At 42.5% G+C, this 1133429-nt stretch overlaps 22 protein-coding genes, 2 long non-coding RNA genes, 5 other non-coding genes and 5 pseudogenes across 83 annotated transcripts; 12 read left to right on the forward strand and 22 right to left on the reverse strand.

Moving 5' to 3' along the window:
• Positions 1–39262: 39262 nt before the first annotated feature.
• Positions 39263–152286, reverse strand: Dapk2 (death associated protein kinase 2). Of its 8 annotated transcripts, XM_074066175.1 has the most exons (12): positions 152161–152286; positions 145913–146010; positions 90694–90915; positions 78169–78307; positions 62426–62555; positions 57427–57475; positions 56684–56710; positions 53576–53728; positions 52125–52170; positions 42429–42518; positions 42235–42318; positions 39263–39476 (listed from the first exon to the last, which is right to left on the reverse strand). In XM_074066175.1, exons 2-12 carry the CDS (start codon positions 146002–146004, stop codon positions 39396–39398), a joined length of 1113 nt encoding a protein of 370 aa, XP_073922276.1. In that variant the 5' UTR covers positions 146005–146010; positions 152161–152286; the 3' UTR covers positions 39263–39395. The 8 variants fall into 8 exon arrangements, with proteins under 8 accessions (XP_073922276.1, XP_020008672.1, XP_073922273.1 ...); XM_020153083.2 differs by lacking the exons at positions 145913–146010; positions 152161–152286 and adding an exon at positions 103801–104955; XM_074066172.1 differs by lacking the exon at positions 39263–39476 and having other exon boundaries at positions 42260–42318; positions 42429–50689.
• Positions 152287–176351: 24065 nt separating this feature from the next.
• Positions 176352–220250, reverse strand: Ciao2a (cytosolic iron-sulfur assembly component 2A). Of its 3 annotated transcripts, XR_012445508.1 has the most exons (6): positions 219949–220246; positions 214670–214834; positions 210284–210333; positions 206937–206982; positions 201438–201547; positions 194826–195286 (listed from the first exon to the last, which is right to left on the reverse strand). XR_012445508.1 is itself a non-coding variant. In XM_074066178.1 (5 exons), the coding sequence occupies exons 1-5, from the start codon at positions 220070–220072 to the stop codon at positions 176367–176369; spliced, it is 501 nt and encodes a 166-aa protein (XP_073922279.1). In that variant the 5' UTR covers positions 220073–220250; the 3' UTR covers positions 176352–176366. The 3 variants fall into 3 exon arrangements, 2 of the variants coding, with proteins under 2 accessions (XP_073922279.1, XP_020029671.1); XM_074066178.1 differs by lacking the exons at positions 194826–195286; positions 201438–201547 and adding an exon at positions 176352–176482 and having other exon boundaries at positions 219949–220250; XM_020174082.2 differs by lacking the exon at positions 201438–201547 and having other exon boundaries at positions 219949–220245.
• An 86-nt stretch (positions 220251–220336) lies between these two features.
• Positions 220337–260938, forward strand: Snx1 (sorting nexin 1). Of its 3 annotated transcripts, none has more exons than XM_074066177.1 (15): positions 220337–220485; positions 234251–234362; positions 240361–240488; positions 241027–241093; positions 245411–245454; positions 248434–248575; positions 252154–252232; positions 252698–252773; positions 254150–254263; positions 254476–254569; positions 255857–256062; positions 258330–258563; positions 259108–259188; positions 259561–259632; positions 260505–260938. In XM_074066177.1, exons 1-15 carry the CDS (start codon positions 220471–220473, stop codon positions 260553–260555), a joined length of 1515 nt encoding a protein of 504 aa, XP_073922278.1. In that variant the 5' UTR covers positions 220337–220470; the 3' UTR covers positions 260556–260938. The 3 variants fall into 3 exon arrangements, with proteins under 3 accessions (XP_073922278.1, XP_073922277.1, XP_020029668.1); XM_074066176.1 differs by lacking the exon at positions 220337–220485 and adding an exon at positions 221958–222228; XM_020174079.2 differs by lacking the exon at positions 220337–220485 and adding an exon at positions 221961–222228 and having other exon boundaries at positions 258420–258563.
• Positions 260939–274606: 13668 nt separating this feature from the next.
• On the forward strand, positions 274607–278956 carry Snx22 (sorting nexin 22). 3 transcript variants are annotated; one of them, XM_020174071.2, is made up of 7 exons: positions 274607–274741; positions 275051–275134; positions 275379–275483; positions 275685–275779; positions 276108–276140; positions 276342–276409; positions 276800–278956. In XM_020174071.2, the coding sequence occupies exons 1-7, from the start codon at positions 274667–274669 to the stop codon at positions 276913–276915; spliced, it is 576 nt and encodes a 191-aa protein (XP_020029660.2). In that variant the 5' UTR covers positions 274607–274666; the 3' UTR covers positions 276916–278956. The 3 variants fall into 3 exon arrangements, with proteins under 3 accessions (XP_020029660.2, XP_073922280.1, XP_073922281.1); XM_074066179.1 differs by lacking the exon at positions 276108–276140; XM_074066180.1 differs by lacking the exon at positions 275051–275134.
• On the reverse strand, positions 277378–283200 carry Ppib (peptidylprolyl isomerase B). Its single transcript, XM_020174070.2, has 5 exons — positions 283011–283200; positions 282258–282371; positions 281609–281702; positions 278257–278441; positions 277378–277713 (listed from the first exon to the last, which is right to left on the reverse strand). Exons 1-5 carry the CDS (start codon positions 283143–283145, stop codon positions 277591–277593), a joined length of 651 nt encoding a protein of 216 aa, XP_020029659.1. The 5' UTR covers positions 283146–283200; the 3' UTR covers positions 277378–277590.
• A 2449-nt stretch (positions 283201–285649) lies between these two features.
• LOC141420950 (U2 spliceosomal RNA) lies at positions 285650–285828 on the reverse strand (annotated as a pseudogene).
• Positions 285829–292747: 6919 nt separating this feature from the next.
• Positions 292748–295826, reverse strand: LOC109693043 (large ribosomal subunit protein eL42-like). Its single transcript, XM_074066205.1, has one exon. It carries the CDS (start codon positions 295757–295759, stop codon positions 295439–295441), a length of 321 nt encoding a protein of 106 aa, XP_073922306.1. The 5' UTR covers positions 295760–295826; the 3' UTR covers positions 292748–295438.
• A 141-nt stretch (positions 295827–295967) lies between these two features.
• Positions 295968–471821, reverse strand: Csnk1g1 (casein kinase 1 gamma 1). 16 transcript variants are annotated; one of them, XM_074066197.1, is made up of 16 exons: positions 471625–471817; positions 431244–431292; positions 401701–402080; positions 377500–377535; positions 377062–377102; positions 367658–367727; positions 338103–338254; positions 336064–336298; positions 330397–330482; positions 328230–328314; positions 327808–327956; positions 326890–326997; positions 313730–313840; positions 305211–305317; positions 302037–302060; positions 295968–298884 (listed from the first exon to the last, which is right to left on the reverse strand). In XM_074066197.1, exons 3-16 carry the CDS (start codon positions 401879–401881, stop codon positions 298830–298832), a joined length of 1440 nt encoding a protein of 479 aa, XP_073922298.1. In that variant the 5' UTR covers positions 401882–402080; positions 431244–431292; positions 471625–471817; the 3' UTR covers positions 295968–298829. The 16 variants fall into 16 exon arrangements, with proteins under 16 accessions (XP_073922298.1, XP_073922301.1, XP_073922300.1 ...); XM_074066194.1 differs by lacking the exons at positions 295968–298884; positions 302037–302060; positions 305211–305317 and adding exons at positions 305337–306474; positions 306714–306768; positions 458035–458198 and having other exon boundaries at positions 471625–471821; XM_074066200.1 differs by lacking the exon at positions 313730–313840 and having other exon boundaries at positions 471625–471818.
• Positions 382225–382388, reverse strand: LOC141420919 (U1 spliceosomal RNA). The gene has a single exon (XR_012445643.1). It is a non-coding gene; the product is annotated as a U1 spliceosomal RNA (small nuclear RNA).
• LOC141421161 (U11 spliceosomal RNA) lies at positions 467342–467475 on the forward strand. Its single transcript, XR_012445830.1, has one exon. It is a non-coding gene; the product is annotated as a U11 spliceosomal RNA (small nuclear RNA).
• A 1107-nt stretch (positions 471822–472928) lies between the features above and the next one.
• Pclaf (PCNA clamp associated factor) lies at positions 472929–485598 on the reverse strand. 2 transcript variants are annotated; one of them, XM_020152569.2, is made up of 4 exons: positions 485451–485598; positions 485105–485185; positions 482198–482360; positions 472936–476520 (listed from the first exon to the last, which is right to left on the reverse strand). In XM_020152569.2, the coding sequence occupies exons 1-4, from the start codon at positions 485494–485496 to the stop codon at positions 476475–476477; spliced, it is 336 nt and encodes a 111-aa protein (XP_020008158.2). In that variant the 5' UTR covers positions 485497–485598; the 3' UTR covers positions 472936–476474. The 2 variants fall into 2 exon arrangements, with proteins under 2 accessions (XP_020008159.2, XP_020008158.2); XM_020152570.2 differs by lacking the exon at positions 482198–482360 and having other exon boundaries at positions 472929–476520.
• Positions 485599–490346: 4748 nt separating this feature from the next.
• On the forward strand, positions 490347–553501 carry Trip4 (thyroid hormone receptor interactor 4). Of its 5 annotated transcripts, none has more exons than XR_012445509.1 (13): positions 490347–490544; positions 496373–496539; positions 497305–497438; positions 502866–503078; positions 505496–505574; positions 508604–508733; positions 512288–512503; positions 517554–517680; positions 521912–522099; positions 526650–526774; positions 527830–527921; positions 535562–535687; positions 543322–543424. XR_012445509.1 is itself a non-coding variant. In XM_074066189.1 (13 exons), exons 1-13 carry the CDS (start codon positions 490444–490446, stop codon positions 553268–553270), a joined length of 1743 nt encoding a protein of 580 aa, XP_073922290.1. In that variant the 5' UTR covers positions 490347–490443; the 3' UTR covers positions 553271–553501. The 5 variants fall into 5 exon arrangements, 4 of the variants coding, with proteins under 4 accessions (XP_073922290.1, XP_073922292.1, XP_073922291.1 ...); XM_074066189.1 differs by lacking the exon at positions 535562–535687 and adding an exon at positions 553203–553501; XM_074066192.1 differs by lacking the exons at positions 490347–490544; positions 535562–535687 and adding exons at positions 495604–495689; positions 553203–553501.
• Positions 498536–499269, reverse strand: LOC109688300 (zinc finger CCHC-type and RNA-binding motif-containing protein 1 pseudogene; annotated as a pseudogene).
• On the reverse strand, positions 537835–559507 carry LOC141420841 (uncharacterized). Its single transcript, XR_012445510.1, has 3 exons — positions 559047–559507; positions 543151–543201; positions 537835–537960 (listed from the first exon to the last, which is right to left on the reverse strand). It is a non-coding gene; the product is annotated as an uncharacterized lncRNA (long non-coding RNA).
• Positions 557476–743735, forward strand: Znf609 (zinc finger protein 609). Of its 9 annotated transcripts, none has more exons than XM_074066183.1 (10): positions 557476–557499; positions 588310–589183; positions 684041–684266; positions 729988–730075; positions 732349–734686; positions 735548–735914; positions 737942–738117; positions 738339–738555; positions 739025–739103; positions 739394–743735. In XM_074066183.1, the coding sequence occupies exons 2-9, from the start codon at positions 588437–588439 to the stop codon at positions 739096–739098; spliced, it is 4233 nt and encodes a 1410-aa protein (XP_073922284.1). In that variant the 5' UTR covers positions 557476–557499; positions 588310–588436; the 3' UTR covers positions 739099–739103; positions 739394–743735. The 9 variants fall into 9 exon arrangements, with proteins under 9 accessions (XP_073922284.1, XP_073922282.1, XP_073922285.1 ...); XM_074066181.1 differs by lacking the exon at positions 557476–557499 and adding an exon at positions 559578–559694; XM_074066184.1 differs by lacking the exon at positions 557476–557499 and adding an exon at positions 559578–559694 and having other exon boundaries at positions 739040–739103.
• On the reverse strand, positions 717990–718092 carry LOC141421005 (U6 spliceosomal RNA). Its single transcript, XR_012445713.1, has one exon. It is a non-coding gene; the product is annotated as a U6 spliceosomal RNA (small nuclear RNA).
• Positions 743736–744259: 524 nt separating the features above from the next.
• Positions 744260–748910, reverse strand: Oaz2 (ornithine decarboxylase antizyme 2). The gene is given in 6 exon segments (XM_020166613.2): positions 744260–745497; positions 746063–746148; positions 747163–747338; positions 748260–748340; positions 748342–748417; positions 748870–748910. Coding segments are annotated over 6 exon segments (591 nt in total). The 3' UTR covers positions 744260–745366.
• A 20889-nt stretch (positions 748911–769799) lies between these two features.
• Positions 769800–770938, forward strand: LOC109688303 (large ribosomal subunit protein eL30 pseudogene; annotated as a pseudogene).
• Positions 770939–776170: 5232 nt separating this feature from the next.
• On the reverse strand, positions 776171–803156 carry Rbpms2 (RNA binding protein, mRNA processing factor 2). Of its 3 annotated transcripts, none has more exons than XM_074066210.1 (8): positions 802776–803156; positions 786018–786095; positions 785529–785567; positions 784761–784823; positions 784309–784459; positions 783501–783640; positions 777514–777583; positions 776171–777115 (listed from the first exon to the last, which is right to left on the reverse strand). In XM_074066210.1, exons 1-7 carry the CDS (start codon positions 802860–802862, stop codon positions 777521–777523), a joined length of 621 nt encoding a protein of 206 aa, XP_073922311.1. In that variant the 5' UTR covers positions 802863–803156; the 3' UTR covers positions 776171–777115; positions 777514–777520. The 3 variants fall into 3 exon arrangements, with proteins under 3 accessions (XP_073922311.1, XP_073922310.1, XP_020022200.2); XM_074066209.1 differs by having other exon boundaries at positions 776171–777274; XM_020166611.2 differs by having other exon boundaries at positions 776171–777583.
• On the reverse strand, positions 791655–802297 carry LOC109688294 (small ribosomal subunit protein uS5 pseudogene; annotated as a pseudogene).
• On the forward strand, positions 802639–855962 carry LOC141420843 (uncharacterized). 2 transcript variants are annotated; one of them, XR_012445511.1, is made up of 5 exons: positions 802639–802863; positions 804113–804296; positions 840395–840550; positions 843263–844154; positions 847334–855962. It is a non-coding gene; the product is annotated as an uncharacterized lncRNA (long non-coding RNA). The 2 variants fall into 2 exon arrangements; XR_012445512.1 differs by lacking the exons at positions 802639–802863; positions 804113–804296 and adding an exon at positions 825063–826441.
• Pif1 (PIF1 5'-to-3' DNA helicase) lies at positions 840549–847216 on the reverse strand. 3 transcript variants are annotated; one of them, XM_074066207.1, is made up of 13 exons: positions 847161–847216; positions 845828–846435; positions 844934–845066; positions 844728–844853; positions 844467–844620; positions 844278–844392; positions 844092–844198; positions 843256–843395; positions 842839–842945; positions 842103–842190; positions 841815–841960; positions 840932–841123; positions 840549–840772 (listed from the first exon to the last, which is right to left on the reverse strand). In XM_074066207.1, the coding sequence occupies exons 2-13, from the start codon at positions 846383–846385 to the stop codon at positions 840716–840718; spliced, it is 1923 nt and encodes a 640-aa protein (XP_073922308.1). In that variant the 5' UTR covers positions 846386–846435; positions 847161–847216; the 3' UTR covers positions 840549–840715. The 3 variants fall into 3 exon arrangements, with proteins under 3 accessions (XP_073922308.1, XP_073922307.1, XP_020022204.2); XM_074066206.1 differs by having other exon boundaries at positions 840549–841123; XM_020166615.2 differs by lacking the exon at positions 847161–847216 and having other exon boundaries at positions 840549–841123; positions 845828–847128.
• Positions 855963–856088: 126 nt separating the features above from the next.
• Plekho2 (pleckstrin homology domain containing O2) lies at positions 856089–880703 on the forward strand. The gene is made up of 6 exons (XM_020166606.2): positions 856089–856238; positions 862811–862960; positions 868726–868842; positions 874321–874425; positions 876025–876123; positions 877916–880703. Exons 1-6 carry the CDS (start codon positions 856227–856229, stop codon positions 878930–878932), a joined length of 1500 nt encoding a protein of 499 aa, XP_020022195.1. The 5' UTR covers positions 856089–856226; the 3' UTR covers positions 878933–880703.
• LOC109688302 (transcription factor BTF3 pseudogene) lies at positions 866050–868719 on the forward strand (annotated as a pseudogene).
• Positions 880704–919605: 38902 nt separating the features above from the next.
• Positions 919606–962858, forward strand: Ankdd1a (ankyrin repeat and death domain containing 1A). 6 transcript variants are annotated; one of them, XM_074066216.1, is made up of 15 exons: positions 919606–919649; positions 921879–921979; positions 923819–923950; positions 926271–926369; positions 932478–932582; positions 933236–933334; positions 936962–937060; positions 937595–937693; positions 939450–939548; positions 951993–952091; positions 953837–953935; positions 954901–954996; positions 957545–957749; positions 960439–960570; positions 961442–962858. In XM_074066216.1, the coding sequence occupies exons 1-15, from the start codon at positions 919616–919618 to the stop codon at positions 961501–961503; spliced, it is 1560 nt and encodes a 519-aa protein (XP_073922317.1). In that variant the 5' UTR covers positions 919606–919615; the 3' UTR covers positions 961504–962858. The 6 variants fall into 6 exon arrangements, with proteins under 6 accessions (XP_073922317.1, XP_073922312.1, XP_073922313.1 ...); XM_074066211.1 differs by lacking the exon at positions 923819–923950; XM_074066212.1 differs by lacking the exon at positions 923819–923950 and having other exon boundaries at positions 951996–952091.
• Positions 924420–924609, reverse strand: LOC141420935 (U2 spliceosomal RNA). The gene has a single exon (XR_012445658.1). It is a non-coding gene; the product is annotated as a U2 spliceosomal RNA (small nuclear RNA).
• A 5235-nt stretch (positions 962859–968093) lies between the features above and the next one.
• Spg21 (SPG21 abhydrolase domain containing, maspardin) lies at positions 968094–997975 on the reverse strand. Of its 4 annotated transcripts, none has more exons than XM_074066220.1 (9): positions 997714–997975; positions 993198–993284; positions 990271–990432; positions 987006–987086; positions 985593–985738; positions 974052–974160; positions 972746–972853; positions 970184–970324; positions 968094–968753 (listed from the first exon to the last, which is right to left on the reverse strand). In XM_074066220.1, the coding sequence occupies exons 2-9, from the start codon at positions 993258–993260 to the stop codon at positions 968637–968639; spliced, it is 927 nt and encodes a 308-aa protein (XP_073922321.1). In that variant the 5' UTR covers positions 993261–993284; positions 997714–997975; the 3' UTR covers positions 968094–968636. The 4 variants fall into 4 exon arrangements, with proteins under 4 accessions (XP_073922321.1, XP_073922318.1, XP_073922319.1 ...); XM_074066217.1 differs by lacking the exon at positions 997714–997975 and adding an exon at positions 997222–997479; XM_074066218.1 differs by lacking the exon at positions 997714–997975 and adding an exon at positions 996953–997092.
• An 11780-nt stretch (positions 997976–1009755) lies between these two features.
• Mtfmt (mitochondrial methionyl-tRNA formyltransferase) lies at positions 1009756–1035701 on the reverse strand. Its single transcript, XM_020172897.2, is given in 10 exon segments — positions 1009756–1010015; positions 1010018–1010180; positions 1011701–1011783; positions 1012737–1012815; positions 1021953–1022044; positions 1026306–1026381; positions 1027719–1027821; positions 1031120–1031242; positions 1033426–1033635; positions 1035452–1035701. Coding segments are annotated over 10 exon segments (1179 nt in total). The 5' UTR covers positions 1035673–1035701; the 3' UTR covers positions 1009756–1009986.
• A 9294-nt stretch (positions 1035702–1044995) lies between these two features.
• Positions 1044996–1054328, forward strand: Slc51b (SLC51 subunit beta). Its single transcript, XM_020172875.2, has 4 exons — positions 1044996–1045224; positions 1051359–1051564; positions 1052612–1052702; positions 1053931–1054328. Exons 2-4 carry the CDS (start codon positions 1051468–1051470, stop codon positions 1054124–1054126), a joined length of 384 nt encoding a protein of 127 aa, XP_020028464.1. The 5' UTR covers positions 1044996–1045224; positions 1051359–1051467; the 3' UTR covers positions 1054127–1054328.
• Positions 1054329–1054410: 82 nt separating this feature from the next.
• On the reverse strand, positions 1054411–1066969 carry Rasl12 (RAS like family 12). The gene is made up of 5 exons (XM_020172874.2): positions 1066772–1066969; positions 1064780–1064836; positions 1059258–1059331; positions 1058396–1058586; positions 1054411–1056164 (listed from the first exon to the last, which is right to left on the reverse strand). The coding sequence occupies exons 1-5, from the start codon at positions 1066872–1066874 to the stop codon at positions 1055789–1055791; spliced, it is 801 nt and encodes a 266-aa protein (XP_020028463.1). The 5' UTR covers positions 1066875–1066969; the 3' UTR covers positions 1054411–1055788.
• Positions 1066970–1070011: 3042 nt separating this feature from the next.
• LOC141421107 (small nucleolar RNA SNORA25) lies at positions 1070012–1070143 on the reverse strand. The gene has a single exon (XR_012445785.1). It is a non-coding gene; the product is annotated as a small nucleolar RNA SNORA25 (small nucleolar RNA).
• Positions 1070144–1074583: 4440 nt separating this feature from the next.
• On the forward strand, positions 1074584–1078251 carry Kbtbd13 (kelch repeat and BTB domain containing 13). The gene has a single exon (XM_020172876.2). The coding sequence runs from the start codon at positions 1074645–1074647 to the stop codon at positions 1076019–1076021; it is 1377 nt and encodes a 458-aa protein (XP_020028465.2). The 5' UTR covers positions 1074584–1074644; the 3' UTR covers positions 1076022–1078251.
• Positions 1078252–1090295: 12044 nt separating this feature from the next.
• Positions 1090296–1120688, reverse strand: Ubap1l (ubiquitin associated protein 1 like). Its single transcript, XM_074066222.1, has 6 exons — positions 1117884–1120688; positions 1109698–1109956; positions 1103202–1103771; positions 1100840–1101049; positions 1091912–1092013; positions 1090296–1091043 (listed from the first exon to the last, which is right to left on the reverse strand). Exons 2-6 carry the CDS (start codon positions 1109857–1109859, stop codon positions 1090909–1090911), a joined length of 1179 nt encoding a protein of 392 aa, XP_073922323.1. The 5' UTR covers positions 1109860–1109956; positions 1117884–1120688; the 3' UTR covers positions 1090296–1090908.
• Positions 1120689–1121654: 966 nt separating this feature from the next.
• On the reverse strand, positions 1121655–1131247 carry Pdcd7 (programmed cell death 7). Its single transcript, XM_020172896.2, has 5 exons — positions 1130327–1131247; positions 1128257–1128395; positions 1125177–1125413; positions 1124824–1124911; positions 1121655–1122824 (listed from the first exon to the last, which is right to left on the reverse strand). Exons 1-5 carry the CDS (start codon positions 1131188–1131190, stop codon positions 1122701–1122703), a joined length of 1452 nt encoding a protein of 483 aa, XP_020028485.1. The 5' UTR covers positions 1131191–1131247; the 3' UTR covers positions 1121655–1122700.
• Positions 1131248–1133429: the final 2182 nt, after the last annotated feature.

The following is a 1133429-nucleotide window of genomic DNA, read 5'->3' on the forward strand; positions in this document are numbered from 1 at the left end:
TAGTGCTCTCTCCACTAGACAGGTTCTCTCTTGGGTTTCTTTAGCACTTTTGTCACCTGGCAAAGTCTGCTCCTTCCCCAACAAGAACTAAGTGAAACCTTTATCTTATCTGGAAGAAGAAAGTAGTGTTTGGGTTCCCCATCCGCCTGACCCCAAACTTTGACAAAGCCTTGGCCCCAGGTCCCTGCTCCAACCTCCCATTGCATGTGCACTGGGGCTCTCATTTCTGCCTTCAGCAAGTGGTTGGGAAATATGTCCTTTCTTTTTTAAAATAAATTTTTATTAGAATATATTCATTATAAGGAGGGGATTCATAGTAAAAATTCCAATTAGTCCTATATTGTATATTATTACATTGCCCCCATCATCTCTCCCCATCAGCTCCCTTCCCATCCCACTTAAAGTAATTGCAAGAGGTTTTTTAGTTCTGTTTCATATAGGTGTATGAAGTTCATCAACCATATACTGTCACCTTAATCTTCTTCCTTCACCCTCCTCTCTCCCCTCCCACTAGTACCTCCCCTCCCCCTGCACACACTGTGCCTATTTTACAGTCCTGGTTTTCATTATTAATGTTTGAGTTGACATTCAGTGGGGTGTCTCAATGTATGCCCACTGTGAGTGCACTTTACTTTGGTCTGTTCAATCCCTTCTAATATTCTCCCTTACCCTTTTACCTCCCACTCCCGGTTTTTCAACAGTTTTCAATACACATCCTCATATCCTCTACCTTTACATCTTCTGGTATGGAATATTACTGATGCTATATGATTCTCTTTTCCTTTCTCTCTTTCCCCAAGTTCCATAGAGTAGTTCCACTGTTACAAATATGTTCTACAATTCAGTTTGTATATGATCATGTTTGGTTTTGTGTATATGTTTATCTTTTGATCTATCTTCCACGTATGAGAGAAAACATGCATTTTTTGTGTTTCTGATCCTGACTAACTTCACTTAATACGATGTCCTCAATTGCATCCAGTTACATTCAAACCCCATGCCATTATTCCTTGTAGCTGAGTAATACTGCATTGTGTGTATATATATTACAATTTCTTGATCCATTCATCAGTTGTAGGGCACCTAGGTTGTTTCCAGAGCTTGGCTATTATGAATAGTGCTGTGATGAACATTGGTGTACAGGTGTCTCTACCAGATCCTGTCTTACATTCTTTTGGGTAGGTGCCCAGGAGCAGTGTCACTGGATCATATGGCAGTTCTATCTCTAGTTTTTTTTTTTTTTTTAAGAATCTCCATATTACTTTCCATAGTGGTTGTACTGATTTGTATTCCCACCAGCAGTGTATAAGGGTTCCTGTTTCACCACATCCTCACCGCCATTTGTTGTTATTACCCTTGATTCTGGCCTTTCTAACTAGGGTGAGATGAAATCTAAGTGTTGTTTTGATTTGTACCTCTAATTTACTGGCCATTTGTATCTCTTCCTTTGAGAAGTCCCTACTTAATTCATGTGCCCATTTCTCCATTGGGGTGTTGATTTTTTAGGTGCTGTTTTTTTTTAGTTCCCTGTAGATTCTGGGTATCAGTCCCTTGTCAGATGAGTAGCCGGCAATGATTTTCTCCCATTTTGCGGTCTCTCTCTTGAGTCTGGTGATTGTTTATTTTGCTGTGCAGAAGCTCTTTAGTTTAATGCAGTCCCATTTGTTCATTGTTTCTCTTAGATGTTGTGTCCTTTGAAGTTCTGTTTAAGAAGTCATTCCCTATACCCATAAGTTCCAGTGTATTTCCTACTGCTTCATGGATGTGTTTCAAAGTTTCAGGCCTTACATTAAGGTCTTTGATCCACTTTGAATTGATTTTGGTACAGGGTGAAAGACAGGGATCTAGTTTCAGTCTTCTGCATGTGAATATTCAGATTTCCTAGCAGCATTTGTTGAAGAGGCTGTCTTTCCTCCATCATGTGTTTTGGGCTCCTTTGTCAAAGATCAGTGGGCTATAGTTGTGTAGGTTTATATCTGAATCTTCTATTCTGATCCATTGGCATTCCTTTCTGTTTTTGTGCCAATACCATGCTGTTTTTATTGTTATGGCTCTATAGTATAATTTGAAGTTGGGTATTGTGATGCCTTCAGCATTGGACTTTTTGCTTAGAATTGCTTTGGCTATTTGAGGTCTTTTGTATTTCCATATGTATTTCATGATTGTCTTTTTCTATTTCTGTGCAGAATGTCATTGGAATTTTGATAGGGATTGCATTGAACATGTAGATTGCTTTTGGTAGTATGGACATTTTTACAATGCTGATCCTACTTCCCTCCTTCTGTCCTTCTTTCTTTTTTCCTTCCTTCTTTTCTTCCTCCTCCTCTTCTTTCTTCTTCTTTTCTTCTTCTTCTTCTTCTTCTTCTTCTTCTTCTTCTTCTTCTTCTTCTTCTTCTTCTTCTTCTTCTCCTTCTTCTTCTCCTTCTTCTTCTTCTTCTTTTTTCTTCTTCTCCTTTTCCTTTTCCTTCTCCTTCTCCTCCTCCTCCTTCTTTCTTCTTCTCCTTCGAGATCAATTGCTAGCCAAGCACGCTACCACTAAGCTGCACCCCCAGCCCAGGAAGCATTTTCTGGTGCCCAGATGTTTCCAGTTTCAGCAGGGGCAATCTTATCAGCAGAAATGGAGCAGAGGGCAGCTTCAATTCCTGCAGAGAAGCTAGCCTGGGAGATTCTGGCAGTTACCTGGAAAACACACAGAGCCAGGCCCACCTCTAATCCTAGACAGCCTCATCAAGGGAACTCCCCAGAGATGGGAGAGGGGACACAGCATGGCCAGATCTATGGCTGCAGTGACTCACCTAGGCAAAGTATGGGGAATCAGAGATGAATGACTTGGCTCCTAGTAGTCATGTGACTTTGGCTTTCTAATCCATCAAATCCTCCAGGAGAGATCCAGCATGGCTCAAGTGGTAAAGTGCCTGCCTAGCATAAGCACAAGGCCCTGAGTTCAAACCCAAGTACCACTAAAAAAATATTAAAAAAAATCAAATCCTCCAAGAACTGTGAGCCCATTGAACCTTCTCTTTTGCACAACAGTGCAAGGTTATTGTGAGGATGGTGACACAATGAATGGGAAAGGGCTATGGGACCATAGGGACAGTTCATCCTCAGAATCCTGGCAGGCAGTGTCCTCCTAACTAAGCAGAGGAGACAGGACCTACTGGTCCTTGTTCTCCAAGCCAAAGGGCAGGATCAGGGAGGAGTTTGGCTTTGGGGAGTTTCAGGTGGGGAAAGACTAATCCTACAGAATTCTGAAAGTTTGGAGTCTGGCTCCAGTCAGTTTCTCTTACAGTTGTGGTTTTCTCTGGAAAAAGACCTTTATTTGTATTTTCTTTTTTAAGATGATTTTGTAGCCCCAGCTGGTGAAAGAGAAAAAGAGAGAGAAGAAGGGGAGGGGTGGGAAGAGAGCAAGAAAGAGCAAAAAGAGCCCCTACTGCATGGATGGGAGTACCTGAGGGCACCTATGGGGTCTTTTTAAAGCCAAGCCCCAGGAACCAGAAGACTTGTAAAATCAACTATGTAGAGCCCAAAGTGGGAAAAGCTAGTTGGCCTGGTGGCTGTAATGGAAATAACAGTATGCCTGGGATGGTGAGGGGGAGAAAAACAGTCTCATTTAGCTGAAGGGCTTCCTTGCTGCCTCCTCCCTGCACCAAGACCAGTCTCTTTTACAGGAAGAAGACATGGAAGGTCCAGCAATGGAGGCCATCAAAGGCAGAAAGAGCCCCTGCTTTGAAGCTAAAGCATCTTGGACTGAAATTCCAGTTGTGTGACCTTGGGCAATTTAGGGAGCCTCTCTAGGCCTCATCTGCAAAAGAAAGTACTTTTTTTAAAAAAAAAAAGTGAAAAATTGTACACAATATCTGCAACATAGTAGGGAACAAATTTACTGAGTTTGCCGAGAGAGTTATTGGCAGGGCCATGACTAGAACCTGGGCCTCCAGATCCACAACCCAGCCCTGTGTCTCTGGTCTTCTCTGGGCATCAGAGATCAGCTGGTGACCTAAGTAACCTTTGATAGTGAGGACAGTTATGGATTGAGTGGACCAGAATTTCCAGACACGTCCTACCTCCCTCCAGGCTCAGTTGTTAGTTGCTGTCACTGAGGCTTGGTGATAATGCGTTTGCTTTTCCCCTGGGCCAGGAGCAGTGCTCCACAGGCAGGGGTCAGCATTCCCACCAGGCCCAGGAGAACTGTGAGGAATATGCTAATAGAAGCTTAGTCTAGAAGCTACTCCCCCAACCCTCCACCCCAGAGACCCATATCTTCACAGGTCTACCCTCAGAGTCAGCAGGGAAGAGGGGGGTCCTCGCCAGAGAGCTGCTGTGTGGTGTTAATGGCACTGATACAGTCTGCGACCAGAAGACTTCTAAATTCTTTGGGTCCAGCAGGGAAGAATCCGTCACAGGACATGTGGTTGTAAATGGGGCTTATTAAATGTTAGGGAAAGGGAAATACAAAGGGAGCATGGTGGAGTCTGCCAGCAGAGGAGAGCTTCTCATTTTAGGTACTTTTGAAGCTTATGATAATCTATGGGAAGGGAGGAACCAGGTGATTTTCACCCAATAGTTAAGGAGTGAGGAGGAACATGGGTGATTCCCAGCCAGGTGAGGGTGGTCTGAGCCATTCCTGGACAACCTACATGTGAGTCCTGAACATTCCCTATTTCTAATCTTCCTCAACTTCCCCCTGAGAGACAATATTCCAAAAACATTCTTTTTGAGGGGTTGCTGAAGGGGCATGGTCCATCTTCAGTATCTGCTTTGAGCAGATAAGGGGCAGCAGACCCTACCAACAAGGGGAAATTGTCTCTCCTATTTCTTTCCCCTGGGGCTCATTTAGACAGAAGGTTATCTGAATTATGGTCCAGCACAGTCAAGTTTCCTCATGGAGACAGGGTTGCTCATGGAGATCGCATTCGTCTGTAAAGATGATAGCCCTGTTGCCTCATGATTTGGGTTCTAAAGGGTTTTATCCTGGAAGAGATAAATCTGGTTTAGAAAACATGACCTGAGCATTAACAATGATAGGAACATCAGAAGGGGCCATGCCAAGTGTAGCAGGAAGGATTAAGAATCTAACTTTTCATTTTGAAAGGTGAGAGAGCCTCATGGTTACTTTGCCTATAGGTGTTTGTACCTATTGCTATTTTTAACTCTTAGATGGCCCTCTATTTGGACTGCCACTGTAGTGAGCAGTTAATCTCTATGTTAGAGGCCAGGTGTACCAAGGAGCAGGTGCCAGTCCAATTAGAGGGTAAATATCAATGAGTAGCTCTGTACAGAAAGAAGACTCACAGTGGCCCTAAGCAGAAGTTAGATGCCATTGGAGGTTATATTGCCTTTGCTTAAACAGAAGGCCTTGGCCAAAGACATGAGTTTGCCTTTTGTCAGAAGCTTGGAAGGCTTAAATATTAGAGGACATGCATAGGAACCCTTTTTAAAAAATCTCTCAGCTTTGGTTACTTTTAGAGATCTGGCATAATTGACTCCTTCTAGAGCTGGAGAAGCCCCCTCATTTGTGCAGTCCTTTTGAACAGTCTCAGGTGGCTGAATACCATTTGTTCCTCTAAGAAGTTGGGGATTGCTGACTGCTCAGGGGTTGTGTCCTCTTAAACTGTTTCTATGAACAGTTGTCTCTGAAGATTCTGCCAACTTGGCAGTTTTGTCCCTCAGAGCAGGAGTAGCTTCTCCTGGAAAGTCACAGCTACTTCCAGAAAGTCAGATTTTGTTCCGCAGAGGCAGGGGAGTAACACATCAAATAGATCAGAAGTCAGTGTCAATGCGACCTTTCTGGTCAAATTAAGCAACAAAGAGATTTATTTAAAAAAATGGATCTTAGGCAGGACTTAATTAAATCTAATTGTCTGTCCCATAAGGGATGTACTGACACCTTTAAATTGCTGTAAAGTATCAACAGACAACTGTTATAAAGCTTTACAAGGAAAATACAAAAAGTACAAAATGACCCCAGTACTTAAGAATGTCTGTCATGGGTGACTGATAAGCACTTGTTGGAGTCATTTTTTTTTATGGGCTTGCCTATAAATGCTCCTGAAGGATTAGAATTGTAATGACAAAACTTAAAGTAACTGTGGTTAATAGTTTAGCAATTAATATAATAGTATAGTACTATTAAACTTATTACAATTGGGAACATATACACAAACTTGTAAAAGGAGTTAAGACACCAACTTGGTACAGTGTCTTTTTATAACTATTTTAGAGGGCTTATATATTTGAAGAAGAAAAAGACATATAACATATAAAGAAGCCAGTAGCAGCATCACAATTTAAACCTTGAATTTTGGTTAGGTAAAGTAACAGGTTAATGGTTAGGGCAAGACAGTGTCAGTAATTTCAAATAGCCCCTGTTTTGATGCTCAGTTGCATTTATATATAAAACAATGTTTATCTAACTAATGTCAGATAAACCAATGTTTATCCAATGAACAGATGTCAGATAAATTAATGTTTATCTGACAAACAGATGTCAGGCCTAAATGGCAGAACTTTTAGCATTTGTCACAAAGAGCAGAAACGTCAAAGACCTTATTAGATAAAATGTACCTTAGATAAAAGAACTATAGCTGTTTATATGTATAGATTTTTAACTTTATAAATGATTTTTGTAACATTTAGATACAAGGCACTACCAGCATTAGAACCATTTAAAAAAATTTTTACTTAGTTTCTTCAGTGTTATCTGAAAAATACCTTAGGGTTTTTGCATCTGACAAGAGACTAATTTAGGCAGGATGCAAAGAATAGTAAATAATCCCTAATGGGCTACATAGAAAGTTTGTCATCTTACTTTTGGTTACCAGGATCAAAGCGTCTCTTCCCATGTGGGCCTGTGAAGAGAGAGGGAGAGGGAAAAGGAATTTTACCCCTTAAGAGAGAAACATTCTCCCAAGAGTCAGTTTCTCCATCCCTACATGAGGGCTCCTGAAATTTCCTTTGCTGGCTGTTGGAGAGAGAGGAAAAAGGAAGGAGGAATGTTACCCTTTGGAAGAGAGCAAGATTGATTCCAATATCCTTAAGGTACCCTCTTGTATCTTGAAAGTCTCACTAGCAGGTCCTCTAGACCTGGCTTGCCTTAAAGGCCCTCAGCAGATGTCTCTGTGAAATAAGCAATGGAGTCCCTGACTTCCTTCTGCTTCAAAGGACTAGTCTCTTACACCCACGCATGAGGGCTCCTAAATGGGATGCTAATTCTGAATGCTAACCCGACTATTAAAACATCAGAACTATTATACACTGGGCATAGGTTGATACCAAAAGCAACATGTAAAATGAAAAGATGCCAATGTAAAAGAGAACAATCTGTTGAATGTTAAAAGGGAAACATCTTAATATGAATTTATGCAATTAGTACAGAATCCAAATTGCACCAAGATAAGCTTGGCTTACCTTACTTACAAACCTATTGCTCATGGTCAGTTTTCACATCAGGCCATGAGATTGTAGTCAGCTTGTAAACTGAGAAGAATAGGGAAACAAGTACATTTTCTAAAAAGACAATAATAAATTAACAAGATTAATGTTTCAAATGATTAAAAACAGAAATAGAAATATTGGAGTAAGCATAAGAAATTACACCCTAGACTGCTGATGTTAGCTAACAGAATGACTTGGGACCCACAGCATGGTTATTGTTGACCTGCATGCAGCCCCTGGAGCCCAAAATAACAGGCTCAGTTATTGAAAGTTAATGACATGCATAATTTAGTATTTTAGGGTTAATTATCATTTAGTAGTTTCCTAAAAACTTAAGGTTTTATCATCCCATTTGGAGGGATGAACTTTTGTTTGGTTTTGGTAAAATTTTGCATCAGCCTATAGCACCAAAAGTCCCTGACAGTTATTTTGATAAAACAGAAACCCATTTTTATTTTTATTTTTTATTTCTTTTATTCATATGTGCATACAATGTTTGGGTCATTTCTCCCCCCTAACCCCCACCCCCTCAGCATTTGTTGAAGAGACTGTCTTTCCTCCATCATGTGTTTTAGGCTCCTTTGTCAAAGATCAGTGGGCTATAGATGTGTGGGTTTATGTCTGAATCTTCTATTCTGATCCATTGGCATTCCTTTCTGTTTTTGTGCCAATACCATGCTGTTTTTATTGTTATGGCTCTATAGTATAATTTGAAGTTGGGTGTTGTGACGCCTTCAGCATTGGACTTTTTGCTAAGAATTGCTTTGGCTATTTGAGGTCTTTTGTATTTCCATATGTATTTCATGATTGTCTTTTTCTATTTCTGTGCCCTTTAGATCAAAGATCGAAGGCAAACACAACAAGGGGATTGGACTTTGCTCACATGATGAGGCAAGAGTACACAAGGGGGGTATGAGGATAGGCAAGAAACCCCCCCCCAAAAAAAAAAACAAGATAGCATTTGATGTCCCTAATGCAAAGGAACTAATGCAGAAACTTTAAAGCGACAGAGGCCAATAGGAGAAGGGGACCAGAAACTAGAGAAAAGGTTTGTTCAAGAAGAATTAATTTAGAATGTAACACATATGGTGAGTCACTGCAGCCATAGATCTGGCCATGCTGTGTCCCCTCTCCCATCTCTGAGGAGTTCCCTTGATGAGGCTGTCTGGGATTGGAGGTGGGCCTGGCTCTGTGTGTTTTCCAGGTAACTGCCAGAATCTCCCAGGCTAGCTTCTCTGCAGGAATTGAAGCTGCCCTCTGCTCCATTTCTGCTGATAAGATTGCCCCTGCTGAAACTGGAAACATCTGGGCACCAGAAAATGCTTCCTGGGCTGGGGGTGCAGCTTAGTGGTAGCGTGCTTGGCTAGCAGTTGATCCCTACCAAGAAGAAGAAGAAGAAGGAGAAGAAGGAAGAAGAAGAAAGAAGAGGAGGAGGAAGAAAAGAAGGAAGGACAGAAGGAGGGAAGTAGGATCAGCATTGTAAAAATGTCCATACTACCAAAAGCAATCTACATGTTCAATGCAATCCCTATCAAAATTTGCACACAGCCCATCTGCCTTTCTCCTGCCCTCAAAGACAAGTTGGAGGTGGGAGTGCAGATACCCAAACTCTACTGCTGCCAAGGCCTTGACCTCTAGTGCGGCCTGGAGCCAACCAGGCAGGGGCCAAGGCAGTGGGCTCTTGGGAACTTTCCAGTGAGACTTAAATGGAAATGCCTCTGCTTTGGGGGAAATTCCCAGGAGAAAAAAAGCTACTTTCTTGCTGATCAATAGTTCTGACTACAAAAAAACCTCACATTCTGGGGGGAATGTATCATATACAAAACTGCAAGGGAATGGGAAATTAGGGAAAGAGATTTGCAGCACATACAACAGATAAGGAAGAATTGTCTTTTTTTAATCAGAAAGGTTTTCAAACCAAGTAGAAGGTGAATAGTCAAATGGACAATGGAAAAGTATAAATAGGCAATTCACAAAGGAAGGCACAAGTTACCAATAGATATATTATACACTCAACCTCACCATTAATCCTTACAGTGATGATTAAAGTGAGATACTATTTTTTAAAACTCTCATGTTGGTTAAGATGAAAAGGCCTGAAATGCTCAGAGTAGGCCTGGATTTGTGGAAAAGGCACATGAACATTCTTACATGGGGTATAAATTGCAATAAACTTTTGCAACTGAGCTTACTATTGCAAAATTATTTCTTTGTTTTGATCCCAAAATTCTATTGAAGAATTCACCTTGGGAAGCAATTGAAAAAGAAATTCAACATATTTAAGGATATTTAGTGTTGCTATTTATAATAGTGAAAAATGTTGCAGAGAGTATGATAAATACCAATGTGGCACTTCCAAATAATGAAGCATTTTTGTAAGCATCAAGGATGCCAGGTGCAGTGACTCATGCCTGTAATTCTAGCTACTCAGGAGGCAGAGATTGGGAGGATTGTGGTTTGAGGCCAGTCCATGCAAAAAGCTGGCAAGAATCCCATCTCAACCAATAAAAGCTTGGCATGGTGGCATGCATGTCATTCTATTTAGACTCTGAAAGTGTGAGTAGGAGGATCCTTGGTCAGACTGGTCATGAGAACCTATCACAAAAATAACAAAAGCAGAAAGGGCTAGGGTCGTGGTTCTCATAGTACAGTGCCAGCCTAGCAAGTGCAAAGCCCTGAGTTTAACCCCAGAACTGCCAAAAAGAAATTAGGGAAGAGTATTTGTTGACAACTTGTACATTAGTGAATAAAAAAAAGATAAAACCTTACAATTCTATGGACTTCTTTCTTTTTTTTTTATTATTCATATGTGCATACAAAGCTTGGGTTATTTCTCCTCCCTGCCCCCACCCCCTCCCTTACCACCCACTCCGCCCCCTCCCTCTCCCTCCCACCCCCTTGATACCCAGCAGAAACTATTTTGCCCTTATCTCTAATTTTGTTGTAGAGAGAGTATAAGCAATAATAGGAAGGAACAAGGGTTTTTGCTAGTTAAGATAAGGATAGCTACACAGGCAGTTGACTCACATTAATTTCCTGTGTGTGTGTGTTACCTTCTAGGTTAATTCTTCTTGATCTAACCTTTTCTCTAGTTCCTGGTCCCCTTCTCCTATTGGCCTCCTATTGGTTGCTTTTAAGTTTCTCTGCGTTGAGGGCAACAAATGCTATCTAGTTTTTTGGGTGTCTTACCTATCCTCATACCTCCCTTGTGTGCTCTCACTTTATCATGGGATCAAAGTCCAATCCCCTTGTTGTGTTTGCCCTTGATCTAATGTCCACATATGAGGGAGAACATACGATTTTTGGTCTTTTGGGCCAGGCTAACCTCACTCAGAATGATGTTCTCCAATTCCATCTGTGGACTTATTTCTGTAAAAAATTCATATGTGTGTTTCTGAATTGAAAAAATCAAGAACATATTGTAAGAGTGGTGGTTAGATAGGATTAGTATTATTATGGAGACTTGGAGATTTTGTCTATTTGTTTTTCTGTTTTCCAAATTTTCTTTATTGAGTTAAGTTAGCCCTTCATATCCTTGGATCCAACCCACAATAGTGTAGTGAGTGTTGCATGACTAGTCTCAACTACTACTTAGGAGGCCAAGGCAGGAGGATACCTTGAGCCCAGGAGCTCAAGGCCAGCCTGGGCAATATAGTGAGATCCTGTCTCTAAATTTAAAAAAAAAATGGAAGAAGTAAATTGCATCTGGCATGAATATGTAGAGATCTTTTTGTCTAGTCATTATTCCCTAAACAAAATAGAGTATCAACAATATACAAAGCATTACATTGTACCGTGTATTATAAGTAACTTAGAGATGATTTGTAGCACACAGGAGGGTGTGCATAGGTTTTGTAGAAGGGACTTGAGTATCTGAGTATTCTGGTGCACAGGAGGTTTCTAGAACCAATCCCCACAGATACCAAGGAATGACTGTATCTTTACTTTAATAATACTAATTATTATATTATTATAATATATTACAATATATAACTTATGTAATTATTATAATTATTAAAATATATATTATTATAATATATATAACATAATATATAATAATAATAAATCCTCCAGATGAAAAAATTAATTAAAGTAACATTTTTAAGGAAAATCCTCCTCCCCAGCCTCTCACACCATACCCTTTGGTTTAATTGCCACACCATGATCAGAACCCTGGATTGGAAACCAGGGCTTGAGATTTATTTGTGGTGAACTCAAGACAGTTTAGGGCCCTTCTTATCCCTGAGGGACTCAGAGCCCAGGCCTTTGTCACTCAGAGTGACAAGACTTTGGTCAGCTGGGGAAGACAAGCTTTCTAGAAAGGTAGGCACTGCCTCTTTGGGCACCCCAAATGGTAACCAGGCCCACTGAACAGGAAAATTGCCTCAGAGCAGGCTATGGGACACAATAAATTGTCAGTTGAGCTATAAAACGAGTCCAGGGCCAAGATAAAAGGCCCCATGCAGAGGTAACCACCCATTGCCCCCTTTCCTTTGTCTTCTGCAAACACTTTCCGCTATAGATGCCCTGCTGTTCATTCCTGCCTTTCTTTGTCTCCCTCTGTAACCAGCCCCCATGCTGCTCCTACCTAAACAACTCCAGGTCCCTAACCCCAGTGTGAGCCCACCTATTAGCAACCAGCATGTTCCCTGTAACCTGACCCCCTGTACAGCCCTTTAAGAATCCTGTGATTTCACTGCTGGAGGCCCAGAATTTTGAGTACTAGCTCATCTGGGACCACCAGCATAAAAAAAAAATCCGAGTTCTCCTACTTCTCTAGTGTCACTTGGTTTGTTGTCTGAGAGTATTTCCACATTTCTGGAGGCCCCAGAGAGATACCAACCATTCTGGCCCCTTGAGCCACCTGCCAGTGGCTGAACTGCACCAGAGTAGGGAGGGACTCGGGACCGAATGAGGTGGCACACAACCCGACAGTATTCCATGTTCTCCTTTTCCCTGGAGTTCCAACCCTCTGAGTGGTCTTGCCCCAACTGGACTCCAAGGAGAAGTGGACCAACTGCATAGCAATTTCATCTGAACTCAGTAAGACCTTAAGTCAGCCCTCAGTCAGGTCCTGTCCCGTGGGCAGAAGGGGAGTCTAATCAACTCCCACGAATCTCCAAGAGGAATTCTGCAGGTCAGGGACTTCCCCAAAAGGGGGGAAGGAAAACTGTAATAACTTCTGGTGTGAATGTGTGTGTGAATAAGTGGCCTGATTCAGCCTCACTTCAGGCTCAAGTCTGTGGTTCCACGGCCAAAAGGCTAAGGAGTCTGAGTGGGTCTGTCCTGCGGTTCCATGGTGATCCTCATATGGCTTAGGGTGGCATCGGGGCAACCTGATCTAAAGTCACAAGGCTGACCCCACCATTGATGCTAAGAGGCACTGAAGTTCCTTCGGGATGCAGCCAGGCAGACATCTGACTGGTCCTTCTCTTGAAGGGTCACCGCCCTTGTTTGTCTTTGCACCACTGACATGGGGGAAATACACAGGGTGGATATAGGGAACACCTCTAACTGCCATGGGTGGAAGTTGCTCAAGTTGCTCAAGACCCACAGTCCTAGAGTCTATGCTCAAACATTTTAAGAAGGGATTCTTGGGAGATTATGGGATCAAAATGTCTCCCGGAAGGCTGCGTACTGTGTGTGAGTTGGAGTGGCCCACTTTTGGGGTCAACTGGCCCCCTGAAGGTACTCTGGATTTGCCCACTGCCAGGGTCATTTATTAAGATCATAATAGGAACTCCCAGACACCCCAATCAGTTCCCCTATATCAACACCAGGCTTCAGCTAGCTCAGACCATGTCCCCATGGGTCTGATTCTACACCAACAAAAAGGGACAGAGCAGAGTTTTCATGGCCCAGGTAATGAAGCCTAAAGACCAGAAGCCGACCAAGCCTATTCTGCAAGGGATCCAGAAAATGAATCACCTGTGCTCCCGCTGTACATTCCCAGTGCACTGCCACCATCAGAGCAGCCAGTGCCACCTCTCCCAGACAGTCCGCCACCTTCAGTGAGTCTCCCTCAGCCCCATCAGCAGCCTCCCAGCCCCAGCAATATCCCACACCCATCCCTGGCTTGGAGTCTGAGTCTACAGCCCCTGAGCTGCTGCCTTCACTTATCACAGGTGCTGCTCCCTCAGGCCAGGGCCCTGCAAATGCCGCTCTGTGAGACACAAGGGCCTCAGCAGATTGGTGCTGACGGCATGGTCCAGCCCAGACACTCTATCCTCTCTTACCAGTCTTTCAGTACAACTGACCTCTTAAATTGGAGGAACCACACACCACCTTATTCAGAAAAGCCCCAGGCCATGATTGACCTCCTAGAATCCATATTTCAGACCCATCAACCTACTTGGGATGACTGCCAACAGATCCACCTGACATTTTTCAACACAGAAGAGCAACAGCGAATCCTGAATGAGGCTCGTCACTGGCTCCAAGCGCAGGCCCCAGCAGGAACCCTAGATGCAGAAGCTTGGGCAACAGAGGCAGCCCCTGATGCTAGGCCTACCTGGGACTTCAGTACAGCAGAAGGACGAGGAGTTATCACTCAGTATCATGCTGACCTCCTACATGGGCTCAGGGCTGAAGCTAAGAGGCCAACCAACATGTCCAAAACTGTGGCAGTTATCCAGAAGTCAGAGGAATCACCAACAGATTTTTAAAAGACTCTGTGAGGCCTTCCGCGTGTACATCCCCTTCAATCTGGAAGCGCCAGAAAACAAGCAGATGGTCAATACAGCATTTGTGGCCCAGTCATATGCTGACATTTGCCAGAAACTTCAGAAACTTGAAGGCTTCAGTGGAATGAATGTTACCCAGCTATTAGAACTAGCAAATAAAGTCTTTGTGAACTGGGACCATGAGAAAAAAAAAGAGGCTGATAAAAGAATGAAAGCCAAGGTGTTCTTGTTGGCTGCAGCACTGGGGAAGCCAGACCTGACCATGCAGTCAGCTCTGCTGTGGAAGGGGAGACCCAATGGAAGAACCCCACTCCAATGAGACCAATGTGCCTATTGCAAGGAGATTGGCCACCGGAAGAAAGAATGCCCCTGCCACAAAGGACCAGCATTGGAGCCTAACAAGATTACTCCAGGAAAGAGGACAGGATGGCAACTTGAACCAGAGGCCCAGGACCTCATTGACTTAGCAGGAATTGAGGAAGGAATTGAGGTAGGGAAGACCAGGCTCCTTACTACTAGGCTCCCAAGAGCCCACGGTCAAATTGAAAGTGGGGGGCCAACCAATGATCTTCATGGTGGACTCAGGCACTGAGCATTCCACGGGCACTAATTGCCTCAAAGCAGGTTATGAGACATGAGAAATTGCCAGTTAAGCCATAAAATGAGTCCAGGGCCAAGATAAAAGGCCCCATGCAGAGGTAACTGCCCATTCCTGTCTTTCCTTTGTCTTCTTCTGCAAACAGATTTCCCGCTATAGATGCCCTGCTGCCCATTCCTGCCTTTCTTTGTCTCCCTCTGTAACCAGACTTTCTGAAACAGGCCCCCATGCTGCTCCTAACTAAACAACTCCAGGTCCCTAACCCCAGTGTGAGCCCACCTATTAGCAACCAGCATGTTCCCTGTAACCTGACCCCCTGTACAGCCCTTTAAGAATCCTGTGGTTTCACTGTTGGGGGCCCAGAATTTTGAGTACTAGCTCATCTGGGACCGCCAGCATAAAAAAAATAAATAAATATCTGAGTTCTCCTACTTCTCTGAGTGTTGCTTGGTTTCTCATAGGACAATATTTCCACTATACCATGACCAGAACCAACTAAGTCTCTTGTCTCTGTGTCTCCTGGTTGCTTTTCTTCTCAAGGCTGGTTTGTTCATTTTCTTTTGCTTTTGTAAATTCTTAATGCATTTTGTTGGGTTTTTTTGTTTGTTTGTTTGTTTTTAAGATAGAATCTTGTCATGTAGTCCAGGCTGGCTTCGAACTCTGATCCTCCTGTCTTGGCCTCCAAAGTACTGGGATCACCAGCATGGACCACCATGCCAAGCCTCAATGCAGTTTTTATTTCTTTTAGTTAGCCCAGTCTGTTTCTGTTGCTTTCAATCAAAGAACCATGTGGTTCACCATCCAAACAGAGAACAGGGGAGAGGAAGGATAAAAAGCATCCTGCTTTTTAGTGCAGGCCTACTATATGAAGACATTGGGCTAGGTACCTTCCAAACGTTCTTGATAATAGCCTTTGGAGGTAGACTTTTTTGTTTTTGTTAAATCCCATTTTAACAGGAGAGGAAGCTGATGTTTAAAGGAGTCACTTGCCCAGCATCTCTTAGTGACTGGGTGACGGACCAGGGATGGGTCCAAGTTTGTCTCATCACAAAGTTCATGCTTTCTACCACTGTCTGAGACACCTTCCTTTGACACTCTACTAATTTTTTTTAATTGACAAAGGAGAAGCATTAAAATAAATTCTATTTTTTCAAAATCTGAAGAGCACACACAGATCTGGCCCTGGAAGCAAGAGGAGGCTTTGTGTCCCTTCCCAGCTCCCTTTACAGCACACATCCAGGTGTTTCTTGGATACATATCCTTCTTCTCTTGCCCAATAGAAGTGTGCTTGCGGGACAGGGCCTCCCTCAATTTATTCCCATCTTATTCCATGTGACTGAGAAAACTTAAAATGTTTTCATGTTCCAGGAGGTAAAAAGAATTTCTAACACTGGGAGTACAGATCTGAGCAAGCAGGACCAGGACTGTTTAGGACAACTGTACCTCTGACACACTGTGCCCAGTCTTCCTCACAGTGGCCTAAGCAAGAGTGACTCCTGAGATGTGAGACCTGATCCTGTGTAGAAAAGACAAGCCAGGTGGACCTGTCCAGACACCGCTGGGATCTGGTATCCAGGGGGTTCTGCCCCAGCTTGGCCCTCTTCAGATAAGTTATTCCTCTCTGGAGCTACTTCATGATCTTTTAGGACATCTCTGAGAGTGACGAAAGGGTTGTCGGAGTCCCTCAGCTTCCAGATGGTGGCCTGGCATGCTAAGAATTTCCTGCCAGGACTAAGAGAGTTGGTAGGGCCATTATAATAACCACTACCCTCTATGGAGCATGGGCTGTGTGCCAGGCTTGTTCCGCATCCTCCTGGCATTTGCTGCTGGTCTCTAGGGGCAGGCATACCTCCAGTGACCAGGTCTACAGGAGATAATTCTCAGGGTGGACTTCTCACTGCCCAGGGCTGCCTGGAGCCGGTGGGGAACAGAAGGATGAGAAGAGGAGGGGTTGTTGTCTGGAGGGACAGGGGATTTGATTTTGCTTTCTTTCACTTGTTATTAAAGGAAACAGGTCAATAATTTGGCCTTGAGCAAACAATGCCAATATGCCAGCAATAAGCCAGACTGTTCAAATTTGAAACCTAGGGAAAAAAACCTGTGGCTATCACTGTAGAGCTAGACCAATGGAGCCACAGAGGTGCCAGTACTGGCTTGCATGCTTAACCAGAACTAGCACAGTTGTCTCCACTTCCAATGCAGATGAATTTCCTCCTTGGGAACAGAGGTACTGATACCTGGGGGGGGGCGGTCAGATGGTAGGTAAGAAGGGCCTGCATGGCTCCTGCCATCCCCCCTCTTCACAGTTCACAAGCCACTGCCTAACCATGTCCTCACTTAGAGCAAGTTACCCCAGCACTGGCAGGATATGTGTCTTTTGACTCTGGACTTCAATTTTCTCTCTTTTCAAAAAGACTTTTTCCTTTAAAATCTTCACTTAGAACAAATCAATCTCTTCTGCTGAGAAGCACCCACTGAGCCCAGGGTATATCTCATGGGTTTGGATAACCACCCACTTGATTCTTTCTCACCCAGCAGACTGCAAACTCCTTGAGGACCAGGAATGAGTCTTTGGCACTACTCAAGCAGATGCTCTGTAAATACTTGTTGAATTGAAATGAAAAATGGAAATGAAGGTCTTATAGGCTGCTATTTGGTCCAATGAAATGCTATGGAAGGAAAGTATTTCATTGTCAAAATTTCAGTGTCACTGATTCACACTAGGATATTAATGACTTGTTCAATGCTGCTTGGTGAGACCTTAAATTGATATAACTAGTTGGGAAAGTAATTTAGCAATATCTAGAAGATTTTTCATACCTGGGAGCCTACAAACTCTATCTCTTTCCACATGGGCACAAGGAGAGGGGAACCAAAAAAGGCTGAACTATGTTTCAAATAATAGAACATTACCTAGCAATGAACATCAGTGAACTAGAGCTGCATGTATCAATATCAGCCCAAAACTATAATGTTGAATTTAAAAATTATAGAAGGAAATATATGCTGTCATAATATACAAATAAAGCTTTGAAACCTGCAGAACAATATCATGTAATCCTATGGATGTACAAATATGTTAGCAAAAGTATAAAGCCATATATGAGAATGACAGACACTAAATTCATGATAGTGGCTCCTGGGAGGAGGTCGGACATGAGGAATGGTTTGCATATGGGCCACATGAGGCCTTAACTGTATCTGTATTTTTTTTTAAATGAAGGAGAAAAGAATCTAAAACAAATGCAACAATACTAAGATAGGATTAGGTTGGGTGGTGAATGTACAAGTGCTTATTGCATTCCCCATTTTTGTGTGAATGTTTAATAGTGAAAATTAAACTTCTCTTACAATTTTGTTTTTGCAGTACTGGGGATTAAACCCAGGGCCCTCATGCTTGCTGGGCAGGCCGTCTACCACTTGAGCCACACCCCCAGCCCTAAAGGAGCTACACAATGACAAGGTGCACAGCAGGAGAACTTCCAGCTCCTTGACATTGTGGACCAGGCACTTCCGGAAGCCACTGGGCAGCATGGGCTTTGTTTCCTTGTTGTCCCATAACTGATACTGGGCACCAGGATCTGGCTCTGGAATTGTCTCCAAATCCCGTTATCAATACCCCTGAATCTCCTCCAGTTACACTTAATTTTGACATATGGGTCTGACTGGTGCCAGGTGAACTTCTTGGTCCTCTTTCTGATGAACTTGGGCTTCACCAGAGGTCAGAGGGTAACCATGATGCCTAGTAGGAGATAGCAGCCACCTTGGTAGGTAAAGGACTAAACTTAATTTCTAAGAATAAAGAATCTGAGTCTTCACTGGGAGATGCAGCGCATACCCAACCTGCACTGCTCCATCTTAGCTAACTGTTTCTTCAAAGTAGACAATAAGCCTTCCATTGCTTCAGATCTTGTGAATTGGTCTCCCCTGGCTTGCTGCTGAAAGCAAGGCCTAAGGAATATAGACACCTAAACTTTCCAAGCTTCAGTTTAATCACCATAAAGTGGGAATGATAATGAAGCCAACACTAGGATTTTTGGGGGTTAAATGAGACCATGTAACATGAAATGCTTAGCAGGAAGTATGAATCAACAAACATCCCAGCCAGGCCACAAGCTAGGCTACAGCATGTTAATTTCCGTGAAGTCTTACTACTTTTATTATGATAAAACACACAGAACATAAAATTTTACCATTTAGTCCCCCCCCTTTTTTTTGAGACAGGGTATTCCTTTATATCCCAGGCTGACTTCAAACATTTTATCCTTCTGCCTCAATCTCCTAAATGCTGGGATTATAGGCATGTATAACCATGCTTGGCTCATTTTAACCATTTTTGAGTGCAATTCAGACATTCACATTGTTATGTAACCATCACCACCATCATCTCCAGAACTTTCTCATCTTCTGTATTAATTAAAGGTGACTCATTCCTCCTCCTCCAGCCTCTAATAACTGCTATTTTAGTTTCAGTGTCTATGAATTCGACCATTCTAGGTACCTCACTGAAGTAGATTCATACATCTGTCCTTTTTGACTGGCTTCTTTTAATTAGCATACATATTGTTTTCAAGGTTCATCTATATTGTATCATGGATCAGAATACTATTTCATTGCCAAATACTATTCTTTAAAAAAAACTTTTTTTGCAGTACTGGGATTTGAACTCAGGATCCACACCTTGAGCCACTCCGACAGCCCCTCTTTTGTATTGGGTAGTTTCTCAAACTATTTGCCTGGGCTGGTTTCCAACCACAATCCTCCTGATCTCTGCCTCCTGAGTAGAGAGGATTACAGGCGTGAGTCACCGGTGCCAGGCTTGCCAAGTACTATTCTGTTGTATGTCTATACAACATTTTGCTCATCTACTGATGGACACGTGGGTTGTTTCCGCCTTTATTTCTTGCAAAATAATACTGCCAGTTCACTAATTTTATAACCAGTGTGGGCAGAAAATTTTGCAATTTACAAAGTATATTTATTTACCCTAACCCCTGGCTGGATTTAAACAGTTTATCCTCTTGACTATGCCTCCTGAGCAGCTGGGATCACAGGCATCTGATCCGCCTTAGAGGAGACCTAAGCAAGAGAGGTTTATGAATGTGAAGCAAAGCAGAAACAAAGCAAAAGTGTATTCTCAGATGGGAGAGTGGGTATGCTCAGGAAGGATCTGTGCTGGAGGTACCAAGCTCTCAAGCTTTTATTGGGGTCTGCAGACATGGGACGGTCATAGCTGGGTTATGTGTCATCACTCCTCCATCTGTTAGGTGGGGAGAGATCTTGGCTGTGGATGGTCAGACTGGAGTGATTATTTTTTGTGGGCACCAGGGGCTGTGGGACAAGACACTGCACAAGCTGCTCCATTAACATTGGCAGTCTAGAATATGATTTCTTATCAACATCCAAGCCATCATTCTCAGCCATAAGGTTTCCTAACTCCCTGACAAGTCCCCATGTCAGTATGACTAGCCCAAAGTCACATACCTGGTAGAACTTGAACTACCAAGTTCAAGTTTGGGGGACCTTTTTTTCTTTTTTTCCTTTAAGCCAGGGTTCAGGTTGGTCTTGAACTTGAAATCCTCCTGCCTCGGCCTTCTGAGCATTGATTGAGATTACAGCTGTGTACACCATGCCTAGCTTGAACTTCATTTTCACATGAAACAGAGGCTGTTCTCAGGATGTAAGAGTCTATGGTTCAATTAATCACCTCGACTGCTTTCTCCAAAAGAAGTATTTTATGATAAACCTCAGAGCTTGTAGCAGGCCAGACTGGAGTTCCTTGTGGCACTAGTCTGTCTTCCTGCATCTTGTATTTGACAAACAGAAGATGCTGGATGTTTAGTCAACTGCTGGGTCTAAGGACAAGGCTATGTGGCCCGAGTGAGAGACCCTCCAACCATACTCAGGCCCTCTCCCTTTGGTGACAGGAACTGCTTCCTCTCCACTCTCACCAATCAGGGCCTGGGACCACACCAGCCCCTCAAGATAGGTTTCTGGATTTTTCTCTAAGATCTAGATTTACAGTTCTTCTAGCAAGACGCCCATGACTTGAGAAGGTGGGGCGGGGGGGAGGCCTGTGCTTCCTCTTGGGAAGGCATTCAAAATCCTGCCCATCCTCTATGTCTAATTCAAGTCCTCCTTTTCTCCAGCCTTCTGGTCCCCACTAAATTTGCTCTAGCCCTATGCCCACTACCCACTAAGGCTGTTCCTATGGCTCACAATGACCCTCACTGTCCATGGGAATATCTCTTTTTATTAGCTTTATTGAGATACAATTTACATACCATGCAATTTATCCACTTAAAGTGTACAATTCAGTAGTTTAAATATATTCAGTGATATATATTTATATATATATAAAATCATATATATATACATATAATCACATATATAATCATAGTCAACTTTAGAACATTTTCATAGCCATAAAGAGAAAACATTTAGCTATCACGCCCCCATCCCCCAAGGTCCCTAATCCCTGTGCCACCCCATTTGTACTTCCTGCCTCTATAGATTTGCCTGTTGTCATATACACGAAATTACGTAACACATGGCTGTGTCTGGCTTTCTTCACTGAGCATTGTATCGTCAAGGTTTGTGTGTGCTGTGGGAATCTTGTCCTGCACATGAATGTGTCTTCTGTCTCTGCCTGGGCCACTGGGGTTTCCCAAAGGATGTCTCCCCCGTTCATCTCTTGGATCCTTGCTCTTCACTTCCTTCCTTTGGCAGATTGCCTCACCCCTCGGTAAGGCGTGGGTTGGCCCTTCTGTCAGCACCTCCTCTGGGGACATGGCCCAGGGCTGGAGGCCTTGAAAAGTGCTCCGGCTCTTTCTGCTGGATGGGGTGAGGCTTGGGGAGTTCTGCTGAGCATGACATCAGAGCATAAGGCCTCTTTGCAGATGCATTGTCATGTCCTGACCTGACAGCTCCCTGCTGAGTCAGGACTAATACCAACAACAAATACCTTCCAAGCCCACTTAAAACTCTGGAATGTCATGTTATGTTCTTGAAATATCATGTTTATTGTGTTAAAGTGTTTTGGTTTAGATTTTAACTTCCACGTTTTGTTTATCTAATGTGTTTTTTCCTTTCTTTCTCAAAGACAATGTTGGTTGGCCATTAGTCAAGTTATGTGCCCATGCTGGGCACAATAGGCCCTCTTTGCCGTGCTGTATGGAGAGAGAGCATGGAGCTGGCATTTTTCATAATCCTCTGCTTCAGCCTGGCCCTGGGGACATCTGTCATAGGTGACTAGATCCCATAGGTCCCATGCCCTCCAGTCTGTACTAAGGTCAGTTTTTCAGCTTGTCCCCATGGCTGACAGGGAAGGCCTCCTTATCAGTCTGTATGGGACACAGGCCCTCACTTGTCCCAGAACATCAGCCTGAGTGGCAGCTGTCACAAAGGCCATCTTCCCTTAAGGTTGAGTGCTTTCCTCTCCCTCCAGGGCCTCCTCAGAATTAATTGCTCTCAAGCTTACTGATGAAGACTCAGCAGGGAGTTAAGAAAACTGATGGCTGAGAACCATAATTTGGATATTATTAACGAATCACATCCTGGGCTGCTGACTTTAACAAAATGACTTATGACACATGGCAGACTCTTGCTGAACTGCAGTCCCTAGAGCCCACAGAAAATGACAGCCCCAGCTTGGGCCCAGCCTGGCCTCCAAACTCGTGGGAAGAGTTGATGACACACAGCACAGTCTCTGAGAGTTAATAACATACAACCCAGTCTTTCAAGAATTTGAGACCAGCCTAGGCTACACAGCAAGAATCTGTCTCAACCGCCCCACAAAACTGTAACCATATAATGAATTAACATATAGTTCTAATGAAGGATGAGGAAGTTTCTTGTGAGCTGATGAAAATTCTCTATTATTCAATGAAAAAAGCAAGGTGTAAAACAATATAACATGCAATGCTAACACTATCACCCTGCAAGATGCATCCTGGCAACCAGGCTCGGAGTTGTAGAATCAGGTCCTGCAGATTACTGTGGTTAGGGAACAGCAGAAATTGCCATGGCCCATCCCAAGGGGACTCAAAGTGTACAGCCAGAAGTTTGGTACCATCATTCAATGGGGTTCCACTCCTACAGTCTCCCAAAGGCCAACAGCTGAGCAACATCTGAAAAGAACCTGCCACAGCCATCACAACCATCGTGCTATCGTGGCTTCCATTACATCACGTGAGCAGAACCACTTGGAAGTTGAGTGGGATCAGCAGAATGACTGAAGGGTTTTTATTTATTTATTTATGTTTGTTTGTTTATTTATTGGTGGGACTGGGGTTTGAACTCAGGGTTTCGTGCTTGCTTACAAAGCAGGTGCTCTACCACTTGAGCCATGCCTCCATTCCATTTTGCTCTGGTTATTTTAGGAGATTCAGTCTTACAAAGTATTTGCCTGAGCTGACCTTGAATCATGATCCTCCCAATCTCAGCTTCCCAAGTAGCTAGGATCACAGGCATGAGCCACTGGTGTCTGGCTTCGACTGAAGGTTTTTGGACAGTGTTGTGTTAGCAAGAATCATGGGTGCCATGCAGGGGGTTATCATCGAGACTGAAGAAGACAGAATAAATAAAGCTCACCATCCTGTTTGGCACAGACTATGAAACATTCTAAGATCACAATTTGGGATTGACTAAACAAAAAATCAAATGAATTTTTAAAGTAAAGATCATGGCTGAGATATTCATATTCCTACCAAATCAATAGCTATGGCTTGTAATGATTTGTTTTACTTTCATTTTGATGGAAAGCAAAAGAATATATTAATATTTTGTTACTTTAAAATCTGTTCCTTGTTTCTTTTTAAATATATGCATACATACTTCATATTTTTTGTAAGTGAACAAATAAAACATGGCTAATATCAGTCAGTTTATTAGTTTAAATGGCAACCAGTTGTAATGTATGGATGACTGTAATGGATCTTTTCCTTCTAAAATTTATGATTAGATATGTAATTCCAAAATTGAATATGACAAAACAAAAATCAGTTAAAAAAAGCAGCTATCTGTTTAAAAAGTGGAAAGAATATATATCGTTATATATTGTTGTATATTATATATTGTTATATATAATATGTACTCATAATATTCTGATATATAGATGATTAAATACAATATTATATAATGTCTAGAAGGACTCACAAGTAGCTCATAATGTGAATACTAACAAGGGAGTGGAGAAAACCTTTTTCTACATGCTTTTTTATACTTTCTTTTTTCCTTTGCTGCTGGAGAGTGAACAAAGGGCCTTGAGTATGCTAAGCAGGGGCTCTACCACTGAGCTATACCCCTAACATCCCTTTTTATACTTAAAAAATTTTGAATCGTGAATGATATGTCACAGATTCAGAAAATTAACACAATGTAAAAATAGTGACAGATTCCCACAATTCCTTTCCAGAAGATTAAACCAGACTTGCAGTAGTTGGACCTATTTTTTTAAAAAGTTCCCCCAGGAACCTCTTACTGTCACAGATGAATGGGCTGAACCTTAGATCCAGGAGTCAAGGTCCCAGTCCTTGCAGCACCACCTGGCGGCCATCGTCAGACAAGATTCCATTCATCCTTCTGAAAAATCTGTGGGGACGCCTAGCAGATGCTGCCCAGGCACTGTGCCCACAGGCTGGTTGGGATTGGCCTCAGTAGTCACATGATCAATTTCCAGTGCTGCCTGTGTGGGTCCTGACAGAATGGCGCACAGTGCTTACAGCTCCACAAGAACCTACAGGAGCTGTAGCTGTTAGAGCCGAGCTCAGACCCTGGCTCCACCATCTAGCCTTGTTATTTGATGCAACATAACATCTCAGGTTCTAGTTTCTCATCTGCATAATGAGGACAGGGAAGTCTGTACACAAATACCAATTCTCTTTCTATTTGTTACTTCTGGATAACTTTGCACTCCTAGCTAAAGAGAAAATAGACTTTTCCTGGAAAAGCCCAAGCATTGGACAGACTGAGGAAGAAGAAATCTTTATGCTTCTGGTATTTCTAAACCCTCTCCCTCCCTCCTTCAGTCTTCTTGTTTCTTCTTTAGCTACAGGAAATAAATCCCAGGCCTGGCGGAGGTGGGGAGGGAGCTCAAAAATAGCTGCCATTCCCACAAGGAGGGTCAGTCCTGATGCCCAACAGGCAGGGGTGCTCTGTCAAGGGAGTCTTCTGGCCTGGAAGCAAAACTCAGTCTCTGTGCCCTGGGACTCTTTATTCTGAGAGAGAGCCAAATAGAGCCCAAAACACAAGGAATGTGCAGGGCACTTGGAGGAACACTGATAGAAGTCAGTAAGTTGGCCATCTGCTCTTTTAGGTTAAAGCTCCTGGTAAAATGCTGCTAGGAGCCCAGGCCTCACCTCTTGCTTCCAGATTAGCACTTTAGCTTCCCTCCTAGATCTTCTCAAAGATGGTAGTATCTGTCAGTGTCCCATCACTGTGATAAAAGACCTGAGAGATCAAACTTATAAGGAGAAAAGGATTACTTTGGATCTTAGTTTTAGAAGTTTTAATCCATTGTCACTTGATCTTGCTGTGGTGAGGCAGCACATCATGGTGAGAGCACACTACAGAGGAAGTTGCTCACTTCATGGCAGCTGGGAAGCAAAAAGAAAAATAACTGGGTGTGGTGGTGCATACCTGTAATCCCAGCACTCAGGAGGCCTAGGCAGGAGGATTGAGAGTTTAGGGCCAGTCTGGGCTATACAGTGAAATGCTATTGAAGGAGAGGGAGAAGGAGAGGGAGGGGGAGAGGGAGGAGGAGGGGGAGGGAGAGGGAGAGAGACACCAGGGTCTCAATAAACCCTTGAAGGCCATGCCCCCAATGACCTAACTTCCTTTCACTAGGCCCCACCTCCTAGTGGTTCTACTACCTCCTGACTACTAAAGGCTGGAAACAAAGCCTTCAACACATGGATCTTTGGGGGCACTCAAGATCCAAACTGTAACAGGAGATAAGACGTTAAACTGAAAACGTTTTGTTTGAGGTGGAAGTGGGGACACGAATATTCAGAGGATGGGGCAAAACACTTCTGGGAGGGGTGGTTCTTCGGTTCAAGGTTCCCTGGCAGTGAGAAGACACCAGTCTGCCTAAAAGGAGAGCCTCACAAAAGGAAATTGGGAGACACAGCAATCCGAACCTAAGTTCTCTGAAGAAGACATGTGTATGTTCTAGAACCTTCAGACTGTTTGATCTTGGCTAATTAGAATTTTGTGATTATAGAGAGACAAATATTGTAAACAGCCAAAGCTACCTTGAGCTATTTTTTTTGTTTTTTTGGAGGCACTGGTGTTTGAAATTAGGGCCTCACATTTGAGCCACTCTGACAGCCCTTTTTTGTGATGGGTTTTTTTCCCAGATAGGGTCTCACGAGCTATTTGCCAGGGCTGACTTTGAATGGCAATCCTCTAATCTCTGCCTCCTACGTAGCTAGGATTACAGGTGTGAGCCACCAGTACCGGGCCTTACCTTGAGTTGTCTTTAGTTCCTTTTAATAGCCACTTACAATCAACCTTTGTCTGTGACCTAATATCCTCTTGACTACTGATACATCTCTGGGAATGTATGTTAAGCTCAACAGGCTAAGAATGGGATGAAGATAAGATCTGAATCCTGTAGACAAATCCCCTGTGATGATTAATCTTGATTGTGAACTTGTTTGGATTGAGACACACTTAGATTAGTAAAGCGCACCTCTGGGTGTGTCTGTGAGGGCATTTCCAGAGAAGACATGCCCTGAATGTGGGGCACCATCCTACAAGCTAGAAGCCCAAACAGAATAAAAGGGGAAGATGGAGGAAGCCAGCTAGCGTGGGTATTTTCTCTCTCTCTCTCTCTCTCTCTTTCTCTCTCTCTCTCTGTTTCCTGGCTGCCATGAGGTGAGCCCCTCTGCTCTGCCATGCCTTCCCTGAAACTTCTGAAACCACAAGCCCAAAAAAGTCTTTCTTTCCTTAAGTTGTTTTGCTCAGGAATTTTATCACAGCAACAAAAGACTGACTGACACACTCCTCCTGTTAAAGATGACATCTAGATGACATGTGAATCCTGTAGAAGAGATTTCCCCACCTTTCTGTAACTTAGCACTTAGTGACTTCACCTATCTTCTTTTGTTCTATGACTACAAAGGCGCATGTAACCTTTTCCAGGGTGGCCCATGCCACTCAGGGTAATTGTGTCATTCAGATTAACTTGAATCTGTGTTCCAGGCTATGGTCATTCATATTTGGCTCCGAATAAACTTTTTTTTTTTTAATGTTTGGGCTGTAGTTGGTAGACTAATAACACTTGTACCCAGTGATGTCCAGATGCTCAAATCTGGAATCTCTGAATATGTTATCTTATATGGCAAGTAGAGTGTGTGTGTGTGTGTGTGTGTGTGTGTGTGTGTGTGATATGGTACTGGAGTTTGAACTCAGGACAGTGTACTTGCTAGGCAGGCACTCTACCACATAAGCCACATGAATAAACTATCTTATGTTCTTTAAAGCTGAGTTGTTATTTTACATCAATACCTAAGTCACAATTCTGCCCTTGGAGCAAGGTCCCCCACAAAGTCCGACGATGGAGAGGAGAGCACCCATTGCCTCATTCTTAGGCATCACCTGATGATTCATAGGTGAGAAACTAAGGACCAGCAAGGGTAGGTGCTTGTCCTAGTACCATCTGAGTTAATCAATGCCCTTGACCTGGACCTTGAGTCTTTTGGGCCCCATGGTAGAAAGCACTCAGGCTTTGTAGCTAGATAAGACTGGATTTCAATTCAAACTTTCCCACTTGGCTAGCTGTGCAGTTTTAGAAAATTCATCACCTCTCTTAGCCTCGGTTTCCTCATCGCTAAGGCAGAGACAGTAGCTCTTAGAATTGTTGTGAGAACTAAAGATAATGTGTACAAACCACCTCGTGCATGGCAGGTGCATAATAAGAGGAAACTTCTGTCATAATTGCTCCTTCACAAACCACAGGGGTCATTGACAGGAAGGGGACTGACTGCTGCAAGATTCAGGCATGGCTGTTTTGAATTTAGTGGTGGTTGTGGTAGAGCACAGGGTCCCCAGTAAAGGGACTACAACGTGGAAAGTACATGTGGCTAGGCAGTAAGGCATCCTAACTAACCACAGCTACAGAGCATGCAGGGTGTGGGGCCCACCCAAGCCAGCAGTGTGAAGAGACAAAGGACAAAAAGCAAGAGCCATGCTTTGCAGTCACCAGAGTGGTCACAAGGCACAGAAACCCCACAGCGAGCTCTATGCCCCTTCCCTTTAGCTCCATCTTCTGCACTTGTGTCTGCTGTCTGCTGTCAGTAAGAAGCATGGCTGTTGTGGCAACTACCACTTTCTGAGCACAACACACTGAGCACTTGTATGCACCAGCTCATTAAACTTAATCTTTATAGAAGCCCTGTAAGCAATATGTCATGCCCATTTTACAAGAGGGAAAACAGAGGCTCAGTGCCTTGGTAAAAGTCACCCAGGCAAGAAGGTGCCTGAACTGGGATTCAAATCCCAAGGCCCAGCCTGGCTCCAAAGCCAGGGTTTTCATGCCAGCACTCTCTGCCAGGGATGATATCCTCTAAGGAAGGAGTGGAGGTGGATACAGATAGGGCCCACAGGTTTTGAGGCTGCTCCTGAGCAGGTTGGGGTAATGTGTTGGGAGTGGGGAGCCTCATTTGAACCTCAGAATTTGCTCATGAGAGGTAAAGGGCAACACCCAGCAGGGAAGGAGAGAATGTTAGGTCCCCTCCCAACATTCTCCTTCCCTCAGCAATGACTTTACCACTCCCAAATTTGGAGGAAGCTAACTGCCCAATAGTCCATGGCACTGGACCTCAGGCCTTAAAAAACAAAAAACCCTCATCCATCTCTTAGCCTCCATTCTTAGTCTATAAATGAGCATGGGAACCAACAAAGTATGCACTGGGGTCTTCAGAAGGAAGCGGCCCACTTTCCTGAGGGTGTCTCCATGGGTAACCTTTCTGTCTCGTAATCACACCTCAGTAAACATAAAGTCACTCTGCCCCTCCCTGGGCATGTGTAGAAGAGTGTGTGATAAAGAAAACACTCAACCTTCAGGAAAGGTAAGAAGCTGCAGGGACCTGCAATCCTCCCCTCCCCCAGGGAGCCCTGGCTAAGCTACAGAGTTCCATGGAGACATCTAGCCGCTTACTGACTCCTGGCCCAGAGGAGCTGCCCAGGCGAGGGCTCTAGGTATTTTCATCTTCCAGCAGCATCAGCAAGGTCTGAGAGACATTAGCCATATTGTATTTCAGGTGACCAAGGCACCAGGCCAGTAACATGGCTAGGGGGAGGTGTCCTTATGCCCTTGTAACTTGTCTGGGCTCTGCCTCTCTTTCTGCTGGTTTCTAGAGCCAGGTCATGGCTGAGGCCTGTGGGAGGGCTTCTGCTAGACCCAATTGGCACCAGAAGCAGGTGGCAAGATGGATCGGCCACCTTAGTTGCCCCAAAGTGCTGGAGAATGGGCTTTGGGCCCCTCGGCAACTCCATCCTTCACTCATTCCCTCCATAAACACCCTGAGCAGTGCTTTTTTCTGAGTCCCACATTGGAGGGAAGGGAATCAACTGTCCAGCTTTGCTCTAGACTCTCCTGGTTTTAACACTGAAAGTCTTCTGTCCCAGAAACACTCTCACACCCAGGCAGCTGGGATGGTTTGTGACTGTAGTTGGGATCATTGTTGATGATATCTCCCACCCAGCCTTCCATCCATGCTCCAGCTCTGATTCCTTTTAGAAGATTGGCAACTGAAGCCCAGGAAAGGCAAGGATCTTGTCCACATCCATGAAGCTAAAAGGTGAAGAGACTGACACAGAAATCTAAGTTGGTCTGGCCTTTCTTGCCCCACCCAAGGTTAGGCCATTTTTCTACCTCACTCAGATGATCTAAGAGCTCCAAACTGTCCCCCACCCCACCTGTCTCTCTCTCTCAGCTCTGGGGCTTGTTTTTCTAAAGTAACTCATCAGAATTAGCCAGACAGCCTTAAAGCACTGCTGGATTTCTTGCTGCAGGAGGTCTGGGGTAGGCTAGCATTTGCATTTCTAACAAGTTCCCAGGTGATGTTGCTGCTGCTGGTCAGAACAGAGAACCACTGATCTAAACCACAACTCTGATAAAACCCCTGAATTCTCACAAGACCTCTGAATTCCTCATACAGGAGGACTAATTCTGGGTTCAAGCCCCTCCAAATTCCATCCCCCATCAGCTTCACAGAGCCCTCCCCCTCTTCAGCTCCACCCTACTAGGCCATCCCACATCTCAGAAGGGTCCTGGCTCTCCCCAACTTTGTGTCTTTGCTCAGGCTGGTTCTGGACTGGACTTTGCAGCGTCTCCACATACATAAGTCCTCGTATCCTGTTAAGCCCATCTCAAATGCCACCTCTCTGGATGCTTGCCTGGGCTTCCATCTGTCCGAAAGAAGGACTCCCTCTTCAGCTTTCAGCTTGGCTCCTATTTCATTCTGTCACTTGACTGTGAATTCCTGAAGGACTGTCATTTTGTCTATATATTTATTATGTGCATATGAACCCCGAAGACAGAACCAGGGTGATGGATGAATCTTTGGGGAGGCAGAATTGAGCTCAACTCAAGAAAGAACCTATACAACATGAACAATTTCATGCCAGCTCCCAAGTGTCTGGAGATTTTGAGCTCCCTACCACTCCAGGGCATCTTTAGTGGTGTTGGAAGAACATCTACAAAGACTCCAAAGCCCCTGGTTATGCCTTAGCAAACTGCCCATCTCAACCTCCCTCTTGGGCCCATCCTCCTGCCACCTATTGCCCTGCATTGCAGACATACAAGGCCCCACCGGCTGGCTGAATCTTATTAGAAGCCAGACATCATGAACAAACACAGTGTTTTGTCAGTGGCCTTTTACTGTCTGAACCAGAGGTGACACCCTTCTGCTTCAGGCAGCCTCCCTTCCCCTCCTCTGACCACTTCTCCAGACAGACCAATGGCACCTTGATGCACTCACACCACCATCCCTCACCTGGCTCATCTCATGAGGACCTACCTATAGCTGGCCCCCAACATGGGCTCCTTGGGAACAGGACTCCTGCCTTCTGTGGCACCATGCTATAGGCACCGTAAATGCTCAGGCATGTATGTTTGCCTTCCATGCCTGCTCGAACCCTCCCTTCACCTATGGTGCCCTATAAGTAGGTGCACAGAGCAGGTCAATGCCCTCTTGTCCTCTCCCATCTGCACTAGAGAAGGAACCTGTAAAATTCACCCCAAAAAGTTTGTGACTGAGGCTTTCTGCCCTGCCATCCCTGAGGGAAATTCCACTGTTTAAATCGGACAAGCTTGAAAGACTCAGTTGACTGCATTGTGGCTCAATCTACCATGTGCAGTGGTATTTATGACTTGATTTGGAGAGGGAAAAGAGAATTTTCCAGAGTCTGTGTCTGTCCATCTATGTGTGCCCAGCTTCCTCCCCCACCGGGAAATGCTTCATCTGTTCCAAAGCCCACAGCGTGGTGATTGGAAAGGCCTGAGAAAACCATGACCCAGGGGACCCAGCTGGGGAACACCCGGGTCTCAGTTTGACTTTGCCACCCTCACGAGCATTCCTGTTTCTGCTGCTTCCCAGGGCTAGCTAAGGTCACAACGTTCTGGAGGAATGCTGGGTCAGCCAGCCTTTCTGAAATTTCCTCTCCATGTGTGTGAAAGGAGATATGTCCAACTGTGAACACACAGAGACACAGCCTTATGACTCAGCAAATGTGGCTGTCCCCAACCACACTCCCCTGAGCATCAAACAGGCAGCCTGAGAGGCTCAAAGCAGGTGCTGCTGAGTCGGGGTCCATAGGCATTTCTCCCTGCATCCTTCATGAAGGGCCTCCCAGACCCAGACACAATCAGAAACACACTCTTACCTATATCTGCATATGCCAGAAACAAAAATACTTCTCTGTAACTTCTTTTCCCTTCTCTTAGCAGATGTTTATTCATCCTTTAAGGCCAGAGTAAAAGCCACTTTGTCCATGCAGTCTTCAGTTGACTCAGATATAGCGGTTTCTCCCATGCATACTCAGAGCATGTGTCTTGGTTTCTCTTTACCCCTAATTTTCCTTGCTTGTCTACCCACTAAATATAAGCACCTTGTCCTCCATGTACCAAATCTGACCTTAGTAGACTTTCCACACCAATGGACTGAGAACATCTGTGAGGGATGGGCATGCTAGGAGAGGGTGGCTGTCCAAAACCTGATTCTGGGGGCTCTGTTTTGGTATCATGTCAGTCTGAGACCTTGTGGCTCCCCTTGCCACTCTGGAACAACCAAGAAAAGACAACTTATTCATTAATTCGTCTGAAAAATGCATACTGAGCACCCATAGGCACTACGGAAAACAGCAAATAGAGCCATGGTGGGCTTGCTCCTGCAATCTCAGCTTCAGCTTCTTGGGAGGTAGAGAACAGTAGAATGAAGGTACAAGACCAGCCCATGCAAAAAAAAAAAAAAAAAAAAGTTAGCAAGATCCCATCTCAACAAATAAATTGGACCTGTTGACTATTGCCTGTTGGGAAGCCATAGATAGGAGGATCTTAGTTGAAGGCCTGCCCCAGGCAAAATCGCAAGACCCTATCTGAAAAATAACTAAAAAGCAAAAAAGGGTTGGGAGCATGGCTTAAGTGGTAGTGCCTGCCTAGAAGCATGAGGTCCTGAGTTAAACTCTATACCAATGAAACAAAATAAAAACAAAAAAACTCCAGCAAATAGAGAGGCACGGTCTTAATCTCAAGGAGAATAAATTATGGTCTGTCAGAGAAGACAGACATCAAAAACTCAAGAAATTTTTAATTGTGTCCTAAATTCATATGTGGAAGTCTTAACCCCCAGTACCTCAGAAAGTAATTATATTTAAAGTTAAGACCTTTAGAGGGGTAATTAAGATAAAGTGAAGTCATGTCCATGGGCCCTAGTCCAGTATGATTGGTGATCTTACAAGAAGAGATTAGAACACAAAGGTATTTAGAGAGAAACCAGGTGAAGGCACAGGAGAAAGTGGCCATCTACAAGCCAAGGAGAGGTCTCAGCAGAACCCAATCTTACTGACACTTTGACCTTGGACTTCCAGCTTCCAGAACTGAGAAAATAAATTTCTGTTGTTTAAGACACCCAGTCTATGGTATTTTACCTATGGCATTTGTCACAAACTAATACACCACCAAAAACAACAAGACAAGGAAAGAGGGTGGAGGAAAAATACACAAAGCCTTCATTTGCTGCTTTAAAAAGTTGTTACAAATGGTGCTCTGCTCCTTTTCCTACCCACCCACCATTTTCTCCCCTTTTAATGGTATCCTAACGAATCTTTGCTTTCTTCTAAAAAAAAAGTTGTTACACCTGTGAGGTAAACTATACAGGTCGGAATGGAAAGACAGAGCATCGCTAAGCATCTTCTTGGGCCCTGACTCCTGCCAAAGCTCCATGTGCCTGGCATCCCTGACAGACCCTCTCCAGAGCGTTGTGAAGAAGATGGCCCCAGTTGAGAGCCTCTATCATCAATGTGGTAGAGGAAGACATCCTTGGGCTCTCTCCTGGGTTTCATAAACTGTTCCTGAGTAGGCTGAATTAAGCATCAAACAGGTGTGTCTGAGAGGAGGACACAGTAAGAGGTATACTATTGCTAGGATCCCTCCTTCCACCAGTGTGAGGCCCACTACTGGCCATGGTTGGTCTACTTCTACATTTCTCAGAGGTGCTCTTTAGATCTATGGTCTTGAGTGTAATTAAATTATGTAAATAATAAACCCTTTGTGTTTGCCAAGCCCTTTATAGTCCTGTGTTAGCTTTCTCACTGCTATGATAGAATGATATAAACAACTTAAGGGAGGAAAGATTTATTTTGCTGATGGTTTCAGAGGTCTTAGTCCATCATAGTGGGAGGGAGTGGTGGAGCAGCTTACATCATGGTGGACAGGAAGCAGAGCAAAGACTGTAATAGGAAAGAGCCAGGGCAAGATATAGACCCCAAGGATATACCCCAGTGACCTACTTCCTCCAACCAAAGTTCTTTCCTTCCATAGTTTCATCACAGCCCTATAGTCTATTCAAATTTTGAATCCATCAGTGGATAGAACCATTGTTCAGAGTCCTCACAACATACCTAGAAGTATTCTTTACTAATTTCCAAGCATTTCTCAATCCAATCAAGTTGACAATCAAGATTCACCATCACAGCTCCTTTACAAAATTGGTTTTAATGAGGCACTCATGATGTGACATTGATATTATTACCATTTCACAGATGAGAAAATTGGGATCTAGAAAGGTTGACTAAGAAGGCCAAGAAGCAACAGTTGAAAAATGGCAGGACTTAGCCCATGAATTTTGGCTCTGAATGGTAAACTATAATAAGGACTGTTAAAATCTAGAAAAGGGAAGTGGGGGATAATACAGGGTTTCCCTGGCTCAATTCCAGAATGAGGCCAACCCTAGTGCAAACCCACCCAGAAGCAGGGGAATGGCCCGGATGAGTTGTTAAGCCCTGTTCTAGCCTCGGGTTTCAATCCAAAGAGTCACAAGGTACCTGGCACAGCTCAGTCTGGTCCCTGTGGATGCTGACTCAGGTGGAATCCTCAAGCAAACTCCAGGGGGAGGTGATATCTGAGGAGGCAAGGCTGGAAGGGGTAAGGGAAATTTCTACCCTTTCTCTGTAAAGTGGGAATGATCCCAGCCGAGGTATCCTCAGAGAGTGGCGTGGTGACCTCTGGTCACCTCTGAACACACACACAAAAAAAAACCCAGCACAGAGATATGAAGTAAAAATACTTGGGGATGGTCATCATGAAGTCACCATGTCCTCTCCTCAACAGAGGCCGATGTGGCAACTGATGACATCAGGGTCAATTTTTCTCATCTTGCTCTCTCCCTTTATTGTTTCTCCTTCCCCTCCTCCTTTGGTGGTACTGCAATTTGAATTTAGGCCTGGCACTTGCTAGGCAGGTGTTCTACCACTTGAGCCACACTCCCAGCCCTCTATTGTTTTAAATGTAATATTTGATACATGCAAATGCATAAACAGCTGATATGTATGTTTGGAAGCACATTAAGAAACTGAACTCCTGAGAGCACACCATAAGCTTAGTGTTGGCCAGAACACTGGCAACAGACAGCCCACCCTTGTCCTTCTCCCTACCTCAGCTGCTCTGATATGTGTCCCCTGAATTTTGAGTGCAGTCATTTCTTTGCTTCTAAAATACAAAGTTGTCACATTTGCTCATCTCTCTAAACATATGGTATAGATTTTTTGCACTTTAAAAAACAGTATCATACTGTACGTGGTTCTCCAGGATTATTTTTTCATCTATCTCTGTGTTTTTCCAGGAAAAGTAGAGAAGAATGTGGATGTGGGGTGGGCAACTCTGGGCTGGAATCCAGATTCCAAGCGCTCCAGCTGGAGGACTGCTGGCAAATTTCTTAACTCTGCAGTCTCAGCTTCACCATCAACATAAGTGGGGCTCTCATTTTCCCTTACAAGGTAATGAAGAGGTTTAATGTGAAATGTATGCAGAGTGTTCCTATTTCGAGCTGGTGTTTGAAAATTATTGCAAGCTTTTTTTCCTTTTACTTTCCTCCTGAACCACAGGGGAAAAAATACAAAATTATTTCTCTTTAGAGAAAATAGAATATAGTTAATTGTTTTCTAGATTAAGAAGTAGACACATGAATTTTATTCAACAAGCAAAGAAATATAAGCTTAGCTACATATTATGAATTACTAATGGATAAAGGGAGAGAGAAAAAGAAAATTCGTGGAAGAGACAGAGAAACTAGGAAAAGAAGGCTGCCAATTGTCTTTCTGCTTTTTGAAATGTCAATTAAGCATCATTCACAGTTCTTCAACAGTTTCAATCCAAAAGCCTATTAAGGTTTACTTAGAATGGGATCTTCTCAGAAGACCACCAAGAAAGATATTCTTTAGGGTTCAGAAATAGTGAATGGAACAGAATCAGGATGACATCAAGCAGGGAACCAGATGGAAAGTTCTACAAGCCTGTGCCAGATACAATTCCCTTCAACACCCAGCTCTCAGGTCAGTCCTTCTCACAAGTACTTTAATTGTCCATGGGACACAGAGCTCATTATCTTTCATAGAGATTTCATGGTTCACCTCTTATTGTATGGCCTTCATTTGTTCCAAAACAAGGATTTGGCCAAATAAATATGCAAGTGGAAAAAGCAAATGCAATCTAGATGTGGAGTCAGGAAAGCTGATGAGATTGACATTAAAACACCGTGCATGCTAAAATATTTATATGTGTGCTTGTGAAATATTAATGCCGCATCCTGCAAGCACACAGGCTAACGCCCTGGGGCAGGACACCCCCAGACCTCTTCAAAGAACTGCCTTTTAACTGAGGGTGGTTTTTATCCCTGGCAATGTTTTATTTGCCTCAGAGCATACTGTGGCCTCTCTCAGCCTTGAAGTGTCAGCTGGTCAACACATCCTTGACATCATTTCAGAGCCAACAAAACACCTATTTCCATGGGCTAGCTAGTCCACAAATCCTCACACCTGGACAGCAGTAGCCATCTGCTAGTAGAGAGGCCACAGGGAATGGAGCCGTGTTTGAGAATGGCACAGGCACCTAAACTCTGGCCTTCAAAGGTATCTTCAAAGAATGTGCATCCTCAAAGCCTCACTCAGCCTACAACCTGCCCTTTGTTTCCCAAGGGATTCTGGGACTCAGTCAACAGGGCTTTGTAGAACCTGGACAAGAAGGCCAAGAGGAACAGTCTGTGGATATGACAGAGTGGATCCCCTTAAGGCAGGGACCATGTCTTTTCTGTTTCCTGTTCTAACCCCAGCATCTAGAATAGTACCATGCATATAGTGGGAGCCCAATAAATACTAGTTCCCTGATTGCCTTGCAGCTATGGGGATTGGCTGCTGAGCTGTTCCCACCCAGGGGCAGAGAATGAAGGGCAAGATAGGCAACAGTAAAGAATAGATGATACACATATGAATAAAAAAAAAAGAATAGATGATAACTTGTTAAAAATGAGGCAAATCTGGCGGAGCATGGGGGTTTGAACCTATAATCCTAGCTACTCCAGAGGCGTAGATCTGGAGGATCACGGTTCAAGGCCAGACAAAAGTTTTCTAGACTCCATCTGAACCAATAGCTTGGCATGATAGTGCATTCCTGTCATCCCAGCTACACAGGAAAAATAACTAGGAAGATCATGGTCCAAGCCAGCCTTGGGCAAAAAACTTGGGCAAAACGTGAGATCCTATTCCAAAAATAACAAGTAGAAAAGGACTGGGGGTGTAGCAGAGTGCCTGCCTAGCAAGTGCAAGGCTCTGAGTTCAACCCCCAGTACCACACACACACACAAATGAGGCAAATCTAATGGGTCCAGTCATTTCCTGAAAGGTCCACCACAGTTTATCAAGCTGACAGGAATCAGGAAGCTTGGGCTTTCAGGAGACATTTCACAAATTTGCTGTGTGAGGCAAAACTGGACATTTCCTCTCTCTACACTTCAGTTCCTTTTCAGTATGATGTAGGGGTTGGGCTACATCAGTTCTAAAGAGATAAGTCCTAAAAGGCTGAGCCTACAATCATTATCGAACTGCAAGGGTGGATTTGCCAGAGCAGCTCCACTTCCCATTAGCGAAGGAGTCTCCTCTTCTACCACAACTACTTCCTTGGAGTTCCTAGTGATCCTCTGTTCCAGAACATTCCCTTCTGATTTATGCCACCAGGCACAGCCAAGAGCCTCTCCAGTCCTGGGCCACTGAGACATTGGTTCTCAGCCTGGGCTGTCCTCCTAAGCTGGAGTGAGGTGCGGGGCTGGTTCTACCTGAGAATTGGAGTGACTCAAGGCCTTCATGTTAAATGCATTGCTTTCTGCAACAAGTTTGCAGGCTTTTCAGAGACAGATTGCTTTTCTGTTTTTGAAGGGCCATTTTGCTCTGGATCTATTTATGGGATGAAGGCAGCTTGACCATTCTCTCAACAGTGTGATTAAAACTCACTGCAGACAAAGTGAATGAATGCACCCCTTGCCCTGGGCCCTCTCCTTTTTTTTAACCCTTTATATCCATGCCCCTCCCCCTTTACTTCCTCCTTCATTTCTTCAGCTCAGTTCTTCCCTCATCTTCCAAACTTCCTTCCCTTTTCCTCATGTACCTCCCAGCCTCAGGCCTGCCCTTGACTTTTCACTCTCTTGAGTTCTGGTGAGCAACACCTTTTTTTTTTTTGGTCTGCAAAGCAGGGCTTGGGTTTCTCTGTTGTTGAGGTTCCCTTGCCATATTCACTCAAAGGTCTAGATGATCATCCTTTTTTTCCTCTGTTTCTTCCTATGGGTTCTTTTTTGCCCTCCTCTTCTACATTGTTAAAATTCCTGTCTTGGCTATAGTTGGTAGAAGCAGTTTCCTAGAGCTTCTGTAATAAAGTACCACAGACTAGGTGGCTTACACAACAGCAATTTATCTTCTCACAAAGCTAGAGGCCAGATGTCTCAGAGTGAGATGTTTTCAGGGTTGGTTTCTTTTAAGGCCCCTCTCCTTAGCTTGTAGATGGCCAGTTTCCCCCATGTCCTAGGGTGATCTTTCTTCTGTATCCTTATCTTCCCTTCTTTTTTTTTTTTTAAATGGGATATCCCTGACCTTAAAATTCTGGTCTCAAGTGATCCTCCTGCCTCATTCTCCTGACTATTTGGGACTATAGGTGCTTACCACCTTGCCCCACCAACTTCCCTTTATAAGGACATCAGTCATATTGTATTAGATCCTACCTCAGTGACCTCATTTTAATTTAGTTACCTGTGTAAAGACCCTGTCTCTGATGAGAGTGATAGTCCAGGGTACTGAGGGCTAGAATTTCAACATAAGAATTTTGTGGAGACACAACTCAGCCCCTAACAGCAAGAGTAGTGGTGGAAGGAGCAGAGGCCTTCTGCGGGCTGGATACTTTTATGAAAAGATGAAGGCAGGTACCCTCCCAACAAGAGGGATGGTTCAGAATCTCCTTCTAAGGTTCTTTCCACTCAGTACCCAGACCTGAGTCTCCCTCAGAGTCACAGTCACCGGGCTGCAGGTCAGATGGAGGTAGCCCTAAAAGAAGTCAAGCATCAGGTAAACAAGAAGTGTAATAAAAATTAGAAAAACGGCAATGCTGGAAATGGACTACCTTAGAAGGTCTAATGTCCTGACTCCGTATGGCTTCTGGGAGGTCACAGGATTGGTCCTTTCACTCAAGACTCTCTTTACTCACCTGCCCTGGTCCCATACGATAGACCTTTGACTTCCTGGTATGATTGTTGACCAGGTTGGTTTTGAACTCCCTCACCCTGTGAGCAAAGCTGCCTGAGTGTGACCTTCACCCCATGATGACAATGATGTTCCTTTACATCGTTTTCCTAAGTCCACACCCAAACCCGAGGATCTGAGGATGGCAGACAGATGAGAAGCTGGATTTATGGAGAATTGAGTTTTGGAAGGGCTGGATCCTCTTCCATAGGAGAGAGCCGCAGCTTTAAGGGCCTCCAGGCTCCCTGCAAGTTCTTCTGAATCTGCAGGCCCCTCTTCTTGCAAAGTGCTCAGGAATGCAGAACGTCTGGGTGCTGGTGATGAGCTGGATCCAAGAGTCTGCACAGAAGGGAGCCCCACTGGGCCTGGACCTCCCTGGCAGCCACTGTAAGCCAGGCCAGTTAGGAGGTACTGCTCCTCCTTCGGGGGTAGAGAGCTTTCCTCTTGGCAATGTCCTCCTCAGTATCACTCTCACAATTCCTCTGGAGGGGTAAGAAAAAAAAAGAGGCCCAGGGCAGGGTGTCATGGGATGCCAGGCACAGGGCTGTGCTAGGCAGCCTGGGATGGTGTACTTGGGGCAGGGGTCTATAAGCCAGGGAGATGATGTAGAAAGGAAGCCAATTGCCCTACCCAGAAACTAGTGGCCAGAAGGGACAGGAGGGAAGACTTGAAATGAGGACAGACCAACTATCTTCCCAGGAGGCAGAAAAGCAGGTAAAGACATCCAAGGAAAACCAGGCACCAGAAGAAGTCAAATTATAATAATGAAAATGTCATCTGGTGCCTTTTGTGGCTGCCACATTAAGACCACTTGGCTAGGAGGTGTGTGAGCTGATGGGCCTCTGAGCTCTACCTAGAAGGAAGGGTTGGGGGTCATATGTTTCTCCCCTCCACCACTCCACACTCTCTGTCTTGACTGACTTTTCCAAGGACATGTCTTCTGAGCTCCATTTTCATGAAAGAAGAAAAGAGTATCAAGTATAGCCTGTCAGCTTCTGCTGCTAAACCAGAGCCAAGGCAGCTACCTGGAGACCACAATGTCTCAGGTCACACTAATCTAACCTGATTATTAAAAATTATTAACAAAGAATTAATTCAGACTTAATGATTCATTAAAAAATCTGTTGTTAGGAGCTGAGCATGGTGGCTAATACCTCTAATCTCAGCTACTCAGGAGGCAGAGATAGGAGGATCTCAGTTTGAGGCCAGCACAGACAAAAAATACTAGTGGGACCCCCGTCTCAACCAAAGTCTGAGGCCAACCTGGGGCAAAAATGCAAAATCTAATCTGAAAAATAAAGCAAAAAGAGATGGAGATGTGGCTCAAGTGGTAGAGTGCCTGTGTGAGGCCTTGAATTAGAATCTCAGTACAGTAAAAAAAGTGATAATGTTCTAGTTCTGGAAAACAAACCTAGGAGAACATGTAGATAATGTTAAGGTTCATTCAGTTGATGGAAAATGACTGAAACCAATTCAATATTTCAGGTTTACCTCTGCCCAGAAGTAGCAGACATGTAAACAAATGTGCAATAAAAAATAATCTTGATCGATTTTACTACTAAAAAAAAAAAAAAAAAAAAAAAAAAAAAAAGTGAATCTGTTGTTAGATGTTCAATTTCAATGCTTCCTAACCAAAAGGTCCTATCATTATCACAAAAAAGGGCTGGTGGAGTGGCTCAAGGTGTAGGACCTGAGTTCAAACCCCAGTACCACAATATAAATAAATAAGCAAATATCTGCACAAAGACAAAGTTAGGGGAGAAATTTATATTCTTTTCAATTTCTCTCTGCTCCTCTCTCCCCAAGGATGCATCATATCAAGATAAGGGAACCAGGGGCTCAGCCTGAAAAGCTTGTCTGCTGCCTGTCCTGCACCCTCCTAGGCAGGCCTGAGACAGCTGGAAATCCAAGGTCAAGATCAACTCAAGCCAAATACATCCTGGACCAAGCCTGGCTATAACAATAAAAATAACTCAACTCTGCTGAATAGCAGCCTTTTACACATGAGTCAGAGTTGAACAATAAAAAAGTAAGTAGAGTCCACAGGAAGTCTCAGAGACCACGAGGAAAGCAGCCAGGAAGTGCACTTGGTGGGGAGAGAGGAGCCAGAAAAGGGACTCAAAGCCACATAGGTTTCCGGAACTGTAAATTCTCAAGTCCTCGCAAGAGCAGAAATAAACAAGAGCTCAGGCTGAAGAAGAGGACCCTGGGGCATGTGGGAGGTGGAGGGCTGGGGAGCACAGGACTGTGCATCTTGAGGTTGCTCAGGGCGACTGCCCAGTGAATCAGGCAGCTGCTCGATAGCTGTGTTCTGAGCAAGCAGTCATCTTCTGTGTCCTGACCTGTGCCATCGTACTCTTGGCCCCCTTCATACTCAGTGAACTGTTATTAACACTGGTACCTTATTTTAACGTGTATGGGAAGATTTTATTTTAATTAATTAGTTAATTAATTTATTTGTTTTTTTGAGACAAGGTCTTGCCATATATGCCATATAGCTGAGACTGGGCCTGAATTTATGATCTTCCTGCCTCAGCCTCCCAAGTGCTTGGATTACAGGTATGCACCACCATGCTTGACTACAAGAGGATTTTAAATGAGAATTGCTAACATATATTGACACTTATATGCCAGCCTTTAAGGACAGGTCTGCATTTAAATCTCATGACTATCTGTGAGGTAGTTTAACAAATGATGACATTTTGGTACAGAGAGGTTAAGTAATTTCCTCAAGGTCACACAGGGGTAAGGGGCAGATTTGAGCCAGGGGCAGCCTGGCTCTAAAGGCCACACTCTCGATCAGCATTTTCTTTTATGACTCTCATTTTAAATGTACATAAAACTGTAACAAGTTAAGTATAAGATATCATCTAAATATTATTGTTGTTGATCACGGTAATCTAAAGCAAAATAGAACTGGAAAAACTAAAAAGCTCCCATTCTAAAGCAGATTTTTGAACTGTCAGAAATAAATTTTGGATGGCCTATGGTACTCATTCTTGAGTCCCCACAGTCCCTGCAGGGGAGAGAGGGAATGGCAGCAGCTGTTGCTTTGAAAGCCCACAGGAGAGGACTGGAGATCTTGCAAAATCTCCTGCCACCCCATTGCAGTGCAGGCCAGGCATCTTCCTGAGGTCCTCCAAACGCACCCTCCTGCGGGGGGGGGTAATGGGTCTTCCCACTCCCGAGCTCCAGCCCACCCCACAACTTTGCCCAAGAAAGGGCTCTGCATTTACCCACCAGGTCCTCAGTCGTCCTCAGGTGTACCTTCTTCATCAGGGAGCGGGTCAGGTGGTTGCACAAGGAGACGATGCTGAAGGAGAGCTGGGAGCAGAGAGCAAAGGAACTGCAGGTGAGTGGGTGTCAGACAGGCACCCAGCAGCGAAGTCAGGGGCCCCGGCTGCTCCCCGTCCCCACTCCCAACCCTGACGCACCTTCCACCTCCGGCGGACGTACTGCTTCTTGAAATTCTCCAGGTTGACCACGGACTCCCTGCGCACCATGGCTTGCTGGTTATCCACGGGCTGAGAAACAAAGGACAGGGTGATGGTGTCGCTGGGCTTCATACAGCAGCTGCCTATCTCCCGGCAGAACCTTGGCCGTCCTGATCGTGGCCCTGGCTCCTCTCCGCTGGGCAGGGAGGACAGTGGGAGCGTCAGATGCGGGCACCACTGCAGAGGCCCAGTGGCTGGGAGATGTCCCTGAGCTATTATTACTACGGAGACACTTGCTGACCTGGCTGGAGGCCCCGCCTCTGCTGAAGGGGAAGAGCAGGAGACCGAGGCTTCCAGGCAGGGGGGGAAGGTCATTTTACAGCAATCTGCGATGCCCCTGGTGCACTGGGCTGACTCTGGGATTAGCAAAAAGGATCCTTGTTGGCAGATGGAACATTAGTACTCCTTTAGAAAATAAATGGAAACAAAGAGGTGCCTGGATGGGGGTCAAATGGGGACAGATCTGGAGTTGCCTTTCACTGCCTGAAAGTCAAGGCTTAAATCTTGACTTCTCCAAGAAGCCTGGCATAGCTTCTCTAAGCCTCAGTTTGCCTATCTGTAATGTGGGAGACATGAAAACAACACGGTTGTTGAGGAGTAAATTTATGTGGGTGTATAAAGTGCTTAACACAGCACCAGTCAGTAAGTAGCAGTAACTTGTTGTTAGCTTCCGTGCCTTTTCTATTTCCTCTTAAATTTCCCCCCTTTGGTAAATAAGCCTTTCCTAGATCAAGAGATAGGTTTCAGGGGTCCTGTGAGCCTCCTGAAATGGTTTGCAAATTTTAGTGTGTAGGATTGTACACGAATGGTCACAGCGGCATTTTCATAAGAGCCAAAAAGTGGAAACACAACTGATGAATGGATAAACAAAATGAAGTATATCCACACAATGGAATATTATCCAAGAATATTATTTGTAAAACCGAGTGGAGTATTGATATATGCTACAACATGGATTAACCTTAAAAACATTCTGTTAAGTGGAAAAGCCAGACACAAAAGGCCACATATTGCATGATTACATTTATATAAAATGTCCAGAATAGGCAAACCCATTGAGACAGGAAGTAGACTAAGTTGCTAGGGGCTGGGGATAGGAGAGAATGTGGATAAGGTTTCTTTCTGGACTAATGAAAATGTTCTGAGATCAGAAAGTAATATAATGGTGGTTGGTGCAAGCTTATATAGTGAAAACCATGGAATTGTACATTTTAAAATGGGGAAATTTTATGACATATGAATTATATCTCAATTTTAAAAGCTTTGTGTGTGCGTACAGAAATGCATTTCTTTGGAAGACAGTCCATAGTTTTCATTGATTCTCAAAGGACCCCATGAGCTCAAGAAAATGAACTTCCCAGTAGGGTCCCTTGAATCCTCTCCTCCAACAGTCTTGTCACTGCAGGATTGCATTTGACCAAGTGAGAGCTGAAAGAGGCAGCTCAGTGGTCCGCCCCCCACCCTCCGCCCCTTGCTGGTCCTGTCTCAACTCCTTACAAGGAGAGCCTAACAAATAGGATTAGTAGACTCAGGGAGGGAAGGACATTTTTCTGTCCACTTACAGATGGGCATCCTCAACTAGCAGAGAATTGGCTGACTCCCACAGCAGGAAGGTCAATGTGCAGGCAAGGGGAACCTTGTGAAGAACCCTACCTTCCTTCTAACCCAGAAGGGTCAGCCACTGAGCAGAGGGGGGCCCAGCTGAAACGTCACGTGGGACCATTTCCAGGGCCATTAATGGGAAGTGACACAATTACTTCTTGGGCCCTGCTGCACACAATAGCAGGGGCCCAGAGGAGCCCATGGCAGATATGAATCTGTCAGGCTGGCCTTTCCTGATCAATGGACTTCCCTGGTTGCTAAGAGGCTCACCCAAGGCCCACACTGGAAAGACAGACATAAATTTTGCAGTGAAATCTGTTCCCAGAAGGAATGTGGCACAAACACTTTTTATCAAACGTGCTGGGGGGGGGAGGAGCGGGGGGAGGAGCTGTTTCTAAACACTCCCCTCCCCTGGCAAACAGACAGTGAGTGCCTGTCTTCCAGACTTGTGGTCCATAAGTGATACTAGGGAGCCTGGACAATTCTTGGAAAAATGTTGGAAAGGGAGACAAGAAGACAGAAAGCAGTGGCTGGAGTCAGGTTTTGTTTATGCAGATGTAAACGCTTTTGAAACAATCCAGTGTGCTAGGTCAGCTCCGACATCCACAAAGCATGGAGAGGAAGTAACAGCTACCCTCAAGGCATGAGAAAGGAACCCTGGCTTTCCAGAAGAGGCACCCCCGGAAGATTTTCTCTAAATACCAGGCTTCCTGTAGAGATTGCAGACAGACTGCAGCTTTTTAAACCTCCATCTGTGCCATCCCTCCAGCCTCATACTCCACGGAGAGCCAGGAGCACCCACTCTCTTTCTGCCCAGGGCTGTCACTCTGAGTGTCGTCCCCTTCCCCTCCATCTGCTGAGTTTCTCTCCAGGTGGTACCATGCCCTTTGCTGCCTGGGGCCTGAGTCCTGCTGGCCTACCACCTATTTTCCCAGAAAGGTACAGGTGAGGCTTGTGAGCACCTGAGCCTCTGCCTCTCCCCTGTGTGGGGAGAGCTGCAGAAAGGCTGAGGGCCTGTGGACTGTCTCCTGCAGCAAAGAAGTCAACAGCAGGAAGAGGAAATACCCCTGTCCGTGCCCTGGTTCACTCTCTGTTACATTTCAGCATGGCACAGGGATATGCTTTTAATCCTCTCTCCAGACCTTCAGTTTTCTGAGCAATTTTTCTACCTAAGAAAAGCTTCCAAAGCTCTCCTCCTGTGCTATCTCAAGAGACTTGAAAGATGTCAACTAAATGCCAAGTGTGAACTGTGCTTGGATCCTGATGTGAACAGACGAACTGCATATAACAGGACACTCTTGAGAAATGTGGGGACAGGTGTTTGGAATATGTGTTCAGATGAGATGGAGGAATCATTGCTGATTTTATCAGGTATGACCATGGCGTGGTGTTTATATTAAAGAGAAAACCCTAGCCGGGCATTGTGGTAGCCACTCCTGTAATCCCAGCACTTGGGAAGCTGAGGCGGGAGAATTGTGAATTTGAGGATAGCATAGGCTACACAGTGAGACCTGTCTCAAAAAAAGAGTTCTTATCAGAGATCATACTGAAGAATTTATGAGTTGAGTAAGTCTAAAGTTTGCTTTAAAGTATTCCAAGTATGCCAGAAGAAAGTAGTGGGGGAGATGCATGAAAGATAACTGGTCATGCCATGACTCCTGCTGGAGTAGGGTAATAGAATTCACTATACCATCCTCTGCTTTTGTGAAAGTTCTGAGCATTTTCCATGACAAAAAGGTCTTTAAAATGTTAAAATTACATCAGATTAAAACCTCTGTAATCTTTCTCTCTCAACAGTTCTGAGTTCCTGACCCAATCTGGGCTGCTACCCCTCCAATTCTGCTCAACACTTTATGTGCAAGGATACACGTGTGGGGAGTGTTGGTGATATGGTGTCCGCCCCAGATTGCCTCTGCTTTCTCTGTCCCTCCTGCCTGGTCTCAATTGGAATTCATCTCTCCCACCTTGTGGAATCTTAGATACTTCTGTTATCACTCACCACAGCCTTTCCCTCCTCCCAGGGGTTGTCTTGTCCTTATCTGTCACCTCCTCCCAGAGCCAGAGCACAATCACTATTTGTTCAACTGGCTCCCTCTGCAACTCAAACATGCCCACTGCTGGGTCTCCTCTCCAGGACCATGAGTCTTCTCCACAGGCGGAGAATTTCACAGAGGAGAAAACGTATTCAGTTCCACAGACGTTTACAGAGAAAGCTGACAGGCCAACATGGGCTAACTGTGCGTGTGATCAGTGAGGAGGGAAACCATCATTGTCACTGTCACCTGTATGGGAAGGGGCTCATGTTGGAGACTGTGGCTTCTACTGCCATGATTTCATTATTCCACTCTATTCCTTCATTGCTAGCCTCTAGCAACTGCAAACTATCACCACCCTTTCTGACAAACTTTGCAATCATAGCTTGGCTGTCTGCTTCCCAAGGGCCCACTTCCAACTTCCCTGGGAATTCAGGGAGATGTCACATACTCCCCTGCCCTTCCCAATGGCCCAGGATGACATCTGAACTCAGCATAGAAGCTGACCTTTAATTCACAATCTGACAAATTAAAAATCCTCCATGATGGCAGAGGGGCCTGTCCACAGAGCAGAGTCCTCACCAAGGATTCCTCCTCCTACAGCCCAATGAAACACTCCACTCTCACACCCCACCATATCAGCCCTGCTCTCTCCATGCTATTAAAATGCCAGCCATGACCACATGGGGACAGAGTATGCAGGTCCACTGGCTGCATCCCACAGGCCTCCTGGGCCCCCCTGAACATCAGGTTGTGATGCCAAAGGAAAATGGAGTTTGACTGGCAGGTAACAGAAGGTCGAAGTCTTCTCTGAGTTCCCTGAAAAACTTGTGGGCATTTCTCAATTCACTTTGTCTTTGGATGCTCTTTATACAGAAAATGGTGTGTTAATGAAGCATCTAAAGGAGACAAGGACAATTTCATTGCTGTGAGGAAAATTACTTACGGCTCTGAGCCCGGCTTGTGGGCTGACCAGCTGGGTGACTTTGGATAAGTCCTGCCTTGTAATTGGATATAAAACAAGGGTAGCTGGTGGTTCACCTTTGAGGACCCTCCTATATGATTCCACAAATCCAAGATAACTGCAGCTCCCTCCCTTTTCCCAGTCTCCCTAACTCAAATCATCGCCACCATTTACACTTTCATTACATTTATTTTGACCTTCACAAGGAAGTTTGCCCAGGTTTGCTCCAGTTATGGCTTTCTCTCTTTAGGAAACCTGGCTGTGAAGGCCAAGGTCTCTTGACATGGCCAAAATGACCTTTAATGTTTGCAGTGTCTTATATCAAGCAAGTATACAATGTCCTGTGACAGAGCAGATAAGACTTGAGAGAGATTGTAGAGGTCGTCCTCACCAATTCTCTCAGGTAAGGCATAGGAAACAGAGTCTTGCCATCTCTCCTTGATTTCAAGATGCACATTTTCAGATCTCAGAGGTCAGGTAACTTCTCTGATCAATGGTATTGTGTCAATACTGTGGGTGGGGAGTAAAGGCAAGTGCTCTGGGAGAGGACTGCACTGCTTCAACCAGCCACTCGGGGCCACCCAGCCTGTGACTGTGTGGCACGGCGGTCCCTACTTGAAGTTCTTCAGTAACGCGCTGATTGTGCAAATCCAGAGTAAAGCTGCACAAGTAGCTCCCACCTCCTATTCTTAGGAAGATTCTTCCCTGCTGGTGTAAAAGTTGAGACATGTATTTCCTTTCTCCTACTGCATGGTGGCTCTATTTCTCATTTACCCTCTCAGCGAGAGGGTCACAGCTTTGTGAGTGTGTGTGTGTGTGTGTGTGTGTTGGGAGGGGTGTCTCCTATTAGTTGCTCATGCTGGGTTTGTTTTCCTTCCTACTGGTACATAAAATAATAATGCATCTTAAAATCATGACTCATCATGTTTGATGGAAAAAGTTCCCATTGCAAGTATTACAATATTTGAAGTGATTCGCTTGCTAACGGAAGACGAGATAGGATTTTGAAGAAATGGTTTCAGGAGATCAAAGTCTATGTGTTGTCCTAAACCACTTCTTGTCTGTGCTGCTCACTGGGTAGCACTTGGACCCATTGATGGCTTCCCCTGACTCTGGGGACAAAGCCCTGAAGGTCTTGCTCTTCCCTAGTCTTGTCTGTGCCATACTCCTGTTCTCTCCCCTCCAGCTTTCCTTTTGTCCTCTCTTTGCCAGCCTTCCATGCCCCTCTCATCACCGGGCCCTGGCATGAATGCCCTGTTGGGAGCATCTTTCCCTGCTTTGGTAGCTGATCTCAGCTCAAGGGTCCGTACTTTAAGGACACCTCCCCTGAGCAGATCAAACCCCTACTGCAGGCCTTGCAGTGCTGCCTGCTTCTCTTTCACAGCATAGGCCCCATCTGCCATTCTGCATGTGTGTGACTTAAGCTGGAATCTTTCACTGCACTGAGAACTCCATAAAGGCAGGAAACAGGCCTATTTTTACTGGGAATGCAGTTATTCCCAGACTCAAGACAAGTGACTGGAAGTTGGCAGGTGCCTGGGTATCATTTGTCTCCACAAGTACAGAATAAAACATCTAGAGACGGGGCCATAAGGGGAAGCAGAAAAAGTCACAGACCTGTCATCCAAAGGCCTCCAATTTGCCATTAATGATGTGGGGCATCTCCTCTCTGCTTTCTCATCCCTAAACTGGGAATAACATTTAATCCAAGTATCTGACAGGGGTGTTTTGTGAGGCCATGAAGACACTTTGAAACTATATAATCTGTCCCCTCCAGCCTCAAGCTTAAGTATAATGCTAGGTCCATATTCTGTGTACTGTCTGTATGATTTGGCGGACTGTCCTGTCCTCTGGGGAAAGGGAGATGAGATCACATAACCCTTGATGAAGGATGCTCAAAGATTTGGATCAAGAAGGGACCACTGAGCTCTGTGCTTCTCAATCTTTATGTCTACCTTCTTCAGACTCATGAAATTTCTATACCTTTGGGGCCAAATGGTCTAGTACATAAAAGGAACCTCTGTGATGAGTATCCTTTGGTCTTCATTCTCAAAACAAAGTTGGATTCCTGAGTTAGAAGCCGGGGGAGTGTGGGGAGAGGATAGGTGCTGCTCCTTCCTTCCCGCTCTGCAGGCTGATCTTTAGACAGGGACAGGCCCAGGTAGGAACACCTTCTGAAACACAGCTCCTGAAACAATCATCTGCAGGTGTACACATTCCACCCACACCTGGCAAAATACATGAAGTTAAACTTGACATCTAGGATCTGAACTTTAATATTAACACGAATTCCTTACAGCTAAGCCTCACTACTTTCTTGTCTCTGGCTCACCTCAGAGATGGACACCCTGAGTTTCCATTTTATCTGTATCAGCTAGCTGTGAAGGACTTTAAGTCCTTCTCCTCCTCTGAATCAATTTCCTCATCAGTTATGGAGAAATTAAGAATAAGATCATCACTCACCTTCCTATCTTGCAGAGTTCTAAAAGGATCAAGTAAGGTCACAGACATAAAGGCATGCTAAATGAAAAGTCAATTCAAACGAAAGGCAGTATTTTCTCTGTGCATTTTAAATCCCTGCTTCTGTGGCAGGGAAGTACCCTGCTGACTTAGGTACCCTTAGTTAACTCAATTATTGCCCAAGATCTGCAATCATAAGGTATGTAGGAGGAACATGAGAAGTGAACCAATCCATCATCACTAATCAATTATCAAGCAGCACCCAGTGCCAGCCAGCCTCCCCCTGAAGAGGGGCACACCAAGGGGCATTTATTCTCTAACTGTTCCAACAACTCGAGTGCCCTGCCAGGGCCCCCTCAGAACACCAGGCTGGTGAGGGATGCACAGAAGGAATAATTAACTAGCACCTCAGCAACTGTAGATTCTCAGAAGCAGGTGGAGGCTGTGCTGCAGACACCCACCCTGCAGTGTAATTCTAGCTATATCACACTTCTGCAAACCATCCAGGACGCACTATGGCTGGATTCTGGTGCTCAGAACTTCAAACTGGCCAGGACATCCTCAGTGCGTGACCTGTTGAGCAGCTCCGATAGGGAGTCAATGGCATCCCGGTGGAACATGGAGCCTTGGTCATCTGTATCCCTTCTTTCCAGCTGGAAGCTGCCCACCAGTTCCTGCATCCACTGAAGGTCTGCTGAGAGCGCCTGCCTCAGAGCCTCAAACTGTGCCTGCAGATGGTCCAATTTCCTGGCCACGCTTCCAAGGCTGGACCCTGTGGCCTGGATGTCTTCTCGCACGAGTTTCTTCAAGGACTCCACCTTGCGGAATTCGTACCTGAGCTGGGACAAGTCGTGGCGGGCACTCTCGTTCTCCTCTCGGTACCAAGCCGCCTTCTCATTGTAGATGGAGACCAGGGCCTCCACATCATCCTGGAGAGTGTCATGGGCCTCTGCTAGAGCACGGCATCCCTGGTCTACCTGAGCCATGTCTTCTACCACATGGGCAAAACGCTCAAAGTTGACATAGGTGTTGTTCGGGGGCATGCTGGAGTGGCACTTGAGGGTGTACTCTCTCAGGCGTTTGGTCTTCAGCTGAGCAGGCTGTGTCTTCTGCTGTTCAGGGGCTCTAACGTCTCCTTTGGACTGACAGGTGTTCAGACAGAAGAACCAGAATATTAATAGGATGTGTGCTCCAAAAGGCAGTCCAAGCTGCAAGGCGGAAGGCACAGACATGGCTTCTTTAGCATTCACTGCATGTGTCAGGCCCTGAGGAGAGCCAGGGTGGAGCCAGCACTCCCACAGAGCATAAGAAAGGTCAAGGAGAGTGAGGACTGCTGCCTGCATGCTCACTTGAGGGCAGAGAGGTCCATGGCCATTAGAGCAGGTCTCCACATGCTTAGCATTTTAGGGGGCTCACACAGACAAGCAGGCTGCAGCCAGAACTCTGCAGATATCCACTCACGAGCTGGAGCACACAAAGCCATGGCTGGCAGAGAGAAGCTGAGGGGTGTCTCTCTTCCAGGGTTCCTTGGGCTTTGGCAACACTTACCATGCTCTGCAGGAAGGATCCCAAGAGACTACCTAGCTCTGTGTTCTGGGCTCACCCCCCACCTGGAGGACCCTTCCCCATCTTTCTTTTTTTGGCTGCACTGGGGTTTGAACTCAAGGCCTCATGCTTGCAAGGCAGGTGCTATTACTGCTTGAGCCATTCCACTAGTCCTTTTCCTTCCTCATCTTTCAATGAACAGATGAACCTGACCTTTTCCCAGACCACTCCACCCTCCCTGCTTTCCATCATCCATAGGCCTCTACCCTTCTTATCTGCACACAGATCATCTCATCAACCATCTCATTAAACAATAAAGGCGAATGGGAAGTCTGGGAATTGCAAACCTAGTCAGTCAGCAGAACTAGGGCCATGACCCTGGTTTCAGAGTCCCACCCTCCTGAGGTGCTTTTCACTCTAACAGCCTGCAAGGCCCTTTGCAAAACCAGCAGCTGAAGCATCAATTACAAGGAGTTAGGCAGGGATTTGCCCTTTTGCCCTGACTCTCCCAAGAAGGAAGAGAATGCTTTAATAGGGTGGTGGCCTCTCTTCCTGAGTCCTTCCAGTAGCCTGTGTAAGCCATATGACTATTTAGAGTGTCAATCTTTACTCAGAGCCCCAGAAGGCAGAAAGAAAAGACCCACACTGGTTACAAAGTTAGGGTTTTTAATTGCCATTGATCTCTGTATGACTCTATATAACTGAGGAGTCCTGATTTCTGCTGTGAGGAGTGACAATGACATGTCCTTAGGACAAAGAACATTTTGAAAGATAACCCCAGAGAAAAAGCATTTCAACAGAGGTTTGTGAGGGTTTTGTTTCATGAGTTATCTGAGCCCATGAAATTCAAACTTAAAGTAGCATGACCCTATTTGAACAAGCTTAGGTCCTTTTGGACCCCTGATTAGCTGTCATCTGTACCTAAGGGACAAGCAAAGGGCTTTCTATGGGCTCTTTGCATCTGGCTGCCACAGACAGCCCTGGTGACAGAACAGGGACCCTGCTCACTGGAATTCACCACTGTGCCCTTACCATGATCCAGGGGTGTCTGAGAGCCTCTTGGATGGTGAGCCGTTTCCTGCAACGAGGATTAGAAAACAGGGGTGACCCATGAGGACAGAGCATCTGCATCCCACTCTTTTTTTTTGCATTCTTTGACCATGCATCCAAGCAGCACAGTGGGGAATACAGAGATGACTGGGAATAAGCTGCATTTCCTGAACTCCAGGGAAAGTGACCCAGGAAGACCCCTCAACAGAGACCTCACTACATGAACATGCCTGATCTCATCTGGTCTCGGAAGCTAAGCAAGGTAGGGGGCTTGCTTAATCCTTGGATGGACTTACTACCAAGCCCGCATCTTCAGTTCCAAAGTTGAAAGGCTTAACACCACCCTCTAGGGGAGTCAGCCAGATCTCCATTGCTCAACTCCTGGTGTCTGTTTGTCTCCCAGGTTTCTCCTCTGCCCTTCACTTCTGTGTACGCAGGTAGGGTGGCCTTTCCTTACACAGGGAAGGCAGATCCCCTGAGCTTCAGAGGGGACCCAACTTTGATGCTCTCTGGAGTGTTTGGGACCAAGAGGATATAGCCTTCTAGCATCTATGGCCTTTCCCTCTGTCCTATCCAGGCCCTGCTCTGGGCACCCGACAGCACACAATTTCCTTCTTATCTTCTTCTTCTTCTTTTTCTTTCTCTTTTTTCTTGCAGTACTGGGGCTTAAACTCAGAACCTCACCTTGAGCCATTCCACCAGCCCAATTTTTTTGTGATAGGGTTTTAGGGTTTTTTCCTTTTTTTTTTTTCCTTCGTTGCTGGGGACGGAACTCAGGGCCTTTCACTTGCCAGGCAAGTGCTCTTCCATTGGGCTAAATCCCCAACCCGTGACAGGGTTTTTTGAGATAGGGTCTCGGGAACTATTTGCCCAGGCTGGCTTTTAACTGTGATCCTCCTGATTTCTGCCTCCTGAGTAGCTAGGATTAAAGGTGTGAGCCACTGGTGCCTGCCCTGCCCATCTTCTTCTTTGACCCCACAGCCGCAAGGCCCACCCTGGCCCCTGAAGCAGGAGCGGAATCAGTATATGTCACCTCTCCTCCCACTGTACCGCCTCCCTCCACTACCAACCTGAACTGCCTTGCAAACTCTACCGCTTTACCTTTCCAACCTCAGCTCCAGGTGTCTTTGGGACAGACTGCACAAGATAATGAGCCCTAAGAACTATGAACTGATCTCCAAACATACGCGCACACACACACACTCACATGAATTATTTGCATTTCAGCAGGAGGCCAGGAAGGCAGAAAGACTTCAGCAGGCAAGATGAATGACAAGTGTTGGCCAGTCACACTGTTTAGCACTTGCCCAGATTAGAACACAATAGTGCAGGTGTCAGCTGTGGCAAAGTGGGGACAAACTGGCACATCTTTGACAGAGGCAACAAGAGAGGATCAGTACCTGAGAAAACAATGCCTTTCTCTATCTTCTTACCGGGTCTCTTTTACCAGAAGCTTCCGAATGAAGTCCTTGGCCAGCTCGCTAGTCTGGCTGAAGAATTCCTCGTCAAAGTCGTAACTCACTGCTGTGATATTTGCCAGTGTTTCCTGCTTCGTGTCTCCCAGGAAAGGGGATGCTCCACTTAGGCTGAACACAACAGAGAGCACACCACATGACTGCAGGAAAGGGGATGGAAATGGGGGCTATGGATTTGGGGAACCCTGACCTGTACTGTGGCATTGGGCTGGGAGGCACCTGGCAACCCTGGGCAGCCAAACAGCACCCTTGTCAATGCAGTCCAACTGAAAGCCCTTCATGGAGGACTACGTACCTGGCAGAGAGAGATTGAGACTGTCCTTGAAGGACTCAAAAGCTGAGAGGATAGACACACAGAGGCACGATTTTCATAGTCCCCAGCAGAACAAAGCAGACTAGAAAGCCAGTTAAAGGACTTGGGGAGCACAGGAAAGAAGGGGGCTGACGCAGCATCACAGGAGAGTTGACATTTGTGTTGGTTGGATCTTGAAGAATGAAGCATTCGTCAGCAATCAGAGAAGGAGATGAAGGGGCTAGAGGCATGGCTCAAGCCATAAAGTGCCTGCCTTATAAGCCAGAAGCCCTGAGTTCAAATCCCAGTTCCACCAAAAAAACAAACAAACATAAAACAGAGAAGAAGGAAATGGAAAGATCTTGCAGGCTAAGGCTAAGGGAACAACTTGAGTAAAGTCCAAGAGGCATGGAAACAGATGGGCCATTGGAAATTAAAGGGTCTGTAGGGTTCTCAAAGCTGTGTCCTATGAATAGTGACTCCTAAAGCTACCATCTCCTAACTCATATTCCAGTTATCTATTGAACACCTCTACCTAGATGTGTCATTGGTCTGGGACTCACTGTGATCACACACACCCCTCCCTGCACTCCCTGCCTCCATCAGTGACAGACATCCCCTCACAAATGTGCCCATACCAGAAACATAGCACTAGCCTTTGACTCTCTTTCCATTCCCTTGCTGCATCTAACTGGCCCAAAGTTTTCTTGTTTCGATTTACTAAACATCCCTCAATGGTTGTCCCTGTCCCCAGTGCCACTTTCTTAGCATGGTGGCAGCAAGCTCACCAGAAACTTTGGAATTTCAGTCCTGAGTTTGAATCCCAGCTCTGTCATCGTAAGCTGTATAAGCCTAGGCAAGTTCCTTAACCTCTCTGAGCTGCAGTTTCCTCCTAGAAAATGAAGAAAGTAACAGCCTCCTCCTCATGTGATGGTTGTGAAATAAGTAAATAAATAAATAAAACGTTTTGTGTAATCCTGGTCCATACTAATGACTCTAGAGTTAATGGTCATCGTTACTACCATTGTAAGAATGCAACCCCCTCCCCTAGTCTCTGTAAGGTCACAGCTAAGCTCCTGAGCAAGGCAGGAGCTGGTTCCTGCCACATGCTCAGTGCATTTCAGTCATACTTAAGATGCCCACCATTTCTTTCTTCATGTTGTATGCTGAGCTAGCCCTTCGCTCTCTTCCACCTGAAGAATTGACTTCATTCTTCACATCCCAGTTCAAACACTTTCTGTCTCATCTGTCTCACTAAATCTTCTACAGATACCAGTGCCTCTCCATCTGTGTCCCACAGAGGTATGTTCATACCTCTAGCATAACCTTGGTCCCACCAGATGACAGTCACCTGTGTAGTGTGTCTCCCACAGATAGAGCCCAGGGCAAGCAGGGAAGACTCTCCTTCATGTCAATATCCTGACTTCCTGGCACAGTGTCTACAATGGAACAGGCCCTTGGTAAAGGTATGTCAAGTTCAAGGGAGCCATAAGAATATCGTGTGCCCTGTAAACACTGGAATTCCTTAATACTTCAGTATGAAAACTAGAGTTATGAAGAAACCCATGTTTCAAGAGCCAATGTCCAACTGCCTCCGATCTGAAATTATAGCTCAGTGGTTCTCAGACCTCTTTTTGTATCAAAGTCAGCTGAAACTTTAAAAATAGTGATGCTGAGGTCCCACCATGGGCAATCCTAACTTAGTAGATCTGGGTGGGTCTGAGCCATGATAGATATTAAAAGCTCTCTGTGCACCCAGGGTTGAGCATGTCTGCTGCAGCTCAGGGGATCCACCATGTCACTGTACAGAGCTCCCAGCCCAAGTGCTATTGTGAGTCAAAGATGTATGGGGATGTTGAAAAAATAATCCCCCTGCTTTGGAACACTGGGTCCTCCCTGACCTCTCTGGCTATATGCTAACTTTTACCCCAGCATGCCATAAAAATAGCATTTTTTTGTGTGTGCTGTGAGGGGAAAAGAGCTGGGAAGCAATGACAGTCTGAGTACCTTCTAACCTGCCACATATGTGTCACACATGGGCCAAAGACATGTGTACATGTTGGCTTATTGACCCTCTTCCTGTGGAATTGTGATTCCTATTTTTCTGATGAGAAAAACAGGCCCAACGGTTAAGCACCTGCTCAAGGCCATGGGATAGAAAGCAACAGCATGGGTCTTCAGCCCCACGTGAGACCCACTGCAAGAAGAAACTAGGCAAGACATCTCTTCTTAAGCAATGGATACATGGGGACAGGAAAGCAGAAGAGAGCGTGAGAAGAAGAAAAAGAGATCTGGGAAAGGGTGAGAGAAGAGGAGAGAAAGCAGAGGGAGCACAGGGCAGGCACAGTCAGCTTCAGGGATATCTCTCTCTCTCTCTCTCTCTCTCTCTCTCTCTCTCTCCCTCTTATTTATTTATTTATTTATTTGCAGTGCTGGGGATTGAACACAGGGCCTCAAGCATGGTAGGATGTCAATCTGCCACTGAGCTACACCTCCCCATCCTTATCCCAAGGCTTCTGAGTGAAATGACAATCTCATAGTGAACTAGGTCTGGTTGAGACTGAGCAGGAGGGTGTGCTGCTCCTCTGGATTCCTGTTCAATCCTCAACCTCAAAGTCAACTAAATGACATGGAGATCAGCCTTAGGTCAGCTGTGTGGACTTAACATATCTGGCTTATAGTGGGTGCTCCATAAATGTCTGTTCATCTGTCTGCTTGCCCTCTCTCATTCCCTCCTTTCCCTGCTGGAGTGGACCAGGATCAGGGATACTCACAGAATGTAGGTGATGACGCCTATACTCCTGTAAGCAAAGAAGAGTAAAGTCAGGGCTGCCTGACTCCAACGGAATCCTCACTCCTCCTCCAGGCAGCCCCTGGATGCCATCTCAAGTCTACAACCCTCCCATCCCACTCTTCAGGAGCAGCCTGGGATATATCTGGAGTCACTGAATTCAAGGAGCAGGTTCAAGATCCAACTTCTGCACTTGCAGACTCTGTGATTTGGGCATGTCCCTTATCACCTCTGAGCCCCTCTCCTTATCAAGGGAGGCTAATGAAAACTATCTCACAGGACTGCTGGCAGGATTTTAGAAAACTAGGTGGTCAGCCAACTGTAAAGTAGTATTCAAATGAGGCAAGTTCCATCTGTGCAGTAACTCCAGGCCAACAAAGTGTCTGGAACATTGGAGGTTCTTGTTGAATACTTGGTGCCTTTTCTGAATGAGCCACCGTTACTGACATCTGCCCATGGCTGTGGCATGGGTGAGCCTGGATTCCGATCCTGCTATTCCCCAGGTCCTCATCTGTTGGCAAATGTTCTAACCAACCTCAAGTCCAGACCTTGCTGCCTTCATCTGCTCCAGCAGCAGGCCCAGCATGCCCAGAGCAGCAGAAACTCTCAAAGGTGAGTGTGAAGAAAGGGGTTCTCACAGTCAGGGGGATGTCACCTGAAACAGAGTCTGAGCCCTTCCATCTTTGGAAGGATCTCTAGGCCACCTGGGTGACCTTTATAACTTACCACATGTCAGCCTCCAGTCCTAAAGGCTCATAGTTCACGATTTCTGGAGCTGAAAGAAGTCATGAAGAGGTGGAAAGGAGTCAAGAAGAGGTGGAAACAAGAGGCATGGGAACTCCTCTTTGTAGAGAACTCTAGGGAACCTGGGAACAAATGTCTCCATCCTAAATCTCCAGTACGGAAATCTGAGCACAGATGGAGATAACCTGGATCTATGAATTCTGAGGAAAGAAGCTGCTATAACCCAAGCTGGGCATGGTGGTACACGCCTATAATCCCAGCCTCTTGGGAGGCTGGGGCAGGAGGGTAAACAGTTTTAGGCCAGCCTGGGCTTCGTAGTGGGATTCTGACTCAACTTAGTAAAAAAAAAAGAGAAAGAGAGAGAAATGAAGTTTCTATGGCCCAAATATTTGTGTTTCTGCAAAGGTCACATGTTGAAACCTAATCCCCAGTATGACAGTATAAAGAGGTGGGACCGTTGGAAGTGATGAGATCATGAGAGTGGAGCTTGGCAATGGGACTAGAGGCACTCAGGGAGCTTGCTGATTTCCGCCATGTGAGGACACAGTTAGAAGCTGCCATCCATCAGGAAGGCTCCCTCACCGACACTGAGTCTGCTGGTGCCTTGATCTTAGACTTCCCAATCTCCAGAATTATAAGGAATATATTTATGTTGTTTATAAATTACCCTGTCTATAGCAGCCCAAACACACTTAACAGATGAACTGCTGATAACTTGGTAGAAATCTTTTACACACAGGCCTTGATTGTGAAGCAGAGGGAAAATACTTAGGATCACCCAAAAAGGAAGAGGCGGATGAGAGAAGAGGGTATAGGAAGGAGACGTGAAGGCCTAGCAATGAGGCTCACATTACAAGTCTCTGGTAGATACTCTTGGGGATATACCCAAAAGACTGTGACACAGGTTACTCCAGAGGCACCTGCACACCCATGTTTATTGCAGCACTATTCACAATAGCCAAGTTATGGAAACAGCCAAGATGCCCCACTACTGACGAATGGATCAAGAAAATGTGGTATCTATACACAATGGAATTTTATGCAGCCATGAAAAAGAACGAAATGTTATCATTCGCTGGTAAATGGATGGAATTGGAGAACATCATTCTGAGTGAGGTTAGCCTGGTCCAAAAGACCAAAAATCGTATGTTCTCCCTCATATGCGGACATTAGATCAAGGAAAAACACAACAAGGGAATTGGACTTTGATCACATGATAAAGCGAGAACACACAAGGAAGGTAGGAGGATAGGTAAGACACCCGAAAAACTAGATAGCATTTGTTGCCCTCAACGCAGAGAAACTAAAGCAGATACTTTAAAGCAACTGAGGCCAATAGGAGAAGGGGACCAGGAACTAGAGAAAAGGTTAGATCAAAAAGAATTAACCTAGAAGGTAACACACATGCACAGGAAATCAATGCCATGTCAACTCCCTGTATAGCTATCCTTATCTCAACTAGCAAAAACCCTTGGTCCTTCCTATTATTGCTTATACTCTCTCTACAACAAAATTAGAAATAAGGGCAAAATAGTTTCTGCCTGGTAGCGAGGGGTAAGAGGGGGTAAGGGAGAGAGTGGGGGGGAAGGGAGGGGGCAGGGCGAAGGGGCGAGAAATGACCCAAACATTGTATGCACATATGAATAAAATAAAATTTAAAAAAAAACAAACCAAGTCTCTGGTAGACACCAGGCAGGTCAGTGCTGAAGTTGACAGGGAAAAAAAGAAGGCAGAGAAGGGCTGCATCTTCCTCTGAGTTTGGTCTGAATGAGAAGGCCTCCCATCTGAGGGGCAGAGGGCCTCCTTGGGGTCATGAGATGATGAGCCTGAGGTGCCCAAGAGGCACCAGGGAAGATGTCCAGGGGCAGCTGGCTATAGGGGAGCGAATCAGAACCATCATATTTGGAGTTGTTGATGCACAGGTAGGAACGAGAGCTGAGTCAATGACATGGTGACCAGGAGAGGGTGTAGAGTAGGAGAGAAGACTCTGCTGAAGACAGAAGAGGACTATATGTGGCCCAGCAGTCAAGCAAATAAACAGTGGAGAGTGAGTGTTGAATGTCATGCTCACTGCATGAACTGAGTAGAAAATGGAGATCAGACTGTCAATAACTTTTTAAAAGGTTGGGCAATGAAATGGAGATAAAAGGAGGGCAGTGCCTCCTTGAGAAGGAGGAAGGATTGAGACCTGCTTAACTGCTAATGGAAAAGGTAGAGTGGGCTGGGTGTGGTGGTCCATGCCTGTAACCCCAACACTTGGGAGACAAAGACAGGAGGATTGTGAGTTATATAGTGAGTTCCAGGCCAGCCTGAGCTACATAGTGAGAACTTGGCTCAAAAAATAAACAACCCACTAGGCAAGGTGGCTTACGGATGTAATCTCAGCTACTCAAGAGGTGGAGATCAGAAGGATCATGGTTTGAGGCCAGCCCAGGGCAAAAAGTTAACAGCTTGGCATGGAGGCACACACCTGTCATCCCAGCTACTAAAGGAAGCTATAAATAGGAAGATGAAAGTCTAGGCCAGCCCAGACAAAAACTTGAGACCCTATTCCAAAAATAACAAAAGGATGAAAAAGGGGTGAGGGTGTGGCTCAAGTGATAGAGAACCTTCCTAGCAAGCTCAAGGTCCTGAGTTCAAACCCTAGTACTGCCAAAACAAACAAATGAGCAATAAAAAAAGGTAAAGAGTAGGGAAGGCTAAGTTTGTTTATTTAGAACAATAAACCATTGCATCTACAGGGTGCATTTGTAGGGGAGGTAGGAGAGAGGGATGAAAAGAAAAAAGAAAATTTCTGTCAAGAATCCAGTTGTGATGAATGTGGTGGTATGCACCTTCATTCCCAGCTACTCAGGAGGCTGAGACCCCATCTCCAAAAAAATAAGAGAGAGAAAGAGAAAGGGGCGGGGGAGAGAGAGAAAGAGAGAGAGAAAAGAAGAAGGAGGAGGAAGATAAGGAGGAGGAGGAAAGGAGGAAGAGAAGAGAGAGGGAGGGAGGGAGGGAAGGCAGGAGGAAGGGAGGATCTAGTTGCATGCTGGAGAGCACTTTGGTATACCTAGTCATACCAAAGCTGCTTATGGCAGCTGACAATAACTTTATTGCCCTGGGTCTCATACTGAAATTTCAAAGGAATGGTGAGAGTAGAGGAAAGTGTAACCTGTTTCTCAGGAATTTTTTTTTTTTGTGGTACTGGGGGTGTTGAACTCAGGGCCTCATGCTTGCTGGGCAAGCACTTGCTAGGCAGGTACTCAGGTACTCTACCACTTGAGCCCCTCTACCAGACCTTTCAAGGGGTCTTGGGAAAAGAAAGTCATTATCATTTTAGCAGGGCCTTAGAGAAGTCATCCTAGATATCCGTAAGGTACAACCAGTGCAAACAAAACCACTCAGGCTCATAAGAGCCAACTGTGTGCATCCCTTCCCAACTCTGTATTAAGTGACAATATGCTAATAGGTTGAAACTGGCCAATGTTTTTGTTTTGAGATGTGGTTGTTAAACATTTATCATCACACCACTGGACAAAGCCCTCCACAGTCTGGTCTAGCTATCAGAAACCCATTCACACTGACAGTCTGGTTTGAATACTCAGCTCTATCCAGAATGGGAAGTAGTCTTAGCTCAAATAAATGTACTCATTCTGGTCTTACTCCTCTGCTACAATATAACTGAACCAGGGACGTGTTCCTCTTCTACCCTGGCTCTCTTCCCAGCCCCTCCAGACACTTCTCCCATCTCCCTCACTGACTCAAGGCCATGACTGATCCCACTGACTTTGCCAGTGTGAAGATCTTATCTGAATAGTCTTCCAACAGCTGTCTATATTACCTGCTTTTTAATTAAATACACCCTTGTCTTGTGGTACCTCTTCTTCCATTATTGCCCTGGATTTCTAATTGAATTATTTACTGTTACTGAACAATTGGTATAAACTTAACTAACAAACATATGCATTTTTACCACATATGTGAATGGTGGGCAGTAACTGTTCTCTTAGACAAAGTTCAAGACTACATGTCTTGTACCCATGTCCAAGTTGGTTCTTCCACCAACTTAGAACTTTGGTGTGTCATTCTGAGCGTGGCTCCTCACCATCAATGTCTGCAGAACTAATACCTGGGGCCTGAAAGTTCATCAGGGTGGTAGGTCTGACATACTCATTTTTTGCTTTTTTGTTTGTTTGCAGTGCTAGGGACTGAACCCTAGGCCTTGTGCTAGCTAGGCAAGCATTCTACTACTGAGTTACACCCCCAGCCTTCTGTTTTCCTTTTTTATTAGACTCTGGTCAGGAGTTTCAGTCCTCAGGTTTTAAGGAGACCATGTCCTCTCTGCATCTCTGACATTCCAACTCCCAAAGCTGAGAGATAGGTGGTGGATCTCAACTCTCAATCCTTTCCTTTCTGTAAGGCTATTTCTTTGTGATCCCCGTCTTGTGGCCCAAGCCCAACAAGGGGGCTTTGGGGTACAGAACAGGAGGAGCCTGGACAAAGGGTAAGAGAAACAGGGAAGAAAGAGTGGCCAGGGCCCGACTGGAACTGGGCATTCCAGGCAAGACTAAAGAGCAGGCACACAGGAGAGGCAGGTGGGCGGATTCCACATCTGGCAGATGATTGCCTTTGTCCTTTGCAGGAAATCAAAAGCTCCTCCAGAGAAGGTTGAACTCGTGGGAATGCAAGAGGGTAAGGTGATTTTAAATCTATACAATAAACTCATCTAAGAGCATGAGGAGGGGAAGATTTAACTCTGAAAAGTGCTCTAGCCCCACCTGGCCACCCTCTGTCCCACTGGGCACTCAAAGCCAGCACCTGGACCCTTACCCAGGGGCCTAGCAAGACACTTCCCTACCTGTTAGGTTTCCACGGGAATCCCAAGGCACCACCTCTCAGCCAGAGACATAGCCCCGGATACAGGCTTTGTTCCTGGGATTTCTCTACCTTTGTATGCCAGATTTTTAGCTGAGAGAGAAACAGACCTAAAACTCACCAACAAATTCTGGTGTCCCAAAAATGTTCTTAAATTCAACTCCATCTTGTATTTCATGAGCCAGGCCAAAGTCAATCAGCTTGATGTGTGGAATGGGAATATTCTTGTCTAACAACATAATATTTTCTGGCTGGAGAACAAAACACAACAAAACAAAAAAAGGAAGGAAGAAAAGAAAAGATGGTAATTAGAGCCCTGTTTTGTGTTTTTGCTTTGGGTTGGGGTAGGGTTTGGCATTCTTTTTTAGGAGACTGAAACAGCATAACTCTTGTTTTTGTGTCCTCGGTCTTCGGTGAGCTTGAGGCAGAGCTCCCAGGGCAAGGTCCGGCTTTTACTAAAACAGATGCTAACAGCACAACTGGAGAATTTGGCCTTAGTTCCTTTTGTCTCCAAATGGCAGTGCTTCTGTTTTCTCACCTGTCAAATGGGATCAACCAGATACTTGCAGCATTCCTCCTCTCTGTGGGTATGATGGGGTCAGGGCATCACCAATTAGCCTTGGTTTACACTAGACTTGTTGCTTCTGACCATATCTTTCCCCTGGCCAGCCAGCTTCCTGTTGACAACTCTCTCCTCCAGTAACTTACTGTGTAGCCCATACTTCTCTATGTATTAACTATTTTTTTCCCTCAGCAGGACACAGGGGAAAATGCACATGATTTCCAGGGAAAATACCAGCTGTGCATGCTATTTCCAGTCCTCAAACAGCTGCCAGGTATTACAAACCAATGCAGGGACAAGGGCAGCCCTGCACAGACCCTTACACTCTCCCAGTTCCCTGGAAAGCTGGAACAGGGTCCTGAGCTCTACCCTTCTTATTCCCACCCAACTACTCAACCTAGGAAGAGGATAAATAGCTCTCCCTCCACTTCCCCCATGAATGTCCCAGATTCTATTCAAACTGGAATGCCATGAAAACTTCACCCACATAAAACGGTACACCAACGTTCAGAGCAACATGTTCACAATAGCCCCGAAGAGGATAGTGTCCATCAACTGAAGAATGAATAAACAAAATGTAAAATACCATATCACATATAATATCCATGTAAGAGTACTATTTCACCATAAAAAGGAATGAAGTCAAAGAAAAAGACAAAAGGGAACAAAGTACCGATCCATGCTACTGCATGGATGAACCTTGAAAGCATTATGCTAAGCGAAAGAAGCCAGACACAAAAGGCTATGTATCATGTCATAAACATGAAATATTGTAAATATTTCCCTGTAAATATCCAGAACAGGCAAATCCACAGAGACAGAAAGTAGGTATGTAGGTAGTTGAATAGGACTAGGGGGAGGGGGAGGGGAGTAACTGCTAACAGATTCATGGTTTCTTTCTGGGGTGATAAAGTTGTTCAAAAAATAATTCTAAAATTATACTGTAAATGATTGTGGTGTTATTTATATAAGTAAATGAAACACATAAAGTAAAGTGGGTAAATTATATCATATGCATGTGAATTATATTTCAATAAGGCTGATAAGTAAATAAATGTTTAAGAAGATTGGAGGCCCCCATTCTCAAGGCACTGAATGATTTCTCACCTTGTGCCTATGCTCACTCCATTTGCCTGACCCAGAGGCATTCTGTACATCTGCTTGTAGTGAAATCCCCCAAGCTAAGCTAGTCTCACCCTTAAGCCCTTCCTCTCAATTCCCAAGCCTCTCCATGCTTCATGCTTGTTTAGACCTTTTGTTAGGACATTTGGCCTGTGCTCCCAGGTCTTTGCCTAACTCCCCAGCAGAACTGCCCTCAGCTGGAGAGAGGACCCAGATCCCTGATGGTGGTAGGTGAGCATGGCCCTAACTCTTAGCTGGACCCATATTGAGTCTGGATTGGAGCCCTGCCCCAGGTGTCCCTGGCTCCCCGAAGTCTCTGTGACCTCCTGTCACAGAGGCTGGAAACTTTCACTCAAGGGAGCAGCTGAGGCCCTCCCCTGCATTTTTTCCACTTTAAAAAAAAATAATACATTTCCTTTTGCATTTTTAAAGCTTGTTTATTCTTATTCCCCTCTAGAGATTACTTTCAACTTTATTTTGAAAAAAATGTGTCAAAGTTCTTTCCAAGACAGAGCAGATTACTAGTCTCTGCAGAAAGGAGGTTAAGGGCAGGAGAGGTCCAGAGACAGGATTCAAGCAGGTGGCCCAAATTCAGTGCCCCAGGCCAGGCCTGCCACGATAGCCATGGACCTCAAGTGCCCTGGAACCCCCTGCAGTGAGCACCCTCTCTACTCCCTACCCTCTCCTGAGCAGGCAGCTTCTTCTTCCTTGTACTCACATTCCTTGGCCACCTGGTTAGGAACTGTTCCTCCAGGAAAGAGGCCCTAAGACCTCTGTTGGGTGCAGAAGCCAGGACCCAGACCCTCCTGACCACCATAGCTCAGGGCTCACATAACACCTACCAAATAGAATGGGGGTAGGAATCACAGGGGACAGGAGGGGACACCCCCGACCTGGTGATTCCCAGTACTATAGGGTAGCAGGGAATGAAGTGAGAGAGAAAAATTGATGCTGAAATATCTTTGGCAGTGCCACCCTGAGAGGAAACTCAGCTCCTTGCCTCACACCCACTCACTGCTGCAGTCCACAGTCCAGAGGAAATGGCCTTTTCAGTGGCTTATAAAAACCTCAGAGTAAGCCTACATTTTCTCAGCTGAGTTCCATTTGTTTCCAGCCCCACCCTAAGAACCTAACACAGACCAAGTGACTTATCTCCTGCTTTGAGCACTTTCCTGGCCCTGCCTTCTCCCCAAACCTAACTCCTCTTCACATTTCAATTAATATATCACCTTGTCCAGAAGGCCTTTCCTGGTCTCCCCTGCCCCTTACTGCCATCTCCTAGATCCCCAAACACCTGTACTTCTCCCGGTGCAATACTTCTTACACTGGTGGCTGTCTGATTGCTTATCTGTCTCCCTCCAATGGACTGAAAGCTTCCTATCATCTCCCCAGAGCTTGCGATAGAGCCTGGTAGCTACCAGTGCTCCATAAATGTTCCCCAAGGAAAGCAAAGTGCCATTCATCAAGCCCCTGCAATATGCAGGACCACATGCTAACGAGCACATGCCATACTTTGTACCTCACTCAACTCTCTCAGCTCCCCCATGTAATGTATGCTATTGCTCCTCTTTTGCAGAAAAAGAAGCTAAGACTATAACACCAGCTAGTGGACACAGAGATTTCAACATTTACCAGTCAGACCCCAAAGTCTTGCTCCTACCCAATAGATTAAATGATCCCCTTCCTGGCTTCTTGAAGGTCTATGACTCTATCCCAGACAGAACTGGGAATGACGCTTAAGCTGGGCAACCTGGGCAGACTCCTGTCTGGAGCAGGCACCTGCCTCTCACTCAGGGTACCTTTTCTTCTGGTGATGTTTTCATGAGGTGTATGCCTCTCCGGCTGTGTCCCCGGCCCACCCTCAGAGCCTCAGGAGCTCCTGAGCAGGATGTCCTCATTTCAGATGGGAAAACTGAGGTCCTGGCAGGAGAGGACCCAAGTTGGGTCTGCATGAAGGAACATGGGTCTTTCAGCCTGGGATGGGACCATGGGTCAGCAGGAATGCTCAGTTGGGTAGTTAGGACTGGGGCTCTGTCCCCACCTCATTGCTCACCCATTGGGCCATTTGGACCAGATGCACCTGCACACTCACACCCACCCTGACTGGGAGCTGACAGACCATGGAGTTCCTGCTTCCTTCCAAGGTTGGACAGGGACTTGGACTTCCATTTCTACAGCTTTCCCTGCTTTCAGAAAGTCTCCCTTCTTGCTCCCTTCTTGGGCATCCTGATGATACCCAGGAGACAGAGCAGATACTAACATTTACTACATAGTGCTCTACATGATCCTTGCAACCACCCTGAGTGGTAGGCACTGTTAATACTCCCATTCACAGATGAGGAAAGTGAATCTCAGAGAGCTAAATGATGTCCCCAAGGTCCAACAGCTCATAATGGCAGTCAGGAGTGCTTCCTGGCAGTCCAGCCCCTATTCCTCCCACCATATCACCCAATCTGATTACATAGGTACTGTGGTCCCAGTGACCACCAGAGAAATCCCAAATGCCCAGCATGATAACGAGGCACTTGGGCTCTGTGCTCCTCAAGCTGCCTGTCCAGTCTCTCCTTACTGCTCTACACCACTGCAGGGCAGGTACTACCAGCACCACATGCTACCTCCCAGTTCCCACTGGCTGCTCTTCTTACCTGGAAAGCCTTTCCTATTCCTCCTCACTCTTTCAGAGCTGAATCCCCATGATCCTGCTCCTTTTACTCCCTTCCTTTTCAATGACACTTCCCTGACCTTATGCTCTAACCCTCTCAGTGCCAATGCTTGCTAACAGGCCTAAGCTGTAGGCTGTCTCATCTGTGATACCACTTCCCTAGAAGATTACCTTTTCTCTGAGGAAACTCAATTCTCTCTTAAGATTCCTGGCATTGCCTCTGTTGTCTTGCCTGTTGTGTGTTTCATTAATATTTGTGGAAATAAATTGAAAGAAACCCAGCCAGTGACTCCTACTTTTCTGTCCTCTGAAGGCCCTTCACCACCACTAGGGGCGCCAGAGAGCACTCCTCCCTTAGGACTTGTCATAGAGCTGGTCTGAAAGGTAACTTGAGGGGCCAGCAAAGCAGCAATCTGCCTCCCCACCTCACTTTGGTTTGGTCTCTGACTCCCCCTCCCCCAAAAGAGCAGGGTGGTAGAAAAGATCCCAGATAGAAAGTTTCCTACGGATTGGGAAACTCAGTTTCAGCCTCACCATCTCAGGCTTGAGCGAGCTTAAGCAGACTACTTCCTTTCTCTGGGCCTCAGCCTTCAACTCTAAGCTAAATAAGGGATGCCATCCAAAGCCCCTTCAAGTTCTAGACTCAGGAATTTCAAGGAGGCCCACACTCCCAAGCTAGCTGGACAGATTTCCACTGCTCTAGGCCTCAAGGAAGGACATGAAAAAGCTCATGTCTCCCAGCCTCAGGTCAAGAAGGAAGAACAGGCGCTGTGATCACAGGCAGCCCAAGCCAGACCGCCATCTGGGTAGTATGATCCTATCCATCTTCCCTCACTCCTGTCATCCTCCCCAGCCTTATTTACTTCAACCAGACACGTCACCCACACACCTGACATCATCTCCAAAGCATGGCTGGAGGAAGGGATCACATTCCTATAGGTGCTGCTACAGCCTGGCCTCGGCCCTGCAGAGCCACCACCAGGAAGTGGAACTGCTCCACCTGTCAAAACAAACCTACTCAGCTCAGTCTTCCAGGCAGGTACCCTAGGCAGGCCCCTTCGTGTCCTGGTGGATCTGGCCAGAGGTGACTGCTGTGGTGCCAACTGGAAGCTAGTCCTCCACAGGGGAGTCATGTTCCATGGGCCCAGCATGGCATGGCCAGGAGCCCCAGCAGGATGAAGGCACCCTCAGGGGGGCTATGCAGTAAAATTCAAAACACAAGGGCTGAAGTCAGGCAGGCCTGGGTTCAAATCGCAGCTCTGCCACTCACAATATGAAAGTGTGCAAAGTCACTGGACCTCTTGGAAGCTCAGTTTCCCATTTGTAAAATGGGGTTGACACCTAGCAAGGCATAGCACTGCTCTGAGGAGTCAGAGATGTTGACTCAAGGAGAGTAGAGTGTCAAGACAGACTGCAGAGAACAGTGGCTACATTGGTTTGTTCTTTTCTGGAATGCATTGCTGACAATCATCCCTTAGAGCTCAGAATGATTGCCTTGAATCACTTGCCTTCTTACTTCATTTTGCAGAGAAGTCAAGAAGCTGCCAAGGTCACTGACCAAGGTGCAGAGCCCAACTCTGCTGAGCCCTGGCCCAGTGTACTCTCCAGGTGCCAGTGTGGGCTGCATGCTGCTGGGTGAGGCTGCTCAGCTCAGCAGAGCTAAGGCCTAGCCAAGTCTGCATAGGGAAAAGGAAGCTGCCTACAAATTTTCACTGGCAACGTAAGCCCAGCCCCAGTACTGGGCAATCTGAGAAAGCAAGGCCACTCACTGCCAGGCCTCTGTGGGCAGGTTTCCAGGGTGCTAGGGTTTGCTCTCCTCCCAGCATACTGGAGACAAGACCACAGGCAGCCTCGACCCCACCCTCTGGTGTGGCCTGTGTTCAATGTTCACCTCTGCCCAGTATTCAAGAACTCCTCCCCCACTCCCAGCTCATCCTCTGCAGCATCCTCACTACCTCCTTCTCCCCCACCCCAACCTGCAGTTCACTCTGCAAGAACCCCCCTGACTAGCTGCTCCTCCTGCCTCACCCACACAGGAAAGTCTACTGTGATCCACCCCTTCCAACACACACAGTCAGCTCTTCCTTGTCAAGGGCCTACATGGTACCCTGTCCATGCCTCTGACAGAGAGCCAACTGCAGTGTTATCACTTCCGTCATGTCCTGTCCCCACTGTAGTAAAGAGAGGCAAGGGCTTTGTCTCTCACTTCCATCTCTAGCACCCAAGAGCAGTTGTCATTGTAATAGGTGCCAGTTGTTATTTGCTAGACAAGCAAACGAATGGCCAATGCCATTATAGCTCATCTTTTGCACATCCTGCTTTTAGACCATTGACATAGACAATGGCTAAGAGCACAAGCCTTGGAATCTGGCTTCTGCCATTCATCAGCTGCCTGACACTGGGCAAGCTGCCGAGCTCTCTCAGCTCAGGCTTCTCACATATAAACTAGGAATAATAATGAAACCTACATCCAGAGAGTTATTTGGAGCATCAAACAATATAAGGAGGTCTATAGCCATCATCACCATACCTGTGACAATTCCCTTGATGATGTCTCTCCCTCCCAGAATGACACTCTTTGTCATCTGCCTATTGAATTCCTGCCCATTCTCTCAGGCTCTGCCAAAATCCTGTCTCCCCGCAGGAAGCATAGGCTGAGTCTGCAGCCCAGTCTCCTTCTCTCTCCAGGTTCCACCTGGTGCTACCTCCCACAACAGTCTCCATCCACTGTGTCTGAGCTGAGTGAGTGTCACCTCCCCTCCTGGTTTGCACACTTTCCAAGGGCAGATGCCCCTCCTGTATTCCTCAAAGCACCCAGCCAGAGGCCCACAAAGCCTTCCATAGCCTTACAGTTCACAAAGTCACCACGTCCATCTCTTTTGACCCTCACTCTGTATGGTCCTGCGGTCACTCCAGTTTTACAGACGAAGAAATCGAGGCACGAGAGGTCAAGTGTTGGCCCAGGGAGCCTCAGCCTTGGTGGTGGAGCTGACCCACATCCTGGGTGCACACACCTTCTCTCCCACATTGCCTCCCTTCCTCTAGTGGGCTCACCTCTGTCTGCTGGCACAGTGGACATTTCATGCTGTTCTGGTGCCTCGTCAGTTGCTGGCCCAGCTCCATGCTTTTCCCAGAAAATCCACAGCTGTGGCTTGGGGAAGGGCCTGAACTCAGTCACACTTGAATTTGTCAAAACACAGCCTCTGGTCACTCACCCATGGCCTCTGCTGCAGGGGGAGGCCACTGTGTGGGTCGAGTTCCTGCTACACTGATGGGTAAAGCAGGAAGGAAAACCACTACCTATTCTGTCTCTATCTCTGGAGAGAGGGCAAAGAAATGAAATTTTACTTTTAAGGCCATTCCAGGAACTGGGGATATGGCTTAATTGTATTGCACTTGTGTGGGATGTCCAAGGCCCTGTTTGATCCCCACCCCTGCAAACAAAATAAGATACAACAATAAAATTGAACAACAAAAACAAAACACCAAAGCCATCCTGGGTTGGATCAGTCAGCACCTGGCCTTCACAGCTGACAACCAGCATTTGCTGTGGGCTCTCCCTGGCTCATCCCTTCATCAGAACTGTGAGGCCACCAGGTGAGGTCAGGATGACAGGGGTCCCCAGCTAACCAGTGAAGAATCTGGGCCTGGATACTGGCATTTTGAGACAGGTTGTGCTTTGGGGGCTCCCATCTGTTCAGGGGCCAGTGGCCCCTCACGATCCCCTGGAGACTATATTAAATATACCAAGCTGCTGGATCCTCCTCATGAGGAGTGGGGCTCAGAGTCGGTGTGACAAATCAAACTTTGCAAGACGTCCAGTGTTTGGGAAGCCAGTGCTAAGGGGGCTCTGACTTCAGACAGACACAGGTTTGAGCTCCATTTCTGCCCCATGCTAGCTGTGTGACCATGGCAAACCATTCACTTCTCTGAGACTTGGACCCCTCATCTACCAAATGGGAAGGTTAACATGGTAAAGGATTCTGGAGCCCTCTAGCAACCTCCCTTTTCTATAAAGTGGGCATAATCACAGAGCCTCCTTCATAGCATTGTGTGCTACTAGCACACAATAGATGCAGAGCACTCAGAAAAGAAGCTGCATATAGTAAGTGCTCAATAAATGCTTGCTGTCATTGTTATTATACCACTGTTGCCACCACAACACTTCAGCCTGAATACAGCATTATCCTGCTAACAAAGTGCTTTTGCATATAGGGTCTCAGGAGCCAGAGGGGACTGGAGCCCACTGACTCATGACAGCCAATTGTTCACTTTGCAGAAATGTTCTGATCCAGTTGTTAAAGGGGCCTTTATTAAAAATAAATTACATAAATTCAAAAATAGCCAGGTGCCGGTGGCTCATGCCTGTATTCCTAGCTACTCAGGAGGCAGAGATCAGGATTGTCGTTTGAAGCCAGCCCAGGCAAACAATTTCACAAGACCCTATCTGGAAAAACCATTACAAAAATAGGGCTGGTGGAGTGGCCCCAACACTGAAAAAAAAAAATTAGGTTCAAACTATAAATTCTGCCAGGCACAATGGCTAATGCCTGAAATCCTTCTACTAGGAGGTAGAGATACAAGAATCATAATTTGAGGCCAACTGGGCAAAATAATAATAATAATAATAATGAGACCCTATCTCAAAAAATAAGGTAGGTTCAAGGCCAGCCCAGGCAAAAAGTTAGCAAGACCCCCATCTCAACAAACAAGCTGGGCATGGTGGGTTATCCTGTGATTCCAGCTATCCTAGAGACATAGATAGGAGGATTATGGTCTGAGGCTGGCCCAGACAAAAAGTGTAAGAGCCTATCTGAAAAATAATAAAGCAAAAAGGGTTTGGAAGCATGGCTCAAGTGCCTGCCTAGCAAAAAACCAGGCCCAATTCTGCCAAAACAAAAAAACAGAAACAAACAAACAAAAACACTACACATAGTTAAAACTCATAGCTTTCTTTTCAAAAAGCTGTATTTTAGTATTTTCCACTCTCTTTAGGTTATTTATGCCTTTTGCACCTGTATGTCCATGCATGGCACAATGCCGTGAAACTCTAGAAAGTCACCTCATGTTGGAAATTGGCAAACAGTACAAATCAGGACTCAACTTGTCTTTTTAAATCTAGACTATAAAAAGTTATGAAGACCACTTAATAACACAGATTAAATTTTAAAGGCGCCGTGTCTGTATTTTGTGACTAGCACAGAAAATGGAGTAAGTACTCTTCCAATATTCAAAACCTAATGTCAAATTCAGAGATGAAGTCACACATATCATGTGGCAAATAAGTGAAGTTCCAACATGATTTCATTGTCTCATGTTTACCTTACTTGATGTAAACAAAAGCATTAACCAACACTCCTGCTGGAACTACATTATCAGCTGCATCCGTAGCTTGGCTCCTGATACAAGAGTTTGACAGGAACCGAGGAAAGTGTGTTATGAGAATGAATTGACTATACAGAATTTATAATAAAAGTATTATATGCATATTTTATATATATTTTTCTTTTTTCGACAGCATCACAGTTGAACTCAGGGCCTCACACTTGCTAGGCAGGCACTCATCACTTGAGCCACTCTGCCAGACATATTTTATATTTTTAAGTTGTGTGTCACAAATCAAAACTTAAAGTAAACCTGCATGTGTATGAGAGTATGTGAGCGTGTATGTGATTATATGTGTGTGCATTTGGGTGTATGAGCATGTGTGTATGTTAGTATGTGTATACATGTGTGAGTGTACATATGTATATGTGTATGTACATGTGAATGTGTATATGTGACTACCTATGTGTGAAAGTATACCAGTGTGTATGAGGGTATGAGTCTGTATATGTGTGTAAGTGTGCATGTGAGTGTATGTATAGTGTTAATGTGTATGAGGTATGTGAATGTGTGAGAACACATATGTGTGTGAATGTATGTGCATGTGTAAGTGTGTATGTATACATGTATGAGTGTATATATGTGAGGTGTATATGTGTGTATGAGTGTGTACAAGTGTATGTGTGTGAATGTGAGTGTGTATATGAGTATGCATGTGTGTATGAGGGTGAGTGTGTATACATGTGTATGTGTGAGTGTATCATGTGTGTATCTGTGTTCAGTGTGTGAGAATGTGTGAGTGTGTGCATGTATGAGTGTGTGGGCATGCATGAGTTATGTGAGTGTGAGAATATATGTGTGAGAGCATGTGTGTAAACGCGAGTGTGCATGTGTGAGAGAATTGCATGTGAGGATGCATTTGTGTGAACGGGAGTATATATGTGAGCATTCGTGTGTGTGTGTGTGTACATATGTTTCCCTGCAGATCTCACTGTTACCAGAATACCACTGCACAGAACTTAAGCAAAACAGGTTATTGAGTTTTGCAGAGGAGGAAACTGAGGCATAAAGAAGCTGTTTTTTCAAGGTCACACAACCTGCAAGTGATGGAGCCAGGTTTGACCCCAGGTTGTCTGAGTGCTAAGATACCTGCTCTGACTACCCTACTTAGCAGTTTCCAGAATCAGATTCTTCCATTCCTGCTGGGATCTCCTGCAACCACAGGGCTCACAGTGGACTGTGGATGGGACTAGGAAGGTGCCATGTGAATGCACTGTCCTTCATGGAGAACAGATCTGGTCATGGCTCAGGGGAAGGGCAGTGGGGGCAGCAAGAGGCCTCTGAGCACCAACTGCAAGGGGAAAGGAAGTAAGAACAAAGGAAGGAGAAAGGACTGCATTTTCATTATGTTAGTTTTCCTCTTCTGAAAAATGGTGATTATGTTGGGCCCCACACAGAGTGAGAACCACCGTTCCTGCATTCCTGTGCCCCAAGCCCACAGCCCATTCCTACTCTCAAATGTATGCACATTCTACAGCTATTTATAATGCACAATTTTTAAATATGAGAAAGCAATGTAACCAGATGAGAAATGAACTATGCAAAGAATAGGTTAATAGCACAGTACAGACCTTGGATTGACTATACAGAAAGCGTGACGTGGACTGTTAGAACCTGCTGGTGACAGCCATCCTTTCTTGGAGTTTCCTCTTTGTTATTTGATACCTGTGTGATCCTGGTCAAGTTATTTAAATTCTCTGAATCTTAATTGCTTTTCATGTAAAAGAAGTGACAATTCCTTCTACTTCAATAAGGTCCAAGTGAGAAAGCAGACGTGTAAAGCTTGCTGCATTCTAGACAACCATATGCATTTAAAATACTACTACTGCATGCCCATCACACTGTGGACATGAGAACAGCTCAAAGGAAGATTCTGGGCACAGAGGAGCTTGGATTTTTTGGAGTTATCTGGCTCCTGTGGGAATTCACCCTCTTACCACTTTTCAAATAAATCAAGATCCCACTCAGAGTTCTGGGTTCCTGGCTCATATATAGTTTTAATCATTTCTCAAAACTTGTTCTTTTTACTTAAAACATCACCAGTACATGGTAGAAAACCTGCCTAGCAAGTGTGAGGCCCTGTGTTCAAACCCTACTATTAGCTGGTGGAGTAGCTCAAGTGGTTGAGTGCCTGCCTCGCAAACATGAGGCCCTCAGTTCAAGCCCCAGTACCACAAAAAAAAAAAAAGTCACCAGTCCTGAGGACTACCTTCCATTTCAGAGTTCTCAGACTGGATCAGATTAACGTAGGTGAGCAGAAGCGGTAGGACACACCCATGCTTGGAGGGGAAATTCCCAAATCCAAAATAAGCACAAACCAGCACACCAGCCCCCTCTGCAAGCCTTTATTTGAGCAGGTGTCATGCAGAGGGTGATGTTCCTAGGTGGTACTTGTCCCATTTCCTGGTGATCTGTCCTACAGAAGGCATGTCTGATACTTCCTAGTACTGAGGGGCAACCAGTCTGTGTCCCTTCCATCTGTGTAATGACAGGGGAACACCTTCTACCCTTCCACCCCACCCACCCCCATCTGCAGTGAGTTTACAATATACAGCACGATGATCTCCACTCTGTTGAGAGCTCACCCTTTGGAAGTGGGTGTTGGTTGAGAATGCATTAGTCTTTATTTCAGATGACCTCCCACTGAGTCTCACTATGCCTTCTCCCTGTAGACAGTGGGCCTGTGAAAGGCAAGGGCCATGTCATATTGATGTTTGTCACTCTCCCCTTGGGCTACAATAAGTCCTCAATAAATGTTCACATTAGTAAACTAAACCCTGCCTGTAACCTCTTTCGTACTTTGCACGTGAGACACGAAAGAGCCGTGGCTATCAATGAGAGCATTTGGTCTTCACTAAGGCGCTCACTCATTCTCTCACTCATCCACTCAACACTGAGTTGACTAACCACATGTTGGCAGCAGCAAGTGATTCCTAATGCTGAATGCTCCCAGCAGAAGTTTGTACAAAGGGTGACAGAAGCAAGGGTGGGTGGGGGTGTGGATTAGTTCTTGCTATGTTTTTGGGAGGTGGCAGGGTTCCCTGAGAAAATGGTATTTTCCCTCAGGGTTCCCTGAGAAAAGGGCTTCCCAGAGAAAATGGGTACAAGCCCTAAAGGATGAAAGAAAGTGCATGAGAAGGAAAAAGGAAGCACAAAAGCCACCTGGATGGGAACAGCAAGAACAGAAGAGGCCAGAAGATGCACCTGTCATCTTGTTGCCTTGATCTGTCTATCCATCTGCTCTGTCATAAGCACCAGAGGCCTAACTGTCCCTAGCAGTGGCTGAACACAAGAGGAACTTGTCAACCACCTGCTCTTTCAATCTGGAAAAGGTACTCAGAGAACAGCCTATGGGTAGGGTGGCTGTGTCCTGGGGCAGCCAGGCTAGCCTGACTTGCTTGACAAGGAGTAACAGAATACAGCAACAGGGAAAGGAGAGGCCCCTCATGGAAAAGGAATACCAGGAAGAAAAATTGGGTTTTAGATGGTGGGAACCAACATGGAACCAAGATGTCTCCTCTAAGGTACCAGGGGACCTTCTGCATGATCTCCCCAGCTGGAGAAAAGTCCCAGCGGGGAGGCACATAACTCATGGCTAGCTGCATAGAGTGTCACCCCAGTCAGGGGGCAAGCCCTCTGAGGTCCAGCTGCTCATCCCTTCCTGGTGTTGCCCGGCTGGGCCTGGGCCAAGGGACCAATGGTAGGGAGAGTCAGAGAGCTGAGTCCACACTCTGAGGTTATGTGGCCATGGATGGAGATAGCAGTATCCTCACCTTTCACACACCTGGGAAAACCAGACGGTCTCTAGATCATGGCAAATGTCTAGACTGAGTTCTGAAGCTAAATACCAGCCTGCTACAGTCCCACGCAGCCTATCTCAGCTCTCTTGCTGAGCAGTTTAGAACTGCACTAGCAGTGTTTGTTTTCCCAGTGCATCAGAAAAACATTGTAACAAGAGTTGTGTTTTCTTTTCCTCTCTTTCTGGGAAGGGAACTAACAATAGTAGCACAAAGTGTCTATTCCATATTCACCACTAACTGCTTATTCTCTCCTGTGACTCTGCCAGGTGGGTGGTGGTATTAGCATTGAGGCTAAAAAACTGAGATTCAGATGTAACCTGGTACGTGGCAGAGTGAGAGCAAACCCCAACTAGCTGACTCCAAGCCAGTACTGCCGGCCACCACAGCAAGCTGCTGTAGTCACAAACCTACCACCAGGAACCTGCTGGCTCCAGAAACCACTCCTATCTTTAACCAGTCATTAGATAAAAGACAGAGGAGCCTGTTTTGAGGCAGTTTCCTGGAGGCAGAAAAGACACAGGAAAACAGAAGTTAATTGTCCTTGGCATTGCCAGGTAGGAGACGCAGGTGCAATCCAGACAGGCTGTTTCCTGTTGTAGAAACACCCTGAGGTCCAAAGGCTTTCCCAGTCCTCACCCTCTTCTGTGACCACCAACTCTGACTCTGTGACACCTAAGGAGAACTCTGCAGGACAGCTTCTGTAGGAGGGATTCAAACTACTGTGGCAATTAGCACCAGGAGGGGGGCAGGTCACAGCTGGTAACCCTGTAAAGCAGAAGCAGAGCTGGGGTAGAGCCATGTGTGGGAACAGCCCACACATTGGCACAGCCACTGTGAAACCATGGGCACATACCCTCTCTGGGCCAGTCTCCCAAGCCGGAACTTGGTGTCACCCTGGACTCTGCCTACTCCTTCGCCTTTCCATGGAATTAGCTTAATCAATCCTCGGATCAACCTCTGCAATAGGTCGTGAATCAGTTCCTCCTTATGGCTCACCCAGATAACTGCATTAGCCTCTTCTGCTAGGCTACCAGCTGCTGGGATGTCCCCATTCTATCTATCTTCCCAGCCAGAAGGCTAATCCTGGAAGGCGGACCTGCTCGCCTGGCCCCCATATCTCTGAGGGTAAAGTGCAACGTTCCTTGGCTTAGCTCCTATGTCTCTTATTGGCTTCCTGCCTTCTTCCTGGCCTCTTTTCCAGCCACCCTGAACACACTTCCCTTGTCTGTACTTCTCTGAATATATCATGCTGTTTGTGACCACGTAGACTTCTGGCCTGACTTCCTTAGAAGGCCATTTCCTCTGCTAACACCTGCTAGTTCTTCAGAAAACTCAACTCAAATACCACCTCTTCCAGGAGGCCCACATCTAACTTAGAAGTCCCCTCCTTTGGGCTCCAAGCCCCATTGTGCTTCCCTCTATCACAACACTTAGAGCTGTTAATCTTTCTTTTCTGTTTACTGCACTAAGTTCCTTGGAAAAGAGGAACCAAGCCCAGACAGGGTTCAGGTGATTTTGTATCTGCAGTAATACCCAGGCACCCAGCACTGTGCTTGAAAGACCACAAGGATTTCTACACAGAAGAGTGAATGAGTCTCTTCCTGTAAACATAGGTCTGACCGTGAGTTTGAGGACCTCCATATGTAGTCTTCAAAGGCCCATCAATCTGTGTGCCTGAGCTTGGTTATTAAGGGAGCCAATTTTACTTTGACCATTCTTGCTTCATGAGGTCCTATGTGGTCACAGTGAACTTTCTTGACCTGAAGACCAGTTACCACAAATGATCAGTAGGCCCTGGAAGCAGTTCTATGGCCAAAGCTTGGGGCAGGGTAGGAGAGGGCAGCCAGCAGTCTCTGGGCTCCAAGATCTATAACCTCTGGTAGAAAGAGGCTGGAGATCATGCTATGCTGAGTCTGGAGTGCCAGCCAACCACAGCATTCTTCCAAACCCTGCTGGTTCTGTCTACTCATGACTTAGCTCTTTGTTGTTGAAAAGTTCAGTCTTGTGAAATGCGTTTGGTTTCAAGTTTCCTGTTACTACTGTATTTATTTAAAAATTATGCCTCAGCTGTTCCCTGAAGAGATAAGGTGCCTATAGTTGATCTAGAAGCTTCTCACAGTCAACCCCCATGTGCAGAAGACCTGATAGTGAAGTGAAACTGAAGAGGTAGACACTTGGTTGTGTGTCATTTCCTCTCAGAAGCTCAGGGTTTTTAATGTAAGGCAAGGGAAGAGGGCCAAGTGAGCACTGAGTCCCTCCTGGGAATGACACTGGGAGGGATGGGGCCCCATCTTCCTAAACTCTAGTTCTTTTCCTTTACTCCCTTTACTGACCTTGAGATCAAAGTGAGCAATTTTCTTTGTGTGAAGGTAGTTCACCCCGTCCAGGATCTGTTTAATGAAGCTGGTGGCTTCTTCCTCACTCAGTGACTCCTTCTGGGCCAGGAAATCAAACAGCTCTCCTCCAGACACTCTGCAAGACAGCAGCAGGGAGGCCAGGTCCAGTCATTTCTGCATGTTACAAGGCCGAGCTTATGGGTGCAGAACCTGAACCTGACCCCCAAGGCACCCTAGAAAGCAGAATCCCCCTTGCCCTGTCTGGGGCTTTATCCAATCAGAACCCAAGACTGGCTGCTTCTGATTCCTTTTAGATCTCAAGGGCAGGAATCCCCTTAGGGCTCACATTCTAGGCCTACCACCCTCCACACACACACACACACACTCCCTGTGACTCTGGATGTTACCCTGAGTCACTCCATTTTGGGTACAAATGCTAAGGCAGAATGATTTGGCATCTTGTTTGTACATGTGCATAGCCACCATCTGCCCAGCACTACCATAAGGCACAGACTGGTGCCTTATTTGTGTTAACAAAAACCTACCACCTGTGAGCTTATCAGACCCACCAGACCAATGAATGATGCAACCCCCTCACCCAAAATACATAAAAAGAGAGACATCACAGACTGTAGCACAGCCCACACATCACTATCATCGACCCCCTCCAGTGTATTTGTCACAGCATTTGCCCAGGAGAATACTAGGTAACAAATGTCTGACTGCCCTGGTGTCAACTCATTTTTCCCTGCTGTTGACACTGCCCACTTTGCTGCTGTCCAAACCCCTCACCTTGAGCTCTGTGATTTGTTCCTTAACCCTGGAGTGAGTCTATGCTTTTGTTTTGTTTTATCATTGGTTCCTTGCATCGCTCTTTGCATTGCCTTTTAAAATCCTATAGCCTCTTTATTCCTTCTCAGTTCTTCTGTAATGTATATATAATTATGTAAGCTGTGATGTTGCCACTGGATGAAGGATGAGGAGGCTCCCTCAACTTCTCACTTTCCATGTAAAATCACAGGAACTTAAGATTCACACATGAAAGAATTTCAAGGATTCTCACAAACAAGAGTCTCCTAAGGTAGAAGTTTTAGCAAGAACTTATTTTAGCACAATAGGATCAAGTAGGGAAAAATAAAAAAAAAAAAAGGAAAGGAAAGGCATAAAATGGCAAATCTTATTTGTGGCTTTATACTTTCTTTTATTTTGATTAAATTATTTTTGCATTTATTGATGTGTTTTCATGTCAGTCAGTGACACAGAACATTTCAAAGTTTAGTACATACTAACTTTTCTATGGTGCTGACTCAGATCCCTGACTTTGACATTTTTCAACACTTTTTTTTTTGGCGGCACTAAGATTTGAACTCAGGGCCTCACACTTGCTAGGCAGGTGCTCTTACTGAGGCCGGCAAGAAGGAGGAAAAATTTGGGGCTCATATAGGTTCCCCAAGGATGGCCCAGGCCACCTGCACCTGGCCAAGAACCACCCACACCCCTCCCCACTCATTGCTTATTGGATGGGAATCTTCTGGGTCTGCCTTTCCCATGGGTTAGTGTAGGTTTTAAAAGCACCTGAAAAAGAAAAGCACGCTCTCTTTGATGGCAGATTACACTTGTGCCCTCACCGTGCTTCCTTTGTATTTCCCTTTCGCTAACTTTTAATAAACCCCATTTACACTCACGCAATCTGCTTGGATTCTTCCAGCCAGAATGCAAGAACCAAGGTCTTCTTGAAACACCATTTACTGTTAACGTTACTGCATGAGCCACTCTACCAACGTGGCTTTATACTTTCTGAGCTGGGAGAATGCATGTGGTCATCTTGTCTTGCAACCCTTAATCATTTGATAATGGATCTGGCCACTCAGGTCATAAGGATGGAACCTTCATGAAAGAGGTTACAGCCCTTATAAAAGGAACCCCAGATGGGCTGGGGGCATGGCTCAAATAATAGAGTACCTGCCTAGCAAGCATGAGGCCTTGAGTTCAAAACCCAGTACTGTGAAGAAAAAAGAAGAGACGCCAGAGAGCTCAATCACCACTTCTATCTTGTGAGGTTACATGAGAAGACACCTGCCTATAAGGAAGCAAGCCCTCAGCAGACAACAAATCTTCTGGTGTCTTGCTCTTGGCCTTCCTAGCTTCCCAATGTGAGAAATTTCTGTTTTTATGACACCCAGTTTATGATATGTTGTCACACGGCAGCCTGAATGGACGAATTTGTACTAAAAATGTGGAAGTGGCTTTGGAACTGGGTAATAAATAGAGGCTGGAAGGGTTGTGAGGTGCATGCTAGAAAAAGTCCATGTTGCCATGAGTGGACCATAAAGCCATCCTATTTATTACCCAGTTCCAAAGCCCAGTCTTCTGAGAAATACCCAAGTGGTTGTGAACAGAACACTAGTGGGAACACAGATGGTAAAGGCCATTCTGATGAAGTCTCACATGGAAATGAAAAACATGTTATTGGCCAATGGAGGAAACACCATCTTTCATAAAGTAGTAGAGAATTTGAATGATTCGGGTGTGTGTACTTGTGTTTTGTAGGAGACTGAAATTCTGAGTGATGAAACTGGATATTTGGCTAAGAGAGTTTAAAAGCACAGTGTCAAAGGAGTAGCCTGGTTGCTCTTGACTGCTTATAGTAAAATGAAAAAAGAAAGGAATGTTTTAAAGGTAGAACTGCCAATCAAAAAAGGAAGGAAAACTTGAAATTTGAACATTTCTCACCTTATTCACATTGTAAAAAAAATGAGAAAACCTGTTCAGGAGAGAACAAAGGTGTGGCTAAGAATTGCTTGATAAGGAGGTTAGTATGGCTCAGCCTATTCAAGAGAAGCCAGGTGCTATATGAAGACAATGGAGACATTAGTCGGTCTTGTAAACACGAACCAGGCCTATTGTCCAAGACAGCAGGAGAATGACCCTGAGGTCATTTTGGAGGTCATGGAGAAAAAGGATGCTGCCACTCTCATCACAGGCCCACAGTGCCAGGGCACCATGTCAAAGGAGTGCTCCACGGCCTCACACTCAGGGCTCTGCTTCCCAAAGGCTATTGCCACAATTCTCAGCCACACCTGGTGGGGCATGCTCTCTGCCAAGCAAAGATGTGGGCATATGGCTGCCTCCATTTAGATTTCAAAGGATGCCCCAAATTGCTCGGGGCTCCTGGGCAGAAAACTGTTGTGGGGATGGAGGCCAACTCAGGAAGTACCCACTAAAGCAATACCCAGTGGAGCCATAGAAATAGGGCTACTCCTGAGACTTCAGACCTACAGTAGGCAGGTATGTAGTTCCAGCCTGGGAGAGACACAGGCAGGCAACTCCAGCTTGTGAGAGATATGGCGTGGACTTCGTCTAACAAAGACATGGAGGCAGGACCTTCACCCCCATGGACCTAAAGGACAGAGCATTAAGCCAAAAGTTATTCTCAGGACTTAAGGGTTTGGATTGGCTCAAAACCTGTCACTCCTTTCCTATTTCTCTCCTTTGGAATGGGAATGTCTAGCCTCACAAGTTCACAGCTGAAGTGGTTTGCCTCAGAATGAATCATACTTGAACCTTGCCTGTAATTGAAACGAGACTTTGACCTTAAACTTAAGAGTTGATGCTAGAATCAGTTAAGACTGTTGGGGCTCTTAGAACAGAATTGAGGCAGGCTAAATGAGGGAACGTTCAGGACTCATAGAAAATATTGCATCTTAGATTAACCATGCTTTGACTCAGGAACTGCTCTCACCTGGCCAGGAACCGCCCATGCCTGACCCCACTCATTAATTAATACTGGATGAGAACCACCTTGTTCTCCCCTTCCCATAGGTTATCATAGGTTTTAAAAGCACCTGAAGAGCAGAAACAGGCTCCCTCTCAGCTTAGGGCTTCCCACCTAGGCCTCCCCATGCTTCCCTTTGTATTTCTCTTCCTGAACTTTTAATAAATTCCATTTACACCCACATGTCCTGTCATGTATTCTTCCACATGGAACAAGGAATTTGGAAGTCTTCTGGTCACATACTGAACCAGTAACATTAACAGAATGAGTATGTTTTACATTCGAGGACATGAATCTGGGGGAGGGCTGGAATCAGGAACAGAATGCTATGGTCTAAATGGACTGGGACAGATAATAAGGAGGAACAAAGCAGGGTCAGACACTGGAGACCTAGGTTCCATTCTAGCCCTGCAACTGACCTTGGAGAATCACTTCCCTTCTCTAAGAAGGCCTCAGTTTCCTCATCTACAAAATGGGCAGATTGGACCACACAGTCCCTAATGCTCCCTTCCTTTATTTTTACAAAATATGGATTCTTCATGGGCTCGGAGAATCTAGGCATAGTCCCCAACATAAATGTAAGACTCCATTAATTACATTAATGTCTAAACACTATGTAATATTACTTTTGACTTTGTTTTTTGGAAACAGGGTCTCACTAAGTAGCTGAGATCTTTCTGTCTCAGCCTTTCGAATGCTGAGATTAGAGACGTACCACTACACCTGTCTTACATTTTACTTTTGATATTACTTTTTGCACACTTCACACTCTTATATCTCAAGGATGATGAGGCAGGAATGGAGACGCCCCACACAAAAATAATCGCTCCTGGGAATTGGGGCAGCCAGATAAAATAGGAGATTTTTACCTGTTAAATCCAGCAATACCACTAAACTTGTTTATCCTCTGACAGATGCTGGACCACCCAGCCAACAAGTGATTCTCTGGGGATGGGACACAGGGAAAGATTTCAGGAAGGGATCTGGGCCAGGGTTCTAGGACTTTGGAATCACTGTGTCTAAAATGCAGATTCCTAGGTCCCATTACAGACCTTACAGCAGGAAGGCCTTAGAATCTGTATTTTTACAATAAATAGCAATATAATAGGAGTTAATATTTGTTTAAAAATTACTCTGTGTTGCATGAGTTCTGTACAATATCTCATTCAATCATTACAATACCATATAAGCTAAGGACTATTAATTTCCTATTTCATAGTGAAACAGAGGTTCAGAAAGGCTGTGTCTTGCCCACTGTCTCACAACTAGTTAAGTCTGAGTCAGGATTCAAACTCAGGCAGCGTGACCACCAATCACTATATCATACTGTGTATCCTCAGATGGTTCTTATATGGCCAGAGTAGTTCTGTCCCATGTTTGGGACTCATTCCCTACCACCTAGCCGTTTTAAATGAAAAGTATCAAAATCTTCTTTCCTCCTTAAAAACAAAGTAAAGAAATATGTGTGGACTCACTAGTTTTAGCATTAAGAAAAGTAGAGCAGCTGTGCATTCATCTACTAGAACAGGTGGCCCACAACTGTAATCCCAGGACACAGCAGGATGAGGCAGGAGGATAGAGATTTTGAGCCAGCTTGGGCTACATAGTGAGATCGTGTCTCTAAAAAGGAGGAGGAGAAGAAAAGTAGCATAATCTGACATGATTTCATGATACGGTGTAGTATAAAATACACAGCAACAATGAGGATGTATCGTGACCTAAAACATTGAACCTAGGTGTGCTTAAGGCTTTCGTTCAATGCCATGGTGATGGAAATGTTCTCTGTATGTGCTGTTCAATTTAGTAGCCACTAGTCACATGCAGCTACTGAGTATTTGAAATATGGCTAGTGTGACTGAGAAAATGAATTTTAATTTTAATTTAAAAGTGAAAGCAGTGTAAGGTATCTTCCATAAAGAACAAATTTATTGTTCACATAGGATTGAATTTAATTTTAATCATTGCATCACATACAAGTTCTTCAAAGACATATATTATAACAGGTACTTAAAAACTCCTTTTGCTAAAAAGCAGACTCCTCACTTGGGCCAGCAAATGTCCCAAGGGTAACTAAAAGCAGGATAAAAGCCTGGCATCCCTGAGTCCATTATGCATCTGTCTTTGCTCTGATACATTTTCTTTGCAGTCATCTCAGAATCCAGGAAGAACAGGACTGATGGGTAACATCTTGAGGCAAGTGTCAAAACTAATCCCCATCCATCAGTGACTTCCGTATCATGACCAGGACAGTTCAAAAATTACGCGTTTCTTTCACCCCCACCCCCCACCTCCACCCCTCACTCCAGTACTCCTCTAATTTTAATTCTTTCTGTAGCTTTAAACCTAAAGCTCATGTCTATACCGGAAGATGTGCTGGAAGGCTTACTTTGCCTCTTCGTGGCGTGCCTGTGCCAGGTAATAAATCGTTCTCTGTCCTGCACCAATACTCATCTCTTTATTTGGCAAATCAGTTAAGTGACCTGATCTTTCATGCTGGAATTCCTGGAGTTTGTGCCTCTGACCTAGAACTCCCAGTTATAGTGTGAAGAAAAGAATTTAAAATGTCTCAATAATTTTTACACTGATTACATGTTAAAATAATAGTACTTTGTGTATATTGGGCTCAATAAAATGATACTAAAATCAATCCACCTATTTCTTTTTACTTATTCCATGTGGCCATTAGAAAATCTAGAATTACATATGGTTCATATTAATTTCTACCCAATAGCACCAATAGGGAGACATCTTCTCCAGATCTAACTACTAATTTACAGGAAATATGGGGGACAGAGGAATGAGTTAAATAACATCATGGAAGGAAAAAGTTAAATCCAGACTGTGAGATAATCATTACTTTTTTTTGTGGTGGTACTGAGGTTTGAACTCAGGATCTCATGCTTGCTAAACAAGTGAGTTATTACTTGAGCCACACCCTCAGCCCCAGACTGAGATAATCAGCAGGTCAAAAGACCTAGGTTTTCCAACAAACCAATGGCATCAAAAAGGAGGAAGAAAAAAGGGGAAAGGTGAAAGGGTGGAGAAAAGCAAGATAAGGGGGCAAAAGGAGAAAACTAGCTGCTGGAGCTGCAGTGCCCCTCAGGGGGTATGGCCTAAAGTGGCCACCTGGGTGTGAGGACAAGACTGGTACACTAGGCTGGCACACAATTTTTTGTGTCCCATAGATGAGGTCAACCAGTGTCCTGCTGGGGGGAGCGGATTATGAAAAGCCTATGAGAATTTGACATAAGCACAGCTACATCAAATAATCTGCAGGCTGAGCTGGCACAGCCCCAGCTGCAGAAAGGGGTGAAGGCAAAATGCAGCACAGCTGCTTTTCCTAAGATGTTTATATTTAGAGAGTAGCAATCGCAGGTTCCCCCTGTTCCTGTTAACTACAATGTCATGTCCCCCACCCCCGAGAACTGTTGCTCCACCTCCTTGTTTGCCACTGTATATAAAAAACTCACTGAAGGAAGATGAGACTATTGTGTGTCTCTGTCTGAGCACCCAGCCCACCTGACCCCAGATTTCTGCATGTTTGTCTTCTGTATTTTTGTCCTTTCTTAATCTCCCATCACTCCCAGTTAGGTTTCTAGGACAAGCTCACACAGGTGTGAGATCCTGTCCCACTGGGGCAGGTGCTGGAACATGAAGCACCCTCCCAGCTGCAAAAGGAATAACCTTGAGTCTGTTGGGGAATGGGAGCCAACCCTTCTAAAACAAAGACTCAACCATCTTTAGGTGGGGCATGTGCCAGTTCCAGGACACAGCTTTTCTTCATGTGAAACAAGATCAAGAAAAACAATCATCTCACCTCATCAGGGTATGGGTAGGGATGGGAAGAATCTTGACACAACACTAGAGAAGTGCTGTGAGATCCTTGGGAAGAACTTAAATACCACTGCAGGGGTGGTAGTGGTGGAAGAGGGCTTGATTTAAAAGTTTAACACTCATGCAATGTATGTCTCAAACATTCTCTTACTTGAGTATCACATCCAACCTGAGGAGCATAGCTGGAACCTCTGTCCCATTTGTCAAATGAGGAAACTGAGTCTACAAGAGAGTAAGTGACTTGCCCAAGATAGTAGTAAGTGGCAGAGCCAGGATTTAGACCCAGATCTCCTGAGTCCAAGTCCACCATGTGCCCTCTTACCATGTCCTCTCCACATTACAGTCATATCAATGCTCAGTTGTATCTTTTTAAAGAGCTTGGGTTTTGTTTCTTTTTCATACTAACATAGTGTCTCCCCACACACACAAGAGATGGGGTTTCATGCTGAGGACACAGGCCAGTGTAGGACACTTGCGTAGCATGTGCAAGGCCCTACCAGAACCAGAGGGAGAGACAGGGACACAGAGACAGAAGCTAGGTTGCCTGAGCTGGAGTGCACTGGCCCCTCAAAGGCGTTATCCCACTACCTATGCTTGGTACAGACCCCCACTGTGCATAGCACAGTATATTCCTGAATTCATGAGCCTAAGCCATCCTTCTGCTTCAGCCTCCATAGTAGGTGTACCACTGGGACTACAGGTGCCCCACCTGGGTGCTTGTCGACATAGTTTCTACCGAGGGGTTCTCGGCTCTAAGATCTGCTCTGGAATCATTTCCCATCTCCTTCCAAGCTTCTTCCTTCTTACACCCCAAATCTTCTTAGCTTTAATATGAAAAGTAAAACCTGGAGCCTGGCCTCCTCTCTTCTAAGAGCTTCCCAGAATTGTCTCCTTCCTTCTAACCTGACCTTTGCCTCCTTTCTCTGTGCAAGTTGGTCTGCCTGCTGAAATGTTTCCAGAACTCTTCCAAGAATGTGTCCAAAAATGACCTGTGTAGGCAGAGGTGGGGGAAAGATGTTGTCAAAGCTTGTGGGCTCAGGAAGCTGGACTCAATTCAGAGACCTGGGAAGCATCACTGCCACTCCAGAGCACTCTGCCAGGGCATTCTCTGGTATGCAACCACTGGGTATCACTTTCCACAGGCTTGGAGTCTAGCAGGCCCAGAACAGTTGAGGCTGCAATGGGAGGCCTGCTCAGCCCTTGCAGGGCAGACTTACATTTTTTATAGCAAGCCCCACATATGTTGTGAATTAATTTACTGACTTTTTCATTCGTTTGTTTTGCTTTTGTTTGTTTTCTGTGGTACTGGGGTTTGAATTCAGGGCCTACACTTTGAGCCATTCCACCAGCCTGTTTTTGTGATGGGTTTTTTCAAGATAGGGTCTCACAAACTATTTTGCCCAAGCTGGCTTCCAACCGTGATCCTCCTGATCTCTGCCTCCTGAGTAGCTAGGATTAGAGGCATGAGCCACTGGTGCCTTGCTCTACTGAGGTCTTGAATATATTCTTCTACCATACAGAAGAAAACTTATATGGACAACTAAATCCTTCCCAACCCTGCTTTCAACAACCATGACCACAGGCAGTTGATTTGCTTCAAAGGAGGTCACAGATGGGATAATGACAGCTGAAATGACCTTGAGTCAGGCTAGGCATGTCCTCCTAGTACTGGCTGCTTTAGCAGAAAGCAGGAGGAAGCACTACACAAGGCAACAGTTTCCGAGAGGTTCAGTGAGACCTGGGTGGACACTAACTAATACCCATGTTCAACTATTAGGTAAACCCGTGACCCTATTAAAGCACAGTGAGCAGGGGAGGCCAAAAATTTCTGAGTGGCCTGATAGGAGTTTCCAAGTCCAAGCACAAAAGCCTGTGAACACATCCCCTGGCCACACACGACTTAGGCACAGTCTTAGCAAACTTTGGTCTTTTCTAATCTCATAAATCCTTAGCACTCCATAGGCAGGCATCCTGAGAGCAGTGAGACAACTTGGAAAGAGGAAGAGATAGAAACTGTGAGCAGCAGAACACAGAAGCCTAAGGAAGTCATAGGAGCAACAGTGTGACAGCTGATACTATAGATAAAGCACCTGAGCCCACAAGAAGAGGGCTCTCCCATCATGAGCCTGATGGAAGAAACAGGGACATTTCAAAACCATCCCAAACTCCAACTCCTGTGGTTCTACAAATAGGGAGAAGCAGGCCAATTCCCCCAGCAATTAAATAAATGCCAATTAAAATAACAACGAAGTATCAATTTGTAACTATATGAATGAATGAATAATGTAGTATGTTTTATTTTTATTTTTAGTGGGACTGGGGTTTGCACTCAGTGTTTCATGATTGCAAAGAGGCATTCTACAGCTTGAACCACGCCTCCAGTCTGCAAAACATGTTTTAAAACAAATGACCTGGGTCTGGTAAGAGTGTAGGCAAATAGAAACACTCCTATGTCATGGGTGATACTGGTTAACCAACCCCATCCTTTGAAAAGTGAGGACATACCCAGGTGCCTGTAATCCTAGCCGATCAGTGGGATCTCAGTTCAAAGCTAGGCCTGGGCAAATAGTTTGTGAGACCCTCTCTTGAAAAAACTCATCACAAAAAAGGGCTGGTAGAATGGCTCAAGCAGTACAAGCACGTGCCTAGCAAGTGTGAGACCCTGAATACAAACCCCAGTGCTGCCAATAAAAAAAAAAGAAAAAGAAAAGAAAGTGAGGACATTAGGTGCCTATAAATGTCAGTCTTTGACCTAATACCCCCATTCCTAGAGATTTAGATGAAATAATTAATTCAAAAGAAAAGGGGAAAATAAAAACCAAATATCCAACAATTGGGAAACTGGTATCCAATTGAATGAAACATGATATAGCCATTTAAAGAAAAAGGGCTGTTTGTAGGATTTTGTTAGCTGGGGGAAAAGATACACAGGAAATTATATAAATATAATGACTGTATTCAAACAAAGATTGAGGCAAGGACTGGCAGAGTGGTTCAAGTGGTAGAATGGCTGCCTAGCAAGTGCAAGTCCCTGAGTCCAAACCTGACTACCTCCAAAAAAAAAAAAAAAAAAAAGAAAGAAAGAAAAAATAGATCGAGGGGAACCACAGAAAAACATGAATAGTTATGTTTGGGTTGCAGTTCCTGTAAAGTTTTTGTTTTCTGTTTATTTGATAATAGTATTTTAAAGAAGTGACCCTGACCTTCCCAGCAAAGTGGGCTTGTTACTCTCTACTGGGAATCAGGATGTCAACTGCTAGCCCTTAGCCTTGGCGCATGCCATGTGGACTGGCCATGTAACTGGCCATCCCTGGTGGACCTCATCAGGCTTGGATCTGGGTCAGGCAGGCACAGGCATCAACTAGGTTAATTTGGAGGGAGATCCATGGGCGAAACATGGAGGACAGTGGGTGCTAGAGAATGGGAGAGCTTGGCCAGTTCTATGCACTTAAATACTGGGATGGATAATGTAAGAACCAAATGCAAGAGTATGCAAATGTTCATCTCCTACTAAAATCCGTATCTTGTCAACATCAAGATGTTTCTCAAATTAGAATGATCTCAAATGTCAGGTGGTCCACTCAAGCTGTAGGCAGTTTAAGGAAGTTACCTGGATTAAAGTGAGGTGACTTACCCAAGGTCTCAAAATCAAGGACTGTTGGCCAAATGCCATGACTGCTCTGCTAACTGGCAGATGCACACGTACATGCATATGAGGCACAGAACTTCTTTCGGGGTCTTGCTGCTTAACTAGATAAGGCCACTGTGACTTGTACCATAGGCCAACTCAAACCCTATTGGGACCCATCCTGCCCATTCCATGGAATACCTCTAGGAGGACATCAGGGTGGCCAATCAACTCCTGGAGTCTTGATATCACCTATTCAAATTCCACCAATCAAATTCCCCACCTAGGCAGGATAAGGTGGACCTGCCTCAGGTTTATAGCTGTCTGCTCAGGATTACAGTTCTGGCCTTGCATTTCCTGGCTATAAGGTCTTCTAAGTCACCAGGTATCTCAGTGTACTGGCTGTAAAATGGGGATAATAAGAGTCTCTGACTGAGTTTGTTATGAGGATTAAATAAGGTAATAAAAGTGTTGGCTGGGTGCAAGTAGCTCATGCCTGTAATCCTAGCTACTCCGGAGGCAGAGATCAGGAGGATCACAGTTCAAAGCCAGCCTGGGCAAACAGTTCATGAGACACCCCCCCACCGCATCTCAAAAAAACCCATCACAAAAAAAGGGCTGGTGGAGAAACTCAAGGTGTAGCCCCGAGTTCAAGTCCCAGTACCTAAAAAAAAAAGAGTGCTGGGCACAGTGAATACAAAATAACTGAGTTAGTAAGACATTTCCCTCATCACCGTCATTATAAAGACTGAGCAAGATGACAAACAAACATAATGCACCCAGGAAATGCTTGGCTTATAGTTTGCTAACAGGTATCATTGTGATTATAAGTGTCAAACACGGTACAAATGCAGAGAAGGCTGCAGAAGGGCTTTGCAGAGCCCAGAGGATGGTTATTCCTCCCCTTCAGGATGGTTCTCTCTGATAGCCACCAGTACTCCCCACTATACCCTCTTCCCCCTCTCACTCTCTCATATGCTCCTCCAGTCAGGAAATGACCCAGAGTTGGGGGTTTCTTCTTTGATCTCTAGGGTCCAATGAAAGCAAGACTTAGGCCATCACCCTCTGCCCCTGTTACTCAGTAAACTTGCCCCTTTTTGGCCCCATTCCAGAGAGAGGATGTGGGGTAACAAAGGCAGAGGGAACCTGCCCCCCCACTGACTTCATTTCCTTTGGGCTGGGCTTAGGTCTAGAAGTTGAGACCCCACCCCCACCCCGGCCTGTGGCTGAAGCTTCCATTGCCCTGCCTGCCCCTGATTCCCTCCCACCCCAGAACCCCACTCACAGCTCCAGGATGAGCACCACATCGGTGCGGTTCTCATAGACGTCATGCAGCGTGATGATGTTGGGGTGCAGCACCTGCCGCAGGATGCTCACCTCCCGTTCAATCTCCTCCCGACACACACCCCGCCTGCTGGCTTGGCTCTGTCGCTTCTTGATGAACTTGGCTGCATATTCCAGCCCTGTGCTCTTCTCCCGGCACTTCTTCACAATGGCAAACTGGCCACTGTGGGAACACCGATGCATATGATTAGGATGTCACTGTAGTCATTGAGGAAATGACCCCCCACTGCCCACTACCAAGCCACTAATTCAGAATCCTTTTCCTGGGACAGGAAATCATGCCACTGGCCAGCATTTCCACTTGGATGATAACTGGTGATTGAGATGTGTAAGAACTGGGTGTCCCTTTGCCTTTACCTGTTACTAGGAAAAGATGTTAACATTGTTTTTCCCGTTGTACAGAGGTGAACTCTGAGGCCCTGGAGAGTACTGGTTTGATTGGAATGATACGGCCTTGTCCTTGCAAAGCCTCAGCTAGAACCCAAATCTAATCCACCAGATGAAATAACAACATCCATAAGCAGGATGAGTTGTAAGAATCCTGGTTGCAGTGGGATTTGGGGTGGAAGTTACCTGACAAGGTTAATCACTGTAGCAGTATGACAGCAGAGTTGTAAAATTAGGAAACCAAGGCACAAGGAGCTGTCAAGTGACCTGCCTGATGTCGTCAGAGTTGGTGACAAAGCGAGGTCTCAAAGCCAGCTGCCCAACAAACCTCTCCCATAGTTACAGGAGTCAAGGTCCTGCTCAGGCCCTTCAGGTACTGGCACCCCAGGCTGAGCCTGAGATCCTTCACTCCAGGGGCTGAGACAGCAACCGTGAAATAGTGTCCACGCAGAGGGGCAGGTAAGCCTGAGCTGGCTTCCCTGAGTGCTCCCAAGTCAGTCCACCACCATGAAAGGGAAGCTTTTCCACCTCAGTGCCAACCATCAGCAGTGACAAATCTAGGTCCCTGGAGACTGTTAGTGGCCACCTCTCCTAAGAGTTCCCCCACTCCTCTTCCACATTGCTGCATGTTTCCTTGCCACCCCAAATGCACACTGCTTGGGTAACTCAGAAAGTTTAAAAACTTAATAAGGACCACGGGACTCCAGACCTCAGATGTACTCTCTTAGTGGCTCTAGGGTTAAAGTTACACTTGATGAGATACTCTGACTATTTTCCCCAACCTCAGAAAACAGCACTGCATCTATACCACTCTATTATTAGAAATGGTCTTCAAAATAACCTGAATGACAAAAATAACAAGGTCAAGTTGAACAGGCAAAGAAAAGATAGACCAATACTTAAATAGCATGCTATGGTAAACACTTAAGAGGTGTTGCCAAACACAAACTCATGTATCTCTTCATCCCTCATCCTGCATTCACTCAACACCATCTAAGCATCTTCCCTGGGCTAGGGTAGTAAGGGTCAGGGACCAAAGGCACAAACATATGCACAGGAAGCTCCAGGAAGAAGAGGTCCCTGGGGGCTGGGCCTGGCCAGGGAAGGCTTTCTGGAGCCAAATTTATATTACACTGTCCACTAACTCTAAAGTTTCCACTATTTAGGCCTTAGATATTGGCGCTGAGCTGTTCATACAGCCGAGGCTGACGCAGGTGGAATGAAGCCAGAGTGAACACATTCAGTAAGATCTCTAACACAGATGGTCACTTGGAGCCACTTTGTGCCTCAGGGACATCAGGTCCCTGAGTGCATGCCAGCAAACACTTGACAAAGCTTCTGGTACCAGAGAGCTGTGAGTCTTAGCGTCAGGGCAGCACACTCCTCTCCTTCTGACACCTCAAGAGGCTGCTGGCTGGACCTGGCATTCCAGAGTTCCTGTAACCTTTTCATGGCAGCCCTGAGTTTCTATTTAACTGATGGAGAAAGCAAAACTTAAGAATTTTTTTTTCTTTGCAGTGCCGAGGATAAAACCCAGAGCCTTGCACATGCTAGGCAGGCAATTTGCCACTGAGCTGCATCCCCTTACCCATGGTTTTTGAGACAGGGTCTTGTTAAGTAGTTCAGGATGGCCTTGAACTCACTATATACCCCAGGCTAGCCTCCAATACATGATTTTCCCATCTCAAACTTAAGAATTTTAAGCCATGTGTTCAAGCTTGCAGAGCATGTGGTGGTTCAGGGTTGAGCTTGGCACTCAAATCCCCAGCTCCCAGTCCCAAACTGCTTCGACTACATTGGGACTTATGAGGGAGCAAAGCAATTTTATAAAGTAGAGTTAAAGTTTGAGGTCACCTTGACACAGCATCCCCCTTGTCTTATGAGGGGTCAGAGGCATTTCCTATGCCACATGCCTGAAAAAAATTCCTAAGACTCTCAAAAAGTAAATGAGTATTTGCTCTTCCCTCTTGAATTTTCTCTTTATGAAAGCAGCATGGCAATGAGAGGTGAGTGGGGGCAGCCCTAATATTCCTCCCTCCAAAAGGAGGTATTTTGAGAGTGGATGACTAAGATGGAGCCAAATACCAAGCAGCACCACTCGTCTCATGTCTCTTCTCTCAGTCTGGGGTGGGGGCACGGGCAGTTTCCCCTTTCCTTGAACTGTTCCTGGAAGAGCAGAGAACACCCTCCACTGGACTCGGGCCCCAAGCTGTGGGGTTTGGGCAGCAAGAACAGGCTTCAAGGTCAAATAGGCCTGACCACTGGAACTTACTTATGCCATCACCTGGGTCAAGTTGCTACCTGCTCTGAACATTGGCTTATTTACCAGTAAACTGGGAGTTACAGTTCTCTGCTAGGTAATTGTGAAGACTGGAAATATTTGAAATGTTGGCTCACAGTCAGCACTAATAACTAACTGGCTTAGGGGAAGACTGAGCAAGAGATACCCAGAGATAGAAGTCATTCGTTTAAATGGTCTGGACTATATGGCCAGAGAATCAGTATTTTTTTTTAAAGTACCCTTCCCCGTGATTCCTGAGTGCAACCAGATGTGAGAATATCTGTGTCCTGAGTCAGTAGCCAACTCTTTTAATCCTAGAGCAGTGGTTTTCAACCCCAACAGCATATTGGAACCCCCTGGAGGATTTTTAAACTAATGGGGTGAGGCTCTCAGGTCCAGAGATTCTAATCTCCTATCTCTGGGCTGCAGCTTGGAGATGGAGTTGTTTAAAAGTCCCCTGGTGGCCTGGGGATGTAGCTCAGTGGTTAAGTGTTTGCCTAGCATGCACAAGGCCCTGCGTTCACTCTCCAATACCAAAAAAAATAAAAAGTCCCTGGTGACACTTATGGCAGTCAGGGCTGAGAACCACTGACTTACAATAGCTTTCTGACTATCTCTGTTTTGCAGATGAAGAAACCACCACACCACTTTCACAGTTACCAGTCCCTGTCCTTTTTAGTAATATATTTCTCTGCAGTGTTCTAATGCAGCCAGAGGCTGGAGATCCTGACCAGCTGTTGACGCTTCATCAATTTGGACAAGGAACTACCTTTTCAGTTCACCTTGCTACCTCTGCCACCTGTCAGAAGACTCCAAAGAGGTGCGACAACTCTGAAAAGAAATGAAAGCTTCCTCTTTGTGCTCCAAATTCCCAACTCTGGTCTGGTATCAGGAGAACTGGGTTCTAGTCAGAGCCTCTCCACCAACCTGCCATGCCCTGAGAAGCCTGCTGAATTCCTGGACCTCAGTTTGCTCCCTTGTCAAGTGGGGACAATAAAACAAGTCCTGCCCACCTTCCAGGACTGGTGGGAAATCATGAGATAACATACAAGAAAGGACATCACCATCCAGCTGCAGAAGGCATGAGGCGTGGGCGGTGGGAACTCAGGACCTGAGGCTGGCTGCAAAAGTCACATAGGAGGGTTTAGTGAGGGACAGTAAATCTGCAAAACCCAGAAACTACCTTCCCCATTCCAACATGCTCTCTTGCAATTATGCCAGGAACACATCTGCTTCCTCCCTACCCCTGCCCTGCCCTCAGCATCCAGGAGAGCAGAATGGGGCCATGGGGAGTGGCCCCACTCTAAAACCTGGCTGGGCCTAAGGTGGCACCTCACAAGGGTCCTCCTGTTGTCTGCCTAGGAATCTCAGGAAAAGAAGTACATCTAGAACAGTTGCTCAGTGCCTAGAAATGCCACAACTCTACCTCCTAAGTTGCCTGGAAGAGCCTGGCTCAATCCTCCTCAAATTCCTCACTGCCAAGAGGAAGCTTCCTGGAAATGACCCAAATATCACACCATGGGATAGATTCACATAGCAATTCTTGTTGTTTTGTTTTTTGTGGTATTGGGGTTTGAACTCAGGGCCTATTTCACTTTCTAGGCAGGTGTTCTACCACTTGAGCTACATATCCAGCCTATGTGGACATTTTGACATTTATATCCAGCTATCCTCTTTATTCACTCTCCTTTAATATCTTCAGGCACCCTTCCATTTTACAGATAAGAGCACTGAGGCTTAGAGCAGGTAGCAGAGCTGGGCCACAAACACAAGTCTACTGGCCCCAGCATCAGGGAGACTTCAGTTGACTAACCTGTGTGGTGTACCAAGCAGTAAGAAGAGGGCCTACCCCTGATGAGCACTTTGCTTGTTTATGTGTTTTACAGTTCTGGGAACAGAATCCTTGTATTAGTGCTGAACTACATCCCCAGCTTCATGGAGGGGTATTTTTATCACTGGATGTGGTAACTCACACCTGTAATCCCAGGCACTTGCAAGGCAGAAATAGGAGAAATATAAGCCCAGCTTAGGCAAAAAGTTAGTGAGACCCCATTTCATCAAATAAGCTGGGTGTGTTGGTTCATTTCTATAATCACAGCTATGCAGAAGCTGAAGATAGGAGGATATAGGACTGAAGTCAGCCCCAAGTAAAAGTGCATGTTCCTACATGAAAAATAGCTAAAGCAAAAAGAGCCAGGGGTATGGCTCACCTTGTATAGTGCCTGCCGAGCAAGCATGAAGCTCTGAGTTCAAACCCAATACCACTAAAAAAAAAAAAAAAAAAAAAAAAAAAAGCCAGCACTTGCTGATAATAAAAAGCAGAGTAACTTTTACTCGGTTTTACTACTGATGTTCAATTCTTAAAAGGCAACACATGCCTCACGGCCTGCATCAGTATTGCCCACATACCCCACCCTCCATGCTCAGCCATGACCAACCAGACATGTTCTGTCAACTTCCAGGGGCCAGATGCTGAAGGTTTTGTGAGGTCTATAACAGTGGGTCTAACTCGTTCTCTTTCTCGATCAACTCTCAAGTGTCCATGAAGAGAGTGACTTGCCCCAAAGCGACCAGTTTGTCAATATGAAGGTGAGGCAGTGTTAAGCAGAATACAGGGACCCAACCCAGGGACAAGATGTCCTGTGAGGTGACAGGCATCAAACAGGAAACACTCCAAGGCAGAGGATGTGGAGACTGGGTGCCTCCTCCAGCTTCCCCACAAGGTCACTGCGGTTTCTCTTCCCACCCTGCAGAACAATGAGGCACAGTTGCTCTGGAATTACCGTTCAGTGTCAGAGCAAGGATAATGCTTAGAAACTTCCACTCAAGGCCACCCCAGGTGCAGCCCAACATGGGAATGAGAACTTTCAGCAACATATCTCAAAAAGTAGAAGGAGTTCAAATTCACAATCCACAGGAACCAGGTAAATCAGATCCTGGGGGACCCAAACCCATTCTGTTGGTGTCTTTGAGGCCCTCTCCACTGCTCTGCCTGCCCAGGCTCCACTGTAGGGCTCCGAGGCTCATCCTGCTCCTTATCTCTCAGCCCTTCCCAACATACCCAGGCCACTCCCAGTCCCCAGGAACAAGATATTTTGGCCTTTGGCTCAGTGGTACAGGGCTTGCCTACCATTTGCAATGCCCTGGGTTTGATCCCCAGCAGTGCTAAAAACAACAAAAAAGACCCTTTTTCCCCATTGCCTTAACAACCAACCTGTTCCTAATCTCATACACCTAAGTTCAGAATTTAGAGTCACTCATATTCAGAATTTAGATCAAAGACCCAGGTTCTATTTCCAGCTCTGCTGTTTCTAGCAAATCATATAACTCTGAGTCTCCATTTCTTTGTACCTAATACAGCACAAGGATATCCCAGTCTCACCAGATTGCAATGAGAATGCAATGAAACAAGCATGTAAAAGCACCACCTAAGCCAGGCATTCAATGGATGTGAATTATTTCTTTCCACTTATCAGACCACCACATCTGTACGCTGTCCTCATTTTTCAATACCACTGTATTTTGGAAACTGACTTAGCCCCAATGAACCCTATCCTCAGATCCCAGCTTAAACATAGTGTTGGGGGGACCATTGTGATGCTGGTGGGGTCAGCATCCAGAAAGGTAGAAAACACTTCAGGGAACTGTTATCCAAGGTCAGGGACAGGAAGGGACCAGGTAGCCAGAAAACCAAAATAGAATGAAGAAACAATGTTATCAGAAGTCAGAGCAGGAAGCAGGTCAGGATTCCAGGCCAAAGAGATAAGGGTAGGAAGCAAAAATTTACCCAAAGCCAGGTGGGCAGTGCATTGGGAACTAGGCAGGCAAGACAAGGAGGGGGCAGCAGCAATGCCAGCCAGCAGCAGGTGAAGTGGAAGATCTGGAGCAACCAACCCATCGGCCATGAAGGAACCTGCGAATAAAAGAGGCCATTCAAAAGGTCTTTTCTCCCAGCGAGTGAACCACACCTGCTTCATACAAACCTGTTTCTCCTCCCTGACCACGTTGCCACTGTCTCTCTAGGCTCTTGACAATGAATTTCACATTTATTTGAGGTGCAGAACCCGCTCTCAAGTAAATCTTTTTCAGACATCCAATATGGAAAACAGACAAAAAGCTGTGCTTCTTTTGGGGGAGCTGTGCACTTTGAGCCCACCCACTTACTACCCCACCCCCCATGAAGCTTCATGAAGCCTTATAGAACCCCCAAAAGCTCCAGGGAACCCAGTTTGAGAAGTACTGCTGGACAGCATGGAAACATGATCCCGAAGACGTTTCAAGCTGTAAATGAAAACAGAAGAGAAACAGAACACACTGATGTTTTGAAAAATTATTATCTAGTCTTTCAAGAAGTCACTCTGATCAAGCCAAACTCAGGGTCAACTATGTAGGATAAGGAACAGGAACCACAAACTTGACCTATAAATGGCCCCAGTTCACAAAATCACAGGTGGCTGCTCTGTGCTGGCCTGTGGCAGCTGCTTTCACAGGTGAGCTCATTTAATTCTCTGGTCCTGCAGACTAATTTCCTTCCTCTGTTCCTTTTTTTTTTTTAGTCAGAAAAAAATTCCTACAGCAGTAAAAGGAAGGAATCATTGAGTAAATCCAAGTCAGGCTGAGAGATGATTACCTTTCAGAATCTATTTTTGAGTGTAAGCCATTTCGATGCTATTATCAAACAACTGGGAGCACACAAGTCCAAGACCTAAAATAAAATAGGCTTAGCCAGATGTGGTAGAGCACCTGTAATCCCAGCTGCTTAGGAGGCAGATGTAGGAGGATCATGGTCCAAAGCCAGTCTGGACAAAACCAAGAGATCCTATCTGAAAATGAAACTAAAACAAAAAGACGGGTCATGGCTCGTGTGGTAGAACCAAAACCCTGAGTATAATGCCTAGTATCACACACACACAGGCTCAGTTTAAGTTACATTTGGCTACATAGAGAAAGGTTTTCACTGAAAATACAGCTGTCTACTGATATTTACTTTAGTCTAGAGTCTTAGTTCTAGATACTGATGTGATATGGGTTCCTATAGCAGAATCAGGCTTGGAGGGTACCATCCACACCAACCCACTTGCCCATCTACTCATCCAGCCAACCACCCATCCATCCATTCACCAATTTATTCCTCTATTCCTCATTTACAATTATTTTCTTACGTGCTATAAACAACTTCAAGGGCTTATAGACTTTTGCAGAGATCAAACACAAATGGAAAGCAAACACAGGATCAATGGGAAAGTAGTATCTTCAATATTTGGGCAGACAGGGGGTTGATACACAAGTGCTTCATCCTGTAGAGGCCCCAGTTACCACCTCTCTACCGCACTTCCTCCCTTTCTCCAAGAAACATACCAGGAAGCTGAACTTGCCCTTTCCTCTTTTCCTGTTGGGGTAGAAGGAAGGGGGAAAGGGCAGTCAAGTGGCTAACTGGGCTCAATTATGCTACCACATGAGTTCTTGATAGTGAGATGGATGTTTGATTAATGAAAGAGCTTCAACAGAACAGATCAGCTTACCACTTCTAGAAACATCAGCCAGCCCACACCTGGGCAAAGCCCAGGAGACTGGATAATAAAGGATAGAACCTTAAGCATGAGCTCAGGCTGCAGAGCAAGAAAAGGTCTGCAGAGAAAAGATGGGAAATCCAGGGTGGTTCTCCTATTACTGTGGGATACAGGGTCAAGTCTTACAAATGGTGATGCAAACAGCTCATCTTCTAGAACACCTTCTTCCCAACCTGCCTGCCCTTCACTAGTGCATGTGAGCTTCTTGCCTCTCCCTGGCCCAAGTCTCCCTGCAATCCTTCCCATAATTCCCAAGGGTTGACCCAACATCCCTGCAAAGTAACAGTGGTCACATTTTAATGGCATATTTGACAGAGAAGGGGCTTTAATGGTGGCAAATTAAGGTAAACATTGGGTGAATGAAGAAACTACTTGGAGAGAGAAAGGTCTTTCTCCTTTCCTAGAAGTCACACTGAATTGGTGGCCATGCAAAGAATATGTGTCTATTCTATGTATATAGAGCAGAACCTCCCCCTCCCCTGCAAAATAAAGCAAAAACCTTCAAACAAAAAAGAACCCCTAAGCACTAAGATGCATATGTACTGGGCTGGAAGGGGGGGGGGCATATGCTTGCCTAGCATGCACAATGTCCTAGGTTTGATCATCAGCACTGCCAAAAAAAAAAAAAAAAAGAAGGGGGAAAGGGCAGTCAAGTGGCTAACTGGGCTCAATTATGCTACCACATGAGTTCTTGCTATACTCCATCCTTATCTAGGATGGATGCTATTCTCAGAATTTCTGTGAATTTTTTATTCAAAGTTTGTTTCCTTATCATTACTTGACAATGTCCAAAATAACCTCTCTCAGATAACCCAGGACTGGGAATGGGAAAGACCCATATGGGCAGAGCACAGGGTTAAGGGTCCTGACTCCACTACCATCTTCCAACCCCCCTTATCTCTTGGGGCCTTAGATTCCTTATCAAAAAATGAAGGATTGGACCAAGATATCTCCTTAGGTCCCCCATCCCATCCCAACTCATTCTGTTAGGATTCTGTGATGCAGGTCAGTATGTAACCTGTATGTGTAAATATGGAATACATTCCAGAGATACACAGGTGGTTTCTGGGTTTTCTACAGCACAGAGACCAGCCACTGCTTCAGGATATTCAGATTTATTGTTATCCAAGTAAATGTCCAGAGATCAGAGACCAGCACTTCAGGCAAGGAGAGCAGATCTCAGACACTCTCGAAGATGCCAGTGTCTCATCAGCATGCCCAGCAGAATAAGGAACACTTCAAACACCCCAAAAAGATTTTGATAACAATGACCTGGACATTCATCTTAGCCTGAAGCTCTCAGCCAGCCTATAAAAGCCTGGAGAGTAAGGGCTGACAACTTTATATCTCTTACAGGTCCCAGCTCGGCACCTGACACAGAACAGCTATGGAGCCAGCACCTGTAGAAATGCTGATCTAAAATGCAGAGGCAGGAAGTGTGGTGAAGGGCCTTGTGGCCCTCAGACAGTCCTCAATGAAGCAGGAACACTTCATTGGTAGACTCACTCAAAAGAAAACATTCTAGGGATAGTGGACTGGCTCAAGTGGTAGAGTACCTGCCTAGCAAGTGTGAGGCCCTGAGTTCAAACCCCAGTACAACAAAAAAAAAAAAAGAAAGAAAGAAAGAAAATGGTCTTGATTTCTCATTATTACAAAAGAAATATACTCATCATTTTAAGAAAGAAAAAGGAAGAAAGCAAACAGTTGAGCAGAAAAGGGAAGCTAAAATATTTCCTTAGTTCCATCTTCCTGAGATAACCATCATTATCACCTGGGTATCTGCTGTTTTGGGTTTCGTTTCAGTTTACACTTCTCTTTCTCTCTCTCTCTCTCTCTCTCTCTCTCTCTCTCTCTCTCTCTCTCTCTCTCTCTTTCTCTCTCTCTCTCCCTCTCTCTCTTTCTCTCTCTCTCGGTACTAGGGTTTGAATTCAGGGCCTATACCTTGAGCCACTCCACCAGCCCTTTTTTGTGAAAGGTATTTTTAGGGTCTCATAAACTATTTTCCCAGGCTGGCTTTGAACCATGATCCTCCTGATCCCTGCCTCCTGAGTAGCTAGGATTACAGGTGTGAGCCACTGACACCTGGCAATATCTAATTTTAAGTGGTTTCATAATCTCTCATTATATAGATAAACCATGGTTTTTAAAGTAAACTATTAAATTTTGGCATTTCCAATTTTAATATTATTAATAACATCATTATAAATACCTAAATATCTAAATCACTACATACATTCTTGGTTAAAGGATATGTACATTTTTAATTATCCTCCAAAAAGACTGTCCTGTTAACATTCCCAATAGCCATAAAAATCCTCAGCACCTCTAACACCCAAACATCTCACCAAATGCTGGCTTACTATTTTTTTAATGTTACTATTTTGATAGTTGAAAGATACCTAGTTTTTTAAAAATTTTGTGATTCTGGAGTTTGAACTCAGGGCTTCAACACTTGCTAGGCAGACACTGTACCAGTTAAGCCACTCCACCACCCCTGATATCTAATTGTTTTAACTTGAATTAACTGACTTGTAGTTTGTTACTAGTAAGAATGAACATTTTTCCTATATATATTGGTGATTTGAACTGCCTACTCATATATACTTCTTTAATTTTTCTATTGGAGTTCTTCCCTTATTATTTGTAAAAGTTCTTTATGTACTTGTGATATTAACCCTATCACATATGTTGCAAATATTCTCCCTGATTTTCTTATGGCTGAGTCCTTATAGGTTTATTATCTGTAAGGGAGCATTAGATCTTTCTCAGTACCAGATGGTACTGATCAATTTTTTTCCCCTTTACCTCTCTCTGCTCCACCCTGTCACTTTTATCACTCATCTGTCATGTCTAAGAGGCACTCTAAAGAGAATGCCCATGCTCTATTATTAAGACTCTTGACACTGTTGATCACCCAGGCACTCTATACAGGTCACACCTTAAGACTTACTGCCTAGGCTTAGGGTATCCTCCACCATCCCTCATCCCCACACCTGGTCCTTTCCTCAAAGTCACTGCATTCTTGTTTTTGGCGATGTCCCTCCTACTGGACAAATCAAGGAAGGGCTGGCAACCACAGGTGAGCAGGTCTTGCAGCAGAGAGCCTGTGAACCAAGGGTAGAATGCAACTATGGGGGCAAACATCACAACAGATCCCTCATGCTGCCCTCATGGTGTACAGGACTTAATCTATGGCTTTCTTTCAGAAATTACCACATTGACAATGTTTGCCTACTCTGAAAAAACTGACAGCCTTCCTCATTTTAGATAGTGAAAATGACATATTGCAGCTTATTTCCCTTCTGTTGTCTTGGTGGTCAATGACAACAACTATGGTGGCCTAGATCTTGGGTATATTTGCTTCCTCCTTTTTTGCACTGGTGGCTCTGGCTGAGGGGTGTATCAGAATCACCTGGAGAGCATGTGAAAATGCAGACGCCTAGGCCTTATCACAGGGTTGCTGAGTCATAATCGTTTGGAAGGATTGTGGCTTTTGATCTTTTTGGGGGTGGGTGGGGGCTGGCCTAAACCTCACAATCCTCTTGCCTCAGCCTTCCCAGTGCTGGGATTACACGCTTGGGCTGCACACCCAGGTTCTGGCTTTTGATCTTCTCCTTCTTTTCAGAGTAGAACTTAGCTATGTGCCTCTCACTGTATTTTGCCTCAAATACTGAGCACCCATGAGCAGGAGAAGTTGTAAGTAGTTCTGCTGCCATTACTGCAGTGCCAACTGGCCCAGGAAACAAGATGGGGAGAGTCAGTGAACCGCAAAGCACACCATCTTCAAAAGCAAGCAAGGCCCAAGATGGCCCTAAAGTGTTAAAAGCATTGTAAGGCAAGACACTCAAACAACCAATTATAGTCACTCCAATGGCCAAGTGGACTGACTAGAGTAGAAGGCATTTCCACAGGAATGAAATGTCCCACCTTACCTCACTTCTTCCCCCAGGCTTGCAGGTGGCTCATTCCCTCATCCTCACTCTCAAAGAGACTTGACTTTCGATCCACACCCAGTTCTCCCTATGCCCACAAGCCTGGAGGGTAGGGTGGAGGTGCAAGAACAGGTCCAAGTCCTCTTGGAAGCCTATTTCCCTCTCACCTAGAGATCTGGCTTCTGACTCCCAGAAGCCAGATCCTCTGCTAGGCAGGTGGCTCAGAGGGCAGCCATGCCATCTCCTCTGTCATCACCATCTCTAATTAGCAACTTCCAGGCGCCTTCAGGGCTGCCACTCCTGATGGGTTCCTCTAACTCTGCTCTAAGTCAGCACAGGCTTTTGGCACTGCCTAACAAGTTTCCTTCAGTCCTAACTGTCAGGACACAGAAAAGGTATGCCACATATCCAAAGTGACTTATCTTCCCTCTGTCTACCTAAACTTAAATCTAGAATGGGCTCCAGCCTCTAAAATGGTCTTTTCCCACTCATCAAGCCTCCCCTGCCAGCTGCCTCCAGTCTTCTCGCCCATGTGACCCACATTGGCACCACAGGAAAAGAAGTTAACTAGCAGTGCTCCCAGGACGGGGTGGGGGCGGAGCTCAGATCTGGGAAGGACCCTAGGATAACTCCAGCCCAGCTTGGTTACTTAGCTGGTGATGGGACCTTGGGTGAGATTCTTTATCTGCTGTGACACAGATTAAATGCATTGATCCATGTAAGTACCCAGAACAACAACTAGCACAAGGTAGACACAAAGAAGCCTAATTTTATTTTAAGCTCTGGGCTTCAGTTTCCTCACTTATGAAATTAAAATAATACACTTATCTCATAGGACGATTGAAAAAAATTAATTTTAGTAATATGAGAACACTTACCACAGAGCCTGGCAGACCCTTGGTGCCCAGTGAATGGCTTCTGATTGACTGGAATGAATGTCATAGCTCAGAGCAGACATTTTCAACCATGATTGCAGCCTGGCCTTTCCTGCCCTCAAAATCCCAGAAAAATCACCTCTGCCTTCAGAGAAACAGGCCCAGAGAGCAGTCCCTGACTCCCCCACAGGCCCAGGCTGGGCAGACAAGTACATTCATGCCTTATCTTGATTGTGGCAAGTCCAGGTTTCCCTCAGGAGCAGAGGGAGAAGCCAGGTTGTGTCTCAATATGTCAGGACCCAGGACAGCCAAAGGACAGACAGTCTCTCTTGGGCCACCTGCCACTACCTTGTTTTCTCCAGGTCAGGGTTTCTGCAGGATCTCTTGCCATGTGCTGGGCCTGGCCAGGAAAGTACCTGTAACACAGGGCTCTCCCCTGGGCCCCTGGGTCTCTGCTGTGGTCCCACTCCAGAGTGGACCCAGGGGCATTGTCTGGAAACCCAGTCAGAAGCAGCAGAGATTGCCACAACCACAGTAACAACAGATGCCTTCTTATACCCCAGGGCACCCAGCCATATACCAGGTACACAGTAGGCACTGTGACACACATGAAGCTCAGCTTAGAAGCATGGCTTGTACACTCTCCACAGTCATTCTTGAGGTCACTCTGTTCTGAGAGGAATTTTCCCATGGATTCCAAAGGCCAGTAAGAGCAAAGTACTTTTGTCAAAATCCCCATCTTCTGCAGTCCAGGAATTCCCTGAGCAAAATGGGGCCAGAGGTCAGGACAAGCCAGAGACTAGATGTCAAACTCAAGCCTTTCCAGGCAGAGCAGGGACTGGGAGGACTGTTCTGCCCCCACAGCTACTTCTCATGGACCCACAGCATCCAACCCCAGAGGAGAGAAAGGACCCTCTCCCCTCCCATCTCATAGATGCGGTCAACATTGGAGCAGTTTGCCCAGGGAACTCCTGTTCCTGCATTTTCCACAACAGAAAGGAGTTCCCAACTTGCTCTAGCAGCAGAGGGCTTTCTTTTTTTTATTTCTTTTCCATTGTTTTTCTTAGCAAAGCAATTCACATGAACATAGCTAAGTAAAATTCCACAGAAAGCCTTCTAATGGAAACAAGAGCCCCGGCCCATCTCTATCCTGCCCAGCTCTGCTTGCCAGAAGCAACTACTTTTAACCTTCTTATACTTAAAAATGCTTTTTTTTCCTCACATAAAAATTACATAGGCTTTTTTTATTCGTTTATTCATATGTGCATACATTGTTTGGGCCATTTCTTCCCCCCCTACCCCCTGGCCCCTCCCTGTCCCCTCCATCCCCCCCTCACTTCCAGGCAGAACCTGATCTGCCCTTATCTCTAATTTTGTTGAAGAGAAGACATAAGCAATAATAAGACAGACAAAGCGTTTTTGCTAGTCGAGATAAGGATAGCTATACAGAGAGATTCTTAGCATTGCTTCCATGTACAAATGTGTTACAACCCAAGTTGATTCATCTCTAACTGATCTTTTCACTAGTTCCTGATCCCTTTCTCATATTGACCTCTGTCGCTTTAAGGTTTCTGTATTAGTTCCTCTGCAGTGGGGACATCAAACACTATCATGTTTTGGGTTTCTTAGCTATCCCCATACCTCCCTACATAGATGTTTAATGTACAAAATAGATCAAACCAAAGATGCTTTGGTTGAAAGGGAAAGACACACAGCACTTCCTTGACAATGACCTACTACTACTGCTGGTGCTATTACTACTACTATTATTACACACACACATGTGCATGCACACACATGCAGGCACATACGTATGCACACACACACACACACACACACACACACACACACACCACAGTAGCTCCTAAGTCCACACCATTAAGACTCAGTATGCTTTGGGTTTTTGTTTTGGTTTTTATCTTTTTGGAAACAGGGTCTTGCTATGTAGCTCAGGCTGACCTCAAACTCTCAATCCTCCTGCCTCTGCCTCCTGAGTGCTGGAATTACAGGCCTGCATCACCATACCTAGCTACAGGACTCAATGGGAAAAGTGTACAGAGAGCCTCCATTTTGTCACAGCCTCCTGCTTTCAGTGGAGAACTGTGGTATAACCAGAAAGAACCCCTTCCCCTGAACAGACACAATATAACCACACCAGGCAGACCTGAGTTTTGTCCCCATAGCTCTCCTACACCTAGACTCCTGGCATATCACCATCTATAGAAAAGAGACCTCTAGAAAGCCTCAGGGCTTCCCCAAGGCCCAGCCAGCAACTAAGAGGGAGGAGGAAGGGAACCATGTATGTTACATCTCATAAAACCGCGGATTAACTAATAGCTAGTTGGATTAGTAGTCACGTATCCCTTAATATGAATTAATTACATTAAGTTGTTCTCCTACCATCTGGCAGAATTCAGCTATGCTGGGGAGAAAAAGGAAATTTTGATGCCAGTGTGGAGAAGATATACTGTTAGGAGGTGGGGGAGAATGAGGTACTTAGGGGAAGGGGCAGCAGGATGTGCTCTTGGGGGGATGGTCTTTGGACGCTGTAGGGTAGCAAGCAGGCTCCCAGAGCCTGGTAAGCTCAACATTGGTGAGGAGCAAAGGTACCAGAGGAATGCAGCAAGAAGGGGCAAAGATTGCTTACTCCTCAATCCTTCCCTTCTCCAAAATCTGTAAGTCAACACTCTTGGACCACCTCTACTCCCTGTCCCCAACCAAAAGTAAACAAACAAAAATGTCCAGTCTGCCCCATTCTGTTATCTCTAGATCACTGTGCAGGGGGAATACAGCATGCCCCCTCTAAAGGACAGTCACCACAATAATGGTGCAATCTCCTTTCTTCCTCCTTCCACCCCAGCTGGAGCTCAAGCACTAACGCTGCACATCTTCTCCCTCCAAAATTCAGAGCAAATGCACAGCCTAGAAGGCAATGGATTCTTCTCACCAGCAGAGAATGGCAAGGAAGTGGGGGCACGGACCCTCAATCACAGCTCCCAACAAGACCTTTCTGGAAATCCCTCCTTATGGCTCAAACAGGTCAGCTGGGTGCTGCACCCCTCCTGGTGCCCCGGCCTGCACCTCCCCTTTCCTCACTACTGGACATGGCACCCTGAGAATACTGCTCCCACAGTGTGGTCCTTGGGCCAGAAGCCCTGTGCTCATGGGATTTTGTTAGAAAAGCAGAGTTTTATTCAGGCATGGTGGCACATGCCTATAGTCTCAGCACTTGGGTAAAGGCTGAGGCAGAAGGATCTCGAGATCCTTCAAGACCAGACTGGGCTACCTAGTGAGACCCTGTCTCACAAAAACCAAAAATTAAAAAGAAAGGCAGAATCCAAGACCCCAGTCAGCAATTCCAAATCAGAATCTCTGTGTTAGCTTGACTCCCCGGGATTCGTGTACACGAGGCACTATTTTAGAAGACAATAATAGCAAGGCCCAATCCACCGCCTAGCAGAATCCTGGGTACCCCAAGATTCACTCCAAATTCCCTTTGGTTTAGACTTTCTTGCTGAAAATCTGTTTTCCTGCCTTGGTAAAGGCAGTATCATGTGTCATGAACAAACACAAATTAGTGGCCAGCTGTTGAAATGCCTTCCATGAATTATAACCAGTCAGCCTTGAAGGGTCACTTTACAATTTGCAAAGTGCTCTCCCGTGAGTTCTTCCAGGTCACACTCACGAGGTCCGGGGAGCCAGGCATTTCCGACTCCTGTTACAGAGGAGGGGCCATGCTCAGGAGCCACAAGTATTGTCATCAACCCCAGTGTGGCACTTGGGGCCACAACTGGTGGAAACGACACAGCTCAACGGGGACTGACTGTAGTGTTTCTGGGAAAGAATGAGTGGCCTTAAAACTTTGTAACAGCAGAGTTCATCAGAAATTCCTTTTTTATTTGGGTCTTCTTGGAAACATACATGAGGTTCACTTGCTCCGAGAATAAGCAATATCCTGTAAATGTGTTTTGAAAAAGTACTTTTTAAAGATGACCAGATTTTTTTTTTTTTTTTTTTTTGCAGTGCTGGGGATGGAACCCAGGGCCTTAAGTATGCTAAGCAATGCTCCACCACTTGAGCCATGACCCCAGCCCTTTTGTTTGTATTTTGTTTTTCTTTCTCAAGATAGAGTCTTGCTAACTTTGCCCAGGCTGGCCTCAAACGCTCAATCCTCCTGTATCTGCCTCCTGAGTGCCGGGATTACAGAAGTGTGCCACCATACCCAGCTTGAAGATGACCAGGTCTTAAAAGGTTTTACAATTTTTCCTATTTTTCCCCATGTCTTCCATAGAATCTTTTATAGTAATTTGGACATAATAGTCAATAAATATTTTAATTAAGTAAGTAATGGCCAATAAGAAAATTTATCAGAACACATTCTAAACTCTCTCAGCCTCAGTTTCCTCTTCCACCTAAGAGAGGCTGCTGTGAGGCCCATGTGATTGTGGAAGAGAACATGCTTTTCTCCTGCTGAAGGCCAGCTCAGGTCCAGAGTACATCTCGGACTCTCTCCCTCTCCAGTGACTGAAGAAAAACAGCAATACTTCCAAAGGGTGTGAAATTAATCTGCATCCGTAGGAAGGTTTAGCAACAGCACTGCACTCCAATACAGCCACTGCCCTGCCTTGGCAGAGACTAGACTCACTTTGCAGACTGCAAATTATCTTGCAGCCCTTACAGGGCATCCAATATATCCAGGTCACCAGGATGCACCTGCTTCTTGCCTGATTCAGGGTAGGGTTCAAAAACTGTGTTTAGCCATCTGAGGAAGCATGAATCAATCAGCCATCCTCCCTGAGCCATGGTTTCCTCATGTAAAAGATGATGGGACTAGGACTAGATCCACAGTCTTCAAATATTTTAGCTAAAAAGCCCCAACATGTAAACCATAAAAATAGAAATGAGCCAGGCAAGGGGGCACATGCCTATAATCTAAGCCACTCAGGAGGCAGAGGATCATGAGTTTGAGGCTAGCCCAGGCAAAGTGAGTGAGACCTTGCCTCAAAAAAAACAAGATACAAACAGAAAGGCTAGGGGCTTAGCTCAAGTGGTAGAGAGCTTGCCTAGTATGCACGAGTTCCTGAGTTCAATCTCCAATACTTAAAAAGCAAAATAGAAATGATAAGGGTGGGAAGACTACATGCTAAACTTCGTATCCCAGCTACCCTTGTGGTGGTCCAAAGGACCCTGGATTCTAAGGAATCCCTGTATTTCAAGGAATACAACTTGAAAACCAAATTCTCTACTGTGTGGGATTCCATGATTGGTACTGGAAGCTGGTGCAGAATGTTAGAGGGAATAAGTAACTCTCAGAGGTAAGTCAAGGGACCTGGCTTCCCAGGCTGAGTTTGGAGCTGGGGTATTCCCAAGGTGAAGCCGTCACTGTTGCTCCAGGTTGCAAAGGGTGAATGTATCCCTTGGGTAAGTGTAGTTTGCCACTCTGCCTCGGTTTCCTCATCTCTTAAATGTGGCTATTAAAACTTCCTTTGAGAAGACTCTCAATTCTTCCCATTCTAAAAGGTGGAACTTAATTCCTGCCTCTTGAGTGACTCTCTTCTAACAAACTATGGACAGGGAGAAATGGTCCCTTTACTGTAGGATATGGCAGACGCCACCTAAACCAAGCAATCAAGGTCAAAATCATTAGGGTTAGGTCATGCTGGTATAACCAGTCCTGATGTGAGGACACTTCCCCTGTAGTATTCTTCCCCAAACCTATAAACTCAGTCTAGTCATGAGAAAACCATTAGATAAACACAAACTGAGGATACCCTACAACACCCAACCAGTGTTTCAACCCCTCAAGATCATGAAAAATGAAGAAACACAGAAAAACAGTCATAGACCAAAGAAGACCAAGGAGACATGACAACTTAATGCAATGTAGTAAATATCCTGGATGAAATCTTGGAACAGAAATAGGATATTAATAGAAACTGATAGTGCTAATAAAAATACTTCGTAAATGCTGGTTTCTTCATTTTGACATATGTACTCTGATTAGTATGTAAGATAGTAATAGTAGGGCAAACTGAATGGGCGATATATGTAATTTTTCTAAAAATGTGAAATTATTCCAAAATTACCAGTGCATTATAAAAACTGAGATGGATAATAGCACCTAGCTGACAGAACTGTCATGAGGATTAAATGAGCCAGTGCAAAGGGCCAAGAACAGCATCCAGTGCATGAGAGGCTCTCTGTATACATTAGTTGTTGTTGTTATTACCTGCTTGTACCAACCCTGAAAACTGCCCTATTTTATATTGCAGTTCATTTCACTTGCAAAGACCAGACACTGAGTCTTATAGGCGTTTCCTGACAGAAAGGTTTCTGAATCAACTGGAGGCAACTAGTCCCATAAAAAATTTTGCCACATTTCCTTTGAGGCCACTCGGGTGGGTGGCACATGCCTGTGATCATCACTTAGGGGGCTGAGGCAAGAGGATTGAATTCAAGACCAAGCCAGACTACATAGAAAGACCCATCTCAAAAAAACACCACCACCAAACTCCCCCACCACCTTACTAGAAGTAGATTTTTTTGGTTTGGTCTGGTTTCCTGTAGGTTTTATTGAACATGGTCTTGCTATGAAGTCCAGACTTGCCTCAAACTCATGATCCTCCTGTCTCAGTCTCCCATGTGCTGGAATTATAGACATGCAGCACCATGCCCAGCTAGAAACAGTTGTTTTTTTTTTAACTTCCACAGTCATCAACTTACAGCCATCTTATTTCATCTACATTCTTATTATTTTCCTCCCCTTTGGATTAGTTTGAAGCAAATTCCAGATACCATATTATCTCATGCACAAACATTTCAATATATCTCTCAAAAAGATAAGAACTCTTAAAAAAAAAACTATAACCATAGTACCTATCATGCTTTAAAGGTGATCAATGATTCGTTAATGTCATTATCCAGTTGGCATTCGTATTTCTGATCGTGTTGTAAAGGTTTTTTACAGTTTGCTTCATCAACTCAAGATCCAAATGAAGTCTTACATTGCAAGTAGTTGGTACGTCTCTTAAGCTTCATTTTATCTGATAGGTTCCTCTTTTTCTCTCTCACCCTTCTTCATCCCTCTCTTCTTTTTCTTATACTTCATTTGTTAAAATACTAGGTCTTTTGAACTGTATAGTCCTCTAGTCTGGATTTAACTGATCACTCCCCCATAGTGTTATTTGCCTGTTCCTCTGTCCCCTGTATATCCAGATTCTTGTTTGAATTTCTGGCAAAACTTCATAGGTGGTGCCATGTGCATCCATCAGGAGATGCATGTTAGCAGCTTTTGAAGATCCATGTCTAAGTCTACTAATTCAATAGGAGGACCTTCACTTTAAAGAATCATCCTCATCATCTATGACTTGCTCATACCTCTGCCATGATGGGACAGTTCTATTTAGATAAGAGTATTCTGAGGAGTTTAGGTTCCTACTGGGATTTAGACTTTTAAAGATGCTACTATACCATTTACAAGGGGAGGAGATTAGAGTCTCTACTAGACCTCCATAGAATCTGTGGCCTGGTTTGGCCATGGGCTTTCTCACTGGCTCTGGGAAACACACACACAAATGCACTAAGCATGTGCAAAACTGCTTCCTGAGTCAGCCAAGGGCACAACCCAAGGATCCTACAACTCTGAAGGCACACCCTCCATTTCAGCAGCCACAAGTTGTTCTTTGACCTCAAATTCTTGGCCTCAGTGCCAAAAACAGTGTGGATTTCTCTTTCTTTCCTTTGAAATGTTAACTCTTTCTATTCCCATAGCTCCTTTTAGATAAGGTTTTTCAGGAGCTTTCAAAACAATCTTTCCTAATTCTCTTAGCACTCGAGTAAGGAAGGTGGCCAGTAGAGAGCCCTACTTCCCAGACAGGAAAACTAGTCCAAATGTTTGCTAATTCACCTTCTATGTTCTGCCTCAGGCCTGCACGTAAGGGCACAAGTTTGTGTCTTTGACAAGACAAAGACATGCTTCTGAGTAAGCCTGACACTCATCCCAGAGCAGTCTTCTGTCATGTGGTCTCAGGGCAGCCAGGAGATTCTCCTCAGGAGGGTACCCAGTTAGTACATAGAAAAACGGGTTCTGTGTGTATGATTGGGCATTTTGATTGGGGGTTAGTGAATACAGTCACCATAGACATTAGAAACAAAAGCAGAAATTTCTCTTTCCTTGACTTAAATCCCAAATGCCAGCCCAGAAATACCATGTGCAGGTGCCAGAGAAGATGTGGAAAGGGAGGCCTGAAACAACCCAGAAGGTGGGAGGACAGCCATGTGTCCTCCCAAGATGGGAATGGGCTTGTACCAATCTGCCCAGAGTCTCTTGTGCTTGAGGTCAAGAGCAAACTTTGGGAGAGAGAGGGCCAAGATGGAGGTGGGAGGGGAAAAATAAGAAACTAAATTCTTGCTCACAAAGGACAGGAAGTGAATATCAGGACAGATTCAGTAGAACCAGATCCAGCCCACATCAAACTCTGTGACAAGGGCAAAACCACCCTACTGGCATGGCTTCCCCTCTCTAGCTGCTAGCACCCCATCATTCCTCAGAGGTCTTCAGGACCAACCTGCACAGAGTGGTCCCAGCCTACTACTCTGATCCCAAATGACCCTTTCTTCCTGCAGGTTGTTTCTCTCAGATATTTGTCACAGCAATAAACAGCTAGCTGACACAGCAACCCTCAGCTAAGGATGTATGACCTTATCACCTACATTAAGAGCTTCAAGAGAAGCAACAAATTCCCCCAAAACCACCTCATGTTGCTAAAGCATGGCAAAACCAATCAAGGAAAATTGTCTGTCATCCCCTAGTACACAGTAAGACTTGGAAAACCCAGGGAACCCTAGAAATAAGGGGAAATTCTCATCCTCACTCTTGTTTTATAAACAGGGAAACTGAGGCCCAGGAAAGGGAAAACTTGCTCTGGTTGCCTACTTTCTCAGGCAGTGGCATGTCCAGGACCAGACAGGGCCCCTGTCAGGCAGCCCAGTTGTCTTTCCTCTCTGTCTGGCCTCAAGTTTCAGACAGCTCAGACTTGGCGCCTACAGTGGGAAGGGCTGGCAGCTGGAAGAGGATAAGACCAAGTACAGATTACATCAATCTAGCAGGTAGCCAAGAAGGAAGTAGAGAATATTCTTCCTTTCCACACACAGGTAGCCCAACTCTAGAAAACCAGTAAATGTAGGGGGGCCAAAACCTCACTCAGAAAAACTTCCACCGGCTACAGTGAAAGGGTTAGCTACAAGGCAGTGAGGGCTCACCTTCACTTCACCATGCCTGTCACCACCCAACCTTTTCTCACTTTTTCCCAAAGCTTTGAAAGGTAGAGGGTCCCTTCAGCCTGTATTCTAGCTCCCACTAAGTTTCCAATGACACCCAGTCTTCCCTCACAATCTACCCCCTGCTCACACCTACCCAAGATGTCTACCTCTCCTGGTTCCAGCCTCTAAGGCCAGCTGGAAGCCTCTTTGTCTCCTGAAAGCCCTCCTCTGATCTCCCAGACTCAGAGTTAGTGCTGGGAAGGTGGCAGAAGTCCCTCCTCACCTGAGGAGGGTGTGCACTACTCTGATGCAGATTTCTCGTAACCCACTAGGACACTCGACAATGCATCTCCTAACAATTACCTAATTTCTGTGGTTCAACTATTAAACACTGTAAAAAAAAATTAAGAGTCCCATGTTTTGCCTCATAAGATACATTGAGGCATACGATAATGTTTGATAGATGGCATTTAGCACACATCAAGAAATATACAGCCCAAATGTCAAATGCCTATCAAGTAATGAATAGATAAGCAAAATGTGGTATATCCACACAGTGGAATAGCATTATTATTTGGCAACTTAAAGGAATAAAGTACTGTTATATGCTACAATGTGGCTAAGTGAAAGAAACCAGACACAAAAGACCCATATTATATAATTCCATTTATATAAAATGTCCAGAGTAGTCAAACATACAAAGGCAAAGGTAGATTAGTGGTTACTAAGAGCTAAAGGGCTTGGGGTAAATGTGCAGTGACTACTAATGGGTATGTGGTTTTTTTGAGGGGTGATGCAATATTCTAAAATTGATTACTATGATGGCCACATAACTATGAATATACTAAAGCCATCGAATTACATTCTATACATTGGTATAGAATTATATGGCATGTGAATTATATCTCTATTAAGAAAAGGGAACCATAAAAATACTCACATGCATTAACCAGGAGACGTCAACTATGACTTAATACGTCAGTTCTTTATAAAGCACTTCTGCCTGTATTGGTCTCAGACCCTAGCTTATCACCTTGCACAATCAGTATTACTGCCATTATATAGAGCAGGAAGTTGAAGCTCTATATAGAGAGCTCAAGGTCATAGACATAATTTGTTACAGATCTGAAAATTAAAATCAGATTATCTGAGGACAAGTGCAATGTTCTTTAGGAATTTAACTTATGGGGAAATGAGTGGAATACAGTTCCATAAATAAGGAAGAGCTGGAAAAAGCCAGGCATCCTCTACTAAGGACCAGCTGTGACAGTTGTGGCCTGGATGCAATGGATAGTTACACAAACATTAAAATGATAAATATCAACATTATGAGAGGCATGTTTATAAAATAATGATAAATAAACATTTGTAAACGATACTTTTTTTTGAGACAGGGTCTCACTGTGAAGCCCAGGCTGGCCTGGAACTTTCTATATAGACCCAGCTGGCCTTGAACTGTTAATCCTTCTGCCTCAACCTCCTGAGTGCTGAGATTACAGATGTGAATCACCTTACCTGGTGATATGTGTGATTTGATTCAACTTTTGCTTTGTTTTGTAAATATACTTGAATGGCAAAAAAAGTCATAGAATGTAGATGCAAAAGTTAAGTACAGACAATAAATACTTTTCCTTTTAAAATTTCCTGTGTTGTTTTACCAGTGAGGAAATGAAGAAAGGAACAATAAAATGGACACTTCCTCCCAACCCCCAATCAGTACAGCAGTGAACTGTCATTATCCAATCAAGGCTTCAGGGTCACCAAGGACCTTACAGTGGACAGAGGAGGAAAGGGCAGGGCCCTTTTTTAATCTGCAAACCTCTTCTTTGTCAAAAGGAGGTACAATAAGGTTAGCTAGCATTTATTCAGTCACTACTGATCTGTCCTTCAAAGTGTCTTTTTGCCTTGGACACAAGGACCTCCTCTATTTCCACTTCCTGTGCACACCTCCATCATGAAAATCAGCACATTTCACCAAAGTTCTCTTTTCATATACAGTACTCTTCTTCCTCATCTTAACTATGGGGTCTGTGGACAGCACGTGTCATTCCCCATTCTGTGCCCTGGAGCCTCACACAGTGCTGAAACCACAGTAGGTCTGCAGTCCATGTTTTCTGAATGAGACCGGGCTACACACATTTCATTGCTTGCCACCCTCCTGAGCTAATTTTCACAAACCAATGAACTTGGCACAATCTCCTGTTCAACATTCCTATTTTCCCTCCACCCCCGCATCCCTAGGCCATCTTCCTAAAAGCTCTGATATCATCCTGTTTTCCTCTATTCAAGGCTGTTCTCTTCTTCCCATCAAGCCTGAGCTCCTTGGCAGGGCCCAGCAGCCTTTCATCACCCGACCCCATTCTACTTACTCAATTGTACTCTGGCTTCCCAGTAGGCATGGCCCACATACTCATCCCCACCCCAGGGCTTCTGCTAGTCCTGTTTGGCTATCCCAGGAGGCCTTCTGTCTACTTAAGCTCTCTTCTTGCTTACTTTCAAGTTCCAACTTCTCTTGACCATGCCAACCCCCAGTTGAGTAAGCATAATTATTTTTTTGTGTCCTTTTCTTTCCTGTGTTTTTCTGACCCCTACCCCCAACTAGATAATCTTCTTATGGGTAGGGCAATGTATCACATGTCATCTGTGACCCACCACACCCACTGTTAGACTATAGCTCAAGGCTTAGTCATGTGCAAGACTGAAAAATCTGAAACACACTTGTGACTGAAAAAGACACGACTGGTTTCTGGATGGTAGAGGCAACAGGAACAGTTGGGGCATGAGTAGCACAGTTTGTAAAAGGGGCTTAGAACTCTAAACCTATGTCACTGAAATTCAAAATGGGTTCTCCTTAGCAATGGATGGCAGAAACCAGCAGTTGTGAAAGGGTGATCCCAAACCAGGGGTACCAGCATCACCTGGGAGCTTGTTAGAAATGCACATTCTCAGACTCTAGCCCAGGCCTACCAAATCAGAAGATCTGGGGTGGCTCTATGTCCACTAAAGTTTGAGAACCACTAGTGTAAACACACAACAGAAACATTCTGTTATACTGGAAAAAGCAGTGTCTTCGGCCTCTAAAGACTGCCTGTGGGTGTAATTTTTAACTCGTGTCTTTCTGTTTACTACTACTTACTAATGAAATATTAACAACAACAGCTATTGACTGCCTAGTACCCTCTACCAGTTTTCCCAATGACAGTTTTCAGGAGCAAGAGTATAGAGGAAGATAAAATCAATAGACATTGGTGTAGACATTCTTAGTCATTCAATGACAAATGATCATCTGTCTTTAGTCTTTTTGTTGTTGTTGTTTGGTTTGATTTGGTTTGGTTGAGACATGGTCTCACTATGTAGCCCAGGCTGACCTCGAACTCTTAATCCTCCTACCTCAGCCTCTGGAGTGCTGGGATTATAGACAATCATCCATTGTCTCTCAGTCTTAAACCAATGATTCTCATCACTCTCTAGCCCCTGAAACTCACTTTAGGCAAAGGCTCTGCCTGCCTGCCTGCCTTCTCAATCATCTTGCTATTCAGAGTTTGTACTTCAATTGTTCTAAGCCCTGACTGAGAGTTTTGGTCTCTTATTTGCCTCCCCACCTCCACTCATGAAAACATTAGGTCAGTCTGTCTGAATCTCTAGTTTTGTCCTATCCATGAAAAGCTATACAATCTTGCTCTTCAGCACCTGATCCAACCTGAAGATTGCTGGGTGGGGTGGGTGTGTATGTGGGGACCGGCAGCCCAGCTTCTCATAATCTTGTAAACAAACTATTGATGCTTGTCCTGATCTCATCAGGTCAGGCATGGTGGTCCATGTCTATAATCCCAGCACTTGGGAGTTTGAGGAAAATGGTTCAAGGGGAGGCCTAGAAGAATTTGCAGCCGGGCACCAAGGGCCCACACCTGTAATCCTAGCTATTCAGGAGGCAGAGGTCAGGAGGATCATGGTTCAGCTCAAAGCCAGCCTAGGCAAATAGTTCCTCAAGACCCTATCTCAAAAAACCCTTCACAAAAAAGGGGTGGTGGAGTGGCTCAAGGTGTAGACACTGAGTTCAGTCCCACTACCACAAAAAAAAAAAAAAAAAAAAAGAAAGAAAAGAGAAAAGAATTTGTCTCTTGGTCTTGGGGACAATGCAGGAGCACAGACATAGAACTACTTAGCAAAGGTCCTTGCCCATGGCAGGCACCCCATCTGCACCCTCTGTATCAGCTAGTGAGCACAGCAAAGACACAAATGAAGCCAATTATGAACAGATTCTCAGGATAAGTGGGGCAGGTTTCTCGAAGAGAACACAGGCAGAGGACTGGCTCTAACTGTGGCTTTGCACTCCCAGCTGCAGGATGGGCAGTAAGTATCCCTGCCTGTGAGCCTTCCTTTCCCTAAAAGTTAGAAAGTGAAGATGGCCTCAACAATCCCTTCTACACACATTCTACTGTTTAGAAGAGCCAGGTACCAGTGGCTCACCCCTATAATCCTGGCTACTCAGGAGGCAGAAATCAAGAAGATGGAGGTTTGAAGTCAGCCTCTGGCAAATAGTTGGAGAGACCCTATCTCACATATCTGTGAGAATGAGCTTAGAGTGGGCTTATTTTGTCAAAGGATTTAATCATTAACCACCGCAGTTACAAATGTTACTCTCACTAACTGGCTTCCCAAAGGCTTGTTTCATGGACTCTGCTTGACCTGATAAAAGTTTCTATTAAGAACAATTTTGTCCTCAGCTGGACAAAATTCTACTAGAATGCCCTGGTTCCAGAGCTGATAACCTAAAACAGTTATTGCTTCCCTGAACTTTTAAACTTGTCTTCAAAGCCCTCTCCAGATGTCCCCTTTCCAATTAGTCAACCACATAGACTGTAAATCCAAAACCTGCCCAATCCAGGGGAGGGGCAGCATTGCATTAGAGGTAAAACTCAAGCAGACTTCCTGTCTGGTGTGTTTGCTCTTTGTCTGTTGTGCACCCTTCTGCAGAAGTAAATTTAGCCTTGCCTGTTGACTTCTGAGTTGTGTCATCTCTCTCTCATGACACGCCAATATCTTAAAAATATTTCTAACAATACCCAACACAAAAAGGGCTGGTGAGTGACTCAAGCAGTAGAGAGCCTGCCTAGCAAGTATGAGGCCCTGAGTTCAAACTGCATTGCCACTAAAAAAAAAAAGTGTGTAGGAGAAAAACAATGCCACAGCCTTTTGAACACTAAATCAGTGCCATGGATGATGGAAATGCTCTGTATCTCTACTGTCCAGTGTGTAGCTCCTGGCCAACATGTGACTACTGCACACTCAAAATGAGGCCAGTATGAATGAAGACCTATCTGCAATTTTATTTATTTTAATCACTTTACATTTAAATTTAAATAGCCATAGTTGGCTGGTGGCTGGCACACTGCACAGTGTAACTCATGAACTCATGAAATACAAAGTCCTTGAGAGCTCTATCTCCATACAGAAAATGAAAAGACCAAATTAATTGCTTTTATAATTTGAAAAGACTTTAATCTAAATGGCATAAACTCTGAGAGCTCCATGAAGAAATGTGAGGAAGAATAAACCCTTTTCTCAAGTCCTCAGCCTACAGTCCCTTCCAGACCCACTGACTTTGACCTCTTTGTGCCCCAGTTTCCCCCTGTGAAGTGCGAACCAGCCACCCAGACTTCCTGATAATGTTGCGAGGACACACTGCTGAGCTGCACTGTAAGGAACCTTAGAGGCACTTCACTGTCGCCACCATCCATCACTGCAGGAGCCACCTTCTCGAAGCCTCAGTACACAGCCTTTAACTCCTGGGAGGCTGGAAGAGGGTGAACACACTGTGGCCAGGGGCAAGGGAGAAAGAGTCAAGTACCCGCTGACTAATCATACACTCAATTAAATAGTCTATGTGGCTTACATGCCTTGAACAAATCTGCAAACAATTCCACTTTCCAGAATTTATCTGTTAATTGTACAAGAATGACACAAGAGTTTATCTTGCTTCCTAGTGAATCCTCAGGACCTAGACCCATATTTGGCAGATAGTAGGTGAATAAATGAAATACACAGATGTATGTAAAAAGATGCTTGTAGCCAGGTGCCAGTAGCTCACACCTATAAACTTAAACTGAGATCAGGAGGATCCAGGTTCAAGGACAACCCAGGTAAATAGTTCGGGAGATGCCATGTTCAAAATAACCTGAGCAAAATAGGATAGAGGTATGGTTCAGAAGTTAGAGCATCTGTTTTGCAAACTCAAAGCCCTGATTTCAAATCCCAGTCCCACCAAAAAAAAAAAAAAAAAGGATGCTCATTTCTGTAACAATCTAGAAGTCTATCAATAGGACACCAGTTAAATTAGTTATGGTCCATCCATAACAGATGGTCTACACAGCTGTTAAAAAGAATGTGAAAAATGTAGGACAGAAATGTAAAACAAGTCCTGCCTGGGGGTTGGTAGCAGTGGGAGAGGAGAGGAAATAAGCAAAGGGTGTGGGAGGAGGGTGAATGTGGTGGAAATACCATGTACTCATGTATGAAAATAGAAAAATGACACCTGTTGAAACTATTCTAAGAATGGAAGAAGGGTGCATAAAGGAAAATGATGGATGGGGGGTGACTTTAATATATATTGTAAGCAGTTTTGTAAATGTCACAATGTACCCCCAGTACAACAATAATATAACAAAAAATTTTAAAAAGAAATTAAAAAAAAAGAATGTGATACAAACCTACATGTGTGTATACACACATATGCTGATCTGGGAAAATGCACAAGGTTAAAAAGTTGCAGAACAACATTCTGATACCATCTATGTTGTAGTCTGATCCCACCTACATTTTTAAAAATACAGAATATGCATCTGTATGGTTGCATATGCATAGACAATTTCTGGAAGGACATAGAAGATATTCAACAATGGTCACTTCTGAGGATTGGGAGTGGAGAGGTTCAGGAGGGTGGTGGGATGGAACTTTTCAATGCACTAGCTGTTTTCATCTAGTTTTTACTTTTTTGAAATTTTTATTAAAGTATTAAGAGGGTTTCACTGTGATATTTCTACATAAGCATATAATGTACTTTAATCACATTCACCCCCTCCTTTTTACTTTCTTATCCTCCTTCCCCCCACCCCAGCTTTTCAAAATAGTCTTGAGGAGTTTCATTAGTCTATGTTCATACCTGTATATAATGTCCTTCAATCATATCACCCCCATCACCCTCTCTCCTTTTGCCTCTCTCCCTCTTGTTAGTTCTCTCCAAACAGCCCCCCTTTACATTCATGTCATTTTGCACTGTTTTTTTATTAGTTAGTTGCCTTTTTCATCTATAAAAGTTAACCCTGATTACGTCAAAAATTCTATCTGGAATTAAGCATGGCCAATAAATAAATTAAATTTACAGAGAAAATGTTTACATTATAATGTAATTAGAGAAGACATGGTATAAATCACATCTTTGATACAATCATAATGTCAAGCAGACAAAAAACTTCACAAAAGCAGAACTGTGACTGTTCCTACCAGACATCCCTGTAAGGAGGGCTGAGACCCTGCCACACCTGACCTCCAGACAATCCATGAGGTGGCAACCAAACCACTCAGGAGCTGACTTATTCCGCAGCCAGAGTGCGGAATAAGTCAATAACATTCCAAATTTCCAGAAAGTGAGGTAGGTCTAACCCTCTCCTGTGTGGGACTGTGGAGATGGAAGAAGCCTGCCATTACCTCTGTACAAAGCCTGATACCTTGTTCTTTATTACTGAGATTTTAGGATGGGAGGCTGCAAGTCAAAAGGCATTAAGTGAATCTATGCAAACTTAAGAGGCCAGGAGCTAACAGTGTAGACTACACAAGGTGCGGCTCACGTCTGTAACCCTAACTACTCAGGAGGCAGAGATCCGGAGGATCGGGTCTCGAAGCTGGCCTGGGCAAAACAGCTCACAAGACCCATCACAAAAAGGGCTGCTGGAGTGGCTTAAAGTGTAGGCCCTGAGTTCAAACTCGAGTACAGCAAAAAAAAAAAAAAAATTCATTATTGGGTAGAAACATGAAACTAGGTGAGGGACTTTCAAGTAGCTGTGATGTCTCTGATTACCATCCATGCAGTCCTATGGAAGCAAATACCTCAAGAAACCAGGAGGGGTAGCTGGGAGCAAGGACAGAATTTAAAGTAAAGAACCTGGGGCTACAGCATATGCTTAGCGTGTTCAGAGCCCTGCCTGGGTGCATTCCCTAGCATCACACACATACAACCACGACAAGATGAATACAATACAACTTATTGAACTAAAAAAAAAGGATTTAGGGCTGACAAAGGCCCTGAGATAGCATCTAGCTCAACTCCTGCACTGCCAGAGAAGGAGCTAAGGCTTAAATAAGGATGCATGTCTTCTAACATGACCACAGACCAGGAATGAGGGTGTTATTACGTGACAGAGTTACAAGTTTCCTGGCAGTGACCAGGAAAACAAGCTGGATTTGAGAAATTCTCAAATCTGGAAAACTACAGTTGGCTTTATATCACATGGAAGTCATGGGGACAAGGCCATTCCCTGTAAGTGATCCAGCCCCTCATGAATGAATCATGGGTGCCACTGTGAGCAGACAGAAATCTCCTGCTCCAGAACTAATTAGTTGTTTCACTTAGCAAATGGGCAAGGCCCCAACCTTCTTAGGGTGTGGTTGACAGCTCTGCCAGAAAGAAACACCTTCCAGCTAGGGTTCTGGGCCAGGAGACTCTGTGCCTGAGTCCTCACGGAGGTTGCATCAATGCAGGTCAAGTGCATTTTCCTCTAGATAGGCTCCAAGGTGGCCTGAACATACTCCAGAGAACCTGACCTGTGAGAGATGGGGGTATCATGAAGACTGCTTTATAGAGAAATATGGAGGTCGCTCCTACAGTTGGTTTTCTAGAATTGTTACCTGTGGAGGCAACACTGTTGGAGTCAGGGGTTGGTGAGTAAATATCTGTGACCCTACCTTGGTCACAGGGAGAACATTTATGGTGGTCCATGCTGGAATGTCAAGACAACAATATGCATAAGTGTCCAACCTCAATGACCTTCCCGCTAATGTCCAGCACTTCCCGCATCTTCCTTCCCAACCATCTTACCTAATGCCCATCTCCCTCCAACCTCCCTTTTTCTGCCACAGCATGTTTAAAATCCCCAGCCTGTAAGAAAGCCATGCTCTTGCTCCACTGAGTGTTACTCTGATGGCCAAGGGTCCCTCTCAGGTCTCCTCTCCCTAATAAAGACCTGCTGCTGCTTGTGAAGGTCACAGATTCTTTCTCAGTATGTCTCTCTTTTCCGCTTCACTTTCCTTTCAGGCCCTACCATTGTTGGACATAAGCTTTCAGAGGCCTGAGGGCTGGTGGAACAATCATTTCAACCTGAAAGGGGACTTCAAGAGTACCTAATAGTTCAACACCCTGGTTTTCCAAAGGAAGAAATAAAAACTTGGGAAGATGGTGACTTACTCAAAGTCACCTAATAATTTAGGAACAGAGATGGAGTGAGACCAAACACTTTCCTGCACCAGATGAGCACCCAAATGAAGAGTCAACAGGTATTTGCCAAAGACCCCATGCAAGGTACCACAGGAAACTTACATCTCATGGGAAAAATAAGCCTGGATCCCCCAGATAAGTTAATACTATTATATAAATATAACACATGACACAGTTGAGGGAGAAGGTAAATTACCAGGTGCATAGTATAGACAACCAAGAGGCATTTAGTAAGGCACAATCGTAGGAAAAATGGACACGGAAGGATGGGGAGACCAGTACAGAAGAGAAGAGCAGACTTTTGCAGGGTGGTAGATAAGGGTAAAGCAGCAGAAGAGTACTATGTGGTCAGGAACCTGTGCCAGCAGTACTGGCAGGAGAACAAACAACCTAGCTGACCCCTGAGGCCCTGCCAAGCCAAGGACACTCTTTCACCTGCCTGTGCCACACAGACCAAGGGCAGCATGTTCCAGGTGGGAATTACCACTTTGAAGTTCAAAAATAGCTAAACCCCAGGCTCTGCCAGCTGTTTATACAAGGCCCTCCCATTGTTGGTCTGTAGGGAGCCACTTCACAATAAGGCTCAGGACGCTGATGGGGGCAGAGCAGGCAGGGACATAAGGCCCAGGCAGCAGCAAAAGCACTAACCACAAAGATCTTGGGCAACTCCCTGAGGAAACAGAACTGGACAGTGGGCTGGACAGTGGCTCCCAAAAACCACATGTCCATGTCCAGCCCCCAGAACATGTGAGTGGATCTTTTTTGGAAAAAGGGTCTTTACAGATGCGATCTTATCTCAAGATCCTCCTGGATTACCTAACAAGCCCTTAATCCAATAAGGTGTCCTTATAAGAGTGAGGTGAGGGAGATTAGATAAGAGAGGACTCACTCACACCTGGTAGAGAGCAGATACAAAGATTGGAGTGATAATCAAACCAAGAACACCAGGGATTATCAGCAGGCACCAGAAGTTAGGAAAGGCATGGAACAGATTTCCCTTGGGGCCTCCATAAGGAGCCAACTGTACTTACACCATAATTTCAGACTCTGACTTCCATAACCATGAGAAAATAAGTTTCTGTTGTTTTAGGTCACACAATGTGTGGCCATTTGTTATGCAGCCCCCAGGAAACTAATAGAGCAGAGAAAGGGGACACAGGGAAGCAAGCTTGGGGGTTTAGGAAGGAGTCCAAAAGACAAGGTGGCCACTGCTCTGCAGGGTTCACATTGCCCAGGAGGCCTGGCTCCTGAGGACTTCAAGTCAGCTGGACATAAAGGCCATGACAGGATTCCTCCCCACTCTCCCCTCCTCTCTCTCAGGCTCTGGCTGCCACAGGCAGGTAGTATAGCCTCTCACAGATTCTTGCCCAGAGCTGTGGCCCTGTCTGCCTACCCAAGCTCCTCCACACCTGACCCTCCTTATTTATGAGCTTCCAAAAGGAACCAGAACGTCCTTCTCTACCAAGTTTCTCAGAGTCAGTTAGCAGAGAGAGGCAGTGTAGCTCAGTGGAAGTGTTCTGGCTTTGGAGTCAAAAGGTCTGGATTTTAATCCCAGGGTGACTTAGTATGTGAGCATTTGACCTTTCTGTGCCTCAGCATTCTCCTCTGTAAAGTGAGGAAAACAACTGCTGCCTCACAGGGCTACTGTGACAATCCAAACAGCACTGTAAAATGCAGGTGGCAATTATCACCATTAGCTACTTACTTCATGACAAAGGTTTTCTAGAAAACTGGCCTAAATCATCCTGATTCTTACAGTTGTGGTGGATACACAGATGCACACCCTGGGGGCTATCCTCAGGGTAGGGAGTTATTGAGCACTTACTGTGTTCCCTCTTCTTACTTGCCTTCAAGTTCCTTCTTCCACAGTCACTAGCTGTGATCTGAGCCCCTAGGAGTCTCCAATAGGCACACAATACATATTTGTTTTCTGAATAATGAATAAATGATGTTGACTGGGTCGCTCGGCTTCTTAAAAGGCATTTTCCCCTCTGCAAAATGGAGCTAATTGTCTATCTTCCCAGCTGTCTCACAGGCCAGGTATAAAGAATAAACAGAGGTAGCAGTCACTGGATGCCTTGGAAGAGAACAAAGCATCCCACCAAGCTCCAAATTATACCCCAAGATGTCCTGCTGTGCCTAGGAAAGTCATGATGAGGTCTCGAGGTTCTCAGACCTGCCTATGCCCAGAGAGACTACATTTCAGGACCTGAAGAGGCCCATACTTTAAACTGTGAGCAAACCTCCCTGCCTTTCCTGGTCCAGGGTAGATGACCTTAGCTCATTTCTGATGCTGCCCCTTGCTAGCTGTGTGACTTGGTCACTTAGCCTCTCTGAGCCTCAGTTTTCTCTCCATAAAGACGGTCAATTACTCCTGCCTATCTGGAAACGTAGTCACAAGAGTAGACTGAGACGATACGTGCAAATGTGCTCGTGAGCTGTACAGTCCTACAAGATGCAGGGAATTATTATGGTCATCAGGTGAAAAAGCAGACACCTGGGTGTGAGCCAGAGTGGAGAGCACAAATGCACTTCTCCCTTCCATTTCTACAACTTTAAAACCCTCTCCATCAAGTTACAAATTCCTACATGGCTTCACTAGGAAACCAAAAATATTCTAGCTGCACTTCAAAAATACTCTAACCACAAGACAAGCCATTTTCATAATGGGTGTTGCTGGGCTTTAGTCAACTCAGCTACTCATGCCAAAAAAATAGTTGTTTTTTTTTTAAATACCACATACCACAATCCAGCCCCTCCCCCCAAATATACATCCTTTCTCTTAAGAAAATAAAATAAGTGGAAAACAACTTTAAGTTATAAAACCCAGCTTTGAAGTATTTGTTCTCAGAAGGCAGGCCTTTCTTTGGTGATGGGAAGGGCCTGCAGACACAGGCATTCTCCAGTTACAGTTTGTAGGCAGATAGATTTCCAGCAGAAGTGGGAGAGGAAGTGAACTCCTGCCAGTCCTGAAGGCCATGAGGACAGGGCCTGTGAGCCCACAGAGGCAAATGCTGCCACAGACTCAGAAATGAGCTCAACTAATCCAGCTGCACAGCTGAACAACCCTTAAGGCCTCCTGTACTGGATGTTTTAACCAGTCAGGTACAAAAGAGGCAGACAGACCAACTTCTCCTCACCCACAGGCCTTGATGCAGTGCCCCACACTCCAGCTCTCTGCTGCCAAACAAATAGCCTCCCCATCACTTGAGCAGTCAGCAAATGAAAGGCCCTCCCAAAACTGACAGAAGGAACCCTGTCCCAAGTTTTTCTCATGGTCCCACAGTCCAGGCCATTGGCCAGGGTTGTCCCCTGGCCAGACGGAGGAGGGCAGATGGCACACCAGTGCTGGGATCAGTGACACAGTCAGGCTCCTATTGTAGTCCATCCATGTTTTACACTTGGGGCTGCCTCTTCCCCCAGAGGTCCTCCATTCTGGATAAGAACTTGCACACGTACTCTTTTGGTACGTGGCTCAGGCTCCAGTTAGAGGTTTCTGTTCTCTAGTATAAAACAGTGAACTATCTGAAAGGCACCCTGGCCTGGTAAGAAGAACAAATGTTTTGCAGTCAGGTTAGGGTCCAGGGTCTGCTGCTGACTGGCCCCAGGACTTTGGAGAAATTTCCTCATCTCTAAAAGGTAGCCCATGAGGGGACAGAGAGGGAGCAGGGGGTAGGGAGGAGAAATGGCCCAAACAATGTATGCACATGTGAAAAAATGAGTAAAAAAAAAAGGTAGCCTGTCCCACAAAGTGATAACATATGGAAGTCTTCTGGCATACAGCTGGTGCTTAATCAGGGATATTACTTTTTTAATGCTAGTCCCACTCCTCATCCCCACCCTAATGCTCCAAATTCTAAGGCCTAGTCCCTCCTCCATACTGACTCCTTCCAGTCCTGCCAGGCCCTACTGTCTCCCTGCAGTGTAGAACAGAGCTGGCAACCAGGAAGCACTCAAAGCAGTTAAGTGTCTGTTTACATAGAAAAAAAAAGTAATCCTGAAATCTCAAATGATTGGAATTTTGCCTACCACATTCTGCTTTTATGGTTACAAATCAATAAGTGAACATATTGAGATGAGTTTTATGCAGAAGAGTATTTTTCTTTTGATAGCTGCAGTACCACAGCTATATATGGGCAAAACATAAAGGTAAGAAGACTTGGATGATTCTATAGGTTCCTTCAGACTCTTCAAAGAAAATTAATTTATTTCCAGTACACTGATCTTTTGAAATTGTAAAAGTAATGTGTGATCATTGTGGGAAGCATAGAGAATATGAAAATATATGAAAGAAACAAATCTACCATCTCTAGAGAATGCCTCAGTGAGTCTTTTTGTATATTTCTTTCCAGCTTTTTTCTATAAGCTTGTGTATTGTTTTTCCTATATGACATTTGTGTGAAAACTAACAAGTGAGTAAGAGAGCCAGCCAGTGCAGCCAGCCACTGACTGTGCATAGAAGGCTTCCTAGTCCTGTTTTCCAATCTCCCCACTCCTAAACAAGTTTGTTAGCAAAAAACCTACACATTGTATAACTACATCTTGTCTTATCAGGCCTTGGTGAACTTCTACCCTCTGAGTGAGTTAATGTAGTCATCTCTCCTTTCCATTTTTGTGCCACAGAGTCAATATTTACTAGCCATGTTGCTAAAACAGGCACTGGTCACAGACATGATGCCAAGTCACCTTGTCTAATCTCGGCAGCAGCAGCAGTCTCAGTGGCACCCACAGGCTTTACTGTGCCACAGGCCATAGCACTAGGTGAAAGATTCTGAACGTAACTCAGCAGGTGGCCACTGGCCCAGCATGAATGCTTCACATCATCATGAAATTGCAAAAGGCTAAGTGAAAGAGGGCTCTTAAGAGACGGGAAACTGGGGATCTTTGGAGAGGAAGGACCTGCCTAAACATGTGCAGTTCCAGAACCAAAGCTGGACACTTTCATTCCCATATCAATCCTCACTCTGGTTGCACTATCTCTCTGAATCCATCAACATGGAGAAAGAGCTGAGAAGGCAGTGGGAAACAGAACCCAACCCAACAGGGCTGGAAACTGGGCAGATGTTGCTGCTCTAAGAGGGACAATTTCATAGAAGGCTATTCCCAAGAGTGGCATGGTCTCTGGCAGTAATGATTAAGGTGATGCCATAGCAGCATCAATTCTCTTGCTGACATTCATTTATACGACAAATTTTTATTAAGCACCAACTACAAAAGTATTACTTGTATCAATAAAAAAACAGTATCATTTTGCCTACCTCTTCTGGAAAGAATTTGTGGTTGTTAAGAGACATACTCATTGGATGATCTAAGAAGTCTGAGGTCTATAGAAAAATACTGATAAAAGGAAATATAGGTGACTCATTGTTTGGGGGTGGCTCTCTGACAGCTAGCCTCTGGAATAAAGTCCCTGTTCCCAAGGGCACTTTAGGTACCCAAAGGAACAAGACAAAAGAAAAAAGGTGACTTTGTGTGATACTAAATGCCTTTAGTGTTTCTGTGGTGTAATGGAAAAACTAAAGAATATGGAGTGAGAAGAGTTGCATTCTGGTCCCACTTTTGCTTTCAAAATTTCACATGATTCAGAGGGAAAGGGCTGTGTCCAAGGTTACACAACATTTTGGTGGCCAAAGTAGGACCTGAATCAAGTTCTTCACTTCAAGTCTATGGCTAATGGTTCAGATGTCACAGATGAGTCTTCTCATCCTCTTAACTTGGCTATTCCAAGAAAGCCACAACCCTAATCTAGAACCTCCATGGCAACAGGATTTCTCTTTATCTTCCTCCTCAGTGGAGAGCAGACCTTGCCCACAGAGATGGCCCTGGCCTCCTCTTCCCCTGGCAACAGACACTCTAGCTGGGTTCAAAGAACTAGGCTCTGTCACTTCTTGGAGAAACAGGAGCAAGATAGAAGCCACATCAATACAAGAAGATGCTGTAGTGTGGGATGATCCTGGTACACAAAAGGAGCACAAGTGACTATTCTGTACAGCCAATGGGATGGCAAACAGTTCTGCACACTTGGTCTGTTTTTCTGCCCTGTCCGCTCCAGACAAGAAAACAAAGAAGGTCATGTGAGCAGGCCCCAATGAAAATGCTGCTGTTGCTGTGTTTTTCTACCTTCTCCTGAGTTTGTAGATACAGCTGGATGCACATGGTTTAAGGCTGTACCAGCCCTGTGTTTGTTGAGTGACTACTGTAGATCCAGCCATATACTAGAGGTGTAGAAACACAAAGAAGGCTAAAACTTGACCCTATTCTCAGAGGGCCACAGTCTGGCTTGGAATACAGATGAACTCCAGAAAACCTTCTACTTTAAAATAATTGTATATGAGGCTCAGACTCTAAGGACTATGGATGCTCAAAACTGGAGAGATGGAGGGGGCTGGGAAGAAGAACCCATGGGAAGGCCTCAGAGGGAGAAGAGGTATTTCCACTGGACAAGAGATAAGTGAATGACAGGAAGGGAGTAAGAGATAAGACGTTCAACAGGAGGGAAAGAACATCACATTCAAAACCTCGGTCAAGCCAGGTGTAGTGGTATACATCTGTAATCCCTGCAATCAGGTAGCTGAGGCAGGAGGGTGGCAAGTTCAAGGCCAATCTGAACTATATAGTGAGACCCTACCTTGAAAAACAAAGCAAATAAATAAGTAAATAAAATCCTCAGGAAGAGCAGCTAGAGTAGAGAAAGATGGGGAAGTAAATTTGGATGGTAGAATGAGCAAGGTGGTGAGACTCAGTTAGCAACATCCTTTAGTTTAATCTACCAGCCATTCACTCCTAACTCTGTACCAGACATTGCATAGGAAGACATGGCCTACACATTGGTCTAGAATCACTTACCCTGCAAAAAGAAAGCTAAGGTAGCAGCAAAAAGAGAAAATAAACATATTAGAAACACATTCCCGCAGGTATAGTTTCACAAGGGTAGCCATGCAAATGCTGGTTAATTTCGACAATGCTACAGGTGCTGAATATTGGGCAATCTTGTAGAGACACAAATACACGACACTGTTATTGCTAAATAAGGAGCCCTGTGATTATAAAATTAGATAGCTCAAGCTCTACTCACAGTTAATAGCCACTATCTTCAAAGCATTAAGGGAAGGCTTCCCAGACATCTTGTTGAGAAGAGCTTCCTAAAGGCAGCAGTAGTAGGAATTAGGGCCTGAGCTACAACACACCAGTATATTTCACCTGGTAGCCAAGTTCATAACCTTTTTGAGTGTTATGTCACTTTTTTCCAATGCCTAAGAAAGGACTTGTGCATGATGAATACATCTGTGGAAAGCATACCACTTGATTTTTTTAATTATCCTAAAGAGCTCCTAATCCACTGAAGGTGATGGACAGATGGTATCAGTCCAAATTCTAAGATGGTGTGATGGCAAACAACTCTCTCCAAATCCCTTGGGGTATCTCTGCCAGAATTTATCAAGCAAAAGATATGAGCATCTCACTCTAGGTACCCATATGCAGGCCCCACTATCTCCTTCCCTTCCCTTTAGCTGCTGCCATCCTAATTTACTAATCCTTCAGCAAAGGCTCACTGAGCCTTCTCCCTCCATGAGAAGGATACAAGACCATGAAGCCTCTGCTCTCTCTTGAGGAGCCTCCTGGTCTTCACATTCCTACAGAGACTCTCTCCTAACTGGCTGGTCCCCCATTCCCCTTTCTCTACCCAATCCCATTAGTCTTTCTTCTTGATATAATCCAGCTCAAACCCAGCAGGAAGTCCAGACTCCTAAGCATGAAATACTTAAAAAGTAATTTATTTGTTCTATGTGACACAGAAATGCATGTTAACTGTTTACAATTTAGAAGAAAATCACTTATACAGAAAAGTGTAAGTACCAAAATCAAATCATCCACAGTCCCACCTCTATCCCTATCCTCCCCCACTCCTATGTCCAATGCTATTAAAACTTTAATGGGGGCTGGGAAAGCACCTGTGTAGCATATGCAAGACCCCAAATTCAATCCCCAGCACTATAAAAAAGAAAAAGAAATTACACTTTCTTGGCCAAATTAGTCCTCTGTCCCTCCTCTGCTCACTACTTTGGGTTCACCCTTTGCTTCTCCACCAGGACACATCATCTATTTACCAGGGTACCCACTCTCTCCCAATCACACCTGGACTTTTCCCAGGCATTTGGGGGCCTCAAGTCCATCTAAATCTGGAATACACATCCTATCTGCTCTGCCGATCAAATTCCATCCATCCTTCAGTGCTCCACTTATCTCCCACCTCCCAAAACCTGTACTGGCAGGACCAAGCCATGGAGGTAGCTCCCTGCTATGAACTGTATCGGGATGTTCTTTTCAGCTATACCGTATTCTGACAGCTGTTGAATTTCTATGAAGCTTGAGACCTCCTGTTTTGTTTGGGGTTTTTTTGCCTCTTCAGATCCACTGTAAGTTCCTAGAAGGTACAAACTGCATTTTTGCATATTCTGCCTCTCCTTTCTTCCTTCCCCTCCTAGTGCCCATCAAAGTATCTCCTATCTCATACGTGCTAGATAGGTGCTTCATAGAATTTTGGAATTGAGGGGCTCATTAGCTCAGCCCCTTTGTTATACCAAAAAAAGACTGAAGACCAGAAAAGGAATTTATTAAGAGTACAATGGTAAAGGCAGAATAGAGATCCTAGGAACCAAGTGAAATCAGAATTCATTTGAACATTCATTGTGCACTTACTATGTGCCCACCATTGCATAACACAGTAGGAAATAAAACAGAATGAGCTCCACATCCTATGTTCAAAAACCCTGCTGAGCTGTGAGCTGATTTGGAGTAGTTCCTTAGCAAGAACCAGTGCAGAAGAAGGTGGGAAGAGACTCTTAGGCAAAGAATGACAAGAGTATCCACAGGTGCTGTGAGATGGAGTACTGGGGTGCCAGCCCTGCCTACAGTCATGAGAGCAGGTTTCTAGAAGGAAGCATTACTTGAGTAGGGCTCAATGCTGGGTGAGACCTAAATGAGCACAAGAAAAGCATGTTACCCAGGCTCTTTGAGGAAAAGGTGGCCAGTGAAGAAATACACACAGGAATGGGAAGCAAACTCAAAAGTTATAAAGGAACTGGCATGTGAAAATGCTACATCTTCAGTGGCTGCTCCCCTCTCTCTCACACCCTGCATCAAGTTCCACAGAGAGGTCATTTACTTGGCTTTAGCCAATTATCACAGCTCCTAATGGGCAGAGCTCTTCTAGCCCAGCTGTCTCATAGAATATGAGGTAGCCAGTAGATAGATCAGTCTTGGGTCAGGTGACCATCCCTCATCCAACGAGAGACCATTCCTGCAAGGTTTAGCCCAACTCCACTCCATGGTGGTGGTGGAGGAGTGAGGGGGGTTGAGGAAAAAGAGAGCAGTTTTAGCAAGAACAGCATGTCAGGGTAGTACAGACAGACACACACACTAGGGAAGGAGGGGATCCCAGGAGGAGTCTAGTGTGAGTAAAGGCAAGGAAAGGAAGTAAAATTACCATAACTGGGACAGAGGATAATAAAGAGACTTCTTTAATCTAGGAAAGGAAGGAGTAACATCACTGAGAGCCTACTATGTGCCTTAAGTATTATACTGAAGAACTGATCTTAGATCCAGTTGTACAATCTGCACAGGGAGCACTATAAAAATACAGATGCCAGGGCCTCATCTCAGACTGTTCTTTTTTTTTGCAGTACTGGAGTTTGAACTCAGGATCTATACCTTGAAGTACTCCACCAGCCCCTTTTTAGTGAATGATTTTCTCAAGTTAGGGTCTAGAGAACTATTTGCCTGGGCTGGCTTCACACCATGATCCTCCAGATCTCTGCCTCCTGAGTAGCAAGTATAGGTGTGAGCCACCAGTGCCCAGCTCATCCTAGATCTCTAAATCTGAATCCTGACATGTTGGTTTGTTTATTTGAAACCTTCTCTGTGGTTCAAATGTACTACCTGTGATGACAACCACTGGGCTGCCTGTTTCAGCCATAATCTCATTCAATCATCTAGATCAGGAGAGGTCTGGGTTCAGATCCTGGCCTGATAAGGTGGGAAGTATGTTCCTCATTTCACAGATGAAAAACCCAAGGCTCAGAGAGATGAAGTAACTTGCCCAAGCTCACACAGACAGCAGTCAGTAGCAAAGCCAGGAATTCATCCTTTGAGGGACCATGTGCTGGAGAAGGTAGTTTATCTGTCCCACAGAGACGGTCTGACACATGGACCTTTCCTGAAGGAAGCAGCACTAGGAATTGCAGAAGAGGGTGCCTAACCAGAGTTTGGCAAAACTTCCTAACTGGGAAGGAAGAAGATGACATTTTTGAGACATGTGTGGACCCCAGGAAGAATCCTGCATTAAGATTCAGATGAGAATCTTAAACAGGAAGAATTTCCTGTTTAAATGCTGCAGAGTTGACTAGCTCTGATTCTCTAAGAAAGAATTTCAAGAGTGAGCCAGGCACCAGGGGCTCATGCCTATATTCCTAGCTATTCAGGAGAATCAGGGTGATTGCGATTCGAAGCTAGCCCCGGGCAAATAGTTTGCAAGACTCTATCTAGAAAAAAAAAAAAACCAAAAAACTTCACAAAAAAAGGGCTGAAGTTGTAGCTGAAGATGTAGGCTCTGAGTTCAAACCCCAGTGTTACAAAAAAAAAAAAAAAAGAGTGCTACTTAGAGCTCTATGGACATGTAGCACACAGTCTTATCTCCACTCTGTCTGCCTCCTGGCTCTCAAGAACAGAGTCTGGGTCTTTATGCCTCTGTTTCCTTATCTGTAAATGGAGACAATGACTTCCCACTGCTTGCCTATTTGCCTGTCCCACATAGGAGCCCTCAGGATCAAATGAGGTGACAGAGGAGTAGCTACTCAGTCTAGCTCCTCAAAACAACTGACTGCTGGGGCTTAGGCTAGAGTGTTGACATCTAAGGTGCTTTTTGTGGGCACTTAGGATAAGAGCACTGAAATCTGTGGCCATTTGCTGGGCACTTTCCACATGCTGGTCTATGGCCCTTACATCTGTGGCAAGAATGAAGAAAGTGCTATTTTGGAAGCTGTTCAAAGCTATTACCACCTGCTAAAGGAGGCAGCAGAAGACTTCATTATGTGGGCATGGAAAATGGCTTTCTGTTGGGAAAAACTTCAAGATGCCTTTGGTTCTGCCAAAGAGAGGTCCAGTGTCCATGCAGGGAGAGGTGGTAACAATGCAGAATTTAACTGCCTATGTGTGAAAGAAAAGGGGTGTCTCTCGTGGGTGGTAAGCACAAAGAATCGTAGTAGATTGGGGACCTAAGGTGGGGTCTTGGAAGGCTCAGCATCATGGTAGAGGTTACGATTCACAGGAGCAGAGGTGTCTGTCACCTAACCTTAAGTTGTTTTTTACTCTGTGCAGAAATTCTCATCACCTCCAAGCCTTACATGAAACTCAGTTTACCTTACAGCCAGTCTCAAGAGTGAAGTGGACCCCAACATGGGCCCAGATCCCTGCTGAGATGGGATCACAGAGGGCAGCCTTGTCTCAAAAGAGGAAGGTGGTCCTGGCATTCCAAGGCCCTGAGCCCTGAGAAGGATGTGAGTTCTCCCTAGAGAGCCTGGGATGGCTGGGTCAGGGAACAGAACTTCCTGTTGTCCTGGAATGCAGTACGCATTGTTCTTAGTTGCACGTTAAAGAATGGGGACCCCAGAAGGCTGGGAAACATGGAGGTACTTAGATTCCACCTCTGGTATTTCAACAAGCCTGTGAGATGCAGAATCAGAGGCTCCGAGAGTAAGGCTGCCCATGTCGAATAGCTCACAGCGCCTAAGCCAGGGTCATACTTGTATCTGGTGACTCCAGGATCCAAAGTAGTCACTGCCCTCCAGCCTCCTGCCCTGGGCTGTCCACCTGCCTGGGTCTCAGCTGCCTGCTCCCATGTTCCATCTCCTCTCTCAGCTGCAGCACCTCCAAAGTGCAGCCTGACAGGGGTGAACCACACTACAGCTACTCAGCAGCCACAGTCTCCTCTCTACTGGTGGCCCTGCCCAGAGATGTTCTGTCTCCCTCCAGGCCTTGTGCCCAGGCCAGCAGCTCAGGATTTGAGATTAGCGTCTTGAAGCCTCAGGTTAGATGCTGGCTGCAAGGGGTCAGGGGCAGGGAGGCAGGGCTGGCCCTGGAAATGGATTAAATGCAGGGCAAGCAGGTTCCCAGTAAACCATGAAGAATACCTCCTCTCTGTTTACTAGAGGGACCTGAGGGTCACAGGTAGAAAGAAAATCCTAAGCAACTTGGTACCTTAAGGGCGCACTGGCCCAGAGGCAGAAACCATAAGTAAATCTCAGCTCTGGTGGCAAATTAGTTAAATTCTCTAAACTTCAACTTCCTCATCTGTAAAATGGAAGAAATGCCTACTGCCCCACAGGGCTGCAAGAGGATTGAGCTAGGTGATGAAGCCCAGTGCCCAGTGCAGGGGTAGGTTTAGAGAGGAAAGTCCCTGACACACAAAGCTCTCTTCCCTTCTCCCTATCCCAGTTACCCTCTGAAGACAGCAGGATTCATAGTGGTTCTAAATTGGGCTTCCAAGAGCCCTGAGTTCCTGGAGGCTCCTTGTGGGTGGTGAGAGGGCCAGCAGAGAAGGGGCAGGTGGGCTTCTGCTTGCCCCTCCTCCCCCTTCCCCAGTGCTGTACCTTCACTAGGCCTGTTTGTACTCTGGCTCCCAGCCTCAGCCATCCACTTGAACATGTCCTGCTGCTTCAGCTGTAAACCCTCCTGTGGAGCAGGTACAGACATGCTTTTTTTGCAAATGGCCAGATGATAAATAGTTGAGCCACTGAGGACCAAGAAGCAAAATCTAGGATATTATGCAGGTATTTCTGCAACAAGAGAGAAAATAGAATTTCTACAAATTTTTAATTGATCAAATTCAACATATAATAATGATAACTGAGGGCTTTATTTTTTTATAATATAGGTGTTCTAATAAGAATGGAAATGGAGAGGGGAGCAGATAAAATTTTGTTACTTTGGTTTCTAAGTTAGTGTTCCCTACCATCAAGCTGATTGGAAATGTTCACTGTAAAATCCATTATCCCTCCAGGACCAGTCACATACAGGAGGCAGACCAGATTTTGGCTGTAGAGCTGTAGTTTTCTGTCCCCAGAACTAGCCAACATAGTAGCCCTTGCAGGGTAAAGGTCTTGGGTTGAAAGTCTGTTGAAGGGTGCTTTGGGATGGGGCAATCAGAATAGAGATGGAAGGCTTTGGCTGTCCCTGTAGGAGGCCCTGGAAGCTGCAGGGTCTCACAGGGTCTCAGGCCTGCAGCACAGAGCCCTGGGTGTTTTACTAAAGCCAAGGTGATGGGGAACTTCAAAGCCCTCACTCTGGTTTCCCCAGCAAGGCCCTCTCTAAAGCAGCCCTACCCCAAGCACCCCTCTCCCAATAGCACACTCAGAATGCTTGTGTAAGTAGATTATCATGAAATTAGCAGAGGTTTATGGGTTGTATTTATTTTTAGGAGGCCAGTATTCTTCAAAAATATCATCATCATGCCAGGCATGGTGGTATATGCCTGTAATCCCAGTCTTCAGGAGGCTGAGGTAGGAGGGTTGTGAGTTTGAGACCAGGCTGGGCTACACAGTAAGACCCTGCCTCAAAAACAAACAAGCAAACAAAAAACGACTCGGGAGGGGGAGATAGGAGGATTGAGATTCAAAAGTTAGTGAGAACCACTCCCAATTCAAAAACAAGCTGCGTGTGATAACACACGCCTGTAACCCCAGCTTCTCAGGAGCTGAGGTAGAAGGATCATGCCCTGAGGCCAGCCCTGGCCAAAGCAGGAGTCCCTATCTGAAAAACAAACTAAAACCAAAAGGACTGGGTCATGGCTCAAGTGGTAGAGCACTTACCAAGCAGGCACAAAGATCTGAGCTCAACTCCCCAGTACCACCAAAACACACACACACACACACACACACACACAAAAGTTAGCAAGCGTCATGGAAGCGAAAAAAGGCTGAGGAACTGTTCCAGAATAAAGGAGGTTAAGGATATGACAATGAGATGCCACATGTGATCCTGCACTGGGTTTTGTACTGCAGGGAGAAAAACTGCCATAAAGAACACTAGTGCGGAAACTGACAAAATTGAAATGAAAGTGATTGCTTAAATTAAAATATCGCAGCGGGTGGTGGACTGGCTCACGTGATAGTGTCTTCCTAACAAGCATGAGGCCCTGAGCTCAAACCCCAATATCACCAAAAAAAAAAAAATACATAAATAAAATAAAATATCACATCACTAGTATCAAATGCCCTGAATCTGATAACTGTGCTAAGGTCATCAAAGAGAATATCCATGTCCTTAGGAGATACATAATGAAGTTTTATGGGATGAAAAGATATTATGTCTGCGACCTACTCTCAGATTCTCAGATGGGTCAGGAAGCATGATAGATAAGATAGATAGATAGACAGACAGACACAAACATACATAACCTGACTCAGAAAAAAAAAGAAAGGAAAGAGGAAGAGAGAGGAAGAGGAGTAAAACAGAAGAGTGAAACAGAGAGACAAGAGATGGAAAAAGAGATGGTATCTCTGGGTCAAGGTACATAGGAACTCTGTTATTCTTACAACTTTTCTATTATATTTGAAATTATTTAAAAAGTATATGACCTCTGAATACATGTAAAAGAATAATTTTTTTAAAAATACAAAAACAAACAAAAAAAACCAGGAAGACAGGAAAGGCAGGGATGTAGCTCAGTGACAGAGAGCTTGCCTAGCACACACAAGGTTCTGGATTCCATTCCCAGTACCACAAAAGAAATGAGTCAAAAAACACACAACACAAAATCTACACGCTGGCAATAAAATAAATTTTTTAAAAAACCATATCCTGTAGATTCTAGGTTGGTAATGGTTCCCATGACGCCCCCTCACCCGGCAACAAGAATATCCCCCAGTTCTTAAGTTTTCATAATGTAAACTGGGCTCAATGAGACCCAGTCTTCAAGGGCAAGTGATTTGCACATGTGCTGAGCTCCCTCCTGACTGAAGCCAGTGCAATGAAGCCACTCTGAGTGGCTTTGTGCTTTGTTTTCCTGACAATGGGTGATGAACGTGCCTCCCTCTCTCATCCACCGCTTCTGTCATCTGGAGTCCTCTGTGTCTGTTAGCCTGACAACTGTGTCCCTTCATCCTTGCTTATGCCCTCTTCCCCAAGCCTAGGTCCTCTGCTCCTCAGTCCTGGCAGAGCCCTTACCTCAAGATGGTTACGTCCACCTCCTCCAACTCCTGGATTAGATCGTGAGGAACTGCCCCACCCAGAGTGATGACTTCCTCCTTTGAACCCCTAGCATGAATTTTTGGGATCCCCCATTAGCATGAGGTCTAGCCCATGTGCTCATTTCATTTGTTTTTGAGGAGAGTACCTCTGGGCCCCAACTGAGCCTTAAGCTGTGTAGGGAAAGGCCTGAGCCCTAAGTCTTCTCTACCCATCATGGTGCCCAACACACAGTGGGTGCCCAGGAGTAGATACTGTTGACTATGTTGCTGACCCAGAACACAGATGTGTGTGTATTCACACATCCACACACTTGCACTAACTTTATGGAAACCACTGACTTGTCTAGGGTGAGCTATGTCCCAAAAGGCTCCCTTGTCTCTAACACCAAATGTGCCTATGCCAGACTTGGGAAGCTCTCAAGCCTAAGGCATTAGCAACAACAGGACACTACACTGGACTGTGCCATTTTGCATTCACCTGACTCACAATGCCCTCCACCCTTCAAGGCCCACTTTTGATTTGTTTCTGAAGGACTACTGGGCCAGGCAAGGCTCTTCTCTCTCTGAAGTCTGTTTGGTGTTAACAGGACCAGAATGGTCCTGGAAGATGGAAGTACATCTTCCCTGCTCCTCAAAATTCCTGTTTCTGACCACTTTCCCAAGCCAAGCTGGCCATAGTTGTGTGGCTAAAAGGCCCATTGACTTCACGATGAAATTTCACCAAGGAAATTTTGTGGTCTGGTGTGGTCTTCATTGTCATCCTATGCAGAGGATGAATAGATCTGTCCTGTCTCTCTTCCCCTTCAGGACCCCTTTACTGGCCCACAGCCAGGTCCTTAACCAACTCACCCCCACCACCCTGAACCCTGGCCTCTACTAAAATTGATGATCTCTGAAGAATCTTGAAGGACAATTTTTATTAAATTATAGAATTGCATAGAAAGAGCATGCACTTTCCAATCTGACAGACCCAGGATGGACTCCTGACTGCACTTTTCAGATCATGGGACCACGAATATGTTACTTAACTTCTCTAAGCCTCACTTTCCTTATCTGTCAAATGGAAATGGGATCCTGCTCCAATGGGAAGGACTCAGCACAGACTATAACAGGAAGGCAGAAGATCTCTAACATGGGATAGTCTTTTCCACATTCCCAGTAGCAGGAAAAGCCAGCAGGTGGGTGATCAGAGAGGCATGAAATCCCAGGGCCGGGTGAGGGAAGGGCTCTGCCCAGTTAAGTTTCTAGCTTTTATTTCTGACTTTCTCTGAGATTTGTTGTGTCACACAGAGTGTAATTTCCCACCTGGATTTTCTTTGATATAGCAGGTCTGTTTCTTGAGACAGATGCTTAATGTTTTGGAGACTAGAGTTTCTTCATCTGCAAGATAGGACTGATAATTACTTCACATTGTGTTATAAGAATGAAATACAGGACTGGAGAAATACAGGACTACCTCAATTGGCAGAGCTGTTGCCTAACAAACGGGGGGCCCTGAGGTCAAACCCTAGTAACACCAAAAAATAGAGATTTAAATACCATAGTGTGTGGCACTAACTATGACATTTTCGACTTGTACCTGAGAAGTCCTGGACACACATGGATTCCCAGATGTATGGGAATGGGGACTTACCTGAGGGTTTCTGCCTCAGGTTTAACTCAAGGCAGGTGCCAGATAACTCTGAGTTAAATTATGCATGTCTGTAGGTACTGAGCACTTATCAAGTATAAAAGGCCTGGGATAGATACCACAACACAGGGGAGTTCAAGTAGATGGGTGGATAAGGGCTAAGGTACACAGAAGCCCAACCTAAAGGAACCTTCAGTCCAATAGGAAGGATAACCATGTAACTCCTTTTAAATTAAAAAGTTAATTAAGGTGGCTCATACCTATAATCCTAGCTACTTGGGAGGCTACTTGGGAGGTTCAGGCCGGCCTGAACAAAAAATAAGACCCTGTCTTCAAAATAACCAAAGCAAAAAGGGCTGAAGGTGTAGCTCACACAGTAGACTGGCTGTCTTGCAAGTGCAAAGCCCTGAGTTCTAATCCCAGTAGTGAAAAAAAAAAGTAAGTGTGAAGGAAGAGGGTAGGCTAGAGGGTGGGTCATGGCAGGCACTGGTAGGAAGACAGCATTTGATCTGGACATTAAGAGAAAAGTTTAACTTTTCTAAGAATGAGGGAACAGAAAGAACAAAGATAAGTCACAAAAGTTTGGGGATCTCTGGCCTCAGTCTCAGTGCTATAAATGAGGCTCGAAATGGAAAAACAGATGTGGGTCTGCCTTCCAAGAACTGACAGCCCAGCAAAAACACATGTGAGATAGGCCTAATCCATCCCAGGGCAATTCAAGCCCGCCTGTACTCCTTGAGCTTTCCTGCCTGCTTACCACTTGGGGTGAATGTGAACTCCCACTTGGGGTGAATGTGAACTCCATGCAAATATATGTGCCTCGAGTAGACACAAAGGAGGAGGTGTGAGGGTGTGAGAAATATCTTTGGAACAATTAGAAGGGAAAATTCAGAAATAAAAATAGCTGTTGGGTTAATCCTGCTGATCTTTATTGACTTAGAGTGTCTTCTTTTCTTGGGAAACAGAGTCTCACTGTGTTGCCCAACCTGGCCCCAAATTCCTGAGCTCAAGGAGATTCTCAAGTAGGCTTCATCCCAGGGATGCAGGGGTGGTTCAACATATGAAAGTCAATAAATGTAATAAACCACATTAACAGAAGCAAAGACAAAAACCACTTGATCATCTCAATTGATGCAGAAAAAGCCTTTGATAAGATCCAACATCATTTCATGATAAAAGCTCTAAGAAAACTAGGAATAGAAGGAAAGTTCCTCAACATTATAAAAGCTATATATGACAAACCTACAGCCAGCATTATACTTAACAGAGAAAAATTAAAACCATTCCCTCTAAAATCAGGAACCAGGCAAGAATGCCCACTATCTCCACTCCTATTCAACATAGTACTGGAATTCCTAGCCAGAGCAATTAGGCAAGAAGAAGGAATAAAAGGAATACAAATAGGTAAAGAAACTGTCAAAATATCCCTATTTGCAGATGACATGATACCCAAAAAACTCTACTCAGAAGCTTCTAGACATCATCAATAGCTATAGCAAGGTAGCAGGATATAAAATCAACATAGAAAAATCATTAGCATTTCTATACACTAATAATGAACAAACTGAAAAAGAATATATGAAAACAATTCCATTTACAATAGCCTCAAAAAAAATCAAATACCTAGGTGTAAACCTAACAAAAGATGTGAAAGACCTCTACAAGGAAAACTATACACTTCTGAAGAAAGAGATTGAGGAAGACTATAGAAAGTGGAGAGATCTCCCATGCTCATGGATCGGTAGAATCAACATAGTAAAAATGTTGATACTCCCCAAAGTAATCTACATGTTTAATGCAATTCCCATCAAAATTCCAATGACATTCATTAAAGAGATTGAAAAATCTACTGTTAAATTTATATGCAAACACAAGAGGCCACGAATAGCCAAGGCAATACTCAGTCAAAAGTACAATGCTGGAGGTATCACAATACCTGACTTCAAACTATATTACAAAGCAATAACAATAAAAACAGCATGGTACTGGCACAAAAACAGACATGAAGACCAGTGGAACAGAATAGAGGACCCAGATATGAAGCCACACAACTATAACCAACTTATCTTTGACAAAGGAGCTAAAAATATACGATGGAGAAATAGCAGCCTCTTCAACAAAAACTGCTGGGAAAACTGGTTAGCAGTCTGCAAAAAACTGAAACTAGATCCGTGTATATCACCCTATACCAAGATTAACTCAAAATGGATCAAGGATCTTAATAGCAGACCACAAACTCTTAAGTTGATACAAGAAAGAGTAGGAAATACTCTGGAGCTAGTAGGTATAGGTAAGAACTTTCTCAATGAAACCCCAGCAGCACAGCAAATAAGAGATAGCATAGATAAATGGGACCTCATAAAACTAAAAAGCTTCTGTTCATCAAAAGAAATGGTCTCTAAACTGAAGAGAACACCCACAGAGTGGGAGAAAGTATTTGCCAACTATACATCAGACAAAGGACTGATAACCAGAATATACAGGGAACTTAAAAAACTAAATTCTCCCAAAACTAATGAACCAATAAAGAAATGGGCATGTGAACTAAACAGAACTTTCTCAAAAGAAGAAATTCAAATGGCCAGAAAACACATGAAAAAATGCTCACCATCTCTAGCAATAAAGGAAATGCAAATTAAAACCATGCTAAGATTCCACCTCACCCCTGTTAGAATAGCCATCATCAGCAACACCACCAACAACAGGTGTTGGCAAGGATGTGGGGAAAAAGGAACCCTCTTACACTGTTGGTGGGAATGTAGACTAGTACAACCACTCTGGAAAAAAATCTGGAGGCTACTTAAAAAGCTGGACATCGATCTACCATTTGATCCAGCAATACCACTCTTGGAGATATACCCAAAAGACTGTTACTCCAGAGGCACCTGCACACCCATGTTTATTGCGGCACTATTCACAATAGCCAAGTTATGGAAATAGCCAAGATGTCCCACCACTGACGAATGGATTAAGAAAATGTGGTATCTATACACAATGGAATTTTATGCAGCCATGAAGAAGAACGAAATGTTATCATTCGCTGGTAAATGGATGGAATTGGAGAACATCATTCTGAGTGAGGTTAGCCTGGCTCAAAAAACCAAAAATCGTATGTTCTCCCTCATATGTGGACATTAGATCAAGGGCAAACACAACAAGGGGAATGAACTATGAGCACATGATAAAAGCGAGAGCACACAAGGGAGGGATGAGGATAGGTAAGACACCTAAAAAACTAGCTAGCATTTGTTGCCCTCAACGCAGAGAAACTAAAGCAGATACCTTAAAGCAACTGAGGCCAATAGGAAAAGGGGAACAGGTACTAGAGAAAAGGTTAGATCAAAAAGAATTAATCTAGAAGGTAACACCCACGCACAGGAAATCAATGTGAGTCAATGCCCTGCATAGCTATCCTTATCTCAACCAGCAAAAACCCTTGTTCCTTCCTATTATTGCTTATACTCTCTCTACAACAAAATTAGAAATAAGGGCAAAATAGTTTCTGCTGGGTATTGAGGGTGGGGAGAGAGGGAGGGGGCGGAGTGGGTGGTAAGGGAGGGGGTGGGGGCAATGGGGAGAAATGAACCAATCCTTGTATGCACATATGAATAATAAAAGAAAAATGAAAAAAAAAAAAAGGAGATTCTCTGCCATGACCTCCACAGTAGCTGGGACTATAGGCATTCACCACTGTGTCTGGTGCTAAATAAGTTTTTGTCTGTTTGTTTAAACCAACCCAGTATCGTTGAGAAGGTTCTGCCTTTGGAGTTCTAATCACTTGTTCTCTGACTTTGGACAAATCACCTCCTCTCTCTAGTCCTCATTTTCCTCATCAATAAAATGAGAGACATGGTTTAAAGCTTTGTTGAGATTCAGTTTTATGATTTTACATTAATATAATAATGTAAGGAAAGGAATTTGAAGTAGAGGAGAATAACTGAATAGGAAACAAGGAATCACTGATCCTTAGGCTGGTTATAGCCTAAGGTGTCCAGTAGCTGTCTATGCGGAAGCCCATGAAACTCTCACTGGGTCTGTGAACCATCACCTCCTCCTGAGGAGACCCTGCTATCCTACTCCCAAGGTCAAACAAGAAATTTTATATTCTCTCCCACTCTCCAGAGGCATTCACACTAAAGGAACAAAATGAGTTTTCCAGGTCTTTATGGTATGGTTGTAGGTCCCCAAATTAGGAGTCAGATCACCAATCCCTATGATGGTTCTATCACCAGTTCACTCTGTGACCTTGGACCAGCTACTGGTCTTAGCCTCATCTATAAAAGAAGATACTGAATGGGATTCTCTTTGGGAGCCCTCCTCCAGTATTCCTGCTCTATCTACTGGTGACTACCAAGGCCAGGAGACACCAAAACCTGGGTCTTCTCCAAATATCCCCAGAAACAGTAGACAATCTCCAGTATCTCAAGCAGACTGGTGCTAAAAGCATAGGCACGGCCAAGCGTGTACATTCAGCACTGGCAGCCAGAGCACAGAGCAGCCATCCCTAACCAGTCAGTAAACTGCACCTCCCAGTATTTTCCCTCTGAGCCTGCTGTCTTCTCCCTTCACAGCCTTTACCACACCTTAGGATAATGATTCACTCTCTGTGTTCACTTACTTAGTGCCTTTCTCTACTACTAGATCATAGACTGCAAGAGGACAGGAGTATATGTTTTGTTTACCACAAGTCCTAACATCACTCCAAAGGCCTCAGGCCCCCAGGCCTCTGCCTGGTTAGCACTTAGATAATGGGAAGAGGGATCCCCCACACTGTGAGGTACATGGTGCCCAGCACCTTCACACCTCTTGCAGTAGAGGACCAGAAAACATGAGTTCTATTCCAGTTGTAATAGATCAGGGTAAGGGAGAGGTGAGGTGACAAAGAAACACTTCATTAATTCCCCTAGGAAATTGCCTCTACTTTCTTCTCCAGAACCTCTTACCCCACCGCCTTACCAGTTTCTGTCGCAAGACACAAGTCCACTCCAACTCTGCCCTTGTTATGAAGCATATGGCTGCCTCTGCTGCTGGGCTAGGGCTCCAAAGATGAGTCTCTCATCTTTGTACCCACAGAACCTAGCACAGATCCTACACACAGACAGTGGCCAAGGTGAGGCCATCAAATCAAACACCACTGGAAAGCCCTGCCAAGATCTGCTGCTGAAGATGTCACTTCTCAAAGGCAGACATGCCTGAGGCAAAGAGAAGCCGGTTTCTCATTCAGAGGCAGACTGCAGCAGAGCAACTCCTTCTCACCCTCCTTCACCAGGCCCTGGGGTGGCAGCAGCAACCAGTCTCAATGGAATACTGAGGGGTTCTCTTTCAGGTCTTCAGTCACTGGCTCTCCCACCCAACCAGCCAGCACCCAGCCAGGACAAGCACTCCCTGAACCAGATGCCCCTGCTACCTCCCATTCTCCTTCTAGTAAGGCTCTCTGGCTTTGAAGCTTCTGTCTTTAAAAACAAAGGCAAGTAAGAGAATTAGTCCTGACCCGAGAGTTTTATAAAGGGAGAAGGCCTCTAGCTTTACCTTTTGGGTATAATAGACACTACACTGTCTGGTTTTCACTTTTCTGGATGTGTAAAGGGGTGAGGCTGGGTGCTCTGGAGATCACACGTGAGGGTGCCAGTACTGTGCTCACAGGAGAAAGCAGGATGGGTGTGCAAGGGCAAACTGGACTGGCCAGACCTTGGCTATGTCACTTGCTGCCCAGCAACTTTAGGCAATTTACTTAAACTCTGGACTACAGTTTCCTTATCTGGAAGAGGAGAATAAAAATAATTCCTATTTCATGCATTGTTGTGAGAATCAGGCTTCAGGACTGGTGTTGCATAACTACTAAAATACCATATAAATATTAGCAGTTGTTAAGAATGGAAGGCCAAAAGAGAGCTTTATAGAAAATAATAATAATAATAATAATAATGATAATAATTTCTCCCCTAAAAGCAAGTTCTTTCAGATCTCAGAGTTCAGCCCTGGCTGCCTTCTGGGGTGAGCAAACCTGACAATGTACCAAGTAACTCAACTCAGGAAACTTCATGACTAGGCTCGTGTGGCTGTTACTCAATGCAAATCCATTTTCAGGAAGATGACTTCACCTCCCAGTCAGGCTCTGAGCTTAAAACACAAAATCCTAGGAACCATGGAGAATCCCAAGTGGCACTCAGGAAAGAAAACCAATAGGTCAGGTTTCTGTCCAGAGCCCTGAGAGGGCTTTGTGAAAAAAAGTAATGGACAAAAGGAGAATCATTAAAATTTGCCTCAATTGTCAAATTACACTGAAAACACAGATCCCAGCAATTCCAACCCATCTGCTGGTAAGTCTTTATTTCCAGAGAGGTGGCTATTTGCAGAGTGACAAAGATGAATAAACCTTGGGCTTGTTTTTAAAGCTTCCCATTAGCCCTGGGATGAGCCCATGATTTGCAACACCAATTGACCAAAAAAAGCATAACTGGCTCCATCTCATATCCCTCCACCTCTCACCTCCCCAGCTCCTCTCCAATGTCGTAAAAGTCCTCCACTTTTTGCTGCTTGAACGTTGCCATGATTGGGCTCCTCATTGAGGCCTGGAGCATATAATCCTGAAATGGGAAGAAACCTGAAGTTAGGACAGCCATGCAAATTAACACAAGCTGAAGAGTGTAAGACCTAAAAGCAACCAGCAGACAGGAAGCAAAGAATTTATCAGTAACCCACAGTCCTGATTCTTCAAGAATTGCCTTGCTCAAATTCTTTCTCACCTGTAGCTGATGATATATGGTTCTTATTTGATGATTTAATTCAAATTTGTTAAAGGCACAAAAAAGAGCCCTCCTTCCTTCTTCAGATCTGTCTGAAAAGGTTCAGAGAAAGAGATCCAGAGTGAACTTCAGCTATTTGTTTTCATTAAGGTCAGATTTACTGCTGGGTGCTGGTGGCTCATGCCTGTAGTCCTAGCTACTTAGGAGGCAGAGAGCAGGAGGCTCGTGGTTCAAAGTCAGCCTGAGCAAAAAGTTCATGAGACCCTATCTTGATAAAACCCTTCACAAAAAAGGACTGGTGGAATGGTTCAAGGTGTAGGACATGAATTCAAACTCCAGTACTGGGAAAAAACAAAAAATTCAGATCTACTGAGAAAAGAGGCAGCTGTGATGCAATAATGAAAGTACTTGTTTTTGAGTCAAAGTCCCAGGTTCAAGTCCCATTTTAGCTGCCAACAGACAGCTTCCAGGCAGACACTGGTAGCTAGATCTGTAATTCTAGCTACTTGGGAGGCTGAGAGCAGGAGGATCACAGTTCAAGGTCAGCCTGGGCAAATAGTTCAAGAGACCCCCCCATCTCCAAAATAACTATGGCAAAATGGGCTAGAGGTATGGCTCAAGCAGTAGAGTGCCTGCTTTACAAGTGTGAAGCCCTGAATTCAAACCCCAATCCCACCAAAAACAGAGGGGCAGTTTCTTCATCTGTGAAAAGGGGTAATACCATAAAAATCAACCTCTAGTCATGAAATTGTTTTGTAAATGATTAAATGCTATGGAAAGGCAAGGGATTATCATGATCTCAGCTCCTTCAGGGGTGTGCCATCCAATGGCGAGTCTGAACGGATTGGTAAATGCTCTCACTCATCACCCTGAGGGGAATATGGGTGGAGGTGGTGTGACAAATTACAACAGGCACCAAGAGTGAGGAGTCTGAGGTGCTGGTTCCAGCTTTGCCTACAACTAGCTCTGTGACTTCACCACTTGTCAGAGGAGCCTCAGTTTCCTCATCTATAAAACAGAGCTAACTCTACCTGCCCAGGGTACCTCATGAGAACCACAGAACAACTCTGAGTCACAGGGAGCCCTCATCACTCCACCAGAAGAGACTGTTTGCATCTTCCCCTAGGATCAAGGAACTCACCCATTCCTGAGACAGTCACTTCCACCCTAGACAGCACCTCGAGGGCAGGACCCAGGGCACAGGTCTGCCAGTCACAAAGATAATCTGTCTGTGGATGTGTCTTTCAAGGGTCATTAGTTAGCAAAGACCTCTACTGCTGCCCATTTGGCTAGCATGAGCAGATTTATTTCTGCCTGCTAATTAGATGCCAACCACACCCAGGCTCCACAAACCCAAAAAAAAAAAAAAAAAAACGTTTTTCACCAAGCTGGGTGGAAGCACCATTACAGAGGGTGCATCTCACCAAGATTAAGGCTGGAGCTGTTCTAACAACTGGGGCATGTATACATTTCTTTCTTCCACTTGTGTGCCTCCAATAAACCAGAGTTCCACTATCTGGATGTCACCTCCTCCCACCCTTCTGCAGAGGCACATACATCCCTGAAGACCCCAGGGCAGAGCTGGCCTGGCTGTCAGGTCTCCATGCCTGTCAGCATCCATAGTCCATCATACATCTTCCTCTCTGCTTGGTTTGTGCTCTGTGCAGCCAGAGCCTGGGCATACGTGGAATATTAAAACAGCAAGCCCAGCAGCCCAGCTCTGGACTGCCTTGGGTGTGTATTAGCATGTGGGCACTCTCTCTGGGCCTCTGTCTCCTCATCAGTAAACAGGGGTGCCACTATCCCTATCACCCACTGCACACATCCATGTGGAAATCCATTGTGATAAGGTATAGACTGCTGTACCAAGGAAGAGGGTAATCACTACTGTTATTTGGCTCACCCCAGACCACTTTTTGTGTATCTGCTTCCTACAGTCATGGAGACAATTCCTGTCCTTTCTGAGGAAAAGATTTTGGGGTTCCCCTAGCAAGTATGGCTTGACCAGAATCAGAAACTGTCCCCACTCTCACTCCTGCTGCCTAGGCAAATGTCTTGAGACTGGCATTGCCTTCCAAATTTACTGCATGCATCAGGTATTGGGGTTGAGGTTACTAATTTCACACAGCTAGATGTAAGCAGAAAACTCCAAAAAACTTTTTTGTTATTGTTCTTGTTGGCAGAAACCCTGGGTGGTCCCAAGGAACAGCTAAGAGCTCTCACTGGTGAGGGGCAGCTCCTTCTGCCATTGGGGGCTGAGTTAGATTCAAAATGAAATGTGTCCACTCCTGGGTGACCAGGGAGCACAGTAGGGTTGCCCCGAAAGGGCAACTAGGCCACCATTTGGCCTCAACTCACTTGGACAGCCTTAGCTCCCTCCCCCACATTTTCTATAGTCCAGCCAAAAAAGACCTTTTCCATTCACCCAAAACTTTTACCCCTGCCATGCCTGGGCCCTAGCAGGGCTCTTTCTATAGGAAGTCCATCTGGAGAGCACTCCTGGGCAAAACTGCTCCCTTCTTGCAAGGCCCAGCTCAATGCTACAGTCTCCGTAGGACTCTGTGACCCTCTGTCTCCACAATTGAAAATTCTCCTCTCTTTAAATTCTGGAAGAGTAGTCACTCTTCAAACATTTTTAGGGTTAGAATTTTTCACATTCTGACTCATATCAAAATCTATTTCTATCTCAGACAGGGAAAGGACAGAGTCCACAGTCACACAGGCCTTCCACTATGAGCACATTGTCCTTAGCTGAGCACAGGATAACTTTTCTAAGTTTCAAATTCCATCCATGGAAAATGGACCTAGACAATGCCTGCTGTTGGTGAATATATGGAGCAACTAGAACTCTCAAACATGCAAGGGGCCTGCACACTAGACAACCACTCTCAAAATGGCTGAGCAGTTTCTGTGGACATTGTGTGCAGGTGTTTTGCAGAACGGTCCATATAGAATGTTCACAGCAGCACGATTAGCAATAACTAAAAGTTAGAACCAACCAAATGATCATCAGGGTAAGAACGGACAGATAAATTACGTCCACACAGTGGAACCATTATTCAACAATGAGAATCAACAAACTACTGCTACCTGTGATGACATGGATGAATCTCACAAACATGAAGCTGAATCAAAGAAACCAAATGCAGAAGACTATCTACTGTGTGATCCACCAGGGAGTAGGAGTAGGGATGGTGCACACCTATAATCCCAGCTATTCGGGAGACAGAGACAGAAGGATCACAAATTTGAGGCCAGCCTAAACAAAGTTAGAAAGACCCTGCCTCAAAAGCAAAATGCAAAAACAAAAAGGTTAGGGGCATGGCTCAAGTGGTTGAGCATTTGCCTAGCAAGCAGGAGCCCTAAAGTTCAATTTCCAGTACCAAAAAAAAAAAAAAAAAAAAAGACTATATACTATGTGACTTCAATTAGACAAAACTAACCTGTGGTAATCTACAGTGACAGAGCAAGGGAATACAGAAAGCTTCCGGGGGCTGGCAATGTTATTTCTTAATCTGGGTGGTGCTAACATGGGTATATGGGATGTATGATTATTTTGTATCAGAATTTTGTAATCAATATTTTAATTAAGAATTAGACTAATATCTACTTTACGGGACAAGTGAAAGAGCTTCATGTGAAATGTTTTAAATGATCCCTAGACAATCTTCCCTCCTGCCTATTGTCTTGAGGGCAAGGGGTGTGACATTCTCACCTCTGACCCCTTGTATAGACAGAATGTAGCAGGCACTCTATAAAAGTTGCTTGACTTGCCATTAGTGTCCCAGCCTCCTTTCACCTCATCAGGTGAAACAACTAGTAACAGCATAAAGCCGTTCCCCACCACCTCCCCAAGATCAATTTGCATTCCACCATTTTCAAAACTTAAAAGTCAAGTAGAAAAACTCTAGTGAAATTATAGTCACCAACTAGGACCCAGAGAAGGACCCAGTGACAGAAGTACCTTCCTGGATCTAAAAGTGAAACCACACAGCAGAAGGAAGGACATGGCTACAACTTTTGGCCAAAGGTGCACGCCATCAGGTCCAGAGATTTCAAGGATGAGACCCATCTTAATGCCCATATTTCTCCTAATGTAGACCTTCGAATTCATATTCCTGCTCACACCAAGCAATACAGAAGGGAGGCCTAGAACCTCCCAGAAAGGGAACTCCCAGACACCTATTTAGGAACTTTTAGACTTTGCTTCAGGAACTAATAGGATGAGGAAGTGTGGTCAGAGTAGTTCCAGGCTATCCATGCTTTATGCAGGGGTTCTGGGTACAAACTCACTATGAAACAAAAATTTGAAACCACTGCTGTCTGGTCTAACCCACTTGTTTGACAAAAGGAGGAAACTGAGGTCCAGACAAGGGAAGGGACTTGCCCACAGTCACACAGCTAGCCCATAGAGCTTCTGTTGATAGCCACCCAACCCCTCTAGAGGTGGCTGAGGGCTGGAAAGTCAGCAGCCTCCTGAGGGACAACCTGAATGTAGGCAGGTGTTCAGGCCTGCAACATCACCCATATTCACTAAGCCTCTCCCCCACCGGGCCACAGCTCACTCTGCAAAGTGAACTCTTTGCGCTCCTTACCCTACCTCACCCAGTACAAGGGAGAGAAATGGGATCATGGTGGGGGCAGGCAGTAGATTCAGCCAAACACACATACACACACACACACACACACACACACACACACACACACACGAGGAATCATCACACTCAGGCTATGGGGAGGCTGCCAACAGAAGGAAAGGATGCTGGCATTACAGAACACCTGTGGACAATCCTCGCTGAGGAAGCTGGGGCTCAGAGAGGGTCAGTCACCTGCATGAGCTGACATAAGAAAAACTCCATCTCTCTGGTAAAGGTCCAGCTCCTCTGGGCAGCACACTTGTTCACCCCCACATCTAACAAACTGGGAGGCCTTAGGGAGGTGGTCAGGGTCAGCTCAAGTCTCATTCTTGCCAACAGGAAACATGCCTGGACAGCAGAAGTCCACCATATCCATGCACCTCTGCCCCCTAACCAAGCTTCCCAGGAAGCCACTGGATTATCAGCGGGGTCATTTTAGATGCTAAAAACACCCCAGGAGATGGGTGTATGGTGGGGGGCAGGAGACAGGGTTCTGAACTTAACTATGAAGCAGCCAAGATGCTGCTTCCTTTAGTTAATAGAATGCCCCTCAGAACAGCATAGAGGTGATTGGGGGAGTCACAAACCAGAGGAGCAGTGCCCAACTACCATCCCCTGCATTCTACAGTAGGGGGGGGTGTCCCTCCACCTGCCTGAGGCAGCCAGCTATGGTACCTCTTCTTTAGTGTGCATCCCTAACTTAACCACTACCTGCATGGCCTTAAGGAAGCTCATCTCTCTGGGCCTTGTTCTCTCCACTCCTTTCCACCTTACAGAGTTGGCGTAAGGGTTAGCCAGACCTATGCATGCCACAAGACAGCCACAATGCCAGGCCTGGAGACAGGGTCAACTACTGGCAGCGCCCTTCCAAGCCCTTCAAACCGCCCCCCACCACCACCACCACCAAACGCACACAGCAGACCAGCAGGTTGCCTCCAGCCCATCCTGGCTCGGTCCCTGAAGTAGGGACCTATGTGGCTCAATGGGCCACATAGGAGGCTCACTAGGCACTAGCGCCCTCCTCGCATCATCTCCCGGGGCCCAGATACAGGAGGTGAGAGAGGTGACAGCCGCTGAGACTTGGCCTCTCTCCTCAGTGGAGTGGCTCCAGGCAAGTTTGCCTCTTCGAGGGTGCCTCGCTAGGTGCCAGGCCTCTACTCGCTTCCCCACCCGGTCTCCGGGGTCACCGTGGCACCCTGGGGTAGCAGCGTGCAGACATGTTCGGGTGCGGGCCCCGATCTCCGAGAGAGCGCTGGGCTGTGGTCAGCAGCCCCAGTCCCTGCGCTGCTGCCGTCGGGCCGCGCGCCCTGTCCCGCCCGCCCGCCTATCGACCCCATAGCCCCGCGCTACTCACGTCGGGAGGCGGCGCGGCTGGCTCCACGGACACCGGGCGCAGCGGGGCGCGCGGAGGGGCGCGCGACACTCGCTAGGCTCTGCTCCCTGCGCCCGCGTCCGCCCGCACTGCCGCCGGGTTGCCGAGGGGGCGGAGCGGTCGGCCCGGTCCCAGGCGCCGGCTGGAGGCGCGTCCGGCTGCTCGGCCGGGACTCAGGGCGCCCCCTGCTGGGAGCCCTGCGGGGTCGCCCGGGGGCGAGGGCCCAGAGCCACGTGCCTGGACACCACCGGCACTTCCAGGCCTCCAAGAGCTCCCGAGAGGGGCAAGGGTGGTAGTGTCAGGCCTTCTGGCGCCGCTTCACAGGCTGTGCGGCCGTAGGGCAGGTCAGCTAACCACGCAGTGCCTCGTCTGCTAAATTAGCCTGGCACAGTTACTCAGAAAAATGGTATTTCCGTGCCTTTTCCCCCTCTTCCTAGTAGGAGAAAGTCCCACTAGGGAACAACGCCACGTTCCCCCTCCAAGCTAGAATGGTCCCTGACCCCGCACAGGATCTTCTGGGAACTTCAGCACCCATGTCTGCACCATGTCCCCTCCTCACTCAACCAGTGCGGCCTCGCCTCATTTGCCCTTTGCATCCCCAACCCTGGCACCGTTAGAAGGCTAAGTCCCCATATCACCATCAAATCTTTTCTAATAAAGGACTTGGGAGTGGATTCTTCCTCTCTTCCTTCTGCCAAAAGATCCCAGGGGGGGATGGGAGAGGAATGAAAGTAGGGGAGATGACAGGAGAAAGGAAGCAGAAACAGAATTTAAACCAAGTTCAATGGTCTTACTTCAAGACAAGAGGCCATTTAGGGAAAGGAAAGAAAGACTGCTTTCCATCTCTAAGTCGCCCACGGAGTTCCTCCAGAGAGCTGAGACATTCAATCCTACAGCCTGGTTCAAAGCCCTTCTCTGCTATCCCTATGTAGAGGTGTGGTTTGGGCATGGCTCTTTCTCCACCAGTAAAGTGGGAGAAACACCCCTTCTAGTAGCTTCTAATAGAGCCGCGGTGGTGCTGGAAAGGCTGGCAGGGTGTAAGATGTACCTAGAGGACCAGTGTGAGCACCCCCTCCCATCTTTAGCCTTTTGGACACTGACAATGCCCATGGACCCTGCTCCTCTTTAAGCAGTGCCTCAGCCTCTGCAACAGCCTCAGGGAAGATCCCGCACTTCCTGTACATCCCAGGACTGTGCAAGCTCTGAGCTGCTCCTAAGGGCACGGTGCTACACAGAGTAGTATCCATGACCAGAGGTGGCTGATGAAGTCAGTGGGTAGCAGGGAATGACACCCACTAGTCAGGTCTCACCAACAGAGAGAGGCCCCTCATCCTCCAACCATCCTCTAACACCTTCTCTCGCACTTCGCATTACCTATTGCAGCGTCACAAATCACCTAGCCTTGAGGTACAAAATAACAATGTCATTATGCTATGGCATTCTGGGGGTTGGAAATTCAGACAGCCCTGTGCATGTGGCTTATCTCTGCTTCACAATGTCTGGGACTTCAACAAGAAAGACTTGAGTGGCTGCCAGTGACTGGAATGTCTGGGAGCTGGAATTATTGGAAGCATCAGGTCCAGGACCTGGGCTGTGATGGATCAAACCTGAGCTCAATTGACACTGTTAGCAGCCTCTCTGTCTCTTTTCCTCTGAGCCTCATACTCATACTCCCTTTGGGTAAGTCAAAACAAACATTCTTGTGTTTGGCAAATTAGTCAAGAGAACTTTGCAGCTCAAAGGGTCATTCTCAGTTTAGCCCACCCACTCTGGTCGTTTTTCAGATGAGGAAATTGAGGCTTAGAGAAGAGAAGTGACTTGCCCACGGTCATACTGTCCATGGAAACTTCCCTGACCTGCCCTCTAAACGCCTTTCTCCTTGAACCCCACCATTCTTGATTTGACTCTTGGTTTGTACCTCTCTTGTCATTCCCTTTCTTCTATTTCAGTTATGATTACTGTCCACGTTTCTTTTCCTTAAGGGCAAAGCAGTGTTATACAGTCTGGCAATGTCTGAATTTCTGACTCGCAGAATGCCCAAGCATAATGAAATGTTATTTTGTACCATCAAGGCTGGGATGGTTTGTTACATGGCAACAGATAACTGGAAATTTGGGAGGAGCTGTGAAAGAATGGTTGGAGAACTAGCAGCCTTCCTATGTTGGTGACATAGGGACATTTTGAACCCATAGAGCGCCTGATATCGAAAACACAATAAAAGTTTTTAAATTGAATTACTAGAAGCTGGGTAGCGGAAGTTCATGCCTGTAATCCTAGCTACTCAGGAGGCAAAGATCAGGAGGATCGCAGTTCGAAGTCAGCCCAGGAAAATAGTTCGTGAGACCCTATCTCGAAAATACCTAACACAAAAAAAAGGCTGGTGGAGTGGCTCAAGGTGTAGGCCCTGAATTCAAGCTCCAGTACCACAAAAAAAAAAAAAAAAAAAAAAACTTGACAAAGGAAGGGACTATAACTGTCTTGTTTCCTATTGTCTCTCAAGGGCAGCCAAGTGCAGATGATCACGTGTTAGACCAGGGAAGTGACATGCCTGTAGTCCTATCACTCAGGGAAGCTGAAGCAGAGGATCACTTGATCTGAGGTGTTCAAGACCAATCTGGTTACCACAGTAAGATCCCCATCTCAAAAATAAAATCACACATTGGATAGAAAATGTCTGAATTTAATAGCTGCCATAAATTCATTTCTTTTAGCATATGTCTTCCCAGTACTTTTATTTACATCAAGTGCTATACATTAAGGTGGGTATATGCGCCCCTTTTACAGGTAGGTAACTGAGGCTTGAGAAAGTTGGTTTGCCCAAACTCACCCAGCTTGTAAGTGATTGAGCTGTGATGTGAATCTTGCCTGCCCATCTCCAAAGTCCAAGCTCTTCCTGCTTCCCCCAATGTCTGCGCTCAAATGAAACATCCATGATTTCTAAAATAGTGTTACTGGAGGGGCTTTCAGCCCTGCATCATGTTTAACATTCCTCATGCTCAGACTACAGCCTACATCAATTACATCAGAACTTCCGAGGGTGGAGGGTGGGTATCAGCAGTTGTTCAGACTGCCCAGGAGATTCCAATACACAGGATGAGACCCACTCTGTACATATCTCCATCAACCTATCAAACTGCAAACATATTCAAGCACCTGCTTTGTGTAAGACACTGCAAAGGACTTTGAAATCGGAGTACCAGAGGTGCTCAAAACTTCTGTAGAATGAGAATACAAGGCTAGGTGTGATGGTACACCCCTGTAATTCCAGCTATGTGGGAGGTAGAGAGTGGGAGAATGGCAATTTGAAGGCCAGCAGGGACAAAAAGTTAGCAGTGTACATAATCCAGCTACTAGGGAGACATAGGTAGCATAGGTAGGAGGATCAAGGTGCAAGGCCAGCCCGGGCAAAAACATAAGATCCTATCTGAAAAGATAACTAAAGGAAAAAGTTCTGGGAGAATTGCTCAAGCCTGCCTAGCAAGCCTGAGGCCCTGAGTTCAACCCCCAGTACTGTCAGAGAGAGAAAGAGAGAGAGAGAGTAAGTACAAGGCTGCAGGTAAAGAGGTAACTGTGCAGGCAGCAAAGGGCAATGACATTGGCGTATACTAAAGCACACTCTGGCTTACAGAGCCTAATGACCTCCTGACAAGGAGGCATGGCAGAGACCATGTTGGTGCAGACTCTGACACCTATACTGTCTAAGTAGGGCTCATAGCATACAACTTAACTTACTGTGTGACCTAGGGCAGGCTATTCTGTGCCTCATCATCCGCATAGGTCAAATAGAGTTAATAATAGCATTTACCTCTTGGGTTGTGAACATGCAGTTAGCTATCAACATGTATGATAACTTAGTGTTTGGCGCTTGGTTAAGTGCTCAGTGAGTATTAGATATTTTAATTATTCTTTAAAAGTCTGGTATGAGCTCCCTTGGGGAGAAGATGGAGCTTATTCATCTTTGCACCCCATCCACTCAGATCTTGCCCAGGGAAGATTCTTAGCAAGTGTCAGATAAAGTTTGTAAGCAGGCTTCTTGACAGTATCCAGTGCTAATGCCTTTCTTAGGCTATCAGTCAGGCCAGGTGATTCCACCCCAGCTGGCCCATTCCCTAGGAGAAGGCAAACAGAAGCCTACTTCTCCCAAAGGTGGCCTAGTACTCTGGCTTCTCAGCCCTTTCCAACACTGCCCATCCTGCTCTATGCCCCCTGCTCTCCTACACCCATCAGGCAAGGTCAGGGATGTGTAACAGGCCTGGCTGCCCTCCATGCTTCCCCAGTAGGAAGCCCAGTGGTTCCTGCAGCCAGAACTTTGCAGGACTCAGCAAGGCCTTGACCACACCACAGAGTGGAGGAGAGAAGAGAGGGCTTGCCTCTCCCTGGAGACCTAAGGAATGGGGATTTCCCGGCCATGTGTGCACACTTACTCACCCCTCAAATGCTCAACTTAGCAGCCCCTTTCAGGCTAGGGAGAAGTAAAGACCCAATGCTAGAAAGGTTCAGACTTATACTCCAGAAGGAAACTTGAGAGAAAGGAGAGATTTGAATCAAGCTTGAAAGAAAAGTAGTGTTGGCAGGACAAGAAGAGCACAGATGGGAGAGGGATGGAGAGTGCCGGAGGAGGGAGCTTCTGTGTGTATAAGGGCTGAGGGAAACCAACTGTCATTTACTGCCCAGATTTCCACCTGAGCCAGCACAGGGTCATGCTTGGAATCATGACCCAGGCATATGCCACAGGACAGAGACAGGTGACATGATGTGCTTTGCCAGGTCTGAAACCTATGCCCACCTGTAGGGTTATGAACTTCACACACCTTTAGGCTCAGGAATCAGACAGGCCTACTTGTAGTCCTGCTCAGTCACTTTCTGAGCAAGTCAATTCCCCTCTCTGAGATTCAGTTTTTGCTCCTGTAAAATGGTAACAATTGCATCCTTCAGGGCTGAGGTGAGGACCAGACTCACAAATATACTGTGCCAGGTCTTTGAGAAAGCCCTGTCACAAATGTCAGCTTCCAACCCCAAACAAATGCTCCCTCCCTAAAGACACATTTCTCTCCAACCACACTGTTCCTGCCTCTGCCTCTGAAATATTGACTTCTTCTTCCTTCATCTATCCAAGACTCAGCTGAATTCTAGCCTCATTCATTCTTTAGGCCATTCCTGTTGCCCATCCTGGACCTCTGGGGCCTTGCCCTGGGAGAGAAGAAGCATTGATCTTGCCCTTCAAGAATTCAGAGTCAAGCAGAGGAGATATTCCAGGACCAGCTACTTCTGTCTAGCATTTTGAATTCCATGTCAGTAATGCCAAGATGTTTGCACTAGGGATTGTAGTAGTCTAGGCACGCTGGACAGATTATATTCCAGGCTCTGTAGCCCCTTTGGTCCTGGGTACTCTAGCCTCCCATTGGTTCTGAGTCCCAAACTGAGAGGCTGGGTGTGGTGGTACATGTCTGTAATCCCAGCTACTCAGGAGGCAGAAATAGGAGGATCAAAGTCCCAGGGCCTCCAAGGAGAAAAATCAGGAGACCCTATCTGAAAAAAATAACTAAAGCAAAATGGGCCAGGAGCTTGCTCAAGTGGTAGAGTGTTTCCCTACCAAGTGCAAGACCCTGGGTTCAAACCCTAAAATAAAATAATAATTTTTAATACAATTCTAAGTAAAAAAACACACATGCACAGGAAATCAATGTGAGTCAACTCCCTGTTTTTTTTTCTTTTATTATTCATATGTGCATACAAGGCTTGGGTCATTTCTCCCTCCTGCCCCCACCACCTCCCTTACCACCCACTCCACCCCCTCCCTCACCTCTCCACCCACTCAATACCCAGCAGAAACTATTTTGCCCTTATTTCTAATTTTGTTGAAGAGAGAGTATAAGCCATAATAGGAAGGAACAAGGGTTTTTACTGGTTGAGATAAGGATAGCTATACAGGGCATTGACTCACATTGATTTCCTGTGCATGGGTGTTACCTTCTAGGTTAATTCTTTTTGATCTCACCTTTTCCTGGTCCCCTTTTCCTATTGGCCTCAGTTGCTTTTAAGGTATCTGCTTTAGTTTCTCTGCATTAAGGGCAACAAATGCTAGCTAATTTTTTAGGTGTCTTACCTATCCTCACCCCTCCATTGTGTGCTCTCGCTTTATCATGTGCTCAAAGTCCAATCCCATTGTTGTGTTTGCCCTTGATCTAATGTTCACATATGAGGAAGAATATACGATTTTTGGTCTTTTGGGCCAGGCTAACTTCACTCAGAATGATGTTCTCCAATTCCATCCATTTACCAGCAAATGATAACATTTCGTTCTTCTTCATGGCTGCATAAAATTCCATTGTGTATAGATACCACATTTTCTTAATCCATTAGTCGGTGGTGGGGCATCTTGGCTGTTTCCATAACTTGGCTATTGTGAATAGTGCCACAATAAACATGGGTGTGCAGGTGACTCTGGAGTAACCTGTGTCACAGTCTTTTGGGTATATCCCCAAGAGTGGTATTGCTGGATCAAATGGTAGATCAATGTCTAGCTTTTTTTTTTTTTTTTTATTTTGATACATAACAGTATTTTTTTTCTTTCATTTTTCTTTTATTATTCATATGTGCATACAAGGATTGGTTCATTTCTCCCCATTGCCCCCACCCCCTCCCTTACCACCCACTCCGCCCCCTCCCTCTCCACCCCCTCAATACCCAGCAGAAACTATTTTGCCCTTATTTCTAATTTTGTTGTAGAGGGAGTATAAGCAATAATAGGAAGGAACAAGGGTTTTTGCTGGTTGACATAAGGATAGCTATGCAGGGCATTGACTCACATTGATTTCCTGTGCGTGTGTGTTACCTTCTAGATTAATTCTTTTTGATCTAACCTTTTCTCTAGTACCTGTTCCCCTTTTCCTATTGGCCTCAGTTGCTTTAAGGTATCTGCTTTAGTTTCTCTGCATTAAGGGCAACAAATGCTAGCTAGTTTTTTAGGTGTCTTACCTATCCTCATCCCTCCCTTGTGTGCTCTCGCTTTTATCATGTGCTCATAGTCCAATCCCCTTGTTGTGTTTGCCCTTGATCTAATGTCCACATATGAGGGAGAACATACGATTTTTGGTCTTTTGGGCCAGGCTAACCTCACTCAGAATGATGTTCTCCAATTCCATCCATTTACCAGCAAATGATAACATTTCGTTCTTCTTCATGGCTGCATAAAATTCCATTGTGTATAGATACCACATTTTCTTAATCCATTAGTCGGTGGTGGGGCATCTTGGCTGTTTCCATAACTTGGCTATTGTGAATAGTGCCACAATAAACATGGGTGTGCAGGTGACTCTGGAGTAACCTGTGTCACAGTCTTTTGGGTATATCCCCAAGAGTGGTATTGCTGGATCAAATGGTAGATCAATGTCTAGCTTTTTTTTTTTTTTTTTTTATTTTGATACATAACAGTATTTTTTTTCTTTCATTTTTCTTTTATTATTCATATGTGCATACAAGGATTGGTTCATTTCTCCCCATTGCCCCCACCCCCTCCCTTACCACCCACTCCGCCCCCTCCCTCTCCACCCCCTCAATACCCAGCAGAAACTATTTTGCCCTTATTTCTAATTTTGTTGTAGAGGGAGTATAAGCAATAATAGGAAGGAACAAGGGTTTTTGCTGGTTGACATAAGGATAGCTATGCAGGGCATTGACTCACATTGATTTCCTGTGCGTGTGTGTTACCTTCTAGATTAATTCTTTTTGATCTAACCTTTTCTCTAGTACCTGTTCCCCTTTTCCTATTGGCCTCAGTTGCTTTAAGGTATCTGCTTTAGTTTCTCTGCATTAAGGGCAACAAATGCTAGCTAGTTTTTTAGGTGTCTTACCTATCCTCATCCCTCCCTTGTGTGCTCTCGCTTTTATCATGTGCTCATAGTCCAATCCCCTTGTTGTGTTTGCCCTTGATCTAATGTCCACATATGAGGGAGAACATACGATTTTTGGTCTTTTGGGCCAGGCTAACCTCACTCAGAATGATGTTCTCCAATTCCATCCATTTACCAGCAAATGATAACATTTCGTTCTTCTTCATGGCTGCATAAAATTCCATTGTGTATAGATACCACATTTTCTTAATCCATTTGTCAGTGGTGGGACATCTTGGCTGTTTCCATAACTTGGCTATTATGAATAGTGCCGCAATAAACATGGGTGTGCAGGTGCCTCTGGAGTAACAGTCTTTTGGGTATATCCCCAAGAGTGGTATTGCTGGATTAAATGGTAGATCGATGTACAGCTTTTTAAGTAGCCTCCAAATTTTTTTTCCAGAGTGGTTGTACTAGTCTACATTCCCACCAACAGTGTAAGAGGGTTCCTTTTTCCCCGCATCCTAGCCAACACCTGTTGTTGGTGGTGTTGCTGATGATGGCTATTCTAACAGGGGTGAGGTGGAATCTTAGTGTGGTTTTAATTTGCATTTCCTTTATTGCTAGAGATGGTGAGCATTTTTTCATGTGTTTTCTGGCCATTTGAATTTCTTCTTTTGAGAAAGTTCTGTTTAGTTCGCATGCCCATTTCTTTATTGGTTCATTGGTTTTGGGAGAATTTAGTTTTTTAAGTTCCCTGTATATTCTGGTTATCAGTCCTTTGTCTGATGTATAGTTGGCAAATACTTTCTCCCACTCTGTGGGTGTTCTCTTCAGTTTAGAGACCATTTCTTTTGATGAACAGAAGCTTTTTAGTTTTATGAGGTCCCATTTATCTATGCTATCTCTTAGTTGCTGTACTGCTGGGGTTTCATTGAGAAAGTTCTTACCTATACCTACTAACTCCAGAGTATTTCCTACTCTTTCTTGTATCAACTTAAGAGTTTGGGGTCTGATATTGAGATCCTTGATCCATTTTGAGTTAATCTTGGTATAGGGTGATATACATGGATCTAGTTTCAGTTTTTTGCAGACTGCTAACCAGTTTTCCCAGCAGTTTTTGTTGAAGAGGCTGCTATTTCTCCATCGTATAGTTTTAGCTCCTTTGTCAAAGATAAGTTGCTCATAGTTGTGTGGCTTCATATCTGGATCCTCTATTCTGTTCCACTGGTCTTCATGTCTGTTTTTGTGCCAGTACCATGCTGTTTTTATTGTTATTGCTTTGTAATATAGTTTGAAGTCAGGTATTGTGATACCTCCTTCATTGTTCTTTTGACTGAGTATTGCCTTGGCTATTCGTGGCCTCTTGTGTTTCCATATAAATTTAACAGTAGATTTTTCAATCTCTTTAATGAATGTCATTGGAATTTTGATGGGAATTGCATTAAACATGTAGATTACTTTGGGGAGTATTGACATTTTTACTATGTTGATTCTACCAATCCATGAGCATGGGAGATCTCTCCACTTTCTATAGTCTTCCTCAATCTCTTTCTTCAGAAGTGTATAGTTTTCCTTGTAGAGGTCTTTCACATCTTTTGTTAGGTTTACACCTAGGTATTTGATTTTTTTTGAAGGTATTGTAAATGGAATTGTTTTCATGTATTCTTTTTCAGTTTGCTCATTATTAGTGTATAGAAATGCTAATGATTTTTCTCTGTTGATTTTATATCCTGGTACCTTGCTATAGCTATTGATGATGTCTAGAAGCTTCTGAGTAGAGTTTTTTGGGTCTTTAAGGTATAGGATCATGTCGTCTGCAAATAGGGATATTTTGACAGTTTCTTTACCTATTTGTATTCCTTTTATTCCTTCTTCTTGCCTAATTGCTCTGGCTAGGAATTCCAGTACTATGTTGAATAGGAGTGGAGATAGTGGGCATTCTTGCCTGGTTCCTGATTTTAGAGGGAATGGTTTTAATTTTTCTCCGTTAAGTATAATGCTGGCTGTAGGTTTGTCATATATAGCTTTTATAATGTTGAGGAACTTTCCTTCTATTCCTAGTTTTCTTAGAGCTTTTATCATGAAATGATGTTGGATCTTATCAAAGGCTTTTTCTGCATCAATTGAGATGATCAAGTGGTTTTTGTCTTTGCTTCTGTTAATGTGGTTTATTACGTTTATTGACTTTCGTATGTGGAACCACCCCTGCATCCCTGGGATGAAGCCGACTTGGTCGTGGTGAATAATCTTTTTGATGTGTTGCTGAATTCGGTTTGCCATTATTTTGTTGAGGATTTTTGCATCAATGTTCATTAAGGAGATTGGCCTATAGTTCTCCTTTTTGGAGGTGTCTTTGCCTGGTTTTGGGATAAGTGTAATACTGGCTTCATGAAATGTGTTTGGCAGTTTTCCTTCCCTTTCTATTTCATGGAACAGTTTAAGGAGGGTTGGTATCAGTTCTTCTTTAAAGGTCTGATAGAATTCAGCAGAGAATCCATCAGGTCCTGGACTTTTCTTTTTGGGGAGACTCTTGATTGCTGCTTCAATTTCATTTTGTGTTACAGATCTATTCAGGTGATTAATTTCCTCTTGGTTCAGTTTTGGATGATCATATGTATCTAGAAATCTGTCCATTTCTTTAAGATTTTCAAATTTATTTGAATATAGGTTCTCAAAGTAGTCTCTGATGATTTCCTGGACTTCCATGGTGTTTGTTGTTATCTCCCCTTTTGCATTCCTAATTCTACTAATTTGGGTTTTTTCTCTCCTCATTTTAGTCAAGTTTGCCAGGGGTCTATCGATCTTGTTTATTTTTTCAAAGAACCAACTTTTTGTTTCATTAATTTTTTGTATGGTTTTTTTGGTTTCTATTTCGTTGATTTCAGCTCTTATTTTTATTATTTCTCTCCTTCTATTTGTTTTGGGATTTGCTTGTTCTTGTTTTTCTAGGAGTTTGAGATGTATCATTAGGTCATTGATTTGGGATCTTTCAATCTTTTTAATATATGCACTCATGGCTATAAACTTTCCTCTCAAGACTGCCTTAGCTGTGTCCCATAGGTTCCGGTAGGTTGTGTTTTCATTTTCATTGACTTCCAGGAACTTTTTAATTTCCTCTTTTATTGCATCGATGATCCACTCTTCATTAAGTAATGAGTTATTTAGTTTCCAGCTGTTTGCATGTTTTTTGTCTTTACTTTGGTTGTTGAGTTGTACTTTTACTGCATTGTGGTCAGATAGTATGCACGGTATTATTTCTGTTTTCTTATATTTGCTGAGGCTTGCTTTGTGCCCTAGGATATGATCTATTTTGGAGAAGGTTCCATGGGCTGCTGAGAAGAATGTATATTGTGTAGAGGTTGGATGAAATGTTCTATAGACATCTACTAGGTCCACTTGATCTATTGCATATTTTAGATCTTGGATTTCTTTATTGAGTAGTTGTTTGGATGACATATCTATTGATGATAATGGAGTGTTAAAGTCTCCCACAACCACTGTGTTGGCGTTTATATATGCTTTTAGGTCTTTCAGGGTATGTTTGATGAAATTGGGTGCGTTGACATTGGGTGCGTACAGATTGGTGATTATTATTTCCTTTTGGTCTATTTCCCCTTTTATTAGTATGGAATGTCCTTCTTTATCTCGTTTGATCAATGTAGGTTTGAAGTCTACTTTGTCAGAGATAAGTATTGCTACTCCTGCCTGTTTTCGGGGGCCATTGGCTTGGTAAATCTTCTTCCAGCCTTTCATCCTAAGCATATGCTTATTTCTGTCGGTGAGGTGAGTCTCCTGTAAGCAACAAATTGTTGGATCTTCTTTTTTAATCCATTTTGTCAAACAGTGTCTTTTGATGGGTGAATTAAGTCCATTAACATTAAGTGTTAGTACTGATAGGTATGTGGTGATTCCTGTCATTTAATTGTCTTAGTTATTTGAAGGTTTGATTGTGTGTACCTAACTTGATGTTACTCTCTACTGTCTTGCTTTTTCTTATCCTGTGGTTTGGTGCTGCCTGCCTTTTCATGGTTAAGTTGGGTGTCACTTTCTGTGTGCAGGATCCCTTGCAGAATCTTTTGTAATGGTGGCTTTGTGGTCACATATTGTTTTAGTTTCTGCTTATCATGGAAGACTTTTATTGCTCCATCTATTTTGAATGATAGCTTTGCTGGGTAGAGTATCCTGGGGTTGAAGTTATTTTCATTCAGTGCCCGGAAGATCTCACCCCACGCTCTTCTTGCTTTTAATGTTTCTGTTGAGAAGTCTGCTGTGATTTTGATGGGTTTACCTTTGTATGTTACTTGTTTTTTCTCTCTTACAGCCTTCAATATTCTTTCCTTAGTTTCTGAACTTGTTGTTTTAATGATGATATGTCGTGGAGTAGTTCTATTTTGATCTGGTCTGTTTGGTTTCCTGGAGGCCTCTTGCATTTGTATGGGAATATCTTTCTCTAGATTTGGGAAATTTTCCGTTATTATTTTGTTGAATATATTACGCATTCCCTTCGCTTGCACCTCTTCTCCTTCTTCGATGCCCATGATTCTCAAGTTTGGTCTTTTGATGGAGTCAGTGAGTTCTTGCATTTTCTTTTCACAGGTCTTGAGTTGTTTAATTAATAGTTCTTCGGTTTTTCCTTTAATTACCATTTCATCTTCAAGTTCTGAGATTCTGTCTTCTGTTTGTTCTGTTCTGCTGGATTGGCCTTCTATTTTGTTTTGCAGTTCTGTTTCGTTCTTTTTTCTGAGGTTTTCCATATCCTGGCAGTTTTCGTCTTTATTGTTGTCTATTTTTGTCCTGAGTTCGTTTATCCATTTATTCCTTGTGTTCTCTCTTTCACTTTGGTGTTTATGCAGTGCTTCTATGGTTTCCTTTATTTCTTCTTTTGCTTTTTCAAATTCTCTATTTTTATTGTCTTGGAATTTCTTGAGTGTCTCCTGTACATTTTGGTTGACCATACCCAGTATCATCTCTATAAAATTCTCATTGAGTACTTGTAGTATGTCTTCTTTTAAATTATTCTTGTGGGCTTCATTGGGTCCTTTGGCATAGTTTATCTTCATTTTGTTGGAGTCTGGATCTGAGTTTCTGTTCTCTTCATTCTCCTCTGGTTCCTGTACTAATTTTTTGCTGTGGGGAAACTGATTTCCCTGTTTTTTCTGTCTTCCCGTCATTGTCCTTGGTGTTGTTACTGTCCCTGTACTGTGTGTAATTAAGTATTTTCTAGCTTGTAATAATAACAATGGTAATATTTAGAATGGAAGAGTGAGCTGAGATGGAAAGCAAGAAGTTAAAGAAAAGGGGAAAACAAATATACAGACAAGAGTGAGAAAGCAGAACAAGGTATCAGACAAGAGAGTTTCAAAGGTATAAACAGGGAGTGTTAGTGTACTAATCGACAGTAAGCTGGTCCCACAGGCTTTGTTTGCTCAGAGTTCTCCTGTGCGGGAGCCTCTGCTACAGGCTTTCCCCTTTCCAAGCACTGGGAAAGGTGACACTGCCCCGCGTTGTCAGGCCTGCGTGTTTATTTACACTTCATGTGGGAGGTGGGTCTACCCCCCTCCTCTGAAGTTTTCCTCCCACTGCCACTTTCAGCAGCTTTCCTGCTCCTGCTTACTGTGTGGTGCAGCTGCTCCTGCCGGCTGCCATGTTTGTTTACAGTTCGCGTGGGAAGTGGGTCTTCCCTCCTCTCACAAGCTTCCCCGCACCTGGTTGCTGGGCGCGTGCCCCGCTCCCGCCAGAGCCTCTCCGGCCCGCCCGGCTTGTTTATTTACAGTCCCGGGAAGGATTCCCTTCCCCCAATCTTCAGCGCTCAGGGCGCCCCACCCTCTTTCCAGCGTGTCTTAACTGTTCTTATTTCTTATTACTCAGTTTCTCTTTTTTTCCCAGGTGGAGGTCAGTCTGTCCAGGGGGCTATGCTGCTCTGGCCCAGGCTTGTCTGTGGGGCTACCGCGGTACCACGAAGCTCACCTGGTCCGCCTCTTCCCAAGCCGTATGGGTGCCAGCCACTGGCAGCCCTGGGGGCCCTCCTCGTTTCTCCATTTAACGTGAAGTGGAGATTCTCTGTGCCGGCTGGAGATGTGGAGGAGTCAAAGTTATGCCTTTTCTCAGTGATTATGCCTGCAAAGTGTGTCTCCAGCGTCTCTCCAAGATTTCACTATAGAAGGGTTGCTTTCTGCTTCCTCCCTCTAGCCGCCATCTTGGAATCTCTCTCTGTCTAGCTTTTTAAATAGCCTCCAAATTTTTTTCCAGAGTGGTTGTACTAGTTTACATTCCCACCAGCAGTGTAAGAGGGTTCCTTTTTCCCCGCATCCTCGCCAACACCTGTTGTTGGTGGTGTTGCTGATGATGGCTATTCTAACAGGGGTGAGGTGGAATCTTAGTGTGGTTTTAATTTGCATTTCCTTTATTGCTAGAGATGGTGAGCATTTTTTCATGTGTTTTCTGGCCATTTGAATTTCTTCTTTTGAGAAAGTTCTGTTTAGTTCACGTGCCCATTTCTTTATTGGTTCATTAGTTTTGGGAGAATTTAGTTTTTTAAGTTCCCTATATATTCTGATTATCAGTCCTTTGTCTGATGTGTAGCTGGCAAATATTTTCTCCCACTCTGTGGGTGTTCTCTTCAGTTTAGAGACCATTTCTTTTGATGAACACAAGCTTTTTAGTTTTATGAGGTCCCATTTATCTATGCTATCTCTTAGTTGCTGTGCTGCTGGGGTTTCATTGAGAAAGTTCTTACCTATACCTACTAACTCCAGAGTATTTCCTACTCTTTCCTGTATCAAATTTAGAGTTTGGGGTCTGATATTAAGATCCTTGATCCATTTTGAGTTAATCTTGGTATAGGGTGATATACATGGATCTAGTTTCAGTTTTTTGCAGACTGCTAACCAGTTTTCCCAGCAGTTTTTGTTGAAGAGGCTGCTATTTCTCCATCGTATAGTTTTAGCTCCTTTGTTAAGACAAGTTGGTTATAGTTGTGTGGCTTCATATCTGGGTCCTCTATTCTGTTCCACTGGTCTTCATGTCTGTTTTTGTGCCAGTACCATGCTGTTTTTATTGTTATTGCTTTGTAATATAGTTTGAAGTCAGGTATTGTGATACCTCCTGCATTGTTCTTTTGACTGAGTATTGCCTTGGCTATTCGTGGCCTCTTGTGTTTCCTTATAAATTTCACGGTTGATTTTTCGATCTCTTTAATGAATGTCATTGGAATTTTGATGGGAATTGCATTAAACATGTAGATTACTTTGGGGAGTATCGACATTTTTACTATGTTGATTCTACCAATCCATGAGCATGGGAGATCTCTCCACTTTCTATAGTCTTCCTCATTCTCTTTCTTCAGAAGTGTATAGTTTTCCTTGTAGAGGTCTTTCACATCTTTTGTTAGGTTTACACCTAGGTATTTGATTTTTTTTGAGGCTACTGTAAATGGAATTGTTTTCATGTATTCTTTTTCAGTTTGCTCATTGTTAGTGTATAGAAATGCTAATGATTTTTCTATGTTGATTTTATATCCTGCTACCTTGCTATAGCTATTGATGATGTCTAGAAGCTTCTGAGTAGAGTTTTTTGGGTCTTTAAGGTATAGGATTATGTCATCTGCAAATAGGGATATTTTGACAGTTTCTTTACCTATTTGTATTCCTTTTATTCCTTCTTCTTGCCTAATTGCTCTGGCTAGGAATTCCAGTACTATGTTAATAAGAGTGGAGATAGTGGGCATCCTTGTCTGGTTCCTGATTTTAGAGGGAATGGTTTCAGTTTTTCTCCGTTAAGTATAATGCTGGCTGTAGGTTTGTCATATATAGCTTTTATAATGTTGAGGTACTTTCTTTCTATTCCTAGTTTTCTTAGAGCTTTTATCATGAAATGATGTTGGATCTTATCAAAGGCTTTTTCTGCATCAATTGAGATGATCAAGTGGTTTTTGTCTTTGCTTCTGTTAATGTGGTTTATTACATTTATTGACTTTCGTATGTTGAACCACCCCTGCATCCCTGGGATGAAGCCGACTTGGTCGTGGTGAATGATCTTTTTGATGTGTTGCTGAATTCGGTTTGCCATTATTTTGTTGAGGATTTTTGCATCAGTGTTCATTAAGGAGATTGGCCTATAGTTCTCCTTTTTGGAGGTGTCTTTGCCTGGTTTTGGGATAAGTGTAAAACTGGCTTCATGAAATGTGATCGGCAGTTTTCCTTCCCTTTCTATTTCGTGGAAAAGTTTAAGGAGGTTTGGTATCAGTTCTTCTTTAAAGGTCTGATAGAATTCAGCAGAGAATCCATCAGGTCCTGGACTTTTCTTTTTGGGGAGACTCTTGATTGCTGCTTCAATTTCATTTTGTGTTATAGGTCTATTCAGGTGATTAATTTCCTCTTGGTTCAGTTTTGGATGATCATATGTATCTAGAAATCTGTCCATTTCTTTAAGATTTTCAAATTTATTTGAATATAGGTTCTCAAAGTAGTCTCTGATGATTTCCTGGACTTCCATGGTGTTTGTTGTTATCTCCCCTTTTGCATTCCTGATTTTACTAATTTGGGTTTTTTCTCTCCTCATTTTAGTCAAGTTTGCCAGGGGTCTATCGATCTTGTTTATTTTTTCAAAGAACCAACTTTTTTTTCATTAATTCTTTGTATGGTTTTTTTGGTTTCTATTTCATTGATTTCAGCTCTTATTTTTATTATTTCTCTCCTATTTGTTTTGGGATTTGCTTGTTCTTGTTTTTCTAGGAGTTTAAGATGTATCATTAGGTCATTGATTTGGGATCTTTCAGTCTTTTTAATATATGCACTCATGGCTATAAACTTTCCTCTCAGGACTGCCTTAGCTGTGTCCCATAGGTTCCGGTAGGTTGTGTTTTCATTTTCATTGACTTCCAGGAACTTTTTAATTTCCTCTTTTATTTCATCAATGATCCATTCTTCATTAAGTAATGAGCTATTTAGTTTCCAGCTGTTTGCATGTTTTTTGTCTTTACTTTGGTTGTTGAGTTGTACTTTTACTGCATTGTGATCAGATAGTATGCATGGTATAATTTCTATTTTCTTGTATTTGCTGAGGCTTGCTTTGTGCCCTAGGATATGATCTATTTTGGAGAAGGTTCCATGGGCTGCTGAGAAGAATGTATATTGTGTAGAAGTTGGATGAAATGTTCTGTAGACATCTACTAGGTCCATTTGATCTATTGCATATTTTAGATCTTGGATTTCTTCATTGATTTGTTGTTTGGATGACCTATCTATTGATGACAATGGGGTGTTAAAGTCTCCCACAACAACTGTGTTGGCGTTTATATATGCTTTTAGGTCTTTCAGGGTATGTTTGATGAAATTGGGTGCATACAGGTTGATAATTATTATTTCCTTTTGGTCTATTTCCCCTTTTATTAGTATGGAATGTCCTTCTTTATCTCATTTGATCAATGTAGGTTTGAAGTCTACTTTGTCAGAGATAAGTATTGCTACTCCTGCCTGTTTTCAGGGGCCATTGGCTTGGTAAATCTTCCAGCCTTTCATCCTAAGCCTATCCTTATTTCTGTCGGTGAGATGGGTCTCCTGTAAGCAACAGATTGTTGGAGCTTCCTTTTTAATCCATTTCGTCAAGCGTTGCTTTTTGATGGGTGAATTAAGTCCATTAACATTAAGCGTTAGTACTGATAGGTATGTGGTGATTCCTGTCATTTAATTGTCTTAGTTGTTTGAAGGTTTGATTGTGTATACCTAAGTTGAGGTTACTCTCTACTGTCTTGCTTTTTCTTTTCCTGTGGTTTGGTGCTGCCTGTCTTTCCATGGTTAAGTTGGGTTTCACTTTCTGTGTGCAGAATCCCTTGAAGAATCTTTTGTAGTGGTGGCTTTGTGGTCACATATTGTTTTAGTTTCTGCTTATCATGGAAGACTTTTATTGCTCTGTCTATTTTGAATGATAGTTTTGCTGGGTAGAGTATCCTGGGGTTGAAGTTATTTTCATTCAGTGCCCGGAAGATTTCACCCCATGCTCTTCTTGCTTTTAATGTTTCTGTTGAGAAGTCTGCTGTGATTTTGATGGATTTGCCTTTGTATGTTACTTGTTTTTTCCTCTCTTACAGCCTTCAATATTCTTTCCTTAGTTTCTGAACTTGTTGTTTTAATGATGATATGTCGTGGGATAGTTCTATTTTGATCTGGTCTGTTTGGTGTCCTGGAGGCCTCTTGCATCTGTATGGGAATATCTTTCTCTAGATTTGGGAAATTTTCCATTATTATTTTGTTGAATATATTACACATTCCCTTCGCTTGCACCTCTTCTTCTTTGATGCCCATGATTCTCAAGTTTGGTCTTTTGATGGAGTCAGTGATTTCTTGCATTTTTTTTCACATGTCTTGAGTTGTTTAATTAATAGTTCTTCGGTTTTTCCTTTAATTACCATTTCATCTTCAAGTTCTGAGATTCTGTCTTCTGTTTGTTCTATTCTGCTGGATTGGCCTTCCGTTTTGTTTTGCAGTTCTGGTTCGTTCTTTTTTCTGAGGTTTTCCATATCCTGGGTGGTTTCCTCTTTAATGTTGTCTATTTTTGTCCTGAGTTCATTTATCCATTTATTCATTGTGTTCTCTGTTTCACTTTGGTGTTTATACAGTGCGTCTATGGTTTCCTTTATTTCTTCTTTTGCTTTTTCAAATTCTCTATTTTTGTTGTCTTGGAATTTCTTGAGTGTCTCCTGTACATTTTGGTTGACCATACCCAGTACCATCTCTATAAAATTCTCATTGAGTACCTGTAGTATGTCTTCTTTTAGATTATTCTTGTGGGCTTCATTGGGTCCTTTGGCATAGTTTATCTTTATTTTGTTGGAGTCTGGATCTGAGTATCCGTTTTCTTCACTCCCCTCTGGTTCCTGTACTAACTTTTTGCTGTGGGGAAACTGATTTCCCTGTTTTTTCTGTCTTCCCATCATTGTCTTTGGTGTTGTTACTGTCCCTGTACTGTGTGCAATTAAGTATTTTCTAGCTTGTAATAATAACAATGGTAATATTTAGAATGGAAGGGTGAGCTGAGATGGAAAGCAAGAAGTTAAAGAAAAGGGGAAAACAAATACACAGACAAGAGGAGAAAACAGAACAAGGTTTCAGACAAGAAAGTTTCAAAAGTATAAACAGGGAGCGTTAGTGTACTAACTGACAGTAAGCTGAACAGACATTAGAGAGACAGAGAGAGGATTGAAAATAAAAAATAAAAAAATAAAGATATGAATAAAAATAAAAAATAAGTTATTGAAAGAAATATCTATATATAAAAATGAATTAAAATAAAAAGGAAAATAGAAAATTAAAAAAAAAAACCAAAAAACCCAAAAAACTTCCAAGTTTAAATGCAATGAAGTTTCGGTCTTAATAATTTGGGTGTCTGTCTCAGTCTCCAATCCTGGAGATGGTGCCTCAGATGTTGTTCTGTAGTTGTCTCATCAAAGGGGGTGCAAAAAGTAGAACAAATCTACACACACACACACACACACACACAAAACCCCACCAAGTGTCCCAAGTTCAAATGCAATACAGTTTTAGTAAGTTTTTCAGCATGCAGGTGTAATTTGGTTGTTCTCTCATCAAAGGTAGGGAGAAAAAGAAAAACAAAAAGAGTCTGGAGACAGTTCTAGAGTGGTATCTGCAGCTGTGGCTTGCCTGCCCGCTGCTGTCAGCCTGCTGTTGCTGGAGGCATTATTTATGCATTATTTATTATTTATGCATTATTTATTTATCTCTGGGGTGAGCTTAGCACTCACCTGGCCCCGCAGGCTTTGTTTGTTCAGAGTTCTCCTGTGCAGGAGCCTCTGCTACAAGCTTTCCCCTTTCCAAGCACACTGGGAAAGGTGACACTGCACCCGCGTTGTCAGGCCTGCATGTTTATTTACAGTTCATGTGGGAGGTAGGTCTTCCCCCCTCTCCTGTGCAGTTTTCCTCCCACCGCCACTTTCACAAGCTTTCCTGCTCCTGATTACTGGGCGGTGCTGCTGCTCCTGCCAGCCTCCATGTTTGTTTATAGTTCACGTGAGAAGTGGGTCTTCGCCCCTCTCCTGTAGAGCTTTCCTCCCTCCGCCACTCTCACAAGTTTTCCCACTCCTGGTTGCTGGGCACGGGCCCCCGTTCCCACTAGAGCCTCTCCGGCCCGCCTGGCTTGTTTATTTACAGTCCTGGGAAGGATTCCCTTCCCCTAATCTTCAGCACTCAGGGCACCCCACCCTCTTTCCCGCGTGTCTTTATTGTTCTTATTGCTTATTACTCAGTTTCTCTTTTTTCCCCGGGTGGAGGTCAGTCTGTCCAGGGGGCTATGCTGCTCTGGCCCAGGCTTGTCTGTGGGAGTACCACAGTACTGCGAAGCTCATCTGGTCTGCGTCTTCCCAAGCCATCTGGGCGCCGGCGATTGGCGGCCCGGGGGCCCTCCTGGTTTCTCTGTTTAACGTGAAGTGGAGATTCTCTGTGCCAGCTGGAGGTGTGGAGGGGTCAAAGTTATGCCTCTTCTCAGTGATTATGCCTGCAAAGTGTGTCTCTAGCGTCTCTCCAAGATTTAACTATAGGAGGCTCGCTTTCTGCTTCCTCCCTCTAGCAGCCATCTTGGAATCCCCCTGGGTCAACTCCCTATATAGCTATCCTTATCTCAACTAGCAAAAACCCTTGCTCCTTCCTATTATTGCTTATACTCTCTCTTCAACAAAATTAGAAATAAGGGCAAAATAGTTTCTGTCAGGTATCGAGTGGGTGGGGGGAAGAGGGAGGGGGTGGGGTGGGGGGTAATTGAGGGGGTGGGGGAAGGGGGGAGAAATGACCCAAGCATTGTATGCACATATGAATTTAAAAAAAGGAAAAAAAAAGTAATATAAACATGTTATCTCCATAAAAATTAAAAGAAAAGGGGAAAAGAAGCTAAAGTCAGAATAATAGAAAAAAGGTAGTAAGACCACAGCTTAAGAAACCATGTAGTAGTCTTCATAGTCACTAGGAATAATAGAATACCTACTGTATACTAATCACTGTATTCTCAATCCCTATGTTACAGTTGAAAGCTAGCAAAATTCACATAGTCAATATGTAGCAGAGACAGGATGTGAGCCCAGCCATTTTGAGTCCAGAGTCCAGGTTATGCCATAACCTCAAGGCTCAAATTCTGCATTATGCCTTAGGAAGAGCAGAATGTAGATGGAGGGTTGGGCTGGTGACTATCAAGATAATGCATGAAGTGTCATATTGGGCACAGCAGGACAGTAGGCTCCTCCCCTTATTTTCCTACCCAGTAGTGGCCAGAAGGATACAGTCAGATTTGAGGAAAACCTTGATCATGAGGAAGAGAACAACTTTCCTAGAGAGGTCTCCTAATCAAGACAGTGGGGATCTTAGGGAGAAGCTGAGCAGAGGTTACTGGCCCTGTGTGAAAGACAGAGGGGGAAAAAGGAAAGTCAGCTCCATCTAGAAGTACAGTACACCATGATGTGCCTTGCTCAGAATAAAACTCCCCAACCTGTATGCTTCCCACCCTGTTCCCAACAGGAAAGTTAGTCTAATACACTCTGTCCACTTACATAGTTTATTAACTGGAAAATAAAGAAATCACCCCAAAATAAAAAAAATAAGAAAAGACAAAAAAAGAGAAGAAATCCCCCAGAACACAGCAAAAAAGACAAAAAGGTTAAAAAAAAAAAGAAAAGAAAAGAAAAGGAAAAAAAACCCAAAAAGGTTAGAAAAAGTGGAGAAAATTTGAAAGACATAGAGAATTAGAGCTTAGAAGTCCAATATTTTTCTAAACTGAGTATTAGGACAGAAGAAAGGAAATTAAAAGGAAGAAATAGTAAAAGATATGCTAAAAGAAAATTCTTTGCCTAAAAAATCTTAACAGTCTTCAGATAAAAGGAACTCACAAAGTGCCAAGTAGAGTCAATGAAAAAATACTTATACCAAGGCACATCAGGATGAAATCTTAGAACTCTAAGAATAGAGAAAAATTCTGAAAGAATTAAAAAAGGGAAAACCATTTTTTCTCAAGAATATAAATCAAATCAACAGGCTTACTAGTCAAGCCAACCTATCTACTAAGAATGAGAACAAAGTAAAGGCATTTTTGACAAATGGCTCAGAAATTTTACCATACATATCTAATATGAAAAAATTACTGTAGAAGATGAAAAGTGTTTAAAGAATCCAATAAAAAGGATGATATAGGAAATGTTTTGGACTGGGTGCCTGTGGCTCAAGGCTGTACTCCTAGCTACTCAAGGAGGCAGAAATCAGGAGGATCTCCATTCAAAGCTAGCCTGGGCAAATAGTTCCTGAGACTGTATCTCAAAAATACCCCAACACAGGGGTTGGTGGACTGGCTCAAGTGGTAGAGCACCTGCCTAGCAAGCATGAGGTCCTGAGTTCAAACCCCAGTACTGAAAAAAAGAAAGAAAGAAAAGAAAAGAAATGTTTGGAGCCAAAAATGACTCAGAAAAACACAATAGGTGCTGACAGTTGGAAGATTTTTAGTCAAGTGGCCAAAGTTTAATGAAATGGAATTACATTTCCTTTTTCATATACCCCCAAGCCACTTTTTAGAATGTCTGAGAATCACTGGATCCTTTAAAGTTTTTGATTCAGAACTTCTAGGGATGGGGGATGAGGAACACGAATCTTTAACAGGACCCTTAGCTACTCTAAAATGTGGGCCTAATGCACACTTATTTCTACAAGGAATAATGTGTATATATATAATAAAAATAAATGTCATATATCAGTTTTTAATTTTGAGAATCAACCTATAGGTTGAACTATAGGTACATATCAAAATGTCAATATGTGAATCTTAACAATGAAAAAATGCATCACAAGCAAGTTTGGAAAGAGAAAAGAGAAGAAGCAATAGAAGGAAGGGATTTGCTCTAGATGATATTGTTTCAAATTACAATTACAATTCCAGTAGAAGGCTCCTAAGGGAAATGGATGAGTAGGGAGACTACAGGTGAGCCTTGAGCACTCATTGCCAGAAAGTGCTCAAAAAGAGGACAAAGGAGAAGACTGGGAGAATGGCTCAGGTGATAGGGTTCCTGTCTAGTTCAAATCCCAGTACAAAGAAATGATGACAAGGGAACCATCTTAAAGGGACTCCCAGATTTGTAATTATCTGAGTATGAAATAAGTAGTGACAGGAATAGCTCTTAACATATTAAATAATTTTTAAAAAATCTATGTGTTCTGATCTATTTAAAAATAAAAATTTTACAAGAGAGGAAAAGAAAGCAAAAATGACATTCTAAAGAATACTCACCATAAAGTATAGAAGAAGTTATGGAATCAGAAAATCAGCACTTATCACCCATAGTAATACATGATTCTGGCAAGAAGTACCACTGGATTTTTAAACCTGTGAGTGAAATATTGTTGGGGAACAGGATACTCACATGGTCCCAACCACCCACAAGTTGCTTACTATAAAATGCTTTCACAGTGGTGGCATCTGGCTCATACCTCCTTAGGAAAATGATCAAACTTAGCATCAAACAGAATGGGAAGACTATCCAGGCATGGTGGCACATGCCTGCAATCCCAGCTCTTGGAAACTGAGGTAAGAGGATTGTAAGTTCAAGGCCAGCATGGGCTACATAGAGAGTTTGAGGCTAGCCTGAGCTACATAGTGAGATCCTGACTCAAAAATACATATATACATACATACATAAAAGAACAGACTAGAATAGACTAAACTAGACTAGACTAGAATAGAATAGAATAGGAGAAACTAACATTATCATTATGTGCCTGCCAGTGAGAAAGATTTAACATCATCTATGTAGTATTTCTGTAAAAAATGTACACCCTTGCTGGTGGAATGGCTCAAGTGGTAAGAGCATCTTCCTAGCAAATGTAAGGCCCTGAGTTCAAACCCCAGTAACACTAAGAAAAAAAAAAACTCAAAAAATGTACAACCTGAATCTAACCTTGATGGAACAAATCAGATGCATCTAAATTAAGGGACATTGTGCAAAACAATTGCCCCAAATTCTTCAAAAAGATCAATGTCATGACAGAAAAACATGTCTTTTCTAAATTCAGGGAGACTAAAGAGATGTAACAACACAGTGTGATGTGAGATGAGGGATTGAATCCTGGATTGGAAAAAAATACTTAAAAGGGACATTATTGAACAATGTGGAAATTTGAATATGGATGGTTTATTAGATAATTGTATCAGTGCTACATTTTCTCAGTGGGAGAATTATATTGTGGTCATGGAGGCTGATACGACAGCCTCAGGAATCCAGAAAAAAGGAAATTCAGTTGAAATGATGTAATTCAGCTTAATTAGCTTAATGAGAACAACAATAGCAATAAAAATCTAAGAACCATAGCATCTTTAAAAAAAAAAAAGGCTCTGCTCTGCTTCCTGGCCACCATGATGTGAACATCCGTGCTCTGCCATGCCTTCACTGCCATGAAACTCCGAAACTGTCAGCAAAATATCCTTCCTCCCTTAAAAATTAAGCAAAAAAAGAAAAAGAAAAAAAAGTAGTAAGGTAACAAAATTTGGTAAAGATTAACATTCATTTTTTTTAAGTTTACCCTTTTTTATATTGTTGTGCTGGGGTACATTGTGACATTTACAAAAGATCTTACAATATATCATAGTTGAATTCACCCTCTCCACCATTCTCCTTTATCCAACCCCTCCCCACAATCCTGGAATAGTTTCAACAGGTCTAATTTTTCCATTTTCATACATAAGTATATAATATTTCACCCTCCTACACCCTTTCCTTATATCTTCCCCTCCCACTAGTGCCAACTCCCAGACAGGACCTGTTTTACCTTCCTGCCCATCATTTTTTTTAATTGTTGTGCTGGGTGTGGGTACATTGTAGCATTTACAAAAGTTCTCACAATGTACCAAATATATCACATCTGAATTTCCCTCCCCTCTTCTCTCCCCCATCACCCCTTCTTTGATTCCTGAAACAGTTTCAACAGGTTATCATTTTTGCATTTACATACATGTGTATACATTGTTTGCATCACATTCATCCTCCTACCCCTTTCCCGACCACCTTGCCCCTCCCACCAGTGCCAACTGCTCACCCCTCCTCCCTGCCCCAAGCCCTCCTATTCTCCAATTTTGTGGAAGAAAAAACTTAACATATAAAACAAGAAACATGATGTTTTGCCAGTTTGAGATAAAGATAGCTACACAGGGAGTTTCCTTGTGTTGTTCCCACACGTATGTGTATTACAGCTCCATTGCTTCACCTCTTCCAGTCCTCCTCACTCCTCCCTAGTCTGCTTCCCCTGGTGGCCCTGGCCAGTTTAAAATTTCTACATTCATTCCTGTACACATAATGTGTGAACACATCAACCACATTCAAGTTTTTGGTTTTCTTCCCTTGCTCTATCCCTCTCTTGCAAGCCTCCCCTAAGTGTGACCCATTTCCCATAACATTGCTGCATTTATTTTAGGTCTTTAATCCACATATAAGAGAGAAGATGTGGCTCTTGGCCTTCTGAGCCTGGCTAACTTCCCTTAAGATGAGGTCCTCCAGTTCCATCCATTAACCTGCAAATGACAAAACTTCATTCTTCTTTGTGACTGAGCAAAATTCCACTGTGTATAAATATCACATTTTCTTAATCCATTTGTCAGTAGTGGGGCATCTTAGCTGTTTCCATAGCTTAGCTATTGTGAATAGCACTGCAATAAACCTGGGTGTACAGGTGCCTTTGCTGTAACCTGAGTCGCATTCCTTCTGGTATATCCCTAGGAGTGGTATTGCTGGATCATATGGCAGATCTAGTTCTAGTTTTTTAAGGACCTTCCATACTGTTTTCCAAAGTGGTTGTACTAGCTTACATTCCCACCAGCAGTGTATGAGGATTCCTTTTTCCCTGAATCCTCGCCAACATTGTTGGTGGTGTTTTTGATGATAGCTAGTCTGACAGGAGTGAGGTGGAATCTTTGTGTGGTTTTGATTTGCATTTCCTTTATGGCTAGGGATGGTGAGCATTTTTCATGTATGTTTTAGTCATTTGGATTTTTTCCTTTGAAAAAATTCTGTTCAGTTCAATTACCCATTTCTTTACTGGATCATAGATTTGGGGGGGAGTTTAGTATTTGAGCTTCCTGTATATTCTGGTTATCAGTCCCCTGTCTGATGTATATCTAGCAAAGATTTTCTCTCATTCTGTGGGTGGCCTCTTCAATTTAGAGACCATTTCTTTTCCTGTGCAGAAACTATTTAATTTCATGTAGTCCCATTTGTTGATCCTTTCTCTCAGTTGCTGAGCCGCTTATGTTCTACTGTGGAAGTCCTTGCTTATGCCTGTTGCTTCCAGTGTATTCCCTGCTTTTTCCTGTACTAGCTTCAAGGTTTCAGGTCTAACAGTAAGGTCCTTAATCCACTTTGAGTTGATACTTGTACAGGGTGACAAACATGGATCTAGTTTCAGTTTTCTGCAAACAGATATCCAGTTTTGCCAGCAACATTTGTTGAAGAGGCTGTCTTTTCTCCATCGTATGTTTTTTGGCATCTTTGTCAAAAATTAGGTGGGCATAGCTGCATGGATTCATATCAGGGTCCTGTATTCTGTTCTACCAGTCTTCATATATGTTTTTGTGCCAGTACCATGCTGTTTTTATTGCTATAGCTTTGTAGTATAGTTTGAAGTCAGGTATTGTAATACCTCCAGCATTGCTCTTTTTGCTCAGTATTGCCTTGACTATTCGTGGTCTTTTGTGTTTCCAAATAACTTTAGGGTTGATTATTCAATCTCTGTGATGAATGTCACTGGGATTCTGATGGGAATTGCATTGAACATGTAGATTGCTTTTGGTATTATAGCATTTTTACTATGTTGATTCTGCCAATCCATGAGCATAGGAGATCTTTCCATTTTCTGTAATCGTCTTTAATTTCTTTCTTCAATGGTTTGTAGTTCTCCTTGTAGAGGTCATTTACATCCTTTGTTAAGGTTATTTCTAGGTATTTGATTTTTTTTTTTTTTGAGAACTGTTTTCCTATATTCTTTCTCAATCTGTTCATTGTTGGTGTATAGAAAGGCTACTGATTTTTGTAAGTTGATTTTTGTATCCTGCTACTTTGCTGAAGCTGTTTATGGTGCCTAGGAGTTTGGGTGGCATTTTTCAGATTCTTCAGGTATAAGATCACATCATCTGTGAATAGGGATAGTTTTACTTCTTCCTTAACTATTTATATTCCTTTTATTTCATCTTCCTGCCTTATTGCTCTGGCTAGGAATTCCAAGACTATGTTGAATAGGAGTGGAGAGAGTGGGCACCCTTGTCTCATTCCTGACTTCAGGGGAAATGGTTTCAGTTTTTCCACGTTAAGTATGATGTTGGCTACAGGTTTGTCTTATATAGCCTTTATTATATTGAGGTATATTTCTTCTATTCCTAGTTTCATCAGAGCTTTTCATCATGAAATGGTGTTGAATTTTACCAAAGGCTTTTTCTGCATCTATTGAGATGATCAGGTGGTTTTTGTTTTTGCTTCCATTAATATGCTGTATTACATTTAGTGATTTGTGTACATTGAACCATCCCTGCATCCCTGGCATGAAGCTGATTAGGTCATGGTGAATGATCTTTCTGATATGTTGTTGGATTCCATTTGTCATTATTTTATTGAAGATTTTTGCATCAATATTCATTAAGGAGATTGGCTTGTAGTTCTCTTTTTTGGATTTGTCCTTGTCCAGTTTTGGGATGAGTGTAATGCTGGCTTCATAGAATGAGTTAGGCAAAGTTCCATCCCTTTCTATTTTGTGGAATAGTTTAAGGAGTGTTGATATTAGTCTTTAAAGGTCTGGTAGAATTCAGTGGAGAAACCATCAGGTCCTGGACTTTTCATTTTGGGAAGACTCTTTATTGCTGCTTCAATTTCATTGCATGTTATGGATCTGTTTAGCTGATCTTGATTCAGTTTTGGATGGTTGTATGTATCTAGAAATTTGCCCATTTCTTCTAGATTTTCCAGTTTATTTGAATATAGGTTCTCAAAGTAATCCCTGATGATTCCCTGGATTTCCTTGGTGTTTGTTATTATCTCCCCTTTTTCATTTCTTTTTTTCCCCCTTTTTCATTTCTGATTTTATTAATTTGGGACTTTTCCCTCCTCATTTTAGTCAGATTTGCCAGGAGTTTGTCAATCTTGTTTATTTTTTTTTTCAAAGAGCCAGCTTTTTGTTTCATTCTTTATTATTATTATTATTATTCATTTATTCACATGTGGATGCATTGTTTGGGTCATTTTACCTCCTGTCCCCTCCCCCACCCTCTCCCCCTCACTTCCAGGCAGAACCTGTTCTGCCCTTAACTCTAATTTTGTTGAAGAAAAGACATAAGCATAATAAGGAAGACAAAGCATTTTTGCTAGTTGAGTTAAGGATAGCTGTACAGAAAGATTCCTAGCATTGCTTTCATGTACACATGTGTTACAACCCATGTTGATTCATCTCTAACATCTTTACACTGGTTCCTGATCCCCTTCTCATGTTAACCTCTGTCGCTTTAAGGTTTCTGTATTAGTTCCTCTGGAGTGGGGACATCAAACGCTTTCATGTTTTGGGTTTTCTACCTATTCCTATATCTCCCATATGTGCTCTCCCTTTGTCATGTGATCCAAGTCCAACCACATTGCTGCATTTGCCCTAGATCTAAAGTCTGCATGTGAGGGAGAACATATGATTTTTGGTCTTCTGAGCCTGGCTAACCTCACTCAGAATGATGTTCTCCAGTTCCATACATTTATCTGCAAATGATAAGATTTCATTCTTCTTCATAGCTGAGTAAAATTCCATTGTGTACAAGTACCACATTTTCTTGATCCATTCATCAGTAGTGGGACATCTTGGTTGTTTCCATAACTTGGCTATTGTGAATAGCACTGCAATAAACAAGGGTGTGCAGGTGCCTCTGGAGTAACCTGTGTTGCATTCCTTTGGGTATCATTGTTTCTTAGTATGGTTTTTTGGTCTCTATTTCATTGATATTAGCCCTTATTTTTATTTCTCTCCTTCTACTTGTTTTGGGTTTAGCTTGTTCTTGTTTTTCTAGGAGTTTGAGATATAGCATTATGTTGTTTATTTGAGATTTTTCTGTGTTTTTAATATATGCATTTGTGGCTATAAACTTTCCTCTTAGGACTGCCTTTGCTGTATCTCATAGGTTCTGATAGGTTGTATTTTCATTAAATTCCAGGAACTTTTTAATTTCCTTCCTTATTTCTTCTATGACCCACTAATAGTTGAGCAATGTGTTATTCAGCCTCCAATTGTTCAAGTATTTTTCTGTTGCTGCTTTTGTTGTTGAGTTCTAGTTTTATTGCACTGTGATCACAGAGTACGCAGGGGATTATTTCAATTTTCTTATACTTGTTGAGACTTGCTTTATGTCCCAAGATATGATCTATTTTGGAGAAATTTCCATTGGCTGCAGGGAAGAATGTATATTGTGCTGTTGCAAGATGGAATACTCTGTAGACATCTGCCAGTTCCATTATATCTATGGTATCATTTAGTTCTAGGATTTCTTTGTTGATTTTTTGTCTGGATGACCTAGCTATTGTTTATAAAGGGGTATTAAGTCTTCCACTACCACTGTGTTGGAGTCTATTTGTGGTTTTAAGTTCTTTAGTGTATGTTTAATGAAGTTGGATACACTGACATTGGTGCATATAAGCTGATAATTGTTATTTCCTTTTGATGTATTGCTCCTTTTATTAGTGTGAAGTGACCTTCTTTGTCTCTTTTGAGTAATTTAAGTTTGAAGTCCACTTTATCTAAGTATTGCTATCCTGCCTGTTTTGGGGGGCCATTAGCTTGGTAAATCATCTTCTAGCCTTTCATGCTAAACCAGTGTTTGTTTCTGTCAATAAGGTGGGTCTCTTGTAAATAACAGATTGTCGGGTCTTCCTTTTTAATCCAGTTTGCCAAACAGTGTCTTTTGATGTGGGAGTTAAGTCCATTAACATTCAGTGTTAGTATTGACAGGTATGTGGTAATTCCTGCCATTTAGTTGTTTAAGGATTTGTGTGCAGCCAATTCAGTGCTACTCTCTGACTGCTTGTCTGTTCTTCTCATGAGGTTTAATACGTCCCATCTTTTCATGGTTATGTTTGTTTTTGTCTTCTGTGTGTATGATTCCTTTCAGAATCTTCTGTAGTGGTAGCTAGTGTTCATGTATTGTTTTAGTTTCTGTTTATCGTGGAAGACTTTTATTCCTCCTTCAATTTTGAATGATAGTTTTGCTGGGTAGAGTATCCTAGGACTGAAATTATTTTCTTTCAGTGCTCAAAATACTTCACTCCATGCCCATCTTGCTTTTAAGGTTTCACTTGAGAAGTCTGCTGTTATATTGATGGATTTACCTTTATATGTTATTTGTTTCTCTGTCTTATAGCCTTCAATATTCTTTCTCTGTTCTCTGTGCTAGTTGTTTTAATGATAATATGCCTTGGAGAGGTTCTATTTTGGTCAAGTCTGTTTGGTGTCCTGGGGGCTTCCTGAATGGACAACTCTTTCTCAGGATTTGGAATTTTTCTGCTATTATTTTGTTGAATATATTATGTATCCCTTTGGCTTGCACATCTTCTCCTTCTTCTAAGCATGATTCTCAAGTTTGGTCTTTTGATGGAGTGGCTGAGTTCTTGCATATTCCTTTCGCAGCTTTTTAGTCTTTTGTCTAAGAGTTATTCTGTTTTTTCTTTAATATCTATTTTGTCTTCAAGTCCTGAGATTCTGTCTTCCACTTCTTCTAGTCTGCCGGAGTGGCTTTCCCCTGTATTTTTTACTTGATTTAAGGAACTTTTATTTCCAGGGTTTCTGTTTGATTCTTTTTTCTGAGGTTTTCCATATCTTTGCTAAATTCCTCTTTCATATCTTGTGTTGTCCCTATTTCATATATCTTTTTTTTTATAATCTCCTTTGTTTCACTTTGGAGTTTGTTGAAGTCCTCTCTGAGTTCGCTTAGTTGTTTCTGTGTCTTCTCGAGTTTTTTATTTGTGGTGTCTTGATATTTCTTGAGTGCATCTTTTAGTTCCTGGATAACCTTGTCTTATAGCTTCTCCATGAGTTTCTCAGTGATCTCATCTATAATTTCCTCTTTGAGAGATTTTTTTGTGGGCATCACTAAGATCATTGGTGATATTTATCATTGTTCTGTCAGGGTCAGGAACTGGGTATTCATTTTCATTTCCCACTAAATCCTCTATTGAATTGTTGGTCTTTTGGGGAGTAAGGATTTCCTGGCCTCCTTCTTTTCCCCATGGTTCTATGATGGGCTGTGCTCCTATGTTCCTGAGTGACTAATTAGGGATTTTAATCACCTGTTATCTTCCCCTTGTGTCAATTACTGTGTCTGGCTTAGTCATTAGCTAGGTTGATGTGCTATTTCTGTTCCCTGATTAGGTGTGTAAATTAGCAATAACAAATTCACTAATTTAATGCAGGCCAGTTATCCCCTTGGTGATAGTATCTAGAGGCTGTGGAGATGGGGGGGATAAACAGTTGTTTGGGTGGAGGTGGATACTTATGTATTGAAAGAGCTGAAACTGGAGGAAGTGGGAATGGGGTAAGGAGGGGAGGGGTGTGAGGTGTGGAGGTTCTAGGATACTAAGTCTCTCATGTGTGTTGAGGTGTAGTTCAGTCATTGTGGAACTTTTTCCTGCTATTGTCAGGGTTGCCAAGGGACAGGAAGGATGGGAGTAACATGTTAAAGTTGGTATAATAGACTATTCAGTGGGTGGTGCATTTTGAGGAGGTCAAGGTAATGGGGAGGGAGGGGAGGAGAAGAAGGTAAGGAGGAGGGAAAGGAAGGGGGAGAAGATGAGAAGAGATGAGAAGGAAAAAAACTGGGGTAGAGAAAGGAAAGTGGGGCAATAGAGGGCTGAGCAAGTTAGTGTTAGGACAGAATGAAGAAGGGAATTAGGTAACAGTAAGATGGAAGAAAAAAATGAGAAAATAAAAGTTTAAAAATTTACCAAAAAAAAAGAAAATGAAATAAAAAGTAAAGTAATATAAAAATAAGAAAGATATGTATATATATGTGTGTGTATATACATATATAATCAGTTCAATCAATATTCTGGACTCTTTCCTCTAATTTCAGGTTGAGGTGATGATGCTTTTATTTCTTATAGAGGCTTTGGCCAAGTCTGTCCCTTGTTAAGGTTGGTATGTTGGGTTGTGTGGCAATGAGTTTAGCTCTTCCCTATTGGACAGGTTTTGGGGGGCTCAGCTCTGGGTGTTTGAGTCTGGGGTTCCTGAATGGAGTGGGGCCTCTGGAGCAGGCAGGTTCTCAGAAGTGATCCCCTGAGGGTTTGTAAATGAGCAGTCACCAGCCTCTTCCACTCAGGGACAAGCCTGAGTTAGAAATGAGCTTTTCTCTTGGTGAGACTCAGTTTCAGCTTGCTCCTGGTTTCTCCAAGGCAGTGCAGTGCCTGGCTTTTCCCACAGCAACTGCTGAGTTGCCTCACTCCCACATGGGCTTTTTCAGCTCCATGTTCGGCCCCTCCCCAGGCGGAGGGGAAACATTCTCTCCACGTATTTGGCCACCAGTTTTGTCCACAGAGGGAGAAATCAGCTCCCTAGCTGTGCTAGGATATATGGATCGCTCCCAAACAATGTGACAGGTTAGCAAATGCGCTTAGTTGAAGATGGATCAGCTACAGGGCAGCACAGGCAGGTGGCAGACAGAGAGTTTGTGTCTGCTTGTGTTTGGCAGTCCCGGTCTTCTCAGATACTTGTAGCAGTTCTCTTTCTGTGGTTCTCTGTGTTGCATTATTGTTTGTGAGGTTGCAGACATATTATAGCAGAGAAAGATGTGTGCAGGTGGATGGCAGTCAGAGGTTCTGTGTCCGTGAATATTATGGCGGGTGCAGGTATTATTCCCAGATGATTGCAGGTCTCTACTGTTCTCTCTGTTGTGTTTTAGCTTTACCAACCCAGGCAAGAGGGAATTAAGAGAGAAAGAAAATTAAAAGGAAAAAAGTGGTGGATCAGCCAGGGCTATCTGACCCTGCTTCCAGCTGTTCCCAGCCGTGGAACAGACAGAGATGGGTCAGCAGCAGCTGCCTGACCCTGTACCAGTCTGTTAAGCACTTTAAAAAGTTAGTTTAGCTGGGCACCAGTGCTCACACCTGTAATCCTAGCTGCTCAGGAGGCAGAGATCAGGAGGACCTTGCTTCAAAGCCAGCCCAGGCAAAGAGTTCCGCAAGACCCTATCTCGAAAAACCCTTCACAAAAATAGGACTGTTGGAGTGCCTCAAGGTGAAGGCCCTGAGTTCAAGCCCCAGTATGAAAACAAAAAAGTTAGATTAATGGTTGATCAATGAATATTATGTGCCCCCTCTGTGATGGTGCTATCTCAGTTGACAGAAAAAGCAGTATTACCCAATCCTTGCTGCCATGAAAATCTGGAGTAATTGTTTGAAATCATGCAGGTCAAGGTCTCAGGGTCTATCAGCTATCCTCCATCTTGATTTCTCCCCTCACATTCATTTTTAATTCTTCCTGCATTGACATATTAGCAACTGTAGATCAAGTTCCATATTAATACCTCCTGTGGTTATATTGATGTTAATGCATCCTTGGAACCTCCCCCCCATCCCAAAGCCAAAGTTCACTGTGGCACCAGGCATTGGTGGCTCATGCCTATAATCCTGACTACTCAGAAGCCATATCAGAAGGATCTTGGCTCGAGACCTGCTGAGGCAACAAAAGCAAGATCCTATCTAAAAAAAGAAAATTCAACACAAAATAAGGCTGGTGGAGTGGCTCAAGTGGTAGAGTGCCTGCCTAGTAAGTATGAGGCCCTGATTTCAAACCCTGTACTAAAAAAAAATTGCTGTGGCTTCTAATTGGAAGAAATTTAAAACCCAAAGGAAACTTAGAGATAGTGATAATCTAAGAAATCATCTAAACCCCTCATTTTATAGAAGGGAGTAGGACAAAAGCAAGGAAGTGACAAACCCAAATTCATACTCTTCTGGGGCAGAACCAGAATTAAAGTTCAGGCCTATTGACCTCAGTGAACATTATTTGTATAAAATACCAAAGTCTGAAGTCCTGGGCAAAGCCAAATCCACTCATTATGACCAAGATGAGCCTGAAAAAAATTCAACAAAAAATTTTGGAACAGTTACTATATTCAAAGACCATACTGTGGAGATACAGGAGGAATCTGAGACAGGAAATAGAAAATGCATTCAAAATAATGAAGAATGTGAGCAGTGGGCTACAGTACTAGGCCCCAGGAGTTGCAATAAAAATCAAAGGAAACTTATCAAGAGGAAAAATACATTTTATTTTATTTATCTCTCACCTTAAGATATATTTAAGGGGCTGGGGGTGCAGTAGACTGCTTGCCTAGCATGAGAAAAGTCCAGGGTTTAATCCCCAGCAATGCACACACACATATGTGTGTGCATGTGCAAATATGTACATATATATTTAAAATGATTTTACAAAGAACACATATACCATAAGACTTTTTGGCATTTTATTTTATTATTTTATTTTTGTGGTGCTGAGGATAAAACCCAAGTGCGTGCTAGGCAAGCACTCTACCACAGAGCACATCCCCAGCCCTCCTCTCTTAATTTTATCCTGAGAACTCTCCCATGTAATTAAAGAGTTTGAGAACACTGAGATTTCATGGGTTGGGAGGGTAGCTCAGTGGTAAGGCGCTTGCCTAGCATATGCAAGATCATGGGTCAAAACAATGAACATAGTATAAATTATTTAACATTTTGCCTATTTTTGAACTTTAAGTTGTACATTTGTCATTATAAAAATAATGCTGTGATTTATAAAGTAGAATTTGAAATAATTGTTATGATAAGATGAACTACTCAATAAGTAATGGTAAAACAATCACTAGCAGTCTGGATAAAAATGGACTCCATTCCTCAGTGCATAAATTCAAAGAGCAAGGCCCTACTAAGTTCAACCCCCAGTACCACCAAAAAAAAAAAAAAAGACTCAAGGAGAAAAAGGTCAAAATAAATTATAAAAGCATTAAGGAGTTAGAAAAAGTATTCCTCTTGGAGAGGGAAGATGTTCCTAAGTGCAACAAAAAAATCCAGAACACATAAAATTTTAAAGTCTTCATGGCAATAAAAACAGAAAGATCAAGAACAAATGACAACCTAACTCAGCTCTATTTGAGATGGGACCTAAAATAAGAAATGAGATCATAGTACTCTGTACAAGTTGATGCAATACTCTTACACATTTTAGGATAAAATGAAAGACATTTGCAAAGGCCCTTGATAGGCTGGGGAGGAAAGCATGGAACTGTCAGCAATGGACATTAAAGTGGGCCAGCAAAGGAGCCTCTTCAAGGGTCTTATGTCATCCAGCTACAAGCTTACTTGAGTAGCAGACCTGGTCAGTGTTTGAGGTCAAAATTCTACCATGTTTGAAAAAAAATCTCACATGTTAATAAAAATATTCATTGGCTTGAAAAGAAAAAAAATAGAAGAAAAAAAACACCTTACAACATATATTTCTAATATAAGAAGACCTCCTACAGCAGGGTGCTGGTGGTTGGTGCCTATAATCCTAGCTACTCAGGAGGCAGAGATCAAGAGGATCGAGGTTCAGAGCGAATCTGGGCAAATAGTTAGTGACATCCAATTTTGAAAATACACACCACCAAAAAGAACTAACAGAGTGGCTCAAGTGGTAGAGAGCCCGCATATCAAGTGTGAGGCCCTGTATTTAAGCCCCAGTACAGCCAAACACCTTCTACAAATCATTAAGAAAAGACCAACGCTGGACTGGTACTGTGGCTTGACCAATAAAGTGCCTGCTTAGTAAGTATGAGGCCCTGTGTTCAAGCCCTAGCACTGCCAAAAACCAAAACAAAACAGGACTAATTGATTACGCTGGAATTTTTGGGTGGTGAGGGTCCTTGTTCTGCACTTAGATGGAAATCAAAGGTGGACTGCAGCAGCAAAGGTCAGAAAAGTTTTATTTGTAGAGAAGAGAAAGGAAAGGCTGCATGTAGGGACATGCAGCAGGATCCAGAAGCTGGTAGTCCACTAAGTCACGTTGAACATCGGGTTTTACAGCTTTTTTATTGCCAGAGGATGGAAATTTTGGCATGAATGGGTGTCTCTCGAGAAAGGAGAGGTAGCTGTCTGGCACGAACAGGTGTTTCTTGGGAAGGAGAAGGGGCAGTTCTCCCCCTGGCTAATTGCCATCTTTTGGGAACATATGGACCTTCTGCGGTATGCCCTCCATAATGAGAAAAATGGACAGATAATAAAGATAGATAGATCACAGAAAAGGAAATACAAGTGCCTTTAATCATATTTAAAAAAAAATGCTGGCTGGCCCTGAATTCAACCCCTAGTACTGAAAAACAAAACAAAATAACTGAAACAATAAGAAACTATTAACCAAGAAGCCTATCAAAGAAGGGTGAGAACTGGTTTAGGAAGAAATCTTTTCACTGTGTACTTTTCTCTGCGTTTTGCTGTTGAACCTCATAATGGTGTTACTCATTGAAAAACTGAATAAATAGTGTTGAACATGTTTATGTAGCCAAAAAACTAGAAAATAAATGTGTATATACATGACAGAAAATGCTGATGTTCATATTGTATAATTGACTTTTTTAAAAAGCTAATTGAAAAATAGGCAAAGAATATAAATAGGTATTTTTTAAAGTTGCAATGAAACCTCAGCAAAGAAATGCAAATGAATAAAAGATATTTTTTATCCTTTGGATAGAGATTTTTATAATACTCAGTATTAATGCAAGGCAAGAAAACATACCCCACATTCTTGGCATCAACTGATACAATTTCTGCAGAAGATGATTCAGCAACATGCATTAAGCCTCAAAGTTATTAATAATCTTTGGCAATTCTACATTTTAAAAAAAATCATCAGTGATAATCATCCCAGTCAGAACAAAGGGATAAGCTGCAGAGTCCAGGGGTGAGGCCTGGTTTAATGCTGCTGTTAGAAGGTTAGAGAATGTGTCCTGAGGGTCCCTCTGCAGGCCCTCGGAGCACCCAGGGCAGGCGCAAAGTGGCGATGCTGTTACTGAGTCATGCTTTGCTACCATCTAGTGTTTCTGTCGAGTAATCACACCCAGCAGGGGGACGATTATTTTCCCCTCACCTCCAACAAGAAATTTAGCACCAAGGGACCCTCTCCTCTAGTTCTAACAAACTATAATAAAGCATTTACTAACCAGGCATGGTGGTTCACACCTCCTAGCACTTGGGAGGTGGAGACAGGAGGATTGTGAGTTTAAGACCAGCCTGGGCTACATAATGAGATCCTGACTTAAAAAAATTTACTAGGATCCAGGCATTGTACTCAGCATTCTTTCTTTTAATCCCCCAATATCCCCATGAAATAGATAATTTTATCCCCATTTCCATATGAGACACTGAAGATACAGAGAGGTAATTTGCCTAAGGTCACACAGCTACTAAGTCAGAGTCCAGAATTACAACAAGGTGGCAGTCTGGAACCAGGGCCTGAGATTTGACCACCTATTTTGTGAGGATCAGGGCTCTGTATGAACCTAACAGCATTTGGAGAGACCTTCCTACCACACACAGCATCATGCCCACCCCTAGCACACCTGTCCCAAATTAGTTCACACAGGGACCAAGTTCACCCCTGTCTAAAGGTAGTCTAACCTGAGTCACAGACAACCACCAGTCCAGGTTAGATCCGACAGGTTTTTAAAATATATATTTATATATAAAATGTTTCATATATACAAAACTATTTAAGGAACAGCCACAATTAGCAGCTATCAGCAGCTTTAAAAACACCAGCATTAATAGTAGTGATGAGTTTAGATCTTTACAGTCCCCTGGCTTGATTTCTGCCACATGAGGGACATCAGCTGGGCTGTGAAAGCCTTGTGACTTTTATAGCAATCCTTCCCTTCCTAATCAGCAGTCCTCCCCTAATTGCACTTGATTGCATCCTGCTGGAGACATTTGCAGTCTTGGTAACAAAGCACTTGCCTCACAGTGGAGCTGAGAAAGCTTGTTGATTACTTGTCTAAGAATGTAGTGTCTCCCAACCAACACTGTCACCCCCGGACTCTGTGGAAAAGTTATTAAAGGACCAGAAGCCCAAATACTTAGCCCTTATTTTTTGTATTCTGGCGCTATTAATCTGGAGCCCACTGGCTTTTTAATAGTGACTGAAGTCAGGTGCAAAGTTTTATATGAGTGCTCCTTTTTCCCTAGAGAGAGGCTCTATTTCCTATTTTTTATCTGATTTTCAAATTGGCCTGAGGCTGGGCACTGGTGGCTCTTGCTACAATCCTAGTAATTTGGGAGCCTGTACTCCAAGCTACTTGGGAGGCTAAGATTGGTAGGATCACAGTTTGAGGCCAGCCAGGGCAAACAGTTTGCAAGACTCCATCTCCAAAATAACCAGAGCAAAATAGACTGGAGATGTGGATTAAGTGATAGAAACCTTGCTTTGTAAGCAAACATGAAGTCTTGAGTTGAAACTCCAGTCCCACCAAAGGAAAAAAAGAATTGGCCTAAGACCTCCCAAAAAAGTTAACATTCTCGTAGATCAAGAGTTCACAAATGGTTCACAGGCCAAATCACATCTAATTCTTATTTTTGTACAACCCACAAGCTAATATTGGTTTTTATTTTATTTTATAACTGTGGTGCTGGGAATTGGAACCAGTTCCTCAGGAATGCTATGGACAACCAGTTTTTATATTTTTAAATGACTGAAAAAAAACATACGCATGGGGCTAGTGGATTGGCTCAAGTGATAGAGTGCCTGCCTAGTAAGCGTGAGGCCCTGAGTTCAAACCCCAGTTTTGTCAATAAATAAACATGAAACATGAAAATCAAATTTGTGTCCATAAAGTTTTGGAACAGGACACCTTCATTCATTTACACATAGTCCTGGCTACTGCACTACAAGGGCAGAGCTGAACACTTACAACAGAGCATATGGTTCAAAAAACCTAAAATTCCTTTTTCTTTCTTCAGTGCTGGGGATCAAATTCAGGGCCTCGCACATACTAGGCAAGTGCTCTACCCCTAAGCTATGCTCACAGATTCCCTAATATTTCCTATTTAGTCCTCTTCTGAAAAAATTTTGCTACCTCTGCCAGAGACACTAGATAACACATCTGTGAATATATGTACTTCTATTTTTCACTTACATGCTGTTATGATTGATAAAGGTTCCAATTCACTTTCATATACTATTCATGTAGGGGGCATTAAGTTATCCAAATCCTCTTACTGCATTAGGAGAATTTCCACCCAAATCTTCTAGAGAAGAAAAGGGTCATGGCTATACTCCTACAACAAAATTTATATTAACAAGAGAGAAGTATAACAAATTTATTTAATCAAAGTTTTACATAACATAGAACCTTCAGAAATGAAGACCCATGATTTCTTTTTTGGTACTGGGGTTTGAACTCAGGACTTATACCTTGAGCCACTCCACCAGTCCTATTTTTTGTGATGGGTTTTTTTGAGATAGGGTCTTGGGAACTATTTGCCCGGGGCTGACTTTGAACCTCAATCTTCCTGATCACTGTCTCCTGAGTAGATAGGCTTACAGGTATGAGCCACCAGTGCCCGGCTCAGGGAAAACTATTTTTATGTTTAGGTTGGGCAAAGACTGGACAGCCATGTAAAAAATGGATTGGACAAAAGGCCTGTCTGTTCACATTCTTCTCTGCCTGGCTGGGCAGCATTTCTTTCTCCAAGGCATGGAGCAAGACCCCTCTGAAATAATGGCCTTATAACTTGCTATCAGACAAGGTAGGTCAGAGAATTTCCTTATGCTCCTACACAGAAAGACATGGAAGATTAGAATCATATTTTAGGTTTTCTGGCTTGCTTTGGTGGAAAGGAGTTCCAGTTTCTAAGGCCTACCTTGGGAAGAGGAATTCTGGTTTCTATGACTGCTTCAGGGAAGGAAGAGGGGCTAGATACAGGAGGACTTTGCTTTTAAAGCCTTCAGTCTCCTTTACTTTAAGACACTCAATGGAAAGGCTACATTTTGGGATTGTTTTCTGAGCCCCCAAAATGTCGAATAATCCCGGTCTGTGAGCCTCAGAGCCCTCTAGATGATGGCTGTCATGTCTTCTAGAAGCAGACAGCTGAGCAAATAGCATGTGGATGTCCACATGTGTGCATTAGGTAGGAGGATATGGAACAGGACACGTGGCAGGCACACTATCTCCTGTCTTGGCCTTGGACTTGAAGAACTTAATGTTGGTCCTAAGAATCTCTTCCTGGATTTGTAAATTGGAAAAAGTTTTTATAGTGATGATTAAAAATTAGGAATACAAGCTGGTCATGGTGGCATGTGCCTGCACTCCCAGCTACTCAGGGGGCTGATACAGGGGGATAATTAAGAGTCTGAGGCCAGCGGAGGTTACTATACCACTTCTGAGCAGATATCTGAAGGAATGCAAGTCAGCACACAATAGAGATACCTGAACACCTATGTTTATTGCAGCTCTATTCATAATAGCCAAGCAACAGAATGAGCCTAGGTGTCCAGAAGTTAATGAATGGGTAAAGAAAATGTGGTATGGATATATAATGGAGTATTATTTGCCCATAAAGAAGAATGAAATTATGTCATCTGCAGGAAAATGGATGGAAATGGAGATCATTATGTTGAATGAAATAAGCCAGATTCAGAAAGACAAAAATCACATGTTCTCTCTTATATGCAGAACCTAAACCTAAAAAAACTGACTTGAATATAGAAGCAGGACTTATTTTGGGGGGAGGGGGGTGGGCAGCAAGTGGAGGGAGAGCAAAAGAAGAGAGTGATAGGGGTGGGAGTGGTGAATACAATTAAAGTACATTATATCATGTGTGAAAACAGTATGAAAAAATATCAAAGACAAAAAAAAATAAAAGCCATATATTAATAAAGATTAGGAATATTTTTTTAAAAACAAAAAATCCAAAGCTAGTGTTTTAATGATCTCAACAGAAAGGGAAAATTCAGGGTAAAATGTGCTGAGACATTCCCATCACTAAGCCAAAGTGGAAGCCAGGACGTAGCCCACGTTGGTCTCAAACTCATGATCCTCCTGCCTCAGCCTCCTGAGTACTGGGATTACAGGTGTGAAACACCACACTGGGCCTGGCCATGATGATTTTTAATAGAACTTCTATACCTAGTATGTTGTACCATTAGTTGTATTTTTGCTCCCACTATCCTTTGAAACTTTGAGAAGGCATGCTCTTCCTCTGCTCATGGTGAAGATTTGAAAAGACATGATTTCTATCAGATAATCTTCCTGTCACTTTGTGTGTGTGTGTGTGTGTGTGTGTGTGTGTGTGTGTGTGTGTGTGTGTGTGTAGTGCTAGGGATCAAACCCAGGGCCTTGCACATCATAAGCATATGCTGTACCACTGAGTTACATACCCCTTGCTGTCACTTTTTAATCATACAATCTAATTTCATTAAAGTATCTGGTCATATCTATTAGTCAAAATTACAAACTTTTACCAGGCACTGGTATAATCCTAGTTACTCAGGAGGCAGGAGGCAGGAGGATTGCTTTTCAAAGCCAGCCTGGACAAAAGTTTGTGAGACCCTGTCTTAAAGAAACCTATCACAAAAAAGGGCTGACAGAGTTATTCAAGATGTAGGCCCTGAGTTCAAGCCCCACCACTGCAAAAAAATAAAATTAAGAACTTTCTTCCTTTGTTCTTTGGGGCGGGGGGATAGTACAGGGGCTTGAACTCAGGGACTTGAGCTTGCTAGGCAAGCACCCTACCACATGAGCTATGCCTCAGCCTTAGTTTGTTTTTCAGATAAAGTCTTGCACTAATTTTGCCCAAGCTGGACTCCATCCCCATCTTTGAATTACAGGCATGAATCACAATGCCTGGCCCCTGGCATTAAATCTTTTGTGAATTTGAGCTTGCTTCATGCTTAAACCTGAGTGAGGAATGGATGGCTCTTTGTTCTCTTTCCTTCTCTTAACTCCCCCACTTGCTAGCTATTTTCCCTCTGCCTTGGGAGTTGGGAGGGCGGAGCACTGAAGAAACAGGACAATTCTTACTTGCTGGTTGGCTTTGTGCTCCCTGGACCTGCCTGGAGATTAGAGCTGGCTGAGCCCCTTGAACCTGGCAGATGACCCTCCATCCCTGTGTAGCTGGGATGACAGGTGTGTACCACCACGCCCAGCCATTGGTTGAGACAGGATCTTGTGAACTTTTCATCTGGGCTGGCCTAGAACTGTGATCCTCCCCATCTCTACCACACAAGTAGCTAGGATTACAGGCTTGAGTCACCACACCCAGCTAGGGAGACTTCTTTATTATATTTTATTTTTTTTAGTGGTGTTAGGGATCAAACCCAAGGCCTCACATTTTACTACTGTGCTATACCCCAGCTCGTCTTTGGGGGATTTTTTGTTCTTCAAAATTTAGTAAGTCATTTGATGCTCTCCACATACTGTTCATCATCTATAAATGTGTACAGAATTCTCCTTGAAGGAAGCCAGGGTCTGATCTTTAGGGCTTCTTTTGGTTTTCAGATCTGATTTTATATAATAATCAGTAAAAATAAAGGTTTGGAACTATCTTTTAGTTTGGAAATACCTTCAATTTACACTAGAATTTACAATTCAATAAAAACATTATAGCAAGGCATCAGGGGCTCACCCCTGTAATCCTAGCCACTCATGAGGATCACAGTTCAAAGCCAGTCTGGGCAAATAATTCAGGATACCCTATATCGAAAAAACCCTTCCCAAAAGCGGGGATGCCAAAAACAACAACAACAACAAACATTCTAAGGAGAGTCATTATAAGAATCACTTGTTTTATTTATTTTAGACTAATGATTTAAATTGAATACATTTGGGCATGGTAGATATTTGACATGAAAAGTAGCTATATCAGAATGGACATCAGAAAAATAGTAACACATTATAGTAAATAGAAAATATTTTTCTGTCTGATCATTTCAGTGTTACAAATCCTGAGAATGTTATGTACTGAACAAATTAGGTCCTACCTTGTAATGAAAACTTGCTTAGAAATAATTCCTTAAAAATGTTTTGAGGTACAAATCACCTATATATTAAACATGAGTTTTTACATTTTACAAAGAGTTTAAACAAAAATATCAAACAATTACAGTTCAGTGGCTCTTAAAGCAACTCTCAGTCAGGTTCAAGGACACACTGTTCCACAATTTCCCGTAAGTTGGGGTTCTCCATCGCAGCTGCCACTCGCTCTTTATCATTTATCTGCTTGTTGACTGAAACACAAAGTCAAAAGTTAACAGAACTGTGTCAACAGATAATGCCAGACAGTATTTTTATAGCCTGCTAAAATAAAAACAGCTCCTTAAGAACTTAAAGCTGTTTTTGAGCAATTACTCACAATGCAATTTCTAAGGTTTGGAAGGCAGACTCCAAGAGAAAAAATATTCCACATCCCCCTATTTTACCAGAACCATTTTAATTTCATTCTTTCCAGTCATTGTTCATGCACATATTTCTATATAGGGCTGGAAGCAGGGCTCAAGTGGTAGAGTACTTGCCTATCAAACACAAGGCCCTGAGTTCAAACCCTAGTATCAACCAACCAACCAACACCTTCCCCATATTTCTGTATAGTATATTTGAACAGGAAATTGCCTCAAAGCAGGTTATGAGACATGAGAAATTGCCAGTTAAGCCATAAAATGAGTCCAAGGCCAAGATAAAAGGCCCCATATGGAGATAACCACCCATTCCCGCCTTTTCTTTGTCTTCTTCTGCAAACAGACTTCCTGCTATAGATCTCCTACTGCCCATTCCCACCTTTCTTTGTCTTCCTCTGTAAGTAGACTTTCCAAAACAGGGCCCCCTGCTGCTTCTACCTAAACAACCCTGGGTCCCTAACCAATTAGCAACCCACCTATTAGCAACCAGCACATTCCCTGGAACCTGATCCCCTGCACAGCCCTTTAAGAATCCTGTGGTTTCACTACTGGGGGCCCAAAAAAGAGTACGAGTTCATCTGGGACCGCCAGTGTAAAATAAAATAAAAATAAAAATCTGAGTTCTCCTACTTCTCTGAGTGTCACTTGGTTTCTTATCTGACAATATATCCACAACATTTCTGGAGGCCCCAGTGAGATAACAATCATTCTGGTCCCTTGAGTAGGGAGGAACCTGGGACCAAATGAGGTGGTGGGCCACCTGACGGTATTACAGGTTCTCCTCCGCCCTGGAGTTCCAGACCTCTGAGTAGTCTTGTCCTGAATGGACTCCAAAGAGAAGTGAAGCAACTTGCCTGGCAATTTTGTTCGAACTCGGTAAGCCCCTGGAGAAAGTCAGCCCTCAGTCAGGTCCCATTCCACTGCGTGCAGAAGGGGAGTCTGATCAACTCCTGGGAATCTATGAGAGGAATTCAGGGACTTCCCCAAAAGGGGGGAAGGAAACTGTAATGACTTCTGGTGTGAGTCTGAGTGGGTCTGTCCTGCGGTTCCTGTGGTTCCATGGTAATCCTCATATGGCTTAGTGCAGCATCAGGGCAATCCGATCTAGAGTCAGGAGGCTGTCCCTGCCATTGATACTAAAAGGCCCCTAAGCTCCTTCGGGACATGGCTGGCAGACATCTGATTGGTCTCTTCTCTTGAAGGGGCACCTGCCCTTGTTTGGTTTTGCGCCACCGACACAGGGGAAATACATAGGGTACTCACAGTCCTAGAGTCTATGCTCAAACATTTTAAGAAGGGATTCTCAGTAGATTATGGGATCAAAATGTCTCCTGGAAGGCTGCGTACTGTGTGTGAGTTGGAGTGGCCCACTTTTGGGGTCAACTGGCCCCCTGAAGGTACCCTGATTTGCCCACTGTCAGGGCCTTTTCTCAGGTTGTAATAGGAACCCCTGGACTCCCAGAACAGTTCCCCTATATTGACTCCTGGCTTCAGGTGCCTCAGACCATGCCCCTTGGGTCAAATTCTGCACCAACAAAAAGGGACAGAACAGAGTTTTCATGGCCCAGGAAATGAAGCCTAAAGACCAGAAGCTGACCAAGCCTATTCTGCAAGGGGACCCAGACGATGAACCACCTGTGCCCCCGCCATACATTCCCAGCATGCCACTACCATCAGAGCAGCCAGCCACCTCTCCCAGACAGTCTTCCATCTTCAGTGAGTCCCCTTCAGCCTCATCAGCAGCCTCCCAGCCCCAGCAATGTCCCACACCCATTCCTGGCTTGGAGTCTGAGTCTACAGCCCCTGAGTCTCCGCCTTCACTCATCCCAGGTGCTGCTCCCTCAGGCCAGGGCCCTGTAAATGCTGCTCTGTGAGATGCAAGGGCCCCAGCTGATTGGTGCTGATGGCACAGCCCAGCCCAGACACTCTATCCTCTATTATCAGTACAACTGACCTCTTAAATTGAAGGAACCACCCACCACCTTACTCAGAAAAGCCCCAGGCCATGATCGACCTCCTAGAATCCTATTTCAGACCCATCAACCTACTTGGGATGACTGCCCACAGATCCTCCGACATTTTTCAACACAGAAGAAAGATGGCAAATCCTGAATGAGGCTCGTCACTGGCTCCAAGCGCAGGCCCCAGCAGGAACCCTAGATGCAGAAGCTTGGGCAACAGAGGCAGCCCCTGATGCTAGGCCTACCTGGGACTTCAGTACAGCAGAAGGACGAGGAGTCCTCACTCAATATCGCACTGCCCTCCTACACAGGCTCAGGGCTGGAGCTAAGAGACCTACCAACATGTCCAAAACTGTGGCAGTTATCCAGAAGTCAGAGGAATCACCAACTGATTTTTAAGAGACTCTGTGAGGCCTTCTGGGTGTATACTCCCTTCGATTTAGAAGCACCAGAAAACAAGCAGATGGTCAATACAGCATTTGTGGCCCAGTCATACGCTGACATTTGCCAGAAACTTCAGAAACTTGAAGGCTTCAGTGGAATGAATGTTACCCAGCTATTAGAACTAGCAAATAAAGTCTTTGTGAACTGGGACCATGAGAAAAAACAAGAGGCTGATAAAAGAATGAAAGCCAAGGTGTTCTTGTTGGCTGCAGCACTGGGGAAGCCAGACCTGACCATGCAGTCAGCTCTGCTGTGGAAGGGGAGACCCAATGGAAGAACCCCACTCCAATGAGACCAATGTGCCTATTGCAAGGAGATTGGCCACAGGAAGAAAGAATGCCCCCGCCACAAGGGACCAGCATCGGAGCCTAACAAGATTACTCCAGGAAAGAGGACAGGATGGCAACCTGAACCACAGGCCCAGGACCTCATTGACTTAGCAGGAACTGAGGAAGGAACTGAGATAGGGAAGATCAGGCTCCTTACTACTAGGCTCCCAAGAGCCCAGTCAAAATGAAAGTGGGGGGCTAACCAATGATTTTCATGGTGGACTCAGGCACTGAGCATTCTGTGGTCACTAAATCTGTGGCCCCACTCACCGAGCGCAGGGCCACAATAGTCAGAATCACTGGCACCCAAACTGCCCAGTAGTTCTGCCGACCCCAGACATGCCAACTAGGAGGGCACATGGTGACTCACGAATTCCTGTGCCTACCAGAATACCCAATTCCTCTGCTGGGAAGGAACATACTAACAAAGCTTGGAGCCCAAATCACCTTCACCGGAGGAGAGCTATAAGCCTTACAGTGAGAGGACCAAATGCCCTCATCATGGCAGTGACTATGCCTATAGAAGATAAATGGTAGCTCTACCACCAGGAAAAAGGGGATCTGACGAAGCCTATCTGCCTGCTGGAGGAGTTTCCTGATGTCTGGGCTGAAAAAGGGCCTCCTGGCCTGGCTCGCAACCATGCACCCATAATGGTAGATCTCAAACCTGGGGCTCTCCTTATTAGATAAAGCCAATATGCAGTGCCACGGAAAGCACACCTGGGAATTCAGGCCCACCTACAGCAGCTGAAGGACACAGGAATATTGATCGAATGCCAGTCACCATGGAACACCCCACTGTTACCTGTCAAGAAGGCAGGAGGAAATGACTACCAACCTGTCCAGGACCTATGGGCAGTCAACAACACTGTTATCCTGTTGCACCCAGTAGTTCCTAACCACTACACTCTCCTAAGCCTTCTATCACTGCAAGCAAGCTGGTTCACCTGCCTAGACCCAAAGGGTGCTTTCTTCTGCTTCTGCTGGGCCCCAGTTAGCCAGCCTCTGTTTGCCTTTGAATGGGAAGACCCCCATACTGAAAGAAAAACACAAATGGCCTGGACCAGACTGCCTCAGGGATTCAAAAACTCCCTCACCTTGTTCAGGGAAGCCCTAGCAGCAGATTTGTTGACTTTGCCAGAAGAAAATCCAAGCTGTACTTTGCTCCAATACGTGGATGACCTGCTCCTGGCAAGCCACAACCAGGAGAAATGCTTGGAGGAGACGAAGGCATTGCTAGCCCGACTCTCCAAGGCAGGCTACAAAGTCTCTTGGAAAAAGGCCCAAGTTTGCCAGCAAGAGGTCCGATACCTCAGGTTCATCATTTCAGAAGGATGATGTGCCCTAGGTCTGAGAGGAAACAGGCCATCTGCTTTGTCCCACAGCCAAAGACTAAAGGGATGTCTGAGAATTCTTGGGAGTGGCAGGATTCTGTTGCATCTGGATACCCGGATATTCAAGTCTGGCCAAACCACTTTACAAGGCCACAGCAGGCTCCAAAAAGGACCCACTAAACTGGGGAGCAGACCAAGAAAAGGCCTTCCAGGAGATAAAGAGACTGTTAATCAGTGCCCCTATGCTAGGACTGCTGGATTTCAATCTCTTTGTCTGTGAGAAAAATCACACAGCTCTTGGGGGTCCTCACCCAAACAGTAGGTCCATGGCAGCAGCCAGTGGCTTACCTGTTGAAGCACTTGGACCCAGTGGCCTCAGAGTGGCCTCCATGTCTTTGAGCCTTGGCTGCCACGGTAACCCTAATCAGGGTGACCGACAAGCTCACCCTGGGACAGGACATTAATGTTAAGGTCCCTCATGCAATTATGGCCCTAATGAATGGGCAGGGTCAGAAATGGCTCACCAGTTCCAGAATGGCCCATTACCAAGGACTACTATGTAAGAATCCTTGAGTCAGACTTGAAACTGTACGAACTTTAAATCCTGCCACCTTCCTGCCAACAGAGGAAGGGCCCCCAGACCATGATTGCAAAGAGGTAACGGACAAAGTGTACTCCAGCAGGCCAGACCTAACAAATGCCCCCTCTTGGAGCCAGAGCTTGAACTCTTCACAAATGGAAGCAGCTTTGTCCAGGGCAGATGCTAACAACATCGTATAGGCTGAAGCCCTACCACAAGGATGATCTGCACAATGAGCTGAACTTTGGGTGTTGGTTCGAGCATTATGATATGCAAAGGGAAAGCAGATGAACATCTACACAGATTCTAAGTATGCCTTTGCCACCTTGCACATGCATGGAGCAATATACAAGGAAAGAGAACTGCTTACAGCACGGGGAAAAGAGATTAAAAACAAAGAAGAAATCCTCCAACTGCTGGAAGCAGTGTGGGAACTGTCGCAGGTGGCTATTATCCACTGCAGAGGCCACCAAAGGGGCACAGACTATGTCAAGTAGAGGGAACCGCCTGGCTGACCAGGTGGCAAGGAGGGCAGAAGAACTAAGCTCCCCTGTGCCAGACCAAACTATTAAACTTCTGTTGGCTCTGGAGCTGCCTTCCACCCCGAATTACACCAAGGAAGAAGAACAATAGGCAAAAGATGAAAAAGGAATAAAAGAAAAGGAGGGGTTGATGGAAGTTACCTGACTAGAGACTCTTTATCCCCAGTGCTGTAGCAACCCCTCTGGTAAAACAACAACACAAGCTAATGCACTTGGGGGAAAACAGCCCTGGAAAAACTGCTGGACAAATACTATTTCATTCCCAAGCTCTGCACCCTGTGCATCCAAATAAGTGCTAGGTGCATCACATGTGGACGAAAAAATGCAAGTCAAGGGCCTAAGCCAAGCCCTGGGATACAAACAAAGGGCACTATGCCTTCTGAGGACCTGGGAGTGGACTTCACAGAGGTCAAGCCCTGTTGAGGATACAGTACCTCTTGGTCCTTGCCTGCACTTACTCAGAGTGGGTTCAGGCTTACCCCAACACACAGAAAAGGCATGAGAGATAGTAAAATCCTTTTAAGAGAAATTATCCCCAGTTATGGGCTCCCCCTTTCTATCACATCAGACAACGGACCAGCCTTCCTGGTGGAAATAGTCCAGGGCCTGGCTAAAATTTTGAAAATAAAATGGAAGCTCCACACAGCATACAGACCTCAGAGTTCAGGGAAAGTAGAGCGCATGAACCACACCCTCAAAATTGCCTTACCCAAACTCTGTCAAGAAACACAATCCCCCTGGATAGACATTCTACCATTGGCACTCTGTACCCCTAGACCCTCTGGCTACTCACCCTTTGAGATTCTCTATGGCAGACCCTCTCCCATAATAAACAGGTTCACAGAGGACCTCAGGCAAATTGGAAATCTAGACATGTCCGACATGTCCTGGCATCTCAAGGTCCTAGGAAAAACCCTACGTCACATCTCCCAGGAAGTCTTAGAAAGGACCCCAATCCCCTTTCCCAGGTAACTGAGCCCATCCCCACCAACCCAGGGATACAGTATGGGTAAAAAATTGGAAAAAGAAACCACTCCAACCCACAGCTGTTAAAATTACAGGTATCACTACCTGGATTCATCACTCCTGGATAAAGAAGACAGCAGTCCCCAACAACTGGCAGGCCATCCGTGATCCAACCAACCAACCCCCTCAAATTGACATTCCAGAGGACATCACAACAGCCCACCACTGCCCAAGAGAGCACCATCCCTGCTCCAGCCACCTCCCAGAAGCTGGTTGGTCAATGCACAGTGGAAACCTGAGGATTCACCCACCAGGGCATAAATGTATCCCCTTTCTGCCACCCTTAGCCCATCCTGCTGATTAGCATTGTTGCAACACTGTTCGCACTAGGACTGGCCGTCACTGCTCCCCAGGACTGGAACATAGACCAAACAATACTGCTGGCCTCCTGTTTTCCTCCTCATAGTAGGAAGCCTTTCTGCTGTTTGGTGATATCTGTCCCAGACCCCAGTCTCAGGCATGAGGTCTCTGATGTGTTTTTGCCTTCTGACTCTATTACATTTTAAGGTTGTCCCAGCTAGAGGCAGGGATGACTGCTCAGCTTGCATAAAACCTCTGTCCTTTCAGAGAGAACTACAATATGCCTTCATCTATTACCAATACCTGTCACCCACATGCAGCACATCAATTTCTGAATGCGCCAGAGGAGGAACAATTTGCTATAAGGGAAACTGACAGGACAGAAGGGTCCTGCAAGAACAAAGGCACTACAGGGCAGATGGTTTGCTGGAAGAAAGACAGGGACCCTTTAAAGGCATGGAAGGACAAAATGACAAGGGGAGGAAAAAAAACATTATGTCTGGGCAGCCTCCCCAACCACCCAGTCCCCGTATCAGTCCACAGAGAGAAAAGCCACAGATACAGAGAAGCCATCCAGAGATGATTACCTAGACAGCTACAAGCCTATAAAAGACATTGATCTGCCACTACCATGACCCCCATTAAAGGCTTCCTTCTGGGGCAGGGAACTTTAACTTGGAACCCCAACTGTACAACCTGTTAAATGCAACTCACTACTTCCTTAATATTATGAACCCATCATTGGTGGGTGATTGTTGGCTCTGCTTGTCCTCAGGTCCCATCTATTATATAGCAACCCCAGTGAGCCCCCCTTAACCAGAGCGTGCATGATGCTACTCCCAACTCTACCAGCACAAAACCCAAAGTAAGCAATATGCAGCTATCTCAAAGGCCCCTAATTGTATCTAAAATTCAAGAGGATACCATCTAGTGGAGGAACTGGCTGCTAGCCAATGTGTCCAAATCCAAAATTGCACAGCCACCGCCATTAGATGTACAGTTGACAGACCATGGTGCAGCAGCCCAGGAACCTTCTTTGCATGCGGGACCCTTGTTTATCTGTGCTTGCTAGCTAAATGGAAGGGCATTTTCACATTTGCATTCCTCACCCCCCAGATAAACATAGTGCCTACAATCAGACCCTCCCTGTACCTTTAATGGCCCACACATGGTAAAAGAGAGCTATCCAATTCATACCTTTACTAATTGGATTAGGGATAATCGCTGAAATAGAACAGACACAGGAAGAACTGCCTCATCAGCCTCCTACTATAATCAATTATCTGTGGACCTAACAAAGGACATAGAACAAGTGGCCAAGTCCATAGTGACCATGCAGGACCAACTGGACTCCCTAGCCTCCGCGGTCCTTCAAAATCCGAGAGGGCTGGACTTACTCACTGCTGAAAAAGGGGAGTTCTGTCTTTTCCTAAATGAAGAATGTTGTTTTTATGTGAATCAGTTGGGAATAGTCAGAGACATGGCTCAACAATTACAGGACCAGGTCGCACGCAGGATACAGGAATTAGCAAATTCTTGGAACAGATGGAGCAGCATCTGGAATTGGGCCCATGGCTACTCCCCTTGGCTGGTCCTCTTTTCATGCTCCTATTGGCCCTCATATTCAGCCCTTGCATTCTCGTCGCGTAACTTATTAGCTCACGAATGGAGGCAATAAAGTTACAGCTCTTGGTGACCCAATACAGACCCTCGGGACAAAAGGAACCTGATAGAGTCCCAGGAACCTAGGGTTGATGCTTGTCCACAAGTAGGAAAAGCATCAAAAGGGGGGAATGAACAGGAAATTGCCTCAAAGCAGGTTATGAGACATAAGAAATTGCCAGTTAAGCCATAAAATGAGTCCAGGGCCAAGATAAAAGGCCCCATGCAGAGGTAACTGCCCATTCCTGTCTTCTTCTGCAAACAGATTTCCCGCTATAGATGCCCTGCTGCCCATTCCTGCCTTTCTTTGTCTCCCTCTGTAACCAGACTTTCTGAAACAGGCCCCAATGCTACTCCTAACTAAACAACTCCAGGTTCCTAACCCCAGTGTGAGCCCACCTATTAGCAACCAGCATGTTCCCTGTAACCTGACCCCCTGTACAGCCCTTTAAGAATCCTGTGGTTTCACTGTTGGGGGCCCAGAATTTTGAGTACTAGCTCATCTGGGACCGCCAGCATAAAAAAAATAAATAAATAAATATCTGAGTTCTCCTACTTCTCTGAGTGTTGCTTGGTTTCTCATCTGACAATATTTCTACAACATAGCTCCTGCCTAGGCCTAGCAAGCATGAGGCCCTGAGTTCAAACCCCCAGTGCCATCAAAAAAAAAAAAAAAAAAAAGATAACAGAGTAAATTCTGAAAACTGCTATTTCTTCCCCTTTAAGTCTATTTTTTAAACTATAGGATTATTAAACATGGCAAAAGTTGTGAAGTGTTCTAAATTATGAAAATTAAGTTACAATGAGAAACGTTAACATGTAGCCTTCTGAGAATCCTTTATTATTCTCTTTTATGGAATGCAGGGTTGCCTACTTATAGAACAAAAATAAATTCAATTAAGATCTTTAAATCTGTATACACACACACACACACACACACACACACACACACACATAACCTTTTAGGAAAAATTCTTTAAAATGTACTTATTAGTTCAAAGGGTATAAATATTTTTATAGTTTGAGTCATTTCACCAAATTACTTCCCAAAATTATTTACCAATTTACATTGACAGCTATATTGCCAGCAATAGCTGGTGTTATTAATAAAAACAGATACACACATGTATACACATACAAAATAAGAAGTAAAGAATAGCTCTACGTTATTGTTGAAATTTGCATTTCCTTGTTTAATAATGATAGAACATTTTCCATGTTTATTGATTAGTTCTTCTTGTGTGAATTTTCTGTTCACATCTTCCTATTAATCAATTGGGTCTTTTTTTAAAAATTAGTTCACGTGTATCTTCACATAATAAAGTACTAGCCCATTAGGTTGTCTATAATTTGCTAATAGTGACTTTAATCAAAGAGCTCAATCATGGCTCATGCAAGGCCATGAGTTCAAACCCCAGTACCATAAAAAAAAGAGAGAACGAGACAGAGAGAGAGATCCATATTCTTAATGAGGATTGACTTATCTGGACTGCTACTAAAATTCTCATGAGAATTAGCATACGTGTGTGTGTGTGTGTGTGTGTGTGTGTGTGTATTATGCTTATGTAAACAATTACAATTCATTCTGCTTCTTCCTATTATAATGTAGGCTGCGTACGGGCAGGAATGTACCTTGAAAGCTCAACTGTGCCCACACAGCAAAAGCAGTCACTAAATACTTACTTACAAATGAAAAACCAGAATCATAAGACCCAATACTATTGCAATTATATAATCCTATAATTTAGAGGAGTTTTAAAAGGCTAACCTGAATAGGTTTAGGATGCCTCAACTCTTGTCTCACCTCATTTTATTTTATTTTCGCATTTCCGGAGATTGAACTCAGGGCCTCATGCATGCTAGGCAAGCACTCTACCTGTAAGCAGTTAATAACTAGTCCTATCTCTAATTTTAAAAATAATGGGCTGGGGACTGTAGCTCAAAGGTAGAGTACTTGCCTAACATTTCTGAGGTTCTAGGTTCAATCCCCACAGCACCGCAAAAATAAAATAATTAAAGATAGCAGTTCTCAGCTTATGGGATTTGAATAAATTTAGTCCATAAGGATATAATAAGCTACATGTCTAGAACTTTGAGAACAGAATATTTTTTTTTTTGGGAGGGGGGTGGCAGCACTAAGGTTTAAACTAAGGGCCTCATGCTTGCTAGGCAAGTGCTCTTATTGCTTGAGCCACTCCACCAGCCATTTTTTGTGATGGATTTTTCAAGATAGGATCTCTCAAACTATTTGCTGGGGCTGCCTTCAAGCTGCGATCCCCCCACCCCCACACCATCTCTGCCTCCTGAGTAGCTAGGATTACAGGCTATTGTAATACTCACAAGCTAAAGTGAGCCACCAGCACCTGGCTCAGAACATGGTTTTAATAGATCTTCATGACAGTACCTAAAAAGTTTCCTGGACTGGGCTAGGGGTGTGGTTCAAGGGGTAGAGTGCCTGTCTAGCAAGCAAAAGTCTCAGAGTTCAAACCCCAGTACCACCAAAAATAACTAAAACAAATAAACAAAAGTTTCCTAACAGGCTGATCCTCTGAAAGCTTCAGGCTTCCCTCTCTGCATCTCTTTTGTACGTATGCATCTTTGTCCATCTCTTTCTAGCCTTCTTTGTGCCTTTTGGAGTCACTATCTTCTTTTGTGTACCTATCTATTCTATTACCATTTTACCTCTTTCTTCCTCTCCTCTACTGTCTTTTCTACCTTCTCAATTTATCTGGGGATGAAGGCTAGGCACAATGTGCATTTTAAAAGTATTATTTGCGCTTTATTACTTATATAAAATTCTGTTTTTAATGCAACACACAGTCCAGCTGGAACATTTCCCAAACCTTGCCTCTGCAATTTTAAATGACTATTGGTTGATTTCTCTCTGTAGGTTAGAAGTCTTCAATGGCTCCCCATTACCATTCTAACACATTCACTCAGAGAGATTTCCTAATGCTTTACTTGCTAGACCTCCAGTTTCAATTTCACATACACAGCTCTCTAACCTACCACCAAAGAACAGTATCATGCCCTTGGAGCTCCTAAGTCAAGGCTGGATCTTCTTCACAGATATGCAGCCTCTGGCCTGAACCAGTCAACATCCATGGACTCTAGTTCACCCAAGAGTCCCAGTGAAAAAATGACTTCCTTTGAATGCCTGGGTTTCCCTTCCTGTGACGATAATAACTGATGGTGCACTTTTCTTTGCAAGTGACCCAGCAGATATCTGGCTGACAGAATAACCTAGAATATAAGATAAAGTATTAGCTGTAGTTGTTTTTAATAACATTTCTGATTCACTTACTGTCTTCTTCTGTTGAGTGGGTTCCTTCAGAGATGTAGATTTCCAACTGGGAGGAAAAATAGTAGAAGCAAACATTAGAGCATTCTAAGATGAGAGAGTGAGGTAGAATGTATGGTGGACTACAGAATCTAGGATGAGAGCCCAAATCTATTACTAGTATCAAAGACTTAGGGAGAAACCTCTCACATTCTTCTCTGAAAGGAAATTAATAGTATTTTGGTCAACTGGGGGAGGACAGCAGGAGGCATTCTCATGAGTTTTTTCTGAATACACATAGTTTTATATGCATCAGAGTATATTTCCCCTGCACTGGAATTTTTCCCAAATCAGTGTCTAACCCTCCCGCCCCACCACTCGGGAGAGTCACATTAACAACCTAATGTAGTTTCTTCTATATTTTTCTCTACATTCATATACTCTTGCACACACCCTCCTCCAAGGTTGGAAGTTTCTTTTCTACAAGTAGATCACAGCACCCTCCTTTTCTTATTCTGTTATCTTTATAAATTTATTCTCAAGTATAATGGCTAAGCTATCCTTCCTGGCCCTGCTGCACACCTGCAAATTAGTCAAGCTCTAAAAACAAGAGCCTTTGATAAAACTCACAAAATTATTGCAAATCCTGTGGCTAAGAAAGCATGCTATATGAGAAAAGGCATGTTTACTTGTCGGGGAACACTGCAGCAAACGAGTTAATTCTTATTTACCACTGAGATAAATGCTTTTCATGAGTTAAAAAAAAAAAATAAAACATAGCCTATTATAGCTTAAAGAGAGAAGTCATCTAGTTCAATCACTTTTAAAAAAGTAAAACACCAGAGTTGGGCTGTGGCTCAATGGTAAAATGCTTGCCTAGTATATACAAGACCCTGGGTTTAATCTCCCACACTGCAAAAAATAAACAAAAAACAAACCACCATGAAAATTCACCTAGTAGGATAAGACTCTTACGCTAGACCACAAAGCCATAGGTGTAGAATCAGTCCACACTCATTCACTTTGGTTAAAAATGATGCATGACTTATTCTGAAAAATGAAAAATCAAGGGGAAGAGTCAAGTATTTACCTTGCTACTCCTATATGAATTATGCCTCAACATAACTAAACAGTTGATGAGGGACAAACTGAAATTATAGGCCTTGAAATGTGATATAATGATAACAGTTATTCAGTATTCATACCAAAAATGAATGTGCGATCTAATCAGGAAACATCAGAAAAACCAACTTGAAAAACATTCTACAAATAATCTGGCCTACATGCTTCAGAAATGCCAAGATCATGAAAGACAAAGGCTAAGGAACCACTCCAGACTAAAGGATCCTAGAGTCACAATAAGGAATGCACAGTGTGTGATGGAGGAAGAGGGACGGAGATGGGAGGGGAGATCACCATGAAGGATACTACTGGGCAATCAGGGAAAATAGTGATCTTGGGTGAGTGATGTGTGGGAGTTTGTACACTCTTCTACCTTTTCTGTAAATCTGAAATCACTTCAAAATGAAAAGTTAGACATTTTATTTAAAACACACCTGTAACCCTAGCTTCTTGGGAGGTAGAGATCAGGACAGAGGTTCAAAGTCAGTCAGGGCAAATAGTTGGCAAGACCCTATCTCGAAAAAACCCATCATAAAAAAGGGCTAATGGAGTAGCTCAAGGTGTAGGTCCTGAATTCAAACTCAATACTGAAAAAAAATTAAAACACAAAATAAATTAAAATTTACAGGTTATCATAAGCATTCATTAATTTACTCAACAAATTCTTCAAGAAGCTGACAAACCAGGAGAGAGGATGAAAAATAAACTTAAACAATTAAATACATATTAGAAAATGATACTCTCTACATTAGATGACAAAGAAAGAGCCAGGGAAATTCAAAGAGCAAAATGACTTTGTTATAGAAAAATCAAGACTGACATAATAGACAATAGCATTTCATTGGGACATAAAAGGTGGAGAGGATTTGGACATAAGATGGGAGGGATAGCAAGTCCATGTAGTTGGGGTACTCTGAGTAATAGATTTGCCCGAAGCAAAGCGTAGAAGGGTTACTTGCTCAGGAATTATGAGAGACAGTAAGAAATAATGCTCAACCATTCCTGAGCTATCGCTAATTACTATGAATTAACTGTGAATCTATATTCCTGCTCAGTTGTTAGTCTAAAACATCCTCCTTAGATATTAGACCAAAAGCACATGCGCTTACACACGCACACACATACACACACACACACACACACACACACAAGAAAAAAATGGGTAAATTGGACATTATCAAAAAAACCTTTTGTACTACAAAAGATATCAAGAAAATGAAAAGGCAACGCACAAAACAGGAAAAAATGCCAATCATATATTGATAAGGAATTTGTATTTAGAATATATGAAGAACCCTTAGGGATTGAGGATGTAGTTTTGTGGGAGAGCAGGTGATTAGCTTCAATCCCCATTACCAATAAAAAGAACCCTTACAACTCAACAATAAAAAGGCAACCCAATTTAAAAATGGGTAAAGGGTCTGGATAGGTAGCTTTCCAAAGACACATAGGACTGGTGGTGTGGCTCAAGTGGTAGAGTATCTGCTTTGCCAGTGTGAAGCCCTGAGTTCAATCCCACCAAAAAAACAAAAACCTTTGTTAAAGTAGACAAAAAAATGGCTAAAAAGCACATGAAAAGATACTCAACATTAGCTGCCAGGGAGATAACAAATCCAAACCACAACGAACCATCACTTGCTATCCACTAGGATGGCTACAGTCAAAAAGACATGATAACAATAAATGTTGGTGAGGATGTAGAAACCAGCACCCTCATACACGGCTGGTGAGAATGCAAAATCAGCAGTCACTGTAGAAAACAGTCAGCAGTTCCTCAGAAGATGAAACACACAGATATGACATGACTCAGCAATTCTAATCTCAGTGGAAGAGAATGAAAACATATCCCACACCAAAACTCAAGGCAGCCTTATTCATAACAGACCAAAAATATCTAACAACTGATAAAAAGGCAAAACAAAATGTGTTATTATCCATACAATGGAGTAAAGCAATAAAAAGGAACGAAACACTGACACATGCTAAAACATGGATGAACTTTAAAAACATTGCAGTAAGTGGAAGAAGCCAAGACATGTATTGTGTACTTTCATTTGAATGAAGGGTACAGAACAGGCAAGTCTATAGAGACAGAAAGTAGATAGGTAAGTGGTTATGGGGGTGGGGAAATGGGGAGAGTGGTAAAAGGGAAGTACCTGCTAATGCCTGTAGGATTTCCTTCCCCCCTCCCTTTCTTCCCTCCCTAGCATGGCTGAGGCTCTGGGTTCAAAACAAAACATCTTCCTTACCTTGTGTTTAAATGGCAAACACCGCTGAAGTTTTACTCTTAAACACAGCCCTGTGGAAGGAAAAGAAAAGAAAAAAACCTTCAATTATCTCTTCCTCTCTTCTTATTGGCTCCTAAAAAGCATACAGCTGTCTGTGTCTACTTATAATACAGTAGCTGAAAACCTCTGCTCAACTAGCATAGGTCTCCTTTGAGTCATGCAACATGAAATGAAATTTCATATACAGTTTTACATGTTCCTCATGCTAATTCAGTGACCTATGTATCCTAACCTCACTCTACAAATGGTGAAACCAAAATCACAATGTAATTTGACCAAAGTCACTGAGATGGTAAAGTAGTAGAGCTGGGATTGGAACCCAGGACCAGTACAAAGCCTAGGCCTTTTCTGTTATATTAACTGGCCTTCAAGCAAAGGTCAATTAATTCACAATGAGGCAAACCATGCAAAAATTTAAAACTTTGCAGGTACTGTTTAAAAAGGGCCACACAAAACTTCTTCGTGATCATGGTATCTCCCCTGCCAGGTAAGTATCACACAAAACTTCTTAAATTTGGAATCTTTCATTCCTGCAAAGTACAAAGAGTTTCTTCCCTAAAACAAGCTTGGCGGATGTTGTTTATCACCCCAGGCTAAGCCACAGTTAAATCACTTCTTTTTTCCAGTTGAGCCTTCTCAAAGTTAAAACTAGAAAAAAATTTGAAAAACAAAAGAAAATTAAAACTGGACTTGACACAGAACCTCAGTGCCAATGTTCTACTTCTCCCTACCTCCACCTGAGAAATGAATTTTTATCTGTATTCCTAGACAACAAAAGGAAAATCGAACTATTCTTATTGTGAAGACAAAGTGTTTCAATAAGTTGTCAAAAAATAAGGAGTCAGAATGGATCCCTAGTTCCCTGGCTTTACAGGCTTCTTTTTTTGGGGGTGGGGGGGTGCTGTGCTTAGCCTTGAACCCAGGGCCGTGAGCATACTGAGCAAGTACTCTACCACTGAGGTGCAGCCCCAGTCCTTGTTTTATTTTTTAGATACAGGGTCTTACTATATGGCCCAGACTGGCCTCAAACTCACAATCCTCCTGCGTCAGCCCCCCAGGTGTTGGGATTTCAGGTGTACACTATACCCACAGCTCTATTAAGTTTTCTAACAGAATTTCTTGAAAAATCTCAGAATAGGAAAAAGAATTAGAGACCGTGCCTAGCTTAGTTTCAAATAGAGTAGTTCTAAAGGTTTGATTCCTGGTACTGCAGCGACTCTAAAGTCCTCTTTAGAGGATTCTAAAGAAAACATCATTTACTTAATAGGGTCTCACTTTCGAGGATCCGCCTGGAAGCGTACTGGGAGGAGTTCCTCCTCTTATCTCACACTGTCTCCCTACTTTATCATTTGTATACCATCTGAGCGTCCACATGTGTACTCATGGCCGTAGGTATGCGTTTTACCTCTGAAATAAATAATAACTGTTTTACAACTCACAAAGCACTTTCTTGAGGACCATTATCCTCAACAGAGGCATTACACTTAACTGAGATAGATAGTTTGTTCAAGAGTGGCTCCATTACACATTCCTGTGACTGGAAAAGTTACCCAATCCCTTCAGTTTCCTTATCTGTAAAACAGGTATAAGTATTACAAAATATAGGGTTGCTATGATGAATGAATTGTTAATCAGTGTGCTCAAAACAGGACCTGGCACACCTATATAGAATGAATGTCAGCTATTACTATTTTGTCATCTTCATGTATGGCCAGGAATCCAAGATAAGTGGTTTGCTCAACATCACATAGCTAACAAGTGACAGAACTTTCTGATGTTCCATGGGAATACAGCTGCTTGCTGCCATTCTTCTCTAGACTAAGTCAACACTAATGATTATCAACTGGTTTTCCTGTCTTGAACATTTGTCCCCTCTGATCTTCCTTATTATTGGAATTATTCATTGGGGTAGCTTTGTGTTGGTGACAGCCTAAGAATGGAACTCTTAGGTGCCTTTCCTGTTAGAGCTACCTGCTCATAACAAATGCACTTACCTAGCATGCATAAGGCCCTGGGTTCCATCCCCAGCCCTCAAAAGGAATAACTTCATTTATTTCATGCATTCTGTAGATACCGTACTATCCCTATTTTACAGGTAAGGAAACTGAGGCTCAGAAAGTGTAACTTACTTAAAGCCAGGACATGGCAGAGCTGGGATTTCAGTCCACAGCACATATTCTTTTATAACCATGGATTATCATTTTCTTCTTTATATTTGTTGCTGAGTTTCAAAATAATTGATCATAAACATGTTACTTTTATAATTTAAATAAATGTTACTTTTTTACAAAATGAATTTGCTATAGGTTCAGACTCTATTTACTCTCATATGTCAAAATATTGACTGGAGATGTGGCTTAAGCAGCAGAGCAGCTGCCTAGCAAGTGTGAAGCCCTCAGTTCAAACCCTGTACTGCCAAAAAAAAAAAAAAGAGAAAAAGAAATTGAATTATGACATTGGCATATATATATGTGGGGGAATGAAAATATAATGAAAGGAGTGAACTTGTTCAAGGTACACTGTACACAAGTATGGAATTATCACAATGAATTTCATATTATTAATGCATACTTATTCAAAAGTAAAAATTTTTAAAAAATAGTTTCTTTCTACTTCAAGATGGTACTATACTTCCAATATCTGTTGGTTCAGAAATTATCCAATGACAGACCTGGGCACACTATGCTCCCCTTTGTATTTCCCTTCCCTAACTTTTAATAAACTCCATTTACACCCATGGGAAAAAAAAATAAATTTTTCAATGACAAAAAACAAGTATGCATTCAATAAAACTCTTTCTAGTACAGGAATTTTAATAATCATAATTATGCATATAGATTCACAGAACTTCCAGTCCCTCGAGATGTGGCCCATACTCTGGAAACCACTAATAGAGGAAATCCAGCTTAACTAGAAAGAAGAGGACAGAAATCACAACAACAGTGGGGGCAATAGCAATACTGACCTTGGCAGGGCTTGTAGTCAGTGATGGGGCACCTGCCTAGTATGAGTAAGGCCCTGACCTCATCTCCAGCACCACAAAACAATAAAACCTGACCTTTTTGTTCCTCTTCATAGACGTGTTTGCTTTTTAATATATGACATATTCCCCTAATTAAAAAATTTAAAACAGGAAGTGTGGATCATGTAATAAAGTGCCTGCTTTTCAAGCATGAAACACTGAGTTCAAACCCAATCCCACCAAAAAAAAAAATTAAAATGTAAGAAGGTGCACAGTTAAGTCTCCATCCCACCCTGTCCCCCATCTTCCCAGTTCCCATGAACTATTAATCTGGCCTGGAACTTGCCATTCTCCTGCCTCAGCTTCAGTGTGCTGGGCAGCCACCACATCTGGTTCACAACCACTCTTTTCTTATGTAAGCTTTATGCATACGCAATGAATTATAAATGTGTATTTTGTCTTTTTATACAAATGATAGTAATACTAAGTGGGAAAAATACTCACTTTTATTCTTTATCAGTAGGTCAGAGAGAACATTCCTTATCTGAGAGTATTTTATAATTGCATACTATTCTATTGTTTACAATCACCATCATTGATTATTTATTCAATCCCCTCTGATGAACTATTGGTTTGAAATAAATTCCCTTCATATTCTTTGCAACAAAGTATATAATTAATCCAAAATATTGGGAATACAACCTCACAAGTAGAAAACTGCCTCAAAATACCCTCCTGAGTTGGGGCTGTAGCTCAGTGGTTAACTATTTGCCTAGCACATTCAAAACCCTGGGTTCAATCTCCAGCACCACCAAAAACAAAGAAAACAAACAAAAAAAAAAAACCTCAGGCTGGCAGAGTGGCTCAAGAGGTAGAGTACCTGCCTGACAAGCATGAGGCCCTGAGTTCAAATGCCAGTACTGCCCCCCCACACACACACAAAAAAAACCCTCTCCCATCAGGACTTCTGCCCATGCTATACAGAAGTCAACAGAGCAGGTGAAAGGAGGTGTCCAGGGCGGCCGTGCTAGTTTGCTATCACCTACTCCACTCTCCAGGACAGGAGAGGAGCAGGCCCACAGCCATTGGTATACGTGCTCATGGTTAATGGCGACATAGATTTGGAGTCAAGAGACTTGAGTTTGAGTCTCAGCTTCACCATTTCCTGGCTGTGTGACTCTGAGCAAGTCATTTGAACTTTATAGGATTCACACTCCTCATCTGTAAAATGGAGATAGTAGCATTTTAACTCTCTCACAGACTAATCATGAGGACCACAGAAGATGAATACAAGAAAAACTCTGCAAACCAGAAAGCGATACATAAAGCAATTATTTGGGGTCAATATCACACTCACAATTAAGAATTTACACACACAACCTTACCAATAAGAGTTGCCAAAGAGCAATGAGGTACTGTTGGCGTGAACCTGATGATAACCAGATAGTCTTCTTCGTTTATCTCCTGAACCTCCACACAGCTCTCCGTTACCACTTCCAGTTCTTCTAAAGTATTGGGCTTTTCTGGGTCCCGGATGGTCCGAATCAAATCTAGAATCAATGGAAACAAGGTATGACATTAAGGCACAATTATTCTGAGTAAGGATGATTCTTCCAGTCTTAATGTAAGCACTAACTTCTTTGTAAGAAAACATTAAAACAACTCCCAGGCTCTGACATAAATTTCTACTACTGGTCCTTTTTTTTTTGGTACTGGGGTTTGAACTCAGGGCCGATACCTTGAGCCACTCCACCAGTCCTTTTTTGTGAAGAGTTTTTTCAAGATAGGATCTTGCCAACTATTTGCCTGGGGCTGTCTTCAAACCACGATCTTCCTGATCTTTCCCTCCTGAATACTAGTTTCCTTTTGAGAAAACTATTTTCTTGGATCAATACTAAACAATCTCCAGTTTCATGGAGCCAGCATCACAAGGAGAAAATATCATGGGAACTCAAGAGGAAGTTCTGGCTTGGGAGAACATGGTATCAGACTTCTAGAAGTGAATCTGAATCAAGCCTTTAAAAATGGGAAACATTTCAAAATTTGACATTTATTTTATTTATTTTTTATTTGACAGTACCAGGGTTTGAGCTCAGGGCCTCTTACTTGCTTCAAGCACTCTGCCACTTAGGCCATGCCTCCAACCCTTTTTACTTTAGTTTGTTTTCACAGAGGTTCTCACACTTTGGCCCAGGTCAGCCTTGGACCGTGATCCTACCTCTGCCTCCTGAATAGATAGTATCCCACACAGTTGTATGTGCTACCCGTAACCAACAATATTTGGCTTCTTTATTTTATTTTATTTTTGTGGTACTGGGGCTTGAACTCAGGGCCTACACCTTGAGCCACTCTGCCAGCACGTTTTTGCAAAGGGTTTTTTTGAGATAGGGTCATGAGAACTATTTGCCTGGGCTGGCTTTGAACCATGAACCTCCTGATCTCTGCCTCCTGAGTAGCTAGGATTATGGGTTTGAGCCACCAGTGCCTCAAACCCAGCAGCGCTGATATTTAAAGTGAAAGAAAGTAAAGAACCAAAAGTTTCTTTGTCTGGAAACCAGTGTGAGTGAAAAGTAGTGGAAAAGAAAGGTTGTACTAAATCATTATAGTCTTTTACAGTTAGCTACAGGCAACAGGAAATCAAGAGACTGGGAACAAGAGAGGGGCATGGACAGCACTGTGCTGTCAGTGGGTAATTAACCCACCAGCTGCTAGACCCAGAACTAAGGAGAGTTCTGGGTCTAAGGCAGTGTTATCAGCTAGAAAGGCTGGACCTAAAATTAGAAGATGACAATGGTCATAGGGAAGAAGGACAGATGAAAAAAGTAATTGCAGAGGCAGAATCAACAACTTTTGACAACTCTTTGGATGTAGAAGACAAGGAAAGAGAAAAAGCAGATGACTCAGATTTTTAAGTCTAAGTGATGGGGAGAACACTATTAGAATAAAAAGAACAAGGAAGAAGTGTGGGTGGAGACTGAGGCAAATGATTTTAATTGCACAGTGATTCTGAGGTACGTAGAGGCAATCCAATGGAACTTCCCAGAAATGTTGAGCTGTGGCATAGGGTCTAAGGCTATAGTAGTTGTTGAACCCATGGTCTCCACAAAGAACTTTGGGTGAATATTGGAGTTACCAGGAATGCTCTGAAACAAAAAACTGAAGTAGGTCTGGGCCCTACTACCAGAGATTCTGATTTCACTGATTTGGTGTACATGGCTGGAGCCACATTTGGAGTTTTAAAAATTCTTCAGCTTATTCTTATGTACAGCCCATTCTGAGACTCATTGGTATAAAGGAAAATAAATTCAAGGACAGATCCTTGGAAAGCACGTAATGTAAGGATCAAGATGAGCTTGGGCATGGTGATGCATACTGTAATCCCAGCACTTGAGAGGCTAAGGCAAGAGAATTGTGAACTCAAGGCCAATCTAGGCTACATAGTGAGACTGTTCAAAATTGAGACTCTGCTCAAAATTAAAAGAAAAAAATTTAAAAAAAAAGGATTACAGAAGGGAACCAAGAAGAGGTTAAGAATATTAAATGCTGCAACAAAACAAAACACCTCAGGCTAGCAAGAGTTAAACAGGTCTTTGATTTGTCACTCAAGGGGTTACCTACAAGAAAGTAGTTGGGGTAGAAAGGTAAGGGGCAAAGCCAGCTTACAAAAGGGGAAACAACTGGCAACTTAAAATGTATTCCCAGAACTTTGGCTGGGAAGGGCAGGGCAGAGAAGGGACAGTAACTTTATTTAAACTTTTGCAGGGTTTTTGGAGGTAGTGGAGTTTGTGGGGTTTTTTGGAGGTAGTGGGGTTTGAACTCAGGGCTTTGTGCTTTCTAGACAAGCACTCTACCGCTTGAGTCATGTTTCCAGTCCTTTTTGCTTTAGTTCTTTTTCCAATAGGGTGTTTATGCTTGGGCTAGCCTAGACCCCAATCCTCCTATTTATGTGCCTCACATAGCTGGACTGATAGGTGTGCACTATTATACTCAGCTTTTATTGGTTGAGATGGGTTCTTGCTAACTTCTTGCCAAGGGGGCCTCAAACCACAATCCTCCTGGTCTCCAACTCCTGAGTTGCTAGGACTACAGATGTGAGCCACCATGACCAGCTTAATTTTTTTTTTTTTTTGAGACAGGTCCTATTAGTCAAGACTAGCCCAGAATTCACTAGGTAGCCCAGGCTGATCTCCAACTGACCTTCCTGCCTTTGCCTCCTAAGCATTGAGATTACAGGTGTGCATCATCATGCCCACATTAGGAACATAGCTTTGTAAGGAAGCTACAATAATGGAGAATAAGGAAAACTAGAGTATGTGTTGTAGCTCAAAGGGAAAGATCAAACACAAGAGAGATTGAAAATATGATGGGAGACTGGTAAAATTAAGCAGAATTTTACCAGGGGAGCCTGGGTTGGCCACAGAAAGGACAAGGTTTCCTTGTTATCTGAGGCGACAGGAAAAGATGAAAAGGAGAATGAGAACAGTGAGGTAGAAAGAAGGATTTTAGGTAGGATAGGCTGGATGTTCTCAAGCCTGACATTTCATTCTAGTATTTATAGCTCCCCTATCACCAGAAATGCAGCTGGAAAAAACAAATCAATAAAACTCTACCTTCTCCCTAGCTATGTCCCAGCTTATTTGCTTGAACAGAAACAGAATTTGGCAATATAGACCGGAAAAAGGATAAAACTTCTTTCACAGAGCTGTGGTCATGGGATTTAGGGAAACAGGGGTTTTTGGAAAGGAATTTTCTGCCTCATTCTAGGCCTTCTCCTGTAAATTTCATTTGGACAAATTATTTTCTTTGTATGCCACTAAACCATGAAGTTAAATCTCACCCCTTGTTAAGCTTCTCTAGGTTTCTAGTGATTTAAGAAGTTTATATTGATTTCTTCTAAAGAAACCAATGTTCCTCTCTTCACATTACTCCCCTGACTAAAAATTTTTATGGGTGTTCACTGAGATTAGGACTCTTTTATTTACATTTAAAAGCTTCAGGGGTGCACACCTGCAATCCCAGCTACTTTGGAGGCAGAGATGAGGAAAAATGCAGTTTAAAGGTCAGCAAGGGCAAAAAGTTAGTGAGATTCCATCTCAACAAATGAGCTGAGCACAGTTGTGTGTATCTGTGATCCCAGCTGCATGGGATACCAGTCTGAGGCTGGCCCCAGGCAAAAATGTAAGACCCTCCCTGAAAAAATAACAGAAGCAAAAAAGACCTGGGGAGTGGCTCAAGTAGCACAGTGCCTGCCCAATAAGCATGAGGCCCTGAGCTCAAATACAGCCAAAGGAGAAAAGAACAAAAATGTTCAACTGCACTTCCATCTGGAACCACAAACTTTATCCTGTAATTGTTCCATCTATCTGCCACTCCCTCAGTATGTTATTTTTCTCACCTCCATACTTTTGCTCTTACTTCCTCTGACCCTGTACATATCCCAAGCCTCAATATAAATTTGAGTACCAGAATCACCTCTCTTGCAAAGTTGTATCCCCAGTGCCCTGCAGTCCCTAGATGCTATAGCCAGAGTTCTGGCAGGACAGGAATGCTTTGTGGGGATCAGTACACTCATAATTACCATCTGGCTGGGGTTAAGTAAATCCTGCCTCTACAGAGAGAGGTAGACTAGTTTAGCTGCAAAAAACTTTACATGCTTGTCTTTCTTCTACTGGCCTATAATCCCTGTATTCTTATGGTTAGATCTCTTAATGTTACACCCAATCTTTTTAGCTTTCAAAAGCAGGGCTAAAGGTGTAGATCAGTTGTAGAGCATTCCCTATCATGTGTGAACCCTTATAAAAATTAAACTAAATGGGGGGAGGTGGGGCGTGGCTCGACTGGTAGAGTGCCTGCCCAGCAAGCTTTAAGCCATGATTTCAAACCCTAGTACTGCCAGAGAGTTGGGGGGCGGGGACCCGAGGTAATTGTGAAGTGGTGAAATGTGCACTACATTTGGAATCACAGTTTAGTTTTTTGCTCTGTTCCTTACTGACAATGTGACCTCCAGGTAATTGTTTAACCATTACAAGCCTTTGTTTCCTTATCTGTACAATGAAGATAGTCCCAAGAAGTAAAGAATATTTAATATGTAGAGAGAATATAAGTATGTATATATGTATATAGAACACAGCTTGACTGTGAATTCACTTTGAGAAGCCCATCGTCCTCTTCTCTTGAGGACCTCTGCCTGTTGAAAAATGGCTGTGACCTTGGGCCAGTCCCTAACTCGGCCATCGCCAAGCAGGGCCCTCAGCAGCAGCGGGAGGAGTGCATGTCCAGGAGCAGAGAAGCAAGGAGGCTCAAGTGATGCAATCCGGGCAGCTCTGCTTCCTAACCGACCACGGTGGACTTCTGCTCTGCCCACCCGTCTTGGCATAACCACTTAGGGTATGAGCCAGATAGGGGAATGAAGCTTTAAGACTTCCAGGTTCAGTTTTCCCCAGGTTTAGGAACAGCCAGAGTCCTAGAAGAACCCACATTCCTGCGTAAATGAAACCCTCGAAGAAAACGCTTCCCACGCTCCCGACTAAAGTCGACAAAAACCCATGTGTCCACTCCCAGACCTGAGGTGAGGTCCTCGACCCTTCCCCCCCAACACACACACATCCCGCCCCCGGCCCTTTCTACACACAACGCAAATGCTACTCTGGGTAAAGTTAATTACCATAAACCTCTAGCGCTTTCTCTTCCATGATCCGGGGCTGCCGGGCAGCTCCCGGCTCAGAGAGGCCTGAAAGCCACAGGACTCTGCTCAGCGTCCAGGAAAGCAGCCCGGACACCCGCTCCATCCTCACGCTCCGCCATCCCTGGCGACTGTCCCAACCGAGCCACCGTCTCTCAGCAGCCGGCCTCAGAATTTATCAACTTCCTGGTCTTCAACAGAACCAAGATAAGTGTTAAGGTTCAAGGGAGCAAGAGAATAGGCGGGACCCAAGAGAGTAGCGCGGAGGACCTAGGGAAAGGAAGCACAAGACTACAGGCCCCAGCATGCTTTGCTTGGTTTCGGCGGGACAAGAAATACAATCCTCGCGACGCGTGAGTCACATTGCATGCTGGGACGTACGGACGTTTTCTTCGGACGGCATTGAACTGTATTCTGGGACTTGTAGTCTCAGCCGGGAGGAGAACTGTAACGGTCTGTTACACGTCATCCAGTACCTAACTCAGCGCCTACGATAAGCTAAAGATGAGTCCTGAAGAGGTAGGGGAAAGATACAGGTTTCTAGTGCTGCAGTCCGTTTAAAGCACAGAGATCCTTTACAGTTGTTTCTCCAAGGGAACTACTTCCAGCCAAAACCTTTCTCACTTCCTTATTCGGCAGGAAGTGGGTTTCCGTTGCGGTGAAGTAGGATGTCTGGGGAGGCCGGTAAAGATAGTTAGGCATGGAGGAGGGCAGGGGAGAGCTATTTGGTTTTCTCGACTGCTAACTCCCTGTGACTGGGATTATTTCTGACAATCGTCTTCAAAGACAATTTACAACGGGAGAACTTTCCCTGTGTTTATTGTGTCTGGTGGGTGACATAATGGGGTTGCCATCCTAAAAAGATTATCTTAAACCCTCTGGTGTTGTGGCTGTGATGGATGCCAGTTATCAGGTTGATGATGTTGTCTTATCTATCCATCCTTCCAATCTCAGAGATTTATTAGATACTTAATTAGCCATATGCGATGTGTAGACGCCAAGGTTACAAAACTAGGACAGTCCCAGCCCTCGTACAGCTAAATAGACCTGTGAGAGAGCCAACCCTGAAGAGGAATTTGTAATTAGAAACACACAACCTTTTGTCAATGTTCGCGACAAGTTTCGTATTTATTGAAAGTCAGGAGGATTATTTTGCAGAATTATCCTGTATCTTTAAACTCCACTCTTGTTTATCTAGTTGGCTTAGACTTACCAATCAGGGAACAGGTCCCAGGAAATTTTTGTTCAGAGTCTAATTTCCCCGCCATCTATTCCACTCCACTTACTCCACAGCAATTAAAATGATAATCCTAACTTCCTTCCAACCAAATGTCGCACACTGAGGTCTCACCTCCTCCGCGAGGCCGCCCGACTTCTCCACGCAGGACTGATAATCTCTTTAACTGTTTTAACACATTATAGCATTGAACATGGTGAATTGTTGATTTACAAGACTGCCTCCCTCATTAAATTGTAAGCACTATAGCAAAGTGCCAGGCTTATAGTGAATATTCGGTATATATTGAATGAATTAACTGAATGCTGCCCAAAGAGTAAGTGGCAAAACTTTCCTGCAGACCTCAATTTAAAAAAAAAAAAAAAAAAAAGAGGGCTGGGGGCGTGGCTCAAGTGGTAGATAGAGCCTGCCTAGCAAGCGCGAGGTCGAGCTCAACCCCAGTACTGCCAAAAAAAAAATTAAAAAACTATGTGAGGGCACTGTGCTTGGCAAGGGAGAGGTTTTCAAACAGTTTTAGTCAGACCCTTTTAATCAAATGAAATTTTAGACGCCTACTAGATAAGGCGATAGAGAGCACAAAGGCAACAGGGACGTGAGCGGCCCCTAGCTCCTCCTCCTCTGCCCGCTGGGCCGCCTGTTTAAGAGCGCAGCATTGCGGTCCCGCGCTCGGATTTGCTGGGCATAAGCCGCGGTCCGCCCCCCGCGCCGGGCCCCGCCCCCCGAGCCCTGACTCCGCCCCTGCGCCCCCGCCCCACTGGTCCCGCAGGGTCTGTCACGGCCCTTGCGCTCCAAGTAGAGCTGGGACGCTTTGCTCGCGGCACTGTCTATAAAGTTGTTGTTGAGGCTTCCGCCGCGAGTGGAGGAAGATGGCGTCGGGAGGTGGTGGCTGTAGCGCTTCAGGGAGACTCCCTCCGCCCTTCCCCGGCCTGGATCCCGAGTCTGAGGGAGCTGCAGGGGGGTCAGAACCCGAGGCTGGGGACAGCGACACCGAGGGGGAGGATATTTTCACTGGCGCCGCGGCAGCCGTGAGTTCATACCCTGCGGGACAGCAGGCAGTAAGGCGCCCCAAAGAGAAGAGCGGCTAAGCGAGGGTCGAGGGACCTGGGGATAGTGGGCCTGGTGAGACTTTGCCTCGCTGTCAGCGGTCCGGGCTCGAGCGCCCAGGAAGAGAGCCGAGCCCCAGAGCCTGGCTTCCCGGCCCTGGGCGGGAAGAGTGAGGAATGAGGGGTGTGGTGCCTTCACCACCGAGGTCCTCGATAGCCAAGAGCCGCCGAGGCCGTCTTTGGCCCTGCCGGGTGGTCACCCACGGATCCATTGTGTCCAGACCAAGCTGGCTTAATAGGTCAGGATAGAGGTGCAGACCTTCTTTCCTGCCTTCCTGCTCCTAGGATGAAGAACGTTATTCCGAGTAACCTGGGATAGTGACCCGCCCACAAATCCTTCTTTAGCTCAACACTTACTGGACTTTACCAAAGGCCCGTTCTGGATCTTAGATTATAAAAGTTAGGTTGACTTCTCTGCTCTAGGAGAATTTGGGCCTAAAGCCGGTGGAGAGATAAACCATTGCAAACACCAGAAAGCTTTATTCCTGTTAAAGGGATGCATTTAAGTGTCCAAGTACCTCATTGGGAGCGAATCTATAAATGTGAAGAGGAAATTGCGTTTCCCATAACAAATATCCGGGGTTGAAATAAAAGGTATTGGCGAAAACAATGTTTATATGTGGAATGTGGAGATTCTTTGAGCATTTTGAGAATACTGACTCGTACCACTTGGTACAGTTAGTTCCAGGTTGTAAACTTCAGTGCTGTCTGTAAATTTATCTTTCTATCTTGGGTAATGCTACTTTTCATAGTAGCTACTTATTATTGAACTGGTAAAGTAAAGTAGCTTTATAGTCCTTATGCAGCGTATGTCTGAGAGTCTAAGGCTGGCTTTATTTGTGTAAGAAAAGATTTAAGTTTGGGGGGTGTACTGGGGTTTGAACTCAGGGCTTTGCCCTTGCAAGAGCTGAGGCAGGCTCTCTACTGCTTGAGCCACACCCCCAGCCCTAGATTAAGTTTTTCTGGGGGAAATACTTTCTGCGACCATCATTAGAGCTTTCCTTGTACTATATTCAGTGATTGTGTCCATAGTTCCAGCTGATAAAATGCTTGCTGATGCTAATACAACAGCAAATTGTCTAATTAAGTCTGTTCTTAGAAATAACTCTTGAGCTGCTACATTAGATTAGTCTTTCTTCCATTTTAAATAAACCTTCATATAGCTAATCTCTCAAGTCATAAAGAACAGCTACTGTTGGAGCTGCTAAAATGATAGATATTAGCGTTGGCAGAGTGGCTGAAGTGGTAGAGTGCCTGAGTAGCAAGTGTGAGGCCCTGGGTTCAAACCCTTGTACCACCAAAACAAACAAACAAATAGAAACTCTGACACTGAAAGTGAGTAGTTAAAATAGGCAAATGTTGTTTTATTTTGGAAAAAGGGACCTGGAAGGATGAAAGGTTGTTTTCTAGAGTTGTCTAATAAGTTGAGGAAGCTGTGATTTGATTGATCTAATCAGGTTAGTTGATGGAGCATTATTCCTCTTGAAAGATTGTAAAAACCCCTCACCTACTTTCTAGCAAATGAGAGGAGAGGGGATTCCAAATGACCTGTTCTGCCACAGAAATCATCATAGTAATTTTTTAAATAAGCCAGGGTCTCGTGCATGCTAGGCAAGCACCATTGAGCTGTGTTGCAAGTTGCATAATTATTTTTGTTTAGATTTGACCCAGGATGACTGAGTTGCTGTTTACCCTGATATTACTCTTCAGGAAGCCAAGAAACCAAGATTCCTCACTAGTTAAACTTTTAACAGCCATTAAATACAAATTATATTTCAATAAATGCTTTAGTTGTGAGCCATAGCAGATAGGGGGTTGCAGCATTTTTGTATTTCAGGAAACAACATAATTAAGAAAGTAGGTTTTGAAGTTTGATTTAAATCTAGGCTCTACTTGCTAGCTTAACTTTGAGCAAAGTACTCTGTTTCCTCGCCTGTAAAATGGGAGTGATAATAGTACAGTTGGAGCTCCCTGTCTTGGTTTTGGCAAGTGTGGGTTCAACCAACCATGGATGGAAAATATTTGGGAAAATTGTGTCTAAACTGAACATGTACAGACTTTTTTCATTATCATTACTCCCCAAACAATATAGTATTAAAAACTATTTATATTGTATTAAGTAAGTTATCTAGAGATGACTTAAAAGGGAGGATGTGGGTAGGTTTTATGCAAATGCTGTGCTTTTTTATATATAAGGGACGAACATCTGTGGGAATGGGTGGGGTAGGGCGGAGTGGGAGACAGAAACCAGTCACCCACAAAAACTGAGGGATTACTGTATTTACCTCTATCATTATGAATGTTAAATTAGAATATCGTGAAGTACTTAGAACAGTTGCTTCTACATAATAAACATTTAAAGAATACTTAACTGTTTTAGAGGGTTTGGGCTATATTAATTGATTAGCATTTTGTAAACTGGAATTACTCTAAGAATAATTAAAAAAAACCCATAGAATCTAATAATGAATTTGAAAAGTTAATCCTAAAAATGGATAATACAGTCTATCAAAATCAAAACTGGGCATGAAGATTGATTAGCTAAAAGCCATCAAAGTAGGCACTTAATGACTTTTTGTTGATTTAAGTTGTTTTTCATGTTTGTTTACATTTTGGAGGCAGAAATGGGCATTGAAGAATTGAGAAGCTGAGGCATATAAAATTTAAAGCTAATGTATAGTATGCATGTGATTTCCCAGACATTGATGTAACAGCTGCTGCTGTTAATCATCCTGTCTGTTCTCTTTTATAGCCAGGAGGCTGTGTTAATACAGTAATAAAAATGTGATTTGATTTATAATCAAAAGAGCAGCCCATGATTTAGGTATCAGAATCTATAAACCAGTCACTGAGTGGGAGGAACTGAAGTTAAAAGAATTGTTAAATCAAATCTGAAGTCATTGCTTGAAGACTGAAAACTGCTTGCAGAGGTCTGATTCTTAAGAACACCTAAGACCTTATCTTTTTTCTACCTCTAAATAAAAAGTCTAAGACTCTAAATATGTTATCTGAATCTTTGAAGTGGAATTGATGTGTATCTTTTTAGTGAAAAAAAGGAATATTCTATCCTTAATTCTGGGATAGGATTGATTTTTTTCCCCTTTAATGAAACAAGAGACTGAATTTGAGCCATTGTTTTGGCACTCCTAATTCTTAAAATTACCATGTTCAAAGGATTAGAAGCAGCATACATTTTTACACCTCATTTGACTACTGATTTTATTTGTGAACTTCTAAAATGATTAAAATCGAAGCAAATTCTTTTATTTGTCTTCCCAGGAGTTCTTAAATGCCTATCTTTTTTTGAAGAATTCCAGAACGACAATTAGATTTGGCCCCTAAATAAAGGGGAAGAAATGTGACAGTTTTTCTCATGCTGACAGGAAGGAAGAAAACTTAGATAAATTATATTGTCACAGATTTTGGCCAAATCTGGCAACTTCTTCTTTTGGTTATATGTTAGGCCAATTAGGATTTTTTTCCCCCATTACTCTTATTTGTAAACTGAAACCCTACTGATGAGAGAAATGCCTGGAAAAAATGAAATGGGATAAAGAAGGAATAGCAAGGGACTTGGAAAGTCATATATTGAATTATTTGTCTTTGATTAGTTAAGAAGTATTTACAGAGCCAGGGGGCTATAATCCTAGCACTCTGGAGGCTAAGGAAGGACGATCACAAGTTCAAGGCCAGCCTGGACTACATAGAGAGACCCTGTCTACCACTTGGGGCCTGGCTCAAGTGGTAGAATGGTTGCCTAGCATGTAGTACCACAACAAAACAAGACAAAAAAATAATTATTTATGCATGTCTACTGGTTTTTGAGATTAATGAATAATATAACTTACTTTTATTGGTATTTAAATGTCTTGGGTAGCAGTTAGCTCCTAATTGACAGTTTTATAGACTGCAGAGAGTTATGTAAATATGTTATATATTAGTATTTAGATAGGAAAGGATATGGGCTCTTTAGAATCCAGCCCTAAATCTGATTAGTATAACATGTATCCTGTGGGGAGGGGAAGAAGCAAAACAATTTTTTTTAAATGTGGTGAAAAAGATGTGAAATTTATTATCTAAGTATATAGTTAGGTAGTGTTAATAATTTAAGTAGTATACAGTTAAGTAGTGTCATAATATTTTCATTGTGTATGTCTGAGACTCTATGCCACTCTCCCCTTCTAGCTCAGCCTCTGATAATCATCATTCTAACTTTATATCTTTGTATGATTTTTATTCACTGTTCAGAAGTGGTGGTGGTGGGAGGTTCTCACTACTTTGCCCAGGCTTGTCTGAGACTCCTGGGCTCAAGTAAGACTCTTGCCTCAGCCTCCCCAGTAGCTGGGACTACAGGTATGTTCCACTGCACCACAGTTTCTATAAATTTGACTACTTTACATACCTCATAAGTGGAATTGTGCGATATTTGTCTTTTTTTTTTTTCCTTGAGACAGGGTGTCAGCATGTAGCCCAGTGTGGCCTCCAACTTGAGATATCCTGCCTCACCTTCCCAAGTGCTAGGATTACAGGTGTACTCCACAATGCCTATATTTATCTTTTTTTGGGGGTGGAGGGGTTGTTTTTGTCTTTTTTTTTTTTTTTTTTTTTGTGCTGGTATCGAACTCGGGGGCCTCAAGCATGTTACGCAAGTGCTCTACCACTGAACTATATCCCAGCCCAGTATTTGTCTTTTTGTGACGGATTTATTTCACGTAGTGTAATATCCTCACAAATCTTCTGTATTGTAGTATGTGTCAGTACTTAATTCCATTTTAAGGCTGAATAATATTCTATTATATGTATGTAACACATTTTGTTTATCCATTCATCTGCCAGTGGATACTTGGGTTGCTTCCATCTCTTGTATATTGTGTAAGGTGCTAGTTTGAACATGATTGTGCACATATCTCATCAAGACCCTATTTCAATTCTTTTGGATATATATTTAGTAGTGGGATTGCTGGATCGTATGATAGCTCTGTTTTGAATTTTTTTGAAGAACTTCCATACTGCTTTTCATAGTGGTTGCACCATTTTAAAATCCCACCTCTGTTCTTTTTAAACCTTGAGGTCTTATAGGATAACTTTTTTGGATTTGGACAAAATTTGGTAGTTTTTAATAAAACTTTTAATAAAGTCATAAGGAGATTGATAGTTCAACTGACCGTATTTTAATTGTGTGTTTTATGAAATCTGCATAGTGGTTGTTCACAAAGATGTAGCATGTCTGCAGTAAGTTTGTGGACACCATCCATTCTCTGGTTTTAACCTGACTTCTGAAAATGAATCTTCATAAGAGTAGTTTTACAGAACTGTTGTTTTGTTTTGTTTTGTTTCTTAAATGTGGTCCTTGTGCCTTCTAGGCAAATGCTTTATCACTTGTGCCATATCTTAAATTTTTTTACCCCAGTACTGCCAAAAAAGTTTTTTTTACAGTTTGGGGCGAATGAAGAAACAATAAAAGTGGCCCTGGGGTTGTGGCTTCTTAAAGGAGTTGTTGTCACTTTGCTCTTCCAGTATTAAATCAGCTCTGGTGATTTGGCCGTTTGCAGGTGGATAGGTTGGGAGGGGAAAAAGGAAAAAGAACACTGAATTTTTTCCTCTTGGTCCTCAAATCTCATCACTCTTGAGTAATTTTTGGCATCAGTAAATCATGAGTAGTTGATACTGCTGGAGAAAGTAACCATAGCTATCTCATCTCCAGGAAAAACCCTGTTGCTCAATTTTTCCTGGCTAATTCTTTTGCTTAGTCAGATGGACAGCTGGGGCTTCATTCTGCTTTCAGAGCACATTTGAACTGGGTTCACCTTTCCAATTTAGAAGATAATCCATCCTTTAGTATTCTGATCCTTCTGTAGTTTTCTGGACCCAGAAGTTGTTGGTTTGAAACCTTAAAAGTTTTGTAGAGAAATTATCCTACAGAATTTAGTAGAATGTAGATAAATTTTGTGCATCATGCATCATGGACTGCTGTTTCAGTTTGAGATCTCTAATGGCCTTGCTCATGGTTTTCCTTAGCTAACCAATGGTTAACTTTAGGCTCATTTTCTCCACCTGTCCGGATCTCCCTTTTCCATTTTCATTAGGCCTCCTCCACCCTCTTATATCCGAATTTCTTTATATTTGTGTTGTGGACCCATTGGGCAAGCCTGTAAAGCCTGTGGACCTGTTCTCAGAATAATGTTTTTAATGTATAAAAAAATGTAAGATTACAAGGGAAATGAAATACACTTATTAACATATTAAAACAATTTTAAAAAATTAAAAATTAAAATGATTTTATATTAGTAACATGCTGTGTGTGTGTGTACATGTGTGTGAGTGTGTGAGACGGGGGTCTCTCTTACTGTGTAGCCCAGACTGTCCTTGAACTCTTGATCTTCTTGCCTTAGCCTCCCCAGTTCTGGGATTACAGATGTGAAGTACACCACTACACCTGGCTACATGCTTTCTAATTTTTTAAACAATAAGCTCTAGAAATAGGTATAATAATTACTATAATTTTTAAATAGAGAGATGAGCATAAATGATACTTTGAAATCTGTAACAACTACAGTGTCATACAAAAATACCTAGTATGTGGCTAGGAGTGTGGCTCAGTGTTGGAACACTTGCCTACATTTGTAAGGCTCTGGGTTCCATCCCCAGAACTGAAAAAAAGAAAAACAAAAACAAAACTAGCTGGGTGCCAGTGGCTCACACCTATAATCCTAGCTACTCAGGATCAAAGATCAGGAGAATTGTTGTTCAAAGCCAACCCAGGCAAATAGTTCACAAGACTCCGTCTTGAAAATACCTAACAAAAAAGGGTTGGTGGAGTAGCTCAAAGTATAGACCCTGAGTTTAAGCTCCTACACTGGAAAAAAAAAAAGCTAATAATCTATTAGTTATAGCAGTTAGGGAAAATGAAATTGTAGTTTTGTTTTCCACTCAAGTTCATAAACTACCCTCTGAGTTCTGTGGCTCATGGAACGCAAGATAAGAACTCCTAGTTTAACTCCTTAAGCTGGGGGTGGAGGTAATATTGTGAAATCACTTGAATTAACCATTTATTCCCCCAGTTTGTAGAGTAAGATGAACTCTACACCTAAATCTAATGGACACTGCACTTCTGTACTCCCAAGCACAGGTGTTATTATTACATCTGTACCATTTTGAAGTGTAATGCTGGGAGATGAGTCACTGCCAGTGTATGCAGAATAAAGCCCTCTTCTGCCCTCTCCCAAGATGTCTTATGTCCTAGGATTGCCCCCTGGAACCTCCAGAAAGGAACACAGCCCTACTGACATCTTGATTTTAGCCCAGTGCTACCCATATGAACTTCTCTAGGACTATAGGATGGGATGATCAATTTGCATTGTTTAAACTGTTAAATTTGTGATAGTTTGTTACAGCAGCAATAGGCAACTAATGTACTAACCCCACTTGATTCATTTCTCCCTAGCAAAGGTGGCAAAAGGAGCAGTATTTCATGCCAAGGCCTTCTAGGGTAATGTTTAAAGACTGTTTGGCTGCACTGTTATCTTGGTATAGCTCCTGAAGTTGACTTATTCCTAATTGTCCTTGACTTGTAATACTGGTGTGATTACATAACCCCTTAACTCCATCTCACCTTACTGAGTTTTCCCTCAAAAAAAAAAAAAATAGTAGTTCTCCAGTGGCAGTATGATTTTAGCCTTTGATTTGGATTTGACCTCTTTAAGTGCAATTTAGAGTTTGTTTGGGATTACAGGCATGTACCATACTACGCTTGGCCTAGCTGAGAGTTTTGACAGTGCTTACCTTTTTGAGGTCTCTTGAATGTAATGCATAGGTTCTGTGTGGAGCAAAGAGCAGTTAAGCAATAAGTTAACATAAAGGAAAGTTACCTGGAATCCCAGAAGTACTTTTCAGTTCTGACCAGCTGTGTCAGCTCTGAGAGGCAGCAAGCCTCTCATCTGTCCCCTGAGCCACGAAAATTGTGTCAGTGGCTCAGAATTTGAGGCTAATAATTGTCAAGAAATAGATTTACTCTTAACAAAAGTTCCTTCTTCTTGGCAGATCTTTTTAGTACCTCTCTGCAAATTAGTGTTGGCTCATCTGTATGCTCTTATAACCAGAAGCCCTGGAACTTTGAAACAGGCTTATCAGTCGAACCACCTGCTAGAATTAACAGCCAAAGGGAGTAAGAAAGTGTTGGACAGCCTGAATAGAAATTCTATCCATTAATGAAGAATGCTTCTTTTATATAAAAGAAAAAGGAAACGGGGATGTAGTAGGCAGAGCAGCTCTTGGACTTACTGTATCGCAGACACACTCTTTTCATCTGTGGCCTAGATATGTTTCTCCTTTCACACAGATGGGTAGTTATGTGACATATTAACTACTAAGAGGTATTTATTTATTCATTCATTCATTTATTTTGGAGACAGAGTCTCACTGTGCAGCTGAGGCTGGCCTGGAAATCACAATCCTCCTGCCTCATTTTCCCAAGTAGTGGATTACAGGCATGTACCACCACACCTGGGTTACTAAGAGATCTTAAAAATAGGAATTATAAAGCAAGGTTTATTTTTAGTATTGATTTTGCCATTCAGTATAATCAGTGTGTCTCCTGTTCCCAGTAAGTTCATCCTGGAATTTTAACTATTTGTTCAAAATTAGCTTTCTAATAAAAGTTATGACTTTATAATATGAATTAAAAGCTAACCTTTTAATGTTAAACATACAATATGAAATGTGTTCTTATAAAACCCTGGTAGCTATGTATTTTGATAGCAAGCTATTATTATAGACTATAACCTCATGCAAGACTTGCTTCCCTGTAAATGTGGTATACCATGAACATGTGTCCATTTCTTCTTATCTTTAAAAGTGGTTCTGACCGAGTGTGGGAGTACATAGCTATAATCCCAGTACTTGGGAGGCTGACATAGAGGGACCATGGATTCAAGGCCAACCTGGGCTACCTATGAGACCCTATTTAAAAAAAAAAAAATCACCAAGCTGGAGTTGTAGCGCAAGTGTAGGTAGAGTGCTTTCCTAGCAAGCACAAATCCCTGAGTTCAAACCCCTAGAACCACCAAAAAAAAAGAAAAAAAAGTTCTGCTAAGGTTTTTGGTTGCTTATTTAAATCTAATTAGAAGTAAAACTTGGGAATATTATTATGCCTTAAAGGCCAGCTGTGTGCTGGGTATTCTTCAACCTAAAGAAAGTTTAGTTTGTGCAGTGCCAATAAATTTGATATGGACAAAAGCAAAACATACACGAAGAGAAAAAATTTGGGAGGGGCACTGTGCAATAGGCCAAAGAGGGGGCTAACGTGATAGTAAGGAAAGTGTGCTCCTTAGGTAGAAAAACAGGTTAAGGGCATCAAATAAGTCACAGGTGTTCATTGTGGCCAGCAAACATGTTGAAACAAATTTTCACCAGCCAACCCAGCAAGGGCTTTGTAAAAAGGGAGAATGCTTAATGTTGCTGTCGACATATTCTCCTTATGAATTGGAGAGTGTGGGGAGGTGTAAATTGGTAGTCTTTCTAGAAGGCAGTTTACCAGAGCCTTTGATAATTTTATGCCCAGTAATTTTATTTAAGAATCCACCCTCTCCCCCAGAAAAATCAGGTGTGGAACGTCACAGCATTATTTGAGGATACCTGAAAAACTATCTAAATATGCAGCCTTAAGTGAATTATTTTGTTATGGTATTACCATGTAATGGACAGTTAAGTCAGGAAAAGGAGTTTTGTGCAGTTATGTTTTGTTTTCTTTTGTTTTTTTGCAGCACTGGGGTTTGAACTCAGGGTCTCATGCTTGCTAGGCAGGCGCTGTTAACGGCTTGAGCCACTCCAGCAGCCCCATTGTGCAATTTTTAATGACATGAAAAAATGCTCAGAGGGTGGTGGGGGGGAAACAGGACACAGAGTTTTATACATGTAGAAGAATTAATTTTGCAAAAGAACTTCAGAGGAAGATGAAGGTTTAAGTACAATAAATTGTCTTAAGCTGTCTTAGAACTTAGCCATGTGCAGTTTTTGAGGTGAACTCCCAGAGGGTATCTGAGCAGTTTTCTATACTCACATGTTGTTGTTACCTAGATTACTAAGGGAGCACAAGTCTTTATTTATTTTTGTTTGTTTTAATTTTTTTTTTTTTTGCAGTCCTGGGGTTTGAACTCAGGGCCTTGCACTTGCTAGGCAGGAGCTCTACCACTTGAGCCATGCCACCAGCCCTACAAGTCTTTGTTTTAATCACAGTTCTAATTAGATTTATGACTTGGGCTTGAAGCAGTTGGGAGGAGGAAGAGAGATAGGTAGTAGTGCTCTAGTTGTCTCTAAAGTATCCCGTTCATCTGGGTCTGTCAACTGGACTACTAGAAGGAAAGACAGACTACTATTCTAATACTGCTTCATAAAATATTCTTTGTTGTGAACTTCCAAGATTAGATAGTAGATCAGAAAAGGAAAGCTGCCTTTATTTACCTGCATATCACAGGAATAGATTCCTGTAGACATTTTTAAAAATGATAAAATTCTAACTGTGCCCTTCCTGTTGCTTTAGTCTCCCCAGTGAGCATCTAGTAAGTTAAATTTATACACATGTGTCCTTCATGTACAGTGGGTTTAATCTCTCCTGGTTCTCCACCTAGAGATGGCTGGTATCAGTGGGAAGTGAATTAAAAGGAACCAGATGGCTTCTTATGAGGTCATTACACTAAGTGAGAGCCAAGGAGGGTTTATATAGGAAGGTAATTAATTGGCAGTGCATGAAATGAAGGAAAGCACTACTCTTGTTTTTGCCCTGTTGACTTCTCTGAAGTAATTTTGTTTTGTTTTTTAAAATTATGGAAACAGAGGATAGGACCACTGTCTCTTAATAGAATGGTGTAACACTCAAGCATATACAGCTAAGTGCTCATTAAACTTTATTAACATAGAAAAGTTTTAGTAAAAGACCGTTTGTTAATACAAATCAAATACTGGTAACAGTTTCTTTCCTGGTGATGAAGCCCTTTGCATGACACGTTTAATCTGTTGTTTCACTTTGTTCTGTTGAATCAGAAAAGGTTTGTCTCTGGGGAACAAACTCCCTCATATTTGTTAAGGAAATGTTTCATAAAAGGTTCCTTAAATCAGGTCTTTTAACTGATTTGCCCTTAGGGTTTGACTTCAAAACCCTAAAATACAACATGCTGGCTTTTGAGGCCAAATTCCCAGCTTTCTGTTCATCTGCTATACAATCCGGCTTTGTTCTCTCTGGTACCGGTCTGGGGATCCACCCTACCCTTGTTCATAGCCGATCACTGAGCTTTTCAATAAAAGCCATGGACTGATTGTATTTTTCACCATGTGCTTATTAGGCCAAGCATGACTGGTTTTTATTCTCCAGCCTGACAGAGTGTGTGCTTGAAATTTGTGTGTGAGTTAAGGATGAAAAGATCAGATATATTTACAAACAGCATTAGAAGTAGTGTTATATTTTTCTTTGTCAGGTGGGTTAATAATATCTATGCAACCAAGCTTCAATTAACAATTCAGCCAACACCACAAAGGAAACCAAAGGTCAAAGCTTGAATTCTCAACTCCAGTGTGGTATCCTGGTCACTAGAATGTGCCCCATCAGCATTGGAAAGAATAAAGGTCATCAACTGAGAAAAAGAAATGCTTTTGGACAGATTCTTTTGAAAATTATCTGTGTGTACACATACTCGTGTTGGTATTGTGATTTGGAATATGGCGTTTCAGCAAGGTTATGATTATAAACTTAACTAAATTGTATGAACTTATTTTAGCTCTGCCATCCCTTGAGCAGCAGTACTTACCTTATTAATGATTTGCCAGTCATTGAACTGGCTAGTGATCCTGTTCCCTTAAACACCTGTGGGAGCAACAGGGAAGCATCAGAAGTCACTCTCTAGGCAGGTTGAGTTTGTTTTTAATGGTACTGTTTATTTATCTTTGTTTTCAGAATAAGCCCCAGTCTCCAAAGAGAACTGCATCTCTTCTTCCCATCAACAGTAGTTCCAAAGAAAACGGAATCCATGAGGAGCAAGACCAAGAGCCACAGGATCTTTTTGCAGGCAAGTGTGGACTCAAAACTTAGAAACATTCTAAGTGGCTTTGTTATGTGGCTTGAAGTAGAAACTTGTATGCGTGTATGTAACATAAAACAGAACTTTAAGATACAATTTTGGAGGATTCCAAAAGATGTAAAATACAGGCTCTGCCATCAAGATTCTTACAGGGAGTTTTTGCTCCCATTTCCTGCATGGGGAACAGGAAATGTTTCTCTCTTTTCTCCCCACTGTTCCTCTCCTAATAAACTTTGCTGTTACTTTTACTAAAAAAGAAAAAAATTCTTATAGGTATAGGTAATAAGTCATACATGAATAATAAAATAAAAAAAAAAGAAAGAAATTTTGTTGGGCAGAGGCATGGCTCAAGTGGTAGAGGGCCTGCCTAACAAACAAGGCCCTGAGTTCAGTACCACAAAAAAAAGGAAAAAAAGAAAAAGAAGTTTTATCATAATCTAAATATACTCATACTTATAAAAAACTGAAATAAAAGTTTTAAGTAATGAGCCTTATCACTGCTAATGAAATCTAAAATTTTCCATTTTTCTTTTTTAAATGCTCTTTGCAATCCATTGAATTGTTTTCATAACAAGAAGTTAAAACCTGCAGCCAGGCATCGTGGTCACACCTGTAATCCCAACACTTGGAGACAAAGGCCGGAGGATCTTGAGTTCCAGGCAAACCTAGTTTAAATAGTAAAATTCTGTCTCAGCAACAACAAAACATGTTCCAACCTGCAATTTGAAAAGTATGGAGTAGAGTTTTGGCACTATTAACATTTTGGGCTGGATAGTCTCCTTTGTTAAGGGGAATATTTTTGTCTCTCAAAAGACATTTGCTAATGATTAGAGACATCTTTGGTTGTCACAACTGGGAATGCTACAGTGACATAGAGGATAAAGGCAATTGATACTGCTAAACGACTTACAATACATAGGGCAGCCTCTCACAACAAAGAATTGCCAACATTGAAACTCTTAGGTCTAGAGTGAGCTTGGAGGGTTTCCGGGAAGAAGGAGAAAAAGCGTTCAAATGATTGACAAGAAGCATAAAATGTATTTGAGGGACAGTCAATAAACTTGGTAGGAACAATGGAGGGGGTGAATCTAATTAATATGTACTGTAAGCACATAAGTAAATGTTACAATGTATCCTTCCTGTACAACTGTTATATGCTAATAAAATATAATAAACTTGGTGGGTCAAAGCAGAAATTCATAGAGAAGCCATGGAAGATAAGGCTGGAAATATAGTTTGGAAACAGGTTTGGGAGGATTTACACATTAGTAACTAAGTTTGAATATTCCTTCTGATGCCAATGAAGAGCCATTGGCAGTTTTGCTTAAAGAATGTGAATGGATGAAGTAATGCTTTAGCAAAGCTGGTCTAGTGGAATTACATAAAATGAGTAGTAGTGGTAAACTTTCTTTTTGGCAATACTGGCCAGGACTGGAGACTTTTTAAGAAGGCAATCACAAATTAGCTTAATAATAAAATAATAAAGACTGAACAGAAGATGATACAAGTAGTCAAGGAAAGGTGAATGCTTTTCAGAAGAGAAATCAACAAAATCTGGTATGAGTGACTAGAAAAAAAATGGGGACTGAAGACCAAATCAAAGATTTTAAATCCAAGGATTGAGAAGAAAATGGCACCATTTGAAACTGCATTTTAAAGGAAAGAAAAAAATGACTCAGGGGGAAAAGTTAGTGGTTTTTTTTTTTTTTTTTTTTAATTTTTTTGGCTGGTACTGGTGTTTGAACTCAGGGCTTCTCGCTTCCTGGACAGTTACTCTTCCTCTTGAGGCACTCCACCAGCCCTTTTTGCTCTGGTTATTTATTTGTTATTTATTTTTTTGGTGGCACTGGGGTTTAAACTCAGGGCCTCATGCTTACTAGGCAGGCACTCTACCACATGAGCCACTCTACCAACTCTGCTGTGGTTATTTTTGAGATAGGGCCTCGATTTTTGCTGGGACTGGCCTGAACCATAATCCTCCTGTTTATGTTTCCCACTGTAGCTGGGATGACAGGTGCATGCCACCATGCTCAGCTATTTCTGTTGAGACAGGTCTCGTGAACTTTTTTCCCATGCTAGCGGTACCACAATTCTCCCAATTTCAGTCTCTCACAAACCTTAGGATGACAGGTGTGTGCCACTGTGCTCAGCTATTGGTGGAGATGGGGTTCTTGTGAACTTTTTGCCCAGACTGTCCTCAAACAGATCCCCCTACCTTCCCCTCCTGAGTAGCTAGGGTTACAGGCGTGAGCCACCATCACCTGGCTAGTTTGGGTTTTTGATATTTAAAATTCGAATGTAAAGGGAAATACCCAGGACATGATTTGAACTGTGGTTCCCTACCTGAGAAAAGAAAAAAAGAACAGTAGATGTGGACTCATCTTCCTAGAGGTGATAGTCAAAGCTGCTCTGTGAATGAGATCCTCACTGGAGTGCGATGTGAGGTTTTGGGAAGACTCTATCATTAGAAGTCTGGTAGGAAATTTAAAGTACATGAAAGGGAAGAAGAGATAGGAAGAAGGAATGTGAAGTTAGAAGATTTTCCACTTCCTTCCATCCCTGAAACTTTGAAGTATCCACTATCCCTTCTGGTAGTGATTTTATTTGAATACAAATTTCTGCCAGAGAAATGATACAAACACAAATAATAAATTCTCTTTAGTTATATGGCAGGTTGAAAAGAAGGTAAATTTTCTATCTTTGAGACCTTAATATTTGTGTGATCTTTTCTTATAAGAGGACCTGAAATCTTCGTGTGACAGAGTTATTCCCATGATTAGGCTTTTAGTACATGAACGTGTAGAAGATCTTTATTAGTAGTAATGATTCTGATTTGCTTTTTTTCCCTGCCAATTTCATAAATGAACCAATACCTGCTCACTACTGAGAAAGGATGTAAGAGATATCTCTAAGATATCTTTGATATCACAATGAGATGTTTAGTTTAGGACTTATGTAGCTTCTCAGATTAAGATATTGATTGTGGAAATTTAGACCTTTTTTAAAAATTTTAAAAATGATTTTATTTTCTACATGATTAGTTCAGTTATGAACAGTCTCTGATAGAGCCCAAAGATTTTACATTACTTTATTAGGAGTACAAAGAAACAAAAACATTTTAATGCTTAAGCATAATGCTTAAACATTTTTAAGCATGTTTAATGTTTTGGCATGTTCATTACATTCATTTTCAATAGAAAATGCTCATCTTTCAAAAGGCTTTTACTAGTTGTTGGTTTGGGGGTTTTTTTAGAAATTTTTATTTATCTTATTTTGAGATGTAGTCTCACTGTGTTGCCCAGCCTGGCTTCAAACTCTCAATCCTCCACTCTGCCTTCTGAGTGCTGGGATTATAGTTTTGTACCGCCACACCTAACTTTAGCCAAAGGTTTTAAATGAACAGTACTTCGTGTTTTATTTCCAACTGTATTTATTAACTTAATCTTTTATGTAGAACCTGCATGAAGTGAATATCCTACACATACTTTGGCTGGTTGCTTGTTTCAAGGACTCCCTGGTAGCCTACCATGTTCATTCTATATGCTTTGTTCTGCTTTATACTCCCACACCAGGGTTGTATTATATACCATCACTTTCTTTCCTGATAGGAATCAGGTTCCATGTCCAACAATGTGTGGCAACTTTGTTTGCAGACATGATTCACATTTAATGATTAGTACACTGATTTAGAACTTGACTATCTGTATCCATGGTTTTTTCCTGCTCCAAGTGAAAATCTAAAAAAGAAACAAACTTTTTTGAAGTCCCTCAGACTAAGATTGAATACCTACTGGTCAGACCAAACCCAAATGGGTATTTGTTTTTCTTTACTAAAAAAAAAAAAAAAAAAACTGTTTAGGTTTAGAACTTCTAGCTTCATTGCTCCAAGATGAAAGTGCATTCTTACTTGCATAAGAAATTTTAAAACAAAAATTGTGTATAACATTATGTTTGTTTATTTTCATGGTACTGGGGACTTTGTAATGTTATTTTAAGATCTCCTCTCTGAGCCAGGCACTATGGCTCGTATCTATAATCCCAGCTACTTGGGAGGGAAAGGTTGAGAAAGTTTTAGTTCAAGGTCACCCAGGGCACAATGTTAGCAAGACCCCATCTCAACCAATAAGCTAGACACGGTGATGGATGCCCATGATCCCAGCTATCCAGGGATCATACAGGTATAGATAGGAGGATCACAATCTGCAGCCATCACTGGGCAAAAATGTGAGACCCTATCTAATAAATAAATAAAGCAAATAAAAGGATGGGGGTTTGATTCAAGTGGTAGAGGACCTGCCTAGCAAGCAAGAAGGCCTCTGTTCAAACACTTGTACCACCACACACACACACACACACCCCGCCCAAAAAAAAGTCCCCTATCTGGAACACTTTGAGAATGAGTTGTTCTCAACTGAGCTTTCCTAAAATAGACAAAAGCAGCTTTTAGGCATATTTGAAGTTTTAGCATCTTTTCTAGTTTTTTTTTTCAACTGTTTTGATCAGAAAGATTTTTAGATATTATGCACCTTTTTTCCATTTGAATAGATTTTATTAAGTGCAGCTTAATGTTTGCAAGGATGTCTAAACTATAATTGTAAACAATTCTTTTTTGTTTGTTTTTTGGCATTGCCAGGGTTTGAATTTAGGGCTTTGTGTTTGCTAAGCAAGTGCTCTACCACTTGAGCCACTGCTGCCCTTTTTGATCTATTTATTATTTTTGAGATAGGGTCTCACTTTTTCGCCCGGGATGCCCTGGATGGTAATCATCCTATTTATGCTTCCTGCAGTAGCTAAGATGACAGTTGTGCACCACCACACCCCATTGTTTCAAACCACAATCTCAGTCTCTTTCTCCTGAGTACTAGGATTACAGACATGAGCCACAGGCCTGGCCTTGTAAGCAGTTCTTAAACTACTAAAATAATGATGCTGTCCTTAAGTTTAGCAAACTGCTCTTTCCCAAGTGTTATTGTGTTTGTATCTTGGATCCATTTTTTTCTAGCTTATATTTTTATACTTTTCTGGACTTTTCTTTGGTGTCATTGTTTGTTGTTAATATGCTTGCCTCTTATATCATTATTGGCTTGTAAAGTAGACAACCAAACATTGTCCTTTTACAATTATAGCAAGAATTGCTGGTGGCTCACTACTGTAATCCTAGCAACTCAGGAGGCAGAGATCAGGAGGATCGAGGTTTGAAGCCAGCCCAGGAAAATAGTTCATGAGACCCTATCCCAAAAACACCCATCACAAAAAAATGAGCTGATGGAGTGGCTCAAGATGTAAGCCCTGAATTCAAGCAAAAAACTTGAAGCAATACTGCAAAAAAAAAAAAAAAAAAAAAAGTAGGCTTCATGTAAGGTTCTAAAGGTTCTAAAGGAATACTCTCTACCTAGGCACAGTGGTACACAATATAATCCCAGCTACTTGAGAGGCAAGGTAGGAGGATCTTGAGTTTGAGGCCAAACCAGGCAAAATTAGCAAGACCCCATCTCAAAAAAAATTACGAAAGGCCTAGGAGCATGGCTCAAGTGGTAGAGCTCTTACCTAGCATGCTTGAGCTCTGGGTTCACTCTCCAGTACCAATAGATAGATAAATAAATAGATAGATAGGTAGAGAAATTTTCCCAAGAGTGAAATTAATTGGCACATTTAATTTGGCTGTGAAGTCTTTTTGCTTGATCTCTGGTTCTTGTCTTAATTATACGTAGGAAAGACTGGCCAAATAGTTGTATGGAAAGGAAAGAGAGAGGCTGCTCTACTGCTTTGTACATTTGTACTTTTGGCCTTTGCCAAAAGAACACTCCCTACCATCCTTCTTTTAAACTCATGCAAAAAAATTTCATGGCTTTTATTTTTCGCAGTCCAAGAGCCTGTAAGTACTAAGAGCATTTGCTATTGTTCTATGAGTCTAAGCCTGTAGAATTGATGCTCCACCTTCACAGACCCATTATTGACCTCACCTTAAAATATCAACTGTTTTTAGATGCCACAGTGGAACTATCCCTAGATAGTACACAAAATAATCAGAAGAAGGTACCAGCCAAAATGCTTGTTCCTGTTCCTCCACAAGAAGCCACAAGTTCTTCTAAGTCCCAGCTAAGCTACGAGGAGGTGAGAATCTGTCTTTTTGTTTTTGAATTTTTAGGACTGTGTGCTGCTAGTCTGAAGTTCAATTGAGTGTGACCTTGAGAAAATACGTAATGACTCCTGAAGGAGAGCTTAATGCTTAATGGACAGCTAGAATACAATAATGGACTCTTCTTGGACAGAGTATCTATTGCCTGGAGTATAACTCAAAGACTTTAAATGGTCACTAGTGATTTTTAGTGTCTGAGGCCCCCATATTTAGGACTATAGTCTCTCCTCACTCCCTTCTAAGCCTGAAAGAGACCAGCTCATCCAAAATCTAGTAATTATTTATTGTTATCAAAATAAGGTTTAAAGGATATAGATATAACAAAGGTCTGTGAGCTGGCTCCCAAATTAAAATTGTGGGACTTAATTCATTGAAATTATTAAGAGTGGACGGAACTGGACTGTGACACACAGAAGTATACATCATGACTTTATTATACTGACTTAAAGTTAATACAAGATAAAATTAATAGCCTTTTCAGAGTAACTCATGATTTGTCTTTTCTTTGTAAAGCTAGAGGAAGAAGAACAGGAGGACCAATTTGATTTGACAGTAGGTATTACTGATCCAGAGAAAATAGGTAAGTGTTCTTGGGACTCCTTGTAATGTTAGGATGGGGCTGTGGAAAGTATGGCTAGCTAATTTGGGGATGGCTACCTCCAGAGCTGAACCACCCAATGTAAAGTACTCTTTAGTATTTTTCCTGTAAAAGAAAGATGTTTTTTAAAATTTTTTTTTAAAGATTTAAAAGCCAGGCGCCAGTGACTCAATTCCTGCAGTCCTAGCAATTTAAGAGGCAGAGATGAGGAGGATTGTGGTTCAAAGCCAGCTGGGGTAAATAGTTCAAGAGACCCTAGCTCAAAAACACCCATCACAAAAAAAGGGCTGGTGGAGTGGCTTAAGTTGTAGGCCCTGAATTCAAACCTCAGTACCACACAAAAAAGTATACCCAGGAAGCTGAGCTTCCAGGGTCAGCAACAGCATTTACCCAGTGCTTTACTTAGGTTTTTCTTGGCCTTAGGAAGACAAATCAGGGACATCAAATACTAGACAAGTCCTTTTTAAAACTCAAATGATGCTTTTCTCCCTCAGAGTTGATTAGATTATTTTATAACCTTTTAAGTAAACACCCAAAAAGTACATGTTTTAAAATTTTGGGATGATGTGGAGCTTACGTTTCAAAAAGTTTGAGATTCTTGTTGCAGATCATTTATCATGCACTGTTGATATCCTAATGAGATCTACCTATGCATGTTTCATAGATGAAAGACTTAAGGATCCAAGTTGAAATCAATTTGTGGTCAAATTGAAGTTTCAAAAAGCATACTACTAACTTTGTCCAGATTTGAATTTTTAGGATAGCTGTCCGCTGTCAAAGTCAAAAGTCAAAGTCAAAGAACAATAGTCTTTGACTTTCTTCAATTGATAGTTCCTTACAGAAAAGGCTATGCAGATTTTCTGAATGGGTGGCTCAGACGTCAAATGGAACAGTTAAAATATAATTTCTTAGCTCTTTGTTTATTCACAACTATAAACAGAAGTTTGTAAAGTCTAGTTAGACTTTATGCCAAAGTAGTTGAAGTTAAACTGCGGATATTTACTTTTTTTGGACAATGGTAGTATGTTTATGAGCATCTTACATAATTTTTCATCTATCAGTACAGGAAATTAAAGAACAAATAGAAAATAGATTTCCTGTTATATCAAAATGTGACCCAGGGTAAAGCCAAGATCAGAACTTTGGATTACATGTCTAGGATTCTCTTTTGCTTCTCTAATATTCTAGTGTCTGGTCATGGTGGCTCATGCTTATAATTCTAGTTACTTGGGAGGTAGAGACAGGAGGATCACAGTCTGAAGCTGACCCAGGCAAAAGCATGAGACCTTATCTGAAAAATAAACTAAAGCAAAAAGGGCTGGAGGTGTGGCTCAAGAGGTACAGCATTTGCCTAGCAAATTTGAGACCCTGAGTTCAAACTTCAGTACTGCCCCCCCAAAAACAAATAAACAACTTAGCACATTAACGTAAGTTATTAGTTACTTAACTGCTTTAAATCACTGTAGAATAAAACAAATTACTAATTTTAACATTTAATGTCATGATATTGAACCATGAAAGGGAGTTATTAGTTACCTAGGGCAGTTATACCAAAATATCACAATCTAGACGGCTTAAAACAACATATTCTCGCACAGTTCTGAAGACCAGAAGACTGAAATCTTAGTGTTGAGTGACACTGATGTGCAAGGGAGGGATTGTTTTCATGCCTCTCTCCTAGCTTCTAGGAGCCTCGTTCTTTGGCCTGCAGATGCATCATTCCACTCTCCCATGGCATTCTTTTGAAGTGTCCCCATATCATCTTCACTCTGCACATATTTATCTCTGTCTGAGTTTCCATATTATGGATACCAGACATCATTGGGGTAAAACCTCCCACCCTAATGTCTTCATTTAAACTTGATGACCTCTGTAAAGACAATGTTTCAAGCCAGGCGCTGGAGGTTCCTGCCTATAATTCTAGCTATTCAGGGGGCATAGATTAGGAGGATCTCATTTCTAAGCCAGCCTTGGACAAATAGTTTGCCAGACCCTATCTTGAAAAAAAAAATCACCCAAAAAAGGACTGGTTGAGTGGTTCACTGAATACCTGCCTAGCAAACATGAGGCCCTGAGCTCAAAACCCAGAGCCAAAAATAACAAACAACAACAACAAAAAAGACAGTGTTTCCAGCTGAGCACTGGGTGGCTCAGGACACCTCTAATCCTGGCTGTTTAGGAGGCTGAGATTGTGAGGATTGTCATTTGAGGCCAGCCCCCAGAAATAGTTTGCAAGATCCCATCTTCAAAATAACCAGAGCAGAATGGACTAAAGATATGGTTCAAATGATAGAGCACCAGCTTTGCAAGTATGAAGCCCTGAGTTCAAACTCCAGTCTCACCAAAAAAAAGAAGGGAAAAAAGACTTTCTAAATAATGTCACATTCTGATGTATTGAGAGTTAGAACTTTCAATATAATTATTTGAAGGAGACATGACTTGTCCATAACGGAGTAATTTAAACATCTCATGGATCAGATTGATTTGAACACAAATTGCTCTTGGTAATAAGCTTTTATCCCCCTTATGCTGTAATCTGGATTCTTGGTCATGTTGATGCCAGGAAAACAGGTAATTAAAACATTCTCATATTTGGGACCTAATCTTTATAACACATTTTGTTTGTGTGGCTGTTTATTCAACATGAACTTCTCATTCTCACACATTTAAATAAATTAGAGTCCTACCTTTATTAGAATAGTCTTAGGGTCTTGATAATTCACATATGCCATCTTCAACTCTCTGAAATTACTTAGGAAATTTACATAGATTTTAAAACTATTGTATTACTAGCCTATTTGCAGATCTTACATACTCTGTAAACATAATATATCTCTTTTCATACACATTGCCTTTGTACAAGCACCTGGCATACAGGCAAAGTGTGTAGAGATCCTGCTTTGCTAGTGTGTTTTATGTACATTTGCACGTAGACTTTCTTAGTTACAGGTACTAAATTATGGGAGTAAACATGACTACTCTACAGTGAACTGGGCTGGGGATATAGCTCATTGGTAAAGCACTTGCCTACCATGGGTAAGGTGCTAAGGTTCAGTGCCCAGCACTGCAAAAAAAAATTAAGATTGTTTTGAAAATCAGTGGTAAACATCCTTAGTAGTATTAGGCAATGTACTAAATGTGGTTTAGAAGAGAATTTACGGTGATAACAAGGTAATTTCTAAAGTGTATAATTTCTTTCATTAAGCACCCTTTTGGTAATAGTTGGAGAGGCAGAGTGGGCATGACTTCTGTTCCTGTATAATTTCCACCTTCTCTGTCCACTTATAAAAGCAAGCATTTCCAGCTATCTTTCTGAATCCAGGTTGCAAAATGTGGCCCTGCTGATCCAGTACTGCCTTCTTCCTCTGGGCCATCACTGCAGAACAGTTTAGGAGCTTAAGCAACTGGAAATTGTTGACCTAGGTTTTCCTGTTTAGTGGGGAAGAATCGGGCAAGGAAGGAAAAGAACAAACCAACCCCAAACACCATGTGCAGCACTGGAGCTGTGTCTGGATTCCAATGTCTTTTCAGTGCTCAGGGAGTCAATGGTGCCTTTATCTCCCTAAGTGGTCTAGGTCAGGACACTACCACAGAGAAAAACAGTTGCCTGAATCCCAGATTATTTAACAGTCAAAGGCTTTTTCATAAAAATAATTCCTCCAGGAAAGGGACATTTGTGTGACATCAAGCAACCCAAGTGTCTTCCTGCCAGGCCCTTTGCTCTGGGTGAACATGCTAGATCACAGAGGTCAGTGTCCCCCAGCCCCAGTGGAGGGGACCGTGATGGTATTTCTGAAAGAGAAAACTGAGCCCAGAACTAGCCTAGGGTAGAACTACTTGTTTCCTTTTACATCAGTTGCTTCCTTTTTCTCCTGCTTTATACAGCAAGAGGATTGTTTGGTTTCTGACAGATGTGTGTAACCAGCCCAAATATTGGCATGGTAACAACCAATGGATTGTCAGTATCCATTGCTGCTTTGTGGATGGTATAAATGGAGCCTGGCTTTGGAACAGGGGGCTGACTCTTGTCTCACTCAAACTGGTGCCCAGCCAGCATTGGTGGGGGCATATGTGCCACAGGGACCCCAAGGCAAAGTAGGAAGAGGATTTTAGGTTTGCATAGAAGCTAGAGGATGAAACAGACCGTTACAATGAACCCCCAGTACAACAACTAAAAAAAAACCAAATTGGAAAAAAAGAAATAAATCCTTACTCTTCTGATTCCTTATTAAATGTTCCAAGATTAGCACTGCTTTGACTTAGAGAATAATCCTCTCCTGCCTTCTTGTTTTTCCACAGGGGATGGCATGAATGCCTATGTAGCCTACAAAGTTACAACCCAGGTGAGTCCCGTGACTTTGCTGATGAGAGCCTTAAAACACTTAGCCACTCATACCAGGAGGGTCTCGTTCAGATTATTTCTGGGATTCTTTTAATTTCTTCCCATTTTTCTTCATGTTTACTCAAGTTAGAGTAAGCCTGCATCCCCTTCGTACTCTTATTCTGGGTACCATACTGAGCCTTTCCACTATTCTTCCAGAAAGCTAACACACTTCAGTGTGAAACCTGGCAAATTTTATTAAGACATACAGCATATCTGGTTAGCCCCATCTCTAAGGACGTATATTGCTTGGAGCTAGTTTGGTGGATTGCCTCTAGCCAAGAGGCATTATTAAAATTTTCCAGTTCCAGAGCTGGGTGTGGTGGTGCATATCTATAATCCCAGTACTCACAGAAATGGTAGCAAGTTGCAGTTGCAAGTTCCAGGTTATAGAAAGTGTTAAAAAGAGACCAAGTGTGGTGGCTCACACCTATGATCCCAGCTACTTGGGGAGAATTGCAGTTCAAGGCCAGTCTGGGCAAAAAAACGTAAGTACCTATCTGAAAAATAACTTGAGCAAAAAGGACTGGGAGAGTGGCCCAAGTGGTAGAGTGCCTGCCTAGCAAGTGTGAGGCCCTGAGTTCAAACACAGTACTGCCAGAAAAAAAAAAAGAAAGTGTTAAAAGAAACTCTGTTCTGGGTATGATGGGACACATCTATAATCTCATGCAAGACTGAGGTAGGAGGACTGAAAGTTCAAGACCATCCTGGGCTACATAGCAAGACCTGTCTTACACACACAAAAAAAAAAAACAATGAAAATCCTTAGTTCTTCTGACATTTAATATATACATAGCTTCCCAAGTGCTGGATTACAGGTCCTCACCACCATGCCCAACACAGAGTTTTTTTATCTCACACTTTTAAAAATTAGTATACGTTAATAGTATGAGGGGGTTTCATTGTAATAATTTCATAGGTGTGTACAGTGTACAACCCCTCTGCTATATTCCCTTACACAGCTTCTGTTAGTATTTTCCATAACCTTTTGCCCCTCAAGCCTGGTCTATTTTATTTTTTTAATAATGTATACAAAACTTACAAAAGTTAACATACAAGTTATGAAGTATTAATGAAGCCCTGAACCCATCCCAGTTTTAAGATAAGTACATTGACTGCTTTTTGTGTCTCCCTGTCATATACTCTGCTTCACACCTTAGTGGTGACACTCTCCTGAGTTACTTTACTTCCTTTATAAAATAAAAACCTTTACATATGAAGCTCTGAATAATACTGTTTTGCTTTGGTTTAGAATTTCTTAAAAATATACTGAAAATAGTGCTTTCCCAGACTCAACCTTGCTGGGCGCAACTGTAGCTAGTCCATTATGTGGATACACCATAGTATATTTACCATGTTCCTGTTGTGAAACATGGTTCTGTATGTGCAGCTCTTGCCTGTCTCTCATAACCTATGGAAGAGTTTCTCAAGAAAGAGTATGTAGTTCCCCTGGGTCATGGGCTAGGTACTGCAAACACTAAAACACAAGGGATGTAGACTATTTTTAAAGTCTTTGTACAAACTTATCCTCCATCAGCAGTGTATGATGGGATTGTGCGATTCATTTCCTTACCAACAATTGGTGAAACCAACCTCCTTAAATTTTGTCTATCTGGTGAGTATTAAATGAACTCTCACTCTGCGGTAGGCCTTGCCTTTTTACTAAAAGACTCCTTCATGTTTTTAATACTTGTTGGCCTACCTCGTGTGAGCTTTATAACAGTTTCTACAGCTTACACACTGCATGTGATTCCTCCCTTCCCTTCTTCCTTCCAAGCACTTTTAGTCTATCTTGATTTTAGTTTGTTTGTTTAATTCTATTAGCTAATAGCCTTAAATAAGTCAATAAAGATGGACTGGTTATAGGTGACTATGGAATTCCAGCTTTTCTTTTCTTTCTTTTTTTTTTTCTTTTAGCAGCACTGGAGTTTGAACTCAGGGCTCATGCTTGCTAATGCTTGCTAGGCAGGTGATCTATCTCTTCAACCAATCCACCAGCCCTTTTTTGTGATATTTTTTTTTCAAGATAGTCTGTCACAAACTAATTGCCAGGGGCTGGCTCAAACCAAGATTCTCCTTATCTCTGCTTCTTGAGTAGCTAAGATTACAGGCATGAGCCATTGGTGCCCAGCAGAATTCGAGCTGTAAAGTAGAATTCAACATTTGTTTGTTTAGAGCAAGTTTTTTTTTTTTGTAGCAAAAGTGATAGAATCAGAATATGCATTCAACAGACTGAAAACAGGTGGTTTCTAGAGTGAGAACGTGAATGACACAAGTGCTCTTAATATAAGAAAAAAATTACATTTAAATTTAACTGGTTGCCTTTATAATCCTACATATTTGTTTATTTCTTGGTGGTACTGCACCTTCTCCTTGTTAGGCAGGCACTTCACCACTTGAGCCACACCCTAGTCCTTTTGGCTTTTTAGTTTATTTATTTATTTTTTTTTGGTAGGGTCTTGCTTTTGCTTGGGCCAGTCTTGGACTTTGATCCTTATACCTATGCTTCCCATGTAGCTGAAATTACAGACACAAACTGCTACACCTGACCTGTTTGTTGAGATGGAGTCTTGCTAGCTTTTGCCTGAGCTGGGCTCGAACCATGATCCTTCTTACCTTGACTGGCCTGAAACCATGATCCTCCTAATCTCTGCCTCCCAAGTAGCTGGGATTATAAATGTGAGCCACTGAGCCCAGTTGTATTTTATTTTAAGCATTTAAGATACTTATTCTTAGTAGGGCCTATTAGGCTACCAGACTGCCAAAGAGGACTATAGCTCAAAAAGTTCAAGAGTCTCTGTCTTGGAGAAAGTTATTTGCTAGGTGGCTGAAGGGCAGGGACCTGGGAAATGGGCCTTTAATGTAATCTGGATGGTTTTCAAGATGCTCTTTCATCTTGGCTTTGGAATGAAATCAGTCCTGTGTTTTTTCTGCCCCCAAGACTAGCTTACCAATGTTCAGAAGTAAACAGTTCGCAGTGAAAAGAAGATTTAGTGACTTTCTGGGTCTTTATGAGAAGCTTTCAGAGAAACATTCTCAGAATGGCTTTATTGTCCCTCCTCCACCTGAAAAGAGCCTAATAGGTAAGCCTGTGCTCTTTAATTCCACTTGAGTTGTTTTTCCTTTGCATTCATTCTATATAATATACTTACTGCTTAGTATATGAGACTACTTCTGTTAGTGCTGAATCTTGTGCTTAGAAAGGAGAAATTTCTGGTAGTTTTTTTAAAACTTGTAGTCTAAAGAAATAGCATATTTTGACTTGTTCTCTTTCCTTGGGTACTATAGGGAGCTCCAGCTTTAGCCTCCAGTTTTGTTACTGTTGGGTGTTATTATTCAGGAGTGTTTTTTTGTTGTTGTTTTTTCTTTTTGTATGGACAGGTTCTTACTATATATCTCGAGCTCACTGTAGTCCAGGTTGTCCTCGAACTTGTGATCCTCCTGCCTTGGCCTCCCTAATGCTGAGATTACAAGTTTGTAACACCATGCTTGGCAAAGAGAAATTGTCTTTTTTTGAGGGATGCTGGGAATTGAATACAAGGCCTCATATACATTAGACTGAGCTACATCTTCAGCCCCAAGAATCTTAAGTGATCACTGTTCCCTCCAGATTGAAATGTTTGGGGGTCTTGAAGAACCTTCCTGTTAGCACCAAGTGATTGTTAATCTATACTCAGAATCCCAGGCCCCTCCCTGTAGAAAATGCACAAATCCAAGAGTTTAGAACTTGTAGTTTAAAAAAATGGCCTTCCAAACCGAATTCAGCAACACATCAAAAAGATTATTCACCACGACCAAGTAGGCTTCATCCCAGGGATGCAGGGGTGGTTCAACATACGAAAATCAATAAACGTAATAAACCACATTAACAGAAGCAAAGACAAAAACCACTTGATCATCTCAATTGATGCAGAAAAAGCCTTTGATAAGATCCAACATCATTTCATGATAAAAGCTCTAAGAAAACTAGGAATAGAAGGAAAATTCCTCAACATTATAAAAGCTATATATGACAAACCTACAGCCAGCATTAAACTTAACGGAGAAAAACTAAAACCATTCCCTCTAAACTCAGGAACCAGACAAGGATGCCCACTATCTCCACTCCTATTCACATAGTACTGGAATTCCTAGCCAGAGCAATTAGGCAAGAAGAAGGAATAAAAGGAATACAAATAGGTAAAGAAACTGTCAAAATATCCCTATTTGCAGATGACATGATCCTATACCTTAAAGACCCAAAAAACTCTACTCAGAAGCTTCTAGACACCATCAATAGCTATAGCAAGGTAGCAGGATATAAAATCAACATAGAAAAATCATTAGCATTTCTATACACTAACAATGAGCAAACGGAAAAAGAAGGTATGAAAACAATTCCATTTACAGTAGCCTCAAAAAAAATCAAATACCTAGGTGTAAACCTAACAAAAGATGTGAAAGACCTCTACAAGGAAAACTATACACTTCTGAAGAAAGAGATTGAGGAAGACTATAGAAAGTGGAGAGATCTCCTCCCATGCTCATGGATCGGTAGAATCAACATAGTAAAAATGTCAATACTCCCAAAAGTAATCTACATGTTTAATGCAATTCCCATCAAAATTCCAATGACATTCATTAAAGAGATTGAAAAATCTACTGTTAAATTTATATGCAAACACAAGAGGCCACGAATAGCCAAGGCAATACTCAGTCAAAAGAACAATGAAGGAGGTATCACAATACCTGACTTCAAACTATATTACAAAGCAATAACAATAAAAACAGCATGGTACTGGCACAAAAACAGACATGAAGACCAGTGGAACAGAATAGAGGACCCAGATATGAAGCCACACAACTATAACCAACTTGTCTTTGACAAAGGAGCTAAAAATATACGATGGAGAAATAGCAGCCTCTTCAACAAAAACTGCTGGGAAAACTGGTTAGCAGTCTGCAAAAAACCCAAACTAGATACATGTATATCACCCTATACCAAGATTAACTCAAAATGGATCAAAGATCTTAATATCAGACCCCAAACTCTAAAGTTGATACAGGAAAGAGTAGGAAATACTCTGGAGTTAGTAGGTATAGGTAAGAACTTTCTCAATGAAACCCCAGCGGCACAGCAACTAAGAGATAGCATAGATAAATGGGACCTCATAAAACTAAAAAGCTTCTGTTCATCAAAAGAAATGGTCTCTAAACTGAAGAGAACACCCACAGAGTGGGAGAAAATATTTGCCAACTATACATCAGACAAAGGACTGATAACCAGAATATACAGGGAACTTAAAAAACTAAATTCTCCCAAAACTAATGAACCAATAAAGAAATGGGCAAGTGAACTAAACAGAACTTTCTCAAAAGAAGAAATTCAAATGGCCAAAAAGCACATGAAAAAATGCTCACCATCTCTAGCAATAAAGGAAATGCAAATTAAAACCATGCTAAGATTCCACCTCACCCCTGTTAGAATAGCCATCATCAGCAACACCACCAACAACAGGTGTTGGCGAGGATGCGGGGAAAAAGGAACCCTCTTACACTGTTGGTGGGGATGTAGACTAGTACAACCACTCTGGAAAAAAATTTGGAGGCTACTTAAAAAGCTAGACATCGATCTACCATTTGATCCAGCAATACCACTCTTGGGGATATACCCAAAAGACTGTGACACAGGTTACTCCAGAGGCACCTGCACACCCATGTTTATTGCGGCACTATTCACAATAGCCAAGTTATGGAAATAGCCAAGATGCCCCACCACTGACAAATGGATTAAGAAAATGTGGTATCTATACACAATGAAATTTTATGCATCCATGAAGAAGAACGAAATGTTATCATTCGCTGGTAAATGGATGGAATTGGAGAACATCATTCTGAGTGAGGTTAGCCTGGCCCAAAAGACCAAAAATCATATGTTCTTCCTCATATGTGGACATTAGATCAAGGGCAAACAGAACAATGGGATTAGACTATGAGCACATGATAAAAGCAAGAGCACATAAGGGAGGGGGTGAGGATAGGTAAGACACCTAAAAAATTAGCTAGCATTTGTTGCCCTTAATGCAGAGAAACTAAAGCAGATACCTTAAAGCAACTGAGGCCAATAGGAAAAGGGGAGCAGGTACTAGAGAAAAGGTTAGATCAAAAAGAATTAACCTAGAAGGTAACACCCACGCACAGGAAATCAATGTGAGTCAATGCCCTGTATAGCTATCCTTATCTCAACCAGCAAAAACCCTTGTCCCTTCCTGTTATTGCTTATACTGTCTCTTCAACAAAATTAGAAATAAGGGCAAAATAGTTTCTGCTGGGTATTGAGGGGGTGAGGGGGACAGGGAGGGGGTGGAGTGGGTGGTAAGGGAGGGGGTGGGGGCAGGGGGGAGAAATGAACCAAGCCTTGTATGCACATATGAATAATAAAAGAAAAAAAAATGGCCTTCATGTAAGAAACCTTTTGTTCATGCCTGCTCATGACACAGGTGGCCTTTGGTTGTGTTTGGTAGTGCTATGCTTGTTGCCTTTCCTCCTGATGACTTTTTATGTAATACAGATCTGTTCTTTTCATGATTGCTGGTAATTACTTTTTAAAATTTTTTAATTAAGCATTAATAGTACAAGGGGGTTTCATTGTGATAATTTTGCTTCTTAAATTCCATCCTAGGAATGACAAAAGTAAAAGTTGGGAAGGAGGATTCTTCTTCTGCAGAATTTCTTGAAAAACGGAGGGCTGCTCTAGAAAGGTAGGTGCCTTACAACCATGTTCCTGAGTAACCTGAGATCAAGAAAGAAGCTAAAACTGAGATTTAATCATGTAATGTTCACTTAAGGTAATAGGGAGGAAAGTTGAGTGAATTAAAGAGTCACAGCTATGTGCTTTCTCTCGTTTTCCCCAATTCTCTTATCTTCCCACAGTAGTCATAGACCATCTTCTTTTCCTTCTCCATTGTGAGTGAGCAATCATATTTTCCTTCTCAGACAATCTGATATGAATGGGTCTGAGTTCTCTTTCCAACAATTATTTTACTGTCTTTTGGAAATGTAAAAAACATGAACTTGAATGTGCTTATAAGCATAGCCTTCCTTAAGTGCCTTATCTGAGAACATTTTAAGTAGTGAAAGATATGGTACCCCTACCAGCCCTGCACAACACTCAAAACCTTCTGAGCTCACATCAGCTAACTAGATGGTAACTCTTTACCATTTAGGTACCTCCAGAGGGTTGTGAATCATCCTACCATGTTACAGGACCCTGATGTCAGAGAGTTTTTGGAAAAAGAAGAGGTTGGTATCATATAAAACTGAATTTCATCATTTATAGACCCCTAGTGAGATTAAACTAGTTCATTCAACAAATATTTGAGCAGTTACCATACCTTGTATCAGACTATATCCTAGTTTTATGTGAGTCCCCAAGATTTTTCTGCCTATGGTCAGAAACAACTGACTGTATAATGGCAACCTTGTCTTGTCTTCCTGGATCAACACACTGTTTGGCAGTTTCTTAGAGTATCTTTTTATAGGTTACTTAAAAAGATACTTATAGTATCTCTTTATAGGTTACTTAAAAAGATAAAAAATGGAATGCATATTTTGTGCCAGGAACTGAGGGGCATCGAGTAAAAACCAGACCCCAGAACTGCCATGTAGCAAAAGTGTTGATTCAAGTGGACAGTCTTTTTTTAGTCTATGCATGCAGGCTATTCATGACTCTAAAAAATTGGAGACAGCCAAATTGCTAGTAATTAAAGAGTTAAATAAGATATATCTATACAATAAATATTTTATTCTCATCATAAACAAAAATTATACAGAAATACTAGTATATGGGAATATACTAGAAGTTACGAAAAGTGAAGCATGAAACAGCATGTATATATAGCTATAGAAAAACATAAGTCATTAGAATCAAAACAAATGCTAGAGTAAAACAATGTTTTATCTCATAAAACTAGAAGGAAGTAAGTCACAGGATAAGACAATCATTTTTTATTTTGAAATTTTTCTCTATTTTGCATGTTATTCTAATGGTGCTAAATACAAAAACCAAATCATCTCCAGATGTTGCCAGTGTCCCCATAGGACAATATAGTCCCAACTTAAGAACTACTACTGTAAATTCCTGAGTGCTAAGCTCTTAATTTTTAGCACAGTTTACCATGTAAAAGTACCTTCATTCTGAATAAAGAATGCTCTTGTCCTTGGACATTTGCTCACTGAGGGTAATTTGAATTGAGTCCTAGCACAACTCCAGACTCTGTATACGTTCTCAAGACTTAAGTCCAATTTGTGCAGCGTATGCTAATCCAAAGGAACTTTTGACCTCTAACAAAAGTATGCTTGCTATTGAAGCAATTCATGCCTGGGTAAGCAGATGATCTCAGTGTGAGGTCACTTGGTCACATAACACTCCTAGTCTATTTTCTTTCTATTATATCAAAAGCTGAAAACCTTACTGATTCTTTTTAGCATAGTTCCTTGATTTTTCTTTCTTCATGAATCAGTTTTAGATTAATGTAAATGCCTTAGAATACCACATTCTACAGTTCAAATAATTTTTTTGGTAAATTCTGGGCATGCCATCTGATAGATACTAATTCTTCTGAACCAAAAATAGGGGCAACAGATAACTTGCCATCCCCACCTTCTTGGTCTTGTAGCTGCCACGTGCTGTGGGTACCCAGACACTAAGTGGTGCTGGTCTTCTTAAGATGTTCAACAAAGCTACAGATGCTGTCAGCAAAATGACCATCAAGATGAATGAATCAGACATTGTAAGTAGGCCTGTGCCTCTTCTGTCCTTCTCCTTCTCGGGCTTATGGGTCAGAAGCCCTAGAAGTTACGAAATTTCTGAGATTAGAGACTTTTTTCAATTAATAAAAAAAAAAATCAGTCCTTTTTTTTCTTTTAATGTTCTAAGAAAAGACTTCTGTCTGTACCTATTCAAGTAACCACTGTTGTTGAAGCTGTGGGCTTTGTGTTTCAGTGGTTTGAGGAGAAGCTCCAGGAGGTAGAGTGTGAGGAGCAGCGCTTACGGAAACTGCATGCTGTGGTAGAAACTCTAGTCAACCATAGGAAAGGTAACCACCTCTGAGAGAAATTAATTGTCTTCAGTGAGCTGAAGACGGGAGGGCATATTGGTCCCAACCCTCAGCCAAATAATTTAACGTTCTCAGCCCACCTGGTCCTTGATGTTCTGATCAAAAAGATACACACTGTCTTCCAGCATAAAACAAGACTCAGCTCTTGTAGGCTTTGGACATCTACCTGGGAGGGGTGTGGGGAACCTATGCTAGATAAATATTGACCTGGGATAGGGACTTTTGTTGATAAGATTTGAATTGGTGGCTTGCACCCAAAATAATGACATACAGGCTTTAGCTACACAGTCATACCAGCAGTGAGTAAATGCAGGGAAATCATCTATGTTTCCTAACCCTTCTTTACCTTTCTTTGGTGATATTTACTTAAGAGCTAGTGAAATTTTCCAAGTTTGAATACTTTTCTTTCTCTACATTAAACATACTGGTAATTAGAAATTTAAAAAATCATTAGCATGAGCCCCTTATAAGTGTTGGCAAACTATGACCTGTCCCTGGGCCTTTATTTTTTAATCTATTTTGTAGTACTCAGGGATTGAACTCAGGACCTTATGCCTAGGTACAGGTTTCTTAAAACTCAGATTTTTAAATTTTTAAAGGTAGAAGTGGAAGAAAAAAGAATATGCAGCAGAGACAATGTGTAGCCTGCAAAGCCTAAACATTTTCCGATCTGACCCTTTATTGAAAAGGTTTTCCCTGCTCTAGAACATGCAAAAGTATGCAGTATATCTCTCTTGCTCACACGCAGGCTATGGTAAATGAGCTTAAAAATAAAAATTAATATCATTCATTTGGCCTGATTAACTGGCCCTTGGCTCTCAAGGAATATTGGCGCTACTTCCTTAAGGTAGGTCTGATCTAGTGAAACCCCTCAGGCTTTCAGCTCTGAGAAGTCCTGACATTTCTGATTGGAGACTTTTTTTCAATTAAGAACAAAAAAATCAGAGCTGGTGGGTGGAGTGGCTTAAGTGTTAGAGTGCCTGCCTAGCAAGCATGAGGCCCTGAGTTCAAACCCCAGTGTGTGTGGGGAGGGAAATCAGTCTCTTTAAAAACAATTAAAAAGTAGTCCCTCTGTGTTCTGCTCCTATAGTCAGGCCACTTGCCCTTCACTCTCTGAATATGTATCGTAGGTGATTCAGTCACAGAGCCCTCAGTTGTCAGATATGCAGGGAACTGCGTTGTTAAGACATGCCATGCAAGACCAACTGACTTGTCCCTTTTCCTTGTGAGATCAGAGAGGCCTCTGCTGTCTTTTCCTTGTTCCAGAGCTAGCAGTGAACACAGCCCAGTTTGCAAAGAGTCTAGCCATGCTTGGGAGCTCTGAGGACAACACAGCATTGTCACGTGCACTCTCCCAGCTGGCCGAGGTGGAAGAAAAGATTGAGCAGCTCCACCAGGAACAGGCCAACAGTGACTTCTTCCTTCTTGCTGAGCTCCTGAATGACTACATTCGCCTCTTGGCCATAGTCCGAGTAAGCTTCTGTTTCCTTTCCTCCTCCCTTTTAGTGAATTTGTCTTTCCTTTGCTCTTCCCTGTCCCAAGAAAGTTTCATCTTATTTTGCTTATAAATGGTTGTAACTTTTTCTACTCTTAAGGTAGCGTATAAATAAAATATTTTGACTGTTAGCTAGTTATCACTGAGTCATTTTGAGGCCCACAGCCAGGTTCCTCAATGCATTTGGAGAAAAGATCACTCTTGAATTTATAAGTAGGCTCTTGTTTATTGTTGAAACTGGACAATGTCCTCTGTGCTCCTTTCTTCAAGAAAGGTTTATTACAGACCTGCTGTCTTGGCTCCCCGAAGCCATGACTTTCTCAGTCCTCTGGTCTTTGCCTCCTTAACAGTAAGCAGTGGCTTTGCTCTGATAAGAGCTCTTGATGGCTTCCGCTTATGCCTCCAGTGTGGGCAGTAAGGTAACTACACAGAACTGCTTGGCGTTGCATGGAGGAGTATGGCCAGGGGTCTGAGAGAGCTTATCACCAGAGCCCTCCCTGTGCTGTGCTGACCATACTGGTAGCAACACTGCAGCCTGCCCCTCAAGTCAAACACCTTTTTTTTTTCCTGGTTACCAAGGCATTCTGGTTTTCCTAGCTCTCAGAGCAGTTAAGGAAGCTTGATTGGGTGGTGGTATTAGCTCTCACATGGCCCTCTGAGACAGGAAAGAACCAAGAAGGAGCCTGGTATTACACTATAAGGGCCTATATCTGCACCTGATTCAACTTGGAATCAGGATATGTGATGCTGTAAGTTGGAACAGTGCCATCCCCAGTCCCCATCCCCAACATATTTCCCACCAGGGAGCTTCTGTGTTGTGTAAAGAACTGAGCTGCTCTCAGGGTCTCACTTCCTCCACAGTAGAGCCGCTTAATATAGACTGTGAGATTGCTCACTGTACTTTGCTTTTTGGTTTGCTAACTCCAGAGTGATAAGAAGCTTGAAAACTAACCTGCTGTGGAATTCTTAGAACTGGTCAGACTACTTAGACTGGAGAGCCTTTCCAGGGAAGGGCTCTGTCTGAGGGGAATTTTCTATGAAGAGCATTGTTGAGGATGGAGGTGGGGGGAGAACACAGGTTTTAGATATGACCTCATCCAAGCCTGGAGCTCCCTGGGCTGGAGTTGGGGCTGGGCCAGCATGCCTTAGAGCACAAAACTGCAAGCTGGTCATCTCTCAGACCCTCCACCTGTCTACCTCACATCATGAGCTGCTGGCTGGCAATAGGATTAGAGATGAATAGAGGTTTCTTTTCTACCTTTCCTTGAACCTGACCACTGTTAGCCCAGTGGCATAGGTTTGAGTCCTATTATGGATATAAAGTCACCTTTACCTAATCCTTTGACATTGAGGTGTTAAGAAATTGCAAGGGAACAGTAATGACAGTACTGGGGAAGGTGAATTTGATGGTACTGCACTCCCTATTGTTTAAGTTTTGGCCAAGGTCCATGCTAAGGAAGCCTAGAAAACACAGGGAAGGGGAACCAATGGAACAGGACTGGGAGGTCAGCCCCAGGCACAGATCTTTGATCTGGGCTGCCTCTTAAGGCCCAGGGTGTGAGTGTGGGAGTGGTATGGTTTAGTTAGACCAACAATCACCTTCCTCTGGAAATGCTGATTGAATACAAAGGACTGGAAATAAAAACCAGCAAACAGGTTTTGGGGTGATTTCTTGAAGGTGAGTGTGTGGTCAAGATGAAAGCAATATGTCCTGTAGTAGTTTTATATAAAGACTAACCCTGTATGCCATTTGTGGGTCAGTTGAAAGATCGCCTCCTTGCATTAGATTTCCCTGACATGTCTCCTGGGCTAAGGTCCCTACCCTAGCTTTATGTTATAGTACCATGCATGTTTTCCTAGTAATCTGCAAACTTACATCTACTGTAATTATTAATATAATGATGGCCTTTTCCATCAGATGGTAAGTTCATGAAAGCAGGACCATGTGTTTCATTACTGGCACATGGTATGCACTCAGGGAAAGTACTCATGAACTGACTTTTCTAAAGGAGGGAATTTGGAAGCCACAGTATTGGGTACTGGCCTCAGGCCACCTACAGTGCTCCCAGCCATTTTGCCCTGAGAGTAGCATGAAGTAGCATGGCACTGACCCACTGGGAGCTTGGGTCAAACTTGGGCTTACTCAAGCTTTTGCTTCTAGACATTAAACTTTCCAGTTGGGCATTAACACGTGGCTGCAGAACATGTCCTTGCTTGGTCCTTCCCTGGCCTTCCCTGGCACAGCTGCTGGGAGACCCACCCCCCTGCCCCCCAGGCAGAGGCAGCCAAGCTGCTGAAGAACTGGTTGTGCTCGTCCCAACCCCTACCCCACAGGCTGCCTTTGACCAACGCATGAAGACATGGCAGCGTTGGCAGGATGCTCAAGCCACATTGCAGAAGAAGCGGGAAGCCGAAGCTCGGCTGCTGTGGGCCAACAAGCCTGACAAGCTGCAGCAGGCCAAGGATGAGATTACAGAGGTGAGTCCCCGAGGCAGCCCAGCCAGGGCTATTTGGCTGGCTCCTGAATAAGCCCTGCTCTCATCTGGCCCAGATGCTTGGAGCTGATTGTGTTTAAAGAGCATGTCTGCTAGGCAAGCCTGAGAGTGATTGTAGGACTGCCTTGAGGCCTGGACCTCTTCCTGTCTTTCTGCTCCACCCAGACTTACCAAATCCAACTCTTGACAGCAGGGATCCTGACATGAGTCTTTGAAAAAGCTACCTAGGTGCGGAGAACTAAATTTAGTTTTCTGGCTCTAATTAAGTTTCTAGGTCTGCTGGGGAGGAAGGACCTAAATTGGAGGCCACTCCAGTAACAGAGCTTTCTCAAAAATCAGGCTTGGCCTAGGGCATATATGGCCTGCTGGACTATGATTTACATGCTTAATCCCTTATGTATCTAATTCTGGGAGATAGACAGGCATAATGATCAGTTGGAAGTCTCATGTAGAATTTTTATCCACATGCAAAGGCTTATCAGCAGTACCATGTACTAAGTGATTCTTCCTTTCCTCTTTCTTTCCAGTGGGAGTCTCGAGTAACCCAGTATGAAAGGGACTTTGAAAGGATTTCAACAGTAGTCCGAAAAGAAGTGATACGGTTTGAGGTGAGATAGAAAATCCTAGCTTCTCACTGTTGTGAACAGGTGTGACCTATGTGTATACACATGAACGTGCATACTTTGTGTGCTAGTTCCTGAGGCATGGTGGCTGTCTTACACTTGCTGCTGGACCAGAACAATTAGACATAAAACAAATCTTGTAGCTGCTGTGTACCATTTTGGCACCTCTCTTCCCCTCTCCACCATCCTCCAAGAAAGCTTTGCAGAGCTTTGGCAGAGGCTATTTGGCTTGAAATTTCTGCTGGCTCTACTTTTGGAGGCTATGTTTAGCCTTGGTCAGCAATAAACACCACCATTCCATCAAAAGGGAAAGAAACAACTCTTTAGATGGTTAGTGTAGAATCCTGTCTCCTACAGAAAGAGAAATCCAAGGACTTCAAAAACCACGTGATCAAGTACCTTGAAACACTCCTGTGTTCACAGCAGCAGGTATGTAAGTTATGTGTGACCTTTGTTCTCTGCTGTCTGCTCCAAAGGACAGCTGTCTACTTAGGGTTCTGGTGACAAGATGATCAGGCCTTGCTTCTGAAGGAGGGGCCCTGCTTTAGTCAATAATTGAAAATAGGCCTTGCCAGCTGGATGCCAGTGGCTCACCCCTATAATCCTAGCTATTTGGGAGGCTGAGATTGGAAGGATCTTGGTTCAAGGCCAGCCTGGGCAAATAGTTTGAGACCTCATCTCCAAAGTAACCAGAGCAAAATGGACTGAAGGTGTGACTCAAACAGTAAAGCTCCTACTTTGCAAGTGCAAAAGCCCTGAGCTCAAACCTCAGTCCCACCAAAAAACAAAAAGAAAATAGGCCTTTCTGCTGTAGCATGAAGCATCCAACAGGGACTTTTGCTAAACAGGAAGATCCATCTCTGCTGCCCTAATTCAGTGGTGACTTAATTTTTTAAGACAAACCCCATCTCTTTTTCTGCCTATAAATGGACCTTCTTATCCTTTGAGTGACCACCCTCTGGTACCACCTAGCCTTCTTGAGGCTGAGATCCCAATCAGTATGTGGAACAATTGTCCCATTATGGGGAACTAGCTGAGCTAGACAAAGCTGTGGCCTCCACAGGAGTACGCTCTTCAGGCAGAACTGAGGTGATTTTCCAAGACTGCCCTTGAACTTGGAACTCACAAACTGATGGTTTCCCTATGTTTAGAGGGAGGTGAGGCAGTATGGCTTCCACATCTGCTCAGTATACCTTTGGGTGAGTTTGGTGCTTGGGGAGTGGCATGTCATTGTGCTTGCTCCCTTCCAGGCTAGCTCATTAGATGGGGGCACTTGCTTACTGTCCACTACGTCTTTGCAGCTGGCGAAGTACTGGGAAGCCTTCCTTCCTGAGGCAAAAGCCATCTCCTAATGGACCAAGGATACAGGAGCCTACCTGTGTGACGCTGCCTTTTTTTACACTGTCCTTCTTCCCCTCGATGGACCCCAGTGATGTATCCTGCCTAGACTGGACAGCCCCTTCCTCCTTGCCCCCATGACCAAGCTGTTCCCAGTTGCTCTAACCAGTATTTCATTTAGCTTCCACATATATTTTCTTACCTAAGAGAATAGTTTCCTGCTTTAAGCAATGACCTACAATAGGTGGTGGAATTATGGGATGGGGTGGAGAATTGATATAAATATATAAATACAAATGTATATTTTTCAGGATGTGGTTTAGGAACTGGGAATAACGTTTTCTGTTACTCCTGATGGTGCCATGAAAAGATTATATAATAAAATATTTTAAAATCAGGTCACATGACTCAGAATGGTGGTACTTTTTGCTTTAGACTGAGGAAGAGTTGCGAAGCAAGTCTGGAACACTCCTAACCGGGAGGTTGCCCAGGTGTAGTAAGTTTCGCTTTACACTATCTCACAAATTTTCGGTCTGCTTTCCTATGGAATTAGGGTTTCTTTTTTCTACCTACCTCAGCTACATGCTCAGAGTTTAATCAGCTTAATTATTATTCCTACTTCTTCAGGAAAGAAGTTTTAAAGACCTCTCTTATACTAAGGCAAACCTATTCTGTAAAGGAGACAGACTTTCTCTTATTCCTACCTCTTTTCCCTAAGCTCCAAGGCTCTCTGAATCTTGCTTTGTGATGGCCAATCTTATGTTCTAACCCTCCTTTTGTCATGCATCAAATCATATCCTCGAGAATCTTGAGGGGGTATTTCATTAGTAGCTTACCTGGTTAGTATGTGCAAGGTTCTGGGTTCAATTCCCAGCACCAAAACTAAAGCAAAACAAACACTACATCGTTGGGGTTTTTTTTATTTGTTTGGTTGGTTGGTTTTTTTATTTTTGTTTTTTTTTTCTTTGGCGGCACTGGGGTTTGAACTCATGGCCTTAATCTTTGCTAGGTAGGTGCCTTTACCACTTGAGCCACTCCCACCAGCCCCCCCCCACCTTGTTTTTATGATGGCTTTTTTCGGGATAGGGTCTCACAAACTTTTTGCCAGGGGCTGACTTGGAACTGTATTCCTCCTGATCTCTTCCTGTAAGATTACAGGCATGAACCATCTGCACCCGCTGCTTCTTAAGATGTAAAGGAGTGGTAAGAACTTGCTAATTTATCCCTACAGATACAGAACCAACCTCTCTGCCTCTAGATAAGGGCAATTCCAGGGCTTTTGAAGCTCAAAGAAGCTTTACTGTTGTGCCTGGGAGGTAGCAACAATAGCCCCAAGTTGTAGTAAGCACAAGTGAATTTCTGCCAGTATTGCCAAGATAGACCAGAGTCTCAGATCAGTTGTTGTCAGGCGGCTTCTCAGCTGTGTCCATAGCTGCCTAAGCTACACTGGCCGGAGTGGACTTTGAACTCTTTTGAATCAGAGTTGGACAACTGCTGGCATGGGAATCTTGCCACCCAGCCTCACCACCTGCAAAAGATGCCCCTGTGCAGGGGCTCTAGGATCTGTTCTCAATTCTTTTTGGTGGATGGCTAAGGTTTAGGGAGGAACAGCCAGAGGCAGGAGAATGCACTAAACAGTGCTGATTCTGGTACTCAGACTAGCACCAGAAGTATAGTGCTGCAAGTATTTTTGTCAACAGGTATTTTTTGGGAAAAGTTAATGTCTTCCCATCCCTAATATCCTTATCACCTTTGATTTTATCTTTACAGTTTTATTATTATTTATTTATTTATTTATTTACTGTAGTACTGGGGCTTGAACTCAGGGCCTTCACATTGAGCCACTCCACCCCCTTTTTTTTCATGATGGATTTTTTTCAAGATAGGGTCTTGTGAACTATTTGCCTGGGCTGGCCTCAAACCAGGATCCTCCTGATCTCTGCCTCCTGAATAGCTAGAGTTACAGGCATGAGCACTGGCACACAGCCTGCCAATCTTTTTTATATTCTTACCTTTGCAAAGTTATAATATACACAAATATTTTCTATCCTGCTTTTATCATTCAGTATACATGTATATGTTACAAACATTTTTTTCTCTATCTTTACAAACTTCATTTATAAGGCTATATAATCTTCAGGCTTCCACAGAGTGACTACCATAATTTTGATTCATCCCTTGTTATTGGAGTCTTGGTTTGGGAGGTTTATGTTTTTGGTAACTTTTAAATTTTTAATATAATTTCAAACTTACAGGAAAGTTGCAGGAATAGCACAAAGAACTTGTATATATCCTTTACCCAAATTTGCCAGGTGTTTACATTTATCCTATTTGCTTCATGATTTGCTAATCATAGTATCATAGTCTTTATAATATTTACATGCTATATTTTGTGAATCATTTGAAAATAAGTTGCAAAGTATATCCCATTACCCCAGAAACTTCAGTATGCAGTTCCTTAAGAATTTAATTGGTATTGAAAAATGTCAATTAAAGACATTCTCAAAACCATGAAATTTAACACTGATTTAATCCTGTCATCCAAACTGTGGTTCATATTTAAATTTGTCAGTTGTCCCCATAATGTCCTTTGTACGGACTCTTTTTCCTTGTACAAATCATGAGTTAAATTTATTTGTCACACATCATCACATGTCTAGTTTTTTTTTTGTTTTTTTTGAGACATAGTTTCACTATGGAGCCCAGGTTAGACTTGAACTGCCTCCACATCTCTAGAGCTAGGATTAGAGACATGCTCTACCATGCCTGGTTTACATGTGTTTTAATGCAGAAGAGTTCCTTGGCCTTTCTTTGTCTTTTATTACTGTGACATTATTTTTTAATACAGGACAGTTATTTTGTAGAATAGTCCTTAGTTTGGATTTGTTCAATGGCTCCACATTACCGAGTTGGGGTGTTTTGCATTCTGGGTAAGAACTTGCAGCAGTGATGCATCCTCAGTGCATCTGAAGTTGACTTATGACACTGGTTGGTCCTATGAATGTTGAGTTTAACTCTGATCACATGGTTTAATTTATGTCTTTCAGGTTTTTCATTTAAGTGTACTATTTTCCTCTTTGTAATTAACATGTAATTTGTGGGAAATTTTTGGGAATCATGTAAATATTTTGTTCCTCCACTGTCACAGCATCACTTGATGATTAGTCTTGCCTCAATCAATTATTACAGTGATTGAGCACTGTGATTTTCTAACTCCATCATGTCTTTTACATTGATTGGTTGACATTCTACTTCTCAAGAATATCCTTCTCTCCATTTTTTTTTTACTCACATATCTATTAATGTTGATGAATGGATTCCTGTTTTACTTAGTTGCAAGCCATTGGTTTGATGTTTTGATTCTTAAATTGTCCCACATTTAATTATTTTCTAGCATGACAAGATGTTTCAGGCTCATCTTGTATCTTCCTTATTCCAGCCCTAAAATAAGCCCATTTCTCCAGGGAATCTTGATTCCTTTTAATGGAGAACAGAATTAGAAACCAAGATTTGGGTGCTGAGTATGCCCACTGCAACTGGGGTGTCATTGCTGCTAGCTTGCCACAAACAGCAAGAAAAAAGAGAGATACAGAAGTACCAAGAGAGACAGAGGTAGAGATATATGGCCTAAGCAGATATTAGAAATCATGGGACAGCCAGGTGCCGGTGGCTCATGCCTGTAATCTTAGTAACTCAGGAGGCAGAGATCAGAAAGATCGTGGTTCAAAGCCAATCCAGAGAAATAGTTCGAAAGACCCTATCTGGAAAAAAATCCAAAAAAAAAAGCTAGTGGAGTTGCTCAAGGTGTAGGCCCTGAGTTCAAGCTCCAGCACTGCAAAAAAAAAAAAATCATGGGACAGTGATAGAGTGTTTATCTACTTCGTGTGAGGCCCTGGACTCAATCCTCAGTAACGAAAAAAATCCACATTGATACATCAAGTCTAACCCTACAGGCTAGACTCTAGTCTGCCCCCTCTTTTCCGTGTTTGTAACACTCTTCTCCAAAGAGACTTGCTTTTTAAAACTTCTTCATGAATAATTCAGTGATCATCTTGATGTAAGTCTCATAATTTCTTTAGATGGATGCTCTTCTGGCTTCAGAATTCTTCCTTAGCCTCTTATATCCCAAGGCTGACAGGGCCAGTTGTCTTTCAGGGTTTGTGCATTTTCACACAGAATTTGCAGACACAGAAATCAAAAAGGCCATCAGCAAGCGAGGGGCTCTGAGCCAGAAGCCTCTGTGGTAACTAACAGGCATAAAGGAAGGAGGTGTTTTTCCCCTTGGCAACTGTGGAGAAAATAAAATGTGATGCTGAAGCAAAAGGCGAAAAGTTTCTACCAGCACCATTTCGCCTTCCTTATATGTCTAGCAGTGAGATGGTTAGCTGCTAATGAAAAGAAATACCATAGTCACTTTGTGATTTAGATATACCGGAAGGTGTGAGACGAGGTTCTTCACAACTGTCCAGAGGGCCGAAGAAGGCAGCACTAAAGGAGAGGTTCTGGAGGTGGACGTAGAACCACTGGGATCTGGCCACTGACTTGAGAGGAAGTAGCTAGTGGGGCCCTGAGTTTTGTCTTGGAGTTGGGGTGGGTGGCGAGTAGCACTGGTTACACAGGAGGCAAGTAGGTTTAGAGCAGATGGGAAGGGAGGAGTGGGACAGTAAGGCACCTCCAGATGAGAAGGGAGGCCCGTGGTAAGAGGCAGGAAGATGCAGAGCAAACAGAGGCTTTGTTTAAGGTGGAGCAGAAGCTGGGTGTGGTGGTGCATGCTTGTCCCAACACGCAGGAGGAAGGGCAGGAGAATCATGAGTTCAAAGCCAGCCTAGGCTATATAGCAAGACCCTGTCTCAAAAAAAAAATTTTTTTTTTGGAGAAGGTAAAGCAGACTTAAGCATGTTAGGGAAATTCAGAGGAGGGAAAAAGAAGTAGCTATCAGAGCCACTCCCTTTTGTGTGCATTGTCTGGGAGAAAATGCAGCCCAAAGTACAATAAGGGGCACTCACTTCCTGTTCTCAGAGGGAGCTTCACTGCTGAGGCTTTCGGAAAGAAATGGATGGAAGAAGGGAAGGCTTCATGCCTCCTTCAGGTAGGGATGCCCTATTTACCTATTTCAGTTAAGGGATTTAGATAAAAGGTATGAAGAGATAAGTTTACACTTGTCCTCTGGGCCCCCTGGGTTACTTTTCCAAGCATCTCTGAATGTCATCTGAAGATGAGAACTCAGAGCTGGCAGGATCAAGTATTCAGTGACAGAGCAAGAGAGAGAGAGAGAGAAGATAGATTCCAAGTGTCATACATAAATACTAGTAACTTTGAACTCTTCCCAGAAGACTTTTCATTCTGAATACACCTGCAGCTGAGAACCCTAAAGAAAATAAAGAATGCCTTTGCAAAGACTCACATTTTTAAATGTGAGGGAAAACTGATGGAAATCTGCTCAGGACAGGGCCAAGATCTGGTAGAGCAGAGTATGGTGATGGAACCAGTGTTCTTTGCTGAGCAAGGGAAGGAAGAAGATAATGGTGATCCCAGCCTGTAGCAGAGAAAGACACATCTTTGCTGCAGTTGGCACACACCTGAACTATACCCTTTGCCTTTGGAAACACTGGCTGAGATTCTCTGCTCCATGTTTGGGCAGGTCAGGCCTGAGCTGAGAGTTAATTATAGATGAGAACAACTTGACCCATCCTCTGAACCTTGGGAATGGTGCATACATCACCTGCCAGTGTCCTGTGATACCAGTTGTGTGGCTTTGTCTTGGCACTCTATAAACTCTGAGGTCATATGCCTTTATAACTCCATAGACCCTGCAAAGGTACAGGCTCAAAATATGTATCAAACAGATACCTTTTTAAAATCATTTACTGTGTATCCTATGAAAGGGAAACAAAGGCAGAAAGGAATACAGTTGTTGAATCACAGTCACAGACCATGGGTGGCAGATGAGAGGCATGAGATGTCTGCTACAGCCACAGCCCTGTCCTCTCCACGCTAGAACTATTGGTTCAGATACTTTAATCTTAGGCATCGGCAGTGGAAGGAGTCTGATCTGTGTCCTCATGATCACACCATTGTCACATGTGAGACACAAAAGCCACTGTCATTTAAAGTAAGTACTGCCTGATTTTTAAGAATTTGATAAAACTCTAGTTGTGATTCCTTCTAACAGTTCTGCTTTTGCAAACATCCACCTGCATTTCGGGAAAAATCCACATAGTCTTCTCTCCTCATATTTCTTCTCTGCTTGCAGATGGCTGCCTGTTAAATGATTGCTGAATGATTGTTCAGTTGCAGGCTTTGCCACCTGGCACTCATGGTTGTCTGTGTGAGGACCCCAGCTTGCCCTGCTCTGTTTATCTCCTAGTTCTCCATAATAGTGCCTCATGGGACATGATTCCAAATGTGCTTTTTCCTTTCTAACTTCTGGGTGGCCTATGTAGCCTTTGTCATGCCCGACTTTGTACCTGTAGCACTCTTTCTTGGTTCCTGTCCTTCTACCTCAGAATTATACCTGTCTGAAACAGGCATTTTTCAACATTGTGGATGGACGTGTAAGTGTAAGGGGATAGAATTTGCCAGTGCGTTAGAACATCAAGGACCTCACAGAAACATTTACAAGCCAGGTTCCTAAAGAAGACTACCCAAAGATACCCATCAGAGCATTGTTTATAGTTGCGAAAGCTGGAAGGGATTAAATGAGTTACGGTACAGTCATGCAATTGGATATTATACAACCATTGAAGGTGAAAGATAGTTATATGCATTGACCAAAACAACTAATTTTTGAATGAAAAAAAGGTTATAGAATTGCATACATGATACCCACATTTTATTAAGTTATGTATGGGAAAGATGTTGATTGAATTGTTAATAGTTGCCTCTGGAGATGGAATTTTTGCATTACTTTAAATTTTATACCATTTTATATTGCTTAAAATTTCTGTGTATTATCCTTTAATGAGAAAAATAAAATAAAGCTATTTTCACTATCGGAGAACAATCCAGTATATCCTTTGAGGCCTGAGTCAAAGTGTGAGGTTTTGGGAAGACTCTATCAGAACTCTGGTTCTCCTTTGATGCTTTCTCTGACCACTCTCCATCCCACCCCAGCAGGAATGACAACCTACCTCCTGTACATCTCCTGGTTTAGCACCCTGTTTGTCTTCTGCTCTTCCTCTCCTTTGAGTCCTGTTGTCTCTGAGATGATCTCATCAACCTTTTGCACAATGAACTCCTTAAGATCACAGACTATGTTGTTTCTCCTCCTCTTGGTGCCTTTCTCCACCACAAAGGTAGCCGGCAGGGATAGTGACTGCTCCTCAGCCCTAGATCCAAACCTGTGGGCCCACTGATGCCAGACGTTGAGACTTTTCAAGAGATCCATACATCAGGCATAATTTGTGATTGAACAGGCCTCACCATGGTTGGAAAGACGTGCTCAGTACCTTCAGTGGTGCCTGTAGGCTACCTGTCCCATGAGGCTTGTCCTAGACAAGACTTCACCCTTTGGCTCTTGTTTATTGTGGAAATGCTCCTGTGACTGTGATGACCAGACCTCTTGGACCGGAAGTTCCACCCATCCAAGGCAGCTCAGAGGATGCACTTTGGGGCCAGAAAAACCCCACTGAAAAACCCTGTCCTGTCTGAGATGGAACTTTTCCCTAAAGAGATATGATAACTGTTTCCAAATGACTGTCCTCCCTCAAGCTGCAGAGCCCTCAGCTTCCCCTTCCATTATGAGTGGGAGCAGTGATGACCACAGAGGCCCAACCAGCAAGTCTCCCTTTAGGGGAAATTGACAGTCTAATCAGAAAAAATGAGGTACCTGGCAGCCAGGAGCATGTGCAGGGCAGGGATCAACTTCCCTGACAGCCCCTTCCCACTTAATTATATGGAGTCTTAATTATAGTAAGAGCTGTCCTTTATAGACACTGTGTGCCAAGCAAGTGCACCAGGCTTTAAGACACCTCTTCTGCACCATCACGCTGCCAGGTGGGCATCATTATCTACATTAAGAGAGGGAGGCAGGGGAAAAAAAAGCAGGGATGGGGCTGGAGGGCTGGGATATAGCTCAGCAGTACAGCACTTGCCTAGCATATGCTAGGTCCTGGTTTCATTCTCAGTGCTGCAGAACAACTCCACTGACTAAGGAACCATACACAACAAGAGCACCTGCAGATGGCTAGAGTGTGAGACAGAAGAACTCCACTCCAGGCCTGAAAGCCTGGAGCAGCAGAAGCCCCAGCCCCTCCTGGCTTCTGCCTATTGTCCTCAGTTCTTGCTCCCACAGCTCTCTTTGCGATAAACCCATTACTTTGGTACCTGAGTGCCGGCATACCAGAGGGGTCAATTGGTTGGTTAACTGACCCAGTTTGAGGGGTGTTAGAATTTTGTATCTCCAGGAAAATCTGCTGTGCTGTGGAAAGTGCTGCCAGCTCCCCCTGGTCCAGCCCTGAGTCATGTCTGAAGCAGCTGAGTTCCCTCTGTCATACCTGGGCAGGAGACAGGTGGCTCCTACGAGTCACACTGCTGGCTGGAGCGCAGGCCACACTTTGTTGTCGGGTCACACAGGACATGCTCAACATAGGTGCCTTCCTAGCATAGCCCTTTCTAGAACCCTCTTTCCCTTCTTTGAGCTTTATTCTCAGTTTATAGAAAGGGAGAGTTTAGCAATCTCAAAAATTTTAAATGCAGGGCTTTTTTTTTAAGATGTCTTATTCCAAAATCCAGTATTCAAACATAAAAATATTGTTCTAAATTTTAGCCAAACGCCAGTGGCTCATGCCTGAAATCCTAGCTACTCAGGAGGCAGAGATCAGGAGGATTGCAGTTTGAAGCCAGCCCAGGCAAATAGTTCATAGACACTATCTCAGAAAAACTCTTGGCAAAAAAGGACTGGTAGAATGGCTTAAGGTGTAGCCCAGTACTGCAAAAAAAATTATAAGATTAGTGGGAACTCTGGGGCTGTGTGAACAGGATGGTTGTTGATGTACACAAACCTCTGCTTCTAACTTATTTGCCTTTTTTTTGACTGAGCAACATGGAGACATCAGGAAAATCCTGATCAGAGAGGTAGTAGCTGAAATAGTTGCTGTTTTTCAAATTAACCTTTCAATCTCAAGATAAAGGAACAGTAAAATTTGTTTTTGTTGTTTGTGAATCAGTAACAATATATTAGAATGAATCAAATGTAGTTTTCATTGTCCCACTGGTTTTGGTTTACAAAAACAGCAATTTCGTATAATTCAGGCAAAAGGTAATAGCTAGCATCTCTTTACTGTGGGCCAGACCTCATACTAAACACTTCAAAAGCATGATGTCATTTAACTCACACACAACTCTCTGTTGTACAGATAAGGAATTGGGCCCAGAGGCGTGGTCCTGTGTCCTGTGTCACACAGGTGACTAGAGCCTGGCTCTGGTGGAGCAGGCTAGGCCCACCCTTCTTCAGGCAGCATGAGATGGCTGGGCCCTCTGGACCAGTTGCCTGCCCACCCCAAGAAGAATCCAGCCTCTGTGCCCAGTGGCGCCTGCCGGCTGCAGCCCAAGAGTTGTTTGTTTTCTTAATGGGGTTAAACAAACCTCCTGAGCAGCCTCTGAGCTGCAGAAGCCCTTCCAGTGAAAGGGGGCTTTGTGTGCCAATGGTGGAGGGCAAGGGCCCCAGTTAAGGCAGGAACTACAGGCCAGCCAACAAGAGTGTTGGGCATAGGGGGCTCCGCAACCAGGGCCACAGCGGAAGCAGAGGGTGAGCTGGGGGGACATCTTTGCCCCCAGCCTTTCCTGCCCTTTGCTTGGGCCATGATCTTATCTACAGGCGGGAAGCTATGGGCTCCAGGTCTTCACAGTGTTTTGAGGCTGGGGTGAGAGTCCAAAGACAGGTTGCCTTAAATATGGTCCCCAACCAGGAAGCTGGGCAAGAAAGAGAGTGGAAAGGCCTCCAAAGTAAGTAAGGTCTCTAAAAACATGTTTTTTCTTTTTTTCTGGGGGGGAGGGGTCAGGGCAGTGGTTGTGGTGTTCAGGACCAGAACACAATCTGGAACTTGTTAAAAATGCCTGCTATTGCTGGGCACCAGTGGCTCGTGCCTGTAATCCTAGCTACTCAGGAAGCAGAGAGATCAGAAGGATCATGGTTCAAAGCCAGCACTGGGCAAATAGTTTAAGAGACCCTATCTTCAAAAAAATTCATCACAAAAACAAAGAGGGACTGGTGGAGTAGCTCAAACACCCTGAGTTCAAACTCCAGTGCTTCCCCCACAAAAAAACAAAGCCCCTTATCAGGCTCTACCTAGTCCTGTGCAGTCAGAAAATCTGGGATCAGGGTCCTATAATGTGAATGTGATTGTACCAGGACCTATCGGTGATGGTGCTATGAAAATTTGAGACTACTGCTTTATGATCTAAGTAAGAAATATTTGGTCAAGAGAATGTGATCAATGAGTACTTTCAAGCAACTCTCATTCCATAACTTAGAAATTAAATCCATATGCTAGATAGTGATAAAGACAAAGATGTGTACAATAAAGCAGCTCATTCTAAAAACAAGTCACTTTCATAACATATCATGTAAGTCTGGAATTTAACAATGTTTGTGTGCTGGGCTGGCCAATGATTAAATTACACATGAGATAAACTCCCTTTGCGATCACTGCTTTGGAGTTTAGATAATGTCATGTGTTGTGCTTTGTAGAAAAATATTCCCCATTATCTGCTCTGTCTCTCTAAAGACTTGGTAAGTGAGACCTCTAGGTCAAGGATCTTCTTGTTCTTCACTTGGATCTGCACTCGTGTCCATGAAACACTGTGGTTTAGGAGCTATAGGTTTATTACAGATATTTCACAAGTCCGTTGATTTGACCCTTATTCCATAACTGGTAATGAAAACCCACCGATTTGAGGTTCCTGAGAACATATAAAAATTAAGTGAATAAAGTGGGTAATAGTTGCCAAAAGAGAGAGACATACAGACAGACTTCTCACCTGGAAGGTGGAAGAGTCTTGTTTCTCCCTGCATCAGGCCTGCTTCTCACCCTTCAGCACCCCCTGATCCTCAACCCCTCTGCAAACCCCACTCTCCCTCCTTAGCCTGTGCTCAACAGATGCCCCCCTCAATTCATTCACTTTCAATGACAAATGGTTTTTGAGTGTGTTGGGGATCAGAGCACTATACCCCAAAAGATGGCTCCTTGGCATGCTATGCACTTTGAGCTGAAGGAGACTGGGGTGGTACTTAGCATGTGCAAGGCCTATAAAAAAGGAAGAGAAGGATAGGGAGAGGGGAGAAGGAGGGGGGAGGGGAAGGGGAGGGGAAGGGGAGGAGGAGGGGGGAGGAGGAGAGGGGAGGGGAGGGAGAGGGAGAAGGTCTCTAACCTCTTGCCCTACTTTCCCCCTGAAGCTAGCCATAGAAACCAGAATTTCTCTTCACTAAAGGGTTTCAGAAACTAGAACCCCTCTACTATACAGCTAGTCATAAAACCTAGAAAGGTCACTCCCTTCTCCCTTGAGGACCCTCATTCCAGAGGGATGCTAATCCACATCCAGGAGGAAGGAAGGCTACACAGAGAGACTGAAGAGACTAACCAGACAGGCCTTGCTGGGTTTTACCCTCAGCCTAATGGCATTAGATCAGACCCTTTTGTCTGTTCACATACAGCTGTCTATCTCCATCCAATTTAACCATAAAAATAGTTTTCAGCCAGTCACTAGTGGCTCATGCCTATAATCCTAGCTACTCGGGAAGTAGAGATCAGAAGGACCGCTGTTCAAAGCCAGCCTGGGCAAATAGTTCATGAGCCCTATCTTGAAAATCCCTAACATAAAAAAGGGCTGGAGGAGTGGCTCAAGTGGTAGAGCACCTGCCTAGCAAGTGTGAGGCCCTGAATTCAAACTCCAGTACCACAAAAACAAACAACCCCAGCCCCCGCAAAAAAACCCACCAGCATTTCCTTTGTGTCTTTGGGCCTTCATTTCCATAGGGTCCCATGCCACATAAATCTTTGATTCAATAAATTTGTCAATAAATTTGATTCAATAAATTGATGGATGAAAAATGGTATTCTACCATTCCACTCCTCCAAAAACCTATACTAAATGCTTGGCACAGTCTGTGGCCATACCACACTGAATCTGCCTGATCTCATCTAAATGCTTGGCACCATGGAGACACACAACAAAGGAGTAATGATCGCAGTCTGTAATAAATGCCTAGACAGAGTGACATGATACAGGGTCAGGAAGGAAGGAGGAGGGAGGTGAGTTTTAGGCTCAGAACTGGAGGATGCACCCATCAGGCTAAGAAGTCAAGGAAAAGTGTTCCAGGGAGAGGAAATAGGGCAAAGGCCATGACGCAAGAAATAACCTGTTAGGGTTGAAGAACTGGAAGGAGGTCACTGTGGCAGGAGCCTGGTATATGACCAGGATCAGAGAAGAGAAGAAATGAGGTGAAAGATGGAGTGTGGGCTGCAATCATTTGTAGGGAGAAGAGTGAGTTTTATTTCTAAGTGCAGTTCTATGGGAAAGCTGGAGTTCTGCTAACAGTTTGTGTCAAAGGGTAGAGAATGGACCTTATATTGGGGAGAGCAAGGTGAAGCAGGGAAACCAAAAGACAGAGGGGTAGTCATTAGGATGGGGGCTCTGAACAGTAGGCATTGGGGAGGCCATGGAGATCTAGAGCTGTGTCCCTGAACGATGAGGCCCTAGGATGTCAGGGAGGAAATGAAACCACACCACTTCTTCTCACTGTGGGTCATTTCCTTTCTGGGGACACACCAGGATCTGTGAAGTTTCAGTTTCCTGATTCTGGGCCCCTTCTGTGTTGGAATTTGGAGGAAGAAAGTATAGGACACAGATGCCTTTGGGGGGCATTCTCTGAATCCCTCCCTGGGGCGAGGCTAGGAATGGAGATGGGATGCACCAGGAGACCAGGGTGAGTCCCCCTATCTGCCCTTCTGATAGGCAGTCTACTTCCTGGTCCCCACCCCAAGGTCTTCCACTCCCTTTGTGGGAGTCAGGGGAATAGCGAATCCTTGCCACGTGTTGTGGAATGGTAGCAGCTGCCCCATAGATGAGGGTGTGGAGTGAGATGGGTGCTCTTACCACCACACAGGTGAGAGTTCAGGATTAAAGTCTTGCCCCATTCCCAGGACAGAGCAGCCTGGCATCACCTCCCCCACAGTCCCTTTTCTTCTCCACTGTGTATCTGTCCTATCCACCATCACCACCCGCCCATCCCTACTCTAAGGGTTTAATGTAGATCATCTCTTCCTCTCTCTGTTTTGAGACAGCCTCCAAGAGTTGCCCAGGCTCAGCGATCCTCCCGCATCAGCCTCCGGAGTAGCTGGGACCCCCAGCTTCATTCAGTTTTCACGCTGTTGTGAAGGAGGCTTAGTATCTCTTATTTCGCAGATGTGCACACGTCCGCACAGTTCCAAAATACAGGCCGTCTGACTCTCAAGAGCCGGGCCTGGCTCTCTTTGCTGCCTCTTCCGCACAAGCTGCGCTGGAGCAGGTCAGGGTTGAAAGACACGATGTGTGGATGGAAGAAATGAATGAATGAAGGGACTGAGGGCGCCCGGGCAGGGGACGGGAAAGGGCGAGTGGATCCAAGGAGTGGCCCTCAGCTGGAGTCTCCAGGCCGGGCTCCGAGGGGCCAGGCTGAAAGAATGGAGGGGGCAAGGATCTGAAGACAGCAAGGAACATCCTCGGTTGCAGTCTTAGCGGCCCAACTGCCTCCCCCAGGCCTGGCGCCCCAGGCTGCAGTCCTCAGCAGACACTCAACAAAGAACAGGTGAAATTTTGGCTCGCCCGCGTACTTGGCAGTCAAGGTCGCTCAGTAAATGTTTGACAAACGCATGACTTTGCGAGTGTTCCTCCCCCGCGCGGCAGCCGCGTCCGCCCCTGGGGCGGTGTCGGAGTTGAGTCCCCAGCACCCAGCCTAATCTTCGCGCCTCAGGAGGGAGCAGCGCAGGGAACGTCCCCGACGGGGCGGGGCGGGGCGGGCTTGGGGCGGGGCCGGGGCCGGGGCGGGGCCTGAGGCCCAAGGGGAGGGGCGGCCGCGCGGGGTAGACTTTGCTCTCCCGGGAGTTGGGGCTGCGAGCTGCGCGCACGAGTAGGGACCGTGACGCGGATGCTGGAAGTCCACATCCCATCGGTGGGGCCCCAGGCCGAGGGGCCCAGGCAGAACCCAGAGAAAAGCCACATGGTGAGCAGGGACACGGGATGGGGAGAGGCGCAGGGACCCGACGAATTTACCGCGCTGACTGGGCGCTCGGAGCTGGGCTGTTGGAGGACAACCCCGTATGAGGGTTTCGGGGCTGCTTGCATTTGCCAGTTCCCCAGACCGCGGTCTTGGCTCATGAGGGACCGCATGAAGCGGAGGGGCGGGTCTGCCAGCCTTTTCTCTCAGTTGGGAGAATGCGGGAGGGTCGCGGGAGAGCGGCTTCTGTGCTTTTGCGCGCCGGAGAGTGGGAGCGTCTTGTCAACCGGTCTCGCGCTCACCCCGACCCGCCAGGTGTTCCGGGTGGAGGTGCTGTGCAGCGGACGCAGACACACCGTGCCAAGGCGCTACAGCGAGTTCCACGCCCTGCACAAGCGGGTGAGGCGGCGCGGACGACCGGCTGACCCCGGCCCAGCCCCCGGGTTCAGATCCTGAGCAAAGGGGTCATGCAGACCCCAACTCGCACTGACCTTGTCCTTGCGCGGTCGCTCCATTCTCTCAGCCCAGTCCCAACCACCACTCACCAGGGGCTGTTCTAGGGTAGAGCCTGAAGCGGGGTGCGGGGAGGAGCTCTTTTGGGATACTACGATCGCGTCTCTGTAACCTGTAACCTCCCCGGCAGATCAAGAAACTGTACAAAGTGCCCGACTTCCCCTCCAAACGCCTACCTAACTGGAGGACCAGAGGATTGGAACAGCGCCGGCAGGGTTTGGAGGCCTATATCCAGGTGTGTGTGAGATTAGGCCTTGGCTACTTAATGGGCCACAGGGACCAGTATTGAAAAAGACGGTGAACTTGATTTAATGCTATGCTCCCACTGCCTTGAAATTCGTAATTATTTTGGAACAAAGGGCCTCCCGTTTTCATTTGCACAGGGCTGTGCAATTAGTGGGGTCTGATTATAGGTTTCCTCTGTCCTCCCCTTTAGGGCATCCTATACCTGAACCAGGATGTGCCCAAGGAGTTACTGGAATTCCTGAAACTTCGCCACTTTCCTCCAGACCCCAAGGCTGGCAGCTGGGGGTAAGAAGACATGTTGGGGGGTAGTGGTGGCAAGGACTCAGCAGCAAGGTGAGGAAAGGTTTTGGAGGGCAAGCCCTGCTCCTTCTTACATCTGTGAGGCCCTGGCCTGGTTCTTGCTTCTGAGATATGACCTTCCTGACCAGCTTTCTTGACCCTGGTAGGTAGAGGTGCTGTTTTTTGGACAGCCTTGATCACCTCAGCTGCCTCCACCTCCATAACTGGGCTTGTTACAAATAGAAGCAGTGGGTCCCTTGGGTTTTTGTCTCCACCCCCTCCTAACCTCTCTTGGGCATCCTCAGGCAGCTTACAATGTCTCTCTTCTTTTCAGCACCCTGGGGAAATTACTGCCTAGCAACAGCAGGCAAGTCAAAGCCCGCCCTGCCCTGCCCATGGCTCCTGCTGCTCTCTAGTGGCCATATGCTAAAAGATAAGCCTGCAGGATCTGGACTATCTCAATGGGGCCTCCCCAGTCCACTTCCCCCTCCTTTTCTTTTGTGAGACAGTGATCTCAGTTCTTAGTCTCTTTCCCTCTCTCATGGTTCATGACCCTCTTTCCTCTCAGCTCGCAACTGCAACACCAGCCTGTCATCAGCTTCTGTATGGATCCCTACATTTACATTCCTTCCCCAGGTGAGGAGGTGCCTCTGATCTGCATTCCTTATTTAGGGGCTAGGTACCAGGGTGGCACAGGGAGTCCCTTACCATTTCTCAGCACCAGGTAGCATCTCCCTCCTACTGCCCTCCTCTGTGGTCACTACCTGCTATTACTGCTTTGTAGTGAGTGGCATTAAGCTTGGCTCCCGCCTGATCTCCATTCCCCAGCAGCCTGCATCTACCAAGCTGATGTGAACAGAAATATGGCCTGGGAATGCCAATGCCTCATTTGGGTAGACAGCTGTTATCTTCCCCCTTGGCAAGGGTTCCTACTCCTGAGGGCACTGAGAGAACCCCAGACCTGAGTCCAGGACTATCCCATGCCAGCTCCCCTTCTCCCCCTCCCTCTTTACTTCTATCCCACAGAACCTCTGCCTGAAGTGGTGGTGAATGGTGTGCTCCAGGGCTTCTATGGCTTCAGTACCAGCTCAGCATCAGCCCAGCCAAAGGCTGACTGTTACCCTCTGACAACAATGTCCTGATCAGTACAGGGTTTGGGCAACCTGACAGGACAGTTATGTGCCTCAGTCCTATGAGCTCTATATAAAGAACTAGGGTTTGATCTTCCATTGGCCTGGACCCAGGATTTAACTACCCAAGGCTCAGCTCTGTCCATCCCCACTCAGGGCTGGTGCTGGTAGAACTCAGGTTTTTAGCACAAAGCCAAGGAGATCAGGAGTAAGTCAATTTAGAGGTAGGCTATGAGGAAGTCCTGTGTACTTCCTAACCTAGACCAGAAGGTGGTTGGGGGCAAGGGTTGAGACAGAAGCTGGCAAAGTTCAAAACAAAAAGGAAGCTTCTGTCTGGCCTTTTGTGGAACCTGGGTACAGGTTCAGGCAGGAGCCCAGGAAGGGGCAGGCATCTACCACCACAGGAAAGTCCCAGACATATTAGGATACAAACTTAGAGCTGGTGCCATGTACCCAAGAACCCCCCATACACAGTTTATAAAAAAATTTTTTCTTTTTTTATTGGTCATCACTGATAAGAGTTTGTTACAAAACTGGGCCCTGTGAAATGTGAGGGGAGTAAGTCTGCTCTGTCAGACGCCAGCACTAGGGCCAATGTAGCACGGAGCCCTGTGATGGTACCCTTCATCCTGTGAAGGCAACAGGACCAGCACAGACAGCTGCTCAGAGGTAAGAGGTTCCTGGGCCTTACTCCTTGGCGATGGCAAAGGGCTTCTCCACCTCAATTTTGCCACAGTCTGCGATGATCACATCCTTCAGAGGCTTGTCTCGACTGTCTGTCTTGGTGCTCTCCACCTTCCGCACCACCTCCTGGGAAGGAAAGGTGGGAGCATGAGGGCAGGGTGGGTCAGGAGGTCCACACTGGGAGACAGGCCCTAGTGTATGGCTCAGAAGGGTTGAGGCCCCTTCTGAACAGCACACAAACTTTAAGTCACCAAAATTCCAAGGTGCCAGGCCTTGACAAAGGTATGCAAGAGTTTCTTTCCTTTGAAGTAAGACCCAGATTGGGCCAAAGATGAGGACAAAGAGGGTGACTGGGGAGTGAAGTACCAACTAGCTTCTCAGGGACATCATGTTCAGCCACACCCCATGCAACTCAGGGGTAGGAGCTACACATCTCCATCCCAGTGAGTGATAAAAGCTGAGTACTGTGTATTCTTTTTTTTGACATAGTGTCTTGCTATATTGCCCAGGCTGGATTTGAACTCCTGAGCTCAAGGGATCCTCCTGCCTCAGGAGTAGCTAGGACCACAGGTGCACACCTAGCAATGGGCCACGGCTGTTTATTCTTGATCCCCCTGCCCCAGGGTCTATGGATCCCTGTCCAGGTTTAGTCCCACTTCTGGAACTCACCATGCCCTCTAGAACTTTGCCGAACACTACGTGCTTGCCATCTAGCCAGGCCGTTTTGACTGTAGTGATGAAGAACTGGGATCCATTGGTGTCTTTTCCTGCATTGGCCATGCTCACCCAGCCAGGCCCATAGTGCTTCAGCTTGAAGTTTTCATCAGGGAAACGCTCACCGTAGATGCTCTTTCCTAGGAAGAGAGGCAGAGTGGATCAGGAAGCTGGGTTAGCCCAAACCTGGCAGATCTTTGGGGTGAGGATGCAAGGGGCTCAGCCTGTCCTCTGTGCCATGCTAGGCCTGAGAGGAGAAAGACTTTTTATCATCTGGGCTGAGATTAAGTGGGCTCTGACAGGATGGATTACTTTTGAGAGCATAGTTTTATGGCACATATTATCAGAAACCTTTGGCTGTTGCCTGAGGTCTGCATGGAGGGACTTTAGTAGGAAGATGCTTTTGTGCTGTGTAGGATGCTGGGGAGGGAGGGACAGGAGGAGGAACCCTCTAGAAAAGAAGGACCACTGTAGCTAACTAGCTTGTCTTCCTAAAAGCACAAAAGATAGGTGTAGCTGCTGAGTAGAAATAGGACACAGCTGGGAGTGGGGGAGGGGGAGGCAAAAGAGAGGAGGTGCCATTTGGGTTCCTTCTGTAGAACTGAGAGTGTCTTATTAAGGAATGAGCATACAATAAAGAGCACCTACAAATGCATGTCATGTCTGTCCATGTGGGGTTTGGGGCCGGGGTCTACAAGAGACTTGTACAGCTGAGTACAAGTCTCTAATCTGCTTCCAAGATTCTAGTTCGAAAGACAGTTCCAGGAGAAGCACTAGAACCCTTCTTTTCCCATTACCCCTTAAAAGATTTACATTCTTGGGGCCTAAAGACCTCAAGAATCCCAGCATTAAATATAATAAGTCATTTTCTTTCAATTTACTTGCATTATTTACTTTTTCTCAACACACCTATGTTTATCCTGCAATTCCCCAGGACAAATCCAGGCTAGGAAACTGAGTTTGACTGAAGCTGACCAGTGAGGGGCTGCTGTGTAGCAGATGCGAAGATTGACAGCCAAGATGGTTAGGCTGGCTGGTGGCGCAGGGTGTTTTGTCTGTGTTCCACCTCTCGCCCTGAGACTGGGGAGGAACTAGACTACCACCAACCTGTGTTGACCTCTGGCTGGGGTGTTGGCTAAAAACTCCCTTTTGAGGATTTCTGTGTTAAGTCCCAGTCAGCCACAGGACTTCCATCCTGAAATTCTCCAAATCTATATCCCTAGCTCCAACCCTTTTCCAGCACACAAGGAGTTCCCAACTCAAAGGTATAAATTTTTCACTCTATGCCCAATGCATATCATCATCTTTCCTTCTAGACTGCAGTTGTTCTTCTGGCAGCTTTTCCTCTGCACACTGTTTGATGTTGTCTCTATTCCCCATTTATTCATCCTTTCCATCCATTCCTGCTACTCTCACTTTTTAACAGCTCATGCCTACAGCATAATAGTGTGTGCCAGATTGTTCTAAGCTTCTTACATATCTGACAATCTACCCTCTGAAGCAGTAGCTAAAAATCCCATTCCAAAGATGAAAAAATTGCTGGCAGAGTGGCTCCAGTGGTAATCTGCCTTTCAGTCTTAAGTTCAAACTGCAGTACCAACAAAGATGAGAACACTGAGAGACAGGGCAGTTAAATGTATTAAAGGTACCCAGCTAACAAGCAGCAGGGCTGGAATTCAAACCAACATGGCCTGGCTTTTGAATCTCTGCTCTAATCCACTAGCCTACACTCATTAGGGATTCAAACCTAAGTCACCCTGCTGAGTGACAGCTGCACCAATCTCTCAGCAGTCAGCTTGCTCTTGGCTCCACATCCTAAATTCTACCACCATATCATTTTCCCTTAAAACTCTTTTTGATTGGGTTGTCCTTCCATTTCAGTTCTCAGGATACATGAGGCAACACCTCCACTCCCTAGAGCACAATACCAGGTTCCTTGTCATAAACCCACTTCTTTTTTTTTAATTTTTATTTTTTTATTATTCATATGTGCATACAATGCTTGGGTCATTTCTCCCCCCTGCCCCCACCCCTCCGCTACCTCCCTCTCCCCCCCACCTCCTCAATACCCAGCAGAAACTATTTTGCCCTTATGTCTAATTTTGTTGAAGAGAGAGTATAAGCAATAATAGGAAGGAACACGGGTTTTTGCTAGTTGAGATAAGGATAGCTATACAGGGAGTTGACTCGCATTGATTTCCTGTGCACGTGTGTTACCTTCTAGGTTAATTCTTTTTGATCTAACCTTTTCTCTAGTTCCTGGTCCCCTTCTCCTATTGGCCTCAGTTGCTTTTAAGGTATCTGCTTTACGTAAACCCACTTCTTTACCCTGGTGAGTGCTGTATTTCCATTTTTCCCAGAACCCTCCCCTTTAGCCAAGTTCCTGCCATAGAACAGAGCTGGGCTCACATCTTAACCCTGCCTCCTCTTTGGCAGTTCACATTCTCCCCATCCAGGAGGCTCTCTCAAATCTTTCCTCACATTAACAGGGCCATTCTGCATCACTCAAAGTAACTCCTCTGTTTGCCACCAATTACACATACTTTCTAGGCACTTAACATTTAGGACCTCACCTAATCCTCACAATGCCCATAATTCTTATCCATCTCCCTCTACAGATAAGAAACGAAGCTCTAAGGACTCACTTTGAGGTCACAAAGTAAGAAGGTGGCAGACTCTGGATCAAATCCAACTGGGTCTGATTCAGTAGTTCTTTGAATTATCTCCGCTTTGTCCACTGTAACCTGGTACACTACTGCCTTTAGCCATTACTTTAATCTCTGTGGCTATGAAACTCAGGTTTTTTCTCCTAGTTCTTCCTGCCTAGATGATAAACAACTTGAGGACAAAACACAAATCCTATTAGCTGTATTATGGGAATCATCAGGTACTGGAAGTGAAACATCTTTACATCTTCAGCACCCTCTTCTTGGAGACTGAAGGAATAGCAGACTGGTCACCCAGCACAGTGAAACAAACCCATGTGTTAGTCCAGGGTATGTGTTTCTGCTGTATGTGTACAAGAAATGCAGAGGTGCAGCTTGGCCCTTGCAGGGTGTTTTCTGGTGGAGGAATCAATTTTCTCACCTTTGCTAGAATTTCCAAAGTGGTGTGTGTGGGCTTTGCATACCTGATCTAGAGGTCCACCTAACCACATCCCTCCCTCTCTTTTATATTGGGTTCCCTTGCAAAGAGGAGTCCACCTGGTCTCAATGCATGTGAGAGGCCTGTCTACCCAACACAGCTCAGCTGTACTACTTGGAGGCTACCATTGAAAGACTCCGCTACCCAGAGGATCTGAAATTACCTCCTGTGCCATCTCCCCTGGTGAAGTCTCCACCCTGGATCATGAAGTCCTTGATCACACGATGGAATTTGCTGTTTTTATAGCCAAATCCTTTCTACAAAAAGGAAAGAGAAAGCAAGAAGATGGCATGAGGCAGCAGGCAGATGTCAAAAGGCTCTATAGGAACCCAGCCCACAACTGCTCACAAAAGATACCTCTTCACTGGCCAGATTCATCACTGAATGATCAGTTAGTTACTGCAGGCCAGGCACAGAGCACACAGATCCCAGAAAGATCCTACCTTCCTGTACAATTCCCAGACTTTATAAAATTCTAGGCCACGAAATGCTTTTACCCCTCTTTTCATCCTAAGAAAGATGTAAGAAAATGGATGAACAAAAAAAATCACCTCATGGCCCAATGGAGTTAAAATACAAACTTCACCAAAGGGAACACTTGTTTTCTTGAAGCTCTGTGCCATGTCCTGAGTTAAGTCTCTCAGTTAAGTTCTGGACCCCTTGTTCCTAAAACATGACAATACTGAGTCCCCAGCACCACAGTCAGTTGGTCTTCAACCAGGGCTCCCATACAGATGGGCTGCACTCAGCAGTCCAGTCTGCTGCCCCCTAATGCTTGGAGTTGACTACCTCTGTCTGGGCCAGAAGCTTACCTCTCCTGTAGCTAAGGCCACAAAATTATCCACTGTTTTTGGAACAGTTTTCCCAAAGAGACCGAAGACCACCCGGCCTACATCTTCATCTCCAATACGTAGGTCAAAGTACACCTAAGGAAAAAGACCATTTCAAACTTAGCCTTTTAAAAAAGTGTCTTGGTACAGAAAGGAGGGCCCAAGAACCTACCCTGAGGATGGGAGAGAGAACAGAGCACAGAGTAATGGTTCTGAATCTGACTTTGGTGGAGGCAAAATCCCTGGGAGAATCTACTGAAAGCTCCATATGCTTTCCTGGAAAAAAAAATGTTTCGTTTACACTGTCTGTAGACTACAAGGTAACCTTTGATCTAAATAAATAATGGGCTCAGATTATCGAAAATGACATTTAAAAACCCACTTAAGCCCAAGCTTACCATTTACTGTCCTTTGTAATTGGAAGTGGCTAAAATCCGGCTTAACGGGAGAAAAGATTGGATAGACGCGATCTTTCACCACTTCCCCAGCACTCCAAGGCTGCCAGCGCTGGCCGCGCGACTGGACAACCCCAGCCAGGAAGGGGCTTATGGGTGCTGGAGAGGGTCCGCACTCTCAGAGTGGGAAGGAAAGACCTAGGCGACTCGAAGCCAGAGCCGGAACTCCGGATCTCTAAATGCCGTGGACGGCACTGCCCGCGGGGGCCGAAGCTGCATCACAGACAGTGGAGGAGGACAGGCCTCGCCAGGCAGGGAGGGGGAGAGAAGGAGCCCAGACCTTGACGGTAACTTTGGGTCCCTTTTTCTTCTCATCGGCCACGGAGGGTCCTGGTAGTAGCAGGAAGAAGACGGAGCCCACGACGAGGGCGGCGGCGAGGAGCACCTTCATGTTTCGCCCAGAGAAGCGCAGCATCCACCGGCAAGAGCGAGCACTGCTCGAGCAGACCGAACTGGAAGAGGGTGGGGATGCGCGGCTAAGGCCGGGCGCCGCCACCACGTGAGGGGGGGAGCTGGGACTGTGTGTGACCGCCTTGCACGGGGCAGTGTCCGCTTTCCCCCCTCCAACTTGCGGCCAGCTGGTAGATCCCGTTGGGGGCGGGGCCTGCGCTCCGGCCGGGACAGGGGCTCGTGGGAGGCTGCCACGTTACTGCTCCCTCATTGGCTTCCTAGCTAGTCCCTCCGCCTGCAGGAAGGCAATGAGCAGAAGGCGACGTTCGGAGAACGCAAGGATTGGTCTCTGAAGAGACTACGAACCCCAGCATGCCAAGCGGCGAGGCGGGACCTACCGCCACCCTGCCCCGCGGGAGGTCGCTGGTAGTACTTGTGGCTGCGGTCTTGGAGTGGTCGAGTCAGTGGGCCTGGACAGGGCCGAGGACAGCTGTCATAGTGCGTATGGGCCAATCAAGCGACCAAATTGAGTTTCCGTATGGTAGCCTGCAAAGACTCAGGGCACATTTATTTTTCTATTTTTTCTTTTTGTAGTGCTGGGAATTGAATTTAAGGTGTATTTTCACATACATACATAGAGCCTTCTCTAACTCCTACATTCTTGAAAAATTTGCTACAAAACCTATTTCCATTTTTTTCCTTTTCACCTTGTCTCTAGCCCTTTACCCATTTTTCTCTCCCTCCTCTAAACCTGTGCTTACTGTTGTATGAAGCAATGCACACTCTATTATATGCTGTGACTTAACTTTCTTGCCTTGCCTATTTGTTTTCTGAAGTAGACCTTTTTTTTGCGGGGAGCGGGGCAGGAAAACTGCTGCAACTTCATCTGTATACAGCTCCCTCAATGCTGCTGCAGGATTCAGTGCTCAACGAGCATTGTTTGAGAGAGCTTCCCATTAATACTGAGGTGAAAAATGATACTTGCAACAGCCTGAGACTGACATCTTCCTTTCCTTTTCAAGAGTCCTTCAGGAAGGTCAGCTTGTCATCGGATGTCCCACAGGATTGTTTCAGGTTGTGACACATTTGGTGGTGTTCCAGTTTGCAACATACTTCAATATTGGAGTCTTCCAGAAAAATACAAATGACATTCTTTTTTTTTTTGCGGTCCTGGGGCTTGAACTCAGGGCCTACACCTTGAGCCACTCCACCAGCCCTTTTGTGTTAGGTAACTATTTGCCCTGGCTGGCTTCAAACCATGATCCTCCTGATCTCTGCCTCCTGAATAGCTAGGATTACAGACATGAGCCACTGGCACCCAGCAAAACTCTTTTCTTAAAGTTGGACTTTAAAACTAATTTTCAAAGACTAACTGTAGAAATTCTAGTTTGTCACTACCCAGATTGTAGACATGGCTCCATTTCTGTAGCTGAACTAATTCGATTTGCTCTCTACATGAAGTGGTGACCTGTGTTGGAATTGTGTGTGGTCACTGGCATTTCTGAATTTGTCCTTACCTTACACATTTCATCACTGTAATTAGGCTGCAGAATTTCAAGAGTTCTCATGTAAACACAAATAGCATTTTCTATTCCCTATCCTTGTACCTCAACCAGGCAACTTCTGTTAGATGGAGTCTCTTTTAGGTAAAGTTGATCTTCCACATCCACCTTCCCACCCCTCTTTTTTTGGGGGGGAGGTGAGATAAACTCTCTCCATTCAGTAGTCTCACACTGCCCATAGCCATTGAGAGAAATGTTTACCAAGCCATGTTCAAAGCAGCCTTTAGCACATGAGAAGCCAATGCTAAAATGGCATAAAAGCATCCTCTTTCTCGCCCTCTTGCCCTCTCCCCACCCCACCCAGTACTGGAAACTCAGAGCCTCCCACTTGCACACCACAAGTCCTCACTCTCACTTAAAAAAAAAAAAAGTCAAGTTGATGGATGAAATGCCTTTGATGTACAACTTTTCTCTCAGGATCTTAAACATGTTTTGTTTTCCTGCTGGGTATAGTGGTAAATCTCTGTAATCCCAGTACTTAGGAGACTGAGATAGTAGAATCCTGAGTTTGAGGCCAGCTTGGGCAATCCTATGTTCTTTTTCAAAACAAACATGTTCCTACTTACCAGTGAGAAAATGAGTAATGGAGTAGCAATAAAAGAAACTGTGGCGGGGGGAGGTGGCCCAAACAATATGTATACATGTGAGTAAATGTAATAATGATAGAATAAAAAAATAAAACTTAAAAAAAAAGGAAAAAATAAATTGTAGCCTGCCAATCCTATGGGCAGTTAGTTGTCCTGGTTGTATATGCACTAGAATCTAACATGCACATCAAAGTTATACTGTATCTTGTCTGTACACCTGTTCTTTGTTAGCCAAACAAAATTACAAAGCTACCAAAGTAGCTACCACAGAGCAGAACTTGACTGTCTGTAGTATCCCCCATGGGGATTCAGGAACTAAGGAGTGAGTGAGTGAGAACGTCCAATTTCTAGGAATATTTAAGTTTCTTTATTTTTTGTAGGAGGGGTACAGCACTCCTGGAGGTACTACAATAGCAGGTTGAAGCATAGGGTGGATGGAGCAAGCTCCTATTCCACCTCCCTGCCCCAAACCATTTACTTTGTTTTCAGAGGATGTGTTAGATATTGAATTGATAAGAACATACGTTACACTTTCTTAGCCAAAAGACTGAGAAGCATTTTCCCTCTTAGCCAAAAGACTGGGGCTTGAACCCAGGGCCTCAAGCATGCCAGGTAAACACTCTACCACTGAGGCAATTTTTTTTTTTTTTTTGCGGTGCTGGGGTTTGAACTCAGGCTTACACCTTCAACCAGTCCACCAGCTCTTTTTTGTGATGAGGTATTTTCAAGATAGTGTGAGGAAAACAGTCTTTTTTGTCAAAGTGTTAACTGCTTGCAGTTTCAGGTTCTTGTTCACTGAGCTCTGTTTTGGCACTGAAATTTCTACCTACAACACCAAGTGTATCATTAGCCAATCTCCAGCAGATTGTGCACCCAAACTGGACCAATCCAAGTAAAGGGTGCAGGGCCCCACTGTGTCAGAAATAAAAATGAGGACCTATGGTCTGCTCCTCATGGTTACTGTGGCCTTGTGCCTACATACCTTTCTGCAGAAGTAAATTTGCCTTGCAGACAATTGTTTGTTTCTGTGTCTCCAATTGTGACCCTGGTGGTTTTCAGGGGTCTTATTTCTAACAATTTAGGGGCTCATCTGGGATAATTCCATCAGGGAGAGGTGCTCTCGGAAGCCTCTTACCTGGAGAGAAACGCATTCATCCACCTAATTGCAGTGACCCCTGGGGTATTGGGCAACCAGTGCTCTTGGACTGGAAATTCATTCTGGGCCTGAATTATCTTGGTGGCAATGCAAGAAGAAAGGGCCTTAGTAAGCATTGCGGTGACCAAGCAATTCTGTGCACAGACCAAGGAAGGTTAGAAACAGTATCAGCTGGCAAAGTATTCCTTGGCAGCCGGAAGGATCTTGGAGGTTGTGTGAGAGTGAAATGTGTCTGAGACACAGGGCAGTCCATAAGAGCCTAGTTGGGGATTTACACCGACCTGCTTATTGCCAAGTAGCACCACCGAGTATCATTCCATGAGGGAATTGGTCAGAGACAGACAAAGTGTGTGGGGTAGTGTGCCAGACATCCCCAGAAAATTAGGAAGGTTGAGCATCTACTGGGTATTCTCACCAACCAGGTAGACTGGGATAGGAAACACTGCAAGTAAAAAGAGCTCTAAGGAGTGTGAAACTAATATAGATGGCACATGGCTGAGGGTTGGAGTTGCTTCTCTCCTGGATTGTTTTCCACCTAATTCTAAATTTCTAAATCTGTCTAAACTCTTTACTAGCAGTTAACCCTTTTAAGTCTTGCTTTCAAGATGGGACACTTTTCCCATCACACACATGTCAAGACCAAGAGAGGAAACAGGTCGTCCAGGTCACTGCAGGTGGAATGGGGCTTGGCCCATTCACTCTCCTGACCAAGACACCACATGGTCACTGTCAGGGTTTTGGATCCACACCCTCAGCCTCATGTGCACACAGGCTGGAAGGACCAGAAGGAATTTTAATTTTCTGTCTAAGCTTTTCTTTACTCCCTACAAATGCCCATGTGTTTAAAATTGAGACCTTAGTATTCCGGTCTATTGTATTAGCTAAAATGCAACAAGACAGCCCCCTTCTTGGGTTTTGTTATGGATTCAATAAGGCATTTTTTTTTAATGATCATACGTGCTCCTTCCCTGAAATTAACACTTGATGGGCTAATTCATTCTATCTTTTCCATGCTTACTAAAATAGCCAGATATTGCATTGGAGATGTAATCCATTTTCCTTGCCTGACATACAAATTTTGATTTAAAAAACTAATTTTGGGTGTAAATTAAGAGGGTGGGCTCTCACATCATGTATCCTTTCTCTGGAGGAGGAAATGGGATGCCAGCTTTCCATCCAAAACTAGGCCCCCTAAATTTTCTTTAAAAGGTTTCACTAATAACAAAGTTTCTGTAGCACAGGGTCAACTATTATTAGAAGTTATTTAAAAAGCACCTTCTAGGGGTAATCTGAAGTCTTAAAAGAGGCCGTTTTAAGTTAAGATCCCACTCTTTGTTCCCAGTAGTGTGTCTCAATATGCCTAGTAAGGGGACCCCCTAGAGAACGGGGAAGTCCAGGACCCAGCAATAAGGACTGGGGAGGGGCAATGATTAGAAAGGGATGCCTCCATAAAAACCAGGTTTAATTAATCATGCTCCTTAAGGTGTGAGGAGATGTTCGTCCTTAAGGGTATAGATTAATTGTTCCAAATAAAAGGAACAGATTCAGATATGCAGGGCTCCATTTCTGTCTTTTCTTCTTTTTTCTTCTCTAGGCACAAACAGACAGCACAGGAGAAAATGCAGTCCTGGCAGTTCTCCTTTAGGATTTTATGAGCTCTGCTTACTGTGCTAAGGGTACTACTACTTTAAAATGTGTAAAACTTTAAAAAGGAGGGATTAAAAAAATAATACATGGCCAAACCTAACATTAAGATGCCTCAGAATTGGGCCCTAAAAGATTCCAATTGCGAGCTGGGTGCTGGTGGCTCATGTCTGTAATTCTAGCTACTCAGGAGGATTGCAAAAAAAGAAACTCAGAATCAGTTTAAAAGTAACACAAATGGCTCAAAATATCAAAGCTGCAATTGGAGTCTCTTTTTTTTTTTTTGCAGTACTGGGGCTTGAACTCAGGGCCTTCACCTTGAGCCACTCCACCAGTACTTTTTTGTGATGGGGTTTTTCGAGATAGAGTCTCATGATCTATTTGTCCGGATTTGGCTTCGAACTGAGATCCTTCTGATCGCTGCCTCCTGAGTAGTTAGGATTACAGGTGTGAGCCACTGGCGCCTAGCGAGTTTCTGCAGTTTGTTCAAATAGAATTTGGATTCTATTTTGGTCTTTAGCAGGGAAGGGATGGTGCATATTAAAACAGGAAGTTTAAAGAGATCTGTTGTGATCTGCATAAAAATTGAAGGCCCTGAGCTTATCTTGTTACTACCCTAAGGAAAATTCTGACTTACACATGGTTTAAAGGTTTTTCTGTGAGTGCACTCTAGTTGTTTTTGTGTTTTTGTGTGTACGTCTATTAGTCTTGAATTTATGATTGTTCATACTTAAATTGACATTTATGGCATACCTAATTTAAAATGTTTTTGGCATATGTGTTTAAACAACTTTAAAATGATTATTATAGATTTAATATAAAGGAATTGCTGATTCTGTTCTCTCCCTCACCTCTTCTACTACTTTTTAGAAACACCAGGTTTCCAAGGTTTTATTTCAACCAGGTCTAACTAAAATACAGACATTATTTTATGGGCAGTAATCTTCATCTATTTCATCCTGTCTTAAATTCAACTCTGTCATAATTGGATGTGTCATTAAGTTACTTGTATAGACAGTTTAAAATTACCTTTCTTCACGGGTCTACATAGTAAAAACAAGACAATTTTATTTAAATTTAAAATTCTTATAAAAGTTATTTTAAAATACAAGTTACAAAGTCAACAAGTAGAAAGGACATAAAAAGGAATTGAGTATGTGTTTGGGAAAAAAAATTAAAGGGAGAAAAAGTGCTTCTAGATGAGAAAAAATTTTGTAAAGAAACGTTTGTTCTAAAGATTGTTCCAAATGAAGAGGGATAAGCACAAACCATCAGAAGGTTCAAAATGTCATATAAAGGTCCTGAGTAAATCTTAAAAGTAAATGATAGATGGAATTTATAAAAGTTTATGTGTGTAATTAAGTTGACTGTAATTTAAGAGTTATCTAAGGGATTTCCTAAAGTCAAAATATTGCTTGTGAAACTCATCAGGGCTTTAACTCTTTAGGAAACTGAGTCCTAACTAAATGTCTTTTCAGTGATTTTAATGCATTTATCAAAAAGTTTATGGGATTAAAGTTATAAATGTTTAAAGGGACCAACACTTGGTCAATTAAAAAAAATTCTATCTGGGGGCCCTAACACTGTCTCCCTAAGCTTGTAAGAGTTCTAAAAGCTTTGCTAAATCTTACTCTAAGGGTAAAAATTTAAATTAACAGCCCTAGTAATCTTAAATTTAGATAAGACTTTGAAACTAAAAGGCAGGACATTATATCCAAAAAGAAAGAAACAATGCCGCCTATTGCCTCCTATGGGGAAGCAAATGTAACTTATTTTAGGGTAAAAGGCACTCAAGGCTCTTCCCCCTACAAGCCAGATTCTCACAGTTTATCCCAGCTGTGAGAAAAAGTACTTAAAAGAGCCAGAGTTCAAGAAACATCATTTGCTTTCGATGGAAGCAAGGTGAAAGGTGGAAGTTTCTTTGTATTTGATCGTGAGGTTAGTACGGTAACTTTTTGTACTATCACCTTTTCTTATGGATCAGTTTCTCTGAAATTATGTGCCGGTCTCTCTTCAGCTCTATCATCCCTTAGGCAACAGGAACGGCTGGTCCAGACTCCACTACTCAAATTTCCAGTGCATCTGCACCAACTGGGTGATTACATCCTGATCCGGACTTGGAGTGGAGAGAGGGCCCTTATCAGGTGTTACTCACTACTGAGACAGCAGCATGTATTGCTGACAAGGGATGGAGCCACTACACCTGAATAAAACAAGCTCCCAAGAAGGAATTATGGACCACGTCTTCAAGTCCTGATGACACAAAAATAACCTTAAAGAGACTGTAATAGGGTTGTTATTCCTTTTCCATTTGGTAAACTATCAATATCACTCAGACCTCTTCAATCTATTGAATTTGATGCACGCGTTGTAATACCCTGTGGGGATCTTAAGAATCAGTCTTATATCCATACTAGGGCTGAGACTGTATGTTTGTGTGCGGACCCCGTCCTAGTTATGAAGAGTAGTTATGAAGGTGGTTACTACCCATGTTCTTGTGGGACATGATAGGGTGGATGATTACATCTGGGGAATATATCTCACCAACCTACTACTACCCCACACAATGGGGAAAGGATAATTGGGGACAGAAATTAAGGGGCAAAATCCAGCTTAAGAAAGTTACTCCCCCTCCCAATTGTCAGCCCCTCCAACACTGACATAATGATCCCCATTCCATGACCACAGAGCCATCTGTCTTAAGGAACTATGGATTAGGAGCTAATCTTATTGGGAACACTGATGTATAGGTTCATTTCTCTTAGAATTGCTCAAAGAACCTGCTACCACAACATCCTCTAATGTCCTGTCCCCAACACTATCCCACAGTTCCGTCATAATCAGAGCGGGATAACTGTAGTGGAAGTCAAAAGATCTAAGACAGACTATAGCTATTAAAACTGGTTATGGGGAGACAAATGCCAAGCTGAAGTGGATTAAATATTCTTGTCTGGACTTAAAACAGAAGCGTTTGCTATACATGTGCAACAGGAAGACCAGAAACCCAAGCTGTCTTCTTTCCCTCTGGGATGGGCCACTGATCCTACTGGTGTGGCATGTATGATTGCCCTCTTCCAAGAAAAAACAGCCTGGGGCAATGGCTCTTGCAGGACTTTGTCACTACTGTTTCCCATGATTAATGACCACGAGAGAGGCTAAAGCTGCATTGGTCAATTAGACCCCCCATCTCGAAGCTCTAACTTTGCCTCTTTCTTCTCTAGGTGTGTGTGGCAGAGAAGGGCTAGTTTCTGGGAAACAAACCTGGGTGCAGTGAAGGCCAATCCTTTGAAGAGATGAGCAATGTCTGCTCTGTCACCTGGGCAGATGTCTGTATAGCAGTTTACTTTGAGACTGCTAGTAAAATGGGATTTGCACTTTAGTACAATTGGCCATCCCTTTCACCCTGCCATTCCCAAAACCCAAACTTCCCCCAACCATGTCTACATAGATGCCATTGGGGTCCCACGGCCCCCAATGGCATCTATGTAGACATGGTTGATGAATTCAAAGCAAAAAATCAAATAGCAGCAGGATGTAAATTAGATTAACTATATCTTTTATAACCAACAGGGATTTGTCAATTATACTAGGGCTGCAATGAAGGGGATTGCAGAACTACGCCCCACCAGTAAGATGGCATGGGAAAACTGTCTCTGGAGATGATTCTGGCAGAAAAGCGAGGCGGGGAATGCGTCCTGATTCGGGGTGAATGTTGGGACCACAACCAAGGCTCTCCAAGTCCTGACATCCCTGTCAAACAACTAGCTAAGATAAATGACTCCCTTACTAACAACTGGCTAGAACAGTTTAAAAAAAAATAGTAGTGATGACCTCAATCTTAACATCCCTCGTTGTATTTGAGGCAATGGCTTTAATTGGGTGTTGTGTTATACCCTGTATATGGGGACTAATTCCTAGACTCACAGAAACCTAACTAAAACTCACATATCATACCAATTATTGTTGAGTACACCTAAAACAGTCAAATGATGTTAAATGAGTTTGAAGAAAAGAATGGGAAACAAAAAGTGGGGGAACTATGAGGAAAACTGTTTTCTATCAAAATGTACCACCATCTTAGCTGCTTGCAGTTCTGGGCTCTTGTTCACTGCCAAATTCCAAATGTAGCATTAGCCAATCACAAGCAAATTGTGCACCCAAACTCAACCAATCTGAGTAAAGGGTGAAGGGCTCCACTGTGTCAGAAATAAAAATGAGGACCTATGGTCTGCTCCTTGTGCTTGCTGTGCCCATGTGCCTGTATACCCATCTGCAGAAGTAAATTTTGCCTGGGTGAGGCAATTTTCCATTTCTGTGTCTTCAACTGTGACCCCGGATGGTCTTTGGGGGTCTTAGGGTCTCATAAACTGTTTTTCCTGGCATGGAACAGTGATCCTGATCTCTGCCTCCTGAGTAGCTAGGATTACAGGCCTGAGCCACTGGCGCCAGGCTGGGAATATTTATTATTGAAGTGACTCATTCACAGGAGAGGGCAATGTTTGACCCAAGGGAATGCCCTTGGGTCATAATAAATAATAATAAATAATGCCAAAGTATCAGGCATTATTTTTGTTTACAGGAGCACGGAATCACATCAAAGTTAGTCCCACTTAGATTCTGAGAGGAAAGCCAGGGGAGACTAAAAACAAACCAAAGAACCAAACAAAAGTAGCCAAGAAAGGTAAGACATTTTATTTTACATACAAAAAGGGTGCAAACTGAGTCCTTTCTTCCCCAAATTGGGGAAGAGGTATACTTAAAGATCACATTTGTGTTTTCCATTGTGCCCTAGGAAATGGGCTACTCTGAGATAAGACCCACTTTCCATTTTCTCCAAAGGTGGCTTCTTCCTCTGTAGATGAATTTTTCCTAATGGTGTACAAATCTCTCTCCTGGAGGAACCATTTCAAATACATTTGAAATTGACATTCTGTTTAAAAATACTACAAGTTTCATTTTCACAGCTGAGTTGTTCAACCAGTGCCAGGGTTTAGGAAACAATACATATCTTAAAAAATAAAATAAAAAAGGCATTTAACGATAGACACAACCACACAATTAAAACTTATTTCTCCATAGCTGATTTATACATTATCTAGATTAAAAAAAATGCAATCAACATTTCAACATCTTTTTAAAAGAGTATAATGGGCAAAGATGAAAGGAACAGACAATAATAAATTAGAGCATATAAGATATCCAATGGGAATTATTGAATCAACATTATTTTCCATTAGAGGGGTTAAAATATTTTTGGTTTTTTTTAATCTACCTTTTCTGTTACTCTTCTCTCTGCTTGATTAATGGGGCTCATTCCTAGAGCCGGCTTGCTCAGACACTGATTTGAGGAGCTCTCATCTAATTTATCTCTGAGAATACTCAGGAACACATGGTTCCCAGCAGCCTAGGCTGTCTTTATGAAAATGAAAATGCACACAGATGAGTGCACACACAGCAATCACACCCCTCCATCTGTAAATATACTTATCCCCAAAGAAATGGCTCATCTTTCCTGAGACATTTCTATCACTGATAACCCTCTATGAGGCTTTTGGTGCAAGGGCTGGCCTGGGATTTGGTCTTGAGTCCATGAAAAGGAACAATGAAAATGTCTCACCTACCCTGAAAGATGGATTTGGGGGGTGGTCAGGGCAGTAGTCCTCTTGTGGATTACTGGGATGACTGCACTGCACCCCCACTTGTTACCATGGATAATCCTCCATTGAGACCTTAAAGGTGGTAATGGCACTGGAAATATGATTGTGAGGAATAAAAAAGAAAAAAAAAAAAAAGAAATCCTATCCACACGACTGAGGTTTCTTTATAATGTCAAGTTTGGTAATAAAACTAAAAGTATATGGAATTCATGTCCACTTTTTCCTTTGTAAGCTGATCTACAAATACTGGAGTGGGCTTCTTGGTTGGTTTTTGAGAAAATATGTCAACTGCTATTTCCTATATTCAGGGACCTACTTACTATTCTGAATACAATGAGAAACCTATTCTTTTGCATTTAGTTACCTGCAAAAGGAGTTAGGAAAAACATTTTTAAGACTGCTTACTGGATCAAAGACTCCAAGACTTGTGGCTTAAAGCACTGCTCAAAATTCTACAAAGCCACAAAAGGGCCATGGTTGCCTTTTTCCTTTTCTTAGAACTCCCCCCTGCCTCAAAAAACAACCCAAACCCAAAGGAATCCCAATCTGATTCCTACCAACTCATCATGAGCAAGACTGGGAGTCACTGGCCATCAACCTCTAGATGGGACTGCCTTATAGTCTGCAAAACCAAGAACCCCAGAGATAAGTGCCTGTCACCCACATGGTCAATCCAGGTGGGGTACCTAGAATCCTGGCTCCCTGAGGGTCTCTGGAATTCATTAGCTCACTTTGGGCAATGGTGGGGATGGTGGCAGTGGCCTGGCAAAGGCAAAGTTGGCTGTATGGCCTTACAAACTCCCAATCTGAGAAACTCTAGCCCTGGCATGGCTATAACTGGAGACATTGTCAGGGCAACTCAGTGGGAATGGAAAACTGGTTTCAATATGGACATGGGGAGAGGTGGCTGGAACACAGGAGGCAAGTGAGCTTGGGAGAGAAGCATCAGAAGACCAAGTTCCTTTGTGGAGATGCTTTCGAGGCTGCTATGGAAGTTATCTGGGAGAAGTGCAGCCATGCTTATTCACCGGGAGGGGAATGGATTTTATCTTCTATGTTACAAAAAAGTTAAGGCTATGATGTTAGTAACCACTATAATATAACATTGCCACTGCTGCATATTTCTGACACCAAGAGTGGTTACTAACACTCTTAAAATCATAAACATTACCAGCATACATGTCCACTGAACTAAACTGAAGGTTACTTTAAGAGAAGATGGACTGTTTGGCTCATGGGCAAGGACTGTTTCTACATATTTATACTTTCCTCTAAATATACAAGAAATCAACACTTCTAGAAATGTCACAATCTCTATCTTCTGCAGCTCATGCTGGAATTTTAACCAGCTAACTTAGTCACCTGACTCATACTATCCTGGACCTTGTTTACTGCTAGACAGACCCTACATAGACAATTAAGGCAGTCATGAATGCTCAGTGGCTGCTGGGATGTTCCTTTCACCTTGGAGGGCAGTCTGCAGTGAGAACTCTGAAAAGTGCCAAGGTGTGTGGAGTAAGTGATTCACCTTTCCATGACTAGACTGCACAGGCACAAATACTGGTAGACACTTTCCACCCTGGTGGACTCCTCACCTGCTTGCATCAGTCCAGTCAGGCTGCAATGCCTGAGGCATGGTAGGACTTAAGAGAACTCTAATGGTATAACATTAAGGTTTTTATTTTCTTCATAAAAAAAACAAAAAATGGAGCTTAGAACTGGATCACTTGTCCCTTTCTCTTCTTGTCCCCTCCCAGTTCAAAATGCTTGCATCTCTTAATAGCCAGCATTCTCTTAGATCTGCAGTTGGGCTCAACACACTCAAGCCTCAGCACTATTTTCTTTGTAGTTTTAGCTTTTTTCCAGAAAATGGGCTTGGTCTGCCCACCATAGCCACTCTGCTTCCTGTCATAACGCCGCTTTCCCTGGGCATACAGAGAATCCTTGCCATTCTTGTACTGGGTCACTTTGTGAGGCTGGTGCTTGCCGCACTTTTTACAGAAAGTCTGGCGGGTTTTAGGAACGTTAACCATGATTACGGGAGGGCTATCCGCACCAAAAGAAAGCTTTTTTTTTTTTTAAAATGAACAGATGCTGGATTAGATTTACAAGAAAATAACAGCATCAATTTCAAAGAAAATGATCTTCTAGAATCATGGTTGTAAAATGTAGAAAGCTCAAAATCTACAGAGCAAGTGGATTTGGGGCTTGGGAAGATGAAGTGAGTGCCTGTACCCTACCATCTGGTTGAGGCCTAAGGCACAGCAACTACTGCAACAGGACTGAGGAGGGAGCCTGATGTGCTGGCAGGGCTGGAACTGATTGCCAAATTGCTTCTAGGGTAATTGGTTTGGATTTTTGTTTTGTTTTCTTAATTTTAAGGAAGATCATAACAGAATCTCTCAGGTCTGGGAGCACCTTGGAGTGTCAATGGCCTTGGAAAGATCACCAGAATCCTGCATGCTAAAGGAACCTGGGGGCTCTTCACCGTTGTTATGAAAACCAAGTATCTAGTACTTTGTGGGGGTTAGAGGGTGAGATCAGTGCATTAGGAAGAACACTTTGCTCCCCCCCACCAACTAACTGTTCAAGTTCAACCCCTCAAGAGCTAGTCTATAAAAAGAATTTAAGACAAAAAAAGTTACAAGCTCAGCTGCAAGACAGCCTGCCCTGAAACCAAGCTGATCACTGCCTTTGATTTTTTGTGGAAACAGGGTTGGGGGAGGCACTTAGTGGGGTATAGAGTGCCAGGATGTTCCAGGCTTTGCCACAATTTCCCCCTGCCCTCTCTTGAGAGGCAAGGAGTTTTCTGTACAGGGGCCAGGAAGTTAAAGTTCCTATGTGGGAAGTTAAGAATTGCCCTCATGCCAAATGTAAATCTCACTGATGGGCAAAAGGAAGCCAACACCAATATTCAGTCCTTATGGGGAAGGGGTGTGACAATGCCTCTCCCTACCACTCTGTTTCATATACAGAAACGTTTCTTGTAAAGGAATGCCAGATTACAATCTTTACATAAGCTAAGCAGGTCTGAAGCCAGTGAAGTGATACTCTCTAGCCAAGATCAGTTAGGTGAATCCCACTTACTATACTACCTCTGTTTCATGTAAGGTACATCAAGAGACTCGTCAGGAAAAGTCAACTACCAGAAAGTATTCACACATCCTCCAGTCCAAAAGATATCCCTACATAAAGCCAGAAGCAAAAATTTCCGTGCTCCACAAACCACCAGACTGTTACTAGCCATTGTCCCGCATGTAGCTTCCTATTCCTAGATACAAAAGCTTCTTTCCTGATGTGGATACTCTTCTCTCATGCCACATCTGGAATGAGAAGTCACTGTTTGAAAAGGTCACTAAACTCATGAAAACAGAGCATGAGAAGAGTAACCCTACATATTAGTTAAACTCTTCAAACAGTGAATGAGGAACCAAGACGCTTTGTGGTAGAACATCATGTGAATATACCATGATGGTAGATAGAGGGTGTACTGGGGAAAACATGCTCAGAAGCATGGCCACCTTCTCTGGAATTGAAAAGGTAATTTCACTGCAGTATCCTTTTCCCTGGAATCTTCCAGCACCATTACCCTCCTGTTCACTGCAGCCCCAGGTAGCAAGTCCTAAACCCACTGTTAAGGACCTGCTCAGAGATCTTCAGGGGCTTGGTTTCTGATAAGGCAGGCCGGCCCAAATGCTACAACTCAGTACTGGGGCAGACAGGACATACCAATTTCATTTCCTGGCCCTATTATGCTGCACCCCGAGGCTTCTCTGGCAGTTAGTTGGAAGGCAAAGTTCACTGCCCTCTTTTTATCCACTAATGTCAATGTGGCGGCGGCTGTTTAATCACTAATTTTGTCCTCCAAGTCACCAAAAAGTCGCATGGCTATCGAGTAGGAAGAAAGTCTCTGGCAGTGGAGCAAACAGACATTGTGTTTGTTTTGTTTTGTTTTGTTTTTTGTTATGCATCTCCTCTCTGGGATGAGGTGTCTCCTGGTTAGTCTAGTGCTCCACCCACATGCAGGAGAACTGGGCTTTCAAACTGAAGGCTGTTAGGTCAAGAGGTTCTAGTGGGGGCTTTCTTCAGCAGCTCAGAAGATGAATGAAAATTCAAGTATTGTTCCTTGTCAACCTGAGTATTCAGTCAGGATGACAAAGTTTGGCTTCTTCTCTTCTGGGTGCTGCAAATCAAACTTTTCATCAAGAATGTCCTCTGGACTCATGTGCTCTCTGAATGGCTTGGCTGGCCCATCCCCCTCAAAACAGAAAAAAAAATAACCCCCCCCAATATATAACCAGACACAATATGCATCTGCCATGTTGTTAAAAAAAAGAAAAAAACCCAACAAACTAAAAGTGCAATAAAGTCAGTTTTCTTTTCTTTGCTCAGAACAATTTGCATGTCCTGCTACTGCCTGGAAAAAGGAATTTGCTTGTCAAGAAAGCGAAGAATGCCAACACACAGGGACAGTAGACTGCAGATTTCTCACAGCTTGTGTCCTACAGTGTAACTTCACAGGAGTGAGGGAAGAAGGAACCTGAACCCCATGGCCATGGCTGGAGGCTGCACAGGCATAGAGGGAGAAAAACCATGCCACCAAACACTCTGGGAGGTGGAGATGGTTCTTCTCCAGTCCAGGTCTGCCATATTCCTCTTACCTTCTTGGCTGTGCCCCAGCCTCTTGAGCCCTTTCCTTAGACAAGGCCTTCAGCTCAGTAGCTTTGATGCTGGAGAGGGCTGAGGGTGGGACAAGAACCAGGAGTAAAGGAAAGGGAGGGAAGAGAATAGTAGTCCTTGAGTTTTTGTGAATGACACCTTCACTGTAAACAATGGGAAGAAGAGTTGACCAGGCAGCCCCAAGGGCGAGCAGTGGAGGAGCAGCAGCTCTGGGACAGCTCAGAGCATCACAGGCGGGATGGCCACTGACACACTGGGTCCTGGCTGCCTGCACAGGCTCCTTCTAGGGCATATGTTTTCTTCTTTTTGGTTTGGATCTCCACCCTCCCCTACAGAGGAGTCCCTTCCAATGAGAAATGGCAGGAGCTGCACGTGCAATTGAGTCAGGGTCCCCAAGGTCTGAGGACTCTTGGGAGGCACTGGTCACTTGTGGCGCTGAGCAGTCTTCTTCCTTTTCCTTTTAAAGAAACAGCAGCACCTGGAGCACAAGGAATACTGCATGTCAGTGCTAGAGGCCTGTAGCTTCTAGCAGACCTCTGCCTGATTCTGCTTGCTGAAGAGGGTAGGATTTTTCCCTAGGGCGCCCACCCACAGGACCACCTACTATCTATATTGGGCATACTCAAAGCAGCAGGCAGTGTCTGCCAGGAAAGTCAAATGAAATAGCTGCTTGATTTCAATTTATAGCCACCTATAAAAATGCTTAGCCTAAGTATGGCTGAAACAGGCATTTCTGGAAGGAGGATGAAGAGGGCTTTTTTCTTAGTCTGACACCCAATCCAGATACTCTAGAAAAAAGAACCAAAGCTGGGGATTTGTGGGCTAAACTAAGGCAAATAAATCTCATACAAAGTATGAAGGTTGGAACCCTAGGAGGTTGTCATTATGCTATCAACAAAGGATGAAAAATTCTCCCCATTCTTGCTCCCCCAGATACCTGAAGTAGGCAGGAGGAACTCTGGTTCAAGTAACTGTGAACCCCCATCTCCTTGAGACCAGCAATCATCCCCTCTCATTCTGAAAAAACCAATATCAGGAGCTGATCCTCAGGAGTCTCTCTTCTGGTTGCCAGGTACTCCCCACTTAGCTCCCTGAGACTGATGGTTCTGTGCCATATGGGCTTAGGAACTAGTCTGTTTAGGGTAGAGGTTGGGGCCCTCCACATGCCACCTTCTGGGGAGCAGCAGCACTCCTGACATCCCCTTCTTCCCCCCAAACCTGACGATCCCTCCTTACTCTGGCCTTTGGGCTAAGAAGTGTGATTGTTGTTTAGATAATCCAGAAGGGGGTGATGAGGGCTGTGGTAAAGCTGATGCAAAAGATGTTTTCTCCAGGGAAACAACACATGGAGAATGAAAATGTGAGGATCAAAGGTAGTGGATGAGCCAAAGAGGCCAGGATGATGGAGGGAAGTGAAGTTGAAAGTGTAGCTCAGATTTGCTTGACTCTTGAAAGAAAAGCTTTTTTTGAGAAAACTTCAGGTCTCTTTTTTGAGAAATCTTTAGGTCTCTTGCCTAATCCTTCCAATTTTTAATGCAAGGAATATTCACATAGAAATACAGGTGTCAGAACTTCTGACACCCTTAAGTTCTCCACTATAGCTAAGGTTCGCTTTCTTTTCAGACCTCTTGGTATTACTATATCCAATAGACTTACTATAACTTGGAGAAAGTTTCTTAGAATGCAGAAATATACATTCACACAGACAATGATAGGCTTTAACGGTATCTCAATGAATAAGATTTGGAAATTTGGGGAATTTGGAGTTTTTTAAGAGGATCTTAAAATTTTTTCTCTGAGAGTTATCAATGACAATCATAAGTCCACTGATAGACTCTGCACAGATGTGTTACTCTCAGAAGAGAATAAGGGCAATGATCAACTCATGTTTTAGGCTTCCTTCAGTTGATTCTTTGGTTGACCAGACATTCTTAACATTAGCTAGAGTCAAAACTGATCTAGGATTCCCTACTCATGAGCCATCAAGTGCTCTTCTCAGGCTGGTGGAGTGTCTCAAGTGGTACAGTGCCTGCTTAGCAAGCATCCTCAAGGCCCTGAGTTCAAATCCTAGTACTGCAAAAAAAAAAAAAAAAAAAGGTGCTCTTCTCACACTTTTTTCACATGACTCCCTTACTATGTTCTGGCTCTCTTCCTTCAGCTTTTCCCTCACTATGTTCCTTTTCTCTACCATGCTTGAACATTCTTCCTCTGCTCTATGATTTAGCTCAAGTCCTGTTGTGACCACTCATAGTGACCTCTCAGCTTTTTGGAAATGATAACGTAGTGTCTACAGAACACCTTGCCCTTTCACATGTGTACGTCTTCTTTCTCCAGATGGCACCTAAATTCTTTGGGCAGGCCCTGGGGCCCCTCCTGGAGTTCCAAGCACAGGGTTGGATGAGCATAGTAGGTCTTCCAGTATTTGCAGTCAGGATCACAAGAAAAATGACCATGATAATGTCAAATTACACAGACACATACTTGCAAAATGAATAGGCCAAACGTACTCTTTGAAACCCTAAGACTATAAATCCTATTTCCATAAAAACCAACTACTATCTTCAATACATCCCTGTTTTTAGGGAAACCATGTAGGCAATTTGGCTTAGATAGTTAGGGCCCAGAAACTAGTGTCCAACCCTGTCATTGAAGAGAAACAGAAATGATGTAGTCACAGAGTAAAGCAGGTTATTATGGTGTAGAATAACCCTGTGTGTATAGACAATATGGGAGGGTTATGATTCCAGACTATAACAGACCAGCAAGTTCAGGAGTGCCTGAATACCACAGGCATTATCCAGCAAAAGAGCTAGTGAGGGGACTCTCTCCCATAACAAGAATGTTCCTCACCAACATGAATCCTTTAGGTTTCTCCTTCACTATGCTCCCTTGTTATTTCTACGAATGTATTCAAGGAATCTTTTCCAGAGTGGAAAAGTCAGGCTCCAATATCTCTATCAGCTGAGTCAGCCCTTGGCCTACTATCTTTTCTTATAGGAATAAAGAAAAAGACAATAAATGAAAAACAAACAACAATACAATGTCCACCTCTCCCTCAAGGAGTTCTCTCTCTCTCTCTCTCTTTTTTTTTTTAAAAAACTCCTACTCTAGAGAAAAAAGAACTAGCTGAGTGAAAAAGAAGTCATAGATTTTTCCAAAGCAGCCAATTTCCTAGTTAGAAACCAAGCTGTAGAATGTGCAATTATCTGGCAACTTGTTTTTGTGGTTGTGAGGAACACTACTGACATCTAAACAACTGATATGGTATGGTAACCTTGTCATTTTATATCAGTCCCTCTCCCTGATAATATCTGACTGTATTATTTTGGAGAAAATTAACTCAACTAAAAATAAAAAAGGTAAGTTCGGATATTGTGGAATATTGTTTTGGCAGCAGAAAGGCAGAGATAAATGAGGTGGGTTTGAAAGGAAAGAAGGAATAGATTAATTCCTGTATAGAAGCATGCCCCATCTCCACCTTATGGATCTATTTCCCCAGTTTGGGATGGTTATGGCACAAGGAGGCATATGGAAGCCATTCAATGTTCCTAAAGTATTTTGTTTAGCTTTGCCAATCCCAACCTAGTCTGGTCTGCTCCCCTTGCATGTGGACTGGAGAGTGGGACTCACCACAGGTTGAGCATTTTCAGGCAGCTACAGAATATGTAAAGGGAAAAACACAGAAAGGAAGAGAGAGAAAGAGAGATATTAGTCCACAGAGGTGAGATGGAAGCAACTCCCTGTGAGCCATGCAAACATGCAGTACATGTCTGTGTTTAGTTTCTTCCTGTTGAGATAGGGTGAATAGGCTACTTGGTCCCCACATTAAAGTGCAGGGGCAGGAGTCTGACAGAGGTATCAAGGTAGGAGCTGGATCTCAGCAGGAAGGCAAAAGGGAAAGAGTTGGTGGGAGTCTCAGAGTTGGTGGGAGTCTCAGGGTTGGCTTTCCTGGCAACTTCTAAAAAGGCAGCAGTGGAAGTAGCAAATTGACCCTGCTTGTAAGAACTCAGTCAAGCACCAAAGCTGAGTCATTTGGTTCCCACAAAAGGCGGAAACAAGAAGTTGTGCTAATCTACTTACTCCAAGGGAAAAAGAAGTTCCCTAGGTTTCTGTAAGTCTAACATGCCTGAACAAAGCAGCTAGTAGCTAGTAGTAACTCTTCCTTGAGAGAGACAGAGAGAGAGAGAGAGAGAGAGAGAGAGAGAGAGAAAATAAAAGGTTTAAGAGACACTAACTTTATCTTATCAGAACATGAACCAGAGGAAGGAGGTTCACTGCTCTGGGTACAACTCCCAGAGAAGGGCTTAAATCCTACTGTTATTAATTCTCAGGAGAAATAAGTTATAGCTAAAGTCTGAATAACCAAAAATTCCTATGTTCTTACCATAACAAAAATCAACCAAAAAGCTGCCTGCTCCCACCAGTCTTCCAAACATACTTAAACAAGGACATTTGTCCTACAACTAGAGAAAAAGGGAAGTCAAATGTTCATTTTGAAAACAGAACAAAAACCAAGACCTTGTTATTTGTTTCCACCTTTACACAAAACAAGCTGGGTGAGGAACCAAAATCAAAAGCTTGGAAGGAAAGGTTTCACACAGTCTTTCCAGTACCCAAGTTGAATTGCAATATAGGCACAGCCCCCTTCAACCCACAAACAGGCTGCATGAACAAATGGCATCACAGCTGCGTGCAATGAGGGGTTGTTTGGGATACCTCATGCTTCTCTAGCTGTGACTTCTTCCCATGAAAATAATCAAGCAAGTGGACACATGGCTACCCTGTTTCTGCCCCCATACAGACAGAAGGCCAAGAAGAGTAACACATGGCTGATACTGACAGTTCCCTAGGCAAGATGGATTTGCAGCTCATGAAATCACTAGCGAATCAACACACAAAATGCCCTAAGCCATAGGCTTTTAGATGACATCTGGCCAAATACTATTGCTCCCTTTTGGTTTCCATGCCATTTAGAGAGCCCAAACCTAGAGCTAAGTGGAAAAGAGACACAGTTGTCCTTCTTGCTAAATGGGAAAACTTTAACCACTCTTCACATTCTAGAGTGTAAACTGCACTAGAACAGAATACACTAGATTGAACTTTGTGTGAATGGTCCCGTTTTACACACAAGACACAAACACCACACTCACATGCACAATTAGTGTACACATTTACCAAGATGAAATGAAATGAAAGGGTCCAAAAAATAAACCTGTATAGGGTATATCATAAGACTAAAAAGACCATTCGATCTTGGTATTCAAAGAATACTATTAAACCCAAAGATGAATTTGTAAAAAAGTAAAAGCTCCAAATGTGAACTGGGAGTGGGGTGGGGTAGGAATTGATAATGGCTGTCTTTCAAGATCAGACACACAGAGTGCAGTGGTTCCTAACTTTGGCTGCACATTAGAATTACCGTCAGGCTTGGTTCAGGCATTTACATTTTCTAACATGCCCCACTTGACTCCAAAGTACAGCCAAGACTAAGAGCTCAGAGAGTGGGAGTATCATATTGGTTATTGAGAATGACAGAAAAATTGTTCCATTAAAGTTTTCAGTTTCTGAGAACAGGAAGCATGTTTCCTTACTGAAAATGGACTCCTGCTGGCATCACTCTCCCTCCTCCCCTGCCTCATGTACTAGTACCCTCTATGGGCCAGAAGAGCATCTGAAGCTGCCTTTCAACAGGATAGAGTCTAAGTCATCTTATGCTGCTTTTTATCTGTTAGGTAAGAATCCTCATGCCCTGGTTTTCCAAGGAAAAACTCTTGAAGGCAAAGTGAGCTCACTAGATAGATGCGCAAGAGGGGAGGGGCACAACCATGCAAAGTGCATCTAAAAAGAGGAACGCAGGTCTTGGAGGGCCCTCACTGACTTATGCCTAGAGGTATATGCATGTCCAGGCTTGGATTTAGGCTACCTGGGTGCTCAAGAGATCATGTGGGGCACAATAACACCATCAATACATTGTCTGCTCCAATGAACATGTTACTGGGACACCCTGAATGTTCTCAAAGGGCTCACAAGAAAGTTTATTCATATCGACTCATATTCTCTCTCTCCCTACATTATACTTCTTGGAGTTTAAATTTGGATCTAAGTTTGGGATGGGGGAAAAAACGGAAAGAAGTGGTAAAAATGCTGCTTTTGCAGTAGAACCAGCAATTATTTCACCTTCGACCCCAGATTCTACGAGTTTAAACACAGACCATGCAGAGAACCAAGGGGCTGGTGGTATGGGCAGGGCAAGACACACATGCAAGAGAAGCAGAAAAGGAAGTGGAGTACTCACTTCACTTTCTTGGGACTAGGGCCACTTCTTTTCTTTCCCAGACTCTCTCACAGGCACAGACTGTTCTTCTTCTCTAACTTATACCCAGGATTGTTCCAGGACTGTATACCCAGAGTTGTTAGCTATCAACCAGAAATTTAATGCCAGTCTGCACAGTCCATGGTTTAACAGTAGTTTTTTTTCTCTGTACCCGACAGGAAGCAAGAAGTTCCAGGGCCCCAAGAGGTTCATGGGTACTATGTCGTACCCCTTATAACATATTTATTTTAGTTAATTATGTCTTTTGCCCCTTGTGGATTAGAAAAATGTGATTATCATCCAGAAATCACAGCTAAAGAAGGGTGGCAGCACAGTTTAAGGCACCATGCAAAAAAAAAAAAAAAGTGATCAAAGAAAGAAAGCTGTAGACACAAGCATGAGGAATCCAGTCTGAGATGAGCAGCACACGGTGAGACAGAAAACATGTTTTCAACCCATGACTCAAGAGCCCCTTTGACAAATGAACGTACTTAGCTTCCTCCACTACCTCCACCTCGGCATGAGCAGTGATTGGTGCATTGGAGTGAGTTCCGATGGGGTCATCGACATTCAGCTCTCCATTGGTTGAACTAACCACCTGAAACAGAAAGGCAGACTGTGACAAGCCCATGGCAATATTAGGCTCCTGCCAGCATCACAGCAGGTCATTAAAAGAGATGTGGTATCAAGCTTAGGCACTAGCCACGAAAGGGCTGAAATGTGTGTTTTCTTGAGTTAAGGGAAGATTCCCAATCTTCCCAGATCCTTATCAGGTGAGAATGCAATTCAATGATATAGTCATATAATGATGATAATAACCTCCACAGGGTGCCTGTTTTGTGTCAGGTATTTTGCTACATTATATGGTGTGCCTGTAAATTTAATTCTCACAAAACCCTATGTAATAGATCATTTTGCTGTCTTTTAATGGATGGAAACACTAAGAAATGATTTAACCAAGGGTTAAGTTAGAGTATGTGGACTTCCATGAAAGAAATTTATTCTAAACATAGATTCTTTAACATTGCAGAAATGCATACAGTACTTCATTAAATTAAAAATTAAAATATAAGTGTACAAGCTGACTTCTTTTTCTTTGTTTTTATGAGTCAGGGTCTCACTATATATCCCAGGCTGGCCTCAAAATCAAAATCCTCCTGCCTCAACCTCCCAACTGCTGGGATAAAAGACATGTACCACCATTCCCATTATTACAGCTAAGTTCTAAAGATAAAATCACTCTACTTTCTTGAACATGGTAATTTCTTAAGTAAATTCTAGTCTCTGCTTATTATACTACAATTATAGATTCAGTAATGATGGTTTTTTAAAAAATTCTGAAAAGTTAACCAATAGTAGGCACCAGAAATTGTAAACAATCACACTTTCCTTCAGAAATTTCTTCATTGTTTTGACCATTGGTTTGAAGTTACTCAAATAACAAGATTGCCACATTCTCTCTGGTGAGAGGGAAGACGGTAAGTAAACACTTTTCCTTGGCCAACCAGTCTTATTTCAACGACCTTTATTTCAGGTTCACTGTCATCCCACTCCTCACTGATGGTCCCCGAACTGTAAGTGAAGGCTCTCACTCCTGTCATCTGGTTAATGTGGACCCGATCAGGCTTCTCTTGCTTGTGTAGTTGCTTCTGCCACCTGGTTTCATTTCCAGCACATGATTCCTGTTTATGTGGGTGCTGGGGAGTGGGAAAAGGGACCCCGCTGGACAAACCATTCTGCTGTTAAAGACCTTGGCTGAAACATGGGAGAGAACCACAAAATAGGATAAATGGTTCAGATATCATATGCCCTTGGGTAAGTAACTTCATCTATGTGAATTTTTCTTACAGGTTAATGTGAGAATTATATAACAAATGTATGGGACAATGATGGGCACAATACTTGTTATATAATAATGGAGGCAGCAAGACACAGTAAGTAAGAACTGGGCTCTAGAATTAGCCTTAAGTTTGAACCCCAGCTCCACCACTTACTTGCTGTGGGTCCTTGGGCAAGGTCCTCAATCTTTCTGTGCCTGAGTTTCCTAGTCTGTAAAATGCAGAAACAATGCTGCTTACCTAATGGATTTACTGTGTAGACAATCCACAGAAAGTGCTTAGCCCAGTGCCATGATGCATTAATAGTTCAAGAAATGTTCATTTTACTGTTATTTGCCCTCTACAAATGTTTATTATTATCTGCCTCTAGCTCTAGCATCTTTACTAACAGCTAATTCACAAAACTTGCCTGAATAAATTACAAAGAGGAAGGCAGAAGGAATGTTTAGTGTAAGTAGCAGAAAAGATGACTAGAACCCCACCAGCAATGTAGAGCCACCATTATTTCTAAACCCGAATAATTACTGCTCTTATTAATAACACACGCTTTAAAGGATTAAAATAATGTTGTATCATTAGTGAAGAAATACCTACAATGTTAAATTTGTACTTGCCTGAGGGATACCCAAATTTTAGCTACTCATTAAATTTAATATCTCTGATTAGCATACAACCTGACTTTATCTCCTGATGTTATCTAGACAATATACTATTCACCCCTGCTCCAATAAAAAGGTTTCTTCTGAATATAATCATGATTAAAAAAATTAGAAAATTCAAAATGTAGGATATGTAGTTGTAGGACAACTAGCCTGCACTATTAAAAAAAAACTGATATAAAATTTTTTTTTAAATGCTGGTGACTGCTATTGACTAAAAGGGAATGGAAGTGACTATGGGACTGAAAGAGATCAAAAAGGCATAACAACCAATACAATGCATGAACCTTAGTTAAATCCCAGACACTATTAAATTTGTGGGGGGGGGTAACTGGAACTGGGCAAAAATGAGATATGGACTGTTAGATATTATGGAATTATTAATTTTCTTAAATATGTCAGTGATGTTACAGTTATAAAGGAGAATGTGTTAGTTCTTAGGAGATACAGGTAGAAATATCTGGGGATAAGATGTAATGTATGGATCTTTCTTTCAAATGGTTTGGTAAGCAAACACATACTCATCCAACAGAATTAAAGCAAAACTGGCAAATCTTAACAATTCATTAATCTAGGTTAAGGATAGTTCCAAAATAAAAGTAGGGTAAAAACAACAAAAAGTTGAGGAGAGTAAGTTTAAAGGTTACAGAATCATTCTAATGCTAACATATTGATTGCCTCAATCCTACATATGCTTCTGTGGACACATTCTAGCCACACAGTATTGTGAACACTTAGAAGTTCATTCTGTGAGTATGATGACAGAAGTCATAGTAAGTTTCTTGCTTTCTTTTTTTTTTTTTTTTTTGTGGGACTGGTGTTTGAACTCAGTTTCACACTTGCAAAAGCAGGCGCTCTACCACTTGAACCATACCTCCAGTCAATTTTGCTCTGGTTATTTGGAGATGGGATCTTGCAAATTATCTTCTTGGGCTGGTTTGGAACCATGATCCTCCTGATTTCAGCCTCCCAAGTAGTTAGGATTATAGGAGTAAACCACTGGCACCTGGCCATAGTATGTTTGTTAATGAACAACTGTGGAACTACACAAGATGTTACATAAAATGTCTTCACATAAGTTGGGTGTGGTGGTACATGCCTTTAATCCTAGAACTCAGGTTGGCAGGAGGATTGCAAGGTCAAGGCCAACCTGGGCTACATAAGTGAAACCCTGTGAAAGAATGAAAGAGAGAGACAGAGCTGGTGGAATGGCTCAAGTGGTAGAGTACCTGCCTAGCAAGCTTGAGGCTGGGGGGTAGGAAGGAGGGAGGGAGAGACAGAAAGGTGAGGGGGAAGGAAGAGGGGGAAGGGAGGGAGGGAAGGAAGGGGGAAAGAGAATGAAAGAAAGGTCTAGTAACATGAAAGAATTACCAGACTTTGGGTCATACTGAGTTGCTTGAATATCTTAAGGATGAAGGGGTATCCTTATTTTATAAATGACATCTTATGTCAATAAGCATCTAGACTCAAATGAATCAGGCACAAAAGGGATCATTACCACCATTTCTCTACCTTTAAACTTATTTGAAATATGCCTGGGGATCAATAGTCATGATAAGTCTGGGCCTTTGCAGCATTTCCTTATTTTAAGTTGGAGGCACAGCTTGTCAAACTACTAACTGCTGCCTGGATATGCAATAACAAACAGCAGTATGATGGACAGTTGGATTCTAGGCCTAGCTCTACCATCGACATCTTCTGGGAGTTTTCTAATTCTGTAAGATAGGGCCAATAACTTTTGCCCCTATCTACCCCATAATTACTATGACAAATACAATGTCTAGGAAAGAGATCTGAAAAGTTGTAAAGAACATTATGAGTACAGTGAATTTTAGGTATTTTCAGATGGGATGGTTGTCATTATATTGCTCATGCTCGCCTTGAACTCATGGTCTCAAATGATACTCCTGCCTGCTAAGCAACTGAGACTTGTCATGGTGCCCACCTGAAATTACTATTATTTTAAACAACATCATTGATATAACTTTAGGTTGAATTTTTTAGTATAACTTCATCAAAAAATAAGATTTGCATACCTGGAACACTGACATTTATCTTATGGTAATCACTATTAGCATTAATCATACTAGTCTTCCTGCTATATTATATAAGATCATATACAATTATTCATGAGAAAGTCTAATGCAAAATATTAATTTGACCTTTACTTCTCAGTATTGATAGTATCCTTTGTAGAAATCTCTCTTTTTTAAAAATTTGGATTATGAGTACTATTTTTCAAAATGTTAGACGGGGCTGGGATATAGCTCAATGGTAGAATGCTTGCCTAGCATGTTCAAGGCCCCAAGTTCAAACTCCAGTACTGCCAAAAAAAGTAATATAAAATAAAACTGATTTTGGGGGCTGGGGATGGTAGAGTGCTTACCTAGCATTCCTGGGGCCCTGGGTTTGATCACTAACACCACAATTTTTTTTACTTTTATTAGGTTTTTATTCATTAATTCATTAATGAATTATTCATTAGTTGCTTGTACTCAAATGGTTATCTAACTACCTTCTTACCTACTGCAGTGCTGGCAACTGAACCTAGAGCCTGGAGCATGCTAGGCAACCACTCTACTACTGAGCTATACCTCTAGCTTGCTGTCATTTATTTTCATAATTTTGATGAAACTGCTCTCAAAACCTCCTGAGCACTTCTGTTTGGTGTGGGCTTCCCTCCTATACTGAAGACAGGTGTTACTCAGTAGCTCCAAATTTGTTATTATGTTGGGGATTACCCCTTTTGCTCCTTTGCTTTGGTTCTCTTGTTTCCTGGATCCCGTATATTCTTCTCTCTTGGTTTTTTTCTTTCATTTTGGTAAAACAAATCCTCTTGTAGCTTCTTATGAAAAGATGGAAGAGTAGTAAGATTTTTTGATGGCACAGATTTTTAAAAACATCTGTATATTGTATTCACATCAGATCGACAGTTTGGCTGAGTATAGAATTCTAGATAGGAAATAATTTTCCCTCAGATTTTCTTTTCTTTTTGATGGTAATGGGGCTTCAACTCAAGGCCTCGTACTTGCTAGGCTGGTGATCTATCATTTGATCCACTCTAACCACCCTATTGCTTTGGCTATTTTTAATTTTTTTTTTATTATTCATATGTGCATACAATGCTTGGGTCATTTCTCCCCCCTGTCCCCACCCCCTCCGCCTCCTCCCTCTCCCCCCTTACCCCCTCCATAGCCGGCAGAAACTGTTTTGCCCTTATCTCTAATTTTGTTGAAGAGAGAGTATAACCAATAATAGGAAGGAACAAGGGTTTTTGCTGGTTGAGATAAGGATAGCTATACAGGGAGTTGACTCACATTAATTTCCTGTGCATGTGTGTTACCTTCTAGGTTAATTCTTTTTGATCTAACCTTTTCTCTAGTTCCTGGGCCCCTTCTCCTATTGGCCTCAGTTGCTTTTAAGGTATCTGCTTTAGTTTCTCTGCGTTGAGGGCAACAAATGCTAGCTAATTTTTTAGGTGTCTTACCTATCCTCATAGGTCCCTTGTGTGCACTCGCTTTTATCTTGTGATCAAAGTTCAATCCCCTTGTTGTGTTTGCCCTTGATCTAATGTCCGCATATGAGGGAGAACATATGATTTTTGGTCTTTTGGGCCATTGCCTTGGCTATTATTGAGATAAGGTCTCACTTTGTGCCCAGGTCAGCGTGGAATATGATCTTCCTATTTTAGTTTCCCAGTGTAGCAGGGATGACAGGTGTATACCACCATGCCCAGCCATTGGTTAAGATGGGGGTTTTGGAAACTTTTTGCCTGGGATGGCCTCAAACCACAACCCTCTCAATCTCTGCCTTTGAGTAGCTAGGATCACAGGCTTGAGCCACTGTACATGGTCATTTCCCTCAGATTTTTGAAGGCATCATTCATTGCCTTTTAGCTTTTAATATTCTTCAGAAATTTGAAGCTATACTAATTCCTCATGCTTTCTTTGCATGTAATCTTTACTTTTCTGGAAGCTTGAATTTATCTTCTCTTTGTCCTCAGTGTTCTGAAATCTCACAATGATGCACCTTGGTGTGGTTCTATCATCCATTATGCTGGGTACTCAGTGAGGCCTTCTGACTTGAAATTAAGTCTTTTAGTTTTGGGAAATTATTTTGCTAATGATTTCCTCCCTTCACTTTCTCTGTTCTGTCTCTGGAACTCCTATACTTTTAGTATTTTCTTTTGGCAGTGCTGAGGTTTGAACTCAGGGTCTCATGCTTGCTAGGCAGGTGCTCTTTCCCCTTAAACCACTCCACCAGGCCAGGAACTCCTACACTTTAAATTGGATCTCCTAGACGTTCTTCAAATTTTCTTGTATTAGTGTCTCCTATTTTTCCTCTTTTTCTCCTTTTTGAGAGACTTCCTCAACTTTACATTCTAACCTAATTGAGTTTTTTTTTTTTCTTAAAGTTTCAGCAAGTATTTATTTTTGTATAACAGGATAAAGCAGGGAAAAGTGGGGGGGAAATTTCCTGTCCCTACACTGGAAATGGGAATAAAGACACGTCCCAGCCCTTTTTGCTTTTAGTTTATTTTTCAGATAGGGTCTTGTGCATTTTCCAGGACTGGCCTCAGATCTATCCTTCTACTTACATCTATTCCCAGCTGGGAATAGCCATTGGTACATGGCTGGGACAGCCATGTACCAATAAGCCCACCTTGTTTTTTTGAGATAGGATCTTGCTAACTTTTGCCCAGGCTGGCCTCAAACTATGATCCAACCATCTCTGCCTCCCACCTTGCTGGGGATTACAGGTATTCACCACCATACCTGGCACCCCAATTGAGTTTTAAATTGCTGTTTATTATGCTTTTAATTTTCAAGGGCTCTTTTTTTTTTTTTGTGAAAAAGAATGTCCTTTTTTAAAATTGCTGTTGTTTTTCTGCTTCAAAAGTCTGATAACACTTGATTATTATGTGAGGAACTATACATTAATTGGCACCATGACAACTATGGATTGCACTCTGGGATGATTTGGCTGGGTCATGTCACTGGGGAAACCTTGATGTCAATATCCTTAGATATTTACTTTTGTGCTAGTCAGAGTTCCCACGCATGCTCTTTCAGTCTTTTGCCTGGAAAGTGCACACCTAGCAATTTGCTTTCTGAAGCACTACAAAGGGAAAGCATGCAGTCAGTAGGCACAAACTCAGTTACTTTCCCTCTTTTCAGCATAGCACTTTGCCTCCAATGGTACCTCACATTCCTTAGTCCAGAAACCCTCTCTTTTGCCCTCTTCAGAGAATTTTTGGTCTTTGATAGGGAAGGAAGAGTGTTCAGGGATCTATGGCTTCTTAAGCAGACTTTTAAGAGGCAGGGAATCAGTGGGAAGTGGGGGAGAAAAAAACAATAGATTTTGACCAATCTTCCTCATTTTAGTATATGCCCCTCTGCTGCTTCTCCACTTATAAAAAGTCAGTTCCTGAGCTTTTAGAAGTTCCCAGTGTAAACAGGCCTCTTGCAGCTTTTCCCTTTATTAGCTCAGAATTCAATTTTCTTGGGATTTCTGTCATTTAATAACTGCCCATCTGCCTTCCAACATTTTGTTGCGGTTGCCTTCTCTTCTGTTTTCTCCATCTTCATATGGACTTATGTCTTCTGAAAAGATTTCTTTACCACTGTTTCAGGAAGGGGTAAAAGCAGATTTGTGTGTTCAATCATCATTTTACCTAGATGTTCCTATAGCGGTCTTTATAGGGTCAAAGGCCTCCTGACCTCCTGTGAATTAACAAGATCTTTCAATGAATCAGTCCTTGTAAAACCATGTCCTAGAAGATAAATTCTCTAAAGATGCATTTCTACATGCAAACAGTTTATGTGTGTGTCTCAACTGGTGATGTCACTTACTAGTATGAGAAAAATACTCAGGTCAAGATTTTAAAATAGTCACATATAAGAAAAGTTAAGAGCCATAAGATGTTCCATGTACTAAACAGGAAGAGAGACTCAATCTAGTCCAAATGAAACCAGAAATAGTTTTCCAAACCACACATATTTCAGGAAGAAAAAAGGAAATAGACCACTTTCTTGGGTATCTGCTCAGAAACAAATGACTTACTCCAATCAACATTCCCAGGTTATCATGTGCTAAAAGCACGTATCATCGTAAAAGACCTAAATCTATAGTTTTCTAGTCCTCTATTCCAAAAATACTTATGCATTTCAGGTCTTTACAATTCACACACTTGAACTTACACACTTCTATCTTGATAATACTTTTGTAGTTTATCATGAGTGGACCAGGTTGTAAAGCAAGATTAAATCCGTATCAGAAATTATATGTTTCTTATTCAATGACAAGAAGCAGCAATGATTTCATCAAGTGACTCTTACTAAAGTTCACCGAGGCAGAAAAATCACAGATATTCAGTTAACTATAGAAGCAGCTTACCCTTGCTATAAATGTCCATTCTAAACAAACCTAAGTTTCAGAAGCAAGACAACATTCCACCAGCCAGGCTGGAAACATCAGGAAAGGTCAGGAAAAGGCAATAAACGCAGTAAGTACCTGCACTGATCCCCCATGGCGGTCTGCAGCCAAGTGAGACGTCAAGTATGAGGTATTGGTCTGCCGGCTGGGCTGGATTTCCCACTCTCCTCGGCGCTCTGATGATGCAGTCTGCTCAGGCATTAGGAAGTGTGCGAGCAAGATAGGGAAGGAAAGGTGAAGCAACAGCAAGCATTAACAAAACCAAGTACAATTAGTGCCCCTGCAGATTTTGTTTTTATTTTAGATTTTAAACTGAAAACTGCTGCAAAGAATCGAGAAAAAGTTAGTGTGGCAATATACATTCATTTTGGTCTAGAGCCAATACATGAGTGTAGAGCACAACATCCTCACACAGAAAAAAGTAATGGCCAAAGGGGAAGGGCCGAGCAAAAGCTGGAATCACATTTTAGCTTCCATATTAGTAAAAATTCAGTAGCCACCAAGTAGATCAAATTCAGAATGTTAAAAGACTGTTGAACAAAGGAACAGTTTAGAAATCATTTCACTGACCAAAAATCTATCTGAATAGGTAGTAAGTAGTCAATAAAGAAAATTCCTGCGTTAGGAATCAAGATTGTATGCCTCTTTCTTAACTAGGGAACTTATAACTCTCAAGATCAGCCTCCATGAAACCTTCTAAAAAAAAAAAACAAAAAACAATTAGCAATAGCAGTGGCTAGAATGTGCTTTCTTATCTAAAAGAATGAATAAAGTATCTTTTCAAAAGTAGGCTCCTACGTCAAGAATAAAGAAAGATGTGAAGGGGGGTGTAGATGTTGCTCAAGTGGTAGAGCACCTGCTTAGCAAGGAAAAACCTTGAGTGTAAACCCCAGGATCTCACACACACACACACACACACACACACACACACAAAAGAAAGAAAGAAAGAAAGATCGGGGGTGGGGGGCAGGGTGATAAAAATAAGACTTGATTGTTTTCTGGTTCTCCTAGGTAATAGTCTCTAATTTGAAATGAGAAAAAGTTTACTAATTAACCTGACTACTATGAATTATTTTCTGCTAGAAACAATACACAGATCTTTTCTCAACAAAAGGAGAACCTTTAATTAAAAACCTCTTTAGATTCTGCATCTACCATCTTTGCTCTCTTCATTCTTTCTTTGCCTGTTTTTTTAAGATCTTATACTATTCTGATCTTGCTCCTATGTGACTTTTGTTCTGAAGAATCCATATGAGGTGCTTCTCCGCCATGCCAGACAGCTGAGGAGGTGTTAACATCACATTGCTCAGCTGTAACAGTCCTAAGTCTCTATAAAAATGAAAAATGAGTAGATGGAGAGGCAGCAATGAGTGTAAGTAAATCAAATTTTAGTTGCTACTGATAAAAATAGCAGCAAGTGTTGGAATAGGATACTGCTGCTCTGTATGAAAACCAGTGATGATCCTATAAATCTAAGAAATGTTCATTACTATAAAGAAGGAAAAAGAAGAACGGTCTGAGGTTCTTTATTCACTTTCCCTCACCAGGATTTCATTGACAAGAGTTGTTTAAAGCTCACTCATTATACCTACAAGGCATTTCCCATAAATAAGGTACAACTTACTCATCATTACTAATGGAATATGTAGTCACATGAGTAATAGCACTATAAAGGATCCTGGTCAAATTTTCTCTATCACTAGGGGGATGAACAGATTAGAAAGCAGCTGTACTAACTTAATTATTATGCACTCTTACAGAAGAGGGGTTTGTTTTATACTGATAGTTACATTAGAAAGTTGGAACTACTCCTAATGTCCACTCCCTCATTCTTCTTTTAATTTTTTTGGTGGCACTGGGGTTTGAACTCAGGATTCTCTATCACTTAAGTCACATCATGGGCCCCTTCTTTCTTTTTTAAAAATTTTTTTTGAAAAAGTCTTGCTAAATTGCTCAGGTTAGCCTTGAGCTTAAAAATCCTCCTGCTTCTTGGGTAGCTGGGATTACAGGTGTGTACCACTATGTTGGTTCCCTGCCCCCATTATTTTTGCCAATAGACATTTAGATGTTTCAAATTCCAAAATAAGGCTGCAATGTATAACACAATCATATTATTTTACAAACTTATTGACAAGTGTCTATATTCTCAGAGTACCTAATCTCTAATCATTAGACTAGAGATCTGAGAATAAATCTGCTCTTCTAGTATTAGAAATAATATGTATAACTAACATCTATGACAGCCTCTTCACTTCCTTCTGGGACTTTTTTTTTTTGTAATATTTAAGTTCTTAAACTATTATACAATACTGTCAGTTCTCCAAAAAATTAAATGCTTAAAAAATATCCAGACATATTAAGCTACTTAGTATTCTTTTGAGTTCTATGATAGATAGTCAATGTTACTGGGCTGGCAGTGTAGCTCAAGTGGTAAAGTGCCTGCCCAGCAAGCATAAGGCCCTGACTTTAACCTCCAGTACCACCAAAACAAAACAAAAAAAACCCTACTCAATGCAATTACTTCTCTCATGAATGCTGTTTTTGCATTTGTTTTTCAAGCAGAGTAAATGGAAAAAGAATGGGGATGTAGCTTGGTGGTAGAGCATTTGCCTAGCATGTGCAAGGCCCTGGGTTCAATTCCCAACACCATAAGGAGTAAAATAAAACCAGGTGAAAACGTACATACATACATACACACTAACTTGTGTGTTTATATGTGTTGCTTCACAGAAACAAACACAATCACATACGCTTTTTTTTTTTTTTTTTTTTTTAAGGTGACCTCAGGGCCTCATATTTGCTAGGCAGGTGCTCTTACCACTTGAACCACTCCATCAGCTCTTTTATGGTGATAGGTTGTTTCGAGATACGGTCTCTTGAACTATTTTCCCCAGGCAGGGTTTGAACTGTGATCCTCTTGATCTCTTCCTCCTCAGCAGGTAGGATTACAGGCATGAGCCACTGGCACCTGGCTTATTTCTATTTTTTACTGAAACATGTAACAAAGCTCTGGTTTAAGGCTACTGTCTGATTCACAGGGCTTGTTTGTATTAATTCTTTCTAAGTGTTAGAAGAATTAAGATTTTATTTAAATGTAAACAGCAAGCCATTTTTCAAAAGCCTAAAAGTCACATTGCCATCTCCATCCTTAAAGAGGGAAGAAAGTTAACATTCCAGATTATTCATAAATGCCCCCCACTGTGACAAAGGAAAGCCATACTATACCATACTACTACCCTCCAATACCCTCTATATCCACTGAAAGCAGTAAAACCAAGTTTTATTGGGATTTATTGTTTTATTACTTTGGAAAGTACTTTTTGTTAAAATGCTAAACTTTTGGACTTCTCTTTTCTGGAATTTAAAAGCTTGGACTGGTACCTAGAGGATGACGTATTAAAGAGCATTTGCCAGTTTTAGAAATGCCTAAGGGCTGAATGAAACCAAGGATGTTGACAACTATATATTCTGCTAGTGTTAACTTTTCCTAAAATGTATTTTAGTCAACACTATGTATACAGGGGCTACAATTAGGTACAATTAGCACAGTAGCTTGTTAGAATAAGCAAACCAATGGAGATCAGCATGTAAACCCTTCATTCTTTTTTTTTTTTCCTTTTTCTTTTATTATTCATATGTGCATACAAGGCTTGGTTCATTTCTCCCCCCTGCCCCCACCCCCTCCCTCACCACCCACTCCGCCCCCTCCCTCTCCCCTTAATACTCAGCAGAAACTATTTTGCCCTTATTTCTAATTTTGTTGAAGAGAGAGTATAAGCAATAATAGGAAGGAACAAGGGTTTTTGCTGGTTGAGATAAGGATAGCTATACAGGGAGTTGACTCGCATTGATTTCCTGTGCATATGTGCTACCTTCTAGGTTAATTCTTCTTGAACTAACCTTTTCTCTAGTTCCTGGTCCCCTTTTCCTATTGGCCTCAGTTGCTTTTAAGGTATCTGCTTTAGTTTCTCTGCGTTGAGGGCAACAAATGCTAGCTAATTTTTTAGGTGTCTTACCTATCTCACCCCTCCCTTGTGTGCTCTCGCTTTTATCATGTGCTCATAGTCCATTCCCCTTGTTGTGTTTGCCCTTGATCTAATGTCCACATATGAGGGAGAACATACGATTTTTGGTCTTTTGGGCCAGGCTAACCTCACTCAGAATGATGTTCTCCAATTCCATCCATTTACCAGCGAATGATAACATTTCGTTCTTCTTCATGGCTGCATAGAATTCCATTGTGTATAGATACCACATTTTCTTGATCCATTCGTCAGTGGTGGGGCATCTTGGCTGTTTCCATAACTTGGCTATTGTGAATAGTGCCGCAATAAACATGGGTGTGCAGGTGCCTCTGGAGTAACCTGTGTCACAGTCTTTTGGGTATATCCCTAAGAGTGGTATTACTGGATCAAATGGTAGATTGATGTCTAGCTTTTTAAGTAGCCTCCAAATTTTTTTCCAGAGTGGTTGTACTAGTCTACATTCCCACCAACAGTGTAAGAGAAACCCTTCATTCTTAAAGACCACTCCTGCACACACATTTATCTAAAAGGCAATCAAGAGGCATATGGGTGGGAAAGTCATTCTTCAAGGTCAATTTCTCTGTATTACTTGAAAAGCAGAGGTCCACCCAGACAGTGTATCAAGTAGTGGTACGTGCTTGGGAGAGCCCTTTAAAATCTTCAGTTGTGATTGCATTACCTACATGGAAATGCTTGTTTATTGTGTAGTAGGTGAATGAAGAAACAGCAGAGAATAAATCAAATGCAAAACTAACAAAAAATACCTAGGAAAAATACAGAAGACTTATAAAGATGTGAAAAATACCACCTGTGCATAGGGCAAAGGAAACAAATCTTTCCTTGCAATCACTTGGCAGAGATTAATGGACACTAACAAGAAGGGTGGAAAACACTGTCTGAAAACATCACAGATATCACCCCCATCTGTGGCTTGAAAATTATTTCATATTCTTATTGAAGATAAAGCTACTAGTTTGAAGCAAAAAGCAAATGAGTCATCAAATCCTTTTCTTCATATAAAGCTAATTTTGAGAAATTTACTTTGATTATATTTACAAAAAACCTTATCCATTTCGCTTTCTGGCTCTGAAAAATCTTTAAACGTTGCCACCAATAAAAAACATTTAGGCGCTGGTTCAAGCAGCAGAGTGCCTGCCTAGCAACAGTGAGTTTAAACCCTAGTACTGCAGGAAAAAAAACCCAAAACAGTAACAAAAACAAAAAAGAAAACATTTTTGGAGGGTTGAGTTTGGTGGCTCACACCTATAATACCAGTTACTAGATTTGAGGCCAGCTCAGGCAAAAAGTTAGGGACATCCTATCTAAACCAATAGTCAAGTGTGGTGGTGTATGCCTGTCATCCCAACTATGCAGGAAGCGTAAGTAGGAGGACTGGTGGTCCAGGATGGTCCAGGCAAAAACATGAGACCCTATCTCAAAAGTAACTAAAGCAAAAAAAGTTGGAGACAAGTTGTAGATCAACTGCCTAGCAAACACAAGGCTCTAAGTTCAACACACAGTAACACAAAAAGCAAAAATTAAGCAAAAAATTTGATCAAAGTACATTATATGCATGTATGTAAATACTGTAACAAAAACCTTATGCATATTTAATTTGAGCTAATAAGAATCATAAGAGAGTTTTCCATGCTCAATACCATATAGGGTCATACAGTGAGTGAGGCATATCAATTTTGTGAAGTTTTTTTTTTTTTTTTGGTGGTACTGGGACTCAAACTCAGGGTGTCACGCTGGCTAGGCAGGAGATCTACCACTTCAGCCACTCTGCCAGTCCTTTTTGGCTTATTTCTGAGATAAGAGTTTCATTTTTTTGCCTGGGTTGGCCTCAACCCATGATCCTCCTGATCTGCCTCCCAAGTAGATAGGATTACGGGTGTGAGCCACCAGCATCCAGTTCTGTGAAATTCTTAAAAAAAAAAAAAGAAAAGTCACCAGAACCATTCTGGAAGTTTGAAACTTGAGCCAGACATATTGGCATGTGCCTTTAGTCCTAGCTACTTGGGAAGCTGAGGTATAAGGACTGCTTGAGCCCAGGGTTTTGAGGCCAGCCTGTACAACATAATGACACCCAACTCAAGAGGAAAGAGAGGAGGGGGAAAAGAGGGAAAGTGAAGAAGCTGCAACTTTCTGTTCATATTCAATCCTACCCTTATTCAAAATGGTATAAGATACTCACTCTCTTAGGGAATTATGATTTATCACTAATTCTCTTCTACAAGGAAATAGAATATAGTTATCTGATGAAATACAAAATATTTAAGAATATAACTGGGTATGGTGGTGCATGCCTCTAATCCCAGATATGGGGAGGCTGAGGCAGGAAGATCACACATTTCAGGCCAGCCTGAACTACACAGTGAGATCCTGTTTCAAAAAATGAAAAGAATTACAAAAGAAAACTTGTACAAAAGAAAACTATGTAACAGAGAATTAAGAGCAGAAGTTAACAGTAGTGACCAGGTGACAGAACAAAAGAAGAAAAAACGTCAGGTGCTGGTGGCTCACACCTGTAGTCCCAGCTACTCAGGAAACAAAGATCAGGAGGATTGCAGTTAGAAACCAGTCCTGGAGAAATAGTTCACAAGATTCTATCTTGAAAAAAACCTCACCACACACACACAAAAAGGGCTGGTGGAGTGGCTGAAGTGGTAAAAGCATCTGCCTAGTTAGCAATGAGGTCTTGAATTCAAACCCCATGCTGCCCCCACCCCTCAAAAGAAGAAAAAGATCTTGCATGTTTACATTTGATTCAATTTTCCCCTTAGAGTTAATGTTCCTGAAATGAGGAATGGCAGCCCTATCCTGAAATGAGTTATATGTTAGAGGCAGTCCCTATGCCCATGCTCCTACTAGACAGCAGGCAGCATGTTAGGAAACCACACACAAGTCAGGAGGCGAAAAAACTCATCTCAACAAGCAAACCCTGAATTTCGATAAGAACTAAAAAGTACTCTGTAAAAAGAAGGGAGTGGAGAATTAATCAGCATTTGTGTTTTTACAACTACTGAACCTTTAAAAAGAGATATTTATTTTATGAAGATTTCTGATTATTTCGGCTGCTTAGCAACCTGGAATGTCTCTGGAAAGGCTATGTTCATAACAAGCTTTATTCAGCAAACACATCAGCACTAAACTAATAATTTTCTTTTTTTTTTTTATTCATATGTGCATACAATGTTTGGGTCATTTCTCCCTCCTCCTCCCACCCTCTCCCTTTAAGCAATAAGGCCATATATTGCTTAAAACTCTTACTGGAGGCGTATCTTCTTTAAATGATTTGACCCTTTTAAGTAGTGTGTGTGTGTGTGTGTGTGTGTGTGTGTGTGTGTGTGTGTGTGTGTGTGTGTACTGGGGCTTGAACTCAGAGCCTCACACTTGCTAGTCGGTACTCTACCACTTGAGCCATGCCTCCAGGACCCCCCCAACCTCTTTTCTAGACAAGGTCTCACTATGTAGCCCAGTATGTCTCAAACTCATAAGCCTCCTTTCCTAGCCTTCCTACTGCTGGAATTACATGTGTGCACCACCACGTCTGGTGTGGCTTTACTGATCTTCCCCGTCAAATTGAAAGAGTCTGCAAGGGAACAGTCTATCTAGTAGAATATTACAAAGAATAAACTCTTTCCCTTAAATGTATGCTGCAACAACATGTAAGAAGAATAAATGATATTTTGGGATTCAGAACCAGGGATAGGATATCATGTCTGATAAATCTGAATACTTCTGGATGGCTAATATGATATTTTCTGTTCTCTTGAGACATGGTCTCACTATGTAGTTCAAGATGGCCTCAAACTCTTGATTCTCTTCCCTCCACCTTCTGAATGCTGGGATTTATAGGACAGCACACTATGCCAGGCTTCAATATGATTTTTTTAAATCTCAAAACAGGATCTGTTGTAACCTTCTAGGTTAAGGAAATATGCTCACAGAAAACCTACCAAATAAAAGGAGTCAATGGGAGAAAAAAGAAACACTATCAAAATTGCTAAAACATATGTTTGTGTACTACTTATATGAGTAAGGATTGTTACAAGCTTGGATTTAAAGTTCTGAAAGATCAGAGAGAGGGTTGCTGTATGCACATTTTAGTCAATGCAAGAATCTATACTGAGTAACTTGAGCAAGAATACTCAATACACCTTTGACAGTACCTTATGTTACCCTCTAATATCAGATCTGTGGATACCAGTAGGACTTAGTTCCTCAAAGAATTTGATCAGAGAATGCAAGGGAAGTTTTGCCAGGTGGAAATAGGTAGAAATATTAGTTTTCATCCCTTTGCTGCTGGATAGTAATGCAGAGTTTTCAAAAGAGAAGTCAGAACCAAAGCAAGACTTAACCATTCCTGGAATTGGAAAAGGACAAATGTCAAGGGCAATATGATGGAAAAGACTGATTAGCCCAACTGGGATATTTGTGAATGGATCCAGCTTTTACAAATATTTATTCTATCTTAACTCATGATTTAATATATTTCTCTAGTTAAGCAAAATATTAAAAATGTTAAATGTTCAGTATTAAGATAGTTTTAAAAGGAGACATATATGAGTTTAAGAGTAATTCTTTTTAACTTTTTTTTTTTTTGGTTGTACTTTTTCTTTTTGGTGGGATTAGGGTCTGAACTCAGGGCTTCAGCACTTGCAAAACAGACACTCTACTGCTTGAGCCGCACCTCCAGTCCATTTTACTCAGGTTTAATGATACTGAACTTTTCTTTGCAGCAATAGACTGCTGTATTTTTTTTTACACCCACTCCCTTAAGCAGAAAATTTAGAGCTACTCTGGCTGCCAAACACACAGAATGGCTCTTTGTGAAAATGAAAAACAAGCAGAGAGAGAAGTTTAATGTTTATTTTTTCATGGAAGGTTAAATAAACAAAGTACCTGATTTCATTTACACCCTTAATTTGATTCATTGATTTGTTTACCATTCAAACAATTATCTATCAAGTTCCCACTATGGTAGATACTGATTTATGTGTTAGGGAAATACACACATGAACTGAAATTTCTGATATATTGTATTCCGTAGCATTTTTCAACTGGATTTTATTTTCCCTACTACAACCTATCTATCTCCCTTTACCTCCCAAGGTCATTCATTACCTTCTTATTGGTCTCCACACTGGCTGTCTTGCTAATACCACTTTCTGCACAAAAAGATATCTAAAGCAAAGTTTTTATCGTTATCAGCCCGCTGCTTAAAAAAAACATTAGCTGGGCTGGAGATGTGGCTCAAGTAGTACAGCATGTGCCTAGCAAGTATGAAGCCCTGAGTTCAAACCCCAGTACTGCCCAAAACAAAAAACCCAACAAACCTTTAGTCCTTATTCCTACTAAAATTAAGCACCAACTCTCCAGTTCAGCATTCCAGGAGCTTCATCAAATGGTTCCAACCTATTTTCCTACCTTTGTCTCCTAGGACTTCTTTATTCATATCAAATATTTTATTAAAATCGAGCTGGACACATTTGTTGCTCATATACTTTCTGCTTGGCATACCTTGTCTGTCTCTACTTTATTCTTCCCAAAGTGTTTCAAACGCAGCTGTAGTCATGAAATAATCTGTCATGCTCTGACTAGACTAGATGAAATGTCTCCTTCTTCCCATCCCAAGAGATAATATTGAGAATGCTTTATTTGTTCTGTTTTATGTTATAGTTATCTGGCTAACTATCTACTTGTCAGCTCTTTGAAGACAAGGACTTCGCCTTACTATCTTGTTATCCACAGTATATGCTTTCACATAGCAGATTCTCAGCTCAGATTTACTAAGTTAAAGTTGCTTTAAAAAAAAAAAGGATTGGATATCCTTAAAGTTAGTATCTGTTTACCTCTCTTAAAGAGTGATTTCATGGGTGGGGGCAGGGGGGAGAAATGACCCAAGCCTTGTATGCACATATGAATAAAAAAAAAAAAAAAGGAGTGATTTCATTTTCTTCTTTTGCTGACTTCAAAACTTGTAAAAAATGAGTTTAGAAATATCATAAATTTCTCAATTCCTAGAGTAAAGAGGGACATTTGGGTAAAGGAGAAAAAGAAAACTCACAAAAAATAAAAAGGAACAAACCCTGAAAATGGAGCAAAAGTAATGAAAATGAGCTTATAGGAAAAAAAAAACAGTGTAAAGGTTGAGCAGACACTAGAAATCCATTTACCCACAGTGCAGAAAGAAATTTACCAGCAAGGATTCAGAATCCTGCTGGGAAAGAAGTATAAAATTTGCATTAATGTGGGGAACTGTAACCCTCTTAGCAGGCATTGGATACTAAAAACTGTAAAAGGGGGAAAAAAAATCAAAGAGAGACTTTCAAAATTGACTTTCACATGAGATTTTCCTAGACACACAGAATATACAATAGTCAAAGACAGTTCATTTGAAAGTACACCGAAATTTACAAGGCACAATCTACCTCATTTTTTACACTGACCATCCGGTTTTCAACCATTTATTTTCCCCATACTTTTAAAATCCATTAAAAACAATGGCATTGATTATGAATTCACTGAAGAATAAGAAAAAGGAAATTAAAGGAAACATGTTTTAGTTCAAATATATTCTAAAAATAGGACCAGTGATATATTTTGATCATGACTGCACTACTTATCTATTGTTTTCTTTCCATACATTTTCTTTTTAAATGTCTTTTTATTATAAAGTAATAAAAGTTCATTAAAATATTTTGGAAAAACATTATTCAGGCCAGGTGGCGGTGGCTTATACCTATAAACCTAGCTACTCGGGAGGCCGAGATCAGGAGAATCATGGTTCGAAGCCAGTCTGGGCGAACAGTTCACCAGACCTTATCTCAAAAAAACCCTTCATAGAAAAGGGCTGGTGGAGTGTTCAAGGTGTAGACCCTGAGTTCAAGCCCCAGTACCACAAAAAAACAAAACCCACACATATAACTCAGAATACTACCACTTACAACAGTACTTCTGTTAATATTCTGGTATTATCTCCTTCCATTGATTTTGTTCATTTAATCATGAGACATAAACTTAATTAATTTACTTATTATTGTGTCTTGAGATACAGTCTCAAAACATTTGTTTTTAGTATCCCATGACTGTTATAGGATTACAGCTTCCCACTTTAATGCAAATTTTATACTTCCGTCCTACAGCTGGATTCTGAATCCTTGCTAGTAAAATTCTTTCTAAACTGTGGGTAAATGGATTTCCAGTGTCTCTTTTTTTTCTGTGATATCATTTGAGGCCAACACTGGACTCAAACTTGGAATGTTCCTGACTCAGCCTCTGAGTTCTGGAGACTATTACAGACATGTGCTACCAATGCCCAGGGCATTTATAATTTTATATTTTGATTTCCTCATTATATAAACCATCAACATTTTCAGGTTGCTACAAGTTTTCCTCAATATTATTTTAAGTGGCTATATAACATTCTGCCGCATAAATGTCTTACAATTTACTATAATGTGGTTTATTCAATAAAGGATTTGAGGTAGATCCATCAACTATACCTTTAGGAAAGGGGAGGGACTGGCAGAATGGCTGAAGTGGTAGAATGCTTGCCTAGCAAGTGAGGCCCTGAGTTCAAACTCGTTTCACACACACACACACACACAAAAAAGCACCCAACAAAAAACAAAACAAAAAAAGGGCTGCCAGACATGGCTCAAGTGGTGCCTAGCATGCTCAAGGGCTTGAGCTCAAATCCCATTCCAACAAAAATCAAAACAAACAAGCCCAATCTTCCCTCTCCCCCAAGAGAGGGGAAGTGGAAGAGAACAATTGCAGAAATCAATCAATAGTATTCTGTTGTCAAATAAGAAGTCAGTCAAATTGTAAGGTTTTTTTTTTTTTAAATGGTACAGAGGATTTAACCTGGGGCCTCACCCAAGGTAGACAAGCAAGCTGCCACTGAGTCACATTCCCACCCCTTTGTCTACCCACTTTTTTCCCCCACTTCATACTGAGGCTTGAACTCAGGGCCTACATCTTGAGGCACTCCACCAGACCGTGTATTTTGTAATGGGTTTTTTTCAAGTTAGGGTCTCTTGAACTATATGTCCAGGCTGTGCTACTTGATCCTTCAGATCTCTGCTTCCTGAGTAGCTAGGTTTACACCTGTGCCTGGCTTGTCTACCCACTTTTTTATGTACTCTCCAATGCACAGCTTTTCTGCCTTTATATAGTTTTTCTTACCCACAAAGCCATTTATTTTGCTAAAGGTATATACTTTCTGGTGAATGATCTATATTTGTGGACATACTTTACTGTATAAGAGTATGTTTATATTTCTATATACTATTCTTAGCCTATGTACTTGCATCTGTGTATGAGATGTTATTTATTGATTGTATTTCCGGATAAAAATGTATGTTAAAAAAGTAAGGTCAAGAGGATGGGGATGTCAAGCTAATCTGATATATGATAATAACTTTATATATATACATATATAATATTTTTGCTTATTTATATATTGGGGTTTCTGTTTTTCTTTTAGTAATACTGATGATATGAAGATAAAAATCCTTTGTCATAAATACTCTCAGTCAGTTAGCTATTTTTTGAAAAATTTCTTTCTTTTGTAGTGCTGGGGATTATATTCAGGGCGTGTCAAGCATGCAAGGCAAATGTTCTACCACTGAGCTACATCCCTACTCCTTTAAAAAAAAAAAAAAAAAAAAGCTCTAGATCACTAGTTTTCTAAATAATGACACAATCTCAAATATCTTGGCCAGTTCTAGAATTAATATGGATACAGTGACAAGGTATAGTACACCAGGTCAGCTGGAAATTCAAATGACCCACCCATTTTTTTATCAGCAAGAAAAGAACAAAATTGGCAGGAGCTTCAGACTAGAGTGCAGATGAGACCCAAAGTGGGCTACCTGGCACACGCTACACATTTAGGTCATTTGGGTCTGTGGCAGACTGCTTCAAATCCTAACTCATAGTCAGCTCTCCTTTCAACTGGCACACACTGACAGCCCAGACTCTTTAGACTACATTCCTCATATAAGGCATATGGCCATATCTCAGGGCAATTACACATGACTGGAAGGTTGCTAGAATGTCACACTAAATCAGTGAGAAATAGCAATCCTTTTTCTTTAAATCTAGTATAGACACTAACACAGAGAAGATGGAAAATTTAGATTTTCACATCAGCTATGAAGAACAGGAATGTCTAAAACAATTAATTAAACCAACACATACCGGGTTTCGAAGAGGCTGCTGTTGGGACGGCCGATCCCTATGTGTGTGGCTTTCTCGAGTTACTGCAGATGCACCAGAATCTACATGAACTGACCCTACTGGAGTAGGCTAGAAAAATAAATAAATAAAATTTAAATGGGAAACCGAGTTCAACCTGATGTCTCTGTAAAAGACAGCAACATTCTAATTCTCATAGTAATTCTTTTCAAGATAATGTTTCATGTTATCTTGTTTTCTCAGTATGCTCATCTGCAAAAAGGGAGACAGTCTGGTCCTCAATAATTCACTAAAGAACAGCTTACCTTCCAAGGTAATAAAAACCATCCTATAGCAATATCTATTACAATACTCTCTGGTTTTGTGAACCTCTGGCCAGAACAGTGAATCCAAGTTTCCAATGGTGTGGGTTCTACTCCAAAAGAAGTCTTTCACAGTGTATATAGCACCAACTTGTGAATCATTCAAATAAAACTTGGAAAAACAAAAACAAAAACAAACTGGCTTAAGCAGAGAGTGGTGGTGCATGCATGGAATTCTAGCACTTGCGAGGTGGAGGCAGAATTGTGAGTTTGAGGTCAGCCTGGGCTACATAGTGAGACCCTGTCTCAGAAAACCAAATGAATAAATAAATAAATAAAAAGAAATCCCAAGCCAATTAATCAAACAAACAAACAAAAAAACAAACTGGCTTAAATTCCAGTATCTCAGGATACAAAAGTTATAATCTTAAAAACATATTAACTCCTAATTCCTTACTCTCAAAGACCAATTTATGACCTCACCCTGAAAAGGCTTGTAATTGCAAAGTCTACAATCAAAGGAGAATTTCCCTGTTGAAGACTTAAGCAGAAAGACTGGCAAATAAAGAGGCCTTGCTGGTTTGAGAAAGGAAGAATGGGGTGAAAAGAGGATACTTACAATAGGCCTCCCGACCCAATCATAGGCATAGTCAAAGGTGTAGCCTTTCCTTTCAAAAAGGTCTGTGAAGAGGGTCCGTAAATACTCATAATCAGGTTTTTCAAAGAAGTCTAATCGCCTGACATATCGAAGGTAGGTTGCCATCTCCTCTGTTAGGAAAGAGGTGAAAAGGTCATGCTCGTTACTAGAATGTTCCCATAGGGGTAATCTCTGGGTCATACAGAGATATTTGTAAAGACTGCTCGACACTAGTATTTTCTTTATGGAACATATAAAAATGATAAGGCTATCTTGGTCTAAATAACAATAAATGGAAATGTAAATTACGTGGATAGTGCCCTTATCTAGAGATACCAAGTCATGGACTCCACCTACTTCAAAGATTCAGTCATATTGGCTGTAGTATCCTTTTAGCATCCTACCTGGAAAGTTCTCACAGAGAGCTTCAATGGGAGTATTCCTTTTGGTATCACCAATTTTTTGATATCTCTCTTTTAATGTATCAGCCTATGAAAAGTAAAGAAAGAAAGTTACCTAAAAAGAGAGGCTAGGTGTAGGAGGTTCAATGTTTTTGGACACAGTGGATGTTGCATTTAAATTGGCAGGATGTGTTAGTCAATCTTAATTTTTTTTTCTAACATTAACAAATGAGAATATATTGAGATGCTGTGTTTAGATATGTGCAAATATTTGCTGCGTTCTACAAAGTTTACTTGGAATTGTATTTTAATAGTCTCAGATAGACATCATTAAATATGATGACATGAACAGCTAGGATAACAAAATATATATTATACAGCAGTATTTTCAAAGTTACAAACCTTAGTAACTTCCCATGGCAATTACATTTCAATTGTGATTCAGCCTTCTAACTATTTGATCGGCTCAAAGAAAGATTAGAAACAGTGTCTAATTCAAGTGAGGAAAACAGATACAGTCTCACACATTGAGAAACTGAACTGAAAAGAAGGACCACAAGTGAAAGGAAAAAAGAAAAAGCCTTTCAATGTGTTTCCATGTGGGGAAAAAAGTTATTTGTGGTATAGGCATGGCTCATAGGTTTGGAGTGTCAGTGGCTCAAAGCAGTACAGAGTGTGGTATGCTTAGCACTGCAGATAGAGGGCTTCTGGCCTGTAGACCAGAGATTTTTATCAGACTCAACCTAGCCTACTTCACCCAGATTTAGGCAACAGTAATCTAATCAAAGTGGGACAGATTTTAAATCTACCACTACCGTTAAAATTGATTTGCAGAGCATAAGAGAGTATAAAGCAATTAATACTGTACACTAAAATATACTGTTTTTTGGGGGAGGGGAGGTGGCCCAAACAATGTATACACATATGAATAAATGTAAAAATGATTAAAAAATATATATATATATTGTTTGGCTACATGATGAGCAAGTAGGATGTGTAACTACTTGAAAGCTGTTGGGCTGGGGGCACAGCACTTGCTTAGCAAGCTCAAGGCCCTGGGTTCAATCCTTAGTACCACAAACATAAATAAAAGACACCATTAAGAAAAAAAAAGAATGAAAAAAGAAAGCTGTTACTATGAGTGAGAAGGTGTATATGACTAAAAGAATGAGCTGTCAGGAGAGGAATTTAAGGTCAAAGAAATAAAATCTTGAGACTGGAGAGCTGGGGATATAACTCAGTGGTAAAGAACTTCTGCCTAGTATGTATGAGGTACCACTGAAATAGTTGGGGGCAGGTTACAGGGCAAAGGGTATAGAAGTCTTACTTTCTAGGATAATATCCTAGAGAGTGCAGCAAAATGAATCATTCTGCCCTTCTGGAGGAAGGGAATGTAGGAGTTGCCCAAGCTACGGATTAAATTTCTTTCTACACTAATATGCTGAAATAAATTGCAACTAAAAATATGTCTTACATTTACCTATCTACAAGGTTCTTAAGATGGATTAGAAACTCACCATTTCCTAGTCAATAGCCATGACACAATAATTATAATGGTTATAATTGTATTAATTGTTAACTCTGACACACAGGTCCTGTACTGCCTACTTGTTCAAATTACACATTTTATAAGGAATGGCTATTGTCTGAAAAGGTATTTATTCAATCACACATTTGAAAAGCAATGTTAAACCTAGATTTCATTTGGTCTAGGTAGGATGAACAAATACTTTCTAGTTCTCCTTAAGGGCATGCCCTACTGGCATTTCTGATAACAATGTAGCTAGCAGCTGCTGTCATCAATTTGTTCCAGAAATACCTTAACACCCTGGGAAACACTCCTCCCACTACACAGTGTTAGTGGAGGAGGGGTATCAATAGAGAGAGAATAGCAGCACTGCCAAGGCTGGGAGGGAAAGAAAGAAAAGATTATGGAAAATCCAAATACAAAGAAAGAATAATTAAGAATGTAAAGAAGTCTAATGTGAACAAAACACAGACTGCAAAGCCAGGTGAGCATTTACAATGCAGGACCAACGTAACTAATCCTCACTTCTCATCTATGTAGCAAATCTTCCCCATTGTGCTTCTTAGAGATTCCAAGCCATCAGCTCCTTCATTAACAACTGAGCAAAGAGACAAAGCTCTTTACTGAGTACTGTCAAAGTACCTTGAGTCCTTGCCAGGGTAGACTGCCTCGGAGGAAATACATGAACATATGGCCTAGAGCTTCCAAATCATCTCGCCGGCTTTGCTCTAAAAGGGAAGACAGAACACACATTACATTCGCAATTATTAAAGCAGAAAGAGGTTCAAACCCAACTAATCCCTTCCGAAACCCTGTGCTCAGGAAAGGCTCTGCTTACTAATTCTCTGTATATCTAAGCCAGGAACAGTACTTTAGATCAAAGCCAAAGAACAATGTGGACTTCCTTTGTCTATTACTGGCAAAGAAACAGCAATTGAAAAGAACAAATCCTAAATTAAAATCAAGCCCTAATCATTAAACAATGAGTAAACCACTCCTCACTCAATGTTGTTATCTACCTGAAAGTGAAATAATAAAAATGAAATGCTATTTCTAGAAAATAGGCTACAATACTCTCTGATAACACGAGAGAAAGTGAATAGCAGATTCAGCAGCTAACACTGTTAAAATAGTCCATTCTGGCTAGGCCTGCAAACACACGAGCTGCAGAATGCTTGGCATACATGCTTAGCAATTTTCATTCATCATAAAAATTAACACTTAACATTCAGTTTCATATAAGCAAACATCAATGCATCACTTCTTAGTTCACATTTCTCCATGTCCCATAATCAAATTTAAAGTTCAATACTAAGGTGCCCTCTGTGGGCACATAAAACAAGGGTCTGCACATCTTTATAACTTAACTAAAACAAGTTGCTGGGGTTTTCTTTCCTTTGAGTTAGGAAGATGAATTGTTAACTGCAGAATAGGTAATAAAAATTTTGCAATTTCATCTCAGAAAACATCTTTTACATTCTTTAGATGTCAGACTGAATATTAGCACATGCTTCTATTTCTAATTTGCTAATTTTGGTTATTGTAGACATTTTATGTGTTTATTTCTCTAAAGTTTAGGGTTTTATCCAAAGAAATTACATAAGCAATGCCAAGCGGCTACCACTACTTTTTTTTTTTTTTTGGTCTGGTACTGGGCTTGAACTCAGCGCCTAACGCTTACTAGGCAGGCGCTCTATCACTTGAGCCAGTCCACCAGGCTTTTTGTGTTGGGTATATATGGAGACAAGTTCTTACAAACTATCTGCCCAGGACTACTTTCGAACCACATTCCTCTTGATCTCTGCCTCCTCAGTAGCTAGGATTATAGGTGTGAGCCAAAGGTGCTGCCATTTTTTTTTAAAATTTAAAACAGGGTCTCGTTATGCAGCATAGGTTGGCCTGGAAATTGATATATAGCTCAGGCTGGCCTACCATTCAAAATCTTCCTGCTTTTGCCTTCCAAATGCTGGGTTTACAGATGTGTACCACTACTTGCCAAGTACTACCTTCAATTTGTGTGTATTTGTGTGTGTGTGTGTGTGTGTGTGTGTGTGTATAGAAGGTAAAATCCAAGACTGCCACATAGGCAAGGAACGCAACTGAACTAACTTGAGAAATACAGAAGCACTGGTTAACTGCTGCATCAAATTTTGGGAAATTTGCGTAAGAAAGCATGACTAGTACTCTACATAGTAGATAAAGAAAGAAAAGGCAACTTTCTAAGTAGCAGTTTGAAGGAGGGTTTTAAAAATGAAAGAGAGCATCCATGACTGGGGATATAGCTCAGTAACAGAGGATATGCTTACCATGCACAAGGTTCTGAGTTCACTCCTCAGTGTTAAACATGGGAAAGAAATGAAGGAAGGCACCTCCACAGAAAGATAAATGATACCAAGGCTGGTTAAAATCAAGCAAAATAATCTTAAAAAGAAAATGAAATAGGGGCTCAAGTGGAAGAGTACCTGCCTAGCAAGTGTGAGGCCCTGAGTGCAAACCCCAGTACTGCCCTCCCCTCCCCCCCAAAAATGAAATAAACAGCAAGATCTACAGATGCTTTTGTCTACATAGGTTGTCTGAAGGTTGCAATAAATACTAAATATAATTGAAAACAAAACCAATTATACAAAAACTGTTAACAGAACACGAAGACACACAAATGAAGGGATGAGTTGAACCCTCCCATAAAGAAGAGCAGAAAAAGAAACCATACTGCATTTTCTCACACTGTATCATGCATATTCATCACCTCTATATTTTTATATCCACTTTTTTGTAATAAGAGGTTCCCCTGGTAATTTAAAACAAAACAAAAAAATCACCAAATGTTTAAATTTTAGTTAGTTGAGCACTAGAGGGCGAACTGACCACATTTTCAGTATTAGGACATGCAAGGGGTGAAGAGGGGGAAGATTTCTCTCCATAGCAAAGCCAATTATAAAATGAAATTTAAAAAAATTCAAACTCACTGGAATAATAAAGTAAATTTTAAAATACTGAGAACCATAAGAAACAGCTGTGGAATAAAGGGATAACAGGAAGAAGAATGGTTCCTCTGTCAGGTCAATGACAGAGGTTTTGGCTCACCCTTTCCATTAATTTAATCTAGTGAAATTAAGCATGACCAAGTCACCTATATTGGGTTTTAATTTCCTCATCTGACAACAGTCAATTTAGATAACGTGAAAAATAATTTTCCAGCAACTGATGACAAACCATTAGGGCTTTAAAAAAAGAAGAGTAAACCAGAGCATGCTTTCTTTCCACACTTTCAACACTTCACACTTGTTCAACTCATTATTTCCACATGTCCTCCTCACTTATTCATGGAGGATATTCGCAAAGAAGAAAGGTTTCAACACCAGTGAAATCAGTAGGAGACAAAATTCTTCAACACTATAAAGGCTTGCTTTCGACAATCAGAAAGATGTGCTTGGTTTACATGCATTATATCCCTCATTTTAAGTTAAATGTATTTGGTAGAAAGAAATGTAACCCAGTGTTCTGGCTCTAATTTCAATCATGAAATAAACAAACTGGGCTGTCTCAATCAGGGTTAATCAGTGAGAATGTGGTTCATCTGAAACAGCAGCTCTCTCCAATCATTTGACATTTTCCAGTCTTTTTTCCCATCCTTACAGCATAAAAGATGCAACACATTTCCAAACCAATTACATTAGAGTTCCTGTGAAAATCTCTCTGGTTTGACACTAGAGACACAGTTTAAAGGGCAGCAACACCCTTAATAAGTAGTCTCTGCAACACGGAGAGTACAAAATACAGTGACTGGTTGGATCTGACCTGAAAAACTTTGGAACTCAGGAAGCGCAAGTGTGGATATAAACTCAAAGTTCTAGTAGGAATGGCAGAACAAGAGATGAAGACCCTACTCTGATACACAGTAGATGCTTAAAACATGTCTTGTTGAATTAATTCTAATGAGGATAACTAGCATATGGAGTGGACTTACTATTATCAGGTACCAGACTAAATACTTTATATACATTATCCCACAGAACCCTGTTACAGGGATTAGTATCATACCAATTTTATAGATGAAATAACCAAAGCTGTGGAAGGAAGTCTATTGGACCAAAATCACAATTATTAGGAAGAGGCAGGATTTTTCTATTTCTTTTTTTGGCAGTACTGGAATTTGAACTAGGACCTCATGCTTGCTAGGCAGGCACTCTACCACTTGAGTCACTCTGAAAGCCCTTTTTTTGTGTTAGTTATTTTCAAGATAGGGTTTTTCGAACTATTTGCCTGGGCTGGCCTTGAACTGCGATCCTGATGATCTCTGCCTCCCAAGTAGCTAGGATTACAGGCATAAGCCACCAGTGCCTGGCTGTATCCCTTTTTCTTAACCATGCCGTACCTTATACAAACTAAAGTGGATATTCATCCCTTGTCTTTTCTTAACTTTTCTGACATAATAAATCGAGTACATGAGCACAGAAAGCAGGGATTAAAACAACAACCTCTAGAGTTTGTAAATTAAACCAAAAACCATGATTTCACTACAAGATACAGTCTTTTTGTAAAAAGGAAGATTACGTGTCATAATGAAGGAGGAAGGGGATGTTGAGAACTTTCTGAGACCTGTGTTTGATGTTATTATGGTTTGCATGGTATGTTTCTGCTAAAATTGATGTTGAAATTCAGTTGCCAATATAGTGGTATTAGGAGGTCAGCCTTTAAGAGGGAATAATGTCTTTCTTGTGAGACTGGATTATGTCTTGGGTTACTTCTCTTGAGAGTGGATTATTAGAAAGTGGCCCCTTTCTTCTCTTTCTTTTTCACATGTGCCCCTTACCACTCTAGCCTGTGCTTTGCCATGTGATGACCATGTCATGTTATGATGCAGCATGAGACCCTTGCCATATGAAGTCACCTGATCTTGAACTTTACTTTTTCCAGAACTCTGAGCTAAATAAACCCCCTTTCTTATAAGTTATCCAATTTTAGGTATTCTGTTACAGCAAAAGAAAATGGACTAGGACAGGGATGAGTACTGTCTATACTCAATCCTCAAAGCATCCTTCTAAAACATTACTCTCGTTTTACAGATAGGGTTCAAGAAGATTAAGTAACTCTTCTGAAGTGACAATGAGGACTTTCTAGTCTAATTTTAAAGTATCACATTTATAAAGGAAGGATTTTTATGTGGTTACTGAAAAAGTCCTGCTAGCATTCAAGATTTCAATTTAAGTTTTATCATACTACTTTGTAATGTCATTTTTATTCTTCACTATAACTGGAAATCCTCATGTGAACACCTGTGTAATTTACTTGATGAGGGAACTTAGTAAAAATCATATTAGTCTTTAAAATGTCTATTAGTGTGTAATAGTCATTAACATTTAAAAACTTCATATAATCAGCTATGCCAGGGAGTATGGAACCTGATAATATTCTGTTTATACATGATGTTGATTTTCATATATATTTTTCAATTACCTAGGAACCTTTTCTTCAAACAGAATCTTCTGTGGAAGCCCAATATCTAAAACAAATAAAAAGGGAAGCTTTTTTTTTTAAAGGGAAGCTTTATTTGAGAAGCTGGAAAGGGGCCCACAGTTCTTCCTGTTTGGCCTCCCTAATGTCCCTTAGGTTTCTCTCACAAATATTTTTTCTTGGACTAGCTCCTCTAATGAATAAAGTCTTCTGTCTTAATTAGAGCTTCTAGTAATATGTGTATAGAATGTTCATCCCTAATAAAATATAAGACTCATGGTAAAGCAAATATATTTTCATTGAATAAGAGAAGCTCTGAAGAATTATATATTTATTACACACTGTAAAAAGAAACCTAGCCCATGTTTAAATGAAGCCCTCTTCCCCAATTGAGAGATCAGACCAATGTCTTTCTCAGGATTGTCATATACTGGGTTATACACATGAAGATAACTCAATCATTTATTAAACTCATTCAAATATTATCACTTTGTTACAGTAATTTAAGTTCTCACACCACTGAGAAACTAAGTATCAAGAAGCATATTGTAAAGAATTAAGATACTTGAGAAAGTCTTTAACTTACCATTTTAACTTCTCAAGTATAATAATCACTTACCTTGGGCTGGGGATGCAGCTCAGTTTTACAGCGCTTGCTGAGCATGCGCAAGGTCCTGAGTTCAATCCCCAGCACCGCGGGGGAGAGGGGGTGGGAAAAGAAAGAAAAAAAAAATCACTTACCTTGTGAAGCAACAAGTACTACAAGTTGTAACGTACAATGGGGATAAAAGTGTTACTGGAATAGAAAGTTGTTCAAATGACCTGCTCCTTTCATGGAGCAGTAAATAAACACACCTTTGCCAAGATGCGTGTTGATAGACATGTATCTTGCAGTTCCAGTTAAACTTTTGTGCTCCCTATAAGGTATGTGTTTTTTGGTTTCAGGATCAATGTATTCCTTGGCCAGTCCAAAGTCTATAATGTGTATAACATGTTCTTTCTTATTGCCTTGTCGACCAATCAGGAAGTTCTCTGGCTTAACATCTCGGTAAATGAGATTCTTTGAGTGTACATATTCCATTCGAGAAAGCTAAAAGAGGAAAAAAAACAAAAACAAAACCACAGAACTATTTTAAGTAAGTATATTGGGGAAAAAAATCAAAACAATTTCTTTTCCTTTTTTAGTTTTTACTGATGCTGTTATTGTTTTTTGCTTCAGTATGTGAAACAGAATGTTCTTGAACTCCTAGGCTCAAGTAATCCTCCCACCTCAGCCTCCCAGTTACGGCAGTACCGGTGTACCATTGTGTCTGGTTTAGCATAAAGTTTTAATCACTAAAATAAAAATAAATTGGACATGGTGGTGCATACCTGTAATCCCCAGCTACTTGAGAGGTGGCAGATCAAGAGGATTGTGATTCTAGACCAGCCCAGGCAAAAAAAAAAAAAACCCTGCAAGACTCTATCTGAAAAATAGCTACAGCAAAAAGGCTGGAGGTGTGGCTCAAGTGGTAGAGCACCTTCCTAGCAAGTGTGAAGCCCTGAGTTTAAACCCCAGTATCATTAAAAAAAATAAGTAATAAACTCATTTCTTTTACCACCTACTTTACTGACATATAAACCAAAAAATATTTTCTGCTAGAAATACATACAACAACCATCAAGATTAAGAAAAGAAAAGTGTGATAATACAGTTTGGCTAAAGTGATAATGTAAGTTTACCTTATACTGTCACAATAGGCAAATGGTGAATGGGATTAGTTGTTTATATGCTACTTCTTAAAGTAAATATTTGAGAGAAAAGAAGTATTCCCAGGTAGGATGTCACTGCCACATTCATATCCTGCTCATACTGTAGCCCTCAACTGGACAAAAGTCCAGCTCTCATTGTTATAAAAATTCTAAGAAAAGTTAAGGCCTACAGAATTTAATATGGCCTGATATCAGAGTTAGTCAGTAGGAGAAAGAGGACTACAGTTTTTCCCTTTTTTGGGGCGGCACTAGAGTTTGAACTCAGGGCCTTACCCTAAAGAGGGCAGTTTTTGCCAGTACTGGGTTTTGTACTCAGGACACTTGCTAGACAGGTGCTCTACCACTTGAGCCTCTCTGCCAGCTATAGGACTATAGTTTTTATTTTACAGTAAATATAAGAAGTAAGCAACACTTTCTCAAATTTCATTAAATATTTCTACTTACAAGGCTTTTCTATTTAGTATAGAAAGGGATTCTTAGGCATCTGGATTTTGGACTCAAAAGGAAAGTCAGTTTTCTAATATTTACAATTTTTTACTGGAGGATGGTCTCGAGACTATCATCATTTCAAACAAATAAAGATGTATCTAAATCCTTCCCCTGAGGACCTCACAAACTTCTCAAAGGAACTGTTGCAACCACTCCTTAAACTGCTATCAGTGTGTAATTTGGTGGGAACTCTTAAGAGCTGCCTCTTAGCCAGCCCAAAGAGTATAATATGCCAGAGAACTAAGGAAAATTTTTGGTCTTACAACTCTGAAGGAGGGTTAGTGCAGTATGTTGCTGTCAATCTTTTCTAATTTGCAACTGTGTGAACTTGTTTAAAATCTACTAAAAATAAAATAATGAAGAAATTATTTGAATTTGTCCAGCTCCACCTAATCATCCTCTTTCTCCCTAATGTAAATTACATGCTTCCACTTCAGTTAAGGGCAGAATATTGCTCCATGATACAAACTCTTAAAACAGAGAAAACTGCAGATACAGTGTGACTTCTCTGAGTTAAATTTTTTTTGCCCCAAAATGCTACCAATTGTGCAATAACTAATTAATAAGTGTCACTACAGCTAGTAAATCACCAAAACACACAAAAGGAGGTGTGGTTGGGGGAGCTGCCTACCTTCTGGAATAGCAAAACTTACCAACTGGATGGCTATCATTAACACCGTCTTCAAAGTAAATGTTCGGTCACAGAGGTCAAACAAGTCCTCCAAGCTAGGGCCGAGGAGCTCCAGCACCATGGCATTGTATTTCCCACATGGCCCAAAGTAGTATACCTGTGGGAGACCTTCACCTGAAAGCAGAAGGGAAAAGGGTGGGAAACAGGAAAACCAAAACATGAGACAATAAAGTATAATTTGTGAGGTTTTTCCATTTCCTTTCACAGTCCCTACTAGAAAAGTTAAATTGAGCACAATAGCATCAATAGGAACTATTAAGAGGTGGAACACAGTATGTTCAAATGAGCAGTTATTTAATACTAGATTTCCAAAGGTACTACTATATAAGAGAAAACAGTGTATGATCCATTATTAGATCAGAGAGTAAACTATTTTTCACAAAGGATGCCTGAAAGTGCAATATTATAAAAGGTTCAAAGGATGGCTTAATGAAGCTCAAAGGCCAGACTAACAGACCTTGTCACATTACCTAATTTCATTACCACTTCCTATGCTTACCACCAAAGCCACAGGAGCTATTTGCAACTATCACCCCACAAAGAATTCAGATTGAATGCATGAGGTCAAAGAAGGTGCAGCCTGCCCCTAGACCAGCTCAACTGGCTCTCTTCTCAGGAGGAGTCTCTGTAGTGTTCTGTTTTCTATCAGCTGGAAAAGTCAGCAGACACTTAGCATTTGGCTGCTGATAAATAATTACAAAAGGAAAAGAGGAAAGAAACCACCATCAATAACAATAAAGCTGGATTTCCTCAGATTTGAAACTCATAGCTATAACAAGCCAAAATGTAGACTTTCTCACATAAATGGCAATTTGTGAATAAATTTCATCCTTAAAGTGCACTGTAAATAATGAGGCATTCAGTGAATATGTGTTAAACTGCACCATAAGAACAGTGGATATTTAGGAAACTACAGAACACTTTAAAAACTTATCCTGTTCTCATAGAGCAGAAACATTTCCTTATCACACATTTATGTATATCATGGTCTACAGCTGTATATGCTGTCAATTGCTTTTGCTTCTAAGTTTTTTGTGGTTTCTTTTTGGCAGTAATGGGTTTGAACTCAGAGTTTCGCACTTGCTAGGCAGGCGCTCTACTGCTTGAGCCATGTCTCCAGCTTCCAAGATTTTAGACAACAAAATTCTCTCCATCTTTCCATTCTCTTTTTATTTGTATGGGTGAAATATAGGCAGAGATAATGCATACCCAATGTATCTTTTCCCAAGGGAAGGTCTTACATATCTGGAGTTAATGTGATTCATTGGTGTGGTATATGCATATTAACTATTTCACATACTGCATTAATCTATCTTGTTCCACCGGGTGCCAGTGGCTCACGCCTATAATGCTAGCTACTCAGGAGGCAGAGATCAGGAGGATCACGGTTCAATCTTGTTCAGCTTAAATACTGAACAACTTGAGTATTTTCTTTCAACTTTTTTTTTTTTTTTTTTTGCAGTACTGGGGTTTGAACTTAAGAGCCTACACCTTGAACCAATCCACAGCCCTTTTTTGTGATGGTTTTTTTCAACATAGGGTCTCAGGAACTATTTGCCTGGGCTGGCTTTGAACTGTGATCCTCCTGATTTCTTCCTTCCGAGTAGCTAGTATCACCAAAAAAAATAGCTATGGTAGAGTCTGTTGGTTGCCTACCCAACATCCATTCTCCCATCATCTCTATTTAATAACAGAACTTCTGTTGCAAAAAGCAGCTTCCATTTCTAGCTTCCCTTGACAATAGGAATCACCAATGAGATAGATGCAGAAGAAATCAATGAGTGGGGTGGTTCTAGGAAAGTTGTTTTAAGAAAGCTGACTCAAGAGAGGGGTATGGGGCTGGTGGAATGGCTCACGTAAGAGGACAAGCCTAGCAAATGTGAGGCCCTGAGTTTAAACTCCAGTGCCAACAACAACAACAAAAAAGTAATAAAAAAAGAGGGAGGTATGTCCCTTTGGTGTATCAAAAGCCATCTGGAATTATCAGGTACAATGAGGATGTAAGTTAGTGCCAAGAGTAGAGTGAAAAGGAGAAGAACCTGAGCACCTGATGGCTGTAGAGTAACCATACCAATGCCGGAATTATCTTCTTTCTGGATTTTTATTTTCAATCTCTTACTTGACTGAATTACATGAACTGAAATCATTTGTTTTTTTCTTTAACAGCCAAATCTAATCCTACTTAATAAACACATTACCTCTTTACTGGCTAAACTGGAAGTTTGGGCACAATATCTCTTTCTAGAGTAGAAGTTAAAAAGTCAGTCCTGCTTAGAAATATAATATTGGCATAATATCTTAGATTTACTGCCAATTCCTTCTTTTTTTTTTTTTTTTTTCTTTTTGGCGGCATGGGGGTTTGAGCTCAGAGCCTCAAGCTTCCCAGGCAGGCGCTCTACCATTTGAGCCACTTCACTTAGCTCACTGCCAATTCTTAAGCATCAATTAAAATGAGACATATGATCTTCTTGTTCTCAAAAATCTTCAATATTAAATCTAGGCATCTCTTTCCAGAAGTTTCAAAGTTTATGAAGAACTCACAAAAGTATTATGGGTAATGTCTATAATTTCAATTACAATGCCCACACTTTTGCCTAGGAACTTCAAAGAATGAGGAGTTCTTTTTTTGTTGTTGTTGTGATACTGGGGATTGAACTCAGGGTGTCATGCATGTGAGGCACTAAACACTGAGCTATATTACCCAGCCCGAATGAGGAATCTTGATTGCTGCCTTATTGCTTTTATTAAGAAACCTGAAATCTCAACAAGGTCCCTCCAACCCCACCACAGGTGCTAGGATTCTCAAGACACTTCTAGGTCACTGAATGGCTTTAAAACATTTCTGGGAGAGGCACTATGTCCAAAATATCACTATAGAAGTCAGAGTTTTAGATCTAGTATTTGCTTCTGCTACCATCTTTGGCAAGTTCCTTTGCCCCTCTCTGTGTATTGGTTTTTCTTAATCTAAGAGTGGAGGGATTAAAACTGGTTCCTTTTAAAATCCAAATTCTGATTAATGCTAAGATTTCCTTCTAGCTACCTTGTAGATTTCTCTTTGTAAAGCCACAAAATCAGTATGAATGAAACTCACCTCCATGTTACATGGATTATGTGTGGCATCAATTCAAATATAAACTGACATTGGTTATTTAACTGAAAGCGTGTTTATTAGAAATATACACGCCAAAACAAAGCCAAAAACAGATGGAGTGACTTTACTTCACACCTGTTGAATTAGAATTCTGAGGAGTGAAAGCAAATATAACTCCACAAGTGAAAGACAACCTCAGCTAGAAAACTCCACATTTAGAGAGCAGTAATAAAAGGCATTGTGTTCCTTTATGATAATACATTACAAAGACTCAGAAAACACTGATAAACCAGTCCTTTTCAGTAGTTCATTCAGATCAGAACTGGACTCAATACCTTTTGAAGGGAGTAATTTTAAAGTTAAAAGACTTCAGTTCAAAGTTTATTAGGTATCACAGAAATGTGCTGTCAAGTATGAAAATTTCTTGAGGAAAGGTAGTTGGAATTTATTAGAACTGTCTGTATAGAAAAGTGCCCACACAAATGCTATTCTGTGCTTTTTTTTTTTTTTTTAACATGACTGCCACAAAGTAGCTGGTCTTTTACCACCAGCACTCTTTATTTAGACATTACCACACAGTAATGGCGGTATTTAAATGAACAATCCTGTGTGTTTCACTCTTCTTTTGTACAGCCTCCTCTAATCCACTGCGAAAGAAAATTTAAATGGCCGGCGGGCGGGGCGGGGTGGGGGGTGGCCCAAATAATATATACACATGTAAGTAAATGTAAAAATGATAAAATAAAATTTAAAAAAAGGAAAATTTAATTAACAGCATGCTGTGGACTTCTTTAATAAGACTAGTGGTGGGTTCAGAGCCTTAAATACAACACAAGCTATATATGTGGTAAACAAGGTACTTCTTAAAAATAATTATGAAGGAATGGGATGAGAAAGTTGGGGAAGGTAGGTATGTGCTGGATTCTTTGACTTATGGTATATCAGAAACTAAGGTAGTGTAATAATCTCCCATTTGCTTTGGAAATAATGCATTAATGAGGTCTACCACCTAAATTGGTAAACTGCATAGAAGCAGTTTAATCTTAGGTTAACTCACAAACCCAAACTGTAAGGTTATATATATACACATTACACATGCTATTTTATATATTTTTCCTGAGTACTATGCATCTATCAATAGCATATTCTTATAAGCCCTGCTGGACATATGGCTCACACATTTATCAAGTTGCATAGAACAGGAAGCAAGGTGTATAACACTACAGCTAATTTTCAGTGTGTTGTAAATTTAAATTGGGTTAAATATACCATACCAAGGTTAATGGCTTCTTTATCATCCAAGCTGCTACCAAAAAAGATTCCATAATGCATTATGAACAGTAACTACTGTATGTAAAGGTATTTTTAAACACCCATCAGGCTGAGAACTGAAATAGAACCACCTTGAAGTTTTTGGTAATTTGATCATATTATTGTCTAATAATTAGCCTTTCATTCTTCATTTTTAAAATATCTAATTGCAAAGCAAATTCAAATGAACCTTATATCTACAATGACATCTAGGTATAAAAAGTAAGGTATTAATAATTCAATATAAAAAAAAAATCAGTAAATGTTGGTGATGATAGTCTTCTAAAGTCAGGCTAGAGAACACTTTGAAGGATACAATGACCTTGGCTTGCTTTGTTTAAAAAGTTTTATAAGGCTTTAAAGAAAATAGGGAAGTTAGGCAATAGTGGCTCATGCCGGTAATCCTAGCTACTTGGAAGACTGAGATTGGGAGGATCTGGGTTCAAGGCCAGCCTAGGGAAATAATTCGCAAGACCCCCTCTCCAAAATAACTAAAGCAAAATGGAGAGTACTTGCCTTGTAAGCTCAAAGCTGGAGTTTAAACCCCAGTGCCCGCCCTCCCCCCCCCAAAAAAAAAGTTTTCCTCCAGAATTAAAATTAAACTTTTTCTCTTCTTGGTCCCAATGGTAGTGGCTTCTAGCACAACTACAAATGTTCTATAATGTTTAAGAGGGAAGAGAAGCCAGGTGCTGGTGGCTCATGTCTGTAATTCTAGCTACTACAGAGGTAGAGATCAGGAGGATCGAGGTTCAAGACCAGCCCAGAAAATAGGTAGAGAGACCCTATCTGGAAAATACCCAGAAAAAGGGCTGGTGGAGTGGCTCAAGTGGTAGAGTGCCTGCCTAGTAAGCACAAGGCCCTGAGTTCAAACCTGAGAACTTCCACAAAAAAAAAAAAAAAAAAAAAAAAGAGAGAGAGACAGAAAGAAGGTAATTGCCAGTACCTGGGAATTAGCCTTAGGGAAACCAGTAATATTAAATATGTATGCCTAACAAGAGAGCAGAAAGATTAAACTAATATTCCATATGAAGTAGGGAAAGGAAAAAATGAAATTAAAACTAGAAAATAACTATGAAAACAATGCATTATCATAAAGACAGAAGAAAAGAGTATTTCTTTAAAAAAAAATTCTTTTCATTTCTCTGACTCTGAAAAATGCCTCTCTCTACAATATGAACCAGTTCACCACATGGATCTATTCAAAATGCTGCTTCAATAATAAAAACAGCTTGACCCAGAATTGAGAAATCAGGATTACTATTCCTAGAATGAAAAATGCTTTGCAATCATCTTGTTCACAGGCCTCTTGAGACCTGGAATATTGATACATATATGCCACTGACATGAGCTCAAAATTGGTGGAAAAAGAGGTGGTGAAAAAAGGCAAGAGCAGAGGAAAAATCTCACATTTCTAAGTCATAGAAATTGAGCTTTTACAGATCTACTGTTCACTGATACACAATCCATTAAGTCTTTCAGTCTTAAAGCAGGTTCCAAATTTTCTTTATCCAAAGGGATCAGGAGAGAAAGCCCAAGACAGCACAGATTTCTTCTGTAGTGGATAGCATCAAAGACAAAAACTTAAAAAAAAAAAAAAAGTGCTATTACAGTGGGGCATGGTGATGCATGTCTGTAATCCCAGCATTTGGAAGGCTGGAAAGATTTGAGTTCAAGGCCAGTCTGGGATATACATCAAGACCCTCCCTCAAAATAACAAAAGACAAATAAAAATGTGTGCTGTGTACTAGAGGTAGGGAAGGGACAGAAGAGAGGTCCTTTCTCTTTTCAGAAAAGAATAACACAGTTCACCTGAGTAACAGACTAACTGTATTTAGCTGGTAAATTTATAAGGTTAAAAAAGCAGTGGTTCATGCCTGTAATCCCTAGTTACTTGGGAGGTTGAGAGAGGGAGGATCACAGTTTGAGGCCATCCAGGGCAAATAGTTTGCAAGACCCCATCTCCAAAATAACCAGAGCAAAATGGACTGGAGATGTGGTTCAAGCATGAAGCCCTGAGTTCAAACCCCAGTCTCACCAAAAAACAAACAAAATCCAGTATCTGAAATTTTTCCAAGTTCCTTAGTATTATGGTTCCTGTGATTACGTTATAAAGACAGAATATCAACTGGGAGCCGGTGGCTTACACCTGCAATCCTAGCTACTCAGGAAACAGAGATCAGGAGGATCACAATTTCAAGCCAGTTCATGAGATCCTATCTCGAAAAATCCCATCACAAAAAAGTCTGGTGGAGTGGCTTGAGTTCAAACCTTAGTATCACAAAAACAAAAATAACAACAATATCTAATGAATTTCAAAAGGTACCCCAAAATGCCTGATTCTTCTTAACAACCAAAAAGTTAAGACAATTCTAGCAAGCATTCAAAAGAAATGAAAAGAAAAAAATTGAGACTACCCAAGTACAATGATACCCCTTTCTAACAGTCCTGCTCCATTCCCACTATATTTTATTTATCCATGTATCTGTTTTCTCTACAAACAGAAGCCTATTTGAAGGCAGTGACTATAATGTATTAATTATATTTGTATGTCAGCATATAGCACTGGTCCAAGCATATGGTCAGTATGGGAATAAGTACTAAATAATACAACTCAATTATGACACTGGAGTTTTCGATTTGGAATGCATACTTCCCATAAAATGCTAAAATGAGCACACACATATAGAGCAAAACAAACTCCTTGGTAGATTTTAAATGTTCAAGGAATGCTAACACAATGGATTTTTCTGAGTTCATGTTTGCATTTCATTGAATTAAAAAAAAGCTCTTTTGGGCAACCCACAAGTAGGAAGATTCCCAGTAATTCAGAGTTGCAAGATTTCTATACTGACTTTCTTCTTTGTGTTTTCTTCCATGATGGTTATTTATAGTATCTACAGTTCTATCTTGCTGTGTCCACATGTAAGTGAATAACCCTATGTAGAATTACTCATTTTAGTTAATAGCACTGAAAGCTAAACATAAACAAACGTCTTCCTCTCTCTTAAAGCAGCACCTGAGGAGTTGTACACAATGGAACACACCTGTAATCCCAGTTTTTGGAGGCTGAGGCAGGAAAATCTTCAGTTTTAGGCTGGCCTAACATAGTGAAACTCTGTCCCAAAAATAAAACAAAAAACAAATAAGCCAGGTGCCAGTGGCTTGTGCCTATAATCCTAGCTACCATTCAAAGCCAGCCCCAGCAAAAAGGGAAACCCTGTATCAAGAATGCCCAACACAAAAGAGGTCTGATGGAGTGGTTCAAGCAGAACCCTTGCTTAGCAAACATAAGACCCTGAATTCAAGCCCCAGTACCACAAAAATTAAAAAATAACCTAGCACCTGCCCCATGTAAACAGATTTAAGTGACCAAAAAAATCAGTCCTCTGAGTTGACTAATAATAAGGAAATCTGATTACATCTTCTATCCTTTTCTTGTCCCCATCTACTTACCAATTCATTATTTGGTCCTAACTTGATCTTTTATTTACTTAAACAGCCCTTTCCCATCTCACTGTAATCTCAGTCATTATATGAAGGAAAAAAAGGGAAGGTAAAAGCCTATTTTAGAGATGGAACAAAATGCTGAGAAATTTTATGTGATCTTTCCTAGGTAACAGGATTCCAAAATAATAAAACAGATCTCTCAACTCCACTTTCAGTGCTCTCTTTCCTACACTAAGCTCTGTGTAGTTGCCAAAGTTTACCCTTCACCTCTTCTAGCAATTCTTCTTCACCTTTTCAGAATATAATCTCCCTTCCCCTACCCCAACATTGCTTTGAAGTCAGCTTGCTCTGTCCTACCTTATTTTTCTTTTCTTTTTTTTTGGTAGGGCTGAGGTTTGAACTCAGAACTTCTGCACTTACAAAACAGCTCTACTGCTTGAGCCACTCCTCCAGTCCATTTTTACTCTGGTTATTTTGAAGATGGAGTCTTGAGGACTATGCCAGGCTGGCCTGGAACTGAGATCTCCCCATCTCAGCTTCCCAAGTAGCTAGGATTAAAGTTGTGAACTATAGGAGCCTGGCTTTTCTTTTCTTTTATTTATTTTTCCATTATTCCTATATCAGCTCCATGAATACTGTCTTTTCACATTTCCTATATATATCAGCTTCTCTGCAGTTCTCAAGTCTTGTCAATTCCACTCCCTGATCTGGAACAAGGCCCCCTAGAGCATCACTGCTTTAATAGATATATGTATATACATATAATATACACACAAAATAGTATATATGTATCTGCGTGTACATATATGAATATTGAATATATATATATATCTGAATTACCAAACATAATAGCAAACCAAAGCAGCACAAAATATATGAAGAAAAACTTCACAAACAGTAAGGGTGCATGACTAAGAACCCTGCATTACAACTTTATCTTTAATTTAAAGCTGTATAATGGACATCGCTTTGTAGCTGACACATGGATTTACTTCACTCATTCTAATAGCTACATAGTATTCCATCATATAATATGCCATATTTGAGGGCATTTAGATACTTTCCACACATTAGTTATCAGAAATGGACATTATAGTTAACAGCTATTGTTTTTGGCTGGCCTACATCTTTTTCTTCCTTCTGATAACCTTACTCTTCTAGTGGAAAGTAGCATTTCCTCAATGTTACTTCATGTGGTTAAGTCGACCCATTTCCCATTGCCTACACATGGATGTGACTTAAATGAGGTAGTAATCAGAATATTCTATTTGTCTGCCAGAGGAACTGTATCAGGGAAGGGTACTTGATCCACGTCGGTACAATGAGAGTCAACTTTAGGACAATGATGGGATTATAGAGAAGGAAAATCCTCCCTCTCTTTTCTTTTTTCTCTGATTGCTAAACTGGAAGGAGCTTATTCTAGAGCCACTAGGTCCATATGGAGAGAGCAAATAGAAAGAAGAGCTGAGAGAAAAAGAGAGATAAATATACTACTTCCTTGAAGGACATTGTTGGTTCTGGATCTAGCTGGCCTGAGGTAAGAATATAATATAGTCCTTATCTGTGGAGGATACATTCCAAGATCCAGTGAATAATGCCTGAAGCCAAGGATAGCACTGGAATATCAATAGCTGAACTGATAACTGAGATGGCTACAAAGTGACTAAGGGGCAAGTAGTGTATCAGCATGAATAAACTGGACATTTCTAGTGCAAGTTTTCATCATACTATGCAGAATCTTGGGCAATTTAAAATTTAAGAAAAGTTTATTTATGGAGTTTTGCATTTAATATTTTCAGACCACGGATTATTGAAGTTGCAGAAAGTGAAAATATGAATAAGGGAGGACACTACTGTATTGCTCATTTCTCAGTCTGGTAAGCCAAGAAATTCTTCCTCTTTACTGAGTAAGAACTGGAGACTACTAGCTTTAAAATGCAAGCATTCATATAAAATCCTTGCTCTTAAATTTTTGGGCATATATGTAAATGTGTCTTGAAGATGAATTTCTTGAAGAGAAAGTGCTGAGTCAAGGGGTATATATATTTAACATTTTAGCATATGTGCAAGTCAGTTTTGCAACACTGTGACAAAGTATCTGAGATAAAAAACTTAAAAGAAAAAATTTGGCTCACAGTTTCAGAGGTTTCAGTCCATGATCTCTTGGCTCCATGTTTCAACATGTAATACTATGGTCCTATTACTTGAGTATCTAAGCCCATGGTGGTTACTTAAAAATGCTTTTAAAGGACGAGCTGTAATCCCAGCTACTCAGGAGGTGGAGATCTGGAGGATCTCAGTTTGAGGCCAGTTAGGGCAAAAAAGTAAGTGAGATCCCATTTCAATTATTAAGTTGAACTGGGACAACAGTGTTCCAGTTCAAGGGAAGGATTAAGGTCTGAGGCTGGCCCTGGGCAAAATGAAAAACAACTACCTGAAAAAGTAGCTAATGCAGAAAAAGGCTGGTGAGCACAGCTCAAGTGGGACAGAGGGCTTCTGGAGGGACTACTGTCTTTCTTGTGAGAATGTTGTGGGAATGCATTAACTCTCTTGAGAGCTGTTTCTTATGAAGTATCTGGGCTGGGAAACAGCTCAGTGGTAGAGTACTTGCCTAGCCTAGCATGTGCCTGCCCTAGGTTTGATTCCCAGTATGACAAAAAAGTAAAAAAGTATCTGGTTTTTTTGTCCCCTCCTTTGTTTCATTCGCACCTGACTACCCTTTTACTTTGTATGAAACTTTCACCAGAAGCTGGTGAGCTCTTGGAGATCCAGAACTGTCAGCTAAATAAATTCTTTTTTGGGGGTTGTGACATGAAAGACAGTACTCGGTTTGAGCTTAGGGCCTTGCATTTGCTATGCAGGTACTCTACCACTGGCACCACACTACCAGCCCTAAATAAACCTAACACTCACACAAAGAAAGATAGTAGATACATGCTCCTGTAAGAGGTACTTAAATTGCTTTTGCTGAAAAGCATCAACTCCTTACTTGGGCCCAATGAATTAACTAATAACAGGAGAAAAGCTTGACATCTCTGTATCCATTTGTACCTACTGTCCTTTGCTCTGAGCTATTCTTTCCTGCAGCCACCTTGGAATCAAGAAAGGTCAGGAATAATGGATAACATCTTTATGACAAGGGACTGAATTTTCCCCTAAGGAATAGTGGAAACTTGCAGGATCTCTAAATGAGGACAATAACCTATAATGATGAGGTTGTACCCTGGAGCAGCAGTAATTATCTCATGGGGATAACACTGCTCCCCTCAAGTGATGGGAATGATAGCAACTTCTCTGAGTAACATCTTCTTTAGACCTTTGAAGAACAAGGACTGAGTAATGGTCAACCAGGCCCCACTGGTCACAAATCTGTGACTAGTACTGTTTAACTATGCATACCTTTTGTCCCATGCTCTAATTCTTTGTCTACTTCAAGCTAAAGCTCATGTCTGTACATGATAGCTAAAGATATAGGTGCTTACTCTGCCTCTTCCCACGGCATGTCTTGGGCCATGTAATAAATCTCCTTTCTCTGCCCTTCCTCATGTCTCTTTAATTGGTGTATAGGGATAAATGGCCAGACCTGACATGTGGAAGCCTGGGAGTTTGGGCCTTGGGTCCAAAACTCCAGTTTCACTTCTACTTTCTCACAACCCATAGGAATAATTCACTTCAATGACTCTCTCCTTTTTTCCCCATAGTACTTCATACCTTTGGGGATGCTAAATGTTACTTCACTTCTAAATGGTTAACCTTGGCATACCAACAGGGAGAAGGAGAACAAGAGACTGAGGGCTGTGGTGAGTCCTGTTTGCTCTAAGCTTTAGTTTGGACTGAAACTTCCCCAAGCTTCCACCTTGAATAAGCATTCTCTAAGGGCAATTATTAGTAACTTATTCACTTTATTCAGTGACAGAAGAATGACTGCGAGGTGAGAAAAGAAAACATGTAAGTCCACAATAAGAGAGATATGAGCAAAGACAAAAAAAAAAAGTCACTTATGACCTGGAATTAAATTGAGAAAATCAGAACCTTTAGGGTCCGTGTCTATTGATAAGCAAGTTCCAACTGACAGGCTCTTCTAAATCTTTCCCTGTGTAAGCACTAAACCAATTTTCTGGAACTAATCACAACTCTCCAGTCCAGTCCAGTCCATTTATATATTAAGTTACCTGGGCCTATTTTGGGAACCTTACTTTCTGTTTATCATATAAAAGACAAAATCCAAGTAACAAATCTGCCTCCGCACTGAGCAAACACCTCCAGCAGTTTTCTGCATTTTTCAAAATGATGCAGTGGAAAGGTATTAGTACTTTGTGTTACTGAGAGGTGGATGCAGGTCAAACAATTTCTATAATAAACTCAAAGCATCCTATTTCTAATTAAAAAAAATACTGATCTACAATGTGTGTATTCTTTTGTGGAAAAAAGACAAATTCTTTTTATGTAGTTAAAGGCAATTATGCCATATGTTTTGTGTGACTTAGAACTATTTGAAAGTGTGTTTTTTTGTTTTTTGTTTTTTGTTTTTCCCGGTGGCTGGTTGTTTTCCTTTGAGATAGGGTCTTAAGTAGTCTTAATTTTTTTTTTTTTTGGGGGGTACTGGGGTATGAACTCAGGGCCTCATATTTGCTAGGTAGGCATTCTAAGACTTGAGCCACATTCTGCCAGGCCTAAGACAAGGTCTCAAAATGTAGTTCAGTCTAACCTCCAATTTGAGACCCTACTGGCTCTACCTCCTGAGTGCTGGGATTATAGGTGTGGGTCACGGAGTTTTAAGGCACGGAGAAGGGCTGTATTGGGTTTGCCTGTAGCAAGTATCTAGTAAGTATCTTATAGCTTTACATATAAACTTTTTTTTGTTTATATTTCACTATACAGTATGCTGTTAGCCATAATACGAGAAAAGCCCCAAAGATTTAAATGACGTAAAATATACACAAAAAGATATAATATCACAGAATTTACCCTGGCCTCAGAAATATCAGTTCTTTTTATTTATTTTTTGCAAACTAGTGGAGGTTAATGTCATGATGCTTCATCTTTTGAAGAATAAATGGAAATTCATAGTAACACTATTTTAGTTCCATTAAATGTTAGTAATTATTAACACTGAGTATGTGATTACATCTTTCCAAGTCTAGTAAATGTAACAACTTTGATTTTTACACAGTATTAAGTCTTAGTCACTGATTGGATTCATGACTTAACATCAATGAAAGCATTTAACTATCCCTTTAAAAATGCTTTCTGGACAACATAAGTGGATTTGGAATTTTTCTTTCATTTTGTGGTGCTGGGGATTGAACCCAGGGCCTGTGCATGCTAGGAAATCACTCTAACCACTGAGCTGTACCTCCAGTCCTACACAGTTTTCTCATGCTCTACTCCTTTTTGAGAATCTCAAATGTTAAAATGTCTTAAGGCAAAATAGTTTCCTTTTAGAAAGTGTCACATGAAAAGAAATGTATAAAGCAGGTCTGTGAGCTCATTGTTCTCCTGTCATACTTTTGCTCCTTTTCTTCCATTTTTTTTTTCATTTTTCTTTTATTATTCATATGTGCATACAAGGCTTGGTTCATTTCTCCCCCCTGCCCCCACCCCCTCCCTTACCACCCACTCCACCCCCTCCCGCTCCCCCCCTCAATACCCAGCTTTTTTTTTTTTCAACTGGAGTTCAATATGGCCTTGAACTCACCACCCTTCTGCTTCAACCTCCTGAATGCTGGTATCTCCGAGTTAGAAAGCCCCATTCTTTTTTTGTTTTGTTTTGTTTTGTTTTATTATTCATATGTGCATACAAGGCTTGGGTCATTTCTCCCCCCTGCCCCCATCTTCTCCCTTACCACCCACTCCACCCTCTCCCTCTCCCCCCTTACCCCCTCCAAACCAGGCAGAAACTATTTTGCCCTTATCTCTAATTTTGTCGAAGAGAGAGTATAAGCAATAATAGGAAGGAACACGGGTTCCTATACAGGGAGTTGACTCACATTAATTTCCTGTGTGTGTGTGTTACCTTCTAGGTTAATTCTTTTTGATCTCACCTTTTCTCTAGTTCCTGGTCCCCTTTTCCTATTGGCCTCAGTTGCTTTTAAGGTATCTGCTTTAGTTTCTCTGCGTTAAGGGCAACAAATGTTAGCTAATTTTTTAGGTGTCTTACCTATCCTCATATCTCCCTTGTGTGCTCTCGCTTTTATCATGTGCTCAAAGTCCAATCACCTTGTTGTGTTTGCTCTTGATCTAATGTCCACATATGAGGGAGAACATACAATTTTTGGTCTTTTGGGCCAGGCTAACCTCACTCAGAATGATGTTCTCCAATTCCATCCATTTACCAGCGAGTGATAACATTTCGTTCTTCTTCATGGCTACATAAAATTCCATTGTGTATAGATACCACATTTTCTTGATCCATTCGTCAGTAGTGGGGCATCTTGGGTGTTTCCATAACTTGGCTATTGTGAATAGTGCCACAATAAACATGGGTGTGCAGGTGCCTCTGGAGTAACCTGTGTCACAGTCTTTTGGGTATATCCCCAAGATTGGTATTGCTGGATCAAATGGTAGATCGATGTCTAGCTTTTTAAGTAGCCTCCAAATTTTTTTTCCAGAGTGGTTGTACTAGTTTACATTCCCACCAACAGTGTAAGAGGGTTCCTTTTTCCCCACATCCTCGCCAACACCTGTTGTTAGTGGTGTTGCTAATGATGGCTATTCAAACAGGGGTGAGGTGGAATCTTAGTGTGGTTTTAATTTGCATTTCCTTTATTGCTAGAGATGGTGAGTGTTTTTTCATGTGTTTTTTGGCCATCTGAATTTCTTCTTTTGAGAAAGTTCTGTTTAGTTCACTTGCCCATTTCTTTATTGGTTCATTAGTTTTGGGAGAATTTAGTTTTTTAAGTTCCCTGTATATTCTGGTTATCAGTTCTTTGTCTGATGTGTAGCTGGCAAATATTTTCTCCCACTCTGTGGGTGTTCTCTTCAGTTTAGAGACCATTTCTTTTGATGAACAGAAGCTTTTCAGTTTTATGAGGTCCCATTTATCTATGCTATCTCTTAGTTGCTGTGCTGCTGGGGTTTCGTTGAGAAAGTTCTTACCTATACCTATTAACTCCAGAGTATTTCTTACTCTTTCCTGTATCAACTTTAGAGTTTGGGGTCTGATATTAAGATCCTTGATCCATTCTGAGTTAATCTTGGTATAGGGTGATATACATGGATCTAGTTTCAGTTTTTTGCAGACTGCTAACCAGTTTTCCCAGCAGTTTTTGTTGAAGAGGCTGCTATTTCTCCATCGTGTACTTTTAGCGCCTTTGTCAAAGACAAGTTGGTTATAGTTGTGTGGCTTCATATCTGGGTCCTCTATTCTATTCCACTGGTCTTCATGTCTGTTTTTGTGCCAGTACCATGCTGTTTTTATCATTATTGCTTTGTAGTATAGATTGAAAGAAAGCCCCATTCTTACAGAATCTATTCTCTGTTGAGCAGCAGTACAGCCTGTATTATTCTGTGTCCCTGAATAAGCTACAGGGACCAAGGGTTGGAAAACTGACACAAATGGGATTTGTCAGTCTCTTAGGAACTTGCAACTGGGATGTAAAGACTCCTGCCAATCTCTGCTGGTGCTTAAATTAAGGGTTTCAAAGGGGACTCTTTTACACCAAATGTTAAAAGCAGTAGAGAAGGCTGATAGTGTAGTGAATATGAAGCAGGTAAACAGAAGCTGAAACAAGAAAGTTATGGTTGTAAGTGGGAAAAAAAGTAAAATACTGTGTTAGACACAGGAAGCCAGGAACAAAGTAGTTCTCTTGGTCTCTAGAGGTTTTCCAAGTTCCAATCCCAAGTGAGATGTGTGTATTTCCTTCCTTGGTTCTCTAACATGTCACTGAAGTCTTCTAGTAAGTTCTTTTGAGTCTAAGCTAATTTGAGTATGTTCTGTTATTTCCTATCAAGAGAGTGGTGAATAACACAAACACACACATACACACCACTGGCAAACACACACCTTATCTACTTCCTCTGTAACTAACATTTCTTAAGCAATTACTATGTGCAAGGTACTATTAGATGTTCCTCTTAGGGAAGGAGGAGAAAAAAAAAAAAGACAGGTTCTGACAACAGAAAACTGACAGGGAGAAAACTGAGAGGTGAATGGCTAACATGGTTCTACAAAGATCTTAAAGTCTTAAAAGGCCAGGCGCCAATGAGTCATGCCTATAATCCTATCTACAAGGAAGGCTGAGATCAAGGGATTGCAGTTTGAGGCCAGCTGGGGCAAATAGTTCACAAGACCCTATTCTCCAAAATATTCAGATCAAATGAACTGGAGGTATGGCTCAAATGGTAGAGGGCCTGCCTTGCAAGTGTGAAGATCTGAGTTCAAACCCCAGTTTCCCCCCACTCAAAAAACAGAATAGTAAAATAAAGGAAAAATGCTATGCAGAATGGCATAAAAAGCAAATCTGCTCACTCAAATTTAATTATATATGCTTGGCAAAAGTTTACAAAAATAAAAACAAACTACTGTAAGTAATTTTACAGATGTGTCCATTATATAAACTTTGTACCGCAATGTATAAAGCTGTACACTGATATATTGCACATCTATACTGTGCAGTACATATTTACTGAACATGATCATATGCATAAATCTAATTGGATTATACTCTACGGGAAATTTAAGAAAATTTTAAGACTAATTTTGATTATGTGTGCTTTTCACCTTATGTGTTAACTTTACATCCAAACCCTACATGTGACTTCACTGTATTTAACAACTACTTTCCTTAGAAAGAATGGTCACCCTTGAGACTCTAGCATTATAGATGTGATTTGTAACAACTGGTGATTGTTCTAGTCATCTGATTATTTATTCTGTTATCTTAACAGCTAAGACCTAAAGTAAGGTACTGAGAGGTACCTTAGGTTTTGTACAAACCCTGAAGACTCAAATTAGTGGCCCAGAGACTCACCTGCTTCCAAAGCCTCAATATAGGAAATTTGACAAAGTAGCACACATATAGCAATAGCAACTTATTTACTAACATTTTTATCATCCTTGATTTGTTTTCAGTTTTTTTCAATATTTCAAATGTTTTAAAATAATAATACATGACTCTGTTTAACACATTTACTCCTTTTGAATTTTGTTCTCAAATTCACATTAGGCGACAAAGCTAAAAAACACTCAGCTGTCGGAAATTTATACCTTCCCCATTTGATACACAGATTCTTATCTTTAAATTAAAAAATGGTAAAAATACAAGTATAAAAAAGACTGAGTACAACAGGCACAGTGGTATATGCCTGCAGTTCCAGCTACTTGGGAAGCTGAGGCAGGAGGATCACTATTGTCCAACAGTTTATGAAGAGATTAACATTTTCTTTTATGTATCCTTCCAAAATTTTAGTTAAGTTTTTATTTTCCAGAACTTCCAAAATGCTTTTAAAAAAATAAAGAATTTATTAAGCAAATACACAGGTTCTTGCAGTTATTTCAACAGCAATGGGTCAATAGCTAGAACCACTCTTTCTGAAAGAGTGTGTTGTAACCACAAACATCTAATTCTGAGTTCTTGTATTCTGCATAAGGGACTAGAATGTGAATTAATTTCTTCTTGCTTTTTGATTTTTATAATCCTTTATGCTGGCAGAAATCCATGAGCTCATTCAGGCCTTCCTGAAATGGCTCAGCAGCTAGAAGAGCACCTCAAGTCTGAATGTGCAAATTAATTTTGCTCTCTGAAGGATGGGTCTCAGTGTAACCACAAAATTCCACTTCTGAATTTTTCATGATCATGCAATGCAGAGAATTTCCTAAAGTATAGTACTCCTGGTGTAATACAAATGTCACACAGTGTCCATCTATTGTAGCTGCCTGGACCAATTCCATGGCTGTCTTTTGTCTTCAGCCATTTAGGTCTTTAACATAGGTATTTTTCTCTCCAATTCCTGGTCCTCTTCTATCGTGAGGTTAGTTTCCAGGATCCTCAGGTGGTGCTAGCAGAAAGGAGGCTTGTCCCATACCCCAAAATACTTTTTGAAAAGAAATTTCTTCCCAACTTTTGGCAAACTGTATGAAGAACTGTAAAGTTACTCCCCTTTTTGAGGTAGCAGCATAGGTCTATGGAGCTATATTTTCTGATACCAAGGTACCACTCGGTACCTGGCTGATTCTGACTTTTTAAAACACCTTTGAAAACTGGGTGTGAGGGATGCACACAGAATATCAGCACTCAGAAGGCAAAGGCAAAAAGATTGTGAGTTTGAAGCCATCCTGGGCCATATACAGTGATACCCTGTACAAAGGAAGCGAACGTTTTGAAAAAAATAGGTATTTCTGTTTTTACAGGGAAATTAGAGCTCCAGTTTCTATGTAAAACAATACTGTCTTGTGTTTATAAAGTACCTTTTCCAGGTATTACCTCATTCTCATTCAACTACAGCATGCCTGCAAACTCAGGAAGAAACAGTTTTTCCTGCTGTATGAGTAAGAAAACTGAAGCATAACAGGGGCATATAGCTAACCTTGAGTCACATAGAAAACTGTGGGGAAAGCTTGGGCTTAACTTTTTTCCACACTCCAGTTCTCAGCAGTCTCCACTTATTCACACTGTCTATATTTAAAGATGGCAACATCTGAATCTTCACAGCCTTCAAAATGTAATGTCAAAGCTGCCCATTTATATTAATTAAGGTAAATTTCCCCTGAAATTAGTGGTATATCTTCTTCTCTGTAATAGCTCTGGCAGAGTGACCATGACAAGAAAGGACCAAACTGTACTTCACCAAGTTCACTATTTCATCCTTTCTTCCCTTACTAAGAAAACTTCCTATCCATCTGAAGAAAAGGTTTGTTCTGAATTTCATAAGAACTCCTAAAGGACAACTAAATTGAGGGACGTTATTGGTTTACAACTAACCTTGTTAAAAGATTCATTTCTAAGAAAATTTCCCATCTTCCAGGACATCTTCAGAAATTCCTATTTTTGAATCCCTGTGTACCATTTCTTATGCTTGTTTTTTTGAGACACTGGGGTTTAAACTCACTACCTCATGCTTAGCAGGTAGGCTCTTACTGCTTGAGTCACTCTGCTAGCCTTTTTTTTGTGATGGGTTGTTTCAAGATAGGGTTTTGCAAACTATTTGCTTAGGCTGGCTTCAAAGCATGATCCTTCTGATCTCTGTCGCCTGAATAGCTAGGTTTATAGGTGTGAGCCACCAGCACCTGGCTGCCCAGCTTGTGTATAATATGCCCCTAAGGAAGTTCACAATGTTATAGGAGAGTCTTTTTCTTTGGTGGGATTGCTTGAGTCATACCTCCAGTCCATTTTGCTCTGGTTATTTTGGAGATAGGATCTCTTGAACTACTTCCCTCAGCTCCCCTCGAAGATTGATCTTCCCAATCTCAGCCCCCTAAATGGCTAGGATTTATAGGCATGAGCCACCAGTGCCCGTTTTTTGTTTTTTTTTTTTAAATTTAGAATATCACTATGTAGCCCAGACTGGCTCCCAACTTTCCATGTGCATCCGACTCCCAAGTACGGGAATTAACAGGTGTGTGCCACTAGGCTCAGCTTAGGAGGGTCTTGTCAACTCATATATATTTTTATTAGCATTAACTAATTGCACAAAAGGGTTCCTTGTGGTAGTCAATCAAATTCACTCCATTTTTATTACTCTTTCTTAATGTCCTTCCTTCTTTTAAACAGTTTTTGGTGGATTTCACAGTGCTGGTAATATAATTTATATATATGTAATTACATATATGTAATGTACTTCTATAATATTGCCCCCTCCCACCCCTTCACCTTCTCCCTTTCTCTTCCTAAACCAACTGGTCCCCCGTAACAGCTCCCCTTTTACAATCATGTCATACTATTATGTTTTTAAGATTCAGATGCCACAAATGAGTGAAACATGTGCTATGTCTTTCTGAGCTTAACATGGTGATCTCTAGTTTCATTCATTTTTCTCAAATGGCATAATTTCATTCTTCTTTATGTTTCAACAATAACTGTATGTATGGACCACATGTTGGTTGTTGGGTACCTAGGCTGGCTCCATACCTTGACAATTACAAATAGTGCTGATATAAATATGGGTGTGTAGGTATTTCTCTTGTACATCTGATTTATATTATGTAAATCAACCAACATGGTATGACAGGATCATATGGTAGTTCTATTTTTAGTTTCTTGAGGAACCTCCATACTGATTTCCATAGTGGCTGGACAAATTTACATTCCCACCAACAGTGTAATCTCACATATGCTTAAAACTCCTCAGATTTATGATTTAGTCCCATGATGATGCAGGACCATGTTCCCATTAATTTAACTCTTAGCTAGATTCAAAACTTTTTTTCTGGTTCCAACCAACACCTATCTTTTTTTTAAGGCATATAAAACTATTCCCTCCTAGCAACTTCAAAACTGTAGTCTGATCAGCTCTATTAGAACTTTATTCATAACATAAAGGTTTCAGTGCATAAAAATGGCATGCATATGGGAGCTCTGAGCTACTCAGTTGTACATATGATACATGCATTAAAAGTAAATGATTACTGAAACCATTCCCTCTAAAATCAGGAACCAGACAAGGATGCCCACTATCTCCACTCCTATTCAACATAGTACTGGAATTCCTAGCCAGAGCAATTAGGCAAGAAGAAGGAAAAAAGGAATACAAATAGGTAAAGAAACTGTCAAAATATCCCTATTTGCAGACGACATGATCCTATACCTTAAAGACCCAAAAAACTCTACTCAAAAGCTCCTAGACACCATCAATAGCTATAGCAAGGTAGCAAGACATAAAATCAACATAGAAAAATCATTAGCATTTCTATAAACTAATAATGAACAAACTGAAAAAGAATATATGAAAACAATTCCATTTACAATAGCCTCAAAAAAAAAAATCAAATACCTAGGTGTAAACCTAACAAAGGATGTGAACGACCTCTAAAAGGAAAACTATAAACATCTGAAGAAAGAGATTGAGGAAGACTATAGAAAGTGGAGAGATCTCCCATGCTCATAGATTGGTAGAATCAACATAGTAAAAATGCCTATACTCCCAAAAGTAATCTACATGTTTAATGCAATTCCCATCAAAATTCCAATGACCTTCATTAAAGAGACTGAAAAATCTACAGTTAAATTTATATGGAAATAAAAGAGGCCACGAATAGCCAAGGCAATACTCAGTCAAAAGAATAACGCTGCAGGTATCACGATACCCGACTTCAAACTATATTACAAAGCAGTAACAATAAAAACAGCATGGTACTGGCACAAAAACAGACATGAAGACCAGTGGAACAGAATAGAGGATCCAGATATGAAGCCACACAACTATAACCAACTTGTCTTTGACAAAGGCGCTAAAAATATATGAAGGAGAAAAGACAGCCTCTTCAACAAAAACTGCTGGGAAAACTGGTTAGCAGTCTGCAAAAAACTGAAACTAGATCCATGTATATCACCCTATACCAATATTAACTCAAAATGGATCAAGGATCTTAATAGCAGACCACAAACTCTAAAGCTGATACAGGAAAGAGTAGGAAATACTCTGCAGTTAGTAGGTATAGGTAAGAACTTTCTCAATGGAACCCCAGCAACACAACAATTAAGAGATAGCATAGATAAAGGGACTTCATAAAATTAAAAAGCTTCTGCTCAACAAAAGAAATGGTCACTAAACTGAAGAGAACACCCACAGAGTGGGAGAAAATATTTGCCAGCTACACATCAGACAAAGGACTGATAAGCAAACTATACAGAGAACTTAAAAAACTAAATTCTCCCAAAATTAATGAGCCAATAAAGAAATGGGCAAGTGAACTAAACAGAACTTTCTCAAAAGAAGAAATTCAAATGGCCAAAAAACACATGAAAAAACGCTCACCATCTCTAGCAATAAAGGAAATGCAAATTAAAACCACACTTAAGATTCCACCTCACCCCAGTTTGAATAGCCATCATTAGCAACACCACCAGGTGCTGGCGAGGACGTGGGGAGTGGGGGGTGGCGGGGAAGGAACCCTCTTACACTGTTGGTGGGAATGTAAACTAGTACAACCACTCTGGAAAAAAATTTGGAGGCTACTTAAAAAGCTAGACATCGATCTACCATTTGATCCAGCAATACCAATCTTGGGGATATACCCAAAAGACTGTGACACAGGTTACTCCAGAGGCACCTGCACACCCATGTTTATTGCGGCACTATTCACAATAGCCAAGTTATGGAAACACCCAAGATGCCCCACTGACGAATGGATCAAGAAAATGTGGTATGTATACACAATGGAATTTTATGAAGAAAAGAACAAAATGTTATCATTCACTGGTAAATGGATGGAATTGGAGAACATCATTCTGAGTGAGGTTAGCCTGGCCCAAAAGACCAAAAATCGTATGTTCTCCCTCATATGCGGACATTAGATCAAGGGCAAACACAACAAAGTGATTGGACTTTGATCACAAGATAAAAGTGAGAGCACACAAGGGAGATATGAGGATAGGTAAGACATCTAAAAAACTAGGTAACATTTGTTGCCCTTAACGCAGAGAAACTAAAGTAGATACCTTAAAAGCAACTGAGGCCAATAGGAGAAGGGGACCAGGAACTAGAGAGAAGGTTAGATCAAAAAGAATTAACCTAGAAGGTAACACACGTGCACAGGAAATCAATGTGAGTCAACCCCTGTATAGCTATCCTTATCTCAACTAGCAAAAACCCGTGTTCCTTCCTATTATTGCTTATACTCTCTCTTCAACAAAATTATAGAGATAAGGGCAGAATAGTTTCTGCCGGGTATCGAGGGGGGGGGAGCAGGGTAGGTTGTAAGGGAGGGGGTGGGGGCAGGGGGGAGAAATGACCCAAACATTGTATGCACATATGAATTAAAAAAAAAAAAAAAAAAGAAAGAAAGTAAATGATTAATTCACTTTGGAAAATAGCTTTAAGCTTGGCTGAGTGGCTCAGGTAGTAGAGTGCCTGTCTAGCAAGCATAAGGCCCCAAGTAAACCCCAGTGCCACCCCCCCCCGCCCCAAAAAATGTTTTAGAGCTATAAAACCCGTAAGAAGTTCTGGAGGTAACAAAGACAACCTTGTAAGTCATGAAATTTGGTGACACCACATGAAATAGGAAATCCTACTCTTTCCCTGGGTAAAGAGAGGTTCCAGGCCTTTGACCCAATTCAAAGATTATATGAATATTTCCCACCTTTCTTTATAATTGGTAAGTGAAAATGAGTAGACAGCCCTAAACATTTGCGTGTATATACTGCACATGAGAGGAAAAATCTGTACAAAAATGTGGGAAAAACACATGCCTAGTTCAAGTTTGCCCACGGCATGAGAAGTTACCAAACTTTGTCCATGTGCTGGACAAAGGGGGAAAACTGAAATAATCATAAAAAGTGCCAATTCGGTATTTTAAAAGTTCACTTGTTTTCTCTGCCCAATTACATTCTGCATGGGTTTTGTTGCATCTATTAGGTTTCAATAAGCATTTCTTTTAGGATTAGTCATTTCTTTGAGAGTTAGTATCTCTCTTTTACAGTAGATACAAAGCAGAATAGTCATTGTCAGATTAGAATAGTTGCTAGAAAGCCAGGACAGGACAACTCACATGGAGATAAACTAGGATATGATATTTATTCTAGAGCCCTTGCAGGTTTTTCCCAGGTATGTTACTGGTTAGAAGTGGAATTTAAGTGTTTAAGAGGAACAAAATGAGTCCCTCCAATCCTTTAGGATCACTCAATACAATTAAGAAGGCTCCAGAGCAAAGAGATCATTGTAGTCTCTGTTTCTATTATAGTTAGTCCTTCCTTTCCAAATGCCCAATAAAGTAGGAGGAATTTACCATAAGCTACTTAGTATTTTTACTAAAAATGTCAAAGCTATTGTTCAAAACTATTAGTCCTAAGGACAGCTTAATTTAGAAAGCAGTAATAAAAGCAATTTTATAGCTTCAGGCAAAAACCAAAGACTATCACCTATTTCATCAACTTGTATTCTCATTTCTTTATCTAGACCCTATTTCGTTGCCTTTGCCTACCACCTCCACCCCAATCCTTTCCTTGGTTCTTGCCCTTGCTGCCTCATTCCTCCCCCTATCCACTCCTTTCCACTTCAGCTGTATGTCTGGTCCTTATTGTGTGGCCAGCCCCTATCTAACTATGGATTGTCACCCTCATAAGGTTCCTTTCCTAATGTGGATGTTTAGGCTATCTCCTAACGTGATGTTTTTGCCCATCTCTGCTGAAAACCTGTCAGCCACCAAGTGGGAGGTATGCTGAATACGAGATTTGTGGGCTGGAAACATTTTAAAATAACAATGTATGTATCTTCATAAATTAAAAACCCAGTGGGCACAGGGAAACCTAAAAACATTCCCATAAAAGGAAAATAAATTTGGGCCTTGTTTCTAGTGACTATAATACATCTTAACATGATGTTGATTGAAGAAAACAAGAAAGATGGTATACTCACAGGATACTTTCATCTGTTGATTACAAGGCTCACAGCCTTTAATTACTATGATCATGTGGAGCAAGTGGGCCAACTGTACCAAATAAATACTGAAGCCAATAGGAAGGCAAACAAGTTCCAGGGAATCCATAATTAATTGTTAAATTTCTGACTCCTAATATTGTATACTCAGAAGAACCACAGAAACTAGATTTCAAAAGAAAAGCCTAAGTATATTCAATGTCAAAGCCCTGTTTTTTTCAAAAATCAAAACACACTGATAAAAGAAATGAAGCAAAAATAAAAGTGAAGAAATTGTTTAGCTTAGAGGAGCAAATCTACAACTTTTAACTTTTCATCACTGAGGAAAAGAAAACAATAATTTCTCATATTCACATAGTTTTGCATTTAAAAATTTTTTCCTGTACTCAATTTAGGAATTCTCCACCAATTTCACACTCAGTAATTTGAACTATAATTTACAAGTAAAAAATCTATTCCCCAGCCTTACCATCTCATTATGTGAAAACACACACACTGTTCTCATTTTGATTCACTAACCATTGGATGTTCCTTTTGCCAGGGTTATTTGTATAATGTAATTAATTTCTAAGAAATCAGTTTAGGACTAAGAAGGCAGCTTACTGACAAGAGTGTTTGCCTAGTGTACACGAAGCCCAGGGTTCAATCCCAGTAAAGCCAAAAAAAAAAATCAGTTTATGTTCTCAGAAGCTTAAGAAAGGTGTCAAATATCTGCACATGGAATACAACCAAGATGTTTCTCATATACTAACATGTGCAGTTTCTTATAAAATCTTGAGTTCAAATACGTCTTAAAAGTCAAGTGCTCTAACATTCTAACCAGCATTCTAACACAAATCTACCTCACAATATTCCAAATATATAACTGTTCAGCTTCTGCTTGAACAATGACCACCCCCTCAGAGATGGGAAATCCTATTGTATAAGATAGCTCATTCCAGTTTATGATTTCCTTTTTTTCTTCCTGCAATATTGTGTTTAGAAAGATGGCAAAGAAAATGACTGCAACACTTTATTATCTTATGGTGAACTATGCTCTAAATTGTTAATGCATGGCTCAGGAGAAACAGGCAGAAGCAGATGGGTTGGCCTTTTGCCAATCACAGACAACAAGTCCACTTTGCAGCCTTTTAAAAAATTAGCTAATATTATAAAAGTAATAATTGCTCAGAGCATAAAATGTAATTTGTCAATTATACCTCAATATAGCTGGGTGTGGTGGTACATTCCTATAATCCCAACACTTGGGAGTGTTAGGTCTGGGAACCTAAAGGACAGATGAGTGAATCAGTGTCCCATGCCCTATGGAGAGCACTAAGAGCCCTGCACCCTGAGAAGGATACATGGTCTCACAGATCTGCATTCCTGCACACTGAGAAGGAGATACATGGTCTAATAGATCTGACACTGGCTGATAGATAAGATGCTCTCAAGGTTGTTTCCCACTTTCCCCCATAAGGGGCAAACAGACCACCTCATAGAAGACAGCCTGAGTGCACAAATCCACGACCAATGGAAAGAGCCCACCTAAACCTTACCTTAACCCAGTAAAAAGCCTCAGCCTTCACCTCAGCACCAAGCCACCGGTTTCCGGGCTCCGCTGTACTACTGCAGTTGCAGCCTTTTCTTTCTCTAATAAATCTACCTGTGTGTGCACTATCCATATCTCATGAGCTTATTTGTAAGCCCAGCAAAGACAAGAAATCCACATCACTGGTCTGTTACAGGAGGTTGAGGCAGGAGGATTGTGAGTTTGAGGACAGGCTAGGCTACACAGTAAGACCCTGTCTCAAAAAGCAGGTTTATACATATCTCAATAAAGTTGAGGAACAAACAAAGCCAAGGCAAATTAACAGAAATATTGTGTCCAGATCAGGGAGGACAGTGACCCACTATGTTCACATCCAGAGTTACTTATGTTGTTTGTGAGGCTCCTCTTAAGGAGCTAAGGCTATTGTATGTGCATGTGTCCATGCTTGCTAGTGTACCAAGAACAATGAAGTACCTGTAAACCGTTATTATGCAAAATGTGGCTTAAAAGCAGACTCAGGTGGATGGTACATGGCACAGCACATAACAGTTGTGATGAATGCCTTTGAGCTGGTAAAGGAGGCCCAAGTGTGCTACATGAAAATCAAAAAAAGGGCAGAGTTTGAACCAATATGAAAAACTTTAAATACCTTTCACCTTCCAGCACTGAATAACCTAGAAGAATAGTGAACTCGATGGCCGAGAAGAAGTGAAGCAGAGATGGGTAACAATTTATGAAGAAAATCCTAAAAGCAATTCTCACACTGAGGGGAAACTTGAAACAGATTTCCAAAGTGCTACCTATCTTGAAAAAGCCTACGGCTACCTGTTAATTGTAGGTAAGAATATTAAGACAAGAATACAACCTGTTACTTTAAGAGCAGTGGGTAAGGCTGGGGGTGGGAGTGGTGTACACTTCTAATCACAGTTCTCCAGGCTGTGGCAGAAACATTATGTGATGGAGGTGAGCTTGGCTACATAGCAAGTTCCAGGACAGCCTGGACTTTATAGCAGTGGGTGAGCTCAAGAAGCAGAATTAAACTTCACATAAAATTTAGAAGACTCTGAGATGATTGTGGAAATGATGGGTGCACCAATCTCAGAGTTTCTAGTTTTTTCTCACTGTTTTAAGTGACAGCCAATTCTTACAGTCCTCTTCCCCTAATGTTCTGTGTACTCCTTGTACAGAGAATGCTGAAACCTCTGCAGTATGCAATGCTGTTTTGAGAGAAGGACAGATTTTTCTTTTTTTTAAAGGCAATACTAACATTTGAACCCAGGGCCTCATGCTTACTAGATAGGTGCTCGTCTACTTGAATCACAACCCCAGCACTTTTTTGTTGTAGTTATTTTCCTGGTTGGGTCTTGCGTTTTTGCTCAGGGTTTGCCGTGGACTGCAATCCTTTTAGTTATGTTTCCTATGTAGTTGGAACTATAGCTGTGAGCCACCATGCCAGGAATGTTTGCTGAGATAGAGTCTTGTTGACTTTTTGTCTGGGCTTGTCTCAAACCACAATTCTCCTAATCTCCGTATCCCAAAAAACTTGGATTGCAAGCATGAGCCATCACACCAACCCAGGAGCATAGAATTTTACTCTCATATAACAAGTTAATGAGATTTTTGTTGTTGTTGTTTCTTCTTTTGGCATTGCTGGAGAGTGAACCCAGGGTCTCACACAAGCTAGCCTAGAGCACTGCTCTACACTGAGATATATCCTCAGCCCTACTGCCTTTTGAGACAGGGGGGTCATGAACTCCTGGGCTCAAGTGATCCTCCCACCTCAACCTCCTAAATTGCTGGAGCTATAGGTGTACACTACTGTGCATGGCTATTTTACTCCATACTGGCCTGATTTAGTGGTTCTATCCTGAACCACTAAATGTTTATAGCATTTCCACAGGCTTACAGGGGAAATGCTATAAACTGGCCTGGTTACTTCCCCCAGGCCCACTCAAAGTTCTGAATCAGATTGGATTAAGCATGTGTTTACCTGTGTTTTAGATTTATGAGACATGCACAAACATGTTTATCATAAATAGGCTATGACAGTCATCACCTTGAAAATTTATGCCACTCAGAACATTATGAAACAGGAATGACATAGAAGAACACCAATTACAATGTAGTTTTGAGGCATCAGGAAAGATAAGCCTTAAGTTATATACACATCCTGCAAACTCAGTTTGCAGCCTCAAATCTTGAACATTCCATGTTCAAGGATGCAATCAATCAGTTTATACATACCAAGAGTCTACCATGGACAAGAACTCATGTTGAAGTTCAATAAAAGACAAATATGCATTATGGCCTCCTTAAGTTATAACTATAGCTAATCAATGGCATGGTCAGGTTATAAGACTAAAATAACAAGCAGTGGCTTTTACATAATTTTTTTTTGGTGGTACTAGAGTTTGAACCGAGGGCTTCACGCTTACTTGTAAGCAAATGCTCTGCTGCTTGAGCCACACTTCCAGCCCTTTATGCTCTGGTTATTTTGGAGTGTTGCTTTTTGTCCAGGCTAGCCTGAACTGTTATGCTTCCCACCATAGATGGAATGACAGGCATGCACTAACATACCCAGTTATATAATTCTTACAAAATCTATATGTTAGGCAATAAAATTAAAACTCCTTCAATAGTGTCTTCAATAGTGGTATGTGAAAATAAAAACCACGTCAGTCATTAACATAAAACTATCACATCAAAGGAAGCATAAAGTAGAGGAAATTTTACTAATGTCAAGTGATGACACTAGCTCTGAAGGATTTCATCTTCTGAGAGAGGTTAACTACAGGAGCAGCCTATTTAGGACTGGCAACATTTGCTTGGTCAAAATGTTTTTCTACAAGTTAGTAAGATGTATTAGAAATTTAAGCTTTCAGGTAAAAATGGTTGCTTTTTAAAATTTATAAATGCCCCCACCCCCCCACCCCACCAGACACACACGATGTTGCTGGGGATCAAACCCAGGCTAAAGAAGTACTCTTCTGCTGAATCATATCACCAGCCCTAAACTTAAATTTTAAAAATCCTTAAAGGTAGGCCGGTGGAATGCCTCAGTGGTAGAGTGCCTGCCTAGCAAGTGTTAGGCCCTGAGTTCAAACCCAAGTACTATCAAGAAAAAAAAAAACTCCTCAAAGGTCATATTACAACCAAATAGACAGCTCTAGCAAATTAATGAGAGCAATGTAAAATGACAATGTTGTGGTATTTTAGAATACTGTCTCAATATCATAGAAAAACAGCTTGCAAATTACCAATTTTTTCTCATTTCTTTTGGTATACATAAAGAAATGAAAAGAATGAATGAACTACCAAAAAGTAAAAACCCCGCAGCATATATTTGAAGCAGGAGAAAATCTGAAGGTTGACTGTAGGCATAGTGGTACCATCACAGATCCCCAATCAACCTAACTGCCTTTCTAAGAACCAGACAGCAAAGAGCTTTTTGATTGGTTGTTTATTTAACTATCCAGCATGATGGGAAGATAAATGGTTCAGTTAAAAAAAAAAAAAAAGGGGTAAACCGGAAAAAATTTTGCATATTTTAGGGTTTGCAACTGAGCTATATGCTAAGTAAATGAAGAAAAAAGACTTGACTTACCTGCACTGCCAAGCTGTTTATAAAACCTGTACTCTAAATGAAGCTGTGGAGCACGTGATTTTATTGGTTCCTGAAACCCAAGAAGAAAAACTATGATCAAATTTAGACAAATGGGATTTTTTCCATTCTTAGATTTTCAGAGTAAAACTTAATGTTTTAGAGATCATTATCCACATGATAGGTTTTCTTACCACAATTTGTCTTTGAAAGCACAGCTAAGAAGACGAGCTGGATTACACAAACCCTTTTCATAATAAAAACAGACTCCATGAGCCATCATTCAAGGATAGCGCCCTCAGTATGAAACACTCTCCTGAGATACAATTCTCTTAGGAAAACTGGACGTCAAATCTTTAAAAATAAATTTTAAAAAGTATGTACTTCTTGCATGTTTAATTATGAATTCTGGGTAGTAAAATTTTCAATCTCATTATTCTTGGAAAAATAATGCATTCTAAAAATGTTCAAATCCACAAAAATTAGGAAGTAAAAATAATCTGAGATTCTGCCATTTTAAAGACAGCCACTAATAACATTTTAGCAAATATTTATGCAAATATTTCTTTTGTGGGGTGTTTATACATACTATAGACTCATGAACAAAATGAATATATATTTATAAAAAGGAGATCAGACTATATTATGTGCTTAGTAATGTGCTTCTGAATTCAACAATATGATGGTGCCATATTTCCATGACAGTAAGCAAATTATGAAAATTTTATGATATAAAGTATTCCTGTGTGCATGTCATTTATCAGTTTGCAGTATTATAAATAATGTTGCTAGGAACATCCATATTTTTTTTATTGTTATAAAGATTAAAGACTGTAAATGCAATTTAAATATGAACCTTCAATTGATGTGGTGTTCAAATTTCTAAAAATGAAAGTTTTGGTTTTTGTGAGGGGAATGAGGCTCATTTTCCCTTTTCTCTTAGTGTGTATTAATTATATTTAAAAAACAGGTTTCCTTATGACACTCTTATATATGTATGTAATGTACTTTGATCATATTCACCTCCCCCCATTATCCTTTTGTCCCCTCTCCTGCTGTTCCCCTTTCACTTCTGAAATAATCCCTTTCTACTTTCATGTCATTAGAAAAAAAAATCTACATTCTACATGACAGAAAATATGATATTTGTTTTTCTGAGTATGGCTGATAAAAATAGGAGCTTTCTAAATATCCCAGAGATAAAGCAGGCAAACAACCACACTTTGGTCTATGCCAAACTTCAAGAACTGCTTGGTTAATTACTCTGAAGTAAGTGCAGCAAGCAAATGGCTAATGAGGCAATGAAATATTACCCTAAGAGACAGGGGTTCCTGGCTCTTTTGTATAAAAACGATAGGCAAAATCACCACAAAGTTACTGTGATCTCTTGAAAAAAAAAAAAAAAAAAAAAAAAACTGAACAGCAAGTCAAGCATGGTGGTAGATACCTGTAATCTCAATACTTGCAAGGGCTAAGGCAGGAGGCCAGTTTGAGACTACCTGAGCTACATAGTGAAAAAAAAAAACCCTCAACATCTACACATCTGTTAGAGTGGCTGTTTTAAACAACAACAAAAAAAGTGTTTATGAATGTGGTGGAAAATTGTAACCCTTGTGTGTTGCAAGTTGTAATATAAAGTGTTGCAGTTGCTGTGAAAATGGATGTGATTTTCCAAAATAGTAAAACTCAGAATTACTATGATTGAGCAATTCCACTTTATATACTCCAGAGTTGAAAGCACAGACTCAAGTCTGTACCTGCACACCTATGTTTATAACAGCATTATTCATAATACATGAAAGGAAAAAGCAATTATTCAGACTTTAAAAATGCTGAACTACAACATGGATGAGTCTTGAAGCCATTATGATGAATGAAATAACACAGTAAGAATGAAAAAGACAAATATTATATGAATCCTCTCATATAAAGTATCTAGTATAGAAAATTCACAGACAGAAAACAGAATGGTGGTTGCCAAAGTTGGGAATGGGAGGGAATAATGAGGAGTAGTATTTGTTTGTTTTGTTTTAAGACAGGGTCTTACTATGTAGCCCAACATAGGCTTCTCCACCCCAGTGCTAGTATTATAGGTATGTGTCAGCATGCCTAGCTAGGAGTAGTGTTTAATGGGTACAAAGTTGCAATTGCAGAAAAGATGAAAAAGTTTTGGAGACAGATGCTAATGATGGTTGTACAAAAATGGTAAAGTACTTAATGACACAGAAATGCATACTTAATGAAAAGTTAAAGTGGCAAATTCTGCTCTTCCTTTTTTGTGGCCATCATTGAAAGTTCACTTTGTGACTGAAGCAACATACCTTTCCACATTCACAGGAAGACTGTGTCCCCTAGTTCCAAAGAACTGAGACAGAAATACAATGTTTGAGCCATGACCATCTAAAAGGATGAAGAAGCTCAGGTTCTGTGAGGTTCTATACAGATCAGGAGATTGGCAAAATAGTACAGGTTTACAGAAGAAACATGTCATCTATACTAAACCAGGTACAGCAGGAAAAGACTAGTGACACTACATTGTATATGAGCATTTGCCCCAGCAAGGTGTTTATCACCAGGCTAAAACTTGACGAAGACCACAAAAAGATCCTAGAATGGAAAGACAAATCTTGTCAAGTAGGAGAGGAAAAGGGCAAATATAAAGAAGACACAATTAAGAAGAAGCAGGAATAAAGTAATCTTACATACAGTTTTCATGAAGAACTGCTTAAATGAAGAGAAAAAAGGTAAATTCTGGATATCATCCCTTATCAGATAATTTTATTTTCAAATGTTTTCTCTAATTCCATGTTTTCTCTCCATTCTTATTTAACATACTCTTGGAATTCCAAGCTGGAGCAGTAAGACAGGAGAAGAAATAAACAGAACTCAAATAAGAAAGGAAAAAGTCAAACTATCCCTATTTGCAAGATGATATGATCTTATAACTAAAAGACCTGGAAAACTCCCTAAAAAAAACCTCATAGAAATTATAAACACCTTCAGCAAAGTAGCAGAATACAAAATCCATTTATGAAAATTAGTAGCTTTTCCATATATCAACAACGAACAGAGAAAGAATATAGGAAAATAATTTCATTTACAATAGCCTAAAAAAAACCCAACCAATCAAACAAACAAAAAAACCTAGGAATGAACTTAATAAAGGAAGTGAAAGACCTCTACAGTGAAAACTATAAACCACTGAAGACAGAAATTGAAGAACACTACAGAAGATAGAAAGATCTCTCGTGCCCATGGATTGGCAGAATCAACAATGTGAAAATAGCTATAATACCAAAACCAATATACATGTTCAATGCAATCCCCATCAGAATTCCAATGACATTCATGATATTGAACAAATCAACCCTAAAGCTCATTCAGAAGCACAAGGCAATACTGAGTAAAAAGAACAATGATGGAGGTATCACAATACCAGAGTTCAAACTATACTACAGAGCCATAGCAATAAAAACAGTATGATACTGGCACAAAAACAGGTATGAAGACCAGTGGAAAAGAACAGAAGACTCAGCTACAAATCCTCACAACTATTATACCCACCTGATTTTTAACAAAGGTGCTCAAAATACAATGGACAAAAAGACATCCTCTTCAACAAATGTTCCTGGGAAAACTGGATTATCTGCATGCAGAAAACTAAAACTGAATCAATGCCTTTCACCTTGTGTTCAAGAATCAACTCAAAGTGGATTAAGGACCTTAACATAAGACCTGAAACGTTGAAGCAAGTACAGGAAAGAGCAGGAAATACACTGGAATTACAGGCATAGGCAATAACTTCCTAAAGAGAACTCAAATGGCCCAGCAACTAAGAGAAAGGATTGACAAATGGGACTATATGAAACCAAAAAGTTTCTGTACAAAAAAAAAGAAATGGTCATCAGATTGAAGAGGCAGCCCACAAAACGGAAGAAAATCTTTGCCAGCTATGCATCTGGCAATGGTGGAATCCAGCTATGGTAGAAATATTATATACTAATGTATGAAAATGGAACAATGACACCTGTTGGAACTATTCTAAGAAGGGGGGATGGTAGGTAAATATAATGATGGAGGGTGTGAATCTAACTAAGACATATTGTAAGAACTTTTATAAATGTCACAATGTACCCTGAGTACAACAATAATATCCTAATAAAAAATAAATTTAAAAACTGCTTAAATGAAAAGAAAAAAGGAAATTCTGGATATCATTCTTTATCAGATAGTATTATTTTTGAAAGTTTTCCCTTATTCTATGCTGCCTTTTCATTCTGTTAATTGTCTTTGGATGCACAGAAGTTTAAACTTCTGTTGAAGTTCAATTTTTAATTTTTTATTGTTATTGCTTGTTATTTTGGTGTCATAACCAATAAACCACTACCAAATCCAATGTCATAGTGTTTTCCCCCTGTATTCTGCTAAGCGCTGCATAGTTCAGATCTTATGTTTAGGTCTTTGATTCACTGAGAGTTTATTTTTGTGCATGACATAGGTAATGGTCCAACTTCATTGCATGTAGATAGCCAGTTTCCCCAGCACCATTTGTTGGAAAGAATGAGCTTTCTCCACTAAGTGGTTATTTGTTGCATTTATCCAAGCAAGGAAATTTCACAATTTCCCTTGATAATTCATGCTGGGGTTTAAAAAGTTACATGGTTTATATTTAAATTTAATTTAACTCTTACTAGGTAAACTTGCCTATTTCTCTTATGTCCTGATTAACAAGATAAAATAGTTCCCTGATAACCTGTGAATACTGTAATAGTGACCTTCAAAAAACAAAACTACACAATTACTCCTTAGACTTTCTTTAGATAAAGTAATTTCAGTTCTTTTAACCTTTCCTTACTGGTCCCATTTTTAAGTCTTTGATCATCTTTTTCCTGAATTGACTTAAAATTTTCTGCATTGCTATTATGAGTAGTGTGATGAAATTTCATGCCATCCCACTTCATTTGGGATATGAATCATCCCTTTGTTCAACATATCCACATTGTATATGCTGCCCACCTATAAAGTCACTTAGTAGCCATCTTGATTATCAGAATGCCTGTCTTAGAAATGCAGAGTTTGTGTTCAAGTAACTTTTATTTTACTTAATAATGTCCCTAAGGCACAAGAGTAGCAAAGCTGGCAATTCATGTATGCCAAAGAGAAGCCATAAAATACACCCTTCAAGTGAAAAGGAGAAAGTTCTCTACTTAGTAAGAAAAAAAAACTGTGTACACCAGGCCTGGTGGCACATACCTATAATATCAGCACTTGGGAAGGTGAGCAGGAGGATTTGAGTTCAAGGCCAGCCTTGTTACCCAGCAAGCCCCTGTTTCAAAGACCAAAAAGTATGCAAAGTTGCTAAGATCTATGGCAAGAATGAATCTTTTCTCTGTGAAAAGGAAAAATAAATCCATGAAAGATGTGCTGCTACAGTTTAAGCTGTAAACTTTCTGACTGCAGTGCATAAGTGCTTAAATAAGGCATCAAATCACAGGATTCTGTGCTATCTGCAATTTTCAAGCAACCACTGGGAGTCTTAAAACATATTATACCACAAGGATAAGGGGAAAGGGGAACAACTATGTTGACTTCTTTCCCTTTTTATCCCTTGGGACTTTCCTCCAGGAGTTATTTAGTTTTTGTTTTAAATTTTTCTGCTCCCTCTTCAGGCTTACATCATGTTGAGCTCAGATGGCTGTATATTTTCCTCACCAGCTGTCCTCCGTACAATATTCTAATACTCTCTCTTTCTCCCCCTCATGCCCCCCCCAAAACATTGTAAACATTAATAGGAAATACTCAATATGATATTGGGAAAAGAAGTAAATTAAAAAAAATTTGGCCATGGATAGTAGCTCATGCCTATAATTCTAGCTACTTCAGAGGCAGAGAACAGAAGGACCGTGGTTCAAGGCCATCCCAGGCAAAAAGTTCACAAAACCCCATCTCAACCAATAAAAAGGGCTACTCTTTATTTCTGTGCCAGATGTTGATTTCATTTCCAATTAAGGCTGGCCACTTGCCAGCATGTTGGTGCACACCTTTCATCCCAGCTATGAGAGAAGTGTAAATAGGAGAATTGTAGTCTAGGCTGGCCCAGGCATAAACATGAGACCTTATCCCAAAAGTAATGAAAACAAAAAAGGACTAGGACCATTGTTCCAGTGACAGAATGCCTAACCTAGCAAGCACAAGGCCCTGAGTTCAAACCCCAGTATTGTACCTCACCTCCCAGACCCCAAAAAAGAGAACTCTAAAATTAGAGTTCTAGGGTTAAAACTGAGCATATACCTCACCTACATTCAAACATGAGGGGCTTTTTACTACCCAGGAACTTATACCTTTCAGGCAAACTTTTTTTTTTTTTTTTTTTTTTAACAGTTCTGGGGTTTGAGGGCCTAAACCTTGAGTCACTCCACCAGCTCTTTTTTGTGATGGTGTTTTTTAAGATAGGGTCTCATGAACTATTTACCCAGGCTAGCTTTGAACTTCAGTCCTCCTGATCTCTGTCTCTTGAATAGCTAGGATTATAGGCCTGAGCCCATGGGTGCCTGGCTTGGGCAAACTCTTTAGCACACAGCTATAGCCTACTCAGGCAACTGGGGCTTCAGGAGCTTTCTGGAAGCACCAAGAATAGAGGGCTTTGCAAATGGAGGTGTGACTCAAGTGGTAGAGCACCTGATTTGCAAATGCAAAGGCCTGAGTTCAAACCCAAGTCCCACAGAAAAAAAACAAACAAAAAAAAACCAGACGGCCTTGGAAACACCTAGACTTAGAGAAAGCAGCAAGACTAGTAGTACAGAGAAAATTTTATTTATTTATTTTTCACCCTAGAAATCTGGGTAATAGGTGAAGGAGGGATTCACTGCACTATTGTGTTTACTTTGTGTGCATATGTATTTTTATATACGTATACACATATAATATAAATATAAATACATATTTATATAAATGCATACACATGCACACACACATTTTTTTGAGACAGGGTCTTACTATGTAGCTATAGTTATGCATGGCTCAAACTTAGGATCCTCATGCCTCAACCTCCTGAATGCTGGGATTATAGGCATAAATTATCATGGCCTGGCTTATTTGTATTATATTTTAAAGTTTTTAAAAATCAAAGAAACAAGAGCCTACAAGGAAGACCCAAAGTAGAAGTGAAACATCAGTAGCAGGGCTTCCTTGTATTTCTTTGCCAGATGTTGACTGCATTTCCATAGAGGGCTGGCCATGTGCCAGAATCATGGTTATTCTGGAACACATATGCTTGCCTGAAATCCTAAACCAACAAGCAGATGGATACCTTACATGAGTGTGATGCCTAAAGCAAATTTTTCAGTTACTCTGAAAGGAGCTCAATTACTATCTTCCTGTCTCCCTTGAAGGATAAGCCCAACAGTAAGACAGAAAACCCATAGACAAAAGTGTTATACTCTAAAACATCTTTATTTAAAACTTACTTAAAAGAGAAACACAGTGCTGAGACATACCACAGTAGAAACATGAACTCTACTTTTTAGGTTTTCTTATTTCTATGTATTTTCATGCTGGAGATTAAATCAAGAGTCTCACACATGTTAAGTATGCACTCTACCACTGGCTGGTGCAGTGGCTCAAGTGGTAGAGTGCCTACCTAGCAAGCATGAAGACCTGAGTTCAAACCCTGTACCACCAAAAAAAAAAAAGCACTCTACCCCTGAGCTAACATCTTTGGAACCTATTTTTAATTATACATACTAAGCAGAATAAAAGTTTAATGAAAGGGAAGTGAAATGTATGATGTATGGTCAATCATGCCAGTAATATGTTACATAAGCTTATCTGTATGGGTTGACTAGTATGAACTTGGTGGATGGAATCTAGATAGAATTGTTCCTAATAGAAAGGCTCAAAAGCAGTCTTGGAATAATGAAGGGATAATATAACAAGTATATAGCAATGAGATAGAATTTTAAAGTATTTTAAGGAGGCTTCTTTCTGTCAGTAGCATCAAATAATCAAGATTATTCCCAGGATCATTCTGTAGTAAAACAGAAAAAAGAACAAAGGCAAATGTACCAGAAAATACTCTTACAGAAAATCCTGTAAATAAAAACTACATCGTTAATCCTTTAGTATTCAATCTGTCAGGACATTTGACTTATTACTAGCCACATTACCTCTTTTCCTGCTCCCATTTTTCCAACAAAAATTCCAAGTCAAAAATAAAATACTGGGTTCCCTAGAAGCTCTGCCTGTCCACTCCTTTGTAAAGAAACCAATCTAATAACTCAATTCTTCACAAGACAATCCTAACTATACCACAAACTGACAAGTGGAATGACAGATGGAACTGACAAGCAGAGAACAGGGTGAGAATGTAGTAAGTACAATTCATTAGAAAAGAATAGTGTTTAGAGCTGGGTGCTGGTGGCTTACGCCTGTAATCCTAGCTACTCAGGAGACAGAGATCAGTACCATCCAGTTCAAAGCCACCCACGGGCAAACAGTTTGTGGAAATGTATCGCAAAAAAAAAACCCCAAAAAACAAAAAACCACACATCACAAAAAACTGCTGGCTGAGTGGCTCAAGCTGGAGAGCCTGCCTAGCAAGTGTCAGGCTCTGAGTTCAAACCCCAGTGCCACCAGAAGAACAGCATTTAGTTATCACAAGACATTTCCTTCAACCATTAACTTCTCTAGCTTGCAAACGATAAAGCCCAAAGCTAGCTGTAAATCCTAGAAAACTTTCTAGGAGAATTTTATTAGAACATTTATAAAGAAATTAGCCATGTGAGTTATTCCATGACTAAAAATTGTTTGAATCAACCTTAAGAGATAAAAATAATTTCTAAAATTATTCCTCAAATTAATTCTCACTTTTAAGTAAGATGTTATTTTCAATGACTAGTCATTCATGATTAGTACTGATATAAAGTAACTCAATTCTGCTTCCAATTCGATCACAAGATGTGTTCTTCATGCTTGACAGCTTTTTAAGCCCATGATTGGATGATCAGATTTGGTTTTCTTCTACTAAGTTTATTACTAAATATTTACATTTTAAAAAATGGATGTCATGTTCAAGAAAAAAAATAAATAAAAATTTCAGATGATTTTATCTTTTCAGACAGCACTGTGAAAGGTATAAAGTCCAGAGAATTACTTGTTCTTCCAGCTATTTTTTAATAATCTGGTTTCTGATTCAGCATTGCTAACACTTTAGTTGGCATCATCTAACAATATGTACGAGTGTGGCTCATCACTGCAGCACTATAACTGAACAAAAATGACTATTTGGCATCATATGCACAGAGAAAAAATAGTATTAGTATTCTGAATGCTTAAAACTATTTCCTGTAAAAAGATATTAGCAGCGAGAGCACCAAAACATAATGACTACAAACACAGATTCTACTCACCAGTTTGATTGCTACATACTCATTGGTGTAGAGATTTTTACCTAAGGGAAAAGCAAAATGTATGTTTAGTGAAATTTCTTCTGGGAAAATGCAAAGCAAAATCTTAGCTTACGGGGTCATGAGAAAGGTCACATTTCCAGTGCTGTTCACATACATGAAACGTGATTTATAAGTAAAAAGCTAAACAGAGATGACATCCAGCAAGACTAGAACAAAAAGCAGCTTGAGAATTATGTGTTAAGCTACACATGAGAATTATTTTTTAAGAAAAGGAGAAAACCAACCAACCAACCTTGCCCCCTTCTTCCTTCCCTCCCCATCTCACTCTCACACACAATTAATATTTCCTAACTATTATGTCACAAGGCAAAACCAGTAGAAATGCCTAAATTTTAAAGACACTAAACTCATGATGTAGGTCAGTGATATGGTGCCCACCTGGCATGCATGAGGCCCTGGGTTCAATCCCCAGAACTGCAAAATAAGAAAAAGAAAAAAAGGAGGAAGAAACTTAAGTTCTTGGTCTTGGCACAATAAATACAAACCCTCCTTCTACCTCACTGAAAAACTGGTAATTTTTATTTTTCATCCTTTACTCAGTGGCAACTTTAGGTGGCTTAAAGGACAGTGTCAAATAAAACCAACTACTGACCAACTGCTCCTTTTGTGGAACTCACTGCTACCTATAAGGAGATGGTTCTCAAAGCTGTTTCAATTGTTTACCACAATTCTAGCTCTGTATCTTTAACTACGCACAGGAAACAAATCTCCACCTGAACAACACTTAAAAGACCTCAAAGTTCCTTCTAAAATAATTTTTTTTATTATTCATATGTGCATACAAGGCTTGGGTCATTTCTCCCCCCTTCCCGCACACCCTCAAAATTCTTTCTCAAATAAATTTTTTTTTGTCTCAATTTGTAGAAGTAGTTCTACAAATGGAATCAATATTCTCTTAAGACTAAGAACTTGGAGTAATGATGAGGATGAGGGAACAACGGTCAATTAATCAGCCCATATTACATGCGGAATACTTAGCTCCTAATACCTCTCCAACCCCATCCTTGAAGTCCTAACTTTCATTCCCCCTGGGTGTTTAGTATATACCACATAGTTTAGCTACTACACTGGACTTCATATTGCTTCTCCTATTTTTGCCTGATCTTATCCAGCTAAACTGTAAGTATCTTAAGCTCAGGGAGGGCTGATGGTGTGGATCAAGTGGCAGAGTACTTGCTTAGCAAACGTGAAGCCCTGAGTTCAAACACCAGTACTGCCAAAAAAAAAAAAAGAAAAAAATTAAGGGTAGGGAAAACATATAACACCTTTCTCAATGCTCTGTAGTGCTTAAGACCATGTATTACACATCTCAGACACTTAAAACCTTAACTGGCTAAAATTTATTGGTATATATTATATGACTACTGTTTAAATAACACAAGTAAATGGTACACTTTTATATGTACATATACATATATACATATGTACCATTTATATATAATTTTTATCTCAACTTCACTACTTCTATAAAATTATTTTTACAATAAAGAAAAACCAAACACTTCATTTTGGGAACAAAAAGCTACATGCAATACACGTTGTTAGTTATCAAGCTCTAAACAACAGAAAGTCCTTTACAATGTAAGTACACCATTATACTTTTAACACTGTCATCAACTGCTGAATACTTTTATGTGCCAAAGAGTACACTAATTTAGGAATAATTCTGTTAGCAGATTATGTAACAAAGAGGACTCACAAGTGACCAAATACCTAAAAAAATCATAAAATGCACAACTTTTTTTTTTTTGGTAGTATTGAGGCTTGAATCCAGGGCCTCACGTTTGCTAGGCAGGTGCTCTTCCACCATGCTCTAACCCATTTTTGCTAAAGTTTTTTTTTTCCGATAGGGTTTCGGTTTTGCCTGGGACCAGCCTTGGACCAGGATCCTCCTATTCTCTGCCTCAAGAGTAGCTGGAATTTCAGGCATGTGACACTATGCCTAACTTCAACTTCTTTTCCAAGGGAGTACAAGGAAGAAATGGCATTTTCCCCTTTATATATTAATTGCATCAAGCTTCTAAAAATTTACTTTGAAATTCTCATTAAAAAATTTTAAAATACATTCTATGAAATTATGAAAAGAACAGTAATAACTAAAAAAGGAAGGGATGAGGTAATAAAAGACTCCTAGGCAGACTGAAACTTCAATTTGGCCTGGTGCTGGTGGCTCATGCCTGTAATCCTAGCTACTTAGGAGGCTGAGATCAGGAGAATCATAGTTTAAGGCCAGCCCAGGCAAATAGCTTACGAGACTCCATCTCCAAAATAACCAGAGCAAAATGGGACAGAAATGTCTTTCAAGGAATAAAGTACCTGCTTTGTAAGCACAAAGCTCTGAGTTCAAATTCCAGTCTCACAAACAAAACAAAACAAAAATGCCACAACACTTCAAAATTTAGCCCAAGATCTCTTCCTTACCAAATAAAATGTTGCACAAAGACTTTTCAGTAAAGTCCTTTCCTGACTCTGTATAAGCACTGTCACTGTGACCTAAAACCAATGTTAACAAAACACTGGGGGGAAGAGGAAAGAAATGACCCAAACATTGTATGCACATATAAATAAAAGAAAAAAAATATAGCAGCATATCAAATTAACATTAAAAAAAAGACTGAAGCCTAAGAACTGAGTATTGCTTAGAGGAAAAAGGTCAGGTAATAAAGCTTTAATATTTCAAATGTTTAGGAATCTTTCTGAATTGTTGACAACCTCCCCTCCCTGGTTCCAGTTATAGCAATAAGAATTACTAGGGACTGGGATAAAGTCCCTAGACTAGCATAAAATTCACCTCTCACTCACTCAAAGTACAGTATGCCTACTAATGTTAAGAGAATTAACATAATATTAAAAATATATACTTTAGGGCAGGGGGGAGAAATAAACCAAGCCTTGTATGCAATATGAATAATAAAAGAAAAATGAAAAAAAATATATATATATGCTTTAAAGTCACAGATCTTCAATTCAACAGATACAACATTTAAGGTGAACTGAGGTATATGTGGAAGAGATTAGAAGAGCCAGACAAGTCTCAGGAAGGAAATTCTTTCTTTTCTCCTCCTTCCCCCACAAAGCCTTCAAGAACCAGTAGGATTTTAACAGTTGAGGAAAGGGTAAGGACATCTCAAGAAGAGTAAACTAAACAGGCAAATAAATGAAAATGAGAAAATAAATGATATAGGTTGAGAATGGGCAGAAGAGACTGAAGAAGTAAGATTAAGGCCACATTAGGAAAGCACCTGATGCCATTTTAGAGTTGAAAATGAAAGAGTTGGGGGTGGTGGTGAAATAAAAGACATAATCAGATCCATGATTTTTCCTAGCAACTTATGAGGTAGTATAAAATACTATAAAAACTTATACTAGTATAATAGTATAAAAATAGTATAAAAACTTAGAAAAAATAAGAGACCAGTGGTAGGGAAAAGTCTCTGTATAATCATGATATGATATGATATGATATAATATAACCCATCGTATGCTGATATCATGTATCTAAGATGAACAACACTCAGTTTTCATTCTCCAAAGACTATATATACTTTAGCTCCTGAAACAAAATCAGTCTTACATGTACTAACTCAAAAGTTTGACAAAGTTGGGGCTGGTGTTCAAGTGGCAGAGCACCTGCTTAAGCCACTGAGTTCAAACCCCAGTACCACCAAAACAAACAAACAAAAAGTTTGACAAAGTTTGTGACAAGTGTTAAAACAGAAATAGGGAGTCAGTAGAAGAGCTTGGATGATGGAACATAACACTTTTGGGCGCAATGACACTTCAAGTGAGCTCTAAAGGATGAACAGAAGAGGGAATAAGGATATTTCCTATTAAAAAAAAATGAGGGGCAGGGAATGTAGCTAGTGGTATAGTGCTTGACTAGCATTTGTAAGCCTCTGGCTTTGATCCCCAGTACAAAACAAAACAAACAAAAAACAAAATAGAACAAATAAACAAAAAAACAATTTGAACAATGATGTGAAACCATGAGAGAAAAGACAAAACTTGAAGGCTAAGGTGTGGCTTAAGTGGCAGAATGCTCATGATCAACACATCTTTTTATTCCTAGCAACAAACACACTTTGACTCACTTGTTGAAGTCAATCAAATTGACGTGACATATCTAGCAGGTTCTTTTGAGAAAACTCTATGGCAGTAAAAAAGGCAGACTAGAACCAGATTATGGACTGTTATGGTTTGAATATGAAGTATACCCCCAAACTGCTCATGAATTGAAGGCTTAATCCCCAGCTAGTGGATCTAATTATTGAGAGGTGATTGGATCATGAGGGCTCTGACTTCATCAATGAATTAATCTATTGATAGATTCAAGTATGATGGCATTACTGGAAGGAGACAGGACTGGTTGTAGGAAGCAGGTCACTGGGGGGTATGCCTCTGAAGGATATATCTGATCCCCAGACCCTTTCTTTTCCTCTCTGCTTTGAAGCTGCCATAAGGTGAACAGCTCCATTCCACCATACCCTTATACCATGACTTTGTGCCTCACCCTAGGATCATAGTTATGGAGCAAGACAATCATGAACTGACACATCTGAAACCATGAACCAAGATAACCCTCTCCTCCCTTAAGTTTTTCATATTAGGTATTCTGTCACATGATGAGAAACTAACATATAGGTAATCTTAAACACAAACACAAGAGTTTTGTGCTAAGAGAAAAAGCAAACAACAAAAGTGCTTTGTAAAAATATTAATCTGCACCCAATGTATAAAACAGTTGAGAAAGGAATAACTAGAAAGAAGATAAACAGGACATTTTTATAACAGAAAATATAAAGAATAATGTATCTCTTGGAGCGGTTATGAGGATTATATGAGATAAGAGTACAAAATGAAAGTACTAGATAAATCTACTTTTTATCACTTCTATTATTATTGTAGGTATGAGGTAATAATTCCTGGAAGGACTAAAATAAATAGGATTTTTATACAAGATATTTGGGGAAAAAAAAGTAACTACCTCTGGATTATATGTAAATGTGAGAGATAAGAAAAACAGAAGGATCAAAAATGATGCTCCTAATCAGTGGAGAACAGAAAGGGCAGAATAAGCAATAACCATTCGTTTTTTTTTCCCCCCAGGGGAGAGCGCGAACGCAGTCTCCCACTACCACAAATTATGCAGTCAAGTTTCCCACATTTGGGGAAATCGCAGGGGTCAGCACATCTGGAGTGCAATGGATAAGCTTCACTCTGGGAAAACCACTTTTGTGATCATGGTATCTCCCCTGCCAGGTAAGTATAAGCAATAACCATTTTATCAGGATACTTTTCTCCAAGTTCTCGATAAAGTGAAAGGTGAAAGACAAATTATAAAATGCCTCTTAGCTTCAATTCTTGTATCTATAAAAAGAATATAATATACAAGCATAACAATTAGGCTGTTTATATAAACACTTTCTTTTGGTTGAGATACAAGGGCTTTAGTGGGATCTATGAAGTTCTCATCACACTATGGCTTCTCCAATGTGTGTATATTAGTTGAGTGTCTGGTTTTGACTTCATCAATATCTATATTTCCTCTCAAAATTTGCATTATCATCTAGAGGTCTTCATTCTTTTATTTTTTATTTTTTTATTATTCATATGTACATACAATGCTTGGGTCATTTCTCCCTCCTGCCCCCACCCCCTCCCTTACCACCACCACCCGCCCCCTCCCTCTTCTCCCCACCCCCTTGATACCCAGCAGAAACTATTCTGCCCTTACCTCTAATTTTGTTGAAGAGAGAGTATAAGCAATAATAGGAAGGAACAAGGGTTTTTGCTGGTTAAGATAAGGATAGCTATACAGGGAGTTGACTCACATTAATTTCCTGTGCATGTGTGTTACCTTCTAGGTTAATTCTTCTTGATCTAACCTTTTCTCTAGTTCCTGGTCCCCTTCTCCTATCGGCTAGAGGTCTTCATTCTTAAGTGTCAGGAAAATATGTTAGACTGGTGTGTGATGACTCAGTTAAGTAATTGACAAATTAGTTTTATTTCTTCCTGAATCATTTGCTTTACTCTGAGCTCTGTTCATAACTGATTTTTTGTTTTCAGCCCTTTTACTTGTCAAAAGACTGAACTTTTCTAACTGGGTGGCTGAAATGTTTCACTGGTATTGTCACCTTCTCTGTTACATGGGTTTCCATTCGGTCTTTGAATTTTCCACAATAATGTTGCAGGGATCTACAGACAGCTAATAATTAATCTATCATGCAGACATAACTTAAAATCTATTAGATGCCCATACTGAAATATCTTGTACTGAAATGATACCACAGCTGGGATTTGTTTCAAAGTAATTCAGTTATTGAAAGTAGGTGAAATTACAGGGGGGAATCATACGTCTGTGAAATTTTGAATAATAAAATTAAAGAAAATAAAAGTGCATCAGTATTTTTCTGTTATAGCATATCATGCTCTTTGGAGCAATTCATTCCAGTTTTTTTTTTTTTTCCACCACTACAGTGTAGAAGGTTTTATACACTGGCTTTGTAAGTCATATGCTCTTGAAAGTACTGTACAGACTCACCCTCTTGAAAATGGCTTTTGCTTCTTGAGGGGTATGGGTGCTTCTTTGACTTTCCACCTTCCCCCTTTCTTTTGGTCCTGCTTCCATTTACTCATCCACCCAGTCTCACTTCAGATTTTCAGTTGCTAAAAATAGCTCATTGTTTTTTTTTGAGTAACAGATGAGAATATCATGTTACTCCTTCAGGAAAGTCTTCGAAGTTAGTCCATTCCCTGGATTCTAAGCTTCTTATCTCAAAATGAAATAGGTGAAACTAATTTTCAATTAGTTTTAGGCTTTTCTTTTTTTGACTGTGACTCAAACTAAAGATCTAGTATACATACAGTGTATGTGTATATTTGAACAAAAGTCCCTTGAAATAGCAATTATGCCTACTAATTATTCAGGTATGTATTTTTTATTTAATATTTTTTTCTTCAAACAATGTGTTAGTCAGACTGAGGATATAGCTCAATGGTACAGCACATCCCTAGCAAGTACAAGGCCCTGGGTTTGGTCCCCATCACCACCAAGAAAAAAAAAAAAAAAAAAAAGGAAAGAAGACAGAGAATGTGTTAGTTAAGAAATTCGTTGAATATTTAAGAGCCACTATGGTGGTACAGGACCATAATCCTGGCATTGGAGAGGCTTAGACAGGAGGATCAAGAGTTTGAGGCCTATCTGGGCTGTATAATGAGACTCTGTCCCTTCAAAAAAAAACGTAAGTAAAATAAATACTTTTAAAATAAAGAAAATACTTGAATGTGTCTAAGTATAAAAATAAGAAAATAAATTTGAAAACTAAATATTTGAGTGTGATGGAATATAGCCTACAGTTTAGTTTAGAAAATATTTTGGCCTTGTCTGTTTTTCATTTTTTTTTGTTTTACTTTGTTTCGTTTTTGCCATGCTGGTGATGGAACCCAGGATTTCATGCTTGCTAGGCAAGTGCTCTACCACCAAGCAACATCCCTAGCCTGTCTGTTTTGTTAATAATAAATATGCTCTATACCATCACTGATGGTTGTAAGCAATCATTAACAATTTTTTTTATGATTAACTACATACCGTTGTTGATAGGTAAGCCCAACTGCTAAGTATTTGGGAAATGTTTCTGCATAGTGTAATAATAAACTAATGGTATTGTTAGCAACAATGGGAAGTTCTCCAGCTTTTTTCTTTAATGTTGTAGTGCCATTTTATTATCTTCTTTCCCCAATCATGATGCATACATAAAAACAGATTTTCTCTAGATAAAGAAGGCAGTAGGCCAGCCTGTTTTCTTGTCCCTAAGTAGACCTGGTAACAATCTGTGGTTACTTGTTCTAACTGCTAATTACCTCAAGTGCATTTGGCTGGATTTTTTAAGAAAACAAGTTCTAGGTAGTAATTTATACATGTACTGCTTTGCTTCCACTTTAGGGCAACAGAATGCAATAGCTGGAGATCTAACTGGGAACTGAGCTGTATGTTCCTTTATCAGTATGACTCTGAGAACTGATCTGCTGGTTCTTTGAAATAATGCTGTGTCTGATGAAGCTTATGGTGGTAAATGCTGTCTCTGTAGGTCACCTACTGAAATAGGAAGTCTTTGTTCAGATGGTTTTATGGCAGCCGCTTCAAAAGGGCTGTTTAGATATAACATTTCCAAACTACTATGTAATGCAGTTTCTTTTCTATTAACAATGAGAGAGACAGGAGGAGGAAGTGAGATTGAGAAGCACTGTGGATTTTGTGTAACATATATTATAAGCTTTGAGTGTTGGGATTGTGCCAGCTCATCAATGGTATTTTTCTGTCCATTAAACTGCTTGCCTTTCTCACAGTTGTTGATATATTTTTATTTTTAATTTTTTAGCTGAAGCAGTTATTCATTTTAAACAGGAAGGATTTTAACCCCCTACCCCTAATCTCTTTAATTAAATTCTTCTAGAGCAAAATTTCTAAGTACTGTATATCACTGATGTTAGTAGCTGAGTGATTGTCTAGGCTTCCACATGGCTGTGTTTTCTTTAGCTTTAATGATGCATTTCCCCCCTAGTAAAGGAATGTGAGTAATTCTTAGCTCAGGAAAATTATTGTGTCATCTCCAGTGTCTCTTAGAAATTAGGATATTATGAGGCCTTGTGCCTAGTAGGGCACATCTGTAATCCCAGCTACCAGGGAGGTAGATGCAAGAGGATCACAAGTTCAAGGCCAGCCCAAGAAAGGGTAGTGAGACCCTGTCTCAAAAACAAAACAACAAAAAGGCTGAGGACCTGGCTTAAGAGGTAGAGTGCTTGCCTACCATGTGAGGCTCTGAGTTCAATCCCCAGTACAATGACCACCACCAACATTCATGTAAATAGAAGCAATGTTAACCCTCAATGTTCCTTGTTTTTAAAAAGTCTTGCTTTACTGTTAATTATTTGCACAACTTCCTAAGGAATCTGGCATACAATTTTTAACTTTGTTCAGAGCCAGTGATTGTGAAGCAATTCCTCCTGAGAAACACTGGAGACCTGTGTGAAGGTCACTGGCACATACTGTTAACATCATAAAGGAAACTGTAAGTCAGGCATGGTGGTTCAAACTTGTAATCCCAGTACTCAGAAAATTGAGACAGGAAGATCATCAAGTTTGAGGTCAGCCTGGGATACATAAGGAGCCAATGTCTCCCCCAAAATTGTAATCCTCTTGCACAAATGATGTGCTTTTTCAGTAATTTTGCTTTACATTTTTATTGATGTATAACTTACATCAAGCAAAGCATATAAATGTTAAATGTAAGGCTCAATGAATTTTTGTATCTCTATACCCACACCAATGTAAATACCATTCAGAGAATATTTTTAGCATTCCAGTAGAATTTCTTTGTGCTCTGTCCTATTAATAATTCTCACCACTGCTATAAGTAATATTCTGAGTGTTATCACTAGAGATTAGGTTTGCTTATTTGAATAACATATGGATAGAATTTTATAATCAGCACTCTTGTGTTTGATTCTTCTTCTTGACCTCATGTCCGTGAGATTCATCCATTTGTTATATGCATTAGTAGTTCATACCTTTTCATTACTATATGGCATATGTTTAAATATACCACAGCTAATTATCTGTTCTACTGTTAATGGACATGTGGGTTGTTTTCAATTTTGGCTACTAGGAATAATGCTGCTATGAACATTCTTAAACACATTTCTTGATGTACTTATGTATTAATTATAGGCATTTTCTTTTCTTTTTTTGGCAGTACTGGGGAATTAACATGGGGCCTCACACTGGCTAGGTAAGAACTCTACCACTTGAGCCACTCCCCAGCCCTTTTTACTTTGGTTTGGATTTCAGACAGTGTCTCTCTTGCCTCGATGAGCTTTGAATTGTGATCCTCCTATCACTGCTTCCCAAATACCTGGGATTATAGGCGTGCACCACCACACCTGACTGTATATATGTTTTCTTAGAGTATATACTGAAGAGTGGAATTCCTGAGCAGAAAAAATATAAAACATCCATCACCTCATGAACAAATAAACAAAATATGGGATATACACACAACAGATGAGGAAGTGACCTGTCTCTAGCACAGTGACCCACAAATATGAAAGCATAAGTCTCTCTACATCAAGGGATAATATTATTAATCACAAAATATGTGTCTATAAACACATTTCAATGTGTCCAAGATCTTCTTTTTATTTATTTATTTATTTTTTTTGAGACAGGGTCTCCCTATATGGCCCAGTCTGGCCTTGAATTCAAGATCCTCCTGTTCCAGCCTCCTGAGTGCTGGGATAATATAGGTGGTAGTCACTATACTAGCTCAGGTGGTTCTTTTTTTTTTTTTGGTGGCAACACTGGGGTTTGAACTCAAGGCCTCCTGTTTGCCTAAGTATTCTACCACTTGAACCATGCCTCCAGCCGAAGTTCTATCTTTTTTAGTAAGGGCAATAAGCTTATCAAATTCACTTTGCATTCCTCTTAGCAGAATGTTGAGAAAAGACATTCCTTCTTAAAGAGGTATTTTGGAAGTGTGAATTAAGCTGTTATAATAAACTATTGTTACTGTCCACCTAGGACAAAAATAGGCAGTAATTCATTCAGGCCTACCTTTTCTCATATACCATCTTATTTTAGAACTGCTGCTTCTCTTCCACATCAAAATTCTTTTCTGTTGGTGTCTTAAGGTAAGCATTAAGAAGCAACCAACTTCATTCCATTTATAATAACCAAGAGCTAGAAGCAAATTTCTATCAACGGGCAAATGGATAAACAAAATATAGTACATACATACAATGGACTATTATTCAGCTTCTAAAAAGAAGGGAATTCTGATACAGGCTGTTACCTGGATGAACTATGAGGATTCTATGGTAAGTGAAATAAGCTAGTTTCAAAAGACAAATGCTATATGATTCCACTTATATAAGGTATCTAATGTACTCAAATTCACAGAAACAGGAAATAGAGTGGTAGTTACAAGACAAATGTGTATAGTGTTTCAGATTTGCAAGATGAAAACGGTATGGACATCTACTTCACAATAGTGTGAATATGTTTAACACTACTGAACTGTACACTTAAAAATGGTTTATATAGTGAATATTATATCATGTACATTTTAGATGAAAAAACTGGGGAATAACTTTTAGATCCGTAATGCTTTTTTTTGTTTATTTGTTTCTGTTTGTTTGGAGATAGGGTCTCCCTATGTAGCCAAGGCTAGGCTCACACACACACACAATCCTTACGCCTTAAACCTACTGAATGCTAGGATTACAGGCATGCACCATGACTCATAGCCACAATGCCATTTTTTTTAGGTAAATAAATTCTGAGAACTATTTCATCAGTGTAATAATTAGCATTATTCTGAGTATTGTCATTCACAATTTGTAATAGGAGAACATGGTCTTTGGAGCAACCATATCAAGATTCAACAATAAATTACTTTGTTCTTTAAAGATCAACCAACCTAATTCCAAATAAAGCATAGGGAGGGCTGGAAGTATAGTTCAGTGGTAGAATACTTACCTAGCATATGAGAGCCCAAGAACCATTAATGAAAAAAAAATATGTATAACTGAAAACCTAGCAAACAATTCAACAGACTTGCTAAATTCTCTAATGTATAGTATTTTAGGAAATCCAATTTTTTTTGATAAAACTGGAAGTTTTGCTGCTTTAGTGACAAGAACTAAAATTTTACTTATCTATTCCCATCAGTTTCTTATCCAAAATAAGAAACTGTTCCTTGTGGAACAGTAAGAATAAATACCAAGGAAGCACCATCCTTATTTAAGAAATGCCTCTTTAAATTAGTTTAAAAAACCTTTGAGTTGTGTAAATTATTCATTAGTAGAGCACTTGATTAGGAAACACAAGGCCCTGGGTTCAATCTCATGACCTATTAAAAACAAAACAAAAACCTAACAAATAAAGACTGGCATAATGGCATATGTTGTTAGTCCAAGCACTCAGAAGAAAGCTGAGGCAGGAGGATTCTCAGTTTAAGGTCAGTGTGGACAACACAGGGGGACTTTATGTTGTGACATACAAACCAATTATTAAGACAAACCTCTCTCTTGGTTACATAAGTGATTAGGAAAATGATGAAAGAGATATAAATAAGAACACAAAATCATGATTCCCACTGTACTATGGATTGACCATAAAGGAAATTAGTTTTATCTCTTACACATTACTGAAAAACAAAATTTTTGAAATGTGATACCACTTAAAACCTTTCAATATCTTAATTCTAAATGTGGTTTCAAAGGAGGGAAAAATCTTTTCAGTATATACGAAGTGATACATTACTTCTTAAATATGTCCTATATAAAACTGTATGAAGTTACATAATTATATTAAGAAGTTTTTGCATCTTTTTTTTTTTTGCTGTGCTAGGGGTCAAACGTAGGCCCTTGCACATGCCAGGAAAGCACTCTGCTACTGAGCTATATCCCCAGCCTCACATATCAGTTTTGGTTAAGCCTATATACACTTTTTTAATAGCTTTCAAGATATAACACATATAATTCATCTAGTTAAAGTGTACAATTCAGTGGACTTTATTATGTTCAGAGTTGTAAAAACATAACCACTATGAATTTTAAAACATTTGTATCACCTTAAAAAGAAACCCACTCAAGGTATTGTACTCACTAGTTGACCCATCCCATTCTTCCTCTCCACTCCCTCAGCCCTTTGCAAACACAAACCTACTTTCTATCTCTACAGATTTGCTGATTCTAGACATTTTATATAAACAGAATCATATAATATTTGATCTTCTGTGATAAGCTTCTTTCACTAAACATAGTTTTTAAGGTTCATCCATGTTGCAGAATGTCTATTCTTTTTTTTCTTGTTGGCAGTACTGGGATTTGAATTCATGGCCTTACACTTGTTTCTATCCCTTAAGCCATGCTTTCAATAGGGTCTCACATTTTTCTCCCAAGGCCAGCATTGGACCACAATCTTCCTATCCTCATACCCCAAGCAGCTGGGATTGCAAGTATGAGCACCATGCCCAACCTGATATAGGTTCTTTCTATGTAGCCCAGGCTTCTATGGTTTGGATGTGGTTTAAATGTGTCCCTACCAAAAGTGGGGAGATGTTGGAAACTATATGAGATGGGGCCTAGTGGGAGATCCTTAGGTAACAGGGGGTATGCTCTTGAAAGGTAGTTCATGTGACTCCTTAAGTTCTCACAAAAGGGTGATTACAATAGAAGCAAGCCTGAACCCTTCAGATCTCACTACTCCTGGTTCAATACATAATTGCTTGCTCCTGCACCCATTCTAGCCACTGCCATCAGCACAATTAGGTGATACAGCCAAGAGGTGGCCATCACCAATCCTGCATTATACCATTTGGACTTTCAGCTTCCAAAACTGAGCAAAATAATGCTGTTCTTTTTTTATAAGTAGCCTGCGTCAGGTATACTGTTATATATCCAGATATAAAGTTGACTAACATCTCTCATCAGGTTAAACTTTTGGTTATTTCTACTTTTTTGGAGGTTTTTTTTTTTTTTTTTTTTTTTTGGCAGTTCTTGGGTTTGAATTCAAAGCCTGGAGTTTGCTAGGCAGGCATTCTACCACTTGAGTCATGCCCCCAGGCCTTGCTTGGGCTGCTATCCTATCTATGTCTTCTTTGTAGCTGGAATGACAGGTACACACCACCATACCCATCTTATTGGTTAAAATGGGGTTTTGATAACTTCTTGCCAGGACTTACCTCAAATTGCAATCCTCCTCTATAGATATTCTGAATACTGGTCTATTACTAGATACATAGTTTGCCAATATCTTCTCCCTTTACGTGAGAAGCATTTTTTAATTTCTTGATTTTTTTTTTAAGCAGTACTGAGGTTTGACCTCAGGGTCTCAGGCTTGCTTGACAGGTGTTCTACCACTTGAGCCATGCCCCCAATCCTTAATGGTTCTTTTTGGCAACATAAAATTTTTAATCGATGTACCTTTTTTGTTGTTGTTGCTGTTCTACTATCTGGGCTTTTGGTATCAGATCGAAGAATCTACAGTCATGAATTGGACAGGATGACTTACTCTTCCATTTTCTTCTAAAGATTTTATACTTTTGGCTTTTACATATAGTCCCTTCATCTATTTTGTATTAATTTTCACATGTAGTTTGAGGGAAGAGTTCAATCTTTTCAACATGTGACTATCCAGCAGTTCCAGTGCAATTTGTTGAAAAACATTTTTCTTTCCCCCACTGAATGGCCTTGGCCAAAAGCATTTATCCAAAAGCAGCTGACAAAGATTCATAGCTAGATTCTCAAATATATTCCACTGGTCTATGTTTATCTTACACTATTACCACACTGTCTAGATCACTGCAGCTTTGTAGTAAGTTCTGAAAACTGAAAGTGCAAGTCAACCAACTTTGTTCTTTTTTCAAGATTTTTGGCTCTTCTGGGTCACTTGCATTTCCATATTAATTTTAGCATTGCTTAACAAGTTCTACAAAGAAGCCAAGTAGCATTTTGAAAGAAACTGTGTTGAATCTGTTATTACTTTGGGGAGTACTGCTATTTGTACCAACATTAAATCTTAAAAACCATGAACATAAGATTTCTTAGCATATATTTAGGTCTTCTTTTATTTCCTGCATAAATATAGCTTTCAGACGAGATCGGGCATGTTCAGGGTGTTATGGCCGTAGACAATATAGCTTTCAGACTTATAAAATTTACTCAGCTTGTTAAGTTTATTCCTAAGCAATTTATTCTTTTCCATGCTAATATATATAGAACTCTTCTTAATTTCATTTTTGGATTAAAAATATGTACTTTTGTGTATCACTGATTCAGACCTCTTTTCTTATGATTCATTCCCAAAGCACAAAGTACTAGATAGCCAAATTAAAAAAACAAAAACAAACTTGCATTTTAATTAGAGCAGTTTAGCTTCTCCTAATGTCAGCTAGAGAACTAGTTCATACAAATGAATTTCCAGATAAATAATACTCCTTCAGTAAAAGTATAATCATTTATAATGGAAATGTTTCTAAAGTTCCAAGTTTCAGAAACAGAATGACTTTTTTTCTTGATGAATCTCATGTCAGGGGGAGGGTACCAGTGGCAAGAGAAAGGGTTAATGAAAGGGTAAATGTATTTTATGTGTACCAACATAGAACAACAGCAGGGTGATGATGGCTAATGCCTATATTCCTAGGTACTCAGGAGGTAGAGATCAGGAGGATTTTGGGTTGAAGCCAGCCTGGCAAATAATTGCAGAGACCCTATCTTGAAAACACCCATCACAAAAAAGGGCTGGCAGAGTGACTCAACCAGTAGGAGTGCCTGCCTAGCAAGCACGAGGCCCTGAATTCAAACCTCAGTAGCACCACACTCGCACAAAAAAAGAGAACATTGAAACCTGTCAAAATCATTTTAAGTAGGGAGAAGGGGAATGAGGGAGAATAATGGTCAGAATGAACCTGAACAAAGTATGTTGTAAGCACATATGGAAATATCACAATGAAATCCTCTGTACAACTAATATATACTAATAAAAATGTTAAAAAGTGGAAATTATAAAAATGAAAACACAGCAATTTAGTAAACAAAGAAGATCCCAAAGTATATCCAATTTTGTTTATATCAAAGTACACATATGCACACACATGCACAAATGAACAAGACTTTGTTCTAGTTTTTGTGGTGCTGTTGTAATAAAATCTACCCCAAACAAGCAAAACAAAAAAGCCCTTCATGAATTGGAATTATCCTAAACTTCTCTATTTAGGTGTTCAACTACAAATAAATTATCACTTATGTTAATGCACTCCTGAAGTAGTTTATAAATAAAGAAGAAGTAGAAGGGGTTACTTTGCTCAAAGTACATAGGCGTGTATGTAAATATCACAATGAAACCTCTGTTTCAACTAATTTACTAATAAGTACAGAAAGTAGAATTACAACCTCAAAAAAGACCCAACTCTGCTATATAATGAGAACATGTTGACTTCTAGTTCAAACTACTTAGCAGAACCCTTTAATCAAAGAAACACTCAGAATCACTTAAAGCACTTAAAACACTTAGAATCACTTTCAGCTTTTTGCCATGTCAACTGGAGGAACTCCCACTATTATTCTTTAGATGGGAGCACCACTGGATAAAAGGAGATTGTTCCATGTTTTTGAAAAATCCTGAAAAACTATCTTTTTCTGGGGGGGGGGGAAGGGAGGATAGATGAGAGCATTCAAATTAATTTACCTTCTCCAAGGGAAAAAACTGTAAAAGGACATGTAATTCCTTCCAAGTTTTGTCATGGCACACAAAATGAAGTCCCATCAAGAATGGGCTTGGCTAAGATCTGTATCGTCACTTCTCAAGACCAATTCTTCACACTGAGCCACTACTATTTATCTTAGCCACATACACTCCCAGTAGCCCTGAAATTCTTTAGATTTGTGTTTCATATTTTCATGCCTTTGTATGGTGCTCTTAGAATGTTCTGCCCCTCCCAATCTCTCCCCCTTCCCTTCCTTTTTTCTCCATATAATCAACCTCAAGTCAAAGTTTCAGCTCTAAGCTGGGCATAGTGGTGCACATCTGCAACCTCAGTACTGGGGAGGCTAAGGTAGAGAGATTGGGAATTTGAGGCCTGCCTAGACTGTAATGTAAGTTCAAGGTCAGGCTGGGTTATATAGCATGGTCCTGCCTATAAATAAACAAAGTAACTAACAAGATTCAACTCTCTTATTTGTGCAGATTTTCTTTCATTTGCAAATTCTAGCTGAACTATCACTCTCTCCTACCATTATTCACAGTGTACATTTTCTAGTATTTTACTTACTGCACTGCAGCATAGTTATTAATTTAGAAAACTTCAAGACAGCACAGTCCAAGTCTTATTTATGGTTTTTGTACATTCAGGACCTAGCTAAATGCAAAAGAACAGATGCTCAATGTAATTTAAGTGAATAAATGTGATGCAATTATCTAAATCTACCACTAGCCTTTTATTTGAATAAAGTCTTGTGTTTGTATTTTCCACTTTGATTTTACTCTAAATTTCAAAATGTACAGTTGACAATAATTAATTTACTGATATTTTTTCCTGCTTATTCTCTTGAAAAATCTCTCAACATTAAAGTTGGGGATAGTTTACCATAGAAACTAGAGAATGTTTTACTTAAAGAAAAGATCATGGTGGTCATTTTACACTTTATATTTCTTTCCCAGTAATAGGAAATTATAAATCCCAATGACTATCACCATTGGAATCAGACATTTATTTGAAGGTCCTTTTTAATATTACTCCCCCAAGCATGTTTCATTTGCACACCTAATCACTCAGGGATAAGACCAGGTGGTGGGCTCTAGTTTCAATTTTGAAGCATGCTAGGTTTTTTTTTGTTTTTTTCCTTTGACCAAGTCATTTAATTTCTAATTTTTCTCACCTTAAAAATGATGACAGTTGGTCTAGACAATACTAAGGTTTCTTATAAATCTAAAACTTAAGCAACTATTACTTTTGTTGATATGAATTCAAAGTTACCATGAGTTTTTTGGAAGCTCAGGACCATTTCTAGTTTTATACTAAACTCTAAGTCTTTTTTTTATATTAATTGTTGTTATTCTAGTTGTCAGATCCAAAAATTGCACAGGTCTGTGAATCAGTTAAGGCTAATTCAACCTCTTACTTAGGCCAACTAAATCTTGGTTCTAATAGCCAGTATATTAACTGTACCACCCCAAGCAATGTGCTGTGTACACAGATCATCAGTATATTCTTTGAAGGCCTCAATCCAATTCACTGCTGAACTACATGGAACCAAAATACACAACTCTATTGTTCAGCATCAGTGATGGCAATAATCCAGCATCTACTTAATTATCTCATCGGTCAGCTTACATTTCTATATATGTTAGAGAGAATCACAAAAGCCTGTCAAATGCCTTGGTGAACTAAAAAAAGCCAGTAATATATAGATATATGACAGATAAAATATAGGCACTTAGTTCTTCTCCAAAACCTATTGACATGAAGACAGAGAAAGAGGGACAAAGAGAATAGGTGAGGAACTAGGAACTAAGGACATCAACATTTTAGAAGGTAAGAACAAACAACTGACACAGAACTGAGAAAGCTGACATACAGCAGAAAAGGAATATAAAAGCTGGATTATCTAATGATATTGACAGAAATTTTACAATTCTATTGGAGACTTTAGGGGAAGAATTAAAGAAAGGTATATAAAAAACTAAGGAAATTTAAAAAAATCAAATGTCAGTAATTTTTAATTTTCTGTGTGTGTGTGTGTGTGTGTGTGTGTGTGTCTGTGTGTAGCAGGGATTGAACTAAGAAAGTACTCTACCTCTTGAGCCATGCTACCAGCTTTTTGCTTTTGGTTTGTTTTTCAGATAGGGTCTTGAGCTTTCTGATGGGCTGGCCTCAGATGTGATACTCCTACCTCCATCCCCTAAGTTCACAAGTGTGAACCACCATGCTCAGCTTGTTTTTGATATTGAGCCTAACTTTTCCCTAGGCTGGCCTCAAAAGACAATCCTCCTATCTTTACGGCCTAGGTACCTGGGATTACATGCATGCCCCACCATGCCTGGCCAGAAAGTTTTAATTCTGAGGGAAGAAAGGATGAAGTTATTCTAAAAAGGAAATACAATGATAATAGTCTCATGGCTTAACTGTAAACAAAATTCCCATAGTCATAATGTTATCAAAGTAGGAAAATGTTTTAATAAAAAAATATGATGGAAGTATATTGAGAATGTGGAGAACGTATGTAAGTGATAGGGGATGGGATTTGTGAGAAAATCAATATCTAACAAAGAAAAAAGGAATGGTAACATTTAAAAATATAGTTATCTAGAGGACATTGTTAAAAAAGTGAACCATGTACAGAGGTCAGACTTTAAAAATCTATTTGTTTATTAAAAATAAATTCAAGTACATAGACGTGGTGGCACATCCCTGTAACACCAGCACTTGAGAAGTGGAGGCAGGGTGATTGAGTTCTAAGTGAGCCTGAGTTGCACAGCAAGACCTTGTCTCAAAAAAACTCAAAACAAACAAAACAAAACACATATGCAAAATAAATCCAAGTAAACAAATTATAAAATAAGTTATAAAATTATCTATGGCACATTCTTGCTCTAATAACCTCAATTCAGAAAAATATGAAATAATATGGTATTAAATGGCCTTTGAAAGACCATATACTACATTGGCAGAGAGCTCTACTTCCTTTGAAAAGTAGACCATAAGTTCAGTTTTCTACTTAGGATGTTTGATGACATCATTTAAATATTAATTCTGAACTACTCTGATAATCAAATCATTTTTTCTATACATTTTTTGCCCATAGTCATGATCAACAGGTTTACAATCCTGAAACTTATACTATTACACAGTCTCCTAATTGAACATGTCAATGCACAATCCTAGAAGTATCATATTTGTGCCACTTGTAAAATTATCATAATAACATGATGCAGTTTATGTAACACCAAATGTGGGCAAAATTCCTCACTCATATCATACCATTTTTCTTTTCTAATGGATAATACTCTTGACAGAAGAACTCTTCTTCAAGATCAAGTTGTTCACATCTAACAAATTATGCTAGTGTTAGAACTAACAGGATGCTCCCTGGGTTCAATCCCCAGTACCACAAACAACAAAAAAGCAAGACAAAGAAAGAGAACAGAAGGGGGGTGAGATTGGGGAGGAAATAATAGGGTGCAATTTCAAACAAAATTTAAGCTGTGATACTATTAGAAACAAGAATTTTACATACATGTAACAGTCTCCTAAAAAGTTAAAATACATTCATTCTGTCTTAAGTTATAATTTTAAATTGTATCTCTTTACAATATACTATGAAATGAAACAAATGCTATCATCTATTACACACATAAAAACATTCTTACTGAGGAGAATCTGTGTTTTCTCTGGCTTATGATGTACTGGAAATAGTTAAAATAAACTAACACACTAATGTATATTACACCTATATATCTCCAAAGAGAGACTGGACAAAATATTAACAATATAAATCTAGGTCACAGTACATTATGGTTATTCACCATCCTAGTCTTTTTACTTTTCTGTAAGACTGAAAATTTTCTTTATATAAAGTTGGGAAAAACTAAAAGCCCAATTTTTAGAAATATATTTTTATAAATATCCAGTGCTCATCATGTATTAGGTGGTTTGATTTAGTTTTTTTTTTTTTTGGCGGTATTGGGGTTTGAACTCAGGGCCCACACCTTGAGCTACTCAAACCCTTTTTGTGATGGGCTTTTTCAAGATAGGGTCTCATGAACTATTTGCCTGGGGTTGGCTTTGAACTGTGACCCTCCTGATCTCTGCCTACTAAGTAGCTAGGATCACAGATGTGAGCCACCAGTGCCCATCTCTGATTTTAGCTCTTCACCGCAAATCATTATTCTTATTTTTAAGGGAAGAAAATGAAAATTGGAAAAGCAATCTCATTTAACACTACCTTTTTTTTTTTTTGTGGTACTGGGGTTTTGAACTCAGGATCTACACCTTGAGCCACTCCACCAGCCCTTTTTGGAAATAGGTTTTTTCCGAGATAGGGTCTCGTGAACTATTTTCCCAGGTTGGCATTAAACCATGATCCTCCTGATCTCTGCCTGCTGAGTACCTAGGATTACAGGTGTGAGCCACTGGTACCAGGCCAGCCACCACTACTACTTTTAACCACATGGAAAAGAATAATGTGACTTCTAAAACTTGTAGTTTATTCCATTTATATAACCTAGAAATTGGCAAATTTGTAAGAAAACTTTAACAGAGTTACAAAAGCATAATATATTAATGTTACTGTTTAGTTGATTGGCTAGGTCTTTGGATGATAAAGATTCAAGGTTTATTGGTGGTGGTTGTTTGTTTACAGCACTGAAGATGGAACCCAGGGCATCATATGAGCCAGGTAAGCACCCTACTACTGAACTAAATCCCCAACCCTCAGGTTCCATTTTATCCCTTTAGTATGTTAGGATTTCCTATGAAACTGTTAATACCTACCACCCCACCTCAGTCCTATACTTACTAATTCCCTTAGAGGCTTCCTTGTTCATGTTCACATGGTCCCCTGAAGTTGGCAAATTTAATATTTGACTTCTTCCTCTCAAATAACTAGTGCCTTCCTAAAATTTGTAATTCACTTCCTCTGTCCATCTCACTGCCACTTTTAGAATTAAGCTAGGAACTAAGGCCCTGCCCATTACTGATTATTCAGTCAAACAAACATTGCTTGAGACCCCATTATGTATCATACACAGTGAAAGGAATTGGAGCTATGAAGATTAATAAAACAAAATGCTACCTTTCAGCCAAATATTGGAATACAGAGATGGTGGAAGAAAGTACAATGCAGTAAGTACCACATTAGAGCAAAATCTGTTAAGATGTTAACTTCTTTTCTATATGGTCTAATCTTAAAACTACATGAATTACCTTTATGGAATACAAACCGCATCATATCACTCCTATGTTGTAAAACCCCTGATGATTCCACCTCACTGCCTACAGTATAAAGTCCAAATACTTCAAAATACCAGGCAAACACTTCACAATCTGCTCCCAGCTTACCTAACAGCTCATCTATTATGTTTCTTTCACTTCACATTCTATGACCAAGTTATATATAACCACCTCATACTCTGGTAATACACTGAGCACTTTCATAACACCTAGTTCTTCTGCATCCTGCAGCTGGAGAGAGCCCCTTTTCCATGTGTCCACAAGCAGAAATCCTGCCCATTATCAATGACAGGATAAATTCTTCATTTAGTTCTACCAATGTAGTTCTATACAGTCTGTTGTCAGGGCTGGTGGAGTGGCTCAAGTGGTAGAGTGCCTGCCTAGCAAGTATGAGACCCTGAGTTCAAATCTAAGTGCTGCAAAAAAACAAACAAAAATCTGTTGTCACACTTATTACTTTGCACTGCCATTTATTTTTCTCTTTCTCTACCATACACTGTGCTATACTTAGGGACAGAAACTATACCTGATTATTCTTCGTATCTTTCCCAAAGTCTAGTGTTAAGTAAATAGTCAAGAAATGACTACTGAATGGATAGTGAGATAGAAAAAGATTTGCAAAGAACCAAACTAATTAGGTATGTAAAATTTTAAGGAAAGAATTCTGCAGGCAGAAAGAACTAAAGCAGAAATGCACTTGGCTGTTTGAAAGACAGTAGAAAAAGTGTGGCTTGAAAAGGAAATGAGTTTGGAGAAGCAGTGCCTTGTAGGTAGTTGGTGGCCATGCTCAAGGCCTACTGCACCTGCTTGAGTTTGGCATTTTCTAATTTATATCTTCTTTGTCTACACAATCTTCTACTTATAGCAGAGCAAGAGAAAGATGGAATAGGATATATAGCCCACAATATTGTTAGGTAGATGCCAAATGATTCTGACATACATCTTCTGGTTTATGCTGATAAAAAGAATAAAGCCACTAACTACAAGGGTAAGTCAACAAGAGCAATATTAGCCAAGAATGTTGGCACACATTTACAATCCCAACCCTCAAGAGGCAGAAGCAGGAGGCTCAAGAGTTTGAGGCTAAGCTGGGTGCTGGTGGCTCACACCTGTAATCTGAGCTACTCAGGAGGCAGAGCTCAGGAGGATCGAGGTTCGAAGCCAACCCCAGGCAAATAGTCTGTGAGACCCTATCTCAAAAAAACCCTGAAGAAAGACTGGTAGAGAGGCTCAAGGTGTAGGCCCTGAGTTAAAAAACCCAGTACCACACACTCAAAAAAGTTTGAGACCAACCTTGGCTATAAATGAGATTGTCTGAAACCAAAACCAAAACCAAAACCCACCCACAACACTCTACTACTATGAAACTCTACAAGACCATGAATTTATCTTTTTAACTGAATGGATACTTTCCATGTAAATTTGTAATACAAATTTAGGCCACAGTAATTAAATAAATTTCAGTTTCACCGGTCGAAGTTTTTCCTCACTCGAAGAAATTAAACAACTTTCTGATGTTATAAGAATGCACAAGTTTATATGCACTAGAAATTGCCTCTTAGCAGTAATTTTGTGGGTGTTTACGCCATAATCTATTTGATGCAAGTATGTGATATTAAAACAAAGCCAATCCATTACATAAATCAGTATTTGCAAAACTAGGTGCTAAAGCAAATGAGTAGTTGCTGGGAAGTCATGCAGTGTGAAATTACACATTTTACTCTTATTCTCAATAGCATCTGCTGGTGTTGCTAACTGAACATGAAGATATCTCTAAATATAAAGACTCTTTCATTATCTTAAGTCCAATTCCAGGTTGCTAGCCTTCTACAAGTAAAAAAATTGATTGTCAGCATCCTTAAACTCAATTCTGTACCCAGTGATATCTGGTTAGTGTAGTGATGTTTCCCCAAGACTCTCTATGGGGGATCAGAGCTAATGAACAATAATCATCTCATGTTGCCATTTTCCCATTCTTCCAAGGGCCAAAGTTTTTTACGATGCGTGTTCATAATAATCCATAGCTTCAATAACTATGGGGGAAAAAAAGGAAACACTTTAGCCTAAAAGGAGACCTTTTCACATTCTCCAAGCTGATCTCTACTTACAGGTCTTTCATTTTCTCTTCTCAACTGAGGTAGAATGACCGATTAAAAAGTATGTAAATACTGGGCTGGAAGCATGGTTCAAGTGGTAGAGCACCTGCTTTGTGAGCCGTGAATTCAAACCCCAGTACTGTCCCCTTCCCCAAAAAAAAGTATATAAATATACCTTCTGTTCAATCTCACATCTTTAAACTTACTGATTTTGTTCAATTCATCATCTTACTCATAAAGTCAAACTCGAAAGTTCATTTCTTGGATAGGTAGTAAAACTGCAGAATTTCTCCTTAAGAGTTTTAACTCAATCCTAATGTTGGGAACTCCAAGAAAAATGCAAGTAGTACCAACTGGAAAATCTCTCTAAATAGGATGTATATCCTTGCAGACCAAATCTGAATATTACCAAGTAAGGACTTACTCTTCTTTTTTCAGGGGTAGTCTGAATTAAAGCAAGACCTTACTTCCCTTTTTTTTCTTTTTGATAGAGAATCTCGCTATGTAGCCCAGGCTGGCCTGGATCTCACAATCCTCCTGCCTCAGTCTCCAGAGTTCTGATATTACATGAGGCCAAGGGCACACCTGGTGTATTCCCTTCTGAAATTGTGATTCAAAAACAAAAATTAGGCTGGGGATATAGCTCAATGGTTTAGTGTCTACCTAGCATGCATGAGGCCCTGGGTTTGATCCCCAGTACCAAAAAAAAAAAAAAAAAAGTCTACATCACACAGGAATTTGTTAAAGATGCAGAATTTAGGTCTCTAAATCAGAATCTGGATATTATTGCTACTTGTATGCCTATCTGCCTGCATCATAAAATCTCAGAATTGGTGGAAAAATATAGTCATTACTATAGCCCCTTCTCACAAATTCTTATTTCTTATGCAGTAAGTCCTACTTCTGCTTGTCCTGAAACACACCAGAGTTCATAGCAGTTATTATTGTTGTTAGTGACATAAGGAAGTTCTTACCTAATCTGAGCTCTCCGAAGTTCCCACACCCTATCTTCTTGCCAACCCTGAAATTGGGGCCCACCATGAGAACCCCAGAGGACGTTGAGGATCCAGATGGTCGGGAGCAGTGTGCACTCCTCTGTGCCATGGGTTTAGTTGTCCGTTGTCTTTCATCCTTTTCCCTGCTAGGATGGTCCATGATCCTACACAACAAGGTCTCTATGCAAGTTTCCTCAGTGTGTGTACCTCTCTTCAAAACAAAAGTATGTCCAAGTAAACTGTAGTCAGAGGAAGGTAAGGAGTTCTTTTGGCATCATATTTCTGCTTCTAATGTATTTCCAGATTAGTTCCTGTAGGACATGCAGTCTGTAGGTCTCAAGCACAGGACATTTTGGAACCTAGGTAAAAATCAAGAAAACATGCAGTTAAAAATTAAATTTTAAAACAAACTGAGAAAGTCACTACTAATTAGAATGGACTCTATCCAAAGATGAGCAACATGGATCATCAGAGCTTCCTGAAATGAGTTTTGGTTTTATATCCTCCAACAGCTGAGCCATCTGGATTAGTTATTTATGTGTTAACATAAGCTCAGTAGGCTGAAAACCATGGCGTCTAAGGAAATACACAAGCCTTTAATATGAAATGTTTCTTCTAGTAATGCACATATGACCAAAAAGTAAAGTACTTATTGTTTTTGGCTTTTTTTTTTTTTAAACGTTACTGGCTAACAGAAAGACATAATGGGATTATAGATGAGTTAAACAAAGTGTGGACAATTTAATTGAAACTTTTTTGTGAGACTGTTTACGATGAGATCATTTTGATGCTATATTTGACGATCCAAGTGAGCATCTGTGATAATAGGACACATATTTTTGACTTTGTCCATAGTTCCTGGGTCATTATTCTTAACCCTGTCACTAGTGACTAGAATAATGGCACACCTTAGGCCTCAGAAAGCAAAGCCTCTCTCTCTCTGACATTCTTCTTGCCTGCCTTCTACCTGCTCCTCTTTCTCTCCAAGACAAATGACAGAAACCAAAAGTTTTTTCTTAATCTTCCCCCACCTGTTCTGATAATAGATCAAAAGACCCCTATTTCAGAAGGGACCTGCCCTATCCCCAAGGAGGGAAGAAATGCTACACAGACAGGCCAAAAACAGTCAGAGCAGACTGGTCTTGCTAGGGTTTCCCACCCAGTTTATTAGCACTCGATTTCCCTTTTTTGTCAATCATGTTTCTATGCAGTTTTCCATGCTTCAATCATTAAGCATGAAATGAAGCCTCCATGAAAATCTAAAAGGACAAAGATTGGGAAGCTTCCAGATAGCTGAAGTCATGGAGGTTGCTGGAAGATGGTATGCCTGGAGAGGGCACTGAAGCCCTATACCTCTTCCTCCTTACATCATCCTCTGTACCTCTTCATCTGCATCTGTTGTAATACCCTTTAAAATAAGCCACCAAATATATTTCCTGCATTCTGTGAGCTGTTCAAGCTAATGAACTCAAAGACAGGGTTATAGGAACCACTAGTTATAGTCAGTTAATCAGAAGAAAACTGGGCCTTAAAACTGGTCCTGTATGAATAATATTACAAATTCACAGTCCTCTTTATTATTTCTCTTATATTCATCTGTATCCAATATCCTGATTATCCTTGTCTTTTACCCAAATTTCTCAAGTAATATTGGGGGGGGAAGGGTGGTAAAAAAAGTAAGATGCTTTATTAAGATAGGTCCATCTTGGAGAAATAGCAGCCTCTTCAACAAAAACTGCTGGGAAAACTGGTTAGCAGTCTGCAAAAAACTGAAACTAGATCCATGTATATCACCCTACACCAAGATTAACTCAAAATGGATCAAGGATCTTAATATCAGACCCCAAACTCTTAAGTTGATACAGGAAAGAGTAAGAAATACTCTGCAGTTAGTAGATATAGGTAAGAACTTTCTCAATGAAACCCCAGCAGCACAGCAACTAAGAGATAGCATAGATAAATGGGACCTCATAAAACTGAAAAGCTTCTGTTCATCAAAAGAAATGGTCTCTAAACTGAAGAGAACACCCACAGAGTGGGAGAAAATATTTGCCAAGTATACATCAGACAAAGGACTGATAACCAGAATATACAGGGAACTTAAAAAACTAAATTCTCCCAAAACTAATGAACCAATAAAGAAATGGGCACATGAACTAAACAGAACTTTCTCAAAAGAAGAAATTCAAATGGCCAGAAAACACATGAAAAAACACTCACCATCTCTAGCAATAAAGGAAATGCAAATTAAAACCACACTAAGATTCCACCTCACCCCTGTTAGAATAGCCATCATCAGCAACACCACCACCAACAGGTGTTGGCGAGGATGCGGGGAAAAAGGAACCCTCTTACACTGTTGGTGGGAATGTAAACTAGTACAACCACTCTGGAAAAAAATTTGGAGGCTACTTAAAAAGCTGGACATCGATCTACCATTTGATCCAGCAATACCACTCTTGGGGATATACCCAAAAAACTGTTACTCCAGAGGCACCTGCACATCCATGTTTATTGCGGCACTATTCACAATAGCCAAGTTATGGAAACAGCCAAGATGCCCCACCATTGATGAATGGATTAAGAAAATGTGGTATCTATACACAATGGAATTTTATGCAGCCATGAAGAAGAACGAAATGTTATCATTCGCTGGTAAATGGATGGAATTGGAGAACATCATTCTGAGTGAGGTTAGCCTGGCCCAAAAGACCAAAAATCGTATGTTCTCCCTCATATGTGGACATTAGATCAAGGGTACACAACAAGGGGGTTCGACTATGAGCACATGATAAAAGCGAGAGCACACAAGGAAGGGGTGAGGATAGGTAAGACACCTAAAAAATTAGCTAGCATTTGTTGCCCTTAACGCAGAGAAACTAAAGCAGATACCTTAAAAGCAACTGAGGCCAATAGGAAAAGGGGAACAGGTACTAGAGAAAAGGTTAGATCAAAAAGAATTAACCTAGAAGGTAACACCCACGCACAGGAAATCAATGTGAGTCAATGCCCTGTATAGCTATCCTTATCTCAACCAGCAAAAACCCTTGTTCCTTCCTATTATTGCTTATACTCTCTCTACAACAAAATTAGAAATAAGGGCTAAATAGTTTCTGCTGGGTATTGAGGGGGGGGAGAGGGAGGGGGTGGGGGCAGGGGGGAGAAATGAACCAAGCCTTGTATGCACATATGAATAATAAAAGAAAAATGAAAAAAAAAAAAAGATAGGTCCATCTTGTGTGAGTATGTCTGTGTGAGAGACTGCCAGTTATACTTTCTTCCTTTGCATTATAAATTGTTTAAGGACAGAAACAGCATGTGTATTAGCCTGCTAAATTTACTTCTCAATTTTCATAAATTATCACTGGTATAACAGTTTTATAAGATTTGAAACTATACTACTTTGTCTATTTCTCTTCATATTTTTCATTTGTGTTTACATTTAACAGATGGAGATTATTTTTATAATTTTCATTTTTGCATTATACTTAGACTCATCTAACATTAGTCTCAGCCCTGACAGTCCTCATAAACTGTGTGTTCTTGTGTGTATATATGAGAAGGGTAACTAGCACTTACTTGCCAGGATAGAGCCATCTAGAAAGCCAAAAATGTCATTCAACTGGCAAAGGATGCTCACATGTACAGCAAAACAATCACTTTACCTCCGACGAACATGGAAAAACCTCACACTTAAGTCTCAATATCCCAATCCATGCATGAGACATTAGGACTGACTAATCTACAATAATGAAAGATGAATATTATTTAATACTACTTTATATGGCACCTATCATTTAAGAAATCAAAGTAACAGACTGTTTTAGCTTTTAAAAAATCCTATTTCTTTATCAAGGTTCACTGCTCAAAACTATATTTTGGTATCCAACCATAAACTATATAGCTTGTCATGTGAGGCCCTTTAATATCAATTCTTTATTTAAACTTATGTATTAAAAAACTATTACAGGTGGGGGGGCAAAGGGGGCAGATGGGTAGAGATGATAGGGGCAATGTAAATAGTGTACAACGTAAGTCTAATTGGAATTGTCACTACGAATCCTCCCATAATGAATATATCCTAATAAAAAATTTATAATGAAAAACCTTCCAAAAAAAACAAAAACAAAAAAACCCTACTACATAGGAAAAAATAAAGAGAAAATCTACCCCATAAACAAAGATCTTTTTAACTAGAATGGCATCTTAATTCTTCTGTATGCATTTAAGACCAGACTCATATCTAATTTCCTTGGTGAAAGCTTTTCTAACCAATCCATCATTAATACTTGAAAGGTCACCTTATTGTGTACCAGATTATTTTATGTGTTCTTAATATCCAATTTGATTTTAAGTCTTTAAAGCTAGGGATCTTGTCACATCTCCTTTAGTTTTTTACATCTAGTTAGTACTTAAAAATATTGGTCTTGTTCAACTAACAGAAAACAGATTTCAGTGACATGATCACGTATTTATACAAAGTTATACTAAAGAGAATTAGAATGAATCTATCAAAAAGCTAACAATTTAAATCCATAAATGTGAAGGCTGGTCAGTTAAGATTCTCTATTCACAAAGTAGTGGCTTACTTACAGTTACTGGTAGATAACCTTAAAAAGTCAACTCAACAACCAAATCAAAAAGGGATACCTGAGTAAACATTCATTAAGTTATACTTTGATCTTTGAAAACCACATGGCTTCCAAGAATGTGACAAAAGACAAAACCATATGCTTATATTATTTCTTGTATTTTTTCTAACATGTTTTTCCCTTAAAAAAAGGAGGAAAGAAATTATATAAATCCAAGTTAGCACATTTATTGTTCTAATCAAGAAAATATTTAGCAACAACTTATACCTTATTTATTAAACATGTTACATATTATGATAAACACATATTTGAACTTTTAAATTCCTTAAAAAATCTCAATCATAGCAAGTATGAATCTCTACATATTCTTTGAAATCAAAAGTTTTATCTTGGCTGTACACCAGTGGCTCACGCCTGTAATCCTAGCTTAATCTGAAGGCAAAGATCAGGAGGATCATGGTTAGAAGCCAGCCCAGGAAAACAGTAAGACCTTATCTCGAAAATAACCGATGGGGAAAAAAAAGGCTGGCAGAGTGGCTCAGGTTGTAGAGCTCCTGCATAGAAAGTATGAGGCTGTAAACTCAAACCCCAGTACCAAAAAATAAAAAGTCACATCTTATTTCTAGAACTGGTTTGACCATTCCCTGAAAGCATTTCTTTATCAATAAAGCCCCACTTAGCTAGGCACTGGTGGCTCACGCCTCTCATCCTAGCTATTCTGGAGGTAGGTGCCTCTCAGGTACTCTGGAGGCAGAGATCAGGAGGATCACGGTTCAAAGCCAGCCCCAAGCAAATAGTTCTTGAGACTCTATCTTGAAAATATCCAACACAAAAAAGGGGCTGGCAGAGTGGTTCAAGTGATAACAGTACCTGTCTAGCAAGTGTGAGGCCCTCAGTTAAACCTCAGTACTGCAAGGGGGAAAAGAAAAATGACTTAGTTACTGAATAACAACAGAGTTATATACTTGGCTTTCTTAACTGCGAAATTATAAGAGCCATCTAGCAGACTGAAGGATTACTTCTCAAACTGGGGTATACCTCAGTGGTAGAGCACATGGTTAAGCATGGGTAAGGCCCTGAATTCAATCCCTAGCACTCCAAAAAAAAGAAGAAGAAGAAGAAGAAAAAGAAAGAATTATTGTTAACAGGAAAGTCAACTAACTTAATTCGCCAAATTGTGGTTGGCAAACTGAAGTCAAATCAGACTGCTCATGTTAGTAGAAATACATGGCTATCTCCCACAGTAATCAGTAAAATGTCCTCACAGATTGCTCCACAAGGTATCTTAAAACAAACCATCAAACTCAAATGATAGAAATTTATGTTTCTAGTAACTACTATCCTGATCTAACATATAAATAAACAGTATACTATGTCAAAACCAAGACTTCATCTGGTCCAAAGTCATTACCTACACACAGGAGTAATGAAATGCTTTGGGGGGAAAAACTGAATTTCATTCAATTGTGAATGAAATAACTAAAGTAAACTTATTGTTTTATGCAACTGCATTTTGAGAAGGTGCGTGACATCTAAAAGAAATTAAGTCACATTACAAAAGCATCAAAGAGGGCTGGGTGTAGTTCAAATGATAGAACACTTACCTAGCAAGTGTAAGGCCCTGGGTTCAATCCCCAGTACCAGAAGCGGGAGGAAGAATCAAAGAAAATATCTAAAGAACTGCAGCTGTGTGGGTGGTCCTCAAAAATCTAAAAATAGAACTACCATATGAACTAGCTAAACCTCCTGGGTTAGTTAACAACAGATATCTGCATACTGATATTTATTGCAGCACTGTAGCCCAAGTGCCCATCAGCAGATGGATGGATAAAGAAAATGTGGCACATACATTCAAAGGAGTTTTTAATTCAACCATGAAGAAGAAGCAATTATGTCATATGCAGGAAAATGGATGAACTAAAGATCATCAACATTAAGTGAAACAAGCTTAAGTGAAATAAACCAGACTCAGAAAGATAAATATTGAATGTTTTCTCTTGTATGTGGAATCTAGATTAAAAATACAAAAAAAGAAAAGAAAAAAAGACGTGAAAAGAAGGGAGACTATTTAGAAAGAGGAAGAAGACCCGTGGAAGGAGGGAGAGGGAACAAGAGAGAGTAATGGGGATGAATATGATTGAAGTATACACATATAGTGTATATGAAAATGTCATAATGAAACCTATTAAAATGTACCAAAAAAAGAATTAAACCTGTGAATCCATCTGTAAAGTGAAAATAGACTGCTAATTTGTATATTTCAGATTCTCTGGCTTTGTCAAAAATGCAGCATCACAGCTGGGTACCAGTGGCTTATTTCTGTAATCTTAGCTACTGGGAAGGATTGCAGTTTGAAGCCAACCTGAGCAAATAGTTTGCAAGGCTGTATCTCAAAAAAACCCAAACCAACACAAAAAAGGACTGGCAGAGTAGCTCAGGTGGTAGAGTGCCTGCCTAGCCCACATGAGGTCCTGAGTTCAAACCTCAGTATTGAAAAGTACGTAAATAAATAAATAAAAAACACAGAACATAAATATTTCAATTTTTAAGTAAAAACACACTGGGCCTTTGTTGATTGACAGACAAGACAAAGCTGGCCAAGCTTCTAAATCTCTCCCTTCTTACATAACTTAAAAAGAAACTGTTTATAGATATAGGACTGCTAGATCATATGGTGTGTGTATATGCAACTTCAAAATGACTCAGGCTCTTTATTTTCATCTATTTCTTCATCTACCACGTATTTGGTCCTTATGCTTGCTTGCTTTTCTTTTTGGTGGTACTGGGGCTTGAACTCAGGGCCTACACATAGGGTCTCGAGAACTACATAATGGCTTCAAACTGCAGTCCCACCTTACCCCTCAAAATACTATAGACCAATTTAATTACAAATAAAAGGCTTATAACTCATTTTAGCTAAAACAAAACAAATACACAGTAAGAATTATGTTTAACCTAACTATAACTTATAATTGATGTAACAAATTATCAAACTTTATTAATTTTAGCTAAAATGCATTTATGGGAGTGCTATTGTTAAAGAGAACAACAGTATTTATAGGATCTGGTACTATTGTTTCTTTTTTTCCACGAATTCCAATTATTGATGTCACCTATTCTCATCACCCTCATCCCTAATGTTCATCAGTCTAGTCCCATCTGACAATTTTCAGTACTCAGTTTTTCACATCTCTACACTTACAGAAAATTATATTACTATTAAAAATTCCTACTTTCGCCCTTATTTTTTGGATATTGATAAAGTGATTCAAAAGAATATATGGCAAAAATACACAAAATAGTCAACATAATATTGAAAAAGAACAAAGTTGGAGACTTCAAGGCTTACTAAACAAAACTACAGTATTTACAGTGTGGTACTGGTGAGAGAATAAATACATCAATGCAATAGAATACAAAGTCCAGAAATAGTCCATGCAAATATAGTCACATTGATCTTTGTCAAAGGAGCAAAGGCAATTCAATAGAAAAAGGATTCTTTTCAAGAAATGGTGCTGGAACATATACATGCACATATAAACACACACAAAAAGCAACACACAGGCCTCAACACTTTTCACGAAAATTAACTAAAAAAAATGGATCATACACATAAATGTACAATATAAAACCCTTAACAAGAGACTGTAAGAGAAAATCTAAATGACCTTGGGTTTGGCAATTCTTAAGACAGTCCATCAAAAGCATGACCCATAAAATTGGACTTCACTTAAAATTTTAGTTAAAACTTAAAAACTTCAGCTCTACCAGGTGCCAGTGGCTCACATCTGTAATCCTAGCTACTTAGGAGGCAGGGATCAAGGGGATCACGGTTTGAGGCCAGCCCAGACAAATAGTTCATGAGACCCTATCTCGAAAATACCCAACATTAAAAAGGACTGGCGGAGTGGCTCAAGTGGTAGAGTGCCTGCCTAACAAGTATGAGACCCTCAGTTCAAATCCTAGTGCCACAAAAAAAAACCCACCACCACCAGAAAAATACTAAAAACTTCTGCTTTGCAAAATATAAAAGAATGAAAATATAAGCCACAGACTGGGAGAAAATGTTTGCAAAACACGTATCTGATCTAAAATATGCAATACTGAACATTCAATAATCAGAAAAATCCAGGTAATAAGTGAGCAAACAATCTAATTAGACACCACACCAAAGAAGATAATACAGATGGCAATTAAGTATATGAACAAATGCTGAACACCATGCCAACAGAGAACTGCAAATTAAAATGACCAGATAACACTACACAACCTCTTATAATGTTTAAAGTCCAAAACACTGTGAACACCACCAAATGCCGGGTAGGATATGAAGCAACAGGAACTCTCATTCATTGTTAGCCAGAATGCAAAATGGTACAGCCACTTTGGAATAAGTTTTGGCAGTGTCTTAAAATACTCTTTCCAGCAACTGTACTTCTTGGTATTTATGGAAATGAATTGAAAACTTAAATCAATACAAAAACCTGCACATGAATGTTTACAGCAGATTTATAATTGTTGAAATGCAACCAACCAAAATGTCAATATTTCAATAAATAAATAGTGGTTTAGCCATGTTATGAAATATTATTCAGCAATAAAAATTTCAGCTATCAAAGCAAAAAAACATAAATGCACATTGCAAAATGAAAGAAGGCAATCTGAAAAGGCTAATAGTACTATATAGCTATACGTCATTCTGGAAAAGGCAAAATTATGGAGACTTACATAAAAAAGATCACTGCTTTTCAGGGAACTTAGGGGTGAGGGAAAGGAAGGCACAGGACACAGGGGATTTTTTAAAGCCAAAGCAACTATTCTCTATGTTATGTAATGGTATATACATTTGTCAAAATCCAAAAAACACGAAGAGCAAAACTAATGTTAACTGTGAGCTTCTGTTAATAATAATGTATAAAAATTGACTCATCATATGTAACAAATGTACCTCACTAATGGAAAATGTTAGCAATAGTGGAAAAGAGAAGGTATGTTTGTGGAGTTGAAGTACATGAGAATTTTGTACTTCACACTCAATTTTTTTTTATAAATCTAAAAATGTTCCTAAGCAGCCAAAAATAAAGTCTGCTAATTAAAGTAACACTAATTTCATCAAAAACAGTATTTAGGAGTCTATTTCACAAAACACAAAAAAAAACCCTCTATGTTCAAACTACAATGTACTGGTGAGAGAAATTTAAAAAGATCTACACAACTGGAGACATATTCGTGGATTAGAAGCTGTGATGCCAATTTTCCTCAAATTGGCACATTTAATGATATCCAAATCAAAATCATTGTAGTATTTTTATAGGAATTAACAAACTGATTAAAAATTATGTATGTAAATACAAAGGACTTAGAATAGCCAAAACAATTTAAAAATACACACCAAAGACAAAAGCTGTTGATTCCACTTATATGAATGTCTAGAGTAGGTCAAAATAATGAAAACACAAAGTAGTAAGGTGGTTGCCAGGGATAGGGGTAAATCAGAACTGTTCAATGAGTATACAATGTTTTGCAAGATGAAAAAGTTCTAAAGCATTAATGTGAATACAGTTAACACAACTCATCTGTTTATTTAAAAACAGTTATGAGGGGGACTAGAGAAGAAGTTCAGTGGTAAAGTGGAATGCTGGCCTAGTATGACACCCTGGGTTCAATCTCCAGCACTTCAAAAAACAATTATGAGAGTAATAACAAAATTTTTTGGTTTTTTTTGTGGGACTGGGGTTTGAACTCAAGGGCTTCGTGCTTGCAAAGTAGGCACCCTACCGCTTGAACCACACCTTGAGTATGTTTTGGTATAATTATTTTGGTGATGTGGTCTCATGAACTATTTGCCTGGGCTGGCCTTGCTCACAATCCAGGACTCCCAAGAAGTTAGGATTACAGGTGTGAGCCACTGGCACACAGCATATTCAGGTAAATTTTTTGTGGGTTTATTTTTAATTTAAAAGAAAAAAAATTGAAAAATAAAGTTGGAAGACATACTTACCTCATTTCAGAACATACTTTAAAGCCACAATCATTAAGGTATATATTATTCCAATTATTATGAAGTTCAGGAACAGGCAAAATTAACTATGGTGAAAGAAATCAGAAGTGTGTGACTATGGGAAAGTAGTGATTTAACGGAGGGGGACACTAGGCTGATGAATATCCACAAGCATATGTGTTCATTAAACTCATCAAAGTATGCATTTAAAGTCTGCAAACATTGGGGGCGGGGGAAGGAGAGGGAGAGAAAGAATGGAGAGAAGGGGAGAAAGAATGGAAAGAAGGAGAGAAACAGCAATAAAAGTCACTAATGGGACCTGAAAAGAACATTACCCACAAATAATGAACACATCTGAAAAATACCATTCTCAAGTAAAAGGAACCAAGGAGATATGGTTCCTTGGAGATATGGCTGATTTCAGAGCTGAGGTAGGGAAATTACAACAACCACCTATTAACATGAAAATGAGGAAAAAGATCAATGAATGACTGGAACACTTCAAAATAACAGAGCTAACTTATAGATGATCCTACTAGCCAAATCTGACTATCAAAATAAGATTAACAAAAGATAATTCACTGAATAAAATAGCAAACTAAGAATATATAGAAATGTAGTTGAATCAATTGAAAGTATGGTTAGAAATGGATTATTTACTTAGTCCTTAAGTAGCATTTCCTAAAATATTTAGTGTAATTTTAAAGTGATCCTTTTGCTATAAATAGGATTTATAGCAAATGGCACAACTTAAATGGGAGTGTGAAGATTACAGATACTGTGGTTATATAAGAAATACATACTAATACTGGGGCTTATGAAGCAATCTTTTTACAAATTACTCTCAAATGGTGTATGTGTGGGGAATGTTCTTTGTACTTGCCATAAAGACAAAGAGAACATTGTCTACTTCATCTTTAATAATAATTTTCAAATTAGTTGTTTTCCTTTATAATGTTGATCCTTGGAAATCTTTGGGTCCCACCACTAAAAAAAGCAAATTAATATGAAATTATCTCTGGTTTACATCTTCAATTCTACTTTTTCAGTGAAAAGAGCTAATTTCATTCCCGCACATTAGTTTATCATCATGTATATATTTTTTGGCTAGATGTACATTTTTTAAATAAAAATAAGTAAAAGGTTCGAGCAAAATATAATGACAATTTAATTTTATTTGCCATCTATCTCTCTCTAACTCTCATGTACTCCCATTATGTTTGTTCTGTGAGTTCATCAACTTCTAAGGGTCCTCAGTTTTCTAACAACCTCTTCTAGACAACTTTCTTTACCCTGCTGACATTTAACAATCTCTGCCAAAGCCTCCATCCTATGTGAATGAATCTAACACTAGCCTTCTCCCTACCACACCTAGGTGCTGCTGAATACTGGTAGAGAACAATATTACAAGTAATACCATTATAAACATACAATCTCCTAATTCACCAGAACCCTAACCATGCTCAACAGTCCATTTGCTCTCTGCCTCCTTATCCTTAGCAGATAGAACATTTATTTTACATAGGAAATAAAAGCTACACCACAGGAAGAGGTATGGACTGGGACAACATTTTTATTTTTATTTTTATTTTTTTTTTTCCATTTTTCTTTTATTATTCATGTGTGCATACAAGGCTTGGTTCATTTCTCCCCCCTGCCCCCACCCCCTCCCTTACCACCCACTCCGCCCCCTCCCGCTCCCCCCCTCAATACCCAGCAGAAACTATTTTGCCCTTATCTCTGGGACAACATTTTTAGAGACTAATTATGCTATTTCAAAATTTAAATAAAAATTAGCCGCAATTTCTTTGACTTTCAAATTCCACTGTGAGCAAACTATAGAGACATTGTGAAGACTGTGCTAAAATGAGTCATAATCATGAGTGACATCAACTTTATGCCCTTGGCAAAAGAAAAATAAATGCAAAATTAAGGATCCCTATGTAATCTATCATTATACTCCATGAAAGAAGTAAATTTTTGTTCCCTCAGACTATATTCACATCGGCTCTCACTATATATGAATCTCACAGAAGTAAATTTTTACTGATTAAACATATGTATTTTTCATACAGTGTACAGAATGCACAACTACATTCAACTTCACTGGTTAAAGAAATAGCAATTTGATTCAATGTTGGAAGAAAAACTGAACACACTAGATATGAAGGCAATGTAAGTGTTTCTGAAATGTGAATACCATAGCATTAAGCTCACATGGTAGTTGAGACTCAAATCTTGAGTAAGATCTGACCCTTCTAATACTAATGAGGAAACAGTATTATTTTTAATAACAGGAAACTAGAATCAACTTAAATGTTCTTCACTAGAATAGTTAAATGCCATTATATCTGTAAAGCATATAGTTGTTGAAAAGTAAAAAGGCAGATCTAGTATTCTACCTATGGAAACAGCCAAATATATTCGTTCAAAAAAAAGAAAAAAAAGCCTGTTGTAGAGCAAAATGTATAATATGATCCTACTAAAAAAAAGTAAAGTAAAACCAAAACAAAAAGATTAATATTGAATCCTTTTCCAAGCAGCCTTGTGTGGATATTTGTTTGCATGTGCTAAGAAGCTGGTAGGATACATTAAAACAAAAAAATTAACAGCAACTAAATCTCTAGGGTTATAAGATAAAGAATGAAACTTCAAATTTCTATTTTTTACTTCTGTATAATAATTTTAAGCAACAAAGCAGTACTATAACAATTAAAATTTTTATCTTGTCAGTTAATAGAAAAAATTGTAAGATGAAAATTCCTACAATTTTATAATACTAAACTAAAAAACCAATCTGCAAAACTACTTATCTTTATCTTCTTCCAGACTCAAAGATGAATGGTGTTTGTGGCCTAAGGCAAATAAATCACTTATAAACTTCACTGATTTATCTCTCTCACCTGCAACTTTACCTTCTTCAAACTACCAACAATTAGCAAAACCTTCACATTAAAAACACCCATCCTGTTATCCTTACTTCCTGTCCATGTACCACCTGCTCTCCCACAAGCCCTTCACAACCACAGATAAGAGCTGTCCTAACTCACTGTTTCTTTTTCCTCAGTCCTGAGCACTTAGCCATTGGATTTTCAATTTCACCCCACCCCCACCCCCAACCAATTGAAACTATCCTTTTCCCAAGGTAAATAACATCCTTGAGGCTAAACTCAAGAACACTATTCAGCCCTTCTGGTTTTTGCTTTTTTGAGTGCTGGGAATAAAAACTCAGGGCCTCTGGTGTGCTAAGCAACAGCCCTTATCTTCTTGATCTCTTGACTCTGGTGACTTTCCTTTTTCTTAAAATATGAGTGCTATGTGCTCACACTGTCACTTCTCCTGATTTTCTTCCCATCTCTGTTGCTCTTCCTTATTTTCCTTTGGAGGCTCCTCTTACTCAGCCTATCCTTGAGTTGTTTCATTTCCTCAAAACACTGGCCCAAACCGGTCTTAACTTCTTACTTAAAACCACTCTCACAGCTTCCCAGTCCCAGCATTCATTCAGCAGATATTTATTAAGTATCTTCTATGTTAAAGGCAGTTTCTAGATGCTTTTACCTAGATGCAGATTTCAGACGCCTTAAATTCAACAATTCTATTTGAACACATCTTCCCTTGGCTCCCACTTCTCCATCCTCCCCTTCTCCCCCAAGAAAACCTCAAACCTACTTTCTTCTCCCAAAGGTCTTATCTCAACAAATAATACTATCATCTATCAATGACCTGAACATGACAGAAAGGAACTGTCAACTTAACTATTAAAAAACCACTCAAGGGCTGATGGAGTGGCTCAGGCGGTAAGAGAGCCTGCCTTGAAAGCGTGAGGCCCTGAATTCAAACCCCAGTGCCACCAAAAAAACCCAAAAACAAACCCAAAACACTCATATCCATAAGTCTTTCTTCATCTGCCTAAATACTATTCAGGCAGAGAAATCATTATTCTATTGTACAGTAACAAAATCTCTTAACTGGTCTCCTCCTAGATTTCTCACCTCAACTTCCTTACCTCTCCATACAAATTTAGGCACCAAAATGCAAGTGTGATCACTTTCTAATCCATTGAACTCCAAAGGTTTCCCATGGCCCTTAGGATAAAGCATAAAATCTTCTATAAGGCTAGAAGTCCTTCCAGACCATCATTTGCTTACCTCTCCAGCTGTGTTTCTATTAACTCTTTCTCCTTACATTATATGTTAATGAACACCAAATTTATATCGATTTCTCCAAAGGGTCCTAGGCTTGGATCCTTCTTTATCTCTGATCTTCATTGTGCTAATTTACGCTCTTACTAGCTTTCACCTTAAATGGCTTTTCCCCAAAACAAGCAATTATAGTGCCTCTGTTATGTAATACCATAGCACTAATTATAATAGTGCACTATAATTTCTTATTCACTTAAGTATTAATTCTAAGATAGCAGGAATGGTTGTAATATGCACCATTTTATTTGCAGAGTCTAGCATAATATGTTCTCAAACATTTAGTGAATAAAGGAATATAGAAATGAATAAATGATTTCCCAATCCTGGTTTTCAACCAATGAACAGAAATCCAAACCCAAAAGACCCTAATTACTACCATCATTCTAAGAAAAAGGAAAAACTTAAATCACAAGTATCACAGGGTGTGGCTCAAGAGCCTAGAAAATTCGAGGTCCTGAATTCAAATCCTAATACGACCCCCAAAAAAATACCATGACAATTATATCTGTCTTATCTGTAATGTGTTTTCATTGTAAAAAAAAATGCACTCATTATTAGAAAAACATTCTTCACCCATTTCAGATGACAGAGTATCAAAAGAATAGTTTTATTTTATATCCAATTTTATGTGTTCTCTTCTGGGAGTTTCTCTGGATTTATCAATAGTTAGCTCCTTGTGTATTTTCTAGGCTATGAACAGTCAATTTAACATAAGCATAAAGTTGGTAAAGTAGAAGACCAAGTATAAAATCTGCATATTTTCCTCAACTCTGATATCAATTTGTTTCCTTTCCATTTGATTTTCCTTCTCTAAAAGGAAAAGGAACACAATTGAAATATACTGTACCTCGTACTGAAATTAAAGAAAAAATATTTAAATAATTATTCTTAAGACAGAAGGTAAGATGATGAGTTAGAAGCATCTTTTGACTCTGTGAATGAGAAAAGTCAGATAACTCAAGGGAAACTATAGCCTGAAGACAGAAAAAGGAGGAAGAGCTTCAGGAACCATGAAAGAGGTGGAAGAACAGCAAAAGAACAATGAGAAGCAAAGATACCAGAGATAATTAGCAAAAAGCTATAAACCCAACACCAACTCATCTTGGAAAGGGCAGGGTTAAGTAAAGATGCAACCACAAACTCCCAGTCTATCCCCTAACAACCCAAGTTGAGTTGCATTTCTAGACAACAATATTAGGGGTACTGAGGTTTCTTCTTGCTTCCTACTTTGTTTAAATATCTGTTTAATTACTGACCTCAGTCATCTGAGAGGAAGTAAAAGGAAAAAATCACCCCATCAGATGAGCAAGTCACAGTGCAGAAACACAAACATGAATAAGCAAGGCAATATCATACCTCCAAAACTTCACAACTCAATAACTGAATCCTAAGATAACAAATTGGGTGAAATGTCAGATGCAGAATTCAGAATCCTACTTTTTAAAAATGATCAATGACTACAAAGAGGATTTAAATAAAAAGATAAATGAAGTTAGAAAATTAAATCAAGACCTAGACAAGAAGGTCAGCAACATGAATGGGAAATTTAGGAGAGAAATGCAAACTGTGGAGGGGAAAAAGTTAGAAATGAAAAACTCAATAAACCAAATAAAAACCATAATTGGATAGTATCAGTCAACAAGATCAAGAAGAAAGAATATCAGAGATGAATAGTAAGATTGAGGAAAGACTGCACTCAGACAATGAAAATGAAAAACAATTACAATCTTTAGCAATTCTGGGACATAATCAAAAAGCAAAATCTAAGAATCCATGGGTTAAAAGGAAGAGCTGAAATACAAACGAAAGACACTGGAAACCATTTTAATGAGATCACAGCAGAAAATTTGCCTGATCTTAAGATATAGACACCCACATATAGGAGGCATTTTGAACTCCAAATAGACATGACCAGAGAAGAACATCTCCACATCACATCAGAATTAAAGTGCCAAGATTAGAGAGCAAAGAAAGCATACTGAAAGCTCCAAAAGAAAATGCTAACTTACATACAAAGGACAGCCCCTACAAGCTAGGAAAGCCTGAAAGGAAATAACTGCCAGTCAAGAATACTATATCCAGAAAAGCTATCATTCAATTATGATGGAAAAATAAAAACCATACAGATTGAGAATAATCTAAATTAATTCATGTCCTCTATCAAGCTTGCATTGCAGAAGATACTTAAGGGAGTACTACACACAGAAAAGGAAGAAAGACAGTCACAAACAAGAGTCCAGGAAAGAATAAAATGTGAAAGGGAAATGGATGAACACAGAAGAGCTAGAAAATTATCAAACAGATCAAATCAGCAAATCAGCAAAGCCTGAAGATGAATAATGGCAAAAGGGAAAATAATAAGCAATACTAGAATTAACCTGGGGGTCCGGGAAGAATAGAATCCCATGAAATCATAAATACTTCTCAATCATCACCCTAAGTGTAAATGGGCTGAACTCTCCAATCAAAAGGCACAGATTGTCTGATTGGATCAAACAGCAAGGTACAATAACTTGCTGTCTACAAGAAACATGCCTCACAACCAAAGACACACAGACTACAGGTAAAAAGATGGAAAAAAGATATTCCAAGCAAGCAGGAATGCCAGGCACTGGTGACTCATGCCTGTAGTCCTAGTTATTCCGGAGGCTAAGACTGGGAGGATTACCATTTAGGGCCAGCCTGGGAAAATATTCAAAAGGCCCCATCTCCAAAATAACCAGAGAAAAGTGGACTAGAAACATGGCTCAAGTGGAAGAGCATCTGCTTTGTGAGTGTCTGATTTGCAAGAACAAAGCCCTGAGTTCAAACCCCAGTATCAATAAAGGAGGGAAAAAAAGCTAAAGCAAGTAGAAGTAACTATGCTCCTGTAGGACAAAGCAAACTTCAGTAAAAACTAGTTTGAAAAGATACAGAAGATACAATTTATATGCACCAAGTGTTGGTGCCCCCAAAATTCATAAAACATTAGTGAACATAAAGGCACAGACAGGGCCTGATACAATAGCAGTGGGTGATCTCAACAACCTATGCTCATCCATAGATAAAACATCCAGACATAAAGTATCAGCAAAGATACTTTAGAACGAAACATCATTGATGTAACGGATTTAGCATCTAGAGTATTTTATCTTATGGCAAAGGTTAAAAATTCTTCTTAGCAGCCTATGGAAATAATTTCCTATATAGTAAAGACAATATTGGAACAAAATTAAAACTCAATAGCAAGAAAAACTATAAAAACTACTCATCTACATGGAGACTGAATAACATTTTTGAATGATCAGTGGGTCATTGAAGAAATTAAGAAATTTAAAAATTCCTAGAGTTAAATGAAAATGAAAACACAACCTATCAGAACCCGTGGGATACAACAAAGGCAGTACTAAAAGCAAAGTTTACAATCATGAATGCCTACGTAAGAAAATCAGAAAGATCTTAAATAAGAAAGCTAATAATGAATCTTGAGCTAGAAGAAAAACAAGAACAAATCAATCCCGAACCCAGTAAATGGAAATAATAAAAATTAGGCAGAAATCAATGAAATGAAGACCAAAAGAACAGTATAGAGACTCAATAAGAGTAACAAGATTGACAAATATCCATTACTAGGAATAGAAGGAACATACCAGCAGTGCGCTGGAGGCTCACACCCATGATCCTAGCTATTCATGAGGCAGATGGATCATGGTTTGAAGCCAGTCTGGGCAAATAGTTCATGAGACCCTATCTAGAAAATACTCAACACAAAAAAAGGCTGGTGATGTGGCTCAAGCAGTACAGTACTTGCCTATAGCAAGCATGAGACCCTGAGTTCAAATCCCAGTATCACTAAAAGGAAGAAAAAAAAAAGGAACATATCTAAACATAATAAAGGCTACATAAAACAAACCTATAGTTAACATCATACTAAATAGAGAAAAACTGAAACCATTTCCTCTAAATTCAGGAACAAGACAAGGGTGTCCACTCTCCCCATTCTTATTCAGTACGGTACTTAAATTCCAGCCAGAACAGTAGGCCAGAAAAAGAAGTTAAGGTTATTAAAATAGAGAAGGAAGAAGTCCAATTATCCTATGTGCAAATGACATGATTCTATAGTTTAAAATTCCTACAAACTCCACCAAAAAATTCTTAGATCTCAGGACATAGAATCAACATACAAAAATCGGTTGTTTTTCTATACAATGAACAGGCAAAGAAGGAAATCAGAAAAACAGTTTGATTCACAATAGTCCTCCCCTTCAAAAACAACAACAAAAAACAAGGAATAAATTTAACTACAGGTAAATGATGTCCACAAGGAAAACAATAAAACATTGAAGCAATTAAAGACACCAGAAGATGGAAAGATCTCCTGTTTCATGAATCAGTACAATCAACATTCTAAAAATGGCTATACTATGAAAAGTAATCAATATATTCAATGCAATTCCTATCAAAATCCCATTGTCATTCTTCATGGAGTACAGAAAGATCAATACTAAAGTTCATATGGAAGTACAAAAGACCCTGAATAGCCAAAGCAAACCTGAATAAAAAGAATAATGCTAGAGGTATGACAATATCTGTCTTCAAATTATACTAAAACAAGTATAGTACTGGCACAAAAATCAACATATACCAATGGAAATGAAGACCCAGAAATAAGCTCACACAGTTATAGCCAGGTGATTTTTGACGAAGATGTCAAAACAAAAATTGGGAAAAAAATAGCCTCATCAAGAAATGGAGCTGAGAAAACTGGGTATCATCTTGTACTAAAACCAATTCAAAGTGTTATCAAAGACCTTAATGTAGTAAGAAGGAATACAGAAAGCACTAGAAAATAGTGCTTCTAGGCATAGACAACAACATTCTGAATGGAGCTCCAATAGCTCAGCAAATAAGAGCAAGAATAGACAAATAGGATTGCACCAAACAAAAAGCTTCTGCACAATAAAGAAAACCGTCACTAAAGCAAATAGGCAGTTCAGAGAATGGAGGAAAAAAAGTCTTTGCCATCTATACATCTGAAAAGATATTAACAACTAGAATATACAATGAGCTCAAAAAGCTAAACTCCAAACAACCAACGACCCAATTAATAAATGGGCAAATGAATTTAGCAGACAGTTCTTGGAAGAAGAAATAAAAACGGCCAAAAATGTTCAATATTCCTGGCCATCAAGGAAATGCAAAACCACACAGAAATTTCATCTGACCCCAGTCAGAATGGCTAGCATCAAGAATTCAAACAGACTCATAAGATGGTGGCTAGAGGGAGGAAGCAGAAAGCGTGCCTCCTAAAGTGAAATCTTGGAGAGAGGCTGGAGACACACCTTGCAGCCAAGGCCACCGACAAGAGGCAAAACTTGACCCCTCCACACCTCCAGCCTGCGCAGAGCTCCCCACTTCACATTGAAGGGAGAAACCAGGAGGGCCCCTGGGGCCACCAGACACCAGCGCCCAGACAGCTTGGAAAGGCACAGGACAAGGTGAGCTAAGCTGTAGGTGGTACTCCCACAGACAACCCTGGGCCATATCAGCATAGCCCTCTGGACAGACCGACCCCCCACCCAGGAAAAAAGCAGAAACTGAGTAATAAACAATAAGAACAATAAAGACATGTAGCAAAGAGGGTGGGGCGCCTTGAGCCCTGAAGAGGAGGGGAGGGGAATTCCTCACACAACTGTAAATAAACAAGCCAGGACAGGCCAGAGAGGGCGGGGGTGGCGGTGCGCCCCCAGCAACCAGGAGCAGGAAAACTTGTGAGAGTGGGGAGGGAGGAAAACTCCAGGGGAGAGGGGGAAAGACCACTTCCCACTGAGCTGTGAGCTGTAAACAAACACGGCAGCTGTCAGGAGCAGCAGCACACGCCCAGCAATCAGGAGCAGGAAACCTTGTAAAAGCAGCAGTGGGAGGAAAACTCCACAGGAGAGGGGGAATACCCACCTCCCACATGAGCTGTAAATAAACACACTGGCCTGAGAAAGCAGTGCAGTGTCACCTCCCCCAGTGTGCTGGAAAAGGGGAAAGCTTGTAGGAGCAGCTGGCACATAGGAGAACTCTGAGTAAACAAAGCCTGTGGGGCCAGGTGAGTGCTAAGCTCACCCCTGAGATCTGCATAAATTAAGCCTCCAGCAACAGCAGGCTGACAGCAGCGGGCAGACAAGCCCACAGCCGCAGACAGCCATTCACAGAACTGTCTCCAGACTCTTTTTCTTTTTTTTCCATTATGCTCTCCCTACCTTTGATGAGACAACAACTGAATTACACCTGCATGCTGAAAAACTTAATGAAAATGTATTGTATTTGAACTTGGGACACTTTGTTGGCCTTTTTTTCACTTTCTGCGGTTTTGTTCTATTTTATTTTTCCCCTTTGATGAGACAAGTACAGAACAACAAGTGAGGAATCATCTCCAGGATTGGAGGCTGAGGGAGGAACACCAAAGTTATTAAGATTGAAACTTTATTGCATTTGAACATGGAGATTTTTTTTAAATTTATTTTTATTTATTTTATTTTACATATATATATATCTCTTTTTTCATTTACTTATTTTTTATTTTTATTCTTATTTTTATTCTTTTTATTTTTTATTTTCATTCCTCTGTTGCTCTAATGACTTTTCAGCTTATGGTTCATTAGTACACTGTCTCTCCCTGTTTTTACCTTTGAAACTTTTTTTGTTTCTTTGTTCTGTTTTTTTTTTTCCTACTTCTTTGTTTTTCCCTTTTCCTTTAACGTCTTTGCTTTCCATCTCCTCCCACCCTTCCAATCTAAATATCACTAGTGCTATTATTACAAGCCAGAAACTACTTAACTGCACACAATACAGGGACAGTAACAACACCAAAGACAATGACGGGAAGACAGAAAAAACAGGGGAACCAGTTTCCCCACAGCAAAAAGTTAGTACAGGAACCAGAGGGGAATGAAGAAAACAGATACTCAGATCCAGACTCCAACAAAATGAAGATAAACTATGCCAAAGAACCCAATGAAGCCCACAACAATAATCTAAAAGAAGAAATACTACAGGTACTCAATGAGAATTTTATAGAGATGATACTGGATATGGTCAACCAAAATGTACAGGAGACACTCAAGAAATTCCAAGACAACAAAAATAGAGAATTTGAAAAAGCAAAAGAAGAAACAAAGGAAACCATAGAAGCACTGTATAAACACCAAAGTGAAACAAAGAACATGATTAATAAAGAGATAAATGAACTCAGGACAAAAATAGACAACATTACAGAGGAAACGACTCAGGATATGGAAAACCTCAGAGAAAAGAACAAAACAGAATTGCAAAACAAAACGGAAGGCCAATCTAGCAGAACAGAACAAACAGAAGACAGAATCTCAGAACTCAAAGATGAAATGGTAATTAAAGGAAAAACTGAAGAACTATTAATTACAAGACCTGTGAAAAGAAAATGCAAGAACTCACTGACTCATCAAAAGACCAAACTTGAGAATCATGGCCATCGAAAAAGAAGAAGAGGTGCAAGCAAAGGGAATGCGTAATATATTCAACAAAATAATAACAGAAAATTTCCCAAATCTAGAGAAAGATAGTCCCATACAGATGCAAGAGGCCTCCAGGACACCAAACAGACCAGATCAAAATAGAACTACCCCACGACATATCATCATTAAAACAAGTTCAGAAACTAGGGAAAGAATACTGAAGCCTGTAAGAAAGAAAAAACAAGTAACATACAAAGGTAAACACATCAACATCACAGCAGACTTCTCAACAAAAACATTAAAAGCAAGAAGAGCGTGGGGTGAGAACTTCTGGGCACTGAATGAAAATAACTTCAACCCTAGGACACTCTACCCAGCAAAACTATCATTCAAAAATAGATGGAGTAATAAAAGTCTTCCATGATAAGCAGAAATTAAAACAATATGTGACCACAAAGCCACCACTACAAAAGACTCTTCAAGGGATTCTGCACAGAGAAAGTGAAACCCAACATACCATGAAAGGACAGGTAGCACCAAACTACAGGAAAAGAAAAACAAGAAAGAAAGTAACCTCAATTTAGGTACACACAATCATACCTTCAAACAACTAAGACAACTAAATGACAGGAATCATTACATACCTATCAGTACTAACACTTAATGTTAACAGACTTAATTCACCCATCAAAAGGCACCGTTTGACGAAATGGATTAAAAAGGAAGATCCAACAATTTGTTGCTTACAGGAGACCCATCTCACCGACAGAAGTAAGCATAGGCTTAGGATGAAAGGCTGGAAGAAGATTTACCAAACCAAAACAGGCAGGAGTAGCAATACTTATCTCTGAAGAAGTAGACTTCAAACCTACATTGATCAAATGAGAGAAAGAAGGACATTCCATACTAATAAAAGGGGAAATAGACCAAAAGGAAATAATAATTATCAACCTATATGCACCCAATGTCAACACACCCAATTTCACCAAACATACCCTGAAAGACTTAAAAGCATATATTAACTCCAACACAGTGGTTGTGGGAGACTTTAACATCCCATTATCATCAATAGATAGTTAAATCCAAACAAAAAATCAAGAAAGAAATTCAAGATCTAGAATATACCATAGATCAAATGGACCTACTTGATGTCTACAGAACATACCATACAACTTCTACACAATATACATTCTTCTCAGCAGCCCATGGAACCTTCTCCAAAACAGATCATATCCTAGGGCACAAAGCAAGCCTCAGCAAATATAAGAAAATAGAAATTATACCGTGCATACTATCTGATCACAGTGCAATAAAACTAGAACTCAACAACAAAAGTAAAGACAAAAAACATGCAAACAGCTGGAAACTAAATAACTCATTACTTAATGAAGAACGGGTCCTTGATGAAATAAAAGAGGAAATTAAAAAGTTCCTGGAGTCAATGAAAATGAAAACACAACCTAATGGAACCTATGGGACACAGCAAAGGCAGTCCTGAGAGGAAAGTTTATAGCCATGAGTGCATATATTAAAAAGACTGAAAGATCCCAAATCAATGACTTAATGCTACATCTCAAACTCCTAGAAAAACAAGAACAAGCAAATCCCAAAACAAATAGAAGGAAAGAAATAATAAAAATAAGAGCTGGAATCAACAAAATAGAAACCAAAAAAACCATACAAAGAATTAATGAAAGAAAAAGTTGGTTCTTTGAAAAAATAAACAAGATCGACAGACCCCTGGCAAACCTGACTAAAAGAAGAGAAAAAACCCAAATTAGTAGAATCAGGAATGCAAAAGGGGAGATAACAACAAACACCATGGAAGTCCAGGAAATCATCACAGACTACTTTGAGAACCTATATTCAAATAAATTTGAAAATCTTAAAGAAATGGACAGATTTCTAGATACATACGATCATCCAAAACTGAACCAAGAGGAAATTAATCACCTGAATAGATCTATAACACAAAATGAAATTGAAGCAGCAATCAAGAGTCTCCCCAAAAAGAAAAGTCCAGGACCTGATGGATTCTCTGCTGAATTCTATCAGACCTTCAATGAAGAACTGATACCAACCCTCCTTAAACTGTTCCACAAAATAGAAATAGAAATGTGCCTAACACATTTTATGAAGCCAGTATTACACTTATCCCAAAACCAGGCAAAGACACCTCCAAAAAGGAGAATTGTAGGCCAATCTCCTTAATGAACATTGATGCAAAAATCCTCAACAAAATAATGGCAAACTGAATTCAGCAACACATCAAAAAGATCATTCACCATGACCAAGTAGTCTTCATCCCAGGAATGCAGGGGTGGTTCAACACACGAAAATCAATAAACATAATAAACCACATTAACAGAAGCAAAGACAAAAGCCACTTGATATCTCAATAGATGCAGAAAAAGCCTTTGATAAGATCCAACACCATTTCATGACAAAAGCTCTAAGAAAACTAGGAATAAAAGGAAAGTACCTAACATTATAAAAGTTATATATGACAAACCTACAGCCAGCATTATACTTAACGGAGAAAAACTGAAACCATTCCCTCTAAAATCAGGAACTAGACAAGAATGCCCACTATCTCCACTCCTATTCAACATAGTACTGGAATTCCTAGCCAGAGCAATTAGGCAAGAAGAAGGAATAAAAGGAATACAAATAGGTAAAGAAACTGTCAAAATATCCCTATTTGCAGACGACATGATCCTATACCTTAAAGACCCAAAATACTCTACTCAGAAGCTCCTACACATCATCAATAGCTAACGCAAGGTAGCAGGATATAAAATTAACATAGAAAAATCATTAGCATTTCTATACACTAACAATGAGCAAACGGAAAAAGAATGTATGAAAACAATTCCATTTACAATAGCCTCAAACAAAATCAAATACCTAGGTGTAAACCTAACAAAAGATGTGAAAGACCTCTACAAGGAAAACTATAAACTTCTGAAGAAAGAGACTGAGTAAGACTATAGAAAGTGGAGCGATCTCCCATGCTCATGGATTGGTAGAATCAACATAGTAAAAATGTCGATACTCCCCAAAGTAATCTACATGTTTAATGCAATTCCCATCAAAATTCCAATGACATTCATTAAAGAGACTGAAAAATCTACCATTAAATTTATATGGAAATAAAAGAAGCCACGAATAACCAAGGCAATACTCAGTCAAAAGAACAATGCTGGAGGTATCACAATACCTGACTTCAAACTATATTACAAAGCAATAACAATAAAAACAGCATGGTACTGGCACAAAAACAGACATGAAGACCAGTGGAACAGAATAGAGGACCCAGACATGAAGCCACACAACTATAACCAACTTGTCTTTGACAAAGGTGCTAAAAATATACGATGGAGAAAAAGCAGCCTCTTCAACAAAAACTGCTGGGAAAACTGGTTAGCAGTCTGCAAAAAACTGAAACTAGATCCATGTACATCACCCTATACCAATATTAACTCAAAATGGATCAAGGATCTTAATATCAGACCCCAAACTCTAAAGCTGATACAGGAAAGAGTAGGAAATACTCTGCAGTTAGTAGGTATAGGTAAGAACTTTCTCAATGGAACCCCAGCAGCACAACAACTAAGAGATAGCATAGATAAATAGGACTTCATAAAACTAAAAAGCTTATGCTCATCAAAAGAAATGGTCTCTAAACTGAAGAGAACACCCGCAGAGTGGGAGAATATATTTGCCAGCTACACGTCAGACAAAGGACTGATAACCAGAATATATAGGGAACTTAAAAAACTAAATTCTCCCAAAATTAATGAGCCAATAAAGAAATGGGCAGGTGAACTAAACAGAACTTGCTCAAAAGAAGAAATTCAAATGGCCAAAAAACACATGAAAAAAATGCTCACCATCTCTAGCAATAAAGGAAATGCAAATTAAAACCACACTAAGATTCCACCTCACCCCAGTTTGAATAGCCATCATTAGCAACACCACCAGCAGCAGGTGTTGGCGAGGATGCGGGGGGGGGGGGGGGGGGTGCAGAAAAAGGAAGCCTCTTACACTGTTGGTGGGAATGTAAACTAGTACAACCACTCTGGAAAAAAATTTGGAGGCTACTTAAAAAGCTAAACATTGATCTACCATTTGATCCAGCAATACCACTCTTGCAGATATACCCAAAAGACTGTGACACAGGTTACTCCAGAGGCACCTGCACACCCATGTTTATTGCAGCAGTATTCACAATAGCCAAGTTATAGAAACAGCCAAGATGCCCCACTACTGACGAATGGAACAAGAAAATGTGTTATCTATACACAATGGAATTTTATGAAGCAATAAAGAAGAACGAAATGTTATCACTCGCTGGTAAATGGATGGAATTGGAGAACATCATTCTGAGTGAGGTTAGCCTGGCCCAAAAGACCAAAAATTGTATGTTCTCCCTCATATGTGGACATTAGATCGAGGGCAAACACAACAAGGGGACTGGACTTTGAGCACACGATAAAAGCGAAAGCACACAAGGGACGGGTGAGGATAGGTAAGACACCTAAAAAATTAGCTAGCATTTGTTGCCCTTAACGCAGAGAAACTAAAGCAGATACCTTAAAAGCAACTGAGGCCAATAGGAAAAGGGGACCAGGAACTAGAGAAAAGGTGAGATCAAAAAGAATTAAACTAGAAGGTAACACACATGCGCAGGAAATTAATGTGAGTCAACTTCCTGTATAGCTATCCTTATCTCAACCAGCAAAAACCCTTGTTCCTTCCTCTTATGGCTTATACTCTCTCTACAACAAAATTAGAAATAAGGGCAAAATAGCTTCTGCTGAGTATTGAGGGGGTAGGGGGGAGAGGGAGGGGGTGGAGTGTAAGGGAGGGGGTGGGGGCAGGGGGGAGAAATGACCCAAGCCTTGTATGCACATATGAATTAAAAAAAAAAAAAAAAGAATAATTAACCTAGAAGGTAACATACACAGGAAATTAATGTGAGTCAACTTCCTGTATAGCTATCCTTATCTCAACTAGCAAAAACCTTTGTTCCTTCCTATTATTGCTTATACTCTCTCTTCAACAAAATTAGAGATAAGGGCAAAATAGTTTCTGCTGGGTATTGAGGGGTTGGGGGGAGAGGGAGGGGCGGAGTGGGTGGTAAGGGAGGGGGTGGGGGCAGGGGGGAGAAATGAATAATAAAAAAATTTTAAAAATAAAAAAAAAACAGAATTCAAACAACAGCTGGACACCACTATAATTCTAGCTACTCAGGAGAGAAAGATCAGGAGGATCAATGTTCACGGCCAGCCTGGGCAAATAGTTCAAGAGACGCTATCTCAAAAATACTCAACATAAAAAATGGACTCGCAGAGTGGCTCAAATGGTAGAATGACTGTCTAGCAAGCACGAGGCCCTAAGTTCAAAACCCAGTACTGCAAAAAATTAAAAAAAAAGAATTCAGGTAATAAGAAAGTTGGCAAGATTACTCACTGTTGGTGGGAATGTAAATTAGTGCAGCCACTATGGAAAGTATAGAGGTTCCTCAAAAAACTAAAAATAGGGGATAAGGGGTTAAGTCAGTATACAATAGAAATACTTGCACACTTGTGTTTATTGTAGCACTATCCACAACAGTCAAGCTTTGGAATAATCAGCATAGATGCCCTTCAAGCAAGTACTCGATAAAGAAAATGTGGTATATATACACAATAGAGTATTATTTAATCATAAAGAATGAAATTATGGCATTTGAAGGAAAATGGATGAACTGGAGATCATCATCTTAAACAAAGTAAGCCAAGTTCAGAAGGAAAAATGTCAATGTTCTCGCTCATATGCTGAATCTAAACATAAAATGTAAATATGCATATAAATACACACAAACATGTATACACATGTACACATATACAAAAACATAACTGCAATCAAGGAACTTTCTAGGGGTCAAGGTTGAGGTAGCGAAAGAAACAGAATGGTGGGTAGGGAAACAATGCTGAAATACATCTTGTCTATGTGTGAACGTGGCACAAGGCAACTCATGAAAGCTGTTGAAAAATGGCCAGGGGATGGGCAGGAGGTGTGGCTCAAGCATTAGAGAACCAGCTTTGCAAGCATGAAGCCCAGAGTTCAAACCCAGTATCAACAGAAAATCATATTATGTATATACCAGAGAATGTAAACTCCCTCAATACCCATGTTATGTAATAAACTAATTCTCACTTACGTTTAAAAAAAAAAAAAAATGGCCAGGGGAGAGGAGATTAGGAAACGAGAGCAAAAGACAGAGTTAATCTGATCAATGTACAATATATGCATGATTGAAATGCTATGGTTTAACCCCTTGGTACAATTAATATACATTAATAAAAATGCATATAGAAAAAAGAATAGTTTTTGAAGAGAAAATGGTATACATACGCATTTTTTTCATGTTACTTCTATATAAATGAATCGTACAGAATGAGACAATCACAAATTTGAATCATTTCTAGAAGTCAAAAAGAAAAACACAAGCACCTATATTTATTCAAAGTGGCCTTAATTCAATCAATAAGTATTCAGTTAGTGTCTCCTATGTGCCTAAAACTGGTATAGTCACTGGGGTTACAACAGTGAACTCAACATTAACAAATTCACTGTTTGTAAAGCCTATAGTGTAAAAGGAACATTACAAACATACGAACTACAAATTTGGACCATGGTACAAATTAACCTCAGAATTGCTAAAATAAGGATTATAGGAGCTTTTAAAATAAAGAAGGAGTACTTTAGATAGTGATAAGGTCTTTACAAGAAGCCATTTTTAACAGTGATACTCAAGGATGAGAACCTTGTCAAAACAGAGCACAGCCCCCAGACAGAAGGATTATCAGCCTATAAAGAAAGGTTTTTGGTGAAAGAAGACCAGTAAGACAGGGGATTGTAGTGAGCAAGGTGAAGAGGTAGCAGGAGTCCTTTGTTCAGTACTTTTATAGGTCACTGACAGCGATGAGACATTATTTAAGCAAGTGAGTGATATTTATATTTAAGGGATGTAAGTTTATAAAAAGTACTACCTTTTTTTTTTTTAAAGTGATTAACTCTAGGTGCTATGTGACCTATTCAATACAATCAACCTAAATGTATCTGCCTTAGTAAGGACACTCCTTTTCATAGAGGAAGTTGAGGCTGAAGAAGTTATGGTCACTGGGTCACACAAATCAATTCAGTCAGAAATTCAAATCCCGAACTTCTATTCTGCTATACTAACCAAAGAATGCTCTTTGCCCATTCGCTTACTCACCCTTTCATCTCCATTGAGTCAAAAGTATACTGGCCTCACAGATGTTCTCCTGCAACAATAAAAAACAAACATGTGGGTGGTGGTTTTTAAGTATGTCCACAATTTTTTTGCTAGGCACTCTAATTCTCCAGTCCTTGAGAAACTTAAGATTTCTTCTGTTTCCCAAAATGAATGTTCTTCCTCATTCGAGTAGTGTATCTATGCCCTCTTTTTGTGGCAAAATTTCTCAATGGGTCACAATTGTGTGTGTGTGTGTGTGTGTGTGTGTGTGTGTGTGTGTGTGTGTGTGTGTGTTTAAAAGACGTAAAAACTTCATAGAATTTTGAACTGAGAGATTTCAAACTCAGTCTATTTTAGACTGTAACTAGCGCAATAGTTTTTCTGATAAATATTTAATCTCATCAGCTTCTCTAATTGGTTCATTCCTTCCACCACTTAACAGGAATAGGCAGGGAGCTCCAGCCTTACACAGTGGCTTCACAGCTGAAAAGTGATTTTATAAGGGCTGCTGAGCCTTTCTCTTGTCTTTGGACCTTACCTCTAAATCTTATCCATCAAAGAATGTAGGAAACATGGTTCTTTCATGCAAAGTGAGCCAACTGTGGTATTTGGCACTTTATCAAGGAGGAGAAAAACATGCATTTTTATATAACATATTTTTATAAATAGCATAAATCATATATAGTTTCCTTAATGGCCTTGCTGTTGTGGTCTCAACACAAACCATGCATCCAATTAACTTTTCTTCTTCCTATGACATATTAGCAGGGGTTTTCAAACCTCATGTACTTCTAACAAGTGTATGGTACTCTTGGAAAGGACAGGTGCAAATGATTTTTTTCAATCTGGTCCAAATTATACTATAACTAGAAGACCATTCTCAAAATTTATGGCATAAAATTAGGTTATTATTGATTTTCACAACCTAATCAAGTTTTTTCTACTTTTCCTTTAAGGTTATTACTATTGTTACCTAATTTGTTATACTATATTGTTTTTGGGGGGGTGGTTAAGGTTGAAAGACCCACTAGAGGCATAAACCTGTACCTATAACATCATCTTTCCTGGATAACTATTTACTTTGCATAAATAAAGATATATTCAGGTTCTTGTTTAATGTGAAACTGGATAAAGTTTGGTTTTTATAATAACCCACTAGATTCTGAGATGACTTCTTACTACTTCATCAAAGCTGTCACATTTGATTTTGTACTACGGATAAAAAAATATATCAACAGATAAAAATCTGAGATTCTACGATTAAAAAGAAACAAAGCTGAGAACAGTGATTTGCACCTGTAACCCTAGCTACTGAGGAGGCAAAGATCAGGAGAATTGTGCTTTGGGGCCAACCTGCTAAAAGTTTCCCAAGATTCTATCTCAATCAATAAGCTGGCATGGTGGTGTGTGCCTGTCTTCCCAGCTACAATGAAGGCATACATAGCATAGTGGTCCAGGCAAGGCAAGACCTACTGGAAAAATAACTAAAGCAAAAAGGCTTTAGTATGGAGATACGGGTGAGTGACAAAGCCCCTACCTAGCAAACAGAAAGGCGTGAGTTCAAACTTCAATACCTCCAAAAAGAAAAGAAACCATTAAAAAAAAGTTTTGAGTAGTTGTTTTAGAATAAATAGCCTTCTGCTGGGCATGGTGGCACACATCTGTAACCCTAGTACTCAGAAGGATGAGGCAGGAGAATAAAAAGCTCAAGGCTAGACTAGGCTACTAGTGAGAACCAGAAGACTAGCCTGGGCTACAAAGTAAGACCTCATCTCAAAAATAAACAAACAAATAAATAAAAGCCCTTATATAGCCAGGCCCCAGTGGCTCATCCTAGCTACTCAGGAGACAGAGCAGGAGGATTAAGGTTGAAGGCTAGCTCAGAATCTAACACAAAAAAAGGAGTGGAGTGGCTCAAGTGGTAGAGCACCTGCCTACTAAGCATGAGGCCCCAAGTTAAAACCCCAGTACCACCAAAAAGAAAAAAGAAAAGTAATACTTATTTGGGTTTTTAAATTATTGTAACTTGTTTCAAGAATTTATGTTTTTCTTCTCATATTTATGTTGCAGTTGTAAAATGTAATACCTTTTCCTTGAATAAAAACATAAAAGTAAAGTTCTGTTTGGAAACTTTAAAAAAGAATGAGTGATGCATAAATAGACCAGGGCCTTTTTTTCTTATCCTCCAGATAATTCCACTGATATAAGTACATGTCAAGAAACATACTCATGAGTGGACAGGTTGCAATGCTGAGAAGGATCACATTGAATTATAAGAAGCAGTGACTCCTGGAAAAGTATATAGTGGTAAAGTTAATAGTGAGTGTCTCACCTAAAGGGCACAGTTCTCTCCTCATGCTGAGTTTTATAATGTAAGAATATGGGCCCAATGTTATCACATCTGATTTTTCAGAAATTTTAATAAAATTTCCCAGTTTTTACATGTTGGCAATTTTTTAAAAATTTAAATACTGCAAAAGTCACCAGGTTGCAATCTATAGTCTAAAGTTTTTAAAATCAGGCACAGTGGCATGCACTTGTACTTCCAGCTACTTTTGGGGGCTAAGGCAAGAGGACTGTCTAAACCCAGTTAAGGTCCAGTCTAGGCAACAACACAGTGAGACTGCATCTCAAAAGATACATAAAACCTAAAAATAAAATACTTAAAGTGAAATGTGGCTTATAAAGTCAAAAACAAGGATGGAGGGGGTGGTAGTTGATGGAATGGCTCAAGTGGTAGACTACCTGCCTAGTGTGAGACCCTAAGTTCAAACCCCAGTATCCCGCCACCCCCCTGCCACACACACACACAATGTTGGGAACTCACAAAACAATAAGAAAAGGCTCATTTGAACTAAAAAGTACTTTCTTCCCCTAGGAATAAAACATCTCAACATGAAAAGTGAGAGTTTGAAATAATTATGCTTAATATGGAGACATTCAGAACAGCATGACAAATATTGTTAATGAGATAAATTTAATTCATTTCTATTCAAGAGAAAATTCCCATTCTCAATTTCAAAGCCAAAAAAGGAACAATTTAATGTATTATTCTAAGGAAATGAGGAGCTTTCAAAATAAAAACTTATTCCACATTGAGATAATTAAAGCATTTACATGACAGATAGCTTTATAATATAAAGGGAAAAGGCTACATATATATCACATGACACTGTCATGGGCTACTGGCCATAAATGTTGCTACTTCTGATACTGCACTAGGTTAAAGACACTGTCACTGTAAATTTCAGCTAAAAGTGCCTGGTCAAGCTGGGTGCTGGTGGCTTACGCCTGCAATCCTAGCTACTCAGAGGCAGAGATCAGGAGTATTGCAGTTCAAAACCACCTCTTGAAAATACCCAACACACAAAAAAGGGGCCTGGTGGAGTAGCTCAAGTGGTAGAACGCCTGCCTAACAAGTTTGAGGCCCTGAGTTCAAACACAGTACCGCCCAAAAAAAAAAAAAAAAAAACAGGTCAAAGACATTAATACTCTTAACTGGGCATGAAAGTAAACATCTGTAATCCCAGCAAACAGGAAGGAGGTGAAGCAGGAAGACTGCAAGTTTGAGGCCAGCCTAAAATACATAGTGAGTTCCAGACCAAGTTGGGCTACATAGCAAGACTCTGTCTCAAAAAAAAGACCAAATACTAATGTTGGTCAAGCTTTCTGAATATGAAATGACTATATCATTAAACTCTGCTTAAGCAAGCAAGCCAACAAACGGGGTGAAGGCTCAATGAGTGGGAGTTGGGGGCATAGTGACTTTGAACATAAAGCCTCAATTCTCTTTCTCTATTCCCACAAAGCTATTGATAAACAACACAAGGCAGGAACAGAGTGCCTGCTAGGGCTATTTTGAGCTTATGTAATATTTTATTGTATTTTTATTCTTCTTTCTTAATTGTCCTAAGTAGTAAATATCTTTTACCTTTTGTAATCCTTATTCCATAATATGTTTTTACCATTCATGTAGCATGTAAGGGTTATAATATGGATCTACCCATATTTTTTTCTTTTTCTTAGTCTTATGCATGAACTAGTCACAAAGTAATTTGGTTCATTCTCCCAAATGTGCCCAAATAGCTAAGTTTTTTTGTTTTTAGGCACATACTATACTTTACTTGGTACACTCAAAACAAGTTTTTAAAGACAGTTACTTGAAAGTTGAAGACAGAACTCACTTTAATCATTATGATGTAAAGCACATTATGCTTTTACCTTTCTCTTGCTTTCAGCATGAATGAGTCTTCACTGTTCCAATGTGTGATAATTTACTGGTAACCTGAAGAGTTGGAATTCAAGATCTGCTACAGCACTGAATACACTACAAGTACTACTCTATTTTTATGTAACATATCATCAATCTCAAAGAATTATTCATTAATCATTGACTACATTTAAACATGCATACAATTTTACCTGTCTAGGTAGAACGTGTTAAGTTATATTTAATTACCTCTTTCCTTTAAAGGAGCATTATCTGCTTATCTTCTCCCTTTATAACTTACATAAAAATGCAAAAGATACAGATTCCTTCTAATAGTTTTAAACAAAGCTAGTCATTTCCCAGGAGATTTTTTTCATAGGACATAATGAAAAACTCAAAATAGTTAAGTTTGATTAAGACATCCATCACACTACAGAACATTGACAATTATACCATCTAAAACTTATTAAGTATTTATGTGCCAGGACTCTTTTAAGTGCTTTAAATGTATTAATTCATTAAATCCCATAGCCCTAAAAGATAGTAATATTTTGCTATCATCCTCCTGTCACATGAGGAAACCAAGATGCATAAAATCACAAAACTAAACAGCAGTAGGAAAAAACACTTTGGCAGCCTGACTCAAACACCTGAGTTACATTACTGTATTTTTATAAACACTGCTGATTACTGAAACTTGTGAGAAGCCATAAGATTGCATACTGTTTGTGGCCTGAGATGATAAATGAACCACATCCAATTTCTTTTATTAGTCTTTAAGAGTATTGCTTGTGCAAGAAATACACAATTATCTCAAAAAAAATTTATATACTTAGGAAACAGTAGGATTGAACCCAGGGCCTCCTGTATATAGGCAAGTACTCTACCACTAGAATACACTCAAAGTGCTATGCTTAAATTATTAGTACAATGGGGCTTACTATGATGTTTCCATACATCTATATAATGTACTTTGATCGTGTTCATTCCTCCATCACCCTCTTTTACTATCCCCCTTCTCTCTGGTCCCCCTCAAAACAGTCTCCCATTTACATTAATGTTCTTATTTTGCTTTGATTTTTAGGTCTAGATTCTATATGAGAGAAAACATTCCTTATTTGTCTTTTTGAGTCTGGTTTATTTCACTTAACAAGATGATCTCCAGTTCCATCCATTTTCATGCAAATGATATAATAATTTCTTTTTTGTGTGTGTGTGTTTCTGTTTCTATGCCAACACTATTCCTGTGCCTTCTTCTAGTGTCTTCAATTTCTTTCTGAAATGTTTTATAGTTTTTCATTGTAGAGGCCTTTATTCTCCTTAAATTTATTCTGAGGTTTTATTTGTTTTTCTGAGGCTATTGTGAATGGGATTATTTTCCTAATTTCTTTCTAGCCTTATTACTGGATATATAGAAAAGCTACTGATTGGGGATGGGGATTAAGAAAAAGAAACAAAGAAAACTACAGATTTTTTCAGGCTTTGGGTGGTGGTTCCCAGATACTTGGGAGGCGGAGACAGAATCTGCTCATGATTTGAGGCCAGCTTAGGCAAAATGTTACCAAGTCTCTCTCAGAAAATAAGCCAGGCATGGTGTTACATTCCTATAATCCAAGCTAGGTGGGAGGTGGAGGTAGGAGTGCAGTATGAGGCTGGCCCTGGCAGGAAAAAGCACAAGGCCCTATCAGAAAAACAAACTAAAGCAAAAAGGGCTGAGGGGCATAGCTCAAAAGGTAGAGCGCCTGCCTAGCAAGCATGAGGCCCTGCCTGAGTTTAAACCCCAGTACCGCCAAAAAAAAAAAAAAAAAAAAAAAAAAATTCAAACAATAACAAATGCTGACGAGACTGCAGGGAGGAAAACGAATGCTGTTGGTGGGAATGTAAATTAGTACAGCCACTACGGAAACCAATGCAGGAGTTCCTCAAAAAAATAAACATAGGGGCTGAGGCATTAAATCAGGATACAATAGACATAGTTGCACACCTATGTTTATTGTAGCAGTATTCAAAACAGCCAAGCTTTGGAATAAACAGCCTAGATGCCCTTCAACCAATACTGCCAAACCAAAAAAAAAAAAAAGAAAAGTTACTGAATGTTGATTTTGTATACTGCTACTTTCCCAACAATGGATATCAGATTTAGGAGTTTTGGAAGGAGGGATCTTTTAAGAATAGGATATCATCTGTCAATAAGGATAATTTGACTTGTTCCTTTCATATTTGTATCCCTTTTCTTTCTTTCTCTTGCTCTGGATAACAATTCAAGCACTATAGTGGCTAAGAGTAAAGAGATGGGAGGCTGAGATCAGGAAGATCAAGGTTCAAGGTCAGCTCCAGGAAATAGTTCTCAAGACACTCATCTCCAAAATAAGCGGAGCAAAATGGACTAGAGGTGTGTGGCTTGAATGGTAAAGCACCTGCTTGGTAAGTACAAAGTCCTGAGTTCAAACCCAAGTCGTACCAAAAAAAAAAGAAAGAAGTTAGACATACTTGCCTCATTTCCGACTTCAGAGGAAATGCTTTAAGTTTTCCATGTTTATATACAGGATCACTATGTATATAAGGCTGACCTTGGACTCCTTATATAACCCAGGCTGGCCTTCTACTCCTGCACATGCTTTCGGAGTGTTGGGACCACAGGTGTGTGCCCAATGCTTAATTTTTAAAAGCTACTTATAAATATAATCAACTTATAAATATACTTATTTACTGGTTGGACATTATAACCAGTTGTTCTGAGCACAGTTTATAGTACTTTATAAGACTTTGAAATTTTAGTATAATAGATAATAGTGGGCTAGAAGTTTGTTTTCAGAGTTAACACATTCAGCTTTAAACATGAGCTATTATTACTTGGGCAAGAGGGAAAAAATCCTAACATGTACATCTCTGGAGTAAAACAAAAGAGTACTAATTTTTAAGAGTATCTCTATTTAAAACTAAGGCAATGAAACCAGCAAAGCACGAACTACTGAAAAATTTTATCTACTTTAATAGGTGACAGTTTACATTCACCAAAAAGCACATTCCCTAATTACAAGATTTTCTCCAACTTATGCTAAGCCCAGAGATCACAGTATTATTTCCATTTTTTGATTTATCTGATGATGCTTGCAGGAGAATTAATGCAAAGTTTAAAATCACTAGCTTATGTTATAAGCACTTCTTAGTTAAGACAATCTACACTGAGAATGAAATTTTCTATCAAATACTTCTATCTGCCTTTTCAGAACACACTCTATGAAAATGGTAGACAAACATAGACTTATGAGAAAAATATTTTTCTTCTTCTTTTTGTTTTTTTTTCTGTAGTCAAAGTGATAGTAAAGTTTATTAGGAAAGAAATACTTTCGACAGATGAAAAATAGGTCATCTCTACAGCAAGGAGAACCACAAGAAATATATTTTCTTCTGATTAAAAGGGTTCTTTTTCTGTCTCACTAAAATTTTTGTCAAGCTAATTTATGCTAAAAGAACAACAAAAATATAACATTCTCTGAACAGAAGGCTTTTCTTTCCTATTCAAGAAATACAAATAATAAAATAATAAATAATAAAACGATCATGATGAAACCAGTATTGAGAAGTCAAAAACACTTCTCACTGGCATAAAGAGCCACAAGGTACCTGAATCCTCATTCTTCCTTCAATTATTATTTTTAAAGTATTTTTAAATAAAGGCTTTGATAACTATAGTTTGGTAACATACAGACAACATAATTGGGTATAGAACACCAACAGGCATCCTAATGATATTGCCAAATAATTACAGGCTTCAGTTCTCCATTAACTTTCTCACACTACCTCTCAAAGAACCAGTATGTTTTTCTCATGAATGTTTACTTTATGATTGAGGGTTTGAACTTTAAGGTTTAATAAGCAACTTTTTGCCTAAGTATAACTTTAAAAAACACACTATTACAAGCTTAGCAGTAAAGAGTTCTTTCAACACCAATGGGAGCAATTCAAATTTCAACCTTTTCTGTTGAGATATTCACACACAACACAATCATGGTTTAAGGTCCTCTAACATTGAGTGTCAACTTATTTCTATTGTTTTCCATTTTATTCTAGTTACTTCGTTTTAAAAAGGATAAGAGCAAGACAGAAGTGAAGTGGCTCACTTTCACTACAGAAACAAAAAAGGAAGAAAAAAAAAGAAAAGGATAGGACCAGGATGGCACCTGAGAGGCTGAGATGGGGATGAATGCGGTTCCAAGCCAGCTTGGACAAAAAAGTTTGTGAGACCCCCATCTCAATGGAAAAAAAGCTGTGCATGGCTGTCATCCCAGCTACTGCAGGACGTGTAAAATAGGAGGATCATGGTCCTGGTTGGTCTGGACAAAAACTGAGACACTATTTCCAAAATAACCAGAGAAAAAAAGGATTAGCAGTGTGGTTCAAGTGGTAGAGTACTTGCCAAGCGAACAGGAAGCCTTGAGTTCAAACCCCAGGGGGAAAAACAAAATCATATGAAAGTTTATGTAGCAGATATCCATAAGCTCTTTCAATTAGGCACAGATCTTTCCTATTTGTCACTATATCCCCAGCGCCAACATTGGGCCTAACACGCAGCACTCACTTGATAAGTTTATGATGCATGAACATAATGCTAAGCTTATTTCATATATACATCACTATATTAATTGAACTATGACCTATCTGTCTACCAAATTAGATTGAGTAACTCTATGGAACCAGAGGGTACTGTCTTACTTAGGTCCTGTGTCAAGCATTGTGCCAATTGATTGTTTCCAATTTCCTGAAGTTTACTTAACAAAAGTTCTCAATTAACTAGGTTTGATCCATCTCATTTCACTCCTTATTCTAATTACAAGAAAATTATAAAACAAAACAAAACACACAACACTTGTAACTGGCACTACACATACTTCTACACAGGAACTTAAAACTCAATGAATAAATAAAAATAAATAATAATTCATACAACAGGGGAGGAGGGAAAGGAAAAGGGTGATAGAGAGCCAACATTAACGAAATAATTACCTCTGTTCAGGTAGAGGATCTAACAATATGTACTGAAACCTGTTGAATAATGGGGGTGGGAGGGAAAGGGTAAGGGAGAGTAATGGAAGGGGTTGAACTGACCAAAGCAAATTATACTCACAATGGGGATACTTCGAGAAACCCCTTTGAACACTGCTTTTGGAATTAAAAATCAAAGGACTGTAAAATAGGTATGGAAGGGGAGGGTGAATGGAGGAGATGAAGGTGAGGGAGTATGGTTGATGGACTTCATTTACATATATGAAATAGAACCAGTTGCTTTAAGTGGGACAATGAGGGGTTGGGGGAGAGATAGTGGAGGTGATTTAACCAATGCACAATATAAGGCTATTTAGAATTGTCACAATGAATACTCCCTGTGCAATGAATGTATTCTAATAAAACTGTAAGAAAAATAGTAATTGAGGGGAGGGGTATAAAGAAGAATGATGGAGGGGGTGAATTCAACTATGATACATTGTAAGAACTTTTGTAAATGTCACAATATACCCCCAGCAACATTGTGACATAAAAAAATAAACATTAAGAAAACAATAATTGATACAGATGTAGCAAACTAGGAAATATCTTCAACAAATGAAAAACTATGTGGTCTTTTTTTTTTTTTTTTTTTTTTTGCAGTACTGGGGTTTGAACTCAAGGCTTTATATTTGGTAGGCAGGCATGACACCACTTGAGCCAGTCCACCAGCCCTCTTTTTTGTTGGGTGTTTTCCAGATAGGATCTCATGAATTATATGCCCAGAGCTGGCTTTGAACCTTGATCTTCCTAATCTCTGCCAGATTACAGAGGCATGAGCCATGGGCACCTGGCTAAAAAACTACCTTTTATTAAAGAGGAAGTTTGTATTTACTCATAGATTAGAAACAGTTTTATGGAAAACTCTCAGGTTAAGTCATGTTCCTATGGGAAAATCACCATAATCAAGTGATCCAAAAGTTCCACTTAGAAGAGTTACATTACAAACAATACTTAGAATTTGTAGACTTCCTAGTTAAAATTTCTTCTTTTTCTTTTATAGATGTATTGTTTTATATGGCTTTGTGATTATACAAATGCAGACCTCTTATTAAAAAAAATTAGTAGCAACTGCCAGGCCCTGAGTTCAAAATCCAGTGTTGCCAGGTACCATCTGTAATCCTAGCTACTCAGAAGACAGATCAGGAGAATCACAGTTTGAAGCCAGCCAGGCAAATAGTTCGCAGGACCCTATCTGGAAAAAAAACCATCACACAAAAGGACTGGCAGAGTGGCTCAAGGGGCAGGCCCTGAGTTCAAACCCCAGTACCACAAAGGAAAAGAAAAAAAAAAAAAAAACGCTATGTCAAAAACAAGCTGGAGAACTGCGGGCATGGTTAAGTGGTAAAGCACCCACCTACCAAGCAGGAGTCCCTGAGTTCAAACTCCACTACCACCACCAAAAAATTTAGAACTCACCAAAACATGATACAAAAAGTAAAAAGTAAAACCTCATCAACTTCTTTGTCTGGTAAGATTTTTTCCAACCATGTACTAACTTTTTTTTCCTTTTTTATTGTAAAATACATATTGCACAATATTTATCAGATTAATGATTTGTAAATATACAGTTCAGTGACATTAAATACACTCACCATTCTGTGTAACTCTCACCATTTTCTATACCTGTAAGCCTTTCATCATTCCAAATATTGTTGTACATATTAAACAACAGGTACACAGTCCCCTCAACCCCTAGAACCCCCATCCTTCTTTCTGTCCCTATGAATTTGCCTACTATGAGTATCTCACACAAGAGGAATCATATAATATCTGTCTTCTGTGTCTGACTTACTCCACTAAGCATACTGTTTTCAAGATCCATCCATGTTGAAGCATGTGTCAGAATTTATTTTCTAAGGCTGAATAATATTTTGTTGTATGCATATAACCATATTTTGTTCTGTCAATGGATACCTGGGTTGTTTCTACCTTTTGGCTATGTGAATAATGCTACTGTGAACTATTGTACAGTTATTTTTTGAGATGCTGTTTCAAATTCTTTTAAATATATACCTAGAAGTGGTCATATAATAGTTCTATGCTTAACTTTTTTGAGACTGCCAAATTGTTTTGCACAGTGGTTAGACCACTGCATATTCCCAACAGCAACACAGAGTTAGAATTTCTCCACATACTCATCAATACTTCCTGTGTGTGTGTGTTAAGTAATAGCCATTCTAAAGTGGTATGAGGTTGGTACCTCGTAGGATTAGGGCTCTTAAGGATGTACAACAAGTATGTGGGAATATACATAAGCACAGACAATGTGGTAGTTAAAAAATAATGCCAAGAAGACAGGAAAAAAAAAAGTTATATAAGAAGGGAAGCTGGGCATGGTAACACATGCCAGTAACTCCAGCACTTTAGCCAGCCCAAGCTATATAATGAGTCCTTGTCTCAAAACAAAACCAAAACATTATCCCCCACACCAAAACAAAACAAAACACACCAAGAAAAGAAGAAAAAAAGAACTGGCAGATACAAAGGGGTGGAGTCACGAGAACAAGGTTTCCAGTATACTGGTTCTCAAAGCATGGTCAGCAGCATGAACATCATCTGGAAATTTGTTAATAAATGAAAATTTGGGGATCCTACCTCATATCAGTTGCATAAGAAACTGAGGGTGAGGTTCAGCAACCTGTGTTGTAACAAACCCTCTAGAAGGTTTAGAGCCACTGGTCTAGTCTGATCAGAAAAGTATAATTCTATCTAAATGGAGGAGAACATAAATCAAACTGCACAGGATCTTGTATGCTGATATTAAGTTAGGAGGAGTCACTGACAGTATTCAACTTCCTAGGTTCTGTTCTTCTCTTAATTATCATTGCTCTTGAGTAGCTGATACACATTCTTTTCAAGCTCTCACAGAGAATTTATGAAAGCGATGATGTACTGAACTAAAGAACCACTAAGCTGAGTCCACAAATTCTTTTGTTTGCTTTTTGGTGCTGTGAACTGCAGGCCCTCTATCACTTGAGCCATTCTGCCAGCCCAAGCATCTAAGACTGGGACCCTGGGGCAAAAATGAGAAACCCTACTTGAAAAATAACTAAAGCAAAAAAGGGCTGGGGGCACTGATTCAAGTGCAGAGGGCCTGCCAAAGGGAGCATGACGTCCTGATTTCAAACCCCAGTATCACAAATTTTAAAGTCATCTTTAAAAAAATTGGGTCTTCATTGTCACCAGAGAAGAGTCCTAAGTTAATTGGGATTTTCTGGGGTACTTGTTAAGCTTGAATAACTATGTCTTATATTATCAGAAATTTTGAATTCCACAAAATGCTGCATATGTATATAGAAGAACCATAGGATACAGATTCTTCAAAAATGAGTACAATATTCTCTATTTACCCAGTAACTCAAGCTTGTTGTGTTCTTTCAATATTAAAAAGTATCATAGAGGGTGTGGGCTCAAGTGCATGTTTAGTAAGCATGAAGCCGAGTTCAAACTGCAATACCCTGCAGGGAAGGGTGGAGGGAGAACTAAAAACTATAATAATAAATTTTTAAATTTTGGCTTATAAATGTTGAATTTGTGTTATCTGGTACAAATAACTTTAAAATTCTAACAGTATTCCTAGCTAATTCAATCTTTTATCATTATAATGGTAGTATTAGAGACCATTATAGTGGTAGAGACTGCTAGTGGCCTCCCCAGTATGTAGTCTCTCCTCTGTCAATAAGGAAAGCCCAACTATATTCTGGGCAGCAATGTGCTGCCCTAAATACTTTTCCTAACTGCCTTGCACAAGGGCCAATGAAGTTGCTTTGTGGAATTTTTATGAAACCAATTTATGAGATGGCATGTGCTCTCCTTCCCAATTCCCCCAACCCTTTTTCCTACAAGCAGTTAATGAGAGCTGGTTCTCCACCACCTATCTTGGATCATAAAGTGAGCCATATGCTAAAGACAGTGATAAAGAAACATATTGGAGCCTGGATGCCAAACAAAATCTCCATAATCAGCCCTAGAATGCCAATCTCTAGTTCTTCTATGTGGGAGAAAATTTTAGACTGTCTTCTTTAAGCCACAGTTTCTTCCATTTCTACCCAGCAGCAAAAAACAATTCCCATCTGAAACACTGATACTACTGTGTAATGTTTCAACTTAGGCCCCTTTTCCAAGATGTCTCGTATTATATATATATATATATAAATACTCTGAACTCTGAAAGAATTCTGAACTCTGCAATATTTCTGGCCCCAAGAATTTCAGATAAGGGATACTCAACCTGTAACGTAATTACACCAATGGACTTGAAGGAATGGCTCAAGTGGTAGAGCTGCCTGTCTAGTAAGCACAAGGCCCTGAGTTCCAACTCTAGTACTGCAAAAATAAACAAACACTATCTTTTAGTTTATGTTTTTCTAGGTATATCATTTTCCATCCTTTTATTTTAATTTTTTTGGTAGGGGAAGATACTGGAGGTTGAACTTGGAACCTCCCTCTCTCTGCTAAGACACTCTACCACTTGAGATACTCCACCAGTCCTTTTTACATTAGCTATTTTTGATTTAGGGTCTCACTTTATATATGGGCTGGCCTGGACCACGATCCTTCTATTTGTGCTTCCCCACTTAACTGGGATGACAAGGGCATGCCACAGTGCCCAGCCATTAGATGAGATGGGTTCTCAAGATCTTTTTGCCCAGGGTGGCCTTGAACCACAATCCTCCAGATCTTTGCCTCCCAAGTAGCTAGGATTATAAGCTTGACCCACAGCACTCACCATTCCATCACTTTATTTTCAATGTGCCTTTGTCCAAGTATTTAAATGTAATAATTTTCAAGTATCTTAACTATATATACTTGGTTTATGATTTTACATACAGCCTGATAATATCTTTTAATCAGAGCATTTAACCCATTTATATTCATTATGGTCACAAATACATTCAGCATTATTTCTACTGTATCTTTGTTCTACCTTTCTTTTTTTCACATTATCTAATGGCTCGCTCTCCCTCCACTTGCTCTCTACTACAATCTTTTTCTTTGTGCACTGCTGAAGATAAAACCTAGGGCCTCATACAGGTTAGGCAAGTCATCTAACACTGAACTATAGCCCCAACCCTCCATTACAACTTTCATTCTATGGGGGCTACTCTATACCTCAAGATCCTTAATTTTACCACACCTGAAAAGTCTCCTTTGCATTTACATTGTTTGTCCCCACCCCCTCCTTTTTTTGGAGGCAGGTCTCACTATGTAGCTCAAGCTGAACTCCAACTCTGCTTCAGCCTCCAAAGCTGAACAGACACATGGCAACAAACTCCTGGCTCTGTCTCCTTCTCATTTAATGTAACGTATTCAGCGACTATGGACGTTAGGATATGAACATTTTCTTTTCTTTTTCTTTTGTGGGACTGGGGTTTGAACTCAGGGCTTCACACTTGCAGAGCAGACACTCTAACGCTTGAACCAAACTTCCAGTTCATTTTGGTCTGGTTATTTTGGAATGGGATCTTGTGAACTATTTCCCCGGGCTGGCCTTGAACTGTGACCCACCTGATCCCAGCCTTCCAAGTATCCAGGATTACAGGCATGAGTCATCAATACCTGGCTCAAGACACGGACATCTCTGAAGGACCATTTTTCTGCTTACCACAGACATATCAGACCTCTTCAGTCCTTCCATAAGCTTTACTTTACAGAGATAGTTTTTGTCTTCCTATACAGTATTCTGTGTTTTTTCTTCAAACTCCCTTTTCAATTTACCTAATATGTTGTTAAACCTATCCTTAAATTTACAATTTCAGTTACACTTTTTCATTGATGAATTCTACCTATTTTTGAATAATCCCTCAATTCTCCCATGTGTTTCTTCAGATGTATTAAACACACTTATCTTATTTCAATATCCAGTAGTGACAGTTCTGTGACAATGACAGTATCACTACTGGATATTGTGGTTCTGATTTTGGTGCTCTGTTGTGCTCCTGGTGACCTATTTCCTCATGTGCTTTGCAATTTTTTTTTTTTTAAACAGGGAACTCATACTCTCTGGAATACTATCTTTGATAATTCTTTAAGGACTTTGAGGGGAACATTCTCCCAGGAAGCATCGGGATTCACTTCTATCTTTGCTTAGGCACAATACCAAGCTTATTCACTTAAAACAAGTCTTGGCATAGGAATTTTGTTTTTTTCAACCCACACAGATTATTAGAACCCAAAACTTTGATGAGGGTATGTTTCTAATTATAAATGTTCAGGACAAGCATTTTCCTTCTCCTTCTAGTAAGAGTTAAGGTAGAAAGGCAAAAGTTCCTGAGTATTTCTCTTTGCTAGCCCAATTATTTTTCTACTTCCCCAGAACCTTATACTTTTAGGGAATTCTAACTTGTAGGAACCACCTCTTTATTTGTCTCCTATTTGCTGCTTCCTGAGTCCCATATATACCTCTTTTTTGTTTTGTTTCATTTTGCTTTGTTTGAAACAGGGTCTCTCTCACTAGGTAGATCAGGCTGGCCTTCATCTTAAGTATGCCTTCTGCCTATTTTCCCAGAGCTAGGATTACAGAAATGTACCACCACACCCAGCTCCCATGCGTACCCCTTAAAAAGTGAAAATGCATGCTCTGCAAGTGCGAAGCCAAGTTCAAACCCCAGTCCAAAAAAAAAAAACAAACAAAAAACAAAAAACCCAACAACAAAAAAAGTGAAAATGCTCAACTCATCTGGAACAGTTGATATCCTTAATAAAGCAGGCACTTTAAAAAAAAAACTGGCTGTTTTGTCACCTTAGCCATAATTTTAAAATGTTGCTTTTAGTTCTTTTCCTTTTCATATAAACTAAAAACACTTTTTGGGTTGTTTTGTTTTGTTGGCAGGGTCTTGCTGTGTAGCCCAGGCTAGCATCAAAGTTGTGATCCTCCTACCTTAGCCTCCCAAATGCTGGGATTATAGGCATGTATCACCACAAGGAACACTTACTTTCATTTTAAGGACAGTTTCCCAAAGTACTGGAAAATAACAAAATAAAGAGTAGATAATATTATGCCAGAAGTTCAGAATTATACCTTGCCTATACACTTCCTTACACTTTGCTTTCCTCATCCCTTTCAAAGCTCCTTTTTAAAAGGTTTCCTTTATTAAATAACTGTAAGAAAGTATTACTTTCCATTCTTTGCTACCCACTTCAAAGACCCCCTAAACTGTCCAAATATTTCAAAATGTTAAAACATGGCTTTATACTTAAAAATGCATTTATAGTAGTACCAAATAATTCAAAAATAAGTTATATTTATGGACAAATAAAAGTGAAGTAAGAGGGGAAAATAAAAATGATTTACATTGGTCTCTAATCCCAGCTACCTGGGAAGCTGAGACCAGGAGGATCACAGTTACAGGCTAGCCCAGCAAACAGTTCTCAAGAATCCATCTCCAGGGATGGGGGGAGGGGCTCAAGTTGTAGAGCACCTGCCTAGCAAGCATGAGGCCCTGAGTTCAAGCCCCATACCCTCCCCCCCCAAGAAAAAAGTCCATCTCTACACTAACCTGAGCAAAATGAGCCTGAGGCATGGCTCCAGCAGTAGATAAAAACAAAAAAGATTTATGTATTAGGATAAAATAATAATATTGTGTGTGTGTGTGAGAGAGAGAGAGAGAGAGAGGACCTATGGAACTAGGATTTGAACTCAGGCTTCGAGTTTGCAAAACAGGAGCTCTACTGCTTGAGCCACACCTCTAGTCCATTTTGCTCTGGTTATTTTGGAGATGGGGGAGGGAGGTCTCATGAACTATTTGCCCAAGCTGGCCTCAAACTGTGATCCTCCCAATCTCAGTCTTCCAGGGAGCTAGGATTTCAGGCCTGAGAACCAGCACCTAGCTTCCTTTAATGTGAAATTATTTTTCTTACATTATTGATGCAATGAAACAAATAAATACCACAACAATTTTAAACTGGTTGCCTTTCCTTTTCCACCCCTGGATGAATAATATATTTCATATATATATCCAGTTTAACTCTCCCCTCAGTCATTCTCATGTGATTGAGGATATTGGTAAATTTCTATGGACACCCAAATTTAAGAAACAGTCATTGTAAACTCTGTCATGTTGCAATTTTTATTTCAAAGTTATGACATCCCATTCTTTGTGGCAAAAAGAAATCAGAAGTATATTTTATGAACTAATGCAGTCCGAATACTGCAATGTGCCAATGAAGGGAATTAGTTTGAAATCACTAACAGTTTCAATGAACCTCAATGGAGCAGGAAGTTACAGAAGCCCAAGGGCAGGGCAGAGGATAGTGGCGGGATACTGACTCGTGGAGGGGTTGAAATGGTAAAGCAATGAGCAAAGAATACAGGAAAATAGTAACCTTTGACCGTGTCTCAATTTCTTTATTGGTAAAATAAGAACGATTACTACATAAAAACAACAAATCTGATCACAGGGCTGTGGGGCCTACCCACAAAAAATTCTTACCCTCATTCCTGTTCTTCCTGTAAACAGCTTTAAGGCAGCATGTGGGAAGGGAGGGTAAATAGGGGAATGAAACTAGTCAGACAAAAGACACTCATAACCTACAAAAAAAAAAAAAAAAAAAAAAAAGGACACCAATAACCCCATACCCACACAGAGGGCCAAGGAGTTTCTCCTGTTCTTGTGCCTCCACACTAAACAAACAGTCCTGAAAAGAACTTGAATTTGTTTTACTCTGGTTTTATTTGGAGCTTATCTGTATTTACTACTATTGTAGATGGAACAAAAAATTTCTCCTTTCCTTTCTGTGACTCCATACTGAATTCACAAGAACCTGAAAAGGCTTCCGGGTCTATGCACAAAAAGAAATAAATCAATAAATGTATGTACGTATGTATGTATGTATATAATATGACAAACAATCCAAGAGAGTAATTACATGAAAAGTCTCTAATTAGAAATAGCCCCTCAATTGAAAACCCAGTGAAAAACTAAAAGGATACTTATATTTGAGAGTAGTGAAGAAGGGAATGCTATTCCCCCGACATCCACTGTAGCCTCAAAGGGGAAAATGTGCTACTAACTCTTGTCGTTACACAAGAATAAGAGACATGCAGGAACTGGGGGTATAGTTCAGTGGTAGGGCATAAATGTGCCAAGCCTTGGGTTCGGTCCCTAGCACCACAAAGGGAAAGAGGAGCAAAAAATACGCAAATCAGTTTCACTTTGAAGTAGTAAAATCACTGTTTCTTCTTTAAAGCAAAAAAAGGTACAATGGGAAAAAAAAAAAGGTTGGACCACCACAAAAATGAAAACGATAAATAAAAGCCAAAAGCCAGTATTTTAGCACTGCTTTGTAAAGCATTAATTTAAACCACCCCTAAACTACTGAGGTGAGAAACTTAACAAACCCAAAAAGACTCCCAAAAGCTTAGGCCAAATTCACTAATCAAGACATTGCAGTGAAGCTTAGGGATGGCGGAGTGGTAAAGCCCCTGCCTAGCAAGTGGGAAGCCCTGAGTTCAAACCCCAGTACTGTCAAAAAATAAAAAAATAAAGAAAAACAAGACATTGCCGTAAAATTCACATGATTTTATACATCTGGCTGTATAAAAATTCATGATCAAATCAATGCTTTATAATTCCAGAACAGGAAAAATGATGATACTCAAAAGATAACTGAGGCTAGGGATGCAGATCAGTGGTAAAACACATACTGGGTTTAATCTCACACACCAAAAAAAAAAAAAAAACCTTCCCTGGATTTTACTTTTATAGCACTTGCTAATGAGTATAAATCATTTTAGCCATCAGCCACAATTAAAATTTCTACTTTCAAAGACTAAGCACAATAACTGATAAACACAAAATACCTAGAAAAAATGGGACATAATTAAAATAGAAAATGCAAGGCTTTCTTTTAATGAATATTCCAGGAATAAAAGTATTAGCTTGGTTTTTGTTACTTTTTTGTTTATGTATTTGTTTGTTGTGGTCCTGAGGACCAATTTCAGACCTTGCATATGCTAGGCAAGTATACCACTGTGCTACATCCACAGTCGAGTATTAACACATTTGATCTTCAGAATAATGTTTTCTCTTCTCCAACATCACTGTTACAGACCTACCCTTTCTATACTTCTCCATAATTAGCTTTTTTATTTTGTCCTATCTTTTAAGCTACTTATGCCTCTATCAATCACAATACTTCTAATCAAACATTTTTTTAAAATGTATATGCACAGGGATGGGGATGTAACTCAGCGGTGGAGCACTTGAGCAGAATGCATGAGGCCCTGGGTTTGATTCCCCAAAACCACAAAAGTTTCAAAAAATTATATAAATATATAATATGTATATAAATACATATAATAATCCCTCATTAGCCTAATCATTAGGAAATTATGTTTTGAATAATGAATTTCCTGGAAATTGAAGTTAAGCTTTTTTTTTTTTGCACTTGAACTTAGGATCTTCCACTTCCTAGGTAGGTGCTCTACCACTTGAACCATGCCCCCAACGTAAAGTTTATTCTTTTAAACCCCTGAAACTAAGTTTATATAAGTATACTATACTTTATATTTAATCAGAAGCCTCTATTAAAATAATTTAACAGTCCAAGTCAATTCAATAAAATTAAGAAAGGAAATCAGGTAAACAAATATTAAAAAGGGAGAGATACGTTTAGGATATTTTCTTATACATGAACTCCTAAGGAGCCAAGCATGTGAATTTAACTTTTTTGGATGAACAATTGTCTAGTTCTATAAAATATATATGTAAACATATATATTGTCTGCTGGGTACAATGACTCATGCCTATAATCCTAACTATTTGGGAGGCTAAAATCAGGAGTGATTGAGGTTTGAGGCCAGCCTGGGCAAAAGAGTTTGTGAGAACCCATCTACAAAATAACCAGAGCAAACAGGCACCAGTGGCTCATGCCTGTAATCCTAGCTACTTGGAAGGCTGAGATTAGAAGGATCAAGGCTCAAGGCCAGCCAAGGCAAATAGTTCAAGAAACCCCATCTGCAAAATGGACTGGAGGTGTGGCTCAAGCAGTACACTGCCTGCTTTGCAAGGGTGAAGCCCTGAGTTCAAACTCCAGTCCCACTAAAAAAAAAAAAAAAAAGTTAGCATGGGTGGTTTAGGGGTGTGGGGACAATCTTATCAAAGTACAATGTAAGCATATTTGAAACTGTCACAAGGAATCCCTCCTGTACAACACATATATCCTAATAAAAAAAGTTAGCATATTTAAAGAAATAAAATTTTAAAATGATACACAACAAACTGTTAAAATTTCTCAGTGGGAATAAAATTACAAGCACTTACACTGTAAAACACTGGAACTTCTTATAATGACTGTTTTACCCCTATTAGCATCTTAAAATAATTGAAAGTCATAATATTACTGCTTAAGATTCAAAATGACATTTGTAAGGAAACATTAGCCCAAGAGTTCAGTAACAACTGCTACCACAAAAACAAGTAGTTACTGGTTTGAAATACACATTGTGACAAAGTTAATACTACTTTATCTTTTATACCTTATGACATTGTAATTGTTACAGTAAATTCAGAAGGTTATAAAAATCATGTTACAGTTACATACGCTGTAGTTCTTGAAAACTCAGGTTCCACAGTGACCTGCTTTTATGAAAGGCACTTTACTATTTTAATACTAAAACTTTTGTGTATGTTACCTCTTATTGGGCATACCAGATACTATTCTCAAGTGAAACCTAAGTCTAAACTCTCTTCTGGTCACTCTACTCAAAGACAATTAAATTCTCCCACTTTTGTAATTAATAATCCTGATCACAGGATTTTATAATAATGTAAGGAATCAACATAATTTTAGTTTTAAGGATTAACTGGAGTTAGGGTTTAGCTTCTTCCAAATAAAAATTACTTGATTCTGAATAAACTGAACACCTTAATATATTTAATATGAAAAGAAAACCAACATAAGAAAGCCGAAGTTGGATAGGGAAGAATGCCCCACATAGAGGGACTGAATGTAAGAACTGAACTCAGGACTAAAAATTCTGAATTCTAAACATAAATAAGCCAGTGATTCAAGTCAACATTTCTTATCTCAATCTTCTCAACCACGAATTGGTGTAAATATTCAAATGTAAGCCATAAAATGTTTGAAACAAAGAATTAAATCTTTTTTTTTTTTTTTAGTTAAAGAAAATGAATTCATTATCCTAACCTGGTACACACACAGATAAATCCCAATGGCCTGAAATCAGTACCGGTAAGTGTGGTAACTTAGATTGAATGTAGGTAGGAGGTGGTATATTAATACCAAGGATGTAAGGTTAATCATAGCTGAGTGCATAAAGAGGTTTATGCTGTCAGCACTGTCCTAACAACAGGAAATTAAATTTCAAGGAGGATACAACACAGCCTTAAAAAGTTCAAGCTCAAAAGAAATATTAACTATAAAAAACAGTAAAAAAGTAGTTATCTTTTATGAAATATGATTTATATTTAATCATTCTCAAGTATTTCTAGTAAATACTTCGCTCCTACTTTAACCAACAAGACTACGGCAGAGTTGTAAATAGCCTAGCTAACCACTGAGGGAGTATTCAAGCACAGAATAGTCAAACCTAGGTGAGCATTTTTTCTGTTTTTGTTCATTTTTCCTTTTCTGTGTTTAAGGAAATTCTATCAAAATAGTGCCTACTAGGCTAACAGAACAGACCTTAGAGACTACACAACATAGAATAAAATGATTTTATAAAAAGTAGTTCAGGAAGTATACCAAACAACCAAAATAACAGCTGTAAAGGTGAGGTGGTGGTGAACAGAAGCAAAATGTTTGTATTCAACTGAAATTCAGCTGGTATTAGTTGAAATTTAATTACCATCAAGTTGAGATATTAACTGCAATTTCCAGGATAAGAAAAAAAAAAAAAGAAAAGCAAAGAAATGTGAAGGAAATGATACATACAGAAGGAAAAAAATACATCAATCTCCAAAATAGGCAGAGAAATTGAGAAACTTAAAAGATATGAAACAGAGAAAACAAATAGCTAAATAGCAGAAGTCCTTCCTTATAAATTACTTTAAATGTAAATGAATTAAATAAAGGCACAGTGATTCAAGCCAGTAATCCCAGAACTCAGGGGGATGAGGCAGGAAAATGGCAAATTCAAGGCCAGTTTAGGCTACAGACCCTGTCTCTAAAAACAAAAGCAAACAAAAAAACAACATATGAAACTAACGGGATATAGCTCAATCTGTACTGAGAGGAAACTTTATGACTATGAACACCTAGGCGTGGTAGTGCACGCCTGTAATCCCAGCATCTGGCAGGCTTAGGCTTAGTCTAAAATAGCCCTTCCAAAACTGTCTCACACAAGAGAAGGAAAAAATAAAGAGGAAAAAAAAAAAGATAAAGACAATTCAAATCAATAACCTAAGTTTATACCTTAAGGAGCTACAAGGAAGGGAGCAATAAGATCAGGGAAGAGACAAAGTAAAATAAAAAACAGAAAAACAATAGCCAGAATTGATAAAAACCAAATTAGTTATTTGAAAAGAAAAAAAATCAGTACTGGAGCATGGCTCAAGCAGGAGAGGACCTGCTTTACAAGTGCAAAGCCCTGAGTTCAAATCCCAGTCCCATCAAAACAAAACAAAACAAAACAAAACTTCCTTGCAGGAGGAGTGGCTCCAGAGGTAAAGCGCCTGCCTTACAAGTGCAAAGCCCTGAGTTAAAACCTGAAAGAAAACACACAAAAAAATCAACAGAATTGATTAATTTTAGTTTAACTGAACAAGAAAACAATGAAGATTCAAGTTACTAAGTTCAGAAATGAAAGTAGAGATAATTCTACAGATCTTAAAAATAAAAAAGGATTGGGCTAGGGATGCAGCTCAGTAGTTGAGTGTTTGCCTAGCATGCAGAAGGCCAAGTTTGATCCCCGGTACCACCAAAAAAAAAAAAGAAAAAAAAGTGAAAAATAAAAAGCATTGTAAAAGAGTATAAACAACTATATACCAACAAATCTAAAAACCCAGATAATTTAGACAAATTCCTAGAAATATAAAATACCAAAACTGATTAGAGAAGAAACAGAAAACTTGAACAGACCTGTAACAGGAGATTGAACAGACAAAAATTTTCCCAAAAAGAAAACCTTATGAATAAATGAAGAGGGTAAAGGAGGGTGAATATGGTTATTTTCTATACATGTATGAATATGGAACACTGAAACCTGTCAAAATCATTTTAAGAAAGGGGAGGAGGAAAAGGAAGAATAATAGAGGGAATGAATCACACCAGGGTACATTATATGCATATATGGAAATGTCACAATGAAACCCCCTATAAAACTAATACATACTAATAAAAAGTTTAAAAAAATAAAATTTTAAATTAAAAAAAAAAAAGACCCCATAAACACACGACATAACAGGTAAATTCCACCGAACAGTTAGAAAATGTAAGGTGTGGGCCTGGGGAGTGGCTCAAGTGGTAGAGTGCCTGCCTTGCACTCTACTTTGTGAGGCCCGAAGTTCAAACCCCAGTACCGCCAAAGGAAAAAAAAAATGGCGACTCTCATTTCCCTACTATACACTACCAAGACAAAAGCAAGTTACCTGACCTTCCAAAAAGAAAATAAGGATATTAGGAGAGAGAGAAAGAGAGAGAGAGAGAGAAATTCCCCTTAGCTGGCATGGTGATTTGCTGAAAATTTCTCCTTTGATACATAGCAATTCAATAAAAAGAAAGAGGAAATAAAAGTTTAAAGTTTAATTAAAAAAAAAAAAAAGAAAATGTAAGGTGTGATGCCAAGGGCCTAGTTTCAGCCACTTGGGAGGGGCAGGAAGATTGCTTGAATCCAGGAGTTTCCCACCAGCCCACACAACATAACAAGACCCAGCGTCAAAAAAAAAAAAAAAAAAAAAAACCACACACACACACAAACAAAAAACCTACAAAAATTGTCAGGCGAAAGTGGCTCACACCTGTAAGCTACAGAGTTTGGGAGATCCTATCTCAACCTCAATCAACAGCAGGGTACAGGCCTACCATGCCTGTCATCCCAAAGTAACACTGGAGGCTGAGATAGCAGGAGCATGGTTCCAAGCCAGCCTCAGCACAAACAGTTTATAAGACCCCTTCTCAACGGAAAAAAGCTGGGCACTGGAGGCACACACCTGTCATCCCAGCAACAGTGGGAAGCTTAAAATAGGAGGATCACCCTCCAGGGTGGCTGGGGCAAAAAGGAAGACTCCTATCTCCAAAATAACCAGAGCAAAAAGGGCTGGAGGCATGAGCACCTGCCTAGCAAGTACAAAGCTGACTTCAAACCCTGATCCTGCCAAAAAACAAACAAAAAAATTTACTTTCCGGGCAGTACTGGAGCTTGAACTCAAAGTCTCGCACTTGCTAGGCAGGCACTCTATCATTTAAGCTACAACTCCAGCTCTTCATTTTTTTCTTGTTTCTCCAACTTGATAACTGAAGGTATAGAACAGATCTTCAATTTCTCTATTTCTACAGTACTAGTTTGGTGGTGAATATACAGTAAGCACTCTTGATTATTCATTGACAGTGAATTCAAATTAGTATGCAAAACTTGTATATCAAATGTGCAAAGCAGCCCTATTCACAACAGCTAAAAGATGGAAATAACTGAAATGTCTAAGACTGGATAAACAAACATGGTATATTGATTAAATGTAGTATCATTTAGCCACAGAAAGATAACAGGTGCCAATAAATGCTACGACACATATGAATGCAGAAAACATTATATGAAGTAAAAGTAAAGTTATGTATCATGTTTCTACTTAGAGGAAGTATCTATATTAGGTAAATTCAGAGACAAAAATCAGATTAATATTTTCCAGGGCTTTCAGAGAAGGAAAAGCAAGTAAGAACTGTTTAACAATACAGTGTTTCCTTTTGGGATGATGAAAATGTTTTGGAACTAGAGAAATGTTATGGTTGCAAAATACCATGAATGTGCCAAATACCTCTAAATTGTGCACGTTTTTTTCTTTTCTGTCTTTTTGTTAAAATTGTGCACTTTTAAATCGTTAATTTTGCATTAAGTGAATTTTATGTCAAAAAAAATGCTAGAACAGAACATCTTATGAAAACAATTACCCAAACATTTTAAGTATTTTACTACTTATTCTCTCTCAATTAAACAAAGTAAACTGCCTTAGGTCTAAGATGCTTCTGACATTTTAAATCACACATTTCTCTAGGGAGGGAAAAGTGGGAAAAATGGTATTACAGAAAGCTTCTTAAGCATGACTTACTCACAGACTAAAATCTAAGACATTTTTACAAATCGTATGAAGTGGCTCTTCAAAGTTAGTCAACATGAGCAAGAAGCCAAAGAAAATCTAGAAACTCAGTTATTTCAAGTTACTTGAAATTTTATTCCTAAAAAGCATAATACAAAAATTTCCACTGGATTAGTTCTCATGGTCACTTTTACAAGATAGTTTCAAACTGGCTAAATAACCTGCCTTGTTTCCCACTGTATATACTAGTTCCCTTCTGACCGTGACATCCTATTGTTCTCGTCACCTAGATAGAATTAAAACTTTTTTAGTACTGGAGGTATAGCTCAAATGGTAGAACACTTGTCTAGCAAGCACAAAGCCCTGAATTCAAACCCCAGTTCTGTAAAAAACCAAAACTTTTATAACTCAATAATTGTTTTTTCCTTTATCCCTTAGTCTCCAAATATTATACAGTGCTTGCTCAAAAGAGGTTCCACAGGCAAAGATATTTGAGCTTCACATCATGGCTCTATCACATACTAGCTGTGTAAACTTCTGAAGTAAGCATCCTTTCCTTGCCTCACTGCCTTATTGCCTTAAAAGTAAAATTGGAATAGCCAGTCACACCTCCGTGGCTTGCTGCGAGAATGAAGTGAAACAGTTTGTCCAAAGCTTACAGCGTATTGCCTGTTACATAAACACTCCATAACTGCCATTACTATTTATTAATAGTAATGTACAGGGTACTACAGGCCCTACCCTAGCACAGGCCCTCAATGCTGCCAGATTACATCCACTAGATTATGTATTCATTTCAACTGGCCTTTCAATTGTCCAAATAATTTTGTACATCACTGTTAGATCTACCTTACCTAAATACAAATACATCCTGTTACTCTCCACCTTAAAAACTAATTTCTCTGCTTCCATTATCCTCTATTACCAATGTTTCTCAAGCTTTAATGTGCATCAGAGTCACCTGACATGCTTTTTAAAACTGATCGCAAGAACACCATCCCCACAGAGTTTCTAATTTAGTAGTTCTGGAGCACGGCCTTAGAATTTGCATTTGTAATAAATTTCAGGATGATGTTCATGCTGGTAGTCAAGAAACCACTTTGAGAAATACTATTCTAAAATATAACCCATTTCTGGCAGAGTGTTCAAGTGGTAGAGCGCCTGCCTAGCAAGCACAAGGCCAAGTTCAAACCCTAATACTGCCAAAAATAAATTAAATAAAGCCCCATTCTGCTCCCTAGGCTATTTCTCTCTATTCCTTGATTTCCTTGAATTAATCTTTACACAATCTATATCCAATTCTCCCTCCCACCTTACCTTTGATAGCCAAGACATTTTCTTGACTATTCCAATTATATCAATCCTTTAAGCCTGCTGTTCTCAACACCATCTGTTCATTACAAATACTTGGAAAAGCTTTCAAAATCTAAGGATGAATCTGGACTCAGCAGCTCATGCCTGTAATCTCAGTTCTCAGGAGGCTGAAATAGAAAGATCACAAGGTCAAAGCCAGACTGGGCTATGCATTGAGACCTGATCTCAAATAAATAAATAATAAAAACTATGAATGAGATTTTCTTCAAAACTGCTCTTAGAATAAATTTCCCCAAGTAATTCTAAACAAACAGCCAGAGTTAAAATGTTCTACTTTAGCTTTAATCTCCTTCCCATCAGAATTATGAACAGTCACTGGATTTCCTCCTCTCTAAATTCTTACAGTGAAGCCAGGCATGGCAATTCATGCCTGTAATTCCTGAACTTGGGAGGCTGAGGCAGGGAGGATAGAGTTCGAGGCCAGACTGGCCACATAGTGAGAGCTTGTCTCAAAAACAAATAAGTAAATAATTTCCTAACTGTTCACAGATTTATCAAGTTTGTATTTCACTATGTATCAAATTATTACTCTCTTATCTTTCAAGTCTTGTTTCTCCAATTTGATCAATGAAGGTGAAGGGCATAGTTTCATTTCCTATACTCCTATAATACTAGCATAGTGATGAATATACAGTCCTTCACTGACTGTGGATTCAAATTAGAATTCAGAGCCTTAAAATATTTCAAATATATCCAATTCCAGAAACCATAACTCTCTCCTTTTTTAAATATAGTTCTGCTCATTTTAATGAGTCATTTAACCTCTTCTTTCCCCAATGAATAAGCTGGAAAGAAAAATACTAATGTATCAAAATGCTGTAATAAAATGATTAATAGCATCATAAATGGCTTCACAAGTTGCTTCCTTAGAGCAAAAAGCCTTTTCTAACCTGATTGAAAACTGTTTCAAAACAGTTAAAGAGAATCAAAGCACATGTGTACTTTAAAGATGTTGAAGCTCTGAATATTTCTATGATTTGTTTTCTAAATAGATGTGCATTCTTTAAGCCCTGAATCACCAGATGAATATTAATCTGTACTTTTAGTTTTTACATAACACTCCACTCTAGATTTATAAATATACCACCACATGAAAGCAGAATTCCACTGCTGCTTTATGGCATTAAAAAGTAACAGATTATCTTCACTGTGCAAAAAAAAAACACATTTAAGATACATTTTAATGCAGCTAAATGTGTGCTCACTAAATATAGGCTATGTCACCATTATTTTTGAATTGATCAATTTCCATCTGGAATGCAAACATAACAAATTTGCTAGTAACTAAAGCCACGTGTGGTATGGTAGCACCCCCCTCTAATTCCAGTATTGGGAGGCAGAAGAAGGATGGAGAGCTGGAGGCAAATCCAGGGTACAAAATGAGACCCTGTCTCAAAAAAAAAAAAAAAAGAAAAATTTGCTAGTAACTAAAAATCCAGTGGCACCTGGTATTTGAAAAATCCAGTGGCACACTAACTCAACTCTTCAGACATTAAGAATTGACCAAATATTTTAAGAAATATAGCAACTTAATAGTCTACTTAAGATTCTAGAACTACGAAATTACAATATCGTCATTACTTAAAATGAAAAATATAGTGCAGTTATATCAGAAATAGTACTACAAAATTAAGTACTGGTGGCTCACACTCATAATCCTAGCTACTTGGGAGGCTGAGAGTGGGAGGATCATGGTTTGAGGCCAGTCCCAGCAAATAGTTCAAGAAGCCCCATCTCCAAAAGAACCACAACAAAATGACTGAAGGTGTGGCTCAGAACACCTGCTTGGCAGGTGTGAAGCCCTGAATTCAAACTCCAGTCCCACAAACAAAACAAAACAAAACAAAAACCAGACTACACTGGGAGTCAGGAGGCCTGGACTGCAGTCTGACTCACTAACTAGCTATACAATCTAGGTGTGCAAGTCACCTAGCCTTTCTATATTTAAGTTGCCACAGCTGTAAAATCAAAGGGTCTAACTAGATCATCCCCATGGTTTGGTTTTTTCTTTTTAGCTTAATGATTTCATAATCTATGAAACTTAAGAAACAAGCATTAACAAGATGGAACCCATTAAAGGCAAAGTGAGCTTGCATATTGATTGATTTGGAGAGCATTTCTCTGGAGAATTTAAGTACTTTCACACACTTTGAGTCTTTTATTATTTAACTAAGTGAAAAACAAAACCCACCAAATGCAGTGTTCCTGAAGCATTCTTGCATCATAGCCTAGATAACCAGCATCTTCAGATGCTATGATGCCAATTAAGGTTAAGATGTTTTAGGAAATAAAAGGTGTCCTATGAGGATAGGACAGTTATAAAGCCAAATGTAAGAGGATTCTAGCTAACAATTAGTATATAAACTATGTGAGAGAAAATGTCTCAGGACAGCATTCTATTACTTTTAGAATCGAGACTCCCTGCCTGAGTCAGAACTGGAAATAATAACACGACTATGGCAGTATGCTTGTATCTCTTCCTTCCATCTTTGCCAGCTCAATCTTCTGAATAGTCTTCATCAAGTGTAAAAGGAAGAAGCAAACACTGCAGAGGGCAGACAAGAAATCTGCATAAGTGAAACCCTGCACAACAAAATCAAGTGGCAAGGCCCTTAACTTTAGTGAATTTAGATCTCCTATCAAACCCCTTTACCCACTTATGGCTGTCATATAGCTAGTATCACATTTGGCTCATTCTTCCTAATGCTCTAATACATACAAAGAATTAAGCACTTGCCAATTAATACCTAGTGACCTAGTATCTATCTTTTTGTAAAGGAAAATCAGACTCTGAAATGGACTGGATGAAAAACATCCAAGAATGGTAGGAAAATCTCATTCAAAAACCAACCTAGGAGCTGGGCCTGTTGGCTCAGAACTGTAACTTTAGCAACTCAAGAGGCAGAGAGCAGGAGGATTAAGGTTCGAAGCCAGCACCCGGCAAATAGTTCGAAAGACCCTATCTCAAAAAAATCCATCACAAAAAAGGGCTGGCGGAGTGGCTCAAGCCTTAAAAGCGTCTGCCTAATAAGCATGAGGCCCTCAGTTCAAACCCCAGTACTGCAAAAAAAAAATATATATATATAGGGTACACAGTGGCAAGGAATCATGTCCATCAGCACCAAGCTGCAGAATAAAGAACATGTGATTGAGGTCAAGTTCAAGTTCCCTGGTAGTGAGAAGATCCACATCTCAAAGAAGTAGGGCTTTACCAAGGGCTTTTTTTGGTGTTAACTGGCATTTGAACTCAGGGCCTCACACAGAGTAGTCAGATGCTCTAACACCTGAGCCACCTGGCCAGCCCATTTTTGTGTTGGGTATTTTTGAAATAGTCTCAAGAACTATTTGCCTAGGTTAGCTTTGAACCTCAATCATCCTGAACTCTGCCACCTGAGTAACTAGAATTACAGGCATGAGCCACCAGTGCCCAAATGGGCTTTACTGAGTTTAAAGCAGATGAATTTGAAGACATGGCTGTGGGGTCAAATATATCTCTAACTGTGGTCCCCTGGACAAGTGGTGAGCCCTGTCCTATGAGGGCTTCCCACTGTGCTGTTGTCTCCTTAATCACCTTACTCATGCTCAAGTAAAAATTTCCAAGGCTGGGGACTTGGCTCAGTGGTGAAACACTTGCCTAGCAATCATGATTTTAGTCCATGCACAAAAATTAAAAAAAAAACAAAAAAAAAACTTTCATAAAGAATTTCATTTATTTTAGTTTCTTAGGGAAAAAAAGGCTTATTAACATTTTTATAATAATGTTTGTTTCTGAGACAGGGTCTCACAATATAGCCCAGGCTGGCCTAAAACTTTCCATCCTCCTGCCTCAGTTTTCTGAATGCTGAGATTACAGATGTGGCAGCACATCTAGCTGATAGAGTAAAATTTAATAGAACTGATCAAGATATAGGGAGATAGCTCAGTGATAAAACAGGGCCTGAGTTCAATCCCCATCACTGTAAAAAAAAAAACAAAACCAAAAAAATAGATGGTTCACCATAAGCCAAAATAAGAATACAGGCAGAGTTCTTACATCTTTTACAAAATTAACTAAAATCATAAACCTAAAAGTAAAATGCAAAATTATAAAAATTTTCAAAAACAGCATAAGAAAAAATCTTGGGCTCTGCAATGAATTTTTATTTTTTGCCAGTACTGGGGTTTGACTTCAGGGCCCCATTCTTGCTAGAGAGGTGATTTACCACTTAAGCCATTCCACCAGCCCTTTTTTGTACTGAGTATTTTTCGAGATAGGGTCTCACGAACTATTTGCCTTCAAAGTTTGATCCTCCTGATCTCTGCCTCTTGAGTAATTAGGGTTACAGGTGAGCCACCAACGCTGGGCTGCAATGAGTTCTTGGATGCAACACCAAACACACCATTGCAACAAAAAATGGATAATCAGATTTTATTAAAATAAAAAGCTCCATGCAAGGCACAGTGGCTCACATTTATAATCCTAGCTATCTGGGAGGTGGAAACAGGAGGAGCATGGCTTCAGAAGCCAGCCTAGGCAAAAAGTCAATGAGACCCTTCTCACAACTAAGCTGGGTATAGTGGCTCACGTTTATAATGTCAGCTACTCAGGAGGCAAATGTAGAACCACCAAGGTCTGAGACCATCGGAGCAAAACACATGGCCTTACCTCAAAATACACTAAAAGCAAAAGGACTGAGTTTTGCTCAAGTGGTAGCACTTGCTTAGCAAATGTGAGGTTATGAATTCAAGTCCCGGTACCTGAAAAAAATAATTAAGTAAAAAATAAAAATAAATTAAAAACTTTGTACTAGGAATCACATTGTTAGTGGTAGAAAGAGACAAGTCATAGACTGGAAGAAGATATGAGCAAAAAAAAAATCCATGCAATAAAGGATTTTTTTTTTTTTTTTTTTTTTTTGTGGGACTGGGGTTTGACTCAGGGCTTCATGCTTATAAAGCAGGCACTCTACCACTTGAGTCACACCTCTAGGCCATAATGAAGGTTTTTTTGTTTTTTCTTTTTTGGGGGTATTGGGGCTTGAACTCAGGGCCTACACCTTGAGCCACTTCACCAGCTCTTTTTTTGTGATGGGTATTCTCAATAGGGTCTCACGAACTATTTGTCTGGGCTGGGTTTGACCCTCGCTCCTCCTGATCTCCGCTTCCTGAGTAGCTAGGATTACAAGTGTGAGCCACCAGCACCCGACTATAATAAAGGATTTATATCCAAAATATACAATAAGGTAGACTAAAACTCAACAACAACAACAAAAAAACCAACCCTTGGATGTGGTGGTGCACTCAGGAGGCTGAGGACAAGAGGATTCTGAGATCTAGGCCATTCTAGGCTACAGAGCAAGACCCTTTCTAAAAAAGAAAACCCAATTTTTAAAAATAGATGAGCTGGGTGCCAACAGCTAGCTACCTGGATAACAGATGAGGATCATCTCTGTTCAAGGCCAGCCCTAGCAAATAGTTCACAAGACCCTATCCTGAAAATACCCAACACAAAAAAGGGTTGGTTTGCCAGATGTCTGTAATCCTAGCTACTCAGAAGGCAGAGATCAGGAGAATAGCAGTTCAAAGCCAACCCAGGCAAATAGTTTGAGAGACCCTATCTCGAAAAAACCCTTCACAAAAAAGGGCTGATGAAGTCGCTCTAGGTATAGGCCCTGAGTTCAAACCCCAGTACCTTCCACACCCCACCAAAAAAAGGGACAGGTGGCGGCTCAAGTGGTGGGAGTGCCTGACTAGCAAGCATGAGGTCCTGATTTTAAAACTCCAGTACTGCCAAAAATAAAAAAATAAAATACCTGGACACCTCACAAAGACATATAAATGGCAAATAAGCATATGAAAAGATGTCTGATATGTCTTAAGCAACCACAAATTAAGACAGGGAGATACCATAAAATACCTATTAGATAATGGCTAAAATACAAAAAAATAAGAAAGACAATACAAAATTCTGTTGTAGATGTGGAGGAAAAGAGGAACTCTCATTCATTGCTGGTGGGAATGAAAATTAGTACAGTCACTTTGAAAGACAGTTTAGTAGTTTCCTATAAAACTAAATAGTCTTACCATATGATACAGCAATCACACTCCTAGATAATTACCCAAAGGAACTGAAAACCAAACATTCACACTAAAACTTGTACACTCATTTTTATAGCAGCTTTTTTTTATAATTACTAAAAACTAGAAGCAACCAAGATATCCTTCAAAATATAAAATAATAAACAATGGCAAGTTCTTATCTAATGGAAATTTTTTAAGCAATAAAAAGAAATGAGCTATCAAGTCACCAAAAAAAAAAAACCAAAAGAGCCTTAAACACATACTGCGAAGTGAAAGAAGTGTCTTTAAAAGCTATGTATTATAAGACACCAACACACGACATTTTGGAAAAGGCAAAACTTTAAAAACAAAAAAGATTAGTGGTTGCCTGCGATTCAAGGAAGAGAGATGAGACGGAAAGGTAAAACATGTTGGATTTTTAGAATGGTGAAACTATCTTGTAAGATGCTGTAATGGTGGATATTTGTTACTACATATTTGTCAAAACCCACAAAACTATATAAATACAATAGAAAGAGTGCACTTTAAAGTAAAACTATGGACTATAGTTAATGATAATGCACCAATATTGTTTCATTAATTGTAAAAAATATACAACAGTAATGCAAGGTGTAATAATAGCTGGAACTGTTGGGAACACGGCGTACAGAACTCTTCTATCTGCTCAATTATTCTGTCAATCTAAAACTATTCCAAAAAAAAAATCTTTTTTTGGCTGTACTGGGGCTTGAACTTAGGGCCTCACACTTACTAGGCAGGCACTCTTACCACTTGAGCCATTGCACCACTGGAAACTATTTGCCAAGGGCTGGCTTTGAACAGTGATCTTCCTGATCTCTGTCTTCAGAGTAGCTAGGATTACAGATATGAGCCACTGGCAACCAGCTAAAATATAAAATTTTAAAGTTCATGCTCACTGTGCCCTAGACCCTGGATTCAATACCCAGCATGCTCGCGTGCGCGCGCACACACACACACACACACACACACACACACACACACACACTCCACCATATAAAAACTTCAATGGGGCATACATGACCTCAAACAATAGATACTTCCCCATAGAGGACAGAAACTGTACTAAAATGAAAACAAAATTTTAATCCCTGGCACTGGTCATTCCTCTGACCATTTGCATCTACATCAAAAAGTGAGCTCTGGGAAATGGACAAGAAATTTAGTTGGGAAGCTGCTTCACCACATCTATGGTTAGTAACTTATCCTATCTGAAATGAAAACTCTAGTGATTATCATAGACATTCAAGCACACACACACACAAAGTGCACTGTTCCTTATGACCAACAAACTATATTTTTGAAACTTTCTTTTTTCTGGTGGTGCTGGGGTTTGAAACAGGGACTCATGCTTGCTAGATAAGTGCTCTATCACTTGAGCTACTTCACCAACCCCTATATTTAGATACTGATCAAGAGGGATGTAAATGTATGATACTTTCATTCAGAGGCCCAAAAGTCCTTTTTCCAGGCTCTAAGAAGTTAAAATGTGTAAGTGACAGAAACCAATGTGGATCCAATACTATTGTTTCCTAGAAAATTTATGGGACATTTTGATGAAGACATCAAACTAGTACTTTGACAGACTTACTCAAGCTCCCAGAGAAGTACTGTACCAAATTCTCTTTGGTAACAAAAGCAATGGATATTTTTTTACCCAGCTTTTCTTGGCCATACCTCCATTGTGACAGATAATTTAAAAAAACAATTTCTAACTGGACACCAGTGGCTCACATTCACTGAGAGGATCACTGTTCCAATCCAGCCTAAAGAAAAGGTTTGCAATATCCCATCTCAGAGAGGGGGGAAAAAATTGGGCATGGTGAAGTGCAACTTGTCATCCTAGCAAAGGCAGGAAGCTTAAAACAGTAGAATCATAGTCCAGGCCAGCCTGGGCAAAAAGCAAGCAAGGCCCTATCTCTGAAAAATAAAGAGAGCTAAAGGTATGCCTCAAGCATATAGCATCTGCCTCACAGTGCAAAGCCCTCAGTTCAAATCTTACTACCATCAAAAAACAATTTAAAAAAAATATATATATATACAACTCCCATCCCTAGCACCCCAGCCCCTACCAAAATCACACTGCCTGCTTGAAGCTTCTGGGTGAAGGATCGACTACAGCAGTATAGGGATAGTCCATTTGTCTTCCTACCTCACCAGAACATTCCTGCTGTAGACAAAATATGATTCTTTTCTATTCAGATGGCTCTCTCTTCAGGTCATTTCTGGCATACCACATTATTGTTACTTTACAGTTTCTCACAGATGCCTGGGTCTTTCTGGTCAATGGTAAGTGATGGCTACTATAACCTCAGCAAGTAATGGTCTTTTCCAGTTCAGTAAATCCAATAGCTGTCCTCAGGATTTATTAGGATCCAAACTTCTCCAGCACCCCCTTCCCAATGAAAAGTATCCAAACTGAAAAGTGCCTAGTATGTGCACATATTAAGATGAAAACTAACCAACAGCAATACAAGTAAAGAAAAACCTATGACTGAAAGAATAAATTCAAGTGGGCTTATGAATAGATGAAATTTTTCATCAGAAACTTCTCTTCTACTTTTAAGACATCAAGTCAATAAAGATTTACACTAATGCCACCATGCCCACTTTTTAACACAACTTTCCCCAGCTAGTGGACGATGGTAAGCACTAATAAAAAATGCTTATCAAGTGAATGATGACAATTAAAGATGCAAGAAGGTACCTAATGTTTAGAGTGTTTGAAATAATTTAACAATTATCTTTAACCAATGCTTGTCATCATCCTGTACAACTCAATATAAAAAAGCAAGTTCTTTAGTTACATGTTCACTGATAAAGCTGATATTATACAATCTCAATCTATTGAGGGTTTTTATTTTTGAAAAATAATCTGAATTAAAAGCCACAAAACATGGAAGGGGTGGGAAAGATCTGAAACAGATGATGTCTAATTCTTTTCCTCAGTCCATCTTAAACACAATCCCAATAATGTCAAAATCGAATTTAGTTCTCTACGTCAGTAATCTATAAAACTTAACAGAGTAATTCTGAAGCAAATTCTTTTTTATTCTCCCAGCTTCTCAAAGGTTCTATATTAGACAGAAATGGGTAGGGACAAGTTAGATGTTAAAAGAGAAAAACTATCATCCTACAAACTCAAAAGTTCTTTCAGAAAAACCTACTTTTAAAAAAGGGCTTCTGTCGTGAGTGGCACACGTAGGGCAACTTCATTGCTCTGAGTGTGGAATCAACATCAAGAGATTCTGGAAGCATAATTTTTTGGTATCTGGGCAGCTGGTGATCACTGGGCCTAGCGCCATTTCAAAACAGAAAAAAAAAACAAAACTATTTTTACCTATGTACAACCACTGAAGCAGTTACTATCAAAACTGGCAATATTAAAATGTAGTTATAATGTCATCCTTTTTTCTCAATATAAGGATTACTTGCCCTTATTTGAAACTAAATCCTTATCACTAAAAAAAGAAATATGCTTTAAAAATAGAAACAAGCTCTGGAAGAGTATTTATTTTATTTGAGTAAAGAGCATTGCCTGAACATTTTTTGAACATTTCCACAGTAATTTCTTTCACTTCTGATTTGGTAACACCAAAAAAATTAACCATACTTTGTTCATTAAATGATTCTAATATATGGTATATGGGTATGTATACATAAATAATATACATGTGCACACACACACACATATAAACCTTCCCACTCTCACCTAAAACTTTGAGGTATCAAAAGAGATACATACTGAAAGTATGTATCATTTTTGGATCTGACAAGCAAATTCCACAATAGACAACTGCAAAGATCCTTGGAATGGTCACATATTTTGAGTGGAAGAGGACATGGAAAAGAGTACCATCTCCAACAGTCTCTATTCATTGCATGCAGTTTAGATGAACTTTTTGATCTAACAGATATTATCCTATCGCATATAAAATAAATGGATTAATATTTTATGAGAAGATGAGGGGAAAAGGGAGCTTCTGATAGCTTTATCAAGTCAAGATAATATGATCTCCACTTAAGATTCAAAAGACAATGAAAAATAATGACCCAAGAAAATACAGAAAAGAGGTTAGGAATATATTTAAGATGTTACCACCTTAGAAGAGCCATTTAGAAAGTTAGGTAATCTTACAAAGCATACAACTGTGCTGGGTGCTGGAGGCTCAAACCTGTAATCCTAGTTACTCAGTTAACAGAGATCAGGAGGATCGTGGTTCAAAGGCACCCCCAGACAAATAGTTTGAGACCCTATTTTGAAAAAACCCATCACAAAAAACAGCTGTCAGACTAGCTTAAGTGGTAAGAGCACCTGTCATACAAGCGTGAGGCCCTGAGTTCAAACCCCTGTGCTGCCAAAAAAAAAAAAAAAAAACTATACAACTGTAGCAAAACATAATTTCAACAGTTTTAAAATTTCTTTCAAATTTACCCGAAACTGTAAACCTCTCTGAAAAGTTATGTTAAACTGCAAACTTTGTACCAACTTTTAACACACACAAAAGAAACTATTAAGTCAAATTATTTATACTCTTTTAACACCAGCTACTTGGGAGGTAGAGATAAGAGGATCAAGAATCCATGCTAGCCCAGGAAAAAGTAAGACCCTTTCTCAAAAACAAGCCAGACTTGGTAGCCCATGTCTGTAATTCCAGCTATTTGGGAGCCAGAGGTAGTAGGGTAATGGTTAAAAACCAGCAAGGGCAAAAACTTGAGACCCTATCTGCAAAACAAACAATAATCAAAAGGAAAGTGGGGCACTGATGGCTCATGCCTGTAATCCTAAATAGCTGGGAAGTTGAGATCAGGATTGCAGTTTACTGGTGGAGTGGCTGGCCTGGGCAAATAGTTCACAAAATCCCATCTCCGAAATAACCTGGGCAAAATGGACTGGAGCTGTGGCTCAAATGTTCAAACCTCATTCCTACCAAAAAAAAAAACCCTAAGCAAAAGGACTGGTGTGTGGCTCAATTGGTAGGTGTAAGGCCCTGTGTTCAACCTCCATTACCACCAAAAAAACAAAACAAAACAAAAAAAAAACTGTAGGCAGGTGCTGGTGGCTCACATCTGCAATCATAGCTAATTAGGAGGCAGAGATCAAGATCACCACTCAAGGCCAACCCAGGCAAATAGTGTCCCAGACCCTATCTAGAAACAAACTCATTACAAAAAAGAGCTGGTGGAGTGGTTCAAGGTGTAGGCCCCAAGATCAATCCCCAGTAACACAAAACAAAACAAAAAACCAACTGTAGCTCAGTAGTTTAGTGTGTGCCTAGCATGCAAAAGGCTTTGGGTTCAATTCCTCCTTATCACAAAAAGAAAAAAAAAAACAGTAACAAGAAAGATAACACATACTTATCAGTTACCTATCAGTGACTATTAAAAAAAAAAATAGTAACTCAGAACTGGCGGTATGGCTCAAGTGTTGGAGCATCTGCCTAGCAAGCATGAGGCCCTGAGTTCAAAAACCAGTACCATTAAAAAAATAATAAATAAACAGCTTAGTTGAAAATCTTACATAATAGGTTACATATAACTATTGTTTTAAATCCACAAATATATTAAGTCTTCATCTTTCTTGGTCTTAATTCCTTGATTAATGACTTAAAGACAGAAACTTATTACATTTTCATTTATTTCATAAAATAAATGAAACTTTTACTGTATTCTAAATCTAGTAAGATGACTTATGCTACTGATGATTTTAATCTTAAAATTGCCAAGACTTTCTATTTTATGCTCTAATTTTAATTCTATTTAAAGAAACAGTAATGTTAGTTAAGATTTACATACTTTTTTTTCTTTTGGTGATGCCGGAGAGCAAACCTAGGATTCTCACATGCTAGGCAAGCTATATCCCCAGTTACTATATATATTACTTCTTAAACATTTTTTACATCAATCCTTACCATATACACCAGTATGGTGTATCTGAGAAAAAAACTATTAAATACATCTTGGTCACTCCAAAAAATGAACATATCCTATTTTATTATTACAAGTTTTAAAAAACTATTGATCACTGAATTTTATGCTACTTATGATCAATTTCTAGGTGCTGAGATTGTAGCTTAGTAGTTGAACAGGTGTGTAGCGTGCCAGAGGCCATGGGTTGGATGTCCAGTACTACAAAAGAAATAATAAAATTTGTAGACGTCATTGAAAATTCTGTTGTACACATATGCTTTGGAATATTATCACCCAGTTTTCTTCCTACCTAAAACTTGGTTCCACTAAATTGGTCTACCCTTACTCTGTATGATTAATGACAATAATTCATCTTGCGATTCGAAGTTGCTTCTGTTTAAAATGGCCTGTTATGTAAATACATTGTCCCCCTTAGGATACTGGTAAGAATTTAACTCACTCTACTTATGAAGAAACTGAAGCTCTAGTTTGACTTCCCCAAGGTCAACAGATAGCTAGTGGCACAATCTGGGTTCAATCCCAGATTTATCTACTTCAAAGCCAATACTTCCACTTGACCATAATTATCTCCTTAAAAGATTAAGAGTCAGCGACAGCAGAGAATCTTGTCTCTCCAAATGCTCACCTATCTACTCTAAGACAAGTATCACTATTTGCAATTTAGTCACTGTCAGGTTTACTGACAGGTAAAAAATAGGTAAAGGCGTGCCTCAACATGTCTCGCCTAGAACTCCAGCTATACGATTTTCTCAGCTTTTTTTTTTTTTAAAGTACGTATATCTACAAGATGTTCACCACTGTCAGGTGCTTTTCAGGATTGCACTTTTCTAAGAAAATTTATACCAGGTATGTATCAGGCTGTAGGACATGGCTGAACATGCCATTCCGACACTTTCCCCATGTGTGAAGTATCACTTAGGGACAACCCAGTTCCACGCTTTCTTTTACGGCGTGATGCCTGCCCGCTTGGGGGCCACTCTCCCACAGGATGCCTGGGTGAGGGGAGCAGTAGGAGAGGAGAAGCGCACGGAAGTTAGGCTGAGGGAGGTCTCATTACCCTTTTCTGCCCCTAGCTCTGCCAAGGGCGGCTCCGCTGGTGCCCAGCCGACTCGGAACCCCCGCAACCCGGGAACCCAGGCTCCGTCAAAGCGGGGTGTTAGAGGAAGCGGTTAATGGAAGCCCCACCGAGTCCATGCCCTCTTTTTGGCTCTAGATGGTGGTCCCCCTTTCACAGAGAGCTCTCTAGGTGGAAAACTCCCGTCCGCACGGCCGAAGTCTTCTGCCTCTGAACCGGCACCTCCTCCGTCTCTAGCCGGCCACCCGAAACTCTCCGCCCACAGTGTCCCCAAGTCTCTCCATTCCACCCCCGCAACCTTGCACAGACACACACGCCGGCCTGCGCCCCACCCGGAATTCCGGTGTGCCCCGACCCGGGAAAAGGCCCCCCCCCCCGCCAGTTCTCTCAAACACACACATCCCCTCAGACTCCAGCCTCCCGAACCCCGTCGAAGCCGCAGCAAATACCTGAACCGGCCGTGCTCTGAGGTTCAAATGGGGCGGGCGCGGTCCCCTCCGTTGGTGCGGAGCGCTTCTCTACGTACCCGTAGCGGTGGCTTCTCTTTCCAAGAGCGGGAGGGAGGAGAAGCGGCGAAGGGGAGGGGGAAAGCTAGCAGCCTAGGAGCGGCTGGAGCTGAACCGGAACTACTAGCGCTGGCCCCGCCCACAACTTGGAGCCCACAGAGCACCCTGGCGCTTCTAATGGGACAAACCTTCAGCTGGTGTGGAAAAACTGATACCACCACTTCCAGGTCACCTCACTGCAGCCGCCCCCCCCTCCTTAGCAACAGCGTGGGGTTGCTAAGCGGAAGTGTCCTCCAAGACGCCCACCCCCATTTCTTCTGGGACTATCAGGAGGTTGGTTACGCTCTCCTTTAGCAACACTCTATACCTTCTGCTTATAGTTTTAAACCGAGTAAACGCTTCGCTCCCAGAGACATTAAAACGCACTTGCGGCTTCTCCATTGCTCTCTTCTCCTCCATCAGTCTCAAACAACTATACACACCTGCTACCTCCCGCTGAGTCCTAGGCCTACCCAGTGGCTCCTGTGGTCCATCTCGGGAGTTACTTTCAGGTGGTTTAGCAAGCATCTCCCTCTGATGGATTTCCAATTGTGTTTCAACCAGATTTTTAAAATCTTCAATAAAGTGAAACGTATTTCATGCACTTCGTTCTTCTGTGACAGTCCCTGAAGCCGAATGGTGAGAAAATTGGTTTTTTTCACTCTCTTTTGTAAAGATTGTGCATGTTTGTGTATAAACTGGAAATAAACTAGCTAAATGGAAGAGGCAAACAAAAAATGTGATTTTAATCCTTAAAATAGCAAAAGAAAAGACCAAAATAAGCCTGTTATCATGCTTGGGAAGGAGGAAGAATTTCATCCTCCATTCATAATAAACTTTCAAACCTACACTGTGGACAAGTACCAATAAAGAACCGCATTTAGTCTGTACCAGGGCAATTTGGTATTTGAAAATATTGGGGAAACCACTGTTTGGGGTACAAGTCAATGAAATAATCCTCCTTTTGTGAAAATCACCCAGATTACAGTAATTAAACATTCAGAGAAAAAAAATGAATAAAAATAATTACTTGACTTTCCTATCTTGAATAGGTTTGCTTAAAAGCAGTAAAGCTTAAGAATAACTTCTGTTTTTTTTTTCTCTTCTATAGCAGTGAAAACACTTGCAAATGCAGGCTCCAATTTTATTAGTCACATAACTGTTCATATGTGATATAGTTCATAACTGATATTGAACTGTTGTCTGCTTCAGTTAGGACAGGAAGTGAGCTTTGGTAACTTGAAAGAAACACCAGGTCTATTGGTTTCCTGGGTGCCTGAGACAGCATTAAATTCATTCGTCTTAGGCAGTCAATTCAGCAAAGCTGCTAGGAAATCACAGTTAGACTCAAATATGCCAGTAGCAGTAGGTTGTTTAATAAGTTTAAAACATTTCCAACCCCGCCATCAACAAGTATACATGTGGGAGTATAAACACATACACACAAACAGTACTGGCAGAATGGCTTATATGGTAGAGTGCCTGCCTAGCAAGCATAAAACCCTGAGTTCAAACCCTAGTGCCACCAAAAAAAAAAAAAAAAAAAACACATATACACACAAACAATTAAAATGGAATCTGAGCACATCCAGTAATTATTAATTGCTCTTAAAAACCTGAAAGTGGCAAGTGATAAACTTGTTATCATAGAAATTGGTATTTCAACTGCCAACAGGTCTAAATATCAAAAGTCTTTAAATTAGAAAAGTAAAGCTGGGCATGGTGGCCCATGCCTGTAATCCTAGCTGCTCAGGAGGCAGAGACCAGGAGGATCACCGTTCAAAGCCAGAGCAAATAGTTTGCAAGACCCTGTCTCGAAAAAACCCTTCACAAAAAACAGTTGGTGGAGTGGCTCAAGGTGTAGGCCCTGAGTTCAAGCCCCAGTACTGCAAGAAAGAAAGGAAGAGAAGGAAGGAGGGAGGGAGGGAGGGAAGGAAGGAAGGAAAAGAAAAGCGCTGGCAAAGTGGCTCAAGCAGTAAGAGTGACTGCCTAGTAAGTGTGAGACCCTGAATTCAAAACCCCAGTGTTGCCAAAAAAAAAAAAAAAAAAGAAATGCAAATTCCTATGTATTACTCATTTTATCCACTGCCTGAGGAAAAACGATTTATAAGCAGCATTTGTTTGCATCCTTTCTTCCTACAACTTTTTTTGTAATTCAGTCACTTTTATATAGATGTATGAATAACTGGCTTGCCTCCTAAATAGTCACATGACTTCTGTCATTTTCTATCATTTCAACATTCTCACTGCTTGGACCTCTAAAGAGGGATAGCAAAACCCCCATCTAAAACTAGGTATGTGAGTTCAACTACATTATTTTGTATAGGCTAGATCTCAAATAGGCTCCATAGTACATTCATCCTATAAAATCCATATGGGACCTCCAGCTTTTTATATCAATCCATTTAAAGCTTTTTTCATTTTATTTACTACCTTTTATAATGATTAAATAATTAGCACATTTAATATTTATTTTGGGAAAACTCAATATTCTGTTCAACTAATTTTAAATATTCCTTAAAGTAATAAATGTTGAAATATTAAGAGTTCCATTGGTATCTCCAAATATAAATATTACCCAAACTACAGTCAAACCATTAATTAAAGAATACTTAGGACCAGTAAAAAGAAATTTACCCAAATTTACATTTTGCATATATACAATATGCAAAGACATCCCCTTATACAAGGGATTCAGAGAAACTCCTTTAGGATATAAGTGATATAAACAATAGAATATTAAAACCTTAGGTAGAGAGGGCTAAGGATATAATAATTATCTTTAAATAATTGAAGATTGTCATGTAGAAGGAATAACCTGTGTTATTTCAAGGATAGAACCAAGAATAGGAGAAAGGCAGTTAAAACAACTCAAACTCAAATAATTCAAACTCAAAACATTTCTCACCACTACAGTTGCTAATAGAATAGTCCTTCTAATGAGCAGCTGCTAGTAACTGACATGTTGAACAAGATGACTTCTAACATTCTTCCCGGTTTGATTCAATAAAGATTTCTTCCACTTCTGTATGCTATTCTTAAAGGCAAAAGAAACCCTGTAACAATGCCTTTTGGACCAACTGCACCTTCTGAAAGTGAGTTAATTGAAGGATTCCAAATATTTATAGTAGTATATCTGTTTATATATATGGGAAAGGTTTAGTCAGTTTAGGTTTTATTTTCTGCTTTAAAAAAAAATGATACGCTGGCTATGGTGGTGCATACCTATAATCCAAGAACTGGGGAGGCTGACACAGGAGTTCAAGGAGTTTCATAGTTTGAGGCCAGCTGGGGTTATATAGCAAACCTTGCTCCTCCCCCCAAAGAAAGAGAGAAGAGAGAGTGAGAGGAAAACCCAGAGAGAAACCTAGTTATCAAAAAAGTACTTAAGATAAAAAAAAATTCTGTTTAAATCAGGCACCAGTGGCTCATGCCTGTAATCCTAGCTAGATGGGAGACTGAGATCAGGAAGATTCAGGTGCAAGGCCAGCCTGAGGAAATAATTCTCCAGACCCCATCTTCAAAATAAACAGAGAAAAAAGGGCTAGAAGCATGGCTTAAGCAGTAGAGTACCTACTTTGCAGGTGCAAAGCCCTGAGTTCAAATGCCAATCCCACCAAAAACAAAACAAATTTTAACTAATAATCACCTGTAAAAGAGAAAGCAAAAAATATATTCAACAATCATCAGGTCTCAAACTGTTTAGAAGTTGATAAAATCATATCAATGCACTAATTTGTACTTAGAATAAAAGAATTATCTGGTAGGACACACAAATGGATATTATATTGTAAAAATAGGTAAGTATTCATTTATTTCAAACAAATTTTACAAAAACATGCCTGCTAAACATCCAATTTTGAAAACTGGAAGCCTGTTAGTAAGCAAAAACAATGTGATGAGGAAGTAAGACTATCAGTTAACAAGTTATACCCACTGGTATCATGAGAAATGTAACAGAAACTCTAAGGACTTTAGACATAGCTCTGGGCTTATGGTTTGATTTCCCTATCATGTTTCATTGATATTCAACTGTAAAAGTACAAGCCCAAAGGGAAAAACCGTATGATAATGAACCAAATGCATATCCAAGGAAAATTGCTGTTTAAAAGTAGTTTGTGGATTCCCTTTTCTTGACTGTATGCTAGTATTTTATCTCTTTGCTGTTATTTTAGAAGCTTTGACTTGAAAGCTTCAAATCATACTCTGAAGACCAAATTATCTTCAACTTTTTCTATAACAAAGATAATCCATCTAAATTTTTTCAACATTACATCTTTAGCCCCCTTTCTGAAAAATGACAAGATTTAATTTAAGTGTGATTAATACTAGGTTTTTTTAATGTGCAAAAGTCTGCTTTTTAAAGCAAACAAAAGAAATAAAAATATGGCACCATTCCAATTATCAAATGCCCTTAAAAATGACATCAGTAAAAAGATCTAAGCAAATTTCAAAGATAGCAGATTAGTAATTAGAACATTATGAAATGATCTGATTTTATCAACAAACAAGAAGCTTAATAATAGGTAAAAGAAACAACATGCACGCATTATATTGAATATTAAGCTAAGTAACCATAATTTTACAAATTCTCCAATTTCATAACTGCTTATTTTTGAATAACTAAATTTTAGCCTCATATTAAACATTAAATGCCTATTTAACAAAGCCATTTGAACAAACACATCTATGCAGATTTAAATCCTAGAATATCAGAGTAAACGAGATATTATTCAAAGTTGAATATGAAAGTTCTATTCTCTTTCATCATCTGTGTGATCAGGTTGCAAAGGACACGCTCTGTGAAAAGAACAGAGAATTTCAATAATTACCCAGATACCAACTGTTTAAGTAGTTAACAAGCATACATAAATGAGAAATATTAACTAATTAATATAGTGAGTCTAGTCAAATGACTAGAAATCAGAGAAAATCCTAATAAGAGTTTGGCAAACACCTACAAATTTGAAGTACTAGTGAAAACAACATTTTTACAATTTGTTTTGTCTCTAATTTTGTAGAATCAATGTTTTTCATTTAGGAGATGTTGCCTTTTTTTGGGGGGGTACTAGGGTTTGAACTTAGGGCCTTAAGCTTGCTAGGCAGATGTTTTACCTCTTGAGCCGCTCTGCTGGCCTTTTTTTGTATTGGGTATTTTTGAGATAGGGTCTCACTTTTTTTTGGGGGGAGAGGGAGAGATTTGAGCTGGCCTCAAACCAGAATCCTCTTGATCTCTGCCTTAGGATTACAGGTGTGAGCCTCCATGCCCAGCTGATTTGCTATCTTTTTTTTTTATCATTTATACATTTATTCATATGTGTATACATTGTTTGGGTCACCTCTCCCCCAGTTCCCCCATCCTCCTCTCCCGTCCCCCTCCCCCTGATTTGCTATCTTAATGAAGGCATAATTACAGCTCTCCTAAATGAAAACAAATCTAAAGAGCCTAAAGAATAATATAAACCAGCTGGGCACTGGTGGCTCATGTAAATAAGCTTTCTCCAAGCCAGGCACTGGTGGCTCGTGCTGTAATCCTAGCTACTTAGGAGGCACAGATCAGGAGGATCAAGGTTTGAAGCCAGCCCAGGAAAAATAGTTCATGAGACCCTATCTCGAAAAAAAACTCATCACAAAAAAGGGCTGGTAGAGTGACTCAAGGTGTAGGCCCTGAGTTCAAACCCCAGCAACACAGAAAAGAAAAAGCTTTCTCCAAAAATGTATGTTTGCTGAGTTTTACTGAAATCAGAAATCATAAAGCCTAAGACTGAATTACTGCTAAATCTCTCATAACATGGATAGTAGGCACTCAAAAACAGTTTAATAAATGGTCTGTCAACAGTATTGAATAATTTTTAAGTTTTTGTCTACCAATACTTTATTTCAATTATACTTTTAGCCATTTATTTTTATTTAGTTTGTTCAGCAAATCAATCCCAAACACAATGTTTGTACATTGTGCAAAACAGATGGAAGAGTGTCTAAATATGAATTAAGAGGGAACCATAGCTTGAGATCTGTTGAATCTGGTTGTTCCCATGTAGATTTCTAAAAATAGAAAATATTTTCCTCAGGCTTATTGAAACTACAATGGCCATATTGGATACTGAAACACCTAAACATCAATATATGATCATATGAACCAAAGATTTCATAGAGTATTTCTTATGTTTTCTTTTATTTTTTTTTGAGAGTGGGTCTTGCTATGTAATATAGGCTGAACCCAAGACCCTCCTGCTCCAGCCTCCCAAGTACTAAAAGGCATGTGTCACCATGTTTACCTCATAATTTCTACATTATCAAATATGCTTTTAAACAGATCAGTTTTTGTGGTTGTTACAGTTGGTACTAGGGTTTAAACTCACAGCCTCACACTTTCTGGGCAGATGTTCTACCAATTAAGCCACTCCACCAGCCCTTCTTTGTGTTGTTTATTTTTGAGATAGGGTCTCAAGAACTATTTGCCTGGGTTGGTGTTGAACCTCAATTCTCTTGATCTCTGCCTCCTAAGTAGCTAGGATTATAGCAGCTCCTACCTGTATCAGTTTTTAAATTATATAAAGTAATCCAGGCTCCAGTGGCTCACGCATGTAATCTTAGCTACTCAAGAAGCAGAGATCAAGGTGATGGAGGTTTGAAGCCAGCCCAGGCAAATAGTTCTGGAGACCCTATCTCAAAAACACACATCACAAAAAACAGATGGTGGAGTGGCTCAAGGTATAGGCCCTGAGTTCAAACCTCAGTGCCACCAATAAATAAATAAAATTATAAAAAGTAGGGCCAGAGCCAGGCACTGGTAGCTCACACAGTTCAAGGCTATCCAGAGCAAATAGTTCACATGAACCCACTTCCAAAAATAACCAGAACAAAATGGACTGGAGGTATGGCTCAAGCAGTAGAGCACCTGCTTTGTAAGCAGAAAGCTGAATTCAAACCCAGTCCCACCACAAAAAAAAAAAAAAGCAGGGCTAGGCATGGTGGCACACATCTGTAATCACAGCAATAAAAGAGGCAGAAATAGGAGGATTGTGGGTTAGCAATCAGCCACACAAAAGTTATCTCAAAAACAAGCCAGGTATGGTGGTACGTATCTGTAACCTCAGTTGCTTGGGTGGCAGAGGTAGGATTGTGGTCTGAGGCCAGCCCAGGCAAGTGTGAGACCCTACCTGATAAACTAAAAGCAAAAGGACTGGGGGTGTGGCTCAAGTGGTAAAGCAACCCTGAGTTCAAATCCCTGGTACCACCAAAAAAATTTTTAAATAAATAAATCATAAGCCAGGTACCAGTGGCTCACACCTGTAATTCTAGCTACTCAGGAGGCAGATCAGGAGGATAGCAATTCAATGCCAGCCAAACAGTTCGTGAGACACTATCTCAAAAAAACCTATCACCAATAAAAAAGGGTTGATGGAGGGGCTCAAGTTGTAGAGTACCTACCTAGCAAGCATGAGGCCCTAAAGTTCAAAACCCAGTGCTACCAAATAGGATAAAATAAAATAAGCTATAAAAATTATTCAATATTTGCAGAAATAAAAAGTGTTATAAATGAAATCTTTTTTTTTTTTTTTTTTTTTGGTGGTCTGGGCTACTGCCTGCTAGGCACACTCTGTACCACTAAAAGCAGTACTTGAATTGAAGTCAGTGTACTTCTAATCTTGCCAATCTAGTTAAATATAATAGCTTTAAGAATCTGACATCCTTATTAGATGTATTGTGCACTAGAGAATGGTTATCATTTCATTTCTAACTATGTATGCAAAATTTACTCATGTTTGGCTGGTGGTAGAGACACACATCTATAATCCCAACCTGAGGGAGACAGAGACAGAAGGATCATAAATTCAAGGCAAGCCTGGGCTACCTAGTAAGACCTTGCCTCAAAAAAAAAAAAATTACCCATGGAATACACTCTAATTCATCCTTGCCCTGGCACATGTCAATTGCTATACAGAAAACTAAATGCACTGTCAAAGGAGTGAGGATGTAGCTCTGTGCTAAAGCACCTGCCTAATGTGCACAAAGCCCTGTATTCAATCCCCAGCCCCCAAAATACAAAGCAAACAACAAACCCACAAGACTAAATTAGGGCTGCTAAAACAATACAGAGGATTTATAGTAATACCTAGTGGTTCTTTCCAATGCACATATAAATAAAAAAAAATTGGGTGGTACTGGGGTTTGAATTCAGGACCTTTCACTTACTATTCAGGTGCTCTACCACATGAACCACTCCACACCCCCCCTTTTTTGTGATAAGTATTTTCAAGATAGGGTCTCTCAAACAATTTACCTGGGCGGGCTTTCAACCTTAATTCTCCTGATATCTGCCTCCTGAGTAGCTAGGATTACAGGTGTGAGCCACTGATGCCCACAAATAACATCTTTTTATATTACCTAATTATTTTAGTCGTCTAGGTTTAGTGAGCCAAAATGAAAACTGAATCTTCATTCCACAGAACATCCATTTCCCCTAGGTGAAAGTATTTTCAAGGAAAAGTTGTAAGGGTCCATATTTCTTAAGCCATATTTAATGAAATCATTAATTTTTGATGTTGTCTTTCTCTTCAGTCTTATACATGAAACTGTAGCAGATTTAATATTGGCATTCATCATCTAGTTAGATCCTTCAGATGTTCTTCAAGCCAGTTCAGTTTGGACTATCAAGATTTCTGTGTTAATGAGTAGAAGTAGTTGATTTGATGATGACCTGGTTTTGTTTTCCTTGCCAATTAAACTTCTAGGTGCCATGTGGATTCTTAGAATACAAGTTAGCCTGTGCCTCTTAATGGATGAGATATAGAAGAACAAGTAAGACCACAAGGGTACTGGCTATATTCTGTATGGCATTGTCGGAGGGTTTCACGGTGGTTTCGGAATAGACAGTATGTTCTGGTGTGCTGGTTAAAGGAACGAATGAATAAATCTGCATAGGTAGGACCAGTGCCAGAAGTAGCAGCCCCAGACTGAGCCTGGCCAACATCTTCTTACCCTCGTGAGTGACTATGCTGTATCCACCTTGGTGCTTGGTTGGCTGGAGGATCTCCTGGCTCCTAGCTGGTGTGGAGGTGTTCAGGCAGGCCTTACATTCAAGGGGCATCACAATGACAGTGACATGGTGCCACACCCTCTGCTTCCACACCCAGTTAAATTCTTTTTGTGTGTGTGGTACTGGGTCTTGAACTCAGGGCCTACATCTTGAGCCACCCTACCAGCTCTTTTCTGCAAAGGATTTTTTTCAAGATAGGGTCTTGTGGAACTATTTGCCTGGACTGGTTTGGAAATACTATCCTCCTGATCTTGGCCTCCAGAGTTGCTAGGATTACAGGTGTGAGCCATGGCATCTGGCCAGTCAAAATTTTCGTTTTTTTGGTGGAACTGAGGTTTGAACTTAGGGCTTAAGCCCTTACAAAGCAGGCACTCTACCACTTGAGCCATGTGTCACATCTCAATCCTTTTGATTTCAGCCTCCCAAGTAGCTAGGATTATAGGCAAAGCCACCAGCACCTGGCCTAAAATTTTTAAGTAAAACAATTTAGAGAGGTTGAACCCTATTACTTAACAAACCCATGAAAAGGCAGGTTTCAGATCTTTTTTTAATTCTTTTTGAGATGCTGGGGAACAAACCCTGGGCCTTGCACATGGCAGGCAGGTGCTTTACCCTTAAGATACATCCTCAGCCCTTTTTCCTGATTCTTAAAAATGATACATATTTGTTACTGAAAGTTGGTACATAGTTGAGGAGGAGGCAGAGATCAGGAGGACTAAGGTTCAAAGCCAGCCTGGGCAAATAGTTCTTGAGACCCTATCTCGAAAAATACCCCAACCAAAAAAAGGCTGGCAGAATGGCTCAAGCAGTACAGTGCCTGCCTAGCAAGCGTGAGGCCCTGAGTTGAGTTTAAACCCCAGTTCTGCCAAAACAAAAAAAAGGTCTGGAGGTGTGACTCAAGCAGTAGACTTCATGCTTTACAAACATGAAGTTCTGAGTTCAAACTCCAGTGCCACCAAAGAAAAGAAAAAAAACAAGAATAAAGGTGGTTAAGTTCATAGTTATTAGCACTTATTGTCTGAATGGGAACTGACTCTCTTTAGAATGTGTAAAAATAATACTTTTTGCTGCTATTTAACATATAAGAGTGACACGTAAGAAATTAATACATAATTAGTACAAGTTTTAAAAACTTAGGTTTTTTGTTTTTGTTTTTTTTTTTGTGGTGATGAGGCTTGAACTCAGGTCCTACACCTTGAGTCACTCCACCAGCCCATTTTGTGATACATTTTTTGAGGCTGGGTCTTGTGAACTATTTGCCTAGGCTGCCTTCGAACCTCGATCCTTCTGATCTCTGTTTCCTGAGTAGCTAGGATTACAGGATTTGTATTTTCTTATTAGCTTAAAGAGAAACCTTAAAGTTACTCAATATCCCGTTTGTCCTTTCTTTTCAAAAGGATATTTTCTTTTATATTCCAGAATCTAAGAACTTACTTTCTCTTTGCTTTTCCTAAGCCACTGCTTCCTGCCTCTTCAGGAATCTGGTTCTCTTTTTCAGAATCTTTAGAGGACTGCTTGAAGAATTCTCCAATTCCTTTTTGCCACTTGGGAGTTGGGCGAACACAAACTGGATTCCCTCCTGCATACTTATTTTCAGCTGTAAAATATAAGCAGAACTAAGTAAGAACTAAGAATATAATTCCTTTAAGAAATTAAATTTTTTTTTTTTTTGTGGTACTGGAGTTTAAACTCAGAGCCTCATGCTTGCCAGGCAGGCACCCTACCACTTGGACCACTCTTCCAACCTTTTTTGTGTTGGACATTTTCAAGATAGGATCTCGCCAACTATTGGCCTGGGCTGGACAATAGAGAGAATGTGAAAGTTTCCACAAAGGTAGATTCCACTTTTCAAAGCATTTGGCTCCTTTTCAGTTCAAAAGGGAAATCCAATTCCTGGTTATCGTTAAATAGTAACATAAAAGAAGAAAATATTTTTGCACCTTTATAAAGCAATGATCAGAAGGCCAACAGGAGAAAATTACTGTCACTACATATATTTTTTTTCTTTAAACTAAAATGTTTATCACAGGGCTGGGATTATGGCTCAGTGGTAGAACACTTGCCTTGTTAATGTGTGAGGTCCTGGGTTTGATTCCCCAAGCACCATAAAAACAAACAAACCTAAAATGTTTATCACAAACTCCAACTGTTAAAAAAGCTTACAAAAATTGTTTCTATACAGATTTTCTAAAGTTATATTGTTTGTACTGTTCTGAAAGTACACGTGACCTTTAAAAAATAGAGATCCTGCCAAGTGTCATGGCTAAACCTGTAATCCCAGCACTAGGGAGAATGAGGCAGAAGGATTATGAGTTTGAGGCCAGCCTCAAAAAACAACAAAAAGTGATCCTTTGGTTCATAATTTTGCCAAAGAAAACTTACAGGAATGCTTTCACTACTAGACAATATACAGCAACTATAGTTTTTTCTTTTCTTTTTTTTCCCCCTGTGGTACTGAGGTTTTAACTCAGGGCCTACACCTTGAGCCACTCCACCAGCCCTTTTTTGTGATAAATTTTTTCAAAATGGGATCTGGAGAACTACTTCCCCAGGCTGGCTTCCAACCTTGATCCTCCCTCCTGAGTAGCTAGGATTACAGGCATAAGACACTGGTGCCCAGCTGCAACAATAATTTTTTCTTTGATTTTTGAGATGTGGTACCCTATGTTACCCAGGTTGGCTTGGAAAATCCTGGATTCAAGTAATCCTCTTGCTTCTACCTCCCAAGTAGCTGGGACTACAGGCCTGCACCACCACACCCAAGCCAATAGCAATATATTTAAACCCAGCTCTGCTGATTTGTATGACCTTCACAAAGTTATGTAATCTTTAAAATGAGGATATCACAGTTACTGGGATTAAAAATAGAGATCTATAAAGAGTTTTCAAAAGTGCACCTGTTTAACACATATTAAGGGCCTGTTCAATTGGCTCTGGTGATTCAGCAGAGGAACAGAAAATAGGATGTGGCCCTGATGGAATTTATTCAGTTGTACAGGGATAAGAAATTCTAAATAAATCATCTACTTACAAAATCTTGTCTACTATTCCCTTTTACCTGAAGAGACTGAAGTAACAAATATTTTCTGTCTGCAATGCTGGGGTTTGAACTCAGGGCCTACACCTTGAGCTTTTTTTTTTTTTTTTGTGGGGTGTTTTTTTCTAATACAGTCTTGTGAAATATTTGCCTGGGCTGGCTTCAAAACATGATCCTTTTGATCTCTGCCTCTTGAGTAGCTAGGATTAGAGGCGTGAGCCACTGGCACCCAGCCTGAAGTAGCAAATATTTTCTAATGATGTATTTAGAATAGGGAGAAATTTAGGGTGGCTGAAACAAAAGGATCACAGCTTGGGCTGCATAGAGAACCCGGTCTTAAAATAATTTAAATTTAAAAAATTTTTCCTAAACAGTGTTTCCCTTTATGTGCTTAACTAAACCTTATTAAGTGAACCGTCTTGCCTGCTCAACTTCCTACTGAAAGGAATGCAACACCAGATGGCATTTTCTCATCCTCTCCACAGGCAGAAGAAGCAATGTGAAGCTATTTCCCTTGCTGGGTTCTCCTCCTACTCTCCCAGTATCAGGAACTGCAAAGTTAGAAAACACACAAAGACAGAGGCAGGGGACCAGTGATAGTGGTGGGGGGTGGAGGAGGAAGAGAGAGAGAGGAGGAGGAGGAAGGGAAGAAGGGAGGGAGGAAAGAAGAATGGATAGATGGAAGAGAAAATATGCAGAAACTAAGGCATAAAAATGTGTATAGGACAAATGTGGGCTGGGGATTGAGCTCAGAGGTAGAGGACTTGCCCAGCATGTGCAAAGGGTTCCATCCCCAACATCCTTCAAAAAAAACAGTGTGGTTAATTAGTATGGTCAGCCATCATCCTAAATCTACTAAAGAGGTCCTCAAACAAGAAAATGCCAACCGTCAGGATTAAGAAAAATACAAACCCTGAACCAAAAAAAAAAAAAAAATAGCTTTGGCTTGAGAGTCTCTTCTATGAGACTGCCACCACTACCTACACCAGCTCACTAAAAGACCAAGGCCCACTCAGAAAGCAAGGAAGAAAGAAATTTAGGGATGAGGATCCCAAGTAAAATAAATTCCGGAGGGGGTAAAAATAATTCCACAGGGCCTGGGAAATAGCTCAGTGGTTGAGTGTTTGCCTAGCATGCATATGGCCTTGGGTTCGATCTCTAGTACTACAAAAGAAAAAAAAAAAATTCCAAATAGGTCGGGGTACTTGAGGCGACGGAAGGGGGTGTGCTTGGGGTGGGAGGATACAGAGAGTTCCTCTTATCCGCCCCCCCCTTCTCCCGACAAGAGCTTGCAGGGCGCTTACCTTTCCTTGATGAAAGAGATGCAGAATTAATGACAGAGGTGGAGGAACCAAGCACCTTCCTGGGGGCTCGAGAGGCCACCACTGCAAAGAGAGGCAAAGGAGGGCATTCAGAACTAGACAAGGGTCAAACATTAAGTCCTGAGACATGTTCTCACCCTGGTTCTACACCTAGCAGCTCGGGAGGGAAGGTGCAGAACAGCAGGATGACCCTTTCCTGTGCCTGCAACTTCCTGGCTCGGGGAATTGAGCACACAGGGCCGGGAGAGCCAGGGCATCTCCATCCCAGAGACAGGTGACCACAAGAGCCCCCTCCCCCGCCCTCCAGTTCCGCACTCTGACGCTTCACCTTTTCTGTAGGTGGCCGGGACACTGTCTGCTTTAGTCCGCACCATGTTCAAACGCAAGGGGACAGAGAAACTAATGACTTCCCAGGAAAGTGTTTCACTGGACAAGGACCCCAAAATGACTCTCCCGCCTCGGCTTATATAGCTCTCTTTCCCGCGCGCTCACAGACTCTCGCGAGCTGTGGCTCCCATTGGTTCCGCGCCTTCACCCTGAACCAATCGCTAGGGTCCAGCGGTGACAGTGGGAGGTTTAATAGGCTGGCCAGTCCATCAACTGCAGAGGCTGGGATTTGTACCAAGTTAGATGAGCGGTGCCAGGACGCTATCCTGGGATACCCCAAGTGTGCGCACCCAGTCTGAACTAGCCAAATGTAGCTGTTTATTAAGTAAAGTCCAACAAAAACCGAGAATTATAATTTCCTCAAAAGTTACCGTAGGATTAAATCAATGATGATTAAATCCTGGATGTGAAACCTAAATTAATAGGACTTTTTGATGCAAATCAAGGAGAACATGAAAACTTTAATACCCCAAGCATGAACTTTCTCTATAGCATTCATACTATAAAACAGCTCTCTGAGATGAAGAAAAGAAATTAATACAATTTGTTTTCAGGCTTTTTTACGTTTTTAGTATCATGTGAAGCTAAAGACATGAACTTTACATGATACTGTCTATATGTACAAACATAAAAAATAAATATGGTCACAGAGCTTCTAAAAATTCTGCCGAAAGTGCTAAAGCTACATCTCTGGCCCACATGAGCATAACTCTAGAATGAGCTCATAATTCCTTTCTATTCCTTATGCTTATTATCAAATTACAACACCCCTAAGGAGTGGGTGGTTTTTTTTTTTTCTCACTCTGAATACCATGCATAAAACAAGATCAAATGAACTTGCTGTGGAATGATTCTGTTAGTTGCTCACTTGAAAGAAACCTTGGAAGTGCAAGTACAACAATGATTCTCTCAGTGAATTATTCTTGCACTTAAAAAATAGGGGGAGGAGGGATAAAGGAGAAAGAAGGAGTGATTCTAATTAAGATATATTGTAAGCAGTTTTGTAAATGTCACAATATACTACCAGTACAATTATAAGAAAAAAAATAGGCTGGGGCTGACTGGTGGTTCAAGTGATAGAGTGCCTGCATAGCAAGCTTAAGGCCCTCAGTTCAAACCCCAGTACCACACACACACACACACACACACACACACACAAAATAGGCTACTGGGTACTTTAACATAATCAATAATATCTCTATAGGATTTAGAGCCAGGCGTGTAGGCTAGGACTGGCAAGGCAGAGGACAGTAGGATCAGCCTAGATCAGTTGGAGGCCAGGCTAGTTAGAGATCCTATCTCAAAAAGATAAACAAACAAACAAACTAAACTAAAATGGAATTAAAGGATTAAGGTGATAGCCTAAATTAACATAATAATGGTAGGAACTGTATTGGCAATTACCTGGAGTTTTCTACCCTGGAGTGTAAGAATGCAGTCTAGTGCTATGCTCCTCTTTTTTTTTTTTTTTTTTTTTTTTTTGGCAGTACTGGAGTTTGAACTCAGGGCCTCACTCTTGCTACGCAGGTGCTGTACCACTTAAGCCACTACATCAGTGCTGTTTCCTCTTTAAAAAAAACAAAAACAAAAAATGCTCAAATTCCTACCAGAAAAAAAAAAACAAAACTCAAGATGTTTCTTTTTTTCTTTTCCTATGGTGGTACTGGAGTTTGAACTCCAGGCCTCAAACTTCCTAAGCTTTTTGTTTTGGGTATTTTTGGGATAGGCTTTCACAAACTATTTGCCTGGTGTTGGCTTCAAATACCACAAATTCCTAGGATTACAGACATGAGCCACCATGATCTGGCAGGATAGTTCTTCATTGTCATTAGGGACAATCTCAGTGCAAATTGGTTCTGTTGTTTGTTTGTTTTTTGAGTCATGATTTCACTATGTATCCCAGGCTGGCCTGGAACTCATGTTGTAGCCCAGACTGACTTAGAATTCTCAATCCTCCTGTCCCTTTCTCAGCTGGAACTACAAGTATGCAGCAAACTGGTTTTCAAATGCCATTATTTCCTTTCCACTTAGTCACTTCTACATAGGTCTAAATTTCTTGCTTTGAACTCAAATCCCAGATTCCTGCAGGGATTGGAAATACCTAGAAGATCTGTCTTTTCTCTTAGACTACATGCCAAGTAAATGGTTAGAAAGAATTTCAAATACACCTTTCCACACAGGGGGTCTACATATTACTATAATTGTGTTTGTTTTTATTTGTATGTCTTTTTTAACACTGGTGATAATAAAGAATGCATGTTAGAGAAAAAAGCAAAACATAGTGATGCCTAATGAGTTTTTTTTTTTGCCGGGTGACTTGGCTCATACCTGTAATCTTCGATACTCAGGAGGCAGAGATCAGGAGGATTGCAGTTTGAGTCAACCTGGGCAAATAGTTCTCAAGACTGTCTGGAAAAAACCCATCACACACACAAAAAAAGGGCTGGTGGAATGGCTCAAGATATAGGCCCTGAGTTCAAATCCCAGTACAGAAAAAAAAGTTTTTGTTTTTTTTTTAACTACAGTGTTTGCATTGGAGAAGTGTTGTTCTTTGTTTTCTTTTGTGACACATGGTCTTTCTATGTAATCCAGGCTGGCCTCAAACTAGAGATCCTCCTGTCTCCTAAACCTCCAGAATTATGGGATTGCAGAGGTTCACCACATGCCCAACTCAGAGAAGTGTTTCTTTACAATTAGATAAAACAAAAAGAACTTTGTGAAATTTTTAATGACATAAAACATTAAGAAAATAGTATGCATGAATGAACTTTCTACCTAAATTTATAACATAGAATATTATTTTTTGGTGCTGCGAACTCAAGACCTTATATACATTAAGCACAAAGTCTTGCCACTGAACTACATCCTCAGTCCTAAAGAATATCTGTTTTTAAATTTTATTTTATTTTTTTGTGGTATTGGGGTTTGAACTCAGGGCTTACACCTTGAACACTCCACCAGCCCTTTTTTATGATGGATTTTTTTTGAGTTAGGGTCTTAAAAACTATTTACCCAGGACAGCTTCGAACCTGGATCCTCCTGATCTCTGCCTCCTGAGTAGCTAGGATTACAGGTATGAGCCACCGGCAAGAATATGTTAAAGTCACATTAAGTGGGGGTGTTTGCTTTATTCAGGCAGAGATGTAGTTTAATAAGTGATAATGAATATAAATGACTTTACACCACAAAGTAGAGATTACAATTTTAACATATGCTTTATAAAAATACTTAATACTATTTTTGAGGACCTAGTCATTTCATCATAATGTGCATGTGTTAAGTTCTACTGTGAAAAGACTGAAGTCACACTATCTTCGAGAAGTTAATGTTTAGGTTATGGGACTGAACAAATATAGAAACAGGTAGGCTATATGGATACATTATAATTTATAATAAATATATGAGTTTTACGAAGAAACAAAATTTGTGCCCATTAATGAACATGAACAATATTTGGCTTTAAAAAATACTGAGCAGATGGATCAATTTGGGTTATAATACATATATACATGGAAATGTCACAATGAAACACTCTGTATAGCTATCCTAAACAAACAAAAAAAAATTTTTTTTTTTTTCCAGAAACAGAGCAGGAAGGCAAAACAGGTCCTGTCTGGGGTGTGGGTACCAGTGGGAGGAAAAGGTGGGGGCGAGGTGTGTGTGTGAATATGGTGGAATCTTGTGTACTCATGTATGAAAATGGAAAAAAGAAACCTGCTAAAACTATTGCAGGAATAGGGGAAAGGAGAATGATGGAGGAGGTGAATTCAACTAACTATGATATATTGTAAGAACTTTTGTCAATGACACAATGTACCTCCGGTACAATAGGAAAAAAAAAATTAAAAACCTGGAAAATCATGTTTTCCAAAATAACAAAGAAAATCTGAACTCGATATATTTTATTTATGCCAAGAAAATATTAGCATAAAAAAGGCGAAACAGCATACAATGAACGTAATTACTTCATCTAAATAACTTAATGGGAATAACTTTTAGCCTGTAAAGATAATGAAAAGCCAGCTGTGAGTCAAAAGTTTGGCAAACTTCCTCAGCTTATGTGTACTAGCAGAGTGGGGAATCTTAAGTCTTGTCATCTTGGTTGAAGAGCTCATGTGGAAGGTTTTAAGTCAAAATTCAGCAGCTGTTTAATTTTTATCCCCTTGAACTTGCTGAGTTGTCTTGGATTTCCTTGAGAGCTTGTTTGGAGGTTCTAGCAGGGGAGCGCAGCTACTCGTATACCCTTGACCGAAGAACGGTCCTCCTCTATCGGGGATGGTCGTCCTCTTCGACCGAGCGCGCAGCTTCGGGAGGGACGCACATGGAGCGGTGAGGGAGGAAGGGGACACCCGCCTAGCCAGCCAGATCAGCCGAATCAACCCTGGCGATCAATGGGGTGACAGATGTCGCAGCCAGATCGCCCTCACATCCTTGGATTTCCTTGAAAAGAGCTGGCTCAAAAAACTAAACAGAGGTTTTAGCAGTGTAAATTTAATACCAGGCTATGAAGGGTACTAACTACCACCACGGTAGCAAAAACTAAAGCTTACAAACCGCTTTTAAATATTTTACGTGAAACCGGAACAGATTTAAAAGCTGTACCCTGAGCTTTCGGGGTTCCATTTTTTTCCCCTAAACTGTACTCTTTAGGTTATTTGCGCTGGCTTCTCTGCACAATTGCCAAAGGCCGTCCTCGACTTTTACATCTGACGATGACTTAAGATTTAAGCGCAGAAAGAGCTCGGGTTCCCTTATGAAGGGAAGAGAGCCGGAGGAAGCCAAAAGACGCCGGAAACGGCACAGGTGGGCGGGATCTGCCCTGGAGGCGGTACAAGCTGGCGGAACCCGCGTGAGCAAGGTCCGTGTTGCGAAGGGAACTAGTCCGGCGGAGGACGCCAGGTCTTGCGCAGCGCAGCTGGTTTCGGCTGGGGAAGATGGCGGTAGCTGGGGCGGCGTCCCAGGACCCGCTGGTACGCTGGTGTACTCAGCAGTTGAGGAAAACTTTCGGCCTGGATGTGAGCGAGGAGATCATGCAGTAAGAGCGGTTCGGGTCGAGACGGAAACGGGGCTCCGGGATGTGCACTAGTAGAGCGGACGCGGAAGCGGTGACTGAACAGTTGAAAGAAGAAATGTGAAAAAAGGGACGGAATTTTGGCCTCCGCCTTTATAGTTTAGCTTCTGGAAATGTGTCAGGCTCCACAATATACCAGTGGGGCCTGTTTTCCTAGGAAAATGGCAAATCCGTAATCAGTAGACCTTGTAAGAGTGTCCCAGGCTCCAATTTCCTTACAAATTGGGGAGAGAAGGAATTTCCAGAAATTCCTTACTCTGAACATTTAATTTGCCTGTGTGAAATGTGTTGGAGCAGAACCTGGAATTTAAATGAGGACGACCGAGTAGAGTGCAAATAGGTCTTGATTCGAGTCACAAGTTCTATTATCTGTTGTTATTTTACCAGTTTTGTTAACTTGGACAAGTTAATTTTCCTCTCTATACCTTGTGTTTCTCTATCTATAAAATAAATAGTTTTTACATTTGGCGCCTTAAAGTTCCTATGAAATAGAGCATGATTTAATTGATCAGCAGACATTTGTTGCGTTATTTTTACATGCCAGTTACTGGGACAACAAAGACTGTCAAGATAATTGGGTTCGATGAGTGCTGAGATGAGGGGAGTGGAAGGTGCTGTGGGAGCACGGAACAAAGGATCCCATTATGATTGAGGCACTATGAAGATTTACTAGAAAGAGATGTGTTTTCGCCTGAGAACCCAAGGATAGGTAGAGGTGGAAGGAAAAACTACAAATATGAGACTTGAGAAGGAACCTGAAAGTGTTCCTTAATTTGATTTTCTTGTTCACTGATGCTGAAACCTGAATTGCCACTGTAGTATTGTAGGAAGTAAGGCAAGTCTCTGAGTTTGGAAGAAAATAGATGTCTCCAGGAGGAAAAACTCGAGAACCAATCTTAAGGGATTTATTTTTATTTTGTATTTTTGAGAAAGGGTCTTACTATGTAGCCGAAGTTGGCCTGGAACTAGCGATCCTCTTGCCTCAGCCTCCTGAGTTCCAGGATTACTGAGGTGTACTACTATGCAGTCGCTAAAGAATTTTGTTTTATCTGTTCTGGGGCTTGTACACAGGGCCTAGCGCTTGCTCCACCACTTGAACCACACTCACAGGCTTTTTTTGCTTTAGTTATTTTTCGAGTAGGGTCTCTAGGTTTTGCCCCACCTGGCTTCAGACCTCTATTGTCCTATATACGACCTCCCCTATAGCGAGAAAGTATGCGGGCAACCCTCGCTTATTGATTGATTGAGATGAGGTCTAGATGCTGGATTGAAGATACAGCTCAGTAGCCGAAGTGCTTTCCCAGCATGTGTGAAGTCCTGGGTTCAATCCCCAGCGCATGACCAAAAAAAAAAAAAAAAAGTAGTGGGATGTTGTCAAATGAAATGATTCAAGGCAATATATAAACTAGAAAAATGGTTTTTTTTAAACTAATATAAGTACAAATGAACTCATATTTGCTACATTATTCTTTTTAAGTCGTTCAACATTTTAAAAGATTGTGGCTATTTCTGATTAGTCAACATGGTGATAAATGCAGCCTTTTCAGTCTCAGAATCTAATTGTATTTTGTACCGTATCAAGAAAAATTACGATTCTTGTAAGTAGTGGTTTAACAGCTTATTTTCAAAACTCAAATTTTCCTTAGTTAAATTTATTCAAACCATTGAAAGTGGAATGATAAATTTCTGTTTTAAAATTGAAACTCTATGTATGGCTAAATACTTCCTTGACTTTTTTTTTTTTTAATCATAAATATAAGTTAGGAAGTCTTCTGAACTTAAAATAAGCACTAAAGCTACCTAGGATATAATAGTATTTGAATCACTTGTTAGGTATTTGCTAGTTGCACAACAGGCTATTATGCTATGATGAAAGTATTTGCTGTAATTTGGCATTTAATTGAGAATTATGTAGGTGTGTTACAGTAGTGTACTAACTTGAATAATTTTATGTGAGTGGCATGAATTTTTAAAATAGCACAGAATTATTAACTTTCTAATCAACGACATGTTTATAATACCTTAAAATCTGCCCACAGAGTTAGCAAAATAAACTTTATTCTGTGATTTGCATGAGTTCATGTTTTGGTTGACGTAATTTTGCTAAGATTTGGTATATAACACATTTGGATGAATGTTCTTTGTTACATATTGAAATGTTTCTGGAACTCTTTAGTTCCCTGGTAATTTAAAAACTCCAGAGTTAAAATGATCTCTTGAGCTTCCTTTACAGAACTGTGAGTCCTTTCTTTTTTTTTTTTCTTTTTGGTATACTGGCTTTGAACTCAGGGCCTCTGCAGGCACTCTACTACATGAGCCACTCTGCCAGCCTATATTTGCGTTGGGTACTTTTTTTTTTTTTTTTTTCTACTGGGACTTGAACTACCTGTAGCCACTCCATCAGCTGTTTTTTATGATTTTTTTTTTTTTTTTTTTTTTTTGGAGATAGGGTCTCTCAAACTATTTGGCAGACTGGCTTCAAATTGAAATCCTCCTGATCTCTGCCTCCTGAGTAGCTAGGATTACAGGTGTGAACCACCAGCACCCACCTTGTGTTGGATATTTTTGAGATAGGGTCCCATGAACTGTTTCCCTGGGTTGGCCTCAAACCTCCATATTCCTGATTTCTGCTTCCTGAGTAATTATTATTATATGCATGAGCCACCCAGCTTAGAAGACCCATTTAATGGGGCCCAAATGCACCTTTTTTTAACCTATACATTGTAACTCCAATTCCAGCACGCCTCTGGAAGAATTCAGTACATATGTACCAATGATGGGACAATTTCATGTGTTTAAAATTTAAGATATAATGTAAGTTTTCTTGCATTACATACTGATGAGCCTGAGTTACAATTTTCTTAATGATTTTTATTCTTTTTTTTTTTTTTTTTCATTTTTCTTTTATTATTCATATGTGCATACAAGGCTTGGTTCATTTCTCCCCCCTGCCCCCACCCCCTCCCTGATTTTTATTCTTTAATAAGACATGTTCATTGTAGAAAACTAAAAAAATCAGAAAAGGGTTAAAAAAAATTACAATATTACCACAAACTACAGATAATTACTGTTTGTCTCTTCGTGTTTTTTCCTATTATAATACATTTTCTTTTTTTTATTTTAATTTTTATTTTATTCATATGTGCATACAATGTTTGGGTCATTTCTCCCCCCTTCCCCCACCCCTCTCTTACCCCCTCCCTCCCTTACCCCCCTTTACCCCTCAATACCAGGCAGAAACTATTCTGCCCTTATCTCTAATTTTGTTGAAGAGAGAGTATAAGCAATAATAGGAAGGACCAAGGGTTTTTGCTAGTTGAGATAAGGATAGCTATACAGGGAGTTGACTCGCATTGCTTTCCTGTACATGTGTGTTACCTTCTAAGTTAATTCTTCTTGAACTAACCTTTTCTCTAGTTCCTGGTCCCCTTCTCCTATTGGCCCCAGTTGCTTTAAAGTATCTGCTTTAGTTTCTCTGCGTTGAGGACAAAAAATGCTGTCTAGTTTTTTGGGTGTCTTACCTATCCTCATATCTCCCTTGTGTGCTCTCGCTGTATCATGTGATCAAAGTCTAGTCCCCTTGTTGTGTTTGCCCTTGATCTAATATCCACATATGAGGGAGAACATACGATTTTTGGTCTTTTGGGCCAGGCTAACCTCACTCAGAATGATGTTCTCCAATTCCATACATTTACTAGCGAATGATAACATTTCATTCTTTTTCATGGCTGCATAAAATTCCATTGTGTATAGATACCACATTTTCTTGATCCATTCATCAGTAGTGGGGCATCTTGGCTGTTTCCATAACTTGGCTATTGTGAATAGTGCCGCAATAAACATGGGTGTGCAGGTGCCTCTGGAGTAACCTGTGTCACAGTCTTTTGGGTAGAGTGGTATTGCTGGATCAAATGGTAGATCAATGTTTAGCTTTTTAAGTAGCCTCCAAATTTTTTTTCAGAGTGGTTGTACTAGTTTACATTCCTACCATCAGTGTAAGAGGGTTCCTTTTACCCCTCATCCTCGCCAACACCTGTTGGTGGTGGTGTTGCTAATGATGGCTATTCAAATAGGGGTGAGGTGGAATCTTAGTGTGGTTTTAATTTGCATTTCCTTTATTGCTAGGGATGGTGAGCATTTTTTCATGTGTTTTTTGGGCATTTGAATTTCTTCTTTTGAGAAAGTTCTGTTTAGTTCACTTGCCCATTTCTTTATTGGTTCATTAGTTTTGGGAGAATTTAGTTTTTTAAGTTCCCTATATATTCTGGTTATCAGTCCTTTGTCTGATGTGTAGCTGGCAAATATTTTCTCACACTCTGTGGGTGGTCTCTTCAATTTAGAGACCATTTCTTTAATACAATACATTTTCAAAAAATACTCATAAGCTGGGCAAGGTAGTCAATGCCAATAGTGCCAGCTCCTAGCATGAGGAGGAGGCAGGAAGATTGAGAGTTTGAGGCTAGCCTGGGCAAAGTTAGTAAAACCCTATTTCAAAAATAAAAACATGCCAGGTGCCTGTGACTCATGCCTGTAATCCACCTATTCAGGGGACAGAGATCAGGAGGATCAAGGTTTGAAGCCACCCTGGGCAAATACTTTTTGAGACCCTATCTCAAAAAACCCCATCACAAAAAAGGGCTGGTGGGGTGGTTCAAAGTATAGGTTCTGAGTTCAAACTCCAGTACCACAAAAATAAATAAATAAATGCAAATAAAAGCAAAACAGCTGTGGGTGTAGCTAAAGTGGTAGAGCACTTGCCTATCAAACTGAAGACCCTGGATTGAATTCTTAGCACTAAAAAATAAAACTGCTTTTAGTTCTGTCACTCAGTAGTGTAATCATTTTGGTATATAAATTTCTAGCTTTTTTTCCTACACATCAGTCTGTGCACTCCTTTTTTATTTTCTCAGGTCAATTATAATTAAAAAATGTACTGTATTATATTTTGTAAAATTCCCATCAATGTACATTTTAAGTAGTTTTCACTTTTTCACTAATTCAAATAATGATACAATTAGCTTTTTTGCATATATTTTTCTATCCTTGTTACTTCATTTTTTCTTTTGCAGTGCTGGTGTTTGAACTCAGGGCCTCATGCTTACAAAGCAGGTACTCTACCACTTGAACCACTCTGTCAGTTCTTGATTTATGATTTTTTTAAAACATTGAATTAATAACTGGTTAGGTGGTGGTGTACTCTATAATCCCAGCATTGGGGAGACTGAGGCAGGAGGGTTGAGAGTTCCAGGCCAACCCTGGCTACACAGTGAGACCATGTCTCAAACAAACAAACAAAAAGGTTAAAATTAAGTATATATTCATATCTTTAACAAATAATAATGTTAGGTTTAGAGAAATTTGAGATTTAGACTATAGAGATTAATTTTGTTTCCAGGGAAATATGAAGATTGCATGTGTATAGTTATAGGAAGTGTTCCTGTGTTAAGGATAGCCCCACAACCCTTCACGGCACTGATGTGATTGTAAAAATACAGAGAAACAATAAATGGCTAAATATGTGTGAATGTTAGGTTATGAAGTCCTTGAGATCAGGATCTTTGTCCTAATCAAATTTATATAGCCTAACATAGGAGTTGGTTCAAAGTCACATTTTTAATTAATGATGATTTTTTAATTTGTTTTTGTTGTTAAGCAGTGCTGGGGATTTAATCCAGGACCTCATGCATACTAAGCCTTATCCTAGCATTAATTTACTACATTTATCTCTGTTACAGTTATTGAAAAACATAGGGTGAACTGTCCTTGTTTCATTTATATCTTTTCCTCCCAAGGTATGTTTTGTCAATTGAGAGTGCTGAAGAGATACGAGAATATGTGACAGACCTCCTACAGGGAAATGAGGACAAAAAAGGTCAATTTATAGAAGATCTTATAACCAAATGGCAAAAGAATGATCAAGAGTTCATATCTGATCTTCAGCAGTGTTGCAAAAAAGATGGTAAGTCAATGTAATTAAGTAAACATTGAAATATTATTGGTAAATACTCAGCTTTAAATAACTTGGTATTTCCTATCATATTTCTTCATAGGTAACTTAAGCAGATCATATTTTTATTCCCTGGAAACTTGTTAGGCAGGTGTTCTACCACTGGAGCCATGCCCCACCCCATTTTGCTTTAGGTAGTTTTTATTCTTGGACCAGCTTGGACCTGGAGCTTGATCCTTTTATTTACCCATTCTAGGTGGCTGGGATAACAGGCATGCACCACCAGGCCTAGCTATTTGGTTGAGATTGAATCTTCAGAACATTTTGCTGGGCGCACCTCAACCACAGTCCTCCAAATCTCCACCTCCTGAGTTGCTAGGATTATCTTGAGTTACCTACACCTCACAGGATTTAGTTTGTTTCATTAATCCCATTCATTAGCAGTTGAGTTTTTAATCATTGACTAAAATCTTTACAATGATTTAAAGTTAATTTTGGATTGAGAGCAATCTTGCCTGAATTGATGTCTTGATTCTACTATTGGTTTTTTTTTTTTTTTTCTTGGCTGTAGTGGGTTTGAACTTGGGGCCTCACACATGCTAGGCAGATGCTCTACCACTTGAACCACTATGCCTGCCAGATGTCTTGACTCTAAATATTAAAAATCACCTTCTGTGTATTACCTACTGAGGTTAACTGATGAATCTTGTTTTTATCAATCTCGTGTGTGTTTGTGTATACATATGTATCTGTGTGTATTTATATTATTCTTTCAAGAAATTTTAGATGGACAGAGATCTGGAGACCAGCTAAAGCGGGGTAGGCGGAAAGGAAGAAACAAACAGGAAGTTCCTGCATTTGCTGAGCCTGACACAACTGTAGAGGTCAAAACACCTTTTGACTTGGCCAAGGTGAGTGCTTATAAAGTGAAGCTTTTTGTAACTATATTGAAAAAGCTAATACATCTAATATGTTTCAGAGAGCCAAGTGTACAGATTGGTCTACAATGGTGGTTTTTTAATGAAGGCATAAATTTTAGGACAGAAAGCTTAGTTCAAACCCCAGTCCCACTAAAAAAAAAAGAAAAAAGAGCTAAAAATTAAAAAAAGAATAAAAATAACGGACAAGCACTCATCTGCTTGAGACCCAGGATTAACAATTGATAACATTTTTTTTCATATTTGTTTCATGTCTTTTTTGTTAGAAACAAACAAATAAAACGTTTCAGATAAAGTTCACATCTCCCTGTATCCATCCAATGGTTCCCTTTTTCCCGCACTGGAGTTGTGTGTGGAGATGTTTTTGTTGTCACAACATAGATAGAGAGGTGATAGAGGTAGGGGAAGTTACTAAACATCTTATTATGCATATTGTCCACAACAAACATACAATAATGTTAGTTGTTTAGGATTAAGAAACTATTACATAACCCCATTTTCTTTCTCCCTACAGATGACTGTTTTCATGATTCATATTTGATATGAATCTTAGCAGTTACTTTTTTCATCTACATGTGTCTGTTAACTATATATAATACAGTTTTGTATGATTTTTTAAATATACAAAATGATCTATATCAATTTGTAAAACTTTTTTAAAACTCTCTTAATTTCTTTTGGATGTACCTCTTAATAAATTTGCTGAGCTATAAGCTTTAATTTTTCTTTTACTGAAATTGTCAAAGTAGTATTTAAAGTGGTGTACTAAGCCAGGCTTGGTAGCATATGTGTATAATCTCACCTATTTGTCAGACTAAAGCAGGGGGGATCAAAAGTTTGAAGCCAGCCTGGGCAACTTAGATACTGTCACAAAATTTTTAAAAAGGGAGGGTCCTGGGTGCTCAGTGATCCTGGGTCCACTCCTCAGTGCCACAAAACAAAATAAAATAGTGATTGTACTAATTTAATCCTCCCACCATCAGGGTAAGAGATCGCTCTTTTTTTCCAGTATATAATATTACTAAACTTTTAAAGTTCTGTGCATTTTTTTTGTACTCCCAAGATTTATTTTAAGAATATTTACATAATAAATACAACTTTAATCGCTAAGTTCTTCCTCATCACTGAAGTAAGCACTCTTCTTTATCCGTGTGCGTCCTGAATCATCTGATGTTAAGGGACCCCCTGCACTAGGTTTCCATTTGTTTTGTTCTTCTTCAATTTTGGCTTGCTGGAATACTATGGCCTGACTGAGACTGTTAAGAGCAGGATCTTCACCTTTGTCTTCACTTCCTTCTACTGCTTCAATTTCTTCTTCTGGTTCAGGAACTTTAAAAAATTTTTTATTTTTTTCTTTCTTCTTTGGAGGTTCACGTTCTCCAAGCGTATTTTTAGGACAGGCATAACTCAAGTGTCCACTTTCCCCACATTCATAATACTTAGACTTACTGAAGTAGTTTCACCTTCGGATGAACTCAGCTGCTCTGAGCTGCTCTTCCATTGTCAATAGCAGTGCTTGCCTTTATCACTCTACCAAATAACAGTTTATTGTTTATTGCTCTTGTGCAGTTAAGTGCAGAGTCTTTATCAAAAATATAGAATAAATGCAACTCCTTTACTTTTCCTAGCATCTTTGTCCTTCATTATAGTAACCTTCACAACTTTGCCATACTTGGAAAATATCTGGTATAAGTCATTGTTTGTCAGGGAGAAGGGCAAGTTGGATACATACACTGTACTCTTACTTGGAGCCAAGCCACCACTCATTTCTTCAGGTGTGGCGGGTCCAGGGGACCGAAGAGCCTGAGTCTGCAGCTTGGCTGGGGCTCAACCCCTATTCTTCCTTGTTCCTAGCTGTGGCATCGGCATCACTGGTCCAGCATGGATCAGGAGCAGAGACCGGTAAGCCACAGCAACAACAGCAGTGCCTCTTCCTCGATCTCCTTAAACCCTGGTCCCTGAGGTAGGCCCATAGGTGGGCACCAAGTTCTGTGCATTTTAAGGATGAGAAATGATGTGAAAATAAGCATTGGAGGTGTGGCTCAAGAAGTAAAATGCCTACCTGGCTAACAAGCATGAGACCTCTGTGCTGGAAAAGAAAACTCTCTAAAAATCAACTTAGTTTCTCCTAAGAATTCATAATTATGCATAAATGAGATAGCACTTCTCTCTGGGCACTGGTGGCTCATACCTGTAATCCTAGCTACTTGAGAGGCTGAGATTGGGAGGATTTTGGTTTGAGGTCAGCCCAGGCAATAGGTTTTGAGACCCATCTCCAAAATAACCAGAGCAAAATGGACCCCATGTATGGCTCAAGCAGTATAGAGCACCTGTTTTGCAATTATGAAGCCCTTGAGTTCAAACCCCAGTCCCACCAAAAAAAAGGAGGGTGGTGGTAGTGAATTTGATTAAAGTACATTATTTTGCATGTATGGAAATATCACAGTGAAACTCCTTTATATGTACAATTAATATACACTAATAAGAAAGACAAAAAAAATAGTATTAGTTTTTGAGGACTGGGGATGTAGGTCAGTGGTTTAGTGTTTACCTATCATGCTTGAGGCCCTGGGTTCCATTCCCAGTACTGTTAAAAAAAAAAAATTGTCAAGCATTGATCTTTTTTTTTTTTTTTTTCTGTAACGTTTTATGCCTCTTATGGCTTATTTAAGCCTTAAGGCATTTTTTTCAACCTCAAGATAAAAAACATAGCATCCTAAAATTTCTTCCAATATTTTAAAGGTTTTAATTTTCACACTTAAGTTTATATTTCATACTAACATTATTTTGAGTAATTCTTTTTGTCTTTTTTGTTTTTTTAGACAGTCTCACATTCCAGACTGGCCTTGAACTTTTAGCTTTTTTTTTTTTTTTTTTGGCAGCACTAGGATTTGCACTCAAGCTTTCTAGGCAGGCACTCTACCACTTGAGCCAATTTGCTAGCAAATGACACCTTCAAGATTTTTAGCTTATTTTTCTCTTTGTGATGGTCTTGAACTTTTGATCATTCGCCTCCCTACTACTGGGATTATAGGTGTGTGCCACCATGTAACCTATTTTGAATAAAAATTTTTTTTTTTTTTTTTTTTTGATGATACTGGGGTTTGAACTCAGTGCCTCACACTTGCTAGGCAGGCACTCTACTACTTGAGCCACTCCACCACCCCTCTTTTGTATTAGGTATTTATAAGATAGGGTCTTTGGAACTATTTTCCCCTGCTGGCTTTGAACTTTGATCCTCCTTCTCCTTCCTGAGTAGCTAGGATTATAGGCATGAACCACCAATGCCTGGTTGTTTTGAGTAACTTCTAATATTATTTTTACCTGTGAAAACAACTGGGTTTATTTATTTTTGAGATGGGTGTTGCTGTATTGCCCAGTCTGATTGTGAACTCATGAGCTCTCTTAATCCTACTGCTCAGCCACTCAAGTAGCTAGGAGTATAGGTATATACTGCCATACTGGACTAAAACACTTGTTTTAAAGTTGAAGATAGATTGTATATGTTTGCATTAATATATAATTGGTAATTAAGGTAAAAGTAGAGTTGGGCATCCGTGGCTCATGCCTGAAATCTATAATCTTAGCTATTCAAGAAGCAGAGATGAGGAGGATTAAGGTTCAAAGCCAATGTGGGCAAATAGTTCAGGAGACCCTATCTGAAAAAAAAAAAAAAAAAAAAAAACTATCACATAAAAGGGCTGGTGGAATGGCTCAAGGTGTGGGCCCTGAGTTCAAGCCCCAGTACTGCAAAAAAAAAAAAAGTAAAAGTAGAAGAGACGCATAAACTATGTTCTAATCAGAATAATGATGGATGAAACTGTTAAACCTGTGTTCATAAAACCTAATTTTATAATTTTACTTTGTAATATTAAAGGCATAAATAACATAATAAACTTTTTTTTGGCGGTACTTGGGTTTGAACTCAGGGCCTCACGCTTGCTAGGCAGGTGCTGTACTCTTGAACCACTCCTACCTGCCTTTTTGTTTTTTTGTTTGTTTTTTAGTTATATTATTGTTGTGCTGGGGATACATTGTAACATTTATAAAAGTTCTTACCATATATCATAGTTGAATTCACCCTCTTGACAGCTCTGTTTTGTGTTGGGTAGTTTCAAAATAGGATCTGTAGAATTGTTCGTCCAGGTTGGCTTTGAACCAGGATCATTCTGATCTCTGCCTCCTGAATAGCTAGGATTATAAGTGTGAGCCACTGGCGCCTGGCTCTTTTTGCTTCTTTGAATTAACAGTGTTTGTGAGAGTCACCAGTATTGTTTGAGGTAACTGTACTTCTTTTCATTTCTACACAGGATTTTTATGTGAATGCATCCCAATTTAACCTTTTCTGTTAAGAATTTGAGTTGTTTCCAATTACAGTGCTACAGTGAATATTCTTGTTCATAATTTTGGTGAACAGATTTACACATTTCTTTTTTTTTTTTTGTGGTGCTGGTACTGGGGTTTGAATTCAGGGCTTCACCCTTGCTAGGCAGCACTGTACCACTTGAGCCACTCCAACAGCCCTTTTTTGTGTTGGGTATTTTCGAGATAGGGTCTCTTTATTTTCCCAGACTGGCTTTGAACTGGGATCCTTCTGCTCTTTGCCTCTTTAGTAGCTAGAATTATAGGTGTGTGCCACTGGTACCCCACCAGATTTGCATATTTCTTTTGAGTATATATCCAGGGATTGAATGGCTGTGTTGCAGGATGTATATTCAGCTTTAGTAGATAACCAATTACATTCACTCTAGCCTTCCCGTTCACCCTTGTCTTTTTTTCTCTATTTATTGGTTGATGGACACCTAGACTGATTCCATAGTTTGGCTATTGTAAATGGTGCTATTATAGATGTGGGTGTACTGGTATCTCTATTGTATGCTGACTTACATTCCTTTGGTTATATGCCCACATATGCATTGTTTTAATGACAAATGAAGTGGAGTACCTTTTTATGTATCTATTGGTCATTTGAATATCTTTTGTTATGCAGTTCTTATTTAAATCTTTTCCCATATTTTTTTCTTACTAATTTCTGATTGATTTTTTTATCTTAATTGTCCATATCTTTCAAATCTGTTAATGTCATATGCTTTTAGAGGCATTCTTGTTTCTTGCCATCTCCAATTTAACTCTACTTTAAGATGTTAAATACTACATTTACCTTCTTTCAGCCATAGTAGGGGGTAGAGAGCTAATGGCAGAAAAGGTAAGGTAATTATTAGCTTGTTTTTTGTAGAGCATAACCTTTCCTCAGGCCCATAATTATAACTTAATTTGTATTTCTCCTTTCTTTTATGGTTCTTGGATAGTAAGAGTTGATATTGAACAGAACTGAGGCTTTCCCATTGATTCTTTTTAATGCTAGTATTCAATGTTATTGTGATGTCTTTGTACACCTAGGTACAAGAGAGCAGCAACTCTGTAAAGAAGAAGACAAAATTTGTCAATTTATACACAAGAGAGGGACAGGACAAACTTGCAGTCCTGCTTCCTGGTCGCCATGCTTGTGATTGTCTGGGGCAGAAGCACAAGCTCATCAATAACTGTCTGATCTGTGGACGTATTGTGTGTGAACAAGAGGGTTCTGGCCCCTGCTTATTCTGTGGTTCTCTGGTAAGTTGTTTCTTTGCTGTTTTGTTTTACTGTGCTTTGGGTTAATACACAAGCCATTCAGATCCCTCATAATTTCCCCTTTTCTTAGTAAATTTCCTCCCTAAGATGTCCAGTGAAATCCTAGCACTTGAGAGGCTGAATCAAGAGGATCCTGAGTTTGAGGCCAACTTGGGCTATGCAAGTGTGACCCTGTCTCACATAATAAATAAATAAATGAATGAATGAGTGAATGAATGGGCTAGTGAACTCTAGTAGCAGGGATTTGCTTTTTGTTTTGCTTTGGCAGTACTGGAGGGGTTAAACTCAGGGTCTCATGCTTGCTAGGCAGGCCACTCTACCACTTGAGCCACACCGACAGCCTACATTTTTGATTAGCCAAACAAAAACCCAAGGTTTTAGCCTAGTCGTGAGGTGTATTCTTTTGTTTAGTTTTGCTTCTTGTTTTCTGTTTTGTGTTTTGAGGGTCATGCTGTGTAGCCTGGGCTAGACCGGAACTCACTATGTAGCCCAGGCTGGCCTCCAACTTGTGATCCTCCTACCCCTGTCTCCAAAGTGCTAGGACTGCAGGTGTGTTCCACCATGCCCAGCTTCTACAGCCTTGCAGTTTTATAAGTTCAGTATGGCCTCTTCTCAGTCCCTTCTTAAAATTACAGTGATTTTATTAAAAAAAAAAAAACAAAAAAAACCCAAGCTTTTTGACTTACTATATATACGTGTATATACACACATATATATGTATATATACACATACATATATATATATTTTAAATTTTATTACTTTTTTTTTTTTTGAAGTATTGGGATTTTGAATTCAGGGCCTCCTACTTGCTAAACAAACGCTCTGCCACTTGAGTCACTCAGCCAGACCTTTTTTTGGTTAGGTATTTTTTGAGATAGGGTCTCTCGAACTGTTTGCCCGGCTGGCTTTGAACCATAATCCTTCTGTAGCTAGGATTACAAATGTGAGCCACTGGCGCCCAGCATTTATGTATTATTTTAGAATAGGTAATATTTGAAAGCAAGGAAAAAAAATAAGAGTATAAAGCTAGACTAATTCTTACTGGTGACTTATTTTTCGTGTGTGTGTGTGTGTGTGTGTGTGTGTGTGTGTGTGTGTGTGTTTTGGCAGTGCTGGCCAGGGTTTGAACTCAAGGCTCATGCTTGCTAGGCAGATGCTCTACCACTTGAGCCATTCCACTAGCCTTTTTTTATATTGGTTGTTTTCGAGAAAGGATGACTCATTAGACTATTTGCCTCGGCTTGCTTTGAACCAAAATCCTCCTGATCTTTCCTCCTGAGCAGTTAGGAGCCATTGGTGCCCAACTACTGATTGCTTTTAATAAGGCATCTGCTTATAATTTCTTTTATCATAGTGGACTTCATTATCAGAACAGGTGGCTTTAAAAAAAAAAAAAAGTCTTACATGATTTTTCCCAACAGAGGCAAATGTTTGTCATTTGAAAGTAGATTAGATTTAAAAGAAAACCAAGTCATCAGGGATACTTGCGTGAGATAAATTGTTTGTCCTGGTTATTAAGAAAGGGAAGAGAGGTAGGGTATAGGTGGCTCACACCTATAATCTTAGCTACTCAGGAGGCAGAGAGTAGGAAAATCAAGGTTCAAGGAAAGCCCCAGCAAGCAGTTTTTGAGACCCTGTCTCAAAAATACCTAACACACATTGGTGAAATGGTTCAAATGGTAGAGTGCCTGTCTAGCAAGCATGAGGCCCTGATATCAAACCCCAGTCCTACCCAAAAAAAAAAAAAAAAAAAAGAAGAAGAAGACCTAGGGCACAATTCATTTCGATGTATATATTTTGGCTTTATTTATTTATTTATTTGTTGTGGTACTGAGGTTTGAACTTGGCTTTGAGCTTACATAACAGTTTCTATCTCTTGAGCCACACTGCCAGTCCTGGTGTGTTTTTCTGGACAAAAAAATGCCATCTTTTTTTTTGTTTTTTTTCCAGTACTGGGGTTTGAACTCAAGGCCTACACCTTGAGTCACTCCACCAGCTCTTCTTTGTGATGGGTGATTTGGCATAGAGTTTTAAGAATTGTTTGCCCAGGTTGGCTTTGAACCACAAACCACAATCCTCCTGATCTCTGCTTCCTTTTTTTTTTTTTTTTTTTTTTTTGGTGATATTGGGGATTGAATTCAAGGCCTTATGCTTGTGAGGCAGGCACTCTACCATTTGAACCACTCCAATTCTCTGCTTCCTGAGTAGCTAGGATGACAGGAGTGAGCCACCTGTGCTTGGCTAAAAAGTACCATCTTACTTTTTTCAGCTATTTGCTTATCATTATTATTATTTTTTTGTCATACTTAATATATAATTTGAGATTACTTTTTAAGACATTAAGCAGACAATATAATTTAACTGTTGGGTCATATATGTTACATTTACTATTTTGTAGGTCTGTACTCATGAAGAACAGCATATTTTACAGCGTGACTCAAACAAGAGCCAGAAACTGCTAAAGAAGCTCATGTCAGGTAGACCCCAGTCTTCTCATTGAGGCACTGTGGCAACTGAAATAGTTTGTTGTATTTGTGATTGTTTTTCTTTCTTCTACCATAGTATGCAAGGTGCAGTTTTTTTCACTCCTTTAACAAGCATTTGTTTTAAAAAAATCTATTAAAATGTACCATTAAGCAAAAACATAAATAATAGTATTGCATTACAATTCAAAGAATAAAATTAATATTCATGAGAATAATTCTCATATATATAAGTAAAAATATAACTGAGTAAGAAATTGAAGTGACATCTCTTATGTAAGAATTCTGCCTAATAAAATAGAAGAAATGAGAACAATAGAAAATCACCATCAGTAACCTGAAGCATAATTACTACAGACAAGATCCACCAATGGGTGCTAAAATTATTGGGTGAAAATTTAAGAATAACAGATTTATAGGGACATCAATGATAAGAAAAAGCTAAAGATATGTCACAGATTGGAGTAGAATAAGAAGACATTACAACTAAATGCAGCTCCTGAATTGGATCCTAAAATAGAAAAACAACATTAATGGAAAAAATTTTAAATCCAAAGGGTCTGAAATTAGTTAATTGAATTGTACTGATGTTAATTTCTTAGTTTTTTGAGTGTTTCCTTTTTTGATGCCAATTGCTAAGCATGTGCTCTACCACTGTGCACACTCCTAGTCCCAACTTCGTACTTTTGAACCTTACATTATGGTTTTAAAAGATAAAATAGTAACATTAAGGGATGCTGGGTTAAGGTTATACAGGAACTCTTTTCTGGCTCTTGTAGGTCTTTTATACTTAAAAAACATCTTAAAAAACAAAAATAGTTACGGACATTTTTTCAGGCATAGTGGCACTACCTATAAGTCCAACTATTTGGAAGGCCGAGGCAGGTGGATTGCTTGAGCCCAGGAGTTTGGGACCAGCCTGAACAACATAGTGAAAGCCTGTCTATTAAAAACAACAACAAAAAGGACTGGAGACATAAATCAAGCAGTAAAGCACCTGCATAGCAGGTATAAACCCTGGAGTTCAAACCCCAGTACCACCACCAAAAAAAAAAAAAAGGACTGTTTTTAAAAGGAAAAACAATGCACTCATTACTTTCCACTTAAGAAATATTTTAATTTGTTTCCATCTTAGTTGATAATTGTTTTTGTTTTATATAAACAGATTGCTTGGTATTATAAAGTAGCACTCAGAGGGTATAAATGTTATGCTTTATTCAGTTAATATTTCCCAATTAGTTTATACATTGTGATATATTATTCATGTTTGTTTTTAGTTGGTAAAAACACTCTATTAACTTGATTTACTGTGATTTGGTTACCTACTTCCTAGTTACCAGATATTTTCACTCTTCCCAAATATAAATAACACAAATGATGCCACAAGAAAAATTTTTTTTTTTTTTCTTTTTTTGGCAGTATGGAGTGTGACCTCAGGGCCATAGTAGGCAGGTACTCTACCACTTGAATCATGTCCCCAGCCCTTTTTTGCTTTAAGGGTCTGGAGTTTTTCCCTCAGGTTGGCCTCAGACCTCAATCCTCCTACCCGTGGCCTCCTGTATAGCTAGGATCACAGGTGTGTGCCACTATGCCTAGCTTATTGATTGAGATATGGGGTCTTGCTAACTTTTTGCCCAGCTTGGTTTTGAACTTCAATTCTCTGGATCCCTGTCTCCGAGTACCTAGGATTATAGGTATGACCCACCATGTCTGACTTTTTTTTCTTTCTTTCATGTAGCTAATAGCTAGGACTATAGGCATGAGCCACCACACCTGGTTGAATATTGCCACTTTGAGATATATTTGCTAAATTGTTATACTAACACTAAAACTTGTTCCCTAGTAAGTTTTGATATTACAAATTTATTTTCATAGTTGTAAAAGCTATAATTTTATTAACTAATGAGGTTGAACATGGTTACCCCACTTTTTTTTTTTTTTTAATTGATCTCCTGCTATATTACCCGGGCTGTTTTGAAATCCTGGCCTTAAGTGATCCTCCTGCTGTAGTCTCTTAAGTAGCTGGTATGACAGGTATGTGTCACTACACCAGGCTCTACTGTCTAATTGGAAACCAAGTGAACTCAGTAAATTTATTATCTCTGAACTTGAATTTCCTTACCTATAAATGAAGATAATGAAATCTTTTATTAGGGTTATTGTGAGAATTAAATAATATAATTTATGTAAGTGGCATAGCATTTGACTGTTTTCTAAAATTTTCTTTTCTTCCCTTATTCAGTTTACTTTTGACATAGAAAACTACATTTAAAGGCAATAGCCCTACTGTAAAGTTCTTATAAGCCTCTTTTTCTTTTATTATTTTTTACTTATTTGTTTTTTGACAGTGCTGGGTATCAAACTCATGGCCTTATACATGTTAGGCAAGATCTCTACCACTGAAGTACGTTCCCTGCCATACAAGGCTTTTTTTTTTTTTTTTGGCCCATGCTGAGAATTGAACCTGGGGCCTCAGACAAGCCAGGCAAGTGCTCTACCACTGAGTTGTAGTCCCAGGTAAGCTTTAGATTTGGTTGTGTTTTTTGTTTTTGTTTTTAGTGGTACTGAGGTTTAAACTCAAGGCCTTGAGCTTGCTAGGCAGGCACTCTACTACTTGAGCCATACCTCCAGCCCCTAAAGAGGCATTTTTATTGTTTTATTTATTGGTGGTACTAGAGTTTGAACTCAGCCTTATGCTTGCTAGGTAGGTGCTCTACCAATTGAGCTACTCCGCCAGCCCTATAAGGCATTTTTATGTTGTATTGTTAAACAATTTGGAACCCTTAGTGATCCAGATTTCTATAAGGGAAGAAAAGGACCCTAACATTTATTGAGAACCTATTATGTGTCAAGTGCCAGTTGATGCTTTACAGGTTAGACCTGGCCTATGTAGTTGGTGTGTTTTCTATTGAAATGAAGATTCCAGACAATCAGGCCAGAACCAGATCTTCAGATAATTTGTTCTTTACTGCATGCATTTATGCTACAGGCTGATGCCATTTGATTTCCTTATTGAATTTCAGGAACGGATAATTCTGGAAAGGTGGACATCTCTACCAAGGACCTTCTTCCTCATCAAGAATCTCGAATTAAGTCTGGTTTGGAGAAGGCTATCAAGCATAAAGACAAACTCTTAGAGTTTGACAGAACTAGGTACGATAGGGTTAGAATAACAGGTGCTAAAAAACAGATGAATCCATAGATTCTGGCCATTAAAACATTACTTGTGCACTTGATACCTTCTCAAGGTAGATGGTTTGTTAGCAAAAGGCTATGTAGCTGGATACGCTACATAAAAGGCCTGTATCTTATCTTTGAATCCATGTTTGAATAAGATAGGTTCTTACCAAGAGAATCTTATCCTGCAGCATTTTTTTTTCTTCATGGCAAATGCTAGTATAACCCTTGGATAGTTGATTTGGGTTGATATAATTCCCCACTTACTTCACTTGCAGCCATTTATTCATTAGTCATTAGTTGACATGCATAGTCGTGCATTGCTTGGTGACAGGGATGTATTCTGAGAAATGCATTGTTTGGTGATTTCTTGGTTGTTCAAACATCATGGGACATATTTATGCACACCTTGTGATATAACCAGCTATATACCTGGGCTATGTGGTGTATAAATTTATGGCATAGCCTATTGCTTCTAAGTCTATGATGAACAAAACATGAGATTAAATCAAGCACAAGAGAAAATGACACAAATAAGAGATAATGTACCAGGCGCCAGTGGCTCGTGTCTCTAATCTTAGTTACTTGGTAGACTGAGATTTGGGAGGATTGCACTCCAAGGCCAGTCTAGGCAGATAGTTAGTGAGACCCTATCTCCAAAGTAACCAGGGCAAAATGGACTGAAACTGTGACTCAAATGGTAGAACATCTGCTTTTGCAAGCATAAAGCGCTGAGTTCAAACTCAAAAAAAAAGAGCCTAAGGAGGATGGCTAGTTAGAGGTGATTGCTTATTGCTAAATAGAGACTTCTAGACAAGCCTGGGCTATGTAGTGAGACCCTGTCTCAAAAAAAATGTCGGGCACAGTGCCTCACATCTGTAATCCCAGATACTCAGGAGTCTGGGATTGGGAGGATTACAGTTGGAGCTTAGCCCAGGCAAAAAGTTAGTGAGATTCCTATCTCAACCCACAAGCCAAGCATGGTGGAATGTGACTGTCATCCTAGCTATTTGGGAGTTTGTAGGTAGAGGATCATAGTCTAAGACCAGCCCTAGGCAAAAACTAGAGAGCCTACCTAAAAAATAACTAGAGCATAAAAAGAGATGGGAGTATGGCTCAAATGGTACAGTATCTGTCTAGCAAGTGCATGGCCCTGAGTTCAAACCCCAGTACTGAAAAAAAAAAATTAACCAGTAACATACTTGTCATCATTGTTGTGTTAGTATGACTTTTTATCATGTGACAACCTGAGAGAAACAATTTGAGGAGGAATGATTTATTTTGGCTTAGTTTCAGAGTCAGGTGGCTCTGTTGTTTTTAGGCTGTGTCAGGGCTAAACATCATGGTGGGGAGCATGTGGTGGAGAAAAGCAGCTCACTTCATGGAGGACAGTAAGCAGAGAGAGAGCCAGGGGCAGGGTACAAGATACATCTTTCCAGAGCCTGCTCCCAATGACCTGTTTCCTCTAACTAGGTCCTACCTCTAACTTCTCACCATGTCCCGTAATGCCATCATGTTATGAATCCCTCAGGAATTAGTCTATTTATTAGGTTATAGCCTCCAATCACTCCCCCAAATCCCAGTCAAGCTCCTAATACATGAGCCTCTGGAGAACATTTCCTATTCAAACTATAACAATTATTAAGTGTGTACTATGCATAATGTATATGTTATACCTTTATAAAACTGGCAGTGGAGTAGGTTTGTTTATATCAGCATCACCACAAACACATGAGTAATGCATTGTGCTATGATATCATGATGGGTATGACATTACTAGATGATAGGAATTTTTCAGCTCCATTATAATCTTGTAAGACCACCATTTTATTTGTGGTCCATCATTGACAGAAGTGTTATGTGACATATGACTGTATTAAGAAGTTGCCTCTATAAGAGCACAGGTAATGCTGTATCACAGGAATGATTTACCCTTTTCCTTTCCATTGACAGTGAATTCGTGTTTTGATTTAATAACCAGTATATTAATATGTGCCTAAATTGGCTTTATACTCTTATTTACAATGGTTTAGTCAGCTGACTTCTCTTTAAGAGATAGATTTGTGGTATTTTTTATTTCTTCAGATTTTTTCTCCTTTTGGACAAAGTATGTATTGAAAAGTAGTGAGTGGTAACAAAATGTTTGGGTAGGACTTACATGCTTCCTTCTCAGATGGCTACATGAGAATCTGTGAGGATCCTTAGATCTGACCTGGGAGCCTATTTCTTTTATCATAATCTTTTGGTGAGATAGACCTGCTACTTTCAAACCATTTGCTAAGAAAACACGAGATATAATTTAGAAAACAGTTCCTTAGGAAAGTCTCCGAGGTGTGTAACTCATATTCACTCTTATTTTTTTTTCTTTTGAGCAGAGACTGGCCTTGAACTTTTGATCTCCTGCCTCAGCCTCCTGGGATTACAGACATGTATCACTACATCCAGCTCGTAATCATTCTTAATCCTTTATCACATTTCACCATACTCAGTAAAACTTATAATTAGAAACAATAAGAAATCAGTTATATTTCTTGATAAATAGAAACTGGAAGAAAGCTTCTCCCTATTGATGTTGCTGTTTTGCTGGTTTTATTATTTAGGTTTAAAGCTGGTCTTACTGGTATTTTATAAACTTGAACTTCACAATCTAAGATTACATTAAAACAAGTTCTTTTTGTAATTCCAGCTGAGTCCTGAATAATTGAAATCAAAATATGAATCTAATTTTAGTATTTTCCTTATGCCTGCATATATTACTAATTTATAATTATGGAGAAATTCAATCTTAATTGGATTTGTGGCTTTCGAGTAGTCACTTAATTTCTTCGAGCCTCAGGTTCATTATCTGTAGCATGAGTTAGGTCATCAGGACTCTTTTAGTCTTCAGTTTCTTTGTCAGTATGGTATTAGAGACAGCGCTGATTGTCATATCTTGGAACTTGGCCCCAGCGAGAAACTGGAGATTGAGAAGAAGGGATGTGAGAACTGACATACAATAATAGATTAATTGAGTGCCCTAATAGTAAATGGTAAGCCATAGGACTGAGATTTCAGGGTAGAATTCCAGTAAGCAAATGATAACAGACTGGATCCAACCAATTACAGAAAGACAAGAATAATAAGTTGTTAAAACCTGAACTCAGAAACAGCAAAACCAGGCTGAATCCCAGTTATTAGAAGGTGAAAGCTGTGATCCATCATCAGCATTGCAAAAAAAAAGAAAGAAAGAAAGAAAAGGTGAAGGCTGAACTAGTCAGAAAGGTAGAATGACTGTGGGTTATGGTGCTGTGTCTTTTCCTGCTTGAGGTTGAGATTAGTTCTTGAACCTGCAGTGGAAATAAGATGTATGAAGAAGCTGGGAATCAGGAAGATCTTGACCTGATTTTGGGACATTCTTGGCATTCTATAGTTGAGATAGTAACCTCCAGAACAGCAAAGAAGAAGCTATTTTGAAACAGTTCCCCACTAATTTATCCGTATTTGTCAACCCATGATCAAATTATTACATGTTTTTTTTTTTTTCCCCTTAGCATTCGAAGGACCCAAGTCATTGATGATGAGTCAGATTACTTTGCCAGTGATTCTAACCAATGGTTATCAAAAATTGAGCGGGAAACCCTGCAGAAGCGAGAAGAGGAACTGAGAGAACTTCGACATGCTTCTCGACTCTCTAAGAAGATCACCATTGACTTTGCAGGCCGGAAAATCCTGGAAGAAGGAAATCCACTAGCAGAGTATCACGATAGGTAAAATGGGCAGCACCAGAAAGGGTTTGAAAAAAGGAGTAGAATCCATTCTCTCTACTTAATCGTTATTTTGGTTGATTTGAAAAATATTGACCCTCTATACCACTATATATATAAATTTTAAAATTTAATATAAAAACTTTAAGGGCTTAGGATGTGGCTTAGTGGTAGAGTACTTGCTTTAGCTTGCCTGAGGCCCTGCATTTGATCCCCAGCACTTCAAAAAGTAAAAAATAAAAATAAAAACAGTGTTTATTGAGACTAGAAAACATGTAAGAATAGCTAGAAATTTTTGAAAGTGAATAGTAAAGGGTACTTGTTCTTACTTACACTAAATCATTACTGTTACTTTTTTATTTTTTATTTTTTTGGCACTATTACTTTTTTAAAAACTTTTTAAAAAATAGAGTTCGGGCACAAGAATACATTGATTTGGGGCTGGCAGAGTGACTCAAGTGGTAGAGTGCCTGACTAGCAAGCATGAGGCCCTGAGCTCAAACCCCAGTACCAGCATGACACTGGTGGCTTATACCTATAATCCTAACTACTCAGGAGGCAGAGATCAGGAGGATTGTGGTTCGAAGCCAGCATGGGCAAATAGTTCGAGAGACCATATTTTGAAGAAACCCATCACAAAAAGGGCTGGTGGAGTGACTTAGAGTGTAGGCCCTGAGTTTAAGCCCCAGTGCCACAAAAAGAGAGAGAGAGAAAAGAATAAATCAATGAAACATGATTCAGGAATACTGGTGTGTTTGTGTGTGCATGAACATGTGTGGATAAGTATGTGTGTGAATTTAATAATCTATAAAGCTAACATTTGGTCCGGGGGTATGTGTAAGGCCCTAGGTTCAATCTCTAGCACTGAAAAAAAAAAAAAATGAAAAATAAAGCTAACATTTGTAAGCAGTAAGGAAAGGCTTTAATGTATCATGTTGGGGTGATTGTACACAAATTTGGAGAAAATACAGGTTTGCCAGTCATGGGAGCTCACACCTGTAATTAGGAGTGTCTCAGTTTGAGACCAGCCTAGGCAAAAAAGTTCTCGAGATCCAATCTTAACCAATGGCTGGGTGCAGTGGCAGGTGCATGTTATTCTGAGCTATGCAGGGGAGCACAATTCAAAGGATTGTGGTCCAGGCTGACCTGGGCATAAAGTGAAACCCTATTTAAAAAATAACAAACTCCAAAACGTCTGGCAAAGTAGCTCAAGTGGCAGAGCACCTTCCTACTAAGTGTCAGATCTGCAATTCAACCCCTGTACCTCTAAGAAGAAAAACAAAAAAAGAGTTAAATGTATCAGTCATGGTGGGGGGCAGAGGTAGGAGGATCATGAGTTTGGCACCAGCCAGTGCTACATAACAAAACCCTGTCTAAAAAGCAAACAAAAAAACCCATGATGTATAACTTTTTTGGTTCATCAAATTTAGTTGAATTAAAAATTGCATAAAATACATAGCTGCTCTTGATGAAAAGCAGTATATATATATATTTTTTAATTTTTTTTCCTCTTTGAGCATTGAAGAAAATGAACCCTTTCCCCCTTTAGGAATGCTTTTTTTTTTGTTTTTTGTTTTTTTGTTTTTTTGCAGTACTGGGGATTGAACTCAAGGCCTCACACTTACGAAGCAGGTGCTCTACCACTTGAGCCACTCTGCCATCCCTTTTTGTTTACATTGGTTATTTTTTAGATAGGGTCTTGTGTGGATCACGGTCCTTCTATGATCCTTGCTTAGCTGGGATGACAGGTAGGTGCCACTATGTCCAGTTTTTATTGGTTGAGATGGCATTTTACTAACTTTTTGCTTGGGCGTATCTCAAACCATGATCCTCCCAATCTCTGCCCTACAAGTAGTTAGGATGACAGATATGAGCCACTGCACACTGGCTACATAGTGTAATTATTATTGGTTTTGTAATTTTTTCTGATAATGTCATTTCCTGACTTTTTAAAAAGGTCTCTTTCCTTCTTCTAAGTTTTGTACTTGATTGTATGTTCAGTATTTTTAAATGTTTTGCCCAGTTTCTCCTTAATATTTGTGTACGTAAAGTGGTGTTGGTAGCACTGTATATTGCTGTTTGAAATGTCAGAATGATTTCTGATAATTCGAAGTTTATCTGTGATTAGCCATTTGACTAAAAGTACTAGCTAATAGATGTTCCTTCAAAAGGAGAAAAATTGTCTTTCATTTGAATTTTAATCTAACTCATTTACATTTGTCTGTTTGGCTCGTGTTTTATTAATGTTGATTGGCATATTAAAAGTCACTTTGAGCTTACCTTTTTGTTTGTTTGTGGTACTAGGAATTGAACCCAGGGCCTCAATCATGCTAGGAAAAAGCTAAACTACTGAGCCATGCTCCTAACACTTTTGTTTATGAAATAGGTTGTCACTAACTTTGCCTGAAGTAGCTTTGAGCTGGAGATCCTCCTACCTCCACCTTCTGAGTAGCCCGGATTACAGGTGTACTATCACATCTGGCTCTGAATTTACTTTGTCAGAAAAATAGATAATATTGCATAGTGTGCGAGTATAAGAAAATAGTTATATTCTCTTACTTGGAATGGGAGTATTAAAATGATACAGTTTATGTTATATGAGTCCAATAATACAGTAGTTGCTAGGTATTAGAAGAGAGGGAGTAATAATAGAAAGCAGATTGATTTTTGTTGTTGCTTTGGTTTTTTGTTTTTGAGACTGAGTCTTGCTATGTAGCCCATGCTGACTTGAAACTTGTTATGTAGTTGAGGCTGGCCTCAAACTCAGTCCTCCTGCCTTTGCCCCAAGTGCTAGGATTACAGGCTTGTACCACTATGCTTGGCTGTAAGTGCAGAGAATTTAAGCAGTGAAAGTACTTTGTGTGAAACTATAATGATAGACCCTGTCATCATATATTTGTCCATCATAAATTTCCCCATCACTGCAAAGTAATTCTTGTCCAAATCCATAAAATGGGGCTGGTGGAGTGGCTCAACTGTTGGAGCACCTGCCTTGCAAGCATAAAACCCTGAGTTCAAGCCCCAATGCTGAAAAAAAAAAAAAAAGAATGCCAAAGCCATAGACTGTACCAACACCAAGAGTAAATACTAATGTAAAACTGGTGGGTGATGATGTGTCATTGTATGTTCATACACTGAAACAAATGTACCATACTGGTGGGAGATGTTGATAATGAGGGACACTATATATGTGTGTGAGTTGCAAGTATATGAGACTTTTAAAAGAGATATTGGGAAGAATCCCTTAAAATTTAAGTTCTGTATACTTTTTCACTTATCCCCCTGCCTCCACCCCCATTCTCTGGACAGAGGCAGGAGGATTGTGAGTTTGAGGCCAGTCTCGTCTACATAACATGTTCTAAGCCAGTCTAGGCTACTTGGTAAGACCCTGTCTCAAAATACCAAATATCAAAATGATAGTTTCCTTTTTCCCTTGTTAGCAGTATTTTTGAAACATTTGCCATTCTGACAAGTGAAAAATGGTATTTCATTATAATGTTTATTCTTATTTCTTCACTTTATTGTGTGTTAGTAAATTTGAGTATTCTAAAAATGTTTTGGTTAGCTATTTTTATTATTTTTTTCATAGATTCTAGAGTTCTCAATATACTTACTGCTATACTGTATCTCAAATCTATTACCCTCCTTCAGATCCCACTGTCCTCATCCTAATTTAAATTTACCTTATAATCTCATCCCTCAAATTCTTATATTTCAGCTTTTGCTTTTATTCTGCATTAGTCTATTTTAGTTTCTGCTTTTCACTACTTTAAAATGCCTCCCCCAATCTTTGCCTTTTAAATACCTACTTGGTATAACACATAGGATGATGGAAAGATATCTACAATATAGATTGTGCCTATCTCATAGTGATTATTACATCCTTTCTTGTATAGTGCATCATACAAATAGCTGTCTTAAACATGCCATTCCAACTCAAATCTTCTTGTTTTCTTTTTTATTATCATTGGAGTTTTGGTACAGAGTGTAACTATGTAATCCACACTCTTGTCAATCCTGCAGTTCTCCTGTCTCAGCCTCTCAAGTGATGAGATTATAAGTGTTTGAGACTGTGCCCAGTTTCAGAGCTTCTTCTGTTTTTTTTCCTTTTGTCTTTATAGGAGGGAGGGAGAGAGGGAAGGGAGGAAGGAAGAAAATGGGAAAGGAGAAGGGGGGGGCGGAAGGAAGGGAGGGAGGAGGGAAGATTGGAAGGAAGTTTGGTTCTTGAAGACTGGAACTATGTCCTCCATTCCTTTTAAGTTGCATTGCATATAAAAAGTTCCTGATAAATATATCTTGAACCTAATTCAAAATGGTTTAGCCTTTTCTGTAAGTTGAAACATTGCATTATGTGATGCTTCAGAACTATCATTAGCCACAAATGTTTGTTAAGCATCCAATAGGAATATGGAATACAGCAGCAAGTAATGTAGAAAAATATAATAGAATTCCTGCCTATGATTCCATAATAGCAAGTAGGGCTTAAATAAAAGTTATCACATTCTTTTATAGGTTTGGAGCCAAATACCCAAAGCCAACACCATAAGCAGAGAATAGTATGGTGTGTGTCCAATGATTATTTCAATAGTAGTACTCAGCACTTTAGAGAAAGGAGTAAGCACTTTTGTGTTGGGCATGTAGGATGCCTCTTAGAACTTCTGAGCTTGGAAACAAGAATAGAATCCAGATAGCATGGAGGAGTGGAAAAGGGACTCCTCAGTAGACAGGGAATACCTGTGTAGGCTGTGTTGACTAGGTAAGCTACCATAGAATACTTTTCTCTTGAGTCAGGGTATTTTAGGTGCTGTTGTAGTCTTGGCATGTTTATTGAGTTGTTAAACAAATGAATGACTATAGTGTGTCCTTCCTATTTTCGATAGAATTCTTGGTGTGGAGAGAAAGAAGGTGGAGTAGAGACGGTTGTCCATGTCTACAACTCCTCTTTGAATTCCAAAGTTTATTACTATTGAAAAGTTTTATATTAGTGGTAAGGACAGACACTCTGAAAATAGACAATTGCCAATTTTTGCATCCTTTTGGTTTGTTATCACAGACTAGATGAGACAATACAGGCCATTGCCAATGGAACCTTGAACCAGCCACTGATCAAACTGGATAGATCTTCTGAAGAGCCTTTGGGAGTTCTGGTAAATCCCAACCTGTACCAGTCCCCTCCACAGGTTAGTGGACCTTTCCTATAACTGATAAGGAGAGAAATTTGGCCCCAAATATTTCTCCTTTCAAGTGTGTCTGTTTCATAGGCTTCAGATCCCAGTCTCTGCTCTCAGCACACTCACCAATCTTAGTCTCTGGCCTTAGTTTTTCCAATTTTTATTGGAGCATTTCTGACAACATGACCTGATTATTTTCTGAGTATTTTCCAAAAAATAGTTAAGTACTGAAGAAATTAAAACAATAGGAGTAGAGGTATGGCTCAGGTGGTCAACCAGACAATGATTTTTTCCTCAAAGTACTCAAAAACTGGTAAAGGAAGATACCTTCATAAGCAGCTGAAAATATAAGTAGTTCTAATACTAATGGAATATAAATATATTGCTATGGAAATCCAAAGGAGGGAGATACTGGTAGTCATTCAAAGTAAATATTCAAGAAAATGAGTGTTTGGGCATAGTAAACAAAAAAAATAAAGGCATGTATACACAAAATATGGGATATTGTGTTGGTCAGTTTTCTGTTACTGTGACAAAATACTAGAGATAATCAACTAATGAAAGGAAAGATTCATTTTAAAAGACTCACAATTTCAGAGGTTTCAGTCTATGGTTGCTTTGGGCCTATGGTAAGGCAAAATATCCCAGGGAGTTCCATGATTGAGCAAAGCAGCTAATCTCATGGCAGCCAGAAAGCAAAGAGAGAGAGAGAAAGGGACAAGCTTCCAATATCCCCTTCATGGCATGTCCCAATGACGTAACTTCTTTCTACTAATCCCTGCCTCTTAAAGATTCGTTCATCAACCAGTAGCACCATCAGCCAGGGACCAAGCCTTTAACACTTGAGCTTTGGGGGAACATTCAAGATCCAAACCATAACATATAATAGAGAATACAAGCTATCTCTATAGGACTCCTATGATGGATTATAATGAGAAATAAAGCGGGGTTAAGTATGAACCAAATCACTAAAGAAGTAAGTGTTCAGCTAGAAAGTTTTAACATTTTCATTTTGTAGTTAAATGTGAGCCATAGAAGGTCCTTATTTAGAGAGATAATATAGTCAGCATGATGCTTTGGATAGCTCAACTGGAGACATTCATTCAGCACCACAAATATGGCAGATTCTGTGCTAGGTACTAGGAAATTAAAAGGTAACGGCCTGCCAGGTGCCATCGACTCACACCTGTAATCCTAACTACTCAGGAGGTAGAGATCAGGAGGATTGTGGTTCAAAGCCAGCCTGGACAAATAGTTCCATGAGACCCTATCTCAAAAAACCCTTCACAAAAATAGGGCTGGTAGAGTGGTTCAAAGTGAAGGCCCTGAGTTGAAGCCCCAGTACCACAAAAAAAAAAAAAAAAAAAAAAGTAAAGGCCTAGCTCCTGTCCTTAAGAACTTCAAGATTAACGTGCCCATTATTCTTGAATTATGAATACAATAATTACAGTTCTTTAACATAATTGCTATAATAGATATGTGATAAATGCAGGTACAGTAGGATTTAATAATGTGTTCATAAATCTGAGGTCTCTGAAAGAAATGATGTTTGAGAGGAGATTTAAGGTATGACTAGAAATTTCCATGGAGGTAAATCTGGGGCAGGAACTCCAGGAAGAAGGTACAACATAGGTAAGGGCTCAGCAGCTTGAGAATATTGTGAGCTTGTGGGAATACCAAGCAACTCAGTATTTTTTTTTTCCCTTTTTCTTTTATTATTCATATGTGCATACAAGGCTTGGTTCATTTCTCCCTCCTGCCCCCACCCCCTCCCTTACCACCCACTCCGCCCCCTCCCTCTCCCCCCCTCAATACCCACCAGAAACTATTTTGCCCTTATTTCTGATTTTGTTGTAGAGAGAGTATAAGCAATAACAGGAAGGGACAAGGGTTTTTGCTGGTTGAGATAAGGATAGCTATACAGGGCATTGACTCACATTGATTTCCTGTGCGTGGGTGTTACCTTCTAGGTTAATTCTTTTTGATCTAACCTTTTCTCTAGTACCTGTTCCCCTTTTCCTATTGGCCTCAGTTGCTTTTAAGGTATCTGCTTTAGTTTCTCTGCGTTAAGGGCAACAAATGCTAGCTAGTTTTTTAGGTGTCTTACCTATCCTCACCCCTCCCTTGTGTGCTTTCGCTTTTATCATGTGCTCATAGTCCAATCCCATTGTTGTGTTTGCCCTTGATGTAATGTCCACATATGAGGGAGAACATACGATTTTTGGTCTTTTGGGCCGGGCTAACCTCACTCAGAATGATGTTCTCCAATTCCATCCATTTACCAGCGAATGATAACATTTCGTTCTTCTTCATGGCTGCATAAAATTCCATTGTGTATAGATACCACATTTTCTTAATCCATTCGTCAGTGGTGGGGCATCTTGGCTGTTTCCATAACTTGGCTATTGTGAATGCAACTCAGTATTGTGATAGACTGGTAGGTGTATTCATTTCCTAGGGCTGCCATAACATAGACTTGGTGACTTAAGACAACGTCTAGAAATGTCTTCTTTCAGCCTGGAGGGTAGAAGTTCAAAATCAAAGTGTATGATGGGTTATACTTCCTCCAGGGGCTCTACAGGAGAATGCTTCCTTTCATCTTTCAGTTGCTGGTGGCCTTAGATATCCAAGCTACATCATTCCAGTCTTCACATGGTCTTTCTTTTGTGTCTGTCTTGTGTGTTCTCTTAGAAGGACATCAGACATTAGATTTAGGGTTTGCTGTAATCCATCTCATCTTAATTGATTACATCCTCAAAGAATATTTCCAAACAAGGTCATAGTCACAAGATTCTAGGTGGATATACATTTTGAGGTGATACTACTTAACAATAAACAATACTTTATTATGAATGCCCTTAGGTCTCATACTAGAAGTTTAGGTTTTATCCTAAAATAGGCAAAGAGGGACCTTTTTAAGAATTTTAGCAAAAGATTGGCAAAACTTTCTTGCTTATATAGAGAAGGGATTGGAGGAAAGGGTAAGACTACAAGAAGGAAAATTGCTGAAGAGGTTGTTGTGATAGCACAATGGGGAGATGATGAGGTCCCCAAATTAGTGTTGTAATACCAGTAGGGTAGAAGAGAGTTATTTAAGGAATTGCAGTTCCTACAGTTAACAGGTTCTTTAATAGTATTATTGAAAGATAAATAAGGGATTAGTTTAGGAAAGTGGCTGTGTGATTGGTCAATAGCTGTACTAGAAATTTATTTGGGCTTTGCAACTGTTCAAATCCCAACATTTTTACAAAATCATTTATTTTCCCATAATGTATCAGTTCTTCTGTGTTGCCCCGTAACAACTTTTATCGTTAATTAGTATTTACCCAATCCTTTGTTTTAGACAGTTACTTGTGTTTATCTTCTACTACTATTATAAGGTCTTTGAAAAGAGCTATATCTTTTTCATATTTTATGTCTCTCCAGTTTATATGATTTTCACATAATTGAGTACTCAATAAATACAATGTTTTGGGGTGGAGGTGTAGTTCAGTGGTACAGTGCTTGCCTAGAATATGTGAATCCTTGGGTTTGATCCCCAGCACTGGAAAAAGAAGTTTTATTTTTTATTTTACAGCACTTGGTCTTCTTGCTGTATAAAGGAACATTAACCACCATTCTTAGTGTGAATTTTGCCAAGACTCTTGACTCTCCTACCTACACCTGGTAATTCTTTAATTCCCTTATGTGATGGGAACCTTGTTTCCATGGTGCTCCATCTTCTCTTTCAGAGCAAAACAGGGTAATAGAATACTTCATACATCTCATAGTCAGAACTGCTGCCCCTGGCAGCATCTGTTTGGCTTTGTTATGATACTAATCTGTGACTCTGCATGTGAAGAATTACAGACCAAAATATTGAACCTTCATTTGGCTGATAGAATTATCTTGGAAATTTATCTAGATTCAAATATGGATCATTAGTAAGTATAAAGGGGAAATAATTACAGCACTTTCAATGATAGTTATGCCATTACTGGAATTAGAAGCAATGTACACTGAGTTCAACATCCTATATATCTTTTAAAATGGGACCTTGTTCTCTTACCTGGGATTTCTACCGAATTTATACCATCTCTGCCCACTTCAGCCTTGTTTCAGACAAAAATGGAATAAAATTTTCCAAGAAAGCATTCCTTGTATGATTTTCTCACTATTAGTATTAATCTCATTTTGTCTACCTTCCCTAGGTTCTTCTTTGTCAGGCAGAATTGAATGTTTGTTTTTCTTTTCTGTATAGTGGGTAGACCACACAGGTGCAACCTCACAGAAGAAGGCTTTCCATTCAGCAGAAATGGAACTAGAGTTCAACTTACATCAGCACCAGTTGCGAATTCAGGATCAAGAATTCCAGGAAGGCTTTGATGGTGGCTGGTGCCTCTCTGTTCATCAGCCCTGGGCTTCTCTGCTTGTCAGAGGGGTTAAAAGGTAAGAATGGAAATGAATTGTAGCAGTGAAAGATTTTATTGTAACATAAACTTGATTTTGAGTTATGGATTAAACTTTGTTTTTTCCAATTTAGTGATAATTTATAATATTCTTCAGAATGTACAGCTTTAGTTCTTTTTTTTCTTAAGCGTTACTGGGGTTTGAAGTCAGGGCCTCATGCTTGCTAGGCAAGTGCTCTACCACCTCAGCCAACTCCACCAGCTCTAATATATATGACTTTAAACAGGGCCAGATATGGTGGCACACACGTGTAACCCCAGTATTTGGGAGGCTGAGGCAGTAGGATTTGTGAGTTTGAGGCCAGCTTGGACTATATTAGCAAGACCCTCTCCCAAAGATGAAAGAAATTAAGTACATACATATGTATATATACAGAAATAATTAATTTGGTGTTTTTTTTTTTTTTTGAGATAGGGTCTCAGTATGATATGCAAACAAGGCTTGAGCTCTAGGCTCAAGTGATCCTTCTACATCAGCCTGCAGAATAACTCAGACTGCAGACTCTTGCCACTGCACCTAACTTTTTTTTTTTTTTTTTTTTGGTGATACTGGGGTTTGAACTCAGAGCTTCACGCTCGTTAGGCAGGCACTCTACCACTTGAGCCACTCTGCCAGTACTTTTTCATGTTGAGTATTTTCAAGATAGGGTCTCTTGAACTATTTGTCCAGGCTTGCCTCAAACTGCAATCCTGATCTCTGCCTCCTGAGTAGCTAGGCTTACAGGCATGAGCCACTAGCACCTGGCTAAGTTTTTTTAATTAAAAAATTTTAAGCCAGGTGCTGGTGGGTCATGCCTATAATCCTAGCTACTTGGGAGGCTGAGATTGGGAGGATTGTGGCTCAAGGTTAGCCTAGACAAATAGTTCTCAAGACCCCATCTCCAAAACAATCAGAGCAAAATGGTCTGGGAGTATGGCTCATGTGGTAGAGTGCCTGGTTTGCAAGAATGAAGCCCTGAGTCCAAACTCCAGACCTGGGGCTGGTGGAGTGGCTCAAGTAGTAGAGCACCTGTATACCGAATGTGAGACCCTGAGTTCAAACCTCAGTGCCATCAAAAAAAAAAAAGTCCCAAAAAAAGAAAATTAAAAATTAACAAAAATCTTCATAGTATATTTTTTACCAAGTAGCTTAAAAAACAAGCTGAACACAGGGAGCCGATGGCTTACACCTGTAATCTTATCTAATTGGGAGCCTGAAATTGGGAAAATCCCGGTTCAAGGCCAGACCAGGCAAAAAAAAATTAGCTAGACCCCCATCTCAACCTTTTGGCTGGGTGAGGTGGCATATGCCTATCATCCCAAACTATGTGGGAGGCTGCACTCAGGAGGGTTATGGTCCATGCTCACCTGGCCAAAAAGGAAGCTTTCTTTTTCCAAAATAACCAGAGGAAAAAGGGCTAGAGATGTGGCTCAAGAGGTAGAGTGCCTGCCTAGCAAGTCTGAATTCAAACCCCAATACCACAAAAAAAACCACACACATGTACAAAATGAAGCTGGGTGTAGTGGCATGTGCTTGGGAGAACTGATCCCTCAGTGGTAGCATGCTTGCTACCCAGTAACACTAACACTAACACACACACACATACCCACACCCACCCATGAACCCAGAAAGGCTAAGAATCTAAGTCATAACAGATAGTATACCAGTTTTTTTTTTTTTCCTTTTTTTGGAAGAAAGTGTACTGAAAAAGTTTCTCTTGGCTTTGTTTTCTGATATCTTACTTAGCAACTTTTGATGGTTGATTCTGTTTGAAATTGAAGTGGTTGTTGTTGTTGTTGTTGGTTTGGTGGTTCTAGAGTTTGAACTCAGTGCCTTTTGAGCTTGCTAAGCAGGCAACAGATAACCACTTAAGTCATACCTCCAGGCCTTGAAATTTGAAGTTCCTATGCCTATTTATTTTAGTGAGATACCTGCATAACTTTGTACCTATTAGTGATAATCACTTACTATTCCATGGTTTCCTATGTTTCTTCTTAATTTTTTTTTTTTTTGCCATTCTGGAGTTTGAACTCAGGGCCTTCACCTTGAGCTACTCTACCAGCCCCATTTTTGTGAAGGGTTTTTTGAGATAGGGTCTCTAGAACTATTTGCCCAGTCTGGCTTCTTACCACAATCCTGATCTCTGCCTACTGAGTAGCCAGTATTACAGGCATGAGTCACCAGCACCCAGCTCTGATTTGGTTTTTCTAAATTACTTTTTTCTTTGCTTTTATACATGAATATAGGAAATTGTAAAATTTAGAAAGTAGCTAGAGAAAGAAAGATTCATCACCAAAAAACAGCAATTGTTAAGAAGCAGCTATTAGCCAGGCACCAGTGGCTCATTCCTGTAATCCTAGCTACTCAGGAGGCAGAGATCAGGTTTGAAGCCTGAAAAATACTCAACACAAAAAAGGGCTGGTGGAGTGGCTCAAGTGGTCGAATGCCTGCCTAGAAAGTGTGAGGTCCTGAGTTTAAACCCCAGTACTCCAAAAAAAGTAAAGAAAAAGAAACAGCTGTTTGTATTTTGAAATGTTTACTTTCTATTCTTTTTCTTGTGCAAATTGTTGTATAGTAAGATCATGATACATGTTTATGTTTGAATTTTTCTTCCACTTACAGCATGCTCATTTTTCCTTCTCATTTTATCTATTAGAGTTTGATATGCTTGGGAGTATCCAAACACATACCTTTTAAATAAAATTTTAACTTTCAAAGCCGTAGTTCTATGAGATAGATTAGGCCAATATTTCAGTCTGACAAATGAGGACATGGAGGCAGCAAAGATAGATTACTCTGAACTACAAAGCAGAGATGGAACTAGAATTCAGGTTTTCAAAGTTCTTTTTGCACTGTATTGTGCAGGCTACTTTCTGGAAAGAAAAATTAGTATTTAGAAATAGTCATTTCTACTTCGGTAGTTTGACTTTTAGCTGTCTTTTCCCCGTTTTACTCAGGTGCGCTACACTTTGAAGGCCAGGCCTTCTTGCTTTGGATCCTAATTGTTTTGTAGGCAGTGTGTCTAGTGCATTGGAACAAGTGAATCTGCTTTTGCTCCAGGACAACCAACGCCCCTTCCCATGTCTGTTCTCTGATTCAGTTCTCTGCAAGTTAAGTGCTTTCCTTTTCCAAAGTAGAAAACTAAACAGTTTACCTTCTGCTAAGGGAGTTTGAATGTTTACATTTATCTCATCCTGTTTGGATTTCTGTTAATCAGATTTTCTCACTAAAAAGAACAGGATCAGCAGCTTCCATCCACAGTCACTAATCCCACAGAAAGAAAGTGGGACCACTTTCCCAGTAACTCTTCAGTTTATTTGGTTTAGAGGGAAGACAAAGACTGGTTCATTTCATGTAGTAACCACCTAGTATATGCTGGGACTCTTCTAATTCATCTGTATTGGAAAACTAAGAATATGAAAAATTCACAGCCCTATTTCCTGTAAGAAAAAAGGCATATGTTATCAAAGTACCTCATTTAACTTGAAAAATGAAGAGGAGCGTCTTTTGTAATTCTTTAAAGCAGCAAAGTAATTAAATCATCTCGAATGCACTTTAAGACTCTTTCAAACTAGTCACCAAACTGTTTCATTGTCCACGCAGAACATAACCCTATATAAAATAATTAGAAAATGTATATAGATATGGTTGCAATTAAACGAGCAAAGGTATGCATTTTTAATTATTCAAATTCTATTACACAGGCTGGGCACAGTAGTATATACCTATAATTCCAGATACTCAGGAGGCAGAGATCAAGAAGATCACAGTTCAAGTCCAGCTCAGGCCAAAGTTAGTGAGACCCTCATCTCAACCAATAAACCAGGCCTATGTACCACTTACTGTGGTACATGCCTATGATAACAGATACATTATAGGATCTCAGTCCAAGGGAAGCCCCAGAGGCCCCAGGTAAAAACTTCAAGACCATGCCTGAAAAATATCTAATGTAAAAAAGCACTGGGGACATGGATCAAGTGGTAGAATACCTGCCTAGCAAGCATGAGGTCCTAAATACAGACCTCAGTAAACTGCCCCCCCCCCCAAAAAAAAAAACCAAAACTATCAAACAGTACCATTCTTGAGGAGTTATGTGAGTGAGGACTTTTCTGTCAAGGTCAGGAGAATAGGTGGGAGAATAGATCAACCAGTCTTTCAAGAAAAAGTTTATCTTTGAAGAGGAAGGATTTCTATATCTTTGGAACAACTTTGATGCCTTAAAAACATAGAATTTGGATTGTAGGAGTCTCAAGACTAGTGAGACTTCCAGGTCTGGCTTACAGAGATCAGGTGACAAGTAGGAGTTCAGAGAGATGAACCATCTTTGTTCTGATGATAGGACAAATTAGAGAACAAGATGAACAGTGTTCATCTTCAAGGGAAAGGTATTGTGGGAGTATTTGTTCACAAAAGAATTCCTCTTGGTGAGGTATCTTCTTTAGCACTCTTAGTTCAACTTGGATGATTTGCTATAGGATTTATCGTATATTATGGGATCTTCTAGGAAACTAGAATTTAGATCCTTCCCACTAAATTTGTATTTGTTTAAGGGTGGAGGGCAGATCCTGGTACACCCCCCACAGAGGACGGCTTTGGATAGCAGCCACAGGCAAAAAACCCTCCCCTCAAGAAGTCTCAGAACTCCAGGCCACATATCGTCTTCTTCATGGGAAAGGTAACAGCCATATATTCTCCCTTCACTCTTACTTTGTAAAGTTACTGGCATGCATCTTTCACTTTCTTCTTCCTATAAACCTTTTCTTGGCTGAAAGGGACTATTAAACCTTGCATATGGTTATTGGTTTGTTTAGTGCAATCATAGATAGCTGTTCAAAGAAGAATACATAAAAATACTAGTTTCCAATACCAGAAATCAACCAAATAATCTTAATTGTATCTGAGAAAAATATTTTTTTTAATATGAGGGTAAAAATAAATGACCCCTATAAACTCTGGGATCTTTAGATGGGAAAAACAACCACAAATAAGAATTTTTTTTTAATAAAAAGTGACCCAAATTAAGATCTGCTATTAGATTTGGATAGATCAAAGTCGACTGACTGAAGCAGAAAGTTTTTGGAATCACCCCAAACACAGTAAATTTGGATCCTAAAAAGAACTTCTGACTGGAGGACATCCTGTTTCCCTTTTTTTAATCCAGCTCATACAGTTGTTTTGTAGGCAGGATGAAAGGGTAATTACAGACAACTTTTAAAAGTTTTTAAGAAACCAAGCTAAAGCAATCACTAGAAATCAGAAATGCATGCTTCCTTAAAAACACATTTCTATTTTGACTGATATGACTGATTTGTTTTAAATTTGTGTTCTGACATTCAGTCTTACTCTTAACCATATTTTTATGGCTTTTCTCTTGTCACCTGGAGCTGCTTTTCTTTCTTCCCCCCCCTCCCCCAAAATCCATCATCACCAAACTTGTCAGATCCAGTTGAATATAATAGAACTGATTTGTTTGGAATGAACTTGTAGGGTCCTTGAACTTTGATGTACAAAGATTTTTCTAAAGGAAAAATTTCCTATCTTAGCTCAGCCTTACACTAGGTTTTTTGCTAAAATATAAACAATCATGCCAAATAAAAACCTCATTGTTTTCCTTATGTCTACAAATAGATAATGTTAAAAAGTTATTTGCTCAGAATTGAAAACAGATTCCTGAGTTCCAAGGTCACAAAGAAGGAAACTTATCCAATCCTTTTGTTATTCTTGATTCAGATGTGGAATTTCCAAATGACTATCCATCGGGATGTCTTTTAGGCTGTGTGGACCTAATTGATTGCTTATCCCAGAAACAGTTTAAGGAACAGGTAAGTAAAAAAATACTTCTCTTGGTCAGATACTTGGTTTGCTATCATAACTGATCAATGGATCTTCCAATGTAGAATATCCTGATGACAATAAGGTGCTAATAACTGCATTTAGACATGAGGAAAGGAGAATCTTTTGGGTTTTTTTTTTTTTTTTTTTTGGAGCGGTGGGGGAAAGTGTTGGTGTGGGGCCGAAGACCAGGTGAAAAACAGAAAAAATTTAGTGATGGTTTAGTTTCTGGTATATAGGGAACTTGTACATATGCATTTCTACATAAAAAGCTGCTGCCGTATTCCAGGTTAGATGTATAGGGTCTTCATCCCTTTTTAAAACTTTGCTTGTTTAGTGAAGAAACCATGAAATTACCCCTTGAATTATTTTGATTAAGTAGTGGGTATTATTCTGAAGCATTTGGTCCAGGACATTGAACTCATGATAGGCAAGTGCATTTGAACTTGATTACTTGTATTGTGCTACATTGGAGGGAGTATTTATGTATGAGTGTGCATATGTATATGTGTTTTTATTTTTGGTCACTACGGATTAAACTGACATTACTGAAGCTGTTTTTGAACAGTAGGGGGAGCTGTTAGCTTTAGTGAAAAACTCCTGAAATGTAGGGTTTTTATGTTTAGACCCAAACTGGCAGAAATCAATCCAAAACTGGAAAGTCTTTCGTTAAAGTATAGTTTTCCTGTTCTTTGAACAGTTACTTTAGGCATTAGGGTTTCTACCACTGTGCTTAAAATGTGCTTCAGTTTAATTTTTGTCAGTAAATTTTTTTTTGGGGAAGCGATTTGATCTCAGGGCCTCATACTTGCTAGGCAGGTGCTGTACCATTTGAGCCATGTCTCCAGCCTAGTAAATTCTCTTTTTTTTTCCTTGTGCATTCTTTTTTTATAGTAGGGGAGTACGTTGTGATATTTACAAAAGTTTTTACAATATATCATAATTGAATTCACCCCATCCATCATTCTCCTTTATCTCCCCCCGCCTTTCCCCATTCCTAGAATAACTTCAACATTTCTTATTTTTCCATTTTCATACATGAGTACTAAATTCTTTATTTTTCAGATTTATTTGCTTTTTTTTTTTTTTTTTCAGTGCTGAGGATTGAGCCTAGGGCTTTACAAATGTTAGAGAAGTGGTCTACCACTGAGCTGTACCACCAACTCCCTGCTCTTATTTTAGCCTAGAACTAATAATTATAAAAATACCTTCTATTGGTGCACCCTTTACAGTTTTGGAGACTCACAGTTGTTAACAACTTAGTCTAAATTATGTTTTCTTTGTGTTATACATTTGCACTATAAAAGACAACCCAGCTGCATCTGGGTGAATGGTGGTCTTGGCAAGGGGCCTTACTTTACTTTCTTGTTTATTGTTCAAGCAAATCACTACCTGATACAAAGTCAAATGATTTCAATCTCTAGATAGCCAGCCTTTCTCCTATATATTTGTGCAGAAAAGGGTAGGAAACTATAATCCTAATGTTTGGAATACTATAGGGTTACAGAAATTAGAAATCTAGTTAACAAATCTTCTTGGTTTCTCACGGATACCCCTTTCAGTTCAGCATCATGCTCCTCCTTGAGCTTATGATGTGTTTTATATTCTGAGGTTGCTGAAGGCAGCATGTAAAGGTAAAGGAATCCTCCCATATGTTCCCAGCTGGAGGTCCTGGCAACTCTCCTTATGAATTTCCTTTATGTATGACATTAGAATATACCAAAATGCCAGAAACCTGTAGGTTTCCTTAAACACAGGAATCCCATACCATTTTCCCATGGTCATAAGCTTTTTGGTGGCTTTTTCCCACTGTTTCTTTCTGGTGTTTGAGGGCAACATATGAGTATATTCAGAATGGATAATAGCCATATTTTGGTATTACTTATTGGGTAAGATCTTACCACTTCTAAAAGTTGTAGCTTTGGAGCTAGGGATATAAGTCAATGTAGAGTGTTTGACATGAACAAGGCCTTGGGTTTGATCCTCAGCACCACAAAAAATAAAAGTACAGCTTTGGTATTTGGCCGCCTCTTGGAAAATGTCTAGATCACCCTTGGTAATCATCTATCTGTGTCTGAACTGGAGCGCTACTATGTAAGAAGTGTAGTTACCTAGGGCTGGTGACTCAGGTGGCAGAGTGCCTGCATAGCAAGTGTGAGGCCCTGAGTTCAACTCCCAGTACCGTTTTAAACAAAAAAGTAGTTGCCTAGTCTGTTATACCAGCTCCATTCTTCTTGTTGTTTTGTGGTGCTAAGGATCAAGCCTAAGCCTAGCTCATGCTAGTCTTGAGTTCTACTACTTTCAGCCTTGTTGTTTCTGAAGAAATGAGTTGAGCATTTTGTGGCACGGGTATTCTCTGAAATATACATCTGGAAAATGTCTTTGGATTAAACACGTTTGTTTGTTTACCATAGAATTTCTCAGAGCTAGTTAGTATACTTACAGCTCTCTGAGAAGTGGATACAACATGCAGTGTTCCCAAACCTTTTTATTTTTTTGGTTGTGCTGGGGTTCAAATCCAGGGCCTCACGCAATGTAGGCAAGCACTCTACCAATGAGCTACTTCCTTAGCCTCTCCAAACCTTTTTGAGCATGAATTCTAACTCCCCCTGCCCAAACACATTTACGTACTGGAGAGCCAATATCCTAGTATGTACAGTTTAGGAAGTGTTAGTCTACATGTTTGGCTTTCCTTTATGAGCAAGAACCATCCAGGAAACAGTTTCCTAACCTATGTCTTCCTTCACTATCTCAACACTTATTTCTTATCGCCCAGCTGAGATACATTTTCTTTGAAAACCAGTATAGATCTAATAATTTTTATTTCAACTGAAACTAACTTCCTGTGTGACTTAGACTACATTTTTACTTCATTCTGTTCCTAACTTTTTCCTTCCCCAAAGACACTCAGTAATTTACTTCTGACCTCACATTCTTGGTCTGTCTTTGATGAATTACAATACATTAAGCCCTCACTATTTTTGGCACATGTGATCATTTAGTTTTGTTTAAAAAAATAAAAAGAAGAAAGAACAGAAAAAATTTATTTTCCTGGTAGTTTTAGAATCAAGTGCACTGTACTATGAGTGCCTTTTAAAAATATGTGCTTGACATGCTTTGCCCTGAGCTTAGAACTTGTCTTCCTTTTAAGACTAGTTTCACCAGCATGTTAATTTGTGCCACTAAAAAAATTCACTAGAACCTGAGCCTTCCTGAGTAATGGCAGGGGATCAATGTAGACATGGTAGGAATGATAGAAAAGGCTATGGGCTCAACTCAAGGGAGAAAGGTAGATGAGCATCATCTCCTTAAAGCTTCTCCTGTGTTCCCCTGGAAGGAACCCATGCTGGTTGCCAGCATTTTATCTGTTAGCAACAGATGTTCTTAAAAACATCAGGGAGGATGTTGACTGCAATAATGCATCAAGGCTGTGGTTTGTAACCTCAATAGTAAGGCAGTTAAAACCATTTTTTTAAACAAAGACATTTTGATTGCCAAATCCATAACTATAAGCAGCTGTGGTTGTGAACAGGTCTGTAGACCTAACAAGTTTTCAAACAAAACATTGAGTTGGTGGGTTTTGTTTCTATGCGTCTGTGCTATTTAGATCCATGCCTTCAAAAGAAAATCTGATGAAATCTCCAAGGTCATTGATTATGCTATTTCTTTCCTCTGAACTGAATCCATTCTACTCCTGCCAGCTTTCTGACCCTTTAGTTCATTTGATCGTATGGCTTTTGTAATAGCAAAGACTCTATCTTCAAGGAATTATGTGGAAACAATTCTACTGGGTCTCTAAGTCCAGTAGTTGGCACCAGCAGTAGAATTGCAGACTTCTGGCACAGAAGAGAGAGTTACCTGTTGCATTTTCTATAAGAGTACCTAAACAACATAGATCTCTAATCAGGAAGATTCCAAATACCACTTCATGAGTGGAAATCATAAGCTTCTATCACTGATGGATTGTCAGTAAGTCTGAGAAGTGAGAAATTAGAAAACAAGGAAGTAATAGTTAATTCAGGCATTGGTATTGAAAATGCCAAGTACCTAAATTCTCTTTAATAAAAAGCATGTGAACGGCTGCCAGTATAGCTCAGTGGCTAGCATGGATGACTCCCTGGGTTCAATTCCTAGCACTGTTAAAAAAAACAAAACCCCAAAATGTAAAAATGTCCTCTGTATTGTACTGGGAAAATCTGCCCATTTATAGACTCCAGAATGTTCCTAAGGGATCATAAGAGCTGTTGTCAAAGACAAATTTGGGCTGGGTGATGGTGGCTCATACCTATAAACCTCCCTACTCAGGAGGCAGAGATTAGGAGGATCGGCAAATAGTTCTTGAGACTCCCATCTCAAAAATAACCAACACAAAAATGGACTGGTGAAGTGGTACAAGTGGTAGAGCACCTGCCTAGTAAGCATGAGGCCCTGGGTTCAAACCATGGTACCACCAGAAAAAAAAAAAAAAAGAGGAAAACAACTACCCTAACCCTAAGCAATTCTTTATTATTTTTTAGTTTATATATTTTTTTTGTGGGCCTGGGGTTTGAACTCAGGACTTCATGCTTACAAAGCCAGCACACAATTACTTGAGTCACACCTCCAACCTATCTTGCTATTGCTGTTTTGGAGATGGGGTTTCGTGAAGTATTTTTCCGAGCTGGCTTCAAATTGTGATCCTCCCAGTCTCAGCCTCCCAAGTAGCTAAGATTACAGGTGTGAGCCACAAGTGCCCAGCCCAAGCAGTTCTTTAAAATCATAACTTACTTGAGTGGGATAAGGAATGTATTTTTGGAATTTTTTTTTGGTGGGACTGGGATTTGAACTCAGGGCTGCATGCTTGCAAATCAGGTGATCTATGGCTTGAGCCATCCTTCCAGTCCCATTTTGTTCTGATTATTTTGGAGATGGGGGTCTTCTGAAGTATTTCCCAGGCTGGCCTTGAACCATGATCCTCCCATTCTCACCCTCCTAAGTAGCTAGGATTACAGGAGTGAGCCACAGGTGCCCAGCTTATTTTCAGAATTCTTATGAAGACTGAATGTTTACTAGCGTTTCTAGGTTAGAATAGATTGTCTTGAAAACAATAAAAAAAAAAAAAAAAGAATAGATTGTCTTGGACTGGGGGCATAGAGCAAGTGGTAGAGTACTTGCTGGCTTGCAAGGCCCTGGGTTCAGTCCCCAGTACCAGGAAAAGAACAGGCTATTTTATTGTTGTTTACAATCAGAGTTTCAAGTAGTTATTTGAAAAGTTTTAAGAAGTATGTGTTGTGCTTTCTAGGCAAGCACTCTACCACTTGAGCTATACCCCCAACCCTTTCTGATTTTTTTTATTTTGTTTTGAGACAGAGTCTCGCTAACTTTGCCTTGGCTAGCTTTGGGCAAAGATCCTTGAGATAATTCTCACTTTGCCTCCCACATAGCTGGGATTGCAGGTGTGTGTGCCACCATGCCTGGTCTGTGTGTGTTTTAAATCTAGGGAGTGCTGTGCTTTCTGTTGTACTTATCCTTAAGAGAGATGGGAGAGTGACAGTTTGTGAAACACTATCTTGAAAAAGACCCATCACAAAAATGGGCTCAAGCCCCAGTACTGGGCAGGGGTGGGAGCACAGGTGGGAAGTTAGAGCCTATATGGATAATGATGGCAAGCCAGTTTGTTTGAAGGTGTGTGAGTGAGGCTGGTGGGCTCAAGTGGTAAAGTGCCTGCCAAACAAGAATGAGGCCCTGAGTTCAAACCCCAGTAACACCAAAAAGGAAAAAATTATGTGAGTGAAGAAGAACAAGCAGCAGACAAGAATGGGAAGGTAAGTTGTGGTCAGATGTAGATAGCTTTGAATGAGAGTCTACAGACATCAGACCTACTTCTATAGCTGTGGAATGGGGAGGAGTGTCTTGAAGGTTTTATGAGGCAATAACATGATAAGAGCTTTGCCTGAGGAAAATTCATTGGCAGAAGTGTGAAAGATGGATTGAAGTGGAGAAATTCTGGAGGTGGGAAGATTAGTGATAAGACTGTAAAGTTTTGTTTTAGGATAATGTCAGTAGAATGAGTCGAGAGAAACAGGTGCAAGAGGTTTAATGTAGGTAGAGTCAGTCACTTTGTATGATACCTTAATTTTACCTTTAAGTACGCTAAGGCTTAGAGAAAGTGGTCTGCTTGATCTCGAAGGTATCTTTGGTTTAGTCTTCGTGGTTTGTCATCCAGTTTACTGTGTTATCCAAGTGACAAATTATCTCCTAAACTTTTTTTTTGGCGGGGGAGAGTGCAACTGGGATTTGAACTCAGAGCTTTGTGCTTACAAAATAGATGCTCTACCACATGAGCCACACCTCTAGTCCATTTTGCTGTGGTTATTTTGGAGATGGGGTCTTGAGAACCATTTGAGCTGGCATGGAACTGCAATCTTTTTTATCTTAGCCTCCCTCTTAGCTTGGGATGACAGGAGTATAGCTGTTGTTGGAGATGTGGGCTCACTAACCTTTTGTCCATGCTGGCTTCAAATGGGGATCCTCCTGATCTCAGCCTCCCAAGTAGTAGGATTACATGTGTGAGCCACCAGCACCCGACTTTATAGCAACTATTTTAGTATATATATGTATCTTATAACATTGGGTTGTATATCTTAAATATACACAATAAAATTTACACCAAAGAAAGGAGAGTGATTGTCCTGGTAGCAGTAGGAAGAATGGACTGGAAGGAGTGAGCCTAAAATAGGGAGATGATATAGGAAATTATCATGGTTGTCTAGGTGAGGCAAGGGAGGCCCATAGCAATACTCTTGGCAGCTAAGTTAGAGAAAGGAACCAATGACTGAAATGTTTAGAAGGTAAAGTCTATATGACTTGGTCATTTGGTTGGATATGCAGGGTGAAGAAAGAAGTCTAGGTTAAACTTGGGTTTTTGCCTATGGTGAGTGGGTGAATGAATGGTAAACCATTAGTCTAGGTGGGACATACAAAAGAGATTTTCTTGTTTTCAGTGGTACTAGGGTTTGAGGTCTCAGGGCCTCATTCTTGCTAGGCAAGTGCTCTAACCACTTAAACCATGCCCTGAGCCTGAGATTTTCTTTTCTTTCTTTTCTTTTTTTTTTTTTTTGGCTCTATAGTTTGAATTCAGGACCTCATACTTACTGGGCAGGTGCTTTACCACTTGAACTACTCCACCACTCTGAGATTTTCTTTTAAGGTAAATAACTTTTCAAAATAAATGAGCTGTGGCAAAGGTTTCTGTATTGTAGCAGTAAGGGAGAGATGCTCTGTAGTATGTGATTGCTATACAGAAATCAGCTTTTCTGTAATTTTTCACTTGGGAAGGTTTAAGGTTTTTAAACCTTTTTTTTGTTCTAGAAGATGGTACTGGATAAAGGAGTATTATTGACCTTAATAATACCAGATTGCTTAGTAATAATCTTACTCTGATACATCAAGTGAAGTCAAAGAATTCTGTGAGCTCTGCCTTAGAATAGTTGTTCCAGCTATTAGAACAGCCATTGGGAAAATAATACCTAAAAGCTGCACAGTGCTTAACCTGAGAGGTATTAGTCTCAGAAGACTTCTGGTTGAAGATCTCATAATGTAATATTTTTAAGTAAGAACACTTTTTTTTTTTTTTTTTGGTTTTCATTAGCCTAAATTGGAGTGGAAACTTGCTTTTTAAAAAAATAAGATCAGGCTGGAGGCATGGCTGAAGTGTTAAGAGTGCCTACCTAGTATACATGAAGCCCTGAGTTCAAACCCCAGTACTGCAAGATAAGTAAGTAAATAAATAAATGCCCAAAATAATCATACATGGGTGATTCTCAGTTCTTGAAGAGTCAGGCCAGGAAAGTGATAAGACAAATTTTAGAGAAAATGTACTTGCTAGGATTCTTTTGTGTTCAGAGGCTCCTAAATAAGACTCCTGAGGACTTAAAAATCACACTGGAAATGTTAACTGTGAATTAGATGGGACCAGAAGACTAGTCTGTGCTCTGTGGTTTCAGTCAGATTGTTTTCCACAAATGCTATAAGATCCATAAAGCTGTGCATCCCTTATCCCCTTATTCTTTTCACCTGGTCTGTATATGGATTGCCTCTGTAGCACTGAGCCAGAAGACCCTGTCTATTATACTGGGCACACATGGCTTGAGTTAGGTGCACTGGCACATGAGAGTTCAGCTATCCTACTTTGGGCCAGCTGACATATTTTTTTAACTCTAGTCAATATGCAGAAGTCATCAGGTCAAAGTATTGTAAAGAAACATTTATCTTCCTGTATAATGGGACATAAGATGCTAGTTATCCTGTGAATAAGAACTATTTATCAGAGAACGCAGTTGCTTTCAGGATATGCTTCTTGGAATCTGTCTGTTGTGCTTGCTTATGGCCTCTGTCTTTATCAGACTCATTTCCTTCTCGCTGAGTGTTATCACCGCAGTCTTCTTGGAGTTGGTTTTCAGCTAACCAGATTTCAGGGCCTGATTTCTTATCGTTTCTAGTTCCCCAAAGTTCAAACAAACAAACAAACAAACAAAAAACCTTCAGCAAATATGTGTTCATTATCAATGCATTATTTCTTAACTGTTTTCTCTAGCTGTTAGTCTTCTGAAGACAGAAATAAAATATATATGTTATCTGGGGATTTGTTGCAATGAGTGATATAGTTTAGGAGTAATTGATCATTTTAGTACAAGAACTAAGTGGAGGCTTTCAAAGTTGGGCAAAAATGCCGTTTTGGCCCTAATCAGTAACAGTTGCCAAAAAAGAACTAATCTTTTCTTTTTCTCTTATGAAAATGGCAAAAGAAATGTTTTCTAGATGACAGGTAAACAATTTCCCTTGAGTGGAGAAGAAAATGGCTGTTCAGTAGATAATTCCCTGTTACGTTAGACAGCTATGAAACTTACGAGGCATGAAAGAAGAGTAGACCCACCGCCCCTGCTCCATAGACTGGAAACCAGGTGATGGAAGTTTTTGTTGTCAGGAACAAGAGGTTTTTTTTAACCAAATTTTACTTAACCTGTCTATTGTGCCATGTCAGTAATCCCTAATCTAGCATCTTCTCTAAATTGGTTGTGGTATCAGAGCTTATCCACATTTTTCACCTCCCTCTTCTTAATTTACTCTTTCTGGGTTAGCTGCATTTTAATCTTGTCTCTCAGACCAAAGATCTCTTTCTCATAGTCCTTGGTTTGTTGTAGAATATGGTCCTTACTGTCTAGGCCCCAGATGTAAGGATTATGCTTTTGTGGAGGTACTGAAGCTCTGCCAAGTTGACTTTATTTTAGTGTATTTGATAAGGAAAAATAATCCCTTCTCCCAAAGCATAGACCTTACTTTATTCCTTGTAGGCTGCTTTTCTCCTCACTTGTTTCTTATAAGCCACCCGAAGTTCAGTGCTAGTAGGGGGAAAAGGGATATTCACACTGAACTTGGATTTGATATTCATTTGAGAAAGTTGATCTTAATGCTCAACTTTATTGTCATGTGTGATGGGTTCAAGGAACCTATTGTACTGTCATTTTATTTGTACATCATTTTTCTGATTTTTCTCACTATTTAGCATGTACTTGCTTACTCTGTTAATGTATGTCAAAGTAGGTTTTTTCTTTCTTTTTTTTTCTTTTCTGGTCCCAGGGATCAGACCAGTGGCTATATTGGCTACTTTCCAAGACACAAAAGTTTGAATTTATGGGCTGGAGGTATAGCTCAAGTAGAAGAGGACTTATCTGACAAGTGCAGGGCTCTCAATTCAACCCCTAGTAGTGCCAAAAAAAAAAAAATTTTTTTTTTGAACTTAGTTTGAGGGGTAATATTTTTCAGACTAGCACCTACCGTACCCAGAGTTATAGTCCTGAGAGTGCTTAATTCTTAGAATGTGTATATTCGCCATGAGTAAGGTAACCTTAACGGCACATATTGCTAAGCTCATTTGTTATTTTATTCAGCAGGTATTTATTGATTAATTTATTGCCTACCATGTGCCAGGTCTGGTTCTAGCTTCTGAGATGTTTTTGACAAAAACCTCTGCCTTCATGCGCTTTGATCCTAGCAAGGGGAAACAAAAACGGAATGTCAGTAACTTGAGTATTTTCAGATTATGTAAGTACTATGGAAAAAGAATAAGGGAGGAAAAAGAGATTAAGAGTGCCAAGTGTATAGGGTGATTGGTGCTCAGGTTTTATTTTATTTTAATTTATTTATTTGGTGGGGATGGATTACACCCAGAGCCTTATGTAGTGAGCTCCAACCCAGCTCAGAACTCTGATTTTAAATACAGTGGTCAGTAAAGACTCACTACAAAGTTGACATTTGAACAGAATCCTGAAAGAAAAGAGAGAGGAAACCTTATAATATCTGAGACAGAAAGCAGTCTATGAAGAGGGAACGGCAAGTGCAAAGAACTAGAGGCAGGAACAAGGAAATCAGTGTAGCTCTAGTGGAATGACCATGGAGGAGAGTGGTAGAAGGTGTTAGGAACTGGGAAGGTCACATTGTCTAGGGACCTGTGGGTCATGGCAAGGACTAGGACTTTTATTCTAACTATGAAGCTATTAGAATTTTAAGCATAAAAGTGACATATGATTGAATATTAAACAACAACAATAAAAAAGCTCTGATGCTGTGTTGAGAATAGACCAAGAGGGGAAGTTAAGGGCAGAAACAGAGAAACCACTTAGGAGTTTATTGCAGCAATCTGGGGAGATGTTATGATGACTTGAACCCCTGGTAGCTCTCACCTGTAAGCTCAGCACTTGGGAAACCAAGGCAGGAGGATCATGAATTTGGAGCCAGGCTGAAACAAACACACACACACACACACACACACACAGACAGGAAAGGAAAAAGAAGAGATACAGATGTATTTTGAAGGTAGAGTTGTAGAGTTTTGGGTCTGATTGCTGGGTGAATGAAACAACCATTAAATACAATCTTAATATTGTACAGTCATCACAATTATCCATGTCCAGAACTTTTTTGGATCATATATTAGTATAAATCTAATTGGGAAAAAAAGCTTATTGTTAAGTAAAACAGATTCAGAAAAACATAAACAAATGAATGGCTTAATGAATTATTATAAAATAAATACCTTTCTTATCTGTACCCAGGTAAAGAACTAGAGTTTTGCTAGTCATTGCAGAAGCCTATTCATGTCCTGGTCATGATCGGTTTCATTCCCCCTCTACCCCCAGTAGAAATGCTGTCCTGTCTTTGAGACTATAACTTGCTTGAATTTTGTTATAGTTGTGTCACTTAGGTGTGCAAATCTGGACACTCATTCAGTCTTGCCCATTAAAAAAACCCCAAAAAGTAGAGTGTCATGGTACACCTCCTCTCCTTTTCCCCCTACTAGTAATTCCTCCTTCCTCTTCCCCTGACCAGCTGGTAACTTCTACTCTTCTTTGTGTCTCTGTGAATTTGCCTACTCTGAAGTACCTCATATAAATATAAGCATGCAGGATTTGTCTGTTGTGTCTTTCTTATTTCACTTCACATTAAGTTTCCATGATTCACTCATGTTGTAGCATGTATCCAAATTTCCTCCCATTTTAAGGCTGAGTAATAGTCTACTGTGTAATAATAAATATACAAATATATATGTGTGTGTGTGTGTGTAATATATCAAGTGAATAAAAATGTAGCAATAAAATATAAAATAGCTGAATGAAAAAATGTGTGATACTTGAGTTATGGAAACTGTTGGCATTTATGAATAATGATGCTGCTATGGAGAAATACCCGTTTGAGACTGTTTTCAATTCTTCTGTGTATATACTAGAAGTACAATTTCTGAGCTGCATGGTAATTCTGTGTTTAACTTTTTGTGGAGCCATCAAACTGCTCCACAGTGGCTGCACCATTTTGCGTTTGTACTAGTGTTGCATGAGGGTTCTAGTGTCTTCATACCTTTGCCCACACTTTTTATTTTCTGTTTGGCTTTATATAATCATCCTGATGAGTGTGAAATGGTATCTCATTGTTGTTTTGATTTGCATTACCAGGACCTTGGAAAATCCATACAGATGTATTTTTCACTTTGAAGCTGATAGAGATCTACAAGGTTGTAAATGTAGAAAAAGAAGAGTTCTAAGTCCTGACCCCACCACATTCCAACATGTGAAGGCTGGGGAGAGGATGGGTGCCAGTGGCATCCTGGCTACTTAGGAGGCTGAAATCAGAAGAGTCGAGGTTGTAGGCTAGCCAGGTCAAATAGTTCTCAAGACCATCTCCAAAATAACCAGAGCAAAATGGACTGTAGGCGTGTCTCAAATGGTAGAGTGCCTGCATTACAAGGGTGAAGCCCTAAGTTCAAACTCAGTCCCACAAAAAAAATAAATAAAAGGCTGGGAAGATGAGGAACAGCAGATGAGTAGCAAAACCAGGAAGAGAATGATATCCTAGAGGTCAAGTAAGGAATATGTTCAAAAAAGAGGGAAATAAGAATTCTTTCAGGTCAGAGAGGTAGCTTAGTGAGTAAAAGCATGTGCAAGATCTGGAGTTTGATTGCCACAGTAAGAAAAAAAATTCATTAAGTTTTATAGCTAGAACAATTAAATGAGAACCCAGATTTGACCATTAGATTTAGCAACATGGAATTCAGCAATGACCTTTATAAGAATAATTTTGGTGAAGTGATATGGGAGTGAGAGCCTGTCTGTAGTGAATTAAAGAAAAAATAGGAGAGGAATTGAAGGCAGAGAGGACAGACAATTTTTTGATGAATTTTGCTATGAAAGGGTTCTGAGAAATGGGGTGGAAGCTGGAGGAGAATGTTTAATCTGGAGAGGAGTTTTCACTTTACGGCAGACATTACAGAAGGTGTATTAATGGGACTGATCCAGTAGAGAGGGAGGACAAATGGAAGAAAGGGGAGAGAATAGCTGAAATGGTTTGCAGTTTTAGAAAAACAGTGCTAACATCACTGTCTTCTGCCTTGATACTGTAAAATGTATAGAAGGGAAAGTAGGAGAATTAAAGAAATAGTAATTATGACTGCTACTACTTTGGCCTCTGTTGAAGTAGGTTCGAAGATCTTGATGGGTTGGACATGGTGGTACACCTCTGTAATCCCAGTGTATAGGAGGCTGAGGCAGGAGGATTGCCAGTTCTAGGAAACTTGGTCTTCATAATCAAACCCTACCTCAAGAAATAAAAAAAAAAAAAACAAAAGCTTTTAGGGCTGTGGAGTGGTAGAACACCTGTCTAGCAAGCATGAGGCCCTGAGTTCAAACCCCAGGGCTGCCAAAAAAAAAAAAAAAAACTCTTGCTGATAGCCTCTGGTCTTAATTGTGCTAATGCACCTCAGTGGATCTTGTGCAGGGCTTACTTCTTTCTAATACCTGGCAACAACATTTGGGCCCTTCTTTTCTTTGTGTTCTAAAGATCCAGGGAATAAGGAAATAGAGGATTTACCTTCCCATCTTTACTCTTTCTTTTTTACCATAAGTATTTTGACTTTGACTGTGAGTATGATTGTGGCTGATACTTGATATTAAGCTTATTTTTACCAAAGTACATGCCACACCTGTCCCACACTGAAAGTTGTAGTATGTGGGCAGGACCAAAAGCTGCACAATTCCTTCTGCTTTCCCTGCAACATTACTTATCACCTTGGACAGAGTGGTCACTAAAGAACTTTAAGCCAGGCACCAGTGGCTCATGCCTACACTCCTAGTTTTTGAGGCCACCCTAATAAATAGCTTTCAAGACCTCATCTCCAAATATAACCAGAGCAAAAACTGGGCTAGAGGTGTGACTCAAATGGTAGACCATTTTGCAGGTACAAAACCCTGAATTCAAACCCTAGTCTCACCAAAAAGAAAAAAAAAAAAAGTTTATTTATGCTTCCACTAGTTACAGAGAAATTTGACTTTTTTGACTTTTTCTTTTTCAATTGAAACCTCTAGATTCTTAGATCTTTAGGAGGTAGATTTTAGCAGATGAATAAGAATGGAAAATAATTTCATACTGTTGGTAATAGTTACTAGGAGGAAGACTTCTTTATTATGTCTGAACCAGATGCCTATCAATCATATTTGTAAAACATGCTAAACAAAAGACATTTCAAAATAAGAAATAACAAATCATCAGATCATTTGGGCTTTGCTAGAAAACACTTTCTACTAACCCATAATTGTTTTTTCAATTGTGACTGAGTGACAGGCATAGTCCCACCTTAGGATCTGTGATCTGTGTCTGTTTTTTGCAGAAGGTAAAGTCCTAAGTATTCAGGCAAATTAATTTTGTGATGAGATCCAAAGGACGTTTGTAAAATTTTCAGAATTGCTCTGCTAGTTACCTTTCACCCAAATAGGTCTGGAATGCATCCAGCAGAGCAGCATTTGCATGTCCTTTTTGTTTGTTTGTTTTGGTGGTACCAGGGTTTGAAATCATGGCCTCATGCTTGCTAGGCAGGCACTCTACCACTTGAGCCACTCCACCAGCCCTGTTTTTTGTTAAGTATTTTCAAGGTAGGGTCTTCCCAGCTATCTGCCTGGGCTGGCTTTGAACTGAGATCCTCCCTCATCTCTGTCTCCTAAGTAGCTAGGATTATAGGTGTGAACCACTGGCATCTGGCTTGCATGTCCCTATCTTTCAGAATGAGAGAAGGGATGTGGGTACTGCTTCTGGCAGAATGTCCACAAATGTTTCTCTTTTCTTTCTCTTTTTTTTTTTTTTTGGTGGTACTGGGATTTGAACTCAGAAACTTGTGCTTGCTAGGCACGCACTCTACCACTTGAGTCATGCCCCGCAGTCCTTAATTTTAAGTCTTTTCTTAAGTTCAATTTAAGTTGAATTTAGGAGGTTAAGGATGTGCTGATGTTCCAAAAGACTTGTGAATATCTCAACTCACAGTTGTCTGTGTTAAAAGAACTGACAGTTCTGATTCTCCTAAAAGGATATCAGACATCCTTTTTTTAATTTTTATTTTTGTTTTTGTTTTTGTCTATACTTGGGTTTTGAACTCGGGGCTTCACAATTGCTACCAATTGAACTACTCTACTGGCCCTTTTTTTGCGTTGGGTATTTTTGAGATAGAGTCTTGCAAACTGTTTCCCCAGGCTAGCCTCAAACCACTGTCCTCATGATCTTTGCCTCTTAGTAGCTAGGATTTACATGTGAGCCACTAGCTAGCCTTTGTTTATGAAATGCTTCCCACTACAGGACGCCAGAGATGCAATAAACTACGTAATACTGTGCCTATAGAAAGAAAGAAAGATATATTGTACCTACCTGCAGAAAGGTGAAGTTTTGTTCTTGCTTGTTGAGCATAATCCTCTTTACCTGTGAAATACAGAGTACTTTCATCAGAATGTTGAGGTGAAATCTGGGACATCTTTTGATATCTTTAAAATTCAAAATTTATCCCAACTAGCCTGAACTTTTTATTTTTATATTCTGCAGTTTCCAGATATCAGTCAAGAATCTGATTCTCCATTTGTTTTCATCTGCAAAAATCCTCAGGAAATGATTGTGAAGTTTCCTATTAAAGGAAATCCTAAAATCTGTAAGTCACAATCTTTGATGGTCTAATTTTCTTTTTTGTCTTTGATCTCACTTGTCTAACTTTTTAAAAAGTTCTTTGGCATGCTTAGTGTTGGAGGATTACTGTAATTGTATTTACCAATACCTTTAATGTCACATTAATTACAGTATAGTCTTTCTAAAGTGTACCTTGATCCACAATTGTTGGCATAATTGTGAATCACTCTAAACTTCCATTTCGGGCTCTTAGACTGAGGCGTGGCTCAAGCTGTAGCACACTTGTCTGGCAAGTATTGAGGCCCCGAGTTCAAACCTCAATACTGCAAAAAAAAAAAAAAAAAAAGACTCCATTACATTAAACATTAAAATGCTGTTTCTTAGTGAGTAAGGTGTATGGTGGGGGCATGCCTATAATCCCAGCACTTGGGAAACTGAGGCAGGAGAACTGTGAGTTCAAGGCCATTTGGATTACATAATGTGAAATCCTGTCTAACATTACAACAACAAAAAATGCTGTATGTCAACCAGTAGAATATATGCTTTGCCCTGCTGAACTGCTAATCATTGTAAGTAATAAGCCAATGTCAAGTGGCAGTGTTGTTATTTATCCATTATTCTTCAGTATTCAATTTAAGACTAAGATGACATCTTAAGTATTCATTTTTATAGTTATATATTTTTTCTTGCAGTACTGGGGTTTGAACTCGGGGCCTACACCTTGAACCACTCCACCAGCCCTTTTTTTGTGATGGGCTTTTTTTTGAGATAGGGTCTCTCAAACTATTTTGCCTGGGCTGGCTTTGGCCTGAGATCCTCCTGATCTCTGCCTCCTGAGTAGCTAGGATTACAGGTGTGAGCCACCAGTGCCCAGCTTATATTTGTATTTTTTTTTACATTTTTTTCTGTGTTGGGTATTCAACCTACGGTCTCATACATGCTAAGCAAGTGTTATGTACTACTGAGCTACAACTCTAACCCTTAACCTTTATTTTTGAGCATCTATTTTTGAGACACAACTTCCCCTATTTCCCTTCATTATTGGTTTCTACAGTGCTGCCCTAACCCTCTTGCTTTTGTTGTTTATTTGTTCACTTTTTGAGACAGGTTTCACTATGTAGCACTCATTGGCCTCGAACTCAAGAACCTCCTGTCTTAGCCTCCTCCATGCTGGGATTATAGGCTCTGATACATTTTTTGGAACCTCTCTTAATGATTACTTTTTTGTATGACTTTTGCTCTTAGGCATTTGTGACTATAATACCTTCAGCATATTCCCTTTTCAGGAAGTGCTTATTGACTTTACATTTTTTCTTATAACTCTTCTTTGACCCCCAACTTCTCATTCTCTGTCTAGTCCTAGAATAACTTCTTCTATTGCAAACCAATCTCAAAAAACCTATAGTGGTGTCTTCCCTGCCTAACTTACTTTGAGGAAAATTTGCTCATATCAGTTACTGTTTGTGCCTCCATGTTACTGCTTTCCCATTGTTTGAACTGGATAATTGTGAGATACGCATTGTCTTCCCTTGTGCACACCTCTGTCTCACCCTGTATGTTGGGGCCCCCCCTAGCCATTTTATAAGTCCGTTCTCAAGAGAAGTAATTCTGAAACCACAACGGAAATCAAAATCGAGGTAGCTTAGTTAAAACAGATTCCTGAGCCCTGCTCTCACATGAAACACGTTGGCCAGCTAATTACACTTTTAAGTAACATTGCTTTTCATCACAAAATGAAATGCTGGCAGTATGAATTTAGATTAATGTGTATTCCCTGCAGAATGCAGGCATGTTTGATAACATGTTTTCCTGAGATCCCTACAAGCCAGAAAATATAAACAAAGTTGCCTTTGACTTACATAGATTATTTACTTCAGAATGTATTCTCCTCCTCCTCCATTGTTGTTGTTATTATTATCAGTAGTAGTATTATTATACCGGGGGCCCATTGTGACATTTGCCAAACTTCTTATAATATATCATAGTTGAATTCACCCCCCTCCATCATTCTCCTTTATCCACCCTTCCCCCATTTCTGGAATAGTTCAACAGGTCTCATTTTTCCATTTTCATACATGATATTTCCACTATATGTATTCAGTTGATTCTCAGGTGGCCCTGAAATTCTTTTTTCTTCACTATTTGGGGTTTAAAATTCTCTTATACTCTCCCTCATTTTTAGTTGTGGCATTCTACCTCTCTTCTTTACCTTAGTCTGGTGGCAGCAGTGGTGGTAGGAAAGAAAAGATGGTCAGTCTTCCCCCTCAAACCACTCTAACTTGATCTTTGGTCCCAGTTCCCTTTTCTTAGCTTCCTCTCCTATCTTGGATTATCTGCTGCTTAAGCTCCTGTAAGAAAATATTCTGTATAAACAGTATTTAGATATTTCTCTGAAATATTTTACTTTAATACTTTCCTTATCCAGAGACCCACCTTCAGTCATATATAACCTTCATTTTTCTCCTAAGGTTTATAAGGGATGGAGAGAAATAATGCTGTTAGGATAAAGCTTTAATAAGTTTCTTTTCTTCCTATCTTGTTTCTTTTAGTTAATGGTAAACCAAAGTGAAACATTGGCCAAAAACAGTAAGTGTTAGCTACTGAGGAAGCAGAGATGAGGAGGATGGTATTTCGAAGCCAGTCCCGGAAAAGTGGTTCGGAGACCCTATCTTGAAAAAAACCCATCACCAAAAAGGGCTAGTAGAGGGTTCGAGCAGTAAGAGTGCCTACCTAGAAAGTGTGAGGCCCTGAGTTCAAACCCCAAAATACAAAAATAAATAAATAATAAAAATAGATAGTAATTAGCCAACTTCTGTGGATCTCAAAAAATTTCTATTGAGAATCTGCTGTAAAATTTCCGTCCCTATAACTCCTCTCCTAGTTTTCACTCCAAATTATCATCTCTATAAAACTTCACTTGCCTGACTCCCTTCCTTGAGGCCCTGAGGGGGGAACCTACAATACTTGAGATATAGAAAAGGGTTTTAATCTCAGTGGTATGTGAAGTGATCAAATGCTATAATATTAACATTATTAATACTTTATAGCATTGTGGCTTAATTGTGTGTGTGTAATCGCTTAAGAAACTAGTCACCCTTCATAAGTTAAGTGTATGAGAAATATATTCTGCTGGGCACATGCCTTTAGTCCCAACACTCAGTAGGCTGAGGTGGGAAGATCACAAGTTTGAGGCAAGCATGGGCTACATAGAGGCCCTATCTAAAATATAAAAGAGAGAGAAAAATATATTCCAAATTCCAAACTTTTGACTTGTCCCATTTAGACTTTTAGAACATGCCCCATTTAACATATTACTTAATATGTTATATCATGAATGTGTACACATGTATTTGCCTTAAATTTAAGGTATATATTTTGATGATGTTCTTTTTCTTTTTTGAAACCAGGTCTCATTGTGTAGCCCAGGCTAGTATTGAGCTTATTATCCTCCCACCTCATCTTCCTGAGTGCTGGGATTATAGTCATGTACCACCACACTTAATTATATATTTTGATTTTTTTTGTTGTTGTTGTTGTACTGGGGCTTGAACTCAGGGCCTTCGCCTTGAGCCACTCTACCAGCCCTATTTTTGTGAAGGATTTTTTTTTTAATCTAATTTTATTTTTTTTTAAGTTTTAATAAAAAGTTTTTATTATGAAAAAATTTATAATACATTCAAAAGCACACAGAGCTCATCTAACTTCAACAATGATAATTCACGGTCAAACTTGTTTCTTCCATGCTCCACCACTTCTCTTTAAATTATTCTGAAGCAAAGTCTAGATACTTTTCATTTTTTTTATTTTTTACTTTATTTATTTTATTGTTTTATTATTCATATGTGCATACAAGGCTTGGGTCATTTCTCCCCCCTGCCCCCACCCCCTCCCTTACCACCCACTCCGCCCCCTCCCTCTCCTGAGGATTTTTTGAGATATGGTCTCATGAACTATTTTCCTGGGCTGGCTATGAACCATGATCCTCCTGAGTAGTTAGGACTACAGGCGTGAGCCACCGAGCCACTGAGCCACTGGCACCCAGCTGATTTATATTTTTTGCACATGTAAACTTGAGCTTGCTTGACCTTGGTGTAATTGTGTCTCTTGAAGTTGAAATAATTTAAAGCTGGATATAGTGACATAATCCTGTAATCCCAGTCTTCAGGAGTCTGAGGCAGAAAGACTGAGAGTTCAAAGGCCAGACTGGGCCACATAGCAAATTCAAGGACTGCTTGACATGCATAGCGAGACCCTTTCTTGAAACATACACAGAGTAAAAAATGGAAATAATTCAGAAAAGAGTAATGTGCAATATGTCATTTGGCTTCATGTCTGTTCAAATTAGGAAATGAAAAAGAAACTAAGCATAGTAAAATGTATAGACTGACTACTCAAAGAGATGATGGAATTTTTTTTTTTTTCAAATGGTTCTGGGAGTCAAGCCTGGGTCTTTGGCAGCACTGAGGTTTGAACTCAGGGCCTCACGTTTGTTAGGCAGATAACTCTACCACTTGAGCCACTCTGCCAACCCTTTTTTATCTTGAATATTTTCCTGATAGGGTCTTGTGAGCTATTTGCCTGGGGCTGATTTCAAACCAAAATCCTCCTGATCTCTGCTCCCTGAGTAGGTAGGATTACAGTCCTGAGCTACCAGCACCTGGCCAAACCTGAGTTTTGTGCTTGCTAGGAAGGTGCTCCACCAGTGTTCAATACACCATCTGGGAATTCTTTTTTTTTTTTACTTTAACTATATGCTCTATAAACTCTAGCAAATACTGCCTATGTCTTATGCAAAGTGTGTGAAATTTCTATGAGTTATATGGATTGACAGCAAATACCTTTTTCCCCTTGTTACTGCTTGCCCATCTGCTGCACATGCACTTAAAGTTATTCTTTTAGGCATTGTGATTGAAGATGCGGTTTAACACTGAAATGCTTTAGGTACTAAATGTAAAAATATTGGGGAAATACAGAAGCTAAGCATTATCACTTTTCTACTAAGAGAATATATTGTATGTCACTGTAATTCACGATCCAGATCGCAACTTAATAGACCAGAATTCCTATAGCTGCCTGTTCTCATAAGAAGCCCAAGTCCTTTGTTTCATTGCCGATAGTATCAGGCTAAGAGTTACTAGTACTGGTAGTCACTCTGATAAATGTTGAAGTTATAAAACAGTCCTTGATTATGAAGAGGTTTTTGTTTTGTTTTGTTTTTTGATTTGTTTCTTTTTTATGTTTTGGTGGGACTGGGGTTTGAACTCAGCCGTTTGTGCTTGCAAAGCAGGTGCTCTACTGCTTGAGTCACACCTCCAGTCTTTTGCTCTGGTTATTTTATTTGTTTTTGGCAACAGTGGGGTTTGAACTCAGCCTCAAGCTTCTTAGGCAGGCACTATTACCGCTTGAACCACTCCACTAGCCCTGATTTGGTTATTTTGGAGCTGGGATCTCTCAAACTATTTACCTGGCTGACTTAGAACCTTGATCCTCCCAATATCAGTCTTTCCAGTTGCTGAGATTATAGGTGTGAGCCACCAGTGCCCAGCTTTGATTATAAAGAGTTCACAGATTGCTGGCACATGTCTAGTTTTTCTTTGGTTGGTTGTTTTTGTTTTTTGTGGTCCTGCGGTTTGAATTCAGGGCTTTGTGCTAGCTAGTCAGACAATCTCCCACTTGAGCCATGTCTCCAGCCCTTTATGCTCTGGGTATTTTTGAGATAGGGTTTCCCTTTTTGTCTGGGCCAGCATGGATCTCAACCTCTTATTTATGCTTCCCTAAGTAGCTGGGATGACAGGTGTGTGCACCACCATGCCCAGCTTTTTCTGTCACGATGGGAGCCTGCTGAACTTTGTCTGGGCTGTGCTAGAACTGTGATCCTCCCAATCTCAGCCTCCTATGGGGCTAGAATGATAGATGTGAGCCACTGGCACCTGGCACCTTCTGGGTTTTTTAAGGCAGTCCAAGGGATGAAAGAATTTCTGAATTCCTGTAAACGGCCTGGAAGTCCTTGTTACTCTAGTTTCTCCTTCCTCCTGTTAATTTCTCATTTTATGATGTCATCATTGAAGCCAGTGATTAGTTTTCTTACTATTAATTTCTTTGTTATGATGGGTTGGATTTTACCTAAACTGGTCCTACTTGATTGATGCCTTTCACAACCATACTGGAGCTTTCTGAAATTTAGGTTTGTGGTGTTCTTACATAGTAAAGCTTTGAGAATGTGAAGAAAGTATTATCTGTGTTTTGGGGGGATTTTTTGTTTGCTGTGGTTATTTTGGAGATAGGCTCTCTTAAACTATTTTTTTTTTTAATATGGGGAACCTGACATATAGTTAAAAGACTTACCTGAAATTGTGTAGCAATTTAAAGGTGACTTTGAGCTTATGGAGCTTTTTAATATGTAGATTCAGCCAGTCAAGGATTGAAAATATTTGAGGAAAAGATTACATCTGTACTGAACATGTACAGATTTCCCACCCCCTGCCCGTGGGGTTTGAACTCAGAGCTTCACACTTGCAAAGCAGGCCCTCTACTGCTTGAGCCATACCTCCAGTCCATTTTGCTCAGGTTATTTTGGAGATGGGGGTCTGTCAAACTATTTTTCCTGGCCTTGAACCTTGATCTTCTCAATCTCAGCCTCCCAAGAAGCTAGGATTACAGGCATGAGCAACTGGCATCCAGCCAGAACTTTTTCTTTATTATTCTCTAAACAGTATAGCAAACAACTAAGTAATCTGGAGATGATTTAAAGTAGCCAGGAAGATGTAGGGTATATGCAAACTATACCATTTTACATAAGGGACTTAAGCATTTGTGGATTGTGATATCTGTAGAGGTCCTGGAACTAATCCTCCACAGATATGGAAGAACAATTGTATTATTTCAATTAGTTACTTGATTAAATGACTTAGTGTAAGTAAAATACTTTGCATTGTGCCTGATACATAAAAACGACATAATGTGGGCTGAGGGGCTTGGTTTGAATGGTAGAGTGTGAGGCCCTGAGTTTAATTCCTGGTACCACTAAAAAAAAGAAGCACAACATAATGGTCGTAATGTTTGCTATATTCTTAACAACTCTGAGTTAGTAGGGTCTTTTTTCTCCTTTAATTTTACAGTTCAGTAAGCAGGTTAACAGAAGTTAAGTTTTGCTCAAGTCTTTCTGGCTCTAGTTTTCTTGTTCTTTTTATTTTTCCAATTTACATTTCATTTTTAGGGTACAAAAATGAAAGAACCATCACGTCTGTATAGTTCGATTTCCTCTTAAGAGCAGAATAAAAGGACAAGAGTGAGGAGATAACATCCTCAAAGCTATAAAGCTAGAGGTAGTCTCAGGAATAAAACTAAGAGCTATCTTCTAACTTACTCAGTACAGAGAATTGGACATCTCGATTCTTGAATGGAATTCTAAATTCTGTTCTAGCTTGTTCTAAAAATCTGAACAAGACTTAATACTTATTTGTACTTGAGTACCACCATCTTTTACAATATAGTTATCTAATATCTGCTGGTTTGGCTTACCTAGGAGTTACTGTTATATAAAGGTTTTGAAATTTGTAGTGTCTGCCTTCTTTATTTAAATTTGTTTGATGAAAGCATTTATTGAGCACCTGCCATTTAAACAGTCATGTTTAATGTTAGAGATACAAAAGAAAACTTGCCTTGTAATAGAGTTCTTCACCAGAAGGCTGGGGCACATTCAGATTTCCAGGAAGTCAGCCTATGGGATGAAAGAACTAAATCTCTGGGAATGCCCTATACTCAAAAAGTATTGTGACTGTTGTGGATGGCACTTAGGGTACTACTTAGTGATGGTTTCTGAAGAAGCCTAGGAAAAAAACCTAATGTTATTCTATATGCATGTGTAGCCCTAAAGAGATTAGGGGAAGGAAACTTAGTAGGGAAACTTGTTTGGGTGAGCTTATTCTTTTCCCAGTCTCCTTGTGCACTGGTTGGGACATGGGGTTATTTTTTGCTTTTTTATGTTTTTTTCCCCCCAGTACTGGGGCTTAAACTCAGGGCCTCATGCTTGCTAGGCAGGTGCTTTACCACTGTAACCACTACAGCCCAGGACAAGTATTCTTTTTCTTTCTTTTTTTTTTTTTTTGTGGTACCGGGGACTGAACTCAGGGCCTACACCTTGAGCCACTCCACCAGCCCTTTTATGTGTTGGTTATTTTAAAGATAGGGCCTCTTGAACTCTCTGCCCAGACTGGCTTTGAACCTGTCTTCCTGATCTCGGCATCCTGAATAGCTAGAATTACAGGCATGAGCCACCAGTGCCCAGCAAGACAAGTATTCTTAAGAGCACAAATGAGACCACTGAAATCCAGAGAGATTGAATGATTTTGCCCCAGTTCATATAGCTAGTTAATACCAGAGAAGGGTGGACTAAAAGCTGGGTCTCTCTTTTTTTTTTTTCTTCCCCACTTTGGCAATATTGGGGTTTGAACTCAGGGTTTTGCACTTGATGGGCAGGCACTCTATCACTTGAGCCACACCTCCAGCCCCAAACCTGGATCTTTTAACTTCCATTGCAGTGTTCTTTTTTTTATTATTATTATTATTGTTTATTATTCATATGTGCATACAAGGCTTGGGTCATTTCTCCCCCCTGCCCCCACCCCCTCCCTTACCACCCACTCCACCCCCTCCTTCTCCCCCCACCCCCTCAATACCCAGCAGAAACTATTTTGCCCTTATCTCTAATTTTGTTGAAGTGTTCTTTCTATTACACTTAATTGCCCAACAAATAAAAATGACAGCTTATGACTAGCAGTGGTTATGGATGTGGGCCATAGTATACCTGGCTGCTCTTGTAATATACACAAAGCTCTTTAAATGAACTATGTTTCTAATTTTAGCATTAGCATCAGTATAGACTTAAATGAGGCTTTTTGTGGGAGAAAGAAAATTGCAAGCTCTTTTCTCAAGTCATCAAGACAGGAATTCCTAAGATTTTCTTTGCAAAATGCATGGTTCCACAGGCTTCTACCACTGAACCAAACTGTTCTGGTATATCTGAGTAGTGAGAGTTCAGAGATCACATCAGTAAGATATATCTCATTTGGATCACCTGGGAAATGAAGGTTACTTTTTTATTTTGTTTGCTTATTTTTTTGCTGTGCTAGGGGTCCAACCCAGGGCCTTGTGCATACTACTAGATGGGTGCTTTTCTGCTAAGCTACATCCCCAGCCTTGTTTTCTAAGTTCAAAACTTAGAAGAGTCATACAGCCTATGCATGACCTTCACTCTTCTTAGCTGGTGATAGGGGCCCTTTGTCAGCAAACCATTCACTGTGGATTCTACTCCACTGTTCCAGGTCACTCCCCCTATTAAGTCTGAGGCAGGAAAGGGGTAAATTGAACTGATTCTCCCACTGTGAAGGAGGTTCATGCATTATGCTCAGCCAGTTAACAGGTTATTTGGAATGGGTTGCCCACTGTGTGAAATGCTTTATTACATTTGTAATTTAAAAAATTAAAATCTTAAAAAATTTGCCTTAGCATCAGATACCCTGAAAAATAGATGTTTCTTTTCTAGGAGCTACAAAATTAAAAATATAAATTTAAGGCTTTTTTGGACAAATACTCATTTGTGTGTATGTGTGTGTTCATCTTTGTACAGTGTTTCCACTGCTTCCCTTATTCTTACAAAATGAACCTCTGAAGTTTCGAAGTGTCTGAATCCTGAAGCAAGATAATTGAATGGGACAGGAACACAGTAACCAGAAGTCCTGAGAGGCCATGAAAGATTAGCATTGCAAATAAAAAATAATGAGGCTTCTTTTTCTCCTTTACAGGGAAACTGGATTCCAAGATCCATCAAGGAGCAAAGAAGGGGTTAATGAAGCAGAATAAAGCTGTCTAACCCAGGAGAAGAGGGACTATGCAGCATAATGGAATTTTGTGTAATAAAATTGGTATCAACTGGTCCTTCGGAATTGAAGCATTAGAAATCTTACGGCTTGGCATCAGGCTTAAGTCTGTCAGAATTTAAACTCTTTCCAAAATCTGTATATTTTTCTTAAAGGATGGGATTCTTTATGTAGTGGTCAAACTTTGAATACATTATTTATAAAAACTTACTTTAAAAATTCTAGGTCTTTGACATTTTTCTTAGAAAGGAACACACTGGAAATTACTTTCCTCTCTGAGATTTGTATTTGTTGTTAGGAAAATTGTTAACTTTTTGAGGGACCCCTGGGATTTAAAGTTTCTTTTCAAAGTGGTAGTTCAGTAGAGTATTAGGATGCTTGTGTTTAATCCAAACTTGTGATGAAACAAAAACATTTCTTGCTCTAGTCCAACATCCCTTGAAGTGAAAAGCTGAGTAACCACATGTTATGTTCTTTCTGAAACAATAACTGGGAGAAGCTCTTCCACTTTGTCTTTTAGTTTGGGAAGCCAGGGCATGGAAGGATCAGATTGGGAAGAGATGGAGCTACTTGTTAAGGTAGCATAAAGGTGACCTATTTATTTTGTTGGTATTGCAAAAGCATCAGTTGCATGGGGCAATTAGAAACAATTTGAAAAATAAAATCCTTTCAGTAAATGCATCCAAATACCCCCAAATGCTAAAACCAAGCCTTCTTAAACCTGCCACTTCCAAGAAGCTGTGACTTTGGAAAAGCAAGAGGTTGGTTTGAAATGAGACTTAAATCTAATCCATTTTGTTTCTGAGGCTGTTTTGAAAAGGGAAACTGTCGGAAGAGGGAAAACTATCAGAATCTCAGTTGCTGGCATGAAATTCATGATCTTATGTTCTGCTTTTTATAAAACAACTCCACCACACTGGGGAAATTGGACTCCTTCAAAGCAGTTGTGTGCATGACTTAAAAAAAAGGAGAGCAAGGGAGAGAAAAAAGTGTTCTGTGTTATGAAAAAGATTAATTTCCCCTTTCTTTAATCCTTCATATTCACATTTATTTGCATTGAAATACCTTCACTCATTATACATTGATGTTCACTCAACTGTGAACTCTGCTTGCTGCATATCATTGGTTCTGCAGTGCCTGATCACTCTGGGTTTCAGGGAAAATCCACCAGATTCTTGTCCTAGTGATGCAAACATGCAGTATTCTCTTCTTTTTCTATTCAACTTCTGTGGGAAAGGACAGCCAATGGCTCGTCTTTAGGAAAAAAAAAGCCTCTTTCTGACCTCTTGCAGACCTTTCTATTAATGAAGGCGTACTGGGTTCACTGTGTAGTTAATAGTCTACCAAGCAGAATTCTGTGCTGGAGTTGGGTACCCTCCCCCTCCTCACCAGAACCGCAGTTTGAACTCAGGCCTCACACTTCCTAGCTAGATGCTCTACCACTTTTTGTGTTGGGTATTTTTGAGATACGGTCTCTTGAATGATACTTGCCTGGGCTGGCTTTAAACCATGATACTCCTGATTTTTGCCTCCTGAGTAGCTAGAATTACAGGTGTGAGCCACCAGTGCCTGGCTGTAGCTCTCTTAATACCAAAATCAAACTGAAAAGCAGAAGGTGAAGAGCCTAGGAACAAGAAAAAAAAGTTTCTCTGCCTTTTATTTGAAGACAGTCTGTACAGCAGAGTCTGTCAGTTTTACACCTAGATAGATTGTGTGTGCATACCTAAAGAAAAACATGAGAAGCTGCAACAGATAGGTTATGCAGTCATTTCGTTGCTGTGATAAGAAAGTTTACAAGAACCCCCCTCAGTAAGTATCCAAAATACGCAGCTGCAGTCACATGAGTAAATGGCAGAGTAACATGGAAACTTCTCCTTTTCATGGTTAGGCTGTGAAAGCCTGTCTTTTTAGTTCACATAGTGGTGATGGTAGTATAAGGTCTCTCTTTTATTTGCTGAACACCAGGGAGGAAGTGTGGGAGAAGCTTGCGGGTAGATGTCCCTCAGTTGCTCAGTGATGAATAGCATAATTGAAAGTCTAGTGGAAATTCTTACCAGTTGGAGTGCAAACATGCCCAGGAATAGCTTGCCAGTGCTTTACAACACTTCCCTCTGACCCTATAACTCTGAGACAGTTTGGCCTGAGGAAGTTTCACATTTCTAAGTTGGTTTTCTGTTTCAGCCTAAATATGTGTCCCCTTTTGGATGGTTGAGTTCAGTTACTATCAGTTTGTGTAGTACCTAAAGGAATCAGCTTTTTTGTTTTTATTTTTCTAGGCAGGAGTCAGTCTCCTTTATATAAGCTCACAATAGGGTACATATGAAACTAACTGGAGACTTTGTCTATCAGGGTTTTATGAGACCAAGACCTTGCAGTGAGGTGTTTGGAATAGAGTAAGGGCTTTGTTGTTGTTTTTTGTTTTGTTTTTTAGAGAATGAAATGTCCCCTCTTTTCTTTTTAAACTGGAAGTTTACAGAAACAACTTTTTTCCTAGTGTGAAAAATTTACTTTAAAGATTACTTTTGATGCCAGAGTGGTAGCACATGCCATAATCCCATCTACCCAGGATGTAGCCACAGGAGAACTGCAGTTCTAGGCCAGTCCAGGCAAAAGTCAGCAAGACTCTTAAAAACAAGTCAGGAGTGGTAGCCCACACCTGTGACCCCAGCTAGTAGGGGGCGGGGTAGCAATTGAGATTTGAGGCCAGACTAGACAAAGTTAATGTAAGACCCTATCTGAAAACAAACTAAAAGCAAAGGGACTGGGGGCATGAGTCAAACATGAGGTCATGAGTTCAATTTCCAGTACCAAAATAAAAAAAAAACTTTAAAAAGTGACTATAAAGTTGTGGGGGTTTTGTGTGTATTACTAGGGTTTGAACTCAGGGCTTCATGCTTGGAAAGCAGGAGCTCTATCAACCTGAGTCACACATCCAGTTCTTTTTTTTGGGGGGGTGGGGCAGTACTGGGCTTGAGCACAGGGCCTCACACTTACTAGGCAGGTGCTATAGCACTTGAGCCACTCCCCCAGTCCTGTTTTCTTGGTTTTGAGTATTTTGATAGGGTCTCTGGAACTGTCTGCCCAGACTGACTTTGAACTATGATCCTCCTGATTTCTGCCTCCTGAGTAGCTAGGATTACAGGTGTGAGCCACTGGCATCTGGCTCATTTAGTAAATTTTTTTTTAATGCCTTTGCTAGAGCAGCTGGCCAAGATTGAGACACTGTGGGGGTGGTTCTCTTGTTCAGCTAAATGCTTGTTCAGTAAAAGCAAGCATCTACTAAATTAGAGAAATCAGTGAACTTCAATTTGTTAGGTCTGGAGGAGGAAAGAAAGTCTAGTGATGTCTTTTTTTTCCTTGAGATTCAAATAGCAAGTACACATCTGCCGTTCTCAGCTTCTGTGAATGTGTGTAGAAGGAGGTGATCCATATCATAGGTTCCAGCAGCAATGAGGGATCCAGCATGTGGAGGAGAGCTTTTTTACTTCTTTCATCAGAAAAGAAAGAACATAGCCACAGTGTCATCCTTTGACACAAAGAACCTATGTAAATGTCCATTTATATATGTGCACACAATGTGGTTTAATTTATGGGATGAAATGTAGTAAATGGATCGATGCTGGATTTCAGTTATAAGGATAAGAGAACCCAGAAAGAAATCTTAGTAAAAAGATTCTAGCTTGGAATGAGAAAAATTGGGGAGAAAGGTACTAAGAATTCTTAGAGTGGTATGTCACAGAACAGGAGTGAGATCTTCAGGAGCTAAAAACTGTCAATACATAAGACTTGAGAAGAGTCTAGAGTTGTACTATCTAATACGGTAACCACTAGCCACATGAGGTTATTTAAATTTCTATTGGGATTTAGTTCTTCAGTCACTGTTAACCATATCTCAAGTGCTCTAATAGCCTCATGTAGCCAGTGACTTCTGAATTGGACAGCATAGATAAAGACCTGTCTGAAGCAGGGGTTGGCAAACTTTCTGTAAAGGGCCAGATAAGCAAATATTTTAGGATTTATAAGCCATACAGTCTGTTACAGCTATTGAACTCTGCTGTTGTAATATAAATGCATAAGTAGATAATTTAAATAAATAAGCTTGGCTAGAGCCAATACTTTCATATAATTTTTGTTGTTTTTTGAAATAGGGTCTCCCCACGTAGCCCATGCTAACCTCAAACTCTCAATACCTGGCCGTAGCCTCCTGAGGATAGGATTACAGGTGTGTATCACCTCACTTCGTTTCAAACAATTTTTGTGTCACAAAATATTCTTTTGGTTATTTTTCAACTTGTTAAAAATATTAAACACGGGGTACCCTCTCTTGTAACCCCCCCAACTCTGGGGGCTCTACTCTCCCACTTTACTCTTTTCTAGCTCAACAAACTCTCCTGCTTTAAAAAAAAATATTAAACCCACATTTAGTTCCATAGGGCATACAAAACAGGTGGTCTGTTTTTTTTCTGTGAGCCATAGTTTGCCTGCCAATCCTTGCCAATCAGGAGGTATAAGAAGTCAAAATTTAAGATTGTTTTTACTGTATAGCACATCTGATCACTTGAGAAGTTTTAGTGATTATTTGACCTGAAAGCTTCTGGGACTAAAACTTGCGATCCATTTGTAGAAATGTTTACTTTCTTTTTTTTTTTTTTTTCCATACTTTGCAGTCTAGTTCTCTCCAGTGCTAGGATTGGTGTTTGAACTCAGGGCTTCAAACTGGCAGAGCAGGTCCTCTACTGCTTGAGCCGCACCTCCATCCATTTTGTTCTGGTTATTTTGGAGATGGGGGTTTCATGAACTATTTCCCTGGGGTTGGGATCAACCCCTGATCCCCCTCATCTCAGCCTCCCAAGTAGCTAGGATTATAGCTGTGAGCTACAGCAGCCCAGTGGCAACTGAAAATTTTAACCCTTAAGTAAGTTACACATAAATATGAAACAGTAAACCCTCTCTCCACCTGCTAAAGAGCTGAATTTTCTCTTGTAACATCATACAGCACAGACTGGAAGTCGATTATCTCCTAGGATTGTTTCTGACTGTACTGCCCAAGAACAATGTGAATATTGCTAGACCAAAGGTGGATTATTTTTTTCTAGACCAGTGTTCATCTTTAGTTGTCAACCCTTAGACCCTCCTTTTTTTATGGTAATGAAGATGGAGAGTAAAGAGATTTTATGGCTCACTCTTATCACATGCTATCTTGAGTGGCACTGTTGAAGGATGCCTTAGAATAAAGGAGGAAAGATAACTGCAAATAAAATGGCCAAGGACACAGGAAGGACATAATACAGGTTAAATAGTGGGGAGCCTTTGGAATTAAGATAAATTTTGTTTGCTGCGGTAGAAGGTGGAAGTCTTAGGAGGTCATAAAGGATACGTTTCATAAGGGACCAGTGGGAGGGTTCATTTAAACATGAACTAAATGTCTACTGTATAGTGTGTAGGCAATCAGATGAATGGCAGATAAGGAAAGATAAAAGTTACTATCGATAGCAATAGAATGGTGGGTTGGAGGACAAAATAAGACTTTTAGATAATAAAGGAACAACAGTTGGTGATTTAGGATAACGAGAAAAAGAATACAGAAAGATTAGAAGTGGGTACTTTGTAGAGGAAAACAAATGGTAATCTTTAAAAACAATAAACCTTGGAGAACAAAGGGTAAAAAGTTGGAGGAGGGAGTTGATGAACTAAGGAGTAAAACGGATGAAACCATCCCGAGCTGTGGTTGCTCTTCTGTTCTTTGTGGAGGTTCAGTTTAGACCCTACCTGGACCTTTCCTCTCCCCACGATTGAAGAACATGCACGGAACTGGTGTCTTCTGTATTTAAGGTACACCACATCTCCAGAGTCCTCTTCGAAAAGTCTGCTCCAGCGAGTGTTCTTTCTGCGAGGAGATAGGGTAGGATTCGAGCTGTCCAACGTAGATTTCTGGGTTTATCTCTCTTTCAGCCGGCTCGCCGGGTTTTCCAGCATTCCCAGAGCTACGACTCAAAAGGACGCTCAGTACCCGCGCTTTCAGAGACTTGGCTAGGAGTTGGCTCCTTCATCCAGGTTCCGGGTTTCCCCTGCGCTCACTGGCTCCAGACTCCACAACAGTACGGAATCCGGATCCGAGGTCCTGTAGGTCCGGTATCCGGGCCTTTCAGGCAACACTGGTTGTCCCGGATCGCGGCGGCGGCGGCGGCGGCGCGGCGGCGGCGGTGGAGGCGTCTGAGGGACCCGCGGCCCCGGACACAGCGGCACCGGCCGGGCGGGGCGGAGCGGCGCGGGAAGGGGGCGGAGAGCCAGAGCCGGGGTGGGGCGGGGGGGGAGGGGCCGCGGGAACGGATGGCGGCCTGGGACCCATAGCGGCGGCGGTTCTACGGCCCGGGGCCCGGGCGGGCGGAGGTGGCGGCTCCCGGGACCGGCCGCGCGGTGAGTCCGGAGCTTTGTGTGGAGACGGGGCTGGGGGAGGAGGGAGGCGGCGGCCCTGCGGAGGCCCGGGGCTTGAGGGGAACTGAGGGGGCCGGGGCAGCGGCGCCTGACGGAGGAAGTGGGGGTTGGGGGGCCGGGGCGGAGCGAGGGGAAGGTGTGTTTCGGGAGGGGGGGGTCGTTGCGTGGGTGGGGGAGGGGTCGTCGAGGGGAGCGGGGTGAAGTTCAAAGCGTGGCGGAGGCAGGTTCAGGCTGAGGGTAGGAGTGCCCAGGAGGCGATTAGCGTATGGCAAGGTTGTGGGGGAAGGCCAGAGAGTTTCTGAGGCAGTCTGAGTATGCTGAGGGGCCAGGGACGACCGGGGCCAGCCAGGGTTGTGGGGTTCGGAGCGAGGGGGTGGAAGCAGTACGTGTTTGCGGCCCAGGAGGGGGAGCCAGGTGGCCGGGAGCGTGCTGTAGCAGCCTGTGGGTGTGTGCCCCTTCCAGTCTTGTCACATTTACTCCTGTCCTTTTCTTCAAGATGGAGGGATCCCTCGGCCTGGACCCCCCGATTGGGTTTGTGACCCTGTCCTGTCTGGATACCCGTGCTGCCCTCTTTTCTCTTTATGTGGGATTACGGTTGGACCATCTCTGTGCTTTGCTCAGATTCTCCTTCCTCCCTCTGGGGTTGAGGAGGAGGAGACACATCTGACCAATTAATGTGTGTTTGTGAAACAGGCAGCAGCAAACAGTCATTTCAGCTTCTAGGAATTAGGCTCACACAGGGTGGAGAGATCAGAGCCCTTCAGGGGGAATATTTCTGAGCAAATCACAGATGATTAAATTCTCTAAGAAACAGCTTCCTGTCTAAATGAGAGTGGGAAACATGGGGGAGAAAGCCTGTCTGTTTGCAGCCATGTGTCCAGAGCCCCAGAGGTTGAGGAAGAGTCCCTGAGCTCCTGTAGGCCTCTCTTTTCTGTGTTAGGTTTAGCTCTGCAGCCTTAAGTTAATTTCACCCCTGCTGCTTTGTCTTGGGGGAGGGAGGGCTGGTTTAGATTGTTGTGAGGAGATGACTGTTCTGCTACCACACACAATTGTGTCATTTTATCGGGAGTGCTACCCCAGGGCTGAGAACTGCTGCAGCAGAGATAAACCGGTCCTTCTCACCCGTCTATTGTGTACACAGTGAAGGTCATAGGTTCAAGTCTTGTCTGAGAGCTTTGGATATGCTCCATCTCCCAGGCTCCTCAGTGTCATTTTCTTCCTTTTCCAGACTGGGGCTTGCCATTGGAGGAGGCCAGACAGAAAGGCTCTTCTTTTTGAGTGAGGAACAATGCAGAGCTCATTGGCACACATTTTTCAGAAGAATAGGGGATGCCAGCCATGTTGTGCCTGCCTCTTTGGTTAGCCTGTACTAAGTTGAGGAGGAATAGTGTCTTGGACACTCAACTCTGATGTTTTTGTCAGATCTTTAAGGACAGTTCTATACTTAAACCATCATATTTAATTTTTTTATGGAAATGGGACACTCATGCAATGATTTTTGTTTATTGGTTTAAAAATACCACTAGAAACCTGTGCAGGGTTAAGATAGGGAGTCGAGAACCAAGTACATTTTTTAATGGTGACTTCCTGGTCAGTGATAATTGCACAACAAAAAGCCAATTTGCCTATCCAGACAAGCTGTGGGAAAAAAAAATCTTTCCTTGTGTAATTTAACTCTGATGAAAAGAGATGACTTGGTCATTGTGCAAAGGAGACATTTGCCAAAGAGATGAACATTAAAAAGATCATTTAGGTCTTGGGGATTATTAATGAGAGAAGAATGAGAGTAACCTAGAAGGAATTCTATGCTTGTATGTGTCTCATAGAAGTTCCTTAAAGAATATTTAGGTATTATTAATTGTATAAAAAAATCACTTGGAGCCAGAAGAGACTTTAACACTTAGGACATTAGAGAAAACTTTTCTTTAAAAGGATTAGAAATAAAACTAATTGTAAGAGGGGAATTGTTTACAATAAACTGTACACACAATAGCCAACCTACCATTTCCCACTGAAGTATTGAATAAGAATGTTAGCCTTTGGTTTTGGTAAAGGTCTTTCAAAGGCGGTGAATGTGACTGTGGGCTTTCTTCATCTCTATTTCATTGAGTTTCTTGAAATGATGGCCTGTCAACATAGGAGAGAACAGGTTGTTCTGACCATTATATATATGTGTATTTTGATAGCAGAAATGTCTTTAGGCCTTACTGGAGGTGCTTGTCTTTACACTGTTTACTACTACACATCCGAGGTCTCTTGAGTGAAGCCTCAACTAAACTAAATCCAAAGCCTTTTGTTCTTGGGCATTTATTTCTGAGTGCTGTCAAGTGACAGTAAAGGCAGACGCCTCAGATTAAATTTACTCTGATTAGATTTAGTAGTTTCAGAGTTGGGCCCTTGCCACCAGGAATCTTACATGAGTCTTCTGTAAGAGAGTACTTGAATTTTCCTACTGGTTTCTTAGTAGGAAATATTTCCTTGTAAGAGGTCTGGATAGTTGGACAGATTACTGCTTATTTTGTGTGAGGATATGGAAGCATAATTTTGGCTCCTGGTTATAATTATGTTACAATTAGCATATTGCAACTAAATGACTGGAACAGGATAATTTGTTGAGGGATTTACTGATTGCTCTGTTAAGTAGAAGTACCACTCCTTTATTTGACTCCCAACACTATCACCTCAGGCATTGAGACTAAGTACAAGAATGATATTTCTTCTCCACATATTCTTACTCTGCTGGGACTTTACTACTTCTATGCTACTTTGTCCTAGTCCAAAGGCAGTTAAGCAATTGGTGTTTCCATTGTGGAAAACTGGCATGGATGGGAATAATGACAAACAGATGAGGCCACTCTGAGATAATTATGTTTTGTGGCAAGTTTTCTTTTAGCAGCATAATCTCTTTTTTTGGTAGGATTGTGGTTTGAACTCAGGGCTCGCTCTACCACTTTAGCCACTCCCCCAAGCCTATTTTGCTCTGGTTATTTTAGAAATGGGGGTCTTGCTAACTGTTTGCATGGGCTGGCCTTGAATCACAATCCTCCCAATATCAGCTACCCAAGTAGCTAAGCAACTTAATTCTTGCTTCTACTTGATTTTAAAAAATCAGTTTCCTTTTAAAAATAATGAAAACCCTGCACAAAATACAAAATCAGTGTATTAAATATGCATTCATGTTACCTCTTTGTAAAAGTTACCTGTGACAGACAAAATGAAGATAGGTGATACTGATTAGCAGGTTCTGGGTCCACCAAGTGTTGGTGAAGGACTCTTCACTAGAGAACAGGTAATTCACCAAAGCACCTGCCTACTAAGGCATGTGGAATAGGCAACAGCTGTGCAGCTGAAGAGGGATTATTGAACAGGTGGTTGGAGAGTCACATGCCACAGTGACAAGAAAATACTTGGTCCTCTGTGATTTAGGATCAGTTCGTATCTGTGAAATTGTACTTTGTTTCACATTTCTTAATGCCTGTTGTTGATTTGTTAGTGATATGATAATGGAATAAAGAAAAGAGATTCTTCTGTTTCTTTTAGATTACTGAGTAGCATGCCCTAGACATGGTCCTACATGATCCAGTTGTATTTCTGGGAGTTCTGGCTTTATGCCCTATGAGTGGGAAGGAAATAGTGGCAATTCAGTGTTTCTCTTACTTGTTTATTAGAGGGAAATGGGAAACAGAAAATTCCTTCTTTCATTGTGGTGAAATAGCTTTAGCTCACTGGAAGATACCCAACAGGTTTTATGCAAAGATGTAATTGACTTTGTGTTAGGTCTACTTGACATGCCTTACTGAAGAAATTTGTGTATGTTTTTATTTTATGAATGTAATTCTCTACATGAAGTTTGCATCTTTGCACTTTTTTTGGTTTTTTTGGGGGGAGGGGGCGCGGTACTGTTGCTTGAACTCAGGGCCTCACACTTGCTAGGCAGGTGCTCCACCACTTGAGCCGCTCTGTCAGACCTGTTTTGTGTTGGGTATTTTCAAGATAGGGTCTCTTGAACTATTTGCCCGGGCTGGCTTCTAACCTCAGTCCTCCTGATCTCTGTCTCATGAGTAGCTGAGATTACATGTGTGAGCCACTGGCACCTGGCATCTTTCAACTTTTTTAGTCTTTCCTAGTACTTGTGTAACTTTTCCTAGACATGTAGCATCGTTTGTTAAAACTAATTGATCACCAGAGGGCTAGTTGATGTTAAAGGAATATCTCTAAATATTTATCTTAAAAATAAGTATCCTATAACTTGGAAGAATACTTTCTATTTTGAAATTTCCTGAAATCTTTTCTTTAGGTTATCAATTTCATTTTATTTTTCTTTCCCATGTTCGTGTCACAATAGTAGACAGTGCCATTGAGATTTTTTTTGTTTTGTTTTTTTTCCTCTTGATATGGAGTCTCAATATGTAGCCCAGTTTGGCCTTGAACTGGTCATTTTTATTTGACCTCCCAAGTGCTGGGATTACAGACATGCACCATCACATCTGGCCCTGGCCTAAAATTTATAAGCAAGGAACTTGATGTTCATTTTCTCATCTTAATTAGTGCCCTCTAGTCGTTTTCTCTTTTCTGTATCATAGGCAGTGAAACACACACACAAGCATACATGTATACATGCAGAATCTAGTGGCATTCAAAGGGGACAAAGTAGTTGATTGAAGAGAAATAAGTTGCATTAACTGTTTTAAAGTTCAGTTACCCATTATTCCCCAGCTGAAGTGGAGTGAAGACTCTCACTAAGGCTGTGAGAGAGAGACAGATTTGATGGAAAATGAGGCAAACTGTGACTGTGAGACTAGGGCCCTTGTGTTGCTGCATAGGCAAGGATATTTGCAAAGATCTGTTTAAGTCTAGCTTGTAACCTGGCTTCAAGTGGTAGCCTAGTGATAGCAGTCAATTATTTAGTATTTATTTCTATGAAAGAACGTAAACTTCCTCATTTTATCATAGTTTTTTATTTCAAGTATCCACAAACCATCACATTCTTTCCTACCATTTTCAGTAGTTGGTTTCCTCATGCTTCTCCCCCTCCCCCATCTCTCATCCCAGTTCTGTGTTCTGAAGACTTCTCTAGCAGCTTGGAAACGCTCTAATTACTGTAGCTATTATAGTCACAACCCAGATCCTCTACCTCCTTCCCTCTCACCCCTTTCTATCTTCCTTCCCCCCTCCCTTTGCTCTAGCAGCAGGAGTTGAACTGCAGTCTCATGAGCACAGTCAGATCTATGAATGAGCTTTACATCTTGTAGAGGCAGAACTCCAGATCCAGCAGAGCTGATTTTTTATGGTTTTCTTGCTGTTTGTTCTTGGATCAGAGTCCCAGAAATAAGAGATGGCAAAGTACATATTAGGTCATATGTAGTCCATCACTCGGGCTAACCTAGGATTTTTCTCGTCTCTGTGAAAATTTCTCCTACCTTTTCTTGCAGGTGAGAGCTGTCTGATGCCTAGCAAGCTTTGAAACTGTGTTCTTTTTTTATTGTGCTCTCTGGACATTAGTGTCTGGCCAGCTTCTTTCTTGGTTTTGTTCTTACTTCATTTTCAGAATTACTTGGCTTCCAGCAGTATCTCTACCCCTTCAGCTTCAGTCCTTTCTTCACGATTGTTGGCACCAGATTTGTGGGTTCACTTTTCAGATTTTTACTAGTGCGACTTTTCATTGTGGCTTCCTCTTAAGGAAAAATATTTGATGGACACACAAGAGACACATTTTGGCAAGTAGTAGTTAATAAAATGCCATTAAACTCACATACTAGGTGAACAAATGTTGCTTTTTTCTTTTGGATTTGGGAGTGCTTTTTGTTCTAACACTTTGTTCTTTTTATGGGAATGAATTTTATTTATTTAGTTTGCAGTGCAGGGGATCGAACTGAAGATGTTATGCATGCTGTACCATTAAGCTACAACCCCAGCCCAGGATAAGTTTTATTTCTGTGTAGCTTAGTTAAGATATTATATGAGCTGATATTGTTATATTTTCTTTACTAGTACAACTTTTCAAACATAAAGGAAAAACAGCATTGGGAGTCCTGACATCCGGGTTCTGATCATTGCTATGCTTCTATGCTGTGTGACCTTGTGGAAATAACTCCTCTGTTTCTGCTTTCCTTATGTATAAAATGAGCACATTGGACAAGAAGATCTCTTAAGATTCCATTTATCTGTAGAATAGCCAATGATATGAAAATGATGATGGAAGAACAGGGCAAAAATGGTTGATATAAGTAGTTTTTTTTGTTGATGGGTCAAAAATATAGTTAGGGTTCAACAGGGGTAGTGAATACATTTTTAGTTCCCTGAGGTTTGACTTTTACTCCTGAAAGTTGTACTTTTTATTAAGCCACCTTTTGGTAGGTTCTTCTCCCAGTCCTTCAGTATGGTGTTTGAACTCAAAGCCTTGTACTTGTTAGGCAAGCACTCGACCACTGGAGCTATGCCCCAGTCCTTTTGACAGGTCACATACCCACTTTCTGCAGGCTTACCATACTGCTATGTATATCCTCTGCTAGTATACTTAAAACATGGAAGTGGGAAGCAGGAAGCTGTAAAAAAAACTCAGCTTGAGGAAAGGAAATCATAATCTAGAACGACTTGCCACGTATCAGTAAGAAGTTACTTCAGGATAGGTACTGGTGGCTCATGCCTATAATCAGCCCAGCAAATAGTTCTCGAAAAAAACCCACCACAAAAAATGGGCTGGCAGAGTGGCTCAGGTGATAAGAATGCCTGCCTAGCAAGCATGAGGCCTTGAATTCAAACTCCAGTACTGCCAAAAAAATTCAATTAGGTATCTAATAACCTCTTATATCTAAGTTCTTCAAGGTTAATGGGACTGATTGTAGAGGCTGGTTGGCATTTTAAAATTTTCGACTAGTCAGTGGAAACCCTGCTTTGAGTTAACTTCTCTGGACTAAATATGAGTTGCCAGTAATATTTTGTTTGAAAAAAATTACTTTGTTTTTATTTTGATTTTGGTGCTAGTACTCAAACCCAGGGTCACCTCTCTTGCCTGCTAAGAAAGTAGTGTACCTTTTGAGCAGTATCTTCAGCTCTCAAGTAGTGTTTTTGTTTCTTTTTTTTTTTGTACTGGGTTTTGAACTCAGGACCTACACCTTGAGCCACTCCACCAGCCCTTTTTGTGCTGCAATTCCATTTCTCTTATAATTCTGAAAATTTCATCTTTTGCTGAAAAAAATGAACGGAACTATAAGAAAAGAAATGGAATTGCAAAACTTATGGAGTATATAAATCTGCAAAGTATTATAGGAAAGAGGGAACTATTTTTTGTGATGGGTTTTTCAAGATAGGGTCTCTAGAAGGAACTGTTTTGCCAGGGCTGGCTTTAAACCTTGATCTTCATGAGTAGCTAGGATTACAGGCGTGAGCCACCAGGGCCCAGCACCATTCACAATTTTTTTTTTACAGCCATTCCTTCAGCTTACCTCTTTTTTTCTGTTGAAGCGCCTTTCCTTGCTTCCAAGGCATTCAACTCCCAGATCTTTCATTCATACTAGCGAATAACATTATCTCCTTCCTGAAGCCTTTCTTTACCCTCCCCCGCACTTTTTCCCATACACCTGTCTCCAGAATTGATTTCACCTCCCTCTATCTCTTCAATTTTTTTGCTAGGGTATCTGTTACAGCTCTTAATCACATATGGTCTTAAATTATAATTACTTGTAAATATATTTTCTTCCTCCTTCATTCTAAGCTTTATAAGAGACCTGTGTCTTAGCTGTTCCTTTGACTCCCATAACTCCTAGCCCAGTGCTTTGAATATAACTTTATGCTTAAGTTATGCTTGCTGAATTGAATTAGAATTTAATTTTTTTTCTTTTATTTTAATTCATTTATTCATACGTGCATACATTTTTTGGGCCATTTCTCCCGCTTCACCCCCACCCCCTCCCAGAATTTGATTTTTGAAAAAAAAAGAACATGCTAAGTAACTTCCATTCAGCACATTTTATACCAAATCGCATAAACTAGGAACAAGACAGACTGTGAAAGCGGTAAGAAATCCTTCCAAGTTCAAGGACAAGCTTTGTTACCTTTACTACTTGTAGCATATATCCTAACTTGGACAAGGTGGGTAGGAGTGGAACAAGAAAGTGGAAGCAAGGTGAATCAATCACAGAAATCATTCTGGTTCTATTAGAGGAATAGAGGCATTGTTGGCCCTCTGGGTGGTGTTGACTCCTAGGAGGTCTTTTCAGTTTTCTTATTTACTTCTCTTATTCTATAGTATTTTTTTGGATACCTACTATATGTGTTACCCTGTTGTTGATGCTTAAGACCTATCAGTGAATAAAATAGGTCAACAAAACTTCATGAATTTTATCTTTTAGTAAGAGATATAAATAAGCATTAAAAACAATTACATAACATTAAGAGATTGCTAAATGATGTAGGGAAAAATAGCAGGGTAAAGGAAATTGGAAGTGTGGTGGTAGGAGAGAGGCAAGAGGGTTGCAGCCTTAAGTAAGAGTGGTTGGTGTCAGTGGGTTACTGAGTTGTTAGGCACTTCTTTGAGGTTGGTGGATGCTTTTCTGCCCAGCAGAGAGAAAGAGGCAATGTCTGCAGTTGTTCCAAAGTCCAACTGACACTGAAGGGAAATAGCTACTTGTTATGTTCTTTTCTTTTGGCTTCTCCTCAAGTTGGCATTCCTGGAAGTTAATAAGGGTGAAAATTGCAGTCAGTCATGTCTGGAAGACACCAGGGATAGAACTGTAGGCCACCCCTGAGGGGTGGGATTTACTCTTCTGACTGGGTTCCTGGAGTAAATGGGTAAGTTCAGCCTCTGAATTTTCTCCTTCCTCAAAAGAAAAAAAGGCCAAAATCAGGTTCTTTCCTTTTTTTTTAGTTAGGCTTTAGTAACTTTAGGGCAGCTCTTTAATTTTTCAGAGTGTGCTCTATACACCCAGCTTAAATAGTAAGTTTTCAGGATTGTGTTACGTTGACTGCCTTTTAATATATAAGCTATGATTTAGAAGTCTTAGTACCTAGTTCAGCAGCCTGGAAATGAAGACAGTGTATGATGTTCAGATACTTTCTTTCTTGTTTGACTTATGCAGTGTAAATTTTCTTGTAATTTCCTTACTTGCCCTTTTCTAACTTTTCCTCTTCTTTATTTTCCCTGTTACCTGATAGGAGACAGAAGTCTCTTAGGCCAGACTGCTGTTTTGTTTACTGGAAGATAAAATTCCTTTCTAATATACAAGAAATGGAATGTCTTATTTCTGTCCTTGGGTTATATAGGGTTCAACTTGTGGACATCAAGTCCTGTTATACTGTGCGTCATTTGAGGTTGCTGAGGTGCAAGGTATATTTGGACCTGTCTACTCTTATTTTTAATAATTTATATCACCGCATTGTGCAGTTTCAGTGTACAGGAAGACCCATTCACCATTTTGTTAAAATGTGATATTTATGATATATAACTTTAGAATTAAAAAAATTTTTTTTCTTTGGCAGTGCTAGTGATTTAACATAGGACCTTGTTCATGCTAGGCAAGCACTCTACTACTGAGCTGTACCCAAGCCCATAAAAGTTCTTAAGGAACTCAGATCCAAGCTAAAAAAAAAAAAATCTTACTTTCAGGCAACTTTTAGGTTCTAATGTGGAGTGGGCTTCTTAGGCAGATTTCACATTACTTTTCTCTAAGGATTTGCTATATGAAACTTGAAGTCATACATTCTCATTGCATATGATTAAGTTATATAATAATATATTGCTCTACAACTTGAGCTACTCTGCCATCCCCTGTAGATGCAGTTTTGACTAACATGAACTACTGCCTACAGTTGGCAGTTTCAGTACCTATTAAGAAAGAAATAACCTTTACTTTGAGTAACAAACAAGAATTTCTACAGGTTTCTGTAGGGTAACCACTTTTTTAATAGTAATTATACCATAATTAAGTTTAGTATTCTTCAGGGAGAAGAATAATAAGCTCTATTATGTAGGAATTCAGCTTAAGGAACTTGAGTCTGCACACATATATACATTAGAAAAAGTAGAAAGATTTTGTTTATTTTTTTTTTGGTGGAACTGAGTTTTGATCGCAGGGCTTTGTACTTGCAAAGCAGGCGCTCTACTGCTTGAGCCACACATTTCCAGTCCTGGAAAGAAAGATTAAAAAAATAATAATAATAACTTGCTGGATGTTTAAAGAATGAAGAATTCCCATATGGGAAGTTCATGTTAAAAGAAAGCAACGTATCAAAAGAACCATACAAAACAGTTACTTGCCACCGTCTTAAAGGCTACGGAGGGGAGAAAGGCATCTTTTAAAACACTACATGCCTGTAATCCTAACTACTCAGAAGGCAGAGATCAGGAGGATCACAGTTCAAAACTAGCCCAGGTAAATAGTTTTCGAGACCCTATGTTGAAAAAAACCATTACAAAAAAAAAAAAAAGCCTGGTGGAGTGACTCAAGGTGTAGGCCCTAGGTTCAAACCCCACTACTGCAAAAAAGAAAAAAAAAAAAAAAATTCCAGGACTGGTAGAGTGGCTCAAGTGGTAGAGTATCTGCCTAGCAAGTGCAAAGCCCTGAGTTAAAACTACCTTCCCTCTCTCCATTCAGAGCCAAAGAAGGGGGAATAATCATTGGGTGCAACCTACAAATTAGGTGGAAGAAAAAAGATGAATTTGATAAATCTCTTTGCACAACTGATAGAGCTTCTGTTTTTGATTTTGAAGAACACATGTTAAAAATGGAAAGGCAGCTAGAGAATAAGACCACTTAATCCTTGTGTGAAAGATCATTCAAAGTTGAAAACATTAGAGAATTTCTACTTCTGTCTCACACACACACCCTACCTGTCAGATTAACACTTCTAGGACAAAGATGATAGATGCTTAACTGTTTTTCTCTGATTTCAGCATGAATAAAATGCTTTTTATTCTGTACAGCAAGTGCAAAGTCTCACAGAAACGCTAACAGTTATTTAGTATTTCTGACACTTTTTTTTCGCCTAGATGCCCAAGCTTTTCTTGACCAAATCAGTAAACTTCATGAGAGTAAATTTTTCTACCCAAGAATTTAGAAGGAATTAAGGGATGAACCGTGAAATTTGTAGTGAAAGAATATCATTTGGGAATATCATTTGAGAGAGTGGCACTAGTGGTAGAACGGCTGCCTTGAAAGCTTTAGGTCCTGAGTTCAAACCCCAGTACCATCACCAGAAAAAAACAATTATATCCAGCATGTTATCTCAAGTTGTAAGTGGCATGATCACTATACTGGCATGGATTTCAGATGTGATTCTGTCCATAAGAAGGGTTTGCGGTGGAGGAACTCAAAACTGTACCATATTGGAAATACTGTAAAATGCAGATTAAAAATTGAGATGACTTGGTACCATTCATATAACTTATTGAGTTCAAGACGTTAGGTTAGTTATGACACATGTGACAAATCATTAATAATTGTATTTGGACACAGTTGTTATCAGTGGATACTGTGAGTTTAAAAAGGCTTGGCAAGGTCAGGCCAAAGGCTATTTAGAAACGTTAGTGATGGAATGGTAGATAATTGTTTTCCTGTAAATTAGCTTTACTCTCTGGTGGTAAACTGACTTTCTAATGGTAAGCATTTTCAAAGGTATCTAAGTCACCTTTCAGTTCTAAAAATTGAAAACTGAGGGTTTTTTTTAATACGATAGGCACAGTTTTAACTTCAACTAATAAGTTGTTTATATTCTTTTTTCTTCTGTTTCAAATAAGTATTTTGCTGTAGGTTGTTTTTTTCTTTCTTTTTTTTTTTTTTCAGTATTGGGGTATTGGGGTTTGAACTCAGGACCTACACCTTGAGCCACTCCGCTAGGCATTATTTTGTGATGGGTTTTTTTGAGATAGGGTCTCTCGAACTATTTCCCTGGGCTGGATTTGAACCTTGATCCTCCTGATTTCTGCTTCCTGAGTAACTAGTATTATAGGCATCAGCTGTAGAAATATTAATGAATTTGATTTCAAGATGTTGTTCCAGTTTCTACTGAGAGTATTAACAGTATATGATATTTTAATTATCTCAGCTTTTTACAGGTTAAATAACAGAGACTTCAGCAGAGGTCAGTAGAGTGCTTGCCTAGCATGCATCAAACCCTAGCTAGAGTTCCATTTCTAGCACTGCAAAAAATGAAAATAAAGGAAGCTCAAATAGATTCAGTGATCTGCTCAAGGTTCTTATGTCTAGGGAGAGTAGAGCAGAATTGATTTTTTTGTATGCTTACTTAATTTGGTTTCTTTTTTTTCCCATTATATCTTGCTGCTTTCTCATGACTTTACCTCCAGACACCATCTTAATGATAAGTTGTTTGAGCCACACCCCCAGCCCACTTTAATTATTTTTCAGATAGAGTCTCCCAAGTTTTCTAGGCTGGCCTGAACCATGATTCTCTTATTTGTATCTCACATGTAGCTGGGATGACAGGCACACAACCACCTTGCCAAGGTATTGGCTGAGATAGAGTCTTGTTAACATTTTGCATGGGCTGACCTCAAGCCATTAGGCCTCTCGCCTCTGCCTCCCAGGTAGCTGGTATTATAGGAGTGAGTCACTGTGCCCAGTTTGACATTTTAATAAATGTTTTACATAAGTGAGGTATTCAGATTTTTCCATGGGATTAAGTTCTTTCAGGTAATTAGATCCACAAATTGTTGAGATTTTATTTCAGGAATACCTTGACTGTAAATGAGATGAAAAGTTGAGCTTCAGTATGGACAAAAAGTGAATTTAAAAATAGGCAGGAAGCCTAAACCACTTTTTTAGGATGAGTCACTTCTAGCTAACACTTGCAGCCCCCAAGGAAACTAGAAATCTCAGTAAACTATTCCTAGAAAAATCAGGTCAGTGTGCTGCCAGGGAAGTGCTGGGCACTATGAGGAAGAGAATCAGAGCTAAATAAGCAAAGATAAAAATAAACTTCCCTCTGTGTAAAACCAAGGTTTGTCTGATACTTGTGTTACTGTGTATTCTGGTGGCAACAAGAAATATATGCCGGAGCTGGTGACTGAAGGATTGAAGGTTTTAATGACAACATGTTTTTGGTTTTTTTTTTTTTAATGTGAAAAAAACCTAGTGTTTTGTTTTTCTTCACTTGCTGGGGCTTAAATCAAGGCCTCAGGCATGTTTGGCAAGTATGCTCCCACAGACCTACATCTCTAACTCCAACTCCAAAGCCTTTTTTTTTTTTCTCTTTTGCTGTACTGGGGACTGAACCCAGAGCCTTGTACATAATAGGCACCTGCTCTACCACTGAACTACATTCCTAACCTTTCAGCTTTTAAAGAGATTATCAAACCCTGTCAAGTGATGAAAAGAGCCTGTAAACTAGATGGGTGTGATAGAGAACTGTTGTAATCCCAGACTCAGGAGGCTGAGTCAGGGGGCTCATAAATTTAAGACCAGCCTGGGCTACATAGTAAGATCCTATCTCAAAAAACAAAAACAAAATGGAAAAAAGGTTGGGGGGCCTCAAGCAGTAGAGTGCTTGCCTAGCAAGTGCGAAACCCTGTGTTCAAAAGGACTAGGGGCATGGCTTAAGTGGTGGAGCACCCGCCTAACAAACACAAGGCTCTGAGTTCAATCCCTAATGCTGCCAAAGGGGGGAAAAAAAAAAAAAGACAGCTTGATTACCAGTTCTTAGAATGAATTTACCATATTTATTGAACTCCTCTTACGAGTCCTTAATCAATATGTTAACTCTAGAGGTATAGAAAATTAAAAATAAGGTCAAGAAGGTCTCTGTGATTTTAGTGGTACTGGCTTTTAAACTTGGGGCCTTGAGCTTGTGAGGCAGGCACTGTGCCACTTGAGCAACTCCACCAGCCATTTTCGTGTGTGTGTTATTTTTGAGATAGGTCTCATTTTATGTCTGGGCCAGCCTGGACTGAGATCTTTCTATTTGTGCTTCCCTGCCTAGCTGGGATGACAGGTGCACAGTACCACCAAGTCCAGCCATCGGTTGAGATGGGATCTCCCAAACTTTTTGTCTGGGTTGGCCTAGAAACACAATCTTTCCTATTTCTGCCTCCTGAATAGCTAGGATTATAAGCTTGAGCCAGAGGGATCTGTCATATCCTCTACCTGGCCTAATCCAGAGGGAATGTCTCATATCCTTTACCGAATTTTCCCCAAAGGTAACATCTTACCAAACTACTGTACAAATACTATAATATTAACATAGATAGCAACCTATTTATCTTGTTCAGATTTCCCCAGTTTTGCTTATATTCATTTATGTGTATGTATACTTGATTCTATGCTGTTTTGTCATGTATAAGTTCCTAGTATGTTCACTACCACAGTGTAAAGGTACTTTATGATGTCCTCTTGCCCCCATCTCCCACAAGAAGTTTTATGTGGTGTGGGGAGTTATTGTTGTTTTTCATTTCTTTCTTTCTTTCTTTTTTTATTAGTATATGATAGTTACAGAGGGGCTTCATTATGATATTTCCATATTATATATATATTTGGTATATACCCTCCATTACCATTACCCTTCTTACCCATTCCCCTTCTTAAAACAACTTCACCAGGTTTCAGTGTTCTGTATTTATATATGTGTAGAAAGTTGGGGGGGGGGATTGTTTTCTTTTCTCTTTTTAAATTTTTTTTTTTAGGACAGGGTTTAGCTGCATAGTCCAGGCTGGCCTCAAATTCATGAGTGCTAGAATTATAAGCATGTTCCACCACCCTTGGCAACAAGATTTTTGATAAATTTCATAATAGCATTTTAAGGGAATCCAGGAATATTTTGGAGAGTATATGCTCTTTACAAAATCATTTAAAAATTTCTGTATCTTAAATAATAATTTTTTGTTTTTGTTTTCACGTGAAAGTCAAATAATGGGACTGGAGTTATAGCTCAGTGGTAGAGCACTTGCCTAGCATGGGTGAAGCCCTGGGTTCAATCCCACCACCACACACACAAAGTCAAATAGTATTGTCGCTTTTAATGAAAAACAGTAATTCATTACTACTGCTCTCAAGTTCTTAGTCTCCTTGGTGTTTATATGTGTGTGTATGTGTATAATTTGGCAGTACTGGGATTTAAACTCAGGTCTTCGAACTTGCTCAGCAGGCACCCTAGTGTATGTATATTTTTTGAGATGAGGTCTTGCTGTGTTGTCCATGTTGGCCTTGAGCTCCTGGGTTCAAATAGTCCTGCTTCAGCCCCCTGAATAGCTGGGGCTCTAGGTGCATGTTACTGTGCCCTGTATTTCCATAGACTATATGTTCTCCTATTGCTCTCTCCTCCTCATTGAATTCTCCTAATGTAGTTAGGTCACAATTTTTGGTTAGATCAGTATTCATAACTTTTTATATTAAGTAAAAAAATTTGTTTTGAGTACCAGAGTTCAAACTTAGGCCCTAGACCTTGAGCCACTTCACCAGCCTTTTTTTTTTTTTAATTTTTATTTTTTTATTATTCATATGTGCATACAATGCTTGGGTCATTTCTCCCCCCTGTCCCCACCCCCTCCCTTACCACCTCCCCTCCCTCTCCCCTCAACCCCCTTGCTACCTGGCAGAAACTATTTTGCCCTTATCTCTAATTTTGTTGAAGAGAGAGTATAAGCAATAATAGGAAGGAACAAGGGTTTTTGCTAGTTGAGATAAAGATAGCTATACAGGGAGTTGACTCGCATTGATTTCCTGTGCATGTGTGTTACCTTCTAGGTTAATTCTTTTTGATCTAACCTTTTCTCTAGTTCCTGGTCCCCTTCTCCTATTGGCCTCAGTTGCTTTTAAGGTATCCGCTTTAGTTTTTCTGCATTGAGGGCAACAAATGCTAGCTAATTTTTTATCCACCAGCCTTTTTTGTGATGGGTTTTTTTGCGATAGGGTCTCATAAAGTATTCGCCCTGGCTGGCCTCAAACTATGATCCTCCTAATTTCTGCTTCCTTAGTAGCTAGGATTACAGGCGTGAACCACTGGCACCTGCAGGTAATATTCTTTATTCCTTAATCATCGGGTATAGTACTATTATAGTCTTTGTCCACCTTTTCCCCTAGGATTTAATATCATTACTTATCTCATTTTTTGGGCTTATATCTTTATTACTAACTAATTCTTTCACATTCTCCAATAGATCTGTAATTCTTACAGTAAATTCAAATATTGAGTAATCCTTATGTTGGTTAGTTTCTTCTTTCTTTCCTTCTCTCTTTTTCCCTTTCTCATTCTGTCTTCATTCCTCTCTTCTCTTTCTTCCTGTCATCCCTCTAAATGTCTTAACTTGTAAAGGTTGATGGCTTGATTCCCTTTCGTAAAATGCTAATTTAAGAGGCCAGGGATAGAGCTCAGTGGTAGAGCCTTGACAAGCATTTACAAAGCCCTGGGTACCATCCCCAGCATTGCAAATAAATTGCTACTTTAGGACCATATGATCTTGTAAGACTATTCTCTCTCTCTCTCTCTCTCTCTCTCTCTTTCTCTCTTTCTCTGTTTCTCTCTCTCTTTCTCTCATACTTTCTCCACTCCTGCTTCCTCTCCTTTATTTTCTTGGTGGGTCTGGGGTTTGAATTTAGGACTTCATACTTGCAAAGCAGGCACTCTACTGCTTGAGCCACACTTCCAGTTCATTTTGCTCTGGTTATTTTGGAGATGGGATCTTGCAAACTATTTTCCTGGGCTGTCCTAGAGAACCATGATTCTCCTAATCTCAGCCTCCCAAGAAGCTAGGATTACAGGTATAAACCACCAGTGCCCAACTCCACTCTTTGTATTATTTTACTTTTTGAAAAAGCATATTGTGCAGATGATAAAGTATGGTAAATCTCAGTTTTTACATATAACCACAGTCCAGTTCCAGATACATACCATTTCCAGCACTTTTCTTTCTGATCAGTGTCCAGACATGTCCACTTTCTAGACATGACCACTTTTGTAACTACTTTTGTCACCTTTTATTTATAGGTGTTTAGTGTGACAAATGGATGGTTTAATTCTGATAGAACTCTTACATTTTTTATACCTTTAAGCATATGCAGATGGTCTCCAAGTTCTGATTGGTTGTCTTAGAATTTTTTGACATTATAATAATGATAAAGTGATACTCATTCAGTAAAAGCCACACTTCAAAATACAAATTTTGATATTTACTCAGTTTTGTAATATGTAATCCCATAACCTTAGGGTATGTAGCATGGTGCTTGGTAGCTACAACTCTCAGTTAGCCACCCAGTCACAAGAATAAACCCATATCTACAGTTACTGTTTGAAGCTGCAAAGCTCAGTTGGTAGGTTTGGTGTATTAAATGCATTTTAGACATTTAGGATGTTGTAAACTTACAGGTTTATTGTGTTCAAGAAGCATCTGTGTATGGGGGTTTCCAGGGATTGGTTATATTTTGAACACCTGGTTTGTGAACTAGCTCTATTTTGGAAGCTACTGTGCCTAGATGAGACAAAGCCAAGACAAGACTGGAGCACTTAGGCATTTTAAGAAATGTGGGAGTGCTAGGTCATGGTTCAAGTGGTAGAACACCTGCCTAGCAGGTGTGAGGCCTTGAGTTCAAACCCTAGAACTAGTAACAACAACAAAAAAAACCAAATGTGGGCACTGCCCCCTTGTTTTCCAGTGCCGAGAATCAAACCCAGGGCCTCACTCTTGTTAGGCAAGCACTCCATCACTGAGCTCCATCCCCAGCCCTCCCATAGACTCTTCATAAATTTTACATCCTTATCCTGGAGAGAGGACTCCAAATCTGGTCTATTAGATTTGAGGACCTACAAGAAATTGAGACAGTTTATAACGAGTGACAGCACTGAAGTAAGAATGGAGAGGAGAAATCCCAGCAGAGTACTTTATGATTCTGCTCCTTGATAAAGCCAGTGTTTTTTTCACTCATTTATTGACTGAATTATTTACTGAAGGCATATTGTGAACCAAACACTTGGTCTTCAGTGCTGAGCAAAAAACTTCAGCCCCTACCCTTGGAATGCTTGCAGTCTAGTGAAGAAAAATAATAGTAATCACATAATCACACATACTGGGGAAGGGAGGAATGACATAGGATATAATGAGGGACTGTGTTTTGGGTCAAAGTCAGGATGGAAAAAAGATGGCCATGGCAAGGGACAGAGTGTGGCCATGAGACAAAGCTGGAAAAGTAGACAAAGCTTAGGTATATTTTTGGTTTTTGTTTTCAGTCTCACTATGAAACCCAGACTGGTCTTGAACACCATGTGGGCAGAGTTAAGTATCTTTAAGGATATGCATGTGGGTTGCATCCCCCCCCCTCCTTTTTTGTTTTTGGCTAGTCCAGCAATGTAGAAATTATTTTTTGGTAAGTTTTGTCTCCTTATATTTACTGTAGGAATCCTCCTGTAAGAGATTTGAGAAAGGAGATGAGCTCTAGAATACAAAAAGTAATTCCTTGCATTTTCTGAAAAAGGCTGGATTTTTTCTTTCTTTCAACATATGAACTTGACCATGTTTTAGAGATGAGATTACAGACTGGAGATGTGGCTCAAGTGGTAGAGTACCTAATAGCAAACTCAAGGCCCTGAGTTCAAAGTTCAGTACTAAAAAAAAAAGAAAGAACAAAATTAGAGTTGAGAAGATTGAGGTACAGAAAAGTTAATGCTTTGACACATTCGTTCTGTGTGCAGGGTTGGTTTCTTAGGTGTTTTGGTTCTTGGCTGTCTCCATTATTCAATTTTTCTTTGAGAATTTCATAGTGCCTTTTTAGTACAGAAAATTTACACTTTGGAATAAGAATTAATTTATAAAAAGCCATGTAGTCCTGCAGTTATAAGAGGAGAAGGGATGGTGGAGCTTTTTTATCATTTACTTTAGAAAATCTTTGCCTTCTGCTTTTCAGTTTTGATAAGGGTTTTCTATGTGAATACGATTCACCCAGCAAAGTCCTATATAATTGTGACTGAATTATTTACAGATTCAGTGTGCTATTTAGCCTATAGTGGAATATGTATGTTGGAAAAGAACAGTATTACAAATACCAAGGATCTTAACCTAAGCCCTATTGAATAGCTTTGTCCTAGTGGAAATAATCAGTTGCTTATGTGAAATGAAACAGGTCAAGCCTCAATCTTTGTCTGAAAATAGCATCCTGTGAGGACTATAAAACTATTCATGAGCTACAGCATATAAAGACTTGGAGACAGTGATGCCACAATTTTATACTCTTCTGTCCTTATGTGACACATGGTCAGATGAGCCCTGTTGAATTAGCACAGTGTGTTCTTTATCTAATCTCCATTGCTGATATAGGCAGAGAGCTGTGGTACTTGAGGAGAACACATAGTTCCTTTGTTACAGTAATTAATATAATAAATTAAGGAGGAGGCCCACAGGGAAGTTAATTGTTTCTTGTTAGAGTCTTAGATGGAAATTCAGTTGATCAGTTAGTTTTCATGAAGTGTGTCAGGTGGAGAGGAAGATGCCTGTTCTTCCATCTGGGTAAGCTCAGAGTCACTGAAGATGGTTTACGTGTGTACTGCCCTCACCTAAAGCTACCTAAGTAAGAAGTGGTTTCAGGCCAGCATCTGGAATTCAGGGAAGATAATATAATGTTCCCCTCTCAGCAACTTTTGTGTATCCCATTGGTTTGTTAACAGTTCTCTGGGGCATCAAACCCCTGTTGAACTTAACACAATTTAGATTTGAAGGTCTGACCTGTCAGTGGAATCAGCAGTCTAGTGGACTGGAACAGTTAAGAGACATAGTCCAGATGTAAAACTATGAGCCTTGAGAGAGAGAGAGAGAGAGAGTGTGTGTGTGAGTGAGTGTGTGTGTGTGTGTGTGTGTGTGTGTGTGTGTGTGTGTGTTGCTAGGAATGAACCCAGGGCCTTGTGCATGCTAGGCAAACATTCTGTTACTTAGCTATACCTCCAGCTCAGCACAGAGACATTTTTGAAATAAGGTGGAAATATCTGTCAGTCACTACAGTGTAAGATCTTATGAGCCACATCTGAAGGTAGAAATTGTCTTAAAGGGAAAACCCAGATAGAGTTCATAGATAAAAGGATTGCCATTTTTTTCATAGAACTCATATGAGTATCAGTACAGCTTATAATTTGTTATTTTAAAAAATTAACTTTTTTAAACCTAATTATTATAGATGGTCTGTAAAAGGTATAAATGTGAAATAGCCCTCTTAAGTTCAGTTTTATAAAGAGTATCTGGATCAGTTGTATTTTTGAGTTATCTTACCTTTTTCAGTTTTGTATTCTCAGAATAAGCTTAAAACATGGTGAATTCTTCCTCCACTTTATAATGAGATTAATATTTAATAAATAATGTAATAATAATAATGTAATAATAATTAACTTGATTAATGTTAGTAGAAATTTTTTTACAGTACCATGTTAACCTTCTCAGAATTGAGTACATTTTTTTCTTTGGCATGCAGCTTTTGAAGAGGTATACCTACTCAAATAGCCCTGACATCCATATTTTATGTGCGTGACCTGAGTTTTCCTAGCAGATTATATATACTTAGACACAGTTGTCATTTGCATAGATCAACACATATAAAAAGATGCGTTCAGAACCCATAAGAAGAGAAGTCAGACAACTTACAGTAGAACAGCATTGCACAGTATATTTGCTACTTAGACTGTATTGTCAGTGGGTAGTTACGAATTAAAAGAGTCTTCTCTTTGATTCCCTCTAGGGTAGATATAGAGCTGTATCTGGGTGGAAAGAGAAAGATTGTTTTTCATTCTTTTTTAACATTACTAGGGTTTTTTTTTTTTTTTTTTAAGATAGGGTCTAAAAACTATTTCCCCTGGGGCTGGCTTAGAACTGTGATTCTCCAGATCTCTGCCTCCTGAGTAGCTAGGATTACAGGTGTGAACCACCAGCCTCTGGCTAGGACTGTTTTTCTAGTTATGCTTGGAGATAAGTAGGGCCCAGTGGTTTATTTTGCCCTTTGGATAGGGGCAGAAAACTCCTTTTTTCACTTAGCCTTCTAAAAGAGGAATTGTTGATTCCTGAAGTAGAGAAGTGCTATGACAGATGCCCTCAAAACAGCAATTAATGTCCTGAAACGTGTCATTTATAAATACATCACTCTGTGGGATGACAGTCTTAAGAGCTGGGTTTGGTTTCCAAATTGGGAACTAGGATCTAAACTTCATTTGTTATAATGTTCTACTTTTGAACATATTCATGTTCATGAGTAAATGTAGAGTATGGAACGTGATTGTCATGATCTGTCTTGGTCACTTATCCATATCCACACAGAGAGGTGTCTCTTTGTGTTGAGGTGCTAGAACAAAGCACAAATAGTACTGACAAGTCATACTGGACAAGTGATTCCAGAGTCTGGTGACTGGCAGTCCTAAATAAGAAAGTGTAGTACAGTTAGAGAAGAAAGAGGAAAATATTCAGAGGAGTTCTTGCAAATTATACATGCCCTGTGACAGTCTCCATAAGGTATTGTTTATCTTCGTTCTGCAGTTTCTCAGCTGTGGAAGCAGGAGATGACTGCTTTTCGTTTCCAGCTAGCATGGTTAGTTATCCTCCCTCCTGAGGTTGAATCTTTCTTCAGTGACCTGTCAGAGAGTTGATTTTTAGTTGTATAAAGCCAGGGATGCTGTAGGGAACAGATGGGAAGTGGTTTGGCTGACATAGCCAGGTTGATTAAAGAATCCTTGGCCATTTTACAGTATATCTTTTGAAATGTACCACCAAAGTTTATTTGAAACCTGCTGAGTTTGGATTCTAAAAAGTCAACACTTAAGAAAATTCTTTATTCTCAAAACTAGGAGGACAAGAACTCTAAAAGGACATCAACACTAGAGATCAGTCCTCAGGATATATTTTCTTTGTTTGCATCCTGGACGTTCAGAAATTCTAAGTAGTTTTCTAGTAGGAAAAGAACTTTTTGATAGGTACATTGATAGAATTCGAGATCTAAAAAAGATCCTAACCCTGCCGCACACACAGGGATCTTTTCTGTATTTATTTTTGGTGGGACTGGTGTTTGAACTCAGGGCTTTGCACTTGCAGGTCAGGCTTTTGCAAAACAGACATCCTACCGCTTATGCCACATCTATTTTGTTCTGGTTAGTTTTGGAAATGGGGTCTCATGAACTGTTTGCCAAGGCTGGCCTTGAACAGCAGTCCTCCCAATCTCACTGGTATGAGTCACTAGCTCCCGGTTTCTGTATTTATTTGACAAATGATTTTGCTTTTTGTGTTGAAATACTTTCAGTGATAGACACGGCTTTATTAAATAATGTGGGTCATTCTTGGAAGTCTCAGGTTATTAATTTTCTGAGTTAAACTTCTGTTATTTTGTAACTTCTACACACACTGATCCTTCTACCCTCACCATCTCAGAATAATTTTCTCTCTTCCACATTGAAGCCATAATATATTTAAAGCTAACCAGCCCATCTTCATTCTTCTCCTTTCCTGTCTAAAGAATCCCAGTTTCCAAGACTGTCCCTCTGACAAAATGGTCTTCCAGTCTTTTACCATTCTATACTCTCTAGGACATCCTACTTGAGTAAATTTCTCACTTAAAATATGGATGCTGGATACCACTCTTGGGGATATACCCAAAAGACTGTTACTCCAGAGGCACCTGCACATCCATGTTTATTGCGGCACTATTCACAATAGCCAAGTTATGGAAACAGCCAAGATGCCCCAGCACTGACAAATGGATTAAGAAAATGTGGTATCTATACACAATGGAATTTTATGCAGCCATGAAGAAGAACGAAATGTTATCATTCGCTGGTAAATGGATGGAATTGGAGAACATCATTCTGAGTGAGGTTAGCCTGGCCCAAAAGACCAAAAATCGTATGTTCTCCCTCATATGTGGACATTAGATCAAGGGCAAACACAACAAGGGGATTGGACTATGAGCACATGATAAAAGCGAGAGCACACAAGGGAGGGGTGAGGATAGGTAAGACACCTAAAAAACTAGCTAGCATTTGTTGCCCTTAACGCAGAGAAAACTAAAGCAGATACCTTAAAAGCAACTGAGGCCAATAGGAAAAGGGGAACAGGTACTAGAGAAAAGGTTAGATCAAAAAGAATTAACCTAGAAGGTAACACACACGCACAGGAAATCAATGTGAGTCAATGCCCTGTATAGCTATCCTTATCTCAACCAGCAAAAACCCTTGTTCCTTCCTATTATTGCTTATACTCTCTCTACAACAAAATTAGAGATAAGGGCAAAATAGTTTCTGCTGGGTATTGAGGGGGGGGAGAAGGAGGGGGTGGAGTGGGTGGTAAGGGAGGGGGTGGGGGCAGGGGGGAGAAATAAACCAAGCCTTGTATGCACATATGAATAATAAAAGAAAAATGAAAAAAAAATATGGATGCTGGAAATGAGCACAGACCATCAAGTGTTGTGTTCAGAAGAAGCACAGTTTTAAAAAAAGATGTATTGGCAATATTATTTGCTTACTAGGAAAAAAATAAAAAACAGTTTGCCATGGCATATGGAATTTGAACAAGAAGAGTTTGAGGAAGTGTCAGCTTTATAAATTATCATTTGTCTTTCCTTCTTGGAATAAAGGCTAAACTTTTTGAGCTTCAACATTATTATAAAGAGTTGATTATGCCTCACATCTTTTTCTAAAGAGTGAAAAATTCAGGACTGGCAGAGTGGTTCAATTGGTAAAGCGCCTGTCTAGTAAGTGTGAGGCCCTGAGTTCAAACCTCAGTACTGCCAAAAAAAAAAAACAACAAACCAAAAACACTTGGGAGTGGCTCATGTGATAGAGTACCTGCCTAACAAGTGCAAGGTCCCTAGTTCAAACCCCAGTATTATGAGTAAAGAAATTATAAAAATCATTAAGCCCTAGAAAAATTGTAACTCAGGCTCATCAGTACGTAATACAAGAAAAATTACATTATATCTTTAAAATTTTAAACATATGAAATTGTCCCATCATTGGTTACATATGTACTGAATTCTTTTAGTGGGGTGCTAGAATCACAGAGTTACAATGTATAGGTTAAAAAAATAGGGGCCCCATTAAGAGGGTTTTCTAACCTGGGCTCGCTCACGCCTGTAATACTAATTACTCATGAAGCAAAGATCAGGAATATGGAGGTTTGAGGCCAGTCCAGGCAAATAGTTTGTGAGACCCTATTGAAAAAAAAAAATACAAAAAAGGACTTTTGGAGTGGCTCAGAGTGTAGACCCTGAGTTCAAGCCCCAGTACCTTGAAGGGGAAAAAAAAAAACCCTAAATTGGTTTGTTTGTCCATTTCTTGGCCAGGCACTGGTGGCTCACACCTGTAATGTAATCCTGGCTACTCAGAAGGCGAGATGAGGAGGATTTCGGTTTAAAGCCATTCCAGGTTGGTGGAGTGACTGAAGGCACTAGTTCAAGCCCAAGTACCACACACACAAAAAAAGATTACAGAATTCATGTGATATTTGTATTTATAAGAATTGTTTACATTTATGCAGGATTGAACTGATGTTAGTATACCAGGTAATTTTTAACAAGATATGTTTGTGTCTTACATAACTGAAATATATTGTTTTTATACATGACACCTTGGCTCAGTTTAAGATTCCTGACTAGCAACCTTTTTTCTTTGAAATTCCATAGTTTTTCATTCTCATTTAACATTTAATATTGCAATGTAATTTAAGGTTGACTCAATTTTTGTCCTTTGTAGCTGAAAATTTTTGCTAGAATGTGTAAATTTGGTTTTTTAAATTGATTTTGCAAAGTCAGATATGGTGGTGCATGCCTGTAATCCTGCTGTTCTCAAGCCTGAGGTGGGAGGATCACTTGAGTTTGAGACCAGCTTGAGCAACACAGCAAGACCCTGTCTCAAAAAGAAAAAAAAAAAAAAAGTAAATTGATTTTGCTGAAAATGAAGTGAATGTTTCCAGTCTGCATGTAAGGTCTTTATTCTGCTCAAGATGTTGTTCACATGTTAGCCTTTGATGATAGGTTGCTTTTCTCCCATTTTGTTCTCATCTCTTCTTTCATTTTCTTTTTCTTTCTTTATTCATTTATTCATATGTGCATACATTGTTTGGCTATTTCTCCCCCTTGCCCCGCCTTCTCTCCCCTACCCTCTCGCTTCCAGGCAGAACCTGTTCTATCCTCTTCTCCAATTTTGTTGAAGAGTAGACATAAGCAATAATAAGAAAGACATAGTGTTTTTGCTAGTTTGAGATAAGGATAGCTATGCAGAGATTCCTAGCATTGCTTTCATGCACATGTGTATTACAACCCAAATTGATTCATTGCTACCATACCTCTTCACTACTTCCTGGTCACCTCCTTCTTTCATTTTCTTTCAGTGGTGGTAAATGCTTTCTCTCAGTTTTCTTCATTATTTTCTCTTTACTGTCCATTTCCTTTATATTCTGGAAAAATAACTTGAGGTTCTTTTGTATTTCACTGATACATTTTTCACAGTTTCATTTCTGTGGCTTTCTGATTCCTGTATACATTTTAATTGATCCTGCATTGTTTATTTACACCTTCCCTACACACACACACCCTTTTGTGGTACTAAGGATTGAACCTGGGGCCTGGGGCATGCTAAGCAAGCATTTTACCACTAAATTATATCCTCAGCCCCCCTCACACCCACACACATACACCATATTACCCTCTGGTTTTGTTTTGTTTTGTTTTTAATGTTAGATCCTTTTGTTTTTTCAAGTAAGTTGTAACTTTTTTTTTCAGCCTGTTGCCTTTTTTTTATTATTATTCTTTTATTCACGTGTATACATTGTTTGGGTCATTTCTCCCCCCTGCCCCCCCTCCTCCCCCACCCTCTTCCCCTAGCCTGTTACTTTCTTAATCCTCCTCTTTCTTATTGGCATACTTTGTTTATCCTGTCCTATCAGCCAGTATAGTGGAATGAGAACTATAAGAAGCTCTAGTGGGCAACATAATTTTTTTAAAAATTAGGATATATTTGTTGTACAGGGGGATTCATCCTTTCAATTCCAAACAAGCTTACATTGTACATTGGTTAGATCACCCCCACCATCTCTTCACTTCAACCCCTCCCCGCCCCATTTAAGGCATATATGTTCTTTTTCATATATGAAGGCCATCAACCATATTCCCTCATCTTAATCTCCTTCGTTCACCCTCCCCCCTTCCCAATAACATTATTTTTATGTTTATTTTTTCCTTTACATACTCCTCCAGTATTCATTACCATCCTACTTTCTAGAGGAAAGTCTAAAGAAAGTTTTATTTTTTCCAAGGAGAAAACATGGGTCATTTTGGTGACTAATACACACTGATGTTAGTGCAACTCTGGAGGATAGTTGGTAAACCTTAAATTAATGTGGATTATACACTAAACCTAGCCACAATTGCAGAAATTGCAGGGGTGATAAATTACAAATTTGATAGTGGGGATTCAGTTTAGCAATCCCTTTCTAGAAGTGTCAGAATTATTTTCAATATCATGTTCCACTGCCTTATTCACTGTTGTGTTGGTTGCTGTCTTCTTAGCAATTCAAAGGAATGAACACATATCTACTATACTACTCTTTTATGGAGGCCAAGTCTGCTTGTCTTCTAATTGAGAATTCCAAGCAGTTAACAAAAATTGTTTGTTGTTGTTTTTGGTTTTTGTTTGGGTTTTTTGTTTTGTTTTGTTTTGTTTTTAAAGCCGGGTGCCTGTGGCTTATGCCTGTAATCCTTGCTACTCGGGAGGCAAAGATCAGGAGGATCACAGTTTGAAGTCAGACTGGGCAAATAGTTCTCGAGACCTTATCTTGAAAAAACTTTCACAAAAAAGGGCTGGTGGAGTGGCTCAAGGTGTAGGCTCTGAGTTTAAACCCCAGAACTGCAAAAATACTTGTTTTAAGATTCTAGGGCTGGCTAGAATCTTAGGAGTGGCTCAAGCATTAGAGTACCTCCCTAGCAAGCATGAAGCCCTGAGCTTTAATCCCAGTTCTGCCGTTTTCAAAAGTATCATCTCTTAACTGTTCGGGAATTATATTTCCTTTACCTTTGTGGTTAATGTTTTTGGCTTTTTTCCATAGTTCTTACATCTTGTTTTTTTTCCTCACTGTTGCTCATCCTGTATAAAGTAAAATCTAGGTAGATTTGACATTTGCTAATGAACAGTAATTGATTGCTATCAAGAGTAAGCTTTTTACTTTGGTAGTGGATATAGTTTCTTCTCAGACCTATAGCTAATTGGCATATTAATATGTAAAACTTGCTCTGTTAAATCCCAGTTGCTAGCAAGGCATTCATCTGATTACCACTGTTCTTCTAGGATGACATCTTTCTTGCCCAGGCACTCTGGTTTGTTGACACTGTTCTGAAGGAGTAGGTGAAAAAAGCATAGTTTGTCTTGTCTGTCCTATCTGTAGCATTTACCTGTTATATAGCCATTTTACAGGATGTATTGTGAAACCACTGGCTTGCTCTTTCTACTTAGTTACCTTATAAAAGTTATTTTCTCAGTGGATGGAGAAAGGTGGTACACAGAGGAATAAGTAAGAACAAAACTCTTTGACTTTATCTTAAAGTAATATCTGGATGCCAAATGTTTACTGCCAGGTTTTCTAGATGGTACAGTCCCCAGGTCTGGACTAGTCAGGAGATAGTGGAAAGATACAAATTACCCTTTTAATAATCCCTTACCCCCTTTTTAAGCCAATCTCTAGTTCATGTGGTGTGAAGCCTTGGTGTATATCAGTACAGTACCATCAATCTTACATAAGAAAGTAGAGAATTTTCCTACATCCTGGTGGTAGGTTTTTGTAGTGTCCAGTTTTTGATAGGATAAACATTATTCTCTTTTTCTTTGTCACTAGAAGTTTTACTGAGAAATCAGGCCACATTGAACCCTTCTTTTGATTTATAACCAGGAATTTGATAAGGCTGACGTAACTTCTCTGGACTTAAGTGATAGGTTGAGTTCTTTCTGAGAATTGTTTCCTCTAGTTGCAGCCTTTGCCCCAGTCCTGAAGTTGCATTTTTACCAGTTCTGCCTTCTTTATCTCTCTCTCTCTCTCTCTCTCTCTCTCTCTCTCTGAGGTACTGGGGTTTAAACTCAGGGTCTCGTGCTTGTTCAGCAGGCACTTGATTGAGCCACTCCAGCCCTGCTTTTCTCTCTAACTTATCCACAATAAAACTTTTCTCCTCAATAGTAGAATGATAAGGAATCTACTATTTTTGGTAGGGATTGGCTCTATTACTAGAACTGTTAAACTTATGCTAGATCATGTTCCGAGTCTCAAGAAGGAGGGAGAAAGTATGAGTAAAGTTGTGCGAATGCTTGATATGCCAGGGCCTGTACTGATGGGGAAAGGATAGCCAGCTGGTAGTGATAATAGAACTAAGTTTTTTGGGAAGGGGAAACTAACTGTAGAGGACTGCTAGTTAAGACTCACCACAGAATCTCTGGGCAGTTGGAACTATTGTACTCTCCCCTGGGGAGATGAAATGGGAATTAACTTTTCTCTAGGTCCAGTGTGACTTTGTTAGAAATAAAATTAAACCTGTTTGTCTTATCCACTGTGATGTGATAGCCATAAAGGAAAGATCTGTTTTGTGTGGGAGTTTTATTTCAGGCTGTCTCCTTGCCTGTATTGTTTCCTTTAACAGCTTTTTAAATTTTCTTTTTCCAGCAATGATGTTGTCCACTGGGCATGTACTGACCAAGGTGGCAGGTGTGAGAACATAGCTGAAGCTGAAAATAGGAAAGCTGGGGGCAAGGAAGAGCCTTGAATCTTGAGGTGGGACGTTGACTCTAAGATGTCCTTGAGCAGTGGAGCCTCCGGAGGGAAAGGAGTGGATGCAAACCCGGTTGAGACATACGACAGTGGGGATGAATGGGACATTGGAGTAGGGAATCTCATCATTGATCTGGACGCCGATCTGGAAAAGGACCAGCAGAAACTGGAAATGTCAGGCTCAAAGGAGGTGGGGATTCCGGCTCCCAATGCTGTGGCCACACTACCAGACAACATCAAGTTTGTGACCCCAGTGCCAGGTCCTCAAGGGAAAGAAGGCAAATCAAAATCCAAAAGGAATAAGAGTGGCAAAGACACTAGCAAACCCACTCCAGGGACTTCCTTGTTCACTCCAAGTGAGGGGGCAGCTAGCAAGAAAGAGGTACAGGGACGCTCAGGAGATGGTGCCAATGCAGGAGGCCTGGTTGCTGCTATTGCTCCCAAGGGCTCAGAGAAGGCGGCTAAGGCATCCCGCAGTGTAGCTGGCTCCAAAAAGGAGAAGGAGAACAGCTCATCTAAGAGCAAGAAGGAGAGAAGTGAAGGAGTGGGGACTTGCTCAGAAAAGGATCCTGGGGTCCTCCAGCCAGTTGCCTTGGGAGGACGGGGTGGTCAGTATGATGGAAGTACAGGGGTGGATACAGGAGCTGTGGAGCCACTTGGGAGTATAGCTATTGAGCCTGGGGCAGCGCTCAATCCTTTGGGAGCTAAACCGGAGCCAGAGGAAGGGGAGAATGAGTGTCGCCCGCTAAAGAAAATCAAGTCTGAAAAGGTAAGAGGTGGCCAGATTTTGCTGCCCACTGCCAGTCAGAACTGCCCTGGACTAACCGCCAAGTGCTGTGTGTACTCTGTGGGAGGCTCATTAGTTTGTGGGTAATGACCAATTACAAGGTCAGAGCAACTGGTAATGATAATGTGGTTTTGTTCCAAATTAGAGGATTCCCTGCAGACTCATTTATAGCAAGCCTGGACATTTTAGAATAAGATATCTCTTGTTGGGGACAGCTACTTGGTAAAATGAATTTTCTCCCACTTTGTTATTGTCCCACCTTAGATACTTGTTGCTAGAGGCTAGCATTAAACCTTTATGTGGTTTCCAACTTGACTGAAATTTCATCATCAGAGTCATAATAGTTGATAAATTTAATAGTTACATGTGTAAGTTGAGTGCTGTTCTTAATGGGATACATGGTACTGCTGACCTCTGGCAGAACAAAGGGTTATTTAAGTTTTATGGCATGTCTACCATGTGTTCTGTTGGTGACTACCAAAGAGCGAGGGAATACAGTTTCCTGACAAATAAAGGGCAGGAGGTACTGACTGTACTATGATGTACTTAATCAGGCCTTATGAGTTACTGTTGTGGCTATGAAAAGTTTGGCCCAGAAAGATTCTTTGGCCACTGAAAGTATAGCTCTTTACCAGATCCTGCAACATTGGTAATCAAAGTCTCCTGGTGGTTTTATAGCTGCTAAGTAGTATAATGATAACCTTGTCTTCTGCTTGACTTGGAAGAATAGGTGCCTGTAGCTCCAGGACGGGTTGGGACTGAGTCTCTCCTGTGGGAAGATGATCTTAGTTGATGCCTCAGGAAATGGAACTTGTAGGACTATGGCAGAGTAGATGTGAGTCTAAGGTCAGCTCAGGCTGCCTTAAACTTCAGCAGCTTATAATTTCCTACAAATCAGTTGGCCTGGTAATGAACTGTTCAGTGCCTTTTGATTTTCTGCTGTACTCTGCTGATCCCAGCAGATGTAGTCAGTATAAATTGATTTCTCTGTAATTACATCAGCTGCAACAGGGAATACTTATTTGCTATGTAAGTGTTAATAAATAAAGCCTGGATGTGTATGTTTGGTTGGTGGTGCCCTCTTAATACCTGGGTTTTAGTGGTAGCTGTGCTTTCTTTGCTGGAGGTATTTTGGTCTTTGCTTCTGGAACATCTGTAGCTTTTAGTAACATCTGGGCATTTCTGGTAGCAGTGCTGTGAATTTCTTCCATTAATAACACAATGGCTCACTCCCCTTCACCAGTGGCAGCTGCCTGTATTTAGGTGGCAGATGCTACAGTCCACCTCGGTAGAGTCAAGTTCCAGCTGGTTACTGGGCTGGCTGTGATTTGCCATTTTCTCTGGGGTGCAGATGGATAATACTCTGAAAGAGGCCTAGGAGTACAGGACTTCCTTCATCTGGCTATAAGAAACTATTGCCATATATCAGTTCGTAATCATTGTCTTTCCTGTGTTAAAAAAGCCCTTCTGAGGCTGGCCTTTTTTTTTTTTCTATTTAGACTACCTACTTATGTTGTAATCGGCTAAGCCCAATTGTAGTTTGAGGGTGAAAGGATTAATGTTGCTTAGCTTCACATTGGATTTAAGTCTAAAATCTCCATGATTGTCTCCAACAGAGAAGCAAATGGAACCTATTTTCTCTCATATAGGTGCAGGGACTGGTTGAGTGGCTCCCTTCCGATTATAAGTGGGCTGAAAGATGCTGTACATTTAGCTAAGAATACATTTTGGTGCCCCTTAATAATGTAGTTTTGCTGTAAGCTTTGCCTCCAGGGGAGACCGAGATTGGGGCAATAGAGTGAGAGATAAAAGGGTGAAAGAGGTAAAGTATTTCAGAGTTTGGAAGAAAGATAAAATTTCTGGGAAGTTCTTTGAGAAACAGAAAATTTGCTATGCAGTTTGATATTACAGTAGTTAAGAGCCTGCTTTTTAAATTCCTTCCCCTGTACCCTTAACTCCTTTGGACACACTGGTTCTGGGGTGTTTTATCATATTGCCTTGGCCAGTGAAATATTTATTTAAAGTAAATGTTTGGAAGTTGCTAGGAGATGAAAATACTGTGCAGGGAAAAAGCATTTCTGGAATGGAAGGAAGGAAAGAAGCAAGATGAAGCAAGGAAAAGGGACTGGGAATGTAGCTTAGTGGTACATTGCTTAGTCTTGAATTTGATCTCCAGCATCACCAGAATAAAAGGAGGAGAAAAAAGAAGTTACTCTGGGCGTCGGAGGCTCACGCCTATAATCCTGCCTATTCCTGGGAGGCAGAGATCAGGAGGGTCAAGGTTTGAAGCCAGCCAGGCAAATAGTTCTAGAGACCCTGTCTTGAAAAAACTCATCACAAAAAAAGGGCTGGTGGAGTGCCTTAAGGTGTAGGCCCTGAGTTCAAACCTCAGTACTGGAAAAAAAAGAAAGAAAATACCCCACACAAAACAGGACTGGCGGAGTGGTTCAAATGGTATGGCACCTGCCTAGCAAGCGTGAGGCCCTGAGTTCAAGCCCCAGTACTGCCAAAAAAAAAAAGGAGATTTGCAGTAGATCAGCAGCTTTTTAGAAACAACCCAGAGTACTGGGCATAAAGATTCTTAGTGTTTGATAATTACTACTCTAGTTTATAACACAGCCTTTGAAACCCTGTTTAAGATTTTTTTTTTTCTCTCTGAAATAAGGGCTTGCCTGTGGCCTAACTGGTTTGGAATGTTCCTTCTTTGTAAGGACAATCAGCAGAACCAAAACAGCAAAACAGATAAATGTTTAGATGTAATATAGAATTGTGTACTGTAAGTTGGGAACTGAAATGAAGAGGAGAAACACATAAAATTTGGAAAGTGTCTTGACTACAGTTGCCCACCCCTTACCCACTTCTCCCTTGAAAATAGCAAAAAAGCCTGTGATGTAGGTGGTACAGGGTAGAATTGTCACAAGTCGATAACTAGCTTACCAAATGAAGGAGGTTTGAATATTCAAAGTACTTATCTAAGGGCTTGCTCTTGAACATTGTAAACATTGTAGGCTGTGGCTGAGAAATTTTTCTATCAGCTAAAGATGTAGATTTATCTTTATGGAATCTACTTTTGCTCCACCACACCTCTCTGGCTGGGCTCACTATGCTTTTTCCCAGAGTTCTAGGAAAGACCAGAGATAGCTTTTAGTAATTGTTGCCCCAAATTATTGTTGAATACTCCTGCTTCATACTTCCTGCCAGCTGAAGAGATGGAGGAGGGAGTGTTAAAGAATAAACTAGACAGAGCCTCCTTTGCCTTTGGTTTGATTGATGGGTTGTTAAGTTAGGATAGGGAGGTAGAGAGGAGGGAAAAAACCTGTCTTTAGCTTTAGTGCTCTTGTCGCCATTCTGACAGGGAAGAAAAAAAGGAATTTACAAACCACAGACAGCAGTGATCTATCTTTGCTGACTCTGTTGGGGCTTATATCCAAGAGTTTTGGGTAAGACTTTTTTTTTTTTTTTTTCTTTCTCTAAATCGTATAAGGCACCCACTAGGCTCTAGTTGCTAAAGGTTCTAGAATTTTGTGACCTGGAGTTTCTCTTGGCCTCTCCCTAGTAGTTGCATTTGAACTTGCAAGGTAGGAACACTGCACTCTGCTTTCCCCATGTTTGTGTTATTAGCTTCTGTTGCTTTCAGAATGCTGCATGTATTTACCACTCTCCCCATTAGTTTAGGATGCAATGAAAACAATAGTGTGCTCTTTTGCTTTCTGATCATACATGTCATGGTATCTGTGTTCTAAGAAGATCTTCCTTTCCCCTTGGTTCTGTGTTTCTGCCCTGGTTTATACTGTCCAGATATTTCTCTTCTGTTGCAATCCCTCATTGCCCAACCAAGGTCAGGTCTCCTTTATTCCTTCTAATCCAAGGCTTTCTAAAGACCTTCCTTCTTCACTAGCTGCTCTTTCTCAGCTATTGATGGCATAAGCAGTCAGCCTTGCTTCCTGAGGCCATATGCCTGCAAGCATTTTCCTTGATGGAAAAATTAAAAGGTTGATATTTATGTGAACAAAGTTACATGCTCTTAGCTATAAGCTTAATTTATTTTTTCATTCAGCAGCACGCTTTCTCTTCTGTATTGTAATTCAAAGAAAGCCTAGAAAAATACTATCTTGTCCAACTTCCTTATTTTATAGAAGAAACAAAGCCTATGAAGGTCATGACTTTCCAGATCTCAGGAAGTCAGTGGCAAAGACAAGTACAGAAACCAAGTTTTTGGCCACCAAATTCTTACACCATATTGTTACTGTGGATTTCTTAACAAATCTTTAATTGTCGCAAGGGAGTCTTCTGCCTGGCATCGGTGGCTCATGCTTGGAATCCTAGTTAATCAAGATCAAGAGGCAGAAATCAGGAAGATTGCAGTTCAAAGGTAGCTTGGGTAAATAGTTTACGAGACCCTATCTCAAATATACCCAAAACAAAAAGGAGCGGGCAGAGCTGGTAGTGTGCCTGCCTAGCAAATGTGAAGCCCTGAGTTCAGTCACTAGTACCACCAAATAAAAAAAGATTCTTCCTTACCCACTTTAAAGGCAACCATAGAAATGTTGGATGCAAATTCCCACATATCCCAAGACTGCTTACACTTGGTTTTCAAAGTGAATTTAGCATTGTAGACACTCAATAAACAGTATTTTTTGAGTTTAGGGTTCTTAGGACAGGTGATAGTATTTGCAAAGAATAACCATTGAGGGCCTGGTAGAGTGACTCAAGCCATAGAGCACCTATCTGGCAAGTGTGAGGCCCTAAGTTCAAACCCCACCAGTACCACCACCACCACCAAAAAAAAAAGAATAACCATTGACAGATGGGCAGAACCTATCCTATTGTATAGGGAAAGAGAAAGTTATTTTTAAACCACTTCTTTGAACTTGACCACTCAAGAAGGGTGTGTACAGTGCAATTTATCATTCAGGTAAATTTTCATGGTAATCTCTGAGTCATTGTTAGGCCCTTTTATTAAATTGACATATAGTAATTGTTCATGTTTATGGAGTACAGTGATAATTTGACACATGTATACAGTGTGTAATTATCAAATCATGGTAATTAGCATTTCTGTTTCCCTAAACATTTATCTTTTCTTTGTGTTAAGAACCTTTGAACTCTTCATGTTCTTTATAAACTGTGTAATAAATTGTTGTGAGTGATAGTCACCCTATGTACTATTAAAACTCATTCCTCCCATATAACTACAGTAGGCTCCTGGTAGTTGGTTATACAGTTCCAAGCAGAGTTCCTAAAAAGCGTATCCTGTAAAACCATGTATATCACATCCCCTGTATTTAAAAAATGCAGGTTCTTGGCCCTACCCCAGATCTGTTAAATAAGTTTTGGGGATAAAGGCCCAGAAATCTGCACTTTCAAGTCTCTCCAGATAATTGCTATATACATTAAAGTTTGAGAACCTTAGTGAATTTTCCTTATAAGGTAGGTAGGCATTGGAAGCCACTTCTAATTTTAAACACCAGTCTTCTTGGGGTTTTTTGTTGTTGTTTTTGGAGGGTTTTTTCGGTGGTACTGCGGTTTGAACTCAGGACTTCTCACTTGTAAGGCAGGCGCTCTGCTGCTTGAGGCATACTCCAGTCCAATACCAGCTGCCTTAACATAAATTTATATCAACTTTCATGTATGATTTAGTGCTTAAGAGTGTACTCTGTAGCCAGACTGCCTGGAGTTGTGTCCCAGCTCTGCCACTTATTAACTGAGTAATTTTGACCAAGTTACTTAACTGATCTGCCTTAGTTTTCTCATCTGAAAAAAATGAAGAAAGTAAAATATGTATCTAAGGTTGTTGTAAGATTAAAGTATTTAATTCAGATCAAACACTAGAGTAGTGCCTAGCATAAAAGAAGCAATCAGTAAATATTAGAAAACTACAATTTAGTTGAAATATGTCTCAGTCTGCCCTAGGTAATAAATGGACTGAAATGCCCATTATACAGGAAGCCCAGTAAGAGCTTATCCTGTAAGCAGATAAACATGTTGGCTAAGACTGTCAGCACTATGCTCAAAAGGTGTTCCAATTTTAGACAGGGAAATTTGCATGCTGGTGATATGTTCTAAAGCCCCTGGTATTTATAGTTAGAGAGGGGTGGGAAAGACCAAAAATAGGCTTCAGAGGATATTTAAGTGCCTCATTGAATTTCAGATTTCATCTGAATTGAGTTTCTTTTTTGGCTGCATCCCTTGAATGGGGTTGAGAATGTTGGATGGATGATACTGTGGGGTTTGCCAGCATATGCAATCTTATGGATGTTGGAAAAGCAATAAATGTTTTTTTGTTTTTACATAAGAGTGCATGGAAAAATCTGAGTCCTAGTCCTTAACTTTCCTTACCCAGTGTGAACTTGTATTTTTGCCATTTGGATATAGAAGTTTTTACCAGCAGCGCTTATCCAAGGAGGCAGCAGGGTTTGGGCTTTCAGGCTGGAGTGGCAGTAACATGCACAGCTGAGATCCTGCCACTGCTGGCTGACTGAGCTCTCTTTTCTGTGGTTTTCACTCTTCAAACCATGCTTGAGTAACCTGCCTCCAGAGCTGCTGACAGGGCCGTGTTCAGAGGCCTTGGAAATTACACTGTTCATTTCCTTATCATCCCCTGACCTGCAGTGCAGAGCCATCCGGTGCAGGAACAAAGCAGAAAAAAATCCACACAGTACCTAGCCAGCATGTGTCAAGAGCTACAAAGAAAATTGGACTTGCTCACTTAAAAACCATGGGGTTAGGCTTTGATTTTTTTTTGGTTCCTGTAGAGAGTTATTTTTGTGTGTAAGCATGTTTTATCTGTGTATTTGTATAGAATGAGTCTATGAATGGGAAAGCTATAGAGGAGGAGCATCTGAAAGTAGAGAGCAGAGGGAAGATTGCTTTTCTCTTCAGTTAATTTCCCAGTTGTGCCATTGGGATGGGCTTGGAAGCTTTAGCATCGGGAAGGTGCCAGACCAAATTAATATTTTAAAATATATTTCTCTTGGTACAGTTTAGTCATGGTTGAGAACACCCACACAAGAAGTGATTTTGAGTGGCTGAGGAGACATGTTTAACAAATCCTTTTCCCTGAAGTTGTTCATCTTGGATGACATTGGCATTATCAGTACTTCAGCAACCTAGGAAAGTATATAGACTTTGGATCAGTCTTTGGTAAGAGGAATAGCTCTTTTGAAATGGAGAACAATATAACAAGACAGAGACAGGAGGAATTTAGAGCATGTTGAGATTATCTATTTATAGGGCAAAATCTTGTTACGTTTTTATGACCTATCTTCATTTTGGGAATTGATACTACAAAACAATCCACTTCATTTTTCTTCTGATATTTCTCTTGTCCTAGGAGTCCTGAAGACTTTTCAGATTGAAGAAGTAAAATGTGGATGGAAAAGGTTGTTGAGCAAACTGTACACACATTCTATCCTTAATATTTCTGTTCCTTGAATTTCTACTGCTTTAATGTCACTAGTGCTATGGGAGCCTTTGTAAAGTTAGAGAAAAAGTCAAAAAAGAAATTTTAGCATTTAGATCCCTGAGGGTTTTTTAATTTGTATTTTTTTGAGGTACTGGAGTTTGAACTTGGGGGCTGTACCTTGAGCTACTCCACCAGCCCGTTTTTGTGATAGTTTTTTTTCAAGATAGGGTGCTTGGGCTGGCTTAAAACTGTGATCCTCCTGATCGCTGCCTCCTGAGTAGCTAGGATTACAGGCGTGAGCCACTGGTACCTGGCCCCTGGGGTGTTTTTAAACCCTAACTATCTTTCTTGTTGAAAATACTCTGTATATCGCTTGAGATGATAGCTAAGATGAATAGGGATTACTTTTTTGCCCTTCTTATGAAGCTCAGGGTCAGCCAGGTGCTGGTGGCTCAGACCTGTAATCCTAGCTACTTGCTAGCCTGGGCAAATAGTTTGCAAGACCTCATCTCCAAAGTAACCAGAGAAAAATGGACTGGAGGTGTGGCTCAAGTGGAAGAGTACCTGCTTTGTAAGCGTGAAGCCCTAGGTTAAAACCTCAGCCCCACCCCCAAACAAAACAAAACTTGCAGGCCCTTATACCATTCACATCAGCAACTTCTGAGAGTTTGTTAAAAATTCAAATCTCAGACTTCATCCCAGGTCCCCCGGTTAGAAATATCAGTCTTGAAACCTGGCAATTTACGTTTTCACATTAGCTTTCCTGTCAGGTGTGGTGGAGGCTGAGGCAGGAGGATCAAGAGATCAGAGTAGCCTGAGGTACATAGTGAGACTCTGTCTGCAAAACAACAGCAACAACAAAAGAAGCCCCAAAATATTAGCTCTGTTGTTGATTGTGATAGGCACTAAAGTTTCCGATACAGTATTGTAGAGTGTCCTTCCCTCTTAAAAGGGAAAAGGAAACCAGGCTAGGTGGTAAGCACCTCTAATACCAGCACTCAAGAGGCAGAGGCAGGATGATTGCAGTTCTAGGCCAGTCCAGGCACAAAGTTAGTGAGACCCCATTTCATCCAGTAAACTGGGCATGGGCAAGCACATCTGTAGTCTCAGAATACCCAGGCAAAAAGTGAGACCCAATCTAAAAAATAACCTAAAGCAGGGCTGGGAATGTAGTTCAGGATTGTTTGCCTAGCATACACAGGGCCCTATGTTCTATCCCCACTATTGCAATAATAATAATAAACAATAACCTAAAGCAAAAAGGACTAGAGGCTCAACTGGTAGATCACCTGCCTAGCAAGTGCCAGGCCCTGAGTTCAAATACCACTACCACCAAAAAAATAAGTACTAAATACTTTAATTGGCAAAAAGTTTATTGTCCAGATATATCTCAGATATATCTTTCTTTTCTCTCCCTCTTCCCTCTCTCTCCCCTTTTTTCTTTTTCTTTTCTTTTTTTTTTTTTGAGACAGGGTCTTACTATATAACCTTAGACTATCCTTGAACTAGCAATTCTCTAACCTCCACCTCTTGTGTGCTGGGATTACAGGTGTGCACTACTACAAGTGGCTATCTTTTCTCCTTGTGGATAAACTGATATATGTAAAATTGGAAGAAATATCTAATGGTTTGGAACTTTGAGAACAGAAGAAATAACAAATATTTACTCTTCCTAAGCTTCACCTTTCTCATCTGTAATATAGAAGTAATAGTGCTTGCCTCTTAAAGTTGTTTTGAGGAATAAATGAAAGTCAAGCACACAGCGTGGTGCCTAGATATTGTAAATAACTCAAAAGTTGTTAGCTGTTTTTGGGCACAGTGGCATGTACTTGTAATCCTAGCTGAGGCAGAAAGATCACTGGAGCCCAGGAATTTGAAGCCAGCTCGGGCAACACAACAAGACCTTGTATAAAAGAAAAAAAAAAAAAATCCTCACACAGTTGCTCATGGCTATAATCCTAGCTACTCAGGAGGCAGAGATTGGGAGGTTCATGGTTCAAGGGCAGCCCAGGCAAAAAGTTAGCAAGATCCCGTCTTGTGGTGGTGTGTACTTGTGATCCCAGCTACTAGGGAAGTATAGGTAGAAGGAGCATGCCCTGAGAATAGCCTCTGACAAAAATTTGAGATCCTACCTGAAAAATAACTAAAAGCGAGAGGGCATGACCCAAGTGGTAGAGCACCTACCTAACTAGTTCGAGGCCCTGCATTCAAATTGTATACTGCCCCGCCCCTCCAAAAAGTTACATCTTTTTCTGATGTTAATGTTCTTAGGTGTGAGGTGAAAGTTCATTGAAATTAAGAAGAAAAGATATCCTTAGAGACTCTCCTGAAGGCTTTGGCAAATATGAATTTATTATAGCTAATGTTCCAACTCCTTCTAATTTCCAGGAAGGCTTGAAATAGGGATTGATTCAGAACATTTAAAGCCATCGAGGTTTGGATTTTTATTGTTTGATTTGTTGGTGTAAGGCTGATCTCAGATTGAAAAACTGTGGCTCTTAATTAAATCATTTTCCATTAAAATCTGAGTTTTTTTGTTTTTGTTTTTTGGGTATTTTTGTTGTTTATTTTTTTTGGTGTTTAGCCAATTCCTGAATTATTTTCCTGTGGTTTGAAATGGAGATAACATAATTGTCTTGGATTAGAAAGTTTTTGTCTTTCTCTGCTAATCCTTGTAGAGTGCAAATTTTAGTCTTTTGAAGGATTAGCATAGGTAGTCTAAACGGTCAGAAGAAAGAGGATTGAGATACTTCTTTTTTGTAACTTGTCACTAGCTGTAGGAAAGAAAAACAGAGTTTTTGAGGTGATCAGTTTTCAGTCTCAAGTGTTTGTTGCTATTGGGAGAGTGTAATTTGGCTGTGTGTCTGAAAAATATTCTTAACTGCTTTTAAATTTAAGACCACTAGATTACACTTTAGTGACAAATACTAGATTATGTTTTCTGAGATAGACCTGGGTTAAATCCTTTCCTGGGCTCTGTTTTTGTTTGGTAATGGGTTCTTTTCATTATAAAAAGATTGTCATAAAGTGGTATTCAAACTTACCTAGCTCAGAGCTGATATTTACAGGGTGATGAGTTTCTTCAGAAGTCAGGTACTTAATGATAAGCAACTTCGGGGTTAGTACTTTGCCTATTCTCTACAGCACCTTGTATTGGGGAGCCTCAGGCAAGTTGTGAGCATGTTTCTTTCCTGGTGGGCTGAATAATGTGCAGAATACCTAGAGTAACTTCATACTATGGGCTCTATAGGCTGGTAGCCTTTCTTTGGTTGCAAGACAATTTCTGGTGGGTAGAAACAGTTGGAAGAGAGCATTAGGGTATTTCCTTGCTTGTTCTGATATAGTGTGAGACAAGTAGATGGTTTTCATTAAAAACCTTATTTATGTGCCTAAAAAAAGTCAGGTACTTAGCACTGCACTGTCTTTAACTTTAGTGAAAGGTACAGAGAGTATTATAGAATGGAGTTGTTCAGATTCACCTTACACCAATGAAAGTAGCATGCAGTTAGATAAGTTAACATTCAAGCTACAGAGCTTCTTGGTGTTGAAATTTCTCAAGTTAGGCTACACTGAATCACTTTTGGAGCCTTTACAAAGTACTAGTGCCTTACTGTAGTAATATCTTTGAGGATGGGGACTCCAAGCATATACTTACAATTTTTTTTTTAATTCATAGGGATTTTGATGTTTATCTTGGTTAAAAGCTATTACCCTTGTGGAATTACCTTTAGCTTCCTTTGTACAGTACTGCCATCTACAAATACACGTTACTCTTTACCCAGCAAACTCTTGAAGTTGTCTTTGCTTTTTGCCATTTCCACATAGAACAATACACTGTATTTTAGTGTCCTGTGATTCTTAAGTGTCTTACTGCATGCCCAAGGATTCTTCTCCAACTGTCTTTTTTCTTTTCTTTTTTTGTGAGTCTGGGATTTGAACTTGGCTTTGCACTTGCGAAGCTAACTGCCCTTTTTCATTACTCAATCTACAGGATGTTGGGGTCAGTCACTTAAGAATATAGCTATAATGAACCTGAATGCTCATTTTCCTTTTAATTAGGAGAATTACTGAATTTCTGAAAGTTATAAGCCTTTAAGGTATAGCATCCACATCAGTATTAATGATTCAGATTCAAAATGCTGTTTCAGAATTTTTAGCTAAATTTGAAGAAAATTCTTATGATTAGATCTATTTGCTATATGTAGGCAGTGTGATTTTTGTAGTGTAGATTAGTAAGGATCAAAAGACAGAATTGGATAATCAACATTTATTGGTAATCCAAAAGCAGTTTTTTTTTTCTCATTGGTTCGTGAATGTATTTCTGTGTTAATATTGGAAAAGGTGTTACTAATTTTCTGGTAATTTGTGACATTCTAAAATAAATGAATCCTGCTGCTATTCACAAAAGACCTTATTCCTGAGTTGGCTTCTGTTCACAATCAAATTAAACATGTTGTTTTTGGAAACGAAAACATTACCTTACAGAAATAGTAGAAACTCTCTGTGTCTTTGTTTGTTTTAAAATAAACTTGGTATCTCTGAAGTCCAGAAGAAAATGAAATGTTTTGGGGTATAAAGATTTAAGTCTCCTATTTAAGGAAAAGTTATTAGAATGTTAATTATTATGAGAGAAGTATACATACTTGCATATATCGTGAACTCATTTTAAAACATTATGTAATGACATATTTTGGGTAAAATTAATATAATGAAATTTAAAGTATGGTTTTTAGTACTAGTATTGTATTACTGATTCTCTATGACTTCATTTTACTCATTTACTCATTTTATTTCAGATGGATTTTTTAGGTTTTAGAGTATCTCAGATGCATATGCCACTGAGTAGGAGGACAAAAAATTGGCAAATGTGGGGAAAAGTCATCATACAAAGTGACTACACATTTATATACACCATATTAGACTCAATCATAATTCCTTCACTATGTCGATTCCTAAACATCTCGTAGAGTGTCTGTTTTAGAAAAAATACACCATAAGGCATTTTTCATTTTGCTTATTACATCTGTGCTTGGATTCAGGATGTAGGGATTTGAAATCAAACAAGCTGATCGCTTATTACAATTTCAGAAAGAGGCTGAGAAATTCTTTGTTTTCTTCTGGTATCTGTCTTGTCCTTTCTTGTGTCTTTGATAGGTTTTAGCTGGGCACTAGTGGCTTATACCTATAATCCTAGCTACTTGGGAGGATCATGGTTTGAGGTTAGCCTGAGAAAATAGTTCTCAAGACCTCCATCTCCAAAATAACTAGACCAAAATGGACTGGAGGTGTGGCTTAAGAGGTAGGGTGCCTGCTTTGGAAGCACGAAGCCCTAAGCGCAAACCTCAGTCCCACCCAAAAATAAATAAATAAATAAATAAATAGGTTCTAAAGTCAGGGTATGAGACCATCAGCAACTGCCCTTCAGAATTACTTAGGATGATGCCATGTTGGATATTGACATACTGGCTTCATAAATTGAGCACAACCAATTTTTTTCTCATATAAAAACTGGCTAATGTTTAAGAACTGTATTGATGAAAAATATGTATTCGTAAATACTAGAATTTATCCTGAGCCTAGCGAGATGCTTGTGCTGAGAGGTACATGAGAATGGAAACCTGATTAAGTAAACAGATTGTTCAAGTCTCCCATTCCTAGCTCCCTCCAGAGCATATACTTAATGAATTAGAATAGCTGTAAGACCCAAACCATTCAAATTGTTCTTTCTTTTTTGCATCTACAGATAGTTTATTTTCTTGTGCTAAATGTGTGTATCCATTTATCTCTTTCGCACACAAAGATATTTACTACTGAAGAGGAAATCTGGATCCACATGATCTCTTTAATGGAAATTTAAGGTCCATCCATAGAACCCAGCATAATATAATAATTAATTTTTCTTTTGTACTATTTACTTTTCAATTCCAACCTTTATGTTCCTCATAATATCTACAAATTCTTTCTGTTTTAAGTTTCCTTGGTCACCGAAGAAATTAGACCATTTATATGTGATAATTTAAGTTTTCACTTTTGAATTGAACGAGAACCATCCTGAGAAAGAATTAACAGAGCTGTTCTCCTATTACCAACATAACTACTCCCAAGCCTTACTTTTTCTCTTAGACCCAGTGCCTTGGTAGCTCGTTTGAGATACCCATCACTCTCTAGCCTTTTCTGATTTTTCACTAGAATCTAAACTGTGCTTTTTTATCCTGTAGTAATTTTACTTTTTGTTATTTCTGAAATAGAATTTTATACTGAATTAATGCAGATTTAGGAAAAGCTGCTACCTCCTCCTATTAAAAGTAATGAATCAGGAAAAAGCAGTCCTTTTTTTATGTTCTGTCTTCAGCATTGTCATATTCTGGGCACAACATTGTCAAGAAAACCACTGTACTACTTTTGACCTTGGGATTTTTACTATAGCTCAAAATTACTGTTATCTACTGTTTAAAGATAACTCTGCTCTGGATGATGGGCATTATTGGAAGGCTTAGTATCAGTGTTATACTTTTAGCTGTGTATTAATGGCAGATTTAGGATAAACATTGCAGCTTAAGAGACAGAAATTTTCATGTTGAAGAACTGAGTTAAAAATGACTGAGTGTAGTCTAATACAGTATCACTGAGGGAAAAGAAAACTATTTGCCTCTCTCTGGGAAACAGTTTGACCAGGACAAATCACAAAAAAAAGGAAATTTGAAGCTTAGTGATTTCTCGGTATTTGTCCCTCAGCCTTTATGAAATAGAGCTTCTTTCCAAATAGAGAGAGGGGTGAAATAGAGGAAACTTAACATCTTAAAACAATGTCACCTCCCAACTCCCTAATCACCTCCTTAGCACTAAGCAGATAGTTGTCCTTATATCACAGAGAACAAGATTGATGGTTGTTTAGAAGCGAAGTTAGGAATGGTCCTAGTTTGTGCCCAATTAGGAACCTAAGGTGGAATTTGGGCCTGAAAAAAAAGTATGGAAAGATAGGGAGAAAATAATAGCCAAAACATTTTCATATCTGACCAAAATTTTCAGATTTCTCCTTGGTTTTTAATTCCCTAGTCATGGTTCACGCTCCTTCCTCTTTCATATCTAATAACCCAAAGTAGGAGAAAAGGGCCAGAAAAATCCCACTTTAATACCTCCCATATTGCTTTGATACTGGTGAAAGCTTGCAACTGGGAGCAACCTGAGAGGTATTTGGAAGATAGTGGTAAGGTTTGGCTTTGAATAGTGAGGAATGAGTGCTTAAATATAAATTTTGATAATTTGTTTTTATTTTTAACAGGTACCAATCTTAGTACTTTCCTCACTACCTTCTTGCATGCTTTTGGCCATGAATATAGGGAATGACCTACTTGTTACTCACTAGTGATGATTTTAGCTAGAATTTGAGATGAGGATAGTTAGGTGTTGATAGCAAGAGATGGTGTTTTTGATCTAAATGATTTATCCCAGGAAACAAGTTATACTTTTAAAAGGAAATCAGATTTTAGGGCAGAGTGGGTGGTAAGGGAGGGGGTGGGGGCAGGGGGGAGAAATGAACCAAGCCTTGTATGCACATATGAATAATAAAAGAAAAATGAAAAAAAAAATCAGATTTTAGCATGGTACCTAGTATAAACTAGGAACCCAGTAAAAATAAATTATCTTTAAAAATATTCTTGGGCTGATGTTACCTTTCAGAAGCATTACCAAAGTTCATTACGGGCTGATGAATAATAAGTCTAATCTTAGCTTATCAACTGTCAGGAAGATCCTGGTCAAAAATTGACATCAGATTACAGCAGTCCATTGTATTATATCAGTTTATTCTCCTCCTACCTCTCTGCTCTGAAAACTTTTTTTTTTTAATAATTTTTTTTTCTGGCTCTACTTGTTTCATCCCTATTTAGTTGGGAGTTTTAGCTTCTTGCTTTAGTAATAGCATTAGATAATTTTAAGATTTACTCTGATTAAACAAATCCTACTTGAAATTTTTTTTTTTTTTTACAGTACTGGGGTTTGAACACAGGGCTTCCTACTTACTAGGAAAATGTTCTGCCACTTGAGTTATGCTCCTAGTCCCCTACAGGAGATGTTTTAAAACTAAAAGATGATTTTTTCATGATTTATAGGTTGGAGGACTATCCTAAGCAAGTTTACACTTTTGTGGATAGTGTAAGACCACTTTATTTGTGAATTTATTTCATGAGGTTTTGGCCAAATGTGTTCAAAAACAATTTTTTTTAATCAAAAGGAATTTCAAAAACAAAATTTCATATTCTGTGCATTATGTGGCTCATTTGATGCAGAGAAGTCTTGCCGTTATCAGCAGTTGTGTTGAAATCACTGTGTGATCTACTCAGTGTTTCCTTGCCCTTAATTTTGTGGAAATCTGCCTCCCAAAAGGCAAGGTAAAAGTTAATGTGCTTAATTTAAGTGATAAAGTGAAACTTTAGATTTTTTGAAAGGCAGCATATCTTTAACAATTGGGCTGCAGCATTATGGGAAAACTGAATCAAGCATACACAATACACTACTGAACTCTACACATCTGTTGTTTTTTTTTTTTTTCCTCAACCTTGGAACATATACCTGTGGATACTAAGGGTCTACTGTATTCATTTAGTTCATCCAGCAAATACTTACGTAATTATCATGCACTGTGTTGACACTTGGAATGAAGAGTTGAGGGCTGGAGATGTAGTTCAGTGGTCGTGTGCTTCCTAACATGTACAGGCCCTTAGCTTGATAGCACTGCAAGAATAAAAAAAAAAGTTGAAGAAGATAATCATGGTCTCTGCTCTGTGGGGAAACTGATAAATGGTTATTATAACAATTTGATAAGTTATAATAGCATAGAGTACTGTGGGAGAACATAGCAGGGTTACCTGGGTATAGAGTGGAATCAGGGAAGATCTCTCCAAACATGAGAAAAGTCTCTGACCTCTGATGATTAAACAGAGACCCTAAGAGATTCAGCAGGAGTTAGGTAAATAGAGAGAAAGCTTGTTTTAGGCAGAAATTAGCATAATCAAAGTCTTGGTGGTAAAACTAACCTTGGGGCAGCAAAAGAACCAAAAATTAGTTCACTGTGACTGTAGGATGAGGAATAGATACAACAGATAGGGCTGGAGTGCTAGAAGTCAGAGAGTAGAGGGCTTTGAAAGCTTCATTAAGAGTTTCGATTTCATCCTACCATCTGTAGAAAGTTAAGACTTTTTAGTGAATTAAAGTAATTGATTTTAAGTTTTTAAAGAATAACTCTTGATGCCATTTTCAGGGTAAATTGGAGGCAATTAGGAAGGTATTAACATAGGCCCATTAAGATTGATAGGCCAGTCACTTGTGGTACACACCTGTAATCCTGGCTACTTGGAAGGCAGAGATGGAAGTATCAAGGTTCAAGGCCAGTCCACGCAAAAAGTTTGTGAGACCCCATCTCCAAAATAACCGAAGCAAAATGGACTGGACGTGTGGTTCAAGCAGTAGAGTGCCTGCTTTGCAAGCTTGAAGCCCTGAGTTCAAAACCTAGTCCCACCAAAAAAAAAAAAAAATTTGATAGGACAGCATGGTGATGTTGGTCCCTAATCTCAGCTACTTGGGAGACAGAGATAGAATTGTTACCAGAGGCCTGCCCTGGGAAAAATGTAAGAGAAAAAGGACTGGGGGCATGACTCAAGACTGAGCACAATCTTGTGTATCACCAAGGTGGGAAGGAAAAGAGGAAGGAAGGAGAATATGTAAAGGAGCAAAATAGGTGGATTTGAAAGAATTTGAATTCAAATGATAGTATTTGTTAATTTGATACTATGTTGAGAAGAGATTGAAGGAGAAAAGTTAAGAGGCAGGCCAAGTTTGGGACATGAGCCAGATTTTGTTTTGACTTGGTTTTTAGTTTTGGGGGTTTTGGCGGTACTGGGATTTTTCAACTCAGGCAAGTACTCTACTACTTGAGCCACACCGTCAACCCTATAAGCCAGGTTTTTGTTGGAGCAATTTGCTAATAGAGGGAACTCTGGAAAGAGGGCAAGTTTCTAGGAAAGGGTAATGAGTTTAACTTAGGACATGTTTGAGATGCCTGCACTGCATACACTGAGGATATAGTAATAGACGAATCAAATTTGATTCCATCTCCTGGATCATACATTCCAGTAGGGGAGACAGAATGGAATCAGTCACATGCACATATGTAATTTATGCCATTGAAATTATAAAAGCAAAGTAACATGTTCCTATAATCGCAGCTATAGGAGACAGAGACAGGAGGCCAGCCCAGGCAAAAGTTACCAAGACCCTGCCTAAAAACAAGCCAAGCAAAAGGGTCCTGTCTGTGACCAGATCCTCTTTTGATCTCTCCCTCTTTGTGACAAAAAATGTACAGATTTTCCAGAACAGTCTTGTGGATTGAGAATACTTCCTTTATGCTCCTGATTCTTCCTATTGTCTTTCAGACTGAAAAGTTGTAAATGGAATAGTAACATCAACTTGCAGCAGCAGCAACAGATACTTCTAGGGCCTAGCAGAGGGCTGTCAAGAGGAATTACAGGGGCTCTACTTCCCAGAAAGATCTAGGTTGTTACTGCTGTATTTGAGTATTTGAGTTATCTTGGTGGGAGAGCTTTGAAATTCAGTTGTGTTTGAACTGCCAATTATTTGGATTTTTCTTTTCTTTTAAACTTCAACACATTGACCTAGCTAACCCTGGTAGGGAAAATTCTCCAGACTTTGTTGTCTCATGGAGACTCCCAACTTACTAGTACGTCCTCCACACTATCCTCACTTATTTCTCTGTCCTTCGTCTGATACCAGAGTACAGCCATGAAAATGATTATTCCAGCTCTGGCCACCCTACCCCTTTCAGTAAATTGCTGAAGATCTTACTATCCCATTGTGGGGTAGAAACTCATGCCAGTGGGAGATAAGCATCCTTGACTATTAACAGTTTTTTTTCTTAAGACATGCACACAATATAAAACTGACAAAATGCATTACATCAGTACTAGTGCTGTAGTAACCACTGTGAATCCCTATTTTTGGAGAAGAGGGAGTTAGCTACAGCTTCAGCCACAAGATGGGAATGATGGGGACTGTGGAGGACAGAGCCAGAGCTCATTTACTCTGAACATTTTGGCTATTAGACGTGTGTGCTCACTTTTTTTTTTTTTTTTTTTGATTGGCTTGGGCTTCACGCTTGAAAATCATGTCCAGTCAGTCCATTTTGCTGTGGTTATTTTGGAGATGGGGTCTTGAGAAGTATTTGCCTGGGCTGGCCTCAAATGGTGATCCTCCTGATCTCAGCCTCCCAAGTAGCTAGGATTTCAGGTACCAAGCTAGTGCTCACTTTTTGTATTTAAATTCTAAAAAAAAGCCAGTGTGGTGATACATGCATGTATCACCAGGAACTTGGGAAGCAAAGATAGGAGAATCTTGGTTTGAGCTCAGACTGGACAGTTAGCAAGAGACCCTATTTGAAAACAGGGTGTGTGTGTGTGTGTGTGTGTGTGTGTGTGTGTGTTTGTGTGTGTGTATGTTTGTGTGTGTGAAGCAAAAGTTACAAGGGGCTGAGGGCCTGTAACTGGTACCTGACCCATCTGGGGATAAAGGTGGGGTAAGTGAATATATTCATGAAGAGGTTTGAGTAAGTATCTGAAGGATGGAGGCAAGGAATATAATTCAGTGGTAGACCATGTACAATGCTCTGGTTTTGATCCCCAGGACTGGGGAAAAAAAAAAAAACCTCTAAAATAACAGATATTTGAAAAATGAATTAATTAATTTGGAGGAGAAAATTGGATAATTTCTACCAAGTGGAAATGTCTTGAGGTCTCAATATTGTTAGAGCAGACCAAAAATCTAAAGTTTAAGCATGATCATATAAATGATAACTGATGCCATGGAACTGGGTGAGCTTACCCAGGAAGACTGTGTTTATGCTGAATGAAGGATACCCAGAATAGATCACTGAGGAACACCAAGGAGGTAGCTAACTTAGATGGTTTATTAGGATGTACTTCTCAGTGTAATGGAGGGCATACAGAAACCCACAACTGGTGGCATGTGTCTACACAAATATTTTGTAATCTGCCGAAAGAGTTTATGGAACTTGTTTGGTTCTGTAGGTAGATTTGTCTTTCCCCTCTCCCTTTATTTTTTCAAGAGGAGTTCTTGCTATATAACCCAGATTGGCCTTGAACTCAAAATTTTTCTGTCTCAGCCTCCCCAAGAGCTGGGATTATAGGCATGACCATGGTGCCCAGCATTGTCTATAGTTAGATTTGGTTTTTTTTAATTAAGGCTTTTTTTGTTGTTATGGGGGTTTTTTTGTTTGTTTGTTTTCAGTACTGGGGTTTGAATTCAGAACTTTGCGCTTGCAAGGCAGGCTTGAGGCATATTTTAAGGGAAGGTTTCTTTCCCTAGTGACTGTAAAGAATGAGAGTGATCTTTGCTTTTTACTTCAACCATTTCCCCTATATTTCCTTCTTTTCCCTACCTAGCCTCTAAATCACTTTGAAGTTTCATAATAATTTTAAAATGACAGTGTAAATATTGTAATCAGATCTAGGTTTGAATCTCAGCACTGTCACTTAATAGATGTGGCACACCTTTTGCAAATTGCCTCTCTAGGTATCTCATTTTCTTTTTTTTAAATTGATTAAACAAGCTATGTGCTGGAGGTATGCCTCAAGGTAGGGCACCTGCATTACAAGCATGAAGCTCTGAGTTCAAACCTCAGTTTCACCAAAAAATAAATAAATAAATGAAAGAGCTAAACACTGTAAATGTGTAGTGTATGGTAGTTTTTAGTAGTTATAGGCCAGCAACAAACGTTTATTCTGTTTTCCTTTTTCCTTGCAGCCTCTCTTGTTTTTCTCAGACAGGTGAGTATCATCTGTGATCATTTATGCTCTGTACCACTTCTTCATAGCAGCCTGTTACGGCAGCTTTTAGGCCAGAGCAAAGCAGTCATGCATTTTAGTGGTAAAAGCCCCTTTTAGAGAAGAAGTGTGTATGTGTGGAGTCTCAGTTATTGTAATCCAGGCCTTTTTAGTAATGACACTATTAATATTTGGGGTTGGGTAATTGTTTTGGGGGTATTCCTTTGTAATGTAGAATGCCAGCATCATGCCCTGCAAGTTGAGACAACCAGAAAAGTCCCACACATTGCTAAATGTACCCCCAGGGGGCAAAATCTGTTTGAGACCCATTTGCTAAAACATTCTGTTTCTTGATGGAGGTGGCTGTTTGAGTTTATGAAAAATGTAAAGTTCTACATAGATAATATATGCAGCTTTCTTTTGTAAATATTATGTTTCCATAGAAAGTGAAAATCAAAGGCAGTAGAGAACTAGGCTTTTAACATATAACTGTGTCGTAACTAATGTCTGGAATTTCATTTTCTCTAAATTCCTAAAAGGCAAGGCCCATGGTGGGATGGAAAGTCAAGTGAAGCTTGTCTGACTTTAAAATGTTTTGTTTTGTTTTTCCAGCCCCTAACCCTAACCAATAGGGTTTGGAATCCAACCTAGAAAAATTTCTATTACAAGATTTCAGAAATAAACTCTGGGTGTTAGACAAATAAGAATTATCAGCAAAACATTGTCTTCCTCCCTAACTTCTGCTGTGTCTGAAAGGAGAGGAATCACCCAGTTTTCATCACTTCAGCTCTTATGACTCCTTTTCCTGGTGACCACTGAAGTTACTTCTGAAAGGTTACTTGCTGTAACTTTAATATAAAAAACTCTTTCAGTTTATCTTTACTTTGTATGAGTGATAAGTCCTTCGATATTAGATAATGTTGACTACTTCCTGAGAATATAGTCCCAAGAGAAGTTCTTGGACTGAGTCCTGGCTGAAAGCAGTAAGTTAAGTAACCTTCCTCAGTGTCTTGAGAGGAGACCAAGAAAAGGTACTGTTTTGAATTTTGAAAGATCCTGAAAAGAGAGGGCAGGCCTTGAGCCAAGCAGCCTTTGAGGTGGTAACTAGCTCATAAACAAGAGCTGGCATGTGCCAGCAAAGTCTCTCATCCTGACTCTAGAGTTGGCTGAAGAAAGAAATGTGTGGAAGACTGTCAGTGAAAGGATTGTTCTTGGTTTTGGCTGTTGTGTTGCAGTAGGGAGAAAGTTTGGACCTGGTTTCTGGGATCTCGGCATGGCCCTAAAAGGAAGGGTTTTTTCCTTATTTTATTTTTTCCTCTCACCACCTCAGTATTAACATTTCAAGGTACAAGGAATGGTTGGCTATTGAGTGTTTTACAGCTCTTCTAGGACAGCCTATTAATATTCTGATCTGCCAAGACTAAATCCAGAATGGGTTTAACTAGGTAGAATCAAGGCTTATAACCATTATGAAAATACTGTAGGTAAGGAGCCCTTGGTTTATTTGGAAGTGTTTTTTAAGTTTTACTAAAATCCCATCATTGCCAGTTTAGTTTATTAAAGGGGATAGGCAACCATGGTGGCTAAGCCAAGGAGAGCAGTAAGACCTGGAACTGGTAGCAGGTTAAGCCATGTAAGGAAAAAAGGAAAGCAAGAACATTGATGTGGGAGTGAGGTGCAACTATGTCCTGGCCTGTTTTCATTCTCTTTGTGCTCTCTTTCTTCTCTCCTCTCTCTCTCTCTCTCTCTCTCTCTCTCTCTCTCTTACATGTGTTGGGGATTGAATCCAAAGCCCTGTGCATGTTAGGCAAGCATTGTGCTACCCAGCCCCCCTCATTATTCTTTACTGGCCTTGGCAGCTGCCAGAGTTTGCTACATAGCATTGTGGGCTGGAGATTGTTTCTTAATCCCTGTATAGGAGTTCCAAACTCCAGCTGTGTTATCTAGGCTTTGGGCCTTTGGCTCTTGGCTAACCAACAGTGAGGCATCTGGTGACTTTAGACAAAAGCCCATTTTGTCAGAGAAAAGATTGGGGCAAAGTACTGCATTGATATCCTTGATTCCCTCAGGGCAAACTGTCTACTTGGCAAGTGGAATGCTTTGACCTTGTGAGTTTACAGCAACCTGAATGCTTGGTCTTATGTTGTGTTTGAGATGAGGTATTAGCATTCAGGCTTCCAAACCTACCATTAATGTCTTTTTATAAAAGTTTTAAATATCATAAAAGTAAGTAAGTGCTTTATTGTAAAGCATTTGGAAAATGCAGAAAGACAAAAGGGAAAGAAAAATCATACTTAATTCTACCATGTTCCTTTTCTTAAGGGAAGAGTTTTTTTTTTTTAAAAAAAAAAAAACTTCTATTTATCTAGGCACATTTTAATTATTTTATTTTTTGGCAGTACTTGGGGTTTGAACTCAGGGCCTTACACTTGCTAGACAGGCACTCTATCACTTGAGCCACTCTGCCAGCCCAAGGTAAGAATTTCTTTAATGTTGTAGAACTGGCTGAGATTATTTGTTCAGGACTGGCTCAAGTGATCTGTTCCTCATAAATCTCAACACTGTTTCTTCAAGCATCTTCAATTTTCCAGTTGGAAAACTGACCTGGTTTGGCCCTGCTTGGCTAGGTTTTACTACATTTGATGAGCTATCACCTTGGAGTATGAAACTCATTTTCTACATTTAAGTTTTTAATAATTCCTTTCAAGCAAAGTTTTATCTTTATCAGTGGTTGCTTTTAGAAGTCTGGATGTTTGTTTTTAAACCAATGGTACCAAGTGACTATATAGGAAATGTAATTTTGTTATTTTTTAAGGCTTGAAGTTCACCTCTTTGAAAAAGAGTTGTCTATTATATCAATTAGTAATTTGCTTCCATTGTTGAACTTGGTCAAGAAATAGTCTTACGAGATTTCTTGTGTAAAAAGAAAAGGGCTGTCTTTTATGGAATCTTACCATAACTGATCTACAGGGACTTTTTCCCCTACAGTAACATTTTAGTTTAAGACTGCACAGAAACAAGTTCATTTGTTTTCTGTATTTTTTGTATGGATTTATATGTTGGTCAGTGTAGAGCATCTGCTTATTAAATGTTTACATAGCTATCTAGATTGACATTTAACTCAATAGTTTTGTGGTAAGAAAATAGAAATTTTGATCCAATGGGAGAATGTATTGTGGACTTACTTGTTTAGTTCCTTTTTAGTATTAAAATAAGTCAAAATACAATACCTTAAGACTATTATCTAAAAGTACTCTTTGGTATTTGTAATTTCAGATATAGGCATCTCCCAAAAGAGAGAATTCAAGTCAGGGCTTCATGCATGCCAAGCATTCATTTTATCATGGAGTCCTCTTTATGATCTTTTGAGGACAGAAATGGGGAAAGATGCTAGCTAGGTATATTTTAATTAATATTCTTGGGCAGGAGCATAGTTCATGTGGTACAATGCCTGCTTAGCAATCATGAGGCCCTGAGTTCATATGGCAGTATCACCTCCCCCCAAATTAATATTACTTCAATGTTTATGTGATGGGTTTTTTATTGTAAATTTTCTTTTTATTTAACCTAGACTTTCTCTGTACAGCTGGGAAAAGGGAGTTTCTAATAAATTAAATTATGCTAGCAGCTCTAAGACTACTACTCTTTGGAACTATTGTCAGCTGTTTGGTTTAAAGAAATCAAATCAGGATTACTCCTAACAACAGGCTTTGACCAACAGTCAGATATATGAATTTAAGAAAATCTAAGAAGTGGGTGCTGGCTAACTTCTTGGGAGGCTGAGATCAGGAAGATCACAGTTGGAGGCCAACTCAGCCAAATGGTTTGAGAGACCCCATCTCCAAAATAATCAAGTAAAATGGACTAGAGGTAAGGCTCAAGTGGTAGGACGCCTGCTTTACAAATGTGAAGCCCTAAGGTTAAACCTAAGTCCCACAGAAGAAGGGGAAAAAAAAAAAAGGAAAATCTTTGAAAATCTGTTATTAACTTAAATTTCAGATGAATGGAAATTGAGAAGTGATACCTGGTGGCTTAAGCTGTGAGTAGAATTTCAGGTTTGTGTATGCTTATTAGATAGCTTTAATGCTCCTGCCTTTCCTTGATTATTATCAAAAAGCAGAAAATGATCTGTTTCCAGAATTCATTAATGACCGATATATAATTGGAAGATTCTTTTGAAAGAAGTAAACCTCTTCTCCTCATACATTTTGTTTTTTAACTTAAATATAATTCACACTCGTTCTCCTTTCTCTTTACTTTTCTTTGTGACAGTACTGGGTGTTGCTTGGCAACTTCCTAGGATGTTTTGTTTTTTTTTGAGATGATGTCTCTCTTTGTGACTTAGGCTAGCCTTGAACTCCCAGACTCAAGCAATCCTACCACCTTAGCCTCCTGAGTAGTTGAGACTATAGGTGCATGCCTCCATATCCTGCCTCATGTTTCTTTTTTTTTTGAAAACAAACAGTTCATAATTTGCACTATTTGCAAAGTTGGATATAAATATCACTATTATTTAATTATAGCATATTTTCATTACCACAGGAAAAAACCCTATACCCATAGTAGTAATTCCACTACCAACACTGTATTCTCTTTTCCTTAGCCCAAAAAAGTCTAGTTTGTCTCTGGAAATTTCATTTCATATGTAGCCTTTTCAGTTAGCATTTTATATATTATATATATGTATATATATATTTATATGTGTATATATATATTTATATAAGTGGGACTGGAGTTTGAGTTTTTTTTTTTTTTTCTGGCAGCACTGGGGTTTGAACTTAGGGCCTCATGCTTGCTATGCAGGGACTGGGATTTAACTCATGACATTGGGCTTGCGAAACATGTGCTCTACCACTTGAGACATACCTGCAGTCCATTTTGCTGTTTATTTTGGAGATAGGTCTTGAGAACTATTTGCTTGGGGAGGAAGCGAGCCACAATCCTCCCGGTATCAGCTTCCCAAGTAGCTAGGATTACAGGCTTGAGCCACTGGCACCTGGCTGGCATAATATTTTGAAGATTCATTCATATCGTAGCATGTATTATAAACTTGATTCCTTTTTATGGCTGAATAGTATTCCGTTATATAGATATATCTAATTTGTTTATCTGTTATCAGTGGTGAACATTGGGTCACTTTCGTATTTTGGCCATTATAAATAATGATGTTCTAAATATTCATGTACAAGTTTTTGTGTAGCTATATGCATTCAACTGTCTTCACTGTATACCTTGAAGTAAAATTGCTGAATCTTATGTTTAGCTTTTTTTGTTTTTTTTTTTTTGGCGGTACTGGGGTTTAAAGTCAAGGCCTCACACTTGCTAAGCAGACGCTCTACCACTTGAGCCACTCTGCCAGCCCTTTTTTGTGTTGGGTATATTTGAAATAGGGCCTCGTGAACTGTTTGTCCAGGCTGACTTCGAACCATGATCCTCCTGACCTCTGCTTCCTGAGTAGCTAGGATAACAAGTGTGAGCCACCAGTGCCTGGCTATCTTTAACTTTTTTTTTTTTTTTTTTTGGTGGGACTGGGGTTTGAACTCAGGACTTTATGCTCACAAAGCAGGTGCTCTACCACTTGAGCCACACCTGCAGTCCATTTTGCTCTGGCATTTTGAAGGTGAGGTCTTGAGAACTATTTGCCAGGGCTAGCCTTGAGCCAAAATTCTCCCAATCTCAGACTCTCAAGTAGCTAGGGTTACAGTCATGGGCCATTGGAGCCTGGCTATGTTTAACTTTTGAGGAGGTAGGCCTGGGGCTGTAGCTCAGTGGCAGAGCATATGCAAAGCATGTATGAATCCCTGGGTTCAATCCCCACCCAATCTATCTATATATATATAATTTAAGGAACTGCCAAACTCTTTCCCGGAATATAATTGACTGAACCATTTTGCATACCCATCAGCAATGTATATTCTCAACTGCATTTGTTATTGGCCTTTTTTTTTTCTGTAGTAATCATCCTAGTGGGTGTGAAACGGTATCTCATTATGATTTTGACATGCTTTTCCCTAATGATTAATGATTATGAGCATCTTTTCATCTGCTTAGTGTCCATCTGTATATCTTTGTAAATATTCAATCATGTCTTGACCTTTTGACTAAGATCAAATATATACATGCAGTTATTCAATTTGTTCATATTTTAGTTAGCTTGTCTTGCTGCCATTGAATTTAGAGAGTATATAGTCTAGATACTAGACTTTTATCAGATATATGATTGGCAGATATTTTCTCCCATTTCTAATGCTTGTCTTTTATTATTTGTTTATTTATTCTGAGACAGGTTCTCACTTTGTAGCCCACACTGGCTTGGATCCTCCAGTTTCATCCTCCTGAGTGCTGGGATTCCAAGCATGTGCCACCAATACCAGTTAATGGTTTTGTTTCATGAATCTGTGTATCTATTCTATATGATAGTATTATAGTCTTGATTACTGTATCTTTACAATGAAGTTTTGAAATCTAGAATTACGAGTCTTCCAACTTTGTTCTCCTTTTTTTTTTTTTTTCTGGTGCTACTGGGGTTTGAACTCAGGGCCTCACACTTGCTAGGCAGTTGTTCTACCATTTGAGCCACTCCACGAGCTCCCAACTTTGTTCTTCTTTTCAAGATTGTTTTTGACTATGCTGAGTCCCTTGCGTTTTCATATGAATTTAGAATTACCTTGCCAATTTCTGGAAGAAGCCAGTTAGGATTTTGATGGAGATTTTGTTGAGTCTGTCACTCAGTTTGTAGAGTACTGGAATCTTAACAATACAGTCTTACAAGCTTTGAACATGGGATGTGTCCCCATTTACTTTAGATTTAATTTAATTTCTTTTAAAGATGCTATACGGTTTCAGTGTATGTCTTAAAATTTTTTGTTAAATTTATTTCTAAATATTTTGAAGTTTTAGATTCTATGTAAATGAAATTATTTTCTCAATTTCATATTTGGATTCGTCATTTGTAGTATATAGTAACACAACTGATTTGTGTACATTGATCTTGTATCTTGCAGCTTTACAAAATTCATTTGTTAGTTCTGATAGGCTTTTCATGCAGACCTTAAAGTATTTTTCTTTTTCCTTTCCACTCTGGCCCTCATGCTTGCTGGGTAGGTGCTCTACCACTTGAACCACTCCTCCAGCCCTTTTAGGTGTTGAGTTTTTTCCTAGATAGGGTCTTGTGAATCATTTGTCCAGGCTGGCTTTGAATTGTGATCTTTGTCTCCTGAGTAGCTAGGATTATAGCTGGTGAGCCACCAGCGCTCTTCTCCTTTTCTTTTCATGGTTGGCATTCACTCCACCATTGAGCTACATTTCCAGCCCCCTTAGGATTTTCTGTTTATAAGATTATGTCATCAGCAAATAAAGATAGATTTACTTCTTCCTTTCCAATTTGGATGTCTTTTTTTCTTGCCTAATTATCTGTCTATATCTTCTACTACAGTGTTGACCATAAGTGGCAAAAGGAGTTACCTTCTAATTGTTTCTGATTTTAGGAGGAAACTCAATCTTTTGTTACTAAATATAATGTTAGCTAACTGTGGACTTTTTCCTTTTTTTAAAAATGTAGACTGATGGTCTTGTGTTTAAATGTCATTGTGGTCATCTGCTGACTTCCATAAAATATAACTAAGTGTAAAGAACTCTTCACATATATACTCTGGACAAAAGCAAAAAGCACAAATGACTGACAAGACACTGCCATTTCAGAAATCATCCTCTTATAATTAACACTTGCTAGAAAGTGGAGTTTGACATTATTATTTACAATTACACCAACAGTGGAGGCCGAATATCACAGGCATACAGGCACACTATGACCACAAGATGTCTTTTCATACTGTCCCAAATAGTTGTATATTTTAACTATGAAGGGTCAGTTACCACAGTCCAACTTGTTCTTAACAAATAGAATTTTTATGTCCATCAGTCAAAGAGTCTCTTACACCTTTCTGGGTCTATTCATTTGTAGATAGAAGGAGAAACTGTAACCAGGTTCTTCATATCATCCATTCACAATTTCATACCCAGTCTTCATGTGTGTCCAGTTTCTTTAAGATAACCAGAGTGACTTACAGTAGGGCCTTGTAGATGAGGAAGTGCTGTATGGAGGAGATCATATCCTTGCGCCTCTTTCGCTTCATCTCTTCCATGTCCAGCTTCACCAGGCCCTCAATCTGGAACTTTGCAGCCCTGCCTCCTCAGCAGCTGCTTTACCTGGACTTTTTCCAGGCAAAGGAAAATAGTCTTTATTAATAGGGAACTTTGAAGGAAACATTTATACACTTGTTTGAAATTTAAGAATTTTGAGCCAAGTACAGTGGTGCATGCCTGTAATTGCAGCTGCTGAGGAGACTGAGGTAGGAGAATTGTAAATTTAGGCCAGTCAAGACAATGTAGTAAGACCCTCCCTCAAAAAAGTTAATGCAATCATTTTCTAAAGCATATTTTCATAACAAGATAATCCGTGATGGACATGTGGAGAGACTGGCATGGAGAGACCTATGGAATGTAAAGCATACAAAATTGAGAACATTTGGAGCCTAGTGTCCATTCCACTTCTTAAACTGTGTAACACTGAACATTCTGGGGGGTTTTTTCGGCTTGCTAGGCAGACATTCTACCGCTTGAGCCACTCTGCCAGCCCAGTTTTGGTCATTCTCTTTGATTCTCTGTGTTTCTTTCATTCATGCTTTCTGTTCATCAAATATTTATTGAACATCCAGTTTGCCAGGTATTTTAAGGATATATGGGTTAAAAGGCTGAGGTTTTGGGCTGGCAGAGTGGCTCAAATGGTAGAGCACCTACCTAAAGAGCAGTTCAAATCCCAAAAGACTGAGGTTTTTATCTTTAGATACTGGTTTACAGTCTATTCCAACAACTTCTGTTTCATCTGAAAAAATGGTAGAGCTGGGCATATGTTGACTTGCGAACATGTGTTATGGCCTTGCTTATTTTCAGAATATATTCTCAGTGTTAAACTTGGCCTTATATATAAGATGGCACAAGTGTTATCTGTGTGTCAGTGTTATTGACTCATTATTTCAAACTATTATTGTTTTGGCAGTGGCTCCTGAATCTCTATCCTCTGTTCTGACCTCTTTCCTAAATTCAAAGATGGTATCAAGCTGCCTAACAGATTTCCTTGCTTAGTTGTCCCAAAAGAAAATCATTATTTGTTCTTAAACCTACCCATCTCCATTGGTCTCTAGTGCTTTCTCAGTTTCAGTAGTGGGAACATTTCTTCCAAAGTCATCCAAACTTGAAACATTTATTTTATTTATTTTACAGTACTGGCTTTAAATAGAGTGCTTGCTGGGCAGGCACTCTACCACCTAAGCCATGCTCTGAGCCCTCAAACTCGAAGCTTGAAAAAATGTCACATTTGATACCTTTTCCACACTGCTGACACCACAAAAGCATCTTGACAGTCTGTTTCCTACATTTTGTGTGTGTGTGTTTGTTGGGCTGGGGATTTAACACAGGGTTTTATGGATGCTAGACAACTACTCTACCACTAAACTACATCCCCCAGCTCTTGTGTTTTTGATACAGAATTTCTTTCTGTATCCCAGGCTGTCCTCCAACTCAAGATTCTCCTACCTCTGTCTCCTATATAGTTAGGATCTCAGACATGCCCCATCACACTTGGTGAGGATCTTGCTTTTTTTTTGTTTTTTTGTTTGGGATGGCCTGGAATGGTAATCCTCCCATCTCCACCTCCTTGTATAAGTGTAGCTCCTGGCTTAGCATTTTAAGGGCAGGAACCGTATCTTACCTTTATAACTGACAGAATGGTAGTTCATCAATAAACAGCTGTTGAATTTGAATTTATTTAGTGTGATTTGAGGAAATTCTAAGAGGTATTTTTAGAATAATATTCCTTGCGAACTCCACTGCATTCCTTTGGGATTTGAAGGTTTTGTGTTTCCTAATAAAGTACACATACTCCTCAAGAGGGAATACTTAGAGCTATTATCAACAACTATCTTATGGGAAGTAATTGTTTATGAACTGCTTTCTAATCTGAGGAAAACCTTGCAGGATGAGATTTGGGTAAGAAAGAAAGAGTGGGGGAAGAGACTTGTGCATACAGTATCACAGAGAGCAAAATTTCTGTTTCCTGTTTGGTTCTGGGTTTTGAACTCAGGGCTTCACACTTGCTTTGCAGGTGCTCCATCACTTGAGCCATATCTCCAGCCTTTTTGTTTGGGTTTTTTTGTTTTGTTTTGTTCTTTTGTTTTTATGTGGTGTTACTGGGGGTCTATACTCAAGACCTTGTACTTCCTAGGTGGGCACTCTTACCACTTGAGCCAGACATCTTTTCTTTCTTGCTTTTTTATTTTTTGCAGTACTGGAGTTTAAACACAGGGCCTTCACCTTGACCACTCCACCAGCACTTTTTTGTGGTGTTTTTTGTCTTTTTTTTTCAAGATAATGACTCATAAACTATTGCCCAGCCTGGCTTCAAACAGCAATCCTCCTGATCTCTGCCTCCTGAGTAGATAGGATTATAATCGTGAACTACTAGCACCTGGCCCCACTGATTCTTTTTTCTTAATTTGTATTTAAGAGCTGTGGCTCTGCTGTAGAACCATAGGATTAGATCATGGAGAAGTGAGTCATTTCCATTACTTGAAGGTCTGAATTATGTTATTTAGCACTTTAGAATATTATGGACATGATAGCAGACTCACTCCCTATAGTTAATAGTTATGTCAAATACTGAGGCAGAGTATTCTGGACCTGATCCCTGTTTTTTGCCAGCTGCTTTGTAAATGCATGTCAGCTGTCAGCCACCTATGAACTGCTCAGAGGATTGTTGAGCACAAAATGAAATGACAAACCTGAAAGCACTAAAAATGACTACATAAGTACAAAATGGATTATGCAAGATTTTAATTAACTTTCTGAACTGATAGGCTTGGAAAAAAATTATTTCCTAAGCCTTTGTCAACTCTAAAATTCCAAGAGATTCCATTCCCTATCTCCTTATAAGCTGTGTTCCTTGCTTGCTTCAACGTCTCAGCTCAGCAGCCATAGTGATTCTTTTAAACTTGTCCAGTGTCACTCTCTACTCATAACCCTCCATTTGCTCTTTATTTCATTCAGAAAAAAAGCCAATGGCCTATAAGGCCCTTCATGATCTGCCCTACTCTGCCATTTCTCTGTGACCTTATCTCCTATTTCTTCCCTTTCCCCTCCATCCATATTGAACTTTGCTGTTGCATGAACAAGAACTTCTACCTTACCATTCTTACACTGAATGTTCTGGCTACTAGAATTCTCCTTTCAAAGGTTGGTGACATCTTTTAACTCACTGATCTCTCTCAAGTCTTTTTTTTGTTTGTTTAATGTGGTATTGGGATTTGAACTCAGGGCCTACACCTTGAGTCATTTTTCCAGCCCTTTTTTGTGATGGGATTTTCGACATAGGGTGTCCTGAACTATTTGCCTAAGGCTGGCTCTGAACTGCAGTCCTCCTGATCTCTGCCCCCTGAGTTGCTAGGATTATAGGGATGATCCACCGGCTTTTCTTAAATGTCACCCTATTTTAAATTTGCATTTGCCTCTGCACTGCCCCCTCCCTTTACCCTGCCCCACTGTTTTTTCTCAAACCACTAATTTCCTAATTTACTGTATTTGTGCATTATTACATTTGTTATTTTTTATTGTCTTACTCTATCTACTAGTATATAAGCTCTCCCAGGGCAGAGTTTTGTGGTTTTGTTTTGTGCATCTTTGTCTCCCAAACACCTACAATAACACCTGGTCCAATAAACATTTGAATGAGGGCCAGGGATATAGCTCAGTGGTGGTGTGCTTCCTTATAATGAACAAGGCTCTGGATTCAATCCCCAGCATCAGAAGAAAACAAAACAAAACAAAAACCCTTCCAGGGACTGGAGTTGTGATTCAAGCAGTAGAACACCTGTCTAGCAAGCATGAAGCCCTGAATTCAAAGCTCAGTACCATTAAAAAAAAAAAAAAAGAAAAACCTTCCTGTCTGACATATGAATGAACTGTGCACTGTGGTAAATAATAATCTCACTTTTAGCTGATCTGAATCTTAGTTGATTCATTCATGAAATGCTACTTTTGATCTCTGTTTTTTGTTAGAGGCTTTCCTGAGCTGTCTGGAGTCTATAATGTCTACTTATGTTTTTAAAATCTTTAAGATGGGTCCCTGAAATTCATATTGAAAGCACTGAGTACATCTGGAAGACGTGTTTATATTGGTCCTTACCATGGCTGTTAAGTGGGAGAATCCCATGTGTCAATATCTTTAGGTCTTTAGGTTTTCCAGATTCCTTAGAAAAGCCTCTTTCAGCCAGGCACCAGTGGCTCACACCTGTAATTCTTGCCACTCAGGAGACAGAGATCAGGAGGATTGCAGTTCGAAGCCAGCTGGGGCAAATAGTTCCCAAGACCCTACCTCAAAAAAAAAAAAAAGAAAAACATTGCAAAAAGGGCTGGTAGAGTGTCTCAAGGTATAGGCCCTTAGTTTGAACCCCAGTACCATCAAAAAAAAAAAAAAAGATTGGAAGAGATTGGGATTTTCATTCAGTATAACTTTCTGGAGATTCATCCAGGTTGTTGTGTGTCCCAGTAGTTCATTCCTTCTTATTGCTAAGCAGTAAGTCTGTATGGTATAAATGTACCACAGTTTCTTTAACCATTCATTTGTTATCATTTGATTTATTGCTGGGACTGGGATTTGAACTTAGGCTTTGCACTTGTGAAGCAAGCACTTTACCACTTGAGCCACACTGTCAGTCCATTTTGGTCTGGTTGTTTTGGAGATGGCAAACTATTTGCCTGGGCTGGTATAGAATCTCAATCCTCCCAATTTCAGACTCCCAAGTAGCTAGGATTACAGGTGTGAGCCACTGGCGCCTGGCTCTGTTGTCACTGGTTTTTTGTTTGATTGGTTGGTTGGTTGTTTTGTTAATTTGAGTCCAGGGTGTCTCTGTGTAGACAAGTCTGTCCTTGAACTCATGACCCTTCTGCCTCTACCTCCTGAGTGCTGGGTTATAGCTGTGTGCCAACATCCCTGGCCTGCTGTTAATACTTATTTTAGTCATTCTGATAGGTATATGTTATTATCTCATTGTGGTTCAAGTTAACTTTCCCTAATCATTAACAATATTGGAGGTCTTTTTATATACTTGTCAACTTTATTTAATTTTCAGTGAAATGTGTCTGCCTTTTGCCTATTTTCTAATTGAATGTTATTTTTACTGTTGAGTTTTGAGAGTTATTTATGTGTTTGAGAGCCAATCTTTCATCAGAGGTATGGTTTGTACTACTCTGCATAACCTTTCATCCTGGTCACATGGGCTTTCAGAGAAGAAAAGTTTTTAGTTTCATCAAAATCCACTATCAGGTAGAGTGGCTCAAGTGGTAGATGCCTGCTGAGCAAGCGTGAGGCCTTGAGTTCAAGCCCCAGTACAACCAAAAAAAGAAAGAAAGAAAAAATCCAGTATCAGTTTTTCTTTTTTGTATTTTTGCTCTGTAGCCCATTCTGTCCTCAAACTCACAATCCTCCTAGCTCAGCCTCCCAAGTGCTGGGATTATAATGGTGCACCACCATACCTGGCTTTAATTTTTTTCATTTATTGATCATGTTTTTTGTGTCAAGTCCAAGAATTCTTTCCTAGCTGTAGATCCTAAATACCCTCTGCTGTGTTTTCTAAAAAGCTTCATAGTTTTATGTTTTGACTTAAACCTATGATCCATTTCTTTGTTGTTATTGCATGACCCATTTTGAGTTTAATTGTTGTAGAGGATGTAAATTCAGATTGAGCTTCTGTTCTCTCCCTGCCCCATGAATGCATAATCTCTTTGTTGAAAAAGCCATCTTCCATTGAATTGGTTTTGTACCTTTAACAAAAATTAATTAAGCATATTTGTGTCTGTCTATTTCTGGTTCTTTGTTCAATTGCTCTACATGTCTGTTCCCCTGCCACTACCACATGTCTTGATTACTGAAGCTACTGTGACCTCAATATCAGGTTAGAGTGATTCTATATACTTTATTTTTCTTTAAGATTGTTTTTTTACATATAAGTTTTGAGAAAATTAACATCTAATTTTTGTATTTAGTGAAATCTATCTTTTTTGATGTTCAAAGTTCATGTCTAATTTTAAAAAGTACTTCCTTATTGCAATATAATAAGTATTAATTCATGCTTTTTTTCTTCAAATATTTTGGTTTTATTTATTTATTTTTTTGTCTTTTTTGGTGCTGGGATCGAACCCAGGGCCTCACGCATGCTAGGCAAGCGCTGTACCACTGAGCTACATCCCAGCCCAAATATTTTGGTTTTAAATTTAGTTCTTTTTTAAACAATGTTTTCTCCCTTTGATATATAAAAATATATTTAAACATAAATATATACTTGATACATAATATATATTTAAATATATAAAAATATATAAACATTTGTGTATTGTGTGTGTGTATATATATATACATGCATACATACATACATACATACAGGGTTTTGTTATGTTATCTCAGCTGGTCTTGAACTCACAACCCTCCTGTACTGCCTCCTGAGTGCTTCTGCCACACCCAACAAATTTAGTTCTTTAAGCCATCTGGTATTTATTTTGGTATACTAGAAAAATTTAATTATCTTGGGGGAAAAAAAAGAGAGTCAGTTGTCCCCTCGTCACTTACTGATTATATTTCATACTTTTTGAGATGCCATCTTTATCATTTTCTCTCTGTCTATCTCTATGAGATGTATATTTGGTCTGTTTTCTGGGCTTTTTGCAGTCCGTTCACCTATTAAATCATCATATCATACTTTTCATGGCTTTATGAAATGCTGTAATCTAGGAGTTGGCATAGCATGATCATTAAGAACTTAACTGAGGTAAACTGCCTACTTAATGCTAGTTAAATGCTAGCATACCTGGCTAGATTATTTAGTTCAAGTTACTTAAACTCTATACCCCAGTCTTATCTGTAAAACAAGGATTATAATTTTGCAAACATTTCAGGGTTATTGTGAAGATAAAATCCATTAATATATCTAAAGTTCTTTTAATTTTATGTAACATAGTAAATGCTATGTAAGAGTTAGGCAGTTGTTGCTGGTGGTGCAGTTCAAATGATAGAGCACCTACTTAGCAAGCATGAAGCCCTGAGTTCACACCCTAGTACAGTCAAAAAAGAAGAAGAAACCTTTGCAAGTGTGGTATGGATCCCTTAGTTCAAACTCCAGTCCTGCTAAAAAAAAAAAAACACAAGAGTTAGGCCATTGTAACTGGTTAATTTTGTCTTCACATTCCTTTCTAGACTTGTTTTTAAAGTGTTCCATTATATTTTTTTCCATAATCTAGTTGAGCTATTAGTTGTAATTGTACTGATACTATAGATTTAGGTTCAGGGAGATAGGTCTTTATAATATTATATTAAAGTGTTGCTTTATTATTACATAATATTGGCTTATTAGCTGAGATCATGGTGTATCTCTTAATTTACTCATGTGAGGTTTTGTACCAGTTCTGGGCTTAGTAAATAGAGAAATTATTTTCTGTTCCTATCCAATCTCAAAACAGAAAAAAAGAGAAATATTGGGACCTATGTAAGCTTCATGAGCATGCCATTAGTGACATATTTTCCCTAGACGAGTAATAGATCTAAAGTCTGGCCAAAATTCTTGATTATCTGAGTGTCAGGGAAGGATTGTCTCTTCATCTGACACCAGCTCTGCCAGATACAGGCATAAAGGGGCCTTGGTCACCTCCCCACACAGCATCTGGTGCCTCCCGCCTTATGGAATCTTTTTTGGTTCTGGGGATAGGTTCTCACTATGTAGCTTAGGCTGACTCCAGCCCCTAACTTCAAATTCTTGATCCTCCTGCCTCAGCCTCCCAAGTGCTGGGACTACAGGCATGTACCATCATGCCCAGCTTAATAAAACATTTTTGGAGTACATACTCTATATAATTGACAGTTATTAGCCCCATTTATTTATATTATTGTACCCTCAAAATTGTCAAATACACACAAAAATAGTTGTATTTTGATGACTATCTAATGATCTGTCTTTCAGCTCAACAATTTTTAGTCCAGTACACAGATTGTTTTATTTTGTTTTTTTTGTTTTTTAAAAACAAGGCTCTGATATAGTGAAGAATTAGATGAAGAAGCATAGACTTTGGCACCGAAAACAGTTAATAAGGAACTTAATGATTTGGTCCATGATCCTCCAGCACAGTGTTCTGTAGGTCTAGTTGGGGATGATATGTTTCAATGGCAAGGCACAGTTACAGGACCTAATGACAGTCCATATCAAGGCATTATATTTTTGATAGTTCATTTTTCTACATATACCCCTTCAACCACCTAAGGTTGTATTTACAATAAGAATTTATCTGCTGGGCACTGGTGGCTGACACCTGTAATCCTAGCTGCTTGGGAGGCTGAGATTAGGAGGATCACGGTTCAAGGCCAGCCTGGGCAAATAGTTCTTGAGACCCCCCCCATCTTAAAAATAACCAGAGCAAGACTGAAGGTGTGGCTCAAGCAGTAGAGTGCTTGCTTTGCAAGCATGAAGCCCTGAGTTCAAACCCCAGTCCTGTCCCCATCTTCCCCCCAAAATAGAAAATAATTTCTCATCCAGCCAGGCATCAGTGGCTCACACCTGCAATCCTAACTACTTGAGAGGCAGAGATCAGGAGGATCACTGTTCAAAGCCAATATTTGGTACAACCCTATCTCAAAAATACCCAAACAAAAAAAAGGACTGGCAGAGTAACTTAAGTGATAGAGTGCCTGCTTGCAGGCATGAGGCCCCGAGTTTAGACCTCACCAAATAAATAACAAAAAGAATTTATCATCCAAATGTTAACAGTAGCGGCAACATTTGTCTTAATATTCTAAGATCACTGTGGTCTCTCATTCTCACTATTTCTAAAGTAGTTTTGTCTGTTTTTTTTTTTTTTTGCTACTGCATGTAAGGGCAATCTGGCTGTGATATCTGTTACCCCACTGATTCCCAGGGTTCATTTGGCTGATCTGGTTGGCTAGGTGGATGTCCCCTTCCTCCCTCACCACTCCATGTACATTGTTCTTGAAGCTGTGCACACAGTGGAAGAGGAAGGCCTTCCCTGACACAGGAGGACTATTCTTCCATCAAGATTATCTGCACTTCCCTGCTGGAACCTCCAAACAAGCTCACAGGGTCCATTTTTTCACTGTTATGATCCAAACCCAGATTACCCCTAGTGCCAGAAATTGCATGGACCTATAAAACAGAGGTAAGTACAACAGAATATCTCAGGAATGGACTCAGAAGTATGCCACGTGATGCTACCTTAAAATAAGAATAACCCACATTCTGCAATGAACTTCAAATTATTGTTTGAAATATTTTATTAAATATACAAAAAATATATTAGTTATAAGCCTAGAGGTCAACAAATTTTCACAATTTGAACACAACATTTGTAACTTGACTCAGATCAAGAAACAGAATATTCACAGTCCCTTGTGCTCTTTTGTAATCACAGACTTCCCAGTACTAACCATTGGGCTGTATTCATTAGTTTAGTGTTTTGTTTTGTGTGTGTGTTTTGGGGTGAGGTTCAACTGGGTTGAACCTCAGGGCTTTGCGCTTGCAAAGGAGACACTCTACTGCTTGATCCAAACTTCCAGTCCATTTTGCTCTGATTATTTTAGATATGAGGTTTCATGAACTGTTTGCTTGGGCTGGCTTCAAACTTCCTGATCTTAGTCTCCCAAGCTAAGATTATAGGCGTGAACCACAGGCACCTAGCTGTTTTGTTTTGTTTTGGTTTGGTTTTTGTAGTGCTGAAGTATCAAATCCACAGCTTCCTGAATGATAGGCATGTGTTCTACCCCCTCCCCCTGCCATTATCTTGTTTAATTTTTATATGAATAGATTTACACATTATATACTTTGAGCTTTGAAAGTCTTCATGTAATTGTATCTCACTGTTTGCTCTGTAGTAGTCTGTTGTGAGAATATACCACAAGTAATTTAACCATTCTACTGTTAATGAGTTTCTGAACATTTGCACTTTTCAGAGCACCTCTCACTTATTTTGTAATATTGCAGAGACTAATAAGATTTTCTGAAATATGTTGATGAGGAAATCTAAAAATTCTTACTGTTCTCTGCTTTCAAAATTCCATCATGGTGAATAAAAACTTATCTTTCTGCATATTTTCCATACCAGTGAGCCATTACCTCAGTTAGCTTTTTCTCTCATATTTTGGGGTTTTTTTGAGACTGGGTCTTGTTTAATTCAAGTTGACTTCAAACTTGCTATGTAGCCCAGGCTGGCCTTGAACTCATGACCCTCTTGCTTCAGCCTCCTCTTAGTTAGCTTTTTCTCTGTAACAAAGCACTCAACTTACAGTCTTCAGATAACATTTATTTAGCTTTTGATTCTGAGGGTTAGCAGTTTACACTGGGTTCAAGTACTTATCTGGTGATCTGGACCCAATTTGGCTTACCTCAGTTGACTCCTGAGTCACTTTTTCCATGTGATACCTCATCCTTACTGACTGGTATTAGGATATTCATATGGTGGTCTCTTTCCCCAAGCGGAAGTGTATTGAAACTCATGCAGAGAACTGACACAACTTTGTTTCAGTCACTTTGTATTGACCAAAGTCAAGACACATGATCAGCACAGATTCAAGAAATAAAGAATGGCCAGGTGCCAGTGACTCACCCTACTCAGGAGACAGAGATCAAGAGAATGAGGTTGGAAGCCCGCCCAGGCAAATAGTTTATGAGACCTTAACTCGAAAATAACCAACACAAAAGAGGGCTGGTAGTGTGGCTCAAGTGGTAGAGCATTTGCCTAGCAAAGTGTGAGGCCCTGGGTTCAAACCTTAGTACCACCAAAAAAAAAAAAAAGTAAAGAAGTAAAATTCCCTCTCTTAGTGAGAGAATTCCAAGTATGAGGATTCAGAAAGGGGAAGGATTTGTGACTGTTTTATTTTATTTTTGTCTTTTTGGCAATCTTGGTAGATTTGCTTTTAGGAAAATAAATTCCATTGATCAAACTTCCAAGATATCTCTTGTTTTGTATTTGATTTGCACTATTTTCACTTATTTGTCAAAACTCTTTAGAGTGATAAATGGAACTAGGGCTATCTTGTATTGAGGTGGTATTTTAATTTTATTTGTTCTTCCTGTTCTCCTGCCTTTATTTTATCTGTTAGCTTTTCATTATACCATTCAAGAGCTTAAAAATACCTAATCATAAAAACCTGTTGTGACTTTTTGTCATTCTCCCTGGCATCTTTCCTTTGAATCCCCAGTAAAAGCATTTAATATTCATAATAGTTTATTACATTCAGTTGTTTTCATGTCTGTTTTCTGTTTTTAGACTGTATAAAGTTTCTGTGTGTATCCCCAGTATCTGACAAACAAATCTTTTAAAATGATGGATGAAATTATGAGAGGGCTGTTGGAGTTTATTTTTTACAAATCTGTCTTCTCCATTTTAGCACAGACTTGTTCACTCTATGTAACTGCTTTTAGATGCCTGTTAGTATTTATATATAAGTTACTGAGAAAAGGTCAAATGTCACTATGTAAGTTCAGGTCATTTATCAGTTTATTTCCACAAACATTTGTTAATGTTCATCACTGCTTCATGTTTGATGTACCTCATCCTTCTATAGGAGCTCAAATTCAATTACAGGGCCCTATGTCAGAAGTTCCCAAACTTTCTTGGTTGTGTTTATTTTCCTTGGCTGTCACTTACTTTATAGTATCATAAGTGTCTCAGTAAGTTTCTCACACCAGGCCTAGGTTAAAAGACATATCTAATGGTTTCAGTTGTTAAGTAATAGGTTCAAAACAACTTAATAATTGTGTTTTATATAGGAGTCATTGGTCAAAATGATTCCCATAAATTAAAGAAATGTTACTTCATTCTTAAATAACCACAGAAACTTACCAGTGAGGTTTGTGCTTCTGATGGGAACTGTATAACTTCTCAATCTTTGGGATCAGATTGAACACTGCCACCCTCTTTTCTATTCCACATTGATTTTCATATAGATACGTGTTTTATAATCACAACAGCTATTGTAAACCCAGTTTTGAGAAGATAAGACATATCAGAAGGAATATAGAGGGATGTAATACTGAAACTTGACTAGGCGTTTCAGTGCTGTCTGACAGATAATGAGCACTACTGTGTTGCCCTCAAGGATTTAAAAAATTCATGGATGCTGTTCTGAGTTTGTTGTGCTGCCCTGGATTACTTAACCACACAATTGGTAATCATAGTTGTATGGGGGGTCGGGTAAAAAAAGAAAAAAAGGCCCATATAACTAATTTTGTCTTTACTCCCCGGAGCTAAAGTTTCTGACCTCAGTCTCCCCAAATAAATGTTTCTATATACAACTCACTTTTTCTATTTCTGGTATTTGCCATTCTTTCTATTTCACATTCATTTTACTTTCTCAATCACATTTCTTCTTTTATCCCAAATTCTACTTTTAAAAACTCACTCTTTGGAGTCTAGTAACCACTTTTTCAATTTTTCATATAATACAATGGTAGGCTGAAAAAACATGGACCCCTTCCCAAAGATGTCCGCATTCTAATTACTGAAGCCTGAATGCTACCGTATATGGAGAAATTTTCTTTGCAGATGTAGTTAAGGATCTTGAAATGAGATTATTCTCAACTGTCCAGGCATGCTCTAAATGTAATCACATGTATCCTTATAAGAGGAAGACAGAGGGAAATCTGAGTACAAACAAAGGAGAAACTGATGTGAAGATGGAGCAGAGAGGGCTACGGATGTGGAAGCACTTGCCTAGCATGTACAAGGCCATATCACTGCAAAAAAAAGAAAGAAAAGAAAAAGAGGCAAAGACAAGTTTTTTCAAGTGCATGGCCCTTGAAATTCAATTTTAGTCCTTGAAATTGCTTTGGACTTTTGGCCTCTATAACTGTGGGAATAAATTTATGTTGTTGTAAGTCTTCAGATTTATGGTAATTTGTATAGTATACAAAGTCACTTGGTTTCTTTTTTGGTAGGATTGGGATTTGAACCCAGAGCTTTACACTTGCAAGGTATAATCGATTTCTTAGTCCATTTTCTGTTGCTGAAAATGCCTGAGACTGGGTAATTTATAAAAGGAAACAGGTGTGTTTATTTCATAGTTGTAGAGGCTGGACATCCACAGTCAGGCTGCTTTATCTGGCAAGAGCCAGATAGCCCACTCTCTCAGTAATTAATCTAGTTCCTTGAGAGTGAGAACTTCCACACTCCTGTCACATGGCATTAATTTACTCTCAGCTCCCATGACCCAAATACCTGCCACTAGGCCCCATCTCCCAACACTGCTACACTGAGCAATTAAGCTCCAACATGAGTTTTGGTGGGGGCAAACTGGTTCAAATCATAGCATTTACCTTCTATACTAAAAAGCACATTTGTGTGTGGTTTATCTGACTTATTCTTTTTAGAGCCAAATTGCAAGAGGTTCACTTAAATGTTGATGGAAATTTTCTTATGTCAGATTGACCTGCTTGAAAAATATAAACATATTTAATTGACTAGTTCATTCATTTATATATTCATTCATTCATTCACTCAAGTTTTTGAGAACTTGTATTTGCCAGGCACTGTGCCAAATAGTTTTCATGATTAAATAGCTCTCATAAAAGAATTTACTCATAAGGTAGTTATTGCACTTATTTGTTGTAAAGCATTAACATTAAGCCTAAGTCATTACCAATTCAAGCTGTTCCCTCTCCACTCTTTTCCCTCTTACTTTAAACCAATACTAAACTATCTTAGTCTGTTTTCTGCTCTATAATTGAATATTACAGTCTGGATAATTTATTAAGAATAATATGGTGCACCCAGTAATCCCAGCTAATCAGGAGTAGAGATAGGATTGTGGTTCGAGGCCAGCCTGGGCAAAAAGTTACTGAGACCTCATCTCAACCAACAGGCATGATGGTTCATGTCTACAATCCCAGCTATATGGGAGGCAGAGATAGGATCATGATCCAAGACTGACCCCAGGCAGAAACATGAGCTAGCAGAGTGGCTCAACTAGTAGAACACCTGCCTAGCAAGTGTAAGGCCCTGAGTTCAAAATCCAGTGCCACCTAAAAAAAAAAAAAAAAGCAGAAACATGAGACCCTATCTGAAAAATAACTAAAGCAAAAAGGTTTGGGGGCATTGCTCAAGTGGTAGAGCACCTAGCCAGCAAGTGCAAGGCCCTAAGTTCAAAATCCATTACCACCATCACCCCCACAAAAGACTTAAGGTTTCTTTAGCCCATGGTCATAATTCTAGAGGCAGGTAGGTCTAAAGCCAGTGGTTGCATCTGTGAAGTCCTACTTGCTGGTAGATGCTCTTTTCAGAGACTTCAGGCAGCATACATACATGGCAAGAGAGAATAAGCATGTCAGAGAATGCTCAGTCTTAGAACAAAGCACTCCTGTGATAACCCTAACCCATGGACGGATTAATTCATTCATGAGAGGCGAGCCCTCTTGACCCAGTCACCTCCCAAAGGTTTCACCTCTGCTGCACAGAGGGACGTGTTTCTGAAACACACAGTTTGGGGGGGCGCAATGAAACCACAGCACTGATCTTGTTAGAGCTTATTTAAAATGAAAATCATGTTGCTAATCTTAAAAGGATATACCATTCTGTATTTAACCTCAAATTCTAGATTGTTAATGTTGAAAAGGACTTCTAAAAATAATTAACCTAAACTTCCCATTTTCCATGTACAGGATCTGAGTTCAAAAGAGGTAAAGTGATTTGCCTGGAGTCACAAAAATAAAGACATCTAGAATTCTATCGTATTTTATCCTTTTTCCACACTGTGGGCAAAATCAAGTTTACCAAAATATAGTCTCAGAATTAACTCTAAGAATTTTGTGCTGGGATATTTCCCCCAAAATGGGGAGATTATTTTCATATAGTTTTTGAATGTCAACAGTATGCAAATACTTAACTCCTCTGGATTCAACCTATTATTTTCCAACCTTGGATCTCATGTTGGGAGCCTAAAATTTCCCAAGTTCGTTTTTGAACTGTTATCTCTTTCCTTGTTCCTTCCCAAATATAATTACGTAGTATTGAAACAGATTGAGGGAGGTTTCTGTGATAAGGGAATGACCAAGTGGAGCTGGCGGCTCTGTGGAGCAGTGGAGTAAAGCTGTGGAGAAGGGGACTCTGCTCCCAAGTGTACAGTGAAGTCACTATGAGTAACTGGACAAGTTGGCACAGTTTCCTTTCTCAGAGTCCCATTTTGTTCATGTGTACAAAAGGGATGACCTGAATAATCTTTAACATTCTGTAACTCTTCTGAAACTGGGGATTTTTACTTCCATTTCCACACTTTTTTTTAACTGACTTTCTTGCCCTTGTCCTTAAGGATAGTCATGTCTGTTTCTTTTTTAAAGTCCATGCTGATGTGAGGAATGAGAGCTCACTTTACAACAAACCTACAATGGTTGATACATAAATTCCTTCTGTAAAATGTTAATCTTAGAGGAGAAAATTAGGAACTTTTAGGCACAGATCCCTCAGTGGAGTAGAAAGTCAGGCTAAAATACCTCCAAACACCTAACATTGTTGCCACTATCATGGTGATTCTGAGAATGATGGCAAGATGGCAAACATTTATTTAATGTTGCTAAGTACAGTGCTAAGCACTTGAAATATATGGAGTGGATTAAATGAGTTAATAAATATAGAGCACAGAATAATACCTGGAATATGGTGAGAGCTATGTAAGTACTAAGTGCTATTATCTTTTTATTGTTATCATAAATCTTCCCTGCAACTGTTGTAAGTTAGGTACTATTGTTAACCATTTTACAGATAGGTAACCTGAAGGGCAAGAAGTAAGCCAGGAAATAGGACAGGATTCAAATCTTCAGATGTGGTTAGTTGAGTCTTTATTTGGTTAGGGATATTAGTAGCTATTTTTTTCTTAGAGTTGTTGGGAATGTCCCTTTGAGAAGGTGACATTTAGACTAATCCTGAAAGATGAAAAGCTAGCCACGTAAAACTTGGGGCACAGTGGAGGGTAAGCTGAGAGTATATAGCAAAGGCTGGAAGCGAAATGGGTTTCATGTAGTTCTAAACACAGAAATTTCATCATCTCTGTGACTCCTTCCCTGAATATTTAAAGTTACACAACTACATCAGCTTTCTTTTCCAAACTCTTCCCCGTTTTATGTTCTCTGTTGCCATTGTCTAACATCCTATATCATTTATACCACCATATAGTTTATTTATCGCTCCACAATGGGATATGGACTCCATGAGAGTGATTTTTGTCTGATTTGCTCATTGCCTTAGTCATAGTGTCTTTTAGGGCCATGGAGCTTCTTTCAGCAAATTAGGAAGGAAAAAAGTCTCCTTTTCAAAAGGCTCCATACCAGGACCTGTAGTTTAGCTTGGAAGGCATGACCTAGTTTTCAGCCTTCTTTACTGAACAACCATTACATGAGAGTCCTGAGTGTACCCATAGTACCTAGAACCATGCCAGCCAGCATACATCAAGCTTTGAATAAATATTGTAGAATGACAGAATAGAGTGAGAGAGAAGAGTGGTTATGAGACAGACAAAGTAGGCAGAGGACTGGATGCATGGTTCAAGCGGTAGAGCACAAAGCCCTTTCCAAGCACAAAGCCCTGTGTTAAACTCCAGTTCCAACAAAAACAGAAGAAAGTAGGCAGAAACCAGATCTGATAAGGTCTTCCACGGAATTTTCCTTCTTTTTCTTAAATAGCAGCAGTAAAATGGGAAGTCCCATGGAATATTTTTCATTGAATCATTATCCATTTGTTTTGGTTTTTTGGTGGGATCAGGATTTGGACTCAGGGCTTTGCACTTGCAAAACAGACACTTGAGCCACACCTCCAGTTCATTTTGGTCTGGTTATTTTTGAGATGGAGTCTTGAGAATTATTTGCTCAGGCTGGCCGCACATCTCGATCCTCCAGATCTCAGCCTTCCATAGCTAGGATTACATGCATGAGCCACCTGCACCCAACTTCCTTATGCATATTTTTAATCATTGGTACAAGTAATCCTGCAGCAGGTTAAGTCATAGGCTAAGTTAGTTACCCAATTTCCAGTGCTTTTGGTACTTGTCTTCAAGGATCCGTCTCCTGCCTACTTTATGGTTGTCTCTTTGGCATTCCATTTTGCCTGCAATATTACTATGTTTTATTAAGCACCATGCTAGGGAATTTGGGATTATAAAATGACCATTTTAAAATCAAGACTATTATAGAAAACTCATGTCCTTTGGGCTTTGTGATTGAATGGTGAGAGGAGGGAAATGAGGGTATCTGAACAATATTCTGCTTAGGAACTTCAATTATGAATTAGTCAAGACTGTTTTTTCTTGGTGGTACTGTTGTTTGAATTCAGGGATTCATGCTTGCTAGGCAGGCACTCTATTGCTTGAGCTACTTCACCAGCCCCTAGTCAAAACTCCTGCTCTCACTCCTGATTTCAATAGCCCACCAGCCTTCACTGATGTGAATTAGGGTTCACTGAGGAGATGGCAACTGCAATTTTGGCATTAAATTACTGTTTGGGCTTTGGTTTTCTTTCATGCTGATGTTTTTTTTCGCACCTAAGACCACATTTGAGAATTTACTTTCTTTCTCTCTGAGAGGTTTTTGTTGGCAGTTTTTATCTTACTGCCATTCTCTTGTATGATCGCATAAGGATATGGCTTGAAAAAGAACGAACCTGCTGGGGTTTATTGATGGAGTTCCTGTCCCACCATGCCCTAGGCCTAGTACATGCATGTTTCTGATGAATCAATACTCTTAGTACCTGATATTTCCTGTATATCCCAGTATTGTGCAAAGCATACAATCTGCCCGAGGGACTCAATAGCTAAACTTAATCTGTTGGCTTTCTCCCTCACCTCACCTTTGTTGGTGGCTACAGGGAAAAATGTGTGTGATAGAAAACTGTAAGCAAGAGGAAATCTAAACCATGTAGTTTTATTGCTACTTGAGAAGTAGCCTGTGGATTTAAATGCAAGGATTTGGTGCAACTGCCATAAATAACCTGCTCTCGTTGGGGTGAGGATGAAGCATTTCCACATGATTGCACAAGTTCCTTTTCTTTTTGCTCCTATTCTCTCTCTCTCTCTCTCTCACTCTCTCTCTCTCTCTCTCTTTCTCTCATCAATTGCTTAGCAGTTGCTGATGCAATTAAAACAAGGTATGTCTGCATCCTCTGGTTTGCTGTCAGCACCCTCTCTCTAAGGTCTTCATCTTACTGCTAGGGATGGATGATCATCTGATTTTGAAGTAAGGAGGGGAAGGGATCTGTGGCTGCAGTTAAAAATTTTCTTTAAAAGCACCAGCTTGCAGAGTTGGATTTCTCCTGACACTTTAATCATTTCACCAAACCAAACCCTAGTCCCTTGTGCCGTTCTTTAATGGAGCTTACATTTGGCAGCACAGTATATAGTAATGAATCCTTGCTGAAATGCTTTTGTTGGTGATAGAGAAAGTGCTTTTCTTTTTACTTTCTTTCTTTCTTTTTTTGTAGTACTGGGGCTTGAACTCAGGGCCTACACCTTGAGCCACTCCACCAGCCTTTTTTTTGTGATGGGTTTTTCTAGATAGGGTCTCATGAACTATTTGTCTAAGCTGGCTTCAAACTATGATCCTCCTAATCTCTGCTTCCTGAGTAGCTAGGCTTACAGGTATGAACCACTGGCACCTAGCAGTGCTTTTCATTTTTTTAAGTAGGAGAGAACATGAAGCAAACTACAGTCTCAGTTGTACAGAAGAGCCAAAACCAAATCCAGGGCCAAGAATAGTGGTGTGCTTCTATAATTCCAGCACTCAAGAGGCTGAGGTAGGAGAATCATGAATTTGAGGCCAGCCTGGGTTACATAGTGGAGACCCTGGTTTAAAAAAAAAAAATCCAGAAGTTTCTCTGGAAAATAAGAATCTGGTTATGTTAAGAGGACTGAATTGCAGCATACCCAGGGCATGCTGATGTGCCAGTATGGAAACCATACTTTGATTAGGTCTGACCTAGAGATAGTTCCTTTGATATAGATAACCAATTATTTGTTGATTTGATTTTTCTAGTAGGTAGTTCTCTTTTGGGGTGTGAAAGGTTCCAAAGATTTTTTTTAATCATCTTTTACTTTCAAGCAAAACCAGACTATTGAAATTATAACCTACAGTTTTTAGTTGAAGCTACATTCCCCCACATTTCTCTTGTCAGATCATTCATATTTTTTGCAAGTATATGTATTGTTAGGGCACTTGATTCTGATGTGCAAAGATACAGTTATTCTGAAATTTAGTGACTTTAAATTTATGGTAAGACAACTGATCTGATGTTATTTATATGACAGGAATGATAGGTCTAAATTTTTCATAAGGGAGGGGAAGTATGAAATACATTTCTTTGTGAACTCTGTTAAATTCTTTTATCCACTTGATTTGGTCACATCCTATTCTGACTTGGGAATTGGGATTTTTGTTGTTGTTGTTGTTTTTCGCTGTCTTGCTTGCTTGCTTGCTTCTTTTTGTTTTTATTGTGATGGTCTTGCTATATAGCCCAGGATTGCCTGGAGCTCATGATCCTTTTGCTTCCACCTCCCCATATTGGGATTATAGACAAGCACCACCACACCCAGTTTGTTTTTATCTTTTTGATAGAATGTTTTCTAGATATGCAGAAAAGTTGAAAAGATAATATAGAGTGTTCCCATATATCCTTCACCCAGTTTTTCCCATTATTAACAGTCCCTCTTACTTGTAGTATAACACATTTGTTATAAACAATAAACTGATATTGGCATATATATTGTTTAAAAATTTATTTTGGGCAATACTGGAGTTTTAACTCAGGGCCTTGTGAAGCACGCCACCACTTGAATTATGCTTCCAGTACTTTTTGTTTTAGTTATTTTTCTTTTTTCTTTGTTTCTTTGTTTTGGTGCTACTGTAGTTCGAACTCAGGGCCTCACACTTGGCTAGGCAAGTGCCCACTTCAGCCACTCCACCTTCCCTCTTGTGTGTTGAGTATTTTCGAGATAGGGTCTTGAAAACTATTTGCCCGGGCTGGCTTCAAACCATGATCCTTCTGATCTCTGCCTCCTAAGTAGCTAGTATTACAGGCATGAGCCACTGGCTCTAAGCTGTTTTAGTTATTTTTTAAATAGGAGCTGGTTTCAGACTGCAGTCATCCTACCTACAACCTCCTGAGTAGCTGGGATTGTATGTGTGCACCACCATGCCCACCTTGCTCTTTGAGATAAAGTCTCACTAACTTTTTTGGGGGGGAAGAGAGTGGCAGGTTGGCCTCCAGTTGTGATTCTCCTGTCTCTGCCTCTCAAATAGCTGGGATAATGCCACTGTGACTGGCATTATTGATATATAATTAGCTAAAGTCTATAGCTTGCTTGCTTCTTTCTTTCTTTCTGCTGATACTGGGATTCAAACTCATACCCTCATGTTTGAATGACAGGTATTCTAACACTTGAGCCACACCCAGGCCTTTTATTATTATTATTATTATTTAGGTAGAATCTCTATTTCTTGCCTGCAGCTGACCTCACACCACAATCTCCATACCTAAGGCCTCCCACATATCTGAAATTACAGATGTGTACCACCACTCTCAGCTTATTGATTGAGATGGGATTCTTACTAACTTTTTTGCCTAGGCTGGCCTAGCTGGGAATACAGATGTGAACCACTGCACCTGGCCCCATAGCTTATTTAGATTAACTTAGTTTCCATTTTTCTGTGCTCTTTTGACATGTTCTCACCAATATGTATGTCTATGCATTGTTGAGCAGTTCTTTACTTTCTAGATTTGTAGGATTCTCTACACTCATCTGGTATATATCCTGCCCTAGTGCTAGGATCAGCCATTTCTCCAAGGAGCTCATTCCTTTTATTACAGAATAGTATTGGAAAATAACATCTGGGCAACAGACATGCTCCTTGCTTCTGGGTGAGTCATTTTTTTGTTTGTTTCTTGTTTTTGAGGCAACTCTCACTATGTAGCCCAGGGTGGCCTGGACCATATAGAAGATTATGAAATTATAGCAAGATAAGCTTAAAGACATGGCCACTGGAACTTTGCCAAGATTTGGAGTTCAGTCTACATTCCAACCAATTAATCTGAATTTTACCCATGAGAAAATATAAATATTTAAAGAATTACAGCTGGCATCACAAAAAAAGGCTGGCAGAGTGACTCAAGCAGTAAGAGCATCTACTTAGCAGTGTGAGGTTCAGTTCAAACCCCAGTGCCACCAGATAAAAGAAAAAGAAAAAAACAAAAAAACTACAGCCAGGCACTGGCTCACACCTGTAATCCTAGCTGCTTGGGAAGCTGAAATCAGGAGGATCTAGGTTCAAGGCCAGCCTGGGCAAATAGTTTGCTAAACCCATCTCCAAGTCAGCCACAGCAAAATGTCTTGGAATGTGGCTCAAGTGGTAGAGTACCTGCTTTGCAAGTGCTAAGCCCTGAATTCAAACCTTATCCACCTCAAAAAAAGAATTTGTATATTTTAGAAATTAAGGAAAATGAGGACTAATCAGGAATAGGTCCCTTGAGAAGTAAAACCCTTGGTTTGGCTTCTTTTAGGTCAAATTTCTTTCATTTGTATTGGTACTTGCTGGTGTAAATGTAGTTTTTGTCACTAGATATAATCACCATTTATTCAGTGCCTAGTTACTATCAATTTCATGAGACTTTCTTTAACATTAACATTGACTTTAGCTTAAATATTTTGCAAAATCTGATACAGACTTATCCATTCATGTGCTTCTCAGTTACTACATTAATTCAGAATTCATTATCAGATTTTTGTTCTATAAGTTAAAAAGAATGTCAATACATATCAGTGTTAGAAATCATATCCTTTTTTTTTTTATTCATATGTGCATACAATGTTTGGGTCATTTCTCCCCCCTTCCCCCACCCCCTCCTTTACCCCCACCCCTGCCCCCTCCCTCTCCCCCCCACCCCCTCGATACCCAGCAGAAACTATTTTGCCCTTATCTCTAATTTTGTTGAAGAGAGAGTATAAGCAATAATAGGAAGGACCAAGGGTTTTTGCTAGTTGAAATAAGGATAGCTATATAGGGAGTTGACTTGCATTGATTTCCTGTGCATGTGTGTTACCTTCTAGGTTGATTCTTCTTGATCTCACCTTTTCTCTAGTTCCTGGTCCCCTTCTCCTATTGGCCTCAGTTGCTTTAAAGTATCTGCTTTAGTTTCTCTGCGTTGAGGGCAACAAATGCTATCTAGTTTTTTGGGTGTCTTACCTATCCTCATATCTCCCTTGTGTGCTCTCGCTTTATCATGTGCTCAAAGTCCAATCCCCTTGTTGTGTTTGCCCTTGATCTAATGTCCACATATGAGGGAGAACATACGATTTTTGGTCTTTTGGACCAGGCTAACCTCACTCAGAATGATGTTCTCCAATTCCATCCATAGAAATCATATCCTTGAATAGAGGCTAAAATAAACTTCCAGTGCCTCAAAAGTTTACCTTTAGCACCATTCTAGGAAGCTCCTGGAATATATTTTCTACAAAATAAGGGTATAAAACATAAAAGAGGAAGATGTAATAGAGGAAACAAGAAACTCAGTAAACAAGAAAGGCGAAGGGAATCCTCAAAATTGTTGGTGAAAATTTCAGGAAAACTCTGGTTATCAGCACTAGTGGTTGCCAGCACTGCACTGGCAGCCAGTGTAGATTAAAGAATGCCAGAGTCTATAGTATAACCTTCTTATGGAATATGAAGTAGAAACTGTCTTGAATGGAAATTTAGACAATTGACAGATTTTCTGGGGTGAATTTTTGGTTTAAAGACATAGAATCCTGCGTGAAAGAATAAAAAAGATAAGTATTTACAGGAAGAACAAAAAGTTGTATAGGGAAAGAAATGGAATCATTTTACTGAATGACTCTAGTGTGAATTGGCCTCCATAGTCATTATAATGTATACTGGATATTGAAGTATTCCAAATTACAGTATCTTTATAAAATGCGGATTGAGAGATGGAAGGATATATGTGTATGGTGGGCAGAGAAGGAGAAAAGAGGTCTAAATAATCATCTTCTAGAGTAGAAAATCAATAGATAATTTCTCAAACTAAAGAATCAAAAGGTAATAATGTTTATATATATATATATATATATATATATATATATATATATATATATATATTCCAACATAATCAGTCAAAAGATATACAAGTGGTGTGCCTCTGGGCAGTAGAAGTAAAACTGTAACAGAGCTAAGAGCTACTGGATTTTTGGTTTAGTGTGTGTTTGTTTGAGATAGTGTCTCATAGTTGTAGCCTAAGCTATCCTGAAACTCAGTCCTCTTACTTCTGATTCCCAAGTACTGGGATTGTAAGCATGAACCATCTTGTATTACCAAGCTTGGCATGCTACTGTTTTTTGTTTTGTTTTTAACAAACTTTGTATTTTTTTTTCTTTAAGGCATGTGTCTTATTCTTTTTTTCCTTTTCTTTCTCTTTTTTTCAGTGCTGTTTTGTTTTGTTTTGTTTTTAAATATTTGTAGGTAGCCAGTCAGAGTAGCTCATCCCTGTAATCTTAGCTAGTTGGGAGGTGAAGTTTGAGACTGGCCAGGACAAAAAATTCTCATGAGACCTCATCTCAACCAGTAAAAGCTGAGTGTGATGATACATGTCTGTCATCCCAGCTGTGTGGGAAGTGTAAAAAGGACAGTCACAGTCCAGGCCACCCTAGGCAAAAACATGAGATTCTATTTGAAAAATACCTGAAGCCAAAAAGGCTGGAGGCATGGCTCAAATGGTAGAGCCCCCTGCCTAGCAATCAGGTCTGGGCACTGGTGGCTCATACTTGTAATCCTGGTTATTTCAGTGACTGACATCAGGAGAATCGTGATTCTCTTGGGCAAATAGTTTACAAAATCCCCATCTCCAAAACAACCAGAGCAAAATGGACTGAAGGTGTGGCTCAAGTGGTAGAGCACTTGTTTTCCAAATATGAAGCCATGAATTCAAATCTCAGTCCCACAAAACACATACACAATCAGGGCTTGGGGAGTAGCTTAAGTGGTAGAGTGCCTGCCTAGCAAGCATGAGGCCCTAAGTTCAAAGCCTAGTACCACCAAAAAAAAAAAAAAAACACAGTCTGTTACTCTCTTAAATAGGAAATGATATTGTGATGAGGATCCTTGTTCAGTATATAGCTGTTTGCCCATATTTCTGATTTATTAAGGTGCTTTTGACTGCAAATAACAGAATCCATATTTTAAAGTGGCTTAATTAGAAAATTTCTTCTCAGATAACAGAAATTCACAGGTAGGTCAGGTTTTTGGATTGTATTTGTTGTTTGTATGCTTGTTTTGAATAATGCCATGACCACAGATTGGTAAGCTTTTCATCCAAGAATAACAACATGAGGTTAAGAGGGGAAATCTGCATATCTGTCTTAGGAAGAAGGAAACTTTTCTCAGAAGCTCCTATTAGGCTTTTATTCTCATTGACTTTTAAATGTCACTGACTATAACTGGATCATAAGCCTTTTTAAATAGCATCAACAAGAGGAATTGGCTTTCAGTGATAATTTAGACTGATAATTTCAAGTGAAATGCATGTTAACCACAGTGTCTGCTACCTCAGCCATTACATAGTGTGTGTTGAGAGCCTGCTTCGGCTTGCAAGAAAATAAGCTGTTGAGTTAGAGGGGGAAGTGAGCAAATGAAACAGTCATCAATACTTGCAGTGCCACAATACTATACAGATACTCAGTAAGTGTTTATTCAGTGAATTAGGTGAATGTAAGTAAAACTTTCTGACAGGTATAAGTGGTTTAGGATTTATAAAGTAGGGGAAAGTACGTGAAATTTAGAATAGGACAGCTTCTTGAAGAAGTAATGATTATCGTGTGATTTTTTTTCCTTTATTCTGTTTATTGATTGTGAGTATTGAAACATCCATTCATCCCCAGAATAATACCAGCTTGATTGTGGTGTATGATCTTTGTAACGTGTTCTTGAGTTCAGTTTGCAAGTACTTAATTGAGACTTTTTGTGTCTATGTTCATCAAGGAAATTGTTCTGTAATTTTCTTTTTTTGTTGTGTCCTTATCCTGTTTTGGTATTAGGGTAATACTGGCTTCATAGAATGAGTTGGTAGTGTTCCTTCCCTTTGTATTTCACGGAATAGTTTGAGGAGCATTAGTGTTAGTTCTGCTTTAAAGGTCTGATAGAATTCAACAGTGAATCCATCCAGTCCTGGGTGTTTCTTTGTTGGGAAACTCTTTACTGCTTCAATTTCATTGCTTGTTATAGTTCTGTTTGGTTGATTTATATCCTCTTGGTTCAATTTTCGTTGGTCATATGCCTCGAGAAATTTATCCATTTCTTCTAGATTTTATAGTTTATTAGAATATAAGTTTTCAGGACTGGGGCTGTGGCTCAAATGGTAGAGCACCTGCCTAGCAAGCAGGAGGCCCTGAGTTCAAGCCTAGGTACTACCGAAAAACAGAAAGTTTTCAAAGTATTCTCCTAATGATTCTCTGAATTTCACTGGTATTTGTTATGATAGCCTTTCTCTAATGTTATTGATTTGGGTCTTCTCCCTCTTTCTTTTGGTTAGTTTGGCTAAGAGTTTGCCAATTTGCTTATCTTTTGAAAGAACCAACTTTTTGTTTCATTAATTCTTTGGTTTTTTTAAGTCTCCGTTTCATTAATTTTTGCCCTGATCTTTATTATTTCTTTCTATCTACTACTTTGGGGGTTCATCTTGTTCTTGTTTTTTAAGTGCTTGAGGTACATCATTACATTATTTATTTGGAATCTCTCTGATTTTTTAATGAAGGCACTCATAGCTACAAATTCCTCTTAGCACTACCTTTGATATGTCATAAACGTTCTGGTATGTTGTGTTTCCATTTTTGTTTGATTCTAGGAATTTTTTTTTAAATTTATCCCTGTCCCTTGTTTCTTCAATGACTCACTGATCTTCTAAGAATGAATTGTTCAGTTTCCACGTGATTGGATTTTTTCTATAGTTTCTCTTATTATTAATTTCTTGTTTTATTCCATTGTGGTCTGAAACAATACAGAAAAATTATTTCAGTTTTCTTGCATTTGTTAAGACTTCCTTTATGTCCTAAGATATGATCTATTTTGGAGAAAGTTTCAATGGCTGCTGAGAAGAATGTGTTTTCTACAACTGTTGGGTGGGATATTCTGTAGCTGTCTTTTAAGTCCATTTGATCTGTAATGTCATTTATTTCTGAAGTTTCTTTGTTGACTTTTTTGTCTAGGTAAACTATTTATCAGTGAGAGTGAAGTATTAAAGTCACCCACTACTATTGTATTAGAGTTCTGTCATTGTTTTTAGTTCAGTAGCATTTGTTTTATGACATTGGATGCTCTGGCTTTCAGTGCATATATGTTTATAAGTGTTATATCCTGCTGATGGATTCCCTTTATCAATATGAAGTGATCTTTTTTATCTCTTCTAATTTTGATTTGAAGGCTGCTTTGTCATATATGAGTTAGCTATTCCTGTTTGCTTTTATGGTACATTTGCTTGGAAAATATTTTTTCATCTTTTTACTTTAAGCCTGTTTGGCTTTTCCAGTGAGGTACATTTGTTGTAGACAACAAATGGCTGGATCTTGTTTTTTAATCCAATCCACTAATTTGTGTCTTCTTCTTTTGGTGGTACTGGGGTTTGAACTCAGGCCTCAAGCTTGCTAGGCAAGTGCTGTATGACTTGAGCCATGCCTCCAGCCAGTCTGTGTCTTTTAATTAGAGAATTGAGACCATTAGCATTCAGTTATTATTGAAAGATATGTAGTAAATCCTGTCCTTTTTTTTTTTTTTTTTTTTTGGTTTGTAGTGTTTGATTTTTCTTTACTACTCATTGTCTTATCTGTTGGTCTAGAGATTTATTCTTTCTCACATTGTCCTTGGTTATGTTTATCTTCCTCTTCTGTGTGCAGAGTTCCTTTTAAGTATCTTCTGCAGAGCTGTTTTAGTGATCATGAATTACTATAGTTTATTCTTATCACAGAAGGTTTTAATTTCTCATTCAGTTATGAAAGATACATATTTTCTGGGTACAGAACTGTAGGTTGGCAGTTAACTTTCTTTCAGGGCTTGAAATAACATTGTTCTACACTCTCTTTGCTTTTAAAGTTTCTATTGAGAAATCTGTTATGCTGATGGGTTTGCCCTTATAGGTGACTTGTACTTTTCTCTTGCAGCTTTCAATATCCTTTCCTTGTTCTATGTGCCTAACATTTTAACAGTAATATAATGTAGGGATGTTCTTTTCTGGTCTTGTCTGATTAGAGTCCTAAAAGCCTCCTGGACCTATATAATCATCAAGAGTTGGGAAGTTTTCTGCTATTATTTTATTGAATGTGCTTTCCTATGCCTTTAACTTGCATCTCTTTCCTTCTGTGTCCAAGATTTGTACATTTGGTCTTTTAATGGTATCCCAGAGGTCTAGCATTCTCTGTTTGTACCTTTTTAGTTATTTTTCCCCCTTTATTTTCATCTGTATGTCCTAATACATATACCTTGTCTTCAGCCCCTGTTAGTCTGTCTTCAATTTGATCAAGACTACTGGAGAGACTTTCAACTGAGTTTTTTTATTTGACTTAAGCTTTTCTCTCTCCCCCCTTTGACAGAACTAGGGTTTGAACTCAGCAGCACCTTGTGCTTGCTGGGCATTTACCCTATTACTTGAGCCATGCCCACAGCCCTTCATCACTTTAGTTATTTTTTCAGGTAGGGTCTGGGGTTTTTACCTGGGTCCAGCTTCAGAATGCAATTCTCTTACCTATGGCTTCTCACATAGCTGAGATCACAGTTGCATGCTACCATGTCTAGCATATTTGTTAAGATGCTTACTTTTTGCCAGGGCTGGCCTCAAACTGAGCCTTTCAATCTCTACCTCCCAAGTAGCTGTGATTACAGACATGAGCCACCACATTTGACTTTGTGTTTTTCAAATCCAGAATCTCATTTTTTTCTATATCTTTATTGAATTCCTCTTTGATATCCTGCATTGTGTACTTTGTTTCATTCAGCTCTTTGAGTTTTCTTGAAATTAATTCAGGAGTTTATGTCCTCTTTAATTTAACTGATATTCTTACAATCATTTCTTAAAATTTTTTGAGATTTTATCTGCTTCACTATTGTTAGTGTTTATCACTGTGGAGTTGTTGGGTCTTAAAGGAGTTGTGTTGTAATGTTTTTTCATATTTCTTATGTTTCTGCATTAGAATTTGCACATCTAAGCCAACTCATTAATTGGAACTTTTAATCACCTGTAGTCTTTTACTTGAAATATTCTCAGTGTTCAGTCAAACAGTACAGTAACCAGGTTGAGGTGCTATTTATCACCACTGAAGTTGGGGTATGACTCAGTAGCCAAGCATTGACCAATCCACATGCTCAGGGCACCAGCCCTCTTGCTTTCACTATAGATACTTTCCTTCTCCTTCCTTCCTTCCCTCCCTTTCTTCCCTTTCTTCCTTCTTCTTTCTTCCTTTTTTTTTTTTTTTTTGGTGGTTTGAACTGGGGTTTGAACTTGGCTTTGAGCTTGCTAGACAGGCACTCTACAATATGAGCCACACTGCCACACCTCCAGCCCTGCTGAGATCACAGTTGCATGCTACCATGTCTAACATATTTGTGTGTGTGTGTGGTGCTAGGGTTTTGAACTCAGGACCTCATGCTTGCCAGGTAGGCGTTCTACCACTTGAGCCACTCCACCACTTGAGCCACTGCACCAGCTCTGATGCTTCCCTTCTTTATGTACTAGCAGCCACTGCTATAACCAGGAAACTTCATAATGAGTGTGCCAGACAGGTTTCCACTTGCCTCCCAAGCTCCCCAGTTTGTGTCTGTGAGACAAGTGTCCAAGCCTAGGACTGACTGAGAGTGGGAACAACAAATAGAATACAGAGTTCTTTACAGTCTGAGAGGAGAATTGAGGACCTAGCACTCTGCCTGCTGGTTTCAGTACTTACAGACTCCATCCAGCAGTTCACCTCCCTGTGCAGTGGCAGGGAATAGGGAGGTTTTGAGTTTGTTAAAGTCTTATGATTTAGAGGGTCTGAGTTCTGAGCCCTAAGACCCACCTAGTAGCCTACCCACTCAGCCAGGAGACAGGCCTTGGAGGTCAAATACTATGCCAACCACAGGCTAGATACTTCAGTTCTGCCACAACCTGGGAAGGACATAGCCTCCGAACACCATCCCCTTTGCTGCTGTAGCTCCCCAGCTGCTTGAACTTCTCTGTAGGACCATTTCTTAAGGGCCTCTTTCTCCCAAACGCTGGTAGGGTATCTTAAGACCCTCTGAGCCATGATTGTTCCTTCTTTTCAACTCCCCAGAGTAACTCAGTCTCAAACAATATGCCCTCTCTCAAGATGGTACCTCTGAGATAAGAGAACCTACAAAAGGTCTTTCTTTACTGAGGCTGGAGCAGACACTGGAGCAATCAGTGTCTCACCAAATCCCCACACTGGGTTTAAGGCTTGCAGGAGAGTGGTCTTATCCAGCAGCTAGAACTACCAGTCTGTTGCCGGAGCCATGTGGCTTCCCCTCGTCCTCCCAGGGAGCCCCAGACTAGTCTTGGAAGTGTTTTTCTGTCATCTTTCTGTGTCTGTATGCTTTTCAGCTGTCTTCCACCTCTTTCATGATTCCCAATGCTGTTTCTTTCTTACTCCTTTCAAAATGCAGTCTTTCTTATGTTAAATGACTCTTCCTCATTCATGTAGTCAAAATGGTGGGCACTTCTATTCCCCATTTTGCCCTACCTCCTCCATTTACTTTTTCATACTGCTTGTCTCAAACTTCTATCTTAGTTATCACCTTGCTTAATGTTTCACTGAAAAAAAAAAAAAAAGAAGCAATTGCCTACACCCATTCTGCACATATCTTCCTATTTACTTTTATTCACATCTACCCATTTATCTGTGTCTTTGTCGGTGAGCTGCTTATATACCTAGCTAGGGCTTATCTCTCTCCTCTTCTGCACAAGATCTCAATCTATGTGAAGACTTTACTGCACCAATTCTTTTTTTGTGGCTGGGGCCCTGCCTCAAGGGGGTAGAGCACTTGCATGGCATGTACCAGGTCCTGGGTTCTATCCCCAGTACCAAAACAAGAAAGAAAAACAAAAATTCTCCCTTTTATCTCTTGTGGAATTATTTTTTTTCTGTTAGTTATTCCCATCAACAGTAAACATGCACTAATTTTTTTAATATGGTGTCTTACTATGTTTGTTATCCAGGTTGGTCTCCATCGTGTGTGCTCAAGCTCTTTTCCCACCTTAGTACCCCTCAGCCTCCTGAGTACCTAGAACTAAAGGCATGTGCCACCAACACCTGTGTAAATTCCTTCCTTTTTTTTTTTTTTTTTGTGGTACTAGGGCTTGAACTCAGGGCCTATACCTTGAGCTACTCTACCAGCTCTTTTTTGTGAAGGTTTTTTTCGGGATAGGGTCTCATATAGACTGTTTGCCTGGGCTGGCTTCAGACTATGATCCTCCTGATCTCTGCCTCCTGAGTAGCTAGGATTACAGGTGTGGGCCACCAGCACCGGCTCTTCCTTTTCTTTCCCTTTCCTTTTCCCTTCCCTTTCCCTTCCCTTTCCTCTTTCTTTTCCCTTTCCCTTTCCCTTCTTCCCTTTGCTCTCTTTCTCTTCTTCTCTTTCTCTTCCCTCCCTCCCTCCCTTCCTTCCTTTCTCCCACTCTCTCCTTTCATTCCTTTTATCTATTTATTTACTTGTTTATTTGTTTATTTATTTCAAGGAAGGGTCTCACTATGTAACCCAGGCTGGCCTTAAAGTCAGAATCCTCCTACCTCAGCCTTCACATTGCTGGAATTGCAGGCATACATCATCATGCACAGCTCTAAATTTCTCTAGTTCTAAATTGCAAAAACCAATCTCTTCTTGATCCCACATCCTAATCCAGCAGTGTTCTCCTTAGCAAAACTCAAAGAACTGTCTGTATTCCAATTACAATATAGACCACACAATTTTGGTTTACACATAATCATTTCTATTCTTCTAACTAATTTAGCTTTTGCCTCTGCCATTTTACAGAAACTGCCCTTGTCAGAGTCACCAGTGACCTCTCCATTGCTTAATCCAATGATCAGGTTTCCAGTCTGTCTCCCTCCCTCCCTCCCTCCCTCCCTGTCTTCCTCTCTGTCTCTTGCTTTATCCCTCTCTGCATGTGCATGTATGTGTATAGATAGATAGAGAGAGAGAGAGAGAGAGAGAGAGAGAGAGAGAGAGAGATAGATAGATAGATAGATACACACACACATATAGTCTTTTTTGTTTTGTTTGCTATGCCAGAGTCAAACTCAGAGCTTCCTCATGTTAGGCAAGTGCTCTGTGCTGAGCTATACCCCCAGCCCAAGTCTTTTTTTTTTTTTTTTTAAATAATTTTATTGATTGGGCTGGGGATGTAGCTCTGTGGTTCAGTGTTTGCCTAGCATGCACAAGGCTCTGAGTTTGATCCCCAGTACCACTAATAATAATAACAAAATAGTAATAACAGTAACAGAAATACAAGGCATATGCCGTAAAAATCACCTTTTGAAAGTATAAAATTCAAAGGATTCAAGTATTTTCACAGAGTTCTACAACCTTCACCACTGTCTGAGTATAGAGTCTTTATCACACCAAATAGAAACTTTGTACTCATTTCTCCCTTCCCCTAGTTCTTGGAAACCAGTACTATACTTTTTGGCCCCATGGATTTTTGTATTTGTTATTTCATATAAGTGGAATCATACAGTATGTGGCCTTTGTCCCCTTCTTTTTTCACCTAGCATAGTGTTTATGGTTCATCCACATGATAGCATATATCAATACAGTCAGGCCTTTATATCCATGGGTTCCCACATTCATAAGTCTAGCCAACAAAGAGTCAAAAATATTTGAAATCACTGGGTGCTTGTGGCTCTTGTATAATCCTAGCTATTCAGGAGGCAGTGATCAGGAGAATCAGGATTCAAAGCCAGCCCTAGGCAAATAGTTCTTGAAACCTTATCTTGAAAAATGCCATCACAGAAAAGGACTGGCAGAGTGGCTCAAGTGATAAGAGCTCCTGACTTCCAGTGTGAGGCCCTGAGTAAAAAAGATAATACATACATAGATATGTTTAAAAAAAGAGAAAAACTCCAGAGAATTCCAAAGAACTAAACTTGAATTTGCCATATGCCAAGTCCTATACCAAACTCATTCAAATGAATTGATTTATAGCATTATATTAAGTATAATAAGTAATCTAGAGATGATTTAAAATAACTGAGAGGATATGCAGGGATTATATGCAAATATTGAGACATGTTATGTAAAGGACTTGAGCATTCTTGGATTTTAGTACTTCAGACTGCTGGAATTACAGTTATGCATCATCATGCACGGCTCTAAATTTGGTCTTCAGCCAATCCCCATAGGTATGGAAGAGCAACTATCCTTTCTTTCTTTCCATGGGTAAGTATTCTACTGTATATGTCTGTAGCACATTTTGTTTATTCATTTATCACTTAATGGACATTTGAGCTGTTTCTACTTTTTGGCTATTGTAAATAATGCTACTGTGATCATCCATATACAAGATTTTTGTGAGCATACATCATTAATTCTCTTGGGTATATACCTAGGAGTGGAATTGCTAAAGCATATATAGTAACTCTTTTTTTTCCCTGTTTTGTCAGTCCTGGGGGTTGGAGTCAGGGCCTCCAACTTGCAAGACAGGCCTTCTATCACTTGAGCCAGCCCTTTTTGCTTTGCTTTGCTTATTTTTGAGATAGGGTCTTGCTTTATACCCAGACCAATCTGAACCATGGTCTTTCTATTTACATTTTTCCATGTAACTGGAATGACAGAGGGGCACCACTATATCCAGGCATTAGTTTTTCGCCTGGGCTGGACTCCCAACTCTGATAATATCTACCTCCCAAGTAGCTAGGATTACAGGTTTGAGCCACAGTGCCTGTCCTACATCTAACTTTTGAAGGAGGTAACAAGTATTAGCTAGAGTGGCTGCACCATTTTATATTCCCATCAGAAATGCAGAAGCCTATTTCCCCACATCCTTAGAAACAGTAGTTATTGCCATCCTGTTGGATGAAAGGGCAGCTCACTATGGTTTTGATTTATATTTCTGAGTATCTTTTCAAGTGCTTATTGATCATTTGTATTTCTTCTTTGGGAAAATACTTATTTAGATCCTTTTCCCCATATTACTTGGGTTGTTTGTCTTTTTTATGGGTGAGTTGTAAGTTTACTATATATTGTGAATACAAGTCCTTTATCAGATTTGTTTTACAAAGATTTTTCCCCCTTCTCTAATTGCTTTCTCGCTTTTTCGGTGGTCCTTAGTTCTTTACCCTTAGTTTACTTGACCTTTCGGCATATTTGATTACTCTCTATTTCATATATTTTCCTCACTTGGCTTCCAAAATACCGTATCCTCCTGATTTTTCCCCTCACCTTAATGTATACTTGAACTCAGTCTCCTTTGCTGTTTACCTTTAAGCTTTACAACTTCTAAACATTGATGTGCCCTAGGGCTCAGTTCCCAGATTTAATCTCTGTGATACCCACTCTCATTGTTATAATGACAGCTTCAGTTTACTGTAAGTCTCATATATTCATCTGCGTAAATATCTAATAAGCATTTAAACTTAATATGTCCAAAACCAGACTCCTGATTTTTTCCAAGCCCTAATCTTCCCTCAGTCCATTTTTCTAATTGCTTAAAAGTGAGAAATCATCCTTGAATTCTCATTTTCTCCCTCTCCAATTCTATTCTACCAACAAATTCCACTGTTTTTATGTTTAATACATTTTTAATCTAGCCTTTACTTAGCACTTCCGCTGCTACTGGCATGGTCTAAAGCATTGCTTAACCACTTCTGGATTATATTAATTCCCTCTAGTCTCCCTCTCTTTACTGTCCTATATTGCCTTTTCTCAATGTAGCTAGACTGCCACTTTGGAGGGCTAGCTGCATGGTGCCTGCCTAGCAAAACTCCTATATCATTCAGAAAAACACATAGTCACTTAAATCATCTAGCCCCTATTTCCATTCTGACCTCATTTACTCACTCCTGTGCCTCTCTCACTCTTTTCCTGTTAGACTAGCTTATTTAATATTCCTTAAACACTCAAGATACCCTCTCCCATATACCCTTTGTACATGTACATGTTTTCCTGTCTACCCTTTAGGCATCTATATGTCTTCAATAACAATACCATGCAGAGCCATATTGGAGCCAGATGCAAAAGGAAAAATCTACAGTATTGACCAAGTCTTTATTTAAATGCTGATTTTTGTTTATTGTGTTTATTATTTCATTAAGATACATGTTTTGATTTTTGGCACACCTCCCCCCAGCCCTGCAGTTTCATACAAGGTGAATGCCTCATTTCCCTCTACCTGTTCAGGAAACTAGGAATAGAAGGGAAGCTGTCCTTGACAAAGGTTTATATATCAAGCCCACTACTAACATTGTACTTAATGGTGAAAAACTTAAAGCTTTTGCCTTAAAATAAGGATCAGGGTGCGATATCCCATCTCACTACATCTATTCATCATTATGCTGGAGTTCTAACTAGTCTGATAAGGCAAGAAAAAGAAAGGAAATAATAAAACTGCGAGTTTAGTAACATTGCAAGATATAAGTTCAATGTATGAAAAAGAATTGTATTTTTATATGCCAACAATCAAATTGAAAATTTAAAAATATCATTTACAGTAGCATTAAAAATATGAAGTAATTACTGATATCTCTGACAGATATGTAAGACCTATAACCTGAAAACTATAAAATGTTGTTGAATTTTTTTTTAATTTTTTTTATTGTTGTGCTGGGTGAGGCTACATTGTGACATCCACAAAAGTTCTTACAGTATATCAAATATATCATACTTGAATTTGCTCCCTCCATCATTCTCCTTTATCCCCCCTCATCCCCCTGAAAAAAATTTAAAATAACCTAAATAAATAGAGATAAACCATGTTCATGAATAAAAAGTCATCAGCATTATGATGTCAGTTCTCAAATTTATCAATAAATTCACTGCATTCCAATTTACATCATCTTGTTGTTGTTACTTTTTTTTTTTTTTTTTTGAGATTACATCTCACTGTGTTACCCAGGCTGATCTTAAACTCATGAGATCAAATGAGGTTTCTGATTCAGACTCCCAAGCACTAGAACTACAGGTGTACAACACCATGAGTGGCTTACAGCATGCTTTTTAATAGAAATTGACAAGCTCATTTTAAAATCCATGTGGAAATGGCTTACACTACCTGTAAGTAATTCAGTTCTTTTCATAAAGGTACAATAATGTGGGTGGTATTGGCATTGAGAAAGATAGATCATTAGAAGACAGCCCAGAAACTGATCTACACATAAGTGGTCAATTGATTTTTTTTTTTTTTGCAGAAGTATAAATAGAGAAAAGATAGTTTTAACAAATTGTACTAAAACTATTGTCTATCCATATGAAAAAAAGTAAAGTTCTATCTATATAGAATGCTATATGTGTATTATAACATACATACAATTTAATTCAAAATGAAACTGGACATACATAGCTAAAAACTTCTAGAGGAAATAACAGAAGAATACTTTTGTGACTTAGGTTGGGCAGTTTTCTTATATATGACACCAGAAGTATAACTTACATAAGAAAAAGTTTATATTTTGAATTTCACTAAAATGAGAATGAAAAGGCAAGCAACAGATTAGGAGAAAATATTTGCAAATCACATATCTGATAAAGGACTTAGATATCTAGAATATTTAAAGAACTCTCAGAATCCAATTTAAAAAAAATAAAGAGCCCAATAAAAATATGCAACAAATTGAACAGGTTCTTCTCCAAATATAAGTATATGAAAAGATGGTCAACATAATTAGTCAATAGGGAAATGTAAATTACCTACACCTATATTAAAATATCTAAAACTAAAAAGAGTGACTATACTCACTGTTAATTAGGAGCAACTGTTTCAGATTAGAGACTCTTAATCTATATTTCAAATTTGTTAAATTATCTGTTAACTGACTACAGTGAAAGATAAAATTATGCTCCTTTCCCTAACCTGTTACATACATACCACCTCTCCTGTGCTGCTTTTTTTTTATACAGCCATTTTTTGTTTGTTTTCCCTGGATTTTTTGTTTAGAGTTTTATGTATCCATTAGTATTTCATCTCTAAATTCTCCAGTGAAGTTCAAAGTGTCTTCTTGATAAGCATATTTGATAATTTTTCAGTTTTTACCGTTAGAGATGTCACTACTTGAGCTCTGTGAATCTAAATATGGACTGGTACACAGCTTTTATCCTTGGGATTTCCTTCTGTGTTGTATCCTCCCCTTTCTGGATCCCAAGGCTGCTGCTTTCTAATTTTATTTCCTTGTGATGCTAGAGCATGTCCTTCAGTAGTAGCTTTCTGAGAAAAAGTAAGGTAAAGTTTTTGAAACCTTGTAGGTGAAAAACTTTAATTTATTAAGATGAGTTCTTTCTCAAGTTGATTAGACCCGTCATCTATGCATTTTCATTAGTTACCTCTAATTTTACTCTTTTCCATATACTGGAGGCAGACAGTCATCTGTGATGTGGTATACCATTTGACTTTACTATTATCTCCAAAATGGTGAGGTTTACCTTCAAGATACAAATTTCTTTCCTTTATAGCTTTTTTTCCTATGAGTTATCTCTGCCTGCTGCTTTCTAGAAGAGGATTCAGAAGGAAAATGCTTTGCTGTTTATTGGGTATTGGAGGAGAGGCTCTCAGCAGTACAGAGAATGATATAATTCTGAAGCTGGAGGATGGCAAGGGCTAAAAGAATTATTTCATTGTTTAGAGCAGCTGAAGGAAATAGCAGCCCATTGTTCTCTAAAGTGGATCTTGCCACCCACCCAGTTGTCATCTCAGACTTATCTTTGTACATTTCAGTGTCCTAAGAGATGGGGGGGGGGTTTCCTATGTACCATCTTCTTTTATACGTAAAGTGGTTATTATATATATAAATATATACATAAAAGATAAATGAGGCTGTCTTATCAGTGCCATATCTTCACTTAGCACAGTGCCTGCTTATAGTAGAGCCTTCGTAAGTTTTGCACAAATGCTGGAATAACTTCTGGCACAGTGGAAAATTGTGGTGTATTTTCTTACATTTGTGAAGAGACAAGTAAAAGTTATCCCAACTTATAGTCACCAAAAAAATGGTTCCCATGATCAGGCACTGTCCTAGAGTATTGAAAGAGAATTTGAGATATAAAAGAGGGGATGGGAAACATTACAAAAACTAAGTTGTTTTGTATAAGTACAAAGGCAAATACTACCTCTGAGAGTCTGTGGAGACCTTTCTATCTTAAATTTTCTGTAAACTAATATGGATGGTAGAATCTCTAAAAGAGGTTATGAAGAAATCTTGTCATGTTTACTCATTTTGTAACTGTAGGCAGTAGATAGCAAGGATATTTTGCCTTGTTTCTCTGAATTTTGAACTGTGAAATATGTTCTGCCCAATTTAAAGAATAACAATTAAAAGAGCACCTATACCCATCAACCACCTTAAGAAATAAAACATTAGCAACTCTTTAGGTTTATAACTTCTTTGTTGGAGTCATGGCTCAAGTAATACAGCTGCTGCTTCGCAAATGTGAATCCCTGAGTTCAAACCCCAGTCCCACCAAAAAAAAAAAAAAAAAAGATTTATAACTTCCTGACTCTTCCCTCATTGTACTTGCTTCTTCCTCTACCTTCCACTGACAGTCATTTTATATTAATCATTCACTGTTTATATTTTTCCATTTATCTGTATCTCTAAGCAAATTTTCTTAGTTTTGCCTGATGTCGTTTAAATGAAGTCATAGTATCATATCCTGTCTTGTGGCTTGCCTTTTCCTTGTTATGTTGATAATGTGCAGTGTAGTTGGTTGATTTTATCTGCTTTTAGTTTTCCATTGTATGACTATATGAATTTGTTGATGGACTTTTAGGTTCTTCAAACATTTTGCTATTACAAATATTGCTGCTATGGACATTGTTGTTTATGTCTCTTGTGCAAGTGTATAAGGGTTTCTTTAGGGTACAAACCTAAGAGTAAGAGTTGCTAGGTGAAAGGTGTACACATGTTTTCTCTTGCTAGTTAAGAAAACTTCATGGTTTCAAGAGATTTTCTTCATCAGTACTTGATATTATCAACTTCAGTTTTTTCCAGTATTTTGGGTGCATAATACTGTCCCCCCGCACTTTTGGCAGTACTGTGGTTTGAACTCAAGGTTTCACACCGTGCTAGGCAAGCACTCTACCACTTGAACCACAACCACACCCTTTTGGTTTTAGTTTTCAGATGGGGGGGGATCTCACATTTTTGTCTGGGAATGGCCTTGCACTGTGATCTTCCTGTGGCCTCCTGCATAGCTGGGACCACAGATACACGCATGTTTGTTGAGATGGGATCTTACTTTTTGCCTGGGCTGGCCTCAAACCTCCCAATCTCTGCTTCCAAGTCAGCTGAGATTATAGGTGTGAGCCACTGCACTTGGTCCTATACTGTCTTTTGTTTTTGTTTTTCCTGTACTGTCTTAAATATGGCCAGAAATATGATCAAGGACCATGTGAATACCTATCAATATGTTATGTAGTTAATTACAACTTTTCTTTCTAATACCTTCATTCTTTAAAAGAAATACCCCCAAAAATAAAAATAAAATAATACACTTTGGGAGTATAAAAATTCTCAGGACTTATCCTAGGGGCTTATAAAGTATAAAGTGTTTCTTCTTCTGAGTGCTGTGAATCAAGGATAGAATACTATGAGAACATCCTTCTATGTGTGTAAATATAGACTTTTCCTCTGCATGGAAAGTGTGGACTTAACATGTTAATGAAATTACTTGGTACTTTGCCACATGCCTTGCAATACTATATGTATATAATTAAATGAGAACACTGGAATGTGACATAGTTGTTTTCTCTCTCTGCAAGAGATAAGAAAAGAAATTCTTTGACTTTGGTTAGGCAAAACCCTTTGTTTGAGGGAGAACAAAGATGGCTGCATTGAACCTGTTATAGTGAAACTACTAGGAGTTTCTTTTCACACTGGTAGAATTTAAAATATTGAGGTTTCAGCCGGGTGCTGGTGTCTCACGCCTGTAATTCTAGCCATTCAGGAGACAGAGATGAGGAGGATCATAGTTCGAAGACAGTTCAAGCAAGTAGTTTACAAGACCCTATCTAGAAAAAACCCACCACAAAAATAGGGCCGGTGGAGTAGCTCAAGGTATAGGCCCTAGGTTCAAACCTCAGCACTGAAAAAAAAAAAATTGAGGTTTCAAAGCATGTGTTTCTGTCATGTATACTTGTTAGAAATGCAGAAGTAGTTTTTCTCCCATATAATGGTCCCTCACTCAACTCTTTAGTTTCTTGCTAGTTCTTGAATGCATATGCTTGCTTTTTTTTTTTTTTTTGGTGGGGGTGGTACTGGAGTTTGAACTCAGGGCTTAGGGCTTGCTAGGCATGCTCTACGACTGGAGCCATGCCTCCAGCCCACTTGCTTTTCTTAATCTTTTATTCAGTTAGACCAATCTAGCTTTGTGGCTAGAAATGCATAGAATGTCTTCTAGCAACTTGAACAAAACCTATAAAGGAGGGTAGGGAGAACATCTTTAGACTTAGGCTCTGGGACATTGGGTAGGTGAAAATCATCCCAAAATAGACCATTTTAATATTTTATAGATTAGAAGATATCTTATTGTCTGGAGAATTAGTCCATCTGAACTATTTCACTGTTTATTATAAGTATACATATCTCCATGGAACTCAAAAAGTATGTTCTTCCAACACCTGTCATGTGTGGACTCTAAGCCTGATGTGAGTACAGTCATTGATTTTAGGTGCGACCTTTATCTCATTCATGTTATTTTGAAGACTTTCCTAGTTCTCAGTGTTTTATTTTTGTGCTGAAAATGTTGATGTGAATGTAGAAATTCTCTTTTTGACAGATGTACTTATAATAAAGCCTAAGTTAATAGCAGTCCTGTTACGGTTAGCTGCTTCCTGATCATCAAAACCAGTTTGAATTTAGGCAAGATTAGAATTTAGAACAGAGAATACAATACTAACATTTTATCAGTCTCCCATGGAAACCAAGGCCAAGAGCATTTAAGTGATCACAGCTAATGTCTAGAAATCTTGAAAGTACTAGAAAACTGGAACAGAAGACAGGAAAGCTTCCTGTCTTCAAACAGTTTCCTATTTTCAAACAGTTTTTTATAGAGAGATGGGAAGACTGGATTGAGAGAGTCTCAGTCTCAGATCTTTTTTAAGGACAGCTGTGTTTGAACTGTAGGCATTTCCATCGAATTAGAAATTGTTCCACCCATCTATTTTTCTTAAAGTTCTTTCACAGATAAATGATTAGCCAAACTTCTCATTAAAATGGAGATTAAATACTTTGTCCCCAACTCCTTGGAGAATTATAGGATTATTACCAGTTTGTCACCACTGACTAGTTTTTATCTGCTTGGGGATACCATGTGCTTTTGGATTATGAAGTTTATTTTATAAGAAGGGGGAGGATGCCTGGAGCTGGTTGCGATAATCCTAGCTACTAAGGAGGCAGAGATCAGAAGGATCACGGTTGAAGCCAGCCTGGGCAAATAGTTTTCGAGACTTTATCTTGAAAATACCCAACACAAAAAAACAGAGATGGTAGAGTGGCTTACATGGTAGAGTGCCTGCCTAGCAAGAGTGGGACCTTGAGTTCAAACTCTAGTACTGCCCTCCAAAAAAAGTTTATAGAGACTATTGGAGATTATGGCAATGTCTTGGTATGTGGGTGTGGGTGGGAGGGGTTGCTAGGGATTGAAACCCCAGCCTTGCACATGGTAGGCAAGTACTCTACCACTGAGCTCTTTCTGTCTTAATTGTGCAACTACCCACATAGCTATCCATATAAGGCAAGTGGTTTAACTATACATTAGAGTTACAATGCTCTTTAAGGACTTTCTTTCCTGGCTCAGTTCATTCCTTTTTTTTTTCTTCTTGTGCTGCTATGGTTTGACCTCAGGGCTTACACCTTGAGCCGCTCCACCAGTCCTTTTTTGTGATGGGTTTGTTTGTTTGTTTGTTTTATATATAGGGTCTCTAAACTGTTTGTCTGGGCTGGCTTCAAACCGCCAACCTACTGATACCTGCCTCCTGAGTAGCTAGGATTTACAAGCGTGAGTTACCAGTGCCCAGCCCATTTTAGCTTTTCTGATGGAGCCTGGAGTAGTAATGCAAGAATTGTGGAAGGTGTTCCTGCCTTAGGTGTATATATTCCATTCTGATATATGATGGTCTTGAAAAGGTGTGTGTGTGTGTGTATGTTAGAGAAAGAGAACTTTTTTTTTTTGTGGTACTGGAACTTGAACTCAGGGCCTACACCTTGAGCCACTCCACTAGCCCTTTTTTGAGATGGTTTTTTGTTTGGTTTTGGTTTTGTTTTTTGAAACAGGGTCTTATGAACTATTTGTCCATGGCTAGCTTCAAACCAAGATCCTCTTGATCTCTGCCTCCTGAATCAGGAGCTAGGATTACAGGATTACAGGTGACTGACTGAGAGAGAACTCATTTGATTTTTTTTTAAATTGATGATTTAACCCCCCTCCTGACCTGTTCTTAGTCTGAAAAGAGCTCTGATAGCAACAGTTCTAAATGTTTTTTGTATGATTCTCATTTTAATGGAAAAACTATGGCTTAAAGAAGTTAGATGAGCCAGGCACTGGCAACTCACCTATAAAGGTAACCAAATAACCTATGAAGTTTACACTTTAAAAAAAAAAAATGGAAGTGGAGGGGGGCAGGGTGGAGAAATGACCCAAACAATGTATGCACATGTGAATAAATGAAAAAAAAAAAGAATTAAAGTTATCAAAGACTGAGGGGAAAAAAAATGAAGCAAGTGGACGCCTGTAATCCTAGCTACTCAGGAAACAGAAATCAGGAGCCATCTCCAAGCAAATAGTTCGAAAAAAACCCATCCAAAAAAGGGGGGGGGGCTGGTACAGTGGATCAAGCAGTAAAATACCTGCCTACTAAGCATGAGGCCCTGAGTTCAAACTCCAGTGCTGCCGAAAGAAAAAGTTAAATGACTTGCCTAATGTTGCACAAATAGTGGAGGATGTATTGGAACTCCAGGTGGCTATCTTCAGAGTCTGTTTCTCTTCATCATTATCTCCCACTTATCTTCACCCTTTCTTCTACTTGAAGAAGTCTTTCTTTCCTTATCTCATACATTCTTAAACTTCTGCTTCTTTTTATAATAGTCTGCCTCAGTGGAGCTTTTCAGAGACATCCTTTTATGTGAGATTTTTCTTTCTACAAGGTTAAATTTATAAATAAAATGATAAAAATTTTTACATATTAGAGACATTATAGGGATATGGCAGGGAAAACCAAAACAAAGCTCCTTTTAAAAAACTCTTGGGCTGGAGATGTGGCTCAAGCAGTAGAGCACCTGCTTTTTAAGCATGAAACCCTAAGTTCAAACCCCAGTCCGACCAAAAAAGAAAAGAAAGTTCTTGATAGTATTAACACATAGGTGTAACAGCCAAGTGACAGTGAAAACTGAGAATAATAGGTGCTGGTAAAATTAGTTGTGGTATGGTTTATCATACTAGTTGTGATAAAAGTTAAAACATTATTACAGTTTGCTAGAAAGTGGAAGAGCTAAATTTAGGTTGGTATGTCAAAAGAAGCTGAAGAAGGAAAGAATACACATATTGGGTAGGGCCTCTAACTTATAAACTTAAATCTTTCCTAGCTACCAACTACTTGTTGATTAGAAATCTCAACTTCCAGGGCTGGGTGCTTGCCTAGCAAGGGTAAGACCCTAAATTCAAACCTCAGTACTACAGACAAACAAATAAATAAGGATTTTGAGGAGTGTTTTGTTTGTTTGTTTTATGGCAGTACTGGGTTTTGAATTCAGGGCTTCACACTTGCTAGGCAGGCTCTCTGTTTGACCACCAGGATAAAAATAAATAAATAGAAATCTCAACTCCCAACCCATCTGCTAAAAAAGCTAGCCTTTTATTGGGTTGGCTTAAAAGGGATTCAGACTCTTCAGACTCTTCTCACTATTCAAGTCTTTGGCCCTTAACTGTTTGATAAATGTAAGATTGTGCATATGGATGGGGGCATACGTGAGATAAACCAATGTGTGTGTGTGTGTGTGTGTGTGTGTGTGTGTGTGTGTGTGTCTTGAGCCACACCTCCAGTCCATTTTGGTCTGGTTATTTTGGATTTGGGGTTTTATGAACTATTTGCCTGGGCTGGCCCCAAACCACAATCCTTCCCTCTAGCCAGGATTATAGGCGTGAGTATCTGTGTTTTGAATAGTCATTAGAGCCCAGAAAAGAAATCCAGAAACTTTAATAGCCCTCCATAAGTAAAGACAAAAAGATAAATGTTAATTTACAAGGCTATCGTTAGAAAAACATTAAAAACAAACAGAAAATGTTATCAGCCTTTGAGGATAAAGACAAGTTCAAAAATAAAATATGTGGTACATTTTGGTGATACCTAAAAAGGTGTCTTAAAAAGGGAAAATACCTTTTTTGCTCCAGAAATTGAGGCAATTCTGTTTTTGTTGTTGCTGTTTTTTAATCCTAGAAAGTCTGGAAATTGGTTGCGTAGTATGCATTAAACAGCCTTAAAGTACAGGGCGTTATGGTGCATATTTGTAATCCTAGCACTTCGGAGGCTGAAGTAGAAGGATTGTGAGTTTTAGGCCAGTCTGAGCTACATAGGGTGACCCTGTCTCAAAACAAAACAAAAAAGCCTTAAAGTGTACATACCATTTTATTGATTTATCTCACATATAGGACTTCAGTCTAATAAAATAGTGAAACATAGCTGGAGAAGTATCTCAGTTGATGGTACTTCCCTGACATGCACCAGGCCCTGGGTTCCATCCCCAACACTACAAAAAGAATTTTTTTAAAATTCTTCTCAGTCCTTTTTTTTTTTTTTTTTTTTTTGGCACAATGTTTAACTCAGTCTTGTTTATACAAGTAAAAATCAGTCCATCTGTAGGGGAGGATTGGGCAGATAAATTATGGTTTATTTGTTCAAGAAAATTCTATTCAAGAGCTGGGCACCGGTGGCTATAATCCTAGCTATTCAGGAGGCAGAGATCAAGAGGATCGTGGTTTGAAACCAGACTGTGCAAATAGTTCATGAGACCCTACCTTGAAAAAAACTATCACAAAAAAGGACTGGTGGAGTGGCTCAAGGAGTAGGCTCTGAGTTCAAGCGATAGTACCCCAAAAAAAAAAGCTATTCAAAAATTTTAAATTATGTTTTAAATTGCATTTTATTTAAAATTACATTTTAACTGATTATGTTTGTGAATGCAGTGAAATTCTGATAACCTGTACAAAATCAAATCTGAAGATAACAGTTGGTCCTCAAGAAAGTTCTTACCTTCAAGAGTAATTCAGGATATCCTGAGAATCCACCCATACTCATTTCTGTAATTGCATTGAGTAGATAAGGATTGATGTTTGCTGCCTGGCCATATTAACACTTACCTAATGGAAATCCTTGGCTATCGTTCAAGTATAATACTTAATGCAAAAATTTAATACTTTTTTAAGAAAAGGTGTTTGAAGGGCTTCGTATCATTAATTTGCATTTAAGAATGAAGCATGTCTCTGCCTTCTAAAAAAGCTAAAGGGGAACAAGTAATGTTGATCCCACTCCCAGAGCCAGGTGGTGGGAAGGACAATGGGATTGCCTGTTTTACTAGGAACACACGTGACTGGGAAAGGTAGGCATACTTTTCTACAGGATAGAGGGATGCTGAATTGATAAAAGCAACATGTGCAGTGTAGTTTTTAAAATTAAAAGCTGAGCCAGGTGCAATAGCTCAAGCATGTAATCCTAGCTACTCAGGGTGTGGAAATCAGAGGATCTTGGTTTGAGGCCAGCCTATTACAAAGTTCATGAGAGCTGGGTGCACACATAGGAGGATCATGGTTCAGGCCAGCCTAGGTGTGAAGTGAGACCCTATCTCAAAAATAATGCAAAAGGGTCTGGTTCAAGTGGTAGAACACCTGTCTAACAATTGGGAGGCCCTGAGTTCAACCCCTCAGTACAGCCCCCTTTCCCAAAAAAATTAAAATAAAAAAGACAAAGATGTGGAAGTTATATAAATATTTGCAAAATGCCAGCTATTGGTGACTCAAGTCCTAGCTACTTGGATGGCTGAGATGGGGAAGATCGCAGTTCAGGGCCATCCCAAGCAAAAAGTTTGTGGGACCCTGTCTCCAAAACAACCAGAGCAGAATGGACTAGAGATGTGGTTCAAGAGGTAGAGCACATGTTTTGTAAGCTCAGTGCCCTGAGTTCAAACCCCATTCCCACCATAAATAAATACATACATACATACAAATTAAAAGATTTTAAGAGTTACTGGGTTGTTTGTTTTTGATTTTGTGTGTGTGTGTGTGTGTGTTTTGAGGCCAGGTCTGTCTTAAAACATGAAATCTATCACTAAGCTACCTGTCCAACCTTTTTGTTAGTTTTTGAGACAGAATTTCACTAGGAAACTCAGTACTCCCACTCCAACATAAATCAGTTTAAGTAGGTTTGTGGTAAAGTCTGTGATGAGTTTGAGGATGCCAGTTAGGATGAACAAGTAGAAGTCAGCCCTACTCCCATACAAAGAATATTTTGGAATGATAGTAGGGACTGTTAATAGAAAACTGGCACAAGTATTACAACTTAATTTTTCAAAGACCTGGGATAAGTAAGCTTTCCAGGGGGTTGGGGGGGAGTGGAAGGGGGTGGAAGGTAGGGGGGAGAAATGGCCCAAACAATGTATGCACATGTGAATAAATGAATAAAAATAAGTAAGCTTTCCACAGACCATATTTTTGAGATTGATATCTTAATGCAGTCCTTTTGAACTCAGTGGATAACATTTGGTTGCCCATTCCTTTGGCCTCCTAAGCGTTTCAGCAGACTCATTTTCCCGTGGTTGTGTGTAGTAATATGAAATAAAATACAAACCTCAAATATATGTCAAGCTCTTTCCTGTTTTAAGCATATGCTGTTTGCATGTGCTGTTCCCTTTGTCAGTAGTACTTATCCCTTGGTTCTTTATTTGAATGGCTCCTTACCTTTCAGGTCTCAGTTTAAATCCAACCTCTATAGGGATGCCATCCCTGGCTAGGTAGCTCCTGTTGTAGGCTATATTATTTGTTGTTGAATAGCTGTTTATTTTCCTTTCTTCCTTCCCGCTCTTTCTTCTCATTTCTGGTTTTTTTTTTTCTTTTTTTTAATCTTTCAGCAGTTCATTATGTTGCCAGGCAGGCCTGGAATTTTGAGTCTTGTGGCCTACTTGGGATCACAGATACACACCACCATGCCCAGTTCTAGTAGTTTGTAATTTTCATTTACAACTCTACATCCAGTACATAGCACAGGAGCTTTACCAAGGAGGAACTCAATAGTTATTTGTTAAATAACTGAATTCTATATATCCAAATAAAACAATAAAAAGCACCAAGAGTTTGGGTCCTTAACCCCAACACTGGGCCTAATTTCCTTAATCTGCCTCAGACTGCCAACAAAGCCGTAAGAAGAAACTAAAAGCTGTACTTAACCACTATGCTGATAGTTGTCTCAGGCAGCTTTGAGTTAATATTTTATTATCTCTTCTTCAACTTGTGTCTTGTTTTTTGTTTTCTCTGTGACTTCTCACCTTTCCCACTTGACTCCAACTCAGACTCCTCACGCTAAAAGGATGTATCAGAGAAATGAAGTGTCCCCTGAGAGCGGGGGAGGAAGGATGGAATGACAAGGGCCACCAGAAATCTTTTTCAGAACTCTAATCACTCTAAGGTCATATTTAGAGGCAAGAATAAGAAGGACTTTGAGAGCCTTTTATTTATTTATTTTTTTTATTTTTTTTTGCTTAGTGTCCTCAGCTGGCAGGCAGCAACCTTTTTCTCCTCAGTTACTGTCAGAGCAACATGAAGGTCAGGCATGGAGAGACAAATGAGAGCAGCTCAGGGAAAGGAGGTTACCACGGTAACAAGCAGGCTGGCCTGCTATTTGGAAACAGGCCTAATCTTTCTCCTCCTTCTCAGCACTGGAAGATGGGTATTGTTAGCTGACCTGCATCCTTGGGGTGGGAACCATAATCCCTTTCTGACAGTTCCCAGTGACACTAAAGTGAGCTGCTTTGCATTTTAATTTGATAAGCAGCAGCCACAGTTTTCTCAGAAGTGCTGGAAACATGGTTTTTTCTGGCCCTGTTCCAGGCAGGATTCTGGTTGTCACAGAGAGGAGTTTGGGATTGCTGTTTATTTCTCAACCAAGATTTTGTATATTTGCATATACATGAAATATGCCTGTTAGTTCTAGACTAGAACAGATGAATACAGGTCATCCTTAGGTTATGAATATACACATATATGCTTTATGAAGATCACTGAGATACTGTCCACCATCAAGCTGTCTGGACCAATTCTGTTGCCTAGTCAATGACCTATGCAGTGGATGCTCCCTGACTTAATATACTTCTGCCTTCCTTTTCTACTTAATGTGCTCCACTATTCTCTCTTCCCATATATGCCTACTAACCTAGGTCCCTTTTCTTATAATAAATCATATATTAAAAATTCTACCTGCTCCCTAAAAATAAAAATGGATTTTTAAACTGGAATGTAATAAAAATGAAATATCAAAAAAAAATTAGATAATTAAAAATCATCTAGAATCTCACTATCCAGAGATAGACTGCTAGGATATCCTTCCATGTCTTAACCTCTTAATTCTATCTGCTGATCTACACATTGTGTAAGAGTCATATATATGGGGCTGGCGGAGTAGCTCAAGTGATAGTATATCTGCCTACTAAGTGTGAAACCCTGAGTTCAAACAACCAAAAAAAAATTATACATACTTATTAAAGAGCAGTTTAACATCAATGGGCTAATATACTATGTGCTGTATTGTAACCTTTTTTATTCACTAAAAAATATTTTGTAGTTATCTATCCTTAACTACAAATGATAGAGATTATTCTTTAATGGATATTAGATTATTCACAGTTTTGTTTCTGCTTTGCTATTAATAACATCATTGAAACTGGATGCTGATGGCTCATGCCTGTAATCGTAGCTACTTAGGAGGCTGAGATCAGGAGGATCAGTTAGAGGCCAGCCTGGGCAAATAGTTCACATGACCCCCATCTCCAAAATAGCCAGAGCAAAATGGATTGGAGGTTTGGCCCAAGCAGTAGGGTGCCTGCTTTCTAAGCAGAAAGCTCTGAGGTCAACTTCCTAGGTCCCACTCCCCCAAAAAATTAGTTGTTGAAATGTGAAATATAATTTAGCAAGGCTTGACTACTTAATTGCAGGTGTTTCAGTTCCTCTTTAGAATGTATTTGTACTGAAAAATCAGAAATATGTTATGATGCAACTTAAGCAAAAAATCAACATTTGAAACTAAGGAGTTACCAAACCTAATTGCAAATACAGTTCTAAAAAACCATTAAACAACCACAACCTTTGCTTATTCTTTTACAGAAGAATTTGCTTTACCACAGGACTACTAAATAGCAAATCGTACTCTTTTCCTCTTTGACAAAGTACCTCAAGTGTCTTAAGTCCAAAGTAATCATATTGAAGAATATAGAATTTGCACCCATAATGACCCTGTTATCTAAGGTATCCTCCTAAATGGGAAGAGTACCAGAAAACGGCATATTGGCAAATGTCCAAATTTTCAAAAGTATAGACAGAATCCTCATTTGTAAACTCCTTGCATTCTCCTTCCTGGATACACCTAGGCTTCTTTGGAGTGACATAGTATAATGAAAAAAGAGCATAAGCTTCCCCATTCTGGCCCTGTCATTTAATAATGGGGTAGTTATAACCAAGTCAGTTGAAATTCTTGATTTTCTATCAAGCAAAGCTATCATCTACTTCATAGGGTTATTATGAGACTTAATAGTATACTGTATGTAAAACTCCTGACAAAATATGTACACAATAAATTCTAATTATCTTCCCTTCGCTTCATGATTTTCTTTATCCAGGGCAATTTATCTTTTGTGCTCTATCCTTTCTTGCAACCAGAACTTAAGTCTATCAACCTTAGCCAGTTTCCTCCTCCTCCTTCCTTCTCCATCATCATCATTTTCATGGTATTGGGAATCTAACCCAGGGCCTTGCACATGCTAGGCAAGTGCTCTGCCACTGAGTTACATCCTCTGCCCTGATTTTCTTCTTCAAACCACATTTTCCTTGAATTCTTGTGACACCAAATCTGTTTTGGTTTTCATTTCCTTATTCCTGAATAGGTTCTAGAGCCAAATTGTCTGAATTTGAATTCCAGCTTCATCACCTGGTAACTATGCAAGTTGAATAAGTTCATTACTGTATATTAGTCAGCTGTTCCCTCACTATAACATATACCAGAGGTAATCGTCTTAGGGAAAAGATTTATTTTGTCTCATAGTTTTAAGGGTTTCAGTACATGATCAGTGCCACTGTTGCCTTTAGACCTGTGACAAGGCAGACATCATGGCTGAGCACATGGCAGAGAATACTTGCTCACCTCAGGGCCAGGAAGTAAGTAAGAGAATGAAGAGTCCACAATTTTTTTTGAAGGCACACCCCTCCTCTCAAAACCTGAAAATCTCTCCCGCCGACTAAGCTCCACCTCGTAAAGTTTCTGCTACCTCCCAATAGTGCCAAGAACCGGACCAAGACTGTAGCAGTTACTTATCCCCCATTAGCCTTTAGTATATTCTTTTTTAAAAACATACTGGGGGATGGTGGAGTTAAAGGAAGAATGATGGAGGGGGTGAATTCAACTATGATGTATATAAGAACTTGTGTAAATGTCATAATGTACCCCCAGTACAACAATAATAAAAAATATTTTAAAAAAATGTTTAGAAAGCAGATACGCATAGTAATTACTCCAGGAGTGGTTTTAAGGAGTAAAGGACATATATATATGTCCTTTATATATATATACAGATAATGCTTTGAAGAGTGCTGGTGCATACACACAATAAACAATAGTGTTTGCTTTTATCATCATGATTATTATCAGTTTCAGACTTATTTGTGGTCTTTTCTTCCTGGATTTATTCTTTCAAATGCTGATATTCTTTCTGTTCTCAGGTTTCTTTCTTTTTTTGACTTACCACTATCCTTTGGCTATCTCACGCAAGCAAGTTCGTGGTTTCTATTATCTACTGCTCTGACTTTTCTCCTAAGTTCTAGTCCTGTACTTCCAAAAACTGGTTTCTACAGTTAAAATTGTTTTCTCATTCTCTCCCACCAGCAAATTTATTGCTGTTGTTGCTATAGCTACTGCTGTTGTTTTCTTATATCTACTTTGTAAGAAAATGGCACTATACACATTGAAGTCAGCCCAGATTTTTCTTACTTCCTGGACACTGTCAGTCACTGAGTCCTATTTATTCTAATCTCCCACCATTCTCTCCAGCCGCTCCATGCCAAACTGCTCTTGCTCCCTCAGGCAACATATTTGTTTCAGTATTGCATCAGACTGAAATAACCTAGTCTTCTTTATCTTTCTGTTGAATTTATCCCTTAAGTTTCAGCTGAAATGTCACCCACTTCTCTTCCAGGTAGACATGATTTTGCCTGCCTTGTACTTAACTTTTTTTTTTCATCTTTTATGAAATAGCTTTAATTACTTGTTCACATTTGTTTACCACACCTGAACTAGGGACCATGATCATATCATATTCATCACTTGCCATAGTATAGTGCCTAGATCATAATAGATGTTTAATGTTGATTTTTTTTTTTTCAGGCTTGAACTCAGGGCCTTCACCCTGAGCCACTCCACCAGCCGTATTTTTGTGAAAGGTTTTTTGAGATAGGGTTTCACAGAACTATTTGCCTGGGCTGGCTTTGAACCTCGATCCTCCTGATCTGTGCCTCTTGAGTAGCTAGGATTACAGATGTGAGCCTCCAGCACCTGGCTAATGTTGCTATTTAAAGAATCCAGAAAAAGAATAGTTATTAGGAACCAAATTTAATCTAAAGCAAGGCATGCCAATCTATTTTCTCACCTGCTCCTACCTCCTTTTACCCCAATAGACTGTAAGGTGGCTAGAGTAGAGTGCATTGGTTTTGTCAAGGTATTGGGAAAGCCTTTTATAATGTGGTAGATTACATGCCAAAGAAATGTGGAATGGGTGGTGCTACAGCTGGGTGATTTTATAGCTGCCTGAAGAGCTGTGTTTAAAGACTATAAATTACTAGATGTTTGTCAGCTAGAATAGAGGTGGTGTACCACAAGATTGCCTTTAGTCCACCCTTGTACATTTTTATTATAACTTCAGTGGCTAAATTAAAAGATGTGTATAAGCTTGTAGATGATATACTGGTCCAGACTTTTCAGTAGTGATAGAAACCCGACTGAAGCTAGTTTATGTCATCAAGGAAATTGTATATTCTTAGGAATGGAGTTTATTAAGTTTCAAGCAAAGGCTCAAAAAAATCTCATCAGGAGTCTTTCATTGCCCACATTTTGCTTTTGTCTGAGTTGGCTTTATCCGAAAGCAAACTTTTTTTTTTTTTTTTTTGCAGTACTGCTTGAACTCAGGGTCTTTACCTTGAGCCACTCCACCAGCCCTATTTTTGTGAAGGGTTTTTCTAGATAGGATCTTTTGGAACTATTTGCCCAGGCTGACTTCAAACCATGATCCTCCTGATCTCTGTCTCCTAAGTAGTGAGGATTACAGGTGTGAGCCACAAGTGCCTGGCTCAATCAAACTTTCTTCATGGGTCAGGCAAAGTGGCCTCTGGCAGCTGCAGATTTAATTAATCCTTCTAGCTTAGGGTAGCAAAGGAAGAGAGACTACAGTCAGTGGAGTACTGTTCCCTGTAGTTATGGTAGATTTTGGCCCACTCTTGTGGTCAAGTATGGTCAAGGGAATGCATTTCCTACAGAAAAGAGAGATTCCTTCACCAGAGGAAGAGGGGGAGGAAAGCATGATGAAAATTCAAACCTGAACTACCATGAACACTACAGATGGACCACCCAAACAATGGAAGGATGGAATTAAATTAACAAGATATTGTTACTACTACTATTTTTATTGGCTAATACTTATTGAACTTTTACTGTGTAGACCTGGGCACTATATACTAAGCACTTTATGTTCAGCTAATCACTACAATGACCTTATGAAATACAGGTTTTGACATTTTTATTTTATAGAAGCGGAAACTGAGGCTCAGAAATGTTGTCTAGTCCCAGTTTATTCAGAGAATGAGGCAGGAGGATCACATGAGCCTAAAACTTTATAGCCAGCCTGGGCAACATAGACACTGACTCTTCAAGAAAAAAAAATGATTATATAAAATGTCTGTGATCACCCAGTTATTTGTAATAGAGCTGAAATTTCAACCAGTCTGTCTTTTAGGAAGACTGACATTTAACGATTAAGACAATTACCTATATTTTTGTTACATATGAAAATATGGTCAATCATAGAAAAAGAGCAAAGGGAAGAAGGTACATATAAACAAGCAAATACATACCTGGTTTTGTTTTGTTTTTTGGAAAGGAAACTGGGCATGAGAGATGGGAGTGATATACTATATCATTTGCTACCATTTGTGGGTTTTTTTTGTTTTGTTTTTGTTTTTATTTTTTGCAGTATTGGGGTTTGAACTTAGGGCCTATACCTTGAGTCACTCCACCAGCCTTTTTTTAGTGAAGGGTTTTTTTGAGATAAAGCCTCCCAAACTATTTGCCCAGGCTCGTTTCAAACTGCAATCCTCCTGATCTCTGCCTCCTGAGTAACTAGGATTACAGGCGTGCGCCACCGGTGCCCAGCTCTGTGTATATTTTTAATTAAAAATAATCAAAAGAGCTGAGGGTATAGCTCAGAAGTAGAGAGCTTACCTAGCATGTGCATACCCAGCATGGAAAAAAGCAGACAACACACACACATACATACACACACACACATCTAATACAAAAGTACAGAGATTTAGAAAACCTGGCTGTTTAAAAGTTTGAGAAGAAAATATCCACGGAGTATTTCAATGGATATGAAATTTGGGAAGGGGATTGAAACAGGGTCTCCCTGTGTAGCCGTCAAATTCAAGATCCTTCTATCTCAATCTCCTGAGAGCTAAGATTTGCATTGTGTGCCACCACATCCAGCTGAGCATGAAATTTAACATGAGCTTTCAAGAATGACTTGACTTTTTTTTTTTTTTTTACTTTATTATTCATATGTGCATACAAGGCTTGGGTCATTTCTCCCTCCTGCCCCCACCCACTCTGCCCCCTCCCTCTCCCCCCCCCATGACTTGACTCTTATATGAGCTAATAGAGATTGCCAAAACACTGCAAACACACTGGACACCAATAAAGTAAGAGTTATTTTCTCCACTCACCCAGGTAGGTGGGGGTGGAATTCAGATAGTAGTTATATGACTAGCTATTATAAAAAAGATTCTACCCTTGAGAGACTAATTAAAGGATCTTTTAACTTTCTTCCACAATATGGTGCTATGACTTTGTGCATATTTTTAGGAACATATACATGATATGATATAAAATGTATAAATGTGTTCTCTAGGACTACAAATCTGCTTTGCTTCTTTATGCACTTTCTTTTACATAGACTCACCCATTTCTTGTCAAACCTATGAGTCTGTACAAGGTAGAAAAATCTTTGAATATTCTGGAACCTTCTAGAAATACAAAATCACCTAGGAGCCAGGTGCTGGTAGCTCTTGCCTGTAATCCTAGCTCCTCAGGAGGAAGAGCTCAGGAGGATTGTGGTTCTAAGCCAGCCCAGGCAAATAGTTTATGAAACCCTGTTACATACCCAACACAAAAAAGAGTTGGATGAGCAGCTCAAGTGGTAGAGAGCCTGCCTAGCAACTGTGAAGCCCTAAATTCAAACCCCAGTACCACCAAAAAAAAAAAAAAAAAAACCACTTAGGAAATACTTGGGCATTGGGTTCAATCTAGGCATCCATTTCTGGCTTGATTCAAACAGTGGTAAGCTGTCTGTAATCAAGAGTAAACCCATCCTATACAACAGTCATCACATCACTTTGAAGTTTTATCCCTATATTTTTAGCTTAAATGGCAAAGGCAAGGAAGCTCTCTGCAAGAAATGATCCATTGTGGTCTTTTAGATAATGGTTTAATTTCTAAATTACTAAATCTTAATTTCAGAGAAGTCTTATTTATCCTTGGCAATTGCAAAGCAAATGGGCACTGGAGAGAATGACTCTCCCTCCTCTGTCAAGGGTAAAAGTCAGTTTTACCAGTACAGTTATTCATTTAACTATTTTGTAAACAATTAACTGAGCACCTTTTTGTGTATGTGGTTTTAGGCTTTAAACTCAGAGCCTTGAGCTTGCTAGGCAGGTGCTCTGCCACTTGAGCCATACCGTCAGCCCTTTCTCAGGTAGGTTTACCTCAGATTTGATCCTCCTGCCTCTGCCTCCTGGGTAACTGGGATCACAAAGCTGCATCACCATACCCAGCTTATTTTTGAGATGGAGTCTCACTAACTTTTTGCCTGGGCTGGCCTCAAACCAAATCCTCCAAATTTCTGTCTCCTGAGTAGCTGGAATTACAAGTCTGAGCTTCTGCACCTAGCCTCCCCAATTTTTTTAATACCCATTTACCATTTAGTTGTTGAAACTTATTAATTCCCAGCTTATAAATACCCCTGACTTACAAGATACTTAGACTAAATCTACACTTTTCTACTCAACTCTTAATAATTTCCCCACTTTTTTATCTTTTTCCTAACCCTTTCTTCTAGTCTACTCTGTTGTGGTATACACTGTTACTTGCCTATTGAACAAGCAGTTTCCCTCTACTTCTTTCGTACCAGAATCCTAGTTCAGTTTAGAAATCAATTGGGAATATGTTTCTGGAAAAGCTCCAAGATCACAAAATTTGATTGGTTCTCAAAATATGACCCTCAGCTCCTACCTATTCCTGAAAACTTTTCAAGGGTTTTTCAAGATTAAAATTATTTTCATATTAATACTAAGACATTTTGCTTTTTACACTTTGTTAACATTTGCACTGTTCATGCAAAAAATGATGGTAGGTACATAGCTGGCATGTTGGCATGAATCAAATCATTGACGCCAAATTATACTCAGAGCCATCACATTCTTTACCACTGTGTATTCAAAGTGACAGATTTAAAATTTAAGAACTAGTTTCATTTTCAAATGTCAATGCAGTAAAATTAATTTTGTTAAATCTTAACATTTAAGTACATGTCATTTTATGTTCTGTATAGGAAGTATACATGAAACATGATCGTATATAGAAAAAGCACTTGTGTGATTGAGTTCCAAGCTGAACTAGCCAGTTTCTCCACCCCCCCCCCCCCCCAATGAAATGCTATTTTGCTCAAAAGAACAACTGAGAGATTATAGTTTTTCAGATTTGGTTGTTTCAAATGAATGAAATTAGCCTATTCCTCTAAGGAAAACAGCTTGACAGTATTGTTGTTAATGAAGAAACTTGAATGGAGTTTTGTTTTTGTTTTTGGTTGTAGTTGCTGGGGTTTGAACTCAGCACCTTGTGCTTGCTAGGCAGGCGCTCTTACCACCTGAGCCATGCCTCCAGCCAAGAAACTTGAGCTTTTGAGCAAAAAATACAATTTTGGAAAACTTATCTGTCCCTCTTCAAACTTGACAGTCTACCAGTGCCTAAAATGTTTTTAAATGAGATCAGAGGTAATATTAATATATGTTAATAGATACACATATGATACTTTTGATATCAGTGAACTGTGTCAGTATTTGATAGACCTGTATAACTAACTCCTGGTTCACCAAGATTTCCCAAATATATTTAAAAATCATGTATGAAGAAAGGAAACATTCAAAGTACAATATGGCCCAATGGATTTTAATGTAACAGACTGTAAAAAGTTCATTGATACAGTTTCAGATTCTGCATTTTAACCTTTATTCTTTATTGTGTTTTGGTATTCTATCACAGAAGAATATGTGCTGGCCATGATGGCTAATGCTTGTAATTCCAGCACCCGGGAAGCTGAGGCAAGAGGATCTTGAATTCAAGGTCAACCTAGACTACATAGCGAGACCTTGTCTCCAAAAAACAAAAAAGGCACAATTATCTGAAAAGGCTATCAAATACAAATCGTGTAGCATATAAAAAGTAAAAACTATTATGTTATGTGATTATTTATACATAGATAGGTTACATTATTATATTAAACCAGTTTTTTGTTGTTGTTTTGTTTTGTTAGCAGTACAGAGGATTGAACTCAGGGTTGCACTATGAGGCAGGCACTCTACCATTTGAGCAACTCCACTAACCCTAGACCAGTTTTCTTTATCTACCTCAACTTAAACATTTTGCCAACATATTAAATGCAGAACATAATTTGAGAATCCAGCTGTCCTCTGTTAAACCAAAGGATTTGCAAAAATGTAAAAAAAAAAAAAAGCATTCTTTGCCCTTTTTTGGGAAAATCTATACCTTTCACCGCCAACTTGGGTACTGGTGATTGACCCTAGGGCTTCACTCTTGCTAGGTAAGTGCTCTGCATCTTGAGCTATTCTCCTAGCCCTTTTGCTTTTATTTTGTTTTTAAGCACGTGTCTCTCTAACTTTGCTTGGCCTGACTTTACCTCCTGAGTAGCTGGGATTATAGGGATGCACCACCATAACTGGCTTGGAATAGTGTTTTTAAATGTTTTTTAATTAAGTTAATAGATATTAAAACTTTTGTTTTAATTCCAGTGTGCTAAATAACAATGCACATATCTCACATAAATAAAATTCCTTGGGGTTTACATATTTTTATGACTTTATTTTAGGTAATTATCATTAATACATAATATAGAAAGATCTTGCATATCCTTTACGTAGTTCCACCTGATGGCAACATCTTGCATAATTGAGTATAATATCGAAACTGGAATGTTGATATTGATGCAATCCACCTATGTAATCAATCACATTTCCCCTTTTACTTACACTCATTCATATGTGTGTATTTAGGTCCATGCGGTTTTGTCATGTGTAGGTTTGTGTACCCACCACACAGTGAAGGTACAAAATAATTTCATCCACCATAAGGATTTTTTGTACTGCCATTTCATAACTACACTAGCTTTCTTTAACCACCCCCATCCATAGCAACCACACTCCCAGCTCTGTGTCTCTAATTTTGTCCCATCAAAATTATTTTAAAGCTGGGTGTTATCAAAACTAAATAAAAACAAGCAAGGGCTGTGGGCATGGCTTATGGTAGAGTACTTTCCTTGTATGCAGAAGACCGTGGGTTCAGTCCCCAGAACACAACACAAACAAAAATTAGTTATTTTAAATAAGTTAGTATATATTAATGTCCTTAGTTTTTATTTCTGAGGTGGTAAATACCGATACAATGTGCATAAATAAACCCTCTTTAAAGTTTCAGTTTTTAAGAGTGTTAAAAGGATTCCTAAGATCAAAAAGTTTGAGAACCCTTGGCTTAGAGCAGAATTTCTCCTTCCTAAGCTACAGAAGAGCAAGATGTGGTTTGTGAGGTTTCAGTTTAGAATTCAGTTTAGAATTTTCATGATTTTCATATGTCTGGCAATGTGAATGATGATTGGTTTCTTTGCTAGTCCACCCATGTTAAATATCTCTCAGTATTAATTGTCCCTAATGAGAGTCAGAGGTCATGTTAGAGTATTTGGTCAAGGCTCCCTCTCAGTCTTTCTAAAAGGACCATGGGAGTTTCCTCAGGACCTTGTCTGACCAGAGACAACTAGGAGTAATTAAGGGGCTTAGTACATGACCTCCTCAATACAGAGAAAGAAATGTTTATATCCCAATAACTTACAGGGTTGTTAGGATTCTAGGTTGGTCCGTCATGGGGTACTGCCTAATTTCCAGTAGGGAAGTGATCATTTCCATTTCCCATTCCAAATAGCCTGTTGTTTATTCTCATTCATGCTATGTAATTCATCCCCATAAGCCTCAGCAACCTGTAGGGGTGCCATCTTTCCAGTAGGAGTCAGAGTTTTATTCAAAAGTAGCATAATGTTCTTCTAAGTAAGGTCAAATACTTGGCCAGTTTCCCTGAGAACCTCCAGATAACTTAATCTGGATCATCAGAGAATTTTCCCAATTCTAACTTCATTTGTCTAAGTTCTTATAATGAAAATGAGTGAAAAACCTTTATGAGTCTGCCATCCATTCCCACATCCTGCTCTCATAGTGGCAACAATGAAGGCTGAAGAGGCAGAGAGGTCTTCTCATTCCCTGGGTAGGGGGACATGTCAGGGCAGTAGGGACAACAGTCTTGTCTTGTTCCTTTTCCTTTATCTGTCCCAGTAGCTTCTAAGTTAGAGGAGTCCTTCTTCAAAACTGCTAAGAGGGCTGGATCTACCTGACATCTCTTAGTCTTCTCTTTAGGGCCAAAGGTTTTTTTCACTTAACATTGCTAAAAAGTGCCAAATCTATTTGGCATCTCTTAGAAAGGGTAGAGTCATCTTAAAGGGCAAAGAAGGCTTGCACATATGGGATCTCTGAACATTTGCCTTCCCTCTTACATAACAGGTCTCACTGAAGTATGATGTTATAATTAATGCTTTCCTCAGATGGCCATTTCTCTCCATCTCCAACCTGATATTCAGGCTAGGCTTAGGTGCAATAAAATAACAGACATTTTCTTTTCAGTGTCTGTAGGTCAAACTGACCCCAATTATTCAGAATACATTCTAAGGGGGTGTATTTGGTAGAATGGGTGTTTTGCATTTGAAATGACAAAATGAGAGAGTGTAGGGCATCCCCTGAAGTCTCCACGTTTGTCTCTGCGCAACCACAAGAGGGTGCTGGAATAGCAGATTTATTTGTGCTTCCCTGTGTGTGTTTCTCTCCATCTTTTGTCCCCCTGTGGTGGGTTGGACTTGTTTCCTTTTGGTCCACCACCAATTATAAAACTTCTATATAATCCAGGTGCCTGTGGCTCACACCTGTAATCCTAACTGATCTGGAGGATCACAGTGATACTAGATTGTTGATCCCAAGTTTGGGTCCTGACATAATCTTGAACACACTAGACCAGGAGTTAGGAGTAAAGCAGGAGCAAAGTTTAAAAGGATAGCAAAGCTTCTGAATGGATGAGAGGGGCTTTGGAAAGTTAAAACTGTTGTATAGCTGAAGTCTAGGAATGATACAGGGTGCTACGTGACTTAGCTGGACTTAGGTCCAGCTATTTTACCTTGAAACTACATTTGTGATTGGTTGGCAGAGTCAGCTTCTCACTAAACTCAGCCACTTGTCTATCCCTCTCTTTATTGAACTGAGCATTCCAAGGTCTGGTCAGCTCATCCTGGCCTTCACAGTCTGTTCAACTCCTGGTCTTGGGGCCCACTGTGCAGTTGCATTTTGTTATTTTGGTGAGGGGTTTGTTATTTCTCTGAGATGCCTGTTGTTTCTCACACCTCTTTACATGTCTGTTTTTAAAGTGCCTCTCTCATCCAAAAATGGAATCATCTCTGTCATTGTTCCCCCTTACAGCCGTTCAAAGCCAGTCCCAGGCAAATAGTTCACAAGATCCTATCTCAAAAAAAACCCATCACAAAAAAGGGCTGGTGGAGTGGTCCAAGGTGTAGGCCCTGAGTTCAAACCCCAGTACCAAAAAAAAAAAAAAAACCTGTAAAATTTCAAAATTTGCTTTGTTATGTGCTAAGTGTTAAGGGAGGACAAGGAAATCTAACAGTCTGGGAAGAGCTGCTAATTACTCTTTCCAATTGTTTTCTTTGTCCCTTCTTTCCATCAAAGTTATAGTTGGGCCCCATGATATCCTTGTCCTCTGTCTGAATTAGTGCCCCTGGCCTGTAGTAAGTAGGGTGGACTCACCAACGGTGCAGGGCCAAAAGTTGGGTGCCCTGGCAGAGTGTTATATCTAACAGTGCCAGTTTGTCCCTTTGGCACTAGAGGTTTGCAAAGAAGGAGATAACTCAACAATGTGAGAAGGAGCTCCTATGAATTTGTGGTTAGTCCTCCAGCATAAAGAATAGAAGTCAAGAGTCAGGAGGTGCATAATAACTGGGGACTCCAAGTTTAGATCCCTCCTTAAAATGATCAAGAGAACACCAAGGGCAGTTTTTCAGGACCGGAATTACGATTTTTCTAAGGACAGGTCATGTGTCCCTGGTTCTCTTTAGAGCCCTGAGAGAGATGGAAGATAAAACTAGGGGTTCCAAAGGACAAAGAGGGAGACTTGATGTTACAGGAGTGTGGGATTGCAAAAGAATGGGTTGACTGGAGAAGAGACGTGAGGACTGTCCAACTCACACTCTAGGGATTTATGGGTCACCTTTGCATTGAAGAGTCAGAGGGTTGGGCCGAGATCAATTTCTCAGGCTGGCGTTTAGCAATTGAGGGTACCCTCTACCATCTGGCCAAAACAGCCTGAGAAAGTGAAAGTAAAGATGAGTCTCCTCCCTGTCTATATAGGCAGGTTATGAATCTGGCTCAGTTCCATTGGAGGTGCAGTTCCAGGAATACTCTGGGCAAGGCCCTCTCCCCACCAAAAGCAAGTAGACTCATGAAAGAAAACCTAAGGGAGGGTCAGACTAACATTCCATCTCAGTCAGAGATGAAGGGGAATTGGAAAGACCAGCAAGCCTGACCTCCAAGTCTTAAGATTGGCACTCATGCTAAAGTGCATTTATTGAGTGAAGGAGTACCGAATTTTCATAGATTTCTTTAGACAATACTATATTTGGTATAAGAGTTCTGAAAACAGAGTAAGAGGCCGTTGTTCCTGACTTACCCTTTTAAGATTCTGGATGAGTCCCCAGAAACGGTGCAGTGATTTCGTGTATGCGTATGTGTGGTGATGATTGCTTAGAACTTTGTCTTGTGAAGTTGAAGAATGAAAGTCACTGACAGACGGGGTCAGCAAAAGGCCAGCATTTTATTAAGCAGAGAAGAAAATAGAAAAGAAGTTCCGGTTGAAGTAAAACTGGCTGTGTCTCTATGCTATTGTTCCATTCATGGGATGCACATCTGTGCCAGCCCCTTTTATTCTCCCAATTACCTGTGGGGTCTGGCACACGAAACAAGACCCTCTCAGGGAATAGATCATGACCTGTTCATGTGCCATGACAGTTTCAAGGCTTGGGCAAGTGGTTTCTAGACTCCCTATGTTCTTTTTAGCTCTTCTCTGTGACCTTGGAAAATTTCCATCAAGTTCCCTTATCCCTGCCCTCCTAGTTCTAGTTGCTAAAGGAAAATGATGTGAATTTCAAGCAAGCAGGCAATAGTAGGTGAAAAGATTTAGGAAGAGCAAAGGAGATGTTTCATTCAGCAAAAACCTTTGCCACCGTAATGGAGTCATGTGATTTGTATTATGCACTGATTTTGCTTATGAGATTTTTTTTCAAGCCTATTTCAACCATTCCTACATACTGGGACTCTAGACAGGCTTGAATATTAGAATTGTTTGATGTGCTCTTTCTCTTTACAAAAAGAAGTCTTTAGGGTCTAAGCCTGAGACCGTGTAGGGATCACTGCAGGAGAAGTCTTGTGGCAGTTTGTAGTCATCAAATTATATGTTCACTGCACTTGGATTTTCTAGTGCACAATGGAACAGCCTTCACTACTGATCTTGACCAATCTGTAAAATTAAGTATTAAATAAAGTAAGTCTTCTGTGAATAATAGAATATGTAGCCTTAAGAACTGTTTGAAGTCTGATTATGGCACCAGCTATGATGATCTTTTTCCCTCCTTCTTCCCTCACCTGTTTTTCTTTTTTAATTCCCTCCCTGCCTTCTGCTACAGGATTTTTTTTTTTTAATTAACCAGAGTTACTGTCAAATTCTTTTTTCAATGCAGCCTAAAGTAAAATCTGGAAGCTCTACAGACCAACCCCACTCCCTTTTGGTTTTTTGAGACAGGGTCTCCCTATGTAGCCCACATTGACATCAAACTTGTTCTTTTTCTTTTTTTACTGGGAAAGCAAGGTCTAACCATATGTAATGTTTGCAACGAGGTGGTTTCCTCCACCAAGAATTGTATTGTTTTAGAATTTAATCAGCATACTCTATTACATTTTGAGAAATTGAGATTTCTCCTTCTATTCTCAATTATTCCATAATTTCTACCCACTAGCCTTTTACAACAAGGAATTGCTTATTTTTTCAGGATAAGCAAAAATATCTGTCTCTATGTGTCTCTCTTGTGTCTCTTTCTATATGTCTCTCTTTTTTGGCAGTATTGGGGCTTGAACTCAGGGCCTCATGCTTGCTAAGTAGATACTGTTAACCTCTCAAGCCACTCCTCCTGTCCTGTTTATTTTGTGTTTGCCCTCAGTTGGCTTCAAACTGTGATCCTCCTGATCTCTGCTTCCTGACTAGCTAGGATTATAGGTATGAGCCCCCACAACTAACAATATCACTTAATTAGTCAAAGAAAATACAGTAAATTTACTTTACCTCAAAATTCCGATCAACAGAAGGTTTGCCAGGCGCCAGTGGCCAAGACTCTATCTCAAAAATATCTAACACAAAAAAAGGGCTGGTGGAATGGCTGTAGGTATAGGCCCTGAGTTCAGGCCCCAGTACTGCAGAAAATAAATAAAATAAATAAATAATAAAGAAAGAAAAGGCTTAAGTGATCCCCCTCCCCTGTATATTTTAGTTTGAGACACAGAAATAAATAACATGGGGTCTGGGGCTTTAGCTCCCATGGTAGGCACATTGTAGAGCACATATTTAGCATGTACAAGGCCCTGGTTTTAATCTCAGGTACATACACACACACACACACACACACACAAATGGATGGTGGATAGATGGATGAATTGAGAGCTAGATCAATAAATAGAATTTTTAATTATGTATGCCTCTTAATAACCTTCAGTAAAAATTTGTGAGCACTGCTGGTGGAGTGGCTCAAGCACCTGCCTAGCAAGTGTGAAGCACTGAGTTCAAACTCCAGTATTGTCAAAAAAAAAAATTGTGGGCAAATCAAATTTTATGTAATACTTTGGCAAGTGAAGTATTTACAGTTTTGCCTATGAATCAGCAAGTATTCATTTTGATCCCTCTGCCCTGTGCACCTATATTACTTTAATATTGCTGATGGCAAGTCGCTGTAAAATCCCCTTTGATATTATTGAAGAATGATAACATCTTACACTGTTAAGTCTATTTGATGACATTCTACTTTCTACACAGTCTTAGTTGATGATTCTGAATAAACTTGAACATTTATCCTTTCATATATGGATAACACAGATTTTCTTAGAACTACTGCAGCCATCAGAACACTTCCTTTCTGCCTTTTGACTGTAAATGAGAAGGTATCAGACTCTCACTGTGAAGTGGGGAAGGGAAGAAAGAATCTGTACCAATATTTCTTTAGTACATTTTCTACCCTGAAAACTATGTTGCAGCCTTCAAGATTTTTCTCCATCAATGCCTGTCATGTGTGGGAGTCAGTGGAAGTTAGTGAGTGTATAATTACTTCCTATGGGGAGATTAATGACTCTGGCCTTTCCTTATTCTTTTCTCAGTCCCTATTTCTTTGTCACCTCTCAGAACCTTAATAGGCACTATTAAAACTAATATCTAAAGGTGAATTGTTAAGTATCATGTAAAGATTAAGAGCATGAACTGTTAGGGAAACTGCAGAGATTTTCTCTTTAAAGTCTCTTTTTCAGTTTTTGTTTATTTTGTTGTTTATCTCCCCCAAGTAGCAGGGTGACACTTTCTAGCATTTCAGAGACTGAGAATTGGCCCAACTTGTGTTGTTGTAGTTATTAAGGCATTTAATAACTTTAACTTTTTTACATTTCTGTCCTTACTTTTCCTGTTGGCACCAGTCTCCAGACAATCTCTGCCTTTGTATCCTAAGTATATGACAAAGATAGAAAAATAAGTTCTGTTTTCATTTTTAATTTTATTTACTGGGGTTTGAACTCTGGACTTTGTGAGGGTTGGTTTTTATCTAGGACAGATTAGCAGAAAAAGAAACCACTTTCAGAGAGCTATCTTTGGTCTGGTGGAGTGGCTCAGGTGGTAGAGTGCCTGCCTAGTGAGTATGAGGCCCTGAGTTCAAACCCCTGTACTGTCCCTCCACCCCTTGCCACCCAAAAAATAGAGAATTGTCCTTGATGGCTGGGGGAGGAAAAGGGAAGAGAGAGAAAGAAGTATGCCTCCCTGAGATAGCTGCCTCAATTATGGAGCTGATTGACAGCAGGACATGTGCAAGCAAGGCGGTCAGCAAGTTCACAGGAGTGAACTGGAAAGCTTAGGCCAATCTCTACCCAAGAAAGAGGACCTTGCTGGAATTTATCTTATTAATAAAAGAAAGGTGCAGGAAAGGGAACAAACCCTAAGCAAAAAAAATGCACATACTGACTATGAAATTGCTTGTTTCAATTCTTTCTCACAACAAAAAATAAAAAAGAAGCAGAGGTGGCCAAGAGTAAAGATGATGCATATATTCTGTCTCTAGTAACTCTAGAGTGCTTTCTAGTGACTCTCAAGAGTTTCTTATAATGTTCTTGAAAGAGCTTAAGGATTAGAGTCATTCTAACATTGCAAAGTAGGGAGATTCCAGTTGACCTTTTGTGTTATTTTCAAATTGTATATGGAAATTTTCAAGGGTTTTTCAAGAACCTGCCATATCTTAAAAAGAATACCAAATTAAATTATAAATTCCTGATTTCCAAAGAGTAAAACATACCTTTTGGCAGAAGATTCATCATATGGGCTTCTACTTCCATTAAAGGTAGACTTTAGGGATGTGTGTGTGTGTGTGTGTGTGTGTGTGTGTGTGTGTGTGTAAGCAGATAAGGTTGGAGACCAGAGTTAATCAAAATCAAGGTCAAGGTATGAGCATTCTCGGGTCTCTGACACTGTCAGTCTGCAATAGTAATGCCTTTCTATGCCAGGGAGAAAGTTACCAACTGCAAAGAATGGAGGCAGTATTCAAACAGCTTCTAGACTGATTTTTCAAGACTATAAAGGTATGTGTGTAGGGGAAGGGAGATGGATTATGGGTAGAGTAGTGATCATGTAGTAAATTGTCCTTGAAGCAGAGTCCCCATTGCAGAGTTCTAACCGCAGCTTGGATTGTGGGTATATTTGTGGTTCTCTCTGAATACCTATGCAAAGGCTATATTTAACCTGACTAAAAAAGTCTTTTACAAAGTGAAAAGAGTCCCGATCCTTGACTCTCATTTTCTACATTTATTGATTGGTATCATACTTCATCTTCAAAGGAAATTAGGTTATGTGTATATTGAGTGCCTTTCTCTATGCAAGAAGCTCATTTAGGCTTTAGACATTATAGACTCAGAGTTGGTACTTTGTCAGCCTGATAAATACTAGGATATAAAGAGTAAAGGACCATCACCTGTTCATAACAACTTTTATTCTATCCCTAAGTGTGTTTTCATTCTTCTTGCAACCTAAGTAATTATGTTCTTGGGAGAAGTTCTAGTTTTCAAGGTATGTTGCTGTTATTTAACTGTTTTTATTTTTGCATGCATAATTAACTGTATCTTCAGACTGCTGTGGATTAACTTGGAACAGGACCTTCTGTTCCTTATAGATAAATCTGATGTTAAGAGTCCTACTCCAAAATACCATTCTCATTAACCAACTACATCTATAATCCTTGGGGGTCAGAAACCCCCATCAGATTGCTCCCAGCCCTCCTTATAATTTTTAGGTACATTTCCTATATTTATGAATTTGCTAACTAATATTACTAGTTGAGTGGTAGACTGGTAGGAAGCAGAGTGGTGGCGAACATGTCTCAGAAGCTGGGTCTTTTCTTGCTTATCAGTCTTATGCTGTGAACCTATTGAAATCTCACTCTGATTCTCTTTCCTAGAGAATTTTAAATGAAATTACAAGAAAAAATAGGAGTCTTTTGGGTGAGGTGGACAGGGAACAATACTGGAGATTAAACCTAGAGCCTGATACTTTCTAGGCAAATGCTCTACTACTTGAACTATGTGTCCACCCCTTTTATGTTTGAGACAGAGCCTCACTAACTTTGCCTGGGCTGGTTTTGAACTCACACCAGAATGTACCACCGTGCCTGGCATGCTTTCTGTTTGGGCAGTAATACGGTTTGAACTCAGGGCCTCATGCTTGCTAGGCAGACATTCTTCCACTTGAGCCATGCCCCCAACCCTCTTTTTTTTTTTATCACTTCTAGCCAGGCACAGTTTATGAGGAAGATCATTAATTAGAAACAGAGCTTCTAGCACAGAGTGTTCTCTTTTAAACCACTTGATTTGTAGTGTATATGGGCTAGAACTTGAAAAAGAAGGACCAAAAGCTTATATTTAGAGCCTTTGTACTATGGCAGCTAAGGATATAGGGCTAAATATAGAAAAGATATTTCCTCTACATGATCTCTCTGTGACTCAGCTACTACTTTCTCTTTTTCCATAGATGGAGTCCCCTGTCTCCACACCAGCGGTGCTGCCACTGCACCTTTTGGTGCCAGTGGTCAATAATGACATCTCATCCCCCTGTGAGCAGATCATGGTTCGTACCCGATCAGTTGGGGTTAACACTTGTGATGTGGCTCTAGCCACAGAGCCTGAGTGCTTGGGCCCCTGTGAACCTGGAACCAGCGTCAACCTTGAAGGCATCGTGTGGCAGGAAACAGAAGATGGTAAGTGCTACATATCCTGCTTCAGCAGAGGAGTCAATAGGAATTTGCTATTACAAATACTGCCACATATTTATATGGAGTCTCAGGTGTCTCCATCCTGTGAGCAGTGCCCACACATAGGACAGGAGAAAACTTCTTAGTAGAATCTCCCACTTCTAGAGATTACCAGTGCCTGTTTTTTATTTTATAATTTATTTGTCATTTTGTTTTTGTGGTACTAGGGATTGCAAATAGATAAGTGCTGTACTACTGAAGTACGTCCACCTTACCAGTGCCAGCTTTTAGATTATCTCCCTTCATGGCTAGTCAGCAGTGTTAGCCCTGAAGCTTAGGCAGTCATTTAATCCTGGGCAGGTAATTCATACTGTCTGTACTCTCCAGTACCCTTCCTAACATTTTATATGAGAGATTGACATTATAAGTGAAGTTTTAGATAGAGCTTGAAGAGGAAAAAGTAATAAAAGGGAAGCTGAGGGAGTCAAGAGAATGGAGAACAGTCACTCTTAAGCGCTTACTGTTGGCTTGTTAAATATGCAGCTCTTGCCTTTTTTTAAACACCTGGAAGTTCTGCCAGCTCCTTCCTCCCACTAGCTCCCTCATTGCCCAACCACCTACATCATTCATGCCTGTGTCATAAATAGGCCTAATCAACAGGGAAAAGTTTACATGATCATGTTTTCAGGCTTCTACTAAGCAGTTGACTTGCTGTAGGTTGCTGTCCAAGACTACCATCCAGACTTCCTATAGGTTCCATTTGCTCCTGAGAACAGAATTTCTTTTATTTTAGAAGTTCATAAACCTTAAAAAAAAATGTAATAATAGTACAAAGGTATTTAATGAGGTATTTCAAATTGTTTGGTAACATCTGGTGGTGATGTGATTCCAGCATATTCTTTTAGTAAGAAAAATTCACATCCTTATCAAAGTACATGTGATAGAAGAGGCTGGGCCTCAGAGTTCCATCATGTTTCTACATCAATAACCAGATAACCAGACTTTCAAAGAGTGAGCTCAGAGGAGTTTAGAGGCCTAGAGGAGCACAGTTAATTATCTCCAATTATCACAGTCTGCCCATCAAAATTCAGGCATTTCATTCTAATCATTCTACCAGAAGTCTGTTCTCTTGAATGTTTTATTGTTATTCAGTTTTTTTTTTTATTTTAAGTCCTCCTTACAGTAGGTGCTGATATCTTCAAAACCCAGCACCAGAAAGGAAAAAAAAACTTTTTTCCCTTTCAATTCAGATAACCTTAAAGAACTTGAGGATGATTTATTATATTTACCCAAGTATTTGTCATTTCTGTTGATCTTTCATTTTTAATATTCCAAGAGCCCCACTATTGTTTCAAAGAATTCCTTTAGTAATCTTTTTAGAACTTTAAAACATTTAGTTTCTTTGTAGCCTCCATGGTTTCTGATAAGAAGTACACAATCATTTGGATAGTTGTTCCACTGAGCCATTCCCCTTGTTCCTCTTAAATTGAGTATTTTTGTTTATTTGCTTGTTTGTCATTTTTGGGGTTCCCCCTCATTTTTTTTCTTTTTTGGCTGCACTGGAGTTTGAACTCAGGGCTTCGCAATTGGGAGGCAGGCTCTCTACTGCTTGACCCTCACCTCCAGCCTTTTTTTGCTGTTGCTATTATGGAGATAGGGTCCTCCTATTTTATACTTCTAGCTGTCACTGGGATGACAAGCAGGTTCCACTATGCCCAGATTTTTTTCTGTTGAGATGGAATCTCACAAACTTTTTTGTCTGAGACAGCCTGGACCCTCAATCCTTTGGATTTCAGCCCCTCACATAGCTTGGGATGACAGGTGTGCACCACCATGCCCAACCATGGATTGAGATGGGGTCTCTTGAACGCCCTGCCGGGCCTATTCTAGAGCAGTGATTCTCTGGATCTTAGCCTCCCAGGTAGCTAGGATTGCAGGTGTGAGCCTCTTGGGCCCAGCATTTATTTCTTTGTTTGTTTATTCATTCAATTATTTATTTATTTTTAGTAGTTTGTTTATTTAGTTGGTCTTTTGAACATTACTAGAGTTTGAACTCAGAGTCTTGTAAGCTGCATCACCAGCAGTGGCTTCTGTCATCAATTTTTTGTAATTATATAAGTCAGTGACAAAACATCAGATACCTTTAAAAGAAGGTATCTTCTTTAACTATGTAATCTTTCGTAAGTTATCTTGTTTTTCGATTCCTAATTTAGCTTGGGTTAAATCTATACTCTCAATTAAAATGGTAGCCTTCTGTCATATGTGACATTGAGCACCTGAAATGTGGTGAGTAGAACTGAGGAACTGAATTTCTAAAATTTAATTTAGCCAGGTGTGATGATGTGTGGTGATATGAGGCTGAGGTAGGAGGACCACCCATTTGAGGCTAAGTCTGAGCTATATAGTGAGACCCTGTCTAAAAAACAGCCTTGAGAAGCTAAGGAGGGAAGCTCATAAATTCAAGGCCAGCCTGCACTGTGTGGTGAGACCCTCTCTCAAAATAAATAGCCAGGTGCCGGTGGCTCATACCTAATAATCCTAGCTACTCAGGAGGCAAAGATCAGGAGAATCCAGGTTTGAAGCCAGCCCAGTAGAATACCCAACAGTCTACAGCCATACCACCCTGAACACGTCCAATCTCGTCTGATCTCGGAAGCTAAGCAGGGTCATGCCTCGTTAGGACTTGGAAGGGAGAATACCCAACATAAAAAAGGGCTGGTAGTGTGGCTCAAGTGATAGAGTACCTGCCTAGCAAGCATGAGGCTCTGAGTTTAAACCCCAGTACTGCCAAAAATAAATAATTAATTAAAATTTATACATGTATGTAACTAGTGGCTTCTAGATTTGGACTGTGTGGTGTGTGTGTGTGTACTGTAAAATGGAAAAAACAGTGATCGTGAGGGAGGATAAAGAGGGTGGGTAAGTAGCTAACATCTAAACAGACCCATGGTGACTTCTGTAAACTCAGGACCCTATTACTCAGGAAATCATTTGGCCCTGCTTCAGACGCTGGTTGAGCCCTGCTCTTTTGTCTGTAGGTTTTCTTTTTCTCATTATCAGAGTAGTAGGCAGTGGTTTTGCCTAACAGGAAGTCATTTTGACTGTGTCAACTCTGCTGAGAACCTGCCCCAGTGATTCTTCATCATCATCTGATTGCAGAACTGGCTGTGGGTTTTTATCCTTTTCACTAAATGGGAAAGCGAACCTCCGATTAATCTTTCTCCATGAAAATGGTAACCTTGGTAGTTACCCTTTGTTTATTCTGATTGATTTTGATGTAGGAGAGTATCTGTGTGAACTCTGAAATATCTAATTTGTATTTGTACTAGAAAAGTAAGATGGTACTCGGCAACTGGCTTTTCTTTCTTCATTGACTAAAATTAATGTCCTTTCACCTTTGGTCTTGCCTCAGGCAGTACACAGTGACTGAGCTTTCTCCACTGCTTAGCCAATTGTATCCTAGCCTGGCTCCCACAGAAATAGCTTTACCAATAGCATAGTCATAAAGAGTCTAGCAGCCATTGTCTGGCACCACAAATCTTCATAGCAGTAGACCACCATGTGGCAACAGCAGCCACACAAAGGAAACATTAGGGAAATCAATACCTACTTTCTCTCACCCCTCCTCCACCAAATACAACAACTAACCCCTAGCATCTTCCTCCCAGTGGATGCTTTAGAGCATGGTGTGTTTATATATTCTTCTGGAATGTTATCTGTCCACTGTCATATATTTAAATCCTGAAGCCCTAAGGAAAATTTTATGAGATAGGATCTCTTGAACTTATTTGCCCACCTGGCTTCGAACCACAGTCCTCCTGATCTCTGCCTCCTGAGTAGCTAGGATTATAGGTGTGAGCCATAGGCTTTTTTGAGTTTCATTTTGCAAATTGCAAAATAGCCTAATCTCCAAGGGAAAGAGATGGCCTCCTTTTATATTCTATGACTCACCTCTCATCTCTCCCTTCCCCCCAACAAAGCGTAGACAAGCAGTACAGGTGGCTAAGCCATGAGCTTGCCAGATAAGTAAGGTTATTTCAAAATGGGATTCTTTTGATGTCAGTAACAAAATCCTCTCATGTGGTCTCAAACACAGACCCATTTTATTACTAATGCTATCTGTTAACAAATAATTTAGTTCCTGATACCTATGGCAGGTGAGGAGTACCTAGGTAATAAATATAGTAGTTCTGATAAGACATGGAACTGATTACTAGCCCTCTCAAATGGAAAGGGCCCCATTTGAGAGTTTTGGTATTTTCTTGCTCTGTTGATAAGATCATTTTACTGGTCTGTGCCTGAGTTTCCTCATTTGTAAAATAAGAAGGTTGGACTACATGATCTCTGTGATCCCTCTAGCTGTGATATTTATACTTCTGTTATCATTCGTGTGAGAAAGAGGGGATAGTCCTTGTTAGTCATTGGTTGTGATTGTAAGGCAAATGCAGGCCCAAAGTGACCACGTGGAGAGGAGTGATCTGGCCAAGAGTTTCTTTATTGCCAGGTGGGAGAGGTAGAGAGCCAAGGGGGGGGGGGGGGACGACAGGTGCTTAAATACCACTCAGTGAGACTCAGCATGATCTGATTGGTTAGGATCTTATGGTTCATGCTGATAGGAGGTTGGGGCAGGAGAATTCAACCTAGACTTGAGGCAGGACCGTGACCCTGGAAAACAGAAACTTAAGGGTACAGTAAGAACAGAAACCTATCGGCGCCATTATTGCCAACATTCTTCCCTTTTTTGTTTGTTAAGGAAGGGGGGCGTTGTGTTCGCTCTGGCTTCTTCATGCTGGCAAGGGGCAGCGTAGGGGAAGGGAGGGTTAGTTGGCAAACAGTGTTGGGATGGTGAGCCTCATAGTGGCGTACACCCAGGCTCCAAAAATGAAGATTTCCTCTTCCCTGAAGTTGATGAAAGTCCCTTGTAGCCATAGGTCGTAAAGAGTCTCGAGCCAATCCTCCGACCTCCGCATGGTAGGTATCAGCCAACTATCCTCGCGTTTTGGAGAGGTTGGTATCCCTGGAGGTACAACTGGTTAAATTTTTGATTAGCAATAGCAGACATATAGTATGATACAATGGAGGAAGCTTAAGAATAGGAGAACAAGAGCATAGGCATCAGGATGGGCATTGGCCAGGAGAACCACTGTGAAATGTTGTTCCCTAGACAATTTCAAGAGTCCTCCAACTACAGAGAGAGAAATGGGTGGCCATACATTATCTAAGACCCAAATAGGAATATTAAGAGGGGCATAAAATGGTGTCTGTTCAGGGACTACATACCTAGGAATGTAAATTCTGTAAAATCCTGTAACTGCCAGGAAAGCTGTAAGCTGTCTTATGGTATGGGGGTTGGAAAACGGAAGATTGGGTTGATGCATTTATGACTCAGGGAGTGAGTCTGTCCCTTTAAGGCCACACCTAGGTAGGTGACCTGTGGGAGGCAGGGGCTGTCAGGATTTAAACGTAACACTCTTGGATAAAAGAGAGCTTTAGCTCATTATTTTATATAAATTGACACTTTTAACTTTTTAAATGTTTGTACCAAATTTAGATAAAGTATAACATAACACTTACAAGGTGGTCATTTAAGACACAAAAGCAAATATGTAAATGAACTGATTTAGTAGTACTTAACACTTGACAACATCAGCAGAAAACACGAATAATTTCTTTGATAAAATCTTTCTCTGTAATGGTTTTTTGTAGATGTTACTCAGAGCAGAACAATATTAAGATAACCTTATTATTTCATAGACATAAATGATTTGATTTTAGTTTGACATGACCCTAAAAATCTTTTAGGCAACTCTTAGATTATATTCAACTTTAACTTTATCACACACTGAAGCTTTTATTATACACTTTTCAAACTTACTCAGAACTTCATACAACATACTAAACCCTTTGATAGTTTGTCCTTATCCTTCCTATTTGAAACAATCTTTAGGACAAACCCTTCTTTACAAAATCCCTTCTCATCCAAAAACCCATTCCTTTTTTCTTTAACTTCTCAAAAAATACATTTATTATCTATCTATATCCTTTCCAGTTTACTTTGTAAACTTGTATTTTAAAATTAGCTTTTATAAGAATTTTAAACTTATTATAGGGGCTGGAACAACTAATTAGTAGCCCTTGTTGTTTTAAGGAATTTATGATAGGCATAAGGCCTCAGGCTTGAGGTGATTTTGTTTTGGGTGTGGAAACTGTGAGGGGTTTTTGAGTTTTATTTGAATAGGGAGGGCCGTCCTGGCTCACTGATGAGATGCACCCTATTCATCTCATCAGTCCTCACTGTGGAATCTCTTTGTTCCTGAAGGAGGGGGCAGTGAGATAGCTGCCTGGGGGGAGGAGAATTTGAGCTTTTAATTGAGATAGTAAATCCTGTCCCATCAGGGACACTAGAGTTTTAGGTACTATGAGGAAAGAGTGACAGAAGAGGTCTCCCCAAGAGCAGGCCAGAGGCCAGGTAAACTAGTGCTCTAGGGGCTGGCCAGATTTGCCCCAAACAATAACTTTTGTCATTGGACTGGGTACCAAGAGAAAAAAGTAAAACAGAGAGACAGGCTCCACTGTCTAGGAGGAAAATGATCTTTTGTTTTTCTGCCATTATGGCTCCTCAACATTGATGCCAAGAAGTGGAGTGTGGACAGGAGGCTTGGACCCATCAATCCATAGAAGGTGGCACTTCATTTTCCATCTGGTGACGGGGGCACTTAGACCTCCAGTGGTTACCCTTGCAGAGGTCAGGGTCCCAGTTGGGGGCGGGGCTGTCTCCCGAGCTGTCCCCCCTTAAGCATTCTCTGCAGAAGTGCCCCTCCTGTCCACCACAGTAGCAAGTTCAGGATACAGGCCCCAGTCTGGTGGGGCCCTCTCTGAGAGCAGCAATGAGGCCATGGTGTCTCTTATCTTTTTTTCTCCTGTTAGTAAGGTCCCGGACATACAGACATAGCCATAAATACAGACATGGCTAGCTGTATTACTTGGTTCAATGACTTTTCCCTTCAGCCACAGTCTGAGTTTTTACGAATATCTGGGACTGACTGTTAGAAATTTATCTTTGAGGAGAACCTCTCTCACCTGTGACTCTGAGTCCACCGTGGTATGCTTTCTGATAGGTTGTTGCTGTAAAGTAAAGTTGTTATTTTACATTGACACCTGACACTCTGGAGAGCAAGTCTCTGAACTGTTCTGGGCCTCAGTTTCCTCACTTGAAGAACGAGGGATCTGGTCTAGGTTAAACTACGTTTTTCTACTATGAGATGGCTGAAGTGACATTAATGCCACTTATCTTCTTTACCTTTTTTTTTTTTTTTTTTAGTAATGCTGGGGAATTGAACCCAGGGCTTTGCACATGCTGGACAGACATTCTCCCATTGAGCTACTTCCTCAGCCCCAAATATTATTATTATTATTATTTTTACTTTGGCTGTACTGGGCTTGAACTCAGGACTTTATGCTTGTAAAGCAGCACTCTACTGCCTGAGCCATATAATCATTTCCAACCTGAGTGGCCTGGGCTAGAACCCATTGCTTTTCTAATGAGATAAGAGTCTGGTCTAGTAGAAGCATAACATCCTTTCATGTCAGTTGAAAGGTTTGGATCACAGAGGTAAAGGTTTGAATGTATTTGTCTGGGCATCAGTACAGCTGTTTAGATGTTTTTAAATTTCTCTTAGATCTGATAACTGAAAGGGGACATACGATTTGCCCTCTTCCTATCATGCCTGCTGGAGAGGGAAGCACTCATTAAGAGGTTCTGAGTATTGGGGTGGCTTAAAAAGTAGAAATTTGTATAGGAGACCTCAGTTTACTTTTACTTTTATAGAAAAGGTCTAATTGGAGTATGGTATTGTAATTTAAGGAGCCCTGTGAAAGCCACTTCTCTTGGTCACCCAAGGCATACTGAGGCCAGGCCTCAGTAAAAAGCTTCCAACATCTACCAGCCAGAAGACTGGAAGATGCAAGTCCCATCTAGAAAGAACAAAACATTAGGATCCTGTCTTTTAGCTAACAGCAGGCAGCCTGTTTAATAAAGGCTACCTTTTTAGCAAAGAAATCATTTGTAAAGTTAGAGAAGGGCATTCAGAGGGCATTTCAGGCCAATAACAGTGCCATACGGGACAACAAGTGTTAATATTTGGAGGGAAAAATTCATGCTGAGGCCAAAGGTATAGAAAATTCTAAATGAGAAGTTTGGAGACCACAGTAATGTCTATTTTGTTATTTCTGGAACTATAACCTTGAGCTAGCAATTGGCTTACAAGGGCTGGGTCTGATGCCCTGAGGTGTGCGGTGGGGCTAGGAGCAGGACTTGTGCAAGGCGCCACTCCCTCCACACACACCTGGGGCAAATGACCCTGACTGGCTAGGCCTGATCCTGCGGCCCGTTGCCCCTCCCCCCTTCCTGTATACTCTGCGCACGTTTATTCTAGGGGATGGCAGTGGGCCACAGCCATCACCATTTGTGGCTGGCAGCCCAGTATGTGCTGGGTCCTCTCTATGGATTTTCTTAGCTATGGCAAGCGTTTTTGCTGTGTCCAGAAGCCGGCATCCTGTGCACTCCAGGAGTTACATCCTGTGTAACTCCCCTTGTGGAGGTGGAGTTACAGCGTGAGCCTGGCAGCTGCAGTTTTGTAAGCGCTTTTGTAAAGCAGCTGACTTAAAGTTAGTTTAGACAAAGAGGCCTGGAAAACTAGTTGGACTAGCTTAAGTCATAAAGTACCATGCTACAAGTTTTTCATGGGAGGCAGGGTCCCAGTAAGCCCATGGAGGGGAAAGCATACAGAGACAAAGGACACGTGGTGAGACCATGAAGGAGGCAGAAAAGGTGTGCTTACATCTTAGGTAAGGGAGAGAAAGGCAGAGCCTGGAGGCATGACACACGCTTAAGGGATTAGCCATCACCTGTGTCTCCAGGTTGCTCCCATTGATTGGTAACTGGCAGGCTTTCAGCAAAAATGAAACCTCCACAGGAAGGGAGCATGAGCTCTCCCAGAGCTGAAACCGCCTTGAGGCCAGAATTGGCAGGGAGTGGCTTGCTTAACTTCATGACAAGGAAAGTTTTTCAGGAAGATAGGAGGAGATAGGTATGGTAAGCAGTGCAAGAGGTCTGTTTAGGTGGGGAAGGAGGAGGTTTGGAGAGGAATTGGCTGATTTAGAAACCGGTTTACAGGCTGATAGAATCTGCGCAGGGGAAAAGAAAGTACAGAGGAAGGGTTTGAAGTCAGAGAGCCGGATTTAGATGGAGGTATGAAAAGGCTTGGACATAATGGAATCTCTCCCCATCATCCCGATTGATCGCTCACAGTAGTTACATAGTTCCCTCAGGAGAGTGGGATCTAAAGACCTGAAAAGGGGCCAGTGACTTTGGTTGTCTAAAGGATAAGTGGGCCAGATTTGAGTGCAAAAACGGATCAAATTTTTTGGTTTTATATTGGGGGTCAGACCCAAGGTGTCTAAATTATTGAGGAGGCATCTCAGTGGGGAAACAGAAGGCAAAGAAGATGTAGAGGCACCTATTATGAGGGACCTGGTCCCGGAATGGGAGAGGAGGATATTATGTACGGTCGAGCGTCCCCGCGCAGCACAAATATCTAAGAAAATGCAAAGCGCACGAGAATCGGTCATCACTGAGTTCAGGTGGTTTGCAGGCCAAAAAGGCCGTGGAGGCTATGGGTCACCCAGCGCCAGGCTTTTCTTGGAGGGCGGCCTGCGAGGGCTGAGGACGACAAGAATAGACCCAAGCCCGTGGCAAATAGGGAGATCTCCCCCCCCCTTCTGAGTCCCAGAGATGATGAGAAAGGGGAAATGTTGAAACTCCAGAGACACTGAAGGGAGAGACCACAATGGGAGCCCAATAGGGGTGTGTGGACTCACCAAGAAAATGTCTGGTGTTCGATGCGAGCGAGGGTGATCGGGATGAGTCCTGGCCAGTCACGTCCTCAGGGTGGTCATGGGGCGAATCGGAATCGGGATCCCACCAAGATTAGTGGGGAGCCCCCATCCAAGTCACGGCACCAAAATGTAAGGCAAATGTAGGCCCAAAGTGACCACATGGAGAGGAGTGATCTGGCCGAGAGAGAGAGAGAGAGAGAGAGAGAGAGAGAGAGAGAGATGCTTAAATACCCCTCAGTGAGACGCAGCGAGATCTGATTAACAGAAGCTTAAGGGTGCAGTAAGAACCGAAACCTATCTGCGCCATTGTTGCCAACAGTGATGAGATCCTAGCCTTGCCCTGGTCGATAAAGTTGGTGGCAGAAACTATTAACAAACTTGGCAAAAAGTCTTTTCTCCCATGGCAGTAGTTTCAGACCAGTTCAGACAGAGCTTTGCTCCCAGGCTGCTGCTATTGAAGCTCCTTTTTAATGATACCAGTGAGAATTCATATTCTCTTTTCCCTTCCTCTCCTCCCCTCCCTTCCCCTTTTGTCCCCTCCCTCTCTTCCTCTACCCAGTTCTTTCTACCTCCCTCTGATGCACGGATGACACACGCAGGAATTTCAGGTTCTCAGGGTTCTTGAGCCTGCTCTGAGAATGAAAGCACAGACAGACTCTTAACAGCAGAGGTAGGAAAGATTTTATTTGTAGAGAAGAGAAGAGAAAGACTGCATATTGGGGAATGCAGGGGGACCTGGAAACTGGTGATCCCGTGGGTCAGGGTGGGAAGTGGGTTTTATAGCCTTTTTGCATTGCCTGATAGCAGAGATGCCTTTCAGATGCAAATGAGTGTTTCCTAGGGAGGAAAAGTGTCTCCTTGACCTCCCACAGTCTGTCCTTCAAGTCCCCCCTCTCAGTGACCGCCCTAACTGCTTTTAGGACAATGAAGTCTGTTCGGTAACTGCTTCCTGCTGACGGGATGATGAAGGGGCCCGGAGCATCAGGGCTGATCACGAGAGGGGTTGTCAACGGGACCAAGGTAGTAGGTCATTTTCATTTCCATCAGAGGCATTTGGTAGTTTGATGGATTCTAGGCAAGAAGAAACAAACTTGACAAATAAGTTTAAAATGCAAGGCCCAAACACAAGCAAGAGAATAATGGCAACTATAGGCCCCAGAAAGGATAGGAACCAAGTCCTGGAGGGGAGCCAGGATTTTATTTGATCCCACACCTGTGTAGAAACCTGAGTCTCAAGAGATTGTTCCCAGAGCCACTTAGCCTGTTGGAGAATGTAATCTGCACATTCCTCTAAAATGCCTGAAGTGTTTATATATGTGCAATAGGAAGTATTGGCCTTGGCACATATGCCTCCTTGTTTAGCCAGAAGAAAATCTAGGGCCAGGTGGTGGTCCATGACCATACAGGCAAGGGACGACAAAGACCTTTGCATGTCCTTAATAGCAAGGCCTACCTGGTCTGAGGTGTCCTCTACCACTTTGGTTAGGTTTTTTTTTGCAGTTACATGGTTGGCAATTACCCCATAGCTGATTCCAGCTAGGGCTGCAATTAATGCAGTTATCCCTAAAACTATTAGAGTAATCTCCATTTTATCTCTATGGGAAGCTGTTCCTATTGTAGTTAGCATTTCTCTTTCCTTCCAAATGGCTACATGAGCATGTAGGATCAGGAAGGCATACTTAGAATCTGTATAGATGTTTACTCTCTGTTCTTTTGACAGTTTTAGGGCTTCTGTTAGGGCCTCTAATTCTGCCAATTGAGCACTTGTATTAGGAGAAAAAGGATCTGATTTGAGGATCCCAAATTCTGTCACAACTGCAAACCCTGCATATCTGACACCATTTTTGACAAAGGAACTGCCATCAGTGTATAATTCTAGATCTGGGTTTTTTAAGGGCCAATCAGTTAAGTCAGGTCGGGCAACATAATTTTCCGTAAGTACCTCTTCACACGAGTGTTCAGGATTTCCCTCTGCCTCTGGTAGAAGGGATGCAGGATTTAGGCTCTTACAGGTCCTTAAAGTTATTTCTGTTCCTCCCAGAAGCTGGGCCTGGTATTTAAGTAGACAGCTGTCAGATAGCCAAAGTTCTCCTTTTGAGTTTAAAATTCCCCCTAGGTCGTGCGGGGGTATAAACCATTAGGGGGCGGTTTAGGATAAGTTTCTGAGCTTCAGGCACTAGAAGGCTTACTGTGGCCATTGCTCTAAGGCATCCTGGCCATCCCTTGGCTACCTGATCTGTTTGCTCAAGTATCCTACTGGCTGGGGAGTGATGCCCTGGAGGTGACTCACCACGCCCAAGGCCAGTCCTCCCTTTTCATAGACATATAACTGAAACTTGTCTTGTACTGGGAGACCCAGGGGGGGAGCTGTCATAAGAGCATTTTTTAATCTGTGGAATGCATTTTCTGACTTGTCATCCCATTTAATAAAGGGCTGGGTATCCTTCTGTGCTTCCTTAAGGATTTGATGTAAGGGCCTAGCTAGGTCTCCAAATCCCAGGATCCAAATTCTGAGGTATCCTGTGACCCCCCAAAAGGCCCTCAATTCCTTTAGAGTTTTAGGTACAGGAAACATCAGGATTGGACAGATTCTTTCTTCTCCTAGACACCTCATTTCTTTCTCCAGGACAAGACCTAAATACGTAACCCTAGACTGACACAATTGGGCTTTTTCTTTAGAGATTTTATAACCTCTATCTGCTAAGAAGTTTAGTAAGGATTCAGTGGCTCGTGAAATGACAGGCTCAGTCAGTCCACAGAGCAGGAGGTCATCTGCATATTGTAGCAGAGTAGCTTGGGGATATGCCATTCTGCCAAGTCTTGGATTAGAGCTAACCCAAAAAGGTGGGGCTGTCTCTGAATCCCTGGGGGAGGACAGTCCAAGTGACCTGTCCATATTTTCTTGTGGGGTCCTCAAAGGCAAAGATACGTTGACTTTTAGGATGTAAGGGAATGCAAAAGAAAGCATCTTTTAAATCCAGGACAGAGTAGTAAGCAGTACCTGGAGGTATTTGGGCTAAAAGCATATAGGGATTTGGAACTACAGGGTGGAGAGGTACTACTGCTTCATTGACCAGGCGGAGATCCTGGACTAGCCTCCATTTGTTAGGTCCCTTCCTGACACCAAGAAATAGGAATATTATATGGGCTGGAGCATTCTATTAGTAGTCCCTTTCTCTTTAAGTCTTTGATTTATGGGAATTAGCCAGTCTTTAACTTCTGGCTTTTAAAGGATATTGTTTTTGATGGGGAAACTAGGAGGGGGGTCCTTGAGATGAATTAGGACTGGGACAACTGTTCATGCCCATTCCACAGTTTGTCCATCCATCCACACTATGCAGTCTACTTGTTCCTCTATCGAGGGCAAGCAAAAGTACTCTCCTGAGGGTGAGAGGAGCTGTACCCCCAATTTAGATAGAAGGTCTCACCCTAGCAGAGGAGTAGAGGTTTCTGAGACAATTAAAAAGGAGTGACAGATAAGGAAATCTCCACAGGAGCAGGCTAAAAGCTGAGTGAAATAACACTCTAGAGGCTGGCCTGATATGCCTCGAACAGTAATTGGAGGACCTGGGTCCGGGAGAGAAAGGAATAGCTGAGATGCTGGCTCCAATATTGATAAGGAGGCTGATCTTGTGCTTAACCCAGGGCTCCTCTGCTTATACAGTGGTTACAGAGCCTGGATGGGAGGCCCAGGGACCCATCATTGGGTGGGAGGCTCTGGCCTCCATTTCCAGGGGAACCGGGGACAGTGTGCCTTCCAATGGGGCAGGGTCTGGAGGTAGCTTTCTCCGGGGGCACTCCCTCATAAAATGACCTGCCTGTCCACATTGAAAGCATGTCCTTGGGTTTGGACTTTGCCCCGGGGAGCCTCTCTGAGTGCTGCGAATCAAGAGCCTCCTGCCGCCTATCCTTTCTCTTTTCCTTTTCCAGGTTCTTTTTTCTTTTTCTAAGTCCCTGTTATAGTATACAGACGTGGCTACAAGGACCAATTGGTCCAGATCTCTGCTCCCTTCAGCCACCAGTTTCTGAACTTTTTATGGACGATTTCCTCTTTTTGTGACTCTGGTATAATGTTGGTATGCTTTTGTAAAGCATCCTTAAGTCTCTGTAGGAAAGCTACTGGAGTTTCTAAGGGTCCTTGCTATACAGCTGTGACTTGGGAGTAATTAAGAGGTTTTTACCTTGACTCTCCTTAGACCCTCAAGAATGCAGTGAATGAAATGGTTACAACTCCATTCATCCTTGTCATTTTCAGGGTCCCTGTTAGGGTCATACCTATGTACTGCCTGATCTCCTGTTGGAACTGGGAATTGAGGTTCCCTTTTAGGTATCCAATGCCTTTGCTTTCTTCTCCCTCCCCCTCCTCCTTCTCCTGTGAGGGCCCAGTCTGAGACAGGCCTGTAGGGCCACTTTTATCTAAGTGGTAATTGTCTCCAGCTGTGACCTTCTGATCTAGAACCTGCTCTTTCTAAACCCGCTCTTTCTCCAGAGAAGTGAGAGTCTGAGAGCAATAGCATTACATCTTTCCAGCTCAGTTGAAAGTTTTGGCTGACTTCTCTAAATGCCTGGATGTACTGATATGGGTTTTCTGTGTAATTTTCTAAATCTTTTTTTTATTTCTTTAAGTTCACTCACTCTAAAAGGAACCTGAGCCCTATCCCCTTCAGCAATTAACTAGGGGGTAGAGTCCTGTGGGACAATGTCTAGTGTGTGAGGTAGCTGGGTAAGGAGGAAGAGGGAGAGCTGATGGAGAATTACATGGGTTTTTTGGTTCAAGGGAGTTTGGGAGCTTTTTGCAAAGGGCTACCATGGTCTGGGTATCTAGTCTGCATTTGTTTAGCCATTCTGGGTGAACTCTTGGGAAAAAGAACAGTTGAACATATGGAACTTTAGTCTACTTTCCCTCCTTTTTACAGAACACATCTAATTGAAGAATGGTATTATAATTAATGCTCCCTCCTTCTGGCCATCTTTCCTCATCTCCTAGAGGATACTGTGGCCAAGCCTGGGTGCAGTAAAACTTGAGTTACTTTTGCTGAAGACTTTCTGGATCAAGATATTTCCAATGTTTTAATAAGCAGGCAAGGAGGGGATCCTTCCTGGATCCTTGAGGCTTGATTCCCCATCTGAAAAAAGGGAAACAAGGGAAAATTGGTCACCTTAACAGAGGTTTCTCCTTTTATCTAGGCATCCCCAGATAAGGAGAAACTCTAGTAGGAGAGGGTGTCCCTCTGTCCCTTGCTCCTTCCACTGCCACTCATGGATAAAGCCATGGAGGATTTACAGATATCTCAGTTACACCCACCCCTCTGAGATGATCTTTGACCAATCTCTCATCTAGTTTGACTTGCCTGTTTGCCCTGCAACCTAGGTAGACCTAGTTCTCCTCTACCAGCTGAATGCTTTTAATTAAAAAAAAATACTCTACCAAAGTAACCAAGAGGGCTTGCATGGCCAGAAAGAGGACCCCTGTAGAGACATGGATGGATGTCTACTCCTGATGAAGTAGACTTTTGTCCCCCTATATATTCTGTGAGGCATACATGCTTTCTATGAATAGAGAGCGAGAGCGTCTGAAGGCTTTTGCTTTGGTAAGGGGCAAAAAAACGGAGAAGACCTGAGGTTTTTGCCTTTTAACTTTTTTTTTCCTTTCCCTGAGGGCAGGCTGTGGAACCTGTTTAACCAGTTAACCTGATGCTTGACAAAGACAGTTAAGCTTAAATTGGAGACTAGCACTTTCTGGTGCCTGTAAGGATTTTTCCCAAACTCCCTGAAGAAAGAAGCTCACTGCTATTTAGAGCAAATGGGAAGAGGGCACTCATCCTGAAATGCCTGGGAAATGGGAAGGAGAGTCTGGGGGTTGGGGGAAAAGAGAGTTTCCAGGCTCAATGTATGTGCAATTATTGGTCATCCCTGCTGTCCAGGTCGATCCTGCCCAAAGAAAGTTAGTACTGGAGCACTGGAAGCAAGAGGTGACCTCCACTTTCCGGCCATGGAAACCATGAAGTAAGCGTAAGAGATCTGATTGTCTGCCGTGGACATGGCTGGAGGGGTCCGAGACAGCCGCCTTTGGCACCTTAGGGCGGGTCAGGAAGTTGCGTCTCCAGCCTTTGGGTGACACCAGGGAGTGCCCTGGCCAGAACACCTTTTTTGGCTTGAAGACAAACTTTCCTTTCCACCAGCTGTTTTCAGACTTCTCCTTAAGCTGGTCTGATCTTGAAAGAGAGTTAGTGTTTAAGGAGAGGAAAAATGAAAAAGCATTGGTGCACTGAAGTCAGGTTCTGCCCACATAGAATTGGCAGTGTGGTATAATCCCCCACCTGGCCTGTGAGTTTCCTCAGACTGCCTGCCATTCAGCTGTAGTGGGCTCGGAGCTTTTCCTCGGTTTCCCAAGGAAGAAACCCTCCTTAACAAGACAGAGAGAGAGGGAGAAAAGGTTGACCTGAGAGTTCCTCTGTAGCTAGGCAGTGGTGGGGGGTCTCTCCTGGAAAATAGACTCCACCAGAGTGCTAGACGCTCACGGTCACATTCCTAGGCAGCCTTTCCCAGTTTGGCACAACCTCTACCGACTAAATACGATACACAATGACACGCACAGGAATTTCAGGTGCTCAGGGTTCTTGAACCTGCTCTGAGAATGAAAGCACAGACAGTCTCTAACAGCAGAGGTCGGAAATATTTTATTTGTAGAGAATTTATTTGTAGAGAAAGAAGAAAAAGACTGCATATTGGGAAATGCAGGGGGACCCAGAAACTGGTGATCAGGGTGGGGAGGTGCCTTTCAGATGCAAATGGGTGTTTCCTAGGGAGGAGAAGTGTCTCCTTGACCTCCTGCAGTCTGTTCTTCACCTCCTTCCTTCTCTCTCTGCCCTTCCCTCCCTTCCTCTCCATCTCAGCCCTGTCTGAAACAAGGGGCTGTTCTCCACCTATTCTGATACCTTATTATCCCATCTTCCTTAGGCTTTACAGAACAAAGAAATCATAGGGTATCAACTTTATAATTTAGGCACTGGAGATAATTTCCCCAGGATAGGGCAGGCAGGTAGCAGATTCCTCCTAACATGAGGCAGCATTGCTAAATGACATTTTATTTTATCTGCCAGGCTTAGGCTTTGTTAGACCCATTCAGGCTCCTCTGTTTTTGAGTTAAATTACAGTGGCAAACCAGGCCCATGTACTTTCAGAGGGAGAGGGATTAGCAAAAGCATGGAAAGTATGTCATTTATAGGTCCTGCTACTTGCTAATTGCTTAAGGAACTTTTGTTCAATGCAGTATTCCTGTCCTTTCTCCTGTCAGGTCCTTTATTTCCTTTAGTTTTTGCCTTCATGGCCTTCTCCATAGCAACAGCTGTATGACAAAAAAGGCTATGGTGAGAAACTGAGTAGACCCCATCCCCCCAAATTGCATTCTAGTTTGTTTTTTAGGATATCTTAAAAAAAAAAAAAAAACTAAATAAAAGACTGTCAAATAATTTTCTACTTCCACTGAACTCATAATCAAATGAAACTTTTACCCCTGAACTCTGTGCACAGCCTGCCTCCTCTTCATATGACTGATTACCTTTGAAAAAATTCCCAGATCATTTAATATACTTTAAATACTGTTTTTTGTTTTGTTTTTTTGCAGTGCTGAGGTTCGAACTCAGGGCCTATACCTTGAGCCACTCCACCAACCCTTTTTTGTGATGGATTTTTTTTGAGATAGGGTCTCTTGAACTATTTGCCTGGGGCTGATTTCAAAGATCCTCCTAATCTCTGCCTCCTGAGTAGCTAGGATTGCTGGCAAACCAGCCCTATTTTATGTTGGGAATTTTCAAGATAGGATCTTGTGAACTATTTGCCAGGGCTGGCCTTGAACCAAGATCCTTCTCACCTCTGTCTTCTGAGTAACTAGGATTATAGGAGTGAGCCACTGGCTCCCGGCAATACTGTTCATTTTCCCATTTACCAAGTTTCCCTCTGCTTTCCAGCTTTTAGTTTTCTCCTTGGAATTATATTTAAAAATCAAGTATCAGTATGGAGAAAGAACAGGTGAAGATAGTAGAAGCTTCCATCTCCCCCCCATGTGTTGTTTTATTAGGTACTAGACTGCTCTATTGCCCTAGAGGGTAGACAGACTATCTCAAGTGTAGAATAGCCCACATCTCAGCTGACTCTGGCACAAGGATAGCTTATCCTTGTCAGTGATGTACAGGTTTGAGTTTTAGGATAGCTTATCCTTGTCAATGATGTACAGGTTTGAGTTTTGTTTTATGTTAATAGGTGTAATTGAACAATAATATATAACTGGGCACCAGTGACTCACTCCTGTAATCCTAGCTACTCAGGTGGTAGAGATCAGGAGGATCATGGTTTGAAGCCAGCCCAGGCAAATAGTTCTTGAGATCCTATCTTGAAAAATACCCAACACAAAACAAGGCTGCTGAGTGGCTCAAGTGGTGGAGTACCTGCCTAGCAAGTATGAGGCCCTCAGTTTAAACCCCAATACCACCTTAAAAAAAAAAAAAAAAGAACAATAATATAAATATGTGAATGAATCGTAAATGTACAGGTCATTGGATTTTCAAAGTGAATTCACCATGTGTTACCAGAACCTAGATGAAAAAACACAATATTGTCAGAAACCCTTATATACTTCCATGCCAATAGCTTTAACCCTCCCTATTAATTCTGTCACTCACATCATAGGTAGTGCTACCCATTTTGAACTTTATATAAATGGAATCATCAGAGTTTGTACTTCTTTGTGTTGAGCTACTCAACATTATGCCAGTGAAACTCATTCATGCCTCATATAGTTAGTTTTGTTTGTTCTCATTATCTTATAGTATTCCATTATTTGAATAAACTGCTACTTTTCAGTTGTTGATGGGAATTTTGGGTTGTTTATACTTTGGGTCTGCTATGAAAATTCGTGTACATGTCTCTTGAAGAATCTATACACACTTAGGAATGGAATTCCTGGGTCATAAGGTATGCATATGATCACCTTTGATAGATATTGCCAGTTTTCCCAAATGTGTGATTCGGTTAGACTTCATATTAGAATCGTTGCTGTACATCCTAGTCAGCACTTAATTTTGTTTGTCATTTTCATTTTGTCATTCTGGTTGGTAAATAATAGTATCTCACTCTGGTACTAATTTTCATTTCCCTGGTGAGTAATGAAATTGAGCATCTTTTCATGTGGTTATTGACCATTTGGAAATCCTCTTTTATGAAGTTCCTGTTCAAGTCTATTTTTTAAGATTGAGCTGTGTCTTTTTCTTATGATTTGTAGGAGTTCTTTGTGTGTTCTGGTTATAACTCCTTTGTTAGATATATGTATTATAAATACTTTTGTGGCTTACCTTTTCTTTTTATTGGTATCTTCATAAATGGAAGTTACTCATTTTTTCTTTGTTTTTTTGGCAGTACTGGGGTTTGAACTCAAGGCCTCACACTTTCTAGGTAGGCACTGTACCACTTGAGCCACTCTGCCAGCCCTTCATTTTTAATGAATAACTTAAATCTAGTTTTTTTCCTTTTGTTACTGCTTTTTTGCATCCTGTTTAACAGAGTTGTGCCTATTCCAAGATAATAAAGTTGTTCTATGTTTTTTTCTGAGAACCTTGTTTTTCCTTTTAATAATTAGATCTACAATCTATCTGGAATTGATTTTTGTTTAGAGTGTGAGTTGAATTTTTTTTCATGCAGAAAAAAAGGTGCTAATTGGCTTAGCACGTTATTGGAAAAAAAACCCACCATTTTCCCACTTGCATTCCCCAGAGTCACATTTGCCATAAATCAGGAGATGTGTGTGGGTTTGTTTCTGAGCTGTCTTCAAAGTGTTGATGAAATCATTTGCCTATTCCATTAGTACTACATTGTCTTTAACTATAGCTTCAATCTTGATGTCCAGTAGTATATGTCCTCCAGTTTTGTTGTATATCCTCAAGAATGCCTTGGCTGTTGTTGGCATTTTGCATTTTCGCATAAATTGAGGATCAGCTTATAAATTGTTAATGAAAAAAGCCTGCTGGGATTTTTTTTTTTTTTCTGGAACTACATTGAATTAGTTTGGAGAAGACCCAAAGTTTTATCCTTCTACTTAAGCTAGCATTAGTTTTACTGAAAGAGAGCTGGGAGTAAGGAGAATGAGAACAAATCACTGATATCACTTGAGGAACTTGCTTAAAATATGTTAGCTACCCAACTCCACCCTGTGTTTTATTCTCAATCAACAGGATCAAGATGAAGCTTGAGCATATTTACTTTGAGTAAGCTCCCCTCAAAATTATGGTTTGCTGCCATCACCACTATTCTCTACCCACCCTACTTAGCAGTATCAGGTATAATTCAGGGAGGCTAGTTAAGGTAAAATTTGACTGATTTAATAAGGTGATCTGCCTTTGGGGTTTATTAGTTTCCTAGGGATTGCTATAACAAACTACCAAAAATGGGCTAGCTTATAAAAACATAAAAAGTTTATTCTCTCTCAATTCTGGAAGCTAAAAATCTGAAAGCAAGGTGTTTGCAGGGGCACCTATCTCTTACAGATGTAGGGGAGAAGTCTTCCTTGCTTCTGGTCTTTGCTGGCAACTCATAGTGTTCTTGTCTTGTAGACGCATCACTCATTCACATGGATGTCTCTCCTGTGAGTCTGTGTCCAAATTTCTCTTAAAAGAAAAAGAACAGTCATTTTGTATTAGGATGGATCCTAAGGACCTTATTTTCACTTGACTGTCTCTGTAAAGACCCTGTTTCTAAATAATGTTACATTCTAAGGTACTGAGGGTTAGGACTTCAACATATATTTTGGAGAGAACAATAATTTAACCCATAACAGGAGCCAACAAAAATTTCAAAATAATTAGTCACAATTTAAAGAAACAAAAAATAATCATAAGAGTCATGGCTTCCCAAAGCCAGTCAGGTAGAAAGAGCATCCACCTTCAGATCCCATCTACTACTAAATTCCTCTCTTTGGCACTGAGAGCCAAAAGGTGTTTCAGTTCTGCTCTATTAACAAACCCTAAAACTGCCAAGTAAAGGTTAACAAAAAGAAAAGTAGGTTTCAGTGGTTGTTTGTATCTCTCAGGCTCTGGCTGAAGGTTAGAAAGGAAATATGCCTTATGTAAGCCAGCCCTAGCCATGTTTTTATCCTAGGTCTTCCTGCTAGGTCATAAAGCAATAAAGCTGTGGACAATGGGATTCCATCTCAACCCTAGCAAGTATTTCCTCAAAGCAGTTCCACTGAGATATGATCCTTCTTATGCCTAGGTGTTTTTAAACAAGTACTACATTTGGACATGATGCCTTCTGCTGAGCCAGCTCCTCCAGTCAGTCATGGCTACAGTATGTGGTTACCTCAGCAAGAGAAAAGGGAGGCTATGCAGTTTAAGGGTGTGGTGAACTTTGCTGCACTTACGCAAAGTTTGTACAGTGTGGATGGGAGGAGAAATTGTATCAGATCTTTAGCATTCCTCCATAGCTTCCCCACCCCTACTCTGGGAGTGGTGTATTTTACATGTGGTGGATGTTCCACTTTGGTCTTACTTCTCTGTCCTGTCACAGTTCTTTGCCTACTTATAGTTTTAGCAGTTCCAGATCTACCTAACCACTCCCCCAGTCTGGTACTTGGTTTGGTAGTGATTTCAACTGATACTCTATTTTTTTTTGCCTAAAATTCTGTGAAAAAAAGAATGTTCATGTGAAAATGGCTCCTGGTTAATGAGTATTGGTTACCTTTGTGCTTGCTTTGGCTCATTCAGCCTCAGAAGATACCAGAAATTAGTCTGAGGGGTTTTGTTTTCTTACAGTCCCAGATTTGAAGATGGAATATTTTAATGACTTCACTTTCTATAGCACTGGTCCCAAATTTTGCTGCACATCAGAATGTGGGGGCATTTAAAACCCTGATGCCCAGGTTTCACCCAGTTAGATTAAATCAGAATTTCTGTGAGTACGAATAAGAAGCTAACATTTTTCTGTTGTTTGTTTTTGTTTAAGGATCTCTAGGTACTTCCATTACGAACAAAATACCCTTAATCTTCCATAGTCTTCAGACATTTCTATGAAAGACTCCCAAACTGCTTTATTGGATCTCTTTAGAGACTTATATTTACAGTATTAATAAAGGACTCCTGGATAATTGGAGGTTCTTTTGGGAAGTATCCTCTTTAAGGGTATTACTACTTTTAGGTTTCTAGTTTTGGAAGATCTATACATACTTTGATTCTTTCTTATCAGGTTGATGATTTGAAGATGGATGGATTGCTGGGATAAGTAGAATAAAAACCTATGGATGTTTGGGCTGAAGATGTAGCTTAGTGGTAGAGCACTTGCCTAGCATACATAAGGTCCATGTTCAACCTTCAGCACTCCTAAAAGCCTAGAGATGATACTATTAAGCTGATTTGCCTGCATGAGGTTTGGTAGGGCATAAGAATTTATAGCATCGCAAAAGCATTCTCTAAGAATTTTCATTGCACTAGACAAATTTGGAACTAGAGAGTTTTCAAAGAAGAAAATCTTAGCTAGTACATGAACCACAAATAGTTCTGATTTTGCCAGGTGCCAGTGTCTCACGCCTGTAATCCTAGCTACTCAGGAGGCAGAGATCAGGGAGGATCACAGTTCAAACCCTGCCCAGGCAAATAGTTTGCAAGACCCTATCTCAAAAAAACCCAACACAAAAAAGGGCTGGTGCAGTGGCTCAAGGTTCAAGCACTAGTACTGTAAAAAATAAAAAAATGTCCTGATCTTCCTAGTCTCTATTTTTAAAGGCTATTCTTCTGAATTTCTGACTATATTTACCCTTTTCATACATCTCTGGTTTGAACTTTTGTCCTAACTTTTGTCCTAGAAGGAACAGTATTCAGAAATTTGTGTAATCTCTATCACATGTCAGAGTTAAATATTAGGCAGTAACATGTCAGAGATAGTTGTGGGAAGTAAAACAGTTGCTATATTCCCTCAGGTAAGGGCTCCTGCAGAGGTAGTGGCACCCAGAGATTCAAACTATCCTTCCTCACAGGTATCCTCTTTACATTTCACTCTCTTCTCTGACTCCTAGTTAGTTTCCTACAGCATTTCTTGTTCTAGATTTATGTTTAGATGCAGCTGTGGTTTCTAGTTTCTAGAAACTGTGGCTGATTTACTTTCCTGGGATCTCTTCCTCTGCCTCCATCTCTAAATAGGACTGGAAAACTAGAAAGTAGTCAGTCTTGATTGGGAGTGGAGGTATTTGTTGCAGCTGCGTCCTCCTCCTCCTTGCCCCAACTCCTAACAACAATAGACAAAAATGTCTGTCAGTCTCCTACAGAAAGAAATTAAAGCTACACATACACCATAAACAGACTTTTGATAACATTTAGTGGTAGCTAGAGAGTACTGGGAAAGTAACAAGAAAAGTACAAACAATAAACAGCATATTCAGCTTCTAGAGAACAGGAGTGAGGTGAACAACACTTTGACACCAGTATAAACTGTACTGACAACAACTATTAATGTTCACAGTTAATCACTACCATTAGCAGTAGACATTAGGCTTAGCCCTTTTTATTTCTCTGACCAACCTAAGGAAATAAGAGCTTTTAAGGATGTCTTTTTTCAAAATGAAAAACTTTTTGAAAAAGAAGAAAAGAAAAACAAATCTTTTTTAAAATGACAGATGATGGGACTGGGGAACGTGGTTCAAGTGGCAGAACACTAGCTAGCAAGCACAAGGTCTTGAGGTCAAGTCCCAGTACTGCTGTAAAATAAAAAATAACAGAGATAGAATTGGTGTTTACACACCTAGTGATCCCTTTACTAGACCTTCTGTCTAAATACGTTAGTCTTTAGGGGTCAGTTGTAAACTGCATAAAGTGTATAAAGTTGTTTGATACCTAAAGGCTCTTGCTAAATCTTTTAAGTCCAGAGTGAATACTGTGCAAATGCCCTACAATGCCATCTATAGGATAGTGGGCAAAATTGATGAGCTCTTGATCCAATGGATCAAAACCACAATGAGATACCATTTTATACCAACTAGGATGACTACTTTGTTTTAAAAATGGAAAATAAGTGTTGAAAAGGATGTGGAGAAATTAGAACTCTAATGAATTGCTGGCTCAAATGAAGTATATTGCTGCTGTTATAGAAAAGTTTGACAGTTCTTCAAAAAGTTAGACTTAATAAGCCTGTGATCCAGCAATTCTACTCTTAGGCATATACTCAAAAGAACTGAAAACAGATAGTCAAAAAAAAAATTGTATGTGAGTATTCATAGCAGCATTATTTACATAGGCAAAAGGCAGAAACAGTCCAGGCCCATCAACAGATGAATGTTTAAACAAAAAGTGGTATATTCAGTGGGCATGGTAGTATGAGCCTATAATCCTAGGAGCCAGAGGTAGGAGGATCATGGTCTGAGGCAAGGCAGGCAAAACCATGAGACCCTGTCTGAAAAGAAAACTAAGAGCAAAAAAAATGGGAATATACTTCAAGTGATAGGGCACTTGCCTAGCATGAGCAAGGTCCTAAGTTCAATTCCCATTTGCTTCTTGACCCCTGCAAAAAAGGTATAGCCATACAATGGAATATTATTCAGTAATAGAAATGAAATGAAGTTCTGATACATGCTACACTGTGAATGATCCTTAGAAACGTGTTAAAGATAAGCATGGTGGTACACACGCATAATACCAGCACTTGAGAATCTGAGGCAGGTGGATAGTGAACTTGAGTCCTGGACTATATAATACGACCCTGGTTTGGTTTGTTGTTGTTCTTTCTTGGTACTGGGGCTTGAACTCAGGGTCTTCACTTTGAGCCACTCTGCCAGCTCTTTTTTGTGGCTTTGAACTGCGATCCTCCTGATCTCTGCCTCCTGAATAGCTAGGATTATAGGCATGAGCCACCAGCACCCCGCCATTCTTTTGTTTTGTTTTGTTTATTTTGTGTCGTTCGTTTAAAAAAAGAAAGAAAGAAAGGGAAGGAAAGGAAATGTTAGGTGAAGTAAATATGTCACAAGCTGCACATGATAGTGCATGTCTGTAATCCCTGCACTGGGGAGACTGAGGCAGGAGGGTTGTGAGTTTCAGGCTGACCTGGGCTACAGAGCAAATTCAAGGCCTGCCTGGGTTATATAGCAAGACCCTGCCTCAAAAAAAATGGGGAAAAAAAAAAGGGGGTTGGGAACTGGAGACATGGCTCAAGCGGTAAGTGCTTGTCGAGCAATCATGGGACCCTGAGTAAAAGAAAAAGTAAAAAGAAAGAAAAATACTGTAGGAAGTACAGTACAAAATACTTTATGAAGTATCTAGAATGGGTAAAATTATATAAACAGAAAGAATATTAGGGTCTAGAAGATACTAGGAATGAGGTACTGCTCAATGGCTTATAGCCAAGTATCTGTTTGAGATGATGAAAAAAATTGTACATACTGGTGATTTTTTTTTTTTTTTTTTAAAGAAAGTAACAACTCTATTGTTGAATGTTTGGAAAACAAAGAAGAAATAAATCACAAAGAAGAAAATAATAAATCACCCAGAAATAATCACTTCCGGTTTTTCTATTATACACACATTTTTTTTAACAAATTAGTGCCTTTCTTTGTATATTTTGCAATCTTCTTTGTTTAGAGGAATATACAATAGATATTTTCCCATAACATTAATTGGTCTCTGATAACTTTTGTTTATTTTGTTTTGTTCTTTGTTTGCTTGCTTGCTTTTTTTTAAGACAGGATCTTCATATGTAGCCCAGGCTGATCTGGAGTTCAAGATCCTTCTGCCTCACCCTCCCAAGGCTTGGTGTTACAGGCATGCGCAACCAAATGAGCACATAGTAATCCATGTTAAGGAGGTATCGTTAGTGATCCTTTTTTATGCTTTGTTTCACACACCTATAATACCAGCTACATGGGAGGCAGAGATTTGGAGTATCATGGTTCAAGGCCAGCCTGTGCAAAAATGTTAGTGAGATCCCATCTCTGAGCATGGTAGCACATGTATGTGGTCCTACCTATATGGGGGGCTTAGGTAGAAGGATCACAGTCTAGAGCTGGGCCCAGCAAAAAGCGGTCTCTTCAAGAACTGAACTTTGTGTCTGGTATCAACAAAGTACCACACACACAAAGGAAATACACTATGTGCTTTATAATAATAACTCTGCAGCTTTGAACTTTTGGGTTCTTGTCCCCTACTCCTTTTCTTCTATCCTCTTGCTGCCTTCTCCTTACCTTGACATTTCCTTTTTATTTCTATGTCTTCTGCTCTTATGTATCTTTGCCTTTGCCACCAGTATGCAGCTTTGTTGCATACTGGTGGCAAATTGCAGTTAAACATAAAATCAATAACCTACTTCTCAGCCAAAAATAAACCTGTAGTTGTTGCTATCTTTCACTCTTATTCACAATTTTATTCTCAAGTGCAGTCCATAAAACATTTAGTGGTTTACATTTGGAACTATAACTCCTAAGAAGCAAGAAAATAGATTTTCATTTTGTGAAGCAGCATAGTTAAAAATAGACTTTAATTTAGAGTCAGACTGATCTGGATTCAGATTCTGAATCTATAATCTATATGTCACTGAAATAGACTGCTTTGCACTTCCATTTCTGAATCATCTTTAAAATGGGCATGATAGTACTGCTTTGTCAGTTATTGAGTATTAAATATGAAGTAATATATAAAAGATACTAAAGTACTATAAGTAGTAGCTTTTATCAGAAAGAATGTCCCTGCCAAAAAAAAAAGCGGGGGGTGGAATAGGGAAAGCAACAGAAGATTTAACCTATCATATCTGGACTTAGGCATCCTTACTTTTTATATCTCTAGGACTTGTGAAACCTTTTCCACAACTTTAGTGGGATTATATTAAAATCTGAATCTTAACTGAGTAGCTATAGTCAGCGTGTGATAAAAGTCTAGAATGCTTCTAATGGCTCTTCTAATAGGTGGAGGAGGAAGATGAATGTTTTCCCCAAAATCTGTATCAAATTTTAATATATATTTAATATATATTTTAATATATATTTAATATATATTTATGTCAAACAAGACATAAATATAAGTTAACAATATGAACCAACTCCAGCTTTGCTTAGACAAATTTAGATATTTACTGCTGCTGTTTTCATTTTGGAGAGTCTAACTGTGTAGCCCAGGCTGGCCTCGAATTTGTGATTCTTCTGCCTCGGCTTCCCAAAGTGCTTGGATTACAGGCACCCACCACCACACCCAGTTCAGACATTTAATTCTAAATGCAAGCCCAGTAAAATAAAATAGCTATAATAGACTCAGTCTTTTCAGTCAGTGTTATCCCTTTGATGAATTTGGGGAAAAAATAGAATTATTGTAACTTAGTTGAATCATTAGAAAAATTCAACATGCCTATAATCCCAGCATTGGGAAGGCTGACACAAGAAAATCCAGAGTTTGAGGTCAGCCTGAGCTGCATGATGAGACCCAGTCTAAAGCACAAAGAGAGAGAGGGAGGTAGGAAGGAAGAGAAAGAAAAGAGGAGTGGGGAGTGGCTCAAATGGTAAGAGTGCCTGCCTAGTAAGCGGGAGGACCTGAGTTCAAACCCCAGTGTCGCCAAAAAAAAGAAAAAGAAAGATCTGTTTTATGTGTTTGTTTTTTAATTTAAATCTTTATATTTTAATACCATAAATTCATTATCACTGTGCTAATAATGCTTTTCCCACACCTAGTACACATGCATGCACACATACTCAAGTCCTGCTGGAAAATTCGGTGAGATACACTGAGTTGAGAATCAGAAAATGCAGTAAGGCCTGCTTGGCTGTTTTGTTTTGGAGAGGTTACTTTTTGTTTTGTACGTGAATAACATTTTTAAAATCAGACCATTTATCTAGAAGTAGGATATATATTATGGCAGGTCAGGTAAGAAATTAGGTAAAGTAAATTATTAAGTTCTAAATCAAGTGAGTTCAGTCATGATAGACAACTAAATTTGTATGTGGAAATGTTGAGGCTTAAGAGAGGATTAAGGTTGGGGGGTGTGGAAAAATCTACAGGCAAAAGATTACCTGTACTAGTGCAGAGCAAGAATGTGTTAGAGTGAGGGGGTGGGGGCAGGGGGGAGAAATGAACCAAGCCTTGTATGCACATATGAATAATAAAAGAAAAATGAAAAAAAAGAAGAGAAAAGAAAACTGGACTTCACTTTTATGGCACAATTTTTGAAGGAAAAAAAAAAAAAAGAATGTGTTAGAGGAATTGGTCCTCCTCTGAGTGTCCTTAGCATCTTGACCTCCTGCAGGCAGGCAGCTGGAGAGCTGTGTGTAGATAAGAGAGATCCTTCATCACAGCAGACACTGAAAAGGGAGGCTGTAGAACTATGAAAACAACCCTGCAGCATTTGCCTCTTCATCTAAGACTGGGAACAGCTAATGAGATTGTAAAATGGAATGTTTATTTATTGTGTATTATGTATGTTGGGGAGAAAGAGGGGATGCTTTGTTATTTATTTAATGAATATCAAACTACAAAAATACTGTTACGTACTGGCCCAGTAGGACCAATTTGGTAGTCCAGAAACAAGTCCTAATTAGTAAGCTAGCCAATGGAAATGAGAATACTATTTTAGTACTAGGCATTGGGGAACCCTCTGTGAAGGAAAACAGTTGCTTTAGAGACCTACATCAAACTATATATCTGTCAGTTTGTATATAAATGCACACATACATATGTACTTGGGATTTACTAAAGAAGTCATTTTTTTGGCAGGGGGAGGTTTTGTTTTTGTTTTAGCAGTACTGGAGTTTGAACTCAGGTCCTCATGCTTGTTGGGCAAGCGCTCTACCACTTGATCCATGCCCTCCAGCCCTCATACTTGTTTTTTAAAAAGCCATTCAATTTAAATAATATATAAGTAAAAAGTTACTTGAGCATGAAAATAATGGAAGAAATTACAAAGACAGAGAGTGAGAGATTTCATTATTTAGTCAAAGAACATCTTAACTTTGCTTAAGGCTGGTCCTATTTACTTTTTTTTTCTTTTTTTTCATTTATTCATATGTGCATAAAATGTTTGGGTCATTTCTCCCCCCTCAACCCCCCTATTTACTTTCAAATGGGCTAAAATGACAAAAATTTGTATGCTGTCACATTTTTGCCATGTAATATCAAATAGGAAACTTTCTTCCTAATATTTGTGGGGTACTTTTCACATTTGTTTTGTATACAAAAGGTTGTTTTCAGGAAATTTTATAACTAAGATATCTTCAAACAAAAGTGTGCAAACCATACCTCCAAGTAGTGTGTCCTGAGAGCCCCATTAATGATACATACAATCAACAGAAGCCATATAATTGAGGACCAAAGAAGATCACTTTTGGCTAAATTATAGAGCTCAGTTTGTTCTTAGCCTTTCCTGAAAATGTGACTCTGGGTAAAAGACAGCTGAGCAAACCACAACAGCTTTTCTTCAATCTGATGATTTTTTGCCAGGAAACCAGGTAACTACAATAGGTGCCTGCTTCTGTGAGGATTCCACAGAAACAGTGAGCCATGGCTCAGCTACTGCTACATTAAATAGTAGGGGTTTCCCAGCCAGTTCATGACTGGTGTTGGAGGAAGAAGACTCTGACAGGAGCGGTCAAGGGGACTACCCCAAGGAGAAAGCATCCTTGACATCGCAAAAACATAAAATGACCTAAAGCCTTGGAAGTTGCTCTGGCAGCAATGGCTGGTGGACAATACCTTGGGTAGAGGTTTCTCAGAGATGCTGTCCAGAACCCTATACTATAGTGTTGAGTAAACTGCTGTTCTCTTGGTGAGAAGGTAAAAGCTGTTTGTTTCTATGCATGTGTTATGTATGAGCTCTCCCACTTTACTCTCTCATTAAATGCTATCACCATCGCTTTCTGTGTAATAGAAATTCCGCTATTCAGAAAAAATTTTTAAAATTCATAACATGACTCAACCCTGCTACCTAATTTACATTTTCCTATCGTTATACCATGTGACCTAAGATGCTATAAATTTGTATAGAATATATACTATGGCTGTTCCTAGACAGAGCATCCAGCCGTGGGTACTACTTGAAAACCAGGGCTTCTGTCTGGCTCCAGATGCCTGATACAACAGTTGAGAGTAGTTACTGTAAAGTACATACAACAGTAATTTTATTTTAAAACTATCTTTAAAAACATATTACCAGTCTTGCAGACATGGTGGCAAATAACTACATATCAACACTCAGGAGGCTAAGGCAAGAGGATTGCAAGTTTGAGGCCAGTCTGGGGTATATACTAAGTCCCTGTCTCAAAATAAACAAAACCCTTACCACCAGTCTTTAAAGAACCCTTTATTTCCTTAGGCAGGTTGGAATATCCATTATCTACCCTATTCGTTTTTGTGATCTTCTGAATTCTGAATTAGTGGTAAGCATTGCTTGTGATAATGTCTTCTGTTTTATCTTAGAGTTTTTGCTCCTTTCCTTCATTCTAGATTATAACCCTTAGTCAACCCCACTCTGCCACCCTCAGACACACACAAGTAGAATATTGCTTTGATTTAGTAGCTCTTTGTAGATTCAGAGGATTGGGGATGTAGCTCAGTGGTTGAGTGTTTGCCTAGCATACATGAGGTCCTGGGTTCAAACCCCAGTACTTGAGGGTGGGGGAGCAAGAAGCTACTAAGGTTTCATTATTTATCTGTGATTTTAATTTCTTGATAATGTCCACAATTTCACACAGTCTTGGATTGGTAGCCAAAGGGCTGTAAATTGGTAGCAGAGTCATAATGATTTATAAATTATCTCTTACTCTAAATGTTGAAGGAAGCTTGAGTTATAGGTGACAATGTAGTTGTTCTAGCACCATCTAGAGGAAAATCTAGAAGTACTTAAAATGCTGTTTTATAACTTCACTGTGTCAATTAATTTAAAACTAAGCATCACACCCTCTTCTATTATGTATCATGATATGGCAAGATATAGTTCACACAGGTATTCAACCTAATTTTACTCTATCCTTATCTACTGCACGATAGGATGTTATCTTTTTGTATATTTATCCCAACTGGATCATAAAATTCATGAGAATAGATTGGAACCAATCTGTTTATCTCCATAGCCTCTAGCAATTGATAGGAAGTCATTAATTTGTTGATTATCAAATGGTAGGTATAGATATTAGAAACAATTCTACAGGCTAGATATTATATCAATATTCTTGAAAGTATAGTTGGAGGGAAAAACAGAATGAGATAGTAATACGTAATTTTTTTTTTTTTTTTTGGTGGGACTGGGGTTTGAACTCAGGGTTTTACACTTGCAAAGCAGGTGATCTTCTGCTTGAGCCACACCTCCAACCCAGTAATACATAAATTTAAATATATAAAATCAAAACAATAATGTATATTTTATAAGAATATATTAAAAATATGTACATTAAATATAGACATATGTGAATCCTATAACATAGAATAAGTAATAAATAATAACAGAAAGCTGAGACCAACCTTCATTCTGAACCAGGTTTAGAAAATACTGTAGTTAGGCACCAGCTACTGTGGGAAAGTAAACTAAGCAGCCCAACACATCAATTAAAAATGTTATCTTAGGGCTGGGAGTATGGCTCAAGTGGTAGAGCACTTGCCTAGTAAAAATACTATCTTTTCTGTAACTGTGTTAATGCATTAGTACAAATAACAAGTATTTATTTAGCAGCCAGTATTAAACTCACTCCACACAGTCTCTTTTCCTGTTTTCTGACACACAGTCTCAGTTCATCATCTCACTTTTCCTTGTGTATGTCATGCTCATTCAAATCCATTAAGGACTTACTAAATCCTCTGTTCTTTTTCTGACCTATCACACTGCATGGCTACCACAATAATACAGCATATGGTTTGGGTTTTTGGTATTGGAGACCAATTCCAGGGCCTTGTACATGCTAAGCAGGCACTCTCCCACTGAGCTTATAGCCCCAACCCCTTGTGCTAAGTTTTTGTTTTGAGATAGGGTTATCAATATGTTGCTCAAGCTGGCCTTGAACTCTTGAGCTCAAATGATTCCCCTGCCTCAGCCTTCCAAACAGTTGGGACCACAACTGTGTGCAATACCTTACCTGGCCTGTTTGCCTTTTTTTTTTTTTTTTTTAAACGATTTCAAGTGTATCATTCCCGCCAAATAGAATTAAGCTTTCTGTTCAGTAACCATATCTCTCTAGAAGCACTTGGCACAATTATGGAGTATAAGTAATTTACTTATTTTCTGGCTGATTGCTTGAAAGCAGTGTTTGGTGTAGATTAATCTAACAATAGTTTACCAATTGTATTAACAGAGTTAAAGACTAGAGTAAGGGAGCATAATTCAGACTTTTGGAGTAGTCTGTAGATGAGCTAATAAGCATGTAGACTGCAGTGGTTGTGGTGAGAATGGAAAGGAAGACATTATTTAGAAAGATTTCAAAGAATAGACAGGCCAGGGTGACCAGCTCTTATCCAAATACCACAGTAAGCCAACTGTGTTTCCTCTGTTTTCAACCCATGTTCTCCCCTGGTTCTGCCCAAAGTTTCCTGCTTCAGTTGCCTCTCTTCAGGATCCAGAATTCTCATAACAAGAAAATTGCAGCTGGGCAAGCAGATCCATGGAAGGCAAAATCTGCAGCAGTAGAACTGACTGATCCTCAACATTCTGTATTCCAGTTTGAAGACAGCAACTTAATTCCATCTCTGTATGAGCCAGAAGTAAAATAATGCTTGGGTTTTATGCCTTAAATTAGCAGTTCTCAAACTTTTTGGTCTTAGGATCCCATTTCACTTATCTTTTGCAGGGGCCAGGGGGACTGGGAGGGACCCTCTGCGGTTTGAACTCAAGACCTTGCACTTGCTAAGTAAGGCACTCTGCCACTTTAGCCATGCCCTCAGTCCCATTTTCACTTATCTTAAAAATTATTGAAGCTGGGCACTGGTGGCTCACGCATGTAATTGTAGCTATTCAGAAGGCAGAGATCAGGAGGATCAAGGTACAAAGCCAGCTTGGGCAAACAGTTCACAAGACCCTGTCTTGAAAACACCCATCACAAAAAAGGGCTGGTGGAGTGGCTCATGGTGTAGGCCCTGAGTTCAAACCCCAATACCGCAAAAAAAAAATTTTTTTTTAAAGTTACTGAAGACCTAAAAGAGATTGTTTATATCTGTTGATATAATAGATTATATCTATTAAGATTTATTGTATCATGAATTAAAACTGAGAAACTGGAAATGTGTTTATTAACCTTTAAAATATCAATAATGAACCTGCTACATATTAATCATTTTTTATGAAAAAATAACTTTTCTAAAACAAAAAATGTTTGAAGTATGGCGTTTTACAGTTCTTTTCTTGTGTTACACATTTTTGTAAGTCTCGTGAATGTTTGGCTAAATAGACAACAAGCCAGTCTCCCCTTATACATTATGGAATCTCTCACCTGTCACAAGTTTCTCCAATGGAATGTCATTTTCTGAAGAAGGCTTTTTTTTAAAAATTTTTATTTTATTCATATGTGCATATGTTTGGGTCATTTCTCCCCCCTTCCCTCCCACTCCCTCCCTTAACCCCCCTCCTCTTTTTTTTTTTTTAAGAAGGCTTTCTTAATGCCCTATATAAATTGGTAGCATCCCTATCCCTCACATCCTCAATCCTTGGTTTTTGTTTTCTTTTTCTCCATAGGAGTTATCACTATCTGACATATATTTACTTGGTCATTTCTTTATTGTCTGTCTGTCTTCCTCATTTAAACATAAGAGCAGGGGTTTTGTCACTTTTATACATTAGTATATCAGCACTTTAGAATAGTTCTTGGCCCAGAGTAAGTGATTATTTGTTTTGTTTCATTATTTATAAAAAAAAAAAATGGAACGCTTCATCAGTTTGTGTGTCATCCTTGCACAGGGACCATGCCTTCTCTGTATCATTACAATTTTAGTATATGTGCTGCTGAAGCAAGCACTGATTTGTTGAATAAAAGAATGAATAGCTGGGTACCAGTGGTTCACACCTGTAATCTTAGCTACTCAGGAGGACCGTGGTTCGAAGCCAGTCCAGGCAAATAGTTTGCAAGACCCTATCTTGAAAAATCCACCACAGAAAGGGCCGGTGGAGTGGCTGAAGGTCAAGGCCCTGAGTTCAAACCTCAGCACTGAAAAAAAAAAAACTTCATATAGGCATAGTCTAATGTTCCCATTTGTAAACTCAAAGCTATTGGGATATTCAAGTACATCTGACTTCTTCTCTTCCCTGTTTCTCATTTCATTCTCTTATGCTGAGGGCAAGCATCTAGCCTTACTTACCTTTGTTCTCCATTACCTGGTCTAGTCATGCACATTCCACTAAGTATACTTCTGATAAAGTATGCTTCCCAACCCAGGAATAGATCTCAATATCTTCTTAAGCTTTTTTTTTTCTTCTTCTTCTTCTCTTTTGGTTACTTCATTTAGTGCAATGCCTGTCACATAGAGACTTGGTAAATATTTGCTCTGAGAATTAAAAAACATAACGATGAATTCTTTGCCTACATAGGATAGGCGGTGTTCCAGGTTATCTGCTGTTACATTACAAATAACTCTAAGACATACCTATCTAAAACTATACATATTTATTGTCACACACAGTTTTTGTGAGTCAGAAATTAAGGGGTGAACATAGGGAGGTGGTCCTCTCAGGGTCTCTCATGATGTTGCAGTGAGTATCAGCTGGGACCACTTCCTGGGGCTGGATGGTCCGCTTTCCAAATTGGTTTGCTCAGGTTCTGGCCTCTTGGGCCTCTCCACAAGACTGCTTAAGTATCCTCACAACATGAAAGCTGGTTTATCTAAGAGAGAAAATGAGCCCACAATAATACCTTTTATCACCTAGTCTCAGAAGTCATGCACCATTGAGCCGTGTATGGTGGTACAAACCTGCAATCCCAGCACTCAGGATGCTGACACAGGAGAATTGCAAATTCAAGGCCAGCGTGGGCTGCATAGCAAAAAGATTTGCTGTCAAATATGGGACTCCTCCTACAGAGGAGTCAAATAAAATTCCAAGAATTTTTTATTAGGATTTGAACTCAGGGCCTTATGCTTGCCAGGCAGGCACTTGAGCCATGTCCCTGGCCCTTTTTGCTATAGTTAGTTTTTAATAGAGTCTCACTTTTATGCCCTGGCCAGCCTGTACATGATCCTCCTATTATGCATCCTGAGTAACTGGAATGACAGGCATACACCACCACACCCAGATTTTTTTTGTTTGAGATGGGGTTATGCTCTGGCTGCTCTCACCACCATGCTGGGCAAAACTACAAGATTTTTTATCTAAACAACTAGAAGGATGGATATGTCATTATCAGAAATAGGGGAAACTCAGAGCAAGTAGTAGTAGCAGCAGCAGTAGTTATAAAAGGGATAATAGTTATTAAGAGCTCAGTTTGGGTCTTGTTAAGTTTGAGATAGCTATTTCAACATCAAATGAAAATGTCAAGTTTGCAATTGAATATATGAATCTGGAGTTTGGGGAAACAGTTGGGGCTAGAAATAGAAGTTTGAGTCATTAGTTACTACAGAGTAACAGCAGTTACTCCTGCCTGTAATCCTAGCTACTTGGGAGTCTGAGATCAGGAGGACCGTGGTTCAAGGCCAGCCCACACAAATAGTTCATGAGACCCCCATCTCAAAAATAACCACAGCAAAATGGCTGTGGAGCACCTGCTTTGTAAGAACAAAGCCCTGAGTTCAAACCCCAGTCCCACCAAAAAAAAAAAGTTACAGCCAAGGACAGTAAGGAATAGGCTGGTGCCTGTGGCTCACTCCTGTAATCCTAGGTATTCAGGAGGCAGAGATCAGGAGGATCAAGGTTCGAAGCCAGCCTGGGGAAATAGTTCCAATGACCCTATCTCAAAAAAACCCATCACAAAAAAAGGGCTGGTGGAGTGGCTCAAGGTGAAGGCCCTGAGTTCAAACCTCAGTACTGCAAAAAAAAAAAAAAAAAAGATGCTGAGGAGTTGTTGGCCTGGAAGCAAAGTGAAGAAAGTGTTTCAGGTAAAATGATCAGCCCAGAAGACAGGAACCAGATCCCCGAGAGAAAGTGTGTACTAGCAGAGAGTAAAAATGAGGTAAAATTTACTCTTTTGACTATTGAACTTGGATCAGTCTTGACTAACAAATGTTTTTTAAGTTGTGATTCATCCTCTTAAGCAAAGTACTGCTGCTTTTGGATTGGGATATTCTCAGTGTTTTACTCTCCCTGAGAATTGGGGGTACCCAACTATTGCCTCATACATAAGTTATTTCCCTTTAACCCTGCTCCAGTATCGATCACCTTTAAAAAGAGACTAGGAACCCAACATGGTGGTGCACATCTATAATGTACTTGGGATATTGAGCCAAGAGAATCGTGAATTTGAGGGCAATCCAGGCTAGAGAGACACCCTGTCTCAAAGTAGGGGGAGGGGGCATAACTCACTGGTAGAGCAGTTGCCTAGCATGCAAAGGTAAATTCAGTTCCCCAAACCATACACAATAAAACAAGTAGGTAGGGTTGTTAGTTAGCACTTCAATGGTTAATGAGATTTTGTCTATAGGACTCTTAGTGAATATGACAGTCACCTAGAGAAATACAAAGGACTGTTTATTACTGTTACAGTATTTATATTATCTCTAAACATACCAAGGCTTTCCTTATTTCATGAGCACTATGAAAAATAGGAAGCTTTCTGAAATGAAAACCTATTTTTCTTTTCTTCAGCCTATTTACTACCCTAAAACTAGCCTCTCATAAAGAAACTAGGTCTGTTAAGTGTTATTTTTCTGCTTTTCCTTCCCATCATCTTATTCTCCCAGCTGTCTCATCTCTGAACCTTGTAGGAAGAGTGTTACACTTCAGGAAAATGTGTTTCCTGTGACATTTAAACAAGCTTCCCATTTTGTCTTTGCATATTATAATTGTTCCCCTTCCTCTCTCCCATTTCCAGCACTCTGTCTGACTTTTCTCCTCTTCAGCTCATTCATTATTACTAAGGTTTGTAGATTATGCCAGAGAAAGAAACCACATCTGTAAACCTGTGTTCCTGCCCAGATGTTTCAAGAGTAGGAATAACATTCATGTTCTAATTGTGTGCATTCTCTCTGTAGAGCTGTGCTTATCCACCCTTACAAATGAGGTACCTGTCTCTGAACCTTACCTTGTCTAGAATAAATACATGGACATTCTTCCTATTTAAATTGGTTATGTAGAAGGCAGAGCAGCCTATTAAAACATCCTAATAAACCAGAGAAAATTTAGCTTAATTTCTTTGTTAGGAGATATGCCACTTCCTTAAGATAATAGTACCTTGAAAAGGTACAGGAATCCTATCTTTTTCCACCTTCTAAATCTCCCCCTCACCCTCTGCATTCCTATGTGTGTCTTTTTATCCAAGGTGAAGGTAAAGGTATGTTCTAAGAATAAGAATCCATTAAAGATAGTTGTGTATCATACCTAGAATCTGAAAGATCTGGTCATTATTAGTGAAACCTTAAATAAATTACTTAGCCTTTCTGGACTTTCTTCATTTTCAAAGTAGCTTTCTTTAACAAGGGGCTAGGGATGTAGTAAGGCACTTGCCAAGCATGCACAATCCCCAGCACCACACCAGCAGCAACAACAAAGTAGCTTCAAAATCTTTATGTGGCAGGATTGTTGGGAGGATTGTGCTTTCTATCTCTTTATGGGTTTCCTGTTCAGAAAGTGATTTAAGTCTGTAAGTATTCAATAAGATGGAATAAAAAATACCTCACACATAATAGATGGTCAATAGGTGGTTTGAATCAGAATCCAGCTGACTTAAGCAAAGATCTTTCCTGCCCAAGGAAACTTTCATAATTTCATCTAAGCATTCTCACTATACAATAGTATAGTGGGTCAGTGTATTATTTAATAATCTTATATTTTTGTTTTACTCCTATTTTATTGATTAAAAATCTGAGAATCATAGAAGCAAAGTGATTTCCAATATTATACTGTAACAGAGCAAAGTTCTAGATCCCAAGTCCAGTGATCTTTTTTTTTGGAGGCACTTAAGGTTTGAACTCAGAGTCTCAACGCTTGCTAGCCAGGCGCTCTTACTGCTTTAGCTACTCCAAGTGCCCTTTTTTGTTGAGTGCTTTTTTGGGATAGGGTCTTGTGAACTACTTGCCAGGCTGACTTCAAACTGTGATCCCCTTGATCTCTGCCTCCTCAGTAGCTAATATTACAGGCAAGAGCCACTGGTACCAGGCTCCAAGTCCAGTGAACTTTATACAACATTCTACATCACAGAAAACAAAAAGAGATGAGTTACTATAGACAGGCCCTGGGAATGCTGAATCAAACAGTATTTTATTAATGTGCAATAAAAGTGAACCCAAAAGGTTAACTTTAGATTCAATGGACTTACTTCCTTGATACATAGAAAATGCACTTTGAAACACCCAGCAATATTACTTACATGGTTCAGACTTCTTCCAAATACATAACAAGAAATAAAATGTTAAATTAATAATAATAATTAGCTGGACACTGGTGGCTCCTGCCTGTAATCCTAGCTGCTTGGGAGGCTAAGAGGATCATGATTCAAGGCCAGCCCAGGTAAATAGTTTGCAAGATCCCCATCTCCAAAAAACCGGTACAAGCTAGGTGCTAGTGGGTCACACCTATAATCCTAGCTACTCAGGAGACAGAGATCAGGAGATTTGCGGTTTAAGGCCAGTCCAAGCTAATAGTTCAAGAGACCCTATCTCGGAAATATCCAACACAAAAAAGGGTTAGCTGAGTGACTCAAGGTGTAGGCCCTGAGTTCAAACCCCAGTACTGCCACAAAAAAAAAAAAAAAAAAAGACAAGAGCCAGCTGGATATGGTAACACACGGCCTCCAGCTCAGCCATCTCACTGAGACTTTTTAGCTGGGTAACTTTGAACAATTCAGCAACGTTTTTGAGTTTCCATTTCTTTATCATCAAAGTGAAGATATTAGTACTTTACTTTACAAGGTAATGAGAATTAAATAATAAAATAATGCACAAGGGCTGGTTGCTCATGTCTTAGGAGGTAGAAGGAGATCATAAGTTAAGACCAGTATGGACTATTTGTAACTGGATCCTAAATCACACACACAAAAGTGATATCCTAAATTTCACTATGGCATGGTCACTTGAAGACTTGTTTGGCTTGGATCCTTAGGAGACCAGAAGGAAAAACCTGCAAAATTATGGGGAGGGGGGGGCATTAATAACAAAAACACCCTACTCAGAAAGAACCTACAAACCAAATTTTATATAACAGAAATCTAATGCTAAGAAAGATAACTAGTAAATATTAATAGGACTTCAGGGAAGCAGAAGTAAACAGGCTTTTTCCTCTCACTAATCTATCTAAAAACCTTGGCCATAAATAAATATGACAAGACTTTGAGAGAAAGAGAAGTGAAGGCAGACCAATGAGGGACTCCCAAGATGCAAGCAACAATATGATGGTGAGTTCCCTAGGTTTTCTTTTTTGCTTCCTATATATCCTATACTTGGAGCTGAAGTTGAACATTGTATTTCATGGTAAAAGACTGAATGCTTTCTCCCTAAGATAAGGAATGAGGCAAGAATGTTTGCTCTCGCTGTTTGTATGCAACATAGTGCTGGAATTTCTAGCCAGTACAATAAATGAAGAACAGGAAATGCAGGCATTCAGATTAGAAAAAAATAATACTCTTCCTTTTCAGATCACATGATTGTATATATAGAAAATCCCAACCAATCTACAAAAACTAGTATAACTAACAAGTTCAACTAGATCACAGAATATAAAAAAAATCAGTTGTGTGTTCTACTGTATACTAGCTATGAACACATGGATGCTGAAATTAAAAATACGATGCCATTTATAATAGTCCCCAAAATGGAATTCTTGGGTATAATTTATTAAAAACAGTCTGTTCTCTGGCCACAATAGAATTATATTAGAAATCAGTAATAAAAAGATATCTAGAATGGGGCTGCAGATGTAACTAGAGGAACACTTGCCAGAAGGGCAAAACCCTGAATCCCTAATAGGGTAGGGGGAATCAAAAAAGAAATTTGACCTGAATTATAATGACCAGGCTTGTAGACTTGTGGGATGCATATAAGGCTTTAAATGCTCATACTAGGAGTGTAGTTCAATTATAGGGTGCATGGTTAGCACTCATGAGGTCCTGGCTTCAGTCCCAGCACCAAAAAATTTAAAAAGAAAGAAAAAAGATACAAAACAGGCAAATGTTTTTATATCTTGTGTCAAGCCGACACATGATGGGGCACACACCTATAGTCCTAGCACTTGAAAGGTTGAGATAGGAGGATCATGAGTTCAAGGCCAGCCTGGGCTGCACAGCAAGAACCTGTCCCAATAAAACAAAAACAACAAGGGAAAATAATAATTTAGGCTTTGCAGGTCATTCAGTATCTGTTGCCATCCTCACTTCTGCCTTTTGGTGTGAAAACAGTAATAAATAATGCATAAGTGCGTAAGTGTGGTATTCCAAAAAAAATTATTTCTAAACAATAATATTTGAATTTCATATACTTTAACATGTCACAAAATATTGTTCTTTTTGGGCTGGTGGAGTGACTCAAGTGGTAGATTGCCTGCATAGCAAGCATAAGGCCTTAAGTTCAAACCCCAGTACCGCTGGAGAGAGGGGTATATATATCCTTTTCTTTTCTTTTTTTTTTTTAAATCATTGAAAAGGAAGGGCTGGTGGAGTGGCTCAAGGTTAAGGCCCTGAGTTCAAACCCCACTGCTGAAAGAAAAGGAAGAACCTGCCAGGCATGGTAGTACATGCCTATAATACCAGCACTGAGGCAGGAGGATCAGGAGTTAAAGAAGTCCACCCTGTGCTACATAGCAATACTGTCTCCAAAAAAAAAAAAAAAAACCAAGAAACAAAAACAGCCAGGTGCCAATAGCTCACTCTTGTAATCCTAGACTTGGGACACAGAAATCAAGAGGATCACGGTTTGAAGCCAGCCCAGGCAAATAGTTGTGATACCCTATCTCAAAAATACCCAATACAAAAAGGGCTGGTACACTGTTCACAATAGTCAAGTTATGGAAACAGCCAAGATGCCCTACTACTGATGAATGGATCAAGAAAATGTTATATCTATACACAATGGAATTTTATGCAGCCATGAAGAAGAACGAAATGTTATCATTCGCTGGTAAATGGATGGAATTGGAGAACATCATTCTGAGTGAGGTTAGCCTGGCCCAAAAGACCAAAAATCGTATGTTCTCCCTCATATGCGGACATTAGATCAAGGGCAAACACAACAAGGGGATTGGACTTTGAGCACATGATAAAAGCAGGAGCACACAAGGGAGTTGTGAGGATAGGTAAGACACCTAAAAAATTAGCTAGCATTTGTTGCCCTCAATGCAGAGAAACTAAAGCAGATACCTTAAAAGCAACTGAGGCCAATAGGAAAAGGGGACCAGGAACTAGAGAAAAGGTTAGATCAAAAAGAATTAACCTAGAAGGTAACACACACGCACAGGAAATTAATGAGTCAACTCCCTGTATAGCTATCCTTATCTCAACCTGCAAAAACCCTTGTTCCTTCCTATTATTGCTTATACTCTCTCTTCAACAAAATTAGAGATAAGGGCAAAATAGTTTCTGCCGGGTATTGAGGGGGTTGGGGGGAGAGGGAGGAGGCAGAGGGGGTAGTAAAGGAGGGGGTGGGGACGGGGGGAGAAATGACCCAAGCATTTATTATATGAATAATAAAACAAAAATTAAAAAAAAAAACAAAAAGGGCTGGTAGAGTGGCTCAGGCAGTAAGAGCACCTGCCTAGCAAGTGTGAAACCCTAAGTTGAAATGCCAGTACCATCACCAAAAAAGGCAAAAAAAAAATTCTTTAAAGATAAAATATGTCATAATATGTTTATGACCTTGTGATATGAATTTCAAAAACACAAACCAGAAAGGAAAATCTTAATGTATTTCATTAAAATGTAGAACTATTTTCAGTCAAATTTGTTTAAAAAATATTTTATGTGATAACCCACATAAAACAAAACTAAAAAAGTTGAAGGGCTAGGAATGTATAGCTCAGTGGCAAAGTACTTGCCTAGCATGTGGAAGACCCTGGGTTCCATCCCCAGCACTGAAAAATAAAAACAAAAACTGAGTTTATGTAGCACATTTTTGTGGGGCTGCAGTTTGAATTCAAAGCTTCTCGATTTGCAAAGCAGGGGATCTGCTTGAGCAATAATTCCAGTCCAATGTCACACTTTTTTTTTTTTTCTCCTTTTTTGTACTGGGGTTTGAACTCAGGGCTTCAAACTTGCTGCTAAGCAGGCACTCTTTATCACTTGAGCCATGTCCCCACTCTATGTTGCACATTCTGTACTAGCTTAAATTCCAGATGGATCAAATATTAAATATAAAAGAATTACTGGGTGCTGGTGACTCATGCCTGTAATCCTAGCTACATGGGAGGTTGAGATCAGGAGGATGGTGGTTGAAAGCCAGCCTGGGCACATAGTTTACAAGACCCCATCTCCAAAATAACCAGAGCAAAATGGCCTGGAGGTATGACTCAATCAGTACAGCAGCACCTGTTTTACAAGTGCAAAGCCCTGAATTCAAACCCTAGTCCCACCAAAAAATAAAAGTTAAAAAAGATCATAAAGATACCAGAAGAAACCATGAAAAAAAAAAAAAAAAGCTTGTTAATGCCAGGTGCCAGTGACTCACACCTTTCATAATCCTAGCTACTCAGGAGGCAGAGATCAGGAGAATCATGGTTCAAAGCCAGCCCAGGGAAAGAGTTCAAGATACCCTATCTCGAAAAAACCCATCACAAAAAAGGGCTGGTGAAGTGGCTCAAGATGTACGCCCTGAGTTCAAACCCTAGTACTGCTAAATAAATAAAAACTGTTAATTAAGGGATGGCATGGGAAAGCCTTTGAAAATGTGACAGAATTCTTAGAAACCATAAAAGACTGTAACAACATAAAAAGTAATTTCTGCATATCATTAACCACCAGTGACCTACTGAAGGAAAAACATCTGATTTGTACTACAGACACAGACTTATTTCACTATATTAAGAATTACAAATGAAAAAAAGACTAATAATTCAGTAGAAAAAGAAACAATATCACTAAAAAGGAAATACAGGGTTTGTGTGTGTGTGTGTGTGTGTGTGTGTGTGTGTGTGTGTGTGTGTGTGTGTGTGTGTGGTGGTACTAGGGTTTGAACTTAGAGCCTCATACTTGCTAGGCAGGTATTCTACCACTTGAGCTATTCCACTAGCCCTTTTTTGTGTTAAGTATTTTTAAGATAGAGTCTCACAAACTGTTTGCCTAGACTGGCTTCAAACCATGATCCTCCTGATCTCTCCCTTCTGAGTAGCCAGAATTGCAGGTGTGGACCACCAGCATCCAGCTGAAAATTTAGGGTTTTTTGTTTTTTGTTTTTGGGGTTTTTTTAGTGATACTGAAGTTTGAACTCAGGGCCTCACACTTGCTAGACAGGCATTCTACCACTTGAGCCAGTCCGCCAATTCTAAATTATGCCTTTTTTTTTTTTTTTTTTTGTGGTACTGGGGATTGAACTCAGGGCCTTATGCATGCAAGGCAAACACTAAACCACTGAGCTATATCCCCAGCCCTGAATGATTCCTTCTAATGAAAACAATTTTTCTTCTATTTAATTGACAAAGTTAAAGTTTAAGGAAACTGTTGAGAAAGGGAAAGGGCAAAAGGTGTTTCATGGGCTACTGATGCACATGTAAATTAGTATATTCTCTTTGAGGCAATTTGGCAGTATTTATCCAAATTCAAAATACAAGTGCCTTGTGATTAGCAGTTTTACAGGAATTTATCTTATAGATGTATTTATATAGGTAAGCTAAAACATTTTACAAGGTTATTCATTGCCATTTATTTATAACAGAAGAGTAAAGCAACCTAAATGTCCATTCAAATGCAGGCACTAAAAAAAATAAAGCGTGGCTGTCTGTGTACTTACATGGAATGATCCAAAATATATGGGTACATGAAAAAAGCAATGTGCAAAAAACATTGTATATTGCCAGCATTAAAAGAATTATAAACGTATTTCCTTATACACGTGTGAAATATCTGTGGAAGATCTTTGGATGTTTCTGAGTAGGGAATGAGAACTCTATTGAACAGTAACAGGAGGAATACTTCATTTTTTGGTATTTTTTACTACCTTTTGAATTTTGGAGTATGACTACGTTACCTATTTGAAAATTTTTTGGGTTTTTTTGGTGGGTCTGGGGTTTGAATTAAGGGCTTAGTACTTGCAAAGTATGTGCTCTTATCACTTGAGCCACACCTCTAGTCCATTTTGTTTTTGTTATTTTAGAAATGGCATTTTGCAAACTATTTGCCTGGACTGACCTCCAAAGTGATCCTTCTGATGTCATTCCCCCACGTAGCTAGGATTACAAGTGTGAGACACCAGCACCTGGATTCAAAAGCATTTTTATATAAAATGTGAACATGTCAGGAATGTTCATTGTGATATCATTTAAGAGTGAAAACGTATCAAAAAACCCAAGATGTCCATCAACAGAATGCATAAATTGTGGTCAAATCATACATTGAAATATTTGATCTCAGTAAAAATGAGTGGATTAACTGGAGCTTGTTGGCTCACATCTTTAATCCTATCACTCAAAGTGGAGGCAGGAGGAGCTCAAGTTTCAGACCAGCCTGGGCTACATAGCAAAACCTTGTCTCAAAAAAAAAAAAAAAAAAAAAGCTGGGCACTGGTAGCTAACAGCTGTAATCCTAGCTACTTGGGAGACTGAGATATAGAGAATTATGGTTCAAAACCAGCCCAGGCATATAGTTCAAGAGACCCCCATCTCCAAAATAACCACAGCAAAATGGACTGGGGGTGTGTCTCAAGTGGTACAGCACCGGCTTTGTAAATTCAAAGCCCCAATCCCACCAAAAAAAAAAAATAATAATAGAGTATTCTTTTTCATAGCAACGGAAAATGGAGATAAATCTCAATATAATGTTAAGTGAAAAAAGCTGATCTATACCCCCAGCAAGATTGCCCATCAGCATAAAGTTTGAAAATACATTATGCTTTTCAACTATGATGTTTTATTCTTTAGAAAAGAAAGCTAGAGCTGGGCACAGTAGAGCACACCTGTCATCTCTTGGCAGCCTAAGGCAAATGATCACAAGTTCCAAGCCAGCCTTAGCTACATAGAAAGTCCGATTCAAAAAATAAAAGGGTTGATGGAGGGCACATCTCAAGTGGTATTGCACTTTCACAGCAAATGTGAGGCCCTGAGTTCAACCCCCAGTTCTACAATTAATTAATTAAAAAAAAAAAGAAATATGATGCAAGTAAGACACAAAGTCTTATAAATCCACCGAGCTGGATAGTGCATACAGGAGTTTTGTTAGGTAATCCTTCATACTTTTTTTTTTATTGTTCTACTGGGGGTAGTTGTGACAGTCACAAAATTTCTTACAATATATCATAGTTGAATTCACCCCATCCATCATTTTCCTTTATTTCCCCTCCCCCCATACTTTTTTTTACTATATTAGAAATATTGCATAATATTTTTAAAAATTAAGAAAGTATGTCTTGACCATGATGCTTTTGCAGCTATTGCCCATCCTGAGAGTTCCAATGGCATTATAGGCAATTTCTATAAACTGTTCTGACCCAGTTTTATTTGTCCCATTAGTACCCATAGCACCTTCCAAACTCTCCTAAGAGAAGTCAGAGTGCTGATCAAATGAAGAATACTCAGTATTCTCAGTAGCCAGTAGGCTTTGTCTCATCTATATCTATGTCTTCTTCTTGTTTCCCAGGGATGTTGGTGGTAAACGTGACATGGAGGAATAAGACATATGTAGGTACACTTCTTGACTGCACGCGGCATGATTGGGCACCCCCAAGGTGAGCACTTACAGCTGTCTAGTTTATATTAGCCTGAACCACTTTAATCAGTGAATCCTTATACCTTTATGCTGCTAGAATTGAACCTTTTAAAGGGTATAATGGTATAGAAATGAGAAGACACAGTATCCATCGGACAGTGAATTATGTATTCAAATGTTAGCTGGGAGAGAAGTTAGACTAATGGGGAAGAAATCCTTTTTAGGCCCATGTCTAGAATTATCCAATTGTAGCTTCTTCCTATAATCACCTTGAGACCAAAGCTGTGAAGTCTGTTTGTCTTACTATGAGTGGACAAATATTTATTGATAATGCTTTTGCTCCTCTAGGGGCTGAACTCAGGGCCTGCGCTTGCTAGGCAGGCACTGTACCTCTTGAGCCACTCCACCAGCTCTTTTTGAGTTGGTTATTTTTTTAGATAAGGTCTCACCTTATGCTCAGGTTTTCCTGGACTGCAATCTCCCTATTTATGCTTCTCCATGTAAGCTGGGATGACAAATGTGCACTACCACACTCAGCCATTGGTTAAGATGGGGTCTCTTGAACTTTTTGCCGGGCTGGCCTTGAACTGTGATCCTCTCAATCTCTGCCTACTGAGTAGCTAGGAATATAAGTTTGAGCCACTACACCCACCCTAATGATGCTTTTTAATGATAGCTTATTTCTGAGAAACTTAAAATCAAGAACATTTTTTGTTTTTTTGTGGTACTGGGGCTTGAACTCAGGGCCTACACCTTGAGCCGTTCCAACAGCCCTTTTTTGTGATGGATTTTTCAAGATAGGGCCTCCTGAACTATTTGCCCAGGGCTGGCTTCAAACTGTGATCCTCCTGATCTCTGACTCCTGAATAGCTCAGATTACAGGCATGAGCCACCTGTGCCTGAAGTTCTTGACTCCATATGACATTCTTTTCCTTAGGTGTGATTCTTTTCTGCCTTAGATCTGTGGTTATGTAGTATTTAGAGATACTGGGTTAGGTTTTTAAAGGCTTAGAGCATTATAAGATCATACTCAAACTATCACAGAAATTGCCCTGATGAGAATCAAAAACAGATAGACTAAGACAGATTTATAAAGTTCCTTGGATTTTTCCTTCTAAGAAACCTGTTGGAAGTTTATTTCTGCTTTGAATCTCTTTAGAATGGATAGGTAATGTATTGTTTGAGGCTCCATAAAAGCGGCTTTAGTGTCAGTGAGGAATGAACCCTAGATCCAAATCTCCAAACATTGAAAGAATTATGTACTGTTGGCTATATATTGGATATATTCAGGGACTTCCTAAGAAGATGGGTACTTTGTTCTACCTGTCTATACTTTATTGTAAGATGTGTAAGAAAAAAAAACATTGGGCTGAAAATAGAGTTAGATGCTAGCTATGCATTGCCATTAATCAATAAAGTGACCTTGGGTAAGTCACTTAGCATGCTTGGCCTCCATTTCCTGGGTGAAGCCAGGAACCAGTGGCTCACACCTGTTATTCTAACTACTCAGGAGGCAGACATTAGGAGAATTGCTGTTTGAAGGCAGACTAAGCAAATAGTTCTCAAACCCTATCTCAAAAACACCCAACACAAAAAAGAGCTGGCTGAGGGGTTCAGGTGGCTCAGATGTCTGCCTAGCAAACATAAGGCCCTGAGTTCAAACCCCAGAACCGGAAAAGAAAGAAATGCAGGGCAGATTTTATGGTAGAAATCAGGAGGGTCACGGTTCAAGGCCAGCCCAAACAAAAAGTTAGCAAGACCCTATCATAACAAATAAGCCAGGATGGGGTGGCACATGTCTGTAAATCTTAGCTATGCAGGAGGCAGAGGTTGGAGGATCACAGTCTCAGGAAATGTGAGGCTCTTGTCTAAAAAAAATAACTAAAAGCAAAAAACAGTGTGTGTGTTAGGGGTGGGGGGCATGAGCTGCAAGCATGGCTCAAGTGGTAGAGCACCTGCCTAGTAAGTGCAAGGCTCTGAATTCAAACTCCAGTACCACCCAAAAAAAAAAAAAGAAATGCAAACATAACTGCTCTTTGCCTGATATAACAAACTCTACTTGAATTTAGAAATAAATTTAGGGGAAAACTTAACAACTGGCATGCCACTAGCACCTGAGTAACTCACCATGTAATGCAGTTCCCTTACAATCAGTCAGAAGTTCTTTTAACAAATCAGATTCGTTGAAAGTGATAATCAGTCACCAACTGGAAGGTTCTTCTGAAGGCTACAGCTAAATTGGTTTAAAGATGTTTTCTTAATAATAGCCTGTTGTGTATTTCCTTTGCCAAGGTTCTGTGACTCACCCACCAGTGACTTGGAAATGCGAAATGGCCGAGGTAGAGGCAAACGCATGCGTCCCAATACTAACACACCTGTCAATGAAACAGCCACAACCTCTGACAGCAAAGGGACCAGCAGCAGCAGCAAAACCCGGGCAGGAGCCAATAGCAAAGGCCGTCGGGGCAGCCAAAATTCTTCAGAGCATCGCCCACCTGCCACTAACACCTGTGAGGATGTCAAAGCTAGCCCTTCCTCAGCTAATAAGCGGAAAAACAAACCCCTTTCAGACATGGAGCTAAATTCTAGCTCAGAAGACTCCAAAGGGAGCAAGCGTGTTCGCACGAATTCCATGGGCTCAGCCACTGGCCCCCTCCCTGTGACCAAGGTAGAACCCACGGTTTTGGACAGGAATTGTCCCTCCCCAGTCCTGATTGACTGTCCTCACCCAAACTGCAACAAGAAGTATAAGCACATCAATGGACTTAAGTACCACCAAGCTCATGCCCACACAGACGATGACAGCAAGCCAGAAGCAGATGGGGACAGTGAGTATGGAGAGGAACCCACCCTCCATGCAGACCTTGGGAACTGTAATGGTGCACCTATCTCACAGAAAGGATCCTTATCCCCTGCCCGCTCAGCTACCCCCAAAGTTCGGCTCATAGAGCCTCATAGCCCTTCTCCTTCAAGCAAATTCAGCACAAAAGGCCTCTGTAAGAAAAAGTTGAGTGGGGAAGGAGACACAGACCTTGGGGCCTTATCCAATGATGGCTCTGATGATGGACCCTCAGTAATGGATGAAACAAGCAATGATGCCTTTGATTCTTTGGAAAGGAAGTGTATGGAAAAAGAAAAATGTAAAAAGCCCTCTAGTTTGAAACCTGAAAAGATTCCTTCCAAGAGCTTAAAGTCAGCCCGGCCCATCGCCCCTGCCATCCCCCCACAGCAAATCTACACTTTTCAGACAGCCACCTTCACAGCAGCAAGCCCAGGCGCCTCCTCAGGCTTGACCACAGTGGTCCAAGCCATGCCCAACAGTCCTCAACTCAAGCCTATTCAACCCAAACCCACTGTTATGGGAGAGCCTTTCACAGTTAACCCTGCATTGACTCCAGCCAAGGATAAGAAAAAGAAAGAAAAAAAAAAGAAGGAATCTTCAAAGGAACTTGAAAACCCTCTGACCCCTGGGAAGGTATGTCGAGTAGAGGAAGGCAAAAGCCCGTTCAGGGAATCATCAGGAGATGGGATAAAAATGGAGGGGCTCCTGAATGGCTCCTCAGACCCCCACCAAAGCCGACTTGCTAGCATCAAGGCTGAAGCTGATAAGATCTACAGCTTCACGGACAATGCCCCCAGCCCTTCAATTGGAGGCAGCAGCCGCCTAGATAGCACTACCCCGACCCAGCCTCTGACTCCCTTACATGTAGTGTCCCAGAATGGAGCTGAAGCCAGCTCAGTCAAAACCAATAGCCCTGCCTACTCTGACATCTCTGATGCTGGAGAGGATGGAGAGGGCAAGCTAGACAGTGTCAAATCAAAGGACCCTGAACAGTTGGTTAAGGAAGGGGCTAAGAAAACTCTTTTTCCCCCTCAGTCACAGAGCAAAGACTCACCATATTACCAAGGCTTTGAGAGTTACTACTCTCCAAGTTATGCACAGTCTAGCCCAGGAGCTCTAAATTCCAGCAGCCAAGTAGGAGTAGAGGGCCAGGCCCTAAAAACAAAAAAGGATGAGGAGCCTGAGAGCATGGAGGGGAAAATGAAGAATGATGTCTGTGAGGAAAAGAAACCTGAGCTGAGCAGTTCCAGTCAGCAGCCCTCCGTTATCCAGCAGCGGCCCAACATGTACATGCAGTCCCTATACTATAACCAGTATGCCTATGTGCCCCCATATGGCTACAGTGACCAGAGTTACCACACCCACCTCTTGAGCACTAACACAGCTTACAGGCAGCAGTATGAAGAACAGCAGAAGCGTCAGAGCTTGGAGCAGCAGCAGCGAGGATTGGACAAGAAGGTAGAGATGGGCCTGAAGGAGCGGGAGACAGCACTCAAGGAAGAGTGGAAGCAAAAGCCATCAGTTCCACCAACTCTTACCAAGGCTCCCAGCCTGACAGACCTGGTGAAGTCAGGACCTAGCAAAGCCAAGGACCCAGGGGCTGACCCTGCCAAGTCAGTCATCATTCCCAAGTTAGATGACGCTTCAAAACTCTCCAGCCAGACCCCTGAAGGCCTTAAAGTGAAGCTGAGTGAAGCCAGCCACCTAGGCAAAGAGGCTTCTGAGGCTAAGACAGGCACTGAGTGTGGCCGACAGGCAGAAGTGGATCCAGTACTCTGGTACCGACAGGTAACTTTTGCTATGATGGAGTGGAAATGTTGTCTGATAAACTCGTCTCCCTCACAAGTCAGGGCGATCCTAATGTAGGGGTTCCACAGAATCAAGATTAATAGGAAAGTCATACAATTTTAGGAATTTTTTACCTTTGTAAACCATTTTAATGTTTTTTTAAAAGTACTTTTAACTCCGTAAAACTTTTTTTTTCTCCCTTTTACAGATAAGGAAGAGCCAGATAAGTTAGCTTAATTTGTCTAAGGTTAATTGTACCTTCCCTAGTACCACCAAAACTAGAAACTAGGTATCTTGAGTCCTAGTTCAATGTCCTATTCACTCTTTGGTTCCTGTGGAATGAGTTAGTAGTAATCTCTCCATTTTTGTAGAGTGGGTCAAAAATACACTAAGTTACTGAGTTTCTTTAAAAAAGATTTTAGTGTTAAACTGAGAACTTGGAGTCTTACATCTTGTTCTGCTCATTAGACTTAGAATGTCTTCCCATTTGGTGCCCCAGTTATACCCACCTCTGACCTAGGCCGCCATGATAGCCTGAGCTTGATCTGAAGAAGTGAAGCAATCTAAACATCTTGAAGGAGGCAACCTCTTCTATTCTAGGAGTCATTGCCCCAGAATGCTTGTTCTTGCCTAGAGAACAGCCACTGAATGGATTTTTCTTTTCTCTCTTGGGTGGGAGAACTTTTTAAGCAAGAGAGAACAAAGTTGGATTGTAAGCAAAGATCAGTAGAAGCCAATATCCTATTTTTCTCCAGGTGTCTAGTAATTGTCTACTCTAGGGTTTCCACTGGGACCTTAGACTTGAAATATATCTCTGTCTTTTGTGTACAACACTTAGCACTCATTATATTATTGTTGTAGGAGGCAGAGCCCCGGATGTGGACATATGTTTATCCTGCCAAGTACTCAGACATCAAGTCAGAGGATGAACGGTGGAAAGAGGAGCGGGACCGCAAATTGAAAGAGGAAAGGAGTCGGAGTAAGGACTCTGTCCCCAAGGAGGATGGGAAGGAAAGCACAAGTAGTGACTGCAAGCTGCCCACGTCTGAGGAGTCCCGCCTTGGGAACAAGGAACCCCGACCAAGTGTCCATGTGCCTGTGTCTTCCCCACTCACCCAACACCAGTCCTACATCCCCTACATGCACGGCTATTCCTACAGCCAGTCCTATGACCCCAGCCACCCCAGCTACCGGGGCATGCCTGCTGTGATGATGCAGAACTACCCAGGTACAGCACCTAGTGCCATGCTGCTCCATTCACTGGGAAGGGAAACGAAGCATAGATAAATCCAGAGTTTTGTTGCTCAATGGGGTTGGCTTGAATGACAGCCCTTTTTTTGAATGTATGATGCTGTGAAGTGTCCACTGTACCTAATAGCTCCTTAAATGACCCCTAATTACATCTGAGGGACCTCATCTCCCTCCCTTGCTTCAGCTACAGAGCTGCCTTTACTGTCAATTTTCCTTGTTAATTAAAGGTAAAACTCCCTCCCTATCATTACCATCTCTTAGCCGAAATTTTCTTTAGACCTATACTCTAAAGTTTGCACTGTGGGGATACAAAAAGAGTAGAGACTAGTTCCCTCCACTGAAGGACCTTATGAGTTAATTATAGCAGGATGAGACATATGGAACAAATAAAATTCAAACCATAACAATGCATGAATTTAGCTACAAGAGCAGCTGCAGGCAAGAATGGGAAGGGCAATTTTAAGTCGGACTGGGGGATGTCCAACTAGATTCAGATAGGGAAAGATTAGTTCTTCATACTGTCGTCAGTGAATTCTAGTCAGGGCACAAAGACAAAGGTTAAAATTTTTTTAAGAACAAAATGCTCTTATTCAACTCCATTCACTGATTTCTGTTGCCCAGAGAGCCATGTGGGATTCTTCTGGGATATAAGAGCAACTTGTTTTATTTATTTAATTTTGACTAACATGCAATAATAATACTTAGTTTTTTGTTTGTTGTTTCAGTGATACTAGGGCTTGAACTCAAGGTCTCATGCTTGCTAGGTTTGCTAGGCAAGTACTCTACTACTTGAGTCACTCCACCACCCCATACTTAGTTGGTATAATGTGATGTTTCATCACATGTATACAGCATGCACTAATCAAATCAGAGTAAATAGCATTTCTGTCATTTCTTTGTATTTGGAGCCTTTGAGCTCCTCTACATCCTGATCTTCATAAAATATATAGTAATTTATTATGAACTATAGTCACCCCATTGTGATATGGAACACTAGATGTGCTTGAATACTATTTATCCAACCTCCCATTTTCCTTCTCCTCCCTACCCTTCTCAGCCTCTAATAGTCACTTGTCTATATTCAGATCAATTTGGGCATTTCTTAACTTACTCCTTAGAGCTCCCAACCTCCGGTAGCCCTAAATAGTCTTTTTATGTTCTAGTGATGTTGTTATAAGACAAACTCTAAAGGTAGGACAAGTAAGTGTTTCAAACATGTATAAGAAATTGTCTCACACTTGAGGTGTTCCTTATTCCTTGTCACCCATACCTGTCTGTATAAAAATAATAGTTCTATTTATTGAGGATTTGCTCTGGTCCAGTCATTATCTTGGGTGATTTATGCACAATATCTTCTTTTTGATAATATCTTTTTTTTGTGTAGCCCAGAGTGGCCATAAACTCATGATCCTCCTGTCACAAGTGATGGGACTATAGGAGTGTTATCACAAGACCTGGCTTCACATAATCTTTTATTTAATCCTTATTGCTCTATGAAATAAATTTTGATAACTTCAATTTGAAGATAAAGAAACTAGAACTCAAAAATATTAATTTTCTCAATTAGCCAGCTATTAAATCTCAAGGTTTGTTTGAGCCTAAGACTTTGTTTTGTTGTTTTTTAACCCCAGAATCTCAGGCCTTCAAGGCAAATTCTCTACCACTTGAGCCACAACCCCAGACTGCCATCTGACAGTGATGGCAGTCCTATGATCTTTTCCATTTACATCACCTCTTCCAAATGAATCTGACTACTTCAAAGAACCGTAACAGATCTGGAGAAGTCAGCTCCAGGAAACTGAGGGCCTTGTTACTTATATCCCTTTATTCATTTTTCCTGTAGATCTCTGTAAAGAAAGGACAACCAAATAGTCTCATCCCAAAGACATGATGGTAGAAAATACCTTAGCCTGTGCCTAGGATAGTTAATGCCCATCTGATCAAGCTTACTAAAGCAGAAGAATCTGCCACTCTCATTTCTTTGCTTGATTTCTCCTTCCCTAGGTTCCTACTTGCCTTCCAGCTACTCTTTCTCCCCATATGGCAGCAAGGTCTCAGGTGGTGAAGATGTCGACAAGGCACGAGCCAGCCCCAGTGTCAGTTGTAAATCCAGCTCAGAGTCCAAAGCCCTGGACATCTTGCAGCAGCATGCCAGTCACTACAAGAGCAAGTCTCCAACGGTAAGAAAAGTACACAACTGTGGCTGTTGTTCCCAGTAAGGCCAGATCCAGGGTCTTGGAGAAGATATAATTTTAGGTCCTAACCATAGTTCAGCTTGCTGACTTAGCATTATTTGTAGGTATCCTGCATTTTTAGGGAATCATAATATGGGCCCCTGACTGTATCACCCATATGTATATGTCTCACTGTAGTGCTTTTCTGTATCTCCTTTCCTTTCCAGATAAGTGATAAAACTTCTCAGGAGAGAGATCGGGGAAGCTGTGGGGTGGTTGGGGGTGGTGGCAGCTGTAGCAGCATAGGGGGGTCAAGTGGGGGTGAACGGAGTGTCGACCGGCCCCGCACCTCCCCTTCCCAACGCCTGATGTCCACACATCACCACCACCACCACTTGGGGTACTCATTACTCCCAGCACAGTACAACCTACCCTATGCAGCAGGTAAGCCTATTGTTCTTATCACTTTTTGTGTGTGTATGTGGTTTCCATCCTAGTAATAATAACTCTAGCAAGGCCCTCTGCCCAACAACAATCTTTTTTTCTTTTTTTTTTTTTTCTCAAGCTTCTAATCTGTTCAGAGTCCTAGCTTCCTGTAGATAGCCATTAAAGCATATGACATTTATTTCCTCCCTGGGAGCTTGTGGACTCACAAACTCCTCCAGAATGTTGGTTTAGATATTCAGAAGAGTAAGGAGCAGGTGTTCCCATAGCCAGACAGAGACAAGCACTCCTCAGCCACTATATCTGGCCATGTATCAGTTTTTTTCTTTTTTTTTCCTATTAATAACCCAAAACTCAGTGGAGCTAAGATTTTTGAGCGGAAACTCCTCCCTATACAGCCTGCTGGTGACAGGAAAGTGTGAAGAGACATTTCTGACTATTACACTAACATGTCCTCCTGCTCACTCAGGGCTTTCTTCTACAGCCATTGTTGCCAGTCAGCAAGGCTCAACTCCCTCACTCTATCCACCCCCCAGGAGGTGAGAATGGTAAGTAACTTTTGTTAATTTGGGGCAACAAATTAAAAGGTATAGCTGCTACCTGGATCACAGAATCCCTGTTAAGCCAGGTGAGGGATAATTGTGTGGGGTCAACGGCCTGAAAACCTGAAAATGGTGAAACAGTGGCCAGCCTCTTGTACAGAAGTGTCCAGTGAAGATGTTTTCATCTGAGAGGACCTGTGGAGAGACCAGTACAGGCCTTCCAAACAGTTCCTTTTTCTTAGAGTGCCATCTTGTGGTTGTTATATCTGATTACCTGCCCCATGTTTCCCTTGCAGAACACCAAGTGCTGGGATAGTCAGCTTCATGGGCCAGAGTGGCTCACCCAAGGAGGTGCTGGTGTTGCCATTTAGACATCATTTAAATGGTGTTGATCATCTCGTTTGCTGATCCTACCATGGCTGAAGGCAGACCCTTGGCTATCTAGCCTCTACAAGATCCCTGGACTCCCTGACCCTCCTTCCTCAGGAGCTGGAGAGCTGGTACTTGGCAAAAATATTTATTCTCTCAGCCACAATCATGACTGTTGTGGCCTCTGTGGAGATGAAAGCATGGGGAGCAACCAGGGAAACACAGTCTAAGCCCAGAGGAGTCACTGCTCTGTTCCCCAGCCCCTTGGTCTGCTGCCAGAGCAGTACCACCACCCACTCCACCCCCAGAAGGGACCCCCAAGCACTGAAGACAGCACAGCAGCCATACCCTTCTCACCATCATTACCACCATCACCAGATTCTGCATCTCCCCAGCGGTTTGGGCCTGGGAACTGGCAGCATGTGGAGGAATTAGAATCTCAGGAAAGAAATTGGGGGCCATTTTCTCTGTAATTTTGAAGATAAGGTCTTTAAACATGGAGACATCCCCCCTCTAACATGAGCACAGATAAATGCTCGGAGCCTGGCCTGGAAAGGAAGTCCAAGGCCACTGTGGCCTTGAGCTGCCTGTCAGGCAGAGGATAAGGGTTCCACCTCCAGCACAGGGCTCCCCAGGGATGCAGGAGGGAGCTAGAGCTGGAATATGGAGTGCGTAAAATTGAACCTGCTTCCCCACTAAGTCCTGCTGCTTCTGACCTCTCAACTCCTTGCCCTTTTCTCTTCCCTCCCTAACCCCTTGATGCTTTTCCAGGGGGATGCCCACACTCATCTTTTCTTTTCCAGTGCTTGGTTCTTAAGACTCAGGCAGAAAAAGTAAAATTTCCCCCTGCATGGGGAACCTTGGAGTCTGCCAGGTCACTTTAGGGCAAGTCCCAGAAGTCAGGCTCTGGGAGCACCCAGTAGTTCTTGGAGATGTCCTGTCTATTCAGCCATCTGAGTATCTTCCTCATTAAGGCCCATAAATGTATGCAGCCCAGTTCTTCTGTCTTCATGGTTTTATATAGTTCAATATATAACCTCCATATGTGCCAATATAAGCTGTGTGTCTTTGCAGCACACATTTTTGTTTTAGGGGCCACTGGCCATGGGAGGTTATTTGTTCCTCAGACTCTGGGATAACACATCCAAGCATTACTCATTACTGGAGCTCAGAGTGAACTCAGTGGGGCTGTATTTTGAGGTAGCAGACAATTCTTCGCTGTCCTTAGAAATGCAGTCTCCCTTGATCCAATCTATAAAGCTCTGTGTACTGGGAAAGTGATGATTTGGTAGCTCTATTGGAGTCACTTCCTCCCAAGGTGTGGGAAGCTTTAGCTCTGCTTTTGTGATGTGTCATCCCTTTGTTCTCCTTCCCTATCTTTCTTTGATCCTTTGGATTGTCAACTGTAAAAATTGTCAGACACTAGCATAGACTGGAGAAGGGTATTTGTAACCAGAATGCCAAAAGTGACCATTTATGAGCAGGAAGGTGGTTCTGACTTCTCCTGGAGAATGGGGACGAGGGGGACAGTAAGCACAATGCCCAGTAGAGGGTGGTTTCCAAAAATCCCTAAAGCCCTACACATACGTAGGCTTTGGGTCATTTGTCCAAGAGGAGCCCCTCTGATCCACAAATTTTCCCTGTAGGTTTCCATGTCCTTGTTTTTGTTTAAGTTGGATTCTGAACTCTCCCCTAAATTCCATTGTTTTAGACCCATTGGCAGGGCCCTACGCAGCCTCCCTAATCACCATCATTCCTTCTGCCTCCTGCTGCCCTAGTGGGCAGTGTGCTTTGAGTAGTAACTTCCCTTTCGTCCATGGAAGTAGCTGGTGTGGACACCTTCACCTCACCTAACCCAACTCACCCCTACCAAGAGGGTGACTGAATTTCAGCCTGATTGTGTCCTCCCAGACTCCTGTGGAATGGAGCCAAGCGCCCATTTCTGTTCCTGTTTGTTTTTAAATGTTGTTGTGTGTTTTTTATCTGTAGTGCTGGCCTGCAGCAAGCTCTGTACATATTGTAAAGAAACCACTGGAGTAATTTTCTTTCTCATTGGGCATGCATGGCCCCACATTCCTGCTCTTCCCACTTTGTTCTGTAGCATAGAGGAGGAACTCCTGTATTGGCAGGACAGCCTTGGGTTCTGCAGAAGGGAACAGCTGGGTTGTTTTTTTTTTTTTTCTTAAAAGACATTTTGGCTCTTTAATCCTTATATTCTAAGTCTCCCTTGAAGAATAGGAGCTGCCCAGATGAGCAATGATGGCAGAATGGCACTGCCTTCAGCCCTGATCCTCCTGGTCCCTAATCCTTAGCAGGTACAGTCTTCCCTCCCTGAAATAGCATGAAGCAGCAGCAGCTGTAGAGATCCTTAACAAGGACTGAGTGAAAGATTTGATATCCACCTCAGCCTCTCTGTATAGGGAGGAAAAATACAGTTATTGGATGCCCATGATCAAGTCAACAGGACGAGAGGTTCAGCAAGGTTCCCCACCCCAAACCAAACGCTGCTGCTAAGGGCCCAAACCACCAAACCAAATCTCTCCTTGAGTCATCTAGTAGAGAAGCTAAGCCAAGAGGGCCTCATCCTCTGGTAGGGTAGCCATGGCTTGAGAGCTGCCCTTTAGGATTTACATCTGCTTTTTCCTCATTTATGCTGCGCCTGTCTTCATCCCCTTCCCCTATATTATACATGTATATGCACATGTATAAAGTTTCCTTCTCTTACTTCCCATTCTCCACATACCTGAAGGTCAAAGAATCACATGCAGAAGGGTAAGAAGGCACCCTATGAAATCAAATGGTCATTTCTTTAATCTCCTCTCCAGGCTCCAGGATGGGGATGGGAGGACTTGAGAGTTAGGGGCTAAGACTCCAGAAGGGCTAGAGAGTTATATACAGGCTGTGAGGCCCCTTTGTGTCACTTACTACCCCATAGACCCTATCACCATCCCACTGTCTACTTTGATGCCCCCATGATTCAACTGGGCAGCTAGTTGGCCCCATAATCCTGGGCCTTTGTCATTTGTTTTATTTCCAGTGATCCCCTGCCATGGGCCCTCCTGGGATCAAACCTCTCCCAGGCCCTGTCCCCAGCCCCTCCTGCCCCAGCCCACCCGCTTGCCTTGGTGCTCAGCCCTCCCGCTGGGAGCAGGTTGGGGCAAGCTGGAGGCCCGGGCTGGAGGGGCAGTGTTGCTGTTCATAGCTTTTGTTCCATTGGCGTTGCTCTGTTCGATTTAATTTCAGTCTTCCTGATTCTTCCCTTCTGTAAAGTGTACATTACCAAGTTCCTTGTTTTTATATATATATATACATATATGTATATGTGTATATATATATATATACATATACATATATGTATATATATACACACACACACACACACACACACACACACACAAACTGTACTCTTTTTGCCTTTGTACACTCAGGCAAGAAGAGAAAATAAATCTTTTTAAGAGACAATCACAAATCTGTGAGGGCTGCTGGTTATTTCTCCTGGAGTTTGCTGCTGAGCTGCCTCCTCCTTTCTCCCACCTTTTCTATTCTCCTTCAGCTTTCCAAATCTTCCTGGTCCTGCTCCATATGCATCTTTAGCTTCACCTTCCCTGGCTGGCAGCAATCTGTTGAATCCAGTGTCTAGACTACCTGCCCTATAGCCCTTCCCTGCCCAGCATTGTTTTCTGACTTGGCCACTGGATTAGCCCAGAAGCTTCATCCTATGCCCTGGCCTCCCCTCTTCATCCTTAGATCCCATTCACCGAAGTGGCTTTGTACCCCTGGGTACTCTGGGATCTATCTCCTAGAGGCCCTGGCTTTGGACATTCACCTGTGAAACTATGCAGCTGGGAGCTCTCCAAGAGTTTGCACGATTTAAATCTGCTTAGGAGTTGGGATGAATTTTTTTTAGGAATGAGTGAGAGACTACCCCCAGCAGTCCATACACCCCCAATCTGACCCATCCCAGCCTCCAAAATGCACTGATCCAGAACCCAGAGGATTATTCTTGGCTGGTGGATTCCTGTGGTTACCCCATCAGAACAAGGGCTAAGGGCTTATGGGTCAAGAGCATTTGATCAGAACTTCAAAGGGTGGTACCTTCTGAAACACAGCCCAACCAAACTATTGTCCTACCTTTTTTTCCTTTCCTCTACCTTCTCCTTCCCTTTTTTCCCCTTTGTTCTACTTCCTTTTCTTAATTGGCTTTGGAATTGAAGTATATTTTTAAATTATTTGTTGTATTTATTGAATAAAGTTTTTAATGTCCCTGTTCTTAAATTTAGACTTAGTTTGCCTTTCACATATCTTCCCCCATCCTTCTCCATCCCTAAAAATATTCTACCTTCTCAGTTGCTTTTTTAACTAAACTGCAACCTTTGGGTGTCATATTTCTTTCCAGTGAATGGTCTTCAGTAGCCTAAGTTTTTTTTGAAAGGGAAATCTTGACTGGGTACCTGAGTTTTTTTAGTTCAGCCCTTCTAACTCTGGCTGTGTTGAGCAGGAACCACCAACAGTAGCAGCAGAGTCTCAAGCATGTTTCCCATCATCTGCCAGCCAGCTTTGGGGAAAGTAAAGGGCTAAGTTTTGTCTTTTTTAAAAATCCCTGTCTACCTGTATATTCCTTGGGTTTTACATCTGAATCCTGACCTGCCTACTACAGAGAACTTGGCCACTGTATCTGCCCTACCACTACAGTCTCTTTTCCAAGAGAAGCATGTATCATACCCATAATTAAGTTAAGCTCTAGTAGTGATAGGTAGTTGGTCCTGGTACAGGAATAAAGAACAGACCAACCACAACTTTAAATCAGTTTATTGACACAGAAACACAAACACACGTGCCTCAATGACACCCCAACTCCCTTCACCCAATCTAGATCTCTTCCCCTTTTCTTTCTCCTTACAATATGCTGCTCAGTGAAAACAGAAAAGGGCAGGCCACTTCTACACCACCACCCCCAATCCCACCCTGCAGAACAGTCTCAAGCACTGCTCAGACCTGTTGGGGGAGGCAGTCAGCACTATACTTGGTCAGCCAGAGGCATTCAGTCCCTAAGGACAGAATCCCCCACTATTACCAGGCCCTGAGTTGCTATTCTTCCCCTCTGCTCTTCATGACCTTAGTAAGGAGACTTTGGGGCCTGGGCCTCAGGAGCAAGAACTCCTAGCAATAAATCTGAGAAGTGGAGTTTGGCTAGTGTTTCTTAAGACCCAGGTACCCCCAAAAAACCCTGGTGGTGGGAGTGAACTTCAATGCCCCTATTTAAAATGCACTAATAACATTAAGACAGATTAAGCCAGTTTAACCAAATGTCAGAATAACACTAAGCTGTAAAAAAGGAGAGGGTCAGACCTGCTTATTGTGGGCCAGACACAGATGCACACAAAGAAGCCCAAGTGGAGTGTTAAAAAATAACCCAATGACACTTGCCCAGGAACTGAAAAGCCTATACTTGGGAGCCCCTAGGGTGACGAAGCAAAGAAAATATTTAAGTCTTAAAAACCAATCAAGAAAGCCCATCAGCAAGGAGACCGGAGCATGATAGTGCTGCCCACTAGCCCTCCAAGGCCTTGCCCCTAGACCCAGATAGTTCCTTCTAGGCAATGTCCTCCCCTAGGCTAGACAGAGCACATCACACAGCGCAATTTAAAAAGCTTCTAATGCCAGTTCATAAACATCATCTTCATTTACTATTGGTGATTACATGTGAATAATATGTTTATACTGTTCTTTATGGAAAACAATTTCAACAAGTCAACTCCAAGAACACAATAGGCAACCCTCACCCTGAGCCCCTCAGTGTCCTTCCCTAGACAGTGAGAAACCCTCTCCTTTGTCCCAGGGCTGCCTAACTTCCCCTCTTTCCCCACTGTGGCTCTTGGACAAAGCATCCTCTATGACCATTAGTCCTCATCGGACAAGTTCTGGTCCAGGGGGTAAACCATGAACATCACATCTGGCCGAGAGGGGACACAGGGATGACCTGGACGCACAATCTCAAAGCCCAAGAAGCTGAAGGTCTTCAGGAGTGGAGCTGTGGAAGATAGAGCATGAAAAGAACTCTGATGAGAAACACCAGGGTAACTCAAAGGGAAAACTTGAGACAAAGATTCAACAAACAAGCATTAGGCCCTTGGGCATCTCACTTCTCCATGGATTTCCCAGAGTTTGTAAGCCAAGTCAAGAGGAACCCTTCAGCTAGGTACCATGGCTCACAGCTATAATCCTAGCTACTCAGGAGGCAATGATCAGAAGGATTGGCGTAGTTCAAAGCCAGCTTGGATAAAAAACTCAAGAAACTTCATCTCAACCAGTAAAAAAGCTGGGCACAGTGGCATGTACCTGTCATCCCAGTGAAATGGGAAAGTAGAAATAGGATCATAGTCTAGGCCTGCCTGGACATAAACAGGCAAGACTATTCAAAAAATACCCGCCCCAAAAAAGGTTTGGGGCATGGCTCAAGTGGCAGAGTGAAAGGCCCTGAGTTCAAGTCCTAATACCACTGTACACACACAGAAAAATACCTTCCCTTACCATGTGGGAGCCATCTACCTTCCTCCCCAGCCCCACTAGGTCTTCAGGCTGTTTTGATGACTCACCTCTGTCTTCCCGGCCCTTCCTGAAGCAGATGAAGACATAGTTCACTTTCATCTTCTCTTCAGCAAACTCTAGCAGTGCTAACAATCTGTAAGAAGCAAAGAAAACTACTCAGGTCCACCACCACCTCCACAGACCTCACTCTTCACTTCCCCTCCTCAACCCCCATTAAAAAAAAAAAAAAAAAGCTTTCTGAGCCTAACAGCCTAAGGTACAATAAGGAATTTTCAAGGATAAGGTTCTCATTTCAAGAGCCCAGAGTTCAGAAAAATACAAGCACAACCCCTGAGAAAAATGTTACTGAATAATCTCTTCATATAACAGGTCATCTGAATGTAATACTAGCCGTCTTAATTAATGCAGTTCACAAGACAAGAGTCTGAGGCCTTAGAAAGAGAACTTGCATCTTCAGTGATCACTGCCACTGAGAGGAAAACTCAACCCTGACACTGACTAAAGTGGTTTCCTCAAGATGAGCCTGCTGTGTGCAGGTGGCTCATGCCTATAATCCTGGCTATTTAGGAGGCTGAGATAAGGACAATCTCAGTTCGAGGGACAGCCAGGGCAAACAGTTTTGTGAGACCCCCCCCATCTCCAGAATAACCACAGCAAAATGAACTAGAGACATGGCTCAAGCAGTAGAAAGCACCTATTTGGCAAACATAAAGCCCTGAATTCAAACCCGTCCTACCAAAAAAAAAAAAATGTTGGGCCACTCAAAAACTTCTGTCCTCAGGACTGCTTCTCACACATGGGCTGCTTGGAGAGCCTTGCCCAATCCAATGAAATCCAACTGTACCTACCACTGTACCTTCCTGGCTCAAGGAGGTCTTGATGTCTGGGAGTCATGAACCAAGGGGTGAAGAACTGTTAGGCATTTGGTTAATGTGATAATGATCTACTTTAATTATAACCTGGAGCAGGCCTGTTTTATTGACTAAAAATAACTTGTTACAAAATGGGATCTGCTTGGCAAGTCTAGAGCTATGGGAGAAGTTACAGACTCCCTACAAATCTGTTCTCCCTAACAGATTCCCCAACACTCTCTGCAAGTGAATGTCCTTCCTCACTTGCTTTCCCTTCCCCAGCACTTTCTCCTTACCCTTCTTTGCTCCCATCAGCTAATAATCCATCTGGGATTTCTACAAACAGGCTCTGGCTGGACAGGACTGCATCCCAGGAAGAGACCTTCACCTCAGTGACCTCATACTGGAAGTGGACGATGTGAGGTTTTCCATCGTTCACAGGGAGGTCCTGGGTCACAGTGAGCTTGTCGTCCTGGGAAGGAAAGCAGGGCAGAAGACCAGATCACTGATGCTTCTGGCTACATCATATGCTCCCCCGGTGGTACTGGGCATTGCTTGGATCAAACTCAAGGTAGCATGGATCAGAGGGCATACTGGAAATACAGACCTGCATGCTGGCTAACTGGAGCCATTTCTAAGACCAGCTGATGCTGAGAAAAGCCAGAATGAGATAAGGGAATTATTTACCAAGTATCCAGCACTAGGTGCCAAGTACTGTGCAAGGTACGTCCCATGTATTACTGCAGTTACCATGATAGGCACTTGAGACAGGCATTAGTATCTCCCTTTTAAATCTAAGGATGTAGTTCAGGCTTGGGATGTATACAGTTCAGTGGTTGAGTGTTTGCCTATCATGCACCTGGTTTCAATCCCCAGTACCACAAAATAAGGCTCATGAAAACAGTGCTTGGGCCTGCTTTGCAAAAAAGACCTGAGTTCAAACCCCAGTCCCACCAAAAAAATGAAAACCACAATGCAGAGCATGGTGGTACCTGCCTGAAAATACAATCCTAGCACTCAGGAGGGCTGAGTAAAGAGGAAGACCACAAGTTGGAGGCCAGCCTGGGGCTACATTTAAAAAAAAAAAACAAAAACTATTTGTAAGGGGTTAGCTGGGGTTGGAATCAACTATAGCCTGCTTCCAGATAGACTGTAAGGTCCATGTTATCTCCCCTGAGTGCAGTTTCAAGAGACAAGGAACCAACTGCCCTGCTAACTTTCCATACTAGTCTCAAGAAGAACCTGAACCAGCTTCTGGGCATCAATCACAGCAAATTAGAAGGCAACAAACGGTCCTAACATCATTGCTCTGGGAGTCAGAAAAACACAAAAATGATTACTGTTCTTGACCACTGAGCTCAGTAGAACCTTCCCATCCCAGAGTACTCCTTACCTTATATATTAGAGCTGAGAGAGAAGGATCCCTGCCGCCCCCTCGCCCACCGGGGATCTTCGACAGTGGGTGAGGGGCATCAGGAGCACCACAGAGGCCCCGGAACAATGTGCCTGCAGCACTGGAGCTGGGGACAGTTACTCAAAGGCAAAATACTACTGCAAGACACAAAGAAGGTAAGACAGTAAACACCAAGACCTGAAGATTTAACCCATATCCTACCGCAACCCTTGCCCTGGCTCTCCCTAAACAAGCATTCTAAGGCTACACCCTGCCCCTGAAGCCCTTTTCTGCTTCAGCTTCCAGAAATGCTACTGCTCTCTTGAATGAATCCATCACCCTGAAAAGGCATAAAGAATCCCAGAAGGGCAAAGACAGTTCAGCTGGAAGGCTGACCAGAGAAGTACCTATGACACATCCTCAAACCAAACTCTGGCAGTGGGCTTATCTTGGAAGGAACCAGATCATGGCTTGCCTGCTAGACCTCCAGCCTTGTGCCCCCAACCAGACTCCTTAACCCTTCAGTACCTCAGCATCCTATGTAATACAGTCAGAAAGAAGAGGGGAGGTAGATGGGCCTCAGGAATTATACAGACTAGGTAATATGTACCTGAGGAGCTCCCAAGACCACTTTCGCAGTGACAGCCCCATTCTACATCTGAGCAGAGGAACAGAAATGAGAAATAACTTACCCAATTCACTGTAGAATTAACAAGACTAAATCCAGGATTTGGATCCCAGAACAGGGATGTGCCTTCCTACATAGAGTATTAGGGTGTCTGAGTTTGCCCCTGTCCTCTATTAAATGCTGGACCTCCCTGCCCTTCGCTAGTCCCTCTATGTCCTGAGCATGAAAATGCAGGTAATGTTTATGTGGTCAGACACTCAGATATGTGTGTGGGAAAGGGTGCTGTTTCCTGAGAAAGGAAGTCAATAATCAGATGGATCATAGAGGACAAAAAGCACCTATAGGAGCTCCCAGTCATCTCCAGGTGGTACCCTTACTAGCCACCATGGTTTTCAGGTAGACCCAACAGGGCTCCAAATCTGTCCCACTGACTTGAGTCTGACCCCAGGCCAAGGTTAAATGAAGCAGGGAATAAAGTAAATGTGCATGTACACCATGACTCAGCAACAGGCCTGTCCCATATCCACAACACACCAGCCTCAGGGTAACTAGAAGGCAGTGAATATAAGTGTTGCAGTACACAGTCTCCCCTGTTACGTGTTTAATAATATCATATTGGTAGCTTAAACCAGCCCAGTGGGGAGTATTTACAGAAACCAGCAAGTGCTGTAAATTGGGGCTTTTTCCCCCTGAAATGTTGTGAGGTAACCATTCTTCACATGGTCCTTTGCTTGATATATCATAGCATGCCAATTTTGGGCTCTTATAAGAGCACAATCTGAACATGGCTATAGGCAAAATAACCAAAGGGACAGCCTACTTAGACCCTCACTACTAACAGACCTATATCAGCATTCTAGTAAGACGGAGGAAGTCCAAACACATCACCACTTAGCTGTTTGCTCAAGGGATTTCAACTGGGAGCCTGAAAGTGTATTTGGATATTTCTTTGGGAGCATTCCATGGACCTGAAGCAGCATCAATATCTGGGGATGATAAGCATATGCCCCACCTCCTACCTCCTCTGCAAAACCTTAGGGCATCCTTATCTCCTCTACTCTGGCCTTCTCAACAGCTACCTATAGAAAAGGTATGACATAAAACTATGTTGCTATTTTCAAGGACTGGAGTTTATTTTCTGCTGGGGACAATGAGCTGTTATGATTTACCCTTCCAAAGTGTTAGGGGGCAGAATAATCGTGTCCAGGCTAGAAAACAGACAATGGTGAGACGTTTTCACATACATACCCCACAAGATGGTATTCCCTTCTCATTCCCCTGTGACCACTTTTAGGTTCCTCCAGAGGCACCAGGAAGACTGGGCCCCTGGAGAAGCTAGCTTGCTTACAATGGTCAGCAGAGCTACTCAAGGACTGGGCAGATCCCCTCTGGGATAGACAAATGAGGTATTGCCTGTACACTAGAATTGCTTGGGTTCACAAAACTAAAGCACCGAGGTCCTGGTAATTCTGATCCCAGACTCTAATTTTCAAAGGAATTATACCTCAAACCATCTTTACATGAGTGAGCTACACTGACTAATTTGCACTTTGAAACAGCAGAAGAAATGGGGGCAATCCCCAAAAAGATGAGAATATACTGGGGGGGAGGGTTCCTAAAAATCTTCCATGGAGCTGCCCAGTACCCAGCTTACAATATTTATGGTTTCCTGATCTCTCTTTTTTCAAATAAATGCCAAGAAGTCCATGCCATGGTACTAAATCATTTACTTCCCTACTCTCACACATAAGGGTCTTTGAGACGCTTTGCTGAGCCATAAAGTCTAATGTGTGTGCATGTGAATGGAGGGGTGGTTCTGGTTCCCACTGGGATCCAGTTCCAATTCCCTGGGAGCAAGAGCTAGGATTTAGGATAAGCTTAGTAGACAGTAAATCACAATGCTTATCTTCCTTCATTGTCCATTAAAAAGCATCTGTGATTAGTTAACTTGCAGTGAATAGCAAATCTCTTTACTTTCAAAACACCTGATCATTTCTGACATGAAAGGAGGGAGGATGGGTGGTTAAAGAAATAAAACGGCATAAAATTGCCCAGCAACAGCCTTCTCTTCTAATACTGACTCTAGGTTCAAATAGTATTACAGCAAAATATGCCACCAACCTCATTAGGAATAGGGAATCCTGGAAGAGTAAGTACAAGAGAATGTGGTTTCTAAACACAAGTCTTCTGTCACAAACTGGTTTCTAACCAGTCCTTTCTCACATCCTGGCTCCTCTACTGGGGGACAGGTATAGCTTAATCCCTACCACCAAAAGACTGATTAAAGCAGCTCAGTCCAGAGGCTGAAAAGATCAGGCTGATTAAGGGAAGTCAGATGTATCAGACTAAACCCAAACATCCAGCTGGGATGGTCCTGCTTTTGGGGAAGAATAGACCATGCTGGAAATGTGGCTGTCAGGTATCCAGCATCCACGGCAATTCAGAAGAGCGATGCAAAATTAGAGCCAATCTGTTAGTGCCTTTATTTTCCCAGCTGTTAGGAGTGCTACCTTCATAGCATTCTTCCACCTCTTACTAAAGGCTTAGCTCAGTGGTTCAGTGCCTGCTTAGCATGCATGAGGCCCTGGATTCAATTCCCCACACCGCAAAAATAAGTCATCTATCTGAGATGTCCTTTAACAGGTCATAATTATCTTGATAAATATCTTCTGTTCAAGAATCACTTCCAGGGCTTAGCATGCACAAGACCCTGGGTTCGATCCCCAGCACCTCAGGGGAAAAAAAGAAAAAGATACAAAAGATATCTCACTCCCAGTTGACATTTCCATTTCTATATTTAGTTTGCTCAAAGCAGGGTAAGGTCCAATCATAACAAATTTTTTAGTTCAAATTTTCTGATTAGGTTAAGATCATGTTTCACTTTAATCAATGGCCTCTTCAACCCATTCAAGTCAGCACCCTTTTCTCTCCTTTCTATTATTATCTGTCAGACGGGATTAAGTGACCTTGGTATTTTACCCACCTTTGGGTTTCAAATGAAAAGACCCAAAAGCCACATTTCCAGCATTCTCCATTTCCTTTTTTTTTTTTTTTTTTTCCTCTGTGGGCCACTCCACCACCCCATTTTTGTGATAGTTTTTTTTTTTTCTTTTTTGAGATAGCATCTCAAAAGTTATCTGTCCATAACTGGCTTCTAACCCCAATCCTCCTGATCTCTGCCTCTTGAGTAGCTAGGATTACAGACATAAGCCACTGGCTCCATTTCCCTTTCTTAATCTCTTCTGATCCATTCACATCTCAGGTCCTGCCTCACAGAAAATTTAGAGCACCCTCACTTCCTTGCACAGGCTCTTTTTACTCTGAGACTAGGAATATTCTCTGATGACTAATCCTTACATAAAGGGAGACTAATCCAGGGCTACCATCGCATTTAGCAAAAAAGAAATAGGAAGAAAAGTGGGAGGTGATGGCCACCTCCCGTCTAGTGTGACCAAAGGCTGAATTCCAGCTGTCAATTTCCCTTTCCATCTGAGAAAGAGCCCTGGGTAGATGCCAGACATAAATCATTTCACTAGAGCTGTTATGTGTTCCAAAGGGAGTCTACTTGCTAAGCATGGTTACAAGAAAATGACATCATCACTCTGAATCATAGGCTGAAAGCAAAATTGGGTTTTGGTTGATTCTCCCACAAGAAACATACATATGATGGCAACTAGAATATCTGTGCCTGAGGTTTGCTAATAACACCACCGATGATATCTCTTTTGCCAAAAGCAAGAACAACCACATATGCTACCAAAGGTAGCTGGATAGCTAGGTAATCATGCTTTAAAATAAAACCTGAATTTTTATATCAAGTACTTTTTTTTTTTTTTTTTTTTGGGTGGGTCTGAGGTTTGAACTCAAGGCTTCACACTTGCAAAGCAGGTGTTCTAATGTTTGACCCACACCTACAGTCCATTTTGCTCTGGTTATTTTGAAGATGGGGGTCTTGTGAACTATTTGCCCAGGCTAGCTTCAAACCTCGATCTTTCCGATCTCAGCCTCCCAAGGAGCTAGGATTACGGGTGTGAGCCACTGGCACCTACCTATATTTACTTGAATCTAGTTTATGTTATAAACTCATCACAAATCCAGCCTCCCCTCCAGAATTACATCATTGTTTATGTAGTATCAAAGGCCTAGTAAATTTTCTTAAGGCTTAAGAAAGCATGTTCTGCTGCTGCTGCTCCTAAAAAAAACCAGGAAACTACCTGTCTTGTTCACTTCAAGTAACAAAATTTTTGCTGATCTACTCGGCCATTTCTGGTCAACAGTTTTCAATTAGCCTTCCAAATCATGGCACTAACTTGAATCAACACTGCATATTGCTTCAAAAAGGGATGAATTACTCACTTTATTTTCTAGAAATGCACATTTGTAACATCCCTCTACCCAACTCCTAAGTCCCCTTTTTTAATCTATCTGAGCAGCTATGAGGCTAAATTTGGATTTCTTGGCAGAATGAGGAATTGCTATTCTTAGTTCACACTGCTTTCTGAAGCATACCTCTAATTTGGGGGGATTCCTGACTATACTAGGAGTTTCTCTCCTTTTTCTTTCTCACCCCCTCCTCCAAGGTGACCTTGAAGGCACATCTTAAGAAATCTCTACCCCAAATTCAAGAAGCAACAGCCAGGTTGGGTGCTGGTGGCTTATGCCTGTAATCCTAGCTACTAGGAAGGCAGAGATCAGGAGGATGGTGGTTCAAAGCCCGGGCAAATGATTTTCAAGACCCTATCTCAAAAATACCCAACACAAAACAGGGCTGGCAGAGTGGCTCTGCCAGCCTAGCAAGCGTAAAGCCTTTAGTTCAAACCCAAGTACCACCAACAAAAAGAAGCAACAGCCAATAGACAGAGAATAACCAAAACCAAATTCCATTACCCAGGAAAACCATTCAGTCGAAGATGTTGTCTTGTGCCCTGCCCATCCCTCCCCGCAAAAAAGAAAAACCACCTATGAAACAAAATGCTTCTCCCCAAAGTTCATCAGCAAGCACATAGGTTAATTATATGACTACCAAGTCAGGGCTAACTGTTCTCCACACACTGTACTGGCACAAGATGCAAAGCAGCCCTAGAAGGATACTGTCTCCCTGCTCCCGCAAGTCCAGGTAGAGGAAAGGCCACAAAGTTTGATTTCCTCTTCCATTTAAACTTCATATTCAAAAACATAATAAAGGGACTTGTACTTACATCTTCCCTCCCCAACCATCAGAAATTTGGGCATTTTGGAGCTACCAATCACAACTGGAAAGAAAGAGTCTTGTTTTCAAAACATACTGCCAGGCTCTTCTGCAACTATTTCTTCCAGGAAACCAAGTCTCCACCTCCTGAGTTTTTCACAAGAGCCAGATAAGCTGGAAATCCCATCCCCCATCCAATGGGAGCTAAACTCCCAGCCAGCTCCCCACTCTGTGCATACAAAACACCAAGAAGAACACTGGGAAGAATATCCCACTCTTATCAAAATCCCTAATTAGGACTACCAAAATTCCTTTTAGAAAGTTAGAGGCAGGCCACATGAGGCTGAGAAACATGCTATAGAAACAGGATTGTCCTAACTCAAAGAAACCAGACACCCCGCACACCCCACCCCACCCCACCCCGAGGCCAAAGTAGAAGAGATTAATCCAAGGCCCAGCTCCTGGCCAGGCCCTGGCAGACCAGCTGGCTCCTCCTCCATCTGCCTCTCACACAGCCAAGCCCCTCAAATTACCAACCCACTAAGCAAGAGCCCTGGAGACAAGCAAGCCTGTTCTGCCACTCAGGAAGCTGAAAGGAATCTTCCAGGTCAAGCTAACCCAACCCCCTTTTTCAACATGTAAGCATACTGGCTATGACAGAAGTAGAACTCTGATCTCTCAAACTCAGTAGGTGAGCTCTCTGAGCTCAGCCTGTGAAGGATTTGACATCTAGATCTTATCAGTCTGGAGGACTCCAGAGGACTGCTAAGATGCCCACCTTCCAGCCCCGACAGCGGAGATACAAACAAGAAGCTGTGAGAACTCCATCTCACATATGGTTCACCCTTGCACTGCATCCTACCTTCTCTTATACCTGCCATCCATCCTCAGCACACATAGCCTTCCTTACCACAATTAACACCTTTTACATCCTGCACAATCCAAGCATGCATTCACCTCTGAGCTCCAGATACTGGGGTAGAAAAGATGGAATAAAAGAGGAGACCGCAATGGGGGACAACAGAAAAGGAAAACATAAAAGTAGAATGGGATTGTAGGTAAAGAGGTCTTGGGAGGTAGGAATGATGGGTCAAACAGGACCATAACCAAGAAATGGGGAGTGAGATTTCTTTTCGTAAGGAACAAATGGAAGTGGGAAAGCTAGATAAAGAGTTGAGAATTGAGGTGGCTCACGCTGTAATCTTAGCTATTTTGGAGGCAGGAGGAGCGTAGTTCAAAGCCAGCCTGAGGAAATAGTTTGTGAGACCCTACCTCAAAAATACCCAACACAAAAAAGGGCTGATGGAGTGGCTCAAGTGGTAGAGCGTCTGCTTAGCAAGCATGAGGCCATGAATTCAAACCCCAGTACCACCAAATAAATAAATAAAAAGAATCTAGCCAGGCACTGGTGGCTCAGTGAGCCTGTAATCCTAGGTATTCAGGAGGCAGAGATCAGGAGGATTGAGGCTTGAGGCCAGCCAGGCAAATAGTTCACAAAACCCTATCTCAAAAAAATCCATTTTAAAAAAAAGGCTGGTGGAGTGGCTCAAGGTGTAGGCCCTGAGTTCAAGCCCCTATACTTCGAAAAAAAAAAATAATAATTTCTCAGCTAATGGCTGAAAACTGTGTAACTGGAGATAGGAGAATGTAAAAGAGGCTGTTACAAGTATCTTGGCTACTTCTGGAGAGTACCTGACAGAGGAAGATTTAGAAATCCCTGAAGGAGACTAAGAGGCCCTAGTCAATAGAAGAGGCTAACACTTACTAAAGGAATATGGTGAAGGGGCTCAGCCTTTCTGAGACCTCTCTCAAACAGTGGCTTCTCTTTTCCTCTCTGCTTCATAAACCTCTGCCTTTTGCTCAAAAAAAATTTTTTTTTAAAGGATATGATGAAAACAGCCAAAGCCTTCTGGGGGGAGATAGCATTTTTCAAGTCTGACTCCCCACTAGAATTACCTGGGGAACTTTAAAAATATATGTTGGCTGGGGGCATGGCTCAAATGATAGAGCACATTCCTATCAAGTGGGAGACCATGACTTCAAAACCCAGTACCATTTTTAAAAATGCTAATAACCAGGCCACACCTTAAACCAATAGGATAATCCATGAAGGGGGGCCCCAGCTGATTGACTTTTCAGTCTACATTAAGAAACACTGAGAGATGAGAAAAACTGAAAATTCGGTTGAAATATTTAAAGATAGTACTGCTAAATGGGAAATGGGAAGAGACCATTTAAGGAAAAGGGGAGTGAGGGGGAAATGAAATTAGAGACCATTTAAGGACAAGAGACCCCAAGTTTTGACAGGAACCATGAGTAGCAGAGCCCTATGTAAGAAAAGCATTAAGGAAAGTGATATTAAGCACCAGGCATGGTGGTTCATACTTGTAATCCCAGCACTCAGGAGGCTGAGACAAGAGGATCTCAAGTTGCAGGCCAGACCTGGGCTACACAGCAAATTCTAGGCAAGCAAGCCTACACTACATAGTGAGACTGTCTCAAAAAAAAAAAAAAAAAAGAAAGTGATATTCGTATTTGTAAGAAGAATCAAGGTCTAGTTTTGGAGAAACCGTAGAACAGTTTAAGAGGATTTATAGGGAATGGATCTACTTGCAAAAATGCTGAGGCCCTACTGAAGGGAAGAGGTCATAAGGTCAAACTGGAGGACAAAGGGTCTGATGTAGGGAACTTAATGAGCTTCAGAAGCACTTATGGCACCCATGGCATGCTACTCAGGAGACAGAGATCAGGAGGATCGAGGTTCAAAGCCAGCCTGAGCAAATAGTTCAAGAAACTCTATCTCAAAAATACACATCACAAAATTAGGGCTGGTGGAGTGGCTCAAGGTATAGGCCCTGAGTTCAAGCCCCAGTACTGGAAAAAAAAAAAAAAAAAAAGCATTTGTGGAGGGGACAAGAAGGACAGGTGGAAATGGTAGAGTGCCTGCTAGCACGTATGAACTCCTGAGTTCAAACCCCAGCATCACCAAAAAAAAAAACGTCTAGGGAAAAAAATGAGGAAGGGGAAATCAGGTCAGAATAGCAAATGGTAAGCCACTCAATGTGTAAGGAGCAACTGTGAGAATGAGGGAACTGTGGACCAGATTAAGAGAATACCATCCTCGGCAGAAATACAGGCTATATTTGAGAGAGATGGGCTCATTGGAAATACAAAGAAAAATTGAGCAATGAATTCTGCCTAGTTTGGGCAGAGAAAAGATATAGGATGCAAGTTTAGAAATCCACTGTGCTCAGTTTCAGAAAGATGTGCAGCCTTTCTGGAATTAAAGGGAGGAAACTTGCAAAGGCCCAGTGTCCACAGGATAAGGCCTGATTTGAAGGTACTGGAAGTGCAAAAAACTGGAAGGAGGATGGGCTGAGTTCTGTGATCTACTAAACTTAAAGATGAGGTTGAAACCAGCGCCGGTGGCTCACAGCTGTACTTGAAAAGCAGAGATCAGAAGGTTCGCCAGCTGGGTCAAAAAAAAAAGCAAGACCCTATCTCAAAAATACCTAACACACACACACACACACACACACACACGCGCGCGCGCGCGCGCGCGCGCGACTGGTGGGGGTGGCTCAACTGGTAGAGCCCCTGCCTAGCAAGAATAAGGACCTGAGTTCAAACACCAGTACGCCAAAAAAGGCCAGGGTGGTGGCGGGGGGAGTAACGTTAAAATGAGAAGGGTAAGAGTGAAGATGAGTTCCAGTTGAAAGAAAAGTGTTTAAAGGGTAGCAGTGTTTAGAAGAGTATGGGAGGAGAGGGGACACCATTAGGGGAATAGGATGGGAGACAGGAATCAGTCCAAAGTGTTTAAGAAATAAAAGGAACAACACTGGCAAAAGGGAAACAGGGCTTAACGAGGGAAGAAGGGGGTGGGGGCAGACAAAGCTGGAGTCAGGGACCAAAGGGAGGCCGGCGTCCCTGTAAAGGCGGGAGGAGGGGGATGAGTGGGGAAAGGAGTCAAGTTGAACTGAAGGATGGAGCTTGACTTGGGGGGCAGTGATGAGGAGTCTGGCTAGGGGTGCAGTTTTCATTAGGAAGAGAATTCAAAGCGATTAGGGGAAGATAGGGACAAATTCCAGTTTGGGGAACGGGACACCATTCGACGGGGATTAAGAAAAAGGGGAACCTGACTGCCCGGGTTTCGGGGACCTGGAAGACTGCCTCAAGGGGAGGAGGAGTCCCGGATGAGGGGGATGGGCCAGGCTGGAGGGAAGGGGCAAAGGGACGGAAAAGGGCCCAGTTTCGGGGCTAGAGCACGGACTGGGGTGACTGAAGAGAAGGGACCCGGTAGGGGGCGTTTGGAGCCCCGTCAGGGCCCTGTCGGGGAGGAGATCCGCAGCTCGGAGGGGAGGGGGGCCCTCTGGAGCCCAAGAGGGGAGGATGGGGGCGGGGAGCCTGGGCCGGGCCGTTACCTGTCCTGGGTGTTTATCATCCTCGGCGGCTCTGCTCAGGGTGGGAGGAGGCGACGCAGGGAGTGGGTAGGTGGAAGAGTGGGTGGGTGTGGGGTAGCGCGCGCGGGCCGATCTCTGCGGGCTAAGTCCCTGTCAGGCCGCGGGCCGAGAACCCTCCTCCTGCCTCAGCGAGCGCCTGCCTCCAACTGACCCTCCCCGGCCTCCGCCGACGCCGCAACCGCCCCGCCCCCGAGTGCCTCATCTGCATAGCCCCACCCAGCGCCGCGCGGTGTCCTGGGAAACTGGGGCCCACAACAAAGGGCAAAGCACCGCCCCATCTTCGCGCAGGCGCACATACGGCTGGGGAGGGGGCGGTGCTGTAAGGAGCCTGGATAAAGGACAGCCTTTCAGAAGCTGTAACCTTGCTGTGGCAGTGACTGTGGCTTAGGTAGTGCAACCCAAAAGATGCGTTGAATGTCAGGTAGTTTTCTGAGGAAAGACGCAGCCTAGTCCTCGTTTGTTGGGACGGAGCCGGGCAGAACCATTTGTAGGCCTACAGAGGTGTTTTATTAAACAAAACAAAATCGGAAATCTAAGATACACGTATTAACGCCACTTCCAGTCTGATCTTGGCCCACAGTGCTCAATTCCCTTAGTTCATAATGCAGAGCAACACCTCAGATGTCATCTCTGCTCGTTGGAGGTACATCTCAGGTCAATGCTCCCAGTCACTGTCCAATCACATGATCAACCAAAGCCAAATCTTTGTAGGTCATGATCACAGTCACATCACAGCAGTTGTGAAAGGCACCATAAGTAATTCACTCATTGTTACTTCAGAACGTCATCAATGCAGGTTACTTCAATCAATCATGAAAAATTACTAATGCACAGCTACTTCCATTCACTACTCCTGCCTCTACTTCTCACAGTTCCAAAAGGTCACACTGTCTAGTGTTACAGACCCCTTAAATCACACTCACTGCAGGTCACAATCACAGGCACTTCACAACAATCATTAAAGGCTTCAACCCTCTGCTCACAGTCAATCCAGATTGCAAGCAAGAAAACTCATGTCCTCTCAGAACACAGTGGCTCACTGTCACCTCAAATCCCATCCTCTCACTTATTTAACAAAATGATCAAACAGATACTTACTATGTGTTTCAGGCATGGGTTAGAGTCCAGGAATACCAATGATCAGCTAGGCAAGATTCCTGTCTTGGATGTCACAATCTGGTCAAAGAGAGAGACATAGAAAGACCATCACAATACAAGGTAAATGCCCAATCTGAAAGAGGCCATAAGGAAAGAACGGACTAGGGAAGAATGGACAGCTCCTCAGAAAAGACAGTACTCCAGATCGGAGGTCACTATGACATCCAGTTCATAATAGCCCCAAATCACAAATGTCTCACACATCAGAACCATCTGAAGACACAACTACTCTATTTCACAAACATGCTTTTTTTTTGTTTTGTTTTATTTTGTTTTGCCATACTAGGGTTTGAACTCAGGGCCTTATGCTTGCTAGGCAGGAGCTCTACCACCTCTACCACTTGACACTTGAGCCACTCCACCAGTCTGCTTTTGGTTTTTAGATGACGGGGATGCAAGGACAGAAGAAAAGCTGAAGCTGCAAAATTAAGGCTTTTTCAGCAAAAATTAAAGTGGTAAATGCCTAGATCATCATTCAGTGCTGGTCCCTTACTCTGGCTTACTTTAAGATCCTGCACTTTAGTCCCTCAGCTATCCCCACCTATTCTTTCATGTTGTTAAGCACATTAGTACATAACAGAATGGTACAAGTAAACCCAGCCCTACCCACGTAGGCAATCTTCCTGGCCCTCAAAGAGAACTGGGATGGCTAATTTCTACCCACCCTGCCTGCCCACCCCCCTAGCCTCCATCCTGGGCAAGTAACCGGTTGGTTACTGAAGTACAGTTTCTGACCAATCAATCAGTAAATATTGAGAGCACACTGTGTCAATAACAACAGCCATTTACTGAACAGCATACTAATACACTAATTTTTACACCAGTATCTCAACTTCATTTTATAAATGAAGAGACTCAAACCTAAGGGAGATTTATTCTGTCAACTAATATTTATTGAGGGTCTATATATAACAAGTAAGTTCATTTTACTTGCTCTATTTAAAGCTATTAAATCATGCAGGCCAGCAAGTGAAAAATTTACAAAGATGGAGCAAGTCACCTTCGTCTAACCCACACTATTCTATGTGATAGCCCTTAGCTATTGAAATTTAACTGCAAAACAAAAATAAAAATGAAGGCAGGACGCTGGTGGCTCATGCCTGTAACCCTAGCTACTCAGGAGGCAGCGATCAGGAGGATCATAGTTTGAAGCCAGCCTAGGCAAATAGTTCACGAGACCCTATCTTGAAAAACACTCTTCACAAAAAAAGGGCTGGCAGAGTGGCTCAAGGTGTATGCCCTGAGTTCAAACCCCAGGACCACCCACCCCCAAGAAACGAAATATTAATATTTTAGGTCTACTTATGGTATTTTGAAAAGAATCCTTGGGCTAGGAATGTGACTCAGTGTTAGAGCTCCAGATTCAGTCCCCCACATAGCAAATAATAATGGTCATTATCATCTTTTAGAGATACTTATTACAATATTTATGGATGAAATTATATGCCCAAAATGAGTTTCAAAAAAATGAAAGGGGAGCTGGGCATGGTGGTTCAGGCCTATAATCCCAGCACTCAAAAGGTTGAGGCAAGAGGACCTCCAGTTCCGGGCCAGCCTGGACTACATAACAAGACTCTGTCTCAAAAGGAAAACAAGGCAAGAGAGGGGAGGGGTGAACCAGTACCTGTGAGGGGAAGATTGTTGACTCATGCTATTACCTTTTGCACCTGTTTAACATGTTCCATAGTAAAAAATTTAAAAACAATACTAGTAACAAATGTCAAAAGACTCTAATCTGACATCTGTCCCCATCACTTCACAGAGACTGCTGCTGCCTAGGTCACCTCTAGTCTCTGAACAGTCAACTCCAGAGTCAGCTTAACAGACTTGAGCACTCCTTTCCCTCATGGCACCCTCTCCTCTCTTTCCCATGACATTGAGTGCTCCTGAGTGGTCCCTGCACACCTTCTCTGTCCTGTCCCAGTCCTGTCCTATCTAGTCTTGGGCCTCAGGCCTCTTCTCTATTCCTAACTGGCCTCATTCCTTGCCACAGATTCAAACATCACCCAAAGTTGACAGCTTGGAACCTAGACACCTTGAAGTGCAAACCTGTCTGTCAGGTGGCAGCCATCACAGGCTCATCGGGGCCCAGCAGACGATGTACAGTTTTGACTTGTGATGTGTTCAGCGTACGTGAGTTCATGGGGAAGAAAGCCCACTACGAGTGGGGCATCTGTGTACCCTTCCCCAGACCTGCCCGAGGCAGCTCCTCAGCCCCAGAGAGCATTTCCTTATTGCCCTCATGCCTGTAGGCAGATATTTCCTAGTGTGTGTGTCACAGCTCATTAGACTGAAAGTTCCTTGAGGGCAAGAAGCAAAAAAAGAAAAAATTGTTTGTACTGTGGTGAAATCAGGAGGTGGAAAGAAGGAGGATCTTGGTTCCAGGCCAGCCTAGGCAAAAAGTTAGTGAGATCCCAGCTCAACAAACAAGTCAGGTGTGTCCATGCCTGTAATCCCAGCTATATGGGAGGAGTATTGACATATAAGGCCAAACCAGGGCAAAAATGGGAGGGGCTCACTCCAAAAAAATAGTTAAAATAAAAAAGCTGGAGGTGTAGCCCAAGTGGGCAACTGCCTAGGAAGCAGGAGACCAAGTTGTTTGTTTTAGGATACTGTCTCACTGTGTCGCCCACACTGACCTGAAACTCATGGATTGTAGCAATTCTCCTATCTCACCTTCAGCTCCGATCGCTGGAACCAGTGTACACCAGCATGCCCAGCTGAATAATTTCTTTCTTTCCTTTTTTTAGAAACTCCTGCCTCAGTCTCTCAAGTGCTGGTATTACAGGCAGGAACCACCACACCCAGCTCTTGAATAAATATTTTCTAAAGTGAGGCAGTTGAAAACATTAGAACTGGGACTGAATGAGTCCTGCTGGGTCAAGGTTCCGGCCCCAGGCAAAACACTATTTTAGACCAACAGGAGAAATCAAGTAGTGCTTGCCACAGACTTCAGAGCCCAGGAAGCTGGAAATGAAATGACTGGTGATTGTCTTCGTCCCTCTGAGAGTGGCCTGTGAGCACTTGGATCCTTTCCTTGCCCCCAGGCAGATGGCTCTGTCTAGAAGAAACAGTGGGAAAGAGGGAGGGAAGGCACACAGTGGGGGAGAGGCAAGGCCAGCAAAAAGAAGGACTTGTCCCATGTGAAGCATCCCAGGGATGCAGAGGCCTGAGGAAGGCCACCTTGGGAGAAGCTGCCTGAGGGGTACAGGGCAGACAGGGTTCAGAGTCCACAGCCTGGCCACAACCAGTCCCGGCTGTGGGGTCCAGGCACTGTGCCCGTCCTCCGATCTGCCACATTGTTCAGCTACTTCCTCCTCTGGAAGTAGAGGGGAGGGGGCAGGGATCCCATGGCCAGGAGTAAATGGGGTCGGGTGGAGCTTTCACAGGGGAGGGGGCCTCACTTATTCCCATGACTGGCTGCCCTTCCGGCCGCCCCGCCTGCGTGGGAAAAGGTCTTGGGAGCACTGAGTGAGTGTGTGTGTGAGTGTGTGTGTGTGTGTTGTGCATTTCCATTTCTGTCCTACTACCTCGCCTGGCTTTAGTCACAGGACAAAGCCCTCTGAGAACTTGTCACCAGTCTGTGTTCCCACTGGGCTCTGTCCTGGGAGAGGCACAAGAACCCGCCCTGATGCCTGGGAGAAAAACACTGGAGGCCTTAGGACAAACTCCCTGGAGGGTCTTGGCTTCTGGTGAATATGGATTGGCTGACTTCCTTGGACTTGTAAGAGACACTTCTGGAACCTTCTGCTAAGCTCCCAGCTTCCTGGCAGAGCTCTATTACTAGCGGGATATGGAAAGCGGGTAGGAACTGGAAGTGGGGAGTGGAGTCAGCCATTCCTCCAGCATCTACTAAGCCCAGAACCCTCACCACCACTCAGGCGTCACAGCCAAGCACCTGCCAGAGAGGACATGAAGACCTAGTGCTTTCTAGAAAGAAACTCTAAGACAGATGTCACAGACTCGCAGCCCACAGGTCAAATGCAGCTTTCAGACACATGCCTTGTTTGACCAGCACAATATTTAAGACATTTTTGAGTGAATATTAAGAGGTTTCACACAAAACTCCCCATCTCTATAGTCTAATGAGGGCCACTGTTTCTAGACTATATATATATATATATATATATATATATATATTTTTTTTTTTTTTTTAGCAGTACTGGGGTTTAAACTCAGGGCCTCACACTTGCTAGGCAGCTGCTCTTACCATTTGAGCCACTCTTCCAGCCTTTTTTCTGTTGAGTACTTTCAAGATAAGGTCTCCTGAGCTATTTGCCAGGGCTGTCTTTGACCTTTGATCTTCCTGATCTCTGTCTCCTGAATAGCTAGGATTACAGGTGTGAGCCACTGGCGCCTGGCTAGAGAACACATCTCTACACAGCTAGGCACAGCTGTTAACAAAGATGGAGATGATTTGGTGTCCTCCCACCACCTCTTCTGTACCCTCCCTCCACCTTCCAGTGAGATAGTGCTTAATGTCACAGGGTGACAATGCAGTGTCCCAGGAGGTCTTGGGCCAAACTTATCCCCCTCCTCCCTCACTCCCAAATCACAACTCTCATTTTCTCAGTGAGCAAATCCCAGTTGTAAGGCACAAGGGAGTAATAATAAAGTCTACCACCAGCTCCCTCACCACCACATTGCTGATGACGTGGTAACAGCTGAAACTCCCTGGCTGAGAGGTTCTCGGCACACAGCACATGCATGAGAATACATGGGAATGCATCCGAGGGAATTTGTTCCACACTGAAAACCAGAGGGTGTGAGTCCTGCAGTCCCAGGCCTTGTCACAGTACTCTGAATCACAGTTCCTGAATCACAGTTCCTGAATCACAGGAAGTCTGTGATTATGTGGAACTTGCATAATTGAAATGACAAGTGACAGTGTCTCAACCTAGCACTTGCTAGTGGGACCCCAATTCACTACCCCAGTTTTCCTCAGATTATAGCCCTCTGGGATCTGGTCCACTCACAGTTCCCTGAACATGCTCTGTGTCAGCCTCCATACCTAATCTGGCTCTTCCTTCTACCCAGAATGCCTTGCTCTCCCTCCTCTACCAAGCCACCTCTAGCGCATCTCCCCAGGCTGTAAGCTTTCAGTCATTTGCCACATGTGTACACAAAACTTTTTTTTTTTTTGCAGTACTGAGGTTTGAACTCAGGACCTTGCACTTGCCAGGCAGATGCTCTGCCATTTGAGCCACGCCTTCAGCAATATTTAAAAATCATTCGTCCCTCAATTAATATAAATTGACTGTACGAAGGGGTTTCATTGTGCTATTTCCATGTGTGCAGATAATGTATTTCGATCAAATTCGCCTCCTCCCAAAGCTTGTTGTTAAAAATACAGGGTCAGGAGAGTGGCACAAATGGTAGAGAGCCTGCCTGGCCAGCGTGGGATCTTTTTTTTTTTTTTTTGCAGTACTGGGGCTTGTACTCAGGGCCTTCGCCTTCAGCCACTCCACCAGCTCTATTTTTGTGAAGGATTTTTCAAGACAGGGTCTCGCAGAACTACTTGCCCAGGCTAGCTTCAAACCATGATCCTCCTGATCTCTGCCTCCTGAGTAGCTAGAATTGCAGGCGTGAGCCACCAGCTCCTAGCAAGTGTGGGATCTTGAGCTCAAACCCTAGTTTGAACCACAAAAACCAAAGAAAACAAAACAAAACAAAAGAAAAAAATAAAGTATCTCTGCCTGTAATCCCGGCACTAAGAAGGCAGAAGCAGGAAGATCTTGAGTTTGAGGTCAGCTCAGGCTACATAGTGAGACACTGATTAAAAAAAAAAATACATAAATAAAAATAATGTATTCCCTTGCACTTTTTTCCAACTCAGTTTAAATAGTTGCAAAGGCAGCCATTTCTGGTACATTAAAAATATTTAGCTTAAAATAAAATATTAAATGTATCCAATGGAATCTAAATGATATTATGATTTGATGCTCTCATCCACCATTCACAAACTAATGTCGCCTCTGGAGAGGTGGAGAGGGAACCGGAAATAAGCATGCTCTTCCTTAACAGGAAGCTTTGCTGGACGCCAATGGCCCACACCTGTAACCCTTGCTACTTGGGAGGCTGCGATCAGGAGGATCATGATTCAGGGCCACCCCGGCAAATAGTTCCCAAGACCCCATCTCCAAAATAGAGCAAATGCACTGGAGGTGTGGCTCAAGCAGTAGGGCACCTGCTTTGCAAACGCAAACCCCGAGTTCAAATTATTCAAAATGAATAAATAACATAGGAAATTTAGTATCATTATTTCTTCCCTTGTACCTTCTTTCCACTACCTTCACAGAATGCTATCCCAATGTAACATAATTTATGCCTGAAAATCTTTTTTTTGTGTGTGCTGGGACTTGAACTCAGAGCCTTCACCTTGAACCACTTCATCACCCCTTTTTGTGTTGGATATTTTCAAGATGGAGTCTTGTGAACTATTTACCTGGGTTGGCTTCAAACCTTGATCCTCCTGATCTCTGCCTCCTGAGTAGCTAGGATCTGCACTGAAAATCTTTTATTGATCATCAAACATCTCTGCCATAAAATATATAAATTGCTATTGTATTCTTATTTTTGTGACCATAGACTCTAGAGCTTGAAATTTCCTTTTGGATTAACTTATCACAATTATTACTATTAGTTCACAATTTATCAAAATAACATATATTTTTTACAAATGTTGACAGAGAATTGTTAAACATAAAAAATTAGAGAAAATACAACTCATCTTGAGATAGATCTGCTCATGGTAGGATGAGACAGTGATCAGCATCAATTTTACTTTCGCATTTCTTTTTGTTTGTTTCGTTCTTTGTTGCTAGAGATGGAATCCAGGGCAAATGTTCTGTCTACCTCTGAACTGAATGTATTTGCAGCCCTCCACGTTTCATGCTTATAGATGTTGATGAGACATCTTGTTCACAGAAATAAGTACCAATGCAGTGGAAAAGTAATAGAAGAGTCACTCAATGCTACTAAACCCCTAAGCAGATGGCGACTGAATTTGTTTCACCTTCTTTAATTTGAAAACAAAATACTGGAAACCTTTGATTCGAAAAAAAAAAATGTCATTTTGCATCATTGGCTTTCTCAATATTGAAATCACTATTTTAAATTGTTTCTCTGTCTGGAGCCCCAGAGATTTTTACACACCAAGTCAGTAGCCTACAGGCAGCCTTAAGATGAAAGCTAGGTCCTTTGTAAAGTATAGACTAAACTATATGCTGTAATAACAATCTCAAAAACTCAATTGCTTATGCCACCAAAAACTGTTTCCTGTCTACCTCTCCCCCCGCTCCACCTGCCGCCAAAATCATGCCACCCATCTATCACAGGCTGATTGGGCATTTGATCCTGGATCATCACTCAGAGATGCAGATTTCACTATCTGAACTGTCATTAGCCACCAAGGCAGAGAGAAGACAGGAGACTCCCTACTGCCTGTCAAATGGTTTTCCAAGAAGAGACACACTTTTGCTCATATGTCACTGGTCAAAGAAGTCACATGGCCACCCCTACTTTTAAAAGGTGGGAAAGTACCCAGAAGGAAGAAGACAGGGAAGGGGGCGAATGGCACTATTGCTTCTCATACCTTCTTCTGCAAAGACGCAAACTACAAACTGTGAAAATAAAGGAGAGGCATTCTCAGTTGGGAACAGAATTCATTAAATTCCCTTACACAGAACTCTACCCTTAGAAATCTTTTGTGGCTCCATCTGAAGGACACTAGTCCCTTTGAGGAGCCTAACCTGGCCAACCTCTGATGTTCCTATGTTGTTATTGCCTGTCTTACCCATCTGGAAGCCACTGGAAGTCAGTTACTTTCTTTTTATTGGCGGCACTGGGGCTTGAACTCAGGGCCTCATGCTTGCTAGGCAGGCTCTCTACCACTTGAGCCACTCCAGGTTTTTTCTAGATAGGATTATAGGTGTGAGTCACCAGTGCCCGGCTAGTTACCTTCTTCTATACGTATATAGCATTTCCTAACAAGCTGTAGTATCTTTGACGACACGAGCCATCACTTTAAGTTCTTTATATGCCTCTCACTACCTAGTAAGGACATTCAGAACATAAATTTTGAAGTGTTCACTGGCTGAAATGGTCACTTTTCTCGTGTGCTTCAGTTTTCTTGTCATGAACTTGTAACAACAAGGTTTGCTCTTACAATTTTACTATTGAGATGAAAGAACAAGATTCTCCAGTCCCCCCCTTTCACTTACCATGTCCAGCTGTGGGAATGAGGAACCTTCCAAGGCTCTTAAAAGGTCTTAGCAGATGGGTTTCAGGTAGCTCAGTCTGATACCAGTGACTGCTGGGTGGTTGTGGGACATGAGAAGAGGTGGGGTGGACGTAAATGGCTATGATTCAGAGATGAGATGATGGACACCCACAAGCAGGTATAGCAGGGAATGGCAAGCCACACTGCACCCTCAGGGAGTGACCCCACCAAACCTGGATGCAAGACTAAAATCACAACCCCCTTTGCCAGTCCAAACCACACTGTTCTCAGCAACCTGCACCTGCCCCCTGGTGGCCTCTTTTGATATTGCAGACACATTATTGGAAGCCCAATTCTGGTTCTTCCTCAGAAATCAGAGTTGATACGCATGAAAGGAAGATGTGCAGATAACCCAACCTTCCTGCCTGGCTCTTTGCTGTAGAAAAAAAAAAAAGGGCACATCAGGGTTCAGTGCCTTACTCCTGTAATCCCAGGTGGAAGTGAAGGATCGTGGTTTGGGGCCAGCCCAAGCAAAAAGTTAACAAGATCCCATCTCAACAAACAAGCTGGGTGTGGTGGTGTGTGCCTGTCATCCATGAGAGATGGAGGTAAGAGGATTGCTGTATGAGTCTGGATCCAGGCAAAAAAGTTAAGGAGACCCTATCTGAAAAATAACTAAAAGCTAAAAGGGTTGGGGACATAGCTCAAGTGGTAAAGCACCTGCTTATCAAGTGTAAGAGTTCAGCTTCAATCCCGGGGGGTGGGGGGGAGTCCAGAGAGGAGCAATGGAAGGAGAGAAGTGAGCCATACATGTAGATTGGAGACAGCTGAGCACTTGGGGGCAGTTTTGTTCCCAGAATCTGCAGAAAGTGAAAACTAGAAGCAGAACTAGAAGCAGGGGATTGAATCGAAGACCTCAAATGTGCTGGGCAAGCATCCTATCACTTGAGCTATGCCCCTAGCCCTACAAAGTCACCTCCAGAACATCCCCACTAAGCATTACCTAGCATATGCGTGAAGACCTTGGAGGACAAGACTGTCATTGCCATAAGGCCACTTGCTGCACCTTCAGACAGCACCCATTTCTTCACTGGGTGGGAGCTCCCACCCAGGTGGGGTTCCCAGGAGGACACTGTCCAGGGATGGGAAGGGACTAGCCTACAATGTCTCAGAAGTGAAGTAGCCAGTTAGCTGGCATGTGTTAGGTACCAAGGACCCTGGACTGTGCTTAAGAGTGACAATGGCCTGACTTGTGCCCTAAGGAAGTGTCAGATCTGCATGGGACCAGCAAGGTTTGCACAGATGAGCTCAGCTCCTGGGTGTGCTGACTGGCAGAGCAGCAACTGGGAACAGTGTCCTGACAGGGGACAGTCCCCCTCCTGGGGGTGGGGGTTCTATTCCTGCCATTCCAGTGTTCCAGTGGACATAAAGTCTCCCTGGTATGACAAATGAGAAATGTAAACTCTGCAAATATCAATTGTGGATACTAAGCCCAGTGCCAGTCCTGAGACTTTACTGTGGATGTATAGGGGTTTAATTGGCGAGGTAGTGCTGCATGAGGACGGGGTTGGAGTTTTTTGTCATCTGCATATATGAACGAACTTGGGTGCATCTCTTTGCCTCTTAGGGCTGAAGCTTCTCTGTTGTTGAGCTGAGGACACTGGATCAAATCTCTTAGAGTACAGTGCTCACTTTTGTGACCCTGGTGCCAGCAACTTATGTTCCTGTATAGAATGAAAACTACACTGCAGATCCAGTAGATGCTCCATGAAAATTTGTGACTGCCTGCCCGCCTCTGCCACTCAGACAGCTCAGAACAAATGGACCCTTGAGTAGCTCAGGAAATTATCTTGGAGGATCAAAAGGGAAACAAAATAGGAAATAAAAAGGGGAAAAATATCCGAGAGCCTTGCCAGCATTGTCAGCCACAAGAGGGTGCCCCAGCCCCACTGCACAGAGGTCACCTGTGCAGCAACCTTGCCTTGATCTCCAAGGGGCCAAGTCGAGAGCCTGAAATGTAGTGTGGACAGCAGAGATTCAAATACACAGGTCATGCGAATATCTGGGTGCTTGGTCCTTGGAGGAAATCCTAGTGAGACCATTGCTCTGGGGGCTTTTGCTTTTCCCCTCCTGGTATGGTCCCCTCCACTCTCCCCAGAGGTCCTTCTTCCCTGAGACACACTACCAGTTCCAGGAATGGGAATCTGGTGCTGGAGAGGATTGGGCACAGCTGGGAAACCTCTAATTTGAGAGACTAGCTTTGCCAGGGGACAGAACCTGCGAGTGTCCTGCTCTAGAAGCTGAGGACATCCCTAGGGTAGGGAGTAGGGAAGCCCCTTAGGGACCGCCCCTTAAGCCACTCATGGAGGTGTTCTGGGAAGCCAAGTTCAGAACCACAACTTCTGTTTTCGGAAGCCAAGTCCAGAACCACAGCCACAACCACACAAGTCCAGGCCCACGGGTTCTGGACTGGAGTGAAGGAAGGTAGTAGAGTGACATCTGGAGGTTTTAGGACAACTTTCTCCTAACTCTTCCCCACGACTCCCAGGCTGTTCACCCCCAGAGAACAGAAACTGCCTATTCTTCACCTTGGCACCAAATGCAGGCTCCAGTAGAGAGCAGATAGGAGCTCCACAAATGTTTGCCAGAAAGAACAACGAGGCAAGCTGCTGTTGGTTGGGGGTCATCTCCCACCGAAGATGGTGGCGGCAAAAAAGACAAAAAAGTCCCTGGAGTCAATCAACTCTAGGCTCCAACTTGTTATGAAAAGTGGGAAATATGTGCTGGGGTACAAGCAGACTCTGAAGATGATCAGACAGGGCATCCTCACCAACTGCCTGGCCTTGAGGAAATCTGAAATAGAAAACTATGCTATGTTGGTGAAACTGGTCTCCATCACTACAGTGGCAATAATTTTGAATTGGGCACAGCGTGTGGGAATACTACAGAGTATGCACACTGGCTATCATTGATCCAGGTAATTCTGATCTCATTAGAAGCATACCAGAACAGACTAGAGGGTAACAATGCAAATTTTTTCTTTAATAAAACTTGCTCGAGCTGGTTAAAAAAAAAATGAAAAATGAAAGAGCACAAGCCCGTAAGTCATATGGTTCTTTCTCCCCCTCCCTCCGCCTTTTTTTTTTTTTTTGTGGTACTGGGACTTGAACTCAGGGTCTACACCTTGAGCCACTCCACCAGCCCTTTTTTGTGATGGGTTTTTCAGAATAGGGTCTTGCCAACTATTTGCCCAGGCTGGCTTCAAATTGCAATCCTCCTGATCTCTGCCACCTGAGTAGCTAGGATTACTGAAAAAACTTGAGCTGCTTCTTGGGCTGGTGGAGTGGCTCAACCAAGCACCATATTAGTAAGTGTGAGGCCCTGAGTTCAAACCCCAGTACTACCAAAAAAATAAATAAACAAATAAAAACTGCTGGGATAGTCAGCATCGTGACCAAGTCATTGCTCAGAAATTTCAGATACAGGTAGTAACTGAGATGTTTGCAGACTCCCACCTACTCACAGCTTCTCTGGTGCAGATGGGGTTTTCCCAGGAGTTGGGGAAGCCCAGTCCTTGTGGGACCACGGAGCCCAGAATCACAGTGAATCACTAACTGTGGATGGGAAACTGCAAGACGTAGGAACGGAATCTTTTGCTCCCGTGGATTTTTTAAAATTTTTTATTGCAGTACTGGGGTTTTGAACTCAGGGCCTCACACTTGCTGGGCAAGCGCCCTACCTCCAGCCCTCTGTGGGATCTTTTTAACTTCAGTTTCCACAGCTACCAAAAATACAAAATGCCTTTCTTACTTATCTCGTTGGGCTTTTATGGTGAACAGAGGAGATCACATGTGAAATGTATTTTGTAAACTCTGAAGCCATGTGTGAACGGATTACTCCTCTTACTCCTGAAATCCTACATGGTTTGCTAAAATGGCTAGAGTTGGGCGGGGGCATGGTAGGGCATGTGCAAAACTCTGGACTGACTCCCAGAGCTGACCCCTCTCCCCAAAGAAAACCAGCTATAGTCAGTCCTGTATGAAGATTATGGGACCTTACAGATGTTCTCTGTGATTACTGAGTCCCTGCTTTTCCTTCTCCTTTCTTCCATTTAGAACATGAGATCTAAAACCTTTCAGGCTGCCAGTTGCCAGTGGCTCACTCCTGTAATCCTAGCTACTCAAGAGGCAGCGATCAGGAGGATCGAGGTTCAAAGCCAGCCTGGGCAAATAGTTCATGAGACCCTATCTCAAAAAACCCTTCACAAAAAAGTGCTGGTGGGGTGGCTCAAAGTGAAGGCCCTGAGTTCAAGTCCCAGTACTAAGGAAAAAATAAAAAACCTTTTGGGTTAGCAGAGTGGCTCAAGTGGTAGAACACCTACCTAGCAAGCACAAGGTCCTGAGTTCAAACCTCAGAACCACTATAAAAAAAAAAAAGCTGAATCAACTTAATTTCTTGGTAAAGAAAGAAATGAGAAAATGGTTTTTTTTTAATCTTTTTTTATTTTATTTTATTCATATGTGCAGAAAATGTGTTTCTAAGTCAACCTTAGAAAATACTCAGTGTGGTGGTACATGTCTGTAATTCTAGCACTTAGGAGGCTGAGACAGGAGGATCAGAAAAGTTGAGGCCAACCTGAGCTACATATCGAGCCCCTGCCTCAAGCTCCCACCAGGTTTAGGCACTTCCTGGTGCTATCATGAACCCTAATAACTTTGTGTTGAAGGAAAGGACGTCACAAAGAACATGTTCACATTCAGAGGGAAGCCAGAGGCTTTGTGAAGTGAGATCATCATCCTTACTGCAGACTCCTAAACCAGGCCGTCTTGTACGGACAGAAACATAGATGTGCTGTCTGGGTTTTGGCATAAACTATAGGCTATAGATGGGTCTTGTAGGCCCCAACCCTAACTCCTGAGTAAAAGCCAGAAAGCCTGCCCTGACTGGACCGAAGCTCTGTGGTCACTGGGGGCTTCTCTGTCCCTTGATCAGGCAGCAGGACCCAGTATCCCAGAGGAAGTACAGGTCATATTTAGAGCAAGAGACCCCAAGCAGAAGGCAGCCTAGTGTCACAGGGAGGGGACTGAAGGCAGCAGGCCTGAGCTCTAGTCCCGGATTCTGGAACTATAGGGAGAGACTTGTGGACCTGTGGCCTGTGGCTCTGCTGCCTGCCTGTGTGCAGTTCTGGAACACTGTGTGGGGTGGTGGATGGAAGGCGCACTGAATTGGGAGTCAGGAGACACGAGTGGACAAACTACTTCTTCCTCATCTGTAAAATGGGATGGGAGAGTGGGTTAAATACTCAGTGCTACCTTCTGGTTCTGGTTTCCCAGGGCCCTTCAGAAAACAGGTTAAGGAAGGAGAATGAGAGAGGGTGCTAAGGGAATAGAATAGAGGGGTGAACTTGTTCAAAGTACACAGTGCAATTATCACGTATGGAATTATCACAATAACCCTCCCCTTGGGCTATTAATGTAGGCTAACAATCAACCAGTAAAAAGGAAACAGGTGAAGGGGTTTGCTGTAGGGTCACGAAGACCACGGCCAAGAGACTTCTCGCTTCGTTCAGCTCACCGGGCCTGCCTCCAGACTCAGACCATGGTTCCCATCATCAACGCCAGCCAGAGGCCCAAGGGTGAGGGAGCCCATGGGAAGTTGTCCACACTGCCCAAGTGTGTGCGTGGTCTGGAAGGGAGGTGGCCCACCCAGCAGGAGGCCTCACATGGAGGGACGTGGAGGCAGGGGACCTGTGGCTGGGGGAAGAGGGTATTGCTCCCTGATGCCTTTGCAGGAAAGCCCATGTTCTCCCACTTCTCCCCTTTCCCTTCTGGGTTGCCCTTTTGGCACTTTCCCTAAACCCTACTCCAAGGGGTTTAGCCCTGTTTCTTTGGAGTATCTGTACTCTGACAGAAACTCCTGAAGATCAAAGAGGCTTTATTCAAGACTTGAGCTTCTGGGCACCGGTGGCTCACACCTGTAATCCTAGCTACTTGGGAGGCTGAAATCAGGACTGCAGTTTGAGGCAGCCTGGGCAAATATTTCTTAACACCCCATCTCCAAAATAACCACAGCAAAATGGACTGGAGGTGTGGCTCAACTGGTACAGTGCCTGCTTTATAAGTGTGAACCCGAGTTCAAATCCCAGTCCCATCAAAAAAAAAAAAAAAAAAGAAAGAAAGAAAGAAAGAAAAAAAAAGACTTCAGAGCTCTGGAGAGCACTGTGAAACAGGCAAGTAAAGTAGACAGGCAGAGACCCAAAGGTCCTGGTCCCTCCAGAGACCCCTGGCCCCATCAGCCTGAGCTTTAACTGCACTGGTACTCAGGGACACTGAGGCAGACCACACTGCTTGGAGCCTGGGAATCTTCTCCTGTGAAGGCCTCAGAAAAGTCACATCCCTAAAAATTGCTGGCCAGGCATCAGTGCCTCAAAAATGCACACCTTTCTGGTAACTATGAAGAGCGCCATCTCTGGACAGAAGGACTGCTTCTAGCCAGGGCTCAGGGGCAGCACTGGTCTCCTGTGTGTGTGGTGGGGGGGTGGCTGGGGGTGGGTGGAAACCATACATGCAGCCTCTTCTGCCTCAGGGAAATGGCAGTGAGATGGGGAAGGAACACCGACCCAAGAAACCCCGATGCACAGGTCCTTCAGGAAGAAGAGAATCCTTTTCCCTCCTTCAGAAATGGATAAAGCATGGGACAGGGAGGGAGTCAAGACTAGGCTTTTTTTTTTTTTTTTTTTTCAGTATTGGAGCTTGAATTCAAGCTCTCTACCACTGGAGCCAGCCTCAAACTGTGACCTTCCTATCTGCACTGAGTAGCTGGGATTACAGCTGTGAACCACCATGCCCAGCAGGACCCCAGCCTCACCAGGAAGCCCTTGAACTATGGGAAGCTCATCAACTCGAGCTCAGTACAGGGGTGCCTGGCCACAAAGCCTTTCTGCAGAGGCCATGACCAAGAAAAGGCCCCAGTTATCAGAAGTGCTCCTCTTGAATGGCTGCAGGGCTTCCCTCCCTGAACCATCATTTCCTCAGACCCAGGCCCTGCTCAGTGAAGCATGAAGGAGGCCCTCGGGGGAGCCACAGGCACAGGCGCCTTTAAATTATGGAGCAGCCTCCTTAGCCCCTCTCAGAAAGGCCCAGCCGCCCCCACTAAATAATTCAGCACCTCAGGAAGACCCAGTGGTTCCTGACCTGGCTGAAGTAGGTCAGACTTGGCATAGCTGTGGCAGGGGCTCCAGGGCTCACAGCAGCCTCCCCGCCATGCTAGGAGGAGCTGCAAGCTGGGAAGGCCTTGCTTGCATGGCAAGTGCCCAGCTGGCTCAAACACTGCAGCAAGCTGAGGGGGGCAAGGCAAGAAAGGCTCAACCCTTCTTTCTGGCACAAGCTACAGCCACTGACCTCCCTTCAGTCACCTACAGGCCCCTGTGCCTGCCCACCTAGGTGTGTGTCACTCCAAGGCAATGACAGGCAATAGTCACCAGCAGGGAACACCTCAGACCTAAGCTGCCCAGTGCAGTTAGGACACAGATAAGGAATGGTGGGGTCACCTTAGCCACTCCAGCTTTGCTTGGAGCAAAGCTATAATGATCTGCTCACATTCTCACAGGGTCAGGAGGAGGCAGGCTCTGGGGGTCTGGGCACAGGTCCAGATATGCGATGGTGGGGTGTCTGACAGCTCCCGGAAGGGCCAAGTGGGTGATGGCATAGAGAAAACGAAGGTCCCCTCGGGTCTGTCCAGGGTTGGTTCTGGGTGCAGGGGATCTTGGTCCCAACCCTCAGAACTCCAAGAACAAGGAAGTGAATTCACCAAGCATAGGTGGGCTGACATAGGCCCAACTATGTGAACCCTAGACAGGACGTCCCTCCTCTCCTTCCCAAAGAGGGGAGAAGCGACATGGGCTCAAGGTACCACCACCCTCATAGTTATAGGGCAGGTCATTTGCCCCTTCCTCAACTTTTTTTTTTTTTCTGTGGTACTGGGACTTGAACTCAGGGCCTACACCTTGAGCCACTCCACCAACCTTTTTTTGCTTTTTCTTTTTTTTCCACCAGACTTTTTTTAAAATGGGATTTTTTCTAGATAGGGTCTTGTAAACTATTTTGCCCGGGGCTGGCTTCGAACTGCATCCTCCTAATCTTTGCCTCCTGAGTAGCTATAGGCGTGAGACACCAGTGCCCCTCACCATACTCCCAACTCTTGGTACCTCTCTGATCACCTCACACACAGCAGCCTGTGTCCCATGGAGGGTGAAAGCAAAGGTCAGAGAGCAGTTGCTTTGGATCTTTTTTATTTTGCATTTCATATATTATCCAGTTTCACATTCTCACAGGATCAGCAATTACAACAGCCACCGTCTCCCACGTCTGAAATGGCAAGACGGTCACAGCTGTGGCTAAAGGCAAAGCACTAATATACTCACAAAATAAAACGAAATTGCACAATTTCTCCATTTCATTTTCCTGAAACCAATGCCTGACACAAAGGCTTACTGCTGAAGAACGGAAACCCTTTTCTTCTTCATGCCTCAAACTAAACGTTAAACTTATCTGACAGGGCGAACAAGGCCTCTTAATAATTAATAGGACACACACAAAAAATCCTTTATGATGCATAAATATTTTGTTACACAGGGTACAAAAATACTTTTCGCATTCTTGTCGGTTTGGAGGTTGGGGAAAAACCAACAGTGGCAGGGTGGGGTGCACTGTGGAGAGGTCAGCAAGATGGGCAGAGGACTAGGATTTGAAGTGAAAAGGCAAACACTGTGTCTGTGCATCTGCCGGGTGATATTGCTTCAGCCTGGAAGTGTGTGTGTGTGTGCGCGCACGCGTGCGCGTGTGTGAGTGTGGAGAGACTGGGCCCTCAGGGCAAAAGTGGTCACAGGGCTCAGGCCTCCCTGATGCAGGGTGAGTGCAGGGCCGGGTGTGGAGAAAGGGACCAGGCACGATGAGTCCTGAGTGCCAGGACCTGTTGCTATGGTGACACAGTGTGAGAACAAACTGTACACTCACATATACACAAGTTTAAGTGTCTTAAGTCATGCCAGAAAACATGCAAAATAAATGCCTAATAACCTAATAAACGGTTAGGGTGGAAGGTCAGGCCGTATTGGGTCTTAGTGGGGCCTTCTAGCTGGGTCTAGGTGTCCCAGCAAAAAGATCACCAATCTTCCTTGGAGGCCTTTGGGGCAGAGCAGAGCTGAGGAAGGGGAAAGGAGACAAGCGGTCCACCGAGTCAGGCTTAAGATTCACAGTGTCTGCAGGGCAGGAGCAGCCCTACAAGGCCCCAGGGGCAGAAGTGCCAGCCCCTCTCTGGCCCCACCACAGAGTCCCAGAACCAACTCCCTGGTGACAAGACCTGGGAGGGAGAGAGAAGTTGCCATGAGCAGGGGAGCAGAACTGGAGCTAGCCCTGGTCTCGTCCTTGTGAGGAGGCTGTGGGAATGGGGGCAGAAGAGGCCAGACGCCCCAGTGAACAGGCTCCAGGCTGCCCAGCATGGCAAGCTCTAGGGACTCAGGCAGAGGGAGGACCCACAGCCCTGCAGGAAGCCACAGTCTAGGACACATTCTGTCCCAGGCATCTGGGACCAACACTTACTGAAGAACTAACAGAACTGGCGATGCTTCCATCCTTGCTGGGTGGGATCAGAGGGGGGGTACCAGCGCACCTGCAAGAGAAGCCAACGTCATGAGCGCCTGTCCTCCCTTAGTGGGAGCCCGGTGAACCCGGCTGACGGTGTCCCTGCTGAGGTGCTGGTTGTTACGGACCAGCTGCCAGAACTTGGGTGAGTTACTCATCTCTGAGCACCAGTTTCTTCCTGACCCACGTCAGAGGCTCCGAGAGGACTGGTGCCAACACTGCCCTCCCTACTTTACTGGGAGAGCAAGAAATTCCTAACATTACCAGGAGAATGGCCTAACACATTTTTCCACTATGTCTTTGCATCTCGGTGTCCTCAATCAGCTGCAGAACAGAAATAGCTGAGGATCAGGGAGGCGCATTAAAAACCAAAGTCGTTGTGGCCTCAGGGATACGACTCCAAGCACTAGCCCCGGCCCTTGTAGGATTCTTCAGAGGAGCCATGGCAGAGATCCGGCTGATGTTTCACCGTTTCTGTTCTAATCCCCATGAATCTACAGACTTGTAACCCACAAGCTGAGCCCTAAAGTAGGGGCAAGGTAGCCTCAGATAACCTCTACCAGGAGCAGGCAGCTACCCAAACCCTGGCACTTACTAGAAGGCCCCCACAAAGACATAGTCTCAAAGCTGGATTCCCCAAGACTGGTCAATAAAATGACATGTGCCCTTCTCTCTGAGTCAGCCATCTACAAGGAGAGCTGTGCTAGCTGTGAGGCCAAGGCCACAGGGAAGGCCCCTGCCCTAGTTACACACAGCACAACATGTCTGCCCAGCCTGACCCAGGGCTGCCTGGGGGGAGGGGGGAGGGCAGATGAGTACACAGGAGGGAAGACTAGGTCTCCTTAGGAAAGGCAGGGATGAGCCACTGTAGACAAAGAGCTAGAAGCTGGGCATCCAGACGACTTCCCTGAAACTGGAACACGCACACCCAGCTGCCTGCAATCCCTGCCTCTTGGGGGCTGAGGGATGCTTCCCAAGAACTTGCTCTGGACCCCTTCCAATTCTAGGTGCTGTCTTGCTCAGCACAGAATTCTGGCCACCACACCCTCCCCAAAGGGCCATGGGAGTTAGGGGTTAACTACCCTAATGCTTGCATATCTGGTACATAGGAGGACAGGTCCTGGGCCACCTAACCAACACTAGGGTCTCCCCTGGGCTCTGAGAATGTGGTACTGCTGTTACCAGAATATAGATGGCCCAGGGCCACTGTAACCACTTCAGTTGAGCTACACATCACAGGGAAGGAGCCTCCTCTCACCTTTTGAGTTGCCCCACCTTGGAGGCTGGAGGATTCCCCACTGTGCCTCCCTAATACCTAGAAGCAGTTCCTTCCTCTCCTGGTTGACAGCTGCTTGAGAGGAAGTTCTCTCCTGTGCCAGGAGGTACCTCCGGGCTGGTTGCCTGGCTGAACACTAGAATTCATTCCACTTGAGGAGGATACATGAGGAATTAGCAGTGTAGCCACCAGACAGACCTGTGGCTGGGTCCAACTCAGGAACTGTGGAGTGGGCCCTGCCCACAGCCCTTCACCCAGCTGGAGCAGCCCCACAGCAAGGAGTGTCTGGCTGGCAGGGTGCCTAGCAGGGCTGACAGAAGGAGAGCATGGGAGGCCTCAAGAATCCTCTAGCTTGCCCCCTTCCACACTGGGAAGATCCTGTCCCATACTCGCTCCACAGGCACAGTGACTGCTACTTCCCAAGAGCAACTTCCCTGGCCTGATGCAAGTCAGATGGCTCTTTGGGGAAAGGTACAGCTTCCATTTATGGGCTTGGGACAGCTGGGCTGCTGACACAAACAAAATACACTTAGCAGGGCTGCTTTTGCATTTCCCGCAATGTCTGGCATAGACCAGTGGCCTGGGGTCCTCTAGCTGCTCATGGTCCCTTCCTAGATCTCCTCCTGCTCTAGCTCAAAGATCCCCAGGACCCAGGGGACGGGGGCAGCACATTATGAACTCTACAGTGAGTGTCCTCTCAGGCCCTCAAGTTGTCCATGATGTAGTGGGGGCTCCTGAGAGAGAACCCCACAGGCTACAATAATGAGGCTACAGAAGGCCTGCTTCCAAACAACGAGGGAGGGTGCTGCCTTAGTTCCCTCTCAAACTTATGAATGACTGAGAAAATAACCAAGAAGTGGGCACGCAGAGACTCTACATGAGGAGAAACAGGAGCACCCAGTAAGTCTGGACACTTCACTCATCTGAACAGCAACAAAAATAATGCTTAAACCCAGCCTGGCAAGTCTGCACTTTGACCTTGTAATAAGTCTGGGAACTTGTCACAAGGAAGACCCATCAAGACAGGTGCCTAGAGATGTGTGAGCCAGGTTACCCACCTCAGCAGGTCCTGTCACCAGCAAACAACTGTCAGAAACCGATTTGCCACTTATGGGGAGCTGGGCAAGGCACCCCAAGTGCAGATCCAAATTGATCTGCACAGAAAACTGTCCTAACACTTAAGTTAAAAAGACACAAATTGTGTGAGTTGTTATAAAGGGCTCACATCTATGGACTGACTTACACACCCGGTCCCAACTACCTTCTAAATCTGAGGAGTACAGTGGTAGTTTTCTTGGGGAGTAGAGTAAACCAAAGGAGAAGAAAAGCCTTGCCTGTTTTTCTCCCTAAGTGCAGTCCTGTAATGGCCAATGCTTACAGGGAACTTGCCCTGTGTCACAGGCTGTTCTGAGCAGGTTTTACACAACTTCATTTAATCCTCACAAAAGCCCTGTGAAGGTGATGCTAGCATCCTCGCCTGTCCATGACACAGACAGAAGCATTTATGTAACTGGAAAGCCATTGGTAAGCAGCTGAGTCACCTCAAGAGGAAGAGGGAACCCACAGTGAACGACCCACACGTCCTCGCAAGTCCCACAGGGGAGGGGAGACACGAAAGACAGAGAATCCCTTCTCTTTTAGGCCACTATCTTTATTGCCAAACCCCACAGCACCTCACCTTGCACTGCCCACACCTGCTTTCATCTTAAGAGGATTAGAAGGCTGAAAGAGATGACCCTGTACCGACAGAGTGGGACAGAACCATCTCCAAGGCCTCTCCTACAGGTCTGGTCTCTGTGGCCAGGAACACTCAGCTGGGGTGCATGATGGAATAGACAAAGCCGGTGTTACTTCTCATCCTCTCTTGTCTGTTAGCTGCTACCTTTTCTCCATGTCACCTCCTTGCCCTGTTTTCTACTGACTGGTGCTCTAGGTTCAGAACAATCCACTTAGGATCCAGTGTTCACATCCTTTAGATGCTTTTGGCATCTGTCTCTGGGACAGTGATGTCAAGGGGAAGGAGGCTGCTCTTGGAAGGAAAAACTAAAATGTCACTTAGTTGGGCGCTGGTGGCTCACACCTGTAATCCTAGCTACTCAGGAGGCAGAAATCAGGAGGATCGGGGTTCAAAGACAGCCCGGGGAAATAGTTCTGGGAGACCCTATCTCGAAAAAGAAAAAAAAAAAAAAAAAAAAACCCACAAAAAAGGGCTGGTGGAGTGGCTCAAGGTGTAGGCCCTGAGTTCAAACCCCAGTACAAAAAGGGAAAGATAAATGGAAAGGGAAAGAAAAGAAAGGAAAGAAAGGGAAAGGAAGGGGAAGGGAAAGGCAAGGGAAGGGGAAGAGAAGGAAAGGAAAAGGAAAAGGAAGAAAATAAATGTCACTACCTGAAAAATGTTTTCATGCCTATTACTGCCATTTGGTCCTCACTACCCTTCTTACTGTTGAGGAAATAGATGCATAGCCAGTCTGGAGAGTCATGACAGAATTAATGAATCTGCCTCAGAAAATGCCAATATCCTTTGGGGTATCCTCTATCCCCCTCTAGGGAGGCCAGAAGGCACTCTAAAGCCAGACAATAGTGACATTATACCCACCCCCAATCGCCAGAGCTCCTACACCTCCTGTATGTTAATAAGCTAACAATAACCCCCCAAGTAGTCACTATTTTCACCATTTAATAAAGAAATGGAGGGTTAATGGAGTGACTCAAGTGAGTACTTGCCTAGCAAAGTGCTGCCAAACAAAGAAACAAACAAAAACCAACAAAACAAAGAAATGGAGATGAGAGGGTAAACAACTTGCCCAGGGTCACAAGGGGTTGAGAGATAGAGCCAGGATCTGGGCTAGAGTTGGAGCCAGAGAGCATGGGCAGAAACTGGGAAGGGTACAAAAGGAGGTTGTTATAGAGCACAAGGAGGCGTGGCATCTTGTCACTCCCAGGGGTGGGCAGGAGCCTCCCTTGGTTCATTTGACAAACCCACTGTTCCTAACTCCCAAGCTTGGCATGCCTCTGCATCTCTTCACCTGATCCAGTCCAGCCTCTCATTTTACAGATGAGGACACAGAGATGCAGAGGTGAAGATTACATAGCTAGCTGGTAGGAACCAGGGTCAGAGGCTGGGATCCCAGCCCAGAGTCTCTCAGGGGCCTTGCAGCTAAAGCTGCTCCTGGGCTAGGTGCATGGCTCAAGTGGTAGAGCACCAGCCCTGAATTCAAACCCCTGTACTGTAAAAAGCAAACAAAAACCCACCCTATTTGGCCCACAGCCCTTGGACCTCCCCAGTTCAGACAAATAGACAGGCTTCCCTGTTCTGCTCCTGTCACAGAACCTGGTTTGCAGTAAATACCAAACCTTCCCTTCTACCTACTTACCTTTGGATGAATTTTCCAGCTGTCAGTGGTGCTCAGTTGGGGACAGTACCAAGTTTAACAACAATTCTGTTCACAACAATCAAAAGTTGCCATAGCCAGGGAGAACTCCCTGCTGGATAACAGTCTTCTAAGACAGGGGCCCCTGAACCTGACGTCTCACCTTGGAACTAAGTGAACTTTGATATCACTAAGCCCCTTAAAGGGTTCTCCAAAGAACTCCCTGTTCCTCCCACCCGTAGCTTCTGGCTTCCTGTGAGCTCCCCCTTCATGGCTTCTCCTTTCTTTCCTGGTTTCCTTCTACTGCCTAGGCCAGGGCCAGGCAGCCAACCCTCATGTAAACTCACACACTCCCTGTCAGACCCCCAAAACCCTAACAGCAAGAATATGCAGATCCCTCTTGTGCTCCCATCCATTTGATGCACAGGGCACCCCAACCTGGCTAGCTTGCTCCGCCTCAGCTGAGGCTCAGCACTCAGTCACTTTCCTGACTAGAGGCTGGGGTAGGTTCCATACTGCCCTTCAGCCTCCCTCTTATGGCTGCCTAGCAGCATCCTGTCCACACACCTGGTAGTGTCCTGTCATGGCCACTGTGTGGAGGCTCCCCCAACCCCCATACACCATGGGATAAGATCTTCCCCTGTGGCATATTACAGGGCCTATACTTGAAGTAAAGTCAGACAGATCAAAGCAAAGGCCTATGTGGTATAGCAGTGATCAAGAAAAGATACAGCACTCAACAAAGAGTCCTCCTGGCCCAGCCTTTGCCCTCCGCAACACTCCCCAGAAACACCCGCTCCCTCTTTCCTGCACCAGGACAGCAGACAGTGTCCAGGCTTCATAAAAACCAGAGTGAATGCTAACAAGCACTCAGGACATCCAGGCACACAAAGCTTTGGCCCTTCACTGTGTTAACATCAAACTCACAACCACCCTGAGGCACAGTGTATTTTTTTCCTCATTTTCCAGATGAGTAAAAATTGAGGCATGGAAACCTTTGAAAGCCTGATGAAGTTCATACAGACAGGAAGAGACAGAGGCAGGTTCGAGCCTGACCCGTGGTGCTCAGGGTAAATGAGCTGCAGCGAGGCCTCTGTCCACTCACAGCATTGTACCAAGTACCCTCCATGTGAACTCACTGCTCATGTTCTCTCAGTCAGACCCCAAGCCCTAATGGCAGAGCCTGGGGTTGTCAATCGCCCTGGAAGACAACAGTTCTGCTGGAGTCCAGGGTACAAGAGTGGCCCAGGACCAGGTAAGGAGCGAAGCCTCCCACTCCTCCATCCAAAGTGGCTTACCTGAGCATGTAGGGCAGCGGCAGCAGCAGGGTAAGTGAACGCAGCATGTGAGATGGCTGGGGTCAGCTCTGTGGTGTACAGGGGGTAAGGGGTCCAGGCTTCTGGGGATGCAGGGATCAGAGCAGCCCCCATCAGGTCATCTACAACAGGAGACAAACAGCCTCCATTGTTAGAACACTGGTCTCTCCTCTTCCCTCCCACTACCTCCTTTCAAAAGAGGAGATTCAGCACTCTGGTTGAGCCATATGCTTCCCTGAGGTCAGACATTTCCTTTGCTGAGGATTCCAAGACAAGGGAAGGAAGCCATGGGAAAGTGGCCTAGCATGGTGAGCACCCCGTCTGCTTCTAGAAGCAATTCAGACAGGCCTCAGCCCATCTAAAACACAGAAATCAGATGTCAAGGAAATTGAGCAACCTTGATAGCCCAGTCCCTTGGAGTTCCAGGAAAGGCTGCAGGAGAGGAAGGAGACCAGGAAGTCTCAGAGATGAGTGGCTGTGGATGCAGAAGCCCCTGGAAAGAGCCAGATGGGAGAACTGATCACCTCAATAAAAACCCGAATGACTGGGCACTGGTGGCTCACACTGATCTTAGTTACTTTGGGAGGCTGAGATCAGAAGGATCGCAACTCAAGGCCAGCCCCAGCAAATGGTTGGCAGGACCCCACCGCTGAAATAACCAGAGCAAAACAGACCAGAGGTGTGGCTCAAGCACTAGAGTACCTGCTTTATAGGTGTGAAACCCTGAATTCAAACCCTAGTCCCACCAGAAAAAAAAAAAAAAAAAAAGGCAGCGCGGAGTACCACTCACAGGGGTCCCGTGCGATGAAATGTGCTCCCAGGGTGGGGTGGATATTGGTGGGATTTGGTGTCGCCATTAGCTTGCTCTTGGCCATCTTGGTGTTTGCTTTGGCAAACTCTAATCTCAGGGTCTGTGGATTCTCAGGATCAAACCGAATACCCTACATGGGAAGGAAAGGGAGAGAAGGACTTACTCTGTAGGACTGAAACTGTCAGTTCCCATGGATATAGGGATCTGTGCACAGCGGGGCCGTGGCAGAGGGAATGCTGCTCGGACCTCGTGAGTAAAGACGTTTACCACGAATGGGGCAGTCAAGGACTGCCTGGGAAGGACGGGGATTTGTCTCTATGTGGACCCTTTTCTTGGTGTAGAGTAGGGAAGGCTGCAGAGGACAGAGCAGGGACACTCACTGCCTGAAGAGTTCTGTGGGTAAGAGAAAAGCCTGTTCTTTGCCTACTCACGTTCAATGCATTCTTGGCTGCTTCTGCTCCTGCCCGGCTGTCAAAGATCACAAAACCAACAGGCTAGTAGGAAAAAGAGAGAATACCCTTGCATCTCTCCCAGCACAACATCTCCCACCTCCAAAACAAACAAAACAAAAAAAGGGCTGGGGGCATAGTTTGGTGTTGGAGTGCTTGCCTAGCACGCACGAGGCACCACAAACAAAAAATGGATCAACACTCAGGTGGAAACAGTATTTGCCCTGCCAATGAGAAGACAAAAAAAAAATCTCTTGGCCATACCCTCTTGAGGTACAGCTGGAAGGTTCATACGCCCGAAGTCCAGTCTGCCTCCGGGAGCCACACACAGGAAATGAATGACGCCCACAAGAGCTTTGTTCACAGTAGTAAGCATCGCCCTTTCAGCAGAAGTCTTTTTAAATGCATGCAAATGGTGTTCAACACTACTTCATCTTGCCAAAGATCAGTTCAGACCCCAAATGGCCCCCTAAGGCTCTGGACCCAGGTCTCCCACACCGTTCAGCTACCATCTCTACTGTTCTCAGCCATGGGAGCCAAGTAGGGCTTCCTTGAGTTCCCAGAGCCACAGAGAGAGGGCCAGGAGCTGACTGGGCCCAGCAGGACCCGTGATGACTGCTCTCTTGTCAGCCCAGGAAAGAAAGGGGAGAGAGCCCAGGGCAGACAGCAAGTCTTTGTGCTACATGCTGACATTAGGGAAAGGTAACAAGACTCAGTTCCATGCTCAAGAAAACCTAAGAGAGAAATTACCTGTCTGGAGGTGAGCTTGATCAGGGATCCTTCATATCCCTGTAGAGAGAGGTGGCCTTTAGAGAGGAAGGTCAGAAGCTAACCCAGCTCTGTCCCTCGAACCAGTCCCATCTTTCCCCAGCATTCCCTGGAATCATCCTCACACCCTTCCCCAGCAAAGAGAACCCACTCCGACTCCTGCTGTCAAGCTGCTGCTGCCCTGGAGTTCTGAATCACATGGTCAGCACGTGGGGTGGGCATCAAGGGGGCACTCATTGCTTCGTGCATAAATCCTGCGTGCTCCACTAACTTGCAATCTGCAAGCATGGGCCTTACCCTTTAAGTTTTCTCATCTGCAAGTGGAAAAGGCTACACAGAATCTCAAAGATTCCTCAGATGCCAAAGTCTATTAAGATTCTTGCTTGCCAGAATAGTCTGAAATGGTTTGAGGCCTTCCCCTGCTCCATCCAGAGAAGCAAGATCCCTGGGAGGGGCTGGGTCCTGACTCACCTTGAATGGCCGGAAGAGCAGGTAAAGTTCTCTGGGTTTAATGTCCACGGGGAGGCCACTGACGAACAGTGTCCGGACCTAGGGACAGAGACCACAGTGGTCAGGGCCAGGTTGGACAGGAATGGTGGCTCTTTCCTCAGGTGAGGAGGAGCTGGAATAATTATAGAGCTGAAGGAGAAATTCAGTATTTCTATGCCTACTGAAGACACTGAAGCAAATTAACACGCATAGTTTCATAACTATGAATTTGTCAAAGCCCTTTCTGTATACTTTCCTTTCTCTGAGGTCATCTTGGAGGTGTCACTCAGTAAGCACCTGCTCAACTGAGTGCCCTTGAGCAGAGTGATGGCCACCAGAGACAAGGCAGAAGAGCCTTGGTTGCAAAGTACATCATCCTTTCTCAGAACAAGGTCCCCTCAAAAAAATCTTCAGAAAGCTATGTGCCTCACCCCCAAAATATGAACATATAAAAATGTATGTTTTTCCAGAAGAAAAGTCTGTTTGGTCTGGGGAGAAGCAAAGATGTACATGAAACATAAACCCTGCTGGGCGCTAGTGGCTCACACCTGTAATCCTAGTTACTCAGGAGACAGAGATCAGGAGGATTGCGGTTCGAAGTCAGCCCAGGCAAATAGTTTGCCAAGACCCTATCTCAAAAAACCTTAACAAAAAAAGGGCTGGTGGAGTGGCTCAAGGTGAAGGCCCTGAGTTCAAGTCCCAGTGCCATGCAAAAAAAGAAAAGAAACATAAACCCTAAGCTATGCTATGCCCTGGAGCAATGTCAGCAGAGGGCCTGGCGTTTCCTGTCCATCTCCTACAGCTTTCTACACTAGACAGAGGCTCTTTAGTGGCACAGAACATGTTATATTCTTGCCTCTAAGCCAAGGTTCTTGCATGGTGCTGATACTAAAAGTTTACTGAATATGAGAATGGGTAAGAAGTCAGAAATGAACAATTATGCTGTGTTTTGAAGAATAAGTAGGATCTTGCCAGCTTCAAGTGAAGGAGATGATGCTGAAAGCTGTCCTGTCCTCCCTGTGGTTACAAGTTGGTGTCAAAGCCAGTTGACCATCCTGGGGCCCCAGTCACACCTGATCTCCTCAGTCACAGATGAGGTCCTTAACAGGACTGGTGGAACTTCTACTACATGTTTTTGGTTTTTTGAGGCAGGGACTCACTATGTAGCCTAACTCACGATCCTCCTGCCTCAGCTTCCCAAATGCTTACAGGACAGCCCAGTCACACCCAGCTTCTGCTGCTATGTAAGTGCCAATACCTGATGGTAAGCTCACCTGGACACCTGGTACCTTTGACAGGGACAGAAGTTTTCCAGTTTAGATCTATTAAAAAAACGTATCTTGAATCCATGGCTTCCTGAGTAATGAAAACCCCGAATGAGAACTTCCTGCACACTGGACTTTTCTGAGCCATGTCTCATACTGCTAAGCCGAGCACAGTTCTCCTGCACTCCCCACTGTTGGCTTAAGGAAACGCTCACATGCCCCACCCCGTCACACGACCATTTCTGACAGCAGTCAGTTGCTCATAGTGGACCACATTCCCTTTCCAGAGGGACCCAAGAATGCGCTCTATGTTCTAGTGATGGCTTCTGACTCCTGGGCAACAGTATTTTTGAGACACTGGTTTGTATTGGAACAGTGCCAAGCAAAGTTACACCTAGCACACACATCTCAACAGAGTTAGGAATGCTAAAGGAAACAGCCCTAATAGCTGCGTATCACTACCCCCCACCCACATAAGTGACTTCTAGTAAAGGGAAGGACAAACTTCCCTCAAACACATCCAGCAGGGTCCTGGCCACTTAGGATGTCTTTTCCTTGCACACATGCCATTTTCCTAGGCTCTTTCTGTTTCACAGTCCTTGGAGCTCTGTGCCACCCACCCCGTATTGCCCTGCTCAAGTTCTACCCTGTCTCCACAGCACTTGGGGGAACCAGACAGCTGAGGCTCCAGAATGTGCTAAAAGGAGTTCCTGGGCTCTGGAACACAGCCATCCTGTGTCCCAGCCCCTTCTGGTCCCTCTGCCCTCTGATGGGAGAACCTGAATTGTACATGTAAATCCCCAGGCATGAGTGACTCACCCAAGGTCACATAGCTTTTTTTGTGGTACTGGGGTTTGAACTCAGGGCCTCCCCAAAGTGCTCTACCACTTGAGCCACACCCCAGCCCTTTTTATTTTAGTTATTTTTCAAATAGAGGCCTTTGCTTTTGCCTGAAAGGGCCTCGGATGTGATCCTCCTGCTTATGCCTCCTGAATAGCTGGGTTACATGTGAGTACCACCATATCCAGCTCTTTTATTTTGGCAGTACTAGAGTTTGAACTCAGGCCTTTGCACTTGCAAGGCAGGCATTCTACTGTTTGAGCTGTGTCTTCAGCCCCTCAGCTTGTTTTTGAGATGGGATCTTGCAAACTCTTTTTGCCTGGGCTAGCTTCAAACCATGATCCTATCTCTACCTCACAATTAGCTGGGATTACAGGAATGAGCCACAGCACCCAGCCCATACAGCTTGTTCTTTAAAGACAGCAGAGGGGCTGGCAGAACGGCTCAAGTGGTAGAGCGCCTGCCTAGCAAGCGTTATTCCCAGAGTTCAAATCCCCTGCCCCAGTGCATGGGCTGAAAGTGCAAGCCACCTGCTGTGTGAACTGGAGCAGTTTCTCCCCTTCCCTTGCTCCCATCCCCCACTCCCAGGATGGTTTGGGTTAAGGTCCCAGAGCAGCCCCAGAGAAACCTCCAGGCTAAGTTTTAGCCCTTCCTTTGGCTCCTTTCTGGCCAGACCTCCCCAGAGGCCCCTTAAATAGCAAGTTCTCAGCATAAAGTTTCCTGCTTGGGATGGGGTTGAATGCAGGGATCTCTCTCCCATCTCCAGCTCAGATTCTTGTTTCCAGTCTTCCCTCTAGGCTACACAACCTTCCCCCTCTTGTTTCCACCTTTTGGGGTTCTATAGTTCCCAAAGAAAACAAGGCAGTTATGGAGTAGGTGATGGAGCTATCTACCACATCCCAGACCCTGTGTGGGAGCCAAACCTGGAAGGTTAAATCACAGAAGTCTGATATGAACACTCTCCTTGGTTTTTTACCTGATTCTAGCCACTCCAGCAAATGACACCCCCTTGCTATTCTCCTTGCCCAGATTAGGACACTAAGGGCTAGAAAAGCTCGGTAACTTGTTGAGAGCACGCAACTTATTTCACCCAGGTACCCTGACTCTGCCACCTGTCAGAGCTGGGAAAGAAACTCACACATCTGTTTGGTAGCTAGCCCCTTCCCATGACACTTATTTTGAATCACAGTAAAGCCAGAGTGTGGAGGACAGAAAAAGCAAAAAAAAACCTTACCAGCACTCGTGAGGTTGAGACAGGGGGATGGAGAGCTGGAGGCCAACCTGGGCTATGTATCAATGCCCTATCTCAACAAAAAGTAGAAACTGGCTAAGCAGAAGTGAAAGAAGCTTGAGTTCAACAGGCTGGTCAGCACCCTGCCCAGCCCACTTCAGACCCTGCCTAGCCCCCACCTGTTTTGAATTCATCAAGCCCAGTCCCCACCCTTCCCAGGTCCCTGGCAAACACCCACACTGTCCCACCTCATAGCAGCTGCCTATATTGACCTGTAGGCCCACGCCTTCCCCACTCCTTAGCTACAGGATACCTATCCTTCTAGGTCCTCAGTTTCCTCACTCACCTGAAACCCTATGGTGGTCTGTGACACCTTTGCCTTATATTGTTCCCACCAGTTCAGTCTGAGCCTTTACCCTGACTATATAAAGCTTAGAGAAAAGAATTTTTATCTTCCAAAGTGCCTAAAGCAAGGCCTAGCCATTCGAGACCTCCCCTGTCACATCCCAGCTTCTTGCTCTGCCTGGAGAAGCTGCTTTATCCTTCTGAATCTGTGTCTTTATCTGCACAACGCAGCCACCGCCCTCCTCCAAGAGGAAGGGCTCACCTTACTCTATGCCTGGAACATACACAAACCCCAAGAAAATGCATTTCTCTTTGGGTTCCTATAACCATTTACCTGCACAAGGCCCTTGCCTATCAGGTACCATGAGTCGTTTATTTACAAAGGTTGTGTAGTGAGACTGGATTGGGTCCAGGTGGGTCTGGAGCTGGAAATGTGGGCAGACAGCCTTAGGTGGTCACTGGATTCTTTAAGTTTCCCTCTCTGCAGGGGAGGTAATACCCTAGGTTAAAAGCATCAAGGAGGTCACCTAGTTCAAATCCCTCATTTTTCATTTGAGGGAAGCTCGGAAGAGGGTGACAACACAAACTGATGGGACATGCAGTTATTCCTCTACGGCGTGACCAATCAGTCTTTATGTCTTAGCATTTGGCCACCCCTCCCCCCAGTTTCTGGTGCCAGCCTCAGGATAACTGGGCCTGCCGTCAGGAAGCAGGCCGGTACAGACTAGGATTCAGGCACTAACAACTAGTTGAGGCCATGATGGAGAGGCCAACCAAAGACCTCATGTCCTGCCTATTCCACAAGCTTATTACAAGAGAACACGAAAGTGTTTCAAAGTATTTGAAGAAAGCTTAAGGACTGGTTCACATGATCAGTCCCCAGGCAACTCAAAGGCACCAAACTCATTTTCTTGGGCCCATTCCTTCTACACACTCACCCCCTCTGCAGAGCATCTGTACAACCCAAGGGACCATTTCCTTTCTGCCCTGAAAAGAGTACAACCACAGCCCTTTTAGAATAGTCACCCACAGGGCAGACAAGAGCAGACACTGGTAGGCCCACAGTCATGGCCTCAGCACAGCTGGAGAATGACTTTATACTGGGAGAAGGAATGGAGAATCCTTAGGACTTAGCCAAAGATAATGCATATAGAAAAACAAGTCTGCTGGTGGAACCTGCTGGAAGCACCAAGTTCAACATGGAGAAGGAACCTGGCCAGGGTTGTGTTCCCATACAAGACATCACAGACATGGCTGTGTAGCTTCCATGGCTGTCAGGAGCAGAACAGCCTTGCTGGAGGTCCCAGCCAACACCAGCCCTGCCGAGATAAACTAACCAAGTTCTGCCACAACTTTGCCCTACCCACTAGCTCCCAGGCTGCTCTCCTCCTTTACACAAGCTCTGCTGTTGTCTTTCCTCTACAACCAGAGAGAGAGGGGTAATGGGAGAGCTCCAGCCCCTGCCTGCTAAGTTCACATAGCAGGCTGTCACTTGTTGATTTCCTGGGGTTGTCCCATGTGCTGCTCTTTCTCTTCTACCAGTGTTGGATTTAGAGTGCCTAGAGGTCCAGACAATCTATTGACCCCTCTCCTCCCCTTGGAGGACCCTCAGTCTCACTCCCACAGAGGGATCCCTAGGGAAAGGAAAGGAGAGAGGAAAAGCGAAAGAGTCTGAGTGGCACTGGCAGCCCTCTCTCTTTAGCCCTGTTCTTAAGGCCTCTCTGGGGTGGAATTGCTCTTCCTAGTAAGAACAGTCTTAAAGGAACCTTTTTATTTTGAGGGCAAGGTTTTAAGTTTGTAGCCCAAGCTACCCTTAAATTTGTGACCCTTAAGGGGACCCTTTTTTTTTTTTTTTTAAAGGAAAGAAAAACAGGGTTAATTTATTTTCCTTGTATAAAAACCCTATGTTGTAGCCACAGCTAGAGTTTGGCTGGAGTCTTAGTGCACAGAGACTCTGGTGTGGGTTTTCTCAAGATGGTCAATGAACTCCTGATAGGGAAGATGGTCTCTTTCCAGGGGTCAGGAGTCAGGTAGCTGTAGATTATCAAAGGTGGCCTTGGTGAAGTTGCCCAGGGTGGCAGTGCAGCCTCTGGCTGAAAAGTGCAGCAGTCATCAACACCGGCCCTGAGCAGCAGCTTCTCGGGCACAGGAGCTGAGACAATGTCAGTACCTCTGGGGGCGGGGATGAGGCACACCAGCACAGAACTGCAGCGGCCTATCACCTTGCATGGGATGGTGTGGAGCTTGTCAATCTTGTTCCCACAGTAGCCTCTCTGCAAAGGGACAATGGACAGCTTGGCCATGATGGCCCCTCTGATGGCTGTGGCTACCTCCTTGGAGCACTTAACACCCAGACCGAGGCAACCATTGTAGTCTCCAATGGCTACAGATGCCTTGAACCTGGTGCGCTGATTGGCTGAATCTGCTTCTGCACTTCATGATGTTAAAAACCTCATCCTCGAGGGACACCCCTTCCTCAGGGAGGTCAATAATCTCAGACTCTTTGATAGGCAGTGAGAAAAAGATAGATCTCCTCTAAGGACCTGAACTTTGTGCCCTTGACCAGGCGGCCCAGCTTGATGACTGAGATCCACTCCTTGTCTTCGGCCTTGCTGTAGCCTCAGCAGTGATGGCTGTAGGCCCACCTACTGCACAGGTGTCATCCACCATTGGATGTTTTCTGAAGAAGAAGCTAAAAGGAACTTTTTTTTGTGTGTGCGGTACTGTAGCTTGAACTCAGGGCCTTTACCTTGAATCACTCCACCAGCCCTATTTTTGAAGGGTTTTTCTAGATAGGATCTCTCAGAACTATTTGCTTGGGCTGGCTTTGAACTGCGATCCTCCTGATCTCTGCCTCCTGAGTAGTTAGGATTACAGATGTGAGCTACCAGCACCCAGCTCTAAAAGGAACTTCTTGACAACACTATCTGATCCTGCATGAGAGGACTCAGGCCCCCCAAGTCACCCGACCCTTTCCTTAGGAAGGTGTCAGCTGCAGGCCAATATCCGGGTGTCCCTGCTTCCTAACAGAGGTAAGGGCTCACTGTCTAGAGAGGAAGAAAGGACTCAAACAACCCTATCCACATCTGAATTCTTCCTTCAGACAAACTGACATTTGCTTAAAGAGCTCTTAGAACAAGGTGCTAAAGGACCCCAAGGAACCAGTCTAATAGCACAGATTCAGGCTTGAGTGGCACAGACTTCCAAGTAGAACTCACCTTTTCTATCAGCCAGGGCAGACACCTCTCTTGGCCCTCGACACACCTGGGGCAGCCCTGTCACTGAACGCACAAACAAGGCCAGAACCCTAAGCAGTGGCTTCTCAGGGCTCCATTCTTCCTGGGGCACACACAGGTCCCTACTGGTACAGGGTTCTGAAGGAGTGAGTAGGGGAAGGGCTGGTAGAGAAGGTGGAGGGGAATACTACCCAGAAGAGCAGTTGAACAAGCGTCCATGAGGAAAGGGCAGGGGTCTGGGTCAGCTGTGGGCCAGTGAAAAGGCCCACAACAAGAGACACGACAGGGACCTGGCTGCTTACCAGACCTGGCCTCCTCTGCAAGGGAGGGACAGACCAATGCTGAAGGCTCCAACTCTATCTAACCTTTCACACCCAAAAGATCTCCCTCATACCTAGTATTGAACACTTAGCTTCTCAGTTACTGTGGTTAAGAGGACAGGCTCCATAAAAGCCAGGTTTTATGAGCAATGGAAAGGGTAAACATGCTTTCAAAAACAGTGCTTGCTACACCCATGGCCATTAAACCCTCTTATCCTTTAACTCTGAAGGATAGCCACAGCCTTCATCAAATCCCCAGCCCTGGGAATGCTAAGTCGGGACCCTGTACCTAAAGGACCACCCATGCAGAGAACAAACCTTTCTCCACCCAATGAAATCCCACCAACCCACCAGGCAACAGTCTACCCTCCAGGTGGATTCAGTCCTTCCATAAATCTCTGCCTTGTGAGGTTGGAAGGGTAGAGAATGGGGAGAAGACATACTCAGGAAGACTTGATCCTACAAAGGAAATAAAGCAATCTTTTAACCACCCCCCCCCACGCCCCCACACACACCCCTGCAGTGCTGGGAACTGAATCCAGGGCCTTGTGCGTGCTATGCAAGCGCTCCACAACTGAGCTACATCCCCAGCCCCAGCCCCAGCCATCTTTTAGCATCACTAAAAGTAGAATTGGAACTGGAAAGGAAAAGCCGCTTCACCAGTCCAATCCATCAATGTTCAAGTAACTACTTGCTCAGGTCCCGCCTACTCACTGTTGGGAGTGATTCTCCCTGTCATCTGGATGGAAAACATGTCTTAGAAAGGGGTGGGGAGAGGAGGGAAATCCAAACAGGGAAAAAGAAGTCTCTTATAAGCCCCTCCCACATCCTTTCCCAGCTCCAAGCCCTCAGCAACAACACAAATACAGAATATTTGAGCTGGAAGAAACCTTATTTTTAGATGAGAAAACAAGGGCTCAGGAGTCCTGAGAGCTGTTTGCAGTCACTGTAGAGACTTCAAGGGTCCCTGGGTGCCCAGCTCATGAGTCAATATCCTCTTGTAGATCTTGATCTCATGCCAACCTGCTCAGACCCCAGTGGGATCAGACTTAGGCACCCAAGAACAAGTAGCTTTCAACTTTTGAGCAAACCCAGCATTTTGCAAAAACACTGGAGTAGCCGGAGTCCCCCTGAATAATGCTGTGGTTAGTCCTATGAAGAGTTGTTTATAAGGAGGTGAAAAGAAAGACTGACAGACAGATGACCATCTCTAACAAGACTGCTGTGTGCAGTCTTGTGCTCCATGGACGGTGAGCAGATGTGTGGCTAGAGCAGGCTCAGGCCACCCCCCGCCAGCCCAGATCACAGGTGTTTATGACCTGCAGGTTATTATATTACAGAGGAAGTTTATGCTTTCCTGACAAAAAGTCAACAAGTCCTTCCAAGATGTCATCATCACATCCAGATCTGATCTGGTTCCCCGAAGGGAAAGTGAGAACCAAAGCTTTGGACTCAGGCTCTGCCTCCAGCTTAGAAACCACTTGCAGACACAACCCAGAAACAATAGAAAGTCTCAACAATTGTCAAGAAGCATGGGGTAGCTGCTGCCAGTGGCTCACACCTGTAATCCCAGTTCAAAGCCAGCCAGCTCCAGACAAATAGTTGGAGGGACCCTATCTTAAAAATATCCAACACAAAACAGGGCTGGCTGAGTGGCTCAAGTGATAAAGCGCCTGCCTAGCAAGCATGAGACCCTCAGTTCAAACTCTGAGTACCACCAAAAACAGAAAAGATACGGGTTGAAGTCCCAGCCCTGTCACCAGCCACATGGCCTTCACTTCCCTATCTCAGCTATAAAGAGCAAGGATGGACTAGGCTCAGTTTCCTTCCTTCCTTCCACTAACATTCTAAGATGCCAGACTTTTCAAAGTGGGTCTTTGCCTAGGCAGGGAAAGATCTGCCTTCTGGGTTCAAGCAATCTTCCTGTCTCAGCCTCCCAAGCAGCTGGGTGTACAGCACTGAACCTTTCTTACTAAACTCTGGAATCACTCCACCAGCCCTGTTTTATGTTGGATATTTTTGAACTAGGGTCTCAAAAATTGCCCAGGCTGGCTTCAAACCATGATCCTCCTGATCTTTGCCTCCTGAGTAGCTAGGATTACAGGTGTGAGCCACTGGTGTCCAGCTCTAAACTCTCTTTTAAGGGAGGTAGGAGAAGGTGATCAAGACTCAGGATACGGGTGGCTCAAGTGTCAGGATACCAGCCTAAGCAAACTTAAGGTTCTGAGTTCAAACCCTAGTACTGCCAAAAAACCAAACCAAACCAAAACAAAAAAAACCCTCAGGATAAGATGCAGACACTGCGCTCATCTGTTCAGCACCTCAGTGCTTCCTTCTGTGTACCACACCATCCTGATTCCTTCAGCAATCCCCAGAAAAGATGGTGAGAAAAGAAGGCAGAAGCCCAAGCCTACTCACTGCTGGGGCTTCCAGGTAGAAACCTCACGGCAGCCACACCTCAATCTCAGTGGCCAGGTTTTTTTCTTTAATGTGTGGGGTGGGGTGGGGTTCTGACTGGGTCAGATGCTTAGGCTTAGTTCAGCAGGTTGCTCTCACCCCTCCCAGGGGAAAGAAGGCCCTCTGAGTGGGGCCACTTGACGCGAGGTGGATGGAATGTGGTGACAAGGCCTGCAGACCCAGGACTTATAAGGCCTGAATGAGGACACAGGGAAAGAGAGCAAGCAGCATTTGGTCAGATGGTAGATGTAAACCTAGATACACACAGTCCCTGAACCCCAGTGTTCTGAGAACATCTTCCCATAATTCCTGCAAGGAGCTGAGTGGCTTGGTGCCCCCCGCCCCGACCTCCAGCACCATCCAGATCTTCCAGGCAGCCCTTCTTCTGGGCCACACTTTGTAGTTTCATTCATGAACCAATCATACTTGAGCCTGACAGTCCTTTTGATGGAACAGGGAGAACAGGTATGGGGGCCTCATTTCACAGAAAAACTAGTACAGATTAGATGCCTGGCTGGCCAGTGGCAGAGCTGAATTTGGAAAGTTTGGGGCTTCCCCCATAGACTGTAGCATATCCTAGAGTTCTGACTATGTATAGGGGTAGAGGGAGCTGAAGCTGGGGAAACCATAAAGTCAAGCATAAACTACTAAGCAGGAAGACTCCAGACTTGATTCTCCAAGCTATTCCCAGCCATACAACAGAGGACCTCATCTCCTGTGAACAAACGTAAGTCAAAGCCCGTTGTCGTGTGCAGGGCCTAACACCTCATTTACAGAATGAGGTCCACAGTAAGAGCCACGCGGTCCAACCTCAGTGTCACGGTTGGTTGATATAGGACAAGACTGCCTTCCATGTGGCTCTAGACAGAACTAGGGGTCAGGACTCAGAGGCAAGACTTGCTGGGCACCCCAGTGTGGGGACTCCCCAGGTCCATCTACCTCCCTATCCCTTGTGTGGTCACATTGGTGACCACTGCCACACACCACCTCACAGACGGGACTAGATCGAGGCTTTGGGCTACAGGAATCCTGCATTCCCATCCTCTGTACTTCAAAATCACTTCTGCCAACCTTTACACCACAGGATGCTCTGCCAGTGCAAGCTCACTGTGCTGAGGGACCCCTCCCCCCGCCCCACAGCTGTCCATCACTTCAGGGAAGGAGGCAAAGCCTGCCAAGAGCAATGTTCCAGAATATAGTTCTTCTGCTAGGGATTCTGCTCAGAGACAGAAGCTGCTTCTGGAACCTACTCTGGTTACAAGCACCATTGTCGTGCGCATGTACATATTAGGATCCTTCCATTCCAAGCTGTGTCTACATATGAACACAACTCTACATCAAGAATAGAGAACTGGGCATAGTGGTACTTGCCTATAATCCCAGCACTCAGGAGGCAGAAGCAGGAGGATCACAAGTCTGAGGCCAGCCTGGGCTACATAACAGAACTCTATCTCAAAAAGAAAAAAAAAGCTTTCGTATCATCAAAAGTTCTCAAAAGTAATCTCAGGTACTTTCCAGTATCTTCTTCTAATTCTCCTCCCCTCACCCCCAAATAAAAGCACATGGTACATTCATATTCCAGACACTTCTACCATGGCCTGGTTGTGCCCTACCCCTTCTCCCTGGGAGTCTAAGGCAGCCTTAATGGCCTGTGACAGTCAAGGGCCACTGCTTAGTTGGCTATGAGTGACCTATAGCCATGGCAGATGGACCCAAGCAAACCCTCCGACCTCCCAGCCCCTGCTACACTCCAGAGGCCTCAGGCACCCATGGATCCAGCACTCTTCTGCCAGCTGTCTAGCCCTGCCACACCTCAGAGGTAACCTTATTCCTTCCACCCAAGGGTGGAACATGGGAAAATGAGGAGGTCATGCTGTTTACTGGTAGGCAATGGACAGGATCCTGGCATATGAAGCCTTATGGGTTGTCTAGTTCCCACCCTGTGACAGTACGGTGTCTGAAGTGTAGGTGACAGCTCTGCCCTTCTATCTCATGGCTTTGCCAGGGTGTAGGGCTGGAGCAACCATGGGTAGATGATAGAGGACTAACATAGCACTCTACCTAGCTGCTGCCCATGACCAATGGCAGAGCAGATGCTAATGGCAACCAAGCCATGCCAGTACCCAATAATCTAGTTCAGCTCTGGATATCCAGAGGTGTACAGCCTTGGACCAGCTGGACCCTGAGGGGAGGTGAGAGACTCTTCCTCCATCTTTCAAAACTATCCAAGGCCCACTGGAATAAGTGGCTGGAAAGGAGGAGGGCAAAACACAGGCACAGTTTCCTCAGTTCTCGTTGTGTCACTATGTATGGGACTCACCAGCCTCACCCTTACGAGGGGGACAGAAGAAGCCAGTCCTCTCTGGGTCAAACTAGCCACATAAGAGGAAGGCAAGAATGCCTCCAGAATGACAGGCAGTCACTTGAGAGCAAGTTAAGAGGCCGAAAGCAGTGTGTGCAACAAGGTGTGAAAGCAGTTGGCCCAGGTACAGCCCACAAGGGGGTATGCCCTCTGAACAGAATTTAAAATAAAACTGACTCATCTGTTTTTTATTATCCCCAGGCAATGGCAATGCTACATATTTGAGATAAAATGCTCTTCCTGGCAGGGGCTGACAGGCTTGGGGTGCACCAGCCTGGAGTCGGTCTCTGGGCTTCTATGTAGGACATGAACCTTACACAGAACTCAACCCTCAAAAACTTTAGTTTCAGGGCTGGGGATTCAGCTCAGTGGTAGAGTGCTTGCCTAGTAGGCCCTGGGTTTGAGCTCAGCCCCAGAAAACAAAACAAAACCAAAAAACCTTTGGTTACAGACATGGTTTCTCCCCACCTCACCCCAAGTCTCACTAAACCCTAGTGTAAAACAGAATAGTAGGTACAGTGTGTGGGTTAAGAGCTCACTTTGTGCTCAAACCCTCAGCTCCCTACTTAACAGCTCAGTGAAAGTTACTTAATCTCTCTTGCCTCAGTTTCCTCATTTATGAAAGCAGTAACATAAGTACTGTTGTGAGGGTTAAAGGGGTTGAAATCGTAAAGTGCTTAGTACAATGCCTAAAACACTATTATTAGCACAGCCTCTTCATTAAGTCATTTGATCAGAGGGAACTCATCCTCAGCAACCTCCAGAGAGGAAAGGAACCTGACCTTCTACCAGAATCCTATGGGATCCACCTGCCTGGGCCAGGCTGCTAGAAATCTCCCCTTCCTCATACTCAAAAAAGCACCAAGATGTCCCAGAATCTTTCAAATGCTTTTGATGTCAGAAAAAGGGGAGGTGCCCAAGTCACACACTGGACCCTGGAATTCTTTTCATCTAGACTACCTCTGACCTTTTCTACCTGCACAAATCTAATGATCTCCAGGTCACCCATACCTCAGGAAGTGCTAACCTCTACTCCTCAGTGGTACCAGGGCCTGGCTGTTTCCTGACATCCTCTCAAGACACATCCCCCTGACCCAGGGAAAAAGAGCAGCAACCTTGGTCAAACTATAGCCCCTTAGTTGCCGTAACTCCAGTCTTTCTACAGCTTACCATTAGGTTGCCATAAAACTTCTTAACCTTTTATATTCCTCACTCCCAAATCCAAATACCACACCCAGGGATGCCCCAATTAAAGATTACTGTAGGACAGAGAATAGTGGTACATTCTTGTAATCCTAGCACTCAGGAGGCTGAGGCAGGAGGATCTTGAGTTTGATGGCTGCCTGCATTACATAGGGAGACCATCTCAAGAAAACAAACCAAGAAGGGCTGGGAGTAAGGCTAAGTGATAGAGCACCTGCCTAGCAAGCTTGAGGCCCTGAGTTCAAACTCCAGTACTGGGGGAAAAGTACTGTAGAGGCTGGAGATGAAGCTCAGTAGTAGAACACTTACCTAGCATGAGCTCAATCTCCAGCACTTAAAAAAATTCACTGTAACCAAATCTCCAAACTCATCAAGATTTATACATATACATACACACATATATCTATACACACACACAAAATAGTACAGCTGTATGCTCATCATATCTCAAAAGTTTTAAAAAGTACTATAATTTAGTATTGTTTTCTATTATGAAAGGTCTCCTTTTTTGGGGGGAGGGGAATTGGTGGAACTTTGTGCTTGCCAAGTAGGCACTCAACCTCTTGAGCTACACTTCCAGTCCATTCTGCTCTGGTTATTTTGGAGATGGGGCCTCTTGAACTATTTGTACAGGCTGGCCTCAAAACATGATCCTGATCTCAGTTTCCCAAGTAGCTAGGATTATAGGCATGAGCCACTGGCACCCAGCAAGGTCTCAATTTTTTAGAATAAAAACTACCAGCCCCACATGGTGGGGCAGAACTATAATCCTAGCATTTGGGAGGCTGAGGCAGAAGTATCACAAGTTTGAGTTTAGCCTGTGCTACACAGTGAGACCTAGCTAAAAAAAAAAAAAAAAAAGGGAGAGAATGGATTATGGAACCACATGACCACATGGCTTGTTTGGGATAACTACCAGGAGTTTCCTATGTTACAGCAATACAGGGTGCATTATAAAGAATGTGAGCTCACGTAGGATGAAGAGGAATTGGCATTTTCCTGCCACTTGGGAAGGAGCTGTGTTAAAAACTGATACCCACTGAAAGCTAAGAGAGCAGCTGGGAATGCCCTTTCCACTCCCACATGTCTAACAACCTATCTACCCACATCTCCTTGCTCAGGGAGGACTAACCTTTAGCCTCTTGGTGGCACCATGTGCTAACTTTCTTTTATCTACCCTTGCATTCAACACACTACTTCCTGTGGGTCCTCCTCACCTCCTAGCCTTTTCACTTGTGTTCCTAACCCCTGGTCCAGAAAGGGAATCTCATGGTTATGTATGGATGAAGCTCCATGGCAGTGTGGGCAAGCAGGGAGTGCTGAGGCTAATACAAAGTAGCTGAAGATAAGCAGCTCACTGACATTTGGCCTGAACACAGCTCTTCTCCAGCACCCTGGCTCCTTCAGAAACTGAGTTCTCATGGTAAGCACAGATTCCTTGGTTTTCTAGGCTTGCTCTAGCTACTCTAATAGTTGACTGGGAAGAGCCAGCCTGGGCCAGCCATGCCAGTATGCCACTACTACTAACAAGTATTCTTTTAGGATTGCAGAAGTGACTGCCTGGGGGACATCTACATTAATGGGAACATCAGCTCCAGTCCAAACCAGCCCCCCGCAACCCTCCCCAAAATAAAACCCAGACATGGCACCCCCAGCAGAGGTCTTAGCTCACAATTCAGAAAACTGATGAGGGGAGGGCTCTTGCTCTCAACAGACCATAGCAAACACTAAGCTCAAGGAGATCTCCAGGCCCTTCAGTTTTAGATGTCTGCACTACCAATGTTGCAGCCCATCTCAGCCCCCAAGGAAGAACAGCAGGGACTCTACTTTTTTCAGAATCCTGTCCTTTCTTCCAGAAAGGCAATTAGGAAAAAAGTGACCAAATACCCGTTAAGAATGAGAGTGGCCACATGGGTTACAGTTCCCATCCAGGGCAGTGGATCTGAGGGTCAGTGGGAATAGCCCAAACCCCAGCCTTTTGATCAGTGTGATGTTCTCGCTGAAGTCAACACTTTAGCAGTAGGGTTTAGGGCCCTTGCCCAGCTTCACAGGAGATACTGTTCTTCCCCCAATTTCAGCTGAGGGAATGGGAAGGCAAGCAGACTCCAAACACACCAGCAACCTTGTCACTCCCCCATTTCTCAGGGGAGATTCTGAACAAGCCAGGTAAGTCAGGATGGGGTGAAGGTCCGTCCACAAATCCAGAGAGAGGCATCAAGGTGCAAGGAGGACAAAGCCCAGTGGAACCAAAACAACTCCACTATATACAGACACTAATGGACAGATGTCAGGCCCTCCCTCTCCACCTTCTCCCTCCCAAAAGCAGGAATCAGACCTAGAATTCTCAAGACATCATGCATTGGTGGACTGGGGCTGGCAGCAGGCCTCCGAATTGCTAAGAGTGGGAGCTGGCAGAGCTGAGCCCAGCCCAGCAGTGGGTCCAGCGCCACCAACCCCCACTAGGGGCTCTGCGGTTTCCCCCCCAGCCCAAGGGGAAGGTCGCTCACAATGGATAACTGGCCCTTGGTTTCCTGGGCAAGAACGTGCCAGGGCGGGGCAGGAAGGGTCTCTTAGCCCAGGAATGACACAGCAGAGGCCAGAGGCACTTCCCTGAAGCTGATGAGCCTGTCTCCGTTCCACGCCAGTTTTCCCCGCCTGCCTAGCTCCCATTCACTGATGGCGGTAAGGCTTTTTCATCTACCGCCCCACTCCACACACGTCCTCACCATCCCATTAACCACAAGGGTGCTGGTGGTTCCACGAAGCCGTCTTATACTCCCTTCTTTTTAGCACATGGCAAGTGGAACAAGACGATGTCCCCTCTCCTTGCAGAATCCCACCCAGGCCAGCTTTGGAATCTAGCTTGGCGACCAGGGTAAAACCAGAGATGGAAAACGTGTCTTTGGTCACCTTCTTCCCAACTCTAATGAGAATGTCCACTCACCACCTCGGCCAAGCACAAGTTCTGGGGCTGTGAAGAAAGCCCGCCCAGCCGCCCCGCATGACCCCGGCTCTAGCGAAACAAGGTGCAGGGCGGTCGGCTGCGACCTCCAAGGTCATGGGGAGGGGTCAGGGTAGAAAGGCAAGAGAGTGAGGATGCCGCCCGCCCGCTGTGCTAATCCCGCTCAGCTCCTTCCAGCCCGGGCCGGGGTCCGGGCCACCTGGGAGATGCCCTCCTAGGAGGGCAGCGAGCCGGGCCCTGGGTGGGAGCAAGGGACTCGCGAGCAGCAGGCGTGGGACGCACGGCCAGCGCGCAGCCCTCCCCGAGCCCTGGAGGGCGGGGAGACAATGCCTGCCCCGCGGGGCAGCCCAGGCCGCACACCCCCGCCCGCCGGACACACGCCGCTCCTCCCCGGGCGAAGGGCAGCGGCTGGAAGGCGCCAGGAGCGATGGCCGGACCGTCCCGGCGCGCCGCGGAGGGCCCCCGCAAGCCCTCCTCCGCGTGCGCCTCACCCGACCAGTCCCGGGGCCGCAGACCCACCTCTTCCTCCAGGGCGCCGCCGGAGCCCGTGCCCGTACCGGTGCCCGCGCTGGTGCAGAGCTCGCCGTCCGGCTTCAGGTTGCTCATGGTGAGGGGGAGGGGGTGGCGAGGGGAGCGGAGCGCGGAGGGCGAGCTCGGCGCCCGGCCCCGGCGGGGAGGTGGGAAGGGGCGCGGTGAGCGGCGTGTCCTGGGAGTGCGGGGCGGGGTGGCGGTGGGGGGGCCCCGCGGGGCCGTGAGAAGGGGCAGCCGCCGCGTCAGGCTGGGGTCACATTAAGTTTGGCGGGTGCAGGAGGTGGGGAGGGGGTGAGGCAGGGGGGAGGCACGGGAAACCGGAGCGGAGCCCGAGTGGCCGCCGCCTCCGCCTTTTCACTGCGACCGGCGAGTGCGCCGGCGGCCGCGGCGGCGGCGGCGGGGGGCGGGCGCCGGGGGAGGGGGCGGGCTCCCGGGGAGGGGGCGGGGGCCGGAACCGGCCTCAGCTGGGGCCCGGCCAGCCCCTCCCCTGCCCTCCCGCGGTCTCCGGGGGAACCTCGCGGCCAATCCTCGCCGCCCACTGCGGGCTCGCCCTGCCCCGGGCGCGCCGTCCTCTGCTGGGGCCTTTCCTCTCTCCCCTTGCTCAGCCCGGACCCTCCGCGTTCTTCCCGCATTCCCTTCCCCAAGACAAGTTTTTAAACTTTGATGAAGTCGCCCGGCGAACTTTCTTAAAGGAGCCGCGCGCCGCGCTGTCCTGGCCCGCGCGGGAGGTGGAGCTGGGTGCCAGGCACGCGGCATCTCCACCCCGGGAGAGGCGCGCGCGGTGGGGCTTGCGGATCGTCGGCTCCCTTTAGAGCTGGGGCCATGGGTGTTCGCACTCTCCCTTTAGATTACTCGCGGGGTCTCAGTGGCGCTCGCCCCCTGCGCAGAGCTGCGAGGAGCTGATTCTGGGACGGATGGCCCGGGAGGGGGAGGGGGAGGGTGACTGCTACCTGGGCTTTAACCCTGGCTGGGAATTGTTTGGCTGAGTGACCTTGAGGAAATCACGTCCCCTCTGACCTCAGACTCCCCAGCCCAGAGGGAGGGACTTAAGATGCGAATTCTTCCCGCTCTCAGCCGCTGCTCTGAAAAGCACTCGGCGAGGAGACAAGTCTAGGGACCTAAGGGTTATCAGCTCTTCCTAGAAGGTTGCGTTTACCAGCCCCCCCGGCCTAAGTGCCCCTCCCAAGCTTTTTCCCCTCCTACCCCATCCCTGGGTTGGGAAGGAGAGGGCACTCTGGCGGCTTGGGCGGGGTCGCCGGGGTGCGGTCGTGGAGTTCGTTTTCCTCTTGCATTTGAAAACCCGCACTGACCCGGGCTCTCTGCAGCGTGCTTGAAAAACCCGCGCCCACCTGGGTGGCTCTGGAAGCGCTGCAGCCTCTGCGGTCCGGTAGAGGAGCTGGAGGACTGGGCTCTTCCCCAGAGCCCCCGCCCCTGGATTCCTAATCCTGCTGCGACTTGAGGAATCCGGGCGGGAGGCGCCACTCGGCCTAGAGAAGCCATTGCCCAGAGGTGAGGGGGAGCCGGCCGGGGTCGGGGAGTCGTCGGGTGTGGTCTGCTGCCCGACGCCTAATTTCTGTCCTGCCCGCGCGTCCCCTGGGTTTGGGGCTGGAAGCGGCGCGCAGCGGCGGTGGGCTTGGAAAACCAATTAGGATTCCAGGCTTTGTTCATTGACTTTCGCCTGAAAGCTCAATAGGACCATCGCCACCATACTGGAAAGCCGTGGTGTGGCTTAGTTTCCCCAATAATTTATAATCTCCGTCCTAACCTGCCATCTCACAGACAAGTAAGTTCAGGCCTAAATATCGGTGATATCTGTCCCAGTGACAAGTTCATTCATTGCGTAGATAATTATTGAGCTGCCGTGGGCCAGGGAACCACTCTGTACTGATGGCAAGGCCAGGAGCACCCTCGTTCTCCTCGGCCCCATTACCAATACTTGGGTTACGCCCTGCCTCCTGTAAGAAGTAGGCACTGCTCATCCACTTTACCTTGAGTTTTCCGTGCAGCCTCCAGCACTTCCAGATGGTACCAATCTTGTGAGTGCTCAAGTACCCCCACCATCCTTCACCGCTCCGGTCAGGCTGGTTTTATCACCCCTTCCCTGGAACACATTACCCATCAGGCAGTCTCCACTTTTGGCTCAGGAATATTCTTCCTCCTCCTCTTCCTTACTTTGCTAAGTTGGTTTTAAGAGGAATTCCCCGTTCTCCCTCTCTTCCTCAAGATTCTGCTGGAGCCCGATTTTCCCAAAGGAGGAGCCCCGGTTAGCTCAGGATAGTTAAATTGAACTTTTCAAAGACAGAGGGTTGGCTGTGATGTGGCTTGGTGGTAAAGCACTTGCCTTAAGTGCAAGGCCCTTGGTTTGAGCCCCAGCACTGCCAAAAAGAAATCCAAAAAGACAAAGGAGTTCTCATTTTGGAGTTCTAATCTGTTTTACAGATGGAGAAGCTGAGGCCCAAAAAAGTGACAAATGACAGGGACAGTTATATGCCCTCATCACTGTATTTTCCATAACAGGAAGCTGGTGGGACTTTAAACAAAATTTACACTTTTCTAATAATACATGCTCATTGTTAAGTATTGGAAGCTATAAAATAGTTCAGACAACAATCCAGTCTAAAGAGCAAGACTGTTAATATTTCTAGCCTTTTTTTCTATGCATATGCTAAAAAACCAAGTTACAGCCTGCTGAACATATAGCCTAGGTACGCTCTTCTTACTATGAAAGTTTCTTTTTTAAGTTCTTCACTCAGTTTTTTTTTTTTTTCTTTTGGTGGAACTGGAGTTTGAATTCAGGGCCTCATGCTTGCTAAGCAGGCACTCTAACACTTAAGCCATGTTCCTAGCCCAGTTCTTCACTCAGTTTTTAATAATTGGGTCTGGGAATGTACCACTAGCCTAGCATTCCTGAAGCCCTGGGTTCAGTCCCCAGCAGTGGGAACAAAAAGTTAATGACTGCTTAACCCCCATTATACTGGCTTTACTTTTTACATAATTTACTGCCTATCTAGACATTTGCGTATTTCCAGGTTTTTTCTCTTTTGTCTTCATAACCAGCTCTTCATTGGAGAATTCTTCTCCTCCTCTCCTTTTTATCTTCTTCCTCCTTCTCTTCCCTAACCTTCCTCCTTTACCTCTTCCTCCTCCTTTCTTCTGGCTTCTTCTGTCGTCTTCCTTCTTTTTTTGAGACAGGGCCTCACTGTGTAATACAGGCTAGCTGGACCAGAACTTGAGATTCTCTGCCTCAGCTTCCGAGTGCTGGGATTGCAGCAGTGCACCACCATTCCCTGCTATATGCCTCAGAAAGTTTCCTGTATGGGTGCCACCCCTAAGAACTTTGGAGGCATCAACTGAGTGATTCTTCTCTGTGTCCGCCATGACCCCTGCAAATGAGAATCTCCAACCCCAATGGGATCTGGAGGTCATGGAAACAGGAAGCCCCTACCCCACCCACTCCTTACCAGTGGTCAGGAGAGCTTTCAATGTTGACTGTAGGGCAGACACAAATCCAGCTGGAGAGAGGAGCTCGGTGGGTACAGCGTGGCAGCCTGCCATGGGAACTCTTCTCTCAGTGCCACCCATCTTTCCCACTACCAAGGCCCACATCATCTCTGAGTGTCTCGTGTTTCTGTTCCTTGTGCCTGGGATCGAATCTCCCGAACTCCAGCTTGCTGATCTTCCTCTGTACCCGCTGTCTATCCATGTGCACTCCCACATTCTCTGTGCCCTTTGAGCCTGGGAATACCTTGTCTTGGAGTGGTGGGTTTTTTTTGCTTGTTTGTTTGTTTGTTTGTTTTGAGTAGGGAAGTTTGTTTTTAAGTATACATTAATTGTACAAAGGGTGGCATTTCTATATGTGCATTTAATGTACTTTGAACAAATACCCCACTCTATTATTCTTTATTATCCCCCCTTCCCCATATTGAGCCTTACATGAAGTCCTTTAATCTGTGCAGCCCCCAAGCATGAAGAACTTGGTGAATGGTGGCCATTTCTACTAGAAGGTGTCCAATAAATCTTCATTAAAATAATAACTGGGTGCTCCTAAGGCTTTGGGGTTTTTAGGGGCCTGTGGCCCTTTCTCTAGATGTACATCATCCTTCGGTATTTCATTCTTAGGATAGGGAGGAGTCAGGTGCCCTCGTGCCTGAGAAATGCTACCCCAGGTATACTTGGGTACTCTTCACCCTAGCTCCCCCACCATCAGGAGAGCCTGGGCAATAATACAGGTACAAAGGGTAACCTTGAGACTTCAGGGATAGGTGTTTCTGAGTTGATTCTCTTTGATGCTTTTAAGGTTTAAACTCTACCCTTTTAGGTGCAAGAGGTCTCAGGAGGGGAAGGGGACAAGGTGATGCCCTGAGAAGTTAAAACCCACCTCACATTGTCCTCCTGTTGTCCCTGCAATCCCTAGTTATAGATTAGAAAAGTGAGTTTCAAAAGTAATTAGAACTCTCCTAGGCATCCTTTAACCTGGTGACATTGGATAGTGGGACTACTAGAAACAACTCTGTAATAGGGTTTTGATTGATACTAGTGCACTGTTGCAGGGTTGTGTTCAGTCAGATAAGAGCTCTTGGTAAACTCTGTGTGATTGTGGTTTTGGTCTTTGGACCTACTGCAAGTTTTCGGGTCAAGGTCAGAGACTGGGTCATTTTAGGGCAGGCCTGGTGGTACAACACCTGTAATCCCAGCACTTGGAAGCTTAAGGCAAGAAGATTGTGGGTTCAAAGCCAGCCTACATAGCAAGATCCTGTCTTAGAGAAAGAGAGACAGACAGACAGATAGACACTAGGTCATTTCAATTCCGCTCAAAGTCCCTGAAATCCCTTTTTCTTTTTGGTGGTACTGGGGTTTGAACTCAGGGTTTTGGGCTTACTAAGCAGGCAGTTTACCACTTGAGCTATGCCCCCAGTTCCTTTTTCCTTTTGAATCCTTTACTTTTATCCTTTAACCTAGATCCCAGGTTCAAATTTAAGACAAGCACTATTTCCAAAGTAGCTATGCCAAAAGATCTGGGTCTGCATCTAGATGACCATGGCAACCTGTGTGCCATAGGCAGGTGTTCATCTTTAAGGTCTAGTTTTCTTTTTCTTTTTTCTTTTTTTTCTTTTTTCTTTTTTTTTTTTTTTGGTGGGGGGGTGGTACTGAAGTTTGAACTTGGTCTTATGCTTCCTAGGCAGGTGCTGTACCACTTGAGCTACTTTGCTGGCTCTTTTTTTTTTGTTGGGTATTTTCAAGATAGGGTCTCACAAACTATTTGCTGGGGCTGGCCTTGAACCTCGATCTTTTTGATCTCTGCCTCCCAAGTAGGGTGAGGCACTAGCACCCAGCTAATTTCTTATCTAATAGCAATAATCCCCTAAATTCACAATACACTTTTAAAAAAATTCTATGAATATACACCTTCATTTGTTTTTCCTTTTTCTGTTTTTGGGATAGTTAATATTTGCTTATGGTATAAAATTCACCAGGTGCAAAAGAACATTGAAAACAGTTTGCTCTTAGCAAGGTGTGAGCCACTGGAGTTGGGTTTCTTCTGCTTTTTTTAAAAAATACTGGGATTTGAACCCTGTAAAAATACTGGGTTTGAACTTGGTCAGGGCCTCACACTAGCTAGGCAGGTGCTGTATCACTTGAGCTACTCCACCAGCCTAGTTATAGTGTATTTTTTATCAATATTTGAATCCTTAATGCCTAGCCTAGATCCTGGCAGAGGAAGTTCAGAAGTGAATATTGAATGACTAAAAGGATTGCTCCCAAGCAGTCCATGGCTACTTTTCCCCTGTCCCAAGATGGGATCTGAATGGGACAGGTACAGAGGAGTAAAGAAAAACAAAGAGAGGGCTGGTGGAGTGGCTCAAGTGGTAAGGGCACATGCCTTGCAAGAGTGAGGCCCTGAGTTCAAACCTCAGTGCCACCATAATAAATAAAGTTTTAAAAAAAGAAAAACAAAGAGAAACCCAAAAGGGGTGTCTGAGTAAGCCAAAGGTTTCTGGCCTAGACTGTGAGCTCCCTACTTCTACCCCCATCCTCAGCAGCCAGTGCCACATACTCCATTAGGACTTCCTATTGCCTTTGCAGATGAAGAGACTGAGGTTCAGTGGCTGAAATCAACTACTCTGAGCCAAATAAACTTCTTTATAAATGACCTAATCTTCAGTATTTTCTTATAGCAACACAAAGTGGACTAAGGGGGTGTCTTGGAAATTCTCTTTCTATGAAAAAATAATCTTTTCATGCAGGGTCCTCAATGAGCTTTATCCTCCAGAAAATCTGTGTGTGTGTGGGGGGGGTGTTTGTTTTGTTTTGTTTTTGTAGGGGGCTTTTTGTTCATTTTGTTTTTCTGAAACAGAGTCTTGGGTAGCCAGAGCTGGCCTTGAGCTCATGATCCTCCTGTCCCAGCTTCCCTAGTGTGGTGATTATAGGGATGTGCTACCATGCCTACCTAAGTCTGTTGTTTTGGGGTTTTTTTTGTTTTGTTTTTAATGGGTTTTAAGTTCTGGCATCAATTAACCAGCACTTGCTAAACTTTTACTGGTTGTGAGTCCTTCTTAGGGAGCCAAAGTTCACTGGGAGTGCCTCTCTGGCCAGGTGAACTACAGAATTGCCATCCAGTCTTGGGGGCTAGCCCTATTTAGGCAGAATTTCCAAGAAAGGCCAAAAGGCTTAAAGTAGGAATCACTGCCCTTGACCGGCATCCCATGGCAACTGGCAGTCTTAGGGCCTGGGCTTTGCATGAAGTGAGGAAGGTTCTAGCCTTACCACTGAGAGTGATAGTATGGTTCGAATGCCCTCCATCTTCACTGCTGTCTTTGCTTTCTAGAAGAACCTGTTGCCCATGAGGGGAAGGGAACAGATGCACTCACTCTCTATAAGACTTCAGAGATTGAACCAGGCATTAAGGGTGAGGGCAATAACCTAACCCAGGTGTTCCTCCAGTGGTGAGAACTAGGGGCCCTCACATTAAAGAATCTATGTTCATAGGGGCTCTAGAAGGGCTCTAGAGATTATCCAAGTCAGCAGGCCCCACTCTTGCCTGTAGACCAGATTGCCTTTTTACAAAGGCCGATTTCTGGAACCCATCTGAGAATAGCTACATTGAAATCTCTGGGAGCATATGTTGGAAATTTTTTTGTACCTCAGCAACCACAACCCTAGAATCTGACTCTTAACTCCACAACAAACACTTGAATCTCCACTGAAAGCTAATCTAGCCTCAGCCTGAATTTTGGGATAAGCATCTCAACAGCTCCCATCCCAGGTTTCTCATCATACTGATACATCTCCAACTCTAATTACAGAATCATTGTTACCAGGTAATGACTAGTGGTAATTAACATTTGTTGAGTATTTGACCATTGACCTCTTAACACGATAGTTAATCTTCCATGTTCGAGATGGGCCTGGGTTTAAGCCTTGTACTTTATATTGGCTTCTGTGACTTTGTGCAAAGGACTAAGGACTCAGCCTTGGTCTCCTCATTTTTGATGGAGTAGCGCCTGTCACAGGGTTTGTGTGAATCAAATGAGGTGATGTGTAGGAAGAAGCCCTCCATTTAGATCCAAATCTGTCTTCCTGAGCCTTCACCTAACTCCTCCATCCCTGATGGCCATGACTCCACAGCTCCACCCAACAGACCCATGTTCCCTCTCCCAGGGCAGCTCTAGGGGGCAGCAGCACCAGACCCTGGCTCCTGTTGCCTCAAGTTCTACTTCACCTCCCTTCTGAACTGGCTGGCACTAGGGTGGTAAAACGTTTTGAGTGGCCGATTGTGCCCAGCAGGACTAGACCTCCAGGAACCCCTCACGTGGAAAGATGGCAGAGAACCATGATCTCAAGCACAGGATGGCTTCTACGCCCTGCTAGTACGAGGCCACCGGTGTAGGTGGCCTGCTGTGCACTGGGCATAGAACTGTGAGTGCAGATAAGACGAATTTTCCACGAAATGAATTTTCTGTATTTTATATCTGAGATGTAGAGACGTTAAGTAAACTGCACAATGATGCAGTGATACAGCTGTAACTGACAGGACTGGGATTTGAACCCAGGATTCCTTATGCCCCACTCCTGGAACCAGAATGGAAGAAAGAAGTTTAATCTGAATTAATAGCTAGAGTCCAAAATGCAGTTTTCTTCCAGGAATCATCTACATAAATATTTGCTTGGCGGTGGGGGTGTGTGTGTGTGTGCAGTGGCAGTACTGGTATTTGAACTCAGGGCCTCACACTTGGTAGGCAGTAACTCTACTACATGAGACACTCTACCAGCCTTTTTTTTTTCTTTTATTCATATGTGCATACAATGTTTGGGTCATTTCTCCCCCTGCCCCCTCCCTTTCTCCCCGCCCCCTCCCTCTCCCCCCCAACCCCCTTGCTACCAGGCAGAAACTATTTTGCCCTTATCTCTAATTTTGTTGAAGAGAGAGTATAAGCAATAATAGGAAGGACCAAGGGTTTTTGCTAGTTGAGGTAAGGATAGCTATATAGGGAGTTTACTTGCATTGCTTTCCTGTACATATGTGTTACATTCTAAATTAATTCTTCTTGAACTAACCTTTCACCAGCCATTTTTTGTGTTGGATATTTTCGAGATAGGATCTCATGAACTGTTTCCCTGGGCTAGCCTTGAACCTCAATCCTCCTGATCTCTGCCTCCTCAGTAGCTAGGATTACAGGTGTGTATAAAATTCACAGGGTTCAAAAGAACACTGAAAATCATTTGTACCTAGCATGGTGGCATACTCCTGTAATCCCTGCATTCCAGAGCCTAAGGCATATGACCATATGAGGCCAGCCTGGGCTACATAGTAAGACCCTATCTCAAACAAACAAAACAATTTACATTTCCTGAAAAAGTTAAATACAGGATTATCATATAACTTGACCATTCTGCTCCTAGTATATACTCAAAAGAACTGAAAACAGTTATTTAAACAAAAACCTATACATGAATATTTATAGCAGTAAAACAACCAAATGTCCACTTGGTGAAGGCATAAACAAAATGTGATAAATCATATATGGGGATATAAAAAGCCACAAAATGTAAGCGTGAAGCCCTGAGTTCAAACCTCACTATGCCCCACCCCCCAAAAAAAGCCATAAAAGAATCAACATGGATAAACCTGTCTGCCCATGCTAAGTGAAAAAAACCCAACTCAAAAGGTCCCATATTACACGATTTCATTTTTATAAAATATACAGGCATGGCTCAAGCATTAGAGTACCAATCTTGCAGACATGAAGCCGTGAGTTCAAACCCCAGTACCACTAAAACAAAATCTAGAATGGGCACATCCTTAGAGGCAGAAATCAGGTTAGTGATTAGTAGGGGCTAGGGAGAGAAGTGAGGAGTGACAGCTCATAGGCACAGGGGTCTAATTTTTGGGGTAGGGTATGGAAGAGTTCTGCAACTAGGTATAGGTTCTGATTAAACAATACTGTGTCTAATCCCAGATAGGGTCTCAAGAACTATTTGCCCAGGTCTGGCTTCAAACCATGATCCTCCTGATCTCTGCCTCCTGAGTAGCTGGGATTGTAGGCATGAGCCACCAGCTCCCAGCATGTGTTGGGTATTTTTGAGATAGGATCTCATGAACTATTTGTTTGCACTAGCTTTGAACCACAATCTTCCTAATCTCTGCTTCCTGAGTAGCTGGGATTATAGGTATGAGCCACTGGCAACCAGCTCATACTCCATTGCATAGAAAGCAGCTGAGGCCCAGAGAAGGGAAATAAGGCTTAGCAAATAGGTTAATAGAGCCAGAAAAGGAAGCCCAATACCTGGCACCTTGTCAAGGGCCATTTCATTCATTTAATAAATAGTTATTGGGTGCCATGAGCATCCAGTCTACCAGACACTTTTCTGGTTGAGGGACTTAAGCAATGAATGAAATCCTTATCTTCCTAGATAGTATATCCCATGACACCAAAAAAGAACAAATGAACTGTTTCTCATGATGGAAGTGCCACGTAAGGCATAGTGATTTGAGTCCAGGAGTCTTTTTTTTCTGGGGTGGGGGGATGGAGGTTTCAGGAGGGTGGGACTGGGGCTTGAACTCAGGGCTTCATACTTGCAAAGCAGGCGCTTTACTGTTTGAGCCACACCTCCAGTTCGTTTGGCTCTGGTTATTTTGGAGATGGGGTCTCTCGAACTATTTGCCCAGACTGGCCTTGAACTGTGATCCTCCCAATCCCAGCCTCCTAAGTAGCTAGGATTACAGGCATGAGCCACTGGCTTCCGGCCAGCTCAGGAGCCTTAACTGAGTGGTAGATATCTGAGCTGGGACCTGAATGACTAAAAGAGCCAGCTAAAACATCAAATGCAGAGGTCCTGAGGTAGGAAGACAAAGTTGTGGAGGACAGATAAAAAGGCTAGTGTGACAGGAACAAATGAGGGAGGTAAAGTGACAAAGGTACACATGGCTAGTCACTTGGGGTCCAGCTCCTTCTGACCCCCAAGTAGCTGGTGTTTCCCAGAGTAGATGGGTGGTCTGCGATGGTAGGGAAGGATTGACTGACAGGAGGCCACCACCCACTGTCCCTTTGGGAATCTGTAGCATGAGGAATACACAGCTCATTGAAAACATGGTGTAGTTGGCCCCTGAAGGACATCTGCCTAAAGTGGGTAGCAGAAAAGGCCTAGGCTTGGGGAGGAGCCCTGCAGAGACCCATCTTATCCTCAGCCCTCTCCTGGATGGGATGGTGTGTAAAGCACGTCCATCCCTTCATTTTGCCTGTAAAATAAGAAAGTTGGAATTCACTCACTCTTTCCAACAACAGGTATTTATGAGACCTGTACATTTGATAGACTACAATGGACCCAGCCAGTGACAAACGATCTTGAGCACGAAGACTGAGGGGAAGGAGAAGCCACTTGCAGCTCTGTATGCTGGAAAGGCCCTGAGAGGCCATGATCTTGCAGCTGGTGCCTGAAGATAGATGGTTTGATACATTCTGCTAACTTTTTTGTTTTAGTTTTTGGTGGCACTGAGGTTTGACTCAGGGTCTTACACTTGCTAGGCAGGTCCTCTACCATTTGAGCCACTCAGCCAGCAAAATTTGGTATATTCTGGGCAGAGGAGAGGACATGGATGTAGAGACACCTGAGGTCCAGAACCTGATTTAGCTCTCAGGAACAAAGCAAAGCTGGTTCCACGTACTCTTGGGAGCTGGATGCAGCAACTGCAGGGCCTTAGACTTGGTACGGGCATTGGGTCCCACAGAGCCTTGTGGGCAGAGAACACTGGGGATGGGCCTGGGAAGAAAGCAGAGGCTGTCATTTTGGACCTGTTAGGTGTTGAGATTTGGTAGGAAATCTGTCTCAGATGGAAATGGGATGCTATAGCTGAGGAGAGAAATTCAGGAAGAGAAGACTATTCAAAGTGCATGGCCTGCAGTTGCTGCCTTCTCAGAGGGGAGGTGCTAGTAGGTGCTGCAGGTTCCTTCCCATCCACCCCTCAAGTGCTGTGGGAGAAAGACCTGCTGAACTGTACTCCACTACTGTTCCCTGTATTACTTAGGCATAAAACTGCCAGGATGAGTGCTCCAGCAAGTCCTGTGAAAGCCTTGTGGGTCTCAGGAACTCATTCCCATGCGCAGATTGGAGTTATTACCTGTTTTCCAAATGAGGAAGCTGTGGTTCAAAGAGGTTTAGAAACCATCTTAGATCGCAGAGTGAGAAAGAAGGGAAGCCAAGCCTAGAACCAAAGTGAACCTTTGAAGCTCACAACCTGGTGGTAATAAGTCAGGATTGAAAGTTAGGATTTAAGGGCTGACAGAGTGGCTCAAGTGATACAGTGCCTGCCTAGCAAGCGTGAGGCACTGAATTGAAACTCCAGTACCACCAAAAAACAAAAAAGAAAGTTAGGATTTAGCAACAGTAAGCCCTCATAGTTGGCAAATAAGTCTGCAATTTAACACTAACCCTAAAACACAACACTAACCCAAACCCCTAAAACCAATCATACCCCTAACACTAAACTTCATCAATGTCCTAAACCCAACCATAACCACCTCAGAGTGCATTGACCTTCCTGCCACCCTTCCCAAGTTTTCAACTGGCTGTTTGTCCTTAGATATTGAAGCCAGAAGAAATGGCAGGGTCTGAAGTCAAGATAGACTTCCTATCTTGCCCTGCCAATTCCTATGAACTTCAGCAAGTGACTCAACGTCTCTAGTTGGCAGTTTCCCCACCTAGAAAGAAGAGTAATGCTTGTCCCAGAGATGGGGGGAGCATTTGAAAGTACTTAGGAAACTTTAGGGGACACACAAATGCAGCATATAGCTTCTCCAGGCCTGACATTAATGGCGCCTCTTCTACAAACTTTTCCCAAACTGCATCTGGGGAGGCTCCCCTCATTCCCCCCACCACAAACACGGAATTGCTCTGTATTGCCCAGGCTGGTCTGACTGCTGGACTCAGGAGTTCTCCCACCTTTGTCTCCCAAGTATGTTGAACTATAGGTACACACCACCACGCCTACCTTTCCCTATTAAAGCTTCCACAGCTGCTCACCTGAACCTTATGAACAAACACCTGCTGCCCCGGAAGAGGTACAATTCTATGTAGAGCACAGGCCAGGTCCCTAATTCCAGCCAGCATCCTGGTAGACTCTCCTGTTAACCCCACATTGTGGTGGTCCTCTGTTCACCCAGCACTTTGCTAGCCCTTGTCTCTCCTCCATCCATAGGATGGGAGACCAGCCAAGTTCTGCCCCTGACCATGGTAGCGGAATCCTCAATCTAAGTGGACAAGTGAGATGTTGCCCTGAGAATTCACACTTGGGAGTCAACTCAGCATCTTTCTGAGTAATTAATCCTGTAACATGCAAAGCTGGTAACTTTCCACCATATACATGGGGAAACAGGGAGGGCCAAGGATCAGAGAAGTAAAACAGAAGGATAGATAGCCTCCATCACTTTTCTGAGGCATCTTTTTCCTCCTCACAAAGCTTACTGTCCTTGGGTTCCTGGGGCCATCTTGGCTTTCTTCCAGGAAGTTCCCCCTTTTGCCTTAAATTGTTCTTTTACTTCCTGACTTGTAAAGAAAAAGTAAGTTTCAGGCTTACCAGGCTGGGGGCATGATTCTAGCGGTAGAGCACCTGCTGAGCAAGTTCAAACCCCAGAACCAAAGAAAGAAAGAGAAGAAGGCATACTAACATGCCTGGGGTCGCACTGCCCCCATGGTCAGAGGTAAAGTCGACATATCACATAGACCTCCTTAGAGCCAATGTTTTAAATTTATTGGGGCGGGGGGTGGAATTGGTATATAATAAACTACTCTGCAGATAAAGAGGGAAACCCTAAAGTGTTTTTTTCTTTGCTGTTGTTGATGGAGAATGGTATTTTTTGGTTTGGTTTGTCTTTGTTTTTGAAATAGGGTCTCACTACATAGCCTTGATCTCAAGATCTTCTAGCCTCACCTTCCCAAGTGCTGGAATTACAGATATATGCCACCATGCCCAGCCCAGTGTTTGTTTGTTTCTATTCTCTTACTTAACATTCAACACAGAAGTCTTCTGTGTCCTGTGGTCACCAAGAAGTGTATAGGGATTTCTCCCATGGATGACCAGTTAGTCAGTTCTGCAGTGGACATCAGCTGAGTGTCCTGTAATTCAGTTTAGTCCTGACACCATTTACCTGGAGAGTGTCAGTCTCCACAGATTAAGGACACAGTCTCACAAGACAGCCTTTCCTCTCGAAGCCAATCTCAAGCTCCATGTTGTTTTACCTGTGCTTCTAAGGGACTGGCTGTAGATTAGGGTTCCCTTGGCCCCCTCCTCTGCCTTAATTTGCTAGCATGGCTCACGGAACTTGAGGAAACACTTCACTTATACCTGTCAGTTCATTGTAAAAGTTGCTATAAAGGATACAGGTAAAGCAGTGCAAAGGGCAAGTCATGGGAAGGAGGTCAGAGCTTCCATACTTCCACTATAAGGGAGTGTGCGCTCATGTCTGAAATCCTAGCTACTTAGGATACTGAGATTTGGAGGGTCATGGTTCGAAGCCAACCCAAGCACACAGTTTTAGAGACTCCATAACCAGAGCAAAATTAACTGGGGGTGTGGCTCAAATGTTAAAGCCCACTGAAAAAATAAGTATGTCCAATGAGGTATCTTTGCTACTGTCTTGCTATGTGTCCCCAGGCACATAGATAAGCCTTTCTGAAACTGAGTTACTTTTCTATAAAGGTCAGGAAGTAAAAAAGCCAACAACTGCTAATTTAAGTCAAAAGGAGAATTTGTTGGAAGGAAGCTATGGTGGCTCCAGGACTACTACCAGCTGGAAGTTTGACCATCCCTGTCCTTTTGGGATTATTTGGTGCAAGGTATTGAACCTAAGACCTGGTGTATGCGTTTACTTCTGAGCTGTATCCCCCCCAGCCCCACCTTTTGGGTTTTGTTGTTGTTTTGGAGGTATTGGGGTTTGAACTCAGGGCCTCATACTTGCTGGGCAGGCACTCTACCACTTGAGCTACTCCAACAACCCTTTTTGGTATTGTGTATTTTCAAGATAGGGTCTTGAGGACTGTTTTCCAGACTAGCTTCAAACCTTGATCCTCCCAGTCTCCGCCTCTTGAGTAGTTAGGATTACAAGCATGAGCCACTGGGACGTCCAGTGACATTTTGGATTTTAATGGCCTTTCCTTAAAAAGGCATGAACCTGCCTGGAGGTTTTGGGTGGAGGTGAAGCAGATAGTTCCAACCCTGTAAATCACACCTTGGTCCAGAGACCAGCCCAGTCAGCCATCAGTCATCATTAGCATACAAAAAGACCTGTGTCACTTAAGAGTTTCCAGGGATTTTAGGAGTTGCATAATCTGGGAGATAGGGTGCAGACCAAACACAGTGGATCCTTCATATCCATAGGGAATGTTCCAGGATCCCCAAGGATATCAAAACAAGACAAATCTCTACTTTCTGAAGGCAGAGGTAGGAAGAGTGACTTTGAGGCCAGCCTGGGCTACCTCAGGAGACCCTGTCTCAAAACAGAAATCTGCAGATTCGAGAGTCCCTTATACAAAATGGCATTGCTTTGCATATAACCTACGTGCACATCCTCTTGTGTACTTTAAATCATCTAGATTGCGTAAAATGCCTAACAATTTTAAGTGCTGTGTAACTAGTTGCTATACCGAACTGATCAAGGAATAATTATGAGGAAAAAGTCTGTATATGTTTGGTAGAGACACAATTTTTTAAAACTATTTGCAATCCACATTTGGCTGTGACAGGTGGCATTTACCTATGAGCAGTGGGGATATGCAAAGGGAATCTGAAATAGAGTTGTCTTCATCACAAGATCTCTGAAAAAAACCTTGTAACTGAAACTTTCCAACTCACCGGTGACAAGCCTCTGTTAAGATCAAATCCCATGTCTGGATGTCACAAGGTATTTTGGGGAACTCCACCCACCTTAAGCTTAAGGTGGGCCATCAACAAGCAATGCCTAAAACAATACATCTTTAACTTGTCAAAGAGCCAGGCCCATAAGCCATACCCTAGGGGTCATGTGGACCTCCTACTCTTTTGTACCTTGTAGTTCTGTAAACCTCCCCTAACCTAGTGACCCTGTTGCTCATCCCTGACCTCAAGCCCTGTAGGCTGGACCTAGGGGTAGGAATTTCTCCTGGGCAATCTCAGTACTCAAACCCCAAAGTTAATGTGTTATTCTCCTGCTTTCAGTCTATTGGAAGTGCATTCCTTTCTGAATAAACTTTATCACTTTCACTATGTTTTGTGTCTTGCCTGCATTCTTCTCGCTGCACTGGCAGAGCTCACTGACCTTCTGAAATGGTTGTATTCACAGGTGCAGAACCCCAGATACGGAGGGCTGACTTCACAACATCACTGCACATACATTAAGTATGCAATGTGATAAGCTTTGACATAGATGATGTGTGTGAAGCCATTTTCAAGATGATGTGCCACAGGCTCCCTTCCTTCCTTCCTTCCTTCCTTCCTTCCTCCCTCCCTCCCTCCCTCCCTTCCTTTTCTGTGCTAGGGATTGAACCCAGGATCACTGGTGCGCTAGACAAATTCATTACCACTTTATACCTCCAGCCCCCTCACCCCTTTTTTTTTTTTTTGTGAAAATGGTGTTTGAACTCAGGGCTTCTCCCTTGCTAGACAGGTGCTCTTACTCCTTGAGCCATTCCTCCAGCCCCCCCCTCCTTTTTTTTTCCCTTATTAGGAATTATTTGTTGTACAGGAGGAGATTTGTTGTGACAGTTCCAAATAGGCTTATATTGTACATTGGTTAGATCACCCTCACCATCTCGTCCCTTTGGCCACCTCCCGGTCCCACTTACAGTAGTTGCAAGAGGTTTCTTTGTTCTATTTCATATAAATCTATGAAGTCGATCAACCATATCCCCTCACCTTCATCTCCTTCATTCCCCCTCTCCCTCCCACCAGCCCTTTTGTTTTGTTTGGTTTTTTTGATGGGTTTTGTTGTGAGCCACTGGCTGCCCAGTTCCAGTCCTCCTTTATATAATTTTCCTCCTCCCTCCTGACTCTTCCCCATCTTACCTAGACAACCACTTTCAATCAGGGTAGTTTGCATATTTAAGAGTTTTATGTAAGTAGGTCCACAGTATGTACTCTTTTGTTGCTGTTGTTTCAGTTGGCACAATTATCTTGAGATAATTGCATCTTTTTCCTTTCTTTTGTGAGGTGAGGGTCTCACTATGTAGCCAAGATTGACCTTGAACTCGTGATCCTCCTGCCTGAGCTTCCTGAGTGCTACATATCTAGCCCTCTTGTTTATTTTTTCATTTGTTTGTTTTCATCATGACTGGATTTTGGATTTTAACAAGTGGTGTTTTGGTGTCTATTGATATAATCATGTTTTTTTCTCTTTATAATAGAATAGAAATAGAAAAACCTTACCAATAGAGGTAAAGTATATTCATTTTTTTTTTCATTTTGGTGGGACTGGGGTTTGAACTCAGGACTTTATACTTCCAAAGCAGATGCTGTTCTGCTTGAGTCACACCACACTTCCAGTCCCTTTTTTTTTTTTTTTTTGGTGGTTAAGAAGATTGTTCAACCTTTTGAGCCACACCTCTAGTCCATTTTGCTCTGATTAGGGTCTTGAGAACTCTCTGCTTGGGCTGGCCTCAGACCATGATCCTCCTAATCTCAGCCTCTCAAGTAGTAGTATTACAGGTGTAAACCACTGGCACCCAGCTCAGACTGCCTATTCTCAAGTCAGTTTTAATAGTTTGTTTCTTTCTAAGAACTTGTCTATTTCATCTAAGTTATCTCACTTAATTGGCATATAATTGTACACAGTATTCATAGTATTCCGTTAAAATTCTTTTATTTATTTATTTTGGTGGGACTGGGTTTTGAATTCTGCTTGCAAAGTAGACACTCTACTACTTGAGTCATACCTCCAGTCCAAAATTCTTTTTTATTTCTGAAAGATCAGTAACAAATGAGCTGGCAGAGTGGCTCAAATGGTACAGCGCCTGCCTAGCAAGTGTGAGACCCTGAGTTCAAACCCTAGTACTGCCCTCCCCCCTCCCCCCCCCCAAAAAAAAAAAAAGAACAGTAACAATGTTTTCTCTTTCATTTCTGAGTCTGGTCATTTGAGCCTTCTCTTTTTCTTCGTCAGTCTAGGTAAAGGTTTGTCAATTTTGTTGGTCTTTTAGAACAATCAACTTTTGGTTTATTGACTTTTGTCTATTTTCCTATTCTCTATTTCATTAATATCCACCATGATTTCATTATCTACTTGCTTTAGCTCCTTTTTTTTTTTTTTTTTAAGTGCTAGGGATTGAACCCAGGGTCTTGCGCTTGCTAAGCAAACACTTTGCCACTGAGCTATATTCCCAGCCACTATATGTATGTGTATAATGTATCATTATGATGATAGTTACTCAGGCTGAGGTCAAACTTATGAACCTCATTCCTCAGCCTCCTGAACGCTACTATTTACAGGTGCATACCACTATGCCTCACTTCATACACACACACACACACACACACACACACACAGACATTTTTGCAATACTGGGATTTGAACTCAGGGCATCATGCTTGCCAAGCAGGCGCTCTGGTACTTGAGACACCCGCCAGCCAATGGTCTTGCTCTGTTGCCCAGGCTGATCTGGAGTTCTTGGGCTCATGTGCTCTTCCTCCTGAGTGCCTATAGGCACATACCACCACTTGTTTTTTGTGCAGTACTAGGGCTTGAACTCAGGGCCTTCACCTTGAGCCATTCCACCAGCCCTATTTTTTTTCTGTTTTTTTGTTTGGTTTTGTTTTGTTTTTGTGAAGGGTTTTTCAAGATAGGGTCTTGCAAACTATTTGCCCTGGCTGGCTTCAAACCACAATCTTCCTGATCTCTGCCTCCTGAATAGCTAGGATTACAGGCATGAACCACCAGTGCCGACTTCCTCTATCTTGTATGTATAGAATATGGTTTTAATAATAATTCTTTTATGTCTGTGTCTCCTTATTCTATCATCTGTAATTCTGGATAGATTTTAATTGTTATGGGTCATATTTTCTGTTTCTTTGTATAAATGCTAATTTTTTTGGATCCTAGACATTGTAAATTTTACTTTGTTGGGTCCTGGGTACTTTTCTTATTAATATTCTTGAGCTTTGTTCTTAGGTGTTGAAGTTAATTAGAAACAATTTGATCCCTTTAGATCTTTGTTAGAATGGATCAGAGCTGTGTTTTTGCCTCCTTCTGAGCCAAAAAAGCTTCTACAATGCCCATGAATTATGTGGGCTCCACTCTGCCTGTGTGGACTCTAAGATTGTTCCCTGTAATCCTTTTGGATGACTCTTGCCCTGCTCCCTGATAGTGTCCCAGCTGAATTGCTGGAGAGGGGCCTTCTGTAGAGCTGCAGAGTTTCTGTGTGTAGCCCTCTCCATTGTGGTTTCTATCACACCTTGTGTTCTCAGGGCTGCCTTTGTAGGAGTCACTTCACTTGTTAACTGATTTTCAGGACTCACTATTTTTCATTATTTAGATTTCAGTGTCTTTTTTTGTGCATGTGGGGATACTGGGGTTTGAACTTTGAACTCAGTGCCTCATGCTTGCTAGGCAGGTACTCTACCACTAGAGCTACTCCACCAGCTCCCACTTTCAGTGTCTTCAGAACTGTTGTTTTATATATTTGTGGGAGTGGTGTGTTTTAGTTGTTTCAGGTGGGAATTGTAACTCTTTGGTTAGAAGCAGAAATGCTTATGATTTTGTGTGTGTGTGTGTGTGTGTGTGGTGGTGTTTGTCTTTTTGAGGGGGTTGTCTCACTATGCAGCTCAGGTCAGCCTGGAACTTGCAATCCTTCTGCCTGGGCTCCGGCCTCCTGAGTGCTGGGATTACATGCCCAGCTCTGCTTATTTTTAAATTTCTTTAGCTGGCATTTATTAGCAGTTGTATGCCCACTTTGGTCTTACAACTCTGCGCACATTCCAAATTTTTCTGTCTAAGGGCCTTGCACAAGGTCTTTCTTCTACATACAATTCTTTTTCTGGCCATATGTCCCTCTCAGCTCAAAGAGGCCTTTTTTTTTTTTTGGTGGTACTGGGATTTGAACTCAGGGCCTACACCTTGAGCCTCTCCACCAGCCCCTTTTTGTGATAGGTTTTTTTGAGATAGGGGTTCATGAATTATTTGCAGGAGTTCCCTTTGAACCACAATCCTCCTGATCTCTACCTCCTGAGTAGCTAGGACTACAGGCATGAGCCACCGGCACCTGGCCAAAGAGGCTGTCTTGAATAGCTCTGGGTAGAGTGAATCAACTCTTTTATGTCACATTACATTTCTGTTTTCCATTTCTTTTTTGGTGGGACTGGGGTTTGAACTCAGTACTTCCCACTTGCAAAGCAGGTGCTGTACTGCCTGAGCTAACATGTGCACTGTGCCTGGCTCTGTGCTTGTTCCAGGGAATCAGACAAAAATGACTAACTATATTCTAGGAGAACAAATGGATAAATATTTGTTGCATAAATTAGTGAATGAATAAAAGAATGAGGTCTTTGCATACTTCCAGGGCCCATCACGTAGCAGCTCTGTCAGATTGGGGCTGTGCTGCTGATAGGAGCACAGCTCTGCCCTGAGGTCCTAGCAGGGATGGGATATCTGGCCTCTGGACTGAGACTACGTTCGACTCACCCTCTGTAGCACTTTCCTCAGTGATAACCAAAGGCCCTGTGTGCAGGCTATGGGAGGGCTGACAGGTGGGGCTGATGAGTTCCAGACCCAAGTGTAGGGGCCTACCACAGCCAGACAGAACCGGATGCTGGGCAGAAGCCAGAGCCCAGCTTCCATGACATAGTTGCCTCCAAAGGAGGTACTCCTCCCTGGCTTCTCAGGGGCCTTGAGGCCCACCCCTCTCAAAGCAGTCTGCCCCTGAGCTCTGGTGAAAGACAAAACCTCCTCCCTAGTTCTAGGCTGGATTTAGTTGTGATCATTGACAACTGTTGGAACACACAGGCCCTGGGTTCAATATCCAGCATGACAGCTACTAGAAGAACATCACAGAACAAATTAGCCATTGGCTCTATAAAATGAAAAGTACTGTGTAAGCTTAAAATACTCTACAAAGTACCTGAGGGATTGGAGAGGACTCAAAGCTTCTGTCCCAAATCCCTACTTTTTTTTTTTCCAGTTCTGGGGTTTGAACTCAGGGCCTACACCTTGAGCCACTCCACCAGCCCTTTTTTGTGATGGGTTTGTTTTTGAGATAGGGTCTTTTGAACTATTTTGTCTGGGCTGGTTTCAAACCACAGTCCTCCTGATCTCTACCTCCTGAGTAGCTAGGATTACAGGTGTGAGCCACTAACGCCCAGCTCCAAACCCTACTTCTGACAGAGGAAGGAACGGGTAAATGAGATAATGCCTAACACGGTGCTGGACACTTTGTTTTCAGTTAGCTTACAACCACCAGCCCACACCACCACTACCACCTCAGATGGGGCTCTTGATGCATGTCTTTTTTTTTTTTTTTCCCCAGTACTAGGGTTTGAATTCAGGGCTTCCCGCTTATAAAACAGGTGCTCAAAAAGCAGGGGCGTGAGCCACACTTCCAGTCCATTTTGCTGTGGTTATTTTGGATGTGGAGTCTTGTGAACTATTTGCCCAGGCTGACCTTGAACCTCAATCCTCCCAATCTCAGGATTACAGATAAACACCTAGCTAGAGCACTCTCTAGGAGGGTGTGGGGCTTGAACCAAGTCAGTTAGGTAAAGGAGAGAGGGGTGTATGGGCAGCTTTGTTTCTAGTGCAGAGAAACTGGGAGCACTAGCCAAGCCACCCAGTGTTTCCAAGCTCCTTGGTGGGCCCCACCATGGGTCCACATCATAGCCCCTCAGTGAGGGGTTGTTACTGCTACCACTTGGCAGATGAGGAAACTGAGCCAGGGTCCAAGAAAAAAGGCAGGATGCCCTGAATGTGGGGCAGTGGTGGATCCTTCTGACGAGGCTATGGGGAACCATGGAAGGTTGTGAAGCCTCAGGTAACCCGGGCAGTTTCACAGCGAAGAGAGGGGCAGCCAGATGTTGGAAGAATCTCAGTGGATTGCGTGGCAGGCCTGGGCTGGGCTGGTGGGAGATGGAGGAGGTCTGAGCAGGAAGGGATCTCAAAGATATCTTCCCATTCCACCCATTCAATGAGAGGAAACTAAATCCAAAGAGGGAAAGAGGCTTGCCCAAGGGTACACAAGAGCTAGGGTACCAAGGGTGCTAATGGTACAGCCAGCTAGAAAGACTTTGAGAGAGCTCAAGGACACCCCATTAAACCGAGTTCACCCCATGTATCTCTTATGCTGCTCCAACACAGAAGCATTGAGAATGGCTGAATTTCTTCCTGTAATAGACCCCAGGGGTCAAGATCCTACGTCAGGTTGTCTGGGGTCCCAGTCAGGCCCAGCTAAGCTTCAGTCTCACTGTGAGACCCCGGGGCCTTCCTGCCATTCGCTGGGCCACAATTTGCTCACCTGGGATATGAGACCATTGAGCCAACTGACCGCTATGTCTCTCTGCTTTAAGTGACCAGAGGAATGCCCTCCCCTTGATCCCCCAGCCCCAGTCCCGCCTGACACAGGGTTTGGGCTAGCCTGCTGAACCTCACATGCCTGAGGAGTGAACGCCTGGTCCCTAGGCGGCACATGATCCGTAAATTATCCCTGGTGTCTCCTTTTGAACCCTGGAGAGGGCCTCTGTCATGTGAAGACCACAGAGGGATTAGGCATGCCTCAAGAGATGGGCAGTGGGGAGGGGCCATCTGGGGGGGAAACTAGGAAGAGGAAAAGGGGAATGAAGTGGGAGGGGGCCTGGGCCTGGGATACTGGATAGGGAAAAGACAGGTTGGGTGGGTCTGCAGAAGTTGTGGAAAGACCCCATACAGGAGGCTTTGAATGATGCCTGGCCTGGCCCCTGGTAAGTGTCCCTGTTATGGGTCTCATTTACTGCCCCAGGCAAAGGAGACCTGGCAGGGAAGGGAAGAACTCTCTGAATTTAGAACCTGCCAGCCTGGATTTCAGACCCTTTCACTAGCTGGGTTGCCCTGAGTAGGTCTCTTGAACTCTCTGAACTTTGAGTTCTAGAACCAAGTAGCATTTGTGTTTTATCCTCCACACTGAACTGTCTATGAGATCAGATGTCAGTCCTACCCCAGATCCTCCCACTTCCCTTGCTGGCTCTGTCCCTGATTATGTCCTTTCATCCAAGCTCCATCCCTCCTGGGAGGACTGCATTATTCCCCATCCTCCCACCCCTGCAGGGACTGCACTGTAACATTCTGGAGTGCTCCACCACCCCCAACCCCTTCCAAAGAGGTTGAGCCAATCCAAGGCCTGCACAGTGAGGGGACCAAATGGGAGGCTGGGGGTGGCAGGCAAGGACCTTCCCAAGACCCCCTTTGGGAGAGGGATGTTCACATCTGTTCCCCACCACCCTTTTTTTTTTTTTATTGTGCTGGGTGGGGGTTCATTGTGGCATTTACAAATGTTCTTAAAATATATCAAATACATCATACTTGAATTCAATCCCTCCTTCATTCTCCTTTATCCCCCCTCCCACCATTCCTGGAATAGTTTCAACAGGTATCATTTTTCCATTTACATACATGTGTATACAATATTTGCACTGTATTCATCCTCCCATGCCCTTTCCCCACTTCCTCCCCCTTCCCAGGCAGGACCCCTTCTTTCCCACCCTCTGAGGGTGTACTTGGGGCTCCCCTCTTTTCCTAAGCTTGGCCCAGCTTGCCTTCACAACACCGAGCAAATGTTACTTAAGATCAGGAGATTTGCCTTAAATAGGCATGGAGTGCTGTGCCAGGTCTCAGCTGAGTGAGGGTTGGGGAGGAGGGAAGTAAGGAGTGGGGCTACAGGAGAGAAAAATAACCTCCCAGGGCTGTGCACAGCTTACCAACGACAGTCCCAGTCTGCAGACAGATGCTATGGTCTCTCTTAGCCACAGGCCCCAGGGTTGGAGAACAGCTCAAGGAGGCCAGGAGCCCAGGCAGTGGGGCCTCCTGCAGGGTGGGAGGGTCTCTTGGGGGCATCTCCCTGATAATCTGTCCCATTAACAGATCCCAGACCTTTGGTCCTGCCCTTGGGTTGCCCCCTGCCTATCCTTCCAGCCCGAGCTGGTAACTGGACGCCTTCCTCACTCAGCACCTTCCCAGGTGAGCTGGGGCTCTGCTTACTGAACCCAACACCAGCAGGGAAGAAAAGTGAGGGGCCACCCATGGAGCAGGGCAGGCATCACCTGGAGGCTGAGAGGCTGTAAAGGGTACAAGAGTCAGAGGAGCAGGAGGTGATTTGGCTAAGACACACACACTATCTTTTCAGGGTTGCCTTCCTAGCTTTTGGGTCCAGGACTCAGGGGGCCCTCACATCCATTTATGTCTCAGCCTGTGATGCTCTTAGAATCATAATGAAATGGAGTCTTGTGGATCTGGTAGTGCAGGCCTAAAATCCCAGGCTGCCAGAGGAGTACCATGAGTTCTATGCCAGCCTGGGCTACAATGCAAGACCTTTCTCAAAAAAAAGAAAGAACAAAAAAAGAAATGGAGTTTTTAGCTGGGCACCAAGGGCTCGCACTTGTAATCCTAGCTACACAGGAGGCAGAGATCAGGAGGATCAGAGTTTGAAGCCAGCACAGGCAAATAGTTCACGAGACCCTATCTTGAAAAACCCCATCACAAAAAAAAGGGCTGTTGGAGTGGCTCAAGCAGTAAGAGTGCCTGCCTAACAAGCATGAGGCCCTGAGTTCAAATCCCAGTACCACCAAAAAGATACGAAGTTTTGCCTGTGAGGTTTCAGGGACAAAGCTAGGGGACAAGAAAGCATTCCATATTAGGTCGTTTTTGTGAAGGCCTGAGTACCAAGTCAAAACATCACTCCATGTATCTGTCCTGGCTTTGCCATTTACATCAGCGCCACCTTAGACCACCCACCTTCAAGTTCCTCCTCTATAAGCTAGGCTAGATGATCCCACTCAGTTGTGGAAGGCATTCTAAGGGGAAGGCAGGCAGAAGAAAGAGGGGGCAGTTAACAAACACATTGACCAGGGTAGGACCTCCAGTTGGTTGAGGAAGCAGAAGGGGCAAGACTTCTTTCTCCCCTTCCCCGTGGTGGGCGGGCACTGCCAGGTCTTCCAAGAGGCCAGGTGGGAAGGGGGACTTTGAGAAATGGAGCATACCTTTCCTTTGGGCTGTGGTTAATTCTTTTTGTTATTCCCAAAGGACACTGGAGGACTGGTGAAGTGGCTCAGGCGGTAGAGTGCCTGCCTAGCGAGTATGAAGCCCTGAGTTCAAAACCCCAGTACCATAAAACAAAACAAAAAAAAGCCAAAGAACACTGGAGAGGGGAGGAAGGAGCAGAGGTGGGAGAAGGGATGGGGAGAGGGAAAAGTGGGAGGGGGGGTTGTCCCTTCAGATGATTGTAATAAAACCAATAAGAACCAACCTCGAGAGTCACCGTTTGTGGCCCACTAGGGCCCTTCAGTCTTCCTGGCTCCACTGATCAACTGTTACCCCCATCTCACTAATGATGTAAGTGGGGCTCAGAAGATTTAGGCAGAGCATCCAAAGTCACAGTCAGGAAGTGGTGGTGGACCTACTATATAAACACAGGAGTTTGTCTTTAGAACTTCCACTGATTGCAAAACCTATCACCCTGTATCTAGGACTAGTTTCAAACCCACCTTGCAATGTGGCCTTGTCCAAATCACCTAGTCTCTCAGAGACTAAGGTTCTTTCTCCATAAAGTAGAGACAAATGTCCCATCCTCCTCTCAGGTTTATTGTGAAAAACAAGGGGGCTAAGAACCCAAACACTTAACTCAGCCCCAACACTTGAGGTGTGGTGTGCCCCACCCAGGCTAGAGGCTGGGCCCAAGAATCTGCCAAGTCTCCAGCAAGGAGCCAAATAACCCCTTGGCACCATCTAGTGGTCTGTGGTATGTGGTGCTCAGGGAGCAGGAAGGCCTGACCACAAGACCACTGGCCCAGCAGAGGTGCGGGAAAATATGCTAGGACCTCGGAAAGCATAGTGTGCCCAGGGGCTGGGCACCAGGGGCTCACGCCTGTAATCCTAGTTACTCAGGAAGTAGAGATCAGGAAGATCGCGGTTCCAAGCCAGTCTGGGCAAATAGCTCGCAAGACTCTACTTGAAAAAACCCAGTACAAAACAGGGCTGATGTAGTGGTTCAAGGTGTAGTCTCTGAGTTCAAACCCCAGTACGGGCAAAAAAAAAAAAAAAAAGAAAGACTCTTCCCCACATCTTGTCCCTTGGGAAAGCTCACTGGAGATCCAGGGGAGGTCACCAGGTTCTAGTTCTAGCCTGGCCACTGAGTAGCTCTTCAGGCCTCAGCTACCTCCTCTGCAAAATAAAAGTAGATATTCCTTACTTCTCAGGGAACCTGTCACTGTGTCTTGTTTCATTTATCATTTTATGCAGTGTCTACTTCTAAAATAATTGAGTACCTGTGGAGACACAGACATCTAAGTCAGGACTCTAGGGACCAGGGCATTCACCTCATTCCAGGTGGAAGATAACTTGTCAATTGCTTACTGCCCTCAGATGGCAAATCCCAGGGAAACTGAGACAGTGGGGGACAGCAGAAAGTAGGAGTCCATCCTCTCAGAAGTCAGGGTTTTTTCTCTTTTTGGCATTACTGGGTCTTGAACCTCTACCTTGAGCCACTCTACCAGCCCTTTTTGTGTGTGTGTGTGAAGGGTTTTTGCAAGATAGGATCTTGGGAACTTTTTGCCCAGGCTGGCTTCAAACCGCGATACTCCTGATCAATAACTTCTGAGTAGCTAGGATTACAGACATAAGCCACTGGCACCTGCTAGCATTATGTTATTCTATGCCCAAGCCTCTCTTACCCAGACCCCTGCCTTCCTCTTTGCCAGGGACTGGCTTACCCTGTGACAAGTTACCTGCCATGGGCCCACTCTTTAGGACCAGACTTGCTTCCTCCAACTCATGTCATCTCTTGCTTGAAAGCAGACCAGTCAGCTCTGTCAGGGATAGTGCTCGCCTCAGTACCTTACATTACACAGTTCCTCTGTCCAAAATGCCTTTCTTCACCTCATCCTGACAGATTCATGTCCAGCATTCCTGTGGGAAGGTGGGGAAGAAAGCAAGAAATCCTGTGACTGGGAAAGATACACGTGAGGGGGTTGCCCTAGCAGTGACACAGATCCCTTTCAACACAGATAGTATTCTCTGGCAGATGCAGGCCCATCAGGTCCCCGCCTGCTGCTCTCATGTCCCTCCATTTCTTTATCCATCCCCTTGCTGTCTGCCTCCTCTGCTCCATGTGCTGCACTGTGCATAGGGACTGCAGAGAGGCAAGGCCTCAGTCTTATCCCGAGGGCTTTTCTAGTAGACAGCCCCACAGCTAAGGACAACCCAGTACATGTGTTCAGAGTCTCAATCCTGGTGTGCAAAGAGGATGTGATGTGTGAGCTGAGTCTGGAAAGACTAACCTGGACAATTCAGGCTAAGAAAGTACAGCACAAGCAGGGCACCAGTGACTTCTTATCGGTTCTGTGTGCCAGTCTTCTGCTATCTTCCATTCTTGCTTTCAGTTATCCTAAACCAGTTTATCCCATTTCTAAGAACCCCAAAAGGGTACAGAGCTATTAGAAAATAAGGGACAAGACTGGAAGTCAGTGGCTCACACTTGTAATCCTAGCTACTCAGGAGGTAGAAAGCTAGCTCTGGCAAAAAGTTTGTGAGACTCCATCTCAACCAATAAAATCTGGGCATGGTGGTACATGCTTGTCATCCTAGCTATGCAGGAAGCATAAATAGGAAGATCACAGTCCAGGCCAGCCCAGGCAAAAACACAAGACCCTATTTGAAAAATAATAAAAGCAAAAAGGGCTGGAGGCATGGCTTAAGTGGCAGAGTGCCTGCCCAGTAAGCAAAGACCCTAAATTCAAACCCTAGTACTAAAAAAAAAAAGGTGCAACCAGGTTGCAGGTGTTCTGAGATAGGGCCTTCCTTAGTGTGGCCTGATTACATCAGACCTAGGAGGAGGGCTGTGTTATATGGGCAGGTTGGGAACATAAATGGCGCACACACACACACACACACACACACACGTGGCAGCACATTTGTTTGACCCTCATGGTTGTGCAATTGTTGGGAATGGGAGCTTGCCATGGTAGGATTGGTTTTTGCTCCTGAGTGAAGCATTAGCTACTTTCTGTTGCTGTGACAAAATATCTGACATAAACAACTGAAGGGAAGAAGGGTTTATTTTGGCTCCTGGTTTCAGAGGTTTCAGTCTGGTTGCCTGGATAAATTGCTTTCAGGCTTGTGGCAAAGCAAAAACATATGGTGGAAGGGCTTGGTGATAGAGAGCTACTTACCTCTTGGCAGCCAGGAAGCAAAGGAAGGGTGCAGGAAGAAGAGGCCGCCAACCTTCAGAAGCACACTCCCAATGACCCACTTCCTTCAATCTCACCCCCAAACATCTCCCAAAGTAGTGCCGCTAAGTGGGGACCAAGTCTTCACACATGAGTCTTGTGGGGAACATTTCATATTCAAGCCCGTCCCCCAAAGACTCATGTCCATCTCATAATACAAAAGGCACTCAGTTTATCTCCAAGCATCCCCCAAAGTCTTAACAGTTCTAGCATTGTTCAAAAGTCCAAGTCCAGCTGGGTGCCAGTAGCTTGTGCCTATAATCCTAGCTACTCAGGAGGCAGAGATCAAGAGGATCAAGATCTGAAGCCAGCCCGACCAAATAGTTTTGAGACCCTATATAAAAAAATAGTAATAATAAAAATCACAAAAAAGGGGCTGGTGGAGTGTATGCCCCGAGTTCAAACCCCAGTAACACACACACACACAAACAAACTCAAAATAAAAAAGGGTGAGTAGAGTGGCTGAAGTGGTAGAGTGCCTGCTTGGCAAGCATGAGGCCCTGAGTTTAAACCCAGTACTGCCAAAAATAAATAAAAAAATAAAAGTCCAAGTCCAAAGTCTGTTGTGAGACTCAAGGCAATCTCTTAACTGTGAGCCTCTGTAAAAAACAAAAACAAGTTATATACTTACAAGATACAATGGCATAGAGTAATTCTTATTCCAAAAGGGAGGGATGGGGCATAGAAAGAAAGGACTGGACCAAAGCAAGACCAAATCCCCCTATGGCAAAATTTAATTCCTGTAACTCCATGTCCAGCATCCAGTGCATGTAGTGACATGATGTGAGCTTCAGAGGGCTTTTGTAGCCCTACTCCTATGGCCTTGTCAGCTGCAGCCCACATAGCCATTCACCCTCATGGGCTGGTTCTGCTTGCTGCCTAGGGCTTTCCTCAGCAGATGTTCCACATTCCTGGCATCTCTGACTTTCTGGGGTCTTCATTGCATTTTTGGCTTTATTCTCACAGCTTCATGCATTGCCCTCTTGGGGCTTTCCAACCCTGCTACTCATTGTCAGGCCTCCAAGACCTTCCTTTGACATCTGGGTGGAAGCCTTCATAACCTTATAACTCTTGCATTCTGCTTGCCTGCAAAACTATCATCACATGAATGACATCAAGGTCTTCTACTAGCTGAAGCAGTACCTGGGCCCACTTAAACCATGGCTACAGTGCTCTGTGGGTACCTGGGTTGGCTGAGCTCATGAAATGAATCCTGGGAAAACAATCTCTTAGATAGCTGTGTGTAAGTAGGTGTCCCAGTGTTCTCTTCTCAAGGCAAAGATCTTTCAAATGAGTTTATAATTTTACACCCTTGAGCCTGGGATGGGTTGTGGAGAGCAGATTATAAAAAGCCTGTGAGAACTGGACATAAGCAAGGCGAGATGCAGCTCAACAGCTTTTCCTAAAATGTTTATCTGTAGGCCAAGATTGGCACACCCCTGGCCACAGAAGAGGGAAATGCAGAACAGCTGCGTCTCCTAGGTTGTTTACATTCAGAGAAGCAGGAACACAGGTTTCCCCTGTTACAATGTCACACCCCTCCCCCAGAACCACTGCTCCACCCTGTTTACTACTGGATATAAAAGGCCTACTGAAGGAGGACAGGAGGCTTTTTGCTTTGGGGAGCTTTTTGCTATGGGGCTTTTGTTTTGGGGACTTTGCTTGAGGCTTTTGCTTTTGGGCTTTTGACTTTTTGGTGTGGGAGGTTTTAAAAGGGACAAGAATTGCTGAAGGGAAATTGCTAAAGACGGGCTGATAGAAAGTCTGCACTGAGAACTTTATACATAGGTTTTAGAAAAGCTAAGCTAAAGAAAAGCTAAAGAGAACATGGGACAGTGCAAGTCTAAGAACTGGGACTTTAAGAGTTACACATATGCAGTTTTTAGGCGTGGCTGCTGTTGTTTGCAACTCTGAGCACCAAGGCTTTAAGAAAGCAAAAGAGAGAACATGGGACAGTGCAAGCCTGGGAGCAAAGACTTTAAGAGAGATTAAAAGCTAAGAGAAAACTTGGGACACAGTGAGTGTAAGGAAAGAGATTTTAAGCAAGGTTTTAAAGAAGACTTTAGAAACAAGGTTTTAAAGAACCATAAAGGAGTCAGGACTTAAAGAATAAAGATACAGAAATTAAGCAATGAAGGCTTGTGTGTTTCCATCTGAGCACCCAGCCTACCTGGCCCCAGTTTTATGCATGTTTGCTCTTCTGTCTGTTGTCTTTTTCTGCATCTCCCGTCACCCTCAGTTAGGTTCCTAGGACAAGCTCATGCGGGATGTCAGAATAGGTGGAGTCTTGCTGCTGATTCCTGAGATGCCCTGACGTTATCTTTCCTTTTGTACCAGTACAAATAAATAGTGTCTTTTTTAAAAATCTTTTTAGCAGTACTGGGTTTGAACTCAGGCCTTGTGTTTGCTAGGCAGGTGCTTTACCACTTAAGCCACCACCCCCCCAGCCTTTTTGCTTTAGTTATTTTTCAGGTAGGGTCTTGGTTTTTGCCTGGGGAGACCTTAGACTGCTGTTCTCTAATCTATGGCCTCCCATGTAGCTGGGCTCATAGGTGTGTACTATCATACCTGGCACATTGATTGAGATGGGGGGGTCTCACTAACTTTTTGCCTGGGCAGGCCTCAAACCTTGATCCTCTCAGTCTCTGCCTCCCAAGTAGCTAGGCTTATCAGTGTGAGTCACCACATTCAACTGTGGTATCTTTTTTTCAGTAGTGTTATGGAAATCTCAAACAGAGACCTGGGACACCAAGGCTTCTCAGGAAGCAATATTTATTAGCTTGTTGGCAGCAGCTCAACGGATTCACATCCAAAGGCTGAGCCCCGAGAACAAAGGGGTCTCACCTTATATATCCTTGTAAGCAGTTACAGAAGCAAAAAGCAAAGTTTAACCCATATATGGTTGCATGCAACTCTGTTGGCTACTTCACCCCCAGTGTTATGTGACCTTCTTCACTTTTAGATTCTTTAAGTTTTATCTCCTTGCTATGCCATCCCCTCCCCCCTGCTACATTATCAGAACACAGACCTGCTTGCTTCTTTTTTTTTTTTTTTGGCACTCCTCCCTGCTACATTATCCCCCCCTTTGATGCCTGGACCCACCTAGGGTCAAAAAGAGCATCATCTTGATTTAGGCTTTTGTATTTTCACAGCATCATTACATGGACAGCTGTTTTTTTTTTTCTATAGTGGCCTCTACAGTGGTCCTGATGGACCACAATACCAAGGGAACCAGGCAGGGTAACATCAAACATGCTCCCAAGACAAGACCCATAGCCGTGCTTTCCATGACAGATGTAGCCTGCATTGTTCCCTTTACTCTGGGATTTCAGTATCGCTTACCAGCAACCTCACAAACCTGGGGAGTATATGAGCCTATGTAATACCTGACCTGTTGGTGGGTGCATGATACAGAGGTATGGCTGTGCGGAGGTCCCAACAACAGCTCTCTTATAACATTCAGTACATGGCCCAAAACTTGCAAGGGCCAACCCAAAAGGTAGGAGTCCAAGTGTGTAGAGGAGAGCAGGGGGGTGTCCCATGTTTGAGCTTCTGCCAGCTTCTAGAGCAACTAGAGGGCTGTGGTTCCGTTGTCTCCTGGGAAGCAGAGCCCTGCTGAGGAAGGGTGCAGGCATTCCAGAGGGTGGTCTTACATGGTGAGACTGGGTGGGGGATGCCTTTACTCGACTGTAGTGTATCCAGGGAGCAATTTTTGCTACTTGAACTGCAGTAGGGATAGACAAGATAACAAAAGTTTCCCTCCAATGAGGTTTTAATGGTTGGACATTTTATTTTTTTACCCAGGCTGTTTTGTTTTTTTTTTTTTAACTGAGTAGAATTACCATGGCAACAATATATTATCAGTATATATGTCCAAGAAAATTAATTGTTTAAAAAAAGTTAAAAACCACATATTTAAGAATCAAAGGACATATTTAGAGCCAGTAAAAATAGTCATTTTATCTCTATTTAAGTAGAAGACCCTGTCTAAAAATATGAGTTTGTGTCTGGAAGGGCTTTAATGCCAGATAGCCACATGTGTATAAGAACCACTTTCTCAATCCTCTTGGCCTTGGGTATTTTTGAGAGGTCTTGCACAAGTGACTCCATTTGAACTTTGATGGCATTCCCCCCTTGTTTCCAAACTGTTTGTCTCTGAGCAGTCTCCTCTGTAGATCTTTCTCCCATCCAAGTGCTAATGAGGACCAACCCTGCTTAGCTTTTGAGACCAGACAAGATTGGGCGTGTTCAGAGTGGTATGAAGAAATCCTCATCGTGAGGATTTCTTCTTTTCTGGACTTTTGTTTGGTTGGTTGGTTTTGGTCCCATGTGTTGGGGGGGAATGGAGGGGAATGGGGAAGAGGGGGAAGTAAACAAGCAGATCATGTGGGAGTCAGTGCCAACCTAAACCTTTTGGCAAAATTTAAGCAACAAAGAGACTTGGAAGGAGTGGCTCTTAGGCAGCGGGCTTCTAGACAAGGACAAAACAAAATCCAACAAAAACAAACGTCTAAAAAGCTAACCTGGTTGACATATAAGTACTTATTAGAGTCATTTTTTATGGACTTGATGGTAAATGCCCCAGAAAGATCAGAATTGTAATGACAAAAACTTAAGAGCCATGGTTAAAATTCTGATGGACAATTTAACAACAAACAGAACAGTATATCAGTACCATTAACTTTTTGTTACCATGTTAATCTAAATTTTGTATTTTAGAAGGCTTGATATACTTGAAAAACATAAATATATTTAGTATACAGGAACCAGCAACAGCATCACAGCTCTATAGAGGTAATATATACATATTAGTTTAGTTGCTCTTGAAGTAAAGCCTTAGACTTTCTCATCAGTTGGTAGGAGGGAGAACAGTGACTCCAAATAGCCCAGTCACAGACACATATAGTGTACCGACTGCATTAGACTCACCCAAGACAACAGTTGTTTAACCATGAGGTCATCTAGAAAATTTTACATAAACCAACTCTTAAGTGAGCTTTTATTTAGCTATGACTCAGTTACCTTAGTAGTCAAAACCCTGACAAAAATCATCAGAGAATACAGGTAAATATTTATGGGGACTAAGTGTGGAGTTAGGAAACCTAATGGCCAAGAATCATGGCTTAAATGTTGTTAAGGGATCATATTTCCAGATTGTTGACATTAACAGATGGCTCATGACATACAGCAGGATCCCACCAACCTGTAGTCAATGGAGCCCCCCTAAAATAACAGCCCAATCTGGCCATCCCAGGCCCAAAATTCCCTCAACCTCACATGTGGAAGGAGTAGAACTAACATCTCCATTCTGTTGACTCCTATAAAAACTGGAGGACTTGACCTCCAGTGTGTGCTCCTTTTTGAGTTTTTTTTTTTTTTTACTTTATCCTGAAGGGTACACTTTGGCTTTTTTTTTTTTAACTTTACATAAGTAAATCTGTCTCAACTCTCATATTAGTACAGCAGCTCTCCCTGTGCTCAGCTGCCTCCTGCCTCTCTGTGTTTTAATAAACTCTTATTGTCTTGATAACTTGTGGATTAACCTGTAGCAAAAATTCCTGACAGTTTTCTTGACAAAACAAAAACCATTTTTAAGATAGTTTTTTTTAAATGTTATCAAGAACAATATGTTTTTAAGATAGCCTTGTTATAAATTTAGAGAATTAAGTTTTAGTTTAACATCAGTACATTAAATTTTGACCTTATAAAACCTTTAATGTAACTGTATTTTAATCAACTCTATCACTTACTTAAGCATTTATATGCTCCATCTTTTTATGACAATTTACTTTGTACCTTTATGACAACTTACTCTGTTTCCCCTGGGGGAGCTTGTCTTTATCCTTTTTTTTATTTAAAAGTATTTTTTAACCTTTTATTTTTAAAAACCATATCCTTAATGTTCTCTCTCTCTCTGTCTCTATCTATCTATCTATATTTATTTGTTACTTGTTGAAAATAAGTCATAAAACCTCTTAACTTACAGCCTTATATTTGCATGAAAAAAACAGAAAGCAACCCTAAAATTATTTTTTGTATAAAAACAATTTATTGAAAGCCTATTTGTTAACAGACCCAGATTTTATTTACAACAGAGTGAAACAGGCTAAGGTAAATTTTTTAACTACCCAAATTTTAAGATTTCTGCTGCAGGCTGTGGCCCCCATTTTTTTTCTTTTTCTTTTTTTCCTCTGGTCTGACCAGAGTGCTAACCCCTGAATGCCTACATCCTAGTGAGACCTGATTGAAATAAGTTTGAAAACTGATTTTCTTAAAAGTAGCAGTAGAACAGAGTAATAATTTTTTACATTGACTCTATAATAAGAACCATCCTCAAGATGTTTACATGTTCATATGTAAAAAGCTTAAGCAGTTTATAACAGAGATCTTTAAAACAAACTCCCTGGTTTTTTGTTCCTTGAATATAACATTAACCTTATTTTTTTTCATTATTCACATCACATTAACCTTATAACAGTTTAAGAACCATTTTGAAGGTGCTTACATACACACATACACACACACACACACACACTCACACAAATTTTATAAATTAAGCATGCCAGAAAAAAATGTCAACTTAAGTACGAATAAAACAAGCTGGAATTCCAGGAGCAAATTAAATTTTGCCCAATGCTTTAAACAAATTCACACACACACACACAATTAGAGTGCACTCTCAAAAAAAACCTTTTAGATTATACCCAGAGGGCTATCCGGTGGAATGGTGGATGATGCATCTGTTCTCCTGTGAGTCTCCCTCTTTGGAACTGAAGTTTTGTTACCCATCCCTTAATCCTGGTTGTGGCTATTTCCCGGGAAAAGCTCAACACCCTCCCCCCAGTACTGGAAGTTTTTTGCATTTTACCCAGAGTGCTTTCGTTTTACTTGTGTTGCCAGTGAGAATGAAGGCACCACCTGGAGAGATGGTATACTGCAGGAATACTTGGAAAATCCCCAAAAAGTATCATTGGAACAAAAATAATCTTTGCTGGCATTGAGAAGAAGGGAGATGCCTGTAATCCTAGCTACCTGGGAGACTGAGATAAGAAGAATTGCAGTTTGAGGCTAGCTGGGAAAAATAGTTCTCAAGACCCATCTCCAAAATAACCAGAGCAAAATGGACTGGAGGTGTGGCTCAATCAGTAGAACACCTGCTTTGCAAATGTGAAGCCCTGAGTTCAAACCCCAGTCCGAAGAAGAAGAGAAGGAGGGAGAGCAGGCACATTGGCTCACACTTATAATCCCAGCTACTTGGAAGGCAGATATTGGGAGGATTACAATTTGAGGCCAGCCCAGACGGAAAGCTAGTGTGACCCCCATCTTAACAAATAAGTAAAAAAAAAAAAAAAAAAAAAAAGGCCAGGTGTGGTGTATATATCTGTAATCTCAATTACTGAGAGGTATAAGTAGGTAGGAGGATCTTAGTCTGGGGCTGGGCCAGTCAAAAATAACTCTCAAAAATAACTGGAAGCAAAAGGGCTGGAAGGATGGATCAAGTGGTAGAATGCCTGACTACCAAGCGTGATGCGCTAAGGAAGAAGGGAGGGAGGGAGGGGGGAGGGAGGGAGGGAGGGAGGAGGGAGGAGGGAAGTAAGGAAGGAAGCAATCATAATAGCTTATCTCAAAAAAGTTACTAATGAGTAATAGCCACTGCCTTATTTATTACAAAACAGAAATCTCTCATGGCTTTTTTTTGGTGGGCCTGGGTTTGAACTAAGGGCTTTGTACTCACTCACAAAGCAGGCACTCTACTGCTTGAGATAAACCTTCAGTTCTCTCAAGGCTTTTTTGTGTACCATAATTTAGTTGATCTCATACACCAGAATTCAGATCACAAATGTCTGACAGAGTATTTTTGTTGGCCAGTCCTAATAAAGTGAATGTCTTTTTTTTTTTTAATATTAATTCCAGTTCTGTAAATACTGTGTTTTCCCTTTCTAAAGATATGATTGAACTTAAAGTAATGCTGATCTTTTCATAGAGGTGGAGAATGTCATCTCAAAGCCTATTGCATTTAGATTTATATAACTGGTCATGTGAATGTGTTACTTTCTGGGAAAATCCCTTCACTGTCTCAGAACTGAGCAAGGCTCACCTGTGTTCTAATTTGTGTGCATTAACCCAGACTCTTCCTGCATACCTATGCACTGTGCCTTGGGGCCTCTGTGGGCTTTTTTTGGGAGACAGAAATAAGTCTCTTTGAGCACACAGATTTAGTGCCTTTCAGCAACCAGCAGATATTATATGTTCAACACCTCTTGCATTGGTGATTTTCCATTTAAGTAGCCATTGTTCTCTTATTAATCAAAGACACCTGTAGCTGCCAATGGGCATACCTCCATTGTACCCCCTATTTATTGCCCAGAATTGATGCCTTTCACTTATAAGCAGGGAACCTTAACAGTGGTAGCTAGCCTAGGAGGACTCCTGAGCAATTCCCATCATGCTTTTTGAAAAACCAAAGATAGTATGTTAATGACCGAGCTTTCCCCATCAGAATGTCCATGCTGGAGCCCCAGCAAGGCCCAAACTAAGAAATTCTCTAGTGTGTCCTTGTCTGACTACTGGATGATGGTGATTCATCTTGTCATTTCATTGTTAGTCACCAACCTGAGGTAACTCAGCTTTCCCAGTGACCAGTGAGGTTAAATGAAACCTCTCATGTGGTGCTGTCATCTCAGCCATCATGGTGTAAACACAGCTCAGTGAGGGAGAGAAGAGGCCAGAGGCATGGTTCTTATGCAATTCACAAGTTTATTTGTCCTAAATAAATACATCCTGATAACATTCACTTCAGTGCCCCCAAACATCTCTCCCCAAAAAAAGCAGCTTCAAATAATGTGCACACATTTTGCAATGTCTGTTTTCAGGTCAGGCTCAGCAGGGTGTTTGTTCTGGGCTGTGCTAGGCTGAACCTTGCTGTGGAGATAACTCAAATTCCATTCTGTTTTGGGCCTGTACCTGGCCTGAATCCTCTTTAGGACTCTGCCATGGTTTGGATATGTTTATCCCCTATGGGTTTAGATACAGGGAACTTGGTGGTGGTGTTGAGGCGCTGTAACTGTTAAGAGGTGGGGTCTAGTGAAAGGTAATTAAGTCATGGGGCACTGCTCTCATGGGTGGATTAATGCTGTCTCACAGGAGTGTGTCAGGAGAGGATTAGTTCCTCCAGATCAGTTATTATAAAAAGAGGGAGCCCGGACCCTCTTCATTTCTTCATCTTTTTTTTGGTTTGAACTCAGGGCCTCATACTTACTACTCGAGCCATTCCACCAGTCTTTTTTTTTTTCTGTATTGGCTATTTTTGAGATAGGGGCTCTCAAACTCTTTGCCCAGACTAGCTTCAAACCTCGACCCTCCTGATCTCTGCTTCCTTAGTAGCTAGGATTACAGGTGTGAACCTGACTCCCTGCCCATCTCCTGCTGCTTGTCTCTGTATGTCATCATGCTCACATGCACCCTAATCATGTGATGCTATCTGCCATGAGGTCCCACCAGAGCTAAGCTCCTCCAAGCAGTGCCATGCTCTTGAACCTCCAGAACTGTGAGCTAACTAAATCTCTTTTCAAAGTACTCAACTCTTGGATATTCTGTCATAGTAATACAAAAAGGACTAAGATAGTCCCCTGCCACAGAGGCCTGGTGCTGCTCCTAGAACACCTGTCTTCCCTGCCTCTCCCCTCTGCAGCCCAGAAGAAAGGGTATTCAAGACTCTGTGGCTTGGTGTCCACCTCTCACAGAGAGATTTGTCCTCTGACACCAAGTACCAATTCCCAACTGGCACTGAAAGAACTACTTGTGACACTGGAAATGGCTCACAAAGGCAGAAACTGAGGCACAGCTGGTAAGTGGGAAGCACTGTCCCTTTAACACTGTCATGAGACTGAAAGCCCGGAAGGAATAGAGGAAGGGACACGGGCCCCCTCCCCTAGTTATTCCCTGGGTCTTGGTTCACTAGGGAACAGAAGCTTAGGGAGTCTACCCTTTGTCCTCTGTTCACAGCTGAGGCTCAGAAGTTTGGGTCCGTGTTCTCCTGGTCTGAGTTTACCTCATCATCTGGGGACTCCTGGATCAGAACCAGAATGCCAGTTACCAACTTGTGCTGTTTCTCAGATAATATTCTAGGGTCAGCATTTCTTTCCTCCTGCCTCCAGGAGGGCTTTGCCATCCCAGCTCCCACCCTGCCCACAGCCACAGGATCCACTATTGGGTGATTCCCACTTACCATACTGAGGCCCCTGCCCTGCCGCAGGGTGGCATAGAAGTGCAGCACACGGGGGTCACAACGAACCACCATAGGGTCAAAGTCCAGTACACGTAAGCCCTGTAGGCTTCGAGCCCGGGAAAGGGCCACATAGGCTTGACCACTTGCAAACACACGGCTCAGAGAGATCTCCACACAATCCAGAGACATGCCCTGGGGGATGGAGGGACAGAGATAGAGCCAGCTTAGCCTGAAGTCTCTTGCAACCAAGAGACCCATCCTTCACTAGACAGCTACTGCTCCTGGCTGTCCTTGCCCAGGCCAGAAAGTCTCTAACACAGGGAGAGCCTGACAGAAGATGGGACCTGAATTTGAGAGGACCAGAATAAGAGCTTAGTCTCTGGGTCAGACAGGTGTAGAACCGAAACGTGGCTCTGCCACTCAGTAGCTGCGTGACCCTGGACACATTCCTTAGCCCTGTGGTTTACTCCTCTGTAAAATAGGAAGCTGAGTGCCAGAGGCTCACACCTATAATCCTAGTTACTCAGGAGGCAGAAATTAGGAGGATTGAGGTTCAAAGGTAGCTCTGGCAAATAATTTGAGAGATCCTGTCTCAAAACTACTCAACACAAAAAAGGACTGGTGGAGTAGCTCATGCCGTCCAGCAGGCATGAGGTCCTGAGTTCAACCCCCACTACCACAAAAAAAAAAGAAAAAAAAAAAATCCCGAAAAGGAGAGGAGGAGGTAGACTGGGAAATTCACTAAAGAAAGGTTTATTTGGGGTGGGAGGGGAAGGGGTTAGTTCTGCTCCTGATCTGGAACTTTCCATCCAAAGCCCGCACACCCAACACGTCCTGGGCATATCCTGTCCACTCTGCCCTGCCCTGTGCACTGAGTAGTCACCTGGCTCTTGTGGATGGATATCGCCCAGGCCAGCTGAAGGGGCAGCTGCTGCCGGCTGAGGAGCTGGCCCCCAGTGGTCTGCACTGTCCAGCGGTCAGCATGGATGACCTCAGTGACTCCACACAGGAACCGTACCTGGGGCAGCCCTGAGGAACGCATGGAGAAGTCAGCCATGCTTCATGGGTGAGGGGCGGGGAGCAGAGACCTTCAGCCTTTTCCCACCTACTCACCCTATGGGTTTACCCTGCTACAAACCCAAGTAACATAACCCCCTCCACCTTGGCTTACCTCTCCCTTCAGCCTCGAATCCAACTACCACCCCCCGAGCACCATTCACCAGGCCCCGGGATACCGCCAAGTTCTTCACCAGCATCACCTGCGGGGGAAGGGGTCGTGTAGGAGTGGGACCGTCCCTGGGCCTGGTCCCTCTCAGCAGCACTATTTGGAGGGTCATGAAAAGGCACCAAGTCCCAATCCTTTGCTGTGCCATCAGCTGACCGCTTTTTTATTTTCCTGGGTCTCAGCTCCCCTTTTTTCACAAGGGAACAGCATTTGCTCAGCTGGCCACAGAAGGTGGTAAAGCTGGTAAGGTAACCTACATCCCTGGGCTTTGCAAAGGGTCTGTTATGGAGGCCACAGATCTTAAGGGATGGTCCTAAGTCCTGCCACCCCTCTCAGCCACATTGTCATCATTTCCCAATGGGTACCCTCTGGACCTAAGGAAAGTGTCCCATTCTGGCCCAACCCCCATCGCGGGAGGAATCAGGACCTGCCCACCTATAAGATCCACTAAGACTGCCATGGGGGAGCTATTTCACTGCTTTAAGAGACCAGCTAAGCTTTAACCAGTACTGCTTGGAGGAGCTCCAGGTGTGTGTGTGTCGGGGTGGGGGTGGGGCAATGGAAAGCTTAAGACAGAAAGATAGAGGGAGGTTTTGCTGTGGTCACAGCTTGGCCCACTGGCTGCAGAATGGCCTGGGCAGAGGGGTAAGGGTCATGTAGGACAGCTCAGATTCCCACTCACCTGGGCCCCCAGTTTTAGCTGAAGGAGCTGGCTAACAGGACACTGGGCATCCAAGGTCTGGGCTAGCTCAGGGTTGCTGTCCATAGCCTCAAAGCTGTGTACCTCACCTGGGAAAGGAGAATTGGGAAAAGAGATTATGAATTACTGACATGTAGTTTAGCTTCTAAAAACACAGTATTAGACCAGGGTGTGTCGGGGAGGGAACGGGGGGGGGGGGGGGGGGGCAGCTCAGGCCTAGCTGGGGTTTTGGAATCAGCTCACCATACCTCTTAGGGACACAGTTACAGCTGCAAATGTAAGGTGATTATGGCTACAGAGGCTGGGAGCCTGAAGAGCCAAATGACACCATGGGCCCAGGCTGCCTGGGGGCCACACCTGCCTGATGGCCTCTCCCAGCTGATCTTGCTTTCTGCTTACCTGGCAGCTCCTGCAGCCGCCTCTCATTAGTGAGGACCACGTCATCCTGGTGGGTACAGAGCCTCGTGGCCACAATTCCATCTCGTCCCACTTTGTGGGCAGCTGTGCCCCTGAGCTGGCGGGTCACCTCATCAGAGCACCTGTGGAAGCTGGACTGTCAGGACAGAACTCACCTGAACACCAAAGAAGGTGGGGAACAGGGCAGCATGACCTGAGTAGCAGGCCAAGTGACCAGAAAAGGGGACAAGAGCAAGATTTGCTAGCCCCCAGGCCAGCCAACTTGCCCCTTCTCCACGTGGACCTTGGACGTGAAGAATGAGCATGGGGTGGGGGTGCTGCTGTGATCAAAGCTGGGCCCCATTCCCTTTGATCTGCCCTTGGCTACCCTCCTACCCCACAGTGCTCCTAAAGAAGCTGGATATGATGAGTGAACACAGTCCAGAGGTTTACAGGTTGATACCCTGTAATGCTGGCAACCCTGTCATCAGATCAGCGGCTGCCTTGAATGAAATACCTTTCCTATGTTTCTATAGGGTTTTGTTGCTGTTGTTGTTTTGAAACAGCATCCCACTTTGTAGCCCAGGCTGGTCTCAAACCCTCAATACTCCTGCCTCAGCCTCCTGAGTAGCTGGGATTACAAGTATGCACTATCACACCTGGCCATGATGCTCTTGACTATAGTCTGAGTGGCCCAGTGCCCTGCCTGAGCTCCTTTTCCCATATAGACTTTGCTCCTGAGGACAGCATCTCTCCTGCTTCCCTGGATCCTTGTGCTCCACTCAGACCCATGCTTGAATCCTCATCCCATGGCCTCTTCTCTGTTCACCAAGGCCCACCTGCCCAGCCTCACAGCCTGCAGCAGAGAGATGAAGGTCTTATCCGCCTGTCTCCACACCTCGGTTAGCTCCAGGGTCACTGGAACACACCTCCTCCAGCTCTTGGCCTGGTGGAGGCAGGGTGGGGGTGAGTCAGGGAGCAGAGGGGACTCCCACAGCAGGGTAGGGTCAGCAGGTGAGTGGTACCTGGAAGCAGAACTGAGGGGGCTGGGATCCCTTGGTCACTGGCGGCAATTGCAAGAAGTCCCCACAGATGATGAGCTGGATCCCTCCGAAGGGCTTATTCCGCTGTCGAACAGCTCTGGAGGGGAGCAGGGAATGCTTTAGAGGCTGGGTGGGCAGGTTCCACTTGGGAGACCACACACACATACTGACCTAGCCACAGCCTCCAGCTTGTCAAACAAGTCAGCTTCCACCATGGAGATCTCATCAATGACCAACCGTTGGCAATTCAGCCAGCCCTGCCGCACGCCAGGCCTCTGGGCCAGGGCCACACACTGGGCCAGGGGAGCCTTGCCTGAGCCGATGCCTGTGAGTGACACTATTCAGCCTGGGCTGAGCTCCCAGCCCCTGTCAATCCTGGTCTCTCCCTCCCTCTCCCTTTCTCTCCGCTCAAGCCCAGGGGTTCCCATTTACCTGCAAAGGCATGGAGGGTGGTGCCCCCAATGTGGCAGGCTGCCACCCCAGTACTGGCAGTGGCCACAGTGCCTGTTGGGGGCAGTGAGCCCAGGATACGCTTCAGCAGATATGACTTCCCTGTCCCTGGGCAGGGGGAAAAGTCAAGGCTGCTGCTTCTCCATCCCACCCTGCCACTGTCACCTCCAGTCCCATTTGATCTCTACCTGCACTCCCAGTGAAGAAAATGCTCTGGCCCTTCAGGACCACCTTCAGCACAGCTGCCTGTTCCTGAGAGAGCTGTGGCTTGTTGGGGGATAGGCTCAGCCTCTTCACAGGTAGAGGCCACTTTGGGGCTTCCTGGGGGAAAACAGGGCTGTCTCAGAGCCTCCTGCCACCCTTGGCCTGTGTGCAATGCAGGCCTGGTAGCCCTTTGTCTTTTTGATGGCTTCACTCCTTGGAATTCTTGGGCAGCTCTAGTTCACTTGAAGATCTTGCAAATGACTACTGAGATCCAGGCCTCTCCTTGTGCCCTGAAGACTCCTGGTGTGGAGGGAGTCTGGATACCCCCTTGGGTTCCTTAACTCAGGTTCTGTCACACAACTTCCCTTCTCACTTCTCTTCCTATTACATACCTCTCATCTCGAAACACCCAAGGAAAACCCTGACTAGCCAGGGCTGGACCTTGCTCCATCTCTAGCTTCTCACCAGCTTAGTCCCAAGCCCCTGTGTGTGTGGTCCATGACCCACAAGAAGCTCCCTTCACCTGACTGAACAATGGGCTGCCCCGATACTGCTAACCACTATTTTCTGCAAAACCAGCTCTTTCCTGGGGTGACTACTATTCCTATTTTCCTTTCCAAGTCTCCTGCTGTGGCCTCCTCTGCTCTTTTAATGTGGCCTGAACGCTTGTTTCCTGTTTTCAATTGCCGTCTATTATCTATGTTTCCCAGATTCCCACATTCTTACTCAGACGTCATATTCAGATGTCCCATAGGCATCTCGGAGGTCAACCTGCAGGGCCCCCAATACCGCCGCTGTCTTCTCCCATCCTTGGGTAGTTTGTGTCTCAAAGAGTAGCACACCCACCCTCAAAGGCGTCCCCCCTTTCCAGTCCTCACCGTGCTGGACTTGTCCCCCATCCGGGGCTCGGCCATCTGTTTTGCCAGTGTGGTGTCCAGAACCCGAGTGGCCGCTACACGCCGCAGTTCTTCGGGCTGCACGGGGCTTATGGTGACGAAGTCTCTGGGCCGCGGGCCGAGCAGTTGCGCACGGGCGGAGGCCCGCCCGGGGCCCGGGGCAGCGGCCAGCTTGAGGCGCAGCGTGCGCAGGAAGCGGCGCAGGCGGTCCGGGGGGCAGTCGGAGAGCATCAGCTGCACGGCGCCGGCCGGGGGGGCCCCGTCCGCTGGGAGCCGGAGCGTGCTGCGCCCCGCCGCGGCGAAGCGCGTGAAGAGGCGCGCCTCGCGCAGGGGAAAGCAGCGCGGCCGGCCCGCGGGCCCCGGCGCCTGCAGCCGCAGCATCAGCTCCCGGCGCTCGTTGCGACCGAGGTTCAGGTCCGCCGTGCGCAGGAATTGGCGCCTCCGCGGCTGCCCGCCGGGACTCAGCTCCTCCAAAGCCACACGGCACCGCAGCTCCGCGTCCTCACATTCCGCTGCCGCTGTCTCAGTGCCCGAGACCATAGCCTCCTCTGAAGTTCTTCGAAGAAACTGGAGTCTCGGAAATTCGGAATCTAAGGGGTGGTATTGGTATAGGGGTCATGATGGACAACACTGTCAAGACCATCCATGGGGAAGGGGGTAGAAATGACCCAATCATTGTATATATATATATATATATATATAAAAGACCACCTAGAGTCACGGTGGCTGTAAAAGTGCCCTGGGGCTAACTGAAAACTCACTCTAGATATGCACACAATTCCTGGAGCTGTGGATGGGTAGCGTCAAATGCTCTCGGGACTGTGGAGCTTCGGTTGCCCTGCAAGGGTCACATTAGAAGGTGGTCCCTGCTTTAAGAGACACTTGGCCGGCACAGGAAATCATCAAGGTCCTCTCCCTAGGAAGCAGGAAGAATCGCACGTGGGGAGATGGGAAAGGAACTGACATGTACCGAGTGCCTTCGATCTCCGGGTACCTTCATTGGTTTATATATAGCCAGTCGGGTCTCACTGTTACAGAAGTGAAAACCGGCTGGGATAGGCAAATTCATTTGCCCTTCCTAAGTCACACGGTTAGTGGGTTATCAAGGTCAGTGTGATTCCGATGCCCTGGGGCTTTCCATCTCCAAGATGGGGATGGGGTGGAGAATTCATGGCTAGGGAATTCACTAGGGATCCCCTGGACCCGGGAATCCGTGCTCCCCTTTTCTGATCCACCTGTCTACACCCTCCCGGAGGGGACCCCTGGAAGAATCAGGCTCTTTGCCTCCCACCTGAGGGCTCGGACAGTCACTCACTTGCGTGGCTCTCGGAGGAATAAGATCAGAAGTGGCCCGCACCGTAGCTGAGAAACTAGGAACTTTCAAATACTAAGGACAGAAAATCACCCTATCATCAGCCGGGTCTTTAAATTCTCCAGCCAATCGGAAGCGGGGGCGTGACCATAGGCATGTCTTTCGTTTTTTTCCAGCTCCTGAAGCCTGGGTTGTACCAATCGCTCCACTGAGGAAGGAGGGTCTTTGAGGTGGCTGAGCCTGCGTTATCCGGTAAATGAGTTGGAGCTAGAGGGAGTAGGCAGGAGCGCTACGCCGCGAGTGGTGTAATGACATCTAACTTAGCACCATTATTTCAACAGCTCCTCCCCTTCTGGCCCGCTCACAGAAGCTGAGCCTTGCCTTAGGGAAGATGTTTCTTGTCTCCCAATGCTTTGTTTCTATTCACAGTACCATGGACTCCTGGGCATCCCACCCCAGACCCTCCTAAGAATCGTTTAATGCATTTGTCTTTCCCCCCTTGCTGAGGCCGGTGAGTAAGGAATTCTGAGACCTGTACTAGGTGTCCAGAGGGTTCAAGGAAAGCTAGTGAGTCTCTATCTTCGGGAAATTCTTATCACTCATTGTTGCACTAGATGCTCAGAGGATTTTATTTTATTATTCACTTACTTAGTTTTGAGATGGGGTCCTGCCACATTGCCCAGATTGTCTTCGAACTCCTAGGTTTAAGGGATCTGCTTCGCTCAGCTTTCTGAGTAGCTGGGACTACAGAAGAGGCTATTGTCCTGAGAATTTACTTTGTGTGTGTGTGTGGTGATTCTGGAGTTTGAACTCACGGCCTACACCTTGAGCCACCCCAGCTCTTTTTTGTGATGGGTTTTTTCGAGATAGGGTCTGCAAACTAATTTGACCTGGAGGAGCTGTGATCCTCCTGCTCTCTGCCTCCTGAGTAACTAGGATTCCAGGCGTGAACCAATGTCGCCCGGCGAGAATTTAATTTAATTATCATTTTTCCTCTTTGAAGCTTGGAATTCCATAACTGGAAGTGATCTTGTAGATGAGCCCAGTCACCTCGGTTTGCAGATAATGCTGGCCTCCATAGATTAAACTGCCCTTATTTTTCAAATGAGTAAAAACAAGATTCCAAGACGTTTTACGGAAGGTCACATAGCTTACAAGTAGCAAAATAAAGCCTGGAACTCAGGCTACCTGTTTACTTAACTACTTTTGCCCAACCACACTGCTCCCAGGTGACTGACCTAACTTTCTGAAGGGAGTTGGACTGAATCTGGACTGGAATCGTAGTTCCTGCCAGTGAGATGTTTTCAAAATGCCTCAAGCCTATGCAAAAATGGGAGGAAGATGAAAAATTCTAAAATGATTGATAATTGCACAACTCTGTGACTAATATTAAAAACTGTTGAATTGTATGCTTCGATTTCATTGTACAGCATGTGAATTATACCCAATAAACTTTTTGGAGTTTTGGGTGTTTGAACTCAGGTCCTTTTCACTTGATAGGCAGGCACTTTACCACTTGAATCATGTGCCCAACCCTGTTTTATTTATTTATTTATCTATCTATCTTTGAGGGGTTTGGGGGTCTTGATATGTTGCTCAGGCTGAGCTCAAACTCCTGGGCTCAAGCAATCCTCCTGCCTCAGTATCTTGAGTAGCTGGGACTACAGATGTGCATGAAACCACCTGATTCTCAATAAAACTTTTAGAAAGAAATCATGAAAAGTATTTTCTCTTCAGTGTTGTCTTGACATGTTAAGCATTAGTTGAATAGGTTGTTATGCATGAGTAAATTAGTAATTAATAGGTTAAGGGAAAAAATTAGTAATAGGTTAAGGAAAAAAAAAAAGTGAAGCTTGCCAGGCACAGGTAGCTCATTCCTGTAATCCTAGCTACTCAGGAGGCAGAGATAGGAGGATCGAGATTTGAAGCCACCCCTCGCAAATAGTTCTTGAGACCCTATCTCAAAAATGCCCATCACAAAAAAGGGCTGGTGGACTGGCTCAAGGTGAAGGCCCTCAGGTCAAGCCCCAGTACCACACACGCACAAAAAAAGTGAAGTTCACTGTGGTAGGTAGAATAATGACACTCCCCCCAAAAAAGAGAAAGTCCATGTCCTAATCCCCAGAATTTGGGAATGTTACTTTACATTGCAAAAAGAGACTTTGCGGATGTGATTAAGATTTTTGAAGCTAGTGTGATGGTATTGTGTCTGTAATCCCAGCAGTAGAGAGGCTGAGGAAGGAGGGTCTTGAGTTCCAGCAGACCTTGTCTTAATTTTTTTTTTTTTGAGAGGTGAAGATTATTTTGGATTGTTTGGGTAGGCTTAATAATGTAATTGGGGTCTTTAGGAAATAGAGGCCATTCAGAGACAATGTGACAAAGGAAAATTGGGCTGGGGAAGGAGAGGAAGTTACTGTTACTGCTGGTTTGAAGATAGGAGAAAGGGCCATAAGTAAAGCCAGGAATGGACGTGGCCTCAAGAAGCTGGGAAATGCAAGGAAGTGGAATTGTCTGCTGGAGTCTCCACAAGGAATACAGCTTTTGATTTTAACACAGTAAGACCTCCAGAATTGCAAGATAATTTGTGTTAAGCTAGTAAATTTGTAGTGATCTGTTACAGCATGCGAGGCAAGCGCCCTACTACTCAGTTCTATCCTCGGCCCTTAATTTTAAATTTAAATAAATTAAAGTGAAATGAAATTCAAATTCAGTGCTCTCAAATTCAGTGCTCAGTAGTCACATGTGGCTACTACACTTGTGACACGTAGAACAATCTCTCATTGCACAAAGTTCTAAAGACACTGTCATCACCTAGAAGCTTCCTCATCTCCCTTCCCAGTCCATCCTCACTCTAAATCCAGAAACGCTGTTGTCATATTTTTACAGATTAGTTTTGCTTGTTATAAATGGAATTATCCAGTTCTTCATTCTTTCATGTAAGGCTTTCTTTCACTTACCAGAATGACTTAGATTCACAGTGTTTCTGCTGCTGCTTTATTTTTATTGCTGAGTACTGTTACCTGTTTTCATGCTGATGAGTTATCTGAGTTTCCTGTAGATTTAGGTTTTAATTTCTTTTGAACAAGTTCCAAGGTAAGAAATTCTAGGTCGTAGAGTAGATGTAATATTCAGTGTTATATGAACCTGCCAGAGATTTTTCCAAAGTACGAGCAACGGCGTATCCTTGTAGAGAAAGGAACCCAGCGCTTCACTAGACACCGCGTCCCAGGAGATTAACTGTGCTCGGGCTCCACCCCTCCCCGCCCACCGCGAACCGCCTGCCATCTGGATCCTGATTGGTCGGTACAGGAGGGAGGCGGAGCCAGTGGGAGTCTCACATCTGGAGTGCGACTTCCTCCCTGTCTGCCTTGGGCTGTTTTGCCCGTCTGCCCTGTGGTCGACTCGCTACTGCCGCCACCAGGTCAATTCCTAACGAGTCCCAACACTGCTCCCCAATTTCCTCGCCTAACCCAAAGCCTAGTTTGGAGGCAAGCTCTCAGGGAGAATGGGTTTTCTCCATTAAGAAATTTCCTCCTCGAGAACTTCCAGATGTCTTATCTGCTCTCTGTTACTGGAGGTCTCAGTCCAATCTCTGGCTCTGCGGTAACAATGACATTAGTGAAGGGCGATATCATGTGATACTCAAAAGAGCCGTGTCCTCCACTTCACTATCCTTTCTCCGAAAGCTTTGCCCTCCTCCTTTTGCGGCCCGAAGCTTGCCAGGAGAGTCTTGGAGAGAAGCCGAACAGGAAAGAGTATTTGTTTTGTGCTCTTGCAGCCTTCGGAGCACAAACCTCACGTCGCGCTGCTTTCTCACCCTCAGGGGACACTTTCATTTTGTTGATCCTCTCCTTGAAGGTGCTTTTCCTTTATCCCTTCTTCCTGTTCCTCTCCCTCTCCTTTCTCCCTTCCCTTTCTCCGTCCCTCCTTTCCAGTTTCAAGACTTAATTATCATGCCAATTTTCAAAATTTTATCTCCAGCCTGCTCTTCTTCCTTGAACTCCAGGGGACATCTGCATTCGTCCTCAAATTCCCTTTTCCCTGAACAGTCTTCAGTCTCCTTCCAAAAGCCGTTAAACCCTTGTTTTTCTCCTGTCTTCATCTCAGATGGCACCACTATTTGGGGCTCCACTTAAAAACCTACACCACATCTTTGATTCTTTCCTCACCTACCACATCCAATCCACCACACTGAGACATGTTGATTTTTAACTCTAGAATTTTTTTGGTGGTGGTACTGGAATTTTAACTCAGGGCTTCATGCTTGTTACCCAGGCAACTAGAGTCACTCCACAAGCCCCAAAGTGTATTTTGAATCTATTCACTTCCTTCCATCTCCACCCCACACCCTAAAGTTAGCAGGCTGTCCTCTCTCCCCGAATTACAGGAGTAGTCTCCTAGTTTTCCCTGGGTTCCTGGCTTCCACTCTGCCCCCCTACAGTGCAGTAGGTGGGATCTTTTTAAACATATAAATCAGATTCTGTTGTACTGCCAAAAAATAAAAGAATTAGATTTTGTCACTGCTCTACTTAAAAGGCCTCAATGACTCCAGGCTATTCCTCTTGGAATAAAACCCTTAGCCCTAGTAAGGAATGTAGCTCAGTGGAAGAACACTTACTAGTGTGTAGAAGGCCCTGGGTTCAGTCCCCAGCACTGCAAAAAGCCAACAAAAACCCCACAGCCTGAAGCCAATCCTGCCCAACAGCCTTCCTCAACAGCTGGCTGCGATGCCAGCTCAAGCCTACCACTCTCCTTTGCTCACTATGCTTCTGTCACATTGTCCTTTCCCAGTGTGAGGCAGTGGTATGTACTTGTAGTCCCAGCTTCTTGGAACACTGAGGCAACAGGATCCCTTCAGCTTAGAAATTCAAGGCCAGCCTGGGCAACATGGCAATACTCCTGTCTCAAAACAAAAAAATGTTCCTGAGCCGGGATCTTTGCACTTCCCTTTTCCTCTGCATGAGATGCCCTCTCCCTTTCACCCCACCTCTTCATGTGATTGTCTTTTTCTTATCTTTCAGGTCTCAGTTGAAATATTCATTCTTCAGGAAGACTTTTCCCTGCTGGACTTAGTGGTTTATGCCTACAATCCCAGTACTCCTGGGGTCCTCCTGACTGAGGCAGGAGGATCACAAGTTTGAGGGTAGGCAGAACTAGATAGCAAGTTTGAGGTCAGCCTGTACTACATGGTGAGACACTCAAAAAATCAAAAGGAAAGAAAGAAAAGATAGGTTTCCCCCTACGACAAGCATATCTAAAATGGGCTCCTGTGGTACTGTTGTTGCCCTGATATTTCCTTTGTAGAGCTTACAATAGTCATTATCATGTTCATTTGTTTATTTGCCTGTCATCTCTTTCTGCTAACCTCATGAGGGCAGGGATCATGCCTGCAGCCCTTATGACTTTCTTCCTTATATTCAGAGCAGCACCTGACACAAGTGGACTTTCAATAGGTGTTTACTGGGTGAATCAATACATAGTGAAAACACTCTCTCCAAGATCTGATCTGTTTACTGTCTCTTGAATAAGAGTCTATAACTCTCAAACCACTGCCTGATTCAAGGCTCCAACATATCCACCTGCATTTTTGGACCAACCTCCTATCCAATGGATTTTCCTGTCTCTCTTGCCGGGTCACTCCATTCTCCACATAGCAGTTACACAAATGAGCCTGTAAAATGAAAATGAGATTGGGCACACCCTGCTTCAGGCTTCAGTGGTCCCTTGCAGGAGGAATTTCATATCCACTCCATGAGCACTCAAAGCTCTTAGTGCTCCTCCTCCTCCCTGCTGCTCCTTGGAGGCCTCTTAAAACTTGCCCCTTCACCCACCATCATATGACCATGATGAACCCACCCATGGCTCCCCTAACAAGTCAGGTGTCCTATAGTTCTCACTTTTGTGAGATGTTCTTTCTTCCCGTTCTGCCTCCTTATTTAGCTAACCCTGTTAGAATACAACTCAGCCCCTCCTCTGTGGAGGACCCTTACACAGCACTGTGTATCCTCCATCATCAACACCCTTCTGAGGACTTGTCTCCCCTCCCAATGATTCACCAGCTGTGCAAGGGAGAGCCCAGATCTTTTGTGACCTGATCACACACAGCTTCCATAAGAGGTCATTTGGTAGGGAGCATGGACTCCACAGTCAGGCAGGGCATGAATTCAGTCAAGTGACTTTAACCAGGTCATTTAACTTTTCCAAGCTGCAGGGTTTTTTTTGTTTTTGTTTTTGTTTTTGTTTTTTTTTTTTTTGTGGTACTGGGGCTTAATCTCAGGACCTTGTGCTTGCAAGGCAGGTGCTCTACCACTTGAGTTACACTTCTAGCCAAAAGTTCAGATTTTTTTGTGGTACTGGGATTTGAACTCAGGGCCTCATACTTGCGAGGTAGGAGCTCTACCAGCTGTGTTGGGTATTTTTGAGATAGGATCTCTTGAACTATTTGCCCAGGGCTGGCTTCAAACAGCAATCCGCTTGGTCTGTGCCTCCTGAGTAGCTAGGATTATGGTGTGAGCCACCACCAGCACTGGGCAAGCTTCAGATTCTTGATCCATAAAATGAGACTAACAATTGTATCTATTTTGGGGGTGGGGGTGGGATGATATTTGTAAGGATTAAATGAGATACATGAGTTTAGCACAGTGAGCAAGAATGAGACTCCTAAATTCTTTTGGAAAGTGCTCCACTTAAGAAGCACTCCAAGGGGGTGGGGGCAGGGGGGAGAAATAAACCAAGCCTTGTATGCACATATGAATAATAAAAGAAAAATGAAAAAAAAAATAAGAAGCACTCCATAGACTTTGTTGATGGATTAAATGGAATACATGCAAAATTTACACTTTTACCCAGAACCTCCAATCATTTTCCATTGCCCCAAGGTTAAATTGTGGTACAACCTACATCACCCTCTCTACCCTGAGCTCTATCTGCGTCTCCAGCTTGCCTTCCCACCCCATCCCCAACTCATGCTATTCTGTTTCATGCCTTTGTGCCATTGCTTACACTGTCCCCTCTGCCCAGAATGCCTGTCTTACCCCTTTGCCCTGGTTTTGGTGCCACTCTGTGCATTTACCTTCTTATGTTTAACACATAGTATTCTCATTTGTTTGCATGCCTTTCTCTTTCCATAAAGGACAGGGGCTCTGAGCACTGTCATATCTCCCAGTAGTGTGGGGCTTGAATAAATACATGTGGTGTGGAGGCAACAACTGGAGGACCAGCATGGGCTGGGTGGGGAAACTGAGGCCAGAATGGTTATCAGTTGGCTTCCTCCCCAAATGACAGTCAATTGCATATCAAAATCCACCTGACTACACTGCCTCTGCCCCTAACAGCACTGCTTCTGTGCAAAAATATGTATTTCCCCAGGGCCTCTGGTTTCCTGCAGGTAAATCCTGGTTCCAGATACAAGATGTTCTGAGGCTTCAGGCAAGGACTACACAGCTCTTAAGACTGAGGGAACAGCTGGGCACTCAGTGCTAGTGGCTCACACTTGTAATCCTAGCTAGTCTGGAGGCAGAGATCAGGAAGTTCACAGTTCAAAGCCAGCCACAGGGGCAAATAGTCCAAAAAACCTGTCACAAAAAGAGCTGGCGCAGTGGCTCAAGCCGTAAGAACACCTGCCTAGCAAGTGTGAGGCCCTGAGTTCAAACCCAGTAATGCCAAGAAAAAAAAAAAAAGACTGAGGGAACAAAACCATGTGCCTGTAAGAGGCTGCTACATACTCACTTTCTCAGATCCTCAAACTTTGTTCCACCCCTTACATGAAGGAGGGAAAGTGTGCCACCACCTCCTTCCCCCTTGACCCTAGGGCCCCAGGCTACTTTCTTCCACTCTGGGCTGGAAATATCCTGGGAGCCTGAGGGCCAGCCCAAGGCGGTGAAAGGGGAGCTTGGTTAACTGGTATAGCTGCTGCTGTAGTAGCCAGCTCCAAAGGAGTTCACCATTTATCCCACATGAACTTAATTCTCCATGCGGTGGGATGGGGCAGGGCTGACCAGGAAAGCTTGGGGGAGGAGGAGGCTGCTGCTGGAGGCTGCGATGTTGCCACTTTCCCTGTGGTCCTCTGTCTCTCCATGTAAAATGAGGGGGCACTGTATAATTAAAACCATTCTTTGATGGTCCCTAACACTTCACTCTTCGGTAATGTCAGGGTTGCAAAATCACCGCTGGATGTAGTGAGGGTCGGAGGGTCCGAGAGGGGATTGAGCGATGCCCAGGGAGGTCAAGATCGCACCGCGTTTGGGGACGCCCCCCCGAGAGCCAGGGGTAGACCCCCCCCCACAAAGGACTCCAGAGTCCAGACTCGCAGCCCCAGGTCTTCCTGTTACATGACCCTCTGGACCAGAGACCCGAGTTCCAGGCTGGGCCCGGCTCAGAGGTTCCAGGGAGAAGAGGACCAGGCTATCACGACTGCCCCAGCGTCTGGGAGGAAAAAGGAGGAGCGTCTTTGTGCACTCATCTGCGGGCCGCCTTTGGCAGCTGGGTCCAGTCCGGTAACCCCAGCCCACTTGGTCAGGAGACCTCAAAGCAACCAGCCGCCAATGCCTCCAGCGCGCGCCCTGTCCACCCCATCCCGGCCCCGCCCTCAAGCCCCTCCCGCAACCCTAGCCTTGGTCACTGGGCCGGAAGCCCCCTTCCCTTCTCCCTGCCGCATCCCCCCGCAGTCAATACCCGCTCCTAGTCCATCTCCAGCCGTGGGTCGGGGAAACCTCTCTTCCCCCTGTCCCGCCCTGTTCTTCCTGCTCCAGCTCCGCCTGAGCTCCTCTGTCCAGTCCCCACGCCCACGCCCGGCCCCACCCCCAGCTCGACCCCGCCCCGGCCCCGCCACGCCCATTTCCCGCCCCAGGCCCTGGCCTCCTGGCCCCGCTATTCGGCTCCCCGGCCCCGCCCGCGGCCCCCGGAAGCCTCTCCCCGCCCTCGGCCCCGCCCCCAGAAGTTTCTTGGGCCCCGGGCGGCGGGCGGGACAGAACGTAGACAGCCGCCGCCCGGCCGCGCGCAGATGGAGCTGACGGAGCCCGCACGGCCCCGGGGGTGAGCGGCGGAGCAGTCGGACCTCACGGACTCGCCATGGAGGAGGAGGTGAGGGCCGGGCCACGCGGGGATTGAGGCTGGGTTGGGGTCTTCGAGCCCCTCACGGGGTTGGGGCGCCCCCAGCTCAGGCCCTCGTTTTTGCTCTCCCCACTCGAACGGGTCTCGGGACGCCTTCCTCTCCCTTCTCCCAGGCAGAGCCTGGGCGGATGGGGCAGGGGCGGAGGAAGAGATCGGCACTTCGCATCCTTCTTCATCATATTTTTTGGCTTTTCTCACCAATTATGTGGATACTGTGGCTGTTATTATTCCCATTGGATTGACGGGGAGACTGAGTCTCCGGCGATTTGGGTGACTTAAGGAAATGGCTTGGATTACTGTGCCTGATCCCCATTACTGCGGACTCCCTGCGCTGGTCAGGCTGGCTCTTGAGGGGGCTGAATCTGTGTATGTGTGTGTGCTAGTGAGAGGGAGGTTTGTACATTCCAGGGTCTCTGTCTCAAGGAATCTGACGCCCTGATGGTGCCTGGTGGCAGGAAGATTGAAGAAATTGCTTTTTCTCTCTTTGTAAGTCCTTGTGTGTCTCTTTTCCTCCTTTCCTCTCCAGTACCCCACATCCATTGGAAGACACTATCTGAGGAGTCAGGCTCCTGCCTTCTCCACATCCCTAGAAAGGTTAAGTCCCAAGGAGCCAAGCTCTGGACAGTAATGCCCCCTAAGTTTCCTCCACCATCACAGGACACTCTTGGCCTGGGGTGGGGTCAGGTACTCCGTGACCTCTGCTCTTTGCATACAAACTTGATTCTCCCAGCAGCCCAATCATCCAAGGATACAGCATACAGCAAACACTTAATGTGTGCCAATGCAGTGAATAAAAAGGTGACTTTGTTTCTTATCACTTGAAGGTTCCTAGCTTTTGCTCCTCCAAACCCAGGGGAAGGGTCTGCATCTTTGCTTGGATAGGTGGCAAGGAAAGACAAAGCCTTCTCACTTGGGCCCACCCCTGCCAGCTGGAGAACCCTGTGTGAACCAGGCTGCCTGTCAGTATCCACCTCCCTACTTCCTGGGGACACTGTTCAGGAGCAGGTAGACAAGGACAGGCCCTGCATTTCTGTGAGATGGTAGATAAGTCACTTCCCCTCTCTGCCTGTATTTCCTCTTTATAAAACACAGGGCCTAGTCTCCTCCCCCAGGCCTGACGGCATTATTGTGGCCCCTTCTCCCAAAGTGGGTCCAGGTAGGGAACAAAGCAGATCACTAAGATTTTCTGTGGTTTCTTCCTTGCTGTCACAGGAGGGGCTGCTGTCTGCCCTGGGCGCTTGCTGCTGCTGCTGCTGCTGCTGCTGCTGTGGCTGGGCTCTCTGGCTGAGGCCCCTCCCCTGCTCCCAGAGGATGTGGGTCAGGATTACTCCATCTCCTGATCTGCTCTGGCCCCCAATTAAAGGAAGTTCTCCTGGGGCCTTCTGGGCTCAGCCCAGACATGGGCTCCCTCTGGGTCTTAATCTCTAGCATTGCTTCTTTCTGACTACCAAATATCAAAAGCTCTGTGTGTCTCACCCACACAGCCATGGGCTCCCTATGTCCCCCATTCCTAACTCTCCTGCTTCTTCCAGTGGCTTCCCCTTGTTTCTCTCGGCCTCTGCACACCTTGGTTTCTCTAAAACACTTCATAGATCATGGTCACCTGCTCTGCCCCTGACCTCAGGCCATCTCATCGCTTCCACTTGGCTGCTTGTAGCCCTCAAGCTAGCTTTGAGCTTTCTCCCTGTACCCCCACAGCCTCAGTGACCTATGTGCTGTGGGCTTGTGGTCCCTGTCTGGCTGAGGCTTGGTGAAGAAGTGCTGGTTTGGGTCTACGCATCTCTCCACTTGTGTCTCTGGGCTTCAGTTTCCCAAACCATACAAAGAGGGAGGTGGGTGATGCAGAAATGTGATGGTGTCTGTGCAAAAGCTTTGAAAACTGCTGCCCCTGGAGTAAGGTTGAAACCTTGTATCTGTGCTATCCAAGTCCTGCCTCAGGGGTACCCTGCCATCCTACACTTATGCCTTTCTCTGGCTCCAGGCTGCCAACTTGCTCTTACCCTTCTTGAGACTGGCAGGTCAGTGTCTTGTCCCAATACTGGTTTTGTGACATTGGACTGCACTTTTCTGTAGTGAAGGGGTTGAGAGTGTAAGGTCTTTGATACCCTTTTGGCCTTCGCCTTCCCTTCCTCAGAGCCCTACTTATCCCTTACCTTCTGAAAGTGCTTCTTAGACTAACCCCAGGCTCTTACTCCAGCAGAGTGCTGGGAGGGGGATCCCTCAGGGTAAGTTCGATGTCTGTTTCCAACAGCAGCCCTCAAGCAGTAGACACTCACCCAGCCCCCAGACTAGAGGTTTCCCTTAGTCTGGGCCTGTGCTGCTGCTGCTCCCATCAGATTGGAAAGTTCTCCCAGGGTAGAGCCTGAGGAATATCTCTGACTGCTCCATCACAGGGTTCTGACACTGTGGGTTCTCAGTAGAGCTTGGGCAGCATCTTTAGGTTTAGTCAAAGGGCAACGGTTGGTATGAGCTACCTGTGATTTGACATGTTAATGAAGTTTCTTCTGCTGGTCTCTGTCTTACAACTTTGTAGTGGCTTTCTCTCTGTCCCCTCTGTGCACAGGGTCAGGGTGACCTGGACTTTTTTTTTTTTTAGTTATTAATGACCCAAAGACCCTCCTCATGTCAGGCATAAGGGGCTCAGAGTGGGCAGGAGGGCCTGGTCAGAATGGATGGGAGGGGGAGAGCAAAACAGAAATAGTGGTGAGCTGGTCAATAAGGGGAGAGGAGGCCTAGAAACTGGGCTGAGCAGGACAAAACCTTCCCTGTGAACCCTGCCAAGGGGAGGGGTGTCTTGTTAAAACTTACTGGGGCATAGCCAGGCCCCTGGTGGGAAGAGGTCTGAGGGGCAGGGAGGGGGGCTAGCTAGAGGGTGGAGGCAAGTAGGACCCTGGCCTCCAGCCAGGCCTCCCATAGGATGGCTGGGCTTTGATTCATACCATCTTCAACCCCCTAATTTTCCTGTCCCCCATCTAAAAATGCCCTCTCGCCTATCCCATCCAAGTTCCACCCATCCTTCCAGGCCTTGGGCTTGCTTCTCTAGCTAATGTACTGGACACGTGTGCTACACCCAGGTCAGAAGTGACAGTGATCAAGACACCGGGTTCCAACCTTGGCCTCTAGAGCTTCCATCTGGTAGGAAGTTTCACATGTCAGGCAGTGGGTTTAGAAAGCGTTGTGAGATCCCATAGAGGTGCTGGAAGGGCCCCTTGAAAAGCAGGAGATGAGTGTGGAGCTCAGAGGTGGGAGATCTGGGCAGCAGCTTCATACTCCACAGTCTCCACTGCCTTGTTTAAGATTGACCAAGATTGGCTGGAGGAGTGGATCAAGTGGTAGAGCACCTGCTTAGCAAGTGCAAACCCTAGTATTAGAAACACACGCAGACACACACACACACAGACACACACACATACAACACACCCCAAAAGTGCCTGTGCAGGGCACAAAGTGCCTAGGAGGTGGCAGCAGTGCTGGAGTTGCCTATAGGAGGGATGTGAGTGGGTGAAAGGTGGCATGGAATTCCTTTTTGCCAGTTTCCCTTCTAGCCCTTTGTCCTGTGACAGGCTGCCAGGGTCATCAAGGGGCTTGGGCCCTTGGGGGCTAGCCCATGGGGCTGATCATATGGTATTAGCAGTAAGATGGGGAGGGGAAATTGGGTACATGATTGGATGGCAGAGTCTCTCCTTTCCTTGTCAAAGTCCCCTCTTACGCTGGATAGACTGGCTTGTAACTGGTCAGCCTCCTACTTCCTCATTCCTGCATCCAGGAAGACCATTGGGACCATCCCGCTTCCCCATTTCTCTCACTATCTACGAGTTAGAGACCCTGAGGGGGCTCCCCATATTCGTCGAGATCTGGGGCTAGCAGCTATAGTTCAGAAAGGCATTGTCTTGAATTGGTCTAGGGAGAGGGTCCCTTAGAGCCAGAGAGGATGTCAGTGACAATGATAATTTGTCATTTTTAAAAAACATTTTATTAGCATATATTGGTTGTACACGGGTTTCATTGTGACTTTCCATATAGAAACTTTTTTTTTTTTTTTGGTGGTACTGGGGTTTGAACTCAGGACTCAGGGCCTTATGCTTGGTAGGCAGGTGCTCTAGCACTTGAGCCATGTTCTAGTCCAATAAGTAGCTAACAGATTGTTTTTGTCTTTTTGGCGGCACTGGGGCTTGAACTCAGCATCTCATACTTGCTAGGCTTTGCTAGGCAGGCACTCTATCACTTGAGCCACTCCACCAGCCCGTAATTTGTCATTTGTAAACTTGCCATTTGCCAAGTTTAGGGTATCCTAGGAATGTGCTTTACATGCCTCGTCTTCATTCAGCAACAAACTTTTTTTTTTTTTGGACAGTACTAGGGTTTGAACTCAGGACCTCACGCTTGCTAGTCAGGTGCTCTACCACTCGAGTCCTACCTCCAGCAATTTTTGTGTGTGTGTTGAGAATTTTCAAGATAGTGTCTTACGAACTATTTGTCCAGGCTGGCTTTGAACCTTGAGCCTCCTGATCTCTGCCGCCCAAGTATCTAGGATTACAGATGTGAGCCACCAGCACTCACCCCAGCAACAAACATTTGTTGAACACTTACTGTGTGCCAGGTGCTATCTAAACACTGGAGACAGCAGTAAACAAAAAACCCCTGCCTTACGGAGCTGTATTTCTTACAACTTCTACTGTTAGCATCTCCATTTCACAGGTGAACAAACTGAAGCATAGAGAAGTTAAGTAGTGTGTGTGTGTGTGTGTGTGTGTGTGTGTGTGTCTGTCTGTCTGTCTGTCTGTCTGTGTCCCTGGTGTGCATAACTTGGGCTTCAAAGCTGGCCACATCACAGAATGTGCAGTTCCAAGAGGTGGAGGGGCCATAGTGAGAAGCAGGCTGGGGCTTCCCTGACATAACAGCAGAGAAGCCAGGCCCTGCCCAGCTCCTGACAGCTCACCACACTTACATCTGCCTGGGCTTGTCCTTCCAAAGACAGCTGTGGCCACAGGGCATCCCTGGGGAGAGGCGTGCCTCTTTTAAGTGGGGCCCCCTTTTTGAGTTTTATGTAAATTATAACGTAGTCAAAATTAGTCTGTGCTGATTTCCTTCTAGCATTCTTCTACATCCTGACATGCTCCTGACCCCCTCTCTGCCACCCTCCTTCACATTCACTACTTTGGGTACCAGCCAGTGAAGCAAAGTGGGTGTATTTTTATTTTCATTTCACAGATATTTCTTGAGTCCCATTAGGTGTGAAAGACAGGGCTGAGTGCTAGGGAACCAGAGATGAATGTGACCCCATCTAGTAGGCATGTACCCAGCACCCAACCAACCACTTGAGTCACAGATGGGGCACAAGATGTCAGTGGCTGGCCCTGAGGCTGCTGTGTGGCTATCCTGTCTGTCCAGGCTTGCATTTAACTCCTGTACCCCCTGTGGTTGATGAAACCACATGAGGTGGCTGCCCTGGAGTCCTGGCCTGGCATGGGGGGCAGAGGACAAAGAAGCCTCCAGCTTTGGGGCAGGAAGCCAGGCCTGCAGAGTGAGTTCTGTAGAAGGCAGGGGTGGAGAGGCAGCTTGCTTCAATGTCTTTTTTTGGGAGGCCTTTTTTGGGCTATCCAACCTGAACCAGGTCCTCTCTCTCCTCTCACTGGCCTGTGTTTGCATCCTTCGTAGCATTTCACACTGTTTGTGTTGGGGTGCATATTTGTTCAGTAACTCCCCCTGCCCCCACCCCACTGTAAGCTCTGTGAGGGCAGAGACTGTGTTCCTTTTATTCTTCTGTGATGTTGTAAGCGCTCAGTACATTTGTTGGCCAGTTTAATGAACACATGGAGGCAAAAGGCTAGAAAGGGAAGAACAAGGGGTCAGAGAGACCAGCTTTGAGTTTTGTCTCTGTCCCTCTTAGCCATGTCTCTGGCAAGTCATCTCTCCTCTCTGAGCTTCAGTTTGCTGTGACATGTGGCTAACACCTTGGAGGGTAATTTTTGTTCTGTTTTGTTTTTTAGAGTACTGGGGTTTAAACTCAGGGCCTCACACACTTGCTAGGCAGGTGCTCTATCTCTTGAGCCACTCCCGTGGCCCTTTTTTGTGTTGGGTATTTTTTTCTTTTTTTGGTGGTACTAGGGTTTGAACTCAGGGCCTTGGGCTTGCAAGGCAGGTTCTCTGTCACTTGAGCCACTCCACCAGCCCTGTGTTGAGTAATTTCAAGATAGGGTCTCTCAAACTATTTGCCTCAAACCTGGAATCTTCTGATCTCTGCTTCCTGAGTTGCAAGGATTATAGACATGAGCAGCTGGCACCCTAGTGGAGAGTAGTTTTAAGAGTTAAATGAGACTGTGTGCATGAAATGGAATACAGTGGCTCCATGTAAAGTGGCTGCTGCCGTTACTATTGTTTCTGATACTGGTTCAGAAATGTCTTCCTTGGGGATTGTGGGGAACCTCATATAAGATGATGTCATTGGGTCTCCAGAAATAGGCACATATACTTCATGTAGTCTATGAACCATATGGCTCCTGGTAGCAACCCTCATGGCATGTCCTGGTGCTGTCTTACAGGGTGTAAAGGAGGGAAGTGAGAAGCCTCGTGTGGCACGGATGGTGGACAAGGCTGGTTGGATCAAGAAAAGCAGTGGGGGCCTCCTGGGGCTCTGGAAGGACCGCTACCTACTCCTCTGCCAAGCTCAGCTGCTGGTCTATGAGAACGAGGTGAGGACCTGCTTGGCCTTAATGTTGGGGGTCATGGGGCAGGGCTCAAAGTGAAGGCAGGAGGACCTGGGACTGGGGCTGGAAGACCTGCTCTGCTTTTGCTGTGCTGAGCCACATCGGGGTGAGTGCCTAATCACTTCTGGGTCTCTGTGTGGTTGGAGGTGATACCTCTGTGGATCCTGAATGAGAGCTCTTTGAGGCACCTGCACATCTAGTATGTGAGTTTTCTCAACTGTATACCTGTATATGGAACTTCCTGTCCCCGGGGAAGGTTCCATATAAGGATTGTTCCAGAAAACTGAGGCCTGCTCAGTAGTGGTAGTAGAAATAATAATTAACATTCATGCTTTTTTGGAGCTCCATTTTTTTTTTTTTCAGTACTGGGGGTAAAAGGTATAGCCTCCTAAACTCAGAGCACCCCTTTGCAGTACTGGGGGTTGAACTCAGAGCCTCCTCCTCTGGCTCCCAGCTTTGCTTTTTTTTTTTTTTTTGCAGTACCAGTGCTTGAACTCAGGGCCTACACCTTGAGCCACTCCACCAGCCCTTTTTGTGTTAGGTATTTTTGAGATAGGGTCTTGTGAACTGTTTGGCCTGGCTGGCTTCAAACCATGATCCTTGTGATCTCTACCTCCTCAGTAGCTAGGATTACAGGTGTGAACTACTGGTGCCTGGCTGGTTTTTGTTGCTGTAGTTTTTTGAAATAAGGTCTCACTATGTAAACCAGGCTGGCTTGGAACTTGCTGTGTAGCCCAGCTGGCCTCAAATTTGTGATCCTCCTGTCTCAGCCTCCCAAGTGCTAGGATTACAGGTGTGCACCATGACTTCCAGCTCCTTTTGTTTCTCCTTTAACATCAAGCTGCCATTGCCACTTCTGCTGTCCTGTGCCAACAGCCTTCGCCTCTTCCCACTTCAGACTCTTGTGCTCCTCCTGGTTTCATCAGTCTTGGGATTTACCAAGAAAGCTAAGATTGCATGTTCAGTAAGAGTCAGTAAAGCTCTAGTGAAGACTGGATGAGGAAAGGTGGCTTTTCCTTGTAGGTGCTGTTTGGCTTCTGGGTTCGAGGCTATCAGAAGGCCCATCCATGAGAATGGAGTATCACCGTATGCCTTTGGCAGCTGGAATACTTGCAGGCAGAAGTGAGAGCCTGCCTCTCTTTCTTAACAGCCTCTCTCAGCCTCCTTCAGGGTAGCTTGGCAAATTCATAAGTGTCCTGGGCCAAGAAAGACTTGCTCACCTGGATCTGAGTGTTTAAAGAACCTGCCTTTGAGAAGCACCTTGCCTCTCCTACCTGAGTCCCCAGGCCCTTGGGAATTGGAGTGGCAGAGAAGCAGGAGGGCAAGAAATGAGGGTGTGCAGACAGCCCCCAGATGTTCTGTACTTCTGCTCTCACCAAATTAGGATGCTTCATGGCTGGGAATGTTGTAGCAAAGAGATTTTTATAAATAAAGAGGGCTATCACAGCTTCTCCAGTGCCAGCTGCTGTAAGAGTTGAGTGACAGGCTCTCAGCTGTCAGCCTGTCAAGTACTGCCAGAATTGTCCTGAACTGTGTTTCCACATCTGGCCATGACTGGGAAGCAGGAAGGATTTTACATCCCCCAAACATGAAAAATCCAAATCACACTTTAAAAAAAATCAGTATTAAAAACTTCAATGTAATTTCAAGAACTTAGTACTCAGGGGTGGGGAACTTGGCCCAGGAGTAGGAATTGAGAAATGCTTATTAGCTCAATTCCTCTTTCTGATGTAAGGAACTAGGCGAGTGTGGACGGCACTTGGCTGTTCCTTTGCTGTCAGAGAGGCTGATGTTCCAAAGATACTACCCCACCCAATGCCTGCTGCTTTATCTGTTTTATCCGTTTTTCTGAGCTGCAGAAGGGCCAGAATGATTCAGCGTTTCGGGTGGAGAGGAGACCCAGGACAGGCAGCTGTGAGGAGCTGGGCAGTGGACTTGGACTGACTTTTTGTTGCTTGGCAGAGGAGGGTATATTTAGGCTAGTGGTCATCCAGTTGCAGAGGCCTGTGGACTTGGAGCAGGTGAGCTGCTCTTTGGATCTGCCCTCCTCTGGATACCCCTGAGGAGGAAACTTGCTGGGGTTTTACTCTGGGCTGGACACTCCTTCCAGAAAGCTAGTCCCGTGTGTCTTCTTCCTTCCTTCCTTCCTTCCTTCCTCCCTCCCTCCCTTCCTCTCTTCTCTTCTTCCCTCCCTCCCTCCCTTTTTTTTTTTTTTTTCTTCAGTATTGGGGTTTGAACTCAGGGCCCCATGCTTGCTAGGCAAGCTCTGTACCACTTGAGCCACAACTCCAGCCCTTCCTGCTTTAGGTTATTTTTCAGATAGGGTCTTGCTTTTCTGCCCAGGGTCAGCCTTGGACCTCGATTATCCTACCTATGCCTCCCAGTGTAACTGTGATTACATATGTTCCATTACAACGGGCCTATTTGTGGAGATGGGGTGTTTTCCCAGGTTGGCCTCAAACCATATCCTCCCGATCTCTGCCTTCCCAGTAGCTGGCATGCACCACCATGTCTGGCCTGTATGTCCATTTGAGGACTGCCTCTTGTAGGGTTCTGTGGGGCACCATGTGGGGGGACTTACAGGAGACAGACATATGGAGAATAGGGTAGAGACAACTGGCCAAGCAGGGCTTGGTGCTCCTAGCCCCTAGCAAGATGCCTGCACCTGGCAGGTGTTTTGGAGATGTTTACATGTCCTCAGCAGTAAGTAGTGAGGGACCTCAAGGAATAAGAGCACCAAAGCTCAGGGAATCACAGGGGTGAGGAGGGTGTCAGGGGAGCTTCCTGGAACAAGAGGATTTTTCTGCTCCTTTCATGGAGGAACCTAGAAGGAATTGGAGATTAGGGGTTGGAAAGAAGAGTATGGAAGCAAAAATGAGAAGACAGATTGAACCTGAATAGAAAGATCAGGCCACCCTGGCCATATTTTCCTTTTCTCTAAGGGGCTGAAGAGAGAGTAGATCAGTGGTTATCCACCTTGGTTGTACTGTAATCTACTTTAAAAGTACTGAGGAGAGGATGGGCACAAGGGCCATCCCCAGAAGGAGTGAGACAGGGCTGAGGAGAGGAAGGTAATGTGAAGGACAGGCACACCTGCTTAGGCCAACTCTTGGGGGTGAGGTCCAGCCAGGGGGCATCTCCCTTGGGGGTGAGGTGATGCAGTCTCTTCTTCCAACTTGCAGTGGAGCTCTAGGATAGAAGCTTCAGATAACAGAAACCATCCTGAACCAGAAAAAATTCACCAAACTTCAGGCACGAGTGGGCATTGGTGGGAGAGGATCTTCTCACAGAACAGCCTATTTCTCCTTAGAGAAGTTAGGGTTAAACAATAGCTCTGGTATTGAAGAAGTGAATCTGTTTACAAACCAAGGGACAGTGATCCACCTTAACAACCCTAAAGTGCAGGTGTCTCTGGCAGCAAACCCTTTCTTCATTATAGGCCATGCTGAGACCAAATAGCAGACAGAAATGCTTTCCAGCATCTTAACCCAGCGTGGTGCACACAGTGTGTCTAGTTTAAGGAGACTGGCTGAAGCTCTGACCAAATAACCACTTGCTACTGGAGAGGATGATGGTGATGATGATGATGAAGAAGATGAAGGTCCCGATCTTGTGGAGAATTTTGATGAGGCTTCTAAGAATAGGGCAAACTGAGTTGAGTCAATTTCTGAAGAATATAAAACTTGAAGAAGTTATTGGGAGTTGCTGTTTTATATTATGACTGCTTTTAAAATTTGTTTTAAATTTTGATCTCTAATATATTTTAAGAACAAGCCCCTTGGACACTGTAGCACTTTTCAGTTTAAGCTTATATACAATTCATTCTTGGCAGTTAATTAAGCTGAAGAAGCCTGGGAATAAAGTTTGAAACAAAGATTAATTAAGTCCTTTGCCTATTAAAAAAAAAGTCCTGAAAAACTCAAGTGTGGTGGTGTACACCTGTAATCCCAGCACTAAGGAGGCTAAGGCAGGAAGATCGAAAGTTCCAGACCAGCCCGAGCTACATCATGAGCTTAAAAAAAAAAACAAAAACAAAAACTGAGGCCACTTGTGGTAGATCATGTCTGTAATCCTGGTTATGCAGGAGGCTATAGGTAGGAGGATCAAAGTCTGAGAAAATAACAAGCAAAAGGGGCTGGCTGCATGACTCAAGTGGTAGAATACCTGCCTAGTAAGCACGGAGCCCTGAGTTCAAATTCCAGTACTTCCCCCCCAAAAAAATGCTGAGGTACAGGCTTTATCCCCAGAGATCCTGGTATCACTGGTCTAGGATGTTGGGGTTCTTAAAAGCTTGCAGGCTACCAAGATTGCAAACCTCTGGCGTAGAGCGATAGTTCTCAAACTTTCACATACATGAGGATCACCTGGAGGGCTAATTAGACTTCATATTGCTAAAGCCAAGTCCTTGAGTTTATAATTCAGTAGGGATAGGGCCCCAAAATTTGCATTTCTGGCAGGTTTAAGGTGGTACTGATACTGCTGGCCCAGGTGCCACACTGGGAAGACCAGTGGGAGGACCACTAGCATAGAACAACCCATTGAGAAAGCACTGATCAAGCCACTGACTGACCTGGGATCAGGGATGTGGATTTGAGTCTATGGCAAATCACTTCACCTCCAGCTTCATTCTCTCTGTCAAATGAGGCAGATGCTGAGGTGCTAGGCTTTCAGGATTCTTGTGAGGCTCAGAAGAATCGGGATACAAAGGTGCTCACTAGATATATTTCTTTTTGTTTGTTTTTGGTTTTTTTGACGGTACTGGGGTTTGAACTCAGGACCTTTCGCTTTGCTAGGCAGCCGCTCTACCATTTAATTCACTCTGCCAGCCCAGTGTCATCCAGAATTTCCCTGTGAGTTGGCTAGTCTCCAGGGCAGTATGAACCCCCTCCCTCACCAAGGCCTGCTTCTCCTTCCCAGCAAGTTGTTCCAACTGTGTCTCCTCTGGAAGAGGAACCAGTTGACCACCATTGGGCTTGTCCCTGGCAGCTTGCTGGAGAGGCTCCTGATGGGTAGAGCCCATGGAGAAATCCTTCATGCTAAATCAGGGCTGGGCAGCCTGGCCAGTGGAAGAGGCTGAGCACTGACACACCTAGTGATGGGGCATCAGAGTGACAGGCAAGAATGCAGTGGGGTGGGATGCTCTTGAATGAGCCCTTGGATTCTCTGTTGCGCATGGCCTAGAGCCTGGAGTAAGGGGCCCGTCTCCCAGCCAGCAATCAGTGAGAAGGATGCCAACAGAAGGAGCCAATTCAGGATCACTGTGCTGAAGCCTGATGGGCATGTGGCCCCAAGTGTGCTGTTCACACTTCCCTCTGGGTTCTTGGAAAGTCTCTCCCCATCCCCATTTTGTAACATCCTGCATCCCTCTTCCAGACTACCGCTTCCACAAATCTCTGCCTGGCCTCTGGGTCTGCACAGGTACCTACACACCCTTTTCTAAGTCTCTCCAGGTTCTTCTCTATTTCCATGTCTGGGCTTATGCGTACTGGACTCAGCCCTTAGGCACATACCCACCCCCAGGCTGTGTGCCCCAGTTCTCGTAGAGACAGTGAGCTTTTTGGACATACTTCCAATCAGTTCATGCTGGCACTGTCTCCTTGCCAGGGTCCAAATATGACATTTTGGTGATGTGATGCTCTCTGATGACCACCCCCCACCCTCCCTGAATGGGATCAGGGTCTGGAGTGTGGTTGAGGATCTTGGTGGGTCTGACTCTCACCAGTTCATATTCTCTTTGTCTTTCTCCCCAGGATGAGCAGAAGTGTCTGGAGACTGTGGAGCTGGGCAGCTATGAGAAATGCCAGGACCTTCGTGCCCTCCTTAAGCGGAAGCACCGCTTTATCCTGCTACGATCCCCAGGAAACAAGGTAGGGAGATGTCCCTGTTGCCAGCCTCTCCAGGCCAGGCTCTGCCTGAGAGGATCACTCTGGGGATCAAGGCAGGCTGGGCCCTTAAAGCAGCCTGCAGGTTCCCTGTTGAGCGGGCTAAGGCTTAATCCCAGCAATTGCCACAGGGTTGGGCCTTCTGCTCATTTTGTCTTGGAGGTTTCTCAGTCCCTGGATGGTGGAAGATGAACTTAGGGATCTGTTGAGAGCTCTCCTCCCCTCTTCCTATTCCTGGACCTGAGGCCTCCATCCTAGGCAGTGGTTAATAGTAGCTGCTGAGAGGTGGGTCCTTTGCCCTCCCCTGCACGCTGCACACAGGAAGACCAGAGCTGAGGCTGGAGCACTGTGGATGAGGCTTCTACCCATCCAGGCCTTCAGCACTCTGGGGCAGAGGTGACAGTGTGGCCTCCCCTAGACCACCTTCCTCCATATCCCTCCTGGGCCCAGGACTAGAAGGCCTGCAGCCCCAGCTTTCCTCTTCTTGTTGTATTTGTTCTTGGTTGCAACTGGGTAGATCTCTTGCCTCGGGGATTCTTTCCCTGGGACCTGCTCAGGATGCACATGAGCTTTGCTGCTTGTACCACTTTGCCTTGGCAGGAGTCTGGTGGATGTTGACACATGGTATAGTTTCACAGATGGCAGGAGGGAGATCAGATTTGAGGCAGGCAGAGGTGTGCAGCACCTCTCACCAGCTTCCACCATGCCCCACCCTAAACTCTACAAGTCATGGGGCACCTTGCAGTGTGGGGCTGAGTCACAGAGGCTGGGGTAGGGAGCAGGTCTGGTTTGGGCCTGCTGGAGCCATTCTGTTGTTCTCTCACCTTTAGAGGCCAGGAGCCCAGTCCTCTCTGGTGCCAGACCCTGGACTTTGGAGGAGACCTTGATGCTTTATTCATTAACCCTTTCTCCTGCTCTGCAGGGGATGGGGCAGAGAAATAACTGGGATGGCTATGGAGGTGGCTGTGGAGCTCTGATACTGGTGGAAGACGGTGCCCCAGGGCAGGGGCAGGTTTATACTGTTCTGAGGGTTCATGGAGCTAGGTCCCAGAATCACCCATCTGCTGCTTAGGGCTCTTTGAGGACAAAAGAGCCATAGTTTGGGTGTACAGGTGTCTCACACCTCTAATTCTAGCTACTTGGGAGGCTAATATCTGGAAGATCATGGTAGAAGGCCAGCCAGGCAAAAAGTTGGTGAGACCCATCTGAACCTATAGCTGAGTGCAGTGGCACATGCCTGTCATCCCAACCATGGCAGGAAGACTAAAATGGTATTGTAATCCAAGATGGCCTGGGCAAAAAAGTTAGAGCCTATCTCCAAAATAACTAGAGCAAAAAGGGCTAGAGGCACGGCTCAAGTGGTAGAGTGCCTGCCTAGCAAGCATGAAGATCTGAGTCCAAATTCTAGTACCACCAAAAAAAAAAAAAGAGAGGGAGAGAAAGAGAGAGTGAGAGTGTGTGTCACATTTTGTTTTTTTAGGCACTGGAGCCCTCACGCTGTCCTGGGGACCTGCTGCTTTTCATCTGGGTGCAGTGTGTGTGTAGGTGTAGGAGGGATGCATGGTATATGTGTCTGTGTGTTTGGTTCATGTATGTGTTACCTCGCCATGGTTTTGTTAGGGCCTTTATGTGTCTGTGTGTGTCTCTTAGTATGCTTGTGTGGATATAAGGTGGAGGAGGCGGTACCTATCTGTCCTCTGCCTGTGGACCACTTCCTTTCCCCAGTTCTTGAGAATTGGCTGGTAATGGTCTAGGAGGGTCCGCCTCAGCTTAGGGTGGGACGTCACCTTCAGAGAGTCTTGTTTGTGCAGCTGCATTCTCAGCTTCTTCAACCACACCCTCCTTCCCATCCCCCAGCCCTGCCAAGAGTTCAGGTTGGCTCTGGATGACACTGGGAACAGAATAATGCATCACCATAGAGCTAGCGGTGATGGCTGCATCGGGAAAGATGCACCCTGGCCCCAGCTCAAGGACTCTTGACCCTTGCTACCCCACCTCACATAGCAGAGGTTAGGTGGTAAACATGGACCAAAACGCCACACTCTTTGTGTTCTCTTGCCTGTCTTTCCCATCACCCTGGGTGTTCCCCATCCTCAGTGTGGCCTCCAGCCGGCTGCTGGCCGGGAGGTCATGTGACCCTGGCTGTCTGGTCTTGAGGCTGCCTTTTTTTCCTCTCTAATCAAATAAACAAAGACTCCAGTGTCTTGCATGCCCCTCTCCCCCTGCTTCTCCATCCCCACGCTCCTGCCCATGAGGTCACAGACAGCCACTGCCAGGAAGCAGGGTGGCCACTGCTGGGCCTTGCTGCCCTGCTGGTCTCTGCCAGCTTGGCCCTTTCCTCTCTTCCCTGTCTCCTCTCTTCTCCTCCCCCCTTTTCCTCTCTGTCATTGTGCCCTTCCCTCATTCCCAGGCCTGTAGGCTTATTCTGTGGCCTATTAATTGTGTTACTGGGGTTTGAACTCAGGGCCTCACACTTGCTAGGTAGGCATTCTACCTCTTGAGCCACTCCTCCAGTCCCTATGGCCAGTCTTATTAGCATCTAAGCTCCTAGTCCAGCCTCTGTTACTGGAGTTTCTTTGGAAGGGCTTATAGCAGGGAATTGTGCAGCCTTTGGCCCTTCAGGACACAACTTCTTGTTAGTCATTCTAATTGTCCTCATTCCAGTCTTGCTTGTGGAATGCCTGGCTCATTGAGCCAGGATTACAGAGTGCTTTAAGGGAGAACTGGGTCCCTCTCAACCTCACCCGTGGGAGCCCTTTGGCCTCACAGTAGGTCTTTCCTGAAGCCGGTTACCTCCCAGACAGCTAATGCATTTGCAGCAACCTGCCTCAGGTAGGCTGGGGAAGTGGGGAAGTGGCCAAAGTGTGAGTTGGGCCCAGTAGTTCTGGTGTTGTCCCTTTGAGGCCCCAGTAGTAAAGAGTAAGACCAAGCCATCTGACTCTTCCCTGCCTCACTTTTGCTCCTGGGCTACGACGACGTCCATGGTGCCCTTTAGCTCTCTGGGGCACTAAGTCCTGAAGCAGACAAGTGTCCTGCCTGCTCAGAGCCTCTGAATAGAGGAGAAGCAGCAGGAGTCAGAGGGCTGGCCTTTGCAGTCCCGGATGCAGTATGGTCCCTCCCTGAGCCCCAGCAGTTCTGATGGCTGGGCTGAGAGGCAGTTGCCAAGGTGCCCTGGGGTTTCTGACTTAACTGCAGATCTGCTGCCAGCATCGAATTTACCCTGGTCATGCAAATGAGCATTTGGCTGTGCCTAGCATGGAGAGCGACCAGAGGCTTGGAGGAGGTGGTGCTGTCAGGAGGAAGTTATATAACAAGGATGCTGAGGGGGCCAGACCCAGTGCAGTGTGTGTTACATAACTGGGAGAGTGGCCGAGCAAGGCAGCGCTATCTAACACCAGGGCGGGGGATGGGCAGGGTGCCCACCGCCAACAAAGAACTAAGGACTAGGGTGGCCTGAGATCAGAGATTAGACAGTAGTCCAAATACAGTGCTAGGGAAGGAAACTTGGGGGCTGGCATTCATTTATTGGCTCATTCATTCAGCAAGTGTTTACTAAGGACCTACTATGTGTCAGGCCCTGGCTTTAATCATGTTTAATTTCCTCAGCATTGAAATCTGTGTCATCCCATTTTACAGATGAGGAAACTGGGGTGTTTGTCCAGAAGGAAGGTGACAGCATAAATTTCTGCCATGAGCATTCATTCTACTCAGCTCTAGATACAGCACTTAGATACTTTTTGTTGTTGTTGTTGTTTTGGTTGTACTTGGGTTTAAACTCAGGATCTTGTGCTTGCTAGGCAGGTGCTTTACCTATTGAGCCACACCTCCATCCATTTTTCTTTAGGCTATTTTTCATATAGATTCCTTTATACTTTTTTTTTTTGTAGTGTTGGGGGTTGACCCCACAGCTCATGAGTGAACTATACACCAGCCCAGATACTTTCTTTCTTTATTTGTTTATTTAGGCCATATTGGGGTTTGAACTCAGATCCTTTCACTCTCTAGGCAGGCATGCTATCATTTGAGCCACTCTGCTAGCCCCCAGTTCTCATTTTTGGTAATCTTCATGGCGTCCTGAGGCAGACTGTGGTGGTATTTTCTTATACAGATCAGGAAATCGAGGCCCAAGGTCAGACAGCTATAGGTGGTGAGCTGTCTAGCTCATAGACTCTAATGCTCTATTCACTGCATGAGGAGACCTCTCGGTTTGTGTGGCTTCACTCCTTCTGCTCACCTCCTGTCTGGCCATTGGGCCCAGCAGGGATAGGGCTCTGAGCTGCCCTCTGATTCTAACATTGAAGCTCAGAGCTCCTGCTGGAGATGGAAAGGGACCAGGGATGGTGTGGTGTGGTGTGGTGTGGTGTGGGTCAAGAGTCAGGAGTCAAGAGGGATCTGCTTTAGGACACATTGGCCAAGTGTCATCCCATCTGCTGAGCCTCAGTTTCTTTATTCACATGATGAGGGGGTTGGAATTCACTCCCCCCCACCAATGACCTTCTCTTTATTGCCTGTGATTCAAGGCCAGAGAGGAGACCCTGGACTTCAAGAGTTGGGACATATTTTATAGCCTGGGCCAGGGGTGGTTGTGGGGACTACTGCGGAGCTGAAAGTGGCCCTGGTTCCAAGGTGCTCCTCGTGTCTTCACTGCTGTCATTTTACTCAGCTTAGCATGGGTGTGGACTGGAACTATTCTACTTTACAGAGCACACTGAAGCCCAGAGGTCAGGCAGTTTGTCTGGGGGAGTCCCATCAAGCAGGATCAGATCTGAGCTCTTTCCACAGGGCAGGATGCTTCTGTCTAAGCCTGTGGAAGCTATGGTCTGTGGGAGGGCTCCTTCTCTGCTGGGTCTCTCCTCACTGTTGTCCTTGAGTCCTACCGTGAGATCCGTTGTGAGGTCATTTTTATTCGACTTTGGATCCAGAGGTGGGAAGCTTCCTATGATTTTTTTTTTTTTTTGGTGGGACTGGGTTACTTGCTAGGCGGGCACTCTACCACTTGAGCCACTCCACTAGTGGGAAGCTTCCTAAAATTCCCAGATATGGCTAGGCATCATGGGATACACCTATAATCCCAGCATTTGAGAGACAGAGATAGGAGGATTGAGTTCAAGGCCAGCATGGGCTATATACATATAGCAAGATTCTGTTTCAAAACAAACAAACAAAAAAGCCAGGCACTGGTGGCTCATTCCTGTAATCCTAGCTACTTGGGAGGCTGAGATTGAGAGAATCATGGTTCAAGCCCAGGCAAACAGTTCACGAGACCCCATTTCTAAAATAACCAGAGAAAAATGGACTGGAGGTCCATTTTTTTTGGCCCAAGTGGTAGAGAGCCTGCTTTGTCAGTGCAAAGCCCTGAGTTCCACCAAACCTTGGTCCCATCAAAAAACAAAACAAAACAAAAAACCCCAAGTGTGAGCCCTATAAAATACCTGTCATCTACTCCACCTGTCTCTCTCACAGGTCAGTGACATCAAATTCCAGGCACCCAGCGGGGAAGAGAAGGAATCCTGGATCAAAGCCCTCAATGAAGGGATCAGCAGAGGCAAGAACAAGGCTTTTGACGAGGTATGATGCAGTCCTGTGGGACGTTGTGCATCCTTTGGCCCACTCTGTGTGGTCGGGGAGAGGACCCTGCCCACCTCACCCCAGACCACCCTTCCATCATGTCACTGCTACAAACACTGGGGAATGCTTCATTTAATCCTCACAGTAGCCCCTCAAAATGGGTGGTGGGGTCTCCATGTTATAGATGAAAGTGAGAAATAGGGAAATTCAGTAACTTTTTTAAAATTAAAAAGCACTTGGGTTGGGGCTATAGCTCAGAGCACTTGTCTAGGATGCATAAAGCCTTGGGTTCGATCCCTAGCACTGCAAAAACAAAACAAAACAGAAGCATGTAGGTGGAGGAGTAGAATTTGACTTCAGCCTGTGCATCCTTTCCAGCCCAGCCTTAGTTGGCAACAGGAGGGGGCCAGTCTAGGGGGTGAGCTGAGAGCTCCTTTTTCAGTTTGCTCATAAAATCCAGGCTAGCTGGCTTGTAGCCCTGTGTTTCCTGTGTCTACAATGACCTTTTGCCCTCTAGCCCTGAGTTCATGTTTTGTTTTTGTTTTTTTGGCAGCACTGGGGCTTGAACTCAGGTCTCACACTTGCTAGGCAGCTCTACTACTTGAGCCACGTCCCTCCTCAGTCCATGCTGTAGTGGTGACTGTTGCAACAGTGGCTATAGTCAGGCTTGGGGCAGGTAGGGTGTCCCACTGGCCAGGATTTCTAGGGACAATTTGTCTTTGACATCATGGATACTTAGCTACTTGGACTAAAATGTGCTTGAGGACCACTTTTGTGACCCCTTGGGTTACAGAAGATGAGACCTGAGAGGAGAGGACCTTTCCACGTGAGTCTCCTCTTAACACCTAGCCCGTGACTCTTGTGTTCTCTTCTGTGCCACTGCGTCATACTCAGCCTCTTACTACCTGAGGACAGTCTTCCGATTTGGGTAAGGTCTGATGGGCCACACTGTGAGTGTTTGCAGAGGTCACAAGAACCATGGCCTGGGCCTGAGCCCTTAGTTCTGGCAGAGGAGACTCCATCTGGCTCTCCATGGAGAAGAGGGACATTGCAGGTCCATTCCATCATAGAGACAGGCTGCTCTGGGGTTCAGAGAGCAGACTTCCCATGTGAATCTCACTCTGGTTTTCCAGCTACTGCTGACCCCCTTTCCTGACCCTCTGAGAAGAGCCAACAACCTCCACCCTGTCAGCCCCAGCCAGCAGAGGCTCTTTCTAGGCTGCTCTTTCGTAGGCTATCCTCAGGGGCTGGGAGAATGGCAGAGGCCAAGTTAGGCCTTTTCTGGAAGCCAGGTACTAGTGCTAGTGCTAGGCTTCTCCCCATTTCCCCAGGGCTGCTTAGATGTTTGCACTATACCAAGAGGAAGGGCTGAGAGCCCATGTTTGGGTGTGAAGACTGAGGCAAAGAGGGCAGCTAGAGAGAGCAGCAGAGCTCCAGGCTTGGCAGAGGGATCACTAGTGGCAGTATAGACACAAAGAGAAGGCAGAGGTTCAGAAGCAGGGAGACATCTCAGGTCTGTGGAGTGCAGATCCTCATTCTGAGTGCTTTCAACTCTCCCCAAGGCCTGTCTGGGGCTGACCTGCTTCCTTCTCTCCCCAGGTAAAGGTGGACAAGAGCTGTGCTCTGGAACACGTGACAAGGGACCGGGTTCGGGGTGGTCAGCGGCGGCGGCCACCAACAAGAGTCCACTTGAAGGAGGTAAAGCCTTGCCCTTAGCTGGGTCAGTGGGCAGTCAGTTGAGCTTGATACCTTAGCTCCGTAGGGTGGGAGACATGCTTGGGACCACCTCTTTCCTGAGGCCACCCGAAACTGGGGCTTGCTGAGAGGTATCCGGCAAGGATAATGGAGGCCACTGTGTTGTCTATGTTCAGGGTATAGATGTCCCTGAAACCACAAACTTTTTCACTTGTGGTCCACATAATGGCCTGAGCCAGAGTGGACCAGAGGGAAACTGAGGCCCAGGAGGCTATTCACTGCCCCCTGCTCCAGTCAGAGCTGAGGGAGGGTGGGGAAAATGGACCATGGAGAACCCACTGGCATTTGAGCTGACTCCTTGAAGAATAGAAGAGTTTCAGTGGGCAGACCTGAAGTGAGGGGAGCTCTGGGTGGAGGAATGATATAGTCAGGGTGTGCTGAGAGGCTCCATTGACTTGGAGATTGGTCTGGAGAGGTGGGGCTGCGGAAAGAAATTGTGGAGGCCTAGATTCAGGAGTTGGGGACAAGATGGGAGGGAGCATTGCAGAGGTCAGTTTGAGGCTTGGGTTGAAAGAGGAAAAGGCAGGGGCCTGGAAGGAGTGGGGGAGGGGACCCTTAGGCTTCAGAGGGGGATGAAGAGGGAGGGGCCAATGAAAGACAATGGGAAGCAAGAACCACCCTGGCTTGTGCTTGAAAATCAGGATTGGACAGATCAAAGTGTGGCCAGTGGTGTCACAGGCCTGGAGCAGACTAGAGGGCGGCCCTAGGCTTGGGCAATTTGGGAGAAGGTATGGGCAAGAAGGAGAAGGTAGGGGCAAGAAGAAGAAGTAAGGAGGAACGGCCTTCAGACCATGGAGCTGATGGGGAGATTTTGGAGGCCAGGGAAGAACCTCAGTAAATGAGACATTTAGGGGCTAAAGGGGACCTCCAGTAGTAGCAAAGGAAGTTAGAAGCCAGGGAAGCAAGGGCATGCCCAGAGGGATGGGCCCAGGACCTGGCAGCCACAGGTGACAAGGGCAGAGCTGATGGAAAGGCAGTGGTGACATTTGCAGCATATTTTTTAAGAGCAGTCAGCTTAGGGCTGTCATGGGGTATAGAGCTGTGGGTGCCTCAGAGGTGAGGGACTATGGAGGGAAGGACCCAAGGTCATGACAAGGTTGGTTTTGAGATGAGGCAGCCTGTTTTTGTCTGTCATCTGAGGGAGAGAAGCTGCAGAGAGAGGAACCAAGGTCCCAGAGAGAACAGGACTAAGGTGAAGACTTGGAGGAGTGGAGGGAGAGGGGCAGCATTGGACAGTCAAGGGATCCTCTGAGAACTCAGGGAGGGAGCAGTGGTGTGTGTGTGTGTGTGTGTGTGTGTGTGTGTGTGTGTGTGTGTTGGAGAGTTATCTCAGTGGTGGTCCCAAATGCCTCAGCAGGTATTGGCCAGATCACATGGTACCTATAAAAGGGAGTGAGGGTCCCAGCCAGGGCCCCAACTGTCTGAGAGGCCTTGAGAGAAGTCTCCTGCCCAGCCCTACTCCAGGGCCTCTGAGGCTCCATGGGACAGTCCTATGAGTGTGGGACTGTTGGGTGTTCCTGAGGACTCCTGACACCCCTGGAATCAGGCATAGGGCAGCCACCTGTTTGGTGCAGCTGTTCTTCTCTGGCAGTCAGCTGGGTGGGTCTGGCAGATGGGACAGAGGTCTCCAGAAGGCCAAGCAGAAGTGAGTAGCTTGAGACGACTTTGGGGGAACCTATATTTGATCCAATGGCCAGTCAGTCAAGATGACACCCGCATACCGTCCCCTTACCAGGTAGCCAGTGCAGCTTCTGATGGGCTTTTGCGCCTAGACCTTGAAGTTCCGGACAGTGGACCACCAGTGTTTGCACCCAGCAATGATGTCAGCGCCACCCAGCCCCGGGAGACACCTTTGCCCCTCCTGCCTTCCACCAAGCCTTCCCCGTTGCCCGACACATCTAGCCTTGGTGATGGGGTGGAGATGCCTGTGGGGGAGAGCACCCCAACTCCCACCTCAGCCAGCACTGAGGCCCAGCCTGAGAGCCAAGAGGACTCGGAGACCCCAGTGGGGGAGGACAGTGGCTCTAAGCAGCCCCCCAGCAGCTTCTTGCCTGACAAACTGAAGGTGAGCTGGGATAACTCCAGCCTGGAGGAGGCCCCTGCTCCTGAAAGCACAGAACTGTCCCAGGTGTCTTTCTCTGAGGCTCTGGAGGCTGCACCTAAGGAGGTTAAGAAGCCCCCTGCACCCCCACCCAAGATCTTATCAGAGAAAATGAAGGCCTGCCTGAGTGGAATGGAAAGTTCTGGGCCGGGCCCGAGTCCTGGGGCCCCTGAGACCTCCGCCCCAGGCCCAGTTCAGGTCTCAGTGAATGGTGTGGGTGAGGGTCCTGAGCCCGTGCAGCCACCTCAGGCCGCTGGCACCCCAGGAACGTCCCCAGAGGACGTTACAAAGTCCCCAGCACTGCCCTCCTGGGATCTGCCAGCTCAGTTCCATCCCCGCTGCTCCTCCCTTGGGAACCTGCTTGGAGAAGTCCCCCAGCGTCCTCAGCTGCCAAAGGAACGGCTCTATCGGGCCCAGCTGGAGGTAAAGGTGGCTTCAGAACAGACAGAGAAACTGCTAAACACGATGCTGGGCAGCGAGCCTCCCCCTGTGAATACGGAGGCATTGCTCAGCCAGGCCGTGGAGCAGCTGCGGCAGGTCACCCAGGTCCTGCAGGAAATGAGGGATTTGGGAGAGCTGAGCCAGGAAGCTCCTGGGCTAAGGGAGAAGCAGAAGGAGTTGGTGACCCTCTACAGGAGAAGTGCACCCTAGGCCTGCTGGGGCAGAGGCACAGCCCAGCCCTGCTGAGAAATGTGCTATAGCTCAGTTGTAGAAGGGGCATGTCAGGTTTGGCCAGCACCTGAAGAGACTCCTGGTGTCCTTCCCACCCTGTGCTGGCCAGTGGTGCCAGGTGTCACCCAGGGCCACTTTCTGGTTCCCTGGTCTGGCTTGCCTTCGGGCTCTGGTTTGGGCTGGAGCACACATACTTGGGCCCTGTGTGGTTGTTCCAAATGGCCCCAGGTCTTTGGCACAGTGCTGGGAGTTTCTTGGTTTTCTCTGTTCCCCATTCCCTGCAGTTTACATTCTTGCCTTTTGAGTAGAGCACAGCTGAGCCCCCATGCAACCTCCAGCCAGCCCCTCCCACCTAATCAGAGTAGCTGCAAAAGCCTGTGGTCCAGGCTGTGGGGTCATCTTTCAGCTACGTGAAACCTGGGGCCCAGCTGGAGATGAGCATCTGTGTGAGGAAGCTTGGTGCCCGTGTGACCTTCTCTAGGCCTGTTTCCTTTCCTGCAAAGTGAGGACATTGTCTGCAGCTCCTTTCCCTTTGGCAAGCTGTGATTGGAGGCTCTCATTCCAGAAGAGGAAGGAAGAAGAGGAACTCAAAGGGTCTCCTAGTATAGTCTCTGCTCCTGGACCAGCTTGTGTCCAGCCTTGCACATTCCTGAAGAGGCAAACCCTAGAGTAGCCCCGTGTCAACATCTGAAAAGCCTACCTGTGATTATCATAAATCAAAGAATCCCACCCGTCCCTAGACTTCTGTGCCTCCCAGATAAGATTTATTTGGGTCTCTTTGGTTCCTCCTCAGCCCAAAAGGTCCAGTGTCCCCATCATTTTTTACAGGGTGGAATCTGTGATATCTCCCCCCCACCCCAGGCCCCTGGTGGGCAGCCCCTCCTTAAACTCCTAATAGGAAGAATATTTTCTCCTCTCCCTTTCCTGGTCCTCTTCCAGTGCCCCCTTAACCTCTGGCTCTGGGACCACCCAGATCGCACCATGCTGTAGCAACTGCAACCAGGGTGGAGCTTGAGTCGGGAAGCAGGAGTCTGTGACAGGTCCTCCCCTGAGGAGTCTGCATGTGCACTTTGGTTTACCGGAAGATGAGAAGGGAGGGTCACAGCAGCCTCCCCTGGCCTTTCTGCCCACTTACCCTACCACCAGCTGCCAGTCATGCCCACTGAGACCTGCCCGCACAAGTTGATGACTTCATTGCTGTACTGTAACTTTGTTCTTGAGGGTAGCGGATGGGGTCAGGAGGGGTAGGCCTGCACTCTGTAGTCTGGGCCACGAAGGGGCAGAGGTGAGGAGCAATGCCATGGCTGGTGAGCCCCCACTGCCCTCCCCAACCACGCTCTTAAGGCTTCTATGCCACAGTCTGCCTTTCTGTCTGTCTCCTGTACAAGAGAAAGAATGTCCTCAGGTGCCCAGTCATGTGATCCCTTGCCATCTTCCTTAGGGAACAGCCTTCCCCCACCAGCAACCAGGGCCTTAACCAAGTCACCTGCTTCCAGGAATTGAAGCTCCAGCTTCCTCTTCTGTTAAGCAACTGGCTGGGCAAGTAGCCCTAAGGCCACCTCAATGGCCAAAACACTAGACCTGTGCTTTTGGCTATCTGGGCCCCAAGGAGGTAGCCAGTTTCCAGGGTGGGGAGGTGGAGGGGACGCACAGGACTGCCTGCTTGCCTCCTGAGGAGGAGGCATTCAGTGTCTTCTGCTTATGAAGCGTCCTTCTTGAAGTTTGGCAATAAATCCTTTTTTACACAACTTCTCTGCTCCAAGCCTGTTCATTGTTTTGGGAATCAGTTCCAGGACTGGCCTGGAGGGAGCAGAGGGCAGGTGGCAGTTGGTCAGTGGTGTCACCAGCCCCCCAAACTTGGTTCTAGGGTGCCTTTCCATAGGTTGGGCTGGAGGTCCTGCCCCTCCCACTTGTGATCCTTACTAACCTCAGCCAGGCTCTGGCAAGTTCACCGCCCCCCAGTGTTTCTACTCACTACGCCGAAGTGTCATAAGGAACAGTGCTTTCCCAGTTTAAAAACTTTTTTGTTTGGAAATAATCTAAACAGAGAAAAGTTGTAAAAATAGGAAGAGTACAGAGAACACACCCACAGCTCTATTCTCATTATTTTTTGGGAATCATTGAAAAGTTAGTTATCATGGTCCCTTATTCCTAAATGCTTCAATATGGATCTGCTAAAAGTAAGTGTGTTCTTTCATGTAACTAGTACAGTTATCAGTGTCTACAAATTTAGCATTAATAGCCCAGTTTTGTCATTTAATCCTTTTTCTTCTGGCGAGGGTCAAGTATATTTCATACAATTGTCAAATTGTCATCTTTCTTTAATCTCCTTTAATTTGAAACATTTCCACAATATGTATTTGTCTTTCAGGACAAAGGCACAGTCCTCCGTCCTCATCCTCCCCAGCTCAGAACTCAAGATCCTCCTGCCTCGGCCTCCCAAGTACTGATATTACAACTGACTGCTACCACACCTGTCTTCCTCCCCACTCCTTTTTATTTATTTATTTTTGGTTTCTTTATTCATATATGCATACATTGTTTGGGCCATCTCTCCCCCCTCCCACCCCCTTTTAATAGGCTATTCCTTACTTGGGGTCTGTCTGAAGTTTCATCATGATTGGATTGAGGTTATGGATTTCTTAGCTAGAAAACTGAATGGGTGATATTGAATCTTTTTCAGAGTATCACATTTGGAGACATGACATATTTCCACATCTCAGTAATGATGTTTTTTGTTTGTTTTGAGGTGTTGGGGATTGAACCCAGGGCCCTGTGGATGCTAAGTACACACTACCACGGACTACACCCCCAGTGATGTTCAATTTGATCACCTGGGTAGTATCTGACTTTTCTACTGTATAATTTTTTTTGTCTTTTGCAACTAACAAGCAATCTGTAGGAAGTATCTTAATACCATGCACTAATACGTTATACTCACTACAGTTTTCCCCAGATTTACAATTCATTGATGTGTCTTGCTGAACAGGTGTTTCCTGAATTGGTTCCAAAATAGTGATTCCAGCTGTTCTCTTACTGTCAGAGCTTGGTTTTGGTTAAGGATGATCCTGAGTCCTGTTTTATGCTTCTAGAGCCCTGACACATCTCAGCACCCCAAGGGTTCCCAGGGAAGCCCTTGAGCCAGTGGGCAGAGCTCCAAGTCAGGCTGCCAAGGTTCAGGTCCACTCAGGAACTACCTATGAGGCTCAGTCCTATGAGGCCTCAGTTTCCTCACCCACAAAAGGCATTTACAATGCTATGTTCCCCTCCACACCTCGTGGGAAAGTACCACTGTGCTTGCCAAAGGCTGGCTCCCTTCCTTCTTCTCTGTGAGGCCATTGGACAGGCCCTGTGGCCAACATAACAGGAAGCACCTGACCCAGGACCTATCAACTGTGGCTATGACCCTGTGTCCCTCATGAATTCCCCTGTCACTGGCCTGGTATGTGACAGCCATATTGAGTGAGTAGCCTGCAAAAGCTGGGGACCTCAGATGAACCATTTTACCTTCACTGGCCTTCATCTGAGAGGAGTCTTTTTATTGATGGGAGCGTCCCTTCAACCTTGACCAGGAACTAGGTTCCCCTGTCCACCTTGAAGGGAGCAGTTGCTGGATTGGTGTTGGTGGCAAACCACAGGGCTGAGGAAGGATGTGGTAAGGACTTTCTTGCCTTCAGGCCTTGGGGGCTGGAAGCCTGCTTTTTTGAACACAGGCTGCGACACCTCTGGCCTGAAGTCCTGTGGGTAGTTACGGTGCAGGGTTTTGCAAACCACACGGTGGCTACCTTCAGACAAGACCCAGGAACAGGGGAGAACCAGCTGGGAGGGACATCCTGTTTGCCCCTACATCCATCTGAACCTGGACCCTGGTCTCTAGAGACACTGTTTTGTGCCTTCTCCAAGTCCTGTCTTTCCCCAACCACTCCTCTAAGGTCCCAGACAATGTGGCTGTCAGAAAAGACCACGAAAACTCACTCTGACAGAGACTATGTGAGGGAACGTAGAGAGGTGAAGGCAGAATTTCCACCCTGTTACCATAAAACAAAATTCCTCTAGGAAACAGCAGGGGATAGAAAAAGCATGACTTTAGATTTGGAGGCAGACACACCTAGATTTTAAGCCTAGGAGGAGCCAGGGGTATAGCTCAGTGGTAGAGCACTTGCCTAGTATGTGCTAGGCCCTGTGTTCCACCCACACTACCACACACACACACACACACACACACACACACACACACACACACACACGCCAAGCCAAGAGTGACTTCAGGCTAACTGTACCTTTGTTTTCCTATCTATAAAATGGACTTATTCTCCCTCCTCCATAGGGTTGTCATGGACACTTAGCCCACGGCCTGCCTCATAGAGAAAGCTTGATAAGCACCAGCAGCCTGACCTCGCGAAGTACCTACTATTGCTGGATTTATTGTTCTCTTGTCACCACAGAAACCTGACGAAGAAAGTATAACGCTTACTCTATCTTACAGTTTAGGAAAGTGAGACTTAAGCAACTTGCCTAGGAGACCAAAGAGAATAGTACCAGGACCTGGGAGTTGACCCCTTGAGGGTCCTGGCCTAGGCCACAGCTGAGGACTCCCTGCTATTTCTCTCTGAAGGGCCTGTGACTTTAGGTAGAGGTTCAGCTCTAGGATTTAGGCTTGGGGCAACCCCACCTTTCACATCTGAAGGATGCCCTGAACCCAGCCTGGCTGTCCAAAAGTCAGCTGTGGCCCTAGGGAGCTGCTCTGGAGGCCTTCCCTTATAAGGACAATAGTTTAGCTGTGATGAAACTTCTCGGCCTCCCAGCTGGGTGGGCGGGGGAAGGGAAGTGACTGAGGCTCCTGGGCTACAGCTGAGAGCTCCAGCCTCTGCAGGAACTCGCCCAGGAGGCCTCCCCCCTTCCCCCTTATGTGTCAGCGGCACAAACTGGGGTTTTCCAGAAGGCCCCACTGCAAGAGTGAGGAGGAGGTCCAGAGAGGGCCTAGGAGGTCAAGCAGGAAGCCCAGAGAGGCATAGACTGAGACTGGAAGAGGGCACAGGACACTTCTTGCAGCCAGAGGCACACAGGTCTGGATCCCAAGCTCTGTGCAGCCCTGGCTCCTGCCCTGTCAGCACTCCTTTGTCAGGGATTCAGAGGGCCCTGGAGAGGGGGCTCAGAAGTCTCTTAGGCAAGTTTTCCTTTTCTCCATTTGGACCTCCAATGTCAAATAATAGAAGGGAGTGGCAGGCTAGTCAGCTCACAGCACACTCTATCATCCTCAGGCAGCAGTGTCCCTAGGAGACTGCCCTGCCCTCCCCCAGAGCTCACCGGCCCCCTGTCCATCTAAGAAAACTACCATGGAATCACAGGCAAGCAGACTGATAAGGGTCTTTGAGGCCACCTAGTCTCACCTGGTTTTAGAAGGGAGGAAGTAACAACTCAAAGGGAGGACCTGAAAAAAAAGTGTGTGTATGTGTGTGTGTATATTTGTGTATGTATGTCTTTTCCTCTTAAAAATTCCTCCAAAGAATGCTTGCCTAGCAAGCATGAGGTCCTGAGTTCAAACCCCAGTACCACCACCACCAAAAAAAAAAAAAAATCCCAACTGGGCTAGGGTATAGCTCAGTGGTAGAGCACTTGCCTAGCGTGTGGTACAAGGCCCACCCAGGGTTCCATCCCTAACACAGCAAAAAAAAAAAAAAAAGAAAGAAAGAAAGAAAGAAATTCCAACTGGTTAGCTGAGTGAAAGAGCAAAGGGCTTACCACAGCCAGGGTCTAGTTAGTCCTGGAAACCACAGTGGGGTTGGCAGTGGTGTGCGTCCTGAAGGAAAGCCAAATGTGAACGAGACAGTGCTGGGCATAAGCTGTGTGACCTGGAACAGCTGCTCGGCCTCTCTGAATCTCAGTATCATATTTCATGGAAGATAATTACTCTTGGTAGAGGGAATTTTGAGGATCAAATGAGACAGTTTAGATAAGCCATCTAGCTCAGGGCCTGCCACACAGTGCTTAATAAACAATATTGTGTGTTGGGCACCTATGTGAGCAAACATTAGTGTGTAGGTGCTGTGGATTCCATGTACAATAAAGTGGGATCCTCCTCCATGTTGCTCACTGCCTCTGGGGGAGACAGACACCCTGACTCAGAAAACGCAGTGGGATAAGCTCTGGGTTAGATGGCACATTCTATGGCAGCATAGAACAGGGATCCACAGGCTGCTTTTGCTGGGGAAATCAGGGTTGGCCTCATGGAAGAGGTGACCTTTTGCCTGGGTCTTGTTGGAGGAAGAAGAGTTTACCAAACATCTGGACACAGGGAACAGTGCATCTGTGTGTTACAGAGCTGAGGCAAATTCTTCATGTGGTATCCTGTCTGGGGATAGGTGGGGCCGGGGAGGTGAGGTAGAAGATGGCCGGGGTGGTGATGTTCATCCAGAAAACTTGGACTTCGCCCCAAAGATCAAGGGGACTGATTTAAGGAGGGCAGGCAGAAGCCATGGGGTGGAGCCTGGAGGAGGTTGTGTCAGTGGACCAGGTGAGGGGTGGTGAGGTCTGAGCTGACATGGTGGCACTGGGATTGAGTGGAAGGGTAGATCTGAAATGCGAGCTCTGTGTAGGACCGCAAGCCTCCATTCACCTTGCTGGCTTAGGTGTGTAGCCAGAGGGAGGGTTGGCATCTGGGTTCTTATCTCACAAAACTGAGGACTGAACTTCTCAGACAATGAAGAGTGAGCACAGAGGTAGGAAAGTTTATGAAGTTAAAGAATGAAAGCTCCTGCATGAAGGGAGGAGGGGTCCCCAGAGAAGTGACTTGAGCTGAGGTTTTTACTCATTTTCTCCAGGGCATTGCTCAATCTCTATGCTAATTAGTTGTGTAGAAAGCAGCATTCTGGGGCTGGGGCTGGCAGAGTGGCTCAAGTGGTAGAGTGCCTGCCTGGCAAGCATGAAGCCCATGAAACCCAGAGTTCAAATTCCAGTACTACCAAAAAAAAAAAAAGCAGCCTTCTGGTTAGCTGTGCCTGTGACATTCTGATTGGTCATGTTCTAGTCCTTACACTGTCCTCATTCTGGTCCATCTTGCTTTTCCTCCTTCCCACCCTTTAAAGTCACAGGGAGGTCATAATGGAGGTTTCCAGGGGTGCTTCTGGGAGCACAATGAATGACTTGGATGCAGGAGGCTTGGAGTGGGAAGATGGGAGCAGAGATGACTCAGAGTTCTGAGGGTACCAAGCCCTTTCCTAGATGGGAGGACTTGGTGGAGGGGCAGGATGGAGAGAGGATGGCGACAGCATGATGGAGTCTTGTAGTACTAAACCAGGCTGGGCAAATATGCTGGTCCCAGGCATCTAGACAGTGGATGATTGACACCATAAGCACTATGAGTTCCTTCTTGTATGCTACATAGAATTAGGAGGCCATGCTGCCAAGAGGGTTCATTAGAGGCTGACCCGGGGCTCTGGGTGAGTTGGGCCAAGATAATCATGGCACAAATTCACTTCTGTCTTGTGTGAATTTAGTCCTCTCTAGAAGGCAGCTCCTCAGTCAGATCCTCTGGGACCCTTCTTCTCTCCTGCTGTTCTTCCCTCTTATCCCCTGACTTCCTGACCCATGGGGAGGAGACTCGGCTGCAGCAGTGGGAGGGAGAAGAAGGATGGGAGGTGCTCTTCCTGTAAGTTGCATTTTTTCCCCTATCTCACAGGCCAGGTCATGGTCACATGGCCACACCTTGCTGCAAGGGTAGACTCCAAACCTCATGGTCTTTCTCTCTGATGAGTATTCGTTAGCTGAAAAGCAAAAGTCCCATCACAAAAGAAGAAATTAAGAGTGAGTCTAGAACAATGTTCTCTCAATGTCTGGAGATACCTGGTTTGTCACAACTGGGGGTGTAGCTACTGGCACCTAGTGGGTGGAGGCCAGGGATACTGTAGAGCATCCCAGAATGCACAAGACAGCCCCACGACATCTGGCCCAGAATGTCAGTAGCACCAACGTGGAGAAACCCTGACCAGACAGACAATTTATAGTCAGTCCCTTTGCCATAACTGGGACAGGTTGTAGAGTAAGTGACTCATCTGTACAGGCAAGATACCCGACCCTGGCAGGCCACAATGTCAGGATCATTTAGCAGCTGCTGAGACAGAGGCTCTGTGGTTTTGTCTGATTTCCCCTGAAAAGCAGACACTTTGTTTTGTTCCTGTCTCTTTTTTATTCATTTCGTGATGTTGGGCTCTGAAGCACAAAGTCCCAGGCTGGAGCCCCAAGAAGGAGGCTAGCTGAGATATGGGCATGGTTGCTGGTGAGTGGTGGGTTGCTGGTGAGTGGTGGGCAGCTGGTGAGTCTGGTTCACCCCTCAGCCTCTTGGCTCCAAGCAGGCCAGGTGGTCAAGGTGAGGCCTCTGCGACTCTGGATCTGCAAAGAGGCCAGGGCAGCTTTGCCCAAAGCACTGGGCCAGCATCTCTGGCCCCTCCCTCCAGGCTTCCTGGCAGCCAAGTCAGCGTGGTGAGTCCCGCCCACCTCTGTTTCCTTCCTTGCCTGTGGCCTTGGGCCGGAAGGGAAGAAGGGAAGCAGGCCTACTCAACTGTAGAGTGCCAGGGCTATGCTGAGGCAGAGGCCTGTGTGTTGTAGAGTCCCCAGGGCAAGGTATGGCATCAGTATGCTGGTCTGTGGGCTGGGAAGTGTGTACATAGCTGTCTTCCTAGGAGTGCTGGGGCAGAGGAATGTCTCCAAACCATTCTGAACTGTCTGGGTCCCTGCTGCCAGGGAGCAAAGAACTCCCCAGATCAAACAGCCCCATGCTTCTGAAGGCTAAGAAAAGGACCTCTGAGAGGAACTCAGCTCAGAGCCACCCATGGGGCTGGGCCAAAGGCAGCCCCACAGTGATTCGGAGTTCATGAACTCAGAAAGGGTTAAGTTCCTGCCTTCCACTGGTTTCTGGAGTCCCAGAGGGATCCTGGAGTTTTTCAGCTTTTTTTTTTTTTTTCAATTTGGTACTAGGGCTTGAATTCAGGGCCTTCACCTTAAGCCACTCTGCCAGCCCTTTTTTTGTGAAGGGTATTTTCGAGATAGTGTCTCACGAACTATTTGCACAGGCTGGCTTTGAACCTCAAACCTCCTGATCTTTGCCTCATGAGTAACTAGAATTGCAGGCATGAGCCATCAGTGCCCGGCTTTTCAGCCTTTTTGAATATCCAAGCCCTTCCACAAGACTAAGTGGCAGCTTTGTGACTTTTGTCAAGTTGCCTAACCTCTCTGATCCTGTTTCTTCCTCTGTTGAATGAGAGTATAAGGTCCAGTTGAGAGTTTTTGAGCAGTACCTGGACAGTGCCACAGCAGGCCCTTAGAGAGCAGTGGCTGATCGTGTTACCATGGGTTTGTCCCACTGTCTCTCAGGAAAACCTGCCCTACTCTTCTTTAAAGGAAGCCTCTCTGTCTCTTACCATGAAAAGTCTGAGGTGGGAGGGCCCTCAGTTACCTGCCTTTGATGATGGAAAGATTAGGAAGAGACCTACCCAAGGTCACACAGGGAGCCCCAATCCACAGGTGACATTCTTTTCCCCATCCTCTTTCCCTTCAGGAAACAGGCCCAGTCTTGCCGCCATTTGTGGGAAGAGCCCCAGACACCAACAGGCTGTTTTCCTGTGTCCTGCTCAGCATTGGTGCCTGGAATCAGGAAACAGGTGACAGGGATTGTCCTGTCTGATATGCTCCTGCTGGGGGTTGGGGCAATCTCACAGGACTGGGCTTCCTGAAAGCTGTCGTGGCAGACCCAGGATTCACAGAACATTTATATATATATATAAGTATATATATATATATATATATATATATATATATATATAAAATATATATATATATATATTTTTTTTTTTTTTTTTTTTTTTTGGTGGTATTGGGGTTTGAACCTTGGTCCTCATACTTGCTAGGCAGATGCTCTACCACTTGGGCCATTCCACCCTTTTTTTTTGTGATAAATATTTTTTGAGATAAGGTCTTTCCCGGGCTTGCTTTGAACGAGGATCCTCCTGATCTCTGCCTCTTGAGTAGCTAGGATTATAGGTGTGAGCAACCAGCATCCGGCCCGCCTTCGTTTCAGTTTACTTTTGTTTTGTTTTTTTGGGGGGCACAGGGTCCAGGGCTCCAGGCTGACCTGGAACTTTTTTTTGGTGGTGCTGGGGCTTGAACTCAGGGCCTCACACTTGCTAAGCAGGTACACTACCTCTTGAGCCACACCACCAGCCCTGGCCTAGAACTTTCAATCCTCCTGCTTCAGCCTCCTGAGTGCTGGAATTATAGGCTTACTTTTATTTATTTTTGATACAGGGTCTCACTGTGTTGCCTGGGTTGGCCTCAAACTGCAAGCTCAATCAATTCACTCACTTTAGCCTCCTCAGTAGCTGGAACTACAGGTGTGAACCACTGTGCCCAGTTAACACCTGAGAATTGAGCCAAATTTGCCCCATAAGACACAGGACAGGGCCTGACTGTTCTGCGACCTGACAGGAGAAAGCTAATGAAATATCTGAAAGCAACACAACTGTAGACATGAGATCACAGTCTCCTAGAGAGAAAGGATATTCCTGGGCCTTTGGCCTTGACACAATGTCAGCTAGGTGTCAGGTGACCTGGCCTCCCTTCTTGTCCAGAGGCCTAGACAAGCCTGGATGGCAACACAGGGGATGTGTTTCATACATAAGAAACTAAACTGGGATTACTGCAGGCTTATTAGAGAAAGAAAATATAGGCCCAGAAATGGCAGAGTAGGGTGAGGAGTCCAAGCCCTCTGGGACTAACCCTGGGTGACTATTAGCAGGTCACACTCCAAGCCCCTAAGCCACCCGATGGTTTGAAAGTGCCCTCCTGGGAGCCACAGGCTCTGCCTTGCAGTGGGCTGTCTTCCTTTCCTCCTCATAAACAGATGTTAGCACCTCCCACCCTCCTATAACCCTCTTGGCTCCGTAGTCCTGTTGGCTGTCGAGAAAAAGTCAGCGGAGCACATCTAAGCAGAAGCAAGCCTGCGTTGGCCCGGATGCTACCCAGGCAGCTTCCTGTGTCAGGTTCAGTGGTGTTACTTCCTACTCCACCACATCCAGAGACTGCCTCCAAGGGCTAGTTAAGACAGGGTGGCTCAGGGAGGATGGGAATGACCGTGTGGCAGAGCCCTTTGGTATGTATGAATGACCCACCTGCCTGAAATCCTGCTCTGAAGTGGCATTTTGTATGTCATTTGTATCGTTTCCCCAGATTGTCTCCCAGAATTAAATCATGTTGTATCATTTACTCCTGAGCTATATGTAAAGCAGGTAAAGCACATTCATATCTAAAAGTGTTTTTTAAGATATTTTATTTTTTTGGTGGTGTTGAGGATGTGACCCAGGGCCTTGCATATGCTAGGCAAGTGTTCTACCACTGAGCTATAACCAGCCCTAAAACTTTCAGAAAATTTTCTAATTAGCATGTAATTGTGTATATTTATGGGGTGCAGTGTGATATTTTGAAACTCATATATAACGTGGAACGATTAAATTAGGATAATTGGCATCTGCAGCTCCTTGAGCTTTTGTCATTTCTTTGTGTTGGAAACATTCAAAATCTTCTCTTTCAGTATTTTGAATATACAAGAAATTCCTGATGATTTTTAGTCTCTCTCCTGTACTATGGAACGCTAGATCTTTCCTTCTATCTAACTGCATTTTCCCACCATTAGCAAACCTTTCTCTTTCTCCCCCTCCCCCAGCCTCTGGTAGCCATCATTCCACTTTCTAACTTTTTTTTTCGGTGGTACTGGGTTTGAACTCAGGGCCTCATGCTTGCTAGGTAGAAGCTCTACCGCAGCCCTTTTTTGTGATGGGTTTTCTCAAGATAGGGTCTCACAAACTGTTTGCCTGGGCTGGCTTTGAACCAAGATCCTCTTGATCTCTGCCTCCTGATTATAGGGGTGGCTCCAAAGGATATACACCCAGCAGTGAGATAGCTAGATCATCTGATAGTTCTATTTTTAATTCTTTGAGGAACCTCAGTGGTTTTCCAATAGTGACTGTAATAATTTCCATCCTCACCAACACCGTATGACAGTTCCCCTTTCTCCACATCCCTGGGAGCATTTTTTTTTGTCTTTTTGATGGTAGCTATTCTAACTGGGGTAAGATGATATCTCATTGTGGTTAAAACTATTTTTTTTTTTTTTTTGTGGTACCAGGGTTTGAACTTGGGGCCTCATGCTTGCTAGGCAGATGCTCTACCACTTGAGCCACTCTTCCAGGCCTAGGTTAAAACTATTTTTGATACTCTTAACAGCTAATGAAAAGCAGGGCAGCAATTTTTTTTCTTTTGCTTTTTTTGGTGAGACTGGGGTTTGAACTCAGGGCTTAGCACTTGCAAAGCAGATGATCTACTGCTTAAGCCATACCTTTAGTCCATTTTGCTTTGGTTATTTTGGAGATGGAGTCTGTTGAACTATTTGCACAGGCTGGCCTCAAACTGTGATCCTCCTGATCTCAGTCTCCCATGTAGCTAGAATTATAGGCATGAGCCACCAGTGCCCAGCAAGAACAACAATTACAATGTATGCACCGAGGGAGGCAGAGCACTGTCTTAGCTAAGGAGAGTTTTCACTTGAATGAGGGTCTTTCTACTCCCTATTACATGTGCCTTGGATAACTAGGGATGACTTGGAGCTCAGAGGGCACTCAACAGGCAGGTTTTGATAGGTGAGCAGAAAGGGGTGGGGAGCAGATTCTGGAGCTCGGGAGTTAGTTATATGGCAAAGCTTGGCCAAAGGGCAGTACCAGTCCCCATGGCCTTGAAGGTTGGCAGGAGGCAGGGCAGCCTGTCATGAGGAGGAGATGTGAGCTGTTAGGAGAGCATGAGTTCTGGTTGGGCCATTAAGAAACAGGAGGAGCAGGAGCGGATCTCTCCTCTAGGATCCATCTGCTTTCTGGGCCCTGAGGACTTCCAGTTGTGTGGCATCTGCTGCCAGACACCAGCGAGACACTCAGGGTGTCTCGTGAGCCCTGACAGAGTCACATTCTCATGACCATGCTACTCATGTGACCGTGGATGAGTCAGGAGGGAGCAGGCGCCAGGAGCTTCAAGGGGGACTCCCAGGCAGTTCAGGGCCCTGGGGGGAGGAAGGACTTGGACTGTCTTGGAGGCTGGGCCTCTGCAGGTCTGAGTGAAGCCACTGTCCCCAAGGTCATGGGCCAATCGGAATGTCACCAAATCTGATGGGATGCTGAGTGGATTCAGTGTGAGATGGCCACAAGGGTTGGGGGTGTGGCTGGCCAGTAGCATAGCCACAGAGAGAGCCCAGGCCCCGGGCACACAGGCCCCCATTTCCTGAGACCTACTATCTACTAGGCTCTTTATTTATCTGTAAATTTAACCAGATTTGGAAAACCACATTTGATACAGTTACACACACACACACACACACACATTATACAATAAAAGAACTACACTGGGAGTTATTAATCTGGGGTCTATAAAACCCCTAAAGATCTAAGAATAGAATTTTATTTACTTATTTTTTTGTGTGGTTCTGGGGGCTTGAACTCAGGGCCTACACCTTGAGCCACTCCACCAGTCCTTTTTTGTGAAGGGGTTTTTTCAAGAGAGGGTCTCTCAAACTATTTCCCCAGGCTGGCTTTGATCTTCCATCCTCCTGATTTCTGCCTCCTGAGTGGCTAGGATTACAGGTGTGACCCACTGATACCTGGCTAGAATGTAAGGAGTCTAAAAATCTGGAAAAAGTTTGGGAACGTGGCTCAAAGAGTAGAGGGCCTGCATAGGAAGCTTGAAGCCCTGAGGTCAAAACCCAGTACCTCCAAAAAAAAAAAAGTTCAAAATTTGAAAGAGGAAAAAGTACATCTTTATTTTCACTAAATTCTACCTCAATTTTATCCTCTTTGGTGATAAATGTAGTCAGTAAACCAAAGCAGTATAAGCATGAGATAAGCTGGGTGCTGGTGGCTCACGCCTGTAATCCTAACTACTCAGGAGGCAGACATCAGGAGGATCTCAGTTTGAGGCCAGCCCAGGCAAATAGTTCTCAAGACCCTATCTGGAAAATACCTAACAAAAAAGGGCTGGCGAGTGGCTTAAGTAGTAGAGTGTATGCCTAATAAGTGTGAGGTTCAAACCCCAGTACCACCAAAAGAAAAAAAAAAAGCATAAGCTAAGATGGATGGAGTCACTAAGAATTATATTTTCAAGTTGCATTACAGTTTTTGCAGATATTTCAAAATATGATCTGTGTTCACCACTAGTTCCAAATTATAGTCGTCATTCAACCTTTTGCTTGGTATTTCATGTGTTAATTAAAAAGTACCACCTATAGCATCAAAAACAATTTTTTGAAACAGGGTCTCACTGTGTAGCCCAGGCTGACCTCAAGCTCTTCTCTTGCCCCAGCCTACTGAGTCATCATGCCTGGTTTCAAAACTTTGGTTTTTAAAAAATTACCTGTGTATGTTGGGGGTGCGGCTCAATGCAACACTAGAGTGCTCGCCTAGCATGAGTGAGGCACTAGGTTTGATACCGAGCGAGCGCTATGGGGGAAAGAAACAAAAGGTCACTAAGAGTTGTTCAAGTGGTAGAGCGCCTGCCTAGCAAGCCTAAAGCCCTGAGTTCAAACTCCAGTACTGCCAAAAAAAAAAAAAAAAAAAGATTAGATCTTCACTGCCTGGGGAATGGATCAAGGGCATTCTGATAGGAGTGGGTTTGGTGTAAAAGGGGGAGGGGTTGTTGGCCCCCTTTGTCTCCTCCCATCTTCTGTTCTCTCACTTGCAACACCTTGTGCAGTTCTCACACAGCAAGAACGCCCTCACTGGGTGCTGCCTCCCAGTCTTAGAATCTTAGACAGCCAGCCAGGATGCACACAAAAAAAGTTAAGAAACCCTGACTTAGGACTGAAGGCCTGGTTCAAGTAGTAGAGTGCCTGCCTAGCAAGCACCAAGTCTCAGTGCCACCACAAAAAAGAAAGAAAGAAAGAAAGAAATCCTGAGCCAGGGCTTGCTTGAAATATTTGGGGACACTACATTTAACAGTGGATCCTAGTTTTTAAAAGGTCATTTTCTAATCACATCAGAAAGTTGAATGTTGATCTGGTTATTGCCACTTAATTGAGTGGAATTCAACTCTGAAGCATCACTGGGACATGAGCCACCTACAGTCCTGCAGCCCATGCTCACAGCTCTTCCCCTCCCACAGGCGTTAGCATAGTTCACCTGCATGTAAAAACCAGCCTCCCGTCCTCCCTCCCTTCATACAGAAGTCACCAGACAAAGACAATGCAGGGCCTGGCCAGAGGTGCAAGCCATGGGGCAGGCAGGCCAGGCATATGCACGTCATGCCTTGACAGAGGAGGAGCCTCCAGGGCGCACCTTGCGGATCAGTAGGGAGCAGGTGGCAGAGGCTCTGTTGTCCTTCACTAGAACTCAAGTCTACCTGTGTGCCATCGTTGCTTATGTTCTATTTAGTCAATCAGTCTGACTTGAATCCTAAAAACACACTATTGTATTTATCAATAAGCATTTTTGAGGTGGTTTCCTCCCAAGTTCTGGGTCAAATGTCTTCACATAGGTTTGCTTGGTTTTTTTTGTTTTGTTTTGTTTTTTGCAGCACAAGGGTTTGAACTCGGGAACTCAGGGCCTACATCTTGAAGATGTAGTTCCACCAGCCCTTTTTGTGAAGGTTTTTTTTTTCTTTGTAACTGGGTCTCTCAAGCTATTTATCCAGGCTGGCTTCAAACCAAGGTCCTCCTGATCTCTGCCTCCTGAGTAGCTAGGATTACAGGCGTGAGCCACCAGCTCCCAGCCCCATAGGACTTTATTTAATCTTCACAACAGCACTAGGGTAGAGCCTGTTAGCCCCACAAAACAATATTCTAAGGGAAAGGCTAAAGGAACCGAGGTCTTTGGGCCAGGGGGAAGAGGACACAGGACAGCTGTCTGGCTTTGGAAGGCCAACAGTCCATTCCTCTGTGCAGCTCCAAGAGTCTCACAGGGGTGTGAGGTTGGAAATCAGGACACCTGAGGTTGTTCTCATAATCTCTTGCAGTCACTTCTCTGTTTCTGGGCCCTGGGTTGTATCGATGCCTCCCTCCCTGCTGTGGGAGAAAAATGGTGAGAGAGGGGCTGGAGGTGGGTGTGTCCTGCTGGCCAGGACATTGCCTACGTGGGAGATGAAGACTCATCCTGGCACCTCCCTGAGTCTTAGTCTCCTCAGCTGTAAAATGAGGATGGTGGCATGGACTAAATGCTTAGTAAACTTGGAAACATTCATGTACAAGTTCACGGTGATCGTTGTCCATGCATACATAGACAGCTGAGGACTCCAAGGGTGGCTTTTCTACAGTGTTCTGTGTAAACTGGGGTCAAGTCTAAGGAAAAGGGCCGATCCTCTTTTCCAAGGGTGAACTCATCTTATAGGGACGGAGAAATGGCACAGACTCAGCCAGACAGTGAGTGTGGGGTACGACGCTAGCTCTCTGTGCCCTCTCTCTGGCCTCAGGGAAAATGATTCACTTCCTTGAGTATCTTATCATCTGTTACTTGGGGCTAACAGGCTCTACCCTAGTGTTGTAAAAATTAAATAAAATCCTCAGTGAAGAGATTTGACCTAGAGTTTTTGGGAAGGGAACACTCTAAAAATGGTTTCTTTTTTGAATTACTGGAGATTGAACCTAGGGCTTTGAGCTTGCTCAATTGTGCTACCTCATAGCCACACTCCTTTATATTTATTTTGGTGGTACTGGGGCTTGAACTAAGGCCCTTAAACTTGCTAGGCAAGTGCTGTACCACTTGAGTCACTCCTCTAGCCCTGTATTTTGTTTTTGAGACAGGGCCTGGCTATCTTTGCCTGGGCCGGCCTCGAACTCGAGATTTTCCTGCCTTTGCCTCCTGAGTAGCTGGGATTTTAGGGGTGAACCACCACGCCAGGCCTTTCAAAACTTTTTATTGATAAGCCGGTTGCAGGTGACTCACACCTGTAATCCTAGCTACTTAGTAGGCTGCAATCATTAGGATCTTGATCCAGGTTGGTCCTGGGCATAAAGCAGGATTTTATCTCCAAAATAACCAGAGCAAAAAGGAGCTACAGCAGTAGACATGTCTGCCCTACAAATGTGAAGTCCTGAGTTCAAACCCCAGTACTGCCCAAAATATATGTACTGTTTTTCAGGATTCAAATTGGACTGAGTGAGTAAATAGGAGGCCCTAAGTACTTAAGACAGGCTGGGCAGACACAAGGACAGTGTGACAAGGGTCTGAGGAAAGATGGAGTGTACACCATGTCCACCCTGGGGCTTCCAGTGACAGGCAAGGAGCTGCCCTAGGCTCTTCTGGCGTCAAGATGTGGAGAGCATGCATTTGACCTCCCCAATGGCCTGCCCCTCTGGGGCTGACCGCAGACTGCAGGGTCAGGCAGCCAGGCCCTGGATGGGCCCTACATCCTCCCTCAGTCCCTAGGGCGCAGAGGTGGCTGGTTGCCAGGGTTGATGCTCTTCTGCTTGGAACTGGTTCCCTGGCTGGGCCTGGAGGCCTGCGAGGGAAGCCTGTGAGGGAAGACCCAGGAGCGAGCTGCCTCCAGGAGAGGCCCAGTGTCTCCATGCCCTGTATCCCCCCACCCCCATGCCTTCCTGGCCATGGCATCTCAGACAATGAGCAAGGCTGAAACTGAACCTGAGGAGAATAGGAACTGGGACCCAAAACCAGGAGCTAAAACTGAGAGAGGAAGGAGCACCCATGCAGGGCAGGGCAGGCCATGGAGGGAGCTTCTGCCCTCTTCAGAGTCACTCTAGGTGTCCAGTGCTGAGTCTCACTCTCTGAGCCCTACAGGCCTCTGCCTCCTCCTGCCCACTCTAAGCAGAAGCCAGCAGCCAGCCTGGTTCCCCTCCCATCTCCCCAGGCTGGAGTTACCAGGCATGAACAGCTGCCACATGGGGGCCAGAAGGACTGGACAGGAGAGGCCACACTCAGGAGTCACTGTGGTTGTCAACCACAGTGGGCAGAAAGGGGCCCATGTGTCCTGGCAGGGACTTCCAAGCACCATTTCTGAAGCTCTAACTGTTCACATGTGGCTTTCCAGATTTTTGTTCCCTGAAGTATCCACTTGATAACTTCCATTTACCTCAACTCCATTTAAAACTTAGCCTAGGGCAGGAGGCATGGCTCAAGTGGTAGAGCACCTGCCTAGCAGGCACAGGACCCTGAGTTCAAATACTCGTACCGCCAAAAATTATCTCTCTATCTATCTATCTACCCATCTATCCATCTATCCATCTATCAGTCTAGGGCCTAAAACACTTTGGCCCTGTGTTGGGGGCGGTGGGGGGAATCAGCTTAGTCCCACCATCTGTGAAATCATGAGTTTGATGGGTTAATTTATTTTTCCCTGGTTTACATTTGGATCAATATATTATTCACTTGAAAATTTACCTTGTGTCTGGGTGCTGGTGACTCACCCCTGTAATTCTAAATACTTGGGAGGCTGAGATTGGGAGGATCTTGGTTAAAGGCCAGCCTGGGCAAATAGTTTGAGAGCCCCCATCTCCAAAATAACCACAGCAAAATGGATTGGAGGTGTGGCTCAAGTGGTAGAGCACCTGCTTTGCAAGTGTGAAGCCCTGAGTTCAAACCCCAGTCCCACCACAAAAAAAAAAAAAAAATTCGCCTTGTAGACCAATTTTTTATTTTTTAATTTAATTTAATTTCTGGTGACACTGGCTTTGAACTCAGGGCCTCACACTTGCTAGGCAATTGCTCTACCACTTGAGCCACTCCCCCAGCCCTGGACCATGTTTGTAAATTCGTCATGTGACCCATGTTTTGGAGAATCATCGAGGAGAACTGACTTTGGGGTCATTCTACATAGGTTCCTCTACTTTCTAGTTGTGTGACCTCAAGAATGTCACTTAACCTCTCTGGGCTTCAGTTTCCACCTCTGTAAACTGGGACCCTCTCTCCCCTGCTGTGGCAGGAATGCAGTGGTTCTAAGCATGCAGCCTGGCACAGTGGCTTTCCTCCTGCCCCTGTGTCCTGCCCCTGTGGGGCAGGGTCTCTCCAGCCCTTTTCCTAATCACAGAACCTACTGCACTCCAAGGTGTCTTACTCCAAAAGGGTGACTAGGAGGAAGCACCCTGGCCTGGGATCTGCCAATCCCAAGGGACTATGCCACCTGGTGACTACCCTAAGCCCCTTTGCTACACTGTGAGCACCTGTGCTTGTGTTCTATCTAGCCTCATGGACCTGGAGATCGGGTGGAGGCCCTGTTCTCTGAAGGACATCCTGACAAATCAGAAGCTAGGTTCAATCTGGGCACTAGCCTGTCTTGCTGGGTGCCTTTGAGCAAGTCACTGCCCCTCTCTGGGCGTGGGTTTTCTCACATGTAAAATGAAGGGGCAGCTTTATGAACCCAGCCCTCCCTCTACTTCCTCTCCCTCACTGCAGATGAGGTGGGTGAAGGGGTAGGGGTTCCTGCCTTTTTCTATTGAGCAACTAATTTCTGTTTCTCTTCTGATTGAGGATGTGGGAACCGGGAGGGAGCAAGGAGGGGTGGAGAGGAAGTTATTAATGAGGATGGGAGACCAGTTGCCATGAAGCCCTTCTCCACTGGAAACTCCCTTACTGTCCCCTCCTCCAGACAACCAAAAGAAAGGGTCTAGAAGTTTCCAAGGATGACCTGGGGTGGGCGATATGCTTGGTGTCTCCATCTGGAATGAGCACTCTGCATACTACTCTGACTCTCCAAAGAAGAAGTCAGAGGTCATTTGGCCTAATCTCCCCTCCTACTTTAACAGAGAGGGAAACTGAGGCCCAGAGAGGTATGACTTGTTTAAGACATGCAGTGACTTGGCAGCACTGTGGGACAAGAACTTGGGAATCTTGACCTTGCTCCCAGCGAAGCTCAGGAGAGACATTTTCCCTGCACAGGGAGATCTGGGGCTTCTATAAAAATGTTCTAATTGATGCTTAACAGGAAGTGTGGGCTTTTTCAGTCTGAGTTGACAACCACAACAGCTACACACACACACATACACACACACTCACTCTCATTCACACCCCAGTTTGTGCACAGCTGGGTGCGCACACACAGAGGCACCTGCTCGTGTTCCTATTATTTGGAGACATGGAAGGGGACACACCTGTGCATTCCTTCTGGTGCTGGGAGATGCCAAATTGGAAACTCCCACCTTGTGCCCTCTGATCTGCCTTACATTTCCTAGAGGAGGGGTGAATTTGAAGGGGAAGAGCTGAGACTATGAAATGGGCAGGGGCCATGGCTTAAGCAGTAGAGTGCCTAGTTAGCAAGCTCAAGGCCCTGAGTTCAAACCACCAAAAAGAGAAAGAAAGTAAAGAAAGGAAGAAAAAAAAGAAAGGAAGGAAGGTAGGATGGAGGAAGGAAGAAGGGAGGGAGGAAGGATGAAAGAGGAAGGGTGGGAGGAAGGGAGAGAGGAAGAGAGGAGGGCGGGAGGGAGGAAGGAAGGAAAGAGAGGAGGAGACAAGGAAGGGCTCTCCTGGTAGCTGTGAGCCATGAGCCAGGGGTGTCCGGAAGGTGCTGAAGGAGGGGTATACCTCCATCATTCTACATTCCAGGAGCCACTCTGACCCCAGGATGGAGCATGGGGGAATGGGGTAGGAGGAACTGGTAGAGGTGTCTGTGTGTCAGGCAGAGGCCATGGGGCTGGAAGCAGGCCCATGGAAAGGAGAGGAGGGAGGGAGAAGAGAGTGGGCAAGGGCTCTTGAGGAACTCAGGTTGTGAGCAGGGATGGTTATATGGCTACTAGGCAGAGGCTCCTAAGAATACCAGTGGCCACCAGAGATGCTCATCCTCTCTCTGCAGAGCTGAAGGGACCATGTCAGCTGCCACCAGTGAGCACAGACATGGGCCACACCAGCATCTACACTGTGTTGTTACTGCCCTACTGAGTGAGACTGCCCTGTGGGATTGTACAGTCAGAGCTCCAAGACAGGATCTGGAGGTTTGTGGTGATTGGCCACACCTGGTCACATGCCCAGCCTTAGCTGCAAGGGAGTCTGGGAGAGGGCATATCTGACATGTCTAGTCTCTGTAGTGGAAGCTGGGTTCTTCCTCATGAATGGAGAATTCCCTACACAAGGAAGGTGTTGTAGGTTTTGGGTGGCCAAATGACACATAGACGGGATTAGACTTATTAAAGTACAATGTGTTTATAGGTAAAGTACCAAGGCAAAACAATGAACAGGCACTTAAACGATGAAGGATAGGATGTCAAACAGGTCATGTCAGGGGCGGGTAAATGAAGAGTGTGAAAGAGGGTGAATATGGTCTATGTGTTTTCTACACGTGTATGAATCTGGAACATTGACACTTGTCAAAGTCACTTTAGAAAGGGAATAGGGGAAGAGGGAGAATAATGGAAGTGATGAACTACATCGGGGTACAATATATTTATATATAGAAATGCATAATGAAATCTCCAGTATAACTATCATCTGCTAATAAAAACATTTAAAGAAAAACAGACAAATGTCCGCTATGCTCCCTTCTGGGGAATATTGGTGAAAATTAAATGATATAGTGTCCTTAGCAAAAAAGAAACAAAAACACAATCCATCATTCTGGTAAACTCTGAACTCCGCAGGGGCAGGAAGTGGGCTTGACTTTTGCTCTCTGTTCTATTCCCAGTGCCCGGCACACAGTAGGAGCTTTGCAAAGGTTCATTGTGTGATTAATCATGCCCCTGACATCTGTACTGTGTCCTCCAGCCTTTCTCTACTCCCCTTTCCTTGTGCCCTGGCTGTGTTGAGGCATTTCCAACGAGAAGGCTTAAGCTGGTGCATAAAGAGCACTGTAGTGGTCAGGGGCCCGGAGCTTGGTTCTCACACTAGCCCAACCTCTCTCGGCCTGGGTTTCCACATCTGCAAAATGGGTACAATAATCTCAGCTGCCTTGCATCTCTGGTGCAAGGGACAAATGAAAAAATGTGCAAAGTGAGTTAAAGCGAGTTGCAAAAAAGCAAAAGGCTTTCAACCCCTAGCCCCGGGAGGAAGCAGCTGATAGCACTATTCCTGAGAAGTGCTAAGTCCACCCTAGAGGACCCACTTTTAAAGACAGGCCAAGGGGAGTGCAAGTGAGAAATGGTCTCCTCTTCTCTCAGTGGGAGGGGCCGCATCTCCATCTGTGCACCGGAGCTATTTTTATGTAGAACAACTGCGATTATGACAGGGCCTCTTCCTGAGGGGAAGGGTGGGGAGGAGACTTGAGTCATCAGCAGGCTGCCACACAGTTACGTGGGGAAATCAGGCCTGTCACAAAAGGTGACTCTGCTTTCCTTAGGCCAAGGTTCTGGAAGGGAATGGGCTTGTTCCAGGAAGGTCCAGCTGGTCCTTGGGTTCCAAGTCTGGTCATCTGGTCTTCCAATGAGTGGTGAACTGGCCTTCCGAAAAGAGATGGAGTAGGGCAGAAATGCTGCCTGGCACATCCTCCTCCTACACAGGGTCAGGGGATGGAACTGCTGGTCACTCATGTGTGGCCCACACGTCTGTTATGTGCAGGCGTTTCATGTCTCCTGTCATGGAATTCTTCCAATCCCACTGCTCAAGGACCTTTGCCTCCATGTTATAGATGTGGCCAGTGCCAGCACCACAGGGGTCCTCAGGCGGTGGTCCTGGGCTGAGGCACCAACAGGAAGAGTGGTTCTTTTCTTACTGAAAGGACGGGGAGGCTTCCCAGAGAAGGTGACATCTGAGGTGGGCCCTAAACAATGAGCAGAGTTTCACTCTTTTGAGGAGAGGGGAAAGGAAGGGCAGGTGACACAGAGAGGATTTGCACCTGCAAAGGCATGGAGGTGTGGCAGGGTGTGTGAGGGGGAGGGGATGGGGAGCGGTGTCAGGTAACTCTAGGTGGCCTGGGAGGGGCAGGTGCTGGGACTGGAAGGCCTTGCTTATGGCCAAAAATTTGGCTTTTTGGAGCTATATGGGCCTGGGCCACCTCTTGAGTGCAGAGAGGGAAGGGAGCATGGGTGTGGGGGTGGGGAGAGGAAGGACAGAGGAGGAGCGTAGAAGGGTGGCCTGTCAGGCCCAGGGAGAACCAAGTAGGTCTCCTGCCCCAGAGCCTGAGCCTTGCCAGGCTGCTATGTGCTAAGGCCCAGCCTCTGTCAGGGCTGCAGGGCCAGCTTCCAAAGTCCCCCAGGGCCCTCCTGTCATCCTTTCCCCAGTCCCCCAGGGCTTCCTCTAGGCCAGCTCTTTGCAGACAGTGTCCTTTCTCATGAGTGCTCACCGCCTTCTGCAAGGTGACTATTCTCACCCCCATGTCATAGGGTTGGGGGAAAACAGACCCTGAGAGATTACAGGACCTTCCCAGGGTCAAGAGTCCTCCCTGAGCCCTACTCTCAGACAGGCACAGCAATCAACAGCCTCCCACCCCCATGCTGGGTATTGAACCCAGGTCCTCGCACATGCTAGGCAAGCACTCTTCCACTGAGTTCCATCCCCAGCCCAACCCCCTTCCTCTTAAGTAAACGGAACCCTGAGAACTGAACTCATCCGTAATCACCTGCTGCTCAGGTGCCCCCACACAACACAGCCCCAAGTGTTGACTCTGAAGGCCATTTTGTCCGTTCTTCATCTTACAGATGGGGACAGGGAGGCCTGGAAGGAACACACTTGTTTGGGGTCCTAAAAATGACTCTAGAGGGGATTGGTCAGGCGGAGGTGCTCAGTGGGGCTCTAACACATGAGGTTAGAGCACAGGACCGGGGGTATGGTGGCTTGGAGATCAGAGCTGAAACCTTTCAGCTTTTTGCTGCTTTGCAACCAGCTTTGCACATTTTCTCAGTTGTCCCCACACCAGAGATGTGAGGCAGCTGAGGTTCTTGTGCCCATTTTGCAGAGGTGGAATCCCAAAGAGAGGGAGGTAATTTACGTAGGGTCACACAGTGAGCTTGTGTTAAAGCCAAGCTGTAGGCCCCCATTCCTGCAGGGTTCTTTCTGCATTTGAACCACTTCATTCTGCTCAAGAAAAGACAGTCTTTCTCGGGACATTTTACTCCGTCTGCCTAAAAAATACGCTAATCGCTATGCAAATCTTTTGATGTCCAGGGGACTGGTGCTGCCTAGAGTTGTGCAGTGCAAAATGTGTGCAACTGTGAGTGAACACCCAGCCCTGAAATACAGCGAGGGCTCTGACAACCCTGCCCACTACTCTATCTCCTGCTTCCCTTTCTCCACCCCACGATCTGGGGACCAGGGGCATTATTTCCCACTGGGCTGAGAGGGAAAGAAGTAAGGAGGGTGGGAGGAGGAGGACAAGCGTGGAGGGCAGTGGAGAGTAAGGGTAGAACTCATTTCTGCTCTCAGAAACTGAAACCAAACCCTGTGGCAGGATCCGTGTGAAAGGCAGGTCTGCAGTGCAATGCTGAGGGGGCAGCCTCCACATCTGAGGGCGGCAGCCTAGTCAGAGACACCTGGCTGCAACATCACTGTCACCTAGACCAGCTTTTACCTTCCTGCTGTCAAGAGTCTGTTTGCTTAGATGACCCTCAAGGCCCCTCCAGCCCTTGCAGCACTGAGATGAGGACCCTGGCTGGGAAGAGGAGGAGGGAGACCAGCTCAAAGTGCCTAGCCTCTAGTGGCTGGAGACAGTGTGGCCCTTTGCTGTGGTGGCCAAAGTATCTGTGTGGCTGTGTACATCCCCATGAACTTGAGGGCACCTGTGTGCCCACATCATGGGGCCCTTTTTCCCCAAGTCACGCTCAGAATATGTGGAGGAACAGAATTTTTGTGACCTGAGGTCATACAGGTGCTACAATATTTGATTCTTGGGATGGAGGCAGGGGACCTGACACTCTTCAATAAAAATGACAGCATATTTGAGATTGGGACTGCTGTTAAAAATTCAGATTTTTGGCTGGGCGCCAGTGAGTCACGCCTGTAATCTTAGCTACTTAGGGGGCAGAGATCAGAAGGATCATGATTTGAAGCCAGCCTGGGCAAATAGCTCTGTGAGACCCTATCTCAAAAAAAACTTTTCACAAAAATAGGGCTGGTGGAGTGGCTCAAGGTGAAGCCCTGAGTTCAAACCCCAGTAACACAAAAAAAAAAAAAAAAAAAGAAGAAGAAGAAGAAAAGAAAAAAAATTCAGATTTTATCTAGCACGTGCCTAATTTCAAGGCCACCCTGGGCTATATAGGGGGCCACTGGCTCGAAAAATATTCAGATTGTGGGGTTAACCATTTCTTGTGATTGTTTTATTTATTTTTATACATTATTTATTTATTTTTGAGACAGGGTCTTTCTATGTAACCCAGACTGGCTTTGAACTCATGATCCTCCTGCCTCAGACACTAGAATTGCAGGTCCATGCCATCCTGCTCAGCTCCTGTGACCTTTCTGATTGAATGGGCTAATTGTGATCCCAGATGTCGCCCCTCCCTGGAGGCTTCCTGGGTCCTCTGTGTAGGAGGGATGATAGTTTTGGTGCTGTGTGGATCCTACTCCAGATGGATGGGCCTTTGAGGCCTGAGACCACCTTAATGCATCTTTGTGTTTCCTGTGGTGATAGGAGGCTCTCCTTTCTCCAGGATCCTCTGAGAGTATGTGCTCCAGCTTCTTCATCCACCCTTCCTGGGCTGTTACCACCTGTGCTGGCCTCACAGGACCAGGAAGACAGGTAGATACAGAGGAGCTCCCTGTGTCAGGCACAGGGGAACTGGGTTCTACCACTTCCCAGCCTGTGGCCTGGGACAAGTTACATGTCTCTGAGTCTCAGTTTGATTGAATGAGCTCTGGGGTAGGTACTGTGGTAGCATTGTGGCCGCAGTAATGTTTTCTGGACGCACTTAGCAGGGCTTCCAGTGTGTTAGGAACACCACACAATCAGATGAGAAAACTTGGACAAGTTAGCTGATAGGCCAAAGGCACGTGCAGGTGAGTACAGAGCCCATTCTGTTATTTATTTGATACAGGGTCTTACTATGTAGCCCAGGCTGGCCTCAAATTTGTGATACTCCTGCCTCAACCTCCTAAAGTGCCACTCCCAGCTCATCTCATCAGAGTCCACTCTCTTTTTGGTGGCAGTGTGGTGTTTGAACTCAGAGCTTTGTGCTTGCTAGGCAGCTGCATTACCACTTGAGCCATGCTTCCATCTCTTTTCTTCTGGTTACCCTTAAGATAGGCTCTTGCTTTTTGCAAGATCAGCCTAATTACATTTCCTACTATGGCTGGGATGATATATGCCTGGCAGTATACCCAGCTTTTTCCATTGAGATAGGATTTTGCATTTTTTTTGCTTGAACTGGCCTTAAACAGCAATTCTCCTGACCTCAGCCTCCTGAGTGGTTAGGATTATAGGCGTGAGCTGTGGCACACAGCTTCAGAGCTCGCTGTTCATATCAGCCCTCTGTATAGGCCAGAGCCATCCTGTACAGATGAGTTTCAGAGAGCTGAGGCAGAGCCTGGGCAAAGGACTCAAAGCAGGAACACTGTTATCAATGTAGGCCAGGCCTGTCATCAGGAAGCAGCTCCCGACCTGATTTCAGGCTCTTAGGCAATGGGAGTCCAGCCAGGGAGCTCCACACAGGATGCCATGGGAGGCGGCCCTCCAAATCAGGGTTCTGAAAGGCCACATCCAACAGGAGGGGCAAGGACTGCCCAGGCCCGGAAGCAGGTTTATCACTCAAGGCCACAGATGCCTCTCACAAGCCTGGAGCCCCAGAGGAAGCCAGCCAGGCCAGTGGTGGAAGACGAAGCCTGTCACATTGAGGTCTGACTGACCCTGGGTCCCTGAAGGGCAGGGATCTGGGAGTGCCCCAAGATACAGGACAGTTAGCTTCCTGAGGTTGTCTCTGGGCCTCCTTTCCCGGTTCCCCGGGGCTGAGTCCCCCCCCCACACCCCTCAAACACATCCTGGACCAGGAACAGGAGACAGCCAGCCACAAGCACAGGGGGCTGTGACTTGTGTGAGGACATTGGCACACTTCCAGGCCTGCCAGGAGAGATAGGTCTGCAGTGCACAGCCCTGGGAACAGGACAAGTGCACACATAGTCCCCCGAGGGATAGGATATGAGTGCCTGGCTGGCTGGACACAGGAAAGCCATGTGAAACCTGGCACCCCTAAACCTTGAAACCATCCTTGCCTCCTTCCTCTCACACTCCAGGGCAAATCGTGGGCTTCACTTCCATGCTACCCTCTTCTTATTCCTTTCTACTGTCCTCTGAGCCCCCACCATCCTTCCTGGGGTTCTGCAGCACCCCTTGCACCAGCCTCAGTTTCTATTCTTATCCTCACAGGCCAGCAGCCAGAGTGACAGTGTTAAAGTCATGTCACCTCTAAGTTCAAAGACCTCAAGCTCCCCTCATTTCACTCAGAGCAAAAGCTGAGTCCCCATCCCCCAACACATACTTCTTTGAAATGATTTCCTCCTTCCCCTCCCTCTGCACCAGCCACAGGGATTTTTTTTTTTTTTCTGGTACTAGGATTAAACCCAGGCTAGTGCCTTGAATTTGTTAGGCAAGCACTCTATCATTTGAACCAGACCCCAGCCCTTTTGTTTTTGAGATGAGGTCTTGCTCCCTTTGCCCAGGCTGGCCTTGAACTTGTCATCTTCCTGCCTCTGCCTTTCAAGTAGCTGCTTTCTTGCTTTTCTTCAAACAGGCCAGGTGGGCCCTTGCTACCTCTGGGCCTTTGCACAGGATTCCTTCTGCCAGAACACTCTTCCTTGAGCCTACTCACAGCCAATGACACATCTGCCTGGCAGCCTGCTCCAGTGTCACTGTTTCTCAGAATTCTGGCAGATCACAGCACTCATTAGGATTACTGAGTTGAGTTGACCATTTGCAAAGGCATGGATGAGATGTAAGGAATCCCCAAGGGAGAGGCCAGTGCCCAAGCCCCAAGCATGGGCCATCTGTGCTGCTCCAGGCCTGGGCAGGTGGGGGATGTGGCTTTTGGAACCAGGAAGAGAAAGTGGCAGGAGAAGGTCATCTGATAGCAGCAGCCAAGGGAACGAACCCCTCCTCTGTGACTCCATTCTCCCCCTCGGCTGAACCCAGCCAGGGCCAGGGTGGGCCTGAAGGTCAGCCTTCCCCAGGGTCTGAGGGCAGACGGAAGCCCTTGGCACTGCTGCCTGCTTGGGGGCATGACCACTCCCTCCCCCTCTCCCAAGTCCTTTACCTGCCCTGTTTCCCCCACAGCCCTTATGTCCTAACTCACATATTTATTATGGGTATCTTTTTTTTTTTTTTTTTTTGGCAGTACTGAGGCTTGAACTCAGGCCTCACACTAGCTAGGCAAGTGCTCTACCACTTGAACCACTCCACCAGCCCTGTTTTTGTGTTGAGTTTCTTCGAGACAGGGTCTCACAAACTATTTGTCCAGGCTGTCTTCAAACGGCTGGTGATCCTCCTGATCTCTGCTTCCTGAGTAGCTAGGATTACAGACATGAGGCACCGGCACCCAGCTTATTATGGGTATCTTATGTCTGTCAGCTCCAGGAGCACAGGGTCTCTGATTCTTTGCTGTATCCATGGTACTTAGAAAACTGGCTGCCAAGGGCTGGGGATATAGCTCAGTGGTTGAGTGAGGCTCTGGGTTTGAATTTCAGTACTACAAAAAGAAAAAAGAAAAAACTGTCATGGAGTAGACACTTGATAAATGATTGTTGGGTAAGTAGAAGCCACCTGCCACCTCAGGGATCCACCTGAACCCCTGACTGAGGATAGAGGGGTCAATGCTGAAGTCTGGGGCTCTGGGCTGGAGAACAACCCAAGCAACACTGGCTGGGCAGGAAGGAACCCACAAGGCAAGGCAGTGCCCACGGAGGCCTCATGTCCCTGCGGCTCCTGCAGCCAGTTCTTACCTCTCCCTGAGACTGTGACTTTGAAATTTTTGAAATGTTTGAATTTTTCCTTGGCAAAGGCCTCACTGGGCTTGGTCTCTGAAATCTCCCTCATGAATTGGCTCTTTGAGGGCACTTTGGCCTCCAAGGACTCTCTCTGGAGTCTCCAAAGACTGCTTGCATCAAGGAGTCCTGGATTCACCAGGTGGGAGGCATGGAGCTACAGGCTCCTGTGTTCCAGGCCTTCCTGGCCAGGCTGTGGCCTCCAGTCTCCAGAGGGGCAGCACTGTGGGGCCCTGCACTGTCCAAAGCCCATACTTGGCTGTTTGCCCCACAGGTGCCGGATGCCATCCTTTCTGGATGGCACTGCCACTGCCACTCTCACCCTCTCAATGTCCTCTGAGAGAGAAGACTCACAGAGCATAGGGCCAGCCCTGTCCTGCAGTGTTAAGCCTGGGTGATTTTCTCTAGTGCATCCAAAAACTTAAAGGAAACTAATCTAAACACCAGTAGGAATTGGGTAGGGGACCTTAAATGAAAAGTCTGAATCAAGAAAATAACAACAACAAAAAAACTCTCCAAAAAAACAAAAAACAGGACTGAGGTGTGAGGTGTGGCTCGAGCAGTAGAGCGCCTGCCTGGCAAGCATGAGGCCCTGAGTTCAAACCCCAGTACTCAAAGAAAAAAAAAAAAAAAAGAAAGAAAGAAAAAAGAAAAATTACCAAAAAACAAAGTCAGAAGGCCACACACTGCAGAAAACTATTTCTGGTGTAATACCACTTTTTTTTTTTTTGCACCTTGAGCCACTCCACTAGTCCTTTTGGATGGTTTCTTTTCGAGATAGGTCTTGTGAACTATTTGCCCAGGCTGGCTTCAAACCGAAATCCTCCTGATCTCTGTCTCCTGAGTAGCTAGGATTACAGGTGTGAGGCACTGGCACCCGGCTGCAATGTAATATCAGGTAAAGGGATATCTCCTTGGTATATATACTTTACAAGGATTTTTTTTTTTTTTTTTTTTTTTTTTTTTTTTGTGGTACTGGGGTTTGAACTTAGGGCTTCAAGCTTGCTAGGCAGGTGCTCTACCACTTGAGCCACTCCGCCAGGTCACCTCAAAGGAAACCAAATTTAAATATAGACTAAGAATATAAAGAGACAATATATAAAGAAAGAAAAATTTTAAATGAACAGAAAATCATGAGATGTTCCCCTTCATTCATCACTAAAGAAATGTACAACAAAATAACAACAAAATAACATTTCCAACGCCAGATTAGCACCACTTAAAATGTTTCACAGTCCCAGCTACTTGGGAAGTTGAAACAGGAGGATCACTTCAGTCAGGGGTTCAAGGCCAGCTTAAGCAACACAGCAACAGTCTGACTCATAAAACAAAAAGAAAAAGAAAAAAAGAAATGGTTGACAAGTGTGGTGTTGGTGAGGGTGTAAGGAAAAACATGTCATATGTAGTTTGTAGGAATATAGCTGGAAGGGCAATTTGGAAATAGTTGTTGTGGTGGCCTAAAGGTGACATTCCTTCCATGGAGAGGCAGGGCCTATGTCACTTTCTGGAAAGCCATGAGTCATCTGACCAATACAATACAGCAAAAGTGACAGCGTCCCAGGTCCGGGATGAAATGTAGCCCCTCGCTTGCCTGGTAGCCTCTACTTCCTGCCTCTGGGAAGCTCCGTACAAGATTCCTTGACCCGCATCATCTGACATTTGTGCTGTGAAAATCCCTGAAGGATGTGACAGCAGAGCCCTTTCCAAATTTCTGACCCAAAAATTCATGAACAAATCACAATGGCAGCTGGTGGCTCACTCTGCAAACCCAGGTATTCAGGAGGCAGAGATCAAGAGGATCACAGTTCAAAGCCAGCCCTAGGCAAATAGTTCATGAGCCCCTATCTCTAAAAACCCAAAGCAAAAAAGGGCTGGTGGAGTGGCTCGAGTGGTAGAGGGCCTGCCTAGCATGTGCTCAAACCCAGTACCACCAAAAACAACAACAAAAAGCCCACAATGGCTATTTTTAATTTTTTCTCTTTTTTTTTTTTTTGGTGCTACTAGAGTTTGAACTCAGGGCTTCTTGCTTACTCAGCAGCACTCTGCCACTTGAGCCACTCTGCCAGTCCTCAATGGCTGTTTTTTATCATTATCATTATTATTATTATTCATTTATTCACATGTGCATACATTGTTTGGGTCATTTCTCCCTCCTGCCCCCCTCCCTCACCCTCTCCCCCTCAATGGCTGTTTTAAGACTACATTTTAGGGTTAGTTTGTTATACAGCAATAGGTATCTAGAATAGCTACCCAAATCTAAATTTGTGCTTTGACCTAAGAATGGGATTTCTAAGGCTCTAACCTATTGAAATATTTGCACAAATTCTACCCGAGGTCGGGGGAGAAGTTCATGGGTGTACTGTTTGTAACAACACAAGATGGGAACAATCTGAGGGACTTCCACTTGCTGGGTCAGGCACTGTATTGTTTCCGCACCCAAAGCCCTGCTAAATGTATTTTGAAGATGCAAAGAGCTTGGAATTTAAAATTGGGTTGGACAATCCAAAGGGATTGCAAAGCAAATTATCTGCTGGATTGTCATCATGGGACAGAGAAGGGACTTTTGACAGATAAAGGCTTGAAGGCAGGAGAATAGGGTTTTTTTTTTTTTTTTTTGCCCTCTTTTTGAGACAGAGATTTTGCATGTAGCCCAGGCTGTCCTGGCACTCCTGCTTCGATCCTCTTGCCTCTGCCTCTTGAGTGCTGGGATTACAGATTTTTTTTTGGCCTTGTCTTATTTGGTGCTGGGGATGGAACATAGCACATGCTAGGCAAGCACTTTACCCTACAATGTTTTTAGAGAAATGGACTCCTGGCCAGGTGTGATGATATGCACCTATAATCTCAGCTATGAGGGAGGCACAGGTAGGAGGATCATGGTCTGAGGCTAGCCCTGGGCAAAACCATGGGATCCTATTCAAAAAACAACTAAAGCAAAAAAAAAAAAAAAAAAAAAAAGATTGTGGGGGGCGTGGCTCAAGTAGTAGAGAGCCTACCTAACAAGTTCAAACTCCAGTACCACCAAAAAGAAAAAAAAAAAAAAAAGAAAGAAAAGAAAAGAAAAGGAAATGGACTTCTTCTGTACTTCTTGTTTTGACTCTTGCTGTCTTGGATTCTCCCTGCCTCAGCACCAGACTTCTCAGTATTGCATTGCAGGGCTGCACCACAATTTATTTCACCATAATCTGTACTGATGGACTTGGGCTGTTTCCAGTTCTTTGCTACAGTTACAACAAAACGAAACAGTAGCTGATGTGCTTGCACATCCAGAGGAATTACTAGATTCCTTCTGTGGTATAGATGGAGTTGTTGACATAAAAAGGATATACTCTTTTGTTGTTGTTGCTGGTGCTGGAGATCAAACCCAGGGCCTCAGGCAGGCTAGCAAGTGCTGTACCACCCAGCTAAGTCCCCGAGCCCTAAGGGTGTGTACACTCAAAAGCAATTCCGATAGCTACTGTCAAATCATTTTCAGTACCTGGCCGATCTCCCCTTCCACGCTGTTCCCACAGGCTTCTTTTTCCTTTCATGATTGTTGCATCATTTTGCCAAGTCTTACCAGGCTGGAGTTTTGAATGAATACAGAAATTGGCTACCAACCCTGTCTTGCATAGTCTGTAGTCTGGCAGGGACGTGGGAGGGGCCAGGAGCAACAGCTGCCAAGTAAGGACTGGGATCCCCAAGGAAGAGCTGCATTGTGATCTTTGAGCAATCAGGGAGGCCTCCGAAGAAGAAGTTTCCTGCTGAGGCTTTGTAGGGTTGCAGACTACTTTCTGGAGCATTGACTCACTGAATTCTCACAACAGCACTTCGCACTAGGAAATATTGTTTCCACCTTCCAGACAAGGAAACTAAGGCTGAAAGATGAAGGTCTTGCCCAGCTCCTGCTTCCCAGCTCTTAAATTGTCCCTTTCTCTTTGTCTCACTTCCCTGGCATCTTCCCCCTATGGCCAACCTCGGTCCCCCAGACTTGTGGCTGTGCCCCATTCTTACAGAGCCTTGGGACAAGGACCCCGTGTGCCCTGGGCTTTGAGGACAGGCTGGCCAGAGAAGTGGCCCCTCCTCAACCCAGACACCCGGGTCAACCCATCCCTTCTCTAGGCAACCCGCTCCCTTCTGCCTGCCAGTCTCAGAGCCAAGGTCTTCAGAAGTTCATTTGCAGTCAGCATTTCCCTGTCCTACAGTTTGCATAAGTGCACATTCCTCTGACAGGGATCTAGGATAATTCCCAAACTTTCTGTGCAGATAAAGTTGTTCTGTTGTTCCCCTCCTCAGAAAGGCCTGAGGTTCCCTGGGAGCTTCTTGGAAAAGGCAGAAGAAAGGGCTATGGAAAGAAGCCCCCGTTTCGTGGTGCACACCTGTAATCCCAGCTAATCGGATTCTGGAGGCTTTGGCAGGAGGATAGGGAGTGTGAGGCCAGTCATGGCAAAATTAGCCAGACCCTGTCTCAAAACTAAAAACCACAATCAAAACCACCACCACCACCAAAGCAGTGGGGAGTAAGCATGCAGTTAACCTCACGTTTACTTAATCCTTGTCGAGTTTCTCCCTTCCCCTGCAGCCCCCCAAATTCAAGTCCTTGGCCTGGTGCCCAAGTACCCTGCGGCAATTTTGGGGAAAGTCTCAGAAAACAGCACGGTGGAAGCCCAGAGGGGAGGAGCCAGGTGGGCGTCCTGCTTCTCTGCACAGTGTCCTTCAGGACAGACTGCAGCCCGCGCCGGCCTCTCGCTCTCCCAGCCTCTCGGTCCTGTGCCACTGCAGTGCCCGTGGTGGGGACAGCGCGTGCTGCGCACTCCCGTGGGTTTTACGGTCGTCTCCCACAGCGGCTCCTCGCCGGCTCTGGCGCCCCCGCGTGTCGGCGACCGGAACTTCAGCGGACCTTGCTCGCTAGGCCCTCGGGCTGCCCAGGTCGTGGGTTCGTGCCCCGCACTCCCTTTCACTGTTTTCTGAGGTTTTCCCTTAAATTGCCTTCTGAGTCTCCCCTAGAGTCGGTGTGGCACCAGGTTACATAGCTCGAGTAGCAGAACTAGGACGTGACTGAGGAAGGCATAAATACACCAGTGTCGGGAAATGTGGAGTTTGGGGTCTCTGAGTTAGGGGGCACACAGTGGCTTGAAAAAAATCTGGTCCTCCTTCAATTAGTCCTTTAGTTTTCTAACAGAAGTGCTTTTTGTTTTTTTGACACAGGGTCTCTATATGTACTATGTAGCCTAGGCTGGTTCCCAACCCCAAATCCTCTTGCCTCGGTCTCCCCAGTGCTGGGATTACAGGCATGCTCTACCACACCCAACTTAGATTATTTTTCACCTCTCAATAAATGCTTGTGTGGGCAGGAACCTCCCAAATCATCTAGACTGCCATAGAGAAACAGAGTGGCTTGTCTAGGTCATAGGCCTAGGGTGAACAGCTCAATAGGACCAGCTCCTTCCCTCCCACTTCCAACCCCATTCACTAGGACCTTCCCAGGCTGCCCTCCCCTGACACACTGATCTGTAAGCAAAGTGCACCTGCATTACAAATATTTTACCCCTGTGTGTGAATATGTATGCATCTTTTTTTTGTTATGTTTGTTATTAGAAGAGGGCTAGAATAAAATCTAATGAGAAATCTGCAATCATATCTTTAACAGGTAGATTGGGGGTATTTTGTTCCTTGTCTGTTTTTAAGATTTTCTTTGGTAATGAACAAACATGAATCTATTTGTAAAACAAGAGATAAGAAGTTGTTTTACAATTCTCTTACAAGAAAGGCTGCCAGGCTGCCGGGTGCAGGTGGCTCACACCTGTAATCCTAGCTACTCAGGAGGCAGAGATCAGGAGGATTGCAGTTTGAAGCCAGCAGGGGCAAATAGTTCACAAGACCCTATCTCGAAAACACCTAACACAAAAAGGGCTGGTGTAGTGGTTCAAGCTGAAGGATCTGAGTTCAAACCCCAATACCACAAAAAAAAAAGAAAAGAAAAAAGAAGGAAAGGCTGACAATCCTAAAGAAAAATGAGCTAGAGATAAGAACACATCGTTCTCAGAAAAAAACGAAAATGGCTTTTAAACATATAAAAAGATAACCAACTTCTCTTTTAATGATAGAAATGCAAATTAAAGTCACACTGGTACCTATGGGACTGGCAGTGATTCATCTTTGACAGTGTGTTCTGCTGGAAGGCAGTGAGCATTGATGACCGGGTTGCAAAGTAGAACAGACACCATCTCATTTCATCTAAAAAATACCACTTGCGGAGTGGCTCAAGTGGTACAGTGCCTGACTAGCAAGTGTGAGGTCCTGGATTCAAACCCTAGTGCCACCAAAAATAACAACAACCATAAACTTTTCAGGAAGTCATTTGTTGATTATGACATTGGATTGTTATTTAGAGGTTGTCGTGAGCATGAATGAGGAATTCTGTTGACTTCACCAGGAAGTGAAGTTTCCAACCTAGTAGAAAGAAAATACAGGTATCAAGGTATCACTTGGTGACATTCATCAAATCCTATTGTCATGAGTTCAACCTGATACTCATGATGCATTTTATCAGAACATCAACAAATGAGCAAACATTTCCTAGCTCAATTCACCAAATGGCCCTAAAAATAAGACCAGCCCAACAGCAATGAGTACCTCCAGACCCTGCCTTGTGGTCTCTAAATATCATTTCTTCTAAAAGGACCCAGGACGCCTTGGAGACACCTACGTCAAGTGCTGGAAATGTGGGGGACAATAGGAAGTATCTTGTCATGTAGGGAGCAGGGAGCCAGCTGCTGTAGTTGAGGCAAAAAGGTTTAGGAGCCAATGTGGTTAACAATAACACAATCTGAGATCAATAAGGAATGACAATCGTCAGAGAAGCACAGGACATGTGAGAATTCCTATAATAATGACAGTGAAACAAAACAAAATTCCACACTGGTGGAGTCATAGGATGCTGGAAACAGTCAGTTGTTATTTGGAAAACCGGTAAATAAAAGAAGTCATAAAAAGAAGAAATGCTTTCCATCGGTGCTGTGCCTGGAGCAATCAAATGGTGATTGGGAGGGGGGTGTCACTTTTCACTGGTATGCCAGTGGGAAAGTTGATGGAATGTCACCAGCTTCCAGCCTGGGTTTAACACAAGGATGCAGGAAATCACATGAAGGGGGACGACAAGGTGCTAAGACCCTCTCCTGGTGGCCTGTCAGTTTATAGATGCTCAGGAGGAGGAACAGTAGGGTAAATGACACCCAGGGAAGAGAGTGGCAAAGCCTAGGTTGAAAGAATTTCCACAGGACAAATGGCCTACTGTCTTCAGTCTTCAACAAATAAATTGTGTGTGTGTTTATGTGGTGTGTGTGTGTGTGTGTGTGTGTGTGCGAAAGAGAGAGAGAAAGAGAGACAGAGAGACAGAGGGAGAAACAGAGACAGAGAGAGAGAAGAAACATATAGATTAAAAGAATTGAGGATGTAGCTCAGTGGTAGAGTGAGGCCCTGGGTTCGATCCACAGCAAAGCAAAAAGAAAGTCCAGACACCAAGAGACAAATTTGAGGACATTAAGTGAGCTAAATCAGACACAGAAAGACAGACCCTGCATCTTTATTGGGAAGCTAAAGAGCTGATCTCAAAGTAGTAGAGACTGGCTGAGAGGTTGCCACAGGCTAGGAGGGCTGTGGGAAGGAGTGCTGGAGCGGGGAGGCTACAGTTGAACAGGAGGAACTGTTGCTGTGTTCTGTAGCACAATAGGACAACTTTGGCTGCCAACAATGAATTAAACATTTCACAATAGCTGGTAGACAGGATTTTGAATGTTCACAACACAAAGAAATGCTAAGTGTCTAGGGGATGGATGTGCCAGTGATCCTTCAGTAATATGCAATTACTACCTGTCAATTAGGAATAAAAAATAATCCCCACGCTGTAAAATAAAAATGTGTTGAAATAAAAAGGCTAATCTGGGCTGAGGATAAAGTTCAGCACTTGCCTAGCATGCGTGAGGCCCCAGGTTCAAACCCAGCTCCACACACACACCCCCACACACGCACGCACACATACACACACGCAATAATAATAAAAAATTTTAAAAAGACAAATCAACCAATTTCAGTGTATGGAGTTTCTTGGAATTCTGATTCAGACAAACTGTACACACACACACATGCACACATGTATACATGCATGCATACACATATAATACACACATATGACAACTGGGGGAAGTCGAACACAGACTGGATATTTGATGATACTGTTATTAATTTTTAGGTGTGAAAGTGGTATTGTGTGTGTTTTTCTGGTGCACACGGTACTGGGGTTTGAACCCAGTGCCTCACGATTGCTGGGCACTTGTTCTATTACTTGAACCACGCCCTCAGCCCACGGTTATGTTTTCAATGGGGTTTTTATTTACAGAGCTACACACTGACGTTTGTGAATAAAATATTTATGAATTTGCTTCAGAATAATTTGGGGGGAGGAGGAGGTTGGCTGCGGGTTGTTAGTTGCTGGGTGATAGGTTGTGGGGTTTACTATATTGTTCTAACTTTGTGAATATTTGAAAATTTTTTTCATAATGCAAACCATTGAAAATAAAACTCATCTCTCAGATCAAGGAAATATGCCAAAATATTAATTTGTGGTACTATTTTAACTTTTCTGTGGGTTTGAAATTTTTCTAAATAACACATTAGGGGGAATATCGTGTCTTGTCCTGTCTGCCCTCAGCCCAGACCTCAGGCCCAGGGGCCATTCTAAGCCACCCTTTGGGACTGGAGTCTTCTGATCACAAACCATCAGACGGGCATCCCCCAAACCCACAAAGACAGAGCTAGGAATGAGGGCCACAGGCATGTGACCTTCCAAGTGTTGCTACACACCTGGCACCGCACATGTGCCTGCTCAGGTCTCACACAACCTGGGGGTTTGTCTCCCAATGTCACTGTCATTCTCCCCCTTCCTTCTTTTGCTCATTTAATGGGGAACGAGATGCTTAAAGGGACGTAGGCAGGTGTTAAAGAGCGAGTAATGACACAAATAAATATTCCCGTGTCTTGTTCAAAAGTATTCACCTGTGAGTTTAGAGCCTCTAGAGGGTGTGACAGGCCACCCAGCAGGGCTGTGATGGGGTTGGGGGGGACACTCCATCCGCATTCAGAATTACTCTGTGTGGAAAACGAGGCCAGGCAGAGACACTAGGATGTTAGGAAGAGCCAGAGACAGGTGGGAAGGTAGGGAGAAAAATGGTGCTGTGAGAGGGACAGAGAGGGTGGGATGGCCTTTAAAACTGACACTTTAGCTAGTCTCAAAAAATAACAAGGAACTCACCAGTCATGGGAAAAGGGTGGGGAAGAGCTGTTCCATGCCGAAAGGAATAGCAAGTACAAAAGTAAGGCAGGACAGGAGATGATGATTCATCCTGCTGGAGGAATTTTCACAAGGTTAATTTTATTGTTTTGTTTCTTCCTGAGGATTAAAAGAATACCATTTGGAATGATATACACCCTTACTAAGTTACAGAGTGGAAGCCCTGAAGGCTGGTAGGCCTCCTACAGGAAAGCCAACAGGGCCTTCTGGGCTGATCTGGAAATAAGAGATGGGTATGGTTCGGCCTGGACGAGGGACTGCTCTGTTGAGGATGGGCAAGCTTCTGCCTGGTCAGAGTCCCCTGACTCCTCAGTCTTCCCAACACTGGTCCCTCAGGTGTAGGCTCCAGGCTCCCCAGGGAAAGAAGGAGAGGCTGCAGGAGGAAGAGGACAAAACCTCAGGCATTTTGGCCACTCAGGGCCACAGACACAGGCAGCAGCAGTGCTAGCCAACTGCTCTCTGGTACCCAGCTCCCACCCATCTTGGGGGCCAGGCCTTCCCAGAAGTCAGGTCTTGGAGAGTGACCAGTGCGTGCCTTCTGCCTGCTCTGACTCCATCCAGACACTGGCCACCAACCAGATGCTCATGTCATGGGCTTGTGAATAGGCCACTTGGGTTAAAACTCAGTCTGCCTTTTATTGGTGTAAGGTACGCTTCAGTTCCTCAGCCATAAAATGGGATGATAGTGTCCATTCGGTAAGGTGGCTTGGGGAAAAAAATGAGATAATCCACTCAAAGTACTTGGGTGGGAGTTCATTAATTCTTAGCTGTTTTCATTATGTCACTTTTCAAGGGCCATCTCAAATACTTCCTCCATCAGGAAGTCTTCCTGAACTGCACCCTGTGGATTAATGACAGAGATGTTCTCTCTCCTCTTATTCCTGGAAAACTAGTCATGAAACCTCTCAGGCTTTTCTGGCTTTTTGCTTTGGGGTGGAGATGTCTGGGACCCCACTAAGTCTAAAGAGGCTATAAATCCAAAAGGCCCAAAAGGCAAAGAGAAGCCACAGACATTTCCCATGGGTCTGAAATATAACCTTTTTGGATATGTTTAACATGTATCTTTTTCTTTTTTCTTAATTGTTTATTTCTTTTTTGGCAGCCCTGGGGTTTGAACTCAGGGCCTGATGTGGCTAGGCAAGTGCTCTAACACTTGAGCCACCCCTCCAGCTCTGCACTAGATGTTTATAGCCATTAATTCCCCAGTCCCTTGCCTCCTTGCCCCACCCCCCATCAGTACTGGGAATTGAATTCACGGCTTGTTGGCCAGTGGTCAGGCCTCCAGACCTTTGCTTTCAGTGTTCATTGTTTTGTTTTGTTTTTTGGCAGCACTAGGGCTTTCTAGGCAGGCACTTTACCACTTGAGCCACTCCGCCAGCCCTTTTTTGTGTTGGGTATTTTTGAGATAGGGTCTCACAAAGTATTTGCCCTGGTAGGCTTCAAACCACAATCCTCCTGATGTCTGCCTCCTGAGTAGACAGGATTACAAGTGTGAGCCACTTATGCCCAGCTAGTTTGCTTTTTAAAATAGCACCTCCTGCCACTTTTTGCCAGGCTGTCTTCCAACAGATCCTCTGCTCCACCTCTGGAGTAGCTGGGATTACAGGGGTGTCCCATTATACCCCCCACCCCCCAACCCCAGGCTTCCAACACTGCAGAGGGCCACACTTCACCCATTCACTCTTCCAGTGATGGACACTGGCAACCACAAAACAACACAGCAATGAACATCCTTCCACTTGTCCCTTTGTGGGCCTCAAAGAGCATGTGGGGGTCTAGAAGCAAGAGCTGGATTTGAGTCATAGTTCACTGTGGTGACTTTCCCTTCTTGTCACAGATCTCCAAATGACAGCCTCAGGCTACTCCCTCCAGCAGTGGTGATTTGGGGAGGGAGGGAGGGAGGGAGCTCTCCAGCCTCCTCTCACACTGGCATGGTCCAGCTTTCTAATTTTTTGTTGTTGTGCTTTGCAGTACTGGGGCTTGAACTCAGGCCTTCACCTTGAGCCACTCCACCAGCCTTAGTTTTGTGATAGGTTTTTTTCAAGCTAGGGTCTCATGAACTATTTGACCAGCTGGCTTCAAACCTCAATCCTCCTGATCTCTGCCTCCTCAGTAGCTTGGAATACAGGCGTGAGAGCCCGGCCAGCTTTCTAATTTTTGCCTGAGCAGCTGGTGTAGGTGACACCTCATTGTCACTTAACCAGCACCTTTCTAATCATCAGTGAATGTGACACCTCCCATCCTTGCTCCCGGGTTTGCCAGACCACGGCCCCTGGGGTCAGGGTGAGAGTGGCTGTCGGAGGCTCCCGGGGGACACGCGGGTCCGTCGGTCTCGGCGGGAGGGAGCAGGAGGGGGACGAGCTGCAGATCCCCGGATCTGCGAAGACCGCAGTCCTCTCGGGCGCGTCCCCGACGTCCGCGCCCCCGCCCCGCCGGGCACGCGCCTCCCTCGCGCCGGGCGCGCGCGCGCGCGTCGGGATGGAGGAGGACCCGGCGTGCGACACCCACGGCCGTGAGTCGTGGGCCGCCAACCGGCCAAAGCCGAGGTGATCCCGGGGGTGAGGGTGGAGGGTCCCCATGGCATCCCGGCCCTGAGCTGCGTGTGGCTCCGAGCGCACCCGGGGACATCGGCCGCGGTCGCGGAGTGGGGGTCTCGGGGCGCGCAGACCTCGGCGGGGAGAAGAGGGGCGACCACCTCGCCGAGCGCAGGCTCGTGTGCGGGGCCTTGAGGCATCACTTGGCTTCTGCGCGGCCACGCGATGGCATCTCGTGGCATCTCCATTCTGCAGATGAGAAAGTTGAGGCGCAGGTGGTTAAGTGGGTTGCGGAGGTCCCAGGGCCGTAAAGTGGAAGAGATGCTGAAGACCCCCCCCTCCCCTCAAATGTCGGGGATGGGCCACATCAAATGGAGAACAGGAAACCTGGAGAGGAGGAGCGGTGGCCAGCCCCAGAGCCTCTCTCAGAGTGCCCCAGTGCCAGGGTGCCCCGGGGGGGGGGGGGAGGGAAGGCAGGGTCTGTGTGGGCATCCGCTAGCCTAGGGAGCTTTCACTGCCCTGCCTGGGAGCGGGGGAGGAGAAGCATTTTATCCTCGACTTCCTTGGAAGAAGAATGGTAGTGATAATGGTAGTGGTGGTGGTGCTGCTTTGGGCTCTGTGAACCAGACACTCGCTACAGGGACTTCTTTTCTGTTTTTAAGGGGATATGTGTGTGTGCTTGCGCGTGGGGGGGGCGGGTCATGCTTGCTAGGCAAAGCACTTTACAACTTGAGCTTTGTCCCCAGACCTTTTATATTTTGTTTTTAGATAAGGTCTTCCTTCTTTTGTCTGGGTTGGTCTCAGATCCTCCTGCCTTCCAATTAGCTGGGATTGTAGAGCTGCACCACCATGCCTGGCTAGGCGTGCTTTGTTTCTAATCACTGTAATAACTGTGCAGGGATGTTCACATTCCCATTTTGCAAATGAGGAAAGAGAGGCACCAGATAATTAAGTGACCTGAGTCACACAGCCAGGGCCATGTGTTGGATCCAGGGCCATGTGGTTGCCCAGGGGCAGCAGCTCTGAGGTCCAAAGGTCATATCCATGAGGCACCAGAGAGTGGCTTCTCTGTCTGCAAGCAGTGTGGGATTGCTCTGGAAAAACAAACCACATGGCCACTTGTCACTTCAACGCATCCTAGCCTCCCCTGCCGAGGGAATGGCCACCTGTCCCTAGATCTACAAGGGGCTGAGTGCAGACACTCACTCGTACCAAACATTTCGGATGTGGGTGTGGAGCGATAAACACTCAGGATTATTTGCCCTATAATGACTGTGCAGAGGGCCTGCAAGTATTTGTCCTCTGTGCTGGGGTGTCTGAGCACTTCTGGAGGAGGACAGGCATCCATTAAGCTGGGAATAGACTGATGGTGTCACTCACAGCAGCAGTTTTGTGGATATCCCCTGTGCCTGAGAGCTGTGGTGAATGAGACTGAGCAGAGCAGATGCAGAGGGGGCCCTAAGGAGCCATGGTCAAACCAAGGAGACCAGACTGCCTCGCAGTTGACCACAAGACAGGGGTCTTGGGGGATGAACCCAGACCATTATCAGCAGGTCTGGGTCTTCCTGGCTCAGATGCCAACCCACAGTGTGGCCTGAGCCCATAGCTGCCTGTGATCAGGGTTTGGCAGGGGCAGCTCTGAGATGGTGGGGAGGGGAGGAGGGGGAGACCACATGGAAAAGGGAGACCACAGGGATGGCAATGCAAGGTGGGCCTCTGTGTGGAGGAGCAGGAGTTAGGACTGGAGTGGGGACAGAAAAAGAAGAGGTGGAGGAAGGCTGGATGCCGATGGCTCAAGCCTGTAATTCTAGCTACTCAGGAGGCAGAGATCAGGAGGATCACAATTCAAGGCCAGCCTGGGCAAATAGTTGAGTTATCTTGAAAAAACTCAACACAAAAAACAGGACTGGCCAAGTTGCTCAAGTGGTAAGTGTTAGGCCTTGAGTTCAAACCCCAGTACCTGCCAAAAAAAAAAAAAAAAAAAAAAAGAGGTGGAGAAAGGAGGAGTTGGAAGGTTAGAAGTGGAGAGACACACCTCTGGCCCCGAGGAATTGCGGAATTGACCTGCAGTCAATCCTGGTTGCTTTCTACACTGGGCAGGGTGTGAAGAAGGTGGTTTCTGACTCTTCCATCCCCTCCCCCAAGAGAAGCTCTTGAATAGTGTGGGGGAGCCTTCCCTCACCCCACACCCCCTCTCCCCCACCCAGTGCTCCCCCTGGAGAGGCAGCTCCACCAGGCTGCCCGACAGAACCACATCGGAAGGATGAAGGAGCTGATCCAGAAGGTTGACGTCAGGGCCAGAAACCACGTACGTACTGCGTTCCACCACATAGGCTGATCATTGAGCTGGAGCCAGGTGTGTGTGTGTTAACTTGGAGGGAGGCCCAGGCTCTGCTTTCACCATCTGCATGAGGTCTCTGAGACTTTGAGTGATTGGGGCCCGGCCCAAGGTCAGGGTCAGGATTCCAAGCCAGGCTTGGCAATTCCAGGGCTCAAACTCTGAACTGGAGTGGTCCATCTGAAAGGCACCTCTCAGGGACAAAGGCTAGAGCCAGGAGGGCAGGAGGTCCATGGTCAGCAGTCACAGGCTAGCTGATGGGCAGCAGAGGGAAGGCCCTGAAGGGACAAAGGTGGAATGGTGCCTGTGGGCATAAGTCCAGGGATTCTGGACCAAGATAGGCCAGAACCTAGAGACCATGGGGGTGTGAGGCGATGACTTGATTCAGCTCTCAGAGCATCTGCTGCCACCCCTCCACTCTCTTCCCTGCACCCCCATGTGTGGAAAGCTGTGGTACACCCAGACCCATCCTGGAGCTCAAAGGTGGGGCAGCCCCAGCTTGTTGACCAGGCCTAAGGGAAGGCTGCAGGTGTTGGGGGAGTCCTAAGTCCTGCTGGGGAAAAGGACAGAGGGCGAAGCCACAGGCCTGGGTACCACATAGGTGCCCCTTCCATTTCCCACTGGATCTTCTGGTTGTCAGGGGCTTCTTGGAGGAGATACCAGGACCTGGCTGGAAAGGGCTGGATGTGGGATTCCCCTGCACTGTCTGTGGTGACACCAGAAGGGAGGGGCCCAGGCTTTCAGAGCCTGCCTAGGGAGCAGTAACAGGAACAGAAGTTCTGGGGTGTGTCTGCTATTTTCTGGTTTTCAGAGCACCTGTTTCCCAGTGTCTTCCCCAGAGAGGTGAACAGGGTAGGAAGAATTAGGCCTGTGTCATGTGGCATATGGTGACTGAAGCCTTGGTCTCAGTCCCTAGACAAGCAGCTGCAAGGAGGCACGACCTTGCAGGATGACAGGACACAAGTGCTGTTCTTCATTGTCTACTGGCACACTCATTGTCTCATTTATCTACCCACTAAGCATTTATTATGCACATACTCTGTGCTCGCTGCTGGGGACAGAGCAGAACCTGGAACAGATATGGTCCCTGACTCTCGTGGAGCTGAGAGTCTGGTGGGAAAGGACAGACATTGAGCTGAGTATTCCATCTTTACTCTGATGGGCTGTCCTGGGAACATGGGGAGAGGAGTCAGGGGTTTATCCCACCCAGAGGGGTCCGGGAAAGCTTCCAAGGAGCCAGGTGACAGGCAGAGTTCCAGGCAGAGGGAACAGCATGGACAAAAGCCCTGAGCAAGGAAGGAGCTGATCCCCAGAGAAGGGACGCAGCTTACCGGAGATCACAAGAGTCAGTGTTCCTTTCATTGCTCCTCATAAGCTGGAGATTGTGGAGGCCAGAACAGGGTGCAGGTGGCAGCCCACGTTCCCAGCCTGTGCAGGTGTCCTGAGGACTAGAGACCAGTATGAACTGCTGGGGAGCTGGACCATCAGCTCTGTTTAGAGGGAGGAACCCAGGTACTCAAAGACTGGAACAACCCTAGGTCACACGTGGCTAGCTAGCAAGAGCAAAGCCTTAGAGCTGGGCAGCCATTCGGCATTTCTGGAAAGGAGAAGTCGTGAAGAGCTTCAGGTGGTCCTGGTCAATGTGTCTCACTATGTTTGTTTCAGGTCAGGGAGAAGGGGGCCAGAGTGGGACTGGGTCCTCAGCCAGCTGGTCACCAGAACCAGCAATGGCTCCTTCTGATGAGGAGGGTATGGGAGGCGGGCCAGGCAGTCAGGTGATGGTGGCGACAAATTTCCTCTGCCCTGCAGGTGGGCAGGGTGGCCCTGCACTGGGCTGCAGGTGCTGGGCACGAGCAGGCTGTGCGGCTGCTGCTGGAACACCGCGCAGCTGTGGATGATGTGGACATGGTAGGCACCTCAGGGAGGCGTGTCTGTCTATGTGTGTGTGTCTGTCTGTCAAGAAGGGCAGAGCATCAAGATCTCTCAGGTCTGTGAGCCAGTTATCATTGCTGAGATTGTCACTGACACACAGGAACAGGCTGGGTGGGCATCAGTCTTCAAGGACAGTGTCACTGCATTGATTCCATTCTCCCTCTGTGTTATCAAGTGCCTGACAGGCTGGGAACCTTTCCAGTCTCTCATGGTACCACGTGAACAAGAAGAGCTGTAGGCTGTAGAACAGATCATTGGTTGGATTGATAAGGGCCTGGTTAATAAAGTCATCAGGAGGAAGCTCAGTCATGAGAGCCCTCAAAGCTCTGTCCTGGCTCACACCGTAATAGACATCTTGTAAAGAGAGTCTTACTGAACACATCAGCAGGCAGCATGTTGCTGAGAGACAGCACTGCAGACTAGCAGGGTCTGCAAGATCGGCTCTATAGGTTTGGAAAAAAGTCTTTTTTTTTTTTTTTCTTGGTGCACTGTTCCTGAAGTTACTGCAATACAGGTCGATGTGTGGAGTGGACGGAGCAAGCTCCTATTCCATCTCCCTCTTCCAAAAATCCATTTACTATATTGTCCTCAGATAGAGGACGTATCAGATATTAAACTGATAAGAACAGATACTACACTTGATCTTAGCCAAAAGGCCGAGAAGCGATAAGTCTGTGTCTTAATTTAAGAATCTAAGCCAGGTGAAGCCAGCTGCCGGTGGCTCATGCCTGTAATCCCAGCTACTCAGGAGGCAGAGATCAGGAGGATCAAGGTTCAAAGCCAGCCTGGGCAAATAGTCTGTGAGACCCTATCTTGCAAAAAACCCAACACACAAAAAGGCTGGTGGAGTGGCTCAAGGTGTAGGCCCTCTAAGCCAGGTGAGGTGGTACATTGCTGAAATCCTAGCATTTAGGAGGTGGAGGAGGATTGTGAGTTCAAGGCCAACCTGGGCTATGTAGCACAACCTTATGTCAAAAAGCAAAACAAAACAAACAAGAATCCAAATTTAGGGCAGGAGTAGAGAGGGAGTAAATAAGTCAGTGGTACAGAACCTGCCTAGCTTAGCCTGCCTGGAACACTGGAGTTCTATCCCCAGCACTAGAAGGAAAGAAAGAAAGGAAGGAAGGAAGGAAAGAAAAAAACAGCTAAATTTAAATTTTTAAAAAATTAACTGCCCTGCAGAGACTCAGCTGTCTGTAGAAATGTTCGTGGTTGTTTTGGCTTCTCTGCCCACTGTCCCCACCATGAGGGGGCTTGAATACTGGTTGGGGTGGGGTGGGTGACAATACCTCTTCTCACCATTGGCCCCATGTCCAAGAAAAGAACCAAGTGCTGCAGGGACAGTGGCTGCCCTCGGCTGCAAAACTCACAAGGACCAGGATCCCTGGAGGTGACCTTGGAGCACTTAACATAAGCTAAGGAAGAGCATCTGGCAGATGGGTGCCTGTGCCCAGCTGCTCCAGAATGCCCATGGGGTAGAAAGACAAGGGTGCAGTTGGCAGTGCTGCTGAGCACAGCAGCCAGCAGAACAGTGTGTGACCTGCCCTGCTGGCTTGGAGGAGGGCAGTGCCAACCTCATGGAGGATCTGGGGAGAGTTCAGCAGTAACTCTCAGGTGCTGTCCAGGGTGAGGTCTTCGTAGTCCTGAATCAGGAAGTCAGTTGACCATGTGAGCTTTTCATGAAGTTGTATTTAAAAAGGTGAGATTTTGAGATTGCTTCCTTCCAATTTTTCTTTTTCCATACTGGGGCTTGAACTCAGAGCCTTAACCTTGAGCCACTCTGCCAGCCCTTTTTGTGATGGGTATTTTTAAGATAGGGTCTTGTGGACTATTTGCCTGGGCTGGCTTTGAACTGTAATCCTCCTGACCTCTGCCTCCTGAGTAGCTGGGATTACAGTCATGAGCCACCGGCGCCCTTCCAATTTTTTTGTTTTGAAGTGGTCCTACTTTGGGCTGGTGGAGTGGCTCAAGTGGTAGAGTGCCTGTCTAGCAAGAGTGAGGCCCTGAGTTCAAACCACCATACCACCTAAAAAAACCCTTGTTTAAAGTGGTCCTACTTAATGTTAATGAAGTGTGATGGGAGTAGATAGCGGCTGTTTATCTTTAGGTTTCATTTACAAAAAAAAAGTTGTGGAAGTCTTACAGTTATGCATTAGCCTGTGCTTTAGAAAGCAATAGAACTTCCTGGTCTTTAAATTCCTAAAGTTTGGTGGGGCTGGGTGGCACTTACAGTCCCGTGAGGTGGCATGGTTTGGCCATGTGGACGCAGGGCCCGGTGGCATGGCCACGCCTCCGCAGTCTCTCCTCTCCTCCCTGTCCTCTCCCCCAGTTTGGGATGAATGCGCTTCTCCTGTCTGCCTGGTTTGGCCACTTGCAGGCCCTCCAGATCCTGGTCAGCTCCAGGGCTAAGATCCACTGTGAGAACAAGGTAAGGCCTCAGCTGGAGCTGGCCCCTGCCTCCAGTGTATGGGCTTGCTCCCACCTCTGCCCCCCGTCTTTCCCCACAGGTGCACAGGTCCGTTCCTACCTCTGCGCCCCACCCTGCTCCCACGTGGACGAGTCTGCTCCCACCTCTGCACCCCCCCTTCCCTCAGGCACATGGGTTTGCTCTCACCTTTGCCCCGCCCTCCATACCTGTCCCAGCTTGCCCCAGCCCTCTGAGAACCCTGCAGAAGCTCCTGTTGAGCTGAACCCTGTGACGTCCCCACTTGAGCTGCTTGTCAGGGGCTGAGAAGGACCTAGGGGCAGTGTGTTCCCCAGCAGCTACAGCTTCCCTCTTGTGGTCACCCCCTCCCTTCACTACTTTGTGGTATTGGGACAGTGCCCAGCCCTTTGGCCAGTCAGCCTCCTTATTTACAGAGAAATCCATTTTACCCAGAGGGTAGTTAGGAAAATGAAGTGTGGTGGGGTGGAAGATGCAGGACCCGTGTATCAACCCAGAGATCTGGGTGAGTGACTCTAGTGCCATAAGACTTACGTGTTTCCATTCGGAAATGGGGACACTCTGACCCACCTTGGAGCAGTGGGAGAAGCAAGGGTAGTACTGGGAACCTGGTGTGTGTGATAGGGAGGAGGGCCCGGCAAGCCGGAGTGTCTGCAGTCTTTCCACTGCCTCTCACCTTTTCGGTATCAGTGGCCCTTGATAAAATGGGAGTGTTTCCAGGTCACATCCCTTCCACAAGGAGTTCTCAACCTGGGTCCTTGGAGAGAATTCAGGAGACTTATGAACTTGAATCTAAAAGCATGCATATTTATTTTAACTAATTTATGCCTGAACATTTGCAACTCTTTCAATGATAAGTGTAAGAAGTATTAGTACCTGTGATTTTGTCACCAATAGAAAATGTAGCCATTTTCCTATCACATTGAAGTTTTTGCAGTTATCTTAAAAATTCTCTTTGTGTGGGGCAAAGTGGCTCACATCTGTAATCCCAGCTTCTCGGGAAGTGGAGATTGAGAGGATCTTAGTTGAGGCCAGTGCAGGTAAAAAGCTATAGAGATCCCATCTCAAGTCGGGTGTAGTGATGTGCATCTGTAATCCTGGCTATGAAGGAGGAAGAAGTAGGAGGATTAAGGTCTAAGAAAAAGAGAGAGCCTATCAGAAAAATAACCTAGCTGGGTGCTGGTGACTCACGCCTGTAAGCCTAGTCACTCAGGAGGCAGAGATCAGTAGGATGGCGGTCCAAAGCCAGCCTGGGCAAATAGTTCTTGAGACCCTATCTCAAAAAAACCCATCACAAAAAAAGGGCTGGTGGTGTGGCTCAAGGTGTAGGCCCTGAGTTCAAGCCCTAGTGCCACCAAAGGAAAAAAAAAGCAAAAAACCAAAAACAAAACCTAAAGCAAAAAAAGAAAGGGTCAGGGGCTGGAGATAGGGCTCAAGTGGTACAGCGCCTGCCTAGCAAGTTCAAGGCCCTGAGTTCAAACCCCAATACTGCCCCCACAATCTCTTAATATTCATTATTGCTTTGAAATTATAGTAATAGAGCTTTCATTAAACAGTGTTGTTTAACGGTTCAATACAGAAGCACGTAAATTACTAGATTGAAAACTTGGTTCTCAACATTTGATAACTCCATTTCAATAAAACAGGTTTCTTTTTATGGTAGGCAGACTAATGCCACCTTCCCTACAAAGATGTCTGGATTCTAATCCCAGTCCTGTGAATGCCAGAGCCTAACATGGCAGAAGGAATTTTATGAATAAGATTAAAGACCTTGAGGTATGGCCCTTATCCTGAGGTGCCCATGTGGAACCCGTAGTTCTTACAGGTGAACAGGGAGGAGTGGGAGAGGCAGAGGGGAAGGCATGAGGAAGGAAGCCAAAGTTGGAGTGAGCAAGGAATTGGAGCAGCCTAGAACAGCTTTTGGAAAAGGCCAGGAAACTGATTCTCCCCAGAGCCTCCAGAAGAAACGTGGCTCTGCCCCCATGTTACACTTCTGGCCTCCATGACTGTAAGAGAATAAAGCTGGCCAGGCATGGTAACATACCTGTAAGCCCAGCACTCAGGAGGCAGAGGCAGGAGGACTGCAGGTTCAACATCAGCCTGGCTACATAGTGTGAAACCATCTCCAAAAACAAATAAGCAAACAAAAACTCAAAACAGCACCCCCAATAAAAAAGGGGGGAAAGTGCTGTTCTATGGCACTGTTTCCAGTAATTTGTTATAGCAGCAATGAGAAACTTAGCACATCATTGTGTCTGTGTATTTGATTTAAAAATTTCTCATCTATTTATTGTATGTATTTTTTTTTATTTAGAGAATACTTTATTAGTTTCTGTAATCAAACCCATGTAGATAAGACCTTACATATTTAATACAGTGCATTACCCCTGTACAAATGGAAAAAAAATTAAGTTTAACGTTTCTAGACCAATATGGCTATTAATTTCTGTACAATGCCAACTCAACACAGTAAACCGGGATACTTTTTTCCAAAGTTGACAGCACAGCTAAAGTTTCCAAAAACTCAAATTATATATATATGTGTATATATATATATATATATATATATATATATATATTATTGTATGTATTTAAGCAAGTATTGTTCCGAGAAGAGGCCACAGGCTTTGCCAGATGTCAAAAAAAGGCCATGGCATGAAGAGGTTTGGCTTATGTCATCATTAGAATCTTGTTGGCAGTGGTGACAACTCCTGGGGGAAGACACCCCTGTGTTATGGGTCATAGAACCCAAACCTGAGCGGGGGAATGCCGAATCTTAGGAGGGCACCCTGAGAAGACACCAGCATCCAAGCTCAGGGTCCTCCTGTCTTGATCTGCCTGGCCTGGCTTGGCTTGACAGGGCTCAGGGGTTCTGGGAAATCCTGTAGCTGTCTTGATAGATTTGCCATAAACAGAGATGGATGAACTTTAGTGTTCTAGAATGGGGCTGGGGCTTGGGGTATATGGAGAGTGAGGTTTTAACCACTGGACTCTGTAGTGTTCTGATTTTGGCAATAAATCACTCTAAAACTAGCCGGGCACTGGTGGCTCACACCTGTAATCTTAGCTACTCAGGAGGCAGAGATAGGAGGATCATGGTTTGAAGCCAGCTCGGGCAAGTAGTTTGCAAGACCCTATCTTGAAAAAAACCTTCTCAAAAAAGAGCTGCCAGATTGGCTCGAGGTGTAGGCCCTGAGTTCAAACCCCAGTACCGCAAAAAAAAAAAAAAAAAAAAAAAAAAAACTCTAAAACTTAAGGTCTTTATTATTATTTTTTTTCCCACTACTCGGGCTTGAACTCAGGGCCTATACCTCAAAGCACTCCACCATCCTTTTTTGTGAGGGTTTTTTCGAGATAGAGTCTCTCGAACTGTTTGTCCTGGCTGGCTTCGAACCATGATCCTCCTGATCTCCCTGCTTTGAGTAGCTAGGATTATAGGTATGAGTCACTGATGCTTTTTATTTATTTATTTATTTATTTTTTTGACAGCACTGGGGTTTGAACTGAGGGCCTCACACTTAATAGACAGGTGTTCTTATTGCTTGACAATTTTTTTTTTTTTTTGCTGGCACTGGGAATTAAACCCACAACCTCAAGTGTGCTAGAAAAGTTCCATGCCAGTGAGCAACACCCCCAGCCCCTTTTATTTATTTTCATTTTATTTTGAGAAGTGGTCTCTGTAAATTTCCCAGGCTAGTCTAGAACTTGTGATCCCACTGCCTCAGCCTCCCCGGAAGCTGAGATAACAGGTGTGTGCCACCACTCCCTGCCACCTCAACACTTTTGAAGAGTGGTAGTCAAGAATTTGGTAGAATGGACTTTGATTTGAGTTTGTCTGATGTTTTCTTCATGAATAATGTGAGGTTATAGAATTCAGGAAGAACACCACAGAGCCAAGCCTTTCTCGTCCCCTCACATAGGGGCTGAAGGTACCAACATGACCTGTCACTGCTGATGTTGACCTTGATCACTTGGTTAAGGCCGTGTCTGTCAGCTTTCTCCACTATAAAGTCAACATTCTTTCCAAACCCTGTTTTTAGGAACTCTTCGGGGTTTTAATTTGCATTTAATTAATGTGTAACAATGTAAGATATTTTTCCATGTACAAACTTCTCATCCCTGTATTTTCTTTGGTGTCTAAATTAACTACTTCTACCACTTATTATCATTGTCATCGTCATCATCATTATTATTATTATTTTGCAAAGGCTAATCCAACTTTTCCAATTGATCGATGGATTGATTTAGATGGTTACTGTGTTGCCTAGGCTGGCCTTGAACTCCTGGGTTCAAGTGATCCTTCTACCTGAGCCTTCTGAGTAGAAGGGACCATAGGTGCAGGCCACCACACCTGGCTTTCTTCCAAAAAAAAATTTTTTTTTTGGTACTGAGCTTTTTTTTCTTTATTGTTGTGCTAGGTACTTTGTGGCATTTACAAATGTATATCTTCCAAATTATTTTTTAATTGGGTTATTGAATTTCTCGCTGATGAGTTTTTTAGAGTTCTGCATATATTTTGGATGCATTTCATAGTAAATTATAGACATCAACATACTTCCTTCTAAATACTTCAGCTCGCACAGCATTAACCAGAATTCATTCTCTTTACATACACTCAAATACACAAATCTAAAGTTTATACTCATTGAAATTTGATCACTATAGCCATTGTTCTGTAGATATTTTTGTATGCATGTGTTCTGGTTAGTTTTTGAGTCTCTGTTTTTGCCCACACTAGCCTGGACTGCAATCCCATTGCACACTTCCTTCTGTAGCTGGGATGACACATGGGCACCACCATGTCCAGTTTTTTCTGTTGAGATGGGATTTTGAGCACTTTTTTGCTCAGGCTGGTTTAGAATTGTGATCCTCCCTATCTCAGACTCCCTCATAGCTGGTATAACATCTGTGCAACACTGTGTCCAACTATTAGTTGTGATGGAGGGACAGAGGGGGTTTCCTCTCAAATTTTTTGCCCAGGGTTGGCCTTGAACCACTGTCCTCTTGATCTTTGCCTCCCTCTCAAATAGCTAGGATTGCAGACTTGAGGCACTTGTACCCAACTTGTTCTGTTGATTTTTGTGACCCATTGCAGTCTGCTATTTAGAAAACTGCTTCAAATAATCTGACCTTCATGCAAGGCAGTGATGGGATACCTGGGAAAATCTTCCCCATTTAAATATTGCTTTTGGGCTCAAGAAACTCCCTTCTGCCTCCCCCTTCCGCTAACCAGAGCACTTCTCTCTAGATCCTGCCCATCCTGTCTGTTCTCAGTTCTTCCTGGAAGGTTAGGAGGTCACCACCCAGTGATAAGTGCTGAGCACTTAGTCACTTGCTTATCATTCCTAGCTCTATGAAGGAAGCAGGTGCCTAGAACCTTCACAACTGTTCTGTGAAGACACTCGGGGACTTTTTTTTTTTTCATTATAGCTGAGGTTTGCACTCAAGGTGTCACACTTGTAATGCAGGTGCTCTACCATTTTGAGATACACCTACAGTCCTACAGTCCATTTTATTCTGGTTACTTTTTCTTTCTTTCTTTTTTTTTTTAGTGGCACTGGGGTTTGAACTCAGGGCCTCATGCTTGCTAGGCAGGCACTCTTACTGCTTGAGCCACTCCACCAGCCCACTCTGGTTACTTTTTGAGATAGGGCCTCAGGAACTATTTGCCTGAGCTGGCCTCAAACCATGATCCTCCTGATCTCAGCCTCCCAAGTAACTAGGAATATAGGTGTGAGCCACTGGTGCCCAGCTCTCATCTTACATTTTTGAATCATTTCTCAGTTTATAAAATGTTTCTCTGTAGGTGATGCCATCAGTCCTCTAACCTCCACTGAGGTGGTCAGGGATTATTATCCTGACTTGGCCTGTATACAAACACAGGCTCACACCAAGACTGCAGTGTTGATGAGTGTGGAGCTGGGTTTTGACCTCTGGCATCTTCACTCCCGGCTGCCCCAGTCAGCCATCCCCAGCCCCACTGGTCATTTACAGCCTTGTTTTTCCATGGGGAGCTGTGTTCTGGGAGACAGGCAGTGTATGAGAGAGGCCTCCCTTCACAGACCACAGAACTCTCTCTGGACTTATTTCCAGGACGGCCTGGCTTTATTGCACTGCGCAGCCCAGAAAGGTCATGTGCCTGTGCTGGTGTTCATAATGGAGAACCTGGAGGATGTAGCCTTGGGCCATAAAGACAAGGTGAGCCCCACCACAAAGCTGCCGGCCCCTCCCATTGGCTGGGATTCCTGGGACCCTTCCTGCTCACTGCCTTACTACGATCCTGGTAGGCATCTTTTGATCTGTGGACAGACTGTGCCTACTAGAGTGGAGGATGTCAGGGCACAGATGGTTGGATACAAGCAGACCATGGCCATTTGCCTCAGAGTGGCCCTGATCACAGACTAGATGGCTTAGAGAAGGGAGCACTGCTTCCTGCTTCCCAAAAGAGTTGGCATTTGGTGAAGGCACTGGAGTTGGAGTAAGGTTGGGAAAGGGCAGAAAGCACCACTGGAGCTTCAGAGGCAGGAAAGCACCCTAGTGTGTGAGTTCAATGGATCGAACTCTTGGGAGGGAAGGCCAGAAGGGACTGGGGGTCCTTGTGGCCATTTTAGCAATCAGGGAGCCTTAGCAATCAGGCCTTAGCAACCAGGGAGCCACCAAAGGATGGCAGTGGGAGAGGGGACCTCCTCCCCAGGAGGCTGTTTTTGGGAAAGTGTGTGGGGTGAAGGGTGGTAGAACAGCCTGGGCAGGAGAGGCCGCTGCAAACCAGAGTGGTGGGAAGCAGAGGCCAGGGCAGGAAGCCCACTGACAGTCAGGGTGAGGAGTCTCACTGTCCCTTTCCTCCCGGCCAGCTGGGAAGGACTGCGTTTCACAGGGCTGCTGAGCACGGGCAGCTGGATGCTCTGGACTTCCTCGTGGGCTCTGGCTGTGACCACAGTGTCAAAGACAAGGTACTGTGACTGTGAGACACTCTGGGCTCCTTACCTAGCAGAACGACCTGCCACCTTCCTGGCACTGGCACCTCATCTGTGCCTGAGTCTGACTCCAGCTGTGCTGAAGGAGCATGTAACCAAAAGACCAGAGTCAGATGGGCATCCAGCAGGCACTTTAGCGGATCATTCCTATGCTATGGGTTGGGATTCAGAGACATCCGAGGTACAGTTTCTTATTCAAGGAAATTCACACCACAATCCTAGAAAAAAAGCTACGATCTGAACTGGGGTTGTGGCTCAAGCAGTAGCAAGATTAAGGCCCTGAGTTCAAACCCCAGAACCTAAAAAATAAAAGAAAGCAGTGACCTGATGTGGTAAACCAAAATGACAAATCTGATTGGTTGGGGTGCTGCCTAGAGTGGGTTGAGCAGGGTTCCACTGTGCTGTGTAGCTGAAATACGGAGAAGAGTTAGGGTGACAGTACACACCTGAGGATATTTGTCTTCGTGATCTGTGCTCTGCCATGACTGGGCAGCAGAGTGCTTTTCTGCAGATCTCACCAACGTGAGAACGGGGGAGGAAGGGGGAATCAAGGGGTCACCCTGTAAATGATGCAGTGGGCTGTAGCAAATCACGGGACAAACGTTGTGGCAAATTCTAAACAATGCTTTCCACAGAGGGAGGAGCCTCTTATTAATCTCCTGATTAATACAAGGGTATTCTTCTTAAGACGAGTGACCAGGAGAGAAGGAGCTGTGTTTATGGGGTTGTAACAGAGCGCTCGCAGAAAAATGCACCCCACGATCTTAGTGCTGGAAGGCCTTCATTAGGGCCAGTGCCACCTTCTTACTTATAGAGCCATGAAACTTGAGGCCCAAAGGGGAGGCCTTTGCCAAGGCCACATAACAAGAGAAAGGTGGTGCAGGGCCTGGACACAGCATCCTGATGCAACCTGTGTGCTCCTCCCTCTGTCTAGGCTGCCTCCAGAACACTTGACCCCCTTGGGGAATGCACTGGATCAGCTAGCTCACACTCATCCTTTGAGGACAAAAAGGCTAAGTTTGATCTTGAGACTGAAGTCCTATTTCCTTCATTCTGGAAACATGGGCTGAGCAGGTCTGCTCTGTCACAGACCTTGGCCATAGAACTGGGAATGCAGAGAGGAGAAAGGACAGGACAGACTTGCCCAGGAGGCAAATATGATCAGATCTCTGGGCCTCAGGAGAGCAGAGGAGAAACCCCCAGCTGTGATGAACACATCTGGAAGTCCGCAATCAGGAATTACAAGAAGCAACTTCTAGAATTGCATGACCCTGTTAAGTTCTGTATTTTCAGATTAGAAGTGTTGAAATTCATTTGGGGTGTAGCACAATCAGCTTTTCAAGGTTTGGGCCATTGAAGGTCTGACTGCTGCTAGGACCCAGTGGCCTGCCAAGGATAGACGGTCAGAGCCAAGGACAACACAGGTCGTACCATACCTGCTGAAATGTTAGGGAGTTCTAGAGAGCCAAGAGAGAGAGTTCTTAATTCCACTTGGAGTGGCCATGTGTTGTTGATGAGGCCTCACAGAGGTGAAGATGCTGGATGTCCCCCAGGTAGAGGGAAGAGGGCATTCGGCCCTAGGCCAAGGCCACCATCTGCCCAGTCCTCCTGCCTCTGAGACCCCTGCCCTGTCTCTGATAGGCAGTTCTTGTTGACATCTGCAGTTTCAAAGGGAATGACATGAGTATTTATAACCCAGATGGATGAAGAAAGCCTGGCAGCTATCCACCCTTGTTAACTAGGGTGCATACTAACCCCTCACCTGTCACCTGCATCCTTCTGTCTCTCTACACAATGTGTCCTGCAGCACCACCTAAGCCACTGTGCACCTGTCTGCAGCAGGGAGGGGAGGAGCTATAGAGAGGGATTTAAAATTTATTAATACAATATCACAATGATCAAAAAGGAAATTTAAACATTTCATCTTTAGTTCCATAGCATAGCTATATCTGCCTTATATGTGTGAATTTTTCGTTTGGAGGATATGTTTTTAACTTTTTTTGATGGTTAGGATCAAACCCAGGGCTTCTACCACTGAGCCATAGGCCCAGGTCCTGTTTTTCAATATTTTAAGCCCTGCTCTGGCTGTGGTGTGCGTTTCCTCTATAGTGGGCTGTTGGCATCTGTGCTAAATGTGGCTGTTGGGAGGCATTGAGATGGGCCAGGAGGGAGGGGAGTGCTTGAGCTAGGAGCTTCTCCCCTCCCCCAGTTCAGCTAAGTGCCAGGGGCTGTTTGGACATGTGAGCCACCAAAACTGGGCCTCCCTTCTGATGGTTTGTGGGTTCCTCAGAATCCTTGCTCTGGTCCTCCATTGTGTTTCTTTTTAGGGTTGTACCTTTTCTTTGCCCAGCCACTTCCAGCTCCCTTCCCTTTTATGGGGCTCCTTTATCCCTCCATGTGCTCTCTGCAGTAAGACCCCTGTAAATGCCACCCCTAGCAGGCTGACCTCAAAGGGAATTCTCCTTCTCTTCTTCCTCCTCTTCCTCCTTCTCCTCCTCCTTCTCTTCCACTTTGCTCTCCCTCTTCCCCTCCCTTTTGAGTGTCTTGCTATGTCAAACTCCCGGGTTTAAAAAAATCCTCCTGCCTCAGCTTCCCAAGTGCTGGCACCACAGGCACACACCACAGTACTCAGCTTTGGAGGGTCCACTTCTAATACAAAGACATTGTGCCCGTTACCCGGCCCAATGGAGCCACCTCTCTGGGCTCAGTCACTGTCGCCTTTAGACTTCCCAAGCTCTCTACGCTGTCCTCAACAGCCCCTCTCACATTACTGACTCATTGAACAATTATCTACCGAGTGTTTGCCATGTGCCCAGGCCTTATTCTAGGTACTGGGGAAAACTTCCAAGAACAAAACAGACAGACCTTGCTGTCCTCGTGGCGCTTATGTTCTAGCACAGAGTCAGACAATGGAGGACAAGTTCTGTGCACATCAGTGACAAGTGTGTCGAAAGGTGACCAGTGCTGTGGGATACAGAAAAAGGAATGCACAGCAGGACAGGGGGTCAGGAAGACAGACCTGGGGAACTGCAGGTGCAAAGAGCATGGTCAGGTGGCCATACCACTCTGAGAGAAGAAGCTGATGTCTCCAGCAGAGGCTTGAAGGAGGCTGGAGGCTGAGCCACACAGCTGCTGGAGCCAGCTGAGCCCAGGGTGTTACCGGAGTCCAGTCCTTGACAGTGTGAGGGTACAGATCTGGGGAAGCTGAGTAGGGACTGGCTTTAGATGGGCATATGGAAAATAAGGTTTGTTTTATTTTGTCATTATTTATTTGTCTATTTTTTGTACTCAAGATTGAACTCAGGGTCTTATACTTACTGTTTTAGTCTTTAAGTAACGTGCTGCTTTGAAGTGTAAGGAAGGAGACTAGGGCTTCAATCTTATGAGTGCCCGAGTTGTAGTGTTTGGTACAGTTCTTGGGGACAGGGTGGCATTGGCCTAGCTTGTCACAGATTTTCTCCATGACTTTGAACCTGTCCCTTCTACTCCCTGGGCTTCAGCTGCTGTGTCTGTGAATGAGGGGCAGCCCTAGCACAGTCCTGTGAGGCCATGTAATTCTGGGGCCCTGTGTCTGCCAGCCCCTCAGGCACCCTTCTCCCGCAGGAGGGGAACACAGCCCTTCACCTGGCTGCCGGCCGGGGCCACGTGGCTGTGCTGCAGCGACTTGTGGACATCGGATTGGACCTGGAGGAGAAGAATGCAGTGAGTCACCACCTGGAAAACAAGGAGATGTGTCGCTCTCTCTCACTTCCTGCCTTCGAGGAACCCCTGGCCCTTGGTGCTATCTGATTTTCACCTGGTAGAGGCCTGAAGCCAGTTGGCTAAGGAAATGTCCTCACACTGTCACCAACCAGGAAAAGACAGGCAGTAGCCCAGAACCCAGGCTGAGTGGGTGCGAAGCAGGACAGGTTCCCAGGATGTCATGCACAAGATGTATGTGCCACAGAAGGAGAAGGCACCAGCCCAGATGGCCAGGGATGGCTCCCTGGAGAAGGAGGGACTGAATGAGGGGCCGAGAGGGCTTGAAGGGCGGGGAGCAGAGACATGGAGTGGGGCCAGCGTGTCATGTGCACTCCCCACAGCGAGAATGCCAGGTGCAGGTGCATCCCAAGCCCCAGCCTTGTCAGCAGGCAGCGGACAGCTCAAGGATCCACAGCCATGGCCCAAGGGCAAGCTCTCCCCTCAGGGTCTGACTCAGCATCCCCACATCCTCACCTCTGTCCCCATGTGTTGCAGGAAGGCCTCACCGCCCTGCATGCGGCTGCAGAAGGGACCCACGCCGACTGTGTGCAGCTCCTCCTCAGAGCTGGCAGCAACGTGAATGCCCTCACCCAGGTAGCCTGGCCTCCCTCCCCTGCTGAGCTCTGTGACCTGGGACAAGTTACTTACCTTCTCTGAGCCCTTTTTCCCAACTATAAAATAGGATGATATCTGCTTACCTTTTTACATTGCTGAGGATTAAATACCTAGCACAGAGCTCGGGACATAACAGGAGTCATCTTAGTGTTGGACACTTGATAATTCACAAAGCCTCCTTTTAGCTATGGCCTCAGAAAAATGCACCTATTTTACAGATGAAGCTTAGAGAGGCTTTTTCTCACACTCTTGTAAGAAGCAAAGCTGTGAGTCTCAAAATCCTGTTCCCCTGACTGCAAGGCTTTCACCCACTAGTGGACATGTTCCCTGACATGGTGACAAGAACAGACAAGGGCCTCATGCCTCTCCTTCCTCCTCCACCTCCTTCCCCTCCTCCTTCTGTTCCTCCTCCCCCGACCCCCTTCTTCTCCTTCCAGTACTGGGGATTGAACCCATGGTCTCACACATGCCAGGCAAGCACCTTATCACTGAGCCACACCTTCCCTGCCCCTGTGCTGCTTTATCTTTTGGCAGAAAAGTGGAGCGGTGAGAGAGCCCACAGGAAACAGGAAAAACACGAGGGGTGGTCTCGCTTTATGACAACGCTTTGGTGATAAATAATCCAGTCCCACTAGAAACATCTCTCTCAACCACTAACACCTCTCAAAGCCCCCCCCCCACCTCATGGCAGTCAATTTCAGAGGGGACAAACTGTGTTCAACCCATAGCACCAATAAGTCACAAAATATGTAATTTGCACAAATATGAGAACAACTTCCCCAGCAGGGTCACTAGGGCAGGAGCTGCCCCAGGACACTCAGCATTGGTATGGTATCACTCTTTGGTGAGCAAGGTCCTTTCCCTGTGCCCAGCACAGTAAGGTCTTGGGAACAAAAGGACATGGTGACCTCTCTCACAGTAACAGAGCTAGGAATCTGGAGGTTGGAGAGGTCACTCCAGCTGGGTGGACCTTGTGTGGTTGGAGCTGCTCACTGTCCTGGTCCTTGTGGTCAAGCCCAGCCCTGAGGTTTCTGATAGAGGCCACTTCCATTCGACACTTCTACCCCTCAGAGAGTCTTCCAGCAGGGTCTCTGAGGAGGGTCAAACCCAAAGTGACCATACTTCTTACTGAAAGGTGGAAAGGAGCCAGGTGCACTGGCTCACTTGGGACTTTGGCAGGGTGACCCACTCATCCCAGTTTCCCCATACTGTCTGGTTTGGTTCCAAGGTCCCTTCATCTGGCACACTGGGACAGCTGGTCACTCAAGTGGGGTCTGCCTGCTGTGAGGCCCATGAAAAATGATCACAGGCCCAGAGTGGGCTGACTGAGGAGAGCACTTAGTCTCACCCGAAGTCAAGCCCTCCACTCCAGCCTGTAGGCTCCTGTCCAGACATGCGGACAGCAGCTGCAGCTGAAATCACGTGCCAGGTGGACCATGCCCTGTGGTTCTGGCCATTCTCAATGGTCCTCATGAAACTATCTCTTGAACGTCTACCATCTGTGTGTCTTTGCCAGCCAAGGAGTTTGGCAGGTTTTGGTCTGTGTGTCAGAGTCTATAACATGAGATGAGGAAAAGGCTGGGACCATAGTGGGCTCTTTTCATAGTCACCAGGCCTGGGCACATCATTGTGCCAGGGGCTTGTTAGACTCAGATGGATATGAATCCCAAAGTGCCATGTCACCGCCAGTATGAGGGGTCCTTGTGACATCACACTGATGCCTGTTTCCTTCTAGAAAAAGCGAAGCTGCCTCCACTACACGGCCCTTGGTGGCTCTGAGGACGTATCCCGGGCCCTTGTCCACGCGGGAGGCTGCACCAACGTGGCTGATCATGTAAGTGTGGGGGCCTGGATTGAGGGGCCCCCTATGGCAGACTGCCATGACTGCACTGATGAGGCACAGCAGGGAGAAATGGACACTTCTGGCCTTTGGGGTTGGGTGGAGTTGAGACCAGGGCACCTGCAAGTAGGTGTCAAATAGTGTGTTCTGGCTTGAACAGGACCAAAACCACCCAGCGTTTTCTCCTGGCTGACTGATCTCCTCATATTAATCTTTTCTATAACTGACCTGGCCTCTTAGTTCATTTTTTTCTGGTTAAGGTACATTTGGTCACACACAGAGACAGTGTAATCCTGTGGGTAAGGCATAGACTTTGGTTGTGCATGGTGGTTCACACTTGTAATCCCCAGCACTCCAGAGGCTGAGGCAGGACGATTATGAGTTGGAGGCCAACTTGGGCTACATAGTGAGACTGTCTCAAAACAAACAAACAAACAAAACCAGACACAGACTTGGTTGTCAGACAACCTAGTTTGAACCCTGGCACTATCCTTTACAACAAAATAACCTGGGGCAAGCTGCTTTGAGCCCCCTGGGCCTCTGCTTTTGTATCTGTATGAATGATTATTCTTCCTGTTATGTAAATGAGGAAACATCCATTGTTTAATTAGAAAGGGGTCATTTATTATAAGTAAACCAGGCACTGGTGGCTCATGCTTATAATCCAAGCCACTAGGGAGGCAGAGATTGAGAGGATCACAGTTTAAGGCAGCTTGGGAAATAGCTCATGAGACTGCATCTCAACTAGTAGCTAGACATGGGGGTGCATGCCTGCCATCCCAGTTCTGTAGAAGGCTGAGATAGGGAGGATCACAGTCCCAGACTAGCCCAGGAAAAACCATTTGAGAGACCCCATCGCAATGGAGAAAAGCTGGGTGTCGCAGGCATGCCTGTCATGCTAGTGACAGCAGGGAGCATAAAATTGGAGGATTGCAGTCCAGGCTGACCTGGGCAAAGTGAGACCCTATCTCCAAAATAACCAGAGCAAACAGGGCTGGAGGCATGGTTCGAGTGTAGAGCACCTGCCTAGCAAGCTCGAAGCCCTGAGTTCAAATCCCCATGTTGGCAGAAATAAACAAACAAATATAATGATTATATAAACAATGCAGTACAGTTCATTGGAATGCAGGAAAAACACGTCCTTGACCCCCAGTCTCTAGGAGAGCAATGGCTTTCTTTGTTTCCCGGGTTCCTCCCACAAGCTTCGTAGCACCTCCCACTAAAAGAATACAGGCTGAGAGCGATTTGGGGGAGGTTATGTTTTCTGTTTTCCCCATCAAGACACCAGAGTCCTGACTCCAGTCCATGCCTCTCTGCAGCCCAGGAAGACATCAGTCCTCCTATTACTCTTGATTAATGACAGCTGTGGTCCCAAGACCACATACCCTTTTCTTAGCAGTCCCCCAACTGTTGGACATTTAAGTTTTTTCCAATTTTGCTACAATAAATAGTGATTTCTTGAACATGCTTATGGAAGCTAAGTTTGAATTTCCTTTGCATTATATTTGTGTTATTTATTTATTTTGGTGGTACTGGGATTTGAACTCAGAGCTTTGAGCTTGCCACACAAGTGCTCTACCACTTAAGCCATGCTCCTGATCCTTAAAATTTAGATCAGCATACAAGAGGCCCTGGACTCAATCCCTAGTACGATCAAAAGAAATTAGCCATTATAATACCATAGGTTAATTTAGAGTTAATTAAAATGGCTTTACTATGTAAGTTTTCATCTAGGAACATGACACCTATCGCTATATTCAAATACTAATCTAAATCTTGTAACAAAATTAAACTTTAAAAACATTAAAGGAGCTGGCTACTGGTGGCTCACGCCTGTAATCCTAGCTACTCAGGAGGCAGAGACCAGGAGGATCATGGTTTGAAGCCAGCCTGGGCAAACAGTTTGCAAGACCCTATCTCAAAAAACCCTTCACTAAAAGGGCTGGTGGAGTGACTCAAGGTGAAGGCCCTGAGTTCAAATCCTAATACCTCAAAAAAGATTAATTAATTAATTAATTAAATTAATTCCTTTAATTAAAGGAATAAATCATTTTTATATTCATATGTACATACAATGTTTGGGTCATTTCTCCCCCCTGCCCCCACCCCCTACCTGAACCACCCCACCACCTGTCTTCCCCCCCCACCCCCCTCACTTCCAAGCACAAACTATTTTGCCCTTATGTCTAATTTTGTTGAAGAGAGAGTATAAGCAATAATAGGAAGGAACAAGGGTTTTTGCTGGTTGAGATAAGGATAGCTATACAGGTCATTGACTCACATTGATTTCCTGTGCATGGGTGTTACCTTCTAGGTTAATTCTTTTTGATCTCACCTTTTCTCTAGTTCCTGGTCCCCTTCTCCTATTGGCCTCAGTTGCTTTAAGGTATCTGCTTTAGTTTCTCTGTGTTAAGGGCAACAAATGCTAGCTAGTTTTTTAGGTGTCTTACCTATCCTCACCCCTCCCTTGTGTGCTCTCGCTTTTATCATGTGCTCAAAGTTCAATCCCCTTGTTGTGTTTGCCCTTGATCTAATGTCCACATATGAGGGAGAACATACGATTTTCGGTCTTTTGGGCCAGGCTAACCTCACTCAGAATGATGTTCTCCAATTCCATCCATTTACCAGTGAATGATAACATTTCGTTCTTCTTCATGGCTGCATAAAATTCCATTGTGTATAGATACCACATTTTCTTAATCCATTCATCAGTGGTGGGACATCTTGGCTATTTCCATAACTTGGCTATTGTGAATAGTGCTGCAATAACATGGGTGTGCAGGTGCCTCTGGAGTAACCTGTGTCACAGTCTTTTGGGTATATCCCCAAGAGTGCTATTGCTGGATCAAATGGTAGATCAATGTCTAGCTTTTTAAGCAGCCTCCAAATTTTTTTCCAGAGTTGTACTAGTCTACATTCCCACCAACAGTGTAAGAGGGTTCCTTTCTCCCCGTATCCTCGCCAACACCTGTTGTTGGTGGTGTTGCTAATGATGGCTATTCTAACAGGGGTGAGGTAGAATCTTAGTGTGGTTTTAATTTGCATTTCCTTTATTGCTAGAGATGGTGAGCATTTTGAATTTTTGGCCATTTGAATTTCTTCTATTGAGAAAGTTCTGTTTAGTTCACTTGCCCATTTCTTTATTGGTTCATCAATTTTGGGAGAATTTAGTTTTTTGAGTTCCCTATATATTCTGGTTATCAGTCCTTTGTCTGATGTGTAGCTGGCAAATATTTTCTCCCATTCTGTGGGTATTCTCTTCAGTTTAGAGACCAAATCTTTTGTTGAGCAGAAGCTTTTTAGTTTTATGAGGTCCCCTTTATCTATGCTATCTCTTAGTTGCTGAGCTGCTGGGGTTTCATTGAGAAAGTTCTTACCTATACCTACTAACTCCAGAGTATTTCCTACTCTTTCCTGTATCAACTTTAGAGTTTGTGGTCTGATATTAAGATCCTTGATCCATTTTGAGTTAATCTTGGTATAGGGTGATATACACGGATCTAGTTTCAGTTTTTTGCAGACTGCTAACCAGTTTTTCCAGCAGTTTTGTTGAAGAGGCTGTCTTTTCTCCATCGTATATTTTTAGCCCCTTTGTGAAAGACAAGTTGGTTATAGTTGTGTGGCTTCATATCTGGGTCCTCTATTCTGTTCCACTGGTCTTCATGTCTGTTTTTGTGCCAGTACCATGCTGTTTTTATTGTTATTGCTTTGTAATATAGTTTGAAGTCAGATATCGTGATACCTCCAGCGTTGTTCTTTTTACTGAGTATTGCTTTGGCTATTTGTGGCCTCTTGTGTTTCCATATAAATTTAATGGTAGATTTTTCAATCTCTTTGATGAATGTCATTGGGATTTTGATGGGAATTACATTAGACATGTAGATTACTTTTGGGAGTATAGACATTTTTACTATGTTGATTCTACCAATCCATGAGCATGGGACATCTCTCCACTTTCTATAGTCTTCCTCAATCTCTTTCTTCAGAAGTTTATAATTTTCCTTGTAGAGGTCGTTCACATCCTTTGTTTACACCTAGGTATTTGATTTTTTTTGAGGCTATTGTAAATGGAATTGTTTCCATATATTCTTTTTCAGTTTGTTCATTATTAGTGTATAGAAATGCTAATGATTTTTCTATGTTGATTTTATATCCTGCTACCTTGCTGTAGCTATTGATGGTGTCTAGGAGCTTCTGAGTAGAGTTTTTTGGGTCTTTAAGGTATAGGATCATGTTATCTGCAAATAGGGATATTTTGACAGTTTCTTTACCTATTTGTATTCCTTTTATTCCTTCTTCTTGCCTAATTGCTTTGGCTAGGAATTCCAGTACTATGTTGAATAGGAGTGGAGATAGTGGGCATCCTTGTTTTGTTCCTGATTTTAGAGGGAATGGTTTCAGTTTTTCTCTGTTAAGTATAATGCTGGCTGTAGGTTTGTCATATATAGCTTTTATAATGTCTAGGTACTTTCCTTCTATTCCTAGTTTTCTTAGAGCTTTTATCATGAAATGGTGTTGGATCTTATCAAAGGCTTTTTCTGCATCTATTGAGATGATCAAGTGTTTTTTGTCTTTGCTTCTGCTAATGTGGTTTATTACGTTTATTGATTTTTGTATGTTGAACCACCCCTGCATCCCTGGGATGAAGCCTACTTGGTCGTGGTAAATGATCTTTTTGATGTGTTGTTAAATTTGGTTTGCCATTATTTTATTGAGGATTTTTGCATCAATGTTCATTAAGGAGATTAGCCTATAGTTCTCCTTTTTGGAGGTGTCTTTGCCTGGTTTTGGGATAAGTGTAATACTGGCTTCATGAAATGTGTTTGGCAGTTTTCCTTCCCTTTCTATCTGTGGGACAGTTTAAGAAGGGTTGGTATTAGTTCTTTTTTAAAGGTCTGATTGAATTCAGCAGAGAATCCATCAGGTCCTGGACTTTTCTTTTTAAGGAGGAGACTCTTGGTTACTGCTTCAATTTCATTTTGTGTTATAGATCTTTCAGGTGATTAATATCCTCTTGGTTCAGTTTTGGATGATCATAAGTATCTAGAAATCTATCCATTTCTTTAAGATTTTCGAATTTATTGGAATATAGGTTCTCAAAGTAGTGTCTGATGATTTCTTGGACTTCCATGGTTTTTGTTGTTATTTCCCCTTTTGCATTCCTGATTTTACTAATTTGGGTTTTTTTCTCTCCTAATTTTGTCAGGTTTGCCAGGGGTCTATCAATCTTGTTTACTTTTTCAAAGAACCAACTTTTTGTTTCATTAATTCTGTGTATTTTTTTTTGGTTTCTATCTCATTGATTTCAGCTCTTATTTTTATTATTTCTCTCCTACTTGTTTTGGGATTTGCTTGTTCTTGTTTTTCTAGAAGTTTGAGGTGTAGCATTAGGTCATTGATTTGAGATCTTTCAGTCTTTTTAATATATGCACTCATGGCTATAAACTTTCCTCTCAGGACTGCCTTTTCTGTGTCCCACAGGTTCCGGTAGGTTGTGTTTTCATTTTCATTGACTTCCAGGAACTTTTTAATTTCCTCTTTTATTTCATCAGTGACCCATTGTTCATTAAGCAATGAATTATTCAGTTTCCGGCTGTTTACATGTTTTTTGTCTTTATTTTTGTTGTTGATTTCTACTTTTACTGCATTGTGATCAGATAGTATGCACGGTATAATTTCTATTTTCTTATATTTGCTGAGACTTGCTTTGTGCCCTAGGATATGATCTATTTTGGAGAAGGTTCTGTGGGCTGCTGAGAAGAATGCATATTGTGTAGAAGTTGGATGAGATGTTCTGTAGACATCAACTAGGTCCATTTGATCTATGGTATATTTTAGATCTTGGATTTCTTTATTGATTTTTTTGTTTGGATGACCTCTCTATTGACGATAATGGGGTGTTAAAGTCTCCCACGACCACTATGTTGGAGTTAATATATACTTTTAGGTCCCTCAGGATATGTTTGATGAAATTGGGTGTGTTGACATTGGGTCCATATAGGTTGATAATTATTATTTCCTTTTGGCCTATTCCCCCTTTTGTTAGTATGGACTGTCCTTCTTTATCTCGTTTGATCAATGTAGGTTTGAAGTCTACTTTGTCAGAGATAAGTATTGCTATTCCTGCCTGTTTTTGGGGGCCATTGGCTTGGTAAATCTTCTTCCAGCTTTTCATCCTAAGCCTATGCTTATTTCTGTCAGTGAGATGGGTCTCCTGTAAGCAACAAATTTTTGGATTTTCCTTTTTAATCCATTTCGTCAAACGGTGCCTTTTGATGGGTGAATTAAGTCCATTAACATTAAGTGTTAGTACTGATAGGTATGTGGTGATTCCTGTCATTTAGTTGTCTTAGTTATTTGAGGGTTTGATTGTGTGTAGCTAAATTGAGGTTACTCTCTACTTTCTTGCTTTTTCTTTTCCTGTAGTTTGGTGCTGCCTGTCCTTTCATGGTTATGTTGGGTTTCACTTTCTGTGTGCAGAATCTCTTGAAGAATCTTTTGTAGTGGTGTCATTGTGGTCACATATTGTTTTAGTTTCTGCTTATCATGGAAGACTTTTATTGCTCCATCTATTTTAAATGATAGTTTTGCTGGGTAGAGTATTCTAACGTTGAAGTTATTTTCATTCAGTGCCTGGAAGACCTCACCCCAAGCTCTTCTTGCTTTTAATGTTTCTGTTGAGAAGTCTGCTGTGATTTTGATGGGTTTACCTTTGTATGTTACTTGTTTTTTCTCTCTTACAGCCTTCAATATTCTTTCCTGAGTCTCTATACTTGTTGTTTTAATGATAATATGCCTTGGGGTGGTTCTATTTTGATCTGGTGTTGTGGTGTTCTGGAGGCCTCTTGCATCTATATGGGCATAGATTTCTCTAGATTTGGGAAATTTTCTGTAATTATTTTGTTGAATATATTAAGCATTCCCTTTGCTTGCACCTCTTCTTCTTCTTCAATGCCCATGATTCTCAGGTTTGACCTTTTAATGGAGTCAGTAAGTTCTTGCATTTTGTTTTCACACGTCTTGAGTTGTTTAATTAATAGTTCTTTGGTTTTTCCTTTAATTACCATTTCATCTTTGAGTTCTGAGATTCTGTCTTCTGCTTGTTCTATTCTGCTGGATTGGCCTCCATTTTGTTTTTCATTTCTGTTTTGTTCTTTTTTCTGAGGTTTTCCATATCCTGAGTCGCTTCCTCTTTAATATTGTCTATTTTCGTACTGAGTTCATTTATCTCTTTATTTATCTTGTTCTTTGTTTTACTTTGGTGTTTATACAGTGCTACTATAGTTTCTTTTATTTGTTCGTGTGCTTTCTCAAATTCTCTATTTTTGTTCTCTTGGAATTTCTTGAGTGTCTCCTGTACATTTTGGTTGACCCTATCCAGTATCATCTCTATAAAATTCTCATTGATTACTTGCAGGATTTCTTCTTTCAGAGTGTTCATGTGGGCTTCATTGGGTTCTTTGGCATAGTTTATCTTCGTTTTGTTGGAGTCTGGAACTGAGTATCTGTTTTCTTCATTTCCCTCTGGTTCCTGTACTAATTTATTACTGGGGAGAAACTGTTTTCCCTCTTTTTTCTGTCTTCCCGTCATTGCCCTTGCTATTGTTACTGTCCCTATACTGTGTGTAATTCAGTATCATCTAGCTTGTAATAATAACAATGGTGATATCTAGAATGGAAGGGTGAGAGGAGAGAGAAAGTAAAGAAGGTAAAGAAAAAGAGAAAAACAAACAATTGAAAAAACAAACAAACAATAACAAAAAAAATAGTGCCAAAGAAATAAACAGGGAGAGATAGTGTATTAATCAATGGTAAGCTAAACAGGCATTAGAGAGACAGAGAGAGGATTAAAAAAAAAAATCCCCGAGTTCAAATGCAATAATGTTTCAGTCTTAATAATTTTGGTGTTAGTTCTTCAGCCTCCAATCCTGGAGATAGTGTCTCAGAAGTAGTTCAGTCATTGTCTCACAAAGGGGAAAAAAAACAAAAAACAAAACAAACAGACAAACAGAAAAGACAAACAAAAAACCAAAAAACAAAAACAGAACAAAATTCCCAAGTTCAAATAGAATTTGAATCCTTCAGCTTCCAATTCTAGTTCTGTCATTGTCTCATCAAAGGGAGAGAAAAAAAGAAAAAAAAAACAGTGTCTGGAGACAGTTCTGTGAATGTCTATCTGAGGCTGCGGCTCACCTGCCCACTGCTGTCAGCCAGCTGTTGATGGAGGCTTTATTGATTGTAGATCTCAGTAGTGAGCTTAACACTCACCTAGCCCTGCAGGCTTTGTTTATTTAGAGTTCTCCTGGGTGCGACCACCACTGTTACAAGCCTTCCCTTCTGCAGTCACACTGGGGGAGGTGGCGCTACACCCACCTTCTCTGGCCAGTTTGTTTATTTACAGATTGTGTGGGACCTGCCCCTTCCCCACTCTCCACTGGAACCCTCCTCACAACACTGTTACAAGCTTTCCCGCTCCAAGGTTGCTGGGCAGGGGACGCCACTCCTGCCTTCTCTGGCCAGCTTGTTTATTTACAGTTCTGTGAAGGATTGCCCCTACCCCACTCTTTGGAGCTCAGGGCGCCCCACCCTCTTTGCTGCCTGTCTTTTTGTTGTTGTTGCTTATTATTCAGGTTTTTTTTCTCTTTTTTCCCCTGGGTGGGGGTCAGTCTGTCCAGGGGGGCTATGCTGATCTGGCCCAGGGTTGTTTGTGGGAGTACTGCATGCCACTTAGCTCACCTGGTCATCTGTGTCTCTCAAGCCGGTAGGAGCTGGCGTCTGGCAGCATGGGAGCCCTCCTGGTTTCTCTATTTAACATGGAGTGGGGATGCTATGCGTGGGCTGGGGGTGTGGCAGTGTTGGAGTTTTACCTCTTCTTGGTGGTTTTTCTTGCAAGGTGTATCTCCAGCGTCTTGCCAAGATTTTACTTTAGGAACCACGCTTTGTGCTTCCTCCCTCTAGTCGCCATCTTGGAATCTCTCTAAAGGAATAAATCATTAAAGGAAGTTTAGAAAACAGGATAAAATCATATTTCTACCATGTTGTGCAAATATCCTTTTTAATTCTATACTAACCTTTAAAAGATTATTGACTTTAGTATAGTTAGGATGATAATACTCATATAATTTTGTATCCAGGTTGTCACAAGCATTTCTGTATTGTTGATAGCTGTTGATGATACCATTTTTTTTTCTTTTTGGCAGCATTAGCGTTTGAACTCAGGGCCTCATGCTTGCTAGGCAGACACTATACCATCTGAGGCAGAACCTCAAGTTCATCTGTCAGTACAAGCAGCACAACTTTATGCTTGGCAACTTTTTTTTTTCTCATTAATAATTTTTATATGATCAAATGTAACAATGGAAACATATATTCATCTCCTATTGCTTGTATAACAAAGTATCACTAATTTTGTGGTTTATTAAAGCAACACAAATGTAATATTATCTGACAGTTCAAAATGTCTGAAATGGGTCCTAGTGATCTCAAATTAAAGTGTTGACAGGGTTGTCTTCCTTTCTGGAGGCTCAAGGGGAGAATCTGTTTTCTTGCCCAGTCCAACTTCCAGATGCCAACTACACTCCTTGGTTCATGGCCTTTCCCTTTTTTTCCCATCTTCACAGCCAGCAACAATGGCAAGCCAGGCGAGGTAATGCATGCCTGTAATCCCAGCATTCAAGAAACTGAGGCAGGATGATCATGAGTTCTAGGCCACCCTAGCTATATAGCAAGACCTTGTCTTAAAAAAATAAAATAAGCCACCCACTCTCTCAATCCCCCACCCCGACAATAATGAGGCTGCATTAAAGAGACACATGAGCCGGTTGAAGGAACTCACTGTGGTCAAAACCTGGAACTATTTAAGCAACAAAACGAAATAATATTGGTGCAGATGTGGAAATTCTGTGTTATCTTAGCAATTTTTATGTAAAGCTAAACATATTCTAAAATGAAAAGTTTATTAAAAACTGCACAACAGGGGTTTTGCACGTGGGTCAGTGGTAGGGTGCTTGCCTTAGCATGTTCGAGGCCCTGGGTTTGATTCCTAGCATCACAAAAAACCAAACCAAAACAAAACCTAATGAAAAAAATCAACAATGGAAAAAAGCACCGCAGACAGTGACATGCTTTAACTGAAAGAAAGAACAAAAAGAACAAGAGAGAGAGAGAGAAAGGAAGGAAGGAAGAAAGGAAGGAAGGCTGTGGAAGGCCCACATGCATGCCCACCTGGTCTGTGCTGAAGGTACTGGAGTGGTGCCACAGGGAGGGCTGGTGACCTTTCCAACAAATGGCCCCAGAGCAACTGGACATCCACCTCTGAAAGGACACACATAAAACAGTCAGGGTGATTATCAGGAGGTTGGGGCGGGGGTGGGCGAAGGGAACCAAGCAGCTGGTTTATGGGGTGAGAAAGTGACTTTCTCTAGATACCTTGGTCCTTTGGCTTTTCTAGGTAAGAGAGGTAAAGGCAGCACCTGCTCTCTTCTCACCACCCTACTCCCCACCACACTCCTCAGAGTGTGAAGATCCAGGTCACCTGTCACCTCCTGGAAGCCACCATGAGGGCTCTGATGACTTTTGGGTCTTCTTGGAGCTCCACTCTCACAGCACACACACCTTCTTTTGGCCTGATATGGATTTCACAGTTAGCTGGGAAGTGATTTGAGGATGCGTCTGAAACTCTGTAGCAGTTTAATTTTTTTCCTAGGCATGTTTCTTTATAGCACTTACTGACATTTGGGCTCGGATTACATCTTTATAATTTTTTTTTTCCACTAGAAACCTGATGTCTATTTCTTTGTGTTTCTTTTATGTTCCCCAGCAATGTTATATAGCTTCTGGCTTACCTGGGCCTTATCCATTCCCAGTTATAGCTTCATAAATATTTATATTTGATCATTGTTGTGAGTAGTATAACTGCTTAAATTATGTCATTTCTTATAGGCATTTGATACAGGTCAGGCTATTGACTTGAATATTTTTCTCTTCTATGTGACCTTAAAAAATGAATTCTATGAGAGTTTTATTGGAGGAAGTGGGAGTAACTATTTAAGCCTGTCCAGATATGCTACAAATGATGGTATTGTTGATAGCTTCTTTCTCAATACTGACAAATCTTTTTGCCATGGCCTAAACTGGTAATGGCAACAGTGGCCATTCTTGGTGTGTGTGTGTGTGTGTGTGTGTGTGTGTGTGTGTATATATATATATGTGTATGTGTGTGTACATATGTATATATGTGTATGTGTATGTGTGTATACATGTGTATGTGCATATATGTGTGTGTATGTGCGTATATATGTGTGTGTATGTGTATGTGTGTATGTTTGTGTGTGTGTGTGTGTGTGGTATTCTACAACCTCTTCATGCTCTGTAGATAAGCATAAATTTTCACAGTAAGTAAAGATCAATATCATCACTTTTAGTGGCTCAGTTCTATCCTACAGTATGGCTGTCACTTTACCACCCAGAGAGAGGGATGCTGTGGCACTATCTCCACTTTGTCATTCAGTCAGGGGTCCACCAGGGACCTTTGGGGATGGTGTCCCCCAGCCTTGAAGGAGGCCTTGGATGAGCGTTAGACTTAGAATGAGATCTCCCTTCTTGTTTAGGCTAGCTTTCTTGTTTATTCATTTCACACATAGCTGTCAGGCATCTACCTTGGTGCTGAGGATAAAAAATGCAGTCAGAGGGTTGGGGGTGGGACTCATGTTGGAACACTTGGCCTAGCATGTGGGAGGCCCTGGGTTCAATCCTTACCATAAAAAAATGTCCAATGAGAAATGGAGCCTATTAGCTGGTTTTCTGGACCTCAGTGTTTCCTTGTTTTTTTTTTTGTCACTGGGGTTTGAACTCATGGCTTCACACTTGCAAGGTAGGCACTCTTACTGCTTGAGTCACTCCACCAGCCCTTTTTTGTGATGGGTTTTTTCATGGTAGGGTTTTGAGAACTATTTGCCCAGGGCTGGCTTGGAACCACAATCCTCCTGATCTCTGCCTCCTGAGTCAGTGTTTGCATTTGTAAGATGAAGCCACTCACAGGAACGTGTGCCACCCTGTGTGCCTCCTTGTTCAATATGTAGTAAACAAGATGGAGAATCTGAAGGTGGAGTGAGAGAAGGACCTTAGCAATTGTCACTGGACAGATGAAGAATAGCAGAGGAAGGGAAATGGCTTGTCCAAGGTCACACAGTGATCACATACCCAAGCCTGGCCTAGCAGGTCTTGAACTTGGATATGCAGATCCCCACCTACCTTAAGGATCAGTTTTAGGCTCAAGGCTCAGGTTTGGGGGCTCAGGCCACCCATATTGTTTGAGATGCTAGAAGGGCCAAACCCAGCAGCTCTGTCCCCTTCCCTGCTCCTGCAGCCGGTCAGACCTAAGCTGGTGGGGGGGGTTGGAGAGAGATCCCAGTCATTGATCCGTATCTCCCTCCACAGCAGGGCACCTCTCCTCTGCACCTTGCTGTGAGGCACAACTTCCCTGCCCTGGTCCAGCTCCTCATTGATGCCCACAGTGACCCAGATGCCATGGACGGTGTAAGTGACTGCAGAAGCCACGCAGGCCCCAGGGGGCCTCTGGGCAGCCTCCCAGGCTGACAGAACTGGACCACAGTTTCCCAGCATGCCCCAGAGTTGAGGGGCTCCCTTTTTAGCTCTTAAAAAGTGGTTTGATGGCCAAGTGGTAGAGCGCCTGCCTTCCAAGCACAAAACCCTGAGTTCAAACTCCAGTACCACCACCAAAAAAAAAAAAAAGGTTGTTTGAATATTTGTTGAAGGTACATTATTTGAATATTATTTTGGTTGCTTCTGAGTTTTTGCCATGAGAGGTGTAACACTGCAGTAAACATCTTCCTACCTTCTAACTTCTACTTTCATTGATTTTCTTTTTGCCTTAGAGAAAATCCCCAGGACAGGAGTGGCAGGGGTGAGGGCATTCCTGTGTAACATTCCTGAGTCACAAAGTTGTGATCAATATGGAACACTTTGAAGTCCTTGTCCCCACAGTCCGCCCCGACCATGTCATACTCAGTGCCAGGGGGAAGCAGTTTGGCAGAACATATCCTGGGCCTTTGAAATGATTGCACTTGCACTTCTGGAAGCAAAGCCTCCAGAAATATATGAAAGCTCAGCAGAGAGGTCTTTGCTTGAGGGGTGGACTGTGGCTCAGTGGTACAGCACATGCTTAGCAGGTGTGAGGCCCTTGGTTCCATTCCCTGTGCCACCCCCTATTCATTACGGTATTATTAGCCCTCCATGTGAAAACGGCGCAGTACTTAATGACACAGAAGTGATTAGGTAAGCCATGGTACAGAGATAAACAGGCTGTCACAGAGTTAGCAAAATGCGTGTTTATCAGAGTTTATAATATGTGAAAAGCATTATGTTAGGTGAAAAATAAGGCTGAAAGTATAAATGCAGGATGATATCAAACATATAAAAAGAAATAGACTAGGATCATTAAGGGGGTTGATAGAAGCCAGGGCCAGGCACCAGTGGCTCACACCTGTAATCCTAGCCTCAGGAGGCAGAGATCAGGAGGATCACGGTTTGAAGCCAACCCAAGCAAATAGTTCATGAGACCCTATCTCAAAAAACCCTTTACAAAAATAGGGCTAGTGGAGTGGCTCAAGGTGAAGGCCCTGAGTTCAAGCCCCTGTACCGCAAAAATTAAAAAGGGGAGGGGTGTTGATAGGACGGTGTGCTAATGAGTGGGCTTTTTTCCTTCTTTCTGCTTTGTTTGTATCGAGTTTTCTTTGGTGAGGGTTACATTTATGACTGAACTCAGCTTGCTCCCTGCCCAACACAATAACTTTTTTCTTGGATAGCACTGGGATTTGAATTTGGGGATCTACACTTGCTAGGCAGGTGCTCTATTGCTTGAGCTACGCCACTAGCCCTTTTTGCTTTAGCTGTTTTTCAGGTAGGGTCTTTCATTTTTGCCTGGGGCCACCCTGGCCTGTAATCTTCCCATCTATGCCTCCTGTGTAGCTGGGAGCACAGTGCACACCACCATGCCTGGCGTGTTTGTAGAGATGGGGGTCTCGCTAACCTCCTCCTCCTCCCCCCATGCCCTGGGCTGACCTCAAACCTCCATCTTCCCCTATCTCCGCTTCCTGAGTACCTGGGATTAGAGGGAGAGCCACCATACCCAACCCATAACTTCTTATAAGACTCTTTATTCAGGCCCAGTTGGGAGGGCCTCACTTGGTCCTGCCCTGACTTTGAGCGGCAGGCCACCCTATGTGCTTTTCTGCTTACTGTCCCCTTGGCTTCTCCCTCAGAGGCAGCAGACACCTCTCCACCTCGCCGCAGAGCACGCCTGGCAGGACATAGCGGAGATGCTCCTCCTCGCTGGGGTGGACTTGAACCTGAGAGATAAGGTATCTTTGCTCCCTCTCAAGCTTTCATGGCTCCCTTTTGCCAGAGCCTGGTTACCAATGCCTCTTCCTTGCTCATTCTCAGAGTATTCCAGGCCTCCCATACTGCTCAAAAGCTACCTCCCCCAGGGTGCCTTCCTGCCTTCCCACCAGCTTCGCCTCTCTCCTCTGAGGTCCCTTGGCCTTGGCTCCAACCTGGCCTGGCCTGGGACTGAGCTGTGGCTATTTCCTGTTTTACAGCCTCCATCAGAGTGTGAGTTCCGTGGGTCATCTGATGGGGGGTTGTAGAGACTAGCAGGACAACTGCTGTCCCCACTGCCCAGCACCTGGTCCTGCATGTGCGAGAGGGTTTGGGGTGGCTACCCCTCATGTGACTAGAAGCCTCAGAAGAGTTGAAGGCTTGGGATGAGGCTTGAGGTTACAGGCTGTGAGGAGAGGCCACTTGCACGTGTCACTCAGCAAGGCAAGCCAAGGATCAGGCTGGACCTGGGAGGGCCTCCCTGCCTGCTTTGAGTTGGGCCCTGGGACAGCTGGCCAGATGTGAAGAGCAGCTTCCCATTTCAGCTAGGTCCCTGGAGGTGACCATGCAGGAAGCTGGGCGCCTGTGGGAAGGCAGGCAGGCAAAGGTGACAGGGTGGGCCCCCTGAGAGTCTGATTTCTTCATCTGTAAAATGGTGGGGGCAGGGGGACAGGCCATCACAGGTGAAGTGGAAGAGTTAATGAGGCCTGAGTTTCACAAGCTCCAATGCTTCTAAGTTCTAGAGAAACCCAGGGGCGATCGCTGGAGTTGTTATTATGACTTCATCCTACTGGACTCGCACTCTGGGTCACACAGCCCAGAGAACCTCTGCTCTGCAGTGAGGACAGCTGGAGGCCGGTCGCTTCCTAGGGCAGGAGGGTTTGTGGAGGGACAGAAGGCGCACTGCACCCTCTGTAGAAGCTGCAGCTTCTCTGCCTCTTCCCGGCAGCAAGGAAAAACCCCGCTGGCAGTGGCCCCCCGCAGCAACCACGTCGGCCTGGTGGACATGATCATCAAGGCGGATCGTTTCTACAGATGGGAGAAGGTATGGAGGCCCTGGCGCCGTCACTCTCTCATGTTGGAAAGGGGACAGCCATGTCTCTGGGGGAGCTGGCTTTGAGCTCCAGCCCCACGTGGGTGAGAATCCCTGCCTGTGTGCACCGAGCTTGTTTGTGTGGATCTAGAGATGGGCGAGCACACAGATGTCCTGAAGCAAGGCCAACTCAGGTCCATGCTGCTGGACACTGTTGTGCTCTTGTTTGATGAACGCATGTGTGTGATGCATGCAGCATGGGTGATAAAGAGGTGGCAAGCTGGTTCCATCTCCCCACCATGTCCATGTGGTCGGAGCTGCTGGTTGGGGCCTTGTGTTCAGGTAACTTTCTGGACTGGGAAAGAAAGTGTGTTGGAATTGACTGGTGACATCTGCCACTGGACTTGGGAGAAAAGATATGCAGCCTGTTAGTGCGCTCTTCCCATCAGTGAGTTAGTGAATGCTGGGGAGGGGGAGATGTTGTGTCCTTGAGGGTGTCTTTGTTTTTGTTTTGTTTCGTTGAGACAAGATCTCACTCTGCAGCCCAGGCTGGCCTCCAACTGACCACCCTCCTGCCTCAGAGCACTGAGATTACAGACATGTGCCTCGCTGAGGATGTTTTTATACACAGAAAAGTTTTGCATTTACTTTAGCTTTTAAAATTTATATTACAATTGTTAAGTTACAAATTTTAAAATGTAGCTTTCCTTAAACTTATACATTTACTTTTTTAAACCTTGTAACATCATTTGTGTGTGTGTGTGATCCTGAGGGTCAAACCCCAGGGCCTGTGCCTGCTAGGTAGCGCTCTGTCACTGAGCTATACCCCTGCCCAAAAGTAGTGAATTCTACCAACCATTTTCATTTTCAGAGAAGTCTTGGATTAGCAGTTGGTCCCATGTTTAAACTTAATTGAATAATCTTGCATAGTTGAAACTGAATGAATAAATTTAGCATAGTAGATTTTCTTTTTAAGAATTTCAAATGCTTCCTAAATTCTTTAAATTGTTCTGTTAAAATCCATTAAATTAAACCTATAAATAATCTCAAATCTTTCTTTTTATTTGAACTCAGGATCCTACACTTGCTAGGTACTCAACCACTTTAGTCACTCCGCCAGCCCATCTCAGGTATCTTAAACATCCTAATACAGCTTACAAACTTAGTAAATTTCTCAAACGACATACCAAAAAAAAAGTCACTATTCCCAAATCAATTGATCTATAAATTTCAATAGGAATCATAAGACACTCTCTTTCTCTGATATTCTAGATTGTCTTAACCATTACAACCCCTTTATACATGACAAATTTACCTCAAAACAGCCCAACAATATTAACACTGAGGGTTTGACTGACTCACCTGTGCTCCATTCTCAACCTGTTCAGCTTAAAAGGTCCCTAGCATGACAGTGGCTGTGTGTCATCATCTCCTCTACCCCAGCCTAATTCCGTCAGCATCTCTGGGGGACCAGGCTTCCGAAGTTCCTAAAACTCCCAGGCAGTCCCAGTGTACAAGACAGGCTTGCAGCATCATGACAACCACACTCCCCTGGTCACCACCTCAAGGGTGATGACAAGCCAGAGACTGCTGACCAGGATTTCAGATTTGGAACTGCAGATTACGGGGTGACTTTTAACAACCAGAAATCCATATCTATTCCCTTTAGAGGGGCTTAGGCTTTTGTGGATTTAATTTATGCTCTTGTAACCCCTAAGGTTATCACCTGCCTTGTCTAGAAAGGACTCTGCACTCCCCCCTTCTTTACTTGCTGGGATTCAGCAAGCCTGGTGCTTGGCTTGCCTGGGTTTGACCCCAACTCTTTTTTTCTTTTTTTTTGCAGTACTGGGGTTTAAACTCAAGGCCTAAACCTTGAGCCACTCCACCAGCCCCACTTTTTTTTTTTGTGGAGGATTTTTTTCGAGATAGGGTCTTGTGAACTATTTGCCTGGGCTGGCTTCCAACTGTGATCCTCCTGATCTCTGCCTCCTGAGTAGCTAGGATTATAGGCATGAGCCACCTGCACCCAGCTGGCCCCAACTCCTGAGTTGTCTTGCTGACACCGAGTGCTATAAGAGTATTTGTCTAGCAACACGTGAACTCAAGCACTGCCAAAACAAAGACACAGGGCTCAAGTGGTAGAGCACCTACACAGCCAATGTGGCCCTGAGCTCAAACTCCAGTACTGCCAAAATCAAACAATCCCAAAAAAAGCAAGAACAGAGAGAACAGAGAGAGAGGCCTCTGACCAGAAAAATATCTGGGAAGGCTTCTTGGAGGAAGTGGTGTGGGAGCATTCTTTGACTATAGCAGTGGGGTTGAGGGTCAGAGAGTTCTGGATGGAAGAACAGTGCCAGCAGCTCAGGTTTTAGAAGTTAAGGTGCAGAGTCAGCATGGTGGACACTGAGCTGCAGGCCCAGGCTGGCTCTGGCTCCGAAGTTGCCCATCTTGGCCTGGTGATGGGGCTGCAACCCTGTGTCATCCCGGTCCAAGGTCATGAGGGGGAGCCTGGCAGGGAGTCCCCCAGATGGCTTCTGTACTTTTGGGGTTTGCCCCACAGGACCACCTTTCATGCAGAGACTCCAGCCACCCCTCTGGGAAGAGCCTAACCTTTAAGCAGGACCATCGTCAGGAAATGCAGCAGCTCCGCTCTGTGCTGTGGCGACTGGCCTCCAGGGATCTGCGGCCCCAGGAGTGGAAGAAGCTGGCATGTTCCTGGGAGTTCACCGAGGACCATGTCTACGCCATTGAGCAACAGTGGACAGGTACCACCTTGTCCTACCCCGCCTCAGGGCAACCAGTGGGCAGAGGGGTAAGGGGCCCAAGGTGTGTTCAGGGTTGTGCTTCTGGGGAAAGAGCCTCTGGGAAACCCCAAGCCAATCCCATGTGGCTTCCAGCTCAGCACCTGCTCCAGGGCTTTTGCACAGACTTGCCCTGCCTCCCTCCCCTCCCCAGTGACTGTGAATGCCACGCTCTTGTGAATTAGCACAGCTAAACTAAGGCCATTCCTAGTGAAAAGAAGAGGGCCTGCTGTCATCAATATTATTTAATATCTATTTGGAAAATTTGGCTCTGGCACTAAAGCATGAAAAAGAAAAAGAAATAGAAATAAGGAATGTAAACATTGGATGGTTACATTCACAGGTGTCAGGGTTTCCGGACTGCAGGTTGGTGAAATAATTTACCAAGACAAGCAAGTAGGAGAAGCAAGAGGTTTGTTAGCGCACAGAGAAGCAGCAGGTGCTGAGCACAGGGAGTGCTGCTGCTGTGATCAGGGTTGAGACAAATTTATTTATGAAAAGCAAAGCAAAAGCAAAGCGAAAGCAAAGCAGAAGTGCACCCTCTAGGTGGGAGGGTGGACAGACTCAAGAAGGGGTGCTGCACTGGGGGCCCCGAGACCTCAAGCTTTTATTGGGGTCTGTAGAGATGGGGTCCTGGAAAACAGGGTTGTGTGGCATTAACTCTCAGAGGCTGGGCTCCATGTCATCAACTCTACCCATAAATAAAGTAGGGGTGGTGGCCTTGGTTGGTCACACTGGGCCTATTGCTTTTTGGGCTCCAGGGGCTGAAGGTCAGTGAGACTCTGCCATGTGTCACAAGCCATTCTGTTAACGCCAGCAGTCTAGGATGTGATTCCTTATCAACATCCAAGCCACGGTTCTCAGCCATCAGGTGTTCCAACTCCCTGCTTAGCCCCTATATCAGGAGGAAGCCCAACGGAATTAATCAAAAAAACCTTAGAGTTAATAAAATAGTTAAATGAAATTGCTATGTATGGCAAAACGTACAAACACATAGTATTCCTGTGTATCATCAACAAATGGTCCAAAACTATATAGAATTTTAAAAAAGAGCAAGCTCAAGGCCCTGACTTCAAACCCCAGTACCACTAAAAGAATAAAATTGAGGCCAAGTGCCAGGGGCTCACACCTCTGCTCCTAACGACGTGAGAGACTGAGATCTGGAGGACTGCGGTTCAAGGCCGGCCTGGGCAAAGAAAGACCCCATCTCCTAAACGACCCAAGTTAAATGGACGGATGGGAGGTGTGGCTCAAGTGGCAGAGTGCCTGCTCTGCAAGTGGGAAGCCCTGAGTTCAAACCCCGGTCCCACCAAAAATGAATAAGTAAGTAAATAAAATTAAAATAAAAAATGGAATTGTAAGGATCTGGGCAGTGGAATGGCTTCTGCTTTCTGGTAAGAAAATTATCATTTACATGTATGTCACTTTTCCCCAATTAGATTGAAATGTTGATCCAATCTTAATCAAATCAAAATAAGTTTTTGAAATTTGACCAAAAGAGTTTGCAGTTTGTCTGACAGAATAACAGGGAGAACAGAAATGAATATTCAGCAAGGGGGGAGAGGGGGAATAAAAAGGAGCTAATTCCACTGGACCCAACCATTTTAAAAAATTTAATTTAGTTAATTTTTTTGTTTGTTTTTTTTTGTGGTATTGATGAATGAACACAGGGCCTCCAGCTTGCTAGGCAAGCGCTCTACCACTTGAGCCACGCCCCAGCCCTTGTGTTTGCATTTTGTTTTTGAGACAGTCTTACCACTTTTGAGAGCTGGCCTCAAACTCTTGATCCTCTTGTCTCTGCCTCCTGAGCAGCTTGGATTATGGGTGTGTATCACCACACCTAGCCAGACTCAACCTTTTTTTTTTTTTTAAACTAAAATAATTAACAGAGAAACCTAGCTCAAAAATATGTGAATTGATCCATGAAATAGAGTAGAGTCTAAAAGTAAACTCTATTACAGATGAGAATTTTCTTTTCTTTTGGTGGTGGTACTGGGATTTGAACTCAGCTGCATGCTTGCTAGGCAGCACTCTGCCAGATGAGAATTTTCAGATATGATGAAGGAAGCTTGTGCCTTCTTGGAGTGGGGACAGAGACGATTTAATAAAAGGTGTGAGACAACTGAGCCAAACAAAACTGCCACCAGAGTGTGGGCGGCCCCATGAGGAAGTGCTGCTGAGGGCCCAGAAGAGGCTCAGAAGGCGGTGATGGGCTGATCTGGATGGATGGATGGTGTGGCTGAGCATCTGTCTGCAGTCTCACCACATGGTTTACAAACACGCTAGCTCCCTCCTCCGGGCACACGGTTGTACTTTGGACTCACCTGAGAAGCTTAGAACCTGCTCCTGCCTGGGCTCACCCAGACCCAAGGGCATCACAACAAGTGGATGAGCAGCCCCAGGGGCCAGTATTCTCTAGCACTTTCCAGGCATTTCCAGTGAGTGGCTAAGGCTTTGAGCCCCTGATGTGGGAAAAAACAGGACCAGCTGCCTGTCACTAAGTCCCTGTAAAGCAGGGCCCCTCTCCTGCAGGCACAGAGATGAAGCCTGCCATTGTGTGTAACAGCTGGCAATTCCTTCTCTTCAGAGTGACACCCACACAGTGTATGGGGGGTGCTCAGGAGCCTTTCTTTCCCTCTCTCTTTCTCCACAGGCACCAGGAGCCACCAGGAGCACGGCCACCGCATGCTTCTCACCTGGCTGCATGGCGTGACCACGGCTGGCGAGGACCCTGGCAAGGCGCTGTTTGAGGGCCTCGTGGGCATCGGCAGAAGGGACCTGGCTGGTGAGAGTTCCTCTGCTCGGCTCTGCTTGGGAGGGGTGGCCGATGGTGGGATGCTGCAGGGCTGTTCAACCAAGATGTGTGACCCTGGCTCTGAACCTTCCAGATTTCTGGTCCTCCCTCTGCCTCCTCCTCAAACCCTGAGGAAGAGAATTGAGCAAGCCATCGTGCATCCTGGCCCAGTTCCCCATCAGCACAGCAAGGTGGTGGTCCAAATGAATCTGACCTCACAGCCACCAAAACCATGGACACTGTACTCTCTCCCTTGCTAGCCCTCTGTACCTTTATGTAATTTTTTTCTGGTTTGGAATAAGGCTAGGGCAGCCTTTAGACTTCGTTTTCACAAACATCAGGAATTATGAGCTGAAACTGGCTTAATAGGAGTTGATCTGATAAATCAGACTTCTGAGGTCATAACCTTCTTCAGTATGCCAATCCCAAAAGCCTGACATGGGATTTAGGGGATGCCCCTATCCCGTGGGACCTTCAGGCAAGCAGGATAAATGGTTCTGGGACTAATTCCTTGTTAAAACCAAAATCTGCTCATGACAAAAAAAAAATCCTCAAACACGGTAATGTGGTGAAACCTACTTGAGCTCTGATGCAACAAGGGAAAACATTTCTCAAATATTATTGAGGGGACAAAAGAAGGCCCCAGGGTGGTGGCTGTCCCAGGACTGCTACAGGCAAGGTGGAAAAACAGTCATTTCAGGGTGGAAGAATTCAGATGGGCTTTTTCCTTTTTCCAGAGTTTTCTTTACTATAGTCACTGTATCTTCTCTTAGTGCAAAGTCTGGGAGCAAATGCAAACAGAGGCCTGTCCTAGGAGGCAGAGCTGCACACTCCAGGCAACAGGGTTCTTGTGTTTTTGCAGAAAGAATCAGGAAGAAAGGAGACGCCCGTCCAAGGGCCTCCGGGAGGTGCACAGCCATGTAAGCTCAAGACCTCAGAGTGGGGTCACCTGAGCAGATGACCATCGACTAAGAGCTTTAAAACAATCACTGTTAACAGACCTCCACCTGCTTCTACTGACACGTCATCGGTTATCCAAGACCAACAGGCAAACGTCTGAGATCTGGCTTGAGGACTGACTGGGTCGGGGCATGTTTACAGGTGACCCTTCCTAGAGTCATTTTCACCTCCTTGATCTTGGAACCTCACCTCCATTTCCTGAGATGCAAGGGACACATCTCTCGCTCCCTCCCTTCCCCTCCCTCTCTTCTCCTCTCCTCTTCTCCCTCCTCCCTTCCTCCCTCCCTCCCTCCCTCCCTTCCTGGGGATTGAATGCAGGGCCTCATGTTTGCTCAGCACACATTCTATCACTGAACCACATAGCCAGGCCCGAGCTCAACAAAACAAAACACACACGAAAAGTATGAACCCTAATGCAAACTATGGATTTTAGTTATAAGTTATCATTATTGGTTCATTAATTGTAACAAATATACCCCACAGATACAAGATTTAGTAATGGGGGATAGCTATGTGGTGGAGAGGAATATGTGGCAATTCTCTTTCCTTCTGCTTTTTTCCAAACATTTCTAAAACCATTCTTAAAAAAATAAAATCTCCTTTAAAAACTAAAGTCATTAAAAGAAAAGAAAAAAGAAAAAGTTTTCAAATCAGCTCAATTCATTGGTAGGCATGGTGGTACACAGCTATAGTCACAGCTATTCAGGAAACTGAGGCAGGTGCTATAGCTTGGATCTCCATCCCAACGTCCCCCAAAGGTCCACATGTTGAAGGCTTGGTCCCCAGCTGATGGCATTGTTGGGAAGGCCTAGTAGAAGGCAATTAGGTCATGGGGGCGTGCTCTTGAAAGGGGTTTCAGGACACTGGGTTTCTTCTTCATTCTCTTTGCTCCCTGGCTGCCATGAGGTGAGCTGGCTCCTCCACCACACGCTTCTGCCATGGTTCACTGTGTCACCATAGGCCCGAGCAACAGGATCGTCAACTGAAACTGTGAGCCAAAATAAACATTTCATCCTTATGAGTTGATTAGCTTAGGTGTTAGTGTGGAAAACTAACACACCAGGTGTTCAAGGCCAACCTGGGAAACATAGCAAGATCCTATCTTAAAACAAAACAAAAACAATAAAGAAGAGTTTGGTGGTACACACCTGCTAGACTCAGCTCCTCTGGAGGCTAAGGTAGGAGGATTTCTGGAGGTCAGCCTCCACTTGGGAAAGGTATTTCATACCACATGCCACTTAGCTTGTTTATCTGAATCAGTTTTACAAAATGGATTTTGTATTTTTTCTGAGACAAAACAAGTTTTTAAATAAAATTGAAATGCTTAAATATTTATCTCTGGCTCGATACTTGTTTTTTTCGTTTTGGAAGCCCAGGATACAATTTCAAGGCAGGCAGGCAGTCCTGGGTTGTTTCTGTGTAAATTCAGCCCCAGCCATAAACAGTTATGGAGCAAGGGCCTTCTGTGTCAGGTGCCTGCACAGAGGTGGCAGCCCATAGCATCTTCTAGAAGCTGGCAGCCTAGTGGAACAGAGGTGCTCAGAAGCCATCGCTGTGATGTTGTGTGACAACCTTAACATTGCTATCTATAATCCATGGGTGCAAAGAACTATGGGGTTTCTTCTTTCTGAGGGAAGGGATCTGGCTGAGAAGCCTGTAGAGGAGTCAGAGTGGGGAAAGGACTGTCCGAGCTAGGAGTGCTGTCTATGCAGAGGCTCAGAAGTGTGATCCATTTAGGAAACAGTGTTTGGAACACCGGGAGCAGGGGAGGGGTGTGTGTGATGGGTACAGAGGAAATGTTGAAATCCAGTCCCTACCCCAAATTTTACATTTTTGGCCAGGTGTGGTGATACATGACTGTAATTCAAGCACTCAGGAGTCTGAGGCAGGAGGACTGAGAGTTCAAGGCCAGCCTAGGCTACATAGTCAGACTCTCAAAAAACTAAGGGCTGGGTGTAGCTCAGTGGTAGAGCTCTTGCCTAGCTTTTTCAAGGCCTTGGGTTCCATCCTCAGCACAGCAAAATAAATAAATGAAGAATGAATAAAGTAAATAAGTAAATAAATACATGTAAATTGATGTCTCAAAAAAAAAAAAACTGAACAGAATAGACTCCTGTTACTGAGCAAGGGCTCACTGTGCAGCCCACATAGAAACCAATATCGTGACTCCAGTTTCTGCAAAAAGAGCTTTACTATAGGACTGACAAGGACACCTGTCTCCCTTGACCCATAGTGGGGGCAGTGGGGACAAGAAGGCCAGTTGAGTGTAACTTGGTGTCTTAGAATGGCCTGCACAGGCCCAGGTAGAACCTGTGGATAATTCAGGTCCATCCTATGTTCCCCACTTCTAATCTAGGTCTGAGAGACCCAGTTCTTGTCCTTCCCTCAGGTTCTGCTGTCAGATTTTGGTTCCACCAGGCTCTCAGCTCTTTTTAGGTCAGGTCTGAGGGTTCTGCGCCTGCATGTTGAAAACGTGACTTGAACAGTTGGGGGGGAGCGGGGAGTGTGGAACCTACCTTTGTCATTTTATGACCATTTTCGCTCCTTCTTTGGAAAGGCACATCTGCCTCACAGAGTGCAGGCAACCTTGCTATTTGTGACCCTCCCTGTTTTAAAAATGTATATTTACATCTTTTTCTGGGCTAGGAAGTAGCTTAGTGGTACAGTGCTTGCCGAGCATGTGCAAGGTCCTGGGTTCAATCCCCAGCACTGTCAAAAAAAAAAAAAATGTGTATTACTTTACCTTCCTTTTCAAGGTACATACTTAAAATCTATTCGGATATACTCTGTAAATTTATATACTACAGTAGATTTTCCTCCATTTTGGTCTCAAGATAATTTCTGGAAGGTGTGGGATGGGCTCCCGTGGTCATATCATGTATCACAGTGAACCCATAAAACTCATCTGTTGTGAACTGGGGTGACGGCGTGCATGCCCGGTGAGGACTCAGTGGTTGCTCCCTTCATTTCTTCCTCAGTGCAAGTTTTCAGTAAATGGTGAAAGCCCTATTTCAGGGCTGCTGAACCTGGTTTTATTTCCACACCATTATCCCACGATATTTACGGTCCAGGCTGTGTTCACTGGCAAGTGACAAGCTCAGGTGAGTGTGTGGACAGTGTGGTGGCTAGGAGGGTGGCAGTGGAACCTGTGAGGAGCTACTGCAATGGTCTGGGCAGGAGATGCCAAGGCCTCTGTGGCTGTGAAGGGCTGAGGTTTTGAGGAAGTTTGGTTGGTCTTTGAGAGCTGGATGTGGAGGACGTGGAGAGGTGGTGCTCAGCCCTTCTTTCTTCAGGTTGACCTTCAGCCTAGCTGTTTGTTCTATTTCTCATTTGTGTCCTGACTCTTCTGTGACATTTATACTTTCACAGGTTGTCATGATGGTAGGTATCTTTCTTCCACTTCTGGGTGAAGGATTCCCTTCAGCATCTTTTGTAAGGCTGGTCTGGTGGTTATGGATCGTTAATTGCTTAACTTGGAAGGTCTTTATTTCTCCTTTGATTCTGAAGGATAGGCTTGCTGAACGTAGTAACGTGGTTGGCAATTATTTTGTTTTTTTTTGTGGTACTGGGATTTCAACTCAGGGCCTCATGCTTGCTAGGCAGGCATTCTACCACTTGAGCCACACCTCCAGCCCTAAAAGCTTATTTGTTTTGGTGGTACTGGGGTTTGAACTCAAGGCTTTGCACTGTATAGGTGCTCTATCTCTTGAAACATACCTTTATCCTGGCAGCTATTTTTTTTTATTCATTTATTCACATGTGCATACATAGTTTGGGTCATTTCTCCCCCCTGTCCCCCACTCCCTCTCCACCCCCCTCACTTCCAGGCAGGACCTGTTCTGCCCTTATCTCTAATTTTGTTGAAGAGAAGACATAAGCATAATAAAAAAGACAAAGCGTTTTTGCTAGTTAAGGGTAGCTATACAGAGAGATTCCTAGCATTGCTTCCATGTACAACGGGTAGCTATTTTCTTTCAGGACTTGAAATGTATGAGTCCATGCCCTCTGGCTTGTAGGGTTTCTTCTGGGAAACCTTGTGCATTAGTATACTAATAAGTCCTTAAATGTCACTTTATGCTTTTCTTTCTCTTGCAAATTTTAAAATCCTTTCTTTGTCCTGTACTTTTGACAGTTTGAATATAATAGGTCATGGAGCTCTTTTGTGGTCATGTCTATTTGGGGTTCTATAAGCCTTCTGTACCTGAATGTCCATGTCTTTCCCCAAACTGGGGAAGTTTTCTATTCTTTCATTGAGTAGGTTTTCTATGTTTTTATTTCTTCCCCTTCAGGTATGCTGATGAGGCAGACATTTGATCTTTTAATAGTGTCCCAAAAATCCCAAATGCTATGTTCATTATATATTTTTGTTTCAGTCTGTGTTTTCAAAAAAAACCTATCTTCCAGCTCTGATATTCTTTCTTCCACTTGATCTAGTCTGTTGCTGAGGCTTTCAAATGAATTTTTAAATTTGATTTATAGAGCTCTTCATTTCCATGATTTCTGACTGGTTCTTTTTAAGAATCTCTACCTCTTTGTTGTTATTTCTTATTCATGTCCTGCACTGTCTTAATTTCATTTCACTCTTATCTGTGTTCTCTTGAATTTCATGGTGCTTAAAAAAAAAATCATTCTTTTGGAGTTTGCAGAGTGGCTTAAATGGCAGATTACCTGCCTAGCAAGCATGAGGCCCTGAATTCAATACCACCAAAAACTGCTTTTGAACTATCAGTGGATTTCTTCATCCACTAAGATATCTTTGGAATCCTTTGTTTAGAACTTTCTGAGGTGTCACAGTGCCTTGTTTTTCTGTACTTATTGCATGTTTGTTGTGTTCCTATGTTGAGATTTGTGCATCTGGTAAAATGGGTATCTCTACCACTTTTATGGGATGGCTTTCTTAGTAAGCTATTTTCTCCTAAAGATGTGTTTTGAGGGTTTATCAGTTGTTATGCAGTGGTGGACACTACAGGGTAATCTCCCTATAGCTTCTTTGGCTGTTTTGGTGAGGGTGGGCACAGTGCATACTGTGTGGAGTTGGAGACTCACTGACTGCAGTTTGCACAAGAGTAGGTTCACTCTAGCAGTTCAGGTAGGTGTGGTGTAAGATAGCAGAGTTTGCACCTTGTGCTGTTAATCCTACAGTTGGAGTGGTGCATCCTAATGGATTATGGGGTTTTCCTCAGACACTGTTAATTACTGGCTCTGCTACTTAAAGGGGGTATCTGGTACTGGCTGAATGAGTAGTGATGAGGGTCCTGAAGCTCTTGTCCTTTGATTAGACACTGGTGTAGTCCAGGTGTTTCATGGGGAAAGGTGAGAGCAAGAATTACAGCTCTATCTCTGTGGCCCTCATACTCAGTCTTGTCAGCAGTGCAAGACTGGATAAGGTGTGGAATGTCAGACACACACACACACCCAGCTATGCACACCTGGGGATGGGGTGACAGCCTAGGGCTCTTCTCCCCCAACCTTGATTCATTTGTTGTGCCCACCAAGGACCAAGTTGAAGTGGGTCATGGCTGTAGCCTGGTAAAATTCCTCATAGTTGAGGTGCTCACAGGAGGAAGGGAGAGCAGAATGTGTTGTCTCTCGGGCAAAATGTCTCTAGACCTTAGGCTATGCACTTCTGGGTGTGGCAACAATGGGGCCATGGGAGCATTGCTTGAGTCCCCTGTGGGCAGGGGAGCAGTGAAAAAATCAGAGTTCCTTCTCCTCCCTGCTAGTAACAGGTATTCATGCCCAATGGGTTGGAGAGAGGTGGTAGTAACCACACAGGCAACAACCCCCAGGCCTGGTTCCCCTGGGAAACCACACAACTGGCAATGTCCTCGGTCTTCAGAGGGCAGGCTTCCCATCCCTTGGTTCTTGTGGATGGCACTATCTGCTTTCCTCTGTGTTATAACACCCCTTCCCTACTACACAGTACTCTCAGGGGGTTTGTGTCAGTCATTCCACTGAGTCAAGCTTGGCTCATTAGGAAGGCACCCACTGAGCCAGTGCAGTGGAGTGAGTGTCTGTAGGTTCCAAACATGGGAATGTGCAGGGTTGTCTACCCCTTGAGCAATCCAAATTCAGACAATGGGTCCTTTCTCAAGATAGCTCCTGGGAAGAGCACACTGGGGGTTCGCTGGGAGATGAAGTGAGTTTTGCAAACTCAGACTACTGTGCAGATTTCAGGCTGAAAGTCTGCAGGGCCATGAAACTTTCCCATAATCAGGATTGCAAGCATCTGTACCATAGAGTTTGCTGGGACTCTTTCTTTTGCCTTTACTCCTGTAAAGGGGAGAATCCCCCTGACTGTGGAGCCAGGAGGCAGGTATTCTACCACTTGAGCCACACCCCAGCCTATTTTCTCTATGTGTGTTTACAAATTGAAGGCAGGTAAAGTACCTGGCACATAGTAGCAAAACTATAAACAATAGCAACTGTTATTTTACCAGAAGCCAACTGTGCTTTAGGGAGATTAAGTTATTTACCCAAAGTCACACAGAACTGGCAAAAATGATGATCTCTGTTGCCCAGACAGACAGCAAAGAAAAAAATTACAAAGGTCATTCACTGAAATTGAATTTTTATTCCAAATAATGTCTAGAAAGACAACAGCTAACACTCAAAACAATGTGCTTAGCTGGAAATGAAAAGTGGTTGATTTGTAGTAGAGTGAACAGCAGGGTGCTAGCGTTGGCACTCTCATAATGGTTATGCCAAGAATGCATAATAATGATATGTAACATAAAAAGCAAGAGGATAGCAGGAATGGGAAAGAAAAGAGAAAATCCCACAAAATCCCAAACCTCAGAAACTAGCATTCACTTAAGAACACAGTGGTAAAGATTTCTGGTAGCAAAATTTTCATAATTCTTAAAATGAGTGTCTTCAAAAGTACTTCTTTAAACTTAAAAGCCAAAAAACCAAAGAGGGGACAGTCACACTGGCTTAGGAGAGCTGCTGCCTGTCACGAAGATGAAACCAGTCCTTCTTCCAACACAGTGAGAGCCGGTGAGCCTGACGAACCTGAAGGAGGCCGACTGGCGGGGGGCTGATATGGACTGTAGGAGAGCACGCTGGTCACCTGTCACCAACAGCCAAAGCCACATCTATTGCTCCTCCTGGCTGGCGCTGAGGTTGCCCTTCTGCACTTCAAGCTCTTCAGCGCTGACCATTGACGGATCAATGGCGGCATATTTGGTTCCATGGAACTGCAGCAAGTGTATCTGTAGAAATGCAGAATTATTATTTCTTTGTGGTGCTGGGGATAGAACTCAGAGCCTCCATCATGCTAAGCAAGTGCCCTACTACTGAGCTACACTCCAGCCCTGACTCATTATTTTTAATGGCTGCCTCATTTCAAAACAAAAAAGTTTACTGCATTATATAAAAAACTTGTTAGGAAAACATTACCACAGTAGATAAATGTTTTTATTCTAAAATTAGAGTAATACAGACTAATTAGAGAAAAACCGATAAACACAGAAAAGTTTTTTTTTTTTTTTTTACAGCATCTTACTATGTAACCCAGGCTGGCCTCAAACTTATGATCCTCCTGCCTCAGCCTTCCAAGTGCTAGGATTACAAGTGTGCTCCACCAAAGCCCACCAAAATATTTTTAGAACCACAACATAGGACCTTTGTTACCACATTGCTTTTTTTGTAAGCCGTTTCTCATGTTCCTACAAGGTCTCTCATTTTTTTTGGTGTTAGTGGGGTTGGAACTCAGGGCCTTGAGCTTGCCAGGCAGATGCTCTACCACTTGAGCACTGCCTCCAGCCCTTTTTACTTTCATTATTTTTTGAATAGGATGTTGCTTTTCTGCCCATGCCGCCTGGACCACAATCCTTCTATTTATATTTCCTGCATAGCTGGGATTGTAGGCAGGTACCACACCTAGCTTTTTATTCGTTGAGAGGGTCTCATGGGCTTTTTGCCCAGGCTGGCCTCAAACCAAGATCCTTCTGATCTTCATTTCTCAACTATAGGTGTGAGCCACCATACTCAGCTCAGGGTCATCTTAAATGGCTGCTTGCTGCTCCACAGCAGAATGTCACCCTTCTTCTATTGCTGCGAGTTAGGTCTTTCCAGTTTTCTGATACTGTGATTAATTCCGTGATGAACAGCTCTCAGCATTGGTATTTCTATGTTTAGGATCCTACCCTAAGGATCTATTTCCACAAGTGGATAAAGAGATCAAAGGGTGTGGCTTGCTTTGTAAAACTCTGCAATCACTTGTCATTGCTATTCTAATATCCCTGTAAGTAGAGGATGAAGAAATGGTTTTGTTTTTCAGTTCTAACACATTAAAATTAGATCAAGAAGTCACTTCATGAGGCTCAGACTGGCCTCATTTAGGCCTGGTGTCTGCTCTGGCTGAATTCACATCACACCAATGGCCAGCACAGCTGTGGAAGCAGACCCACTGTTCTAGAAAAGGGGATGGTAGGCAGTCACCCAGGGATCTCTAATAGTATACTGTGCGTTCTCCTGTAATGATAAACATAAACCACATTTATCAAGTCAGTGCCTCATTCTGACAGAGACTTCTGCCATTCCCTTACTTAACCCACTATCTAAAACACAAATTTTTTTTGTAGTTGTTACAAACTGAGTTTTGAGTTCAAAGTGCTCTGGATTCCAGGCTGTGACTCACCTGCACGTAGAGATTCACCTCTGCACTTCGGCACAGGTAAGGGAAGTTGCCACCTGTTTTAAGGTGAGCTCTCCGGGCGTTAGGATACAGTTTGTACATTTCTTCCTTAGCTTCAGTTGAAAGGGCGCTCTGGTCAAACACCTTTGAAGAAACACAAGGCCGAAACCTGCCGCATTTTAACAGATTCTTTTCACAGTAAGGAATGTGCCACCCCAAGCATTGCTTTCTCACAAAGAGATACGTGGAACTCCAAAGCAGCTTGAGCCACCTCCCAATGTGGATCCCTGGTCACTTCTAACTGCAACCTAATGGTCTGGGGATGGGTTTGCCTAGTGTGATGCCCTGGCACCAAAACAAAACAAAACAACAACAAAAAAACCCACTAACTCCAACCTAAGCCTTTGGCTACATATTTTGCTGCCAAATGTTTCTTGCATTTTTTCTTTTTTTTTTTTGCCTGTGGTAACTGGGGATTAAACAGCGGCCTTGCATGTGTGAGGCAAGTGCTCTACCACTTGAGCCCTCAGCTCTTTTGTTTTTTACATGGGGTCTCTTCAGCTTTGCCAGGCTGGCCTCGAACTCATGATTCTCCTTATTCCACCTCCCAAATAGTTCAAATTACAGGCATGAACCACCATGCCTGGCTTCTCTTGAATTCTTTGGGGGCGAGGAAGACTCCTACCATGGATCTCCTTAAATATAGCTAATTAGATTAACAGAATATTAAGTGAGCAATCACTGAAATGCCAACTAATTTTTTAAAAAGATTATGAAAAGAACTTTTTATCATTACTTAAAAAGTTACATAAGTCATATGTAGTCAGTGAAAAAATTCCAAAGGGTATTTTTAAAGAGTGTAAGGTAAAAATTCCAAATCTTTTCTTGGAGTCACCTTCTGCAGTGTGGAGCACATGACTCCAGGTATCTTTCAAAGGCTGTACAAACCTATCTTTTAACATACCTGCAACAAAGTTTTTAAAATTAAGCATATATATGCTCACATATAATTTATAGATGCAAAGAGTTTTAAGTGCACCTCCAACTAAAACTTGTAGACAGTTCTCAGTGACCGTGAACCCAGCTGTGAAAGAAAGGCAGGCTGAGCAAATGCACCGTGGGGACCACTGAAAACTTGCTTGGCATCTTGGCATCATGGTAAATGTCAGAGTGCTGCAGTTACAAGTTGTTTCCAGCTGACAGTGGCTCATGCCTACAATCGTACCTACTCAGGAGGCAGAGATCAGGAAGATTGTGGTTCAAAGCCAGCCCAGGCAAATAGTTCTCATGACCCTAATCAATAAACCCATCACCAAACCCTAGTACTGCCAAAAAAAAAAAAAAAAAAAAAAACAAAGAAAAAGTTGTTTGCATGTTTATAATGAGTAATTTCCTGACAAAAATTATTCTTAAAAATAACCTATTATTTGAATTTGGGAAAAAACATATTTATGAAGCAAGTAAGTTGGAGCTGCAGGGGTAGATTACTGTGTGCTCAGCATACATAAGGCCCTGGGTTCAATCCCCAAGAAAAGGAACTACAATGAGCTACAATGAGATACCACTTCACATCCATTGGGATTGCCATTATCAAAAAGCAGAAAACAGCTGGGTGCTGGTGGCTCAAGCATGTACTCCCAGCTACTCAGGAAGCAGAGATCAGGAGGATCGCAGTTCCAGGCCAGCCTGGGCAAATACTTCACAAGACCCTTTCTTAAAAATAATCAACATGAAACAGGGCTGGCAGGGTGGCTCAAGCAGTAAGAGTACCTGCCTGCCAAATGTGAGGCCCTGAGTTCAAACCCCAGTGCCACCCAAAAAAAAAAAAAAGAGGCTAAATTGGTAAATTTGTTAAACTTTTACTACAGTTAAAAAAAAACAAAGGTCTGGGGATGTAGCTCAATGCTACAGGGCTTCCCTGGCACTACCAAAAACCCACGAGCTATTGTGCAAATCGACTTTATGGTATTCTTTTTATTTGCTTTTTCTCAGTACTGGGGTTTGAACTCAGGCCCTCACTCTTGCTAGGTTGGTACTCTTAACACTTGAGTCACTCAGCCAGCCCAGGCTGGCTTTGAACCTCGATCTTCTTGACTGCTGCCTCCTCAGTAGCTAGGATTACAAGTGTGAGACACCAACACCCAGCTTGGAATTCTTGATTCTCTGCCCTTGTGAGGCAACTTCTCTTTGCTACTTAGGGCTGTAACACCTAAGATATAGCATCTGTTGATAAGAACACTAAAAATACCAACATGGGGGCTGAGGGTAGAGCTCAGTGGACAAGCACTTGCTAGTATGTGCCAGGTCCTGGGTTTGATCCTAGCACCCCAAAAAGAAAAATACAATGGAATGGGTGAAGACTTTCATGCTTGTTTAAATACCATTATCTGAATAGTGTGACTCCTGGCAGGAAAAATCCAGGATGAGCAATAACGTTATTTTGGAATTGAGAAAGCTTGGGGTTAAGAACAAAAGCCAAAGCAATATATGAAGAAGCAGACTTTAAACTGTAAAGTAGCACATGCATGTCAAAAAGCGGAGCATTTAACTTGAAAGGAAGCTTACATCCATAATGGTTACAGGGATGTCCCGAATTTTATGAGGCTCCACGTATGAATTCTGACAATTCAGGGTAAGTCTTGAAGCCAGTTCACTCTGACCCAAACTTTCCAGCTGCAGGAAGAAATAGAGGTAAGGTTTGTGAAATAATTTGTTATGTTTGTGTTAAATCCTGCAGGCAACATGTGTGCTTATAAAGGTGGTTTGATGTATAGCGAGGCCAGAAAATTCACCTTGAGGAAATACAATGAATTTGAGAGACCATGCACTGGGCCTCTCAGGTGGTGGCCTTTTTCTGTTTTGGAAGCTGGTCTTCTACAGCCCTCAACCTAAACTGCCTGCTTCCAACCAAGGGCAGAGCAAGCCAATTCAGCTTGTCAAAGATGACAAACATTTAAGAGACTTTTGAGCTGGAAGAAAACCCAGAATTCACCCGTCCATTAGTTCCCAAATGTGAGTCTGCAGACCAAGTTCAGACTGGTTCATCACTTTTACTTGAGAGGTAGTGGAGACCACAGCAGTAAAAGTACAGACTCCAGCAGGTGTGTTGCTTACACATGTAATCCCAGCACTCAGAAGGCAGAGGCAGGAAGATTGAGTTAGAGCCCAGTCTAGGCTACAGAGAGAGACTCTGTCTCAAAAAACCAAAACAACAACAAAATAAACCAGGTTCCCAGATCCCAAGCCCAAAGGATTCCAGATGAATTGTCTGGTGTGAGGCCTTGGGATCTATTTTTTTTTTTCTTTCTTTTTTTTTTGCTGCGATAAAGTCTTGCTATGTTGCCCAGGCTGGCCTTGAATTCTTAATCCTCCTGCCTCAGTCTCAGACAGACATGAGCCACTATGCCCAGCTTTTAAATTTTTTAATTTGTTTTAAACATATACATATATAATATTATACATATTAATGTGGTAGCACAATGTTTCAATGGATGGATACATTTGGCAATGTTTCAATCAGGTTAAGCACAGCCATTGCCTTAAGCATTTATTGTTTATTTATGGTAAAACCTTTGGAAATCTTTTCTTGTAACTTCCTGAAATGTATAGAGCATTACTGTTAACTACAGTTGCCCTGGAATCTGCATTTCATAAGTTCCCATGTGACTGTGATGAACTGCTATTGGGAGGTACTAATGTAGCTAAACCCTTCCCAGCAGTGTTATCTGTTTGGAAGTATGAAAGTTAACACAGAAAATTGCTTAATGAAGCCAACACATACTTAATAAAAATAAGAACAATGTATCTTCTTTGAAGTAATGTGAAAATTCCCCAGTACGAGGTGTTCCCATGCGAGTGCCACCATCCTTACCCTGTCCACCATGAAATCAATGGCATCAGCCATCATGGGATCCACTGGGCCAGACGAAAAGTTTCCAAGAACGATTTTTTTGAGCATAAATGATGGCATCAGCCAAAAGCTGTAAAGCAAAGGCAAAGATCTGGTTATTCAAACTTCCAGACTACACACAAATGGCAAATATTCATTCAACACTAGAACTCTGTAATGCTATGTACTTGCAATCTAGGGATAAAAAGACCTCCTCCCTTCACAGAGCTCAGAGTCTAGTGTGTATGACATCTTCCCAAGCTCTCAAAAGAGCTATGGCTTAATTAAGCTCCCTTTCCTTTCCCCATTTCCTTCTTCTTTTCCTTTCCTCCTTCCCCTCCCCTTCTCTTTCCTTTCCTTCCTTCTTCCTTTCTTTCCTCCCTCCCTTTCTTCCTTTCTTTCTTTATGGGATTGTGGTTTTGAAATGTACTTTTTTTTTTTTTTTTTGGCGGTACTGGGGTTTGAACTCAGGGGCTACACCTTGAGCCACTCCGCCAGCCCTTTTTTGTGATGGTTTTTTTTTTTTTTTTTTGAGATAGGATCTCTCAGACTATTTGCCCAGGTTGGCTTCCTCCTGAGTAGCTAGATTACAGTGGTGAGCCACCAGTGCCCAGCAGAACTGGGGTTTTGAAAACAGGGCTTCACGCTTGCAAAGCAGGCACTATAATACTGAGACACTCCTCAGTCCACTTTGCTTTGGTTATTTTGAAGATGGGGTCTTGCAAACTATTTGCCTGGTCTGGCCTCAAACCACAATTCTCCCAATCTCAGCCTCCCAAGGAAAGGTAGGATTATAGATTTGCCACCAGCGCTGGGCTTAATTAAGCTTTTCAGGATTTAGAATGAATATTAAGTATTTCAAAATCCCTTCATTAAGGTAGACATTCTGATTCCAAGATTTTTTTTCCCCTTCTTTCTGGAAGTACTGGGGTTTGAACTCAGAGCCTCATACTTGCTAGGCAGGCACTCTACCGTCTGAGACATGTCCCCAGTCCTCTTTTGCTTTAGTTATTTTTTAGATAGAGTCTTGTAATTTTGCCGGGGGCTGGGCCTCAGACAGGGATCCTCCTGATCTTCGCCTCTCGAGTAGCCGGGATAAGACTTTTTTTCCCCCTAATTGGCCTTCTTTCCACTGGTTAACTATTTCCTTTGGAAAACTGAGCATTAAAAAGAAATATTCCTAAACTGGGTGCTGGTGGCTCACACCTGTAATTCTGGCTACTCTGGAGGCTGAGATCAGGAAAATCAATGCTCAAGGTTAGCCCAGGCAAACAGTGAAACCCCATCTCCAAATAACCAGAGCAAAATGGACTGGTGGTGTGGTGCAAGAGGCAGAGTGATTGTTTTGTGAGCATGAAGCCCTGAGGTCAAACACCAGTCCCCCCAACCCACAAAAAACCCCTAGAAATATTCCTTCCTCTGACTGATAACACCTTTTGTTATTTCAAAATACCAAAATGAAAGCTACATTACCTCCCCAAATTTGCGAATTTTAGATTTATTTGGACTAATTTAAGAAATTCAATCTTTATGGATTTCTATATGTGATCTTTAATATTTATTCTATGAGTTTCAAATACCAAGAGCTATCATGGAGGGTAAACACCACTTTCTCTAAATCTATGCTGAATAATAAAAGGTGCAGACCACTTTCTGATGTTTATTCTTACTGGAACAGCCTTGCTGCAAGTTGAGCTTCCCTCAGAAGGGCTACTTGGTTACCTTCTGGCTAACTTTTTAAACTTTGTTCTCTCCCACCCCCATGGCTTTCCTATCTCTTAAAGCTGATGATGTCTAAGCACTCAGTGAGGGATAGATCTTGTTGGCTTTGATCACCTTTATCCTTAGTGGACCCAGCATTCAGATACTTGACAAAAAGTAGCTAATGCTGGGTGCTACGGCTCATGCCTGTAATCCCAACTGCTTGTGAGGCAGAGATGAGAGTACTGTGATTCTAGAACAGCCTGGGGAAAAAGTTAGTGAGACCCTGTCTCAAAAACAAGCTGGGTTTCACAAATTTCTAACTACTTTGTAACTGCATGACTTAATCTGGTGATAAAAGCAGTTATTAAAAGCCTACCTTTTTAATCAATTAAAAAAAAAGCTGCCATGGTGGTGCAAACCTGTAATCCCAGCTACATGGGAGGTGGAGGTAGGAGGATCAAAATCCGAGGCTGTCCCGGACAAAAGCATGAGACTCTATCTGAAAAATAACTAAAGCAAAAAGGACTGGGGGTATGGCTCAAGTGGTAGAGTGCATGCCTAACCAAGTGCAAGGCCCTGATTTTAACCCCTCCCCCCCAAAAAAAGAGTAGCACAAACAAAGCAGCAATTCTTGGCATTCTGACAATTAGAATAATCCAAATCATCGAAGAGCTTTAATGCACCCTCTGAACATAAGAAACTGTATGAATCATGAATGCTGAGGAAATAAACTACTGAACAATCGTTTTTTTTTTTTACTGTTTTATTATTCATATGTGCATACAAGGCTTGGGTCATTTCTCCCCCCTGCCCCCACCCCCTCCCTTACCACCCACTCCGCTCCCTCCCTCTTCCCCCCACCCCCTCAATTCCCAGCAGAAACTATTTTGCCCTTATCTCTAATTTTGTTGAAGAGAGAGTATAAGCAATAATAGGAAGGACCAAGGGTTTTTGCTAGTTGAGATAAGGATAGCTATACAGGGAGTTGACTCACATTAATTTCCTGTGCATGTGTGTTACCTTCTAGGTTAATTCTTCTTGATCTAACCTTTACTCTAGTTCCTGGTCCCCTTCTCCTATTGGCCTCAGTTGCTTTTAAGGTATCTGCTTTGGTTTCTCTGCGTTGAGGGCAACAAATGCTAGCTAATTTTTTAGGTGTCTTACTCAAGGGAGTTTTGTTTTGGTGGTACTGGGATTTGAACTCAGGGCCTTGACACTTGCTAGGTAGGTGCTCTACCACTTGAGCCACACCTCCAGTTCAAGAAAAGTTCTAAAAATATCAGAGTGCAGTTTTAGTAGATGAGAGAACTACAAACACAATGCTGACTTACATGGAAACTAACCTAATTACCAGATACATCTAGTCACAGGGCTTTGTGGCTGTCCCTGCTGGAGAGAGCCCATGCTTCCCACATTCACCACTGACCTAGAGAGCTCCCGGTGTCCTCATACTTTTCTGCTGAAGACTGAAGGAGCTACAGCCAGTGTCACTGGTCTTTCAGGCTGCACTATTCTTCTAGGTCTTGCTGGATTACCAAGTAAATCTTTCTCCTTGCCTCATCAACTTGTCCTCAATTGTGTAGGTCCTTTTTGAGTGGGAAGTGAATGGATTTGGGTTTGGTAACAAATTTTGCTGAGCCAGCCAGGAGGTTCTTTGCACATGGTCAGCCGTCTTCTAGCTGGGGAGTCTCCTGGCAAGTCCCTGGCATCCGCCAATGCCAGTTGCTCCCTTGTCTCCCTGACTCAGCACTGACTGCCTTCACACCTGATGCCTGGACCAGGAAACATGACCTGCAGGGTTACTCACTCAGCATCTAAGCAGGGTGAGTTGCTCTGGTGTGTAGTGCAGGAACTCCTTTCTCTTCCATTTATTTACTATTTGTTCAGAGACAGGGTCTTACTATGTAGCCCACATTGGCCTCAAACTCAAAATCCTCCTGCCTTCACCTCCCAAGTGCTGGAATTATAGGCATGAGGCATGAGGCCCAGCTCAATCATTTTTTTTTCTTTTGTGGTACTGGGGATATTGAACCCAGGGCCATCTTTAATGCTAAGCAAGCACTCTACCCCAAGCCCTGTGTTCTCTTCATGAATGAAATTAACCATTTTTAATTCTATCAGGTACCTTTGTTTGGAGAGGGAAGGAGTAACTTTGGACTTTTTTTTTCCTTTTCTTAGTGGTACTGGGGCTTGAACTCAGGGCCTCATGCTTGCTAGGGTTTGTTAGGCAGGTGCTCTATCACTTGAGCCACTCCACCAGCTCTAACTTTGGACTTTTAATCAATGCACAACTAGTTCATCTGTGTTTGCATTTGTCTGAATTCACTTTTAAAGAACTGAAGGCGTGCTGTCAATCCCCAAGGAAAGCCTGTTGGAGCAGAGTTTGAGTAACTGGTATAACTACAGCTATGAATGTTATTTTTATGTACATGTTATTATATGTAATGTCTACATGATAAAATCCTCTAAGCTTCCAGGCTTTGTGGCGCCTACCTGTCATTCTAGCAGTTGGGGGAGCTGAGGCAGGAAGATGGAGAGTTTAAGGCCAGCTTGGGCCTTAAACGTTTTTATCTATCTCAAAACAAAACAAAACACAAAAACAAAAAAGAAACCCAACCCTAAGGAATTCTATTCAAATGGGCTTATAGATACATTAGCACTAACATAAATTAAAACTGTAAATTAACCCAGCATCCTTTTAGTTAGGTAAATTTTGCTAACAGACAACATCTGAGTTACTTCTAAAGAAGTTGGAATAGCAAAATACTAATTACTAAATATAAATTCAAGTGTTCTCGACTTAATGTTTGGGTCTATTTTAATGTGTTTTCATAAATTGTTGGTGTATGGAAAAACAATTTAAGATTACTTTCTTTCTTTCCTCACTAAAAAGTAAGGAAAAGTTAAAATTCTAGTTAATATATATAATTTTATATGCAGAGAATATAAGAAATTAAGCTGTGTGTTAATGAAAAAAAGTAAGAAGTGCATAAAAGTAATTTTGTCTAAATTCAGAGATTTCATAAGGATTGTTGCAAAGTATTTTAAGGAAGGAAACAAGCTAGAAAGGAATCAGTAAGTAAGTAGGGGAAGAGAGATGTAGAGTATGAAAATGACATAGTGAAACCCACTGTTTTGTACAATTAACATTCACCAAAAAAGTTGTAAATATGTCTTTGGTGAGGACGGTTAAAAGCAGGTTTTTTTTTTTTTGGAAAAGAAAAGGATTTGTTATGCTAAAATAAAATTTTTGTCCCACAGTGGACTGACCCAAAATGGGAAAAAAGATAGGACTAAAACTAAGGAAAGTGAGGACAAAACTAAAGTGTGTGAGCAAGCTGTGGGTTTGTTAAGAATGAATCTTAGGAAGTTTGCACGTGATCAAGTTGGACAGAATTTGGCCTGGAAGCCATACCGGGAGCAGCCGCTTCCCCTCCATATCCTGCCAGGCAAATGGCTGGTCTTTGGACACTGGTTTCTGTTTACAACACAGGACTTTTTAAATTAGAACAATAAGCTTCCGTACAGAGCACCCTTCCAGTGACCAAATTCTATCTTTGCCATGCATTATCCTTCTTGGGCATGCTGATGGCATGCTCTTAACAGGAGATGACAAGGTTACTGACAAGGGGACTGAGGAGGTGCTTAAGCTCTACCTAGCAGGTGAAAATGGAACCCTTGCTGCCACCCCAACAGGCAGAACTAGATTGGGAGCTGAATGATGGGGGAATGCCTCCTTTGAAGCACTGTGGGAGGTGCATTCTGTTAGGCTTAAGGAAAGGGGCATGCAGACAAGAATGACAAAGAACCAATTCCTAAAGAGGCTCAGATATAAAGGAGATATATCAATGCTGACCCCAAGGTGCTAGAAATTTAATAATGGGCAGCATGACTCCTTTTGCTTTGTTTTGAGACAGGGTCTCACTATGTAGCCAAGGGTAGCCTCAAACTTGTGATTTTCCTGCCTCAGACTCCTGAGAACAGGGGTTATTACAGGTGTGCACTACCACACCTGCCTTTAGCATGACATTTATAGAGCAGAGTAAGAGACATCTGCAAAGGACTTTTGGGATGACCCCTTCCCCCAGCTGATGGGACATTTAAGGTGCTCACCAATAGAGATCAAGAGGGAGGCTGCACACAATGTCTCTTGATGCTGCTGCAAAGGACTGTGGAAGATAAGGCCCCTCAAAGATGGGTGAGGTGCCTAAGCAAGAGAACAATACACCTATGCTCAGAAGGATGGAGGCAGGGAAAAGTGTCCTACCTTGAAAGTATGAGTAGAGGAAAAAGGAGAAAGATGGGTTCGCAGATGTGGAAGGGAGAAAGGGAGCCCTGGGGCTACCCTGGATTGAAGGCACCCAATACAAATATTCCTAAAGGAGCCAGTGGGGTCAAATTCATGATTTTCAGTACTGAATACTAAGTTGGCACAAAAAACTTTACAGACTACTCCCATGGAGTCTCAGGGGAAATGCAGGACTAGCCCCCTTTTGCTATCTTTGGAGTGCCATCTTGGGGGCACTCACCCTAAATACAAATTCTTATAAACTCCAGAGTGTCCAATTACCCTTTTGGGGTGAAACCTATGTAAACTAAATGCTCAAGTAACCTTTTCACCAGCCCTGTTAAATCCAAGGAACAGCCAGAGGAATAGTTCCATCTGAGAAGTAAGGCCCACCGTGTGGGCTGACAGGGCTCCTGGCAAGACAAAGGACACTCCAACACAAACTGCCTTAAAAGAAGGGGGAAAAGGGTTGGATATGGTGGCTCAAGCCTGTAATCCTAGCTATTATTGTGAGGCAAAGATTGGGAGGTTCTTGGTTAGAGGCCAGCCCAAATGAGACCTCATCTCAACCAATGTCTGGACGCAGTGACATGTGCCTGTCATCCTAGCTAAGAGGGTTAATACAAATAGGAAGATAGTGGTCCAGGCTGGCTTGGGCATAAAATGACACCCTATCTAAAAAATAACCGACACAGGGCTGGGGTGGTGGCTCAAGTGGTAGAATGCCTGATTCACAAGCAAGAAGCCCTGAGTTCAAACCCCAGTACCACAAAAAACAAAATGAAAAATAGCCAACACAAAAAGGCTGGTATAGTGGCTCAAGTGGTAGAGCACCTGGCTAGCTCAACTCCCAGTACCATCAAAAAAAAAGGGAAGGGGATGGACAAAGGTTCCTAATTGAAAACAATACCCCCTAAAGAGTGAAGCCCTGCAAGGGATAAAGTCCTGGGGATTGAACTCAGGGCCTTGTGCTTGCTAGGCAGGTGCTCTACCACTTGAACTATGCCCCCAGTCACAGAAGTTTCTTAATGTAGGACTTATTAGACACTGCTAGTCTCCCACACAATACTCCCAGGGTTGGAGGTATGGCTTAAGCAGCACAGCACCTGCTTAGCAAGCATAAGGCCCTGAGTTCAAATCCCTGGACCACCAAAAAAAAAAAATCCAAATTTAACAGAGTATCCATTCATCCAGGACCTAAGGTCAATAAAAAAGTAGTCCAGGAGCTTCACTCAGTAATACATGCCAGGTACTCTGCTGACAACTATTCCTGGAGAAGATGGGTGGTTCTCAGTTCCAGACCTCAAAGATACCTTTTTCACAATTCTGGTAGAAAATGAATCCCAATGGCTCACGCCTATATTCCCAACTACTTGGGAGGCAGAGATTGAGAGATTTGCAGATAGTGATCAGCCCAAGCAAGAAGTTATCGAGATCCCTATCTCAATAAGCCAGGCATAGTGACCCAAACCTATGATCCCAGCTGGAAGGGAGGTGGCAGGTAGGAGGATGGGGCAAAAATGTGAGATCCTGCCTGAAAAATAACAAAGAAAAAAAAAAAAAAGCTGGAGGCATGGCTCAAGTGGTAGAGTACCTATCTACCAAGTGTGAGGCCCTGAGTTCTAACCCTAACCCTAGTATCACCTCACAGACATACACACAATTCCAGGAACTATGTGCATTTGAGTGGCAGAACCCAGACAGACATTCGGTAAACTCAACAATACCATTGAACTGTACTGCCCCAAGCCCGTAAGAATTCCCGGCTAAAGACCTCAAGTCAGACTCTTGTGAGCCCAACATATGACAAGTGCCTTGTCAACACAAAAATAAAAGTCTCTGAATTATTTAGCAGACTGTGGATACAAAGTGTCTCAGAAAAAGGCACAAATATGCAATCAAGACATCATCCGCTTTGCTTGGTCCCGGGGCAAAAAGCCCTTTTTGCCAGACTGTAAACATGTTTGGAAGCAACCAAGATTTTTTTTTAGGAATGGTTGCTTCTTACAGAATTTGGATCACCAATTATGGGCTTATATAAAACCACTCTACAAAGCCCTGAAGGGACATGATCTTGAGCCTCTAGAATGGACTAAGGAATGCTGAAAGCCCTTTGAGGGCTGGGCTGTAGTTCAGTGATAGACTGCTTGTCTTGCAAGCACAGGGCTGGGGACTCACTGTGCCCTCTGATGTAGTAAAGAAGTCAGTAATGGCCCCTGCTCTGGGACTTCTTGACTTGCAAAAGCTATGCAGCCTGAATGTTCATGAAAAACAAGGAATAAGACTTGGAGTTAAAACAGCCCTTAGGAAATGTGTCCACTGGCATGTTTTTCCAAACAACTGGATGACACAGCTAAAGGATGGCAATCCTGCTTGTGAGTGATTGGAGCCACTTGTGACATTCTATAGGAGGCAGCACCTTTGTGTACATGCCCTACCATATCCTCTCCTTACTAGAACAGCAATGAGGCTACTGACCCACCCCATGAAGAATGGGGAAGGGTACCTCCACAATGACTCCAGCCACTTGCTCCCAAATGAGGCCTGACACCAACCCCAAATACAACTGCTAGCAGGTAATTGAACTAGTAGATTCCAGCCAGCTGATCTCTCTGACCAGTCTTTGCCCAGCTCCAAACTAGAACTATTCACAGACTGGAGCAACTTCATGGACCAAGGTAAATGTGGAGCTGGGAATGCAGCAAAAACCTTGTAAGAAACATTGGAGGCAAAAGCACTGCCTTTCAGAAACTCAGCTCAGGAGACAGAAATCGCTGCCCTTACTAGGACTCCTCCCTAGCCAAGAGAAAATGGGTAAGCGGGTCCTGGAAGTCTTTAGGTATTAGAGGCTGCTCACAAGCCTCTCCAGGTGGTGGTAAGACACTGTTATGGCCACCAGAAGGGGGAGAGCTGGTAAAGAAGGGGAACCAGCTGGCTACAAAGCAGCCAAGAAGGCTGCAGGGGTTGATAACTTCACAGCTCTAATTGGAACTCTGATTTTTCAAACTGACTTATTTCAATATTAGCCTCATACTGATAAAGACAAGAAAGGGGTGAATAATGGGATTACATTTCTGAGCAAGCAGTGCCTTGATGGTAATGCCATGCTCAGGGAATAATTCTGATCCCAGAAGTCCTCCTACAGACTGTGATAAGACATCCTCAACAACACACATTACGGGACCCAAATTACAAGTAACTGTTCACCATGTCATTCATAACTCCCTGGTATATGCCAAGCATAGAGGCATATGCCTGTGATCCTAGCCTCAGGAGGCTGAAGCAGAAAAATCATGAGTTCAAGATCCTAGACTATATGATGAGACACTGTCTCAAAAAACAAAACTAAATAGCCCTGTCTAGTATGTGCCAAAAATAATCTGAAGGAGGTACTACCATCAAGCCTCCCTAGACAGTATTTCAGCTTCAGGAGAATGGTCCAGTCAAAGACTAGCAGGTTGGTTTCACTCAGATGCCACACTGTGGGAACCTGCAGATCTTTTCCGACTGGGTTGGTGGGTGGAAACCTATCCAACATGCACTGAAAAAGCACTTGAAATGGTCAAGGCAAAGAGGATCAGACTAGCTGAAATACTTCTAAGAGCCTGTTCGTCTGTCATACTGCCATAGTCAAATCATCACTCCATCACATGAGGGACATCTACACCCACTGTGACCATTCTGAGGTCACTGAGTTTTGGAGACCACAAGCATTTAAGAAAAATGAAGGCTCAGCCACATAAACTGGCAATATCTATCCTTTTCCCCTTAATGACTGTACAGGTGCTTCATAAAATCACCTGTATTTGACCAGGAACTCTGGTTGTGGGGAAGAAAGCTTACCTATTTAAATCAAGATGTCTCCCCTTAATATGGTCATGTACTAGTTGGACCCGTTCTCAATGTGCCCTTTAGCTCTGGATTTATTTGGCATATTTACTATATAAGAGGTCCAAACGAATATTTAAGAGACAATCTCCTTTGAGGTCCTACCAGTAACTATACAAGAAGGATCTTTTAAAGGGGTACACCTAGTGGGAATGGGAACAATCCACATGGGAAGAAGATGTGCCACCCCAAGTGAGAGCCCATCTCAGTATTAGGCTGCATCCAAAAAGGGGGGGTTATGGTTTGCTCCCAAGAATAAGACAATGGTGACTTAAGCTTAATCTGGTCTAGAGTTAGAACTCTAATGCAGAACATTTGGTATACAGGAAAGGGCAGATTTTGTTGGGAAGAAATAAAAATTATGAGTTCTGTGAAGCATCAGAACTAATGTTAGAGCAAGTGTTCACCTGAATAGGCCAGGATTTCTAACTATAGATTAAGCAGCTCCATTCTGTTGTCACCCTGCCTTCAGCAGGAAGTAACTAGAGAAGTCATCACTCATTGTTCACAAAATTGTGAATGGAGTACTGCTGGGGGTCGGGGAGCCTGTGGCTGCTCTTATGGTGTCCTCTGCTGGAAAGGGCCTGTGTCTTCCTCAGCTCACAGTCCTCATTCATCATTTAAACTAGCAGAGCAAATCAAAATTATCAGCTACTATGTGTCCTTAGCCCTTTCCTCCTAAAGACTACAGGAACTAAATCTTGTGTTAAGATGGCCTTAGGGCCATAGTCCGCCATTGTTCTTAGTCTTGCTGGCTTACCAACTAAATTATTTTCCTTATACCAACACCTTGTCCTTTTCAAGTGGGAAGTAAATGGACTTGAGTTCACCAACAGGTTATTTTTTGGAGTAGAACCTTGCCTTTCTGGCTATCTGGCTTATTGCTAGCTTTAATATATTGAGAGCTGGGCGATATGGTGCACAATTATAGTCCCAGATATCCAGGAGATGGAGATAGGAGGATCATTCCAGATAAAAGTGTAAGACTATCTGAAAAACAAACTAAAAGAAAAAAAGAACTGGGGGCGTGGCTCAGCAAGCGTGAGGCCCTGAGTTCAATCCCCAGTACTACCAAAACAAAAAAAAGATTTTTTGATACCTAACTGAAATAATAATCAATGAAGGGATGGCTCAGAGGAAACAGGTACCCTGCTGGTTGCTCCCAAGCATTTCCACCTTTTTAAAGAGCACAACATCCACTGTCATCACAGGCAGAACCTGTTCTAGTCATTCCAAATTGGAGAACACAACTCACAGTAATAATCCAGAAAGTGAAGGAAAACAAATTTGCATAAATATTTACAGCACTGGAAAAGCGAAATTCCTAATGAAACTGTCAGTCAGTCAATATATAAACTGTCCACACAAATAATTGGGACAATAGAACACAATGTCAGTTACTGGAAACACACTGAAGAGAAACCATAAAAGCACACAGACACATGTTAAATGATTGAGTGATAGAAGGCACTGAAGTTAAGGCTCAATCAATTTGATTCTTTTGCAAAGATGACTGTTCCAATTTTAAAAGCCAGGGAAGCTGCAGAAGACAGAAGCAGATATGAACCTTCTCTTCTCACTGTACCAAAAAAAGACCCAAAGTCAATGTTAAAAACTCTTTGGCCAAAGGTTTACGTTCTTACCTGTTTGCAGTCCATGTCTGGTTGAAGATAGAGGTGTCGCTGAAGGAATTGCAGAGGATGAGGGAATGGACTCTAGGAGATTTGTGAGTGTACTCAGCAAATTTCTGAGCCAAAAAGCCTCCCAGAGAAGCCCCAAACAGATGAACCTAATTGTAAAACAAATAAAGCAATCCCAGAACACTGATCAATTCTCAGTGTAAATATCAAAAAAGTTGCTTCTATTATCACTACCACAGAGTACAATGTCACTTCTACCCAACAGACTAAAATATCTGCAGCAGCTAGAAATTTAGGAAATATTAGATTTAAATGCAAGTTATATACCCTATCAAGAAAACAATACAACTGTGCATATAAATTATACAAGGTGAAAAATACTATTCACTGACTGCATTAGCAAACAAGACTACTGGCTAGGCGTGATGATGCATGCCTGTAATCCCAGTACTCAGGAGGCTGAGGCAGGGGGGTTTTGAATTCAATACCAACTTGGGCTACACAGTGAGACCCTGTCTCAAAAACAAAACAGAAAGGTGGACATGGTGGCACACACCTGCAATTCCAGGTACTCTGGAGATTGATGCAGGAGGATTTTGAGTTTGAGGCGAGAATGAGCAATAGGGAGACTCTATCTCAAACAAAATGCAAACAAAAGGCAGGGGCATCGCTCAAGTGATAGAGTGCTTGGCTAGCATTCATGAAGCCCTAGGTTCAATCCCCAGTTAACACAAAAATGAACGTTAACTAAAAATGAAACTACTTAATAGTTTATGTTTCAGAGAACTAGGAGGGCTGAGGATGTAGCTGAGTGGTAGAGCACTTGCCTAGCATGCAGGAAGATCTCAGTTCAATCTCAAGCACCTCCCCTTGACCACCCCCCACAAATTACAGCTGAGTAATTGCAACTCTAGGTACATATGCAAAAAAACTGAAGACATATGTTGACACAAAAACTTGTGCAGGATTATTAATGACAGGCAAAACAGAAACAACCCAAATATGCTTCAACTGATGAATGGATGAACACTAGTGCCCAACTACTTAAAAAGGGTAAGTTGAGCCTGGCACTGGTGGCTCACACCTATAATCCTAGCTACTCAGGAGGCAGAGGTCAGGAGGATCATGGGTCAAGCCAGCCCCAGGCAAATAGTTCCCAAGACACTATCTCAAAAAAAAAAACCTCACAAAAAAGGGCTGGCAGTGTGGCTCAAGTGGTAGAGCAATTGCCTGGCAAGCATGAGGCCTTGAGTTCAAACCCCAGTGCGGCCAAAGGAGAAAAAAAAGGGCAAATTGTACAGTTAGCGAATTATGTCATAATAAAGCTATCATTAAACAATAAAAGTCAACATGTGATTTTATAAGATATGTGTTGTGCTAAAATCACAAATAAGTAGTTAGTTTCAAGGTACTCACTTTATCCAATTGTAAATGGTCTAAAAGTTTTCTGAATCCATCACAGAATTCAAGATGGTCCCAATAAACTGGATACTGCAACTGGAATAATAACAATTTTTATTTAAAAAACTGTGGAAAATTACAACTCTTATTTGCGAAAATTAGAACTCATAGCATTTCTCACTTAAGCTTTGCTTCTTAATTCAAAATATATGAAAATAAGCTCTCACCTTCTTCTAAACTTCTGAATTCCTATTTACCTAAGAGACCAAAATTTTAAAAAATAGGTGAACACACTCCAGTAGTATTTCATGAATAACAACTTCAATTCACATCAATTTCTTTCTAAGTGGCTGAGGAGGTCTGAGATTAAGGGGGACAGGGCAAAACTCATTCAAGTAAGGAAATACTGTTTGAAACCGAGTTTCATTCTGAACTAAGAATATGATGCTCAGTTGAGAACAACTGGAAACAAAACCTGTTCTGAGTAGCATGCCCTCTCTTTTTAGTAGCATTTCTTTAAGGAGTGTTCAAAAGATGATTCTTTTTAATCGACTTAGTATTCTGATATCCTGTACTTTTATTTATGACAAAAGGATGTATGGTACTTGATCCCAAGTAGCTTGGTAATACTGTGGTGGTAGGGAAAAAGAAGTATAAAGCACAAACTCATTTCTAGGGGGCTCCAGCTATTCCCTAAGAATTTCCTTTTTTATACATATAAAATACATTCAACAGGCTTGTTGTTTAAGCACTTAGATTAATTTTGCCCTTGAAAGAAAATCACTGGAATAGATAACCACCATGAGAATTACGGAAAAATTCTGGATTTGATGTAATATATTACTTTTATTATTAAAATTCTGTTTGTGGATAAGATTTCCACCATTCTGAGACAGGATGCAGAACCGATTCTCTCTAGCAGGAAATTTGAGAATTGGAGTCAGCAAGGACCTAAAAGAAAAAGGATTTTTTGTTTTGTTTTGTTTTGTGGTACTTGGGTTTGAACTCAGAACCTTCAGCTTGAGCCATTCCACCAGCCTTTTGTGTGTGTGTGTGTGATGGGTTTTTACGAGATAGGGTCTCACAGACTGCCTGGGCTGGCTTCAAACCACAATCCTCCTGACTTCTAAACAGGGTATTTTTATGAAGCCTTTAATTAAAAGATATCCATACCAGGCTGGGGGTGTAGCTTAGTAGTAGAGTATGTGCTTAACATCCTCAAAGCCCTGGGTTTAATCCCCAGCATCAAAAAAAAAGAAAAAGAAAAAAATAATCCTATATGCAGGTGATAAGGTTGTATGCAATACACACACACACACACACACACAAACAATACAAATAAAACTTGGCAATTTATTTATTTATTTATTGGCAGTACTGGGGTTGAACTCAGCGCCTCATGCTTGTTAGGCAGGCACACTACTACTTGAGCCACCCTTCCAGTCCAAAACTTGGCAAATTTGAATAAGATCAGCAGACTGTAATAATGTCAATATCCTAAACATCCTATAGTTTTGCAAAACGTTACCACTGGGGAAAACTGGACAAAGTATAAAAGTATAAAAGGAATCCAAAATCAAAGGGTCAGCAAGTAAGCTTGCTCTGGAATCTGCTGGGGAGCCCTTCCTTCCCTTCTTCCTAGATTCTGGGGCAACAATGGTGGGCATTCCTTAGCAGCTTGTGACTGCTCAGATCTCTCTTCATTCCCGCACAGCATTCTGGCTGTGTCTGTCTTTCCTAGGCTATGTTTCTAGTAGAACGTCAGTGTATTGGCTTAGGTGTCCACCATACTCCAGTATGACCTCATCTAAATTAAGTCCACGGTGATAATTTTCAAATAAAGTCACATTCTGAGTTTGGGGACCTTCGACATTCCTTTGTTGCAGGGCGCGAGCGTCAGTCTGTGGTCGCCTGACTCTGTCTCAGGCCTGAGTTAGGCAGAGCATCATGGCAGAGAGGGTGGAGTAGACCACAGCTACTCACCTCATGGCAGCTGGGAGGCAGAGGCAGGGATGCCGAGGCTGCTCTTAGCAAAAGCTTTGAACACTGCTGGCCTTTTCTTGATTTACTGCCTAGCTACTGAAACGGGAAAAGTTCACACCAAGAACCTCGAGGCTAGTTAAGTATCAGGCAGAAACCAAGGCTACAGCTGGGGGTGGTAAATGCGCTGTCAGCATGGCCCCTCACCGGGAGACAGATACCTGAGGGAGGCTAGCTTCCCTACCCAGGCTGCAGCACATGAAGGATGAGGAATCACCCAGGACACAGGGGGTCAGCTACAGAGGCCCAAATGCACCAGCTGAGGGATATTTTCCTTCTCTAAGGAAATGAGAAGGAAAGGGCTGGGGCGAGGCCAGGATTTGCTTGGTGTGTCCCCGTTGGTGGTAATCCCAGTAGAATTTTCAGTTGCCTTCCAAGAGAAGAGAGTCGAGCCACTCTCTCCTGTACATAGTAACTGACATGTGTAAAACAGCAGGGCTCCACAGGGAGCCTCATGGACATGCTAACATCCCAGGTCCCAGAATCCACTATCAGCTGCAAAGCTAAAGGAGGATCCAGTCTCTCTCCTCACAACCGAGCTGTTCAACAGGCACAAAACATCAGTCACAGTAATAGAGACTTCCCCACGCACACCATTCTCCCAGAGAAAGGGATGTGAGAAGACCAGTGCGAAACTAGATTGAGACTAAACTCAGCTATGAATAGTCAGAAACAAAACACTCCTTAACCCACCCCAAGGACATGAGCTAGCTAAAGAAACCCACCTCAAATGTCAGGTTTACATTAAAAGTGAGCTTTCCCATCACCTGTCAGTTAGCAGGTCCCTCTTCTGCCTCATGTCACATGTTCAGTTCCCTGGAATCCGTGTTGATATAACAAGGAGGAGGAGGGGAAATCAGAGTCAGGAGTCTGAGCTCAGTTCCTCCCTCCACCACTTACTGCCTATGTGACTCAGGGCGATCACTAAGATGACTGGGACCTCAGTTTCCTCATCTACACACGGGGACAAAATGCTACCTTCTACTCAAGGGTTATGAGACATGTGTCAGCAGAGAATACTGTAAAATCTGGTCTCAGAGAGGGCCGCCAATAGCCGTTTGTCCCCTTGGAATCTCTGTATGTCTGTGTACACATACCAGGTTCCTGCAAAAGGCTTCATCTCACATTTTAAAATAGGAAAACAGTATCTTTAATAAAAGTGCCCTTTGCTATAGTTGATCAGAAACAGAGGTGCAAACCCCACAAATCTGAATTTTAACACTGACACAGTAATACTTACGGCTATAACCCGGTAACCCCATCCAGTCAAAGCCAAAATCTGCTGGAAAAACACATCTGCAGTTCCGCTGACAGGTGGAAGAAATATGAGGGGACACCTGATACTTCTGGGGCCCGCATCATAGAGTGACCATATCTTACTGTCATCATCATCTACAATAATCTGGAGGGAAAGTGACAAGAAAAAAGGAGACCTTATGAATTTGGGGTTGAGGCATTACTTTACACTATTCACTGGCAATTTTACCACTGCTTTGTTCGTTACAGGTAAACTGGGGATCACATGTTAGCACAATACACTGCTTTAGTATCCTTTTCTGTCTTCAGTGCTAATGGATTCCACAGAAACACTTTGTAAGCTTCCAAAGAGCTGCTTTCTATGTTTAATTCTCCTGTCCATCCATGGTAACAGGAAGGACCTATTCTGTTGACCATCAAACAGTAAACTCTGTACATGGCACACTTCTGACTGTGTGTGTGCATGTGTACAAGGATGGCAGTTCGCAGTCATTTTCCGGGAAATGCTGGCTGGGATCAGCAGGGTCACAGCTTAAACAAGAGGCCAGAGAGGCTGCAACTCCAGCTCTGGGGAGAAGCAGGGTAGAGATGGTACCAGCTCAGGAGATGCTTCAAGACCCTCATCTATACCAAGCCTGAGGGCAGGAGACTTCTGCTCCAGAGGAAGAATGGGGCAGATGTTTATGTCAGTCCCAGGACAATGTGTCAAACCATGCAGTCAGGGGCAGGGAGTAGGCACAAGGAAAAACTTGCTTTTGGGGGGAATTGAGGGCGAGGGGGAGAAGGGCATCAGAGACCCTCCTTATTGAGTAGTTCTTAACCCAACAGGGGGAAAAGAGCATTAAGTGAGCTAAGGTTAAGCCAGCACTGAGCACAAGCTTGGCAGGTGCTGAGTGTTCAATATGTGTTAGCTATTGTAATTCACTGCAGGAACATTTGCCAATTCAAAGCAATATTCATTCTACTTTCATATTTAAAAATGCTAGGTGGCCACATCCTTTTGAGAGCTCCTAGCTGGCAATGCCGTGGACTCCACAGTGCCACTCTGCAGGTGGCAGCACGCTAACCAGGGTCACTTGTATCACCAAAAGCAGACACACGGGGCAAAACAACATCAGGAGAGGCTAAACATTTCCTTTTGGACTTCCCTCCAGGTGACAGGCGGTGACAATATAGCTCATGCTTTTGACCGTTGTATTTTGCCACTCACAGTTTTCTTTTCATGTTTCTTTTTGCCATAATTGCGTTTTGTTTTTAAAAACTCTTCACTAAGAGTTTCACAGTGCATACCCATAAATCCCAATCATACAGTAATAAAATCACTTAAGACAAGCACATCAGTAAAGTTTTCTAGGGAATTATTTCAATAGTTGCATTTGGTTTGAACTTATGGCTTTGAGTTTGCTCTTCTTGAACCACACCCCCAGTCCTTTTTTTGCTTCATTTTTCAGATATGGTCCCATGTTTTTTGCCTGAGTAAGCCTCAGATTCCTACTTACGCCTCTCATGAAGCTGGGATTATAGGTACAGGAAACCAGGCCCAACTTGTTCTTTGAGATAGGGTCTTGCTAATTTTTTTTTTTTTCCCCTGGCCTGGCCTAAAACTACAACCCTCCTATTTCCACATCCTAAGGTATGAGCTGCCACGCCTGGCCCCTCACCTCTTCTTTCGGTGTGGGCAACAGTCTCCCAGGAAGCAAAAAAGAAAGGGGGGGTACTTTTGTAAGCATCCCAAGTTCTTCTAACTTTGAATCCAAATGTAGTATAGTAGAAATGAAGCACAGATGTCGTTATCACTCATACTAAAATGAAGAAAATCTTTACAAAATAAACTTTATCCTAAATTTTAACATGTTACAAAAACTAAGCCATTTCTTTCTCTAAGCTGGTTGTTACTTTTCAAGCACACATAGTTAATTCTGGAATATTTTCTACCCAGACAGACTTGAAATACTCCCCTATCATCTCAATACTTCCTATGGAGGCATTCTTGAGTCCTGCTTTTCTAGAAACAATTATTCTAAGGGGGGAATATAAAAAGCATGCTAAGCAGATAAAATCTCAATAGATTTATAAAACACCTTTCTAATCTGACTTCACTCCCTACTCTACCAGACTATGAGACCTTTAACATGCTAATTGACGCCAGGAACCTCAGTTTTCTCATCTTTGAAATGTGTACCCTAGCACTCACCTTGCAAAGCCATTCAAAGAATTACATAAGGTATCTGGGGAGTTCCCACCACAGCGCCAGGCTTACAGTAGGTATCCTGCTTACACCTGGAGAACTGTAGCTTAGATTTCTAGATGAACAATTTTGTTATTAATTCAAACCTGCAGAGTCATTCTAACAAAGAACACAGATGCTCTTGAGCTCATAGTATTCTAATACTGCAGCAGGGGAAACAACAAAGATTTCACTTTGATGTGATCAGCCTCTGTCTAGTGGGATCCCCAAGCATTTACAATTAACCTGGGGCTCAGAGGCATAGTCAAACTTCAGTGTAAGTATCGAAGTTTACTAACATCCTAAGCAAATAGGCTTTTGGAGGGTGACTAGGGTAGAGTAAGTGATTACTGCAAATGAGCCTGCATACGTAACCCACTGTGAATCTTAAGTTTCAGGAACAGAAGGAGAATCTCCTGTAGGGCTAGGAGCATGGCTTGCTCAAGTTGTACAGAGTCTGCCTAGCAAGTGTTTTTAAGGCCCTCAGTTCAATCTCCTTCCCCGCCCTCCCAAAAAAGTTGACTACATGTGACACGAGGGGTGAACTTTATGCTCCATAACCCACAGCCATGATATTTGGCAATAATTTTTACACTCAAACACTACTAAGGTGTAGCATCTAAACCACACACAAAAACAATACAATATTTTACAAATAAGAGGTGTAGTAAAGCCATACATACCTTTTTAAGGGGGACTGTACTTCTAAACCAATTATAATCTGGAGAGACTTTAATCTCTCCCATGATTAGTTGAAATGGAGTTTAACCCTGAAATAAAAGCATGTGATATTTCATGTCGAGAATTCATATTTACATCAGAACTAAATGCAAAGTCTGGTCTAGCTATACCAACAATACTTTAAAACCAAGGAATGGGCTACTTTACCTTGTCAATTACACATACAGAAAATAATTTGATGATATAATCACAGAGAGATCATTATTTCAAACTCCTGAACGCCCCCAGAAGAGGAAGATTTAAATGACTTACCAGAGATCACATGGCTATTGCAAAACTGGGCTCAGATGCAGAGCAGTATTTTCTACATCACACTGCCTGTTCTAACTAAACCATTCCGAACTGCAGGACCACTGCTATCTTAAGATACTATCTTAAGAATCCACCTTTTTAAAGATGCTCCTGTGGGGGGCTGATTCAAGTGGTAGAGCACTTGCCTAGCAAGTATGAGGCCCTAAGTTTAAACCCTAGTACTGCCAAAAAAAAATTCTGATTATAGGGAACAGCCCATGTGAGAGAAAGGGGTTAAAACAAGCCTGTGACCTTATCAATTCACAATAGGCCATAAATCTAACTGTAATGCAAAGTAACTTATAGAAACTCAGGTTATTTCTTAATACAAAACACAGGCCAATGTGCCATTCTCATTGATATGATTAAAAGATACACAAAAGTTACTCTGAAAGACTATAACATAAACTTGAAGGCACTATAGCTAGCAACAAAATGTCTAGAAAAAAAATGTGGACTTTTGTTGAGTTTAGTGACTTCTACCTTTTACAGCTCCAAGACCCTGGGTAAGTCAGGGCTCTGTTTGGGCTTGTTTTCTCATCTTTGAGTTTCACCCCTGTACACCCAGAGTCTAGAACAGTACTTGGCACACAGCAGACATGATCTGTTAAGTGACTATGTCCTAAGGAGAATGAACTAGGTAGGACCTCCTAGAGTCTTCTCTAACCTTGACATTTGTGAGCAATTTAAAGGCTCCCCTCTTTGCTCAGGCCTCTGTGTTATGTGCTAACGGGAACCTGAAGTTACAGTTCCCTGTTGCAGATTCTACTGCCAAGTGAGGAGATTCCATCCATCTGTTTGGGAGGACTCAAATGCCTACTTGGCACCAAGTCCTTCTACCTCCACAGCAAGCCTAGAATCCCCAGCAGGGTTGAGTTTGAGACTTCTGGACTTAACTCATTTCAGAGAAGGTTCTCTGGACTTCCAAGTTGCAGGGCATTCTAAACTCAGTGGAACTCTTCCTTACCCATTGGCCCCCCAGATCTGCTCCACAGGGACAGAACACAGGCCCTCAGTAGTCTGAACTGTTACCTTTAGGAACTACTAGACTGAAGCCCAAGGAGTCAGCAAATGAATACACTTCAATATTAAACTTGATTTACAACCTTGACATTATAATAAAAGATAGTATTTTTAGAGAAGTTTGTTAAAATTGTAAGTTGCTTTAAAATACCAAGAAAATCACCAGGAATTTTATGCTGAAAACAAAGTATGCTTAGGTGTAGTTAATCCTACTAAAATTTTTTTTAAAGTCGTTCTTATAAAATCTATTTTAAATCTTAAATATTAACCTGTTTAAAAAAAAAAACTAAGACATTTTAACCAATCATAGCTGGTTATTACTTTTCAATGAAAGCAACTAGAACACATAGTTAACTCTGGACTATTTTCTACCTGGACAGACTTTAAATGCTCCCCTATTATCTCAATACTTCCTACTGAGCCATTTTCTAGTAGTGCATTTCTAGAAATAATTATTCTACAGGAAGGAATAGAAAAAACATGTTAAGCAAATAAAATCAAGAGATTTTATAAAACATCTTTCTAATCAAAGCCAGAAAAGTTTGCTTCTACATTCAACAAACTTGGAATTTAAAAAAAAATTCAGTTTTGGAATCAGGTACAATGCATGAACCAAACTACCATACAAACCCACAGGCCTCACAAGGTCACTCAGTCATCCACTTCTTTCCCACAGCAGTAAGTAGAAAGACATTCCTTACCAATAGTCCTCAGTATAATTCACAGCCTCCTCAGTATTATAACACGTTGTAACTAATCTTGCTGGACAGAAAGATTCCACCCAGCTGTGATTAAATTTTTGTGCGGACAAGTGATTTTAGCACTTGTGCTAGTCTGGCAGTCATGAAAGGTGAAACAGACACCAAATGCTGCATCTGACCAGCTGACGTCTCTGAGAAAAAAGGCTCACTGCTGCAAGGAAAGCAGCTGGGAGTGGCATGAGAAGAAAGTCTGTTCTAGCTCCCTTTCATCCACTAAAGTGGTATACTTTCCAAGTCACAGGAGAAACCTGTCTACGGCACAGAAGGTTAGTTGAGACCGTGAGCAAACTGGCCAGGATGAAATAATGTGGCTGCTGAGTTCAACACTGATTTGTTCTCTTGTGATTTGGTTCTTTACAAAAACAAAGGCACCTGGTTCATGATGGTGGGAAAAGGACCACAGAGATTAGACTCAATTGTGATTAAAGAAGTCCCTCCTCCTGGTGCTGAGGACACCCAGGCCTCTCTGGTCCTTGTGCAGGTGGACAACAAAGCTGCCAGTTCTGAGTGTGAACTGTCCTTCAGGGTTTTAATAGAATTGCCAGTTTACAAGGAAATCACCTTTGCAAATGTTTAAGTCTCCTAGGCAGCTTAACTAGTCACAAGTTTCAGATCTTTTAGCTCAATCTACATTTGATTTACAAATGGAAAATATATGATTGTTAACAATACTGGGAAATCAAAGCACTAGAACCTGAGAGTGTCTAGGTGACACAATTGTTAATCTTTGTCACTGATGTTTTACTTGGTGCTGGGGATTGAACCCAGGGCCATAGGAATGCCAAGCATGCACTTTTACTTGTGAGCTGCCCCCCCCTCCCAGCAATGGCTTTTGTTTTTTTTTTGGCGGTACTGGAGTTTGAACTCATGACCTCATGCTTGGTAGGCAGGAGCTCTACCACTTGAGCCATTCCACCAGCCCTGTTTTGTGTTGGGTTTTGAGATAGGGCCTCTGGAATTATTTGTCCAGGCTGGCTTCAAAGGGAGATCCTCTGCATCTCTGCCTCCTGTAGCTGGGATTACAGGAGTGAACCACTAGTGCCCAGGTCAGCAATGGCTTTTTAATGGTTTCCATCCCTCGCCTCTACCAGTATATAGCTAGCCTTCTTTTAGATATCTTCAGGAATATTTCTCCTCTGTTCTCCAGTAACCTATTCCATTGTCTCTAAACCTTATGGGAGGAAAAGCTGCCTACATGATATCTCTTCTGTGACACCTCTTCTACAGCTTTTGGTGTAAAAAGCTTTGGGAAGTTTGGACTCAGCTATTAAGTTACTCCTTAGTCAGTGAAATCTTTGTGCCAAGAGGAGCTGGATCATTGCAGATGGGAACAAAGCTGCAGTGTAAGCTGTCTAACATAACTTCACAAGAAAAGTGAGACACTGGCTCCACTACTTTCCTCATTCTCCCTTCACCAGCCTCACATCTGGCCTGTATGCAGCAATGACATCGACATTGGACACTTTGGGGCTGAGATACAATCTCCAAAACTGGCCTCTACTCAGTTCTTTAAAAGTTTACTGAAATAAAATGCTTCTGGGCTGCGGCCCCAGGGATGCATAAACAGGAGGAAGCCTTAATTCAGGCTTCAACACTTATCCCCGCTCCCCTCCCCGCCATACCTCTACTTCGTCCATCACCAGTCCCATTGGTGATAGCCACACAAAGGTAGGGTCACAGGCACGCCCATCAATCCCCACGAACCCAAGCTTAGCCGCGCACGCGCGCGGGTATTCGATCACGTGCATGGTCACATAGACCGGCCCACTCGTGGGCCACACTCATAAAGTTACACCCAGCCCAGGCATCTGCGCATGCTCCACACACACACACACCCACCTACAACCCTACACACCCACTCCCGCTTCCCAAAGCCTCGCCCACCCCTCACCTGACGTGGCCGCCCCCACGTCCCTTTCCTTGCTGCCCTAGGCGGTTCTCCGCTCCAGTTCAGGCTCGGGCGGCGGAGGTGGCCGAACGCGGGTGGGAGAGGCGGCCGCGGGGACAACGACCCGCAGGCGCAGCAGGGGCGCGCTAGAGGCCGGCCGCCGAGGGGCGGAGCGCGCGGCCAAACAAGCCCTGGCCGCCGCCTCCCTCCTCCGGAACCTTCTGCTCCGCCAGCCCGAGCCTCCCGCTTCCGGGTCCCCAGGGGCGGGGCCAGGCTGCGGAGGGGAGGAGCCACGTCGCGGGGGGCGGGGCTGCGTAGGTCTGCCGGTCACTATGGCGACGGGGTGGGTTTGAGACATAGCTGGGAAACTGCAGGCGTCCCGGGTGCTCCTGGCGGGAGGGGGTCGCCGGGTCAGGCCGGACGGTGACGGCGGACTCGGGACCTGTCAGTGGGTCGCCTGTCTGACGTAGGCAGGGAAAAGAAAGGGGCACTTACCCCTGGGAACCTGCTTGTGTCATCAGTTCGCGGGCGTCGTCGTCGTGGTGGAAAGCTTTTGGGGCGCGGGGACACCTTTGGGCTCCGGGCTTTGGTGAACAGGACCTAGTGTACTCTCTCTTCTTGGCAAGGTTTTTTCCTTTTGGCGCAACTAGAGACTCCGTCCCTAGTCTTCCACTCCAAGCTCCCTTCTCCTTTCCAGCCTCGTGCTGATGTCCTGGGGGAGTTTTGGTAACGAAATTCCACTCAGTCTCCCTTCCTTCAGCCTTGGGTCTTGGCCTCAGACACGCATCCTCTTCCCATAGAGAACATTACTACATTTATAATCATTGTTCTTACGCAACATCACGACTCTTTTTTTTTTTTTTTTTACAGTAGAACATTTGCAGATTTGCAATGAAATAACGGATAAAGTTGAATAACTTGTATGCCTCATTGTTTGAAGTTTTTTAGGGATCCTTTTACGAGGTCCTGTTGAAATGATCCTCCCTAATGTTTAGGAGCGCATATGATACCCTGTTAAAAAGCCTGTGGACTTTGTCCTTGCCCAGGAAACTGTTATGGGATTAAGGCCAAGGTAGATTCCGGTTAAACGGCATCCTTAACTCATGACTTGTGCCCTCTTGCTCTGGAGCCTTTGGGTTCCAGTCTAGAACTTGGACAAACCCCAGATGCATTCCCCTAAAGCATGGTGACATCTCAGAACTTGGCAGACTAAGGCAGGAGGATCTGTAGTTGAGACCTGGTCTCAAAAAAGAAAAAAAAAAACAAAAAACAAATAACTGAGTTGCCTAAGATTATAGCTAAAGAGTAGCAGATAAAGAATCAAGCTATGTGGGGTGCTGGTGGCTCACACCTGTAATCCTAGCAACTTGGGAGGCAGAGATCAGGAGGATTGCAGTTCCAAGCCAGCCCGGGCAAACAGTACCCATCATGAAACAGGGTTGGTGGAGTGGCTCAAGTGGTAGAGTGCCTGCCTAGCAAATATGAAGCCCTGAGTTCAAACCCCAGTACCACAAAAAAAAAAAAAAGTTCTACCACACTTCAAAATTAGAGCTTTTCACCTATTTTTCCCCAAATCATCTCTTAGAGCTGTGAGTCAGTCACAGAAAGTGATTTTTTTGTCCTATATAAGCCCCACTTAGGTGTATGAGGCATGTTTCCTCAGAAAATTTTTAACATTGGGGAACTTTTCTCAAAAATATGGAATCATTTAATAAATGGAATAGCTGACAAGCCACTGGTTGTGTGCAAAACCCTCTATGGTCATCATTGCACTAGTTCCTTATCTCCCCAGGTGGACTAGGAGTGTCCATCTACTGCAGAGGGACAGAGTGATTCAAACATCATCTTAGTACTTGATCTAGCCCCTAAGCAATACGAACTGAATGCATATTGACTGAATTAATGAGTGAGTAAATACATCTACTCACACCTATTCCTAAAAGCCTATTCCTTAGACCCCATATCCCTAAGCCTCACTTCAGTAACAGTGGTAAGGAAACCTAAGGTATGGACATACGTGTGTGTGTGTGTGTGTGTGTGTGTATGCGAAGTCTTTGTTAGTATGATAATAATTTTAACTGGACTGTTGATAATGATAAAAAATGCTATATATCGTCTTTTATTATACTGTAAAAGGCCAAACCAGAAAGAAAATGTTGAGGGCTCCATGGTCATGTTTGTATCCTCAGTTGTTCCATAGCACATGGTGAGCACTGGTCTACTCTCTAACCCCAACGACAACCTTTAACATCTGTGAATACCAGCTGTCTTCTAATGCACAACTGCAGGCAGCCACTTGACCAAGTTGGCCACAGTACAGGCTGACCTGATAGTCAAAGCCCTAAGAATTTGCAGCTGTCCTAGCTGGGGTGCACGGGATGGTCACCACAGCACCTATTCCTGGGTGAGAAGCTGGAATGTTCACAAAATATGCTGTGAACACCAAGAAAAGTAAACAGATGGCCAACTGGCTTTTGGAATTGCCAAACCTGAGCTCTGTCCCTCTTCACTGGCCTTTTGACAGAATAACATTTGTTTTAAAACACAACTACAAAACATTTTTTTCTTTCTCTATATATGTATATCAATGCATGTATACACATAGGTGATTGCACTTTTTTAAATGTTGAGAAAGACATACACCAAACAGGATACTAGTTACCCCTAAGGAGGAACTGGGTATGGAGGAGGAAAGCTTTGACTGTAGATTTAGTATTCGAGTTTATATAAAAATTCATATGTTTGTGATCAAAATAACTAAAGCAACTACATTGATGACTTCTCTGCTCTGAATCCTTCAGTAGGTCCCCATTGTATTCAAGCTGATGTCCAAGGTGCACAACTTGAGCATGTCTGGCTATCTGTGGGCCCAAGATACCCTAACAATACCAGTTGTTTGAACAGCCCCAGCACCCCATGATGTCTCAGCACTGCAGGGTTTTGGATGCCTCCTTCAACTGAACCCATGAGAGTGAACACCCCTCTTTTACCCCCAGGAGCCATGGATTTGTGAAAAAGTGACAGAGGAACAAAGCACTTATTTTTTTCAGGCTGAAAATCAATTCTTGGGAGCCAGGCGCCAGTGGCTCACATCTGTAATCCTGGTTACTTAGGAGGCAGAGATGAGGAGGATTGCGGTTCAAGGCCAGCTTGGGCAAATAGTTCTGGGAGATCCTATCCTGAAAAACCCTTCACAAAAATTGGGCTGGTGGAGTGGCTCAAAATGAAGGCTCTGAGTTCAAGCCCCAGTACCACAAAAAAAAAAAAAATTCTTGGAATACCATCCTTTTCATCTTTCTTTGTTATCTGTGTGTCTGTGTATGTATGTATGTGTAGGTCCCTGGCATTCTTTGGGTGGGCAGAAGGTCCTGTCCTGAGGCTAGTAAAACCAGACCCCCTGGTTTATTACCACTTGTTTCTCCCTACCTGATTGTTTCTTGGCTTGCAAAACAACACAGGAACTTCCAGTTACTCAACTAGCCAGGCATGTCGACCTGTTCCATCTGGTGATCACAGACAATCAGAGACCAGAAACTCTCTCCCTCCCCATGGCTTGGCCCTTCCTATAAAGCCCACTACCCATTCCAGCCAAGCCGCCTCACTCTGAACCTGAAAAGAGTGGTGGCCCTGTGGTCTGGATTAATAAATCTTTCCTCTCCACATGTGGCATGGTCTTTATTCGGCAGTACCTCACAGTATATATGTACATATCTATCTATCATCTATCTATCTAACTATCATTTATTTTGAGACAGGATCTTGCTATGTAGCCCAGGTTGGCCTTCAACTCAAACTTGCGATCCCACCAAAGGTCTATTACCATCCCTTTAAAGCTTCCCAGAATGCAAGTGACTACAGTATTACATACCAAATTACATCCAAGATCAAAAAATCCATGCTGCTTTCTCCTTGCCAGACTAAGTCTGTGTCATACTGTACTGGATTATAGCGGTCAGGCATGGAGTGGGCGCTCTGGAACTGCCTGAGAAAGATACTGAGGTGGCTATTTTACAGCTTATGACAGAAAGGCCAGTTATTTGCAACCAATTATTTATTTATTTTTATTTTTTTATTATTCGTATGTGCATACAAGGCTTGGGTCATTTCTCCCCCCTGCCCCCATCCCCTCCCTTATAACCCACTCCGCCCCCTCCCTCTTCCCTCCACCCCCTCCCTCTTCCCTCCACCCCCTTGATACCCAGCAGAAACTATTTTGCCCTTATCTCTAATTTTGTTGAAGAGAGAGTATAAGCAATAATAGGAAGGAACAAGGGTTTTTGCTGGTTGAGATAAGGATAGCTATACAGGGAGTTGACTCACATTAATTTCCTGTGCGTGTGTGTTACCTTCTAGGTTAATTCTTTTTGATCTCACCTTTTCTCTAGTTCCTGGTCCCCTTTTCCTATTGGCCTCAGTTGCTTTTAAGGTATCTAATAAATCAAAATTTAAAAAAATATGAAAGAAGTAGCTTAATACTCAGGGGGAAAGGAAACTTTGAGTACCATCAAGACATATATTAGTAACTCTAAAGACAAAAAACAAAACAAAACACAGTAACAAGAGGTGGGGTGGGGTGGGGTGGCTGGCAGAGTGGCTCAAATGGTAGAGCACCTGCCTAGCAAGCATAAGGCCCTGAGTTCAAACCCCATTGCTGTGGAAAAAAAAAAGAGGTGGGAGTGTGTGGCTCAGTGGTAGAACACTTACTTGCCAGGCCCTGGATTATGTCCCCTGCACTGGGGAGCGGGGGTAGTCAGTCTGTGCTTATTTGTTGAAACTAGGTTTTTAAATTTTATTTTACTAGGTTGTGGATCAAATCCAGGCCCTCAGGCATCTTATGCAAGTGTTCTATCACTGAACTCTACCTCCAGTTCCCGAAATAGTATTTTAACTTCTTGAAAAAGTAATGTTTGCCCGTTAATTTTTTTTTTTTTTTTTTTGGTGCTGGGGACTGAACCCGAGCCTCACACATGCTAAACGTGCACTGTACCACTGAGCTCACCCCCAGCCCGTTACTAACTTTTTTTTTAAAGTTCCAAAGGAACAGTACCACATCTTTTGTTGAATCATCTGCCAACTTAGCATCTCATTAATGTTTCACAGTGTGAACAATGAATGTAAACAACTATTGGTGGGAATGTAAACTAGTATAACCACTTTGGAAAAAAATTTGGAGTCTACTTAAAAAGCTAAACATTGATCTACCATTTGATCCAGCAATACCACTCTTGGGGATATACCCAAAAGACTGTGACACAGGTTACTCCAGAGGCACCTGCACACCCGTGTTTATTGTGGCACTATTCACAATAGCCAAGTTATGGAAACAGCCAAGATGCTCCACCACTGACGAATGGATTAAGAAAATGTGGTATCTATACACAATGGAATTTTATGCAGCCATGAAGAAGAACAAAATGTTATCATTCGCTGGTAAATGGATGGAATTGGAGAACATCATTCTGAGTGAGGTTAGCCTGGCCCAAAAGACCAAAAATCGTATGTTCTCCTTCATATGTGGACATTAGATCAAGGACAAACATAACAATGGGATTGGACTTTGAGCACATGATAAAAGCAAGTGCACACAAGGGAGGGGTGAGGATAGGTAAGACACCTAAAAAACTAGCTAGCATTTGTTGCCCTTAACACAGAGAAACTAAAGCAGATACCTTAAAAGCAACTGAGGCCAATAGGAGAAGGGGACCAGGAACTAGAGAAAAGGTGAGATCAAAAAGAATTAACCTAGAAGGTAACACACACGCACAGGAAATTAATGTGAGTCAACTCCCTGTATAGCTATCCTTATCTCAACCAGCAAAAACCCTTGTTCCTTCCTATTATTGCTTATACTCTCTCTTCAACAAAATTAGAGATAAGGGCAAAATAGTTTCTGCTGAGTATTGAGGGGGTGGGGGGGAGAGGGAGGGGTGGAGTGGGTGGTAAGGGAGGGGGTGGGGGCAGGGGGGAGAAATGACCCAAGCCTTGTATGCACATATGAATAATAATAAAAAGCAATGGATAACTTACTTTGGAGAAGAAGAGCATCAATAAAGAATCCTGAGCCGGGTGCTGGTGGCTCATGCCTGTAATACTAGCTACTCAGAAGGTAGAGATCAGGAGGATTGAGGTTTGAAGCCAGCCCTGGCAAATGGTTCAAGAGACCCTATCTCAAAACAACCCAACACAAAAAGGGGCTTGTGGAGTGCTCAAGGGGTAGGCCCTGAGTTCAAACTACAATAACTCAAAAAAAGGAAAAAGAAAGAAAGAAAGAAAGAAAAAAGAATCCTGGATGCCAAGCATGGTGGCTCATATTTGTAATCTCAGCTATTTGGGAGGCAGAGTTTGGAAAGACCTCTGTTCAAGACCAGTGTGTGGGAGGAAGTTAAGGAGGTCTCCCATCTCAACCAACAAGCCATGCATGTTGGTGTGTTCCTGTAATCCCAGCCATGTGGGAGGCAGAGGTAGAAGGATCATCTTCTGAAGCCAGTCCCTGGCAAAAAAAAAAGAAAAATGGATTGGGTGTGTGGCTCAAACCTTGCCTAGAGTAAGGCTTGAGTTCAACCCCCATTGACACACACACACACACACACACACTCACACACACACACACACAAGGCAGCGATTAAGTAGTAATTAAAATAAAATCATCTTGAAATTGTTTAGTGCCTGCATACACCGAGGACTCAATTACCATGTGCTCCCATTTCTTCCTTTCTGAGCACCAAAGCCTAGCACATTAAATTCCCTAATCAAGGATAAAGCCTTGCAAATAGAAGCGTGGTATAGTGACTAGGTCCACAGAATGGAGTTGGATTACTGGGGTGTGAATTTCAGCTCCACACTCACTAGCTACTTAACATGAGAACCAATTCTGCACCACGGGGTTTATTACAAAGAAAAAATGAGACAGTTCGGGTCAAGACCTTAGACATTCAATAGACATTATTTAATCATAATGGCAATAAGACCTACTTTGTTCAAGCACTGTGCTAGGTGCATTCTATATTATTTTGATGCTTCATGACAATCTTTGCAAAGCAGGTACAATTTTCATTTCATGGTTAGGGAAACAGACTCTGAGAGGCTGAGTCCAGGTAGGCTCGTTGTTAGCAGCAGGGCCAGGGCTCACAATGGGTTTGCTGACTGAGTGTAAGACTCTGACTCTCAAAATCATTTATTTTCATGTTGAGATTGTTTGAGGCATATTTTAAAATGGTGAAAGCATGTCTCATTTCCTTAAACAGAAAATATAAAAGCAATAAATATCCTTTTGGCAGCTGTTCTCAAAGACTCCATTTTATGCTCAGAAACATTTGTCTCCTAAACCAAATGAAAAGCCCTTTTTAAACAAAATCTACTGTAGTATTCAGTTGCTAATTGTGGTGATGTCAGTACCTAGCTGTTGCTTGGTCCCTGTTTCATCATCTCTAAGGTGAATTTTTTTTTCATTACTGGGGTTTGAACTTAGGGCCTAAACCTTGAACCACTCCACCAGCCCTTTCTTGTGATGGTGGTTTTCAAGCTAGTCTCACAAACTATTTGCCTGGGCTGGTTCGAACTGCGGTCCTCCTGATCTCTGCCTCCTGAGTAGCTAGGATTACAGGTGTGAGCCGCTGGTGCCTGGCTTTCTAAGGTGAAATTTTGATTTATGTAGCTCCTTTCCTGCTCTAGGATGTCTTTCCTCCTGTTGGTCTGCAGGTGTCCTCCCAAGCTGTTGCTGTCCCACAGTGGAGAGAACACTGTTGTAGACCCAAAGGAGGGAAAAGAGCAGGGGTACACTGATCCATTCAGTCAGGGGCTCCAGAAAAACAGGGACGATTTATTCTAAGGAATTGGCTCATGTCATTATGGAGGCTGACAAGTCCCAAAATCTGTAGTCAGCAAGCTGCAGGAGAGCCACTGGTATAGTTCCAGTCCAAAGGCCAGCAGTCCCAAGTTCAAGGAAGAGCGGGTGTTTCCGTTCAAATCTGAAGGCAAGAAAGAATCTGATGGCAGGTTGCAGGTTGTCAGGCAAGAGGAGTTCCTGCTTACTCAGCCTCTTTGTCTTCAACTGGACAAGGCTCATGAAGACAGTTTGCTTTACTCAGTTTACTTATTCAAAACATTCATCTAATCAAGAAACACTTAGATACACCCCGAGTGTTTGACCAAGAACCTGGGTACTCTCTAATCTTGTCAAGTTGACACCATCCTGGGTGACAACAATAGCTACCATTTACTGAGTGTGTACCGTGTGCCAGGCACTTCCCTGGGCATTTTCCGTAGGTGTTCCCATTCTGCAAGGCAGGTATTTTCCATATTTTTATTATTTATTTATTTGGTGGTATTGGGGCTTGAGCTCAGGGCCTCATGCTTGCTAGACAAGCACTCTACCACTTGAGCCACTCCTCCAGTCCTTTCTGTATTGGGTAATTTTGAGATAGGGCCTAACAAACTATTTGCCTGGGTTGGCTTCAAACTGCGATCCTCCTGATCTCTGCCTCCTAAGTTGCTAGAATTACAAGCATGAGTCACTGGCACCCAGTTATTCATGTTTTTAAATTGAGAAATCAGAATTTTAAAGATTTAAGTTACTTGTCCTGAGTCATTCAACTAGTAACCAGCAACTCATGTAATGCATGCTTTTTTTCAGCAATGTCAAGAACCAAAATAGAAGCATCTTGCAAAAGGAGGCGATGTGTATCCAAATCCATCCTTTCAAACCAGAGAGCAGGTTGTATTCTCACTTCCTGGGAGGACTCTGGAGCTAGGGGCCAACAAATAGCTCGGGGTAACATGCTAGTTAAAACTATAACTGCATAAAGATTATCTGATGAGTGTGATAAAATGCAGAGTCCTGGATCCAGAGATTCTGATTCAAGGTCTAGAGGAGAGCCCAGGAATCTATTCCAGCCCAGGAAGCTCTGCTCAATCATACTGGCTTGTGGTTTCTATGGGAGGATGGACAAAAGGAGGTCACATGGTTTCCTGAGGCCTCCCTGGGATGCCTGGAAGAGGGCATTTCCATACCTGGTGTTTATCCTACAGTCCCAAGATGGGCTTCAGGGTCTCTGGATGAGAATCTGCATTCTATATGATGGGTGTTACCTCAAGATTTCAAAGGTAAGAAAGGCATTTCATTTAGTCCTAGGTAGCTGGACCATGCCAATCACAATGACCAGTCTGCAGCCCCTTCCATAGCACTGGGCTGTTTTCTATGCAGGGTGAACTTGTTGGACTGGGGTGAGCCTGATTCACCATCCGGCCAATGACTAGAGATAGAGGTATTCTGGCACACAAAGTTTTGCCTGAGGGCAGTGGCGGTTGACTAAGCAATCAGGCTCCATCCTGAATAGGGTGGCAGACCTAAGACCTTTGGCACACAGTAAGAGATCAGAATCACACAGGGAAGCAATGGGGGAACTGAGAGGCCGGAGGTAAGCAAAGCCAAACCTCAGAGCTGCCTTGCTCCAAATAGCTTTCCAGTCTTTGCCTATTCACATTCCTACCATAGTCTTCCCTCTTTAAAAATTTTTTTTGGTATCAAGGTTTTGTGCTTGCAAGGTAGGTGCTCTGCTACTTAAGCCATGCCTCCACCCCTTTATGCTCTGGTTATTTTGGAGATAGGGTCTTTTTGTCCAGGTGGATCTGGATCACAATTCTCCTATTTATGCTTCCCATGTAGCTGGAATGACAGGTGCGCACCATCACAACCAGCTTTTTACCGGTTGAGATGGGATCTCTTGAACTTTTTGTCCAGGCTAGCCTTGAACCTATATATGCTCAACCTCAGCCTTCCAAGTAGCTAGGATTATAGGTGTGAACCACTGCCCTAACCTCCCCTCTCTTAAAGGTGTTTTAAGTCACATTCTTTGCAACTAAAAGCCTAAATTCACATTTAAGATTCTTGGATTCATTAAATGTGAAGGTTGGGGGGATCTTTTCTGTGATTCCACCCACATTCTACAGATGCGCCCCTTGCTTAGGCTGTTATCCTATTTCAGAGGATGGGAAAGGCAGAGAATTTATTAGGTGTTGCAAATGGAACCCAGCCTTTCCTGGGTCACAGCTCCAGAAGTGACCTGTGCCCTCAGCAGGAATTCTCCACTACCTGGGGCAGTGTTGTGAATGAGTGCACTGCTATAGTTTGGACCTGAAGTACCCCAAAAGGCCCATGTGTCAAAGATTTGGTTCCCAGCCTGTGGTGGTGCTATTGGAAGGCAGTGGAATGTTTGGGTGGTGGGGCCTAGTTGGAGGGAGTTAGGTCACTGGGGTGTGCCCTTGAAGGGGATGTTAGGACCCTGGCCCCTCCCTCTCCTCTCTTTGTTCCCTGGCTGTTGTGACACACACACTCCCACCATGATGTGCTCTTACCATGATGTACTGTGCTGCGCAACAGGCCCAAAAGCAGTAGAGCCAATGGACCTGAAACCTCTGAAACCATAAGCAAATATAAACCTTTGATTTTTATAAAAATACCTTCTTTACCTCAAGTATTTTATCACAGTGATAGAAAGCTAACACATGCTTCTTAGACCCCTGTAGTAATCACACTCCCAGAGGGAGCTTCTTCTCTCTTTTCTAACATGAGCATCAGTGCCTGGAGGGCAATAAGTGCTCAACATGTATCAACTGAAAAACAAGGTACTTTTGTATATTTTTTCTTCCATTTTCATCTTCCCTTCTTCCTTCCTTCCCTCCCTTCCTCCTTCTTTCCTCCTTTTTCTTTTTTTTTGAGAAAGATAGCCCCTGCTGTCCTGAACTCTCAATCCTTCTGCCTCAACCTATGTAGTACTAGGATTACAGGTGTGAGCCACCATGCTCGGCTTCTCATTGCTTCTTAAAACTATTTCACGGTGCTGGGAGATCAAACCTAGGGCCTCTCGAATGCTAGGCAAGCATTCTACCACAGCCCTGAATCTTCAACTGTTTGTTTTTTTTTTTTTAATAAATCGTCAACTTCATTTCACGTATGAAGAGGTAAGGTTGAGTGATGGTAAGCGAATCGCCAGAGATCAAAGAACTAGTCATAAGGACATAATATCCAAGTTCTCTCACATCCACAGCAACTCTTCTGAGTCATTTTTTCCCATCCTCATGGCTGCTGTTATGGTTCAGATCTTCAGGTTTTTAACCTCCCAACTGATCTTCCTGCTAGTCTCAATCTCAATCGCTCTTCTACACTACCACCAAGACTTTCCAAGACTCCCCAGTTAACCCTATCACACACAGGACAAAGGCCCAGTCTCTCAGCTTTCAAAACCCTCCCTAACCTCAGCTTGGCTCCAATCTCATCACCATTGGCATATCCCTGTCATTAATTCTCTCATTTTTTTCAAAACAATGTGCTCTTTTTTGTTGAACACACCACTTGTTTCTGCTCCATGATCCTTTATCAGCTTTTCCCCAGCTGTTTTATATGCATATAAACATACAGGAGGATGTATAACAAATTTATGGTTTCAAGAATGAAGGTAAAAGACCAATGAGGGCTGGTGGAGTGGTTCAAGTGGTAGAACATCTACCTAGTACCAATAAAAAAAACCCCACTAAAACAAAACAAAAACCTGGAAGAGCAATGATGTTTCCATCATTGGAAGAATCCATTAGCAGAGTCCCTGTAAGACAGCACTCTTTAAGCCTCCATGCCTCTGTATGCTAGGATGCCCTTCCAGCCTTGCATGCACAGTGAACTCAGCCTTTGGAACCTCAGATTCAGCTTCTCTCTAGAAAGCCTCCATCTACACTCCAGAGGGACACTGTTTTTCCACTATACCTTCATTATGGCATTTGTAACTGCAATATATTTGCTTACATGTTTTCCTTTCTAGTAAATGGATGGCACGTCATCTAATCTCTGGATCTCTGGCAGCCAGCCTAGAGGCTTGTGTACCACAAGTACACAAGAAATAGGATGTCTCCTCCCAGTGTGCCTGGGAGGGTGCTGCCTGTTGCCTGTAGTATTGGAGTAATTGTTATCGGTACATATTTTTACTCATGAAAGTGTCTTAATTTAGGTGACCAATTATATGATCACCTTATCAATAAGCATTGCTAAACGAATAGATAAATTAGTGGATGGAGAAAGATTTGAACTGAAAGAATCTAGGCAGGAAAAGCCAACACGTAAAGATTCTCAAGTACAAATTAAAGATTGGGCCACTGAACTGTTTCTCCTTTACAGTCCTTGGTTTTACTGGAGATCAGATGCTCAATAATCTTTACTGTGCAACTAAGATGAAAAATGCTAGCGTCCTCCAACTTAAGAAAATCTAGATGTAACAATGTGAATTTATAGTACAGATCAATATGGCAGAGAATATTAAATATTATCTGTGTTTACTACTTGAGGAGATGTGGTTCATGGGGGAATTTAAAGAATCGACTTCACTACATAATGGATTTTAGAAATGTAGATCAAATATTCCTAACATGATACAGGTTCACACAAGACTGAAAAAATTCAATAGCTGCACCATTTTAAAAGAACCTCTCTTTAGAATACATGCATATCAGTTTGTTGTTCTTGTTCCCTGGGAAAGATACAATCTCCTTGAGTTGCACATTATAAATACAAATTTTATTTAAACTTCTTTTGTTATTCAAGTAGAAAAAGCTACTTTAACCACTATTACACAAAAAAAAGGGAAAGTGAAGCAATCCATCTTCTTGATAATAATCCTTTCTTCCTCCAGTATCATCTTCTTTGAAAGTCAAGGCAATTCCTTATGAATAAGGCTTTCAATAAATTAAAGATATGTAACAGGTTCTTGTCCATCTTCTTCCTAACTACTTAACACACTGTTGCATAGCAACAATTTCTTTTTCTGCTTCTTTGTTGGAAGCCTGAGAGTCTGAAATCGGCACTGGCTTGGTTGAGCGTGGGAATTTTTCTGGTGCCACGGGTGCAAGTATCCATTGTAGAAATCAGTAGCTGTTAGTGTTTTTTTAAGCATTAATGACCGAACACCAATCCAGCCATCCTAAAGAGGTAAAAGACAAATAGTGACTAGGCAGTGGTAGCAAAACTGGACAACTAAGTACATTTTAATTTACAAAACTTTTATCATGGAAACAAATCTCTACTGAATGCCTACCTGCAAACACCACTTCACTCAGTGGCATATACAATCCCTTCCCTCTAAAAACTAATTACTGAGGGGAGATAACAAACGTACAGACCTGTACCAATTTTAACACAGGGAGTAGAATAAAAAAGCTGTTATATTGGCACGGCATAGAACAGTTTTCAGAGTATGTCCCTCTATGTTATTGTGACTGGTTATCAAAAGGTAAGAAATCTAAAAGGTAGATAAGTCTAATACCATCCCTAATTTTAGAAAAGGAAACTGAGGCCCATAGCTGGTGGGTGATTTTTCCAAGGTAACCCAATTTGCCAGACTCAAATTCACATATTTCAACAGCCATAGCCTCTTCTATGGGAGCAAATGATAGACATGGAACACATACAAACAGACTTGCACACTATTCCAGAGAAGGCTAGAGAGATGAGTAGAGGCTGACAGATGTGTAGGTCGCATCAATCTATCACACATTTTAAACCACCCTGGAGACACAGCCTGTCACGTAAACATCACATGACAGAAAACATCCAGGAAAAGGAAGGAATGCGGCATACTTCTCAGGAGCATGCCATGGTCATATAAAATAATGGTCCTAGTCATTTTGTTTTTATTTATTTATTTATTTACTTGGTGGGGTGGGGGCTTATACTCAGGGCCTCTGCTTTACCACCTGAGCCACTCCACCAGCTCTTTTTTGTGAAAGGTATTTTCGAGATAGAATCTCGTAAACTAATTGCCAGGGGCTGGCTTTAAACCAAGATTCTCCTGATCTCCTCCTCCTGAGTAGCTAGGGTTACAGGCATGAGCCACCAGCGCTGCGGTCCCAGTCGTTTCAAATTGTCCAGAAATCCACTCTCTACTGTTGAGCAACAAAACCAAGTAGGACACAGGTCTTGTACTTAAGCCAGATACTTTGACCTGACTATTTTTATGCTACCAAAGCACAATGGCTTGTTAAGAAAGCCAATATTAGGAAATCTTCTTTCACTGACTAGCAATAATGTGTTAGTAAACTTCAACACTTTAAAAAAATTAAACTAGAGATTCCACTGTTTTTTTTTTTTTTTCTTTTTGGTGAGACTGAAGTTTGACTGAGGGCTTTGTGCCTGCAAAGCAGGTGCTCTACCTCTTGAGCCACACCTATTTTGTTCTGGTTATTTTGGGGATGGGATCTCGTGAACTATTTGCCCAGGCTGGCCTCAAACCACGATCCTCCCAATTTCACCCTCTCAAGTAGCGAGGATTGCAGGCATGAGCCACTGACCCCGCCCAGGTAAGATTCCACTATTGCTTAAGAAAACAGTCTGTTCGCCCACTCTGATGAACAAGCAGTTAAGTCCTAGTTAAAATGATAAATAATAGAAGACTATAAACTCAGTAAAACAAATATGGTAATTTGAAACTAAAGGAAAATTTACCTTGCAATATACCAGCAGTATCTGTGACTGCTTATGGTACACTACTGATCCTGGAATAGCAGTCTGTCCTGTTAATTTTAGACCTGAAGAATGGAAAACAAACAAAAAAAAGATGTGAGAAACAATTATGCAACTTCATGGTACTTTTTTTTTTTTTTTTTTTTTTGCAATAAACTCAGGGCCTCATGCCTGCTAGGCAGGTGCTCTACCACTTGAACTACTCTCCCAGCCCTTTTTTGTGTTGGGTATTCTCAAGATAGGGTCTCATGAACTATTTGCCCAGGCTAGTCATGGTATTCTTAAAAATAAAAAAAAAAGCACCTTGGGAGGCACTACTCATGCTGGAGAGAACACAGGTGCTGGAGTCCTGACTTTGTGCTCTGGGTACGTCAGGAACCCAGGGGAAAGCATTCTATACACACAGGAATCGACATGCCTTTACAGTCTCCCAGTGATACTACAACGCTCAATCCAGTTTAGTATTGTCATTTTAAGGGAATAATTACCCAGCAGGGAAGTAATTTATGGACTTCAGCTGGCTTCCATCCCATGCACACGGGTCCAACCACCTTTGGACAGACCAGCTCACTCTGTGGCTTGCCTCCTTCTGTTTGCCGTATTGGGAAAGCACTGATGGGCCTCAGAATGGACCTGTGGTATGAAATGCTACACCTGGCCTAGATTCTCACTGAGCTGCCCAGATCTTTTCATTCTGAAATCTACCATAATGAAATTAATCAAGTGATTTTGCAATCCCAGAAAACCTTAATGTAGGAAATCACAGAGCTTAAAACGGGACAGGAACACCGCTATGCCTACTCCTCAGGTTCTTGTGATGATGAAATGAGAAAATGCATGTGAATGGGCCCTCCACAGTACAAGACAACTGAACGTAAAGTGTTATTACTGAGCTGAAACAAACTATAGGAATCCTTATTTTTAGTAAATGTGACATGGTAAAAACAGACACACTTCCAAAGAGACGCTAGTGAAAACATCTTCCATTTCAAAAGTTTCGCTATTCAAAAGTTAGTACCTTCAAGGACTGAATCATTAACTTCTACCAAATCCAGGAGTTTAATGGTACTCTCCATCCAGAGTGTCTGCAATGGAATCTGCAATTCAAATTAGAGAGAGATGAAAAAGGAACACAGGCGATCCAAGCCCTTTTGAACTACTGTTTTGGTGAGTATGACTTTTCTTCCACGTGCAGAGGAACTGGGAGCTCAGTAACTCACATTCTATGGAACAGAACACAAATGTGACCCTCTATATCAGTCTTTACAGGATTTGCGAGATCTTAAATATTATTTTAAAAGCAAGGTTTCTTTTTTCTTTTTCTTTCTTTCTCTTTTTTTTTTTTTTTTGAGATGGGATCTTGTTAGGTAGCTTAGGCTGGCCTCAAGCTTGCAATCCTTATACTCAGCCCCCGGAATATTGGGATTACATGTGTGAGCTACCAATGTTTATATCTTCATTAATATTTCCAAGTAAACATTTATGCTCATTACTAAAGATGTAAGAGTTACAGCACATAAAAAATTTAGAAAGTGATAGTATTCTGTAGTCTAACTTCCAGAGGCAACCACTATTGACAGTTTGATGTATATTTCTCTGTATTTTTTCTATAAATGTTATTTTACTATAATCTAGAACATGCTGTTTTACAAGGAACTTTTTGTTACTTAACCATAGCCAGCAGTATGCACTTATATATTCACCCTGTATCTGTTGCACAGTATTGTGTTTTATGAATGCATCAGTATGTATAATGGATCCTGCGTGATTGATAATTCAATAATTCTCAGGTTTTTCTTGCTATTAGAAACAGCGGTTTCTTGCTATTATAAATGTGATAATAAAACGCCTCATGGATTTATCTTTGAGCATTTACATATTTCTGAAAATTAATTTTGTTTTTTAAGTGAAGTGCCTGAGCACCAACATTTTGTTAAACTGCTTTGATAAATGAAAAAAATTAACAATGTATTGCTGTTTATATCAGTGAGGATGTGGAGATTTTCACATGTGTACTTGGATTTTCTATTTATTTGTCTGTAAACTCTGTGCTTTTTGCCCATTTAAAAAAACTGGGTTGTTCATCTCTTATTAATTTGTGAAAATCTTTCATATATTTAGGAAATTAGTCTTGTAATGTTTTTCTTTAAAAGTTTTAGCAAGGATTTATTTTAGTATAACAGGATAAAGTATGGGGGGAGGGAGAGAGAAAAAAGGAGAAACGTTTCCTGCCCTTATGCAGGAAGTGGGAACAAACCTCAAAATGCAACCTTTTAATTCCTGTATGTTATAAACATTTTCCTCAGTTTGTTGACTTGAGTCTTGTAGATATCATTTTTTTCTGTGCATAAGTTTATTATTTTAATGGAATTATAAGTCTTTTTCTCACATGAATTGAGTAGTTCACATCATGCTTTTAAAAGGCCTATCTACATTTCAAGATAGTTAATTCTAAAATTACTCAACCATGTTTTTTCCAGTCCTTGTGGTTTCATTTTTTACAAGTAAATCCTCGATCTGCCTAGATTTTGATTTAATTATAAGAAACACACATGAATTCTATTAAATTTTACACATACAGTATTGATAACTATATATGCATTGCTGTGCAGCAGCAGTCTGATTTTATTTTATAAGCATGCATTTTTCTCATCTTTTTAAAAAAATTTTTTTATTCATATGTGCATACAATATTTGGGTCATTTCTCCCCCCTTCCCCCCCCTTCCCCCCCAACCCCTCGCTACCAGGCAGAAACTATTCTGCCCTTATCTCTAATTTTGTTGTAGAGAGAGTGTAAGCAATAATAGGAAGGAACAAGGGTTTTTGCTGGTTGAGATAAGGATAGCTATACAGGGAGTTGACTCACATTAATTTCCTGTGCGTGTGTGTTACCTTCTAAATTAATTCTTCTCGAATTAAGCAGTCTGATTTTAAAAGACAGGGCTAGAGGGTTCGTTCCCCTGTCAATGGCTATTTACTGAAAAAATCCATCTGCCCCTCCCCCCAGTGTGAAATGCCACTTTGTCACTTTAACACATTTACAATATACCTGAGATCCTAGAACTTGATTGAAATATGCTGATAAAAATTAACATACTAGCAAGTAAGTTCTCTCAACTTTATGAACTAAAAAACATTTATTTTCAGACAGCATTTCAATCCTCTGTTTCAAAGATGAAGGAAGTGTGAAGTTCAGAGAAATGCAGCTACTTTCCCAAGGCTAGACACAGACGGTTAGTGGCAGTACCAGGAAGGGACTCTATTCTGACTCTCAGTTCAGTGCTCTTTCTATGACATCTCTTAAAGAAGACATATAACTTTCAGAAGAGTTTGGCTGTTATAATGATTTGAAGTTAAATCAAAGAATTAAATAAACTTGAAGAAAAAATTCATGGCAGTTCATAACCTCATCTGTGGCATTATTTTGCTTGCTGAGCATTCTTTCTTTCACCTACTCTCAATAAAAGTTCCGAAACAATTTTCATGCATATATTTTTTCCTTCAAAAGAAGTAAAAATATTTCTGAAACATGTTTACTAAAAAAAGATTTCTATATACTGAGAGTAATAAACATGCTAGGTACACATTTAGAACATGCAGTTCCTGCTCTTGGAGCAGTAAAACTCACCTTATCCTCAGAGCACTGCAGAAAGGAGAGGCATGGCCAGAGCATAACATTTCAGAATGTTTGGGGCTTTTTTTTTTATAGTATGGGGGTTTGAACTCTGGGCCTCACACTTGCTACGCAGGCACTCGACTGCTGGAGTCAGCAGAGCATAATCATTTCAGTGTCTACCATCATTACTGTCAAAACCACAGGCTTGCATAGATTTAAATCCATGTAATTTATTTTGACAGTTGTGAATGTGGTCATTAATTCCATTTCAGAAGTAAAAAAGCTGTAGACAAGGGTCTTGAACTCAGGGCCTTACCAGGCAAGTGCTCTATCACTTGAATCAAACCCTAGCCCTTACATAAGGTCTTGCTTTTTTTTTTTTTTTTTTTTTTTTGTGGTACCACAGTTTTGTGCTTACTAGGCAGGCACTCTACCACTTGAGCCATCCTCCAGCCCTTTTTTGCTCTGGTTACTTTTGAGATATCTTGCTCTTTGCCCCAATCAGCCCGGACAACAATTCTCCTAGGCTTCCTGGGATGACAGGTGACCACCACCACACCCAGCTTTTTCTATTGAGATGGGATCTTGAGAACTTTTGCCCAGGCTGGCTTGGAACTATGATCCTCCCAATCTCAGCTTTCTAAGTAGCTGGGATGAGAGACACGTGCCACCATGCCCAGTTACTGGTTGAGATGGGGGTCTTGGGAACTTTTTGTCCAGCTGGCCTTGAATCACAATTCTTCTGATTCAGCCTCCCAAAGCAGTTAGGATGATAGGTGTGAGCCACTGGTGCCAGGCAAGGTCTTGTTCTTAGTGAAAGGCAGCTCTAGGAATTAACCCAGCTCTGGCTCCAGAATAAGTGCTCAGTCTTTCATAGCACAAAGCTTTTCTTAGTGGATAGCTAAAGTGAACTTGCAGAAGATGAGGGTCACTGTGCAGTTAGCTAGAGATTTCAAGCTACTGGCTTAAACTGAATCTCAGGAAGTAGTCTCCTTAGTATCTCCATGTGGATGTCTTCTAAGTATCTCAAACTTAACATGGCCAGATTTCCCTCCCCACATCTGTTCTTCCTTGTGTATCTTCATCTTAATTAAAGGGCCACTATTCACCGAGCTGCTCAGTCTAAAAAGCTGTGGACAATTCTAATTTCTCATTCCTTAATTCCCCATATTACATCATCAAATACCATCAACTTGAGACCTAGAGGTGTGACTCAAGCAGTAGAGTACCTTCCTTGCAAGTGTGAAGCCCTGAGTTCTGACAAAATAAAATAAAACTGTATTGCCAAAACAAAACAAGGAAAAGAGAAACCATCACCTTCACTTCCAAAGCATAGTCTGGATTTCTTCACTGTTATCACTGTTCCAAACTGCCATCATCTATCACCAGAGTCATATACCTGACCATTAGCCCCGTGCTCAAGCCCTCCAGTGACTTTCCACTGCACATCAATCCCACTTGCCTCTGACTTCTCCTGCTGCTCCCTACCCTGTTGGCTCTGCTCTGGTTCATTTCTATTCCTCAAACGCATCCAGATCTTTCTTATCTTGGGATTTGTTTTGATGTCTTTATTGAGAAGTAATTCATATACCATAAAATTTGCTCTTTTAAAGAATATAATTCAGTGATTTTCAGGTATACAGTTGTATGACCAATACCATTTTTTTACTTAATTTTAAAACATTTTCATCACCCCCCCACCAAAAAAAAAAAAAAAAAAAAAAAGAAAACCCAAGCAGACACTCTCCATTACCCTCTCTCTCAGCCTTTGGGTTCACCTATCCAGGACATTTCATATACATGGATTCATACAATATGAGCTTGTGAAGACTGGTTTCTTTCACTTAGCATAGTGCTTTGTAGCCTGTGATAATGACTATGGACTGATAATATTCTGTTGTATGGATATACCATTCTTATGCATCTATCCTTTGATGGGCCTTTGGGCTGTTTCTACTTTTTGTCTATTCTGAATAATGCTGTTATGAACAACCAGGTACAGATTTTTGTGTAGATATGTTTTCAATTCTCTTGAGTATTAACCCAGGAATGAATGAAAATGTTGGCTCATATAACCCTGTGTTTAACTTTCTGAGGAACTGACATTGGGTTTTCCATGGTGGTCACACCACTTCACATTCCCATCAGCTATGTATTAGGGTTTCAAATTTCTCCACATTCTTGTCAACATTTGTTCTTATGTGAGTTTTAAACCATAGCTATCCTTGTGGGTGTGAAGTAGAATCTCATTTTGGTTTTGATCTCCCTAAAAACTAATGAAGCTGACTGATCATCTTTTCATTTGCTTATTGGTCGTTAGTATATTTTCTGAGGAAAAATGTCTATTCAGACTCTGGGTCATTTTTGTGTAGAGTTTTAAGAGTTCTTTATATAGTCTAGATATATGATTTATAAATTATCTTCTCCCATTCTGTAGGTTGTCTTTTTACTTTCTCTTTTCTTCCTTCTTCTTTTTTTTTTTTTTGCAGTACTGGGAGTTAAACTCTGGGCCTCGTACTTGCTAGGCTGGGGCTGGCCTGGACTGTGCTCCTTTTATTTGTGCTTCCCTGTGTAGCTGGAAATGGCAGGGGCAAGCCACTATGCCCAGCTATTCCTTGAGAAGGGGGTCTCAAGAACTTTTTGCCTAGACTGGCCTTGAACTTCGATTCTCCCGATATTCGCCTCCCAAGTAGCTAGAATTACAGGCTTGATAGTATTTCCTTTGAAGTACAACAGTTCTTAATTTTGATAAAGTGCAATTTCACTATTTGTAGTATGGTCGCTTATTTTTTATGATGTATGTAAGAAACCACTGCTTACTTGAATATCAAACATTTTATACTTGTTCTCTTCTAATAGTTTCATAGTTTCAACTTATGTTTAGTCTGAACTATTTAAGGTTTTTTTTTTTTTTTTGGTACTGGGGCTTGAACTCAGGACCTTCACTTTGAGCCACTCTGCCAGCCCTTTTTTTTGTGTGATGTGTATTTTTGCGATAAGGTCTCGCAAACTGTTTGCCCAGGCTGGCTTTGAACAGCGATCCACTGGTGCCTGGCTTGAGTTAATTTTTATATATAATGTGAAGTAGGGATCCAAAATCATTCTTTTGATTTTGAATATTCAGCACCATTTGTTAAAAAGACTATTCTGTCTCCATCTGATTGTCTTGGGAACTTTTGTCAAAAAATCAGCTGACTATAAATGTAGTTTCTTTTTTGACTCTCAATCTAGTCCATTCTGCTATAGCCAATACCATACTGTCTTGATTAGTAAAGATTTATAGTAACTTTTCAAATCTATGTGAATTCTTCAACTTTGTTCTTTTTAAGACTGACGTGGTTATTCTGGGCCCTTTACAGTTTCATTTAGGCTCAGCTTGTTGATTTCTGTAAAGGAACAGCTAGGACTTATGTTAGAATTGTGTTGAACTGTAGGTCAATTTGGGGAGTAGAGACATCTTAACAATACTAAGTTCATCTAACCAACAAACATGGAGGTCTTTATATGCACTTGAGTCTTCTTTACTATTTATTAGCTCAAATGGTTTTTGTTTTTGGTTTTTGAGACAGGGTCTTGCTACGTACCCTAGGCTGTCCTCAACTAGCTATGTACCATAGGCTGGCCTTGAACTCTCAATTCTCCTGACTCAGACTCTAGTGTGCTGGGATTACAGCTGTATACCAGCACACCTGCCTGGAGATTACCTGCCTGGAGATTCCTCACGATTTTCTAAACATAATAAAATAATTTAATCTGTAAATACAGAGTTTTACTTCCTTTCCAATCTGATTGGCTTTTGTTTCTTTTTCCTTGTGGTTATGGATTGTTATGAAGTATCTCCCCCACCCCCAGCTAAAGGTTCATGCTTTACAGGCTTGGACCCCAGCAGGTGAATCTAATCATTGAGAGGTGATTGGATCATGAGGGCTCTGACCTAATCAATGGATTCATCTGATGGATTTATAATTTGATAGCATTATTGGGAAGCAGTGGAAACTTTTGCAAGAGGGGCAAAGTTGGAGAACATAAGTCATCAGGAGTATATCCTTGGGGGCTGTGTCTTGTCCCAGGCCCCTTCCTGACTCTCTGCTTCCTGGCTGCCATGAGGTTCTGACTTGACTCAGGCCCAAAGCAATGGAGCCAGGTGACCATGGGTTGAAACTTCTGGAAATTGAGGGATGGGAGTGGGAGAAGGGGGACAAAATAAAATCTTTCTTCCTTTAAACTATTTCTCTCAACCTGGCTCTGTTGCATAATGGATATAAACTGCTTCTCCCAGGCATATGTTGCAGTGATGAAAAGCTAAGAAAGTTGCCTAACTGCCCTGGCTACAATCTCTGAAACAAGTATCTTTATCTTGTTTCCAACCATAGGAAGAAAGCTTTCAGTCTTTCATTAACCATGATGTTAGCTGTGGTTTTTGGGGATTCTTTTTCTGAGATATTCTTTATCAGATTGAGAAAGTGCTCTTCTAGGCAGGCACTCTACCATTTGACCCACAACTCCATGAAACAGTGTTGGAGTTTATCAAATGCTTTTTCTGCATCTATTGAGGCAATGGCTTTTGGCTAATATTAATATGGTGTATCACATTCTATTAATATGGTGCATCAAACTGATGTATTTTCATGTTGAAAATGTGTATTTTATCTTCATGTTGAATCATTCTTGCATTCTTCAGAAAAGCTCAGTTGATTATGGTGTAAAATTCTTTTTCTTATATGTTGTTAGATTTAGTATGCTAACCCTACTTAGGATTTTTGCCTCTATATTCATAGAGAGATTGATCTATAGTTTTCTTTTCTTGTAATTCTTTAACTGGGATAGCCCACTTTGAATTTTATATTGTTCCTTCTGCCTAGACTACTGCTCTCATCTTGGCATGGCTGGTTCCTTATTGTCTTTCAGACCTTAGGTTAAATATCAGTTCAGAGGGGCCTTTTCCATGTACTCAATAACTTCATTATTCTATTATATTTTAATTTTTATCAAGGACCTATCACACTATCTGAATTTTTCTAATTTGCTTTTTTGTTGTCTATTCCATATCACCAGTGTCTCTAAGGAGATACTGACAGATGTATTGAAAAAAATATAGGAGTTAGAAGACTCATTCATTCTTTGGTGACTGGTCACCCCAAAGTTAGTCATCCTTTATCTATAAAATGGGATAGTAAAACTTGGTATGGGAAACTGCAAAATGAGTATTTGAAATGATATGTGAATTCTAAGTACCTAGCACATTGCCTGATGTTAAATGGGCCTTCTATAAGGATTTTGGTTAGTGAATGAATAAAAGCAGCTGTCACTTAATGCTACCTAGATATTGTACTAGATAAAATAAGGCTCAGAGGTTAAATCACTTTCCCAAGTTCACAGAGTTAGAAAGTAGCAGGGACAAGGTGGAAGCTAGCTCAATCTGGCTCTGAAATCCACATTCTCTGGTTCCACTGCGCTCCGTAAGAAAAGAGCAGGATCTGAAGTCAGACAGACATGGTTCAGAGCCTCACCGACTCTCATTAGCCAGAAGAGAACTAGGAAACATTCAGTAACAATTCCTGAGTCCTTATCTACTTTAAGCCTCAATTCCCTTGACTTTAAGATGGAATTATAATAGTAAGTACAATATGAGGTTATGGTCCTCACTCCCAAACCTGACATGCTATAGCTATCTAGCAGCAGTTCCTGATCTCTTCCAGCACTGACACCACAGGCATTCCATTCAAAACCATATACTTGCTGGCATGGTGGCACAGGTCTATAATCCTAGTTAATCAGGAGAGGAAGACAAGAGGATCCCAAGTTCAAGGCCAGTCCAGGCAAAAGTTAGCTATAAGACCCAATTTCAAAAACCAAATACAAACAAAAGGGGTAGGGGCATGGCTCAAGTGTAGAGCACTTGCTCACACTTTTTAAGGAAGTGTGAAGCTGTGGGTCAATCCCCAGCACCTCAAAAACAAACAAAAACCCCCAAAAAACTACTGTCAACACAGTTAGTAAACCCAGAATTCAAATAATACAAGTGGCTACCAAAGTAAAATTTAAAATCTCACACACACATTAAGGAACTGAATTTAACTCAGATGTTTGCAAGCAGAGGCAGGATAATCTGGAGTTCAAGGCCAGCCTGGGCTATATAGTGAGACCCTGTCTCAAAAAACAACAACAACAAAAAGAATCTGATTGTGCTGGGCACCAGTGGTCATGCCTGTAATCCTGGCTACTCAGGAGGCAGAGATCAGAAAGATGATGTTTTGAAACCAGCCCAGACAAGAAGTTTGAGAGACCTGATCTTGTAAAATACTGGCCAGGGGCATAAAAATGTATTAAAAAAAATTGGATTAGGAGTTAGAAGACTTAGATTCATTATTTGGTGACTGGCCTCCCCTAAGTCTTTGAAATGAGACAATAAAACTTGGTTATGGGAAACTGCAAAATGTATATTTGAAAGTGCTTTGTAAATTCCAAGGCCTCTAAGAAAACTTAAAAGTTTAAAGAACATTTAAAAACCAAATTTCGTTTCCTAGGTTTAATTTTAAGATTCATTCCTAAAACAAAATACTCAGAAAGCAAATTACACACCACAAAAAAACCAATGAGGTAAAACTGCAACTTACTATGTTTCCAATGGCACGATAAAGTCTGAGTATTTGCTCTGAAGTTTGTTCCTCCCATTTTACACAGCTGATACCTGCAGAAATCTTAGGGGCTACAAGATAAAGCCAAGAGCAAGAATGAATATCAGGTTCCACATGCACGAATTGATACATGCTGATGCTGAATACTAAGAATGAGAGAATATTCACTGTAAGAGTCTCTCAACTTTTGTATATACTCAAAATTTTCCACAATATGAAGTAAAAATAAATAATCCCAAAAAAGTCCTAAAAGAAAACGTGAGTGAACTACTTTATAACATGGGTACAGAAAATGGTCTTCTAACTATGACAAGTCCAGAAGCAACTGAAGATCAATAAATTAGACTATACAAAAATAAGCTTTAAAAAATAAGATAAAAAAGAAATGTCATAAGTTAACTAAAAAAAAAAAAAAAAATTGAAAGAACACGGAGGGCTAATTTCTGTACTTTATACTTCTGTGTAAAAACTGAGAAAAGACCAAAACCTGATAGAAATATGGGCCAAAGGTATGATACCTTCTAGAAAAAGTAAATGCAAATAGTCCTTAAACACATGAAAATATCCTCACATCACTCACAGAAATAATGTACATTAAAATGTCTTCAAGATACATTTTTGTTTGTTTTGAGACAGGGTCTCACTATGTAGCCCAGGGTGGCCTTGAATTCAATCCTGCTTCAGTCTCCTAAATTCTGGGATTATATGTGTGCCCCACCACACCTGACTACAGTTTCTTATCTATTGAATTAGTTAGTGTCATGTGCATGAAGTCATTCATAGTAGTAGTATCTGAAACAGCAAAAGACTGGAAACAATCCAAATACCCATCAATAGGTAATTGTTGAATGAAATGATATATCCACACACTGAGATCTATGCTGCCTTAAAAAAGAAAGAGGAAAATCTCTTCTTACTAGTAGAAAGTAGTCTCCAAGATATACTGTTAAGTGAACAGGGGAACAGCAGAATAGAGTATATTTTATGCTGAAAAATTACATGGTTTTGTTTATTTTGGCAAAAGCAAACATGGAAGGCTAAATGAGAACCTAATAAAATGTTTTTTTGGGTCCAGAGCCAGGTTGTAGCCCACCCAGGCTCCAACAGGAGTTGGGCTCACCTAGAATGCTTCTGGAGGTTCTCCACTGAGGCACCATTATTGAGTTGAACCCTCAGATACTATAGAAAATATCAAGGCCAAGATCCAGGATAAGGAAGGAATTTCTCCTGATCATCAAAGACTTATCTTTGCTGGTAAGCAACTGGAAGATGGATGTACTGTGTCAGACTACAACACTCAAAGGGAGTCCACCCTTCATCTGGTGTTGAAACCTTGTGGTGGTACTACAAGGTTAGTGTATGTACTAAGGCAGACATACAAGCATTTCTCAAACTCATCTCAATAGGCATATTTGGAGCAAAGAGAGCCTTTCTCCACCTTCAGGACAATGATTTTTAGTATGCATTCCTTTCAAAAACCTAACTCAGTTCACACAGGGAAACAATGTGCTAGAAGCTACTGCTTCTAACCACTCCCAAAAATAAGCATAAGAGAAAGGAGGTTAAAAGGGCTGTCCTGAAATACCGTAAGGTCGATTACAATGGCAAAATTGGCCTGGGTCATGAGTGACCTTCAGATGAATGTGGTGCTGGAGTTTTTATGGCTAGCCACTTGACAGACATTACTGTTATAAGTGTTGTCTGACTTACAGCTTCAATAAACTGAAAAATAAGTAATTGTGTATGGATTGATAAAAGATGTAAACTAAAATAAATATGTAAATAAAATGGTTCTCAGTAGAAGGAAGGATACAGGACTGGATGAGCTAAGGATGGAAGTGGAATTCTTCTAAGTATACCTTTTAAATGGTATAATTTTTGAATCCTATGAATTTGTTTTACAAATTCAAAAAACAAAATTTAATCATAAGGAGAAATAAAGCAAGTCCTAAATTGGAAACAAACTGAAATAAACCTGTGCAACAAAACCACATAGAAATACTACTTATCTCAGTAAGGTTTTATTTTGTATAGTTTTTTTTTGTTGGTACTGGGATTTGAACTCAGGATCTCAAGCCTATTGGCAGGTGCTCTTCCACTTAAGCCTTATCCTTAAGCCTTATCCACTTTACCCTTGAGTAAATTTTGAACACAGTAATTTTTTCTTTTTTGGTGGGACTAGAGTTTGAACTCAAGGCTTCACCCTTGCAAAGCAGGCACTCTACTGTGTGAGCCACACCTTCCAGTCCATTTTGGTCTGGTTATTTTGGAGATGGGGTCTTGCAAACTATTTGCCTGGGCTGGCCTTGAACTGGCTCCCAATCTCAATCTCAGTCCCCTAAGTAGCTAAGGTGTGAGCCACCAGTGCCCAGCTTGAACACAGTAATTTGACTATGTACTTTTGGTATGATTATATTCTAAGGTCAAAGAAGAAAAACTGCAAAGAAATCTTCCTTAGCAATTTTAATTAGTAGAAATATTGGTATTATATCGAAACTATTATATGCATAGCAAATAAATATTTGCACAGTGCCAGAGTATTGCCCAGTATTTATTTGCTAATTGCAAAAGGAGAAACACATCTTTACATTGGAAAGTGACATTGGGCACTGTCTCAAGTAAGTGATTAAACTTGGCTTCACTAGCTTTAATGCAACCTAGGATCATAGATTACTGAAGTGATACCATAAGATTGGAAGGGATGAAAGCAAGACTTCTCTGAGTCTGTCCTTTTATATTTTAAATTCTTCTTTTTTTTGGTGGCTGGGGAGCGGGCAGTGAAATGGTCTCACTAGGCTGGCTTCAGACTCATGATTATTCTACCTCTACGTCCCAAGTACTGGGATTACAGGTGCAGACCACTACTCCCAGCTAATATTAACTTTTAAATCAAACGTATGCTTTATGTATTCAAAAAATAAAGTCATAGAGAAAAATAAAAGCATGTCTAAACTAAAATACATGTTACTGAAACATAGGTCATCTATGACATACTCTCCAAAAACCTTAATCATGAACCTAGTCAAACCTTTAGAATTTCTAATTTATAGGAAAAATACAGGATAAAAAAAACAAATGAAACTACTCTGGAAGGAAACAAATCAGATAACTGGTCTGGTTTCTTTAAAAAGTCAATGGCAGCTGAATATAGGTGGCTCATTCCTGTGATCCTAGCTATCTGGAAGGCTGAGATCAGGAGAATCACGGTTCAAGGTCAGCATGGGAAAATCGTTTGTGATGCCGTATCCCCAAAATAAGCAGAGCAAAATGGACTGGACATGTGACTCATGGTAGAGCTCGTACTTTGCAAGTGTGAAGCCCAGAGTTCAAAACCACAGTCCTACCAAAAAAAATTTTTTTTAAAAATCAATGACATAAAGGGGAAAGACAGTGGAAGAATTATTTTAGATTAAAGGAACAAAAAGACATAAAACTAGTAACTGGATTCTAAGGTATTTTTTTTTTAATTAAAAAAATTTTTTTGCAGTGCCGGGGAACTGAACCAAGGGCACTGGGTACATATGCTAGACAAGCACTCAGAAGCTACACCTACAGCCCTTGTTTTATTTCTAAACTTTTTCAAAGAAAATTACATTTTGGGGGACTAGTTAGGATTACAGCTGAGCCTGAGAGTGTGGTGTAAGTTACCCCTCTGCTGCCAACTTGGTTTTTTTTTCCCCTCTTTGTTTTTAAGAGGGAATAAGTGACTATGCTTATAAACTTTGAATTTAATAAAATCATCCTGAGGTTACTTGTTTTATGTCTGAAAAGGATTACAATTGAGAAAAACAAAGATTCAAACAAAGGGAAAAATATGCTCCCTGGATCCTAGGTTATTTTTTTAAAGCTATAAAATATATTTTTAGAAAATTAGGAAAATTTAAGTATGGACTGGCTATGGACACTATCAGGGAATTGCTCATTTTTCTTAGAAAATGCATGCTAAAATATTTAGAGGTGAAAAGTCATTATTCATATTTGCAAGTGAGAAAGCAAAGCCTAAAATTTATACACTAAACATACACATAGAAAAAAATTATGTCCAAACAATAATTGTTGATTTGGGGGTAAACTGATATTGGTCACACTTGTCTTTCAATTAATCTCTATGCTTAATATTTTCAAAATAAAAGGATGGAAAATTGTTGAGGCATGAGGTTATGTACTAAGAGGGAGAACTTACTAAGCTTTCTTTGGGAAAGGACCTACCAGTGGGCATTCAATCTCATCCAAATTAAGGAACAGTACAGTGAAGGAGTCAGAGTGTTCAGGCACCACCATGATAAACGAAACCTTGGGTGAGATGTAAAAGTGTCTGTGGCTATCACTCACCATAGGTCATCCCTTCGGTTGGCTGCTGCCTTCCATTCTTCAGACTGTCAGGCAAATTTTTCAAAACTGAAATAAGCTACAAAAAGAAAGAGATTAAGACAGAGCATTTGTAGGGATTAATTTGATCAAAGTACATATGCTTTCATGTAAGTATCACAGTGAAACACCTTTGTATGCTAGAGAGAGAAAGAGAGAGAGAACATAATATATTCAAGATGAACAGAAGAACAAAACAGAAATACATTACAGTTCAGTACCATGAAATTACCTCTAACTTAAGAGTCAGCTGTGGGGTAAGGTAGCAAATTGGCATAAGCTGTAAGTATGCATGTGGACGGGTGGAGTTTCAGGGAGCATGCTCTCTGCAGAGCACAGGTCATGCTTTGCTTCCACAGAATGCTGGGCTTTGCCTGGCTGCAAAGCTCTCAGCATCAGGACAGTTTGTGCTCAGCTAGTTACACACTAACTCTATAGAAGGCAGTGGGGCCTAACAGAAGGAGAATGTACCCTGGAGTCACACAGCTCTGGGTTCAAGTCCCACTTCCACTATATAACTAGCTGTCTCACTCTGGAAAAGTTATTTAACTTGCCTGTGGCTTTTAATGTCATCATCTGTGAAACAACTGACAGCAACAATGACCTCAAAGGTTTGTTGGGAAGGTTAAAAAAAATCCAGAGTATCTAAAACAGTCTTGGTACATGAGCCAATGCTCAATAAATGGTAATCACTGTTGTAAGACCACTTGCAAGGAAGTGCCGGGAAGAAAAGAACCATCTATATAGTTAGGAAAATTCATCCTGCTGTGAAAGTTAACGAGTTCATATGAAAAGCATGAACCTAGTCCTCAAGCATTTACCAGACCCCACTATTGCAGACTGACTCAGATACACAAAGCTACAGACAGAAGGATCATCTGTAGGTGGGGTAGTCAGTAGAATTCCAGTGCAATTGATGCAGAAGCCTGGAGCCTAGGTTAGTGAGAGGAATGCTGAGTCACTTAGAAAATGGCTCAGTGATGAGAGTGAGGAGAGGGAACCAGGGGGAACAGTCTAAAGGTCTCACTATGAAATGCAGTGGGCATGGAGAATCACCTGTTTTATTTGAAAGCCTTACATTAAGTAGCCACTCTGGGTTTTTTTTTTTTTTTTGCAGTACTGGGGTTTGAACTCAGAGCTTCATGCTTGCAATGCAGGCATTCTACCTCTTGAGCCACACCTCCAGTCCTTAAGTAGCTACTGTGCAAATCCTCAAACAACACAAATGCCAGGCTAATTTTCAGAAAGCCAGGGAGAGAAACCACTTTTTTTTTAAATGCAGCTTAAAATTACAAATCATAACATTTTTCTTTTCCTCATACCCACTGAGGAAACCCACTAACTGAATGAAAAGCAGTGAATATTGGAGAACTGTACCATGTTGGCACCCAGTCTTGATAATACTGCTTCTAATTCCTTTGCGGTGCTCTTTGGTGGCACAAGGATGGTCTCTTGATTGAGAATTGGGCCTACATCAAATCTAGCAAAAAATCAAAAGCAAATAATAACATGATAATTATTTCTAAGGGTCAATATGTTTGTTGAGAGAGCACAAACAGTACACTGCAGGTCACAAATTTAAATGACAGTCATTAGTGAGGGAGAAATGTCAGTCAGAAAGAGGAGCAAAACATGGCGTGTATTTAGATTTTTCTTTCTTTTCTGTGTGTGTTTTTGTTTTTCAGATAGGTCTTGCTATGTTGCTCAGGCTGGGCTCAAGCTATCCTCCCGTCTCTGCCTCCTGAGTAGCAGAAGTAGACTACACTAGTCTAGAGACATGTGATTTCTCCCCGCCAATTCATGTTGGGGATAGAACCCAGGGTTTTGCACACATTAGGCAAGTCTTCTCCCACTGAGCTGTGTCCCCAGTGAGTCTTACTATATAGCTCAGGCTAGCGTTGAACTCTCAATCCTCCTGTGTCTGTCCTGGAGTGCTAGGATTACAAGCATGTCCACAATTCCCAGCATATATTTAGATTTTAAACTAATCTTTTTCCTAAAGGAAAAAAGTATGGCTGGGCTCTGGTGATTCACACCTGTAATCCTAGCTACCTAAGAGGCAGAGATCAGGAGAATCTTGGTTCCAGGACAGTCCAAGCAAATAGCTCTCAAGACACTATCTTGGTAGAATGGCTCAAGTGTAGCGTGACTGCATGAGACCCTGAGTTCAAATCCCAGGACCGCCAAGAATAAAAGAAAAAGAAATAGGGTTTATTTTAAAACTTTAACTGTGTGGTTCTGTTAATTATATTTCTAACCACTGAAGTTTTTTGCTAGCTTTTTAATTTAGTTTTTAAAAACAAAATCGTAGTCAAGTTTTCTTTGTCTCAATTTATTAGTTAAAAGTATATGCAGAAGTATTTATAATGAGTGAAATGACAGGATCTCTCTAGTTAAGAAGAAAAGTGCTGGGCACCAGTGCTCACACTTGTAATCCTAGCTACTTCAGAGGCTGAGATTGGGAGGATCAAGTTTGAGGCCATCCCAGGCAAATAGTTCAAGAGAACACATCTCTAAAATAACCACAGCAAGGGCTGGCAAGTGGCTCAAGTGGTAGAACTCCTGCCTAGCAAGCATACGGCCCTCAGTTCAAACCCCAATGCCACCAAAATAACTAGAGCAAAATGGACTGGAGATGTGGTTCAGGTATGAAGCCCTGAATTCAAACCCTAGTCACACCAAAAAAAAAAAAAAAAAAAAAAAAAACAAAGAAAGAAAAGTATGCTAATCCAAGGAATGAGATTAACTGCATATTGACCCTGTAAGTCTGGGGAATAGATACATTTTCTTCACTTTTACATATGTTTGAAAAGTTCCTTAACAAAAACTTCTTTTTAAAGTTAATTCATTGTCCTTAGGACAGCCCAGCCTCCAGAACTCAAAAACTTGGTTGCTATCTTTGGGTAGAAAAAAAAAGAGAAAAGAAGAAAATTAAACATAGTCAATTTTTCCTATCATGGGCACAAAATTTAGGGTATTACAAGGGAGGTAACAACTAAGCCACCTAGGAATAAAACAGGGCCTCACAGGCAGGATGACAGTGGAATGGGGTTCTGATGGATGCTTAGGAGTTCATTAAGCAAATAATAAATGCATTCCACTCAAAGGGCTTAGTCTGTCCAAAGGCACAAAAATTTTAAGTGCTTGGCATATCAATGAAATTAGGATACTTTGGGGCTGGGGTGTGGCTCCAGTGGCAAAGCAATTGCCTAGCAAGTGGGAGAGCCTTAGTTCAAATCCCAATACCATCAAAAAAGAAAAAATAATTAGGATACTTTCTGCTGAACTGTGTTGACTACTAAAGACAACTTATTGGATCTAATAATAAGAAGATAGCTCTTGGGCTGGGATGTAGCTCAGTGGTAGAGTGCTGGCCTAGCATGCTCGAGGCCCTGGGTTTAATCCCAGCACAAAAAAAAAAAGAAGAAAGAATACAGCTCCTAACCAACGAATGATGGGATTATTTCAATCAATTGCTGATGGATTTATGCACACTACCTACTCTACTCAAAGTGCAAGACCAGCACTAAAGCAGCATAACTAGAAGGACCTCTTCACACCAACATTTCTAGCACATTGAGCGTCTTGAGTTCTACCCATTTTAATAGGGTTTTACTAGGTTCCATAGGCAGGCCTCAGGCTACAAGGGCTCAAGCAATCCTTCCGCTTTGGCTTACTGGGTATGTGGAATTTTAGGTTTGTACCACCACACACACCTGGTCAAGAAATGAGGTTTTATTGTTTGTTTGTTCTGTGGTACTGAGGTTTGAACTCGGGGCCTCATGCTCGCTAGGCAAGCACTCTACCACTTGAGCCATACCCGAGTCCCTAAGGAGTTTTAATAAAATGTTTATTATGAAAAGTTAGAAACACTCACAAAAACAGAGTGAACAATCTAATGAATTCTCACATACAAACCACCTAGATCTTAGAATTATCAGTTTTGCCTTCTTGTTTCATTTACTCTCTCCCCTTTTTCTTGAAGTAAATTAGGTTCCAGATAAAATGTTCTGTGAACTTGTATACTATTTTCTATGAGAAAATTAGTCAGTAATAGGCAGAGGCTTAATAAATGCCTCAAATAACTTTAATAATTGTCTCTAAATTGTAGGTATGATAGAAAAAAATTAATTCTAAGACAACTACAATATACATTGGCATAGGACAAGATATTCTTACTTTAGGCTCCAAAAATTTTTTCCATAGTTTGGAAACCAAGACCAGCAGAACTGAGATTCAAAACAACAAATGTGCAAAAACCCATCTCTCAATTACACAATGTCTTTTTATAGAAATACAGGTATTAATAATGTATTTCAACTAACAAGTTAAATTTTACAACTTCAAGAGACATTGAATATGCTGGGTGTGGTGGAGCAAGTCTCTAATACCAGCTACTTGGGAGGTGGAGATAGAAGGATCATGGTTCAAGGCTGGCCAGGGCAAAATTAGGAGACTCTATCTGAAAAACAAACTAAAAGCAAAAGGGCTGGGGGAGGTTCAAGTTTAGAGCATTTAGTGTGAAGTACTGAAGTACTGAGTTCAATTCCCAGGTCTACAAAAGAAAGCAAGAAAGAGAGAATGACTACATAAATACCAAAAGACTTAGAGCTTTGTTAGAAACCAAGAAAAAATAGAAAGAATATAAAAGCAAAGAAGTACTCCAGAAGTTACAGAAATGAGTGAGCTTTGTCCATTCACCTATTCCCCCTAGACCCCGAGCAGACAGATATCACATTTAAAAGTCATGAAAATCTCAAGAAAAGAAAATATGCTACCTTTTAGGTCTAATTTGCATAATCGTTACTCCAGTAACGGGGTCTCCATGAAGCACTGTATGGATTATGGGGGCTGGACCCCGCCACCTCGGGAGGCAACTCGGATGGACATTCAATATGCCACTGGTCAGAAATTGCAGAAATTAGTGTGGGAAACTGACAGCCAAAGCTAGTCTTGTTAAAAGAAAAAGTCACAGATAAATTCACTCTCTCACCATAAGAAACCAATGAAACTTAATTAAAATAAATCAAGCACAACTATTTATTCACTATTCCAAAGATGTTCGACAACAGTTCATGATATCTGGGGTTCATAAATGAAAGTGTAAGATACATTCAAATCCTATTATGCATTTCACAGGCAAACCAAACTGTACTTTCAGTTTATGCATACAATTTGTCTTACTTCGCTAGTTTACATATAAAATTCCTAAAACAAGCTCCTGAATCCCTGTCAATCTGTTCACCTTTGCCATTTATACCAGTACAACCGTCACCCAATGATGAGCAAGTAAATACTTCACTTACCTGTCATTGGTTTAATGATGTCTCCATCAGTGTGAGTACACGTGTGTGTACGTGTGTGTGTGTGTGTGTGTGTGTGTGTGTGTGTTCAGCATAGTCCCATCCATTGAACAAATTGTGACTAAGCACAATTCATGTGCAGCCACTGTTCTAAGTGCTAAGGACACAAACACCAGTAGCCAAACAGAAAATAAAATCCTGCCGTTAGAGAGCAAAGAATGGGAGGTGAGCAGTAACAACAGAATTTGTATGGAAAGTTCACCAGATGGGGCTCAGGGTTCTGGAGAAAAATAAGCAGAGAACAGGACAGGAGTATCAGGTAGGTGGTTACAATTTTATTAGTAGTCTTAGAAGGTTTTACCAATAGGACGACACCTGGGCAAAGACACAAAGGAGTAAGAGACTAAGCCTTATGACAAGGATACATGCTGAGAAATGTGGTCTTAGGTGAACTGCAGAACATGAGAGTGTACTTACACAAACTAAGATGGCTACAATGGTACTAGATTATATGAACTTATCAACTATGGTGGGTAGCTACCATATATGTAGTCTATCCTTCTCTGAACTGTCATTTGGGGCACATACCGGATATAAGAGAAAAGCCTTCCAGGAAAAGGGAACAATAAAGTGTCGGGAGTGGAATGAATCAGAAGGATCTTACGTGAGGGCAGAAAGCCATGGAGTCTGTCTTATGCCAACATAAAGACTTTTTTTTTTTTTTACAGTACTGGAGTTTGAACTCAGGGCTTTGTGCTTGCTGGGCAGGTGTTCTACCACTTTAGTTACAGCTCCGGCCCTTTTTGCTCTGGTCATTTTTGAGACAGGTTCTCATTTTTTTTTTTTTTTTGCCTTGGTGTGCCTGGATTGTAATCCTATTTATGCTTCCCATAGTAGCTGGGATGACAGGTGCATACATCACACCCAGCTTTTTCTGTTGAGATGGAATCTGAAAACTTTTTTACCCAGGCTGACCTGGAGCCACAAATTTCTCAATCTTAGCCTAGCTGGGATAACAAGTGCATGCCACTGAACCCAGCTATTGGTTGAGACGGGGGGATCTCGCTGTTTGCCCTAGGTGGCCTCAAACCTCAATCCTCTGGATCACTAGGATTACAGGTCAGAGCAACCAGCATCTAGCAAGACTAACTTATTCTGAGTGAGATGAAAACTACCAGAGGATTTTGAGCAGAGTGACATGATGTGATTTATGCTTTACAAGGATCACTTTGGCTGCTGGGTTGTAAAAGACTGAGAGGGCCAAATATAACAGCAGAGACCAGTGAAGCTACTGTAGTACTGTAGGTGAGAACGGCAGTAGTGTAAGTGATGGGGTACGTCTAGACAGATTCTGAAGGCAATATTTTCTGATGGACTGGATATGGGATATGAGATAAACCAAGAATGACTGCAGGGTTTGAAGTCCAAACAACTAGAAGAATACAGTTGCCATTATTGAGATCAAAGACTTGGGGAGGTTTTAAGTATCCTATGTTAGGTGTGTATCAGACGTCCAAGCAGAGCTATGGGCAAGGCAGTGGATCCTGGAGTTCAGGCAGAGCGCTAGGCTGGAGCTGTCCATACACAGGGTGGACAAAGCTCATAGAAAATGATAAGGAGCTTAAGACACTTTGATAATTCATGCCACACATAAAATCTTATTTTAAAAGTACATACTAAAGAAAGCACAGTTAAGAGTTCAAACCATGGCATTTCAGATGCTCAGTCCATTTATAAACATCATGGTCTCTATACTGTATCTTCTTAGAAACAAAACTTACTAGGGAAATTTAAGAATAAGAGCCTCACTCAAAAGTCGGCCAAAGGAAGCCACTACTCCAACATCATACTCTCCAGACCCCACGTCTGGCCACTCGTGCACCGGAAGCTGAGACTGCACGGCGTATTGCTTCACTGGTAGTCCTTTCGGGGATGGCGAAGGCACAGTTACCACCTCCAATTTTTCAATTAACTCTTCCTCTTTGTTATCTCTAAGTTAGGAAATTGGGAGAAAAATGTATGTCAGGGCAATGACTCAAAGCTAAACTTTACATAGCATAGGTATTTTTATGATTAAACTCATGAAGCATTTAGGGCTAAATGATTAAAATTGGTGCAACCAAGAGTTTGGGTTTTGTTTTTGAATTTACTTTTAATTATTTGAAATTTAAAGAGCCACATGTGGCTAGTGGCTACAACTTGGACAGCAATGCTCTAGAGATTTCCTGTGCATACAGAAACATACTATTTTACACAATTGGGATATTACACATATCATTCTGCATTTTATTTTTTCCTCTTAACAGTGCCATATATGCTATTAGGAGTCTTTGAAATAATTTAAATACACACATGCTTATATATAAATTGAACATTTCTAGAATAAGAAACTGAAAACAGTGATTATTTCTGGAGAGAGGAACTGGAAAATGGGAGGCAGAGGTAGAAAGAAAGAACTTTTTACTGTGTTGAGTTGATGCAATTTTATACTAACTATGTTGTACTCAAATATTACTGAAGATATGACTCACGTGGTAGAGTACCTGCCTAGCAAAGCACAATGCGAAGCCCTGAGTTCAAATCCCAGTACCACAGAAGAAACAACAACAAAAAAACAATACTTAAAACAAACAAAAAACATACCATGGCATCATTCCATGGCTGTCTTGTCTTCACCTGTTGCACAGTATACCAGTATTCAGGGGCTGTACATTTATCTATTAAACAGGTATCACATGTGCATGTTAAAGAGCTATGAGAAAAGGAGGAGCGTGAGCCAGACCTCTAAAAAGAAAGCTTAATGGCTTAATGGAGCTGCCAAATGCAGCAGCATCAGAAGGGTCAGGATATGCAGGAGAGATACCTGTGGCAACAGGGGAAACAGGATATGGAGGGTGTCCAAAGCGAACATGGGGTAAACGGTGTTTCAGGTGTGTGTTCACAGGGGAGTGTGGACGGAGAAATATGATATAAAAGGGGACTGATGAGGGATTCAGTATAACAAGGGCTGCTGTGAAGTATTTGTAGGGAGAAGATAGTGTGAGATGATAATAATGGGGTGGGGGAGGGACGCCAGGAAAACATGGAGTGGGGAAATAAAAAACCTGGCTGGGTGGGGGATGGAGGCAGAGAGGAAGACCTGGTATTGCCATCACCGACCACGGACTTTCAGGACAGGTTGGATGTCACAGAATCGTTTTTCTCCAGGAAACAAGGTTTAGTAAATTTTCCACATGCTAAATGTATTCCTAAGAGTTCGTTTATGAGTCTATCAATTTGGAAAGAGTTTGTTTTGGGACTATGTCCTTGTTTCAGCCCCAGGAACCTGGGTCCTGTTGTGTACCAGGCGCTCTGGCGTGAGACCCGGGTGAGCAGGTGTGCACCTGCTCAGGACAAGCCGGTAGACCTGGAGGCCCCAGCCTAGGTGGCTGGGAGGCAGCAGGAAAACCTGGTAAGACGGAAACTCTCAAGTCAGAGCTGGTGACCCTGGACAACCGCTTAGCCTGAGTCCAGTTTCCTCCACCGCAAAACGTGCGTGGAGGTGACGGGACTGGCTTGGGAGGCCGTGGTTCGCGGGGGCTCCGCGGCGCCTGGATGGGAAGGCGGCAGGCGGGGCGGGGAACGGGGTGCAGACGGCCGGCGCTGGGCGCCCCGGGGCTGACCCTGGTGCGACGCACCTTCCGGCGCTCTGGGCCCGGCCGCCACAGCGCCGCACGACAGAGCGACGAGGAGCCCAAGGCCCTTGAGGGTCGGCCGCGCAGCTTCGGCCCCCGGGCCCCGGCCCCGACCCCGACCCCTGCCCGGTACCTGGCAGCGTGCAGTGCCTGCAGCGCCTCCCGGGCGAACTGGTCTGTGCCGAAGAAAAGCACCCGCCAGGGCGGCTTCTCGCGAACTCGGGCGTCTCGGCCGCGCTCACCTCCGGAGAACCCGCCAAGGTCGGCCTGCGCCCGCCACAGTAAACACGGCCTCCCGCCCGCCACGCCGCGGGCCAACCCCGGAACCCAGCAGCACCGTACCAGACCCTTCATTGCCCAGGCCGACGGCGGCCCACGCTGCGCAGGCGCGTCGGGGCGGGGCCGGGAGGAAGCCGGGTGGGCGGGGCCCTCAAGTGACGGGGGCGGGACCGAACTGACTGGGGGCGTGGCTGCCTGAAGGGGTCCAGAGTTGCGTTGATCTGCGCTATGTAGTCAGTACCCGCAAAGAATCCTTTCGGGAACAAATCATATGTTTTCAGGCAATGAAATTTCACTCATGTAATTCTGTATCATTTTCTCAGCCATTATGATACCTAATATTTGCTGAGTACTTACTATGTGCTACGACTTGGCTACATGCTTTATGCCCATTATTTCAATTAATTCTCCTGTTAAGTATCCGAGGTAGATATTACTACAATCATTTTACTGAAAAAACCTGACGCTCAGAGAGGTTAAGGGCTTACACATGTCTAAAGTCCACACATCTAGGAAACACCAGAGCAGGGGTAGGACTCGTGTAGCTCCTCCAATACCTGTGACACCGTTTGGCCCTCAGGCAATCCTATGTATTAGACAAGTCAGGGTCCCCAACTTGCACCTGAGGAAATTGAGGCTTGGTTACTTGCCACCAGATAGCTACCTGCATAAATCAAAGGCTTCATTCTTGCCTCTACCCTGTGGGTACCCTCATACACAGAGGGAGACCATAAGGAGATTGCAGGAAAATCTGGACAGAAGTTGTCCCCAGAAGATCTCTGAGGACCATTAGTGCTTAGATTTTGTGTTCCCAAGATGTGTACAGTGGTTTCCTTGACGATGTCACACATCCACGAGTGGTACTAGGTTCCATTCTAGTTTTATTCTCACCATCTTCCTCTCACACAGCCTTAAACCCAGTGATCCTGGACCAGTCTTTTTCCTGCACACCCTTGCCTCTGTGCCTTCTTTGCACATGCTATCTTTCCTACACTCCCCTCTCTAATGGTATCCCTTTGAACTCTGATGGATTTGATCTAATTTCCATGGGCCCCCTTAATACTGTGTGGGGACCTTGCTTCTCAACTGGAAAGTTGTCTGATGTGTTTGCAAATATTGCCAAATCCACCTGTGTGTTGAACAGAAAAGAGAGAGGCAAAGAGAGAATTCCAGTGATTCTGCTCTTCCAATCACATGAGGAAAGTGAGATGGGACCCACACCCTCTATTTCTTTAATCAAGTTCTGCTCACTATTCTCTCTCAGAGTAAGCAGGACAGGATTCTAATATTCAAAGAACAGTCTTCACAGACAGCAAAACCTAGAAATATGACCCAAATTTAGCCAGAATTTGGCTGCTGACTAAAGTGTGACCCTTGCATTTGTGCTTGTTATTTCTCCTCTTGTGGATTTAAGCTCCTTTACAGAAAGAGCCTGCCCTATGCTGCATTTAATTTTTAGCAGCCAAGTTCTCCCATGTAGCTCTGCCCCTAAAGTTGCCTCCCACCCCTCATGGCATCCTCTGCCCTTCACCACCCATCCTCTGCCCCTAACAATGCGCCATTCAGTTTGAATCCATTTTCTTTCCTCCACAGAGCTGCCTCCTACCACTGGTTTGCAGCCAACTTCTTACTTACAAAAGCCAAACATGATATTATTGTTATGGATGAAGTTTTCCCAGAATACTAAAACTCTTCATAGCAAGTTAGAGGTGTGTGTGTGTTGTGGAGGGAGGGTCCTCTTCCATGCACAGATAAATCCACAGATGGAACTACCATAAGCACACAGAGAAGACCAGGGCCCAGGCCCTGAATGGCAAGGAGTCTCATTAATAAATTAAGACATCCACAAAGTATATCCAAGGGGACTGGAACCCAAATCATGTTAATTTGGTTGATGCTCTGGTTTCCAGAAATTTCTCTCCCCTGATGAATAGAGTATATGTACTATTCAGTTTTGGATGCCTTGAAACTTGAGTGGTGAGAGGAGCAAGTGGAGGCGTTTGGTAGAAAACTGGAATGTGAGGGCTGACGGAGTGGTTCAGGTGGTAGAGCACCTGCCCAGCAAGCATAAGGCCCTGAGTTCAAACCCCAGTCCTAAAAAAAAAAAAAAACCTAAAAAAAAAGCCAGGTCCCAGTGGCTCACATCTGTAATCCTGGCTATTCAGAAGACAGAGATCAGGAGGATCGAGGTTCGAACCCAGCAAGGGCAAATAGTTCGTGAGCCCCTATCTTGATAAAACTCATCACAATAAAAGGACTGGTGGAGTGACTCCAGGTGAAGGCCCTGAGTGGCTTCCATGACTGGGGGTGGTAGGACACAGAAAGCATCTGCTCTCCCTGTTTCCATCATCAAATCCTGCCACTAACTACAGGTGTGTTTCATTTCTGTGCAGTGAGACTTGCCACAGATTAGATGAATGTGTGCACATGCATTTGTGTGACCACCCTTTTGGTGTTGAGTCAAAAAGTGGGGACACTCAGAGCTCTGGGAGAGATGAAGCAGTGGCAGGAGGAAGAAGCTCTGTCTGAGCTCTGTCTGGTAAGGTGCCCCATGCCTGAGCCCACAAGAACTGCCTCTGGCCTGGTAGGCAGTGCCACATGTGACCAGGGAAAGGTCTGCCACACACAGGCACTGGCCCAGTGCGGAAAGCAGGAAGTGAACCTAAAGACACAGCCCAGCTAAAGCTTTTGGGGATGCTGTTCTCCCCGTCAGTTGTTCTGGGTATTGTATCACCTCCTCCCACCTGTGCTTTCATCAGATGTCCTCCAGGGGGCGCTGCTTAATCAACCTTTCCCTTAGAAACTGATACGCGCTTTCATAAATTTAGAATAAGAATCTCAAGAGCACTCGGGAAAAAGCAAAGCAGGGGGACAAAAATGGTGTTCAAAGTGAACAATGGAGTATTAGTTAATATATGGTATTTGATTACTAAGACAATGTAGGCAATAAAAGATATTCCAACAGGTATTAGATCAGCCCTAAGAAATCTTTCTGTATAAGACTTTAAACCAAGATATTAAAAGTATTAATACTTGATAAATAGAATTATGTAAAATTAAAAGTTCACTTAATACTCTGGATTGTGATAAATACTTGGACAAATTATGATTATTATCATTTGTGGTGCAGGGATCAAGTGCAGGGCTTCATGAATTCTAAGCAGGCGTTCTATCACTAAGCTACATCCATGAGTTAAATATTTTTGTGTTAAATATGGTTTAAAAGAAAGCTACTGTACATATCTGCAAAGGGGCTCATTTCCAGAATATATAACGAATTTCTACAAATTGATTTTTTAAAGGGTGGATAACACAATGATTAAAAGAAAGAACATCCAAAAAAGAATATCCAAAGAGCCAATAAGTATATAACTTATCAGGGAAATGCAAAGTAAAACTACAAACTGATTCTAAAACTGTCCAACTCCTAACTCACCAAAAGACACGTTCACAGATATTTTCAGCAATGGTTTTCATAATTACTCCAAACTGGAAATGAAACCAGTTTTTCAGCCAGGTGTGGTGGTAAGTATCTATAATCCCAGCAGTCGAGGAGCCAAGGTATGAGGACCAGGAGTTCCACATCACCTGTGCTACAGAGGAGACCCTGTCCTCCCCCCCCGCCAAAAAAAAACCCAGCGCCTGGGACATCTCTCAAGTGGTACAGCACCTGTCTAACAAGCTCAAGGCCCTGAGTTCAACTCCCAGTACTGCCCATCCCTAAACTGAAAAAAAGAGGGAGAGAAGGAGAGAGGGAGGAAAAGGGGAGTGTAGGAAGGGACAAGGGAGGGAGGAACAAAGATTATCCCAAATCCTATCCAGTGCAGAACTTTGTCATTATTTTTTGCATAGCTTCCTTCTGGAAAGAAAGTATGATTCCTGATAAAAATGCTTAGAAAAAATTTCTGAAAAACTTTTAAGAGATTAAACTTGTTCTGGGAAACTAGTTACCCACCTAGCCAACTGGTATCTAGTGATCTCCTTTGTTGTGGTTTGTTGGTTTGTTTGTTTGAGACAGGGTGTCACTATGTAGCCCAGGGTGCCCTCCAACTCTCAGTCCTCCTGCCTGAACCTTCAGAATACTGGGATTACAAGCATAACCATGATTGGCCTCAAGTGACCTTTTTATCAAGCATTCTTACTTTTTAAAAATCCACTCTAACAATCATTATCTAACCACTTATTGAAAATGAATTTCTAAGCTAAACTAAGGCCTTTCCCCTTACAGAAAGATGGTAATAAAACTTTGGCAAACTAAATTGTCATAGCTAAACCATCAGAAATGTTTTCATGAACACTAAGTCCCACTGGATGCCCACAGAGCCCTTAAGGAGCACTCACTTGCTTGTGAAAGATGGAACCCACAATATGCAGATGACATAACACACAATTCATGCTCATCAGATAATATTTAGCATTCATCAGATACATTCTTGTATAATTCATCTTCAAAATTAAACTATTCAAAGACTAATAAGTCTGACAATGATTAAACTTCAAGGACATCATACAGCTAAGAGGAAGGTGATCCACCTTCCAGGCTCTGCTTTAGTCAGGCTGAGGAAGACATTTGGTTACACTGTAACCAGCATCCAGAGGTCAAAGTAATAGAATGAAGGATGATAAATCAGGGTCAATGACACGGAGTTTCAAATGATCTAGATAAAAGGAAAGGGGTGAAGGCAGTGACTGCTCTGGGAAAAAGAACATACTTTGTTTTATGATATACTAGTGCTAGCCCAAACATCCATGCTTTGCAAAGTTTCTGAAAGACTTCCAGGAAGATATACATGATATATTACACACGTACCTGCTCACTGAGATCATTTTACTTCAGTATAAATGGCTTTCCTTTAGACAGTCATCACTTCTATAAGCACCCTAACTGAATACAAAGCCATTGAGTCAGTTTAGCCACCAATCGCTTTAGATTGAAGTGTCCTACCTTTTCCAAAAATTCTCCCAAATTCCACTAGTCTTCCCCCCTCTGGGTTTAACGTAAAAATTATCGCTTTAAACCCATGTAGCTCTGTTTTCTTTTTCTTTCCCCTTTTGGTGGTACTGGGAATTGAACCCAGGACCTCATACATACTAGGCAAGCTCTCTACCACTTTAGCCACACCTCCACCCATGTGGTTCTTTCGGGGCCATAACTTAACCACTCTCCTCACCCTGGGTATTTTTATTTTTATTTTTTGTTACTATTTTAAGCAAAGTTGCAGGGAACATTCTTCTACAGTCATCTCTGCTGCTGTGTGTGATATTTCCTTATGTGATCACTTTCAGATTTCATTTTATTTCCCATGAAGTTTGCTCTACTGAGAAGATAATGTGCTGCTATTAGAATGCTGGGAAAAATTATTGTTCAAACTGAATTATTAAACTGGCTTCTAAGTGTGAGTGCTGGCTATGAGATTGAGAGTAAGAACAGCTAGCGAGGGTCTGTTCAACCCTCCTAGGGTCTGCTGACAATGGCTGAGCCACCCTAAGGAGCAGAACAGCATGACCTGAAAATACATAGCAGCCTCTCACCATCACCGGCCTAGTGGGCAAGACAGGAGGGTGCTTCTGAAGCTCGGAGGACCCTACCTGGTACCTTAGTCCTGGGCTGAGGTTGAAGTGCACTGTAGGGGAGGGGTCAGGACCCTGGACAGCTCAGATATATTGGCAACCCTCTGCCACCCATCTGTCTTCCTTTTTCTTGGTTTTTACATTATTTAGTAGAAAAAGGGAAAGGGTTTGTCCCAGGTGAAAATTTTCCAAGTTTAAAAGGGGGCCTGGGATTTGTATGACACAATTGTCCCTCCTGATAATAACTTCTAAAATGCTTTCCCTTCTTAGTCCTCATTATGGCCTTACCTACTTTGATAAGAAACTGAGATCCAGTACTTGTCTGGAGTCCCAGCTACTCAGGACACTAACATGGGAGCATCATTTGAGCTCATGAGGTGGAGACCAGCCTGGACAACATAGTGAGATCCTATCTCAAAAAAACAGAAAGAAATTGAGGTCCAAGTAACTACTAGCTCAAGGTCACACAGCTGGTCAAGGGCAAGGACAGACAGGACTAGGAGTTAGCTCTTACAATGCCATGTCACTCACTTACTCAGCAAACAGTTATTGAGTATGTTTAACATACATTTATTCCATTGTAGGCTAAGTTTCTCTCACATAGCATTCTGGAGTTCATTCAGGATAGGGAGACTGCTCTGTTCCATGAGATCATTCAGGAACTCATTTCCTTCTGTCTTGTATTTGAATTGGCAAACTTTTTCTGTAAAGGATTAAATAATAAATATTTGAGGTTTGGTTTTGCGGGCCATCGTTTACATTTACATTATGTAAACAAACAGGTTGTTGCATGTTCCAATAAAACTTTATTTACAAAAACAGGTTGCAGGTCAGAATTGGCTCATGGACTGTAATTCAATGACCCCTGCCCTAAGATGTCCTTTTCTCCATTATATATGAGTTCCAGAGGAAAGAAGAGGTGGAGGGGTTGAAATTTTATTATAAAAACATGGCTCATAAATAAAACATGGTGGCTTAGTAAAATAAAACAATAGAACACTATGCAACAAGCATGAACGAATCACAGCTGTACACAGCATCAACGAATCTCACCAGCGTAGTGTTGAGCAAAAGAACCTTATATAAATATTACATATTGATTAATTCCATTTACATAATTATAAAACTAGCAAAACTAATCCATAGCATTAGAATTCAGGCTGCCTTTGTGATTGCCTTTATGGGGGGGGACAGTGACTAGAAGGGACACAGATGACTTCTGGGTTCTGACAGTGTCCTATTTCCTGCCAGTGTGTGTTCCCACACATAGGCTGTGTTTTTATGGGAACATTCACTAAGCTATATTTGTGTGCTTTTCTGTATGTATGCTATACTTCAATAAAAATTTACATAAGTTGCAAAAAGCCACAATAAATGAACAAAAAAAGAAAACCTAGTGGATTTAGAAATCTCATATTACTTCTCAGATCTCTTTGGCCAAAGCTTAGTCAAAGGAATAGAAATACAATCTAGCTGGGTGCCCATATGCCTCTAAAATTCAGAGGGTTTCTTGTTAAAAGGAAGAATGGAAGCACATATTCTGCGGGGAGGGCATACTAGCAGACTGCAACAATCTACACAGAAATCCCCGGCCTGGCCTGTGATTAGCTGTCTTGGCAGTCGAGGAATTGCTTTGTTTAGTCGACCTGGCTACCCCTGCTACTGCTCTAGGGTAATAACTCCCTAGTCCATAGTTCTCTGCCTTATCTCAATTTCCTCTCTGGCAGGCTATTAATCCATAATACCCCAGGCCACATCCTTTTTCTGTCTTTCTCTTCCTTTTTTTCTACTTGGAACTTGGGCATGATGACAGGTACTGTGTCAGTCATCCTAAGACCTAAAACCTCAGCCCTGATTTGTTTTTTTAATCTTATTACATCAGTAATTGGTTACTTCTGATTTTTTTATATGAGAAAATAAATTCTATTTGTTGAAACCACAGGAACCAGGTCTTTATTATCCACAGCCAAACACAGCTCTTAACTGTAAAGACAGCTTCCCTGAGAAGATGTCATTTAATGGAAGTAGAAGGCACACAAGATGGCAGAATATTAGGACAGCAGGGAAAAGCCCAACACCCTTTCCACCGTGCGTCCCGCTGACTGCCCACCATGGAGGCAGGGAGATAAGGGACTAGAGAAGTCAGGAGAGGGAATTTCCAATACAATCGATTTTCCACAGTGACATTTGAAGCTGGAAGGAAGGAAGGGCTCAGTGATGTGCTCTTATCTCAGTGTGTGTGTTTCCTTCATGACACTTGCCACACAGCAGTCACGACAACATGATCCCTGGTGTGAACACCTGTCTGTTACCCCACTAGGTTACCTTTTCCATGAGGTCAGGGCTACTGCCTATGACTGCTCATATTAGCATAAAACCTGGCACAGGGCAACCATGGAATAATAGTTACTGGATAAGGTACAGCAGAGAAAACAAGGGTAAGAGGAGGAGGAAAAAGAAATCAGAAGGGGATCCTGGGGTGAGGCAGGTTCTCTGTCACACTCCTCTAAGCAGACATGGAGGGCTGGGGAACAAGTAGTTACTTCAGGGACCCACACAGGAGTGGCAGTCCAGTTCACAGCCTTTATCTCCTGGCTATCCGATGGGCATATCCTTGAGCTGGCATCCATAGCACCTAATCCCTAAGGGTCCCCTGCCCCTCTCTTGCTCCCCTACAATTCATTTTCTACTCAGCAGGCCAGGGGGTATTAGACAAAAGTCAATCGGAGCATGTCACTTCCCTGCCTGAAGCTCTCCTGTGGCTTCTGATCACATTTAAGTAAGATCTGCACTCCTTACTGTGTTTTACAAGCCCCTTCTCAAGTAGTAGAGTGCTTGCTTTGCAAGCACAAAGCCCTGAGTTCAAACTCCAGTCCCACCAAACATACAAGCCCCTCGTGATCTGCTCCTATTTCCCCTCCAACTTGACTCCTCACACGTCCCCTCATCACTAGGCCTCAGCCCCATTGGCCATCCTTTATTTTTCCTCAGACTCATCAAAGCTTGTTACTCCTTCAGTGTCTTTGTACCTGCATCCCCAGGGCTTGCATGGTTAGCTCATCATCATTCGTCTTTTAGTTCAGTGATACAGTTATCATGGTTCCCTCACCCACTTCTTTCTAGATCACTGTGTTTAAATTATTCACAAAAACTACACCAGCTGCAGTTATGTATACTTTTGCTCCAGGACAGAGGCCCTCACCTGTCTCGCCATGCATCACACAGCAGGTGTCCAAGTGCTACTTGCTGAATGAATGAATGAGTGTGTGAATGTGTTACAAAAGAGCAAGGAGCTGACGTTCCGTGCAGCCCCCAGGTTCCTGTAGGGTCTCTTTCCCTCACACCATGCTGTCATCTACACTGCTGACCACTGCTTAACTCATAAACTTGGACTTGACCCTCATCCTCACTCAGCCTCTGTTTCCACATTTGTGGAGTGACAGTGATTTCCAGAGATGCAGAGCCCATGGGTAGAAAAGCCCAGGGCCCACAGGCTATCAGAACAGAGTGGGGCCTCACTTCCAGGGCCTGCTTCCTCCTCTGTGGGTCACTGGTGATCAACAGCCTCTCCCACCCCCACTCTCCACAGATCTGATTTTATTACTTCTTCAAGGAGTTCACACACCATGACCTTCGTTATGAGAAAGCCCTGGCTATAAAAGACCAGCCTTGACTCCCTGCTGTGTGGTTAAAGATTGATAATAATAAAAAAAAAAATAGAGGCCCAGGGTGGCCCCTCAGCACACTCTGGGTTCCTGGTGCTTTCAGATTGCGAAAGTCAGGCGGTGCCTGTTTGCCATCTGAGGCCACTCAGACAAGAGGTCACTCACCCCAGAATGGCAACAAAGGCACCAGACCTGGGCGTGTGCTAAGGGCAGAGCTATCAGATGGGCTGGCAGTCACAGGTTCTCCCAGCACTTTTCCCAGGCTACAGCTGTGCCTTCCTGAAGAGAAGTCAAGTGCAAACAGCTCCACACTCCTGGGAGGAAGAGAAGGAAAACACAGAAATCAGTGCTGTACCCTGGAGTTTGAGGCCCCAGGAACCCAGGATCCAGGGTGAGTGTTCCCAGCCTGCCAGGGGGATGGGTGGTCCAGGGTTTCTGGCAGAAACCACAGTCGATGGCAGATGGTTAAGCTCTGCTTCAAATGCATGAATCTCCCAAACACAGAGGGGCCTAAGCAGACATGACAACTAAGTGTAATCTGACGTCCTACACTGGATCCTGCAACAGGAGAAGGACATTAATGGGAAAACTAATGAAATCCAAATAAAGCATGAAGTTTAATTTAAAAATAAAAAAATGAGAGCCGGGCACAAGTGGCTCACACTTGTAATCCTACCTACTCAGGAGGCAGAGATCAGGAGGATTGAGGTTCGAAGCCAGCCTGGGTAAATAATTTGCGACACTGTATCTGGAAAAACCCTTCACAAAAATAGAGCTGGTGGAGTGGCTCAAAGTGAAGGCCCTCAGTTCAAGCCCCAGTACTGCAAAAAGAAAAAAGCGAATATGGTGCTCACTCTAGAAGCAAACTGGGTAAGCACTCTGGTACAAATAAGCCCCTTGCTTAACAGTTGGGGGTTCCGCCTTGTAGCCATCTTGTCATTTTGGGGTTTTGTTGGTGTATGTTTACTGTTAACATTATTATGTGTATTTTAAAACATGTACTTCACTGTGGACGTAGATGTAGATGTCTCCAGGCATCTTTTTCTTTCTTTCTTTTATTTTTTGTTTCTTTCTTTCCTTTTTTTTTTCCTTCCAGTGCTGGGGAGCTAGTGTAGAGCCTCATGCATGCTAGGAAAGTGTTTTGTACACTTCTCTGATTAATTCCATTAATTAAATATTCCAAGTACAACATATACACAGGCATTGTAAACTACACACAAATGTACAAAATATATATACATTAAAAATGTGTGGGCTGGGTTGTAGCTCCATGGTAGAACACTTGCCTGGAATGTGCAAGGCCCTGGGTTGGATTCCCCAGCAGCTCCCTGCCCACCCTCCAGAAAAAGAAGGAATGATATGTTTATATGCATTGTCTTCATGAATGTAGTGTGTACACAAGGGTTCACGGTGAATGTCCAGGTGTCTAGGCCCCATCCCACTCCCTAGAGGAAGATAGCGCTGGATAGCTGGAGCTCCATGATCCTCAGTGTGGGCCTGGGTGGCGGTGCTGATGTTACTAATTAATCCAGGCATGACGACTGACCAGACTGCCTCATCCTTCTTAGCACAGCATTCAGAGCAGTTGGGTGGAGCTGGAACATGGATCAGATCCCTTAGCCATTCTATAAGCAGGAAGGGGGCATCTGAGACTTTGAAACCTAAACAAGATCCTTCTTCCTCCCTGACTGCCATCTCCACCTTGACACATGAACGATCCTTCACATTTGAAATTCTTACCTCAGTTCTGTATTCATATCAAAATATTTTCCCTTAAAATCCGTCGGTGGTTCTTCTGTCTTCTTAAAGCACTTTATCCGAGTTATTTGTGAAAGTTCCTGGCTATTTTAGGATAGGGTGGCTGAGATCATGGACTTGGCCGCACCTGTTCCCCCTTCACCTCTTGTTCCTATTAGTGACTTAGGACATGTGTTTTCAGGATATGTCTTGTCCACATCGTTCTCCTGCTGTGTTTATTTATTTAGCAGTCCTGGGGATTCAACCTAGGGACTCCTGCATGCTAGGAAAGCCTCTACCACCCGAGCAATGCCCCAACCTTTTTGTTTTTTTAAATTTTTGTTTGTTTGTTCTGCTTTTCTTTCTTCAGACATGATCTCGAGTTTTTCCCTGTGAGGCTGCCTCAGACCACAGTCCTCCTACCTAGGGCCTCCTGCATAGCCAGGATAACAGGCACATGCCATCACCCTGGCTTATTAATTGAGATGGAATCTTGCTAACTTTTTGCCTGGGCTGGCCTCAAACCACAATTCTCCTGATCTCTGCCTCTTGGGTAGCTGGGATTATAGGCATGAGCCACTAGGTCCAGCCTATATTTTGGGTTTCTGTTGTTGTTGTTTTGTTTTTTTCCTTTCAATGGTACTGGGGTTTGAGGTCAGGACTTTGTGTTTGCTAGGCAGGCGGCCTTTTGCGTTAGTTATTTTGTAAATAGGGCCCTGTGTTTATACCCAGGCCACCTTCTATTTATACTTCCCTCATAGCTGGGATGACAGACACATGCCACCACACACAACTTTTATCAGTTGAGATAGGGCCTCTCAAACTTATTGCCTGGGTTGCTCCTCCCATCCTCTACCTCCCACGTAGCTGGGATTACAGCTATGCACCCCCATGTCCGGTTCTTGTTTTATTCCTTTAGTTACTTTTCTCTCTATTCCTGTTCTCTTATTCCTCCTCTCACAGACACACCTATCCAATGTGTTTAACAGGTATCCTTTTAAAAACTGTGTTCTCATAAAATATGTGTAGTTTTGTGTGTATAGATTTTGAGTTTTGGTAAATAGCTTGCTATGCCTCCTGGAGGATCATTTCTTTAGTCTCTGTTCTCAGGGGCAGCCCGCTGTATCCAGGGGTGAGTTCACCTAACTTGACTCACTGGCTCTCCAGGTGGCTGCCTGGTATCCAGTCCTTCCTTCAATGCCTAAGCCTATAGCCTAGAGGCCCCCAACAGGAGGCATTATCCAGCTTTCAAAGTAGGCCGATCTGTAACATGTCAAGCAGTAAATCATTCTTGTTTCTCTTACATTCTTCTGGCCAAGGAGTTTGAGCATTTCCTCATATGCTTTGCTAGTCTTTGGATTCCCCACTTTTTAAACTGCCCCTTTGTGTCCTCTGTCCATGTATCTATTGGGATTTCTGTCATTTTCTTGTTGACTTGCAATTCTCAGTTGCAATCCCATCTTGGTTTTAAGCACTGCAAGCATTGTATCCCATTTTTAAACGCATGGCTCAATAGTATTAAGAATGTTCACGTTAGCCAAGCAATCCCAGCTCTAGGGCTGGAGATGTGGTTCAAGTGGTAGAGTGCTTGCCTTGCAAGCATAAGGCCCTGAGTTCAAATCCCACTACTGCCAAAAAAGAACAGATACCCTTATTTTTTATACAAATTCATAACTTTTTTGTTGCCTTAAAGGATTTGAACTCTTATAGTCTTGTTTAGGATGTTCTAACCTCTTCTGTTAATTTTTATTTTTCCTCTCACACTTACATGGGGTCTGTTTTATTTTATGTGTGTCGTTTCTTAGACATGTATGCACTCTTAGCTTTCTCCATGTAGAGAGCTGGTATTCCCTGCACTATCCGCTAAATAATTCCTCCCTTTGCTACTTGGTGGAGACACATTTATTGTGTATCAAGTCCCCATGTGTGCAGAGGTTGCTCTCAAGTCACTGTTCTGACATTGTGGTCTTATATTAAAACCACGTATTTTGGTAGCGTGCCTCTATTTGGTGGGCTTTTCTCTTCATCTTTCTCCCCCATGGGGTTGACTTAGCTACTTGCAGTGTGTAGATGTATATAACTGTTAGGATAAGTTAATCAAGGTCCTTAAAAAATCCATTTTGATTGGGATTTCAGTGAAACTGATTGCTCTGAGGATAGCTGACATCTTTATAATTTATTCAGATCACTTTTTTTTTGTCCTAGAGTGAAGATTTTTATCAAAGAACTGTTTTGTATTCTTGGTTAGGTTAATCTAGACGCTATTGTGAATATCTTATTTTTATTTAATTCCCAGTTCACTAATAATATGGAGAATGCTACTGGGATCTTGTACAGCATGACCTCAATGAACACTTTTATCAGTACAATTGTTTGTTTTTCTAGGTAAATGATTTGTAGCTGCAGATTATGAGTTTTATCTCTTGCCTATCAATTCTTTTTCTTTCCTTGAGCATTTACCAAGACCTCTAGTCTAGATTAAACTGCAATTGTCAAATACAACCAGAAAATTGTTATCTTCTCACCTTACCTGAAGGGGAATGTATCTAAAGCTTCTCTGTTTAACATAATGTTTGCTGCAGGATTTTTTTTTATTGTAAAATACACATAATAAAGTTTACCATCTGAAACATTTTAAAGAATATGGCTCAATAGTAGTATTAAGAACATTTACCTGTGCTTGCTTCAGTAGCGCACACATTAAAATTGAAACGACATGGCCCCTGCTCAAGGATGACAAAAATTTGTAAAGTGTTCTATAAATAAAACAACATTCACCCTAGCTGGGTGCGGTGATGCACATCTGTAATCCCAGCAGTCAGGAGGCTGAAGCAGGAAGATATTGAGTTTAATACCAGCCTGGGCTACATAGCAAGTCCCTCTCTCTAAAAAAATAATATTCACTTTGTTGTACATCCATCACCACCATCACCATCTACCTTCAGAACTTTCCATCTTACAAAACTGAATCTCTCATATGATAACTCCTAATTCCCCTCTCCCAGGATGTAGGATTTTAATATTTTGCCTTTACCATCATGAAGCAGTTTCCTTCTACTCCTGGCAGTGATTTTGTGAGTTGGTTGGTTGGTTTTGGTGCTGAGTCTTGCACATGTGTGCAGGACCCCCAGCCACCTAGCAGATTTTATCACACATGTTAATCATGGGGCTTTTGTTTGTTTGTTTGTTTTCATTTAACCTATTCATATACTGAACTACATTGATACAATTTTTTTTCCCTTTAGGTTTTGTTTCCTACTGGGATTTGAACTCAGGGCCCTGGCAGGCACTCTACCACTTGAGCCACTCCACCAGCCCGTTTTTGTGATGGGTTTTTTTTGAGATAGGGTCTTGAGAACTATTTGCCTGAGCTGGCTTTGAACCTCGATCCTCCTGATCTTGGGCTCCTGAGTAGCTAGGATTATAGGTGTGGGCCACTGGTGTATGGCTCCCTATAATTTTTAAATTTGCATTGTCTTTCTTAAGGTCTGGATCAATCTTAAGAGATTCATCTTATTAATACTTTAAACCTGGCTATTGGTTTTGTTCACCTTCTGTTTTCCTTCTCTACTTTATTGATTCCACCTCTGCTTTTATTAATTCCTCTTTTGTTCCTCACGGGATCAATGAGGAGGAGGGGAGGATTTTTCCTGAACACACTTAAGCAAAGGCAGAGCAGCTTGGGAGCCATGCCTTTGTCCCTCAGCTCAAGGCCCACTTCTCAGGTCCTACAGTTCTTATGCCGGGGACACAACAGACATGGGGACCAGCTGCCAAACTCATGGACCTGGGCTGTCTACTAACCACATGTGGCTATGCAGCCCTAGAAATGGGGCTAGTGGGAATTGACGTATGTAATATGCATAAAATTTATACTCAATTTCAAAGACTTGGTATCAAAAATGTAAAATTTTCAATAAATTTTTATATTGTTCACATGTTGAAATGATAATTATTTTGGATATATTGGCTTCAGTGAAATAAGTTGCCGAAATTATTCTCATTGGGTTTAAAACATAGATACTAGAAAACTTTCTGTTAAGTAGTAATAGTAAGGTAGAACAAAAATATGTCGAAATTCTGTTTTGAGATGGTCTGAGGTTTGATCAACACAGCCAGCTTAACCTGCTTTATTTTATAGTCGTGGAATCAAGCTCAAACTAAGGAAGGGATTTATCCAGGGAGCGTGGGTTCAGGAATATCCCTTACAAATAACAGAAACTAAGTCTGATAACTTGGCACTTACCAGTCAATCCTGGGAACCCGGGCTCTCAGCAAGGCCCCCAGTTGGGGTGTACCAGAAGGGAGACTATGATAGGCCCAGCTTTTGTCACGTGGGGGACACAGCGGCCTGTGATTGGCTACCGCGTTGGGCGGGGTAATTTGCTAGAACGCTGTGGGTTGTAGAGATGGGGTAGGGATGCTGGGATGTCCTCTGCAGGGGTCCCAGAGCCCGTCACCAGTGGCTCGGCCCGTTCTACTCCGAGATCAATGCTTTCCCCGCCCATGTGACGAGTGTTTTTGGGTTTTGCCTGTACTGTGTTTGAACTCAAGGCTTTGCTTGTTGGGCAGGCGCTCTATCACTTCAGCCACACCTCCAGCCTCCATGATGAGTTTTAATAAATATTTAACTCACTCCCACGTCTGTGGTCCCTGCCTCTCCAGGCCCCTCTTTCTACTTGGTTCAGACTGTTTTGGCCCTTAAACCTCGGGCAGAAGGACAGATGGGTTTGGGCATGGAGGGGAGGTGAAGCATATCGGGTCATACTCTCTGTCCATTGTTTCCAGGGGTCTTCGGCGCTTGTCTGCTCAGGCGACAGAATCTAGGAGACCAGGAGGGCAGCTGGGGCAAAAAAGGACTCGCTGCCAGAAACACTCCCCAACCAGAACCAGGGACATGGACCATAGAGAGGAAGCTCTCCGAGTCGAAGCTAGCACCGTGGTGTCCAAGGAGCTGCTGGAAGAAATGGTTTGGTTTTTTCGTGTAGAAGATGGTAAGTGGTGCGGGATTGGTGTGGTGGTGTTCCACACAAAGAGCAGCTTGCCTGAAGCCCCCTGGGGGGGTCTCCCCGACCCCATCAGGAAGCACATTTCCTCCAAGAGAGGAAATGGGGACTTGGGCTGAAACCCTTCCCCCTTCTTTTTCTCAGGGTGCGGGGCTCACTTACTCAGCCAGCAGATCATGAGCTGCTACTGTGTGCCAGGCACTGTTGTTAGTACTGGGGGTCCAGCAGTGAATAAAATACAACCTTTGCCCTAGTGGAGTGTCCACTCAAGTGGAGGGGAGAATAAACCACAGTGGAAAATAAACAAACAAAGCAACTAAAAGCCTGATTAGTGATGCACAGTAAGAGAGAAAGAGGGAGAAAGCAGCAAGGGTAGGTAATGTGCTTGTGCTTAAGGCAGGCCTCAGGAAGAACATGACATTTTAATAAAGATTTGCCGGGTGGGGCGGGGCAGGGGGGGGTGGTATTTGCAAGAAGAGAAGGAATTAGCTATGCTGATTACTGATTATTTGGGGGCAAGAACATTCCTGGCAGAGGCAACAAAAATGCAAAAGCCTGAGAATGGAACCTGCTTTATTTTGGGACAGTGTGGACAAATTTGGAGCATCCCAATTAAAACTAGCCACTTTATCTGTGAGCACTTATTAAATCCAGTCTGACTGTCGCTCCTTCCTTTCCCTTCCTCCTTGGCTCTCTTTCCACCTTCCTTGTTTTCCTTGAACTACACAAGGAGGTAAAATTGAAAATCGTGAAATTTATCATGACCCACATTCTCACTCCCTTGTCCTCTTTCTCCTCACTTTTATTCAACTGCAGTCCTGTTTCCCCTATTGAATTGGGGCTTCTTCAGGGCAGAGATTCGCTGGTTAGACTGGGAGTTCCCCCAGGGCAAGGGGCTCATCTTTGTCTTGATGAGGGTGTCCACAGCCAGGGACAGTTGGTACTGTGAGCTAGTTTTAAGCCCAAGCCCCAACTACCAGTGGCCTGAGAGGCACCTGGCTGCTCGTCAAGGCTCTGTTTTGTGTCCCTCCTCAGCATCTCCCTGGAATTATTCCATGTTCGCCCTGGCAGCTGTGGTGGTAGTGATAAGCATGGTACTCCTGGGAAGAAACATTCAGGCAAAAAGGTGAGGAGCTGGTCTGGGTGGCTGCTAGAGGGTTAGGAGTTCTGCCTTACCAGAGAGAAATCTAGGAGGGGTTACTTAGGGTCCTTGGCTAGCCACCCTTTGGAACAGAAAAATATAGCCACTAGGGTCCTTTGAGAACCCAAAGTTGTTTTAAAACAAAACAAACAAACCAGCAAATGCCTTGGATTACTGCCCCCCTCCCTGGCCCAGGTGGGCAAGGGAGAATGACCAAGGGTAGTGTAACTGTTAAGAAGGTGCAAGTAACTTAATAGTTACTCAATAGTGTAACTATTAAGAAGGTGGGTGTGGAGGCTCACGTCTGTAATACCAGCTACTTGGGAGGGGGAGATAGAAGGATCATGGTCCAAGGCTAGCCTGGGTAAAAAGTTAGCGAGAGCCATCTCAACAAATGGCCAGGTGTTTCCTGCTACTCAGAAATTGGTAGTAGAAGGATCACAGTCCAAATCCAACACAGACCAAAAGCACAAGACCCTATCAGAAAAAACAAACTAAAACAAAAACGGTTAGTGGAAGAGCTCTTGCCTAGCAAGTGGGAGGCCCTGAATTCAAACTCTAGTACTACCGCCCTCCTCAGAGACAAGGTGGCTGTCTGCGGGAGAAGCAGACACTGATTTGCTTTCCCTGGTGACCCAAGCAGATTCCCTAGCCAGGAAGTCTAGGGGGACCTTGAGTAAAACCAACTCAGAGAGAGGATAGATTTATGGAAGTTTCTGGAAGAAGGTCAGGTTGAAGGAGTGGGCGGTGGGAGTCAATGAAGATGCTTGGGCTGGGGAGTGAGGTGTGCAGGGTGAGGTTTTACACACATGACTGGTGGTGTGTGCAGGCTGATATAGGGATGTAAACACAGACAAAAGGCTAGTTAGGAATTACCTGCCGCCACTTTGGGATAGGGTGTGGGGGGAACAAGGACTGGTTTGGTGAAAAGAACACAGGACTCAGGCTTAAGTGCACAATGCAGGCCTGTGCTTCTCTGGCCTCTGTAAGGGGAGAGGTGGCAATAAAGCAGAGCTCCTAGGTGGGGATGAGGCCTGAGGACTTGAGCCTATGCAAGGGGAAGCTGTTTCTCTGTAGAAGGGATCAAACCACCATCACTTCCACCCCAACAGCTCCCAGACACAGGATTCCCCTCAAACTCTCTAACCACTGCAGGGCCCTAGACCTGTTCTAGCCACTCAGTACTCGTTATCAATGCTTCTTCCTCTCCCAGAAATCGAAAGATGCAGCTACAAGAAAAAGAAACACCAGAAGTCCACTCTTTGGATGATGTTGGAATCAAAGAAAACAACAGTCTAAAAGAAACACTAATCTCAGAAAAGCCAAATGTGGACCAAGTGGGAACTGAGCTAAAAGAAAAACGTGTTTCATTGGTTCTCTTTCCAAACCCATCAAAAACAGAGAGCTAGGGAGCATTCAGAGCACGTGTCACCCCAAGTCAGGCACGTGACCAGGATCTGAGCTCAGCACAGTGGCCTGAAACCCCTCACGTTTGACAGTCATCCCCCAAAAAGGCTAGTGTTTTTATTAGCAAATATGATGCACTGGTGAATTGCAAGCCAATGAAAATTTTATTTAAAATATATTTTATTAAAATGCTTCTGGAAGTGGGCAACTGGAATTGCATTGTTCTTTCAGATGGTGGTGGTACACACACACACACACACACACACGCACACGCACACATGCACACACAAGTGGCTTGGAGCAAAAGTGTAAAATCCCTAGCCAGCCTGTGGGCCAGGCTTAGCATGTGGTCTTGAGTAGTCCATGCCTCCCTCTGACCTCAGCTTCTCCCTCTATAGAATGGGGCTGAACACTGGCTTAGAGTTTTCAGTCCACGCTCCTGAGACTGCTGGCTGGAGGGGTCAGAATCCCCGCTCCAGCTCTTCTACTCACCAGAGCCCTCTCCTGTACCTGCTTATCTGTTGAGGGTCCACGGTATGTGGTTTGAAACAATGGTACCTGCTGCCTCTGAGCCTTCTCTTGCTAACAGTGAGGTCCAGTGGGAGTATCCTGATCCCACAGCTGAGCCATGGTGTTGTGGCATAGCTGTGGTGGCAATACCAAATAATTTACGTGAAAATATGCCTTATTAACTCCAAATGCTTTCAACACTCAGCCCTATTGCTGAGGGTCCCGGGTCCTGCCAAAGGAGACCACAGACTACTGGTATACTGTGTTTCTGCCTACAAGTGGGCAGGGCAGCAGTGCCCACCAAAATGGCATCTGCCCCAGCTGTGGGCTTCCTGGGGACTGTCATTGGAGAGAATGACTTTGTTCTGTAGCTTTGGTCATTAAACTTGAAGAGGCTGGTCCTAAGGATCTATGGACAAAGCCCTTAACAAAAAGGGGACAAGAGGCTGGTGAAAAAATGCTGGAAGTTCCCTACACTGAGCTATCCACAGTCCCTCCCCACTTCCTTCATGGAGAGGCAAAGTGCTAGAAATACCCTGCCTGAGACTTCCTTTCCCCATCCAGGTGTTCCTGTAGGATCATATAAACTAGATTTTCCCTGGATAAACTGTAGGGTTTGCTGCTTGGGGCTTCTTTAAGGTCAGAAGACATGGTAGGGTCAGGCTCTAGCCTCTGAGGAGTCACCCTGCTTTTCCCTTCTACCAGGTGGTGCTAGGACATCAGGGCCAGCTGTTCTACAGGCTGTTCTCAACCTGCAGGTGGACAGGACCTCTCCAAGCCATCCATCCAGAGTTGCCACTAGGGGCTACAACAGGCCTGGCTGTAGCTGCAGCAGCTCAGGCACTGCAGTTTTCTTCCTGCTTAAGTTGACCCCAGGTCTCTAGGATGGAACAGTGGCTGTTTCCCTCAAGAGTTATGGATGCAGTGGTTACCATGGAGATCAAGGCCTGGAGGAAATCACAGCAGCATCCCTGCGTTTCCTTCTGCTCACGTAGTAGAATGAGTGCAGGGACATTACTTGGTAGCTGGACTTGGAGTCAGCTGTCCACCAGAGGGAGGGCTATTGTCTATCTGGGAAAGGCTGGTGGTGATAAGCCATCCCCTGTCCTGCAGCCCTGCTCATGGCTGAGCCTGGGGTTCCTGCAGAAGGGCCCTCAGAAGATCTTGAAGCCCTTCAGTAGGGTCAGGGTGGGTGCCTTGCGCTTGCTCTGGGCGCGGGATGACTTCACAGTGACCAGCTTGGCCTGGGCCACAGCAGGCATCTCCTTCAAGCTGACAGTAGAGAGAGTGTTGAGAGTGCAGCTGGCTAGCCCATGCCGGGCGGTGAGTGGGCCCTGGTGGGACAGGGCCCTCTCCTCAGAGATGAAGAGAGGCCGGGCCAGGGGGCTCTTCTCCAGCTCCCGCCGCACCTCCCGCACTGCCTCATGGAAGACGTGCTGCACATGCTCAAAGTCCAGGCAGGCAGAGACCTCGAAAAACAGGCACCCGAACCTGTTGGCCAGCGCCGCACCCTCGGCCTTGGTGACCTGCCTGGTGAAGAGGCAGGGTGAGGCAGTAAGTCAAGCAAGGCAGGTCCTACCCCTGGCTTCCCTCTGCCTGGGGCCCACGTCTCATCTTCACCCCAGTCTCAGTTTTCTTGTCAGTACAATGGGACAGTGACACCTGCCTCTCAGGACTAAGAAAGACAATTCCTGTTGAGTGCTTAACACAGTACCTGGCATAGCGCCAGTGCTCAATAGCAGATGATGTCACCAAAGCCTGAATATAGGAGTAAGGATGAGGGTAAGAGAGCAGCTGGTCCAAAGTCCCCCATGCCACACCCTACCTGTGGCCAAAGAAAGGCCATTCCCAGCCCACCGTTTCCTTTACCCCAATGTGGGTTCTTTGGACCAGAAGTGACCTCCTTTATAGCCCTGGCACATGCAGTCAACTAGAGAAAGGTCCTGAGGCCAAATCTCCCACCCAGCTATCATCCCCGAAGGTGACAGCACACCCCAAGATGAGAGGGGACGCCAGGGTAGGAAGAGGTTTCTGAGTCAAGGCTAATTTGGCAGGAGCAGGGGCTGGGAGTGGGCTAGCTGCCCCCCACTGCTGCGTGGTGGCAGGAGATTCAGGGGAAAATGTGATTGGAACTGAAGGGTTCCACCGGGGCTGGTGTGCTGCCTACACTCATCGCTTCCTGAGGCCCCCTGTGCTTCTGTGATGTGCTTGAACCTGTAACTGCCATTGTGGGGCTTGAATGATGGATCTTCAGAAAAGAAATCGTGTGTGTGCACGCATGTGTATGAGTGAGTGGTGGGAAAAAGCATAAGTTCTCTTTTTTTTTCCTATTTTATTCAGTGAACATTTTGATAGTGGGTTGGGAAGTGCTGCTGTAACCCACACTTTGACCTTTTGACTGGAAGATAAGCATGGGACACATAGACAGCACTCAGCTAACAGGTCTAGTGTGCCATCGAGTCCTAAGCTACTAAAGCCGGACTTGATGGAGGTAGGCCTCATACTTTTGGAATCCTCCTAACTATGCTTCCTGCAATAGCTAGGATTATACCTGTGTATCACCACACTCAGCTTGTTGATTGAGATGTGCTGGTCTTGAACTATAATCCTTCCAATCTCCTCCTCCCAAGTAGCTGGACTTCTAGACGTAAGCCACCATGCCCAGCCCACAATCCAGTCTTTTGACTCATCTTCCAGGCTCTGTGAGTCCTCAAAGACCACATTTGGTGGCTTTAACATCATACAGTTTCCCAAGACGTAATTTCTCCACGTCTCAGGGCTGGACTGGTAGTGAAAGCCCCCCTCCCCATGGCTCTCCTTCACAAAACCACAGCTCCCTTCTCCCACTGCACATCTGACCCGATCTAAACAAAGGGACTCTCCTAGGAAGGAGGACCAGTGACACCAGTTGCTGGGCCTTTGGGGGCCTGGAAAAGTGGAAGTGACCAGCCATGAGTAGGCAGGGACAGGTGGAAGGTGCCACACCTTGCCAGTGGACTAACCACAGGGAACAATGTCCATCTTGGAGAGCCCAGTGGGATTACTCATTAAGTGTGGGCACCAGCGTCAAGGGCCTTGGGGCTAGGCAGGCCACTTGGACATGAGGAGAGGGTGGTGGTAAACCACGGGGAAAGGTGGGACCTGTGGTACATTCCAATCTGGGTTGTTTAAAACACTGTGCCAGCCAAGCAAAATATGGCTGCGGCATTTTGTGGTAATCTACCCTCTGGCCCAGTCTGTGACCCCTGGTTCAAGGTCAAACCCTTCAAAGAGAGCCTGCCCACCGCAACCAAGTGTAGCAGTGAGCCTAGAGCTCTGTGCTTGAGCAAGGCAAGAACTGATTGGACCAGACAGACACCTGACCCAAGGAGTCAATCAGCGCCTCTCATTGGAACTGAAATTGGGCAGCTAATGACCAGTCAGCTGCTGGGAGTGGGACCAGGTTGCAGAGACTCAGGCAAGAAAGGGTGGGGCAGAGAGAGACCCACAGAGGCCCATGTGGATAGAAGTGGCTTCATTTCTGACTTTTGGGATCCAGTGCCTGTGTGGCCCAGATGCCCTCCCCTTCCTGTCCTTAGCTGCCTAAGGACAGGAAGACCAGCTCCCCCCCACCTCCCCTTGACCTCACAACACAATGTTTTTAATCTAAATTTGAGGGGGTTGCTGTTCTGAGCAGCTAACTAACTCCCCGGCGATGCCACCCTGTCCCTGCAAACGTGGAAAGCGAGCTCCAGAGGCGAGGGCCAGGCTGCCATGCTCACCTGTACTGGGCCATGTCCAGTTTGTTGGCAAGCAGCAGGGCAGGGTAGCCACGTTGCATCTCCTTGGCGTGCAGAGCCAGCAGCTCCAGGTAGCTACTGCTGCCTTCAAAACTCTGGCGGTTGTCGATGCTGTACACCACCAGGAAGGCGTGGGCCCAGTTCAGATAGCGCTCACAGTTCCTCGGGGTGTCCTGGGGAGAAGAAGAGGGGTCCACTCAGGGGCAGAGGAGGTTGGGGTAAAGGCCTTCACCTGGGCCGCCCTTCCCACCTCCCCAATGGGTCTTTGTATATTGTTCCCCAGCAGAGACCTTGTCAAAGGGCACTTGAGTGTGCATTTGGCTTGGTGTGAAAGGAAACATTGTCCCATAACCTCCCTCCTACCACCCAGCCAGACACTCGGCCCCTCTTGGGCCCAGAGCCAAAGACTCTGGCATGGCCCCTACAGAGACCTACTGTCCCTGGGCACTGCTGCTTTGGGGTCAGGTTCATGCTGCCTCTTGGTTTCAGACAATAACTGGTATCCAACCTTGGCAGGGGGTATGGAGGACATGGAGGAGATGTGTTGTGGGGACTTGGGCTGATGAGCTCTCACCCGGGGCATTTGTGTAAACAGGTGAGCACCTGCCTCTATGTGTGTATGAGCAAAAAGCCCTGTAGCACAGGATCTGAGCTACTGCCAGTGACTGTCATCCCTGCACCCCTGGGGAGGACCTGTCCCATGAGGCAAGTGAAAGACTCAGGCCCAGAAAGGTCAGTGCCTCATTCAAAGTCGCATAGCAAATTGGAGCTTAAAAGGGATCCAAATTCCCATCTGAGGCTGCCCCAATCCTCAGCTTTCCATGGGTCATGGGCGTGATGTTACCGGATCTGCGGTGTCCATGACCCTCAGGTGAACAGGCTGGTGGTCCACAGTCTCCTCGGAGCTGTAGGTATCCTCTGTAACACAGATGGTCCACCAGGTCAGAGGGAGGGCAGGCCACTCAGTAACAATGGGGTCTATGTCCCAGCTTCCCTCTGTGCTGGACTCCTGTGCAGTGCTGACTGGATCAGCTGAGCTGGGGTCACTGTCACCCTCTTGGAAGGCATGGGAGGACCCTCCACCTAGGAGATGCTGCCTCACCTGCCAGGTTCAGAGCACCAGAGTCACTCACATACCTGTCTGGTTCTGGCTGTGTGTGTGGCCCAGGGCCCAGGGCAGTGTAAGTTCAGAAGCAGCACTGACAGTCCCTTCCTCCCTGAACCTCAGGCCTCCCCACCCCATCCCTCTGACCATAGTACCTGGCAGGGAGGAGGCCTTCAAGGACAGCTCTTAGGGGGAGATGAGACAACAGAAAGAGGCACAACACAGTGCGGGGAGGACTGCCAGACCTCACTTAAAGTTCCAAGGTTTTGCAACTAATCTTTGTCAACATGACAGCAGAGGAGTCTGAAGTTGGCCACATTGAATCAAAGCCAACTTTAGCTACTTTTTAGCTGTGTGATTTGGTCAGGCCCTCTGGCTGCTTCCTCATTTACGGGAATTCTGTGCTAGGCGCTGTACTAATGCACGTCCCTGCATTAGCACATCTATTGTCCCATCTCCCAGGGCTGAGTGAGGACCGGATGGACTCCTGGGCTTGGGGCCTGGCCTGCCATAAACGCGTAGAGAGGGCAGTGGGGACTATGCAGCTCCAGGCTGATAAGGTGGGCTCACATTTCCACGTGTTTTTGTTCTTTTTATTTTGAAATAATTTTAGATTCATATAGAAGTTGCAAACTAACACCTATTTATTTCCCCCCCCCTTTTTTTTTCTTTTTTGGCAGTACTGGGGTTTGAACTCAAGAGTCTCACGCTTGCTAGACAGGTGTTCTTACCACTTGAGCCACTATGCCAGCGCTTTTTTTTTGCAAAGGGTTTTTTTCAAGATAGGGTCTTGGGAACTATTTGCCCAGGTTGGCTTTGAACCTTGATCCTCCTGATCTCTGCCTCCTGAGTAGCTAGAAATACAGGCATGAGCCACTGAGGCCTAGCAAAAAAAAAAAAAGCAACTTTTTATTTTTGGGGGACTGGGGTTTGAACTCAGGGCTTCAAGCTTACAAAGCAGGCACTCCATCACCTGAGCCACAGTTCCAGTCTGGAAGCTTATTTTATTTTGTGGTACTGGAATTTGAACTCAGGTCCTCATGCTTGCTACACAGGCACCCTCCTCTTGAACCATTCCACCAACTCTTTCTTTCTAATCTTCTTCTTGCACTGGGGCTTGAACTCAGGACCATGAGCTTGCTAGGCAGGCACAAGTGGAGTACTGCTTCTACCATGTTAGCACCTTACACAGTCACAATACAGTTACCTAACTAGGAAACTCATTATCAGTTTTGTACCATGAATTCACGAACTAAATTACTGACCTTGTTTGGATTTTACAAGTTTTAACTTTCTTTTTCAGTTTATTACCTCAAACCTGAGAAATCAGCAAGTGGTCAGTGAGTGGTCTGGTGTGCAAAGAGGACGTCATTACCACATCAGCAATCGATCGCTCTACCCCCAACATTTCCCTTGCCACTGGCACATGTATGTGAGTGTATGTGGTCCTCACCATTCCCTGGGTGCTCCCAGGGGCATCTGACTCCCCCCCAACACCCTTCTGGGCAGAACTGGGGTGCTCTTGCCTTCCTGGCAGCAGCCACTGTGAGAACAGCTCCCCGCAGCCCTGGCTGAATGTGCAGTCACACACTTCTCTCTGAGAGCCGCTGGCAGCCAAGCAGGCCTGGACATGCTCCAGGTCCACTAGCATCCAGCATGAATCATAGACAGCTCCTCGTCCCCAGTCTGCTTGGGGACTTGGATAAATAGCCACTCTTATGCAAAAGCAAAAAAAAAAATTCCAATGGAAAGTATGCTTCAAGTTTAACTATATTTGGCCCAAGAAGAGCTGTCCCCGAATGCCACATCTTCAGATCTGTCTTTATTTTCCTGCAATGCTGTCTGATGCACCCCTTTTTAAGTGCTCCCTCCAAACAGGCATGGCCCAGCCCAGAGAGAGGAGTTAGTCTTGGTCTCCCGGTACCCCTTTACCTCCAACAGCCTTTTGAGGTTACTGTTAGCTCCACTAAGGAAAGATGACAAGATGAGGCTCAGAGGAGGGAATGCACAGCACCCTATCAATAGCATGAACTTGAACTTGGGTCTTCTAGGCTAGACCGCCTCCTGCTTGCTCCTCACTGCTCAGTGGATCCTCTGGTCCTCCAGCTCTATCTGAGCAGAGCACAAGGTGGGACCAGAAGGCCCCAGTGCAGCTAGGGATGAGAGCATGGACAGGCAAGTTGGAAGACACCTCAGGATCATCTGGTCCAGTGTCCCCTTTACAGGGGAGGTCACTGGCCTCAGAGACAGTGGCGCACAGCCTTCCCTAACTCAGGACACTCTACTGTCCTTTTATATATGCTCCTCATAACTCCTGATTAATATCTTGTGGACTTGAATGCCAAGGAGAGAGTCCTTTGCATTCTCTCATTTGCAGTAACAAATTTATAAAAGGCACCAAAGAAGTTCTGGTCAGAGTAGTGCCTTGAAATGGTGCCTGTTTGTGTCCTTGTTGGAACAAGACGAAGGCAAGAGAGGCACGAAGCTGGCTTGGTCCCCCTCTAGCTGAGTCAGGAGACATGGCACAGCTGTTCCATGATGGGAGAAGATACCCCAGAGCCCTCGCCCTCCTGGGGCTCCGCACCAGCACTGAGTCTTCCTGCCAGCTCCAACCATCACTGCCAGCAATGAGGAACAGCTTTGATAGGTAGCCCAGTCTATTAGCCCATTCTCCACATGGGGAAACTGAGGCTCAGAGAGCCCTGTGCCACACAGACCTCTGCCTTTGGGCCCTCTATAGCATGAGCTGCCCCTGGTGGAACACAGCTGAAGCAGTGTCTCATCTTTCTTTGCACCTGAGGGGCTCCATGATCTTGAGCAGGCCACTCATTGAGCCCTCTCTGCCCCAGTTTCTCCACCTATAAAATGGGAATGATGATAATTTTCTGAAGGATAACTCTAGACCCAACGTTCTATTCAACACAGAGCATCTGTGTTGTGCCTACTGTTCTGCTAACTGCTGGAACTAGGGGTGAATGTTTATCTCAAGAGGCTTCCCAAACGTGCTTGGGCTCTTGGGAGACCCTGGGGAAGGGGAGAGTTGTTTCATCCATCTGGCTGAGGCATGCCCTGCCTGTGAACATCCAGATCTTTCTCCACAGAAGGAAAGCCTCCAGCCCCACAGTCTTGCTGCCACTGCTCTCACAGTGGGATAGCGCCTCCATGCAATGGTGCTGACCCCCCCGCAGAATGTCTGAGAGGAGAACATTTAGTGGTCTCCAGCTCAACAGCCGGAGTGAGAACTCAAAGACTGAAGTGACTAACCGCTGCAGGGTTGCTGTCCCCCCACCCCAGACAGTCTGACCACATGGGCCACTGCCAGGGCAGAACTCTGAAATTACTCAATGAGGAAGCTCAAACCACCGCAGTAAGGGCCCTTCCACAGGACCTGAGTGAAGTGTGTAGATGGAGGCAGGGAGGAAGAGACACTGGAAGTGGGGTGCTAGAAAAAATAAATTCAGGGCACCCAGTAAGGTCTGCACTTCAGATACATGAGAAGTGACCATGCAGCGTTTGAACTAGGCATATGTCTTTTTCTTCTTTCTTTGTGTGTGTGTGTGTGTGTGTGTGGGTCAGTACTGGGGTTTGAACTCAGAGCCTTGCACTTGCTAGACAGGCAGCTCTATCACTTGAGCCATGCCCCCAGCCCAGACAGATGGCCCCCTGGGCCCATCTTAGACACTTCATGGGCTTTGTGACTTTCCTCCCCAGCTCCTGTCACTTGTCCTCAGTTTTTTCCACACTCTACCCTCTGATAACACCTCCCCTGCCCAGCACACCACTTTGTCCTGTGTCCTGTTCCCTCAGGAGCTGACCTCTGCTGACCAAGGGGCTCCCCTCAGACTCACTGTGTGACCTTGGTTCAGCAACCTGGGCTCCTTTGAGCTTACTCCCTCCACTATAGCACCTCAGACTGTGCCAAGGCACAGGTGGTCAACCAGAGCTTTAAGGAACAAGCCCCTTGGGGGCTGTCACCCCATCACCTGTTCTACACCCCTGCCTTAACCAAGAGAACCCTGTGCACGCTCTGTTTGACTCTCTGGGGTTCTAATTAAGATCTCTTTGGAGAAAGGAATCATTTTACTCAAGGAAACAAATTTTACCCATAGAACTAAGAAGTCCTGTGGACCCTTGACGGCCCAGCACTGGGGCTGGTACTCCATCCAGTCTGCATAGAGGGGCAGCTAGGCACCTAAGGGGCTCAGAAGCTCATTCCTCAGGCATCCTAGTGACAGTTCAGCAGGGCCTGCTGTGGCAGCACTGTGCTGCAGGATGTCAACCTGCGTCACAGAGCCCTGAGTTTCCTTGCAGGGCACTCAAGGACCCCATCAATTTTTATAAATGGGGAAACAAAATTCAACACCCATTTTCAAAAGGCTAAGATCATTCAGACCCCCGTTGCTGTCATGGACAGTTCACGGTAAAAATGTGATAGAAGTGAGCTGTAATAAAACTCTACTTGTATTTGTCTTAGGAATGAGGGTTCCATGTAAGAGATTATTTTAGGAAAAGGCCCCGCTGCTAAAAATAAATTTCAAAACACTGATCTGATTAATCTGAGGGAATCTGACCTCCATGCCTGGAAAGCCACTTGAAGAGAAAGGAAAAGCAAATGTGCCCTGAGTATCTACTGTGGGTCAAGTCCAAGACCTGACCTTTAATCCGCATGGCCATTCTCTAAGGTATTTTATGGAAACAGTAGCTCAGAGAGGTTAAATGACTACCTTAAGGTTGCACAGCCAGTAGTGGCAGAGCAAGGATTCAAACCCAGCTCTGACAAACACCAAAACGTCCCCTTATCCCATGTACCATGATATAGCTAAAATAATAATAAGACCAGTTTTCTCGTGTGCTTCAAAAACTGACTCAGAGAATACTGGAGAATTTCTCAAACCGCTGATCCAGCTTTTCTGGGAAAGCACACTAAGTGGCCATCTTGAATAGCACCTATTTGGATGTGGACCGCTTGCTATGTTTGGTATTCTTATTTCCATTCTTTTAAAGTCTCATCACACCTCATATTTTAGGGCAAATCAGTCTTGGTTCTCTGAATTGGGCCAAACCCCAACTGTCTGGGATGGGCTGTGAAAGGGCTACTTCTGGCACTTCAAACATCCCCCCCTTGGGCTGAGGCATCCTAGGGGCTCCTCCTTTCTGTCCCCAGATGTGCAATGCTGGTCAAGGACTACCCACAGGGAGGTCCCAGGGGAGCATCAGGAGGGCTTGGGGAGCAGAGGGTCCAGGGAGGAGTGGTTTCTTACCCAAGTTGGGGTCATATTCACTGATAAACCTCTTGGTCAGAAACTTCACAGTCAGTGCTGCAAGAAGCAGAAAGAGGTGGGCTCAGTCTCCCGGCTGGACTGCTGCTGGTCCTCTCACTGTAAGAGGGCCTTGTTTGGCCTGTGGTCCCTGGGTGACACCAAGCTCAGTTCTCCCAGGAAGCCAGGCTGGGGAGCTAAGGAGTTGGTTTGAGAGACTCACAGAACAGAGAAACAAGAAATGAGGGGTGCCAGTCATTGTAGTTGTACCCCGAATTTTTTTTTTTTTTTTTTTTTTTGTGATGCTGGGGCATGAACTCAGGGTCTACACCTTGAGCCACTCCATCAGCCCTTTTTGGTGATGGTTTTTTATTTGTCTGGGCTGGCTTTGAACCACGATCCTCCTGATCTCTGCCTCCTGAGTAGCTAGGATTACAGGCATGAGCCACCAGCACCTGGCTTCCTGGAATTTTTTTCAATGGCAACCAGAGTAATGAGAGGCAAGCCTAAGGACCATACACCTCATAACCATAGGGTCAGCCAGGTGAGACCCTAACAGAAGGGTCATGTCCTTCCTCACCCCCGCCCCCAACACGGGTCACACAGATTCTGTGGCACAGAGCATTTATTCCAGCTATGCCTGAGGTCAAAGAGACAGGAGAGCAGAGTTGATCAGTGGGCCATTCCTGGTAAGGCATGGCCCTCTGAGGCCTGGGATTTCCAGGCAACATTGTGTCCTAAGTAAGCACACTGTAGCCCTGGTTCTCCCTGGCAGAGTTCATCAACAGTACTGATACCGTTCAGAGTGTAGCCACAGAAAAGGCCGGCCAACTAGTATACTAGACTTACAAAGTAATGTGCTATTGTCAAGAAAACCCTTCAATTGACTTTGTAGGATTCCCAATAGTGTCAGTTTGCAAACAAATATTCAGGAAATAGACATTTTAAAATTTAAAATTCCTTCCTTCATGTAGGCACTGGCTCAGCAGCAGCAACAGAGCTACATCCAGAGAAGCAGATTTTCAAAGGGATGAGGGCGAATCTTTCCTGTAGGAAAACCAGGTTCTGCATCCCCTCTCTGATGGAGGTGGGGGAAGGGCTGGCTTCAAAATCAGAGAGTAGGCCCTCAGGGAATATCAAAGAGCACCCTGAGGAAGGGAATCCAGAGCTAACAGAGCCCGGATCACTCACTGATGGCTGTAGCTGGACAAGTGGCCAGCAGAGGAACCCCTCTGTCCCTGCCCTCACCTGCAGCTGTGTGGGACAAATGGCAAGTGGACCTCTTTCTGGGGTCTCTGCTATGGTGACAGCTAGGAGTGGTGAAGGCAGAGTTCAGTGTTGAGGGAAATTAACTCAGTGGAAGCCCCAGATCTTGGTTCAAGGACAAGTCCCTAGCATCTGGGACCACAGTGCAATGTTTTTCCAGCAAGTGGAGAAGTAGTCTGGCTTGAAACAAATACCTTTGATAAGAAAGCACGGTTTGTCTCAGAACCCCCAGGGAGCCAGACTGAGGGAGTGCTCCTTCCTGAGACTCCCAATAACCAGGGACTTCTAGCAACTCCTTTCAGTGAGGAGGTGAGGGGGTGGGCAGCCAAAACCAGGAAGGAGCAAGCTTGTGACACTGGCCACAAAGGTGGCCTCAGGCTGCAGCTCAGTGTCCAACACGTCCCTTTGGTGGCAATCCGCAAGACTGCTGCTGGCCCCAGGGAGTCTCTCTTCCTGGGACAGGTGGGGAGATGCATGAAGACCGGGAAACAGGGAGATGGGGTGGAGGGACAGCAGGGGTCACAGACAAGGAGTTCAGAGATACAGAGGCAAGGGACAGGCCAGGAATAGAAGCCAGGAGAAAGAGAGGGAGGAGCTGAGAACAAAGCCCAAAAAGGAGCGAGAGAGCCAGCAGAGAAACTGAGGCACAGAAGGAAGACGGGGTGTCACCCACACCTGGGAAGGAAGCCCCCAGGCCCACAAATGCCCTCCCCATCCCGCGCCACTCACCGGACTTGCCGGCCCCGCGGCGGCCCAGGATGGCCAGGTTGACCTCGAGGGGCGCGCTGTGCAGGCCGCTGCCCGCGCGTGGCTTCCCGAACACCGAGGCCATGGCTCAGCGGGGAGGACACGGGCCCGATCGGCCGAGCGCGGCGAGCTGCGTGCCCGCCGTCGGCGCCTGGCGAGCGCACGCCCCGCACCCTCGGGTGTCCGCGCCCGGCCGAGCCCAGCGCCGCCGCTGCGGTCCCGCCGCCCCGCGGGGAGGAGGGGCGCAGCCGGCGGGCGGGCGGGGCGCCCCGGCCCCAGCTCCTTTTAAGGGTTGCCGAGCCCCCCTCCGCACCCCCACCCGCCGGGAGTCGCGGGCAGGACCCAGGCACGCTCCCTTTCTCCCTAGCGCCCCCAAACCCGGCAGGGAAGGACCGGAGACAGGGCGTCCCGGGATAGCGGGTAGAGAGGAAGGGGGTGTGCAGCTTTGTCCGAACCGCGGTTGGGGAGCTTCCCACCAGCAAGAGCATCCACCCCTTTCTTTGTTCTGCCAAACCGCCCCGCCTCCTCCTCCAGGAAGCCACCCAGTTGGACTCCGCGTCTTGCCCTTTAGGCCAGGGCCAGCTCAGGGTTGTTTCTCCAACCCTGTCCTTTGGTGGTATCACTGTAGAAACCAGGCTCCTGGGAAGAGAGGACGAGTGTCCCTTGCTATGACTTCATGGGTTCAGCCTCACCAAACCTAACCCATCCCCGGACCTGGCCGCGCCTCACATCTGTAATCTCAGGTATTTGGGAGGCTGCGGTCTGGAAGATCATAGTTAGAAGCCAGCCCAGGCAAAAAGTTAGCACGAACCCATCTCAACCAACAAGTCAGGAGGGAGGTGTAGGTACGAGGATAGACATCTGAGACCTGCAGGGGACAAAAACAGGCACCCTATCTAAAAACTAAAGCAAAATGGGCTAGGATGTGGCTCGAGTGGTAGAGCGTCTGCCTAGCAAGTGTGAGGCCCTGAGTTCAAACCCCAGTGCTGCCAAAAAAAGAAAAAAGAAAACTAACACATCCTGGATATTGCTTCTCCCTCATGGGTGCTCATGAGTTCCATGTGCTGTGGTCTGCTAGGTAAACGGTGTGTTTGTTCTAAAAGCTGGCACCCCTCTTGCTTACAGCAGCTCTGGGGTTGGTGGTGAGCCTGGCAGACCTGGCAAAGGACACTAGTGACCTAGTCACTCGGGATTTAGTGCCAGCTCCTTCCCTTGGGTGATCTTGGATAAGTCACTTAATTCTTTGGGTTTCATTGTCCCCCCATCTATAAATACTGAAGGAAGGAGAAATAAATCTGAAATTCCATGATGTGACTCTGGCCTAATAGAGGCAGAATCCGCCCTGGGCTCCAGGCCTGAGTACATTCGAGCTCCCTGTGGGGCCTGATTTCTGGACTAGGTTCTAGGCTAGAGGCACAGGAACCTAAGTACATCCACCCTCCTTCCCCGCACCCAGATAGTTAGCACCCACCCATCCGCAAGAGAAACCATGGAAACCCAACAGGCACCAGGTGCCAGGGACAGGGACAGAGCAAGGATGGGAACAGCTTCTCTCCAACCAAGAAGAACTGCTGTCCTGGACAGGATTAACTCTTTGGGGAGATCACAGTAAACCAGCTGTGTTATTAAGACTCTAAGGTAGCAGGAGGAGTTTGTTAACATTACACCCTCAGGGCAGAACTGCTTGCACAACTAGTGGCCAAGGGTGTCCCTTGGAGTTGTAGAAGTTGAGAAAGTGGGGGCCAAGTTTCAGCCACATCCCTGGCTGGCTGCAGTCCTGTGCAGACAGACTGGATCCGGATGGAGACTGTAGGAAGAGAGACCGTCTCACTGGAGGGCCACTGGAGGGGGTAAGCTATGGACCCACACAGGGCCTGCAAATGAGTTCTTCCACTTCCCAGTTTGTGTGATGCTGGGGAAAGTATTTCATGTCTTTCTCGTATTGCTTTCATCTTTTTTCTTTACATTTCTGAGTTTTATTTACTTGTTTATTTATTTATTTAGGTTTTTTGAGACAGAGTCTCTCTGTAGGCCCAGCTGGCCTCAAACTCTTGGTTCTTCCACCTCAGTCTTCTGAGTGCTGGGATTACAGATGTGTACCATTATGCCTGGTAATTTTTGCATTTTAACTCCTATATCTGTAGCATGCTGGTGGGTCGGCGGCTTGGTCTGGTGATGCAGTTTCAAGGGAGAACTCAGGAGTCTCTGCTCCCATTTCCTGCATGGGGAACAGGAAATGCTTCTCTCTTTTCTTCCCACTGTTCCTCTCCTAATAAACTTTGCTGTTACTTTTACTAAATCTTTGCATCTTGCTTGAATTCTTCTGCCAGACACAAGAACTGAGGTAATTTTCAGAGTCATTTTTTCTGTGAATAGAAATGTCACAATGAAACCCCCTGTATGACTATCATATACTAATAAAAAATGTTTTAAAAAAAGGAGATTGTCAAGAGAGAACTCAGCTGAATAATTAAAACCTGTTTCAAAGTTTCTGTTTCTTCATCATATTCACTAGTTTGTTTTATGACTATCTTTAATAACTTCTTTTGTTCCTGAGTCATGTTTTCCAATAGTTTATATCTTCTAAAAGCTGAGGCAAGTGCCTTACCATTTGAGCCACACCCTCAGCCCTTTTGTTTTTGTTTTTGTTTTTGTTTTGAGGTAGGGTTCCCAAACTTTGCCTGAGTTGTGCTGGAATTTGCAATCCTTCTGTCTCTGTGTCCCGAGGAGCTGGGATTATAGCAGTGCACCACCATACCTGTCCAACCTCTTCTGAATGTCTTGAGCTTTCTCAGTGTTTCTGCTTTTCTTCTGCAACATCTCTTCAATATACTAAAGCCACTGTAAATTTCCTCTATTTTCCTGCCCCCTACACGTCTTCTAAAGCTTTTCTACGTTCTTCTACGTGGGATTTGATCTCTGCAGTAACTATGGTGTATACATTTCCCAATACTTGATTCTCAGTTCTTCCGCAATGTTTTAGAAAGCTAGCTTCCCTTTCTTTTTTTAGGCAAAATGATTTAATGATTTATTAAATGATTTAATTAATGATTTATTAAATCATTTATTAAATTTATTAAATGATTTAATAAATCATTTAATAATTTTACAATTTGCTATGTTTTGATTGGTTTTACTGCACATCAAGGTCACCTTTAAAGTTGATTTTTCTTCCAAGAAAAAAAAGTAAAAGAAAATTATAAAACTTTTCCATATTACCATCTGTGTATCTCCTTAGGAAAGTGCAGCACTACTACTGAGTGACTATGGCATCCCATGGAGAACTTCAGTCTTAGGGCACAGCGTGAAGAGCTCTTGGTTTTATAGCCCTAAAAGCCCTCTTTGAAATGACCTACCTTCCCTTTCTTAAGACTCCAGTTTCCTCATCTTTAAAGCTCAGATCAACCGGATAGGAGCTGCCAGGATGCAGATTCCGCCTCAGTGTGAGGGTGAATTCTAACCACCGGCCACTGTCCTTGGCTGAAGCGACCCCACTGACACTGACAGCAACCAAGATGTACGATAGAGAGCACTTCACATGATTTGCCGGTGCCATTAGGTGCCCTTTAATTCCCTTCCAGTTCACTGATTATTTAAGCTGGCCCTCTAAGTGTTGCCCTGCTCAGCCCGAGGCTTGGAAACAGTGCCTACCTCACCCAGTCCCCTTCCCACTCCCAGTCTCCTCACCACCCAAAAGTGCCTACTGTGGACTGGAAAGGCCCTGGAGTAAGCATCTTGCCATTCTGGGCCTCACTGCTTTAGAATAGGGAGAAAATTAAGGGTTAGATGAAATAACATGGAACTGTCCCATTCAGGGCTTGGCCTGTGTCCCAAAGAACCTCCATTCCACCTGCAGGAACAGGAACAGTACCTCATTCCTCCCCCACCCACTAAAAAGTCAGCGAGCAAGACTTAGTGAGCAAAGTTTGGACACTTCAGCTCGAGAGAGAGAAAGAGAGAGAGAGAGAGAGGTTACTGTGTTAGGACAAGTGACCCACTTCTCTTCTCCTCACTGCCCTCCTACCATCATGGATCCTTGTAGAAGACTTTCAGGCACCCAAAATGTAGGGGCTGTGGCATTGAGCCCAGCAGTGGGCACACAGTAGATACTTGCTAGATGTCTCTGGGGTGATCAGGTGAGATGTGTACAGAACTAGTTAAACCCAGTTGGCACACAATAGGCTCTGTTAAGTGGAATCCTGGGCCCTAAGCTATGGGAGTTCCCAGTCTGTGGAGAGAGAAGTATGAGAAGCCTATGAGAACTTGCTATGCCCCAAAATCTGCAGGCTGGGATGGGCACAGCCCCCAGCCGCAGAAGGGAGCAAGAGCAAAATGCAGCCAGCTGCTTTTCATAAGATGTTTACATGCAGAGAATAACGATGGCAGGTTCCCCCTGTTTCTGATAACTGCAATGTCACACCCCTCCCACCTGAGAACTGCTGCTCTACTTCCTAGTTTGCCGCTGTATATAATAAAGTTGCTGGAGGTGGTGGAGGCTGTTGTGTGTCTCCACCAGATCACCCAGCCCACCTGATCCCAGCTTTTTTGCATGTTTGTCTATTGCCTTTTCTCAATCTCCCATCTCTCCCAGTTAGGTTCCTAGGACGAGCTCATGCAGGCCGCGAGACTGGTCTGCTGGGGGAAACACAGCCCCCGTCTCAGGAAGATCTCTAGTCTGATCGAGGAGATGTAGCCCATGTCCTGGGAGAATCCACCTCAGTCTGATGGGGCAGTCCTGCCCTTTTTGTGTATGTAAGCCTGTGAGGCATTCTTAATGCCAGGTCCTAGCAGGCTCCAGGCCCACCACTCCCCACCCCCACCCCAGGAGCCATTCCACATGAGGCTAAGCTTTGGGAGCTCTCTGTGATGTCACTGCTTCCTGGAGCCACAACCTGATGGCCACGTCTATGCTTGTTGATGATAAATTCAGATGTCCAGGCTGAACAGAACCTTAGAAATCAGATCCAAAGCTGGAGGGGCTGGGCAGTTTGGCAAGTCAGTGAAATACAGTATCAAAGCCCAGGCAGGAGTCCTGACTCCTAGACCAGGGCTCGTGCTTTTCCCCACCAGGTGCTGCACACCACTCACTGCCCTAGGTGCAGGAACTTCACCATGGGTGGAAAGGGCGGGGATCCCCCATCAGACTGGGGGGAGGGGAGATTCTCCCAGGACAAGGGTACATCTCTACCATGTTAGGGTCTGGGATTCTACTTAACAGACCCTGTGTGTCAGTCTTGTGATGCAGAGATGACCAAGGCCGGATCTGTGCTGCATAAAGGCTGAGTCTGACGCCAACTCCTTTCCTTGCCTGTTCCCTGCCTCACACAGTGTACAAAGTGGAGAGGGAGGTTGGTGTGGGGTCGACAGGGCCTGGGAACTCCGTGGGCTGCCCACAACCAGGATAGTTGCTGTCTTCTAAAATCCCAAAGGGCCACTCAGTGTCTGGGAGGAGGAAACTCTCCCCAGCTGTAGACAACACCCGCTGGGGCCCTGGGGGTTAGGGCCAGAGGGTGGAACCTCAGCCCAGCCTGTACTTGGGTGACCCTCTCTCCACTGTCTGGCTGCTGAAGGTGGAAGCTCGGTGTGTGCAGGAGCCCCCACCCACACAAGGGGGCTGGACTTGGAGAAAAATTGAGAGGAGAGCGAATTTCAGCCTGGAGGAGTTTGCCCTTCTTCTTCCTCCTGCTGTCAGAAGGACAGTGATGGTTCCATCTGGCTCTGTCTGACCATCCGTTACCAGGTGTCTGGAACAGACCATCTGGAAGGGAACTATGGCCCCAGTACTGGGGCTTGTACTAGCCCTCTTCGTCCTTCCCCTTACTTTAGCCTTGCAGAAGCAGCAAGGCTAGTATGGGTGGACAGGCACAGCCAGGCTGGAAAACAAGGCTTGGGCTCAGCTGCCAGCCCTACATCATCCTTCATAACCAAGGAAAAGCCCATGCTAAGTCTACCTTTCTCCTCTGTGAGATGGGACTGTCAGGTACCCTCTGCTACTATTAAGGCCACTAGCAAGGATGCAGTCAGGACCTGGCTTTGCAAAGCCCACTTGTCCCCAAGAGGGGGTATCATGCCTGCTGCTTGGACCTTCCAGGCCCTCGCAGCCAATATCTGACTGCAGAAAAGGAGAGAAACTGGCAAAGGGCCTGGGATAGTGTTTATTGGACTCCTGCCCCCTCCCCCATCTCCTCCTCCTCTTCCTGCCTGGTCTCTGGGGCAGAGCATCTTGAGATATTTCTGGCAGCATCCTCCAGGCCTCTGGCTTCCCAGACTCGCACATGTGCCCCCACCTCCCAGCCCCATTTCGGTGGGGTGAACTGGCTGAGAGTTCCCTTAGCTGGGTAGGCTTGTTGGTTTTGCAGATTCATCTGTGAGGGCCTATCAATCAATAAATGTATCCTAAGGCAGATGGAAGTTTCCCTGCCCTCCTCTCACTTCCTCCTTGGTGATCTCCAGCCACTCTAGCCTCCCGAGGCTGCAGGAGGCCTGCAGGTGAGGAAGGACCAACTAAACATCTCCTAAGTGGGTCTAGGGCTGTTTCCTCACCTGCAGAATAAGGGGCAGGAGATTCTAGTCACTAAACTCCCTTCCACTGACATTTTGGAACTACTGAGTCTTAGCTGGTTACCTAGAAAAGTGTCACATGCTGAGCAGCAGGAGATTTGGAGCTGTCTGCCCCAAGCTGCAGGACCCTGGCAATACCCCGTTCTCTCTGCCCTATGTCCTCACATAAATGAAAGGTCAGACCCCTTGAGCCTGAGGTTCAAGAGGCGCAGAGCGCTGTGGTTAGGAGTATACAGACTAGAGTCAAATGAGCTGCATTTTAGTCCTACTGTCTGTCACTTTGGCCATGTAACTAAACCTCTTGTGCCTTAGTCTCCTCATCTATGAGACGGAGCCATTAATAATATCCAACTCATAGCATTGCTGTAAGTGCTACCTATTAAATATTAGATATCATAGTATCTACTCACAGGATCCTTGCAAGGAACATAGAAATGAATGTAGACTGCTTATAACATACTGCAATTTAAGTAGTTTAAGTGTTAGTTCCCCATTCACAGGCACATGGTCCCTCTAGCACCCTTACTTTTCTTCTCTGAAGGTCCGGAGCCACACAGCAAAGCGGGGGTTCGGGGATGTGGGGGGTTGTTCAGGCAAGTGAGTAACAGGCTTAGCTTCCCATGCCCGGGTAAATCAGGGATTACTTCCACACTGAGGGGTTTATTGGATGCTCACCTCAAGCACAGTTGCTACTCTTCCCATTTTACACAAAAGAAAACAGAGGCTAATCCAGAGTCTGAGGCAGAACCCTGGTCCTGGACCACTCAATCTACTCAACTTCTGCCTCCCCCTCCAATCTGCCTGTTCTACCCCTCTGAGCAGAAGGGTGCTTCTTCCCAACTGAATGACCTTGGACAAATCCTCTAACCTCTGAGTCTCATTCAGAACGCACACATAGTGCCCCAATCCTATGAAATAGGTTTTAGTATTGGCTCCGCATTCAGGATGAGGAAGTCAGGGAGTTAGGGGACTGAATGTGCACAAGGACACACCGCTGGATGGTGCGAGCTAAGTGGTCTATCTTTGCAAGTAGCCCCGCAGTGCCCAGCATGCGGTGGGTCACTATTGTCACTGTTCTCTTACAGGAGTAACCACACAGGTCTCCAAATGCCCTCTGGGCCCACGGGCATCCAGCCTATGTCACATGAGCCGAACTATCTTTAGCCAGCAAAGTATTTATATCCCCCAGGGAAGTTCTGCCCCCACCTCCCCCACCCCCAGCTAAGGGGGAGCCCCAGAGTCTGTGGCCGGCGAATCCAGGCCCGCGGTGGCGGCCTCTGCCCCTCTGGCCATCATGCCGCGGGGCCTGGAGGTCCCGGTGCAGGTGTGGGTGGACGATCAGCTCTTCCAGGCCGACCAGGCGCTGCTGGTGGAGCACTGCGGCTTCTTCCGCGGCCTCTTCCGCTCGGGCATGCGGGAGGCGCGCGCGGCCGAGGTGCGCCTGGGCGCGCTCAGCGCGGGCGGCTTCCGCACCACGCTGCAGGTGCTGGGCGGCGAGCGGCCGGCTCTGGCGGCCGACGAGGAGCTGCTGCAAGCCGTGGAGTGCGCCGCCTTCCTGCAGGCGCCGGCGTTAGCGCGCTTCCTGGAGCACAGCGTCACGTCGGACAACTGCGTGTTGCTATGCGACGCGGCCGCCGCCTTCGGCCTGCACGACGTGCTCCACGGCGCCGCGCTCTTCATCCGCGACGGCTCGCGCGAGCTGGCGGCCGAGCTGGCCCTGCCCGAGGCCCGCGCCTATGTGGCCGGCCTGCGGCCCAGCAGCTACGTGGCCCTGAGCACGCACACGCCCGCGCCCGGCTTCCTGGAGGACGCGTCGCGCACCATGTGCTACCTGGACGAGGAGGAGGACGCGTGGCGCACGCTGGCCGCGCTGCCCCTGGAGGCCAGCACGATGCTGGCAGGCGTGGCCACCTTGGGCAACAAGCTGTACATCGTGGGCGGTGTGCGTGGTCCCAGCAAGGAGGTGGTGGAGCTGGGCTTCTGCTATGATCCAGAGGGCGGCACGTGGCACGAGTTTCCCAACCCGCACCAGCCACGCTATGACACGGTGCTGGCCGGCTTCGATGGTCGCCTCTATGCCATCGGCGGCGAGTTCCAGAGGACACCCATGAGCTCCGTGGAGTGCTACGACCCAGCCGTGGGCTGCTGGAGCTTTGTGGCTGACCTGCCACAGCCGGCCACAGGAGTGCCCTGCGCCCAGGCGCGTGGCCGCCTCTTCGTGTGCTTGTGGCGGCCAGCTGACACCACGGCGGTGGTGGAGTACACGGCAAGGATGGACGCGTGGCTACCTGTGGCCGAGCTGCGGCGTCCACAGAGCTATGGCCACTGCATGGTGGCCCATCGCGACAGCCTCTATGTGGTGCGCAATGGACCTTCTGATGACTTTCTGCACTGTGCCATTGACTGCCTCAACCTGGTCACAGGCCAATGGACGTCGCTACCCGGCCAGTTTGTCAACAGCAAGGGAGCACTCTTCACGGCCGTGGTGCGGGGTGACACGGTCTATACCGTCAACCGTCTGTCCACGCTGCTCTATGCCATTGAGGACGGCACGTGGCGGCTGCATGCGGAGAAGGCTGGCTTTCCCCGGCCCGGCTCCTTGCAGACCTTTCTCCTGAGGCTGCCCCCTGGCACTCCAGGGCCGGTGGCTACTGCCTTGCCAGAACTGTGAGCCCACAGGAGAGGACACCTGAGACTTCCTGAGCCCTGGCTGAATCTCTGGCCTTAGGAGCTGCTGGGAACTTTTTCCCTGTCTCTGCTTTTTGGTAGCTGAATGTGTCCTAGAAGCTCAGGGAGCAGCTACAATGCTGGGGTCTGAGCCCTCAAGTCACTTGGGCTCTCCCGAGAGCTGGTGGGTCACAACATCAGGGAAAGGGGAGAGGGGAGGAGGTTAACATTTGAACAACCCAGGTTTGTACGGGAATGGGTTAGTAATTGAACATGGTTAGGAGTGGGCTCTGTGATGTTAACCAAACTGTTGGTGGGCAAGAATTAGGCACCTAACCTGTGCTGCACACAGTGCTAAGCCAAATGAGAGTTACCAGGCCGGGGTACACAAAGCTTAATCCTAACTGTACAAAAAAATTTACACATACTTGCTTCCATCCACAAAGAATTCAAAGTAACATGCTGACTTAAAAAAAAAACAAAAAAAACACCCATAATATAATAAAGTACTAAAGGAATCAGCAGGGCAAAAGGAAAATAAGGAAAGAGGAAAAATATAAAACTCCATAAAGGAGGAGATTATACAAATTGTGTGGCGGAGACAGGCAGGACAATCTTGAAGCCACAGAGAATGACTGCTCACAGGAAGGGGCTGGTGGAGTGGCTGAAGCAGTAAGAATGCCTGCCTAGCAATCATGAAGCCCTGAGTTCAAACCCCACTGCCTCAAAAAACAAAACAAACAACAAAAAAAACCCAGAGATGGAGGAAGCCTGGAGCAGACAGGAAGTGCCTGTGAGTCCAGCCTTAAGGCAGAGCAACTGTGGATGAAAGCATTTAGGGAGAGGGTGAAGCTGGCCCCACTTTTGGCAGACAAGATTGAGCTGAGCCTGGAGCGAGACTACTGGGAGAGACATTGTGTTCCCTTAGTCATTTTGGGACATGAAACATCAAGGGAGCACCCGTGTGCAAGCCCCTTATCAGGTCCCTTTTTGTCATCACCACAGGGATGCTGCACTGTTGACTTAGAGTCACTCAAGGAGTAAGCTTCGTCCTGCTTATTTCCTCAGTTGTACACCTCCCTCTACACTCTACAGCTTCTGTCTCCTGGCCTCTGCTCCTGCCATTCCCTGGTCCTGGAATGCCTTTCCTCTTCCTCTCTCCCTCTGTCAGCTCCATACCCACTTCCGCCCTGAAGGACCGGGTGATGCAGCCCTTGGTTTTTGTGCTGTTGACTGCCTGCATTGCTCATTGGCCCCTGGCTGTGATCTCATTCTGGGCTCTGTGTATAGCATACACACATGCAGACGGTAAGGGTGGACAGAGGTCCTGTGCTGTTAACTAAGCTGGGAAACTTCCCCACCTGCACAATGAAACGGTGAGGTCTTGCAAAAACCCAGGTTGTAGGGGCCACTAGTTAGGGCCCCTACACTGATCTGTGTTGTTGCACAAGGACTCCTGTCCTTTAGAATGCTCAGTTTTAGGGCTGGTGGAATGACTCAAGTGCTACAGTGTTTGCCTAGCAAGCGTGAGGCCCTGAGTTCAAACCCCAGTACTACAAAAACAAACAGAATGGTCAGTTTTGTGTTCTGGGCAGATGCCTACCCTAGCCTTCCAGTCTGTCTTTACCCTTGAGCAGACTTTTCTGAATGGTCCTAAAGGTCTCCATCCTTCAGAACCTGAGGCTCATGGGAACTCAACCTCATAACAGAAGTGGAGAACACAGCACTGGCAAGGCACATCTGGGTATGGAGGCTTGTGTCCTGGCTGTTTCTTGCTGCCTTGTCCCCTAATGTGTGTCCCAAGCCTAGAGAAGCCTATCCTTCGACCCCTCAAACCTTTCAGCCCTGGAATAGCCTAGTCAGATGATTCCCAATGACAGCTCTGCCTTTTGCATCCTTTGAATGCTGCAGAGAGAACTTTCACACCCATCTCCTGCTCTGGACCCACCACAGTCCTAGGAGTTGGGTACCACTTCCATGTGGCAGATGAGGTATGTGAAGCTCAAAAGCTGACTGCCCAAAGCCAGACAGCATAGCAGAGTCCCTCACTAGTGGTTCTGTCAAAGCCTATTTTTTATTATGTGTCAAGGATTTATCTAACTCATAAGGGAACCAGAAGAATGCAAAGCTGGTTAAGAAGAGCTTTTGAGAGGCAGAGATTTGTATATTTAGTGGGAAAGGACATGCTGGATAAATTTGTAAAGTTAGAATGAAGCTGGTTAATGTCTTATGGGGCAATAAAACCATCATTTTTGTGGTTCTCTTCTGGGAAAAAATCCTTTGCATTTTCACATACATACACATACATACTTGTGCTTGCACCCACAAGTTAGCATAGAATTTCACAAAGCCTGGGCCCTAATAGACAGTAAATTGTTGCTGGTGGGGTGCTCAGCTGGTAGACCACCTGCTTAGCAAGTGGGAGGCCCTGAATTTAAACCCCAATACTGCAAAACAAACAAACAAAAAAACCCAGTCAATTGTTTAAAAAAAAAGTCTGTTGGCCCTTAATTAAATAACTTCCTGGTTCAAACCTGGACACTGTTCAGTGTCCCAAGAGTGATGCTGAAAGGACCTGCAGTCCTCTGCTTCCAGGGCACGGATCGTTCTTGACAGCCTGGAGCACTTCCCCTCCTGGCTCACACCTGTCCAATGCTGACTGCGACGTTAGGAGCCGTCAGCTCCTGGGTTCTGTCAACCCACTGAACTCTGCCTTTGGTTGCATTCTGCTCTGGTGGCCCATTTGGTTGTCCTTCACCCAGAGCAGCCCTTTCTAGCTGTCTGTGTGCATGGTATCACAACACAGCGCTCACACGGCGGAGCTTTTCCACCATTGACTTGTTTTTTTAAGAATTTTACGTGGTAGATAGCTTGACAACACCCTGCTCCCCGCATAAAGAAAAATCCCAAACTCAAAGGTCACATGATTGAAAGAGGCACAGCCGGAAGTGGCAGGGCTCAGCTTTGAACCCAGGACCATATGCTTGTTTTCTGTGGTGTGTCCCTGCTTGGCTGACAGTCTGACATTGTCCCTCACATCTCCTCCCTTTCGCCCTGCTCCCTGTACCCCCATCTCTGTTTTGGGTTCACTCTTTCCCTTGAATCTGACCCTTTCTCCTCCCTCTCCTGGGTTCTCTCACCTCAGGATCCAGCTGAGAGAGGAATGGCGTACTTCACGAGGTTGTCCGTGACTGGTCAAGGCCCTGGGGTTTTACACTGTCATAACCTAATCCACCATCTCTGGCTTTGGGGTCCTCCCTTAAGGCTCGGAAGCTCCACCCACAGCCAGCATCTGCCTCCACTGCCCCTCCCCCAACAGGGGTGGTTGCCATGCCTGGTTTGCAGATGAGGAAACCAGCAAGAAGCCGCCACTCACTCAAAGTCACACAGTTAAGTAGAAGAGCAAGGATTTGAACCCAGGACTGGAATCCTTAGCCTGTCATACCCTGGTGTCTAGGCTTGACCAACTGAAGTGTTTGAGGACATAAGCCAGGTGTAGGTAGGCAAATTACAGAGATGCTTAGGAGTTACTGAGCTGAGGGAGCTGAGTTTGGAATCAGTTTGTCCCAACCCAGAGACTCTGAGAAGTCTGTCCTTATACACACACACACACACACACACACACACAAATAGTGTGAGTGTTTCCTCTGTGGCCACCCTGCAGACTGATTTTCGAGAGCTATTTCCAGTCTTCCATAAACTTTCTCCTTGACCCTGACTCTAGATGCCCTGCACCCACACTCTTGCCTCCCTGGAGGTAACTCTGTGAACTTTTTTTTTTCCTAATGGAGCCTGCCCTTCCCGCACTCTCCTCGGCTGCTTCCTTGCCTGTCTCCCCTCAATCTGTTTTGATGACAGCCAGACCCATCCCTAATTCCATGCTGGTCAGACTTGCCGCTCCCCCATGCAGAAGCCCCTGTCACTTCTCATCCATTCAAGTGAAAGTCAAAGTCATTTCAGGATCTGCCCATCCCATTCCCTCCTGACTTCCTCTCTTACCACTCCCCCTGGGCCCGTCTTCTAGTCCTCAAACACCACGCACACCCACAGCTCCGGGTCACTGGACGGGGTCCTTCTTGCCTAGCTTCCTCACCTAGCCACCCGGCTCACTCCCCACCGCCTACAGGTCTTTGCCCAGATGTCTCTTTCATTCTGAGGTCTTTCTTCACGCTGTACTTAAAATCTGCCTTGCCTTTCTCTGTCGTACCTACCTCCTTTTCCTGTTTATGCTCCCCTACAGCATCTAACATAAGCTTCCAGGCTATTTCCCCTTAATGTTTCTTTCCTCCTACTAAAATTTAAGGTCTGTGAGAGCAGAGATTTTTTTTTTTTTCAGTGCTGGGGATCAAACCCAAGGCCTGGTGCATACTAGGCAAGTGCTCCACCATTGAGCTACACTCACAGCCCAAGAGCAGAGATTTTCGTCTGTTTGTTCACTACTCTAACATCAGGACCTAGAACAACATAGTGGAGGCCTAATAAATATTGTCGAATGAGTGGTGCTCAACAGATGTCTATTGAGAGAACGAATGAGTCGATCAATGAGTCAATCAGGGGAGAACAGAGCAAGCCTTAGATGTCAGGACAACGGGGGTCATTTCTGCAGGACAGTGGGGTGGGAGGGTGACCAGGGACAACTGGCCTGAGGAAAAGGTGATCTGTTGGGTCCCGAGCACTCCCTAGGACAAGCTGGATCTGAGGACAGCAGTGGCTGTGGGTTGCTTCTCTCTCTTCAAGGGAAGGGAGTTGGCTGGGGCTGGAAAGACTAATCACCCCGTGAAGAATTGCTCCTCTTGGCGGTGGAGTACACACGGGACTCATCTGTTTATTTTCCTTTGGCCCCAAGCAGCTGGGCCTCTTTTTCATCCTAATTGCTTTGCTTCAACTTGCTGTCACTTCTCAGGAACAGCAGGAAATTAACTGTGCTGGTGGGAGACACAGCTGTCTGAAGACAGGCAACCTCCAAGTATGCTGGACACAGGACATGGGACTCGGGTAGAGGAGGTCTCATCACAGAGGGTCCTCTGCAGCCCTCAGGCTTCGGCCCCAACTGGAGCAGGAGCATAAGAAGGAGCCTCTCTCTGGCATCTCTACAACTAAGAAGGCAAAGGGCCACTTGGGGGGGGGTCACAGGGTCTTGGACCAGGGTGTGAGCATGTTCCCCCCCCAACTTCTGCAGGGGAGGAATGAACACAGCAGTTCAGTGGACCCACCCTGAGCTAAATCCTATGCTCTCGAATCTACTTCCCATCATCCCATGCTAATCGCTGCCTGCCAGGACACCCAGGAGGGAGGCTCCACACAGGGAATGGGCAAACCTGCCCCTCAATCCCACACCTCCACCCTTATTTTTCCAGGGAAGCCACCCCTCTTGTGATTCATTCTTTCAGCACTCTGTATGATTCAGCAAATAGGGACAAAAAGAGTCGGTGGTATTTGGGCATTTGGGCCCTTCAAGGCTCATATGTTCTCTCTGTGTCTAACACTCTTTGTCTCTCTCTCTATCCCTCTGTCTGTCTCTCTCTCTCTCTCTCTCTCTCTCACACACACACACACACACACACACACACACACACACACACACACATGCACGCAATTCTGCCAATTCTTCAGGGTGGCCTGAAGCCATTGACTCAAATGCTTCTCTTTCCAGGTAACATATTTTCATTCTAACTGGGGCCTTCCAATGATGTGCCTGGCAGAGGGAATTCCAGGTGCTCAGGGGAGTAGCACTGGATGGGGGCAGAAGTAGGGACTGGGGACCTTTCAGGCCCCCCTACTCTGCAGAAGGACAGTTCTCTTTGCCTGCCTGCCAGCCTGCTAGTTTTGGAGTCAAATATTGGCTCTGCCAGTGACTGCTATTTGACCTTAACCTTTCTGAAATGGAGATGTCTCAACTCACAGAGATGAGAAGTCCTATTCCAGATGGTTGTTAGGAGGCTGAGTGAGAACTTACCGTCAGCATATACACACCTGCTTCCATATTCTTCCCTCTCCTCCTCGTCACCCCTTCCTCTCCTTCCTTTAGAGGAAAGCAAGGAGCAGTGAATGGAGCATGGTTCTGTGGGCCTCCTTAGCACTCAGGTAGGCAAAGGGTGACAGAACCCATAAGCACAGACTTTGGTGTTGGAGACCTGGGTTCCTATTCCAGCTCTATCACTTGCCAGTTTGGGTCTCTGGCAAACTTGGTTTGTCTTCTTTTCTTTCTCCTCTCCCCTCCCCTCCTTTCTCTCTCTCTCTTTCTTCTATTTTTTTGAGGCGTGGTCTCACTGTATTACCCAGGTTGGTCTCAAACTCTCAGACTCAAGGGATCCTCCCACCTGGAGCTCCCAAGTGCTGGGACTACAGGGACGCACCACCATGGCCCAGCTCTAAACTTGTTTTCTGTACAAAAGGGAGATGGAGATGAAGATTATACTTAGCTGACACAGAGTCGTCATGCAGAAGATGTGACGCACATGCCCTGTGAGGCCTGTGAGGCAGGGCGTAGCCTCAGTGCAAAGTCTTAACTGCCTGGCTAGAGAACTTGGGCTTTGCTCTGCAGAAAATGGAGAACCACAGGTGGTTTTTGAGGCAGTGAGTGGCCAGAGATGCTCGGTACCTCCAGAGGCTACCATTTGAGTGATATCATTGGACTCTGGCTCCCATTGGGAGCCCCAGCACAAGATGGGAGGCAGTGGAGTTCAAGGTCAGGGAACTCACTTCCTGGCTCTCTTCCTGCAGGATTGGTTTGAGCTGACCTTTTTGCCTCCACTGACCATTTTTTCTCCACTGTCACAGCTCCTGTCAGGTGGCCCTTTCCGTGAAGTCCTCTCAACTCCAGACCTAAGAGTGGAGAAAACCACACAGCCATGGCCCTGGAGTGGCCCTTTACCCTTAGTAAATTGTCTCACCTCATGTTTCCTCTAATCCAATTTAAGTGTGCCATCTCTCCTGGTGAGTACCTGCTGGATGTGTGCCCTGTTCCCTCTGGCCCTCTGCTAGGGCATCTGTCACTGGGTGGCTAGCCTTGGGCACAGTGAGAGACACTGGCAAATGTCCATTTCAGTATTTGGCCTGATAACACAGTGATGGGAACCAGAGGAATGTCTTGGGGCAGGGGCGGTGCCTCAGTGGCCGGAAGCTGCCTCCCAAACCACTTGAATTTGAGGGGAAAACATTGACCTTTAGGAGCTTTCTGAGGAGTCGCTGGGAATGGAAATGAAACCAGATGTATAAACCCAGGCACACAGCTCTGCCACCCCCTCCCAGGTGAGGGACCAGGCAGATCAAGAGTTACCAATTTAACCAAAGGGTCCTGCAGGGCTCACTGGAGACCTTTGCTATAGGCCCAACCCTGCCACCCACTTTCTGGGTGACATTGGGCTGGTTGTATCACCACTCTGAATACCATTTATAGTCATTGAAGGTGATGGCCCCATGTGTTGTACACATTTGCTGTGGGGTCAGGTGAGGGAACATGTGCAGGCCCATTGTGAAGGCTGCTCCAGCTGCTGGCTCAGACTTTCTGGATTCTATTCCAGTTCTAGTACTTTCTGACTGTGGGATCTTGGATAGTTGTTTAACCTCTCTGAGCCTGTCAGTGGACTGTCAGTGGCATGCCTAAACTCAAAGGGCAGTAAGAAAGCACACAGAAAGAACCAGAACAAATATTGTGGCCCACAGTATCAGTCTGTTACTGGAAATGGTGATGCTCCAGGAAGGAGGTCTCCAAAAAGGAGGAGGCCTCTCCTGGCCCTTGAGTACTGAGTTCATGATGTTGTTGCAAAAAAAAAAAGAATTTTAGGGCACATTGAGATAGAGAACAAGAAAACTTACTAGTAAAGCAAAGCAAAGGAAAAATAGAAACATAGTACAGAACCTGGCCAGACATGGGTGTTACCATTGCATCTGATACCAAGTGTACTGAGTGAAAAAGTGGAATGGGGTTGACTTGACTTTACCTTAGTACAAGTGCCCTCCCTCGTTCTGACACCGGGTATAATTAATCGTTTTTGCTGTTATACTGTCTTATCAATTTGGCCCCAAAATTTCAGGGTTGGCCCACTCATTAAATTTGGGTCACTATGACATAGATGTCTGAGCATCCCTTTAAACAAAGAACGGGGCCTGCTGGACATTCCTTCAAGACAGGTGTCCACCCTTGCGATGAGTATTTTCCATTGTAGACACTTCTTGTGCCCACAGGGTCTCTTTCCCTGGTGTTTTCCCCAGGATACATGTCTTTCTTTAAGATATCCTTGCTCAGTTCCCACAGCACACTAATTATTTGGGCAAGCGGGCAAGGTCAGAGGGAGAGAACTAACTTCTTTTCCCATTCCCACCCCCCCCCTTTTATTAAATGCTGCATCTTATTGAGGGAATGTAAGACTTCAAGCAAAGAAAATAGCACCTATATACTTTTACTCAAGTCAATAATGAACACAATGCTGCCTCCGAATCCCTGGCTGTTGTTTCCCATGCCTCATGGCCCCCTCTACACTGAGGTGAGGGCAGTGGGTGATCTGGGCAGTAACAGTCCATCCTGCAGCAGATGGAGAAGCAGTTAATGACCACGTGGCACGGGAGTGAGCCCCAAAGAGGGTCTTTCAGCCTGGAAGCATCACTCACCATTCCTCATTAGGGAACTGTCTCTGTCATCTTAGGGCCAAGGGACAGTGTGCCCTGTGATGGGGTGGAAGGGAGGAGTATGCTATGCTGGTGGAGGGACAGCCATGTGTATCCTGTCACCCTGGGCCATGCAGATGGCCTTCCCTGTCATGATCTGACTGAAGATCCAGAGCTGAACAGGGGACCTCTGTCTGTCACTGAGGGAAACCCAAAATGTTTCTCTTAGTTTTACCCTCCCACCTTGAGCCCGCCAAACAGCTGTGGACACCCCCTAGGCCATCAACTTGGCCCCCACATGGCAGGGGTTGGGGTGACAGAGCAGAGTTCCTCACCACAGAGACAGGAGTGGTGGCTTCTGTTGCCAACAGCACCCACCCTCTCTTCCAAGCTCAGCTGACTGCACCCCAGAACATGACTACTGCTTCTGACCTGCTTAGGGACCACCACCCAGGTTTGTCTCTGCTCGGTCCTGCCGCCATGCAGTAGGTGCTGGTGCTCCCCAAAAGAGCCCCAAGTGAGCATGGACCTCTAGGGGGCCATGGACAGATTAGCACCATGACCTTCTGGCAGCCACCATTATCTCTCCTTCATCTGGTCCCAGTCACCTGATCCCTCAAGGCCAAGACCACCCTCCGCCAAGACCATTAGGGAATGTGGGTGGCTGCCTTTGTTCCCTACCATCACCTCACTGGCAGTATCATCCTAGGTCCCCAGAGCACCCCTTCACACTTGCTGGTGGCTCTTTCACCTGGGAATTGGTGAAACCTCTCTGGAAGCCAGTTCCCTTTCAGCCTAGGCCACTCATCGAAGGGGTGACTTTGCTGGGTCCTCCTTCACCCTTTTCCTTATTTTTTCTCCATCCAGCAAACACTTCTGATCTTCCCCTCTAACTACAAGCTCAGGGAAGAGAGAAGAGCCAGGGCCCAAGGGCCTCACAGTAGGATCCTCAGGGGTGGAGACAGCGCCTTGCTGAGAACCAGTTCTCCCAGTGAAGACAGCCTCAGTCAAGCCTCCTGTCTCCCAGCTTCACAGTCTGAGACATGTCTCTAGGTCTGGGGACATACTCTGTTGCCATTTGGCTGCTGCCAGTGACAACCAGCAGGGTGCTCAGTTGTCAGCAAGGGGAAGCACCTTTGGCCTGAATGGTGGCCTTCAGGTCACTCAGGGCTCCCTGATCAGGCCAGAGTACCTGGCTGGGGAAGGCCAGGGCAGAGCACACAGGCTCCCTGAAGAAGCTGTTTTGGCTCCTCTGAGGCTATAGCCAGAACAAGGGTGCTCAAGGTTCCAATGGTACAGGACAGAGTCACCTGACCCTGCACAGTGACAAGTGCCCACTCCTGGTTAGGAGAGGACAGGGCACCTTGACAACACACTAAGGTGGCCCACAGCAGGGAGGAGGGACATTCTTCCAAGCACACTGGGTGTCACTTAAGAATAAGGGACAGTGCCTGCTGACGTTCTTGGAATCCTCTGGCTGCTGGGGTTACGTGGAATCTGAAACTATGCCATGCCCCTGGGCTGGCCTATTCTTGGCCCCCGGCTTGCCAGCCCCTGGCTCCCATCTTTCTGCCCTCATCTGGCATCCAGTTAATGTCTGTGCTCAACCTGGAAACATATTCTTAACGACAAAAAATAAATAAAATCATAGGTTAAAAATCTTGAGCAGTAAAACAGCAGATGACGTTGTATGGGCAACTGCCCAGAGGACACAGAATGCACGTCTCCTGAGCGGGTGGCCTTATAAGGACAGGTTCGGGAGGAGAATGGGCAGGAGGGAGGGCCACCATCAGGAGCCTGGGAGGCTGGGGTGGTGCCCCACTGCTGGGCTGGGTATGGAGCCAGCAGGGCCGCCTGGCCAGGACCCTGTCCACAGGAGCAAAATGCCATCTCCAGGGCCCTTGTGGGCGGAAGGCTGCCTGCCCTGCTCAAGTGTTAAACACCTGCCTACCAAGTTCAAGGCACTGAGTTCAAACCTCAGTATTGAAAAAAAATAAAAAAGAGGGGGAGGGCTGGTCAAGTGAGGAGCTGGGAAGTTGCCCGTTCCCTCTGCCACCTTTCACTTTGCCACTGTTCTGAGGTAGGCCTCTCTTAAAAGGCGGAGTTTCCCTGTAGAGCTCAACCAAGGATGTCTCTAGGTGCCTAGTAAGACAGGACAGGGCAGCTAGAGGTCAGACTTGACCAGGAAGTGTGGAAGCAAGGGGTTGAGAGGACAGGAAGGTCCTAGAAGAGTCTGGTGCTCCTGATTTCTCCACTTCATCCCCAAAGGCCAACTGAGACTTGGGGGTGTGTCTCTTCCACCAGGATTGGAATGGAAGGGTAGGGCTGAGAGGCGGCTCTGGCAGCCTCTTTGTCCTCCTCCATGTTCTCAGTGCCAGCTGAGGGAGGCTGACTCATGTTGAAGCAAGAGCAGCAAAGATCCTGCCAAGTGAGGGAGGAGCCATGACAGTAAGGCCCTGCCTGGGCCTTGACTGCTGGGAGGGGCTGCTCACCTGCACAGCAGCCAGTAGAAGTAGGAACTCAGACTCATTCCATTGTAAACTAGGAATATTTCTGTATAATACAAATACATCCAGGCATGGTGGCATATGCCTGTAATCCCAGCTACTCAGGAGGCAGAGATTAGGAGAATCACAGTTCGAAGTCAGCCCGGGCAAGTAGTTCATGAGACCCTGCCTCGAAAAAACCCATCACCAAAAAAAGAGCTGACAGAGTGGCTCGAGGTGTAGGCCCTGAGTTCAAGCCCCAGTACTGCCAAAACAAAGCAAAACAGCAAAAAAACAAATGACATGCTAATTCAAAAATAAAATAAAATAAGGAAAAACATACAAGTCACACCAAAACTCCATTGATTGCTATAACTCCCACAATTAGTAATGTATTATTTAGAATTAAACATTGCCCCCCAGAGGTAGGCTGAACAATGACCCCCACAAAGATGTCCATACCCTAGCAGACACTGGTGTCACACCTGTAAGCCTGGCTACCAAGGAGGCAGAGATCAGGAGGATTGGGGTTCGAAGCTAGCCAGGGCAAATAGTTCATGAGACCCTGTCTTGAAAATACCCATCACAAAACAGGGTTGGCAGAGTGACTCAAGTGGTAGAGCACCTGCTTAGCAAAGGTGAGGCCCTGAGTTCAAACCCCAGTACCAACAAAAAAAGAGATGTCCATATCTTAACTTCTAGAATCTGTGAATATGTTACCTTCCATGTAACAGGATGTGATTAAGTTAGGGATTTTTTTCTTTTTTCGGCCTGGACTCTACTATCCTCTTGGCCTCCCCTCCAGGGGTTGCCTCGTCCAGACCCCGCCTTCAGGTAGTTTGAGTGCATATTATGCTGTTTTAAGGAACCACCTTGGGCAGGGGTAGCACCTGCCTAGAAAGCTTGAGGCCCCGAGTTCAAAACTGGTATCGCCAAAAAAAGAAAAACCAAGGAGCCACCTGATCCCCAGTGTTAGCCCTTTTCCCAGAGTCCTCTGCTCCAGCCAGAGGACCTTCAATTCTGCTGACCAGAGAGGCTGAGTCACTGGGAGAGGTTCTCCCAGGTGTTCTGAGGCTAATTAAAAATGCTGGTGTGGGAGGTGAGGCTCAAATGGTAGAGCACCTGCTTTGCAAGTGAGAAGCCCTGAGTTCAAACCCAGACCCACCAAAAAAAAAAAGCAGTGTGTTAGTCATCTTTCCACTGCTGTGAATAAACACTTGAGAAAATCAACTTAAAAGGAGAAAAGGATCTTTTGATTCATATTTTCAGTCCATTGTTGCTTGGCTCCATTGTTCTGGAGCAGAGCAAAGCTGCTGGGAACAGTGGCTCACATCTGTAATACCAGCTACTGGGGAGGGATCCAGAGGATTGAGGTTCGAGGTCTGCCCAGGAAAACGTTTATAAGGTTCATCTCAAGCAATAAAAGCTGGAGATGGTGGCACACACCCTCATGCCAGTTACTCAGGGAGCATAGGTAGGAGGATGAGGGTCCAGGCCAGCCCAGACATAAGTGTGAGACCCTATCTCAAGACTAACCGAAACAAAAGGGGCTGGGGGCATGGCTCAAATGGCAGAATGCCTACCTGCAAATGCAAAGCCATGAGTTCAAGCCCAGAACTGCACAAAAAGAGGAGGGGTTGGGGTCAGGGTCCTAATATTCTCTTCAGGGACACTCTATCCCAGCAGCAGCATCAGTTGCAGACCAAGCTTCAACACATGATCCCTTGGGGGACACTTGAGATCAACCCATAACAGCTTGGGTTTGTTAATCATAACCATGAGGACAAGCAAGATGGTGGTTACAGAATAAGAAAGGTTACGAATATGTATGAATAAGCAGAAAGTACATACCATGCCCAAGCTTCCTATGCACCAGCCCCTCCTCACAAATTAAGTTTCAGTGTCTGTACTTTATGAATGAGAAACTGAATTACAGAGAAATTAAGTGACCTTCAAAAGGTCACACAGCTACTTAGGGATCAGGCCTGATCTCAGTTCAGAGTCTATGCCTCTAACTACCACATTATTCTCTACCTCCTAAAAAATATTTTAAGCTGAAAATTTTCCCATTGCTGTCCCATTTTTAACCAAGCTGTAGTTTTCTACAGATGGAAAGGTTTGGGAAATAGTGGCATGGGTGAGGGCCTGCCAACTTGTCACTTCTAATCCAAAAGACTTAATAAAGTGGTGAACGGAAACCAGGTTAATTTAATCGGGACACAACCACCTCTGGATCTAACACTGACTCTTAGACACTGAACTTACAGCTTTACTGTCTTTTCTGAGAGCAGTTGCATTCTGACCACAGACATGTGACTAACTTAGCCATTGCTGATTTTCTCAAAAGGTTTTGCATTGCTCAAAGAATATTAATCACCAAAGCATATTTTCGATGTCATTTTTAAGCTTGGCAGCCACTGAGGCTTAGGGAAAAGCACCGAGGGGCTGGATGGGCCCAGGAAACCTGGGTTCTGGTCCACACTGTGTCAGTCTGCAGAAGTTCCCAGTATGTACTTGAACAAGGTGTCTGGGGTTGAAGCATTGAGAAATGCTTCACCAAACCAAACTTTGGTTTGGTTTTGGTTGTTCACAGGCCCCAGCTTGGGCTGCCAGGAAGGTGAGGGAAACCAGTATCTTGTCCTCTGAGGATCTCCTCTTGTCTGACTCATAGAACACTCCAACAATTTGTCCTCTCAATCCTTGGAGGCTTCTGAGGGATACAGGCCTGAGGTGACTGGAGTCAACGATGGTCCCAACTTCCCCAATCCCAAAAGAGGAAAGACTAACATAGGACCCCAGATTGCCAGAGCAGATAGGGGCCAAGATGGGCTCGTCCAGAGGGTCAACACACTGACCTTGGGTCCATTGCATCGTAAAGAAACTCTACAGGGAGTTTCTTACTTAAAACAGAGCCCAGCTCAGTGGTGAGCAGCATCTGTAGTCCCAGCTACTTGGGAGTTTGAGGCAGGAAGATTGCTTGAGCTCATAAGTTCAAGGCCAGCCTAGGCAACATAGTGAGACCCTGTCTCAATAAAAAACAAAACAAAAACAAAACCTAGCTTCTTGGAGGCTGAGTCAAAACATAAGGGAGTAGGGCCTGGGGCTCCCCAAGGATTCTTTCTTTGTGTGCTTGAGAAGCAGGCACTCTAACTCTTGAGCCACACTTCCAGTCCATTTTGCTCTGGTTGTTTTTGAGATAAGGTCTCAGGAACTATTTACCTGGGCTGGCCTTAAACTGCAATTTTCCTGTTCTTAAGTCTCCCAAGTAGCTAGGATTACAGGCACGAGCTAGTAGCAAGTGCTTGGCTCCCCAGAGATTCTTATGCAGAGAAGCCACAAGAAAATTTTGACTTATTCAGATCTTTCTACTTTTCCTTGGAAAGCTGAGGACCAAAGAGGCCTTGAGTCAGACATTAACAGAACTCAAAACATCCAGTTAAGACATTCTTTCTACACCAAGGCCAGGTGCCTTCAGGATTCAAAAGAATTGCCCATCATGTATTTATTTTAATTTTCTCAAAATCAAAGTTATCAATCCACACAGTTCAAAGAGTCAGATATGAGTAGTTTTCAAGGCTTGTATGAGAACCATAGTCCCTGCCACTCTCTCCCACCTGCCCTTATTCAGAGCAACACCTGCAACTCTTTCAGCTGGTTGGTTGGTATCTAAGCCCTCCCCTCCCCCTACCTTGGCATTGCTTGTGTTTTAGATGGAACATGTATTGCTTGGTTTGAATGATGCAGTTAGGATAGACTGACAGGCCTGGCCCTAGACTGGTGGCCCAGGCATTGTGGATGTCACTGGGCATAGGCGACCAGCTCCTCCAAGGCTTGTTCCTGACGATTGCCATGGACCAGCAACACCTCCTTGATTCGTTGCTGCTGGAAGCCCATGTCGCTGAACTGCTCCCAGAGGCGCAGAAACTCCCCTGCCTGGGGGGGGGGGAGGAGGATGAGGGTGCTGGAATTTCAGGAGACCTGCCTCAGGGACCCGGTGGGGAGACCTCCCTGCGCCCACTGGATCTCATTCTATCCCAGAAAGCTGTGATTCCCTCAGGCCAGGAAAGCCTGGTCCCGGGCAGTACCTGTGTGTTTCTGTCCTTCTGGGGGGTGTGGGCTCTGCCCTTTCTTCCTCTGCCAAGGAAAGAAGGCCTCAGTCTGGCCACTGACTCTGGCCTGGTCTTACGTGTGCCCCTCCCAGCTCATTTCCTACGCTTCCTCTGTGGGGAGCATGCTGGGACAGGGTGAAGAAGGCTGCGCACTGGCAGCCAGGAGGATGCACAGCCCGAGTCCAGGAATGCTGCCATGTCCTGGAATTGTCAGGTTTCATGCAGTGCAGCCTCTGCCTTCCCTCTTCCTCTGACCTGGGGCTGGCACTGTCCCTCTCCTCCTCAGCACCTCCGTCCCTCCCACTGCCTCTGTGAATAGCTGCTCTGCTGGCTATGGACAGGTCGTATTTGCTGGGCACTCAGAATTTTCTGTAGGATCCGCAGCTGCCTGTATTCTGGGTAGGTGGCACACTCTGGGTTCATGCATCTCGGTACCACCCATGTCTCCTTTCTCACCGAGTAGCCATTCAAGAATATGTGCTGTGTTGATGCATTATGTCAAACAAAGCCCCTGGTCTCTCCACTTCCAGTTGTCCCTACCACTCCCTTCTCCCTCAGTTCCCTGCTTTTAGCCATGTTCCGCCTCCTGGGGCCAGTGGGCAGGCTGTCTCCTATCCAGCCCACGGGCTGCTCTGGGCTGTGTGTCTCCCTCCCTCCCATCCCCTGGGACCCAGGCAGAAGGCCCAGTTGACCTGGCTCTCTGAGAACTGGAACAGCTCCATGGCCTCATCCACCAGGACCTCCTCGTAGCCCTGCTGCAGCAGCCTTTCCCGGGCACTGAGGTAGCCGAAAAACTGGACCAAAACGGGGCAGAGAAAGAAGAATGATAAGAGTGGCAGGGCCAGTAGACTGGGTTTGGAAGCACTTTAAGTCACCCAAGTGTCTGAGCTTAGGGCTGGGCAGACTGGGCAACCCCCCATATATGCTGGGCCCCCAGAGATAGCAGGAGCCAACAGAAGAGGAACAAAAACCTCCTCTGAGAGCCTGGGACAGGTGCTGGGGTCCAAAGCTGAGGGCTGGAATCCAGGAAAAGGTCTGCCAAGGTGGGCTAAGGTAGTCACAGAATCTCTGTGGGGAGCAAGACAGACTTCTAAGAGGCTGTCTCATTGGCCACCCCTAGGCAACTCTACATATGAGCCCCACCACCCCAGCCTGCCCACACTCCCTGCTGAGCACCCTCTTGTGAAAGGAGCCTTCTCACCCATCCACACCCATGTACCCCTTCCCACACCCAGACACACCAATCACCCAGGACTCCTTAAGCCTCTACTAGGCAATAGTCCTGCACGAGGCTGGGGGAGGGAAGGTGAGCAGAGGAGGACCCTACCTATTCTGGTCATTCCCTGCTTAAGTCCCCAGGGTTTCTTCTACCCTCAGGAGAAAGGACTGCCTTCTCAGTGGGCTCAGAGGCCTGCTCCACCCTGTCTACATCCCCAACAGCTTCCCCTTTTTTCCAGGCTGTCTTTCTGGTTCCCCCAGCCAGGGCTGGCCTCATCCCCGCCCAGAAGCCTTTCTGTCACCTCGCTTCCATCATCACTGGGTGCGTTCCCTGGTGCTCCTAGAGCCCCTGTGCTCCGCCAGAGCAGCACACACAACTCCGTAACTGCTTCACTTTGTCTTTCTCATCCACTAACTTTTTGCTCCCCAAGGAAGGGTTGGTCAGTCTTGTTCATCACTGTGTCCCAGCACCAGTGTGGCCAGTGTAAGGAGCTCAATAAATACATGGTGTGTTTATAAAATGCATTAAGAACCACCTTCAGGGAATTCATAGCTTAGTGGGGGAGATAAACCAGATGCAGGACAGCATCAGTGCCAGCCAAATCAAAGCAGAATGTATGGGGGATGGGCGCCCAGTGAAGGTCCAGACCATAAGAATTATGAGTATTCGATGAGAAGGTGCAGGTCTGGTTTCTGCAGACCCTCAGAGGAAGCAGAATGCACAGACTGTCTAACCCAATGGTGTTCAAACTGTTGTACATCCTGACCAGTTTGCCCCAGCATAGGACTCTTCAGCAATAGCAGGCTGAAATTCTGGGCTGCCTGGGAGAATGGAGGCCTGGTGCCAAGGAACTCCAGAGTCCAGGGCTCCTGCCTAGACCCTGCACTGAGCACATTTTGAAAGCCACATACCCACATCCCTGTTCATAGCTGAGGAAACTGAGGCCTTGGCAGGTAAGGTGATTTGACAGATACCAGAAGGAGGGCCCCGAACACCTGACAGTGCCTGGTCCCTAAGGGAGATTGGCTGCTAGGGGAGGGGCTCTTGGAGAAACCTTCACTTCAGAGAAGGGAGGGCAAGGGCAAGGGCAGCTGGTGGATGTTCCCTTCACCTTTTGGCTTATCCACAGCAATGGTTCTCAATCTTGGTGCTCGTTGCAACCACTGCAGGAGCTTTGAGCACTACTGATGCTGGGCCTCACCTCCATAAGTTCTGGTATAATTGGTTAGGGTGTAGCCTGGGTATTGAATGTTTTTATGGCTTTCCAGGCAATTTTAATATGCTGCCAAATTTGAGAACTCACGACTAATAGGACAACTGGCCAGGCTGTTATATCAGGACCATATGCAGATCTTCTTATCTGTAGGCCTTCGGGCAGGGCCTGAGAATCTGTGTGGTAAAGATTTTGCCACTTGGTTACCTTTTGGGTCTCTGGGACTGTAGAAGCTATGGGCTGCCTCAGGCCTAGGATAAGTGAGGATGGCATCTTCAGGCCCCAGTCTGATGTTGGTGGGACAGGCACAGGAAGAAAAAGAGTAAGTGCCAACTGCCCTTGGGGCAGCTTTCCAGTCTGATGTTTAGAAAACAATGCAAAGGGGGAAGACACATGGTGGGGGTATGAAGGCAACGGCATTTAATACTACCTCTTGTCCCTACTTCCAATCCTTCCAAGCTTCCTTTTGCATGTTGGGTCATTTACCAAATTCTCAGTCCAGCCTTCAAGGACCCTCAATTTGCTCCAAATTCCCTGCCTTATCTCCCACCAGTTTGCCTGATTCACCTCCCCCAGCAAGACTAGTTGTATCAGGGCTACCCAAACACTTCTCTCCTGCCCCCACTTCTTTGTTCCTACCTAGAATATCATCCTTTCTCCTTACTTCAAAGTCAGAGCCCCTCTAACCTTGAAGTCCAGCTTGGTACCTCCATGGAGGCTTTCCTGATTGCTGGAATCTCCTTTAGTTGGTTCATGATGACCATAAAGTCTTTATGGTCCCTCCCATCAAGAGATAGAGTCTATTTTTCCACCTTTTAAATTTGGGCTTTTTTTTTTTTTAATTTTGGCATGCTTTGACCAACAGAATACGATGGAGGTGACTATGCCCAATTTTAGCCTAGGCTTGGGAAGCCTTGCAGCTTTCACTCTTGCATTTTTTTAAATCAAGTGGGCTAGTCTGTTGGAGAAAGATGACCCAGTTGACCAGTATCACCAATCAATGGTCTTAGACCATTCAGCACCAATTAAGTCACCAAACTGTAGCTATAAGAGAGCTCTGGTGAGAGAATCATGGGCATTGAAGAAGGAGAAGAGATGCAAGCAAAGGGAATGCATAATATATTCAACAAAATAATTACAGAAAATTTCCCAAATCTAGAGAAATCTATGCCCACACAGGTGCAAGAGGCCTCAGAACACAAACAGACCTGACCAAAATAGAACTATCCCACGGTACATTATCATTAAAACAACAAGTACAGAGACTTGAGAAAGAATATTGAAGGCTGTAAGAGGGAAAAAACAAATAACATACAAAGGTAAACCCATCAAAATCACAGCAGACTTCTCAACAGAAACATTAAAAGCAAGAAGAGCTTGGGGTGAGGTCTTCCGGGCACTGAATGGAAATAACTTCAACCCTAGGATACTCTACCCAGCAAAACTATCATTCAAAACAGATGGAGCAATAAAAGTCTTCCATGATAAGCAGAAACTAAAACAATATGTGACCACAAAGCCACCACTACAAAAGATTCTTCAAGGGATTCTGCACACAGAAAATGAAATCCAACATAACCATGAAAGGGCAGGCAGCACCAAAGAAAAAGCAAGAAAGTAGAGAGTAACCTCAACTTACAGGAAAAGAAAAAGCAAGAAAGTAGAGAGTAACCTCAACTTAGGTACACACAATCAAACCTTCAAACAACTAAGACAACTAAATGACAGGAATCACCACATACTTATCAGTACTAACACTTAATGTTAATGGACTTAATTCCCCCATCAAAAGGTACCGTTTGACGAAATGGATTAAAAAGGAAGATCCAACAATTTGTTGCTTACAGGAGACCCATCTCACCGACAGAAATAAGCATAGGCTTAGGATGAAAGGCTGGAAGAAGATTTACCAAGCCAATGGCCCCCCAAAACAGGCAGGAATAGCAATACTTATCTCTGACAAAGTAGACTTCAAACCTACAGTGATCAAACGAGATAAAGAAGGACATTCCATACTAATAAAAGGGGAAATAGGCTAAAAGGAAATAATAATTATCAACCTATATGCACCCAATGTCAATGCACCCAATTTCATCAAACATACCCTGAAGGACCTAAAAGCATATATTAATTCCAACACAGTGGTCGTGGGAGACTTTAACACCCCACTATCATCAACAGATAGGTCATCCAAACAAAAAAATCAATAAAGAAATCCTAGATCTAAAATATATCATAGATCAAATGGACCTAGTTGATGTCTACAAAACATTTCATCCAACTTCTACACAATATACATTCTTCTCAGCAGCCCACAGAACCTTCTCCAAAATAGATCATATCCTAGGGCACAAAGCAAGCCTCAGCAAATATAAGAAAATAGAAATCATACCATGCATTCTATCTGATCACAATGCAATAAAATTAGAACTCAACAACAAAAATAAAGACAAAAAACATGCAAACAGCTGGAAATGAATAACTCATTGCTTAATGAACAATGGGCCATTGATGAAATAAAAGAGGAAATTAAAAAGTTCCTAGAAGTCAATGAAAATGAAAACACAACCTATCAGAACCTATGGGACACAGCAAAGGCAGTCCTGAGAGGAAAGTTTATAGCCATGAGTGGATATATTAAAAAGACTGAAAGATCCCAAGTCAATGACCTAATGCTACATCTCAAACTCCTAGAAAAACAAGAACAAGCAAATCCCAAAACAAATAGAAGGAGAGAAATAATATAAGAGCTGAAATCAATGAAATAGAAACCAAAAAAACTATACAAAGAATTAATGAAACAAAAAGCTGGTTCTTTGAAAAGATAAACAAGATCAACAGACCCCTGGCAAACCTGACTAAAATGAGGAGAGAAAAAAACCCAATTAGTAGAATCAGGAATGCAAAAGGGGAAATAACAACAAACACCATGGAAGTCCAGGAAATCATCAGACACTACTTTGAGAACCTATATTCCAATAAATTCGAAAATCTTAAAGAAATGGACAGATTTGTAGATACCTATGATCATCCAAAACTGAACCAAGAGGACATTAATCACCTGAATAGATCTATAACACAAAATGAAATTGAAGCAGCAATAAGAATCTCCCAAAAAAAAAAAAAAAAAGTCCAGGACCTGATGGATTCTCTGCTGAATTCTATCAGACCTTTAATGAAGAACTGATACCAACCCTCCTTAAACTGTTCCACGAAATAGAAAGAGAAGGAAAACTGCCTAACACATTTTATGAAGCCAGTATTACATTTATCCCAAAACCAGGCAAAGACACCTCCAAAAAAGAGAACTATAGGCCAATCTCTTTAATGAACATTGATGCAAAAATCCTCAATAAAATAATGGCAAACTGAATTCAACAACACATCAAAAAGATCATTCACCATGACCAACTAGGCTTCGTCCCAGGAATGCAGGGGTGGTTCAACATATGAAAATCAATAAATGTAATAAACCACATTAACAGAAGCAAAGACAAAAACCACTTAATCATCTCAATAGATGCAGAAAAAGCCTTTGATAAGATCCAACACCATTTCATGATAAAAGCTCTAAGAAAACTAGGAATAAAAGGAAAGTACCTAACATTATAAAAGCTATATATGACAAACCTACAGCCAGCATTATACTAATAGTGAAACCATTCCCTCTAAAATCAGGAACGAGACAAGGATGCCCACTATCTCCACTCCTACTCAACATAGTACTGGAATTCCTAGCCAGAGCAATTAGGCAAGAAGAAGGAATAAAAGGAATACAAATAGGTAAAGAAACTGTCAAAATATCCCTATTTGCAGACAATATGATCCTATACCTTAAAGACCCAAAAAACTCTAATCAAAAGCTCCTAGACACCATCAGTAGCTATAGCAAGGTAGCAGGATATAAAATCAACATAGAAAAATCATTAGCATTTCTATACGCTAATAATGAACAAACTGAGAAAGAATATATGAAAACAATTCCATTTACAATAGCCTCAAAAAAAAAATCAAATACCTAGGTGTAAACAAAGGATGTGAACGACCTCTACAAGGAAAACTATAAACTTCTGAAGAAAGAGATTGAGGAAGACTATAGAAAGTGGAGAGATCTCCCATGCTCATGGATTGGTAGAATCAACATAGTAAAAATGTCTATATTCCCAAAAGTAATCTACATGTCTAATGTAATTCCCATCAAAATCCCAATGACATTCATCAAAGAGATTGAAAAATCTACCATTAAATTTATATGGAAACACAAGAGGCCACGAATAGCCAAGGCAATACTCAGTCAAAAGAACAATGCTGGAGGTATCACAATACCTGACTTCAAACTATATTACAAAGCAATAGCAATAAAAACAACATGGTACTGGCACAAAAACAGACATGAAGACCAGTGGAACAGAATAGAGGACCCAGATATGAAGCCACACAACTATAACCAACTTGTCTTTCACAAAGGGGCTAAAAATATACGATGGAGAAAAGACAGCCTCTTCAACAAAAACTGCTGGGAAAACTGGTTAGCAGTCTGCAAAAAACTGAAACTAGATCCATGTATATCACCCTATACCAATATTAACTCAAAATGGATCAAGGATCTTAATATCAGACCCCAAATTCTAAAGCTGGTACAGGAAAGAGTAGGAAATACCTTGGAATTAATAGGTATAGGCAAGAACTTTCTCAATGGAACCCTAGCAGCTCAGCAATAAGAGATAGCATAGATAAATGGGACTTCATAAAACTAAAAAGCTTCTGCTCAACAAAAGAAATGGTGTAAAAAAAAAAAAGAAATGGTTTCTAAACTGAAGAGACCACCCACAGAGTAGGAGAAAATATTTGCCAGCTACACATCAGACAAAGGACTGATAACCAGAATATACAGGGAACTTAAAAAACTAAATTCTCCCAAAATTAATGAACCAATAAAGAAATAGGCAAGTGAACTAAACAGAACTTTCTCAAAAGAAGAAATTCAAATGGCCAAAAAACACATGAAAAAATGCTCACCATCCCTAGCAATAAAGGAAATGCAAATTAAAACCACACTAAGATTCCACTTCACCCCTGTTAGAATAGCCATCATTAGCAACACCACCACCAACAGGTGTTGGCGAGGACGCAGAGAAAAAGAACCCTCTTACACTGCTGGTGGGAATGTAAACTAGTAAAACCACTCTGAAAAAAAATTTGGAGGTTACTTAAAAATCTAAACATTGATCTACCATTTGATCCAGCAATACCACTCTTGGGGATATACCCAAAAGACTGTGACACAGGTTACTCCAGAGGCACCCGCGCATCCATGTTTATTGCGGCACTATTCACAATAGCCAAGTTATGGAAACAGCCAAGATGCCCCACTACTGACAAATGGATCAAGAAAATGTGGTATCTATACACAATGGAATTTTATGCAACCATGAAGAAGAACGAAATGTTACCATTCTCAGGTAAATGGATGGAATTGGAGAACATCATTCTGAGTGAGGTTAGCCTGGCCCAAAAGACCAAAAATCGTATGTTCTCCCTCATATGTGGACATTAGATCAAGGGCAAACACAACAAGGGGATTGGACTTCAATCACATGATAAAGTGAGAGCACACAGGGAGGTATGAGGATAGGTAAAACATCCAAAAAACTAGATAGCATTTGTTGCCCTCAATGCAGAGAAACTAAAGCAGATACTTTAAAGCAACTGAGGCCAACAGGAGAGGGGGACCAGGAACTAGAGAAAAGGTTAGTTTGAGAAGAATTAATTTAGAAGGTAACACACATGCACAGGAAAGCAATGTGAGTCAACTCCCTGGATAGCTATCTTTATCTCAACTAGCAAAAATCCTTGGTCCTTCCTATTATTGCTTATACTCTCTCTTCAACAAAATTAGAGATAAGGGCAAAACAGTTTCTGCCTGGTAGCGAGGGGTTAGGGGGAGTTTGGGAGGGATGAGGGGTAAGGGAGAGGGCAGGGGGGAAGGGGGGAGAAATGACCCAAACATTGTATGCACATATGAATATAATAAAAAAAAAGAGAGAGCTCAGATGAGACTAGCAGAACCATCAGCTGAGTCCAGCCCCACAAACTGCTAACCCACAAAACCGTGAGCAAATAAGTGTTGTGCTAAGCCACTAAGTTTTGGGGTGAATTCTTCAAGAATAGAATCTGCGTGTGGTAGAATCTGTGGTGCACCTCCATGTGTCCTTTCACTGAAGGAGTGTGGCCCTGGATGCTGGGAAAGCTGGGGACACTCTTCAGATATTGCCTAAACTGCAGAGATCCAGGTCTCTTGTCACCTGGTTTTCAAATGTGGTAACTGACTGAGATAGGAGTATAAAGGTCTGACCATATCAGCCCCACTGAATTCTGAGGGACTACAGCGCCTCAGAGCTGTGGGGCTGGCACTGTTGTTGGGGTCTACATTATAGCTCAACTCATTCTGCCCCTTCTGCTTCTGCTCCCTCCCTTCCAAGGAGTTGTCCCAAGAGCCTTTTTAATTAAACATCCTAAGTGCCAAAATCCATCAGAGTCTGCTTCTTGGGGAACCCAACATACAACACTGGTTTTTATGCACCTTGGTTCTCCCTACAGCTCCTAGCCACATCTAAACTCCCAGGAAGTACCCAGTGAATACTCCTGACTAAATGAATGGCTAGGTAGTGAAAAGAAATGTCTGTGAATATGGATAAACTATTCATTGAGGGATGTGGTTAAAGCTAGTCTATCCAATATGGTAGCCACTAGTCATAAGTAGCTATTTGAATTTAAATTAATTACAATTAAATGAAATTTAAAATTTAGTTTCTGAATCACACTAGCCATATTAGCCAATAAGCTAATGGCTACTATTTGGATAACACTTTCTCTCTTAGAGAAAGTTCTGCTGGACAGTTCTGGAAAGATTCTTGACTTCCCAAAGCTCCAGCCCCTGTATTTGGGACAGGGCCTGGGACAGGAGTAGAATATTAAGATTCCTCAAGTGTGCCTGGGGATTCCTAAGAAACTCCTGTGGAGTGGGTAGCAGTAGGGTCTAGATAGAAACTTGCTCACAAACCCCAATAATTATGCCAGGCTAAGGTTCTGCTTTTAAAGAGAAGGAAACAAAACTTCAAGTTAAAAATTAGAAGCTACTCATTTGGCTCTAGCCTCTCAGTCCTCAACTCTGGGCCTCCCACTTACCTGGCTCAGGCTCTGCCTCCCTGTCTTCTGCAGTGCCACAATGGCCCTTCCCAGGGGATATCCCAGAGCGACCACTGGCCCGATGAGGTCCTGCTCCTCCTGGCTCAAGGCAGACAGCAGGTCGGCTGTAGAATCAGGATGCGATCTGTGGGAGTTGAGGGTCTGGGGTGTCCCTCTAAGAGGTGGCAGGCAGGTGTATGGGCTGAGGGACTGAAATACAGAAAGGCTGGCATGTCAGTTAGCATAGGAGGGGACACTCAGCTGGGCTGGACATTTTAAGAGGTGGCTTTGTGTACCACATTCTCTGTAGAGTGAGGCTAGCATTATGAAGGGCTTACAATCCTACAGACTCCAGCTCTCCACTGTTCACTCCTTGTACTCAGATGTATAATGGAGGCAATCTCCGAAGTACCCCATGGGGCTGTTAGGAGGCATAGCTAATACAACATGAGCACAGTGACTAGCAAAGGTACTGCCATACAGAAACTGTCAGGAAAGCCTAATATTTCATTGATTTCTTAGAACAACCTGAAAATGAAATATGATAGGCAGTTGGGTGTGGTGGTACACACCTGTAGTCCCAGCTCCTGGGGGGGCCAAGGCAGGAGAATAGGAGTTTGGGCCAAACTGGGAAACACAGTGAGATCCCATCTCAAAGAAAATAAATAAAAAAGATAGGTCCATCCTGTTATCCCATCTTATAGATATTAAAATCGAGGCTTGAGAAGTTAATGATCTGATATAACACACATTTAGCATGTGAACCCTACTCAGAGGGTTCTTTACCCCTTGGGCAGGGGGAGGGCAGGTGTTTGGCTAGGCTGGTCAGCAGGGGAGAGCAGGGCAAGAACTGGGCACATTGGCCTTTCAGTTGTACTCAGATACTCAGGCAGATGCTAAACTTGAAGGCATTGCTATTGGTTTGGCCATCAGCAGCAGCAGCTCACCTCCCATGAGGACCAACTCCCTCTGTTAGCCATGAATACAGCACCCATCCCTCCTCCCAAGGAAAGCCCAACTGCAGCCCAGGCTCCAGGCAGTGCACATGTGGGGCATGTGAATTTCTCACCCATCCAGTCTGCTCAGGGATTTTCCTGCTGGAACATCACCCCAGGGTCTGCCTTTTACCTCTAAGGTGAAAACATCCAAATTTTAGGAGTAGCCTTGAAATAGAGTCTTAGTTACTCTCTGTCTTAGTTTTCTAATCCCCAGAACTATCTGCCCCATCCTCCCCCAAGGACTGCTGCTAGAGTTAAATTGATTTTCTCCAGGGAAGAATCACCCTGTCATCACCTCTGATCCTTGAGGTAGGCATGTTCGCCGAGGCTCTTCTCCTGTACTGTTTGCTCTAACAACTGTGGGAAGAGTTACTGGCCCACTTTACAGGTAGATATGGCACCTCTAAGTGCTTTAGGGACTCACCTAAGGTCACATACCAGTGAACAGGAAAGCCTCAATTCTCTCTCTCTTTTTTTTAAATCTAATTTCATCCTAGCCTTGTTCTGCAGCATTTCCTGGCCTGATCACGGGGCAGAAAGCTATGCCCAAGCGCAACCTTCTGCTACCAGTCCTGATCTACCCCATTTATTCTGGATCTAGGTTTTATGGAGCCTGATAGTTAAAACAATTTGGAGACTTAAAAGAAACAGAACACACAATTAGGAATACAAATTGTGTACAAGGCCTTGTAAGGGACAAATGAGGGGCTTCTTGGGCTTCACTAATATGTCCACTCTGCTCCTAGTATTTTCCAGTTCACTTCTTCCATGCTAAAGCCTCCCATCCTGCAACAGCCCTGCTCCTCTCCCAATACCTGACCCAACCAGGCAGGGATAGGCCTTGTCCCACATCCCCTGGGCCAACTCTCTTTTTATCCTGTGGCTTTGACTTTAGCTCTCAAGTCAGTGTCTGACAGGAAGTAATATCCCTGACTAAGCCTCCAACCTACCCAGCCTGTAGCAAGTCACCCAGGGGGAAGCCCTAGATTCCATGTCTTCAACAGACATTCACTGAGCACCCCCTACGGGTCAGGTCTACGGCTAGGGGTCCTGGAAGCAAAAAGAGATGCCAGCCCCCATCCCTGTCCTAAAAGAACTGGTACTCCATTGAAGAGTGGATTATCACAGCCATTGCAATCATTGTGACATGCGCCTCAATAGAGGCAACCAGGCTCAGCGGGAAACCGAAAGAATGAGGGCTTTTGAGCAGGGAATATTCTAGGCAGAGGACTGCAGGAGGAGCGCCAGGTGGGAGCGGGTAAAAATAGGAACAGGCAGCGCTGCGGCCGCAGGTCTGGAGACCCAGATCCTGGGGGCCTCTGCTTGGTAAGCTGCGGCCTTGGCCGAGCGAGCAGAGCCCTTACCGCAACTGTGGGCTTGTGGCTCCGCAGTGGGGGCATGGCGCCTGCCGTGCAGGGCCGAGGGGGCAGCGCGGAGGCGCTGGGGAGCTGGGGCGCGGGGCCGGGGGACGGCATGGGACCGGGGCACAGGCTCAGAGTCCGGTGGCCGCCGCGGAAGCGGTGCAGGACGGCGCGGGTACGTGCGGGCAGCCTGCTCTCCGAGAGCCGCCGCGCCCTGGCCAGCGGTGCCCTGGCCAGCTCCGGCCTCACGCTGTGCGGCAATTCCAGTGAGCAGCGGCGGGGACCAGGGCTGGGGCTTGCCGGGGAGCCGGGCTGAGGGCTGCTGTGGTCCAGCTCTTGTTTGCTGGCAGAGGACACTTCGTCGTCTTCGTTTTTTTCCTCCTGCTCCTGGTGCCCGGCCTGCTGGCCTTCGGGTTTGGCAGGTGCAGGCCCCAGTCCATATTCGGGGCTGACTAGCAAGAGCCAGGCTGGAGGGGCTGACGCTGTTCCCAGGTCACCGCAGTGGTAGGGGAAGGGTCCTCGGATGGCAGCCTCTACCCAGAATAGAGCCTTTCTTTCCAGGCTGAAGTCGTGCTGCCAAGAGAGGGCGATTTGAGACCCAGCTGGGAACCCTTGGGACCCTGTCCAGTCAAAGACTTTGCCAGTCTTGGACAGCTCAGTTCTGAGCCCCGGAATCCTTCACAGCCCACTCCAGCCCTCGGCTCTAGCTACCACTTGGATGTCATAGCAGTTCAATGGCAAACCATGGCATGAAGGACAGAGGGAGGAGTGAGTTAATAGAATGGAAGGCGGCAAAATCCAGAATTTAAAACCCTCAGACATTCAGCATGCTACCGAAAAACTTCTCCAATAAAACGTGATCTTGGCAAATAAGTTATCACGCATCCCAGCACCATTTCCTTTGAGCCATCTGCCAGGGATGAGTAATATCCCCCCCCAACACCATTTCCTGATATCCAAGGTTACTTTGGGGCCCAGGAAATGTAATAATCTAATCTTTGTTGAACTCTACTTAGTAGGTTCAAGTCCTTCCTATTTCCAGATTACCACAATGAGGCTATTGACTAAGAGTAGATTGGTGTGTGGCTGAGCCTGCCTTCCTTTACCTGACTGCAGGCTTTCTTCCATATTCTGCCACCTCAAAAAGCAATCTGGAGCCCACATAAGTCATCTAACTTGAGAGTTTATACATGAGGCAAAAACAAAGTATTCCTGTTTTCTACCTTTAAGGTTAAGAACAGAAAACTTACAATTCCATTAAAAATATAAAATTTTGAGACTGGTGGAGTGACTCAAGTGGTAAGAGCACCTGCCTAGCAAGTGTGAGGCTGTGAGTTCAAACTTGTGCTGTCCCCGAATGCATACGTACACACCCACATATATATATATATGTATGTATATGTATATATATGTATTTATGAATGTTAAATATATATATATATATAAAGACTGTAGGTATAGCACAGTGGTAGTGCACTTACTTGCTGAGCATGTGCAAGGCCCTGGGTTCCATCCCTAGCACCACAAAAAAACAATTTTAAAAGGTGATTTCAGTGCTGTCCCATGGCCAGTTAAAAAAAGAGAAAGTCTGGGGGAAGTGGGGATTGTTGAGGGGGAGGGAGGGCAGTTAGGCAGAAAGAGACATACAAACTAGAGCACAGTATTGCCCTCTCACTGACATGATCCTATTGTGGGGAGAGGTGCAGAATTCAGCTGCTCCAGTGTGACCGCCTGTCTGAGACCATGTCTTGTTCCTTTCTGTATCTTTAGGGCAGAGCAAGCCAGGAACAGAATAGACATTTATAAGCATGTGCAGAATCAGTGGTTAGATAAAGAGGCTGGAGGGAAAAAAAAGGCAGGTTGTGAAGGACAAAGGAGGGGAAAAAGACAATTTCATAACTGAGGCATATTGGAAAAAAATAGACTAAGAAATAAAGACAGCCAGCAGGATTTAGAGGGATAAAAAGATTTTAAAACCCAATAAAAAACCAGTACTTCTGATTTTGAAACTATACAAGATGATTCTAAATTTCATATGAAAACCAAACAAATAAGAATTGCCAGGAAAACACTGGGGACAAAAATATAAATAAGGAGAACTGGCTTTACCAGTTTTCAATAATTAAGCTATGGTACTATGCCAGACAGATTAAAGGTACATAACAGAAAGTCAGAAATAGACCTTAATATATATTGGGCTTTAGTCAGTAATAAAGGTGGCATCTCCAGCAAAAGGAAAAGAGAGGCTAATCAATAAGTTGTGAAAGCTTGAAAAAAAAAAGATTGGATCCATTGTCACATTGTACATACACAAGGATGAATTCCAAAAGGATCAAAGATTCAAGTATATGATATAATCCATCAAAGTACTAGGAGAAAACAGGAGAGAAATCCTTTATAATCTCAGATGAGCAGAGCCTTTCTTACTTTGGATCAAAATTCAGAGGCCATAAAAGAAAAGAAAATTGTATATTACAACATATGAGCAAATGCACAAAATATTCATGGCAAACATAACCTAGAAGCAAGGGCAAAAGACAAATGACAAACTGGAGAGGAGGGGATGACACATATCATAAACAGCTAACTTCACTAAATAGAGAGTGCCTACAAGTAGATAAGGAAAAGATCAACTGCCCAACAGAAAATGGGCAGAAGAGCTGGAGAGTCCACAAAAAAGAAAATACAAATGCCTCTTGAACATATGAAAAGCTGCTGAACCTCATTCAGTCCAAGAGAAAGGCAAAGTAAAACCATTCCAAGACACCTTTTGCCTATTTCTTGGCAGACCTGGTGTGAGGATGTCTTTGGGAATCTGGCAGGAAAAGGCACTTTTACAATGCAGATTGGGATGTAAGTTGTATGACCCCTATGGAGGGCAATCTGACAACATACTCAGACAAATGCTGAAGGGCATTTGCATATAGTTGGTGGTTCCCTGAAGCACTTTTCTAATGGCAAAAGACTAGGAACAACTTAAATGTCCATCAAAAGGGACAATGAAGTACACTATATCCACATGACACAAACTATTCAGGGAAAAAAGAAAATTGAAGCTTTCTATAGGCTGATATAGAAAGACCTTACAATACCTGCAGTAGAAAGACCAAAAAGAACAATATGGATACTTTTACTTTGTTAATAAATCACTCTTTACTATCTTTAAAAAAAGAATAATACATATGTTACATTCTGTGTTTTTAAAAAAAATGGTTGTATTTGCTTGTATATACACATGTAAGCATGTATGCATCTATAAGACATTTAAAATGAGTAACAGAGCCAGGTGCCAATTGCTCACACCTGTAATCCTGGCTACTCAGGAGGCAGAGATCAGGAGGATTGAGGTTCAAAGACAGCCCTGGGCAAATAGTTCATGAGAGCCTATCTTGGAAAAACCTATCACAGATAAAAAGGCTGGTGGAGTGCTCAAGGTATAGGCCCTGAGTTCAATCCCCAGTAGCACAAAAAATAAAAATAAGTAGAACTAAAAAATAAAATGAGTAGCAGAGATAACCAATAAGAGGTAGAGGTGTGGTGGAAGTACTATGTATTCATATATGAAAATGGAATAATAAGACTTGTTGAAACTGTTCTAAGAAGAGGGAGAGGGAGGATAAAGGAGAAAGAAGGAGGGGGTGAATCTAATTAAGATGTATTGTAAGCACTTTTGTAATAATGTACCCCACCCCTGGGCCAACTATAATATGGTAATAAATAATTTTTTTTTAAATAGAGGTAGAGGTGGGGAACATGGCAGATTTTGGAAAGGTGTTAGGTGAGACTTTTCACTCTACCAGGGGTAGGCTAATACCTGTGGGCCAAACTAACCCCCACCCTGTTTTTGTAAGTAAAGTTTTATTAGAACATACTCATGGCCATCCACTATGACCATATTGTTTATGGCTTTCTCTCCACAACAGCAAAGTAGTCACTACAGAGTTTTTACTACCAAAAGTGTTTACGAATTCCTGTTCTATACATATTCATTTTTCTGGCAGTACTAGAGTTTGAACTCAGAGCCTTGCACTTGCTAGGCTCTGAGTTCAAACCATTTGAGCCTTTTTTTGCTTTAGTTGTTTTTCAGATAGAGTCTGGTGTTTTTGCCTGAGGTGGCCTCAGACCGCAATTCTCCTACTTATGTCTCCTGAATTGCTATGATCACGGACACACATACCATGCCCAACTTGTTGGTGAGATGGTATCTCACTAACTTTTTGCCTGGGCTCTAGAATAAGTTCCTCTGCCTCTTAAGAAGTCAATAGATATGAGCCACCAAGTCCAGCAACATCTTTTTTTGGGGGGTGGTATTAATTGGACTCAGGGCCTCATCCTTGCTAGGCCATGCCCCAGCCATATATGTGTATATATTCATTTTAAATCACACTAATTAGCTTTTTTTCTAAAAAATTAAATTAAAGCCGGGAGCCAGTGGCTCATGCCTTAATCCTAGCTACTCAGGAGGCAAAGATCAGGAGGACTGTGGTTCGAAACCAGCCCAGGCAAATAGTTCAAGAGACTCTATCATGAAAAAACCCATTACAAAAAAGGGCTGGTGGAGTGGCTCAAGGTGTAGGCTCTGAGTTCAAACCCCAATACTGCCAAAAAAAAAAAAAGAATTTAAAAAGTACACTAATTAAAAGGAAACCATGGGGAGGAAAAAAAGACTTGTTGAGACTTTATCTATGGAAGGAAGAGCTCCTTGGGAAAGTAAAAGTGGCAGAGTGGAGGGGACAGACATGGCTTGAGGCTTGACAGACTCTGTGTTGGAATTCTGGCTGTCACTCACAAGCTATGTGACCCTGTGGGTCACTTGGGTAAGAGCTTTGGTTTCATGTGCCATGTAAGAATATCAGTCTGTTAAAAAGATCATCATAAAAATAAGAGAGAAGAGCAAATGTATGATGAGTAGCTAGCATAGGCTGGGTGCACAGTAGATGCTTAATAAATGGGGATTATTATCATTTTTTCCCTTTATGCCACTGCAAGGTTGCCTTGCCATCTAATTATCATCTGCAGCATTATTGCTAGAGGGAAATGTGTTTCAGTTTCCAAATCTGGGGAATACAGCCTGTGAACTGAGAAGATTTATCAGGAGAGGCTGTCAGTCATCTTGGAGTCTCCTGCTTTTCTATTTGTAAGTTTGGCCCAGCAATCAAAGAAAGGAGGCTCAGGGAAGGAAACAGGCTCATAGGAGTGCAGTTGTCTGCCCTAAGAGGAGAGGCAGAGCCACCATAAGCATGTGGACATGGCCTTGGGAGAAGAGTACCTACTTTTGCTTCTAGATGAGAACCTTCAGAACTACCTCAGCTTGAGCTGAGCAGGGAGGGAAAAGCTGTGGTAATCCACCTCCAGTACAGCAGCCCTTCTCAACAACACAGGCCTGTGTCAGAGACAGAACCCACAGCACAGGCTGCCAGGGGAGAGCAAGAGCTCCTGCCACACAGCATGACACCTGGATGCTGTGCTTCAGGCCTTACAGAGCTCACTTGGTCCTGATGAGAGCCTCTGAGTAACTCCAGGGTCTGCAGATAAGCAAAACCACAGTGAGTCTTCTCTTGCACCCCTAGCCATCCAGGTCCCTCTACCTGACCCTCCCCGAATCTCTTTTTTTTCCACCTTCAAACCTTACCTGTCCTGTATCTTGTCTCTCATGTTCCAGGTCCTACTCTTAGCCAATATGAAATGACTTGGAATCTGGACCTGAGTTTTAGTTCTTTGCAGTCTTTTATTTTTAAGACTTTTTTTGGAGAACTGGGGTTAGAACTCAGGGCCTTGCACTTGCTAGGCAGGCGCTCTTAACACTTGAGCCATGCCCCCAGCCATTCTTTTCAGTCTGATTCTTTTATTTTTTAAGTTAATGTGAACTTTGTATTCTGCTCCATGATATATCTGTGTTATAGTGTAAGTGTAATGAGTTTCCCCCCTAAATTTACAGGAAGTTATATTGATTCTCCAGGAAGCTAAGTTGCTTTTATCCTGAGGTCACATGTGATACTACCACCTCCCCTTGGAATGTGTACCTAATAGGGTGTGAGAGAGAGGCCCCAGGTCCTTCTAGGCCTTTGGGGAGGATGTACTATGGGTCTGTGGAATAGCAGTCCTTTCTGATGTTTCCCATGGAACTGCCTGCATTTTAAGGAGGATTCTGAAGAGTGTCTTAATCCAAAAGAATGGATGAAGAAAATGATGGAGTTTCAGACATGGCAGAGGCTGGTAGGGAAGAGAGGAAAAAATGCAGCACTCTTGCAGTGACTGTCAGCCACTGCATACAGGTGGCCTCTCAGTTATCCTTAGCTTAAAACAAGAGCCACTAAACAATCCTCATCACCCAGCCTTTGCATGAGACACCTTCTCCTTTGTTGACTCACTTTCCAACTCCCAAGCTTATAAAGACCAAGCTGTTCTTTATAATCAAGGCACAGGCACCATGGGGCTCAGCCTCAGATCCCAGACCCAGACAATGAGGAGCTTGAAAGAGACAGACAGTCACACTTACCATAGAACCCAGCAGAAGCTCCCTGCAGGCCAGGACACTGAGCTCTGGCACAGGGAGAGGCTCTGTGTTGACCACAAACCCCTTAGGCACCTTGAAGGGGATGCTGTCAAGAGCATTCATGTTGTCAGAGGAGGGTGGAGATGGCTCAGTAGGGCTGGGCATACCGCCTGGTGGCAGGGAGAGTGTAGGATCCCGAGGATCAGGGTGAGCCTCAGATGGCCTTGTTTTTCTCCTATGTGGTCACTTAGCTTGGTCCCCACTGTTGGAATGGAAAAGGTAAAGTGGCCAGGAAGGGAGGAAATGAATGAAAACAAGAGCATTCATATCAACAGGAATTGACTATTTCACGTCTTAGTCATGATCTAAACTTTTGTTTTCCAAAACATGGTCCACAACACTAGTTCTAAAGTACTTCATCAGAAGAGTTGTCACCTCAACTCTTAAAGAAGAAACAATGTCAAATTACACAAATTCTTGCAGAGGAGAAAATAAGGAATACTTCCTAATTCATTTTTATTTTGGCATAACCAAACATAGATGTAAAAATCTTAATAAAAATAATTATGGGGGGGATAAGGAAGGGGTATAGCAGGGTGGAAATATCATATACTAATGTATGAAAATGGAAAAAAGAGATACACTGGAACTTCCAGGAATGGGGGAGGGGATGTAAAGGAGAATGATAGGGTAATTTCAACTATGATATATTGTAAGAACTTTTGTAAATGTCACAATGTACCCCCAGTTCAACAATAATATGATAATAAATTTTTAATAATAATAATAATTATGAATTGCTTAATACAACACTGCCACCCTGAATTTATTCCTGGAATGACAGATTGGCTTAACATTCCAAAATTACTCAACAGGAATAAAGATAAATATCAACAGAATAAAGATGAAAATTATATAATTATATATATCCATAGAGGCAAAAAATACTTAATAAAATTAGTACCCAGTAATGATTTTAAGAAACGACCAACCCTTAGCTACTTAGGAATAAAAGGTAACTTCCTTGACCTAATAAAGAACATTTCTAGAACATCTAGAGCAAATATCCTACTTAATGGTGAAATACTGAAAGACATCCCCAAGATTGGAAATGAGACAAGGGTACCACCATAATTTCATCTGTTTGACATTGCACTAGAGGTACTAGTTTCTGCAAAAAGGGAACACAAATAATAAAACTATAAGAATTGAGGAAAAAAATAAAACAGCCATTATTTGTAGATGAGGAAAATCTACATGATATATGAGAATAACACTCTTTAAATTAGTGATGTAGCTTACCAAGGTCAATATACAAAATAAATTATATATCTATATATGAACAATAAACCACATGTAAATAGCATCTTTTAAGTTTTTGCTGGAGATTGAAACATCAAAAATAAACCATTTGTATTAGCATCAACCACTAAATCTAACACAAGAGGTAATAAGACCTCTACACAGAGATCTAAAAAATTAGATTAAGTGGAGGAAGAGACCATGTTTATCAAGATTGTAAAACACAATCTTGTAAAGATAAACTCTCTCCAAATTGTTCTATAGATATCAAGTATCAAAATTGCACCACATTTTTGGTGTAATTTGGCAAGCTAATTCTAAAATTAAATGCAAAAGGTCAAGAAAAGCCAAGGTAATAATGAAGAAGCAACATAGAAACATTATACTATCAGAAACCAAGGCTTACTTTATTTATTTATTTTTATTCAGATGTGCATACAGTGTTTCGGTCATTTCTCCCCCCTTTCCCCACCTCCTCCCTTACCTCCCGCCCCCTCCCTCTCCCCCCCACCACCTTGCTACCCGGCATAAACTATTTTGCCCTTATCTCTAATTTTGTTGAAGAGAAGAGTATAAGCAGTAATAGGAAGGACCAAGGGTTTTTGCTAGTTGAGATAAGGATAGCTATACAGGGAGTTGACTCACATTAATTTCCTGTGCATGTGTGTTACCTTCCAGGCTAATTCTTCTTGATCTAACCTTTTCTCTAGTTCCTGGTCCCCTTCTCCTATTGGCCTCAGTTGCTTTAAAGTATCTGCTTTAGTTTCTCTGTGTTGAGGGCAACAAATGCTATCTAGTTTTTTAGGTGTCTTACCTATCCTCATACCTCCCTTTTGTGCTCTCGATTTATCATGTGATCAAAGTCCAACGCCCTTGTTGTGTTTGCCCTTGATCTAATGTCTGCATATGAGGGAGAACATACGATTTTTGATCTTTTGGGCCAGGCTAACCTCACTCAGAATGATGTTCTCCAATTCCATCCATTTACCAGCGAATGATAACATTTCGTTCTTCTTCATGGCTGAGTAAAATTCCATTGTGTATAAATACCACATTTTCTTAATCCATTCATCAGTAGTGGGACATCTTGGTTGTTTCCATAACTTGGCTATTGTGAATAGTGCTGCAATAAACATGGTGTGCAGGTGCCTCTAGAGTAACTTGTGTCACAGTCTTTTGGGTATATCCCCAAGAGTGGTATTGCTGGATCAAATGGTAGATCAATGTTTAGATTTTTAAGTAACCTCCAAATTTCTTTCCAGAGTGGTTGTACTAGTTTACATTCCCACCAACAGTGTATGAGGGTTGTTAGTGGTGTTGCTAGTGATGGCTATTCTAACAGGGGTGAGGTGGAATCTTAGTGTGGTTTTAATTTGCATTTCCTTTATTGCTAGAGATGCTGAGCATTTTTTCATGTGTTTTTTGGCCATTTGAATTTCTTCTTTTGAGAAAGTTCTGTTTAGTTCACTTGCTCATTTCTTTATTGGTTCATTAATTTTGGGAGAATTTAGTTTTTTAAGTTCCGTATATACTCTGGTTATCAGTCCTTTGTCTGATGTGTAGGTGGCAAATATTTTCTCCCACTCTGTGGGTGGTCTCTTCAGTTTAGAGACCATTTCTTTTGTTGAGCAGAAGCTTTTTAGTTTTATGAAGTCCCATTTATCTATGCTATCTCTTATTGCTGAGCTGCTAGGGTTCCATTGAGAAAGTTCTTGCCTATACCTATTAATTCCAAGGTATTTCCTACTCTTTCCTGTACCAACTTTAGAGTTTGGGGTCTGATATTAAGATCCTTGATCCATTTTGAGTTAATATTGGTATAGGGTGATATACATGGATCTAGTTTCAGTTTTTTGCAGATTGCTAACCAGTCTTCCCAGCAGTTTTTGTTGAAGAGGCTGTCTTTTCTCCATCGTATATTTTTAGCCCCTTTGTGAAAGACAAGTTGGTTATAGTTGTGTGGCTTCATATCTGGGTCCTCTATTCTGTTCCACTGGTCTTCATGTCTGTTTTTGTGCCAGTACCATGCTGTTTTTATCGTTATTGCTTTGTAATATAGTTTGAAGTCGGGTATTGTGATACCTCCAGCATTGTTCTTTTTACTGAGTATTGCCTTGGCTATTCATGGCCTCTTGTGTTTCCATATAAATTTAACGGTAGATTTTTCAATCTCTTTGATGAATGTCATTGAGATTTTGATGGGAATTGCATTAAACATGTAGATTACTTTTGGGAGTATAGACATTTTTACTATGTTGATTCTACCAATCCATGAGCATGGGAGATCTCTCCACTTTCTATAGTCTTCCTCAATCTCTTTCTTCAGAAGTTTATAGTTTTCCTTGTAGAGGTCATTCACATTCTTTGTTAGGTTTACACCTAGGTATTTGATTTTTTTTTTGAGGCTATTGTAAACGGAATTGTTTTCATATATTCTTTCTCAGTTTGTTCATTATTAGTGTATAGAAGTGCTAATGATTTTTCTATGTTGATTTTATATCCTGCTACCTTGCTATAGCTATTGATGGTGTCTAGGAGCTTTTGCCAAGGCTTACTTTAAAGGTGTAGGAATTAAAACAGTGTGGTAGTGACATGAGACTCTATAAGGAGACTAATAGAACAGAAAACAAAGTCCAGAAATAGACCCACACATATTGGAGTCTTGATTTACAACAAAAAACTGACCCTGGGAGGGCGGTAAGGGATGGGGCAAGGGGAAGGGGGTAAAAATGACCCAAACATTGTATGCACATATGAATAAAATAAAAATTAAAAAAAATTTTCAGTTAGGCAAAGTAAAAAAAAAAAAAAAAAGACAAAAAACTGACCCTGTAGAGACTTCTACACTTGTGATTCAATAGAATGTTCAAATTTCAAACGGTAACAGAATGTGATTGATAAATCCGAGAATGCAAAAACTCCGTGTCTCCTGTGACTGTAAGAACAAGTTGACAGAGAGGTAATTTGCTGGTTTTACGAGAACCTGCCCACACTGTCTGGTAGAGGATGAGTCCTATGTACAGGGAGGCACTGACAAGAATGGACAGATGGGGGAGAAGAAGGGGGATTAAGAGATTTGTCTCCCTGCTCTCATTTGACCTGTCTGCACTCAGATTACCCACCCTACCTCTCCATGAGGCCCTCCTAGGGAACAGGATGACCGCACGATGAACCCAAGCAGCAGGGCTCTTCATCATCCTGGGAGGGATAACAGATTGTGTGGAGTTAGAGGCACACTTTGATGCAGGCTCCCTCATATACACGGGTTGTTTGCAAAATGCCAGACTGTGGTCTGGAGTCTAGATTTATAATATAGGCAGTCATGAGTTTAAATTTAGTGTGGATGAAGTTTTTTCTTTTAGCTTAAGATTCAATATTTAATCCCTGGTTCCTGTAAGTATTACTAAACCAAGGGCACATACTACAGTTAATGTTAATCAAAATATCAAGAATGCTTTTGCAGTACTGAGGTTTGAACTCAGGGCCTCACACTTGCTAGGCAGGTACTCTACCACTTGAGCTATGTCGCCAGCCCTAGATGAGTTAATTTTTAATTCTGGAATTTCAGCTTTTGTAGATATCAATACTGATTGAGAATTACAGACATTCACATCCTCATCAATTAAATATGGTCAGGCCTTTTATATTTCAATTAGTTAGTTAGTTAGTTAGTGGCACTGGGGTTTGAACTCATAGTCTTGTGCTTGCTGAGCAGGGTCTCTACCAGTTGAGCCATGCCCCCAGCCCTTTTTTTACTTTAGATATTTTTCCAATAGGGTCCTGTGTTTATGCCTGGGCTGGGCTGGACCAGCATTCTGCTATTTACACTTCCTACATAGCTGGATGACAGGCATGAGCCACCATGCCCAGCTTTTATTGGTTGAGATGAGGCCTCACTAACTTTTTGTCTGGGGTTGGTCTGAAACTGTGATCCTCCCAATCTTTTCCTCCCAAGTAGCTAAGGTTACAGGCATGAGTCACCAGCACCATAGGAGCTCTTAACTTTAATGTAATCCAATTTATCAGTATTTTTTCATGATTAATCTTTTTGAAACTTCTTTGAGAAATATTTGCCTATTTCAAGGTGATGAATGTAGCCTCTTATTTTATCTTCAAGCTTTATTATTTTATCTTTCACATTCAGATCTATAATCAGCCTGAAATTCATTTTTGTGTATGATGTGAAGTAGAGGCCAAGTTTGTTTATTGATTGACTGATTGCAGTGTTGGAGATTGAACCAAGACCTTATGCTAAGTGAGAGCTTCACCACTGAGCTACACCACAAACCCAAGATTGTCACCCTCCTTCCATGTGGATATACAATTGATTCAAAACCATTTATTGAAATGGTGCAAACTATCTGTTCACTTTGCAAGTACAGATAGAGCACCTTTCTCCCCAACCTTCCACCCAGCATCTGCATCCTAATAGTTATTCTCTCCTCAGCCCTACAGTTGCTTCCAGGGTAACAAGAGTTTAGGAAGGCTAGAGGGTCCGGTTCAAGTGGTAGAGTGCCTGCCTTGCAAGCACAAGTTCCTGAATTCAAACCCCAGTATCACCACCAAAAAAAAAAGAATTTAGGGATTCTGGGAATATTTCTGTTAAGAATGGCAAGGGCAGCCAGGCACTGGTGGCACACACTTATAATCCTAGCTACTCGGGAGGCAGCGATCAGGGGGATTGCAGTTCAAAGCCAACCTGGGTAAATAGTTCCGTCAGACCCTATCTTGAAAAAGCCATCACAAAAGGGCTGGTGGAGTGGCTCAAGGTGTAGGCCTTGAGTTCAAAAAAAAAAAAAGAAAGAAAAGAATGGCAAGAGCTATAGTGTAAGATCTGATCTGGTTAGAACACATTCCTGCTGAGTACAAAATGAGAGGTGTAGCTCATAGATAATGATATTAGGGTGTACCAGGGAGCCTGCATCAGGAAGTGCCTCTGGAAGGGGTGTGTTCTAGTCCTTATGGGATTTGGGAAGCTTTAGGGAACAGATGGAGTTTGACCTGGACTCAGGAGGGTGGGAGAACAGCCTGAACAGGGAGAGGGCCAGATGGAGAGTAAGACTCCAGCGAAGGAACAGCTTAAGCAAGGGAACGTAAGCAGGAACATGCAGATGGAGTGAGGTATGACAAGCTGCTTAACTCAGGTAGATGTAGTTTGTGCTGGGAAAGTCTGCAATAAGACTGAAAGGACAGTAGGACATAGTGGTTCATGCCTGCAATCCCAGATATTCAGAAGGCAGAGACCAGGAGAAATGTGGTTCAAGGCCAGCCTCAGCAAAAAATTAGCAAGCACCAATCACAAGGAACAAGTTGGGTGTGGTGCTTTACTCCCAGCTACACAGGGGGCAGGAAGATCTTGGTCCAAGGTTGGCCAACTTCATCAACCTGAGCAAAACCTCAGGAAAGCCAGGTGTGTGATTCTGTCAACTGTATAACCCAGGATTACTCAAATCCCAGTCCATTTGTCTATATCTCTTTGGCTACATCTGAGCCTGAAGAGGGTAGAGTATGTAGTAATTAGCCTAGGTGGGGCCCAGGCAATGAGAGTAGTATTGTTTTGAAAGCTCTCCTCTGTAATTTTTTTTTGGTGGGACTGAGGTTTGAACCCAGAGCTTCATGCTTACTGGGTAGGCACTCTACCGCTTGAGCTACTCCACCAGCCCCTTTTTGTTTTGGATATTTTCAAGATAGAGTCTCTTGAACTGTTAGCCTGGGGCTGGTTTCAAATCTCCATTCTCCTGATCTCTGCCTCCTGAGTAGCTAGGATTACAGGTGTGAGCCACTGGAGCCTGGCTTGTACTGTTTTCCTCCCTTCCTTCTTCCCTCCCTCTCCCCTCCCCTTCCCTGCCCTCCCCTCCCCTTCCCCTTCCCCTCTCTCCCTCACTCTCTCTATTTTTCACCTCCCCTGTACTCTTTAGCTGACTTCATTTTTTCTGGTAACTTCAATTACCTGTCAATGATTGGCAAACTCTCCAGGTCTTTCCTGAATTCAAACTCTTAAACATACCTGTTTACAAGCCATCTCCCCCACTTGTCTCAAGTGAGCCTCAAACTCAACATAGGCAAAGTGAGCTACTGACTTCCCCTCCCCCAAACTGATCCTCGTCCCCAGAGCTCGTGCATCAAGGGATGGTACCTTTCCTGGCATTTCCTCTCCTTTACCACCACCCATCTCAAGTCCTCTGGCATGTTTTCTCTCAAGCTCCGGAGTCCAGCCTTTTTACTCTCCCTCTACTGCTGTCTTCAAAGTCTAAGCCTCCGTTACCTCTCACATGGACAGCTAGTCTCTGTGTATCCTCTGCGCTCTTTTATTGTGATTTTGTTCCACATACTGAAGTGAGTGATCATTTCTAACACAAAACTGAGCCACTATTCTGCTTAAATCATTTCTAACACAAAACTAAACCACTATTCTGCTTAAAACTTTTCCCAGCTGCTTTCAGAATAAAAATTATATACCTTCTGAAGCCTTACAACATTTAGGCCAACTCCCATGTCTTAGACCAGACATGCTAACCTTCAATTGCCACAGTCTGTCTTGACCCACCTACCACAGGACCTTTGTGTATATGATTCCAAATACTACCTATGTTCTTCTGTCTCAGCTCCACAACTAATTAAAAGCTGTTTGTTTTTCAGAACTCAGCTGAAACATCACTTCCTCAAAAAAGTTTTGGTTAAGTCCACCTAGTACAGTGGCTTTCAATTTTTTTTAAACTGTGACCTACAGTATACTTTGTGACCTAGCATACACATATGCAGATGGAATAATTATTACCCTTACTACATGACATTATTTTCCATTATTTTGCTTAAATTTATTAGCGAATCATGTTAAGAAAATGATTCAGAATCTCATAGAGCCATTCCTTTCTCACAGTACTCACATTTTTATGGTTGCTGGGTGAGTGTCTTCATCATAACTTGGATTCTCTAGGATTAGGGAGTATTTGGCAATTTCCTCAGCCTCAATAGGCTCTTTATAACACACCTTTGGATGATAAAAATATGTCAACCCCAGTAAGGAAGAAAGGAAAGGAGGGAGGGAGGAAGAAAAGAAGGAAGGAAGAGAAAAAATTAAAATATAGTGGGCTGCTGGTGGCTCATGCCTGAAATCCTAGCTACTTGGGGGGCTGAAATTGGGAGGATCTCAGCTCCAGACCAGTCTGGGCAATAAACATTCATGAGACCTTATCTCATTGGAAAAAAGATGGGTGTGGTGGCACACACCTGTCATCCCAGGTGAAGAAGTGGGAAGCATAAATAGAAGGATTGCAGTTCAGGCTGGCCTGGACAAAAGAATGACTCTATCTGCAAAATAACCAGAGTGAAAAATGCTGGAGGCAAGGCTCAGCATTGCCTAGCAAGTATGAAGCCCCATCTGCTCCTTTCTATGTCTCATGGCACCGAATACAGAACCTGGAAAATAATAAAAAATCAACTCTCAAAGGACACAGTTCAAATCTTAGTGTCCTGATTCCGGGAAGCATGAATTATTAAATTGAGAAAAGTCTGCTGTCCTGCACAGTTATGCATTCTAACACTACTTGCCCCAAATACCTCGATCTTTTCTTCAGAGATTGTGAGACACCAAATTTATTCCAAAAGGCAAATGAATCTGCATTGGAAACAAATTCTTCATAGGTGGCAAATCAGGAGCTCCTGCATGGTACACACAGAAGTAAATAGCTCAGTAAGTATTAAAATATAGTTGGAAATGTCTCCTTTAATCTCTATTGTCTAAAATAAGCCACTGCTAATTCTTCATAACATCCACATTCCTCTTATCTATTGTATAATTGTATACTTTGTACTTACCTTGCAATTCCGAGGAGAGCTTCTCTGTGGCCAGAACATGTAGAAGTGAACTACCACAGCAGATGGTATAATCCCAGCTAAGCTTCTTGTCCCAAAAGTCACATGAACATGGAAACATGAATGGATTTAGTGATTAAATTGGTTGGCTTGTAGCAGCAAATTCTTGGACAGTTGCTGGGCTGAGTACTCGGTATCTAACATAAATTAATCTTTTTCTCACAGCTTTCTAATCTTCCGTGTTTATCTAATTCCTTAAGATTATATATTTTTGCCGAATTTTTTTTCACAAGTCCTGAGTCTCCTCTTCTAGGAGATAAAAGAATATTCTTGGATATGATGAATTAACAAATAATTGGTTAGTTTTCTGGTTAGTCTTTGTTTTTTGTTTTCATTTACTGATGTTCAACATATGGAGAATTTAGGTAAAAGTATAAAATGGACATGATTTAGAAAAAGGCTGAAGGCTCAACATGGAGCCAGGGCTCACTAGAAAAAAAAAAGACTGATGTCTGGGCAGCAAATACACCAAATTAGTTTAAGAACAGAATACTGGGATTATATGGGAACTCAGAAGTTCAGCTGAAGACTCTTACTGGCTATAGATGACAGTCAATAAAGATAACTCTGGGTTGAAAATGTTTAGACTGAAGTTCATAATGATACTTGGGAACAAAACTCAGTGGCAACCTTTGGGAGAAAGTAGGGGACCAGCTCAGTATTTTAAAAATTAGCAAATAAAGGAACAAATTATCTTTTTATTTTCCTATACCTAAGGATAATCAAATAGTAGATAAGGGCAAGTTTCTCTTTTTAGAAGTATTCCTGCTACTACTTGAAGAGTAACAAAACTCAGTTACCTTCTTTTTTCCTTTGGCAGTATTGGGGTTTGAACTCAGGACCTCATGCTTGCTAGGCAGGCGCTCTACCACTTGAGCCAGTCTTTTCTTTTAGCCAGGGTCTTGCTATATAGGTCCTGCTGGCCATTGCCTAATGAGTGCTAGAATTATAGAAATGTAATACCACTCTCAGGAAATTCACTTTTTTCAATCCCGAATGAATGAGTCTAGATCTTGATTATAGTGGCTGCTAACATCACAGAGACAACCAGATATTAGTGCCTCCTGAATGGGAAGGACACACCACATATACATTCTTGTCATAAAATTCTAATCTAAATGTGATCAAGCCTCTAGATCTGTGTGATCCAGTGGGAATATATTGTGAACCACAAAAGTTAAGGTTTATCTTAATTCTAACTAGTCACATCTCAAGTGCTCACAACCACCTATGACTGCTATATTGGACAGTGCAGCTGTTCAGTCATTACAGGGAATTTGGGAACAGAAGGACATGGCATCACCAGGATGCAATTGGCAAAACAGAGACTGTGAGAACTCTTCAGGAAAAATGATGCTATTTCTTCAAGAAGTAAACTGCAAGGAAAAGACAGGGGTGAGAGTACACAGAGGGAAGCAAGAGAGATATCTACACATTAAAAAAAAAAGCACTTATTGGTTAATAATGTTTAGGCTGTACTTAGATCCTTATTTGAACAAAATGTTAAACACATTTGAAATAGAAAACCTGAGCAAACTGGATATTAAGAAGTCTCTCATTTCTGTGGCTATGGTAACAGTATTATGATTAAATTTTTCTACTGAGAGGCTAAGATCAGGAGGGTTGCAGTTCAAGACCAGCCTGGGCAAATAGTTCACAAGACCCCATCTCCAAAATAACCAAAGAAAAAAGGACTGAAAGTGTGTCTCAAGTGGTAGACCAGAGTTCCTGCTTTGAAAGTGTGAAGCCCTGAGTTCAAACCCCAGTCCCGCCCCCCACCAAAAAAAAAAAAAAGAAAAAGTAATTTAAGGCTCCATACTGAAATATTCATGAAGTAATTTGATGTCTGGAATTTGCTTCAAAATAACCCAGGGTGAGTGTTGGAGATATAGATGAAACAATAATTTGAAACTGAATGATGCATATATGGAAAAAAGTTGTATTTTATTTTTGAATATATTTGAAATTTTCCAGTAGTTAAAAAAACAAAAAAGACCATGGAATATGTGTGACATTCAAAATAAAATTCATTAAACATGCTATGATTCTTCCTAAACCTGTGGCTAAAAGAACAGCGTATGCTGCCACCCAACAGATAGGCAATACACCAGGAAAAACTAAGGAAATAAAAACCAAACAAAATAATGTTCACTTTATAAAAATCTTGCAGAGGCCCAATGAGAGGCTCCACTTAGGGTTCAAAGCCCCCTTTTCTCAGTTCTGCTGCCTGAGTCTCCTAAATGCCGCATCACATTCCCACTCCATCAGCACAGACGTCTCAGTGGTAAGGCTGCTGGGACACCAAGCACTGTACAAGTCATCTTTCATTTCTGCTCCTCCTGCATCTCATCAAACCAAACAATGGAGATTTCAACAAAAAGGCACATAGCACTTAGGATTATGTGAGGCTAAGCCTATCAGACTTTAAGGTTTATGAGCTCAGACACACTTTGTGAAGATGTGCCCTCATTCCCTGTCTGTTAATTCTGTAAGGCATAATGCATAAATCAAGCAATGCAAATTAAACAACAGAAAAGGGACAAGGCATTCGTATCTTGCACCCAAGTCTTCCAACTATGTATCATTTCCAAAGTTCACGGTGTCCTTTTCTCACTTATCCAGAGTTGGATTTTGAAGGCAAAGTTTTGTGTTTAAGATCCATTTTCCTGTAGCTAATGCCTGTTTAAGGAATTTTAATTTTGGAATGAAAATGTTTTAGCAATGTGAAGGTGAAATGTGTTAAATGACTTGAGAGGCAACAAATTGGGGGCAAAGGCTCAAAGTAAATAATAAAAATGATATTTATTTAAATTTTTGAAATTAAATAACAAAATAATTGGCAAAACCCCAAACAAAACAAAAACACCTGACATGTTATATGATTGATCATCTCCGAGCACAACATTAATTAATGAATATAAAAATAAATTTTATCACTTATTTTCTTCTTCCCCAACTGTGACTACCTGGATGTTTTCAGAAGCTTGAGCGCCTAAGAAAATTCCACAGCTATAGCAGCTCCTACTATGTGACTGATTGACATTAACGTCCCAGTTCCGTTAGGAAATAATTTCCATCCCTGAAGATTTTGAACAACTAGACCCCAAGGAACTTCAAAAACAAGAGCTTTCATTAGGATGGTGGACATGAGGAAAATACAGCCACTTCCTATTAAAACATGATCCAATCTAGGTACAGGTACTCTTCAGGTTTTCTAAGTTCTCCACAGGACTACAAAACTAGATGGTCATCTTTTCTGGCACCCAGCTTGCAGCCATTGCCATCATCCTAACTAGCAGCTTCTCACACTGCACCAAAACTGAGATTAACAAAACTGAAGGTCAAATTTTTGAACTTTACTCCTAAGAGTCAGAGGGATCTTCAGGTAGGAAAGTTAAGGAGGTTTTGCATGAAGCTTGCCTTCATAAGCAACATTGGTGGAGGGGCTACTAAATCTACCTACATCCACCTGTATGGAATAAGTGGGTGTATTGAGTGTACTTACCCATCAACATACAAGGAAGCTACAGCAAATTAACAAGTCACCCTGGACCAAGCCCCTCAAAACAGAGGCAAACTTAGTGAACCAAGGCCACTGCCTGTGGGAATACCCTCAGTTCACCTAGGTCCTTTCCTGAAGAACCATATTAATCTCCTGATTCAAGAGGTACCTCTGGCCAGGACAGAGAACAGAAGAAAGCCTAACTTCAGGTTAGAGCAATGCCAAATGAGTTTAGAGGCTGTGTTTTAGTTTGCAGCATGAGAAAGCAGCATCATTATTTAGAGCTGGAAAGTGCACTCGCTGGACCACACTCCTGGAGAATCTTTCCTAATGCAGCTTAATGGCAGTTGCCCAGATGTCGTTGCTGGGGAGCGGAGGAAGGACCCATCCTTGGGGAACGGAGTTGCCTTTAGGATGATCAGATGGCACCAGGTACTGATCCCAATCATGCCTTAATAAGAATGTTATAGAAGAACTATTTATTTCCAAGCAAGATGTTCAGCAACTAAATATTCTATTTCTAGGACTTAGCTGGCAAATGATTGATTTACTACTCTGCTATAGAAGTTGGAATTACGCAAAAAATTACATAAAATGCACACATTTAGAGAAAAAACCCCAAAGAACTTACACCTCATGGACAACCAAATAATTAACATATAATAGATCCTTTTTCTTTGCAGATTCTGTATTTGCAAACTTATTTCACTATTTAATTCACTAACACTTATTTGTAACCCTCAAATCATCATTTGTGGCAATTTCACAGACACCTACAGATGGCAGAGAGTGGTGAAAAATCTGAGTCACCAAAACGCACATTTTAAACTCAGGTGAAACAAGGCAATGCCCACTCTGTCTTCTTGTTTTCAGCTCGTAGACTATAAGTTATGGTCTATTTAATGCCACATTTCCACATTTTTGTGCTTTCTACTGATGATTTTGCTATTTAGAATGGCCCCCAAGAGTTCTGGTAAGACTCCTGATAAAGTGCTAGCTACTGTTGCTAAGTCTAAGAGATGTGCTGTGCCTTGTGGAGAAAAAAGCCATGTTTCATTCAAGCATGGTTATAATGCAGTTAACCATGAAGTCAATGTTGGGATTGGAGGCATGGCTCAAGTAGTAGAGCTCTGGCTTTGCAAGGGCAAAGTCCTAAGTTCAAACTCCAGTCCCACCAAAAAAAAAAAGAAAACTCAAAAAATCCATGAGGTCAATATTAATGACTCAACAATATATATTAAATAAGGTGTTTTCAAACAAAAGTACACATGAAACCAGGTTCTAATCAGCTGATGTTATGACTAGAGACTCGCAGGAGTCTACCAAGCCCTGTTTTCTTTAAGAACAATGGTTCAGTATTTGTAAGTCATTGTTCACAGTGACTTGACAGAATGTAGCTATCATGAATAATGAGGAATTAATTGACTGTACTATATCTGAAAGCTCAAACTTGTATATCAGCAAGAAAAAAAAACGTGGTATGCTAAACGAGCATTCTTTCGCATGAATCACAAATGGTTGGAGCTTTGGAAGGGAACTCAGAGATTGCTTTGATTATTTTCAAGTCATACTCTGAAGATCTTTAGGCACCAAGATGTTTTGGGGAATGTGGAAAACAACGAAGTGCTTCTAGGCAACAACAAATTAAACTGCCAGGGACTTATTCAATTTGTTTTACCTACTGATTTCTCAAAATTTGACTGCATTTGAGAAGGGGTCTGCTGCTACAGTTTAAAGGCCACATTCTAGTCCATCATCTCCATTTTACAGGTGACAAGAATGAGACCCAGACATAGCTGGAAACTGCCTCGCTCACAAAAAATTACTGATTCAGATGAGAGCCTTGTTCAGCTCTCTGGGCTCTGACTCATAGGAGCTCAGAAGTCAGCACAGGTCTTAAACAGTCTCCACAGGCAACTACAAGAGGGTTTCTATTCCTGGGTCTGTTTAGCACCAGAAGAGAACTAGAAAAACAAAGCCAAGGTGTCTACGTCTCCCACCCAGTACTGGGGATTGAAATCAGCTTGCTAAGTAAGTGCTCCACCACTTAAGCCATGACCCCAGATCTTTTGTTTTTGAGATACAATCTCACTAATTTTGCCCAGCCTGGCTTCAAACTTGCAATCCTGCCTCCATCCCTGGAGTAGGTGGGATTATAAATATGCACCATCAACCCAGCTAAAGACAATGCTTTAAATCAATTTAATTGCTATACAAAAGGGCAAAACAATAAGCCAAGTTTTAGGGGTTTTTTTACCTGTTAAAATGGAGACACATACTTCTCAGGGGTTAATAAAGACTAAATAAGATGTACATGGCACCTTCAAAATTTGGTTACACCATAAACCCATGAGGAATTAAAAAAAAAAAATGTAGTAACAGACTCAACAATGTAGCAATTCATCAAGAGCTTCTTGCTACCTAAGGCACCAAGAAGAGCCCCTCCTGACCTTATCTGGATGAGGGCTGGCAGGGAGTGCTCTGCCTGGAGATAATACTGTCGGAAAGGCTGCAACAGGTGAGCAAGTGGAAACTCATCTAAAAGAGAAAAGCACAATACCACATTACTATGCTTGCTCTCAAGAATATATTTTTCAAGGCAAAGTGACTGAGCCTATAATTATGACAACAGGATCAAATATATTTCATCTGTAGCCATAACCTCCAAAGTAGAGTTTGGGATCTGAAACAAAAAGATGTCATTTCTTGCCTACCACTTCTGGGCTTAGGTCAGATTGCCCATGATGAAAAGAGCTGTAAATTTAGTATCTTCCTTCTGTCCACTGGGTACAGAGAAACTTACCTGGATCCCCAAATAGTTTGGACTCAATTTCACGTTGCTGAAGTAACATTTTCTCTTTTTCTTTCCTCTGTTTTTTTTCCAGTTCTCTTTTCCTTTCTTCCTCTTGTTCTCCTTCCAACATAACTCTGAGGGCTCTCTCTTCCGCTTCATACAATTCAGAGCGTTTTTTAATGAGTTTTCTCAGTCGTTGAAGATGGTGCTCAAAGGTCTCATCTGCTGAGGCTGGAGGACAGACCCCTGGGCAAAAAGAACCACATGGCATTTAGACAGAACTTTTTCTTATCCCAGACCCATGTTCTAATGAGCAGATTCCAAGCCCTACCTAGAGCACAAATTTGCTTAGAATCTGAAAATCTTACCCAATCTTCAAGGCTCAGTTTGATGTTTTTGAAGCTCCAACTTCTCTGACCCTTCTCTAGCTCCTTCCTCTGAAACATCACTTAACCTTTGGTCTTGTTTCCTTCTAACATTCCAGTCCTTCCTCCAGTTGGACAGGGATCTCACTAAAGGGAGGCACTTGTCTTAACTTTTCCACTGTTCGTGAAATTCCCTCAGCATTAACTTCCAGACCTAACAGCCAACTCTCCCCTTGCCACTCTCAATTCCTGGAGCACACTTCTTGAAGAAGACACACAACTAACCACACTGATCTCACAGCCTGCTCCTGACAATGTAGTGACCACCTGTTTCAGTTTGCCTGCTTTTAGTACTAAAAGCCCTGTGTCCCAGGAACACTCTGAACCCCAGGAAAACCAGATGTCTGTTACGTGATTTAACTTCAAGGTCAGTTAACACTGCAACCAAATGTGTAAAGTCACAATTGGGAGAATCTGCTATCATAGGATTATAATGTAGCATTATGTAATAACAGGGCATTGTAAACAGCTTAAGTGTCCAGAGGTAAGAAGTTTGTTAAGTATATTATAGTACATTGCTTGCTGGGATTGGATAGGCATTAAATAACTGAAGACTGAAGAAGGATATGTAGAGTCAATATGGAGGTGTGGAAATTATATAGATATTATGTTGAACTATATGAGTTGCTAATATATAAGTAAAAAGACTAGATGGGAACATGGGGAAATTAAAAAAAAAAGTTGGTAATGGTAACAGGATTAGGATTTTCTTCCTTGTTTATGATATTGTTAAAACACTGGGATAATAAAATTACATTTTCTTTTAAAATCTTCAAGGACTAACCAGATGGACCACAACCACATCACTCTACATTGAATCACCTGGAGGTTTCAACAGTTTTTATACTGCAGAGCTGTTACAGTAATGAGCACACAACTGCAGTCCATTCAAGTATTCATTAGTTTTTAAAAACTTTTTCTTAAACTTTATCAAAAAATTTCAGCCAGCTGCTGGTTGCTCATGCCTATAATCTTAGCTACTCAGGAGGCAGAGATCAGCAGGATGGAGGTTCAAAGCCAGCCAGGGCTAACAGTTTGTAAGACCCTACCTCAAAAATACCCAACACCAAAACAGGGCTGGTGGAGGGGCTCAAGTGGTAGAGCACCTGCCTCACAAGCGTGAGACCCTAAATTCAAACTCCAGTGCTACCAAAAAAAAAAAAAAAAAAAAGTGCACAAAAATGAATGTCTAAATACCCACCAACAACTATTAAGCCATTATCACACCAAAAAAAATTAGCAATAATTCTATCATTCTCAGGCATGAAGGACCTGAGACTTATATTGACTCTTTGATGGAATGACCTACTTCCCCTAAAATGTTTGCATCTCTGGCCAGGACAACTCTTGGGTAAAGCCCTCAAAAACAAAAAATCAAGAAAAGGGGTCTATCCACCTATAGTCCATGAGGGTGAAGAGCCGATCTGTCCTCTCCATTTTCAAGTCCCCACTTCCAACGCACAGTGCAACTGGCAGTGGAAGCTCACTGGGAGAATGAATGTATGCTGTAGGGGACCCTATCTCTCTCCTCACACTTTTACTTCAAATCCCCTCACTGACTCCTTGGATAATATCATCTCTGCCTGTGAAAGGACAATTTCTGCCCTGTGGAAGGAGTTTTTGGTGCCAGTGGCCATAAAATTATAAATGATGCAATAATGTGGCTTTCATCCCCACCTCCTGACCCTCCAGTGCCTCAGACTCCTGTACCAGGCTTCTGTACAATTTCGTTCTGGTAGTCAGTTAGATCCTGCTAGTCTCAATGGACTGCTCCATAATCCTTGGCCACAACATAAAATACATAAGCAGAGACATCTCTACAACCCTACTGAGCTTGAAGCAATTATAAGATGAGACTTCTACTCCGCTAAAACCAGAATTGCTTTTGTTGCTGTCAGAGGGGATGTGAAGGAAAGTTCCCAATTTACCAAGGCATGGCAGGAACAATACTAAGGCCCAGGCAGAATGAAGAAGGAGGGGCCAATCTTAGGAGATGTTCCCACCAATGCAAAATTCAAACCATGGTCAAGACAGACAACCAATCAGTAAGATCCACAAAAAGGGAGATAACCCATCAAAAGTGGCCTAATCCTATTCCCAACCGTATGTGGATAAGCTATGCTCCTTTGCATAAATGATTGCTACTCTATCCCCTTTCAATGGCATCCTAATAAATCTTTGATTTCTTCAGGAAAAAAACAAAGAGGAGATCACTGAGGTCTTTTGAGTCTAAAAGTTACATACAGGGAAGCTGGGAACATCCACACTCTCTGTCTTGTCCTACTACTCATATTTCTTCAAAACCAATAATTCAAGTTAAGTTTTCAACACTTCCTGGAGCAGTAAGCGTTTACCTGCAATGCTAACCAGCCACGGCAAGCCCACTGAGAAAAGTGAATTGAGGAATGTTTGGAGTAGGAATGATGAGTTGAGAGCAAGACAGTGCAGTAGGTTCCCATACCTGTGTCTTTTCAGCTGTGACTACCAGGGGCTACACATCTGAGGCTTTCTGCCTCAAAACATCCAAGATGCTGCTGATGCCCCAGTTACCCTTACACAATAAAAATAATCAAGTAGCAAATATTTTTGTTTCAAAAATACTTGGGGTAGGGAAGCTGTAGGGAGAAGGAAGAAATGTAAGTAGAAATGCAAAGCTATAGTTACCTTTTCTTGCTGCAGCCTCTTTCCTCAGTTTTCTCAATTTCTCCAAAGCTCGAAGAATGTCCACCATTCTTTTAGTGTCTGCTTGTTTTTTCCTTACTTCAGATAAGACACCATCGGCAGCAGCTTTGAGTTCCTGCTCCTGGAGGAGAAACAGAGTCACAAGACCTTGTATTAGCAACAATCTTACAGTAAAGATAACAGCTGCCCAATGGCAAAATTTCAGAGGATCCATCCCATTGTTAAGACAGACTCTGCTGAATCTATACTCCAACTTCCTAGGTCTGGTACAACTCTGCTATACAATGGCCTTGCCAAGTGCTTATCCCTTCCCACCAGACAACTTTTTGTTTTGCCTTTTGAGACAGGGTCTCACTTTGTAGCCCAGGCTGGCCTCAAACTTTCAATCTTCCTGACTCAGCCTCCTGAGTTCCAGGCATGTAACTATGCCTGTACAGTTTTCTTTCTTAAAGGAGAATCTCTCCTCTCTGTAGCTTCTATGTGGGTACCAAGTCCTTGTTTGTTTTCAATGTTTCTCAAAGTGGAGTCCTGGGAGCATCTGCATCTAACTTACCTTTTAAATTGGGGTTCTTTTATTAAAAATTTAAACTCATAGGCCTGAAGATTCAGACTCACAGGGAAGTTAAGGAACAGGATTGGATAAGTCCAGAACTCTACAAAGGTCTCTGAGTGGCAGCCTTTGCAGTTTATGCTCCATTGCTTAAAGATCTCTTCCACATGACCACCTTTCAAACATGTGAAGGCCATCATTCTACTCATCATTCACAAAGACACTAAATAACACCAGTTCCTCAAGCCATTCCTCATGGGATTCTGTCTTCAGTATCATCATCCTCTTGCCTAGTTATCTCTCCCATGTGTCAAATAAGTACCTGTAATTCCACCATTATAGCCAAAACCAAGCTGTTTTACTCTTCAGCTTGTATTTCTCCCTCTGCCTAGAAATGCACCTTGCTTTCACTTGGCTTTGACGTTTCTTTCAAGGTTCAGCTCAGATATCATTATGTGTAGGAAGCCTTCCCCCAATGGATTACAAACCCAGATCCTTACTTCATCTATAGTTGAAATCCTCACACACATCATATTATACTGACATAATCCCATGAAGCTCTAAACCCTCTCAAGAACAAGGATCTTTATTTATCCTTGGTATCACACAGTGTGGCACCTAAAATGCCTTTACTAAATGTCTGCTGAGTATTCAAGTTCCTGAAGATGAAAGCACTGCCTCTCCAGGCACCTTTCTTTAAAGTAATGATATTCTTGAGGGTGCAATCATAAAACTTGTCATCAATACACTTCACAACGAAGTTCCATCAGTCTCTAGGGCAACAGCAGCCACAAGGAGATGCTAATTGACTATGGAGAGAGAAGGGAGGGGGAAATGGAGCCCTGAAAGCACTCAAAGGTAATGAGAATGCCTTAAACAAATATCTGATCAATTTCCAGTTTCACCCTGGCTCTACTTAAAAAGTTTGTGATAGGAAGAAGAAGAAGAAAAAAAAAAAAAAAGCTTGCGATAGACAGGCTTTGGAATCAGACAGCCTTGGCTTAAATCGGAAGTAAACTGGCGCAAAGTGGTTGCTGGCAAGTTAACCTCTTTGTGCTCCATTTCCTAACCTGTAAAATTGGGGTAATTCCTCCTGTTTCTCAGAGTTGGTATAGATTCAAGATCGTGTGTATGTAGTGCCCAGAATACACACAGCATGTGCTCAAAAATACCACTGCTGAAACTGAGGGTATGTGGTTTAAAAGAAATAAAACTAATATATTCTGGGGAATCGCTAGTGCTCCATCAGCCACAGGGTGTATGTTCCTTGAGGGAGCCAAGCTCTAACTCATGCTGTCCTTCCAGCAATGCAACTGTGTAATCCCACAATTTGTGTTTACAGGACTTTACGGTGCACCTGGGGCTTTTGTTTTGTGGACCACCCGTCATTAACACGCAATTACAATAGAGGTACCTACGTCCTGGGAAATGGCAGTTCAAAGCCTCAAGCGGCTTCTGGCTGCAACCACCACCCCTCCCACCGGCCGCATCGCAGCTCTCACCCGCTTCTTCTCCTCCACCTCCTGCACGCACTTGACCCTCCAGCGGTCAATCTCTTGCTCGCGTTCCACTGCCCGCGCGGCCTCCGCCTCCCGCTCGGCCTCGCGTTCTCGGGCCCTCTCGCGAAGCCGCAGCCGGCGGCGCCGGACCCTCTCCAGCCTCCGCCGTGCCTCGCCCACATAGGCAGCCTGGGACAGCGGTTGTAGGCGCTCGGCCAGCTCGGCGCGCAGCGGCGCGGCCTGAGCGTGCAGCAGGGCCCAGGCCGCGCCGTCGGCCTCGGCCTCACGCAGTGCCTGACCCAGGCCGCGTAGCCGCCGCACCAGGCGCAGAGCCCCGCGCAACCGCGTGCGCACTTCGCCTAGGCTGGGCCCAGGAGGCGTGCGCTGGGGCACCGGGCAGCCCGCCCGCCTGGGGGTCCCGAACACCGCCTCCAGCCACTGCCGGTCGCGCAGGCGCTGCAGGGCCGTGTCCCCAAGCGCATCGGCCGGCGGTGTCGCCTCAGTCCAACGTGGACTCCAGGGCGGCCCCGAGGCTGGAGGCGGTGGCCGCGGACGCTCGCCGGCGTCGGTTCCTGGGAAGGGCCGGCACTGGGGCGGCGGCGGAGGCAGCGGCGGTGGCGGCAGTGGGTAGAAGCCGCCGCCGCCACCGCCGCGGGAGGCTTCCGCGGGGACCCGGGGCTGCAGAGGTAGCGGAGGCTGGAGGAAAGGGGCAGAGGCCCCCGGAAAAGGGCCGGGCCGCTGGGGAAGAGGCGGCGGGAAAGCCGGGGAGGGCAACGGCGGTGGCGGGCAGCCGAAGGGAGCAGGAGGCGGCGGCTGTGGGGGCGGTGGGCCCGGGCGACCCGGGACGAAGAAGGGCGGCAAGGCCATTTTCAGGTAGGAGATGCTCTCAAAAGTGACAGGAATTTGTGTTTCTCAGGAAGTGTCTTCGGGGCGGAAATGACGTCTTACGACGCGCGACTACGGTGAGACGTGCCCCTTCCGGAAGCGCCCGCGTAGGCCGGCATGGTCTCACCCTCTGGTTCTTTGCCAGACCTACTTCCTTAGCTGAGCTTTGGAGGTGTGGTGGCAGGAGCTCCGCAAACAGACGAAGAGGCAGTCTGTTCTTCGTGGAACTACCTGTCTCCTGAAGAAAGCATATTAATCAAGTAGTCATGTCAACGAATGTAGAAGTGTAATGATAAGTAACTTGACTTAGTCAAAGAGGTCGGGGAAGGTTGTCCTAATAATTAGAGGCTTCAGCCTTGATCTGAAGGCCAAATAGAAGAGAGGGAAACACAGTTCGGATGGGCACAGCATGTACTAGAAAATAGGAATATGTCTAATGGGGAGACTGAAAAAAATGCCAGTGTGTGTGGAGCACAGAAACCTGAAGAGAGCCTTGTAATCTTGGGGAGATGGACAGAAGTTAGAATGTCCAAAGTCTCCTGGGGTTGTTTTTTTTTTTTTAAAACACACAAATCCATTAATGCAGAACAACACATAAACAGACTTGAGGACAAAAACTTCACAATCATCTCAAAAAAGGTGCAAAAAAAAAAAAAAAAAACCTTAAGACAAAATTCAACATCCCATGACATATGGCCATGAGGAAACTAGGAGGGTCACACCCCAATTATGTAAAGGGTAAATATGACAAACTTATAGCTAGTATCACACTGAGTGGGAAAAAATTGAAAACATTTCCTATGAAATCAGGAAGGAGACAAGGGTGTCTACTCTCAATGCTTCCATTCAATACAATGTGTGAAATCCTAACCAGAGCAACAAGGCAAGAGAAAGAAACAAAGGAAATACAAATAGAAAAAGAAATTAAAAACCATCCCAATTTGGAAATGATATGATCCTTTTCTCAAAAGACCCACAAAACTCCAACAGAAGACATATCTGATGAACCATTTCAGCAAACTTGGAGAATACAAAATCAACATACAGTCAGAATTGGTGGTACATGTCTGCAATTCCAGCACTTGGGCGGAATTGCATCTCTTCCTTAACCCACCTTCTTCTTAATCCTTGGCAACAATTCATCTACACACATGCCTTTTGAGACTTGCTTTTTTCACTTGCCATTGTCCTCTGGCCTGTGATCTAGGTTGTGTCAATATTGTTCCTTTCTGTTGCTTAGCAGTATTCCATAATATGGGTACACCACACTTTAACCATTTGCCTGCAGGAGTTTTTGGGTCATTTCCAGTTTGGTGTGATTATGCACAAAGATGCTATAACATTTTTACAGTTGATTTGTGTGCATGCATAGCTATGAAGCCTTCCTTTCTCTGGATAAATGCCCAGGAGTGCAAATGCTGGGTCATGTAGTAGTTGCATGTTTAGTTTTTAAAGAAGCTGCCAAATTGTTTTCCAGAATAGCTGTGCCTTTTTACATTCTCATCAGTAATGCATTGAGCGATCTGGTTTCATGACTTCTCACCAGTGTTTCATGTTTTTATTTCAGACATCCTGACAGATATACATCTTATTGTCATTTTAATTAACTTAATGGCTAATTAGGTTGAACATCTTTTCATGTGTGTCTGTCACAGATGTATCCTTTTTATTGAAGTGTCTGTTCATGCCTTTTGCCCTTTTTTCTGGATTGTACTTTTATAATCAAGAACTTTTTGCCTAGCCTTAGATCCTGAATATCTTTGGGTTTTTTTTCCTGAAAGTTTTATAGGCTTGCATTTCAGTCTGTGATCTATTTTAATTTTTGTATTAAGTGTAAGACTTTCAGTTCGACCAAGTTTTTTGGACAATGGGTATCCAGTTATTCAAGCCTGTTGTTTTGTTTTGCGTGCAATGAAATACACTACAACTTTAGCTATACTTCCAGTCCTAGATATTTACGTTTCAAGATACTGTTTCTCTGAGCAAAGTAACTAGATGATGGACATGCCCATATTTTCAAGTATTAATCTCTTTATGACAAGAGTTTAGATCAGAAAAGTGAGTTCGGTTTCTTACCTTTATGACAATGACTTCTGGGGTCATAACTTAGGAACAATTAGTTTGACCCCACTTCCAAAGAGACCTCTCAAACTTCCCAGAATTATACTATGTAATATTCAAAAGCTTCAGTTTTTAACCTTAAAATTACAAAGGTGTAACT

Source organism: Castor canadensis, chromosome 2, assembly GCF_047511655.1.
Source record: "Castor canadensis chromosome 2, mCasCan1.hap1v2, whole genome shotgun sequence".
Lineage (NCBI taxonomy): Eukaryota > Metazoa > Chordata > Mammalia > Rodentia > Castoridae > Castor > Castor canadensis.

What these genes read in the sequence shown, in the direction of transcription:
- Dapk2 (XM_074066170.1), bottom strand. Translation starts at nt 104,012, where the DNA reads ATGTACTTGTCTGCCCAGCCTGGGCCTGTGGGGGAGTCAGGGACTGCT. An exon ending in TTGCTCACTTTGATCTCAAG is followed by an intron (nt 62,556 to 78,168) that starts GTCAGTAAAGGG and finishes TTTGTTCTCCAG; the next exon opens with CCAGAAAATATTATGTTGTT. An exon ending in TCAGACACCCCTGGATCATG is followed by an intron (nt 50,756 to 52,124) that starts GTAAGGGCACAG and finishes TCCGCCTTGCAG; the next exon opens with CTTGGACTGCCTTTTGGAGC.
- Ciao2a (XM_074066178.1), bottom strand. Translation starts at nt 220,072, where the DNA reads ATGGAGCGGGTGTCCGGGCTGCTTTCCTGGACGCTGAGCAGAGTCCTG. An exon ending in GTTTGCCATTTAAACACAAG is followed by an intron (nt 206,983 to 210,283) that starts GTAAGGAAGATG and finishes TTTTCCTCCCAG; the next exon opens with TTGGAAATCTACATCTCTGA. An exon ending in CCACTCAACAGAAGAAGACA is followed by an intron (nt 176,483 to 206,936) that starts GTAAGTGAATCA and finishes TTAATTTTTAAG; the next exon opens with GGAGGAAGGATATTTTGCTG.
- Snx1 (XM_074066176.1), top strand. Translation starts at nt 222,070, where the DNA reads ATGGCGTCGGGAGGTGGTGGCTGTAGCGCTTCAGGGAGACTCCCTCCG. An exon ending in GCCACAGGATCTTTTTGCAG is followed by an intron (nt 234,363 to 240,360) that starts GCAAGTGTGGAC and finishes AACTGTTTTTAG; the next exon opens with ATGCCACAGTGGAACTATCC. An exon ending in AGTTTTTGGAAAAAGAAGAG is followed by an intron (nt 252,774 to 254,149) that starts GTTGGTATCATA and finishes TTGGTCTTGTAG; the next exon opens with CTGCCACGTGCTGTGGGTAC.
- Snx22 (XM_020174071.2), top strand. Translation starts at nt 274,667, where the DNA reads ATGCTGGAAGTCCACATCCCATCGGTGGGGCCCCAGGCCGAGGGGCCC. An exon ending in ACCCAGAGAAAAGCCACATG is followed by an intron (nt 274,742 to 275,050) that starts GTGAGCAGGGAC and finishes CCGACCCGCCAG; the next exon opens with GTGTTCCGGGTGGAGGTGCT. An exon ending in TTACTGCCTAGCAACAGCAG is followed by an intron (nt 276,141 to 276,341) that starts GCAAGTCAAAGC and finishes CTTTCCTCTCAG; the next exon opens with CTCGCAACTGCAACACCAGC.
- Ppib (XM_020174070.2), bottom strand. Translation starts at nt 283,145, where the DNA reads ATGCTGCGCTTCTCTGGGCGAAACATGAAGGTGCTCCTCGCCGCCGCC. An exon ending in GACCCAAAGTTACCGTCAAG is followed by an intron (nt 282,372 to 283,010) that starts GTCTGGGCTCCT and finishes CTTTTTCCTTAG; the next exon opens with GTGTACTTTGACCTACGTAT. An exon ending in GCAAAGTTCTAGAGGGCATG is followed by an intron (nt 277,714 to 278,256) that starts GTGAGTTCCAGA and finishes TTTCCTTCCCAG; the next exon opens with GAGGTGGTGCGGAAGGTGGA.
- LOC109693043 (XM_074066205.1), bottom strand. Translation starts at nt 295,759, where the DNA reads ATGGTTAACGTTCCTAAAACCCGCCAGACTTTCTGTAAAAAGTGCGGC.
- Csnk1g1 (XM_074066195.1), bottom strand. Translation starts at nt 401,881, where the DNA reads ATGGACCATCCTAGCAGGGAAAAGGATGAAAGACAACGGACAACTAAA. An exon ending in TAATGATAGCCATCCAGTTG is followed by an intron (nt 336,299 to 338,102) that starts GTAAGTTTTGCT and finishes TTCCTCTTTTAG; the next exon opens with CTTTCTCGAATGGAATATGT. An exon ending in CAACACGCATCTTGGCAAAG is followed by an intron (nt 330,483 to 336,063) that starts GTGTGTTTATTT and finishes CTTCCCTTTTAG; the next exon opens with AGCAAAGCCGGCGAGATGAT.
- Pclaf (XM_020152569.2), bottom strand. Translation starts at nt 485,496, where the DNA reads ATGGTGCGGACTAAAGCAGACAGTGTCCCGGCCACCTACAGAAAAG. An exon ending in CCCGGCCACCTACAGAAAAG is followed by an intron (nt 485,186 to 485,450) that starts GTGAAGCGTCAG and finishes CTCTCTTTGCAG; the next exon opens with TGGTGGCCTCTCGAGCCCCC. An exon ending in ATCTCTTTCATCAAGGAAAG is followed by an intron (nt 482,361 to 485,104) that starts GTAAGCGCCCTG and finishes TATATTTTACAG; the next exon opens with CTGAAAATAAGTATGCAGGA.
- Trip4 (XM_074066189.1), top strand. Translation starts at nt 490,444, where the DNA reads ATGGCGGTAGCTGGGGCGGCGTCCCAGGACCCGCTGGTACGCTGGTGT. An exon ending in CTAGCAGAGTATCACGATAG is followed by an intron (nt 512,504 to 517,553) that starts GTAAAATGGGCA and finishes TTGTTATCACAG; the next exon opens with ACTAGATGAGACAATACAGG. An exon ending in TGTACCAGTCCCCTCCACAG is followed by an intron (nt 517,681 to 521,911) that starts GTTAGTGGACCT and finishes TTTTCTGTATAG; the next exon opens with TGGGTAGACCACACAGGTGC.
- Znf609 (XM_074066183.1), top strand. Translation starts at nt 588,437, where the DNA reads ATGTCCTTGAGCAGTGGAGCCTCCGGAGGGAAAGGAGTGGATGCAAAC. An exon ending in CAGTACTCTGGTACCGACAG is followed by an intron (nt 734,687 to 735,547) that starts GTAACTTTTGCT and finishes TTATTGTTGTAG; the next exon opens with GAGGCAGAGCCCCGGATGTG. An exon ending in ACAAGAGCAAGTCTCCAACG is followed by an intron (nt 738,118 to 738,338) that starts GTAAGAAAAGTA and finishes TTTCCTTTCCAG; the next exon opens with ATAAGTGATAAAACTTCTCA.
- Rbpms2 (XM_074066210.1), bottom strand. Translation starts at nt 802,862, where the DNA reads ATGAGCAACCTGAAGCCGGACGGCGAGCTCTGCACCAGCGCGGGCACC. An exon ending in GCGGCGCCCTGGAGGAAGAG is followed by an intron (nt 786,096 to 802,775) that starts GTGGGTCTGCGG and finishes CTCTGTCCCTAG; the next exon opens with GTCCGGACACTGTTCGTCAG. An exon ending in TCAAGCTCACCTCCAGACAG is followed by an intron (nt 784,824 to 785,528) that starts GTAATTTCTCTC and finishes TTTTCCTACTAG; the next exon opens with CCTGTTGGTTTTGTGATCTT.
- Pif1 (XM_074066206.1), bottom strand. Translation starts at nt 846,385, where the DNA reads ATGGTCTCGGGCACTGAGACAGCGGCAGCGGAATGTGAGGACGCGGAG. An exon ending in AAGCTGGAGGCTGTGGCTAG is followed by an intron (nt 844,393 to 844,466) that starts GTCAGTATGTGT and finishes GCTCCCCTCCAG; the next exon opens with AGCTGTTCGACAGCGGAATA. An exon ending in TATCCATCCACAAGAGCCAG is followed by an intron (nt 841,124 to 841,814) that starts GTGACTACTCAG and finishes TCCATCCCCCAG; the next exon opens with GGCATGTCTCTGGATTGTGT.
- Plekho2 (XM_020166606.2), top strand. An exon ending in TACGATCCCCAGGAAACAAG is followed by an intron (nt 868,843 to 874,320) that starts GTAGGGAGATGT and finishes TCTCTCTCACAG; the next exon opens with GTCAGTGACATCAAATTCCA. An exon ending in CAAGAGTCCACTTGAAGGAG is followed by an intron (nt 876,124 to 877,915) that starts GTAAAGCCTTGC and finishes TCCCCTTACCAG; the next exon opens with GTAGCCAGTGCAGCTTCTGA.
- Ankdd1a (XM_074066216.1), top strand. Translation starts at nt 919,616, where the DNA reads ATGGAGGAGGACCCGGCGTGCGACACCCACGGCC. An exon ending in ACCCAGATGCCATGGACGGT is followed by an intron (nt 952,092 to 953,836) that starts GTAAGTGACTGC and finishes CTTCTCCCTCAG; the next exon opens with AGGCAGCAGACACCTCTCCA. An exon ending in CGGCAGAAGGGACCTGGCTG is followed by an intron (nt 960,571 to 961,441) that starts GTGAGAGTTCCT and finishes GTGTTTTTGCAG; the next exon opens with AAAGAATCAGGAAGAAAGGA.
- Spg21 (XM_074066220.1), bottom strand. Translation starts at nt 993,260, where the DNA reads ATGGGAGAGATTAAAGTCTCTCCAGATTATAATTGGTTTAGAAGTACA. An exon ending in GTACAGTCCCCCTTAAAAAG is followed by an intron (nt 990,433 to 993,197) that starts GTATGTATGGCT and finishes CTTTCCCTCCAG; the next exon opens with ATTATTGTAGATGATGATGA. An exon ending in ACCATTTACAATTGGATAAA is followed by an intron (nt 985,739 to 987,005) that starts GTGAGTACCTTG and finishes TTTTACAATTAG; the next exon opens with GTTCATCTGTTTGGGGCTTC.
- Slc51b (XM_020172875.2), top strand. Translation starts at nt 1,051,468, where the DNA reads ATGGACCATAGAGAGGAAGCTCTCCGAGTCGAAGCTAGCACCGTGGTG. An exon ending in GTTTTTTCGTGTAGAAGATG is followed by an intron (nt 1,051,565 to 1,052,611) that starts GTAAGTGGTGCG and finishes GTCCCTCCTCAG; the next exon opens with CATCTCCCTGGAATTATTCC. An exon ending in AGAAACATTCAGGCAAAAAG is followed by an intron (nt 1,052,703 to 1,053,930) that starts GTGAGGAGCTGG and finishes TTCCTCTCCCAG; the next exon opens with AAATCGAAAGATGCAGCTAC.
- Rasl12 (XM_020172874.2), bottom strand. Translation starts at nt 1,066,874, where the DNA reads ATGGCCTCGGTGTTCGGGAAGCCACGCGCGGGCAGCGGCCTGCACAGC. An exon ending in TGAATATGACCCCAACTTGG is followed by an intron (nt 1,059,332 to 1,064,779) that starts GTAAGAAACCAC and finishes TCTGTGTTACAG; the next exon opens with AGGATACCTACAGCTCCGAG. An exon ending in CTGGACATGGCCCAGTACAG is followed by an intron (nt 1,056,165 to 1,058,395) that starts GTGAGCATGGCA and finishes CCTCTTCACCAG; the next exon opens with GCAGGTCACCAAGGCCGAGG.
- Kbtbd13 (XM_020172876.2), top strand. Translation starts at nt 1,074,645, where the DNA reads ATGCCGCGGGGCCTGGAGGTCCCGGTGCAGGTGTGGGTGGACGATCAG.
- Ubap1l (XM_074066222.1), bottom strand. Translation starts at nt 1,109,859, where the DNA reads ATGCCCAGCCCTACTGAGCCATCTCCACCCTCCTCTGACAACATGAAT. An exon ending in GCCACAAGCCCACAGTTGCG is followed by an intron (nt 1,101,050 to 1,103,201) that starts GTAAGGGCTCTG and finishes TCTGTATTTCAG; the next exon opens with TCCCTCAGCCCATACACCTG. An exon ending in GGAGGCAGAGCCTGAGCCAG is followed by an intron (nt 1,092,014 to 1,100,839) that starts GTAAGTGGGAGG and finishes GTTTTGGTCCAG; the next exon opens with TTTTTCGGCTACCTCAGTGC.
- Pdcd7 (XM_020172896.2), bottom strand. Translation starts at nt 1,131,190, where the DNA reads ATGGCCTTGCCGCCCTTCTTCGTCCCGGGTCGCCCGGGCCCACCGCCC. An exon ending in AGGTGGAGGAGAAGAAGCGG is followed by an intron (nt 1,128,396 to 1,130,326) that starts GTGAGAGCTGCG and finishes TTTCTCCTCCAG; the next exon opens with GAGCAGGAACTCAAAGCTGC. An exon ending in AGAGGCTGCAGCAAGAAAAG is followed by an intron (nt 1,125,414 to 1,128,256) that starts GTAACTATAGCT and finishes CTTTTTGCCCAG; the next exon opens with GGGTCTGTCCTCCAGCCTCA.